Below are 1,052,654 nucleotides of genomic sequence, written 5' to 3'. Positions count from 1 at the left end.
AGACAGGAAATTTTCTGTGAGTTAGAGGCCAGGCTGGTCTACAAAGTGAGTTTCAGGACAGTCAAGGCTGTTATACAGAGAAACTGTCTCAAAAAACATAACAAAACAAATGAATAAATGAATGAAGGAGAATTAGGGAAGACTCCATCATGTCCAACACAGTAAACCATCTAACCCCTAATGCCAATAGGGACATGCATTCTTTAGATGTTGGATGGAAATTGTTTAATTGGTACAGTTTAACTCTGAAGTTCTTTTGTTGAGTTTTAGCCAATGCCTATCTATCGATGATGAAACCGCTCACTGCTCTATTATTATGTCAGGAACAATACGCTCTCTTATGTCCATTGGTGTTAATTTTATCAAGCTGAAAGCTTCATTGTTTGGTCCACATGTATTTACAATGTTATCTTTTTAATTTTATTCTCTCCATCTCTTCTTCCCATACTCTCTCTCTTTTGACAAGATCTTACTTTGCAGTCCAGGTTGGCTGGGAACTTGGTTCATGTCCTAGGATGGCCTTGAACCCATGGTAATCTTCCTGTTCTCAGTCTTCCAAGTGCCGGGATTATGGTTTGAGCTATTATTAAAACTTTCTAGTATCAGCAGCCCATGCAACTTCCTCTAAAATAGATCGCATTTTATGTCTAACAAATACAAAATTAAAATAACTTTTTATCTTCTTCAGATCACAGTGGAATAAAACTAGAAACCAATAACAAGAAAAACCACAAATACTGTGCAAATACTTGGATAGTGAACAGTAGTTCTTGTATGAACAATGTATCATTGAAAAAAACCAAGTAGGAAGTTTTAGGAATTCCCAGAATCAGTGCAGGAGTCAGATGGCTTAGCAGATAAGACACTGTTCTTGCAGAATACTCAAGTTCAGTTCCCAGACTCTGCATTTGGCCACTTACAGCTGCCTGTCAACCCAGCCCCTGGGAGATCTGTTGCCTCTGGTCTCTGTTAAATACATACAGAGGCACAATTAAAATAATTTCTTTTTTTTGGTTTTTCGAGACAGGGTTTCTCTATGTAACATTCCTGTTTGTCCTGGAACTCACTTTGTAGACCAAGCTGACCTTGAACTCACAGAGATCAGCCTGCCTCTGCCTCCCAAGTGCTGGGGTTAAAAGCATGCGCCACCACCATCCGGTATAAAATAAATATTTTTTTAAAAATATTCCTATAATCAAATGAAAATGAGGCCTTTCAGGCACACACAACAAAGGCAGTTTAATCTATGCATTATATTAAAATGTTAAAAGCATGGTGGTGCATGTCTGTAAATCTCAGCACTTTGGAGTAGAGTTCAAGGCCAACTTTGACTACAATAAGGAGTTTGAGACCAGGCAACCTAGGCTGCGTGAGAGCCTGTAAAGAAAAGAAAAAAAAAGGAAAAAGTTAAGAGCTCAAATAAATAACTTGGTGATATAGCTTAAGATCTTAGAAAAGTGAAAACAAGCCAAACTCAAAAGCAGTAAACAAAAATAATAAGTTCAAGGCAAGACCTGAGTACAATGGTTCATGTCTGTTTTTTATCTCAGCACTCAAGAGGCTGAGATAGGCAGGTTAGCGTGAGTTTGAGGCCAGCATAATCTACATAGTTGTAAGTCAACCAGAATTACAGTATAAACCCTGTCTCAATCAAACAAAAAAAATTAACAAAACCTATACTCTAAGACAAGACTATAAAATATAGACACTCAATTTGTGTAGGAAGTCCTTCTGTATATGTGTTGCTTTTATTTGTTAATAAAGGATTGCCTTTCAGGGCTGGAGAGATGGCTCAGTGGTTAAGAGCACTGCCTGCTCTTCCAAAGGTCCTGAGTTCAATTCCCAGCAACCACATGGTGGCTCACAACCATCTGTAATGAGATCTGGTGCCCTCTTCTGGCCTGGAGGCATGCATGCAGGCAGACCACTGTATACTTACTAAGTAAATAAATCTTTAAAAAAATAAGATGAGAGAGAGAGAGAGAGAGACAGAGAGACAGAGAGAGAGACAGAGAGACAGAGAGACAGAGAGAGAGACAGAGAGACAGAGAGACAGAGAGAGAGACAGAGAGACAGAGAGAGAGACAGAGAGACAGAGAGACAGAGAGAGAGACAGAGAGACAGAGAGACAGAGAGACAGAGAGACAGAGAGACAGAGAGACAGAGACAGAGAGAGTAGGGCAGAGTCAGGGAGAACACTCAATAGTGTCACAATCTGCCAGATATTTAAAAAAAATAAAAAATTAAAAAACTATATACGGCAAGAAGTAAGATACCAACAAAACCTAAAAGGAAGCGGGGCGGTGGTGGTGCACGCCTTTAATCCCAGCACTCAGGAGGCAGAGGCAGGCGGATCTCTGTGAGTTCGAGACCAGCCTGGTCTACAAGAGCTAGTTCCAGGACAGGCTCTAAAGCTGCAGAGAAACCCTGTCTCGAAAAAACAAACAAACAAACAAACAAAAAATCCTAAAAGGAGAGAAGTCATTCAAATTCACAGAATTGATGGACAATAAAATAAAACTATTATAATTATATTCAAGTTTTTAAAGTAAGAAAAGGAAGGCATAAAAAAGAAAAATTACTTTTAGAGTCGAAAAATACAACATAGGACCAAGACCAGTGGGTAAAGGTGCTTGCTACCTAAGCCTGACAACCTGAGTTCAGTCCCCAGGTTCCACATGGTGGAAGGAGTGAGCTTATCCCTGTAAATTGTCTTCTGACCTCCATATGTGTACACATGTACACACACACACACACACACACACACACACACACAAAGTAAGCAAACACAATATTCTTTTAGAAAGAATACTCCCCCTTTCTGCCTCCTCTGCTGCCATGGTGCCCATGAAAAGGTTTGTGGCGAAGGGGGTAAAAAAAAAAAAGGCAAGTTTTGCAGTTCGCCATCGGTTGCACCGCCCTGTAGAAGATGAAATCATATAGATGCTGCCAGCTTTGAGCAGGTCCCCCAGGAAAGAATCAAGGGGCAGGGAATCTTGGTGGAGGGGTTGTGACCACCAAAAAGAGCAAAAGACAGGTGCCTTCCGAGTGCCTGTATCCAAAAGGTATTTGAAACATCTCACCAAAAAATATTTGAAGAGCAATCTCTGAGACTGGTTGCGTGTTGTTGCCAACAGTAAAGAGAGCTATGAGCTACGTTACTTCCAGATTAACCAAGATGAAGAGGAGGAGGATTACAATTCATTGCTCTGGAATGTTTTGTATTAATTCATAAATAAAATTTAGGGACAAAAAAGCTTTTAGAACTAAAAACACAACATATGAAATGAAAAGTTTAGTATTGCAGTTCCCCTCAACCAAAGCAAGTGCTCACAAAGAAAAAAAGATATTAAAATGCCTTTTATGGCATTAGTTTGTTACATTTTATTGTTTGTTTTAGTGCTGGGGATGAAACCCAGAGCCTTGGGCATGCTATCCAAACACTATCACTGAGCTACATCCGCATTCAATTCATTAGTTGTCCATTGTATGATAAATAACCACAAACTCAGTGGCTTACATCCAACAAATTTATTATCTCCTGGAGAAGTCTGGCGTGACTGTACCACTGAAGGAGACAATGAATTCTACGGACAGATCAAGGTGGTGCAGAGCTAAAGCCTCCATCCAACAACCGGTACTAAATTTGCCAGGCATGTGGATGTATCATGTTGAAAGACCCTCTCCATCCTTCGGATGACTCCTCCCCTGCCCTGACTATCATCTTGATTGCAATGCCTGAAAAACATTGGGTTCAGTCACAAAGCAAAGTCACTGCTGGATTCTTGGCTACGGAAACTGTGAGAAAATGTTACTGTTTTAAGCTATAGAATTTTAAGTGATTTGTCTCCTAATAGTAGATACTAATACAAGATTATCTTCAACTAATGGCTCTGGGACAGCTGGATAGTCATATATATGGATATGACGTATAAGAGTGTATGTGTTTATAAATGAATCCGGGCATGGTAACTCACACGAGCCCTCAGGAGGCTGAGGCCAGACTGAGTTGTACAAAGTGAGCTCCAGACCAAGATGAAACACCAAGCAAGGCTTGTTTCAAAATAATGATAATGTTAATAGTGAAAGACGGGGGCTTGGATCCAGCTCAGTTTTAGAAGAATGCTTGCCTAGTATGCCTGAGACCTCGGGTTTCATCCCCAGCACTGCGGAAGCTGGATATTGCGGCACATTGCTATACGCACAGCACTGGGAAGGGGGAGACAAGAATCAGGAGTTTAAGGTCATCCTTGACTTGAAACAAAAGCAAGCGCAGCTTAAGTGAACACGCAATAACATGGATGAAACTCAAAAACACTCTGCTTAAGCCAGGCTCAGTGGGTTCTGCTTGTGATCCTCAGTGGGTTTTGCTTGAGGAGACCAAAGGATTAGGAATTCTAAGTCAGTCTCGGCTATATGGTAACTCTGTCTGAGCTACGTGTGACCCTGTCTCAAAAGAAAAAATCAAAACAAATCAAACAAAACAAAAAAAAAAAAAACTAAGCAAAATGAGTCAGAGAGGGACAAGTACATTGTGTATGGTTTATCCGGCTGACATTTTACCAAAGATTAACCCAGAGTAATGAAAAGCTAAGCAAAGATGACTCAGGACTGTGAACAGAAAGGCAGAAAGATTCAAAAACAACAAAAGAAAACTTTGGGGAATGATGAAACTATTCTATACTTTGATTGTGGCTTTTCAAATTATAAGTATGTATTTGTTGAGACTTACTAAGCTCTATACTTAAAATACCGAGCCAGGTGTGTCTGTAGGCATTAGTAATCTCAGTTGCTCTAGAAACAGCCTACACAACAGAAAGAAACCTTATTTCAAAAATAGAATAAATAGTATCTATGGATGTAGCTTACACAATAGAATACTTGGGACTGTAGAGATGGCGCAGGAGTTAAGAACACTGATTGCTCCTCCAGAGGACCTGGATTTGGTTCCTCAGCACCCACATGACAGCTGACAAGAGTCTGTATTTCCACTTCAACAGGACCCATCACCTTCTGCCTTCCGGGGCTCTACAAACATGCAATACACAGAACATGAAGGCAAAACACCCATACACATAAAAAAAAAAAGTGAATCTTAAAAAAAAATCAAAACCAACAACAACACTTGGTCCAGCGTGCATGAAGCCCTGAGTTTGAGTCACTGACCCTGGTAAACTAGCTATGTCTGACGCCTGTAATTCCAACACTGACAGGTGAGGGAGGAGGAGCAGAATTTCAAGGACATTCTCACTTACGTGGGTACATGAGTTCAAGACCAGCCTGTGAAATATGATTTGTGTGTATGTGTCCCCCACTGATTTCTACACTTAAAATATTTTTAAATTTTTATTTATTCTGGACATAGAATATTGCTGTTGTTTGTTGTTCAGTCTAGTCTTGAGCTCCTGAATGGACTTAAGTTATCAACATTCCTCAACCTACTCAAAAGATTTTATAAAAATTGGAAAGAAAAAAATTTCAGCTAAACTTACATCCTAACTCTTGACAGGCTGAGGCAGGAAGATTATATAGCTACACAGTGAGACCCTGTTTCCAAAAAACAAAAAATAAATATTGAAATATATCCCATGAAACAAATGTACCTTTCTAGTAGTTGGCTTTGATTTTATTTTATTTTTTTAATTTTTATGGTTTTTTTGAGACAGGATTTCTCTGTGTAACAAACAGTCCTCACTGGCCAAGAACTAGCTCTTGTAGACCAGGCTGGCCTCGAACTCACAGAGATCCACCTGCCTCTGCCTCTTGAGTCCTGGGATTAAAGGTGTGCACCACCACTGCTCACTTTATTTTTTTAGACATGGCCTTGAATTTCTATGTAGCCAAGGATATAAGAATGCTCTTTTTAAAAAATATTTACTTATTTATTATGTATACACTATTCTGTCTGTGTGTATTTCTGCAGGCCAGAAGAGGGCACCAGACCCCATTACAGATGGTTGTGAGCCACCATGTGGTTGATTGGGAGTTGAACTGAGGACCTCTGGAAGAGCAGGCAATGCTCTTAACCTCTGAGCCATCTCTCCAGCCCCCGATAAGGATGCTCTTAAGCCTCTGATCCTCCTGCCCATAACGCCTGAGTCTTTTTGTCGTTAGGGAGCTGGGCTTATAGTAGTAGTACCCATATCCCCTAGTTTAGGTAGTATTGGGGATCACGCTACCAATTGAGCTACATTCCTCTCATCTCTTATTTCAAATTTTGGAGCTACTTAGTCATGTCTCTCCTCCCCGTCCCCCCCACCCCCAGTTTGACAGACAGCTCCTGGAGGACAAAGACTGGGTTTGTGTGCGTGTGACTGCTGCTGAGATGTGAACAAGCGTCTATTCATTCTGGCTAAGGCACCCGTGTCAAATCAAAGAAGTGATGCTATCCAAGCCTAACTTAGTGAACCGATGAGTTTATTGGGTTATTTGTAGGAGCATGGCCAACTCAGAGGTAGATCCATTACCAGAAAGCCCACCACAACATGTATGGTGATTCACAAGAACTGCCGCCCTGGTCCTCTCTGCCCATCCTGAAGACAACTTCTCCCAGAGACTTTCCTTCCCACAACAGTCACTACCTCTTATGTAACAGGGTCTCTCTGTGTAGCCCTGGATGTCCTGGAACTCACTCTGTAGACCAGGCTGGCCTCGAACTCAGAGATCTGCTTGCCTCTGCCTCCTGAGTGCTAAGATTAAAAGTGTGCACCACCACACCTGGCCCACTTGTGAGTCCTGAAAGCTTCTTGAGCCCATTAAGCTTCCTTATTTTCCTGAGTCTTTTGAGCCCCCTCCTTCCTACAAGAGGGAGAGTTGCTCTCTCTTTTCTCTTTCTTCTCTTCTCTTTCTTCTCCTATTCTCTCTCTGTCTCTGTCTCTGTCTCTGTCTCTCTCTCTCTTTCTTTCTCTCTTTCTCTCCCCCTCTCCTCTTTCTCCCTGTGATAAGATCTCATCTAACACTGATTGGTTTTAGCCTCACTGTGCAGTTGGGGATGACCTTGAATTCCTGACCACTGTGCTTCTTCCTTCCCAGTGCTAGGATTGTAGTGATATGCCCTCCACCTAGTTTAGAAGGGAACGTTTCAATCTGTAGGAAATAGCTCTCCAAAAGTCTGCCCCTTCCTCCAGCGCTGTCATCCTTTCTACCACCGCTGTTATGATGTTCCCTGAGCCTGGAGTGGGCGATGCAGATGTCTGAGGATTTTCCTTCATGTATGGCTTTGCACTGGGCCCTTGTGTCATAGCAACAATCTCTTATTCACAGTAGCTTGCCTGGTTATAAGGCTCTGTAGTAACCAACTACTGTGAGAATGTTTTTCTCTATGAACAACCTGATGGCAGCAGTATTCTATGGGCACAAATGTATTTAGGCATACCGTGTCTGTTGAGAAAAACAACAGTAACTTCCCAACCAGGACCAATGACCTTCCTTCCCAGTTACAAGTTTTATCCTGGCTCACAGTACCTGGCTAGTTTTATGTCAACTTGACACAAGTCAGAATCATTAGGGACAAGGGAACTTCAATTGAGAAAATTACGCCCACCAGATTGGCCTGTTGAACAAACCTGTAGTGCATTTTCTTGACTGATGATTGATGTGGGAGGGACCAGCTCACTGTGAGCAGTGCCACCCCTGGGCTGGTGGTCCTGGGAGCTACAAGAAAGCAGGCTGAACAAACCATGGAGAACAAGCCGGTAAATAGCACCCCTCCATGGTCTCTGTATCAGCTCCTGCCTCCAGTTCCTGCCATGAGTTCCTTCCCTGACTTCCCTTCATGATGGATTGTGTTTGAGACCTAGGTTGACATAAACTCTTTCTTTCCCAAGTAGTTTTTGGCCATGGTGTTTTATCATCTCAATAGAAATACTAATACAGTACCAAGTATGATTGTCCTCCTGCGGCATGAATGAATCTTAGGTCCAGTTGGAAAAGCAGTCGGTTACACCCACAGTAGCTGTGCCACTATTCAGCCAGTAAACACATCTTGCCTAGAAGTTTGGGAGGCTGACAATGAGGGTCCAGAGCTGAGGAGGTCTATTGATGACAATTATTCCCCAGCAGCCTGCAAAGCGCCTTCCAGCCTGGGAAAGCCAGCCAACAAGGAAGAGAGCTTCCAGCTCAGTCCCAGCTTCTTTTCTGTTTTCTATAAGCAAAGGTATCTTCAGCAACTGGGTCTAACCATCTAGGTCTGGTATGCAGCGGCAGTGGCAAAAGGTTGTACTATTTTGGGGACCTCAGGAAACTCCTTGGCAAACAACTCACAGGAAGTTCCTCCTTTCTGGATTTTACACAATAATCTATGGCTCCCTGAAGTCTTTTTCCACCCAAATATGATATCTTCTTTTAAAATCTTTGACATTTTCAGGTTTTTTAGATGTTTTTCCAAATCTGTAAGACATTCAAGGGTTAGCATTGAAACCTTTTTACAGAGAGAGTGTGGCCTCCCTTCAAGCTCCCAGTAAAGGGGATGTAAAATGACTCAGCAGATAGAGGTCTTGCCTCCAAGCCCCAAGCCTGATGACCTAAATTCAATTCCCAGAACGCACATGGTGGAGGGAGAGAAGCAACTAGCACAAATTGTCCTCTGGCCACAGGCTGGCACTCTGTGACACTTGGGTGCCCATAATGCACACACAATTCACAAACAAATCTTTTAAAGCTCCGAGGAACCACCATTGCTATCGGGATTCTTCAGGTAGGGGAATTTGTTTGACGTGCACAAGGCCCTCCACAAGTCACAGGCATTTCCATTAGTCACCAGCTTCCTCACCCCGGAGCACTGCCCTGAAGCTCTTACACAGGCCCCAGACCTAATGACGTCATTAGGGCCTGCTCACAAGGCTTGGACTGGCCCAAGGCCAAAAGGGAGCAGGTCTATATAGTTGATGACTGTGATTGCTAGAGCCTGCTCTGGGGTCTAATAGACTGCTTGGCAGGCTGCCGTCTGCCCTGGCTGCTGAAAGGGTGCTCAGTTGGGTGAACAGTATCCGGCCCCGGTATACTTTCTTGCAGGAGAGTCCATAGCATACACTGGATGGATAACTACAACATAGAATAAACTGAAATCCTTTTCTGTACACCTCGATCATTTCCTCCTTCCAGTCCTTCGGTGAACTGTTCCAACCTTAAAGCTTTCCAAGGACCCATAAAAGCACAGCATTTGGCTGGCTGTCAGTTTTTTTTCTCTAGAAGCTCTGGCTCAACAGAAGAACTCTTACCACATTTGCCTTTGAAGACCCAGACATCTGTCTCTTCGGTCTTTTCCAGCGCTCCTTATAACCTCTTGAATGCTTTAGATGAACCCTTTTGATTCGCCCAATAAAATCACTGAGATCCACTAGAGCCTCTCATAGCTCATAAAGATCAAGTCCCACCGTGGGACTCGGCAAAGCCACTGAAGCCCTACAGCAGTCCCGGGGCTCACACTGGATTAAATCTCCTTAATTATCCTGTGAACACAGTCCTGCCAAGTCTGGTGAAGATTTCAAAGATTCCCACTCCTGCGTCCAGTTCTCTCATCACTGCCTGTCCCATTGTCTTCCAGTCACATTACTGATAACCTTAATGACTCACTTGAGGTGGCTCATCAGGTACTGGTTATCCTCATACTACCTCAGATTACGTAACCTTTGTCTCTGGAAGACACTCACTCCCTGTCCTGTGTCCTACAGTCTTCCCAGATCAGACGGTGATGGCCCTTTGATCTCTTGTTCCCCATTTCCTCAGAGGTAGAGCATCCCGTGATTGCTATGGTTTCTGGCACTAGGTCATTATTACAGGCTCCATCTGTATGCTGAGTCACGCTCTTTCCTTCCTCTGTTCTGCCTAGATCTCTTCCTCCTCACTGTCTGGTCCTTCCCATGGGTTCTAAGTCTTGGATCTCAGGAAGGACTTTGCAGCAAAGATCTAATTTGTATTTTTTTTTCCCTTGCTTCTGCCAGCTATGAGAAATTTCAAGCAAACATCTCCTTCCCACCCTCTCCTTTCCCCACATTTCCTGCCAAATCAGAGGCTAATGCAGATGTTAGTGTCTGTCATTTTTCCTTGTGATTCCTCCCTTATAGAGAAAAGTGCCTTGTGGGCAGCTGGGCCTCAGTTTCATGCCTTATCACCCACAGCAAAGGCCACACAACTGCTGCCTGCTTATGTCACTACAACAAGGACATACAAGAACATATACCATCCCACGCCACATGAGGAAAGGTAGCTATGCTAAAATGGCCGCACCAATCCCCTCCCCCAGACGGATAATGTCATAAGCCTCAGTTGCATGCCTTATCACCATCATAGGGACCACGCACATGCTCCTCCACAACACATCTTCTGTCACTCTCTGTTCAGGTGCCAGGTGTGCTGTGTGACACTTCCTGGGGAGACCTGAAAATCTTTTCCCTCTAGGAAGGACAACAATGTCAGACCAAAGAAACAGTTCCATTGAAGTCTTCCTTGATGAGCCAACACATTTACTAAGGTTTCTTACATAAACATAAACAGGGGCAGTGGGTTATTTTATCATGTGTGACTCAAGGGCAGCTCTGTCACCAAAAAATGTCACCCAGAATAGATAGTAATCTGCACACCTACCATCCTGGAGCTCCCTGCTCAACTTGACCAGAGTCTCCTTTCCTCCAGCAACTGCTAAGCGGTCTATGTGGCTTTTGAGATGAGCCTGGTTGCTCTTACAGCTACCCCAGTCCTGGAAGGTTCATGAGCTCTCTGAGCCTGGCAGGTTTCCTTAGCTCAATGAGTTTTAGGAGCCTCCCGTCTTTCCTACAGGAGGGAGTGTTTCAAATAACAGGCTGTCACTCACTTCAACATCCCTGGGCTGAAGTATTCACAGTCAATATATATTTGATGAATGAATTCTCCAGGGTATCAAAGGTCCATAGACTAAGCCCATAAACAAAGTCTGGTTCCCTTTCACATGTGGCAAAATAGCTTTCCTTGAATTAAATGAGTACAGAAATTCTTTGTCCCTGAATACCTCACTGTGCCATGCCCTTTGTGTGTCCCTTCTCTCTTCCCTTAGCCTTCCCACCTCTCTTCCATAACCCGTGTGAGTCAATTCTCTACCTAAAGGTGAAACTACAGCTTAGCTTGGAGACCTCCTTCCTTGCCATTCTCATTGTTTTCTGATCTAGTTTCTCACCTTTAGCCACAATGCAGAGATTCTATTTCCACACGGTTCTTCCTTACCTCACTGTAGTTCCTCGACTCCTTTCACCAGAGACATGCTCACGTTCTCCCCATTCCTGAACATTCCATCCCATCAAACTTGGCTGATCTGTGTTTTATTTCAGAAAAGCATCCATGGCTCATGCCTCTCAGTCTTTGTGCTGTGCTTCTCCCAGACCTTTGTATCCATCCAACCTGAGGCACAAGGTTTTCACATTTCTGGCTATGCTACTCACCTGTATCATAACAGATTTATATGTAATTACGGTACTTTCCACTAGCTCTAAACTCCCCCGAATGGAGCCTATTTGCCTCTGTCTGTTGAATACATTATTTCCTTTTTATACAGATACTCTGAACAGAGCTATATACAGACTTGCAAGCTATCTCGACGTGATTGGTACACAAATAACACATCTGTAAGATCTCCAAGAGCCAGGTTTAACCCCTTAAATAAAAGCATCTTCCTTGGCACAGAGACCAGACACCTCCCTGCTATCTCCTTATCTGTCCCTCCCCTTGCCTCACCCTGTGTCTCTCTTCCACTCAAGATCAAGCCCAGGATCTTTAGAAGGGTGGGCAAGAACTCTACCACCAGCCCTTACCCTAAATTCCATTATATTTTGGAGTCTAAAAATCTAAGAGGAAAGGGTATTGTTTCCTTGCCAATAAAGATTTCTTCAAATGCTTGGCAGTGGTGGTGCACACCTTTAATCCCAGCACTTGGGAGGTAGAAGCAGACGAATCTCTGTGAGTTCAAGGCCAATCTTCACATACAATTTCCAAGTCCATCCATTTTTCTATACATGATTTTGGCTGGGATATACTCTAGTGTGTATATTTACCTTGTCATTATCAATTCATTTATTGAGAGGTATCTAGGCTGATTTCATCATGCAGCCGTTGTGAATAGTGCTGCCATTCACAGGAGTGTGCAAGCATCTCTATAACAAGCTGGCGTTGATTCCTTCGGATGTTTCCCAGGACTGGTACAGCTAGATTATGTGACATAGCTAGTTTTTATTTCCAATTTCTTAAATTTCAAAATAATTCTAGAGCTACAAAAAGATTCATAGAGAGTTCCTATAGTATACCTTAGTCATTTAGTCCACTGTTAATATATTATAGTGATACAATTATAAAGTTGGAAATCCACACGGGCATATTATTAAGTAACTCGGGACCTTCTCTGGATTTCACAACGTTTTCTATTGCTGCTCACGTTCTGTTCCACTTGAGAGCTGCCTTAAGCTTCAGCACACGTTTCCCTGTCTTTTCTCAGTAACAGTTCCTTCTTTTTTCCTATTTTTACAGCCGTTATCATTTCGAGCAGTGTGGTGGCCAGACTGTCTCCTATCTGGTTTATCTGCTGTTTCTCTCATAATTGCACCGGAAGGTTTCTTTAGTTTCCACTTAGTTTTTAGGGGTCTGGCGAGGGGTTCCTCCCGACAATTAGGATAGACGTGTCCTCCTCTCTTTTTGAACGTTATGTGAGTACAGAGTATTCAAAAGATATGCTTGGTACTGCTGTCCGTCCTCCGTCACTCATGCTGTCTGTCCGTCCTCCGTCACTCATGCTGTCTGTCCGTCCTCCATCACTCATGCTGTCTGTCCGTCCTCCGTCACTCATGCTGTCTGTCCGTCCTCCGTCACTCATGCTGTCTGTCCGTCCTCCATCACTCATGCTGTCTGTCTGTCCTCCGTCACTCATGCTGTCTGTCCTCCATCACTCATGCTGTCTGTCCGTCCTCCATTACTTAGGCTGTCTGTCTCCATCCCTTATGCTGTGTATCCTCCATCACTTGGTTAATGTAGGGTTTTCCATTCCTCCATTGAAGTTTGCTTTCTTTCCCTTTTCCTGCTCTGTTCTTTGGATAGTTTTGTTGATGTTGTTGTCTGTTGCTTTTCTCTTGGTGCTGGAGAACACACTCAGGTCTTGTGTATGCTGGACAAGTGCTCTGTCACTGAGCTGTACCCATGGGTGTCACAGCGCAGACCTTGCTTGTTGTTGTTTGTTTTGCTTTGTTTTCTTTTTTGAGACAGGGTCTCACTATGTAGCTCTAGCTGTCCTGGAACTCACTCTGTAGACCAGGCTGAACTTGGACTCACAACCACCTTCTTGCCTCTGGTTCTGAGTGCTGGGGTTAAATGTATGTGCCATTATGCCCAGCCATAGCTCAGATTTTGGTGAGTATCAAAGATCATTTCAAAGAAGAGAATAGTGGTTTGACACTATGACCTTAGATTCTATGGATGTACTTAGGATACTCCTAATTCATATGGGGAGTTCAGAAAGACAAAGAATTCTCTCACAGCCTGAAATTGAACTTAACAGAATGAGTGAAGGTGTATTAATTAACACACACTGGTCAAGTATTGGACCGTTGCATAGCCCTGAAAATTTCAAGATAATTGAATGTACCTTTAATTGAACGAATCCTGAGATTTCTCCAGTGCTTAAACTCTAGAGAAGCTGAGTTGGGTCTCCAATCCATAGACCATGGAAGTTTAAAATGATTCTCAAGGCTTCCTAAATTCGTAGAAATCTCTCTCATTATAGTGGCCTCTTCCAGTCGCCTCCTGCCCTCCCTTAGCTTTTTCTGTGGCTGCTGTTTTGCTTTACTCTGGAGCACCATGTTGTTGTTGTTGTTGTTGTTTTCTAGACAGGGTTTCTCTGTGTAGCCCTGGCTGTCCTGGAACTCACTCCTTAGATCAGGCTGGCCTTGAACTCACAGAGATCCTCCTGCTCTGCCTCCCGAGTGCTGGGATTAAAGGTGTGTGCCACCACTGCCTGGCATTCGTATTTCTTATATTACAACTGTATTTATAGCATTCCCACCCCTCCCTCACTCCCTGTAACTTCTTTTGTATCTACCCTTGCTCCCTCTCAAATTTACAACCTCCTCTTCTGTACAGACGGATGGACGGATGGACAGACGGACGGACGGACGGACGGATGGATATGGAGAAGTAGATCGGTATGGTCCTGCTGAGTTCATTTAGGGTTGCCCATATGGACATGTCAGGGCTGGCCACTTTGGATTCATCTCTCGAGAAGACAGATTCCTCCTCTCAGCAGCCACTGACCCCACACAGCTCTTCATCTAGACATGGGGGCATATGAAGTTTCCGCGTTAGCATTGGCATGTCGCCGTGCAGGTCTTGTTCAGACAACCATATGCTGAGATTTCATGGATGCAGGTTCCCTGTCATATGTAGGAGACTGTCTAGCAGCAGGAGCCCTGGTCCTCTAGCTCCTACGATCACAGCTTTTGCAACCATCCCTAGTGTTGTTTATTGCTCCTTTCTCCCTTTCTCCATATTACCCTCATTTTCTAGCTAATCCCCCAGTTTTCCCATTTACCCCTTGTAGCATCTGTACCCTGCTGTGCCCCCTGATAACTCCCCTCACCTACCCACTGTCACCACCGTTACCCTTTATCTCTTGGCTGAAAGTCAATTCATCCCATTCCAAACCAAACATATATTCAAGGTTCTCCAGTAGACTGGGTTTAACTGACAATTTGTGCATTGTGGTGGATGATTGTATCATGTACCACACGGCAAATACACACAACCCAAATCAGTAATGTGTTCTGTCACTTTGTCCCCAGGAATGCTTTATCCAAGCTGTAGTCTCTATTCTAGACTTGTTCCCAGCATTCCCACCGTTTCTCATCCTGTCCAATTCGAAAGCTTCTGTCTCTACAGAGTATATCTAACTTCAACTTTCCAAATCAAAATAAAAAACTAAGTCCAAGCCGGGCGGTGGTGGCGCACGCCTTTAATCCCAGCACTCGGGAGGCAGAGGCAGGCGGATCTCTGAGTTCGAGGCCAGCCTGGTCTACAAGAGCTAGTTCCAGGACAGGTTCTAGAAACTACAGGGAAACCCTGTCTCGAAAAACAAAACAAAACAAAACAAAAAAAAAAACCTAAGTCCAGTTTCCCATTTCCCACTTGAGATTAGCCCAGTTGCCTCTCGTTGGTGATAAGCTCAGATATCTTCTGCCTCAGCAGCTTTCGACCTTCTGTCCTTTCCTACAACGCGTTCTTGTGCCGGTGGTAACGATGTTTTTCTTCGATACTACCAGGAACACCTACCCATCCATTCAATCATTTATTCAATTCAACAAATATTCATTGAGCCCCGGACTAGAAACTGGGATTATGAATTGCTGATTTAAACAAGGCTCAACCCTCAATGGTCTCTGGTGAAGAGGAGCAAATGCTAGTCAAACACTTACCATGTATCAAACACATTGACGGCCCTTTTGTCTGCCTGAGCTTTATTTAATCCTCAGAGACACTGTGAGACAGGTTTTATTGTTTCATTTTAATTGAGGAAACTGTGGTTCAGCGTCCCTGTCATCCTGGAAGATGCTTAAATTTGATGGAGAGGGGAGGTCCCTGCTACAAAGCAGTGTTTGGGGATTCTGTTGTGTAAACATTATTACCATATTTATCTAGTTGGGCTATAGTTTAATTGATAGAGTCCTTGCTTAGCTTGCACACAGCCCTGGGTTCAGTTCCCAGCAATGCATAAAGCAGAGTATGGTCATGTATGCCTGTAATCCTAGCACTCAGAAGGTAGGGGTAGAAAAATCAGAGGTTTGAGATTAAGGGCCAGCCTGGGATACCTGAGGCTGTTTTGTTTGTTTGTTGAGACAGGGTCTCACTATGTAGCTAGGCTTGGCTGGCTTGGAACTTGCTGTGTAGACCAGGCTGACCTTGAACTTATAAAGATCCAAAAGTCTCTGCTTCCAGAGTGCTAGAATTAATTGCCCCTCTTTTTTTTTTTTAAGGTGGCTGGCAAGATAACTCATTGGGTAAAGGTGCCCTAACTTGTCACACACACACATACACACAATATGGTGTGGGATTTCCCTTTGTATGCTGTGATTACCATTAATGAATAAAGGGACTGCTTTGGGCCTATAGCAGAGCTATAGGGGAACAGAGCTGGGGGGCAGAAACTAAACGGAATGCTGGGAGAAAGGAGGAGGGGTCAGAGAGAAGCCATGTAGTCCCACTGGAGACAAGCACCAGAACTTTACCCAGTAAGCCACAGCCACATGGTGATACACAGATTAATAGAAATGGGTTAAATTGACGAGCGGTGGTGGGGCACGCCTTTAATCCCAGCACTCGGGAGGCAGAGGCAGGTGGATCTCTGTGAGTTCAAGACCAGCCTGGTCTACAAGAGCTAGCTCCAGGACAGGCTCTAAAAGCTGCAGAGAAACCCTGTCTTGAAAAACCAAAAAAAAAAAAAAAAAAAAAAAAAAAAAAAAAAAAGAAATGGGTTAAATTAATATGTAAGAGTTAGCCAATAAGAAGCTAGAGCTAATGGGCCAAGGAGTGATTTAATTAATACAGTTTCTGTGTGATTATTTTGGTTCTTGGCGGCTGGGAAGAACAAGCGGCTCCTTACTACTGTAATAGAAAAAAAGTTAAATCAATATCCAGCTATCAAAGGTGGCCTGAATGAAGGTAGAGCTGGGAGGATGCCTGGCAGGAGTCATTAAATATTTTACTATCGAGACACAATAGACACAATCTGAAATGCTAATGATCAGGTTTAGTGATCCTACTCTAGAAAAATACTAGAGTCTGTAAGTTACTCAACTGAATCCATACAAGGGATAACTGAGGCTACCCAGTAGCCTGTGCTGGTTATTCCACTGCTGGGGAGGTGGATCAGGCAATATTGTTGGAATTTTTTGTTTTGTTTTGTTATGCTTTTCGAGACAGGGTTTCTCTGTAGCTTTGGAACCTGTCCTGGAAGCTTTTGTAGATCTTCCTGCCTCCTCTGTCTCCCAAGTGTGTGCACCACCACTGCCTGGCAGGATTCTGATTCTAAAGGTCTAGAAGACTTATAAAAGCACTGCTCCCAGAACCACCAGTCTGGGCTTGCCAGGAGGTAGACAAAATCCAGTACCCGGGAAGAGAGGAGGCAGAAGTGAGTTCTGGGGAGAAACTGTTACAAAACTTGTAGATGATTTTTTTTTTCTTTTTTGCCCTCTAACGTTATTCTCGGCTCACGTGTTTGCTCGCTGCACTAATTCAGACTCATCTCTCAAATTTCCTCTCAAGAAAAAAAACCTCCTGCAAGGGCAGAGTAGAAATCCCTGGCCCAGCAACTTGACAGCATCACGGACACTCGCATATTATTAGACTGTTTGCTCGGAGGTTCTGAGGTTGTCATTCTGCTGGGTTATTTTGATACCTTGAGGAGATATTTTTAGAGCGAGAAGCCCAAATTAAAACATTGTGACAAGAAAAGCGAGATTAAGTAAAAACTTTGTTAACTGGAAAACTTGCAGCAAATATCCAGTCAAGAGCAGGAGGGGAAGTAGCAGCTACAAAATATATCTGAGAGCTGTTTGGAGAGGAACAGGAGATAAAGAGATAGTCACAGCCTGCGCTCTTGGAGGGATCAGCATCCTGTTAGCCAGGGAGGTAAGGTCTTACTTAGCCTGTTTTGACAGGCCCAGGTGCCTTGGACTGGCCCAGGCAGAACTAATCCCCTGTCCACACCTCAGGGGAAGCCTATGGCACTTGACCTTCACTGTGTGTGATCTTGAAAGCTCTGGATTTACTTTAATCCCCTGGTGCTTAATTGGGGCCTGGAATATGGTTAGCTAGACCGCCTATCTTTCTGTCCTTTCCTGTACCTGTCCTCTCAAGATCAGTCCTGTCTGTGACGTTTCTCGGCGCCTCTATTTGAGAGCTTCCATGACTTAGATTTAAAGACCTATGTAATCCTCCAAACCACCGCTGAAGAGGTGCTCATACCTCCATCATACCTGCTAGAGCCTGGTTCCTAAAGTCTTTAATGAGTTCTTACGGACAGTTTGCTTCACCTTCAGAGCCTGGTTGGTTCCCTCAAGCCCTATCTTAAGTAGTGATTCAGACCCTGATGACCTTGGCGCAGGAGTGCCTTGGCCCTCACCTGGGAGCTGTAGGCCCTGTGTGCTGACACAGTATTGTAGCTGTGATAAGAATTTAAATGTCCTTCCTTTTCTAGGGGTCTTGATATAGTTTTAGTTGCATAACTGAATAATTTGCCCTAAGATCAAAACACCTTCTTTAGTAATTCTAAGGATGCCCTAAAGTTTCTCATCAAGGAAAGGGATAGAGGAGAGTTCTTTGGGGGAACAGAAAGTTCCTGTGCAGCTCAGAGAGGGGTGGGGGAGATAAACAGATCTTTAGATCTGTGAGGCAAAGTTCGAGGAGATGCTGAGAACCGTTTTCCATGCTTACTTAAGTCAGAGTACATAACAAGAAAGTTGGGAACTCGGTCTTGTGGACCTATGGTAGGGAGTTGGCGCATGATCACTAGGAGACTAGTCTGTGCAGTAATGGAGAATGCCAAGCTGCCTAAAATGGAGTGTGGGCAAAGCAACAGGCCTCGCTCCCATACCCCCTCATAGAAAACTAATTAATATGGTGAGGAGCTTTTTTTAAAAAAAATATTTATTTATTTATTTGTTTATTTGTTTATGTGTGTGTGTGTAGGTCAGAGGACAGGTTTTGTTTTTGTTTTGAGACAGGATTTTTCTATGTATAGCCTTTGGAGCCTGTCCTGGAACTAGCTCTTGTAGACCAGGTTGGCCTCGAACTCACAGAGAGCCGCCTGCCTCTGCCTCCCGAGTGCTGGGATTAAAGACATGTGCCACCCCTGCTTTTTTTTTTTTTAAGATGTCTAGTTTGGGTGTTGTTCCCCCACTTTTTGGTGGCCCCATTCAGATTCCTTTCATGCATGTGTGCTGGTTTTACAGAGGCAGGTTTCCATAGGCCTTGAACTAACAACAGTCCTACGGCTTCGGTCTTCCTGGACACTAGTATTACAAGGTCACTGCCCTGCCCAGCTCACGAGAAACTAAGCAGGCTGGGAAGAAATCCCCTTTGGTATTTTGAACTATGCATTCCACACTCTTTTCAGCGTATATCCAAAGACGGGGTTGTGTCACACATGCTGATTCCCTTCCCATCTCACGTCTCAGCAGGGATAGCTGAGCGTAGAAGAACACTTGGACATGTGTGACAGATATGTGGCAGAACATTTTATTTGTCCTGTTGATGGTGTTTCCAGAATCGTTTCCAGAAGGTCCCTGTTGTCAAATCCTTCCTTAGGACTATCCCTAGAATGGACAGAGATAATGCATGTTTTACACCTTCAGACACATTAACAATTAACAATTAACTCCCTATAGAGTGTCTAGGAGGCCTTCTTTTGTCTTCCTCTAACTAGCATAATTGTCCTTAGCTGCAAAATAATCCTCAGGAAACAGAATTCCAAAGTGAAGGCAGAGAAATGGGAACTTTGTCCCCCGTCCCCTCCCCTATTTGCTAAACATAATGGTACAGGGAATAGTAATAGGGAATAGTTAAGGGTCTCTGGACGGAAAAGGAACTTCCCCAAACCTCAGGGCCTCCCAGCCTCCAGCTTGAAGCTGTCAAGATGCCCTGTCCTGTACGGCTCCATGGACCGAGGGAAGACTCTATTGGCCGACAGCAGCCAACAAGTTGACCCAGTGGCGAACAACGAAGAGGGAGAACGTGATCAGACTGGGTGGGGAGAAAGTGCTCTCCAGTCGCTGAAGACCAAGAGGTCCTGGCGATGGAATGAATCCAGCGTTCCAGGGAAGATGTGGGTTGAGTGGGGAAACTGCAGCAGCAACGGTCTTTGCACCAGGCAGCAAGCTACACTAGCTGCCGGGGGACGCGAGGGGGCGCTAGTGCCCAGGAAAGGACGAAGCGGTCCCGGCGGAGCCTGGAGCGGATGAGCGCCTACCAACCAGGCCCATCCTTGCAGCTCCAGACGGGCCCCGGACGCCCGCGGGCATGCGGGAGGGGAAAGCCAGAGCGCTCGGGAATCCGATCAAAAGCTTTGCACCTTTTTCAGTGGTCACTGTCTGAAGGCAAGTGATAGGACCTCGGCTACCCAGGCTCATTAGGAAACACGGTTGGTACTGCCCCTCGCCCCAGGAAGGTTTTGGTGAGGATTAATGAAATACACGTTGGCTGTAATTTTGTAAATACCCTTAAAGCAATCCAATCATCCCTCGGCACCACCAGCTTATTAACTTGGTGGCTACAGGGGCTAGCAGTGTATTTCAGTAGACATTTATTCTATTCCGTTCTCTCTTTGTTCTGAAAAAGACTGTTACAACCTCCACCCCACCCTACCTCGGCCAACACACACACTCTCTGAAGAAGCTCCCTGTGTAACTACGGAGGCAAGAGTGGTTTCCATCCAGGAAAATTACTTCAAAAACCTTACCAGGGTTAAAATCAATAAATAGTGTCTGGCTGGAGATGTGCCATCCGGTCCTGGTCAGCTGCGAGCGCTGACAAACCAAAGTGTTTGGTGTGGAGCGGGGCTGGGTACCCAGCACACCCAGCTTGCTTACTCGCTTACTGAGTTCAGTTCCCAGTTGAAGGAGATTGTTGGTGGCCACCCCGAGGCATGAGTGGACAGGCTAGAGAGAGGCCTGAGCTCTGTGTTGGCAGTTGCCATGGTTTTGCTCCGAGTTCTGGAGCCAACCTGCCCGCTACCTGGGCAGTCAGGTCCCCGCAGCAGTAAGTTAGAAGCCTGTGGGGGACCTAGGAGTGCGGTCCTGGAGCCTGCCAGCCCAGCTGTTGAGATGGAAGCCGTAGATGGGCAAGCGAGTGAAGGAGATAAGCTACAAAAGGAGGTGAAGCGAGACTCTGATGCGAGGGAGCCAGGGAAGGGGCTGGTTTTAAAAAGCCATGAACATAAAATTCAAAGAAGACAAGATTTAAAAAAAAAAAAAATGGTGCTTTATGTGAGTTAGCAAGAGCCCCCAAAACAAGAGAACATAATTCCTCCAAACAGTTGGGCTAGAGTGTAGCTCAGTAGTAGAGAGCTTGCCCTAGTCCTGGCTTAGATTTCCCAGAACCAAGGAATGAGGGATAAGCGGTTATCAAAGATGTGTTTTCTGGCAAGATGATGGGACATGCCATTTTACTGTTCCTTAGAAAGGCTCACCCATGCCTATGTGAGCACACATATGTGTGATGTGTACAGTTATGTGGCTGTGTTTATGGAGTTAGCCAGAGTTCCCACTCTACAGTTGGGAGGAACCTGTCCTGTCCCTTCTTTACCTTTCCCTTAGCTTCCCGTCGAAGTGCTCTGAGTGTGGCTCTTCCCACAGACAGCAGGTCTGTCCTGAGAGGCTGTGAAAATATGAAGCGCAAGCTGACACGGGTGGCGCACGCCTTTAATCCCAGCACTTGGGAGGCAGAGGCAGGTGGATCTCTGTGAGTTCGAGGCCAGCCTGGTTCTGCAAAGCAAGTTCCAGGACAGCCAGGGCTACCCAGAGAAACTCTGTCTCAAACAAACAAACAAGAAAGAGAGAGAAAGAAAGAAAGAGAGAGGGAGGGAGGGAGGGAGGGAGGGAGGGAGGGAGGGAGGGAGGGAGGGAGAAAATGTGTGGTGTGGACCCAGTGGCACCAGCCTAATTCTGGCAAAGTTCTAGTACTAATTCACAGCCACTTTGTCACCACTAATTTTATATTTTGTTCCCTTTGCTCCACTTGGGTCACAAGACCCCTGTTATCGCCACCTTATCTACGGGGTGCCCTTCAGATGCATGCCATAATGCTAAAATTCAGAGATGAACAGATATGGGCCTGGGACCTCAATAAAGTTGCCAAATGAAATGAAGAACCAAGGCTGCCCATCCCCTCCAGGAGGCCCAGGATTCTTTAAATGCCTCCTATTCTCAGTTACAAGCAGCTAGATGATCGCTAACCTCAAAGAGTTTGTGGAAAAGAAAATGAGTTCATGTTTATCAGGAGTTTGTAAAGTTTCCTAGGATAGCCAGAAACTATTGGAAAAGAAATAGGTGAAATAGTCTAGGTTTTCTAAGCAGAGGTTTTCAGAGATGTTTTTTTTTTTTTTTTTCCCCAGGCTCACTAATCTAATGATGCTTAAGAAAGAGATCATAGGGAGAATGGAGAAGGGTTTGGCTGACAAAGATATTTGCCAATATCTGCTCCGCACTGGGCCTGAGGCCCAAGCCCCTTACTGACTGTGCTACCTTCTTCCAGGTGGGGAGCGTTCCCTGCCTAGAGAGAAGATCCAGCACCGTCCCTGCCAGAGATGCTCTGGTCCGTCATGCCAAGGGCCTGAAACAGGATACCTTCAAAATTGTAAGAGGCTATCCTGGGACCCTGTCCCCACTAGCCTGGGAGGAATCAGGAGGCTTCCGTTCTGAGTCCATCATCTGATCTGTCACACTCAGGATGGAGCTGGGGTGGGAGAGTCCGTGGAGCCTTGCCACCACCCAGAGCCACGACAGACTGCAGACTGGCCCATCTGCCAGACCTTTCTCCCCACCTCTCAGCCCCTCCCCTTACCTGTGACCTCCTCAGTGTAAAGAATACCTGAGACCGCTGAAGAAGTTCCTGCGAAAGTTGAACCTGCCCAAGGACCTTCCCCAGAAGAAGCGGATAAAATACATGAAGCAGAGCCTTGAGGCCCTCGGGGACCACATCAACACCTTCCTGCAGCATTACTGCCGAGCCTGGGAGACCAAGCACTGGAAAAAGTAGGCAGCCTCCTTGCCTTATCCCACTTCCAGTCACCATGACGCTATGGTCAAGATCCTCCAGTCATGGAGAGGGTTAAGTTCTGGGGACAGCGATGGTAAAGAACGGGTCCCTCTAGCCTTCAGGGCAGCACTGATTGTTCCTTAGTACACATAGTAGACACAAGCCTTGGCCAAGAGCCTCCAGATACCTCAGTAAGTAAGGCATTTGTTACTAAGCCCGATGATCTGCGTTCTATCCCTCAGACCCGTGAGGTGGAAGGAGAGATCCACTCCCATTGCTTGTCCCCAGACCTCCACACATGCACTATAGCAAACACACACACACACACACACACACACACACACGCATGCACGCACACACACACACACACACGTTTTAAAGCCTCTCCTGAGAAGAATCCTCTAACTGCTGTGTGCTGGTGCTTGTTACCAGCCCGTGGCCTTTCTGTCCTGGTCTCCACCTCCATCCCCTAACCTGAACAGGAGGAAGCAAGTTGCAGCCCATTTCTTCTGGGTTCTCCTGGTCACAAGACAGTGCGAGGGAGACTGGGCTCCAGCAGCTGCCCTCAGCGAGAGGGAGAGTGGGCTCCAGCAGCCGCTCTCAGTCTGGTTTCTCTCTGCAGGATGCTCTGGCGGTTTGTCTCCCTCTTCTCAGAACTGGAGTCCAAGCAGCTTCGCCGGCTTTATAAGTACACCAAAACCAACCAGACAGCCAAGTTCCTGGTGAGGCTTTCCAGAAAGCTCCTCTGAGGTCCAGCAGGAGTTTGGTCTATGTGCTCTTAGATCGGACTGAGTGGCCCTCTGATAGCTTGTCCCTCCCAGCGCTCACTGCTGAGGAAGCACCACCAGGCATACCTTCCTCGACACTGGGCCCTGGGGGAGCTGACCAGGCCCACCAAGTCAAGACATTTATTCCTTCTCCATACTTAGCCCATGGCTTTAGAGAACAGTTCAGGCCAGCCTGGGGACATCTCCAGGGCCTGAAAACAGAACTTAGCCTAGCTCTATCCTCACACAGTGGCTCTCAGCTACCCTGATCTCAGGACATTTATTTCTTGAGATCAGTGATAGCTCCAAAGATGTGTTTATGTGGTTATAGCTGTTCATGCTTACCCTGTTAGAGCTCATGGACAAGAAAATTTTAAGTGTATATTTACTATGTGAAATTTTTTTTTTTTTTTTTTTTTTTTTTTTTTTTTTTTTTGGTTTTTCGAGACAGGGTTTCCCTGTAGTTTCTAGAGCCTGTCCTGGAACTAGCTCTTGTAGACCAGGCTGGCCTCGAACTCAGAGATCCGCCTGCCTCTGCCTCCCGAGTGCTTGGATTAAAGGCGTGCGCCACCACCGCCCGGCTACTATGTGAAAATTAAAACAGGAGATATGCGTAAATATTCTATGAAAATACGGGAAAGTAACTTTGCTTTCAGAACAATTCAGAAGAGCGGTGGGGTTCGATCTTTTCAGCTGTCTTTAGCGTCTGGCTGGAGGGAAGCAGCTGCAGTTTCAGGTCTCATTCAGCAGTCTCATGATACATTGTCAGCTGAGTGCACGGAAGTGCGGCCTCACACAAACAGAGATTTAGGAAAGAGCAGATAGTTTTCTTGTTGTCAAACAAAAAATGAAACAAGTAGTAGTTTCTCAATTGTGTGGAGTCTGAACATATCGGCAGACTTTTAACATTTAATAGGCAGCCATGGGCGGTGGTAGCGCACACCTTTAGTCCCAGCACTCTGGAGGCCAGGGACAGACAGATCTCTGTGAGTTCGAGGCCAGCCTGGTCTACAGAGCAAGTTCCAGGGCAGGCCAGGGCTACACAGAGAAACCTTTGTCTTGAAAAACAAACAAACAAACAAAAAAACAAAGCAAAAATCCACAGACTTTGTTTTGAAACAAGTTCTCAGTTGAACTCACTATGTAGCCTAGGCTGCTCCCAGATTACAGTCTGCTACCTTAGCCTCCTAAGTGCTGGGATTCAGAGAGTGTGCCACTATGATCAGCTACAAAATGAAAAGACTTGTAGCCAGGGTCCACGCCTTTAGTTTTAGCACAGGGAAGCAGGAGCCGGCAGATCTCTGTGATCTGTGAGTCAAGGACACCCTGGTCTACACAGTGCGGTCCAGGCTAGCCAAGACTACATAGACCTTGTCTCAAAAAGTAATAATAATAATAATAATAATAGGCTTAAAACCACTTTAAAGGAGTATCAGTGGAAAATTGGGGTCTAGCTGCTGCCACCCACACTTCATCCATGCTTCCACAGCCATAGAAAGCGCCCTTAGGCGCATTCGTCAAGACTAGTAGACAGCATCGGTGAGCCTTACTAGAGAAGACCGTGGGTCACATCAGGAGTTAGGTTTGAGTTGTATATATTCTATTGTTTCTAATTTTATTTCTAAAACTTTTAAATTTACATATTAATATACAAATGAGTTTTTAAATTTTCATACATGTATAAAATGTGTTTTAATATCATATTCATTTTCCATACACTTCTCTTTACCCCCCCCATACTCTTACTGATTGTTTTGGTGTATGACCCAGTAAATTTAATTAGAGTTGTTTATAGCAACATGGGGATTATTTGCAGAGCATGAGCAACTTAACTGTGGACACACAGGTGGAAAAAGTGTCCCTCCTTCTCTGGGCATCCATTGGCACTCTATAGAGCTAGAGCCTTGTGAACTCCTCCCCCTGATTTTTCTTTTAAACTGGATCTTGCTGCTGAGTCTCGGTTGGCCTCAAATTTCCAATCCCCTTGCCTCAACCTCCCAAGTGGTGGGATTACAGGCATACACCACTACATCCTCTACAGGTTTTGGTAAGTGTATGGTGAACGTCCCTAGCCTTACACTGTCTCTGAGGAGAGGTCACTCCCCGTCTTCTGTGATCCATCACCCATCCTCTCCCTCCTTCCTGAGAGTACAGGGCACACTGCTCTTCTCACTACACCGACAGTTTTGGTTTGTACGTCCGAGACAGCGTCTCTCTGTGTAGCCCTGTCTGTCCTGGAAACTCGCTCCATAGACCAGGCTGACCTTGAACCCAGAGATCCACCTGCCTCTGCCTCTGGAGTGCTGGGATTAATGGTGTATGCCACCACTGATGACCGGCTGCACTCAGAGCTTCACCATCCCAGAACGACTGCTGGCGTACTATTACTCCTTACTATTTTCCATTAGAAGCCATTGGTCTGTCTTTCGCATATTAAACAGATCTCACCTTCTGAGGATTCTCTCAAGGCTTCTAAACACATTTGAGAGCCTGGTTCAACAGAATAATCCTAAGGAACAGCAGTGAACGTTGCCTTTGTGCCAAGCGCTTTCTGTTCCGGCCTGTGATCTTCACAAGTGACTCTGAGTAGCAATTAGACCGATTACCCACGATTTGTAAAGGAGGCAGCCAAACACAGGGAGGTGAGGTAATTGTGCCAGGACGCACAAGGGCAAAGACAGCCAGAATGCAGTCTCCGTCTGCCTTTATGGATTCTGCCTTAACCTGCTCTGCTGGTCCCTCCCTTCTCCGCACTTCAGCTGCTGCCCTCCAACACGAATGCTTGGATCATTTTGTTAGTTCTTTTTCTTTTCCTTCTATTTATTTTGGTTTTGCAATGCTGGGGTTGAATTCAGGGCCTCACACAATAGGTAAATGCTCTACTGCAGATTTGTGTGTTTTTTAGAGACAGGGTTTGTCTGTGTTATAGCTCTGACTGTCCTAGAATTTGCTTTGTAGACCAGGACCTGGCCTCAAACTCACAGAGATCCTTCTGCCTCTGCCTCCCCGAGTGTTTGGACTAAAGGTCGTGCCACCACCAGGATTCTACTACAGATTATCTACACAGCCCACTCTTGTCTTTTCTTGAAGAGAAGAGACGGGGGTCCCAGGTTGACTCTGACCTCCTGGGTTGAGCGATCCTCCTCTGCCTCAGGATCCAACCAGCTGGTGCTATCAGCTTTTGACTAGGTCGTCCCGTTCTAGTACCTTCCTCCCTAACTATAAGACGTTGCCGTTATAGTGACTCCTGGACTTCTGGATTTCACTGGCCAGAAAAACTACAAAAATATCTTCAGGCTTTCAATTTAAATTTTTTTTAAAGTTAGGATTTTGAAAAGAAAACAAGCACCATTCCTCTGCTTCATTACAAAACAAGCAAACAAGACACCCTCACTCTCAAAACTTGGAAGGTTAACATTAAAATAAAAGGCCACCTGGCTGGGGTCTGAGGGCACTTGCTTGGCCATGCATGAGGGCCCTGGTTTCCATCCCCGGCACTGCTGTAAATGAATGAATGAAATTACCTGGATTGCAATAGTGCAGGCCATAATCATAGCCTCCGTAGCTGAGACAGGAGGATTGCACTTGGACGTCTTAGGATGGATAAACTACTAGGGGACACAGTTGTCTGCCTAGCCCACCCTGGGTTTCCAGTTTTTCTGTGACTCTCACCTCATCCTATTTGACTAGGCAAATGTGAGATCCCATGGTTTCTCAGCAGCTGGGGGTGGGGCTGGGTAAGGCTGGTACTGTAGAATTTAGGCCACTCTCTTCTCCAGCCTCTCAACAATGGACCCAATTTCAGGTCGCGTTCTGTCCCTTGGATGCACCAGAGAGATCCTTGCTGGCCAGCCAGGAGGATAGTCTTCCCAGGCTCTGCAGCGCCTGGGGGTTGCATGGAAATATCAGTGGCATGAAGGAGAGGCTGTCTAAGATGCAGGCCCCCGGTCGAGAGTCTGTCCTGCTGGAGGAGCCAAGATCCTCAGACCTCTGGAGAGGAGGTGAGGCCACGGGGTCTCGGGGGAGGTACCTGGGTGGGGGGCTGATTTCTCGGCAACAGGCTGAAGCCTCCTCTCTGGGCCTGACACGCCCTCTTGCATTCTTTCTACCATCTCTTCCTTCTGTGTTGTTCCTTCTGTCCTTTCTTCCCAATTCTTCGGTCTCTTTTCTATTTTTAGCTCCTTCCCAGAAACACTCATTATAGAATCTTTAAAGTACGCAGATAAATGCAGGGAATAGAAAACAAAGAAAATTGCCCCGATACCCAGAGGCCAGTACTGTTAGCATTTAGTGTGGTTCCTTCGGTGTTGTGTGTAACACCCATTGCCGAGATCATAGTGCGTGTGTTTTGAATCCCGCATGTTTTAGTTAACACTGTGTAATGGCCCTTTCTTGTCTGACTAGAAGCAGGTGGAAACAGTTCTAAGTGCTGAGAACCCTCAGGAGGTGTGGAGTAGCACTGGCAGGATGCCCACTCTGATGGCGTGGAATAAACAGACAATGGGGGGGGCTCATCCTACAGTGAACTAGATGGTATGGGAATGGCCTTCCCAGCCGCTTGGCCTCGGTGGTGACCAAAATGTCTGTTCTTTAACTGGGGTTATGGGTGTAGGAGATGACACCTTTAAAAAAAAAAAGCCTTCAAAGAGTAAAGGCCACAGCATTGCCATGGTGCTCAGAGACGGGCACTGGATGAGGAGAGTGGGCTCCATTGTTCTTGCCACCCTGGGCTGTGCCAGGTGCTTTGTGCTTTCCTGTTGTCTCTGCAGCATTCCTGATGAGGTAGGTGGAGGGAATGGTCCCCTTTAGAGATGAACTCTTCAAAGACATTAAGTTAAGGGAATGTTAATCAGGATAAGTTGCATGCAGGAGGTAGGTCTGCGGACAGGCTGTTAAAGAAAGAAACACGACCAGGGACTGGAGAGATGGCTCGGAGGTTAAGAGCACTGGTTGCTCTTCCAGAGGTCATGAGTTCAATTCCCAGCAACCCCATGGTGATCACAACCATCTGTAATGAGACCTGGCGCCCTCTTCTGGCCTGCAGGCATACATGCTGACAGAACACTGTATACATAATAAATAAATAAATCTTTTAAAAAAATAGTGTCTGGAGAATGAGCAGACAGGCCAGGCCCAGCAGTGAGTGAAACAGACAGAGTGGAGTAGAGAGGTATAAGGCAGGCTATACTCCAGGAAGAGCCTTGGATGGTGGCCGAGAGGTTGGAGAGCAAACCAAGGGTGTCGTGGGTGCTGAATAAGTACTACATCCCTGAGCTGCATCCACAGCACCTTCAAGAAAGTAATCAGAATAAGTATGTCACACATGGTGGCTTCTACCTGTAATCCCAGCTCATGGGAGGCTGAGCCAGGAGAACTGCCGTGAGTTTAAGATCAGCCTGCACTACACAGTTTGCAGACCAGCCTGGGCTCTAGTGTGTGACACCTTGTTAGGAATCAAACATGGGCTGACAAAATGACTCAGTGGATAAAGCCACTTGCCACTAAGCCTGGTTGCCTGAGTTTTATTCCTGGGATCCACAGAATAGAAGGAGAGAACCGATTCCCACAAATTGTCCCATAGGACCTCACACACATGTACTTTGGGCCATGCACCTCCCCCCATAAATAAACGTAATTTTAAGAATTTAAAACAAAGCCAGGTGGTGGTGGCACACGCCTTTAATCCCAGCACTCACAGAGATCTGCCTGCCTCTGCCTCCCGAGTGCTGGGACTAAGGCGTGTGCCACAGCTGCCTGGCCTATTACTCGGTTCTTTACACACCTGCATATATTACTGGGATTTCTTCCTAGTTGTTGTATCATTGGAACCCTCTATGACCTCTGTTCTTTCAGATTCTTTAAGGAGACTTTCTCAAAAATCAAAACTGAAGAAAAAGCAGATTAAAGAGAGCCCAGAAACTCCCAAGAGCTACCCATGAGAAGACCCGCAAGGATGAAGGCCAGCTCTCCCTGGCTCTCTGAGCACTTAAATGTACACTCTGGGGGGTGAGGAGGGTGAATGGGGTAAAGAAAAATTTACTTTTTCAAAGGGATGCTCAATTTTTCATAATGAATAAATGGATTGGAGAAAATTCTACTTTATTTGACTGACATTTATTCATCTTTTATTTGCTTAAAAATATTTGGAGCCAGGCTTGGTGATCACACCTTGAATCCCAGTACTTGCAGGACAGAAGTAATTGGGTCTCTATGTGTATAAGGCCAGCCAGCTCTACATAGGGAGTTCCAGGACAGCCAAAGCTACACAATAAGACCCCCTGAGGAAAAAAAAATGTTTGGAGACACTTCCTAAGTGGCAGGTAACCCACCTGTGCACAGATAGTGTGGCCACCTGTGTGGAGGGGCATCCAGGTCTGGTGGGGAGAGAGAACAAAGAGGCTTGTGCATGGTGGCCACAGGCAAGCACAGGATAGGATGACTGGTTGAATTGGGCCAGTCAGTGAGAACTCTGGCAGCCTTGGAATCATCTAGACTTCAAATATGGCAGCCTGGGGCAGGTGGTGGCAAGGGAGGAGAGACGTAGCAGAACTGACTGATGCCACTAGGGGTACTGGGGAGATTTCCAGGGATGGGAGCCAAGTATAAGGAGGTGAGAGAGGCTAGAAACAGAATTCCAGAGAAGCATCATTCACAGCCACTCTGTTAGCATGGCGATCTAGTCCCCAGTGATGTGTTCCACTTGCCACCATCATTTAAAAAACACCGCCTGCCGCTATTACAGCTGTACTGTTTTCCATCAAATGCAAAATCAAAATCTTGGCTCCTCATACAGTTCCCTCCATTTGGATATGCTTTCCTGGGTAACTACAGTTCCTTCCGTTTGGATATGCTTTCCTGGGTAACGGCTGAGGAGCAGCTGCATCAAAGCCTCACTGATAGGCTTCCCTAGTTCACAGTCTCCTCCCACCCCTAGTTGGTCTTAATGATAAAATCCCTGAGTCAGATATAGGGCTTAATGCTGCAAGATCAGAGACAACAGAGAGGCCAGACACTAGAGAGTCTCTTTTGCCTCTACCAATGCTGAGACCGAAGGGTCGATCTGGTCTCAGATTTCCCTTTGGCTCCACTAAACCTCGACTGCCATGCTCCCTGTCTCCTTCCACCTTACATTCCTCTCTCCACCCAGCGACATAGGTCTCCTGTCTCCATTTCCCTCAGTCTCTGTGAGTTGGAGGCCAGCCCTGGTCTGCAGAGCGAGCTCTAAGACAGGCACAAAAAGTTAGAGAAACCCCGTCTTGAAAACAAACAAACAAAAGCAAACAACAAAAAAAGCTAAAAAACAAAAACTTAAAACCAGACAAACCCAAAAACCCAGCAACTTTGTTATTGACTGACTGTTGTATATGGCGTAGATCCATGCTGTGTGTGGTGCGTGGTGTGTGTGTGTGGTTGTATGTGTGATGTGTGTGTGTGTGATGTGTGTGTGTGTGTGTGTGCGTGCTCATGCCACAGCTTGTTTGTGGAGGTTAGGGGTTGTTGGGAGTCTCTCCTTCCGCCATATAGACCCAGGACAGAGCCCAGGTTGAAGATCAGAAAGGATCTTACCCATTTGAGCTAACAACATCCCACTGAACCGCACCCTCAGGCTTGGGTGATACCTGTGAGAGGCAGGAAAGGAAAGGAGGAAGCTAGAGGGCGGATGTCTCCAGCTCCAGAAACCAGCTAGATGGTGATTCCACAAAGGGAAGTAGGCTCAGTGACGTTCTTTTCAAATGCATTTGTGTCTGTGTGTCTGTGTGTCTGTGTGGAGCCCGTGGGATCCTCTGGAGCTGGAGCTATGTAAATGGTTCTGAGCCAACTCGTGTGCATGCTGGGAACATCCACATTTTCTTCTGGAAGGGCAAGAAGCGCACTTAACACTGACAGCCTTCTCTCCAGCCCCCAAGTTCAGTGAGTTTGTTTTATGAGACAGCATCTCTCTGTGTAGCCCTGGCTGTCCTGGAACTTGCTCTGTAGACCAGGCTGTCCTCGAACTCGGACACACCTGCCTCTGCTGGGATTAAAGGCATGTGCCACCACCGCCCGGCTCTTTTTTTTTTTTTTTTAAACATAAGTGACAAGTTAACGAGGACCCTGCCAAAGGCAGCAGCATAAGGAAACCAGGTAGCTTAGGGCCACGGTAAATGTCTGAACCTTTTGTCTCTCTTCTCTCTCAATTTGTATCCAGAAGAAAATTTTAGCCCAGAACTAAATGTGAAAATGAGCATCTGTCTAGATGAAGTCCAGAGAGGGAAGCAGGAGGAGGGACACGTGATACGAGCGCAGCTCCCTCTCTTCCCTTTACCCAGTGCTTCCGGGGTGCTCAAGAAGGGACTGCGGGCAGGGGGGAGGGGGACTGGCTGGCTGGTCCATGACAATTGTGACAGAACAGGAAGATTTCCGGGAGAGGGGCCTGCAAGTGCGAAGGAGCATGATGCTGAGGGGCTCTTGGCAAAATAGAGCGCTGGTCACTGTCTGTGGGGCAGCACCGCCACCTACAGGCACTGTGGACAGAACCTCTGCCTTCCAACCAGGAAGCAGTGCGCCCGAAGAGGCCCAGGAGGAGCAGGTGGGGAGCTCTCCCTAAGGGCAACAAGGGCGGGCTGGGTTTGGTGTCCTCTAACTTTTTCCTCAAACCCAGTAAGCCCTTAGAATTCTAAAACAGCAGATCACAGGTTTCTCTGCTCAAAACTCCAACGTTCCTCATTTCATCCGAAGTCAGCATCGGCCGGACCTGCAGGTGCATACCTATAATCTCAGCGATGGGGAGATGAGGCGGGAGGTGAGGCAGGAGGATCCAGAGTTCCAGGACAGCTTGGGTAGCATGATTCAATCTGTCTCAAAATAAACAAAATAAATAATAAAAACAAAGTCCAAGTCGTTGTCAGGTTCTGCTAGATCTACAATCCCACACCTACAATTGTTTAGCTCTCTGCCCTAACCCTTGCTTTCCTCAAACTTGCCGAGCACGTCGCTATTTCAGTGTTCTGTCGCTGACAAAATGCACGCGATAATGAATTTACAAAGAGGATTTTTAAAATTATTTATATTTTTAGCACGCACATAAGTGTGTGGGCACACTTGTGCCATGGCCCATCACAGAAGACAATTCTTGTTTATTGGTATATCTTAAGCAATTACAATAGTAGTCGCTTAGAATTCTATTGAATTAACAAGTTAAAGAACATACCCAAACAGCATCTTTTCAACCACTGTCTAGAGGAGAAAAGAAAACCCCAAAAAGAAAGGTGATTGATGTTTCTTGTACCCGAAGTCTGTGTAGGAACTAGGACTTGGTGCTGATGAGCCACTGGCCGCTCGCTGCAGCACACAGCGACCCTGTGCCTCCTGCTCTTGGGCAACCTTCATTTTTTCATAGCATGTGAATAACTGGCAGACTGATGTATGTTTTTAAAATATTTACTTGTTTGCCTGTGTGAAAGTACACCCACTGCGTGTGTACCTGGTGACCTGTGAGGCCAGAAGATGGCGCCAAATGCCCTGGAACTAGAATTCGGTGGAGGTGTGGGCTGCTCCACAGGTGCTGGGAATTGAACGCAGGACCTCTGCAAGAGCAACACGTGCTCTTGACTGCCGAGCGCCTTCTTCAGCCCTCTAATGCGTTTATTATCTCAAAGGTTAGCTGTTTGTGGTCAGCTAAGGTGTCTCCACCCAAAGTCTGATGTGCCAGTGATGGCGTGGAGGCATCAGAGAGCAGCCGGGGCGGCTGTGCTGAGGGGGAACTCACTGTTACATCATACACGGATCTGTGCTCTTACGGTAAAGCTAATCCGGGGGCGGGGGGTGGGAGGGAGAAACAAAACCAAACAAAACCAGGGGTCCTCCACAGTCCCTCCATAGCAACACCTCTGTGCGTGTGTGTGTGTGGTTCAGGAGACGAGTGAGCGCTTTATCCTTCTCATTAGATTTGCGTGTCAAACTTGTGAGACAGACTTCCCTATCGTAGACAGGGAAGCAGGGGTTGGCACAGCTGAGCGGGGACCCCACTGTCAAGGCCTCTTCTTGTGGATGTAGATATTTTTTATTTTTATATAACTAAATTGTAAGGCTTTTTTCATGGGTTTTAATGACTTTGAAAGGACTGCTGCACTGAGAGTACTTAAAATTCTACCACGTTTTCTCCCAGCATTCCTCTTCCAGTGTCTGCTTTAAACCACTGGTCTACCTAAGCTTATTTTGTTTGATGTCGTGTGGTAGGAATGCAGTGTGTGTGTTTTCCAATTGGCTGAACACTTGTTTGTGGGCATGAGAGTATATTTATAGCCTGTAGCATTTAGGGGAAAGCCATATTTAATATGACCATTCTAGATATAGGGTTTCTTTCTTTTCTTTCTTTTTTTTTTTTTTTTTTCTTTGAGACAGTTTCTTTAACAGCCCTAGCTGTCCTGGAACTTGCTCTGTAGACCAGGCTGGCCTCACACTCACAGAGATCCTCCTGCTTCTGCCTCCTGAGTGCTCTGGGATTAAAGGTGTGCGCCACCACCACCCGGTCTAGATATAGCTTTTCTATATCAAATTTCTGGTTTACTTGGGTCTATTTCCTAAACTTTATGTTGTTTTGTGGGTTAGCTCTGTTATTGCAGGCTGAGATCTAATTAAAAAGAGCAGAAACCATAACAATAAGATTGGACGTAACAGGCACAGATTGGGGAAGGAACTGTTTCTTGTTATTGTGGTTGCTGTACATTTATTTCATGTGTATGTGGCTCTGGCCTGAACTGATGCTCACTATGTAGACTGAAGTGCCATAGACGCCTCTCCCTGCCTCTGCTTCTCACGTACTTGGAGTAGAGTGTGTCCCTGTCCCTGGCCCTCATGGTTTTTCTTTCAAATGGCTCATGGCTGACTTAACTGCCAGGCATTTCTGGGTTTTTTTTGTTTGTTTGTTTGTTTGTTTTTGTTTTTCGAGACAGGGTTTCCCCTGTAGTTTCTAGAGCCTGTCCTGGAACTAGCTCTTGTAGACCAGGCTGGTCTCGAACTCACAGAGATCCGCCTGCCTCTGCCTCCCGAGTGCTGGGATTAAAGGCGTGCGCCACCGCCGCCCGGCTTTTTTTTTTTAAATATTTATTTATTTATTATGTATACAATATTCTGTCTGTGTGTATGCCTGCAGGCCAGAAGATGGCACCAGACACCATTATAAATGGTTGTGAGCCACCATGTGGTTGCTGGGAATTGAACTCAGGACAATTCTCTTAACCTCTGAGCCATCTCTCCAGCCCATCTTAACCATTTTTATTGTAGTTATATTCGCTCTTTCTGTGTGACCAATCTCCAGCACTTCCTTATTGTGTAAAACAGAAACCATACCCACTAAGGAACCATTTCCCATTTCCCCTTCCCCCAAATTTCTGACAAATTCTTTCATTGTGAATATTACACTAAAATCATTTAGGAATTGTCTCATGTAGCCTAGGATGGCTGCACACTTGATATGCAGCCCGGATGATCATGAACTGATCCTCCTGCCTCTGAATCTCAAGTGCTGGGAATACAGGTATGTGCAACCGCACGCTGCTGTGGGGCTTCTTACATATCAGGTCCACCCTTGTTATAGAATTGTCATAGCTCCCATTATATGTCTACTTCCTGAGGAGTGGGAAAGGGAGGTGGGCCAACGTGCACGCTAGGAGACAACTTGACAGTCAGTTCTTTTTCACCAGAGGGGCTCCAGAGCTGAGACTTGAGCTGCCAGGTGTGGTCACAAACACCCTTACCTGCTGAGCCATTCCGCCAGTCCATACTTTCCTCTTTAAAGCCTGGCATCTTTAAAGGTGGCATCATTAAAGGTGGCATCATTTTAGGATGCCACATTTTATCTGTTCAACCATCAATAGATATACAGATGGTTTGAGATCCTTGCAGCAGAATTGCTGGATCACATGATAAATTTATTTAAACTTTTTTTTTTGAGCATCCTCCATATTGTTTCCCACAGCATTCAGCATTTCATGTTTCCTGAACAGTGCACAAGGACCTGTCCTCCACACCCTCATCAACGTCTCAGAACACCTATCCTAACGGGTGTTTATATTCTCTTGGCCGGGATGTGGAGAGCAGTGCTGGGGATTGAATTCAGAACTTTAGGCATTCCAAGTTCACGGTCTACCATTGAGCTAAGTCCCAGACCATCTTGAATTGATCTATAGTAGTGTTTGAGGTATCTGAGGTTTGCTAACATACTCAGACGTATCTGTCATAGGGTAGGCTATATATTACATTAAACAATGTAGAAACCAGTAAAGTTTACAAGTCGGAAGCAGCCCGAATATCACCAGCTAGGAGAATATAGGAAGTGCTTTAACCAAGTTTGGAATAAAATGTCCCACTCAGAATTATAAGTGATTATTTCAAACTTTATGCAGAAAGACAAACATAGGTGTAATACTGCGGAGGAAGCAAGCAGAGAAAGCAGGCTTTTGTCCAAGGTACTTGACTTTGTTATTCAAAATGAGGCCTGTGGCTGGCGAGATGGCTCAGTAGTCGAGCAGCTGCTCTTCCAGAGGACCTGGGTTTGACTCCCAGCATCCTATCATCTGCATGGCCCAGCACCAGGGTACCTGACACACACTCTGGCCCCCCGCAGGCCCTGCACACAGGCCCTGCACACAGGCGGCACACACTCTCACACACACTTCAAAACATTTAAAATGAGCCTCATTTCCTGAAGTCCTTTTTTTTTTTTTAAGGATTTTGCTTTATTGATATAAATTTAATCTCCTGAAGTCCTTTTGACTGTCTCATGGTAGAGTCCTTTTTAGAGGAGCAATCTCCTTCACGTGGGGAAAAGGAGTTAGAATGATACACTCAAATTCTTAGAGGGGCAGTTGGAACTGAATCGCACACAACGGGGGACTAGAGAACTCTCTTTCACCGAACTCCACTAGGTCTCAAGCACCCACAGCCTTTACAGCCAAGCCGACAGCGATAGCTGCTCTCCTTTGCACCGTCATTCCTAGGGGCTCCAGGACCTCTGCAGCAACATCTTCTCAACAACAGCACTTTCGTCCTAATGCCGAGCTCCTCCACTCAGCTCTCCAGTGAGAACAGTCTACAAAATTAGAAAGCCCCGAATTCCAACCCAAGGCAATCACAACTCAATTGGAAACATACACCATGAATGCAGGAACACTATTTATTAGGTCAATAATTCATTTAGCAATACAAGTACAGAATATATCACAATGCTGGTTACAAACATACTTAGTGTGGTTTTATAGTTACAAATAACAGTGGGTGCTACAAGTAGGTGAGAATGATATGAAATGTTGTTCTGACTCAATGAACTGTCTTCTCCATCTATTAATGACCTTAGATATCTATAGAAATCCCTGTGGCACTAGTAATGGAGATTTTCCTGTAAAGAATATTAGTGATTCATTTGTAACTATTCTGTTAAAGTTTTTCTTTGCGCCTATTAAACTAAAACCCATGTTGCTTAATAAGGTATAAAAATAGTACTGACCTGGTAATATTTAATAAAATGTAGCATTCATTCACATAATAAAAGTAAAACTAAATTGAAAGGATTTTAGTCACCATGGCAACATATTTTCCCATAAAAGGAATATACAGAAATGAGTGCTGTTATTCAAATGGTACCTGCGATTCAGCGATCCAACACTGTGCACCACGACCGAGTTTTCCAGATACCTACACACAGCATGTATATCTAATCTCAAACTGTACTTTGTGCACTCCAGCAAACGTTAAGGCCACTCATGCTATGGATACCTAGCACCGCAGTTAACAACAGTGCTACTGAAGAGATCCTGAAACACACGCCTTCAGTCACCACCAGGGAGAAGCCTACTCTGCCTAAAACATTCCTGAGATCTGTCTGGGGACAAAGGAACGATTAACGTTAAAATCTGTAGACTAATTCAAATTTCTACTCAAAATAAATCTGTCCAGGTAATCTGAAGTCCTCTAAAGCCAAGAGGTGAAAGAAGTGTTAATCTTTAAAACAAAAATAAAACTCTTAAAAAAACATTAATTATAAATAAGAATTTTTCCAGTAGTAACTCTGCCATCCAGAAAAAGATTGGAAGCAGCAAGGCTAAAAACCTTAGGGGAAAACATATTTTAAAAAGTGGCAGTTAACACCTGTTACTTAGCAAAGCATCCTTAGGATTTGCAGTTCTGGCCAAAGCTTGCACCATCCTTAGGTCAGCTGTCTGCACCATAAAGCTACGTTCAACGGTAGGGTCAAGACAGCAAGCTTGCAGCTGCTGCACTTGCACGTGCTTTCTTGATAGGGCCTCACTAGGTTGTCTTGCTCACCTCAGCCTCCCGAGCAGCTGGGATGAAAGCTTGTGCCACCACGTACAGCCTCCTGTACTTAATGTTCACAAGACTATCAAGTCTTTTCACGGTATAGTACAAAGGTCTTTATTTGAATCGTTTATTCTGACAATGCAGGAATACCCAGGCAGGGTATTGGTGAGTTGCTTTTTGAAAAAGAATGCAGACTTGATGGAGAAAGGGTCCAAATCCTCAGGGCAATGTCTAGTTTGAGGACCCATAAATATTATGAACTAAAAACCCAGTTGGCGCTAATAAACTGAATGCAAGTGACCCACCTGTGTCATATGCATGAGCCCCCAATGCCCCCAATAGAGTAGCACCAAGCTTTAGGAGTAAAAAGATTCAGGGGCGGGTGAGATTATAGGCCCTTACTGAAAATTACATGCAAGTCATTGATTATTGTGAGGTAAAAAGTTTTTCTTTTGAGATTTTTGAGGCAGAATCTCTATGCCTCACTCAGTGTACCGAGTACTGAGATTATAGACGTGCTATCACATCCTACTTTAATATATTTTTAAAAGTCAAATCATGGTGGCTTTCCTCTCCCTCATTCTAAACATTCTTGATAGAAGGCTAAGTCCTCCGTTTGACATTATTAGGGCATTACATTACTTTTTCAGCAGAATAAGAACATATCAAATCACATCACTTAAGATGGCAGATTGTGCCAGGTGGCGGCAGCCATGCCTTTAATCCCAGCACTTGGGGAGGCAGGCAGATCTATAAGTCTGAGGCCAGTCTGGTCTACAGAGTGAGTTCCAAGACAGCCAGGGCTACACACACACACACACACACACACACACACACACACACACACACACACACACACAAAAAAAAAAAAAAAAAAAAAAAAAAAAAAAAAAAAAAAAACCACCCTGTCTTGGAAAAAAACAAAAAACCCCAAACCAAATAAAAAAAAAAAAAAAAACTCTTAAAAAACAAAACAGATTGCTAGAATGTAGCATTAGATTTTTATGAACTTACAGATAACTATATTAAAGGAATGGTAAGATGGAGAAATTTGACAAGAACAATGCTGGGGGTGGCGGCTGGTTGTCATCTGACATTATCACCCTGTGACCACAGGCTTCTAACTAGCATGTTACTTTATAACCAAGTATGAGCTAAGTTTAAACTTGTTAAGGGGTATGAGTCTTTAAGTTATCTGATTATACAAAATGCTGTATATGCATAACACCAAAAATTCAGATTAAATAAAAATAATTCATGTGAAAACTTAAGTTTCAAAATATTTATTGAAAACAATTTAGCATGACATTCCTATACCACACACATACCACAGGGCTCTAAATAGCCAATAAAAGCACACAAAGCCTATCTTGAAAATGTCTTTGGAGGTATTGAACATACAGGCCCGTGCGGTTGGAGTTGAGAAACTTAGAAATGCTGCAGTTACCAGGGAGGGACGAGCTGCATGAACTACAGGGTGCTGGTTTACTTTTTGAAGAATTTATAAAGAAATTTAGTTAGAGGAATAAATAAATTCAAATCTCTGAACCCAAAGCTGTTATCTTAGGGTGTGAGCTTGCCTTACCTACTCAGGTACATCTTCAGTAGGTTCCTTCCTAAGGACTAAATACACTGGCTTATCATTAAGACTGCAAAGAGCAGTTTCAAACAAAGTTAAAACTGGAAAGTTAAAAAAAAAAAAAAAAAAAAAAAAAGAGGTTTAAGAAAATCCTGATGTCTCTAATGTTTCTGTACTCTACATGATAACGTTGTTTCCCCCTTACCCAACAAGCATGCTGAAAGAACAGAATCTGACACATATCCACTCAACCTACATACTACTCCAAGCATTGCCAGGAGTAGTGTATCTAATGGCCAAGTCAAGACCCCCTGAAAATAGGGGAGAAACCCAGACTCTTAACTACAGAGGCACCAGAGGGGCCACTGTGCTAAGAATTGAGGTAACAGCAAGAGACCTTTTTCTTTTTATTATATGCCACAACTTAAAAATTGATTATTAGCTCCACGTTAAACAACCTGGCTAGCTTTAACAAATTAGAAAATCAGACATTGTAGTTGGGGGATCTTTCCACTTGACTCTGGGTTTCAGTTAAAATGACTAGCTGTACTATTATTTCCCATAAAAATGAAGGATTTTCTAAGACTTATGCATTTCTTGTGCATTCAATCTTCTTAATCCCCACAAACAGAGTAAACCTAAAATTCTCATCTGAGCATGAGTTATTTCATGACTCTTAGCCAGTATGCAACATGGAGTTAGTTAGCGACATGGATTATTGGACAAAGATAAAAATGGGGGTGGCCACAGCACAGTTATAGACTTGCTTATGACACTGCCATCTATGTACCTTGACTAAAAATTTGCCGCTGACATTGCCTAAATCCCAGTTTGGTATTTGTGATACAAACAAAACTCTTGCATTAATACTTTGCATTCTATCTAAATGAAATTATTCTATTGGAAGAGGCAAGTGCAGTGACTAAAATAAATCTAAAGCCCCTGGTCCACATAACCACCTTCCACAGGTGCCTGGTCCTCTCAGAGCCTCCTGGTCCTGTTAGCAAACACTGTTAGAGCATCCCACCGCTGTACCAGAAACAAGAGTAAGAGCTGAGCTGCTGGTCCACCTGGTGTTGTGACTGACAGAGCAGCACTGGTCCAGTCAGGTGAATCTGACATCTTCCCTCAAACAGTTCTGGAATGGCTGTACGCACTGATCTGGGGAAGCTGGCTAAACCTCCATCAGGATGCTCCCCTTTATGAGTACCTGTGTTACTTTTCTATACTTCATATAAAGAGTCTTCCATAAAATTTCTTTACAATACAGTATTGAATACCTCCACATGGAAGAATTATGTTAAAAAGTTGTTAAAACCATCCTTACATAATAAGAATGCAACTCTTTTAAACTCTTAAATAGTTTTATTTAGGGGTTCTTTTTTTCTTTCAGGCTTTCTGAAAAACGAATTATTTTTTTAAAAAGGGGAAAAAGGTTTCCTGTTGTTCTAATGGGGTGAGAATGTGGGACTACTTATACACGCGGCACATGCTGATATAACTCAATATATGCTTATTCTACAGGAACTGCAATACAGGACTACCCTAAATAGGGTCTTCAATGGACTGGACCAGTGTTTCAATGCAAATACCAGCCCCAAAACAACATGGTTTTGATTTCACAGTATGAATTCCCTGGAATCTGGGAAAAGGTAATTGTTAGCTGAGGCTGTCCCTCAGCAGCTTGGTCCCTCAACATTCTGAGACATTAGGAAGGACTGCACCACTTCTTCGGTGGACTGGGGGCTGCTGTTGACGTCTTCAAGGGCATCGGTCACCGAATACTGTCGATCTCGTAACCGATTCCAGTTAGACAGAACATTGTGATACTCAAATACTTTCTCGTAATTTCCAATGGAGTTGTAAAGTTTAATGAGGCCTCGGTAATCATATTCTAGTCCACTGTAGCCTTCACCAAATAGTTTCTTCCCTAAAGTAATATAAGAAAGAAACAGATCAAAGAATGTACAATATTTTTTGTTTGTGTTTCAATACAAGTCTAGTTCTTTAAATGCGCTGGCCTGGTTTTAGTCCCACAGAAGGAAACACAGTCCTCCCATCACTGCCTCCTCAATCACTCTTCTCTGGGCAGTGTCTCGAAGGCACTAAAAGAAATTTCACAGGTTAAAAAAAAAAAGCTCATAATTAATTCAAATGTATGGCTAATTCTGTTTTTAAATAAAATGTGCTAGCTTTTTGCTTTTGTTTTGTCAAGTTGATACAACCTAGAGTCACCTGGGAAGAAGCAGCTTCAACTGAGGAATTGCTCAGATTGGATTAGCCTGTGGTCACTGTGGGAAAGATGTCACGACTGATGACGTGTGGAAGACCCTGGCTACTGTGGGCGGCACCATCCTTAGGCAGATAGTCTCCTGGCCTATGGAAGCATGAGTCAGTGAGACAGTCAGCAAGCAGCTTTCTGCATGGTCCCTGCTTTGCTCCAGTGATGAGTTATGACCTGGAAGTGTAAGATGAAATGAACCATTTCCTCTCCAAGCTCCTTTTGGTCATGGTGCTGGTGTCATAGCAACAGAAAAAGCAAACTAGAGCACGAAGTATACAGAATATCTATGATATGCTTACTTTGTATAAGAAAGGGAATATAATATTTATTCATTTGCCTTTGTGTAAAACAATACATAGAAAAGTAAGTCAGAAACAAATGAGATTGGTCACCCAAAGCAGGTGTGTGGTAATCATGTAGAAAAAAATGAAGGAAACTACACACCCATGGGAGAGACTTGCCTAGGAACCTGTGGCTTTTCAGAACATTAGTATTTCACACACTCAGGGAAGATCAAGGAAGTCAATACACAAGGGCTAACACACACACACACATATATATGGACCAACATTTGTAACAGACAGAGACAGTAATGGGGAAAGGACAATCTGCTGAAGAAATGGGACCGGGTCAATTATATGCGCACATGGAAAGAGTGAAATCTGATTCCTTTCTTGTACCATCAACAAATTAATTTTAGGACTCCAGATCTAAAAGTGAATGGTTAAGTAAAGTATCCAGAGGCGATCTTCTTAGAAGAGTATTTTCATAACTGGTAGGAAAAACTCCTTCAAACTAAATACAAAAACTACTAACAATAAAAGAAAACACCAAGGAGTTCTTCGGCTGGATGTGCTAGCACATGCCTGTGATCCCAGCAGTAGGAAGAAACAAAACTGTCAGTTCAATACCAGCCTGAGCTCCATGAGTCCCTGTATCAACAAACAGACAGAAATAAAATGAAGTGAAATAAACTGTCCTTTTCAAGGTGCTCTCAGGACCAAGGTGCACAGGACGAGAGGAGAGCCTTGCATCACAGCTGATCAACATGGTTCGTGGTTATAGTACATGAAGAATTTCCTAAGTCAACAATGCCAGACAATTCAGTAAGAAAACGGGCAAGAACCATAAAAGCAATTTCATACAATGAGGTAATATATTCAAATGGAAACAATTCAAATGCTAGGTGTGTCCATTAAATGTAGACTAGACATATAATGACACATGAATCCAATAAAATACAAGTTATAGAAATTACCAAGGGATTACTATGCAGCAACACATTACAATTAACCCACTATGAAGAATACTTTCCTCTTAATGTCGAGGTCAAAAACAGGTAAGCCTAATTATGTTAAAGATGTGAGACCTCCAGATGGCAGAGGAGCAGAAGCAGCAGCTGGACAAATACCTCAAAGTCATAACTTTTATCTAGTCACATGTCTCATTAATGACTTCAATACTGAGGAAGAGCCTCGACAAGGGTATTCTAAATGGCTCTGCGGTCAGTTCTCTCTTCTGTAGCGCGACTTTCTGTCATTATTAACACTTCACTCATGCAGCATAGAAGAATATGGAACTGTTCTCTAGACACTAAGAAAAATTTAAAGGTAACATACCAATTGCTATAGACCGCAAATATAATTTCTCAGCATTTTCATATTGATTCATGTCGTAATTATATAAAGATGCCAGATGTCCCACTGAAAGGGCTACTTCATAATCTTCTTGACCAAGAAGCTGCTCTTTAATCTGAATTGCTTTTATGTGCATTTCTTCAGCTTCCTGGAAAATAGAACAAAAGGAACATTAGATTGCACTTTTTCTTAGGACAACAGTTCACTGAGCAGGTTTGTTTTAAATGTCAACCACAGCTCATGAATGCTATTAGGCAGTAAGATCAAAGAAATCCTATTCCTTTTCCAAAGGCTGCACTACACACAAGCTGATGACAGTAACAGTCCTGAAGTGATGAAGGGAAACACTAAACAAATATCCTAAGCTGGATGTGGCAACAACGGCAACACAAGCCTGTATTTCCAACAACAGGCAGACAGGCAGGAGGAGCGATAGCTCCAAGTCAACCTGCACTAGAAAAACCAAACCCATTAAAAAAAAAAAAAAAAAAAAAAAAAAAAAAAAAAAAAAAAAAAGAGCAGCAAAGGGCCTTTTAAAACAAACATGAAGACAGGTGTGATACCATACACCTTTAAATCCAGCAGAGACAGATGGATCTCTGAGTTGGAGGCCAGTCTAATCTACATACATAGTGAGACCCTGTCTCAAAAAAAGAAAAGAATTTGAATATCCCCCAAATTAATTTAAACTTGTTAAGACAATATTAACTTATGCAGACATGTGCCTGAGAATACGAGCATGTGTGTGCCTAGTCTTCCAAGTGTTACACTTGGAAGGAATGTACTGTTAGGACTGACTAGAACCAAAAATTCTAAGAGAAAATTAGTGTGTGCTGCTAGATTTTGTAGCTCCTAATTCTTAGTAACCATATAATTAACTCTAATGTTATTATACTCACTAAGAACTATGACTGAAGCCCAACTACAACAATAATACCTACCAGCTTTCTAGATCTGAAATCTTGCTTTTCTTTCATGGTTTTGAATATGTAATTTCATTTTTAATTTGACTACAGGGTTTTTACACTAGCTATCTTCTCAGTTCCTTTGTGGAGTTAGGTAAAATTAATACAAATGTATACTTTACTATTTAAGATTACTGAAGATTTATTTTATGTGTGTGTGTGTGTGTGTGTGTGTTTCTTTTTTTCCATAACAGGGTTTCTCTGTGTAGCCCTGGCGGTTCTGGAACTCGCTTTGTAGACCAGGCTGGCCTCCAACTCAGAGATCCACCTACTTCTGCCTCCTAAATTCTGAGATTAAGGTGTGTGCCACCACCACCCTGTTATATTTATTATTTTATATTTACTAATTACTTAGAGATGAAAGAACATAAAACCCCCTTTACCTTAAATTTTCTCATTGACTGGTAAAGTCTTCCGAGGTTACCATAGTGTTTTGCAGTCTGCACATTAAATTCTCCGAAAGCTTTCTTAGCTAGCTGGAGTGAAGACAAGTGCAAGTCGTGTGCTTCCTGAAGCAGCCTCTGTTCCGTCTCCTTGTTATGACAGTCAATTGCAATCTCCTCTAAGATAAGTGCTGAACAGAGAAAGCGATACATTAGGAAACCCAAAATCCGTTTTCTAAAGGCCCACATTGAATTGAAAACTAAAGACTGTAGTATTTACTGAGTATTGAATACGTAACTGAGTGGGGTTCAGAACTTGCCAAGATCAGAGTGGTCTACATTTAAGTTTTTTCCCCCCCCCTTCTGAGCTGGGCTCTCGATATATAGCCCAAGCTGGATTTGAATTTATGGCAATCCTCCTGCTTCAACTTCTTTCTATGCTGGGATTCCAAGTGTGTGCCACTGTGCTAAGCCAAATTATTTCAACAGTACACTTGGGAAAGTCATTCTATTTACACAGTATATTTGTTCAAATGAGGGGGGAAATGGTGCTCCTTAAATTATTTTTTAGAATCAGCTTCTATTGCAATCGCCTGCTACATTTTATAAATTCCCCCATGGGAATGGTTGTGGGTGCCTATGTGAGCAACTGGGAGGCTGCAGCAGTAGGACTGGGAGTTTAAGGCTAGCCTTGGCTGCAAGACAAGTTTAAGGGCAGCCTGGAAAACATGAGACCTTGCCTCAAAAAACCACCCCCTCTAAAAAAAAAAAAAAAAAAAAAAAGAAGAAGAAGAAGAAGAAGAAGGAAGAAGAAGAAGAAGAAGAAGAAGAAGAAGAAGAAGAAGAAGAAGAAGAAGAAGAAGAAGAAGAAGAAAAAGAAGAAGAAGAAGAAAAGAAAAAATGAATGCTAGGAGAAGTGAAAGTTAAGCTGCACAACTACCAGGAGTGCTAATTTAAGCACTTCTGACAATTCTGAAAGCACCCTTTAGGAAATATAACCTTTAACCAAACACAACCAAAACAGCGCTTGCTCCTCTTACTCCATTAACTCAACTGGGTCAAAAGACATTTCAACTTCAAAGTTCCACCCAAGGTTTCCAAATCCATATAAAACCAAGAACACAGACACTGCCCGCTCATTTTACATGCCAGCATTGTCGGGTACAGAGGCAGTGAAAAGATAGCCACCGTAAGGAAAAGAAGAAAGTACACGCCTATGTGTACTGAGATGGAAACATGCTCAGGACACAGCAGGTGAAAACATAAAGATAGAAGCTACTTTCTCCAATATTTATCTACTGTGTGGGTGGGGTGGACACCAGGGACCGAGTCTAGGCTATGGAGCTTGGCAGCGAGCCCTCTCCTCCCTCAGCCATCTCACTTGTCCTTTGCTGTCTCACGTGAAGAAAGGAATTAAGTAACCAACACAACGGTGACTCAGTATTAGTGAGGCTTTGTGTAACTGATTTTTCTTCTTCTTACTATCTAACTCATTGCTGGTATTGCTGGTGTTAAGGTGAGTGAAGATAACTAGGACTAGGGTAAGTCTCACCCAGGGACATATTTACCGCAGGGTGACCCACTGTGACCACTACAGAGTCAAAGCACTAAGTGACAGAGCACTGGTGAGGGGAGCAGAAAAGGAAAAACAAGCAAAGAATTTGGCAAGAACACTTAAAAGTTGGGGTAAAGGAATACCGCACACTGCAAGCTAGCCTGAACTATGTTACTGTGGACTCGTCTGCATGACTCCTGCATCTTACTCAAAGGAAAGGGGTGGTGGGAGAAGTAAAATAAACAATCAACAATGTTATTATATCAAAGAGATGAACCACAGGAGTCGAGGAATTATTTTAGTCATATATCCACACAATTTAACAGTCTAACTTAATGCCATATATTAATTTACAACCATCTGAGAATGGTGTAGGAGGGTCTTCTTTCTATGTGTTGCTTTCATTGGTTGAATAAAAAAAAAAAAAAAAACTGCCTAAGCCTTTTGATAGGGCAAAACTTAAATAGGTGGGAAAAAGAGAACTGGATGCTGGAGGAAGGAGGCAGGCAGAGAGCCACCTGCCGTAAAGCTGCCAGGTCAGACATGTTGAATCCCGATAAGCCATGAGCTTGTGATGATACACAGATTTAATAGAAATGGGTTGAATCAAGATGTGAGAGTTATCCAATAAGAGGCTAGAACTAATGGGCCAGGCAGTGTTTAAATGAATACAGTTTCTGTGTAATTATTTTGGATGTAAGTTAGTTGGGCTGCCAACGCAGCCTGCTGCACTCCTACTACAAATTGGCGCCCAATGTGGGGCCCGAACCCATGACCCTGAGATTAAGAGTCTCATGCTAGATTACAAAGGGTACCTTTCACCCTCTTTGAAGAGGCCAAAAGAAGATGATCTTCAGGTAGGATGTGGGTAATGATACCAATGGCTCTTTCTGCATGAAATCTGCAATAGACATAGATAGAGTCTAGTGTTTCTTTTTAGTTAAAAGTGATTTAAAAACCGTAACAACATGTATTACAATACTGACAGAAAGTACTAGGAAAACTACAAAGAATAGAGTTCTGGGGCTGGGGAGATGGCTCAGCAGTTAAGAGCACTGACTGTTCTCCCACAGGTTCAAGTACTCACATCAGGTGTCTCACAAACGCTTAACTCCAGCTTCAGAGGATCTGAATGGGCATCTGCATTCATATGTTGTGTGTGTGCATGTACATGTGCGCGCGTGCGCACACACACACACACACACACAAACACACTTTCTTTCTGATACATACACATAACTCTTTAAAAAAATGAGGTTTTAAGGATCAGAGTTTCCTGTTTTGATGAACTGGGAGTCAAATCCAGGATCTCTTTACATGCTAGGCAAGCACTCTGAGCTTCATTCCCAGCCCTAAATTTTCAGCCCATTGTATTTTCATCTCTCTCAAAATAAAAGTCCCAATTATCATTACAAGACTGATCTCTGCCACTTCTCTCTCAACGTCATTTCCTGCCATTCCCACATCAACCCTCTTAGCCTCCAGTCACACACACCTAGCAATTTCCGGAGAAAACCATGCTCTCACCCCAGCAGTGCTTTCCTTCTGTGCACGCATGGCTCACTTCCACCAAACAGAGTATATAAAGTCCCTTAAAAAAATTACTCACTTCCCTGATTTTTTTCCCTGTTACCTGTCCATGGTAACATCTGGTTGTCTGTTCACAGCCCAGCCCACTAAACACAAGACAAACTACTTGCCTATTATACCTGCTACTCCCTTAAAAATCAAACTTTTTTTTTTTTTTTTAAAAAAAAAAGGTTTGTCATTTTAAATTATGTATCTGAGTGTGGGTATGTGCATGTGAGAAGCCCACAGAGGTGAGGTGTTACATTTCCCTTGTGCTGGAATTACAGGTTGTTCTAAGATACCAGACATGAGTACTGCAAACCAAACTCAGGTCCTCTGAAAGAACAGTATTCATTCTTCACCACTGAGCCATCTCTTTAGTTCCCCACTCAAAATTCTTATCTCTGTCTATCTTCAAATTTACCAGTTCTCTTTAGTTTTTAACATGCTGTTTGATTTCTCCACAGAGTTTTGATATCAGTGACTATACAAGTGCCTTTTCCTCAGCTCTGTTGATTTCTTTCTTTGAGGTATGGTTTCATTTGGTGGCCCACACTGGCCTCAAACTCCTGGCAATTCTTCTGTCTCACCTGAGTGTTAGTGTGCCACCATGTTTTTTAGTATATTCAGAGTACATCCACCACTGCAACCAATTTTAGGATTTTTTTTTATCACCTTAAAACAATTCCTAGATACATCTAGCAATCCCCACATTCCTCCAACACCCCAAGTCTAAGAACCATTCACTTTCTATCTCTAGTTGCCTTTCTAGCCATATATAAATAAAGCCACACAAACTGTGATCCTTTGTGACTAGCTTCTGTAAGTTAGTACGTTTACAAGGCTCAACCATGCTGGAGGATGAATTTTGTTTAAAATTCCCAGCCTTCAAGATGAAGCAGGTGGTGCCAGGCAGTGGTAGTGCACACCTTTAATCCTAGCACTTGGGAGGCAGAGGCAGGCAGATCGCTGTATGATTTTGAGGCCAGCATGGTCTATAGAGTGAGTTCCACGACAGCCAGGGTTGCACAGAGAAACTATGCCTTGAAAAGCCAAAAAGGAAAAGTCTCTGGGGCTTTTTTGTTTGTTTGTTTTCTGAAGAAAGGGGGTTTTGCTGTGTAATGTTGGTTGGCCTGGAACTCATTGGATAACCCAGAGTTGCCCTAAAAAAATTTTGGAGAAAAGTGATCAAGAGTTAATTTTCTCCTTCCACCACATGGGTCTCAGGGATGAACTCAGCTTGTCACACTTGCCAGCAAGTGCCTTGAATTCTTCATCTTCTAGACCCAGCATTAGTGATGGCATTACAGGTATGTCCTACCTGGCCTTCTTTTTGCCTTCATTGTTCCTCCAAAATATTACTGGTTTCCTCTTCTATATCAGATCTAGAGAACTTTCTTTGTAAGGAGTATACACAGTAAATACTTCGTTACGGTGTTTTTTTTCTTTCTTTCTTTCTTTCTTTCTTTCTTTCTTTCTTTCTTTCTTTCTTTCTTTTTTTTTTTTTTGTTTTTCGAGACAGGGTTTCTCTGTAGCTTTTGTAGCCTGTTCTGAAACTTGCTCTGTAGACCAGACTGGCCTTGAACTCACAGAGATCTGCCTGCCTCTGCCTCCTGAGTGCTGGGATTAAAGGTATGCGACACAACTGTCCAGCTGGTAACAAGTTCTTTCACAACTACTTAAGTCTAGTAGTATCATGAAATAGTCATAGGAAATAGATGAACAAATGGGCATGCCTATGACCCATGAAAATAGTTTTGCATGTAGGTCATATAGTTCATGGCTGAGGATTTTAGAGACCATTCTTTGTTGATGGGAATTTTCCTCACTCTTGCAGGCTTAGATATACATTTAAAAGAAGAGCTATAGTTTACCTAGTTTTTCTCTTTTCAGAAACAAGTTTGGAGGTTGTTAAATTTGTCACCAAGCCAGAGACTATTAATTACTCAAAGAAAAAAAATCACTGAAGGAAATACTGAAAAGAGCTCATTCCGTACAGAAATACACAAATTTTAATTTGAAACCAAAGGAAGCCCAAATGGATGCCTTAAAAATTGAAATGATTTTTAAATGACTTCAAACATTTTACCACCAGGAAGACAAATTTATCCACACAATACTTAAGGACTAGTACACTACAGGGGAACAGTATTATCCTTGTCGGAAAAGGGGGAACTTACAGGGCATTGTCAAACTTCCCAGAGCTGTACTGGTGAACGTAGGAAGAGTAAGCCAAATCTTCATGAGCTGTTGCTACATGTATATTTTTGCCTCCAAACACTGACTGTCGAATGTCAAGGGCTGCCTGAAAGAACCATAGACATTTAGTAATACTGTATACTACTTAAGTTAAATTAACTATCCTCACATTCTCTGTACCTAATCCCTTAAATTTCAAATGGGAAGTCCTGCTGGATTTAAACAAGAGCAGAACCTGCAAGTCACCCCACAACAGCCTGGTTCTGTGAAGATACACCTGCTTTGGGAATTCCATCAGTTGGTTTTCTGTAGTAAGGAAACAAAGGGGATGAACAAGGCAACGCTTCACCACAGAGCCACAGCCTCGGCCCTAATAGCTTCTTTAAAAGAGAACTGTAAAATAAGAATTATCTTTAATTCCAGCCCTAAAGAGGCAGAGGCAGGTGGATCTCTGTGTGTGAGACCAGTCTAATCTACAGACTGAGTTCCAGGACAGAAATATAGAGAAACCCTGTCTCAAGGGAAAAAAAAAATCTGTGCTACCTTGTCCAGAGCTATTGCACAGGATTCCATTATCTGAATAATGACTCCAAGGCCTAAAATTATAGTTACCAACCCTTGCTGGCAAAAAAGGCAGGTAGATTGACCCTTGATAAATATGCTACAAAGTAAAGCCATCACCTAGGCAACAGAAAGTACTGTGGAATATGGACCCACAGTCTAATAATAATAGTCCTGGATGAGTCTCTTCAATTCTTAAAACATTTGACTTTTATGTCTTTTACATAACACTTAGTAAAGCAATGGTGAGACCTACAAGAGTAAGGAAGGGCTACACAAAGCTTTTTATTTCTTAAATTATTTTTACTTTATTGGTGTTTTGCCTGCATATATGGATGTATGTCTGTGTGAAGGTGTCAGATCTCCCGGAATTGCAGTTAGAGACAGTTGTGGCTGGGAATACAACCCAGGTCCTTGAAAACAGAAAAAAAAAAAAAACCCTCTTAACCACTGTGGGGCCATCTCTCCAGCCGACTCAGGAGTTATTTTACAATGACAAATGGCAAACAATATAGGCCAGCAAATCAATTAAAATTAGAAGTAAAGGGAAATAACAATTAGACATACCTGATAAATTGCAACAGACTGACAGATATTGTCTACATTGAGTAATAGAACCCATAATCTAGCAGCGTATCAGAGTATTTTTGGGGTGTTTGGATCCAAATGATCTCTATAAAAAGATAAAGAACTATTAGATATAAAGTTGAGAAACATTAAAAACAGTATCTTTATACAATCACCTACCGTGCCAAATACAACCGCATGTTTAATTAATTGTTCTGCCTTCTTAAATTCACGTTTTACTACACAAGCCTAAAGACAAACAAAGGGAAATTATTAAACAACTTTCAACCAGTGATTAGTGCACTACCATAGTATAGTTTCAGACCACACTATAATAGTCAATTAAAAAAAATAAATCGATGATTCTGCTGGGCAAGAGTGGTGCGTATCAGGCTGGAGAGATGGCTCAGTGGTTAAGAGCACTGGCTTGCTTTTCCAGAGGTCCTGAGTTCAATTCCCAGCAACCATATCGTGGCTCACAACCACCTATAGGAGATCTGGTGCCCTCTTCTGGTGTGGAGGGCACACATAGAGGCAGAATGTTGTATACATAATAAAGAAATATATATTTAAAAAAGTGGTGCATGTCTTGTAATTCCAGCACTCAGGAGGCATGGGCAGGCAGATCTCTTGAGTTTCGGGGCCAACCTGTTCTACAGAGTGAAATTCCAGGACAGTCAAAGATACACAAAGAAATCCTGTAGCAGTAGGTGGGGTGGGGGTGTCTTTCAATTGTAATTTCTTTCCAAGTCTCTAATACATTTTTAAAGAAATAGATCTGTAAACAACTTGGGAAAATTCTGGTAATTTATTCCAGTATAAATGTTGCAAACAAAGGTATCCACAAACTGGTACGAGCCTACCCCTTTATAACACTATACTAAAATGTTGGGGGGAAGATTCAGCATAATATTTTTAAGTACAAATTCCATTTCTGGAATGGGTTACAATGACTTCTCACTTTCTGTTATATAACAAATACATGTATATATTTTTTAAATATGGTTTTCATGTGTGGGGTATTTGTATGCATGCTAGAAGAAGGTGTTAGATCTAAAATTGGAGAGGTGTTTGTGAGTTGGCCATATGGTGCTGGGAATCAAACCTGGGTCTTCTGGAAAAGTAGGCAATGTTTTAACTGCTTGACCATCCCTCCCAGTCCCATACTTAAAATTATTTGCTAATAACTTGTTGTATATACACACACATGCACATATATGCAAATGAATAGAACATGTGGCAGTCAGAGGTCGCTTACAACATTTGGTTCTTTCTTAAAGTCTCAAAGGGGCTGAACTCAGGTGTCATACTTAGTGGCAAGTGCCTTTACCATCTGAAGCCATCTGACTGGACCTTTTTGTTAAACTGCAAACCTGATGCTATCCTGGAACTAGCTCTATAGAACAGGTTGGCCTCAAACTCAGAGATCCACCTGTCTCTGCAACCTGAGTTCTGGAATTAAAGGCCACCACTACCCACTGCCAGCCTAAAAATATTTTGAACCACGGGGACTTCTAGTTTTTGAACTCTAAATACCATGTGCATATACAAATTTTGCATGTTCTATTTACTTCCTACAAGCATATATTTAATGTTTAAATTAAGCATGCTAATATCTTTTTCTCATACGGATGCCATCTAAGTATTTATGGTTGCTATTCACATTCCTCTAAAGTGAATAATGGAGACTCAGGCACAATAGGACATGCCTATAGCCCAAGTAAAATCACAATTTGAGGGTAGTCTTGACTAAGTTTTTTTTTTTGGTTTTCGAGACAGGGTTTCTCTGTGGCTTTGGAGCCTATCCTGGAACTAGCTCTTGTAGACCAGGCTGGTCTCGAACTCACAGAGATCCGCCTGCCTCTGCCTCCCGAGTGGCTGGGATTAAAGGCGTGCGCCACCACCGCCCGGCTTGACTAAGTTTAAAGCTAGCTGAAGTTACATACCAAGATCACATCTCAATATATAACTTTTTACTATTTCACAGAACAAGCGATGTCTTCTAAACCAAAAATCTGCAATCTTTTTTCAGATTGAAATGACTCAGATCAAAGCAACCAAATGGAATACTCAGTTTTGAGTAACTTTGGTACAAAAGAACATATATTAAAGTTCATCAGTAGGCCGGGCGGTGGTGGCGCACACCTTTTAATCCCAGCACTCGGGAGGCAGAGGCAGGCGGATCTCTGAGTTCGAGGCCAGCCTGGTCTACAAGAGCTAGTTCCAGGACAAGCTCTAGAAACTACAGGGAAACCCTGTCTCGAAAAAACAAAAATAAATAAATAAATAAATAAATAAATAAATAAATAATAAATGAAAAATAAAAATTTCATCAGTGCTTTATTTCAAGGCTTTTGTATACTAAAAGCTAACTTTGAGGTACTAATAATAGCCTCCAAGAATTCTTATATACTTATTTACAAAAAAAGAAACTAGAGAAAAAATCAAAGGCAGTCTATCAGGTCCAGTATAACAAGCTTTCTTCCACTGAGAAATGCAATGCAGAAGGAAGGTAAATACTACAGAAGACAGCCTAGCTCTAGGTCTACGGTCCACAACAATTTCTCCAATGAGAAACTGAGGGTTACTACATAGCTTTAAGGAAGACAAAATTCAAAGCATCAAATATTACTGTGGATTGTTACTTCAGTGAGCTCGAGCAATTATTTTTACAGTTTCTTTGATTATGGAAAACTTATGAGGCAGTTTTTTATTTGTTTGTTTGTTTGAGATAGGGTCTCTCCTATGCAGCCCTGGCTGTCCTGGAGCTTCGCCATGTAGCTCCAGGTTAACCTCAGACACTCACCTGCCTCTGCTTCCAGTGCTAGGATTAAGCTCTGGGAACTACACAGAGAAACGCAGAACACAGATCTAGTCAGTTGTCAAAGACTGAAAAACATTTTATTTTTAGACATCAGTATTCACCTTAGAAGCTTGTCTTAAAACATCCACCACACACTTTGACTGGCAAGCCTGCTGTAATTTCCCTTCATTGCCTCAACGCACCACTTATACGCCTTTGAAAAAATTGAGAAGAGAAAGAACTGAAACAGTGACAAACTAAATGACATTGTTTAATGAATTATCATAAATTTTTCCTACAAGATTTAAAATACTTAAACACACACAAAAATATTTATATTGGAAATTTTTCTGAGGTGATCTTTTTGAAAGTGTGCTGATCACACTATTTCTACTCTTCTATCTATATCTTCCTCCAGCAAAGTGTGGTGGCGTACACCTGTCATTGCCAGAGTCAGCAAGCCCACGCAACCAGGAGTTTCCTGAGCTCAGTGAGCTGGGAAGTGAACCTATATATGAATCCTACATCAAAACATTCTATAGGGATGGAGAGATAGCTCAGAGGTTAAGAGCACTGGCTGCTCTTCCGGAGGTCCTGAGTTTCAATTCCAGCAACCACATGGTGGCTAAGAACCATCTGTACTGAGATCTGGCGCCCTCCTCTGGCGTGTGGGCATACATAGAGACAGAATGTGTATACATAATAAATAAATAAATCTTAAAAATAATATTCCTATAGTTTTTTTTATAAATTAAAGTATTACAGATGGGATATATATTCAGGAAATGAGGCCCGTTCTATATTCTATGTTCCAGAAGCCATTACTGCATACAGCAGCTTCCTGAACCTGCCTTAGCAAACATTCCCCTTCTTCTAGCCCCTCAGTGAACTAAGCATATCTTTAAGGCTTCAGTCTTCCTAGACCAGCTTTCACATAGTTTCCTTTCCTTCTGTAACATTTCAGCTCCTCCCTCCTACCCCCATTTTCTATCTGAGACAGGGTTCACTATATAACCTTGGTTAGCCTAGAGCTCACTATGTAGACCAGGCTGGCCTCAAACTCAGAGAGAAGCCAACTGCCTCTGGTCTCAGTTGTTAGGATTAAAGGTGGCACACCATTAAACCCAGCTATAATTTTCCCTATTATTTATTTAGTTGAGTGCCTACTTTATACTGGATATTATAAGCACTTCATGGTTCATGATACATTTATACTGATAACACAGCACATGGTATGTCTGTTACTATGGAAAAGAAAGTTACAGAGGTCAAGTGGCAGGCAATGAGCTAGCATCTATGTAATATGAGGCAAAACAAACAAAAATGACCTTTTCCTAGTGATTAGCAGAAGGCAAAAAAAGCAAAGTAAGTTACCCTGGATAGTGGACAATTGCTATTATACAAAGAAAGAAGACAGCAAGATAACCCATTTTGGTTAATTCTGAGCTTAAACTGAGAGGTCCTGCCTCAAGCTGGAACAGTATTGTGATTCCTAGTATCATTCTTGAACTTCTGCACACATGCATACAAATGTATACATCAGCCCCCTGCCGACATACATGTTCTCACAAGCATGTGAATAGATATGTGCATACTTTATGCATACTACACATGCATACATATGAAAAAGGGCTGGAATGATGGCTCAGTGGTTAAGAGTAGCTGCTGGCCTTACAAAGGACCCACATTCTGTTTCCAGCGTCCACATTAGATTGCTTAGAACCACCCATAGTAACTGGAGTCCAACACCCTCTTCTAGCCTCCTCTGTACTCATGTACACACAGCAACACACAGACATACATGAAACACATTCAAAAATAAATCTATGTTTACATTTAACAAATTTATTTAATAAATCTATTTTTAGATTAAAGGCACATGTCTTTAATCCCAGCACTCAGGAGGCAGACATGGATGGATCTCTGTGAGTTTGAGGCCAGCCCTGGTCTACAGAGAGAGTTTCCAGGACAGCCAGGGCTACAGAGAGAAACCCTGTCTCAAACAAACAAACCCAAAAAGCAAATGAAGTATTTTTCCATTCTGCAATGAAACCTAAGACAGGAACCGAGTATGAGAAAGCTGTGAGTGGTGGTGCACGCCTGCAATCTGAGCTGCACTGATCTCAGCACTCAGGAGCCCGAGCCTCAGGCTACCAAGTCTTGTCTTATTCAAAAACACAAAACAACACACCCTAAGGACCACCCAATACCTAAAATGCAACTCAGAAGACAGGTAAGAGAAATGGCTTATCCTGTTCCAAAGGGAGCTACCTTGACACGCTTACCCCACCACGGTGTGGCTGGCACAGGTCGGCAATCCCAGAACTTGATAGGGTGATAGAGGAAGACCACAAATTTAAGGGCAGCTTGGGCTACAAAGAACCTTGTCTCAAAACAACACGCCAACTTACCCCTCATCATAGTGGCTTTTTGCAAATAGAAGTGCACATAGTTCTCCATAGAGAGCAGCTCTGTTTGCTTGCTGGCCATGCTTTGATAATTTATCCATGTAAGTCTGAGCTAACCTTAAATGTTTCTTCACCTAAATGATATTTGCAATTCCCATTCGCACATGAAGCAACCTGAAAAAGACAAAAAAAGCTTTACTTTGATACTTCCAGCATAGTGACCCTGATAACTTTTTGTTGTTGTTGTTTTTCAGGACAGGGTTTTCTGTGTAGCTTTGGAGCCTGTCCTAGAACTTGCTCTGTAGACCAGGCTGGCCCTGACCTCACAGCCTCCCAGCATGAGCCACCACCAACCTGGTCCCTGATAACCTCTTAAAATAATGGTGCAGCACTTAAATGAACAAGACAGTGGACACAAGAAATGAGGCTGCACTAGAAAGAACTGTTCTATCTACAGCACTGCTGATAATGCTGAGAATTTCTTGTGATGAATCTCAGAGATTCATTCTGTTCCTCTAAATATTCATGTATTTTGTGTATTTAGCGTGTGCTAAACAACAACAAAAGAATCCTTGTTCCAAATTCAAATACTATGCAGAAAAATAGTGAAGAAAATAAAGAACAATCTGACATATCACCACCCACCATTACCGTTCTTTTCAGTTTCCTGGACGTCTGTGCATCACTTCATCAGCTGCCACTGCTCTCATTCATGCTGCTTCCTAAGTGTTCATTTTAGCTTACTGTACCGCTGAGGTAAGTTCAATGATACAATAGTGATACCTATTTGTCCTATACCCTCTGTGGCTGAAAAATCCTGAGCACACCACACAAAATAATGTTTAACCTGCTAACAACCTAATGAGTACACAAGTGTATCAACATGCTTTAGAGCAGACTAAACTCTAGACGGCAGTAGACTATCCATCACAGACTACAGGACAAGAATAGTTCTCAGGACAAATACTTATCTATTATAGTGGCTGGCTGAATGTAATGTCTATTTACAAGGCACTACATTCTGACAACGCTTAGAACCCAGAGGCAATAAAGACATAAAAGACATTTAAAAAGAAAACCAAGCAGAGCATTAATACCAGTACTCTAGAGGCAGAGCTAGGCCTAAATAATGGAACTGTCAAAACCATGTGAGAAGCAGGCACAGCTAGGCGGTAGAGGCCCTCCCTACCTAATTATGTATGAGGCCCTAATTCAGTCCCTAGCACTGGAGAAGAGAAAGGGATGGAGGGAAGGAGAAATTAATCTCGATATTCTAGATGGTGGTGGAATGACTCTATTTCTGAGCAGGGCAGTCAAGGTTGAGCAGAATATGAACTTAAGAGTAAAGCATCTACAGCTAAAAATATTTTTTAAAAAAGAAAAAACAAAAACAAATCAACAGATACTTGAGTAGGCTTGTGGCACAAGTCTTGCAATTTACAACCTGCTTGAGCTACAGAATGAGTCTGAGGCCATATTGGGTACTGTAGAAAGACCTTGTATACAAATACAAATAACAGCAGGACTGAGGATTGTAGTGATATTTTGTTTGTAATCTAACAAATAAAGCCTGCCTAAAGATCAGAGTACAGAGCTAAACTACTAGGAAATAGAGGCCAGGCAGTGGTGGCACACACCTTTAATCCCAGCACTCCCAGAGGCAGAAAAGATCTCTGAGTTCAAGGCCACCCACCTTATACTACTACTCAAGATTGATCCAGTCTCAGAGAGAAAGAGAGCCAGGGTAGTGGTGGCTCACACTTTTAATCCCAGTATGTGGGAGTCACACACCTTTAATCCCAGCACTAAGGAGGTGGAGACAAGGAGGAATAGGACTGGGCGGAGAGAGGAGTATAATGGAGGAGGAGCTTGGAGGAATTCAGGTTGAGGGGTTCAGCCAGAGAGGCAGTCTGAGGTTCAATAGAGAGCTTCAGTTTGGGGATTCATGGAGACAGGATCACCCCTTCAGTATGAGCATTGGTAGAGGTAAGAACTCTCTAGTGGCTGACTGCTCTGCTTCTCTGATCCTTCAGCTTTCACCCCCTGATAGCTGACTCCTGGATTTTATTATCAAGAACAATTAGAATTCAATGCTACAGAGGATGTGGCTCAGTTGGTAGTATGCCTATTTAGCATGCATGATACTGATGTGGGATGTCTCTCTGTATGCTGTGGATATGTATTATTACCATTGGTTAATAAAGAAGTTGTTTTGGCCACAGCCAGGCAGAAATAGAGTCTGGTGGGAAATTCAAAGAGATACAGGGAGAAAAAGGGAAGTCAAGGAGACAACCATCAGTTGCTGGAGAAGCAAGATGTGATGTAACAAGCCACAAGCATCATGGTAAAAATACAGAATAGTATAAATGGATTGATTTAAGTTGTAAGAGATAGTTAATAGATAGAGCTAATAGGTGAAACAGTTTGTAATTAATATTAAGCCTCAGAGTGACTATTCAGGACACTAGTAGGCTGGAGAGAAACCTCCAATTACACAAAACCTAGATTCAAACCTCAGCAACTACATAAACTAGACATGGTGGTGTGATTTGCCATCCCAGCATTTGGACAGTGGAGTCATGAGGATCAGATGTTAAAGGTAATTCTCAGCTGCACAGGCAGTTCAAAGATCGCCTGGTATACATGAGACTCTCTCGAGTGAAAGGGAATCACGAGTTGCCAATGCCCTTTATTTACCGTGAGTACTCCAGGAGGAAGATCATTTCTGGCCATTACTTAGTACTGGACATGAAGAGATGATAGACATTATTAATGCCAGAAAGGCACTGCCTGGTGCTTCCTCCAGTCCCATTGGTGGTCTTTTCAAACATACACTAAACATAGAGACCCATTAGGCTCTGTGTATCCATCTGGGCTGAAAGTAAGCAGGATGGAAGAGCCAAGGAACTTCTGGTGCATTTCACAGATCTGAGCAAAGGGTGTGTTGCCAAGGCTCCCACTTGCACTTTCACAATTAACAATGTGAAATCAAACCTCCCTTATCAACCACTATCGCAAAAGTAACTGGTTTATTTTTGTTGTTATTGGTTGGTTCTTTTTTTTTTTTTTGAGACAGGGTCTCTACATAGTCCCAGCAGTTCTAGAATTCACAGAGATCCCCCTGCCTCTGCATCTCAGGTGCTGAGATTAAAGGCATATGCCATCATGCTGGGCTAAAAAGCAACTATTGTTTACCATGTCAAACTATGTAAAGTTTCAAATGAGAAAAAAGCAAACATAGAGTATTCAGTCATTCAGTTTATAAATATATTTATTGCAAGACAGAAGAGCTGGACTGGCGAGGTGGCTCAAAGGGCAAAGGCAGTGATGCATGTAAAACCCGATGACCTGAGATTGGTCCCCAGGTTTTAGTGGAACAAGAAAACAGAATCCTAAAGTTGTCACTCTGACTCCCACACAAGAGGCAGGGCATATGTGAGCCTATGTGTACACTCACGTGCACCTGCACACCACAGAGTCAAAACAAAATGAAAACTGGCTAGAGATGTCTCAATGGAGAAGGTGTTGCCATGAAACCTAAGGGCCAGAGTTTGGATTCCCCAGAACCTACCTATATAATAAGGGGTAGGCCTGGTGGCGTCTGTAATTTCCAGTTCTTGGGAGGTGAGAGACAGGGGATTCCTGGAGCAAACTAAATAGCTAGATGGGACCTTACCTCAGCAAATAAAATATTTTGTTTATTTATTATGTATACAATATTCTGTCTGTTATGTCTGCAGGACAAGAAGAGGGGCGTCAGACCTCATTACAGATGGTTGTGAGCCACCATGTGGTTGCTGGGGGATTGAACTCAGGGACTTTTGGAAGAGCAGGCAATGCTCTTAAACGCTGAGCCATCTCTCCAGCCCTATCTATCATTTTTTCCCCCACAGGGTAAAATTCTCAAGGTTCATCCACACTGCAGCACACAGAATTGACTATCTTTTATCTGCAGACAGATACTTGAATTCGTTTCAGCTTCTGGCTCTGTATAGCATTCAAGTCTCGAGTCTCTGCTTTCTTTCATTTTTTTATTACATATTACTTGTACATGTGTATGTCTATGTATGAGGTCAGACGGGTATCAGATGTCTTGAAGCTGAAGTTACAGGCAGTTGTGAGCTACCTGATGTGTGGGTACTGGGAATGAAATTCATGCCCTATACAAGAACAGTATGTGTTGCAGGGAGGTGGTGGAGTATGCCTTTACTCCCATCACTTGGGAAGAAGACAGATCTCTGAGCTCAAGGCCAACATGGTCTACAGAGCGAGTTTCAGCTCAGCCAGGGGTACACAGACCCTGTCTCAGGAAGAAAAAAAAAAGAAAATTTGTGCTCTTAAACACTGAGCAATCTCTCTGGCCTGAGTCTATGGCTTCAGTGCTCTTGGACACGTACCTTGGAATGCAGCTGCTGGGCCCTATGTAATTCTATGTTAGATTCTGAGAAACTGCTAAACTGTATACTGCACAGCTGTATCATTTTACACTCAGCAACAGTGTGCAAGGTTTGCAATTTCTCTTCAATCGTCGGTACCACTAACTTTCTGCCTGTTTTAGTATTGCTGGAAATCCATCCTAGGACATGAGGCATGATGGGCAAGAGCTCTCTCTACTTCATTAGAACAAATTTTACATGCCCTTGGTACATGTGAAGAGGTACCTTATCTGATTTGATATAGAGTTCCCTGATGACTCATAATTTTAGTAATATTTTTCATATGCTCATTGGCAATTTACACCGCTTCTTTGCAAAGTGTCCACCTCAAATCTCTTTCCTATTTAAAAACGTGTCATTTGGGCAGGGGGTGAAGTGGGGTGATGCACACCTTTAATCCCAGCACTCGGAGGTAGAGGCAGGCAGATGGATCTCTGTGAATTTGAGGCCAGCCTGGTCTTCAAAGAGAGCTCCAGGACAGCCAGGGTTACACTTAGAAACCCTATCTCAAACAAACAAACAAACAAATAAAAACAAAACAAAAAACCTTGGGTCATTGTTATTGAGTTGTACTCCTTGATATACTCTAAATACTAGACCCTTGCCCAATACATGATCTGTAGTACTTCCCATTCTGCAGGTTGTCTTTCTAAGATGGGTCAGTGGGAATGGTGGTGTATCCCTTTAGTCCCAACACTCAGGACGCTCAGGTAGGAGAACTCAGTTTCTGGTTAGTCTTGGGTATATAGTGAGACCCTGACTGAAAGGAAATAAATAAGGATAATATGGGTGCAGGGACAGAAAAGAAAAGAGGGAGAGACTGACAGGATCCTGCTATGTTCCCTGAGTGCTGAGAAGTAAACCACAGACCCAGCTTGACTGTGCTGATACTGTCTTCTGACTGACTAAAGTTTCTAGGGGTTCTGGTTACTGCTTTTTTTTTTTTTTTTTTTTTCTTTCGTTTTTCGAGACAGGGTTTCTCTGCAGCTTTTTTTTTTTTTTTTTTTAGAGCCTGTCCTGCAACTAGCTCTTGTAGACCAGGCTGGCCTCGAACTCACAGAGATCCGCCTGCCTCTGCCTCCCGAGTGCTGGGATTAAAGGCGTGCGCCACCACCGCCCGGCTTACTGCTTCTTTTTTAAAACTTGTGTGTGTGTACATGTGTATATTAGTACTAAAGTACATGTGGTCAGAGGTCAGCATTGGATGTTTTCCTCAATTGCTATCCACCTTGCATTTTGAGAATCTCTCACTAAATCTAGAGCTTGTCAATTCAGACATGTGCCACCATGCCGATACACACCTACCTGTAACCTAAGTGCTTGCAGGGCTAGCACTCCCTTAACTCACTGGGTTATCTCCCCAGATGTTCCTTTTTTTTTTTTGAGACAAATCTCAATTCTGATTTCTAACTGTATTATCTGCAGCTTCCCTCCCCTCCTTTTTCTTTTTAATTAGTTTGCTTTAAAGCTAAGAAATCACTGTGAGGGTAGTCAACACAGCTCTTTCTGTGAGCCATTCTTCCTCCTCAGAGCCTAAGCTTGTCAATAAGTTTGATCTCCAGCACAGAAAGAGGAAAGAATAATTTGAAGAAATATTTACCTGAAACATACTTCTAATTCTGAAGCACTGACAACTTTTGCACAGGAGAAGTCAGCTGTGGCTAATTTGAGGAAGCAGTATTAGAGTGGGGATGCCATTTGCCCTTGTCAGTGACCGACTCGGGTAATCCAAAGTCCTAGCTCTGACCTACAGACTCATAGGAAGATCTGCTAGTACATTAGGACCCTGTGTCTTGGTGGACTTGAAAATGTTTTCCTGCCAGGCGATGGTGGCGCACGCCTTTAATCCCAGCACTCGGGATGCAGAGGCAGGCGGATCTCTGTGAGTTCGAGACCAGCTTGGTCTACAGAGCTAGTTCCAGGACAGGCTCCAAAGCCACAGAAAAACCCTGTCTCGAAAAACCAAAAAAAAAAAAAAAAAGGAAAATGTTTTCCTTTGTCCTGGAAATCAGAGAGGTACACTATATTTTCCCCAAACACTGAGATACCACAATTTTCTTTCTTTGTTTTTCTTATTTTATTTTTTAAATTTCCTACTATCTTCCTTTAGTGTCTTTTTACTTATCTTTGGACTTCAAGGAATTAAACTACATGGGATTCATGTTCTCTTTAATCTGGGTTCAAGTTATTTCCTACCCAACAAACAGTTCAAGAAGGTTTTTACTGTATTAAAAAAACAAAATAGGCTGGGCATGGTGTCGTACACTTTAATTCTAGCACTTGGGAGGCAGAGGCAGGAAGATCTCTGTGAGTTTGAAGGCAGCCTGGTCTACACAGAAAGACCCTATCTCCACACATGCACAGTCTATAGCAAGTTAATAACATTTTGGAGATGGAGACTGGACTACTGAAAACATGGCATAATTACCATCTAAGAGATTTAGTCAATTGTTGGGAGTATGCCCAGAATTCTGAGCCCAAACCACTAACACCAAGTACCCCTATAGCTAAGCACCACCTAATCATAGGAATCTGCTCCAAGCTTACCTCACACAACACTCCACTGCTCGAAACCAGTGAAGCATCTCGTCATGTAGAGTACATAACTGAAGGCAAGACAGAAAAACCTTCTCAGCATCACTGTACCAGCCTGCATCGGAAAGAAATCCACCTGAAGAGCAAGGAAATCAGTAACATTAAGTGACTCGATAAACTGTAAGCTACAATGACATGTTTATAACAAAACACCTAAATCAAACACTCAATATTAATATTAAATAATTAATAATATTAACATCTTACCTTTAACTTTGGAAAAGTTTGATCTCCTGCACAGAAAGTGGGAATAATAACTTGAAGAAATATTTGCCTGAAATGTACTTTTAATACTGTATAATTGTGAAAACTATATGAATTATAAAATTATCACAGTATTTATATATGTAAATAAGAATATATATATAAATAAATAAATATAAAAGGATGTATGTTTATATCCCTTCCCAGAATATTTTAAAGTGGTTTCTGCTTATAAAGTATTTCCACAAAAAAATAAAAATACCAAATTTTGGAAAACAAAAACAAGGCCCTAAAAAGATTTAAGTCTCATAGCATACGGTAAACAGTTAAAGAATCTGGTGACAGCATGACACAGCAGAAAGGCGTGCTTTGGGATCACAGAGACAGGGGATTCTAAACATAGCTCACTAAAAGTATGAGTTGATCCACTTACTCAACTTCATTAAGTCTACTTCGGCATATGCAAATACTATTACTGTCACTGTGCTGGAATGCCACGAGAATTCAGGAAGACACCACTTACATGCTGAAGTTGAATAGGCCACACCTAGGTATGACAGTTGCTCACAATCTGCCTGTGCAGACTGTGGGAACTCTTGCAGGAACCCTTATTGTTAGAAGGTTTAACTCAAGGCCACTACAGAATAAACACTCCTCTACTTTCCCATTACTCACCTAACACAAAGCCAACCTGGATGGCCTTCTCTTTTACTGCAGCATCTGATTCTGCGATGTAAGAGCATCGTCTACTGAATGAGTAGGCCAGGACAGAAGCAACTTTAACACCATGATCCATCAAAGCCTGAAAACAATGATGAAGCAAATGTCTGAAAGAGAAGAGAAAGGTGATTCTAGAGAGGCAATTGATTTTGCCCCTTTAGAGAAAGCTGCTCCTCTATTAAATATGATACCATTGTTTTCTAAAAACAAAACAAGGTTAAGTAAAGCTAAGTCTGTAACCTGATGGTAACTAAGGATGAGGCTAGCTTTAAAAATCACATGTACGGGAGCTGGAGAGATGGTTCAGTGGTTAAGAGCACTGGCTGTTCTTCCTGAGGTCCAGGGATCAATTCCCAGCAACCACATGGCAGCTCACAACTGTCTGTGACTCCAGTTCCAGAGGATCAACACCCTCACACAGAGATACATGCAAAAAAAATAAATTTTAAAAATCGCATATACTCCAAAAACAAGACAATGGGGCTGGGGAGATGGCTCAGCACTTGCCACACAAGCCTGACAATGAGTCTGCATACACATAAAAGCTGGACACAGTAGTACAAGCACTAGAAATCCAGTGTAGCCCTACAGGAAGATGGGAGGCACAAATAAGAAACTTGCTAGAATGGCATATGTGGCAGTGAACATTAAGAAAGACACTGGCATCCAGGTGTAGTGGCACATGCCTTTAATCCTAGCACTTGGGAGGCAGAGGCAGCCAGCCTGGTCTACAGAATGAGTGCCAGGACAGGCTCCAAAGCTACAAAGAGAAACCCTGTCTCAAAAAAACAAAAACAAACAAAAAAAAAACAACAACAAAGAGCGAGAGCAAAAGAGAAAGAGAGAGAGAGAAAGAGAGAGAGAATATATCTCAGAAGGTGTAAGGTAAAGAAAGACCAACATCTAAAGCCAGACTGGGCTACATGACACTCTGCCTTAAAACTATCAAACCCCTCACTAAGAGCTTTATGTGTATTTATAAAGTAAAAATATGTTCTTTGACCTTTTCCCGTCAAAAAGAGTATAACTCTTATTTTTGTTATTCAAAGCTTTTCACTGAGTTATCGTCCCACTCCATGGAACTTGCTACCACAGTATTCAGTGGTTTTTTTGTCTGCTTATAAATTTTAATGGTGAAAACATTCTGCAAATGTCTATTACTGATGGCTGAACAAGGCAAGTATACTTAATATCACTGAATTATATACTATTTTATCATTTTATATGTATGATGAGTGTTTTGCCCGCATGTATGCCTATTGTCCTTGAAGGCCAGAAGAGGATACTGTACCCCTGAAACTAGAGTTTCATATAGCCACTATTCTATAGGTGCTAGGAATTGTATCTGAGTCCTCTGGGAGAGCAACCAGTCTTCTTAACCACTGAACCATCTCTCCAGCCCCTGAATCATACATTTTGAAATGGTTTAAGTAGCAAATTTTATGGTATATATGTTTTAGTATCTTTTTATTGGGGAGAGGGCTGTTTCCTCCTATCTGTAATTCAAGCCTCATGAAGGAGATGAAGGAAGATCAGAAGTTTAGCAAATTCAAGCCCATCTTGGGCCACGTGAGACTCAGAAGGAAGGACAGACGAATGTGTGAAAGCCAAAACACATACACACAAATTTACCTTTTATCCAAAGCTCTCAAAACTTTAGCAAAAACTTCCAATTCACAGAATTCACTGCCCAGTTGACATAAGCGTCCCTGTTGGTAAAGCTGTAATAAGAAGAAAAATAATTATTTTTAACTTTTTAATTTAACTTTCTGCTCTGTGATTTAGCACAACACCTCGCCGCCACGCCCCCTCCCCCCTCGGTCTCTCTGCTAGGTGACTGTATCTCAAGATGTAAACTCGCAGCTACTGTTACAGGACCACGCTGCCTGCCATGATGGCCATGGACTTTAACCCTCTAAAACTGTAAGCCCAAACAAACTATTCTCTAATTTAAAAAAACAAAAACAAAAGAAACCCCAGGATTTTAATGACTGATTTTAAGTATAAATACACAGCAATATCAGAAAAGAGGCTTGCATGAAGAAAATGCAACGAATAAATTTCTATAACTCATAAAACTTCATAAAACTTTAACATTGCACATAATTGCTCAGAATTAGTATTGTGAAATAGAATAGCACCTGGAACATTACAAATTACAAAGATGTGGTATTTAACTATATGTATCATACAGAAGCCCATTACTTAAGAAACTTAAATGTTTGTTTTTTTCTTTAAACAAAACTGGATAATTTTAAGTTATCAAAATAACAGCAAAGCCAGTATCTAGAAAGCAGCAGTCAATATGCTCCATTGGGCACTTCAGCCAATCTCAAATACTCAGCTTAGTTCTGCATATATTTCACAAACACTAACAGTATATAGTACATCTATCTAAAGATCCAAGATGACAGGATTCATATATTTCTGACTTGTCAGAACTGTTTTGTTGTTGTTGTTTGATTTCAGTTTTTCCAGACAAGATGTCTTCTCCGTGTGTGTGTGTGTGTGTGTGTGTGTGTGTGTGTGTGTATACCTGGTTATCCTAGAACTTGCTCTGTAGACTATGCTGGCCTCAAACTCAGAGATCTGCCTACCTCTGCATCCTGAATGCTGGAATTAAAGGTGTGTGCCCCTACTACCCAGCAGGAACCGGTACCTTTTAAAAGAACAATTTAGGAGCTGGGTGGTGGTGGCAAACACCTTTAACCCTAGCACTCAAGAGGCAGAGGCAGTTGGATCTGAGTTTGAGGCCAGCCTGGTCCACAGGGCAAGTTTCAGGATAGCCAGCGCTACACAGAGAAACCTTGTCATAAATACATAAATAAAACAAGCAATCAAAAAAGAACAATTTAGGGATTGCCAAAATGGCTTTGTGGATAAAGGAGCTTGGCAGCTTAGCCTGCAGACTGGAGCCCAATCACAGGGATCCAAAGGGTATAAGGACAGAACTGATTCCTCCAACTGTCTTCTGATCTCCACATACGTGCACAAATATAAAGTTTAATTAATAACATGTTTTTAAAAAACAAATATGGCCAGGCAGCGGTGGCACACGCCTTTAATCTCAGCACTCAGGAGGCAAAATCAGGAGGATTTTCTACAGAACTAGTTCCAGGACAGCTAGGGCTGTTACAAAGAGAAACCCTGACTCGAAACACCAAAAACAAATACAGAGAGGGGCTAGAGAGATGGCTCATCAGTTAGGAGATTGACTGCTCTTTAGGGGACCCAGGCTTAATTCCCAGCAATCACAGGGTGGCTCACAACTCCCTGTAACTCCAACTCCAGAGGATACAACACATTCTTCTGGCTTCCTTGGGCACCAGACAAACACATGGTACTCAGATACACAAGCAGTCAAGGTACTCATACATAAAATAAATGAATGAAAATTTAAAAAAGAAACAAATTCAGTTTTATCATTTTTCCTGACCTCAATTTCACCAAATGCTTTTGAATGCATGTAAGTTATAACAGAAATTTTGCTCTTAGTTCACTTTGTATCACAGCTACTTAACATGAACTCAATTGACAACACTGGCTGCAAAAAAAGAGGAAGGCAGGTCACTCTGTGCAGGAAAACAAACTACAAACTCAGCATACTGTTGGGCATAAGATCATTAGTCACACAAAGGTCAGATTAAATTAGGTACACACACAGCTCAGTGATAGAAAGCTTAAAGCATACACCAAGCCCTGGGTTCCATCTCTAACACAGGAGAGGAAAAAGTATAGATACCAATGGTTTCTGTAAAGTCAACAACTGTTGCTGAGAAGAGGTACTATAAGTTCAGGGAGGCCAACAGAACTGTGATTTTCATGGAATGAAAATATTCAAATTAACATTAAAACCTAGTTCATAAGGAAAGAGCCGCTAATTTTGGAAATGGCTTTCTTTTTTAATTAATTAATTTATAAACTTTTATGTATATGGGTATTTTGCCTATATATGCATTCGCACAGCAGAAGAGGACATTGGATCCCATGAGGACTACAGATATAGATGGTTGTGAGCCACCATGTGAGTGCTGGGAATTGAACTCAGGACCTCTGGAAGAACTCTTAACCACTGAGCTATTCCTACAGCCCCCAGAAATGCCCTTTCTGCTACAGAAAAATAAGAGTTTTTGAGAATGTATGCAGTAAAATACACTAGCATCAATCAGTTATACTTACTTGACAATTGGCCATTACAGAATAATACAGGAGAAATATAGCTGAGAATTCATAACCAAATTCCGGTTTGTGGGCAAAATAATCCAAAGCAGAACCAAAAATGTAATAACCAAGATATTTAGATATTTCTCCAGAACACTAAGAAAAAAATCTTAACTTCCAAAGGCTCAGTGGGTAAAACCATGCCCATGCAAGCATGAGGACTTGAGTTTGAATCCCCAGTCTGCAATCGCAACGCTCCTATGGGGAAGAGGGAGGTGGAGACCAAACAGCATACACAGTAGAAAAACAAAAGGGGAAGGACTGACATCCAAGGTTATCCTTACACCTTCACACACATACTGTGATAAGTGTACAATGGCACATGTGCATGCATGTACTCACACACACACACACACTTTGTATACACACACATTATACATAAGCATGCTCTTCCAAACCCTTGCCAAAATGATTATCATTATCAACCTTAAGGATTAGAATTTCTTTTATAAAATAGATAAAAATGAAACAAGTTATATAACCATTTTGCCTGTTTTTGCCAGTCAAATAAAGACAAATTCAGTTGCATGTGTTGTGCAGTTAATAATATCCCTTAACTAAAAATTGATATAACCTACTAAATGTAATTTGAAATAGAATTTAGAGGAGCTGCTTTTTTTAAGTGTAGTTAGGAGACTCCTCGTTAGTTTCCCGACCGCCCAGACCTGAATAATCACACAGAAACTGTATTAATTACAACACTCCTTGGCCAATAGCTTATGCATATTCCTGGCTAACTATTATGTCTTAAATTAACCCATTTTTATTCATCTGCATATCGGAATGAGGCTGTGGGTTCCAGCGTCTATCTCCTTCGGCAGCTACATGGTGTCTCCCTGACTCTGCCTCCCCCCCCATATATATATATATATATATATATATATATATATATATATATATATATATATATATATATATATATATATAAAATCTGTTTGGATTTCCAGCCTAAGCCATTGGCCAAAACAGCTTTATGCATTATCCAATAAAACCAACACATATACAGAAGGACATCCCACATCACTTAAGACACAGTTTGAGCTGTGCAATGGTGGTGCATGCCTTCAATCCCAGTATTCAGGAGGCAGAGGCAAGCAGATCTCTGAGTTCCAAGTCAACCTGGTTTACAGTGAGACCAGGACAGCCCAGTCTACACAGAGAAACCCTGTCTCAAAAACAAAACAGTTTGACAATATGCCCCATCACAAACTACAGCTGTTTTCTATACGAAAGCATTTAACTTATCTAGATAAAATGGATTCCTATTTAAATTACCAGACAAGGGTAATGACCTAACAGCCCTACTCATGTTTGTTTTAGCCTTAAGTATATCCCAAAATAAAGATTAATATTGATGACAGGACAAAGAGGGGTTAGAGATACCAACTAGAAATAAAGATAGTATCTAATTCCTAAATATTTAAAACCTTAGTATTTTAATTCAAATTATTTTGAGTATGTGAATGCAAGCGCATGTGTGGATGAGCTAAACTTTGGGGAACCAGCCTCTCCTGCAGGTTTTTACCCACCAAGCTACCTCAACAACCCCCAATTTTTAAATGTTAAAAATTAAATCAGGGGCGGATCTCTGTGAGTTCAAGACCAGCCTGGTCTACAAGAGCTAGTTCCAGGACAGGCTCCAAAGCCACAGAGAAACCCTGTCTCGAAAAACCAAAAAAAAAAAAAAAAAAATTAAATCAGGGCTGGGGAGTCCCTCAGCAGTAAAGTGCTAGCCAATGTGTGTGAGGCCTGAGTTCTAACTCCAGACCCTGTGGAAAAGAAAGGCATATAAATGAAAGGTTTGTAACCCAGTGCTGAAGGTCAGGACAGGCAGACCCTTCAGCCTCGCAGGCTAGCCCAGTCCATCTGGCCTGCTTAGGGAACTCCAGCCTAGTGGAGAAACTCTGTATTCACAAACAACAAAAATCCAAAGTTAAGAGTTTCTTAGCAAATGACACTCAAGACAGACCTTTGGCCTCTACACTCTGTGCACAGACATGCGACCTGCACACAAGAACACACACAAATTGGAATACTAAAAGTGACCTGGTAACAATGACTTTGTAACCATTATATCACAGGCAAAAGCAACAAAGAGATAAATGGTCACATAAAACTCTACAATGGAAAAGGCTTGGTGCCTTTTTAAGTGTAATCTCAGCACTCAAAAGGCTGAGGTAGGAGAATTGCTGAGTTCAAGGCTAGTTAAAACTATTTAGCAGTTCTGGGTCAAGCTGGGCTACAGTGTAAAACCCTACCTCAAGAAACAAAACCAAAACAAAAATCTAAATGTACATGAATATAAAATACTACAAAAATAAGTAAAGGAAACAACCTGTATCACTAATTAATAACTTTTTCCCATTTTTCTTTTGTTTTGAGAGACAAAGTTACCTGTGTGTAGCCCTGGCCATCCTCAAACGAACTCTGTAGACCAGGCTGGCCTCAAACTCATAGAAATCTGCCTGCCTCTGCCTCCTGAATGCTGGGATTAAAGGCGTGCACCACCACCACTCAGCTATACAGATATAATAGTATAGACATGAGAGTTAGCTTCAAGATTAGCTAATAAGCCTGACAGGTGCAGCTGGAAGAAGCAGAAGTCCAGCAGCTGAGCCCTACAGCCATGGTGATGGTGAGCCATAGGTGTTGGGGTGGGGGTTTCAGCCACTAGCAGAGCTAGGTGGCAGAGGCAGGCATTAGTTAAGGGACATGGGTGGAGGCATGGGAGCCATGAACATACTAGTTTCCTGACACTCAGAGTGAGACTGGGCTGACAGTGGGAAGGTAACTACAGCAACAGCTGCCCTAAGCAGTGCTCCCACTCAGCTCAAAAATCAAAGTGACGGGGCTGGAGAGATGGCTCAGTGGTTAAGAGCACTGGCTGCTCTTCCAGAGGTCGTGAGTTCAATTCCCAGCAACCACATGGTGGCTCACAACCATCTGTAATGAGATCTGGTGCCCTCTTCTGGCATGTGGGCCTACATGGAGGCCGACTGTTGTATACATAATAAATAAATAAATCTTAAAAAAAAAATCAAAGCGAGTGACAATGGCTCATTTGGAACCATGTACGAGGCACAACTGGCAGGCACAACGGAACTCATCAACAAGGGTCTTTGGAACAAAAGGTTCAAGAACAAGTGGCTAATAATTATGTTCAAGATGCACCACTGCCATAGTATGAGGCCATGGCACTTTCTACCTCAGTGGGGAGAAGGTAGGACCTCAGGGTATCCAGGGGTGCGTGCACTGCTCCACTCTGATTCCATCTGTTTTCCTGCCCGCCTTTCACACAAGGTCTAGTACTTCTCTCGCTGTTCTCTGCAAGCCTCTGGCTCCTTTCCCTCCCACCCCCGACATCTCTCCTGTGGTCTCAAGAAAGATGAGCTGTACTTAAATTTGGTGCTGAACACATGGCTCAGACAGTGTAGTAGCCCACCATTTCACCAAAGCTGAGCAGACCATATCTAGCACTGAGGTTAAGGTGCACACACCAGTTCCAAAGCTTGGCTACATCAACTTCACTGGGTGCATCACTGTATCAGCCCCAGAAACTACCAACGGATTCCGACACTATTATCTCCCTAGGAAACCCAGTGTTTTCTGCATTTGTCTTTGGTACTGCTATTCTCTAGAGCTCATTTCTGGAGTCACTGATGAAACTTTACATGTGGTCAATAGGTTGAATGCTGGGTGAACACTGCCTTCCCTCTCCTTGGACAGCTCATCTTCCCCAGGGACAGTGGGTGAATTAGTTCTTGAGAAGATGGTATTAGAAATACCCAGCAATAAATCTGTAAGATGAACCCCAATGACACAGATTCAAGTTCTCCCACATCAAGCTCCTGTCTGCACAAAGGTGTCCAAATCTCAGATGCCACTTCTGGAGCTGGAACACCTGGAGCCCACACCTGACTCAAGGCTCTCCTTGTTAGAGGCCTAGGTCCACAACTTCTTAGATGAACTGGAGTGTCTCAGAACCCAGTCCCTCAGCAAATGCTTGCTTCTCCAACCCCTTTCCAATTCCGGTTCTGGTGACTTACCATCCAACACTCAAGAAATGCAATGCTCATCCTTCCTCACTTGAGGTGTTAGGGGAATATGGACAGAACGACACACAACATAACTGCTAGCCTCATTATCCTCATTTTGCAAACCCAGACCAGCACAAACTGGCAGATGCCTGATGTCACTCCTACCCACACTTTTTCTCTGGACCCCACTGGACTACCTTCCATACACATCTAGGAGTCCCAAATGGGGCTGGAAATGGGGAGTATCCCATCAAGCTCCTGTCCCAGCTAGGCCCCAAGAACAAAGGGCAGAGGTAAATGAATTCTTAAAAAAAAAGATTTATTTACTACGTGTACAGTGTTCTGTCTGCAGGCATCCCTGCCTGCCAGAAGAGGGCATTAGATCTCATTACAGATGGTTGTGAAGCACCATGTGGTTGCTAGGAACTGAACTCAGGACCTCTAGAAGAACAGTCAGTGCTCTTAACCTCTGAGCCATCTCTCCAGTCCCGAGGTAAATGAATTTTTACCAGCCTCTAGGTCCTCCCTTAACAGTTTCAACTCTGCAGTGGACTTTTAAAGAGAATCTAACTAGATGTGGAGAGGAAAGAAATTAAGGGCAGAGGGATGGAAACACACCTTCTATCTACTTGGTTCCTCCTTTTCTCCCAAGGCTTCAATCTCTCCAGCCACCTTGTAGCCCTTGCAAATAGATTTTTTTTTAAAATAGAAGTTTGCACTATCTAATCTGCCCCTTCATCAGATGTACCCTGTTTCTGGCCTTTTCTTTCAAGGCTTCTTGACTTTCTTCTCACTCTGGAGGATCCAGGAGTAGGCAGCATCCCTGATGTTTTAGTTTCCAAAGTAAGGTTTGCCTATGTACAGTTACCTACTGGATAAATTATTAGTCTAAAAAAATGAACTGCTCAATTAAGAGGGGATTTTGAGACAAGGGGTGGACCACACCTTTGATCCCATTACTCAGGAGGTAGAGGCCAGACTGGGATACAGAGTGAATTCCAGGACAGTCAGGGCTACACAGAGAAACCCTATCTCAACCCCCACTCCCACAAAAAGAGGGAATTTTTGTTTTCTGTTGGTTTTTGAGACAAGGTTTCATGTAGCCCAGGTTGGCCTTGAATTTACTGTCTAGCTATCTGTGATCCTCTAGCCTCTTATCCTGTATCCTGAGGCTAAGATTCAGAGTCCTAGGGATTACAAGTGTGTACCACTATAGCCAGTCTAATGATCAAGGTTTTTTGTTATTTGTCCCTCCACCCTCACCCCAAGACAGGGTTTCTCTGTGTAGCCCTGGCTATCCTGGAACTTGCTCTGCTGACCAGCTGGTCTCAAACATGGAGATTCACCTGCCTGACTCCCAAGTGCTGGAATTAAAGGCGTGTGCCCCTATTTTCCAGTCCTCTTTGAGAATGTCACACAATATATTTTGGTCATAGTCAATCTTGCCTTCCCCATTCCTTCCAGATCCAGCTCCCTTCACTGCAACACAACTTTGTGCCTTTTTAAAAGTGTGTGCGTGTGTGTGTATAAAGTTCAGCTTGTGTTACACATATTCTTTTGGTTGTAGGGCCATCCACTGGTGCTTGGATTGGTTCCCAAGCGCCACATCCTTAAAGAAAATCAACACTTCCTCCCCCAGTGGAGACAGGGTGGGTCTTCATGTCCACCTCCTCCCCCCATGCTGCTATTTCGTTTAGCTTGAAGCAGGACTTGTGCTGTCACAACTGCTCAGTTTCATTATGATCACATACAATCTCGGACTCTTACAGCCTTTTCAGTCCCTTACTCTACAAGGAGCCATGAACCTTGTGGGGAGTCGAGTGGTACGAGCTGTGCAGTGCAGTCTTATTCTCTGCACCCTGTCCTTGTCTAGTTGCAGGGTCTCTTTGTTAACCACCATATATATGTGATTTAAGTAACTTTTTTTTAGGCAAAGTGCTAGTAGCTGGTAGAACAGCAACTTCACTTTTCTACTTAGGAGACTATGACAAAAATGGAAAAACTGAGAACAAATTCTGAATATGGTTGCTTTAATTTATAGATAAAAATAGGTGTTTCCTATTTTAACATCAGATCAAGGAAGATTCATTTCATAAAACAGGTACAGAGCTCTCTGTACCTGTTGTATCTTCATGGTTTTGATAGCAGATACCAAAATGCTACAACAAGGAGCATTCTAGTTATTTTTCTTTATTTTTGGTGCTGGGGATCAAACCCTTGGTTTTACACATATACTTTACATGTACTTTACCGCAGCCCCACTTTTATCAACTCAATACGTCTCTGAATATTTTAATAAGGCACCATGCTAGTTTGAAGAAAACAGTGGTGACCCCCTACACATCCCAGAGCAATACAAAACAAAAAACAAAAAAACAAATCTATTCTCTGATCTACAAAATTAATCATCATCTATCAGAGAAGGAAAACAATCCTAACTGATTTAGGAAGGTAGCTAAGGAAGTTTAAGAAGATAAATTAAATACTCTCCCCAAGAAATAATTTCAGTTGACTTCTCCAAAAGAACGGGAGTAAATAAACTTGTAGAATTATGACAAATAGCGGCGACAGAGATGCGGACATCCAACCCTTTAACAGAGAGACCCTGGGTAAAATATTACAGCTCTCGTGTAAACATCTGGGTTTGAAGCTACACAAAAGTGGAAAATCTACACGGCTAAGAGAGACTTTTCTCCAAAAACAAGGTGAAGCAGGACATGGTGGCATATTCCTTTACTCAGGAGGCAGAAACAGGCACATCTCTCTTGAGTCCCTGTCTGAAACAAACAACAAAAGGACCAAGGTACACAGCTCCTGAGAAATACCCAAGGTTAACCTCTGGCTTCCACATACACACCTGCACTGCACACAGTACAACCACACTCACAAAACCAAATAAATCGGGCATGAACCAAGAAATTCACAAAGTTCCCACAGAGACAAATGTAAGAGCATCCAGGTGGTGGTGGTGGGGGGGAAATAGTAACATTTCATATAGCAACCACTGAAATTCCAGACTAGGAAATTCTGTTCACAGGACAACACAACCATTTCTTTAAAAAACAAAAAAAGTAAGAAATGCAAAGAAGGAGAACAAGAAGGAAAAGGAGGAGAAGGAGAAGGAAGAAGAGGAAGAGGAGGAAAAAGAGGATGAGGAGGAGGAGGAAGAGGAAGAGGAAGAAGAGGAGGAAGAGGAGGAAGAGGAGGAGGAGGAGGAAAAGAAGGATGAAAAGGAGAAGGTGAATTTACAGCTAAAATAACACTTAACAGAGATATCTAGCCTGAGGAGATTGCTCAGTGGATAAAAGTACTTGTTGCCCAAGCAAGAGGACCTAAATTGGGCTGGAGAAGGCCTAGCAGTTAAGAACACTGACTGTTCTTCCAGAGGACCTGAGCTCAATTACCAGCAACCACATGGTGGCTCACAACCATCTGTAATGAGATCAGGCGCCCTCCTCTGGCGTGCGGGCATACATGGAGGCAGAATGTTATATACATGATAAATAAATAAAATAAAAAAAGGTCCTAAATTCAAATACCCATCACCAATGTGATGCGAAAATTTAATTCCAGCATTAAGGGAGTATAGACAAGAGTACCACTAGAACTTGCTGGCTAACAGAAACTCTCTCAAGATAAGGCAGAGAGATAAAGTAGGGCCTACAATGTCTTCTCTGATTGTGGTAGACAAAGATGCAAGTGCACATACATTACACATCATTATACACTGTATACTTTCAACACTGGCACATGAAAGGTATTTTCCAGGACCACTGAAAAGAGCTGGGGCTGTAGCTCAGTTAATAGAGCACTGGTAGCCCTGTGTGTGGTGGTACAGAAGGATCAGAACACGGTTATTCTTAACTACCCTGGGCTATATGAAATTCTGTCCCCAAAAAAGAGAACCGTTAAGTAGTGAGACGCAGGGTCTTGACTAAAACAAACTGAAATTAGACACGCATTATATTAGACTATTAGTTACTAAAACATCACAGGTGAAGCCTAATCCCAGCACTCAGGACAGAGAGGCAGGTGGATCTCTGAGTTTGAGGCCAGCCTGGTCTACATAATGAGTTCCAGGACAGCCAGGGCTACACAGAGAAACCCTGTCTAGAAAACCAAAACCAAAGCCAGGCAGTGGTGGCAGGCGCCTTTAATCCCAGCACTTGGAGGGCAGAGGCAGGTGGATCTCTGTGAGTTCAAGGCCAGCCTGGTCGACAAGAGCTAGTTCCAGCACAGGCTCCAAAGCTACAGAGAAACTCTGTCTTGAAAAAAACCAGAAAATAAAAAAAACCAAAACAAACAAAAAAGGATATGTTGATTTGTACTCCCACAAACATTGCAGTAGTTTCTATCGTTTAAAATTCTTTTTTTTAACTTATAGGGTTTTATTTTTACTGGGTGTGTGCAGGTGCACAAGCTTCGGCTATAGATACACAGAACACAGAGAGGACAGTCTTGAATGCTGTTCTTCAGGAACACTGACCACCTCAGCTATTTTTTGAGGCAGGGTCTTACACTGGCCTGAAGCTCACCCTAGGTTTAGCTGGCTGGCCAGCGAGTCTCAGGGAGCCTGCCTGCCTGTTCTGACAACTAAATTTAGGTCTTCATGCTTTTTATTCCAAGCTTTTGGTTTTGAACTTAGAAAAGTCTTCTCTGTGCCAAGATGGCAGGCATTGCAGTGTTGGCAAGAAGAGCAACCTTCACCTTTTGTATATATTTTTTCAAAATAATATAAATGTTTTATTTAATAGTTGTGGGTCACCATGGGCCAAGTGGTGGACACTCAGGACCCAGCAGGAAGGTCAGCACAACCTCCAAGCCTCCCTTTCTGACTCCATTAGGGAGAGTACATCTCCCTCTCGAACGGGACCTTTGACATTTAGGATGATAAAATGGCTGGTGTCATCCATAAATTCCACACGTACCTGCGTGCACTGTCCCTGTGAACAGGTCCTGCCCAGCATTTTGGTTACCCTAGTGAGTTTGATGGGCTGTACGTGACTTGTGTCCATGATGACGGCGATCAGGCAGAGAGAGTCCTTTGTATATTTTTATGTGATGCTTTTCTAATTTTTTAAATTATCTTTAAATTTTCTTTTTTTTTTTTTTTTTTTTTTTTTTTGGTTTTTCGAGACAGGGTTTCTCTGCAGCTTTTTTAGAGCCTGTCCTGGAACTAGCTCTTGTAGACCAAGCTGGCCTCGAACTCACAGAGATCCGCCTGCCTCTGCCTCCCGAATGCTGGGATTAAAGGCGTGCGCCACCACCGCCCGGCTAAATTTTCTTTAAACTATACATTTCAGTCATTTCTCCATGTAAGATGCAGACCCAATAATTTATTCTGTTAACTTAATAGGTATACTTAAAAATTTATTCCACGGAGTTAATTTTGGTACATAATACAAGATAGTGGTCTAACTTACATACCAAACAGCCACTTATCTAAACAAAGCATCCCAAAAATCTTTTCCCATTTGATTTGAAATACAGTATTCTCTTAACATCATTATGTAATAAAACTTCAAATTATTTTAGTTTCCTTCTGGACTTCTATTATTCTCAATAACCAATCTCTCACTCTACTGTCATTGTGCTAATGTCTTGGTATATTAAAATATGTAGCGTTTTAATATACCCAGCTATCTTAAAATGCACCTCTCCCAACCACTGTGCTTCAGATTTTTCTTGATTCAGTTTCCCAAGAGAGAGAGAAAAAGAAAGAAAGAAAGAAAGAAAGAAAGAAAGAAAGAAAGAAAGAAAGAAAGGAAGGAAGGAAGGAAGGAAGGAAGGAAGGAAGGCAGGCAGGCAGGCAGGCAGGCAGGCAATTTGAGCTGGGCAGTGGTGGCACACGCCTGTAATCCCAGTACTCAAGAAGCAGATGCAGGTGTAGACCTGGTCTACAAAGTGAGTTCTAGGACAGCCAGGACAGGGTTTTTACAGAGAACCCTACCTCAAAAAACCAAAAATGAAAGAAAGGCCATTTTATTGAAAAGAAAAGCAACAGAGCCCAGTCAGTGGTGGCATATGCCTTTAATCTCAGCACTGGGAGGCAGAAACAGGCGGATCTTTGTGAGTTCAAGGCCAGCCTGGTCTACAGAATCCAAAGCTAGAGAAACCCTCTCTCTCAAAAAAACAAAAAAAAACAAAAAAAAAAACAAAAAAAAAATCTAAAAACCAAACAAACAAAAGGAAAGTGGGACCAGGCACAAGGTTAGTCCTTCTGGACATTAAGTATCTTGGTGGAGATCTTGTCATTTTCAATGAACACAATGATACCCATGCTTGATGTGGCATCCTGGAGGTCCACGACATTCAGCATGGCTTAGGAAATGGCTTCAAACAGATGTACTGGATCCATGTTGGGCTCCCAGAGAGAATCAAACATCCCATCCATTTGTTCAGAGCAGGTACCACTGACCACAAAGTCATCAATCACCATGGGCAGCCAATGAGGTCTAAAGAGCAAATGACAGGCTTAATGGTCTTTGGATCCAACCCAATGACAGGTTCTGTGGAGTAGGGACCAAACTGTTTGTCACAAATAGGTTGGCCACCATGCTCATGAGGATATAAGACTCGATATGACCTTCCTTCAAGTCATACAGGTTCAGTTGGAACTTGAGGCTCCAACTGCTACTCCCTCAGATAATTTAGTCCTATACTATGTAAAAAATTAAGGAGAGTTGGCGAGAGATGGCTCAGCAGTTAAGAGTACTGTCTGCTCTTCCAAAGGTTTAAATTCAATTCCCAGCAACCACATGGTGGCTCACAACCATCTGTAATGAGATCTTCTCTTCTGACCTGCAGAGATAGGTGTTGGCAGAACACTGTGTAATAAATCTTTTTTTAAAAAGATTTATTTATTTATTATGTATACAACATTCTGCCTCGATGTATGCCTGCAAGCCAGAGGAGGGCGCCAGATCTCAGTACAGATGGTTGTAAACCACCATGTGGTTGCTGGGAATTGAACTCAGGACCTCTGGAAGAGCAGTCAGTGCTCTTAACCTCTGAGCCATCTCTCCAGCCCCCAATAAATCTTTAAGAATCTTAATAAATTAGTTAATTAATTTTGAGAAAGAGCCTACCATTGTTGTCCATTAAACTCTGCAATGATCCTCCTGTCTCTTCCACCTCCCTAGTCCTGGAATCACAGAATAAGTCACCAAATTCAGCTCCAATTTACTTTCTAAGTTTTTGCTTTTTAGCTGTTGAGACACAGTCTCCATATGCAGGCTAGGGAGGCCCTGGACTTGTGATCTTCCTATCTCAGACCCTCAAATGCTAGGGTTCTGACACCTAGCCTTATTAATAAATCTGTACACTGTTTTACAATTTTTCAGTAAGCTCTATCCATTTCTATGCCAAAATGATTCCACCCTTGGAGAAAAACATTAGGAATAAAAGCCACTTATTATGTAGGGTATCAACTTTTATATAGCCACCTACTTACTACTGGCTGTAAATTCATTCATGTATTTTAGCCAGTTTTTCCTACCACAGAATTCAGTAGCTATCTCCACCTTCTGTTTAGCTTTCCTACAAAAATCTCAGACTACTACTCCTTACCCTGAGCAAGTTTCTTAGCTCCTAATCCATGACAGTCATTCCTTGCAAACTTACCCATACAGGTATCTCAGATCACCACATCCTGTCTCATTTGGAGTTCCAGCTGCTCTGAAACTCACATAGATCCACCTGCTTCTGATTCCCCAGTGCTGGGATTAAAATGGCTTGTGCTACTACACCTGGCTAAAAAATTTATTTATTTTATCTTATGTGTATGAGTGCTTTGCTTGTATATCATATTGTTATGGATGGTTGTAAACTACCATGTGGGCACTGGGAAGTGAACCCCAGTCCTCTGCAAGAACAAGTGTTCTTAACCACTGAGCATTTCTTTTCTTTTTTTTTTTTTTGTTTTTGTTTTTGTTTTTGTTTTCTGAGACAGGGTTTCTTTGTGGCTTTGGAGCCTGTCCTGGAACTAGCTCTGTAGACTAGGCTGGTCTCGAACTCACAGAGATCCACCTGCCTCTGCCTCCTGAGTGCTGGGATTAAAGGCATGTGCCACCATCGCCCGGCCACACTGAGCATTTCTATAGCCAAATATATGCTATTTTAAAAAGCAACTTAAGCAGCATGGTGATGGCACATGTCTTTAATCCCAGCAATCAGGAGGTAGAGGCAAGTGGATGTCTGAGTCAAGGCCAGCCTGAGAACAGGGCTACACAGAGAAAAACCCTGTCTCTAAACAATAAAGGGGGGAGGGGGAGTTAATTCAAAGCCATACCAGGCAACTTAGTGAAACATTGTATCAAAATGAAAATTTTGTAGCCAGGGTGGTGGTTTAGGCCTTTATTTTTATTTTCTTTATTTTTTGAGACAAGATCCCTCAATGTAGCTCTGGCTAATTTGGAACTCCATATATATCTGACCTGTGCCTCAGGCTTCAATCCCAGCACCAGCAAGGCAGAGCAGGTTTATCTCTGTGAGTCAAGAGGCTAAATCTGAGCTGGGCGGTGGTGTCACACACCTTTAATCCCAGCACTCAGGAGGCAGAGGTAGGAGGATCTATGTGAGTTCGAGACCAGCCTGGGTTACAAGAGCTAGTTCCAAGACGATACAGAGAAACCCTGTCTCGAAAAACAAAAAGAGGCTAATCTGGTCTACAGATTCCAGGACAGACAGGGCTACAACAGTTGAAACCTTTTCTCAATCCTCTATCTCCCATTTGGATGGCGAGGCTTAAACACAATAATGTAGAGAGGGGAAAGTATTAACACTGCTCCCAGCTCAGCACCAGGGTTCACATCAAGTATCTAACCATAAAATAGTACAGTGTACCCAAAAGAAGAAAACTGAACCCCATGAAGACCAGACACATGCCAAGAACACTAACTGCTCACACTAATAACCTTCAAAGGAAAAGCTTTACTTTTAGCCAAAATAAAAGATCCTAAAGTATTTCGACAGAATTCAAGTAGTAAAAGTATTCTTTCCTGGTTAGATTCCCAGTGATTGGCTCCAAAAGGTATACACGTCTGCATACGATTTAATAAAACTGACAGAAATAGCACGCACTGCAGCAGTTTTCCAGGTTTGAGAATAGCAGACTAATTTGTCCTTGGGATAAATGTAGCTTAAATGCATAAAATTAACATTAGTTACACATGAAAGTAAATCAGTGTATCAAAACCACTTGGAATGGAGGGAGGTTTTCTTCTAAATCCAAAAATTATAATACACGTTGTCAAAATGAATCTTCTCCAAGTACTTAGGAGGGAAATGATTTTAAATGTTAGGAGCTGGTGCAAAGCAGCAGGATTTTATAGACTGCAGTATGTCAGTTGCTAATTCTGAAAAAATGTTCTCAAGCTGGAAAAAGCAATCTCTCTAATAAAGCAAACGCCCTAAAACACTACGCATACATAAATGAACGTACACATCTGCTAAATATCAAATTACACCACTGGAGACAACTTACTAATCAAGTAGTATTTAAAAATCTAAAAATAAAATAAAACCTCTGCCGGTCATATTTTGCAAAGGTGGCTACTGCAAACTGGAATTCTCGCTGACTCAAAGCAGGAGTCAGTGAATGAATCCAGTGTTCACACTCAAATGTGGGGAGAGGAAAAGGGAGGCTCCGAGTTCCCAAAGTTCTCCCTCTCAGAACACTGCAAAAATTGTCCACGTCTAAGGACACCTACCCTTGAAACTCCTTGAAGAGCAACTTGGAAGACTTTCTGCTCAGATTTTTGAGGGGGAGCAATTTAGAAATGCTGCAAAATTGCAATTTTCATATACGTGGGCATAATTTCTACTTCTTTCCTTGGGTGATTTCACTGTGTCCTTTCTAAAGAGCCGGTCCTCACTCCCCTATTAATAAAATCCCTAACTCAACACCGAGTCTAAGCCGAAAAACCAAAGCAAAATCTGAAACCACACAAAAAGCTTTCAAGAACATGCAAATGAAGCCCACAGACCGTTTCCAATAATCCCTAAGTAAATCACTTCGTTCTGAGGGAAGAAAGGAAAAAAAATGGACAGAACTCCGACCAGCGGAGGGAGGAAAAAAATGAAAAGCAGTACGGGGGGGGGGGGGACACACACACGAGTGCCGGGGAGAACTGGGGGAGGATCACAGCAAAAAAAAAAAAAAAAAAAAAAAAAAAAGTCCAGCTCAGGCTGACACTAAAGAGGACAGGGCGGAGGATACCCCAGCGACAGGAGGACCGAGTGGGACCGGGCTGAGCCGGGCATTTCCCGTGGGCCTACCCAGGGCCTCTGAGAGGATGGCGGGCAGCAAGACCCCCCCGGATCGCACAGCTCGGGGGGCAGACGCGGGGATAGCGGGGTATCGGAAAGCCGCCACCGCAGTCGGTCTCCGAGGGGACCCTGCCTCGAGGGCTACGGGCCCGGCCGCGGACGTGGAAGGGGGTGCGGCCCGGGGGCGGCGGCGGGGTCCGAGCGAGCAGGTCGGTCGTACCTTGTAGTAAACGTCGAACTGGATATTCTCCGGCAAGGAGCGGATGTCGCGACGCGAGCGGATGTAGTTGTCCACGACAGCGGAGATGGCGGTGTTGTAGAGCGTCTCGGGGATCCACTCGAGCTCCACGGCCGCCATCTTCCCTCGCTCCTCCTCCGCCTCCTCCCGCAGGCCCCCGCCTCCCTCCGTAGCGAACCCGTGTGCGGCCCCGGAGGCTTCCGAGGGGCGGCGACCACGCGAGCGCGCGCCTCACGGTCCCGGCCGCCCGGCTTCCGCGTGCGCGCGCTAACCGAGCACCGGCGACGACGGCGGCCGCAGGATACCGGGAAGACCGGGACGAACGCAGTGCACTGCCGAACCCAGAGCCTCACATTCCGGGAAGGAGAGCAAACCCGGTTCCGTCCCGGCCCCGAGCTCTGCAGGGGCGGGGCTGCGTGTGCGGCGTCATGACGTCAGCGCGCGCCGACGCGCCCGGGAAGGAATGCGGCAGGCGGAAAACTTGGGAGAAAGAGCGGGGACCGCCTGAGAGGCGGCGGGTGCGAGTTCCCAAAGGGCGGATCCCCGGGGTGGCGGGGCCGGAGTTGTGACAGTCTTTTCCCCCCCGGCGTGCTCAGCACAGCCTTGTCTCTGAGCTTTAGACGAGAGCCCTCCTGAACTTCAGGGAAAAGTGTGGAATTGATTTTTTTTTTCTTCACAGAAGTGCACACACAGTTGGGCCAGGCGTGGTGCACGCCTTTTCTCTCAGCACTTGGGAGACAGAGGCAGGCGGATCTCTTGAGTTCGAGGCCAGCCTGGTCTACAAAGCGAATTTCAGGACAGCCAGGACTGGTACACAGAGAAACCCTATATCAAAAAAATCAAAAGAAAAAAGAAAATGACATATTCAAGGAAATCACTTCACTCTAGCAATCCTTCATTAGATTCCGGCTTTAAATTTTCTTAAACACCCTCTGTCCAGTGACTAGAAGTCACGAAGAAAGCTCGTATTTCATGGTAAAAACCGTTTATATTGTAACTTTTTAGTATGTTTATCCATTTTTTTTTTTAGAAGTAAAAATTCTTTTACAGTAAATCAACGTTTGTCTGTCATACATTCTCAGACTACTGGAAGAATTTGGCAAAAAAGTGAACCTAACAGTAAGCTAAAACCTACAGTGAGTGGATTTGTTTTTTTAATGCTAAACAGCTGGAGAGCGCTCACTGGGTAAGAGTGCTTGCAGCTCACAAAGTGGACCCTGCTTAGTTCCCTCCTCCCACACCACAAGGCTCCAATTCTAGGGGACTTCATGACCTTTTTGGGTTTCTTCAGGTACCTGCTTCCACGTGGTGCACATACTATAAGCTCAGGCACACTGTGCTGGTGGGTTTTTTGTTCTTGTATTGTCAACTTAACGTAAACTGTGGCCTTCTGGAGAGGGGGGACCACAACCGAGAAAATGCCTCCGTCGGATTGGTAGGCAGGCAAGTCTGGGGGACAATTTCTTGATTAATAATTGGTGTGTGAGGACCCAGTGCGTTGTGGCCGTGCTGTTCTAAGCAGATCCTGGAGATATAAGAAAGAAGGTTGAGCAAGCCAAGGGTCCCCAGCAATCAGCAACACTTCTCTATGGCCTCCAGTTCAGTTCCAGCCTCCAAGTTCCTACCTTGAGTTCTGCCCTGACTTCCTGTCCTGATGGCTATAAGTTGCAAGCTGAAATAAAAACTTTATTTCCTCCCCAAGTTGTTTTTGGTCATGGTGTTTTTATCACAGCAATAGAAAGCAGCCTAGAGCACATAAGTACACATAAATCTTTTTCAAGCTAAATAGGTGGTGGCTGTGATAGGACTCAATAGAAACAGAAATTAAGTTTTCCCCTAGTTAGTCAAGGAGATGTTAGTAAATAATTCAGCTCTCTCTCTCTCTCTCTCTCTCTCTCTCTCTCTCTCTCTCTCTCTCGTTTTTTCAAGACAGGTTTCTCTTTGTATCTTTGGCTATCCTGGAACTCGCTTTATAGACCAGGCTGGCCTGGAACTCACAGAGATTCTTCTACCTCTGCCTCCCAAGTGCTGGGATTAAAGGTGTGCGCCACCATGCCTGGCCTTTTTGTTTGTTTGTTTGTTTGAGACAGGGTTTCTCTGTGTAACAGCCCTAGCTGTCCTGGAACTAGCTCCATAGACCAGGCTGGCCTCGAACTCACAGAGATCTGCCTGCCTCTGCCGAGTACTGGGATTGAAGGTGCGTGCCACCACTGTCCAGCTCTTTTTTTATTCTTATAAACACCTGCTATTTATGTAATTTAATTTCCTCAGTCTGATTTCAAGAATTCGATGTAGCATCTTTCTGCTCTAGGAATTTAATAATAGAGGAAGTTACCTCTATAATTGTTGATAACAGTCTCAGTTTCTTTTTGTGTTTTTGACACAAGGTCCTACTATTTTTAAACAAGGCTGGCTTCAAACTGGAAGAGATCCACCTGCCTCAACCTTTGCCTCTGCCTTCTGAGTGCTGGGATTAAAGTCATGCATCACTAGGCCAGTTTCTTCTCAATTTCTTAGTCATTCTGTAGCAACATAAATCACGACAATGATGTCCACTCCTGATATTCGGCACGACAGGAATTGAAACAAGCCCTTTCAATGTGTTTCACTTTGGTATTTTCACTATGAAATGGTCAAATAATTCAGCGAGAGAAAGAAGGAAGGAAGGAAAGGAAGAAAGAAAGACAGACTGTATTTGTTAATTTTCTTATTGCTGTGACGAAATCGTTGACAGAAACAGATGGAGGACTTATTTGGGCTCCAGTCTGAGGGTCCACTCCAGTGTTCCCACTCACACCCCATCTCATTGCCCTTTCTTACCCCCTCCTGTTCTCTCAGCTCCCTTTTCTCCTCCCAGCTGGTTCCTATTTACTATCATATCCTGTCTTCTTTCTTTTTCTTTTGTGTGTTTGTGTGTGTGTCCAGATGATTTACACTGGGGTTCACAGGAGCCCAGGTAAGAGATTCTTGACTATATATAGCTGTGTGGGCACCTGACCCGTGGCTATCCTGCTGACGAAAATGTTTCTCTCTTCCCCCACTACACATTAACTATCTATCAATCCCCAGGGAAGGGTGGGGTCAGTTAAGTCCTGCCCTTTCCATAACAGGATGTTATTGGACCCAGTCTTGTGTAGGTAATTACAGTGTTGGGATTTCAGGAATGCAATGGCTGAAATGTCTTCATGCCTGGAAGACAGCAGTCTATCACGACCCACGCCACTCTCTGGTTCCTACATCCCTTCTCTCTTCTGTCATGGTCCCTAAACCTTGGAAGAGGTGATCTAAATCTCCCATTTGTCCCTGAGCATTCAACAGTCACTTATCCTTAGCGCTGTGAGCAGTTACCACAGCATAGGACAAAAAGAATTTTCTCTGACCGAAGCTGACAGCACCAGTAATCTGTGGGGATAAACGTAATTATTTAGAAGGCAATTTTACAGGCACATCCTGTACATTTAGCGAAACAGCAGGAGTAGGATCCTCACTAAGGTTGTCCCAGTTACAGGTGTTTGAACGGGTTTACAGAACCAGCCATGAATTCCTTCCTGTGGAGCAGGCCTCAGTTCCACTCAGGAAGTGGCTGGTCATTACGTCAACAGATGTACTCCTGTTGCACCAATGGGACACACCTTTCCTGGGTGGTCAGCAACGTTACACACAGGGTCCTCGACTGCGTATGACTGTTGAGAACAATTCTTCCCTAGCAGCCTGCGTAGCACATGCCTACACTAGAACTCTTCAGGAGGGAGGAAGTTGCCATCCCAGTTCCAGCTTGATCTCTCTAAGTCCTGTGATCAAACATGGTGTCTTCAGTATTAGTTCTCAAAACACCAAACCAAACTACTGGACGTTGGTGGCACATGCCCTTTACCCCAACATTTGGGAGGTGAAGGAGCAGAACAAACTCAATTTTGAGAAAGAATTCCATTTTAACGAGGGGGGGGGGGTGAATGCAACCCAGCAAAAGTCTTAAAGTTCTCAAGAAACTGTGCCAGCCCTGGTCAAAGTGACCCCCAAAGGTGTCCAAACAACATCTACTTGCTTCAGACATCCTCATAAGTGTCTATTGACTACTGCTTAGAAACTCTAGTCTGGTGATAGTCACTGTTTTAAACTCCCCTAGACCCCAACCAATGAATTCAAACAATCTATACTTTTACCAATCCTGAAATGCCAAGGCTTGTGCCACCCAGCTTGCAGTTTTCCCCTTTAAAATCCCTCACCCTGAAGCCCGGGGCCATTCTCCCCCACCCTCTGTGTTGGAGTGTCAGATTATGGTCTGAGTTAGCTAACCTGTAATCACTAAACCCCAGTGTGTTTGCATCGGACACTGGTCTTTGGGGGTTCTGTAACACAGCCATAACAGGAGGCAGAGGCAGGTAGATCTCGGTGAATTCATGACCAGCCTGGTCTACAAATTGAGTTCCAGGATAGCCAGGGATGTTACACACAGAAACCACGACCCTGTCTCAAAAAAAAAAAAAAAAAAAAAAAAAAAAGAAAAAAAGAGGAAAAAAGAAAAGAAAGGAAGGAAGAAAGGAAAGAAAACCAACCACATAGACACCTCTGCTACATAGTGAATTTGAGGCTGCCCTGGGATACTTGAGATCCTTCTTCAATATAGCACAACAACAGAAATAGCTGACTGATGGACTAGCGTGACTCTGGGACCACTGACCAGAAGGTTCATATATAGCGTCCATGTGGCTTGAGGGTTCTCTTAGTGTATGCTGGCCTAACTACATACACTTTTTTGATCTTTTTCACTTGGTGTCAGGGAGTTGAGCAAGTCTTCCAAAGGACAAGGTAAAGTCTATATGGCTTTTTCTGATAAAAAATCAGGTGAATCAAGGAGCCTCGCTTCTTCTCTATTCTCCTGAAGGCACAGAAACAGCCCACCTATTTTTTCTTTTTATTATTTTTTGTGTCTAGGTGTTTTGCCTGCATTTATGTCTGTGCCCCATTATGCATGGTTGGTGCCTGCAGAGTCCAGAAGAGGGCACTGCATTAGTTGTGAGCCAACATGTGGGTGCTGGGACTCAAACTTTGGTCCTCTGGAAGAACAACCAGTGCCCTTAGGGTCATCTATCTAGCCCCCAACCCACCCAGTTTGTTTTTTGTTTGTTTGTTGCCAGGACCTGGCTGTCATGAAACTAGCTTTGTAGACCAGGCTGGCTATGAAATCACATCCTAGTGCTGGGATTAAAAGCGTGTGCCACCACCGTCCAGCCTAACCCACCAAGTTTTAAGGCAAAGTCCTTAGATGATCTCTCTCTCTCTCTCTCTCTCTCTCTCTCTCTCTCTCTCTCTCTCTCTCTCTCTCTCTCTCCAAATGAACCGTAATTTAAACACTCACAGGCCAGGTGTGATAGTGCACCTTTATTCCTTTAATCCCATTGCTCAACAAAGGGCAGTCGGATCTCTATGAGTTCCGTGCCAGCCTGGTCTACTGCAGGGAAAGTTAGAGAGATGCAGTTCATTCATAACCTGGTAGCCTGAGCTGGACAACTTTCTGTTGTTGACTCTTTTTTGAGGGAGACAGGATGTTGTTTTGCAGCCTATTCTGGCCTTGAAAGCATATCCTGCTGCCCTAGCCTCACAGTTACTGAGATTCCAGGTCTGCATCTACATCCTTGGCTTTGTTACACTGTTTGGAAGACTGAACTGTCTAGATACAAGAGAATGGAGCACTGCCTGCTGTGTAGCAGAGGATGACTTTGAACTCCTGACTTTAACCCTCCTTTACCTCCCCAGTGTTGAGACTAAAGTCATGAACTACCATAGCATGCTACGTTAGGGATTTAGAATAGGCAGTCAGAGACAGAAAAGCAGAACAAGGGATCACTACTTAGTTTAGAATTTTTTTAATAGGGTGATGATAAAATTCTGGTTCAAGACCAGTCTGAGCAACATGAGACTCAAACAAACAGAGCAAAGCAAACTAGATATTTAACATAGTGGAATTAATTAACATTAGTGCTTCTGTGTCTGGCTTACTAAGGTGTTTTCTAATGGGGCTGGAGAGATGGCTCAGCAGTAAGAGCACTGCCTGATCTTCCAGAGGTCCTGAGTTCAAGTCCCAGCAACCACATGGTGGCTCAAAACTACCAATAATGGGATCTGATGCCTTTTTCTGTTTGATGCCCTCTTCTGTTGTGCAGTCACACATGCAAATAAAGTACTCATATACATACATAAATAAATCTCTTTTTAATGGAAGATTTTTTCAAGTTTCATCCAAGTTATAGCATCCATCAGACTTGCATTTTGTATGCTCCTGTGCGTATGCATATGTGTACCTGTATTGTGGGATATTATTTTACATTTGTTTATACTGTGGAACATTTGTTTAATGATGCAAAGATATGTTGTATTCTTTTATGTTGCATTTGTTTAACTCTGTGAAGCTGTGTTACTTTGCCTGTCTAAAACACCTGACTGACTAATAAAAAGCTGACCGGCCAACAGCAAGGCAAGGAGAAAGGATCGGTGGGGCTGGCAGACCAAGAGAATAAATAGGAGAAAAAGAGGGAAGCAAGAGATATCAAGGAGTGAGGAAAGAAGGGGCCAGCCACCCGTCCACACAGTCAGACACAGAACAAGAAGGAAAGAAAAGATATACAGAACTAAAGAAAGATAAAAGCCCAGAGACAAAAGATAAACAGGATAATTTAAGTTAAGAAAAGCTAGCTGGAAATAAGCCAAGCTAAGGCCGGGCATTCATAAGTAATAATAATGCTCCACGTGGATTTGTTTGGGAACTGGGTGATAGCCCCCTCCCCCCCCCAAAGAGCAAAAAGCCAGAAGAGTGAAAAAAAGTAAAACAATCAACTACACTCCCATATGTGTGAAGGCCGGAAAACAACTTCCAGCGTCATTCTCAGGAACACATAGACCTTATTTTCTGAGCCAGAGTATCTCACTGGCCTGCAGCTTGCCAAGTAATTGAGACCTGCCGGCTAGTGAGCCTCAGAGGTCGACCTCCCCAGCGCTGGGACTGAAAGCATGCGCTACCACACCTAGTCATTTTTTTTTTGCTATTTGTTTTGTTTTTTGTTTTTCGAGACAGGGTTTCTCTGTAACTTTGGAACCTGTCCTGGAACTTGCTCTGTAGCCCAAGCTGGCCTCCAACTCACAGAGATCCGCCTGCCTCTGCCTCCCAAGTGCTGGGATTAAAGGCGTGCGCCGCCACTGCCTGGCGTTAGTTTTGTTTTTAACGTGTGTTCTGGGGAATAAACTCAGGTACTTATGTTTTCAAAGTAAACATGTCTCAAGCGTAGATCTGCATTCTTTTTTAAGGCTTACTAATACTCCACTGTGTATACATTCCACACTTTGTTTAGCCGTTCATTTGTTGGTAAACATTTGGGTTATTCTTACCTTTTGGCAAAAGTGAGTACCACTGCTATAAGCATTAAAGTACAAAGATCTGTTTGTACCCATCCTTTCCGTTGTTTGGGGAATATACTCAGAAGTAGAACTGCTGGACCATATGGTAATTCTATGTTTAACTTTTTGAGGAACTGCCAACCTATTTCCCACAGCATCCTTACAGGCAGTGCAGAAAGGCTCCAGTCTCTCTACGTTCTGACCAGTGCTTGCTATTTTTCACATTTTAAAAAAAGGAATATTATAGCCATCCTAATGTGTGTGAAGGGCTATGGAAATATTTTTGTACAACACAAAAATTTACCATAGAGAAGCTGGGCATGGTGATTTATGCCTTAAATCCCAGCACACAAGAGGCAGAGGCAGGCAGATCTCTGAGTTACAGGCCAGCCAAGGTTATACACTGAGACCCTGTCTCAAAATTAATTAAATAAAGAAAAATAAATAAATTTACCACAGAGTAATAAGCTAGCTCATAAGCATAATATACTAAATATAGAGAGAGTGAAAAGCAGCAAGGCAAACATTTTAGGGTAAACTGCAAATTCCAGTTTGATTGATATGTTTTTCTTTCTGTGTTCAGCTAAGTGTTCAGACAAGGACATTTATACAGCTTTATACCAGTTTGGGTTACAGCCTGGCACAGTGCTTGTTCAGCAGACCCGCCATACCTACAGAGGCAGCGGCTCGTGGGTTCATCTTGTTTTGTTTTGTTTATTCAAAGATTTATTCTATTATTGTTTGAATGTTTTCCTTTGTTTTTAATGTGTATGGATGTTTTGCTTGTATGTTTGTGTGTGTATCGTGGGCGTGCATTGCCCAAGGAGATCAGAAGGTGTCAGATCCATGGGACAAGCGGTTGCGAGCCACTTGACCTAAGTGCTAGGGGAGCTTAAGTGTTATTAACCACCAAGTCATCTCTCTAGCCCCTAACTAATGTGGCTCTATGTTTCTATGTTTTAAGTGAGAGAAACAAGTAGACTTTGTTTTTGGTGGTGGTTTGAATAGGTATGGCCTATTTGAATGCCTAGCCCATAGGGAATGGCACTATTAGGAGGTGTGGCCTTGTTGGAGGAAGGGGGGGGGGGCTTTGAAGTCTCATATACGCTCAAGCCACACCCAGTGTGACAGTTCACTTCTGGTGCCTGCGGATTCAGATGTAGAACTCTCAGCTTCTCCTCTAGCACCATGTCTGCCTGCACTCCACCATGTCCCACCATGATGACAATGGACTAAACCTCCAACTCTGTGAGCCAGACCCAATGAAATGTTTTCCATTATAAGACTTGCTGTGGGCATGGTATCTCTTCACAGCAATAGAAAACCTAACGAAGACACTTTTACGTTTCAAAGTGAATGGGAACAGACAACACAGTAGACCTGGGACAGACGGAATGGAGTTTCCCAACTCTTTTTTTTCAAAGCAGCCAGTTTTCCTGCAGAGGAGAAGGGAAAAGGAGGCAAAGCCCAGCTTAGAAAGTATAGACGCTCGACTATAGAGGAAGAACACGCATTCATCTTGTTCCCTTCCCACCACTGCTGTCTTTGTCCCCAGATGTGTGGGGGGAGGGGGAGAGTAAAAACGGGGAAAATAGAGACCTGAGAGAAGCCTGTGCACACAGCGTTCACTTTCACAGTCCAGATAGTATGGTATGAAATCAGACCACAGAGCAGACAGAGGTAGTGAGCCAGAAGGGCTTTTAGCCTTAGACAATATCCCAGAACACACTGCCTGATGCTACAAGACGGGCAGGTAACCAGCCTCTGTGAGGTTTCCGTGACAACCTAAGAACAACAGAATGATTGTTATGATTTCTATGTCTAGTTATCTTTAGATTAGCATTCTGCTGGGCGGTGGTAGCACACACATTTAATCCCAGCACTCGGGAGGCAAAGGCAGGCAGATTTCTGAGTTCAAGGCTAGTCTGGTCTACAGAGTGGGTTCCAGGACAGCCAGAACTACACAGAAAAATCCTGTCTCAAAAAAAAAGGAAGAAAAAAAAACCCAAACAAACAGACTGACACTCGGTCAATTTTAGAGTGTCAAAGAGGCCATGAAGGCCATGAGAGAGGAGGAGGAAACCTCTTTCAGACGTTCAGTGAGGTCTGGGGATGTGGGTCAGCTGGTACAGTGCTTGTCTAGCATGCAAGAAACACTGGTGTGGTGTTTCACACCTGTAACCAACAGGAGATTGGAGTAGCAGAAGATCACCATCATTTCTAGTTACATAATTGCTGTGGGACAATGTTCTGTACCCTGTCCATTATATTTTAAACAAATGCTGATTGGCCAGTAGCCAGGAAGGAAGTATAGGCAGGGTGACCAGGCAGGAAGCAGAGAAAGGAGAATTCTGGGAAGAGGATGCTGTCCACAGTCGTGACCCAGCTGCAGAAGAAGCAAGATGTGACTGCCTCCCCCAAAAAGGTACCAAGCCACATGGCTAACATAGACAAGAATAATGGGCTAATATAATTTATAAGAATCAGTTAATAAAAAGAGATACTGGGCCAATCAGTTTATAATTGATGTAGACTTCTGTGTGATTCTTTGGGACTGAATGACAGCAGGACCCTGCAGGACAAAACCTCAGTCAACAGAATGGCACCTAACGTGGGGCCCTTTGCATGTCCCAGTTTGTATCCAAAAACTTGAAAGAGATAGCAGTTTATCACTTCCAATTGCAAAAAGGTTTCATTATTCAAATTGTCCTGTGTTCCTCTATCCTCTAGCCTATATAAACATGAAAACATGCTTGCAATCTGGAATCTTTTTACTGACTTAATCTTTTTACTGACTTGATGTTTCAACTTACCAGGGTGATGGCCCAGTGGGAAATCTGTATGATGTGTTGTTTTATTGGTCTCCACATATCTGTCAAGCCTAGAACCTCATAATCATATCACACACACACACACACACACACACACACACACACACATACAACAGAAGCTTTTTTCAAATATATATTCATGTTATATTATCAGGTATCCATAGATAATTCCTTTAGAAAGAAATACTTCACCATGAAGTGACAAATGGATAACTAATGTGGTCAGGAAGATGCATAGAACTTCAAATAATATATACATATCATTAGGACATCAAGCTATAATACTGTGAAATATGCAATTGAAGACTGATTATGCTACATTATTACATTTCTATCAGTATGATTAAAAGGTTGCTTTAGATACACATATGAGATATTTACTCTTACTTTTTTTTTTTTCGAGACAGGGTTTCCCTGTAGTTTCTAGAGCCTGTCCTGGAACTAGCTCTTATAGACCAGGCTGGCCTCGAACTCACAGAGATCCGCCTGCCTCTGCCTCCCAAGTGCTGGGATTAAAGGCGTGCGCCACCGCCGCCCGGCTACTCTTTCTTATATTCTCTTCTATTAAGCATTTTAACACGAACTTTGCTAAAAGGTGTTGACAAAACAGCGAATGTCGGGGTACATCATCTACCCTTGGACTTACACTCAAGGGAACGCAACATGAGGATTATTAGTTCAAATATATTCATAAATAATCATTAACATACAATCTAGGCTAGATAGCAAACATCTCAAGGGAATTTGTAAAGATATGAAAAACGAAACCAGGAACAATAATCCTCTACCCTTCCACAGACACTCTTACTGGAAAAGCATGATCACACACTCCCTGATATTTAAAGAAACAATGCAAGACTTAGTCGATGGGCATCTCATTCTATATATGTCAGCAGAAAAGTACATGTCACTAAGTGAAAGTACAGTAGGCTGCAGAAGCTCCTTTGGCCAACAGCCTCCAAGATACCAGCCCACCCAGGCCTGGCCTCTCATACTATAAATGCAGCTGTAAAGCGTGGACTCACGCTCCTGCTTCTGACTGCCAGACTCAGTTTCTGCTCCCGGCTCACGCAGAGGACTGCGATCCAGGACAGCAATCTGCGAGTTTCCTCCAAACAAATAACCATTTTATTATATATAACTCTGAATGAATGTGGGATTATTTTGTGACTTCCATCATCACATAATGAGTTTGAGGCTAGCCTGGTCTACGCAGCATTTCCAGGCCAGCCAGGGATCCATAGTGAGACCCTGTCTGTGCTGGATAATTTTCTGTCAACTTGACACAAGCTAATGTCCTTTAAGAGGAGGGGCATTTAAGAAAATGCCTCTAGCTCTCTCCTCCAGCTGACCAAGAAGCCCAGGGGAAAGAAGGCCAAGGGGAAAAGGTGGCCATGCTGAGAAGGAAGCTGCAGGCACAGGGGATGTCCCAGTTAGGAGGCCACCTGTCCTTTGAGCGGGGGTGGGGGCTTAGGGGGTGTCAGTACAGTCAGCACCTGGATGGAGAAGAAGGCTCAGCTGGTGGTGATTGCCCACAATGTAGACCCCCCCCCCTGTGCTGGTGGTCTTCCCGCCTGCCCTGTTTCAGAAGATGGGGGTCCCCTACTACATCATCAAGGGAAAGGCCTGGTTGGGGCGTCTGATCCACAGGAAGACGTGCTCCACTGCTGTCTTCACTGAGGTTAACTCGGAAGACAAGGATGCTCTGGCTACGCTGGTGGAAGCTATTAGGACCAATTACATTGACAGATACGATGAGATCTACCTTGGGGAGTCAGCGTCCTAGGTCCTAACTCTGTGGCTCTAATTGCCAAGTTGGAAAAGGCAAAGGCCAAAGAACTCGCCACTAAACGGGGTTAAATGTACTACAAAGTTTTCTGTACATAAATATAATTACAAATGTATCTTCAAAAATGCCTTCATAAAGCCGGGCGGTGGTGGTGCATGCCTTTAATCCCAGCACTCGGGAGGCAGAGGCAGGCAGAGTTCGAGGCTAGCCTGGTCTACAAGAGCTAGTTCCAGGACAGGCTCTAGAAACTACAGGGAAACCCTGTCTCGAAAAACCAAAAACAAAAAAATGCCTTCATAATATCAGGCTCAAGGCAAGCCTGTCGGCTATTAATTAGTGATTGATGTGGGAGGGCCCTGTCATTGCGGGTGATGCCATTCCTGGCCTGGTGGTCCTGGGTTCCATAAGAAAGCAGGCTGAGGGCTGTAGAGATGGCTCAGTGGTTAAGAGCACTGGCTGCTCTTCCAGAGGTCCTGAGTTCAATTCCCAGCAACCACATGGTGGCTCACAACCACCTGTAATGAGATCTGGTGCCCTCTTCTGGCCATCAGGCATACATGCAGGCAAAACACTATACATAATTAAAAAAATAAAATCTTGGGCTGGAGAGATGGCTCAGTGGTTAAGAGCATTGCCTGCTCTTCCAAAGGTCCTGAGTTCAATTCTCGACAACCACATGGTGGCTCACAACCATCTGTAATGAGGTCTGGTGCCCTCTTCTGGCCTGCAGACATACACACAGAGTATTGTATATATAATAAATAAATATTTAAAAAAATCTTTTTAAAAAATTAAAAATAAGCAGGCTGAGCTAGCAGTGAGAATCCAGTCAGTAAGACAGCACTCCGTGACCTCTGCAGCAGCTCCTGCTGCCAGATCCCTGCCCTGCTTTAGTTCCTACCTTGTTTTCCTTTGAGGGATTGTGATGTGGAAGCATAAACCAAATAAGCCCTTTACTCCCCTAGTTTCTTTGGTTATATTGTACTTCATCACAGCAATGGTGACTGTAAGTAAGACAAGTGGGTACCAGGATCGTGGGGTATTGCTGTAACAGACCTCACCATGCTGTTTTGGGGAGGATTAGGGGAGGACTTTGGAACTTTGGGCTAGAAAAGGCCTTGAGTATTACAAGCTTGGTAAGCTGTTTTGTAAGCGTGTGGGAGATAAGAATGTTGTGAGCGGGGCAGACAGTGGCGGCCTGGCTTCTGGGGCTTGGGGGGGGGAGGGGAAAGATTAAAGGCTACAAGGACCACCTGGTACTCTGACTTAGGAGTTTCTGGTTCTGATTAGCCAGGGCTGGCTAACCAGCTGTGGTAAACAAGATAGCAGAACTGCTAACGGGACACCTTCGCATTGCTGGGAGACTGGATGCTGGTCCGCTGGAGCTGAGCAATTAGTAGTGATGAAGAAGCAGGAGCTGGCTGGTGGTGGCACACCGTTTTAATCCCAGCTCCCGGGAGGCAGAGGCAGGGGCAGGGGCAGGGGCAGAGAGGCAGAGGGGCAGAGGGGCAGAGAGGCAGAGAGGCAGAGAGGCAGAGAGAGAGGCAGAGAGGCAGAGAGGCAGAGAGGCAGAGGCAGAGGCAGAGGCAGAGGCAGAAGCAGAGGCAGCGGCAGCGGCAGCGGCAGCGGCAGCGGCAGGGGCAGGGGCAGGGGCAGAGAGGCAGAGGAGCAGAGGGGCAGAGGGGCAGAGGGGCAGAGAGGCAGAGAGGCAGAGAGGCAGAGAGAGAGGCAGAGAGGCAGAGGCAGAGGCAGAGGCAGAGGTAGAGGCAGAAGGGCAGAGAGGCAGAGAGGCAGAGAGGCAGAGAGAGAGAGGCAGAGAGGCAGAGGCAGAGGCAGAGGCAGGTTGATCTCAGTGAGTTCACCTGAGATTCAGAATAGCCAGAGAGCCAGGGCTACACAGAAAACGCTTGTCTTGAAAAACCAGAGAAAAAGTTACATTGCAGAAGTGAGAAATGAAGGAAAAATGAGAGAAATTCCTTAGAGTTGGGAAGGGGTTTCTGAGAGAGGGGAGGACACTATGGTGTCGAGGAGCTTTTAGAACAATGGCAGACACTGGGCAAAGGCTGAAGTGATTTCTATGGAGACCGGTTAATTCTCTGGGCTGCCATGGGTGGACCCAGTGGAAGACCCACATGCTCTATGCCTGTCCCCTATTCCTACAGAGAGATGACCAGGTGCTGCGTCTCTGTCCATCCCCGACACTAGCTTTGACCTTGACCATCTGTGAGCTGTTTCTCACTGCCCAGAGTCCCCTCCAGCCTTGCAGATGTCCCATGTGCTGGTGACTACACTAACTTCTCTGTCCTCACATCTATATGACCAGTTTGTAGGTGACAGTCAACTCTATCCTGGGCCCCAAGAAGTGGTGGCAGTGGTTTTCAGTTCCTTCCCTTCTGGCTCCATGTCTACAGGGTGGTCTCTTAAGTCCAAGTGTCCTATTGCAAGCCACATTTACTTATAATTTAGTCTGTCACAGTTACCTGAATTAGAGTCACCACTACATCAAAGATCAGCAGTGCCTTAGGTATATTCCTCAAGGGCTTCAGGAGGCCAGCCAGGCAGCCATCACTGTCCCAGAGCTCTGTCTCTCTTCCTGTCTAGCTCGATGATCTCATACCCAGCTGCAAGCCCTCTTACTCAGTTTCCTCAGTGTTTCAAACTCTGCAGTTTTAACCCTTAGTCCTCTGTTCTCTTGACAACATATGTGGGCAGCTTCCAGTTTTTACTCTGGGCCCACTCCCTTACCAAGCAGAGAACTAACTCCCATCTCTCTACCTCATTCTGTGCCCACCACGGTGGTCACCTGCTTGTCTGTTCTTTCTTTTTGGTGTGCTCACTCCCAGTTACCTTAAGTGTCAGCCTTCTCTACTTTATATCTTGCTTAAGGGGTGGATTCCACCCAGGCTTCCTGTGCTCATCCTAAATAGCACTGCAAATGGCCACTCTGAATCTTCTTTCTCTGCCTTATTTTTCCCCATTGTACCCACCACGTTCTAACACTTCCCATAAACTAATCTTTGTTGTTATTATTGCAGTACCGGGAATTGAACCCAGAACTTCATCCCTGGTAGGCAAGCACTCTCTCCCATTGAGCTACAACCCCAGCTCTTAGGTTTATTTTTGATCGCCTTTCCGCTACTCTTATGAAGGTCCCCCCACAGTAGGGAGTTTTGTCTGTTTTGATTTACATCTCAGGATCCAGTGAGGAGAACAGTCCTCAGTGTGGAGAGGCACCCAGTAAGTGTGTTCTGAATGGAGCGAAAGGCTGTCCGGGTACTGACACTACTATCAATGTAAGTTCCCGGCTTCTCTGTTTGGGTACCCAAAAATGTAGGCAAGATCAGGCTTTTGTTTTTCCCAAGTAGAGGCCAACTGTGGAAAAAGTCTCAGTGCACAGCCTCCCATTTTCTCATCCCCAAATACAATGATCTCAAGCGAAGAAATTGCTTCTCTAATAAATAAAGAGAAATAAATAAAAATAAAACTGGACATGGCGGTGCTCACCCCTAATACCTTCGATACTTGGGAGGCAGAAGCAGGCAGAGCTCTGTAATCAAGGTGAGCATAGTCTACACAGTAAGTTCCAGGACGGCTAGGGCTAGGTAGAGAGACCTGTTCTCAAAAAAAAAAAAAACAAAAAAACAAAACAGCAGCAACAAAAAAACAAAAAGAAAAAAAAAGAAGAAGAAGAAGGAAGAGAGAGAGAGAGGTTCTTCGCGGCAGGTCCTTCTGCTCGGCAAGCCTTTCGTCTGGCCCAGCAGCGGGGAACTGCTTAGCCGCAAAGCTGTGCGACTGTGAGACAGAACCCTCTTTGGGTTTTGCTGCAAGAGGAATATTTTTCACTTACAAGTCTGAGCCATCTCATGGAAAATTTGGAGAGAGAGGAAGCGGAGCTGTGTGATTCTTTCACCACCTTGGCCAACTGTTGTCTATTGTTCTCTATTTTGTAAAAAAATATTTACAATATTCCTGGCTTCTAGTAAAAAAACAAAAAAATCTGATTTCAACAACTGTATTTTTCCTTTGCCAAGCTATACTATAGCAACAGTTGAGATTTTGTGGTTTATTTTGTTTGTTTGTGTAAATATAAATGAACAAGATTAGGGGGAGAAAAGAATGGAGCTAGGAGGTGGTGACGCACGCCTTTAATCCCAGCACTTGGGAGGCAGAGGCAGGCGGATCTCTCTAAGTTCAATGAGGCCAGCTTGGTTTACAGAGTGAGTTCCAGAACAGTTGGGGCTACACAGAGAAACCCTGTCTCATAAAACCAAAAATCTTAATTTTTTAAATGTATTTGAGTGTTTTACCTGCTTGTATTCATGTGTGTGGTGCCGTACAGGTGCTGGGAAACACACCTAGATTCTCTTTAAGAGCCACAAGTGCACTTGACCACTGATTCAGCTCTCCAGCCCCATTAATTCTTCCTTTATAATGAGTTATTTATTTGTATTCTATGTGTATTTGTATGCCTGCTGTCTATAGGTCAGGATGTCAGATCCCCTGGAACTGGAGCTGCCAGAGGTGACTGAGCTGCCCCGTGGAGGGGCAAGGGAAGAGCAGCAGTGTTCCTGACTGCTGAGCCATCTCTCTGGCCCTACTACTAACTGTCTTTTTTTGTTGTTGTTTTTTTGAGACGGGGTTTCTCTGTGTAAGAGCCTTGGCTGTCCTGGAACTCGCTCTGCCTCCCGAGTGCTGGGATTAAAGGCGTGCGCCACCACCGCCCAGCACACCAGAACTCTTTGGTTAATTGTCTTAATTGTCTTAATAGAAAAGCACAGGCTTGGCCCTGGGGAGATGGCTCAGTTGGTAAAGTTCTTGAAGACCTTGAACTCAATGCCCCCACCCACTTAAAAAGCTGGGCACAGAAACAGGCACCTGTGATCCCAACCCTGATGGAGGCAGAGGGTCCCTGAGCCTAGCTTGCCAGCTGTTCTACAAATCAGTGACCTCCAATGTCCAGCGAGAGAACCTGTCTTCATCAGTTGAAGAAGATACCCAGTGTTGATGTCTGACTTCTGCATGTGTGTGTGTGCGCATGCACACACACATACACACACTCTTCAGCAATGGAAAAATAATGTTGACATGATGTGTATCACTAACCACCCAAAGACCTCACTAAGCTCATTAAAAAACCTCAGGGTCTGGTGACAATATGTATCTTGGGATTGGGGAAAGGAGAAGCTGAAAACAGAAGGGTGGGCAGGAAAAAATAGTAGGCAGTCTGATACCCACCCACTCACATCCTGCCAGGCAGTTATTGTTCAGATATGTAAAACACAGTGTCTCAGAGAACCAGGCTAAGTGATGAAGATTCTAGAGCAATGAGAATACTCAGCGATGCAAATTTAGATAGTCTTCTCCTGAAACCTTCTTCCTGTCTCAGCTCCTAATATGCTAACAAACAGACCTACATACGTGAGATGAAGGCCTCCAGGACGTAAGGAGAAAAAGAAACAGAGAAAGCAATGTTAAGAAACCTGTATACTAAGAGAGAAAATTGTAAGCAAAAAGTTACATCTACTTTCTGTGCTGGTTCATTGTGGTAGCTTGTATGTAATTGACTCCCATAATCTCATAGAAAGTGGCACTATTAGAAGCTGTGGCTTTTGTTGGAGTGGGTATGGCCTTGTTGGAGGAAGTATGTCACTGTGGGGATGGGCTTAAGGGTTTTCTATGCTCAGGATACTGCCCAGCGTCTCGATTGACTTCCTGTTGCTCGCCAGATGTAGGATTCTCAGCTCCTTCTCCAGCACACCTGCACACCACCATGCTACCCACCACGATGTAATGGACTGAACCTCTGAAACTGTAAGTAAACCATTCTGAATTAAAAGTTTTCATTTATCAGAGTTACTTCACAACAATAGAAACCCTAAGACACTAGTTCTATGTCAACTTGAAACATAAGCTAAAGTCACTGTAGATAAGAGAGCCTTGTTGAGAAAATGCCTCCGTAAGATGGGGCTGTAGGCAAGACTGTAGGCCCTGGCTATTCTGGAACTCACAGAGATCCACCTGCCTTCATGCACCACTACATCCAGCTTTTCCTACAGAAGTGGTTGATGGGGGAAGACCAGCCCATTGTGGGTGGTGCCACCTGTAGGTTGGTTGTCCTGGGTTCTATAAAAATGCAGATTGGAGCCAGGCAGTTGTGGTGCATGCCCTTGATCCCAGCACCCAGGAGGCAGAGCCAGGCAGATCTCCGTGGGTTTGAGGCCAGCCTGGTCTACAGGAGCTAGTTCCAAGACAGGCTCCAAAGCTACAGAGAAACCCAGTCTCGGGGCGGGGAAAGAAAAGAATGCAGGTTGGGCAAGCCATGACCTCTGCATCAGCTTCTGCCTCCAGGTTCTGACCCTGTTTTAGTTCCTGTCCTGACTTCCTTCAATGATGGACTGTCATGCGGAAGTGTAAGCTAAATAAACCTCCCCAACTTGTTTTTGGTCATGGTATTTCATCATAGCAATAACAACCCTAACTAAGACTCTTTTGGAGCTATTTCTTCAACTAAATAAGAACAAGATGCAACTTCATAAGGAAACAAACTTTAGAGAGCAAAGGGGCTCTTGGGATTTAAAATATGATGGTGGCCAACTGGACTGCCACTCAGTCAGTGGAACTAGGGCTCTGTACTTGTTAGACAAGTGTTCTGCCACCTGAGCTTCATCCCCAACCCACAAAAGCTGGAAATGTTTCTTTCAAAATTATTTATAGAGTCTATACATTAGCAGTTCCACCAAGAGATGCCTTCCCAGACATCAGATGTCTTTGTAGAATATTCTTTGTGATTTCTTGGGTGTTTTGTTTTGAACAGGGCCTCCCTATATAGACTTGACTGGTCTGGAGCTTGCTGTGTAGACCAGGCTGGCTTTGAACTCAGAGATCTTCCAGCTTCTGTCTCATGTGTGCTGGGATTAAAGACATGCTCTACCATGCTGGGCCTCTTTGGAATCATAATTGAAAATGTCATTCCTCCCAGCCTGGTCCTTTAATTTTTCCCCCCATATTTGAGACTTTGGTTCTTTTCACCTTTCTGGGAAATGTCTTAAACTTTGAAGTCTGCAAACACTACTGAAGGACTGGGACTATAGTTCAGTGAGTAGAGGGCTTGCCTCTCATGTGTGAAACCTTAGGTTCAGTTCCCAGGACCCTGCCAACCAAGTGTGATGGCACAGGTCTGAAAGACTGGAGAAGAGGAAGCAGGAAGATCAGAACTTCACGGACATCTTCCTTCCCTTCTGTAGGGGTCAAGGCCATGATGGCTGGGAAGCTGTACTTCTAAACCAAAATGTGTCCATTTTACTTCCCTGCTTCAAGACTCCTGCTGATTCATTGCTGCCCCAATGGCAGCGTTTGCACCTCCCAGCAGTGGCTTTTTACAGTCTTTCACAGCCAAATCGTAACCTTCTTCTCTACTTCTCCTTGTTCCCAGCCCCCTACCTAATTCCCTTGTTTTTTTTTTTTAATATCCTGGTCCAATTATATTAAACACACACGTGCAGTCACCGTGCACCTCGTCACAGCCTAGTCTCACAGCACACGATGAATCACCTCCTATGCTCCGCACACTTCCTGTTAATACTACAGTCCTTTGTACCCCGAGTTACTACTCAGGGTGTGCCCTGCCTGGGTTACTAGGTAACTCAAGGTCAGATTTGCTGTCTACTCATTCATTCATTCTTTTTTTTTTATTTTTGAGACAGGGTTTTTCTGTAGCTTTGGAGCCTGTCCTGAAACTCATTCTGTAGACCAGGCTGGCCTCAAACTCAGAGATCCACCTGCCTCTGCCTCCCGAGTGCTGTGATTAAAGTCATGAGCCACCCCTGCCTGACTCCATTTGCTGTTTTTTATGACCTTCTTATTTATGTTTTCTCCCCCATTCCCTAGTTTTCTTCAAAAACATGTACACACTCATCTTTATCTAGGCATGGGGGTGCACACCAGAAGCAGAGGCAGACAGATCTTTGTGAGTTCACCCCGTTCCACGTAGTGAGTTCCAGGAGAGCCAGGGCTACATAGAGGCACCTTGTCTCAAAACAAAACTAGAGCCGCGCACGCCTTTAATCCCAGCACTCGGGAGGCAGAGGCAGGCGGATCTCTGTGAGTTCGAGGCCAGCCTGGTCTACAAGAGCTAGTTCCAGGACAGGCTCTAAAAAAGCTGCAGAGAAACCCTGTCTCGAAAAACCAAAAAAAAAAAAAAAAAAACAAAACTAGATTCTTATCTTTTATCAAGTGGTCCCATGTATTTCCTCTGGGTTGTCCTTTGGAACGTGTCTCCATTTTGTGGCTATTTGGGGCCTTAAAGATATGCTTTCACGTTATATATGCAGTCTTCAGTGTTTTCTGGTATCCTTTTATATTTGAAATCAGTGGACAATTTTTTCAGAATTTGTTATATCCTGACCACTGTGTTCTTCCAATAACCCTGTGTACCCAGTGATGATCCAGGGGAGGAGACCATGGTCATACCAGACAAGCCCTTCCCACACTCCTGACTCTGGTCCAGGACAAGAAGACAAGTATGATAGCTTGTCAAGGCCGTTGTGCCTCTTTGATACCAGCCTGCAAAAAGTCAAGGAGAGCCCTCACTCTTTATTCATCGGCCACATTCTCTGTAAAATGGGAACTTACAGCTTCTTTGCTCAGCCACATTCTCACATTTAACTTACTAGACGCCACGGGACAATGCCACATCGGTTTTGTGAAAACTTAATATCTAAAATTCAATATTACGTTTTTCCTGTTATGCTTAAAGAGCAATCCATAGTTTCCAAATGAGTCCCCACTCCTTTTTCTTCTCAAAGAAACATTATAATCCCTCAACCTCTGCATTCCTGATTCTTCTTTCATGGAAGTGTAGCTAGAGATATTTCACTGCTCCTTTCTAGACAGTAATGACCTTGTCTTTCTCCATCTGCATTGGTTCTTCCAACTTTCCTCAGGATGTTTCACTCAGTTCTGCAGTTTTCCAAATTCTGACAGGAGTTAGGGTACTGTGTCAGCAAAAATATCTTTGCCCGAAAAGCTTCATTTCCCAAGCCATCGTGATTTTCTGTAACGAAGTGGGACAATGGAGTCCACAGGCAAGGTGCCAGTCATTGTCCGACAGCAGAAGCCCTGCTGTTGGGGGAGAAGAGGGAGACAAAGAGGCAAGTCTTTGTTCTGGATTTGCTGGGGGTGGTACTGTTTATTCCAGCTACTGAGAGCATGTCACACAAGAAGTAAAAATTCAACTGAGACCAATGCCTGCCTGTTATCCCAGCACTTCAGAGGTGGAGGTTGGAGAATCGGGAGTTGAAAGTCAGCCTAGGCTATGCAGCAAGTTTCGGGCCTGCAGGAGCTACCACAGACTGTTCCAAAACAACTCAACTGAGGGGGAATAAGAACATCTATAGCTTAGTTGTAGAGCTCTGGCCTGGCATGGGCAAAGTCATAGGTTCGATCGCAGCACCACAAACCTAACGGACAAATCAGTCAACCATGAGAAAGTCCACAATAACAAGAGCAGGATGATGCTCCTTGTGATGAGAAGACCAGACTGATAGCAAACCCCTGCTTCTTCCCAAAGGCAGTGCTAGGAGATTTCTCTTTCAGTGATGCAATTTGAACACACGACCTTGTGTGTGCTAGGCAACTTGACTACCATTAAGCTACATTCCCAGCCAGATTCAACTTTTGTGTCTTTGAAAAAGTAAATTAAGAAAACTGAAAGCCGGGCAGTGGTGGCTCACAACTTAATCCCAGTACTCGGGGGGAGGCAGAGGCAGGTGGATCTCTGAGTTTGAGGACAGTCTGGTCTACAGAGGACAGCCAGAGCTACACAGAGAACCCTGTCTTGAAAGGAAGAAAGGAAAGAAGCAAGCAAGCAAGCAAGGAAGGAAGGAAGGAAGGAAGAAAGAAAAAAGAAAGACAGACAGACAGAAAGAAGAAAGAAGGAAAGAAAGAAAGAAAGAAAGAAAGAAAGAAAGAAAGAACTGAAAATAGTTATTCCTAAAAGTCGCACACATGGGCGGTTGTTTGTTTAATGGATAAAGGTAAAAGAGAAAAGTCTTTGTTCTAGATTTGCTGGGGGTGCTATCTGTTCATCCCAACTCCTGAGAGCATGCCACACAAGAAGTTAAAATTCAACTGAGACCAATTATCCTAGCACTTCAGAGCTGGAGGCTGGAGAATCAGGAGTCGACAGTCAGCCTAGGCTAGGCAGTCTGACTGACAACCAGGTTCAAGCCCTGGAACCCACATGGTAGCATGAGAGAATCGACTCCTGAAGGTTCTCTGATCTCCATGTGCCACTTGTGCACACACACACATAAGTAATATAATTTAACTTTTTCTTTAATTGCTTATCACCCAACCTTTTTCATGGTGAACATTCAGAACTAGCCACAGAAACCAAAACCAACCAAGCTTTCTGTCCCCCCACCATGCTTTCCCGGCAGTCAGAACACAAACCCATGGCCCTGCCCTGGAACCTCGATGCTGCAAAGTGTTGAAGAATGAACTACAGGTCAGAATCCATGCTCAAGAGGGGCTGCTGGGGTAAACACTTCTTAATAAAAGACAACTGTGGAATGTGCAAGAGTGGTTGCTGGTCCTCAGAACCACCAGACCTACAGGACCAGTCCCAGGCAACTACCAAAGAGGACTACAATCTCTCCTTCCTCAGATCCAGAACCCCAAGAACACTGAGGCTACAGAGGTCACTGGCTCCCCTCCTCCCTTTCCTCACACAGCCCCATGTGGAATCTCCTGGAGTCAGGGGCATCAGAATTTAATCTTTTAACTCAGTGCAACAGGTCAATCCCTAAGTATCTGTTTATCTCTCATTTTGGATTATTTAAATTTCAACCTGCATACACCTGTTTCTGATTGGGTTTTTGTTTGTACACTGCTCAGTTAGATTTTAGGATTGTTTTTTTTCCCCATCTGGTTCACCAACGACATTCTTTACTCTCCGGCCACATCTCCTACGCTCCTCTGATTATTCTTAGTCTCTTTTCCTTTCCCTCATTCTTCTCCCTCCTTATTTTATTTCTTAATTAAACCTTCCATAGAGTTAACGATCTTGAAAATCTGCGGACCCTAACAATGTCCAGACTCCCCTTACAGACTCCTTTAACCACTTGGATTTTTTTCTTTTCAAAGTTGACTAATATTTAATCCTTCGCCTAACTCGCCCCACTTCCTTCTCACTCCAATCTCATTAGCTAAAATCCACCTAAGTCTCCTTGGTTATTTATCCTCCAACAGTTACTGAAGTCAAAGGAGCCATTGTTATTAGTTGGTTAGTATATTTGCATATACTATGTGATATACTATGATATATTTGCATAGAACTGATACCAAGCAGCTGTGGTTGTTCTTCCAGTTAATAGCTCACTCGGGGAATAATATAAAATTAACCCAGGTACTCTAACTTCCTGGGCTAAGGGATTCAACACTGCAAATACTCCAACAACTGAAAGACTATGACTGATAAAAAAAAGAAAATAAGCCGGGCGGTAGTGGCACACACCTTTAATCCCAAAATGGCACTTGGGAGGCAGAGACAAGTAGATCTTTGTGAGTTCAAGCCCAGCCTGGTCTACAAAGTGAGTTCCAGGACAGGCTCCAAAGCTACAGAGAAAGCCTGTCTCGAAAAACCAAAAATACAGAAAAATAAGCAACTAAATAACATGTTTAAATCCCAATGCAGTGACATAAAAACATGAAAAAAATCAAGATACTATAATTCCTCAAAAAAAAAATGAATGAGCCTACAGTAAGGGGATCTAGGGAAGGTGAGCTAGATAAAATCTCACAGAGAGAGCTCACGATTGGAAGTGTGCCAAAGCCACAGCTGGCTGAAATAAGGGAAGTGACGCATGAGATGGGAGAGGAATTCAACAAAGACTTGAAATAATTCCCTCTCTTCCTGCTAGTCACAGTGGAATAAGCCTGCACATCAATGGCAAGAGAAACTCTAGAGTCTGCACTCACAGACTCATTGAAACAACTTTTCTCAAGACCCAGCAATACCACTTCTGGGTATATATCCAAAGGATGCTCAACTGTGCTATAAGATGAATGCAAAGTGGGGGGAGCTATTATATGTCCATATCTGAAAGGCATTGCATCCAGAGTGTAGAAAGGCATCTAACTACTCACTAGGAAGAATATAAGCAACCTAATGTAAAATATTTTATTTTAATCCTTTATTTTTATTACATTTTATTTATTTTGTATATGTGCCATTTTCTCTCTCTTTCTCTTCTCTCTCTCTCTCTCTCTCTCTCTCTCTGTAGGGGGGCAGTCAGAAGACAATTTGTAAAATTTGTCTTCTACCATATGGGTTCTAGGAATTGAACTCAGTTTGTCAGGCTTGGTAGCAAGCCACCCCTCCAACTCAACAACCAGATTTTTGTTGTTGCTGAGATTGCATTGTTTGTTTTGTGTGTAGGGGTGCTTTCCTTGCATGTATTTGTGTGCACCAAGTATGTGCAGTACCTATGGGGGCCAGAAGAGAATGTCAGATCCCCTGGGACTAGAGTGACAGAGGGTTGTTAGCTAGCTGTCATGTGGGTGTTGGGAATTGCACCCGGGTCCTCTGGAAGAACAAGCTGAGCCATCTCTCCAGCCCTGTAGTTTGCGTTTTTGAGATAGGGTTTCCCCTTATATCTCAAGTTGACCTGAAACTTGCTGTGTAGACTAGAGTGGCCTTAAATTCATGGTGATTCTTTTGTCTCAAGCTCACAAGGTGCTCAGAGCAGAAGCTCAAGCCCCCAGAGCTCACATATGAGCTCTTATTTTATAAAGCTCGAAGTTTACGGTGCCCAGAAGGAAACCAGAATTCAAGAAGACCTCTGTGTTTGTGTCTGACTAGTTCTTGTCCTTAGAAATGTCAAGGGCTCCGAGGTAGCTCTGGGAGGCAACAAGCTTGCCCAGGTCTTCCCTAGGGTCTCTTGGGGAGCAAAGGGTTTATTTAGCTTACAGTTGTCACACTCCATCACTGAGTGAAGTCAGGGCAGGAGCCTGGAGGCAGTAACTGAAGCAGAGACTGTGGAAGAGGGCTGCTTACTGGCTTGCTCAGCCTGCTTTCTTGTACAACTCAGGACCACCCAGAACTGGCATGACTCACAGGGTGCTGGGCCCTCCCACATCAGTTATTAATCAAGAAAATGTTCCACAGGCCAAATGGTGGGGCATTCTGAGTTGAGGTTCCCTTTTCTCAAGTGATTCTATCTTGTGTCAAGTTGACCAAAAAACTAGCCAACATCAAGGATGACAACCTGAGGTGGATCCCTACAACCTACAGTGGAGGGACAGAACTAACTCTGTTCTCCACGTGTGTGTAGTGGCATTTGTGTGTCTTGTCCCTAGTATAAATAACATTTAAAAATCAGAAAGTCTGAAGGTCTTGGAAGTCACTGTGAGACCTTGCAAAGGATGCCTCTGTTTTGCTGAAAGGAAACAGTCATGCAACTCAGTGCACAGAATACCAAAGGGCAACGGGCCAGAAAATCATGCTCCTCTGGCTGGAAGTCTTCCCTCCACAGCCCCGCACTTAGGTTGCAATCCTCTCCACCAATGTTTCAGAATGTGACCTAACTTAGGAACAGAAGCAACCAAGCCGAGATAAGGTCCCACAAGATTAGCGTAGGAGGCCCTCCTCTAGTGATCGACCATTTGTGGCTGAAAGGGAGTTATGGAGACAGCCTGACGAGGAGAACACTGTGTGCTGACCGAGGCCAAGGCTGGGGTTTTACATCTAAACAAGGCGAGCCAAGACCTTCGGTTGTCAGCTCCGGCCATTGGGGCTGCACAGCCAGAACAGTGCCCTCAGCAGACACTGGCCTTCGTGTGCTTGGGGGCGGGGTGGGAATTCAGTTTTGGACAGGAATGTATATTTGCTCTTCTTTGCAGTACGTGCTAGGTGCTAGTCCGTCTCTTGCAGAGTTTTCTCACAACCTAGAATTAGTTCTGAATTTTCCATTGTTTGGGGGAACTGGGTGAAGACCGGGGCAAGCACTGTGGAATGTCTGGAATGAAAGTGTGTAAATTCTGGTTCTCACCTTCAAATGTTGAAAACTTCAAAAACTTCAAAAGTTGAAAACCTTCAAAAGTTGAAAAAAGTATCTCAATGCCAAACACCAGCTAGCAGAAGACCAGAAAGAAAGGTCAAGACTGAGAATTTGATTTCTCTCTCTATCCCCATCCCCCACACCAGTGAGAAAACACCAGACACAAACACGATACATTTTTTTTTCTTTTTCTTTTTTATCTTTGTTTTTTTTATTTTTCAAGGCAGGGTTTCTTTCTGGAACTCACTCTGTAGACCAGGCTGGCCTCAAACTCACAGAGATCCATCTGCCTCTGCCTCCTGAGTGCTGGGATTAAAGGTATGTCACCACCGCCCGGCTATATTTGCATTTTCAACCTGAGTTGAAATTGAATTGAATTTGTCAAAAATGAGTGATACTGTTTTCCGTATCAGCATAGAAACTCAAGGCCAGACATTCAAGATTAAATTATAGAAGAGCTATATTGTGTATATACTCTCACAGGACCCTGAGAGTGAGCCCCATCACCTTTTAAAAATACATTAAAAGCCGGGCAGTGGTGGCGCACGCCTTTAATCCCAGCACTCGGGAGGCAGAGGCAGGCGGATCTCTGAGTTCGAGGCCAGCCTGGTCTACAAGAGCTAGATCTAGGACAGGCTCTAGAAACTACAGGGAAACCCTGTCTCGAAAAACAAAAAAAAAAAAAATACATTAAACTTCCATTTATTTATTTAAGACAGTTAGCTTGTGTGCACACGCTTGTGCATACCATGGCACACGTGTGGAGGACAGAGGCTCATTTGTCAGAGTTGGTTCTCTCCTTCCCCCACATGATCCTGGGGATTGAACACAGGTCCTCAGGCTTGGCAGCAGAGGCTCCATTGCCTGCTGTGCTTTCTGGCTTTCTCCCATTGAAAACATTTTTGTTACCTTTTATATGCTTTCTTATTGGGTGTGGGAACACTCAGTGTGCAGCTATGGCCATGTCAGGTCAGAGGACAGTTTCCAGGAGTCAGTTCTTTCATTCCACCGTGAGGGGCCTGGCGACTGAACTCGGGTCTCTGGACTTGGAGGTCAGTGCTTCTACCCTCTGAGCCACCCTATTGGCCCCTCTGTCCGTACACTGCTCCCACCAGGTCTCCCACCTTGCTCTTTATTTGCTGGTTACATTGCACCTTTCAGCATTTCCTTGGGTTTTCCCTTAGGGGCATCCGGCTACATCAGAAACCCTTCCAGCTACTTGACCTACTTTGTGAATTCCTGCCTAGGTCCCAGGCAGCCTCTCTGTTTTCTAAGACTATTTTTATGGCTGTTAGATCCGTGGTTTCTTCTTATGTCCATTTCATTTCTAGGATCACACCCTTTCTTCCTGATAAGCCCTTTTCTCCTGAGAACTCCTAGTCTGTCCTCTGTCAGTTCTGTAAAAAAGTCCCCCATGAGCCCAGGCAACCTTTTAATCTCTAGCACTTTGAGGGCTGACAATAAAAACCTCTTTTATCCAAATAACATGTGTATGTGTGTGTACATGCAGGTTATATGTGTGTGTACATGCAGGTTGTATTGTGTATACATGCAGGTTATATGTGTGTGTACATGCAGGTTGTGTGTGTACATGCAGGTTGTATATGTGTATACATGCAGGTTGCATGTGTGTATACATGCAGGTTGTGTGTGTGTGTACATGCAGGTTGTATATGTGTATACATGTAGGTTGTATGTGTATACATGCAGGTTGTATTGTGCGTACATGCAGGTTGTATATGTGCATACGTGCAGGTTTATGTGTGTATACATGCCGGTTGTATGTGTGTGCATGCAGGTTGCATATGTGCATACATTCAGGTTGTATGTGTGTATACATGCAGGTTGTATGTGTGCATACATGCAGGTTGTATGTGTACACACAACCTTGGCTGTGATCTTCAGAAACACTATATACTTCCTTTGAAACAAGGTCTCTCATTGGCCTGGAGTTCACTAATCAGGTTAGCACTGCCTGGCTAGTGAGTTCCAGGAATCTCTTGTCTCCATTTCCCCAGCATGAGGATCACAAGCTTGTTGTGCCACCATGCTGCTCGATTCGATTCATTACTTGTCTCATTGCTGTGACACTACTTGGCAAACACAGCTTAACCAAGGCTTACACTGGCTCGCAGTTCCCGGGACCACAGTCCACCACAGCAGGAAAAGTACGGCGGCTGGAGTGTGAGCTGGCTGCTCACATTGCGCAGCGTGATGGGTGCTGATTTCATCTGGCCTTCTCCTTGTGTATGTATTCCAGGACCCCGGCCCAAGGAATGGTGCCACCCACATTTAGGATGGGCTTCCCACCTCAGTTAACCTACTCTCAAAATACCATCCCTGACATGTCCATGGGCCTGTCTCCACGGCAATTTTAAGTCCCACCTAGTTAACAGTCAAGATGAACTGTCACACCCAGGGATTGTATGTGGGTTTTGGGACCTGAAGTAAGCACATTGCTGACTGAGTTATCTCTCCCCACTCCCTAACAAGTGTTAAAGGGGATGGTTTATTCAAGGGTATACCTTGCCAAAAAAACTGCACATCAACCTTGTAACTTTGGATCATTCTCCATAGAATCTATCTTGTTCCATAATTTTATGCGTTGCACTTTGGAGACACCCCCTGGTGGCCACATACAGTATTGCTTTTAATGATAACCACCAGTCACAAGGGGTTAACAGACCCTCCAGCAGGGTCCATTTTGTTAAGCAAACAAGCCATAATGTTTGCCTTAATGCCACCATGTCTTTTCTGCTTCCCTACCTACAAGTATAAAGTGTTTATCTATTTATTCTTTATCAATAAAGACTCAGGAGTCAGATATCAGGGTAAGAACCTGAATAATCAGAGAAGCTGCGGAGAAGCCACCAGTGACCTTCTCTCTTTCTCGTTCCTGCATCCAAAAGGGCTGAGACCCTCTCTTTGCCCTACGCTACTACTTCTTGTCTCTCGATCTGATCTCAGTCCTCCAAAACCTCTCTGGTTAATTTTGGTCCACTAGTAGCGAGCTTCGCTTTCTGATTCAAAGCAAATTTTATTGTCAGTTTTGGGAGTGTCAAACTGCGATCAAAATGTCACACATTTCCCTCTTTTTGTCTAACTAAAGAGATGGTTTTAACTCTGACACAGAAATACTATATACAGTAAGAACAATTATCAGGTGGGAACTACATTACAATGTCCAGTCCATTAGTATTTGGCATATTTGGAGAAAATACTCCATTATTTATTCTCTCTTGATGAGTCCAAGACTCTGTACCTAATCTACCTTCTTTCATAACTAAGAAAAACTATAACTGTGACTATTTGGTCTTCAACTCCATCCAAAACCTCAGAAGGATATAATATTACCTTAGTAAACAGGAAGTACAGAGCAAACAACTTCCAAAACTAAATCACAGAAACAGCTGACTGTCTGTCAGTCACCCAAGGTTCCTCTGCAACGTTGGGGAATCCATCTTTAGCCTACATGTCTAGAATATCTGACAGGCTTTTGTGGTGATATTGTTATGCCTAAATAGGTGAAGTCCTCCAAAAGCCAACAAGGAAACCGAGTCCCGTATGTAAAAGCAAAGAGCCTTTATTTTATGCAAGTTTGCGAACTTGGTCTCTCCGCATGTCCAACGTATTGGAATAAACGGAGAGCCCCCAGCTCAGTTAGAATAGGGCTTTTATAGTGGTAAAGGTGGGGGTGAGGGGTTTCTGAGGTTCAGGATCCCTGATTGGCTGACATTTGTCTAAGGGTGTCCTGGTGAGTGTGTGCTGGCAGGTGATTCTACAGCGGTTGGAATGTTAGGCATTTCCTCTGGATGGTCTGTTTTTGGGTGGTGCTCAGGTAATCTCAGTTTGTGATTCTTCCTGCAACCAGGTATTGCTTTAGGGTAAACTACGGAGACTCAGGCCTCTATTAAATTTATCGATGACTGAGTCCTACTCTGGCAGATCATAATGGTTGGAAGTAAAGAACTTCCTTTGGGTGATCTGTTCATATTTAGCTTATCATGGCCAGCTCCTATTTTGTTTGTAATCTAACAAAGCTTCCCTGAAAATTATAGTACAGAGATAAGTACTAGTTAACAATGGAAGCCAGGCAGTTGTGATGCACACCTTTAATCTCAGCACCCGGGAGACAGAGGCAGGTAGATCTGGGCTATGTGAAATTGAATCTGTCTAAAAAAGAAATAGAGCTCACACAAAGGTGATCCCAGCACATGGCATCCCATGCCTTTAATCCCAGCTCTAGGGAGGTGGAGACGGGAGTGATATGGCTGGTCAGAGCAAGGTGAGAGGAGACAGGAGCCCAGATACAGTCTCGGGAGGTAGAGGCAGGCGGATCTCTGTGAGTTTGAGGCCAACCTGGTCTACGAGCTAGTTCCAGGACAGGCTCCAAAATCTACAGAGAAACGCCGTCTCAAAAAAATAAAAAAAAAAAAAAAAAGAAAAGAAAAAAGAAAAATCACACACACACAAAAAATTAGTTTAGATTGAATGGCCACACTGATGAGCTATTGCCTCTTCTAATCAAGAGGTGTCTCCTGATCAAATCTAATCTTTATCAATTTTGATGGTATCCATAACTTTTCTTCTTTTGTGGAAGCAAATAAAACTTCTTCTCCAACATAACACATATCCTGGTTTCCATTCCGAGGTCAATACTTCCTTAAACTATATAGGCTAGTTTAATTCAGCAGTTTTTTTCTACTAGCTGATGTCTCCCACAGCGGTCATCCTTTTATTAACATTTAAAAATTTAAAGTTAGTGAAACATTGTGTCCCAGGTGGTGGTGGTGGCGCACGCCTTTAATTCCAGCACTCGGGAGGCAGAGGCAGGCGGATCTCTGTGAGTTCAAGACCAGCCTGGTCTATAAGAGCTAGTTCCAGGACAGGCTCCAAAGCCCACAGAGAAACCCTGTCTCAAAACAACAACAACAACAATAATAATAATAATAGTAGTAGTAGCATTATGCTATCTCTGGGGGCATCTATTACCCCTTTCTGTTTATTAAGCATATCTATTAAAGTGCAATTAGATCTTTCTATAACTGTCATATAGGATTGTGTGGTATACCTGTAATACGCTTTATGTTGTAGTATGCAAAAAAACCTGTTTAATTTCACTAGAGACATATGCTGGAACATTGCCAGTCTTAATTTGTACAGGTAATCCTATGATGGCCATAGCTTCTAATAAATATGTAATTACAGAATCAGCCTTTTCAGAATCACACTTATCTACCCTCAGTCCTCCGGAACCTCTATGCTTAACGTTGGTTAGCTAGTAGCCAGATCAACCCTCTTATTCAAAGCAGAGTGCAATCAAAACATCACACAACAAATATGGAATCATTGAAAAAAGTTCATTCCTCCAGTTCTTATTTTGCTATTTGTGTTGTTTGCTGCTTTACTTGCAGGCTTTTTCAGGGATTAGCTGGTGGTGGTGGCACAAACCTGTAATCCCAACACTTGCAGGTGGGAGTAGGAGAAGAGGAGATGAACGTTATCTTCAGCTAAATAGTGAGTAGCCAGCCTGGGCATTATGAGACTCCATCTCTGATGTGGGATGTCCTTCTGTATATATGTTGCTTTGTTGATTGAAGAATAAAGCTGTTTCAGCCAATGGTTTAGCAGAGTAATGTCAGGTGGAAAATCTGAACAGAGATATATAAAGAGAGAGTAGGCAGAGTCAGGGAGATGCCATGTAACTGCCAAAGGAGTCACATGCTGGCTCCGGTAAGCCACAACCTAGGGGAAATACACAGATTAATAGAAACGTGTTAATTTAAGATGTAAGAGTTAGCTAGAAATATGCTTAAGCTATTGGCCAAACAGTAGTGTAATTAATATAGTTTCTGTGTGATTATTTGGGTGACCGGGAACAAATGAGCAGCCTCCGACCACACACCTCAAACAAATCAAAACAAGTTTTGGAAAGTATACAGAGCAAAGCAAAGTACATAGGTGCTAAACCAAGAGGGAAGGCAGCGATCAATATGGCCGTTCTCTATTAACACAGAATAGTTCGTCCCAACAGGAAACTTTCTAAACCAAAACCCTACAGATCACACATGACTTCAACAGATGTTTCTATACTTGAATATGTGTGTGTGTGTGTGTGTGTGTGTGTGTGTACATAAAACACAGCCTTTTTTCTCAAGAAAAAGATAAGTATTGCTGACAGGGTTCCTCTTGTAGCAGCTACTCAGGCACAGACACGGCCTGTTTCTTGCAGGAGTTGCCCTTAGGGACCTTGGAGACCGTCTTTTCCTGCAGCCACTCGCCTCTGATTTAGTGCTTTTCCTAGTCCGGGCTCCAGGCGGGTATGCAAGGTGCCTCTGGGAAGTCCCAGGTCACCGTGGCTATGGTTCACGCTGGCCATGTCATCAGAGCCATCTGCATCGAGCTGTAGAAGGAGAAGCATGTGACACGCCCTGCAGAGGGCTGAATGCATCCTCCTTGGCCGCACACACATCTCACAGAAGTGAGGCTTGGTGGAAGTTCATTCAGACAAATCAGAAGACATGGTGGCTGATTAATTTGTCTCTTTTTTGGTGGTAGTGGGGTTAAATCCTTCTGAAGTTATGGTCCCCTAATAAAGCGGTAAGCCCCACACTCCAAAGGGCTTCATAAAGATGCTTCTTCCTCCCAGCACTCGGGAGGCAGAGGCAGGCGGATCTCTGTGAGTTCGAGACCAGCCTGGTCTACAAGAGCTAGTTCCAGGACAGGCTCTAAAGCTGCAGAGAAACCCTGTCTCGAAAAACCAAAAAAAAAAAAAAAAAAAAAAAAAAAAAAAAAAAGATGCTTCTTCCTTAATCATATTCACCAGGGAACTTTATCTGCAAAGGAAAAAATAGCAGTTCAGCCGTGGGACCTGAGAATGACTCAGCAGTTAGAGCACTTGCTGTTCTTGCATAAGACTGAACTTTAACCTGACGGCGGTGGTGGCGCACGCCTTTATTCCCAGCACTTGGGAGGGAGAGCAGGCAGATCTCTGTGAGTTCGAGGCCAGCCTGGTCTACAAGAGCTAGTTCCAGGACAGGCTCCAAAAAGCCACAGAGAAACCCTGTGTCGAAAAAAAAAAAAAAGCCTGAACTTTGGTTCCCAGTACCCACATGGTGGTTCACAACTGTCCATAACTCCAATCCTAGGAGAGCTGACACCCTCTTCTGGAATTTTGAATGTGATACACAGATAGAAATAAATCTTTATGAGGTATCTGGAAATCTTGTTGTTGCATTTTTTTTGAGAGAGAGAGGATTTCTGTGTCTCACCACCTCCCTGCAGATTTACTTTTTTATTTTAGTTTATATGCATGTTTTTGTACTTGAGGGTATGTGTGCTACTGACATGCAGTTACCAGCACAGGCCAGAAGAGGGGATCAGGTCCCCTGGCACTGGAATTGCAAGCATTGTGAGCAACCTTGTGGGTTCAGGGAAGTCAACTTGGGGCTGGAAGAGCAGTTCCCAGTCACTGAACTATCCTTCCATCCCCACAGATGAAATCCTCTCATGGGAAATGTAAGAGCCAAACTGAAATCCCCATTTCCGAGCATAGACAGAAAAGAATGATCAAATACTTCAGCTTTCGAATTATCTGTGTGATCGTGCCTGTGGGACCACAAGTACAGCCTTCCCCATTTCTTCCCTTGTTCTGTCTCTAGGAACTGCACATTTGAATTTCGGCTTGCAGGAGGAACACAAATAGACTGCTCTCTGACTTTATGTGGTGGGGCTGTGGTAGCTCAATGATAGAGCCCATGCCAACTATTCCTGAAGTCCTAGGTTCGAATCCCAGCAAGAAGATGAAAATGGTGAAAAATAAAAGGCTAATGCGTAGATGACGATGCCCAATGAGAAAGCTGTTTCCATTTTGCTTGCTGGGGAGCAAACCCAGAACCCCGTGCCTCTTAGGCAAGTATACTGCCACTGGGCTACTCGTGAGGTGTGTCTTCCTTAGTCAGGGTTCTTTTGCTGCAATGAAACACCATACACCATGGCCAAAAGCAAGCTGGGGAGGAAAGGGTTGATTTGGCTGACACTTCCGCATTGTGGTCCATCACTGAAGGAAGTCAGGGCAGGAGCTCAAACAGGGCAGGAATCTGGAGGCAGGAGATAATGGTTTGTGTGTGTGTGTGTGTGTGTGTGTGTGTGTGTCAGGGTCAGAGTGTTACTTACTGGCTTGTTTCCCATGGCTTGCTCAGTCTGCTTTCTTATAGAATCCAGGACCACCAGCCCAGGGATGGCACCACCCATGATGGTCTGACACTCCCACACAATCAATCCCAAATTAGGAAGCCACCCTACAGCAAGTGGTTCTCAGCCTTCCTAATGCTGCGGCTCTTTAATACAGTTCCTCATGTTGTGGTGACCCCCCCCCAACCATAAAATTATTTTTGTTGCTACTTCATAACTCTAATGTTGCTACTGTCATTAATCCTAATGTAAATATCTGATCTGCAGGAGATCTGGTCTGTAACCCCCAAAGGGGTTGAGACCCACAGGTTGAGAACTGCTTCCTTACAGGTTTGCCTAATAGCCAGATCTCATGGAGACATTTTTCCAACTGAGGTTCCTTCCATCGTCTCAGATGACTCTAGCTTGTGTCAAGTTGACATGATACTACCCAGCACAGGGGGGATTTGGGCAGCGTTAGAGATTGGATACAGGGTCTCAAACATGCTGGGGAAGCAGCCTCGCCACTGCACCCTTTCTGTATCTTTAAAGTTTGTTTATCTACTTAAAATTCATTGGGGTGATGTCTCCGTGAGGGTCAGAGATCAGCTTTTGGAAGTTGGTTGTCTCCTTCTACTGTGTGTCCTTCTGCTCTGTGAGGGATGATACCCAGGTAGCTGGGTAGCAGGCATCTTTAGCTGATGAGTCATCCTGCCCGGGCACCGTTGTTTATTTCTCGGCTTGCTTGTTTGGCTTTCTGTTTGCGTGGCAGGGTCTTTTGTAGCCCAGACCAGCCTATGACTTCTTGTGTCACCAATGATGACATTAAACTCCGAATTATCCTGCTTCCACTTCCCATGTGCTAGAGTTACAAGTGTATGCACCTCGATGAATTTCATTTTGAGACAGGGTCTCACCAAGTTGCTCGGACAGGCCCTGAATTTATGATCCTCCTGCCTCAGACTCCTAAGTAACTGGGATCATAGATTTGCAACACCAGACCCAGGAAAATATTTCAGCTGTGATGAGATAATTTTAAAAGTCATGAGAAATGAACGACGTGCGATGCCACGGTCGTACCTGGGAGACAGAGATAGGAAGGGCTGGGGTTCAAGGTCATCCTCATCTACCTGGCGAATCCGAGGCCAGCCTGGACTCAATGAAACACCATCAGCAACAAAAGAAGTCAAGTCGGGCAGCTCATGCACATAAAAGCAGCCTGAGGAGCCTGAGACTGGAGGATTGCCACAAATTTAAGGCCAAATGGGACTGTGCAGAGACAGCTGGTACCCATAGCGGCCACAAGTGCACCCTGTATCTAGTACATTCTGTCCAAGGACAATCTTCATGGGAGCCTTTGAGATCATAGGCAGAGGCAGGTGCAGGTCAGGGCCACCCTCATTCAAGGAGATGGGAGCAAGTGAGAATGCAGCTTCCTGTCCTTCAGAGGGACCATTCTGATGTCCCTCTTTCAATGGTTTCTCAGGAGGCCTCTGCTGCTAACAGCACCAAGGTAATAATGAAACTTAAATGATCCTTCATGCTGCGATCACCTTCCCAGTAAATCCCCTTCCCCTGCTTCCACTGTGCCAGGCTCTCTTTCAGCGAACCCGATGTGTGTCTGAGAGACAAGGAAGCAGGTGCTGACCGAGGCTGACTTAGTCATCAAAGAAGAATATATTTACTTCTGTGTTCCCTATTGTTTGATTAGCTAGAATGACATCTGTTCCCATTCTCTTCTCTTCGGTGTTCAGGAAACCATGGACACGCTGACATCTCTGTTTGTCTAACACACCAGCCAATCTGAGTAACTTCCCCCTGCCCAGAGCATATCCCTCCTCCGGCGGCTCTGTGTGGCTGGCCGTGGTGATGACTCCCTTCGTGCCTTTAAAATTACATGTGTTTGCCGGGCGGTGGTGGCGCACGCCTTTAATCCCAGCACTCAGGAGGCAGAGGCAGGTGGATCTCTGTGTGAGGCCAGCCAGGTCTACAGATATATAGGACTACTCAGAGAAACCCCCACCCCACCCCCAGAAAATTTTCTGTTTGTTTATTATGTGTGTGTGATGGCATACATGCTGTGTGAGGTCTGGCTCACTGGTGGAACAGTTTTTGTTCCCTTGTGGAACAGCTCTGGTTGGGGATAGAAACAGAAAAGCAACCTTTGGGGAAGAGTTACAAGTTGTGCCCTTTAGCCAGGCAGTGGCGGCGCATGATCTCTGCTAGTTTGAGGCCAGCCTGGTCTACACAGCAAGTTCCAGGTCAGCCATGGCTACACAGAGAAACCTTGTCTCAGAAAAACAAAAAGAATTGTGCCCTTAGGTGCTCATTGCTTAAGAATGCATGCTGCTCTCCCAAGGGACCTGAGCTCAGTTTCCAAGACTCATGTGGGACCACTCACAGCCACGCTAACTCTAGCTCCAGGGCATCTACCTCCAAGGGCACCAGCACCTGTGTGCACAGTCCCCACACATAATTTAAAATGAAGCAAGTCTTTAAAAGAGAAGAGAAAAGAGCTTTGGCTTTTCTAAGATGGGCATGGTGGCACAAGCCCATCTAAAATAGGTACTAAAACCCCAGTACTAAAGCAGGTGATCCGAGGTTGGAAGCCAATCTAGGCTATGTAGAGAGACCCCGTGTGAAACACACACACACACACACACACACACACACACACACACACACACACACGGAGAGAAAGAGAGAGAGAGAAGGGGGGAAGGGCACGGTACTGATGGGGAGATTCAGCTGCCCCTCACACAGAAGGGTGCAGTCCCTGCATCAGATTGTCAGAGAGCTCATTTTGGGAATCGTGACAATGGTATTTTTAAAACATTTCTTCCTTGTGGCTAGAGGAGCTTTCCCAGTGCAATCAGTGGACAGGGTGTCCTTGGAGGCTTCATGGCACCGTCCTGCACCTGGTGGATAATTTTCCTCCGGCGATAAGGGACAGGTGCATTCCATACATTGTTGAGGGTGGAGTTCCCAGGCTATTGGGGATCTGGTTTGTGGATTCAGGGCTTGAGAACTTGCCAGGTTTGGTTTGGATTTTTTTTGCTGATTGGGGTTTTTGAGTTTGTCCCTATTTCTATTTCAATCTGAGCCGAGTTGGTCATTCACATTTTCACACTTTCGTGTGCCTGTGATCCCAGTAACTATGCCTTCTTAGGGTCATTTTTGTTTAATTTTTTCCTTTTTTTTTTTTGAGACAGAGTTTCTCTGTGTAGTCTATGCTATTCTGGAATTCTCTACGTAGACCAGGCTGGCCTTGAACTCACAGAGATCCACCAGCCTCTGCCTTCCAAATGTTGGGATTAAAGGTGTGTGCCACTATCACTCAGTGGGGTAATTCTCATAACTAAAATCATGGCCTCTGGAGCCATGGCTGAGATGTGGCTTTATGACCAAACTTTTCCTCAGTAAGAGCCAACAGTGGTGCCAGGAGCAGGGTTAGATGGACCAGAGTTGCAGTCTCTGCGACACAACCTCCTTAAAAACCCACAACTGATGTTGTGTGTGTGTGTTTGTGTGGTGTGTGCCTGTGTGTGTGTATGAGATGTGTGTGTGGTGTGTGAGCATGTGTGTGGTGTGTGTGTGTGGTGTGTGAGCATGTGTGTGTGTGGTGTGTGAGCATGTGTGTGTGTGGTGTGTATGTGTGTGGTGTGTGTGGTGTGTGGTATATGAGCATGTGTCTGGTGTGTGTGTGGTGTGTGAGCATGTGGTATGTGTGCACCACTTGCATGCAGGAGCCCACAGAGACCAGAAGATAGAGCTACAGAAGGTTGTGAGCCACCATACACGAATCTCTCTAGAGAGAGTCTGTCATGTGCTCCTTCAGGTGGGTCACCATGGCTTCTTTGTATTCTCTACATGTCTTTGGAACAGCCGATTTTAAGTTTGTAGCGTCCAAATCTGGGATCCTCTTGGACATTTTCTGTCCACTGATCTTGGCTCTGTGCATGTGACAATATTTTCCAAGATATGTTTTTGTTTCTTGGCACTTATTTGTTTGATGATTTCCTTCAACTAATTCTGTAGCAACTGGGTTCTCTGTTTGTTATTAGTTTGTATTTGAAAGCGTGGGTTCATAGGGTCATCCTGATCAATATAACCTAGCCGCCAGCCAATAGCCCCATAAGGAGTTCTTTAATGGCATGTTCTTTTCTCATCTCTTATTTTGTAAGAGAGCAGGCTTTCACACCTGAGACAGTTTATGAGAGCCTTAGCTCACAGCAGGAAGGAAGTGGCTGGGACCTTCTCTGTTACCTAATGTTTTCTGGGCATGTGCGTAGCTTTGGACATTCACAAAACCATTTAGAGTCTCTGGAATGTGCCAAGATTTTTACTTTTTCTCTTAAGTTTTAATTTGTGTGTATACTAGCCTGCATGTATGTCTGTTCATCACAAGCATGCAGTGCCTTAAAAGACCAGAAGAGGGCATGCTGCTCCATGGGATTGGAGTTATGGATAGTTGTGAACCTGTGTGCTAGAGATGGAACCCTGGTCCTCTGGAAGAGCAGCAAGTGCTCTGGAGCCATCATTCCAGCCTCCGTGCTGAGACCCTTGAAAGGTTCCTGGTTGTCAGGTTCCACAGTGTGTATTCATCTTCTCAGTCTGAGTGGCTAACCCCAACTGAAAGCAAGTTCAAGCAACACTTAGATTTGTATTTACTTATTTATTTTAGATAGGGTCTCACTAGATAGCCCTGGCTGGCCTGAAACTCACTATGCAGACCAGGCTGGTCTCCAACTCTGCGATCTCCCTGCTTCTGCTGGCATTAGAGGTATACACCATCACACCCCTCCCCCTCCCCCCCACTAGATGTGAAGCCAGAGTAGGGCACTTTTCTTCAGTTCATCTGAGTTCTCAGTCAAATCAAACAGTCACAACTCCTGAGGAATAGAAAATTTCCAGGGAGCTGCAGGTTGAACAAAACATTGACTGTGTTCAGGCCATGCCCCTCTGGCAGCACCGCACACACTGGCCACGCCCCTCTGGCAGCACCGCGCACACTGGCCACGCCCCTCTGGCAGCACCGCACACACTTCACATACATCACCGTTTTACCAAAGAGTGTAATTTGATCTTGGTCAGTTTTCATTTTGTTCTTTGGCTTTGGTGAACTTCCGAAGTTCTGAAGAGGATTTTAGAGGATTTGTTGATATTTTCATTGTTTTTGTGGGAGAGTGAGTTTTGGCCAAGCGCCCCCACTCCCCCATCACCCACACTCTCACCCCCTCCTCACCCTCCCACCCCCGCTTGGTCCACTGAGAACCCGCTTGGCTCTTCTGGAAGGTAATACCTTGTTTTTCTCGGGTCTCCTAGAGCGTCAGAAGAAAGGTCTTATCTGAAGCTTGTCCTGCTTCTACTACTTCCACCAAGGAAGAGTCAGACAATGAACCTTTTACTAATTTTTTGATTTTTGTTTTGTTTTTGTTTGTTTGTTTGAGACAAGGTTTCTCTGTGTAGCCTTGGCTGTCCTGGCGCTCTGTAGACCAGGCTGACCTCAAAGTTAGAGATCTGCCTGCCTCTGCCTCCCTAGTGCCCGGATTAAAGATGCATGCCTCCACCACCAGGCAAAAAGGTAGTTTTAGAAGAACAAGCAAGCAGCATTTTTGGAAGTTCGCCAAAGCAAGGAAGTGATTCCAAAAGGAGTCACCAAAGACTCTGATGAATTTTTTTTTTAAAATAACATTGCTACGTTATATATTTGTGCACGCACATGTATGTGTGTGTGTGTATATGTGTGTGCGTGCATGTGTGTGTGTCTGTGTCTGTGTGTGTGTGTCTGTGTGTGTGTGTGATGACCTGGCTGGGAAAAGAGATTGCTGCATAAACCAAATTATCACACCTAGAACAGAATCCATGGTGGAAGGACAAAGCTGAATTGTGAAAGTTATCTGACCTCCAAAGGCTGGATGTGGAATTCTCTCTCTCTCACTAATAATAAATAAAAGCAAATTTTAAATAACTTAAGTTCTATGTACTGCAGGTCAGCCAGAAAAACCATAGTAGATACTATTGGTAGGGGGATTTTGTTTGTTTTTGAAACAGAGCTTATGTAGACTTAGTTCCTCTGAGTCTGAGGATGACCTTGAACTCCCCATTGTCCCAACTCTACCTTCTGAGTGTTTACGTCACAGATATGTATTACTATGCCAGGGTACTGAGAATCAAGCCCAGGGCTCAATACAAACTAGGCAACCATTCTACCAACTGATTGATATTCTTAGTCCTTAATTAAAATATATATACTGTTGGTAATTGAACCCAGGGCTTCACCAGGCAAGCACTCTACCTCTGACCTATATCATCAGCCAATACCCCGGCCCTTTTTAAACTTAGAGGCAGAATCTGGCTAAAACTGAGTACAAACTCCAGGCTTGCATTGGACTCGTGTTCCTCCAACCTTAGCATCCCAAGTAGTTGAGATTCTTGCCCCATCAGGTCTGGGTTTCCTTGGTTTTTGCTTGCTTAATTGTTTTTAGTGCTAGGGACTGAGTTTAGGGCTTTGCACATGTCAAGCAAATACCCTACCTTCGAGCCACATCCCAGCCTCAGGATATAGTATTTCTTAATTCATCATTGAAATCAGGGGGGGAAAAAAGCATTGTGGGTTACCTGGGTGAAGTGCTAATATATCCTGCTTAGCTTTTGCCTTTCTTTCTTACCTGCCATTAGCAAAGTCAATCAAGGCATGCACCACCATAGCCACTCAGCTCGAAATACATGTTCTATAATACCTTTTGATCTATTTTTATCTTAGGTGTATGGGTATTTTGTTTGCGTGTATGTCTGTACATTGTGTGTATTCCCGGTGCCCATAGAGGCCGGAAAAGGTCATCAGATCTTCTGGAACTGGAGTTACAGATGGTTGGGAGCCAAATCTAGGCCCATTGGCAGAGCAACAAGCGTTCTTAGCCACTAAACATTCCCCAACCCCATTCTGTAATGTCTTTAGTAAGTTTTGTTGTCCTCTAAGGATTGAGTAGAGATGAGGAAAAAGACTCTCCCTCTATGAAATGGATTGAAATGATCAAAGGGAAATTGATATATCAACACAAGTAAAGTCAGAGATGGAGAAGAGGGGACATAGATGTATCCCAGTCAGAATTTTTGCTTGATAATTGTCACCTAGTAGCAAATGTTAAAGCAAAACACATATATAGACCTGTGCTATCTACTATTCTATACAAGGACAGATCCACGCCCAGCAGTGGCTCGATTGTGATCGAGCTGAAAAATTCTCAAGTGACTGAATGCCGTACCCGTCCTAATGTCAGACTACTCCTGTATAGTATGCATTGCTCATTCAAGCATGGCGATGCTGACGTGCACAAACCTGCTGGGCAGCCAGTCATATGAAAGTATAGCATGCGCAGGTTTGTGCCCTCATAATCCTTGGTGATGACAATAAGCGACTGTTCCTAGCTTATGTAGTTTGTCTACTTTAAAATCTGTTTCCCAGGTTGGAAGTTGAACCCAGAGCCCCACACAGACTAGGCAAGGTCACGTTGGTGATTTCCATCATCATTATGTTATTGTGTACTCCTACTTGTTGAAAAATGTTTACTACAGACCAGCACGCCGCATGAAAGCCACAGCCGCTTCATCCTTCAGTGTGCCTCATCCGTGGATTGCATCAGAAGGCTGAATCACACAGGGACGGACACGTACCTTCTAAGTGTGTACAAACATGCTCCACGACGGTCACATGACAGAGTCACCTAACAACGCAGTTCTCACAGCCTGTCATTATGCATCATGTGACTCTATACCCGTTTCTACGAGTGGAGTGTGGTATCTTGAAAACTAAGTGCAGGAAACCCTGGCAGGTGCCCCCCCCCAACTCCTCTCCACCCTCACCCTCCTCACTCAGCAATTAGCATCAATCACAGAAGCAAGCTTTTCCAGAGAAAGTTGTTATTTGGAGGGATGCGGGGCCTTTTAATCTGGAATCTCTCTTAAATTAAAACTTTTAGATTTATTTATTTTATGTGCATGAGTGTTTTGCCTGCATGTATGTGCATGTACCTTGTGCATGCTTGGTGCCCTCAAAAGGCAGGAAACGGCATCAGGTCCACTGGAACTGGAGTTAGCATGTTTGTGAGCTACCATGTGGGGCTGAGAATCAAACCTGGGTCTTCTAGAAGAGCAACCGGTGCTCTTAATCTCTGAGACATTTCTCCCATGATCTCTCTTGATGCTGCAACAAGTCAATAGCTCCTGAAGGTTAGTAACCATAGAGACCCAGACATGGAGGCCACAAAAGCAGGAATATGCATGGCATAGTCCTTCCCTGACTCAGCATCTCATTAGAGCAGATAGCTTGCTGCAACCCTTACAGAAGCCTCCTTATCTTAGGAATGGTTTCCATCAACTCAGTTCCAAAACACCGGGAATGACGCATACATGTTCACAATGTCTTGTACCGACGTGAAGCAGAGACCACAGCAGACAGAGAATCGGAGCGAGAGGATGCATAGACCACATCGCTTTAACAGCAGCAATTTAGTCTTTTTTTTTCTTCCATTTTTTGAGGCAGGGTTTCTCTGTGTAGCCCTAGCTGTCCTGGAACTCACTCTGTAGACCAAGTTGGCCTCGAACTCACAGAGATCCACCTGTCTCTGCCTCCCTAGTGCTGGGGTTAAAGATGTGCGCCACCATTGCCCGGTTTAGTCTTATTTTTTAACTCTGCATATGTTCGTGTGTGTGTGTGTTCGTGTGTAAATACAAAGTGACATGTGGATGTCCGAGGACCTTAGGTGTTGGTCCTTGCCTCAAAGGCTAGCTGGCCCATACGCCTCTAGGGATTCCCCAGTCTCGGTCTACTATCTTGTCATAAAAATATGAATCCACAGACTGGTTTGGCTGTTTGTGGGCACTAGAGATCCGAATACACATCCTTACGCTTACACGACTAGAACTTTACCCAGTGAGCCATCTCCCCGGCTCAATTTTTGTTGTTTATTGATTTCATTCTTTTATTGAGACTAAGTCTCCCTCTGTAGCCTAGGCAGTCCTAGAAATACATAGCCAGGCTGGCCTTGAACTCAGGGCACTTGTCCTGTCTCCACCTTCTAAGTGCTGGAACTACAGGCCTGTGAGTGTTGTTCCACCCCCACTCCCATCCGAACAAACACTGGGAAGAAGTCCACAGAGGAAGCCTTCTGGAGGAGATGCCCTATGCCTCTGGTTTCCTGGGAACTCTGCAGGATGTCGAATGGCTGAGCTGGTTATTACAGTCCACATAATGAAATACTCCAGCCGCACTCAGGTACTAGGGAGAGGCCTGCGGGAAACAAGTTCAGGGTATTTTTAGCTATCACACCAATCTAATCAGGAAATGGAAAAGTTTTTTTTTTTTTTTCAAGGAAAAATGGGCGGTGAGATAAGGTTTTGTGGGTCAACAGGCACAATCAGGGTTATTACCTAGCTATCCACATGACTTCAGATGTGTTAAATTAGAAATAAATAAAAACTATTCTTAACTTGTAGGCACAAAAACCAAAGTTAAAGAAACAAAAAAGCAACAGATGCTTGGCCGGATTTGGCTTATGGGATATTGTTTGCTGACCCGTGATTTTGGCTTCATCCAATTAGGCATAAATAATGAGAATAAACTTGGGTCTGTGATTCTAAGACATAAAGGGAAAATATAGGGCCAGAGATCTAGCTGAATGGTTGAGTGCCTGCCCAACATGCATAAAGCCCTTGAGTTCAGTTCCTACACCCAGAGAAGAAGAGGCAGGAGGAGGAAGAGAGCAATAATATAAACACAGCGCCGGCATTGCTGGCATGGGGGCTCATTCCAATAATCCCAGCACTTTCAAATCTGTAGTGAGTTTAAAGACAGTTTGAAACCAGCCTGGGTTACATGAAACCCTTCCTGGAAAACAAAATTTAAAAGACCGTGAGCCAGACCTTGAGGTGCATACCTGCAGTCTCAGCTCTCAGGCCATGGAGCAAAATCCTGTATCAAATAACATACAAAGACATAAACGTTATTGTGGAAGTGGATGTGGTGGCGCATTCTCGAGGGCCCAGACTGGGAGGTAAGTTGAGGCAAGATGATGCGTGGAACCCCTGAGTTTAAGACCAGGCTGAGCAATACCACAAGATTCCATTTCCAATAGAAAAACACAGTAGCTCCTGGGCTCTCTTTCTCCAGACCCAGTGAGTCAGGATCAATGCTCAGTGGGAATCCTGGATGCGTTAAAGACCCCCACGATTCATGGCACATAAAGTCTCTTCTCAGGGCCCGTCTTCTCTTACCGGTCTCTGTTTTTCCTCTTCTCCCTCTTTTGGATCTCAACAACTTTCAAAGATGAGTTCTGGGCTGGAGAGATGGCTCAGGGTGAAGGGGGCTTGCAGGCCTAAGATGGTCTCCCTCTAATCACACCTGGGAGCTCACAATCGGCTGTAATTGCAACTTCAGGATGGCCTGAGGCTTTATAGGCTTCGAGAGCACTCACGCTCCCCCCACCCCACATACCCACACACAAATACACACATCTACACATTATTAAAGCCAATCTTCATTCTGTTCACCCTTCAGCTGCCTTCCTCCTTTTCCCAGACAAGGGTCCCGAAGGGCCTGCCTGTGCTGGAGTCAGAGCCTCTGTGGTCACTTCCTGCAGTCTTCACTGCCTCGTGCATGATTCATCTACACTACTCTTCCTGGAACTTCTTGGGCAAAGGCAAGGTGCAGCCCTTTGGATACATCCAATGGATGGTGTTTCTCCCTCGGCAGTGCTGGGAGCTGAAGCCAGGGGCCTGGACACGTCAGGCAAGCCCTCTGTCACTGACACACAGTCCCGGCCTGGGTGATTTTGTGTGATAAGTTTACTAACTTCTCAGTATCGCTTGTCACTTTTCATGATGTGTGCTTCTGAAAAAATCTTCCTCTGGCTTTTTGTTTGGTTTTGCTTTGCTTTTTGAGATGAGTTTTCTCTGTGTAACCCTGGCTGTCCTGGAACTCACTCTGTAGATCAGGCTGGCCTCGAACTCACAGAGATCCGCCTGCCTCTGCCTCCCGAGTGCTGGGCTTAAAGTCGTGCGCCACCACAACCCAACTTCCCCTGGCTTTTGAGAAGGACATTTTCCCATATTCTTTTCTGCCCCTCTAGCCACTCATAAGCAGCTTCTTCTGGCCTTACCCCTTCCATTAGGGGAGAAGGTCTGCATAAAAAAGCCATTCTCTAGCCTCAGTATTGTCTCCCTTCTGTGGGAGATTGCACCCACGTTCATCCACGTTCAGCCGTTATTCCAGCATCTACCCACTAGATGCCAGTAACACTTTCTCGCAACTGGGACTGCTAACACTGTTTCTAGATGTTGCTAATTGTCCCTCTGGGGAAAACACTGCCTGTACTTGGGAACTATGAGCTTTAAGACGTGGATTGAGGAGGTAGCTTAGTGGTAGAGCCCTTGCCTAGCATGTGTGAGGTCCCGGATTCTATTCCTAGCACTGCAGAAAAAAAGAAAGAGAAAAATCCAGTGTGACTAGCTTAGTAAACACACAGGTTTGGTAGAGGTTTCTAAGAAGGTCCTTGTCTTTAGACCGAGCAGGGGGCGTCTGTTTCGGTTGCGTCACGGACAAGCATGCAGGGTTGGCGCTGCAGGCGACATGGGATGAAGAGATGGATTCTGATAATGTCACTGGATTAGTGGATCCACCAGCCCCGCCATCTGTGCTTTCTCTGGACTTCATCTTTACTAATACACCTTCCTGACTTGCTTCCTTGGCACGGCTTCCGGCTTCCTTTCCCCTGCTTTGGCTGTGTCTCTCATTCTGTTCTCTTCAGATGGACTTTGCTCTCACACTGCTTTGTTTTCTGCTTCAGTTTCCCCAGAGGAGACTGACTTTAACTCTTGCCTTCTGTCACCACTGTGATGTGGGATTCCCCTTTGCATGTTGAGAATATCATTGGTTAATAAAGGAACTGCTTTGGGCCTATAGGGGAACAGAGCTGGTGGGGGGGGGGGAACTAAACTGATTGCTGGGAGAAAGGAGGTGGAGTCAGGGAGAAGCCATGTAGTCCCGCCGGAGACAGATGGAATATTACTCAGTAAGCCACAGCCATGTGGAGATACACAGATTAACAGAGATGGGTTAGTTTTAGATACGAGTTAGCCAGAAGTACGTTTAAGCTATTGGCCAAATACTATTACAAATAATATGGCTTCTGTGTGATCATTTCAGGGCTGAGCAGCCGGAACTAAGTAGTGGCCTTATTACAACACCACTGTCAGGATGACTGAGCTCTCTGGATCCACCTGGAATCTCACAAATATCTCTGCACAGCTGAGGGCTGCCTGGAGCACAGATGTAGAGACACTATCCTACTGGAATGTGGCAACTTTTCCCTCACCTGCACCTGGGGCTGATTTTTTTCTTGAAACTTGCAGCTGGTTGTAGCATTGGGCCCTTTCTCATTGAGAAACCAGAATTGAGAAACAGAAACAGGACATTCAGACAGGACAAGTATTGGGATTGAAAGGACTGGTAGAGGCAAGAGAACCAGGTGTGTAATTTTTGTCCCATTCCCCCCATCTCTACTCCAAGTGTCTGGGAAAGTCCTAGCCCATGGGGAGTGCTCAGTAAATTCTTGCCAAGTGACTCAACAGGCAAGCAAAAACCTGGTCTGCTGAGAACGGCATAGTTGAGATTCTTCAGGCTCCTAGAAAAATAAAGAGAGTGACTTCCTTGGTCCCTGTACAGGAAGGGGAAAGCTAGCTGAACACAAGCACTCCTCACTCTCTGCTTCTTGCCATCAGATGCAATGTGACCAGCGGCCTCACGCTCCTGCCACTGTCCCTTTACCACAGTGATAGACTATAGCCTCCAACTGTGAGCCAGCGTAAACCCTCCATTCCTAGACTGCTTCTGTCGGGGAGTCTTAGCGGAGCAACAGAAAAGTAACTAAGGTCCTAGGAATCCCTGTTCCCCGAAGAAGAAAGAAATTGGGAGCCAAACATCCTTCTACAGTTCTGTGTAGCCCCGGCTAACTCACTCTGTAGACCAGGCTGGCTTCGAATTCACAGAGATCCAGCTATCTTTCTCTCCTGACTGCTGGGACTAAAGGCATGCACCACCACTGCCTGGCTCCTTTCTGTGGTTCTAACAGTGTCTTTGTGGTGTACATTTTTTTTTTTTTTTTGGTTTTTCGAGACAGGGTTTCTCTGTGGCTTTGGAGCCTGTCCTGGAACTAGCTCTTGTAGACCAGGCTGGTCTCGAACTCACAGAGATCCGCCTGCCTCTGCCTCCCGAGTGCTGGGATTAAAGGCGTGCGCCACCACCGCCCGGCTGTGGTGTACATTTTAATTCCTGAGCTGGTGTGTACCTCACTATCTCTACCCAACCACTTTTAGTAGTATCGGTTGCCGTGTATGGCTCATTGTTTTCTGATCGTTGTGTCCATTTAAATTCCACATTTAGAGATGAGGCGAGGACAGCATGCGGGAGGCAGAGGCAGGCAGATTTCTGTGAGTTTGAGGCCAGCCTGATCTTCAGAGTGACAGAGTGAGTTCCAGGACAGGCTCCAAAGCTACAGAGAAACCCTGTCTTGAAAAAGAAAGAAAGAAAGAAAGAAAGAAAGAAAGAAAGAAAGAAAGAAAGAAAGGGGGAAAGAAAGGAGGAAAGAAAGGGGGAAAGAAAGAGGGAAAGAAAGGGGGAAAGAGGAGGCCAGGTAAAGTGGCAGGGTGACTCATGCCTGTAATCCCAGCACCTGGGAAGCTGAAGCAGGATGGTCTGGGATCTGAGACTAGCCTGGGAAGGAAGGAAGGAAGGCAGACAGGCAGGGAGAGAAACCTGGTGTGGTGCAATGCTTGGAAAGTTGAAGCAGGAGGATTGCTGTGAGTCCAAAGTCAGATTGAGCTCTTTATCAAGGCCCTCAAAAAGAGAAAACAGTAGCCAGGCATGGGGGTGCATGCCTTTAATACCAGCGCTTGGCAGGCAGAGGCAGGGAGATCTCTGAGTTCTAGGCCAGCAAATCAAGTTAAAGGCTGGACATGGAGACTAGCCTGGGCTACCTTGTGCGACGCTATCTCAGTTAAACAAATAAGTAAGCAAATTAAAAAGAAGAAAGGAGAAGAGGGGAAGGGACTGGGGTTGGTGTATCTATCTCAGTGGCAAAATGAAAGACTTGACCCTCAAGTACCAAAGAAAAATAAAGGCATGGGGCAGGGCAGACAGACCCTTTACATGCTAAGTTGCTAAGGCAGTTTTCTCTGTCTCTGAGTAACTTAGCAAAGAGCTAGCTCAGCGAGAAGGAGTGATGATGTCACTAGCTGATAATACCCTAGTATTTAAATCCCGTTGTCCCCACACATCTCTCTTACATCCATGGCAATCCTTAGATCAGAACCCTGCTGATGAGCGTTCCACACTCCTTCTTGTGTCCCTATACCTATGCACAGGGAAGCCTGGAGACAGAGTCTTTTCCTGCGGCACTCTCCATCAAAATCCATGATGCCTGGCCCAGGCTTGCCTCTTCCCTGCCCCAGGCTTGCCTCTTCCCTGCCCCAGGCTTGCCTCTTCCCTGCCCCAGGCTTGCCTCTTCCTAGGGTTAGGAGCTTGGAGGGCCACATGCATTCCTTCTCTAATGCTGCGCGAGGCTTCTCAGCTAAACTTTCTCAGTAGGCTCTGCCTTGGGTTTCATGTCTTTAGCAGCTCTTCCAGCCTGTATGTGTTATAGACTATATGTACTCTTGGAAGCTCTCTAAGGCCACTCTCTTCAATCACAGAATTGCAGAGGTACACCCACCGTGGGACATGAACACCCAGAGATGCCCAAGCCTGAATGCCTCCTGCTGACACTATGGCAGACTCACCTGTGAGGTCCACAGAGAATTCATGGTTAGTAAATTACTACACTTCTTGAAGACTAATATCTGTTCAGGGATCTTAGTTTTCAGTCTTGCTACTTTTCTGTACTCTCAGGATCGTTTAAATTCTCTCTAGAAACCTTACTTAGGATCCAGATAAACTACAGACACCCATGACAACCAAGATTCTTCAGCCCGATAAAGTACAAGGAAAGGACATTGTAAATGCAGAACTGGAGAGGCTGAGACAGGAGGATTGCTGTGAGTTTGAGGCTAGCCTGGGCTGAAGCTGTCCATGAACGTTTGAATCTGCTTCCTAAGTGTTGAGATTACAGGCATGAATCAATAGACAGAGCTGCCTCTGGTTTTCAGTTAGTAATCCAGAAAAAAAAGTTTATAAGGTCTTCTTCAAATGCATAAAAAGTCTAAAGAAAAATACTTTTTTTTATTGCAGAAGGTTGGGGAAGTGGGTAGGTACGGCTTTAGAGAATGAGTGAGGAGATCCTGGTCATCAGGGAACGCAGGCCCAGACTCTGGTCATATCTGAAGGAAAAAGAGACTCAGAAGGGACCAGAGAGCCTGAAGGGATGCCTGATGGGAGCTCTGCAAGTGGAAAGGCACCTTTAAAAATCAAATCAAGCCGGGTCCTGGTGGTGCACGCTTTTAATCCCAGCACTTTGGAGGCAGAGGCAGGCAGATCTTCATGAGTTCGAGGCCTGCCTGGACTACAGAGTGAGTTCCAGGATAGCCAGGACTGTTTTTACAGAGAAACCCCACCTCAAAAACAAAACAAAACCCAAACTAACCAAACCAAAAGAAAAAAAATCATGGGACATGGGGCACGTACCCCAAATCCCAGTACTTGGGAGGAGAAGCAAGGAAGATCAGAAGTTCAAGGACCAGACCAGCCTCTGCTAAATAGCAAGGACAGCCGGGGCTATATGAGCTCCTCTAGGGTAAAGGGAGAGGGCGGGGTGTGTGTGTGTGTGTGTGTAGTGCGGTGGGGGGTGGGGGAGGAGAGACGGAGAGACACAGAGGCACAGAGATTCACTCACCACCATGCCCAGCATCAACTCACCCAATCTATTTGAGGAAAATGCCTGAGAGAGAATCAAAGGCCCCCTAGAGTGCTGAGTATACAAAATCAGACCTGTAGGAATTTTTAATTTAAAGTTCGTATGTAATACCTCTGCTTTACCAAACAATGAAAAAATAATCTCAAGAAGTGGGCTATTCTTTCAAATTGTTGAGATTAAGTTAATTCCTCACATGAGCTGTGCGGTGACCGGGCCAGCTGTTGAGTCACCAGCCTGCTCTGGCATCCGCTGCGGTCGCCTTCTCTATCACTTCCCAGGACACGCTGTTCCCTGCAGAACTGGGAGGCTGTTCAGGTTCATCCTTCAAAACCCAGAAGCACCATGTCTGTTCTGAGGCTTATGACCCTGGGGAAATTAGACGGGAGGCCTAAGGACAGCTTTGCAGAACAAAGTGACGGTTGCCCTCGCTGCACGGGAGCCCCACACCAACCGGGTGAGTCCAGCCGACTCCCAGGGCCTGTTTTGTAGTCAAAGCCAAGCAGAGGAGAAAACCCGTGGAAACACCATGTCTGCTGTTTGTTCTCCAGCTCATCTGCCACACAGCCTGCATATCGTTAGGTTGTTGTTTTAAATATCATTCAGAAGCTATCTTTCTGGGTTTTTAAATTTTTATTTACTTTTTAAATTTTATGTGCATCAGTGTTTTGTCATGGGTGTCGGGTTCCCCAAAATTGGAGTTACAGACAGCTGTGAGCTGCCACGTAGGTGTTGGGAATTGAACCCGGGTCCTCTGGAAGAGCACTCATTGCTTTTAACCGCTGAGCCATTTCTCTAGCTCCCAGAAGCTCTCTTTAAAATATAAATAATAATATAAAAGATCATAATTCATGCATAGTGGGATATGCCTATAATCCCTTCACTGAGAGTGCTAATCTCTTGGCCTTCGCAGGAGGCTCAACAGTAACTCAGCAGTAGCCAGACTCTTCCTCACTTTTCCTGGCGTTTTTGTCTCAGTTGTGGGCAGGGAAATTGGCTATGCCAATGCATGTGTAATGGGAGAGGTGATGCGAGAGTTACAAATTGTCTTTATTACGGGGACTCAAAGGGAAATACAAACTCACAGAATACAAAACAAGGTGGAAGTCGCCCTGTCCCCTTGCTCTGCCCCAGGGAGATGTGAACAATCACACAAACTTGCTTCTGCTCTGACCTCCCAAGGGAGCGAGAGGGACCTTTCCTCTCCCTTATAAGAGATCACATCCTTCCATACACAGAAGTCACACCCTATGGCTTGTATCCCAAAAGCTACTGGTGGAATGAATTCCTACAACACATGCACCTTTAAGAACCTTCTGTAAACTTTTCACAGATACCACAGATCATTAATTTCCAGTGGAGTTTAGGGAAGGGGGTAGGTAGGTGGTCCCACTCCAGCAGAGAAGGTTGTGAGACAGGAGTGAAGGATGCTTGATGGGTCAGCTGATGTATGCCTGCTAAACTTCCTAAAAGAATACTTCCTCTTACTCCTCTTAAGAGATGTGATGGTTAGCCAGTTTTGGTGGCGCAGACCAGTAGGATTTGCTGAAGGAGGCAGAGGCAGGAGGACTCGGAATTCAAATCCAGCCTGGACTACACAATTTTTTCCTTTTTTTTTCCTTTTTGTCGGGGTGGTGGTGTTGCACGCCTTTAATCCCAGCACCTGGGAGGCAGAGACAGGCAGATCTCTGTGAGTTCGAGGCCAGCCTGGTTTATAAGACCTAGTTCCAGGACAGGTTCCAAAGCTACAGAGAAACCCTGTCTCAAAAAAAAAAAAAAAAAAAAAAAAAAAAAAAAAAAAAAGAGTTGTGAATGAGCTGGTTAGTGGTGGCACACGCTTTTAATCTGAGAATTTGGAAGGCAGAGGCAGAACTCTGAGTTTGAGGCCAGCCTGGTCTACAAAGAGAGTTTCAGGACAGCCAGAGCTGAGCTGCTGAGCTGCTGTTATACAGAGAAATTCTGTTTCAAGAAACAAAGAGTTGTGTATGTGCCACACTTCCTTATTGATTTATTATTATTATTATTATTAATTATTTATTATTATTATTTATTGTCTGGAACTCATCCTGTAGACCAGGCTGGCTTCAAACTCACAGTGATCTGCCTGCCTCTGCCTTTCGAGTGCTGAAATTAAAGACATGTGCCACCACTGCCTGGCTCAATTTGACTGTTTTTAAAGGTTTTACTTTTCTTATTTATATGGGGTCCTATGGAGTACAGAAGGTGTTACTGGGTCTCATGGAGCTTAAATTATGTAGGTAGTTATGATCTACCTGACGCTAGAGCTGGGACCTGAACTTGGATCCTCTGAAAGAGAAGTCTGTGCTCTTAACCACTGAGCCATTTTTCTACACCCCTTTTAATTTTTGAAGTTCAATGTGTGTGTGTGTGTGTGTGTGTGTGTGTCTGTCTGTCTGTCTGTCTGTCTGTGTGTGAATGTATAAATGGAAGACAGAAGTTGACATCAAGAGCTCACAATAATGTTCCATTTTTTTTCTCCAGACAGGGTTTCTCTATGTACTCTTGACTGTTCTGGAATGCACTCTAAAGACCAGGCTGGCCTTGAACTCACAGAGTTCCACCTGCCTCTGCCTCCGGAGTGCTGGAATCAAAGGCATGCGCCACCACTGGCTGACTTCCACCTTATTTTCTTAGACAAGATTCTCACTGAACCTGGAGCTTGCAGATTCAGCTAGACTGTCTGGCCAGAGAATCCAGAGATCCTCCTGTCTCTGCCTCCCCAGTGCTGGGATTATAGGTGTGTGCCATGGTGCCTGGGTTTTGTCTGTCTGTTCTGGGGATTGGACTCAAGTCCTCAGGTTTGCGTGTCAGGCATGTTACCATCTGAGCCATCTCATGAGTTTATTTTTTTAAGGTTTTACTTTAAATCTTTATCATGTCTGTGTGTGCATGCACGTCATACGTGTGTGTATGTGTGTGTGTTTGTGTGTGTTTGTGATTATGTGAGTTTATATGCCCCACATGCTTTCTGGATCCTGTGGAGCCAAAGCTGTAGGTCATTGGATTTCCTGGAACTGGTGTAGAAGGAAAGCGGCGGGCTGTGTCCCTCCTCCATCAAACTGGAGTTACAGACAGCTGTGAGTCACCATGTGGGTGCTAGAATTGAACCTGGGTCCTCTGGAAGAGCAGCCGGTGCTTTTGACCCCTGAGCCACCTCTCCAGTCACATTAATTACTATTTTTCAAAATTTTATTCTTTAAATTAACCCATATCAGTTGTGCAGAGTAATGGTTTCCTTGGTACTCATTCTGCACATCATGCTTTCTTTCTCTTCTCTCCCCCGACTTCCAGCCCCTTCCCTTCCGTCAGCTCATCTGCCTTCATATTGATGTCCTTTCCCCCAGATCACGTGTGAGAGAGAAAACATGGTAATTGTTTGCTTTTTGATTAGCACGCTCATTTTACATAGTAATGAGTTTCATGAAGACATTTCCATACATGTATATAATGTGTTTACACCATATTCAACCCCCTCCCCTCGTTCCCTCGTCTTGTCTCCTCCCACTGTTAATCCCTTTCCTTTTCCCAGCTACTAGCTCCCTTCTACTTTTATGTTCCCCCACTTTTTGTGACTGAACATTTTCATTAGAGTTGGTTTTTTTTTTTAATTTATTTAATTTTATTTTGTGTGCTTTGATGTTTTGCCATGGGTGTCCAGTCCCCTGGAACTGGAGTTACAGACAGTTGTGAGCTGCCATGCGGGTGCTGGGACTTGAACCTGGTTCCTCTGGTAGAGCAGTCAGTGCCTTAAACCACTGAGCCATTTCTCCAGTTCTCATTAGAGCTGTTTCCATATGCTCCTTACTGGTGTCTACACCATGGAAGAAAATGTCCTTCCTTTGACCAACCATTATTTTTATATAAATCTTCAGGAAAGCATGGGGTCCCACAAGCCCATCCCCCCTCCATGACATGATATTGACAGGCAAGATTTTATACAGACAGTCACAGCTTCTATGAGTTCAAGACTTCAGTGGCAGGGCTGGGGAGATGGGCCAACAGTTAAGAGCACTGACTGCTTGTTCAGAGGCCCTGGGTTCAGTTCCTGGCAACCACATGGTGGCTTACAACCATCTAGAATGAGATCTGGTGCCTCTTCTGGCCTGCAGGCAGAAAACTGTATACATTATAAATAAGTAAATCTTTAAAAAAAATAGAGTTTAATGGCCATGCCATGCTGAAAGTCAATATAACCACTTTTAAAGGTTCACATCTTGCTTTCCTGGTTGTCATTGCTGCAGGCAGAGTCCAGAGCAGGAGTAAGCCTTGAGGAAAGTCTCTCCTCTGCAGCCTTCATGGGCCCTTGCATCACTGTTAGGGGAAGCAGCAGAGAGAAAGCTTTCAGCTAGTCACAGCCTGGTTTCCTATGTCTTCCCCTTAGACACTGTTCTATTTCTGTGAAGAGACACCATGACCAAGGCAACTCTTTTATTTTTTTTTATTTTCTTATTTTGACATCCTAATCAAAGCTTCCCCTTCCTCCCCTCTTCTCAGAACCCCCCCTCCCCACCCCATCCACTCCTCTTCCACTGTTTCTGCTCAGATACAGGCAGGTATCCCATGGATATCAACCAGCCATGGTATATGAAGCTGCAGTGGGACCAGGAACCCTCTTTTTCCCCAAGGTTGGAAGGCAATCCAGCAGGAGGAATGGGTCCTTAAATCAGGCAACAGTCAGAGACATCCCCTGCTCTTACTGCTAGGAGTCCCACGCTATGAATCACACAACTGTAACACATAAGCAGAGGTCCTAGGTCAGTCCCATGCAGGCTCCCTGGTTGTCAATTCAGTCTCTGTGAGCCCCTATGAACCCAGGTTGGGTGGTTCTGTGTGTTTTCTTGTGGTGACTGTTAATACCCCTGGGTCCTACAATCCTTCCTGCCCCTCTTCTTCAGGATTTCCTGAGCTCAGCCTAATGTTGGGTTGTGGGTCCCTGCGTCTGTATCCATCAGTTGCTGGGTGAAGTCTCTCTGATGACAGTTGGGCTAGATACCCATAGAATAGCCTTAGAAGCCATTTCATTGACTTTACTTTTTGCCATTCATGTTTAGTTCTATCCTAAGACTCCGAGGTATCCTGCTTCTGGGTCCTGGCCCTCAGTGAGCTCCCTCTCAGGGGCATGGATCTCCAGCTCTGCCAGTCATCAGTTGGTCACTTCCACAATTTCTGTACCATATTTGCCTCAGGACATGGTGTAGGCAGGACAAGTTGTAGGTTGAAGAGTTTGTGGTTGGGTTTGTGTCCCAGACCTCTATTGGAAGCAACTTTTTTTTTTTTTTTTTTTTTTTTTGTTTTTCGAGACAGGGTTTCTCTGTGTAACAGCCCTAGCTGTCCTGTACTGGAACTCACTCTGTAGACCAGACTGGCCTCAAACTCACAGAGATCTACCTGCCAGAACTCAAGAAATTAGACATCAAAACTTTAAATAACCCAATTGAAAAATGGGGTACAGAACTAAACAGAATTCTCAACAGAAGAATGTCAAATGACCAAAAGATACTTAAGGAAATGTTCAACATCTTTAGCCATCATGGAGACACAAATCAAAACAACTCTGAGATACCATCTTAGATCAGTCAGAATGGCTAAGATCAAAAACAACAATGATAGCCTATGCTGGAGAGGATGTGGAGGATGTGGAGTAAGGGGAACACTCATCCATTGCCGATGGGAATGCAAACTTGTACAATCACTTTGGAAATCAGTATGAAAGTTTCTCAGAAAACTGCGAATCAACCTACCTCAGGATTCAGCAATATCACTCTCGGGCATATACCCAAAAGAAGCTCAATCATACTACAAAGATATTTGTTCACCTATGTTCATAGCAGCATTATTTGTAATAGCCAGAACCTGGAAACAACCTAGATGCCCCTCAACCAAAGAATAGATAAATAAAATGTGGCACATTTATACATTAAAGTACTACTCAGTGGTAAAAAAAAAATGACATTTTGAATTTTGCATGTAAATGGATGGAATTAATAATCACTAGTCCTGAGTGAGATAACCCAGGGTCAAAAAGATGAATATGGTATGTACTCAATCATAAGTGGATACTAGTAATAAACAAATGATATTGAGCCTATAGTTCATGATCCTAGAGAAGCTAAGTAATAAGGTGAACCCTAAGAAAAACATATATAGATCCACCTGGAAAGTAGAAACAGACAAGAGATCACCTGACAAAATTGGGAGCATGGGGGTGGGGGGAGAAGGGAGGGTGGAAGGGGAAGAGGAGGGGAAAAGGGGAGTGTTGAGAAGAACTTGAGGGAATGGGATAGTCGAGAATGAGGAAAGACAGAGATGAACACAAGGAAAGCCATTATAGGGTTAGCAAGAAACCTGGCTCTAGAGAAATTCCCAGGAACCCACAAGGATGACCCCAGCTAAGACCCTAAGCAATAGAGGAGAGGAGGTCTGATTTTGACTTGCCCCGTAGTTCAGACTGATAATTAACATCATCACAGAACCTTCATCCAGCAACTGATGGAATCAGAGGCAGAGACCTGCATCAGGTCACTGAACTGAGCTCCCAAAGTCCAGATGAAGAGTGGGAAGAATGAGAATATGAGCAAAGAGGTCAAGACCATGATGGGTACACCCACTGAAACCTGAGCTAATGGGAACTCATCAACTCCAGCCTGACTGGGAAGAAAGAAGCATAGGTCCAAACTAGTCCCTCTGAAAGTGGTTGACAGTTGCATGGCTGGTGCAGACTCAGAGGGCACTGGCAGTGGCACCAGGATTTATCCCTGCTGCATGTAATGACTTTTTGGTAACCTATTCTCTTTGGAGGTTACCTTGCTCAGCCTGTATCCAGTAGGGAGAGCCTTGGACCTTCCCCAAAGGAATATGCCTTACCCTCTCTGAGGATTGGATGGGGGGTTGGGTGGGAGGGTGCGTGGAAGGAATGGAAAGAGGGAAGGGAGTGGGAACTTGGACTGGTATGTATAATGAAAAAAAAAACCTTGATGTAGTTTAGGTGGAAAAAATACTTCCAAATTAAATCTAATGAAATAAATAACTTTTAAAAAAGAGAGAGATCTACCTGCCTCTGCCTCTTTAGTGCTGAAATTAAAGGTGTGTATCACCACCACCACCACCCGGTATGAGCAACTCTTATAAAAGGAAGTAATTGTGGGCTTGATTACAGTTCCATTATCATTATGGCAGGGAGCATGGCAGCTGGCAAGCCCAGTGCTGAAGAAATAGCTGAGAACTACATCCTGATCCATTACCAGAAAGGGAGGGAGGGAGGGAGGGAGGGAGGGAGGGAGGGAGGGAGAGAGAGGGAGAGAGAGAAGAAGGAAGGGAGACAAGGAGACACAAACTGGACCTGGCATGGGCTTTTGAAACCACAAAGTCACCCCCAGTGACATTCTTTCTCTAACAAGGCCACACCTCCTAATCCTTCTAATCATTTTAAAGAGTTCCACTCCCTGACTCCATATTCAAATCTATGAGCCACCCTCATTCACACCACCACATCCTGCAAACAAGGCATAAGATCATACTAACTGATTCTGGTGGGCAGCCCAAAGCAGCCCAAATACCAATTGCCTGTATTGTTTTGGAGGCTTTGGGGTCTCCTTGGCCAATCTCTGGCACTAGGAATTTTGTTTAATAATCTACAGTTTAGCTGGACGGTAGGGGTGCATGCCTTTAATCCTAGCACTCAGGAGGCAGAGGCAGGTGAATCTCTGTGAGTTTGAGGCCAGCCTGGTCTACAGAGTGAGTTCTAGGACAGGCTCCAACACCACACAGAGCTTTGTCTCAAAAAATAAACAAACAACCAAAAAAAAAAAAAAAAAAAAAAACAACCTTAACTGAAAGCCGGGCGGTGGTGGCGCACGCCTTTAATCCCAGCACTCGGGAGGCAGAGGCAGGCGGATCTCTGTGAGTTCGAGACCAGCCTGGTCTACAAGAGCTAGAGCCAGGACAGGCTCCAAAGCCGCAGAGAAACCCTGTCTCGAAAAAATAAATAAATAAATAAATAAAAAATAAAAAAAAATAAACAAACAAACAAAGGTCAGCTTATTGATTACTTTTTAAAAAAAGGACCTAGGGATTGAACCCAGAGGCTTGCATATTTTGAGGTAAACTCTCTTACCCCTGCACTATATTTCTAGCCCATCTTTCTGTGTTTGGCTTGTTTCACTTAATGGGAGGAACAGTCCATTATTTTCTTGCAAACAACATTCTTCGTTATGGCTAAACTCCATTGTGTAAGCACACCATGTTTTCCGAATCCGTTCATCTGAGGATGGGCTCCTATTCTGATTCCATTGCTTGGCTATAATGGATATCGTTGCAATGAGCATTTGCATACGTCAATGTATTCTGATTTCCTTTCTTTTGGATATTCGTGTAGGACTGGTACAGCCGGATCATATGGTCATTGTTCATTAAAATGAAGCTTCTATCCTGCTTTGCATAACATATGCACTGTCTTAGGTTCACGTCAACGGCGTATAAGGGTTCCCTTCCCCCACATCCTCTGCAGCATGAGTCATTTGTTTATAAAAACTCTTCTGACAGGTGTGAGATGGGATCACACGGTAGTTTTGATTTGCATTTCTCTGATGGGCTAAAGGTGAGATCAAGAGTTTAAAAACAAAAAGCTGGACATTTAACACACTTTTCTCCTCACAACATTTTCCTGAGGCCTAAACACAACCAAGGAAGGGAAGGGTCATGGGTGATAGATGTGTCTGAGTGCATAAAACTGGTAAACACAAGAAAGAAAGAAATCAGTAAATAACATTTAAGAACTTTAAGCTGCGGGGTATGGTTCCTTATGCCTGTAATCCTAACACTGGGAAGGTTGAGGCAGGAGGATCGTCATCAGTTTGAGGTCAGCCTGACTTACCTGAGTTCCAGACCAGTGTGTGAGAGAGAATGAGACCTTGTTTCAGAAAAAGACAGAAGCAACAGTAAGCAGACAAATATAACTTTACGCTGATGTCCATAAATCAGTCTAGAACAGATCCAAACTGCTGCCTGGACTGAAAGCAGCACTAGAGCAGCAAACTTCTGTAATCCCAGCACTAGGGAGACAGACAGTGGTGTCTGCTGCAAGTCTGAGCTAGCCTGGGCTATAGGGGTGGCTACATGGCTTCCTCTTGATACTGTTTCACCTCTACTAGCTGAATGGCAGCAGGGGTGACAGGGTCCTGAGAAGACTTTGCTTTGCTGTCAGTAGCTCTGCTGCTAGGATAAGTTCCCCTTCCCCATGAGCCCAGAGCACGCTCGTATGTCTCTTTGGCTTTGGGTTAGGAATTCACTAATGGACCCATCTTGTTTTGTTTTTTGGAAACAGAGTTTCTCTGTAGCTTTGGAGCCTGTCCTGGAACTTGCTTTGTAGACCAGGCTGGCCTTGAACTCACAGAGATCTGCCTGCCTCTGGGATTAAGGATGTGCGCCACTCTTGTCTGGATTGGCCTAGTGCTATCTGAGCTGTTTTCCAAAGCTGATTGTGGGCCATTACTACTCAACCACTTGACTTCAGAATGGGACAAGGGGTGCTCGCCTAGAAGAAAATTATTGTGTTGTTTTACTAAAGGAAAGATGAATGGGTGTGGGACAGGAAAATAGAAGCATCCTTCAGAGTAGCAGAACATATACTGTATGTAATTTTTAGTTAATTTCTGTAAGTAGGCGGAGTGAAGCATATTATTTACATTACAAATGCACTGTTGGTCATTGTCTGGGAACCTTCTGATTTGTCTTGGTGTTTGTTGTTTGAGAGCCTGTTTATAGGTCTGAGGGGAAGCCCAGATATCGGTATGGTCTCCACTGAAGACTGGCCCTACTCCATCAGGGAAGGTGGTCATCTTGGACCCAGCAGAGCTTTCGGAAGGATGAGATAGCAGTAAGGGAGGAAGGGGCCTCTGGCCTTGGCAGCCAGATCAGTTGGCTCAGCCCTAGCAATTAGTGGGGTGGCAGCTGGAGCACTTTCACACTCTTAAAAAAAATTCTTATGTATCACAGGCTGGTTTTGAACCAGCTGTGTAGCTAACTAAGGATCTACTTGATCTAGCTTCTGAATGCTGGGATTCCATGTTTAGGCCTACTTCTGGCTCTTTTTTGTTATAAAAACACAAGTTGTTTTTAATCAGAATATTTATTTGGGGTGTATGTGTTGGAGAGAGAGAGAGAGAGAGAGAGAGAGAGAGAGAGAGAGAGAGAGAGGTGCCAGGAGGTATGGTTCTGCCCTTCCTCTGTGGGTTCGGGGATTGACGAGGGTTGTCAGACTTGGCAGAAAGTGCTGTCTCACTGGCCCTCTTATTTATTTATTTATTTATTTATTTATTTATTTATTTATTTATTTATTTATTTCTGGTTTTTCGAGACAGGGTTTCTATGTAGCTTTGGAGCCTGTCCTGGAACTAGCTCTTGTAGACCAGGCTGGTCTTGAACTCACAGAGATCCGCCTGCCTCTGCTCCCAAGTGCTGGGATCAAAGGCGTGCGCCACCACAGCCTGGCTTCACTGGCCCTCTTTTGCTCTCCTCCATGGAAGGGCATTTGATCAAGGCTCCAGGGTCATGGGATTGCAGGCATCTCTCCGCTTTGACCTTATTCTTGGTTCTGAGATTGTGTGTGCCCATGTTTCTCGTGACTTTTAACAGTTTGGGAATGCAGCAGGCAGGTTTGCAGCTGGTCAGTTTTGTCCTAGTTATCCCGCAGGAGCTGGGAGAGGTGGCCCAGCGATGCCACTATGCAGGCATAGCACCAGCTGCAGTGTGGACTCTCTGGGTGTTGTAGTAGGACAGAGTGCAGGCGCCCTGCAGCTGCTCGCCTTGACAGTCAGCTGCTGCTGACTGGATGGGATGTTTTCCTTGTCTTGGATCTCAACCTTGACCTGGGTTAACTGGGTTCTGCCTTGCTTGAGGGAGAAGGTCTTGCTCAGCAGGGCAAAGATAGATAGGCTTCTTGGTGTCCCCTGGGATGCCGCATTGGACACATTATCTTCTATTGTCTGGAATTCTTTGTGTTTTTTTTGGGGGGGGATAAAGTGGGGCTCTTGGGGTTGTTAAGACAGGGTCTTTCTCTGTAGCCCTGGCCGTCCTGGAATTTCTTGCTGTGTAGATGGCTTAGAACTCTGATGTCTGCCTCTGCCTCCTGAGTACTGGGGTTAAGTGTCTCCAGGTTGGAGAGATGGCTCAGTGGTTAAGAGAATCTAGGTTTGGTCCCCAGCATTCATGGTGGCTCTCAAAGTCCTTGTAACTCTGGTTCCAGGTGATCTGATGCCCTCTTCTGACCTCCCTGGCACCAAGCATGCAGGCAAAACACTCATGCACATTAAAAATAAATGAACAAAAGGCATATGCAATCTCACCATGCTGGCCTGGAGTTCTTGATACAGCTCAGGCTGTCCCCTAACTCCTGCTGCAGTCTGCTGAGTGTTGGGATTTCAGGTACGAACCACCACACCCAGCCTGAATCTTTTGACTTCTTTACCTCCTTAGTGTGTGAAGCCTGTCTGGAAGCAGTCCAATAACCCTTTCAACCAGTCACCGCTGGGGTGACTTACCTGTTTCAACAATACTCTCCACTGCCTCAGAAGCAGTGAAACGCAGAAAATACTGAACCTCTGGGAACTAGCTTCAGCTGAGCTATAGCCACATACTAAAGTTCCCACGTACTTGGTCAGTGTTTGTGCACAAACCAGTTTATTCTAGTTCTTCTTGTTTTAAGTGCATATTTAATTAAATGTTACATAACATGTACAATATGAGTGCAGGAAAATAAGCTGAATACTTTGAGAGACTCCAAAAAGGCATAACAATATTTTGTCTGTTTTTTGTTTTTCGAAACAGGGTTTCTCTGTGTAGCCCTGGCTCTCCTGGAATTCACTCTGTAGACCAGGCTGGCCTTGCACTCACAGAGATCTGCCTGCCTCCGCCTCCTGGGTGCTGGGATTAGAGGCATGTGCCACAATGCCTGACGGCAAAGCAGTCTATTTATTCAAAAACTTTTTTAGACTTTCTATCTTTCTATCTGCATTTTTGCCTGCATATGACCCCTTGGAAATGGAGTTATGGATGGTTGTGAGCCACCATGTAGGTGCTTGAACTGGGGTGCTCTATAAGTCTTTTTAACTGATAGGCCACCTCTATGGCCCCAAGGCAAATCAATTTTTAAAAAGTGCAATTGAGAGCCAGGGTTGGTGGTCCAAGCCTACAATCCCACCTATTCAGGAGGCTGGGGCAGGAGAATTGCAAGTTCAAGGCTTGTTTGGGGTACAGAGTGAATCCAAGGCCAATACAGAAATCTTAGCAAGACTCCATCTTATTTTTCTTTTAAATCAAGTCTAGGTTGACCTTGAATGTATTATGGAACTGAGAAAAACTGAATTCCTGACCCTCATGCCATCTTTTCAAAAAAGGTACCAAGCAGATAGCTCAGAAGGGAAGATTGTTTGCTTTGAAAGCATGAAGACCTGAATCCAAATTCTCAGACTTGAAAAATTGCCATGCATGGTCACCAGCATCTGTAACCTCGGCATGATAGAAAAGGCAGAGATGAAGCAGGGTGGTGGTGGCACATGCTTTTAATCCCAGCTCTCGGGAGGCAGAGGCAGAGGCAGAGGCAGGCGGATCTCTGTGAGTTCGAGGCCAGCCTGGTCTACAGAGCTAGTCCAGGAGGGACTGGTGGAGATTGTTGGCCACCAGTCTAGTTCCAGGCCCAGCGAGAGACACCGCCCCAAGGGAGTGAGGTGGAGAGTGACAGAGTAGGACAGTCATTCAGCAAGACATGCAGCACCCTCCTCTGCACCCCCTATACCTGTGAGTATACCACACACATATAACACTCGCACAGAGACATACACCACAGTGCAGTTGATTTGGCATGGGTGAGGCTACCTATAAACAATATTGGTAGAATAGGGAAATCATAAAATCCAAAGGCTTCTGTGTTGGAAGGACTGTGTATATGTTTTAAAGCTCTTGTTCCAAATAAAGAAATCAAAGCTGAAAGATGTAGGTACCTGTCTACTGATGTTTTTTACTGCAGGAAGGGAGTCGCTGAACACTGTTTTGGTTTTTTTGTTTTGTTTTGTTTTTAGATTTATTTATTTTTTATGTATACAATGTTCTGCCTGCATGTGTCCCTGCAGGCCAGAAGTTGGCACCAGATCTTATTAGAGATGGTTGTGAGCCACCATGTGGTTGCTGGGAATTGAACTCAGGACCTCTGGTAGAACAATCAGTGATCTTAACCGCTGCACCATCTCTCCAGCCCAACACTGTTGGTTTTAATGAAGTCTCCATCCTTCTATTTTATCAGTAAGGACTCGGAGCCAGAAGCTGGGGTGAAAACCTGCTAGCTCAGACAGGCAGAGAAAGCACCCATCTGCTTCCTTCTTTGCTGTCATCCCAGAAAGAGAGTTTTCTCCTACTTGGTCTCAAACAAAAACTCCTCCAACCTGATTTCACTCCCTTCTACTTCCTGTGCTCCTTTCTCTGTCTTCCTGGCGTCCTCTGACTCTGTTTTTTTTTTTCCCTATCAACTGGTACCTTGCTCCTCCTCTTGACCTATAGTTGATTTCATTTAATCCTGTTTGGAATATTTAAGAAGGAAAATCTTGTATTAAAGGTGCGTGCTAGGGCTGAGCCATACCACAACTAGAAAGTTTTTTTTACAGGAAATAACAAAATATTGGGGTTCATAGTGTGATCAAATATCCTGCAACAAAACACCAAACAGAAGATGTATCTCAAGTAAAGATTGGCACAAGTAAATGTGTTGGTACTACAAATTAAAATACAATGAGACACCTAAAAATATGTTCTGGGAAAGTTGTCAATTGTAAAAAAGAAGGCAAAGAGCAAGAAAAAGAAAACCAAGTTTGGTAAATTAGGATATAAGATCTGGCTATTTTAGAACATAGGGAATAGGAGATCTTATAGGGGAATAAAAAAACTCTTGAGAAAAATTGATTAAAAAACGTTAGTAGGGCTGGAGAGATGGCTCAGAGGTTAAGAGTATTGCCTGCTGTTCCAAAGGTCCTGAGTTCAATTCCCAGCAACCACATGGTGGCTCACAACCATCTGTAATGGGGTCTGGTGCCCTCTTCTGGCCTGAAGGCATACACACAGACAGAATATTGTATACATAATAAAAAAAACATTAGTAGAAAAAATGATTACTAATGACAAAGACTGGGGCTGGAGAGACAGTTCAGTGGTTAAGAGCACTGGCTGCTCTTCTGGAGAACCTGTGTTTAGCTCCCATCACCCACATGGTGGCTTACAAGTGCCTGCAACTCTAGACTCAAGGGATCTGACACGATTTTCTGATCTCTGTAGGCACCAGGCACACACACACACACAGTACACAGACATACGGGTAGGCAAAACACTCGTGCACATTAAAACAAAACAACAACAAAAAAACCGAGAAGAGCTGACACAGCTTAATGTATACAGGCACTATGGTAGGCTTGTTTGTTTTTAGCCAAGGTCTCACTATGTAGCCCTGACTGGTCTATATGGACCACACTAGCCTCCGACTCACAGACTTTGGCCTGCCTCTGCTTCCTGAGCACCTCACATGTCTTTACTGTAGGTATTTCTCCCTGCATTACCTTCTCCCCTTATTGTTGCAGGATATTTGATTGCACTGCGAGTCTCTGAGACTGTATTAATACAATTAACCTGGGATGGGGGGGGGAGAGTCATTGACTAGTTGACAGGAATTAGCCAGAGCAAGGATGGAGGATGGAGGACTCAGGTGTTGTTTCCACCTGGGTAGCTGAAGATGCGTTTCATATGTTTATGCTGTGGGATATTTGCTTAATGATGCAAAGATGTATGTATTATTTTATGTTGCATTTATTTAACTTTGTGAAGCTGTGTTACTTTGCCTTTCTAAAAACACCTGATTGGTCTACTAAAGAGCTGAACAGCCAATAGCTAGGCATGAGGGAGAAATAAGCGGGACAGGCATGCAGAGTGAATAAATAGGAGAAAAGAGGATTGAAGAACGAGAAGAGGAGAAGAGAGAACAGGAGGCTAGTCACCCAGTCACACAGCCAGACATGGAGTAAGAAGTAAAGAAAAGGTATACAGAAATTGAAAAACGTAAAAGCCTAGAGGCAAAAGGTAGATGGGTTAATTTAAGAAAAGTTGGCTGAAAAGAAGCCAAGCTAAGGGCAGGCATTTATAAGAAAGAATAAGACTCTGTGTGTTTATTTGGGAGATGGGTGTCCCCCACAAGAACAAAGAGTAAAACAATATACAAGAGCACCCAGGGGAAAGTAGAGAGATTCATAGGGAGGAGTAGGGTGGGCCTTTTTTGGTTTGGGATGATTGGAGAGGTGTTCTCTTGCTGGGTCTCTCTGGCCAAAAAGGAAGGTCAGCTGGTTGGCTTCTCTGATCTAGCAGAGAATCTAGGTTTTTACCCCAATATCTGACTACCGAGTCTTTGTTGCTAAACAGAATGATACTTAGTTAAAATCTACATTTTGTGGCGTGGTTGACTATAAATCCCATCAGACTATGGTCTGAGCGGCAGGACTGCTGATTGCAGGGCCATGGGATGCAAACTGTAGTTAAAACATCAGTAGTTTCAGGTGTGGTTGCTAAGCCGGCAAAAAAACACCACCTTGTAGTCTAGGAAGTAGATACTTGGACTAGGCCAAGGAGTTAGAAAGTGAAGTACAGACGGGCATAGTGGCATATGTCCGCAATCTTAGCATTTGGGAGGTTGAGGAAGGAAGATCAGGCGTTTAAGGCCAGCCTGGACTAAATAATAAGGCCTTGGAGAACAGAAGGAAGAGGAGAGGAGAGGAGAGGAGAGGAGAGAGAGAGAGAGAGAGAGAGAGAGAGAGAGAGAGAGAGAGAGAGAGAGAGAGAGAGAGAGAGAGAGATTGATTGATTCTGGAGTTCCTTTTCTGCTTTTTGTTTTGTTTTTCGAAACCGGGTTTCTCTGTGGAACAGCCATGGCTGTCCTGAAACTAGCTCTATAGACCAGGTTGCCCTCAAACTCACAGTGATTCACCTGTCTTTGCCTCATGAGTGCTGGGATTAAGGGCATACTCCACCACTGTCTGGCTTCTGTTTTGTTTTTTTTTTTTTTTTTTTGTCGTTTGCTTGTTTGTTTTGTTTAGTTTTGTTTTTTCGAGACAGGGTTTCTCTGTAGCTTTGGTGGCTGTCCTGGAACTAGCTCAGAGAGCGCACCTGTGCCATGGTGTGTATGTAGAGATCAGAGGACAGTGTTTTGGAATTGGTTCTCTCCTTCAGCCTTTAGGTGAGCTCTTAAGTATTAACCTCAAGACTCAGGTGTATCACGCCTTTATCTGCTGAGCCATCTCACCAGTGGGTAATTCCTTTCTTATGTTCACTCAAGTCCCACAAATTGGATGGAAGCAGAAGGAGGAAAAAATGTGTTTCAACACAGAAGAGGCAGTGGGTATTGTAAAATGACCTGTTTCTATAGTAGTTCAGAAACCAAAACTACCATGTCTACACACCTTAAAGCATACTCGGTGTTTAACCTTTTACTAAAGCTGGGTGTGGCAGCATATACCTGCAGTCACCTGGAAGGTCATTCAAGCACAAAAGCTGAATCCAGCCACATAGGGAATGGGGGCATCAGTATGCTAGTTTCTATACTGAAGGTGTTTTGCTAATTTTGTGTCAAGTTTGAAGGGCACATTACTCAGGGCTTAAAGCTTTCTATAACAAAGGTAGAGGCTGGAGAGATGACACAACAGTCAAGAGCATTTGCTGCTCTGGTAGGAGACCCTGGTTTGGTTCCCAGCACCCATAACAGTAGGTTTACAAAGTTTTGGAAATTAGCTCCAGGGATCTGCCTCACTTTTCTGAACTTGTCAGGTGCCTACATTCACATGTAAAGTACACACACACTCACACACACACACACACACACACACACACACATTTTCTTTTGGTTGTTTATTTATTTTTGAGACAGGGTTTCTGTGTCTAACAGTCCTGTCCTGGCTGTCCTGAAACTCACTTTGTAAACCAGGCTGGCCTTGAATTTAGAAATCTGTCTGCCTTTGCCTCCTGAGTGCTGGGATTAAAGATGTGTACAGCCATGTCCAACAACAGCAACAACAACAACTATATATATATATATATATATACATATATACATATATATTATGTATACAGTGTTCTGTCTGCATGTTTGCCTGAACATCAGACAAGGGCATCAGATCTCGTTACAGATGGCTGTGAGCAGCCATGTGAGTGCTGGGAATTGAACTCAGGACCTCTGGAAGAGCAGCTAATGCTCTTAACCTCTGAGCTCTCTCTTCAGCCCCTCCAAAATTTTTCAAAAGTAAAAATAATCATGTTTTAAGAAAAAGTAATATAGGGCTGGAGAGATGGCTCAGTGGTTAAGAGCACTGGCTGCTCTTCCAGAGGTCCTGAGTTCAATTCCCAGCAACCACATGGTGGCTCACAACCATCAGTAATGAGATCTGGCTCCCTCTCTGGCATTAGGGTGTACATGCAAGCAGAATGTTGTATTCATAATAAATAAATAAATAAATCATAAAAAAAGAAAAAGGAATATATTAATTACTTTAAGAAAAAAGTACATCTTTATATCTTTTTGGGTTTTTTGTTTAAGAAATCTTTTTATTTTTATTTCATGTTCATTCGTGTTTTTGCCTGCATGTATGTCTGTATGAGGTTGTCAAATTCCCTGGAACTGGAGTTACAGACAGTTGTAAGCTGCCATGTGGGTGCTGGGAATTGAACCCAGGTCCTCTGGAAGAGCAACCAGTGCTCTTAACCATTAAGCCATCTCCCAAGCCTGTTTTTTTCTTTTTCAGATGGTCTCTGATGACCTAAGCAAGCTCAGGATGACCTTGAACTCCACGGGCTCCTCTTCCCGTTGTTTGAATTATAGGCACGTCCCACCAAGCTTCTAACAAATTACTCAAACAAAGCTTTATTTCAGTGCTGGGGCCTGAATTTAGAACCCAGCGCGTGCTAGTTGAGTGTGCTACCCCTGAGGGTCACATGTGGCCAATGCTGCCTGAGAAACCCCAATCCTCAGGGTTTCACTGGCCAAGTGCTGGGATTAAAGGCCTGCACCCCTACACCTGGCTCTGAGATGGGGGTCTTCACTGTGTTGCTTGGGCCATTTTCAGACCTTGGGCTCCTCTGATCCTCTTATCTCAGCGGCCCAGTTGGAACATAGTTTTGTTTAACTTCTTAGAAAAGAAAAAAAGGAGAAACTTTTCACCAAGGAAAATCAATAAATTTAGCCAGGTCTGTAATTCTAGCCCTTTGAAGGATGATGCAGGAGGACAGCTGTGAGTTGAAGGCCAGCCTGAGTGCTATATAGTGAGTTCCACAGTAGCCTATACTACAGTGAGGTGGTGACTCAGGCCCTGGGGGCAGAAGAGCAGAGGTAAAAGATCTCTGTGAGTTTGAGGCCAGACTGGTCCACACAGGAAGTTCCAGTACAGCCAGGGCTGCACAGAGAAACCCTGTCTTAAAGAAATCATTAAAGAAAAGGAAAAAAAAAGGAAAGAAAGAAAAAGCCCAAAACAAATAAGGCATAATGGACAAGCCTTTAATCCCAGCCTTTGGGCAACAGAGGCAGGTAAATCTTTCAGAGTTTAAAGCCAGCCTGGTCCGGTTTACATAGCACCATCCAGGCCAGCCAGTACTGCATAGTGTACCCTGTCTCAGTAAAGAAAAACCAAGCCAAACCACAACGAATTCAAGAGTAGGCCACCGAGACAGAGAGGGAGGGGGGGCAGGCCATGTGTGTAAGTCAAGGTATCTGAAGAGAGAAGGCATGACTGTTCTTTCCAGATTCACTAACCCAGCTATCTGTGAGAACATGACAGATTGATCTTCCCTGGCTAATTAGGAATACATACCAGGGTGACACCTTTGGGAGCGTGGCAGCTGCAGTTTGGACCTTGTGTCCCCACTGTACTGACACAGTGAGCTAGCAGTCTTCAGGTTAGGCTGATGATTTTGTTAAACACTCAATTGCAAACCCAGCAGGGTAAAGGCAGATAGATTGACAGATTAGCCTCCTGAGATACGTTTATCTCATTTATTTTGCCGTTGTTAATATGGAGGTGGCTCTAATAGATGACTTATAGACTTATGGGAAGAAACAATGGCAAACTGGTTAGTGTGGGGTCTTTTTTTTTCAGGGTTTCTCTCTTATGTTGGCCTGGCTGTATTCAATATGTAGAATACATATGTCTTGAACTCATAGAGAGCCACTTCTACTTCCCAAGTGCGGGGAACTTGTTCAACACCACACTCAGCTCTGATTAGATTTTTTTTAAAAGATTATTTATTATGTGGAGCTGTGGTGGCACATGCCTTTAATCCCAACACTCAGGAGGCAGAGGCAGGCGGATCTCTGTGAGTTCGAGGCCAGGTTGTTCTACAAATTGAGTTCCAGGACAACCAGAGCTGTTGTACAGAAAAACCCTCAAAAAAAAAAAAAAAAAGTTAAGGCAAAGTTATTTCAGATTGCTGCTTCAGGGAATAAGTTAAAAACATCTCTACTGCTTTTAGCAAAGGACTGTGGTTTGGTTTGGAACACCCACACAGGTGGCTCACAACCACCTTTAACTGGCCTTAGCATTCACATGCACATAGCAATACACATATCATGAAAATGAAACAAATCTTTAAAAAGAATTGTTTTGGAGCCGGGCAATGGTGTCACATGCCTTTAATCCCAGCTCTCGAGAGGCAGAGGCAGGTGGATCTCTGTGAGTTTGAGGCCAGACTGGTCAAGAAGAGCTAGTTCCTGGACAGCCAGGGCTACACAGAGAAACCCTGTCTTAAAAACAAAACAAAACAACAACAACAAAAAACCCAAAAAGAAAAAGATTGTTTTGGTAGGTATAGGGATTGTTGCAAGGAAGGACATTGTAAAGATTTTTTCTTCGTATTTGCATTTCTTATTCAGCTCTGTATAAATTTCCACTACTCCTTTTTTACTGCTCAACGTGAAATCTCAAAGGCACTGTACAGAAAAGTGCATATAGGAACTAGTGAACTTTAAATAGATCCTTCAAAAACAAAACAAGACGATACTGAGAAAAGACAAAAATGCTCATTCGGGGGCTTAATTCCGTGGAAATAAAGTGCAAGCATTTTGTTGCTAGGACTGCGTGCTACTTACTGGTAAACAGGGGGTATAACCGTGTCCTTAGGGCATGGAGACTGTCGTAGTTTTTATTCCAAATGTAAGTTACATACTACAGTAGTAGCTGCATACAGGACTAGTCCGAAAAAGTATTAACAAGACTGAAAAAAAGGAAAAATACGCAAAAAGAATTTTTAAAAAGTGCTGGAAAGAATCGTTAGGAATTAAATTCGCCGCTAGGTCTCTGACACAACCGTACTGCGCAACTGGAGGTGGAAAATTCCAAGTTTTCTTTATTAACTTGGGCAGCCCTCCTTAACTCCCAGTAGGACACGTCCCACCCAAGCCAGTACACGCGTGCTACCCTCGTCCAGCGCGCCGAAAAACGGTCTTTGAAGGGCATTTTCGCGCCATTTCGCTCGAAGGACTGGAAGGGTAAGTCCACCCTCGTTCTCAGCAGATTTTCCACAATCGCGGGAGGCAAGAGCCTGCAAAGCTTGATCTGGGAGGATCAAAAGGGGTAAAAGCCACAAGTCTCACCCAAAGGATCGAAGTGAGGGAAAAAAGATGACAGGTTAAGGCGTCTGCGGCTTAGAAACTGCGGAAACGCCCCCAAGGCTCAGAAGCTCCAGGCAGGGGAAAACAGACCCGGCTCAGCGCGGGCTAGCAAGGGCGGGCGGAGCGACAGCAGCAGTTGCAAAGAGACGCGGGGGTGGGCGGGAGGGCGGGGGCGAGCTCGCTCCCCTCGACTCCTGATTGGTCCGCCCCAGCGAACTGTGTGACGTCACAGGGGTTTGGAGAACGCCTGATTTGTGCGGTGGGCGCGGGCGGGCAGGGAGGGAGCACAGTGCGCAGGCGCAGCCACTCGGCTCCTCTCGCCGGCGACTCGACCGGCCCAGCTCTCGCGGACAAGTCCCGACATCGCGCGCCCCCCCCCACCTCGGGGACCGCCCCCTCCTCGCTCTCCGCGTCGTCGAAGATAAACAATAGTTGGCCGGCGAGCGGCGAGTGTGTCTCCCGCCTCAGAATTCGGCGGACTGCGTGGGAACGGCGGGATCCCGGGCAGCCGGCCATGGCGGGGCTGTACTCGCTGGGAGTGAGCGTCTTCTCTGACCAGGGCGGGAGGAAGTACATGGAGGACGTAACTCAGATTGTGGTGGAGCCCGAGCCACCCGTGGAGGACAAGCCGGCGCCGGTATCGCGGCGGGCGCTCGGGCAGCCGGCGAGCCCCGCTCTTGCCAGCATCGGGCCATCGGGAAAAGGCCCGGCGGCGGCCCGCGACCCTGCCTTGGACGCCTCGGCCTCGCCACCCGCTGGCCGCTGCTGTCGCCGCCGCTCCTCGGTGGCCTTCTTCGCCGTGTGTGACGGACACGGCGGGCGGGAGGCGGCACAGTTTGCCCGGGAGCACTTGTGGGGTTTTATCAAGAAGCAGAAGGGCTTCACCTCGTCCGAGCCCGCTAAGGTGTGCGCTGCCATTCGCAAAGGCTTCCTCGCCTGTCACCTCGCCATGTGGAAGAAACTAGGTAAGTTCCCGGGTTTGTGTGGCGCCCGCCTCATTTTTCTTTTCTTCTCTTTTGCTGGGGCTTTTTATAGCGTCAGTCCCGCGGGGGCCCCCCCCCCCCCCCACCCCCGGTACCAAGAACGCTATCGGTCAAGTGACGCCGTCCACTAAGGGATGCGAGGGAAAACTGTCAGGGTTGGAGTTCTGGGAACACCGAGTGGCCTCGGAAAAGCCAGGATGGCTTGTTTCCCAGCAACCGCTCGTTGCTTTATCGCCTCCCTCCCACGATCGGGGCAACAGTCCCCTTCGCCCTTCGCTAATTCACTTTGGTAGCAGCAAGCTCAGAAGTATTTGAAAGCCAGCGCCAGATTCTAACCAAAATATAAATTTAAGAAACGTTTCTACATGAGCCAGGTGAAGGAAGCCGGAGGTGGCAAGAACTGGAGCGTTCTCTTAGCATCTGTCATAATTTTGTTCTTGATGGGCTTGTCCCTCTTGGTTGCCTCCTACCGGCGGTGTCACTTCGTATTGACCGGGATGGCTCTGTGTAAGCCAATTTAGAAGGGCTGAAGTGTAACATAAGTAACTTACTTTTGGAAGCAGTTTTGTTGTGATCGTGTCCCTTGAATTGCTTATGAATAAGGCGTGCAGCGTGTTAAACATTACATTGGCCTCGATATGTGTTAACGTGTGTGTGTGTGTGTGTGTGTGTGTGTGTGTGTGTGAGAGAGAGAGAGAGAGAGAGAGAGAGAGAGAGAGAGAGAGAGAGAGAGATGATAGGTAATTGCATTCAAACAGTTTCCAAAAGTTCATAGTAAAAAGCACTCATAAATTCCCATCGAAGTAACTTTTGGTAACAGATACCTTAAGTCCTAAAAGTTCAGTGTAATTGTATTTTCAACCAAATTTTGAATGTTTGTAAGTCAGATGATACGTACGTGTACACCGTAAATGACCCAGGATCGTGGTTATTTATTGCTGTGGGTATATGGCGCATATCTTTGTTACAGAAAAGAATTAATGTTCCTGCCATTACAAACCCTTTGTTTATAGTGACGTAAGCAAATCTGCTCTATTTTCATTAAGGAAACAGAGACATAGAGAAAGCTGTTACAGATTTGTAAAATACACAGTATTTTTAGAAAGGCATTGTCACAGAGTGTAGACTAGCTGGTTTCAAAGTCTGTTTTCCATCTGTTGGGCTTTTTGCCAAGTATTTGATTGACTCAAAGATCAGCCACTAAGCTTTTTTGGAGGCGGTTCCCAGCCAATCCCTGGGGGCTGATAGATTTATTTTGTTTTCTGTGGGGACAGAGTAGAGCTGAAAGCAGTGTAGTTTATCCTTGAAATACATTATATTATTGGCTGGAGAGGATACAAAAGTGGATAGCGAGACAGACACCATGAAGAGTAGACACAAAGAATTATTATAGAGTCCATTTATTTCGCAGTACACTTGGGGCATATGAATTTGCCATACACTTTAACTTTAAAAATCAAAAGCTTTTAATATTTGAACTTTAGCCAGGTTTGGTGGTGCATGCCTTTAGTCTTAGATCTTGAGAGGCAGAGGTAGACTGTTTTCACTTAGTTCAAGGCCAGCCTGGTCTACTCTACATAGTTTCAGGACAGCCGTGTAGAGAGACCCTCTCTTAAAAAAAAAAAAAAAAAAAAAAAAAAAAAAAAAAAAAAAAAAAAAAAAAAAAAGATTCCTATTGGAGTGTGGTGGCTGACGATGGTTGTCCCAGCACCTGGGAGGCAGATCAGGGTGGATCAGCGTAAGCTCAGGACCGGGACAACAAAGTAGATTAGCTCAAAGAAAAGAAATGAAAAAGTTTGAGCTCTAAATTTGGCTTTATTTTAATCGTTTTGTGTGCTGGTATTGAATTGAACGCAAAACCTCGCAATAAGCGCAAGCTCTGTCCTTTGTGACCCGTGTGTCGCTTTACTAAAGCAGAGGCCGTGCTGGTAATTGTGAATGCATGTTTTTGTATGCACATACTTCAGAACATTTTATGTCTTAAAATTATGTGTATGTGTGTTGATGTATGTAAGGATGCCTGAGAAAAAAATTCAAGATGTCAGCTCTCGTTGGAGCTAAGGTTACAGGTGGTTATGAGATGCCTGTAGTGGGTTCTGGGAACTGAACTCAAGAATGTGGGTCCTGAAAGAACCGTAACTGTTCTTACCCTGTTTGTCAGCTCTCCAGCTCTGTATCCACACACTTTTTTTAAAATCATATTTTTATTGAATGAAACCTAGAAAGAACTCTTTTAAACCTAAATTTAAAAAAGGATATAAAAAAGTATTTTGAGTAAATTAGAATCTTGACATTAGAAATACAAATTAATCCTGTGGTGTGGCACACCCCTTTAATCCCTGCTCTCTGGAGGCAGAGCGGGTAAATCTCTGAGTTCGAGGCCAGCCTCATTTGCGAAGTGAGTCCTATGGCAGCCAAAGCTTTTACATAGAGAAACCCTGTCTCAGAAAAAAAAAAAAAAGAAAGAAAGAAAGAAAAGAAAAAAGAGGCATTGTTTTATATTTTTGCAAATCTCTTTTAATGTCTGGCTTAATACCTTAGTTTTCATGTGTTCGGCACTCAGTTTCCTGTGCTATTGGTTGATGTAGTAGTGGATTATTGAATAGTCTGTGTCAAGTGGTTGTGTTTTAAGGTTGGTTGAATTGTGATCTGAAATCTCACTAATGATAATTTTATAGTCTCACATTGAGATCCTTACTCCATGAATTTGAATGAGGGTGTGTGTGCACGTGGGAGGGTTTGGAGGAAGGAATGGGAAGGCTGAAGAGGATGTAACTATACTGTGATCTATAAAAATAAAAATGTTACTGAAAGAATGACTTCCCCTCTCAGCATCTGTCTCTTTTCTATAGCTGCTCAGTATGGAATGACCCCTGGAGATCTTTTGCTCTATTTTAATTTTTTTTCTATTCCCTTCATCAAACTTGGTGGCTTGCATTTGTTAGACAAGTCTGCTACCTGGTTCTCAGCTTCAGCTTCCTCTCTCTGGGCTTTGAATCAGCCTTGTGCACAGGTATGAGTTTTGACATGGTTTATCCATTCATTTGGAAAATATGGCACAGTGAGTTAATATCTTCTGAATATTGATGAATTTCATCTTATAATAAAAAATAAGTTGGCTATTCTCATTAATGCTACCAGAAAAGATTTTATTGTGAAGATGTTGGCCACTCTGTGGACATGCATATTCCCAAACTGAGTCTTCCAAAGAACAATTAGAAGTTTATCATTCACTAGCCTGCTCTTGAAAGGAAACTCACTTTGTTTGAAGACAATATATACCAAGTGATTGAGCTTTCTGTTTTCTGATAGGATCTTACCTGTCACACAGCCCAGGGGCCTTGGTTGTCCTTTCTTAGTCTTTGGAGTGCTGGGGCTTGAGACTCGAACCTGCTGGGAAGTAAGCCCAGGAGGTGTTAGAAACAGTCTTGTAGGCTGTTCAGGACCTGTCCTGGCCTCCACATGCCTATATATGTCTATTTATATGCCTGTGCACTGCACATGTGTGTGTGTATACACTTAGACATATAAAACTGTGTATTGGGACAGCGAGATGACTAAATAGAGTCACTTGCTGCAAAACTCGATTACCTGAGTTTGATCCCTAGAAACACATTCTTGAGTTGTCTGTCTTTTGACCTCCTTTATGCTATGGTTTGCATTTCCTTTTCCCACAAAGTAAATAAATATAAAAACTAAAACTGATCAGTGAAAATTTATGGAAGAGAGACTTATGTTAACCTCCTAGGAATGCTGTATCAAATAACCGATAACCGGGTGGCTTGAAACAATAGAAACTTATGCCTTCATGGCTTTGGATACCATAAGTTGGAAACGAAGGGGTCACGAGAGTGGGTTCCTTATGGAGAGTCTGTTCTATGCCCACTTCTGGTGGCTGCCGGCTGTCCTTTGCCTTTCTTGACTTGAAAGTGGACGCATCTCTGTATCTCCGCCTCTAATTTTTGTATTTCCTTCTCTACACTGTCACCCCTTCTCTCTCCTAAGGGCACTGGTCTTTGAATTAGTGCTCAATCTAATCCAGGATGATCTCTTCTTAAGATTCTTAACCTGCTTACATCTGCAAAGACCCCTTTCCAAAGAGTGCCAAATTTACAGGTTTCAGGGGGATAACAACCACTAAAAAACATATTTTCATCATCTCATATACCTTCCCTCCAAAATACTTGTCTAAAGGAGAAAGATTACAATGGAAAACATCTCTTAAATTATCAAATACAGCAGTAGTTTAATTTTTTTTTGGATTTTTCAAAAAACACAGGGTTTCTCTGTGTAACAGGTCAAGCTAGTTCTTGTAGACCAGGCTGGCCTCGAACTCACAGAGGTCCACTTGCTTCGGCCTCCTGAGTGCTGGGATTAATGGCATGCACCACCACCTCCTGTCTTAAATTTTTTTAATGAATTATTTTTTTTTAGATAGGATCTTGGTGTAGAAGGTCCTTTTGTCTATGTGTTGCTTTCATTGGTTAATAATAAAACTGCCTTGGCCTGTTGATAGGGCAGAACGTAGGTAGGCAGGGAAGATGGAACTAAATTCTGGGAGAAAGGAGGCAGATCAGAGAGATGCCATGGATCCACTGCCAGAGTCAGATGCAGAATCTTGCCGGTAAGCCACTGCCCATGATTAATAAAATCACACAGATTAATAAAAATGGGCTAAATTAATATGTTAAAATTAGTCACATGTAAAAAACTAGAGCTAAGCAATGATTTAATTAACATAGTTTCTGTGTGGTTATTTCAGGGCTAAGCTAGCTGGGCGGCTGGGACAAACAAGTGGGCCCTCCTCCAATAGGGTCTCAGTATGTGGGTGGGTGTAGTGGTGCATGCCTGTAATCTCAGCACTAGGATCACTGTAGGTTTGAGCCAGCTTGGAGTACAGTGTGATAGCCTGTCTCAAAATGAAATGAAATAATCAATTACTCAGTCTTAAGTATTTTGTTATGGCAACAGAAACCAGTTTACCATTGATGAGTTGTGGTGGCACAAGTCTTTAATCCCAGCATTTGGGAGGCAGAGGCAGGCAGATCTCAGAGTTTGAGGCCAGTCTAGTCTCTGGGTGAGTTTGAGGACAGCCAGGGCTGTAACACAGAGAAACCCTGTCTCAAAAAAAAAAGAAAAAGAAAAAAAGAAAAAAAATTGATGATTAAGAATAAGAATCCTGTTTGTAGGAATTAGGTACTATAAGTATTTACTTGCTCTTAGTTCAAGAAAATAAGTGGACCTTTTTCCAGAACAGAAAGGAATATACAAAACTGAAGAAACAGATCTCAGAAAGGTCAAAAGCCTGGGGAGTTGCCCAGAATCTAGGGCAGTTTTGTTAAAGTCCTTTTGATGTAATATGTAATAGGCTGTGCTTAATTCAATAAGTAACATGAATCAGAAGTTGCAGCCTCATTTCATTTTCTAATCATCATTTGATTTATAATTTTGTCATTTTCTAAGGGTTCTCAAACTTTTTTTTTTATTTGTTTGGGCCACCCCCCGAAAAAAGACAAGCATTTGGGCTGTTCTGGAACTCACTGTGTATCCCAGGCTACTCTCAAGCTCACACAGCAATCTTTCTGCTTCAGATTCCCAAGTGCTGGGGTCACAGACTTGGGCTGCCATGCTTGACTGTCTCAGGTTATTGTATGAATAAACTTTATATACAAATATATATGATCGTCAGCTCTACTCCTTTTGTGTTTTACTATCTGTACTGGTTTCTGATTTTTAGAGACTTGTGATAATTGCTTTCAGTGTATTATTGTCATCATGTCCCAAAGGCCTATATATGGTCTGTTCTCCCCATAATAGGCTTCCTAATGTGGCAAGAGCTAGGAGGATATTCTAGACTTGTTTTGAATCTGAGCTTCTCTTACTTGTGCTGTGACTTTGCGTAAGACTATTATTGTGTCAGTGTTTCCTTATCTGTAAGGTGGAGCTGATGACAGTCCTGTTCACCTCCTAAAAATTAAAATGAGTATATTATTAGTTGGTATATAATACATATCCTATGTTTCAAATTTGGGACAAAGTACACATACGGTTTTTGCTTATTTGTAATTTTTTTCTTTATTAAAATCTTCCCATTTCCTCCCTCCATTTCATCCATCTCATGTTACACAGACTCTCTTTGAACCTCTGATTCTCCTGCCTCCACCTGCTAAGAGCTGGGATGACAGGCGTATGCCACCGATCCAAGCTTAAAAACTTAATATTAATTTTTTTTTTTTGGAAGACTGAGTCTTACTGAGCAAGGTGACTTGGGAATATAATCCCACCTTTCCAGACACCGAGACAGTAGAATTGTTAGGAGTTCATGGCCAGTCTGAGCTGTATAGTCAACCAGTGCTATATAATGAAATCTTATCTCAAAACCCTCAAAACACGGGACTAGAAAGATGGCTCAGTAGTTAAGAGCACTGGCGTCTCTTGCAGAGGACCTAGGTGTGGCTCACAACAGCTTGTAACTCCAGTTCCAGGGGATCCAGTGCTTTCTTCTGGTCGGCTCAGGCACCAACACACACATGGTTCACAAACATGCATGCAGGTATTCTCACATACACATAACATTTAAAAAAATTAGAAAACAAAAAAAGGAGACTAGAGGCTGCTCACTTGCCTAGGATGCACAAGACCTTGGTTTCACTCTTTGCACCACCAAAACAAAATTAAAAAAATAAGTAAAAAGAAAGCCACGGAGTCTTATCTGATATAGGGTAAGATTGATATTCCAGTTCCTAGGGAGGTTGAGGCAAGATTGATGGTTACTCCCTGTCTGGATAATAAACCAAAACAACAGCAACAACAACCCCCAAATGGCCTGTTGTGATGTGCAAACTGAAGGGCAGGGTTCTTTGGAGGAGCACACACTTGATCAGCACAACATAACACAGCCTTGAGCTCGTGACTTTAGTGATTCTCCTGCCTTAGCCACTCAGTAGGTGTGAAGCTAGAAATGTTATATGTTTATTCTGGGTCTGGTGCAGTAGTGCATAACCCATAATTCTCTTGTGTATGGGAGGATGAGGCAGAAGGATTGTGGGTTCCCTCTATCCTGGAAAACACAGTGAGATACCCCACTTTAAAAACAACAAAACTGCTACAAAACTCCACTAAAAAAACAAGTTTTAGGCTTATTTGGGAAACATGTAAGAGAATATAAAAGAAAGTGTAGGAATGCTTAAATTTGAATTATTAAATGCTATAAATAGATTACTAGTTTAAAGTCAGAACTACAACTGAGACAAATTGTAACATGATAAAGGTGGCATTTCAAGTGAATTTCATTACTTTTAGCACACTGTAGAATACCTATTTGTACAATTTGCTTTTGACTAAAATCGTGGGGTACTTTTTCATTCATCTGTGTTTTTATTTTGTGTATGTGTGTGAATCCATGTGCAGTTCAGAGGGCAATTTGTGGGAGTTGGTTTTCTCTTCCACATGGATTCCAGGGATTTGGGGCAAGGTGCCTTTGCTCACTGAGCCTTTGTAAATTTTTTCTTTTCTCCCTCTCTCCCTCCCTCCCTCCCTCCCTCCTCCCTCCTTCCATCCCTCCCTCTCTTCCTTCCTCCTTCTCTCCCTCTCTCTTTGGAGACATGATCTCTCTACTCAGCCCTGCTGTCCTGGTAGTCTCTATGTAGACCAGAAATACACCTGTCTGTGTCTTCTAGATCAGAGGCACACCTGATTGTAAATTTTATTTTTTAAATTAGCCTGGGATGCCTTGGAATTCTTTGTGTTGCTGAGGATGACTTTGAACTCTTGATTCTCTTTCCTCTACCTCCTCAGTGCTGATATTACATGTCAGCTTCAGAAATGTGATTTAAATAATATTGTGGTTTTGAATATTCTCTTATTTGCCTTCCACACCAATACCATTTAATTTTAGGTGAGTTTTGTACATGACTCAGTTACTTAAATGTCTTTGTTAAATTTTTGTTTTTCTGATTTTGCCTTTTGTTTGCTTGTTCGTTCCATCTATCTATCTATCTATCTATCTATCTATCTATCTATCTATCTATCATCTATCTATCTATCTATCCCTTTTTGATTTCCTTTTTTCTGGGCAGGGTTTTTCTGTGTAACAGTCATATCTGTCCTGGAACTCACTTGGTCAACCAGACCTGCCTTGAACTCACAGAGATTTACCTGCCTTTGCTTTCCAAGTGCTGGGTTAAGTGTGCGCCACCACCGCCCTGTAGCTTGGTATTTTTTGAGACATAGGGTCTTACTGTGTATCCCTGGCTGATCTGTAGACTATGCTGATCTTGAACTCAACTGCTCTGCCTCTACCTCCCCAGTGTTGGGGCTACATGTGTGCCGCTAAGTGTTGACTGGATGTTAGTAGTGAATGAATATATTGTCCAATTAGGGAAGAGAACATTGCCTGCATTGTAGATGTGCCTGTATGTCTTCCGTGTTTGTGTGTGCTGCTGGGCATTGAATATAGAAGTTAGTGCATGTTAGTTGGGCAGTGGTGGCACACACCTTTAATCCCAGCACTCAGGAGGCAGAGGCAGGTGGATCTCTGTGAGTTTGAGGCCAGCCTGGTCTACAGGAGCTAGTTCCAGGACAGGCTCCAAAGCTACAGAGAAACCCTGTCTAGAAAAATCAACCAACCAACCAAACAAACAAAAACAAGTTAGTGCATGTTAAGTAAGCTCTCCTTTTCACTTTCTTGAGATGGTCTCAAGAAGTTGCCCAAGCTTGCCTTGAACTGCATCTGTTGCACAAGCAAGCCTTGAACTGTTGATCTTTCTGCTCCAGCCTCCCCAGTAGATGGGATTAGTTTTCTGCCATTGAGGTTTCATTTCTATCTACTTCCAAAGAGTAACCATCACTTCAATCTTAGTTCTGTGCTGCTTGTTTATTTTTCTTAGTAGTTTCACCAAGTCTGTTGAATGCAATATATTTGTGGAAATTCACACATACACCTTCTTTTACCTCCTGCTTTTATGAGATTCTTATGCATTGTGTTTAATCAGGAGGACTAGGGTTGGTGTTTATTTTTAGCCTTCATAAACAGTGTTGCTTTGGCCATTTGTTTCTATTTGTATTTCTGCAGTAACATGTGGTGTATTCCTAGGGGGTGGTTGGAGAGTATGCCTTTCTTCACCTCTCACATGATACCCAAATGTTCCTGCAGTGTGCGGGTTTACATTCACACTCATCAGTAGTTGACCAGAGTCTGTGCTGCTCAGCTTGTCCAGCCACATTTGCTAATCTCATATTTTAAGCAGTTTGGTACTTATGCAATGGTATCTTGTGGTTTTTAATTATTGTTTACTAGATGACTGAAAAAATTAAATACCCTTGCATGTGTTTTGTCTGAGTTTTCTCTTTGGTTCAAGGCCTATTTAGGCAAAGTGTACTTTTTTTCCTTTAGGTGGCCTGTCTGACTGGCTTGAGTTTAGGAACATTTTATATTACCTTTTCCATTCTGTGAAGTATCTTTTCATTCTGTTCCTGGTAATTTACTAAGTAAACTAACTACCTAGTAGTTTACCTTCCTTGTGGGTACATAGGGAAGCCAGAAGGGTATTGGAGTCCTTAGGGCTGGAGTTACAATGTGGGTGCTGGGATCCAATTCCAGTCCTCATGATTGAGCAGCAAGTGGTCTTCGCTGCTGAGCTATCGCTTCAGTCTTGGTTAATCACTTGTTGACTCTTGAATTTTTCAGGAGGCAATAAAGAAGGAAGCCAATTTATTCCTTTACTTTCTAGCTGTTCTTTCTTAAATGAGTGCCTTCTACAACTATTCTTTGTGTAGTTATGTTTGCCCAGACTTACAGGCATTCCTCATATTTGCTTGTGACCTTTTTCTGTGCTTTATGTCGGCTATGGAGTTATTTTTATATTCTGTCCTTTTGAGTTTTGGTAGGCAGAATATGTAAGTGAGTGATTTAGTCATGAATTTGCAGTTATGACTTAGTATTATAGAATTGTTGGCTGTCCCTGAACTTAGACACTATATAGTTTGGAATTGATCTGAGAGTTGTTACTTAATATTTTAGTTATCTTAAACATGCTTCTTGGGGCTGGAGAGATGGCTCAGAGGTTAAGAGCCCTGGCTGCTCATCCAGAGGTCTTGAGTTCAATTACCAGCAACCAGATGATGGCTCACAACCATCTGTAATGAGATCTGGTGCCCTCTTTTGGCTTGCAGGCATACATGAAGGCTGAATACTATGTACATAATAAATAAATAAATCTTAAAAGTTTAAAAAATGCTTCTTAACCATTCATTCAAAGTATCGACTTTTTTCATGTATAAGATGAAATAATGGGAGTAATTTTATGTCTCAGAAGTTTATTGTAAGTATTACCTAAAGTAATTCATGCAAGCTTCTTAGTATAGAACCTTGTTCATGTGTTCAGTAAATGCTGATAGGTGAGACATTGGTTCAGCAGTTGAGAGCATGTGCTGCTCTTGCAGAGGACCTGACTTCAGTTCCCAGCACCCACCTCAAGAGATGAACAACTGCCTATAACTCTAGCTCCAGGGAATCTGATGGCTTCTTCTGGCTTGTTTTGTGCTCATAAAGGAACATGGTATATAATAGTCAATTACATACACACATGCTTGCATACACACAAGTGAGAGAATATGGAAGGCAGCGGTAGGCAGGTCTCTGAGTTCATGATTAGATTAGTTTGGTCTAAACCGGGCGGTGGTGGCGCACGCCTTTAATCCCAGCACTTGGGAGGCAGAGGCAGGCGGATCTCTGTGAGTTCGAGACCAGCCTGGTCTACAAGAGCTAGCTCCAGGACAGGCTCTAAAGCTGCAGAGAAACCCTGTCTCAAAAAAAAAAAAAAAAGAGACCTTTTTCAAATATCTAACTAAAAAAAAATATTTTTTTCAAATATCTATCTAACTAAAAAAATTAAAATTGTTAAAATTTGAGTATTTAAAAGTTGTTAAAAATCAAGTAGCAATTTCTGGAAAGATTTAATATGTGCTAGCTTCTGATGAAATGGTATCATAACTGTAACATAGAGCTGGGCTAGAGTACTTGGATGGCATGTAGGAGGCCTTGGGTTTATTTCCTAGCAAAGAAAAACAAGACCAGTGTACCTTGCTTCTCTATGTAACCATGACTGAGAGTTATCTGGAAGTAGAAAATCTGTCCTCTGATTTGTTTCAGTATTGGTTTATGGGTTATTATAGTTATTTGTAGATTTTTTTTTTGATTAGAGATTAATTTAAATTCTCAAGTAGTTTGCTGGTTGGTTTTATGTCAACTTGACACAAGCTAGAATCATTTTGGAAGAGGGAACCTCAGCTGAGAAAATGCTCTCACCAGATTGACCTGTGGAAAAGCCTGTGGTGCACTTTCTTGATTGATGTGGGAGGACCCAGTTCACTGTATGCAATGCCACCCCTTGGCTGATGGTCCTGTTCTGTAAGAAAGCAGGCTGAGAAAGCCGTGAGGAGCAAGTCAGTAAGCATTCCTTTGTGCTCTCTGCCATCCAGGTTCCTGCCCTGATTTTGATAATGGAGTATGATTTGGAAGTGTTAAGATGAAATAAACTCTTTGTAGCCAAAATTGGTCTTGGTCATGGTGTTTTAGCACAGCAGTAGAAACCCTTACCTCAGACAAGTAGATTCTGAATGTACCCTCTCTCCTTCCTTCCTGTTCATTCATTCATTCTGGACTAGGAGTTGAATCTAGGACCTTGAGAATACTAGGCAGGTGCTTTGCTTCTGACTACATCTCCAGCTCAAGATGTTTCCCTTAAACTTTTTTGTTGTACAAATTCAAGTGTTAAGATGCTAATTCAAGAGCTGTTGCTTGTTATATTCTAATAACTGTGCTTATGTATGTACCTGGAGAAGTAAAATATAAAATATTTTCTTTATTACAGCAGAATGGCCAAAGACTATGACAGGTCTTCCCAGCACATCCGGAACAACTGCCAGTGTGGTTATCATACGGGGCATGAAGATGTATGTAGCTCATGTAGGTGACTCTGGGGTTGTCCTTGGAATTCAGGATGACCCAAAGGATGATTTTGTCAGAGCTGTGGAGGTGACACAAGACCATAAGCCAGAACTTCCCAAGGAAAGAGAAAGAATCGAAGGACTTGGTGGGAGGTAATTATTTGTTTTGTCTGTCTTATTTTGGTTTTGTTTAGCCAACTGTCCCTGTCTTTTGTCTTTCTACGTTTCCTCCACCACTCCCTTTTAATTGAGACAGATTTTGTTATGTGGGCCAGCCTGCAGGTAACCCATTGTGTAACCCAGGCTGGTCTACAACTAGTGACCCTCTGCTTAAGTCTCCTCACTGCTGGGATTATACACATACTTTCCTCCCTTTCCCTCTCATTTTAAGACAGACTCTTCTACAGCTGAACCTGACCTGGAACTCCTAATCTTCCTGACTCAATACTGACATCGTTTGGAATCTGGACAGAGCAGAACAGCTAGTCTGTGCCATGTACCTTGCTGATACTGTTTTTTACAGTTTATCCTTTCATAATCCTGGATTTTTGAAAAAGTGCTCTCCTGTTTTAGTCTTCTGGGACTTGTGCCATAAGTACAGTGACATAAAGCACTGAGTGACAGGAATGACAATGTTTTCCATTTTTGCAGGTCTCTGTAGTATTTACAAGGTGACAGTCTCATATCTTCTGTCTTTACTCTGCCATGGAATCTTAGCTTGGTTGCAGTAGCTGGTCTCTCTCTCTCTCTCTCTCTCTCTCTCTCTCTCTCTCTCTCCCTCCCTCCCTCCCTCCACACTTGTGTGGACCAGGTTGGTCTTAGAGTGACAGAGGTTCTCTGACTTTGTGTCACCAAGGCCAGGAGAGAGTTTTTGTTTGTTTTTTTAACCTGGTAAGTAGTTTTATTATCTATCACCAGTCACAAGGGTGTGTGACTGTGAGTTTGAGGCTGTCTTGAGCCACATAGCAAGTTACAGGCTAGCTGTGCTACATAGTAGAGATACTTTTCCAGAAAAACAAAAGAAATATTATTGTCTGTGCTCTCTCTGCCTATTCAGTCTCCATTCCCTTACCCTTGGCAACCACTGACCTGTTCACTATTATAGTTTTGCTTTTTCCAGACTATTACATGGTTAGAACTTATAGAAACCCCCACACAAGGTTTTGTAGTAAATGAATTCATCATTTAACTACTTATTTATTCCTGGGGTTCTATAGCATAGCCAATCATTCCTCTGCTGAAAAACTACCTGTAGATGCATGGCCTTCTCATCATGGTGAAAACACCTGCTTTGAAAACTTTGGCATTAGCCGGGCGGTGGTGGCGCACGCCTTTAATCCCAGCACTCGGGAGGCAGAGGCAAGTGGATCTCTTGAGTTCGAGGCCAGCCTGGTCTACAAAAGCTAGTTCCAGGACAGGCTCTAGAAACTACAGGGAAACCCTGTCTCGAAAAATCAAAAAAAAAAAAAAAGAAAACTTTGGCATTTCCTGAGGAGTCGCCAGACCATATTTTGAGAGATATTTTGCTAATGTGTACATGGCTTCACCTTTTAGATTTTAATCTTAAACTGGAATTTAAAAAAGCTAAGCAGTTTCCAGGACAGGCTCCAAAGCCACAGAGAAACCCTGTCTCGAAAAAACCAAAAAAACAAAAAACAAAAAACAAAAAAAAAAAAAGCTAAGCAGTGTAGTTGAGACACAGGTTGAGACAATTACACACCTCTTACTGAATTCTTACACTTTTATTTCATGGAAAGATTGTGTTGAGTTTATCATTTCCTCCTACTTTTTCTGGTTAAGATAAACAACTGTCAGCTCTGTGGTAGGGCGGCGTTCCTTATTGTGAAATGAAGCTCCATCTGACTAGAGACTACATAGACCAGGTAGTTACAGTCCTTATTCATTTTATGTGTATGCATGTGTCTTAATGTTTGCCACATGTATGCAGGTGACCATGGAGTCCAGAAGAGGGCATTGGATCCCCTAGATCTGGAGTTAGAGGTGATGTGAGCCACCAGTGAGGCTGCTGGACTGAGCTTGGGTCCTCTGTAAGAGCAGTAAGTGCTCTTCAATGCTGAACCAGGACTCTAGAGCGCTGTAGTTAAAGTCTTGTTAGAGGCTGCTGATTGTTGGGGCATCTGAAACTCTCCTGTGGTGAGTACTGGGGCTTATGCCTGTTATTCCAGCATTCTAGAGGATAAAGCAGAATTACCAGGAGTTGGTGGTCAGCCCAAGTTACATACTAAATTTTAGGCGTGCCTGAATTACAAAGTGAGACCCTGTCTCAAACAAATAAGCAAAACTCCATCCATCTGTAAAGTAAACTGTGTGACCTTGTTTATTTAAAACTTAGCTGTTAAGCTAGGCATGGTGGTACATGCCTATAACTCCAACATTTGGAGCAGAGGGAGGGAGACTACTGTATGTTAGAGGCCAACCTTGTCTACAAAGCAAGTTCCTGACCATCCAAGGCCACCTAGCAATACCCCGTGTCAAAAAAGCTCTTGAGCTGTAATTTTTGTGACTAGATTCCTGGGAATTCTAAGGATTGCTTTCAAGGTCCTTTGTTCTTGAAATTGCTATCTTGAATACTTTTATTATTATTTTTTCTGTTACCTGTAGTCTTAAATGAATCTGCTTTCAGGCTATAGGCTATTTAATCTTATCAGAGATAGTTGTACATATACTTGGATCTTTTTCCATGTTTTTTTGTTTTGTCTTTTATGTACTATAATCTCTTCTCTCCTCTTCTCTGTGTGTGAGAGAGGGAGACACACAGACGCAGGGAGGATCTCATTTACTCTGCTGCTGGGTTTTTCTCTAGTCCCCCACAGTATTCATTCTTTCATTTATTCATTTATTTTTGAGGTAAGGTCTCACCCCAGTCTCCCACAATGTCTGTCTGTCTATCTAGCTATCTGTTTTTGAGATAGGGTCTCACTATGTAGCTCTGGCTGTCCTGGAACTTATTTTGTAGACCAGGTTGGCTTGGATTTCTCAGAACTCTGCCTACCTCTGCTTACTGATTGCTGGGATCAAGCGCATGTGCCACCATACCTGGCCCCTATAATTTTTTAAATTGAGTCATTATTTGATTTTTTTTTTTTTTGTCATTTCTGGAGATCAGACCCAGGTCCTTCCGCCTGTTATGCAAATGCTCTGCTGCTGAGTTGTCACTAGTTTCTCTCGCTTGTTGTTTTGTTTTTTGAGACAGGGTTTCTCTGTGTAGCCCTGGCTGTCCTGGAGCTCAGAGATCCGCCTGCCTTTGCCTCCTGAGTGCTGGGACTAAAGGCTTGTGCCACCATACCCAGCATGTCACCAGTCAGTTTCTCTCTCCCTCTCTCTCTACCTCTCTCTCTACCTCTCTCTCTCTTATTTATTTATTATGTATACAGTATTCTGGGTGCATATATGCCTGCATGTCAGATGAGGCACCAGATCTCATTACAGATGGTTGTGAGCTACTATTGCTGGGAACTGAACTCAGGACCTCTGGAAGAGCAGCCAGTGCTCTTAACCTCTGAGCCGTCTCTCCAGCCCCATTAGTTTCTTACTACACACTTTTAATATTGGTGGGCCTGATACCTTTGTAGTTTTTTTAGGAAGATATTTTTCTAGATTATGTTTATTTTTAATAATTTATTTACCTTTTATGTGCATTGGTGTAAAGGTGTCAGATCCCCTGGAACTGGAATTACAGACAGTTGTGAGCTGTCATGTGGGTGCTGGGAATTGAACCTGGGTCCTCTGGAAGAGCAGCCAGTGCTCTTACCTGTTGAGCCATCTCTCCAGCCCCTATTTTATTTTTTTAACTTGAAATTTTAAAGTTATATTTTCTTTCATTTTTTAATAGCCTCTAAAAAGAGTTTATGGTTTTTGCCTTTTCCCTTAAAAATACCATCTGGACAGTTGGACACATGCTTTTTGCCATTTGGGAACAGGTGTCTTTTTGCAAAAATTGAGCCATTTTATGATCAGTTATTTCCTGTCTTCCCTCTGTCTCGACCTAGGCAGTTGGCCAGCGTTCTTGTTTTCCAGCCTTCTGTTGATGCACAGTCAGCTCTCTGCATGTCAGGCTGTTCTCTCCATTTGCTTCTTCATACATAACAGCAGCAGGGTATGCAGTAAAAGCAGTAGCTTGCAACATTGCTTTGGTTTTAGACTTTTTTTTCTTAAACAGCACATTATTTGTTGTGTTTCTCAGATACCCAAAGACCATAATATCCTTGCTAATATAATTTCTAGAGAGTTCCTAATTTGTATTGGAGACAGCTGCTGGAACTGCGTTCAACCGGAGGCTTACCTTGTCAGTTGTAGTCTTTGAGAAAGAACACTGACTTTTAGATGGCTTGAAGACAGAATGTTGGTGTCCATTCTCATTGTATTTCTCCTGTTTCATGTGCTCGTGAATGTCCAATGTACTTTATTCTACCCCCAATTGAGCCTCAGCATTGAATAAGCATAAGAAATGACTGCCCCCTGAGTAAATTGGGAGCGTGGGGACCATGGAAGAGGGTAGGAGAGGGGAGAGAAAGAGAGGAGAGTAGAGAAAAATATATAGCTCAATAAGAACAATAAAAATTTTTTTTAAAAAATGACTGCCCTTGGTCTTCTAACCCTCCCTGTCTATAGAAATGGAAGTTGAACTTATTCTCCAAAACGATGGTGAATGAAGGACTTTCTGGAGTTCTGCTCTGTATTGACATTTACAGCTCTGTGTTGATATTTCTGCTTATTCTGTATTTTTTCAGTCTTTAACTGTACTGTTGTCATATCACTGGTGACCACTGGCCACTGCTTAAGTTTAATAAAAACTATAGACTCAGTTCCTCATTTCCTACTTAGTGTTTACTATCATTGTGGTTAGTGTAGGACAGAATGAACATTTCTCACTGTTGCTCAGATCTCTTGGCTTGGTCCTGTTTTTGTTGCTTGTCTTCTTTAGGTGAACCTGTCTTCTGCTTTATTTCATTTAGTCTTGTGTGCTTATATGGGATGGTGTGTGTCATGGAAAGTGTGTGGAGTCAGGATAATTAGGGAGTTTGTCTGCCTTCCACTTTATTTGAGACAGGGTTTCTTAGCTCTTTTTTTTTTTTTCCTGTCAAATACACCATGCCGGTGACCAGAAAGCTTCCTAGAATTCTCCTGTTTCCCTGTAGGAATGCTGGGATTGCAGACATCCCTGCCTCTGTGCTTGGCTTTTACATGAGTCCTGGAGATCTGGGTTCAGGTTTGAGACAGGGTTTTTCTGGAATAGTCCTGGTTGTCCTGGAATGTTGCAGGGAGTGGGGGCCCTTTGTTTGTCCCGGCAGCCTGGCTAGCTTACATCCGAAATAACCACACAGAAACTGTATTAATTAAAACACTGCTTGGCCATTAGCTCTAACTTCTTATTGGCTAACTCATATTAGTTTAACCCATCTCCATTAATCTGTATATCTCCACATGCCTGTGGCTTACCCGCAAGATTCTAACTAGTGTCTGCCTGAGGTGGAGGATCCATGACTTCTCTCACTCTGACCTTCTTCCCAGCATTCAGTTCTGTCTTCTCTGCCTACCTTAAATTCTGCCCTATCAGGCCCAAAGCAGTTTCTTTTTTCATTAACCAATGAAAGCAACACATGAACAGAAAAACCTCCTACACCACTGGAACTCCCTTTGTAGACTAGGCTAGACTCAAACTCACAGAGGTCCTCCTACTTCTGCCTCTTGAGTGCTGGAATTAAAGATGTGCGTTTTGTGGATAGAACTGAGGTTGTCAGGCTTGGTGGCAGGCACTTTTACACCCAGAGCCATTTTGCTGGCCCTTCCCCTCAGATGGATTCTCTGTTGTCCATGTACCTGTACATTTGATGATCCTCCTGCTCAGTCTCTTTAGAAGGTGAGATTAAAGGCATCCACACCACCACACTTCAGAAACTGCTTTGTCTACCTGGTTTTTGAGACAGTCTCTCACTTTCCTGACCTTGCTGATTTGTGTAGGCTGAATGGCCAGCGAGCTCCAGGTATTCTCATTTCTGCCTCCCCAGTGCTGCCTTCATCCTAAGTGTGTGCTACCAGCACCACCCTGTCTTGAATTTTTTGGTTCCTGAAACTAGAACTCAAGTTTTTCTGGTTTTGCAGACTCTTTATTGACTCAGCTATCTTTGTAGTTCCTCTATTGGCATTTTTTAAAATATCAGAGGGGGCTGGAGAGATGGCTTAGCAGTTAAGAACACTGGCTGCTCTTCCAGGAGTCATAAGTTAATTCCCAGCAACCACATGGTGGCTCAAACCATCTTTAGCAGTAGTTCCATGGGATCAGATGCCCTCTTCTGGCATGCAGGTGTACGTGTAGCTAATAAATTTAAAGATTTAGAGAATTTTTGTGTATGTGTATGTCAGAGGGTATGACACAGAGAAACCATGATTAATTTGAAATAAGTGTCAATTTTCTTTTAAGTAAATCCCATTCAGTCAAACCAAGAACAGAATGAGCAACCATCTCAATAATACTTTTAATTTTTCCCCAAATAATTAACTATACTTCTGAAAGTTTTAGGTACCCTGTGGTAACTAACTTTTTATTTATTTATTTTTTTTTGTTTTTTTTGTTTTGTTTTGTTTTGTTTTTTCGAGACAAGGTTTCTCTGCAGCTTTAGAGCCTGTCCTGGAACTAGCTCTTGTAGACCAGGCTGGTCTCGAACTCACAGAGATCCGCCTGCCTCTGCCTCCCGAGTGCTGGGATTAAAGGCGTGTGCCACCACCGCCCGGCCGGTAACTAACTTTTTTGTATACTAATTAACGGTTTTATTGTTTTAATGGCAAAGTTGCAGGAGGATTTTCCTATTCTGTAACCCCCACATGTGTATCTATAAAGCTCTTCTGTTCTCCAGGGCTAGTTTCATACTTTGAAATGTATAGGGATCTTTAGTCCAAGCAGACATTGAACCTTTTGCCACTACCTTTCAAGGGATTAGTCTGAGTCACCATGCCCAGCTCCTATTAATCTGCAAGTCAGAAACATTGCAACTGACATTCTTTTGTTTCTCTCATCCCTAAGAAACTGGAAAACCCCTTTAAATTTATCTTATGTAAATGTTTTCCATCTATTGACTCTTTTTTCACCTTCCCTGTTAAATTTGAGTCCTGTCGTCCTGGGCTTTTCTTTGTCCTAGCTCTTCATTTTCATATTATTTGCAGTTGGTTCTGTTTGGCCTACTCTAGTCAAATTTTTTTCATGTAAATCCTACACTGTTTTGTTTGTCTTTTTATAGCTGGAACCTTGGCTTATTATATCTTTGTACTTGAAACATGTCATTTTATGATAATGTAATCTCTTTTTATTAATTCCTTACATATCAGGCTTGGTTATATTGTAATAATTTAGATTACTTACGAGCTTTATTCACTTTTTAGTGTGATGAACAAGTCTGGAGTGAATCGTGTGGTTTGGAAAAGACCCCGGCTCTCTCACAGTGGACCTGTTCGGAGGAGTACAGTCATTGATCAGATTCCTTTCCTGGCTGTAGCAAGAGCACTTGGTAAGATGGATTTATAATTGGTAAAATAATTTTCTATTTTTTGCATTATACAGGAGTAAAAGATAATAGGGAGAGCTGAGGTCGTCTGTGGTCAGGTTAGAGATGATGAAACTGAAAATACTTTAGATGTGCAGTAAGAGTTAAGGTATATACTTCAGCACCAGTTGTTCTTTGCTTATAATTTGTTTGTGTTCTTAATTTTCATCTATACTTAGGGATATTTAGAGATCTGTGTGTCTGTCACTTAGATACATATGTACCTGCATGCCTGTCCAGGCTTAATGGTGTAATTAAAACTGTTTTTCAATATTCTTGCTTACTTCAGCCCTTAATATCCTTAAGCTGCAGCAATTTTTGTTTTTTAGCTAAATAAATTGTCCATGCCAAAATAAAAATAATTTTTTGTAGATATTCTGGTTTTAGAATAAACACTAGAATTTTTTGTTTTGCTTGTTTTTATATTATTTAGTTTTGAATATAATGAACAGATTTATTAAGGAAAATTTAGAGAACTCCCAATAGTAGGAGGGGCTCAATGGGAAGAATATCCTTGTCTTATTTTTGAGACGGTCTTGCCAGGAGGTGATGGCGCACACCTTTAATCCCAGCACTCAGGAGGCAGAGACAAGTGGATCTCTGTGAGTTCAATGTCAGCCTGGTCTTCAGAGCTAAGGTTGATCTGATATCACTGTATGGCCCTGTGTGACCTTGTCCTCACAATGATTCTCCTACTTCAGCCTCTCAAGTGGCTGGGCTTATAGGCGTGAGTCAACACACATTGCTGAGACTAGAGAATTACAGCTAATGAAATACCTGCATTGGCTATCCTAAGATAGTTTTTCTAAAGAAAATTCTTGGGGCTGGAGAGATGGCTCAGCAATTAAGAGCAATGACTACTCTTCCAAAGTACCTGGGCTCAAGGTACTTTGATTTAATTTAATTTAATTTGATTTAATTTAATTCCCAGCACTGACATAGGAGCTCACAATGGTCTGTAACTCCAGTTCCAGAGGATCCGACACCCTCACACAGGCATATATGCAGGCAAACACCAATGCATGTAAAGTTAAAGATGAGAAAATAGCAATCTATTTCTGAAGTAGATACCCGATACCCCGGTGTCTGGTGTTTTGGTAGGCTTTGGAGGTGTGATGCAGATAGACAGGCTGTTGTCACAGAACAACGCCATGTAGTTAGGGAGTTACAGTAGGCAATGAAGTAGTAGATGGAGTGACTTTAGTGGAGGAAGGTACCTTGAATGAAAGAAACGGTGCTGCAATAAAGAAAAATTTAGAAAGGGAAAAGTTCTTTACACAGTGTGACTGAAATGCCACTTTTAGGGAGTATTATTTTAGCTGTATCTTGAAAGTAGGGAAAGGGCTGGTTATGTGAAAAATATTTCAGGCATGGATCCTGACCTGGGGAACATTGTATAGTCTATCAGGAGTTGTCAAAGTGCTGGGCTGAAATGTGGTTCAATTGCTAGAGTGTTTGCCTAGCATATTCAAAACCCAGAGTTTGATCCCAGTACTGAGTAAACTAGGTGTTATGGTGCAAGTATTTGGGAGGTGGAAACAAAAGGATCAGAAGTTCAAAGTCATCTTTAATTACATAATGAGCTTGATTAAAGTCTGTTGGCATGCAAGACAGACTGTCTGAAAAGTGAACAAAAAGGCTTCAGTTGGTGAGGTAGACAGAAGTTGCAGTCAAAACACAGGCACACTGAAAGTATCGTGATCTTCAGACTAGATAACAAACTCTGAGATAGTTGACTGTTCCATGTCTCCCATGATGAGAAGGACATGGTGTACTTTATGTGCTATTCTGCCCAAGAATGGGTAAGCTCAGTCTAGATTAAAAGAGTCTAGAGAAATGATAGTCTGGTTGAAGTGGCTTGTGCCTTTAATTCCAGGAGGCGAAGTTAGGTAGAGCTTGGTGAGTTCAGGCCAGTCTGGTCTACTTGGAGTTCCATGTTGGCTGGGACCTTGCCTCACTAATAAACAGTTATGTTTCAGGTAAATACTATCATGAGCATAATGTGGTGGCTCATGCCTGTAATCCCAGTGGTCAGAAAGCAGAGGGAGGAGGATTTTTCAAGTTTGAGACTAGCCTGGTCTGTGAGCTCCTGGTCAGCTAGAACTACATAGTGAGATTCTGTCTCCAAAACCCAAAAATACTAACTAAAGGTTAAAGATGCTTTTCATTATTTATGTCTGACAACCTGACTTTGATTTCTGGGTCCCATGTGGTTGGAGAGAGCGCCCCCCTCCCTGTGAGAACAACAACAACCACATGGAGAGAGCGCCCCCCTCCCTCAAGTTGTTCTCAGATCTCCATGTGCATCTCATGGCACATGTATGTCTCCACACACATGTGTACACATACCCAACTAAATAAAATGGAGAACATGTTTATAAACAACTGACATAGTGGATATACATATGGAAAAACGTTCAATTTCACTAGTATAAGAAATGTGAATCAAAACTGCATTGAGATCTCATCTTACTCTAGTCAGGATGATCATCGTGTAGAAAATACCACATACAGGTGAGGATGTGGACTAAACAAGCAGGGAAAAGTGTCAAAATATAACTGAATCTAGGCGATAGGTCTTCTTTGTCTTTTTTTTTTTTTTTTTTTTTTTTTTTTTTGAGACAGGATTTCTCTGTGTAACAGCTCTGATTGTCCTGGACTTGCGTTATAGACCAGGCCGGTCTTGAACTCACAGAGATCCTCCTGTCTCTGCCCCCTGAGTGCTGGGATTAAGGGCATGCGCCACCACCACCACCTGTCTTTGTCTTATTTTTTAACCTTATTTTTGACAATTTTATCACTGTGTATAGTGTATTTTGTTTGTACTCATCCTCATTGCCTCCTTTTGTTCTCATCCCCCTGCTGAAGTTCTTCCTTCACATCTGTGTGTATGAGCACCTGTGCAGGTGTGTGGTACCCTGAGTTTAATTGGCATTGCTTACATGAGCTGGGTAATTGCTACTTATTGGAGCACACACAACTTCCCAGTAGCTGTGTCACTGAAGAAAACATTCCCTCTTTCTGACAGCCTTTATCTGCCAGTAGAGCCTGGAGGGGAGGGGTGTTGTATCCTAGTTTGATTTGTGTAATTGTGTGTGTTTTGAGGTAGAGTCTCACTGTGTAGCCTAGTTTAGACTCCACTTCTTGATCATTTAGCTTCTGATTTCTGAGAATTGAGATTAGAGGTGTGTGCTTCCAAACCTAGACACATTTGCAACTTTTGTTTGTATGTTGAGACAGTGCCTTGCTGTGAAGCCCTAGAAAGCTGTAGAGCAGTGGTTTTCAACTTCCTTAATCGTGCAACCCGTTACTATAGTTCCTCATGTTGTGGTGACCCCAACTGTAAAATTAATTTTCATATTCATAACTAATTTTGCTACTGTTCTGAGTCCTAATCAGACATCTGATAATCAGGATGTCTGATAAGCAGCTGCTGTGAAGGGCCCTGCGGGTCTAATGGGGTCAGGATCACAGGGTGAAAACCTCTGCCTTGAATTTACAATCTCGCCTGAATTTACATTGACTTGACTTTATTTATATTCTAGTCTTGACTTGACTCTTCCTGCCTCTTTCTTTGGGTTAAACCCAACTAATTTTTGCCATTTTAGTTGATAAGTCTTGAGTTATCATATAATAAAACTGTATGTGTGCCTTGATCATAATAATTTCAAAATCAGGAGGTAGGTGCAATGCTTCTAGTTTCAGCATTTATGGAGGCTGAGACCAGGAGATATGTTTAAGGCCAGCCCAGAGAGACCTGTTTCAACCCCTCCCCACGCCGAAAATAAGTAATGCATTGGAAACTGGAACTATATACTAGTTGTAGATTGCTCTCCTAACATGTCCAAGGCCCAAAGTTTGATCCCCCACACATCATCCCACCACATAGGAGGTACATCAGTTATTCCTGAGTAGTTTGTTGTTCTTTTCAGTACTAGATTGAACTTGGGGCCTTACATATACCAGACGAGTGTTCTTAACCACTGAACTATACAAATGGCTCTAAACAGTTAACTATTTCATGCTGTGTGTATGAGGTATAATAAGGACAAGATCTTTATCCTCATGAGCTAAGTAAGGAGAAGGACATTCATCAAGTGATTGTTTGCATGAAGAACTGGGCTGTTCTGTAGTGATGAGCTGCAGGCAGGCCTGCTTTTTATCCCGCCCGGCTCCTGGCTGCCTGGCTAGCTTATGCACCGAAATAACAACACACAAATTGTATTCATTTAAACACTGCCTGGCCCATTAGTTCCAGCCTGTTACTCACATCTTGATTAACCCATATCTAATAATCTGTGTAGCACCACGAAGTGGTGCCTTACTGGGAAGATTCTAGCATACATCCATCTTGGGCTGGAGCTTCATCGCGTCTGACCCAGAGAGCAGAGGCATGGTGATTTATTAACTTCCCTTCCCAGCATTCTGTTCTACTCCGCCCACCTAAGGGCTGGCCAATCAAATGGGCCAGGCAGTTTCTTTATTAACCAATGAAATCAACTCAAACAGAAGACCCTCCTGCATCACTGTTCTTACATCTCAGCTGTCCTTTTCACTAGGAAACTGTAGGCAGGAGGCTGTGAGTTCAAGACCCAGACTGGTCTTATCTCAATCTTATCTCAGATATTATGTCAAAAACAATAAGAAACAAGCAAACAACAACAACAAAACTGAGGGAAAAGATTCACAGAGGTTAAACACTTCCCTGACCTGACCTAGGTCTTGGGTTCAGCACCTAGCACAACAAGAGACAGAAGGATATGTTGTGTACATTTATAGAGTTGTGTATCTACCACCATCCCTCCACTGTGTGCTCATGATATGTAGGGGCTGAGGGGCTGAGAGGCTGAGGGGTGAAGAGTAGGTGCACATGCCATAATGCTCTCAAACAGGTTAGAGACCATCTCCCAAAAATTTCCTCCATCATGTGGATGCTGGGGATTTAAGTTCAGGAAGTCAGGCTTGGTGGCAAGTGCTTTTACCCACCAAATCATCTCATTGACTCATTTTTCTGTTTTTGATTTTTCCCTCCTTCCTTTTTTATTATTTTTAAGATTGAGTTTCATATAGTACAGGTTAAGTTGGAGAATTGGCCATGTGGCTGAGCTAAACTCTTGATTCTCCTGCCTCCACTTTGCAAGTGCTGGTAGTATAATCATTGATTCTTCACCATTATGGGCTTCAAGATTTATACGTTGATTGTAGTTTTGAGAATAGATCACTGAAGCAGGTATTGGGAACCTCGTGATAGGTCAGCCACAGGGTGGAGAACAGTTTGTGGGAAGTTGGTTGAAGATCTAACATTTGCTGTTTCCTGTAAACGTACTAGCTTAGCTGTCAGGTGCCACACACAGGATCAAGCAAAGAAGAGCTCTCTGGAACCAGAGAGGCTGCTCCTGGTGCCCTTTCAGCACCCTCTGCTGAGGGAAAAGGGGAAATGACCACCCAGCTGGCAACCAGCACCAATGCGGGAGGCTCCTACAGATATTCTGTGAGTCAATTAGGGAACTGGCTAGAAGTATGACTTGTGATGAGTTTAAATTCAGACTCCAGGGATTTTTACTAATGAATTTCAAGTAATCTGAAACCTTGTCTCAAATACTTTTTAGATCAATCATAAGAAGCCTGTCTTCTGTGTGTTGCGTGCATACTGCACGTTTTCGGGTTGTTTTTTTTTTTTTTTTTCCCTGTAACAACCCTAGCTGTTCTGGAACTAGCTCTTGTAGACCAGGCTGGCCTCGAACTCAGAATCCACCTGCTTTGCCTCCCGATTGCTGGGATTAAAGGCATGAGCCACCACAGCCTGGCAATTTTTTTTTCTCAAAATAGTTTCTCAGTGTAGCCCTGGCTGTCCTGGGCCTCACTCTGTAGACTAGGCTGGCCTTGAACTCACTGAGATCTGCCTGATTCTGCCTCCTGAGTGCCTGGCATGATATGGCCCAGAACAAGACTGTTCTGTAGTCTGCTTTAAATTTTTCTTATTTTAAAATTTTTGTGTGTAGGTGTTTTCCTTGCAGGTATGTCTGTGTACCATGTATACATGCAGTGCTCTCAGAGGCCAGCTGAGGGCTCCAGATCCCATAAGACGGAAGTTACTGATGGGTGTGACCTGCCATGTGGATATGGGAATTGAACTGTAATCCTCTGTAAGAGCAGCCAATGTGCTCTTAACTACTGAGACATCTCTGCAACCTTGCTTTCTGTCTTCTTAATGCTCATTCTTAAAAAAAAATTTAGCCAGGTGGTGGTAGCGCATGCCTTTAATCCCAGCACTCTGGAGACAGAGGCAGTCGGATCTTGGTGAGTTTGAGGCTAGTGTGGTCTACAGAGTGAGTTCCAGGATAGGCTCCATAGCTACTGAGAAACCCTGTCTTGAAAAACTTAGAAAAAAAATTATATATGTATTTGTATATGTGCAATGCATGCCACAGCACACATGTGGAGGTCAAAGGACAACTTTTGAGAGTCAGTTCTATCCTTCCACTGTGTGGGTCCCAGGGATAAAACTCAGTTTGCCAGGTGTGGCAGCAATCACCCTTAGTGACTGAACCATCTTACTGGCCTAGTGCCTATTGGAAGTGGGCTGAGAAAAGATAGCCATTCATAAACAAATAATTTATTTGGTGTTCTCAGTATAAGTGAAATTACCCATGAATAATTTTTTCCTATTCAGTTTATCTGTATTTTTTATTATCCTGCTGGGCTGAGAAGGAATTCCAGGATAATATTAGAAGTGGCAGTTAAGGCATAGTATCCTTTGTTGTTGTGCTTAAAAGAGTTAATAAGTATATACTATTTACCTCTAGTTCTGGGGATCACACCCAGGTCTTTGCACATGTGCAACAAGCTCTCTGGTTTCTGATGTATATCTTTACCCCATGGCATAGTTTTTATTTTAAAATTTTTTCACTGGTATAGAAATTGTACCTAGTGCTGGGTTACAGAAAGTCATATTTATTTGTTTGTTTGTCTGTCTGTCTGTCTGTCTGGGTTTTTTTTTTTTTTTTTTTTTTTTTTGGCAGAGTTTCTCAGCATAGCTCAGTTTGGTTTGGAATTCATTCAAGACCAGGGTGGCTTTGAACTCACAGAGATCAACCTACCCCTGCCTCCCAAATGCTGTGATAAGGCGTGCACCAACGACCACCACCAGGCTAAGGTCGTTTTTATTTAAGTATGTCTGTACTTTGAGCTAATTGTCTCCCATGCCCTCTTATCGGCATTCTTCATGCTCCCTTTCTCATTAGTCCCCATTGTTTTCTTCCCTAGACAGTTTCATTTCTAAGATTTCTGTAAATACATGATCTTATGTACCTGCTTAAAACCTAGGAACCACAAAAGAGAGAAAACATGTGATATTCTCATACTGCTTAGTTCATCTTGCATTTTTCCTTAGCACTACTTTAAGGTTAAGGAAGATGTTTGCTGCAAATCCACATGCTAGTTCTTCAGCATGGTGAGGGAATTCTCTTGTCCCTAGTATGTTTACATGGGTTTTGAATATTATCAGTTCTGTTCTGCACCTATTGGAATAGACCTGGGGATTCTGCCGATGTGACACTCTTATCTTGAAAGTAATAATAACTGTACCTTCTGCTCCTTCATCCAGGTGACTTGTGGAGCTATGATTTCTTCAGTGGTAAGTTTGTGGTGTCACCTGAACCAGACACAAGTGTTCACACTCTTGACCCCCAGAAGCACAAGTATATTATCCTGGGAAGTGATGGACTTTGGAATATGATTCCACCTCAAGATGCCATTTCCATGTGCCAAGACCAAGAGGAGAAAAAATACTTAATGGTGAGAAGTGACTCGGTGGTTTGATGCTGTCTGAAGTGTTTGGGTTATGTTGTCCATGGTGGAGAGTCTAACCTAGGATGTTTGTCTTGTGTCTTATCATTTTTTCTGAACAAACCTCATAACCATTTACAGTGACTGTCCTCCTTTCCCATATACCTTTCAACCACCAGGCTTTTTTGTTTCTGTGTACTTGTCTACTTTGGATATTTTCTACGAGTACGATCATATACCACAGCGCCTTTTTAATCTAGCATTTGTTTAGTATGATGTTTAGAGTGGTGTTTTGTTATGCTCACGTCATGAGCTCCCCCAGAGACCACCAGGAGTTCAAATTTGTATGCAAAATCAAAGAGCCTTTATTGCAAGCTTGAGCCTGGGCTCTCTGTCCTCTCTGACACAGCTGGATCAGGGAGAGCATTGAGCACAGCTATAGCAGGGTTTTTTAGTAAAAGATGGGGAAGGGGAAGGGAATTCTGGTTTCAGATGGGGGTTGAACTCCTGAGTGAGGTGACAAAAACAAACAGGGATTGGTACTGGCGTTGCTGTAAGGAAATTAGCAACCTATGTACCAGTTAGGTAAGCTGTTCCTAATGTTCTGGAGCATCTAGTACTTGTTTGTCTCAATTTTGATTGGTCACCCGTAGGGTGCAGTTTGTGGCTCTTCCTGGTTATTGTAATAGTCTCTAGTCCCAGTATTGTTAGTTTGCAGCCTGTCATGGCTGCACTGATGTTATGTTAGGCCTCTTCAGTTTGTCCTCTGGCACTAAGGTTTGGACTCAGAATGTAACAGATGCTAGGCAAGTGCATTAGCCCTCCCCTCCAGCGTTTTTTTGTTTTATTGTTTTTTTTTAACTTTACTGAGATAGGGTCTTTCCTAAATTGATTAGGTTGGCTCTAATTTTGGAATCAATCCTTCTGCCTTATCTTCCTGATAGTTAGGATTACATGCATGCACTACCATGCTTCGTGTTCAGTCCTCAGCACCTAAAAAGGAAATCAAAGAGACTGTATAAATCTTAATCTCATCAAATTGTGAGTTAGCTAAAGCTAAGTGTTGTTGAAATCCATTTTTATTACCCAGAGATGAGATAGCTTGTGGGGCGGTGCTGGTGCATGACTTTATCCCAGCACTTGGGAGCCAGGCAGCCTGGTAGACATAGTGAGTTCCAGAGCTATAGAGAGAGACCCTGTCTCAGAAAAGAAAAAAGCTGTATGGATTGTTTTTCTCCATGGAGCTTTGCCGGGAAGTAGAGCAGATCTTGTGAAAAAAGGCAAAGGAATGCATCTCAGTGAGTCCTTCTGATCGCTGGGGGTGCAGTGGTGAACCCTGTGTCCTGCAGTTTGGTAACTCAGGAGTTATCGGTGAACACTGGTGCAGCCCTTATTCAGTTTAGATGCGTACTTTCTACCTTTTGTAGACCAGGCTAGCCTTGAACTCGAACTGATTCACCTGCCTCTGCCTCTTGAGTTGCTGGGATTAAAGATGTGTGCCACCACGCCAGACCTGGTTTGGGTTTTTTGAGAGAGCCTCCATTGTAGCTCAGTCTGGTTTCAGACTCAGAGCTGAGGCTGGCCTTGCCCTCCTGACCCTCCTGCCTTCGTTCACAAGTGGTAGGATTACAGGTGTGCCCCATCATGCATGTTTCTCCTTTTTATCACTGAAATTAGAATCCTTTTCCCAAATGGTGTACAGATTTAATAGGAGTGGTTTTTCTTTTATGGTTCATAAAATGTTTCTGTAACTCAAAACTCACCACTTCTGAGTGTAGTATTGAACATCTAAAATCATAATACCTGGAACATGATGCAGGAAGACTGCCAGTTCTAGGCCAGCCTTGGCTACACCGTGAGCTCCAGGATGTTCTAGGCTGTGAGTTATCAGTGTGGGTGCCTGTTCTTGGGCACCAGTGATCTCCCTCCTGTTTTCTGAGGCTGGCACTGCTGGAACATGTCACCATGGTGGGCTCAGAAGCTCCTTTTTTAGAAAATTGGCTCCTGCAGCATTTTTTCTACCATGCCTAATTGCCCTTTTTTTTTTTTTTTTTTTTTTTTTTTTCTGAGATAGGGTTTCTCTGTAGCTTTGGAGCCTGTCCTGGAACTAGCTCTTGTAGTCCAGGCTGTTCTCGAACTCACAGAGATCCACCTGCCTCTGCCTCCTGATGCTGCAATTAAAGGCATGTACCACCACTGGCCAGTGCCTAATTGTCTTATTTGTTAATTATATTTATAATAATTTACTTGCTTTTAAAGATGACTTCCCTGTTGGAACACTCAATCCTTTAAAAAAAAAAAAAGACTTCTCTGTAACTTTCCTAAAGTTAGACAAGACCAAATTTATTTCTTTCTTTCTTTCTTTTTTTTTTTTTTTTTTTTTTGGTTTTTTTTTTTTTTTTTTTTTTTTGTTTTTTTTTTTTTTTTTTGTTTTTCGAGACAGGGTTTCCCTGTAGTTTCTAGAGCCTGTCCTGGAACTAGCTCTTGTAGACCAGGCTGGCCTCAAACTCAGAGATCTGCCTGCCTCTGTCTCCCAAGTGCTGGGATTAAAGGCGTGCGCCACCACTGCCCAGCAAGACCAAATTTCTTGATTAAAGAGATAAAACTACAAGAATCAACACTTGTTGCTGTTTATTTTCAGGTTGGTCTCTCTTTATATTCCAGCCTGGTAGAAATCTTCTTCTTTAGCCTTTCCAGGGCTGAGATTAGAGGCTTGTACCATCACTCTGGCACACGTGTGTCAAATTTAACCACAAGATAAGATCTTACTTTATTATTATTATTATTATTATTATTATTATTATTATTTTAAATTTTTTAGGCTGGGTCTCTATAGCCCTGGCTGTCCTGGAACTCATCAGGCTGGCTTCAAATTCAGAGATCTGCCTGTCTCTTTCTTGGAGTGCTAGGATTAAAAGTGTGCTCTGTTAACCTTATTTTATTTTTTAAATTTACAGATGCATTATTTTAACATGATTATAGAGCTTTTGGATAGTGTTTGAGAATTGAATTTTATTTGCTTATTTGGTCATACTTAGCATTGTTTTTAATAAAGTATTTTTTACATTTTGTTTTGTTGTGTTTATGCATGTTGTTGTGCATATGTGTTTGTCAGAGAGCAGCTTGAAGGGGAGCTGGTCCCTCCTACCTTTGGGTCTAGGGGACTGAACTGGAGAAGTTGAGTTATTAGACTTGGTGACAGACACCTTTACCCTTTGAGGCATCTCACCAGATCCACCTAGGTTTTTCATTTGATATGTATGTATTGGTAAGTTAATGAGAGTTAATGTTCTTCCTTCTCCTTGTTCTTTTAAATATAGGGTGAGCAAGGCCAGTCCTGTGCCAAAATGCTTGTGAATCGAGCGCTTGGCCGCTGGAGGCAGCGTATGCTCCGTGCAGATAACACGAGTGCCATCGTAATCTGCATCTCTCCAGGAGTAGACAATCAGGGGAACTTTACCAGTGAAGATGAGCTCTTTCTGAACCTGACTGAGAGCCCTACTTATAACAGCCCAGAGACCTGTGTGATGACTCCCTCCCCAAGTTCTACACCACCAGTCAAGGTATTGAGTGCTACCGGGGTTTGTGTGTGTGTTTAAACGTGTGGGCCAGAGGGCAACCTTTTGTCTTTCCTTAGATGCCATCTAGTTTCCTGAGTTGAGGTCTTCTTGGGACCTGGAGCTCAACCAAAAAGTTCAGACTGGCTGGTCAGCAAGTTCCAGGGTGTCTGTACCTTCTCAGCCTAGGATTACAACCATGTGCCACCATGTCTAGCTTTTTACATGGATTCTGGGGATCAAACTCATGTCCTAATAACTAATACAAGGAACACTTTACTACCTGAGATTTCCCCGATTAATTTCTACAGTTTGAAAGTTACATTAGTATTACATAAAATTCATGCTTAGGGTGTTTGTGTGTGTGTTACTTACTTTTTTATTGCTGATAAAACACCATGACTAAGACAACTTATAAGAGAAGCTTATAAAGAACTTATAAAGTATTTAATTTGGCTAAGAGTTTCAGAGGGTTAGAGTCTATGTGTATGAGTGTTTTGCTTGAATGTATGTCTTTTCACCCTGTGCATGCCTGGTGCCCTCAAAGGTTAGAGGAGAGCATTGGATTCCCTGGAGTGGAAGTATGGATAGTTGTGAGCTGCTGTGTGGGTATTAGGAATTGAACCTGGGTCCTCTGGAAACACAAGTACTCTTTTTTTTGTAAACTTTATTTAACTTTATTTCATGCGCATTGGTATAATGTCAGATTCTCTTGAATTGGAGCTACAGACAGCTGCAAGCTGCCTTGTGGGTGCTGGGAATTGAACCCGGGTCCTCTGGAGGAGCAGTCAGTGCTCTTAACCACTGAGCCATCTCACCAGCCCAACACAAGTACTCTTTAAGATTTATTTATTTATTATGTATACAACGTTCTGTCTACATGTATGCCTACATGCCAGAAGATGGCACCAGATCTCATAGATGGTTGCGAGTGGTTACTGGGAATTGAACTCAAGACCTCTGGAAAGAAAGACAGTGCTCTTAACTGCTGAGCCATTTGTCGGCCCTGAGAGATCACATCTTGATTCATAACCAAGAAAGTACTCGGAGTCTCTCAGGTCTTTTTAAACTTTTGAAAATCTGTCTTTGGTCACACACATTCCCCAACAAGATCATACTTCCTAATTCTTTCCAAACAGTTCTTCCAGTTGGGGACCAAGTATTCATTTTATATATTTATTTATTTGAGACAGTTTTTGTGTGTAACCCTAGCTGTCCTGGAACTCACTCTGTAGATCAGGCTGACCTTGAACTCATAGAGATCTGCCTGTCTCTGCTTCCTGAATGCTGGGATTAAAGGCATGCACCACCATTACCCCTCTGTTTATTTTTGGGACAAGGTCTCCTGTAGTCCTTGGTGACGTCAGACTGGTTGTGTAGCTGAGGATGATCTTGAATTCCTGGTCCTCTTTCCTTTGTCTCCCAAGTGCTGGGATTATAGTTATCTACAATCATATCTGGTTAATTAAAATAGAATTTTGGATTTGAATTAAGTTCAAGAAAATGATGGATGTTTGCTATATAATTTATTTCTTGAAAGAACTCCTTCCCCTCTGCCCAGATAGACGGCCAGGTCTTTGTGAATGCCGGGCACACTGCCACTAAACATGTCTTCAGTTTTCAGGGCGCTGTCTTTTCACAGCCTGTTATATGTATGTACCCTAAGAGAAAAATGACTGGGGCCACTAATAAATGTTAACATGTAGAATTTATTGATCCTTTTCATGAATCTATGAATATTTGTAAAACATTTATAAATTTGTGAACACTTGTATACCTAATAGTTCATTTAATCTATAATCCAGAAATATCATAGTATGATCCATATTATCAATAATAACACTGAGAGATTATTTTGAGCAAAGTTGTAGAAAATTAAGATTGAACTGGTCCTTAGGATATTGGACCTTAAACCTGGCTTTTTTAATTACTATGGGTGAAAAACAGTATTATCTTCTCATTTTAGTTGTTTGACACATGATTTCAGGCCTCCATCGTGATCTTCCTACCTGTGTGCTGGGGTTACAGAAATATGCCACCATGCCTGTTTATTCCTATTTCCTAGTGCAGATTAAAATGGAATGAGTTTAAGATGTGCTGAGGTGGGGCTAGAGAGATGGCTCAGTGGTTAAGAGCGCTTAACTACTGCTCGCTCGGGGACTTGATTTTGGTTTCCAACAGGCAGCTCAGAACCATACGTGATCTAGCTCCAGTGGATCTGACACCCTCTTCTGGACTCCTAGGGTACCCACACACATAAATAAAACTAATCGAATATTTTAATAAAAACATATGCTGAGAAGCAAAGTTAAGTGAACACAACGTTTCTGTTTCCTGGCTTATTTAGAAGTCAGTTAACCTGGCTCTGTGAGAGTTTGGTTTGTAGGAGAATCCACCATTATCGTGAGAAATAGAGCAGCATGCTGCTTCATCTATCAAGCATATTGAAAAAGTGTCATTGAATTGGGTGTTTTTAGTAGACTCTCTGTAGCCTCGGCTGGTCTTGAACTCCTGCTTCTCCTGACCCCCCCCTCCACATGTTATTACAGGCCCGCTCTAGCACACCGGCTTTGGAAATACTTTTAATTTGCATATTGTGGTCCTGCAAGTCAGTGTCTGTAGTTTATTATTACTATTTTGCTACATTTTCACATATACGGCAAAAATATACATACAGTAAGGTGAAGTGTAGTATATCATTTGTAATTGACAATGAGATTTTTTGGGGGGGGCAGGTCTTGTTTGCTTGTTTTTTGCACTAGGGTAGATTTGAAGGCTAGTGGATGCTACGTAAGCACTCCACTGCTAAGTTATATAGCAATTCATTACTTTTGGGCTGGCCTTGACTTAATGAGACTTATGGCTCTAATGTCTTAGTTTCTTGAATTGCAATGATCACAGGCTTGCTTTATAGTTTGAGCTGACTTATAACTTAGATCCAAGTTATCCCCCCCCGCCCCCCCCGGCTGCGTATCAAACCCAGGTAAGCATTTTACCACAGAGTTGCATCCTTAACCCTTGCTCTAATTTTCTTTTCATTTGTTTTTTTTTGTTTTTTGTGTTTTTTTTGAGACAAGATAGCTTTGGCTATCCTGGAACTTGTAGACCAGTCTGGTTTTGAACTCACAGAAATCCACCTGTCTCTGCCTCCCAAGTGCTGGGATTAAACCCATGCACCACTATGTCTAGCTTCTTTTTAAATTTATTGCTGTGGGTGTGTATGTCACAGTGTGCATGAGGAGTCAGAGGACAACTTTATGTAGTTGTTTTTCTCCTCTTGCTTTTATGTGGGGTCTGGAGATTGAACTAAGTTTGCCAGGCTTATGTTGCAAGCATCTTTGCCTTACATACTGAACCATCTCACCAGCTTATAATACTTAAAAATCAAAATTTTTGGGCTTTTTTGATGTTAGTTTTTTGAAATAGGGTCTTTTGTATCACAGGCTGCCTTCAAACTCTTTATATACCTGAAGCTGGCTGTGAACTGATTGTCTTGCCTTCATCTCCTAAGTGCTGGCATTACAGGTGTGCACTTGCACACTTGGCTTGCTTAAAAGAAATTTCATGTTAGAGGTTTCTTTCCAAGGCAGGCACAGTTATGTGTGCCTCTCAGAGAGTTGGGGTAGAGGGACCATGGGTTCATGGGTTACTTTCTTGTTCCCTAACAGCTCATGTTGTGATGCCTCCTGTAATTCTAGAACCTAGAGGGCTTAGACAAGGAAGATCACTGCTAGTCTGAGACCACTGGGCTACAGAGTGAGATGCTGTCACAACAAACATTTCTTAGCATATTTCTTGGGTAATATTAGCAAGACCCTATCCTGGAAAGGAAAAGGAGAGGGGCCAGAGAGATGTCTCAGTGGGGAAAATGCTTGATGTGCAGGAAGGATACCTTGTGTCTTAATCCCCAGAATCCATGTGAAAGTTGGACATTTAGTGGGAACATTTGTAATCCTAGCACCCCTGTGGGGAGATGGAGTGCAGAGCACTGGGATCCCTGGAAACTCATGGGCCAGCTAGCCTGGCACACACAACAGGAAACAAAAACAAAGTGACCTGTCTCAAATGAGGTGGAAGTCAAGACCAACTCGCAAGGTTATCTCTGATCTTCGCACAAGCATCCACGCTCATACACAGAGATGTACTCACACGTATACTGCATATACATATGCATATACACTCATACCTGGCATGGTGACACACATGTGAAATTCTAGTGTTTGGGAAGCTGAGATGGGGGATTCTCAATTTCAAGGGCCATATGGAGAGTTTGAGATGACTCTAGGCTACATAGTGAGACTGTCTCCACAAAAGGAAAAAAAGTCTATTGCCATTGTTAAGGTCCTTTCGTGACCTGTTTTCTCAGTCGATGGACAAATTATTATCTATCTGAGTTTCCATTATAACATAATTGCTTTAATTTAATTTTGTACTTCACATTTCCTACACGGATTATAGTCACAAATTAGAATTTAGGAAGTTGGTGGTTTTTCTTTTTGTTTGTTTGTTTGTTTTTTTGGAGACAGGGTTTCTCTGTAGCTTTGGGAGCCTGTCTTGGATCTGGCTCTGTAAATCAGGCTGGTCTCAAACTCACAGAGATCTGCCTGCCTCTGCCTCCTGAGTGCTGAGTTCAATACTAACCTGATCTACAAGAGCTAGTTCCAGGACAGACTCCAAAGCTACAGAAAAACCCTGTCTTGAAAAACAAAACAAAACAAAAAGAATAGATTTTGGGTTGGCAAAGGTGGCACACACTTAATCTCAGCACCAGGGAGATAAAAGCAGGCATTTCTTTGAGTTTGTTCGAGGCCAACCTGGTCTACATAGTGAGATCTAGGACAGCCAGAGAGTTACAAAGAAAAACCTTGCCTCATTAAATAGATAAAGTAAGCAAGTTAAAAAAAGAAAATATGGAGTTTGGGTAAAGAGATTAAAGTATAAATAGCAGTAATTTTGCTCTTTTCTGCATCTGGCACAGTGTGAATGGCTTGGCAAAGTGTGCGGTTTTGGCTATTTTAAGGAGTCTTGTTTTGAAGCCTTGAAGTATCTTACTTGGTCCAAGCTGTAGTTGAGATATACCTGTGAGCATGTGAGTCTTCTCCATCTGAAGGTGGGGATCCTCTTTGCTACCTTTGTATTGATTACTTTCGTTGCCTCTCCCTCAACTTGGTGCAATAAATACATTGTGAAGGAAGTGAGTGCATTCTATGGTTTTGTTTTCTTAACATCATCATGGGGACTTAGTGTGTCATTTTATTGAACTTAAGGATAATTATTTTTCCTTTTCTTTTTCTAGTCATTGGAAGAAGATCCATGGCCACGGCTGAACTCTAAGGACCACATACCTGCCCTTGTTCGTAGTAATGCCTTCTCAGAGAAATTTTTAGAGGTCCCAGGTGAGACAGCTCGAGGGAGTATCCAGACTGTAGTGATGACCTCAAAAGATTCAGAGGCACTTGAAGAAAACTGTCCAAAAGCCCTGACTTTAAGGATTCATGATTCTTTGACTAATGCCCTGTCAGTTGGCCTGGTGCCGACCAGTTCGACAAATACCGTCATGGACCAAAAAAATTTAAAGATGTCAACTCCAGGTCAGATGAAGGCTCAAGAAGTTGAAAGAACCCCTCCAGCCAATTTTAAAAGGACATTAGAAGAGTCCAACTCTGGCCCCCTTATGAAGAAGCATCGACGAAATGGCTTAAGTCGAAGTACTGGGGCTCAGGCTTCGAGTCTCCCTGCAGCATCTCAGCGCAGGCACTCGGTCAAACTGACCATGCGGCGCAGACTCAGGGGTCAGAAGAAGATGGGAAATCCTCTCCTACAGCAGCACCGGAAAACTGTGTGTGTGTGCTGAGATGGACCTGGAAAGTGGGTACTTCTCCCTAGGATGCGAGCGAGGGCTTTTTAAACTTGGTGCCGAAGTTGAACTTTTTTTTAAGGGGATAAAATAAAGAGTATACTGTTAACTTTTTGGAATTTAACAGTTTTATCCTGGCCTTGTACTTGCCTGTATTATAAATGTGAATTTTGTAGATGTAGGGAATAAGTTGCTGTAAAATGTGTGTAAATTTGTATCCTTTACACAAGTTCAGTCTCTTACTCTGACACAGAAATGTGACAACAGGGCTAATGTTGAAGAAAAATCAGAAGAATCTATAAGATTTTAAACATGGTTAAACTTTTTAAAATGCTTATTACATACTTGTATACACCACTTGTGAAGAACACATGACTTTTTAAAGAAAATTAGTAAGCAAACTGGAAAAGTGATGTATTTTCATAGTGATCTGTGCTCCACTTAATGTTTCCTAGGGACCATTAGTGTCTTTAAAAAATATATTATTTCTCATTTCATAATCCATAACTAAACATTTCATAGGAAAAGCATTGAGCCATGCCAGTGTAGCTGATTTTAGTCTTCTTGTCTACTTATACTATGCAGTATGTCTTAACTTCAGTAGCATTTTTCTAGAACAGTACATCTGATGTGCTTACTGAAATCTCTGGCATAGAAGGAGGTGTGTGTGCCTAAAACACCATCATTTCCCAGATCAGTGGCATTAGGACATATAGTTACCCTCTTCTAGTGTTTGCTTAAAATACGTGACGTTTTTCTTGATATTTCAGTAACAGATGGTGCTGCTAATTCCCAACATTTCCTAAATTATTTTATATCATACAGTTTTCATTGATTATGTCCATCTAATAAATCAGTGAACTGTTGCTCTTTATGTTGCTGGCGTTTTGTTGGTGATTCTTCATGGTAGGTACTAACAGTCACTTATGTAAGATATCTGTGTTTTCTTGACTTAAAATACATATAATACTCATTTTTTTGCACTGAGTTCTTATTTTAATATAGAACACATAGGAACAAACTAAATATCTAACAATATGATTCAGTTATAGCTTGTGAGTGTTCAGTAAAACTCTGGCCCTTTCTTTGGTAATACAATAAAACCTAAAGGGAAATACTGAAGTACCAAGAGTGTACAAATGTGTGTGTAATTGTACTCTTCAACTTTGAATTTGGAATAAGAAGCCTCATTGAGGGCTGGGGATGTGATGTGGCTGAGTAGGTAGAGTGCCTGCCTCACACATATGAAGTCTGCTCCAGCAATGCATAAACCAGGTATGTTGGTATAGGTCTGTAATCCTTGTACTCAGGAGGTAGAGGCAGGAGGATCAGGGATTCAAAGTCATCCTCAGCTTCAAAGTTTTAGGCCATTCTGAGATATATGAGACTGTCTCAAAACAATAATGGATAAAACAAACCAGAGAGATAATGTGGGTCAGGTATTGTGACCAGGAAAGGTAAAAGGATTAGGGGTTTAGTGTAATTGTTTGCCCTGTATTTTAAAAAAACATTATGTATACGATTATTTTGCCTGCATGTAAGTATATATACCATGTATATGTTTAGTGTTTAGATAGAGGCCAGAAGAGGGTGTCAGATCTGGAACTGTATTTAGAGATAAGTTGTGAGCCACCAAGTGGGTGCTGGGAACCAAATCAAAGTTCTCAGGAAGGCCAGCCAGTACTCTTAACTGCTGAGCCATCTCTTCAGTCACAAGGCCTTGCATTTGATACCTAACTCTAGCAAAACGAAGATTGACTTGGATATGCTACGCAGTTTACTACATGAGGTAGAATACTGCCTCGTGGGGCGGCGCTGCCGAAATAATGAAAAAGCTGAGGAGGCGGGGCCAGCGGGATGTCTGGGAATGCTGTTAAGGACTCTCCTGATGACGGACATGCTAGCTGCATAAATTAGCAGGCTTCACTGACATGTCTACTCACTCATGGACCCAGCACTGTTTAGGTCTACTTTTCACCTCTCCTCATTTCTGCCACTAACCACTCTTGAAGAGTCCCTGAGTGATTTCTTTTGGTTGTCTGAAGTTGAATCTCTAGATTGGTATCCTTTACCAAATTTAGGAATCTTTTAGCTATTACCAACTTTTTCTAGCAACACATTCTTGTTTTAATTTCACCTTAGTTTTCTTTGATATAACACTATAGTCGTTCAGTTCTAAAATTTACTTTTTTAAATTCATTTGCTCATTTTTTTTCTTTGAGGCAGTTTTGGTGTGTAGGTCAGACTTCAACTGGCCTCGGCCTCTGGAATCCTGGATTATAGTCATGCACTATCACAGTGTGGTCTTGAGTTTTATCTGTAGTCATCTGAAAGGTAGTCTAATCTTACCCATGCCCAGCCAGTAATTTGTTAAAATAACACTTGGTAGTAATCAGAATAAAGAGGCAGTTCTCTTGCACTGAAAATGAACTTCATAGTCCTGGTTAAAAAATAACTGAATGTGGTGTAATGCTTGCCTAGTCTTAGCATCTGGAGGAGAGAAAAGAGGATTGGGAGTTCAAGTTCATCCTCAGCTATTTGGTGAAGTCCTCTCACTGGGGCTAACCAAAGTCAGGTGCTATATCAGAGTATACTGCCTATCGACATTATCTCAAGGTGGTGATAAAGCAAATACCAAAAGTGGGTTGGGAGTGTCTAGTCTGGGGTTTTCCTCTCTTTCCGCTTATATTTTGAGGCAGTATCTCACCAGATAGCACAGCTGGCTTTAAATTCATTATGTAGCCTAATGTGGCCTCAAATCCAGTCATGCCTCTGCCTCCTGAGCACGGTCATTACAGTTGTGAGCCATCAAGGCTAATCTCTGATGTTTGTTTAATGAGGTTGAGTCTCATGTGGTCCAGTCTGGCCTCCAACCTGCACGACCAAAGGTTCAACCCATAGCGTCTCCACAAGGAGCGCTAACCCTGTAATTTTGCTCCCAGCTGCTGCTATTCACCTCTCCCCAGCCCCCAGGGTTTAACCCTAGCTTCTCTACTACTATCCGCCCACCCCGTAACTCTAACTGCTCCCAGCTCTGGCTATTCATCCTCCTCCCCAACACCCAGGGTTCAAACCCTAGCATCTACGCCACTAGCTGTCTACCCTGTAACTCTGCTCCCAGCTCTGGCTATTCCCCTCCTCCAACCCTCCACTTGTAGAACTTTGCATACACTCCCCCCTGCCTGTTTATACATACACATTTTCACATTAAGAATTAACAGGGCAGACCTGGGAACAACTAAATGTGATATAGCCTTCATTTGGAAAACATCCTTTTCAAAGTGGCCATTGGGGACCTTGGCACCATCTAGGTTCATGTCCCTTCATGTCTGCTGGGAGCACATGCTTACCTATCTCATATATACACACACATATGTATCTATTAAGGTCTTGTGTAGAAGATGCTGCCTCGAATTCCCTATGTAGCAAAGGATGGCCGTCTGATTCCCTTGCCTTTTCCCTGTAAGTATGACAAAGAGGAGATCTTTAAAATTCATCTTAAACCACCATTGTGTTTGTGGGTGTGGGGGGTCAGAGGACAGCTTGTTCTCATCTTCCATGTTGAGTCCTGGGGATTGAACTCAGGGGGTCAGGCTTGGCAGCAGCGGCCTTTAGCTTTCCAATCATCTTGCAGGCCCTGAGAGGAGGTCTTTGATGATGAAGGGTAAGATGAACTGAACCAGTTCATCACATGGCTACAGCAACCGCCTATTCCTTGCCTATCTCAGGACACCCTAGAGTCCCATCCAGAGACTACTTGCTTAGTCTGAGAATCCCAACAGGAAAAAAAAAAAAAAACATTTCCTGCTACCACTGTGGTCAACTAAGGCATTTAAGTTACGAACTGTATGCTTCCCCTGGGTCCACGTCAAAGCTGCAAGTTGGAGGCAGACAAACAGCATTTCCATTCATTCTCGTTCATTCCCCACTTCTTTTGTTTCTATGTTATGAAGAGCCCACCGAGAAAAGAAGTCCCATATTTGGGGGGAGGGGGGGAATGACAGTCATTTGACAGGAGGTCTCTGGTGATGGCACTGGACTGGCTTGGAACTTGCTATGTAGACCAAGTTGGTCTTTGCTTCCCAAGTACTGGGATTCCAGGCATGTATTACCCCAATCCCTTAAAAAGAGGCTTTAAGCATGGTTTAGGCAATGGGTTAATACGTGGTCAGGGGAAAGATAAAGCACAGATACGAGTGTGAGTGGGGGTTTCTCAAGTGAGTTCTCGGCCCATGACTTGTTGAGACTCCAGGAACCCTTAAGATCTTCTTCCCAATGCCCACCCTGCAAAGCCCCAGACATCCTCCTTAGAGTCTCCATAGATCCTCTGTATTGCTCAACAGGATCCCTCCAAAGTCTGGGATCTCTCCATTTCCAGATGTTCACTAACTCCATTTCTATGACAGTAACCCTTAAGGACCCCAACAAAATTTCTTACAGGCCCCTTATTCCAACCTTATTCAGACTCGTGCTCGGCAGCGGGGCTGACCAGAGAACCACCAGCCTAGACTCCCGGAAGGTAAACACATTGTCGCAGGCGGGGCGGAGGGCGGGCTAGGGCAGTCTGAGTGGCCAGATGAAAAGGATTGGCAGCTGCCACGTCCACGTGCTTTTTGCTTCGAATCAGCTGTCGCGAGAATTCCATGTAAACACACCAGTATCCCTAGCCTCGGGCTTCGCGCCGGAGGCTCCTGGCTGAGGTGGGCAGGTATCTGCAGCACGTTGCGTTTTCTTAAAACAGAAAAGCCATCTAGGCACCTTTTCCAGGCCCGCAGACACGCCTGCCTTTTCTCCCTTACCGCCTGCATTCACAACCGAACCTGACCCGCCCGCTTCACCCGAACTTCCATACTGTTGTGTTTTCCCTCCAGCCCCAGCCGATTGGATGGATTCCGGAGGCGGGTCCGCCTCTTTCCTACTTGCTGGTTGGCGAGGTTGACCTCCAAGGGCGGTGCCGCGCCGGGGCCAGTTTGCTCCTGGGATTGGCTGGAGCTGTGGTTCCGCCGAGGCGTGGTAGGAAGTGGTAGCCGTCAATCACGAGGGAGACTCCAAACAGTGAGCCTGGAGCTGTGGAACAGCGTTTACCGGCGGAGCGGCCGGTGAGAAGGCTGGCTGGTCCTTGGTGTGGGGGAGGCTTGGAGAGGAAAAGGGACAGGCAGCATGAGGGGACAGGGCTGGGCCAGTCCCAGTTGACGGGATGTGGGGAAAAGCTATTGAAACTGGAGAAGAGCCGGGCAAGAGGCCAGAGGGCGGCCGGGGGCAGTGGTGGCTGGGCTGGAGGTGAAGTGGGGAGTGTTGTTCCCTTGGCTTTGGGGGAGAGTGGAGCCTGAGGGGCTTGCAAGAAGCTGTCCTCAGGTGACAAGGCCCTTAAAGGAAAAGGGTGGGAAGACTGGTTTGGATGGAAAAGGGTGGAATGGCAATCAGAGTGCTGAGGGGATCTGGTGAGGGGTACTGCCTGAGAAAGGGATACCTGGACTATTTGGGACAAAGGTGTTTGGGTTGTATAGGAGTATGGGGATCAGCAGTTTGTGAGTTTTCTTCGGAAGTGGTAGAGTACAGCCTACTTCAAAGTGATGTTTTTAGGTATTTCCAGCTTACCTCCAGGCTGTGAGCTTCCGTGAACCTTTAAGAGACCATTAGACCTTAATCAGGTAGACTCTTTGCTCTTAAAGCCACCTCAGTGATTGGGAAGCTCATTAGATAGTCAAGGACCAGGGCTTGCTTAGACTGTGGGAAAGAGACTCCCTACATCATATGGGTCTATATGACGGGTTTGTTTACATGCTGGTGATTCTGTTAAAATACTTGGAGGTTAAAAAATACTAATTAAATGTGGCTCCACAGTTTTACACATTAGTCCTCACCAGACTTATTTGAAGGTAGAGTGATACCATGTCACTTCCATTTGGTCTTTGTCTTTCATGGGCCATCTATCCTTTATGTCAGTGGCTGTGTATTGTATACCTGACTTTGAACTACTGATCTTCCTGCCTGCCTTCACCTCTGGGATGATGGGTATGGATCACTACCCCCAGTCAGTTTTTTTTTCTTTAAGACAGACTCATACTAGGTACCTTGGGCTTGCATTGCCTGAAAACTCATGGCAATTAACTTGCTTGGGCCTCCTGGGTGTTGGCCATATTGGTTTGTTCTGCCACACTAGGTTCTGTATTTGATTTTGTAAGCGATTCTGTGTTAGAATTCCCATTTATTTATTTATTTTCCTTTTTTTTTTTTTTTTGAGAGACAGGTTTCTCTGTAGCTTGGAGCCTGTCCTGGAACTTGCTCTGTAGACCAGGCTGGTCTGCTTGTCTCTGCCTCCCTTGTGCTGGGATTAAAGGCGTGCACCACCACTGCCCAGCCCCATTTAGTTCTTATTCTCTTATCTTTCTAGTTTGGTGCTTGTAGAAGAAATTTCCAGCAAGAGTAAACTGTTTTGACTTTCCGGGCAGTTCAAGGCCAACTTCCTTTACAGACTTTACCCTAGTTTAGAAAAAGAAAAGAATCTTCTTGGGTGTGGTGGCACACCTTTAATCCCAGTACTCTGGCGTGCAGATTTCTGGGAGTTCTTGGCCAGCTAGAGTTAAAATAGTGAGTTTCTGGGAGAATTCATAGTTTGTCACAGTTTGGAAAAGGGATCTTCAGTGGATAACCATACAACTCCCCCTCAATACTGAGGAAGTATTTTCTCTTTTCTTTCGGAAACAGGTCGTGTGAGCGGCGTGATGGCGACGGACTCTCCTCGAAGGCCCAGCCGTTGCACTGCTGGAGTTGTGGTTCGCCCTCAGGCCGTCACGTAAGCACCTCTCAGGAAAGAACGTCCGGGTTTCCCTGCTTGGCTCTGGCTGTCATGGATGGCCTTGAACTCGCAGAGATCTGCTGCTCACCTTTGCCTTCCAGAGTGCAAAGGCGTGTGCCACCACACCCAAGAAAACATTCTAAAAAACAGCTTCCACTCAGAATATCTGTTTGGGTAGTGCTTGCTTTTATAAACAGTTTTTAGTTTTTGGTTGTGCCGGTGAAGTGAATGTCATTTTCAAGGCCAATTAAAAGAACGGTTGGAGGGTATAGCTGACTTGACATATTCAACACATTTATATAGTGTAGTACATAACTGTGACCGTGCTAAACCTGGGGAGCAGTGTGAGTGCTTGGGGTGACCTTAGGGACAGAGCACTTGCCCAGCTTGGGGGAGGCACCGAGTGTGATTCCCAGTATCACCAAAAAGGTAAAATCTAAAAAAAATAAAATAAAAATCAATGTTCTTAAACTCCACGTTCCACAAGTTATTAAATTAGTTGAGAGGGTCATGATCAGTATTTGAAAAAGAACAAAATAGGAATTGGGGATAGAAGACATTGTTGAGTGTTCCAGCATTCTTAAATTCTGGGCTCCATCTCCATCACCACAGACATACACAAGCACATGCAAATGTTTATGTGTACATATAAAACAAAAGAAAGTTGGTTTTTGATATTTGCAGAGGTATATTTATTCAAAGCTATATATATATATATATGATAATTAAATTGTGATATAAAATGTATCTCTCGTAGGTCTCAGTATAAATGTTAGAAAAAGGGTATTTCTGTATTTTAGTTATTCTTTGATAGGGCAGCTATGGTTTAAAGAGATAATAGAGTTAAAGTCAGGCAGTGGTGGTGCACCCTTTAATCCCAGTACTAGGGAGGCAGTGGCAGGTGGATCTCTGTGAGTTCGAGACTGGCCTGGTCTACAGAGTGAGTTCCAGGACAAGCTCCAAAGCTACAGAGAAACCCTATCTTGAACCCTGCTCCCTACAAAAGAAATATATAGTTGAAATTATTGTAATTACTACAAAGGAAAAGAATCCAGCAAAACATCATTTGAGTATTTAGAGGGGATATTTTAGTAGTGGCAGGTTCATGAGAAGGAAACATTTTGGGGGTTGTCTGGATGGCTCAGTGGGTAAGAGGGCTTGCCACCACCAATCCTGAGGATCCGAGTTTGATCCCTGTGACCCGTGTGATAGAAGGACTCCTCTAAGTTATTCTCTGACTTCCATGTGCACATGCCCTTCCCCAGACACACAGACACAGGTGTGCATCTCTATATACATGGTATACATGAATTAGAATGGAATTAAAACAATTTTGGAAGGAGGTAACATTTTGGAAGAGTTTATTTTTAAAGGCTAGAATTTGGACTCTTAGACTCAAGAGTACCTTTTTGGCAAAGAGACTAGAGTAAGCAGAAGGAATAGGAAAACTGCTTTTTCTCTTTTGGGCTTTTGAGACAGGTTCATGTTTGTCTTACACTTGCTATATAGTGGAACTGTCTTTGAACTCCCAATTCTCTCAGAGCTGAGATTCTAAGCCTGTGCTGTCAGTCCCCAATTTTTTTTGACTGTTTCTTTTATTTATTTTTTATTTTTATTTTTTGGTTTTTTCGAGACAGAGTTTCTCTGTGGCTTTGGAGCCTGTCCTGGAACTAGCTCTTGTAGACCAGGCTGGTCTCGAACTCACAGAGATCCGCCTGCCTCTGCCTCCCGAGTGCTGGGATTAAAGGCATGCGCCACCACCGCCCGGCTTGACTGTTTCTTTCTATGAAACGCTGACTGGCCTGGATCATGCTGTATAAATCATGCTGGCCTCTTACCTCTCCTTCTGGATTGCTGGAGTTAATGGTGTGCACCGCCGTGTCCTGCCCTTGTTTTATTTATTTATTTATTTATTTATTTTTTCGAGACAGGGTTTCCCTGTAGTTTCTAGAGCCTGTCCTGGAACTAGCTCTTGTAGACCAGGCTGGCCTCGAACTCAAAGATCCGCCTGCCTCTGCCTCCCGAGTGCTGGGATTAAAGGCATGCGCCACCACCGCCCGGCTCCTTGTTTTAGTTTTTAAAGAAAGTATTCTTCTATGTAGTCCTGGCTGGCTGGGCACTAACTCTGAGGCTAGTTGTCCTTGGACGAGGAGCAATCCATCCTCAGTTGTCTAGGATTACAGGCAGGTGTGATGACACCTGAATTTTGTTTGTTTTGTTGTGTGTTTTTCAAGACAGGGTCTCACTGTGTTGCTCTGACAGTCCTGGACCTCACTCTGCAGACCAGGCTGGCAGAGATCTGCCCGCCTCTGCCTCCCAGATGCTGGGATTAAGAGGATGTGCCATTGTGCTCCTCTGGCTTTTGTTTTTTAACCGTTTCACTGCGTAGTGCACACTCACAGTAGCCACCTTTCCTCTGCATTCCTAGTGCTGGGACTGCAGATGCGGGCCATGTCTTATGTGTTTTAAAATTCTCTTAGCAAGCGTGGGACAGTGATTCAGGCTTGCAATCCTAGGACCTGCGAGGCTGAGGCAGGGGTACAGTGAATTTGAGAGCAGCTTGGACTAGATGGTGTTCCAGACAAGTCTGGGCTATGTAGCAAGATGATGGCTAAGAAGATGCTTACAGGGAATAATGGATTAGATCGTTTCCTTTGGGTGGTTTAGTGTATTACAAAAGACAGTCTTCTTAGACTAAAGAAGGTGTGTGTATGCAGTGATATCATAATACTGCCTTTCCCCTTCTTTCTTCTCTAGAGCTGAATTTGTGATATTTGTTGCGCCACGAACTTAAACATGTTATTAGCTCTGAGTTAGGTTGCTATTTTAATCTTCCTTTATAGGTGAGGAAAACAAAGCCAAGGCAAAGCTCGTCATAGGGAATAGCCAGAGCGGGGAGCCGGCTGGAGCCCAGTTACTGGGTCTTCAGCTTCTGTGTTCTCATTTGTTCTCACTTAGTATTCCCTGCTACCCCACCGTATGGCCTTCAAACCACAGTAATGATTTTTGTTACCTAGATGATTTTAGGGTTAGGAAAAATGATCTTGGGCACAGCATTCTGTGTTCTTTTGACAGATGATACTTGGGTACCAACTTTGTCCTTGTACTGGTAACAGGCTCTGGATGTAGAAAGTGACCATGAGAGTTGTGGTTTTTCCTTTAAGGGCGCTTATAATCTATTGGGGAAACAGACACAGATGTCCTCTAAGCCTGGTCAGAGGACAGAAGCGAGTCTATGTGTAAAGGTGACCTGAGGAAGGTGCCCACATTGATGCTGGAAATGTAGGAAGGCAGGGATAATGGGAGAAATCGAGCAGACCAGAGGATCCGAGTCCGTGCAGTGTGCTGTGTCCTAGGAATCGAAGCTGCCTGTGGCCAAAGAAGAGTCAGACGGTGATGAAAATGAGCCTGGCATAGTTGGCGCAGTGATTGTTTTCTTTTTTCTTGGCCTGCTTTCGTAGGTCTCTAAGGTATTTTGTTTGGTTTTGAAGGGTTAGGAAAACTTACTCTTTTCTTTTGAGGTGGCATCATATCCCTTCCTAGCCTTCCTGAACTTCTGACCCCTGCTTCCACCTCCGAGTGCTGACATGCGTGTAACAGGTGTGCACCGTCATGCCTACTTTGCACAGTGTTGGGGATGGGACCTAGAACCTGGTGCATGCCAGCCAGACACTCTGCCCGCTAAGCTACATGCCCAGCATTAGTGGTTTTTTCAGATGAGTTCTTTGAAACCTGATCTCACTGTGTAGCTGAGACTGGCCTCAAACTCACGTTGCTCCTTCCTTAGTGCTGGGATTGTAGGTGTGAGCCACTGCAGTTAGTAGCCTCATTTTCTTTCCTGCAATTGCTCACATCTTTCAGACATTTTTAGTATTTTGGAGAAATTATTTTTATCCACTTACTGACCTTCATACCGCGACTATTTCAACTGTCTTCCGGACTGGGGCTATCATTCAGTGGTAGGCCATTTTCCTAGCCGGGTAGTGCCTTGTTTCCATCCCTAGAGCTGATAAAATGAAAACAAAATGTCATTGGCTAATGTCCTTAATATTTGTGGTGTTCGAAATTGAACCTGAGACTTCATACATGCTAAGGAAGAGCTCCACCGCTGAGCTCTTTCCCTAACCCCTTTCCTCACTTTTATAACGTATTTTATGCTTGCTATTTTTTTTGTTGTTGTTGTTGTTATTGATTTTGTTTTTTGAGACAGGGTTTCTCTGTGTAGTCCTGGCTGTCCTGGAACTCACTCTGTAGACCAGGCTGGCCTCGAACTCACAGAGATCCGCCTGCCTGTCTCCCGAGTGTTGGGATTAAAGGCATGCGCCACTGCTGCTGGCTTGTAGTTATTTGATGCAAGGTCCCGTTACATAGGCCAGGCTAGCTCGGAACTCGTGACTGTCTTGCTTCAGTGTTCCAAGTGCTAGGGTTACAGTGTGTGTCATCACACCCATCCTTTCATACTGCCCTCCTTTTTTTGTGACAGGGTTGCACTCTGCCAGAGCTCGCCAAGTAGGCTAGGTGACTGATAAAGTGAGCTCCAGGGAGCCTTCTGTGTCTTCCTCCCTAGTCTGGGATCATATACATGCACCACCTGCCCAGCTTTTTTTTTTCTTTAAATATGTGTTTTGGGGATTGAAGAGGCCCAAGTACAACCTACCGAGCCATCTCCTCAGCACTGAGCACTTGTTCTAATGCCTGCCTTTGTAGGAAAATGCATTCACTTTGGCTCACAAAGGTAAGTGACAAGGTTCATAACCTATTTAAAGAGATGGTCAGGAAATTGAGTCGCCAGCAACAGTTCCCTCTCGGTAGCATTATCATCCCACCCTACCTTTGGACTGCTGCCGTCAGCCCTTAGAGTTCCCTTTATTTAGGAATAGAAACTTCAGCAGAGAGTGGCGCATGCAGACTCACGAACAGAGTATAGGAAGAAGAATCCTCAGAGGCTGAGCGCTGGCCTGCAGTTCTTCCTTCTGTTCTCCTCTGTCGTAAGCTGGCTGACAGTTGTCTCCCTCTATCCCTGCCAGGGAGCAGTCCTACATGGAAAGCGTCGTGACTTTTCTGCAGGATGTTGTGCCGCAGGTGAGTACGTGTTGAGTACAGAAATGCTCGCTTTGCTTTGGGTAGGAAGCTCCAGAATCTCGTTTCCTAAACTTAGCATAAAATCTTGTTTTGGCATGCTGCGGGCCAGTAGGGAAGAGCTGCGTTTGTGGCTGGGAGACGTGGCTCACATTTGTGATGGCGGGGGCCTGTTATTCCCTTGGGTCTTGCTTTCCTGAGTGGAATCCAGGGGGGTTTGGACAGGGGTCAGGACTCTTTGGGGTCTTCCCAGTACTAGGCATCAAACCCAGGCCTGGTCCAATGTGTTACCAGTGGCTTACCTCCTTAACCCTTTCCTAAGGGCTCCAATTCCTAACTACTTGTTTAAGGTAAGAGGTCTTGTCTTGGGATGTTGCTCAGCAATAGACTGTTTTCCTTTTTTTTTTAAGTTTTATTTATTTATTTATTATGTATACAGTGTTCTGTCTGTATGCCTGCAGGCCAGAAGAGGGCACCAGATCTCATTACATGTGGTTGTGAATTACTGTGTGGTTGCTGGGAATTGAACTCAGGACCTCTGGAAGAGCAGTCAGTGCTCTTAACCACTGAACCATATCTCCAGCCCCAATAGACTGTTTTCCAAGCATATATGAAGCCCTGAGTTTGATCCCCAACCCCACATACTTAAATACCCACATCCTGTTCCTGCAGAGGGGCCTGAGTGAAGTGGGCAGGGCACTATATATTATGTATTAACTAGATAGTAATTTTACTTATTTATGTGTATATGTTTATATTTAGTACACATTGTCATCTCTTTCTATTTGGAAAATGTTTTGCTTTTTGCAACGCAGATACGCCCTTTTGCCCTGATTTGTCGAGATGAAGGCCCTTACTGCTTCTTTAAATGTCATATTCTTTTTTATGAGAGCAAGTAGCTTTGCAAGAATTAGATAGTATATTACTGCTCGCATTTATTTAGTTCAATATTATTTGGCTTCTTGTTAAACATAATAGTAATTTCCAGGCCTGTCTCTCAGAGAGTGGATCTGTGTTAGAGTCCTGCACCCGTGTCTGTAGCGGGGCTGTCATGTTAGAGTCCTGCACCCGTGTCTGTAGCGGGGCTGTCATGTTAGAGTCCTGCACCCGTGTCTGTAGCGGGGCTGTCATGTTAGAGTCCTATACCCGTGTCTGCAGCGGGGCTGTCATGTTAGAGTCCTGCACCCGTGTCTGCAGCAGGGCTGTCATGTTAGAGTCCTGCACCTGTGTCTGCAGCGGGGCTGTCATGTTAGAGTCCTGCACCCGTGTCTGTAGCGGGGCTGTCATGTTAGAGTCCTGCACCCGTGTCTGCAGCGGGGCTGTCATGTTAGAGTCCTGCACCCGTGTCTGGTGCTTGCTGTGGGGCACGGATGGGACACTGCTGTCCCTGTGGACCCACTGAAGGACAGGCTTACTATTTTCTCATGTGGATGTCAGTCATCCCTGACTGCTGTGGTCCTTCACCTGAGCGGCTTGGAGAGGACTGCTCTTGGCTCCATATGCCAGTTTTATGACCATATCCCAGAAAGGTCAAGGTCTAGATTTTTAGTTGTGTTTAGCAAAATGTATTCAAGTAAGGAATGGTGATACTGCTTTATTACATTTAGTCAGTTTGAATGAAAACAGACCCCAACATTGGGGTCTGTTGTGCACATGAGGAAAAATGCTTCCCTTTCCTGAGGCATTTGCTTAATAGTCCAATTGGTTGAAACAAGCAAAGATTATTAATAGCAACAAATCAGCACTGTTGCCATGTAGCACACTGAATAACTGATCTGTGAGGGGTGCAGAGAGGAGGGAGAGACTTTGGAAGCATTGCTAGTTGAAACGAAGGGAACAGGGCGGCTGGCAACAAGACTCTGGTGATAATGGAGGGTTTGATATCTATATTGGCCAGGCTGAGGGAGCAATGGACACCTGAAAGCCAACTTGTTCTTCCTGTAAGCCCCGAGCCTTGGCATGAAGCTGCAGTTCCACGGAAAAGTGATTTTTAAAGATTCTACTTTAATATTTTGTTTGCTGCTTCCATGGGGCATCTTTATCAAATGTTATATAGGCATCTCTTATGTAGCTAGAGACCCTGTGTAACAATGTGGTAGGATTATTGTTATTATTATTATTATTATTATTAATATATTTTGGCTGGAGGAGAAAGGCTGTGGTCAGAAACTTTGAGGACTCTTCTCTCATGTGAGGTGTTGGAACGAGACAGGAACAGGGAAAATAGTGAACTAAAACTGAAAATAGGGGGAAATGCCAGAAATTTTAGTTTTTCTGAACATGTTTTTCAGGGAGGGGATAACAGGTCTTGACCCACGAAACCAGCTGTGAAAATGGTTCAGAACAAGTTCTATGGAAGTAAACTTGGAGGCATTGATCTAAGAGTTAGAATACCCAGCCAGAAATTCCTGTGTTGTTTGTTCTCTGTCCAAGCTGAAGCTGAAACTTGAATAAATAGCATTTACCTGGGGTCCCTGCATGTGCCAGGCCCTGAGCTGAGCTGAAGGAACTCTCAGTCTGTGCCTCAGGCCTCTGGTCTGCTGTGCAGCTTGGCAGACTTCTGGAGAGAGAGCTCTGGTTTTCTTTCCAGCCACACAGCACTCTCTCTATATAAAGGAATGGTCATCGTTGTTGCTTCAGTAAAACTTGATTCATCAACACAGGTCTCCGTATAATTAAAACCCAGCAAAAATACATGGCCAAATGTAAACATCATAGTAAAAGTATAAAGTATCCTGCTGTACCATTGGGACATAGAAGGAAGAGACTCAGTTTACCTGAGACTGGAGCTGGGTGTGATCCATCACCTGCCTTTCGTCTTGTCCTTGGGGAGGCTGAGGCTTGACGCCTGAGGGTTCCAGACTAGCCTGGACTGCATTGTGAGAGAAACAGCGAGCAGACAGACAGAGATCTAATGAGTCAGATGCCATTTGAACTGAGGAATAAAAGAGAATGTAATGCAGCCTTAGGAAACAGGGATAGTGAGGTTGCATCAGGCAGAGATTGTCTTAGTGATTTAAGAGTTCAGTCCTGAAGCAGTGATAGTAGCACATGCCTTTAGTCCCAGCCCTTAGTAGGAAGAGACAGGAGGAGCTCTGTGAGTTCGAGGACAGCCTGATCTACAAAGTGAGTTCCAGGAAAACCAGAGAAATCCTGCCTCGAAAAACCAGAAAAATAAACAAACAAACTCGATGGCAGATCTGGCTTTCCACGTCAGCTGGACGTGTCATGAGCTGAGGCGAGCCCCTGCACGACCCTGCTCATCAGTGTCCTTATTTGTGACAGCTCATTGTACTCACTGTGGGTTTTGTGTCAAGGTTTAAAGGAAGCTATGTACATAGAGCATAAAATAAAACAAAACAAATATTAAGTCGCTTCTCAGGAGACTAAAGATCCAAAGTCAGAGACAGACTTATGGCTTTTTAAGTGGCTGCAACAATGGCATGAGCCGATTATAGTTTCTCTTCCCTCTCCTGTCTCTTCCAGCTCTTTCCTTTTCTCCTCCCTCTCCCTTTCTGCTTCATTTCCCCCTCCCTTTTCAGTTTCTGGCATAGTCTTTGTATTCCAGGATGGCTGCAGACTTTTAGCATCCCTCCACCCCCTGTGAGACTCCCAAAGGCTTGATTACAGGATCTGAGCACCGAACATCACGTTTTTACATTTATTCATTGCATGTGTATGTTTGGCTATGCAGGGAGGTCAGAGGGCAACTTTTGGGAGGTGCTTTTCTTCCACCATTGTGTCCCAAGGATCCTGGTGAACTATCTTACTGTCCTTTGAATATTTAATTCCTTTTCCTTTTTTGGGGGGGAGGGGTGGGTGGGTTTCAAGACGGGGTTTCTCTGTAACTGTGGAACCTGTTCTGGAGCTCTCTCGGTAGACCAGGCTGACCTTGAACTCACAGAGATCCACCTGCCTCTGTCTCCTGAGTGCACACAGTTCTGTGCCGCCATTACCCAGCTCCTTTTTCTTTTTTTAAGAGTAAAGCTTACTTTTTTTTTTTTTTTGAGACAGGGTCTCATTATGTAAACTAGGTTGGCCTTAAACTGACAGAGACTCACCTGTCTTTGCCTCCTGAATGTTGGGATTAAAGACATGAGCTGAGATTGATCTTTTAAGATTTGTTACTTGTTTATGTGTGTATGTGGGGTGATGTAGGTCCCTGCAGAGACCTTACGATCCCTTAGTTTTGGCATTACTGGAAATCGTGAGCTGACCTGTGTGGATGCTGTGATCCAAACTTGGGTCCTCTGGAAGTGTTCTTAACTGATAGACCATGTCTCCAGTGCCAGAAGTAATTAAAAAGGACATTTCATCGGGCGCTGGTGGAGCATGCCTTTAATCCCAGCACCTGGGAGGCAGAGGCAGGCAGATCTCTGTGAGTTTGAGGCTAGCTTGGTCTACAAAGCGAGTTCCAGGACAACCAGGACTGTTACACTGAGAAACTGTCTCGCAAAACCAAACCAAACCAAACCATTTTCTTTACTGTTTGCCTGATGCATAGGTCAGTCCTCCATCCCTTCTGCCTCTCCTTTCATCTGTAGTAGTGCTGTAGTCAGCAATATGAAAGTGGCATTAAAAATCATTTATTTTAGCCAAGTGTGGTGGCAAATGCCTTTATTACACCACTTGAGTGGTAGAGGAAGGAGGATCTCTTTTAAATTCGAGACTGTCTTGAACTACATAATAGTGAGTTTCAGGACAGCCAGGACTAAGTAGAGAGACTTTGTCTGTTTTGAAAAAAATTATTTATTTTAAGTCTATGAGTTTTTCATTATGTGTACCAGGTCCTCAGAGGGATTTCCTGGGATTGGAGTTGTCTTTGTGAGCCATTATGTGGGTGCTGGTTATTGAACTCTGCTTCTCTGATAGAGCAGCCAGGACCTTAACCACTACTGAGCCATCTCTCCAGCCCTGAAAGTTGTATGTTTTATATTTCTCTCCTATTCTGGGAATCAAATTCATAGAGTCTAGAAAGTTTTCTGTGCTCTGCAGATAAATGGTCCTGTATAGAGGGAGATATGCTCTAGATAGCAGCTCAGAGTTGTGTTGGGCTGATACCACTGCTCACTAGGAACCCGCAGCTGTGCCCTTTGATCTGCTAATTTCAGTTAGGAAAACTTATTTTAAATGTAGTGCAGAGAAGCGCTAACATTATTGCTGTGTGTATAAAAATGTTCAGATTCTTAGTGTAAAAATTGTAGCCAGGAAAATGTCAGGGAGTTAACAAAGGTTAACAATGGTTGTACATGGGTTCTTGGCATTAAATTTAGGCTGTCAAGCTTTTGCGGTAGGTTCATTTATCTGCTGACCCATGTCCCTGACCCTCTTTTTTACTTTTTTTGGAGATAGTTGTCCATGTTGAAAGTGAATTCACTCTTTAGCCCAGGGAGGCCTTAAACTTGGGATCTGTTTGCCTCAGCCTTGTAAGAGCTGAGTTTACAGGCCTGCACCACCAGGCCCAGCTCTCCCTGTGTCCTAGAGTGGTTCTGAACTCTCGATTCTCCTTTCTTTGCCTCTGGAGTTCTTGAATTACAGACATGATGCACTACACCTTAGCTCTAGGTTGTTTTAATGTTTTGGCACTAAGGGTTAAACTGGGCCTTGCACACAGTGCTCATTCTCTGAGCCAGACCCCTCCCTTTAGGTGAAAACTGGTGTCATAGTTTGTTTTCTTTAGCTCTGGAACAACCCTGACCAAAAGCAACTTGGGAGCTGGGCTTTGGTGGCGCATGTCTTTGATCCCGGCACTTAGGAGGCAGAGGCAGGGCGATCTCTGTGAGTTCGAGGCCAGCCTGGTCTACAGAGTGAGTGCCAGGACAGCCAGGGAAATATTTTCTCAAAAAATTAAAAAAATTCTCAAAAAATTAAAAAAGAAAAAGAAAAAGAAAAAAAGCATCTTGTGGAGGGAAGGGTTTCTTTGACTTACTGGTTGGAGTCTTTCACTGAGGGAAGCCAGGGCAGGAGACTGGAGGCAGAAACGGAAGCAGGAGCCGTGGAGGAAGGCTGCTTATTGGGTTGTTTCCAGGCCTACATTCAGCTACCTTTCTTATATAGTGCAGGGCCACCTGCTCACAGTAGGCCGTACCCTCTTACGTCAATTAGCAATCAAGAAAATGCTTCACAGACATGCTCCCAGGGCAGTCTAATGGGGCACTTGCTCAATTGAAATTCCCCCTTCCCTGGTGTGTTAAGTGGACAACTGCAGCTGGGTAGCTTGTGCCAGAATCCCATTATTGGTAAACTGAGGCAGGAGGGTCTGAAGTTTGAACCAGCCTGGGCTATATAGGGAGCTCTTGCTGCCAAACCTAATTAAACTCACCATTTGAAGTTAGGGGTGTATAAGGTAATATACAGTAACTTAAAATTAAAAACCAAGTCCTGGTGAAATGGCACATTTGGTAAAGTGCTTCTCATGCAAGCGTGAGAACCTGGGTTTGACCCCCAGACCCATGATGGACAGGTATAATGGATGGTAGGCGCTTATAATTCCCGCACTGGGGAAGTGGAGACCTGAGGATCCAAGGGTTTGCTGGCCCAGCCTTTCCTAATTGGTGAGCTCCATGTTAATGAGAGACTGTCTCAAAAAAAAGCAAAAAAAACCTAAAAAACAAAAACCAATTAAAAAAATGTTTCCTCCACTGAACACACACATACATGCACACAAAACTTTTCTTTCTTGTACTGGGGATTGAACCTAGGGTCTTGTTCTCTGGCAAGTGTTCTACCATGTCACATACCTAGCCATTCTCCACCCCCAATATTGGAGACTGATTTTCTAGTTGCTTGGGTTGGCATTGCATTCCTGGCCCCAAGCCATCTTCCTTCTCAGCCTCATTTTTAGCTTTGGATTTAGTGACTTGGACCACTTTTTAAGATCTTACAAATTGTGTGTGAGAGCCAGAGTTTCTGTGCAGCCCGAATGTCTTGGTTTCTGCAGCACTGAGAATCAAGCCCAGGGCTTCCTGCTTGCTTGACAAGCACTCTACCAACTGAGCTTCGTCTCCAGCCCTCCTAAAAATTTTAAATGAAGATGTGTTTTACATGGAGAGATGACCTGCTTTGATGGGTCCTGCCAACAGTTTTTAGCCATGCATGTGTATCTTCCTGATTGTTGCAGGCTTGTAAGCATTAACTGATGCTTTGTGTCTGTAAGCCAGATAACCGTGGAATTTTGTTATTCTGTAATCTTTATTGAGGAATAAAGATGTTTGCGGAGGGTTTATTATGATCACTGTATTTAGGCTTCTGCAATTCTGTGATGAATTAAAATCTCATCTTGGACTGATAGTATCAGTCCCTGACAAACATTCTTTGGGAGTATTGACATTCCAGAATGTACTGTTTGCTGCAGTGAGGGACGGAGAAGCTGGAGGGGGTGGAATGGTGAGAATCCTGTATTGCTTTGAACTTGTGTGGTATTGGAACCCTACAGTGTCTTAATGAAAACACTTCTGTTTGCTGTGCAGGCGTACAGCGGGACTCCCCTAACAGAAGAAAAGGAGAAAATAGTCTGGGTCAGATTCGAGAACGCAGATCTGAACGGTATGACTAACTTCTGGGACATGTGTATTGAGTGCTTTTTTGGAGGTGACCTGATTTTAGAAAAAGAGCTATAAGTTCACTCAGGCCATTTTGCTTCTAGTAACTTTGCAGTTTTGAAAATAAACTCATTTTTAGCTGGGAGTGGTAGTGCATGCTGATAATCCCAGTGCCTATGAGGCTGAGACAGGAGGATCCTGAGTTGGAGGTGAGACTGGGGTACCTGTGCATAAACTAAACACTCTACAGTGTGTAACCATTATGATCTTTGATTATTGATCTATGTAGCATTTTCTTTTTTTTTTTTTTTTTTTTTTTTTTTTTTTTTTTTTTTTTTCGAGACAGGGTTTCTCTGTGGCTTTGGAGCCTGTCCTGGAACTAGCTCTGTAGACCAGGTTGGTCTCGAACTCACAGAGATCCGCCTGCCTCTGCCTCCCGAGTGCTGGGATTAAAGGCGTGCGCCACCACCGCCCGGCTTCTATATAGCATTTTCATATTGGAAAATAAACTATATTCGTTAAAAGTTGTTCCGTGTCTTCATCCCCAGTCTTTCTAACTACCATCTATCTATCCTATTTTCTTTTGAGACAGGATTTCTCTGTGTGGTCCTGACTGTCTTGGAACTCGCTCTGTAGACCAGGCTGGTCTCGAACTCAGAGCCTCTCTTTTCTCTACCTCCTGAGTTCTGGGATTAAAGGTGTGCACTACCCCACCAAACTTTTTCTTACTAAAAAAATGATTTATTTTTGTGTCTCCGTGTTTTGCCTACATGTATGTCTATGCAGCTTGGAAGCTAGAAGAGGGAGTCCGATTCCCTGGGAGCAGAGTGACAGATCTTGTCAGCCACCAGTGAATGCTGGGAATAAAATCACCCTTCCCTGGAAGAGTAGTCAGTACTATTAAACCCTGAGCCATCGCTCCGCTCCAGCCCCTTTACTCTCTTCATGGCTCTGCCTGATACAGACACCTTATAGAAATGGATTCATATTCAGGATTCATCTGTGTTGGGGCATGTCAGCATTTTCTCTTTTCTTTCTAAGGTTGACTTGTATCTCACTATGTGTATGCCACCACCCGTTTAGTTTATTTTATTTTAAAGCAGGTTGAACTCTGGGCCTCAAATAAACCATTCTCTTCCCAGTTCCTCAGCCACCTGAGTGACATGAGTCATACCATTTTCTTTAACGGTGGGCGTTATACCAAGAGCAGTGTTTATGCTGTGTGGTGCACCACCACTGAACTATACCCTCTGCTCTCTTCAGTTAGTTATTTATTTGTTATCAGTCAGTTTGTTTGTTTACTTATTTTTTTATTTAGTGGCAGGTTCTCCAATGGTTCAGGGTGGCTTTGAATTTCTGAACCTCAACCTCTACTTCCCAAGTACTGGACTTTCTGAATGGCCTGGAACTCAGTCTGTAGACCATGCTGGCGAGTAAATCACAGAGCTTCTCTCTACTGTGCCTCTCTAGTACTGGAATTAAATGTGTGTTCCAACTGGATAAGCTGCCTATTTTTGAGGCAGGTGTGGCCGGTGCTAGCCTTAAATTAGATCATAGTAGTTGAAGATGACCTTGAACTTTTGATTCTTCTGTTGCCATGGCAACTTTCTGGGGCGCCATGGATTGATCCTTAGGCCTCTTGCCCACTGAGCTACATCCTTAGTCCTGGACTTTTTATTACTATTGCTCTTTGGCTCCGAATTTACACTGTAGTCCAAGCTGGCTTATCTTGTGACAGTCATCCTTCCTCAGCTTCCTGAGTAGGTGGTAGTAGAGGTCTGTCCCTCCAGGTCTCATACGGCTCTTAATTCTGTGAACAGCCATCGCTGTCACCATTCGTTATCTGGCTCAAGACTCTGCTTCTGTTCTTTCTGGCCCATACTCAGAAGGGAAATAGCTGGGTCCCATATGGTAACCCCAGTCTAGTTTTCCGAGGAACTAAGTCTTTGCTATGTAGAGTGCTTGCACTATTCCAGGTTCCCAACGACAGTGCACAAGGACTTTTTCCTGGTCCTGGGGATTGAACCCCCACATCTAAGGCTGGTGAGGCCCAGTCTGTCACTTAACTACCCCACCTCGTATCCCCACATACAGCATTTTATAATGTGAGAGCCCCCGTATGCTGCAGTCTGTAGTAATCCATTCTTCTTCCATGCTGATGATACTCCATCCTCTTTGTACGATAATAAGGCTATCGTCCAATTGGTGAACATTTGTATTGTTTTCATCTTTGGGCTGTTTACAAAGGTTACTATGAATCTATGCCCATCCCCAAAGCTAGCCTGGGCAATTTAGCCCTTGCCTTTCTCACGCCCACAAAGGAAAAGCAGGCTGGGGACATAGCTCAGCATTAACACACTTGCCTAGCATGTGTGAGGGTTCAATCACCAGTATAACAAAGAAAAAAACAAACCTTTTTTTCCCTTTGAGATAAGGTGTCACTGTGTAGCTAGGTTGGCTTAGAAGTTACTGTGTAGGCCAGGTTGGCTTTGGTGATCTTCTTGCTTTAGCCTCCTACCTGCTGGGGTTACTGGCCAGAGATACTATGTTGGCCTCCGAGCTTTTTTTTTTTTTTAATTAAGAAAGATTTGTTTTTATTGATTATGTGTATATGCCTGTGTATGGGCATGTGCAAATGCCCTCATTTCAGAGGCCTTGAGCGCTCTGGAGGTGGAGTTACAGATGGTTGTCAGCCACCTGATGTGGGTGCTCTTCCGAACTCTGGAAGAGCAGCAAGTGCTCCTAATTACTTAGCCGTCCTTCCGGATCCCTGCTTTTATTGTTGTAACTGAATCTTTGCATTGATGGGGTAAATGAGTAGTTTTCTTGGCTCATGCTGTCTTTTTATTTGCTTCTTTGTTAATCCTAATACAGATACATCACGGAATTTAGAATTTCATGAACTGCATAGCACTGGAAATGAGCCCCCTCTGCTGGTTATGATCGGCTACAGTGACGGCATGCAAGTCTGGGGCATCCCTGTGAGTATGCACAAGGCCTTCCTTGCTGCTCAGCATAAGATCTGCAGATGTGTTTATACATTACTAAGGCCTTGTGGAGAGCCAGTGGGAATGAATGAGAGGCTAGTAGCAAGCAGGTCCACTAAAGGATGAGTGAGTTGAGCAGTTGTGGGACTCATGGTTTATGCAAGGTGTCAGTTTTATTTAGGGTAATACTATTAAATTGGGGGGGATGTTTCTGTGTTTTCTAATTTACAGAAGAATAAGCTGAGACTTGGGGAAGAGATTTGTAATTAGAAAACGTTAACAATATTGTAGGTGGACTTTTCTTTCCTGCCTGCCAGTTCCTAAGCAACCGACACGGAGACCATTAGTTATAAGTGCTCAGCCGATAGCTCAGGCTTGTTACTAGTTCACTCTTAAATTTTAAATTAACCTGTACTTCTTATCTGCCTTCTGCTATGTGGCTGTATCTTCTTTCATCTTGCTTCCCCCTGTGTCTCTCGAGACTCCTCAGACTCTTCCCTTCTTCCCAGTGTCCTTAGTTTGGCTTCCCTACCTAACCTTATCCTGTCCAGCTCTTGGCCAGTCAACTTCTTTATTAAACCAGTCAGTGTAATTTACAGTGTACAGAAGGATTATTCTATAGCATAATATATCAGTTGTTTTGTGTGTTAAAACATTGACATGAACCAAAAAATTGGCTCAGTAGGTAAAGCTGTTTATTGCAAAGCCTTACAACTTGAGAGGCTTAGAGTTCAGAGCTCCCACCCCACCCATGTCCCAGTAGCAGCTGAGAACTAACTCCTGCAAATTGTCCCCTTCTGACAGTTACTCCATGTCACATGCACAGGCTAGCACACGTGTAGTCTTGCCTACATACATACACAAATAAAAATAGTAAATACAATTTAACAAAGAGCCTAACATAGTGGTCTGTGCCTTTAATCACAGATAAAGGCAGGAGAATCTCCAGGATAAGGCCAGCAGTGGCTGCATAGAAAGACACTGTCTCAAAAAAAAAAATTAAAAAATGTATAAAAATACATCAGAAAGTAGAAATCTGATTTCCTGAAGATAAGAGAACTAGAAGACAGTTTTTACCCTTAGTATCCTTCTTTGAATTTTGTACCAGCTGAATTAATATAAAACTTTTAGGGTCTAGAGAAATGGCTCAGTGGTTAAGAGAACCGACTGCTCTTCCAGAGCTCCTGGATTCAATCCCCAGCACCCACATGGAGCTCACAACTGTCTGGAACTCTGAGAGCACCAGGCATGTATGTGGTACACAGGCATGCATGCATAAAAATAATCATTAATACATGTAAAATAAAAGTCATTAAAATATTAAGTCAAGCCAGGTGGTGGTGGCACATGCCTTTAATCCCAATCCTCTGGAGGCATTTTTGTGAGATTGAGGCCAGCCTGGTCTAGAGAATGATTTCTAGGACAGCCAGGGCTAAAACAAGGAAATTCTGTCTAGAAAAACAAAAACAAACAAACAAACAAAACAAACCACTTTCATTTATTTTGTGAGTTATTCTTGGAGCTATATTTGTTGCTATGAAGTTTGCTCTTTATTTATAGGAGAAATATACATATAATTCAGATACATACATTTGCATACATATTTCTTACATATGTAATATATACACACATAATTTTCTGCTGATTAAATTTCTTACCATATGCTTTTAATTGGCTGTTCAATAAATCACCTTTTTAAAAAATTGTTTTTATTGAGCTATATATTTTCCTCTACTCCCCTCCCTTCCTCCCTGCTCCTTTTCTACCCTCCCCTATGATCCCCAGGCTCCCAATTTACTCAGGGGATCTTGTCTTTTTCTACTTCCCATGTAGATTAGTCTCTTTTAGGGTCCTCTTTGTTGTCTATGTTCTCTGGGATTGTCATTTGTAGGCTGGTTTTACTTTGCTTTATGTCTAAAAGCCACTTATGAGTGAGTACATACGATATTTGTCTTTTTCGATCTGGGTTACCTCACTCAATATGATGTTTTCTAGATCTATCCATTTGCCTGCAAATTTCAAGATGTCATTTTTTTCCCGTTGTTTCTTTTGTAATGGCACTGCTCAGGGGGTCTTTTATGGACTTGAATAGCTACCTCATCTATTCTGATTTTAAAATGACTACTGTTCCCTAATACAAATACTTTAAATGTCCATAATTTTGTCATTACATTGTTTACATTACATTACTGGGTCACATGTTACAGGGTTGTAATCCAGTCACTTACCCAGGCTGAGGCAGGAGGATGGCAAGTTCATGGCCTGTCTAGGCAACCTAATGAGATGCTATTTCAAAAACAGTATAATGATGTAATGAACTTGAACATAGGTATACATATGTATGTATGTATATAGGTATGTATGTATATATGTGGCTTTGGCATTTTGAGACAGCTTTGCCATCTGTGGCAGTCTTGGCAGTCTCTTTGGGGCTTACCTGGCCTCAGGTTTGTGGGTAGTCCTTTTGTCCTTGTTTCAAGTTCTGGGATCACAAATGTGGGCCACTGAACCTGCCTCCAAAGGTGTATTGTATGCCTGAGTATTTGTGTAGAGACACTCCCTCCCATCTTTGAAATAGGATTTTACTGTATACTTTAGGTTGGCTTTGAACTCCCTGCAATCCTGTTCATCTGCCTGAGTGCTCTGATCATAGATATGGGACACACTGACTTGCTTTGGTGGGGTAAATTCCTTATAGTAGAGTTGAACACTCAAGGATGCTGAGTACAGGCCGGGAGGTGGTGGCGCACGCCTTTAATCCCAGCACCCAGGAGGCAGAGGCAGGCAGATCTCTGTGAGTTCGAGGCCAGCCTGGTCTACACGAGCTCGTTCCAGGACAGGCTCCAAAGCTACAAGAAACCCCGTCTCAAAAGAAAAAAGAAAAAGAAAAAAAAAAAGATGCTGAGTGCATTTATAGTTTTAGATTTTTGTTTTTGTTTTTTACTTATGTGTGTGGGTGTCTGCCTTGTGTGGATGGGTGTTTTAGGAGGCCAGAAGAGGCTTTTGGATCCACTGCAGCTGGAGTTACAGGGCTGTGAACTGCCCAGGTGGGTGCTGGTACTCAAACTCAGTTCTTAGCAGAGGAGCAAGTAGCAAGTGCTGTTAACCTCCAAGCCACATCTCCAGCCCCGTCAGTAATGAATATATCTGTGTGTGCGTGCGTGCGTGCGTGTGTGTGTGTGTGTGTGTGTGTGTGTGTGTGTGTGTCTGTGTGTCTGTGTGTGTCTGTGTATCTTTTTCCTGTTGTTAGGTGATGCTGAGGGTTGTATCTAGATGTGTGGTAGGCAACAACGCTACCTCTGAGCTCTACGTTCCCAGCCCTCTAGCCCCTTTCGTATGTATGGAGATCTTATGGGTAGTGATGGTTGCCTCTGTGGTGTCGGTGGGGATGGGAAGTAGCTCGGTACTACAAAGGAAGACTCGATCCTCAGCCTCCAAGTGGCTTTGTGTCACCTACACAAGGAGTTTGGAAGAGTTCTGGGACTAGAGAGCCAGGCATTTTAATTTTATTTTTGTTATTGTTCCCTTGGGTAACATGATTTTTCATGAAAGCATTTGTTAGCAGTATCTTACTTCAGATTTAATGGAAGCTGTGATGTTGTAGAGTGTGATTCTCAACTGTGGGTTATGAGCCTTTGGGGGATTGCATAGCAGACGGCTGGATATCATATATTTACAGTAATATTCATGAAAGTCGCAAAATTAGTTATGAGGTAGCAAGAAAGATAATTTTATGGTTGCGGTGTTACCATGGTGTGAGGAATGGTATCAGAGGATTGCAGCATTGGGAAGGTTGAGAACCACTCCTCTACAGAATGGAATTTGGCCTAAATGACATAACGAAAGCTTTACACTTGTATTACTTTAACATTTTGACTTGAAAAATTTGTTTATGGGCCAGCAAGATGGCTCATCAGGTCAAAGCGCTTGCTGCCAAGCCTGCCAACCTGAGTTCATGGTGGAAGGCGAGAACCAACTCCCACAAGTTGGCCTTTGATCTCCACACACATGCCCAACAAATAAATCAAGAAATGTAATTAAAGTTTCACAGTTTTTTTTTTTCACAAATTGTTTATGTACTGTGGTGCTGTTTTGGTCCTGTGACTGTCATAGCACACGTGTAGGGTTGAAGCTTTATTTTGCGGTTGGAGAACGCTGCTGGCTGCCAGGAACAAGTAGCTTTCTTTCACTCACCCCACCCCCTAGGTAATGAGAATAAATCCCCGAGCCTTAGTCACGTGGGTTGGGTGTTGTTTTCAAGGCTGCTGACTTGTAACCTGTCAAGAGGAAGCACACAGGTTGACCTGAGGGAGTGGTTTCATTAGTGTAACTTTGCTATACTAATAGGGCTCTGTAATATTTTCTAAACTAATGTACTAATGTACCAATAATACATTCTGCTGCACATGCTGTTTGTTTTCAGGCAGGTAGTAAGGGGTGGCTTTCCCGAGATGGTTGGAAGGCTTAGGGGCGTTGGCTGGATGGAGCACATTCTTTTGATGAGACTCAGGTGGCTCTGACTGCCCACTTGTTTTGGTTATAATTAGAGGTATTACTTTGAATAGTTTCAAAGGTAGCTTGTATCTTCTTGGAATTTCTTAAAAGTATCTAATCCTCCTTTCTCTCCAGCTGTATTTGGGCAGGCTGGGGTATTCATCTCTTGCTGGACTGGCTCATGACGAGTTGCATGCTGGTGAGCTCGGTCCCTGTAGGCAGAGGGAGGAACAAACTCACTGTGTTCTTTGGTCTACTTTTGGAATTGTTGGGGTCCTAGAATGTTATCCTAGGTAGCACTTTCTGTGAGGTCACAGTTATACTCATTTAGGTGAGAAGGCTGCTCCGCTGTGAGTGTGAACTGCTTTGTCGATCTAGCTTGTCCTGATGGCAGATCCACAGCCCAGTCCAACAGCTGTGCTTCCCAAGAAGGACGGCAGCAAACGACCATGACAAGAATTTAGTTCTTATTTTCTTTTTTCCTTTTCTTTCTTTGTTTCTTTCTTTGTTTCCTTCCTTTTTTCTTTCTCTCTTTGCTAGCTCGCTCCTTCCTTCCTTCCTTCCTTCCTTCCTTCCTTCCTTCCTTCCTTCTTTCTTTTGCCCCAAGACAGGGTTTCTCCGTAGCTTTGGAGCTTATCCTGGAACTAGCTCTCATAGACCAGGCTAGCCTTGAGCTCATAGAGATTGGCCTGCCTCTGCCTTCCGATAGCTGGGATTAAAGGCGTGCACCACCATCACTGGGCCCTAGTACTTATTTTCATTTGTGAACTTTTTTTTTTGACAGTCTGGAGATTGATGAGGGCCTTGTCTCTGCGGCCGACACGCTCCTGCTGAGCTATTTCCCCTTGTGAAAGGCTGGGGTGGACTTGCACACAGTCTCATTGGTTACTATACTATCTCAGCATGTACCCAGAAGGCATTTGTTCAGCAGTCCTAGCGTAGACAGGGGGAATATGCTGCTCCAGAAACTGACTTTCACAAATCTTAGCTGATAACAGGGCACAGTGCTTTTCAGTCCATATCCAGACAGTGGGGCACTGCACTGCTCATGCTTCTTACCATTTATTTATTTATTTATTTATTTATTTATTTATTTATTTATTTATTTATTATTTATTTATTTATTTATTGAAACAGGGTTTTTCTGTGTTGTTCTGGAACTTGCTTTGTAGAGCAGACTGGTTTCAAACTCACAGAGAACCACCTGCCTCTGCCTCCCATGTGCCAGAATTAAAGGCTTGGGCCACCACGCCTGGCTTCCATGTGTTGAGTTTATGTTACTATCCCAAATGTGAGTCTCCGAATAAGAGTATAAATAGGCCTGAGGATTGCATGGTGGTAGCGTACCTACATAGCAAGCACGGGGCCAGAGTTAACCCCTGACCCCCACCGAAAACCAGGTAAACCAGGTTAAACTTCAGTTTTAAAGTGAATTTTATGTGTAGAGGGGTTTTGTCTGCATGTATGACTGTGCACTACACATAGGCTTGGTACCGGCGGAGCTGGAGTTAAAGATGGCTGTGCGCTGTTGTGTTGGTGCTGGGAAGTAAGTCCTCAGAGAGCAGCATCTCCCTAGCCCCCTAAACTGTGCTGGTGAGGGGATGTCTAGGGTCTAGCTAGTGAGAATCACACCATGGCAGAACTAAGCAGTTTTGTCTCTGTGGCTGGTTTCCGTCATTTTTGCGAGTTTTGTGGATCACAGTCTTACCATTTAACTCTGGCTGGCCTGGACTCCCACTTGCCTTTGCTTTTCCATGCCACCAACCATCTGTTTCTGCCATTTTGTATGTCTCTCCAGTCAGCGTGTCTGCTGTGTTATACAAAGAAATGACTTGGTATGTTGGCTCCCACTTGTAATCTAGCACTTGGGAGGTAGAGGCAGGCCTCAGGAAGGAGTTCAAGACCAACCTTGGCTACGTTGCTAGTTTGAGTACTATCTGAGCCTTTGTTTGAAAACAAAAGAAGCACAGAAGAAAGAACATTTGTTTGTTGTGTTTATGATGTTGGTGTATGTGTCCTCCCTTTTTGTCTCCTCCCTGCCTTGGTTTTGAGACCGAGTCTTACTATTTAGCCCGGGCTGGCCTAGAACTATGGCAATACTCCTGCTTCCATGATATGTCACTATTCCTTGCTCCATATCTGCTTTTTTGATATTTTTCTCCTAGTCTTAGACATTGATTGAATTAGTGCTGTGAGCTATGAGGGTTCAAATGGTTTAACTTATGGAGTGCATGTTTGGGATACACAGCACCAGGCAGAATAGCTACGGTCCGAGTGGTTGTAGAGGTAGTGGGAGAGAGCCTTCAGTAAACACAAATCAACGTGTAGAGTGTGAATCAAAGAAAAGCAGGAGATATGAGCAGGAAGTGGCATGCATTCAGGAACAGGATTTTGTTGGGTAAGCTGGGTTATGATGGTTCGGTTGGGCAACAGAAAGAGGCCCTGTATCTAAACTAAATGTTACATAAAAACCGAGGGCTCAGATCCATTGTATAGCACTTGCATAACCTCCCTCCCCAAACTTAGAGTCAATTGAGATCAAATGATAAACGGGATCAGGTGACTCCTGCCTTGCAATCTTGTGCTTGGGAGGTAGAGTCTGTTTCAGGACTTTCAAGTCATCCTTAGTGATTTTTTGAGTTCTGTGCGTCAGCTCATGTAAGAAACCACATGTCCCAAAATCCAGGCTTGATGGGGCGTGCCTGTGATCCCAATGCTCAGAAGGAGGCAGGGGGAAACAGGAGTTCAAGGTCATCCTCAGGTACTTGGCAAGTCTGAGGCCAGCCTCCAGAAAGTCTTTTCTTTATAATTAAACAAGCGTTTAGATTTCTAATTTTGTTGTTTTAATTTCAGGAATATTGAGATAAATATCTCTATGGTTATGTAATTTTGGGAGATCAATACAAGTAAGGCCCTTGTTAGTTCTACCAAATTGCATTCTTGTAAAGCTGTGCCATTTATATTTCCCTGCTCATTCATTAATCAGTCACTTAGCAATGATTTATTGATTGTCCATTACACCCCAGACTGCCTTGAAAGTTCTGGGAAAACAAGTTGGAGCAAAACAAAACCATTCTGACTTTGGAATTTCTATTCTTGGTAATTGGAAGATGGGGAATGGGGTTAGTGAATGTGTGTTCTGTGTTAGATGGTGATCAGTGGCCGGGCGGTTGGTGGCGCATGCCTACTTGGGAGACAGAGGGCAGGCAGATTGCTGTGTTCCAGGCCAGCCTGGTCTACACAGAGCGATCTTGCCTAGATGGTGGGTAGTGTGATGGTGGGTGGGGTGTTATAGGTGCTGTCTGGCAGGCTCTCAGAGACTCATACAAGCAGACGTGTAGGACAGTCAGACAGGTAGGTATTGAAGGATGTGCATTCAAGGGCAGTGCAAACATGGTTGGGAATATGCTTCAGATCATGAGGAGCAGTGAGGGGTGGGGTCTTAGCTGAAGTTTTGTGGCAACATGAAGGCTGAGAGGAGGCTGTGAGCAGGGAGTGGTAGCGCACACTTTGGATCCCACCACTCCAGAGACAGGCAGGTTGGTGAGCTCCAGGCTAGCCTGTACTGTTGATGGCAACGTCCTGTCTCAGAAGGGAGAGTGTGTTGCACTCGCATGGTTCTAGTGGGTTCAAGCTTTGGTGCCATCACAAGGACTTCTAAAAAATTGCATATAGAGCAAAGTTGAAATGTTTTTATAGAGAAAACATGTACACCTAGATTGGGCAATTAAAAGTTTATTATGCTAGGGCTCCAGAGATTGGTTCTTTGGAAAAGTGCTCACTATTCTTGAAGGACCGTGGTTTGGTCCTCAGCACCCACATATTTTCACAACTGCTTATAACTCCAGTTCCTGGGGTTCAGAATCCGGCTTCTGGCTTCACCTGACATATGACATTATTCACGGAATTCCCCGTCCCAAAATAACTCAGGCTTTGGCCCCATTCTGTCTGCCGTGCAGTAGTGCCCTCATGGCACCCGCGGTAGCTTAAGTCTGCCTGCTGTAGTTTCCTGTGCCCTGATGAGTTAGTTACCTCCTGTGCGGTATTTGCTTCCTACAGTGTTTCTGAGAAACAGTCATGTTGTCCATTTCTTTTAATTCCATCAAAGTTTCTCGCTCGCTTACTAAAAAGAAAATAAACTAGGTGTTGGGGCTTGAACCTAGAACCGCATGCATATCAAGCAGGTGTTCCCCACTGAGCAGAACTCCCAGCTCCCTCCCTACTGGGTGTCAACTTCTGGTTGTTAACTTCTGGTTGTTATGAATATGTGAAGATTCTTGCCTAAATCTTTTTTTGTTTTGTTTTGTTTTGTTTTTCGAAGACAGGGTTTCTCTGTAGCTTTGAAGCCTGGCCTGGAACTAGCTTTTGTAGACCAGGCTGGCCTCGAACTCACAGAGATCTGCCTGTGCTGGGATTATAGGTGTGTGCCACCTCCGCCCGGCTCTAAATCTTTTTGTAAACCTATGCATCCACCTCTCTTAGATAGCTACCTGTGTGTGGGTTTGCTGATTCATTCACTTGGAACGTGGTCTGTGTAACAAACTTGTAAGGTGACTACCATTTTATATTGCTTGTAACCTTGTATGAATTGTTCTGCATCCCTGTCAATATTTTATGTCATCCATCTTCAAAATTTTCGTATTCGGGTGGATGATAACTTGAGAATTTAATTAGCTTTAGTGTTTCCCTGATGACTTAAAATATTGAGCACTTGTTTTGTTTGTTTTTCCTTATATGTCTTTTAGTAATGTTCTGTGCAAAAGTTTTCCCTATCAAGAAATGTGTTTTTCACCTGGCAGGTTGTGGTGCACGCCTTTAATCCCAGCATTCTGGAGGCAGAGACAGGTGGATCTCTGAGTTAAGTTTGAGGCCAACCTACCTGGTCTGCAGAGCGAGTGTGAGGACAGCCAGGGCTACCAGAGGATTCCTGTTTAAAAACAAAGTTTGAAAAACAAAAAAGAAATATGTTTTTTTTCTACCACTGAGTTACATGCTCAGAGGTGTCCACCTACACTGAGTCTCAGAGGATATTGCAGGACTTTGAACAGAGATAGACAATGATAATTCTAGAAGTGAAAGCTGTGTGCAGAGCAGATTTCAGTGGCAGGATAATGGTTTGCTTTAAATGCGTGGACCACGGTCCTTACTCACAACAAAGTTAAATGCAGACTACAGTCCTTGTACTACTTGCGAGCCTATGTCTATTTGTCACTGTACAGCATCTAGTTATGTTTGGTTTATAGATGTTTCTTTGTGAGATAGAAGAGAAAGCATTCACATATTTGTGCTATCATTAAATGTGTGAAAAAAGCATTGTAAAGAGTTTTCCAGTTGGATGGGGGATATTTAGGACAGTAAACGTGCTTAGGCATTTTGTAATGTTTACAATGATATTTATTGTTACTGTTTGCGTACTTGATCCTTTTAAGATCTTCTTTTTCTTTTTTAAAAGATACATTTATTTGATTATTTATTTATTATGCATACAATGTTCTTCTGGCATGTATACCTACATGGCAAAAGAGGACACCAGCTCTCATCATAGATGCTTGTGAGCCACCATGTGGTTGCTGGGAATTGAACTCAGGACCTCTGGAAGAGCAGCCAGTGCTCTTAACCTCTGAGCCATCTCTCCAGCCCTGATTTTCTTTTCTTATTGGGAACTGTTTTATACAGGACCTCATGTAGCTCAGGCTGCTTTTGTTTCTGCCAATTACCCTGGACTTCTGCCTCTCCTGTTGAGATTGTAGGCCTGTACTACTATACAGAGTCAGCGTTTTGTGCATGCCAGGCCAGTATTCTGCTAACCTGGTGGATGCCTTCCATATCCTAGAATACTGAGCACATTCCTAGACACTGTCTTATTTTGTATAACACAAAGATCCCTTATGATTATTGAAACATATTTGCAGTTAAAAGGTAATTGTGGGTATGGGAGTAGGATAGTGAATTTTGAGGGTGGAAATGTGAATGTTGGTAGTATGGACTTCATTCTTAGGAACAGATTCTCATGGCTGTTGTGGTGGATAGATAGAGAATGGTCTCCATATGCTCATATTTAAATACTTGGTCCCTAGTTGGTGGAGCTGTTTGGGAAGGATTAGAGGTGTGGGCCTTTTGGAGGATGTGTGTCGCTGAGGGTAGACTTTGAGGTTCAGAAGCCCACATCATTCCCAGTTAGTTCTCTTTGCCTTGTGCGTATGGATCACATGTAAGTTCTCAGCTACTGCCTGCATATGCATCCTGCATGTGTAGCATCATGACTGCCTGCCGGCCTGCTCCCTGCCATGGTTGTCAAGATCTCAGCATTTGAACTAGAAGCCCTGAATTAAGCTTTCTAAGTTGTCCTGGTCATGGTGTGTTGCCATGATTTTCCTATTGCCATAGCAATAGAAAAGTAACTAAGACCTTGCTGTTAATAGAGTCTGATCTTGTAGCGTCAAGGATGAAAAGTAAGGAAAAAATCAAATTATTATAAGAGCCGAGTTTTATGTCTCAGGCATATAATCCCCACATTTAGGAGGCTGAGGAAGGAGGATTGCTGCAAGTTCATGGCCAGTGTAGGTTACAGATGACACTGTGTCTCAACAAACCAGAACAAACTGAACACGCCCCCACACCCCAACGCATTCTTAGCCTGTCAGTAGTCTTCATTGTCCCAGCATTAGACGGGAGTTTTGTTGTCAGAGGATCGTGAAAAACCTGAGTGACAAGAGATTTAGAAGAGAAGTCAGTTATCCCCAGCGTCTTGGCTAGGGTTGGTGCTGTGTAATAGGAGATGGCATAATGAAGATGAGGATGATTATATTATTAATAAATTTGTGTGTGTGCGCATGTGTGTTGTTTGTACGTGTGTGTGTGTGAGTGCGTGTGTGCATGTGTGTTTGTACGTGTGTGAGTGCGTGTGTGCATGTGTGTTGTTTGTACGTGTGTGTGAGTGCGTGTGTGCATGTGTGTCGTTTGTACGTGTGTGTGTGTCTGTGCATGTGTGTTGTTTGTACGTGTGTGTGTGTGTGTGTGTGTGAGTGTATGTGAATGTGTGTCTGTATGTGTGAGTGTGCAGGTACTCATGCCCGTGTCTGCATTCAGAGGCCAGAGCAGGACTTTGGGTGTCTACCAGGACATCTCACGAACTGAAGCTGCCTTTTTGGGGTAGGCTGGCCAGTGAGCACTCAGATCCCCCTGTACCTGCCTGCTCTGCAGTCACACGCAGAATGCCTTCCTTTTTATGTGACTGCTGGGGATTGGAGCTCAGGTTCTCGCGCTTGCAGAGCGAGCGCTCCTGTCCACAGGTCCAGCTCTCTAGCCCCGGGAGTGGCATTCATTTTTGAGGAAATAAAATTTAGTCCATTCACATTTATATGTAAAAAATTGAGGGAAAATTCTGTATGGCGTATTTTAACATGGTTATGAGGGGTTCTTTAAAAGTTTGCTCACATAAAGTGGGTGTGAGAGTTTATTCCTGTGATCCCACCAGCCCAGGAATCTGGGACTGGGGGGGGGTCCAGGGTTTTTTTTCCCACTCCCAATGTCTTAAGACACAACAAGTAGGGTTGGTTGTGGTGTATACCCTTTAATCCAACATTTGGGTAACTTGGCAGAGGATTGCTGAGTTTGAGATCAGCGTCCAGTAGTTGGTAAGAAGAGCCTGTCTCAACACAAACAAACAAAAACAAAAACAAAAAAACAAAAAATAAAATCCCCTGAGCTTGCTGGTCTGTCTGTTATCACAGATGCTCTGGCAGATCAGGACCAGCCCGGGTAATTTTACCAAGTCCTGTCTGAAAACAAAAACTGCTCAAGTGTCAGGGGACCCTGGCTTTGTACTCCCGTGACCTACCCTGGTCTCAATGTCCAGAGCCACACAAAAACCAAAAATCCCCAAAATACCTTTGGAAAACTCTGGATTTTTTTTCTGTACCTTTTTCTCTCTGTTTAAATGGCTCCTAAGGTTTCTTAATGTGTTTACAAATATCTATTTTAATAGAATCATGAAATAATATTCTTTATAGTACTTGGAAGGTGCTGGTTGTGGGAAAATTAGTTGCCATGTGCTCATGAGCTTTGCATGTGCTTCTGATATTGGCCACTAGGTGTCACTGGTACATCGAACTACGAGACAGAAAATGTCAGCCCTAAAGCAGTTGTAGCTTTACATACCAAAATCCTGAGAGCAAACACGTGAGGGCATATTTGAGGTAAAGACCAATTAGTTCATTATTTATTAGAAGCTATATGCCAATAGACATTGCCACGTTGAGACTGTTAGCCAGGAAACATTTTTATAGGTTTCATTTGGGAATAATATTAAGTTGGTGATTTGAGTACGCTGGTAAGCAGAGGTTTGGAGCCCATTCAGGATCCAGTGCCTTTGTTGAGAACGGGGCTGATTTTGTTTGTTCTGTTCTTTTCCTTCCGGAAGGAGGAGTGTTGGATGGGTCTTCATTGGGTGACACATTGATACAAAGCAGAAACGAGGGACCCTGTTGAAATAATTTGTTTAGTCCACCCATACGACTGAACTGAAATTTCTCCTATATTCTCAAGTCACAATTTCTCTCTAATCAAGACTGTTCCCAAACTCTTAGCAGTTGTCCTGTCCGTGCCTCCTGAAAGCTGGCCTTATAGGCGTTTGTCACTGTGCCTGGCTCTATAATATAGTTAAAATTTTTATTAGTTTCTTTATTTTATTGAAATTTAGGTCAGCATACAAAGTAATGGGTTTCATTTGTGATACCTTCATACATCGTCCTCTTCCTCCTTCTCACTCCTTCCTTCCCTTGTAGAATGCTTCTTAGAGCAGTCTTTTAGAGAGATCCATGAGAAACCTCACTTTTCTGTGCGTTTTAGTAACATCATGCAAATTTGGCTGATTTGATGTAGGCTGGTCAGCATTCCACAAGTGAAATATTCCCTAAATTGGAATATTTCTTGCATGAGAGTTTTTTGCTCTCCAGGAATATGTATGTATCATTAATTTTTACATATTTATTTATTTACTGGTGTGCACCTTTATTTATTTTACATTTTAAAATTGATTTTATTGAGCTATATATTTTTCTCTGCTCCTCTCTCTTCCTCTCCCCTCCCCTTCAGTACTCTCCCATGGTCCCCATGCTCCCGATTTACTTAGGAGATCTTGTCTTTTTCTACTTCCCATGTAGATTAGATCCATGCATGTCTATTTTAGGGTTGTCATTGTTGTCTAGGTTCTCTGGAATTGTGAATTGTCAGCTTTTTTTTCTTTGCTTTATGTTTATATAAAAGCCACTTATGAGTGAGTCCATGTGATAATTGTCTTTCTGGGTCTGGGTTACCCCGCTCAATATGATGTTTTCTAGATCTGTCCATTTGCCTGCAAATGTCAAGATGTCATTATGTTTTTCTGCTGTGTAGTACTCCATTGTGTAAATGTACCACATTTTCCTTATCCATTCTTTGGTCGAGGGGCATTTAGGTTGATTCCAGGTTCTGGCTATGACAAACAAAGCTGCCGTGAACATCGCTGAGCACATGTCCTTGTGGTACGATTGAGCATATATGTTTATTTGTATGTGGATGTTTGGTGCATGCTCTTGAGTGTGTCTCCCTGCGAGTACACGCAGAGGCCTGAGGAGAACATGGGATGTCTTTCTCAGTTGCTTCTCCACTTTATTACCTTGAGGCAGAGTCTCACTTTAAACTAGAAGCTTGATGTTTCAGCTCCACTGTCTGTCTAGGGAGGTCTACAAGTCTGCATGGCTCTGCCTTAAAGTTTTGGGAGTTAACATATGTGCCCAGCCATGTCTAGCTGTATTTATTAACTTTCTGAGAAAGTGGAACTGATTTGAAGTGTAGAGTCGCTGTATGCTCCATGCATACACAGTGACCACCCTGTACCAACATTCTACACCGGAGTGATGCAGGTGTGGTCTCAGAACCTGAGTTCACACATTGTTACCCAAAGCCAGGGTTCACTTGCCATGTCTACCCTGGGCATCGGTAAATATGCAGTGTCATGTGTCACCTCTGTAGCATCAGACAGCAACGTATCACTGCTCCAGGACCTGGGCATTGCTCACTCATCCTCTCTCACCTTGGAAAGGGGCAGCACAGCATCTTGTGTTGGTAGTATATGACTGCATGTGGCAAATGTCGAACTTGAAGAAGCCATTTCAGACTGGTTTCTGTTGTGTTGTAATATTCATTTAAAAGTTTCCTCTATTTTTTTTAAGGACTGATAGTTTATAGATTTTGCTATGTGGAGTATCAGTTTGTTTTTGACATATCAATATAAATATAGTTTATATAGCTTACATACTACAAGATATACAAATCTCAAGTTTATAGGATTTTTTTTTTTTTTTTGAGACAGGGTTTCTCTTTGTAGCCCTGACTTCCTGGAACTCACAACTCACTCTGTAGACCAGGCTGGCCTTGAACTCACAGAGATGCATCTGCCTCTGCCACCCCAGTGCTGGGATCAAAGGCGTGCCTCCCACCGCCTGGCTCAAGTTTATAGTTTGATTACTTTTTCCTTGTGCTTGTATGCACACAGGCAAATGAAGCTTAACTGGAAGAAATTTTAAGGACTTTTTTTTTCTTTTTATGAAGTTTCCTAGTGAGTGTTCTGCCTCCCCAGCAGACAAGACAATCACTGTCCTAACCGCAGATTAGCTTTGCAGTTTTTAAACATATCTTAAATTGATGCAGTATGGAATCTCTCTTGTCTGTTGTCTTCTGCTCAGTGTGTATTTTAGATTCATCCCAGTCAAGATGTAGTAAAAGAATGAATTAAAGGCCATCGCGTTTATGTGCCTGAGTGATGTTGAAGTGTTTATGACAGCTGCTAGGCCGACACTCTCTGTAATGGTGCTACATTGACTTCTGAGCACCTTCCAGTCCGCCTCCAGGCGTGAGTGGCGGCTTGTCTGAGTGGTTTTGCATTAACGTCTACCCCAAGGAAGATCTTTTGGCTACAGAAGTGTTAGCTGCAAATGGAAGATACCATTAGAGCAGCTTCAAAGGCCCAAGCGGTGCTTAGATTGGGTGCTGCAGTCCTAGCTGGGGCTGAAGTGCCCTGTCTGGGTCAGCTGTGCGTAGCCAAGGGCGGCATCACGCTGCTCTCCTCTCATCTGCTCTGGAAAATCAGGCCGAAGGGAAAAGGTTGGCGTTGCCACAGTGCTGCTTCGATGTGTGTGAAAATTTGGAAGTATGAAAATATAATTACGAGTTCCTTTCATTATTTATGTTCTGTGGTTTTCATACTGTTCCTGAGACTCGCTTCCTTCTTGCTTCAAGTTTTGTGTTTTGTATTTAGTATCAAGACCAAAATACAGACTGGCTTGCTGTCTCCTTCATGTGGTCAGCAAATATCTGTTCTTTAAGTTGTAAGTTCTCACAAATCCACATTTTAGGTGGTTTCTGCGGTTTGTGTTTTCTTCCTTGCTGGCAAACAGAGTCTGTTTTGGAGACACTGACACTTGGCATCAGCTGAATCATTTGTGGTTGGCGGCAAAAATACAACAGAAGACTTCTTCCCCTCTTGCCCCTAATTGTAGGAGCTTGCAGAAGGACTGCCCATGGCTGTTAGGAATGCATTCTTCAAACTCTTCTGTCTCAGGCTCTGAAACCATCGAGCCAGTGCTCTTGTAACATGAAACACTGGCAGTGGCATGAAACACTGGTTAAAGCAAAATGCCTCCCAAGTTAAAGATACTAGCTTGGTACTCAAGGTGGCTTCTCACTGTGATGCTTTTTTGTTTGCTTTTATTTTTCGAGACAGGGTTTCTCTGTAGCTTTGGAGCCTGTCCTGGAACTAATTCTGTAGACCAGGCTGGCCTCAAACTCACAACGAACCGCCTTCCCCTGCCTCCTGAGTGCTGGCATTAAAAGCGTGTGCCACTACTGCCTGGCTTATGCCCAGGTATCTTAAATTGCTGAGCTATGTGATCCTCTTGCCTCAGCCTCCCTAGCTGAGTACTACAGTTATGTGCTACTATGCCTGGCTGAGAACTGTAAGAAAGGCCTGTGTCTTTTGAGGTGGGACACTTTCTCCCTTTTTCCTTAATCTTTAAAGTGAAATTATAATCCCATGATTCATGGAAAGATTAGTTCCAAAATCCCATACCCTTCCCCAATGTACATAAAACTTGTAGATACTTTTGTCTGTCTGTCTCTCTCTGTATTTTTTTTTCGAGACAGGGTTTCACTGTAGTTTTGGAGCCTGCCCTGCTCTGTGGATCAGCCTGGCCTCGAACTCACAGAGACCCTCCTGCCTCTGCCTCCTGAGTGCTGGGATTAGAAGTGTGCGCCACCACGGCCAGCCCAGTTTTGTCTCTCTTTTAAAAACTGCATAGTATTTGCATATAACCATTGATATTAGCCTGAGCACTGTTAAGTTATTTTAGGTTATGATGCATAGCACAATATCAGTCCAATATTAATGGCTGTTAGGCACAGTGTTACAGCAACAACAAAGAAGTAAAAAGCCTCTGTGATCAGTACAGATGTCCCCACAGCTGCTTTGAGATGGTGTTGGAATGCAGATAACCCTGTGGACACAAAGGACTGACTGTACAGCATCAAGGTGGCTGGATTAGCCCAGGCAGAAGCTGGGGGCGCCTACTGTTTCCTTTGTGGTTGCTCTGGCGACTTAATAGCTAATTAAAATCTCCCTTCTTCTGTCACCTCGAAAGCCTGGTCTTTCTGCCTCACACTCCTTAGAATTGGCGTTATAGGTAAATGCCCGCCCATGGCTGGCCATGTTGGCTTTTTAACTGAGTTATTAAGCTAATGTGATGCCTGCCATCACATGTATAGGTGCAGTCTGTTGTCATTTATTCCCTCAAGAAACACATCCTTGGTTAAAGTCTCAGTATTAGTTATGGGCTCCCTGCTATTATTATTATTATTATTATTTATTATGTATACAATATTCTGTCTGTATGCCTGCAGGCCTGAAGAGGGCACCAGACCCCATTACAGATGGCTGTGAGCCACCATGTGGTTGCTGGGAATTGAACTCAGGACCTTTGGAAGAGCAGGCAATGCTCTTAACCTCTGAGCCATTTCTCCAGCCCCCCTGCTTTTAAACATACACTCTTACAATAGTCACTTTGCTGTTTAAGTTTTTTGCTTATTTCTAGGCGATTCTAAGGTAGCAGATTTATATATCATATAAACATACCATAATCCAGTTTATTTTCTAAAGTAAACTGTTAGGGTGTTGATCTTTTGGGTGTGTGTTGTAGATACTCTGCTTCGTTAGTCCCCACAGTGTGTGATTTGGTCAGTAGGAATAGAACGTGAAGGACCACAGATGTCGGCTGGCTTGCTGTCCAAGCTTCCCCAGGGAGTTGGAACTCTTTGCTGAGCTAGGTGACTCTGAGAGGAATAGAGTTTTTGATTTAAGGCAAAATGTGCTTGAGAGAAACCCTAGAAATTCTTCTTGTTTTTCAAGTCTCATGGCTCACTTAAAAATTCAGGTTTTTTTTTTTTTTTTTTGGATCCAGGGAAATAGCTCCCTGCTTTTTGGTTTTTCGAGACAGGGTTTCTCTGTGGCTTTGGAGCCTGTCCTGGAACTAGCTCTTGTAGGCCAGGCTGGTCTCGAACTCACAGAGATCCGCCTGCCTCTGCCTCCCGAGTGCTGGGATTAAAGGCGTGCGCCACCACCGCCCGGCAGCTCCCTGCTTTTGATGCAAGCCTGAGGCCCCAAGTTAAATCCCAGACATCCATGGAAAAACTGGGTATACACTTGTAGTTCCTGTGCTGCAGAGGCAGAGACAGGCTCGATGGCCAGCCTAGTACCCTTCCACCCTACCTCGGCCTCACTCTTGAGAATGGCGGGCTGGGAGCTAGCTCAATTGAGGATTTTCTAAACCCTGTGTTGTTGGAACAGAAACTGCATCCCATTCACGTTCACCTGAGCTCACTGTGCATTTCAGCCTGGTTTGAGGCCAGTCCTCCTACCTCAGCTTCCGGAGTACTGGGATTAGAATTTATTCCACCACACCAGGAAGCCGTCAGAGTTTAGAGGCTGGGTCTCATTCTGTAGCCTGGGATGGCCCTGAGCCCTACAACCTCCTCCATCTGCCTCTCAAGTGCTAGGTTGTAGGTAGTGACGCGTCCTCCTCTCTTTCTTGAACTGGTTAGAATTTTTACAATTTTTATTGATCTTTTCCCAGAACCAGCTTTTGGTTTCATTGATTCTTTCCCCTATTGATTTCCTTTTTTTTTCAATTTTATTGAGTTCCCCTCTAATTGATGTTTATTTGTGCCTGCTTGCTTTGATTTTGTTCTTTTTTTATTTCATAGGTAGTTTGAGATTTTTCAATGAAAGACTCGTTTGTCAACTCTATGCATTTAGTTAGTGGCGTGACTTCACTCTGTGACTGCATACTGCAAGTTACAATGGGTTTTTATTTTCATTTAGTTAAAAACGACTTAAAGTTCGGCATAGTGATACACGCTTGTAATCCCAACATTTTCGAGGGTCAGGAGTTCAAGGACAGTGTGGGCTACATGAGATCCTGGCTCAAATAAAAACAGAAAACAAACCATAAACAAAATAGTTTTTAAAAATTTTGAAACTTTCTTCTTTGAACTGTGTGTTGTTTACAATTTGGTTGCTTAATCTCGCTAGTGTTTTGTTATTTTCCAGATGTCTTGCTGTTACTAATTTCTGCTGTAGTTCCATTGTGGTGAGAGGGTAGTGTGTGGTTTCTGTTCCTTTCAGTGTGCTAAGGTGTGTTTATCATCTACGAGATGGATGCCTCGAGTTTTCCAGTGTATCAGCACAGTGTTACTGTAATTGCTGTGTATCAGTGTGGAATTAAGTTAAGGATTTATGTTCTTCAGAGGTGTTGAGAGTCCGAGAGTCTCATTCGTATTCTGTACTGTCATATCTGCATCTGCACAAGAGGCGTCCTTTGGGATGGAAGTTTGCAATCCTCTGGCTTCACGGGTGCTCGGCATATGACCTGCATATCCAGAGGTTGACTTATGCTATCAGAATGGCCAACATTAATGGCTGCCTAGAGTGTTAAACAGGAAGAACCCTCATACATTCTGGTGGAAGTGTGAATTGATATGAAGTCTTTAGAAAACAGTCTTGTTAATCAGTGAAAGCTGCATCTACACCTACCTCTAATATCTTTAAAAACACTTTTGTGTGTGTGTGTGTGTGTGTGTTCTGTCTGCATGGGTATCTGAACCACTTGTACAACTGGTGCCACAGAGGGCATTACAGACCCTGGAAATGTGATTACATGCAGTTGGGAGCCACTATGAAGGTGCTGGGAATCAAACCTGGTTCCTCCCTAACAGCAGTCAGTGGTCTTAACTGGAGCCTTGTCTCCTGCTGTTTTTAACCCTGGCTAGCATGGAACTCAGTGATCCATCTACCCCTGCCTCTTAAGTGCTGGGATTAAAGACATACGTCTCCACACTCAACCTTATTTTTATATTTATTCTTTCTTTTTTTAATTTAAGCATCTCTCTGTTTTTATGTGCATGCTGAATGCCCACAACAGCCAGAAGAAGGTACCAGATACCCTGTTACAGGAGCTATGACTTGAGTGCTGCTAATGGAACTCTGGTCCTAGAAGAGCAGCAAGTGTTCTTAATACCTGAGGGGTCTCTAGACCCTTAATTACCCTGAAGATAGAGCAAGTGTGCTAATCAGTCTCTGCAAAAAAAAAAAAAAAAAAAAAAAAAAAAAAAAAAAAACCCAAAAACCAAAAACAAAAAATCCAACAAACCAAAATGTTATATACGTATTCACTGAAGCTATCTACAGTAGATGCAACTGTGAGTGGACAGGTGACCTAGATCATATTTAATTAAGAAAAGGACAATATGAAGAACAGCTGAAGGCAGGCAAGGACGCTGGTGTGCACTCTAATAAATGCAAGCCACATCAACATCCTCTTTCCATAACAAGCGTTTGAGCTGGAAGGTAGCTCTGCTCTCCAGCACCTGACCAGAAGGGTAGTGGGTTTGCTTTCCTACCCAGGATCCGTCTCCATTGCCCTCCCTCCCCCTTCAAAGGTTAAGAGCATATTATAAAGTACTAAGGAGAGTTTGCTTTGGTACCTGTGTCTTCCTGTCTGCACAAGATGGTTTAGCTTGTGTGTAAGTGATTCTACTCCAGCTTCCCAATTTCTGGGATTACAGGTGTGGGCCTGTAGTCCTGTGGTCCTGTACTACTGCCTCTGGCTGGAATTAGCTTTTTAAAAAGTAGATTCAGTTGTCTCTCTACTAAACTTCATTTGCTGCTCAGCAAAAAAGTTGCAGGACTAGAGATGTGGTCCGTGGTAGAGTCCTTCCTGGTGTGTACAGGGCCCTGGGTTAAATTTCTACAAACTCAGAAAAAATGATTACTGTCAGGTTTGGTACTTTAGAGTATTGTAAAATAGCTCAAAGAAAATAGTGTAGACTTCTGAGAAATTCGGTGACCATATGGTGGCATCTAGAGAATACCTACTAGGTAGTCAGTCTATTGGAAGAATTAGTGAATTCTTCTTTTAATTTATATTTGTGTAGTGTGTATTTTTGGTGGAATTGGATATTGAACCTAGTGTGGAGCCTGCACCGTGTGGAACTGTGTCGGGCATGGGTCTGTGGAGTAAAGAACACTCAGAGACACGGGTCACTCTTAAAGCAAGAATGCCAGTTTTGTTGTGTTCCAGGGCAGTCTGTACAGTGCTCTCCTTGACTAGTGGCCCCACCCTAGCTCTCGGGATTTACTACTGTAAGCCCACCAGAAACCACTTCCTTGTTATCAGGAACTCATGAGGGTTTCATGCACAGTACAGCTGTAAGCACAGAAAAAGAAATTGTTTACTCCAGCAGAGGTCATAGAATGTTCATAGTCTGAGGGTCTGCAGCTCCCAGCAACCTAGGGCTTCAGTCGTGTACAAACACTGCTGCACTGAGCTACATCCTAGCACTGCTTATTCTTAATTTTTTTTTTTTTTTTTGAGGTAGGGGCTCCCTCAGTTGGTCTTGAACTCACTCTCTACTGCCCCAGCAGGCAGAACTTTGATCTGTGATCAAAGAACTTTAGACCTGGGACTTAGTCTCTTGATTTTGTTTGTTTGTATGTTTGTTTGTTTGTTTGTTTGAGGCGAGACTTCGCTCCACTGCCCAGGTAGGCATTGAAATTATAATTTTAAAGCTTTGGGCATTGGAGTGTTGGGTTATAGCTATGTGCTGCCATGTCCTGCTTTCTTGAGGACCAGGAAGCTGAGTTCTGCTAGGTCCATACTGGAAACGTGGTATAGGCCTGTCGGTAGTGTGCTATGTAAAATCAGTGTTTTCATCCCGTGGCAGTCTTTATAGCAATAGAAAAAGAAAAACCTTGCAGTCACGTGCATCAACGTGAATTAATTCTTAGCCAGTAATGTGGAAGAAGTTATACAAGAGTATACTGTATATGACCCCAATTATTCTGTATTCAGTAATTAAAACCTTTGTATAGACCTAGGAGGTTGTGATTATGACTGGGGAGGGATGTGGCAAGCCTTCTAAATTTCCATAATTATTTGTCATTTATTTATTTACTAATTTATGTCGAGACAGAGTGTCACTTTGTAGCCCTAGCCAGTGTTGAATTCTTCGTATAGGCCAGGTTGGCCTCAAAATTTAGCGCAGATCCTCCTGCCTCTGCCTTCTGAGCACTTGCTACCAGCTTAACTGTCATTCTCTTGAGGTGTATGTCAGTAACATAGATGCTTTATGGAACATTCATTAATCTCTACATGTAGCTAATGATCTGCGCATTTTAAATAGATTGTTGCCTGTCAGTAAAGTTTGTCAAAAAAAAAAAATAGGCCATTCATAAGCCATAGTGTTCTGTTCCTGCAGGGCAGGGTAGAGCAGTGCGGGGAGGGGTCCACCATTTGTTTTTCCTCTTTGTCGTTCTGTCGTCAGTGGGACGCGGGCTTTCAGAGCAGGCTGGTTCCTGAGGGCTGGGCTACCTTCATTTGATTTTACAGTTCTCTGAAAGTTTTCTCCAAGCTCCTCCAGATCTCTGTGTGTGTTGTTGTCTCTTGAGTTGTAATTTCTCTTTCCTTAGATTGAGCTGTGAGAGTCTAAACTTGGATTCCCCCACCCCCTTCCAGTTTGGTATGTAATTTGCATATTTTCACCATGCGAAAGCTATTTTCTATGGTTGGAAAGATTTTTTTTTCCTACAGTGTGAACAAATCAGTCTTTGTTCTCCTTATTGTGCCTTCAAACTGGTACGTCCGGTTTATGCCCCAAACAACAAAAGTCTGTCATCAGAAATTAAAATGCCAGCAAGAACAAAGGCAGGGAGACCAGGCGGAGCTGGGATGAGGCCCCTTCTAGTGCCCTCTCCTGTTGCTGCGTGGCAGCTGGGATTCTTGGTCCACTCTCCCTGCTGCTGTCCTGGCTGCTCTTCTTGGGTTGTCAGTTTAGAAGTGAGCTTGCCGCTTCTCTTCAGGCTACCGGGTCCTCATGGCTGGGGTTCCTTGTCATTTCCAGAGATCTTTTCTCTAGGAAACCCAAAAGTTTTTAACACTGTTTTGGTATTTATTTGACAGCAAAGTTACCCACGAACACACTGACAGCATTAGGGGCAGCTGGGAAGCATTCCTGTATGTCTATGTCCTTTCTGACCCGTGAAGGCTCACTATCTGGATCTGCCTTGCTAATACTCTCTGCGCAGTGTTGCTCTGGTTTAGGATTTTCATGTATACCTGCAGGATTCTTTCCCTGGAGGCTGATATTTCTGACTTACATTCTGCAGTTAGAGTTACGCTCCTGGTTTCAGCAAGATGTAATCCAGAGTCATGTAGATTCATAGCTCTCTGTACATGTGACATGACACGTCCTCCTTCTCTTTTCCTCTGATGAACTCAAGGATTCTAGAACTCTAACTCAGGCCGTGAGGCGTGAACTGTGCATGGGGTAGTTCATATTTAACCTTTCCTTGGGGTTTGTCATTCTCACCTGTCGCTGTACATGTGAAAACATGTTCAGTTGGGAACAGGGCGTTTGGTTTATTTTGAAAGTTGTTTTATTGTAAAACTTCATGTGTTTGGATTTTGAATTGTTTTTCTGTTTTTTGCTTTTGTGTATTAAATTCAGTGATACCAAACATATTTTAATTATGACAAGACAGATTTTTTTTCACTTTTGATAAAGGTGTTTGCTATTTGATAGATTCAAATATTAGGTATAATTGGGACTTTCTCCTTTGTTTGCTGTCTACTGGGTTTATGGTAGACAATGTATCGGATGACTGGAGGTGATTTGCCTCTTTCTGGAAACTGAGTATTAATATTAATCTTACACTTACCATGCAACACTGGGAATCCAGGACTTGACCGCACAGCCATTCTTCCTTCTTAGCATGTGTAAGCTCCTGAGCACCTGCCTAGAGGGCACTTTTCCTGGTATAGAAAGAAGGTTGGCTACAGAAGTTCTTGGCTGGGAATAGTCACCTCTTTTGTTCAGAGGTAGTTGACTGCCCTTCTGAATTGCTGTGGTCCTCTCTACAAGGAAGTGAGGGGAAGTGAAAGTCTAGTCTTTGTTGATAGCACCTTGTATGGAGAAATAATTTTGAATTTTAGAGACTACTAGATGGGTATATATATTTGAAGTATTTTTTACTATGCAGTCAGTTACTCCTGTATTAACCATAATTGATTTTGTTCTTGTTATTCATGCAACAATGTGCTAGACTAAATATTTATTGCTCAGCTGTACTCACTAGTGTATTTTTTTCCTTTTACAAAGGTAAGTTTTGTTGAGGTAGGGTTTTTTTAAAAAAATATAATAAGAGGTTATTTATTTAGGGATAGGCTCACAGATGACAGTCCTTTGTTCGAACAGGGAATCCAGCAGCTTGTGCTTTACATTGGCATTTATATTATAAAAGGCTACACCCAGTGGACAGGTAACCTAAAGGCTTACCTACTGGCTGAAGGATTTCCTATAACACCTCCCCCTTTTGTTTAAAAAAGAGAGTTCTAAGCATAATACAAAATTATATACAATAAGAACAAATATCAAGTATAAAAATTAGAATTACAGACAAGACAGATTTTTAAAACAGTACTTAGTATATCTGAGTACAGAGACTTAGGAAACGAGGTTATATCTTTTAAGATTCAAGTTTGTTTGGTCGAACCAAAATTGAATGCCGGTTATGGTACGTGGAAACAATAGTACAAACAGGAGCGTTTGCGTTCACTCTGTAATTTGTTATGGGTGTACATTTCACAAGTGGAATTTTTCATTACTTTTTAGTATACAGCTTTAAGTTTTATACTATTTTTATTAAATTCTTTTCTTGATTGCATGAAAGAGTAGACATACTTATCTCCTGTCCAGCAAATACTATAATGTAATGACTTACATTAGCATTCTCTGCTTGTCTTTTTCTGTTCCAGTTTTCAAGTGGCAGGGACTTGGAACTTGTCAATAACAGTCTTTAATAGAAGTAAACCATACCAATACTCACCTGTTAGCATATGTGTGTTCAGAAACCAAATATGTAGTACATTTTATATTTCAGAAAAGTGTATGATTGCCTCATTAGATGGAAAGTATCAAAAAATAATCATCCAAATTTATTCCTATAAACTTAATTCTGTCCTATTACTGTAAAATGGAGACTCGAGGGTTGCAGTGTGTTTTGTTCATGGGCTTTGTTATTGAAATGAAAGCCATGAAGGCGTGTGGCGCATAGAAGCCTTTGCTCTGTGGGCTTCTCTGAGCCTTTGGTCAGGTGGTGCTGTTGTTGCATGTCCTTGCTGGGATGCTCTTGGGACTCTGCACACCGAGTGGGGAGACATGCCGCTGCAGCCAGCTGCTAGTCTGAATCACCACAAGCACAGTGGATTGTATAGGGTAGAAAGCTTACGGCTCACAGCTTTAAGAGGTACACAGGAGAGAGGCTGAAGATAGGAATTCTTGCCCTGGAAGGCACCTCTGCGTGCACAGAGTTTACTGGAAGATTTGCCAGTTTTCATGATGGAGATATTTAAACCATTTGTTGGGCCTATTAGAACATATGAGTCTCATGCCTTCTATGAGTCTTTATCTTTGTTACGCTATTAGAAGTTCTTGAATCTTTCAGGCCAATTTTATATGGCGTACCATTTTCTTTGCTATTAGCGCAGTGCGCTGAGGACTATATTAGTGTCACCTCCCACAGTCAGTCTAGAATGTTGTTATTCTGTTTTAATTTGCTCATCAGATCAATCAGGATTTGAAAAAGCATACCTCCTTTTGCCTTTTGGAGAAATAGAATACTGTAGTCTTTATATCTAAGCACAGATTTTGACTGTGGAGTGGGCATTGTTACAATGCTTGATCTTTGTTTTTAGTAAAAGTGATGACTTCCAAAGTTGCTTGCTTACAACTGTATCAACACGGAAAACTGCAGTTAGGGGTGTCTTGGAGGTCTTCCCTAGCAGCCTGTTCTATAATTGCAAAATAATGTAGTCGATAGATTTGAATGACTCTAAAAAGACAGGTGACTAGTAACTGAGCTTGGATATTGCAAAGCAGTCTCATAGCTGCTTTGCTCCAGCATGGAGCGTGAGCACAGGGGCTGCACAGACTTCTCATGGGTTAATAGAAATTACAGACTTCCAGAACTGATGTGTTTTTCAAGTTCATACCAATAATGAATTGTAATGTTTTTCTGAAAATGCTTACAGAATTTAATATAGGGCTGTACTTGATGTGCATAAGCTCCCTAAAATCCTAATGTATTGTGTGGAGGTGTGTGTGTATGTATGTATGTATGTATGATAGAATTTAGATGTTTTCATCTGATAGCATTGTGCTACACACGTTACTATACTGAGCCGCTGTTTGCCTTCTCCCATGCAGATCAGCGGAGAAGCCCAGGAGCTCTTCTCTGTTCGACACGGCCCGGTCCGAGCAGCTAGAATCTTGCCTGCTCCACAGTTGGGTGAGTGTCGCCCTTAAGGGAAAACAAATGGCACAGTTTCTCTTTGGTTGGTTTTGGACTACAGACAGCAAGAGTGATAACCCAGGTCTGCTTTGCTGCAAAGGTCCATTCTGCCTCCCTCCTCCCCCAAGACAAACCCTTAGTGCTCTCAGTTGCGATAGAAATAGGTAATCTTAACCATTTCAATATGGCTATTCACTTTCTGCTGTGGTTTTGATTTATCTCCCTCCTCTTTGATCTCGATTTGGCCTCTGCCTTTGCTTGCTCTTTCTCCAAGTTGTCTTCTCTCTTGGTTTTCTGGGCATCCTTCTGGGCTGCCTTTGTTCGGCTGCTGGCCTGCTTTCTTCTGTGGGTATTCCCCAGGTCTCCCCTTGCCTGTCTCTCCCTTCTCAGTTAGACGTGCTGGCTCAGAGAGCTTGGTTTTCAGTATTGTCTCTGCTGTAGGTGACTCTGCAGTCAGACTTCACTATGGCAGAAGTGTGTTGTGGGCTTTTCACGCTGAAACTGTGCTTTTTTTCAGTTTTTATATTAGTGTGTGTTCCTTGTGGAAAACAATGAATCATGTTGATATTTTCACGTGTACAGCGTTCTTTAAACCTTTTTGCCCTCTATTGCCTTCTTATTCATCCGTGCTTCTTCCAAGTGCGTCTTAATATTACAATGGAGTATTGTATGTTCTATATTTATGTATAAATGTCCAAATGTGTGTTCATATTAAGTTTTCTGATTCCTTCGTATTATGAAATCAGAAAAATTATTTTTCCCTTATTCGCTTTGTTTACCAAAATGCATTTTTATATATGCAGAAAACAATCATATTAATCACTTTGGATACTTTAAAGTTTCCTTAAATAGAATAAGGATACAAAACACTTTAATTCCATTATCATCTGAGATTATCCTGAAATGAAAATTCTCATTAAGACTTCATGTAGCTGTTAATGATCCAAATTGGTGAGAGCGGTGCTTACTAAAACTTAGGGCTTGGTTGTGCATAAGTAATTTTAGGGATTAATGTAACAATTAATTTTCTTTAATGAAATGGAAAGGATAGCTGGGCAACAATGCCGTGAGATCACATGATTTCCCCTTGCAGTTCAGCTATGTGGCCTTCATAGCCTTCATCTGTCCTCCTCTCCTATCTCACTCTCCCGTCTTCTTCCTCCCCCACCCCCACCTCCCACCTCTCCATTCTGCCCTGGGTTGTATTTGCTTGCTTTCCCTCAAGTTTCTCTCTCTCTCTCTCTCTCTCTCTCTCTCTCTCTCTCTCTCTCTCTCTCTCTCCCTCCCTCCCTCCCTCCCTCCCTCCCTCCCTCCCTCCCTCCCTTGTCCTGCTACATTTTTTTTTTTTTTTTTTTTGGTTTTTCGAGACAGGGTTTCTCTGCAGCTTTTTTTTTTTTTTTTTTTTTTTAATAGCCTGTCCTGGAACTAGCTCTTGTAGACCAGGCTGGCCTCGAACTCACAGAGATCCGCCTGCCTCTGCCTCCCGAGTGCTGGGATTAAAGGCGTGCGCCACCACCGCCCGGCGTCCTGCTACATTTTTATTCTTGTGGATAGTTTTATTCTTGTGGAAGAAGGCTCTAGACAGTCCTTCTCTGCTTTGGAATCGTCAGGGCAGTCCACAAGGACTTTAACAGTAACAGACTGTGTTTTCTTTCCCGTGTGATTAACAGAAGCAGAATTTTGACTTTTTCATTTTATTTATAAAACTCTTGTTTAGTCAGTTACTAACCAACATTTCTCAACTTTTACTTGTCTCAAAGTAACTTTTAAGTCGCTTTGTTAGTCAGTAAATTATTTCTACCACTAGTAGACTTCTTTAGATTTAAAGTATAGTTTTACAGGATAAATGTTCTAACTGAAAAATTCATTATATGTCATCTTAATGTATTTGGTTAAATTTTAATATTTGTTTTTATTAAGTGTAATTCATGGGACAGAACTCATAAAATTTGTATTAGGAAATCCAGTCCTCCCTGGGGTTGTCCCCTTGTGCTTTATGCCTTCATTTTGGTGTCAGGCCTTCTGAAGCTTCCTGAGAACACACACGTGGGAGCTCAGCCCCATCCTGTGAAATGTCTTTATTTGCCTTGAATGCTTGGCTGGCCATTGACTGCTCACTTAGAACCACATTGTTTCAGAGTTTTGTAGGCATTTGATTTGAGTTATGTAGAAGAGTCTGAGTCCGTTTTGACATCTTTTTCCTTTTATGTATCCTGTAGCTCTCTTGGGAATGTTGGCTTGTTTTTTGTGTTCTTTCTGGTTTTTTGAGACAGGGTTTCTTTGTGTAGCTCTGACTGTTCTGGAACTCACTCTGTAGATCAGGCTGGTTTCGAACTCAGAGATCTGCTTGTCTTTGCCTCCCGTGCTGGGATTAAAGGCCTGAGCCTTTGTTTTGTTACAAGTTATAACTATATAACTCTGGCTGGTCTACAACTTGCTGTGTAGACCAGAATGTCCTCTACGTTAGAGATTTGCCTGCTTCTGCCTCTTAAGTGATGGGATGAAAGGCGTGTTCAACCATGCCCGGCAAGTTTTAGTTTTTAAAAACTGATGTTATTATTGTGAGGATGTGTACTGTGTGTGGGTGTGCATGCCCTAGCATGTGTGTGGAGGTTAGAGGACAACTTTGTAGAGTCAGATTGAACTCATGTTGCCGGTCTTGAACTGCCCCTTTGCCAGCTGAACCATCTTGCTTGCCCCTCACTTGATCAGGAGAATTGGGCCTGGGGGCAGTATTCCTAGTAGTGGCCTTTCTCATCACTGTGATAAAATATCAGACAAAAGCAGCTTAAGGAAGAGAAGGTTCCTCTTGGACCATGGCTCAAGGGTTTAATCCACAGAGTAAAGTGATGGAGGGAGGAGCTTGAAGCATCTCCAGGAAGCCGAGAACACAGTGTTAGTGCTCAGCTTGCCTTTTCCTTTCTGGGCTGTCTGAGATCCAAGAGTAGGCCTTCTTACCTCAGTTAATCTACTCTATATATTCCTTAGCAGATGTGCCCCAAGGCAAGCCTAGACAGTCCTTCATGGGCATGCCCACAGATGTGACCCAAGGCTAGCCTAGACAGTCCTGATGTGACCCAAGGCTAGCCTGGACAGTCCTTCACGGGCATACACATAGGACTGTTTCTTAGGTGATTTTAGACCTTGTCAGGTGACAATTGATATTAACCATTTGGAGGCTGTAGAGTGGCTATATGGTGAATATGAGACCACCTTGGGTCACTTGGAACCCTGTCTCAGAAGACAAACATGGTGGGCAGGAGAGATGACTCAGTGATTGACGGCATCTGCTGCTCTTGCATAGGGACTACGAGAGTTCCCAGTACCCTTTTTGGGTAGCTTATAATTCCTGTCTTTAGAAAGGAAGGGAGAGAAAGAAAGCGATGGGGCTGGAGAAATGATTCAGTGGTTAAGAGCTTGTGCTGTTTGTTGTAGATGTTCTAACACTCTGAGGTGAGTCACAAATGCCTGGGGTTCCAGCTCTAGGGATCCAGTGTCCTTCTGGACTCTGCAGGTAATTTTAAGTAAGTACATGTGTATGTGTTTATATACACATATACATATGTGTACACATACACATGTACATATCTATGTATATACATGCGTGTCAAATGCTCACACACACATCTTAAAAACAACAAAACAACCATTACCAAAACCAAACAGCCAGCTGCATGAATTTCATCAAGTGCAGCACAGTTATTTCTGGGGACCAGAACACGAGGAGACAGGTGTTCAGAGCATGAGCAGATCGTGTGCAGATTCCTCAATGTCACATTGGGCTCTCAGCTAAAGGTCATGAAAACTCCCGAAATAGAGAAATTGATGGTTCATGTAATTCTGTGTTTGAGGGAAACTTTTATGCCCTTCTTCCCTCTCTCATTCCTCAGATACTGAGTACATGTACTAAGAGCTTAGGTTCTTTGTATATATTGGCTGGTGTGCGCTTATGTGTTTTTCAAATTACTTTATTTTGTGAACACTGTTCTCTCTCAAAACTCAGGATTTTTTCATTGTTTCTAAAGACACTTATGTTTTATCTTTTGCACAACTTATTGTTTTTAACTTTTTTCTTACTACAGTTTTCTGATCTCACAAACTTCCAAATACAGCTGTGTTAGCTCTGAGTTAAATCTGGTTTTTGTCATGTTCAAAGGAGAATCATTTGATTTGTCCAGCTGTATGAAGTCAGAATTTATGACTAAGTTCTTGAGAAATGTTGGTGTGATATTTTTGATGTAACATTTTGATGGCTGTGGTTAGAGAAATGAACTCTTACACAGGAGTGCATGCGGACACACACACACACACACACACACACACACACACCCAAAAGTAGGCCAGCTAACATTTGTTTACAGTTAGCATCAGTATGTTGCAAAGAAGAGGGAACAGGCGTACTGAACTTTTAAATGGTTGAACTCTGAAATTTGGGGCTTTATGTTTTCTGCTCTTATTACGTTTCAACATCCATTGGTATTGTGTGTTTGTTCCTCACACCTCGTCCCTAGCGTGGTAGCCATGCTGCTTGGGTCATTTAGGAATGATTTGTTTTCCAAGCCTATGTTCGAGGTGGCTTTGTTTTCCTGATCCTGTCCTGAGGACAGAGTTCCTGAGGAGAATATCTGCCTTTTCTGGTTTTGGTGTGGTGTGGTATGAACTTTGACATAAGGTGTGACTTGTCTGAACCCTATGTTAATGCTCCTTCTAGAGAGAGGATTCTAAAGTAGTAGTCTGTGAACTCTGCTGCCTGCTGGTGCTGTTCTAGTGACATTCAAGGCTGCATATGCACATCCCCATTGGGACTTTAGATCCCACTTCACCTTGCTTAGTATCCGCATGGATTATTTTTCTGTAGTGTCAAGAAATACTTTTACCAAATCCAGGTGTTTCCAGGTTCTATATACTGCATACTTCCTTGATAGTGCGATTTCACTTTGAGGCCTGGTGTGGTATGTTTAATCTCAGCACTAGTGAGGCAGTGAAATTGAGTCCAGCCTGGTCTACATAGCAAGTTACAGTCCAGCTGGGGTTACATGTGAAAACACTGTCTTTAAAACAAAACATAGAAGCCAGCAGGCTTGGTCTGTGTTTGTCTTTCATTGTGAAGCTTTAGAATACCTTAGTGTCTGTGAAGTTTGGAGAGGACGTAAGTAACACGGGCACAAATACATAGAAAACCAGTGTCCTTCAATACTGCTCTTAAACTTTAAGCTTTAGTCACAAATGTCCAGGCCGCTTGGCGAACACCATTTTCCCAGCACCTGAGAGGCAGAGACAGGCAGATCCCTTGAGTTCAAGGCCAGCATGGTCAGTGCTACACTGAGAAACTGTGCCAGTAACAGACCCTCCACCCTCAAAGGAGATAAATGTCACAAATGCAGTAGTGAATTTTTTAAATTAACAAATCTTTAAAAGAAATGCTGGCAGGTTTTTTTTTGCGACCGAAATAAACTCCCAGTGGTACATGGGCCACGTAGATCAGGGTTAGGAAGCCAGGTGTGATAGCGACTGCTAAATCCCTGTGGGCTTAATGACAGTGACCCAGATAGGCAGATGACTGTCGCAGCGCGTTAAATGCTTTCCCTGGAGATTGGGTCTTGGCGAATGGATGAATCTTTGGTCGTAAAATCTGTATTTGTTTATTGCGACACAGGCATGAAAGCTAGAACTCAGCATTTGCTAAGCCATGGCAAATGTAAAATGAAATTTACCCTTTTTGAAGAATTTTCGGGATATTGTTTGACTAGGTGGCAAGCAAGTAGGTACGGTTGTGTTACCGCGGCTGCCGTCAGCACACAGGCCGCTCCGTGTCTGCAGAAAGCCCCTCTGTCAACTCTGAACGCCCCGGGACACTTACAACACACAGTAGAATGGGACAAATGTGGGAAGGATGTGGAAAAATTGGAACCTTCAATCATGGTGCCCGGGAATGTATCATTAGTGTAGTTATGTTGAAAACTAGTTTGGAGTTCCTTCAATGTTATATATAGAGTTACCACAAGAACCCATCAATTCTGTCCGTAGGTATACAACCTAGGAATGAAATATAACGTCCATCTAAAAATAAAAATATATGGCCATATAACAGTATATACATGATCTTCATAGGAGTATTATAAAAATATTGAAATAGCCCAAACATTTACCAGGTGGTAGATTGTGGTATATCCATACATTTGACTATTATTTGGTCATTAACAGGAGCAGATTTATACTTTTTTAAAAAAATTATTTCTTTTTAATAGTGTTGTGTATTGGATAGTCCTTAAGCAGGGTCTAGATAAGCTCTCTACCAGATTCTCATTGCAGGAATAGAGTTCTGATGTGTGTTACATCCCAGTGAGTCATTTCTCCTACTCCACCTTTCTCTTCCTTCCCTCTCTCTCCCCCATCTCCCTTTCCTCTCTCTTCCTTCTTTTCTCTTTCCTTGTCCTCTCTGATTCTCTAGCCTCAGTTTTTCAAGTTCTAGGATTGCAGGCATAAATGTGTGTGTGTGTGTGTGTGTGTGCTTGCACATTGGTGTGTTGGTGTGCACTTCTGTGTGATGCACAGTGGCTGGAGAAGGTCCTCGGGTGTCCAGCTTACTCGTTTAAAAGAGGATTCTTTATTGAACCACAAGCTTGATGTGTTTTCTAGGCTAACTGGTTAGTGAATTCCCAGGATTCACTTGTCCTGGCTGCTCTGCACCTTGCAAATGTTGGTATTACCTCCAGACATAGTCATGACTCATGGAGATTTGAACTCTGGTCCTTCTGCTTTTACAAGCAAACACTCTTACTGGCTGAGCCATCTCCTCCTCCCTGTGTTTAATTCCCTTTTCATTTTTGGGTAGTATTCCACTGTTTGTATATGCTTTGCTTTCAGTAAGGGTATTTTATTTCCAGCTTTGCTGGTATGTTTAAACTGCTCTTTCTGCTGTTAAAGGCATGTATTGATTTCTCATGGATCTTTATTTAGAAGTGGGGTTTCTGTGACATATATGTTTAATTTTATTATCTATTGCCAAATATATAAATTATATATATTGCTAATTTCTACCAGCTATGTTCGTTTCCCGGATGATATTGAGTGGTTTTTGACTTTGTGATTCCAGGTAAAATGCTCTGCCTGCGAGCTTTATGCCCAGGCCTTCCCTGGCCCTTTACCTTGTTGCTTTGAGGAAGAGTCCCCAAAAGTTGTTCACTGAGGAGTTGAGCTGGCTCTGTAGCCCAGTAAGCTTGGGAACAGTTGGATCATGGGAGGGACGCGGCATCCCCATACATGTGGGCTACATTTGCACCAGTAAACACATACACTCAAATGAAAATCAATGCTCAAAAAGTTCTAAGTCCTTGACTAATCTTTTTTTTTTTTTAACTGTTTTCACAGTTTTGCCTTTTTCTGAGTCACATGATAGGACTCATTCAGTACACAACATTTGCACATTGGCTTCTTTTATTGAATGATCAGTGGTTAGCTTTGCTTAAATTCTGCATTCCTTGATAGCGTGCTAATTTCCTTCCATTCGTGAATAGTATTTCACCACAGTCAGGGGTGGTTTATCTGTTCACCTGCAGGAGGACATGCTGATTGTTTCTATGTTTAGCGCAGCCTGACTGTTAGAGGTAAATAAAACCACTGGAGGCAGTCACATGGTGTGGATGTATGTTTGCATCGTTTAGGTAAATATATCCGGGGATCTGAGGCCGTTGTCTGGTGAGAGCATGTTTAGTTTTTATGGAACTGTCAGCTGTCCTCCATAGAGATGACACAATCTTTTTCGTTGGACCTGTGAGGAATGACGGTTCTGGTGCTGCCTGTCCTGCCTATCTTCTGGTGTCTGTGTTTCATAGTTGGCCTGTTATGGAGCTGTTCTGTGGCATGTTACTGTTGTAATTGTCTATTCCACAGTGATCCATGGCACCAAACAGGGTCTTGTGAGGTAGCCTTGACTGGCCTAGAGTTCCTCTTGCCCCTGTTTCCTATGTGCTAGGGTCAAAGGCGTGGCCTTTCTAGGCCTTGTGCCAATTTTAAAATAGCTCTTTTTTTTGTTGTTGTTGGTTTAAAATATTGATTCTAGGGGCCTAGCCTTGCCATAGAAAGTGTGGTCAGTATATGCAAAGTTCCAAAACCCCGAAAACTCAAAAACAAACAAAACACTTAAGCCTGCCGACTAAACAGACCCCAGTTCCTGTCTGTTCTAAGCCACAGTTCTGTGGAAGCTATGTTTTCTGCATGTATTTCCTCACAGCATGGCGCTTTTACTAGTGTCCTGTACAGAACATCTTAAATCATGGTTTCCTCACCCACATGTGACTCTGCTCATTTTTCGTGACTCACTAATGCTCTGCCCACTACACACACTGCCTGAGCTTCTTCTTTCTTGCTAGGGCTCTAGGCATTTAGCCTTTGTTCTTCCACGTCTGTTGTTAGCAGTCTGCTCCCCGCTGTGTAGCACCCAGTCAGTTGCTGTCAGTGTCCCCGTTTCTACACTGACTGCGGTGCGATGTTTTACATTTTTTTAATGCAGCTATAAACTTTAGCTTGCATAGCTCACCTTGTGTGTGGTGGTTTGGAGCTAGAGTGTAGGTGCTTAAGCTATTTCTACTTCACTGTAGGTGTGAGCCACCGTGTCTGCCTTTAGTCTGAATCTTGACAGATGCACGCTTTATATTCCATATTTCTGTGAAGGGAGAATTCCCAGCAACCTGGAACGTTCTCATTTGTATGCTGTTTCCCACTCACTCATCTCCAGTGCTTGCTTGCTTTTTTCCTTCCTTCCTTCCTTCCTTCCTTCCTTCCTTCCTTCCTTCCTTCCTTCCTTCCTTCCTTCCTTCCTCCTTCCATGATTTCTTTCACAGCAGAGAAAGCAGTTTTCCCTACTTTGGGGGTGGTTTTAAACTCTAGGTATTTTTCCTTTCAATTGCCATGTAGTATTTTATTGAGTGAATACCTTCAATATTACCTTTATCCTTTGGTATTTTTACTTGCTAATATATTTTAATGCAACTAACTTGTAGCATGCAAATGCAGAGCTTTGTGTGTGGTAGTTTGAAGCTTAAATTCAAGGATGGTCTTGATAATGTTTTTATTTTAAAATTTATTTAAATTTATTTTAGGTGCGTTGGTGTTTTGTCTGTGTTAGGTTGTCAGATCCCCTGGAACTGTAGTTGCAGACGTTGTGAGCTGCCACGTGGGTGCTGGTACTTGAATCTGGTCCACCTTAAGAGCAGCCACTGAGTCATCTCTCCAGCCCCTGAACATGGTTTTGAGCTGTGAATATAGTGATTGTGATCGTTGACTTACAGATTTTAGTGTATAGGAATTAAGGTCAACAATGTAACGTGTATGGTATGTACAGGTAGGTACTGTGAAGAAATAAATCTGGGTATGGAATAGAACGTGATGAAGGATGATGGGGAGAGGAACCTTTCTGAGTACGAGATGTTTTGGCCAAGTTGTAAAAGACACACGAGCGAATTCAGCAGAGTAGAAAGTGCTCTACTGTGAGCTGGAAACCTGGGAAAGCCCAGTGTGGTCCAGACTGGGTCGCGTGGCTAGGCGACAACCGGACTGTGGCTCTGTGGTCAGAGCAGGAGCCAGGGCTGGCATCACACAGGAGTAGATGTTAATCTTGTGCCTTTGCATGTGTCCCCCTTTCACCAGTCATGGCTGCCCTCTTTGATATGTTGGTGCTTGCCCCTTTCCAGCAGAGGAGTTGGACAGACACTTTTCTCTTCATCCCTTCCCATTTGTCCCACAGCAGCCTTTCCGGTGAGTCAGGTGAGACATGTACTTTTGCAGCAGTGTGCAAAAGCTGTCCGACCTATCCATGGACAGTTAAATCCTCTACTTGTGCAGCCGTGTGCAGAAGCTGTCAGTTAAGCCCTCTGCACAGCAGTGGAAGATTTTGGTGGCTGTGACCATCTGACAAGTCAGATCTGTGGAAGAAGGCCTGGGTGTCAGAGTGAATTCTCAAAAGATGTCTAGGGCTTGCATAAGGCCCGTGATCCTGGCTTCAGCTCCTGGACATAGAAGGAAAGAAATCTCTGCTGTTCTGTACTGTACTGGGACAGTTTCTGAGTTCACTGGGAGCTACAATGTATGCGTGTATTTTGAATACTGAGGGCAAATGCCAAGATATGCTTTGTGACCACATTTAGATTAGATAGTTGAAAGCAGTGAGATTTTGTCCTGACTCTTGTGCTTGGTCCAGGTTCATGAAACTTCTGTCTGGCTTCTTCCATGTTTCAATCCCTGTCTTCTCTGTTTTTAAAAAAAAAGGCACTCGGTCACATTTTCCTGATTAGATAAGAAAAAGACTTAAGATGTTCATCCAATTTATGACGGGTATTATTTATGAAAAATCTGATAAAATAGAAATTGTTCCTTGTAAAAAAAATTCTGACAGCCTAAAAACTGACACAAAGATTTATTGATAATACAATCATCTGAAATTTCACATTTTGCCTGTATCTTGAGTGCTCACAATGAGGGAATCTGTAAGTAAAACACCTCAAGGTCAACTTAATGATGTCTGTTTTAAAGGAAATGATTTCAGTTAAAAAAAAAAATAAAAGGTGACACAGCCTGTGGGAGGTAATGCAAGAGGATCCGTATTCCGGTGGCATCATCAGCTCGCTGTGCCGAGATGCTCAGGACGGCCTGGGCAACACGAGACCTCATCTCCATGAGAGGAGGCAGGGAGGTTTTGGGATAGATTAGCTGAGTGGTTTAAATGAGTTTAGTTGTTCAAAGAAATCCTTCTGGAAAAGATTTTCTCAGTAAAAATTTATTAGTGAGTACATACTGTGGTGTAAAGTCTTTATATGCAGGACACTGTCTTCAGCATCAAAAAGGGGAGGCGTAATATTTCATCACCAGTTGGCATTTTATTTGCCTCTGGATCTGCTTTTGGACTCAGGTAGAAGCTGTTTTTAAGTTGATGTCTTGGAATCTCAAGGCTGATTTATGAGCTTAAGCTCTTTGGTTCAAATGCGTGTGTGAGGGGGATATTAGTTAGCGGTTTCTGACAGGCAAACTGTTTTGAATTTTGTTGAGTGGTGGAGGAGCTGGTGACTTGGTGAGCAGGCCCGCTTTCATTACTTTAATTGTGTGATTTATTAGGATTTTAAGCTTTTTGTAAATGTTTTAGTGTTATAGGACAGAATTAAAAGGATTTGGAATAAAAGGAGTTTAACAAAAGGACTTTGCAACAGGATTGCGGTAGTTTTTGTATCTGATGGATTTGGTTAGCTGCATTTCATTTTAATCATGGTGCATCCTGTCAAGTGCTGTGGAGCAGGTGTGTGTGACGTCATTTTCTATTGCATATGCAAACACACACACAATTTATATATAAAAAGTTAATCCGCTCCAATTTGGAGGATTACATTACCGGAGGGCGATGACTCCATTAGGCCCCAGGAAGAGTACAGGCTGCTGTTACATGCATAAAAAACCCAAATGAATACTGCACTGTTTATTAGTGTGTAGAATTTATACTTTAAGAGTTTCATTTATTCAGACCATCCAGAATAAAGATATTTCAATGAGAATTAAAATTTACTGACATTGTTTTCAAACTATGAAATTGTAGTTCTTTTTTGTCCAGCTTGTAGAGGGGTCTGCTTCAAATGTATTTAGGGATTTTGGGGATCCTTGTTTCTTGTGGTTCAGTCATTACAATTGTCTTTTGTAGTGGGTACCTGATGGGTGGCCCTGTGCTCGAGTTAGGGCTTCTCTTTTGCATCTTACAAACTTGGCTTTGAATATCCATAAAGAGCCTAAATCTTAGTACCTGTGTTGTGGCTGTCTGCTCAGTGGGAACCAGTGGAGTTCTTCAGTTGCAGTTCGAGAAGCGTGAAATAATCAAACCAGTCTTGCCAGAATTGCACTTCCAAAACCCGATGTTCCTTCCATCGAATTAATGGATTGGTGTGCACAGAGCAGGTGCAAACTGCAAAGACCAGGAGCAGACTGTGAAGGATTGGCTCTGTGCAGATGAAGTCCAATTGTAATTAATTTTGTACAGAAATAGTATAGGCTTTGGATCAGTTAAATTTTAACTCATGCTTGGATTTAAAAGTCAGGTTATTAATTGTTAAATCGGATTTGTAGCAGAAGCAGAAATAATCCTTTGTAAATTATGTCTGAACAGACATGTTATTTTTATTTCATTAAAATTTTATATATTATAAAACAATTTATGTATTTTTGGAGTACTGTTAATGTTTTGATCTTGAACAAATATTCTTTTTTGTTGTTTATTCATTTTCTTTTTAATATGGAGATGGAGTCAGGCCTTAAACTTGCTGTCATCCTCCTGCCTCAACCTCCCTAGTGCTGAAATGAAGAGGGTACTCCTTCATTTTGTTTTCCTTCTTGGTTCTTCCATACTGAATCTTTAAATGCAGACTTTGAAGATTTCTTGTGACTATTTAAAGTGTTCTGGAATTTTTCTTCAGTTTATCTCTGGTACTTTTCAAGTTTTAAAATAATATTTACCATTTGAAAAATTTCGGGATTTTTTTTCTCCTCACTCCTCCCCATTCACTTCTTCCCTTCCCTTCTCGGTTTCTCCGTGATTTTGTAAAGTAGCTGAGGATGACCTTGAACTTCTGACCCTATCGTCCTGCCTCCACTTCCTAAGTTCTAAGACAGCAGCAATGAGCTACCAAGCCTGGTTTATGCAGCATGAGGAGTAGACCCAGGGCCTTGAGCACTCTGGGCCAGCACTCTGCTTTCTGAGCTGCAAGCAGCCTCCAGAGCTTTTCTTGACTTCATCGTCCATTTCACATTGTGTTTTGCTTTATTCCACGTATCAGAATTTTCACATTTCCCGGAAGTTAGTGACGGTGACGTCATAATTCCTGATGTTTCCTCCTATAGAGACACTTTTCTAAGCTACTGTAGACCCTTTCCTGTCCCACTACAATTTGCAGCTTCCCCTTCTCTGAGGGAGGTGTTTCCCTTGTGGAGTTGGTTTTCTGGAGGCTTTCCCGCACTTTCCAGGCCTTCCCCAGAGGAGCCGCAGGTGATAAGGGATCTGACACTGGTGTTTGGGAGGAGTCCTGGGCCTGGGAAAGGCCGCTTTGGTATCAAACATTAATGCTGTTATTTAATCCTCACGTCACCTGGAGCTGCTTACTGTCTGACGCTCTCTAGAGAGCGGCCTTTCAGGCTGTTAGGAATGGGGAGGGAGAGCTAAGTTGTCTAGAAGTAAGTTTTTTGCATCTGAGAGTTTCTCAAGTAGCCAGTGACAAGCCGGTCCCCTTTATTTTAGACCGGTTCTTTCACATCCAGTCCCAAGTGTACCTGGTGTAATCTCTTACTGTGCCTTTTATAACCCTTTATATAAACTCCCTTTAATCTCAGGGTGCTTTTCTACCACTAAAGCCTTTAGCTTTTACTTTGAACTGCTAAAATGGTCGATACTTATCTCTTTGTAAATTTGATTGGGGGTTATTACATATTTTAAAACTTGAAGAATTGCTCTCATAGAATTTTTAGAGAGAATAAAATTAAACGCATGTTTTCATCCTCTCAGTTTGTATTCAAATTTAAAATAAGCCCCCGCTCATCTCTTTGCATTTGGCTTCCTGTTTAAAGTGAACACAGACATTTTACAGTAAATTTATGTATCACATGGACTGAAAACCAGAAACGATTTCAACATTGAAAAGTTTCTTTCCACTTCTCCAGTCTTCTGATTTCCTTTGCCTCTCCTGTCAACAATGATTACGACTCTTATGTGTTCTTGGGGAAGGTGTACAGCAGAAGGGATGCTGTATGGGTCTGTGTCTTCCCACTCTTGTGTGTATTCCCCTTTCCCCATTATATTTGCCGTCTCCTCCGTGTTTACATTCAGTGCCTTTTGTTTGCAGCTGTGGGGACTGATCTTCCATTGCCCTTTCTTTCTTCACTCTTTTAAACAGTGCTGGAGTGAGTAATCGGACATGTAAATTGTTTCTGATCCTTGAGTGTTTGTGTAGGATGAAAATCTCAGCCATCTTATCTGTAGATTCAGGGGTTGTAAATTTATAATTTTGATTAATTTGGTGAAAGTTTTATCGAAATTTGGATCTTGTTTTTGATAAATGTCAATTTATATGAGCACAATTTAGATTTTAAATGGAATGTCTCAAGAAATTAATTTTTTTTTTTTACTGACAAGCTTCTGAAAAGCAAAGGATACAGTCAACAAGACAAAACGGCAGCCTACAGAATGGGAAAAGATCTTCACCAACCCCACATCAGACAGAGGACTGATTTCCAAAACATACAAGGAACTAAATAAATGGGTCTTCAAAGGAACAAATAATCCAGTAAAAAATTGTGGTACAGATCTAAACAGAGAAATCTCAATAGGTAAATATAAAATGACTGAAAGACACTTAAGGAAATGCTCAACATCCTTAGTCATCAGAGAAATGCATATCAAAACAACTCTGAGATTCCATCTTACACCTGTAAGAATGGCCAAGATCAAAAACACTGATGACAACTTATGCTGGAGAGGTTGTGGGGAAAAGGGAACACTTCTGCATTGCTGGTGGGAATGCAAGCTGGTACAACCCCTTTGGATATCAGTGTGGCGATTTCTCAGAAAATTAGGAAACAACCTACCTTAAGACTCAGCAATACCATTTTTAGGTATATACCCAAAGGATGCTCAATCATACCACAAGGACATGGGCTCAACTGTGTTCATAGGAGCATTATTTGTCATAGCCATAACCTAGAAACAATATAAATGCCCCTAACTGAAGACTGGATAAAGATGTGGTACATTTACACAATAGAGTGTTACACAAAGGAAAAAAAAGTAATGACATCTTGAAATTTGTGGGCAAATGAATGGATCTAGAAAACATAATATTGAGTGAGGTAACCCAGATCCAGAAAGACAAATATAATATGTACTCATTCATAAGTGGCTTTTAGACATAAAGCAAAGAAAAACTAGCCTACAATTCACAATCCCAGAGAACGTAGACAACAAAGAGGACCCTAAGTGAGATATACCTGGATCTAATCTACATGGGAAGTAGAAAAAGACAAGATCTCCTGAGTAAAGGGGATGAGGGAGGAAGGGAGGGGAGCAGAGAAACATATATAGCATAATACAAACAATAAAAAACATCCATACAGTTTTAATAAAGATTAATAGATTTTAAATTTTTATTTTATTTGTTTGTATTATTGTGTTTGTGCGACAGAGTCTGTGTGTTTCCCTTTCTGTGCTTGTGTGTGTGTGTGTATGTGTATGTGAGGAGAGAGAGAGAGAGAGAGAGAGAGAGAGAGAGAGAGAGAGAGAGAGAGAGAGAGAATATGCTTGTCCAGTGGAGTTATACAGGGTTAAGAGAACAACTTTTGGGCATTTGTTTTCTCCTTTTGTAGGTCCTGGGGATCTCACTCAGGTTACCAGGCTTGCCTAGCAAGCATGTTTATCTGATGAGCCATCTCACCCACCCCAGCTGAAAAATTTCTGATTTATCTAAAGTATTTGGAATAATATATGAGATACTGCTCATCATTTGATGATCCATCTGATTTCACTACATTTTATGTTTCTCCTACTAGACCATCCTAGATAAGACATTAGTTTTTTTTATTATTTATTTATTTTTGATCTAAAGAATCTTGACTAGGTGTGTTGCAGCTCAGGAAACAAAGGCAGGCGTGTCTCTTGAGTTCGAGTTTAGCCTGACTGGTCTACAAAGCAAATTCGTGGCCAGGCCACCACCACCACCAAACAATCAAGCAAAAGCAAATCTTCAAAAGCAAAAGTATAGCAAGCAACTGCATTGTGGAAGAGTAATAGTTTCTCCTCTAACCTCCCAACCTCCCATAGTTGGTGGCCTATCCTAAGCATTAGTATGGCAGCAGAGGAGGAATAGGTAGTCATTAATTTGATTACAGGGAAGGATAGTTTAGGCACCCTCTCTACTATTGCTTAGGGTCATCCTTGTCGATTCCTGGGAATTTCCCTATTGTGAGGTTTCTCACTAGCCCCATTAATGGCTCCCTCGATTAAGATATCTCTTTCCTTGCTCTCTCTTTCTCTGTCCTTCCCCATCTCGACCATCTCATTCCCTCCCCCTTCCGCTCGTTTCAGCCTTCCTTTTCCCCTCACCCCCATGCTCCCATTTTTTTCAGGAGATCTTGTCTATCTCCCCGTCCCAGGGGGATCCATATATGTTTCTCATAGTGTTTTCCTTATTACCTAGCTTCTCTTGGGTTGTGGGCTGTAGGCTGGTTATCCTTTGTTTTACATCTAATATCCACTTATTAGTGAGTACATACCGTGTTTGTCTTTTTGGGTCTGGGTTTGCTCACTCAGGATGGTTACAATAGTCAGCTTGGCTAAGATGAAAAACATCCATGATTGCATAGGCTGGAGAGGATGCGGAGTAAGGGGAACACTCCGCCATTGCTGGTGGGAGTGCAAACTTGTACAACGACATTGAAAATCAGTATGGCATTTTCTCAAAAAATTGGGAATCATCCTACCTCAAGACTCATCAGTACCACTCTTGGGCATATACTCAAAGGGTACTGGATCATACTACAAGGACATTTGTTCAACTAGCTTCATAGAAGCATTGTTTGTAATAACAGCCAGAACCTGGAAACAACCTAAGATTTGGGATTCCTTCCTGTATGATGTGAATATGTTTTATTACCCTTGGTTAATAAAGAAGCTTCTTTGGCCTATGGCAGGACAGAGTAAAGCCAGGCTGGAAGAGAGTCAGGGAGATGCTATGTAGCTGAGACAGACACTGGGCCCTTACCAGTAAGATACAGCCTCATGCTGATACACAGATTAATATAAATGGGCTAATTTAAGATGTGAGAGTTAGTTAGTAAGCCTGAGCTATTAGGTCAAACAGCGTTGTAATTAATATAGTGTCTGTTTGATTATTTGGGTTGGGCAGCTGGGAACGAATGAGCGGTCTCCACCTACAAACCTAGATGCCCCTCACCGGAAGAATGGATAAAGAAAATGTGGGACATTTACGTAATGGAGTACTACCCAGTGAAAAACAATGACTTTTTTTTTTTTTTTTTTTTTTTTATTCTTTGGTCCTGGCGTGGAGGAAGTGTGTCATGTGGGAGTTTGACAAGGATCGGGTCGGACTGCTTCACCTCCACCTGTGCTTTAGGTGCTCTAAAAAGTGGACCAGGAGCAGCGCCAGCTCTCCTCGTACCATTAGCACGCTTTTCAGGACTTTCTCTTAATTGTGTGGTCGGACATCTTTCTATGTCGTTTGTACCCAAAGTGTATTTATTTTAATTTTATTTATTTTTTATTTTTTTATTTTTATTTTTTAAGTTTATTTATTATGTATGCAGGGTTCTGCCTGCATGTATGGCTGCATACCAGAAGAGGGCACCAGATCTCATTATAGATGGTTGTAAACCACCATGTGGTTGCTGGGAATTGAACTCAGGACTTCTGGAAGAGCAGCCAGTGAGCCATCTCTCCAGCCCCTTAATTTTATTTTTTAAAAGGTTTGTTTTTAGTTATGTGTATGTGAATTACATGTATGTGTGTTTCCTGAGGAGGCCAGAGGGGGAAGGTACATCCCTTGGAACTGGAGTTGCAGAAGATTGTGAATTGCTCTCGGGTACTGGGAACCAAAGCCAGGTCTTCTACAAGATCAACACTCCTAAGTACTACTATTTTTAATATGGTTTCTGTGTATTCAAGGGACACACTTGACTTACTGAAGTGTCTCTTCAACCCTGTACTTGGTTTATCTTAGGGAATATTACAGAGTTCATTTATTATTATGTTGACTAGTATTCTGGCATAGCCTTGAATGAGAACATCGATGTAGAGCACACTTGTGTCCTTACTGACTTGAGTGGGAATACTCTGAACAATTAACTATTATTTTAGTCTCTGTTTCTGTAAATAGTCATTACTGTGTTAAAGCAACTATTTTTGAGCACTCTAGGGAGGTAGAAGCAGAAGAGAAAAAGTTTAAAGGCAATTTTGGCTGCATGGTAAGATAAAGGCTAACCCTGGATTCATGAGACCTTCTCAAAGGGAGAGGGAGAAATAAAAAAATTGGGGCTGGAAAGATGGGTCAGTGGTTAAGATTACTGGCCGCTTTTCCACAGAACTCATGTCCCGGAATTCACATGGTAGCTTACAATAAACCATCTGTAACTCCGTTCCAGGGCAGCTGACACCCTGTTTTGGTCTTGGAGCATTGCAGGCAGATTGGGCACAGACATAGATGGGCAGAAGATCCATATACATAAAAATAAAACAATGAATGAAGAAACCCTAGGTGTTCTGGTAGTGCTTGCTGAAGCTGTAGGATCTGGAGCTCAGGGCCCGCCCAGGCTGCAGAGGTAAATCAGAATAAAACAGGTTAACTTTGTTGTTTTCTTTTGTTGCTAGCCTGAGTAAGTTTGAGTCAAATCTGTATGTGCTACGTTGGCAGTTATTACTGGTTAATCTAGTTTCCAGCTTTGTATATACCAACAACTAGCAAGGATTTGCCTCATTTTTTAGGTGACTTTAATGAAACTATTTCATTAAAAAGTTTGCATTCATGCACAAATTACTATGATATATTTTTATAATTTTAAAATCATGATAGTTTGAGTGTTATGCACATGCTAGTCTTTTTGGGGGAGGGGGTTTCAAGATAGGATTTTTCTGTGTAGCCATGGCCATGCTGGAATTCAAGATCAGGCTGGCCTGAACTCAGAGATCCACCTGCTTCTGCTAAGATAAAAAGTTGTGCACCATTCCAGGCTGGCAAACATGCCAGTCATAATGAGCTAGTCAGCACTATAGGATGTGGGTTTTTGATCCCACAGAGAATGTTGGTTAGATTGAAACAGGTGCCAGTCAAATAAATCTTTAATAAAATGTCAGTATCTTTTTCCTTCTGTTTTCTTTATTTTGTGCATTTAAATGGACTGAATGAGTTATACTGAACAAATTTCTGTTGTGTATATATGAATGTAAACACAAACATTCACAAACTTGTTTAGTACATGGTAGACTAGGGATTTCACACTGCTCTATTCCATCCTCTGTTGTAAATATTTTTAAATAATGGCAAATATACAATATCCATGAATTTCTCAAAACGTACTTTTTTTGTCTTATGCTCTCTTACAGGTGCTCAAAAATGTGATAACTTTGCTGAGAAAAGACCTCTTCTTGGTGTTTGTAAGAGCATTGGATCTTCGGGGTAAGGACGTTTAAATTGAAACTTTGACACCTGTAGCATTTGTTGTGACATTTTTACCTACTCTTTTTTCCTGTGCTGTGGTGCTGAATCAGATGAAGGCAGTGATAAAAGGCCATGGCTGTCAGCATCATGGAAAGTGTTATTGAATTTACGCATTTGTAGTGTTGTATTAATACCAATGCCCCCACTGCAGAAGTTGCTATCGTGTGGTCATAATTGATGCTGTGGCTTGTGTCTGATGTAACTCTAAAGGTATTGCTTGGTTTTCTCACTAATTCCTTATAATACCATGAAAAGATACCATTTTCCTTCTTAATTGACACATTCAAAGAACAGATTTGCTGACCTCACATGGGTTGATTGAGTGTCAGGGACACTCAACTGCTGTGTGTTCACACTAGTTTCTATGAATGAGGGGTGCTATTTTCTGGTTTTATCTGTTTCTTCCATGTATTAAATGTTAATCGTAGTCTTCCTGGTGAATTATAATTTCCCAGTTATCCATTGTGTGCCCTGCATTTTAACTGTTTGCATAATTCCAGTTAGGAATATGTTTAGTGAGCTGCAGTGTTGTGCACAGTCACTCTGTCTAGATAGGCAGCCCGGGTAGTGTAATGTTTCCATGATGCTCTAGTGACCTACATTCTTTGTAGTTTTGACATTCTTTCAAAGTATCTTTTAAAATAATGATTGCAGGTAGCCACGTTGTCCACTTGAACTCTTCGTTGAAACAAAGTTGAGAAGTGATTGTTCTTGTGTTCCTTTGTTGATAGGGAAGGTGACCTGATGGGTATTAGGCAGGCAGCTGGTAGCTGCCGCCACGTGCTTTCAACCATGGTGTACACTTTAGTTATGGAACTTTGGAAAAGGAAGATCTTTTTAATGACATATATTTAGGTCATGGAGCTATATCCACCCAGAATAAAACAATTCTATGTGTAGGTTTTGCTTGCGTGCATGTCTATCTGTGGACCACTTGTGTACCCAGGTCCCAGAGCTTCTGGATTTGAGCTACAGTTATATATGGTTGTGAGCTTCCATATGGGTCCTGGGGAATTGAATCTGGGTCTTCTGTTAGGGCAGCCAGTGCTTTTAGAGAACCATAGAGCCATCTCTCTAGCCCCTAATCCCTTTTGAGACACGTTTTTACTTTGTAGTTTAGTCTGGCCCATAAAGGCTTCATGCCATAAACCACTGGGTGTTGGGCTTATAGACTTGAGCCATCATACTTAGCCAAATCATGTTGTCTTGATTATTACTACTTATGAATATAGTTTGGCTTCATGAAATGTGTGTTAGGGTTTGCTGTAAGAACAGTACTGATAATAAATACAAACTGGACAGTGTGGCTCTCTCATACTGGGAAGGCTGAGAAGTCAGTATGTGGGTCTACCAGCAGTCTCAGTTTGGTGCTGAGGGCTTCAAGGATTTCTGGAGAGCCAGGGTCTTCAAGTCCAGGTGGAAGGCCCAAGAAGCTGCCATCCTGTGTCAGTTAATGATAGCTGCCACAATAGCAGAAACAGGACAGATGAGTTCACCTGGGAGGGCAAAGGCAATCACAAAACAAAACTGCTTTGTTTCTTTGCCTCCATCTTTGCTGGGCTGCCCCTAAAAGGTACTGCACACAGTTAAAGTGGGTCTTCTAGTGTCAAATAACCTGACTGAGAAAATTCTTCACAGGCCTACTTTGTGGCCTGACTTTAGTTGATTCCAGTTCCCGTCAAGTTGCTAGTGACGATCAACCTTTACAAGTCAGCCACCCTTGTCAGTTTGACACACAATCACCTTTCCTTGTGTCATGCTTAATTTCCAACTGACAGCAATAAAAATATCATAACTTTCTAATGTGATATATCTATCTCAGGTACAACTGCTAATGTGTAATTTTCCTATACAGTAGACATGGTATCATGAAGAATTCTTAGTCTTTTAGTATTGAAAGCCCAATATGGAAACATAAATTTAGAATGCTTTACTGTCACCATCAATGTTACATTACATGATAAAGAGATGGAGGAAATAAAACACATCTGTTTAACATTCTTAATAAACCAGGACAAAAATCGTTCCTTGAAATTACAGTCCTCATTTCCGTAACTGGTCACATGGCTGGTCCTTCCATCTGACATCCTCTATTACCCATTCTGTATTTCCTCCACATCCAGCAAGAACCTCACAGGGCTTGGTTCTTTGCCTGTAGGGTGACTGTACTTTTACTCCTGAAGTGCCGGGGCCACTTTTCTTGCCTGGTGTGTGTAGTTCTAGTTTACCACTGACATAAACCACAGGCCGTGGTAACACCAAGAGATGTTCTAAAGGATCCCCGAGTCTCTAGACATAGTCTTCCCTATCTCCAATGTGTAGAAGCAGTCCATTTTCCCGCTGAGGTTTTGAATCCATCACCCTCTAAACATCAGGAACCCAAAGTGAACTGGGAAAATTCTTAGCTTTCTTTGGAGTAGAGTGTTTTCTGTGTCTCCTGGCAGGAGTACTCCCCCATAACCAAAACTTATATTCCAGCAGAGCATACAGTAGTGGGAACTTGAAATAAACATTCTCTTTGTGTGTCTTTGGGGTGATGGTGAGTGGTACCATTTCCATTTTCTCCCCTGTCCTAGATCTGTTAATACTGGCTGTCAGAGAAACAATGATATCTACTGCTTATTGATTCAAAGTATGTAGAGACTTCTGGAGAACCCTACCTTGGTTCTTTAGGCTACTGCTACCTAATTTTTTATTTTATTTTTAAAGATACTGTCTTTGCATGTACTTCTGACTGGCCTGGAACTTGATAGGTAGACCAGGCTGGCTTCGCAGAGATCTGCCTGCCTCTGCCTCCTGAGTGCCATCATATTCAGCCCCTAATTAGTTTTGTAAGTATGTCTTCACAATTCTGTGGTTCAGTCTAGCTACTTCAGCGTGTTGGGGAACGTGGTAAGATCAATGAATTCTGTGACCATAAGCACACGGTCACACTTCTTTGGGTTGGCTGTGAAATAGTGTTGTGTAGGTGGAGAAGCCATCCTGCAAGTCCATGGAAGACAGTATTGGAGGAAGTATTATGTGTAGGTATTGCTAAAATTCCTTCTCTGGGGAATACATAAAGCACTGTTTCCTTCCAGGGTCTCAGTGATAAACTGAGGGACAATTCTACCAAAATTTATGCCTGGCAACCTTCTTTCAGAACCTCACAGCCAGGGGCTGCTTACAGGGGTGTAGGCACTATTTGCCCAACTGGCCACACCTTGAAAGCCTTACTCAACAGGGATGAGGCATTCCCCACAGTCCCTTAGGTCGAGCACCAGTTCTAGTCTTTTCTGTCCTCTATTATGGCTCATTCTCCTGGCCAAGATAACTGTTGCCAGATGGTGGGAGCAACTGGTTACTAAGGTGTGACCTTATATGCTACCCTGTGCCTGCTGTTCAGAGAATGTTGTAAGGAGTCTTTCTCTGTCCCTCCAACCACTCCCACTTAACGACACAAGAGATTTAATTATGAAAGCTTGTCTTTACCTCAAGCCTGTTTTAACTAACTATTATAACTTAAATTAGCCCATTTCTATTAATCTACGCCGTTGCGTACCACACATCCTTCTTCCTCGTGTCTCTCTCAAGTCCTCTTCCTTTCTCTCTTATTATGTCCCAGAAGCTCTTATTATGTCTCCCGCCTAGCTGTTGGCAGCTCAGTTTTTATTACACCCATTGCAGCAATAATACCTTCACACAGAACACAGATGTCCCACAACCGGGTGTAAAGTATTAACTAGTCCAGCTGGCATGATTTTTTTGCACAGGGAAACAGATGAACTCCCCAACATGGAGGCTGCTTCTCTTGAAGGACAGTCACTCATGACAGCTCTTAAGGCAGACCTATAACGATAAAAGTGTCTGTTTCATTGTGGATATGGTCCTGTGTAGTCACCTACCCCCAGGTTGCTGGCTGGCCATTCCGGGAATGGTGCTCTATCAAGCTCACTGCCTGTCTCTGTTGCTGAAAGATTTTACCCTGAGCAGCAGCTACAGTTGGGTCAGCCTAGGTGAGTGGTTATCCATATTGTTGAGCCCATGCATAGCCTTCTTCCCAGCACCTAGGATTCACTTTGTTCATGGGCCTTTGGGCTGTGGCAAAGATGGCTGGGAAAAGAGTCTAACTGTGCACTGAAAGGGTTGTCCTGTCTCCTTGATTGTTGATCTCCTTCTCTGCTAACATCTTATGATGTGAATTTACATGGGACACAAATCCCTTTTCCCTTTTTGCCCATTGTGTAGAGATCTGTCTGCACACCTCTACCCCAAACACTGTTCTCACCAGCTTCCATGCCTGAGTCTTCTATGTCCCTGAATCCAGCGAAACCAAGCTAAATGTACCACCATGTGCACTGCCCAGTGTTCTCCCCTGTAAAGTAAGCCTTTCAGGGCTGTCCCAGAAAGTGGATGTCAGTGCTTCCCTTGTCCACTTTTGGGTGATGCCTGCATACCATTTAGGGTGGTTCATAACCCAGGCTTTGGTCTTCTTCATGCTCATGAGACAACCATAGGGCACCCCATGCTTGGAGACAATATGACAGGAACCAGAACCGCAGGCAGTAACTACAGCCACCACGGCGTAGATAGCCAGGCGTGGCAGAGCAGTGGCAGGCCAGCAGCAGCAGCAAAGCTGCTCTCTTTCTTTGACCTCCTTTATTGGTGTTGCCATTGGAAGGGGCGTCCACATTTTGGGTGGGTCTTCTCACTTCAAATAACCTGATTAATTAAATTCCTCACAGGTGCGCCCTGCAGCTTGCCTTTTAGTTGATTCCAGATCCAGTTAAGTTGAGGATCATTGCATTTCTTGAAGTATTAACTTCTTTTTGTTGTTGCTATTAAAAAAATGGGCTTTGGGGAGTTTACTTAGTATGAAGCATTATGTCAGGTCCAGAAGGATTCAAAAGCTAAAAAAACCAATCCCTTTCCCAAAGACATAAGAATGTTATGTCAAATCCAAAGCAGAACATGTGCGTAGACCTGGGATTTTGACATGTGGAGGAGCCGAGAGAAGGGAGAGGTGGGTGAAGGTGCTGTAATGATGGAGGCCCCCAGAAAGGAGCAGCCGCGGCTGGGCCTTCGGAGAAAGTCTGCGGTAGATGCAGAACACTTCTGTAGAGGGTCACAGCATTGCAGGTAGAGAACAGCAGAGTAAACGGATTAAATGACTGGAGAACAGCCATCTGCAGAGCGGGTGGAAACAGCCGTGGTCGGGAAGTCAACAGAGGCACCAGAGTCTGAGCTGGGTTTAGGCTTGAGCAGCTGCCAGACTTTGTACAACAGTGGGATTGGGGGGGATTCATGCCTGCAGCTTCTCCCATCCCTCTGGTGAGTGAACAGGTTCTTCCAGGCCCCTTCTCCTCAGCTTGAAGTGTCTGGTGTTTCCCAACCCTGGAAACATTGTTGACGAAAGTTCCTGACTTCTGGGCCTGGGGTACCCAGAGCCCAAGGCTTGTGCAGTTTGTGGCTGTCACTCATGGAGGCTTCATGAATGTGTAGAAGAGGCATGCATACAGGGGTTGAGGGCTAAGAACAACATAGGAGAACAGAAAAAGCATGAGTGTGTAGATGCTTTGGCAAGGTGCGGTGTTGACTTATGAGTTCTTGAGCAAACCCTCCTTTGGCTCTTTAGTTAGTTACACGCGAGGCAATTTCCTGAAAGCCAGGCCTTAATATAAAGCAAGAATAACATCCCTGAGTGTTTCAAGTTGTTAAATCTTGCAAAGACTTCAAAGTAAGTTAATCTAAAAATTAAATGAACTGCATCAAACATTTAAAGTAGCAGTCACTCAACATATCTCAAAAAGAAGTTATAAATTATAGAATAAACTCATGAGAGTAACCCAGCACCATATTCAAAGTAGCTCAGAAAAGCAAAGAGGCTTGATAACTTACAAGGGAGCTGAAAGGGACTTTGGACTCCAGGGAACATGGGGAACGTACTGTAATTAATTCAAAATTGTAAAGCTTTTGCTTTACAGATGTTTATAGGCACATAAGTGTGAGTGTGTGTGTGTGTGTGTGTGCATGATTCAGCGCCAATGAAGCTTTGTCTTCCTTTCTAATTTTAATAATTTATTTTTATTGTATATACATTGGTGTTTTTCCAGCACGTATGCCTGTGTGAGGGTTTTGAATCTCCTGGAACTGGAGTTACAGCCAGGCAGGAGTTTCCATATGGGTGCCGGGATTTCAACCTGGTTCTTCCGGAAGAGCAGCCACTGATCCTAACCACAAAGCCACCTCTCCATCTCCTTCCTTTCCAATTCGAAAAGTATTTTCCTTTTCTTATGAACCCTGCCAACTCTGAATGAAGGATTTGTTTTTAGAAAATTTATTTATGAAAGAATCACTTTGTCATAAGATAATATCATAGAGGAAGAGTCATGGATTATTTGTCATGGTAATTTACTGAGGAGTGAACTGAGGATAGACAAGCCTCTCAGAGACCTTCAGAGAAATAGAATCAGCAATGTAACCTTTTGATTTGAGGAGTATTGCACATTAAACATGAGTGCTGTTATCTGTTAAGATGGCAGGGCACACTTGCAGGGGTGTATCCCTGTGTGGGTCCCTGTAGGGTGTGATGGCTGTCTCCCTTTGGAGGTGTTTGGTTCTCTGTAATTAGTACTTGGGAGCTGCCTCATGTCCATGGTGGGAACTGAACTCAGGTCCTCTGGAAGAACACCAAGTACTTTAATGAATGGCTTAAGATCTGTAGCTCATGTTGGCCTTGAATTCAGGTTGACCCTACTGTTTCAGCCTCCTGAGCTCCTTAATAAAGGTCATGTTAATTAGAAGTTGGAGGAAATTACTTGGGATAAAGGAATGTGGCTTTTCTTTTTTGCCATGAAATGCCAATTACAAACAATTCCTGCCACTTTGAATGCTTGAGTTGTGTTTGTGAGGTCTGATGGAATCACAGATTAGATTGTGTTACTTCTGCGGGCAACAAAACAAGACATTCCCACTGGTTTTCGCAGCTTATAGATAAGAGGCCTTGCGCAGGGCTGCAGACCTTCCACTGCCCTTTCTGGGGTCCTCCAGGCCTCTTGCGGGCACTCTTAACTTTTCTCTCAGCTCTTCCTCTTGGTTCACATAGTTTTTGGTGTAGCATAGATGTCAACCACTAGCGTGGAGGTCCTGAGTGGGACTGGTCAGCAGATTCCCGTGGGTGGTTTGAGACCCCTGGACTCTAGTACAAGGCTGCAGAGCGAGGGGTTTAGCTCGGTTCAAGACTCCGCATTCTGCCCTTAGTATTGGTGAGGAGATGTCTGTCTGGAAAGAGGAGGAGATGAGGTCACAATGTGACAGAACAAGAGACCTTCAAAAACAAACCTCGAGGAAACTTGGCTTTGTTGTAACCGAACCAGTATTTAATGTTTGGAATTTTCTTTGGGGCTTGTAGCTATGCTGTGGAAAGTTTGTCAATTGGGTGCAAAGCCCTAGATTTGATCCCTGGCATCTCAAACAGCAACAAACAAGACTTCTATAGTAGTAAATTACTAAATAATCAAATAATTCTTTCTTATTTTAGATTAAAGATGATTAAATGGTAAAGTCTTTGCCAGTGTTAAAGAGTGTCTTGCATAGTAAATGTGAAACACTTCTAGGGTTGTGTGACCTTTGACCCTCAAGTCATCTTAGAAGAGATGTGACCCTGTTAATGTGACAGTGGATATCAGGAAATCTTGAGAAAATAAAGTGACACTATTTCTTTTTCTCATGTGGATACAGATTGTTTTTCTATATCTTGTATTAAACAAGAGCCACTAGCATAAATGTATATGTACAGGATTAATCATGACCAAAGTTCCCTTCGTCGTGCAGGGTAAGACAGAGAGCCAGGACCCCATACACTTGACTTATTGTTAATGTAGTTCTACAACACCCAGTGGGCAGTCAGATGTATGAGTGGTGTGTAAACTTATAGTGCATTGTTATGCCACATTGTAGCTAAATTAATGCATTTGTTTATTTAAAATTTACATTATATAGGGGCTGGAGAGATGGCTCAGCGGTTAAGAGCACTGACTGCTCTTCCAGAGGACCCGGGTTCAATTCCCAGCACCCACATGGCAGCTCACAACTGTCTGAAAATGCAGTTCCACGAGATCTGACACCTTCACACCAATGTACATAAAGTTAAATAAATCATTTTTTTAAAAAAAAAAATTACATTATATGCACACCTAAGTAGTTTGCTCAAATATCCTACCAAAATACTTGCTAGTGATCAAACAATAAGAATTTTGTTGCTATTTTTAAAATTTTTAAGATTTATATATCTTATTTTAGTGTATATATGTGTATCATAAATTATCTCTGGTAACTGTGGAGGTCAGAAGAGGATCTCCTGGAACTGGATTTTGAGCTCTTAACTGCTGAGCCATCTCTTCAGCATTGGCTTTATTTTTTAAAGGTCTGTTTCACTTGCTTTAATATGATAATATAGCCGGGCAGTGGTGGTGGATGCTTTTAATCTCAGCACCTGGGAGGCAGAGGCAGGTGGATCTCTGTGAGTTCGAGGCCAGCCTGCTCTACAAGAGCTAGTGCCAGGACAGGCTCAAAGCTACAGCAAAATATTGTCTCGAAAAACCAGAAAAAAAAAATCCTGAGAATCTGTGCTTTTTTTAGACTCAGCTAGATCAGATAGTATACTCACATTGGATATTTTCAGGGTGGTTTAATTGAAATCAAATCTATAGAGTGAGTCTGTCAGTGAAGGAGAACTACTGTTGGCAGAGGTTTCTGTTCTGCCCAGTCCCGCAGCCATTCAGTTCCAAAGAAACACACAGAGGCTTGCATTAATTATAAACTGGTTGGCCTATTAGCTCAGGCTTCCTTTTAATTAACTCTTATTTCTTACATCTTGTCTGTGTTCGCCACGTGGCTTGGCAGCTTTTATCAGTGAGGCATTCTCATCACCTTTTCGTCCCTTTAGAACACGGTCTTTCTTGCCCTTTCTGCCTGGTGTGTCCTGTGTGGTTGCAGGTCAGCCGTCTTCCGACACCTGTGTCTACCTTCTTACTCTCCTGGCATTACAGAGTTGAGCCACTGCTTACCTGTTTATTTATTTTGTGAAGTAGGTTCTAGGGATTGAACTCAGATTTGAGTAAAGACGCCTTTGTAATGGCACAGCAGATGCTGACCTTCAGTAGGAGTCTTGTTTTCAGTTCCTCTTTATTCCTGTTCTACAGTTTTCTTCACGTACAGGTTTAATCTAAAGTTGGTCCTTTATAACCTTCATTCTCTTGAACTGTGAGGCTGGATCTCTAGGATTAATAGAAACAATGATGTCTTTATAGGAAAGATGTAGACATGAATTTGTAGATGAAGAACCAGTGTATTTGATAGCTCTTGGTCTCAGGACCCTCCATGGAAAAGAGGTACTGATCCAGGAATACCGTGATGATTAAGTGAGGCAATGTTTTCACTACAGTCTGGTACGTATTAGGTGCGTCTTATACTAATTTATTTGAATTGGGGAGATAGGAAGAGCAGACAGTGAACACTAGCAAGAATTCTCTTCCCGTGTCTCGATGTAGTTATCTGATTTGGGGGTTGGGATAAAAGCTTGTACTTTTATTTTATTTTATTATTTTATTTTTTATTTTATTTTATTTTTTAGCTTGTACTTTTTTTGGGAGCGTGGCTGTGCTCTAGCTTTGCCAGTCCTCAGGGACTAAGCTAGACTGCACTTAGGGGTCTTTCCTTCCTCTGAAAAAGTGTAATTTGTTTATATTCCCTACAGAAGCTGTTGTATAATGCCATATATACATATATATGTATATATATATATACATATATATCTTCATTGAGGCATAATTGAAACATGATTATCTGTACATACATAATGTGTGCAGTTTGATACATTTTGACATCTGTATATACCCGTGAAACCATCAGTCCAATCAAGATAATGAGCATAGCCATCCCCCAATATCATTCTCATGCCCAGCTGTAATGGATCCTTGCACGTCCCTTGGTAGAAGAGGCTCACTTCGAGGTAGTAAGGCTCAGAATAGCACTGGAGTCTTGACTTAGTAATAAATTTTAGGATACTTTGCTGTTGTCTAGTTTAAGGTAACTTCAATGAGTGGTTAAAAATATAAAAGTAAGCATCCTGAGTTCCGTGTTCCCTTCCGCTCCATGACCTAAAGGCCTTTTAAAAGCAAAGCTTTCCTTTTAGATGCAGTTCATAAAACTACTAAAGGGCTTGCAGTTCCACTGTGTAATCATTTCAAAACAACAGCTTTTTCAGCCACCAAAAAGGATGCAGTCTTGACATTTAAATAGAAAACAGATTGAGTTTTTGGCTGATATTGCAATGCTGGTTTAAATGTTGGTTCAGTCAACTTCAGGCTTAGATTACAAGATTTGCAAATTAAAGGAAACCAAAAGGGAAGGAACATCTGCATAGATTCTGACTTTGTGGAATTCTACCCAGGCACGCTTACTCTCAGAACAGAGAGAGCATGTGTGCAGAAAATCACCACGCAGAGATCACTGTTGTGCTGTGATTATCTTAAAGATGAAGTAGGCAAGACCTGCAGTTAGCGTGACGATCACGAGATTTTCACAGGGCTGTTTTAAAGCCATATTCTAGGAAGATTAGGGGTGTGTGTGTGTGTGTGTGTGTGTGTGTGTGTGTCTTGAGGTAAAGTCGCTCTGTGGTGTCCTGCTTGTCTTGAACTCCCAGATTCTAGTTTTCCCTTGCTTCAACCTCTTGAATAGCTGGAGCAACGGGAGCACCCGCAGCGTCACTCCCCGCAAGATCTTGTGTTGATATAGTGAATGGTATTTAACCAGAATAAAAGCTTTCCAAATGTCACTAATTGTGTTACTTGATGATTTTATTGTATTAGAGAACTGGGGTTTTGAGGAAGGTAATTTGCTTTAACTAAGGTTGAAATCTGTTATAATCAAAGACTATATGGATGTAATTTACTGAGTAAATTATAACATAGACACAGTAAAATTTAAGGAATCTTTGTCTGCTACTGGGTTAATCATACATTATGTATATGATTTTAAGATGTTTGTTATAGGTCACCTAGCATGCCATTTAGATAGCAGTCTCAGAGAGCTGCCTGAATCAAACGTCGTTCCGCACGTTTATTCTAAGGGGTTTTTGATGTTGCTTCATGGCACAGTGGGTACTCTATCATCTGTTCCTCCACTAGTAAGGCAAGGCATTTTTTCCAAATGGGAAGAAGCAAAGGCTGTCCCCACAGTCACTTGGCAGTTTCTTTTGATAGTTCTGCGGTTGGGTAGGTGAAGGGATGTGGCTTCTATGATGGATAGCATCAGGGTGTTGATAGACATTCTATAAAGTGCAGATTAGCCTTTGACAACAACTATAAGTTTCATTAGAGTTAAGTAAAGACACCCTGTTTTTGCAGGCAACAAGCTTTGTAGGAATAAAAGCTAATAGTGGCATGAGCCACTCTTCCTAGCTCTCAGGTACCATCTTTATTTTGTTTCCTCTGGTGACTCTGAGTACCACATGCCAAGCAAGTGTAAGTGTAAGTCAACTGCATCCCCAGCGTGCGCGCGAATGCATGCGCGCGTGTTCATTTCTGTTTGTTTGGCACTGGTAGCTAGGATCGGAATTGCTGTGCTATGCCTCTTTAGATATGTGCACGTAGTTTTATGTACTCCAGGAGCCTCTGCTGGTGAGAGTGGGCTTCTCATAGACGGGGCAGTGTGGTGCATGTGTGTACTCACCTCTCTTCCAGGAGGTTGCCATGCAACTCCGGGTTGCCATGGAACACCATTTCCCCGTTTGTAGTCACTTAGAGTCGTCAGACTTTTGCTCGCTCTCCGTTTTCCAGCTGCTGAACAATGTCAATTAGTGTCTCTTTCAGTTTGAGAAATGTCAGCTAAACTGTAATAGCGCAAAACAAGATTTTGTGGCAGAGGTCTGGTTGGAACAGATCCTAGAGGGCGGCAGAAGTCCTTGATGTCATCGAGCTCATGCGTGGGGAAAAAGGTCAGAGAGGAAGGCCCTGAATAGTCATTTTGTTGGAAGGGTAGGATCGTCTGGTGTGAAGTGGAGGAGGAATGTTTGACAGTGGTCAGAGCTGAGCTCTGCCTAGAGTGCCCTCGGGAACCCACTGTGTGCCCCCTGTGTGCAGGCTACTTTACATCAAGTACTTGGGCTTTTAAAAAAGGTTTCGTTTGTATTTTGTGTTTATTTTCCTGGAAAACAGTAATAACAGCTGTAATTCCATTCGAGGTATTGTTTTGTGTTCATAACAAGGTTATTATTTTACACACACACACACACACACACACACACACACACACAAATTGGATTCAAAGGTTACCACTGTTTCTATATCATTAAGGCAAATTTTAGATTTCTTTAAATTCATTGTTTCAGAAGGTATGAGATTAAGTTTTTGTCACTGATTTTTTTCCAATTTTTTTTTTGGGAGGGGGGGGGTTTCGAGACAGGGTTTCTCTGTGGCTTTGGAGCCTGTCCTGGAACTAGCTCTGTAGACCAGGCTGGTCTCGAACTCACAGAGATCCGCCTGCCTCTGCCTCCCGAGTGCTGGGATTAAAGGCGTGCGCCACCATCGCCCGGCTTGTCACTGATTTTTATACTGTCACCGAGGACTTAGATTGTATTAACACTTGTTTTTCAAACACCAAGTACAATGGGGCTTGAAGCAGTGAGCTGTACTGTTAGGGCTGGGAGGAGGCCCTCGTGGGGAGCAGTACACTGAATATGAACAGGGGCTGGGATTGTCCCGCAGGTTCTTCAGACTGAAAGTGTCTAGTATATTTACCACTCCCTTGACTGTAACAGCTCATATTTCTCTCTGTGAAAAATATGAAACACTGTAACAAACTGATGGTTTGAAATATCCTTTCTTCTTTGACTGTACAATCAAATTACTTCTGAATCTTTTTCATGAGAATTTGGAAGGACACTTTCTGAACAGATTGTCTACTTTGTTTCTTTCTTTGATAAGCAAATAGTAAAACTGGTTAGTCAGGACCAGAGAGCAGGATGAACAGCTGCAACACAGGTCTGTGAGTCACTCGTCAAACAGCAATTTCGGCAAAATGATAACACACCCATCTACCATGAAAGATAAAACTGCCGCGATTGCAGCCATTTTAAATTATTAAATGCTGTAAACGCCATAAAGTTAATTAGAAGAGGAACAAACTCTACAAAGATAAATGTGTTTTCAATATGATCTGTAGGGAGGGGTACAGTGACTGGAGAGGAAATTTATTTCTGGCAGGACTCTAGCCATGGAACTGTGGCTGAACTTTTTACCCTAATTACCTCCTGCTAATGCCTGCAGCGGTCTGGAATCAAAGTGGTGCTTCAGGCCCTGGAAATTCTCTGATGTGGCAAACGTTTGTTGTGTGAGGAGGGTTTCTTAAGAAAAAGCAGAATATTGTGACAGAATTAAAAAAAAAAATTTCTCAGTTACCACCCACCTCACTTGTTGCCTACAAAAATAGAGTAATTGTTTGCATCTGTGTCTTCCTTCCCCCTAAGAAATAACTGTTATAAATCAATGTGACAGAGAGCCAGGGAGCTGAGGCTTACCCGAGGTAGGTTTTTTTATTTTTTAATTTTTTTTCCTTTTTAAAGTTTCTTTTTTAATTTTAAGTTTAGGTATAAAAGTATGAAAAAGCTGTGTGTGTGTGTGTGTGTGTGTGTGTGTGTGCATGTGTGTGTCAAAAAGAAAGGGTCTGTCACCTTTAGAAGGAGAGTTTGGTCTTCAACCGTGCTTTACCTAGTGATTTCTGAGGACACTGTTAGTGTCAGACTGATAACAGTTCAGTTGCTGAATCCTCCATTTTCGTCCTCTGGTGACAGAGATGGAGCCGAGGAGTTGCTTCTGAGGGTCTTTCTCTAGTTTGAGGGCGCTCGTTAGTCTTGCGGAGGATTTCTGGCCTCCAGTCTACTGTGTGGAAGAACCATCTCCTCACTGAGAGCCTCTCTGTGCTGTGAGCCACACGCATGGTGCTCTCCTCTGTGTTTTGTGAGGCGTCTTCCCTGCTGTCTGGGCGTCTCTGTGGAGTGGGATCTCCAGCTGAGCCCTCAGCAATCTTCCTGAAGGAAGACCAAAGGCACTGTGGCTTGTTCGTGCCCAGCCATCCGCTCACGGTGTTAGAAACTTGCTTTGGCAGCCTTTTTTCTTATCCTGAAAGGATAGCTTTCATTTTTATAGCTGAGATGCTGTGAATTTTGTTCAGTCCTGGTCAATAAAGTGCATTTTTATTCCTCATAACAGAATACCAAATTTCTCTAAGGCTGTGCTGAGATCACATCCTTCTGTGATTAGGTTATGGTCACTAATTGCTCCAGTGTTACAGCGCTATTTTGCCCTGTGTATCCTTACACATTTGTGTCGCACCTGTGGCCACACATCTGCATTGTTTTATTTGTCAATGAGGGGTATTTTTTTGAACTGCCAAGTTTCTAATCACGTTACAAATAATTACTGTTTTTTTCCATATCTACACTAATAAAAACATGTCTTTGGTCCCAAGACAATGATATGTGTTCGCTTCTAATGAATTCCTTCAGAAACAACTGCTCATATTAAAGGCAGTACGCAGTTCACGTCTCCTTGCTGTTTGTCTTCCTGCCTTGTTCACTTGTACCTATCCCTGCCTGGAAGATCACATTCTTCATGTCTGTCTGTCCTGTGAAAACATCACAACTGCTCTTTAATTTCCATAAAAATTTTTAAATAATTATAAAATTACTTCTTTTAGACAATAATACTACATAAGCCTTGGTTGTTTTGGAACTAACTGTGTAGACCATGCTTGCTCATAGAGATCTGTCAGCTTCTGCCTGGGCTGCTGGGATTAAATTAGAAAACTGGAAGATATAACGAGTTCCTGTTTATCCTTCATCAGAGTTCCCCAATTATGTGAGTGGGGTATTCCTCAACAACAAATAGTGCTGTTCGGTAATACTGGTTCAAGTTCCAGAAACATTTAAAACAGTGTTATCATGGCATTGTGGAATAGACATTAAGAACGACCTCAGTATTCAGAAGGCTGAGGTTGGAAAATTAGGGGATTCAAGCCCAAATGGGAGACTCCGAGAAGAAGAAGTCAGTCAGTCCACCCGGCCCGTGTGCTGCTGCTTTACTGATAGTAAGAGGTCTTGAATCACGTCTAAAACAGAAGAAAGACATCAGTGGGCGAGACACAGTCTGGTCCTGGCCCATATATTTGTTTAAACAGTTAAGAATTTTTTTTATTTTTATGAATGTTTTGCCTGTATGTATGTCTGTGCACCACTTGTGTTCCTGGTGCTTGAAGGGACCCGTAGAAGGTGTTGGATCCCCTGCATGGAGTACAGATGCCTGTGAGCCACCATGTGGGTGAAGGGAATAGAAACTGGGTCTGCCCCAAGTTGTGTGTTAATTTCATTTATATTCAAATGTCACATACATCGATAGGTTCTGGATTTTGCAGTGACATGGAGTAACAAGTGTGTGCTGATTGCTCTGTAGTGGGTTATATTTGTGGTCCCTGAGCTTGCTTTGCAGAACTTGGTATAATTAATGGCTTTTGTTAGTTGAGCCAGACATGAATATTCTCATTTAAGCTTTATCATGTTTTTCATTTAACTGTGGAAATACAAGTCTGTCGATGAATGAAATGACGTCTCATTTTTATTTAAAATAATAGTGAAGCTCTTACAAATCTTCTTGCTTTTAGGGAAATAATTCTGAGCAAGATTCTGTGTCTATGTGTACGAGATTTCTTTCACTATAACCAATTTATATATTTTTATATGAATATATAGATGTGTATATATGATATACATATATCCATTAGTTTTCAGTGTTTCTTTATAATACCATAACTCCAGGTTTGTCTACTGGTATCCTCCTACCTGGTTGTGGTACACACCTGTGATTTCAGCACTCAGAAAGGAGCTTCATAGTGAGATCCTCACCTCTTAAACCTTAAGCTGAGAGGCAGTCATGTCTTAGTGCAGTGGTTCTCAACCTGTGGGTTGCAATTCTTTTGGGGGGTCACATATCACACATCATCAATATTAGATATTTATATTATGATTCATACAGTTATGAATAAGCAACGGAATAATTTTATGAGTTGGGTCACCATGACACGAGGAATTGTATTAGGGATGTTGAGAAGCATGTTAGACAAGTGTTGCCTGCTGGGCTTACATTCCTGGCTCTGTAATGTATTTCTTAGTTGTGAAGATGTAGAGGTGTGTAGAAGAGGGCCACTTGTTCTTCCCTGCCGCCCAGTGAGCTTAGGCCCGAAATAATCACACAGAAACTATATTAATTAAGTCACTGCTTGATCCATTAGCTCTAGCTTCTCATCAGCTAACTCTTACATCTTAATTTAAGCCATTTCTATTAATTTGTATATCGCCACATGGCAGTGGCTTACCGGCCAAGTTTCAGCATGTCTGACTCTGGCCGGCGCTCCATAGTGTCTCTCCGACTCCATGCCCTCCCCATCCCCCAGCATTTGTTCTACCTAAGTTCTACCTTGCTTTAGGTCCAAAGCAGTTTCTTTATTCATGCACACAGAGGGGACTCCCACATCAGAGGTGGGTTCTCACAGTCCATCTGTAGATTCTGGGGATCGAACCTAGGCAGTCAGTCTTTATGGCAAATACTTCCACAGATTGAGAAATTTTAGTAGCTCTTATCACATCTCTCTAGGTAGCCTAGGCTACTTCAAACTTGTCATGATTCTTATGTTTTAGCTTTCTAAGTGTTGAGATTTCATATACAGATTATTTTATTTTATTATATGTATTACTATTTTGCTCACGTGTATGTCTGTGGACCACATGTATGCCTCACACCCAAGAGGCCAGAAGAGAGTACTGGCTCTCTGGAACAGGATTTACAGGTGGTGTGTACCTCCAGGTGGGTGCTGGGAATTGAAATCTCACCCCGTATGTGCTCTTAGTGGCTAAGCCATATCCAGCCTTTTCTCTATCCTATGTATCCCTGCTATTCGTTTTCCACATTCTGTTGTCCACCAGAATTAACTAATAAAATAGGAAAATGGAATAGAATTTTCTGTGTTTTTCTAACTTTTTAAAAAGTATATGTGGAAAAAAATCAAAAATCAGCAAGTCTGTGTGCTGCTGAAGTGAGCATTACTTTCTAATTGATACATTGTTTTGGTTCATTTTCTTTAGGAAGAAGAAGCCTCAATTGAGTTTTCTTGATCAGTTTTGCCTGTGGGCATGTCTGTAGGACAGTTTGCTAATTAATAATCTGATTACTAGTGTAAACTTACTTTGTTTAATGAAGGAATTTAGCATGTAAGATTTTAGTATCCCACATTTAAATTACAATACACTATCAAGTGTTGATCCGTGTAATATTTTGCTACCTGACTCTGGCACATGTCTGTATTTCCTCTAGTTATTTGGAAACGTGATGAAGTCAAGGTTTCAGTTTCCTTCTGTATATCATCTGTAGTAGTGCTTGTTATGTAGCCCAGGGTAGCCCCAGACTAGATAGTAAGCCTCCTGACTCAGCCTGTCAAGTTCTAGGATAACTGGTATTGCACCATCATGCATGGTCTGCAACTTCAACAGCTGCAAACTTGGGTTTTTTTGTTTTTGTTTCATTTGTTTGTTTTTTTTTTTTTTCAAGATAGAATTTCTCTGTACAGCCTTGACTCTCCTGGAAGTTGCTTTGTAGACCAGACTGGCCTCAAACTCAGAGATCCCCCTGCCTCTGCCTCCTGAATGCTGGAATCAAAGCAGTATGACACCACTATACTGCAGCTTTTATGAATGAGTTAGTTCTTTGCTGTATCTGTCACCAGGAAATTAATGTCCATGTTGAGGAACTGAGATCTTTGCTTGTGTCAGGAGCGGTTTCCTGGAGAGTTGATGTGGAGTATTATAGATCACAGTCCCTGATGTTAAAGAATGAATTGAATATTGAAAGAGAACTTTTCTTCTATACAGTTTTACTATATTTTAAATTATAATAAGGATTAAATGAGATGATACCTGTAAGTGCTTTGTAGTGGTATCCGGGGCCTGCAAATGCTCTGTTTTTTATGAGTAACTCAAAAAGCATCAGAAGATTTACTAGAGGAGCCAGAACCATCAAGGGGAAGTTGAAACATCAGGGTGTTTGTTTCAGAAATGGAAATTTACAGAGTAGCTGTCTTGGTTTCATGGTTCATCAGCTCTTTCTCAGGTAAACTGTAAATCTTTAAAGGATGTGTCGTTTTTACTGTTACTATTTAGTTCAGGATGGCCTTTTCTTGGGTTTACCCAGCCTCTGCTTCATTGCAACTATTTCAGACAGTTACCACCATGCCCAGCAAAAAGAGATTTATTTAAAAGACAGTTTCAGAATATCGGAAAAGGTTGTGCTGGTTAGCTTTTTGCCAGCTTAACATAAGCTAGCGTATTCTGAAAAGAGGAACCTCATTTGAGAAAACACCTCCACCAGACAAGCATGTAGGCAAGCCCATGTGGCCTTTTCTTGATTAATGATTGATGTGGTAGGCTCTTGTCCTTTGTAGAACATCTCTGCAGCCTTCATTGACATATCTTCATTACCCAAGGTCTGTAATTCACAGCGGGGACCCTCTTGCTGGTGCACATTCTGCGAGTTAGGATGAAGATGTAGTGGCTTGTCACTGCCAGAAATGTGTCAGATGGAGCAGCTTGTCTTCTAAGAAATACTTAACAACAATCCTTTCAGCTTACGTAAAACATTCTTCATTCTTTCAGTGAGCAAGACTATGTCCAACGAAGAACATTGAACATTTGCCTACTTTGTAATTTAGTGTATAAGGACCTATAAATCTGAGAAATGGTCAAATGGTACTAACTGGATTTGTTTAATCTGGCTGATTACATTCTATCACTAAGAATGTTTTAATAACTACTGCATGAGAATAACACACGCCCATTTTAGTGGCAGTTATTTGGTGGAGCATCCCAGTTTCTGCTCAGGGCTCTTGAGAATGCTGGGACTTGTCAGCATAGGCATCCTGTTCACAAGTTCTCCCTTGAAACTGAGTTGTGGTTTCTTATGTGATGCTTTTAGATGCACTCATGGGTTTGGAAAAACTTGAAACTGAATAGAAAAACTAAAATGTCTTCATTCTGTGCTCCTTCCTCTATATGAGAGAAGTACTTTACTTGCACCTTGTAATTGGAATGCAGTTTTTACACTCCTAAATTTTTTATTATTTATTTGTGTGTACGTATGTGTGTATGTGCATGTGAGTGCAGTGTTCGAGAAGGCCAGAAGAGAGTGTTGAAATCCCATAGAGCTGGAGTTACAGGTGCTTGTGAGCCACAGTGTGGTTGCTGGCAACTGAATTCGGGTTCTCTGGAAGAGGAGCGAGCTCTTTTAGCCACTGAGCCATCTTTAGCCCCCAATTTTAACTTTTAAAATAATTATGTGTGTTTGATGGTAACCTGTCGTGTATGGAATTTTCTATCTTTGACTCCATTTGGTTCTAGGAAACTTTCAGAATTCAGGTGTGGAGGCCCAGGACTTTAATCCCAGCACTTGGTGAACTTCTAAAAACAAAATAAAACAAAGAATATCTTGACTCTAACTTCATTTATAAGGGCCCGCCCCTCCCGTTTGTGTGTGAAGATTATGCTGTTTGTGGAGATTGTCACTCTGAAGCTTGACCCCTCTTTGTGACAGTATCCTCATTAACACGTTTTCAAGATGAGGAGATGGTAGAAAGTTTAGTCATGGGCTTTATTCAGAGAGAATAAAGAGTTGCTAAGTAGACTGATCACAGCTTTGGCTTTTAATATGGCTAAGTTTCCATTTTCTTTTTTCTTAAATACTAGTTAATAAAGAACAAAACCAGCCGGCGTTTGTTCTTCAAGCTCTGAATAAGAATGCAATACCAAAAAAAAAAAAAAAAAAAAAAAAGAATGCAATACCATAATGCTATCAAAATTTCCCTCTTACGTTTAAGGGATTAGATTTTGTAACACATGTTGAAGATTGTGCAGCTTTTTCCTATTTAAAAATAAGTGTTTCCATGCTTCTTACAATTCTTGGATAGATTGTAAATGTCTTTGCTATTTTGTGTTTTCCTTAAACACTGCACATTCTTGGAAAATGTCACTTTCTCAGATACGTTGTTGCACTTTTCCTAATTTTGTTTCAATCTGTTAAATATCATAAATGGAAATAATAATGGTCTTTGTAAAGGAAATTATATTAATGTTTAGTATTTTGAAATCATAAAAGCCATATTTCACTTGCCATTAACATGACAGTCACTGTTCTTTTTTGTTTTTAGATAAAGCTCTATTGAAAACCTGTCCAGGTTACCATATGTTTGTGACTTTCTGGATTCCTGCATATAAGCATCTTGGTGTTTATTAAATTAAATAATTTAAAAAATGGTTAATAATTAAATAGGATACCTGAGATAAAATTTAAGTATTTTACTGAGTTTAGTTATTAAGTTTAGTATCCAATGAGTTGTCGTTCCAATTTCCCATCAAGTTTTAAATTATTTTCTTTCATCTCTTTGTCTGTTAATCATATGTGCACACATGTGGATGCACATGCGCCTAAGGACATCAGTAGGGGAAGAAGACAGCTTTTGGGCGTTGGTTTTCAGCTTCCCTCATCTGAGTCACAGGCATTGCTATGAATTGTCTGGCTTGGTGACAGGTGCCTTTGCTTGCTGAGCTGTTTTTGCCTGTACTCTGTCAGGCTTTAAATATTGTTTACATGTAGCTACTGCTCCCGCTTTGGGTGGTATTTATATTCAGAATATACAGTATTAGTTACCATGGCTAACCTCTTTACAATTAAAAATGCTGAGGCCCTCAGCACCATACGTAACATTCACAGAGCCCTAGGGAATCCTTGTTCCAGAGATTCTCAAAGCCTAGCTCATGACCTGGGGAATAGTCTTTCAAGCCTTCCAGAGAAGATTATGGTAAAAGAATAATGAGGTATGTAGTGTGCATAACTTAAACTCCTATTTAATTCCTTGCTTTGGGTATTTTCCCATTTTGGCTTCTTTGACATAAGACTCACTACAATCCTGATTTAAAAAAAAAATCTGAAAACAGTCAGTATATAATAGTGTATAAAAACTTACCTCAATGTTATCTGCATATATGTTTGATAAAAATCTTGATGAGATTTTCAAAAAGTAAAATAGCTGTGGCATGAGTCTGGCTTAGCTGTAGAGCTTCTGTCCAGTGTTCTCGAGGCTCCAGGCTCAGCTCCTGGCACTGCAGCATAAATGACAAATAAGGAGAAGTTGCTTCATGCCCCCTTTATTTGGAAACTGTTCTTTAGTGTCATAGTAAATGTGAATAATGCAAGTCTGCTTAGGTACATTTGTCTCAGAATAAATTTTATTTCTAAAATAAAGTTTATTAGTTTTCAATGCGTTATTAAGTAGTTGTATGAGGTAAAACTATATTACAACCTTAGTTGATGCTCAGATTTCATCTTCTGGTCAAACATGATCAACTGAACAAGCATCCTATGTGAAGGAGCTTAATAACAAGGATTTAGTGTTGTTAAATATCACTGGAAGGCCTCTGGCTCCTCACTAGAGATTGTAATGAAGCTAACAATTATTTTGTTCTGAAGAGGGAACACTGCTTGGTTCCCTAGTTCTGGGCAATGTGTTAGTTCATGTTTGACATGTGTCATATCTTCTGTGTGAGAATCCGTGCTGGATTATGGTTTCTTCAGGGTCTCATAGTCCAAGACTCATTTGGTGAAGAATCTGTAGCTTAGATTTATTTTCCTGTCCTGTATCTAGAGGCTACTTGTTTCTTTGGTGCCTTCATGTGGGACTTTCCCATTCACCCTTAGCCCCCGATGAGTACAATGAGTCTGGTGGTAGCCATTTGGGGCTTTTGGACTTGTGCTTAGAAGGTAATGCACGAAGGCTTCCAAGATACTGCAGACACATTTTCTCCCTGCACAGTTTATGTTCACTGCATGAAAACACACCCAGGTGTATGCCTCATTCTTAATGTATTTTAAATATGTCTGTCAACAGCTGCCGGTGCCCCTTAAGTTTTTCTGTGCGTACATTTCTAATGAGCAAGTCTTCAGTGAGTCTGATTTAGCAGCTGTAGTGTATCATAGACAAGTTATTACCAACGGTTAAACACAGTTCTTTGATTAGAACCTTTTAAAGTTGGAGACTCTGGGTTCGGTGCTGGAGTCCTTGCTTCATGTGTGTGAGGCCTGGCTTAGTTGTCCAGCACTGCAGAGAACAGAATAATGCAGGTCATTGCTTTGTGTGTGTGTGTACACAACAATCCTGGAGTTAGTAAATTAAACAGAAAGCTCATTATCATTGGTTAGAGCAAGGGTACTGCTTTACAGCCTACCCTGTGTAGCAGTGTGGGCCGCAGTACTCCAGAGTAGTTCTGGAATAGTTTTAGTTCAGATTTGTTTTTGCAGCCTGACTTCCATTCTTACTCTTTAGCTTTGCCATGGTGTTCTGTGAACTCTGTTGTACTTGATCTAGTGACTCCACAGACTCTGTTTGGTCATCTAAGTAATGCTCCAGCTTTCTTGAGCGTTTGGCTCCTCCCATCTGTTTTCTTATGTTTGGTTTCTAAGTTGTTTTTTTTTTAAATTGAGCTCTACATTTCTCTCTGCTCCACTCCCCTTTAACCCTCTTCCAAGGTCCCCGGCTCCCAATTTACTCAGGAGTTTTTGTCTTTTTCTACTTCCCATGTAGGTTAGGTCCATGTATGTCTCTTTTAGGGTCCTCATTGTTGCCTAGGTTCTCTGGGATTGTGATTTCCTAAGGCTTTTTTTTACAAAATGTATTTGAATACTACTTTGTGAATGTTCTCTCTGTCTTTGTGCTCCTCCCTCCCTCCCTTTTTTTCTCTCTACCTTTCTCTTTTTCTCTCACACATGCACACACACACATACACACACACAGTCACTCATACAAACATTTGAATGGGTTTGTACCAGCGATTGATAGGTATTGGATGGCTTCTTCTGTAGCTCTTCTACCTCATTTTAAGACAAGGTCTTACTAGTTCAACCAGACCTTGAGATACTTTTGTCTCCACCTTTCCTCCAGTGCTGGAATTACAGCTTTGTCCCACCACACCAGACCTTTTATGTGGATGCCAGGTTTTGAACTCAGGTCTTTCTTCCCAGCCTGATACAACTCTTTCATTAAGAAACTCTTCCATAGTTTTTTTTCCTTGCTTTATTTAATCCATAGTTTGGTGTTTGTTAAATTTTCCTCTTCTACATTGCACTTTATATTGTTGTCCTGTTTTACACAGTATTGGCAGTTTCTTTCCCCTTGTGATGGGGCTTGAACTTGTGACTTTGTGCAGGGTAAGTACTTGCTCTATGAGCCAATTCCAGCCTAGTTTATTTAAAGCAATATACACATGCCACTTCCTTTTTCTGTCACCATTACTGATGTGCACTGCCCATTTCTCTACTTTTGGCTCCTCTTCACCATCAGTGACACTGTCTATACATACCTATGATCATCTTGACAGTCTGTGGTAGTTTTGTCTTGGAAAGACACCAGTCTTGTTAGGTCATTTCTAATCCCATTGCCCCCTCCGCCACCCTCTTCTGCTTTCCTTCTTTCTCCTCTGCTGCTCGAGATACAATCAGATCGTGTGCTGTCACCGAGCACCAGCCTTAGTCGTAGGAACATCATTTATCAACCTTGATGTTCAACTTACAATTTTATTTTTGTATTTACATTTGTCTTAGAGGAAAAGATTATGCTCAGGGAGAGAAAGTATTTGGCCTGCTTTGCTCATTGTGCAGGGCACTAATGCACAACTTGAGTGACCAGTGCTAAGAAGGATATGGGAAAATGGAAGCCATATATATCCTTGGCTATACAATGTTAGCTTAGACATAATGACAATCCCCTAAAAATCCACAAAACCTATGTACAAACCACTTGTGGGTATTTACCTAAAGCATTCTAAGGTAACATACTACAGAGATGCGGGCACATCCATGTTTGTCTGTGTAGCACTATTCACAATAGCTCAGTTATACAGATCCAGCCTAGGTGGCCATCAACATGTGAGCCTTGAAGTGAAGAAAAATGTATTGTCATCTGTCAGGAATTAGGTGCAACTGGAGAGCATCATATAAAGTAGAACAAGCCATTATCAAAGAAAAGTAATATTTACTCTCACATGTGGGCACATGTCATCATATATGTCCACGTGAATACATGTGGTGTGAGAGGTGATTGGAGGCTAAGGATGAAGAGTAGAGGTGAAGGAGAGAGCATGAGGGATGAATATGATAGAGAGTCAAGGTTGTGTCGTCCCCATCTTTAATTCCAGCATGCAGCATGCAGAAGCTGGAGGATATTTGTGAATTCTAAACTGGCCAATTCTACAATAGGAGTCCCTGCAGATGGAAGTTTCTGTCCCACCTGGTCCCACAGCCATTCAGTCCCAGATAAGCACACGGAAGGTTTTATATATATAATTAATTATAAACTGTTTCGGCTATTGTTCAGGTTTTTTACTTAGAGTTAACGCATGAGTCTTACCTATGTTTAACCAGCATCTTGCTTCTTCTGCTTCTGGTCGATGACTACATCTCTGTGTTTCCTCTTTCCAGAATTCTCCTATCTGGTTGTTCTGCCTATATTTCCTGTTTCGCTACTGGACAATCAGCATTTTATTAAACCAATATGAGTGGCAAATCTTTACAGTGTGTGTACATGAGCGTTATCCCACATCAAGACCCTGTTTCATAGAGAAAGAAACTGTATTTTCCCTGCTTCTGTTCTGGAACTCTTTAGACTAGGCTGGCCTGATTTCGACTCCTGAGTGCTGGGGTTAAAGGCATGAACCATCACACCCTGCTTCCACCACACTTTTTTTTAAAAGGCTGATAATATAGAATGGAGGTATAGCATTCTGGAATACTAATGTAGAAGGGGAGAATTTTAACAATTGGTAAAAACAACAAAGTGTACTTCATATAATAAACTAGAGACCTTCATTTGCTTAATAAGTTTGGATTTTATTATAGGTCAGTGTAAGGTATCATGGAGTAAAACACATGAGTACAGGTCCCATGGAGGCCAGTGGTGTCAACTACCTGTAGTTACAGTGAGTTAGAGATTAACATCCACAACAGCTTCAAGGCTGCTGGCTGAGATGGTCTAGCCTCATGGACTACTCCAGCTGGTTTCCCCTAAGCTAAGTGTCCACAAACAGCAGGATGTAGGCTAGAGAGCAACATCCACATTTCCAAAAGATTGCCAATGAATGTTTGTCATCATTTAAGGAGGGTTGGTTACAAATTGTTATTGGTCATAGTCAAGTAAAAAAAAAAACTAAAGAAAGGAGTTATTTTCAAAGATCTCTTTCTATAGAAAAAAGCATATTTTGAATGTACTTTAATCCAAAAAACAGCTGTTAATCTCAAATAGTTTACATTGGTATGTATTTTAGTTTATTGATACAAATTTAAACTTATTTCTGTTATACTTTATACATGTATCTACATGTATACATGTTTGGGGCATTGTGTTTATATAGCTCATTTAAAAGTGTAATGTATAATTAAAACTATAGATTAATAGTTATCTATAATAGTTATATTTTCAGGGTCATAAACAGATATATTTAGATAGATAGATCGATAGATGGATAGATGGTCTTCAGATACCTCGGAGATCTACAGAACATGCCAGTTAAACTGCTTTGATAACATAAGGCTTTTTATGACAAGACATGTCTGCTCCTGGCAGCACCCATATACTTCAGAGAAGATGATGGGCATTGAGGAAACACCATGTGGAGATTACTTTCTTTGTGGCAAAAGTTAGCCACAGGGCAAGAAACTGCTGTTGCCTCAGCTGCTGATAGTATGCTGTACTTCTTGGACAAGCAGGACACAAAAGAAACTGACTGCCAAGACAAGGTGGGGAAGTCCTTCAAATATCCTGCTTCACAGAAAAGTCTGTCAAATATTGTAGAACTGAAGGCCAAAGGTGGATGCCCCAAATATACAGAGGAACATTTGGGGACTGTCCAGGCAGCTAGCTGTCTCTGTGATTTCTTAGTTTTGAAAGTTGTTCTTCTCACTTCCTGTTTACTCAGGTAATATTATATCCTTCTTAGGTCTGTGATGGAGTTCAAAACTAATCATATGTAAAGTTTTTCTTAGTTATGATTAAAGGTAAATTAGGTATAAAACTTTAGACTTACAAACATAAGATAGATAACAAAATATTTTGTCAAATATAAATGAACAGGATATTGTAAATGTAATTCTTCCTTAATAACTCTTTTGTGGTATATAACCATAGTTTGTTAAAGTTAAATCTTTCCTTTTTAATCATACAAAAAGGAGGAAATGCTTTGGAATAATCCTCTTTCACACTGTGAACATTTGTCAGTTGGATTTGTTGTTTGGCCAGTAGCCAGGCAGGAAATATAGGCAGGACAGCCATACTAGTAGAAATCTGGAAAGTGGGAGGGTAGGGTCAGAGAGGCACCAGCATATGCAGAGGGAGCAGGATGTTTAGAAAATGATGTAACAAGCCATGCATCATTGGGTAAAACTTAGATAAGAAATAGAGGTTAATTTAAGTACTCAGAGCTAGTTAATAGTTAGCGAAAGCTATCAGCTGAGCATTTATAATTAATATTAAGTCTCAGAGTGGTTATTCAAGAGTAGCTGTGGCACAGGAAAACTCTGCCTACAGGTGTCATGGTATTAAGGTCACTTAACATCGATTTATGGTGGGTTACCAAGAGCAATGGCAGCAGCCCATTGTTCTCCTGCTTGGGGAGGTTTCCATTTGTGATATCCATTTTATAACCCTTGTTTTATGGGAGCAATATTGTTCACTCACGCAGGCAGGGTTCCACTTCTGGATCACTCTTAGCTCTCTGGTCCCATCCCTGCTTCCTTTTATATCACATATATTCTAACCTCTCTCTCTCTCTCTCTCTCATTCATTCATTCATTCTTCATTCATATATACTGCTCTTGGTCTCACTCAAACTCTTACAGATCTGTCTGCCTGACTCCTAAGTGCTGGGATTAAAGGTATGCACTACCTACCACGTTCCGCCCTTTAAATTTTAAGGTTTCCATATGGCCTTTTATGAATACTCCTGCTGCCTCCCATTTCCCCCATACTCCTGCGCCTTCCTTTTCTATCTTCTTTTGATTGGTATATTAACGCTTTTCTCACGTTGCAGCTTTTACCTTACATGACCTACAGCTCTGTGTTTGGTCTGGCTGCATTTAGGTTGTCTGCGTCTTCATAGTATCGAACCCTTTGCCATTATGTCCCCACCCCCAGTCTCTGCTGCTTTTATTAGTTCCGTGGCTTACTTACTTTTTATTAATCTGTCGGGCATGCATATTGCCTGCTTTTCTTTGCTAAAATTGAAGTGAATTCATAAAACATAACATAACCTGCTAAATTGTAGTTTGTTGGGAATGTTGCAGAACAGTTACCTGTTATCTGGTTCCAGCCCATTTTCCTCACACTGAAGGAAAACACACCAATTAGACTGTCACTCCCTGTTTCCTCCTCTCTCTAGCCACGGCAGAGAAATATGTGTTTTGTCTCTGTGGATTTACCAATTCAGGAAATCTTAGACAAATGGATTTCTATATGATGAGACTTTTTGTGTCTTTTACTTAGCATATGTTTTTGAGGCTCCTCCACATGGCAGAACATGTCAGTTCTTTACAGCAGAACAGTCTTTTCCTATGCATAGCCCACTGTTTATCTGTGTTGTGAGTGGTATATGTGTGCTTCCACTTCCGGTTATCACATAATTGTGTTGTGAGCTCTGATGTCTCAGCTTTTGCACAGACATATGCTTTCACTTTTCTGGGCGTATGCCTGTGGTGGGTCACAGGTAATGCTGCTTTACTTTGTGAGGAGCTGCCAGCCTCTTCCCCAAAGGTGGTACACCATTTCCAGTTCCCACCCGTTGGCAGCTGCTTAAAGGCTCATGTCATCTGAGGGATTTCAGTCCCTCTGGCAGGGAATGCATGGTATAATGGTGCATCTGGGGTGGCAGGGGTGTCTGTGATGGGTCTGTGGGTCTTCACATGGCAGCTGACCACCAGGAAGCCGCGACCTTCAAAGGCATACCCGCTCGTGACTTGATTCCAAAGCAGACCCCACAGCTTCCACACCACAGGGTTGTGGAGATGGCTTAGTACGTACACTGCTTGAGTTTGAGCCCACAGCACCCATGTAACAGGTGGGTGAAGTGTTGGGGTGAGATGCAGAGGCAGGCATACCCATGGTCCTCACTGACCATGTAGGCTGGTCAAATTGATGAGCTGTAGGTTTGCTGAAAGGTCTTTTCCAAAAAAATAATGGGGAAGATGATTGAGGTAGACGGCCAACATTGACCTTTGTTTTCCGCGGGCAAGTGTATACACATGCACACACGTATATGGTATATGTACATAGGTGGTATATTGCCACAAGTTAGAACCAGACATTCTTTACAGAATCATGTGGATGCCATTTGACACCACTCATAGACCGTTTCTCTTATTGAGAGTCTTATTTTTACTTTAATATTTTTGCCCAGGCCAGTGAGAGTAACTTTGTATCATTTTATTGTTTTGAATCAGGTTTTTTGGCTAGTTAATTGATATTAAATTATTTTCTGTATTTATTCAGATATAGTTGTTTTGAGGCAGGCTCTCACTTAAGATGATTTGGAGCTCACTGTCTTGCCCAGGCTGACACAGAGTCCTAGGTCATCCTCCCAGCTTAACCTCCCGATTTCTGGAACACAGACGATCCGAACCTGCTGGGCTTCTGGGCTGCTTGCCATGCCTTTGCGGAGATCGCCGTGCATAACAAATGCTGCTAGGCAATGGTTGGCAACAGTGTCTCAGGGTTCTCTTTTATTGCTTTAATTATTTTCTTTTATTGTGTTAAAATATACTTAAGATGATCATTTAATTGATAAATGTACAACACAGTGATATTAAATTGTTGTTCACAGTAGCATGTAGCCATCACTGCTGTGTATATCCCAATTTTTAAACCTCGTTTTTTATTTTTCTTTGTCTTTTACATCATGCATCTCTATCTATTCATTTTCCATACCTTTGCATCTGCCCTCTGCCCTTGTATTCTCCCCCTCAAAGAAAGAAAGAAAGAAAGAAAATTTAAGAGAAAAAAACCAAAATCAGTCTTGTCATGGAAGCTGCAGTGTGACACAGTGAGTTGTGACGTAAACCCTTTTATCGAGGTATCTTTACTTGCAAGTGTTTATTACTAAGAGTCATTGGTCTGGTCTGAGGCCTTGGTTTTTGCCATACTATCCTGTTGTTGCCCTGTGCTGTGGAAATCCTGCTGCAGCTGCAGGTCTGGTCCAGTCACATGCTTCTGCAGATCATAGATGGGGTGGATGTTGGGGTGGGCCAACTTATAACCCTGGTTCTGGTTATAGTTGCAGGGTTGGTCAACCCACCAGCTCTCCCTTGCCCTCACCCCCAGGGTCAGCACTCATCCCATGCTGTGATGAGAAAGGGGCAGGGCCGGTTCTCCTGCTTTCATGTTCGCAGGGTCCCTTCTCCCAGTTCTCCCATACATCCAGCTTTAGGGCCAGCTCCATTGTGCTTCCCAGGCCTGGTGTGGGTGTCACTCTCTGAGTGCTGCCTTTGATGAGCGGCAGGAACAGCTCTCCCTGCTGCCTCAGGCAATGATGGGTAGTTGGGGTGAGGGAAGGGGAGTTCCCCCCACCATGCCGCCACATGACAGATGAGTAATGGGACACCTCTCTCATTCTCACCCACACCTCTGCCAACAGGATTGGCTGCCATGCGAGGTGCAGGGCCTGCTGTCCTTAGAGCTGCCGCTTTCAGGGAACAGGCACAGGGACAGCTCTCTAATCATCTCAGGGTTTCTGTTCCTGTGATGGAAACGTCACAGTTGAAGGTGCAGTGGTGGCGCCTTTCATTGCCACGGGACAGAGGCGGGCGGATCTCTTGGGTCTCAGTCCAGTCTCATCTACAGGTCAACTTCCTGGACAGCCAGGGCAACACAGAGAAATCTTGTTTTGTTAAATGTGGAGGAAAAAAAAAAAAGACAAGACAGTTGATACCTTGCCAGTTCGAAACAACACTTTTTAAGACATAACCTTTTTTTTTTTAGTTCACTCTCAAGATGTCAGATTAATATCACAAATATAAAACATTACAAGCTCCCATGGTCTCTACCAGTTCAGATAGTTCAAATGCTCAGCCTCTCAACTGTGGGCTCCTATGAAATAACAATAAAAAATAATCCCGACACTTTCTTCCTTCAAGAGGGAGGTACCTGGGTACAGTCACAATCTGAACAAAGCAAAAACCAAAATGGAACAGCATAAATCACTCAGTGTCTCATTTCATGGACGTTACTATGATCTAGACTCCTGCAAAAGGGCTGGGCCACGTCTCTGGATCTGCCCTCTGCAGCACACAGCCTGCCTTCTTGTCTCAGGCCTGACGCCCACTGGACTGGCTTCTCGAAAGCCCTGGGAGCTCTTGTTGAAACCCTGCTTTCCTTTCACAGTTGCCTTTCCTGGGTCTTGTTCAGGGACCCGAGTCCTCCCACACAGTGCCAAGCCTCGGCCGACTCCCACTGCAGCGATGCTGGCCTCTTTTCAGTCCCCACTGATCTGCGCTCCACCCACCTGCACCCATTATCCCAGGAAAGCACAGGTTGGCTTTAGTGACTCTGGTCTCTTATTAACCACAGCTGCTTGTTCAGCCTGAGCTGACCAGAACCACAGATTCTGCGCACTCATGATCCACTGGAGTCTTTGCTTGCCTCTGAAACGTCCCATGCCAGGCCTCGATCGTCCACTCTCAGCACACTCATTTTCTAAGCTCCTATAGAACAGCCCACTGAGCTGTCAACATTCAATGACTTTTCTTGGCCAGGTCTGTTATACCAGTGCCCCACTATCCTGGCATCAATTTCTGTCTTAGGTCACCACCATGATCAGAAGCAACCTGGAGAGGAAAGGATTCATTTGGCTTACACTTCTCCATGGTAGTCGATGAAGTAAGTAAGGAACTCAAGCAGGGCAGGGACCCGGAGACAGGAACTGTTGTAGAAGCCATGGAGGATTGCTGCTTGCTGGCCCACTCCTCATGGCTTGCTCTACCTGTTTTCTTCTAGAATGCAGGGCTACCAACCCAGAGGTCACGCTACCCACAGTGGGCTGGGCCCTCCTTTTCAATCAGTCTTGAAATGCCCAGTCTTGAAGAGACATTTTCTCTATTGGGGGTCCTGCCTCTCATATGACTCTAGACTGTCAGGTTGACATAAAATTAGCCAGCACACGGAGGTTATAGTGGAAATGCCTAGTTAGTGAGTATATGAAGGAAAGTCTAAGGGGAATGAGCTGATAGGGTTTTGTAATTAGTTCTGGATTTCAGAATTAGGCCTGAGTTTATGATATTTGCTTATTCAGAGTTCTTTTTGCTTGACTAGTGTAATTTTAACTATGGATTCATTTAAATGATAATGGTGGTGCTTATCTTCTGTATTCATTAAATTTCCACGTTTTCTCATCCTGGAATCCATGTTGTTTTGTGGTTTACAATTGCTTTTAAAGAAAGTTTTTTCATTAAAAGGAAAAAAAAGCCTTGATCTTTAAATAGTTGTAATCAACGTTTCTCACTGAAGTGAGTTGACTGTATAAATTCCATTCCTGTGGCTATTGTAATACATGAAAATTAGGAATTTCCCCATAAAATATTAATAACTTCCTTTGTGGATATGAGTCAGGTGTACAGCGAACAGATTTTTTAGATAAAAGTTTTCAACACACTTGCTTTGTAACTCATTATAAAATACCTCAATTGAGCTGAATTACACCCATTTATGTATTGAAGTCAGAAATTACAGACTTCATTTATTGTTTATTTTGATGAAGGTGTGTAAAAAGGACGTTGTTGCTTTGGCCGTATTCCGAGGTTTCTTACCCTCGTTTACTCAGTTTTTCTTTTTCTTTTTCCCACCTCAGTCTTTTACTCGCAGTGAACTCGGTTAAACCCTTTGGGTTCAAAATTTCTAGTAGGAATTTTCTGTTTTAAAGAATCCAGTTCAGCCGGGCGGTGGTGACGCACGCCTTAAATCCCAGCACTCGGGAGGCAGAGGCAGACGGAACTCTGGAGTTCGAGGCCAGCCTGGTCTACAAGAGCTAGTTCCAGGACAGGCTCTAGAAACTACAGGGAAACCCTGTCTCGAAAAAAACCAAAAAAAAAAAAAAAAAATCCAGTTCATCTGGGTGTGAGGTCACAGCTCTGTTTCAGTGGCAAACACATAAGTAGGTATGCCAGTCTGTCTGAGCTTTGGAGAACCCAAAAACAAGTGTAGGGCTTTCTTATGGCATTTTGGGACATGCAGACCCCGTGGGGTATGGGAAGCTTTCTCTTTGCTGCTGGAGCAAAATCAAGACTGTGTTCGTGTGTTCTGCACAGACAGACAAGGCTTTTCAAAAGAGAGACTGCTGAGCGTGCCTGGCAGCACATAGTCACATCATGAATGTGTGCATCAGTGAAAACTCTTATTTTAAAGGATTACTGCCTTGGACTAATGGTTAGGTGTTTTCCTCAATCTGTATATTGTTTATATATCTCACTGTAGTGAGGCTTCATGGCATTTTCCTCCTCCGTGAGGATTTTGGAAGTGCTGCCGCTGCCAGGAGCACATCACTGGAAATGACACTGTTTCCGCTTGCGTTAAGTTTCATTGGCTGCTAAATTGTCCTCTCATCAGCAGTATATCAGATTTATTTCCGGTGTAATGTTTGCATTTTGTTAACTTTAGAAATTAAATTTCAAGACTTTAGAAAGTTTTATCCCAGCTTCTGTTGCCCTGAGTGCATGCAGAGCAGTGTCTCCCCGTGTCATAGCACAGCCTTTCGCCAGGACTCGTGTGCCCCGTCCACTCTGTACTCGTGTCCCTGTGGTGCGGTTCCCCGGCCTTCACTCAGCAGTTTATTTTTACACCGAGAGGGGCCATTACATTGTGAGGTTTTTACTTTTTTTTTTTAACTTTAAAAACTAGTGTGTTTGTTTTTAAATTTTAATTGTATTTGTGTATTTGTGTGTGCATAATTAGTGTTTGGGTTTCTTGGGGCATAGGGTATATGTAGGTGGAAGTCAGAGACAACTTGAGAGGTGGTTTTCTTCTTCCACTTTCTGAATCCCAGGGACGGAGCTCAGGTGCCCTTTGCTTGCCCGGCTTGTGTTTCCCTCGCTGAACGTTTGTGTTCGGGGTGGTGGATGCTGTAGAATGTGGGTGAAGGTCAGAGGACAGCTTGAGATGCAGGTATTTCCCAGTTTTTCCTGCTTCAGAACAGGCTGCAGACAGTCTAGACAGAATAGCTGGCTGGTACCTTTTTAGACATAATGGGACTTTCCCAGTTAATTTTAAAATACAGCAAAGACTATCAAAATTTAATTGCATTATACTTTTGATAACAATAAACTTGCCAGAAAACTATATGTTCGTGTGCATTAAGTGTCTTTTCATTTCTGAAACACTGGCCTGGAATTCCTTATATATGTTAGAGTGAGCTTGGGCTACAGATATGCACTGCCACACCTGACTTCTGTTGTGCAGGTTTTATTTATTATTATTATTATTATTATTATTATTATTATTATTATTATTATTTTTGCATTGTGAAATGAATCTTTGAAGACTTCTGTGTGTGTGTTTAATCTCATTTTTTCATTTTACTTAATATATAAAGCTTTGATGATAAATATATGTATCCCTGTGTCTAGTGACCTTGATAATCCTTGTATCAACCACAGCAGTCTCTAGTGCCCAGTTACATTATGTGTTTCCTCTTCACATTGTTGAGCTTGATATACACACAACCAGGTTTTAAATAAAGGAAGCTTCCTTTCCCATAACTGTTTTCATTTATGCATAGACCCAACCTGCCTTGAAAACTGATGTTTTCACTTTCTGCTCAATGTTACCATCACATTTCCAGTAGCTGACATATATATGCATTATCTAATTTTATTTGTTCATTTGGAGGTCGCTTTAATCTTGAACTCAGGCCCCCTGAAAGGGCAGTTGATGGTCTTAACTGCTGAGCCCTCCCTTCAGGCCCTCATTTCAATCCTTTAGTAAGATTAAAGAAATATTTCTTACAATGAACATGTTACTAATCTGTTTACAAAAACACAATCTTCTCCATACTATTGATTCTACCCCATTCTCTGGCCTCGAACTCACAGAGATCTGCCTCCTGAGTGCCAGGATTAAAGGAGTATGCCATCTGCCCGGGCCTGATCCTACATTTTTAAAAAAATGATTAGCCTGGGATGGTAAATTTTTAATTTCTTTTTGTTTTGTTATTGTTGTTTGTTTGTTTGTTTTTTCCTTTTCCAAGACAGAGTTTTTCTGTGTAACTTTGAAGCTTGTCCTGGAACTCATTCTGTAGACCAGGCTGCCCTCCATCCAACTCACTGAGATCCCCGTCTCTGCCTCCCGAGTGCTGGGATTAAAGGCAGGTGCCACCACTGCCCGGCTTGAATGAATTTCTTAATGCCATGTGCTTAGAAAATGTTTGGTGTGCTGTCTTTTCTCCTTTCTTAAAGTAATGTTTGTCTTTTAGTACAACACCACCGTACTGCTGTGTGGACCTGTATTCACTTCGTACTGGAGAAATGGTGAAGTCCATTCAGTTCAAAACACCCATTTACGATCTTCATTGCAATAAGCGGTAAGTAGTTTTCATATATTTATTTTCTACCAATTTTGTGATTTCAAGTCATTGAAGAAAGCTTGAATTTCTTTCCAGTGTAACAGTTAAGATTTCACATTGAATATTTTCCAACCTCCTGACCTAACCATGAGTTTTCAGTGTGGCGGGATATGAATGGAATTTGCATAACAAAATGGAGGAGCACAGGCAGTGTCTATGAGAATACAGGAAAGTCAAGTATTGGAACGGTGTTTGTCTCTTCAGTGCTGAGCGTCAAACCTGGCTGGTTGCATATGTTGCTTGGCAAGCATCTGACCATTAAACTTAAAGCAGAGCCCTTGAGTGTTATTCTGGAATAATACTTTGTTGCAGGTCCTTACTTGGCTGCTCCCACCCTCTAATTTTACTTTGTTTTGATGCAGAGTCTTGACTTTTCACAACAGAGTTAAAAACAGGAATTAATTAGATCCATTTTCCTTCTTTAAAATTGCAGGAAGAAATTTAAAGGTAGATTAAGCTACCTGAATTCTAATAATAATGACATATTAACCACAGGCTCTTAGAGAAGAAAGAATCTTGGGAATTCAGTCTGGAAATCTGAATTTTTAGGATGAGAAAATATCCTGATGGAGTCTTAGGTATAAGGTTTAAATCTGCCCCAAGAGCAAACGCATGAGGCATGAGGCAGGCTAGTGGCTCTGTGAGCAGAAGAAGCTTCTGCTGTTGGAGCATCAGGACGTAATTCAAACCCCAGACCCACGGGAAGTGTTGGGGGTGTCTGTGACCCCAGAACTCCTAACGCAAGGGGGGGAGGCAGAGCCAGAAGATCCCAGAAACTCGGGGCAGCTAGCCTGGCAAACATGGTGCCTCTAATGAGGTGGGATATGAGGAAGGACATCTGAGATTGTCCTCTGATCTCCAAACACAACCTCACACATGTTGTGACGTGTGCCTGCCAACCCACAGCCACACACACACACACACACACACACACACACACACACACACACACACACTTAATTTAAAAGGGCAGTTCATGAGACATGTGAAATTATTCTTTTGTATGTGAGAGGCCATAAATTCAATTCTCAGCACTGAAAACAAAAGGACTCTGTACTAGTGGGTATGTCCAAATTCAAGAACCAAACCCTGCAAGTTGTAAGAAGCAGAGGAAATTACTTGGTGAACCAGTGCCTGCCCATATACTCCGTCCACACACTTCATAGAAGACTGTGTGTGCAATGGTTTGCATCCAGTTGATAATATAGTTTACCCAGAGCGCTGCCCATCCTGTCCCAAATACTTAGTAAAGAGCAACATCAGCACATTCCAAATAGAGATGGCCAGATTACACTTCCTTTATATTATAAACTCATAGAAATTCACATAAAGCAGCCTTTTTTTGGTTGAGTATTCTGAGCTTAAGTTAGAGAGGAAATCAAAATATTGTATATCGTTTAAAAATTAATACCAAAATGTGTGTGTAGTCAAGAAAAGTCATAGAAAATCTCCTGGTCACATCAAGATGCACACAATCGGCTGTATCTGAGCCTGCCTTTCTTCAGAAAGCACACAGGTCTCTAATAGCAGTGCCCAAATGGCCACAGCTGTAGCACATAAGGATTCAGTAGCGAGTCCTCTAACTGCACGTGGCAAATTTGAGGTCGGCAGCAAGTTTTCAGGAGCTCTTCTAAGAAGTGATTGGCAGTTATATGGCGGGGAATGGAAGTGGTGCTGAGACTTGATTGGTATAGGGTAGATTGCAGTAACCTGGGTTCAGAGTTTACCCGGAGAGGACGCACAAGTGATTATGGAATGAAAGAATCAGCAGAGGCTGGGGGTCCGTGTAGGAACAGATGTTAGTGCAGCAAAGGGTGGGTGGGAGAAAAGCCACACGGAAACGTGTGGCAGCAGTGACTCAGAGGATCTCCTGCACCTCTCAGGTCGCCCTGGGCTGGTTCCTCTGAGGGCTCTTGACCTGTTGAGGGTGGGCTAGATACCTCAGCCGTCAGACTTGCTGTAGAGCGTTGCTGTACACAGGGGGTTCATTCAGGGGTTCTCTGAGTGTCCTGTCATCTCCACCTGATTTTACTGATGCAACCCCAGTCTGGTGCTCTTAAGGCATGGGAGAGGAAGTGTAGACACTGTTTTTCTGTGAAGTTATTTCAGTAATTGGATAATTTAAACAAAGCCACTATCAGTGAGGAAGGGAGCAGAGACCCCACGTGCCTATCCTGTTAGTTAATATAGGTGAAGCTCAACCACCTATAGTACAGTTTTCAAATGCACTGAAGGGTTAACCTTGTTGATACTGGTAGATAGATAATTGGAAGCACCAAGCACGCCTTCATGGCTGCACTAAAGAAAGTCTCTGTGGACAAGAAAAGTCTCTGATACTGGTCAGTAAAAATATGCAGTTTGCCGGACATGGTGGCACATCCATGTAATCCAGAACTTGAGAGATGGAGGCAGGAGGATTAGGAGTCCAAGGACTTCCTCAGCTAAGTAGCCTGCTTAAGACTAGACTGTCATACATGACCCAATCACATAAAACAAAAAGGGGGCAAGAAATTATGCTGTTTGAAAAAGAAATATCCAAAAGGTTACTGAAGCCCCAGTATAAGGGGAAGAATATCAGAAATTTAGATTTATCTTACCAGTTTCATGAACGGCATGTTTTCAGGCATGGCCCTAACAGGGTAAAAGCTGAAGCCACCAAGGAGCTCTTGGTTGAAGGGATCTACAGGAACAGCGTGTTGTAGGTGCTGGGAAGTGGTGGGCTGTGTACTGGAGCGGTGCGTCTCTGCATCCCCACCGTCGCTGTCGAATTTCATTTCACTTTTGATTCTTTTTTTTTTTTTTTTCTTTTTTGAGACAAGGTTTCACTCTGTAGCCCAAGCTAGCCTTGAACTTTTGCCAGACTGCAGGCTTTTGCTCCCTCGCCTGGCTTCCCCTCTGGAGAGTGAGCTGGTTTCCTCTTTCATTGTACCTGCACTTATACGTGTTTGGGGGATTCCTTGGGTTCCATAAACTCCCGTCGTCTTCACCATTACCCTTAGTACTCATGTTCTGTTCTTGGGATCAAACACATGGCCACCAGATGCCAGGCCCTTAGGGTTCAGCCCAAACCTCAGGTTACCCCTGAGCTCAATGTGTAGACCTGGCAAGGCTTGAATACCCTATGTCTGCCTCCTGATTACCTGGGATTAGAAGTCTGGCTCGTGTTCCTAGCTGCCGCCCACATCTTTGCATCCTGATTGTATACCTACTTCTTCACCTGAGATTCTGATCGCAGGAGCTCCTCTTTGTCCTGCACTGAACACTCTGCTGCCTGTTCTAGTTAACGTCAGTTCCCATGGTGTGATGACTCAGGTCTGTTTTCACACCCGTCTCACCGAGTCAGTCTTCAGAAATCGATTGTTTGTCATGTGTTTGTTTTGCACACCTCTTCTTTCTATTTATTGCATATAGACTTGATTATTTTCACCGTACCCGCTTGCCCTCGGTTCTAACCCTTTGTCTTTATCTCTACTGTTTGAATGTCTGCATCCCACCAGGTAGACCTACTTTTGTTATAGTGCCTCCTTTCTTTTCTAAATTCTCCAGTAACTTCCTGCCTATGACCAAAGGCAAAATGTGTCGCATCCTTATGTGCTCCCTCCTCACCTGACCTTATCTCCTAAGAGTTTTCTTGCTTGCCACGTGTAAGGTTTCTTGGAGATCTGAAACTTCTCTTACCCTGAGCTGTTTTTTGTTTTGTTTTGTTTTGTTTTTCGAGACAGGGTTTCTCTGTAGTTTTGGAGCCTATCCTGGAACTAGCTCTTGTAGACCAGGCTGGTCTCAAACTCACTGAGATCCGCCTGCCTCTGCCTCCCGAGTGCTGGGAATGAAGGTATGCCCCACCCTGCCTGGTGGTGCTGGTGTGAGTGTAGCTAGCCTTTGGTTGACTCTTGTTCACTAGGTTGTTTTACCGGTTGCAGTCGTCTGTAGCATTAGTATTTGCTCTGTGTGATGACTGGGTGTCAGGTGACTGATGAGGTGAGAAAGGTGTGAATCCCTTCCTGTTCTGTCATCATTCTTGCCATTTTTATTTTCACCTGTAGATTTTCTTTTATTGTTTTTGTTGGTAGAATGTATGACTCAAGTTGGTGTTTCATTTGTGTTTTTACACAGGGTCTTACTATGGAGTACAGGCCCTGTTCAGACTCCCCTGACACCCTTCAAACTGTTGGGATTTCAGGCTTCCCTTCCCCTACTTCTGTTTTTCATATGTGTATCGTGTGTGCTTGTGTGTATGTGTATGTGCGTGCGTGCGTGCGTGCGTGCGTGCGTGCGTGTGTGTGTGTGTGTGTGTGTGTGTGTATGTGTTCAGGTGCCCATGAACATAAGCACCCCAGGATGCCTACAGTTGATATTAGGAATCATCCACCAGCATTTTTGCACACTGTTAGTTGAGGCAGGGTCAAGCCTAGAGCTCCGACCTGGCTAGTCTCAGTAGCAAGCTCCCTCTAGTGATCTTGTCTTCCCCTCTGAAGCTGGAGCTACTGAAAGGCCTTGATGTTCATGTGAGTTTTGGGGATCCAAACTCAGGCCCTTGTGCTTCTGCAGCGAGTTCTCTAAATGCCAAGCTCAAAGCCTCCCATCCCCGCCTACTTTTTATTTATTTTTTAAATGTCAGTGCCCATTTGCTTATTTTGAGTTTCTGTTATTGCTTATGTTTATGTTTTTTTACTCTGTGGCTATTTTATGTTATTTTTTTGTGACTAGTATTCTGTTAGTGTTTTTTTTTTCGTTACTGTCTGTGTTCTGTATTTTATTAAGGTACTCTTAAAAGAATTCTTATAATTATTTCTGTTATATATGTTGGCTTATGTATAATTTAACTTGATCATATTGTAGTTTCACTCTTGATTTTATAGTTTTTATTTAAAATATTACAAATGACCATTGTGCAGCTCAGCAGCGGTGTGGCTGATAGATTGGGCAGGCTCTGCCTTGTACCCAGCACAGAAATGATTTTCAAAAGTGAATTTCAGAGAGGGAAGTGAATACTCAATTCCTCAAAACCCCTTTGTAGACAGAATTCAGAACTCTTTATTTGGTTCTGGTAATCATGTATGTGTGTCTGTCTGTTTGTCTTTGTGTTTATTTTGTTGCTGATTTTCTTCATATAGAATGTTACTATATTTATAGTTTGTTATTGTCTCAAGCTGTCGATCCTCCTGTCTCAGTCTTCTGAGTGGCTGGGATCACATGCATGCTTCTCCATGCCTGGGGAGGCGTCTACAGACTCAACAAAGGCCGTATTTCCTTTTTGTGTGCTCCGCTATTTGATTTTTTAAATGGTGGATATTATGTGTAAGGGAGCAATAGAGATGTTTGTACTTCCTTTGCTGGGAGTGTGAGGAATAGAAGGATGGGAGACGGTTTGGGGCATCCTTATTGCTAGGATACAAATTAAATTTGCTGTTGAGTGTGATGTGTTTATGTCCTTGTGGGGAGACTGTCTCTGCCTCTAATGTGCAGAGTGCACACAGAGCAATCAACACATCATTTACTTAGTAACAGAAGAAAGTGTATCCAAGGATGGGCATTCTCAACAGACTGAATAATAATAGCAATAGCATAACAGAAGTAGTAATAGTATTTAGGGTCCTCTGCTTCAGCAGATGAAAGTTTTCTGCATTTTAAGACTTGTTTGCTGTAGCATGTGTTTTACATAATAAATCTTACTATTTTCCACACCATTTTTTAGCATGTGTTAGTTAGATTTACCTGTTAAAATTTCAAAAAAATTAAGTGAATTATCTAGTAATAAGAATGGTGTTTTATTGAAATAGTCATTAACTGTAGGATTTTTTATTGTAGAAGAAATAGTCAATTGTAATTCAGTATTTGGAATGTATTATAGTAATTTCACTTTAGAACATTAAAATCGTAGCTTAATTATACAATCTGTAAATTCTTAATTATTCCCCAGGTTATTTGTAAATTTTTTTTCTAAATTGTTTATCGAGATTGTTATTAATATTAATATATCAACTCTTTAGAAATGGCACATGCTGCGTGGCAATCTTCAGATTTTGTTGGGTGTGCTGAGAAATGCTGCAATCTTTTTAAGATAGATTACATAAAACCATTTATATTTAATTGTGACTTTAAATAGCATTGAACACCACATTTAGTAAGTGGCCCACTGACTAATATTGTCCATTCTTAGTGCTGTTTGTTTAATCAGAATATGAAAGTGAAGCTGTTCAGGGTCCAGTAACAGCTCTAAAATTTATCACTTGGTTTGTATGAAAGATTTCATTGTTTTTATTCTCAGATTTTTGGAGTCAGATATTTTTACTCTATGTATTAGAAATGTCTTATTTTAAAGAATGGTTTTAATTATTTATGATTCAACTCGTAGAATTTCTCATTCACTCACGTTTCCATTCTGGTTTTTCCCTCTGATTTTAGGATCCTCGTCGTAGTCCTGCAGGAGAAAATCGCTGCCTTTGATAGCTGTACTTTCACAAAAAAATTTTTTGTCACAAGTATGTACCAAATCATTTTACTTCCTGTCTGTGCGTTTGTGTTTCTGCTGCTGACTGGGTGCTGTCAGCAGTCCGTTTCAGCCATGGTCTCTGCCCGTGATTCTCATGGGTGCCATTACTTCGTAGCTTCTAATCTTAGAAGGAATTTTACCATGCCAAAGCACCTTTCTCATATTTTTGTATATAGCATAAGATTTCTTTACATCCTCATATTGAGCGCCTCTCCCTGTTTCCCGTAGCTGTTTCTGAGGCGGATCATTTAGCATGTCATCTGTACATACAGAGGTGATTTCCTTGTGCTCTATGAAAGAATTTAAACATGGAAGGCTGTTTACCCCTTCCTTTGCCTCCCCTCCCCCCCATGATTTTTACTGCTGTCAGGAGCTCAGCAATTTGCCCGGAATCTAGCTACAACCAGTGGTCAAACACAAATTCAGTGCTAGGTTTTGTTTGAACACCAGAGAAGTGAGCAGGGAGTTAATTAAGGAACTGGAATGTGCAGGCCTGGCCTGCCGAGTTGTGAAGGACAGAGACGGCCTGGAAATGCCAGCAGGGATCAGTGAGCTGTTCAAAATGCCCGTCATTCTGGGACACAGAATGAGTTTTAAATTTTATTTTTCCTGCAGCCCTATAAAATAATAGTCCCCCCCCCATTTGTTCTCTCTTTTTTTAGTTCACCAAAGAGTCTGATATATATACAGAAATAGCTTAGTGGGTTTCCATTTTGAAATGAAGAAATGAAATACGATATGGAGTACACAGATTTTTACTGAGTAGCTACTCCATATTGAGCCTCAGGTAGTAATTCATGTAGGTATTATTCCTTTCCTATAAGGGCAAGTTCTTTGTTATATCTGCATTAGGTGTTAGAGATAATTATCTGCACCCTACACTACACGTCATACAGTATGGTTCATGTTTCACCTGTTGTGGAGCGTGAAGAATTGTAAGTCTAGCCCATCCCTCCAAGCCCTTAACCCCTTTCTCTGAGTTGTTCCCCGTATGCTCAGTCCATCCTCTTGTTCATGCATCTGCAGTGGGAACAGGCAGGCAGCAGACACACCTGGAGTCCTGCGGGGCGCAGAGGAGTTAGACAGCGCAGTGGGACACCTCAGCCACAGCCGGGCCTTTCCTGTGGATTCGTCATTCCATTCAGCAGTTGTTTTTAGTTTTGTTGTTTTTAATTTTTTTTGTTATTTGATATTGATTACAAATAAGGTGTGAAGGCCTCTTCAGTACTAAGAATCTCTGTAGTGACCCCATTTTTTTTTGTTTTGATTTTTGAGACAGGGTTTCTCTGTGTAACCTTTTTTGGAACTAGCTCTGTAGACTAGGCTGGCCTCGAACTTAGAGAGATTCTCTTGCCTCTGGCTCCAGAGTGCTGGGATTAAAGGCGTGCGCCACCACAACCAGGCAATTTTTTTTGGTCTTTATTATGTACACAGTGTTCTGTCTGCATGTATGCTTGCACACCAGAAGAGAGCATCAGATCTCATTACATATGGTTGTGAGCCACAATATGGTTGCTGGGAATTGAACCCAGGACCTCTGGGACAGCAGCCGATGCTCTTAGCCTCTGAGCCTTCACTCCAGCCTTGTTGTAACCCCATTTAACTTTATTCTGGAGCATGTATTCCTTGGTAGTTACTTCTGTATCAATTTAATTGCACAGAACATTGAAATGGGGTGGTGGAGACAAACATCATTGGCTTTCTTTTAAAGTCTTAGTTATTTTAAAAATTTGTATGTATGTGTGAGGGTGCACTCAGATGCAGGAAGAGGTCTTCATGCCCTGGAACTGGAATTACAGGCACTTAACCTGGCATGAGTGGTGGGAACCAAAGCTGCTACCCCATAAGGAACATTAAATGGTGAACCATCTCTTCTGCCCCCCGCCCCATTGATTTTGTTTTTGTTTTTTCTGTTTTTTTTTTTTTTTTTTTTTTTTTTTTGAGACAAGGTTTCTCTCTGTCACCCTGGTTGTCTCTATGTAGCTCAGGCTGGCCTCAAACTCACAGCTGGCTCTGTCTCCTGAGGGCTGGAATTAAAGGTGTATGCTACCATTGCCCTGCTCCCCCCATTGTCTTTAAAAATTATTTTTTACTACTGTTTGTATCTTTTCGATACATAGGGTGTGGCACATGCATGCTGGTCGGAGCACAGCTTTCATCAGATGCTTCTCTTCCTCCACCTTTCCGTGTGCTTTAGGGCTTATACTAGGGTCTGCAGGCTTGTATCGCAAGCACTTTATTATGAGCCATCTTTGTGATCCATTATCTGATGGGTGGAGTGTATGTAAATGGAAATTATGTTTGGAAATTTGCATATTAAAGGATTCTTATCAGTAGTTAATATTTTTCTCATAAGTAGTAAATGGCATTAAAGTACATAGAGGCTTCCAATTATTTTATAACATTGGTATTACAATTGAAAATTCACAATTTTCATTATTTATGAAAAATACAAATTATTATCCTTTGCTAGTTAGTAACATTTTTGATGTACTGATGAAGCTAGAGTTGGTGGCTTGCACATGAGACTTCAGAGAAATTTCTTTTTCCTTGCTCTATCCCCTTCCCTCTTGGCCCTTCCCTTCCCTTTTCCTTCTGTCTTGCCCTGGCTCTTCGTTTTCAACAGTCTTTCTCATTTTAACCCCATGAAGGTGTTAAAGTTGCCATCCTTCTGCCTCAGCCTCTGAGTGCTAGGGTAATATTACGGGGGGCGGGGATGGTGTCTCTCTATCATTCCCCATTCTCTCCCCCCACCGGCCCATGATCATGTCTCTCTATGGAGCATAGTTACTGTGTATTCCTAAATACTTAACCTTGAGTTTCTAGACCCACCGAATAGTTGAAGCCACTGTCCTCCATTGTTAGTGTCTCTTTTCCTTTGTGAATTGTTCACGAGAGGAGGAACAGTAGTTCAAGTGTCACCAGTGTTTCTACCTTTTTTAGTGTTATCCAAACTTCTCACTAAGCCTTCATTGTCTTGTAGCCTGTCACAAGGGGGTTCTCACATGCTCTCATAGACTGGGGATGCCTCAAAGCCTCTAGTGGTAGAGATTTGCATAATACACAAAATATAATTGTGTGTTTCAATTCATGATTGACAGCTATGTAGAGGGATAAGACCGGAGGATTACAAGTTCAAGTCATATGTGGGCAACTGAGTGAGAAACTTTTACAATAAAAAGTAAAAAGAGGCTGTGTATACACACACACACACACACACACACACACACACACACACACACGTTCAGTCTGTGTGAGGCTCTGACTCAATACCCACCATTGAAAAACAAGTAAAAAAAATCCAAACCCCCAATTAACCAATCAACCAACCAAAAAGCCAGTCAAGTGTTTAGAAAGCAACAACAAAAACCTGTGATTTCTTGCTTTTACTGTGATTAATGACTTTTATGATTTTTGCTCATGTGTTGTCGATGGTCATTAATAAATGCTTTCTTGTCCTACTGACAGGTCTCATTTCATACTCCACTCGGAAGTATTGTTCTCAGGAGTAGGTACTTGATTTGTTAACTCTAGGGATTGAGTTTGTGCAGGTGATTTGAAGTTGGGAAAATTGCTATTCATCAAGAATCGGAATCCTTGAATTACGGCCTTACTCAAGGGATTGAAGTAATGATCCAGGCCTAGTGGCTTCCACCTGAAATCCTAGCACTTTGAATGCCTAAACAAGATGGTTGCTGTGAATTTGAAGCCTGGTTTGCATAGTGTGTTCCAGAACAGCCTTAGCTCTACAGTGATACTCTATCTCAAACAAAGCGGGCATAACAAAACTTAAAACAGCACCAAGAAGAAACATTTCAAACCAAATTCGGTGTCAGCTGTCAAATTCTGCCACAGTATTTGACGTACTGTATCAATGTGTTAGTGACAGATTTTTTTCTTCAGTTTGCAACACCCAAATCCTTCAGCTAATTTCTTTAGCTGAACTCAACGTTGATAGAGATCTCACGTACTTTTCTGTCTTTGCATTTTTTGCAGAGGTTGACTGAGGAGTTGGAAGACTGACACTGTGATGTCTTTTGTGGCAGTTCACTTATCCATGTGGCATGTGCCTTGTCTTTGTTTAGTCACACCCAGTGGGGTTGTTAGAAAGTTTCATGTAGCCCAGGCTAGCCTCGTCCTGTAGCTCAGGATGTCATTGAACTCCTTATCTACATGCCTCCATCTCTGGAGGCCTCTAATGCCTGGTTTCTGTAGCACTGACTGAGTCTATAGTTGGCACGGGCTAAGCAAGCTCTTTACCAACTCAGCTGCATCCAGCCTGGTACCCAGTTCTGAAAGAAATAGGATCATGCCCTGTGTAGATCGCCACTTAATGAGGATGTCGTTTTGATCATGCAGACATTTAACTTCTGAGGTAGAATGGGAAGCTCTTGCATAATGCATTCCTAGCTGAAGGCCCCCTTATGTATGAATACAATGAAAGTATTGTAAAATGAGTAGAGTCTGCTTTGCCCATCAGAGCAGGCATCGTGGGGATTCGTGCCAAAGAGTGGATGGAGCAGGTAAAGGGAGCTGATAGAGGACTGTTAACAGAATGCACCCAATAGGACCAGAAAGGGGACACCTTTGTATTTGGATGTACAGAAAGTTGGTCTTGAGCAGCTGTCCGATGTGGAAATTCAAAACTCAGGTATGAGTAGGAAAACAAAAGACAAAGACTGATAGATGTCATTAGCAGTCATTTTAGGGATCCTTTGAAGTTGAAAGGCAGATACAGAATCTCCAGAGAGACCCGGGATTGATAAACAGGCTCTGTGCATCTGCCTGTGTTTCAGTTTGAGAAGGAAAGTTATTTGGTGCAATCCTAATGTTATTAGTGCTAGAATGTCTGTTCTTTGTTTATGTTAATGATGAACAACACATGGAACACATGGAAATGAGTTTAAAGTAGCTTTAAAATGCAAAGTTAAAATTTTGGGTAAGAACTGCCTTGCTTGCTTCATATTTTGGGAAAGCAATGCCTTGGTGTCTGTCCAGGCTGGCTTGGAATGACCACTCCCACATGTTTGTAATATGCAGCAGAAAGGATTGGAGTCGTATCATCTAAGTCAGTTTGGATGTTAAATTTACTGCCGTGACTTTGGGTTTTTCGCAAGGTAAAGAGGGCTGCTCTGGTGTCTCCTGGCGCTAGGCAGAAAAGTCTGCATGTGTGTTCATGTGCAGTGAACTAAACTGTGACTCTTTCCTGCATATGATTCCCACCTTTTGAAATTTTAGATACGTTGTGCTGAAATTCGTATGTTTCATATACATGCAAAGTGAACAAAATATAATGTGCAGATTTCCTCACCGCTCTTAGAACTTTCAAATTCATATTTAAAATAAGTGTGCGTTTTCTGGGTTGTGTTCAGATTTTCTTACTCTCGTCTAACCTGTGATCTTTGTGACTGGTGTCTAACAGAACATAGGGTAGCATCCTGCCCGGTTTGTAGCCTTCATTATTCCTCCACCTCTTGACCTCTGTATGCCGTCCGGCCTAATTCTCTCTGTCCCTCCTTTTGTCTGTCTATCCTTCCCTCCATCCCTCTTCCTCCTCCTCCTCCTCTTCTTCTTCCTCCTCCTCCTCCTTTCTTTTTTCTTCTTTCTTTTTTTGATTCTGGATTTTATATAGCCCAGGCTGACTTTGAAGTACTTACCGTCCTGCCTTGGTGTCCCAAGAATGGATTATAGACATGCATCACCATACATAGTGCTCAGGTCTTCTTTCTTTCTTAAGTAATGACCCTAAATTTTATGGCCATTAGACATGTGTATGTTAATTGGTTAACAGATAATACTTTATGTATCTTTCTGGAATGTGTGGTTGATGCTTTTATGAAACTGAATACACATTTTAGTTTTTATGTGGACGTATTTTCAGTTCTCATGGTTATAAACATTTGGTTGCAAGTTTTTGTAATTATATGTTTTTTCTTGATGCCTAGTAATACTGATTACTTTTCATGTATTTACCAGTGTATATCTTAGCTCATTTTTAAATTGAAAATATCTTAATATTAAGTGGTTAAAATTTTCTAAAATAGGTCACTTGTCACTTATGGGTTACAAAGATATTCCTCCATTCTGCTGGTTGCCTTTTTACTTTTCTTAAATTTTGTGTTATGAATGTTTTGTCTTCATGTGTGTATTGTTTCCCATATCTACCTCCTGTACCCAGGTGCCAGAGCGGAGCATTGAATCTCTGTAACTGGAGTCTATAGGTGGATGTAAGCTGCCACGTGGGTCCTGAGTGTTGAGCCCAGGTCCTCTGTAAGACCAGCAGATGCTCTTAACCACCAAATCATCTCTCCAGCTTTTCTTTTCATTTTGATGATGTCCTTCTGAAAACTTCTTTTCAGCTAAAACTATGCATTATCAGTGTAAGAAACTGTTTTACCAGCTCCGAGGCCCTGAAGAGCCCCTAATCTACTTTACGGGTTTTTGTTGTTGTTTGTTTTGTTTTTTTTTTCAAGACCAGGTTTCTATGTGTAGCTCTGACCACCCTAGAACTCACTCTGTAGACTAGGCTGCCCTTGAACTCACAGATCCATCCGCCTCTGTCTTTTAGTGTTGGGATTAAAGGTGTGTGCTACCTTGCCTGGCTTCATGATTCTTTTAAGTATTGTCCATTCTGAACTAACTAAAATGGTTTTTAGATTCATTTATTTTACTATTTTTATGTTTATGTGTGTTTTTCCTCAATGCTCTTGAAGTTCAGAAGAGGGCTTTAGATCCTCTGTAACTGGAGTTGCAGAGTGTTGAGGTCCGCCATGTGGATACAGGGAATTGAGCCTTCATCTTCTACCCTGCCAACTCTCTAGTACTTTTTGTATGTGGTGTGACGCCAGAGTCCAGCATCATTTAGTCACAGGTAGCATCTTTCACTATGGGCTCGCCTGGGTCCCTTTGTTTAAGGTCAGCTGACTGAGGCCATTAGTGGTGTGGCTAACCTCTAGCCTCTGGCACAGTACATGGGAGGAAGAGGCTGGTCTGATCTTCATAGCCACAGGACTGAGAGTCGTGAAGTCTTAGTTTCCTAATGTGCTCAGGTTTGTCTGTGGTAGGAACAACCTACTGGCCTGCTGTCAGGCAGAGGTGCAGAACCTTCCTGTTCCTTTAAAATTCTTTACCCATACAAGGAGCTAGGCCAGGCTGACCTCACCCTCACTGCAGCCCTGCCCTCAGCCTCCTGAGTCCTCAGATTAACTGTTAGCCTCCGAACCAAATGCAATGGTATAGGAGTTGCTGGGAGCGCTTAGATTCTATCTTCATGGAAATTTGAAAGCCTGAGTTCTGTTAAGGCCCAGTTACCTCTGCTCACATTGTCTAGTGGCTGGTAACCATCCCCTACACCCTTCACTTGTTTTTAGAGTTTACCTGGAGATCAGTTAATAATACTAATACAGTTGGGATGCTACTGGGTGGCTGACACAATCTTTTAATTCCTGAGGTCAATCTTTTAATTCCTGAGGTCTACTTGAGTTCCTAAGAACCTCGAACCAGTAAGTAATTTGTCTTTCTGAGGTTGCATTCCCACATGGGAAGAAGATAGAGACTATTATCTAGTATCATTCAGACTAGTTATAGGAGCTGATTTGAAGTTAGGGTGTTTAGACTTTTGATTTATTTATTTATTTTGAGATAGTAGTTCTGACTGGTCTCGAGACCACTTTTGGCATGTCCTGTAAGTCCTGCCTCCACCTCCCTTTTTGACCTTTAATGACAGTTCTGGAGATTAGCTACCTCAAATGTCTCATTTTAATAGGAGCAATTTCAAATATATAAGTGCTGCACAGTGCATGGGGAGAATTGATGTGCTGTCCTTGTTCATGTATGCCAGCATACATGTTCTTGTGTTGTCCTTGTTCATGTACGCCAGCATACATGTGTCTTGAGCAATGACAGCCAGACCACCGTTCCCTAGAGATTCAACAGTAAAGTGAAGGGAACCATATTTAACCCTGTGTACCCCTAATTAAGAGTATATAAAGTGATAAACAATAAATACATCGTAGAACCATTTACTGCTAGTCATAGCTGGCACTGGGACCAATAAGAATGAAATGGAGTGCTAATCCAAGCATCTCGCGCTATCTAGTCTTCCAGAATCTCTCTGTTCTCTATGTTTATTGGCCACATTACTTTGTGTTTCTTCTCATTGCTGTCGTTGCATCATTGTCTTACTCATGTGTTTCTGTGTGTTTTTAATTGATCTCTTAACCTTAACGTCTTGCACTTAGTATATGCTTTCTATCCTCTCCAAAAATTCTTTTTCAATTCATGAACGTCAACCTTTAAGTCATTTCCTTCTACCTTCACATGGTTTTCAGGGATAACAGTATAAATGCTTTTTAGTAAAAAGTGGTTTCCAGATCTTTCTGTGGAGCAGAGCTCATACATCAGGAAGGTAAACAGAAAAAAAAAGGTCATTTAAGTATTGAAATAATGAATACTGGACCGGGCATGGTGGCGCACACCTTGATCCCAGCACTCGGGGCAGAGGCAGGCGGGTCTCTGTGAGTGTGAGGTCAGCCCGGTTTGCATAGTGAGTTCCAATACAGCCAGGAGTATATAAAAAGATCTTGTCTCAACCTAATCCTAACACTGAACACTATTAGTTGAATTTTATGAGGTTTTGAAAAAAATTAAATGTTTGATTTTTTTGTTTTTCTTTTATTAAGAGATAATGCATTAATGAAAAAGTTACTAAATTTCTTAATAATGCTCTTTGGAACTTGCAGGCTGTTATCCTTGTCCTGGGCCAAACATGAATCCCATTGCTCTTGGGAGCCGCTGGCTTGCTTATGCAGAAAACAAGGTAAGGCACGGTCCAGACTTAGGTTAGTTATAACGGAGCAGGTGTGGAAGGACTGTCCCTGCTCTGTATTGATGCTCTGTTGTGAATACCACTAGTGAGTGTTTTGCAAGATTTTACCTGTACATCCACTAATCTGACTCTTTAGGATTCGTGGCTGAGTCTGGCGAGTCATACCTCTGATTCTAGCACTTGGGAGGCAATGATTGAGGATAATCTCAAGGTCTAGGCTAACTTGTGGTGCCCAGTCCAGCCATACATAGTGAGCCCTTACCTCAGAGGAAAAAGCTCACATTTTTCCTTTGTGTTATTGTAACAGAATGTCTTAAGCTCAGGCTGGATTTATGTCCCTGTCCTCTTGCATCCACCCAAGTGCTGTCACTATCCGATATCTGTCCTTAAACAACGGCTTTGTAGATTCTTGGTGTTCTAGCCTGGCTTCTGCATAGAGCTGCTCACCTAGAGATTGTTTAATTTTGATATAAAGCACTGCAGTTCACTGTCACATGGTACTCTCTAAAAGACAACAATTTGCAGGAATGATCTTGAAACCCATCTCTTGCATAGATTGGAGTCACGGGGCATGGGACAATTTTACTGGCCTTATATAGTCAGCAACTGAGCCCTATTGTGCAGCTCTTTGCTGTAATGATTATAGCACACTTGGCCTCATTGGATATGGATCTATATCAGTTATTAACTTGGTTTACCAAAATTGCCATAGTATGTAAAAGTTGCTATATATGTCTTTATATCTAAGCATTTTATTTATATACAGTTCAGTGTAAAACATAAATTTTGATTTTATGCAAGAAGTTAGAAATTCTTTTCATGTCATTTAGAACTCTGCCTGTAAATATAGAATAAAACATAAAAAGTATTGTTGGCTTTGAGGATTAGCATTTTTGTTTCATTTTTCTTGGTTACATGGTTATTGTATCTTGAGAATATTATGAAATTGTTCAAAATAGTTCTTGACAAAATCAGGATGTGGTATTTTAAGTACTTGGTGAAGCCACAGAACTCGTAAATCAACTGGCCTCTGGAATGTGCAGAATCAAGACTGGGCTTACGAAAATAATTTTTCTAGATGAAGTCCTTAATTCCTTTTCCAAAAGCCTGTCTACAAAAATTAAGATATTATGCATGTTTCTGAGTGCTCTATTTACACTTCTTCTTGTCTGCTCTCTTCATTTTCCCATAAAAATTGCTCTTTTCAAACAATGCGAGAGCCACACAGTTAAATGGAGTGACATACTGGTGTCTCCTAATGTTTATGTCTGTAATGCATTTCTCGTGAGTGCTGGAGACATCCACGGAGAAAGTGTATAAACCATCCCTTGGCGCTGGCCATTATATTCCCACATGTGGAAAGCTGCACGTTTGGAGCTGGAGGTTTAATTAGCTACCTGTTTTTGAGAGGAAGCAACTCCTTTGAGAGTTGCATTTTGATATCTGTCTTCGCAGATACACATGTAAATTGTATTTCCTGTCATATGCAGGGCCAAGGAGCCTCATGTGCACAGGACCAAGTGCCATCGCGTGCAGAAAGATCTGTAAATAATAGTACTTAGATACGTTGGATTAAATTTGAAGAACACTTTCAGACAGTGTGCTTGACTTGTGTCTGTGTGTTTAGTGTTACGTGTGTGAGTATGAGGGGGCTTATGTCAATCTTCTGTTGGCTTTGAACTCATTTTGTGAGAAAGGGTTTCTCACTGAATCTGGAGGTAAGCTGGTGGCCAGCACTTTTCAGTGGTACTCCTGTCTTGACTCCTCAAAGTTCTCTTTCTCAGGAGCATATGTGGTCTTGCTGGGCCCTAATAATTCAAATTCAGATTTTTATGGCAGATTCTTGGTTGTTAGGCAAGTGCTCTTACCCTCAGAACCATCCTTCCTGCTCCTCTTATCTCTTATTTATTAAAGATTTTGCTTCAGTCTGCGTGCGTGTACATGAGTGCTGGTGCCTGAGGAAGCCAGAGCAGTTGGAACCTCCTGGAGCTGTGAGTTCCAGGAGCTTGTGAGTCACTTAATGTGGCTGCTGAGAACAGAATTCGGGTATCTGTCCTTAAACCATCTCTCTAGTCTCCTTCCTGTCCTTTGTTAGGGACAGAATCATTAGAAAGGCAGCTTTGGCTGTCATGTGCTCTTCATACTCAGGTGTGTTTCTTTATAGAACTTGTCAGTGGGAACATGTCACTTAGAGAAATGCATGCATATTTGCACACCTGTGTATGCATATTTGTATGGTGTAGAAAATGAGGCGTTCACATTGGTACTTGCACCAAATTCTCTCCTGTTTCCGTTCATAGTCATATGCCCCTCTCTTCGCGTGGTAGCCTGGAATGTCAGCATCTGTTTGTGTGTTCACTTCCTGTAACTCACAAGTAGTCACAGAATTGCTCGCCTGTACTGCCTAACAGGCAAACGAGACACGTGCCTGCTACCACTACTGCCTAAAACTGCAGGTGTACAGTTTGCCTCTCTTCTGGGGGGTGTTTCTTAAGTTCTTTTAAAATAATTTTTATTAGTGTCTGTGTGTGTGTGTGTGTGTGTGTGTGTGTTTGTGTGTATAAAGGTACACAGCATGTATGGAGGTTAGAGTCGACTTTGAAGAGTTATTTCTCCCTTCCCATGTGGGTTCTGTACAGTGAACTGAAGCTTAGCAGCAAATCCCTTCATCTGCTGAGCCGTTTTGTATTTATTTTTATTTGCTGATCATCTTTCCCTATTGTTCCTCCATTTTGATTAGACTTTCATTTAATGTGTAATTGTGTACATTTTTGTGTACATTTGTGTACATTTTGTATTCATATTTTATGTGCCAATGTACCTAGTACATGCTTGCAGTTATTATATTACCTTTTCATGAAAGGTAACATAATATATTTGTTCCTTAATGATAATAATTTCCCGAATATTTCCTGGAATTTAGTTTGTTCGTATGCTGATTTTGTTTAAAAATGATAATTTTATGATAAAAAATGGAATTTTTTTTTCTGTGCTGTGTTTTGACCATATTTTCATGTACAAACCCTGACTCAATTGTAGTTAAATCGAAATGGTTAAGAGTAATGTTTGCTTTTCCATTTGTGTTTGAATATTTAGTCTTAATTTAATATGAAAAGCTTATTTTCTCTTTCTATAACTTTAACAATGATCGTGAGATGGCGCGGTGTGGAAGGTGTCTGCTGTCCACAGTACTGCCTTTCTCCGCTTCAGCAGCAGGGGGCAGCAGAGGAATGATTTTCATAATTCTTTGGCTTTGTGGTTGAATGAACAAGCCATTCTTTCCATTAGCTAAAATAGTTACTTTCCACATTTTATTCTGAGACAAACAAGTTTGCTGATCAGAAAACTTGAACTCTATTCGTCGTGGCTTTATAGACATGGCCTAAAACATAGTTTGGCTTCATGGACCAGACTTAAGGTATTCTAGCCTGCTACATTCATGTTACTTTGAGGGATTTAAACATGTGAGTTAGGAATAAAAGGACTTCGTGGTAATCTGTGCTGCAGAGCACAATTTTACCTCATCTAAGGTGTGTTTCAAAATTTGTTTATTCATTTCACAGGCTTTGAAAACACCTGTTACAATATCATGCTGTTCACAGGCCCTGCTGCTGTCTTTTAACTTTAAAAATGTTTCATGAGAATCTTAATTATGATTTTTTTTTTTTGTAAATACAAGTGTGTTTTTGCCAGTGAAGGGTTTGGTCCTGAGTTTCTGCTGAGCGAATGAGAATCAAAATCGTGATTCACAGTGACAGTTGCAAGTTGCAAGGGCAGTGTCCTTCTGAAGTGGACAGTTAGTGTATGTGCATACGTGGTGTGTGCACACTCTGTCCACTTTCCCACAGACACAGTGGACATGCAAATAGGCTAAAATGTTTTGCCTGTTCTTTTAGGTTTCCTTTTATAATCCTTGTAGACAAATTAAGAGAAGCAAACATCCAATTTGCTAGTATGTCAAATATTTAATGTTAGGAAGTTATGTGTAAGTCCTTTGATTATGTTTTTTAAATTTATTTGTGGAAAGGTTGCCAGACCCGGAATCCTACCATTTCAGAGTTTATGAATTCTTAAAGCCCGTTCATCGTGTAATTAAAACCATGGTCGAGCATGAAACTGCCTGAGTGGCACCAGAAGATTATAAAAAGGGGTAAACGTGTCTCAGCAGGGTTTTAGCTGTTTGGTCTGCAGTGCACTCATGCAAACATTCCCACCCACCGTCATTATCATGCACGGTAAATAGCCGCCGTCTAATAGCGTGTAGAGTTAAACAGCTTAATAGAAAATGACTCTGCCGTTCTCTTCTCCCCTTCCCCAGTTGATTCGATGCCATCAGTCGCGCGGCGGAGCCTGTGGAGACAACATTCAGTCTTACACTGCCACAGTCATTAGTGCCGCTAAAGTGAGTACCCAGACGTTGCGGTTATACGAGTAATGACCAGGTGGAACTGCTGGATCGTGATGCGAGGGTCCATTCCACTTCCATTCATAAGTGTAGAGTAAATGGAAGAAGTCAGGATGCTTTGCCATTCTGTGATTTGGAAGTTAATCTTTCAAGGTTAATAGTTCTTTTATTGTGAAGATTGTATGGTTTGCACTTTCTCCATTAAAAACCTGGATGTATTTCAACTTGCTTCAGGTCTGGTAACTAATTAATACCATATTGCAATGAACTGTACATGTTTTAAGTGGTGACTTGGGTTCTTTTTTCTGGATTCGCATCATCCTACCTACACGAACAGGCTTGTGGGCATCCCTGTGCAGCTTTGAACATTTGAGAGTCTTCTTGACTTCAAAAATTCCCCTGGCACATTCCAGGATTCTTTCATAGTTAGAGGCCGGCCCCTTGCTGTTGTCAAGTGACTTCTTCTGTGTGTGCGGGTTAGTTTTGATGATGTCTGGTAAACTTTGTTGATTATAAGGTATTCTTACCTCCACCATCCTTTTGAATTGTGAAGTCTACAAGAGAGCAATTCTAATAATAGGGATGACAGAGGGAATCTGAATGACAGCCTGTAATAGAAAGCTCAGCTGCTCAGAGGACAGCAGTCTAAAGTCAGCCACAGAGAGGGAATCAAAGGTCACACTGTTTTATGTTAAATGCGAAAATACTTCAAGATTGTCCCAAATGCTCGCATGTTGTGTATTAGGCTATGTCCCTAGGCCACTGAGAGAAGTGTAATACATGGTTCACCCTTGCAGAGCAAGGAAAAGTCTCTACAGCTCCAAGTACTATGTGTTCCTGTTTCTCTGTTCCTTGCATATAAACTCCTCAGTGTTCTCTTGTGAGTTCATCTTTTTAATTTAACAAAGAGATGCAGCTTTGGCTGTTAGATGCCTGAACTTAACTGTCTCATTCATACATGTGAGTCTGGATAGCACGCCGCTTTCTGCTTTTGTGTATTGTTAGGTTTCTTCCCCAGGGGCCCGAATTCATTTTCAAAGTGTTTTGTTGTGGGTATATGGAAACAAGGCTTTCAGGACTTCAGAATTACAAGTCTCAAACCCCAACCTTCCCCCACTTCTTATGGGGATATGGGTGTATATTCAGGTTTTCCATGTTTAAGCTCTAAAAAATTATGTTTAGCAAGCTATCTTTCCTTACAACTGTAATCCCAACACTTGAGAGGCTGAGTCAGGAGGGTCACTGTAAATTCAGGTTAATCTTGGGTCCATAATGAGACTCAGGCCAGCCTGAAACACGGAGTATGACACCGAGTACGCCTGTTTGTCTTCCCAGAGAAACTAACTTTATTTTGACTGATTAATTTTCAACAAGACATTTATCACTAGTTGGGTGATTAGGCATATAGTGTATTCCTGTTCTGTAGCCACAGCTCTTGAAGTTAAAATTTCAGGTACATCTTTAATTTGAGGATGTATTAAATCATGAGTTGATAAATTTATATTTATAATCGACTCAAGTGTTTGTCATTAAATAATTTTGAAAACAAACAATAAAAAGAAAAATTTATATGGTATTCATCTGTTTATTTGGACTTGTGACTGAAGGCATGAATATTTTAAAGTTTCCTTAAAATATTTCAAATTATTTAAACATTCCATTTATGTTAATTTTGTTGTTTTGAGACAGGCTTTCGTGTAGTCCCTGCTTGTCGCAAACTCACTATGGCTGAAGGTGATCGTGGAATTCTAATTCTCCTGCCTCCATTTCCCTGGCACAAAGTGATCCTTAATTTATAACCGCTATGTGGATTTTTCTTAACTATGAAGTATTTGAAAGTTGCAGTAATTTCTACTTCATACAATAATTTTCCCTAATAAGTTACTAGGTAGTATTTGTTGTTAAGTTGACCTCCCAAGGAATGCAGTATTTCTAAAGTGCATGGTAACCATGTGGATTACTGTAACTCAGGCCTCTTCCTTTGTCCTGCTACTATAGTCACTGGACTTTCTCCAGCCAGAGTGTATTTTTTTTTTTGAGACAAGGTTTCTCTGTATAGCTTTAGCTGTTCTAGAACTCACTCTGTAGACTGGACTGGCCTCAGACTCACAGAGATCCTCCTGCCTCTGCTTCCCCCATGCTGGCATAAAGGTGTGCTCCACCGCTGCCCAGCCAGTGAATTAAATTTACTTGAAAAAAATTCTCATAAAAGGGGCTGAGGAGATGGCTTAGTGAAGGTGCTTCCTGTGCGAGTCCAAGGCTTCTCCTCACACCCCATGCTTCCACTTAACAACTCTTGTATCCTTGAGGGCCCTGGGTGTAACTCCAGTGCTGGGGAACATGGAGACAAGAGGGCCCTGGGGCCTTGCTGCTCAGGCATTCTAGCCTAAACAGCTAGCTTTACATTCAAGCGAGAGAGCCTGTTTCAATCAAAAAATAAGGTGGAGCGCATTAGAACAAGTCGCCAGTATCTGTCTCTGGCCTCCACATGGGTATCCTTAGCCCTGCACTCGGCATGCCTGTTACCTCCCTCAAAGGAACCCAATGCCCAAAGATAGTTTTAGTGTTCTATCTATAATTTAAGGAAGAGTTATGATGAGCCAGTGGTGGTGGTATATGCTTGTTGTCTCAGCTATTTGGTAGGCTGAAACAGGAGGTTCACTTGAACTGAGAAGTTGGAGACTTGCCCGTGCAACATGGTCGTACTACAGCCGATCTGTTTCTATCTCCATGTCTCTGAATTGCACAGGCACAAATACAAACGTAAATAAAAGAGAATAGAGAATAAGCAATGCAGTATTAAATAGAATAAGAACAGTCAGGTTATGTCTAATTTTGTTTAAATGATGAGGCGTTACTTTGATAAAAATTGATATGACCATGAAAAAATCAAGCCATGCTAGATCTGGCAACTGGTAGGCAAAAATAGTAGGAAACACAAACACTGTATAGAATAGGATACATCACATTCCCTGTGTAATATTTCTACGGTGAGACCATGATTGGCACTCAAAAACAGTGAGGTTTGCCACACTTGAACTCCTATAATAAACATGAACCCTGCCGGGCGGCGGTGGCGCACGCCTTTAATCCCAGCACTCGGGAGGCAGAGGCAGGCGGATCTCTGTGAGTTCGAGACCAGCCTGGTCTACAAGAGCTAGTTCCAGGACAGGCTCCAAGGCTACAAAGAAACCCTGTCTCGAAAAAAAAAAAAACAAAAAAAAACAAAAAAAAAAATAAACATGAACCCTATAACAAGGGTGGCTAGTTCTAGTTTGGGTTCTATTCCTGTCAATGCTGGTTCTCATTTCTCATGTTAGTTCCTTATTTATCAGAATTTACCCTGGGATTTTTTTCAAGGCTCTATTTGACCCAAGAAGAGGTCGACTCTTCTATTGTAACCCCCCCCCCCCACACACACACACCAAGAGGCAGGACCACAGACAATAATAAGAATCACAACCATACAAGGTACCCTGAAATCCACCAGGCTAACCTGGTGCCTTCCTGCCTCAGCCTCCCAGGTTGTTAGAATCACGGGCATGTGTCATCATGCCCAGCTGTATTGTACATTCCTTTTATATTCAACCCAAAGAATGGAAGGGGTATAGGTAGTCCCTGGCAAGGCAAATTCCAATACACAACTTCCTAGATCCAGAGATGTTGCAGGTGCATCTGGTATCTCCAGGCCTGGGTATACCCCACCTGTATTACCTTGGATTTGGGTTTTGATCTCACAGCATTTAGTAAATATTTCACAAAAACATGAGAGTTAATTGGTAGATTTGTCTAACTATCCCATTATGATGGGAAAGAATATAGTCTCCTATATGCTCTTTAACTAATTTCTTTGTTAATCTGTGGTGGGTAGTTTCACCTCAGAGCAGGTGCTTTGGGTCCCCAGAAGCAGACAGAGGATTCACTGGAGCTGCAGCTACAGGCTGTTGTGAGCTGCTGGACATAGGGGCTGGGATCTGAGCTCCTGCATTGCAGTGCCCTCAACTGCTCTGTCATCTCCTCAGCTGGATAGGTCAAATACACATTTTATATAAATGTACACACAGCCTTTCAAGTTTTTTAATTTATTGCTTTTAGTCTATATGTGAGTGTGTGCATGCCCATGTTTCGTGGCCTGTGTGAGGAAGCCAGAGGAATAATTTCAGGAATCTAGTCTCTGCTTCCACTGGTGTTCTAGGGATCAGCTCTACCACGTCATCTCACCACCCTGAAATTTTAATGAATAAACAGTAAACAATTTTGCTTATCATCTAGTTAGCAATTTACACGAGAATTGAAAGAAAAGGGGGGAAATCTGAAGGAAAAATTTCAATTAGAAACCAGTAATAGGGCTAAGGAGATGGAAAAGAGCTGAAAGAGCACTTGCTGCACAGGGGATCAGACCCTGAGTCTAGATCCTCAGAAGTTCGTGGAGGCCAAGCCAGAGTAGCATCTTCCTGTGATGCCAGTGCCCTAGGGGCCACAGGGGCAGCTTCTGTGGTCAGTGCGGCAAGTTGAGCCCAGTGTTAAAGCTGCCTGGTAAATTAAGAGCAAATAAAGAAGCCACCGGGAACATGCATTCATCCTCCACTTACTGGGGTAAGGCACCTAGTAACAGCGCTGTGGATCTATCTCAGGAGGTAGATTTCTGGCCTAGTAAGCATGAACCCTAGGTTTGATCCCCAGCGTGGTGTTGCACACCTATAATCCCAGCACTGGGAAGAACAACTTGAAACCCTGTATCAAGCGACAAAAAGAACCTAATGATACATAGACTAACTCTGACAGTGTTTCAGGAAACCTGACTACCACTACGCATTAGGACTTCACTTCTCAAAGCTGGTAACATTAGCTATGTCTAGACTTTCTCAATTTTTCAGAAGAGAAAGTTGAAGCTAAAATTAAAATAAAACATAGCTTAAACAGTTAACCAATAATGATAAAGCTACAATTCAAATCTAGAATGCTCTCTGTCCAGATCTGATCTTTAACCACTGTCCTAGCCTATTCTGGTTTTAATTGGTTCCTATTGTAGCTTGTGATCTCATAGGTCAGGAACACAAAACAGGTACCTGATAGGGTGAAGATGTAGCAAAAATTAAGAATCAGGACTGTCTCAAGGTTGAGGCTAGTATGGCCTCAGTTCTGGCCCATTCATGGCTAAAGAGTAGTGGTCTCAAAAGTAAAACACTTTTAAGAATGTTAAACTGTAAAGTATACTTAGATAACCAGCAAAGTTCTGCCTTCTGAATTCAAGCAGAAAGATAAAACTTAGAGATGACTGAAACCAAGGGGCGGGGGGCAAAAACCCACCAATCAATTGTAACTGTTTTGTTTTGTGCTAAAATCTCAGACTGTGGTGATTATAAAACACATTAGTGTTCCTCAATTAGCAGCCAAACATTTGTTTTCAATAATTCACAAGAAACGACTGACACCGAATCTGTTAGTGTTGTCGAGTAAGCCTCTGAAGGACCAAGAGAACCAGGCGCCACAGTGTATTGATGCGAGCAAACAGGAAGCCTGATTAACCTCCCAGATGCCTCAGCTGCGGCACTCCCGCCATCGGTGCTAATGGAGCTGTTCCCAGGCAGAGGTAGCTGGACCTTTATCAGCAAGACCTTTCAGTGTGAAAGTGTCTGGTTGTGTATCCTCTGTGTTTGCCCCTGAGTATATCAGCTCATGCTTTTATGCCAATGAGTATGAATAAAACTGGGGCACATAAATAGTGTAAAAAAATGCAGAAGAGCAAGCCATGAGGCAATGGGAAGAGTCACCAGGGAAACAAGAAAAACGCAGTCTATTTCAGTCATGTTGGCATGAAGACTTGATGTGATTTGGAAAAAAGCAATGACTATTGGTAAAACCGTTTCTTCTTCTTTTTTAAATATAACCCCTAAACTTTATAATCACCTAATCTGCAATTTGTGTGGTAAGTTATGACAATGTAAGATTCATTGCAGCCATCTAATTAGGGCTGTGTGTGAGTGCTTTCTGCATCAGTGAAGACTTTGATTTAGAATGGATGTGAGTAAACTGGGTGTGTTGGCACACTCTGTTAATCCCCGCTTTTGGGAGGCAGAGGTAGGATCTCTGTGAGTTCAAGGTCAGCCAGGTCTGGTTACTCAGAGAAGCCACATCTCAAAAGAATGTACATAAGTAAAATTTTAACAGTCTTTCCTCACCCCACTCCCACCCCTCCACCCTGAGACAGGGCAGAGTTTCTCTGCGTAACAGTCTTGGCTGTCCTGGAACTCTCTTTGTAGACCAGGCTGGCCTCGAATTCAGAGATCCACCTGCCTCTGCCTCCAGAGTGCTGGGATTAAAGGCGTGCGCCACCACCACATGGCTTACCAGTTATTCTTAAGGATTGTGTGGTGTTGGCATGAAGCACACTTACAAGCACTTCCCGTGAGTGGCGAATGTGACGCTGTGGCACTCACACGCCTTCCCACATTATCTGAGCAGCTAATGCGAACACAGACTTGATACAAACCTATGGTGCGGGCGAGTCGCCAACTGGGAGTAGAGAAACTTTCTGTGGACGAGTCTTTGCACAGTCTGAAATGTTTAGATTGTGTCAGTAAGGCAGCCGACCATGTGACTATAACAAAATGTGAGAGAAATCCATTACAGGAATCCTTTAATCCTATAGACGTGGTACGTGTTCTCTTCCCATGCAGGAGGTCGGCCGCAGGGTCCTTCGTCATTTTGAACCTTTCTCTGCCCTATCAGTTGCCCTAGCCATTAGCGCTAATGGTGTTGCTCTCTCAGAACCGTTGTCGTTAAGTTATCAGGTAACAAGAAAACACATGGGCATTTTTATTAAATCAATTGACCACCGTGGGGCGAAAACACATTAATATATGACTGTTAGGAGAGAGCTAGTAAACATAAGTCAAGATTTTATAATTGGAATCAAATAATCTCACTTAAACAATTTCTTAGCACCAGAATAGAAAATTAACCGCCTTTACGGTCTATGTAAGGAAATTCAGATTGACTGTTACAGAAAGCAGTGAGAAAAAGTTGTTTTGAAGTGCTACTCCGGGATGAAGAAAATATATATATAAAGATTATTTGCTTTCAAGGGTTTCAAGTATCTATGGAATAATAGGCTTCTTTTTAGTGGTGTAGTAAGACAAAAGACAGATATAACTAGACCCAAGTAAGAGACTACTAAAACACACACATGCACGCATGCACACACATGTTAGATCATAGGTCCTATTACAGATAATGTTATTTATTACATAATTATTTCCCCACAAATATTTTTTAATATGCTGTTGAAATCTAAGATGCTTGTTCTAGCTCTAATGAGAAAAATCTTCTTCAAAAATTTATTTGTTACAGTTTTCTCTTTTAGCTCCTTTTCCCAGAAGAAAAGCAGCTGTCTCCTTAAGAGCTTTTTGCTACGATTTCACTTGTGCTTTTCCTTTGCAGTACAGTCTGAACCTTGCGCCTCCGGCATGTGAGACAAACTCTCCCTGCACTGCAGCCCCCGCCCTAATTTCTGTTATATATCAGGACAGTCAGTTGAGATTTATGAATGAGGCAAAATACACGCAGTAGCTTTACTCTCTTGCTTTGAGTGGAATAGCATATGCTGGATTACTTCTTCTTCTTCTTCTTCTTCTTCTTCTTCTTCTTTTTTTTTTTTTTTTTTTTTTTTGAGACAGGGTTTCCCTGTAGTTTCTAGAGCCTGTCCTGGAACTAGCTCTTGTAGACCAGGCTGGCCTCAAACTCAGAGATCCGCCTGCCTCTGCCTCCCGAGTGTTGGGATTAAAAGCGTGCGCCACCACCGCCCGGCTTGGATTACTTCTGATTACAGATGAGAAAGAAACCTGTCAGCTGCATTTCCTATTGGATGTCATTTGTCTGGTACTTACTATGGAGTTAGAAACTAATTCCCATCATTATTCTTAGTGTATAGTCTTTTATAATAGCATAGGTATATTTTAGAATTATACTCTTTTCCCACTAGGTATTCTGTTAATGTCTCATTCTATATCTTGATGAAATAAATATAGAATTTGAAATATAATATTTTAAAACATTGTCACATGGACAGCTCCTTTCATATTATGTCATATGCTAAAATATGTAAATTAAGGCGATGCACTAAAGGAAATGTTATAATAAATATATAAATTTAGCAGATCTGTGCTTGTAATTAGTATCGCTGACGTGGTGCATCATCCATGACATTTCCTGGAACTCATGCTTATTTTTCTATGAGTTTCAAGATCATGTTGAACAGCAGATTGAAAATCTGTGGAGTTTATTGCTATACATATATCTATACATATATCTATACATATATATATACATACATATATATATATATGATATTGTAAGAGAATAAATGGATTCGAGTGCATGCTCCTGTTCAGACTTCCCGTGTTGCCTCTTGTCATGTAGACACTGAAGAGTGGCCTGACGATGGTTGGGAAGGTGGTGACGCAGCTGACAGGCACACTGCCCTCGGGGGTGACAGAAGATGACGTTGCCGTCCACAGCAACTCCAGGCGGAGCCCCCTGGTGCCGGGCATCATCACAGTCATAGACACCGAGACAGTTGGCGAGGGCCAGGTAAGAGCTCCGTGTGAACGACATGTGTAAACCGCAGAGTGTGGACCCAGGTTAGAGTCACCCAAAGAATTGTTTCAGGTCAGATTTTGTCACCCATTCTAGGAAAGCAAAGGACATTTTAACCTTGTTAATTCAATCATCATTAAGACTTAAACCCTAAAGAAACTCTCTCTCAGAGTATGTCTTTTGTACACACCTATTTATGCTCTTGTGTTCACACTGTTTCTTGGTATAATGCCATGTTATAATCTACACCCCGAGATTAATTCATTTCTCCTAAGGACAGGAAAAGGCAGGAAAGCAGTTGAGGAGCTGGCATATGTGGGAGAAATAAAAATTAGCACTGCTTATGTATGAGATAATTTAGTGTATTATATGAAATTATATAACATTTTTCTTATTTTAGCTTCTGGAAGACAGGGTTTCACTGTTGCCCAGTTATCAGTGGTAATCCTCCTTCCTTAGTGTTCTGAGTGCAAGAGCACCATGCCCAGAATATGTTCATTTTTTTTAATTCCGAAAAAAGGCTTAGAAAATTTAAGTCTCTGAAGAACTGTCTCATTCTGTTGAGGAATTGGCGTCCACTATATATGGATTAGCATCTTGATTAAAAAGTCCATTTGACAGCTCCTGTGTGGTATTTCCTGTAGAAGGATCTGAAGGCGCTTTGAGAGAGGGTATACTCTGGTGCAGTTCAAGCTAACATTCCTTGAAATTCTGTGCTGTTAAATTTGGTTGTGTTTTACATAAAATTTAAATAATAACAATTTTCTGTGTTTTCCTTTTTAAGTTTCAGTTTAACCCAATACATTAAATGCTTGTATTGATTTTGCTTTTAAAGTATGTGCTAGCATGGTTTTCTCTTGACTGTTAGGATGGTGGTGGAGAACATACATTACCTGATGTGGGTCGCCACGTACATGTATCCTGGATGTGTTACCTCTAGTTGCATCTACCCAGGATTTAAACCCTGGGTTTCAGAGGCCAGCCTGGAAAACAGTTAAGGGATGTGGGAATTATGGAAGGAGGGAGGGGATTTTTTGGCTTTGTAATGTGGAAATTAATGCAGTATTGTTTGTGGATTTACAAAAGTTTATCTTTCCTTGGTGAGCAAATCAAAGAAGCCTATCAAGACTTACCCTATGAAAAATTGGTTTTTCCCACTGTTTGGGAAGCATCATGATTTTCCATTTATTTATTTTTAAATTCTAAGATAGGAAAGAGATAGGTGTTCAGAAAATAAGTACTAAGCCAGTATAAAAGTTTATTTTTCAAAGGAACCAGAATTCTGTAGTACAGTATTGCCTCTTTCATTTTCACGGGTCTGTTTTCTGTAAGACACCTCTGCCTCAGACAGTTTGGAGAACCAGGCTGTGTTGCACTGCACCGCAGAACATTAAAGGGAGTGTCTGTCGCCTCAGAAACTCACCAGCCCTAGCTCGTCCCATGTCCCTGCCATGCTCCTCCTTCCCATGTAGGTCTAAGGGTTATACGTTGTCTTCTGTGATTTAAATCCACTGAGACTCTAATACAGTTTCACATTCACTCTGGCAGCATATAAAATCTGATTCACCATCTTTCTGTTGCTGTATTGATTAATTTGATTTTATGGTGATGGGATCATTGCATGGTAACTGCATTAAGGAGGAATGGATTTAATTGACTTTGTGTCCATTTTCATCTTTGTTACTTTCATGTTTTATTTAAAAGCATTTCTTGACTGGAGAAGTTAAGTGGTATGATTTGGCTTTTACACATTTATGTAATCGAAGTTAGCAATGTGGCAAAACCAATAAGTGAAATAAAATACTTCAGAATGGTGGCCTAAATGTTAGCCAAGTTTTGCTGTGGTATTCTTATACACCTTGTCTTAATTAAAGTTTGTTGTATTGTTTAGTATAGTTATTGGTGCAAATTATGGCTTCACTCTGCTTAGATAAGTGTCCATCTCCAGCCTTAGGAGAATTATCATGGATCATGATGGTTTTAGGGGTCTGAAGCTTTAGGCACACGGTGGAACAGCACAGAGAACCCTTCCTTGCATGTGTAGCTGTTTGACTTTGTTCATTCTGAAGAACAGTCATGGTACTTCATGTCATCCCTTGAGTTTCCTGCATATCAAAACTAATGTGGTTTTGCTGGAAGCAGTCCAGGTTTTAGTATTTCTATCGAATCGTGTAAAGAGTACTAATTGCTCCAGTGAACAGAAATTACACAAATGAGAGAAGTATTTCACACAAAAAAATACATGCCAAACTCACTATAAATTATGTAAGTTAAAACTGCATATTAGACTCTGAGAAATTCAAGTCTGTGAATATATTCTATATTTGCATCTATTAATTTTGCAATAATCCATTCCCATCCCTTAACCCTAGCTACATCTCATTCTTTTCATTTGTATTTGGAGGGTGTGTGATATTTTTTTATATAATTTTTTTGAAACAGTTTACTTTTTAACTCTTTGGCTTTTAACTTTCTTTATAGACCAGATTGGCCTCATACACAGAGACTGCCTGTCTCTGCCTCCAGAGTGCTGGAAGGAACGGGTGCCACTGTGGCCGACTGTTGATTCCTACTTCTCCACACTTGTGTGATTTTTAAAATGTCGTGTAAATGGAGTCAAATGTTGATGGTTTTTAATGTTTATCTCTAGAGCCATCATTTCGTCAAGATTATTTTCTCTTATTTCTACCTGAGTATAGAGTCAGGAGATTCTCTGTGAGAGATTCTGCCTTGTGCTCTCCCACTGGCATAATGTGGAACAAAATGTAGCGATTTCAGTGCTTATTTGGAAAGGAGGTGTTCTAAACTTGGAAAGTAACACAAAGCAGTGGTGGTGCACACCTTTATTCCCAGCATTCGGGAGGCAGAGACAGGGGGATCTCTGTGAGTTCGAGGCCAGCCTGGCCTACAGAATGAGTTCCAGGGCAGGCTTTAAAAATATAGAGAAAACCTGTCCTGAAAAGCCAAAATAGATAGATAGATAGATAGATAGATAGATAGATAGATAGATAGATAGATAGATGGATAGATGAATGTAAAACAAAGAAGAGTACTGTTTAAAAAATGAAGGGATGCTGGGTGGTGTGGTCACATGCCTTAAATCCCAGTACTTATGAGACAGACACATCTCTGTGAGTTCAAGGCCCACTTGATCTGCAAAGTCACTTCTGAACAACTAGAATTGTTACACCGAGAAACCCTGTCTCAAAAATCCAAAAGCAAGCAACAAGCAAAAAACTAAGCAAACAAAAAAATACCCCCACCCAGAAATGTATGAAGAAATAATTATCTGAACATAAATGAGAAAAAATAATTTTACAAAATCACAGAAAATAAATAAATAAGATAAAACAATTATTCATGGGCTTATTTAGAGGTCTGCCCAGAGAAGGATGACAAGAAACTTAGAGACAACAATTGAAGACATTTCATAAAACAGTTTGTTATTATTTATTATGTAAACTCATTGAACTGTGAAGATGAAAGCAGTGGCTTTTGTGACATGTGAATTGAGTCGAAGTGGACCTGTCATGTCCTTAAGCAATAGTGCATTCTTTTTTGTGCCTTGTAGGCTTAGAAGTGACTCTGTATCTCTCAGGGCACGAGTTACTTTGGCGACTACTTTGAGCATCTGTAGTTCATGACCAGCATTCTTACAGACGAGACTCTTGCTTTGCCCCCATGCTGGCCAGGAATGTTGTCTCATCTTCCGATGTTCCTTAACATGCTAGAACAGTATTTTCAAAGTGTCCCCCTTTCTCTCTATAAAATTTTATCACAACTCATAATCCAAGATCGCTAAACTGTACAGGTGTGTCTGCTGCCAAGCCTGATGACCCGAGTCTGATCGCTGAAGATCAGCTGACAGTAAAGAGCTGGCGTCAGTAAGCTGTCCTCTGGCCCACGCTTGTGTGATCACAGAATAATATAATAAAATATGGAAAATGTCAAACAGAAAACAAATTGCTGTGTGTTATTCTCCATTATTCTTTGGTTTATTTGTTGTATTTTTCAATCATAGACTTTTTTTTTTTTTTTGGTTTTTCGAGACAGGGTTTCTCTACAGCTTTTAGAGCCTGTCCTGGAGCTAGCTCTTGTAGACCAGGCTGGTCTCAAACTCACAGAGATCCGCCTGCCTCTGCCTCCCGAGTGCTGGGATTAAAGGCGTGTGCCACCACCGCCCGGCTCATAGACCTCTTTTTAATAATTGGGGAAACATTGATTTTTTTTTTCCCAGCAAAGTCTCTCTATAATTATGTTAAGTGGCTATTTTAGAGATTATGCATCCATTGTGAAGTGTGTATCCAGATTGCTGAAGTTTTGTTCACTTGGATAAGAATAACTTCCGTGCAGTGCAAGCATCTCCTTGAGGAAGATTGAGGAGTGTGTGGTGTGGCCTCTATGCCATTAGTGACTAAAGTTAACCTTCTTCCTTTCTTTTTCAAAGGTGCTTGTGAGTGAGGATTCAGACAGCGATGGCATTGTGGCCCACTTCCCTGCCCACGAGAAGCCAGTGTGCTGTATGGCTTTTAATACTAGTGGTAAGTTTTTTTTTTAATCCATTTGTTTTATGAATTTTCTAGCTAATATAATTAGAAATGGAACATCTGTGATTGGACTGATGTTGGAGAGATAGCCCACCAGTTAAAATCCCTTGCTACACTCGTAGAGGCCTGATCAAAATCTGCTGCCAGCACCCATAAGTGGCTCACCAGGCCTCTGTATGAATATATACAAACCACACAGAGAGACACATGGAGCTTGTATATCATAAGTAATAATAGGACCAGTGATCTTTGAATGACTAAGTTTACACCCACCTTGTCCCACTCAGAACTATATTTTAATTGTCTGTAAGCTGGTGTTTGAAGCCCTGCAGGGAGGTCAGCATTGCCCCTGAAGTCATGTTCATTTTTGCCTTATAGTCATGCCCCGGTATCAGTATTGCAGGCTGGAAGCACCAGAGACAGACACATGTTCTTTGTAACACGTTTAATTTTTCCACATGAAACTGTGCAAACTTTCAGTTTTTCTTTCTCTCCTTCTCTTCTGTTTTTCCTTTCTGGTCACTGTGCTAAGTCGTGGGATTATGACTAAAAGTGAGGAACGCCCTGTTACCCACTTTTCCTCTGAACTTTTTATTAAGAAAATATTGACCTCCGAGCTAGAACAGCAGCTTTATAGTCACCCGGTGTAGGAACAGTTCTCCTCAGGCAAGAACCAGCCAGTTCTTACTATAACGATAAACAGAACGAGTGTCAGTTTCTTGGCTTGCATCTTGTGCTGGGCATTTTTGATACCAGTGGAAATAGTGAAATCTAAAATACGTGTGCTGGGTATTATTGATACCGGTGGAAATAGTGAAATCTAAAATACGTGATCTCTAAATAAAAGATGAAACTGGTGCTTGCTTCAGCGCTGATTTGTTCTTTGTAAATTTATAGGTTCGGATCCTGCTCATTTGGGTGATGTATCTGAGAGTCTTAGCATTTTTATCTTATTTTTCAGAAATGACTGTATCAGTTGCATTGATGAGAAAATCTGGGTTTTTTCCCCCATTTTAAAATAAAGAATGGTAACTAGGCAGTCATATTGAGCACTTGATTAATCTCTTTTCTGATATTCTAATTAGTCATTTTTGATGAAGAGAGATTTTTATTATAGTGGTTAATCAGTAAGTTAGATTGATTTAATTAAGGCAGACAAATATCTATTGAAATTCGCTGTGTGTCGGGGGAATTAAGTTAAAATTGGAGACGTGCTTTGAAAGTTTGTTTGCTTGTGTCCCTCTGCTTTGGGTAACCAGCATGACTATTGTAATTCTGTCTGTTGTGCCCACTTTCCTTTGGATTATTGTGTATTCACATCACCCCTGAGCAGTTCAGATGGGGGAAGCCACCTGTTCTGTATGTGAAGTCACTTTGTACGAAGAACATCCGACATGGTGTAAAAAGAACTAGTCTCCCCATTACTGTCTGCGGTGAGCTCTCCGTGGTTTCCTTTTGAAGCCTGCATCTTTCCCTTTTCTATTTGACTTGCATATATGATGATCTTAAAACAGAAGTATTATGTTTACTTCTTTGTGTTCCTAGAGCATTGTGTTTATAAGAATGATATAATTTATTTGGAGACGATCACTTGTTTAGGTATTTCTTTCCTTTGTGTGCTTGTAGTTTCCTTCCAACTCTGGATGTGCCGGCATCCAGTCCATCTTTATGTCTGGTGCCGAGCAAGTATCTCAGTGTATTGGCATGCTCACGGAAGAAATTATTTTAACTTGTCTCAGTTTTAGATTCATGGCACTGTAGTTTATTCTCTGCTCTGGAAATAAATGAGACTGGTCAATATAAAATTTAGGGCTTTTTTTTTTTTCCTGACGTCTTAGACTAGACCAGTGACAGGCATTGCTAGGCAATGCTGTCACTGAGCTGTGTACTCAGCCGGTTTTTTTTTTTCTTTTTTCTTTCCTCATTTTCCTTTTGATATTTGACCAAAGCTCCCTTGAGCTGCTTTGTAATTTATTCACTTTGATACGGTTCATGTGTCTAGAGCTTCCTTACACTGGTTACCTATAATTTCATAATAGCCGTCTGTGAGGCTTGTTAGTATCAGTGAAAATACTTCACAAAGTAGCTGCTGGCCCAGATGTGCTGATTGTTCTGAGTCAGTGCTCCACTGAAGTATTTTTTCAGATGTGTATTTTCTTCTGTTTGCTTTTATTACATAATTATCTGAATATTGAATATTGTTGGAAATTACTACATAGTACGCACACACATACAACCCCACGATCAGTGATTTTCTTGTGTTTGGGGTGCTGAGGATTGTAACGATGGCCTCCCAAGTGCTAAGCAAGTGACCTGCCATTAAGATCAACTCTAGCTGTTTACTTTTTAAAAATATTTTTTTTTGAGACAGGATCTTTTAAAAATATTTTTAAAAATTTTTTTTGCCCTTTTAAGAAGCATTATTCTAATTAATTGATCCCTAAGCTTTTCTATTTTTTGAGAAGGGTTTTTGGTACTAAGCTATTTAAAGCTGTCTGTCAAAATACTGAATTCTTTTTTTTTTTTTTTTTTTTTCGGTTTTTTGAGACAGGGTTTCCCTGTAGTTTCTAGAGCCTGTCCTGGATCTAGCTCTTGTAGACCAGGCTGGTCTTGAACTCAGAGATCCGCCTGCCTCTGCCTCCCGAGTGCTGGGATTAAAGGCGTGCGCCACCACCACCCGGCCAAAATACTGAATTCTTATTATAAGCTTTCATCTCAATACTCTCCGGCTAATGCCTCCTTACACTGACCTGTCAGGCCTTGGTGAAGCAACAGTTTCTATAAACACAATCTCCAGTTATTGTGGGTTCTTCACAAGAAAGGTAAAGTAAACTATATGTCGGAAGGATGGGATGCTGGTTGAAATATAAAAATTAGTCTAGCTGGGTGTTGGTGGCACATGCCTTTCATCCCAGCATTCCGGAGAAAGGGGCAGGCGGATCTCTGTGTGTTCAATGCTAGCCTGCTGTACAGAGCTAGTTCTAGGACAGGCTCCAGAGCTACACAGAGAAACCCAATCACAGGGTCGTCATAATTTTGGGGAAGTCACATCTTAAAAAGGAAATCAGTTCTTATTGTTGATTATCAAGTTGATTAGCTAGGAAATAACAACTCTGTTGCTTATATAGAAATAAGCGCTAGCTGAGGAGTGAGCGGAGGCATGCAGGGCACATTTAGTGAACACCTCAGGACACTGGACAACAAAGTTATTGGCCAATGTGTGGGAACTTTGTTTTTGTCTGTGTGCCATTTTGGTAGGGTTTTAGAAACGTTTTCTGTGTGTAGAATGTTGGTTTAGGTAGTGGTTTTGTAATGAAGCCTTGTTCCCTTTAAACAGTGTTATGTTGTATTTGGTAGGCAGAGATAATAAAATGTATGTGTGTGATTGTCTTTCCTGCTTGTATGTCATGTGCATACAATGCCCGTGGTGGCCAGACGAAGGCATCAGGTCCTCTAAAACTGGAGCTGCAGACAAATATGAGATGCATTTGGGTCCTGGAACATGACCCTGAGTCCTCTACAAGACCTGCAGGTGCTGCATCTCCCTAGCCCTCACTGAGGTGGATGCGGTTGTTGACATTTGATCTGAGACCATTACTGTTGGTTCCGGATCCTTACCCTGTTGTGAATGCTACTGTTGCTTAATGAGGAGCGAGAGGATGGGAAACACTCAGTGGTCTGTGATGTGGAAAACATCCAAATGTTGATGATTTGGAAATCTTGCCTGTTTTTTTTTTTTTTTTTTTTTTTCAATTTTAAAGCAAGTCTTAATTAGGAGCTGATCAGTTTCTTTGAAAAGAGTCATCGGGCCAGCCATAGCTTCCTCTAGTCGGCGCCTGTCATCAGATGGCCTCCTTCCTTCTCTGTCATATGTAGCCCAGGCTGGCTTCTTTCCTTACCCTGGGGTGGTGGGACATAGGCTTGCTTTACCATTCCTAGATTTCATTAGTGTTTTCTCTGACTTCTCTGTGCTGCCTGTTACCTCTTGGATTTAGGTGTGCATGTTCACACATTATGTGTCCTTGTCAGTTAAGTACACAGATATATAAATAGGTAGCTATTGGCTCCTTCTCCTCCATATAGTTAGTGTATGATAAAATAGAATGAGATTTTTTTTTCTCTACTGGCAGAATTATATTGTTAGGTACTGAGTTGTATAATTTGAGTGAATCTTAACGCAGTGTGTATTTTTTTGTTTTTAAATTGACTTATTTGGTATATTTAATTATTTTTTGTTTCAATTTATTGTTTTTTATTTGAACTGTAGATTATGGAGCCTTTACTAAATAGACTGGTTTTCTATTACCCAAACACGTTCCCACATTCATTCATTCATTCATTCATTCATTCATTTATTTGTTTGTTTGTTTGTTTTTTGAGACAGGGTTTCTCTGTAGCTTTGGAGCCTTTCCTGGAACTAGCTCTTGTAGACCAGGCTGGTCTCTGCCTGCCTTTGCCTCCCAAGTGCTGGGATTAAAGGTGTGTGCCACCACCACCCGGCTTCTACATTTATTTATATGAAGGAATTTTACGTATATCAGCCCTCTAATGCCCTGACATTTTCAGGGGCTATGTAATAGACGACAAATAGCCATAATGCATGCAATATTGTTTTGAAGGTTATGGAGGTTCTTACAAGAAACAATTAGGACATATAAAGAAGTTGGTGTTGTTTTGTTTCTAAAGCTGGCCCTTCGCTTGCCAGCTTGCTTGTCTGAACTGATATCATACTCAAGGATATTGTATTAAGAATTTGTTCTAGTCTTCTTCTTCTTTGAAAAGAGACATAGTCTTAGATGGCAGCTATGTGAAAATGTCTGGATGAGAGTAAGAACAAGCCCTACCTTGGGCCACCTCCTGGGCAATTCTAATTGTAAACTGTGTGTGATGTAATGCCACCACTGCATGGATTAGCGACTACAGTAGGCCGGCTGGCGGGGGTGACTGGTGACTCTGTGTTCTGCGGGACCTTTCGGATTCGAAATTAAGGGATGCCAGTAAACAGACTTGTGAAACTTGTTGAGCAGCTGTGTTCAGTTTGTTTTTTAATTTCACATTCCCACACTTGTTTATTAGCTGTGACTCTGAGTCCTGAATCAAAACAAATATTTTAATGCTAGTATTTATGATTTGTTTGGAAATGCCTTGCTGAGACCTTTGTAGATTCAGTATGGGTGGTATATGTCTGTTGCTTTCAATTATTTAGGTACAAAATGAGTAACATTTTTTGGAGAAGTTTCGTGTGAAAGCAATACTTTTCAGACCAGTTTTTGGTTTGAAGCACAGTTGAGCAAGAAATTGAGTCCCCACATTGCCATTCTCTCCATAAGAGCGCAGTCTCCTGCTGTCCATCTGTGTCACAGGCAGCATTTCTAGGACAGAGCTTGGCCCTTCTTCCCGTCATCTCTCCCCCTCCAGTCTAGGTCGTGCTTCACTCATTTGTAGCACAAATTCTAATTGGGCTTAATAATAAAAACCCAGACTCAGATATCCGGGGAAACGCTGAAAGATCATAGAGTAAAAGAGTCAGCCACTAGAGAGACTTCTTATCTCTACCAAATCCTCAGTCCTAAGGGAGCTGAGCTCCTGCTTTTGTTTTCTCCCGTATTACACTCTTCTCTCTGCCCTCCATATCACTTCCTGTTTCCTCCTCCCTCATCTCTATTAAAGGTGTGTGTTTCCCAAGTGCTGGGATTAAGGTGTGTGCCACCACTGCCTGGCTTCTATGGTTAAGTAGTGGCTAGCTCTGCACTCTGATCTCCAGGCAAGGTTTATTTGTTACAGCAAAACAAGATATTACCATACTCATTTTCACTAAGTTTAGAACTTTTAAGAGATTGCTTTTTTTAAAATGTGTTTATTTTATTTTATATATATGGCTGTTTTGTCTCTCTGTGTGTATATACACACACATCATATATTACTGGTACTCACCAAGGGCAGATTAGGACATCGGGCTTCCTAGAACTGCAATTAGATCCTGGTATAGGCCATACTGTGACTTCTGGAACCCTAACTCTGTTCCTCTTAAAGAACAGCAAGTACCCGTAACCATTGAGCCTCTACATGAGCAGTTACTTCTTGTTGGCCCCACATAAGTCTTCCCTCCTCTTTCAATCAGTAAACAAAGGGATAAAATTGCAATCAAAGATAGTATCTTTACCCATAGCGTCTTTACACAGTGTCTATACTCATACATAGTGTCTTTACACAAAGTATCTATTCTCATAGTGTCTTTACACATAGTATCTGTTCTCATAGTGTCTTTACACATAGTATCTGTTCTCATAGTGTCTTTACACATAGTGTCTGTTCTCATAGTGTCTTTACACAAATTATCTATTCTCATAGTGTCTTTACATATAGTATCTATTCTCATAGCGTCTTTACACAAAGTATCTATTCTCATAGTGTCTTTACACATAGTGTCTGTACTCATAGTGTCTTTACATATAGTATCTATTCTCATAGCGTCTTTACACAAAGTATCTATTCTCATAGTGTCTTTACACATAGTGTCTGTACTCATAGTGTCTTTACACATAGTATCTATTCTCATAGGGTCTTTACGCATAATAACATCTTTTTTTTTTTTTTAAGAGCCTGTCCTGGAACTAGCTCTTGTAGACCAGGCTGCCTCTGCCTCCCGAGTGCTGGGAGTGCTGGGATTAAAGGCGTGCGCCACCACCGCCAGGGGCATAGTAACATCTTTACACATAGTATCTTTGCACACAAATATCTGTTGCTTCTCTCCTTACTATTACTTGCTCACCTCTTTCATCCTAGTATTTTAGTTTTTATCACCAGTCAGAATTCTTCCTTATGTACTCTCACTAGAAGTCACCTTTTATGTTGTCTCTAGGCATTAGTTCAGTCCTAAATGAGTTTATATCAAACCATTGCATTTATTAATTCCATTCAGTTCTTTTTCATGATTATGAAAACTCTAGCAGTGCCAAGGTAGAATATTTTCCAATGTCATTATTCATATGTTGAATAAAATTATTCATTTCTAAATTATTCCTTGAACAATAAATATTTCTCTCTCTAAATTGTTTGGATGGTGCATGCTGGCATGTACATATTATAAAGATAATTAAAATTGAAGTTTATAATAAATATGAATTATAAGTATCTTATGGAAACTACATTTCATTTGATAAATAAAAACAGTACGTGAGTATGTTCCATGTCATACTGCCTTAGATATGAAAAGAGAGGTATTCTTTATTACATTGGGAATTAGAAATGAAAGAAAGAATTCCTCAGCTCAGTGCAGTCACCCAGACACTTGTGGAACAGACGCCCTGTTTTGTAGCCAGTAAATCATTGATTGGCTTTGTAGAGGCGTCACTTCTGCCAGCTGAGCTGCTGGGCGCTGTGGAGTGCAGCACATCTACATTTTAAATAATTACCCCTCCTTGGCAAGGAAATTGCTTTTCCACCCATTAATAAGAGGAAAATGAATGTCGAGGCTCCAGTAAAGCAGATTAAACGTGCAGTCTTTGGATGGTCGGCTGCATCTGTAACAGCAGAGAAAGTCTCCAGGTTGCTCAAGTGCTGTATATTGAGAGGAGATGGCCGTTTGGGGTTAATCGTTAAAGAGGGTTAAATTGAATTTTTTTTCCACGGTAGCTATTCCCATTGATCATTGCAAAGTGCCAGAAACACCCTGCCTTCATTTTTCCTGATATCTATAAAGACTCACGGGTTGTTTTTGTTTTTTAAGATATTGTTTCAGGGGCTGGAGAGATGGCTCAGTGATTAAGAGCATTGCCTGTTCTTCCAAAGGTCCTGAGTTCAATTCCCAGCAACCACATGGTGGCTCACAACCATCTGCAATGAGGTCTGGTGCCCTCTTCTGGCCTTCAGGCATATACACAGAAAGAATATTGTATAGTACTTAATTAATTAATTAAATAAAAGATATTGTGTCACTCTATAGCCCGTACTGCCATGGAGCTTAATCTGTAGCCTAAGCCGACCTCAAAGTCATGATTGAAAAGATGATTCTTTTACATTAGTCATTCCTTGGTGATTTCATATATGCATATATTATGTCTTCTTGCTCCAGTGTCCCAGCTGCTCGGATTATAGGCACAAGTCTCCAGGCTGGCTGCATCATAGTTTCTAGAGAATGATAACGGTGAGGATTTTCACCTGACACTCGGGACTCAGCACTGCTGCCATCAGTGCTTTGCCGTTGCAGAGGCGGCCTGGGGAGTATTCATGCGCACTAGCTCTGCAGCCCTGTGTTTATCTTTATCGTCCACTTTCATCATCGCGCAGAGTGATGCGCGGCTCATGGTTAGGTTGCTCTCTCACTTCTCTTGTCCTTTTCCTGCTGTCCCACTGTCATCATGTGGGAGTCTGGGGAAGCTTAGTAGGAATTAGACTTAGTGAGTACTTGGAGAAGAAAAAAGTAGTAGTTTTGTGCTAATGATATTAAGTAATAAGATTAAACACACATATATACCGTAATTCCAAATATATTTTCATAAGTTCTGAAAAAGCATAAAAGAATGTTGGCCCTATGCAAGGTATATTGCAACCCCAGATTCTAATAATCAGCAATACTCCTGTGCATCCATACTGATTGAGCTGATATGGGATAACATTAAATTAGTAGGCAGTGTCAATGCATGCAGTGAGATAGTGTATAGAATTTGAAGGTGCAGGGTGATGGCTCAGTCAATTTGCCACACAAGTATGAAGAACTGAGGTTGGAGGTTGGATCTCCAGAACCCACCTAGTTAAAGCAGAGTGTGGCAATGTATATCTGTTATCCCGTCACTGGGAAGGCAGAAACAAGAGAATCCCTGGGGATTGTTGGGTAGCTAGTCTGGTTGAACTGGTTAACTCTAGATTCAGTGAGAGACCTTGTCTCAAAGAATAAAAAGAGGATCTCTCTCTCTCTCTCTCTCTCTCTCTCTCTCTCTCTCTCTCTCTCTCTCTCTCTCTCTCTCTCTCTCTCTCTCTCTCTCTCTCCATTACCCCATCCACACAGAGTGATCAATATCTAAACTTGTAGTAATGAGGTGCGAAGAGGAGGTATGGTGAGCACCCAAATAAATACATTCAGAAAAAGCCAAGTTTATCTGAAGGTTCGCTCATGAGTACAGCCTGCTGGTGTTAGCACTGCAGGGCCGTAAGTATTTAGTCCTTTGCCTTGTTTCTGCTCTTCACTGAGGGCTTCATCCTGGGACTTGTCTCATTCAGATTGCTCTCTTCTCTTGCCATACATTAACTATTAGCTGGGCATTAATATAGCTCTAGTTGAGTGTTTGTGTATAATTTTCCTTTGGATCAATGTTGTTACTTATTCATCAGCGTGTTCCAGGATCACGTGAGTGTACCACCCAAGATGGCCGCTTCTAGATATTGTTCCACTTGTTTTCCAACAAGTTTCTTCCTTTTCTCCATCTTCCCATCCCATACTTCGCCCCGTCTCACCCTCTCTCATCACACTTCTGGGTTGTTGTGGTAGTTTATGAACATTTTATTCCTTGATATGCTACTGGTATTTTTTCTGTCAGTACTTTTTTCTTTTGCTATGGTTAAATGTTTTGAAAGTGGATGTTTATGCTCAACTCAAGCTGATTCTAATTTTAATGGTCTCTGTCTCAAGGGTCTTAGTGTCTCTCTTTCCTCCTCTGTCTGTCTCTCCCCCTTCCTCTTTTCTCCTCCCCTTTCCACACCTCCCCTTCTTCTCTCTATCTCATTTAGGCAGCTCTGACCAGCCTGGTAGTTGCTTTGTAGACCATGTTCCAGCACCCTGTCTGCTGATAATAATTTTATATGGAGTTTCAAAGAATATGAGATTAGTCAATCATGTAAAAGACAAATAAAGACCTGAACTACATAAATTTATAGTACATAAGAAAGGACTGTATGGTTAAACAGAGACATATTGGATTGGAATAGAAACTGTTGAATTTTAGGAAAAATATAAATTAATTCATTAGGGCAAGTATAATGTCCTTATTGAATGTGGATGGTAAAACAGAATATTCCTTCAACTAAAAACATATACAATTAACTTAAAAAGGATCATAGACTTTAAAATCTAAAACTGTGAAACTTCATACACCTTGACTTTGAGATAGGGTAAAAATGCCTCTCACTATTGGAAAGTTGACTCCATCAAAATTAAATGTTTTTTGGAAAATATTTGCGGCAAAGGAATCCTGTCACACCTGATGTCAGCAGCAGCTCACTGTTGCCTCTGTCCGACTCCAGTCCCGGGGGTCCAGTCCCTCACGTGGACGCCAGGGCTGCTGCACTCGTGTGCCCGCCCCCTAGACATGTAGTTGAAACAATAAAATGTTTTAAACAAATAAAGACAGAGATTTAAAAGAAAATTCTATTAAAAATTTATGATGTAAATGTCTGCGGAATGGGTCAATATGCAAATTAAAGCCGGGAGCCATCACAAAACACCCACCTAATGATTACAGTTTAAAGATACACAATGGTTAAGATTGGTAAGCATGTGGGCAATGTAAGATGATTATCATTTTTAAAATGAATTTCAAAACTCCACTTGTTTTACATTATCACCTCAGAGAAATAAAACAGCCACACAGAAAGTAGTGTTGAATACTGAATAAATAGCAGTTTAAATGGGAACCCCTGAAGAATGTCTATAGAAATGGTAGCATCTTGTATCCTGTAATATAAACAATTGAACAAATTCTGTTCTTCCTGGTAAATAGGACCAGAAAACCCGTGTGAGCCCCTGGACAGTCCTTTTGTCTCAGTTCTAAAGCAGGCGGTATGAACCCCATTACAGGAAGGCAGTCTGTGAGTAGCACTGGATGAGGGGCAGGGACAGGTGACAGCTGTACACATAAGGATATGTCTCTGAGGTCTCTATCTTTTTTTAAATAATAACTGTGTTGATATTAGATTCATCAAAATGAGCACATAAAACAAAATCATTGCATATAAATTGTATATTAATAAAACTTAAGAAATTCAATTTTTTTCTGACATATAATAAAAATATACTTGAACATTTGGAAAAATTAGAACATTTATAAACATATACCTAAATATGATAAAAGCATATTAAATTTCCTAAATGGTAACATAAGCCTATTGGAGATAATAATATTATAGTAATTATTTTTGGAGCTGAGATAGGCTCTTGTTTTGTAGCTGAGGCTGGCCTTGATCTCTCTATTATTATTATTATTATTATTATTATTATTATTATTATTATTTGGTTTTTCTAGACAGGGCCTGATCTTGGTTGCCTGACCTGGAGCTAGCTCTCATAGACCAGGCTGGCCTTAAACTCACAGAGATCCTCTGCCTCCCAAGTGCTGGGATTAAAGGCTGGAGCCACCACCACCGCCTGGCATGGCTTTGATCTCTTGATATTGCACCCTCAGCTGGAGTGTTGAGATTAGATTAGTGTTGCTTATTGGTAAAATCTTTTGGTAAATACCAGCACTTGGGAGCCAAAGACTGGAGGATCTCTGTGAGTTCAAGGCCAGTCTTGTCTACAGAGTGAGTTCCAGGACAGCTAGGCCCACACAGAGAAACCCTGTATTAGAAAACAAAACAAACAAACAGAAATCATGGGAGAGAGCCAGAGGAACTAATATAATCCTAAAAATCGCAGAATTTTACAAGGGAATGAAATCAAAACTATTTCATTTTATTCTCTAACTGCTAAAGAGGCAGGATCCTGGATCTAATTTAATGCATGTGTGTAATATTATCTATTTAATTTGAACTATGTTGGTTACAGATATAGACAACTCTAGGAAGGCGTCAAATCAATCATCTCTGTTTTACTTAGCTCTCTTCACTTCATTGTTTCTTACAGGATGTTTTGTAGTGTGTTTTATAAAGATTTATATTCTGGACTCCTAAATCGGAAGAATACATTGAGTTTGATTATCTGTTTCTTTAAAAAGCCTACGAAACATGCTTCTATACTTACGGAAGAAACTGATGCTTCTGGCCCATTGCAGAGAGCTTGCACAGTGTGTGGGACCCCCCCCCCCCACGAATGAATGAATGAGTAAATAAATGAATGAATGAATGAATGAATAAATAAATAAATAAATAAATAAATAGATGGAGCGAGCCTCCAAACTAACCAGGAAAACAATATGACTCAGGGAGAGAAATCGCGAGTATGGGTTAGTATAGAAATGGATGCTGCCTGCTGGTAGTGACTGGTAGTGGCGCACGCCTTTAATCCTATCACTGGGGAGGCAGAGGCAGTTGGATTTCTGTGAGTGTGAGGTCAGCCTGGTCTACAGAGCAAGGTTCACAACAGCCAAGGCTACATAGGAAGAGCACGTTGAGAAATGGCTGCTGTGTACATGGGCCCTTGAGCTTTGAGAGCGTAGTTGTTATGTGCCTGTGTTCAATTAGTCGATTTTAATACCCACAATGTTAGTAAAAGTTTTATGGAGTCTGAGCTGGTTAAAGATTTCTATCAATACTGAGATTGTATTTCTTTGCTTTTGTTTTTTCCAAATTTGGCTGTATACCATTGTAAGTTTGCAATTATGCAAGTATTGATCAGAAATAATATCTTGTCAGAATTAATGGTAAAATATAGACTTTTTAAATGAGCGCTACAGTATGACTTCTGCAAAGACTTCTTTCTGACCCTGCTGGGTGTACTGTGCCTCTTTTTGGAAGAGAGTGTGAGTATCTCGTAATTTGTCTTTCGATTTCCATGCATGTACATGATAAAGAACCACGCAATTAGATAGGTGTTATAAATAGGATATGTGAAAAAAAGAAAAATCGTGTTTCCAAGATTTTATAGTTTCTGCTCAGTGCTGTTTTGCTAGTCTTTAATTTCACTCTTTGGTCTAACCAGCTGACGCCCAGTTGAAAAGACTTATGTTCTGATGAAGCCACAGCAGCCTTAATGTTCATTCTGCAGCTACCTCAGATTCTGGAGAACACCGTGTACCATCAGCAGCTCCATCCCCACCTCCAACACTAAAGCTCATCTATCAAACTTGAGGCTGAGAGTGAGGGAGAGGAAGCTTCCAGATAAACACACAGCAGCGCCTAAACAGCTAATCACTCTGGGCTTCCGCTTCCAGGCCCTATAATTAGAAGCCCGTCTTTTCCTTGTATTCCCAGATGACGCAAATGCTTTTTGTGGCTTGGCACCTCGTTTGGGGCGTGGGTTTAGTTTATGGCCAGGCCAGCGTCTGGTTTAGTCTTCTGATGCCGCATAAATAGTTCCGAAGCCACAGTCTATTCTGCATGACTTTTCCTTTTATGTATATGTGCTTTTAAACTTGTTTTCTAGAAGAGAAGCGCTTGCTGTTTCCTTTGCAGAATGTATGTGAAAGCGGAAATGGTGAATTAAAGAAAGCACCTGACTCTGCAGACTTACACTAGCTCTTCCTTTCCTCGCTGCCTTTTATGCTTTTATAGTTGAAAAGTTTTGTGATTCATGTAAACTCATTTATGGGTTATGAAGCCAAATTATCTTGGAGAAATGGAAGAGGGTAGCATCTGAGATAGGCACATATATGTATGTACAGGTCTTGACACACATGTTAAAGGCTGTTGCCCTACAGGTTGGAGTGGTTGACATAGGAACAACTAGACAGATCAGTGTTGAAAAATGCTCATGTGTGATTGCCATTCACGTGTAGAACAGTAGTGGCCTTGATTTAATCAGCTTTTCATTTAAATGCTCCTTTTGAGTAGAATGCTGTTTGGAAGAAAGTGTATTGATGATCATCTGTGTAAGTGTATATTTAGTATAAATAATAAGGTCCTCTTTTTTTTTCTTCCAACACTGTGATGTTTCTCTGTTTTTCAAGTGCCCTAAACTTTTGTGGGTTTTTTTTTGTGGAAAGATAGGATCGGATGATAGCCGTTGAGTTATGCTTACTAAAACTTACTGTAACTGAGCCAAAAGCAGGAGTAGGAAAAGCACGCCTTCAATAGAACACGTGGTTGTGACTAAGCATAGACACACATAGCTTGAGTCACAATAAGGAAGGAATGGGGAGTGTGTCAGTGACCTCCTGCCATCACTGGGTGCCTGGTGGGAGAGAAGCTACTATGTGTATTAACAAGTTATTACCCCTTATTAAATTACTTACAATAATTGGTTCTTTTCATCATCTAAAATGTATGTAGCCCAGAAAATTGGCATCTGAGACTCAGGGCATCACCGAGAGCTACATTTAACCAAGGAAGCTGCACACTCAGATGGACAGTATCCTCTGGTGTAGGTGAGGCCCTGACCTCCTGTGCTGCCCACTCAGCCCTTTCTTAGTATAAGACAGTAAAACACTTGACACAAAAATGCAAAGTGACAGACGCTGGAAGCCTGGTGCATGCAGGACATGCTCCAGAACAGTCAGTTTATATCCCAAGGGCCCTCAGAACCATAACTTAAAGTCAGAGGCTAAGTAATTAAAAAGAAAGCTTTCTAACTTCCCTGGTAGGGAGAAACCATGATCACGAGGGTGGTTTTCTTCTATTGTATCATACGTCTGCCGACCTCTCAGTTTCCTCCGTTATGGGAAGCTCAACTGCACAGTTTGTGGGAGCTGGGAACTGTGCTCACCATCGTTTCTAGCAATTACAAAATCATTCTAAAGAGCTGGGCTGTGGTGGTGTGAGCCTTTAATCCCAGCACTCCGTGTCCTTATTCTGAAATAATATGTGCTGTGGATAGGCAGAGGCAGATTAATCTCTGGTTTTTTGGACTGCCTGGTCTACAGAGTGAGTTCTAGGATAGCCAAGACAACAGAGAAACCCTGTCTCAAAAAACTAATAGTAGTAGTAGTAATAATAAGGAATCCAAAATAGAAAAAAAGAAGTATGTATGAGTACATACATAAAGCCAAACATAGGAAAAAAGTAAAGAGACAAGCAGATTCATTCATTAACCCCACTGATAAATGTCCTAAGTTAGAAAGGAGTACATGAAATAATTAAAGTCATTGGGTCATAATCTGAAAAAGCAGCGTGCGATAGGTTTTGTTTTTACTCCCAGGCAGGAAGATCATATTTCAGGTTCAAGTATCAATTAATATAGGACCTCTATACATGAAGGAATATTATTCAGAAAGAAGAACAACATCTTGATATTTGAAGTAGCCAGACACGGAAGCACACAGATCACACATGTGGAATCTACAGACCCCTGTGCATTGATTGTCAGCACAGGGAGGTCTGGTGTACTGAGACCGCAGTATAACTGCAGATGGCAGTACCGTGCCGCATGTTCAGGACGTACATGTGAATCTTCACCATGAGGAAAGGCCGAAAGATCAAGAGTGGAACGTGGTTTAATCATACAATATATTCCTGTGTCTAACCACTCAGCCTTTCTCTGCTAGATGTTCTGTGTTCACTTAAAGTAAGTTTAATTTTAGAAAGACAGTAGCCTTGATTACTAATCTATTTTTTTCATGTTGGAGATTTAACCCAAAGCCTTATATGTGCGAAGCAGTAACTCTGTAGATATAGTTTAATTCCCCAAGCTATTACACACAAGAAACATGTTTACAATGTTTACAATAACCTTTTTTACATTGTTCCTTTGGCTGTGGAAACTGGATAAATGTGTTATTTCAACAAATATCATGCCTGGGTAGAGATCATTTTTACTTTATTAATTTTTAGAATTACACTTGTGTGTGTGTGTGTGTGTGTGTGTGAATGCAGGTGAGTGTGTGCATGTGTTTATAGATGATCAGAGAACAATTTGTGGGAGTTGGGTCTCTCCTTCTACCTTGTGGGTCCCTGATTCAAATTGGAGTTACCAGGTTTGGCAGCAAGAACCTTGACCTGATAATCCTTTCTGCCTACCCTAATGTTTAGTTAGTTGGTTTGTTTAGTTTGGGTTTGTTTAGTTTGGGTACAGGATCTCAGTTGTTTTCCGGGCTGGTCTTGATCTCTTGGGCGCCAATGATCCCCTGTCCCCGTCTCTCACCTAGCTGGGAGGAGAAATGTGTAGCAATCTAACTGAGCAAAGACTAATTTTAAATGAGTACATTCCATGAGGGTCTTAGTAATTTGATCAGTGTATGTTGGAACTTAATGGGGTGGGTCAGTAAGCTCCGTGGTGGCACCTCGTTTCACATCAATTGTTCCTTTTTTAAATTGCACGTTCCATGCTTATGGAAGGCAGGAAGACGACATCGGCTACTATCCTTGGGGATATTGTTCACCTCCTTTGAGACGGGGTATCTTGTTGGCCTGAAGCTCATCACTTAGAATAGACCGACAGTTCCAGGGATTCTCCTGTTTCTATGTCTTCAGTGCTGTACCGCCAGACCAGGCATTTTTACTTGAATTCCAGGGACTGAACTCAGATTCTCATTCAGGCAAAACAGCTTTCTTCCCAACGCTCATACATGTTCTGACAATTGCTGTGAACGCTGTACGTTCTGTATGTAAAATTTTTTCCTCTGCTCACATAAAGACATCCTACTCCTTCTGCCTAGTGGTTGCGCTCTGTTGGTGTTGGTGTGACGTTCATAGAGAGAGTGTGCTTTATTTTAAGTCTTTTATTCCATAACCTTATTTCCTTTTCTTTTTTCATAATACTTAATATTACGTGTTGTTCTGTAAGTATCTTAACCACACACATAATCATTTTTATTTTTATCCTTTGCTTTTTATCTTCCAGGAATGCTTTTAGTCACAACAGACACTCTTGGCCATGACTTTCATGTCTTCCAAATTCTGACTCATCCTTGGTCGTCATCTCAGAGTGCTGTCCATCATCTGTATACTCTTCACAGGGGAGAAACCGAAGCCAAAGTAAGTTGTGTATTCTTCCCGGAGTGATTTCTCTGCGTAATATGGCATTCAAGATAATTGTAGATTCATATCAATTTGGAGATTTGTATTTATGAGAAAACAATATTCTCTGTGCTAGAATGAGTTCTAATAAATTAAGATACCTCATTTTGTCCTAATGCATACCTAAGAAAGTACCCACCTTGTTAAGAATGTTGTTGAGTACTGGAGAAATGGATTAGTAGTTGAGGTCACTTGCTGTTCTTCCAGAGGACCCAAGATCAGATCCTAGAACCTGCATCAGGCAGCTCCTCACACCTCCTGCATCATCAGGCAGCTCACACCTCCTGCATCATCAGGCAGCACTCAACCTGCTACATCAAGCCTCCTTCAGCCACAAGTCTAGAAAATCCAGGAGAACTATTGTTCTCTTCAATTTCCTATGGGCATGTGCACACATGTGATATTCACACACATACATACTAATAAATAACAAAATTATCTTTTAAAAAATATTGACTGGGCTGGAGTGATGACTCAGTGGTTAAGAGCACTGACTGTTCTTCCAGAGGTCCTGAGTTCAATTCCCAGCAACCACATGGTGGCTCACAATCGTCTATAATGGGATCTAATGGCATACATGCAGACAGAGCACTCATAATTAAAAAGTATACACAAAGAAATTTTTTTTAAAAAAGAAAAGCCTAGATTAAAAAAAGAAAGCATTAACAGTTGAGAAGACATTTTGTCCTTCTTGCATTTTAACACTCTTTGTTGCTACAAATGAAACCCTGCTTTCAGTTGATCTCTGTTTCTGAGGACCTTCTGCTAGACTTTGTTTTGTTTTATGTCAGTTGACCATACTGTAAATAGGAACTTTGCTTGGTTTTCCTTCTCCCTCCCTCCCTCCCTCCCTCCCTCCCTCCCTCCCTCCCTCCCTCCCTCCCTCCCTCCCTCCCTTCCTCCCTCCCTTCCTCCCTGCTTCCCTCCCTCCCTCTCTCTTTTCTTCCCTGCTTCCCTCCCTCCCTCCTTTCCTCTCTTTTTCCACTTTCCTCCGAGCCCCCCTCCTTTCCTTCTGTTGCCCTTCTTTTCTTTTCTAGACAGGTTTTATTTATTTACTTGTTTGTTTGTTTATTTTAAGCTTTGGAACCTGTCCTGGAATTTGCTCTGTACATCAGGCTGGCCTCAAACTCACAGAGATCCGCCTACCTCTGCCTCCCAAGTGCTTGAGATTAAAGGTGTGTGCCACCACACCTGGCCATTTTGTTTGTTTTAAATATGTTTTGAGACAGGGTCTCTCGTTGCCCAGGTTGGTTTTGAGTTCACTGTGTAGCCAATGATAGCCTTGAGCTCCTGGCCCTCTTACTCCCTCTCCTCGGTGTTTGGATTGCAGTTGTCTGACAGCACAGTAGGCAGAGCCTAAATGTAGACATTTATGCATACAGCTATGCAAGCGTGAATTTTCACTACACTTTCCTTTACAGGATTTATTGGTTATTTTATCATGTGCTAGATGCGGAGCCTTACATGTATTTAGTTTTCATCATTATTGGCATCATCATGGTCTTCATTTGTTCCTTTTCTCCTCCTTCTTCCTCCTCCTCCCTTTTTGTCCCTTTTTCTCCCGTGCAGCATTCTATTCTAACATCACAGTGCACAGTGTCTATTTTACTTTTATTACTAGCCTGAAATCAGCATTGGGGATTTGTTTTCACAGAGCTGGTGGCTCTGCTCCTCCCAGCACACCACCACACATTGCTACGTGGTGGAATTTGTAATCGGATTTGTTGCTAGATATGGCAACAGTATCTGTGTTCTCAGGCTGGAGAGGTGAAGGCAAAAGGAACCAACTGGGGTTACATAATGATGTTTGAGACCAGTCAGTGAAACTCGGTATGGGGAATTTGGGAGACACAACTAAGCTTATTTTTTTATTATGGCAAACTATTTTAACTTTATAGTACTTGTCTGTCTCAATAAATAGTACGATTTTATTTTTAAAATATGTTGTACCTTATTGATTCCTGTATATTTTAGGCCCTTCACAAAGCCAGACACATTTTTCTTAGGTTTTTAATTATTTTTTTTTATTTTTAACTGGCCCAGTGGTCAAACTCAGTACCTCTTTGCCTGGCCAGCACTCTGCCTCAGAACTGCAGCCCAGCCCAGCTGTGGAAGACAGCACGGCCCAGAACCCATAGTGAACACATATTCACTCACACGAGCACATTTTCTTGTATAGCCATAAGAAGCCCTTAAAATACCAAGTAAAAATAATTCTGCCCTTTTAACTGTCAGTCCCCAGCTTAGTGCCATTAGCTGTCTCAGCAACTGGAACAAGGCTTTACCCCAGGAAAAGGAATGGCCTTATTTTTAGTCTAGTTCCTTCTGGAACAGTCCATTATTTTTTGGCTGTTTATGATTTAAGCACATTAAATGCTGCATCCCATTTCTTCTCTAGACTCTTCCTCAGTTTTCGTAGAGGTGTTGACGTTCTCATTTTCTTCTGTGAGGTAGAGTGTAGCTTTCACTGGTAACTTGGGTTGTGCTTTTGAGGTAAGCTCACCACATTCTTTGGAAGCCTCCTTCCTCCTGCCTCTGGGAATACAAACATGGAGCCTTGCTAATAATTTGATCAGGACACCAGTATATCTTTATGGTTTTCTTTATTCTTCAAAAGGCATGTATTTGTTCAGTAATTATTTTAGCATTCACAGTGGTCCAGATTTGGCAAGCTGGCACCCATTAACATGGCCTCAGATATAGCTCAGAAATGTCTTGAACTATCTCGGTCATGTTTGGAGCATTCTTTGATGCAGAACTGACTGCTTTTTGCCCGGCTTAGTTGCCTTTGCGTTGTGTTTTATGCAGCAGTATTATGTTAGATAGTTTTCTTATGTGTAGATTTCATATCTGTAGACACCGTTCATTTCCTTGTTCTCTTTTAAAAATGTATTTGCCTTGTAGGCATCCGCAAGTCTCAGCAAAACCATTAAGAGTTTGAATGTTTAAAGCGCTTGGCCCCTGTTTGCCTGGTTTTTATCAGTGCTATTTGTTTTTTAGCTTACCTGGAGGTTCAATGAGGAATAGCAGTCTTGTGTAAGGTTCCTTGTGACACTGAATCGCAGGGACCATGCCAGCATTGTTTTGTTGTAAAGGTTCGGTGTTGCCAACTGTATACCCATTTGTCAGGCAGGCAAATGGAATAGAACTATCTGCAACAATGTTGCTCCAGTACCTACCCTGTAAATTGGAATTTCTAAAAGTAAGCATAAATATAGAAGGACTTAAGTTGGTAACCATAAAATTAATCATTATAAGGTCCTGCCGAAAATTATTTTGAACTGATAAAATTTAATACCGATCATGAAATCTGTCTGGCACATGATTTATCTGGACATCTTTGAATACTTGAAAAATCATATTATTCTGAATTCTTCCAAGAACTCCAAGGGCACTTTAATCAGGCAAGGGAAGAAATAAAGAATATGGATCTAATTACGTTGAATTAAGTTGTTTTGTGGTCTTTGACTGGGGATATCCTCTGCATCTGACAGTAATTTTCCTCCTGAAGCACACATGCCGTGAGAAGAATGTCCTTGCTCCAGCAGCAGTACGAACCTCGCTGCTAGATCCCTCGCTGCTAGACTCCAGTGTGGCTGCTCAAGCCGTCTGCGCAGATCCCTTGCTAGCAGACTCTGCCGTGCCTCACGGTGCTCACTGCAGTCCTTTTCTAGTCCATTGGATACATAGCAATTTCATGTTTGAAACATGTAAATATTAATGTTTCCACAGACTTGCAAAGTAGTATGATTAATACCTTTTCTAGTTCTGAAGTGGAAATGAATCCAATTATTTATATTATTAGTTAAGACTATTTGTCCTTTGTGATAAAAATTATTTTTTAGTATCTGTATATTCCAAATACTGTGTACTTATGCTTATACTGATACAGACATGCCACTTTTTTTCCGTGATTTTTGGAACACATGGTAAGCTTATGCAGGGTTGGTTACGCCATTTTCTTCAACCTATCCCTCAAAACTCACTTTTATTAAGATATAGCTTACAAACTATCAAAGTGTGGAGTTCCCAGGGTCTCCTATATTCTCAGTGGTCTCGACCATCGCCTGTGCTTGGCTTTTGTGCCTTGCTTATCTCTGAACTCACACACTTTGTCGTAGCCATCTTTTTGCGTTCGCGCTTCTCCACCTTCCAGTGCACTTGAATGAGATAAACAGATTACTTTCCTTAAACTTCAGGTTAATTATCTAGAAAAGTAGGGGTCTTTTCTTATTTCCTTAGGTGTTACTGAGGACAGGGAGGAGGGACTCCCATTGTGCTTGATGTCTCCCTGAGTTAATGAGATAGTTTCAGCTCTGGAAGACTGAGGTCATAGATTCTGAGGACGGAGAACCAGAAGGAAGGAAACAGTAGAGGTCAGCGAGGACGGAGAATGTGGACGGAGTGTCCATCAGTGGGGAAGGATTGTATTGAAGGAAGACAGGATTGGTCTTTGCAAAAAATACAAATTACTCTTTTAAAAAAATGCACATAGTAAATTGTTTTAACAACATTGAAAGGTAAAAATTAGTTCATAAAAAGCAAGTCTAGTGACATAAGTCTTGAATTCCATTGACTCAGGAGGGCAAAACAGGAAGGTCCTAAGATCAAGGCCATCCTGGGCAAATTATTCAGACTCTGCCTTAAAAACTACAAAATGGCCGGGGAGTGGTGGCGCACACCTTTAATTCCAGCACTCTCAAGGCCAGCCTGGTCTACAGAGCAAGTTCAAGGACAGTCAGGACTGTTTCACAGAGAAATCCTGTTTCGAAAAACCAAATAATCATAATAATAATAATAATGTCAATTTCTCCCACTATCAAAATGTTAGTGAGATTCTTTTCCTGTAGCATTTGTCAGCTAGTTTTAAGACTTTATATACTTTACAATGTAGAAATGTTGCCGTCTACCCGATAGCAAGATTTACTGAATTTATGTGCATCAAGTGCCGTATAATGCTGGACTAAAATATCAGCACTCACGACGGAGAGGCAGGAGGATTACTGAAAGTTCAAGGCCTGCCTGGTCTTTATAGTGAATTCTGGGTCCACCAGTGATACACAGTGAGACCCTGTCTCATTACGCAACAAAATCATCTAGCCAAATAATTAGTGATTTTTCAGAGTTATAAGCTTTATACTCAGGTGCTTGTTGACTAAGAAAACTCACTCAGGAATGATGGGCAAGCATGAACCCATAACCATAAAGCTTTTTAAATGATACTAAAGAAACTAATGTTCCTTAGGTTTGGCACGGTTTTTTAAAAATAAGACACTAATAGCAAAATCCATTAAAGTATGCAATTTATAAATTTTGGCTCATCAGAGTGAAACATTTCACCCTTTGAAAGAAACCATTAAGAGAAAAAATGAAGAGACAGAAGCTGTCTTGCATCCACAACTCTATTTAAGAACAATCGGCTAGTCTAGTTGACCAGTGTTGTGGTTACTTTGCGTGTAGCCCTGACAAAACTCTGACAAAAGCAGCCTGAGGAAGGGAGGCTTTGTTTTGGCTTCCAGCTCTGGGGTATGCAGTCCATCGTGCTGGGAAAGGTGTGGGCTCGGGAGATGGAGGCAGCCTGTCCTTGTCCACAGACAGAAAGCAGTGAGCAATGAATGTTTGTGCTCAACTTAACATTCTTCACTAAATCATTGTGTCTGTGTGTGTGCACGCGCATATGTGTGTGTATGTGTGTGTGTAATGATGGGAACAGCGGGCTGCGTTCCCTCCTGGCTCCCATCCGCCTGGCTAGCTTTACACCCAAAATAACAACACACAAATTGTATTCTTTTAAACACTGCCTGGCCCATTAGCGCTAGCCTCTTACTGGCTAACTCTCACATCTTGCTTAACCCATTTCTAATAATCCGTGTAGCACAACGAGGTGGTGGTTTACCAGAAAGATTCTAACCTACGTCCATCTTGGGCCAGAGCTTTTTGGCGACTGCCTGAGGCAGGCCTGCCCGCAGCTCCTTCTACATGTGTGTGTGTTTTGTGGCAATCAGATGAGTTTTCTCCTTCGATTTGTGTTTCTCCATCAGGGTTGTGCCTTAATCTGCCAACCCTCAGTCCTTGAAACCATATTGATGTTTGTGAGGTGACCACAAGCTCTAGATCCCCTGGCCCTCACCTCTGGTGTTTTGTGATTACAAGATGTTTGCTACCCTGTTCATACCTTGCAAATTGCCTTCCCCCAAAATTCAAATTTGAGATATGATCGAGGTGGCACAATGCACATTTGGGTGGAGCTCCCGGTGCCTGCCAGCATCCCTGATGTGCAGGTGCCTCTAACCAACTCTGTCTCTGTTGTCACTGTGAGTCTTCCTCCCTCATCTGTTTTGTCTCCCCTCTCAGTTTTGTATATGGATTCAATTTATTGAACATAACGGACATTTCTGCTTATATCCTTGCTCTTAGACTCGCTCATCCATTGTGTTAAGCAAGAGTATTCGTAGACAATACATAAATGAATGGGCATGCTTAGCCCACAGGACACTGTTAGTCTCTCAGAGTAAAATAGGCGAGATGCGTTTCCTTTATTCCTCTGTGCTGGTTGCTGTTTACATCAGTCTTCCTGACTTCCTGGGGTTAACTCTCCTGACTGAGGGGACTTAACAAAGCCATCCATGAGCACCGGAGAGTTGTTCAGTGCGTCAAGGGGCTGCTGAACCCAAGGCAGGGTTTTATGTAGCAGAAGGATAATGTAGGCTGCCAGGACCTTGCGATCACCCATTCCCCTCTGGACCTTCCATCCCATTTGGTTTTCTTCTTCAAGTTCACCCATCCAGAAGTAGAACTGGATGGTCTCTGGCCTCCTTGGGGCCTTTAAAAGCGGATGTACTTGGCTGCTCTGTCAGGCAGGTGGCGATGTTGCGCTGGGATAGCACACCATGTTTCAGCCGCCTTAACCTCAACCACACTCTTTGGAGTCGCTGTTGGTCCTGATGGACAGCACAGGAAAGACCTGGAAGCCTGGTAGGTGGTTGGTTGTGAAACTGTCCTCAGTGACGGTGGTGGAGATGTCTGAAACCAGCATTTAATCCAGTTCAATCTTCCTGGGTGTTGTGTGGCTGGCCAGCCATCCCGCTCGTTCACACACCCGTCTGGGTCCCCTAGAGAAACATGGAATAGCACATTCAGTGTGAGCCTTAGCCCTTTTCCCAGTCACAGTTGAAGTGAGGTGACAGCAGCCACTCTCGTGGTGGCAACCGAGTCAAACTTGTGGACTGGTGAGTCTTTGGCCTCAGATCCACAGCTCCAGGATGCTGTGGTGGGGTCCAGGGAACGTACATGCGCAGCTGGATTCTCCTTCTCTTCATAGAGTCCGCTCCCCCAACACAGTCAAGTCTCACCCTCAGTCTTCCGCGTTTCTGTCTGCACCTCTGTCACCTCTGCACTCTGCCTTGGCAACAGGAACCTGGTATATTGCGGACGCGTTCAGTTTCCACCAGTCTCTTTTAGATAAATCAGATTTAGGTGCATTCATTTTTGTGAATGTGTGTGCGCTAAATTTTGTGGGTTTTTTTGTATGTGTAGTTAGCGTGTATCACCAATTTCAAAATACTGATCTCGTTCCTTCGTATCACTTTTATTTGCAGTCTTCCCTCCCATAGTTTGTGGGAACACTCACTTTTAAAGGACATTTGGGATCTTTTCTAGAACTTGTTGTGTTTAAGACAGGGTCTCCTGTAGCCCAGGCTAGCCTTGAACTCTTAATTGTCTGGCCTCTGCCTTGTGCCACCACACCTGTCTTACTTCAACTTTCTCTCTCTCCCCCATACGTAGAGCTGGGTAGCCCTAGTTGTCTTAGAACTCACCATGTAGGCCTGGCTTGCCTCTGCCTCTGCCTCTGCTGGAATTAAAGTCAACTTTTTAATTCTAGTTATATATTTGTTGAATGAGCACATACGTTTGTGCATGTATGCGTGTGTGTGTATTTCTGTTTGTGTTCACATGCGTGCACGACTGTCTCACAGCCCTTGTTTCTGCTTCTGATGAAAACAGATGCATTATCTTTTTCTTCAGCAATGTAGGCATTCTTAAAAGATGATCTGTAAGGCAAGTTTTCTGGAATTTTTTCTCATTATCCTGTCTGTCTCTTACTCTTTTCACACTTAGGTCACAGGAGAGAACTTAGTGACACAGCGCAGATTACTGACAGCCTGTTCTCATGTTATTGGCCTGACCGAGACCGTGCCCTGTCACGGTGTCACAGCTTCAGAACAATCACTGTGGGGTCTCTTGACTTTCTCTTTCTTAAACAAAAGGTCATAAGCTCTCAGATGGCTGCTCTCCTTGGCCGTATCTGGTTGTTTGTGAATTTTGAAGAATTGCTGGATTTTTCTCAGTTTATAAATTTACTTAAATACAAATGCTCACGTTATTGCCATTTTTCCTGCATGACGTTTGCTGCGCCTGTGCTGCTCACTCCCCGTGTTGTTCCTTCCTCAGTTTGTTGTGGTGACTGTCACGAAATGAAAGGCAACCTCCCCATCTGTCCCTCCCTCCCTCCCTCCCTCCCTCCCTCCCTCCCTCCCTCCCTCCCTCCCTCCCTCCCATTTTGTTTGTTTGTCCTCCCCCCTTCTCCCCAGACAGGGTTTCTCTGTGGTGCCCTGGCTGTCCTGGAACTCACTCTGTAGACCAGGCTGGCCTTGAACTCAGATATCTCTCCATCTCTGCCTTCTGAATGCAGGGATTAAATGTGTGCGCCACCACTGCCTGGTTTAAAATAACTTTTTAAAGCTGAAGTTTGAGATGGGATAATAGCATAAGTTTTGAAGAGTCTGAAATGCTCTCTTCTACATTTTAGATGCCAGAATGTATCAGCAGGACTTCAGTTCATTTGTTTCACGTACTTTGAATTTGATGCTTTTGTGTGTATGAGTTAAATGGAATTTTTAGGCTTATATAAAATGTTGAATAGTCATTTATAAACACTTTATGTTCCACAAATACAGGTATTTTTGGCTGCATTGAATATTGGTTGGCTAAAATTGGATTCTTAAGTCAGTGTAATGTATACCGTAAATTACTCATTTCCAGAAGAATTTGTGTAAATTCAAATTAACTGTAGTACCACGGCTGCATGTATTAAGGAACAAATCCATTTGCTTTCTAGAACCTCTTTGCTCACTGAGAGTCCGTGTTCTTTCTGTTACTGTCGGTCAAATGTGAGATGTAAATATTCAAACATACAATTTATCGGGAAAAATGAGACTGAGTCAGTGCTGGTACTTTTTCCCTTTTTCTCTGATTCTGAGACGGGGTCCCACACTGTACCTTTGGCTGGCCTGGAACTCTCTCAGTGTAGACCAGGCCGGTCTAAAACTAACAGAGATCCACCTGCTCCAGCCACACAACCGCTGGGTTTCTATGAACGGAGGGGCTTGCTAGCCAGACCTACCTTATGTTTTATTCAAGTCTTGTTTAATTTAATGCCAGTCGCGAGCTGAGTCGAAAAGGAGCCTAGGCCTCCCTTCCAGCCCTTGCCTTTCTTTGATACAAGCTATGTCTAAAAGTTGGGGGAAAGAGGCCATACTTTTTTTTTTTTTTTGTCAATTGGTTATTTTGTTTTATTATCTTTTTAGTCTTGTATGTTCTTATGTGATGTATTTTATTATGCATTAAGAAATGCTTAGACGTATTCCTAGGTGATAAATGGTCGTCTCTGGGTGTGATTTCTGAAACAGCCATGTGTTATTACCAAGTCTTATTTACTTTCCTCACGGTGATGAAATGCCTGACAAGAAGCAGCCTCAGACAGGGTTTGTCTTGGCTGGCATTTGAGGCTGGGTGCCGTCCGTCGTGTAGAAGACAAGGTAGTGGGAGTGGGATGTGGCTGTGTGTGACCTCACAGGAAGCAGCTTTGAATGGGGTGCTTCATTCCCTCTCCTTCTGTCTGGTCTGTTGCCTCTCACATCCCCGATAGGGCTCCTGCCTCAGTTTACCTCCCCGACGCAGCCTGAGCACCATTCTGCACCTTCAGCACAAGCATCTCTTTGCCGTTGAGTTTCAGATGAACTTTCATGTTGCCGGTCTCATGAGCTCACAGGCAGGTCTTCCTTAAAGCTTTCTGGGAATTGTGGAGAATCGTCTAAACCGTAGCAGTGCTAGCTCCTGACCTGAGTGACCTTACTCCTGTTTCGTAGAGTTCTGAGGCCTCTTCTGCTTTCATTTACTCCGTAATTCTTTTGAAGATGGTGTAACAGTCCAAAGAATCAGTTATCAGCCAGACCTTACTATTTTCCAGTATAAGCAGTTCCATAATGCCCTCCCTTTGTCCCTTTCTGTGGAGCCGAAATGTTCCTGTTTGGCCTTTGTACCAAGTGTGCTGAGTTCCTGCGAGTGACCTTAGGTCAAGGACCTGTGTCATGGGTACATCCATTCCCTGTTGTGTTTTCATAGCATTTTATTTTTTCTCTCTGGGGGCGGGACTCGTTTTGTTGTTCTGAGAAGGGGTCTCACTATGTCTGTGAGACTTTGAACTTGTGACCCTCCCGCTGCAGCCTCTTCCCAGTATTGGACTCTCAGGGATGTGTCCCCATGCCTGCTTCGAATAGCCTTTAGAAATGTGGCATCTAGAGCACATTTCGGAGTATGCTTAGAACAGAGTTCCTGAGTTCAGAACAGAGCCCAGAGACTCAGAAAGTTCCGTTAATCTTGCCACTGTGACATTGGGGGTCTCTAAGGAACTCTTTACTCTTTGAATTCATTTTAACATTTTGTTTTTAAGGAGTCTTACTGTTTAGCCCCATATAGTCTTAGAACCACACAGTCCTGCCTCAGTTCCTGAGCGCTACCCACACCAAACTGTGTTGAAATATCTCGTCTTGATGCCTAAGACCCCCAGCCCTGCCCTTTTGTGTTATTTGTGGAGACAAAGTCTCATGTCTCCTGAAAACCATTCTACAAACACTGCTCTCCCCATTCCTGGGGTGTAGTGAGATAGGTCATGAGTATTGGAGCAAGTGAATGAATTAGTAACCCTCTACATTTTTAAAGGTACTCTGAAGTATTTACTGTTTTATAATTAATAGAATCCACTCAAAATGAACCATATAGTCCCCTCCCTCCTTCTCTCCCTCCCTTCCCTCCCCCCCTCCCACCCCCCGTGTGTGTGTAGGCAAGAAATAAATACCAGGTGTCTTCATTTCTCCCCCTTAACATTTAAGACGTGGAGGTCACTGATTGTGTAGACCAGCTGACTAGCACACTCCCCGGATTCACCCAGCTTGCACTTGGGTTAGACCCTTGCTCCCCCTTGTTGAACTAAGGCCCTAAAATTTTGTGGCAGGCCCTGTACTCACGGAGCCACCCCCAGCCTGTGGAACACAGTATCTGTTTCACAGAGTTCTGTAAGTCAATTGCAGGAGGACCACAAAAGTCCTGATTCTTGCCTTTTCACTTGAAACATCAGAGATTGGGACCCTCTACTCCAATTTTAAAAGTCAGATCCCCATATGGAGTCCTGGTGACCTGTAAAATATTGTTTTAGATTTGTCATCCATTCTTACACAAATTTGTTGACTAGGCAAACATTTCTATTCGTTTTGACATTCTGACCTGTCCTTAGGTAAACCTGAGTCACCTCAGATGTTTTTGTCTCTTTCCTCCTTCCTAGGTTCAGGACATCTGTTTCAGCCACGATTGTCGCTGGGTGGTGGTCAGTACCCTCCGGGGTACTTCCCACGTCTTCCCCATCAACCCTTACGGTGGCCAGCCTTGTGTCCGCACACACATGTCACCACGAGTAGTGAATCGCATGAGCCGTTTCCAGAAAAGTGCTGGGCTGGAAGAGATTGAGCAAGAACTGACATCTAAGCAAGGCGGCCGCTGTAGTCCCGTTCCAGGCTTATCCAGCAGCCCTTCCGGCTCCCCGCTGCATGGTAAACCCACTCTCCTCTCTCTGCTGCTGCTGGCTCTATGACATCACTTGTATTGACTTGGGATCACATGCAGATTTTTATAGTCTGCTTGTGCTCTGGTTAAGTCCTAAGCACATTTCAGAAATTCATATTTATTAAATCAAAAGTGTGAATCAAAATGATAATGATGATCTTTTCATGGTATTTTAACTGCTTTGCATTTCAGTATATAAAGAGTATTCAATTTGAGATTAAGTCTGCTTTCATCATATTTGAGTATGCATTCCTTTGTGTACTGGGCTAGTACTGCAGTTCAGTAGGAAATACTGTTATTACAATGGTATTGTCTTGAGCTGTGTTCTTGTAATGCTCTCTGGGATTTACCCCAGGCTTTATAGCAGAACAAAAAGTCACACTCCAGTACCATCATCCTGATCAATAAATGGAGCATCACCACAATCCTTTCTTGTCCACCTCTTTATAATATTAAACCACACTTCTGAACTTCATGGTGTCCACCTGCATTTAAAAATACGTTTACTCTAGCAATCCCTTAAAGGTGTTCCGTTGGAAGTTCATGGACTTAGATACAGTGGATGTGTTTTTATAAGATCTATTAATGTTGTGGGATGGTTTATTTGGTTTTGTTTTTGCCAGAGTCAACTTCAAACTGTACCCGAGGCATACTTTGACTCCTCAGTGCTGGGCTTACAGCCCACACCCTTCTTCCCTTCTTGTTTTGAGAGTTGTTTTATGTGGATGATGCTCATTCATTCAGTTTTGAGGTGTTTGAGGCTAGTTGTTTTGAAACATTGTGTTTCATCTGCTCCCCAATCCTTTGTACAGGCAGACATGCCGATATTTGGTTATTGTGCCTGACCATTCTGAAGTACACTTGTGTGGTTTCTGGTTGGGAGGTTACTAATTCTAATGATGCAATGTTTCTTCTTAAATGTGTATATTCATTTTTGAGTGGAAATTCTGAGTCATTCCATTAGGTGCATCTTATATGATTTTTTCATTTTTCTAAAGTTGTATATTTGTTTCTGATGTAGTCTCACAAATACAACCCACAGTAGTGTTTGAACTCATAATCCTCCTGCCTCAACCTCTGGAGAGCTGTATTATAGATGTGTTATTTTCACTTGGTCCCTGACCCCGGAGTGGTTGTGCCATTCCATTCCCTCCAGGAAGACTTAGCATGCTGGTGCTTGTTTTCTGGAGCGCTGCACGGCCTACTAATAATAGACCACTTTATGATTTCAAGTTTCAGGTATTTTATATGGAGATATTATGGCTCCTACAATCAAGAGTCCGTGATTTTGATCCATCTGCCATTCACGTAAAATAAACTACCATTTAAACAGGAACACAGGCACGCTACTGTCTGTCACTGCCCATCTTGAAAACTTTTCCCTCTCTGAAGCTGGAGTCACTTATGCTTCAAGCTGTTTCTTACCATTTAGTCTTCACCCCAGAACCCTCCTGTTTCTGTGCTTTAGCTGCCTTGTTTCCTGCTTACACCTCGTGCGGCCCTTCGCTCTTGGGCTCGTTCATGTTGGAGGCATGGCCCCCACAGCAGAGGTTGTTTCTCTTCATTCTCGCTTTGCGTCTTCTCTGTCAAAACAAAATGGGCATTGTTGTTGGTTAGTTCTAAAAATGATGTATTTACAGTTTGTGCGGGTAAACAGTCTGATGCTGGTTAAAAACAATGTAAACCTTGCAGCAGGGAGGGATTCATCTCGAAAATGAATCATGTCTTGGCTGCATTGCGTTGTTTGTCTGCGCTCTTTTTAGCGAAGCAAAGGAAACTGTTAAGTAACAACTGATATAGGGTGTTTCCTTTTAGTGTTTTGGAGCCAATCCAGTTTAGGTTAGGATTCTTGTCATTTTTTTTTTTTTGTAAGTTTTCCAGAGGATGGTTTATTTATTTGAAATATATTCTTTGTAAATATCCTTTCTTTTCCTATCTCGTTGTCTTGGGCTTTAGAAAAAAAATGAGTCTTTCTTATGTTGAGATTCTTGTGTATGCTTTAATAGAAATGCACACTAACCCTCATTATAAATATGAAAAACACACAACAGTGTCATGAGCAGCTGCCGGTGGCAAGTGTAGATGGCTCCTTATCACATTATATGGAAAATAACATCTGGTTATATCTGAAATAATAACATATTTTATTTGAAATAATATCTTGAATTATCTTCAATTATTGTTTCTCCAGAGATTGTCTGTGCTTACCACGGTTTTGAAATTACATTTGACTGAAGTATTACTTTAATGTGACTGCATGTATCACTATGCCACCACTTTAAAAAATATATGGCTGCACCACAGCATCATTTTTCCTTAGCATATGTATTTATTTATAACTAACATCTTATTTTCAGAGTACTCAGCCTTTTCTCGATTTGCAAATAGTCAGATCTCTTGTAATTATTTCTTCCCTCATCCCTTCTGTTACCTATACCCCTTATTTGAAAACAGCTAATGAAACAATTTCTTTCGTTAACTATATATGATCTCCTAACTTGCTGGTGAGCTGTCAGCGGGTTAAGGTGGAGAGTGTCCCACCCCAGCTCCATCCTACCGAGATGCTCTGCCCCTTCCGTGCTTTCCTTCTTGGGAAACGACATCTTGTTTAGCGTTTCTTGAACGGGAGTTGTCACTGCAGCTTCTCTGCTTCTTAATTAAACTAGCTTCTCGAAACTTCTTGAACATGGCCTAATGTTGTTTGAGTTTAAGCATCAGTATTGTTCTTATTTGAGTATGATAATTACATATCGACACGTCAGTGTCTCTTATTGACCGCAAAGATGGGAAAATCTTTTTTTGTTGTTTTCACTTGTTATCTTGGTTCTTCGTGTATCAGTTGGTAAAATATCAAAGACATTAAACATGTTTAGAAGTTATTCCAAGAAAAATAGTACACTTTGTTATTTTTCTAAATTAGCTTTTATGTTAGCATAAACAATTGCATTATGGCATTTCCAAACACACATAAAAAGCAATTTAGATTTAAATCATAACTTGTCAGAATGGGAGATTTTTATTCATGGTAACATTGCTTTTCAATTTGACTCATGTAAGATGATCACTTACTCCGCCACTGTGAATTAATTTTTTAAAAAAAAAATATGTGTGGTGGGGCACTTCTGAGAGCCAGTGGCGAGCAAAGCAGAATACGCCTGCTTCCCTGCAGCCGTGGACAGATTGAGAAGACGGAGGGAACACAGGGAGTGTGTTGCACACCTTTAATCCTAATTCTTTGGAGGCAGAGTCAGGGTTGAACAGTGAGACGCTGTCTTAAGAAGAGTAGAAGTATTTCAACTGGAAATGACCATTCTGTTTGTGGAGATCTCTCTAGTGCTGTGTGGACACATACCTGATGGTATGAGGAGAAACTCAGGCAGAGAAGAAAGAGCACACAGCTCTAACGTGAGCTCAGGGGACAGCCGTGCGGCTGGCCTGCTCCAGCACAGTGTCCCCAGTGATAGTGATGTGCTCAGTTAAGGTAGACTTTGACCTGGACTCAGTGACGTGGGACACTACCGTAGACTTTGAAGAGAGGAGTGATGTAAGACTGTGTTTCGGTTGCTCTGAGTGGCAAAGGTAGAAACCTACAGAGAGCAGTGAAGGAGTCTGGACAGGCTCCAGCAAGAGGGCTGGAGTTGGAACTAGGTTGGTTTACTTAGAGCTATGTCGCCTTTTCCTGAGTGTATGTGTTTATGTTTGCTCATACTTGTGTGTACACGTGTTATGTGTCACAGCGTCTCTCCTCTAGCCCAGGCCAACCTAGAGCTCACTTCTATTCACCCAGTGTTCTCCCATTTTCATGACATTCTTCCTACGTCAACCTTCCCGGTGCTGGACTATACATGTAAGCCACCACAGCTAGCTTCATCATTGTCCGGGTAGAACCATCAGAATTTTTTTGGTTACATTTTATGTCCAGTAGGAAAGAATGGTTGAGTCACAGTGACTAATATGGTTTTGGTTCAAAAAGCTGGAAAAGTTGGAGTTATCAGTTGAAGTAGTAACACTGCTTCATCAGGTTTGGGCCTAAAAATAGGACTGAAAGTTTGGGATGTGTTAAGATCTCTCATTTTCCCACTCATCCCGCCCCCCATTTCCCCTTTTTCTTCTTTCTCTTTCTTGTCACTTATCCTGTTGTTCTTCACCTCTTCATAGACCGGGTATCACTATATAGCCACAGCTAGCATGCTGGGGATTACATGTGTGTGTCTGGGCCTTGATATGATGTCCCATGCTCTTAGCATGATTCAATATGTGGTTCTGGAATTGATGCGTTTGTATGGGGATAATGATGGTAAGGCATCGATGCAGGTGAAAACACGTGCTCCTGGTGAGAGTGATTATGGGTAAGAGATGTCATCCAGAAAGTCACTAACAAGTGATATGAAATAGAAAACCACATACAGGAAGTGGCCAGGAGGAGGTAGTGATTGTGTTAAGTTCTAGCAACTGGGTAGTGAAGGTAGGAACTGAAGCTCAGAGAAGACGGGTAATAACGGGCTGGGAGGGCGTTTAGTAAGAAGAGAAAACTGGCACCAACAAATATTGATGGGTGGTGTTTGTCTGTTTTCTGCTGTGTAAGTTAGTGGGAGGGAGTTAGGAGACAGAGGAGATTGAATTTATTGTGGGGGTACTGAGAATGCGTGAAGGGCAGTGGGGCTGAATAAGAAAGACTAAGGAGAGATGCAGTCTTCTAGATTTGTATGGCTGTGCCTTCAGGCCTCACCGTCTGTCTGTCCTGTCTGTCCTTCTGCAGCTGCGGTTGCACTCCTCCTCCCTCCTGGAGTCACACAGTCCTGTCCTTCATTCTCACCTCACATTGTTTTCTGTTCTTACCTGCATTGACTGTTCACTGCTTCCCCCGGAAGCTGAGATCAAACCCAGGGTCTTTCTGATGGTTTTCGTGGTTTCCATCACTAAGCTGTGTGCTGGGGAGCTAATAGAAGACCTGGGGGGTCAGGCTCTGCAGGATGGCCTCTCCCCGTGACTCCCCGCTGTAATCTTAGACAAGCTGCTTGTTCTGGCTACTGAGACCAAATTTTTCATCTATAAAACAGGGATAATATTTCCAACCTTGCAGGGTCATGAAAGTCACAGCACTGTGAATGGTGCTTGGTGTGTTTATCACTCATTGTGTAGAATTGATTCATTTCTGTTTTTTTTTAAAGTATAAGTAAATTCAATGAATATTATTAATTGAAAATTAACTGAAATAAAAATATGAACTTTTGTATAAGCTTTTAATTGCTTTCAATATGGACATTAACTTGTGACTATTTTTGAAATGGGAAATGACACCAATCCACAATTGAAAGTTGTACTCAGTTCCACACCTGAGTTACACAGTTTGGTGTGTGTGTGTTCCTGACAGCCTTCGGGTTGACTCTCCCTTCACCACGTGGGTCCTAGAGATTGAGCTCAGGTGGAGTCAGACTTGGCTGCATCTATCCCACCTGCCCCATTTACTTCTGCCATTTCTTTAATTTGAAATAGGTTTTCCTTTTATGTTTAAGAATATAGTGTCCACCCTGTCATGAGACTTTCAACAACTGACTCTTTGCCTGCCCCCCTGAGGGGTGGTCCTCATCTCGAATAACCCAGGCAGGCTTCACTATGTAGCTATGTGTAGCTATGTGGCTCACTATGCAGCTAAGGCTAGCCTTGAACCACTGATTCCCCCTTCCTGCCTCCACCTCCCATGTTCTGAAAATGCCCTGTGCCCCTTAGCCCAGCGTCTTTCTATCTATCTCACTTGGTCTTGGCAAGGACTGTGGTTGAGCTACAACTTTAGGCAACTGAGATCCAGATTCTCCCTCCCAACCCCAGATTTGAGGGCTTTCAAGGCGGCCTCTCATATCTTGGACCCAGAGCCGCTACGTTTCAGCAAAAGGCTTCCAAATCCAGCAGCTTCTCTTTCCTTTCAGCATCTGTGTATGGCGTTCCTGTCTTACCGCTCCAAGACTGTTTATAGCCTTCATTTGATGGCTTGTTGTAATTATTTACTTTGGTTGATAGGGAGTTTTTTTGATACAGACCGCATCACATTGTAAATACAAAGCAGCCACACAGCTTCGCCTTGCGCAGCTTTGCCTCCTTGGGAGAGTCCGCACCAGAGTGCTGTGTCTTGCTGCTCTTTCCACATCTCTGTTTACTTGTGGACTGAAGTTTCCATGAGTGTTTTAATTTTTGCCAAGAAAAATCAATCATGTGCACTGTAGTTCTGCTTTAAATTTCATGCCTCATCTGACACAGAGTATATAAATGATACAGACGCGTTACATGGGAGAGTCCTCCATGGGGTCGCCTAGCACCTGGGCCTCTGCTCATTCCATGGAGTCTGTTGCCTGAGGTCGGTGCAGCCTGGTTTCTAATCTGTTGTTTTAAAGACTGAACGTTTTCCTGGCTCCCGACTCATCCTCTGGAAATGTTGGCATAACATTATGCGCATCTTGACATCCACTATACACCAACATCATCCACACTTTAAATATTGTCATGTCATTTTCTGTCATGGTGCAGAGAGAGCAGAGGAGCTCTATGCAAATGTTTAGAGAAGGACAGTCTCACAGCCCTTCCCGACAACAAGATGTCGAAATTAGAAACCACTTAGGAAGCAAGGCATGTTGACTCAAGCCTATGAACTCCAGAGGCTGAGGCAGGAGGATTGTCATGCATTTGAGACCAGCTTAAGCTACAGCATGAGGCCCCGTCTTAAAAAAAAAAAAAATATGTGTGTGTGTGTGTTTGTGTGTATGTGAATAAATAAAAATCATTAATTGAAAAGAACTATCAGAGAGCAGCTGTGTTTTATACCACATATTCTTTACAGCAGTTGGAGGTTCGCCAAAGCACCAAGAGGGGCTTTTAGTGCCTGCAAAGATGGCTCAATGTAAAGTGTTTTCTGCATAAACCCAGGGGTCTGAGTTAGCCCCCAGTTCTTGGGAGGCGGAGTCCAAAGGATCAGTGTAATATGCTGGCAAGCCAGTCCTGACTCTGCAAGGCTCCAGCTTCAGTGAGAGACCAGGCCTCAGAAATGAGGTGGAGAGCAATAGAGGAAGAAAAATGGGGTGGAACTCTGTACAGGATCGTGTGGATAGCTTGGCATGTGCACATGCGCTCTCTCTCTCTCTCTCTCTCTCTCTCTCTCTCTCTCTCTCTCTCTCTCTCTCTCTCTCTCTCTCTTTCATACACACATACACAAGCTCATAGACATGCACACAGGCACACTAGCAAAAAAGGCGGTATTTATTGGAGATGCCATGTGTGATGAGAATTAGGTACGCTGTGAGAACCCCCGAGGTTCTAGATAGTGCTCTACTGTTAGCAGTGCTGTCAAAGTACTGTGCTGTGCACACTGAAATGCTTTCAAAAGTAAAATTAAACTCAGTTTAAATACTGTAATCTTTTATATTTTTAAATAAATTCTTAAATGCCATAAGGAAACATAAAGTAAGTGCAAAAATTAATAATAATAAGCACTTAAGGCTAATACAGGTTTTTGTTTTGCCTTTTTCTACTTATGAGTTCAATATTCTTTTCCTTTGGCTAATCATAAACAGTTTATAGTTTTATCATTAAATGATTAACGAGAAATGCCTCTAGAGGGCAATATTTTCTCAGCTTTTCCGTTTTGCAATCAAGGCTTGAAGTTGGGTACTCTGGGAGCAGATGCCCCGTCCGGTTTTACGTAACCCGCTCTTGGTTTATTGTGTTTTCTGTGGCTCTTCCCCCACAGCATTCACAGGCAGTCGGATGAGGGAATGTGTTACTCTCAGCTTGCGTTCCTGTGAGTACTGGGGTAGAGCTTCAGTTCCTGTGCATGAATCCCTACAGTTCTATAGAGAACAATTTCTGTTGTTATAGCAGAAGTGGCAACAGCGTGTTCCTGGCTCTCCTGTTCTGGAACAATCTTAGCTTGCTCTTTGATGACATTTTACCAGTGACTGACTGGATCTCATGGTTCAGGCTCCCTTACAGCTGTTAATTCGTCACTTTTCTCTCACATTGATTGGTCCTGTCCTTCCCTCACCGCACCACGTCGTTCCCCAGTGGCCTCTTCTTTTCAACGCCTCATAATTTTTTCTCTGCTGCTTTGTTTTACATCCTTTTCTTGAAATTCTAAGTGATGAATCTTGGCTCTCCTACCTTCAGGCCAAAACTCTTGTCTGTGTTTTGTCTTTCTCTTTTGTTATTGTGAGGGATTCCCCAGGGACACCTTCCGGTGTCTGTCCTATTGCATTCTCGTTTCCACAGTGTGTCCTTTAGAGAATTTTTCTTTGGACATTTCTTTTATTATCAATTCTTTTTTCTTATTTTATATATAGTCTATTTTATCTTTTCATCTTTGTATTGGTGTTATCTCCATTATTTTATTCTTTTTTTTTTAATCTTTCCCAGTCCTGACTGTACATTATCCTTAAACTGGGTAGATTTGAAGTGTTGGTACCTGGACCTCATCATTAAACCAAAATACTGACATCAGTGTCCTGGAACCTTGACTGACCATGGCTTGATAATTACTGTTTCAGTCTTTAGTTATTTATATACTAATTTGCTTTTACTTTATTGTTTAATTTTTTGACCACTGAGCCATCTTTGCAACCCCCCCCCCCAACTTAATGTCTAATCTTCCAAAGGATCAGTCCCTACATGTGAACTCACAATTATCTATACCTCCAATTCTAAGAAATTTGATGCTCTCGTACATGCAGGTGGTGTGCATACATACATGCAGTCAAACACCCATACATATGAAGGGAAAGTCAATACAACAAGGTTAATAATTTTCCCACTAAAGGGATCATTCTGTATTCAGTTCTGGGTCCATTGAAGAGGTGAAGACCTACAAACTCTGAAGTTGGGTTTGATCATTGCAGGAGGTAAAATATTTCAATCAATTCGTCAGAATAATAAAAAAGATTTGGAGAAACTATTTGAGCCTTATTGTTTCTTTTTCTGTAGAGGACGGGTAAGCAAGCATCCTGTTCTAGTTGCTGTAAGGATATTTCCTGGAATCACAGAGATGGAAGTTTTAGTTCTTTATGTGAAAAAAAAATGTTACATCAATAACTCATGTTTTAGGAGCCTTGAGTGTTTGTTTCTTTTTGTACTTCTGAGAAGGAACTTTTGGAAAACATTCTCCAGTATTTGGTCTTGAGGGAAGTAGAAAGGCAGGCTTCTCAGCATAGACACTGCTTAGGGCTGTTCTTACCAGGAACCTGAGTGAACATAGTAAGAATCGATCAGACCCGAGTGCAGGAGGCAGAGTAGTTTTGAGGTTTAATTATCTGATCAGAAATTGGTAATCTGTTGTTGATAATTTTTGTTTACAAAACAGTTAAATAGCTGGGCGGTGGTGGTGCACGCCTTTAATCCCAGCACTCGGGAGGCAGAGGCAGAAGGATCTCTGTGAGTTCGAGGCCAGCCTGGTCTACAAGAGCTAGTTCCAGGACAGGCTCTAAAAAAGCTGCAGAGAAACCCTGTCTCGAAAAACCGAAAAAAAAAAAAAAAAAAACAGTTAAACAATGAAAGACAAGGGAAAAAAAGAGTGAGGTCACCCGTGCCAGGGTTATGTGTACTGAGAAGTGGAAACTAGGGTGGTTCTCTGAATTCCCCCGGGTGGGGGCTTGTGAACTGGAAGGGGACAGGGAGGAAAGGGATTTCGGGTTCATTGGAGAAGATACTCACTTTGGTTCGAGTGTTTGTGCAGGTGAGAATTTTCAAGCCATAATGAGACTCCAGAGAGAAGTATTTCAAGTGGGCAGAGGGATTCTGTGGCATGACCATTCCTGGTGCCTGCAGAAGAGGCAGGCTTTCATCATGCTCAGTGTCTAGATCTATCGTGGCTTGCAGATGATTCACAAATATTCACTCTCGTGCAGCTGTGGCACGGATGGAAACAGTCACCTTTTGTAAAACACAATAAATTTGGGAAAAGATCAGGTAATGGAGCAGGTAAATGAATATGGTGCTTCTGCAGCAACCCAGGGCTTCCCTGTGGAGATCCCAAGGAGAGGAGGGGCCGCTCTCTTGCCCTGAGGTTTTTTTTTTTTTTTTTTTTTTTTGGTTCTTTCTTTCTTTCTTTCTTTCTTTCTTTCTTTCTTTCTTTCTTTCTTTTTCTTTTTTTTTTTTTTTTTTAAGACAGGGTTTCTCTGTGTAACAGCCCTGGCTGTCCTGGAACTAGCTCTTGTAGACCAGGCTGGCCTCAAACTCACTGAGATCCGCCTGCCTCTGCCTCCCGAGTGCTGGGCTTAAAGGCGTGTGCCACTACCGCCCGGCACCTCTTGTGCTTTTAATGCTCAAATGTTTTCTATATAAAGGGTTTTTATATACAGAGGTAAATTTATGAATATGCTTTTGCAAAACTTGATCCAGGTACCTAGATCTTTCTAATAATATGCTAGATTTAATTTTTTTTGTTAGTTTGAATTTAGGAATTGTTAGTTATTTAGGGAGCAAAATTGAGCATTAGCTTCCTGTTTTTTTCTTGACCTGTGTAAGTAAGCACCTGTTGTCATGCTGGAAATGAAAGTGTATGTGAGCATAAGCGGGCTTATCTTCCTTTTGTCAAGAACTGCTGATGTGGCCCTCTGCGCCACACCCCAGTCTTCATGTGCTGCCGAGATCTGGTGCTCTTTCCCATCTGAAGGAAATGCATCTTTGACACTTCTCATGACCTGAGTCATGATGCTGAAATAGAGCCAGAAAATATTCTTAACAGTCATGGGTAGTAAGAAGGAAGGCTTCCGTTAGCATTGGAGGAGGGTGAGAACCGGGGGCTGTGAGAAGAGAGCGTCACTATTTTAGTTTTTAATCCTTTTTATTATTAGGAATGTTACTTACATTTTGTAGCTGTATTTGTTATTCAGCATAACATGCTTTTATTTTAATAGTTTTTTTTGGGTTTTTTTTCTTTTTAAAGAGTCTTGAGGCTCATGTTGTTTTTGAACTTTCTACATATCCAAAGAGGACCTTGATTTATCAATCCTCCTGCCTCTGCCTTCTGAGGACAGGATTGGGCAAAGGTTTAGACTTAATTGTTCTTCAAAATAAATGGATTAAAAAGTTGTGCACATATTTTTATTTATTTAGTTAGTTTTTCCATGTGTTAATAGTGTCCTTTTTTAAAAGTTATGTATATAGTGGCACATCCCTGTGGTCTCTGAAGTTAGGTAATTGAGAAAGGAGGATTTCCATACCTTAAAGGAAAATGCTCAAACAAACTAGCTAACTTCGTAAAGAAAAAGAAGGTATACCTTATTGATTGCAGTTAATTTAGTATTTCTTCCTATTTCAGAGTATGGTTTTGTTTCTGAATGAACTCTTGTTACTTTTACATTATTTGTGTACCGGTGTAAGAATGCAATGTTGGATAAATCTGCTTGATTTGTCTTTATGGTGCAGACTGCTTGTCAGATAAAGATGAGGAGGAGGAGTGCGGTATCGTTGGGACCGTTAGCTGAGGTCTTGTGTTTGGGTTGCAGGGATGTGAGGATCACTATGGTCAAATATGCTCATCTCTGCGTCCTTTGTTCAGGGGCTGATCTGAGCTTCCTTCAGAGGAGTGCTGAGTTATCTGTTGCTCTGAGTAAACGCGTAAGGAGCTTGTTTCCTTGTTTTGAGATGGCTCATTGCTGTGTAGGCCTGGCTGGTCTGGGACCGGCTCTGTAGCCCTTGTTTTGTGTATAGAGGATGTATCAATGTGTCTGTCTGTCTCTGTCTCTCTCTCTCTCTCTCTCTCTCTCTCTCTCTGTCTGTCTCTGTCTCTCTCTCTCTCTCTCTCTATCTATCTATATGTCATTTTTAAGGTTTTCAGCTTCTGTTGAATGAGTGCCATAGTCTAATCTTAATATTAAAAATGAGTTAGAATTAGTAAAACTTACCCAGTATTAAGAACACTAGCTACTAATAAATTTCTTTGCCTCTAAAATCTTGGAGTGCTCTGTGATAATAAACTGAGGTAATGAACTTCCCACAGTTTTTATTCTTTGGGTTATAAACTGGTTTGATTGTGTGATCATGAATAAATCACTCACTCTTTAGGCAGTTAAAGTCTGAATAGAATTTCTCACATTTCTCTTGTGCTCTTCCACCCCCCCCCCCCTTGTGTTCTTGCACCCTGTCCCCATCCTAGCTCTTGCGCACAGCTCCTTTGCAGCCGTATTTCTGCCCATGGGTCTGGGTTTTGTTGTTGTTTGTTTTTTGTTTGTTTTTGGCCACTCATTCTAGCCCGCATCCTGCCCCTTGGGAGTAAATTATACTTCCTGTGCTTGCAGTCGTTGTAATAATAACTATTTCTCTTTCAGTTTTACATCTGTAAATATCATGCTTCTGAATCCACCTAGTTCGTTTTCGCTTTAAAGAAGTGCTTGCATTTACACATTACAGTAGCATGCAGTACTTTAAGAATAAGAAACACACGCGAATATAAGGAGAATCAGGAAGGACCATCCAGAGAATTACTTGTTGAGTCGTTTACACAAGTGTAAACATACTATGTCTAAATATATGTCAAAACAGTCACATGATGACATAATACCAGTTTCTAGTAGTATACTTTTTATCTTCCTTGACACTGGAGATAACCAGCGGGTGGGTTCTGGGGCCGTTGCGTAGCGACAGAATATCCCCAGTTACCTCCACTTTGAGAAGCATGGGCTGTTTTCCCCGTTTGTACCTGTGGCCGTGACTGTGGAGCTATAAAGAGTTTTCTTTGAAAAAGCAGCAAATGTTTCTGCTAGATTTCATAAGATTTTGCAATGTTTTGTCATCTCTCGCCTCCACAAGAACTAGAAGGCAGTAACACATGCTGTCGGATCGGTCCTTTGATGTTTTTCTGTTTAAGTTGGCTCAACTGTTTGATAATCTGTGTTCATGTCTCCATGTCCAGAGCTCTGTCTCTCCACCTCGGCTAGGCTCCTCGGCCCTGCCCCGCCTGGTATGTGGGTCAGAAGGCGCTGTTTCTCACCAGGGCGCTGCTGTTTCCTTTTCCTACTGAGTAGATTGCAGATTATCCTGGAACATGCCTGAGAAGGGGTCACAAAGGAGGCTGAGAGTCCACCACTGCAGCTGGGAAGCTTGTCATTCTCACTAGCACAGGGGGAGGGGAGGAGGAGTGATGGGGCTGGGTGAGGGAACGAGGGAGCGACGGACACTCCCATCTGACCAGAAACAACCCACATGCTAGAAATTCCCGTTTGCACCGGATACTTTAAAAAACTATAAGTCTTTAACGGATTTTATTTGGTTTTGATTAAATAATGGTTGCGAGTTAGTTGAGGAAGCTTTCATGTTAAATTAGACCGCAAGAAAGAGCCGAGCAGGGCTTTCAGTTTTGCAGAGCCCGCATGTCCAGTGATTGTTTGAGAACAAACTACCATTGTACTCTTTTTGACAGAGTCAAGAAGTCAACTTTTCAACTCCAAAATTAACTTAAAACTCCTTGGTAAAATTTGCTGTTTTATACCCATCAAATCCATGGCGGGATGCTAAAAGCAGCCTGAAAGTTTTGATTTTCTATGGAATGAAAAATGCCAATGCACAAAGGCCCCCCCAAACTCCTTACCCAGCTTTCCTTTTGAAATGGCAGACCGGAGGAAGGCTGAATGAAGTCTCAGAGTAGGGAAGTGTTGGGAGGAGGGTGGAGATTGTGGAAATATTTGGGGAAAGGGCATTTTCTATAGATTTGTCTTTTGTGGAATGCTAGGAACCCACATTGAGTTTGGATTTGATGGTTACCTTGTTATTTTAATTTCCAAATACATACAATTGCTCATCTATGACAGACCTAGGAGCTAAGGGGGTGAGAGGCAGAGCCCCTGAACTCTGGGAGATTCCTGTAGTGTGTGGAGACCGTTGAAAACAGACTGATGTGGCTGAGAGGAGTCCGCTGGTGTGCTGAGTCGTACCCTGTGTCTGTCGTGAGCCCTGTGAAACAGCCTTCCTAACTCCTGAAGTGAGCACGCACACAGGGTAACCCAGAGGACTGCAGGCTCCTAACTGTGCCGTCCCAGGGGCTCCACTACTTCGTTCTTGTGAATGAATCTCAACATTTATGTGCCAGTTGTCCCCAATCCCTAGTGACAACCCCAGCATCTCCTCCAGGTACCCCGTTGTTCTGTTGTCTGGCTTCTCTCTCCTTGTTTTCCTTCTTAAGGAACCCTGCCCTGGCTCCCACTCCTAACCCCTGTAATTCGTGCTTCCCAGTGGTCGTACATCCTTCATATCAGGTATTTACTGTAGGGTTCCTCACAGTGGCCGAATTACAGTTATGAATCAGCAGTGCAATAATCTTGTGGTGGGGTGCACTTCATTAAAGGGTCCCAGCATAGGAAGGGTGAGAACTCGGTGTGAAACAGTAGCAACACATTTTCTGTCCCCCACTCTGAAGCTCCGTTGCAGGTGACTTCTGAGTTGTCACTACTGAATGTTATTCTTGTGGTTTTCTTTTCCTTGCTTCACAGTATGATAGAGCAGTAAAGAGAATTGTGGGAGGGGGGATGTTCATTCATTCATTCGTTCCTTCATTCATTTCTTCTCACTTGCCCTGAAGAAGCCCATGTACAGTGTGTTGGTAGTAGCTCTAGCCTCGGCAGAATGTGACGTGCTCAGCAGTTTCAGGGTCTTGCCTCCCTTAGAAATGTCTTGCTCTTGGCAGTTGGCCAGGTTCACATGTTCTCACATCCCTGCATCCAGAAGCCGGGAATCCAGTCCTGGCAGCTTCTGCACAGAGGGTAAAGATAAACCAGAAAGGAGCCGGGCTTCCTCCGCATTACCTGGGAGTTGCTGCTGATGGCTTTTCCACAAATGTCCTGCTTTGTCAAAGCCCAGTAAATCTTGGAAAGTTTATTTTCCTTGTAGCATCTGTGTTTTATAATGGGTCTTTTAATTTGTTTTTACTTTGTCTGCAGGGATTTCTTTTGTCCGGAGTTTTCAGACTCTTGACTTTTTTTTTTCTTTCCTGTGGAAGTGAGGCCGTTAATGATGACTGGTTTGGGAATATGCCTCTCTGCAAAACTGACCTGGAAGCCACTCCTCCAGAGCGGTCACAAAGCCCACGTTTTTTTCTCTGTCCGTTTTCATCTTCTACTTAATCTGTTTGCCTCCGAGTTTTTGTAGTATAAAATGTTTGGGGAAATGATATTTGGGACAGTGATAAGTAAGGTTGTATTTTGAAGAATGGCTGGTGCCTAGCTCGCCCGGAGCACCGTGTCCTGCTCATTGGGTGCAGGTGGCAGGAGGCATGAAGGACCATGTGAGGTTGTTTGTTCTCTTGTCAGAGGTGGAAATTTGTTTCTGATAAGCACAGAACGTCAGAGGTCTGGCCCTGAAGCCAGCTCCTCTGTTTCAGTTCACACAGTAACAGTAAAATTAGTGACAGTAAGCATAGCTGAAAAGAGATCAAATAAGAACCAGAACTTTCTTCATGAATAGTTTTTTTTTTTTTTAGAATTCATATTTTTAAATGACATTCTGCTCTGAAATAGATTTCTGCTTTAATTTATTGAGAAACCATCTTACTGCAATTTGGAACTTCCTCCCACTCCCACCCCATGAGAAGCTCATCTAGTTGGAGACGGGTTACCCTGTAAGGGATCAAAGCTCTGGTGGATTTGGACAAAGACCCAAAAGCCTGCAGGCTTATGCCTGTTTATCTATATAGACTAAGCCCGAAAAACTGGGGTGAGAGTCTTAGAAGAGCTCATTTTCTCATGAGATCTTTGGGACTTCCTCGTTCTGATGGGGCTGGGAATACTGTGAGAACATTTATTCTCATGGCATTTGTCGCTTGCGGGTCTTCTGGAATTCAAAAGCACAGTCGTGTGTGAGATGTCCTATAGATCTCAAGGCTCCAGGAATGGCCCACTCAAGCTGCAGTTAGGCAGGTCTGTTCTGTCCACTCTACCCCAGTGATGAGGAAAGGCAGAAAGGAGCTGCATTGCTTGATCCCTTGATGCAGGGGCCATCTTCTGTTTCTGTTTTCTAGGCTGTTCCCTAGAGTTGAAAGGTGAGGGTAGACTGATCCAAGTCCACAGGCAGTACACATAGAACACCTTCATGTTCAACCTCACTGTGCCACAGTGAGACCCTGCTGTGCAGGAAACTAGCCTTGGGTAACTGCAGAGAAGCATCCAGATCAATGTTCCTAAAGATACCAAGTTGAGGCTCCTTGTCCAGACGAGCATGAGTCTGAGCAGGGTAGAAATCCATGGGCCACATCACTTGCTCTTCATCCTTTGCCCTTTGAGACAAGGTCTCTTCACATAGCCCCTGTTGCCTTTGAGCTCCTTCCTGCCTCATCCTTCAGCTCCTGAAATTTTGCCTTGCGCTACTACCATATTGGAAGTACTTTTCTGAAGTGTTTGGAGATCCCTCCAAAATATTTTCCCCTACTGTTGTGGGGATCCACCCCCTGCTTCTCGAAAACAGATTCAGTTATTTTTGGCACATGCTTTTTGAACTGTAGATCACTGTGTCTGCTCCTGAAATTTCCTGTCTGTGCTGTCCCTTGCTTTGCTAACCCGGTATCATCATTCGTGCGTCTTTCTTTTCATCTTTTGCTTTCTGTTAGCAGCAAACTCCTGTAAGTGTAAACTTCGCGTGATTCTTCCTTCCTTCCTACCGGTCACAGCGGCTCCTTCTCTCTCTGAGCTGTTTCTCAGATGGCACCTGTAACATGTTTTCCCCATCATCTGTTCATCTTCCTCCTCTCTCCATGCAGTGGTATGAATGCCCTGAAAGACGTTTGGGCTTGCTGCTCAGGACTGAGCACAGGGTGCGACCCCAGTCAGCTCCCATGATCGTGTTGTCCCTGCGGTCTCAGCCGTTTAATCTCATTTCCATACCTGTTAGCAGTGCCACTTCCTGTCTGCGCTTCCCTGTGGACTTCTCCACTGGTGCCGTGGGCTTTCCTGACGAAGACCACCCGAGTCCCTGGCTCACCCCATCCTCGGCATTCATTTGTTCCCTTTCCCTTAAAGATTACTCATTTGAATCTATACACTTACTAGAGAGCAGAGGTTATCTGAAGGAACACAGTAGACCTCCTTTGAGACCGTGTCTCTCATTGGCCTGAACTCACAGTGATTATTGTGCTCTGGGAATCTTACTGTCTCTGCTTCCCCCACGTTGAGATGGACTATAAGCCCCCGCCATTACACGCACCATTTTTTTTTTCCCGTGGTTTCTGGGATTGAACTGCAGTCTTCATACTTTGAAGGCAAGCACTTTCTGCACAGAACTACCTCCCAAGTCCACGAAAATACAAAATTTATCCATGGGAGGGGCAGGCAAAGTTTTCCTTATTTTTATTATTTTACGCGTATAAGTGTTTTTCCTGCATACATGTCTGTATGTACCATGTGTGTATCTGGTGCCCATGGATGCCAGGAGAAGGCGTCAGGTCATTTGACTCTGGAGTTACAGATTGTTGTGAGCTGCCTTGTGGCCATGGTAATATTCAGGGCAGTGCAAGACTTCCTCTTCTTCACACCCTTGCTTGTGCATTGCTTTCTACTTGGTTGTTTTTGCTTAAGAAACTGTTGGGTATTCATTAAGTTTTGGGATCTAATTCTTGGATTTTGAATTCTCATTCCCAGCTCTGAGAAGGCAGTGGGTATTTGATAGGTGTTGCATCCACCTTGATTTGGGAAGCAGGGCATTCTTAGGATACTGACTTTTTAAAACCAATTTTTTTGTTTCCATTCCAAATTTATTTTTTTACTCTTCTGTTCTTTGTTTGCTGTGTTAAGTATAAACCCAGCATATTGTCCACCCTAGGCAAATGATCTCCTGCTGAGCTGCTTCTCAACCAGTAGCTTTCATTTTAAAGATCTTTCTTTTCTCCAGACAAATTTATTTCTTGATGGTTTTTTCTTTCACTCCATTTTCCTTTCTCCCTCCCTCTCCCTTTCGCTCCCAAGCAACCCTCTTCCTCTTTTTTTTCTCCTCCCTGTCTCCTGTCTTTCTGTCTTCCAATTTTTTTTTCTGGTAATGGTATGTAGTTCTGGCCTTTTTGAACTCAGTATGTAGCGAAGAATGGCTTTAAACTTTCTGATCCTCCAAGTGCTAGGATCATAGGCATGTGCACCTTATCTGGTTTATGTGGTGGTGGGATCAAACTTAGGGATATGTGTAATGCCAGGCAACTACTCTACCAATTCATCTCCCTCCCCGACCCTGAGTTATTTTTTAACAGCTATTATAAATAGGATTTCTAGTTAATGTGCTGATTTGTAATTTCGGCAGTGTAGTTATATAAAACAGAATTACTGAGCCATTGTCGAACATATTTACCCTTTCTTTTAAGCTATGCTTGGCTCGGGTATAGCTCTGTGCTAGAGTGTTTACTTGCCTAGTGGACATGTATGTGATCTCCAGGATTGCCTTCTACCAAGAGAGGGAGGGAGGGAGGGAGGGAGGGAGGGAGGGGGGGGAGAGAGAGGGGGGGAGGGAGGGAGAGAGGGAGGACGGGAGTGGGAGAGAGGGAGAGGGGGGGGGAGAGAGAGGGAGGGAGGGAGGGAGGGAGGACGGGAGTGGGGGGGGGGGAGAGAGAGAGAGAGAGAGAGAGAGAGAGAGAGAGAGAGAGAGGACTAAAAGGGGGCTATGTCAGATCTAGTACTGTGTGACACAGACACAGCCACTCTGCCTGCCCTGTTAACACAAACACAAACTACCTTACACACTCCTGTCCACTGGGCCATAGACAGAGGATACAGCTTCAACACAGAAGAGAGGAGAGGACACCAGGACAATTGGTTAGTGCTTGAGAATGCAGGAGCAGTTCCTTGCATGTTGTGCTGTGGCCGTCCTGTATCCTAGGGAAAGGTCACGGCCAGCTGAAGCGCTGCAGTGGGAACATCTCAGCGGATCACTGCTTGTTTCTGTTTTATTGGCTGTGCTAGGTAAGTGCTCTACCACTAAGGCACAGTCACAGGTCAGATACCTGTTATCAGTCGTGTTCCATGAGCGGCATCTGTATTTGGTGTGCACTGTTCCGCCTAGGCCCGGTAGCGTAGCACACACTTGTGACTGCAGCGCTAGAGAGGCTGAAGCAGATCCTTGAGTTAAAGGCCAGCTTCGGGTTCAGTGATGTAAGGTGTTGTAAGGAGGCGGCTTGTTTGTTCCTGGCTGCTCAGCCCTGAAATAACCACACAGAAACTGTATTAATTAAATCACTGCTTGGCGCATTAGCTCTAGCTTCTTATTAGCTAACTCTTGCATCTTAATTTAACCCATTTCTATTAATCTGTGTGTCGCCACAAGGCTGTGGCTTACCAGGTAAAATTCCAGAGTCTGTCTCTGTAGGGGCTACATGGCTCCTCTCTGACTCCACCTTTTTTTCTCCCAGGATTCAGTTAAGTTTTCTCCGCCTAGCTCTGCTCTACCCTATCATAGTCCCCAAACAGCGTCTTTTTTAACCAGTGGTATTCACAGCATGCGGAGAGGAATCCCACACCAGTAAGGGAGGGAGGTGAAAGGAAGGGAGTCGGAGGGAGGGAGGGAGGTTATTAGGAGATCTTAAAGGGGAAATAAGTTTGCCCACTCTGTTACACCCCATGAGTAGTGTTTGGAGACTTCTGTTCCTGCAATGGCATCCCTGTCCACACCTTTCCTTCGTGCTATCCTTCAGGCCTTGAGTGTCTCTGCTCTCCCACTTTATCTAACTAGGTTACCTCCCCTGTGGTCTATTTCCAAATAATTGTTCCCACATGTACTTATCTTCAGTTCTAGGCCGTTAGCACTGAATCATTCTGTGTCCCGTCAGCTTTGTGGTACAGAGGATTCCTGCCCCCACAGCATGACATCTTAGGCTGAGACACTCATCAGATCTTTGCTCTTGAGCTGACAAATGAATGACATACACAGCACAGATCCCGGATTGTGACATATTAATGTTGGAGTCTCATTTCAATACAAGCATAGTCATCTCTATATTGACCTTGAGACTATATGTCACTATGAGCAACTCAGGAATTAAAAATTTTTTTCATTCTATTCCATTCATTTTTTTCCTATAAGGTTCTCTTTTTTGTATGTATAATATTGTCCAATTAATTTTGTGTGTATTCTAACTGCTGCCTGTTGTATCCCAGCAACAGGGGTGAATAGCTTTTACTGGCTTTAAAGAAATTAAAGAGAGAATTTGTTAGTATGGGGAGTTAGAAGTGCCTGAGTTTCTTTTCCTCCCTACCATAGCTTAATTTGCTCATTCCAAACAGTGACGTAAACAGATAGACCTGTGTCCTTGACGAGCAGCATTTCTTAGCCACGTCCTGCTTTGGACGTCACCATTTTCCTGTTAGGATTAGAAGATGTCATTCTTGTCTTCCACAGCTACATAGCAAGTTTGAAGATTGATAGAGGCATTGTAGGCCTCTTGGCCTAACTGCACAACACACAAGGCCATGTCTAACGGTTCCTGAGAGAAACCCTAGAACTGTAGGAGCCTGTCACAGTGTGTGTACCCGCTACACTGATGTGTCTTTGCAGTCGTCAGAATTGGGGTTCAGAGCTTTCTGCAGTTCTCCAACACAATTGTTTTATTTTACAGTTCATCAAATCTGTAGATGTGGATGCCCTAGGTAGGGAAAACTATCTACACTTTTTAGGTTGATTAAAAGAGTTGACTCAATAGCAATCAAAAGGCCAAGCAACTCTTTGAGAAGTTCTTGAGTACAGGTGAAATAGTGATTTTTGTAGAAAGCCACACTTTAGAAACATACGATTTCTTATGTAGACAACCACATTATTTTAGAGTAGCTTTCTGGGGGCTTTGAGATCCTGTAAATTGCTGATACGCAAGTGTGAAAACCTGAGTTGGGATCTCTAGCACTTATGTGAAAAGCTGCATCCAGCACTGCCGTGTTGGGACTGAGAAGATCCCTCGAACTCACTGGCCTGTCTTAGTTGATTCAACAGGGTGGATTCAGTCCCAGACCCTATCTTAGACTTAAACAAAGAGCAATGAGGAAGATGCCTGGCATTGAAATTTATGCATATACGTCTGTGCACATACCCGTGTGCACATGCAGACACACAAAGCGAAAACCAAAATGTCCATGTGCAGTTGTCATTTCTATGACCTGATAATGTTGGTTTCTTCCAGTGCTATGAACTTTAATTATACTTGCATCGATTTCCTTTCAAATTTAGCTCACTTATTTGCATGTGTGTGGAAATCAGATGACATGTTATAGGAAATTGGTTTATTTCACCTTGTGGGTTTGGGGGACTACTCAGGCAATTGAGCTCTGGAGCAAGTAAGTCCCTTTCCGCACTGAGTTGTTCTCCCAGCCCATGATTTCTTAAATGAAAACCTTCTCAGAGAGAGGGATGTTTCCATCAGTGATCTTTTGCTTTTCTTTTCTCACGTAGGGAAGCTGAACAGCCAAGACTCTTACAATAACTTCACCAACAACAATCCTGGCAACCCCCGACTTTCTCCCTTCCCGAACCTGATGGTAGTGACCCCTCTAGCACAAATCAAGCAGCCAATGACGTTGGGGACCATCACCAAACGCACTGGGTAAGGCGTCAAGCTTGATGCTTTTTCCACAGCCCTCTTAGAGTGTGGAGTGGATGAAAACGGAACGTGCTTTCTTCATTGTGTGTTTTTGATTACGTCCTTCATTTCCAGCCCGCATGAGACTCAGTGGCAGCTGAGTTTGCACACGAGCATGCTCACACCCAGGCATGTACACACATCCATAGTAAGAAGCAAAGCAGTGACAAGTTGTGAAAACTAGTACTGGCTAATGAAAACCAGACTTCGCCCCTCGCTCACACTTCCTGCCTCGTGGCATTGTCTGATTGTACACTTTGATTTTCTTGGCTCTTTTCAACACGATTGCCATTTTAACACAATTTTAACACAATGCCCACATTTTGACAAATGCAAATATTAGCAAAAGTTTTCTAAATGAGATTGCATTTAAGTAAGTTTATGAAATTTACCCACTTAATTGTGTGGATGTATTACACCAACATGTTTACATATTAATCTACTGTTGCTGTCTGAATAATGAACTATGACATGGACTTTTTACAAGATTGATTCCTAACATTTTTAGAGATTTCATAACGTTCTTTAATTCTTTTCAGTGCTCATCTTAGATGTTAAAAAAGTTCTCTACTTGTTCGGAATATGAACTAATGGATTTTGCGCCTGTAAATTAACTACTTACTACGTGTCTTATATCATTAGATACTCAATTATATGATGATAATGACCATACATTTTGGACTATTAAATTTGTACTTCTGTAGTCATTTCTATAGCCAAGTTACTTGTTTTCTTCAATGTATATTCCCAGTATTTAATTGAATTAGAAATGGAACAAGCTGTATATTAAAATTCCACATTAAAATAGTCTGGAGAAAGCCTTACCTTTGCCTCAAATAGTCCTGAGGCTCCTCCCGTGGGAAAACATAGATTAAATTATCTGGCCATGGTGTTGCCACTGCACTAAAAGTACTTAGAGAAGTGACTTCCCTTAGAGAAATACTCAGGGCTCAACGAGGTTCTGATGATTTTAGTTGTCACATACCAGGGTGACTTGGTGACGTGTGTAAGGTGAGCTACTGACCTCACCAGGTGACATGGTGACGTGTGTAAGGTTGGCCTACTGACAGAATATATTAAGGAGACTAAAAACAAAGACAAATAAAAATAAAGAAATTCTGAAAACCTACTTCCCAAATCACAGTTTATTGTACCCTCTGTGACCTGTCTATCATTTAATGTAGTATTCAGTAGAGGCGCAATTTTAATTGGTATCCTTACTTTCTTTCTTTCTTTTTTTTTTTGCTTAAAACATGTTGATCAAAAGGCCATGAATTTTTAATGCTGTGTGTCCTTGTTTTATTGCTAGTTGAGTTTTTCCCCTTTGTAAGTGCACTTTGTATTTTCTGAATTCAAAATGGTTCTTAATCTTGAAGCAAAATTTTAAAGTTTGTTTGTTTTTTGGACTCTCTTAAATTTGCCTGAATGTAATTGCATGTCATTCACTCCAGTACTGTATAATTCTATAAAATACTGAAAATTTGTATCTTTCCTGAATCTAAGTGAAAGCAAGTTTAGTATGTCGCTCTGATTCAGATGTCCGTTCAGAGGGAGGGGGTTTGTGAGAAGATGGCACAGAGGTTTCTCGGGGCATGAGGACAAATGCGGGAAGTGCTTGTTTCTGAGGAACCTGCTTCTTGATTTGAGCACAGGGCACATTGTGTCCAGGACAAAGACTTAGCACTCGTCATAGACTTCTTTTGTTTTGTTTTGTTTTGTTTTGTTTTTTGACAAAGGGTTTTCTCTGTGTATCCCTGGCTGTCCTGGAACTCACTCTACAGACCAGGCTGGCACAGAGATCCACCAGCCTCTGCCCACCTGAGTGCTGGGATTAAAGGTGTGCACCACCCCCACCCAGCTCTCATAAACTTCTTAAAACAACTTTGAGATTTGTGTAGACATGTTAAATACACAAAGATAGGATGTTAGGGTTTCTTATACTCATGTATGCATCTAGTTGGAATGTATATTTCCTTTTCTCTGTATTTGAAAGTATCCTAATGAAACTTTTGTGCTTTCCCATTGTCTGTCAATACAGTGGCAAGTGTATAAGCTGTTCACATCTGGAGATCTCTGTGGACTTTTGACAAATTTCTTGTTTCCTTGTCTTTTTAAAAATTTGAGGGGCTGGTTAAGAACCGGCTGCTTTTCCAGAGGACATGTGATCAGTTTCTAGCACCCACATTCCCAGTTTTCTAAGCCATTTGTAACTCCAATCCTGAGTGCCCAGCAACCTCTTCTGACCTCCATGGGCACTTCCCTCACGTGTAACACACATGTGGGCAAAACACCCACACATATAAAATGAAATAAAAACTTAAAGAGCAGTGTGTTCCAGGCCAGCCTGATCTCCATAGTGAGTTCAAGGACAGCCAGGACTGAGAGACCCTGTCTCAAAACAAACAAACACAAACAAAGGAAAGTAAACAAAAAGTTACTTAAAATTCTTTGATTTATAGAGTATAAATGCTACGTCCCGCATCGCGATTGTTTTGTTACCACTGCTAGAGCAGACACACAGCTCCATGCAAGCAAGCAGACACACTACAAGCTGCAGATCTGTCCCTGAGCGCCCTCTTAGATTGATTTAATATTTATTGATGAATGCATTGGGAATTTTATGTGCCTTGAAACTCACATTAGTAAATGTGACAGTCTCTCATCTGTTGCTGTGAAGTGAAAACCATTACTAAGGCAACTCTTAGAATAGATAGCATTTAATTAGGGTTTATTTACCGTTTGATTTGTTCTTGATCAGCATGGTCAGGAGGGTGGCCACAAACAGGCCTGTAGCTAAAGGTTTCTCTCCCACCTGCTAGTCTCTCAATAACCACTCAGAGGCTAATACTAATTTCAAACTGTTTGTAATAAGTTCGGGCTTATTATTAACTAGCTCTTACAACTCAAATTAATCCATTTCTATTATTCTGTATTTTACTATACGAGGCTTGTGACCTCATTCTTGCTTCTCCGTCAGCTGCTGGCATCTCCCTGCCTCTGCCTTCTTTCACCCTGTGTCTGTTTGGATTTCCTGCCTAGCTGTATTCTGCCCTGACATAGGCCAAAGCAGCTTCTTCATTAACCAAAGGTAATTAAACATATTCACAGCATATCGAAGGGCGTCCCACATTACATGCCAACATGGTGCTGGAGAAGCAGCTAAGAGCTCCACATCCTGATATACAAGGAGAGAGCCTCCAAGTCCACCTCCAGGGACTCACCTGTTCCGACAACGACACACCTTATAATCTTCCAAAACAGCTCCTGCAAACACAGGAGGGAGGGGATTGTAATCCAGACCATCAGTACTTTGGATTTTCAGGTCCCTTCATAAGTTTTATGTTTTATTAAAGATTTATTTATTTATTATGTATATAGTATGTGTGACTGCACACCATAAGAAGGAACCAGATCTCATTATAGATTGCTGTGAGCCACCATATCCTTGCTGGGAATTGAACTCAGGTCCTCTGAAGAACACCCTGTACTCTTAACCTCTGAGCCATCTCTCCAGCCCCTATATATTTTGTTTTTTTTTTTAACTATTAACCCATATTTTTAGTAATTTAAATAGTTTATAATAGTAATAGAAACTCTGTTTACATGAGAAAACAAACAAACATACGAATCATTATATTGGATGCATGTGCATGTGCCTGGGTTGTGGGTGCTAGGGGAAGATGCTCTAGACTGGTACCGGGGACGGACCTAGTCATGGCATGCCCCCTTACCTGCGGAGCCATCTCTCCAGCCTCCTCCGCTGCCTTACCTGTTTGTTTTTTAGACAGGGCTTCTCTGTGTAACAGACCTGGCTGTGCTGGAACTTACTCTGTAGAACAAGTTGGCCTGGTACTCAGAGAGATCCACCTGCCTCTGCCTTCGGAGTCCGGGATTAAAGACACGTGCCACCATTGCCTGGCCATCACAACTGCTCTTTGTCCCACTTCCTGACGTGTTTATCAACTGCACTCAGCCACTGCAATTGTCATTTCCTTTTCTTTCATTGCAATCCAGCTAAGGATTTGTTTTAGTTTTCTGAATGTGATTTTTAAATTTTTGTCTCAAAATTTAAAAAAATTCATTAAAATGTATATTTTGTCTTGTCAGGAATAATATTTGGTTTGTAATAATATTATATTTTTCTTGCTTGGCTTAGTGGTGCACATTTGTAATCTTAGTCCTGTACGGAGGATCTCAGGTTCAAAGCTAGTCTAGGCAGGTTGGTTAGGGATGACCAGTTAAAAGGAGAGGTTGGATGTCTTCTTCATCATGTTGGAGGCCCTCAGTCCCAGCTCCACCAATGAACAGAAAAGCATGAAAGTACGTTCTCTCTGTTTGTTACAGGTTCTTCTAGAGTAAGTGCCAGATCCAGTTTCAGCCTTAGATTTTATGCCATTAGCATTCACAGACCACATTTATTTATTCTATTGAAGCATTTTTAAAACTGCAGCTAGCTATTTAATCTTTCTATTCCATTTTGCTTTATATACTGGGAAATTGGTTTTCTCATGAAGATAACTAACCAGTGTAAAAAACAAGCAGAATTTTCTTTTTCCATGTACGCTCATTTCTTAAATGCTGTGTTGCCCACACCTTTCCTAGTGCTTTTAGAATGTAGTTATTTAACAAGGAGTGGTTTCCACGGATGATTTAGAAACTGGACACAGAACTCAGCCGTTTCTTTTCTTTTTCTTTTTTTTTTTTTGGTTTTTCGAGACAGGGTTTCTCTGTGGCTTTAGAGCCTGTCCTGGAACTAGCTCTTGTAGACCAGGCTGGTCTCGAACTCACAGAGATCCGCCTGCCTCTGCCTCCCGAGTGCTGAGATTAAAGGCGTGTGCCACCACCGCCCGGCAACTCAGCCGTTTCAAACATGTAAATGCCGTGGCTGCTCAGATACACCTGGTAATATATCTAGTTGTTAAGTAGAGCATCTTCCATTTGTCTCATGTTGTTGGTATTCTGTGTAAAGGCGTAGCACACCCACAAAGTGTTAGAATACTGTCGCAGAAGTATGAAAATTGCCTAAGACTCAGGAGTTCAGACATCCTGTTTGAGATACAAACCTCAGCTTGACTCTGTGGGACACAAATGTGCCGTTACCATGCCTAACATCTGCCCTCTTATTTTTACAAATACATGTCCGTGAAAGCCTGTGCGGTGTTGGGACCATCTGTCCCTCTGCTCTGCACACACTAGGCCAGCCCATCTACAAATGGCAGAAGACAGCTGTGTTTACACCTTTCTGTTGAATACCTTGAAGCACCCCTTAGAGGAAGGAAGGCCTCTGATGGCAGCAGCTGCGTCTTAGCTCACATGCTGGGTTTGGGTGAGGCAAAGGAAGTTCTAGGAATTGTTTGACTTCAGCCACCACTCATGTAAACAGAGTCCACTTTCTGCTGGTCTAGTACAGGAGGACTGGAAAGCCCCTCACCACAGCATCATGTCTTTAACTAGAGAAGGAAAGAAGGGGACCTTTAGGCTAGTGGAAGAGCACTTGCTTTGCGTGTGTGAGGCCATGGGTTCAGTTCTCAGTACCACAGGCAGGAAGGTTGAGAGGAAAGAGGGAGCCAGGGAGGGAGGGAGGGAGGGAGGGAGGAAGGGGGGAGGGAGGGAGGGAGGGAGGGAGGGAGGGAGGGAGGGAGGGAGGGAAAGAGGGAAGGCTCCCATTACAAGGGAGAGAGAAGCAGGGATTGTTCTGTCGTTTGGAGATGAGGTTTCTGTAGTACGGATCATTAACAGCATTTCATAGTCATTTGGTTCAATTAAATCAAAAGCGAATAATTTCAGATGCTAGTAATAACTAATTTGCTGTTGTATTTTATGTGTTTTAAATCTAAGATGATGGATGTCAGTTTTGTGGACACAGAAGGGAACAGTTTATGCTAGAATGAGGTTGAACCAGTTTCATGGGAACAAAGACTATAAAAATTGAGAATGAAGTTACTTTCTTGCTCTTAGCTTGTGGGAGCCCCCTGGAAGTGAACTCACATTCTTCCACTGTGTTTATAATCTTCCCCACCTTCTCATGCCCCCATTTCTCCGTGAATATCTTGAAACCGTGGGCCCTAGCCCTTTAAGCCAGAGTGAGGGCTGTGTAGTCCTGGCTTCTCCTGCGGGCACTTGTACTTACTGTCAGTGCCCTATGGGAGTTCCTCGGAAGAGAAGAATTCACATGTGATGTGTGCATTCCCAGCACTTCTTTGATCTCATTGTCCCATTTAAGCCCTTCCGAGCCACACTTAGTAAACAGGTGTGTCTCTCACTTAATAGCATTTATTTGAATGTCTGCAGCTGGTATTTTAAAAACAAGTTTGTCATCAAGTTTTGTTTGAGAGTAAATAACATTTTCATATAGTAAACGTAACGTCCATTCCTTACTTTAATTCAGTTCAATCCCGTTCACCTTGGTTTATTTAGACTTTCATCCGAGCCTCAAGCCTTATAGAGTAAGTTCAGAGAAGATGGAAAGATTTGGTAACAGACCCCCGTATACCATAGCCCATGGTGATTTGCCACTTTCTGTCTCTGTCTTTTGTAACCATAAATTTGTATAGTTTTGCTCTGAGGGTTTGGTTCCAGATACAACCTGATCACAAGAGCGTTTTCATTTGAGTGTGTGCGCTTTTGTCTACATGTGCAATGTATTTACCGTAGTTGGAGTTTCTAGCTTTTGCGCCAAATAAGTAGAGGACTTAAACCATAGCATAGTTTATTGCATTTTGCTGTAAAGCTGCGGATTTTTTTATTTGAAAGAAGTCTACTGTATACCATATTGAAAGTCAGCGGGCATAGCAGTCGACAGAAGTTTGGCATTATTTATGCTATGCTAGTCGCTCCTCTGTTGCATATGGAAGAACTTCAGCATTATCTATGTTTTTCTAATGAAAATTTTTTTACGTCTTGAGTTTGTAATTTAAAATGGCATGCCAAATATGTCTCAAATTAGTCAGCTGTCTGCTTCAGCTTCAGTTTGTCCTACAGATCAGCAGATCGAAAACTGCCAGTGCCGTTAACCTGTCTGCTGGGGAACAGTTAAAATTCGGCTAATGAACCAATTAAAAGTTGGAAATGACATGAGGGCTCATTTGCAGCAATGGGGAAGGAAATGGGAATTCCCATCATTTGCTTTAGAGAAGGTGCACACAGTGGCAGAAGGGCCTTTAGAGTGAATTTTAAATTGAACTTAAAACGTCTCACCTCCCTTGAGCATTGTTTATATGACGTGCTGTAGCCTTCTCTTCTCGTAGTTCCTGGCATCTTGGAGTCCCTCTGGCCCCATGTTTTAGTTGGTCACAGAACTTGATCAGCTGAAGGATAGGGTTGATGTAGTATGTTCATGAAATTTATCTTTTAAATTCCAGATGCTACTTTAACTCTGGAGGGAGACGAGGGTTGGGCTGGCTGATAGATTGTGTACTCTCAGCGTGCACAGGAGGCTGAAGCAGAAGGTTCACAAGCTTGAAGTCCGCCTAGGCAGCACAGAAAGCCACTCAGGAACTCCCAGAGCCTATGGATTGGACAAATCAATTGTGTGTGTGTGTGTGTGTGTGTGTGTGCGTTGAGACAGGGTTTCTCTGTAGTTTTGGAGCCTGTCCTAGAACTCACTCTGTAGACCAGGCTGGCCTTGAACTCACAGAGATCCTCTTGCTTCCGCCTCCCAAGTGCTGGGATTAAAGGTGTGCACCACCACCACTAGGCTCATTGGACAAATCTTAAGAGTAACCTTTTACCACTAGAATCAGGTTACAGAGGTTTACATGTGTTCACAACAGATGCCTTGAAACTGCAGTGACAGAGCCACTGAGTGCTGGGAACTGAACTCTGGTCCCCAGGAAGTACAGTAAATGCTCTAACCACTGAACCACCTGTTTAAAGTACTGTTTGTTACTGTTTTTGAGAATTCCTTTGAGACTTAATGGCCATGTAATTTCATATTAGCTTATAAATAAATAATTCTCTAACAATCTAGAATTTGATTTCTATTACTTATATTACTTAGCTATTGTCCTGCAGATTTAACCAACCATATTACTGCAACTCAAAGTGTTTTATTATTATTATTTTTGTTTTTATTTTTGTGTAGGGGTGTGTGTGTGTGTGTGCATGCATGTGTGTCAGACACTATTTTGGTTTTCTGAGACAGGGTTTTTCAGTGTAGCCCTGACTGTCCTGGAACCAGACTGGTCTCGTACTCATAGAGATCGACCTGCCTCTGCCTCTCCAGTGCTGGGATTAATGGTGCATGCCACCTCCGCCCGTCTACATTGCTGGATGTGTGAATTCTTCAGACCCACCTCTAGTAATCGGAATTCACTACTTAATACAGCCAGCATTCAGATTCATCCACTCCCTACCATGTGAGTACTAAACTGCAGCTGTGTGCCTGCAGTGTCGGGTGTGTGAGGACAGTCATAGGTGCAGACAGCTGGATCCCGGGCCTGGACTTCGTGACTTCATATTTTCATTCTTTTACTACTGAAGAAAGATTAAGCAGGAGCCTTTCAAAGGAGCAGCTGACACTACCCCCAGCCAGCATTGGCGTGAGTCAGTGTGCTCCTTTGGAGTCGGTAGATCTTTCACATGTTCGTGGCAGAGGTCCAATCTGCCAGACCAGGCAAGAAGTGGGCAAATGCGAGCTGGATGCTTGCCAAGTCTGCATACCAAACTGGGCTCTCACCCCGCGCCTTCGGCCGTCCTCGCTCTATGGAGCCACACCAAACTGGGCTCTCACCCCATGCCCTGCCGCCCTCTCTCAATGGAGCCATACCAAACTGGGCTCTCACCCCGTGCCTTCGGCCGCCCTCTCTCTCTTGGAGCTGTTGGCCACTGGATCCCTTCTGGCTGGAGGTAGAGCAGCTTTTAACCAAAGCAGCCGGGCTACACTGTGAGTTGTGACACTTGTCGGCAGAGGTGACTGTGGCGCTGCTAAGGGCCTCCTCTAAGGGTCATCATGGTACCGTGGGGCAAGCATCTGACTGGTGACATTTGCAACCTGCTGTGATTTCTGGAAAGAAATCGGGGGTTGTTTGTCTGTTTCGGTTTACTTTTCATTTGATGGGGTGAAGCGTGTTTCTGCTTTATAAACCAGGACGTTTTCTCTGAAGGTAGGGAGTGTCAGGGTCTTTAGGTAGTGGGATTTTGTTGTTAGTTTGTTAATGTAGAGACGGATAAATTTTGTCCCATTTTTGTTTGTTGTTTTTTGAAGCCAGTGGAGAAGTCTTTCAAGTTATAGAGGACTGAGTAGACAATTTCAGTACAAACTTCCAAGTTCTTTACCCTGCGAGTGTCTGTGTCTCTGTGACTATTCATGTGTTTGGTGTTCCTGTCAATAATCTGAATTCTGTTGTATGTTGCAACTTGAGCATAGTTAGAGGGCTGTCCACGGGCCCTGCACATTACACACGGACACCATGGAGCTATTTTAGATGACGGTGTTTCTAACAGAAGTATTCTGAGTATTGGAATATTTGGGGTGTTCTGCTTATAATAATTGAAACGAAAGGTGAGTATTGTCTTCCAACACAATTCCCTTCAATTTGAAGTATTTCTGGCATTTAGAAATGGCTTTACCCTCCTTTTATTTATTTATTTTTTTTTATTAATGTACAGGATCCCTATGTCGTGGAGACATTGGTCAGTTCAGGAGTTTTTCAAAGTACTGAGCGAGCACTTGTGACATAAGAGTTCTGATAGAATTAAATAAATCTTGACGTCAAGTCCATGTGACCAGAGCTTTTTCTTCAGTGTCACATAATGGAGTAAACAGTCGGGCTACATTGGCCTAACTCAGTAACATTTTGGAAGTTAAGCAACTTAGACTCCGTAGCAAGGTTTATGCCTTTAAAAATACATTTTTTTTTGTGCTGTAGCAATACCCAAGCATTACGGTTATGAAATGTCGAGAAAATAGTAAAATGTTTTACAAACAAAAACTGCATTCATCCACTTGGTCTTTCGATCTTGTTTTTATGCATTGTTTTCTGCAGCTTGATGTTAATATTCTGTGGGTCACAGAGGAAAACGATGGAAGGCCACTGTTGATTTTACTGGTTCTGTCCTTCCCAGTAACTAAACCTTTAAAGCTCGCAAGAGTGCTTGTCAGCCACACCCCCTCTCTGATGTCTGTCTTCTCTTAATGCCCGTGTCTCTCAGTCTGCCTTTGTATTTATTGCATTCTAAACCCCAGAAACATGCTAACTATTGTGAGGACATTTTTCTCGACCTTTAATTTGTTCTGGAATGTACTCTGTTTGTTTGGAAATTAATACTAATTAACAGGATTATCTTTCTCCTTAATATCCCAGTCTCCAGTTTTGAAAAAGGAAATAGTCACAGCTTAGTAATGTGTGTCCCCTTCAATTTATTATGTCTTCCAAATGTCAGATGCCACATTAAATTTTTTTGAATATAACTATATTTCTAAGTCTTACTTGTGCATAGCATGCCTTAAAAACTGGGAACTGAATTTAAAGCAGAAATAACGTGTAGCACTGAATTCTCAGTTTGTACCCCTGTGGTACTTCACACATGCAGTTGAGGCTGCAGTTGAGCGTGGTCCCCCTTTGCCAACTGCAGCGGGTGAGGAGGCTGTGTTCTTATGCTAACTTTCTGGGCTATAACCAGAACTAGAACTCATTCCATCATTTTGCCAGTGACCCACAGAACAACGTGCAGTCCAGCTTACTGCAGATAAGCACTTGAGAACTGTGTGGGGAGAAGCAGCAGCTGGGGAGCACAAACGCTCTGATGTCAGAGTCCCGACATCTCTCCTTAGCACTGAATACTTTGTGTCACACATAGTAATTGTTCTTCTCTGTCTGACTTTCCCATTTGATTTGCTCTCTGTGTTTAAGGGCTTCAGCCGTGAATTTTGTGTTAAAGCAGGTGTGCTGCTGGGGTGCTCCAGAAAAGGGGGAGAAATAGAGAAAATTCAAATCTACGTTTCTATGAAAACCCGAGGCCCTTGTTTCTGTACCTCACGTACTTACTGGTTCTACCACAGCATACATGGCAGAATTGCTATTGATTATTAATTTTGAGTTATTTTTATCATACTCTATAACAGTACAGTTTACATGTATTTACTAATGTTGAATGAGTTTTCCTCTAATTTTTTGTACATTTTCCCCCCTTTTCCACCAAGGCCGTATCTCTTTGGAGCGGGGTGTTTTTCCATAAAAGCTCCATGGTGAGTCCCCATTTGGTCCCGCATGCCTAATTCATTGCTGTACTCTCGGAAAGTAACTGCTTTATAGTTTGTTTTCAATTGCATGGCCTGATCACAGATAGATGCACCAAGTTACTGGCTGAGTAGTTCTGACTGTTGGCATCTAAACCTTTAAAAAGCAGTTCCTTTGGTTTTACTTGAGTCTTTCAAAACACTTTTTTCTACAAAAACCGGATTTGTTTCGTTTTTATTTGTTTTTTTTGTTTTTCTCTTAAAGAAGGCAGAAGAGTTCTGTCACCATGCTGATGAATAATACAAGAAAGGTCTAGCCACAAGTCGAGTCTGAATATGAGGTTCCTCACTTACCATACTTCATACTAGAGAATGGAGTTTGTTTTTCAGTACAAATATATGGAGGGCCGAGTTGCAGTTTTATTTGGTCCCAAAAGGACTGTGTTGAACTCTGTTTTGAATAGATTGGGTATTTAATGAGCCGAATAAAAGGTAAAGGAATGCGTATTTCTGATGAAAACGCCCATGACATTCTGTTGAGCTATGTTAGACAGTTGAGGCATGATAACCACAGAGAGGGAAGAGTGTGGTCCATATTTACATTTGAAGACAGCAGTTAGAACGTGTTGAGGATCTGATATAAAATGTTTAAGTAATTATGAATTGGGATTCTAGAATAAAGCTGCCTTGCTCTTACATACCAACTCCTATGTTTACTGGCACTGTGATCTCAGATACCCTAGAGCCTTGCGTTTCCTCTTTTCCTTATATATGTAATGAAGCAGCGTTAGCATCTGTTCTGTGGCTTCGTTGTGAGGATGAAATGAGCTCATAATGGATAAATGCACTGCACTACTTCGACACGACACGACACTACTGCATAGTAGCAGCTCATTAAATAGTAACCTCTGAGGACCGCAGTGCTGGGGTGGACACCCTGTCTGAAAAGATTCTTCTTACAACTAGATCATGTGCTTTGCCTCAAGAGGGTCTCCCCTGGCTAGGGTAGAACTCTGTGTGGACCAGACTTGTCTCCTCCTTGCGGAGTCCTCAGGCCTTGGCTCCCTGAGTGCTGTGATTTCAGGTGTGTGCCACCACGCCATGCTATCTCTAGTTCTTAAGAACTAGAAAAGGAAGTTTTGAGCCATGGGAGGTATTTAAGTTCTTCACATCTTTCTGGTCCTCACAACTGCTGCTAAGAATTGTTAATTGTGCTCTGTTAGATCCTGAACAGTGTTTTATCTGGGCACGAGTTGCATGCATGGAATATTCCACCCGGGAGGCCGAGGCAGTAGACAGCAAGTTTAAGTCCAGCTTGGGACCTGCAATAAGATTGTCTCTCCAAAACTGACCAGTCTTTTTATAGTTGTATTGTTTCCTGGAACATTTGCAGGGTTCTTGTGCTCTGGGAATGGAAGTTTTCATTCTCCTGTAGGGCTAGGTGATAAGAGTCTCCACCAAATAGCCACCTCTCTAGTATAGTATAGGACAGAGATGGCAAAACTGTCTTGACAGTATACAGAGACAAATCCTCTCAAAGTTGATCTTTCTTTTTTTTTTTAAATCAGATTTCTTCTCAAAACCAGTAAGATACATGGAATTTTGCTGGCTTAGGGTGACTAGGGAATTTTAAATGCCACATCCAAAATATGATTAAATGTCTTTGTGCACTAAATGTGGAATTAAATTCCATTTGAGGATAAATTCCTCATTCTGAGTACAAAGCAAAGAGTTTCAGCATGTTAATGCGGACTGAAGTTTTGACATGCAGCTGAAGATGGACTAACAAGTGTTGTGTGTTAAATAAGGAAAGGCTGCTCCCCCAGCAGCTCATGTGCTCCTCACAGTTAAGCAAAGGCACTTGTCAACTAGAAATGATTTGAGGTTGAAACAAGATTAAAAGAGCCAGATTAAAGAAAGGGATCTATGAAATATAGTCGACTTCTAAATCACTGCCTGTCTTCCAGAGACTGCTTTGTGGTCTGTTTGATGCCATCGTTAGGTCCCAGGAAACTCGTTTTTAGTCACTTGCACTAGACTCAAAGGTCCTCCTTTTCAGTGCGCCACATTACCAGGGTGCATGTTTTTTCCATTAAAATCTTAATGAAACCTCAAATTAAGGCAGCAAAATGAATATAGATTTGACAACTTCTTCCATGTTGTTTATGAGAGCCGCTTTGTTTCCACAGCATTTGCTGTTTTTCCATGATACTTAGCGTTCAACTTGAGAATGTTCTTATTTACCGCCCTAAAATGAAACATCATGCTAACTAAGGATGTTTATAGTCTTTTTAGTCAGGGCAGTACATGTATGTTAGATGAACACGAAATTTTTATAGCTTCTTTTATAATGTAAATTTCTTATAATTCTCAGAAATTAGTTTTGGGTTACAACATTTGTACTTAGTTAAGGTTTTTTCTTTTGGTATGTCACAGTTTGCACTAATTCTTTATTCTTCAGTAAAGGACTTTAAGTCTTTAATTCAGTTTCAGATGAGACCATTTAAAAGCAGCATTTTCCCTTTGATATCACAGCAGGCTGGGGGAATGAAGTGGTGCAGGCTATATTTGACAGTAGCAGTCAACCTAGGAATTTCCAGCACTCTCCACGTTATATGTTTATGTAGGATATTTATTGTTTTGAGAGACCATGCCAATTTTTGTTGTTGATTTGTCGAGACAAAATCCATCCGTACTGTAGCCTATGCTGGCCTGGAAATTACTGTGTAGCCCAGGCTGGACTTAAAGTTTGTAAAGTTCTCCTGCCTCAGCCTAATGGACACTTACTAAGAGATTTTGATTTCTGCATTAACAGTGTTATGCTGGTGTGCATGTGAAGTCTTTCCCAGAGTTGTCTGTGTGTAGAGCACACAGTAATGCTTATGTTCGCTAGGAAAATAGCCCTTATTCATGATTGCCTCTGTATTACTTACAGTCGCCTTTAAGAAAGGGGTCAAGTTTACGTGTGGAACTGTAGTACGTAGTTTTTCCTGAGCGTTCCCCTGAGCATATTTGAAAGCTTCATAGCTTCACCCTTGGCAAGGCGATGTGTGCAGATGAGATCTTTTTCATCTCTTATGTTTTCTTCGCTTTTAAACTTGTAAACATACTTTATAATACCATAGTATAAGTAAATTTATTATAAATATTATATAAATAAATATTCATGTTTTCGATTGTTTAAAATAAAGTAATTCTAGTTGCCTTTCTAGTCTAGTTTTAGGGGAAAAATTAGAGAAAGAGAAGATTTCTAAATTCTTTTGAAAGCTTTGTCACACAGGAACTAATATAGCTCGTAAAGAAAACGAATTTTCAGTTTCTCTCTGTTGGAATTCTTAGTGCTCGTTCCCACTCAAACTCTAACGTTTGACAGTTCGCGTCTGTCTCAGCTCCTTCCATGCTGTGCCCCTCTCTCAGCACCCTGGGCGAGTGTGCCCCCCATAGCTGTAGCTTCAGTTCCTCTCTGTGGTACATAGCACAGTTATTTTGCGGTGGTTTGAACACATTTTTATTTCTAAAATCAGGTGACTCAAGAGGGAAGGGTTTTGTTTCTGTTTCTTTTTCTTTCTCTTGTTTGCATTCGAATGCAAAGTAGGCAAGAGAAAGCCAGTGTTAATCTAGATTGTGATGGAGGGTTTTTAAGACTTTCCAAATGTTTGAGAAGCAATGGGATACCAGTGAGCTGTAGATTGAGCTTGATTTTCTTTCTTCAAGGACTTTCTTAAGCACAGTGAGAGAATTAAACTCCTGCTTTTATTTACCACTGTGTTTATTTTGCTCTGTGTTTGTGTGTTCTGTTTCTCTCCTGGGTTCCTTAGGAAGGGTTTAGTGCATATGGTATTTTACGATTATTTTGCCACGATTGGCAGCTGTTGTATTTATTTCATTTTTCTCTCATGTTTTGCTAAAAAGTTAATCCAGGCGCTCGATGTAGTAAAGAGGCATCTGCGGGACTGCTGTGTTCTGCTCTGTGTCTCTTAAACTGTCTGTATGCATGCCGTGTTCTCCTGTATGTTTCTTTAAACTCACAGCTGAGTCCATATAATCAGTGCAGTTAAACTTCTGTGCAGCAATTAAAATGGAAGTACTGTTTTATTCATTGTATTATCAATAGCATAGGTGTATAAGGTTAAGTCAGTAAAGAGCAGTTCGTTGCCCATGCACAGGAAACCTTCTTAAATTGGCCTGTGTTGGGGCTTGTTGAGACCCCTTCTGAGGAGAATGGTGTTGAGCGCAAGCAAGAAACGAGGTTAACATTACAGTCTTCCCCGTGCAGGTCAAGTGAGCAGTCTGAACGTCCGCATGATTTACAGGGCTGCCCCTTTCTTCTCTTACTTACGTATCCTCTTTCTCTGCCTCTTTTTTTCCTTTTTTCTGTCAACAGCAGGGTGTTTTGCGGTAGAAATACTCTGTTCATTGTGGAAAGGTTTGTGTGTAGCCTGTTGCCTACACGCATGAGAAGAAAGACTGTTTTGGTCCTACGAGGCTTCTTCCACAATATTTTTTAAAATTAAGATTAGGAGCAAATGGAGCCAGAGTTAAAATGTCTAGCTTTAAGGAGAACACATAAAAAATGTTTTCTAAGTAGCGTTCTTTTTTTTATTACATTATCTCTTTTTATTTCTCTGTAAGATTTATACATGCGTGCACATATTTTTATGTTTCTATTTTGCTTATATGACAAAATCATGCCAGATGGAGACTGATGATGGAAATAATTTGATATGAACTAGCTCCCCCAAATATGCTCTCTCCCCTCTTAAGCACTGTGGTATGTGAGGGGCATTAAAAACTATCTTTTTTCAAACTGACTTCTTAACTCATGAGGTTCACTGGTATCCTGTCACTGGGTAAAGGATAGCTGATGTAATAGAAGACTAAAGTAATAGTTTTTTCATAAATGCAACACAGTTTTACCATGGGGTGTCGTTTCTCATAACACATTTGAGTTTGTATAAAATGGTACTGTGTTGGTGCTGGCCGATGTGAAGCCTATAGAAATCTAATGAAGTTTAGCTGTTGCTAATTCCAGGCTTGCTGAAATGTAAGATGATAAACGTATAGAATGTTCTCAAAGGATACACTGATTCCCTATAAATTTTTTGGCGTTTCTTGATTCTGTTAGAAAGCTAGTCTTTTGTCCTGGTGTTATATTTGAGTCTGTCCAAATCCTTCTGGGGAACCATATATTCCTTCTTGAAATGGCAAAACCGCTTGCTATTACATGATTAAGTAACGCCAACCATAACAAAGTCTCATCCAGTAATTTGCCAATTTGAGCTTGTTTCTGTGAAGCTTACTTGTACATTATAGTGTGACTGGCTCCTGATAGCGTAGACCCACAGTTGCAAACACTTTTCAAAGAAACTCTTTAGTGGAATCTACGTAGATCGTGCAAGCAAGGGGACCAGAATTCAGATCCCCAGCACCCATATAAAAAGCATGGTATCAAATGTCTGTAACTCCAGCCTGGGGAGGGGAGTGTGAGGTGAAGAGAATAGATGGATCCCCAGATCTTGCTGACTAGCTTATTAGTTGATAGGGTCTAGGTCAGTGAGAAAACGGTCACCAAAGTAACAATAACGATGGTGACGTGACATCATCAACAGCAACAATGTAGTGAGCCATAGTGGAGGTCACCTGTCTTTGCTGGTGTCCACACACACGATCATACCAACACACACACAAATAAAAACAAACCTTCTGTAGTGGTTTCTCTTGCTCCTCTTCCCCCAGCACTCAAAACTCCTAAGGGCCATAGTGGCCAGGGGCACATCACAGATGGCAGCCACAGGAGCTTGTCAGTCAGTGATGGACTGAGAAGCGTTGAAGAGCAGCACACACTCTGAGGAAACACACAAGGAGATTCACGTCCAGACGATTAGCTGTGAGCTTAAGTGACCTAGATATCGGGAGGGCGCACACGCTGAAGCGGAGAGGGAGGGTGTTGCTGTTGCCTTTCTGGTGGGTCACTGGCAGAGCAGCTGCACAGCAAGGGAAGTGGGGGACCACATCCATGACATCACATAAACCATTCTTCAAAGACCGATGCAATATTGTACTTTTCTCTGAGAGGCTGACCACACTTGATTTTGTATATTTTCTATGTGGATGTGATTTAGTGGAAACAATGTGTTTAGTGATTATTAATGAGTGATTGAAAGAAATGGCCCTTTTGTGCACTATTGTGTGTACTACCATAGATTTTTGTTCAAAGTGGAAGTTCAGCTGGACCAATCAGGGCAGCATCTGTTCCAGCCTTCCTCGCTCGCTCCCTCCCTCCCTCCCTCCCTCCCTCCCTCCCTCCCTCCCTCCCTCCTTCCGTCCCCCTCCCCCTCCCCCTCCCCCTCCCCCTCTCCCTCTCCCTCTCCCTCCCTCTGGAAAGTGTCCACACAGAAATCTCAGGAAATTAAATGTTGAAGATTATTTCAAGTGTCGCAGGGACAGGGAAAGCGAGGTCGCCAAAGGGCTATCTGAAAAACAGGCAAGGTCTGTGAGCGTAGATGGAATGTGTGTCGTGTTAGGAAATGTGAAGGCCCTGCCCCAAGAGCCTGGCTTGCTTTCTCTAATGCAGTAGGAGAACACACTGCGTAATCTGCTGGGTCAGGGAGGGGCTTCCAAAAATTATATCTGCACAGATTATGGCAAACTTTTGCTTTATGACATCTGGGCTAGGGCCTCCTTAGCAGTTGCTCAGTTGTCTGAGTAATACTCTGCGGTCCTACTGTCTGGAGACCATGCTGTGAGAGCAGACACAGTCCCCAGCCCCACACAGTAGCATTGCCATCCATGCCATGCATTCTGGTAGTCAGAGCTCTGAGTGGGAAAAGTGTTGGGTCATTCCAGTTCAGGGTTCTTCTGGACCCCAGAAACCAATCTTCCCTTGGCAACACATCTGGTTGGAGATAATGAGATACAATGAGGCAAGAGCAGAAGGTGGCGGTCACGTTGGTAACCAGTAGGACTCAGTGCAAAGCCGAGCCTCAGGGCCCCAGCTTCACGGCGTTGACGTTTTTTTTGCCAGTGCGTCATATTCTGGGCTGGGAATTAGAGAGGTAATCTATGGACCATAGTTGTATAATTGATAGTTAGCTTTGAGAAATTTGCTAATTCAGAAGAGAACAGAAATCCAGGAATTGAAAGACAGTGAAAGCTTGAAAGTAGAAGGCAAGGACGTGAAACTGGGTTGTGCACAGCAGAGGAAAGCGGGTTCTTAGTGGAAGTCTCTGGAGTGACGGCGGTTAGCACATACATCCTCGGTCACAGCGAAGAGAGAACGGATTTGTGTTTGGTAAGCTTTCAGTATTTAGCTCGTCCTGGTTTTTCCACCAAGCAAAATAGATAAGTCATTTTCACAAATCCAGCCGCCAGGAAGACGACTGACTCTACTTGTAATAGGGCAGGGCATTAGATTCTCCATAGCGCATGGTTCTGCAGAGAGCAGGGCTTCCAGCAGCACCAAGGCTTCATTTCGAGTCATCCTCATTTCCACGCATGCTGTCTCTACGTACTGTATGGTAGTCTTCTTGTCCTGACGTTGGAATGGACTGTTAATGTTGGAAATGTGTCTGTTCCTCCATTGAAAAGTTTCCACTGGAATGTTAGCCATCTGAAAGGAGTGGCTGTAATTCCGAAGCCAGCATCCAGTTCAAAAGCAATTTGTTTTATTTTGTTGAGGCAGTGTCTTACTAGTTACCTAGGCTAGCCATGGAACCCAGACACACACAAAAAAAAGGATCCCTCTGGCCTTGGGTGGGATCGCAGGTGTGTGCCACCACACCCAGCTCTCTCATCAAGACCCTTTATCTTTGGAATCATTCAGGTCTCACCTCCTGCACCGTCTCGTTCCATTGGTCAGTAGTTCTCTGAGGGAATGCATGACTGTACTGTAGCACCTCGGTATTTAGGGGTAGGCCTTTCTGTGGTTCATCATGGTGATTTTTAAATGTTCTTTTACTTTTTAAGCAAAGTTAAACCACCTCCACAAATTTCTCCGAGCAAATCGATGGGTGGCGAGTTTTGCGTCGCTGCAGTGTTCGGGACCTCCAGGTCGTGGTTTGCCAACAACGCAGGTCTGAAACGGGAGAAAGGTACGTGGTTTGCTAATGCTCAGCTGCCCTGTTGCATCGCCTCTGAGGATACGGGGTGAGAACTCTTCTAGATGACTTTATGACTAATAGCCTATAGTTTTTACTGAAATAAAATGAAGTCCACTTCTTTCTTTTTATCTATCAAGTCTGGCTCTAACTAATTAAAACTATTTTCTCACACAGTGGAAAATGAATTTACCACTGACCGATTTTTTTATTTATCTTCAAGAGCAAGTCCCTATATATAAACCTGGCTGTATTTAACTTGTAGACCAGGCTGGCCTCCAACTCACAGAGCGCCTCCCTGCCTCGATCTGTTATTATATATGTGCATACCTAACCTGGGCCAGTTGACTGTATTTTGTCTTTTTTAATGACATTTCACATTTGATCTCAGGGCTATCAATTTTATAACTGTTCTATTACACAAGCTAATTTCACAGTATTGTCTCTGAAGTAAGGAGAAAATTTTGTAACCTTGCAATCAACCAAGCTCACTAATGTCGGTTTACGTTAGCTAAGGGGGCCTGTGTGCACGTGAATACATTGTTTTCTAAAGAGGATGGTCAGTCTCCGGAGCTGAAGTTACAGGTGATTGTCAGTCTCCGGAGCTGAAGTTACAGGTGATTGTCAGTCCCCAGGAGCTGAAGTTACAGGTGATTGTCAGTCCCCCGGAGCTGAAGTTACAGGTGATTGTCAGTCCTCCAGAGCTGAAGTTACAGGTGATTGTGAGCTGCAGGGTTTGTGGTGGACCCTGAGTTCAGTCCTCTGCAAGTGCTCTCAACTGCTGAGTCATCTCTCTGGGTCCTGCTACATAAAAAAAGATAAAACCAACAAAATCCTCAAGCCCTCAAATAAAACAAAAATGCCAAACTGTTTCTGAGAAATAAGTGTCACGTTTTGTGGTTATTAGTTGCTCCTATGAGTTGGTGGGAATTACTGTTTTTGTTTTTAATTTTTTAAAGTTTTGTTAAGTGTATAAATATTTTTGCCTGCATGTGTGTATGTACACCAAGTGTATGGTGGTATCCATGGGGGATCCAAAGGGCACTTTGATCCTCTGGAACTGGAGTTACATGTCGGAACCCTCATGTGGGTGCTCAATAGCTCTTAATCACTGAGCCATCTCTTCAGCCCAGCTGCTATGTTTTTAACCTCTGTTTTGATCACCGGGATCAATACCTGGAATGTTTGCATAAATATTGTTTTAGTATGTGATTTGTTATCATGTATATAGTTTTTTTTTCTTTTTCCAGTTATAGGGCTTGAACCTAGGATCTTTCCTGTGGTCTTTACATAGAAGAGAATGTTTATATATGTTTCACACACCAAGTAAACAGTTTTGAGTATTATGATTTTTCCGATTACTTTATTGTGATTCAATTGGGTCACACGCTGGCGTGCCCCTGGCTTGTTCCACAGTCACTTTTGTTCTTGACAAAAATGGCTCTTCTCCGTGCTCACTGTTGGCAGTCAGACACCAGCCATTTCTCTTGCGATCACCTTTCAGTGAACACTGCCTTGTAATCGGATCTTCGCGCAGCAGGTGCCTTCCCAGTTAGGAAAGCTACTGCAGAGGAGGCGAGGGAGGCACTCCCATTTTCTTATCCCATCTGTATGTTTTTGTTACTGCCTTTGGTTTAATGATGCTATCGAAAGGACTTTTTGTTACTCATTAAAACCTTCTGCAAAGCTCGATTTCAAATGCTTCTCCTTCTGTCCTAATTACCCCTTTTGCTTGCTACTCCTTTATGTCCCCCTGGCTGGTCGTTGGCCATTTTCTCAAATCAGCTGTAATTGATTCGTCTGACACAGAGATAAGATGACCCACACAGCGCTCATAAGCAATCCTCAGTCCTCCTCTGCTTACTGTAAAACACGAGCTTCAGCACTGAGCCTACACAGACAGTGTGTCCATGTGTCTGCCCTATAAAGTCATACCCAGCACTGATTTCTCTATGGCTCCACTGGCAATTCCTTTACTACAGGAGCCAGGAATCTCACTGAAAAGTAGACTAGACTAGTTTGAGGAGGCTCTTTACTTTTATTTTTTTTGTTTTGTTATGTTTTTGAGACAAGATTTCTCTGTAGTTTTGGTGCCTGTCCTGGAACTAGCTCTTGTAGACCAGGCTGGCCTCGAACTCACAGAGATCTGCTTGCCTCTGCCTCCTGAGTGCTGGGATTAAAGGTGTTCACCACCACCGCCCACTGGGTCTTTACTTTTTTTATGTATTGTTTCTGGTTCGCAGACATATTGAGAGAAAGCTATAGAGAATGTCTGTCTGTTCGTTACCCCACTTGTGCTTAGCCTGTGTCATGAGAGTGCTGTATTTATTTCAGCTGGTTTTCTTGTAGAGACAAATGATGCTGGGTTTTTTGTTGTTGTTGTTTTGATCCAGATGTTAATATTTAAGTTTTCTGCATGCCTGCACGTGTGTGTGTGTGTCTGTGTGTGTGTGTGTGTGTCTGTGTGTGTGTGTGTGTAGCAGCCAGATGTGGATGTTGGTGTCCTGCTCTATTATTTTTGCCTTGTTTGGTTGAGTCAGGGCCTTCCTGAACCTGGAGCTCATTTGGTGGCCAGTGAGCCCAGTAATCCTCCTTCTCTATCCCTTTTCCTCACAGTCGTTACAGCCTGGTATTTGACTATGCCTATTCATGATTTCTGTTTTCTTTTCGTTGGTGTTGGCTTTCTTTGTTTGTTCAGAGAGTTCTGGGGTTTGAACTCATGTTCTTGTGTTTGCCCAGCAAGCACTCATCTCTGTTGAGCCCTCTACCCAGCTGATGAATTTAAGTCTGCCAAGAAAACATTGAATTGTTAGGCTGACTTAGTTCCACATGTAGGTCCGTTGTTCAAGCCAGTGTTATTAAATTTTATTGCATAGATTATTCATTTTCAGATAATTCTTCCGTGTCCTCCTCATGTCGTTTATTTTCCATAATATGTGGAATAATAGATAATATAGAAATTCAAATTTTTATAGCAAAGTGTTTGGCTATGCTACAGTTTTGAACATAATGGTGTCATTCTTGAAACAAAAGAAATGTTGTGACCTGTTCACTGGCGTCTGCTTATGCAAGGCACCTGCAGAGGGTGTGCAGATGCCATGGCACAGAGCTCTTCTTACTTACTTTCTTTTGGTAGCCCACGGTGCAGACAGCAGGGTCGATAATGTAAATCTCCTGTTGTGATCTTTCTCTGCCATCATCACGTCTCGTTCTGATTCTCTGTTTGCAGATCAGTCCAAACAAGTTGTAGTTGAATCTCTGTACATCATCAGTTGCTACGGAACCTTAGTAGAGCACACGATTGAGCCCCGACCGCTCAGTACTGCTCCCAAGATCAGTGACGACACACCACTGGAGATGATGACGTCACCCCGTGCCAGCTGGACACTCGTTAGGTAGTTCTTCCTTCCTCCTACGCCACCCCGTGGAAGATTAAAAATGTAACCTTTGTGAAATCTTGACACATATGCCTGTGAGATGTATTCATTCACAGCAGTGTGTTTCCTTGGACATATAATTTCCCTTCTTGCCCTTGTCACTAGAATCTTTTACAAATGAGATCATACACTATTGTCTGGCTTCTTTAATCTGGGAAGACTTTAGTCTATTTTTTTTTTCTTTTTTTTTGGCCATGGTCTACATGCAGTGAAATTTAAGCACTTTCAGTCTTTCAGTCATGCGTGCACCCTTCTGCAATCGCTTTTCTTTACCAGGTGAAGAAACCCTGCATCATTTCCCCTCTATCTCTATACCACCACCAGAAGCTTACTTTGTATTGCCTGCCTTTCCCTGCTCTGGTCACCAAAGGATGGAGTCATGAGATATGTTACCTTTTGTGTCTGGTTTCTTTCAGTTAGCGTATTTTGAAGGTCTTTATTAATGCAATGTATAAGACTTTTAATATCTATTTTATATTCTATTATATAGGAATATCACATTTTGTTTATCCATTCATTAGCTGGAGGCACTTTTTACCCTATAGCTGTCACTAATTGATGCTGTAAATATTTAAATGCAGGATTGTGCATGGTGTCTCAGGAGATATAATCCGAGAGTATCTCTGTTTGAACTTTTTGTATTTTTTATTTTTAGCCTAGCCTTTAATAGATGAGGCATCTTTCCAGTTGATTTGAACTTTTTGTTTCTTTCTGTTTCTTTGTGTATCCATTTCTTGGTCTTGTTTCCCTTATTCCAATCTCACATGCATTAAGGGAAATAGAAACGAATACAAAGAGATTCTAAGTCTCCTTTAAAGTGATCATCTAGGATGCAATGGTTAGGCACTCTAGAAATGTTTGAGAATCATCTCAACTCATGTAATGAGTAGAATTTTTATAAGATAGCACAAAGAAGAGGAAATGAAACCTGGAATAAATCCTACTTAATATGGTGAATTGTGCGTGGGAGAGAAACAGTCACTCAACATGTAAGAAAGGAAGCAGATAAAAATGGATATGAAGATGACCCTTCTCCTTTGACATTTTAAAATATTCTATTGATTTTTTTTTTCTTGTGGCTCCAGCATTCTTTACTAGTACTCACTGTGCTGGATTAGCCCGATCAATATCTGATTTATCAAGCTTATTTAAAATTCGGCAGATCTAATTAAACTTACTGCAGTTTCACTGTTGAAATAGCTAATTCAGCCTAAAGTAAGTTGTTCTTTTACACAGCTGCTTTTTGAAAACAACTTTTACTTACTTTGTTTCGTGTCGAAGATGTCTAACACTGGTCAAAAATGGGATAAATGGCGTCTCTACAGTTGACATGTAAATACTGCTCCTCTCTTTTCTGTCTCTCTTATCTAGCTGATTACAGTCTAGCTCTGATAAGTTAACGTTGGCTCCATGTTATCTGGGTGGCACATTGCCACCTTTTTAGCTTAAGTTCCTGGTCTTGTATGTCAAGTTAAAGAGCATCGATCTTAATGATTACACATTCATTTAGTGTTCAGAAGCCGTGAGAGACTCTATCAGGGTCTGTGGGTGATTTACATCCCATCTCTGAAGCTTAAATATTAATATTCTTCTGCTGTCTTCTTAGGACGCCTCAGTGGAACGAGCTGCAGCCACCGTTTAACGCGAACCACCCTCTGCTCCTCGCGGCAGAAGCTGTGCACTACTACCAGCTCCTGCTTGCTGGCTGTAAGTACTTCTCCTTGCCTTGCTTTCTGTTTTGTTGTGTTTTTTCTTCCACTTGATCTTTTCTGAGTTTGCTGACTTCAGAGCCTATTTGCATATTATCAGTCCTTGGTCCATAGCTCTTAAACAAAGGGGTGTGGGTCTTCAGCCCCCTTGTTCCTGCCCATCAACTATAGCTTTGAAAAGGTTTGGAAAAAGAACTCCAAAAAAAAAAAAAACAAACAAACAACAACAACAACAAAAAAAAAACAACAACAACAAAAAAAACCCCACAAAACAAAGCAAACTACCTATAACATGTGACCTGGCAGGATATGGAGGGCAGCTTATCAGAGCCTGGGGCCTGTTCCTAAGGGAATAAAAACAAGCACTGGATCACAAAATGCCAGGAGAGCAGCTTCTGCCTGTAGTTTAGTTATTTGGACTCCTTGACGGTCTCAACTGCCTTAGGTTTTCGTTTGTGTTTGATGCTGGGGTTCAGACCGTGGCCTTGCATGTGGCAGCCGAATGCTCTTCAACTAAGCTGGCTTTTTTCTTGAGTTCCTTTGGCCATTTGTAGATATTGGTGTTCATCCAACCAGATACTTTCATTTTTAATATGGGAGGCATGAAGAGACATTTTAATATTTATTATCCAGTTTGTCTTCATTGAATTAAAAATGCTTTACAATTATAATTGGGTTTTGTAGAATAGACTGAGTCCTAATTGAATCTGATGGCTCTGAGTGTTGTATGCTTTTAGGAACTTCCTGAGAATCAACAGTGACATGTTTTCTAATGGTACTTGTCCTCCATGTAGTGTCTTGCTTAGCAATTATGGAGCTTGAGCTAAAATAATTGCAGACCTCTTTATTTCATTTATAATGTGTTACATATTATGCTAGAAGCAGGAAAACTGTAGGCTTCGCTCTACAGTTATGAAACGCCAGAAGTAATAAAGATGGTTTTTTTGGCAGTCTTATTCTTACACGTTTAAACTCGGCTTTTTCTGCCTCGTTTCTGAAGTGCCTACTATGTGTCAGCACGGACTGAGTGCATCTGGCCCCAAGCTGGTCACTGTCCACCTGCAGAGACAGTGAAAGTCAAAAACAATGCAATGAGTATCTCAGGGGAGACTCCTGCCTTCAGGACTGTGCTCTGCACTGAAAGCAATGTCAGAACTGGTGATGGGCAGCAGGTGGGGTGGGAAGACGTGGACAGGGATTCATGGAGCTGTCACTTTCTGGTCTTTTCAGTCATTGTTAGATGATCTAGTACAAACATGGCACATACGATTTCAAAGAAAAACTGCAAGCATTTTTTTTTACTACCTTGTTTTTGTTGTTATTGTTGTTTTATTTTTGAGACAGGGTTTCTCAGCGTAGCCCTGGCTGTTCTAGAACTCGCTCTGTAGACCAGGCTGGCTTTGAACTGACAGAGATCCAAGCACTGCCTCCCAAGTGCTGGGATTAAAGGTGTGTACCACCTGCACTCTGTATTACTTCTCAAGAAAAGGCAAAAGTCCTAATTATTGCAGTAAGTGTTGTTAACGCAGTTAATGAGGGCTTCGTTTTGTTGTTTTGATACCTGTTCGTTCAGATGAGCTGACAGTGGTAAGTCTGAAGTGTCTAAGAAGATAAAGGAGAGTTAAAAACCACACTATAGCTCTTGGTGGTTCCTACCAGTCATGAGCTGGTTGATGGCATTCGACTTAGGTGCCCGAACATTTTTGTCCACTAGTGCTCATTCCTCACTACTGCTTCAGAATCTCGCCGTCCGCCAAGGGCTTTCATGCCCGGTGATGACACCGTCAATATTGCTGTGCATGTTTGGGTTTGAACCCAGGGCCTGCACACAGTAGGTAAGCGCCGTATTTAGTAAGATGTAGACCGCATATCTTCTGCCAAGCCTCCCTGCAGCACCACTGGATGGCAGCTCTAGAAAGCTTACTCCTCTGGCAGCTTTGCAGCAGGATACTTCGAAGAGTCTTGAAGCAAAGCGAGATCTTCATCCACACAGGCCTATGAGATGCTGCGGGCAGGTTTGGCCCAGGCAGTCTTACCAGCTGGACTTTCTCTTTTGCTTCTATTGCCTTTGTATATGGATTAGAATGATACAGCCTGGCTTTTAAAGTTCCACACACAAACTCACTGACCTGCGGGTATCTGGGAATACATTGCCGTGGGGCAGTACTGCTGTCAGTTTGAACAGTGCCTTTACTTCCCCTCTGTAACAGTCTTCCTAAGTCCCCTCACAGAAGCCGTTCAGACAGCCGCTCTGCCTCCTACAAAAGACAGTCACTATTTCTGGTGCTGTGGGTGCGTTTGTTTCACTTACTGAAGTTTAAAGTCATCTTTGAGCCTATGGGCTTTAGAGATGTGTGGTGGAACCCTTGTCTTCAGTGTGCTGGGCTCGGTGATAGGTCCTTAGCAAGGACAGGGGGAAGAAGGGTGGATGGAGGATATTTTTAATTGAACTCCGGACTTGAAATGTAAACTTCAGAAGTGTGGCAAAGTTTTTGTTTTGTTCTTGTTGTTTTTTATTTGGCGCTGTTGAAAAAGTGTAGCAAACTTGCACAAACTCGGGAAACACGGAGTAGTAAGCAAAGATGTAAATAGAAATAGGAAAGAGACTGTCTCTGGGAGGAGAGAGCAGCCCTGCAGGATGTTAGCAAGGACCCCCACGTCATCATAACAGATACACTGTTCTCCGTAAACAGTTTGTTCCACCTTGTAGCAGGATGCAGCTGAGGAAAGAAAACAGGCCTGCCCTACAAGCTGCTGACTTCTTACCCACCAAAGTAACCAAGCCTCCTAGTCTGTGCTCCTCACCGTCGGGTCTCTTCTGTATTCAGGAGAGTGCCAAACCGGGGAGTCCTACAGTGGAGGCCTGTTCACGGTAGACAGGATCATATTCCAGTAGTTCATTCAGAAGTCACTGTGCAGGTTGAGATGAACCATCGAAGACTGCCATTTTTAACAATTTTTAAACACTATAATATATGAAGAATTTATATGCTGAAATTAAATGTGCAGATGGTATTCTTAGGTCATAGACATAAATATCAAGAATATATATCCTTTTGGACATAAAATTATTGGTAGAAATGTAGAGATGACTCAGTGGTTAAAAGCACTTCTTGAGGACCTGAGTTCAGTTCCCAATACCCACATCAGGCAGTTCATAAATGCCTGTAATTCAAGCTCCAGGGAATTTGACTCCCTCTTCTGGCATCCAAAAGCGCGCACGCACACACACACACACACACACACACACACACACACACACACACCCTTCTCCTTAAATAAAATATAAAATAAAATTTTTGTTGATTAGTGGTTTATTGTTGCTATTATGTTGTTCTTCAAAGTCACACTCGTTTCATTGTAGAATATTCTTTTCCAAAGCGAAAGCTAACCTTACAGTAGACAGGTCAGTCAGCTTTGAGTACCATCCCAAAGGACACAGCAACTTTTCCTTTAGTCTGCCCTGGACCTTCCAAACTGTAAACTTAAATGAGGGCCTAACCGTGCGACTGGGAAGGCGTCTTTAGAGGATAAGTAGTCTGTAGAACCCTCGCTCAGCTGCAGCAGTGCTTCAGTGGGCGTCAGACTTCCGACTGCTTTCTCAATCATCCACAGTCCCGTGATCCCGTGTGAACCCATACACCAGTGAAAAAACCATAAAGATTATAAGGTATTTGAGCCGAGTGAAATTGAAAGCAGAGCTTGGCCATAGGTTAGAATTCTCTCTCTTTCAAGCAAAAGACTTAGTTGTTGGTAGATGGCTCAGTTTGATAACTCTCAGGGAAACTGTGCCAAAGGAGAAGAAATGCAACCTCGAAATTTTGCATAGTTGATGGTTCCATTAGTGTGTCATTTCTAAATCTAAATTAATGTGTCATATAAATGGCAGATCGGTGCTGGGCTTTGCTTGGGCTTTTGTTGTTTCATTTTTATTTTGGGGGGAATTTTTGTTTTGTTTTTGTGATAGGGTTTTGTGATAGGGTATCTCTGCCTGTCCTGGAACTCAGTTCATGAAACAGACTGGCCTTGAACTCACAGAGATCTGCTGCCTCCGTACCTGCTGAGATTAAAGCCTCTACTTTTGGGCTCTAGCTGTATCTTTCCATGGGGAAGAAGGAAGATGACCGCATCTCTGAAAGCTTGGTGCAAGATAAGTGTTCATTTTGATGGAACAGTTTTATATCTTTTTTAAAGAGTGTGTGTTCGGCCAGGTGGTGGTGACTCATGCCATTAATCCCAGCACTCGGGAGGCAGAGGCAGGCAGATCTCTGTGAGTTCGAGGCCAGCCTGGTCTACAAGAGCTTGCGCCAGGACAGGCTCCAAAAATACTACAGAGAAAACCTGTCTCAAAAAACAAAACAAACAAAAAAAGTGTGTGTTCATGTACATGTGTTCATGTGTGCTCCTGGATATACCAGAAGAAGGTGTTGAATGTCCTGGCATTGATGTTGCATGTGTGTGAGACACCATATGTGGTTTCTAGGCACCAAACTCAGGGCTTCTGAAAAGAACTACAAACATTCTTAACCATTGAACCATTTCTCTAGTCCTCAAATGGGCAGCATTTGAGGGTCTTGCACAAAAGACCCTTTGTGCAAGTTGACAGTGTGTTGCTGTTATAAATATCTTGATCATAATCGACTTAGAGAGGGTGGTTTTGTATCCTCTCAAAGGTTCCTGTCCACTGTTGAGAGAAACCGGGCCAGGAAACACTGCTTACTGGCTTGCTCAGATATCCTTTTTGTATACAGCCCGAGCCCCCACATCAAATAGCAGTTGAGAAAATGTCATGTCTACAGGCCAGTCTGAAGGTGGCAATTCCTCAGCTGTGGCTCCCACTGATAACTGTGTCACTATGATGGCCGAGTTTAGACATAACGAGTAACCTTTGTCAGTTAGATGAATCTGACACACAGATGCAGCCCTATCAAGCTGGAACCTGTCCTTTCTTGTTGATCCCTAAGGTCTCACAGTCGTATCATATTATAAAGTGCAGTGCAGTTTTAAAAGTACTCCCATAGTCTTTAAGAATTTCAATGCTTTAAAAGTTGAGTTCTTCTTATAATATCCAAAGTCTCTTATGAACTCCTGTAAAATAAAAAAAAAGTTACATAGTTTCTTATTTACAAAGCAAAAGATAGGGACACAGTCATAATCAGATCAAAGCAAAACCAGAATCCGGTATTGTAAATGGCACCATGTCCAGTATCTGTATTCCCTCACAATCTTCCAGGCTTCACAGGCCTTGGGTAGCTCCTATTTTCTTTCTCTGCCTCATGCAAAACACCCCCCCCCACACACACACGCATACCCCACTTGTCCAATATATTCCATGCCTGCCAATTATCCCTAGTGTGGATATCCCAGGGTCTTGACAGTGCCAATACCTTACAATATCCATTGCAACTTTGGCTACAACTTCACTAATGATCTTACACAGCTTTTTGAATACATATTAATGCATAGGAGTAGATTATGGCTAATCTTGACTGCTAATGTACCATATCTAGGACCGGGGTATCTCTATTGAGTAATTGCCTCCAAAAGATTAGTCCTACTGTGCCTGCTTCATTTTCTTCCCACCCCGCAGTGGTACTAGAGGTAGAACTCAGGTCTTCATGCTTACAGCACAAGCACAGGATCCACCGAGGCCTCCTGTCCTCTATGCTTGCAAAAGTATGTTTTCCTTTAGATCTAGTACTGAGCTTCATTTCATTTTACATGTAGTTCATTTTCTGTTTCACTATCATTTTTAAATTTTCAAAGGAAAAGGGATAGTTACCAGATAAGTGGTAGCTTGGACTTAGGATGGGGTAGAAGGTACAGGATGAAGAATATACAAAATCAAAAGTCAAAATTAGAGACCTCAAACCAGACCCGTGGCAGTGAAGATTTGCCAGGAAAGACGAGTGGACTAACGAGTAAACTGATCAATGGGGCACACGAAAGCTCTCTCTGTCATTTTTGTTTCGGTTTTGTTTTCTTTGGTTTTTTTTTTTTTCTTTTCTTTTAAATTTTTAATTTTATTTTGCTTTGGGGTGGTTTTCAAGGGCTGAAGGCAGAGTCAGGGGGCATGGAGATATATGGGATAGGAATGCATAATATGAAATCCACGAAGAATCAATACAAGATTTTTTTTAAAAAGTCAGGAATAACTAGAATCTAAACATCTTTATTCTCCCAATAAATTGTGACTTCTGGCCCAGCACATGAAATCCTTAGCATATAAAGCATCACAGTTTCCTATTCCAGGTCTAACTCATGTGTTTGTGTGAATTATAATTCCACTGTTTTTACAGCTCAGTAGAGATATCCCTTGTGAACATGTGTACTCCAGACACAGAATGGTTAGTCCTGCCTCACACACACACACACACACACACACACACACACTCACACAGAGAGAGAGAGAGAGACAGAGACAGAGACAGAGAGACACACACAGAGAGAGACAGAGAGAGAGGCAGGCGCCATTCACGTCGATCTTGTCTGTGATTGACATTGTCAGTGCTGGGGGAAAGCAGCTAAATATGCAGCAGTTTTCCTCTGCGCCGCTCTCTCTCTCTGTGCTATGTTCTATCAGTCTGGCATCCTGGGTTGCATTTCTGTTGCTCTATGTCCCAAGCATGGTGCAGGCACTCAGCACTGTTTCCTTGCATTGTCCAGTATAAATATTTGCCCGGTGCTGGGGAGAGGTGGAAAAGGAAGAGTGAATGTTTTTCTCTTGTAGAGGAAACTTGTAATGTAGGACTTATTTAAAGAGTATTTATAGTCCATTGTTGGCCACAGGGCGTGTCGTACTGCCCTGTCCAGATAGATTTTTATAGGGTATTACAGTTGGATATTTCCCTTATTTTAACTTTTTCAGTTGGCATGTGCCTTGCCATAGAGAGGTAATGTTCAGAAAATGGTGCTTTTCTGTAAGAAACTAAAGTTGAGATCTTTCGGGTCTTATTTGGACCACATGAGTGTTCTGTAGCTTGGATAAACCTTATGACATAGTTGATTCTCATTCTAAAAATGGTATGAAATAGTTGACTGTAAACTATATAAATTTGAAAGTTTGCATTATATCAACCTCTGCATTTAGCAAAATTGCATATATTTATTTCCAGGTCTTTACCTAGATTGTCAAAACAAGTTTTGTGCATGCAGTCACATTGTCAGTATGAAACAAAGGGCAAGTGTCTACAGAAGGCCTCTGCTAACCTATTAGCATCTGTTAATGTTATGGAATTCCACCTTGGGTTCTTACAGAAGCTCCCTGCTCTGTCAGAGTATTTTATGGCCTGCTATTTTTCCAAATATAGTTCAGAGTCAACTTTTTTCCATTGATGATATTAATATTTATTACAGTGAATTGGCAGATTTAACTGGTACAGGACATTGATTGTGATACAGAAAAATATTGGTCAGAAGTCTGTAGTCCATTAAGATCTGTGCATCTGATGGCATTTACTCTGTGCCAGTTACATTTATGGTTTAAAATAGATCCTGCTGCCATGGATTGTGCTTTATCATAGTTGGGTAGGAGATAGAAATAGAGGGTACCGGCAGTATCTGTTCACCATTTTCTCCAAAATTTGGGGCTGGACTCTAATGGCAGGGCTTAGCTTACCTGCCGTACCGTAATGGGTTGATATTGGCAGGAGCTCCTGGTTTGATATGTCATTGCTTCCATCAGTGAGGCTAATTGCTAATAAAACACTAAGTGGGAATTTAGGGGGAAAGCTGCAGCTGTCTGCTCTGTCCGTGGTAGCAGGAGCTCTGGCGCCATTTCGGGATCACTATTTGTACGCGTCTGTCAGAGTTAGAATACATCCATTTCTCTCAGATTCAGCTTCACTATAGAATTCCTGTCAATTGTTTGACTCCATTAAGTGTGCAGAGGAAATAAAAGCCTGAACAACCAATCCACCAGGGGCTATGGATAGACCGCTTCTTTGTCCATCCTCTGAGCACTGCATTAGGTCTCATTATCCATTTATAATAAGTGATCTCTGCCCTCTGGGTCATAGAAAGATATTCAGTGTGCCTTTCTGTCATAGGGCACCTTTCTCAGCGGTCATAACAATGTGATGTCTGATGGTTCAGAGGACTAGTTTACACTGCAGGTTTTTAAATGAATACACATCCTTGTGGCGGTTTAATCTGGCCGGTTTCCCCCTTGCTCTTCCCTGTTTCTGGAATGGGACAGTGAGTGCCTGATGTACAGGAGGTGAACTTAGGATTCTCTGTGTATTCCTTCTCATCCTAATTCCAAATTCTGTTTCTAGAAGTGGTTTGTTTCCAACTCTGGTTTTACGTCTACTGGTAGAGAATTACACACTGTTTTAGATACAGTGAGTGGGCTGAGCCCTCATCCCTCACACACTCAGGATTGCTCCTCAGATTCTTGGTGACTCCAGCCCTTTCGCCCAGCCGCCAGTGGCCCGCTCTCCCATTGAGGAGTGTAGAAAACTTCAGGTTCCTTTTCCGCTCTGAATTTGGAGCAGCTTCCAGGATGCACTGCATAGCTAATGGTTTTGTTTCCAGTTCACAGACAGACATGGGTCAAGAAGGAGATAGAGTGATTATGGCTTAAGCGTGAGCAGGAGTTCAGGCATAGGTTTTTCTCTCCAAACCAGTCACAGAAAACCTAACAGTAGTTAGCATTCGGTCCATGACAAGAATTAATATATTAACTGGATTATAGCACTGTTTGACAAACTGCTTACTAATACATCAAAATTGATTGGGCATTCTCTTTTTGAATGACAAATGGCTGCATTAAGAGGGGGAGGGAAATCCATTAATTATAGCTGCTCTCAGCTATGGGAAATGTAATCATATAAATATGGATCTTGCTACAGCAGAGATCTCTCCTCCCAGTATTGTGTCTTCTGTGTGCATCTACACCTCTTTGCTATTAACGGAGCAGCTTCTCCCAGCTGCTCTCCTGTGAATGACTTAACATTTTCCCGCTGTGTAAAAACTATCCTGACTCATGGCCCAGGAATTCTTTTCTGATACTCCAGAAAATACCAAGAGAACCTCATAGCTCAGCCCTTGGGCTGCATTCACAATTGTGCTTGCTCTAAATATGTGTCTGTTCTTGCTTTACTTCGCACAGAAGGTAGGACTTTTAGTTTGGGGATGGGAAATTTGGAAAGAGGTGGTTTGTTTTCCTATACGGGTCCTTGAGTTACTAGTTTCTGTACCTCAGGTTCCTCATCTTTATAATTAAGCAATGAAAACCCCTTTGCACCTGGAAGAACTGGGGTGCTATAACTTCCTGAACCCAAATTTCAGAGCCTAGGAGGCTGCAGCACTGGCTCGGTATTAAGGGCATTTAGCGTTCCTGGAGAGGACCTGTGTTTGGTTCTCAGCACCCATGTGGCAGCTTACAACCTCCTGTAGGCACTCACATGGGCACATACATGCGTATAGGCAGACAGCCATACACATGAAATTAAACAACCCTTTAAGTAATTCAGGGGCTTACCCAGTGAAAAGGACATAGTGCCCCAGGCACTGGAGGGGATGCCAGTGAGCCTCCACAGCTGAGCCCAGTCATCTCGCTGTTCTCCACCTTTTATGTTCTGACAGGAAATGTTAATATTTAACTAATGATGGACTCAAAGGTATCTGCTATTCTTTACAAAAAAAAACTATGTTTCTCTACCTACATTTGAGACAGTATATCCATACTTTGCTCCACCCCAATAATGCCAAAATAATAGTAACAGTTGCAGTAATTTGCTGTATTCTTGCCCTCTTTTAAAAATGGAAGTCGGTGAGCCCTCTGTTGTAGGACTGTCAAGTGAGATTGCTCCTTGGATACCTCTCGTAATAACGGAGGCTTCCTTAGAAGTTCTTGGCTCTGATGTTCCCAGGACTTCATAACAGGCACAGCCGAGTGTTGCAGCCAGCAGTGCTTCGTGGTAAAGCAGCAGCAGCAGAAGCAGCAGCACCACAGAGAACGTATCTCTGTTGGTCTCAGCTCCTCAGATCTGAACAGGCCACTTAGCAAGTGTGCCTCTCTAGGAGTGTGTGAATTTCCCCAAATATTCAACAAAAACCATTTTATTTATCAATTCTTATCGAAAATGCAAATTCATTGTCACTCTTCTGTCTTTGGACTTTGATCATCTTCATTCTCCTAGTAACTTGTAAGGAGTTTTGCTATCCATTTGTGCAGAACGACTAATTTCTAGAATGGTCTGTGGATATTTGCCTTAAGGCTCAGAAGCTTTATCTTAAGATGAGTCGACTCTTAACCTTAAACTTCTGAAGTGTCAGAAGAATATTTGATCCTGAGATTATTTTTTCAGTCTCTGTCTCATTGAAGGAGAGAGTGGCATGGCTCTCATCTTTTACTTTTTGAATTACAATTTTAAGAAATTCCTATTATGCTGATATATTAATATTCAGAGAAAATTAAAGTGCCAGGAACGAAAAAAGAAAAGTCGGAGAGAAAGAAAACCAGGAAAGAACAGGAAAGGAGGGATAGAGGACGAAGGAAAAGAAGGTTGTTAGAGGTCAGAAACCGAATGTGAGCCGCGGGCATGGGAATCAGAGCTCATGGGGTCTTCACACAGAGGCACAGAAAGCACATGAAGAAGTGTTTTAAAAAGATGTCATTCTGATCTATTTAATCTGTGGCTCCCCGAATAATCGAGGCTAGTCTATATAGTTTATTCTGTAGCCAAGAACAGCATCCAGGTTATAGTCGACCCGTCTCCACGTGAGCAGTGATTGATCAGGTTCTTTTCAGATGTCTGAAACACTTTTGAAAAATTTTAGGAATGTGGCTACATTTCAGTTTCTGCCATGTAAAAATTCCTGGTTTTGATCCCCCGCATCCCATAAAAATAAAGATAGGAAAAGTAGTTATAGAAATGGTCAAACATACACAGAATACAGCAGATTGTTTTGTGGCTCTACCTGTAACCTGCCCTGCTTCTGTTTCCTGGGGAACGCTTTGCATGTGCGTGTGCACACAGAGGCAGAGGGAGGTCTTTCTCCACATTTCCCCATGACTGTTTCCCTCTGCGTCTGCTGATGACTTTAGAACTGCAGGTGAGGTGGATGCAGGGGTCTGGAGAGCTCCAAGTGGCTCGCGCTGTTTGCCAGAAGAGGATCAAGCCTTGAGAAAGGTTCTCTTGCTTTCAGAGGGAGCCCATAGGTGATTGTTAGTCGGCCCAACCCTCTTGCTTCTGTGTTTAATGGATCTATTTGGACTTAAAGGAATACATAGTGTAGCCATAATGATGATTTAGGATTCTGAAATACATTCCTATGGATGAGCTGAAAATATTGGTGTCTTCAAGGTCTAAAAGCGCTTCTTTCTTCTTGCCAAGACAACTTTGCCTCTTTTGCTTAGGCAAGAGCAAATGTCTGTTTAGTTCTTTCTGCTGTATAATGATCTAGACTTTCCTAGAATAGTATTAGGCAATAAACAAGTAAAGCATGGGAGAAGCTGCATTAATTCTGTGCAAAATGATTGCTTTTCTAAATGCTTCCCACCCCTTTTCAACTTGTCGCCCTGCTCTGTTTGTGTTCGTTTGTTTTCGTGGGTGTGTTTTGTGGTGCTGGTGATCAGTCCAAGAAATGGCTCTCTCGCCACCGTAAGTTCCCTGGTGGAGCTCTGATCATCAGCCTTGGCCGCGAATGCCGTTGCCCGCTGGGCCATCTGACCCGCCCCCCCTGTTTTCACTTTTTATAAAGCTGAATTTCATCGTGTTGCTCGGGCAACTCACGCTGTAGACCCTGATGACTTTGAGCTTGCAATCCTCCTGCTTCAGCCTCCCATATAGCTGAGATTACAGGTCAGTGACTCCAGGTCCTAGTGCGGCTCATGATTCTTCACAAAATTTAGACTCCAGTACTTCTGCCTCCATCAGGCAACCATTCCTCTCAGCTGAAACACTTCACTGTTACAGGTTTGAAAATGGAGTAAAGTTGGTCTTATATTTGATATTTTTGTAAATATAGAAATGTTAATATGCAGACATGTTGTGCATAAACAAAAGGAGAAGCATCACCTTGTCTTAGAAAAACTTGTTGCACCTGGTAAGCTGCTGAGACACGTGACTGAACACACCGTGAGTCACTTGGTTTTCCACACCGTGGCAGTCATCCCTCACGGTGCATTTGATTGCTTTCCAGTTCCTTTCCTCGGCTGGACTCGCTCTGCTGACCCTATTGTAGTTCTCTTTTTGCACAGCTTTCTACTAAATACCTACTTTTATATAGGTACACTGTCTACACCACTTCCAATGTACTAGCATACAGGTAATGGAAAGTCCTCCCTGTCCCCTAACCATCCTCACTACCTCCCAGAAGGTAAGTCGTGTTTGCTTGCAGATGGGCAGGAGGATGCAGTCTCGTGTTGCTGTTTAGACTCCAGAGCTATGGCGTCACTCCACAAGCTCTAAGCAAGACCGTCTCGTTACTGCAGGCAGGGTGGACTTATTCCCTACTTATCTTGCTATTGTTGTTAATGTGCCTGTGATGAGGTTCGCTGCTGACTGAGTTGCAGACGCACATGTTAAGTTGGCATTGTGGGTATCTTTCCAGTTGGGACTTTAGTTGCTGATGTCCTAAAGACGTTGCCACACTCTTGTTTACTCCGTTCCAAGTTGCACATTGGGATGCTTTGGAAATTTTGCTCAGCAGAGTTGCTGATCTGGCCAAGAATACCAGTCCATTAGGCTCTATTGTTTTCTTCATTTTATGAGATCTTTACGGTCATGCTGAGTAGTAAAACGAAATTGTGAGCCCTGCCAGGCCGCCTCCAGATATCATTTGTCCAGACACACAATGTAAAATGACCTCTAGGGCAACAGGAATAACAAATGAGAGGTCCTTTAGTCATGCAATGGAAGGAGACTTTGGGAATCTGGAAAAGGAAACTGGAGAGAGAGGGATAAGATGTACCCGGAGTTGAAGGCTATTCGGGGAAATGGATTCTCTTATAGACAATAAGAATATGTCATTTTTCTAATTATATATTGCTGGTGACTGTTCTTCTGGGAATGCGGAAGAAAAGGAAAGTGAAACCAGAGATGTGCAATGACTGAATGCAAAAAACTTTAATAATTAATTAGCGAACATCTATGGTACCCCTGGGCCAGGGTGCAGGGAAGATCATTGATCCATTTAATATAAACGTGGGAGATGCTTGTTCCTGTATGTACTGTTACACTGCTGTTGGCTCTTGTGAAGTGTGCCTACTAATAAGCAGGGCCGCAGTGAGGGAGCGCCTCTGTAAAATTCAGTGTGCTCCCTGGCGCCCACTTACAGCGCCTATAACAGAGTGAGTGGGTTCTAATAGGAACCATTTCTTTGGATATTTTTGGTGTATGATTTTGTAGCTGGTGCCTTTTTCCTTTTTTGCCTTAGTCATTGAAAAGTAACGAATGTCTGTCACCCAGATAAGTATGTGATGGAAGGAGACTTTAGGAATCTGTACAGGGGAAGTGTGGAGAGAGGGATAAGACGTAAAACGACAGTCTCTTGAAGGTTATAGATGTGTGGTTACTGCTGCTTTCACAGATTGCTTGGCTCTTGCGTTTTCCCTTTGGGCATGGTTGGATCACTGGGAACTTCTCTGTTCATTTTGCTGTTTGGTTGTTTGTGTTGGAGACTTAGCTTTTAAGCAGATTTCCATTTCCACAGTAAGAAACTGCATTTGCCCTCTCGTTCTCCCCTGGAGGCCCAAATACTTTCTCATGAGAAGCAGGGTTCGGTTTGGAGCACTGTCATATTGTATAGTCGCTACAGAAGTGCTGCTTTTCATAAGAAACAGTATATGTGCAAGTTTGTTCTTGAGCAGGAGTTTATCACTGTTGGCCTTTGGGTGAACCTGGAGCAGGAGCTATTTCATTCAGGGCAGCATGATGTCATTGAAGTCAAAAAGTTCTCTGTAGCTCGAAAAAGACACATTGTTCCCTGAAATAACTTAAAGGACTGAAACCTGTTGGCACATTATTGGCTTCTCAGGGCCTCACTAAAGACTTCAGCTAGGCTGCTTTTCATCATTTTCTGTGGGGTGGGGACTTTGCAGAGTACAGAAAGCACCCTGCTCCTGAATCTCAAGAGTGTTAGGTGGCACTCACAAAGTTCGGCCACCAGCCTTCCTGATGATCCTCCGAAGAGAGCACCATGCCTGTATAGTCCAGGTTTCAAACCTTTCATTGTGTTCTTAAGTGGGTTTAAATTCCACTTCGCTTTTCACATAGCTCTACAGTAGATAGGACTCTCCTCTCGTTTGGAATGTGAGGCCGTGTGTGGGTGAGCACAGCTGTGTTTGGTGGGCACCCTCATATTGGCCCTCATTGCAGTTACTCGTAGGACCCTCAACGGCCTCATATTGCCTGGGAAAGTCGGGAGGCCAGACTTGGTCATCTGCCATCACTGCTGTTGAGCTGCTGTGTTTTCTGAGCTTCTGGAGCCACACTTGAGATGTTTTCTTAGTGTTACCAAAACCAAAAAACCAGAAAAACCCAGAAAAACCCAGAAACCCAGACGAACTGAAGGAAGCAGTTCCTTCCACTGGTGTGCATACTAGAGCCGCGCATTGCGTTCATACCACTGTTTGATTACTTATTGCTTTATGTGCAGTCTATGCGAGGGGCTCGTGACCCATGTGTTCTTGACCTTTTCATGTTTTTATGCATTGCAAATCTTTAATTTATCTAATTTAGTAGTACTAGATAGAACCACACATTTTTTTCAATCTTGAGGCAATTCTTATGTCCCTTTAATCACATTAAGATGTCTGACTTTGTGCTGAATGCTTGCAAATCACACCCAACCCACTGGGAGGACTATTTCTCCCTCTGTTCTCTTGCAGAGACATTCATGACAGTGCTGAATCCTGCATCGTCCTTGGCGCAGAGTAGGTTTACTAATGAAGGACCAAGGTTACTGAGCTTTAACTGTTTCTTTGGGTGGAATTTTAGGAACCACTTACTTCTCCGAAAGTGCAGCAGTTTGTGCAGTAAATGTGCATCCCCTGAAGTAGCACTGACTTGTTTCTAGAACCCGGAACCACATCACACATGTATGTATGATGTATGCTAAAATGGAAAGGAGGTTTTAGCAGAGCCCAGAGGTGGAGGTTTAAATGTCACGTGGATTGGTTCATAATTATGGCTAGCGGAGCATGGGAGGTGGTGTTTTCAATTTTCTTTAGATAATAATAATAATAATAATAATAATAATAACTTCTGTGCACACTGATCTTTGTAATCAGCTACAGAAAACACCTCAGAAGTCAAAACCAAGATTCTTCCAAGTTTTCATAGAATTCAGGACATATTCTTTGATTACTGAGAAATTTTTATGTGCGTGTCGGACCTAGGGATATAGTCATCAAAACATTCATCTTTCTCTTCATGATTTCACTTACTTTGTTTTTATCAATTTGGAAGCAGTTTGGGCTGAGACTGAAAGGGGTATTTTGCAGAGATCAGCACTTGACAAACTTGTTCTGTTTTATTGGCCCCTGTGACACGTGAACTATGAATGTATACATACAAGCATGCACCCACATATCCCTCTCTGACAGCAAAGTACACTAGCTGGGGTTTTGTTGTTGTTTTTGAGCTGTTGTTTACTCATTCTCGGCATGCCTGCTTCCCTGAGAACACAGGCTGTAAACATTCGGGGTCACAGTTAGCATATAACTGCCCGGTGTTCTCTGTTTATCCAATGTCTGTGTGGAGACAGTGTTTTTAAAGTGCTGTTCCTAAAGTAAATTGGCAGTGCTTCCTTTGCATGCATGTAAGGTGCACTATAAATTCCTGTAACCAAAGTAGGGGACAAGGTGATAACTTTACATCTTGATGCTCCTGCACCTTTGCTCTGGCAAGTCTGTCAATCACCTAAAAAGAGCTGGTATACATAACCAGCTAGCAAAGGTCGGGGAGATGCCTTAGTGTGAGCGTCACTTGCTGCTCTTCTAGAGGCCCCAGCAGCACATGGTCGATCACAACCATAACTCTGATTCCAAGGAATCTGACTCATCTGACCCCCATTGTTACCAGGCGCACGCATGGTTCTCATCCTCCATCATACACACACACATACACACACACATACATACATACATACAAAAATGCATATACACATGTACACTCAGATACACAACTACATATAAAATTAGTTTATAAAACTCCCCTTTTAAATTTTAAAATTAAGATAGTTCTTCGCAGGGCAGTGGTAGAACACATCTTTAATCCCAGATCTCAGGAGACAGAGGCAGATGGATCTCTGTGTTAGAGGTCAACCTTTTATACAGAGTGAGTTTCAGGGCAGTGAGGGATGCACCGAGAAACCCTGGCTTGAGAAACCAAAACCGATAGATAGATAGATAGATAGATAGATAGATAGATAGATAGATAGATAGATAGATAGATAGATAGTTGAATTATAGTTGAGCCTATGTTATTAGAAGTATGAAAAATGCATCATTGATATCCTTTCTAGTATTGCATCTAAATGTTGTGTAAAATATTTTGACATAACATTTGAGAACATTTTATTCTTGTTGGTACCAAGTGCATGACCTAGATCCTGATGAGATTGTTGGTTATTGATGGACACAGCCGCCCTAGCATTCATTCTTATTTCTACTTCCTGCCTTGTGGTCCTTTGGACCTGTCCTGTTCCTGTTGCACCTGTACCAGATGCTCTACCCTTTCTGCACTCTATCCGAGAGTGGCACAGTTTTAACAGAGTGGAGATTCTCTGCTCTCACAGCCAGTCAGTACCTGTCACTGGGCAGGATTGCTTTCCTTTCCAGTTCTAAGGAGCGTTTGGAAAGTGCGCAGACTCTGCTCCAGTCAGGTGTCCATTCTGATTTGTTTTTCATCCCACTAGGTTCAAAGTTTCCATTTACTCTTCCCATTGACCCAGTAGTTGTTTCCCTCCTTAGGCAGTGAATGCTGACTACTCTCTACCTACTAGGATTGGAGGAAGTTTAAAACACCCATAAGTATAGGGGAGAAAAAAAGGGATATTCAGTTAACACGGAAGATATTTCTCCTGCACTTTAATTTTTCCATCTTCTGGTACTGCTAGAGCATCTTAATTGGAAACCAGTGAACAGAAGGCCTTTCTAAAATCCCCATGTAGAAGTTCGAGGTTCAAATTCCTGATTTCCTTTCCTTGCCTTTCCCCCTTCTGGCAGTTTAAAGGAGACTTATCTATTGCCACTGTTTCACATATACAAAGAATTCATTTCTGTTGTATATTTGGAATATTTACTACTTCCTTTGTAAAGCAGATGAGGACGGAGGGGCTCCTCCTCCTCCCTACTTCCTCATCCTCCTCCCACCCCATGGGAAATTCCAAGCATACCCACCACCAGATAACAATAGTGCAGCAAACCAATAAACCACCAGCTCAAGACCAGGGTTATTCCGGCAATAGTCCACTCCATCCTCGCCCTACGCCCATCCCTGCCACCCTGATGTCCACAATTTCATGAAGTCCTAGTGTCAAACCATTCTGCCGCTGTCACTCTAGAATACAAAGCTTCAGCCTTACGCTTATTATTTTTTGAGTGTTTATTCTGAGAAAGCTATGACTTTAGGTCCAGGGCATGTGGTACGCACACAGTCTCTTTGAAGATTTCACATTAGGTTTTATTTTCTTGTGGAAAGGTGATTTCCTGCCTGCTCACAGCTGTGTGGTCATTCGGTCACGTGGCTCCAGCTTTACCACCCAGATTGCTGCTCTTGCTGTACTCCATGTCCCCTGGTCTCTACGCGACTTCAGTAAACGTCACTAACATCTTTTCTCATCTGTCCCACACAACACGTGCTACCTACCGTCTTGTCAAGCTTTTTTTATTATTTTATGGTATGTTCTGATTTTTGTGGGGGCATTGAACATGAAATCCTCTGCCTTCTGCGTGCTGAGATTGGACTCATAGCCCTAGGCATAACTACCCCACTGTTTTTTTGAAATAAGGGAAGAGAGAGAACTGATAGTTCCTCTTGGTTTTGTCAGTGGCGATAATTTCACATCAAACAAAGGTGATGAATGATTTGGGGGCAGCTGCCTCTTGAAAAATTAGTTGACTTACCATCTTTACTAATTCTATACCAGAATTAGTCCCCAAAGATTGTTGGAATAATAATAGGTAATTGTTAGGATATTCTTTTATTCATGATGCCATTTGCCATCATAAAAAATATAATTGTGTGGCTTTGTCATCATTTGGGTTTCATGTTAAATATCAACATGTTATAGCTAGAGAACCATGATTTTGAAGAAACGACAGTTAACAACAGTGTAAGATACTGCACACCTTACATTTCGGCACTATGTCTGTCCATAATGACTGAATTAGGTCTCATTTCTTTTTTTGAAACAAGTTCAAATAACTAGTTTTGTGAACTTGTGTCTTTTAAAATTTTGCCTTGGGTCATACTTCATCTTCTTTGTTGGATCTGTTTCCACAAAATTTTGTTCTCTCCATATGTTTCCTTGACATCATCAAAGAAGATTGACATCTCCTTTACTGTTCATGGAGGAATGTATTAAGCATTTCATTGAATCTGTATTAAGAATATTTAAAATGCTTGTTTTCTTTTTAATAGCCTATACTAAGGAAATTTGGCATCTAGATGAATTTACAAATCTCCCTGGTCGTGGAAATGATGAGATTCTTTCCTGTTACAGCCATGGCCCTTTACGACTCATCCTGCTTCTGTCCCTTCACCCCATGCCTTCTCTTTGGTCCTGTTTCCCAGTTAGCTTCAATGCTTGATTTCTCTGAAGGGAGGTGGGGGGAGCTGGGGAGTTGTGCATTCAGTAGAGATGGAGAAAATTCACAGCCATAAGGAATGATGTGCCTTCAAAGAAACACTGGGGTGTGGAGACACAAAATTTGAGTAACTGTTGGAACTCAGTGAATGTTAGAAATATTTTGTTGTTTGGACAGGAGCTCCTGAGCCTTCGCTGTACATAAAAGTGACGAATGGGTTCTCGGGATCCGTCACAGGTCACCTAGCGAGTAGGTCTGCCAGCGCCTCAGTGAACCTGGCTGTTCAGATGGATTCAGTTATTCCAAGGATCTCACCACTAAATGTCCACAGTTGTTTTCTGCGGGTTTTGATTTTTTTTTTAAAATGAAGCCTCTTACTGTTGCCCATACTGACCTTGACAAGATCCCTTCCTGTAGCTTCTGAGTAACTGGGTACAACACTTGCCAACAGCTTGGCCCGCGTTTACCGTTAATCGGAGATCTTTCTAAGACTTGTTTGCTCATCAGTTCATGAATTGCACCTGTGTTGTATGTGTTATATCACCTATTTGAGCTGATTATGTTCTCATCTGATTTTCCAATGCACGATTTGGAGAGGTTTAAATTCTTTTTTTTCTCCTGTAGCGCTTCCCCCTGGAAGTCCCGGCCCCATTACTCGACATGGGTCCTATGACAGCTTGGCCTCTGACCATAGTGGACAGGAAGATGAAGAATGGCTTTCCCAGGTAAAACTCTGATATATTGGGTTTATTGCAATGAAAATGAAATGAAATTTATGCTCTGGCAAAGCATGCATGGGTAGCCCATATATGGTGGTTCTGTTGAACTTGTCCATACTGTGTTTCATGGTCTAAGTTGATGAGGACGACTGACCAGGTCTCTCTCTCTTTTTAAAAATTTACTATGTATACAGTATTCTTCCTGCATTTCTGCCTGCACACCAGAAGAGGGCACCAGATCTCATTACAGATGGTTGTGAGCCACCATGTGGTTGCTGGGAATTGAACTCAGGACCTTTGGAAGAGCAGGCTGTGCTCGTAACCGCTGAGCCATAAGGAAGAATGGAAATCTGTGTTTATTCTATTATTTTCCTTACAGGAAAGTGGAGATAATTGGTACACTTTGTGAGTCACCAGAACTATGAGTATTTCCTTATTAAGAATGTCTTTGAAATACTGTTGCAGGAGTGCACACATATATTTTACTTGTACATATTACGTCTATACTTCACTGACATTTATCTGTGCTCATACAAACGTTTGCTTTCAGAGCATACAAAGTGTCCAAATGCTTTTGTTGGGGGAGGTCAGCAGTGTTTTCTGCTAGTTCTGGCTGGAATTCCTTTCCTGGCTATTACCGATGGCCTCCGCACCATGCTAAAACAGCGTCCCTCAGCCACTCTCACCCCACTGGTGGCTCCGTCTTCAAGTGAAGCGCTTTGATTTCAAAGCGACTTGGGCAGATTTCACAGTGGAGCGATTACAGTGACTTCATTACAGATGCTGTTGTGTCTGCCTCCAGCCTGACATCGTTTGGGGAGGTTAACGACCTGTCTCGCATTACCCATTTGGCAGCTTTTATCAGACAGGTGCCTCAGAGAAGTCGGACCCTTTGTGGTGTTTTCAGGGAGTAGCCCGAAAAGCAGAAGTGGCTCTCGAAACTGGAGGAACAATGTTTATTCCAAGACCCAGCAATGCTTGCGGGGTGCCTGTGAATGGCGGCCCATCTTCTGGCATGCGGAGGTCCTTCCTCTCCTGGTGCTATCAGGATAAAATAACCCATTGTGCACAGGATTTGTCCAAGAGTGCTGGCACAGAAACCATTGTCCTTCATTCAGCTTTTCTTTGAGAAGAAGGGGTACTGTGTGCTGTCAGTGTGGAAGTGCATACAGTATGTTTGTCCTGCACACAGCAGGCGTGTGAATACTGCAACATCTGGCTATCGCCTCAGTGAAATTGCACGGGCATATGTTTACCTCTAGGCTCTGTGACACTCACGGTTTTGAGCTTAAAATATACACAATTCTTTATCTGTGGCCTAATTTACATTGCCGAGTGCAACTCTGAGAATCAGAAATCGCTGTCCTTGCTCTGAGTGTTCTCTCCCTTTCATAGTGGGTATGCGAATATCCTTCCAAGACCAGGATGCCTGTGCCCTCTCAAAGTTGCACGCCTTTGCACTCCGTGGACCTTGTCAGTTGTGTTTTATTAAAACTTAATCACTGCAATCTGAGAAACGTAATTAAATATAAAAGAATCGGGGCGAGGACTCCAGGCACGTGGGAGCCAGTTTGATTAGGCCTTAGCGCAGGTGTGGATACGGCAGTGGCAAGGCTGGGACAAGAGTAGTTGGATTTTGCTGAAGATTTCCAGAAACTGCTCTTCCCAGGGTCGTCTGCGGAGCCATTTTCAGGCTCCCCCGTCTTCTGTTCCTTTTTCTTACAATATTGAGTACAATCCTGGCAATGCCCCACCCCTTCCGTAGATTTGATACTTATAAAACTTTTGAATTTCTGTTTTGCTGTGTGTGAATCCTTTGTCGGTGTTTATGACAGTAGAAAAAAACATTTTGATCAAGCGTCAGTTCCATGAGGGAAACAGGATAGCTCCTTTATTTAAAATAGATGTGAGCGCTGGAGAGACAGCTCAGGAGTTCAGTGCGCTGAGTCCCCAGCTCCCACCTGGGGCGGCTCACAGCTGCCTATAATCCGGCACCTAGGGAACCCGGCTATCATCTGGACTTTCCAGGCACCTGTACACATTTGATGTATCCTCACACAGATACCTACACATAAGTAGAATTTAATCTTAAAAATGTATTTTAAAAAGTAGACGTGAGAAAACTTGGAAGAAATGTAAATATGCTACTGTATTGTACAAGGGAGCCAGCTTCATCTGTGAGATGATTTGGGCCTTATCTTAGTTTTCTAGAGCCAAGAACAACTGCATGGTTTTCAAGAGCTTGAGAGAATTACTTTTAGTCGCTTTCAGTGCATGCCCTCACTGTGGTAAATGCTGGCTCCATTGAGTTTACAAGGGCGGTCAGTCCCTAGGAAGCTGATCTCGTTACATGGGGTCCACAACTCAGGTTTCCTTTCCTCCCTCCAAGCCCTCCTATGTACAAACCTTCCTCCCCCCATTTTCTTTAAAATTCTTGCTCTTTTTCTCTTTAATTTTTGTTGTTGTTGGTGGTGGTATGTGTGTATGGTGTGTGTGTTTATTCCTAAATATGATTACAACCTGCTTATTCTGTATAATATATGTAAGTTTTCAAGACTGACCATTTGGTATTGGATAAGCAATGTGTGTGCCCTTTCCTGGGAGAGACTGTCTCTCCCCCTTGGCATTCCTTAGTTGCCTGCAGTTCTTGGTCTTGGTTGAGGCTTGTGAGAACGCCCCTTCCATATTAGCATGTCTCTTGGTGTTATTGTTAGTCATGTTTAGGCAGCCACATTGGTGAGATTTATTGGTGTACCTTCTTGGGCATTTCCTGGAGACAAGATCTCACAGCTATCTTCCTGTCTCAATAATCCCTGAGACTTAGATGTGGGACTAGGCTCCACAACTCTACATTTTGATAAGTATAGTTTTCTGTAATGGTCTCCATATACCTGAAAGAGTTGTCTCCTTGATGAGGGGTGAGAACTAATCTGTGGGCATAAGAATTTGAGAATGTAGGTTAGTAAAGTGGAGGCCCCAGAATCTCCTCCAAGATCCACAACCCCAATGGCCTCAGGGAGTTGGCTAGGCTTCTAGTCCATGGTTTAAATGCGTCTAGTCTTAAGAGAGTTGTTGCTAACCATCCAGGCATATGTCCCACGATTGTGACCTTAATGTTTTTGTGCCTTGCTGGTCATTGTTGTGGTTCATAGATATCATAGCTGGTTTGCTTTCCTCCTTTAGAAGCTTGGCAAATTGTGGTATCATGAAAGCTAGTTCCCAGGTAGGAGACCTTCAGGTCAGATCCATTCACACCCTCTGGGTCCTCTGTCTAAAGTATATGGTCAGCAATAGGGATTTTCATTCTGCATCTGGGCCATAACCAAGGGCATCAGCAGCAATCTATAATGTTTTGAGTCTTTTGCAGTCCTGACCCTCAGTTCAAAAGAGGGCTTTGAAAGGGTTTCTGCACCCTGATACTGAGTCTCTCTGCTGATGCAATAAATCAGATCAGGCTGAATTAATAAAACCAGATTTAATCTGGGGGGAGATTGGTCAGGAGAAATCACATGGCCTGTTTATGGGCTGGGTCTTAAATACCTTGTCTGCATAGTCGATCATCTGGGGAGGGGGAGCTGCCACTTGGAGGGCTTCCTCAGGGGCAGGGTCTGCAGAGAGAAAGTGAGTGAGTGGAGCTTCAACCTAAACAGACTTCTCATTCCTGGTATTGGGCTTTTTGTTACACTATGGCTCTTGCAGGAAGCAATTTGGTTTTTTTTAAGATTTTATATTAAATTATGGACATATGTATGTGTGTATGTACTTGAGTATAGCTTCTCTGAGAGATCAGAAAGGAGCGCTGCACCCCTAGAACTGGATGTCTAAGGCATTAAAAGTCACCGGTTGTGTGTAGTGGGAACTAAATTGCCGTTCCTGGAAGAACAGGAATATCCATGTAAGTTAGGATTGTGGTTGTATTTTGGCTCAGGTACTCCGACTGTCTTTACTTCACTAAACTGGAAAGTGAGTATTAAAGGAACAAGAAGTTACCACTGCAGACCATAATATATTGAACCACAACCCTGTCTCTTTTTCAGGTTGAAATTGTAACACACACTGGACCCCACAGACGCCTGTGGATGGGTCCCCAGTTCCAGTTTAAAACCATCCACCCCTCAGGGCAGACCACGGTCATATCATCTAGTTCCTCCGTGTTGCAGTCTCACGGGCCAAGCGACACACCACAGCCGCTCCTGGATTTCGATACAGATGATCTAGATCTCAACAGTCTCAGGTAAGAGAGGGGAACCAGGAGGTTAGTTGTAAGACAGGATGACTTTGTAACGAGTGTCCTGTGCAGTGTTCATGGCTCCTTTTGACACAATATCCTATTGTTGACTCCATCTGTAACTGTGATTTATTGTTCTCTCTCGGGCTGACCACATGCTGCAAATACTTTCGTCCTGAAGTATCTTTTTGCTAATGCCAGAGCACTTTAAAAAGCTGTCCAGTTTGTGCTTCTTGTTCAGACTGGCGAATGTACCTTCCGCCATCGTTCTGAAGCCGGAACTGCTGTCTTTAGTTCTGCACCTGCGCCTGTCTCCTTCCCTTACTTATTACATCACGCGAGATGAAGGGTCAGTGTACTTCGTTTGTGATTGGTGGCCTAGGTTTTCCTGACCCATACTCTACTTCCTACTTGTCAGGATCATATACATGTCTCAAGAGAATGCTTTTCATTTCTACTTTTTATGATTCAATTTGGTTACTTTTAAACTTTGTAGTCTCGCATTAGCATAGCATTTAATTTACAATCCTCATTTTACTTGTCCTCTCTTTCAAAAGAATTCGAGGACTGGGATATGGCTGAGGGCTAAAGGGTGTCTCATATGCCTGAGGCTGGGTCCAGTCAGCCCCATCAGGAGAAAAATCAGTCTGTTAATAAACTCTGATGGGTATAGTTGCACACATCTTTAATTCCAGCATCCAGGAGGCTTAGATGGGTGGTTAGTGAGTCCAAGGCCATAAGAATACCTTTGCAAAATTTTAAATATCTATTATGCATTGTTTTTAAATAAAATTATAGGAAATTATATTCTAATCTCTGGATGAAATATGCCTTTATTCTTTGTCAATAGCAATATTTTTTAAAAAAAATAACAAAACCAAAGCTGGAGAGATGTCTTAGTGAACACTGCTGCTCATCCCGAGGACCTGAGTTCAATTCCCAGCACCACATGGCAGCTCTCAACTGTCTATAACTCCCGTTCCAAGGGGTCTAATAACTTCATACAGATATACATGCAGGCAAATCATCAATGTACAAAAAATAAAAATAAAGTATAAAAATTTCTAAAAAATTAAAATAACAAAACCAAACTGGGTATGATGGCCCATGCCTAGCCATACCCAGAGATGGCTGGATCTCTGTGAGTGAGTTCAAGACCAGCCAGGACCACATAAGAGAGCCCCTGTTTCAAAACAAAACAAAGACAAAATTGTTGCCAGGCTAGATGAGGCTTTCAGAATTTGTTTACATTTTTTAAATGCAGGACATAGTTATTATGTGCATGCCAGGCACCAGTTTTGGAATTGTGCACAGAGGGGCTGGGATACAAATGATGCCACTCACCCGCCTAACTTTTATTGTGATGGTCTCCAAAGCACTGGCCATTTAACTGTGTGGACAGGGACTCTTCCTCTCATTCCCAGTCCTGCGCGACTCCTTAGATCTCCTGCTAAAGCCATAATCCAGGGTTTATTTTGTTTTTAATTTTTATTTTTAGTGACTGGTTCTGATTCTGTAGCCCAGGTTGTTCTGCAGTTCACTGTGTAGTCAGAATGGTTCTGAACTCATGACTGTCCTCCTGCCTCAGCCTCCTGCTGAGTGCCGGGATGATAGGTGTGATGTAGCACAGCTGAGCTATGTTCACTCTTCACGTCTCTTTTTTTCCTGTCATGTGTGTTCATTGAGTTATGCTAGTTCTATCCCACAATGTGTCTGGAAATTCGACTCTGTTCCCTTATGGACACCATAGAAATTTCTTTGCTTTCTGAAAGGTCCTTAGTCCTTTTCCTTTTCTTTTATTTTTTTTTTTAGTGATTTTGCTTTTACTCCACCAATGCTTCATTTTTCCTTTCTTTTTTAATTAATTTATTTATTATGTATACGATGTTCTGCATGCATGTTTACCTGCAGGCCAGAAGAGGGCACCAGATCTCATAACAGATGGTTGTGAGTCATCCATCTTATGGTTGCTGGGAATTGAACTCAGGACCCCTGGAAGAGCAGCCCGTGCTCTTAACTGCTGAGCCAGATTTGTTCTAGCTGTATAGCTGAGGCTGGCTTTGAGCTTGCGATCCCTCCTCTCTTTCCTTACTAATGCTTGGATCATAAGCATGTACCACTAAGCCTAACTTGTTTTTTTCATTTCTTTCCCTGTTTTTATTTCATTCCTTTCCTCTGCCTCCCTCCGTTCCTCCCTTCCATAGCGCTCAGGGGCCTTGTTCATGATGGGCAGGTGGCTCTGCCGCGCTGCTCCAACCCCAAGCCTTGATGCACTTTAAGCTTGCTTCCTAAGGGTGAGGTTATCTCCTGACGCTAGTTTAAACCTCTGTCTAGTGCTCATCTTTCAGTGACTTCCATCTTGAACTTCATTTTGTTCCAACTTTTAAACATGATTCCAAGATGTCAGACAGTGCACATAGACTGTTGGTCCACATTCTGTGCTGCTGGTTATTAAACATGGGCTAACTTAGGTAGTCAAGGCCGTCATTCAGCGGTTTGTGTTGACAGCATCACACGATTATGTAAGTATCAGCAGTAAAACTTTTAAAGCAGGAGACCTTTATTTCTAAACTACGTTTTCTCTTCTGTGAAACACACAAGATCCTACCACTGATTCCCTAGTCACCGTCACCAGGCCCCATCCCCTTTTGTCACATGAAAGCATCCTTAGTGCCCATGTGCATAGTCTACCCTCTTGTTTCCTGCAGCGTCCGCTGGGCATCTTTTCTTAGATATAGTCCTCCTAATATTTTATAACTTATTTTTAAATAACAGTACATTTTCAAAATCTTTCAGTTTTTTTTCGAGACCCTCTTTCCTTTCTAAATATGAAAGAGCTCCTAGTATTTTTTAAATCTAACTTTAAACTGTGTTAACATTGTTGATTATTAAATATGTTTAAATATACTAAATAACAATTGTAGTTATTATCATTATTGTATTTTTTCTAAAGCAACTGGAGATTCAGCATTTATACCTTATCCTTCTTGAGCTTCATATCATATATAATAAACCAGTTTTGCTGAGGCCCAAATTGATTGTTACATGTTAATTGATAATCTTATGGAAGTTACTTAGTTGCGGCCCTGGCTGACCTTGGCAGCACAAACTTGTTATTGTGTCTTATTCTTCTTAATAAAATAACAGTGAGTAATGATGACATAGGAATATTAAATATAGTCGTGCACACCTTTAATCCCAACACTGGGGGGCAGAGGCAGGAGGATCTCTGAGTCTAAGGCAGAGACTGACTGTCTGTCTGTCTGTCTGTCTATATTTATATGTGTCTACACAGAGAGATAGACAGATAGATTGGCTGTATCATTGCTGTCTTCTATGGCACTGTGCTAAAAGCACTTCATGAAATGTTCGTATGTATACTTTTAAAAGACAAAACTTTTCACTGTTTTTTTTTTCTTTCCAATTCTATTCATTTTTTCACTTCAGTTTTTCAACTCATTTCTTAATCTACTGAACAACACAAACTAACGAGAGGTTAGAGTGTGCCTGGCAAGGTGGGAACGTCATGTTTTTAGAGCTGTGGCTTTGTGTAGGAGTTCGGGGCTGTAGCTCCTTTTTGGTCTGGTTGTAGAATGTATGGTTCTTTAATGGATTAAGCCATTCTAGCACTCCTGATTTAAGGTCTGTTGTAGGAAGTGACAGTTTCCATGCCAGTAACATATGTGAACTAAATGAAATTGCATTGCAGGATCCAGCCAGTCCGGTCTGACCCAGTCAGCATGCCAGGGTCATCCCGTCCAGTCTCTGATCGCAGGGGAGTTTCCACAGTGATTGATGCTGCCTCCGGTAGGATGCTTGCAGGGCATTTCTCTGCTTTTAAGTTTTATTTTCTTACACGTTATAGAGGATGACGCTCATTTGCTTTCGCCTTTCATTTTGCTGGTTGGGGTTTTCTGTGTCTCTGTACAGAGGTGTGCCTCTCTTTGCTACTGAAAACTGCCGTGTATTCAGACATTCTTAGTGTTGGTGAGTGGGGAGGTGGAGCCAGTCCTTGATTAAATGTAACAAACATGGCATTGAAGACTACAGGGTTGATGACTGCTCGCCTTTGATCACTTGAAATGTCAAGCAGCAGCCTTGACAGAGAGCGTAAATACAATATATGGATTCAATTTACTCAACCTGTGGAGTATCAAAGTGCCTGGTCTGTGGCAGCAGAGGCAATCCGAACGCTGTATGTATCTCAGATAGTTTCACTGCAGAAAGCATGACGCTTAGAAATTCATCAGCTTAACCCTGGTATGTCTAGTATAGTTATTAATTTCCTAACCTTGCCATCAGCCTGTGAATGTGTAGCGTTAATATCTGGAACGGGGCTGGACTTGCTTCGTTTGTATTGTAGAGCTGTTCTCAGCCAAGCCTGGCGAATCTTTGAGCTGAGTGTGATAATGCGCTCTCGCGTCTGAGATGAGTGAAGGAGGGGAGGGTGGTGCTGCGCACGGTATTGCTGCACGTGGGGAACGTCTGGCGATCTCGCCGGCGGGCTGTGTCCCCAACATTGTCATCGAGGATTTATCCACAATTCCACAGTGGTTGAACAGTTGAATTAGAACAGATTGTAATCTTTGCTAGTTTCAAAATCCTCACAAACAGTTGATTTGATTGAGGCTTAAACTGTGGAAAAGAGCGGAACCCATTACAAAACTGCCGTCTGATTCTGCCTCAAAGTGCATGGGCTTCATCTGTTTTCCGAGTGTTGTGAGTTATGTGCTTGTTTGGTCAGTTTATTAAACTTCAGACCTTTTCCAGCCGTTCCTACACCTCCACTCTAATGAGGGGTCTTTGATGAGCATACATATCCTTGTTTTTCTGCTCTAGGTTGATAAATATGGTTGCTGCCTGCAACAGGCAGGCTCTTGGGGAAGCTATGTCCTGCCTTCCCTGCATCAAATGGGGCTACTGAGACCTGTAAGGAACCAACCAACACTTCGGCAGTCTCAATAGGCCAGCGCTAACAGGGAGCTGGTCTGAAATTACTGCTTACTGTGTTGACGTATTTATTCAGTATCAATTGAGGCCTTCTTAGGCTTTTAATACATTCTTAAACTCTACAATATTATTAATTTTGCTGTCAAACAATTAGACACTAGTAATGCATGCTGCCAAGTGTCAGATGTATTTCATATAGTATTCTGAGGCAATAATGCATATTATATTGATCATAGAACAATTTTAGCTCTAGGTTAAGTTGTTTCAAGATTAGGAGAAAGTTTAGTGAACCATTAATCTATTTTTTTTTGGAAAATCCGAACTTAAGTTGATTTTTGACTAATAGAGTAGATGATCACACTTGATCTGCTTGCATCACTACCAAAGGTGCAGCCTAAGGTTTTGTGGGTTGTTGCTTTGTGGCCTTCAACCTTTGAAATTGCCAACAGTTTGGATAGAGAAGGGACTTTTTTTTTCTGGTGGCCAAGCTCTACTATTATCTCTTTATTTTAGGCCCATTTTTCCTTCCTGAAATCCATGTTTCCTCTATGAACCAATGAGGGCAGTGAGCGTGAGTGCTGCTCTCTCACTCTGAGCAGAGACGCTTCAGCCCCGAGGAGTTGGACTCTAGTGGATAATTCTCCTCAGCCCCCTCTCACATGGTTTGAATCTCTTGATGAAGAGTCTGTGTTTTTGGTTGAATGGATAATGTTCTCTTATCCAGCTAACATCTACTGTAATCGGGTCACTGCTGTTACAGAACCACTGTTCTCCCAGTGTTTAACAAAATGAGCCTAAGTGATTGTGGTTCTTTGTGGAAAGAAATTAATGGGGCAGTTTTAACAGATTCTATTTTTAAAAGTAAGACATTCATTAAAATTGTCCCTGAACCAGGAAGTGCTGCTTTCATTGCGATCCTTACGTCTGAGTAGTCTTTATTGGGAAGATGTTTGATGACCTGTTGCTTAGAGAAATTCCCAGTGTGGGATCTCCTCTTTTAGGTTTCATTGTTGTGCACTTCCTGTTCCATTTTGTACTGCTTCATGTATTGTCTCCCATTTTCCCTTTGACATATTTTATAGCTGTCCTTCAGTTTTGGTGACAGAACCTCCTCTGTCTAACTGTGGTGGTAGTCTTTTTTTTTTTTTTCTGAGACAGGGTTTTTCTGTAGCTTTGGAGCCTTTCCTGGAACTAGCTGTTGTAGACCAGGCTGGCCTCGAACTAACAGAGATCCACCTGCCTCTGCCTCCTGAGTGCTGGGATTAAAGGTGTATGCCACCACCGCCCTCTAATCTTTTTAGACATGAAAACTTTGTAAAGATAGTGAAAAAAAAATTCTGTGTGTCTGTGTACAAATATAACTTATCTGTTGCAGAATTTATGTTTATGACACACACACTTACTCTCTGACACATAATAAATTTCAAAGTGAAAATATTTTGTTTAAACCTTGTTTCTGGGTGCTGGATTGATGACTCAGCTTTTAGGAGTACTTGGTCTTCCTGAGGACCTGGGCTCAGTTCCCAGCACACAGATGGCATCTCACAGCTGTCTGTAAATCCCGATCCAGGGGATCTAGTGTTCTCTGCTGGCCTCTTCAGACCCTGCACACTCATGGTGCATAGACATACATGCATTATTTTTGTGCGACCTTATTCTGTTGAACCAAAAGAGATAAGCAGGGTTTTACTTCATCTTCTAGTTTTCTTTCATAATTTATCATGTAGTAAATTGCCTTTTCACTGCTTCATGTAGAGATGCATGTGGAACACAAACACAGTCAACTTTACTGGTTGAAGCACAGAACATTTTAGTTTCTCCTCTGATCATAGGTGTTTGATAAGTGGACATTATTTTCATCTTAACTCTGGTGCAGAATAAAAACTCAGGGTAGCCTAAATTTGGGGATTCAGTGATTGCGAGATATTCTAGACTCGAGATAAAGGGGACACTATTCTTGGAATTTTTCTTTGAGGCACAGCTTACCCAAAACAAAAAAGGCCCTGCGCTGGTTGCTCACTTTTCTATACATCCGAAGAATTACAAACTGTGCCTTTGAATCATAAATAATACTTTAATAGGTTTATTTCTATATATTTACTCTATGAATTCTCTTCACTTTAAATACCTAAGATTTCTCTTTGTTTATAGCTAATGTGATATGCCTGTATTTTAACTAAAGTAGAGGACTTCTAAGGAGGAAGCAGCTGCTGCTTCCCAGAGTTAGCCTCCCCATGTTGCTCCAGCCTCCCCACCACAGCCTTCCTAATGCTGGGACACAGACTCCCACCCACCACATCACCCACTTTCTTCCTGACTGTTTGTTTGTTCCTAGGTTTGTCCACCCTACCTTTAAGATTGCCTAGTGTCATCTTTCCTTGTTTTTGCATGATAAATTGAGGAACTTCTGGAGATCCAGGTCTTATCAACAGAGATTAGAGGACTGACATTCTGGGTCTGCACTTGTAACTGTTGTTGTCATTCAAATGGGAGACGGACTTTCTCAGCCGTCATAACCTCAGGCTATCAAAGGTGCTGATGGGAAGGGCATTTAGTTGGTCGCGGTCCAGCTTTGTGGGGCAGTGGTCATAAAACTGAATATGACTGGGAGAAGCTGTGATGTTCTGTTCATGGTCTGTAAGTTCTGCTGAAGCCTTCAATAAGTCATTCTTCCTACCCCACCATTGTTTTCTGCAGCCTTAAGTGGAAAATGAGAATTCCTATGCAGCGTTTGGGTTCTGCTTCCTTGGAAAGGATGTATTTAAGTTATTTCCTAAGATAATTCCCAGATATAAAATGTGTAATGTTCTTTAGAAATATGAAGGTAATCCTTTGAATAAACGCTAAGTCTTTCCAGTCACGCAGTTCCAGATACTGTTTGTGATTATAAAGTGACGAAAGCCCTAGGCTTGTTGCTTGTGTTGGAACAATAAGAGGATTAGGGAGAGCGGCAAAATTAAAAGAAGGCTCAGCACTGATCTGTGAACAGCCCCTCTGAAGAAGAAATATCCAAACTCAGTTATTAAGATTAGCATTTTTAATTTGAGATGATAAGGTATGGGTATTAAATCGGCATTCATCCTTTGGACACCTACCTTTCATATAAAATTTAAAAGTAAGTTTTAGAGAATACATCAAAACAGAACAAAACAAAGCATGAACTCCCCTTTGGCCATGAGGAAAGCACACGCCTGGAGTTTTCATGTAGTTGGATGCCTAAGCCAACGGTGGCACAGGGCGATGCGTGGTGCAGTCTTAGAAACGGTCTAAGTCTGAAGCAGCAATTCCATTTGTCTTAGTGACGTGAGTGTTAAATTGTTAGTGTTGCACTGTTGTAAATTGTGTCCTGAGCCTGAGAGGCTCCTGCTTGCAGGTGTCCTCTGTGCACTAGAAACAAACGGAAGCCACTCTGAAGCACAGCGAGCCCCCCAGGCAAGTAAAGAGCAGGCTGAGACCTCACCCAGACAGCGGGCTGGAGCTGGGGCCCTTTACACTCTGCTGCGTATGCTCGAGAACTGCCACAGAGAAAGCTAAAACAAATAATCCAAATGAAAATGTTTGTTCCTGAGAAAGGTCAAGTTCTGGAAGCTTGTGCTAGCAAGAGCAAGGGAGGCTAACCCGAGTCTGTGGCTGCTGTCATAGCTCTGCCTGTAATTAGTGATTGCAGAATGACAATTTCCTAAGTGCCCTGTCCTCCCAGAAGCAGGAGGATTGCTTGAACCCATGAGCATGAGAACAGCCTGAACAATAGAGCTAGACCGGGTATCTAACAAAACAAAAAACTTTATTCTTTTACTAAAAGAAGGATTTTGCTGTTATTACTAGTTTGCTTCAGCTGTGAAATTTGTGCTGTGATCCACCTTTGAAGACATTTTTAAAATTATTCTATGTGTCGCTACAGTGCAAATATGCCAGTAATACAACCAGTGAAATGAATTCTTATGATCATCTAATGACCACTAAAACCAACATATAGAATATTTCCATTAATGCCAGTCATTGGTGACGGATGCCTTTAATCCCAACACTCGGGAGGCAGAGGGAGGCGGATCTCTTTGAGTTCGAGTCCAGCCTGGTCTACAGAGCAAGTTCCAGGACACGCTCCACAACTACTGAGAATACTGAGAAACCCTGTCTCGAAAAACAAACCAACAAACAACAACAACAACAAAGAATATTTCCATTAACAAAAGAAGTTGCCGTGGTCTACCTTAGTCTGTGTGAACTCTGTCCGGGTAACCTCAGTCAGAACTGACTCTCATGTAGTGTTACCATAATTAGCTGTGTATGTAACACTTCTTGGTTTGTGATTGGAGATTCTTGGAGGTGTTCACTAATTAATGCAGGATTGAATGCACTTAGCAACTGTACTGGCAGAAAGCAGCTCCAGCAGTGATGTGGTTGTCAGAGTTATTCTAACCTGGCCAGTGTGTTTGAGGAATGCCATTCTAGCTGAAAGACCAGGTGGCAGTGTGTGTATATTATGTGATAATATATAAATATATGTGTGTGTGTGTGTGTGTGTGTGTGTGTGTGTGTGTGTGTATATATATATATATATATATTCAATGTTTCGGTCACTTTGAGGAAAACAAAAGATACTTTTCCCAATAATAAAATTAGATTGTTCCACTGGTAATTTGAAATTTAAGAACCTTGTATCTGACTGTTCTTTCGACCCCAATAATTAAGGAGATTTCTGGTTAGATGTATGATAATATTAACTAATGTAATTTTTTTCATATCTTGCAGTAAAGAATGTCATTGTTCAGGAAAGATGCACTGCTTTCCAAATGGCCAGATTGGTACTAGTCTAAATTATGCTTTTATTGACTTGTTCCTGGTGCAAAATGGGACAAAAGAAGTTAGTGTCATCAGGAAGAAACGGTGATTGGTAGGATGTTAGCTTCCATGTGGGAGCTAAGTTTGTCAGCATCAATTCAGCAGAGAATCTTCCAACTTTGAGGGTGGTATCAGTGCTCTGTCTGTCCCACCATAGCCAGGAGTGTGGCCAACCAAAGGCCATTCACTTTAATCCATAAAGATTTTGGCCAGGTGTGATGGCATGTGTCTGTGGTCCTAGCTACCAGGAGGCAGAGGACTGTGAGTTCAAGGTCAGCCAAGGCTACTTAAAAATAACTGTTATAAAAGATTCCATTAAGCCCAAGACTAATAATTATGTAAATAGTTTAAATGCTGACCCTGATGAGGTGAATAAATGAGGCTTGTCTGGGGTGTGTGTGTGGATTAGCAGAAAGGGATTATGACAGAAACAGGATGAAAATTACCACTGTGTGCATGCTTGCACACATACATTCAGTAATAACTTGTCATTCCTGCTGAAACTCAGCTGTCATTTCATTGAGGTTTCATTATATCTGTACCTGAAGTTTTGGAGAACTGACACCCTGAAAGTAGCAGATGTCACCAGGCATGCTGTAGTCGCAGCTACTCAGGAGGCCAAGAGAGCAGGGGTCATTTCTCAAAGCAACCAGACTTTTAAATGCATAGACTCTCTTAGATGCCTCTTATTTGGACCTTCTTCCATCTCTCAGAACTTTATTGACTTATCATTCATAAAATTTATATATGTTATTTGATGTTAACTAAGCACATTTTATTTTTCAATTTTCATTGTGTATAAGATAAAATTCTTTTTTATATTTAAATTGTATCCCACGAGAATTTTGTAGTGTTCCTGTGTGTAGTCAGCAAAGTTGATTTTGATCTCTCCCATTCTTTCTGTTTGCCCTTCTCACACTTAGATTTCCGAACAACAGAAATATGATGGTGAGCATGGTTGTCTCAGGCCTATGCTGTGAAGGGTTAGCATTTCATTACAGAATCTAGTCTTGTTAGAGGGTATTTGTATCATTTTTATAGTACAACTTTCTCTTTGAATAAAATGGACAAAATCTGAAAAAGAGCCAAAGTGGTATTTTGCGACTCCTATGTACATAACCAGAGAGACTGAATTGAGCCAGGCATGTTGGCACATGCCTCTGACTTGGGACGTCTAGTCCGGGTATCAGAAGTTCAAGGTCAGCCTTGTCTACATAAGACCAAAGTTGTTCCCATAGCCTCATATATTTGAATATATAGCCACTAGTTGGTAGAACTTTGGGGGGAAGATTAGGAGGTGTGGCCTTGTTAGAGGGGTGGTCTTTGTGGTTTGCAAAGCCCAGGGCAGCAAATGTCTCACTGTTCTCTAGCTCCAGTTATGAATGAGATGTAAGCTTTCAGCCAGGCAGTGGTGGCACACGCCTTTCATCCCAGCATTCGGGAGACAGAGGCAGGCAGATCTCTGTGAGTTCGAGGCCAGTCTCATCTACAAGAGCTAGTTCTAGGGTAGGCACCAAAGCTACACCAGAGAACCCTGGTCTGCAGAACAAAACAAAAAGATGTAAGCTCTCAGCTACTACTCCAGCTTCATGTCTTCCTGTCTGCTGCCACGCTTCCCACTATGGTGGTCATGGGCTCACCTCGGAGACTGTAAGCAGACCCCAGTTAAATGCTTTATTTTCTCAGTTGCCTTGGTCATGGTGTCTCCTCATAGAAATAGAACAGCAACTAAGAAACTCTGTCTCAGAAATCAAAATAAATAGTCGTTGAAGGGAACAGAGCAAGGGAGTTGAAAGAATGAGGCCTTTGAAAACAAGTAAAGAACTTAGAAAATTGACAGAGGGAAAGAGAAGCAGGCCGCGTCTGAGAGGTTGGTGGCTGTCAGTGGCTGTGTACTCCGCACAAATAATGGAGCAAAGGAATTTTACTAAGGAAACGGGAATATGTGAAGGGCTGTGAATTCCCTGACCTCTTGGAAATCATCGATGCACGGTTCCAGGCACTGTTGTCAGGAAGAAGCAGTCTGAAGACACCAACTCTCTCTCCTCCCTGTGTTTGGGTGATGGCTTTCAGTTTTGATAAAACTAGACTTTGGAAAGGGGAGGGGATTTTCCAGGTTCCCTGTCAGCATGAGACCCTCGTCTCCCAGTAGCTCAGGCTCTGTGAGGCGTGTGTAGGACCCTTGCCAATAGACAGAAGGAAATGCTATCAGGAAGCCGCATTTCTTTATAAGTGGCAGGACGCTCAGCACTGTGCTAAGTGTCTCTGAGTGTCTTATCCCATTTCATCTTCCTTAATTAGGATCACAGGTCCGTCTCTCAATATCCCAAGAATAAATCCTCAGACACCTCGTTCCTGATGCTAGGAATTATTAAAAGTGCATTATGGTGACACCTCAGATGAGTCCAAATCTCTTTCTGCCCTACCTGATCAAATATTCATCCTGAAACCATGTGTGCTGAAACGAGCCAAGTGGGAGTCGAGAGAATCAGCTATTCAGGTGGTGCAAATGTGTGAATGCAGCTGGCAGATGACATTCCAGGACGACGAGTTCCCCTCTTGTCCTTGTTGCTTTGGGCAACAACTGACAGGCCTGACTGGTCATTGGCTTTCTAGTCCTGGCACTGCTAGGAAAGAAATTCTCAGTGTCACACATACTTAAAAGCCGTCGCCGTCAGGGTGGGTACAAACAATGCTGGAGGGTTCTTCCTCAATGGAGGTGTAATCAATATGGGCTGGAATTCTTGACCTGCACCTATAGTTATTTGGGCATTCTAAAAATGACTTCCTGTTACGCAAAAGGTTATGAGTACTGGGGCTGAGACCCCCCAATTAATAAATAAAAATAAAGTAGACAATCAATAAATATAAAGTAAGCAAATAAATCAATCAGTAAATCCGTAAATGTTGTCTGTGTTGCTCTTCCCTGTATGAAGGCTTTCAGGGTGATGGTGTCTTTGGAACTTTGGGCGGGAAGTTTCCATATCAACTCTGAAACCTTCCTGATGTCTAGCAGAAGTCGTGACTTTAACGAACAGCTTGTTGCTGTGACTTCTTCCAGTTTCTTTGACCCAAATACCTAGATTTGAGTCGGGGCTTTAAATAACACTTCTTGATTGCATAACAGTATGCAATCAAGAGCCATACTGAAGAACTCAGTCTAGTTAGTGGATTGTGCTGTGTGATCCAAGGACAGCCACAAGGACAAGGACGGGGTTCGTTGTTCTGTGGACCAAATCACATCAGATTAGTGATCAGGACCACTGTGCCTCATTTAAATAGTAAAGTGGTCGGGCTGTGGTGATGCACGTCTTTAATTCTAGCACTGGGGGGCAGAGGCAGGTGGATCTCTGTGAGTTCAAGGCCAGCCTGGTCTACAAGAGCTAGTTCCAGGACAGGCTCCAAAGCTACAGAGAAACCCTGTCTTAGGGGGGAAAATGACAGAAAGAAAGAAAATAGTGAAGTGTAGGCAAGGAGAAGGGGAGGAGCTGGAGGTGTGTCTCTGACCGGTCTCCCATTGCTTTTTACTTACCTTAGGATTCAGCCTCTGCTTGCTCCTTGTGGGCGGAGCAAGTGACCCCTTGTAACCTCTTTGGGCTAGCAAGATGGCTCATTGGGTAAAGGCCTGAGTTTGATCACCAGGCTCCACATGATGGAAGGAGGGAATCATCTCCCACCTCCATATACCCCCACAGTTCATGCAAAAATAAATGTAATTTTTTAAACAAAAGGGTCTTTGAGACTCCGAGTCATCCCTTCACACTGTGGTTTACATACCATAGAGCGCAGGTGGTCTGAACTGGATCTCTTAACTCCCCGTCACACACGAGGCTTTTGTCATCGAGGGACTGGAAGTTTGACCGAGTCCTAGCTCCATTCCTCCACTCAGGCCCGGGGTGCCCTTGGCCTGGGGTGCCCTTGGCCTGTCTTCCTTTATTAGATTGGTCTTTATACTGTGGTCATTGTTCCTGTGTGAGTGACAGCTATTTTGTGGAAAGTTCTCTTTTCTATCATTCTATGAAAACTGCGTGAGTTGGCCTGGGGAGACGGACTGGCTGTCAAAGGCTCTCGCTGTCTCTAGAAAGGGCCTGCCTCAGTTTCCAGCTCCACTTCGTGACTCACAGCTCTCCATACGCCAGTTCCGGGGACACCAGGCACACACTTGGTACACATGCAGGCAGGCAAAACACCCATAAACATAAAATAAATCTTTAAAAATTAGGAAAAAACCTGCATGTGTTTTCACAGAATGTTTCCTGTTGAAAGACAAGGTGCTATAGCCCCCTGCTCAGTGGTACTTTGGAGTAGTTCTAGAGCATTGGTGCTACCACACTTCTGCTCTCTAGCCATGGTCAGGACTGGTGAACATACCTTTCAGCTTTCCTTGAGGGACTCTGAGAATTTATCATTTCAGCTAACCCATTATGGCATAGGATGTTGACATATGGGAATCTGAGCCAAGTTCTATTTAGCCCAGCTGTTTCTTTTTTAAAGGAATTGTCAGAATTAGTAAGTCATTAAAAATTACCTTGTTTTGGCTTATACTTTTTTGTCGTAGGCAACACCAAGAGAGGGTGCAGTCAGGTTTTGTTGTGTTGAATGGAATCTTGAGTGTTCCACTTGGTTTAACTTGGAAAGTGCCTCTTACTCTGCCCAGAAAAGCATGGTGGAGTCTCCATGGCTCCAGCTACTCTGGTGACCCAAGAGAAGACTTTTCCTGAAAAGGGGCACTCTGCTTCAGAAGGAAATTTGCATACATGTGAATAGATATGAACACATAACACCCAAAGTTAAGCTTGATGGAGCAGCCGAGCCTCTGGTTAGTACTATCTCCTCTATATGGTTCATATTATTTCAGATGCCTTTAGTTAGAGCTTTTATAACCACCAGAAGGGCATAATGACCTGAGCCACAGAGAATCCTGCACTGTCTGAGCCGTCTGCTTGCCTCAGCCCTGGTCTCAATCTCTCTTTTTACTCCTTTTACTTTCTGTGTTCTTAAACATTTACTCTTGCATTTATTACCCAATATTAAAGTGTCTGGGGTATCGCTTTCCATTCTAGATCAAGCTCAGATTCTTTAGATCCTATGGATTTCTAAACATAACAGGGACTCAGTAGGGTTAATGAATTTGACATTTCAGCCTGGAACATGGGAATCAAAATTTTACATTTGACTTATGTAGTAGTTACTTCTGGAATGAGAACCAAGGGACCACAGAGCAGTGAGAAACGGAAATCATCCCCTGAAATCTTTAGACTGCATACACATATTATATGTGTAAAACAAAACTGATTTTTAAGTGCTTATAGGTAAAAAAAAATATATAGCTTAGGTCAAGGGACATGAAATGACTGTTGCCTGTTGTTGCATAGTGAGTGAGTGGTCATTCACTAGTGTGTGTCTGGGGCTTCTTTACCAGGATCTTAACTAGCACCTCAATCAACAGAACCTAGTTGTGTTCATGAAGTCATCAGGGTGAGAGTGTGTGTGTGTGTGTGTGTGTGTGTGTGTGTGTGTGTGTGAGAGAGAGAGAGAGAGAGAGAGAGAGAGAGAGAGACCTAGAAATTATCTTTTAATATGCACACAGATTCTTTTATTTTTATCTTAATTTCATGTGTGTGAATGCATTTCTTGAGTCTATGTCCTGAAGATGCCAGAAGAGGATATCAGGTGCTATGGAACTGGAGTTAACCCATATGGGTGCTGGAAGTGAAACCTGGGTCCTCTGGAAAAGGAGCCAGAGCTCTTAACTACCTTGCCACCTCTCCAGGCATACAACCTTTTAGTTACCCAAGTCCTATGGTGTATGGAGTATGTGTATATGTACATATAAGTATATGGAGTACACACACACACACACACACACCATTTCCAGTCTCGAACACTGCTGGCAAAGCTCTCTGATGAAGCTTTGATGATGTAAGACTCTTGTCTCAGTGGCTCACTTGGGTTCACAAGCAGGTCACAAGGAGACCTTTAAGTTGTGATCAGTTGTTTCCAAGTAGGAAATGCACCGTTGCAGCTAAGCGCTCTTCTCTTCCTACAAAAATAGTGATTACCCAAGGTCATACATCTTTTCTGCCACCCAGTGGGAGAATGCAAACTGGGGAAATCGTGTTTGCAGCTCACAGTTCCTCCTTTTTAGCAAGAGCTCAGAGCAAGGGGGGCAAAGTGACCCTGCTTCCCTGAGAAATATTAATTGCTTTTTCAAAATATGTGTTAACGCTTTTAAAAGGCCCAACACGCACTGATTCTAAATGGAGCTGACACCTTGCTCCTCAGTTGTGGCGTAGCATACGAGTGGGGCGTCCCGGGGGACTGCGTGTCCTACAATATTTATCACCGTAAAGATCGCAAGGCTCTCAGCCACTTGGAAACACAGAAAGGCCCTCCAGATCCCATCCTGGCTGCCTGTGTCTTCACATGTTAAAACTGTGGTTGCCTTTTGTCTCACCATAGTGCCCACTAAAAACTATTATTCTCCGTCATCCTCAGACTATGTCATAGTGCTTGGCTTTTCAATAAATTTAAGAAGGAATCCAGATATGAAAGTATACCTGAGTTGTATGTGGGGCATGAGTCTAATCTTAGCTTTTGGGAGCAGAGGTAGACTTAGCTCTCTGAATTCAAGGCCAGTCTGGTCTGTCTAGCAGTGGCAGGTACACAGAAATACCTGTCAAAGCAAACAACAAACCAAAAATAGACCTTAGACATAAATACATTCGTTTTATTTCATCCCCTGGCCATTGATCTTTGCCAACTCCTAGCCAGTTTTTATTTTTCCATTTTTTTCCATTCTCAAAATGATAACTGTGGCTGGTGTACTCAAAACACCAAGAGCTGACGGGCTCTGCAGTGCGCCACCGTCTGTCGTTACTGCTGGTAGGATCGACTGTAGTTCGCTTTAACCTACATATTTTCAAGAATAATTGTGTTCAAGAACCTCTTGAGGCCTCAGATGTGGCTGAGTTGCTAGAGTGGTTCCCTAGCATGCAAAAAGCCATGGGCTTGATTCCCAGAACCAAAGAAACCATGCATGGTGGAAGTGGAGGGTTCAGAAGTTCAAGGTCACTTTTGTCTACATAGTGAATTCCAGGCCAGCCCAGGATATAGAAGGCACTATTGCAAAACAAAAGACAAAAACCTATTGATATATGTAAATTAGTAGATGCCCCTTTAAAAATTAAAATTCTGGTTGTTATCATGAAAAGTACTTTATAGTTTTTATTAACGTTTTTACTACATCTTCCCTTATTCATGAAAAACAATTTGGGCTGGCTTATTCAATAAGATGTTAGTAACTTGCATATAAGTCTTGAGTTCTGTGTTCCATATTAAATTATGCATGATAATTATGCAAATGGCACGTAATAGCAGACACTATTTTGTTTGACTGCCTGAAAGTAGGCGTTGCTGAACATCTCCCATCCTTTGTAAAATCTCATGAGATAATAGCGGTATTATCATTTCTGTTCTTCAGGTGAAGCAGTGATTCAGAAATACTAAGTACATAATACCACTTCCTTTGAAAGGAGAATTTAAAAGAAATTATACTGTTTGCTATGAGCATATTTTATATGGCTTTTCATTGAAAATGTAATTAGTAAATGCACTATTAGAATGAACAGATCTGCTCTGTGAATAAATGGGTTTTGTAGTAGGTGTCGTTTTGATTCCCATCCTCCAGTTGCTAAGAAGAAAGCGGAAGCACAGGAGTTCACGGGCTGCGTAGCTCTGGCTTCAGAGGACCCCACCTCTCTCTTAGCCTCAGAGCCACCAGGCATGCACATGGAAAATAAATTCATGTGTTTTCACATACATGTAAAATAAAATAAATAATTAAAAAATACTAAATGCCTGTCTCCTGTGTTTTGAGGATTATTAGGATATGACAATGAATAGCTAAGGATTGCAGTTTAGGCACCACAGGGGCTCATTAAGTCTCTTTCTTGCATTCCCATAATGATGATAAAATACTAAAATCTTTAATTTCTTATGCATTGTGTACATATACTACAGGCTATACTGTTGTCCCAGCTAATCCTTGAGAAAACACAGAGGTGGCAGCTGTTAGGATGGTCCCGGGGGAATTCTGTCCCCAGAGCCTATGTTAATTCCTATGCGATCTGAAGATGTGTTCCAGCAGGAAGATACTGGATTCAAGACATATATGTTTTTAAACATCAACACAGTTTTTCTCATCCTAAAACAAGGGAGTCCATGAAGCCATTAAGATGACCAGAACAGCAACCACTCTCCTGATTCAGCCGCTCACACTCCTGTGTCTCTTTGACCCCGCCTTGTGTATCCCTTTCTCTGCTTCTGCCTCTCCATCCCTTCTCGGCGCCTGCCTTCTGATTCTGATACTCTTGGTCCATGTCTGTATGTGGGAGTCTCCTGAGGCTGCTGGGTTTTCATTGTGGTCCCTAAATGGACAGATTTTTTCCTGGACTGGAAAACTCGGTTCCTGGCATGTATTTGGCATTTGGTTTTTCTCCTGGGTGGGACTGTTTGGGCATCCCAGTGGTGCTGAGGCGTCGGTGCCCTTGGTCCTGCTTTGTGAGGGGATGGCATTAGCGGTTTCAGCTCTTGTTGACCCTGCCCTAAGCCAAAGCTTTACAGCATTTAAAGTACAGCGTGGAGTTTTCTTATGATACATTGGAATGAAGGAAAAAACTTCTCCAAAGTTACAAATGGTTTCATTTACCAAAATGACTGTTTCACTTGGAAAGTTTTGTCTTTTCTGTAGAAATTCCAGGAGTTGGGTGGGCTTGGTGTCCTGTCTCACACTCCACCCCTACCCACACATTTATGTTAGCAGATGCTAAGAGCTTTATTCCAGTTTAGGGGGAGGCAAAACCTTGAGCAGGGAATAATCAAGTCATACATTTCTGCATTTATTTAAAGAAACATTTTGAAAATACAAGTCTCTCGAACTTTTCCCACTTTATATAACTGAATAAAGGAAAAAAATCCAATTGAAGTGAAAGTGAAAATTGACCATAGGATTGCTATGGGATGACGGTGCCAGCGTGGGTGTTTGAGGAAACCTTGTTGCTCCTGAGATCTGTGCCTTTCGCATCTGCTTTCATCTCATGCTTGGTTCCTTAGAACTCAGTGAGCACCATGACCTTCAACTGAGATAATACTTGTTGAAGAGTTCCCAACGTGCTCCAGCCTGCTCCTTCAAGGCATTGGAGACTAAAGAGATGAAATGGCTCTTCTCTTCCAAAAGAAGAGCACTACTTTAACCTTTTCTCCTAGGTCTGGGGAGAAGGTACAGCAGTTCAGAGCACTTGCTCTCTCCTTGATTCCCAGAGCCCCTGTCCCATGGCTCCAGAGACTCAGTCTCCCTCTTGTGGCCTCCACGGCACCTGCGTTCACACATGCACATAACTGTACAGACGTATACAAGCTTCTGAGGAGTCCACTGTTCCATTTTTAGGTAGCATAAGTCCTGTTTGGGTTGTGTCATAAAGCCAGAAGTAGCCAAGAAATGGAAGCTTTTTGGAGATTTTGTTAGCCTGTGTTCCGTAACATGTAATTCCAGAACCCGCTATGGTTTGCTCCCACTGTTGGCTCAGCTATATCTTTCTTCGTGAAGCCACCCCCCCATCTTTTTCTTGCTTCCCTTCTCATGGAAATAAAACAATGAATTGTGTGCTGTTTAAATGTTCTCTACTAATATTTATTAAAAGCTGCCCTGCCACAGGGCACAGCTTCTTGGAACACTGCCTTGTACCAGCCCAGTTTTCCAACCAGGTGGTTTAACCCAAACCTGAACTTGGCTTTCTTTAGGCCTGTAATTCTTTTAAACCAAATGATCACAGCAGAACTTGGGAGGAGCCTAGTTTCATGTGTGAGGTTTTCAATAAAACCTAAGTGGAGTGTGGGTAGAAAACCAAAGCCATGAGAAGCTGTAGCTGTGCTGACACCAAAGGAAAAATCTACAGAACTCTTACACCTCCTGGGTTCAGTGCTGGGGCAAAGTGGAGCTGAAGAGCTGAGGAAATGCTGGTGCTCTCAGAGCGGAGGCAAGCTAGGCCCACCTGGTTGAATTAATCTGTGATATACCTGTGAGAGTTTAGATTTATTTATTAGTGGAAGGTGCGTGCCTTTTTGTGCTCATTTAAAAGTTTTGGAAAATACAGAGGAAGATACATTATAAAATTTGGGGCAAGGGATGCAGCTCAGTCGGTAGAGTGCTTTCCTAGAATGCAGAAAGCCCGAGCTTGTATAAGGAGCTGGGGGCCAATTCCCGCCGCCCGTCTCCTGGCCGCCTGGCTAGCTTATGCCCTGAAATAACAACACACAAATTGTATTAATTTAAACACTGCTTGGCCCATTAGCTCTAGCCTCTTGCTGGCTAACTCTCACATCTTGATTAACCCATTTCTATTAATGTGTGTAGCACCACGAGGTGGTGGCTTACCGGGAAAGATCTTAACCTGCATCTGTCTCAGAGAGGAGAGGCATGGCGACTGCCTCACTGCCTTCTTCCTCCCAGCATTCTGTTCTGTTTACTCCGCCTACCTAATTTTCTGTCCTATCAAAGTGCCAAGGCAGTTTCTTTATTAACCAATGAAAGTAACACATAGACAGATAATTCTCCTCCATCACGGGCTCAGTCCCCAGCACTGCCTGTTTGATGGTGCAGAATGTGGAGGCCCGAGGGTCAGGAGTTCAAAGCCACCCTAGAACCATAGATAGTGCCAACCCAGGCTGGGCTCCATGATACTCTTTCTTTAAAAACGAGTTTAGCATTAGATGTTTGTTTTCTATTACGTTTACCCCAAACAAAGAAAATGGATATACTAGTTTTCCTTTGGAGAAAAAGTCATTTTAGTTTAGATATGTATTTGATTTCCATTGAAGTTGAACGTTGAAATATATGCCAATTATTTAGGCATGGTGGTCCACACCCTTTAATCCCAACACTGAAGCTGGCCTGGCCTACAAAGTGAGTTCCAATACAGCCAGAGTTTCATAGAGAAACCCTATTTTGGAAACCCAAATAAATAAATAATAGTAATAGAAAGATAAGAAAAAAACATATGCCAGTTCACCATTGGCCATCACATTGTGCTGTTTTCTTCCCTTGCTGATTTAAGATATATATGTGATGTATTCTATAGCAACGTAGATATGATGTCATGATGTGTGCTGCCTAGAAAGAAAAATGAAGAGGGTGTTGGAATCAAACGTGTGAAAAAAACAGGAAATTCAGTCCCTAAAGGTGACCCTTCCAGATGTTACTACTCCAGATACATCACCAGCCTCCTACCACCCCAGCTCTTTGATGGCTCTGCTGCTTTCTGGATGTATGCTCTACACACCGTGTACCCTGCCCTCAATTTTAATTACCCCACCCGTATGAAGTTTGAGACAGTAGTCACTGGTGCTGTGGAAGTCATTGAGCACTTGCTAAGGGTATAATGCCCAGCCCATACTGTAAGACGTGTAGGAGGTGAGGCTTCCTTTCCTCCCCTGACACAGATGCTCTTAAATACAGGGAACCGACATTCGGAGATGACCCTGCCTTGCCACCTCTACAAGGTGTCACATTTAGGAACAGAACTGGGATCCAGAGGTTTCTGCTTTTCAGCACCAGCTACAGAGCTCTTTGTAGGACACCACTTCTTACACTGAGAAACTAATGTCTGTAGGCGAAAAAAAAAATGATCTTTCGTGGAACCATAGTGTCTAACTTACATAGGCAGGAAGCATGCAGGAGACAGGTGTTCTGTGGATCCCAATAGAAATAAAGCCCACCCTCCCACCAATGTCACAGCTGCGCTAGAAAAGTGAGGTGTCACACAGGTGACATTGACACTGTTTACAGAGCACACAGCAGCATCAGATAATTAAAATGGATATCATGTCACTACAAATATCTATCTGTCTGTCTGTCTATCTATCTATCTATCTATCTATCTATCTATCTATCTTCTTATAACAATACTGTTCCCTCCCCACCATCACTTCTAATTCCTAGCAACCACTTCCCTATTCTCTGTCTTTATGATTTTATCATTTTGAGAGTGTTAACTAAATTAAGTCATACCATATGTGACCTTCGATACTTCCATTTCCCCCTTTTCTCCAGCGGAACATAATGCCCTTGAGGTAAATCTGAGTTGTTCCATATATTAATAGCTTCCTTTTGGTTGGGTGGAGGACAGCATGTGTGAAGCATGTGTGGGGCCATAGGCTCAATCTTGGGACCCGCGCCCCCCATTTTCCTCTTCACGGTTGGCTAGTATTCTGTAACATTGGTGTACCACAGTTGGGTCTCCTATTTCAGGGCATTCTTGTTGCCTAGTTTATGGTAATTTGAAGTAACAGTGGCCTAAATAGCCTGACATCGCATTGTAAGTGAAATTAAACATTTCGCAAAGCTGCCAAGCTTTCATAGTGGCGATATTGTTTTCTGTCCCCAGAAGAGCGCTTCTGCTGTTAAGTGAGGCTTACTGAAATCTAGCCGCAACTGTGGGCACACCTTTCTCCTTCTAGCCCTGTGTACTTTTTATCCATGATTTTGCAGCTGTTATTTAGTGCATCCTGATACAGTGTTTAATTCACCTACAGTACACGTATCCACAGTGTTTTTATTGAATTTCTTTTTACAGCTCTTTTGTAGTTAAGTTTGTCATATTATAGATATCCATTTTCTCCACGGGCTTCCCATTTATTGCCCGCCAGTTTGAGGGATACTTCCCCTTTACGGCTCTTTCCTCCACTGTTTCTAATGTAGTTATCTTTAAAATTACCCTGTAGCAACTTGCAGTGGCATCAAGGAGTGACGTCACCTATGATTTGGAAATTGAAACATAGGAGGAAAGCCCACTTTTATTAACCCTGATCTCTCTGCCTTCTTCAGGGAGTAACTCACCTGAGTTTTCTTCATCTGAGAAGCCCCTAATGTGCTCGTTCTGAAGGATGGGTGTGAGTTCACAGCCCACAGCTCTTGCCTTGCATCACGCCAAAGATTGTGTACTGTATCAAAACACCACACATACAAATACGTGCAAGTGTGTGTGGGTGGAGAAACAAAGCACTGAAATATATATCCTGTCGCTTCCTTTTCTCCTGCCCTTTCTGGTGAGAAATCTGATTGCATTCGAAGTATGCCTGTGCTCACCAGTAAACCCAGTTTCCCCTCTGCCTCCCGGGTTCTGTTCTTGTCCTTGCCCTTCAGATGTTCAGAACTGGGCTGAGGATTTGACTCAGTGGTAAGCACTTGCCTAACTTACACAGCGCCCTGGGTTCGATACCCAGCACAGCCACAAGCAAAAGCTCCAGTTCCTCCGTATCTCCTGATGGGCTTCTCGTGGGGGGTCTGTTCAGCTTCTTTCGTATGTAGAGTTGGAAAACTGTCTGTTGTTTTTCTAGAATCTTTCACTTTTTTACACTCCACCCTTCCTAATTCCTGCCATGTCTAAGGTGACGGATGGATAAGGACTGTTTTCTCTCTGTTGTTTTGATTATTTTCTTTCCTGCTGCTTTGTGTGTGTTTCTGTTTACCAAATTTTTCCAGTCTCCCTCTATTCTACTGGCCTGTGATTCCTGTGATTCTCCTGCCTTAGCCTTTCAAGTTGTTGCCAGTATGGTTGAATGCGCTATGCTCAACTCACATGGTTTTTTTTTTGTTTGTTTGTTTTATGGGGGTTTTGATACTGATGTTGTTACATCTTTTCACCCCAAGATGTCTGATGTTTAATGTATGTTTCTGCTCTACCTCTTGTCTCTGTGGAGAAACAGTCTTGACTGATATACAGTCAGAGTTGGCTTGGAATTTGCCATCCTCCTGCCTCAGCTTTCTGAGTGAAGAGTTTACAGTATGTGCCATCACACATGCCTGGGTGAACTTTCAACAAAACCGTAGGCGAGCTTGGGGCTAGAATGTTCGTCCATCCTAGGGATTAGTGTCTCAGGCCTCTGGTGCTGCATTTTGAGATAGATATTGTTTGCTGATCTTTCTTACCTGTCTTTTCTTCTTATTGTATTTTAACCCTACAAAAGTTCATCATTGCTGTGGAATTATCTCCTCAGCCGGTGACAGTCTGTCAGTGACTTCAGTACTGTCTACGCTTAAATGAGGCTTGGCCGGGGTCTCCAGACGCAGTGCTTCACGCTAACTGAGGCGGGCAGTGAAGTGGGGCGGAAGCCATCTCTCACCTTTGTGCACACAGCCTGCGGCCTTTTCCTGTTTCACGATAAACAGCATCAGCACTGAGGAGCTTCTCAACACCTATTGCCAACAGCGTCTCCCCAGCTCATCCTAGGCAAGGCTTTTACAAACTGATGACTTTCTGTGGGCGTTCATAACATACAGAAAAGAGAACTATGCCCCGGTCACATATAAATCTCTGTTCTGAATCCCCAACCACAGTACTGACCAAATTCAACATTGCAATAAAAGTCTTATCTACCATGATCAAATATGATTTTCTTCAAATTTCCTTTGACTATATCACTGTTAGTTGATACAATAAGAAAAATGTACTCAATACTAAAAAGTCATTTGATGAGATTAGCACTTCTTCCTGTAAGTCACTCTGAGATAACTAGGAATAGAATCATGTATTCCTAATGACAACCTGCTATATTAAATCTCAAACTGACATTAGCCTTAATGGGAGATTTGTTTGGAATTCTTCTTAAAAAAAATCATGAGAAAGCCAATCATACACTGACTGTTATTATATAATTACTGTGGGTTTTCCAGATGATGTATTAATATATAAAACAAAGGGTTCTGGAGAGATGACTCAGTGGTTAAAAGGCATTCACTGCTCTTATGAAGGACCTGGGTGATGGTTCTCGTACCCACATGGCATCCCATAACCATTTATAATCCCAGTTCTGGGGATCTCTGCCCTCTGTTCTCTGTGGGCATCTACACACATAGTGCACATAAACTCATAGATTCACACACACAAACACAAGTAATAAGTTTTTAAAAAACAAAAACTACAACTACAAAACCCATCGTTTATAGACAATACTTTTTACCTTAAACATTCAAGACCACCAACTTTCAAAAACTTATTGACTAGTCTTATCCATATTATCACATTTTCCACTTAAGACTAGATATTCTAATCTTTATTATTTCACTTATGATAATATTGGAAGACCGTTATTCTTAGGAATGATCCTAAGAAAGACAATGGGACTATATAATGAACATTTATATAGATTATAATTATATGCTCGCCTTAGCACTTGAGAGCTTGAAATAGGATGGTCATGAGTTTAAGGTCAGCCTGGACTCTACAGTGAGTTAGAATCCAACAAGCCGAACACCATGAATGTCTCAGGGTTACTATTGCTGTGATGAAACACCATGACCAAAAGAAAGTTGGGGAAGGAAAGGTCTGTTTAGTGTACATTAACCAAGTTCTTGTCCGCTGAGGGACTCCTAGTGGACATATAGGAGGAGGATGCTGACATACCGGCCATGGCTGCTTACTGGCTTGCTCAGCTGCTTTCTTACAGAACCCAGGACCACCAGCCCAGGGATGGCACTTAAGGATCTGTCTGGGTCCTTCTGCATCAGTCACTAATTAAGGAAATGCCACCGGGCAGTGGTGGTGCAGAGACAGGCAAATCTCTGTGAGTTTGAGGCCAGCCTGGTCCACAAGATGAGTTCCAGGACAACCTTTTGTACAGAGAAACCCTGTCTTAACCACCCATATACACACCCAAAAAAAGAAAAAAGCAAGTGCCTTACAGGCTTGCCTATAGCCTCTTATGGAGGCATTTTCTCAGTTGAGGTTCCCTCCCCTCAGATGACTATTGCTTGTGCCAAGTTGATGTAAAACTCGTGAGCACAATATAGGACACCGTGTCTCAAGTAAATATAAGTAAGTACCAACATCCCCCAGTATCTCTCTGAATATGCAGATTGTGTATTTTTATGCAGGTTTTTCTAAATTTAGAACTTTAATGTAGTCCCTATGAAAATACCAAATTTAGAATTCTGTCAGTGCGTCTAAAGATATAAATAGCCAACAATTACTAGCATGACAATGGCCAGGACATTGACTCCCCAGCCTTTAAGGTCAAATAACTTCATTTACTGAAGAAAAAAAAAAAAAAAGCCTTGTGTGTTACAGTCCAGAAGCTCACAAGATTCAAGTCTGTAGCTTTCTGTGAACTCTCCTCAGGATGGAAACTGGAACCTAAGTATGAATGAGTTTTCAGGTCTGTTTCCAACGTGCTGTTGTTCATGGACTGTTTCTCCCTTTTCCTTGAATTGAGATCAATCTCTGGTGTCCTCAATTTTGGAGTACACACACGTGCACACACTCACACACACGTGCATACACATGCCCGCACCCCCCCCCATACACACAGCTCATTCTGTGCTAGTGTGAGCTGGGTGGGACTGTTCACCTGAACACCCAGTACTGCCCACACCTGGAAGGTTGAAACAGAAGGTTCACAGGTTCCAGGCTGCCCTGAGCTAGGTATAACAAGGCGCCAATTAGATTTTAACAGTGAAGTAAAACTTCTGGTAAGTTTTTGTTTGTTCCTTATATATCTCTAGCAGTTTTTTCCTATATGGTATACAAAATATTATTTTATGTGAATTTTCATAGCTATTAATTAAAACAGTTTATCTTTATTTGTATGGGGGTGGCCTTTGCACATGAGTGCTGTGTCTGCAGAGTCCAGAAGAGGGCACCAGATCCCCTGGAGCTGGACTTCACAGGCTGCTGTGAGCTGCCTTATTGATATGGGTGCTGGAACCACACTCCGAACCACTAAGTTCTAGGTGTCTCCTCCCCCCCCCCCCCCCCCCCACACACACATTTAATGTGGTCATGATTTTAAATAGCCAAAAATAATGTATCTGATTCTGCCAGTGACTCAGTAAGAATGAACAAATTCTGGTTCTTGAAATGGCTCGGTGAGTAAGGAAAGAGTTAGCAGAGTCTGATGTGGCTTAAGAATTGCAAGTTGAGCCAGGAGGCTCCTCTTGGCTTTGAGCCAGGTAACAAAACCTGCTCTTGATTCCTGTGTCCAGACACTAGCTTAAAAGAAAGTGCAGTGGACTTGGAACCCTCCTTTGCTGTTGGCTGGAGGAGCCATGTGCGGAGCTTGCGAAGATGCGAGGTCCGGAGGGAGTTCTCTGAGTACATGTATTTTCACACATCTGCACCCGGCCGGGCCCCAGTGTGCGCATTACTCCTCAGGAATGCAGTGCAGACCGGGATGAGCGCCACAGGATCTTGGCAGGTCAGGACAAACATTATCTTGCTCCCATATGTTTTTTTAGGGTCTTAAAAGGGAAACCATACCCATTTCCTTAAACTGACATGCTGAATTTTCCCACATACTCCCCAAACCACTCTCAGTGAAAATAGATTTCAGAACACACATATGACACTCACACACAGCATCTTTCATCAGTACCACGGTGCGGGCCCGTGGCAGTTGGAGATCACAAGCCATTTTCATTTATCTTTAAATGACTTATCTTTGAAAACCTGACCCGACAGGTGAAGACTATGAAAGATGGCGTGTTCTGATCCAGTCTTTTCTGCTTTTTCTCCTCAACATCTTCTGAAGTGCCGTACGTACATGCAGCTTCCCAGACGATGGTGTCCCCAGGTGAACACACCTCTCCGCATGTTTGTCGTATCTGGTATCGATCCCACATGTGTGGCATGAAAAGCGCTAGGATACCCAGTGAGGCTGGAAAGCTCCCACTTCCATAAGTAATGATGACGTAGGGTATATGGAGAGGGAATCTGGTTTTTATCACTCTTGAGCAAACCCAGTACTTTTCACAGGGGGCTTGACATACAGTAGGCAGCATTAAATGTCGACTACCCTCCTGCTCAGTCGTCTCATTCCTTAGTTCCTAGTCTCTCCAGATAGCGATGCATAACCTAGCCAGTAGTTTGGCTTCTTCCTCTCCGCGTTTATTATTAGAAGCTAAATAAACAGCACCTGTGTCAGCAACTTAAGGGGCCCTGTGTCAAGGGCAGCATTTTGGTTGCTTGTCACCGACATCCAGGTTTACGGAGCTGCTCTTATTTCAGTCGGCTTCACACCCGGACGTCCTGAAGAAGTGAGTTTCCGGGAATCATCGCCTGTCACTGTTCTCAGGCTTATGACTGGACGTGGCCGTGTCACGTGTGTGCGTACCTCTGTACAAGTAGTTTCCGTAGTTTTGCTGGAAACTTGTATCTGGGAACGGATCCCCCCTCGCACACCCGCACACTCAGTCTGGAGCAAAGCCACATATCTCTGCCCTCATTTCGTTCACATTGTTTCATGTTTATTTAACACCAGTGGTTTCCTATTGGATTATTTAGATAACAAAATCATTTCTCAGACCTGGGATTTTGTTCCATAAGTTGAAACAGTTATTATTTATTATTAATATTAATTCATTGTTAATTTAATTATTAATATTAATTGTTACTAATTTAATAATTCAACATAGGTTGGTCTTGGGTTCTTTGTCCTACCATGTTTATTTATTTATTTATTTTGGTTTGTCGAGACAGGGTTTCTCTGCAGCTTTAGAACCTGTCCTGGAACTAGCTCTTGTAGACCAGGCTGGTCTCGAACTCACAGAGATCCGCCTGCCTCTGCCTCCCCAGTGCTGGGATTAAAGGCATGAGCCACCACCGCCCGGCTTTGTCCTACTGTATTTAACCACCAAGGTCAAGTAACTTTCCTTGGTCTGAATTTATCAGTCTAGAAAAGGCGTGATTATACCTTTCTTAGTTTCTTGATGTCATACTGTTTAGAATGTTCCTCTCAAGTTCTTGGCCATCCACGGAGGTCTTCAACTTTGTATCTCAGTTCTTTCTGCTGCACAGTGTGTTAATGTTGGGTCATTGGCCCTGGTTTACTTTGGGTTGGGAATAAGATGGAGTGGTAAACTACCTTGATTCTACTTGTTTTTTTTTTTTCTTTTGGTCTCGTTTTCCTTAGTGAAAACTTACATGAAAATGTTCTTCATTTTTAAAACATGGGTGAGTTTTTAATCCTTTGAAGAACATGGTTATAGTCCATTTTCTATATGTTGCTCAGCTTCACCGATCTGCCTGCCAACTTATCCCAGGTGTGGGGTTGCAGCAGGTAATTTCCTCAACAGTCGGGTACAGATGCTTTTCTGTGTTAGAAGATGCTATCAGCTCACCTGGCCTCTGAGTGACAGAGAATCCTTTGTTTATTCATTTAGTAGGCAGATTAACCCTAATGAATATTGGCTTCCTGGAAATAGATACAGGTGACAATAGCAGATCCTGGAGTACAGAAAAGGAAGACAAATTCCCTTTTCTTTCTTCACTTACAAATAATGGTGCCTTTCATGGGAGTGCCTTAAATGAGAAAGGAATGCAAAATATTTGAACTGAAAACGTAGATTTAAAGACTCATCCTTGAATGTCTTCCTATGTTGAGGTATGTTCTTTTCAGAGTTGAAGACCTTCTGATTTTGGAAAACAACTTGAAAGTTTTATATTTTCAGTACTTTTTTCTCTCTAAGATACTTCAACCTGTTTTCCCAGGTTGGCCTCAGATGTTTTACATTTAAATGAAAATACTCGAATATACCCTTTCTGCCCATTTGCACCGAACTTGAACTAGTCAGTTGATGGGGAAAACTCATCCCTAAGGCGTTCCTGTATTCAGGTCTTTCTGTGAGTTAGAGATGAGTAGCCCCCAGCAGCCGCTCTGCATGGGAAGGAAACTCTCCCGTCTACTGTGCGTTCTTTTCCAGCATGCATACTGCCTCAGTTACGTTTCTGTTTGCTCATAAGCAAGGATGAAGCTAATATAGACATCAGAAGATTTTAGGGACAACCTGTGTCCCCAAAAGTTTATTCACCCAGCTGTTTGACCACTCTGCTTTGTTACAGCCCTTTGTGGTTTTGGCAAAGTCATTTTTACCCTAGTTCCATGGATGTTTGATGTAGCTCTCGGTAACGTCTGATGAAATGCCGTGTTCACAAATGCAGCTCTGAAGTTTTGCTGGTGAAGGATGGCGCTTTGCAGCATTTTTCTCTGACTGGTCTGGGAGATCCATTATTCCCAAGGCAGGGATGGACAGGCACAGATGTGAAAATCTCTTTACGCTCAACCAAACCTTTCCAGGTCTTACAGCTATGATTTATTCTATGCTCTCCAAAGACTTCCAAAATGTCTTCTTTTTACATAACTTTATCCATTGGAGGAAAAGTTAAAATTCTTGTCTGCCTCATGCTTCATGCTGGAGATGTACTTTTTTCAGGATGCCTGCTCTAGCTGGCTGTAAAATCACTAGAATATCAAGAAAGAAGTGGAAAAACAGAGTTCACCTTTGTGTGAAGGTTTAAAATGTATGATTTCTCCTAGTTATAAAGGTTGGGATTCTGCTTGACTGGTGTTAGGGAGAATCCTGTATATTGTGAGAAATGTGTGCAGTGGGGGCAGGAATAAATTCTGAATGAATCTTTTGGTTTTTACTTAAGATTACTTTATCCTTAAAACTAATGTTTCCATAACCTCTGACCAAATACAGAAGATCCAGCATACTTCCAAGGGTGAAATTTTTCTTGCCTGTTGTGAGCAGCTTAACTCATTCCAGTTGTGTAGGTGACTGCCTTGCATGCGGGTACCTCAAAACTGCACTCATAGACTGCAGATTACCATGGGGCTAAAAACACAGTTCTTTAGTGTTATTTCCCTTCTGAGGTACCGACGGGGAGAGAAAAAAAAGAAGAGTGATCGTGCCCCATCATCTTTGTATAAACCACCGCCTTATATTAAATGGCTTCCCCCTTTCTTTTTAGTGAAAAACTCAAGGACAGCAGTCATTATACGATTTTGTATTTTAAGTATTTTCATAATCCAACATAAATTGGCCCACCCAAGGATTATGTCTGTCTTGTAAGATGTGTTTATATAGTCATTGGGTGAAAGATTGCAGAAGTTGAACCACTGGTTTTGAAAGTTGAGCCAGACCAGGGAAAATCAGGATACAATTTGGCACTTACGGAGACGAAATGATTTCCTTTTTAGCTGTTGATTTCTACTGGGAAATGTATCCTTGGACTGAAAATTGCATCCGGAAAAATGTTTATGTAGTGTTTTTCAAGTGACTGATTATTCTTCTAACCTTTAACATGAACTGTGTCTAATTTTGGTCTCTTAACTCTTTCAGGACTAGGGGCTTTTCCTGTGTGGGAAGCATTGCAAATTCATTTTACCAGTTTTGGACATAGAAGCGTGTTACTACATGGTATCGAGATCATCAAATGTGTTAAGATTTCTGGGCTGTTTTCCCAAACAGACGAAGAAACACCCTGTGTTGTCCCCCTCTATCACAGGCTCGCAAGTTTTCTATCATGGCAGACCTTAAAAGAATGGGGCCGTTGGCTTGAACAGCCATGTCTTCTACATGACCCTACCTAACCATCACACAGAAAGCAGAAGTTCCTTGACATTTTCATGGGTGATATTTGATCCACTTTGTTTTGACAGATTCAGTACTTGCTACATTTAGTGACCTTTCTGGCTAAGCTTTTGTTAAATATTGTCAGCTTCTGGTTGTATCTCTATGCAAGGACCTGGGTTGACGGAAGATTTAGCATTGAATTGTCTCAGACAACTGTGGTCGGGTGGCCTCCGTGATCATCTCTGTCCATGGCTCCTGCTTCGGGTGTGGTATACAATGAATGGCTACCAGCTGCATTTTCTACTTGTAATTATTTCCTCAATCTTACTAACCCTAGTTTCTTGATATCATGATATCATATCATACCATTACCATGAGTAGCATATAGAAATTTCTGTGGAAGACGGGACTGCAACTTCACGTGGACCCAATTGTGTGACGTTCTAGAGATGGAAGTGGACAGGTGTTACCACAGTTAGAGTAGGCTGCTCCCTACTCTGAAATCTACCATTGTACTGCTCAAAAAAGTGTGGGCTATTGGAGCATTTGGGTGTTTTGATTAGGAATATTTAATCTGTTAAGCCTATATATACATTTCAGAAAGTAAGGTACTTCTGAGCTCGAGTATTTCAAATAAGGACTCTTTAAGCTGGCGTGTGCACCATGATCCAAAACTAATGCTTAGTACTTATTTAGGTGTCCCTTCTTCCCTCCCTCCCTCCCTCCCTCGCTCCCTCCCTCCCTTCCTCCCTCCCTTTCTCCTTCCTTTCGTCTCCATTCCTTTCTCTTGTTGCTCTATTGTTAAAGAGACTAAAAGTGAGAAGAATTGTATGGAAAATTCCGCATGCTGTCTGCAAAGGATGAGCTAGGAAGCACACTCCTGAAAATCTGCCCGTGCCCAGAGGAAGTCCTTCTGGTAGATGGCCCTTTGAAGGGAAGATCTGCAGTGCATTTGTGTGGCTTTGGAGAAGACATCCCACAGAGAAACACCACAATTCCCACTGAGCTCAGAAAATATGATTAAGGAATTTGAATGTAATTACCCCAAGTTTGGCTTTTCTTTTAAAGAACTCATTCATTTTAGAGATTCCTTGATAGTGTAAATCTGACAACTAAATGGGTTTTTCTTTTGGAAGACTTCCACCAGTAGAAGCATGAGTCAAGGGTGAGTTCATGGAAGCCGCCCTAGGAAGGTGGCCTAAGCAGGGACTGCTTTACCCATGGCTCAGAATGAGGAGATGGGGGTAGTGGTGCTCAGAGCCTCGTTCAGGTCCCTGACTTGACTTGGTTGCTGCACAGATAATGAAGGGCAGAGGGTGTGAGGGCACCAGTCTTTATTCGGCCAAATCACGCCACAGCCCTTGCCGAATACAGCCGTACAATTGGAAAGGTATCTTTATTTCAGAGACAGAATTTGGTGAGCGATCGACAAACCCTTCACTTTTCGCTTGTCCTGAGTCACTTGACAGCCATAGAAAGTCCTCAGCACCAGAGGAAACGATGTGGAAGAGGAGCAAGTCCCCGAGCCTGCTGCATCTGCCGCAGACCCTCGGCTCCTTTGTGCTCCCTCTGCACCACCCTGTCACACATCTGGAAAGCAGTGGTCTGCAGGCTCCTCCCCGCAGGACTGTGCATTTATATCATTGTGCTAGCTGCTACATTTCTTTTCTTCTTTTTTTTCCCCCGAGGGGGGAAAGGGCAACTTTTGGTCTGTCACAAGGTCAAGTGATGATTAGTGATCCCATCTCCCCTAAACACATGGCTTGCCCAGGAAAGCTAAGTCAGTTTCCAAAAATTTGGTAACCATTAGAGTGCTTCCTAAGTCACTTCCGGATGTCAGGCCCAGGGTGGAGAGGGGACGAGGCTGTATTGAGTGCTTGCCAGTTCTTCACCGAATGGATTCGAGTTGGCAGCTGATTGAGCCAAGGAAACACTCACGCAAGTGCACAGCTAGACAGGAAGCGCTTTTGAAAATGCTGTTCGGTAGAGGATCATGAGATCAGGCAGTTAGCTGTGAACGTTCTGTGTTGCCTGGGCACTGTGCTGGGGACCTGAGGGTGGAGAAGAAGGAAGGAGTTGCAATGAGCTAGAAGGCCCAGGACATTTTCTGGGGAGTGTTAAAAATTGTGAATTTCTTTGAAGTAGAGGACCTTAACAAATGGTTCATTTGTTGTTTACTGTCACACATTCTGAGGCCACCATTCACTCACCTTTACATTCTTAACCTTTCTTAAGTTAGGTTACTAACTTAGAAACCTCGCCCGTTCTAACCACCTTTTTCTAGCTCTCAGAAGAGTGCTCTTCCAAGGAAAACATCGAATTGAGCAAAGGTTGTAGTTTTAGAAGATGGACGTTTTATAATGATCAATTTTGACAGCTTGGCCTGGCTGCCATGTGTCTCCCAGTCCTGCCGGTGGGTGGGTACTTGTCAAGAATGAGAGTGTGTCTGAGTCAGGCCACTTTATAGCAGCCAGATTGGATTTTCAACTTCTAGGGCTTTCGACATCTCTGAAGCCCTCTAGAAGCATAGAAGGGCTGTGCTTTTCATGGGGGTCCTGCTGAAGAAAAGGTTCCTGCCCACCTCTCATTCACCCGTGGACTTTTTTTTTTTATGTCTTTCCTTGTCTATATAAGAAATAACTGTTTATCTCATCCTCTCAGGGGTCTGCAGGAGCCAGACTTAAGCACTGCACACAGCCGATGGATGACTCAGTTGTGTGAGGCCGAATTAATTGCAGACTTGACATGAGAAAGAAACTCCCCATAAGCTTGCAGGAGGCTGTGTTACTTTGCTCTTGACCGGCACTGCTTCTTGTCTTGTTGGTTTTGATCATAGAGGTAATGCCAATGTTCCACAGCCTCGTCACCCATGCAGAGTGCTGCCATGCCAACAGCTGGCATTTCAAAGGTGCATCACCATGAAACAGACATCAAGGGGCAGGATGCAGTGTAGTCAGAACAGCAGTGTCTCGGCTCCTGGGCAGGGGCTCATAAGCAGTAGGGATTTGGCTGAGGGCTACTTGTAATGTCTTTCAATAGCCCAACCCACAGTTAGATAATTAAAAATATTTTAATTTCACATTTGGACTGTTGACATCTATTTTGGAAGTCACGGACTCAACTTTTAGCTTGCTTATTTGCATAATCCCCATAATCATCTGTTATGATTCCGTAGCAGAACTTTTCCCCTAGTGTCGCAGAAGGACTTGCTACCTTACTAGTCTATATTCCTTTTAAAAAAAATAAAGGAACTTAGTTTTCTGTATTTACATTTTAGTGCTCTAGCTTTTGAGCCCTGCATGAGGTCCAAGGTTATGTGTGGTGCATAGACTCTGAGGGTCTAGAGCAATAGTTCTCTTACGTTGGACATCCTGCCTCAGATACACAAGGGACTGCATTAAAGGGTCGAACCATTAGGAAGGTTAAGAACCACTGATATAGAGGAATCTCTGCCACTAGGCAGTTCAGTTGACATAATCAATAAACTTTAACCAATTATATTTAACTCAGGTTATTTCTGAGATATTTTCAAATGAAAAAAATACCATCTCTTTCTAACTTTTTGATGCTGATTTCACTGATGTACATACTAGAAGCTTCTTAACCCTAATGGTTTCTTTCTTTTTTAAAATATTTATTTATTTATATTTTATGAGCATTGGTGTTCTGCCTCCATGTATGTCAGCGTGAGGATGCCAGATCCCCTGGAGCTGGACTACAGACCATTGTGAGCTGCCGTGTGGGTGCTGGGAATTGAACCCAGGTCCTCTAGAAGAGCAGCCAGTGCTCCTAACCGCTGAGTCCAAGTACTAGAATGGTTTATTTCTTAATGACATCACTGAATACAGGTGAAGAGTAGGCTTTGTCACTATTAATTTATCTGAGGTTTCTCTTTCTTAGTGCTACCAAGTTTTAAGTGTGAAATTATTGAGGCTACAAATTACAATTCATTAAACAAATTTGTGGTCGTTTTGTAGTTGAAATGAAATGATATTCCAAACTTTTGTAATTAAGTCTGACCAATTTGTTTTCACCATTTCGGAATAAATCTTTTGCCCTGGCATCCCATTGGGCCCACACTGACTTCTTTCTGCACAGAGGTCCTTCTTTCTTGAGGCCTGTGGGCCTTGGGGCCTTTTCCACCCTGGTGGTGGTGGTGGGTACTTGTCTGTTTTTCTTTCCCTCAGAGCGCTGACTAGCGACTTGCGGTATGGATTCTGATTTATCGCAGACCAGAGCTGCCCCTCAGGGGCTGAGCAGAAACACTCAAGAAGGAACCCTGATTAAAAAGAGTGGTAATGAAGACAAATGTTTCAGAGGGAGCTGAGAGAAAACCAGTCCTTGGCATTCCCTGCCGCTCCTCCTCGGAGCTCTAGGAAGGGAGGTGGTGGGAGCCAAAGGAAACACTTCTCCTTTGTTGTTTATTTCTCATGGTGTGGAGAGACTTCCCTCCCCTCCCGGGTGTTCCAGTTCTCACTTGTTAACTGTTTGCCACGCAGCGCTGCAATTAACCCCAGGCAGAGGCCTTGCCGTGCTCCCCGAGAACCACTCCATCTCCAAAGAAGTTTTTAATGCTTTGACCTATAACCATTTTTAAATTCTTTAGCCTTGACACTTTCACCTACTTTCTCAGATCATTAAATCACACTTCTGGTTTTTTTTTTTTTTCCTAGTGATTTTTACTAAATCTGATGGTAGATAGATGCCTATGGTCACCTTCCCGTCTTAGTATTTTTACAGGAGGGAATGCCGCCAGAGAACAACAAAACAAAGTAAAAAACGAAAAAAAAGAATCAATTCGGCCCAGCACTCGGGAGGCAGAGGCAGGCGGATCTCTGTGAGTTCGAGACCAGCCTGGTCTACAAGAGCTAGTTCCAGGACAGGCTCCAAAGCCGCAGAGAAACCCTGTCTCGAAAAACCAAAAAAAAAAAAAAAAAAAAAAAGAATCAATTCGGGCCCACTTGGCAGTTTCCGTCATGGCCAGGCCAGAGTTTCCAGGGCTAGTACGCCCATGGCTAATGACGCCGCTCCACAGTTACTTGAGAACGCAAGTGGGAACTTTGCAGAGAAGTGTCATTTCTTGAACTTGGCCTTTGCGCCTCTCATAAATCAGTAATGTCATATCTGTGGGTGAATGACCCCTACCTACTGATCTCACCGAGTATACCCCAAATTCTGTTTTCTTTTAGAGCGTTCCCTAACACTAGGATAGATGACCAGGTTAATGCTGATACAGATTGATGTGCTAAATTTACGCAGTGAATCTGAAAGTGTCATTGAGTGGTCAAAATATTACCTCCCCTCCCCTTGGGGAAGGGAGGGTGTGCCCCGACAGCCTGGCAGCATCGAGAGGAAGATGAAAGCCCAGGTATGCTCCTGTGCGTCCTCTGTTACAGATGTGGTGGAGACAGCAAAGGGCCCGTTAATAGAATCCAGCGGCCACCCTTCCCTTCCCCTGTGAGGAGAAGCTGTCTGCCTTATACAGGAGAATGCCCACCCCTGGCCTCGGACCCGGCACTCGAGGATCTGAGTTCCAGTGCAGGCTATGGTTCTGACTGTCTAGGGCGTTCTTCTTCATAGAGAAAGTATCCTTGTACTCGGAGAACTCTGTCAGATAGCCAAGGCTCAGATAAACTAAATCTAATCCAACCTGATGAGCACACGAAGGCTCATCAGTGTGAAAGAAAGATGGAAGTAGGCCTGAGGTCCTCTGTCTAAAATGAAACCAACAAAGAAATGCCCAGAACATAAGAAAGGGTTTGACTTTTCCCCATTTTCACAACCAGCGGAGATTAACAGTTGAAGAGGACACACTGTGAGGGGTCAGGACAGACCTTTCAGGTTCATGTGGATTCCTGCTGAGATCGGGCCTGTCTTCAGGATTAAAGTCTCCCTAAGTATAAAGGCGAGGTTAGCTAGGGTCTGAGTGTAGGTACGAAGTCTGGAGGAAAAGGCAGAACTGTGACTATCTGTTCGCCAGCGGATGAAGATTCAGACTGCCGGATTTACGGCCAGGTTTCCAGAATGACTTCAGGAGAAGGCTCCAGGGTAGCAGAGTTTCATGCAAATCTGAGCCTTTTCACTTAGTTCTCTGCTATAGGGAGGAACGACTCAGTCGTTTTGGACTAAGCCGAATTTCCCCTCAAGTACTTCCAGTCTGAAATCCTAGCATACTGTTGTTTGTTTTTCCTGGCTTCAGACAGGTGTATTGAGATTTCATGGACATCCGAATCTGTCTTTGAGGGTCTGGGAACTCGTATGAAATCCAAGTAGTAAAGAAGGAAAAGGAAATAGTTTGCTTCCCAGCCTCTTGAGCAGACGGACTGGAAGGTGCCTTCTGTAATCTCCTTTGCCCTGAAAATGGCTCGGAACGTCCAGGATTATTCTCTCTATTCCTTGCCATGCCCCTTTCAGCACAGTGTGCTGTAGACTCAGCATAGGATTTTCGCTTTTGATGGAGTCGTGTTGGAGAGAGGAACGCATTTAGAGAGAGATACACCAAAAAGGAGGATCATCCTCAGAAAGGAGGAGACAAAGCTTGCCTGAATGGGGAAATAAGTGTCTTGAGTAGTACGCTTCAGTCACGGAGTATAGTCAAGTTAGACTCATGTTCAGAATGAACATAGATGCTCTATACACATACGCCTTCCAGTGAGTTAGATCAGTGGTAACAGGGAACTTGTTTATTTAGAAACATGTGTTAGGCTGTGTTCTGTGGGCATTACCTATTAACTCTCCATTTTACCAGTGAAGAATTTGAAGCTCTGAGACACTAAGCAATGTGCTTCCATGACTACCATTAAGTCTGGTAGAGACAGGACCCAGGAAAGCAAAGGTCTGCGCCTGGTGCCCTTGTTTAAAAGAAACTTTTTACCTTAGTTGTCACACCGTAATAAACATGTTGGGGAGATAGCAGGCTTTCCACACATGCTGTGATGGTCAGGTTGAGTTAACTGTCACGCCTGTCAGTGTATGACAGTTGATCATCTCTTTGAATAGCCACCATTCACAATCCTGTTTACTAGTTTGAAATATTCCATCAGTCACTGTGAGCCACAGTTACCCCACTCTACTGTAGAGCAGCGCAAGTTAGCTCTGCTATCAGCCAAGCCATGTTCCTGTTCACTGCTCTCTTCATCTACCTCCCCCGTACTTTCCCAGCCTAGCCCTTGTCCTTTCTACCAACCTGTGTTACCTCCTCTGTGAATCTGTCAATTATTTAGATGGCTCAGTACTTACGAGCATGTGCTGCTATTGCCAAGGACCTGAGTTTAGTTGCCAGCACCCATGGTAAGTAGCTCAGCCACCTGCAAATCCAGCTCCAAGTGATCTGGCACTCTCTTCTAGCTTCCAAGAGTAACTGCTCTCAGATGCAATTAAAAAGAAAACGAATCTTTTAAATGAGAATATCAGACTATACAATTTCTGAATTTTTTGGTTCTAGAATTATAGAGAAATATTGCAAAGTTGGGAAAACTGTCATAGGTGGCATATTTTAAAGAAACTGAAATAGTGTAATGACATTATAAGTAAATGATAGCTAACATTTTACTAATTATATATAATTAATATTTATGATTAAATTTTTAAGCATCTCAGCTAATCCTGTTTTTTTTTTTTTTTAAACATCATTGTGCCCCTAAGAAAGGTTGTCTCACAAAGATTACAGGACTCATGACAAACCCAGTCAAGGATTCCAAAGACTGTTGTTGTTGTAGATTTCAAATGACTTTGTGGTAATGACGTACAAGCTCTTTTTGAGTGATAAAAGAAATTAGAATCATGAAAAAGCAGGTTTTGAAAGGTCTGTTTCATTGGTAAGCCCTCTACTTTTCTCTGAAACAGCTTCTTTGATACAACTTTTAGGAAGTTAGTGAAATCAGACCAGGCCTGGTATCTCACATCTGGAGTCTTGAGTACTGAGGCTGAAAAAGGAGTATTGTGAGTTCAGGGCTAGCCTGGGCTGCATAACAAGAGCCTGTCTCAAAAACAAAAAGTAAAAGTGTATACATTTTCCTCATATTTGAATTCATATCATCAGACTTTTACCTTGGAGTAGTTTGACATCTCTTGAACCTGACTGGAGATGAAGCCTGGACTGTGTGGTCCACTGAGAGCCTGGGGTTGCTAAACGACATCCCAGGTGCTCTGTGCTTCGATTCTCTTGACACTGGATGGCAGCTGGCATCATTGATTATAGCCGATGATTCTGAATGGTTTCTTACTAGCTGGTGCCTTTTGTCACTTCCCCTAATTCTCTTAATTCAAGGACATACTTTGTTAGTGCTGGGCAGCTAGTTTAAGGCTCACTCTGCTCCACCAATCAGATCACATCAATGTCAAGTGCCCACTAATTAACACAAAATGGATATCTGCATTAGGTAAATGTCATTTCACCACAGTGGCCTGAAATAAGTTATTTTATTCCCTGAGTAGCATTTCATCTCTTTGTAAGTTTCCAGTGACGATGAGGACAAGCTCTACACCCCTGTTCATTTGGTCTTCAGCACGGAACAGCCAGGAGCTAGCCAGTGCTTCCAGAGTCCTGGGGCAGATTCGCTGCTGTGTTTATTATCTGACCGTTGAAGTTGTCACCTTGAAATCCTGTGTGTACACTATAGCGGGGCTGGCGAGCTACTGCCACCACCAGTCAGTTCATAGACAGCCTACGGGCTAAGAACAGTTTCAGGTTTTTACAGGGTGGAAAAAAATCAAATGAAGAAGAGTTTCATAGAACCTGACAATTCCATAAGATCAGATTTTAGTGCTGGTGGCTGAGGACAGTCACACAGTTGGCATCAGTGTCCTGTCCATAGCTTCTCTTGCCCTTCACTTGCAGAGTCGAGCAGCTGTAACAGATACCATACGGCCCAGCCAGCTGACTCTCTGACTCACGCCAGCCCTGAGGTCAACTGCAAGCTCACACACAAAGCCTTACTTCCCCCCTCCCATCCTCCCTCTGTTGCCATTTTCAAATACCTTGTATATCCTTGTATAGACTCCGACAGGCTGTCTGTATGTCTGTCCGTGCCGTCCCTTCCTATATGTCTGTATGTCTGTCCGTCTGTCCATGCCGTCCCTTCCTATATGTCTGTATGTCTGTCCGTGCCGTCCCTTCCTATATGTCTGTCTGTCTGTCCGTGCCGTCCCTTCCTATATGTCTGTCTGTCTGTCCGTGCCGTCCCTTCCTATATGACTTTCAATGTTTTGGGCATAAACATCACTTACCTTTCTCTGCCTCCTCACTAAAGCTTGGTTTAGTTGTGTGCTTCCTCACTAGACAGTAAGAATTGCAAGATCGAGAGTGTGTTTTGTTCATCTCTTTCTCTTTAGAACAGGGTTTCTCAGCCTGAGCATGATTGTAGGGTGTTCATTATCCCTTAGCTTCTGATGCTTGCAAGGGTCAGAGTACCAGATCTTATGTCCCTGGACATCAGCCGGCAATACATAGAGGACGGTTTCTGCAACAGAGGAGATTGTAAAGATAAAGGGGTCTTTTACTTTCCCATCCCCTGAGTCCTCCCTTCTTTGATGCAGTATTGGGAGGTGAATAATGTCTGCAGTTTGGCTGAGAAGTTCCCAGTTACCACCTCCATATTTGTGGGGTTTGCACGCACACATGTATGTGCCTTTCTGTGTCTGTTTCTCAAGTAAGGGTGTGGATGAAGGTGAAGGGCGTGAGCTGGGAGGAGCAGGGGGAGGGGAAATGTAATTAGAATATATTATATGAAAAAACTATTTTTAATAAAAAAGTAATTAACTATAAAGAGAGGGGGGGTTGGCTGCCCCTTTCTATTCTGGACCCATGTCACCTGTGTAGCAGGAACCATACCGACCACTTCCTTTGGAGGAGTCCCCGTGTGGACTCAGCATAAAGAGGTAGGAACGCCCTTTCTCATGAGCTTTCCCGGTGTCATAGGAGGAGCAGAGCGTAGTTCAGTGAGCACAGAGCCACGCTCCTGGCTCTGGGAGGCAAGAAAATGTAAGATGGCAGAGCGGATGGCAACAAAATCCTAGCTACCATAGAATAGGCTGGCGGTGTTCTCTCGACGAGGCAGGGAAAGGCTGGTGTCAGCCCATGATCAGAGAGTTTCCTCAGTGGGAAATGGAAGGCCCCAAGAGCTAGAGGGTGAGGCAGAGGGGCTGATGACAGGTCAGATGAAGATCGAGACCACTCCTGCTGGCCAGGGCTGTGCATACTGGACTGATTTGGGGGCGGGGCAAGGGCCTGCTTTGGACACACAGCAGAGAATCTGTTGGGGGGGGGGGGAGCCGACTGTCAAGGGAGGTCAGGACCAGACTGGAAGGAAAGTGCCAGAAGAGTGGGAACCAGGGGCAAGTGAGGTTTTGAGGTGGGGAGGCGTATTCTACCAGCAGGATGGTATAAATGTGGGAGCTCAGCGCACTCCAAACTTTATCAGATAACTAGAGCAACTGAGTTACAACCTGTAAAGCCAATGGGAGGTTCTCTTTCCAATTCCTTAGTTTTCTGGCCTTTGGCCATCTCGGTAAATTAGAAATGTTAAAAAAAAAAAAAAAATCAGCGTTCAGTCAGCGATGAGCTTCTACTTTGTGATTTTACAATTAATAGCCAGGTGGCTAATTCTTGGGCAAAAAAAATGTGTATCCATTTCTCTCCTGTGGAACATCTGTGTAACACTGGGCCCACCGCAGGCTTCACAGCGGGGACTTGATGGTGTGTGATTGTTATAGCCCTCAGCAGTCCTGGCAGGTGTTAAAGAAGCCCCAAAGCATGCCTCCCCATCCTTCTATCTTTTGAGGGGGAATGGTGTGCCCACACAAAGCTGGTAGAGCTGCTTTTCCTAATCAGGGTTATCCGGTTCACCTGTGCTAATTGACCGTGCCGTTCTGTTTAGAATTCAAGCATGCCCACTTGCCCGTGCACCCATGCTTTCCAGGAGAGGTATGGGTATGGCCCATGCACTTATAGATGACTGTACTGGTAATTTTATGTCAGCTTGACACAAGCTAGAGTCATCAGGGAGGTGGTAGCCTCACTTGAGAAAATCTTTCCATAAGATGAGGCTGTGGTCAGTCCTATAGAGCAGTGGTTCTAAACCTTCCTAAGGCTGCGATCCCTTAATACAGTTCCTCATGTTGTGGTGACCCCCCCAACCATAAAATTATTTTTGTTGCTACTTCATAACTGTAATTTTGCTTTCTGTTATGAATTGTAATGTCAATATCTTATATGCAGAGTATTTGATATGTGACCCCCCCCCCAATGGTTTGTGACCTACATGTTGAGCATGCTCTAGAGCATTTTCTTCGTGATTGATGGGGGGGAGCAGCCATTGTGGGTGGTGCCACCCCTGTGCTAGTGTTCCTACCAGAAAGCAGACTGAGAAAGCCATGTGGAGCAAGGCAGACAGCAGCACCCTTCTGTGGCCTCTGCATCAGTTCCTGCCTCCAGCTTCCTGCCCTTTTTGAGATCCTGTTCTGACTTTCTTTAATAATTAACAGTAAGTATAAGCCAAGTAAACTCCTTCTTTCCCAACTTGGTTTTTGGTCATATGGTTTTTATCACAGCAGTTAGAGACCCTACAACAGTGACAACGTTTTAACGTCAGAAGTTTGGGCATCCTTGAGCACTCCTATTGTCCCTTGGGGGCAGTTGGATACCTTAATGCTTTAAACAGGTAAGAAATAGTTGAATCCATGTTCCTGACCTTATTGAACACTCCCTTAAACAGTAATATGGGTATTTCTTGAACACGGTTAGTCAGGAGTGAGTCTTACTAAAATGGAGTATTTTTACCTTATTTTCTCTCTCATTTATTCCTTTCCCTGTCTGTATACTTTACTGCGTATTAAATGCAAGACTCACTTGTGCAAATGAAAAAAAAATGCATGCATTTCTGTGATTCTTGGCTTTGTGTACATTTTCTCATTTAATCCTTTTGACCGTTTTTTGAGGTAGAGGATTAGGTTCATTATAGAAAAAAGGCTCTGGAGGGCTATGTAGTTTGATTAAGAACACCGAGTTAGTCATTGGCAGGACCAAATGTAACCTCTGACATGCAGGATTGAAGGTGATGTCTTGCCATCATTGGCACTAGACGGCAAAGCCCTAGTTTTGGTAAGGGAGGAGCGAGCACCTTTCAGAAGTGGATGTTGGTACAAGAATGGAAGAGCATGCCCTTGTAAACTAAAAGCCCAGCACATCCGTCAAGTGGACTCTATTTTAGTAGGGTTGTGTTCCCGGGAATACAAGTTGGTACCAGTCAAAGAGTCTTGAGTTGAAGGGTAGGGGCTTGTCATCAGGGGGAAGAAAGGCATTTTGGAATGCAGGTGAAGGAAGGAAGGGTGGTCAGTACGGATTAATGTGCTTGATCTATGGTCTCCCACGTACTGTATCTGGCAAAAAAAAAAAAAAAAAAAAAAAAAGGATCTGATGGCATGTGGGATTTGGAGGCTGGGAAGTGGGGGGTATAGGGATGGAGCAGGCTTGACCCAGTGTGACAGCTATTGGGGTCATCACTGTCAAGAGAACTCTGCTTTGAAAGTCAGGTAACTGTGTCTGGCCAGGGTGGCTACAGTACTGTGATACTTGATCCAATTTGTCATATTATAGGTTCTCTCTGACTTTATTTTTGACTCAAGGTCTTTCTTGTATTGTTCTCCCCATAGAAAGCATGGCTAAGATGTGCTTAGTAATTGGAGGCAGCTGCACTTAAGACTGTTATTTCAGCCTTCCCGAGCAGGGTGCTGCACACCAGTTTGACCTTACTTTGAAACATTCTCAAAATACCATACTTTAATATCAATTTATATACTTTCATATTAAGGCAGATCAGGCTCCTGGAGGGGGAAAATTGAAGTTCTGACTTCCCACGAATACAGAGCAGAGACGGACCCCTGATTTTTGTTCTTTAAAGGTATTTAGGGGAAAGGATTTGGATAAAGTTTTCCTCTGGTCAAGGCATGGTGTTTGCAAATGCATGCTAAAGTGTATGCCACAAAAAGATACAAAATGTCCCCGGATTGCTGAGCAGAGACAGGATCCCAATGTGAAACACGGGGTCAGACTTCCGTGGAGTTTTCTGTGCATTAAATAATGAATTCCCTTAATTATGCCAATTCCATTTTAGACAATTAATAATCAAATCTTGTTTAAAAAATAAAAATTAATTCTGGTGTTTTTTTAGTGTTTCGTGGAGAGTCTCTACTCTTCCTCCTCCCACCCCATCTTGTGTCTTGGCCCCTGGCCATCTCGTCTAGTGGAATGTAAGAGGCAGAGAAAACTTAGGAGTGGCGATATTCTTGTTTCAGTAGATTGAGGGGCCTGGGGGTGTTCTCGGGACTCCACTTCTCTCTCTGAAGACCTGAGAGCCAGCAAGGCCATATAAGGCAAGGGTCTCCCCGTGTCCTGTGAGCTTCCTGGGGTGTCTAGATCTGTGACTGACCCTGTGCTGTGAAGACTGGGTTGAGGCAGTGAAGGCAGACTTGTTTTCTTGTGCTATATATAGGATCAGAGCAAGGGTTAAAACCAAGTCAACCCTCCAGGGATCCTACATCTTGGGATTGTGGAATTGTCAGTCACCCAGTAAACAGTTGGGTTTTTTTTTTGTTTTGGTTTGGCTTGGTTTTTTGGTTTTAAAATGTTGGCTCTTCGATCTGTTATTTTTCTGAGGTGTTTGGCTTAATTCTTTTATTAAAAAAAAGTAAAATGAAATCTCTGAGTTTGAAATCTGATTGTCAGTCCTCTGCAGCTTACAAAGTTCATTTAACACAGGGTTTTCTCCTTCTTTATTAAACTATCACCTGTGACTGTTTTAAATAGCTTTCTTGACATTTTCATGTCAGCGTGGCAGTATTTTTGCCAGTTGTTGAGGCAGCAAACTTATTTTCCTAGTAAGTTGATTTACACCAAAGAATTGCTTTGTATGAACTAATTGAAATCCTGATAGTGGTCAAATTGCAGCCCAGAGTCTTTACAACCCTGACAGTAGTGGCGCTCCCCCCTCCCCCACCCCCACCCCCCTTGACAAGGAGTGCCAAACCTGTTTGGCTCGGCACTGTACTTTTTAAAAACATAAAAATATGAAACTGTTTAAATTTTTTCTTCTTTTCCCTTATCAGAAATATTTATTTAGACCATAACAACTGTTAGAACAAGATAACAGCTCAGGCCAGCTGTCAAGTGTTTACCATTATCAGAACCCTCCCTGGAGGAAGATGCAACTTTGGCTCGCCTCACCGGCAGTAATTTAATTTTTCCTTCATTCTGACTCGGAAATGGCAGCATTTTTCAAAGCTTCCTCCCACTGATGGCCGAAACTTTCCTTGTGAAATGATTTCCACCAGCCTTGCATCTTTCTTGTTTCTGCCGTCCTCACCTTTGCTGATGGCTCTGCAAGTCATCACCAGCTATGCAAACTGACAGTTCACATCCTGGGGCAGCGGCAGGGTCTGGCCTGCAGAAGGGAGCAGCCTGACCAAATTTACGCTCACGAGATCTCTTAATTCACAAAAGCATTTGCTCTAGTTCCTGCTCTCTGCTGCAGGGGCTCTAGAGGGAGGTGGGGGCTGGGGAGAACCGTGGGGAGACTGTTGGGAGGGGCAGAGACTCTCTCTTCACACTCTACTGAGTACACAGACTTTGGAGATGAAAAACAGACGGGGAGAGGCATCTCCAGCCGTCTCGCTGATCTGTGCAGGGGTTCACTGAACTGTGCAGCGGAGCGCCAGGCCCTTGTGTCATGATGGTACTTTTAAAAACACTGTTTAAATGCTCAACACAGATATCCCTTCCCCGTGACTGAAGGTTGACGAAGAATATGAAAATTCAAAAGAAACCATAGGGCCACGTGCTGCAGTGGGAGTGACCAGAATGGTACTCTCTACAGAGTCATGTTGGTTTTTAACGAGAGTGGACAGGGGAAGTTTTAAGTCTGGCTGGACTTCGTGTATATGATTCATAGCTTTTTCTCCCTCTTGTCTCACTTACTTGATCCTGGGCCACTTGTTCACACAAACTACCCACTTTCCTGTCTTCTTCCAGGAGACAGAGGTCTCTGTAGCTAGTTCTTCCTGCCTCTGCCTCCTGAGTGCCCGGAACCTTACGATGGAACTGGCGACTTTTCCTCCAGGATAGGCTGACCCCTGTGTGAGCCACACATAGCTGACACAGTTTGGCTCGAGGCTCTGGCTTACTTACTGATACCAGTTTGGACTTCACAGAATGTTTCTTTTGAATGCTGTTGTTTAACGCTTCAGCTCACTGACCTGCACAGCATAGCACCAGGCACTCCCAGCATCTCCGGATGCCGTCTCGGGGGCATTGCCCTCTGCTTCAGGGTGCCTAAGATGAGCTCCTGGGTGGGTAGGCTGTCCCTGGGCTTTGATGGAACTAAAGTTAAGGAAAGAATGGAAGAATCCCAAGACTGGGGACAGACTGGATTCTAGACGACCCTACACTGCAATTCTGCTATCTCCATCCTCAACTGCAATAAAAAGATGCACTGTCAGTAACAGACAGCCAGGTCCCCAGTTTGGACCCTTGATGGAGGAGTGTCTATGTGTTACTTTTATTATTAATAAAGAAACTGTCTTGGCCCTTTAAGAGACAGAAAATTAGGTAGGCAGAGTAGACAGAACAGAATTGTGGGAGAAAGGAAGCAGAGTTGGGGAGACACCTCAGGCAGTTGGCCATATGGAGTCGCCATGCCTCTCCTCTCCGAGATGGACACAGGTTAAGATCTCTTCTGGTAAGCGATCCACCTCGTGGTGCTACACGGATTACTAAACATGAGTTAAAGCAAGATATGAAAATCAACCAATAAGAAGCTACAGATAACGGGCCAGGGGCCAGACAGTATTTAAAAAAATACAGTTTCCGTGTAATTATTTTGGGTAAAGCTAGCCGGGTGGCGGGACGCAGCCCGCCGTTCCTTCTACAGACCCTATATAATTGAGAGTGTGTGAGCTGTGACCGAGAAAGACTGTTTCTGAAGGAAATCAATTGAAGGAACAAAGCTGCTTGGTTGGGCTCCTATGACTGGATTCTTTTTTCCCCCCCAAAGATGTAGGGCAGAAAACTATGGAGTGGTTTCCCAGGAGGGCATTGGAACTCCCAGAGCTGGAGTTAGAGGCTTGGACCCTGGGAAGTGAACGTGGGTCCTCCAGAAGAGCAGCGAGCACTCTTAACTCCCGAGCCACCACGTTTCCGGCTGCACGTTTATCTCTGCAGTGCTAGTGAGCGTCTGCTCTTCAGCGTTTGGCCCCTCCGTGTCACTCACCTGCCTTGTTTCACACTGGCCCTTTGCCATCTTTACATTCCCAACACAGTCGAGGCCTTGCTCTTGGCCAGGAATGCCGATACCAATACAAACACAGTTATTTACTAAATTCCACAAGAAAAGCCTTAGTGCTGCAAGCAACTCTTGAGTACAGAGCTGGGCATGGTGGTTCATGTGTTTACCCCCCAGGACTCAGGAAGCTGGAGCAGGAGGATTGTTCAGGACCTTGTCCTAGTTTGGGTTACTGCTGGTCCAATAAAATACCATGACCCAAAGCGAGTTGGAAGGAGAGTTTGACTCACACGTCTCTGGTGTAGTCCGCCATGAAGGAAGTCAGGGCAGGAACCTGGAGGCAGGGCTTGATGAAGGAGCCTTAGACGCATGCTACTGGCCTGGTCCTCATGGCTTGTTCAGCCTGCCTTCTAGAATCCAGAACTACCAGCCCAGGGATGGCACCACCCATAAGAGACTGACCCCATCCCCATCAATCACGAATTAAGAAAATAGCTACAGGCTTGCCAACAGTCTGATCATATGGAGGCATTGTCTCAAGCGAGGCTCCCTCTTCTCTGATGACTCTTAACTTGTGTCAAGTTGACCTGAAACTAGCCAGCCCAGACCCTGTCTCCAAAAATAGTATCCAGTAAAAGGAAAACTCACATGTGCCTCACACATTCTGCTGTTTCCAGAATGTGATACATCCTCTGCCTGATCAAAATTCTAAACATCTCTATGCTGTCCTCAAGCATGGATTTGACACTGCAGTTCTTGAACCCCCTTTTATTGAGCACTTACTGTGTACTGCATGTTATGTGCTAGATGCTGCCTCCAACATGTGTTGACGAGTTTGAGCAGGTTAGGTCCGGCTTAAGTGGCAGGGTCTTCAGCATGCTGTCTGTCCATCCCACAGTGCTGTTGTGGATTTGCAGGCCCATTTTTGCCAGATTCTCCATTAATCAAGGGAGACAGGAAATTTATATTTTTATAATCGCCTGATTTTTTTTAAAGTTTTTTAAAAATATTTATTTATATATTATGTATACAGTATTCTGTCTACTTGTATGCCTGCAGGCCAGAAGAGGGCACCAGACCTCATTACAGATGGTTGTGAGCCACCATGTGGTTGCTGGGAATTGAACTCGGGACCTTTGGAAGAGCAGGCAATGCTCTTAACCACTGAGCCATCTCTCCAGCCCAATTGCCTGATTTTTAAAACAGTGCAGTGTTTGTTTGTTTGGTTGGTTTTTTTTTGGGGGGGGGGTTGGTTGGTTTTGTTTTTCGAGACAGGGTTTCTCTATAGCTTTTGGAGCCTGTCCTGGAACTAGCTCTTGTAGACCAGGCTTGGCCTTGAACTCAGAGATCCACCTGTCTCTGCCTCTCTGGCAGATTAAAGGCGTGTACCACCACCACCCGGCTAAGTTCAGTGGGTTTTGTGTTATATACACAACTCCAATCTATTCTTCCGGCCTCCCTGCAGGATCAGTAGTACTATGCTTGCCGGGCGGTGGTGGCGCACACCTTTAATCCCAGCACTCGGGAGGCAGAGGCAGGCGGATCTCTGTGAGTTCGAGACCAGCCTGGTCTACAAGAGCTAGTTCCAGGACAGGCTCCAAAGCCACAGAGAAACCCTGTCTCGAAAAACCAAAAAAAAAAAAAAAAAAAAAAAAGTAGTACTATGCTTGACTACTCACAGAATAGTAAGGAACGTCGGGAGGAACCCACACTGTTCTGACTCCCTCCAGACTACTGTGCCTCCATCTCTGCTCATGAAGGCTCGCTGAGCTGATGCTCATGCTGTAGCTGTTGTTTTGCCCAGAAGAAGCCTGTAACCAAATTGCCAGATCATATGGTATTGGACCATAGAGTGCCCTCTTTCCAGAAAGCAGTTAGGCATAGCTTTGGTGGAACTGATTATAAACAGAAAGGTATTGGCGACTGTAAATATCAAACGAAAGCTCTGTCACTTGCTTCAGATTTATTCCTTCAACCCCATGGTCCTCATAGACACGCGACACAAATACTTTAAATCATTTGCAGGGTTCTTCAGATTTCATAAGGAGTGGCAATTTGCCAGAAGTTCACCTCGCCAGGGAGAGAGGAGGCTTCTGTAGTTCTCAGGCTCCACTAAATATTTAATCACTTTTATTAAAATTCTAAATGCACAGGGTGGCCTGAAGGAGTTAGCACACTTCCATAAGCCTGCCTTCAGCTGGTCAGATCAGGCCCGTGGCTGCTGTTGTCCACAGCTGCACAGGACTGGTTACACGGCATAACCTGCGTAGACAAACTCGGGCCGCAGAATTACTGGAGAGCCGTGTTGCTTGCCCAGTCGTATATTTTGATCTTTATTGCAAGTAGGTTTTTTTCTCCTGAGAGTTGGGAGCTTAGCCCTGCTTTCAAGGTAGAAAGTGTATCTGTGAGGGTAAAAAATATAAAATGAAAATAGATTTTTAATGGCAACTTTGGTTCTTAGCATTCATTTCATCCTGAACTTTTGAACAGTTTTGGGAAACACATGAGAGATTTGTGAACAAGGGCAGGAGAGGGTCAAATGTATCAAATCCTTGGATTCCAGCAAGTGTAGGATTTGTGCAAGAGCAAAGAGAGGCGCACACATGCTTTGGGAATGTAAATTAAAGTAAGCCCCATTCTGTGGTGGCGAGGAAAAGTGGGTGAACCCTGCGATGGCTCAACGTTTGCGGCGTTTGTCTTCTTAATAAATTAAGCAAATATTAAAATAAACATTCATTTTATCAGTCTGCATTTTTCCTCTGTGGATGAAAGTGTCTCAGGAAAAATCATAAAAGAATCTCTGGTAGCTCAGAGAGGTTAAACTCAACAGTTGTTTTCTTTGAAGTCTCTGGCCAGGAGGTTAATTGCCAAAACTGCTTGTGGAAAAGGTGGTAACAATTTAACAAGACTGTACAACTGCAAGGACTTAGATGAATATCAGGTGTTTGCAGATGTTTTTTCTAACAGGAAAGGGGGTGGGGAGGAGAGGCGGAACAGAATGAGAAACAGGGGAAGAGAGGGACCTGAATAAAGTCCCAACTAAACAGCCAATAATTCTTTGTTTGCTTAGGCAATCATCCTGTAATTGGCCAGGAGGTTAATAGGAGTCTATTGATTGGCCAGGAGGATTGCTTACCGTGGCTATTTTTACAGTATGCTCCCAGACAGGAGGCTGCAATTACGGGCGCGCTCATTGCCACTCTTTAGGGCCATTGCTGCTCTGATTTATGAAACCCGATCAGGTTACTGTTGGCAGTTTATGTTTTAACTGTTGCCTTCTGGGTCTATGCTGCTTATGGGCCAGTGTGCTACTTCGCATCATTTATTGTGGCCATTTGAATAGGTAAGCTTATTTATGACTTACTGCAGTAGGAATACATTAAAAATAATAACCACCACCCAAGTGACTGGAAGTGGGAGCGGTCGGAGATGTGAAGGAGTCCTACTTGCTCTAGGTCACCAGTGCCATCTCCAAAGATGAAGAAAGTCCTCAGTGTGTCTTGTACCTGCCCCCAGAAGACATGCCCAGCTCTTTAATGGATTATTAGACTTCGATTTCCCTTTGCGTAATTAATAATCATTAGGGTTAGTTATGTTTAGAGTTAAGGAAACTGAGGCCAAGTTCAGAATGGCTCCAACTCACGAGCCTGCCTGGGATCCCATGACAGGCCTCCTCTGTCATGACCCACCCTGACCTGCTCTTGACCTTAGCATTACTAATAAGGTTCTTACCTCATGATTTCATTTCTCACTCAGTGACCGTGACTATAAATCCTCGTGAGCTCACGGTCTTGGTTCTTGCGCAAACCTCCTTTTGTAGTTGAGTTCCCGGGGAGCCTGGTGGAAGGGAAGGGTATCTCAGATGAGGCCTTTGAGGGAGAGCGCTCTGTGGGGTCACTTCCAGACCATCAGCTTTCACCTGCACTTCTAATGTGTCACTAAAAATGACAGTGGCAACAAAGGCTGCTGTCCTGCTGTTGCTGCTAGTTTCTCCTGCTGTTTAAATCTTGCGCTGGTGGTGACGCGCCCCTTTAATCCCAGTGCTCGGGAGGCTGAGGCAGGCGGATCTCTGAGTCCATCCTGTTTTACAGGGCGAGTTCTAACTTGTGCACACCTTCTTATGGCCTCTGCAGACCCACTGTTCAGCACCTGTGCATGTAGCGCTCATGGTCTGGACCACAGGATTCATGCTCTTTTTTTTTCCCTTCAAGACAAGAAATTCTTTCTGTACAAAATGTGGCGAGTAGCTGCCTCACAAGAGCCATAACTACAGCAAGGTCAGAGGTTCTCTGTGCTGTAAAGGTGGAATTATGATAGAAGGCAGACTGTAGAGTGTTCTAAAACCGGGAAGAAGATGTAGCAGACATCTGCATGTCAACAAGAATGCGCACGACATCATACAGGCTTTAGATGACAGTGAGGGGCTGGCAGACCATCCCGCTAAGCTCCGCTAGCCTTGTCCTGGCCTCGGCAGGATCACAGCCTGAGAGGGAAGGAGCACTCTTCTGGTGCACCGCATCCTCAGCCTCCGCTGTGCTCCCTGAGAGAGGGAGGGAGCACTTTCCCGTGCACTGCATCCTCGGCCTCCCCTCAGCTCTCTTTTTAAATTCATGAAGACAATAAAGACTGAAGTTGCCTTTCAGAAAGAAGGCAGGAAGCTGGGGACCTCCTCAGCACTGCGGGTCCTTCCACATTATCCTGAATCCCTCCAAACAGAGCTCAAACAGAAGCCATCTGAGGCAAAGACCTGTAGCCTCACAAAATGGAGACCTCCTCCTCCTCCTCCTCCTCCTCCTCCTCCTCCTCCTCCTCCTCCTCCTCCTCCTCCTCCTCCTCCTCCTCCTCCTCCAATTTCCTGGTGGAGGTAGACTCCAGACATTGCCTGTACTTCACATTAGAGCCCTAGGCATGATCAGCAGTGTCTTGGTTAGAGTCACTATCACACAGCAGCACATGCTTACCACTCTGGGCTCCTTCACCCTCAAAGAAACATTAGCAGTTAATTCTCCATGGAGAAGAGCTCAAAAAGAAGCACCCTACATTACAAAGGGACCAACAACAGTTTTATTGCTTTACAAGCCAGTAGCAAACACAACTGATTATCAGCAGCACACTTCTAAACTCTCCAAGGGAATCCCGACACCAGAGGTACACCTTCGCTCTGAGTGCGATTTCACTGCACTGTTAGAACTCAAGTTCAAGAGTTAGGGAGCTGCAGCGGCACTGGCGAGAGTCCCAGCTGCTTGGCAGGCTGAGGCAGGAGGAGGGCTTGAGCCCAGGAGGTAGAGGCCAGTCTAGACAACACTACAGGCGGGACATCACACCCTCTGTCTCTAAATTGGGAAATCTAGACCGTTTGGCAAGAGCTTTAATGTGTCCAGCAGAACCCACACCTGAGCAACGACACCTGGGGAACCTCCTGTCTCTAACTGAACGTGCAGCTAAAAAACCTACTCAGTCCAGCCTGTGCCAACACTGAGCATTTTAAAAGCCTTCCTGGACATGTTCAAGAGCCTAAACCTGTACTCAGGAGGTGGAAACAGAGGCATGAGTCCCAGGCCAGCCTGGACTATTGGCAAATCCTTTCTTCTTAAGGGAAACAGTTGCTGCTGAACTGGCTTTGTTGTTGTTGCTTGCTTGTTCATACCACCTGGGCTTCATAGCAGATAATATCTTTCCTGATTCATTTTTTAAAAGTTTTTTTTTTTTGGTAGGGCATGGTGGGTACTCCAAATTCCCAACACTTGGGAAGTTGAAGCAAGAAAATTACAAGTTCCAGGCTAGCTTGGGATGCATAGAATAAATAAAATACCTCTGTATTTCTGTACTGGGGCACAATTTCCTTGAGCTTGTGGCTTCCCAGCCCTGAAAGAACTGCCAGCGTTTGCTCTGTGGCATGGTGTATCTTTTCCTTACCTTGTGTCTCTGTGAAACAGGGGGCCTTTCCTTCCTGCCACCATGGCCTCCCAGTAGAAGCCCCTCTCTGATCAAGGGAAGAAGGCTTCTCTGCTAAGTAAACCCAGCTCCAGCCCCACCAGTCTTGGGGGGGCATCACTACTACCTTTCTTTGTTCCTGGAGCATAACATAGGCAAGACTACTTTTCTCTGGTTTCTTCATTTAAGCTTGTTTTTCTTTTCTTTTCTAAAACAAACAAACAAACAAACAAAAAACCTAAGGGTGGTAGTACATACCTTTAATTAATTAATCCCAGTACTTGGAGGCAGAGGCAGATGCATCTCTGTGAGTTTGAGGCCAACTTGATCTACAGAGAGAGTTCCAGGGCACTCAAGGATACACAGAGAAATCCTGTCTAGAAAAACAAAAAAGAAGAAAAGTTTCTTTTTCCTTTTAACATTTATTTATTTATTTGTCTCCGAACGGGGGAATACTTGGGTTGTGGTGCTCTTGCGTTGAGGCACATGTGTGATCAGAGAACAGCTTGCAAAAATTGGTTCTCTCCTTCCATCCTGTGGGTTCTGGGGATTGAACTCGGGTCATCAGGTTATAAGACTTGGCCACAAGCCCTTTTACCTGCTAAGCCATCTTGCCTGTCCTTCATGCTATTTTAATCATTGCTTTTATTCTGGCCTCAGAGATGGGGAGGTGACTCAATGTACTTGAACGATGCTATACCCCCACCCCCAATCTTGCCTGCTTCACCCAATCTCAGTGTTAGTAACAACTCTTGTTTACTACATTTAGAGATGGCAGCTTGCTCCTTCTAAACAGAGTAACCTCTGGTTACCATAATCAAAACTGCAGCCCCAGAAGATCCCTGATGCGTTCTCTCCACCATGTACCTTCTGTGTACACTTCCTCCCCCCACCCACCCATTCGCAATGACATTGTTGCCCCTGGCTAGCCCTCCCACCCCAGCTCAGCCTCCCCAGTGCTGGGCTCCCTGGCATCTTGGGCCCTAGCAGTCTTTGTTCTGCTGTCTTTCCTTTCTTTTTTCCTTGCTTGATTCATTCTCCTGAACATCATGTTCAGCTTTCTATCAGCTCCTCAGCTTGCATAATAAACTGTGGCTGATGTGGGGTGTCAGCTGTTCTTTTCCTCGTTGGAGCAGAATCCGCTACTATTTTCCAGGGAAATGAGCAACCAGCAACAAAACTGGGCAACCTCTGCTCTCGAAGTCACCACTTTCCAGGCCCCCCTAGTCTCCTTTGCGTTGTTGATAAGGGCAACCCTTTCATCTGCAGAGGAGCTGAGCCCCCTCCCGCCACCCTGGTCTCCCCACACACTTGTCACATGCAGTCTTTCTGTCTTTTGTTTGGTTCTGAGACAACTTGACCTTAGCTGGAAAGCGGAAGGAAGCTCAGAAGGAAGGGAGGAGAAGAGAAGAGAAAATGCAGAGGTTGTGAGCTGAGATTGGAAGGAACTTAGCATTTGGAATGCTAACTGATTTTAAAGCTTTGCGTGCTGGCTGAAGCACAACACATTCATCTTTGGGAAAGCCCAGGGAGGTTTTTTTTAAAATCCATGTCTACAATTTGATTTACTTAGTTCTAGAATAAGCTGCCACCATGGGCTTTAATTCACTTCTGTTGTCTTTTTTTCCCACCTTTGAGGAGTCACTGTGTAGCCCAGGTTGGCCTTGAACCCCTGGCAAGTGCTAAGATTATAGACCGCAGACAGGATGCCTACCTGGCTTTCTATTCCCTGTCCCCCAGAGTGGGTGTCTCGGTACTTGCTTTGCAGTTCAGGCTGGCCTCAAACTCAAAAAGATCCGACTGCCGCTTTGTCCCAAGTGCTGGGATTAAAAGAATATGCCGGCCGCCTCTACCCATCTTCTTATTCTTAAATTACTGAAGCAAGCTACTGAAATATTCATTATTTAACGTGTTCAGGATTTTTAAAAAGAGAATTGTTTCATAAATGCAGGCACTGGCACTAAATACATTTTCATCCTGAGAGTGTTGATGTTGAGCCATCATTTTGACGTGGTGCACTGGGTTTCTTGCTTATTAATGTTTCTTTTGCTTTGGGTTTTAACTTGGGAAGACAAAATAATCCATTTCAGAAGAACGCCCTTTGCGTTGTCTTTCCAGCCTCAGAAAGTGAACTATAAACAATGCAGAGGATTTTTTTTTTAATGCAGTTTTTTTTTTCCTCCGAGGCAGATTTTCTCTGTGGCTTTGGAGCCTGTCCTGGAACTCACTCTGTAGACCAGCTGGCCTCGAACTCACAGAGATCTGCCTGTCAAGTGCTGGAATTAAAGGAGTGTGCCACTACCTCTTGATTGATACAGAAGATTTTTAATAGGGCATTAAAGAACAGACAAGTCTTTACTTGTCTATATTACTATATATGCACTACATTACTATATGATGACTGCACGGGAGGTTTACCTGGACAGAGAGAGAGAGAGAGAGAGAGAGAGAGAGAGGGAGAGAGGGAGAGAGGGAACACGTGTGTCCATGCCAAAGCATGCATTCAACTTTAGCAAAGAATGAAAAATTAATAACTGTCTCGACTTAAAGTTTAGCAAAGGTGCCCAGAGCCCACTTTGACACTGCTCAGCTCAGTACTGTCTCCTGAAGAACTTGACCTGGCGCAATAAATATCCCCTGGGCTTTGGGGCCACTGGGAAGTGTTCTTGCTTCCTTTTGATTTATTGTTTGATCAAGATAGCATTCCTATTCAGAAATGGATAGTTCACACCTAAATCTGTGTTTCCTCATTAAACCAAGCTTCAGCCACAGGTTAAAGAAGTGGGGGAGGGGAGGACTACTGAGAAAGGGCGGTGTTTACTTTGAATCTCAACGGAGATTTGCCACCCAAGGCTGGCTTTTCACATACACCCCAAAGCAAACCTCCCTGGTATTCGTCAACAAGCAGGAGGTAGATACCGGCTCTCGGATAACAGGCGTTTGGTGAACTGGAGACAGCCGTGCAAGCGAGAACGTTCAAATGGCTTCAGCTCTTTTCCAGCTTCATTATGTCAGGCTGGCAGATCACATACGGCATTATGGAAATCAGCAAATGAAAACCATATTGATCTGCATTGAGAACAAATGTAAAAAAGGTGGTCGCGGGGAGTCGCGGGGAGGGGGATGCTTTCCTGGTCAACCTGATAGGCCCTTGGTAAGGCCTTTTAATCATTTATTAACTTAACCCTCCTCCTTGCCCTCCACTCGGATTACCTCAGCCACAGAGCATCCTGCGCCATTTTTCTTTTAATGCTGCCTTTATTTAATTTATCTTTAAGCTCTAACTTAGACTCTTAGTTCAGAATCGAGTTTTACTTTTCATGGGGTTGTTTTAAGTGACTTAAATGACTTTTCCCAACAAGCTCACCAGGCATTCAGAGGAGGAAAGGCGTTTGCTGAGCCTCACCTTTCAGCAAATCATTGACATGGTGTGCGCCACAGCCAACAACAGGGCTGGAGACAGTCGGGCAGACGCGTTCAAAGTAGAAAAAGAGAAGAAGAAAGAAAACTGGAGTTGTTACTAAGGCCAATTCTCTGATTAAAGTTCGGGTCAGTGTTATTAATTTTAAAGACTTTTATCCGGGGATCGGAAATTAACCTGGTAAAATTACTTCCTGCCAAGACCTGGAATGACAGTCACCTGTCTTTTGTTTGTTTGTTTTCTTTTTCATTCTGTGGCCCAGGAAAAAGGAGACATCTCTTCTATCATGTTTCTTTGGGGTTAAACTTAGAGAGCAGCGTTTGGTCTGCAGACACCGAGTAGAGAAATGGAAGCCATGACTCATAGAGGCTCCCTTCCTGGACCTCCCACCTGTGGTGGCGTCTCTGTTGCTGCCCCTTTCCAAGCCCCTCCCACAGCCTCCTTCTAGCTCCCACCTCCCATTTATTTTATGTCCTGGTTCAGCATTTGGGAAGAAATTGCAGGGGCTGGCTATGTTTTTCTGAAACTGTGTCTTTTGTAATTGATGAAGGATCTGAGGGTGTGAAGCCTTGGGGTACTAGTAGGCATATATAATTTTTATAGGCTCATGTGTATTGAAAAAGCTGGACTGTAGATATAGGTTAGTCTCAGCACCTCGTGCCATACAAACAGATCCGTGATAGGTCACTTCACAGACTATTTAAGTGATTATTTGTGGGATCCCCCATTTGAAAACAGTTTCTTTAAGAAATAGTTTCTGCAGCGTCCATCCAGCATGTACAAATTTAGCATTGAGTTCTGAAGTAGATATTCATAATGGAACAGCAAACATGTCCTTGTGTGGCTGCTGCGGCCATCGGGTCACTGACCGTTGTCCTTGCTCTGGACTCATCTGAGGCCATTTGGGATTGATTATTTCTAGCTCTGCTTTCCTCTTTCTTTGCTTTTCTGGTGCATCTTGTAGGGAGGGGACATCTATGATTGGTTTGGGTATGAAAAGATGCCCAATGTGGAGGTCTGATTGAATTCTAAATAGAATTCAAGATTTTATTTTAAATTCATTTTGGCTCTCCCTGGAGACTCCAAAGATCTGTTCAATAATATATTTGAAAAAATCCATATATGAAACCTGCTCTCCCTTGTTCTCGCATCCTCCTCGGCTTCTAAGTGGTTTCCTCTAGACTGGCGTTACTATCCCATGTTCCTTCTGGGCGCCACATCAAACGGTGTATGAATCACAGCAAGAGTGCTGTGGGGGAGGACCTGCTGTCCTCGTGTGTTGCTGAAGAGCGGGACATGAAACAGTGAGTGGACCGTGCCGGAAAAAAACAAATCTTTCTCTCCCTCCTCCCCTTTTTCACTGGTCTCTCTCCTTCTCTTTCTCCTCTGCCCCTCCCCTCTCTGTCCCTCCCTCCATCCATCCCCCATTCCCAATGGGAGTGTTGTTTATAGAGCATTATAATTTATAACTGAAGAGAGTGGATTTAATTTCAGTGGAGAGGCTCGCCAGCAGGGCGCCAGCCTGCAATCATATGAATCAGCAAGCTGCAAACTCTATTGAATGGAAAGTATTATCGCTGGCCACAAACGGACACTGTTTCTCCTAAACAACTCCCTTGGTGCAGGAAGACCTTGTCTTCATTCATCTATTTTACATATCTACTTCTGTTTTAATTTTGCCATTTCCTAAAAGTGTTTTCTCTTTAGATTGCAACTTTTCTCTAACTACCTTATTTCCTGACCCAGCAGTAGAAACTGCTCTTGTCTGTTTCTGACTGATTTGATATCTCTCCTGTACTGACTCCTTACTGTGTGTGACTTGACTTTTCCATTTACTTCTTCCTGCGTGCAGCTCCTTTTTTCTTTTTTAATGGGAGCTGTTAAACATGCAGATGAGACTATGATATTCCATTAGCATTAATATTGTAAAATGCTAGTCAGTTTCAATCACCTAAAACTGTATTTAATCATGGATATTTTGCTTATACACTTGACTTATTTCTTTTTTTTTTTTTTAACATCTATGAGATTTGTTTCCTTGTCTCACAGACATCTGGGAGGTGATTGCCCATCCTTTGCAGCACCTCCCCCCAATGTCTCATTGTGCCACGTTCTGCCCACGGGTTTCAGTCAGGTCTCAGAGAGTGATAGGGTACTGCACGCCTTTCTGTGGTCGATGTTTGTTTTTGGATTTAGCCCACCATCGACCGCTATAATGTAGTTAAACCAAACCTCTGAGTCATTTTTAAATCAAATTAGACTTAGGAGGGCTGCTACCCTTTCCAAAGTGTTTTTCTGAATTTGTGGAACTGATAAAGTTGTTGGGAATTTAGGAAGTGCATCTTGAGATTAGGCAGATCACATTAATATTATATCAAATATCAGGTTATCTGCAACCAGACTTCCAAATAAATTTCAACACTCGTGTCTTCACAAGGAAATTCAAGTCACACAAAGAGGCAGTGACCTGACGCTGGCGTTTGTTTGACGAGGGAAAACAGTAGATGGAACAGGAAAGGCTTTTTAAGAAGGGATCCTGTGTAGAGGGCAGAGCCAGCCTCAGCCTGCTTACAGCGAGGGTCTTATGCTTTTAGAAAACACAAACTAAAATAGAAACACCAGGAAATGACCAAATTCTAAACTCAGCTATTTTATAGTTTATTGTCAGAACTGTATTTATCTCGTGAGCATAGGAGACATTCATACATCAGCCTGTGTATTTTCTTAAAACAATTAAACAAAAATATGTTGTCATAATCTTTCCATTTCAAGTACAAATCAATGAATTAATATATATTCATAATTTTTGCCCTTTAAAGCCTAAGTAAGAATTGTGTTGAAGTCTTCTGTAGCGTTACAACTAGGAATAGTTTTTTTTTTTCCTTTACCCTTTGATTACTCAGTAAGAATTACACATAGGAACAGAAAATCAATATGTTTGCCTCTACTCATTTTCAAAATTAAATGTTGCTCTGGCTTCATATCAGAGAGGCTATACCTGCTGTCAGCTCTGCGAGGTTGTGTTTGGTTTATTTTTAAATTCCTTATATGGGTGGGAGTTACTCTGAGCAAAATTAGTCATCAACATAAGTAAAATTCACACACACACACACACACACACACACACACACACACACACACGTAAGAAATAATGCATGAAATGAGAAGTCAGTCTCTGGGGTGACTTCAGGGACATCTGCCTAAGTGCTTTCTCTGACTCAAGGCAGTGGTGAGTAAACCCACACATTATGAATACCTGTCCAGTGAATTGTTAACATTATAGACACTGCGGTCCAGTCTGATGGGAAGATAATAATCTGGAGAAAGCGAATTCCTGTGCTCTCTTACGTCCATGGAGTGCTGGGTTGGAGTGCGGATCCCAGCACTCTCTGATGCTCATGGAAAGCCTTCCGTTTACCCCGTCGCTTTCCAAAGGTTTCCGAGGGAGGCCCTCCGTGTTTTCACTCGAGTCATGTGTTCCTGTTTTGCTTATTTTATTTTGCCCTAAAACGTGTCCCTTTTTACCTGAAAAGCATCGTACTGTTCCAGACCAATGTGGTTCATTTGTGCCTCGTTCTGAATAATTCCTATTTTCAAAATAAAAGCTTCCTTAGAAGTCTCCAAACCCAATCCTAGAACAGATGAGTTATGTTGACTTGTATGTCAGTTTCTGTAAAGAGTGCCCTTGATTTAAATTAGCCCAATTGAGAAGTTTTATGCAATAGAAGTGAAAGGAAGTATGTGGTTGTTATCTTTAATTAAAAATTAAAAAAAAACTAAAACTAAAACACCTATAGCTTCATTTATGCAAACTCTTTCTCAGTAGAATCAGATTTTAATTAAGTGTAGGAAAATGACTATTCCCTGAGAAATTGCTTTTTATTATCTAATTTTTTTGTTTTGTTTTTGCATCTTAGCATATTTTCTTCTTCCGCGATCAGAAAACTATTATAAGAAATATTCTGAGTAGATTTCTCTAAAAGAAATTTTAGGTAACCTTGTAAAAGCGCCTACCTCCTCACAACATGACTGTCCCGTTTAGGCTCCTGCCTTGTGCTCCTTGTGTATAACGTGGTGTCTGTGAGCACTGCTTGTGTATAACGTGGTGTCTGTGAGCACTGCTTGTGTATATCGTGGTGTCTATGAGCACTGCTTGTGTATATCGTGGTGTCTGTGAGCACTGCTTGTGTATATCGTGGTGTCTGTGAGCACTGCTTTGGGAAAAGCAGCTGCAGCAGCATGGCAGCCACTCATGTGTCCCTCCCTGCTGCTGTACCCACACAGCCCGCCGGGCACCTCGAAACCCTTAGATGTCAGCTTCCCTGTGTGATGGATGGCTCGGTGTTGGCGGAGAGCAGCCCAGTGCAGCATTTGCTTTCATTTCTAAATATCACGAAAGTTTTAGTGCTCATTCACTAGAGCCTTTTTTTTTTTAATTTGCCTTAGCCTGAGGGTTTACCAGTGTTTCAGACATCTAAGCATCCAAAATACAGACATTAAAAAGGGCCTTACTACTGACTCTCTAAGAACACTGTGATCACGCTGGTTAAAAGTGTGACCCTGAAGGGGGCTTCTGGTTGGGAAGGACCCTTCCCACCGTCAGCTTCTCTCACTCTTTGAGCTTTGCTGCTTCCCCGCAGCTGATCTAAATGGAGGGTGGGGTGTCGGAGAAGTGGCTGACTGGCAGCCACAGATTAAAATACTTCTGACCCGCAAAAGTAACCAAGTGCCCATATTTCTTCATTTAGCATAATTAATACCTTGTATTTCCACTGACTTTGATAAAGTGACCTTCCTCTCCCTGCCCTCCCCCTCCCCTCCGTCTGCTTGGGGGAAGAGTTAGGAGAGCTACAGTTGGTCGCTGCCGCTCAGGGGAGCAGCAAGAAGCTTTCGGAAGAGTTAACAGCAGAAGTCTCCATCAGGCGGCTGCCCGGCAGGAAACTGAGGACCACATTCAGATGGGTGTTGTCTCACATTTGGAATCTGTACGTCTGCAGCCAGGCTGCAGCCTCAGCCACGGGAAACACTGGGGCTTGGCTGCCATGTCAATCCTCAGATTGTTATAAATGTATAATTACAGGAAATACATGAAAAGTGTTAAACATTTCTTATCAAATATTGTTTCAAGAGAGGTTATGGCTGCATTTGGAGTTTAGAAAAGGTCCCGGGGTGTCTTTGGATCGCGTTACAAGGTCCACTTGTTGCATTTAATTTAAACCAGTTGTCCTTCCTCCGTTGCCACAGCCTATAGTCGTTTCCAGTTTACTCTTTAAAAGGCGGGGGCGGCAGCACAGAGCGAGCCTATGGGTTTAAACAGCAGTTGCTTGATCATTTGATACAATTTTTTTTAAGTTTTCATTTTGCTCCAGAATGTGCAGTTCTGGAGTAGTGATGGTTTAGAGGGCCACCTGGGAGGTGGTGTCAGCAAAGGGCAAGGGTGTGGCAGGTCGGTGGCCAGCCACCTCCACCACTCCTGCAAATCCAGTTTCACGGTGCTTGAGTTGCTCTCTGGCTGGTTGAACTCATCCTCCCCAGCTGATATTTAACCAGTCAACTTGTGCTGGGAACCATCAGTTCTGCCTTCCCGGGCTAGACAAGGATGAGCAGCCTGGTGCCGTGACAGGCAGAATTCAATTACATTCCTCTCCCAGAAGGGCAAAGGCACACATTTGATGCCATAACTGAATTTATCCTCACTACGAAGAAACTCTAAATCTGAGTTCAGTAGCCAGCTTGATGCTATTTGCATTTATAGACTAGCGGTAAGTTGATAGAGTGTGAGGTAGATCTATCTGTAGACAGATTAACCGTCCTAAATGAAACTTACATCTTGCTTCTATACCATTTTCACCCTGCTTAGGTAAAACTGGAAGCTCCTGTTAGAAACCGTCCTGGTCATGGTACTGAAAGGCATACGGAACCATGCCTGGTGCAGGGGCATGTGTACTTCTTTTGGGATGGGAAGTCCTTCCAAGAGGGTAGAAACCCTGTCAGGAGAGGCAGCTCAGAAATGGCACTGCCAGGAAGATTTCCTCTTAACCCCAACAAATGAAGGTCTGAGATGCTTTCACCTTCTCAGAAGACAGAAAAGACAGACAGGCAATCTATCTTCTTTCGAGACGTCGTGACAGTCTGTTTATGATTTTTCCCATGCTGCAGGTGACCAGGGTCATCCCAGGAATAGACCTTATTGTTGCGGTTCAGTGGGTTTTTTGGACTCTGCATTTATTTTAGCAGACTTCTGATAGCATTTTGCAGCTTTCAGCTTTTTGTGTTGGAAAGACAAATAATAAGTAAACCAGTCCAGGGCTCTGTTTCCTTGTGCAACTGACTTTGTGTCCTAGGGCCCTCCCTGGGAGGAAGCAGAGAAGCTGTTCCTGGTGGGATGCCAAAGAGGGTGCTCTTCACATTCGTAATGTCTCTCCTTCCTTGTTATTTAGGACATCGGTACAATTAAGGAGCATTAGGATTGTTCTTTAAAACATTGTGTAGACAGGAGCCTGGCTTCAGGTGTTGTGCATCCTGAGTTTAGTCTCATCTACGACATCTTCCTTCCTTCCTCCCTCCCTCCGGCTTCCTCCGGCTCCCTCCCTCCCTCCCTCTCTCCCTCCCTCTCTCTCTCCCTCCCTCCCTCTCTCCCTCCCTCTCTCTCTCCCTTCCTCTCTCCCTCTCTCTCTCCTTCCTTTCTGTCTTTATTTATTTATTTATTTATTTTTGTTTTGGGGGATAGGGGTTCTCTGTACCATTGGAGCCTATTTTGGAACTTGCTCTGTAGACCAGACTAGCCTCCGTCTCAGAGAGATCCCTGCCTGTCTCTGCCTCCCGAGTGCTGGTAGTTTCATGGTGTGTCAACCACCGCCTGGCCCAAGACACCATTCTACCTACATTGGTTAAGCAAGTTTTGTTGAACACCTAGAGACATGGCAGTGCCTAGAATGGTTTTGCCACACTCAGTGTTTCCATTGTGTGAGTGAATCACTGTAGCACACAAACATGGCAAACAGTATTCAATAAGAAATTTTCTTCAATAAAAAATTTCCCAGTAGTCTGAGACATCAAGATGCTGAAGTGTCACCTACATCCCTGAAGAGGTGTTAGATGATACTCAGTATGGTTTTTGTGTTAGTGATGGCCCATAATTTTCTTGGTCCTTGTGAATTAGTATCCACATGTAATAGGTGAGATATGCCTTTATTAATGAGAAAGTCTGTTAGGCTCCTTTAATCCCAGGAGGATCTTTGTGAGTTCAAGGCCAGCCTGGTCTGCATAGGGAGTTCCAGGCCAGCCAGAGCTACACGGTAAGACCCTATTGGAAGGAAGGAAGGAAGGAAGGAAGGAAGGAAGGAAGGAAGGAAGGAAGGAAGGAAGGAAGGAGTCATGGTTAGAGTAGTTTCATGGTCCATTGTGAGGAACTGAACCTAAAGCCCTCACCCTGGGTGTTTGGATCCAAAGGTCATAGAGACCCTTGTTGGTTCTCTAAGGTGGTGTAGAACTGGGCTACCTTGGCAATTGTTTCCATCCTTAAGGTCTTATTACTCCATAGGCTGGTTTCTACATGCACCTTGTGTTTCAAAGTATGTCCTGTTAGAAGCAAATGTGCTTAAGTTAGAATCTTCTCTCCCGGAGAAAAGTTAGCCTTTGGGATCCAAAGGAATTAGACAAATTTACCCAACAAGCCAAGATTTAGTGCCCACCACTGTTGGGCACAGCCACTCAGAACATTTGCATGAAGAAACTCAAAAAGGCAGACAGTGCAGTTGACAGATGAGTAATACCTCTAGGCCAGGCACTGAGTGCCAACGGCTGGGAGTCCAGCCTGAGGTCTGTGGAAGCCTCCACCTCATCATTCTTAGGATGGCTTCCTGATGAAGCCTAGTGATCTGTGCTCTCCAGTATGGCTGCTTCTTTGCAAAAATAAAATGCCTATTCTCCCGCTCCCTCTGGCAGAATAGCAACAGCAAAGGCCTTGCTTTCCCCATGCCATATTTTTTTTTTTTTTTTTTTTTTTTTGGTTTTTCGAGACAGGGTTTCTCTGTGGCTTTTGGTGCCTGTCCTGGAACTAGCTCTTGTAGACCAGGCTGGCCTCGAACTCACAGAGATCCGCCTGACTCTGCCTCCCGAGTGCTGGGATTAAAGGCGTGCGCCACCACCGCCCGGCCCCCATGCCATATTTTACACCATAAAGGAGCCCATGGAACTAATCACTTCGCAGAGTTTACCCTCCCAAAGTAAGAGGGTGCTTGCGTCAGGGTGCTAGCTTCCCGTCCTCTGAACAAATGTTCATCTTGTGAAACAGGAGGTGTTTGTTGAGTGCTTACTGTGTTCTTCCGCTCGTGGGAAGTGAGGACAGTGTACCTTTATTAATTTAAGGAGTTGTAGTGGGCAAAGGTGGGGCACGAGGGTGTTTGCATTACTTACATGATGAAGAAATAGCCCAGCATACTGCACAATTAATGTAGTAACTAATTTACATTCAAGGTAGAGGGGCTTATGCCTTATACTACATGCTACTCCCCCCCCCTTTTCTTATTCCCCCTTTAAGAAAAGGTTAAAGTTAGCATTCCCCTCCACAGACAAGCTGCAGGTTACATAGCGGCGTGTTCAAAGATCTGGAAGTAGAATTTAGGTGTTTCTCCTTCTCAGCCCCTCACCTGAGCTAGCTGTAGCCCCTTTCATTTTTGAGACTTGAAGACCACTATGACTAGTTGTATCTTCTAATGTGACACACTGGCTCACTGGGGGTCTCCTCCAGCGCCCTAGCACCAAAGGCGCTCCCCATTGTAAATATTCTATATTCCAATGGGCTGCTGGGGAAGGGAAAACTAAATGGCAAACATAAGAAAACTCCAAAGAGGAGCGAGACTTGAGGTGAAGTCAGAGCCTGGGGCTGGGGGAAAAGCCCTGTTTCTAGGACTTCTCCCGGGGGAACACCCCTGAGCACAGGCACCCAGGCAAGAGGAAGTGCTGGGTGCTGGAGCTCATCTGTCAGTGGCTTTGTTCCTCTCCTCCTTAGTACTCCTGGCAGCACTCCCGCTCCTTCCCACCCCCCAAACCATCTTAGACACACACATGCTTACCTTGCTGCCAAAGCCTACTTTTGAATCCTGCATTAACTCTTGGTTAGTTGGTGCTCCTTCTTTGTTGGTTTGCTGTGGCACTGCCTGCCTTTTATAGAAGGAAGAATTTCCCTTCTTTGTTGACTTTTCCCATTTCTTGGGGATGAAATGAGTGCTCACACGCCCTTAGCTTATTTCATTTGCTGGGGTTGACCTTTCATGCTCCCCACGTTGCCCCCCACCCTGGGTTGTCTGTTTTTCATTTCTCTGACTTAAGTCTTTATTCTGCCCTCCCAGTTTCTCATCTGTAGCTCCCCCCTCTCCAAGGTCCTTTGGGTGACTCTGACGCCGCCAGCTTTCAATCTGTTGGCCTCTTCCCTGCGCACCAGTCCTCTCTTGCAAACTTGTCTGTCTCTCCCTTCCCACACATTCTTGCATTTGGCGTCAAACCACCATGCTTCTAGATGAGTTTGTATCATTTTCTATTAGAAAGCGATCAAGTGGAAGTTAATTTCTTTTTAACAGCAGCTTTGAACGTACAGAGATTAGATCTTAATATTCTCACTCTTTCAAATATTTATGTTCAGTTTTTTCCTCCTGCCAAAGTCTAGAATTCCAGAGTGTTTTTTTCCTCAGTAATTTAATTAGGCCACAAGTTTGAGGCCTAATGGTAGATCAAAAAATGCCTGCTATGCTTGAGAGATCAAGACAGCAAATTGATTTCTGTTGTAGCAAAGGTTGGCAAATGTGGGCGAAGGAGTGGGTACCGCCCTGTGCTGTAGGATCTGAGTCAGTGATCAAGGTCGGTCTCAGTTCATTAACTTCCAGAGGCTTATGGTCGTTGTGAATATAACCACCCATACCTTAGATTGCAATTATAATATGATATGGTTATGGAAGGACTTAGGCTCGCTCCACTCACGTCTGGAAGTGTTGTCAGATGCTGTACAACCTAGAATAACCTTAGCTGACTTCTGGCCATTTTGCCTATTTCTTATTGTTCACAAATGAATATAAAAATCATGCTTCTGAAGGTGTATGTGTGGGAAAACACATTCCTTCACACTAAAATTAGATAGGGTCCAGTTCTGACCCAGTATTTCAAATTCATTTAACTTAAGAAGATATAGAGAGGTCCCCATTGCTCTTCCTGGTAACTCAGCACTTAAAGTAGAATGCATTTCATAGTGAATGTTATCATTGGACCACCAAAAATAAATGTTTTCAATAATTCTAGTACTTTTGTTCAAATAGTATTGTAAACTATGTTGACATTATTTTTTTGCTAGTGAGTTTACTTTAAAAGACTTTGAAGCCTTTCGCTTGAAGCATCATGACACATAATTTTAATCTTAGTTTTTAAAATTTTTTTGTTTATATTTTATTTTATTTTGGATTTGCAAGACAGGGTTTCTCTGTATAACAACCCTAGCTGTCCTCAAACTCACAGAGATCCACCTGCCTCTGCCTCCTGAGTGCTGGGATTAAAGGTGTGCACCACTGCTTAATCATAGTTTTTTAAATCTAGAATGAGAATAGTTAATATATATGTGCTCAGGCCTCTACACAGAGGCATGGCTTTCATTGGGTTTTTGTGTGTGAGTAAGCTCATGTGCTATATGACGGGACTTTGCTTAAGCGTTCTTCACTGTAGAAGACTTTCCATGGCAGCCTTCATAAGTAAATCCAAATCAGAAAAATCAGTTTAGTTTATTGTTCCTTTTGTTAAACAATCATTAAAGGTCATGTGAGTAGCAGGTATCGTGTTGGTGCTAAGGTGATGTATTTATTTCTGTGCTGGACCATTTTCCTTGGCTCACTTGTAGTGGCATTTGCTCCTAATTTGCATGTTTTTCTAAAAGTGACATTATTAGTACTCATTTTCTAACCATTTATTGCCCCATACACATAAATGTATAGACCTCCAATAAGTGCAGGTGTTGGGCTTGCATTTTTGCCTGGTTAAAAGAAAACTGGATCATTGTATGATATAATGATTTGCAAAGTATTGGATGTCAAGCAATTAATGACCCCTGAAAGATGGGAATCAGACTAAGTGAACCCTGAAACTGTCCCTGCTGTGGCCAGAGCATAGAGAAGAAAAGTTCCAGGGGCTGTTCGGGTTTCCTTGGACAGGCACAGGGAGCTGGTGGTCTGGGGAGAACACAGGGGAGAGAGAGAGAGGGGTGGGGGGAGACTGACTTGGTACATGCTCTAGAGCAGCAGTTCTCAGCCTGTGGCTTGCGATTTCTGTCACTTTTGAACACACCTTTCACAGAGGACCCTAAGACCATCAGCAAACACACTTACTTACATTATGATTCATAACAGTAGCAAAATTACCGTTATGAAGTAGCAGCGGAAATAATCTTACGATGAGGAGGTCGCCACAACACGAGGAACTGTGTTAAAGGCCACTGCACTAGGAAGGTTGAGAAGCGCTGCTCTAGAGTCGCAAACATAATAAAAAGAGAATAAGATAGAGAATGGCGGGAGTGGTGTATGCTAACACCAATTTTCAGAAAGCAAGCCTAGTATTAAAGACCTAATGAGTCTCCAGAACCAAGACCGTTATCCAGGACTAGCAGGCACTTTATAACGACAAAGAGGTCAACCATGAGCGAGCGTGTCGTTACTATATGTATGCCTTGCTTACAGAGCTACAAGATGCACGAGGAAAACTGATAGCACCGTACGTCAGATGAGGTAAAAGCTCAGTTATCATCAGATTTCAATGTCCTTTTCGCAGTACTCAGACAAAATATTAATAAGGAGAAAAGATGTCTTAGTAGCTCCAATAATAATCCCAGTGGATAAGTGTTTATTAAAAACAAAACAACCCACTACCATTAGCAGGGCCCCCTCCTCCTCAGGGACATAGTCTCTTACACAGTGATTCCCGTTCTGAACCAAGTAGCCATGATACTCTTAAAGGATTGAAATCAAAAAATTCTAAGACCACAGTGAAATGAAAATAAAATTCAGGAGCAAAGAAGGTTTGTCCCCCTGAATGCAAGTGGAAACAAACTGTAAAATTTTCCAGGTAGAGTCAAACTGAACTTGAAGAAAATGTACGCACTAAACACTGCTGCGACACAAGACGACAGGTCTCACGGGCGGTCTCTGCTCGACAGGTCTCGCGGGCGGTCTCTGCTCGTGTCTTCGGCCGCGGACAGGCCTCGGTGATGAGCTCACTGGTATAGCATGCACTTGGTGTGTGTAGGCCCTGGGTCCAATCTCTAGGACCATGTTACAAATGTGGAATGAGGATCAAGATCTACATTTTTGTGTGTACACACACACACATCTTTCATTGCACACAAACCTGTGTGTGTACTTGAATTTCATCAATTTTAAAAACAACTTCTGTTGATTCAACACTACTAATGGATTGTCACTTACATTCAGCATGACCACCATGTTCCTTGTTTCTGTGACGTTGACAGCTTGGATTCCATGTGTAAGGTCAGGTGACATTTGTCTTTCTGTACTTAGTTTTATTTCAGTGAGTGTAATGTCTTCTCAGTTCATCCATGCTGTTGTAAATGACAGAACTTTTTTTTTTTTATCCATTTGTGCATTGATGGAATTTAGCTCAGTTCCCTGCTTGGCTGCAGGACTGGTACTGCCCTAAATAAGGGAGTACACATATCTCTTCAACACACGAGCTTCATTTTCTGTGTGTGTGTATTTGTGTGTGTGTGTGTACACACACACAAATACACACACACACAGAAATACACACACATATATGTAGTTGCGGCACTGCTTTTCTATGTTTAAAATAAAGAGATGATCAAAGTAAGACATTATGATCATTTAGCTTATTGCCATAAAAATAGATTCTTTTTTTTCTTTCTGTGTTCAAAAGGAGGGAAAATGATGAGAACAAATCTTATGAGGGACACAGTTGACAGATGAGGCATATTAAGCTCATACAGTGAATCCTAATTTCATTTACCTCCAATTTTTAAAGTTCAGTTGCTCAATTAGGATGGTAGCAGGCCTCAATGAACATAAGTCTGCAAGAAGTCTTTGCATAGATGGTTTGATAAGCACAATGTGGATCCCCAGCATGCCAGATCTCTTGTTGGTTTGGAAGATGGCTCTGAGACCCATGGGGTTGCCCTCTGTGGCTTAAGCTGTTCGCGTGTGTTATGTCAGAATCTTAGGTTTATAGTTGCCTTGGAAGCTAGCAGTTAGGTGAGTAACTCGCTTGAGTGGTCTGATTAGACATCACGCAGAATTCTGGTGGAGCGGAGCATAGCTCCCCAATTTCCTATCACAGAAAAGCCCATGTCATTCAGGTGACAGAGTTTGTGTTTGGAATCATTTCGCAGCAGGGGATGTAGTGATTTTCCTCTGCGCGGAGCTTCTATGCTGGTTTTCCTGCGAGGGTGTGCGTGCATCTCTGTTTGTGGGCCCCCTTGGGGGAGCCACGAGTGCAGAGCAAACATTCGGAGAAAATACTTTCAAAGCACATATCTGTTAGCATTTATGTTCACAGTGTGTTGGTTTTCTCATCCCTGTGGCTGAATACCTAGAAGAAGCTTAGGAAGAATTATTTATTTTAGCTCGCAGCTTTGGGTGTTTAGTCCATCGTATGGCAGAATGGGCAGGTCACCTCATGGTACACATAAAACAGGGGTTATGAGACGGGGGACGTGGAGGGAGCTGAGGAGACTGGATGTAAACTTCAAGGGGATGCCCCAGGTGACCTGTGTCTTTCAGCGAGGACCCCAGCTCCTAAAGTTTCAACAGTCTCCCAAAATAGTTCCAAGCTTTCAAAACATGGGCTAGTGTGGAGCATTTCGTAGCCAAAATGCAGAGTAGATGCGCATATACATAAAGGCTCCACCATAGGCAAACGGCGGCCGCCGCATTTATAACATCAGAACCCAGCAGGCGGCTATGTACTGAAAGCCGAGTGTGCCACAGCTTAAGGGAAATATGGTAGTGTGCAACGCTGCACACACTACCTCTTCCCTGTTTTACTCAGTGGAGGCTTTCACTTTTATTTCCTGATAGCAAAACTTTACAAGCAAAAACCTAAAAGAGAAAAAAATCGTAACCCTTGAGTAGCTAAGTCTCCTTTTTTCTTTGTGGGAATTTTATTTTTTATGATAGATTGATGGCAGTGTGTGAGGAACTTGGTAGCAGTTTTTAACTTGGTATTCATTCATTCATTTGTTTATTCATTGGTGCTGAGGATCTCCTGAGGGAACACGTCCTCTCCCCATGTGCTATTCAGCCATCCGTGTAAGTGTCTTAAAACATTAGACATGTACCTGGCACGGGGCCGGGCTATTATACTCCTAAGTCTGTACCCGAAGAATGATAGGGGTCTGTGAAGAGTCAGTATCGGCTCAATCTGTAGCAGCCACGACCTGGAGCAACTCAGTTCTCCATGAGCTGGCAAATGACAGAGAAATTAGCATTTGTCCATAAACTAGAACACTACTCAGCAATGAAGATGACCATTGAATTTTTTTTCTTTTTTCTTTTCTTTTGAGACGGGTCTTCTCTGAGTAGCCCTGGCTCTCCTGAACTCTCTTTGTAGACCAGGCTGGCCTCGAACTCACAGAGATAGACGAAAAATAATAAAAGTCATCCTTTTTTTTTTTTTTTAAGTTTGACAGCATGCACGCAAATCCCTTAAGAGGCCCAGGCAGGAAAAACTTTGAAGCCATCTTGGGATGTATAGCATGTAACAAAGACCAAACAAGAACAACAACAAGAAAAGAAAGAAAAGACAGTCAAACACAGAAAATTCTCTGCGTTTTACAGTTAGTAAATTGGTGACCTTTTGCCCTCTACCGATACATCCTATGGAGATAGGCATTGGAGACTGTATCTCTGAATGTTTGGGTTGGTTTTGCTTTGTATTCTTCAAATGCAAATGTAAATCCCAGTAATATTTTTCAATTACTCCCCCAGTAGTACAGGCTCTGCTCTGAGCCGCTCCTACCCAATCTGCTAGTGCATTCTGTGTATTCTCAGACATTGTGTTTTGAAATCTGTAATTGCAAGGTCTTTTATCCTTTTATTGGTTTAGTACTTTAAGCCCGAGACATAAAAAAGAAGACTATCAGTGAAAATCAATTGAAATGTAGTTAGATGAATATCTGAGGTCCAAGGCAGAAGGCTGAGTTGCCACACAATGTAATCAATTAGGACCCTCCAGCTGCATGCTGACTTGTACCCATCCAATCACTTTTCACACATTTCCTCCATTAGCTTGACTTGAGTTCTTCTTCTTTTTTTAATGTGAATTATGATGAATGAGATTGTTGTTATGAATGTAGAGATGGGTCATTATCCTACAGAAGCCAGACTGTGCCAGCGTTCAGCTATTAGAGCACTGTGTGCCTGCTATCAGTACAGCACAGATTTATCTGTCTCAAACTATGATTGGGAAGCTGTAGCCATTGTTAGCTAACTCGCTTAACAATGTTACAAGACAAATTTGTTGCAATACAAATTTACCATACAGAATTGTTTTGTCCATCTGGGTAATTTACATGAATCTTAAGTTAGTTGTAAAATGAAAAAATATAATTTATTAAAGAGATGCGAACTATTTTTTTTTCATGGCTTGCAGACAACTATCCCTCAGGACTTAACTATACCCAAACTTACTGACCCCAGTCTGGCTTTTTAAGATGTCAAAAAAGTAAAAATAATAGATGAAGTTTACATTCCCTACGGGAAGAGGCTGGGGCTTCAAATAGGAATAAGCACAGCTCCTTTTGGACCCCACAGTGGGTGCTTGTTTTGAAAACTACTGTCTGTCTGGGCTTGGGGAATTCAAGAGCTGGGAAGAAATTATTCAGTTTGGTTTAATATGCTAGTCACATGGCTAAGATGACACCACTGGAATTATTGGGCCAATCAATCAAACATTAGCATCTTTTATTTTTAAAGCATGTATGTATATTTTATGTATGTGTAAATCAACCCTTCCAAATCCTCCTCCCTGTAAACTAAGAGAGTTCTTGCCATGGGCAGCTGTTGAGTGTTAATCAGACTTGATTTCCTTTGCTCTTTAGTTTCATTTTGTTGTTCATGTTCTGCCTTCTATTAGCACAGGAAAAAAATACCATGTCATTTAGTTCCTTAATCTGGAAGATGTTGTCTGTGCTACCCCACCCTCACATGCGTCGGCACGTGGGGAGAGTACTTGTGTTGTCTGCACACGTATGTAATGTGAAGTCGCAGAGCAGGAACTTCTCCTGGACTGTGCTGGCCAGACCGTAGGCTGACGGTGGCGGAGATGAAGGTTGTAGTGGGCTGGGCTGTGAGACCCATTGAGTTTGGGGGAGGAGGGCCCAGGGACAGAAGAGTTAATAAACGCGAGAGCCTTGTTCATCTTGTAGCTTTGCAGAGGCTTAGTCTGTAAGCTTGATTGTCCCCAGCCCTCTCCTGCCTCTCCCTCCCAGCTCTGTGGGGACTTTGTGGCAGTATTAGTGGCATCTTGCCCATCACTGGCTTTAGGGAAATCATCCTACATGAGAGAAAAGCAGAAAGGCTGCTGTGTGTGTTCGTTACCATGAGAATATCCTTAGCGGCCTCCATAGGGCAGGGCTAGGTCTGTTCTTACTAGAAAACTAAGAAAACTTCTTATCAAATGTCATTGCTTATTTTTCTCTTAGCCTACCTTTTTCCTCCCCTGTTGGTGTCGTCATGAGGAACAACTCTCTTTAGACACTTCCAAGAAACTATTTGCTCACGTAACTTGGAGAGTACCTTGTGTATTCTATATCATATTGTATAAAAATGCATCTATAAGTTATGGCTAGATGGAATTCCATGCACACAGATTTTCTGTGTAATTAATTCTCGGTACTGAGATAAGAGTCGGAGACCAGATTGAGTGTTCTCCATTTTGCCAAGCGTCGTTAAGTCATTAGTGTAAAGGACTTGTGAAAGACCGATTAAGAGCTCAGAAAAGCCCTTGAACATTTTTATATTAATCCCACAAGCTTTCCAATATTCTCGATTCTCTTTTTAATGAGGAGTCTGAGAGGATGATGTGCTATTTTATTTTTTCAAAAATCCTGGAAGACAAGACAGAAAATGTGTATGGCAACAGACGAGATTAAACTGTTCAGCCAACGAGCTGTAATAAATAAACAAACACAAGAGCCAATTTCTGTTCAGCGGGAGCCAGTAGGTAGAGGCAACACAGCTTACACTTGGATGCTGTAGTCAGGGGGAACAGAAACAGCCAGGCTGTCTGCTGGAGAACAGTGCAGATGAGGAACACTGGTGGCGGTGGCAGCTAATGTTCGTGGCCTTCGTAGGATACACCACTTCCAGGGTACACCACTGTCGGGCCACGTGCCGCCATGGCACGGTCACCGTCTGCAGTAGACGTCGTGCGTTAGGCACAGAGGGGAGTGGGTCTAGCCAGGCAGCACTGGAGACAATGGAAATTTAATTTAAGATGACTGGATGGAGCCCACAGACAGGTTAGAAGGTCCATGAGGCCAAGACCTCACCTTATGTCTTGATGTTGACAACAGTGGGGATTGTACCCAGTCAATTATGATGATTTGGTTTAAATTTTCTTAATTTTATTATTATGTTGAAAGTGGGAGTGAGGCTTTTTGGGGGGAGGGGGAGGGACCATTTCTTGTTTGTTTTTGAGACAGGCTCTCACTGTGTAGCTCTGACTGACCTGGAACTCACAGAGATCCACCTGCATCTGTGCTGGGATTAAAGCTTTGTGTCACCATGTGTCACCAAAGCATTTGTGTGGATGTCGGAGGTGACTCTCAGGAGTCTGTTCTCTCCGTCCATTGTGTGGGTTCTGAATTTGAGAGCATTCCAAAATTTCTGAGAAACAGCTAAGTTTTTTTATTACAATTTTTACCTAGTTTTTCTATTAGGGGAGAAAGTTTGGACTACAAATTTGGGATACTGTTTTTTTTGTTTTTTTTTTTTTCCTTTTGCCTGACTTTTATTTTGAAACAGATTTTATATCCAGAAAAAGTGGAGTTAAAGCCTGTAATCCCACTACTTTGGAGGCTTTATCATGAGTTCTCAGCAAGCCAGAGGTTACCCAGAAAGTTCTAGGAAAGCCTAGAATACAGAGTGAGACACTGGTTTAAAAAAGAAAAAAAAATTACACAGTAAACTTCATAATCCCTTGTCAACAGTTCTCAGATATTGTGGAGTTTATTTTATTCTTGTCTTCCTGACCCTTCCCCTCATTGATTATTTTCCTCAATTTATAATTCTCCTTTATTTTTACCATTTCATTTTAATAACCTTGTATAGGTACATATTGTAAGCACTCACAGTGTACAGTTTATTTATATGTGAACTTAACAGACTCATGTAACCACACAACAAAGTTTGAGAACATTCCCTTTCACACCATATTCCCCTGTGCCCTTCACAGGGAAACCCTGCTCCTGCCCCTGCCTGGCCAGACACTGAGTGCATTTCCGGCTCTGTTTGTCACTCTGGTCATTTCCCAGACACTTTCTGTCTGTGTAACCACACCATTTTAGGCTTCTGCTTCTGCCTTGTTTCCATGCTGTAGAGCGGGAAGTGCTGTATAGCATTTTGATACTTTGTGCTTTGAGCTGTGGACCCATCAGATTGGCTTCCTTGACCTTCAGTTTGGGCTTGATTTTGCAGGCTGTGTCCTGAATAACTTTCAGTATCAGTTCAGTGGGAACGGAGGTTATTATTCTCATGACCTGCTATTTCCTGTGGGTTCCCACTGAAAGTTAAATTATTAAAGGCAATATCTCCCTTCTAGAGGAAGTGCTGGCTACTTTGGTCATTGTTGTGCACAAATATATGAAAGAAGCATCTCCAGGGAAAACATGTTTTGTCTGGGCTTTCATTTGAGGGGAGCAGAAGGCATGGCACGGCTTCTCTTCCTTGGACACTGATGTGTAGAGGATGGTGCTGCCTACATTGAGAGCAGGATGTCCTCAAACCTATGAGGAAGTGCCTTCACAGACACCCCATGGTTGTCTTCTAGGGGGTTCTGAATCCAGCCAAGTTGACAGTGAAGTGAAAATCATCTCAGAGGAAGTTTTTCTCCCACGGACGTTTTCGTTGTGATCCTGGACTTGAGCACTCTCCTGTAATTGTGCTAGGGACTTTACTTCTTAAATTGTCATTGAACTTTTACAAGAAGAGATTTTCTCTTCCATGTGTCATTCATCATGCCATCTAACTTCATGATCAAGATCATAATGGCCAGGCATAATGGCGTACCTTTGCAACGCTCCACTTAGGAGCTGGAGAATTGAGGCTAGCCTGGTTTGCGTAGAGACATGCCCTATCTCAGAACAACAAGCAAAAGTTGAACCATGGACTTAACATATTTAGATAACTGTGTTTTCAAGTGTACATTGTTTCAAATTGGTAAGGATTTCCTGCCATTTCTGTAATTCAAAAATAAATGTATCTTGTTCATTTTAACTTTTATCATTTTAAGTCAATTACAAGGACTAAGGGTGTCACTTCGTTTCTGGAGTGCTTAGCCAGCATGCGTGATGCCCTGAACTCAGTCACAGTACCACATAAACCAAGTGTGTTGGTTCTCAACCTGTCGTCCCATCACTTAGCATTTGGAGGCAAAAGGAGTAGAAGTTCAAGGTCAGCCTGGGCTACCTTAGACCCTTTCTAAAAAGAAGTCAAATACATTAGTTTAATTAATATGATGCTTCAAAGTAAACTATTTCCAAGGTAAAGTGTTTATTCTGTTTCTCCCAATGAAGTTTGCTAGAATATCAGTTACGGCCTTGTGTGTGGCAATGGGTACCGTCTCGTGTTCCCACATGAAAGAAGTGTGTGTTGCTAAAGCTGCGAGGGCACCACATGTTAATATCTGCCATGTGTAGACAAGAATCCTAGTCCTGTTGACTGTGAGTTAAATATTAGCGATCCGGCAGTATCCAGTGTGTACCGTAGACTGCTTGGGGAAAATGTTAGGGCATCATGTATAGAATTTGATGAAGCTGGACAAAAGCAACTAAATATATGGATTCGTGAGATAGTAGCTGATTTCAGAAAAGTATAATGGACAGCCTTGTTAGGAGGCTGGAGGCCAAGTCATTGCCGGTCACATTGCTCAGGTCAGGAAGACACTACGTCTTTCTCAGCCAGGGCTGGCTGCTTCCCAGGTGTCGTTGGGAGTCTGGTGAGAAATCCCAAGGTTATAGGCAAGGCACATTCTGCAAAGCTTCTCAGAATCTCGGCCAGAGTTACCCAAGAGGAGTCTATATGGAAGAGACACCCCTTATTTAGTGCTCCTGGGACTGGTTGCATTCATGCTCTTCAGACGTTGGCAAATGAACCAATGTGATGTAAATACTTAACAGAGTGTCTGGCCAGAGTCTTGAAGGAAGCAAGCCCAGGCTTTCCTAGGGAAAACATAAGAATTCATGTCTCCTTTCACTGATTTTATATGACACAACTGCCTTAGATAACAAGAATTGGCTATATTTCATAAACCAATTGTTTGCAGACTATAAAAGGAGGTATTATAACTGGATAATGAGATGATAATCACCACAGGAGATTGTAAGATCACAAAAAAGTGATGGTTTGACATTAGTTGTTAGTAAAAATGACACCAAATGCCCCCTGGAATGATTAAAATCAAAGAGACTATCAATACCACAAGTTGGTAAGGTGAGGGGAATCTTTGGAGTTTCAAATGGTATTTTGTCTTTTCAAACTAGTTTGATGTTTCCTTGGGCCATAAGGACCTCCATGAGTGTCCCTGTTAGCCCCGAACTGAAGATCAGCACTTGCCTCAGTTGTTCAGAGGGATGAGCAAACACTGAGACGCGTGCATAGCAGGGAAAAGGAAGAAATGCTAACGTGCACATAAATGTGGATAACTTTCAGACATTGTGGCAAAGTGAAAAATGCACCTATAAGATTGTAAGATGTGTGACTTCATTCCTGTGAAATTCTAGAAAAAGCAGTGCTATAGAAGCAAAGATACTGCTAGAGGTTCACTGGGGAAGAATGAGTTGACTTTAAAGGAGCGTTGGGGACTTTCTGGAGTGATAGAAATGTCCTGTGTCTTGGTGGCAGTCACTGACCCGAGGCATTAAACACTCATCCTTCTCATCACCTAAAATGGGAGAGAGTTCCCTGGCGGTCAGCTAGGACCTCCATGAGGACAGTAATGAAGCATGTAGTCCAGCATCAAGTTGCCCAGAAGGACAGGGAAAGAGCATTCGGCTGAGCAGAAGGTGTCGTCAGGATTGAGCAATCGCTAAAGTTTTCTCTCCTCAAATGGGAAATGGGCTGATGGTTGGACCCATATTCTACCATGTTCTCCTCTTCCGTGACCACGCTGTGACCTTGCAAAACAAAAGGAAGAGAAGGGAAGTAACTAACTGACAATTACAGTGGTTGATACTCTCCAGTTTAAATAGACGTGTCCTCGCTTAAAATATGGTTCATTCATCGGTCAAACTGTCCTTATTCCCTTTAATTGAATTATAAGATGGACAAATGAGGGATGTGTGCAAGGCAAGGAAAGAAGTCCTTTCACAAGTCACTGTTAGCCTCCCTCGAGTGTAAGGCGAATCAATTAAAAGCATGGCACAGCATCTTTAACTCTTGAAGTTTTAGCACAGAAATGTTTTTTTTTTTTTTTTAAAAAAAAAAAATAAACCCGGGGTGAAAAGTTGGCTACCTTTTACAGCTAAACACAATTTCGTATTATCTGTTTGAATCATAGTTGCATTTTATTCTGTGTTTCCGTTTAACTACAAATATTAGTCTCCTACCAAACAGATTCCCTTTTTCCACTTCTTTAAGTTGAAAATCTCAGATGAGAACAATAGTCAAGTTCACAGTCTTCTGTGCATGGTTTGACTTGATGTTGTCATTTCCTAAATAGATTCCTTCAGGAGACACTTGCTAGGAGGACAGTGTGTGTGTGTGTGTGTGTGTGTGTGTGTGTGTGTGTGTGTGTGTCTGAATAGCCAGCTACCCTGAGGGATAGTCTTTTTTTCTTTATTTCTAATATGTAATGTAGTATAGATTTTTTATGAAGTCATACACAGTCTATAAGTGGGTTTTGTTTTAATTTTAAGGCTTATGTTATTCACAATAGTTGCCTCTCCCTGTGTCTTCCCTTTGTTTTCGTACAGACACATGGATGTACCCTGCTTTGCCCAGAGCTAGCTCGCTTTCTGTTTATAATTCATACCTTCTCCTACTCGACTGTGGTTTTTCCTGCTTTCTAAATTTGGTCATAGATATGCTCATAATTCGTTCTATTTGTTCTTCTGAATTTTTTCCAGAAGTGTTTTATACGGTGTACATTTTTGGTTGGGTTCAGGGTCAGGGTCAGTGAAACAAGCCTCACTTGTTCAAACTTTGAAAATTTCTAAGTGCTTTTGCTTTCTCCATGTGGAGTTTTTCTAGACAACTTGCCAACCAACTCTTCAGATTTTAAGTGTCATCAGGGACATCGGGATAGACCCTTCACTAAGATATCTTCAGAATACCCTGAATAGCAAGCAGCCTTTCAGAGCCTCCCGTCTTGGGGCTCTGTGCCTGTGATGTGTTCGTTCTCAGATGTGTTTCTGCACAGTCTGTGGAAGTCTCTTATCATTGTTCTTTAGAAAGGACCAGACCTATAAAAAGGGAGCATGAATGTGAATTATTAAGAAGCACTGGTTGCCAGCACAGTCACCCTGAATATTTCCCCTTTTATGTCTGTAAATTTTTCTTCTTTCATTTCCTACAGCTGAGGGGAATGCTTTTCCCTCTTTCATAATAATAAGTAAATAGAGTTTTAAACCCCACTACAGGAAGCCATAGCACTGGCTGACATGTTCAGGGTTATTTATTGATGATTTTGCTGTTGGCAGTATGAAGTATGTGTCACTTGTCATTAGCAGTAACAATTTCAGCACATTATGTTCTTTTTTTATTTACTCTGGTGGCAACGTGTTTCTGAACAGGGCCACTGGCTGTGGGTCACGAGGTCAGACTTTGAGGTTAAGAGTAGATGGGTCAATCGCTATTAACCTGAGGTTAGCAGTTTGTGGGGGTTTCTTGCTGGTTCTGTTGTTTTTCTTTTTAATAATTTCTTCCTACTTTTGTAAAGTGCCATATTAATCTTGCCCAGCTTTAGACTGTTGCTCTTTTCTGACTTGAGTTTTTATTCATTTTATCATCAAGGTATTTTTCTTTCCCATCAGGTCTTTTTCTGGCCTTTGTCCTAGGCCATGAAGCAATGCTAACCCTAAGATTTAAAGCTTTCTTCTCTTTGGCTTCCTGATGCCACTGTTCAAATGCAGGTATTGTTCTGCACTGGTGAGTGTCGAAGGATTTTCTTTCTGCACTTCCCATAAAATTGCCAGTGGGTAGTAGAATGTTCATGTGTCTTCCCTTAAGACAGGCCATTTCTCTATTCCTGCTGTTTAGTCTCCGACTCTTAGACTGGCAGGTTCAGTTGCTGTTTAACTTTGATGATTTATTTATCTGGAGTCCTGACATCAGGAAACTCCTCCAGTTCTTCATTCTGCAGCAAAAGGCATCATCTCTTAGAAGGTACATTTGTCTTGAAAGCTGTCTGACGGGAAGAGACGTCTTGTAGTGTGTGTATTCTCTGTCATTTCCGTACAGGAAAATTTGCATACAATGCCCACTTTATGTAGCGGCCACCCTGCTAAGAAATAAGTAGGTTTTATGTCTTCTCTACCAACATTTTTCCTCTTATATCTTGGCTTATTTGATACTTGCATTTTTATATTTCTTTAAAAATTGTTATTGATGATTTCCTTTTTTTTCTTTCTCAGCAGAAAGTACATCTTAACTTGTGAATAAGCTCCTCATGAGTGCATCATGGGTACAAGCAAGAAAACACATTTAATGCACCCTTGTCAGAGGGTAACCCCAAGTTTAATGTGCTCAAAAAAGGACAGTGTTTGTGCACGTGTGTACATGCGTGAGTGTGTGTGTTTGTATGTATGCATGCGTGTATGTGTATGTGTGTGTGTGTTGTGAATACTAAGAACCCAAGTCCTTATTAAGATAGGATATTAATTTGCCAGTAGTGGAGCATGCCTTTAATTCCAGCATTTCAAGGCCAGCCTGGTCTACAAAGCTAGTTCCAGGACAGCCAGGACTGTTACACAGAGAGACCTTGTCTATGTGTAATATTAGACTTATTAATGAACTGTAAGTTTAAAATCACTTGATTTCATATCATAGTATACTATGAAAAATGACATCTGAGGCCAGCAAGATAGCTCAGCGCGAAAAATTGCTCCGTGTCTAACCTGATGATCTGAGTTTAATTCCTGGGAACCACAAGATGGAAGGAGAGCACGCTCTCCTATGTCTTCTGACCTCTCAGCTTTCCTACACACGCATGCATACACACATAAACAAACAAGCAAGCAAGCTTTTTTATTTATAAAGCAGATGACACTGTCACAGCATGCAGTCATGCTGTTGACTCACTTATATGCATGCATGTGTATCACAGGTTTGTACTCTGTCCTGTAAGCAGCAGAGAGGAGGACTAGGCGTGAAGGCAGTGGTGCTGTTAAGCCTGTGCTGTAAATGCAGCTGGAAGCTGCGCAGAGCACGGGTCTGAGGGAAGAAGGTTAAGAGACAAGCTAAGCAGACCACTTAGCGTGCTGACCTCACCTAGGAGGGTTAATGGCATCGCAAAGAATGGTAAGGTGAGGAGTGAGAAGCTGCAAAGTCCCCTAAGTGAACGCAGTCAGGTGTGGGGGGCAGTGGTAGGCATGGGGAACGGGTCAAGTTTGATGTGAGCCCACATCCCTGTGTTTGCTAATCTAATAGCAGAGAGACTGGAAGAACAGCCATTTCCTTTGGACCCTAGCTCTAATTGCGTTGACTCTGATGCACCTAAGATCGACTATGGGACAACTGTCTTGTCCTGAGTAAAATGTTTGAAACTTGACGTGGAAGGTAAAAGAGAAAGATGCAGAATACGAAAAACAGCGAGGCAAGGGCCACACGCCAGGACCACTCTCCAAAAGGCACTGCCACCCACAGTCATTAAATGTAGTGCAGCGTGCTGGGTGTGGGGTGTGTACCTCCAGCCTGGCTGATCGGGAAACTGAGGCAGGAGGATCAGCTCCACTGAGGATCTTAAGGCCATCCTGGACACGGGAGCCCTCTTCTCATGTAAAAAATGCTACTGTAGAGCAACTTGTAACCTGTAATAATTTTTTAATTTTATGAGATGGATTCTTATTATGTATTTATGGACCTGTAAGATGTGTATAAATGTAGCCACTGGATTTAATAAGTAGCAAATTATTAGAGGAATATATAAGAAGAGGTATCGTGTTATCCCAAATAAGGAGTTGAATAGAAACATGGCAGATGACCCCAGACACAGAGTATCTTTGTCATTTTATTTTATGTTCATTTATTTTGTGCTCATGTGTGTGCATATGTACAAGCCGTGATGTGTGTGTGTGTAGAAGCCAGAGAACAACTTGCAAGAGGGTCTCTCCTCTCCTTCCACCATGTAGGTCCTGGGGATCAGCCCTAGGTCCTCAGGTTTGGCGGAGAGTTCCTTTCCCCACTGAGCCATTTTCCACCCCCTCTGTCAGTTTTAAAAGATTCTTTTAAATTTTCATTTAACACACTGGCTGTATTTACCAAAAGGAGAGGTGAATTTGAAATGGAATTGAAGAGCTGGGGAGACGGCTCACTGAATAAGAGGGCTTGATGCACAGGCAAGAGGTCCTAGGTTCCCACTGTCTCCATAAAAAGTGGGGCATGTCTGCAATGTACATGGAACCCTAGTGCTGGGTTCATTGAGAATCCCTGTCTCAAGGAATAAGGCAGAGAATGATCGAGCAGATCAGCTGGCATCATGCCTGTTATAACACGTGTGCTCACAGGCATGCCTACCCGCCCACTCCTCACACACAGAGAAAGAAGGGAGGTAGCAGATGGGAGAGAGAGTTTGGGAGGATGGCTTGGGGTACATGCCATAGGCCAGCCTGGGCTATTCAGTGATAGGCCAGTAAGGATACCCTGTCCCTACTGCCTCATCTGAACATTGAGACAGTGGGTGCCTGAGGAGGCAGTGGCTGAGCCTGCAAGCAGTAGGAAGAAGAAGCTAACAGCACGCCAGCACGTGTTCTGCATTTGCCGACAGCCTTGTATGCTCCTGAGATGCTTGTCCTCTAGCTCATTCCGTGTCTCTGTCCCTTCTCATCCTGCCCACACTCCCCTACCTTTGCATAGTTTTACTGTTTACAAAAGCACATCTTTTGGCCTATAGGAAAAAAATTTTAACACTATGAATCTGTACATTTTGCTTATCAACATACTTACAGTGATGGGGTTTGGTCTAATGTTTTACCCACTGTGTGTATATGTCTGGTTACAAAGTGGCTAGTGTGTAATGCATTTAACCATTATTAATAAATACTGTATTTGTTGCATTGCTCTTATTTGTTTTGGTTTACTGTTTTGTCTTTTATAACCAATTAACTTCTTATGCATTTTTGCACATTTCGTCAGAATAAATTTCTAGGAAAATTGCTGAAACGGCGGGTCTGTATTTGGGGGCTTGTGGGGAACTGTATCTCTTGCCAATATACTTTCCATGAAGGTTCACACACACACACACACACATGTCCTGAGGGACTGGCTCCCTATACCCTGACGTGAGCGTCTTCCCTTTCCATGTTTGTATACTACCCAAAGAGGAAATGTGACACCCTTTGCTGTAAGTTGATGTTTTTATGTCTCATATTTTTATTTCTATTAGCATTTGGCAAAGTGTATTTTTGATGTCTTTTCCTCATTTTGTAAGTAACAAATAGTATAAAAAAATTACTGCTTCTACATACAAGCATTTTTGTCTATAATAAGGCCCCTTTGGCTTAGCAGAAAACCATAAGGTGAGTGACTTACAGTATGACAAAAGTCTGCAGCAGGGGCCGGGGAGAAGATGGCTCAGTTAGTGAAAGCCTGTGGGTCTGATTTAGAACCCCTGGGCATGTCTCTGGAACCTTAGGGCTCGGGGAACAGGGACTAGCATATCCCTAGGGCTCCCCAGACATCCTGACTGGAAGGGTGAGTTCCGAGCTCACTGAAAGAGTTTTTATGGAAAAAGTAAGCTGTTGAACAGTAGATCTACACAGCCAGCACCAGCCTCTTGGCTCTACAAGGTCTTACACCAACAGGCAATCTCTATATACATGTGCACATATGTTGTGCATACAACACGTGTGCTTTCCTGCAGGAAATTCTTTCACCACAGATGATGCTGTAACTTCATCCTTTGTGGGGGTGTTCCCCAGGCCCCGCCCCCAATGAAGGAACTGTTGCCACGTGATAGCTGCTGGAGGAGGGAGATTTGTTCTTTTGAGACTCAGTTTTCCTTGCTCCAGGGGATGACCCCACACCTGTATGCATATGGACAATAGTAACGGGACTTAGTGGGTTTCAATAAAAAAAAAAAAAGGGACATGAAGTTGTGAGGGGAACGCGTTGGGAAGGAGGAGGAGATGAGGAAAACAAGGGTTGGCTGTAGTCATATTTCATTGCATGCATGTAGTTCACAATAATAGAAAAATTTATTTAAAAGATAAATCAATCCTTAGGCAACCTCAAATGCATAATTATTGGAAAAAATAAAGAAACAAATAAAGTTTAGACAAGATAGAAAAACTTGAAGATAGAAATAAATATCTCCATTAACAAAAATTGATCCAGAATTGCCAGGAGCCAAGAGGTGGGGACCATAGGTCTTAGTACCTGCAGAAGGAGGAGGACAAGGCTCTTCCACCTGAAGTCAGTAATGTCTTATAGGTTGAGCCAGATGGCTCAGTGCACCATGGCAGCCCACCAGCTCCCACAAAATAAATAAGTGTTAAAAAGCAGTTGCTGACCATTACCAAGAGGCGTGGTCTGCGGGAAGCTGCATACATGCAGGAGTGAAGAGAGAAAGGAAGGTGCCCCAAGAAGACGAGGTAAGGCGGCCTCTGGTGTGTCTTCTCAGTGCACTTTTCCAGTATTATACAGGAATCTGTGCTCTGGACTGGAGGTCAGGGCTTCCACGCTAGCCTCGGTTAGCTGCAAGATGGAGTGGTACCCTCACACAGGAAGCAGAGCACCTTACCATGAGCTGCCAATCTCACGTCGCAATCCATAAGATAAAGTGACAAAGTGATACCAGGAAAGCGACTTCGAAGGGAGCCCAAAGGAAGATAGACTCACTTTGATAGAAGGAAGATGATAAAGCAATCTGAGGTCCCTTTATGGTTAATACCTTCTAAAGCTCTGAGGAATAGTGGTGTTAAAACAAGAAGTTACAGAACAAAAGTTGTCCGAAATGAGACAAGATGAAGAGAAGGAGATGTAAGGAGAGCCAGGTACTAGCAGTGAGAAGAAACGGACATTACATAGCTAAGTATTTTAGAGCTGTACTATACTTCAACAAGATAAGACTATAGTCTATAAGATATAAATAGTTCAGAAACATGGGCTTTAGAAGTGTAAATAATGTATCTTAAAAGAATTATATAATTAAATATAAATGAATTATAAATGTGGCTACATAATTAAAAGAAGTAATGTTAAGAATCTTCTAAAATTGAAGAGATTTAGTCCCCTAAAATGAAAAAAACTTGAGTGGGTAAGTGGAAGAAATACATTTTTATCTTTATTTGTCATAATGGATCAAAACTGTTTTGTTTTGTTTTTGTTTTTTTTTTTTGTGAAGGTGGCAATGAGTATAAAGACATTTAACCTATGTTGTTATGAAAGTTTGGTTTATGATAGACTTTTTGTTTTTGAGACTGAGCCCGGATCCCAAGGCTATTCTTGAGCTTGTGAACTCAGACAAACTTCCCCTCACTCAGCTTCCGGAGAACTAGGATTGCAGCTTGGTGCATCAGACCGTTCCGCTCCTCACTGGTGCGAGTAGATGGACACAGTGGATTAATGGAGCACAATTGTTGCAGCTCTGTACCCAGCTAAAGTAATCTTTCAGTTCTTTCACACAATGGCAAGATCTGGCCACTGTTCTGTTCTTTCTCAAAAAACCATCTATGTGTATGTTGTCTGTTTCTGAGACTGCATATCTGCTGCCCAGACTAGTCTGCAAGTCTGGGGCCAAGTGGTCCTCTTATGTCAGCCTTCCAAGTGGCTAGGACTCCAGTACCCACTGAAGATCTTCTAAAGGTGTATTTCACTATGAAAACATAAAAGTATAAAAAGAAAGAATTATAAACTGGGTGGCGTGGTGCACACCATAATCACAGCACTCAGGAGATAGAGGCAGGTGGATCTCTGAGTTCAAGGACAGCCTGGTCTACAGAGCAAGTTCCAGGACAGCCAGAATTACACCAGAAACACTTTGCAAGACTGGAGAAATGGCTCAGCAGTCAAGAGCACTGCCTGCTCTTCCAGTGCATCTGGGTTCAATTCCCAGCACATACACGGCAGCTCACAACTGTCTGTAATTCAAGTTCCCATGGATCTGACACCTTTATACAAATATACGTACAGGCAAAACACCATTGCTCATAAATAACAAATTTAAAAGAACCCTCATTGTGTGTGTGCAATTAAAAGAACAATAAACAAATTACAGAATTATATTGATGATTAACTTTAAATGTTATGATGATAGTAGTATCCTCGATGTTATAATTTATTCAGTCAAGACATTAATGATGATTAAGATGTGGGATGCTTGGAACAAACAGATACTGAGTAGCCTGGGGTGCTTGGGGAGGGTGGTAGTTAAAGCATATTGTGATAATTATTAAGGGAAACACTTACTAGATCTTTAAAGCACACAGAGAAACAATTTTTCAGAGACAACTGATAGAATGAAAAATAGGAAATGACATAAAATCAAACAGTAGACATAGGCCCCAAATTATAAGAACCAAACCAAGGCGCCATTGCCATTTTTGCTTCTGCCTGTAGGAAAAGTTATCTGGAGACGACGCATGCGCTCATGCCTGTGGTGGGAAATTTCGAGTCACGTTCTGCTGCAAATAGATTCATTTTCTTTTCCTCACTGTTACAAACGCATTGAATTAGATTAAGAAAACACAGCCTTGGAGTTTCACCAACTTCATCGTTAGCTAATCAGAGTTCATAGAGGCTTCAAAGATCCCATCCGCTAACTCCCTCAGCAGATGAAATTCCCGTCTCATGTGAAAAGGGCCTGAACTTCTGAGCTGCCTTTCAAGCCCTTCCAGACCTCAAACTTCCGAGGGGTTTTAACGCTATACTAAGTATGCGCCTCTTAACTCATAGGCTGAATTTCCTTTTGGATTGCTTTCAAAGCCTGGAAATGCCTGTGTCAGGAAATACCTTCACTTTCCCTCCACAAGCCCCACCCCCACCCCCACCCCCACCCCGTTTCTCCCTTCTTCTGACCTCCAAGATGGCGTTTACGTTTTTTAAGTACAGTTGGGGATGACAGTTTCCCTCAGCCATGACCAGTCCGCCTGCAGGCTAGGAGAGGAGGAGGAAAGAGCTGAAGGCTGGGCTTCTGTCCCCAAGCTGAGTTACTGCTATGTTCCAGTTAGCCGCTCATAATCCTCGACAGAATGGTCCCGAGAATAACCAAATGCTATGTGCCTTCGGTGTAGGTGGATCTCACTGTAAGCACTAACAAATTTACTTTTAATTACATTTCTTCCTTCTTCGTAAGTACCGTTTGCACTTTGGGTCAAAAGGACAATATATGAAAGTTGTGAAGATTTGCTGTTTTATATATTCTCATTCCCACTTAACTGCAGTTAAAATATAAGCCGTCCAGGGTAAGTCATCACTAATGGAATATTTATTATACCCTCCCCTCCCAGTCCTGGGGCCCTCTTTTTCCCAACTGTGTTCGGGAGCTGTTTCCGAGGGCTCTGATTCACAGTGACTCCAGCTCTCTGCGGCTTGAAGGTGGCCTTGCCCTTGCTGCTTTGAGCAGAAGGAGTGATCTACCTGACTTTCTGTAGCAGTGAGCGTTTACAGCCTGCAGTTATGATCAAAAGCCTAGGCTGATTTTATCTGTGTGTCCTGTTAAGGAACGAGGATGTAATTTTTTCTTCCTGCACAGTGGTATCAAAAGCCTAGTTTCAACTCCTTCCCCCTTCTCCTCACTACAGAAACAAAGTGCAACCACACGTCCATGTAAAGAGCATCTCAGGTTCACGCGTGGACAAGACTCATTCGTCGCTTCTAACACGTTCCGGCTCCAACCCTCCTTGAAATCAGTGGAGTCTGAAGAAAAGCTAGTCCAAAACAGTGAATCTTAGAATTTATTTTTTCAACTGATACTTCCAGTTCTGGATTCAGTGACATTTGCCCAAAGGGAAACACCGGTCCCGTGGATCGCACTGTGCAGCCTTTGTCTGACTGTCACAGGGATAGCGCGGAAAGCTGTTTGCATAGCGTGCTAACTCTATCAGGGTCAGTTCCAGTCTGTGGCCGCTAAAAATGAAAACCATGCCCCAACCGGGACAAGAGCAGGGTCAACAGCTGGCAAAGGATATGGCAATCATTTATATAAATATGCTTTCTCAAGCCCACAAAAACAAAAAACCCCAACCCAACAGCTGGGAAGGGTTGGAAGTAGCCCCGAGGCTGCTTAGTCCCCTTCCAGATGGGGAGGTTAGACTGGGGCTAGCCAGGCTGCTCCACATAGACTTCCGATTCGCATTAGAAATGAAAAGAGGAGAGGAAAGGGGAGAGGAAGGAAGGCTACAAGCATGACTGCTCTGTTTTTCACCTAACTTAATCAAATAAGCGGAGACTTTCCGAGACGGAAGGCTTGCATTTATCGGTATTCACGCTCTGTTTTTTCTGTTTATCATAGCGTCTGATACACTCCTTAACTGCTTAAACAGAAAGCATATATGCTGTAAAGTATAGTTTATATATAATGTCATGGTTATTTGTAGACAGATTGAAGGACCAATCTCAGATTTATGTCCTGTTTACATCTTCCAAACACTTATGTAGAACATTCAATGCTAGAGAAGATAATAATTGTGGTGCTGGCTCACTCCCAGAATTTTATCCAAGGGATAGGGTTCGTTTTTGTAATTTGATTTGCTTTTTAATGCATCGTTATAGTACATCTAATATATCCAGCAGAATAACGAGGGCCACTTTCCTGGGTTCACCTTAAGGTTGCACTCCACACGGCCAAGTATTATCTTTGTGACCTGTTGACGCTGAGTGGCAAAGGTAGAGCACCCCGGCTCCCTGACTCTTCCAAAGTGGCACCGTGAAGTAAAAGGCACTGCGGTGGTGCCGAAAAGTTATCATTCTAGAAAAGCAGCCTCTTCCTCGCGGTGGAGAGAGAGCTGTGCGGAAGCCAAGTGGAGCAGCAGGGAGCACGTTCCTCCCCGACCTACGTTTGCTTAAGGGAAAGCTTCCCTAATGAGAGCATTTGTAGGTGTAGGATGAGCTCACCGTGTCAGAATCCATAAGGAGACGTTACACGGGGTCTTATGATGAAATTGAAGCATGGTCTTAGAGACTGCTAGTCTGATGCAGGAGTTAATAAGGAATTGTCCTTCTGCCTGAAGCTTTACCCACAGCTGTCAAAACCAAAAGGAGCTATGATGATCCAGTCAGAGAGCACACCCCCACCCCACCCTCACCCCCACCCCCACTTGCATCCAGAGTAGTGAAGATGGGATAGGTAATTAATAAGTGGGACTGGAGGAGAAATGGACTCCTAAATCGGATATGCATCGGCCCATTGATAGGCTGAGAAAATGGTGTCAAGCCAGACCATACAAACCCTGTGGTCCTGGATTGACAGTCTACGCTCTGCTTCCTGGCTGACTCGGGTTTACTGCACAGTTGTATCTAGTTTTCATCTTTGATCTTTTTCCCTTTTTGTATCAAATCAAGTATTGCTCAAGCGCCAGTGTTTTAGTAGAAATCCTGATGGCTTCTAGATAGCAGTTTGCTCAGGCACCTTCACGGGTGAGTTCTAGATTAGTGTGCTAGGCGTTGGTCGGGGAATCCATCTTACAACTGATCTGATCTTGGGCTTTAACCTTCTGTAGACAAGATAGGTAGCCATTACTGATGTTTGCAGCTGCTAACTCTGGTCTGTCAGAATGCCTGGCCATGGTTGGTGTGACTCGAGTACAAGGCTTTTAAATCCTCTGGTGTTACACTCATCATGTGCCGGTCCCCTCTGCAGACTCCTGTCACCTGGTTTGCACAGGATGTCTGTTCTCCAGGAGAGTGAGGGTGGACCAAGGTAATCCCCGGTAGCATTTTCTCCGCACTCCTGCCAGCAGGCCGTCTCTCTGAGTTTCTATGCCTTTACTTCTGTTGACCTGTTTGGCTTTAAAATTGTTGAGTTTGCCGCAAGCTCTTCGTCACGGGTCTACATGCTTTGAGTTTGAAAACAGGGCTGGTTCGGGGAGATGCTTAGAACTTGAGAATGGTTCTAAAATACACATGGCCCCGTGTCTGTGTATTTTCAGAGCTTCTGGTCAGAGTTTACATCATTAGGAATTTGAAAGGCACATGCTTTTAAGATGGTGAAGCCTAGCGCTCACTGATGCTTCCCTAAGGACTGATAACCTTTATACAAACCTATGTACTCCACAACCTTTAATGAAGCTCACTCTGACTACCAGAAACAGTCTAACTGAAGCAAGCATGTACTCTGTTTTGTAATTCATAGTGAGGAATATCTTCAAAACAGCCTGCCCTGCCGGGCAGTGACGTCACTCGCCTTTAATCCCAGCACTCGGGAGGCAGAGGCAGGCCTCTGTGAGCTCAAGGCCAATCTGGTCTACAAGATCTAGTTCCAGGACAGGCTCCAAAGCTACAGAGAAACCCTGTCCTGAAAACCTGCCCTTAAGTGGATCTCTGTGAGTTCTAGGCCAGCCTGGTCTACGGGAGCTAGTTCCAGGACAGCCAGGACTTTTATACAGAGAAACCCTGTCTCGACGAGCAACAACAAAACAAACAAACAAAAAACGCCTGTTCTTCCTCCACTTAAAGTAGACCTCACCTTCCTTGCTTTCCTTTCTTCTTCCTAAGGTCCACATATGCTCGGATAGGCTGAGCACACACTCCCTTCCCTGCTTCTACTTCTCCCTCTCTTTATAGATTTCCATGCACCATATACAGACACGAGATGCAGATACGGGATCTGTTCTGTGTTTAGGTTGAGCGTGCCGCCCGTCTGCCGTGTGCTTTCCTTCCCACACCGCCCAGCTCTAGCTGCGTCCCTGGCAGACACTGGGCACACAGCATGTGGCGTGACATTAATGACAGCGTGCCCCGATTCTAACTGCAGCTCCCCTCTGGTTTAACAGCCCCTCTTAGCTATCATGGCCAAACCAGGGCTGCGATTGACGCGAGTCTTTAAGTGTATGTGATTCATTGCAATTATCCACTCGGATTTTTTTGCCTTCTAATTTATGGCCTGACTGCACCTCGTCGAAGGTTTAGGTCTGGGATAATTATCACTATGATGAACAAGTCAAAGGGAATAGTTTTGGTGTAGACAGATCTTAATTTTCCACAGTGAACTCCGAGGCAATGGCTTCCTCCCGCTATAGTTCTCTCCAGCAGCAGTGGTAGCTCGGTTTCCCCAGGACCCTGCAATCCTTGTGTGTGTGTGTTCGTGCCGGTTATGTGCTCAGCGTTAGATCCTATCTCCTGCTCCTTTCAGAAGCCCTGGAAAGTCGGTTTGCTAAAACCTACCTGAGAATGCCCTTTCAGACATCCACAGTTCTAGAGGGCACTGGGGGTGTGGCCTCCTGACCTTCCAGGTTAGAGGTCTCTTGCCTTTTGATCTTTCTTGGTTCCTTAGTTTTTACCTACTTCCTCCTCAACATTCAAGCCTTGTTATATAAGGAAATTGGAAACACCATTTTGGATGAGATAAGTTAGCTTGTCTCCCAGAATAATGTGAGAAGATGAGTTTAAATAGAAACACACTCGACCAAAAAAAAAAAAAAAAAAAAGAACAAAAAGAACAAAACTAACTTCAGCTTCCTCTTGAGCCAGTTTGAAACCGAGCTCCCTCCTGTCTCATCTTCACTTTAGAAAAGCAAACAAACAAGAAGAAACCAGAGAACCCCGAGACCCCGAGATCAGGCTGTTGACTTGGGGATAATAGTTTTCTGTCGCTTTCAGCGTGACAGGAATTCACGCTGATTCCAGGATATCAGAGGAAGTCAGTGCCCAAGGAAATAAAAGATAGCCTCATAAACGGAACAGCTTGTTCTGTCTTTATTTCCTCGGCAGCCCAAATAATACACTGTTCATGGCAGTAATGACTAAGGTCATGTGGCGCTCAGTGTGGGTGAAACCTCATCACATTCGCGATCTCGTAGACACGGTAACGCAGTGAGAGATTTTTGTGTTCATTTCACAGTGCCGAGCCTGAGTTTCACACAAGTTCTGGGCTTGGCAAGACCGGGTGGTGAATTGGGAGCAAAGCTGGCGAGCAGTGCCGGTCCTTGTGGGGGCGGGGTGGGGGGGCTGCGGTTAGACTAGAGCAGATTCCTTTCCATTCACGGAACTGTCGTGCCTGGCCCTGTCCACCTAGCCGGGTGAGACTGTCTCCTCAGCGCTGGGATTGCAAGTGGGTACCACTATGCCCACCTGTTTTTACCTGGATCCTGGGGCCAGAACTTGGGTCTTTGTGCTTGCCGAGCCGGTGCTTTACCAGATGACGTATTTCCCATGCCTTCTTCTGATTCTTAACCTAGTGAAGTTATCTTCAGTTCAGTTGGCTGGCCTTGCATTGCCACCATCTCCTGCGCTGCTGTTCTGTGTCATGGGTCATGAGGACCACACCCAGCACCTCAGGCATTTAGGCAGGTGCTCTGCCTTTGAGCTGCAGCGCCCTGGTTGTTGGTGGCTCTGCTGCTGTCTCACTATTACATTGCTTTTATTTCAGAAGTTACTTGCTGTTGGTTTCTTCGCCATACACACACAGAAAGGTACAGCTCATTACTCCAGCTGAATAATGACGTATAGATACTTCAAATAGAAGTGGAAAAGGCATCGTTGTGAAGATTTATTTTTCTTTAGTTTATGTGCATTGGTGTTTTGCTAGCACATATGTCTGTGTGTGAGAGAGTATCAGATCTTGGAGTTACAGACAGTTGTTAGCTGCCGTGAGGGTGCTGGGAATTGAGCCCAAGTCCTCGGGTAGAGCAGTCAATGCTCTTAACCACAGAGCCAGCCAACTTAGCATTTTCTTCAGAGGCAGAAGAAAAATACTTTTGAACCCATGCCAATCTGGGTTATAGGATGAAACCTCTTTAAGAAGAAAAGGAAAAACAAAACAAGCCAACAAAATGCTGGGAGCTGGGGATCTAGGTTAATTGGTTTAGAGCTTTCCTACACCTTTATTCCTAGCAGTGGGGAGGCAGAAGCAGGTGGATCTCTGAGTTCAAGGGCAACCTGGGCTACACGAGAGACTGTTTCTAAAAAAGAAAAAAAAGCAAATAACAACAAAACAAAATTAGGCATCTTGACACACTGTAATCCCATCAGTGAGGAAGTAGAGGCAAGAGGATTATAAATTCTAGGTCATCCTTCACTGCATAGCAAATTGATTCCAACCTGGGTTATATGGGGCCCTGTTTCAAGAACATAGAGCCCTCATATAGGATTGTGAGACACTTTGCGAACTCTGAGTCATTTTTAGCAGAATATATACTTAAAATTCTTACTCATAACTTTTTATCCATCTAGCAGACTGAGCAAAAGAGTACAAATAACTTTTTAAATACATATCATTACTTAATTGTCTTTATTTCTGGCAAAATTATAGGCTCTTCTTTAAAAAACTTTTTACTGTATAAATACGTACATTTTAATCTATGACAGAAATCAGTGGCAGCAGTAAATTGTTCATTGCAAGTGTCTAGCACTGACAGCCTCGGGAGTAAGTCAGGGCCCACTCAGTGTTAGTCACTTGTTTCTGACTTATAAGCCCACTGAAATGTGTGTGTTCTGAACTTCTTTTGGCTGCCAGCGGAATAAGGGGGTGGGTGACCAGTGTAGTGTGCAAACCATCGTTTGCTCCTGCAGAGGATCCAAGAGGAATTCCTCAAGCTGAGAACATTAGCTGTGAGTAACATGTTTAAACTGCTAAATATCCAAACTTTGAGTCTCATCCACCTATTCCGTGTCAGCCTACGCCCTCCTCCGGCTTGGGATGCAGTTCATAGAGGGGGCGGGTAGGTACTTCTTCTGTTCAACAGAAATCCATAGAAATGAGCCATTTCATGCTCCTCCGCAGGGGAGGAAGGGGCTAGGCCACGGAAATGAAGGTCTCTGTGTGTTTCGTGTACAGGCGCTCTGCTGTGCAAAGCCAGGCTGTCTCGGGGTGAGCACTGTGTGTTCCTGAGCCGATGATTTTACCCGATTCTACAGAAGCTTAGAATATAGGGAATGTTGACCTGGCGTAATGTGAGTAATAAGGTTGGGCCAGGATTTGATCCTAGATCTGTCTCCATACCCAGTACCCTTCCTTGCCTGCCCTGAAGCATTTACTCAAAGCATTTACTAGAATTCTCAATAATACTTGTCTTTGCTCACCTTTTCCTTCCTATTTAAAAAGTTGACTTCCCTTCTTGATTTCTTTGTTTGTCTCAGACAGAAACTGCCCAGATGAGCATACGATCCTATTGGGCCCCAAATCTTGTTTGCCCTCTGTTTGGGCCAAGTTAGCTTTTACTGATGCTGCCTGAGAATGCCGCTGTGACAAGAGGAGCTGAGAGCCAGGCTGGCTCTGGGCTAACCAGACACCAAAGCACATCCTACTGCCCTTGTCTGTAGCTTTTGGAGAGAAATAATGCAGCCCACCAGCAGTAGCAGGGGTAGACCAGTAGCTCCTCCGTGGTGAAGGGTGCCTTGTTGTGTCTATAACGTTACAGTTTGGGAAAATCGAGGGATTGAATGTTCCCTGGACAGGATCAGCATGGGTGGCCTCGTGGTGCTGGGAATTTGGTAGTACACTCTGTGATTGTGGAGCTCCCTAATGCCTGTGCCTGCTGTCAGCGTGCTCTCCAAAAACAAAACTCATTTTTGGGCAGCTCTTAGAAAGAATATTTTTCTTCACAATTTCGAGATGACTCCCCTACTCCCTTCCTTTTTCCCCTCCCTCCATCCCTTCCCTCCCCGTCTCTTCATTCCCTGCTTACCTTTCTTACTTTCTCCTCCCCTCTACTTCATTTTTTTTTTTTTTTTTTTTTTGGTAAAGGCCTACATGCTTCTGTCTGTCCCACATTCCTTTAATCTGAAGATTTAAATACATATTTCACCCATGGGATCCTTCTTTAAAAGCTGCTAATTATCCTGCATTCATTGCCTGGCTTTGGTACATAGAAGCAGTCAGTACATGGGTAGGCTGAATCCATCACCGAGAACGAATATGCAGTTTGGGGCAGGTATTTTGGAGTGTAAACACTAAGGACGAATGAATGTCAGTCCCATCAGAACGTCTGCAGCTGGACTTCACTGCACATGCATTCCTTCAGCTGGGCATGGGGGCAAGAAGGCCCAACAAGCTTGTAAAGAGCTTAGCATTTCCACGCTCCTAGGAAATCTGGGAAAGAAGCAAGGGAAACTTCAGACTTGGTAGGGAAGTGATGATTGTAAACACTTAGAAAGGTGTTTTGCAGTTCCCAGGCACTGTGGCTTCGTCTGTACCCACTGCTTCTCTTTTTGTGATTGTTGGTTTGGTTTGGTTTTCGTCTTTCAAGCAGGGTTTCTTTGTGTAGCCTTTGTTCTCCTGGAACTCTGTAGACCAGGCTAGCCTGGAACTCAGAGCTCTGCTTGCCTCTGCCTCCTGGTTGCTAGGATTAAATTTCTGTACGACCACCATCTCTTACGAATGGGTCTTGCTTCGCAGCCAGAACACTTAACCTTGTCCCTAGTCCCAAAGGTAAAGTCAGTATCCTGGAAAAGCCCCCCATCTTTGCTTTCCAAAGGGTGTATCGGTGACGAGCCACGGCCGCAAGAGCTCTATTGAGGCAGAGGCCAAAGCGCAGGGAATGGAACCAGGAGACCATTCAGAGTTGGGGTTCAGTCCATGCAGCCACGTCTGGCCCCTTCTTCCACAGCTGGGATTTTGGCAGCCTGTCCGATGCTGTTCAGCATGGTGACCCAAGCAGCCTGTGATTTACTAACTGTTTTACAAACACTTCCTCACCCTGGGAGGTTTGATGTATTCCTAGCTCGCCTCAGCTCAGCTGAGCCACTGAGCCAAACCTGCCTTTGTTTACAACTGTAACGGAAATTTTCACAGAGGGGGAAGAGCCCTCCCCGCTCTCCCAGTGTTTTATTTTTAAGTCAACACTTTGCTCAAGTTTATTTGCACTAACCCATGTTCTCCTACAAGGTATCTCTCCATATTCAAATGGGAATTGCTGTCGCCCTATAAATAGAAGGAAGGTCATGTGAACGGCGCAGAGGACTCTAGCTCGCCCATCTTACGGGGCCTTTACATTTAGTGCACTGTTTTTCGAAAAATATTCCTTGTTTGGATTTGTCCTTTTTTTTCCCACACATATTAGACATTATGTGAAAAACTTGAATTTGAGAAACATGGAGTGGAATCTTTCAAAACTAAAATACCCATGTTAAAAATAACAAGATTCGCCGCTGTGACTTTCTTAAAAGCAGGATTTATGGCCTGTTCATTAAGTATTTCTAGAATATAATCGCCTTTGAAAACGCAGTGCCGTGTCTCCTCTCTTCAGGTCTGATTCCCGTCACATCGCTTAGTCTTTTCATCAGCTGAGGGTGAAAACCGCCCTGGAAACTCGTAAATCTTTAGTCAGATTTGAAAAATAAGTCGGGATGATGGAGAGCACTGGGAATGCTGGCTCCATCTGAAATCAAGGCCCACACCAAGAAGGACATGACAGGTCCCGTGCCGTGGGCCGCCGTCCGTCAGTCACCTCTGCTCAGCACCTGAGGCCAGACCAAAAAGCCACACACACGCCCGCCCGGCTTTCCCTTCCACTTGCACGTCTAGGAAGTGCAGAGGAAGTGTGACTTTTCTCCTTTCACTAGGTGGGGGGGGGGGCGAGCACAGAACAAACACAAAGCAATAGGTGTGGCAGGTGTCTTTCCTGCCGTCCAAGGCCTGAGCAGAGAGAGCCTTGCCTCAGCGCCGCAGCCAGGACCAGCTTCCTGATAAATAAAAAGAATAATGTGTTTTAGGAAGGAAAATTTGTTTTATTTCAACAAATCCAGCTGGTCTTCCTGGTGGGCCCCCCACATAGTCATCCGCCATCGCCATCGAACTGTCTGTTGGGGAGAGAGAGCGCACCAGCATGAGGGACATGTCAGGAAACGCCATAGGTGATCCTGTGTGACACCCAGGAACTGCTGTGGACTCGCAGTGGCCACAACAGTCTCCCCAGCCAGAACGTCACTGACCTTGACATAAGAGGAACAAATTGCTCGTAGTGATCACTCCCTCGTGCCGTCGGGCCTGCCCTGCCTTTCGGAGGAGGTCTCTTTCATGTCCGTAAGCGAGTGTGTCCCACTCACTGCCTGGCATTAAATGGGAAATGGACAGTTGCAATGGCTCTGAGCACTGCTCTCCCAGGTCAGGGGCTGAAAGGTACCACGGTCCCTGTGCCTTCAGGGTACGCTCTGTCTGATTGGGTCTGCTTTCTCCTTTCCCCAAAGCTCTTAGCAGTCCCTACTCACCAGCAGATCAAAATCAAAATTCTTACCCCCTTGAAGAGTCAGTGGAGATGAGCAACTAGTACAGTCCTCACTTTAGCTCTCGTCTAGTTGGTAGGATTTTTACCTTTTCCTGGAGGAGCATCTGTGTGCTCCCCTCTTTCTAGCTCTCCTAATTGTGGGCCGTTCCTCAGTGTGCATGGACTAAGTGACTAAACAGGTGAATGTCGCGCCATCCTGGCCAAACCCTAGTAGTTATGAGAAAAGTCACTGCTTCTAAAACAGGACCCCAGATTGATTTTTAACCAAAAATCAGACTATTAAAGCTCGGTCTGTTCCCTCAGTTGAACTGTGACACATAAGCGGTGGGTGGATTCACACAGAGAAACCCTGTCTCGAAAAACCAAAAAACAAAAAAAACAAAAAAAACTGCAGTGAGTGTCCTCGGACCGATTCCCTTGTGTGCTGGCTTCTTCTTTTCCACTGGTTAGTGTCTTAGCAGGCAGCTAAGTGGTTAGAAACAATGATCGCTCGTCCAGAGGATCCGGGTTCAATTGCCAGCACCCACATGACAGCTAACTGTCTGTAACTCAAGTTCAGGGGATCCAGTGCCCTCTTCTGGCCTCCACCGGCAGCTGGCATGCGTGTGGCGCACAGACACACATGCGGGCAAAACACCCGTACACATAAACTTAATAAATAAAATGACTTAACAACTAGTTAAAAGAAATTATTGACTTGAACTTTCTTCTTTTGGAAGGGGTGTTTCTGAGACAGGGTTTCTCTGTAGACCAGGCTCACCTCAAACTCAGAGATTCACCTGCCTCTGCCTCCCAAGTGCTGGAACTAAAGACATACGTCACCACTGCCTGAAGGCTTGAATGTACTTTTATAATACTAATTTAGTATGGGAGGTTTCGTGGCTGATGGCTTCCGGTCTACATCCCCATGCCTGGTATTCCATGTATTAGACCAGTGGTTCTCAACCCATGGCTACTTTTCTTTCTACTCCATGTTTTCTAAAGCTGGGCCCATTCAGGGATAAGACTTTTCCTTCTGTGTTCTGCTGTGGCCTCGCTGATTCTCTTGACTCACCCTGATGTTGTATCCAGAGTTTCATCTTCTGACATTAGGAGTGAATGATAGTGACTCACCCAGTGAATGATGGTGAATGTCATCGGAGAGCCCGGGGTTTCCTTCTGATCTGGACTCTTCATTGCTTTGCTTGAATCTGCTCAGCTTCAACTGAGGAAGAAGGGAACAGTACACAGCAGCATAGATGCAAGAGTCAGATGGTTTTGTTTTATGTTCTGTTGTGTGTGTGTGTGTGTGTGTGTGTGTGCAGGCTTAGGCACACTCATGGAGCTCGGAAGAGTCAGGTTCTCTTCCTCCACAGTAAAATTCAGGAATCGAACTTAGATTATCAGGGACCATGCCCTTCAACCCCTGAGCCATCTCGAGATAGCCCTTCCCAGGCTCGTGGGCCCATGTTCCTGTGGAGAAAGCATGTATCATGTTGTTGGTGTTCCCCCAGAGCGAGCACATTTTGTTCCCAAAGAGATTACACAGAAAAAGTGCACGTAGTTCTCTTTTCCTATTTAAAATGTAGCCGTGGCTGAAGCAGCAACCTCGTGAGCTCCTCGGCGCTCTGTGCAGACCTGTGGCACATGTCTGACGGACGGATGGGGCTGGAGGAGTGGTGTCATTGCCAAGGACAGAGTGCTAAAGGAAAAAAGACACGGGCGAGGAAGCCCGCGCAGCAGCTCTTGTATACCCTAGGTCTTCTGGGTGTTTAATGTACAGTTTCAACAAGGGACACCCCAAGTAATACCTCACCTTCAGGGCCGCTGCAGTGCTAAACATGCAGCTCGCCTTCCGTCCCGTGGAAGCCAGCAGCTGTTCTCAGCTTGCCGACCCCGTGTAAACATCCCCTGTGCAGCACCATGACCAGAGTGCTTGAGTGAGGGCCTCAAAGCTGTTTGGGGAAGAAGGAGGAGGAGGAAAAAAACAGTTCTTTAAAACAGCAGCAACAAAAGGCCACCCTGAAAGAGCAGCTAGTGCAGAAAAAGAAAGTTCCATCTTGATGAGCATGTTTTCCTGCCTCCTCAGAGCGTGCCATGGGGTCCAGATGGCCCTGGGCTCCAATTCTAAAAGGTTTGGAGATGACCTTGTCTCCTTGGTGAAAACCATGTGATTGTCTCGGCTACAGTGATTATTTAATAAAATGTAATTATCTGAATAATTATTTTATTTGACTACTTGTCTGTGTTCTCTAGTCACAGAGGCCAGAATGTCAAAGATCAAGTAGGTTGGGGAAATAGGAAAATTCTCATTATAAAGGCGAAGGGTGGAAAGAAAGGATGGAATATTTGGAATTTCAATGCAGTGGTTTCTATTTATCTGAAATGTCAAGGGCAGTGTAAAATGTATTTTTAAAATGTGTTGCTGTATGGTTTGTGCCCATTCTTGGCGTGGCCGTGGCTCTACAGAGGCCATTGTTCTTTGAGGAGTATGAGGGGGTGTCTTTGTCCAGAGTGACAAAAAGAGGACTTGGATACTGGGCTCCTTTGTTCCCGCGCGGCGCTGTAAAATTTGGTTTGAAATTAGGACCTCAGGGAAGGGCCTTCAATAGAAAGCTTTCATTTCCTGCCAGCCTTTTAATCACTGTGGGGTTTAAAGTAGATGGCCAGCCAGCATAATGGCCCTATGTTTAATAGAACAGCTTGTATTTTGAAGGCCACTGAAGGGGTCTGTCATCCGCCCAATATTCATCTTCTGCTTCCTGTCCATTTACGAAGATCGCCCACCCTTTTAGGTGGCTTCCTTGCACCGTTTTGCAGAACGACTGCTGTTCCTCCCTAAGGAGGCTGAAAGGGGCGCGGCCTTCTGCCAGTGCGGGACGGGTCCTAAAGAGACCCAGGCTTGGGAGCCGGCCCCACCAGTTTCAAGAAGAAAGTGTCAGGTTTTGCTTAAGTATTCATTAATAGAAAGGCTAAAATGTATCCATATCTTATGAGAATTATCATTGGCTCAGTAGGTGTTAAATCACTGTTATGGTGGAAGAGCAATGTCCTTCTGTCAAGCAGAGGATGCGCTGCCCCGGGAGGTAAGGGTACCTGTTGTTCAATGGCCTGTGCAGCGTTTCTCTTGTGGTGTCTTGACTCTGAAGGCTCCCTCAGGGAGCCATATAGAAAGCTACCTTTACAGTTTATTAAATTATACTCAAAACTTCTAGCAGAGTGAATGCCGGGGACAAGTTTTGAAAGAAAAAGCTAGCATTAAAAGTGCTCATTATAAATGTATGTAGTATCTTGGACCTATAGCCCCTGCTACTGGAGAGGGGAAGGTAGAAGCATCACAAGTTCAAAGCCAGCCTAAGCCAACAAAAGTAAAAAAGAGAGCAAAATGGTGCAGTGGGTAAGGGCACATGCCACCAAGCCTGGTGACCTCAGTTTGATCCCTAGAACTCGTGCAGATCGTCCTCTGACCTCCACAGGCCCTCTGCCACGGTGCGCATACATTGGTACATGCATACATACATATATACACACAGTGTAATAGGAAAGGGGGGAAGAAATGAATTTCTTCATGCCTAGTAGCCAAGAGTCAGATAGTGTCAGCATAAGCCTCAGCGCCACTAAATCAACCTTCTCCATGACTGGGGGTCGCTGTTAAGGAGGTTCCCAAGGTGTTTCTCTAGCTGAGTAATTGCATACTGAATGCCTTCTCCACTCCCAACACTGTCTCTCAGCCGATGGTGCTGAGGGAAATGGAGAAGCCCCTTTTGCAGGTTTTCCCTCTTTGCTGGTAAGGATAGGTTCATCTTGGGGAGATGAAGGGGTGTGTAGCCCTTATTCCTCAGAACGAAAAGGGTTTTCTCACTGTCTCTCCATCTTCTACCTGCCTTCAGACCTCCTTGCTCTCAAGGAGGATGGGGAAGTCTGCCGAGGAGACTTCATGTCTCTGAGACAAGGCAGTGACTCTAACATCCCCTCAGCTCCCTAGCTTTTTCTCTTTTTTTGTAATCAGAAAGCCATTGCCTGCATTCGCCAGGAGGTGATCCAGCTGGTCACAAAGGGTCATCTTCCCCACTCACCGTATCTGTGGTTGAAGGCTCTTAAAATAGAGTTTTAGTGAATGACGGGGTGGCTGCACAAACATAGGACCTGATTCCAGTTCCCCAGCACCCACGGGCAAAGCTTGTCATGGTCACGAGGCCCTCGAACCCCAGCCACCAGCCTCGCCATATCTGGCCAGCTCCCACTGCAGTGACAGACTGTAGGGAATAAGGCAGAGAGATATCAGTGTCTCCCTCTGCCCGTGTGTGTGCTGTGTGCATGTGTGCAACCACATACACGACTCATGGTAAGTATACTTGCTAGATGTACATGTATGTATACATTCTTAAGGTGTCACAGAGCTTGCCCGGTCATAAGGTACTTTCCTTATTGTAAACATGAGGACCTGCGTTTAATCCCCAGAACCCATATTTAGAAAGCCGAGTGTTGTATTAATCCCGGCACAAGGAAACAGAAACAGACAGGTCTCTGGGGCTCGCTAGCCAGCCAACTTAGCCTACTCAGTGAGTTCCCGACCAGTGAAAGATCTTGCTTCAAACACAGAAACAAAACAGCTGGACTGCTGAACCCCTGAGGAGCAATATACAGGGTTGTCATATGCCCTGTTCACACACAGATGGGCACACGCGCGTGCGCACACACACAAAGCAGTCTATTTTATGAAGAAGCTAAAATGTGATTTTCAGTATTGGGAGCCTAGTCTGCTGCTGGGACGGTAACTCTCCTCTGTTCCCTTTGACTTCGTTCCTTTATCTCCAGCTTCGGTGTCCTGCTGTCCAATTTGACCTCCCTCGGATGAGTAGCTTCTGGAAAGCTGATGTGAAGTGAGTGTTGCTCCCAGTAAGAGCAGCGGGCCGAGTAGAGTGCTCCACGGAGCAGAGGTGCCTGCGGAGGGCAGGCTGGCTCTCCTGAGGTCAGCCTGCAGAAGTGCCTTGATCTGCCAGGAATCTGCAGCATTAGACCATGGATGCTCTCTCGGCGCCCAGGCCATTTCTCCCCCAGGGAACTGTAATTGTGTTCACAGCAGTCTGTTCCCACACACAGAACACTCTGACACAACTCCTCAACAGTTCCTGTCAGGTTCAGAGTGTGTTGCTGGGTTAAATGTCCGGGCATAGGTTTAGAGAGAAAGCTGCCCACCAGAGCAGGGCCTTAGCATGAGGAGTGTTGCCAAAGGCTGGACTATAATCCGTTTCATTCACTGTTACAGTTCTCTGTGTGGGTGTTTCCACAATGTGGGAAACTCGCTTCATTGAGGAGTCTGAATATTTGGTAAGGACGGGAAGACTGCAAGCACTCTCTGAGGCCACAGGAGGAACAAAGCAGCTAATGTTAGAAAGAACTGGAATGCTCTTGTTTTCCGCCATTTGTAGAACTCAATAGGAATGGAATATTCTAGACGTGACAGATTTCTATCCTCAATCTTGCTCCTTAAAGATTACACATGGTCACCTGCGAAGATATCTGCTGGATTGGAAAGACACTCTGTCTGGCACTCAGCGAGTTCTAAAGTAAGACGGCATATCAGTGAAACCAACACTGTCTGTAGAAAAGGAAGTTCTTGGTCTTGAAAAACTACCTGGAGCTGACTATGTTAGTGAGAGCAAGGCCGTGGAGTCGGCAGATGAGCTCGTGGGAGGCTGCAGATACTTACCGTCCTACTGGGAAGCAGTGAGGCGGTGCCAGCCTTGCCTGCAGCTCTTAGTGCATTTCCTCCGTCCACCTCTGCGCCTCTTGTAAACCACGGTGGGAAATGCATCAGCTTTGTGGATGCCCCTTCCCTAGCCAGTAACATCTGGCTCAGTTGGTTTCTGTGGGTGTCCTCCATGAAGTGTGCCTGTCTGCGTTCTTCACATCCTTTACCAGCCTTCCCTCATGGAAGCTGCCAGCTTTGTTATGTTCATACAGTGCTCTCAGAGCTCAGAGCCCAATTCCTACTCAATAGAAACTTCTTTGAGGGGCCCAGGTCACAGCCCTTCTGTTTTCCTCGGACACCAGCTCACTAGTTATCACGTGAGTGTTAACTTCCTTCCTTGGCAGACTTTTCCACGTGGTAAAGTGGGGCATGAAGGGAAGTTCATCATCCGTTTAATCAGTAGGAAATTTAATGCAGACTCATGCCGTAACCGTCCTCCCTCGTGTTCCTGATGGGATTGACTCTCCTTGTTGTTATTTTTATCTTTGTTCATTTGGGATAGGGTTTCACTCTGTTATCCCCAAAGTGGCCTCAAACTCACGTGGCCCAAGGTGGACTGAAACTCATGACTCAGTCTCCAGAATGTTTCAGTTATTTTTGTTTATCTGGTTTTTTTAATTGATGAATATTGCGAAATCAGTATTATAAACAGAGGGCTAGATAGGCATTTGTGGAAGAGTTGAGACTAAACTTCACACTTCTACAGTTGTCAGGATATGGTTCAGTGCACCACGAGGAGCAAATCTCAACTCCCAGCAGGCAAGAAAGAGGCAGCCAGGAAAGAACTGAATGAGATGCTCAGCTCAGCCTCTGCCCCTCTGTAACCGTCCCAGAGTCGCAGAGAAAGGTCTGTAGTTACGTGGTGTACAGTGAAGACCAGTGAGGTGTGTGGGCAGCTACACTCTCCCGGTTTGGAAGGCAAGGAAAGCCGGGGTTGCCAGCGCTTACCGGAGTTGGAGGGCGCAGGGGGAGGTAAGAAACTGGCTAACCTCTCATGGCTCCTTCTATGACTGGTTCCAAAGCTCATTCCAACTATAGGAACATTCTGCTAGATTCCGTCTCCATAATTAACACACCTCGAATTAGTGTCCTTTCTGAATGTTAACTGTGAAGAATGTGCCCTGCTATTACTCTGCATAGTGGCCCAAAGTGTTTAGCAGTTGCCAACTTGTTGCTTCATCTCCGCATACATTCCACGTGTGTGTACTTGAGACACAGACTACCTTCAAGAAACACGGCCTGCGCGGAGCATCTTCACCCAGCAGACAGATGGAAATTAAGGGACTAATCGGGATCTCTTGAGAACTGGAGCAGATGAGCAGGAAATATAACTAACCAGGATTAATTTCACATATTGTCAATTATTGTTCTTCCCTTAATCAGTCCTTGTTGATCTAATTCTTTTCAGATTAGGGAGCTGGCTGAGCTCCCTGATAATCGGGGACGGGGATACAGTTCACCTGTGCCCATTGTTTTAACCCTCGGGGGAGAGAGGTGGGCCTCATTTGGAACCTGTTGGTGGCAGAGGCTATGTCAGGCCTCACCAGCATCACAGAGCCAAATACAGTAAATGGCTTGTTGGCTTGTGTTCTGGATGAGGAATCTAGTTATCTGACTTTCTTATCGTGTCCATTTGACCCTTCACATCTCTGTTCTTTTTATTTTTAATTGTATTTGCTTTTCTGCTTACTTTGTTTTTGAGATGGAGCCTTGCTACGTTGTCCAAGTTAGCCTTGAACCGCTAGGCTCAGGTGGCCCTCCCTCTCAGCCTCCGGAGCACATTAGAATACGGTGCCCGATATAATTGTTTTCAGGCTCATGTGTTATGAAACATCGAAACTAGACAACACCGAGTTCCCTTCCAGGTGTGTTTTTTTTTTTTTTTTTTTTTTTTTTGGTTTTTCGAGACAGGGTTTCTCTGTGGCTTTGGAGCCTGTCCTGGAACTAGCTCTTGTAGACCAGGCTGGTCTCGAACTCACAGAGATCCGCCTGCCTCTGCCTCCCGAGTGCTGGGATTAAAGGCGTGCGCCACCACCGCCCGGCTATTTTTTTTTTTTTTTTGATGTATCTCTTGGGAAGTTTAGGCAATGTCTAACTGTGTCAAATACCTGTATGAGTGGGAGTCAGCATTCATTGTGCTGGTGGCGCCACGGCGCAGAGGGGCCCCCCTCATGTGAAAGTGAACACGGGAGTTTAACTTCCATATCTCCATCTCTTCACATTGTTGCGTCTTTATTTTACTAGCCCCTTGCTTTTGTTTGTTTGTTCATATCCAGGCTCCCCTCATTGTGACCCCACCTCTAAGAACAGTAGTTTTCCAGCTGGACCCACCCTGGAATTCCATAAAGATCCCAGGAATCCCCCATTCCTAGTCTCCACTCAGGACGTTGACATTAAACCAGATATCAGCATCTTACAAACTCCTCCAGAGTATAGCCAGATTTGGTTTTATTCTTTTAGATTTGTTTATTTTGTGTGTTTTGCCTGCGTATGTGAATATGCACCACACATGTGTATAGTTTTATAAAGTTACCATTAGCTTTTAGCAATGTCCTCCTCTTTGATGATAGGGAAAAATCTAGATTCCTAAAAAGAATAGATTTTTTTCCCCCAACCTGGCCAGCTTCCAGTCTCTGTGATGGTTTGGAAGCATTGGTAGGAATATTGTGGCCCAGAAGTCACCGTGGCTCAGTCAGTTTGGCTCACCCCTAAAATGTAGATTACAGGAAACCTTTCTTGAAAAAGATAAACAGGAAGTAAGAGCGGAAATACACGTCACCACATCATGGTTATTCGAGCCACAACGATATGAGCTATAAATGCACAGCATATTCCCAGAACCTGGGCACCCTCCAGAATTCCCCATTGTTATTCCATTAGGGCTTGTGTTGCCGTTGTTTGCAGACTTAGTGTCATTAACCAGATTCCTTGGACTTATTATCGATTTGCTGAGAAAGGTTTTCCTTCACAGTGGGCCATCCCAGGCTGCTTTGCCTCTGCTCACCTAAGCCTTTCTTTCCTTCTCTTCCTCAATGCGGCTATGGAAATCCTAGTCCCAAGTGCCAGGCCTCTCTGAACAGTGGTGGCAAACCTCGTGACATCCCTGAGAGCCTTCCGTGGTTGTGAGTGGTGCTGTAAGAAGTCTCTGATGATTTAAGTAGACTGGCTATCTCCAGAATTTGTGGGCGATCTGAGCTTGTCCAAGCAGCTCGCCTTTTAACATTGTGGTTTTGGCTCATTTTGGTCGAAATTATGATATTTTGAGCCACCCAGGACAAGGAGACCCAGGCAATTAAAGGAGAAAATGCTCAGTGTTGACTTGTGAGAGGTTAAAACTGGGCCCTCGGTAGTTCGTGAAGCCATTCTCCATTTCAGTTCTTCCCTGTTCACTATGGCTGGAGAGTCCATCACTACACTGTGAGTCCATCACTACACTACACTGTGAGTCCATCACTACACTACACTGTGAGTCCATCACTACACTGTGAGTCCATCACTACACTGTGAGGCCATCACTACACTGTGAGTCCATCACTACACTGTGAGTCCATTACTACACTACACTGTGAGTCCATCACTACACTGTGAGTCCATCACTACACTGTGAGTCCATCACTACACTACACTGTGAGTCCATCACTACACTACACTGTGAGTCCATCACTACACTGTGAGTCCATCACTACACTGTGAGGCCATCACTACACTGTGAGGCCATCACTACACTGTGAGGCCATCACTACACTGTGAGGCCATCACTACACTGTGAGGCCATCACTACACTGTGAGTCCATCACTACACTACACTGTGAGTCCATCACTACACTGTGAGTCCATCACTACACTGTGAGGCCATCACTACACTGTGAGTCCATCACTACACTACACTGTGAGTCCATCACTACACTGTGAGTCCATCACTACACTGTGAGGCCATCACTACACTGTGAGGCCATCACTACACTGTGAGTCCATTACTACACTACACTGTGAGTCCATCACTACACTGTGAGTCCATCACTACACTGTGAGTCCATCACTACACTACACTGTGAGTCCATCACTACACTACACTGTGAGTCCATCACTACACTGTGAGTCCATCACTACACTGTGAGGCCATCACTACACTGTGAGGCCATCACTACACTGTGAGGCCATCACTACACTGTGAGGCCATCACTACACTGTGAGGCCATCACTACACTGTGAGTCCATCACTACACTACACTGTGAGTCCATCACTACACTGTGAGTCCATCACTACACTGTGAGGCCATCACTACACTGTGAGTCCATCACTACACTACACTGTGAGTCCATCACTACACTGTGAGTCCATCACTACACTGTGAGGCCATCACTACACTGTGAGGCCATCACTACACTGTGAGTCCATTACTACACTGTGAGTCCATTACTACACTACACTGTGAGTCCATCACTACACTACACTGTGAGTCCATCACTACACTACACTGTGAGGCCATCACTACACTGTGAGTCCATCACTACACTACACTGTGAGTCCATCACTACACTGTGAGTCCATCACTACACTGTGAGTCCATCACTACACTGTGAGTCCATCACTACACTGTGAGTCCATCACTACACTACACTGTGAGTCCATGACTACACTACACTGTGAGTCCATGACTACACTACACTGTGAGTCCATCACTACACTACACTGTGAGTCCATTACTACACTGTGAGTCCATCACTACACTGTGAGTCCATCACTACACTGTGAGTCCATCACTACACTGTGAGGCCATCACTACACTGTGAGGCCATCACTACACTGTGAGGCCATCACTACACTGTGAGGCCATCACTACACTGTGAGGCCATCACTACACTGTGAGGCCATCACTACACTGTGAGGCCATCACTACACTGTGAGGCCATCACTACACTGTGAGGCCATTACTACAGTGGCCACAGTAGCATGCAGAAGACCACTGTGCTAGTTGAATCCTAAAACTAAGGATTCTCCTCCGATCGTTTATTTAGTTTAAATTCTTGTAACAAAGTAGAACACAGACCTTTTGCAATGCTGGTCATTAAACTCAGGTTCCCTCGCATGCTGTGGACGTGTTCTACCATCATATTTTTTGGGGGGTTGTTTGTTTGTTTGGTTGGTTGGTTTGATTTTTTGAGACAGAGTTTCTCTGTTGTAGCCTTGGCTGTCCTGTAACTCACTCCGCCTTTCAAGCACTGAAATTAAACGCGTGTACCACCACCACCCGGCTGAGACCTTCATATTCTTGATGTCTGGTACAATTTACGTAAGACCCTGTACTAAAGCTGCTCTGAGAAATTGTATTGCCCTGTCATTATTTTGGTCTGCTTTGCTTCTCACAAAGAGTGGTTTGGATCCTCACAGTGTTTCAGGTAGCCTAGTAGTTGTGAGCAAGCAAGATGGCGAGCTGATGACTTGAATGTTCATTCCTTTTTCCGGATTCATCTGTAATAAAAGAGCTCATTCCTGGGGACTGGTGAGATGGCTCCACAGTTAAGAGCACACATGACTCTCGCAGAGGACCCAGCTTCAGGTGGTTCACAACTGCCTGTACAACCACCACCCCAATATACAAAAGTACACGTAATTTTTATAATTTTTAAGTCACTGCTTATATTGTCTGATAACATCTCAGGGCTGTTTCCGTCCTCCTACTTACACTTCATGGTAGGCACAGGGGGCACAGGGAAGGCACTGTGCGTTGGTAGCTAGTCTGTGGCTGTGATAAACCACTCTGGACAAAGCAGCTTGAGGAAGAGGGTTTATTTGCCTCACCGAGGGATAGTGGCCTGCATGTAAATGGCAGGGAAGGCACAGAAGTCGGAGCAGGAAACTGGTCACATTCCATCAGCACAGGATGCAGAGAACAGGTCGTGACATTGACATCAAAGCTTGCCCTCAGTGATGTACTTCCTCCAGCAAGGCTCCGCCTCCTAAAAAAATCCCAAACTTTCCCCCACAGTAACACCCACTGGCGAGCAGGAGTTTAAAAACGTGTATCTGTGGAGATCGTTGTAAATGTCAGAGTCCTTGGTCCTACCAGGTATATCCTGTCGTTTTCAGTCTAGTGTATCACTTGACTACAATATAAGACTTCTCCCTCATTCTGTTACCCACAGCAGGTCTCTAAAATTACATTTCTGAGCTCTGTAACTGAAAATCAGAAACCTTGAAAGTACAAAATCAGGCAGAGGCGGGCGGATGTATGTGAGTTCAAGTCCAACCTGGTCTACAAAGTGAATTCCAGGACAGCCAGGGCTGGGGGGGTGGGGGGGTTATAGCAACAAAACCAATACAAAGACTCTACTCAAAAATATCGCACTTCAGTATCCTGAAGTAGAACATTCCTGTAATTCTTCACCAAGCGTGTTTCACCAGGAGTTTTGGGAGTCGCCCAAAGAATAAGTTCAACTCTCGACCCAGATCTTTCTCTCCCAGAGGGGACCCTTGACTTGGTCTCTGTATATCCACATGATCTGGGCTGCCAGCTCAGGGAGTCTATGAAAATTTGATGTAGAAATTAGCTTGTTGCTTATCTTGTACCTTCCTGCTCATAGTATTGACAGTACCACTGAATCGCTGGAGGCAGATAGCATCTCAGCGATGGCTGGGCTATTTCAGCTTTCTGCTGCTGACAACATCAGAAGTGTTTTAACAGGGTTTTAATGGGCAGCCTCTGTAGATCCTTGGAGGGTTGCAAAGAGCTGCCGTGAGAAACCCTTTCTGCTGCTCTGGGCTGGCATGCCCTCTTTTCTCATCCAGCCAGATGCTGCTGCTTTAGATGGCCGCCTTCCTGGTGACAAGCGCTTCTTATTTGGGCCTGAAGGACGAGGACTTGAATTCCAGAGATGAGATTGTGAAATATAAAAAAGGAAAGGTCCTCTAAGGACGATTTCTTCCCATCCTGACAGAGGCAGGAAAAGGAGGGGGGAGGAGTCACGTGGGGCACACATAGGGCAAGGAAGAGGGTCTAGTTAGAAATGCATCTGCCATTCCCAGGACTTTCAGAGAACATTCTTGATGTGCCATTACAGCTGAAGTTTCCATATTTGATGGAGTCACAGGAACCCATAGACTGTCAATCAAAGCCTATTTTCTAGCTCACCCACAGTTCTGACATTTGTTTAATGTCTGGTAGGCATGCAAAAGAGGAAAGCTACCATTCCACACATGAAGAGTTTTATTTTATTTTATTTTTTACTATTTTATAGGCCTTTGGAATTTTTCTGGTCTTAGGTAAAGCAGCAAGAGTTGAAGGACAATAAATCAATACAGCCATGGCTGCTTGGATTTTGTTATCAGGTCAACGACCTGAGTTCCCAGTCACACAGATCATGGGATGGAAAGAATGGGGAGCCCCTCTCTCTAGAATTCTCTTCTAAAACAATGGCACATTGAAATGAGGTGACAGAAGAATGCTTTGCCCTCGCCAGCTCACCCATGATTCTCTCCCTGCACCCCGGAACAGGAGAGTGGCCACAATGGAACCAGGGCGGGAATATCAGAATCACTGGTATAATAAATCTAGTCTAATCAGGAGGCTTATTTGCTGCGTCTAGGAGGTACACTCGCTGTGGAATCCAGAGTCTGTAGAGGGAGGAATTGGGCCTGTCAAGCAGACCCCCACTGCTACCTTTGTTCTGCCTTGCCTTCCTTCCCAGATGCTCATCTGGCTGTTTTTCAAGAGAGCTAAGAATATTCCCTTCAGTGTCAGAGACTGTCCCTTCACTCCAAGCTCTGCCTGCTTAGAATTGGTGTTATCGTTATCACTCTCCGAGGCGTTTCAAGCTGTCTGAGAAAAGTCTCCTATCAGACACTTAGGGCTATTTCACAGCCTCCCCTTTCCAAAGCACGGTGATAGTCTTGGGTTATCGTCTGTCCTTCAGAGATTTAAGATTCTTAACTTGTTGTCACCAGCAGAGGCACGACTTTAGCTTTTAAGAGATAAATCTGATTATCAAGAATGGAAGGAAAAGGAAGCCATTACCCCTCTGGGACGTGTTCTCAGGTTCTTGAGAAGCCTGAGCCTGTCTGCACTTCACTTCCTTAGACTGAGCACCCCTCCCAAAGCAGCTGATGCTGGGGTACTTCTAGTTGTTACCCTAACCACGGTCATGGAAAAGGCCCTCTGAGATGTGCCCAGGTTTGGAGTCCTTCGAGACTAATACAAAGAAAACAAGCCAGGAGTTGTGGTGCACACTTTTAATCTCAGTAGTCAGAAGGCAGAGGCAGGTCAGTCTCTGGAAATTCAAGGCCAGACTGGTCTATGTAGTGAGTGAGTTCAGACCAGCTAGGACTACGTAGTGAGAACCTAATTTGGGGGATGAGGCTACCATGTGCATGCAACTGGTATTCACTAAATGGGTGCATTTTGGTCCTCCATTTTCAGGGGGACATTGCTAGCAGTCAGACACTTTTTGGCTCTCTTATCTAGCTTCTTCTACTGAAGCGACCAGTGTAATTAAAGGAACTGAAATCCATCTCAGTGCCCCTTTCTGCTGAACTTGGTTAAAAAAATTATTAAAAGAACCACATTATTAAAATTAAAATATGTACCTACTCACCCACCCCGAAACAAGATCTTGTCAGGTCGTTTATACCCCCTAACATTTCCCCTAGCTCATCCTGAATCTCAGAGAGCTCACCAGGGAAGCATGGCTGTGTTGATGCTCGCAGTGGCCATGTGTGTTCCGAAGGTAGTGTCGCATTGCTATCCTCCCCATCCGCCAGCTCTTGCAGCCTTTCCGCCCTCTCTAGTGCGTGGCTGGGGTTTCAAATGTTGTGATGCTGCTAGTGGAATGGCTATTGAATTAACACATGATGGGGTCGGGGAGAGCGGATTAGGAAGTAATGACTCCAGTAGACCAAGACATGGAACCCAAGAGTGGGGAACCAGAGTGAAGTGATTAAAACTGAGATCTTGGTGTGAGCCTTTGAATAAGCGCATACCGAGGCGTGCCAATTTCAATGTTGAAAAACTGTATCCTCATTTTCTAACATCAAGAAGCCCAGGCTTGACCCGGTAGCTTGGTCTGAGCTGGCCCCTCTTTCTCTGGGTCTCAGATTTCTCTGTAAAAATGAGAGAGTAGTCTTCCTTATTAAAGGAAATCAGCTGTATTTGCCCGAGGTAGAGATGACTTCCTGTGACTTTGCAGCCTCGTGTAAGTCCACAAGGGTAACTTTGCATTTTTATCCAGTGATCCAGTGTTCCTGTTTAAGGGGAAGCGGGGCATTCTGAGACTCTGGGCGACTGACTTCCTCTGCCTGGTGAACATTTGGTTTTGTTTGACATTGTTTATTTGGGTTTGGGTCTTAGTGCTGGCCTTGGATTTGCATCCACCCTCTCGTTTTGCCTTCCAGTTGCTGGGATTACAGGTGTAACTGACTGGGTTTCGTTAGTCACAGTGCCCCAGTCCCCACCCCTCGGTAGATTTTCATTGCTTTCCTGTTTGCTCCCTTTCCAAGGCACTGTGGGGCCACATGGTCCTCTAGATTTCCCTCAGTGATAGTATCCCACCACACGGCTATTCACTGCTGCCAGTTAGGTGGTTCCCACATTTGATCATTACATTTCCAAATCATAAGAATACCAAATCCGTGTACACCATCCTTCCTCTGACAGCTGCGTCGGGAACTGTGGGCCACTCTCCTGCTAAGGTTAATTTTCCTTCCAATATGAAACAGGGTGCAAAACTTTTTTAAGTTTACATACTTAAAACATTACAAAGTTAGAGCCATTTTCAATCATGTTCTGGACAGTTTGCTGTCCAACCTTGTCACTCTGCCGGGCTGTATCTCCTCATGCCAGGTATTTTCCCGTTTTAGCTACCACTTGCCGGTGTCCAGGTGAAGGCTGTCTTTAACCATGATCATTATAAAGGGCTGTGGCAGAACTTGAACACTGGGGTAGTCAAGAAAAGTGCATGGTTGGTTTTGCCTGTTCTGCAGGGTGACACAGACTGGAGAAAGAGATTTGAACGTCAGACTGGAGAATATATATAGCTCTGAGACCTTCGGTAGCTTCTTTCTTTTTGGGGTGGGGGGAGGGCAGGGGTTGAGACAGGGTTTCTCTGTAGCTTTGGAGCCTGTCCTGGAACTAGCATTTGTAGACTAGGTTGACCTCAAGCTCACAGAAATCCTCCTGCCTCTGCCTCCCTAGTGCTGGAATTAATGGCGTGCGCCACCACTGCCCAGCAAGTTTCTTATATCTGGACTGCCCAGCAAGTTTCTTATATCTGGATTTAGATAAGATTCAGTCAGTAGGAATTTGTTTTGTTTGTTTGTTTATGAGACAGGCTCTCGGGGTGTGTCTCTGGATGTCCTGAAATCCTGAGCCTGGCCTCAAACTCAGAAACCCACCTGGCCAGGCTGAAGAATTTTCATCTTTACTACTGCTCCTTTGGCCTTGCGTTTGTTGTTAGTCATCTCTGTACTTTAGTTTCTCTGTGTAACCTTTTTCTTTTGAGACAGGGTTTCTCTGTGTAGCCCTGGCTGTTCTGGAACTCACTCTGTAGACCAGGCTGGCCTTGAACTCACAGAAATCCACCTGTCTAAGTCTCCCTAGTGCTAGGATTAAAGGTGTGTGCCACCACCACCTGGCTCTGTTTCTCTGTATAAACTTAACCTGTGAAATTAACTTTCAGGTTTTGGATTGGGCGGTATTCGGGTGGCAGTGGAGTGTTTTGTTCTTTCCTTTTTGTTGTCTTGAGTGGGTGGAAGTGAGACGGGGTCTCTCTATGCTGCTCCTGCATCGTGAGCGCTGGGCTCACAGACATGTACCCAGCTTAATTGATGTGAATTTTAAGAATTTAACACAGCAAGTCTAAAAGATTGCCATGTCAAGACTTAATCAATATAAAAGCTATTCACGAATATGTTGCATTTTTTAAATGCTCAGATTTCCAGCCCCACTATATATTTATACTTAGAGTACATGTCACTCATGCCACTCAGACTGACCGGTTCAAAAGCTGTGTGGCCACCGTGATGATTAGCACCGAGCTAGAGCACAGGTCTTGCCAGTGGCCACAGCATTTATTGATTAGCATGGAGCTAGAGCACAGACCTCACACTCCAGCCTCCTACCTTTACTTTATCAACACAAAGGGAAGCATTGACTTGAACTCGGTCCTGGCTTTGCTGGTAGCTGTGTATTGAGCAGCCTTTCCCCATTTGGTAGATAGTAAGATGCTCTCGCCTTTCTCCTTTGCTGGCCACGCCTGCTGTGGGACTTGGGTCTAAAGACCTTGGAAGAACACTTGCTAACTTTGTTACCTCTTTTCACTTAGCAAGCGACCTTCTCAATTGCCAGCACTGATTTAATTTCAGTTGCTTCTAAAGTTTACCTTTTACACTTGTGTTGGTTTTAGCTAGTGGCTGTTGTGTCAAAGGTCATGAACTTGTACACTTCCTTGCAGAGATTCTCAGTATGGTGTCCAGGTTCCCAAGGTCTTTCTTTTTGGATTCTGCTGCCACTGATTTTTTTCCAAAACTCAGAAGGTCCCATATTATTTCAAATAACAGCAAATGAGGACAAAGGGACAACGAGGGGGACAGAATGCTGTGCCGGCTGCCAGCGGTCGGAGGGGTTACGAAATAACCACAATAGTCCTTTTATAATTACTCAATTTTAATACAAGGGGAGATAAGGGAACTTACAGAACCAAGGGTCCAGCGGAGCAGAAGGTGCGCGGGGGAGAGCAAAGAACGGGGGTCCTTCCGGCGCCCCGATCCTATTTAAGGGGAATGCTACCCCACTGGAGCAGCCACGCCCCTGAACGCAGGGATTGGGCCAGCTGCCCCAACAGAATGCGTCGGCTTCTTTGGCATCTTAATTACCCTCAATCTTTTAGTAACTGTGTCTTCATGGAAGCTGTCTTTCCAGTTTAGCATCTAACCGCAAACAGATCTGTTTGGATCAAGAGACAGCAGTAAGTCCGCCCTCCGCCCAGTAATTCAGAAGCCTCAGCTGTCCTTGTGCGTGATGCTGTGAGGGGCCATCAGTATACTCTGCCAGTGTTGGTTGTCAACCTAAGAGTTTCCTTTGGTCTGGTGCTGTGGTGCTAAAGAGGATATTTCTTATTATTTTTAAAAAGTGTAACCAAGGTAGAGAGGGTGAGATTAGTTATTAACAATAGCTCAAAGGATTTATTACCTCTATTTTTTAGGTTTTTTGTTTGTTTCTTGAGAAAGGGTTTCTATCTGTAACAACAGCCCTACCCGTCCAGGAACTAGCTCTTGTAGGCCAGACTGGCCTCGAACACCAAGAGAACCACCTGCCTCTGACTCCCGAGTGCTGGGATTAAAGGCATGTGCCACCACAGTCCAGTTTATTATTATTTTTTAAAGACTTCCTCACTATGTAGCTCTGACTAGCCTGGGACTTGCTTTGTAGCTAGCACAGAGTTCAAGGTGAGCCTGCCTCCACCTCCCGAGTTCTGGGTTTAAAGGCACATGTACCACACTCAACTATTTTCCTTAAATGTGGAATTATGCAAAGAAAGCATCTTGTTTTTAGCTACCAGATGTGTTAGGTTACCTACTGAACACTGAGGTTCACTTTTTTTTTTCTTTTTTTCTTTCTTTTTTTTTTTCTTTTGGTTTTTCAAGACAGGGTTTCTCTGTAGCTTTGGAGCCTGTCCTGGAGCTAGCTCTTGTAGACCAGGCTGGCCTCGAACTCACAGAGATCCACCTGCCTCTGCCTCCCGAGTGCTGGGATTAAAGGCGTGCGCCACCATCTGGCCTGGTTCACTTTTTTTAATATCACTGCTTTGACTCAGATACGATGGACACTGACCACAGCCGCTCTGTGCACAGATTCTCAGTTTCTTTGGTTCTCTTTCTTCCTTTCTTTCTTCCTTTCTTTCTTCCTTTCTTTCTTCCTTCCTTCCTTCCTTCCTTCCTTTCTTCCTTCCTTTCTTCCTTCCTTCCTTTCTTCCTTCCTTTTTTCCTTCCTTCCTTCCTTCCTTCCTTCCTTCCTTCCTTCCTTCCTTCCTTCCTTCCTTCCTTTGTTGTTGTTTGTTTGGGGTTTTTGTTGTCTTGGAGCTAGGGTTTCTCTGTATATCCTTGACTACACCTTGACTAGAACTCGCTCTGTAGACCGTGCTGGCCACAGACTCACAGAGATCCGCCTGCCTCTGCCTCCCGAGGGCTGACATTAAAGGCGTGCGCTTTAATCTCAACCACTGATTTCACTCTCTTGTCCTGTCAAAATATCCCATAGAGAATTCAGGAAACAGTGGTCCTCTGTTACCTGCTTTTCAAGAAACTACAGCTTTTTCTCCTACCAAAGGGAGCAATATTAGAAGGATTTGAGCTCTGCCAGTACTTTGAGGTTTTATTTTCATAGTTGAATGAGAAATGCTCATGTAATTTCACAAAATATTTTAACCCGGAGCAGGAGAGATAGGCCATCAGTTAAGAGCACTTGTTGCTTTTAAAGAGGACTGGGAGTTAGTTCTCTGACCTGTAAGGTGGTTCACAACCATCTGTAACTCCAGCTCCAGGGGATCTGACTCCTTCAGACCTAGGAACCAGACATGTCTGTGGTGCACATACATGCATCTGTTAGAACACCAATAAACATAACATGAAATACTAACAATAATTTATGATCCTAATAGCTAAAAAATGTCTTTTATTCCTTTGTACAGAGATCTTTCTCCATTCCATGCTTGGTTTCTCCCCTTCTTTTTATTAATCGTGCACCCCCATCTCCCTCCCTCTACCAGATCTTGACTCCTGTTTGGAGGCCTGGCCTTGAATTGAACTGTTTTAGTGATAGGTAACGCCTTTATTCTTTTGCCTTGAGATTCTTTTAAGCCCAGTTATACTGAAAATCTATGAGACTGTAGTCATGCTGAAATCTTTAACCAGAAAAACTGCCTGCACAGGAAACCATAATTTATCATGTTTTTCAGGCAGCCCCCCTCCATATTGGTGAATCATTTTCTTATGCTTCTAGAATCTTCATTTAAGAAGTTCTCACAATAGAGGAAAGCTGCTGTGTCCTCTCTAACCAGCCCCTGGCTCTGCAACCATAACCTGCTATCGGGTTTTTCTTCTAAAAATTAATGCTGGTACTATATTATCCTCTTGTACACGCGTATGTTAGAATCATATTTCTGTTGCTTTTTTTGCCCCGTTTTACATATCAGAACCAGGTTTATAAAGAATTTGAGAACTTCGTCAGTGCCACACAAGTGGCAAAGTTGTTTCAACCTGGTTCCTCCTTAAGGTTCAAATCTGAAATACAGAACCATGCTAGATATTTGGGGATCTCACCTTCAGAAGAGGAGAGAAGGCTGTAATGGCTGCAGGGTGTCTGAGCAGCTAGGTGTTTTCCATACAGGTCAGAGGCTATTCATCCTGGGTAGCATGTACTCTCTGTAACTGTGGGGACTGGAGGTAGTGTTTTAGAATTAGACACACTTTAACAAAAGGGTAATTTTCTTGAAGATCTGACAGAGTGGGAGATTATTTTTCTTTTAGTTCTGGCACTTCTTGGAATATTATATTTTTCCACAGTCCTTGATACACACCCCAAACTTCTGACACCCCAGGACCAGTGATCTCTTAAGAGGAGAAGGCCAGTTGGTAGAGCACATGCCTAGCATTCGGGAAGCCCTGGCTTCTGTCCCTAACACTGCATAAGCCAGGCCTGGTTCACATACCTGTAACTTCAACACATTGGAAAACGGAAGCAGAATAGGCAGTTTGGCTACAAAGCAAATTTGAGGCCAACCTAGGGTACATGACACTTTGTCTTAAGAGGGGCAGGGCATAAGAATGAAGGACAGTTCCTTCAAGATCTCTTTCAGTCTGGGTTGAGTGCCTCTCTTCCTGCTTTATGCACATTTTAAACCCCTGTGGTGCCTTCCTTCAGAAATGACCGTTATTATCTTCATTACAGAATCCTCCTTATCATTATTTGAGAACCAGGTATCTGCTTAACATATTACTACTGCAAGATTCGAGCTAGTATCATGAGATACAAAATTACTTTGCCTGCCTCAGTTGGGAATTTCATGGAATTTCCTTCAGACTGACTGTGTTTCCAGATGGAGCCATGGGCCTCTGTGTCTGTGTCAGGCCTCAGAGAAGTCACAGCTTTCAATGATCTGCAGCTAGTGACCCTCCCTGGGGACAAAAGGGGTGACTAATTGGAGTAGCGGTGTGATAAACTTCGTTACTGCTTAAGGCTCTAAAAACACCTCTTCCACTACCCCTCAGTTTTGTCTGGAAGCACTCTTAAGTGGAAGAGCTGGTGGCAGATTCCCAATGCCCTAGTCTCCTTTCGGAAGCTTCACACCTTCGAGCCCCAGGGAAGAGTTTTGACCCCAAGCTTTACAGGTTTCCTGGTAAAAATCTGCCTCTCCCAGATACTTGTGTGGCTAATGACTTTTGCAGAAGAGACTTTACACAAGGCGGCCATCAGGCCACCTCCTCTTAGCGCATCATCCAGGTCTCAAATTGTATGTTAATGGAGCCTTTTGTGCTACATAACAGCATCTACCCAGTTCAAAGAGGGTAAAGAGGAAGTCAGAAGGAGGAACAAACCCACCTGGTACAGATCTGAAGTCTGAATGGGACCAGAGGATTGGAGACTGGTTCTAGTAACCCTCCCCCAGTTCACAGGGGACCCTGGGCAAGCCACAGCCTCCGTCCCTCAGGTTTTTGTCATGTTGTTGTTGTGTAACTTGAAAATGAGAAGACCTGCCTTCTCGTGCTCCCTCCCCCGATAGCAGAGCCTGTTTGCTAATGGTATTTTACAGCGGACCCCTAAGACAGACTGGGAGGAGATACCTCGGCTAATAGAGGGGCTGTGAGTATCCCTCTCCGGCAGCTCTGCTGCTGGCTCTGTTGCTGGCTCCGGGGCTTCCTTGCTCCGGTTTGGGTGAGCTTTCTTCCAGCTGTGGTATTCCATAGTTCCAGCTAATGTGGAAGGAGTCTTATTAGCAGCAGGCGAAGATTTTAAATTTTGCTCTTCATCCTCTACCCACAGTAGAGAGAGAGAAAAGATCTTGAATTGTCGTGTGACTTAGGTAATAATAGCTGTGATTCGTCTGCGCAAAGGACTGGCACAGATCTAGCATTGAAAGTCCTTGGAATTTACAGTCCAAACGTCTTCTCCATGAAGGAAGAGAAGAGATGGGTTCCCTGGAGCTTCCTCGACTGTGCCCCTTGGTCCTTAGTGCTCAGCTCCCTCCTTTGTCCTCTTGCATCCCTGTGACCGAAGCTTTGTGGAGACTTTGGAATTTTGACCAAGAGTGGGTTTCCTTGCTTCCCCGTGTCCCTCTGTGAGCAAGGCCCGGCGTTCTGATTCCTCTGCGGTCTCTCAGCAGAGACTTGCTGCAAAGACTAAACTCTGAGCCTCCCAGGGAGGACTCAGAATGTGACCCATTGCTGTTGTCAGCCCAACACCGCAGCTTCCCTCTTTCCTTCTGTGGGGTGCCCTGTGGCTGCCAGGCAGGAGCTGCTGAGATCTGCTCATCACTGCCAGGTCCAGACCAGCCTTGCGCTCTCACTGCGGTTTCCTGGTTGTGACATTTTTTATCCACCATCTTCCCATGGCTGGGACTCCTGCACTGATTGTGAGAGCCGAATTTCTTCCCCACCAAAAAGTAATACTAAATACTGTATTTTCTGTCAGCCACACTCTGGCCTAGGCACTTCCCGCGTGTTGACTTGTCCAGGCTCTGGGAATGACCAGGTGGAGGCTGAAGACAGGGTAGGTGCAGGGTTTCCGCAGTCTTTCTCTGGTATTTACAGCCAATGGCTTGCTTACAGGCAGGCTGGGCTGAGCCCAAATGAGTGTCTTTTGTCTGAAACGTACAATTTTGAGAATTTGGCATTTTTGACAAATGAGTTAGCCACTTCAGTTGCTCATGCACGGATGTGATGGTTTGGCAGGTGGAGTTATTCTATTATGTTAAAATTTATTAACAAGGGCTTAATTTCATTCCAAACAGATTGTGTCAAGGCGCCCATGCTCTGAGGAATACAGTGAAATATGAGAGGCTTGAGCTCTCGGTGGGTGTTGAGTCGAGACCCTGGCTCGGCCTACCTCCCTCTAAGCAGCCACAGCCACGAAACTTTCTTGACCTTTTCACCCTTCAACTTTGTTTGAACTTGGAGGACTTTTGAAGAAGGAGAGAGAGAGAGAGAGGAGAGAGAGAGGAGAGAGAGAGAGAGGAGAGAGAGAGAGAGAGAGAGAGAGAAGAGAACAGGGAGGGGAGGTTGGTTGGTGGGTTGGGGAGGCTGTAGAAGAGATACGCAGACTGTGGGGGGGGGGGCTTGCTGATTATATGTTAGCTAACAGTAATACCAGGAAAATAATCCTCCTCTGTGTATGAGTTTCTGCTACTGGGAGCCTGGGGTAATCAGCTCACATGACATCCTCAGAGGCTAATGCTAGCCTGTGCTGTTTGTGAGCATATTCAAACAAAGGCTGATTATCCAAACAAGAATTTGGACTGCAGCAGTTGGACCCGTTAAATTATAGTTAGTAAAACTTGGCGCCTTGTGAGCCTGGAATGTCCCAATTGCAGCTGGAGCTTCGTTTGTCAGGCAACCTCACGAAACAATAAAACCAGAGATTTTTATCTTGCATGACTCCGTTTAACTCCTTGGGTTCAAAGAACAATGTGCCTACTGCCGTAGTTTGGACTTGTGGCCACTTCTGCATCCTGCAGTGCCTGAGGTAATGAGCCCTCAGTATTTGCTGATGCTCACTGAGAAGGCGGGGGATGTGTGAGAGCGAGTGGTTCTTTTTCATAGGTCTTATATAAGAGCGAGAATAGTTGTCGCCCATGTATCCCCTGGCTACTCTTATTAAGAGCTAACACAGGAAGGATGCTGTTGTATGGAAATCATCACCATAGGTGGCATATCACAGCCAACTGTAAAAAGCTTATAAAAACTGGACAATAGTGGAGGACATCTTAGCCCTTGGGAGGAAGAGGCATGCAGATATCTGAGTTCGAAGCCAGTGAGGGTGACATAGTGAGACCTTGCCTTATTAAAAAAAAAAAAAATGATTAAAACGGAGTAAGAGTCATTTAGTGATAGGCGATGGAAAGAATAAACACTTGTAGGGGGGGAGCTGGGGGCGGTGGACCCGCCAAGGTGGACCAGAGGTGATTTTACGCAGAGAGAGCTTTTAAGGGCAGGGAAACTGAGGCCGAATGTACAGACAAATGGTGTGAACAGTGAGCGAAGACTGGAAAGTAGAGTGGAGATTAGCTGGCGCGAGGGGGCTGCCCCTTGCTACAGGAAGAAGCTGCCGCTAAAAGTTGCCTTTCTCTTCCGACATTAATAAATTAGCATATATTGAAAGTATACCTTGTGCAGGATGTTAAATTCTCAGTTCTCCAAGAGACTCAAAAGAAGCTTAGTCTGTTTCCCAATCCACACAGCCCACGGGTGGGTCTTTTCAGCCTGGATTAACTTCAGGGTCCCAACTTTTTTGCTTTAATCCTCTGGCTTTCTGATTCAGAGTGCAGAAGGGACTCGGTGTGCTTTTGGGGAAAGGTAGGAGCCTCCCCTGGAGAATGACTTGCTGCTCTCTCTGAGTTGGACGGGGATGGGGAGGCAGTTCCAGTATGTGGATTATTTCCATACTGGAGAAGATGTGGGCACGATCGCCACCACCTGCCTGAGTTTAAATAAACATGTGGGTGTGGTGAGACTCTAAAAGGGTCTTCTTTTTGACTGTCCCAGGAAGACAGTCTATTCTTACAGTAACTTTGCACAGAGACTGCAGCAGTAGGAACTCTCGGCCTTGATGGCATCACCCTTCCTGAAAATGTGGCTGATGCAGTTAGTGTACGGGCTCTCCGCTTCCCAGTTTCCATGGGACAACGGCACCATATTCCTGTCCTCTGCTGACCCTTGCCACTGTCTTGTTTTCTTTCCTGTCTTCTTTGATATACTCTGTTATTGTAAGCCAGGCTGTGGCTTCTGGGAGGGGTGACTGGCGGGGTCAGTGAGACCTAAGCCCTGAAACACGGATCCCAGAGGTGGAAGCCAGATTTCCTCTCCGGGCCCTGAGGCCAGCCTCCCATGATGGCTTTATGAGCTAGAAATGGCAAAAATCAAAGTGGATATTGCAGAGTGTCCAGACAATCAAATAAATCCAAATGCTTGGAAACCAAAGGTTTTTAATTTTTATCCGTAGATACTGTTCACAATTGCAGCACTATAATAGACCTCTGAGCCAGTTTCTCCTCTGAGCGGCAGACAGGTTAGGGGTAGAGTTCTCCAGGCTGATGTAGTCCGCTCAGTTTTGAAGCGATAGACGTGGTTAATCAGCAGCACTATCTTTGTTTAGCTTAGCTTAGGACAGCTCAGTATGCGTGGAGTTTGGAGCACAGATCTTAGATGCAACGGCAGTCCCATCAAAGGTGCCTATTTACCCTAGAGGAACAACTTGCCCAGGGACTGACCATAGTGTCACAGATTTCTGGGTTTGTGATTTTGGTTTTACGCAGTCCGAAAAGCTCTTTAAATGGCCGGAAGCAGCTTTCCGTGTCCTCCTTGCTGATGGAACACGGTGGTCTCAGGATGAGTCTCTCCCCTTGTCTGACGTTAATCATCCCTGTGTTATCAGTGGCTCGAAGATTAACACAGGAAGGACTGGGCGATCCCGTTCCAGCGCGTCACTCAGGAATGGCAGAGGATAGCATGCAACCATTAAGATCTAGATCATGCTAAAAGTATTAAATGTGGCTTTCGGAGATTAGCTTTTTCCTACTTAAAATTAAGAACTCAAAGATTTTAATCAAGATAATCCTAAAATGTCTTAAGGTGCAACTTACTCTGGGGGTGATACACTTGGAATAATAAAGACCAAAGGAGAAATTGTGGGTTAATGTTTACTCTTTTATTACTATTTTAATCAAATGCCTTTACAACTCGACCTTTTAAGTGTCAGTATGTTTCTTTAAAAGAACACTCAAGTGTGGGACTGTTGTGTTGAAAGTTCACAGCCTAAAAGCCTTTTTCCTTGCATCTTAAATATGTGTGGAAAATATGTTTCACCTGAGGTTCAGTATGAAGATCACATTCTCCTAGTATTCCAGGGTAGGTAATGCCTCTGGCTGTCTGGGACCTCTTACCATGCCACCAAAGCCATGCACACAGCGGGAGCCACACATACACCCACACCCCAGGAGGCACTTTTGTGTGTAGTTTCTTACTTTTGCAATAATCCCTCAAGGTAAAATAATGCTTTTGCGTCACAGATAAGAAGGATGTGCCTATGGAGGATACGTGGTGGGGACAAGCTTAGGCTGGGCTCTAGAAACTCAGGTCCGTAGACGCGTCACTACACCATGGCATTGACCGTTTGTGCTGCTGTTCATTTAAGTTTCAGGTGGTGCCACACATCTCTCTTCTCAGAACTCTGGAGACTAGGGCTGGAGAGTCAGGAGTTTGAGGCCAGCCTGAGACTCATGAAGACCCTGCCTATAAGAAAAAAAGAAAAACGAGGAGAAAAAGATGTATGCACTTTAGCTGCACAGAGTTGTTTGAGCTGCTTAGGAGGTCGAGGCACAGGTCAGGAGCCCGGAACCGGCCTCAGTATGAAAGATGTATTTATCGGCTCTTATTATCTACCCCCTAAGAGGCTGAGGAAAGTTTCATCTCATTCGCTACAATGTATTTGTTTACCTCTGTCACGGAACCTTTTGCATAAAGGGCCCATTTCGTTTCAACTGGATTTATTTATTTGGGTATTTTCCAGACAGGGTTTCTCTGTGTTAACAGCCCTGGCTGTCTGGAACTTACTGAGTAGACCAGGCTGGTCTCAAACTCACAGAGATCCACTCACCTCTGCCTCCAGAATGCTGGGATTAAAGGCGGGCATAGCCCAGCTCAAATTTGTTCTAATTACATTAAAGTATATTTTAACTAAAACCTTCACCCCAAGAAGAGAAGCATCCTTCAAAAGTATTCAAAAGGTCTGTTTCTCTTAAAGTGATTTTGATGAAGTCAAAGGCACACAGTTTAGGCATATTTGGTTAGATTTCAGTGTGCCATCCTATTGAGAAGTTTCCATGGTTGCATCATGGAAAGATTCTCACTATGAGATGGCATCTCCTTCCACTTTGGTGTATACTCCTCCATCTCTTATGCTTCAAAAGAGCAAACTCACAATTACAGTTCAGTCAGTACAGATACCACAGTGAATGGGAGGGTTTAGTAGTGGATGTTTGACTGGCTGTGAGTCTGTAAGTCAGTGAGGGGTTTGTTGTTACCACTGGCGTGGGTTTCTGTGTATTGTACCTCAGCAGGTGAAAGGACCAGTGTAGGACCCTGTTGACCACCGGGCACCTACATCTGTCTTTGGCTCTGTGGTTCTCTACTTCTTGTTTCCTATTACAACTCCTTGTTAATGCTGGAGGAAAAGTAGCAGTCAATAAAGCAAATAAGATAATAGCTGTGGGCAAAGCCAGTTTCAGATCTGAACTAACGCCTTTCTCCTGCAGAGTCTCGCTTTCTCCACTGTCTTCTTCGGTTGGCCTGGGTTTCTTCTGTGGTGGTTTGGATGAGAATGTCCCCCATAGGCTCAGACATTTGATTACTTAGCTCCCAATTGGTTTGGAGAGGTGCAGCCTAGCTGGAGGACCTATGTCACTGTGGGTGGGCTTTGAGAGTTTAAAGCCCCACTCGGCTTCCAGTGTGCTCTCTGTGCTGTGGTTAAGCATGTTATCGCTCAGCTTCCTTCTGCCATCATGCCTCCCTGCCATGATAAACTCGTCCCTCTGGAATCATAAACTAAAATAATAAACTCTTTTTCTTTAAGTTGCTTGTGGATGTGGTGTTTCACCACAGAAACAAGAAAGTAACTAACATATCTTCTAAAGAGAGTCTTAAGACCAATTATTTCTTTTTAGAAAAAAAAACTATATTTAACCTTATTTCATGTACATTGGTATAATGATGTCAGATTCTGTGGAACTGGAGTTAAAGACAGCTGTGAGCTGCCATGTGGGTGCTGGGAATTGAACCCTGATCCTCTGGAAGAGTAGTCAGTGCTCTTAACCACTGAGCCATCTCTCCAGCCCCCCAATTATTTCTTTAAACTCTGCACTGCTATATTGAGACATGATTTTTTTTGGCGGATTGTGTGTGTGTGTGTCTGTGTGTGTGTGTGTGTGTGTGTGTGTGTGTGTGTGTGTGTTGTTTAGACAGGATCTCAATATGAAGCTCTGACTGGCTTACAACTTGTTATGTAAAACAGGCTGGCCTGAAACTCACAGAGATTTGCATTCCTGTTCCTCCTGAGTACTGGATTAAAGACATGTTTGACCATATCTGGCGAGTTGTACATTTTTAATGTATATAACGTGATGAATTTAGCAGCGTATGTGCTCCCAATGGTTCTTCAGTATGTATGAGTTTTATAATTTGTTAAAGATGAAAGCAGCCTAGAGTAGTCCAGTTGGTGTTTGCCTTGTGTGCACAGCAGAACCATGTTAAAACCTGGTGCACACCCTATGAATCCAACTCTGGGGATGTGTAAATAGGAGACTAAGTTCAAGGTCATTTTGGGCTACATAGTTTGAGGCCAGCCTGGAATACAGGAGACTCCATCTCAGATACTTTAATCATATTTTCATGTGAATTAGATCAATGTGCTTTTTGTAAAAGAATTGATTCATGACTGAGTATATGATACTGAAGAACATAGAGTATATTCAACACTTTTGAGAGTTGATTAGTATTTTGATTTTTGACTAATCAATGTTGAGAATGCTGTTCCACACACAAACATGGTATGGAATGACAGGACTGTATTTAGGGCCTGAGATGGCTATTCCTGATGATCCACTTGATTACCTCTAGAAAATTAACTAAAACCCATATGGCTGGGCACACCTGTGAAGCATTTTTTTTCTTAATTAAACCATTTGAAGTAAGAAGAACCACTTTTGAATGGATCTATGAGGTGGGAAGAGTCACCTTTAATCTTGGCCGTACAAAGGACATGGAAGAAGGAAGCCAGCTGTCTCTTTACCTACTTGCTCCCACTCTCACTGGCGAGTCCATTCCTTCACTGCATTAGAGCCTGCTTCTTCAGGCTTCCAGAATATACTGAAGACAAGCTGAGACATCAGGCTTGTGGCCTGAGAAATTACTGGAGTCTTGGACCTTCTTTTGGTATGCGGCCATCACTGGGTAGCTTGACCACAGCCTGTAAGCCATTCTAGTAAATCATATGTATATTCCATTCTATACGTTCTGTTTCCATAGAACCCTGATTATAACAGAGGGCCATTTTTGAAATTGGTGGAAAAATATGTTCTAATGCTAAAACAAAAATTCATCTCAAACTTTTTTAATTCAGCTCTTCAGCAACTTAATTTTTAAAATGAAACATTCTAACATAATACAAGCCAAAGACAGACTAATTCATACTTGTATGTGAAAGAATGATTGTAGAAAATAGTACCATTTTTTCCTCTTACTAAACCGTTGTGTTTCTGTAAGCGCAGAACACTTCAGGTGTACATTAAAGTTGATGAGTGCTTGTGCTAGCATAGCAGTTTGAAGTCTGCGCTGAGGTTTTCAGGCAGTGTTCCTTGTGCTCTGCTGTATGTTCAGAAGCAAATTCACAGTGCATTCTCAACATGCACTACAGGTGGGTGCTGACAGAAAACACTTCAGACCCATTACATGTTTGATGTTAAATTAAATTTTAGTTTCTACACATTCAGAAGCCTTTTATTGCAAAGATTTTTTGAAACCCCAATGTTCATTTACATCATTCCCATATGGAGTTGTGAACCACAGGAATAAAGGCTCTATATCATAAATCTGCCCATCACATTCAATCATTCAAGTTTCTTTCTACTTTCTTGTGTGTGTGTGTGTGTGTGAGAGAGAGAGAGAGAGAGAGAGAGAGAGAGAGAGAAAGAGAGAGAGAGAGAGAGAGAACATTATATAAAGGTATTTTCTCAACTGAAGTTCCCTCAAGACCATGCTTGGTTACTTAGCAAATTCAAAACTAGACTAGAATACATAAGACCTTGCCTCAAAATAAACAAACAATAAATAAATAGAACAAAAAGTGACTTAAAACATTTTTCAGCCACATTCCCCTTGAAGTAATATTTATCATAGGAAAGATATAGTGGCAAACAGAAAGAAACTGACATTCCTTATGATTCCGTTGCCAGGGTTGTGCAGTGTCATTGTTAACAAGTGCATACCCCATCTTTAGATTCACTTTGCCACTCTGTTAAAAGGTACTGACTGAAAGACAAAGGAACTGGTTTTCAATAGGTTAAGATGAAAATTAATGCCAAAATCCATTTGGTCTAAAGAAATCCCATGAGAAAATGGATGAGTTTGGAAGCAGAATGACTAGAAGTTGTTTAAAAGAAAAAATGTCGTTTGGGGCTTTAGAGATGGCTCAGCCGTTAAGAGCACTGGCAGCTCTTTCAGAGGTCCTGAGTTCAATTCCCAACACTCACATAGTAGCTCACAACCACTTGTAATAAGATCTAATGCTCTCTTTAGGTGTGCAGGCAAACATGCAGACATAATACCTTATACATGATAAATTAATAAATATTTTTAAAATGTCATCGAAGAACAACACTACATAAATTCAGAGGATTGTTCTGTTTTGTGTTAAAACTGCCTCATTCTCATATCCTTCATTTATCCTACCACTTTAGAAAAATGATTTTATTTTATGTGCATGGGTGCCTGACTGCATGGATGTACAGCATCACATGGATGCAGTGCCTGTGGAGGTCAGAAAAGGGTGTCAGATAGCCAGGAGCTGGATTTGTGAGCCACCATGTGGGTGCTGGGAACTGAACTCTGGTTCTCTGCAAGAGCAACAAGTGCTCTTAGCCACTGAGCAATCCATCCAGCCTCTATTCCACACTTAAGAGAAAAGGCTAAGTTAGTTTTGGTGGTACATGTTTGTAATTCCAATGCTTCAATGTAAGAGTTTTAGGGTAGCCTGGTTTTATGAGACTCCATCTTGAAGAGCAGGCAGTAGGGTGTAACAGAGAAGCAAGGAGTGTTAGATCTCCTTTCCTCTGGTGTTATTTCTGGTTTGTTATTCATCTTTCTCGTTGGAGCATAACAGACTGTAATTTTAGGAAGTATTTACAAATATTATTGATCTATATAACATTGCTTATTTTAAAAAGTTGTCCCCAAACCTATCTGGTGTCGATCAGTTTTTCTCTCTAGTAGAAAATTTTGTGTGCCCAAACCAGTCACAGGGTCTTCTGTGCTTGCAGTCGGTGGTTTCAAGTGAAGTTGTAAGATGCTGAGCTTGTAAAACCCCAGCTCCTAAGGGAATCCTAAAGTTCCTTCTTCTGTTCCATGGTCTCAGGGTATTGATGGAAACTAAGCAGGGGCACACTCTGCCTGCCTTTCCTGCCTGCTGCAAGGTCATGGGGGCTGGTGGCAGCTCTTTTGGGTCTGGGGCGTGTTTGGGGGCTCAAGTCCGAGGCTAGATGTTGACATGATAGAGAAAAGGAAGCATAGGTGGGTGGGTGTCACGTAACCTGTCCCAGGTGCCACTGTTCCATGGTCTGAGTGAGCCCTGTGGCCAGTGTGGCCCCGAACTGATCTGTATCGGTGCGGGTGTCCTCAAGGTGTAGTCAGAGCCAGTTGCAGATGTTCTCAGGACCTCTTCTTCTGTTTCCAAGACTACTCAAATATGTTCTAGGAACTTCAGTGCTCCAGGGTGAGCCAGGAGAAAATCCTAGAACATTCTGGACATGGCTCACCTGCCACGGCGTCATTGGAGTCCATGTAGCTGAATTAGACCAGTTATTATGCCCATCTGTTAAAGAGAATTTCTGAACCCAGTGCAGTGGAACAGACCGGTGCTGTGCAGGAGGCTGAGGCAGGAGGCTGAGGCAGGAGACTTGTTTGAACCTAAGAAATTGGCCAACCCAGCTTGGGAAACACAGCAGGATCCTTTGACCAGGGGGAAAAAAAAACCCTGAAAATCCTTTTTTTTTAATTGAAAGTCATGTCTCATTTTGATATACCATCAACCGTTCAGCTTTGACATGATTTAAAATGAAGGAAATGTGTGTCTGTAATAACCTAATTGACAAGCAATCATGCCTGCTCCCTCACCCAATGTTATCCTAGCATTTGGAGACCCATTTTGTTTAATTTGTTTTTTCATATAGTTTCTGGTGGGAAAATGCATTGCTGTGATACCCAAATTAACTTGATTGAAATGTCTTAGACGTCGTCATTTTCCAGTGGCTCGAAAGGTTCCTTCTGAAGTGTTTAATTTTTTAAGTATGGTATATATTAATTTAACTGCTCCGGCCTGACAGTCGTCATTCCGTGAGAAATGACTCTTAGGCAGGTGTTTGTTTCTACTTCACCTTCCCCCACCCCAGCGCAAAATTATTTCACTTTGAAAATATACAAACTTTAAATTAAGGTTTTCAAAAACTTAAACAACCTCTTGATTTACTATGATTTTCACATTTTCTCTACAGTTTTCTATAATGTACATCAGAAAGGAAACACTTAAAAACTGACATAGTCTACAGGAGCTGTTCAGTCAGAAATGTCGAGAGGACGCGTCATCCGTCAAGCATGCACCTTTTAAATACTTGCATGTAACGGGTTTTAATCGTTTACCATGAGAAGTTCAGCCATGGAGAAGGTAGACCGCATTGAGCTTCTGATTCCTGTATAACATATCACCATTTTCTTGTATGGGGGCGAAAGACAGGGGGTAAAATAAAAATATTCTTTGTCCATTTAGTTATCCTTGACTCCATGAAATCCTCCAAAGTAATTACTGGTGACCACAATACCACCTAGCAAGGGTGGTGGCGGCGGCCTTGGCCCCGGACCAGCCGCCTTATTGCTGACCACAGCTGCTCCTGAGCAGAGCAGATGTTTCTCCTTTTGCTTTGGCAGTAAAATTTTATTGGGCAGTTTTGCAAATACAAGGCAGCATATTCTACCTGAGGATGGCTGAAAATCACAGCCACTTTGTGCAGCGAGGCTGGATCTGCCTAGCCTGCCCGCAGGCCGCACCCCCTCGGTCACGTGCATCCCACTCGGCAGGCAGGCCGAGTTATACAGGACGTGTGGACTGTAGTCCTCTCCGGTTTGTTCCCATACCCACCCATGTGTTGAAAGAGGAGCCACACTTGCGGTTGTGACTGGCTGCTTTAGAAAGCTGTCACGTTGGCACTGTGCTCTCCTGTTCAGGGCTGACAGAAGGGAGCAAGGGCATTTTCTTGGGCTTTTTTTTTTTTTTTTTTTAGGATGCCCTCCTGCGTTCCACATCTCTTCTGGTTTGGATGTGGACTTGGAAATTTCTTTTGAATTAACTTCTTTTGGAGAACTCTCTGCCTCTCTGGGCCCTGAAGGAAAATGACAACGTCTAAGACACTGTCTGTGGGTGGGACCTTTTGGGGCCCTTTGAATAAAGGCAATTCAAAGGCCCGCTTATTCTCTGGGTTCCTTGTCCCTGGAAAAAGGGATGGATGTGTGAGTTGTAGCTGATACTTAGTAGAAGAAAGACAGAAAAGTCTGGCAGATCCCAGCTCCTAGGAGAACCTCAAGTTTGATGTTCAAAGCCAACCTAGGCTATGTAGCAAGCTCCAGGCCGGTGGGAGGGATTTAGTAAGACCCCATCTAGGAGGAGTTGGTTCTGGTGTAGGAGGAGGACGAGGAGGAGGAGGAAGAGGAGAAGGAGGAGGAAAACCTGTGATGATTATATGCTGTTTCCCAGGAACTTTCAAAGAAAACAACATACAGAGATACTAGCAGTTGAGGGTATAAGCATGGCATGAATTCCCACAGAGCCTCAAGCCTTAGGAGGAGGGGTTAGCTAGAAGGTCAGAGGGCAGAGGTCATGTGGTGAGAATGTGCCTGGCCTGTGCTTCCTCAGCAGAGAGGAAGTGGCAGTGACCTCAGTCCTGAATGGTGGTCCCAGGAGTGTGTCACTGTGGGAATTGATCTAGCCAGCTTTGTGGCAGGCAGATGACCAACCTCGATAGCCCGATTAGAAGACCTCTAGACCCCCTGACACCAGAACGTCATTGAGTATTCTATGTGGTCCATATGTGGTCCCTGGGATAGGGTGAGTGACCGCTTTAGATGCATGGGCCCGCAAGTTCAAAGTAGTGCGTTCACTTTTACAAGTGTGTTTATGAGGGCTGGGAGCCTGGGCCCCTGCCTCAGTTCTATCTCCAGCACGAACCCTTCCCAAAACATGCATGCTTATGAACACTAGAGCCATAACACTTTATTCCTCATAGACCTTCTTTTGATTACTCTTTTCCTCTTTTCCGCTACGTCTCTAAAGCTTTGGTGTCGGCGTTCACCACGGCAGTCTTGCTTCTTGACTGGGGCTTGCCCTCCCCCACCGCATTTTGTTCCCAGAACAGAGTACTCCTTACACTGGGATGAGAAAAGTTAATTTTAATCCTCCAAGGGCTTATTTGCTAGCACAAAAGGTCACGAAACACCCAAAACTGAGCTGTTAGCCGTGCCCTAACCGTACTGTGTGCTGGAGTCAGCCTTCGAAGTCCCCGCTATTCCAGAGGTCGTGCATGGGTGGGATGGAAGCGTTCGCTCCTTCCTGGTATGAGGAGAAGCCCCCTCCCCAACACCTGTGTAGCCCAGGCTGGCCTTGAATTCACAGTAGTCCTTGCCTCAGCTCCCCCGCCCCAGTACTGAGATGCGTCTTACCCAGCTCCCAGTGCTTCTGTAACTGACTTGTTATCTGTACAGTAGGAAACGCCTTTCTGCATCTAGCTGACAGATACACCCCAAAGCTGTAGGTCAAACACACTGGAAGCCCTTAAAGCCTCTTTTTAGGATGTCCCAAGGTATTAAGATACCACCCACCACAAGATCATGTCAACTGAAATCAAATGAGGAAGTTTGAAAAGGCTCTCTCTCTCTCTCTCTCTCTCTCTCTCTCTCACACACACACACACACACACACACACACACACACACGCACATCAAGGTTGTTAATACGAACATAGCAGCAGCCACTGTAGAAGGGAAGAAGGTTGTGAAAGGGGCTGGTATTTTCCCTGGGGTGGTTGGGAGGGCTTTCTGGAGCATTCAGAGCCTGGGCCCTGTAAAGAGATGTCTTCATGGATGGATGTGTTTCTGGTCCATTTGTCTTCCTCAGCACACACATAAAGGAAAGGGTTATTAAAAGAAGGGCAAGGAAAAAAATGGAACTTACAACTCAAGTGCTGTAGGCCTGTGATCCTGGAATTTGGGGGTAGAGGGAAGATCAGTCCCCTTGGACTTAGGGGAAGTTTGATGCAAGCCTAGGCTGTGTGAGACCCCGCCTCAAAACAACAGTAAAACTAATATAAATAAAATCAAGTCATTTCAGACCTGAGATTTATAAACGAGAGCTCCTTCACACACTGTGTAGGTGTAGGCGTCAGGTCTGCTGAGCCACTGGGCAATGCTAGCGCATAGTGTGACATGAGATGGGAGATTTGTTTGTTTGTTTTGCTTTTTTTCCCCCTAAAATTCTGCTTTGGACATGTGGGCCATAGCAGAGCACTTCCCTTTTGTGGCAAGGCCTAGTCCACGTCAGGAAGGCAGTCAGGAAGTGCTAGAGACCTCAGAAGAAAAAGATGACTAAACACATCAAGAAAGAGAAGGAGAGCAGCCTCCCACTTTAAGACACTGAGGGCACTCCTGGCAGAGAGTTCATAGATTTGGTAAAGAGCTGGTGGGGAGGACCTGGAAGCCAGACTCCTGAGCTGAGCTCGGGATAGTAAGAAGCACTTAGGCTCTGGGCGAGTTCCTGTCCATCTCAGATTCTGCTCCCCCACCCAGGGATGAGATCATGAGACATGTCTTTCTGGTTCAATCTGGCTTTTGAACATCAGTCCTATATTGGATGATCTCAGAAAGCTTTTTACAACCAATGGCCTCCTCGAGATGTTTCAGAGCAGTGGGTACTAATCATACTAGGGACAACTCAGGAATCCAACACACAATCCCATTACTGCTTCCAAGCCCTGGCCCTGTCCCAGTCAACCCTTAACCCAGAACAGCCATGTCATTTTCTATAAGCCAGTCTCAGATCAGTGGTACAAGATCTAGGTACTGAAAGCCCAAGTGGAAGGCAAAACAACAGAACTCTCAGCTCCCGCAGACGCTGGCATGTGACCTGGCTTTCCAAGGATCTGTCAGCCTAGAGGCAGCCTGGCAGAGATGCTGCGAATGCCAGGCCCCGGGTTCTAAGGAATGTGCGATTCCCTGCTGAAAAGAGGCTGGATCCGGCTCCATCCAAGACCCTGCCTGCCTGGGAGACCTCCCTGCTGACTGACTGATGTGTTAGTCTGGGACAGAGCTGCACAGTCGAGAAAAGTAGCAGGAGCGTCTGATCTGGGCCCCCATAAAAAAGCCATCGCAACTGGGATGGTCAGACTGCTGGGTTCCCGGCAGGCCTGGATTATTGGACAAAGCCACCCAGTCCATCTCTGTTTATGTTTTCAGGCACACGTGTTTTATAGCGGGGGGGGGGAGCTGTAAAGAAGCTATTTATAATGAAGAGCCCACGCACCTGAGGTTCACAGCAACCTGATCTAAAGGAACTTCCCATGGGTGGCAGTTCAGGAGAAAAGAGGAGAAAGGGATGAGGAAGGAGGGGGGGCTAATAAAAATAGCTGAGATCACTCAACAGTTATCAAGAAACAGATACTACAGTTTTATAACATGCAGTACTAAAAGTATATGCACTCTTAAAAGGCAATTAAAACGTATGCTCCAAAACTATAAAACATTTTCTTTTCATCTGCAGCATAGAGGGCAGATTAGAACACATTAATAACGTTTTGTTTAGAGTTCGGTTTCTGATGGTTTCCAAATGTAGTCTGTGCAGATTAACCAGAAGGAGCCCAGCTCCCTCTTTTAACAGCGCTCGTAAAGGAAAGCAATGTGGTAAGATTGTTATGAAAAGAGAGTGTATTTAGGAAATAGCACTTAGCAGGGTCTCTCTGAATGGCTGCCAGGTCAGGAAGCTGAAGTGCAAGGCTTGGCCCTTGTTCAGCCCCCCCAGTTCCAACTCCTTGACCACACAGTACGTCAGGAACATGTCACAAGCCAGCCAGGAAGGCTCAGCCCCGCCCCTGGGCCAGCTTGGCACAGCTGCTTTCACATAACCCAGGGCTCCAGAGGGGCCGGAGGCAGGCATTCCAGGGCCACGGGAACATGCAGTTTTTTAAATAGAAATGAAGAACTTTAAAAAAAAAAAAAAAAAAAAAAAGCCTGGGAATTAAACAGTTCCTGGATCCTTATGGAACAGGGCCCCTCGCATAGAGTGTCAGAGGTAAAAAGGGCCCTAAAGGTTATCTCGTCTCTGTCCCTGGCAGTCCTGGAGTCCCTATCTCTGAGCTCTCTGGCTGTTAGGTCCACCGCTTCCTCATCACTGGGTTCAGCCGGGCATCCTGAGAGCTCCTGTCCTGTCCTGGGAGCCAGCTTCATTGCTCCTGGGTCCTCCCTTGGTTTTGGCTCTAGGGGACCACCCCATGTTTTATCTATAACCGTCCCTAACTGCTCTGTGTCTGCTTCATCTGCAAAACACATCATGTCAGCATTTGCTTCACTGAGTTCTCAGGCCTGGTTAAGTCATGTACGGGCTGTAATGCCTGGCCAAAATGGGACGCAGTACTTGCGTGTCATTGGTAGTAACAGTATCCGCGTTTAGACATGGTTTGCGTAATTTTCACTACCTTTACTTGTGCCGTTGCTGTATTCAGAGCCCCCTTCAGGAAGGTGGCCTTGGATACGGACTCTGGGCCAAGGCTGCTAGGACTCGTGGGATCAGACGCCCTCTGAGGAGCCCAGATTCCGGAGGACTCCCCTTGTTGCTGTTCTGTCTGTTTCCTTTGTTAACTTCATTTTATACTTTTAACTTAAGGAGACCTTGGAGGGATCTTTCGTAGCCATTCTCTGTGGCTTCCTTGGGCAAACTGAGGCTCAGACAGATTGAGACTGGCCTTCCTTTGCCAGCCTAGCTAAGTCATTGACTGGAGTCTTGTGTAATTTACATATAAAAGAAACTCTGTTGGAGAAAGAGCCTTCGGCTAATACCCTTAAGACCTAAATCCTTTCGGCTTTCTTTTCTGTTTAGCCCCAGGAACCCTAGTTAAAATCGCAGTTTGTACCCTTATTCCTCAGTCAACACAGAGACGACCCTGCTGCTGCAGAACTCAGGAGAGCCAGCCGCCTTCCTTGTGTGTTATTAGGGAACAATCCCCTATAAAAGTTAAGTGGATGTTTTTTATTTAAAACCTTGAAGAGGCTTAGCCCTGCTGGGCCGCTGCCGGCCTCCCTCAGCAGGACCCTCTAGGCCTGCGGTAATACCTCCACTCTGGAGATGACTTACTTCCTAGCAGCCGACACAACTATGACCAGCAGATTTCTTTTCTAATACAAGACTCCTGGGTTTAGAAAGTGGAACTGTTGCCTCCGTTGCTGCCTCAGTGATCTTCCCTTTAGGCTCTCCCGCTCCCCTGCCTCCAGTGAGGTAACAAAGCCATCACCGACCTAAAACAAAAACAGCTACACATTCGTGGATGAGAGCATTTTTGTGATTTCATCTTAAATTGTTCAGTTCCTATAGTGCCTGGTCACAGTGCAGTGACCCTATTTTCTCACCTCACTTTTTTTCTCCCTTGATCCCTTCCTCCGTGGGGGCCTCGTGTTTCTTCGATCTCCGTGTGTTCTGAAGGCACTGGTGAGCGTTTTTTTCAAAGAGCTGTAACTGTCTCGGGAAGAGCGCGTTGACTTACTGAAGGTCCGTGTGCTGCTCGCTCTCTTCCGAGCTACCAGAGATCAGCACAGGCCTTCATCGTCCTCTCCACCCCAGAAGTGGATGGAGATGTCAGCGTTTCCCTTTACAGCACTTGTCAAAGCACTTTCCCAAGCCAGTCTCACTTAGGATTTGCCCGGGAAGAGAACCAAAGCGCAGGGGGTTCCCGTTGGGCATGATAAGAGAGCTCCAGGTTAGGCAAGCTGCAAAGAGCCTAAGACAGGGTGCTGTGTTGACCCGGAGACAGAGCAGGTGAATTGCAGGTTGCAGGCCTGCCCCGGGTGTGTTCCAGGATATTGTCTCATGGCGGGGGGGGGCGGGGGGGGGGACGGTGACAATTGGGTGATCATGCCTAAACTTCTTTCCCCAGTTAAGCTCTGTGAGATCTCCAGAATATACCGTGTTTGGTGTCTACATCTGCTTTCCTGAGTTTCTTCTCCATGTCGCCATCTCCAGAGCATCACGTGCAGCTGCCAAGGGGACAGAGACTGCTGTCCCCATCCTTCTGGGCTGCAGTGGGCATCTCCCCATGTGAGAGGAGTCGGTGTGAACCCTGAAGTCAAACGAGACTTGGCTGTGGTGCCTCTGCCTGTGTGGTTGACTTTAGTGCTGTGTCTATAGAGGGTGAAGCTTCTCCAACAGACTGTTCGTTCTTTAGAGTTCTTTTTAGGCTGTTTCAGCCATACTGTGCATAGGGTTTGGAGACTCCAGGGTTTCTGCTGTAGCTGTTTATGTGGGAAGCTCACCACAGTGTTTTTTTCCCTGAGCTTGTGGTAATGTCCTAGCAATTTGTTTAGATGTTCAGTGAATGATACCTTATTATTTTATTAAGTGATGGGGTTTGACTTGAAGGAAGCTTGAGTTCTTGATGGTTTTCTTGGCAAGCTACTGTATGCATATTTTCTCTTAGACTAAGGCCCAGGAAGGCATACCACCCCCTTTCCCTTAAAAAAATGGATCCTGGCTAAACAGGTTTCTGAACCTCCAAATTGCAACTGTATCCTATATATTTTATTTTTCTGACCCCCTTTTTTAAACCTTTCATAGTGAGTATATGTTACCCACCATACCCTCAACCTCTGCTGGTAGGCATAAGTGTAGTGGCCCAATGACTTTATGTAGCTGAGGCTTTTTCTAAAAGAAAAGTTAGATTTACCTTCCAAGTGGCCTTGACCTGGACCATCCTACAGAGATCATTAAGACTCCTGTCTTAAAGCCAAAAGCTGTTTCTTCTCTGGTTCGCTCTGTTGGACGTCTTTGTCTATGGAGTTCAGGGTGTTGGCGGTCCGTGTTTATAGCTTGCGTTTGAAGACACTTAGTCTTGAGCACACAGTGGATTGAGACCGTGATGCCAACTGGAGACAGGGTCACACAAAACAGGCATTTCCAAAGGAACCTGAGGGGTTTAGGGCTGTTTTCATTCCAAGGCCCAAGAACCACAAGTAACCCCGGGCCTCAAGCCCCCGAGGAAAGCGAAGAACTTAGTGCTTCATTTAAGCACTTTAAGTTCCGTGAAGTCCTGGGTTGTCTCCAAAGTTCTGAGGGTGACTTAAGGCTTGGGAAGCAGGACTAAAAATGATAAAGAGGAGAATTCCGGCTTTTAACCCATGTCCTTAGTCATTTCTTCACAAATGAGTGTATTCTCCTTCCTAGGCTGCTTGAGCAGTCACAGGAGAACCTTACCCAAAGTAACAGAAGTTTTCCTCATGTCAAAGTGTTTTTCTCCTCAGAGCCATTAAGGAAGCCAGACTCAGCTGCGCACACATATATAAGCGTAGCACTCTAGAGGCAGAGGCGGGATGATCTTGAGCTCGAGGCCATCCATGGCTTTGTAGCAAGTTCAAGTCTAACTTGAGCTAGGTACTCTGTCTTTTAAAGACAAAGGTCTGGGATATAATTCAGTGGGGGAAGGATTTGCCTAATACGTGCAAGATGCTGCCTTCGACCCTAGAACTGAAAACAGAAGAGAAATACGCTTTTCTTGTACGTCACTACCTTGAAATAATGACTTGGTTAAGGTCTGATGGAAGAAATGGGTCTGGGTTCAATCAAATAATCCAAGATATGGCAGCCTTGCAACAAATGTGGCCTTCACTTAGCCTCTGACTTAATCTGCGCAAGTGTGAGCAATGAACTGCTCAGAGGGGTCTCATGATTATTAAATGAAACTTAGTGAACTGTGTACTCTTAATAGGGATCCAGGAGTCAGAAGTCTCCCAAAGCCCTGCTTTTACCTTGGTTCTAACCAAAGTTTTTTGTGTCTTGTCTCCCACTTGTAGCTTAGATGAACTCTGCCTGGGACGGAGTTAGTTACTTAGTCTCTCTCGCCTGTCTTTTACCTTCCAGCTTCCCCTCTACTCTCTTGGTCATGTTCCAGTATGGATTGAGTATTATGGTAGAATGATGCTCGTTCCTTATGCCGTGGTTTTCTAACAAGGAGAATTTGTTGAAAATGTTATCAACTCACCCAATATGACAGAGCTGAGATATGCCCTCTGTCATATGTTTAGGAAGCCATGTCTTACTGGGGAAGAAGCAGAGAACTCGCCAAGTGTTGACCACTGGCCATCTCGTCCTTGTGTAGCATATGGATTCGTATTTGTAATTCCTCCTAGATAAGATTTTAACCATCCCTTGTAATTTTATTAATCCAGTCTAAACTGGCAGATGTTGCAGCGAGCCCTGAGCTCTTGGGGATTCTTGTTTCATTTCTGATTAAAAGATGAATTTTCTTCTTAAACTCAAGGGTCTCTGTATGCACAGCTTCTTCTCTCTTAAACATCTTGAATGCCAGTAGCAATCTTGTTTATTCTCTGGTGGATACCGGGTGGCACTTTTCTATATCTGAGCCCTTTCTAAATGTTTCCTTCTTGCACACAGGTAGTGTGGGTGACGGTAGCACCCGCTAAGCTGTCAGCACTTAGATAATAGCAGTTGGTATATGAGTTCTGCTCTAGAGGAGAATAAGCAACACTCAGAGGACTAATCTGTGTGGATCTCTGCTCTTCTCTAGGGCCACAGAACTTGAGAACACTGAAACTCAGCCAGATAATGACCCAGAGGTCTGCTGAATGTTCCAGGGTGATTGACGCTTTGTTCTCCCTTATTAGAGGCCAGCTCCGCCTTTCATAGCACAGTAATTGCTGCAGGGGTTGAGCCCAGGTGACCGGTCTCACACTCAAAGCTGAGGTTGTCTGTTACATCCTTTTATGGGTCTCTGGCAACAATGTGAAGTGCTACCCCAGAAAGCAGGTTTCTTAGTATCCGGATCTTAATGAACCCATTGAACTTTTCCAGCCATTTTTTTTCCTTTCCATCAACCTACTTCTAAGAAGAGGCTCATGTTCTATTCCAAGGGCACCAGCCTTCGAACGGGCGCTTGTCCATTCCTGGCCTAGGACAATCTTGTTGGAGATCTCCCGTAGACACCAGACACTCGCTATCACTCCTGCTCCTGTTGGCTGATCCCCTTAGTGCTTTCAGGAGCACCTGAGGTCATCTTCTGTCCCGAGAAGTGCCACTGTGTGGCATCTCACTCACTCACCAACAGGATTGTGGATGCTCTTCCCATCGCTTTTGGACAGACCTGATCATAGCTGTCTCTCTGTGTGTTAAGCAGGTCCCTCAGAGTAGACTGTCATTAATCCTCACAGCAGCCGCTGATGGGGGTGCTGCTGCACCCATTTTACAGATGACTGTAACTCGCTGAAGGATTAAACAGTTTCTGTCTGCCCAGACTGAAAGAACTGGAAAATCTCATCCTCTCCATGTTTACAGAAAGCCCGAGAAATCCCTGTGGTTCTTCATTTTCCCCAGTGTTATCAGAGACTCCCAGGTCATTACTTCAGTGAGCTGAGCTGAATGAGTACAAGAATTGGTCAATGTGAAAACAGATTGCCACGGTTTTACAAGAAAGCCAGAAAAACCCAAAGACATTTGACAAATTGGGAGTGAAAAGCTGAAGTAAAAATATTCAGCTTAAGATCATGTGCTGGTACCGACGTGAGGTCTATGGAAAACGAGGGAGCTGGCATCAAGTTTCTGGAATATGCAATTTTACAATGGGAACGTGTTATAAAACGCTCGGCCGCTGTTGTTTGCCTTGGAATTTAGGGTGAGAGACATGAAGGCTGACAACTCGCTTCCTGTTGTAGGTCAGGGCTTCAAGGAACTCTGTAATCTTCCCACCAGCTCCATTCTCTCCTGGAACTCACGGGTAAAATTAGATGCTGGCTGGACTTCAGTGGTTGAGTTTGAAGGCTTTCAGAGGCCAAGGCAGACAACTGCAGCGGTGGCTTTCTCACAGTTCCACATCAGGAGATGCTCTGTAGAGACTAACATGGTTTTCCGGAGATACTCTGTATAGACTAACACAGTTTTCCAAAGATACCCTGTATAGACTAACACAGTTTTCCAAAGATACTCTGTATAGACTAACACGGTTTCTGGAGATACTTTGTATAGACTAACACTGTTTGGTGATCTAACTGGTGAGTGTCTTGTCAGTTGCTCCGTAAAGAACCTTGTTCCTAACAATACCCATCCGAGCAGAAGGAAGTTGTGTTCCTGTGGGTAACCTCAGAAATAGGATTGACTTCACGTTGTCTACCAACAGGCTGCACTCACATCTCTGTTGCTCCCCAAAATGTGACCTATATGGTGAGTGTGAAGAAAATAGCCACCCCACATGAGGATTTAGTTGGAATTGTTTTTATGTACAGTTGAATAGACTCCGAGAGGCAGACACGGTTAAAGGGGTGTGGGAAGAAACCGTTTAAAGAGTGAGTGTGCTCCCAACCCAGCATCGAACACATTTATCTAATTTGACACATTTTGCCTGGAAGTCACAGAAATAGACTGAGGTCCCCACCCCCACCCCCCGTCGGAATATAAAGAGTCAGAGACTAAAACCAGACTAAAAAGAGCCAACCCATTAGGGAAGTACCTCCCTGGGGAGCGGGTGGGCAGGGGAAGGGAGGTTAGATGGCAATTATTAAACACTGAATCAAGAATCTGCTCTGAGAAGCTGCTGCCCGGGAAGCCCTTTCTTCCCAGAGTGCGGGCTGGGGCCGGAGCAGGCGCAGGGCTCTGCTTTTTCTCCGCTGCAGGATGCTACCCCCTGACCCTTTGTAAGGCGGCCTTGCTTGATTACTTCTTCTAATTCCAGCCTCAAAACAGCTTGTAAAGCTGTGTTGTTTTTCTTTTTATCATTCCTCCCCAGATTGTGTGGGCCACACTGTAGCAAGATTTCCCCTCCGTCCACATCTGTTTTCCAACCTCATTATTCTTCTGTTATTACATTCATTAAAAAGGAGCTGTTTATCTCTTCTCTGCATGTTTTCCCCTAGTTTCAAAACCTAAAATGGTGACTCATGTGCTGTTTGATGAGACCTGCACGATCCCTCCACATTGATCATCGCACACACACGCAGGAATTAATTGAACCTTATTGTTTAAATTAGTTATACCCAGGTCAGAGCCTACAGCTCTCTGATGCTGGAGATTGCCAAGGCTTCTTGTTCTAACAGCTGGGCACAGAGGCTCTTGCTTATAATCCTAGCACTTGGGAGGCTGAGGAGGAGGATCGGATCAGAAGTCAAGACCGTCTTGGGCTACATAGAGAGTTCTAAGGCTAGCCTGGACTACAAGAGAGTTTGTCTCAACTAAACCATCAACTTCTCATTATGTATTCAAATGTGGTCATCTCTCTGGGGCATCTGAAGGTCACATGGCTACTAGTGTGTAGTTAGCTTAGCTCCTCAGCACTCTGATTTGGCTACAGTGACTTAAAGACAGAAAGAAACAGGGAGGCAGAGCACTAGTATTTAGCGTAGGCTTTTTTTGTTTTGTTTTGTTTTTTATGAAATGCGGGGGGGCTTTATGAAGAACAATGGGATGAGGGAGCCCATTCACATCATTTCTATACGGACAGTACAGTATGTTGAGAATAAGAGATAAGAGAAGCCAGGCGGTAGTGGCGCATGGCCTTTAATCCCAACGCTCAGGAGGCAAAGGTCAAGAACTGGCTCCGTAGCTACTAGGAAACCCTGTCTGAGGGTTGGGGGTGGGCAAAAAAAAAACGCAGGCTGATAGATCTCTGTGAATTCAAGGCCACATAGTGATGGGAGTGGGGATGGAACCTAGGGCCTTGGGCTTGCTAGACAAAGGCCATGACAAGGCTTTGAGTCAGTTAGTCCTGGTGAGAAACCAGTAGCAAACACAAAAGAATAGAAAGGAGAAAAAAGCAGAAGGTGGGCCTGGCCTGGAGAGCACCAAAAGTAGCTCCATCCATGCTCTCCTTGAATATTTTCCAAAGCTGTGTGACGGTGTGGTTGTAAAGAAACGGTACCAGCATGTACACAGAAGTTTGACAAGGAGAGGTTCATGGGTCAGTGCTGAAAGTTACCCTGGGGTTGGCAAGAATGTGGGAAGCAGACCCCATTGGTGCAAAGATGAACAGATGCAGAGGGTGACTTACAGTGTCCACTAAAACTGCATGGATCTGAACCATAGTATTCCCTATCCATAACATAGAGATAAGGACAGAATCTATGTAAGGTTATTAGAAATGTTAAATGAGTTAAGATGTGTAAAGTTCTCAGAACAGCAGCTACCACATATAAAAATCCAAAGGAAACAGCAACATGTGTATAAAGAAGATCCATCCAAAACTGCTCATTACAGATAGACAAAGGGGTGTACTAGAAATCATGGTGTATGTTTTGTATAGCAGAAAAATAAGTGACTGAACTAAGGACTGGGGATGTATCTCAGTTGGTATAGTATTTGTCTAGCATACACATGGCCGGAGTTTGATCCTCAGCATGACATAAAACTTGGCATGGTGGTGCATGCATTACGGTAATCCCAATACTCAGAAGTAAAAGTAATAGGCTCAGAAGCTCAAGGTCATTCTCAGTGACGTGGTGAGTTCTAGGCCATGACTCCAAGAAAGAAATGAATGAACTAGACTTGTTTGTAATAGAATAAGCAAACCTTTAAAATATATTAAGAATATCAAAACATTGCAGAAGAATAAGAATAGTCCAATAGGAAGGCAGGAGAAGGGACACACAGTTTTCTACCCTGTCTGTAATACTTCATAATGTTTTTTTAAAATCTGAGCCACAAATAGAGAAAACTTAGCAGTTATTTATAGTCAGACTTTTAAATTATAAAATGTTAATATTTTTTGTTTTTTTTTATTATATGTGTTTTGCCTGTATGAATGTCTGTATTCTACTAGTGTGCAGTACTCACGGAGGCCAAAAGGGGGTTCAGCTCCTCTAGGACTGGATTTACAATGGGCTGTGAGCTGTCATGTGGGTGCTGGGAATTGAATCTGAGTCCTTTGGAAAAACAAACAGTGCTCCTAACCGCTGAGCCATCTCGCGTCCCCTAAGAGAGAGATTAAGAGTAAAAGAAACTGCTAACTAGAAAAAAGAGTGTGGGCTGGGTGGTGGTGGTGGCGCAGGCCTTTAACCCCAGCCCTTGGAAAGCAGAGGCAGAAAGATCTCTGAGTTTGAGGCCAACTTGGTCTACAGAGCGAGTCTACACGAATAAAACCCTGCCTCAAAAAAAATGAAAAAGAAGATGACCTTTGAAGGTGTAGATAGCCCTAGATTAAATTCCGTTGTTTATTGATATTATTTTTAATTTGCTCTGTAGACTTTTATGGTTTTGAATTATAAGTTTTCTTTATTTTGTGTCTGTACATGTGGGTCTGCATTTGTGCATACCGTGGCAGGTGTGGAGGTCAGAGACTTGTGTTGTGGATTCTCCCCGTCCACTGAATGTGCTCTGTCAACTCAGATGTCAGGCTTTGCAGTAAGCGTCATTACCCACTGAACTACTTCACTGAGCCACTTCTAAGTTTTGCTTGTTTGTTTGTCGAGACAGGGCTTCTCTGTGTAACAGCCCTGGCTGTCCTGGAACTTGCTTTATATACCAAGCTAGCCTCAAACAGAGAGATCCACCTGCCTCTGCCTCCTGAGAGCTGGGACTAAAGACGTACGCCATCATGGCCAACTTAATTTTGAAGATTAGCTGAGGTAGTGCATGTTCCTAAATGAAACCGAAACTGGACTTCTTTCTTGAGCATGGGAGTAAACTGATGAAGCAACATTTCCTCTCAGCCTGGTTTCTCCAGTCTTATATGACTGGGGTTGCTGAGCCATGCCTACATTTAATTCAAGTTCACTTGTTAAATAATTGTGCTTCAGGGGCCTGAGAAGATGGTCCCATGGATAAAAGTGCTTGCTGTGCAAACGTGAGAACCTGAGTTCAATTCCCCAGCACCCATGTAGGCAGGCAGATGTGGCCGTTTGTGGGTGACACTAAAGAGACCGAGCGATGTAGGGCTTGCTGACACCATCTTAGTTCCAGGTTCAGTGAGAGACCCTGTCTCAAGGAAGTAAAGTGGTGAGAACATCCAGTCTGTCCTCTGTACAGACACGCACACCACAAACACACATACTCTCTCTCTCTCTCTCTCTCTCTCTCTCTCTCTCTCTCTCTCTCTCTCTCTCTCACACACACACACACACACACACATCACAAACAAAAAAATGAACTTGAGAATCAGACTGTATAAAACCTTTATTTTGTTTTGTTTTGGTTTATTCCCTACCAAGTTGTAGATCTCCGAGTGTTTGGTGTACGGTGTTGCTAGGGCCTCTATATAAAAAAAGATTCAGTCTCCATGGTCTGTACCTGCACCCTCACCAACCTCACAATAAGCACTGTGAACATAGCCCTTCACTGGCCAAATGAGCACACACTCTTTTCCTCTGGGAAAGACGAGTGACTGCATCAAAAGTTCACTAAGGACTTGGTGTTTGAGTATTATTTGTTCATTAATGAACAAAGACATGGCTCGTGAGTGGGTATTAGAAGAAAGCGCAGTCTTCTGTGCTGGCTTCACACAGGGAAGTTCACCGGAGCAACTTCATTTGTTAAAGAAAGGGTTAGAGAATTAGTTTCCAGAGGAAAGTGTGAGAAGCACCCGGGCCTGAATGATTTAACATCCAGCTAAGAAGGGTATCCGAGAAGCTACCGTATCTTAGAGGATGGATGAAACCGGAGGCCTAGGAAAATGTTCCCGTCCCGACTCACACGTGGCTATGGCTGCTGTCTCGGCTGCTGTCTCGGGACTCTCAGCAGCTAGAGCTGCTGCGGGGAGCCGGGGAGCTGACGCGGTGCCCTTTGCACCTTCTGTTGGGCCGTCCATCCGTGCCGTGTTAGAAATTTTCGGTAATCTAAGCCTATTTAGTCTGTTTTCTCCCGCTCTGTAAACAGCCTTTTTCCATAGTTGCAAATGTCTCCACTATTATTTGTTTCAATTTGTAAATTACAAGAAGGGCCAGAATAAACAGTGCTCTCACACACGCACACTTCTGCACCACCAAAGATGACCTGCCAGAGAGGTTCAGAAGGGGCCCCAGCCCTCCATTCCTTCTCTGTGAAGCCAGACATACAAAAGCAGGGTCCTCGTCTGCTTGTCCCCTTTCTACTAAGGCAGGAAACGGATTTTTCCATTGCCACAGTGGTTGGTGATGCCAAGGCTTTCATTTCTTTGGAAATAAACAATGATTGTGTGGCCACAGACATGTCCAGGCCCCACCACCAGCTGCAGTGACCGTGTCTCATTTATCTCCGAATTCCCAACTATTGGCTGCAGTTGATGGGGGTTGAGTGAGTGATGCTGAAAGGTGTGATCGTTGGCAGGAAGCACGCGATGACCGTAGACTTACAGTTGGATTCAGAACTCAGGGGACGGTGACAAGGAAGCGACCCGTGGAATTTTCCAGAACAAAGTCAAGAAGGATTATGCAAGAAAGAGCCATTTGACCTGAAACCTGAGCGCAGGGTGAAAGACTCGGCTCTCTCCTGGGTATCCTCCTCTGTGTGGGAGACCCTGTCCTACATAGGTGTGCCCGTGCTTAAAGCAAGCTGGAAGTCCACACCCTACCCCCACCAAAACCAAAATCTAGGCCGTGTAGCTCTTGAATACTTAATGTCATGGCCTACATTTTGTGCCTGTGGATGTCACTCGGGCCTCGGATATGTTGTCATTGGCTACAGACGGTGTCTTTAGTCATAGTTAGCCTTGTTCTTTTTATACCTCTGCGGCATCCATCCCTGACTGTTTTGTGTTTGTCATTAATTCATTATTAATCAGTTACTGCATCGTTCTCTGTAAACTGAGGATTCTGTTAACTATTCAGACTTGGAAAAGACTAAGATTCTTGTCTGAGTGGTGACAGTTTTTACCTGTCTCTTCCTCTCTGCGTCACACACACACCCTGCATCCACCATTACCACAGATTTTTAGTTTTCTTTTGGCTTCCCTTGAGCAGAGCCAACGGAACTTTACTGTAGTATTGAAAACACAATATGCAGTCTTCTGTCTTAGCTAGTTTAAATGCGAGCACCAGTGCGCCATGTGCATATTGTTAAGCAACAGAACTCTAGAACTTTCTCGTCCAGATGGAGCTGGAGCTCACCCCCAGCTCTGAAGCTGCATGTGGCAGTGGTACCCAGAGTCCCGGGGCTGCAGTACAGACAGTCTAGCCCATCAGCGAGCCCCACTAACAGACCCTATCTCAAAAGATAAGGTAAAGAGTGGCCAAAGAAGACACTCACCATATCCGCCACCTACAGAGGAACTCTGGATCTACTTCACAACCGTTCCCCACCCACCCTGCAGCAGTCACGTTCATCTTCAGAGTTCTGTGGAAGGAACTATGGGTCCCGTGTGGAGTCACAATCCTTGCTTCTGCGGCTGGCTTATTTCACTGAGCGTAGAAACGTGCTCAGGCTTCACCCGTGCTGTCGTTCACGGCAGGATTTCCCTCGTGCGGGGTTGGGTAATATTCCACAGTGTGTACGCACGTGGGCATAGGTGGTGCCGTGAGTCATGCTGCGGTGTGTGCTGTGCAGTTACTTCTTTGAAATTCAGGGGTTTTGGCTATCTGCTGGGTAGCCTTGCTGGATTATATGATTGATGTTCTATATTTTTTGATGCTGTTCTCCATAGGATCCGTGCTAGATGTGTTTTACATTTTTACCAATACATAAGGGTTTCACTTTCTCTAGTCTGCACAAGTACTTTCTGTTTCCTGGGTTCGCTTGTTTGTTTTTTCGGTATTTGTGGGAAATGATATATCTTTGTGGTTTTGATTTGTATTTCCCTAACAATTAGTGTTGAGTTTCTTTTCATATTCCTGTTGGCCATTTATTTATTCTTTGTGTAAATATCTAGTTGAGTCTTTTTTTTTTTTTTTTTTTTTTGAGTCAGAGTCTCGTGTAGTCCAGGTTGGCCTCAAACTTGCCGTGTCGTTGAGGCTTCTAGCCTTAGGTTCTGGACCCTCCTGCCACCGCTTCCCTCATGCTGGGACTGTAGGAGTACACCTCACACTCAGTTCCATTGGCATCTTTTGTTTGTGTTTTAATCGTCATTTGGGAGTGGGTTGTGTTGGTAGATGCTAGACCTTTATAAATCTATATCCTTCACTCCCCGCCAGCTACAGGGAGCCCGCCGCACTGTTTTCTTGCTCTTTGCTGCACGGCTTTCGAATGTCATGTGACCCCATTTGTCTGTTTTGCTTTTGTCACCCATGCCTCTGATGTCATAGCTCATGCCTCTGATGTCATAGCTCATGCCTCTGATGTCATAGCTCAGAAAACATCGCAATCCTAGAAATAGAAAGCTTCTCTTCTCAGGGTTCTAGTTGCTCTGTTGTTTTAGATTTACTGTAGACATTTCACCCATTTTAAGATGGTTTTTGTTGGGCTGGAGAGATGGCTCAGAGGTTAAGAGCACTGACTGCTCTTCTGGGGTCCTGAGTTCAATTCCCATGGATTCAACCATGAATTCAACCGCATGGATGGCTCGCACCCATCTATAATGAGATCTGGTGCCCAGAACACAGTATACATAATAAATACAGAAATCTTTTGTCTTTGATGGGGTTAAGCACCAAATGTAAGATTTATGTGTTGGTAGCCAGTTTTACCCTCATTGGTGGGAGAGATCTTCTTCAGGTTAATTTCTAAAGAAAACTAAGATATCTCTGTTTTCTTTAGAAAATTACTATAATTTTATAATCCTGGTGTATAAAGAGACAATTGATAATGTGTGACCAAACTCATAGGGAAACAAAATAGAGTCCTTTTTGGACAATTGGGAGCAAAACACTAGGCCATTGTTCAACGTTGTAAGTTGTTCATTGCATCGTTACCATTTACACCCCAAGTGCTGCACTTCCAGCATTCGGGAAGCTCCTGGTCGTGAAAACCTTTGTTCTTACAGAATTAACCTGCCCCCAATGGACCTGACAGAATCTTGAGCTGTGTCTTATCACCCTTCGCTATCTGTGGCTTCTCTTAAGGCTTGTTTATCTGTCGTGTAGCATGCTGGCCACATGCCCTGGCGTTGTTTTGTTTGTATGTATCCCCACCCTTTGTGAGCATCTTCAGTGTTTGAGTTTATAATTTTCATTAAGTTTTACATTCTTATAGCCATTTTCCAGATATTTTTATATCTAACACTTTTCCAAAGAGTCCGCTTTCATGCTTTAGTCTACTGGTACCATCTCCAGGTCTTTTGTTCCTCTTGTTTGTATTTATTTCTGAGCTGGTTATATGTCTCTGTTCTTGCCTTTACATGAGTCTATTCTGGTATCTTTATGTCTGTATTCTCTGCAATGCTTGCTTAACTGGTTCTTGACTCTACAGTGAACTTTTCACTTTTGTAAGATTATATACTTTCTATTTCCTATCTTCATTGTGTTCTATAATATATGAAAACCATGTAGCAGACATTATAATGAAAATAACAGACATTATATGGTGAAAATTTTAATGTTTTCTCTATAATCAGAAATGATACAAGCATGTCCATTATCACCACTATCTTTTTAAAGTTTTTTTAAAAGGCATTTTATTTAGTTTTATGGATTTGGGAGTTTTGCCATTGTGTACATCTATACCCCATATAAGTGCCTGGTACCCACAGAGGCCATAAGAGGGTATCCGATCCCCTGGAATTAGAGTTACAGACCATTGTGAGCTGCCACATGGGTGCCAGGGGACCAATCCCTGGTTGCCTGGAAGAGCAGCCAGTGCTCTTAACCACTGAGCCGTCTCTGCTCCCATGTCCACCACTGCTCATCAGTCATGTTCCGGAGGTCCCAGCCAGTTCAGTAAGGGGAGGAGAAGACATCACAGTTCCCAGAGAGGAGGTGAACCTTTCTGTACATAGGTAATAGCTTACCTGTATAAAAGATCTTATGAAATATGTAAAGTTTATTTAATTATGAAATATTTAAAGTTATTATAACTAATAAAACTTAGCAAAGATGTCTATATGATATCAGCTATCTAAAATAGAAATTTAAGGGCTGGAGAGATGGCTCAGCTGTTAGGAGTACTGCCTCTTCTTTCAAAGGTCCTGAGTTCAATTCCCAGCAACCACACGGTGGCTCACAACCATCTGAACCATCTGTAATGAGGTCTGGTGCCCTTTTCTGGCCCGCAGGCATACCCGCAGACAGAATATTGTAAACATAATGAATAAATAATTTTTTTTTTTTTTTGGTTTTTCGAGACAGGGTTTCCCTGTAGTTTCTAGAGCCTGTCCTGGATCTAGCTCTTGTAGACCAGGCTGGCCTCGAACTCAGAGATCCGCCTGCCTCTGCCTCCCGAGTGCTGGGATTAAAGGCGTGTGCCACCACTGCCCGGCTAATAAATATTTTTTTAAAAAAAGGAATTTAAAATCATTTCTGTATAGCATATATAACATTGTAATAGCATATACAACATTGGTCCTGAAGTATATAGAATAAGTAATTCATTACAGATATTAGACCTAAGCATAATATATTACATGCTGGAAAAATATTCATACACATAAAATAAAAATATTAATCTGTGACGTTCTCAAAAAATAAATTACAAAAGAAAAGATAACACCATCATTAGCCAGTGGTACTGTTCAACTCAAGACTCCCTTGAGTGATAGCTGGGCGCCCCAGGTGTCTGTGATCAAAAGATAGGCAGATGGTGACAGATGTTGATAAGGACTCAGAGAAGTTGTGGCCCTCATGCTTTACTGGTGGAGCTGTGAGATGGTGCTGCCCCTTAGGCAAACTCTCTGGCAATTCTTAAAATGGGTAAGGAGAGTTACCAAATTATACAACAAACCTGTAGCAACTGATACATCCACGAACAGCTTGATGTTTCTGCAGCGTCTTCCCTGAGCCTCAGCAGAGGTTATTCTTAGAAGACTGTGGTTCTGATTTCCACGTGACCAGTGTCTGTTTATTAGTTTCCGTCATTGCCATTAGGGTAAGCATATGTTACATTCAGGCCTGAGCCTGAAGCACGCAGAGTTGTTCAGTCCATCCTGGTGTAGACCACAAACCATGCTTTAAAGTAGTGGCCCAGGCATGAGGCCTCCATGGTGAGGTGGCATTGGTCCCTTCTGCTTGGGTTCTGAAGAAGAAAAAAGAACCAGGCCGATCTCCACAAGCCAAATTGGGCTTGGCTGTTCCAGCTTCCTGGATAAGCTATGGCAGGGCAAGTACCACTAAGCCTCCTTTGGCTCTCAATCTCTCTCTCTCTCTCTCTCTCTCTCTCTCTCTCTCTCTCTCTCTCTCTCTCTCTCTCTCTCTCTCTCTCTTTCTCTCTCTCTCTCTCTCTCTCTGTCTCCACATTAACTCTTTTATTTAGCTTGGCTCCAGAGCTGAGTACTTTCCCTTAGTGAAATGTTCATCTCTCCGTTAACTCACTCTCTGCTGTCAGCAGAACTCAGGAACACTGTGGTTTAACAAGGGGTACATTGTGAGAGACCTCAGAACCACCTTAGCACATCGGACTTACCCGTCAAGTTAAGGTAAAGCCGAGGCTGATGCCGTTCCTTCTGGCTCTGTCCTCTGCTGCTTTGCCTCTCCACTGCAAAGTAAGTCTTGCCCGTGCATTTTATTTTAATAGACTGCTGAGAATCAGACTCCGGGCCTTGTGCATGCTAACATGCCTGCTACGCCACTAAACAAACAAACAAACAAAAAACGCTACACACTGTATTAAGAAGCAGAATTTGGGAAGTGGTGGCGCTTGCTTAGTTCACATGAAGCACTAAATTGAATGCCCAGCACCACATAAAAGCAAGTGTGGTGGCGGCACAACCTGTAATTCTAGCACTTGGGAGGTGGAGACGAGAGGGTCAGAAAGTCAAGGTTGTCTTCAGCTGCGTGTAGAGAATTCAAGGCCCGTCTTAGTCGGGGCGGGGGATGTGGTTAACTTGGTATTGTCTGCGCTGGAGCCACAGCTCTGCCACTTAGGGGTTTGTATCTTTGGTGAGTAACTCCCCAGATCTTTGTGACAGGCAAGACTGCCGCTACTTTGGAAAGTCGTCGTATGGATTTGATGAAACGGTGGATGGAAAAGCTTTTTGTTACTTAAAATGAAAGACTCATTCACATGGACAAATGGAGACTTGTGTATATGTGTGCCCAGAGAGAGGGGACAACAGACGTGGGCAGCGTCAGAGTGAAGGGTCTGCCATGCTCATTCATGTGGGCATCAAAGATGGAGCTGGAACTGAAGTTTTTCTCAGGATCACTAATTTATAACCACAAGTGTGTGGTTATAAAACAAAATATCCAAACTTGGATAACAATGTACCTGATAAAATATGGGTCTAATGACAGCCATTTAACACTTTTTATGAGAACAAAAAATTGAGCACTGTCTGTGTATCCAACAAGAGGTGCTCCTTAGAAAACCACCACATCTCTGAAAATAAGAACACCGTAGATACCAAGACCGGGAAACTTCCAGGATATACACACGTGAAGGGGGCTCCCAGGTGCGGCACTTCATGCCCATACCAGCAACACACTTGTACACATCTAGGCAGCTCTACAATTACTTCCTAGAAGCAGAATTCACAACTCAGAAGATATGTGACCACCGAATAATTTTTTAAATTTCCCATGACATCAGTTTCCCATTCGGTAGTATATATTAGCTACACTAATTTATACTCTGCCGGACAGGAAACTGTGATGTTTTAACCACTGAGCCATCCTCCAGCCCCTGCCCATTTTCCTAAGGGTTTTATTGATCTTTTGTTGATTTGAAGGAGTTTTCTTTAATTGAGCAAATTGGCTCTTACTTTGCTCTACGTAATTACATTTATTCAAGTTGTCAGTATCCTAGAGCTTTCTAAGATTTTTTTGCCACACAACATTTTAAAACTTTGTCTTTAAAATTTCAGTAACTTTACTGATTTCTGGAGATCGCATCGTCTTTAGAATGGCTTTCTCTATTTCCCTCTGGTTGATTGTATTCATGGCACACCTTCGCTCTTCCTTTGGACAAGAACGGTACACACGTAATGGCTACTCAAGGACTTCTTTCCACAACAGCCATTTCAACTCAGGCTGTTCATGTAATAAAAGAGACATTGGGTTTGAATTCTGTAAAGTTCATTCATGTCTGTGTACACACACACACACACACACACCCTGTTCTCCGCCTCTTCAGTTTCTGTACATTGCTTATAAGGTCTCGCATGTCAGTATATGAGAAACTACTTTTCACATGTAAAACATTACGTGGGGCCATTTTTAGTGAACACATTCACACTTGATTTTCATATCATTATTGATCTTTTGAAGTAAAATTTGTCTCTAGATGAAAGCAAATCTACAAATGAGAAATCTCTTATGATTTTCCTAGGACCGCCTTACCAATAACAGGGTTTTCCTGAGCCTTGGGTGGGATCTGGAATATGAGGAGCAACTGAGCCTCTAGAGGCTTTCCCTGAGAATTGAACTTTCTTCAGAGTTGGATGGGGTCACGAAAAGTAGGTGGGGCATTTGGAAACTATTCAGGATCAGAGAGCCCAGTTTGTTTTTATTTTGCTGACAGAGTTCAAAGGCAGAATCTTGGGAAGCTGCTTGATGGGACTTCCTGTGTCAACGAGGGAACATTCCCCAGCACAACCTGTGGAGATTCCAAAGATGGCTTACCACCCACACTAAAGAAGTTGCCTTTGGCCTAAGCAGTGGTAGCTCACGCCTTTAATCCCAGCACTTGGGAGGCAGAGGCTGGTGGATCTCTGAGTTGGAGGCCAGCCTGGGCTACAGAGTGAGTTCCAGGACAGCCAGGGCCACACAGAGACACCCTGACTGGCAAAACAAAACAAGAAAGTTGTCTTTTGAGTGGTCCTGTGAGCAACTAATGTAAAGGAAGGATGAACACGGTGGGGTGTTCCCATCATCCCAGCACTTACAAGGCTGTAGCAGAAAGAGTCCAAGTCAACCTGAGCTACATAAGAAGATGCTGTCTCAGGAAACAAAACCACAAAACAACTAACTAGAGAAGGATATTGTGGACCAGGCCCGTTTTACAAGTCCCTCGGGTCACTGTTTGGGAGTATCATTCATATCTATCACAGATGAAGGAATTATTCAAATTATATTATATCTTTATCTACCAAAAATGTGCATTCTAAGCATTTTAGCAGAATTAAAAATTTTGCATAACTACCTTTATAATTGAATGCATCCTAACAAGTGGAAATGTAAGTGAATTTTGCCTCCTGCACTCCCTGAGGATGACCTTGAATTTCTGACCCGCCTGCCTCCGGCTTGAAAGTACTGGAATTACAGATCAGTGTCACCCTGTTGTACGTGGTGGGGATGATTGGACCAGGTGCCTAGTGCATACTCGGTGAATACTCTACCGCTGAGCTACACCTGCCCATCTTGTCCTTATAAAAAAGTGTCAAGGGCTGGAGAGATGGCTCAGCGATTAAGAGCACTGGTTGTTCTTCCAGAGGTCCTGAGTTCAATTCCCAACAACCATATGGTGTGAGTCACAATCATCTCTGATAAGATCTGGTGCCCTCTTCTGGCTGCAGGCAGAACATTGTAAACATAATAAAAAAATAAATAAATCTTTTTAAAAAAGTGTCAAGAGAAAGTCTGTTGTATCGTGTATCTCAATGATAGCATAGTACTATAGAGCCAGGGTTATCCTGCTGTGCTCTGCTCTTTGTTTGTGGATTAGAACCTGCTGGGCAGCCAGGACATTTGATAGCACTACCTAGTTCCTCCAGAATCTTAGTATTTCACTTACGTTTTCATATGGCTATGATCATTGGTGCTGGAAACGTCCCATGGAATCCACAGTCTCGGTTTCCAATAATTGATCCGCCAAACGTTCCACGCACCCTATGCTAGACGCTTTGTGATGCTGTATTTTCCCACTCCCACTGCTCCTCTTGGGAAGAGACAGGTGACAAAGGGATGGCCAGGTGAACTTAGAGGACACTTGTGTTCAGATGTGGTCACCGAAGTAAGAAGTCAGTGCAAGTCCCTGGCAACTTTAATTGCACTTATGTTCGAAAGATCTGGAGACCTAGTGGCTGTTGCAGCCACTCGTATTTAGGCTCCACAGTTAGCAGCACAGGCCATGACTGCATTCCTTCCTCGTTCAGGCTTCATGCACGCAGGCTTTTCAGCCAGTTTGCATGTTCCCTTATTCCCAAGGTCCTGTTGAGTGTTGCAAGTTGCAGAACCATCAGAAGAGTAGGCCATCTGTCTGGAACTCTGAGGAAATGGCCAGGCCTCACCGGGACCTAGAGCCTCCTCTGAGGGTCTGTTTGGTAAATGGACATGTGAGAGGGGTTTGAAGTAGTTGTCACCCAGGCCCCCTCCAGGCTATGGGGCTATGCTCTCCCAAAGTGCTGTTGTTCTAGATTCCTGTCCCTTCTATTGATGATGTGACCTGAGGCCTGCTGACTGGCACTGGCCTCAGAGCACCTCCTGCCACCTAGTGATCCAAACTGGCTACCCTTGAAGTGTTGACCAGGGGCCTCTTGACCCAGGGAAATGGCCTGTTAGCGCCGAAAGTTGAGATCTTTTATCTACTTAACTCCCTGGGTTGAGTTTTCTTCCTAAAATGCAGGAAAAAAAAAAAAGAAACAGAAGCAGAAGTTACTGTTTAGTGGGTGCCAGAGGTGTACATGACTGCACAAGCGGCTCCTTCCCAGCCTGGTAAAGCGGCGAGACTGTAGCTTTGTTTTCTGCAGGTGTTTTCAACAGGTATCAATTAAACTTTCTTGGCCCTGCAAACTTGGTTGCTTTTACCCACGGACTCTAGATCAGACTGAAGGACTGGCTCAGTGAAAATGTTTACTTCTCTAATTAAGCAGAATTAAGGTCTGAACTCAGTACTGTCTTGGTCTGTGCTAGGCATAATTGAGATGCATGGGCTTTGTGTAAATAATGTACCTCTAATTGGCTTTGATTAAGTGCAAATTAGGATCACACTTCACTCCCGTGTGATTTACATTCCTAAGCCTTTTTACAAACTGAAGTACCCTGGGTGGCCGCTAAGGTTTGTTTATCCGGGAGTTGAGTTGAGGCTGGAGCTGGGATCTGCATTTTCCCAAAGGTAGAGTCTGCTGTTGACACACTTGACACCTCCCTTCCCGCTCTGGTCTCACCTCTGGGTGAGCTCACTTGGGGCAATGCTTGCCTAGCAATGCACAAAGCCCTGGGTTCCATCCTCAGCACCGCGTAAATTAAAACCCAATGTGGTGAGCCTTGCCTTCAAGGCAGGAGGATCAGGAAGTTCACGGTCATCCTCAGCTGTGCAGCGAGTCCAAGGCCAGCATGTACTACTCAAGACCCTGTCCGTAAAAAGTTAAAATGAGTAAGTAAGTAAATAATTGGAGCTTTGGTGCATTGGAGTCTGCCTGTGAGACCTTGGAGACTAAGCCAGCTCCAGGCACTGGCTGTCAGATTATCATGACACCCTTGTTAGGAAACAGCGGATGGGAAGAGCTCCCCAGGAAAGTTCCCAGTGGGTGGTGTGAATCAACAGATTGCTCAGAACAGCTTCCTCCTGGATTGCTCTGCTCAGATTCAAGGGTGGGTCTTTGCCTTGGTGAGCCTGGAATAAAGTGCATTTCCTCTCTCCTCCGAAGTTTCTGAACTGCCTTTGTGGACGGAGGAAGCCACGGTGGGTACGGTATTGCTGCCGGCTCCTTCTATGCTGGGGAAGACTGGTCTTGCAGAAGGCCTGGGACATGGGCAACAGGGGTGGGAAGTGACTTGGTGTTTATGACCCTGGAGGCCATCCACAATCAACTCTTTGTGGGGTTTCTCCAGGTTTTCACACTGCTCAAAAAAACCAGCACGACACAGGGATCTTCACACCAAGCGAGAGTGCTAACAGTTGCCAGCGTGGGTGGGAATGCAGTTAGCAGGGTGAGTTAACTACTCACTTCACACCCCGTGAAAGTGGCTCCCAGAGCAGCCAGAGGGTTTCTTGAGCGTGTCACCTTCAGAGAAGGTTGAACCGTAAATATGTTTGGTCACTAAACTCTGCCCTGGGCTTTGAGTGAGAAGGCAGAGCCTATTTAGAGAAGTTACACAGCAGAGATCCTGGCCAGAGCTGGCGAAGACTGGGAATGTTTCCTAGGCTCTCCAGACACCATTGACTTCTCTCTCATTCAGTGGCTTCTTCTGGGCCGCCTACTGAGTCAGACCCTAGAGATACAGCTCAGAATATGCACTGCTCTGAAGCCCTCAAGACCATCTCAGAGAAGCAGACGGGACCAGCAGAGAGAAATAACAGCCCAGTGTGGTGTGTGCTGCCCAGAAGTCAGGAGCAGCTGGTGAGCCGCTGTCTGCCACGCTGCACTGGCTCATAGCTGTTTGGAGTCACAAGGGCCCCGTGCTATGCCAAAGAGTGCGCTGGCTAGTCCTGGGGGCCATCTTTGTCTCTGGAAACAGTCACCAAACACCGTGTTAACATCTGGCCGGGGTGCAGATGTGTCTGCTGACGTCCCTAGCATTGTCATGACCTCAGGCATTCGATAATGCAATTATTATTCCTTTTTTAGGGAGAGTCAGATAATGTCAGAACGAATGAGTAACTCACCAGTGAACCCACAGATGTGGAGGAGCCAGGGCCCAAACTCAGCTCTTACAGCTGCCCAGCCTCACCTGGTAATGAGGCTGTCCTTCATTGAGGAGTGGTGGGCTGCAGGTCACAAGTCCCAGGCACTGGGGATGACTTGCTCACAATTTGGCCATGGCCTCTCGAGCAAGTCACTTCCAGTCTCTGCAGCAGTCCGCTCTTCGGATGAGGCATGGGCTGGACTCTGAGGGCCTTTCACTGCTTGCTGTTGCTGCTGCAGTTTTGGGACGTGGCCTAAAGTGTGCAACACTGATCTTTGCTGGTCTTCTTGACCCATGTACTTGGTTTCAGAAGGCCTCTATAAAGGGCCTCAGTGTCTTTTCTTGTCAGAAATAGATTAAGCAACAAGGCCTTAAATTATCAAGTTCAAGAGCTTTGCCCTAGGGCCGTCTCTGCCACAGACTGCCCTAGCCTCGGGCCAGCGTGCCCCTCCTCCTCCATACCCCAGACCTATTGGCAGAAGTAGCACTCTCATCTTTTAAGAGATGTAGTTCCACTCAAGACCTGTCTTCCCTGGTGGATTAGGAGCAGCGGTCCTTTATCTGACTGATGAGTCAACCCACACACATCTGCAGTCCCTGTACCCGGAGGCTGAGGACGGAGGATTATAAATTCAAGGCTAGCTCCTATCAGACAGCAAGACCTGAGTGGGGCGGGGGAGACTGGGTGCCAAGTTCACAGCAACCATATCTTATGACCAACGCAAGCATCTAGATGCTTCCCTGATAGGGCTACGAATGCCAGTCCTTACAGCAGGCTTTGTGCTGTGCTGGGAACTGCCTGATCCTGGTGAGGCGCTTGTGGGTTGGGCGGTACCTTAGTATTAAAGACCTTGGCCCAAAAGATTAGGGTTCTGAAGGAGATGGGGCGGGGTGGAGAGAGAAGCATGCTCACAGTGTATCTATTTAAAATCACAGCATCCTCTTCCTAGCATCTCATGATAGAAGGACCGCACAGGCCCATCTGCCTCGACTTTGCATGTTCCCTTTTGGTCAAGGCCCAGCACAGGCTTGCCTTCCTTCCCACCCCTTAGTCCACTTGGTAGAGCAACTTGTTTCTGACTGTCCATGTTGTCTGGCCCTTTTAATAACATTCTGGAACTTTAACTTTGGCCTGTAGCTTTATTTCTACTTGTTATGGAGGAGAGACCGTGTCACCAGGCCTCCGCTGGCTCCCAAAGAGATGGTGGCTGTGAGGTGGGCATGCAGAGCCAGTACGTCTCATTCTGGCCAGGGCCTCCTGACCATCTCCAGCCCCATTTGATCCCCACCGTCCCTTCTGCTCTTTATTTGTACCTTCTCAACCTCCAGCGTGGATGTTTACATCCGTGTGCATTACTGCAACACGAAACCGCTCTGTCTTCTGAAAGCAAATAAACCGACTTTAATGGTGTTCGGCTGCAGTGGCAGCTCCAGGGTTAAAAGTTTTAGCAGGCAGACTGGCCAGCAGGAGTTAGTGGTGTGGCGTACAAGGGACGCCAGGCTGTCTCTAAACTTTTTGGCCCTCCCCAAGTACAGAGATGAAGGAAGAGCTTCTATAAATCACTGGAGATTAGAGGCCCTGTTCTTGCCGGCTCCGCAGGGTTGCACTGCTTAATGTCAAAGCCTCACGTATTACTTTAACAGCACTCCTTTCTTTATTAAATCCACTTTGAAATATATATATATATAAAAGATGATCTTTCCAGTAAGGGGGAGAAGGCTAAAAGGATTTAGAAAGTATCTGTTATGTTACATTACGGAGACTAATAACTGTTTAGGGAGTAAGTAACATTTTTGCACCATCTTAAGCTATAAAAGAGAGAGAGAGGTATAAAGGTCCGTTCCTAAGAATCACTTGTTTGAGAGTTTATGTCACCCCGTGTCCTTCTAGCTCCTTCAAAGAGTGAGCCGAGGTGCTGGGAAAATGGCGTGAACATTAATGAGAGCAAAAGAGCGTGTCTGGGTCTGAGAACACAGTCGTGGCTAAATGTTTTAGAAAGTAGGAAGGACCCAGAGGGAAGGAGAGGGAGGGAGAGAGGAGAAAAGAGGAGGGGACTCAGGAGGGAGTACAGGCATGGAAAGAGTTCTACTTTTGTGCTTAAAAGAAAAAACACACACTTTGTGTTGGTTTGGAGGCTTATCTCCTTCATCTGACTTTAATGAAGACATATTTCAAGCAGCTGCAACCATGTCAAATGTCATATTTTGGCTCAAAACGTCCACCTTCCAAGTGGGAGGTTTCTCAAGACCTAGAAGTCCATAGTAATTATAAACTAATTGGCCAGAGCTGGCAGTAGTCTGGCTGTCACGAAGCTGAAGTCAGAACTAGTTGCTGTGGGTGGCATCAGAGTGGCGAGAGCTACTGATTTGTACAGCTAACGACGAGTGCATGTGGCCTTCAGTGCGTTGTTCTCTTGGCTTCCAGGTTTGTAAAAAATGTCATAACAGAAAAATAAATCAGTTTGAATAAAATGCTTAGCACTAAATATAAAAATAAACTTACCATGAGCTAACCTCTTAAATCACCAATTATAGCATTTTAAATTATACTTTCAGAGAGGTCTCAGGATGAAGGAAAGCCACACAAAGGATTTGGTTGCCTCTAATTTTCTACTACTCATTAGAGTCTGAAGGTTCTTTGTGTTTTTTCCTTTTTAGTCAAATGGCAATTACTTAAGCAGAATTATTTCAAGAGGGTAGGATTCCTCATTAAAAGCCTTCAGAATCCAAGCAACAGAAACGGGTTCAAGGGACTCTGTTAGCTGGCCTGTTTAGCCAGGGCCCCACAGGCCAAGTCCACTTTGTTTTCAGAGTTTCATTTGTTTAGTCAACAAGCTTTTGACTGACAGCTACTATGCCACCAAACACTTGCTAGCTGCCCATCAATAAGACGGCTGGCGGCCACGCACCCACTCCAGAGAGGCTTGCAAGCTTCTGCACACAGGTAAAAATGTACCAAACTGGCTGTAGCTGAGGTAGGAGGATTGCCCCAAGTTCAAGACCAGCCTGGGCTACATAGCAAGATTCTATTTTAGAGGAGAAAACAATCAGATATAGATGAGATGTGCAGTCATGGTGAAGCTTTAGAAGGTGTAGCTTCCAAGTGTTGCTGCCCTTGATTCGGGGAGGACAAGTGACTGAGTGTGTAGCTCCCACAGTGGGGGGTGGGAAGAATGTGAGGTTTGAGAGGGGCTAGGAATCTTTGCTATTCTGTTTTTATTTAGGCTTTTTTTGGGGTAATTTTATACATGAATGCAGCGTATTTAGAGCTAGCGGCCCTTTTTGAACTGATTCTTGCATTGTTCTGGTATGATATGATTTCCATCTGCATTTTCAAGTGTGGAAAGAGTTCACACCTTACAAATATGGTTCACATTTGCCAAAAAAAAACAAAACAAAACAAAAAAAAACTTGTTTTGCAGCATTTCCCATCCAAATGCTGATGGGTTGAAGCTCTGTCCTCTGACAGACAGCTTGGAGGTGTCATTTCTGCAGCCTCTGCCATGGTGAATGGCAGCTCTTCGTTCATGGCCGCTTGTGCTTCGTGCTTGCTTCCACGGGTCTAGGATGGCTGCCCAGCTCGAAAGTAACAGCTTTCGAGAAAGAAAATAGCTGGAAATGGATGTGGGGTTCAGGTTCTGTTCAAGGGATTTAGAAGCGCTTGCATGAACATTTGTGTGCTCACTTACATGCTTGTGTGAGTGCCCACGTGTCTGTGTGTGTGTGTGTGTGTGTGTGTGTGTGTGTGAGATAGGGCTGCTTACACAGGAGGTCCATTGTGAGGGCAGATACTGGGTGTGGAGGGTTTAGAGGCAGAGGGGAAGGCTTATGGCTTACCGTCCTGGACCAGTTGCTCTCAGAGCAGCATTCAGTGTTTTATTAGGAGAGAACAAGTCTATAAAAGGAACAAGAGGCTCAATCATTGCAGAGTTGGGCGACAGGAGGCAGCTGCCAGGATGGCTTTGAAACCCTTTGAGAGCCTAGAAGAGTTGCCACAAGTACGCCCTGCAGCTGCTGGGATCCTTCAGTGGAGATGCAGAACTTGGCACCCCCTTGCCCTGCAGGGATGGGAATCTGGGGTCACCCAGTATTTTCTTTAGATAAATTTCTCCCCACTCTCACTGCAGTTCCTGTATTCTCTTTTGTTTTTAGGTAGGTTTGAGGGAATCAAGAGCGGACAGGCCTCTAGTTTGATTTAAAGAGAAAAGAATGATCATGTATTCTTAGGGGCTAGACAGGTAAGATCAAATTGAGCGGACAGAAGGGGCCCTGCTCTTGCCCACGGTGCTTATGCTTAATGAGCAAGTTGCTGTAGTTTGCAAACCATCACTTGCATGATGTCATGAAAGTAACAAAGTATGTGAGTTTCATTTTTGTGAAATCTACCTGGGATGTCTGTTTTTCATCAGCACATGGAGAGAACTTGCAAAGTTGAACCCCTCAACTTTAAAATTTCCCAGTTAAATCCTAGAAAGTCAAGCAATGGCCATTGTTCACATAAGCCAGGAGAAAGGTTATTTATGAAGATTATTTTTGACGAGCACATTATTTGATATGTGTGTAAAATTTTTTGATAATGCTTTCTCAAAGAACAAATGCCAAAGAATGCTGAAGGTTGTTGGAGAACCCGTGAACTGAGTCTGTGATCGAGGTCAGCGACCAGCAGCGTGTCAGGATGACGGCCGGAAGAGATGTGTTCCCCCCATGGACAGAGAACAAATGATGGGTGTGTGTGCGCGCGCGCGCGCGCGCGTGTGAGTGGGTGTCAGCAGTCACAATGTATATTTAAGATACAGCCTAAGAAACCCTTTCTGTCCTTCCAGCCCAGGATTGTCTGGCCACCTTTCCCCTCCTTTCCTTGTCTCCTCCAGTTTAAAACCTATCTCCACTGCTGCTCCTCGGAGGGCTATCTGTGCCTCAGTGCTAGATTGGAGAGACAAAGAAATCAGCAGCTGTCATTCCCATTCTCCCCCTGCGCCCATGGCAGCTTCAGGCTTACGTAATGAATTTTAGTCATGTGTACCCCATTACCCTCTCTCGTCACTCCCCATTTTCTCACTGAAACCCTTCTTCCCAGCAGGCCCTTCCCCACCATTTTCAAGTCTTTTAGCATGTGTGACTCACTGAGGTTAACGACTACTGCTTACTTGAACAGGAGCGGAAGATTATTTACTGGAGCATAGGCAACTTATCAGTGGCCACTTTGTCGGATTTTGTTTGTTGTTTGTTTGTTGGTGGCAGGGTCTCATATACATCAGTCTGCCTTCCAACTTCCTACATAATCAAAGGTGATCTTGACCTGCTTTTGTTTGTGTGGGGAGGGTTTGATATAGTGTGCGTCCACATGGATATTCAGGTGTGCCTAGCCGTGCTGGTGCAGGCAGAGCTCACAGAAGGACGCCTGGCATCTTTTATTACTGCTTTCCACCCTGTTTATTTTGAGTCAGGGTTTTCGCCATTATGGATAGGTTGCCTGACCACTGAACTTCCAGGGTCTGCCTGTTTTTGTCACCTAGCGCTAGGGTTACAAATGTACACTGGCCTCGTTACATGGGTGCTAGAAATTGAGCCATGGTCCCCTTGCCTTCCCAGCAAGTGCTTTCATCACGAGTCCTACTCCAAACTTGACCTTGAACCTCTGCTGCCCTTCCTCTAACTGGAAAGCCGTGTAGAGGACAACAGAGCAAGGTCTCCGTGTTCTGTCACTTGGAACCAGGCATTCTCGATAGTAACTCCCATACCCTCACATCGTCACGTGTGATCAGGGGTCAACAGCGGTCAAGTCCACCAGAGAGAAGGATGGCACTGGGAGAGAGCGTGCAGAACTGCACGTGGCCGTGTGCTTCCTCCCCGTCGTGTGCAGTGGGATTCTGAGGAGCAATAGAAATTGCACTTTGGAAGGTCACAGTGCCCGTGATGAAGTTGCAGTGGTGCACTGCAGACTTCCGACCACAGTTCAGGCCTGTTTGAACACAAGGATAAAAGAAGCATGGAAGTGCCTGCTTTTAACCAAGCTACTTAAGAGGCAATGTTGGGAGGATTGCAAGTCTGCACAGACTACATAAAATTAAATAAACAAGGGCTGGAGAGCTGGCTTGGGGGTTAAGAGCACTTGCTATTCTTGCAGAGGACCTAGGTTTGACTCCCAGCACCCACCTGGCGGCTCACAAATGCCAGTAACTGCAGTTCCAGGGGATCCAACACCCTCTTCTGGCCTCCACAGGCACATATAAGAAAAGCAGGCAGACATCCATATAAGTCTGTTTTAATTAAATGACAATAAATGTATAGAAGAAACACCAACTCCTAAGGTAGAAAGCGTTGTGTGTGTACTCTTGGCCCCAGACTGCATTGGTACCTACAACAGGTGTCTTACCTGAGTGAAGGACAAAGAACTTCCTCCTAGACTGGGAAGGAAGAGCATCCCAAAGCTCTTTAAACATCAACTTAAGCCCCACGAGGAACAAGCAGAGTTATGCTAGCCACACCATGGTATTCAGAATTCCTTTTGTTATTAAAAAATTCCACACTGGTCGTTTGGGTTCAGGAAGCCTGAGCAGGGATAAGAAGCCGAGCTTTTGTCTGGTGCGGTTTTAATGAGCTGCTTCAGGTGTTGGTGGGCGGCCTCGAGAAGCACGAGAAGCACAGACGGCTCGGAGAGCCAGGTTGGGTGGCAGCTTGGCTGGTCCCATCGGGCACTCCTGTGGTTCACCTCTCCTGCCTCTCAAGGTGCCAGGATTCTTGAGTGAGAGTAGCAGGATAGTGGGGACAGCCCAGCCCCACTCATTCGGGTTCAGCCTGCATTTGGTGGCTGAAATGGGATGAGACTTTTCCAAATAGAAAGATGTTTCTTTTGAGTTGGGGTTCCTCACTTTTGAGGCCTTTGCCCCGGGGCTAGTCCTCTGTGTCTCTCTGGAGTCTACAGAACGCATAACAAACAGTTAAGCATTCAGCCACCCTGGTAATGTAGAAAGTAAAGAACACTTGAACCCATGTGGCCAAAGTCATGGATAACATCACTGCTGCCAGCTATAGCTGATGCTTTGGGAAGGAGATAAGCTGAAAGCCCTGCCTTTGAAGTAGTCCCTACTGCCTGACCAAGCCTTGTTTGGGGAACACAGTTCCGCTGAGATGTGTGTCTAACCTGCAGGGGTATGTGTCATGGTGAACTGCTGGAAGTGGGCAGTCTGGGCAGGGAACACCCTTGACATGGTCACCACATCTGGGGTGGGTGTGGCAGTCAGGTTAGCATCCATCCTTCCTGAACCCTAATTCTCAAGGGAAGGGCTGTCTGCAGAGGTGGTGATCAGAGCTGGAGGTTTTCATGAGAGGAACTTCTGTCTTCCCAAGACTGCCATTGCCTCCCACTAGCCCCAAGGCGAAGGCCAGGGAGAGCGCCGTTGGAGGGGTAACTGTGTCTCTCTGGAAGAAGCTACTCTCTGCCGCTCTAAGTCTAAGTGGCACCTTCCAAATAGAAGTTCTTCAGTCTGTTCTTTCCGTTTGTGTGGTAGGGTAGGGTGGTAGGGGTGTGTGTGTGCGCACATGTGGAGGCCAGAGGTCAATATTGTCTCTCTCGGCCACTCCCCACCTTAGCTTTTGAGACAGAATCTCTCACTAGACCAGGAGCTCACAGATTCTGGTAAACTATCTATCCAGTGAGCCCCAGGGATACATGCCTATCTCCACCCCAGCCCTGGGGTTCCAGGCATCTTCCACCCCACCCAGCTTTTATGTATATGCTGGGGATCTAACTCAAGTCCCCACGTTTATGCAAGAGGCATGCCTTCCCGTCCTCCACTCTCCATCCTTTGTTGTAGAGCCTCTTTCTGCTGCCACCCAAATCAAAAGATTGGTCTTGTTGAGATTCTATCATTGTTTGAAATTTCTATTCCAAACTTCAGGTCTTCTGTGGGTTTTCCTACTTTACAGTTCTTTCTCCCTTTTAAGGGAAAAGAAAAGAAAGATTGTGGCATAGGTGTATGCTCCCATGCCACCTGGGCATCATCTCCAGCTCTTCCCTAGCTCGGCTGCTTTCTCCTCCCTCTGCAGCTACCCTATCTCTGTAGGCACGAATCACATTTACTACAGTGTGTATTCCAGTTCATTTGGGTCATTCATACACTCAGCAATTTGTTGAATACCAGTCGTGTACCTAGAGGGACTTCCTTTTGAAACTGTGCCTTGAAGAAGAACAAGTCTTGAAGAACCAGTTAGGGTGATCCAGACAGCTGTTAAATGGACCCAGCCTGGCATGCACACTGTCCATAGGAGAGGGAGGGCAGAGTCCACACGGCTCCAGTTAACCGTGTAAAGCCAAGTGGCAGGATGTGTGTCCTTGCAGTTGGGGGAGCAGTAAGACAGCAACAAGCTGATCACGAGGAGCTTAGGTGTCGTGGCAGTGAGGCTTTGGGCAGCCCACATGGGATTTTAAACAAGACAATGCCATATACGTGTTCTAGAAAACCTACCTTGACTAGAGTTTGGAAAATGCACTGAAGAGGATAGATCCAGAAAATCTACCCGGTACAAGTCACGTTGATCTTGGTGAAGAGTAACCAGTGCCTGAAGTTAAGAGGTTGTCATAGGAATGGAGAGGGAATATCCCCAAATGTGTATAAATTCCAATGGAGTCTGTGGCATGTCGGGGCCTGTAGATACGAGATGAGAGTCCAGGAGAGTGAAGTTCTGTCTTGAAGTAGAGAGTAAAGGTGTGCATAAAGAAGGAGGGAAGGGGAGATGTTTGCTCTGAAACCCTGGACCTAAAGAGCTTGAAGAAGAGCTAAGAGAGCTGGGGTTGCAGCCTAGTGGCAGAGCACTTACTTAGTATGTATGAGATTTGCGGGGCTGTAAGTTCCTCACTTAGCACTGGAAAAAAAAAAAAAAAGAAAGAAAGTGGGGGAGGCATCCACCACCAGCACTACTAAGAGAAGTAGGGGCCAAAGTCACACACCTTTTTTGACTTTTCTTTATTGATGTAGACTGTATAATGCTTTGTTGGGGGTGGGGACACAGAGAAGGGCATGTGGGAACTCTCAGCATCTAAGAGAAGCCAGCATAAACCCTCTTGTTGAGATTACTTTCCAAAATTTGACCAGATGTTTAAGCAAATTAGCAAATGATTAAAGCTACAGTCGGCAAAGACCTAGGCCCCTGTGGGATCAGCAAAGAAGCAAGGCGAAGAGAAAGCCTTGCCCAGGTGTTCTCACTGGCGAGAGGTTAGTCTGCTGTGGGGCCCTAAGGATGGATGGGCAGAACCAAATGCAAGCAAGCTGAATCAGAAGGAGAGGGCAGAATAGGGAGTATAGAAAAAAGTACAGACATGGTGTTCGCTCTGAAAATCTCTTCTGTCCAGAGGCTAGTCATTCATCCATAGTTAGTAACAATTTTAAGGAATTTCCACACTAAAAAAGAAGGTATTAGGGCTAGGGAGACAATGGTTCAGGGGACAAAGTGTTTGCCACAGATGTGTGAGGACCTAAGCGCAGGACCCCAGAACCCACATATACCCGGTGCGGGGGATGTTGTCTTTAATCCCAGCATGCATTCCTACCTGGAGATAGGATGTGGAGGCGGGAAACTTTCTGAAGACTTGCCTGGCATACGAGGTGACAAGCCACGAGAGAAACAAGACAAAAGACAATAAGCAACAGCTGATGTCCTATGATCTCTACACACATGAACACACAAATATACACACCACACACGTGCCACATGCACAACGATTAAAAAGTGTTCAGACGAAGCGTGGTGGTGCCCTTCTGTGACCCTAACATTTTGGAGACCAGTCACAAGGACCAAATGTTTAAGACAGCCTGGGCTATGATGCAAGACCCTACCAGCCCCCGCAAAAAAGATGATCTCCAAGTGCTGCAGAGAAACCACTGATTGGAAAAAATGGACTCATAACTCCAGACAGGGTCTTAGGCAAGTCAGTTATCCCCTGAAGATTGAGCTTTGTTCCTTAAAGTTAAGCGCCCACCCCACCGGATGTCTAGGGTCACATTTAGTGCTTTCATTCATATCTCTGTCCACTTCTGGTTTGAAAAGCTCATGAATCTTGCTTAGAATGGCAGATTCTCCTTTCTCCGCAAAGACGCAGGCTGGGACATGAGCAGAGCCCGTTGGTTACATGCACACGGTGTGCTGTGGTAAGTAGGCTGTGCAGTCTCCAGAGACAGGGCAGCTCTGGGCCCTCTGGGTCAAAATCAAATGTACACCCCCCCCCAAGACAACAAACATCTAGTCATATTTCCAACCTGTACACCCCCCCCCCAAAAGACAACAAACATCTAGTCATATTTCCAACCTGTCTCGTCTAGGGACTGTGTTCCTTTGTAATCTTAAAATTTAAATAAAAAGAAATGAACAGGATTTGGGGACCAGCATAGGGGAACGACCTCGCCTCTGTGAACTTGAGTTTTCTGTCTCTCCCCGTGCGTGGCGATGGTGAAGATCCTGGCTGACTAGTTACAGCTTTTTCATGTTCTTCCAGTGTTTGGGAGATTTGGAACCCAGGCCTCCCCGGAGAGAGACCCGAGAGATCGCTCCCCTGTCAGTTTCTGCCTCTCAGGCCGCCTCCTCCACAGCCATTCTTGTTGCTCTCTGCTTCTGTGGCAGCAGGCAGTTTGGTGCCAAGTGCAGGCCATCTACCACTTCAAAGTCACGTGAAACAGGGCATCATGGTACAAACCTGTAATCCCAGTCCTCAGGGGACAGGAGGATCAGGAGTCATCGTTAGATACGTTGTAAATTGAGGCCAGTCTAGGGTCTGTGAGACCCTGTCTAAAAAAAGAAAGTGGGGGCGGGGGAATATTAAAAAAAAATCTTACATTGCAAAAGATGGGATTCTGGGACAGTGTTTGAATTCACTTATGTAACAAGGCATTTCCATAACATTCTTTGGAAGGCTTGGGATTCTTTTCCAAAGAAGCCGTTAGTGGTCACTTTTCTAGTGGAACTGACTGGTGTCAAAATATTTGTTTCTCTCCCATGTATGGAAGATTCAGAGAGATTGAGTTACACGCCTGTGGTCACATGGCCAGTGGTCTGAAGGCTCAGGTGTGGCCCAGGTGGTAGCAAAATGAAAGGTGTGGGCTCTGACGGCTAGCTCAGTAGAGGATGTGGGTCCTAAACTGGGGAGTGCCGTATAGCCTTCCCGTCCCCTTCCTCTCCCAGGGGAACTGTAGTTCCTACTCTCCTGAATTCTATTATGGCAGGCTTTTTTTTTAATGGTGTAAAATTTATGTGTATGTACGTGCATGGAAATATGTGGCCGCTCACAGATACATATATAGAAGATGAAAGAGAAAAATGGACAACTTATAATTACAGATATTTTCCTTCATCTGGTATCCAGATGATCTCCCCTGATTCTGACAGTTTTGACAAATCAGTTTATTAAAATTGTAAATGCAACCCAGAGCTATTTAGTTCAGCTTCAAGCAGAAGGTTCTTTTCTCCTACCATTATATTTTGCCGTCGTGTTATTAGAAGTAAATACAACTGTGCCCAAAGAGAAAAGAGCCAGGCTTCAGGGAGGAAGATGGGACTTGCTGGCTGTAGACCCACATGTTTTTTCTGTCCAAAACCCTAAGGATATTTTCGTATGGCTTAAAGCTTGCTCAGGCAGAGACAGGGTCTGGTCCCCATGCCTGCCCTCCTCCTCTACAATTCCTTCCTGACCCCTTCAAAGAGTAGGTTTGCTCCATCGGCTCCCACAGGGCTACAGGAGACATTATTCAGGTGACTCTCGAGGCAAGAAATCATCAGCATGGAGGATTTTGATTTGAGGTCTATAGGACACAGCAAGGGCAAACCCACTGGGAGACTGCATGGCCGCAGTGTGGCACAGGGAGGCAGAGTGGGAGAGGAAAGGTGCAGGAGGGGGCAGGGGACTCTTCCTCTCCTTTTCTCATTTTTTATTTCATTCTGTCAACGGCGGTAGAGAGTCTGGACTTTTTATGTCCAGTCTCATTAGCTTCAGCTGTCCTTTCTTGTGCCACTCTGATTTTGCTGTGCCATCTTTACTCGTAACTTCTCTGCCCAGCAGTCATTTGTAAATATGTGCTTGCTTCTGTGACAAGCAAGGCATCTTCATCATCATGCCGTGGGCGACTGGCAACCTGGTAAAACCTATGGAACGTGTCTTGGAATATTATGCATTTTGAGATAGGGTTTTGCTGTATAGACCAGGCTGCCCTCAAACTCACAGAGCTCCACCTGCTTCTGCTTCCAGTGCTGGGATTAAAGGCATGTGCCACCATGCATAGCAATAAATTTTTTAAATTTGTTTTTTAAGTAGCGTGTACGGTGGGGAGGGGTATGAAAGCATGTGTGCAGGCACCCATGGGGGCAGAGGTGTCAGGTTTCTTTGAGCTGGAGCTGCAGGTGGCTAGGACCTGGTGTGGGCAGTAGGATCACTTTGGTCCCCTTCAAGAGCAGTTTGAGCTTTTAACTGCTGAGCCATCTCTCTAGCCACTAATTTTTTTTATTAATTTTTGAGGCAGTAGCTCATTTCTCCCAGGCTATCCTCAAACTAGCTTTTTAGCCAAGGATAACCATGAACTTACGCTCCTCTTTTCTCTGCCTCTCAAGTCCTGGGATAAAGGGCATGTACCTGGTTTTATGTTACGCTAGAGATCATACCCAGGGCTTTGTTCATGCTGGGCAAGCAAGCAGTCTTCCAACTGACCTGTGTCCCTAGCTTCTCAGATTATTTTTAACTGAATAGAATAAAATCTGTAGGAACATAATTACTAAAATATTTTTAAATAACCATATATTTATAGCATTATAATATATACAATTGTTTTAAACTTAGTAAATGATCAGGATTAATTGCAACCATACTTTCAAAGTTGTAATATGTGAACACCAAAAATGAGAAATCAATAATCCAGAGACTGCTTTTATAAATAAAGTTTTATTGGAACACAACCACATTCATGTCTATGTATATATTAAATCTGCTTTCATTCTACAAGAGCAGAGTCCAGTTTGGTCCTCAAACCCTAAAATATTTGCCATCTGGACCCTTATAGAAAAAACTTCACAATCCTTGTTTTAAATTGCAACAATAATAGTGTGCAATAAACATACCAATTTTTATTGCTGACAGTCACAGGGCCTGCTAGCTACTGGGTTTTCCCCACATTAACCAGTGATATAAATGCTCAGCTTCAGTGAGAAGCTGGTGCAAACGAAGGTGTGGTTTGTTTTCCGTCTGAAACCACCTGAATTCCATTCCTGGCGCCCTTAGAGGCCTGTACTCCCGGGATAGGGGCTTCTGAATGGAATTACAGTTGAGTGGATGTTTTAGCAGAAGGAAGTCGGTCATTCTTTTGCCATGTAAAACATCTGCACCTTTTCACTCCACTCCCAGATTTCAGCAGAGATTTTCCTATCAAGGAACTGTAGGTAGGAGTTAAAAGGAAGTCAGGACTTTTCTAGAATCAGGTTAGTGGAGCCACTTTGGATGTGTGCTCAATGCCACAGACTCTGTATCTGGCTTGAAGAAGTCGAGTTCTCTCAGTCAGCACAGAGAATTGGGGTTTTAGGACCGGGGAGCTGGCTCAGTCAGTAAGGTATTTGCCACACAGTCCTGAGAATCTGAGCTTGCTCCTAGAATCCCAGCACTATGGAAGCAAAGCCAGGCATCCCCAGCCAGTGAATCAATCAGTGAGAGACTCAGTCTTAAAAATTAAGATTGAGGAAGATATCCAACATGGCCCCTGGCTTCCACACCCAAATACACATACAGCAGTACACATGTACACACAAACAAAAGCCTTGAGATTCACTTCACACATAGTTGTCAGTGATGCCCATCCCATTTTCCCAGGCTGTTCCTGTCCTCTCTGATACAAAACTTGATTTTCCTCATCTTGTCTCTTACTGTCATACCTAGACGTACAATGGAACATGGCTTTGTTGTTTATGTGGCTTTGTTGTTTACGTGGCTTTGCTGTTTATGTGACTTTGCTGTTTACGTGGCTGTGATGTCTTTTCCCTCCAGGGACAGTTTCCAGTATTCAACAGTAACTCATGTCCACTTAATGTGAAAACTGGTACCACCTGATAATTATGGGTGTGTGTGTGTGTGTGTGTGTGTGTGTGTGTGTGTCTGTGTGTGTGTGTGTCTGTGTGTGCCTATGTGTGTGTGTCTGTGCACTTGAGCACAGGTACTCATGGAGGCCAGAAGAGGATGTCAGATCTCCTGGAACTATGTACTGAACTCAGGTCCTCTGAAAAAGCCGTACATGCTCTTAACTTCTGAGCCATTTCTCCAGCCTCTTGTTTTATATAAGATACTATGTAGACTAGCCTGGCCTGACCCAACGTCTTTCCTCCTACCCTAGCCTCTCAAGTTCAGGTATGTGCCATGCTAGCTGTCAACTAACTTTTTTTTGTGGTAATCAGCTTTACAACAGTATACCAGTGTCTGAGATAATGAACTTATAAAGCAAAGGGGTATGGTGTGATCCAGTTTGGGGGTTCCAGTGTTGATCAGCGAGCCCCACTCCTGGGGGGTATAGTCAAATATAACCATTCACCACAGGAGTTGCAAAAAATAGATGAGGTCAGGGTCTTGACTACAATGACCTAAGGACCTCCTGGTATGGCCACCCTCCTCTGTTGAAACCATTAGGGGACATCCCACATCCAAACTATAACAGATACCCCCTTCCCTAGAGCCCAGTTCGTGGTCTAATCTACAAGGTCCCTGCCATCATCGCTACCGTTGCATTGCTCAGGACAGTGAGGCGCAAGGAGCTCAGATGACGGTGGTAACCGGGGTTCTAGAATTCATTTTCCCCAGCCTTACCTTTATCAAACTACCCCTTATTTCCAGGATCAGCTGTCACCCCCAGGTTTACTCTCCTGGAGGATCCTGTCGTTTAGGCTCTGCGGAGAAGGGCGGTGAGATGGACGGACTCTGACCTTTGACCCTAAGTGATCTAGGGTCTTCATCACTTCCTTCCTCTCTTTTCTACCAATTAAGGACTTGTAGAGTGGAAACCATGCACAAGGGCCTTCCCGTGTGATAACCTGTGGTCCTCGGATACTTGATATAGCCCAACAACACCTTTCATATTGTCCAGCAAAGGCAAATGCTTGCCAGAGAGCGGGCCTCTGAGACGGGTCAGTCATGGCCATCCTTCCGGGCACTGAGTGGCTGTGCTGATGCAGCGAGGCTCAGAGAGCATTGATTTTCCTGCATAGTATTTGAATGTCCTCTTACTGAGATAAAATAAAAGAGGACTGATGGGAAGCTAGAACAGCAGGCCTGAGGCCTGAGCTGAGGGGAAAGAGTGTAAGCCTGGCCCTGTGCTTGCGATGCAGAAATAGCCTGGGACTGCTGAACATTTGCACTGGGAAGCAGAAGGCCACAGCCCTCCAAGCAGTGAGTGGCATGGATCCATTTGTATCTGAGACCCATCTAGCCGCAGCTCCAGCCTGCCCAGCTTTAGGATGCTGATTTCAGCTGACAGCCTGACCACCTGTTGTTCATTGGAGGCCGGTGTTTTCCCCTCCTGCTGTCATTTCTCATTACCGCCCCTGACTTCGGCTTAGGAGAGTGGGATAGTGGGACCTGCCAGCCCCGAGAAAGAGGGCACAGGTACAAGTGAGTGTTTTCTCTTGAGTTGTCAGCTTCTGGCTGGACACAGCCTGAAGCAGCAGTAGTATCTCCCATTCATTCTGGTTCTCACTGTGTGTTGGGCCCATAGTCCCCTGTGCTGTGGTTTTCTGTGGCTGTCTCTGACCTCCTGGATCCTAAGTTCCTATAAAGCTGAGGCTAAGCAGCGCCGTATTCAATAGATGGATGACGGGGCAAGTGTAATGCCCCTGCCTTCCTCGTTGTGATCACTACCCCACCCTCATCAGTGCCCTCTGTCTTTGGTCTGAATCCCAGTCTCAGTGAAGGACACTGAAGTTCATCTAGCAGAACCAGAGACTTGGGCATCATCTATATCACTGCCTCCTCCTTCACTTCCCCTACGACAAGCCCCCACTGCCTCTACATCCCCCTCCCACTCCAGCGTGCCCAACCTTCAGCCTCTGGGCTGTGTGGGCCCAGGGTAGCGATGGACACAGCCCAACACAATTATACACTTAATTAAAACATGAGGTTTGTTTCATTTTTGTAGTTTCGTGTGTGTGTGTGTGTGTGTGTGTGTGTGTGTGTGCTTTTGCACTTCTTCATGGCTAACAACAGCAGTGACATTTCAGATACTTCTTACATTACCCTTTTCTCCCATCCTTTGCTCCCTTCCCCACTCCCAGCTCTCCTTTTACATTTTTTAACTTAATTTCTTATTATTTTGTGTGTAGGGGTGTATGCCAACCTGCGTGTGGTCATCATGTGCATGCAGTGCCCTCAGAGGCCAGCAGATGGTGTCAGGTCCCCTGGGACTAGAGTTAGGGACCTTCTTGTGGTTGCTGGGAACTGAACCCAGGCCCTCTGAAAGAGCAGCCAGTGCTCTTATCCGCCGAGCCGTGCCGTCCCTCCAGCCCTCTCCCAGATCCCCGACCTTCACTTTGGCTTCTACTTAGCTGTCCTGTGACACCAACTCTGAACGACAGACCTGGGTCCCTGGGTGCAAAGCCGTAATTTCTCACCTTGCTGTATGAACCTGAGTTAATGCCTCCTTAAGCATTAACTGGTGTTAATTCCCCTGGGTGTTAATGTGCATGCCATCCAACGCACTGAACTGCTACTGGGTTGGGGAGGCTGCAGTTCTCCCTGTCTTGAAATCCTTGATACAGGAGGTACGGTGAATGAAATAAGAATGTTCCTTCTTTAATCCTAGCACTGGGGAGGCAGAGACTGCAGATCTCTGTGAGTTCAAGGCCAGCCTGGCCTACAGAACTGGTTCCAGGACCAGCAGGGCTACACAAAGAAAGCTTGTTTTAAAAACAAAACAAAAAACATAAACAATAATGTTCCTTGGGTCTGTGGGCTCCTCTGAATTTGGCCCTGGATCTTACCCCCCAGGTATCCCTGTGGACACTTTACTTAAAAATGGAGTGGTTTGGCTACAGCTCTTTGTTGGTCAGAATACAGTCCAATATCTGGCTATTGGAGAATAGCAGACTTTTTGGCTTTTATTCATTTATTTTTTTTCTTTTATGTGTAGAGGTGTTTTGTCTGTCTGAATGTCAGTGTACAGTGTGCGTGCATGGTGTCTACAGAGGCCAGAAGAGGGACAGTCATCTAATGTTTTTAACAAGATCTCAGTTGTTCAGTTCTACCAATAAAGATTCAGGAGCCAAATGCTGGGGTAAAGGAAGGCCTTGCTCAGAGACGCAGAGAAAGCACCCAGCTGCCCTTCCTCCCTCACGACATCGCAGAAAGAAAGCTTTCTCCTGTGCTGTCTCAAACAAAACTCTTCAAATTCAACGTTCCTCCCTTCTACTTCCTGTGTGTCTCTCTATCCATCCTCCTGACTCCCTCTTAACTCTCTATGGTTTTTTCTTAACAATCCCATGTCCACTTCCTATCAGCTGGTTGCTTGCTTCATTTCTTGACCTGTGGTTGATTTTATTTAATCCTGTTTACAATATTCAAGCAAAAATCTCTTGGACTAAAGGTGTGTGCCAGGGCTGAGCTAGAAACAGGTTTTTCCAGTATATAGCACAATCTCCAGGGTTCACAGTGTGATCAAATAGTCCGCAACAATCTAGAGTTCCAGACAGCTTTGAGCCCCCATGTGGGTGCTGGGAACCAAACCCAGGTCCTCTGGAAGAGCAGCAGACAATTAACCGTTGAACCATCTCACCCACTTATAAGCTTCAGTATTAACCACATGCAGCTTTAAAATGCAACCTGAGAAGCCTGCTTTCTAAAATACTGCCTCGCAGGTAAGTACTTACTGCTAATCGCTCTTTAATGGAATTCTGGGCTTTTCTTCAGGCTTAAATTAGATGATTATTTCCAACTCTGTCATTTTTCTAGCCTCAGATCTTCCTAGGAACAGCTCTGGGCCTGAGAGCCTGGGGCCAGTTTCACCAGCTTCTGTGATCTCCCAAAGACCTGCAGGGGAGAGCCTGCCCCCCAAAGCTCTCTCAGAACCCTCTTACTTTCTCAGTGTGCTGTCCTGTTGAAAAGGAGAGACGAAGTCCAGGCCTATCTCCAGCTCACACCCACTCCCTGTTCCTCCCGGCTTCTACTGCCCTTTGCCTCAATCCTGGGGTTCCCTTAGAGCTGCCCCCCCAAAGGGAATTTTTCTCACTGTTGTTGGGTTTTCTTTTGAGGAACAAAGAAGCCTTTCCACTTCTTTGCTTCTTGTGTGAAAGATAGTAGGGTTCGCTTGAGTGCTTGGGGGCTTAGGGTAGAGAGGAGTCTAGCCTTTGCATCCCACAGGGCTCCTGGGGGCTTAGGGTAGAGAGGAGTCTAGCCTTTGCTTCCCACAGGGCTCCCAGCAGCTGAGGGTGTAATCCAAGAGCCTCTGCCTAGCCTCCAGCTAAGATACAGCCGGTCCCTTTGAACTGCATTTTCTTGTGTTTGATGTCTGTCTACTTGTCTAAGACAGAGATAATCCTGCTCTTCCTTAGTGGGAGTGTGCCAGACTACATTAGTGCAGTATTCCGAAAGAAGAGGCACTCATTCCGAGAAATTGTGGAGGGGGCACTGGTTAATTTCATGTCTAAGTGTTCTACGTTTCCCCCAAACATTCCGGGGTAAGGACTAATAGCTAATTCAGGAAGTAACTAGATAAATTATTTAATTCAAGCTTTTGATTAATTTTATATTAACTTCTTTTACAGATTTTTAAGACTTTTTTTTAAAATTGTGTGTATATGTGTACAGCTATGTATGGATTTGTGCACAGGAGTGCAGTGCCTCTGGAAGCCAGAAGAGGGCATTGGAGCCCCTGGGGCTGGAGTTTCAGGCAGTTGGGGGGGGGTTACCCAACATGGAAACTGAACTTGGGTCCTTGGCAAAGCAGTATGCACTCTTAACTGCTGTACCGTCTGTCTTTCCAACACTCCTCTTCCTTTTTAAGATGAGGTCTCATGTAACCCAGTCTGGGCTCTAATTTACTGTGTAGTTGGCCTTGAACTCCTGATCCTCTTGCTTTTACCTCCCAAAGGCTGGGATTAGGGGTTTGAGCCACCACACCAGTTGTTAATACCTTCTGTTAGAGACTTCCCTATTGTCTAAATAAGGTGCCTTGTAAAACATCAGCTATTTACATGCAAATGTTAAATAATGTATGTTAAAATGCTGCCACTTACGGCTTCCAAACAGGGATGAAATCGAGCAAATAAAAGTAAGCTGTTTGGCCTAGCTGCTTTTTGTTTTACCTCTTTAACAAACACTTGGAAGAATGTGGCATGGGCCTCCTAAATATGGACCGGGGAATTTGGGTCAAAAACTAGCCTGGCCAGACAACAGTTTATGTATCCCAGTGCTACAAACAGCAGTGGGCACAGTTGGCCGAACCCTGCAAGTGTGGCTGAGTGTGTGGGGACTCCTGGTGTGGTTGCTTATGCCATTTGGCAAATATTTCTACTCAGGCCTTCGGTTGGTTTATCCCATTTCACTTTACAGTCTATCATAAAGATAGTAACCAACCCCAGCAAACATCAACACGCCGTTAGAAACCATGGTGTCGGAAGACGACCGTGACCCCAGAGTCCCCCATCCCATCCCCTCATCCCCTCACACCCCCTCAGGCATTCAGTGCATTTTTCTAGCCAAAGTGGTTGCCATGGGTCTTGGGTCAAAGGAGGCTATTTGGAGGGACTTCTCTAAACACATACTATTAAGTGTTGAGAAATCGCACTCTGAAAACCAGGAGGCATGCACAGACCCCCAGCCCCTCTCGGTGAGTAAGACAAAAGGCAGCAGGATCTATAAATACAGTAGAGTGCTTTAGAAGGATGTGGCTGCAGATGGCGGGGTGGGGTGGGGGGAGGGGGAGGTGGGAGGGAGTGCACTGTGACACCGAGCATGCTTTCTCCCTTCAAGCACAGCCTCCCAAGACATTTTCCATTTCTGAACAAGGAAACAACAATTACATTTTAAGTTGCATTGGTTAAGAACAGAAAAGTATAACTTGGCATGAGTTCCCCGCGCTAGCCTTCTAGAACAGATTGGTCTGTAACACCACACTAAGTCTGTTTTCTATCAGAGATTCCAAGCCAGCTTATTAAATAGATTTATACAATGAAAGAATCTAATAACAGAAACATTCACCTCCTTTATTACTTGGCATTATTTATGGTTTGAGTTTTTTTTGCTACTTTTTTATGCACTAGAATCTGCCAACATCGTACTTATAAAGTTTATGCACCAAAGGGTAAGTAGGGTGGGGAAGTACTATGCCTGACTTCCTTCTCCATGTGGCTTCAGGCAGATTCGGGGGACTTTGTCCAGCCCATCTTCTGAGTGATTTCTGCATGGAATCCCATTTCCTTTGCGGGGTTAATGTTCCCACCCTCATCCTCCCCCCACCTTGAGGACTTGCCTTGGGTGTAAGTGGGGGAAGAGCCTTAGTCTGTGTGGAGGTGCACAGAATGGGCGTGACTGAATCACCACTGACTTGTAAGCATCTCTCAGGATTTTCAAGATACAAAGATATCCAGCCTCCTGGTTCCTCCCGGTTGAGTGTAGGGTAATGAGAGGTGCTAGACACAGTGGAGATGTTTAGTGGATGTACGGGTGGATAGGACATGTGAATGCTAATCCCAGTATCACTGCCCCAAGTTGACCTTTTCACAGAGAGGTATCAGGGACCATTCAGAGTCAGACTATGGGTCCAACATGGGTGTCAGGAAGGATACGGCCTTCCCCTCCTCTCCTTACTCCTGCTTGCCAGCTTCATCACAGCATAAAAGAATTTTGCAATTCCTTTGGTTCCCCTGAGGAACAGCCAGGTGCTACCTCCTTCCCTGACGTATACCCACCTTCCCCGGGTGCTCTTTGAGAAGAGGCTGTGATCCCAAGTGCTTAGGAAGTATGGTGAAAACATTGTCCAAAAGTGGTGACCTGTTTATTGAATTCTGGCTTGAGGTAGACGGTCAGGGCAAGAGGGAGACCAGGACCCTCCTGTCTAACAACTCCATGAGAAGAACTCTGTGACCAAATGGCCACTTCCTTGGAGAAACTATGAATGTCAGCAAAGGACCTCTGAATGGTTAAAGGCCAGGGTATAAGATCAAGGGCAAGAGTTTGATTAAGGCATTTGGGTACCACCTTGTGTTTCCTTGAAACTATGCTCCACTACTGTGTAGGATTTCATTGTTGCCTTCATAAGCGATGGACCCAATATGACATGTCTGTTTTGGGAAGGTAGTATTAGGTGTTAGTTATCCTATCATATTATAGAATGCTGAAACTAGTTCCTCCTATCTAACTGTATTTTGATATCCATTGTAATCCCCTTCATAGCCTCCCTCATGCTCTCCTTCTTAGACTCTGGTTACCTTTATTCTACTCTTATGAAATCAGTTTTTTTTTTTTTTTCTGCAGCACAGAGTGTTTGTCTTTCTGTACCTGGCTTGTTTCACTTAGCATGTTCTTCAGTTTCATCCATGTTGCCACAATGACATGACTTTATTCTTTTTATGGCTGAATAATATTTCCTTGTTTATATTTACTATATCTTCATCCATCCATCCATCAGTGGATACTCTGGTTGATTCTCTGTCTTGGCTTCAGTAAAGATGAGAGTCTAGGTAGCTCTTTGAAGTGACAATTTCATTTCCTTGGACTACAAATTCAGTAGTAGAATCATCAAATCATACAGTTTTTCTGGTTTGGTTTTTGTGTTTTGTTTTGTTTGAACCTTCATATTATATTCCATAGTGGCTGAACTAAATTTTCTTCCCACCGTGCATAGGGGCATTCTGTTTTTGTTGCCTTCACCAATATGTTTCTGTTGTCTTTTTAATAGTAGCCATTTACACTAGGGTGAGATACTGATACCGTTGTGAGGTTTTTTTTTTATTATTGATTTTATTGAGCTCTACTTTTTTCTCTGCTTCCCTCCCTGCTTCTCCCCTCCCCTTCAACCCTCTCCCGTGGCCCTCATGCTCCCAATTTATTCAGGAGATCTTGTCTTTTTCTACTTCTCATGTAGATTAGATCCATTTATATCTATCTTAGGGTCTTCGTTGTTGTCTAGGTTATCTGGGATTGTGAATTGTAGGCTGGTTTTCTTTGCTTTATGTTTAAAAACCACTTATAAGTGAGTACATGTGATTATTGTCTTTCTTGGTCTGGGCTACCTCACTCATTGATGTTTTCTAGAACCATCCATTTGCTGCAAATTTCAAGATGTCATTTTTTATGCTGTGTAGTACTCCATTGTGTAAATGTGCCACATTTTCCTTATCCATTCTTCAGCCAAGAGGCATTTAGGTTGTTTCCAGGTTCTGGCTATATGACAAACGAAGCTGCTATGAACATAGTTGAGCACATGTCCTTGTGGCACGATTGAGCATCCTTTGGGTATATACCCAAAAGTTGTATTGCTGGGTCTTGAGGAAGCTTGTTTCCTAATTTTCTGAGAAATTGCCACACTGACATCCAAAGGGGCTGTACCAGCTTGCACTCCCACCAGCAATGCAGGAGTGTTCCCTTCATCCCACAACCTCTTCAGCATATGTTGTCATCAGTGTTTTTGATCTTGGCCATTCTTACAGGTGTAAGATGGAATCTCAGAGTTGTTTTGATTTGCATTTCTCTGATGACTAAGGATGTTGAACATTTCCTTATGTGTCTTTCAGCCATTTTAGATTCCTCTGTTGAGAGTTTTCTGTTTAGGTCTGTACTCTATTTTTGTTGTTGTTGTTCTTGGATTATTTGTTCTTTTGATGACTAATTTTTTGAGTTCTTTGTATATTTTGGAGATCAGACCTCTGTCTGATGTAGGGTTGGTGAAGATCTTTTCCCATTCTGTAGGCTGCCATTTTGTCTTGTTGACCGTGTCGTTTACTTTACAGAAGCTTTTCAGTTTCAGGAGGTCCCATTTATTAATTGTTTCTCTCAGTGTCTGTGCTACTGGGGTTATATTTAGGAAGTGGTCTCCTGTGCCAATGCGTTCAAATGTACTTCCCACTTTCTCTTCTGTGAGGTTCAGTGTGGCTGGCTTTATGTTGAGGTCTTTGATCCATTTGGATTTGAGTTTTGTGCATGGTGACAGATAAGGATTTATTTTCATTCTTCTACATGTTGATATCCAGTTATGCCAGCACCATTTTTTAAATATGCTTTCTTTTTTCCATTTTATATTTTTTGTTTCTTTGTCAAAAATCAGGTGTTTGTAGGTGTGTGGATTAATAGCCGGGTCTTCGATTCAGTTCCATTGGTCCTCCTATTTGTTTTTATGCCAATACTAGGCTGTTTTCAGTACCATGGCTCTGTAGTAGAGTTTTGAAGTTAGGGATTATGATGCCTCTAGAAGTTCTTTTATTGTACAGGAGTGTTCTGGCTATCCTGGTTTTTTTACTTTTCCATATGAAGTTGAGTACTGTTCTTTCAAGGTCTATGAAGAATTTGCTGAGATTTTGATGGGCATTGTATTGAGTTGGTATTGCTTTTGCCATTTTTACTATGTTAATTCTACCTACCCAAGAGCATGGGAGATCTTTCCACTTTCTAGTGTCTTTTTCAATTTCTTTCTTCAACGATTTAAAGTTCTTGTCATACATGTCTTTCACTTGTTTGGTTAGAGTTACTCTGAGATATTTTATGATATTTTTGGCTACTGTGAAGGGTGTTGTTTCTCTGATTTCTTTCTTGGCCCATTTATCATCTGTGTAAAGGAGGGCTACTGATTTTTTTGAGTTAATCTTATATCCTGCTACATTACTGATTTATGGGTTGTAGAAGTTCCTTGGTAGAATTTTTGGGATCGCTTATGTAAACTATCATATCAACAGCAAACAGTGAGAGTTTGACTTCTTCTTGTCTTATTGCTCTAGCTAGGACCTCAAGAACTATATTGAATGGATATGGGGAGAGTGGACAACCTTGTCTTGTTCCTAATCTCAGTGGGATCGCTGGGAGTTCCTTTCCATTTAGTTTGATGTTGGCTGTTGGCTTGCTATATATTGCCTTAATTATGTTTAGGTATGTTCCTCGTATCCCTGCTCTTTTAATAAAATAAAACCTTTATTATGAAGGGATGTTGTATTTTGTTGAAAGCCTTTTCAGCATCTAATAAGATGATCACGTGGTTTTTATTTTTCAATTTGTTTATATGGTAGATTATGTTGAACCATCCCTGCATCTCTGGGATGAAGCCAACTTGATCGTGGTGGATGATGGTTCTGATGTGTTCTTAGATTTGATTTCCTAGCATTTTATTTAGTATTTTTTGCATCAATGTTCATGAGTGAGATTGGTCTGTAATTCTCTTTCTTAGTAATGTCTTTCTGTGGTTTGGGTATCAGGGTAATTGTAGCCTCATAAAGAGTTTGACAATGTTCCTTCTGTTTCTATTGTGTGAAACAATTTGAGGAGTATTGGTATTAGTTCTTTGAAAATCTTGTAGAATTCTGAGCCGAAACCATCTGGTCCACCATTGTGGTATTGATTGGATTTTCTTGATGACTAGAGAGATTGAGCATTGTTTTTGTTTTTTGTGTGCCATTGTTCATTTGCATATTTTTATAAGAAATAGCTATTTGAATTTGAGTCATTTGCCCATCTTAGTTTGTCTGTTCTTTCCCTTTGAATTGTTTGGTCTCCTTGTGTATTCTGGACATTACCAGCTAGCCCTGCATCTGCTGGTTGTGTCTTCGACAAGTTACTTCCATCTCTTTGCTTCCGTGTCTGCATCTATGATATAGCATGTTCTAACATGGTGATGAGGATTTAGTGAGTTCCTGTGTGCAGAACACTTCAAATACTGCCAGCACCCAACCCTAAAAGCTCAATTGGCAGGGAACATTTGTTTTCTTGCAGAAGCCCCAGTTCAGTTCCCAGTGCTCACATGGTGACTCCTCACCATATGTAACTGGAGGTTTCTCCAGTTCCTGAATAAATACTTGGAGGTTTAATATTTATTAGAAACTGTTTGTCCTATTGGCTCAGGCTTATCATTATCTAGCTCTTACAACTTAAATTTACTATTTCTATTATTTTGTATTTTACCACAAGTCTCATGGCTTGTTACCTTACATCTTGCTTTTCTGGTAGCTGCTGGCTTCTCCCTGACTCCACCTTCTTTCCCCCTGTCGTCAGTTTGGCTTTTCCTGCCTAGGTATCTTCTGCCCTGCCATAAGCCAAAGCAGTTTTATTCATCAACCAATAAAAGCACACATATTTGCTGCATACCAAAGGGCATCCCACATTAGCCATATATAACTCCAGTCTCAGATCTGACTCCCTCTTCTGGCCTCTGAGACAGGGTGCACATATATACATGAAGGCAAAATACTCATACACATAAAAATAAACCTTTAAAATTTTAACTTAACTCACAGTAAATAGTGTTAAATATTTTATTCCTATTTTATGAATATATAAATTGTCATGTATCATTTTTCTCATATTTGATATATTATACAAAGAGGCTAAAATTTATTTCTGTATTAGCTCATAGAAATTTAGGTGCTGATTAAAATATTAACTTTGTCTCGAAGAATTTAACAACTAATTCCAGCAGAGAAGAGAGCTTCTATATGGTAGTACATCTCAAAGATTCAACCTTGCTGTGGTAGATGGTGTGCTTTAGACCCTTCCCTGTCTAAATTTAGGATCTCTGTTGAAGCTGACTGGTTTGAGAAAAATATTGCATATTCATTTTGAAGTTCATATTAGCACACACTTTTCACTGTTTGGAAGAATTTGATATACAATAATTTCTGGGTTGCTTAAAGAAATGCTTAAACCTAATCCTAACCTTTGGGGTTAAGACTGCTCCTAAAACACCCTAAAATGAGGCTGGAGACATGGCTCAGTCATCAGAGCACTTGCCTTGCAAACACAGATACCTGACTCTAATCTCTAGGTCCCACATTAGAAAAGCCAGGCATGGTGGCACACATCTGTCATCCCAGCTCCCAGGAGGCAGAGACATGCAGATCTCTAGGGCTGCCTGGTGCCAGTTTCCAGTCAAGTCTAAAGTAAATTGGTCATTTCATACCTCATCGCTAACGGCTATGACCTGGGTGTGCCACTCAGAATACAACAGGGAGAGAATCTTTGCTCTCTTGCTCCAGAAGCTCCCAGCCTCTCTCTTCATCGTTAAGGCCCTTTTGAAGGTCAGCTGTTCTCTGACATCCACTCCACACCCAGCAACCGTGGATCCAGTGCAATAAGATGAGTCCCAGACCTGCATGTTGTAGATACTCTTTGGACAGATCTATCCAGGACAAGGAGAATGGTGGTAGCCACACAGACGGGGTAGCAAGGCCACCAGCTCTCCCCATCTATGCTGAAGTGACTGAAGTGGTTGGCACTCTGCGATTGACACTGACCTTGGTCATGCTTTGGGGGTAATTGAACTTTCAGGATGAACTCTGAACAATCTGTCACTGTAACTGGCACAAACAGGCTTTTCTTGAGCAGCAGACATTCATGCCTTCTTGCTCCAACTTTTTTTTCTTGAACAAACATATGTATTGTAGCCAATGCAAGGAAAATCCCACTCACCGTTTTGATCTGAGTTGCTTCTGTCCAGGAACAATGGCCTAGTATATCAGCAGCCTTCGAGAATCTGGCTTTCGTGCCCGAGTCTAGTTGTGTGAGTCTCTTTGGAAGACCTTGAGGCCAGGAAGCTACTGGCCTTAATAAAGGCCCCCTGCCCTCCTGGGTATGGGTAACATCAGGTACCTGATATCTTTTCCACTGCCAGCCTGGGCTCCAGCAGTAGCTTCAGTGTCAACACTGACATTGGCAGATAATACTGCTGGACCAAAGGGCTTTCTGGAGCTGGACATACAGTGTAGGCCCGTAACCCCAGATACTCAGGAGAATGAGGCAGGATTGTTGCAAGTTCAAAGCCAGCCCAGGCTACATAGCAAGTTCAAGGCCAACTGAGCAACGTTGTAAGACCCTGTCTCCAAATAAAATGGTAAAAACAGGGAGCTAAGGATGTGCTTAGTGGTAGAGAACTTGTCTGATAGGTGGGGCCCTGAGCTCTGTCCTTAACACCATGGAAGAAGGAGGAAAGAAAGGGAGGGAGGAAGATGTTAACTATCTTTTTTCCCATCGGGTGACCCTTCCATAGGACCCTGGTCACAAGGAAGGACTCTTCTTCACTGACCACGCACCAGTCAGATGACAGAGATGGAGTCCTGAGTGTACCTCCAGTGCCTGTGTGATGTTAGGCCCTCAGCATCTCTGGTTTTTTGATTTCGCTGGCTCAGTAGCTGAGACATCTATTCTATGTTCAACTGCACAGTGTTGATACTAAACAGTCCCTGGGCTCGCAGTGGTCACTGCGAGAACAAGGAATGCTGTTATTCTGCTAGAAGAAGAAATGGGGGTTGGAAGAACCCGCAGCACCTTCTGAAGGCGAAGCAGCTGTCAAAGGGTGGAGCAGCTCAAAGACCCAGCCGCGAGCGCTGTCCCCGCCGCCTGTGCCAGACCGTCTTCCTATAGGAAGCTTAATCTGTGGTTCCACTTAAAATCTGAGGAAACATCTGGAATATTAGTTTTCAACCACATTTCAGACACAGAAAGTGGAGCCTAAGGAATAGCCCAGTTGGCTCCTCTCTGGGAGTGGGTAAGAGTAAAAAGAATTGCTGATCTCAAGAATTTTGTTAGCAGAATAACCCCACAGGAGAGGCCTGGCTGAACTGGGATTTGTGTGGGCCAGACAGTGTGGGGGATTTATTTCCGAGGCTGGAGGACAGCTCTTGGATTCCAGTGCCTCTCACTCCGCATCCTCCCTGGAGGCCCGCTTGCTGGAGAGGCCCCTCATCCTGCAGAGCACCCCAGTGCTGAGGCGGTTAACGAGAAAACAAGCGGCAGCCGCTGGCTACAAGCCTCATGGTTCAGGTTCCGGGGCCCAGGATAAAAATACATAACTGGGAAGGCAAGCTCCCAATTAAGTGGAAGAGCTCAGGCAGGAGAGGTTCCAAGACAGGGGAGCCTGTGACCACACTCGGCCCTCTGGCTCCTCGTACAGCCCCACTCTCCCTGTCCCAAGCCAGCTCCAGAATCCTGTGGGAGAGGCAGCTGGCAGCACAAAGCCTGTTCCCCCCTTTTCCATTCAAAGAAAAGCCTGCTCGCCTTCAGCCCACTGATTTATCTCTCTTGGCATCTCAGGATAGGAGAATGTCAGAACCCGAAGTTTCATTAAGAATCGTTTGCTGGTCAGGCTCCTCGCTTTGATGTTGTGGAAACTGAGACCCACGCAGGGCAAGTGGCTAGAACAGCATAGCCTTGCCCAGTAGTGGCAGAGAGGGCATCAGAGTTCTATCACACTCTACCTTCTCCCCTTGCAGGCTAAACCTGCAACAGTTGGCACCCTGCCAGTCACCCCTGGTTTCCTCTGATAGCCCCACCCTAGGTAGAAGAGTTCTCTTCAGCCCCATTCCGAAAGAAAAGGGAGGGAGAGGAATCAGGGCCCCCCAAATTGCCGAGAGCACATGCCAGGCAGGCAGCCACAGAATCCCTGTGAGTAGGCTCTACCTCACATCTCACCACACTCCCTCTCTAAGAACATGTGGGAGGACCAAGTTTGGCCTCCTCTGAGCCCTGGGCTTGCAGCAGCCACCCTAATAGCTCTATGGCTCCTGGCTTCCTCCAGCTCTTCTGCCACTGCCTAGGACACTCACACAGCTACAGTGGCTTTGAGTCTTGCCAAGAGAAGCCCAATAGTTACTTTCAGACTCCAGTTCTTGCCAAGCCTGAAATAGTAATTGCCTGCAGGGTTCCAAAAAAGCTGGGCTTTATCTGTAGCAGAGACTTAGCAAATCAAAACACAGGTCTTATCTCTCTAGTCTCTCTTCTCTGTTGTGTGGTCTTCCAAATGAAAAATGTTACCTAATTGCCTGAAACAGCTGGCCTGGTGTTTAATTGCTTCAGCTTGCTAACCTGATATTCAGGACCAATAAATTGTAGGCAGGGAGGAGATAATCCTCCTCGCACACCATCCTCATCCAGGTTTCTTTTCGAAGACGTTGCTGATTTGAGCTACCATGGGGGATTCCAGATGTGAAGGCTGTTAGAAGCCACAGTGTCTGTGCGCTGTCAGAGTCTGCCTCTCCCAGGCATTCCAGTGGAGCCCTTCTGCACTCCTGCCCGACTCAGCACACACTCCCTGTTCACAGGCGCAGCTGCCCCAGCCTTGCAGCCTCCGCTCTCACCTCACTCAGTGGGCTCCCCAGAAAGCAAAGAAGCCCATGGGAATGGTGGCCCGTTGCCACCCACTAATGGCGAAGCAGGATTCCAGGCCCCCAACTTCTGGAATACTGTGCAACCTCCGCCTTAACCTTAACTCCTCAGCTTCCATCCTTAGCCCTCCTAGACATGGAGCCTATTGTCTCTCCCTGACCCTGCTTTGTGCTCCATGCCTTTGCTCGTCCCAGTTCCTAGACTATCCCCTGCCATGTCTTGGACCTTATCTTCTCTTTCATTGCCACATGCCACCTGCTCTTCATGTGTCACCCAAAAGAAGTTTCACGTTGGCACCATCTTCTTGATATTATCAGAGGGTCCCGCAGAACCTCTCATCTACCACCGTGGTCGTCTCTCCTTCTCTGGACTACTTCATAAGGCTGCTTTTAGAGCTGTGTGTCATTTGTTTCTGAAAAGAAAGCAGAGGGGAGGAGGAAAAATGGAAGAAGCGTATTTCTCCAGCAACAGCTGGATGCCATGAGCCCCTTCTCTCCTTAGGCATCCATCTGCTCAGACCGACATGCAGGGCTGCATGTTGGGCTAGGCTCCTTTGGTAATGTGTAGTAGGAGCGGCGGGCTGCGTCCCACCACCCAGCTCCCAGCCGCTGGTTAGCTTTACCCAAAATATTTACACGGAAACTGTATTCATTTAAACACTACCTGGCCTGTTATCTGTAGCCTCCTATTGGCTAACTCTTACGTCTTGATTAACCCATTTCTATTAATTGGTGTATAGCACCACAAGGTGGTGGCTTATCGGGAAGGATCTTAGCCTACATCCGTCTCAGGTCGGAGAATCATGGCGACTGACTCACTTCCCTTCTTCCCAGCATTCTGTTCTGTCTGCTCCGCCTACCTAATTTTCTGTCCTATTAAAGGGCCAAGGCAGTTTCTTTATTAACCAATGAAAGTAACACATAGACAGATGACCCTCCTCCATCATTTCCCCTTTTTCTATCTGTAGATGGAGCTGTGGGCCGCTTCCCGTTGCCCGGCTCCTGCACGCCGGCTAGCTTTATCCAAAATAATTACACGGAAACTGTATTCATTTAAACACTGCTTGGCCAATTAGCTCTAGCCTCTTATTGGCTAACTCTCACATCTTGATTAGCCCATTTCTATTAATGTGTGTAGCACCATGAGGTGGTGGTTTACCGGGAAGATTCTAACCTGCTTCCATCTCGGAGAGGAGAGCTATGACTTCTGCCACACTGCCTTCTTCCTCCCAGCATTCTGTTCTGTTTACTCTGCCTACCTAATTTTCTGTCCTATTAAAGGGCCAAGGCAGTTTCTTTATTAACCAATGAGAGTAACACATAGACAGATGACCCTCCTTCATCAGTAATGTACCACAGTTCTGCCATTTAAGATTATTACATTAACCGTTTCAACTTAAATTATGTTTCACTATTTCCCCCATAAGGAATTTCTCATGTGTTCAATCGATTTGTGCACAAAGCCAACTCCAGCTACTGCTGGTCCTTTTGTGAAACCATCATGACACGATCGGAATTCCTTTTCCTGCACAAGGCTCTGGTAATACTGGTCTAGTTTGGGAACCCTTTCTTCAGTTCTGAGGGTATAACATGTATCAAACTTGTTTTCATTGCTCTGTGTTCTTAAAAATTCTGAGTTCCTTTTTCTTGGCTTGAGATGAAGTCTTGCCATGTAGTTGAAGCAGTACTTCTGCCCAAGCCTTCCAGAGCCTTAGACTTATGGGAATGCCTGGCCACACTCCACTTGTTTGGTTTTGACACAGAGCTACATAGATCAGTCTGGCTTTGAGTTTTTGGCAATTTTCCTGCCTCAATCTCCTGAATGCTAGAATTATAGACATACATACTGCCATACCTTGGAGAATTCTAAGTATCTAAATCTAATTTATTAAAAACTGGGCATGCTGGTGCATGCCTGCAATCCAGCTCTTGGGAGACCAAAGCAAGAGGACTGTCCTGAGTTCAAGGCCAGCCTGGGAGCCAGTCTAAGATCCTGTCTCAAAAGTAAATTACCTGGTCTGCATAGGGAGTTCTAGGATAGCCAGGGTACATAAAGAGATCCTGTCTGGATGGATGGATGGATGGATGGATGGATGGATGGATGGATGGATGGATGTAAGTGTTCAGGAACAAATCCCTAAGCTATACAATTTAACAACTATTCATATGCCGTTCACATTGTATTAGATGTTAGAGGCCGTAGAGATGTGAGCATACAAGAAGGTATGCATAGATTACTTGCATATCCTATACCATGTTATATACATATCTGCATGTCATTGATTTTGATATCTACAGTGGGGCCTGAAAACAATACCCTGCAGACATAGGGCAACTGTATATCCTATTATTATATTCAATTTCCCTGTCCCATGTCCCCACTCCTACTTATTGGTGCATTTCATTGCCAGGCTTTTAAGAGAAAGGCCTCTGATCCATGTCTTCCTGTCATCCTTGGCCTTTCCAGAAGCCCACCCAGGCAGCACAATCTCCCTCTCACATTGACCTCTGCAAGCAACTCTCCCGAGATGTGTGATTGACACTCATTTTAGACATCCAGCAATGTCCTAAGAGAACCCTGAACCGCAGACTTTGGGCCGGTTCCCATCCTCTGCCCCTGTGGTAAGGGCCACTTTGGGCTTCGGAGTCCTCCTGCTCTGAGGACATATGCTATTTCCGGCCAGCGTTGTCCACCTGCAGCTTTCTGCTAGCCTCAGCATCGTCATCCCCGTTATTAGAGTCCAGCTGGGGCGTCTTTGATGCTGTTTCCATGGTGTTAAATGTTAGCCATCATTCCTCTTGGCCCAGGCTGGAGGGTGTATTCTTTGCTCTTTGTACGACAGCAGCCACGACTATCTTGGCTGTGTTCTAACTGACCACCTCAGCGCAGTAAGAGCTCTTGGCCATGTATCCTGAAACCTTCATCTTGACCTGCTTGCACCAGGAAGCCATGTGACCTTGTGCATGTCCTCTCTCTCCTCTGAGCCCCATTGTCCTGCACTGTGAAGGGCTGTGCATGGGCTTGAAGAGCTCAGAAGCTTTTCCATATACAAGTCTGTCATAACAAACTCCATGTCTCCCTAAGCCCCAGTAGCTTGACAGGATCTGGACATGAAAGTAAAGCATTGGGATTTGGGTCCTGGGGCTGAGAATGTAACTCAATTGGTAGAGTGCACTCCTAGCATGTACAGAGCCTGGGGCATGGTCTTTAGCATGTATAAACTGCATTGGCACTTGACCATAATCCCAGCCCTTGGGTGGCAGGAGGGGAAGAATCAGAACTTGAAAGTTATCCTGGTCACATAGCTAGGTCAAGGTCGTCCTGAGCTATGGAGACTTTGGAGAGACAGTGACAGAAATAAGGACCTTCTGAACATTTGAACTTGAAGTCCTCAATTTCTTGTTCCTCTCATTGGGCGTGGCGCTGGTGCTGTGACATTTACATCAAACTCTTAGTATATTAATGTAACCTTGGGACTCATAGCTGAGGTCTGACTTGATAACTTACAACTCTCCTGGATTTGTAAGGAGAATAATTATATCTATTTATTCTACTGTCAGAATGTTGATGCTAGGTTTTCATACTGTCTCTGTCACTGAAGATTCTAATTAAATAATATGTCAAATATATTGATCATATCCTTATAAATTTGCTTGCTATGCTACAGTAGCCTTTTGTTGTTACAGTGTATCACAAAATTAAAATCAGAAGTTTGCCAAGCCGTCTAAGTTTGTTTAAGAGATTTTTCTTTTCTGAATAAAGCACACTTTTTTTTGATGGTTTGTCATTTTGACATTGACTAAAGTAATTTTTTTTTCCTCCCTAGTACAATACTGTATTTAGGCTTTGGTCAGACTAAGTAGCTGTAATGCCATTAGAAGGAGACGCTGGACGACTCTCTACAGGCAAATTTTAAAGTTCCTTTTCTATGTAAAAACCTCACAATTTTTCAGAGAGCACTCAGGGCTTCTTTTTCTGTGCATTTATTATACAAGCTTTCTAGAGGGTTTTGAACATGGCTCTTGGACTGCTGAGCCCATCTTTCTTCTTCATCAGATAGACTATTCCTAGAAAGCTGAACCAGAAAGACGTGGCTTCCCCCATTCAGCCCCCAGGCTTCTAGCAGGGAGTTTTGGTGAAAGAATATATCTAATGATAAATTTTTCCAGTCCGTTTCTCTTCAGTTTTCTTAAGTCACAAAACATTTACTGACTTTAAGGACAAGACCCAGAGGGTACAATTAGACCTTTTTGAGTATTTGTTTTGGATGTTTCTTATGTTTTCTTAATTGGCAAAGAGGGTTTCCTCAATCTGCTTAAAACATGTGTAATCAGCTCTTCAGCCATAATAACCATACATCACATGTTTAAATGGTTCAGCCTTCACACGGGCTCCCACATAGATTATTTCAGATGATCTTAACACACGCTGTGATTTAGGCAGAGGTTGTGGCTATTTGTCAGAGCTCCAGAGGATTTAAGATATTTTTCTTAGTATTGTACAATTAGTAAATAGTAAATCTGAGACTAGAACTCATGCCTTCTGATTATTTAACTGGATTCCTTTCAGTCTCCTACCTTTTCCCTGATGATTCTTACAAAAAATTATAGGCACTTTTGCATCTTTCAGACTTCCCTTTTCTCTTCTGTCTTTTAAAATTGCATTTGTGTGTGTGTGTGTGTGTGTGTGTGTGTGTGTGTGTGTGTGTAGGCTCCGTCGGGGTCCCTGAACTCAGGCTTGGTGGCAGGTGCCTTCACCCACTGAGTCATCCTGCCAAACTCTCTTCATTTTAAAAAGAAAAAGGATGTCTTTTGATTATTTTAAATTGTGCGTATATGTCATGGTGCTGTGTGTGCCCCACCTGATCTCTTACTCCTCCTCCCGTCCTCTGGCTTCTTGTGGGAAAGCTCCTGACCTCTGTCTTTGGAGCTCCGTTAAGGATCTGGAGCAGGAGGAAATGCATGAGCAAAGCCAGGCCTGGTGAGTGGCTGAGGGCCCCTGAGAAGAGGCCACTGGTTAAGGTAGGTCAGGAGCTGTGACCAGGAAATGCTCTCCTTCTCAGGGCTGTCTGCATAGCCCCGCAAGCCACAGGGCTCTTGGTGTCCTTATTCCTTTGCCTTCAGGGAGCCTGGCTCTGTTGACTGTCACTTAGGTTGATATTTGGTCCCTGTCATCAGGAATTCTTCACACTGGAGCAACCCCCTAGGAGGCTGAGTGGCAAATGCGTGGCTGCCTTGGACTCTGAGATTAGAGTCTCTCCACACGTAGGCCGTGCTTTAGCTGTGAGACAAGAGAGAAAAGCTTTTGGAAAGACCCTGGAGGCCCGGAGTCTAGTGCTTCAGACTCTGTGACCTTGGGCAAGAGCTGCGGTGTGGGGAGCAGCACCAATCACACTGCTAGTTCCTTCGGACTGTCATTTTGAAGCAAGAATGAGTTCTTGTGTGCAGGCACTGTGCTGATTGCAGACCGGCACCTCTGTGCTGTGGCTAGGCTCTAGGCTTTTATTTCAGACTCCTCCCTCCGGTTCCCTGTGTGGGGTTCTTACCCAAGGCTTCACCCGCTCTAGGCCAGGGCTCCACCATTGGGCTACTCCCTCAGCCTGAAGCTGTTTCAGACAAAGCTGCCAAACTGAGCAGTACTTAAGATCAGAAAGAATTCCTTTGTCTCCAGCCCCTGTGAGGAGCTGTGTTGCTGATTGTGGTCCCCACCCATCCAGCCAAGTCTTCCACTGTCTTAGAGTGAGATTGTTACTTGGCCACTGTGACAGTTCTTCAGAACTGAGGCTTGGCCGAGAACACAGGCTCACTCTCCCTCCCACCCTTCATTTTCATTCCCCTTTCCTTCCCTCCTCCTGCCTCCACTTTATTTCAAACAAATGAGTTGTGTTTGTGGGTTTTTTAATGAGGTTTTTCCAGCCTTTTGGTTTTTTTTTTTTTTTTTTTTTTCCTTGACCATAAAGAACACCCAGTTACTTGAAGCTGTAAATAAATTTGGCCAGAAGTGAGCATTGGTACTGATATTTTTAAATCTCTTTTTTAAAAGGGGAAGGGGGACCATGGAAGTAATGGGGGGTTGTCACAGAATGAATGTCTGTTTACTGATCCTGGGGTGACAACTTCGTGTCTTTTCTTGAAAACAAGATGCCTGCCTTCTTTTTTGGTAAAATTGTGGCTATTTTGGTGCTTTTGAAAGTGTCACAGTTAATTTGATTGAGCTGCTAAGCATTTGGCTTGGAAGAGAGAGACAGGGAGAAGGAGAAGGGGGGGGGGGATAATGGTCACATGGACTTAGCATCACAGGAGAGATTCTCTATGACCCAGCAGCCTTTCAGACAGCTGATGACCGCAGGCCAGATTGTTCATTTCACAAAGGGGAGTCTTTTAAAGATGAGAAGACTTTTGTCTAGAGCCCAAACTTCCCAGGATGGGGGAGTGGGGACTCATTTATAACCCATTCTGATGATTCTTTCCCTCTCAAATCTCACTAGTTTGCTGTGCAGCCTTGGGCTACCCCATGAAAAGGTATGAAGCCATGAGAGACCTAGCCCTGGGCTCTGGTCAGGGTCTGACACTACCCAGACAGCTGTCGTGTTGCAGGAGTAAGCCTGGTCTTTCTTTTCTCCCCTGAGAACTGAGGCAGGGGAAGATTAGTTTGGAAGAAAAATCCACTTGATGTCCAAGTGCCTTGAGAATTGTCTTAAATATTCTCGGTTACCATCTTACAGATGTTACAGGGTTGATGAGCGTGAAGTTGATGAGAGGGAATTGGTGACCAAGTCTTCCCCCCAACCCCAACTCATTCCTCTGTGTGACATCTCAGCCTAGAAGTGGGTCTCTGTTTCCTTAACAGCCCTTTTCCTTCGGCCCTGGTGCTAAGGCAGCAAACAGCCTGGCCAGCCACCTAACTGTAATGCTGCCCCATTCAAGAGCCATCCAGCTGATAAGGCTGCCCCTCCCTCATCCTTGCAGCTCCAAGGTGGGTTTCTTGGCTGTCCAGGGCACCCTTCCCTTCTGGTTTGTTTCTTCTTTCTGGAGGAATGCAGTGGTTCGTTGTGAAAGGCTGAGGGAGGAGAGATGAGACCCTTAGTGTCTGCAAGCTAAGAGGCACTCCTCCACCCTGGCTTCCAGCACTCAGCCCATGGGCCACTGTGCATACCTCCACCAGGCTGAGAACTCCATCAGTGAGGCCAGGCTCTGCTTGCCTTTCCCTGTCGCAGTGCTGGACACAGATTAAGTACTCAGAGTGCTCAGAACAGTAGGCACAGGCTAAGTACCCGGGAATGATTAGAGCAGTGGGCACAGGCTAAGTACCCGGGAATGATCAGAGCAGTGGGCACAGGTTCAGTACCTGGAATGATCAGAGCAGTGGGCACGGGTTAAGTACCCGGGAATGATCAGAGCAGTGGGCACGGGTTAAGTACCCGGGAATGATCAGAGCAGTGGGCACGGGTTAAGTACTCCATAATGCTCAGGACAGTGGATAAGTGGAGGTAAGGGCCCAACCTCCTCCGCTGTCCAAGTCAACAAAACTGAAGCCCACAGCTGACATGTGAACTGATCACAAAGAAAATCAGAACAGAGAATTAACACTCAATTCCAGATTTTTCTCCCTCTAATATATCTCCTGCTGTAAAAAAAAAAAAAATCAAAGTGAGGGGCTGAAGACAATAGTTAATACAGTTTTAAATCCCTGTGTTTCCTGGCAGTTCACAAGAATTCCTGACCCCAGCTCCAGGGGATCTGATGCCCCCTTCTGGCCTCCACAGGCACCTATACCCACATAGTGCACATACGTAGGGTCAGGCAAAACACTCATACACATAAAGTAAAATAAACAAATGGTTTGTAAAACTAAAAGTGAGTGCCTGGTGGTGGCAGTGGTGGTAGTGCATACCTTTAATCCCAGCACTCAGGAGGCAGAGGCAGAAGCAGAAACAGAAGCAAGTGGATCTCTGTGAGTTGGAGGCCAGTCTGGTCTACAGAGCAAGTTTCAGGACAGACCAGGCTACATAGAGAAACTCTGTCTCAGAAAACTAAACAAACAAATACAAGTGAAAAAGGCAGAGTGGTGCCGGGCGGTGGTGGCGCACGCCTTTAATCCCAGCACTTGGGAGGCAGAGGCAGGCGGATCTCTGTGAGTTCGAGACCAGCCTGGTCTACAAGAGCTAGCTCCAGGACAGGCTCTAGAAACTACAGGGAAACCCTGTCTTTAAAAAAACCAAAAAAAAAAAAAAAAAAAAAAAGCAGAGTGGTTCATCCTTGTAATGACAGTACTTGGGAACCTGAGACAGGAGGATTGCTATGAGTTCAGAGCGAGCCTGGGCTACAGAATGAAATTGTTTCAATTACAACCTGAGTAGACTATCTCCCAAAGAAGGTAGCCTTTATTTTCTTTAATTTATTTGTAATTTATTTACAGTGGTGCTGTGCTTGCATATATGTCTGTGTGAGGGTGCCGCATCCCATGAACCGGACTTACAGACAGTAGTGAGCTGCCATGTGGGTGCTGGGAACTGAACCTGGGTCCTCTGGGAGAGCAGCCAGTGCTCTTAACCACTGAGCTGTCTCTCCAGCCGCAAGAAAGGCAACCTTTAAACAGTAAAGCGAGAACTAGGCTTAAAGACCAGCCCTACTGCTGACAGGCGTTGTGACCTTCATTAAACTATGGTCTCTTCTCATTTGCCTCATTTGCGAAATTAGGGTGATGACAGTTTGTTCTCTAAAGTTTTCCCCTGTGTTCAAAAGTCTGATGATCTAAGAATTTCAAAGCTGAGGTTCTTGAGGAGAAATAGAACAGCATTTAAAACAATAATAATAAAGGGTAGAGCCATGAAGCCCTGGATTTGACCTCGAGTGCTGAGTGAACAAGATCTGGAGGCACGTGCCTGTAATCTGAGCACTCAGGAGGTGGAAACAGGAGACTATGAAGTTCAAGGTCTTTCTCACTAACTTTAGTGAGTTCTAAGCCAGCTCATTGTACATAATACTTCCCCACACCCCCTCAAAGAGTTATTGCAAAGAACAGTTTTGGAGATGTGAAAATTTCGTATCTTCAACCCCTTAGTCAGTCTAGGTGGTACACACCTGTAATCTCAGTTCTTAGGAGACTGAGGCAGGAGAATCACCACAAGTTTGAGGCCAGCTAGAGCTACATATCAAGTTCAGGAGCAGCCTGAGATACAGAGTAAAGCCTTGTGATGTGGGATCCCCTCTGTATGCTGTGAATACCATTGGGTAATAAAGAAGCTGCTTTGGGCCTATTTCAACACAGAACAAGGCAAGAATTCTAAGCAGATAGAGAAAGAGAGAGTAGGCGGAGTCAGGAAGAAGCCATGTAGCTAGTGCAGGAGACAGATGCTGGATGGAACCTTTCTGGTAGACCACAACCACGTGGTGATACACAGATTAATAGAAATGGGTTAATTTAAGATAAAAGAGCTAGCCAATAAGAAGTGTGAGCTAATAGGCCAACCAGCGTATTATTATAATATACTTTCTGTGTGTGATTATTTCGGGTCTGGGCAGCCGGGAAACAAATGAGCCACCTCCGCCAATAGCCTTGTCTAACAGTCCACGTTGGGAGTACCTATGCAGTGTGCCTGTGTTATAGAAGAGGTGAGATTCTGTTGGTCGCTTCTGACCTCATGACTGTCTGATTCATAGCACTAGCCACAGGCCATATCCCTGTCACATTTAGAGAGGGCTTCTGTGGTCCATAAAGACCATTGCCAACTTCTGTGTCCCGTACATGTAGCACGTGATCCTTCCACGCCTGTGGGAGCTGATGCTCATGTTCCACCCCATCGCACATATGCTTGGGGCAGCCCGTCTGTGTCCTGTGCTGAAGTCATCAAGCCTAAGGACACACCGCCCCAAGCTGTTCCCAGCAGCCCTGCACTGGCTCTCCCTGAGGGCTCCCACACCAATTCATTCTTGGTCAGTGGCAGGCACATTCCTCACTGAATCCTACCCCACGGGGCTGTGTCTAATTGGACAAATTTGAACAGCAGGCGGCACAGCCTTGACAGCAGGGAACATTGATAGATGGCCCAAGCAAGGGACTTGTATCTTAAAGTGACAAGGGTTTCTTTTTCAGAGAATGGCTGGATAAATTCCAGAAGTACCAGCTTGACTGTGATCATGGGCTGGCTCCATGGAGGAGAATCTTCTAAGGAGGGGTCTTTAGAGGGTGTCTTTGTTTCTTCTTTCACAGAACAAACAAAATAGGGTGGGCCCTAGAGATTGTCACCTGGACCCGTTACCATGAATGCCTCGCTCTCCAAAAGCTCCCAGTGTCTGGAAATATCATAGTGGCTTGCTTTGTGAACATGCTCCCTCCAGAAGGTCAGCGTCCATCAGGTGTCTGTTAGGCACTGCTGTGTGGTGCGACTGCCCTCACTCAGCCACAGTGGAGAATGTCCAGTGTGTGGTTGAGAGAGGGGAAAATATGCTACTCATGTGAGCTTAGAAATAAGCATAACTACAGATTGTGTGAAGTATTGTAAAGAAAAAAGTCTCCATGCAGTCTGAAAGGCATGGAGGAGCTAACGTGCAAGCTTGAAGGGGCAAGGGTGAGGAAGTAGCAGGCATAAAATGGTCCCGAAGTGTCTGTGTGTTTGGAACTGGACATCTAAGGGACAGTGACAAGGGCTGGACAGTGGGGGCTCCCCGCTTCCCTGGATCTTACTGTTTTGCTTGGCTTTGTTGAGGTAGAGTCTCACATGGTTACCCAGGCTAGCCTTGAACTCTCTATATATCCCAGGCTGGCCTCAGACTTGCAACAGTCCTACTGCCTTTACCTCCCAAATGTGTAAGCCCCTGGATCTAAGTCTAAGCTAGAAACGCGAAGAAGCTCGCTCCCATCTGAAGATGATGTGGATGGTCCTACTGAGTTTCGGAAAGATCCCTTTAGTGACAGCACGGCAGAGGACTCCTGTAGATGTCCATAGGAAAGATGGTGGGGAGGATTAGACAGATGTCCCCAGCCGACAGAAACGGACGGACGTGAAGATGGCTAGGCAGGAGGGGAGGGGGTGAAGGGTGTTCCTCGTCATTCCGCGACAGTTGTCAGTGCGGATGAAATAGTGAGGCCACAGCTGGGTCTCCGGCCCTGCAGCACAGCAGAAGTGTTTGGGCTGATGTTTCCTGGGGTTGGGGGTGTGGTGGGGAAAGAGGATTAAAAAAATGGTTAGTTCTAGCACTCAGGAGGATTGGGGAACAGGGGAGACCCTGTCTCAAAAAAAAAAAAAACCATAAAAAACAAACAAGCAAAAGCCTATTGGAAAAGGTAGTGAGACATTTACCAGTTAATGTATTACAAGTCCGTCGTGTTTTGCAAGCGTGATGAGGGGAGGTCTCATGGAAGAGGCCCATGGGATCTGCAGCAAATTGGCTATGCTGATAATGAAGCCACGATCAGCATTCCTTCCCCCACAGGCCTCCATGGCCTCATCCTGAAGAGCCCCCCCCCAGCTTTTCCAGTTACCCCAATAACACATGCCAAGGAGCACGTAGGGGAGAAAGCCAGTGCTGATACCAGTATTACCACTCTGCTCATAGCCTGACCTGGAAAAACTATACTCATACAGTCTCCCCCTCCCCCAGTTTTGGCACCTGCATCTGGAAGGTGATGTTTGTTCTCTACCAGCTCTGACACCCTATAATCATGGAGAGATGATTCTGCCAATTCCATAGGCCTCCTTGGTTCAAAGTGCACACTGAGTCCTGGGAGTGGGCAGAGTGTCCACAGAGTGGGCACTGTGCTGGGCACATAAGAAATGGTCAGCTCCTGTCGTAAACTTACTGCATGTGCTGAGGGTCAAGGCAGGACAAGTCTTGGGAAGATGGGAGGAACACTCATAAATAGTAGCTGTCTGAGGTTTGGGGGTGGAGAATGGGGATGAGGAGTGAGACATGGTCTCCTGAGATTCCTAAGGGGCTGCTGACCTGGGAGATGCACTTTCGTGAGGTGTGTGGCCGGCCCCGGTGCCTGTCTTATCCAGGACATCCCATTCTCAGTTACAGTGTCTGCAAGGTGTGAATATTGCTGCTTCTGAAGGGTGGGGAAGTTTGGAAAGTAGCCAGAAGCCCCCTAGCTGCCCAACTGGGCAGAGAAGATTACCTGGCGTAAGCCTATATTGTCTGAAGACAATTGCCATCTCAAGGGAAGAGCCGAATGTTGCAGCCCTTCTTACATCCTGCTTTAGAGATGAGGGCAAGAGAAAGAAATTCCTGTGAAGAACGCCAATGATCAAAGAGCATATTTCAGCATCATTTCAGCCTGCTGCGGCCTTTCCCTCTGTGGATACATGGCCATGTGGCAGGTATGCAACTTGTACTTGTAGGCTCAAGTTAATATATATGTGGGCCCTTCCACACCCTCAGCCCCTCACTAGGGCTGACAGAGGCATTGTCTGCCTATAATTGAGCACATGGTTTTGGGTTGTGTGCTTTTTTGGTCTGTCCCAAACCAACCTTTTCCATGTATCATCCTGTGCTTGTCTGCCTATTCGCATGTTTGGGCTAATCTTTTCCATATGTTTGTCTGGCTTGGCGTGTGGGTCCTGACCTCCCATGAGCAAGGCAAGGCTGCCCCAGATAAGTGTGGAGTCGGAGTAGCCACCCATCCCACTGATGCATGAGCCAAGCCTCTAGCCACTCCCCGAAGGGGAAATCTGCCTCTTTCCCCTTCTGTTGCCAAAGGCTCTGTGGAGAAATACCCAGGTGGCCTCTCTTTGAGATTTTGTGGGCTTGAGAAAGTGCTGTTTGAACAGATGGTACCTGGGAAGCGACCTCCAGGACAGTGGGACTGAGGTCGCCCCAGCTCTCCGATCGGGTGACCCTTAGACCAAGGACTTCCTGCTCAGACCGCAGGTCTCTCACTATCCCCCTTTCCTATGCTGCATTGACCTTCCCTCCTGGGAGTCCCTGCGCACCGCCATGTATGAGGAGCAGCGAGGCCATGGCAGCCCCTATACAACATATTGAAGCAGAGTTGTGACAGAAATCTCTGTGTTTGTAGCTGATTTCCACCTACAGTCTTTTTGTTTGTTTGTTTTTGAGCTAGGGTCTCTAACACCATATCCCAGGCTGCCCTGGAATTCACTGTGTAGTCCAAGTTAGCCTCAAGCTTGGGGAAATCCTCCTGCCTCAGCCTTCCAGGTACTAGGATTATATCCCACTATAATCGTAATAGGGCACCATCTGTCACTGGGATGGAGCTGTCTATGACCTCAAGCCAGACCAAGGACAAAGCGGAGATATTTTTAAGGCAGGTGGGTCTTGTCCCGTCATCACCAAGAGATATACCCTTCTCACCTCACACTCTGCCACACCTAACCTTTGCCACCATGTGCATCTCTCGGTGTCCTCGGCGCTCATTGCCTCCCTGAGCCCGAGAGTCCAGGTTTTGACTTCTCTGCTAGCTATACAGTTTAACAAGTTCTTGCCCCTTTCTGGTCCTTTGTTTCCTGGTAGAGAGATGAGCCAACACGCAGGCATTCATCAAATCATTCATTCATTTCCATTCTTTTGACATATAAGGTGGCAAACCCCCAAATAGTAGCCTCAGAGATTCAGAAAGGTAATTAGACATAATCCCCGGGTGTCCATGGTCTTGCAAGGAAGACAGATACATCAGTAGTGCTCGGGTGCAGTGGGAGCATCAACAGAGGGGTCACCCCATGTGTCAACACCCTCTCCTGGAAAGCCGTTGATAGGAAGAGGATGCGGGGATCAATATTTCATTCTTCATGCTTCAAATAAAATCATGTAGGAGATAGTGTTGAGCTGGACAACATGGGTCAAATTGCAAAACTTCTGTGAGCCTCAGTTTCTGTACCTATAAAATGGGATGATATAAGCCTTGCGTAGTGAAGATGCAAGGGGAGATGTAAGGGGAAGACCAAATTCAGTGAACCTTGCACATAAACATGAGCCTAATACATTAAAAAAAAAAGACAAAAGAGCCACAAAAATACTGTTTTACACACACACACACACACACACACACACACACGTTCTGAAAAAAAAACCGAAATGCCACCAAGACAGCTAATTACAACAGCAATTAGTATTAATTAGTGCCCAGCAGATGCCTGACTTAGTCACAGCCTGTGGCTCAGGGCTCTGAGCCTGGGGCTTTTTCTGCACACCAAGCTTTCTAAAAAGAGTCAGCCTCTAGGCAGAGAGAGTGAGGCTGTTTCTGGTCCAGAAGCTCAGGCACAATTATTACCCTGGGGCACCTAGAGCAAGCCAAAGGGTTCCTCTCCCGTCAACCCTGCATCATTTATACCATCCTGTTTCTCACCTACTTGACACAGGCGTACTGCCCTTGCGGGAGCCCCACTCCATGGCCCTGATGCCGTAGCACTAAAGCCTTATGTTTGTGATGCAAAATGATGACACGTATGTCTCTTCCAGTTGGCTCACACCTGCTTTTTACCAGGGCGCCTGTGTTCTCAGAACAACCTTTTCTCCCTGTCTCACCCCCAAACGCTGTGGTTTGACAGCTGGTTCTGACTCCTGACAGTGAGCTTGCCATGCCCCTTAGCCATTGCTCCTTCTGGGAAGCCCCAGACTCAGAAGCAGCCAGGGTGTCCATCCCAGGGCATTTGGATTTACTGAAGAAAGCAGCCATTCTTCGACCTGCACCTTCTCTTCTGGACTCTGACTGGCTTTTCAGAAAAATGCCTTTCTGGCCAGAAGATTTAATTACTTTATAAAACCTGGCAGCAAGCAAGGAAATGCAGCCTTGGGTTGTGCTCTCTTCTCGGAAGTCCACAAACCACCAAGCCCTTAAGTCTGGACTGGGTTGAAGGTGCCTACCTCACCTGGCAGCTTTGGATACCTGCTGGACTGATAGCTATCCAGACCCACCCGAGGCTCCCTACCTCAGGGAGCTCGGCTGCAGGGCTTCTTGGCCTTCTTTTGTGCCTGGAGCCCCAGGGGCCGGCCCCAGTGGTGCAGCTGTGGATCAGGGCCCTGCTCAACTCCCAGCTCCCCGGTTTGCAAAGCAAACTTCAGCCTTTTACTATTTACCTTGGCAAGTCCGGGACCGGATTGATGATCTGTAAAGTGGATTTGTTATTTGGCTGTTTGCTTTGGCAGCTCTTGAAAGCGCTTCGCTGATTACAGCCCCAGATGTCATTGCATACATTACCAGGCTCTATAACGGGGCTTTGAACACTTTAATTTAAACTAGAAATACTCTTAAGCTTTTCGCACCTCTTCCTCCTTTAGTACCCGAATGCTGAATATCGGAATAGACAGCCTGCGTGCTCTCAAGCTTCCTCCCCATCGCGTTTGTTAGATTTTCCCCCACAGAGCACTTCAGGCTTTCTTCCTATTCTCCGGGCATCTTCCCAGAAGTTTTTTTCCTCGTGGTCCATCCCCAGCCCAGCTCTCCTGGTATCAGCTAACAGGTGGTCTTTGCCTCGTTTGGAAAGTGCACATCATCCCAGCCCTGTGCACATTGTATTTTGTGCTGTTCTGTCCATCTGCGGGACTTTTCCGCAGCCATTGTTCCTTTGAACATCCCTGACCATTCTTTGCAAGCAGGAGTATACTACGCCATGTTGGCTAGCCGAAAGGGCCTCGACAGATGAAGACAGCGTCATGCCTGCCATTCTCAACACTGGCTCTGATACCATTCTTTTTCTTTATTTAAACGTCTCACCTGAGTGGGAGGAAGAGGGAGCCATGGCCAGGTCTGTAAGTGAGGCCATTACTGGCTCATATATCTTGGGGGTTATTGGTAGAGAGTGCCAGTGTCCTGGCTAATGGTGAGGCATATGACTCAGTGTTCTCCAAGGTAATTGCTTCTTCCTGTTGTAAATAAACCATTAGCCAGGGTCCTTGCCTCAGGAAGCAATTTAAGGCCCAAGGGAGGTGGCCAGAGAAGTCAGCCTGCAGCCTCCAGGCTGGGAAGCTTACCTCTGCCCACAGCACACCACTACCCCAGGATTTCCCCCTGGAGCAGCAGAATGCTCCTAGCCATCTCTCTGCCAGTTCTTGACAAGCTTCCCTGGGCCTTTGATTTGCCAGGCTCAATGTGAACCGCTTCCTTTATGTTCCTCTCCAAAGAAGACCGCCATTACTTCTAGGGAGGTGTGGTCTTTTTTTCTCTTACTCTTTAAAAGTTCTCTGTTATATTCTCTCTCTCTCTCTCTCTCTCTCTCTCTTTCTCTCTCTCTCTCTCTGTCTCAAACTGTCCATAGTGTTCTCAGATGAAGCTCATTGCATATGCCATACAACTTTTAAAGACAAAAAAGAAAAAGTAATTAAAAATTAAAACCCAAACTCATCCTGGTATCAACAGCTGACAGAATGCCTGTGAATTATATCCTTGCTTCATAGTTGAAGAAACTGGGATGAGGTGGAGGGCCTTCTTCAGTACAGAGCCTCTTCATAACTAAGACGTGCTTAGCCTGGCGGTGTGGGCAGCTGTCCCCCTGCCCTCCACTCTAGCCCTCCCTTGTATGTTCTGAGTTTTGACCTAGGAACCACAGTGTCTTCCTCACGTCTAAGCCTCTCAGAGCGAGGCTGAGAGTCCCCCTTGGTGTGGTACTACTACGGCTAGCCCTGGATCCTGCTTAGTACAGGAGCCCGGCCAGTGGATGGTGGATGAATACCCAGCAGTTCCCTCAAGTGCTTCCCAGTTTTAAAGGACTCTCCTAGGGCAGTGTCTGTCAGGGGCAGGCTCGGGAGGGGGGATATGAGCACGCTCAACTTTGAACTATTCCAGCCAAACACGTTAATTCACTTTGTAAGTTTACTTTAGGAATAGGGGTTATTGCAGCATTTTTGGCCACTGCTCTCATTCTTCTAAGCCTTGACTGTAATAAGCAAATTGGGCAGATTAAGGACATACTTAACTGCCAAATGGTGTTCTGAACTATGTAAAGTTACCCAGGGCTTTTCTTCTTCTTCTTACATGAAAGATTGTGTGGGTTCTATGAACTTCTCTGCTTTTTTTAGCTCTTCCTGTTTTATTGTGTTTGAAGTATCTTGTGGTGACCTGTTGGGATTGGAGTCTTCCATATGGAAGTGTTTCTTTAACTTTTTAATCATTTCTTTGGGGAAGGAGAAGGTTAGGAGGGGTAGCAGATGTTTCTCTAGCATTGTTGGCTGAGTGGAGGTAGGGCTTGTGGAGTTAACTCCACACAGGCTGAAGAAGGCTTTTCCCAGAGTGGGAGGCCACCATCACCATAGACCTGGCAAACGGAGCCCCATGCTGGAGCTTAGCACCCCACCCTGACCCTCGCTTCCCCCCTCCGAAAGGGTACATTTTTTTTTTTCTGGGACACTGACAAGTTGTGTCCTAGGTCAGTATTCACAGTGGGGAACATGCCTGGGGAATTTTAAGAAAAAGATTCCCATCTCTCCCCTCCAGGACGCTCACATTCCTCTTCACACCCCATTTCTCAACCAAAGTCTAACATCTCCAAACAGAAGATCACCAAACCTGGAAAACTGGTCTGATTCTCCCATTTCCTCTTGTTCTTTTGGGCTGTCTCCTGGTGCAGTTGCTCTGAGGAGCTCACAAAGGCAGTCGTCATCCGTAGTGCGTGGCCTGAGCCCAGCTCCCAGCGGTGGCAGTTCCCCCTCTGCCCTTGGTCTGGCTTCCCGCTGTACTCCTGGTGTACATCTGCCCTCCATTTCTAGAGCACCCTAGAGTGCTAGAGGGGGAAGGGCTCGGGCTCAGTAAGAAGCCAGCCGTGGCTCACCTCACATGGAGCAGTAAAGATGTGAGGCGGGGAGGCGAACCTAAAGGATCTCAGAGTCCCTGGCATCCTAATCCTTTCTCCTTTGTAGTATTTTCAGTTATTAGAAAATACTTGGTTTTTCTATATATTCATGTGTACCTGTATATCATTGTGCTCTGCTCCTGTAGCTCCATTGCCCTTGGCTTTTTAATATTTTCTTGACCAGTCTAAAGCGTGGCATGGAAACTTATAAATCTCAATGCTTAGAGGCTGGTTTCTCTGACCATACCTCTGACATACCCAGTTTTGGCTGATCTTAGAAGTGAAGCAGGTCGGTCCTCTTCAGCAGTTGAATGAAGTGTCACCTGAGAATAAGAGATGCTACTGAGAGGAGGAGATGACAGGTGATAGAGGGGACCATACTGAAGGGACAGGCAGAGGATGATAAACCCACCCGCAAGAGGGGAGGAGCGGCAGGTAACTGCGGAATCCTGGAAGCCTAGTGAGAAGAGGAGCCTCCTTCTACGTGTGCTCTTGACCTGCTGATAGACCAATCAGGTGCAGCTGCAGGGGGATTTAATAGCATAACAATCACTAACCTTGGAGGAGCGGATTCAAGAGAGGAGGAGGCAAAAACCTGCTTGAAATGGATTCAAAGAGAGAAAGGGGGAAGGGGGAGAATCCGCAGACAGCAAGGCCAGATTTCTCTTTCAGAGTTCTCATTAAAGGCAGAAGAGACATGTAGCTAGAGGAGGAGAAATAGGGCTCAGGAGAGTCTCTTTCATTTTATGAATGGAAAAATATGCTGGTATGTTGATGGCCCAGTGCATAGTGGGTGGGGTGCAGTGCATCAAGACAGTAGAAGCTAGTGCTTGGGAAAGATCCAGTGAGCCAGCGGCCCAAAGGTCACGGTAAGTTGGTGATCATTCATCTAAGACCAGCCAGTCTGGTGGCTTTCTCAGAGCTGTGAGTGGCTGTCCAGGGACAAGGGAGTAGGTGGCAAGTTGAATTGAACAAGCTGTGCTTTTGCTGGGCACACATAGGGGTTCAGAGCTGAGGGGACTATGAGGGACTAGTTGGCACAACTGAATATGGCAGCATGGCGCAGGGACAAGGAAGAACAGGCAGGATCCACGGATTGTAGACCACAGTGGGGCTCGAGACTGGTTAGGATCAGCGCGGAAGGGCCGAGAACCAGAAGGGCAGGAGGTGGTGGGAGTGGGGGCTGTGGGCTGTGAGGCTGAGAACTGGCAGCGCTCCAGGTTGCTGGTGTGACAGAGTGGAGAGGTAAAGGAGGACACGGAGTGAGGAGGTTTGGGGACTGGGAGGGCAGGATTGGCTGTGTGACTGACAGGATGAGTTGGCATTGTGGCACGATTAAGAGGGACAGGGAACCAAGGGCTCAAGTCCTTAAGTGATGTTGAAAGTGAAGTGGGCAAGCCAGGAACTGGACTCTACCAAGGAGTGGTAGGGGACGGTAGAATCTTACACTCAAGGGTCAAAGTTGGCAGCTTATGAAGTAAAGAAGAAAAGTCATCACCGGTGAGCAATCAGAGCTTTGAGCCACACTGCAGGGCTTGAGGGATGGGGCAAAATCAGCCACCTCATGAAGGGACCAGCCTGCAGGTGGTATCCTCTGAGGAGTTGCATAGACCGGGCCCGTCTTACCTGACACTTAGCTCTTGGAGTGGGAGGCAAAGGTTACTTCTCCACTGGACACGGAGGCCTGGGCAGGTCAGTTATTCACACAGTAACACTTAGCTACTTGGTGGATGGATCCGGGTCTTCTGTCTTCAGCTCCAGTGTTTCCAACAGCCTCTCAGCTGCCTTCCCTTAGGCGGCAAGACTTTTCACCCCAGTTAGGAAGCACACTGACCCAAAGTTACAGTTAAAAATCCTTGTTGGTCCCAGGACTGTAGCATGGTGATAAAGCACTTGCCTGGTGTGTATGAGGCCCTACATTGAAGCCCCAGCACTGGGGCAGGAATACAGAGACCAGTTCTTAAGACTGGGGATATAGTTCCCTCAGTAGAGTGCTTGCTTGCTTGGCATGTGCGAAACCCTGGGATCATCCCCAGCACTGCATAAACCAGATGTGGGACGTGACGGTGCATCTGTACTTGGGAGATAGAGACAAGAGGATCAGAAGTCCAAGGTTACCCTTAGCACGTGGGGAGGCTAGCCTGGGGTATCTTCTTTTGTTTTATCTTGACCCTCTGAGACACTCAGAGAAGTAGTGGTCATCTGGCCTATTCTGTGTCATCTCGAACCACCGGGACTTTCATGGCCATTCCTGAAGTTCCTAAAATATCCTAAACTTGGGACTCAGCAAGGTTCATAAACAGATACTTTCAAAGATGATTTTTTTTTTCACTTTCAAAGAGGATTGTGTAACGTCCTTGCTACTATGTGTTTTATGGTCCTGTAGTGCCTGTAATACATGTACTACGGTACTTCGCCTGTAGGTACCGCCTGCATTATGGGACAGTTCACGAGCTGGGTTAGGGCCTGGAGAATCACACACATACACACATACACACACACACACACACACACTCAGGCAGAGACATGGGCCATCCTTGAATCAAAAACGCCCACTTTATTGTGTTCCAGGAAAGCTTATATAGGCTCTCCCTGACCAATGGCCAGGCCCCAACTCTCAGCTACAAGCCCACCAGAAACCATTCCCCTGTCTTGTGCTCAGAGCAGCTGCAAGCATAGAAAAACAAGCTGTTTACAGGAAATTCAGGGTCTGGGGGTCCACAGTCTCCAACTATTTTTTTAAAAAGTTCTTATTTATTGTTTGTTTGTTTGATTGATTTGAGACAGAGTCTCTCTGTGAAGCCCTGGCTGTCCTGGCATTCACTATGTAAAGCCCGATGGCCTCTAATCCTTCTTGAGCACACTGGCGAGGGCCAGCGCTCTACAGTGAGGGTTGGTAATGTTTCTAGAAAATGCAGCATGTGCCCTTCTGTTGATCCCCCAATTGTATATAGTGCCATGACGGCCTCAGACAGACTTTCACAGGATTGCCCCGAATCTCTGTGTACTAGCAAACCAAAGCAGACGCCTAACTTGACAGGAATGGGATCTAGGCATGGTTTCAGGTGACAGAAAGAGCCTTTACTGACTCGGGTCCAGAGCTCCAGTCTGAAACCTAAGAAATTCTGATTTTGGTCCAGACCATATATATGAAAAGTTCCCTGGATGTGGACACTCACACCTGTAATCCCAACTCTTAAAAGGCTGAGGCAGAGGGATTACAAGTTCAAGGCAAGCCTGAGCTACATAGCAACACTCTGTCTCAAAACACAAAACAAAACAAAAAATTAGAAAAGCTCATCGTTGATAAGTAGCCTCATTTGAGAAGATGGGTTGAGGGGCCTTGAGGTGTGTCTCAGTGGTAGAACGCTGGGCAAGGCCCTGTCTCAAGCCGTAGTACTGCTAGTATAGCAATAGTTAATAATAGTAGTCATTGCCAGCACTTTAGAGCTGAGGCAGGGGGATCGCTGCAAATTTAAGGCTAGCCTGGACTATAAAATAAAAACAAAATAGAGAGTACTGTCATCACAAAAGTGCCTATGGAGGTTGTCAACCAGCATTCCACTCCTGGTCCCCTGGGCTCGGAGTGTGATCAGATGTCTCTCCTGACAGCTCCCTTCTCGACATTATCCTCCAGAACTTGTGATTATCCCCTGCCTAAGTTAGAAGCCACTCACTTCCTCTAAAGGCAGTGCCAGTTGGGCGTTCTGCTGAGGACGAGAAGTGAATCTGTGTCGTGTTCTGTGCTCCGTGCGTGCAGCCTCTGTGCACACCTCTCCAGGCCGCCCCACCCGCACCCTTCTCCTTCTGCGGGGTCTGGGGCTCTGTGGGGTACCTGGGTGCTGAGGTCAGACTGGATGCATTTGTCCAGTTGAAATGTGTGTGTCAAGAATATCCGGGTGTCCTGAGCTAGCAGCCTGGGGGGAAGGTAGAGGGAACTGGGGATTGGCCCAAATTCCAATCCAAATGAATTCTTCAGTGAAGCTTAGGGGGCCCTTGCAAGAAGGAGCTCCTCTTGTAAGGCAGCCTAGTGGTGCTCATATGGAGACAGACCTGCCCTGAGCATCCTCTGATGGTCCCAAAGCCAACCTCTTCTTACCTGTTGCTTCTTCCTTCAGGTCCCTGCAGCTGTGCATGTGACCCCTGTAGAGGGTGACTCTGGGACTCTTTCAGGCTCAGCTGTGTCGTCACTGAGAATTTCTTCCCTCTGTGCCTGGATGTGACTCTTACGTTATGTTGACATATGGAAACTGTAATTCTCTAAGACCAATAACCAGATATTAAAGGCAGTAGGTGCTGAGTTTTGGGGATACTTTGCTCCCATGGGGTAGATATTCTAGAAGAAGAGATGGTAAGCCAGTGGAACCAATAGAATGTGTTGTGTGCTGACACACACACCTAACCTAAGGCAGGGGAGGTCAGAGATGCTCTTCCAGAAGAAACCATTTACCTGTGATCAAAAGACGAGCTGGGAGGAGCTGTAGTTCCCAAGGTGGAAGGAAGCACAGTGTCCTGGGGGCTTACCAGAAGGCAAGGAGTGAGACAGAGGAACCTACCAGTTTCAGGCCCGTGTCACCAGCGAAGCTAATAGCTGTGGCAAAGATGAGCTGTCACTCTGGTCCCTTGTTTGCTACCCAGGTGTATTTTCTGATTATCAACTGAACGCACACATCCTTACCCCCCTTCCAGAAGCCGTGGCTACTCTATCCCTATTCCACCCTAAAGAGACACAGAGTAAACTGGATTATAAACCTTCTGCCTGGGGTGGGGACTTGCCTGCTGTCGTTATTGTCACCATCCTAGGATGACACCACTTGGCCTCACACAGCACCAGCTATTTGATGTAGAACAGAAGTGACGAGGGCAAAACCCAAACCTCTGCAGAATGTGTTCAGTGGGAAGAAGGGGCAGGCAGAGAAGCCCTCCCTCTGGTGCCCAGCCTCCCTCCACCACCTCCTTTTCCTCATCAGAGGTGACTCTACTGTGCCCAGTTGGTTGCTGGGAGATTCTTCGGGGGCTGTATTCTGGGTTTGTCACTCCTACACGGAGTCGCTTTTAAGATGCACAGACTTCTGAATCTTTAAAAGAAAGAACTAGAAAAGAAATCCCACAGGCAGTTAGTTGGTAGGTCATCTGCCAAGAATGAGGAGAGAGTAGTGACAGGTTTGGGGGGCTTGGAGAAGAGGGGGACAATACAGGAGGGAGCTGACTAGAAACAAATGGAGACTTAAATAAAGGTCGGGAGCAAGCAGGGTCCAGCTGATAAATTTCTCATGGCGCTAGTTGACCTGAGGGTGAGCTTTTCTCTCCATCACAGCCGCACACCCTGGAGCGGAGCAGTGGAATTCTGTGGTTGGATGGCATATGCCAGGCATGGCAGACACACCAGGGGGATGCAAATGGCTTGGTTCTGGTTTTATCAGACTGTCTATGAGGCCTGAACGCTGGGACAGACAGTGTCTTAGTTAGAGTTATACTATTGCTATGTTGAAAACACCATGACCAAAGCAGCTTGGGAAGGAAAGGGCCTTACTATACTTCTGTATCACTGTTCATCATTGAAGTCAGGACAGGAACTCAAACAGGGCAGGATCCTGGCAGTAGGAGCTGAAACAGAGGCCATGGAGGGGTCCTACTTACTGACTTCTTCCCATGACTTGCTCAGCGTCCTTTCTTGCACCACCTGTCCAGAGGTGGCTCCGGTGACAGTGAGTCAGGCCCGCCCCCACCAATCACAGCCCAGTCTTAGGGAGAAATTTTTCTCAGTCAAGTCTCCCTCTTCTCCAGTGACTATCACTTGTGTCAAGCTGACATAAAACTAGCCCGCAGAGACAGTGAAAATCTGGAGACGCCAATGGATTGAGTGGGGCGGGCTCTAGGGGCGGCAGGTTCAGTGAGATCAGACTGTTATTAGTAAGAATAAGGAAGTGACAGCAAATGTGCAGATAGGAAGCTCCATGATGAAAATGTGAGGCCTCCAAGCTTAAAACAGCCAGGTGTGCCGATGGCACCGTGTCATCCAGGCAGATGGCTTGCTGGGGCGAAGGTGAAAGCCATTGGTGTGTAGAGGGCAGCGAGCTTCAAGGCCAAGTTTATTTTCATTTTTATTACATTTTATTTGTTGTATGTATTTGTGTGGGTAGGTGTGCCTGCTCATAAGGGTATGTGCCACAGTATATTGTGTGGAGAGGCCAGAGGACAGCTTTTAGGAGTCGCTTCTTTCTTTCCACCAGGCAACTGCCAGGGATCGAACTCAGGTCATTCGACTTGGCGGCGAATGCCTTTACCCACTGAGCCTCTCACCCGTTGAGGCCAAGTTTTATCCTGCATCTGAACATCACTGTCTTTGCGATTGTCAGGGATGGTTGAAGAGGTAACAGTGGTGTAGGTTCCACAATCCTCACTGAAGTCTGAGGCTGACTTAGAAGCTCTACAAAGGCCGGTGGCGAGGACAAGAAGTGCTGGTCCCTTGCAGATGTTGTGAGCTCTGAGCTGCTCTCCCAACTTCTCTCCGTATCGTCCCTCAGGAAGAGGTGATGTAATTCAGAGTGTGTTGTATTTCCTTGGAGAAGCGAGTAATTTGACTGGCGGGTCATTATATGGTGTAATTGAAAAACCAGGGAGAAAAGTTCTTTTTAATGCCTGTGGAGAATACTGTCTGAAATGCCCAAAACCTTGGCCTCTGAGTTCAGCTCTGACTCCTAATCCAGTCTCTACAGACCTGAAAGACAGGAGTGTCACACACAGGTCATTGTGGAAACCCATGGTTCGCGTGGGGGGAGCTCAATGAAACATTTCCTGGATTCCAGATACTTTTCTGAGCCCATGCATTTAAGGTCTGGTACATTCTGTTCTTTCCATTTTATAGATGGCAAAAGTGAGTCCAGAAAGGTAAGGAACTTGTCCAGGTTGTGGGGTTTGAAGTGAGAAAGCAAGGCCCACAAAGCCCGCAGTCTCCATTTCCTGAGATGCACCTGCACCGCTCTGCAGAGCTCAGGTCAAGTGGATCACTTCCCTGAACCCCACATGTGTTGTGTAGAGGGCAGGGGGTAGGAGCAGGCTGCAGGCTTGTGTGGCACCGCCTCTCACACTGACCTGAGATACCAGCTCAGAGTCTCCTCATTCTGTGTGCTGTTTCTTTCTCCATAAGACTGTTCTTCAGATGCTGAATATCTGGGTCCCGGCATCGTGGCTTTCTTACTGTTCTTCCTCAGGCTAACAGCCTTGATTCCTTCCTTGCCTTCTTTCTACCATTGATATACATTGGTACGCCAGGAACTGAGCTGGACATGTGCTACAGAGTCCTAAAAAGAGAGAAAGAGCAGATGTTGCCCTCCAAGACTCCTCATCTCCTGGGAAGGATGGAGCAGAAACTATTTTATGGCTCTCACTCTTATTCTTAATCTGTGACTTTTATCAAAATCCTCCTGAGTGTCCCAGTAGGCGCCTGTGGTGTTTAAATTGATTCAGTCATAGAACACAGAGGAAAGTGAGGTCATGGCCTAGGAGGCTGTTGGAGGCCTTTGTCAGGCCCAGAAGTGGGAGGCTTCCTGGGTTCATCCCCATTATCAAGAATGAACAGGACTTGGTAAGGGGAGAACATTCTAGATGTGGGGTGCGGGGAGTGGGGGGCAGTAGAGTCAGGAGAGCTGGTAGGGGCCAGGTGGTGGTTGTTCTGGGAAATGTTCAGATTTGCATCATAGAGAAGATCAAGGGGCAGGGACTGAAGGACAAGACTGAAGGGAAGTCATACAACTGCAGCAGAAAGGCGATTTGGCATGTCCCAGCGTCTGCAGGACTCCTGAGAGCTAGAGACAGACTCAAGAGGGTCTGAACGGTAAGAGCCAAAGCCTCACTGACCACACAGGTGGCAGAAAGGGACAAGGCTAGTGGGGACCATGAGGAGAACACTGTAGCCACTCAAGGGAGGAATATAATCATTGCTTTGGGGCTGCTGGGTTGGTACTGCCCATGGCCTTTCATGGGAAGACATTTGCTCCTACAGGGATACATTTGGAGTCCAGAGAGAAGCTCATGAGAGACAGTTTGGGATGTTTCTTACATGTAGGTGGTTGCTATCGTGATATTGGGGTTGGGGAGCTCACCCAGGGAAAATATTCATAGAAGAGAAAGAGGTCTTTACTAATTGCTTCTCTTACTGCTGTGGCAAATTGCCTGGCAGAGTTGCCTGAAGAAAGAAAGGGTATTTGACTCACAGTTCCAGGGTCCATCATAGTAGGCAGGTCCACGGAGGCAGAAGCAGGAAGCAGCTGGTCACGTCGCGTCCACAGTCGGGAAGCAGAGAGGTGAAGACTGGCCTTCCACTCTCTTCTAATTCTAGGGTTCCAGCCCATGAAAGGACGCCACCCACAGTTAAGGCAGGTCTTCCCTCCAGCAATCAAGCCTAGCGACTCCTTCACAGATGTGCCCAGAAGGGTCTCTTCTAGGATGCCAGGTGTTTCCTAGCTGACGATATTAATCACCCAAGCACGTTAGAAGCACAAGCCTTCTGTTGCAGATGGAGTAAATCAAAGCCTTGAGAAAGGCTGAGGGTGGTGAGACTGGAGAGGAGAACCCAAGGGCTCAGAAGAAAAGTGGGTGTCCATGGTTCCCCAAAGAAGCCTGCTTTTCTTTATAGTATGCAGCTGCCCTAGGGACCCCATTATCATTGTATCACCAAAGCTGCCATGACGGCAGAAGGATACTGACACTTGCAGACTTTTCTAACCTCAGAGAATTTTTCTCTCTTTTTTTTTTTCCTGTTGTACAAACTCTCGTGTGGCCCAGGATGGCCTCAAGGTCACTGCGTAGCTGAGAATCACCTTGTAGTCCTGATCCTCCTGCCTCAGCCTCCCAAGTGCTGTGATAACGGACACACACCACCATGTCTGGCTCAGCTTTTTTTCTTGAGGGAGGTCTAGGAAAGATGCCCTGAACCAGAGGCCACTTTACAGCAACCTGGGGGTCCCTGCCAACCAATGAGGTCGTCCCTGCATTCCACCCTGCCCAGGCATTGCCTGACCTTTGCAGTGTTGGATCCCTTCCGTGTTTTGGAGAATCCTCATGGCTTGAGCCCCTGTACCTGATGGGCCTAGTGTCTCAAGTCCCTCAGACACCTGAAGGCGGACATGCTAAGCTGCTGACCTGCAGGAGAATTTCGGATGAGATACTCAGGGGTGCAGCAGAAGTCCCGCACTTTATGCCCGGCCCAGCTCTACCTCTGAGGAAGTGTTCAGGCCGGTGCCCCTCACTGCCCTCTGCTGTAGACGGTCTGCTTGCCCACTCTGAACATAATCCAGCCTTTTGAAAGCAAGGCCTCACATATTTAAAAGCAGCTATTAAAGAAGTGCGGGAGAAGTGCCGTATGTAGACAGAGGCCATTTGCGGGTTGTTGCCATTGAAAGCCCAGGCTCAGTCTGTTCACATGATTGAGGCCTGATGTGCTCACTGTCCCCAGTGGTGAAGTTCACAAAGTATGCCTATGCATACACTCTCACGACTCATGCGCAAATGAAGCCTTTGTCTTTACTAGGTGTAGAGATGTTCCCGAGAGCCGACTCACATCTGTAATCTTAGTGCCCCAGAGGCAAAGATGGGAGGCTCTTTGTAGACAGTCTGGACTACACAATGGGTTCTGGAGCAGCCTGGACTGCAGCGCGAGCTGCTACCTTAAAAATAGATAAAACCAGTATAGTTAGGAAGGCCCATGCCCTGTGTGCGAAACTGCAGTCTGTGAAATTCATATAGTGTTATGTTTTTAATAGTTGGGGTAAATAATTCTTTCCAAATAACTGGCATTGGAATCCTGCCCTTCCAAGATGAATAGAGGCATAAATTTTACTTAATCTCATATATCAGGGAAACTGGGCCTACTAAATAGAAAAGTCAAGAAGCTGGGCATATTTGTTGTGTATCAGAGTGTCTAGAGTAGAGGGACAGAAGTACCAACTGAAGGCCGCCAGCTTCGGGGAGCAAAACCAGTCTGTTCCATTGCAATGATACATGGTAGTCTCAAAGGTTCTGCAGCATACACTTACATTTGAATCTTAGCATGATTTAGATTTAGGAATAACTAGCAGTGTCGCAGTATCGGCCTCCTTACGCAGCGGAGAAAATAAAGGTCCCGAGAGGCTTGTCTGCACGAGCTAGGGCCCGGCAGAGCAGGACTTGGCACTCTGCTTTTCACTCCTGGCCTGACTGAGAACTGCCCAGCAGCAAGTCTGTGGCCTCATCACCAGCTCATCTCCCTAAGGTCCTCCTCCATACACAGCAGCTTCAAAAGCAGGTCCACGAAGATGCCTAGTGAGGAGAAGCGGTCCAAGCAGTTGCTATAAGCCCCAAGAGCAGGCTCCACAGGCAGGGCTGGGTGGAAAGGAATGCCCCCCCCATTCTGCACCCTGACACCAAGGACACCCCCTGTGTCAGAGGATCCTGGAGCCAGTGCCAGCCAGGCCTCCTGAAGTGCTGCTTAGAAAGACTTAATGGCTGGCCGAGGAAGGTTGGGTGAGGTTGCAAGTTCATTGAGCCATTGGGTGGTATTTCTACAACACACTACTTTACCTACTTTTCCCCAGCAGGCTGAGGGATAGCAGGAAGCTGTTTTAGTAGCTTTTCAACCCTAAAGGCCTTTCTAAAACAAACGGAGTTCATGGAGAAGTTATTCCTTTGCCCAGCTGTTCCCCCTAATTCACGGGTAGATGGCAGCTCTGTGTCTGATACAGTATCATGAGGCTCCAAGCCCCTCCTGGGACGCCTTGGTGCCCCTCTCCTTGCTGATGAGCCTGTTTTTCCTCTAAACCATGGCATACCTTGGATCCAGAGATAAAACGATAGCTAGGTAGCTACGCGCACTAACAGTCCTTCTGGGCTAGCTATAAATCTGATCTTTGCCTAGATGTAGCAGAAACAAAATATCTTGCTTCCTCCTCATGGGAGGAACTGGCTTTTTTTTTTTTTTTTAACAAGGAAGGGGGAAGAGGGGAGCTCTTCTGGCCTTTTTGAACTGGCCTCTTAGAGAGGGAAATGAATGACATCCTGATTGGCCTCCATGGAGTAGAGGTGAGGGGAAGCGGCAGGGCTGGGGGGTGGGGGTGGGGACCAGGCCTTGGCCTAGGAATGTATTCACCCACAGATGTCAAACTTGGCACACAGTGAGGCCAAAAGGAAGTCATAACCAGGTTCACACAGTGGATTGGGCATTTTTCATACTTACTAATGAAGTGAGCTTTTTTATAAGACCCCCTCAACAGGCTTGTGCAGTCTTAAAGCTGGGGTTACCAAGCTCTTCCCTTTAAGCAAAACAGCCTGGGAGGGAAGAATAGAGATGGCAGGAACCTTGGCTTGCCCTGTATCGGAGCACAGACAGCCCAGGTGCCCGACCCTCCTATCCAAGGCCTATACAGGAGCCCAAGGCTGGAAGTTCCCTAGGTTACCTAGAGAGTGTTAATTCAGATCCCGGAACTTGGGTTAAGACTCTCCACATTGAGGCTCTGTGGAGCCAAGGGGACAGCTGCTGGGGAGCCTGAAGCCTGAGCTCCGAACATACAGAGTGGGGAGGAAGGAAACAGAGACCGGCTGAGTGTCAACTGGGTAAAAAAGCCAGTGTGATAAACCCAGGCCTGCTTTCAAGACAAAAGTGCCTGTTCTGCTTCTGTCACAGGCCATGTCCCATCCCCACCTGAGCCCCACCTGCCTTGCTTTAAGGGCACTGAGAACCAGCTAGACTCCAAGAAACCAACAGTTGATAAACTGCTTTAGGAGAAAGACAGGCTATGGTGGAAAAAGTCGGGACTTTTCAACTTTAGTATGTGCTGGGTGCCCTGGAGGCGGTGTGTGTTTTTTGTTTTCTTTTGTTTTTTGTTTGTTTTGTTTGTTTTTGAATACAAGGTCTCACGTAGCCCAGGCTGGCCTCAAAGTCATCACTTAGTCAGCGATGACCTTGGACTTCTGATCCTCCTGCCTCTACCTCCCAAACGCTAGAATTACAAGTTTCTGCCACCACACCCAGTTTATGTGGTAGCAGGGCTCAAACCAGGACTCTGTGCTTGCTAGGCAAGCTCCCACTAAGTTACATACCCAGGCTCTTATGAGATGCAGTAAACCTGGGTAGGATCCAGTGTGGTTCTCCCCTCCCCACCCCCCAGATGTTTTTGACATAGGATCTCACTTTGTAGCCCAGGCTGGCCTCAAACACATGATCCTCCCCCATGTCTGCTTCTTACTGCTAGAATTGCCCATAACCACTTCTATGTCTGCCTTGAAACTTGTCTAACCAACCTCCAAGTACCACAGTTCCCTCCGCAGAGGTGGACCACATTCTGAGGAGGAAAGATGTGCCGCACATGACTGGGCTTCTCCATGCTAACCCCTGCCCCGCCCTGAGCTTCCCCAGGCACAAGGTGGGAGCTGGTGGCGGTCTCCTCGTCGCTCTCCGGGCGCTGTGAGAACTAAGGGCGTGCAGACCTGGGAAAGTACAACGTGAAAGGCACCGCATTGAGGGCACTGCGGAGTAGGAGTATTGTTGCCATTGTTACAGTTTCTATGCCTCGCTGCTCACCATGTGTGTTCCTGAGCCTCATGACTTTTCCCTACCCCCCTCCCTGGCTTCCATGCTTGGGTAGCTGAGTCAGCGTGACCAGCCAAAAAGCTTTGACATGTCAAGACAGGAAATGACAGTTCCCAGGTACTGGTTGTTTCGAGTATGGAAGAGCCTGGGACACAGCTTACATGAACAATTCAAGAAAGCCCAGGCTGAGCCCCCATCCCATGCCTATATGTAACAAGATCAAGAGGCGTGGCTGTCAGAGAAGTCCCTGGAAGACAAGGGTCCCAAGCAACTACCTGTCAGTCATCAGTCTACCTAGTGAGCCAATTTCTGCCTACCTCAAGTGGCCACTGGGAGCCTCCCAGGTGTTTGCAGAGCCTTGGTAGGCTCGTCTGTGAAATGGAGTCCTCAGCAGGGTCTGTCTGGGGAGGAAGTTGCTATGATACCACAGTCGGGTGAAGTCATTATGTGAAAGTGTATGAGGCATTCCGAGGAGCTTTGGCTCTAGGGGCCTCTCACTCACTCTGTCCCTGCTTTCTGCCCTAGTCACCCTAGCCCCAGGAAACTCCCCTCTGTGCAAACAGCGCTGCTGTGGCTGGCTACACACCGGCCCTGGCATACACCCGCCCTCCGCAGTCTGGGAACTGAGGAGCTGCCCTTCTCTCTGTATTGCACTTGATGTGTGAATAGCAGACTGGCCAGACCTTCCTCCAAAGCCCTCTGCTGCTCAGAATCGGCTTCCCTTGTTCGCTTGCTTGTTTGTTTTGAAATAGGATCTTGGGCCAAGATTAGCCCAAATTCCAGAGGTCGCCAAGGATGGCCTTGAGTGCTTGCTTCTCCTGCTCTGCACCCTAGGTGCCAGGATGACAGGCATGTGCCACTCAGCCCTGTCTATGCAGGACTGGGAGCAATCTCAAGACTTCATGCCTGCTAGGGAAGCACTTGACCAGCTAAACGGCATTGTACGGGAGGCTGAGGCAGAATCACTTGAGCCCAGGAGTTCCAAGGCCAGCCTGGGCTACAGACCAGTTTTATTTGTGAGACATGGTCCTTCGACATAGTCCTGGATGTCCCGGAACTCACTCTGTAGACCAGGCTGGCATCGGACTCATAGAGATCTGTCTGCTGGGATCAGAGGCATGTGCCACCACAGCAAACTGAGAACACCATTTCTCTAAAGTCTGTTTTCTAGTTGGTTAACTATTCCAATTGGTGTAATTACCAGTTCACTATAGCACCTTCAGCAGCATCGAGCACCTTCCCCTTCCTGCAGGACCAGTTCCTTTCTTCCTTGTACAAGCATTGCCACAAGTTTACTGGGGCAAATGACCTTCACTTTGCCCCTCCCAGGCCTATGAAAGCCATTCAGGTCAGGCAGCACCCAGGCCCTACAAAGCCAGGCCGCAGACAACCTCAGCCTGCTGAGGAAACAGAAGCCTCTCCTGAGGAATTGAGAGTTCTCGGAGAGGAGAGTCAGGCATCAAATATACAAGCCACTTGCGTCTATGAATATTGATTTCACACCTGAAGAAGTTATAAACACTGGTTGGTTGGTTGGTTTACATTTGATTTGGGGGCAGTGGATGCCACAGTATGCTTATGTAGAGAACTAACGGATGTCAATTCTCTCCTCCTTTGGGACCCAGGCATTAAGCTCAGGATGCCAGGCTCAGCAGCAAGCACCTTAACCTGCTGCACCATCTTGCTGGCTCAATACGGATGAGTTTTGAGGAAACATCTTTCTTGAGTAACTGATACAAAGCTTCCTGGCCCCGAGTTCAACCTCGGAGTTCTCAGCTGAGCACTTTGCATGGGCTTTGCTGTGGAGGACAGAAGTCACACTTCCGCCTTCTAACTCAGGAATAGAGGGCTCGGGGTTTGGTTCAGTGGGGACACTTGCTGCCAAAAGAGGAAACAAACTCCCTCACGGACACTGAGGCTGTGTATCAAAACTTTTGTGTTTTTAGTGGGAATGCTCCAGTCTGACTCACGCTGAATCTAATCACAGGTGTCACTGGGGCAAAGTACAGGCCTTGGGTCTGGAAGACCCCAGTGTCAGAACCCTGGCCGTCCCTCACACTATCATCGTCTACCTCTCTCTGCCTTCGTTCTGTGGTCTATAAAGCATCAGCCTGAGTCATAGGTGTCCTTTGAATGCGGTAGTGTCTATGTAAAGCAGCTGCCTATGTCTGTCCCACACAGGCTCAGCAAATGTCCACTCTTTTCCTTTCGTGGTATCCCTCTGATCTCAGGCCTCATTCTTTGCTATACGGGTTGCCCTAGAAAAACCAGCTTGGGCGCTTGCTACCCTGAGAGTTTTTCCATCCATGGTGTTGCTAGATTCCTGAGTCTGTGCCGCAGAGCCCTGTGAGCCTCGCTGTAGGACCTGTGACCCAGGGCCTGATGGACACTGGCCCTCCGTCTCAGCAGCACACCAGAACGTACCCCAGGAAACGGTACCTTTGCAGTCTAGCTACAGCGATAGATCCTTGTTTCCAACTCAGGTGGGAGCGGGGCGGGGGGGGGGGGGGGGAGGCGGAGGGAATCTCTCCTGTTCGCCACAGCCCAGGATTGTTTGAGTGTATATGTATAGCCAGTGGGAGCCTCTCTGTTGGGGCTATCGTGATGACTGCTGGCAGACCACAGGGGCTCTGCCTGGTGACCTAGCAATGTGTCAAGGATCCAGACATCTCTGGCTGGTCATGGAAGAATGTTTCCTTGGTAGCTCTGCCCTGTTTATCCAGAGGATTGGGGCAGGGGGAACACAAGTAAAGGCCTTCTCAAATAGACTCCTTCCAGAGTTGTTCTTCTGGCCTTCTCTGACCCGTCATATGAGTTTGTACAGAGGTAGAACAGCTTCTGCCATTTCTCAGTGCAAGTTGGTTCACATTCCTGACACACTTTAAAGAGCAATAATGTGTGTGCACAGGGTGAGTCAACATTGCGTGCAGCCAGCCGTGGCCACTGGGAGAAGAGTCAGTGAGGAGCTTCGAGCTCACCTGCCTCCCACTGAGTCAAGCCCTGTGCAGGAACTGCTGGGGAGGCAGCTCAGTAGGTCCAGGCCCTCCCTCAAATGCTTCCACGGCCTTCTGACCCGGCCTATACACTGTCTTCAAGCCATTTTCTCTTCCACCATTTTCTCCCTGGTTACAAAAACTACAGGAAACACATGTAAGATGGTAGGAAATAAATCTCCAGCTTACCTAGAGGCAGTCACGGTTAACATTTTGTCCTAAGTTTTTATTTGTTAATTTAATCTGTTTCTAATCGTGTGTGTGTGTATGTGTGTGTGTATGTATGTATGTATGTGTGTATGTGTATGTGTGCGTGCACACATGCTTTGAGGTGCTCTCAGAAGGCAGAAGAGAGTGTTGGATCCCTATAACTGGAGTTACAGACAGCTATGAACCACCATGTAGGTACTGGGAGTTGAACCTGTGTTCTCTATAAGAACAGCCAATGCTCATAATCCCCGAGCCATCTCTGCAGCCCTGGTCCCATATTCTGTGCAATGTTTTTCCACAACTATGTACTTTTGTCTTAACATAATATAAAAGAATTCCCAGGGCACAGGGAATAGCATAACTCAGTGGTAGGATGCCCGGACAAGGCCCTGTGTGCAAATCCCAGCACCTCAAAAATAAAATCTTCACTTTTAATATCATTTCTTTGTGATGGTCGGATAACCATAGCAACTTGACAGGCCGTGTTGGAATGGCAGTGAGACTCTTGATCCGTGAAGGGTTTTTGGCTTCTTGATCAGTTCCTTGGTACGTTCCCAGAAGGGGCATCCTTAGCTCCAAGGTTGGGCATAGCTTTGGTCTTAATACACGTCGTCAATTTGCCCTTTAGGTAGCAATGTCAGTGATAGTCTTGTCAGCTGTATTCTGCCTCAGCTGGTCCTTATGATCCTGTTTACTTACTTACTTGTTTATTTATTTACAAATGTAGGGAGCTGTTGGGTGTGGTGGTGCAGACTCAATCCCAGCACTCAGGAGGCAGAGACAGGTGGGTCTCTGTGAGTTTGAGGCCAGTGTGGCCCGTGTGGTGAGTTCCAGGCCATCTAGGGCTGCATAGTGAGATCCTGTCTCAAAAAGAGGGGGGAATGGAAATTCCTGTCCCCACCCTCAGGTATGGGAGACCATTAGATGTAAGAGAAGTAACATTCACTAGAACCACTTTACCTACCCTCTTGAGCCCCAGAAGATATCCCCAGTGAAGTGAGGTACACATACCCACCCATGTGCTCTGACTCCCCTCATCAGCAAACCATCCTCAGTGATGGAGTTCCCAGGCCAGCGGCTGACGTGGCCACTCCCTGCCTCAGGTTCCTCCGACTATTCTCATTTGAGAGTTCCCACACTCCCTCTGCTTCCTAAGCTTTCCACAGAATGTCCCCCAACCCAGCTGCTCACTGGGCCATGACGTCATTTTCTGTGTGGGCCCTGTACCGTTTTACAAGGTGCTTACCCAAACACAGCATCGTAACAAGCTTAGTCACAAGTATAATTGATGTCCCAGGACAGCCAGGGCTCTACAGAGAAACCCTGTCCCAAAAAGCAACAACAAAACCAAGTTTAATTGATTTTTGCTTGGCTTTATGAATGGGGGCATCTCCTTCTTACAGATGGGAACAATAGCTCACAAACAGAGGATCTGTAAGAAGGAGCAGGGAAACAGCAGTGGGGAAGCTGGTTGGTGACCAGCGGGTTACTAAAGCTTCCTTACTTTCTTTTAAGGATTAAAAGATTGTTTTCTCAAGGTCATATGGATTATTACACTGACTCGAATAGACTGGGGTGTCCTGTTTTCAGGAAAAACTCGTCTGTTTTGAGGTCTGTCCACGCCCTTACAGTCAGTTTAATCATGTGTCGTTTATCATGAGCGACTCCATTTGACGTGCTCCGGTCTTTACAGGGCCTCGTGTGACAGCTCCGTCCACAACAATGGCCTCCCAACATCTTTGCTTCCTTCAGTCTTTTGCTATCTGATCTGTCATTCACATCAGCCCTTTAGTTCCAGAAGCGGGTAGGCATCTTGAGTTCGAGACCAGCCTGGTTTACATAGTGAGTTCCAAACCGAGCGGGGCTGCATAATGAGACCCTGTCTCAGAACAGAGAACAAACTACGAGAGAAATGTATCCTCTGCTGTTTCTAGAAGCTGTTTTTAAAATCAGTGCAGCTGCAGGGTCATGTTCCTTCCCAAGTCCCAGAGGAGAACTCTCCCTTGCCTCTTCCAGATCCTGGTGTGTCAGAGGGTGGGTCTGTCTGTCTGTGTGTCAGAATGAGCAGTTACAAGCTAGAACACACTGTAGCAGTCAGAGGACCTCAAATATCAGCCGTCACATGCGGCTGTGCTTCACACTGGACCTTCTTCCAGTTGGCTGCATAGGCCAGACTACTGGGACCTTGTGTTTGTGTGGCAGGTGTTTTGCCCACCGAGCTGTCTCCCCAGCACAAAGACTATTTCTAAATAAGGTCACATTTGGAGTCGCAACTGGACGTGTGTTTGGGAAGGTGAATGTGGGACATCGTAGTAGACAAGGTGACCAAGGTCACCGCTGGGGAAATGACTTCCCCAGGTCACAAAATGAAAGAATAACAAGAACTGTCTTTTGAACCCAGGTCTTCTGCTTATCATGTGCCTTTAAAAAAAACAAACAAGACTGCTGTCCTGCTGTTCTGTCATCTGCTTTGTAGGAAACAAGGTTTCATAGCTGTTCCCCTAAGTTAGCGCAGACAGCACCTCACCATTGCTCCGGTAGTATGTTATTGACGGTGGCACTGAAGCCATTAGTGCCCATGGGAATGCCTTAGATGGGAGTAACTCCCTTGTACTTGATATGGTGACAGCCACAGGTGGGTGAATTTGCCTAGAGTAACAAGAAAAGCTGTAGGAAGAGTTCTGGTTATAATGTCTTGGTTCGTAGTCTGCTCTAACTTCTGACATGTGCATTGTCCCCAGTGTCCTGTGTCCTGGTGACTGCTTTGCGTTAGACCACCGTGAAATGCTTAGTACCCCCCCTCCCCGTCACTGTTGAACAATTCCGCCCTTAATTTCCAATTGTTTAAGTCAGCCCCACCCCTACCCTGTATACTAACCAACTAGCCATCCATGGCAGGCTGCTCTGTGAGTCTCTGACCAGCAACTTGTCCTTTCTCGCCATGGCTCTAAGGGCCTTTGGTAAACAGGGAGATGTGTCACCATCGCTGAACCTGGCATCAGTGTCTCCTGACATTCAGTGTTAGCTCAGGGGTTTCTTTACCATGCTGTTTTTTTTTTCTTTCTTTTTTCTTAATTCACTTCCAAAGCTGGAAGAGTAGATCTTTTCAAAATAGCCTCATGGCCATAACCCAAACTCCACAGCCAAGTGTCTGCATATGGGACTAACACGGATTACTCATTGTCATAAATCATGAAATAATCTGAGTGAAAATATATGTATGTTATGCATACATGCATGTGAGTCATAACAGATAGCTGGAGTCGGGACCCCCTTGCTATGGAGCACATCTGTCTGGGTATAGACCGTACTGCCATCTGTCATGTGCTGAATGGGTGGGTTCCGAGAAATGTGTCTGTCATCTGGCCATTTGTTGTATGAGCCTACTGTACAATCAAAATAGCACTTACAAGTCACTCATTGATGTTATCTTTCCCTGCCCCTTTTTTGTTTTTTGATTTTTGGTGTTTTTTTGTCTGGCACGATTTTGCTATATAATCCAGGCAGGGAACTCATTGTGATCCTCTAGTTCCAACTTCTCAAGTAGGGGGATTACAGGCATGCAGCTCTGGTGTCTCTTGGAATTAAGAGATACAATACACATAGGCTATGGGAGTCTGCTGCATGCAGAACCCATCATAGTTTTATAGTCAACTTTTTTAATAAGTAAAAGAAATATGCTCTCTAACGTAGCAATGATGTATAAAGTAGGAACAGCTGTTTATTATCACTACCAAGTATTATACTGCACATAATTATGAGTACTGTTTTTAACCATCCCCACCCCCTTGGCGTACATGGTACTGGGTTACATAAGGACATTTTCATACATGTATATAACAGTCCCACTCACCCCCTTTTCCTTTGAGACAGGGTCTATTCTGTAGCACTGATTGGCCAAGAAGTCATAGCAATCTTCCCGCTTCAGCCTCCTGAGTGCTGGTACTACAGGCATGAGCTTCCAGGCCTTGCTTGCACCATGCGTCTTTGTAACTGAAGGCATAGTGAATGTGTTTTTACTGACATCCCCATAGACTTGTATGTGGTGCGTTACCCTGTGAGGATGGTTGTGATGTTACTTAGTGGTGAGCTATGCAGTTCCACTAACTCATGGACCACCATCTTCTTTGTAGACCAAAACATTGTTGTGCAGTATACAAACAGAGTTATTTTGGGAATCAGCCTAAAGCATCAAGAGGAAAAGATGAAATCATCACATCCTCTCACCCTGCCTACCCTTCTAACATGAGTCAATCTGTTATAAGTTATATCGTAGGTGGAGTTTTTCATCAGGACCACTGGTCGGCTCTGTCCTGCCAGCTGCTCCCAAATAACCACACAGAGACTTACTATTAATTATAAATGCTCAGCCAATGGCTTAGGCTTATTACTAACTGGCTCTTACAACTTAAATTAACCCATGTGGTGGAACCTTTTCTCAGCATGGCATGTTCACCTTGCTTCTCTCCGCATCTCCTGGCAACTCCACCTTCTACCCTGTGTTCTCTTTTTGTCAGCAAGCCCCCATAACCTCTGCCTGTCCAGCTATAGGCCAGTCAGCTCTCTTATTAAACAATGAGAGTAGGTACATATTTACAGTGTTCAGACTGTTCCACACCATAACATACTACTGACATGTTAAAGATATGCTTGGGGACGCAACACAGCTAGTAGTCAAGGTTCTCTGGAGAAATGTTAGATAGGCAGGCAAGCAGAGACTTATTATAGGGATTTATTTATGATTATGGAATCTGGGGTGTCACATTGTTACCTAGGAAGTCTGCAAGTCCGAAGGCCTGAGGACCAGCCAGAGCCCAGAGGCTTGAAGACCAGGAACACCGAGTTCTAGGGGCAAGAGTAGACACTATCCCAACTCAGAAAGAGCACATGTTCCCTTCTTCCACTTTGTATTAGATTCGGGCCCTTGGTGGGATTGTGCCCACACACATTGGTGAGGGAGGGACATTGTGCTCCTGTCTCACAGCATCCTGGTCAGGCTAACACACAAAGCTGACCAGTGTGCCTGGTTAAGCTAACGTCCTCAGCCGTGCTCACAATAACCAGCCTGCAGCATGGAGAAAGACGTACTCCCCACAGCACAGCTCAATTCAGAGATATTTGTCTGGTGAGTGAGGCAAGGAGGCTCCCAGGGCTCCCTGCCTAGGCCCTTGGTCATCATGGCATCTTTGTTAGTGTGAACTCACCTGGAGGGGTTTATTCCAGATTCTGCATTTGGTGTGCGGCCTTTGTTTCTGGTGGCTAGAATCTTTCCCTAGGAGGTTTTCAACAAACTTCAACCCTGGATGAATCTATCTGATGCAAATAACAAGAGCATGGTTAGATACAGTTGGCAAAAAGGAGCATCTCACCCACCCACCCACTTCTATCCAGGACCTCCTGGCCCCTTTGGCACGTGCTCCGCCCATTCCCCAAGCTGCCAGCATTCCGGATGCCACAGCATACCTTTATCGGGTTTGTGAAACCCAGGAACCTGGGAAGAGTCACCTGCAGAGGTGCCAAGTTAGGAATCAGGATTCTGGACACTCCCAGGGCCACCCCGGGGCCCCACAGGCTTGGCTCTGTCCAGACCCCAGAGTCTTCACCTCATAACTGCACTGAAGCAGTAGAGGGACACCGCGGCCGCTTTCTGCCGCACCTGCCATCTTAATCCTTCCTCCTCCCTTTTAATCTCAGTTCTATTTTCTGCCTGTCCTGACCCTAGATGCTCAGGCTCTGGCACTCAGTCCAGAGGCTGCTGACTGAAGTAACTGTCACCTTTCTCAGGTGACCGTGATCAGTCGGTTTACAAGTCTGTTGGCGTGAGCATGACTGTTAGAATCCTGGACTCCTTCAACCCCAGGCGTATCCAAGTCCTCAGGATCTTCCAAATCACCTGGAAGGGCAGCGCCTGTGAACAGCATGGGGTGTGGATGGGGTGATCTGCAGGGCCCCCAGATTAACCTGAGTCCATGTGCTTCGGTCCATCCCTAAACACACTGAAGTTGCTTGTATAATTTTCTATACGTAAACATACTGTTTTTTTTCCCCAGTGCTGGAGATCAAACCCTTATGTAGGGTCTTATAGTTTATATCTGTTAGACAGACCTTCTACCACTGAGCCACAGCCACATCCCAGCCCTAGAGGTACATATCTTTCAACCTCTCTCTCTCTCTCTCCCTCCCTCCCCCCCTCCCTCTCTCTCTCTCTCTCTCTCCCTCTCTCTCTCTCCCTCCCTCCCTCCTTCCCTCCCGCCCCCCCCCCTCTCTCTCTGTGTGTGTGTGTGTGTGTGTGTGTGTGTTGAGAATTGAATGGGAAGACACCCTGCCTCTGAGCTGGACGCTCAGACCCAATCACACATTTTTCTTGGTAAACTCATAGCTTTCCCCTCCTGCGCTGCAAAGGATAAAATCACCGGCTACACTGTCAGAGCCTGGGGGTTTGTGTTTATTGCCCCTGGGGAAGTTTCCTCAGCAGATCAGACTTGGAGACTAACAGGGTAGGGGAGAACCCTAGAGGGAAGAGTTCCCAAAGCTAGACCAGTTAAAACCAGTCACCTCTTAGCCCTCTAGCTTAGGGGACGTCAGTAGCTGCTGCTCGCAGAGGTTTGTGGACTCAGCACGTTTCCCCTCATGCGCCTTCGTCAACCCTTAGAAGAGGCTTGACTCATATCAGAGTGGACGCTAATCAATATTTGATGAATGTGTGAGTCAGATGGAACAGCTGGCATGAGACGACCTCGTAAACGTCCTCAGCAGCAGGCCCTGGTTGCCAAGCACGTGTACCCTGAGCTCTGCAAATAGCCTGCTCTAGGTGAGCATTTTCTGCTCCCCTGAAACAGTCCTGGCTCCATAATGGGACACAAACATCCCCTGTCCAAGGGAGTGTCTCTGGGCCAGTCAAACGAAGCATAGCTATTCCGTCAACACTGACAAGATAGGCAGTTTCCTAAGTGCCAGAAGTGACCTCATCCTCTTCACCCAGCACCTGCTGATCCCCGCGTTCCTGCTGCCCTGCTCTCACTCCGGCATGGGAGGCTCCTCAGACAAGGGCTGCCCAGGAAAGGGTATCAGAGTCTCTTCAGGGCCTCTGCTTAGCAGGGTGAGGGAGGCGGTTATCTCTCTGCATCTCAGGACAACCGAGAGGAACGGGGCCCCTTCTGGGCACTCGGGTTCTCCCATGGACTGCTTCTTAGCTGTGCCCATGCCAAGCGATTAATGCTGCTGGTCTGTGCTCTCCTGAGTTCATCAGGCAGGCAGGGTGAGGAGTCATGAGTATGATACTACAAGGATCGTGGGCTGGTCCAGGGTGGGCAGCCTTTTGAAAAGCACTGGTTGAAGTTGACAGGCATTCTCAACACACATTAGGGACGGTAGAGGTGATCTGTACCTCTACCTGCTCTCCACAGCAGGTGCCACTAAAGGAAGCATCATGGGCACTAACAGGGTGATGGGGAAGCTAACACTAATAATTAAGAGACACATTCCGCATCTGTCATTCACAGATTCCAGGTGTATCATTTGAGCATTCGGTGCTCCGGCTCCCCTCCGTGAAGGCCGTACCCGCACTAGGATCATTGTGATGGCTGAAATGTGTGGTGCCACCTCCAGGGGCGTTACGGTCGTCATCTAGATAGTTACTGTCATTATTATTGCTTGCAGTGCTGGGACTCAAACCCAGGGCCTCCCACATGCTGTGCAAAGACTCTCCCACTGAGCCATACCGCATGGTATTGCCATGTCCACAAACACACCTGTCATGTGCAGAGCACTAATGTGTCTCATGCGTTCTTTCATCTAGCTCAGTCCCCACAGTTGCTCTGGGCTTGCATGAGTTCTGGTGGGTGCAGGATCTAAGGCGCCTGCCTAGAACTAGCAGCTTGTAGCGGTCAAAGACTGTGTGTTTAGGCCGAGGTCGGTTTCCATTCCCAACTCCTAACGCCCACGCATGACTCTTTTCTCCTGCCTCTTTGCCCCTTCATATATTATGTACTAGCGGGTATGGTAACACATATCTAGAATTCCAACTTGTAGGAAGCTGAGTCAGGAAGGTTGCCATCGCAAGACCAGCCTGGGTTATATAGTAAGAGCCTATCCCAAAAACAAGACCGGAAATGTGCATATTCCTCTGGCTTTTACCCTCTGTGGACTGGGCCCTCCGCCTCACCCCCTTCTTGTTGTCTGTTCCACTTCTTCCCCAAACCCCTCTTGCTACAACTTTGTTCTGATTTTTTTTTCTGTCTCCCTGACTTGGCTTTAATTCTCATGTTCCTGCTTCCAATTCCCTGCCCTGACCTCTGAACACTTTATACCAACACCCTTTTAGTGACAGGTACCCTGCTCTTGTGACGTGAGAATGGCCACTCCATTCCCAGGCTTCTAGACTCTAAGATGAAGCTAAGTAAAGAGAGAAAAGGTGGCCACCTTCTCTTCTGCTGTCACTGAGCACAGGTGCTCCAGGCTGGCTCATTGGAGCAGTGGGGATGTGGCTCTGGATCCTTGTTGTGAGCTTAGGAGAGCAGAGACTGCTTGCCTGTCAGTCCCAGCATGACTAAGGAGGAAGAGATCTGCACGCTTAGCTCCTGTCCTTAGTGGATGTCTTGGGGACACACTCCTGGGAGCTGTCAACTGTGGCCCTGGCTTCTGCTAGTGCGTCGCTTTAGTTCAGCTTAGGTCCTTTAAGGATCAGGGACACTCATTACCCCACCCCTGAGTTCCAGCACCTGGCTCCCCAAAGCCCCATCCGAATCCCGCCCAATGGAAAGCCGCTCCCCACGCTGAGGTCCCACCTGATAAACTGATGGCAAGGACCACACTCTCAAGGCAGGCCCCTTCCTAGGGAGGTGCCTCTGTAGATGCTGCCCGCTCTCCCTGTGCAGGAATCTACCTCACAATTAGGTGAGAAATAAATCAAAGCCAAAGCTGCCTGATGAAATTCAGGAGCCAGCAGTGACCCTTGCCACACATATAAATCCCAGCCGGCCAGCCCGAGGCCTTTGTCTGGTCAGAGAGTTCAGGATTATCGGGCCCACTTTGCTGATGTATGAAGGCACCGGCTGTCGGAGTGTTTACTAAAGGTTATCACCTCCATGCTGGGGCCGTTATCACAGGCAGGGCCGCCCGCCGGGGCTGGGGCTCGCACCCTCTCTATTACCACCTGTCAGTGGCTGCGAGTGTGCACTGACACTGCCCAGTCCTGCCCACCGAGGAAAGATAGTTTCTGACGGCTGATCAAAGAGGAGAAACAAGACCTGATAAAGAGTGTGTGTTTCATGTACTTTTAACTTTGGGGAAACGTCGGCATTTGCATTTTTTTTTCCTGGTCTTCCTGGAGCTGGCAGGAACCAAGCCCCAATAAATGTAGTGGATTCAGTTACCTAATCGAGGGGGAAATGGTATGTGCTTAAAGCAACAGACCGTGACCATAATCTCTTTCTGAGAGGCTGGATGAAATAAGCTTTCTCCATGAACTTGCCGTAGAGTAAAATCAAGTCGCCTGAACTCAGACTTTGAAGTGGTCTTGCACATAACCATCTAATCTTAGCGTTCAGCGGAACGCAGTGTACTTTCTGGAACTCAGGAGCAGGTTTGCATTAAGAAAGGATCCTTGCTGAAGATGCTATCGCCCAGCTGTATCGCTCACATCCCTGAAACGGTACCCCGCACTTGCCCATGTCCCTGACGGCTGGGAGCCGCCAATCTGCAGTGAGGTAGAACGAGTTCCAGACCAAGGCATCAGCACATCTGAGTCCTGGCACCAAGTCTGTCACAGCCTGCTTTTAGTCTAAGCTCTTGACCTCGCTAAGCCGCAACTGTAAATGAGGCTGGGAATAAGTTCTAGGATACAGTGGCTTAGGAAGCTTTTTTGTTTTTAAGCTTAGACAACGTAACCCCTTCTTTCTAATCTTTGTGGTGGTGGTGTGTGCGTGCACGCTTACATATGTGCCATAGTGTGTAAAAGAAAGTCAGAACACAATCTTGAGTGTCCGTTCTTCACCTTCCACCTTTCTTGAGATAAGATCTCTTTATTGTTCACCACTGTTTGGACCAGGCTAGCCCCACCCACGAGCTTCTAGGGACTCTCCTGTCTCTGTCTCTCATCTCACCATAGGAACACTGGGATTAAAGGTGTTTCTGCTGCTGCCCCCAGCTGTCCCTGGGTTCTGGAGATCCAAACTTAGGTCATCATGCACACGTTCAAGGACTTTTGTCACTGAGCCATCTCCCCAGGCTGCCTTTTATTTTAGACAGTGCCTCGTGTAGCCCAGGCTAGCCTCAAAGTCACCGCTGTAACTGAGGATGACCTTGGACTTATGATCCTCCTGTCTCTACCTCCCAAGTGTTAGGCTCACAGGCATGTACAATCGGGTTTCTTAATTTGTACCCACTCTATGTGTACCAGGAAAGCGTCCATCAGCTGAGCTACATCCCTCACCTGTAGCCACCCCTGAGGTCATAAGTGGAGAGTGATTATGTCAGAGGACACAGCAGGGTTGTTTGGGATGGACCTGAAAATGGGTTCCTTCCCTCTGCACGAGCTCTCAGAAGTCTCTGGAGACCCCTAAGAGACCTTTTAACTCCAGGTGCCTCAGCCACATAGCCGTCATTCCTGGAAGTATGCTCTCTGACCCAGGGGCATGAGCTATGTTCTCGGCCTCACGCACTCCTGTTCCTGAGCCACCCATCCTTCATCCTTCTGGTTAAAAGACTAAGCTGGCTCTGGGCATGCCAGGCCGTAGGTGGCAGGTAGACAGAGAATAGTCTGCCCTCTGAAGGCCTGGTTTCAACATCTTATGTGTAGCACCACTAATTAAAAACCCAGAGACAGACATGGGGGTCCAACCTGAAGATCAGAAAAGCAAAACAGCCAGCCATTGGCTCTTACCTCTACCTCATACTGAAATGGCAATCCTGCCTCCAGGAATCCTCAGTAGGAGACTGAGCTGAGATTTGTCTCCTCACGTTTTATATTTCTTTCTAGTGCTGGGATCAAAGGCGTGCACCACCACTACCCAGCCTATATAGCTAACTAGGGTGACTGAGGCTTTAAAGGTATGTGCCACCACTGCCTGGCCTGTATGGCTGACTAGTACGGCTGCTTTGCACTGACCTTCAGGCAAGGTTTATTTATTAAAACACAAGTAATATACCACTGTACTGACATCCCACATGTGTTGCAGGTACCTTCGACCGGAGCGTGACCCTGCTAGAGGTGTGTGGGAGCTGGCCTGAGGGCTTTGGGCTGCGACACATGTCCTCCATGGAGCACACAGAGGAGGGCCTCCGGGAACGGCTCGCAGATGCCATGGCCGAATCACCAAGCCGCGATGCTGTAGGATCTGGAACAGGTAAAGCTGTCGGCAGACTTCTAGCCTGACTTGGTTGTGATGGGCACTTCTGGGGTTGAGCTGGAGGAGAGAGGGCATGTTTTTAACCATTTGTTTCTGTGGTTTAGCACTCTGGGTGCTACTCATTCCAGAAGGCTCTGATACTAGAAAATCCTGTGGGAAGGAGGGTTCCCAGCAGAGCCGCCACTCCCCCTGGAGCAACACCCAAAAATACCCTGAAAAATACAGCTGTAGGCCTGGGGCTGTAGCTCAGCATTGGGGTCCTTGCCTGGCCTGCATGATCCCTAACTCTGCGAGAGAGAGACAGAGACAGAAAGACAGAGAAAGATAGACAGACAGACAGACAGACAGACAGTTATACTCAACAAAACACCTCAGGAGAAGGAAGACATAAGTAGTAGCATACCTTCCCTTCGGGTTCCAGGCTCTGGGGACTGGGACCTGCCAGCAAGCAGGCAGAGTAGTTCAGACAAACACCATACACCTTTTCTTTCATGTGCCTTTCACCCCAGACTAGTACCCTAGTACCTTTGAGAGTCCGGGAAGTCCAACGTGGCTTCCTGCATCCATATAGTAATCTTAAGACATCCTTTAGCTAGAAGTGAACCCTACCTCCATATAAGTGCATGTGTGCATGCGCGTGCGCACACACACACACACACACACACACACACACACACGTCATCCTATCTCCATTCTGCTATTACACAGGTTTCCTGTGCCTCTCCTATTTCTAAAACACTTCTCTCTCTCTCTCTCTCTCTCTCTCTCTCTCTCTCTCTCTCTCTCTCTCTCTCTCTCTCTCTCTCTCTCTCTCTCTCTCTCTCTCTCTGCTGTTACTGATGTTCCAGCCCTGTGTTAACACCCACCCAACAGGCCCTGTCCCTAGTTCGCTGAGGTCAATGAAATCAACAGATCCTGATCCCCAGGTTTCAGGCCTGCCTTCTCTATCTCTCCTGAGTCCTCGAGGAGCGTCACCTCCCATGTGACCTGTCCCATCCCTGCTCCACTCTACTGTAGAAGAGGAACCCAGTAGGGAGAAGCTTAGAATCCCTGGGGTGGTTGGGTCTGACATTGGCAACCCATCCCGCTGTTCTGTGGGTCCTGGGGCCTTCAGGTATTAGATTCAGCAGTGAGGTTCCCCATCCCTGCATTTCTGGGCTAGTTCTTCTGCTCCTCCACTAAGAGGGCAGAGATGTAGCACCTCTACAGCTTAGTGCCTCCTGCCTAGATAGTCATTGGCACCTGCAGAGGGCAGTGGATGGGTGGGAGGAGTTAAATTAGGTATAGGGAGACCCTGTCAGGCCCTAGATGGCAGCCGTCTCAGAGGCCTGGCCTAGTCTGACCCCCATTTCCCCTGCAAGGAAAGATGTGACCTTCAAAGCTGTAGCAGACTGTACCCCTTATCAGACATACACGTGTATAGACCGTCTGCATCCTCACATCCCAGATGTATAGAGAATTCATCCCAAAGCCTCTGCATCCAGATAGCAGCTCTTCCCCTTGCCAGATGCCAGTACAGTTTCCGTGGGAGCTAACCCAAGTGACAGATGCTTTCTGAACCATGGCTGTAGCACAGCCTTGCCCTGTACGTCAGGACCCCTGGGCAGCCGTGGTTCCTATGAACCAGAGTGTGTGTCCCTGAGCTCATCTCCTCCAGGGGCCTCCCTTTTCCGACGGCTGAGAGTCCCTGGAATGGCTTCATCTGCCACCACTGTCTTCAAAGCCTCAGGGCTACCTCAGCCTTGTCTGGTGGGCAGTTGGGCAGGGAGATTTAGCCACTGGCTTCAGCTTCTCCGGGAGTAACCTGAGCGTAGCTGGCAGTGATTCATCAGCCAAACAGCTGAGGGACTCGGGAGAGTTTGCCATCTTAATAAGCAGGCTTGTGAAATTAAAAAGAATTTAAAGAAAAAGAAAGAGGAAATTAAAATGGCATACCCCACAGGTCAAAAGCATAGATCCGCCCATACCCTTTTTTATTTCTCTCCAGCAGTAGGATTCCACTTTCTTCCTCAAATGGTCACCAAAAGAGATTCCATTGGTTTTCTTTCGTCTCTATTAGATGAATGGTTGTTTTTGTTTGTTTTGTTTTAATTTGCCTCCAATTTTTTAGGTCAGTAAGCAAATCAAATAAAAATGAACCAGTCCCCTTCCTTCTCTGTGGTGAATATGTCCCCCTGCTAGCACACAAAGACAGGCCTGGCTAGAGACGGCCAGGCAAGGACGGTGTCTATAGATGAGGATTTCCAGCAGGTCACGCTGCCAGTAACACCTCCCTCTTCTCTTCCCAACTCTCCTCCTCTTGGTGACACACAGATAGGGTGGGACTCTATTTGCCTCTGTTGGGCACTCTGGTGCTAGATAAGTCAGGGCCTCCCCCAGGCACCTTGATGCTGACGATCCTTATCAACTTGCTGCCCTAGCCACCACAGGACTTGCTCTCCAGACCCCTGACACAGAGGCCCTTGGATTGTGTTAACACTGTTAGTGGTGGGTTGGCTAGCGCTGGGTATATTAATTGTTTAACAACCAGCTCTCCAACAGGAAGCCCAGAACAGCCCTCCCCCCACACAAACAGTCCCCTGACTTGTGGCTATCGTGGTGTGAAAACTCCTATTATCACTATTTATTGCAAACTACCAGCTGGTCAGATAGGTCATTAGGTGCCTAAAAGCTTAGCAGGCTGGCTCCAGTGCCTCACAAGGAGGCACAGGACTGCAGGACAAATGAGCTTCACACAAGTAAGGAAAAAGCCTACCATTCAAAATGGGGAGGTGGGGAACCTTTGGATAGGCTGCCTACGTTAGATCTGTTACACCATAGATTGGCTCTGGTAAATAATAACATACCGTATTCTTGAAAACGGCTAGGCAGATAGATATTAAATGTCCTCACCACCAAAAAGACAAGGTAAGTATGTGGGGTAATGTGTGTTAATTAGCTCTGTTTAGCCATGCTTGTGTTAATTAGCCATTCTGCAATGTATATATATTTCCAGACATCATGATGTATATAATGGGAATATACATTTTTTTAAGTAAAAAAGAAAAAAAAACTTTTGGTTTTTTTGAAACAGGGTTTCTCTGTGTAGTCCTGGCTGGCCTAGAACTCACTCTGTAGACCAGGCTGGCCTCACACTCACAGAGACCCACCTGCCTCTGCCTCCTGGGTGTTGGGATTAAAGGTGTGCATCACCACCAACCAGCCAAGAAAATCATTTTTAACGGTACTCTAGTGACCTGCAACACTGCTCTCGCCAAGGAGCTGATGAGCTCTGATGAGCTATGCAAAACAGGTGGAGGAGGTAGCCTGTGCAAGTCTCTGGGTTTGGTCCTCAGAGCCAGACAAAGGAGAAAGAAACACAGAGTCCATCCCTGCTCTGTCAGCATCAGAACTTGACATTCTTCTTCCAGTGCTGGGGATTGAACCCAGAGCCTCACACACGCTAGGCAAGCTCTCTACCACTAAACTCCACCTCTTGCCCAGCACCCCAGTTTTAACATGCATATGTTAGGGCTGGAGAGATGGCTCAGCGGTAAGAGCATTGCCTGCTCTTCCAAAGGTCCTGAGTTCAATTCCCAGCAACCACATGGTGGCTCACAACCATCTGAAATGAGATCTGATGCCCTCTTCTGGCCTGCAGGCAGACACACAAGACAGAATATTGTATACATAATAAATAAATAAGTAAATAAATAAATAAATATTTTAACATGCATATGTTAAAGTTTGAGAAGATCTGTTTAGAATGTGGTGAGCTTGCAGTGCAGATGTTAGTTCAGCCCTCCGTGGTGGTGCTGGCCTGTCGGTCTGATTAGCTGGCGTGGGGTTTGCAGGTCCAGCTGTGATATAACTGGCCAAACCACTTTCTTTCTGATTGCCCAGAACCCCTTCCACCCTTTACCTCTCCATCATCCCTTGCCTCAGGCTCCATCCTGAGGTCCATTTAGCCCTGCTCTGGTGTTGCTGAAGTAAGCCACTTGCTCTTCCTTGAGCCTCTGTAGATAAGTGGTTCCCTGCCACTGGGCTGTGCTATGCAGTGGCTAGTGCCCCCTCTTTCGGTCTCACTTGGCACCTGTCTCTGCAGCAAACGCCAGTGCCTGGGACAGAGCCCAGCTTGTGGCAGATAGGCAGCACCTGTCTGCTGACTGAGGTCTGCACCCACCTGGGCACCATTTACCACGGTCTGTCTCCCTAGGTGCCTACTGTTTACTGAGGCCTGCAACTGCTAGCTGCCAGTTGTGTACTGGCTGAGGTCTGCCTGAGCTCTCCATAGCCCCTGCGTGTTGATGGGGTTTCCGGCCTTTCCCTTCTTTAAGAGACGCCCAGTTCCCTGATCCTGTCGCTGCTATTTAGTCCAGGTGTTCAGTCCCCATCTTGCTGTCAGCCACTTCCCTCCTGCAGCCTCCACCCCATTCCCCTGAAGCCTCCCACCATACCCGAGTCCCACACTGCCAGAGAATGGTTGTCATTTGAAATCCTGTCAGCTCCCCACTACCCACATCCTAGGCATCCTCTAGCCAAAGAGGAGTGCCTCCTGTCCCCATCCCCCCACTCTCCTCCCTGAAGTCATCACTAGACACCCCAGAACCTCCACCTGGGCCTGTGACCCCTCCCAGGGATGGCTTCATCCCTCTTCAGCTCCTGGTTCTGCTGCCTCTGACTGTCCTCTTCTCAAGGCTGTTCTCGTCTCCCTCAGCACAAGGCAATCTCTACTTCTGTAGCCTCAGTCAGTATGGGTAAATTGATAACCTCCAAACCAGCCTCACTCCTGATTTCCAGAACCATCTACCCAGTCACCTACTGATAAATCCACACTTCTAAGAACTCAGCCTTGGCCTCGGCAGTTCCTTCTCTAGGCACACCCCACTCGGGGTATACAAAGCCATCCTGGCTAGCTCACCCTCTCCAGACCCATCCCCACTGTTCTCGAGCTAATCAAGCTGGGTCCCTGGGATCCTTTTCTTTTTTAAAATAAACAAAATATTGACTTATCCCAATTGTTTTGTGTCTAGGTAAATATATAACTTAATACTCCCCCTAAAAGGAGGATTTAAATAAACAGTCGGGTACACATGGAGTCCATTTTAAACTTTCTAACTCTTCCAGTCACTAGTTCAGACTTCTCGTTCTTTCTTGCCTTCTCCGACACTTCACACCCAAAGCCCCAAGCCTGTGTATAGAAGTATTGTGGACTCCCAAGCAGCTCTCAAGGCCAAGAAGGACTGTCTTTGCTGGTGACATTCTAGTCTCCTCTCCACTCCATCCACCAGGGCCTCGCACTCTCTGCTGTAAATACATGCTATGCCCTGACCCTGTTTCCCAGATACTCGGGCTTTCACGGCACGGTGCCCCAGACGTGCATGCTAGCACTCTCTAGGCACACCGCTTTGATTTTATGATTCTTCAGTGATCTGTGGTTTGGAATTTGAAAACCAGGGCTGTAGTTGATCTGCTAGATCTGCTAGTGCCTGTCCATATATTAGTGACCCTGCATTCAAGGCTTTAAGATTGTTTTCAGTTAACTTTTTATCAAAAGGGCGGTGCTTCTTTTCCCCCTTCCTAACATGAGAAGCATATTTTGAACATCACATAGTTTGTAGATGGTCAGTTCATTAACAGAGGTCTATGATTTCATATGCTTTTCAAAAGACAACTTTATTAAGGTCTGTGTGCATGTGGGGAGCCCATGCATTGCTGCCAACCCTCAGTGTAGGGCTGTAGAAAGTAGAGTCTCCAGAAACGGCAGCTGAGGCTGGAGAGACGACTCAGTGCTTCGGAGTGCTGGATGCTCTTCCAAAGGACCCAGGTTCAATTCCCAGCACTCATACATGGCTCACAACCATCTGTGACTCTAGTTCCAGAGGATCCAATGCTCTCTTCTCATCTCTGCAGGTAACACACACACACACACACACACACACATACGGTATACAGACAGACACACATGCAGGGAAAACACCCATATATACAAAAAGAAATGTTTTTTTTTTTAAAGATTTATTTATTTTTATTATGTATACAACACTCTGCCTCGGTGTATGCCTGCACGCCAGAGGAGGGCGCCAGATCTCAGTACAGATGGTTGTGAGCCACCATGTGGTTGCTGGGAATTGAACTCAGGAGCTCTGGAAGAGCAGCCAGTGCTCTTAACCTCTGAGCCATCTCTCCAGCCCCCAAAAAGAAATGTTTTTAATTAATAAATAAAAACAAATGTTAGCTTTTATAAGGACTTGGTTAAATGTATTCACTAATCCTAGAAATTCAGTGTGTTGGAGCCTAATCCTGCCTTGAAGATTGGCAATTTTTAGCAAGATGTTGGTGTGCATGTCAAAACATTTCCAGAACTTAGAAGGTATAAGCAGGAAGAAGTTCAAGGTCGTCCCCTGCTAGTGAGTTCAAGGCCCACCTGGGCTACAGGAGATCTTGTCTCAAAAAAAGGTTGTGGGCTATAGAGGTGGCTCAGGTGGTTAACAGTGTGTGCTGTTCTTATATAGGATGCATGTTCAGTTCCCTGCACATACATGATGAATCATTTCCATATGTAATTCCCAGTTCCTGGGGATCCAGCACCCTCTTCCTGGCCTCTGTGTACACCAGCCATGTGTGTGGTGCACATACATGCATGCAGGCAACACTCATACACATGAGATAAAAATAAATAAAAAATCTTTTTTTAAAAAGTGGAACTGTTAGAATCCACCTCCCTCTGCCCCATACCTCAAATGAAAACAGTTACCACTCAGGAGAACGTTGTGCCCTGGAGAACTCTTTCCTTGCCAGACATGTAGGAGCCAGCAGCGTGTTGTATTGGCCCATCATGTTCCTTTGCCAGGTCTGTGATTTTCTCGTCTCTCTTTCTCTCTCTCTCCTCTTCTCTTCCTTTTCCCCCTTTTTAAAGGAAGAAGCAAATACTGGGACTCAAAGTTCAGAAGTTTCAGTGCATGGTCTCATGGCTCTGTCATTTCTAGTCCGCGGTGAAGCGGAGCAAGGAACAAGGGTGCTCTCCTTGTGGTAGGTGGGGCAGGGAGAGCCAGTGCTGGGTTTGGAGATCAGGCTCAGTGGACCAAGTGTTTGTCTTGATCTGCATGATGCAGATCCCCAGAACCCATGTAAATGCTAGGTGGTCATGGCGGGCTACCCATAATTCCAGCACCGGAAAGGAGCATAGACAAGGGAACGCAGAAGCAAGCTTGCTAGCAAGACTAGTCATATTGAGAGCCCCTGCCTCACAGAATAAATAGTGACTTAGACTCCTGACATCTGTCTTGGGCCTCCATGAGCATGTGCACACACATGTGCCTACACACATACAGCCATGCATGCATGCATGCATACCACACACACACACACATAAACATGTAAGAAAAACAAGAGAGATGACACTGAGATGTGTCTAAGTGAAGGTTGTGCCCTTTCCAAGGCTAGGACGGCTCATCACCCCACAGGCCACATGCACTACCATGCCCGGCCCAGCTGCTCTGAGGACTAACGCGATCTTCCTGTCTCCTCTGCCGTCTGTCCCTCTGAATTTTAGTGATGTTGACTCCAGGTACCTTGGGAAAGGTTCCCATCTTCATCTTCTTCATTAAAAACTTCTTACATTTCTTTATTTTTTATTTAATGTGTGGGGCGCACGTAGAGGGCAGTGGACAACTTGCAGAAGTCGGCTCTCTCCTTCCACCATCCGGGTTCCCGGGATTGAACCCAGATCTCAGGTTGTTCAATCCTTGTCGGCAGGTGCCTTCAGCCGCTGAGTCTCTCCAGCCTTCTTTTTGGTCTCCTGAGAATGATAATATCCCTCCTCCCGATGATACCCAGTGTAGCAGCTACCCAACGTCTCCACAGTCTTTCCTCACCTTCCTTGTCCATCTCTTCATCCTCCTGGCTTCCCTTCTCCAGATGGACGAGTATGATCCACCCAAACCAGTTCTCTAGGCTGGGTCTCGCTCTCTCACCAAGGACTCTGAGCATCTCTGGCTCAGAGATGCCTGTTGTTTCCCCTCACTAACAGGTTCCCTGGAAAATGCCACCATCATCGAGTTAATTTAGCCAGGTGTCAGGACCTTCTCTGCTTTGTCTGTGTGGACCCTGGGTTTTTCCTTCTATCGCATTTACAAAACAAGAATTCTTTCAGTGTCTTCTCTCAATGACCTCTTTGGTGGCCCACACACCCTCTCTATGGTCTCAATGGCAGGCTGGCTTTCTGGAGACTATCACATCCCTCACCAGACTAGGGGAGAAGAGGAAAACGAAAATTCCTATCTTGGAATTGAGAGAAGCCCCGGGGAGGTGATAGCCCTGAGCTGTGGTCTGTTCTCTCTGGCTCCTGTCCCCAGCTCCCGCCAGGACCTATTAGTGATTAAAGCAAGCAGAACTCAGGCTTCTCTCCCCGGCCCCAGGGTGTGGTCTTCTAGAATGTCGCATACATTTGTCACTCTTCTCATTGCTGATAGAAGAGCTGACGGAAGCAGCTCAAGGCAAGGAGGGTTTCTCTGGGCTCATGGTTAAGGCACGAATGCCATCTGTCATGGTGGGAAGGCGTGGTGACGTAAGCATTGGGCAGCTGGTCATACTACATCTATAATCAGGAAGCGGGGGGGGGGGGGGGAGGCTGATGCTCAGCTAGCTTCCCCTTTTTATTCAGTCTGGAACCCCAGACCATGAGAAACTTCCCTCCTCCATTAAGCCTACCTTGAAACGCCCTGATAGACATGCCCAGAGGTAATCTAGGCAGCTTTAAAACTGTCAGTTTATAAAATTAACCATCACACTGTGTTAGTTTTCTGATTGCTCTGAGAGATACAGGAGAACTTTTAAAAAAGAGGGATTTATTTTGGCTCATGATTTCGGAGGGCTCAGTCCATGGTTGCTTGGGCAGAACATCTTGGTGGCCAGAGTGTATGGTTGAAAAGCTCCTTGACCTCATAGAGGGCAGAAGAGCAGAATGAACCACTTCCTGTAGCCAGGACCCACCTCCCAAAATGGCACCACCAGCTGGAGACGAGCTATTCAAATGTGAGCCTCCATGGGACACTCAGCAGAACGTGCTTTCCAGCCCCAGGTGTCCAGACTGCTAAAGCTGAGAGATAAGCACAGCTCCCAGAGACCAGAGCCGCCATAGAGACCTAAGCTGCCCTGCACGGTGGGGAAGGACAGCTGTGGGGTTGTGGGTGGCCGCTATTTGTATCTTAGCCCAGCATCCTAGCGCCTGTTTCTAGCTATTTTCCACCAGGAGCAAGGGCCAAGTCTTGAGAGTCCCTTCAGTGCCTAAGGCAGCTGCTGCTACTAGGAAAAACACTATTTCTCTTCTGGTGAGATTTAGATTCAAGACATGGAAGAAAGCATTTGGCCCTGGGCCCTTTTCTCCCTCTGGGTTTAATTTTCTCATCTCTTAGGAGTGAAACAGGAAATGCTGGGGCACTTGCTTCCCATCTTCACGGTGCACAGACCCTGGACACTGCTCTCTGGGGTCTGCATCATTCCCATCACTGAGAGCCGGGTGGGCGGGCTTAAGTATCTGCTATGCAAATGTCCTGTCGTCACAATTATGCCAGGTTATTAGATATTCCTCTCTTCAGCTTCCAAAGCCAGCGATAAACCAGGTGGTAGTGGCGCACGCCTTTAATCCCAGCACTCAGGAGGCAGAGGCAGGTGGATGTCTGTGAGTTCAAGGCCAGAATGGTCTATAAATCAAGTTCCAGGACAGCCTGGACAAAGAAACCCTGGAGAGGGGAGAGGGGAGAAGAGAGAGGGAGAGAGAGAGGGAAAGGGAGAGGAGAGGAAGAGGGAGAGGAGAGGGGGAGGGGGAGAAGGAGAGGAGAGGAGAGGAGAGAGAGGAGAAGGGGGAAGGAGAGAGAGAGAGGGGGAGAGAGAGGGAGAGGAGAGGGAGAGGAGAGGGAGAAAGAGAAAGTATTTGAAATAACTAGGTACATAGCTCGCTGGTAGAATGCTGATCTGCCGTGCACAGGGCTCTGAGTTCAATCTCCAGCATCACCAAGGAAAATGTTATGTCTAAAATAAGAGTATCCAGTTCTGACAATCTTACCAGTCTCACTTGTTTGGAATGTGACCCATTTTTTATTCAAAAAGAGTACCCCAATAAAGGATGGGAACCCCATTCTCAGGGAGGCTGAGGTCACTTCCCTACTAAGAACATACCAACTGTCTCCATAGCCCAACCCAGGCTCTAGCCATGGATCTTAAATGTCTTACAGGCCTTCCCTGCCTCCTCCTCCTGCCCTGACCCACCTTCCCATCCCACTTCAGTCTCCCCCAGCATCCTGTAAGCGTATGACTGCAGCTCCCCAGCACATTGGTCCACGCTGAAGTAGACCACACCCTCTGTATAGTCATTTCTTTGGACCAAATCTATAGTTTCCTCCTCCAGCTCACCCCCTTGCCCACGTGTGTGCTCCCTGAAAGCCTCTCCGTACAAGTTGCATTCGGGGTGCTTGGCCCTGGGAAAGGGTGTTTATTGACTTTTCCATTAACGAGCTCTGGCTGATGTCCTTCTCCGTGCCACCTGGGGAAAGACCAGCTCTGTGTGGCCTTTACTCCTCCCTTATCCATAGTGCCACGAGTGCATCTTGACCCAGTTCTTGTTCCTTGGACCCAGTCGGATTCATCTTTGTTACCTTTAACCGCCAGTTCTCCTTGCCCAGCATGCAGCCCTGGGATGACCGCCAGGCTGAGCTTCAGTTAATGTTTGTTGAATGACTGATTGGGTTTTTGTGGCCTCTGAGAGGTAAATGAAAGGCAGCCAAAGCCATGGGAATAATTATCTTGCTTAAAAGACACACTTGTTAGTTCCAGGCCAAGTCTTAGAACTGATTCCAGCGAGGTTGCTCTTTCTGCCCCTCTCTTCTGTCCCCTCTGGAACTGTAGCCAGAGGAACCACAGTGAGAGTACAGGCTAATAAGTTTCCTCTGCACATGTCCTGTTTGCCCATGGCATGGCATGCTGATTCTTGTCAACAAAGAGGAAGTGCCAGTGTGGCCTCTTTGGTGACTCTTCGGCGTACCCTTTCCACATGTCGCCCCAAGGAAAGGGACTGCGGAACATGTGCTTGGGCACAGGGTGGAGGGCTGCAGGACCGCAGCGGGTAAATGGTTAGCCCAAGGGAGGATTCTTCTTGGTCCCTCCTCCTCTGCAGGGCCTTCACTTTTAATCACTGTGAGGTCCCAGTAAGGTAGAGCACCACCGTAGGGGATAAATGCCCCCCTTCCCTTCTGCCGCATCTTCTCAGATGGCAAGGGACCATAGGCTAGTAAACAGGTACATAGGCAGGAAAGGAAGGGCAGAGATGACCCTTGATGCATTAAGCGTGAGACATTTTGGATTGCCCATAGCAAATACAGCAGAAAGGGCTCCAGCTTCTTGCTGCCTGCTCTTCCTGCACTACCTCTGGCCCCAGGAACCTGCAGGCCCCACTGTCTGAGACAATTTTAAGTCTGTTGACTGAATCCTCTAATTTTCATGGCTGTCCCTGTCCCCGTCCCCCACACGTGTCTTGTTCCTGTAGCTCAGTAGCTTGCAGTTCACCCCTCTGCATTTAATCAAGTTTGGGGAGAACTTCTAGTCACTTCATTTATTCAGATGCCTTTCTCCATTCCTTATCCTCACCTCCTCCATGCCCGTCATACTGGCACATTCCCTGTGTCTCCGGGTGCCAGCTGGCCACAAGCAGCATGGCACCTCCATTCATATGTGTGAGTGTGAGGTGCTAGCCTTACGGTGCTTGGGGGAATGTCTATCAAGGCTGTGCGACCACGCCTCCATGGAGCTTGGACCAGTCCCGGGAAGACTCAGAGCTTCTTTGGTTTCATACCTCGTTCATCCCCAAGCCCCCAAGAGCTGACTGTGGGGATCGAGGGTTACCTCTGAGCATGAGACCACAAGCCCTCCCAAAGAAGCACAGCACAGTGTCAAGCAGCTTTGAACATGGACGAATATACAAGGAGCTACCCAAAAGCCTGGGCCTACATCCTCAGCCTTCCTTCCCCACCCCCTGAAGCAAGCAGGAATAGAGGAACTCAGTCCGTGGGAGACCGAGGAGGAAGAAGGAAGGGATGGCGATCGCTAGCTTTGGCTGTTGAGAAATCGAGATGTGCTGGACCTTGGAACAGACCACAGATTCTGCCCTGCAAAGCCATCGGTGGTCAGAGCAGATCTTGCTCTCTCCTCAGTTTGATCTCAGCTCTTGTTGACTCTTACGAGGTCCATTCATTGTGTGATCGACTTTAAAGAACTATTTTATTTCCAATGCAGACACAGCCCCTGACGTAGCAGTCAAAAACAGCACCCCCGGGAGACACATGGCTATGAAGTGTTTGGGTATGTAACCTCCTGTCTGCCTGTATGGAAGGCTTGGTCCTGCCGCTCTTTATGCCCCTCACATGGGTGTCTCCCCTCCCCGGGAGCTCCGGCTTCAGGATGCACTGGAGGTCTCTTCTGCAGGGGACTGCTCTGGAGGTCTCTTCTGCAGGGGACTGCTCTGGGGTAGGGAGCGGTGGCTATGTTTGACCCAACAAGAGTTTCTTTGAGAACGCCACTCCCTGCCCCCCACTCTGAAGATGGAAGTCAAATTTTGGGACTCTGCTGTGCAGAGCAGAGAGGTCACTGGGCTCTAATGCATTTACCATTGACTGCCCCTCTTGTAGTGCGTCTATTAGTGAGTAATTTGATTTGTACCTATTCATTTGCAGTCCCTGCAGGAGCCTGGAGCTGGCCCCTAGTATAATTGGTGCTGTCTCTATTTTTACATCATTAGATTAGCCCCGACTCCTGGCCACTTGTTGTCTGCGCTTGTCTGTCCATTTATACAACCTAATGTAACACAAAATTCATTACTGATCACATTACTTTCAACTCTGAAGCCAGCCTTGTGATAAACATTTGGTTAACCCCTTCCTACCCACGGGAAGGCTGGCAGAACAAATGCACTTCTGCTCGCCGGGCAAATCAATATCTTAATACACCCAAGTGGACTGGCATTTCTAGATTTGTCATCCTCCTGGAGGAGCAAATGGCGAGGCTCATCCGAGCCAGCGGAATTGAATAATGAATAGGGCCCGGCACCAGCAGCCTGTCTGAGACCAGCACAAAGGCGGCGCACATCAGCCCAGCCTGGGCCACAGTCAGGGAAGGGTGGCACCACCGTAGTTAAGTAAGACAACCTCCCTCCCCACCCCACCCCCACACACACATATGCCCGCCATGGCGCAGGCGCACAGGCTTTGCAATGCAGGCTGAGACCATGACGGGGGCCACAGAGGCCTCATCCTGATGAATCTCTTTTGTCAGACTTACTGTGGGACCACTGGACAGGGAGTTGGGTCAGTTTCCTTAAAACTTTACTCATCAGTGGAGAGGCTACCAAGCATGAGGTCCTAACCTCAATGCCACCAAAGAATTACATTTGGCAACACATACAAAAAGACTAGGACTGGTAGGTTCCTACCCATCCTCCGGGTGAGCTCTGACCAGCCCACAGATGTCACAAGTGCCTGTGCATGGTTGAAGTTCCTGTGAGCAGTTAGTGAGCCTTTAGTATGGGCGCGAACCAAGAGTCTTAAAGGGACCTCAGCACAGCTTTGTTTAAATCTAAAAGATTCCGTACAGCCCCAACCCTTGTCAGCCCCTCCCCAGCTTCCACTTGTCTCTGGGTCGCACCCACACCCACAACAAGTCATTAACTCACAGGGCAGTTTGTTTCAAAGGGAAAAAAAATACTTCCACTTATTAAGAAATGCTCATAAAGCCACACCATAATGATTAGAAATATCGGCACGGAGGAAATAGAATGGAGCCCATTACCATGAAAGTCATAAATCCCTGAGTAAAAAGATGCCATAAACTGAAGATGCTCGGGTGGGAAGGGAAGCTGGGGGAGCAGCATCCCGGGAGCCCTCTGCTTGGCTGTGGGGAGGTCCCAAGTGTGAGCCTGGGAAGGAAGATGCCCTGGGGGTGTAGTATTCCTCAGATCCTGCTGTCCCTGCTGTTCCGAGCTCTTAGATGAAGGCCCGAGGCATCCCTTTCATGGTCCAGACCTCACTCGCTCCCATCTGGTAGACTGATGCCCCTTTGTGTACGAGCCGGGAAGAGCTGGGTAGGGGCACCCCTGTGCAACCGTGCTGACTGAGGTCACCGAGTGAGGAGTAGGAAGTGCCTGCAAGGACCTGCCTCACCCTGCCCTGGGCCTTAGGGCCACTGTACAGGGTGGCAGGACCTCTTGTCGCAGCACCTCCAGAATCAGCGCTCTCAAGCACTGCCTGTCATATGGGGTACAAAGAAGGGATTCCCTTCTTTGTATCTCCCAGTATCTCCCAGTGGGAGGGATAGGCGTCACTGAAGTAAGCCAGTCTTCCTCCTCAGGGCTGGGGAAGAGCCGCACAGGAGGAATGGTGACTACAGTCACCTCCCCCGCCCACCAGCTCCCAGTGTGGACTTGTGTAGTCACAGGCCTTCAGTGTAGTCCTCTCTAGTGGGTAGTCAGCATGGGGCGGTGGGGGGTACCCTGTGTATCACATACCCAGTGCTGGCCCCAGCCCGTGCGTTCTAGAAAGTAGATGAGAGGAGCACATACCGGTAGTTCAACCTGTGGTTCATAAGGGCACACACCTGTAGTTCAAGCTACTTAAGAGGCTGAGGTGGAAAGAGCTCTCAAACTGAGGTGTTCAGGACTAGCTTATAGAATAAATGAGAACCTGTGGCAACAGAAGGATAGGAGGGAGGGAGCTAAGGAAGGAAACAGAGACGGAAAGACAGAAGAATAAAGACAAACAGATGGGGGATGGGCGGGTCTTTGCCCTCTCAGACTAGGGCAGGCCAGCCACAGGAAAGAGGGCTGGTTCGCTGGTGGAACAAGAAACTGATTTCTTAGCCCTGATGGAAAGGGGTAAACACCTCTTACCGAACCCTTCCGCCGCGTTGTAGAGGGCTTAATTACACTTGGACATTTCAATGAGAACCAGATGTGGCTCCAGTCCCCACCGGTCAGCAGTGTTCAAAGCGTAGCATCTCTCCCGTGGTCTGTGGCTCTGTGCTATCTCATAAGGCTGGAGGCTAGCTCATCTGCCAGAGGCCTCCAGGCCAGGTAGCTGGACTTGAAGAGGAGGGCGGGTCGGCACCAGCTGCTGAGCGTCTGGTTCCCACAGAGTGTCTCCTCTTCAGGACTGTGTGGGTCGGGACACACATGTCCAGTTTATGAGGCTCCTCTAGCGCCCCCCCACCACTTAGGACCCACACAACAAAGTCGTGCACAGGGCCCGGGCTTCTCCATCCCCAAAGATATGTCTCTCTGCTGCCCAACTCTTGAGTCAGCCTTAAATGACATCTGCCAAGGCTCAGAACCTGGTGCTAGAAATCACTTGTGCTTCTCTCTGGGTGAGACGTCTGCTCAGGTCCCTAGCCCACCGAAGGTGCCAGGTGTCTAAGGTGCTCTCCTGAGAGCCTTACACACCCCATGACACCACTAGAGCACACTTGTCCCCTCACGGTCTGCAAATGCAAGTGACTTTCCCAGGTTATTCCGCACTAGGGTCAGAGCAATGTCCCTCCCGCAACCCTCTTTCTCCTCGTGGCTCTGTAGGAAATTCAGTCCGGGATAATTGAAGCTTGGCTTTAGCCAGTCACCAACGCCTCAGCAGGGAAGTGTGAGCCGGTTCAACTCTGCCTTTTCTGTTCCTGTGACAAAAGAGTTCCTTTAATATGCTGGGTGCTGGGAGGGCCACTGAGTACTGAGGGGTGTGGCATGGGTTACTGGTCCTTCTATTTTATCCTTGGAGGCTAAGACTTAGGGGGATTCAGATGGTGTGAGTTTTCTGGCAGTAGGGTACTGCAACCCTTAGGGTGCAAGACCCCCTGCATGGGTGGGTAGGCTCCAGTCCCCACACAGATCAGTGCTTCTCTTGGCCAGACCCCACCCACCAACCTGATGTTGCTCTTCAGGAGATGTGGGGCCACCCCGTAATCAGCTCTGCCCAGAATTCCAGTGCCCCCCCCCCCCATACATGCCTACACAGACACATTTGGTCAGCTCTAGCAGAGAGGCTAGAGACCATGTGGCCACAAGACAAGACAGGCCTCCTTCTGAGAGCTCCTCCCCTCCCCAGCTTCTCTCCCTCCCCATCACACCCCTGCTTTCATTCTCCTTCCTCTGCATTTCCAGTGTACCCCTCTCCTGTCACCACCCCCTCCCCGGGCCCACCAGGGCTTCAACTGTCTGGCCTGCCTCCAGGCCCCTATGCAATGGGGTTGGTACCACACTGGCCTGCTGTTGAGAACCGAATTCCCAGTCTTTGCCAGGTTTCTGAGTGGACGCTTAAAGCAGAACTCTGCTGGTCCATCTGTCTCCCTAAATATTGCCCCCTCCTAGTACTGGCCCCCACTATCACTGTCTAAAGGCTGTGGGTACCCAGAAGCATCCGAGTTCTCTTGGGCCTCAGGTCTCTCCGCAGTAGTGGCTGAGACTCTTAGTCACCAGGCATGGCCCTGTGGCCAAGGCTCCCTGAGCTGAAAACACCTGAGATTCGCCTTCACCACTGGTGGCTGATGGCTGGGGGACAGGATAGACCATAGAGTCTTAGCCTCATTCTCTCCTGATGGTCGTTGTCTCAGTGTGCATCTGAGTCAGGGCAAAGCTAAGCAAAGAGAAAGGTAGGTATGTTCATTGGGAGGCCTGAGGGTTGACCTGGCCAGGAAAGAAACTAATGTTGCCCCAGGCGGCTGCACTCTGAAAGCACTCAGGGCGCCAGGCTGTGTGTGTAGTAAAAGACACCAGAAGACTGGCGTCAGCCAGCCAGGGATCTGAGTTCAGACATAGGTGTTAAGCCCCAGAGATAAGAGCAGGCCAGAGCTAGCCCTGCTTTTCATCTCCAAACCAGGATTCTTGTGAGCTGAACAGGCGGAGCCTTTTCAGCTTTAGCCCTGCAGCTTCACCAAGGCGAGCCCGGACAAGGTCCCAAAGACCCTGCTGGAGGAGAAAGGTGACCCCTGCCTCAGTCTCCACTAGCCTCAGCTCCCAGCCTTTCCAAACCTCACCAGCATGGGAAGCCCTTTGACTGTTGGCGTCTTTGCAAGCATAGAAGCGTGACGGGAAGGAAGGCTGGAGAGGGCACAGAGGGAGGGTCTGGAGGAGCCAGGCAGCCTCGAGCTAGGTGTAAAGGAAAGAAAGCTGTGTCCTCCATCTTGGCTGCTTCCTTCAGCTGCTCTACTTTACCCTAAAACACGGGCCCTGGGTGCTGAAGCTGGCTCCATACGAGGGCATGACCTCTGATGGTGCCGTCGTCGCAGTTAGCAACAGTCTCAGCCTGTAACACTGGCTGTGTCCCCCCCTGAACAAGCCTCTACCTCCTCAGCCATCCTCCAAGACAACAGCAATAGCTGAGCTCCGTAAGACAACCCCTCACCATGTCTGCCAGGTCACTTCCCAGATGACATCAAGGTCCTCTGTCCAGGTCTCAGCCCCAGGAAGCATTCAGGCCTCCCATCTTCCCTTGTGTCTGTCACTATCACTCTCTCTCTCTCTCTCTCTCTCTCTCTCTCTCTCTCTCTCTCTCTCTCTCTCTCTCTCTCTCTCTCTCTCTCTCTCTCTCCTCTCTCTGTGCTGTCTTGCCTAGCTAGTTCTAGCCCCTGTGAGCAAGCTTCTTGCTAACAAAATGGCTTGCTTGAGACAGACCCCATCGGAACTTGTATCTATCCTGTGGTCGTGTGGTCCCCTCACTTTTATCCCTTCAAGGGGAAATGCTGGTCAGACTGACTTTTTAATGAGGGGACACCCCTTCCCCCCACCCAACACACACCTGCCTCTCTACCCAAGAACCCTCAAGCAAAAGGAACTGAGAACTGTTTGTTTTTTTACAATTCTTTTCTTGCACTGGGCAAGACAGGGGCACTTGGCTGGCTTCTCTCTATCCCATTGCTGCCCTGAGCTCCCACCAAGCCCACCCCAGACAGGGGGTCTTAACCACAGCCCCCACTAATGTGGAGAGCTGGGAGGTAGATGTAGGAGGGAAGGAAAATCAATGCATGTCAACAGGGCTGGGAATTTACTCTCCATCTTGGGAGAGGGTGTTTGGAAGGGGGCAAGGAAGGAAATGAAAAGCTGTAAACACGAATCCACCGTCTTCCTCCCTGCACCATTTCTTGATGAAAAAGAATCTCTGCCCAGACTCCAGTGGAGGCAGAACTGGTGGGGGCTTGGGTGGCAGGGCCACCTGCAGGGGGAGGAGGCTGGAGAGTCCTGGGGATAATCGCAGTGACTGATTCGATTGCAGCAATAATAGTAACTCACATTTGCTGACTGGAGGCTCTAAGCACTTTGTGATGGGCTCTACATACATTATTTAATTTCATTCCTATGGCCAGGCTCTGAAGCAGACATTGCTGTCCTTATGCTCAGGAACCCAGGGTACCTGCCCAAAGTCGCCAGGAAGCAGGTGACCAGAACCTCTGCTCTTAACAGCCTCCCTGGACTGCTTCCTCCATCCCAGGTAGAAGGGCGGCCCACCTGCCTTTCTTCTCAGGCTGAAGTTCTGAGTCCGCCTGTTTAGGGAAGGCTTACCCCTCTTCACCACAGGAAGTGGCTATAGTCTCAGCAGGGGCAGACTCCTCCCACCAGCTCTAATCCCACTCCTACTGGGCAGCCTGGGTGGTTAGTTTAGGACCTAGGGTACGTGGCTACAGCCAGGACCTAATAAAAGTGCTCTGCTAATCCCTTTAATGAGCAGCATCTTGGCACTCATGCGCGCACAGAGCACAGACGCTGACTCCCAGGGCAGGCAGTAGCTGGGGCCGCCGATCCTTTTGTGGTGGCGGAAGTCTCAGGACTGCCCCAAGGCTGAGCCTGGGCCCCGGGGTACCCTCTTCCAAACACACACAGCACTGACTTTGCAGCTCCAAGGGGGTTCTTCTGGGTCCTGGAGACTTGGGCTCCCTACAACACTGCGCCAGCCAGGAGCCCTCTGAGGCTCAGACCCAGAGAATGCCCAGCCCAAAGCAGAATTTACTTTGGGCCTTCTGCCCGAGTCCTCCTCCCACTAAGGCTGCCACAGCTGTGCCAAGTCTTACTAAGGCCTAGTGTCCTCTGTGTCCTCCTCCCTCTCCAGAGAATGGAGAGCCAGACCTCACGTTGCTCAGTACAAGTAGCTGATGCGCGAAAAGTCATGCCATCACCCCTAAAACTCGTCGGCTCCCACACAGAGCCGTGGCTTGGCCAAGGGGCCATACCCACTGTGTAGGATGAGGAACAGGGGCAGCTGTGCCTGTCTCCTCACGGAGATTGAGTACGGCCCCTCTTTGTGTGTACCCCTGCAGGTGCTCCCAGGTAACCGGAGTCCTTCTAAGATGCTAGCCACCTCTCTTTGCCCTGAGATGCCTTAGGAGTTTGACAAGCACCACGTGGAATGGGGGGTAGGGGAGGGTAACATGCAGACAAGGCCTCCTCCTCCTTAGGCGTATTTATTTCGTGAGAACAGAGGCCTCTCCCTTCTCCTTGTTGCCTCTGCTGTCCTCTCCTGTCCCCTGCGGCCTGCCCATCCCAGCCTGTGCCATCAGGAATCAGCTACAATAACAAGCTTGTTTTCTGGCAAGACCAGTAGAGAATGGGGAATGTAGGCAGTAGTGGGCATTGGAGTCTGGCATCCTGTGGCCTGCCCAGTGCCGGTTCTCCCTCTAGGGTAAGCCCAGGGCCCATGGCTTCCCGTTTGTCCTTGGTGTTGCTGTATGCAAGGCAAGGCTATCACTCCTACCTTCCAGAGTCACCAAAGTCCCTGGAGACTATGAGGGCACAATCTGAGTCCAAGCACGGTCAGGGTGGGGGTGGCAACCTTCCCATGGGCCAGACTCCATGCTGCTGGGGGAGCCTCTCTAGTTGCCTGGCCCTGGCTGGTTTCTGCTGGGCTTCACTGGGAGTCTGTGTATACTGCAGGAAAGCTGCTGAGAGCTGGGGAGGATGGGGTGGGAGTAGGGGCTGAGCCAAAACCGGGCCACTAAGTCAAAATGTCCAGGGTTCCCCCAGAAAACTCTTCAGCCTGCCTCCTTCCTTTTCCTCTCCCAGCAACCCACCTGCATGGGGCCCCATCTGGCACTGCATGGGCCATAGGTCCCTGTGTGTCCCCCTTCTAGAAGCTATTATGTTATGCTTACTGTGTGACTCCTCTTCCCTCACCCGGTACTGAAAGATTCACAACACCTCTACCTCTGGGCCCGTCCCCCCATGACTGGTCAGTCTCCCGCCGCTTCACGTGCATGTCAGTGTCCTGGACAGCAGAACCCCTCTGCGAGACCGCCCTCCTCCCACGTGCCACCCCCGCACCTCCCTCTACCCTCTCCTTCTGCTTGTGGAGATCAGTGTTCTTCTGGATCATTGTCCATATCTCTCAAAGGAAAAAAAGAAAAAGATTCCTCAATGCTTTTCTTTTCAAAAGGGAAAAAAAAAGGAAAAAAAAAACAATGTCAACAGCCCAGCGCCCGCGAACAACCCAACAGTAGCAAAGCATGCGTTCGGGACGGAGGAAGGTAAGGCCACACGTTTCCACTCGCCGCTTGCTCCTAGGGCTGGGTGGGGTGACTCGTAGAGCGGGGGTCCGGCGTGCATCCACCCCTCCTCCACGTTCAGTTCCCACACACTGTCACTCTTGCGTCTTTGGAGGGACAAAGAGAGATCTGGGTTGACGGCAGGTATGGCAGGTACGTAGGAGAGCACCCCAGAGACTGTCCCAGAACCAGCCAAGCCCCCGGTTCTGCCACTGATGAGTCCATGTCGGAGAAAGGCCCCATCTCTCCCTAGCACATCATTTATTCCAGAAGTTATTTTTCTGCAGAAGCTGGGAATTTCAGTCCTGGGGGTTATGACTGGGGAAGCAGAGATGAGGCCCACACTCCCTGCCAGGGCCTGTCCTCCGCAGGCGCGGGTAATGCACTTGGATGCATTCAGGGGACCTAGCTGGAGTTCAGTAGGCCTAGGGGCTCTCCGGTGCACATCTCGGTTCACAAATGAGCGGACCCCCATAGACAGCTTAGAGAGATGAGCAGGCACTGGGTCCCAGTGGCCTCAGGCTGCCCACACACGCTCCTCATTCAAACAGAAAACACCAGTGAGACCATACCGGAGCGTCAGGCTGCGCACAGCCATTCGCTAGTGTCAGGGACCCTGAAGAGTCAGTGACAATCTTTAAGTGGAAGAATAACAAGATGTTGTTGTAGAGTGTCCTGGCTTTCGGTGGATACGAATGGAGATCTGGAGACCCAGTGACCAGTTCAAACTAGCCTGGGCAATACTGAAAGGAGACAAAGTCAGCAAAATCTTAGGTGCCCCGGATGTGGAGGCAAGGAGGAAGCTGGCCAGGCCCTCTCTCTCCCAGGCCTAAATAACAAAGAGAAAACTTGAGCCAGGCAGTTCAGCCATGCCTGGCCTCCAAGTGAGCAAATCCATCTTGTGACCCTCTGGCAATTGTCCCTACACTGTCATTTGACGGATGCCTCCATGCAGACTTCTGTGGTGGGGTCACCAAGATGGCTTCGGGGTGTTGCCAGGGCCTACACCGAGGGTCAGTGGGTTGCTGGGCTTGCGCCTGAGCTGTGGACTCCTCAGCTTCTTTTTGGCAGTGTGGATACGTTGCACTTTGTATCAAGCCTGTTGGGACTCTCCCTCTGCTCGGCAAAAGAGCCACCCTTCCCTTCCTGATGGTCTCTCCTGCTCCTTTATCTGGGACCCACTTCCTTGGGCCTGCATCTATCCCATCTGTATCCTGAGGAGGCTCCTGCCTTTCTCGCTACTGCCTGCTTCTCTCTGCCCTTCTGGCCCTGCTGTCAGCGCCCCCTAGTGCCAGGATGGCTGCGCAGGAGGGCATGGGCCTCTGAAAGCTACCTGGGTCCTTGGGTTTCTCTGGGAAACTTCTGGGCTTGCTTGTGGGGAAAACAGAGGAGAAGGAGCTCTCCTGGAGTCTGCTGCTTGCTCACTAATGCTCAGGGCCTTCCCTTCGCTCTCAAGCGCTGCCCCTCTAGTAGCACAATGGCTGTATCCCGTATGAAGGCGAACCTGAAAGCCAATCAGGAGAAAAAGATCTGAGGAGCCCCCTGCCTCATCTTTCTGCGCATACAGAGCTATTTCATGGCTTTCCCAGGACCAAGGCCTCATAGGAAGCCAGCATCCAGCTGTGTCCCTGCCACCCCCTCCCTTACTTACAGTGCTCACAACCTGATGGGAATCTCTAATATCCTGGTGTGCTCATCTAGCCTGGGCTCAGGTCCAGACATGACTGGCATAGTTACAATTTCCCTGTCCCTTTTGGTGGCTGCTGCTGCTGCTGCTGGGCAGCCCAGCTTGGACTGTAGTGTGTCTTCAGAGTGTGCGAGTAGCGGGCTGGTGATGGCCAACCCAGTGGAGGCCATGACCCCTCACTCCCTAACCAAAGCCAGCTGCGCTGCATGTGAATGGCGGCCGGGGCCTGGGGCAGCTGCAGCCTGGATCCCGGACTCTGAAACCATATCAGAGGATATGTTTTGCTGGGTGTACCTCGATGTTTCGAGTAACTGCTTTGAGATCCTACACTCGTGAGGCAGACAACGCAGGCTTCGGAGGCAGAAGTTGAGCTGTAGGGTCCATCTGAGCTTGGAAAAGACTCCAGAAACTGACTGTGCATGTGCTCGCCACCAGTGAAGAGGAACTGACCACCCTGAGAAAACCAAGGAATAAATCCAGCGAGCAGGGAGTCCTATTCCCAGCCCTCTGCCTGCCCCAGTTACTGTCTTGGATGAAGAGATGGTGGGGCAGTTAAAGTTACCATAGCTAAACAAGATAAGTCTGTGTGCTGTTTCCAGAAGAACAGTGTGCAGGTACAGGGACTAGGGCAGCAGGACCTTGCTTCTCTACAGATCAACTCAGCACATCCATTCTGTGAGTCGCCAGAAGACTTTGGGGGTGCTAAGAGGAAATTTTCATGCAAGGAGAGGACCCTCTCTCCAGTGGAATAGGCTCCCCCCAAGGGAAGGCATATACTTCATCGAAGCTCAAGCCTGGCTAGCAGGGAGCTTTTGTAGGTGAGAATAAGGGAACATGGATGGCCGAGCTGGGACAGAGCTCTGGAGACAGGTCAGCAAGAAGATCAGGTGGGGACAGATCAGATAGGCAGGCTTCTCTTCTTCTGTTCTAGTTTCCACCTACCTGCTGATCCTGCATCGCATGCACTGAGGAACTGGAGGAGAACACTGGCCAAGCAAGAGTGCAGGTGCTAGCTAACCACAAGTAACAGAGCCATCCACACAGGATGGCGGGGGATTATACTCCTGCCCTCAAGGCTTCCTCACAGTGATAGAGACACCCAAGTCAAAAGCTGGAGTCTCCTAGCCAGGGGGCTTCTTCTCCCCTGACTGAGCCTCCCTGTGAGCTGAGCTGCCACTTGGTCCATATGGCAGGCAGGCAGGTGGGCATAAGCCTCCCTGCAAAAGAGTATGAATGGACCCACAGTGGGGCTTCATGGTGAGCAGTCAGGCCCACTCTGATCAAGTCTGCACCTCTCCTCTGTTTTGCAGAACTTCAGCGAGAGGGAAGCATCGAGACTCTGAGTAACAGCTCAGGCTCCACCAGTGGCAGCATCCCAAGGAACTTTGATGGCTACCGATCTCCGCTCCCTACCAACGAGAGCCAGCCGCTCAGCCTCTTCCCCACTGGCTTCCCATAGGCACCAGCCACCTGCTTCTGACTGGCTGAGGGACAGGGAGAAGCACCCCACCCCACCCTACCTCCCACCCCACTCCATCCCCGCACGCCTCTGGTCCTACCCTTCCAAGTTTCTGCTCCTCTTTCATAAACCCCACCTTCCCTAAGCTTAGTGACAACGGCTGCTCATCCTCTCTGGACGAAGAGAGACTTCCAGAACTGCTCAGCACACCCTGACCTCAGCCACTCCTGTCATTGGGGGCTGTGGCCAAAAGAGACTGCAGAAACTCGGTCCCTTCTCTCTTTGCACATAATGTCCCGCATCGGATCCGCTTTTGTATTTTTTAACTGTACCCACAGGGGGACTGGAACAATGGCCAGATCGTAGGGCCCAGGTGAGGAGAAGTTGAATGATCCAGCCAGGCATTTTGGTGGGTAATGTCAGCCCTAACCCACTTCAGGCTGCTGTGATGCACACTGCCCCCAGGTATCCCTGCTCGGTTCCCTCCCAAGACAGGAGCGCAATGAAGCCCAGAGTGATAGGGAAGGAAGAAGGAAAGAGGCTCCCTTTGCCCCTTGCTTCCCTGTTGGCTCATGGGGAGAATTTGTCTGTCTTATCTTTGAGCCCTTGTACCCTGGTCCTGTACTGTTGAGTGAAGGAAACCGTGGTTACTGAGGCCATATCAAAAGTGCACGTCTTGTCCAATAAATCACGCTGCAATTGGTGTCCATTCCTGAGTTGCTGGGGTCAGAGTCCTCTCCAAACACTGAGGAGAGTCCTATGGGTCAGACTATGGGCAACTGCTCCCAACACCCACACCCACACTGTATGTACAAGGGAGCCCATGTTAGGAAGGAAAGGGGAGGAAAACCTTCCCGCTGGATGTTAGGTGGGTCTTGACTGAAGTTCAGTCTCACTACTCTTGTCTGTTACCAGAGCCTATGATTTGTGGAGGCGCCAAGCTTGGGCCTTCCCACAAGTGCATGTAGAGGGCAGGCTAGCCCCTGGTGTGTCCTGGGTTGCTCTGGAATAAGAGCTTGCCCTTCCCTGTGACCTTGTCTTAGGGCACTTGGGAATCACCTCTCCCTCTCAAGCTCAGAAGATGAGAGCTTGTGAACTAGAGTTGGGTGTGTTGTAAAAGTTGGCTAAGATCTCAGATAGAAAGCTTTTGGGTTTTGTTGTTGTTTTGTTTTTGAGACCAGGTTTCAGGTAGCTCACTATGTATTCAAGTATAACCCTGATCTTCCTGCCTCCGCTTCTCAAGAGCTGGGATCGCAGACCTTTGCCACCATACCTGGCCTGAATTCTTGTTTCTATTCCCTCCTCCTGTTCTGGACCAGCGCAGTGCCTGGGAGCAACAGAGAAGTGCAGTGAATGGGAAAGAGGCTAATACAGTTCTAGCCCCTCTGCCTTCTCCCATACCTCTGAGGCCCAGAGAAGGCCTTGAAGGAAACCCGCTGAGCCAGGTGTGCTTTAGGATGAAGGTTTTTAATGGAAGAATTGGATTCACAGACGAGCAGCCATCCCGTCCAACCATCTGGTCAGAGCTGGGGCAGCTCCTGGGCCCCTGGCCTCTCCATATTTCCCATCCCACCCCTGGTGCCTGAAGAGAAATTTAGTATTCAGTCACTCCCATCAGATCAATGGGGAGAAGACACAAATCACACTGTCTTCTGTCTGGGCTCCTGAGGGCTAAAAAGCCCCATATCAGATGGGTGTTTGCTGGGAACACAAGGCCTAGGCCCAGCAAGCTGGGACTCCACAGAAGAGCAGCTTTTCCCCATTTGGACAGCGTTCGACATGGATGTGTCTGGCACAGCCCCCGTCCCCAGCTGAAGCACCCTTTTAGTCGGCAGAGGACCGAAGGAGGGTGCCATAGGCTGCTCATGCATACAGCTGGTGGTTTGGCTGCCCGGGGTTGGGCACTGACTCTAGAAAGCATGACCCCACTGCACCCACCCTTGGGCACATGGATAGGACATTGCTGCCAGGAACTCTCAGCCATGCAGGGGACCTGCCCACCCTGGTCCGGCCCTTCCCTTTACAGTGGGGGGTGGGGAAAACAAATGTAGCCTCCTCCAGTCAGGGAAAGCAGTGGGTGTAGTGCGGGACTGGGACTTGTGGCTGAGCTTGCAGGACAATCTGGTTATTCATCTGCTTGCAGTCAGGGCAACTAGAAGCAAGTGGGGGAGGGGGAGGATCAGAGAGCCCAGATAAGCTGGCCCCACAGCGGCTGCCTTTGGAGTTCAGGTTATCTGAAAGGCCCTGGGCCTGGCCTCCAGCTAATTGGGAAGGTTAGGGACCCAGCCACAGCCTGTAATCAGCTGAAGGTGAGAGCGGGACAGGCAGGAGACCTGACTGCCACTAACCCCAGAGCAGCCAGCTTCTTATCCTCGACAGATAACATCCAAAACAACCTCCACCTCCCCACTGCAACCCCCCCCCCACCTCAAGATAGCATCACTCAGAAGGTCATCAGAACAGGAATCTAATTGTGGCTGGGCCAGGTGACCTTGAGGAAGGCAAGTGACCTCCCCATTCTCATGGCAATGCCTACCCATTGGGCTCCCTCTCTCCATCTGACTGAAGAAAAGTATCTTCGTGGTCTGCAAAGAGGCTGCTGGGAACTGGAATGGGAACTCAAAAGGCAGGAGGGCACTGTCTGCGAGGGATTCAGTAAAAGGCCCAGTGGTCCAAGGGCAAAATCACACACAAGCACAGACGTCAGGGCCAGCTCTGCCAGGGGCGTGCAGAAGCCAGGCCAGACAGCCACAAGACTGCAACTGAGGATAATTTCTCAGTGCTCGCTTCTGATTTTTACAAATCACAAACTGTAAACCGGGAGATGTCACCCACCCTCCTTTTGCGATGACAGGCCTGAGCCCCAAGAAGGGCAGGTCCTCTTGCAAGGTCATGGATTCACACAGCTAGTCAGCTGACCCCTGTCTGCACCTTGCTGCTCCTTTGCCCTGGCCAGTTCCCATACAGCCACCAGATCCTAGCTGACCTCTCTGCCCAGTGCCCCTCAGACAATCCCAGACCCATCTCACTGACTCCTGGGTCCTAGCTCCTCAAGTTTTCAGCTGCTTCCGGGCTTACCCATCTTTCCCCCACCCCTCCCCACCTCCTCCAGATCTGCTCCTAAAATCCAGAGCCCAGTGGAAGTCTTGGAATGCCAGTGTGGCTTTCCTCGGTGCGCGACAGCAATGCCTTTCCAAGGAGTGGATTTAGGGTCTGAGCGCATGCGTTTTGAGGTTTCAGGGTTCCATCCTAGCTTTTCCACCGGGAGCTGTGACCTTAGGAAGGTTACCTGCAGCTCTAGGCTTCAGGGTTCTCATCTGTCGGAGAGGGACTAGGAAGAACTCAGCAGGGACAGCATGGCTCACGTAAAGGGGACGCTGCCGGTCAGAAAGGCAAAAGGGTGTTCAGAGGCTGCAATCCAGGGAGCTTACTGGTGGGAATAGGACTGCAGGGGCAGAGCAGATTGTAACCGCGCTGTGCCTCAGGTGCCCCAAGGAACCCTCCTCCCTCCTGGTGCAGGCCTAAGCGAAGCGGCCTGTTGAGAGCCCATCGACCAACCACGCCCCGCTGTTGCAGGTGGGCCGGTCCTAGGAGCCCTTCTCAAGCCGGTTCACTCTCCCGAGGTCCCAAACACCCCACAGCTAGGCTCAAGTTCAAGACTCACACCTCAATCTTGCAGCCCTATGTATGCCAAGAGCCACAGTTGCACTCCGTCGAATCAAGGCTCAGGACAGCGAGTATTTAGCAGCTCAGGATTCCTAAAACTCTGGGGAAAGTCGTCCAAAATCGACGAGGACACAACCTAGGTTTCCAACCACGTGATCTCTCAAAAGGCAGGGAGATGTCGTCCCCCGCACCCTAACTCACGGTGCAAAGTGTACCCCGGGCAGAGGCAGCCTAGCCGGGCCTCGTCTTCGCATCAACCTGACAGACAGGGACTGGGCCACACAGTCGGTAACTGTTACAATGCTAGAGCCTGGTGAGGAAGTGGCCCCGCGGCTAGTCCTGGCACCAGACTAGGGCCATACCATGACCAGGAAGAGGGTCAGGCAGCCCACTCTTCCCGTGTCGCCTGCCGCACCCCAGCCTGTTGGCCAGACCCTGCGCTGGGTAATTGGGACGAGAGAGGCGACCGACGAGCTGCGGCTCCAGGGAGACTGCGCGCCTGTCAGCCGCAATTTGTTTAAGTGGACGGGACAGGCTGGGCCGCCGCGGGCTGGGGTCACCGAGGCCGCGGCCCCCAGCCTGGCCAGACCCGGGACCGCGGGGGAGCCCAGCCCCACTGCTTAACCGGGCTAGCTGGCGCCAAGGCTCCGGGAGGCGCGGGTCCGGTGGAGAAGCTGTGGAAGGGAGCACGGATGCGCCTACTGTCTTCCCCGACCACTTTTCCTAAGCATAGGGCCACACTTGTCACCCCAGCTTTGCCCAGACACATTCATTTGCCAAGACGCGCTTAGCGCCCAATTACTGGCACTCACGTTCCCCTCGCCCAACTCTGCTACTGGACCACACATCCTCCATCAGTCCCGCATTCACTCCGTGCGGGCTCAGACAAATCCACTCCGGCTCGTGCATGCAGATACCCACAGGTGTTGTGGACTAATCTTTTTCCGCCTACACACAGGGACCTATGCGATTTTTAGGATCAACTCAGGAGAGAGGTCTTTTCCTTGTCTCTTGATCATGCTCAATTATTACCGGGCCAACGGAACCAACAAAAAAGGGGGGCGGCAGCTATGCCAGATTTGGAACTGCAGCCCCATCCGGGCCAGGCTACCGGTGCTCGATTTGGTTGTTGCGGGAAGCCAAGAGTACGCAAAAGAGGCCTGGGACCCCAAGCCAGCGTCCGCCCGACGCCCCCGCCTAGGACCGCCTGAGAGAGGGAGGGGCGACTGAGCGCGCGTCCCCCACCCGTCTGCGGGTCCCGGCCGCTGCGAAGTGACAGGGGCGGGAGCTTTGTTGTGGAGCCTCGGCCGCCTGGCGCCAGCCGCCCTCGCCTGTGCCCTCCCCCTCCAGCCCCGGGCGGCCCGCGAGGCGCCCCCCGGGGCCTCTTAAAGAGACACGCACACTCTGCCCGGGGGACTCCCCCGGGGGCGCCTGTTCCTGGGAAGGGGGAGGTGGACCCTGGCGGGGGTAGGGCGGAGCTGGAGCTGCGAGCCGCAAGGCGCCGCTCGAGAGGCTGCTTGGGCCGCCCCAGCGCCAGTTTTCGATGATCCAAGGGTATTCTAAGCAGAAGTTTGATTGGGAAGGGTCGATAAAGAATCTTAGAGTGGCTAAAGCAGGTCCTCCGGTTAACTGCCGGATGGTGGGATGGAATCCCAGCCTGCCAGGAAAGCCTGTGACCAGTCGCAGGGCAGATTCAGGTCTCCTGTGATCGCAACCACCGCGTCTTAGCTGCCGGGTTTCTTGGAGTTCGTGGACAAATAATTTAAACCTTCGTGTTTCAAATCTCGAGTTCAAACGGGTAGAACAGCTGCCCTATGCTACCCAGGAAAATATCCAAAATACATACTTCGATGCGTACACAATTCTTTACAAGTACTGAAGTGCCTGTCCGCATATGCACAATTTAACAATTTTATTGCTGAATCGAAAAACTGACCTGGCTATTTTTTGTTCACCTCAGTAACTAACTACCTAAGTATGTTCATACATCTCTCCCGGAAGGGATACATCCTGTTTAAGTTGGAATTTATGCAGTGGATCTCTCCCCGGCTGAGAAGCAATGCGAAGCTAGAATTTAAGGTCCACTATGGGCAGAGAAGAGAATGAGAAGAGCTACCTAGACAAGAGTAAGGAAGGTCTTGAAGGAAAGAAAAACCCTGTGGGGCAGGCGCACACACGGCTATGAAGAATTACAAGCGCCTGGTGTTGGCGCAGAAACATAGGAAAAAGGGTCGTGGAGGCCAAACGACTCCTGCTGGTCTCAGCCCCGCACTGCCGGGGGCTGTTGGCCTTTAAACGCCTTTCTGGGAGGTCAGCTACCGAGGGCCTTGAGTCCTGCTGTACGCAGCGGAGGGCCAAGCTGCCTGGGCTTTTCCATTGATGGATTTAGGTGCCCACCATGCGGACACAGGGCCGGTGCGGCGGAATTCACTTGTAGTGGTTATTTGGGTGGGAGTGTCGACTGTGGCTACTTCATACCCTGCCTTGCCCGCCCCCCACAACAAGCATAAAGGGCCGCGCCCCAACCCTAATTGAGGCAAGTGTATGATCTTTTTACTCTGGGCACACCTGTTTATGGCTCTGTGTACCGAGGGCATCACACTGGGCGCGAAGTACAACACACATACACACACACCACACCCACACCACACCACACCACGCACACGGATACACTGGGCTGTCTCCAGAGAGAAAACGAAGACTGATAGCCGAAGGGGGTGTTCACAAATGCTGGCAGACACCTCGATTCCCACCCGCACTTCTCAGCATTCCTGAACTGGGACTCTTTGAGCTTCCAAAAGACGGAAACAAACTCTAGAGAAGAAAGGTTGCCGGTGCCTAGGAAGAAATGGGCTTGCATCTCCAGTACCGGATGCGACGAAAATTCGTTCTGGAGCATGTGGAGAATCTGAGGTCTAGGATCAACCAGCGCGGTACCTCTTTGGGCTCAGCCGAAGGTGCGCTCACCTACCTGGCCCCAAGGATCCATTTTCCCACTCGCCAGAAAGCTTTAGATTGGGAACCTGACACAGACCTACTTTGGGCTAAGTGCAGGGCCCCCCTGGAACTCCAGGTTCCTCAGTCTGGGGGGTAGACGCAGGTGGGGGGGTCCCCGCATCTCCCCAGAGCAAGGCCGCGTCCCGCTCCCGCCCTTGCAGGCCCCATCAGGGTTCTACCATGGCTCCCCACTCACCGGCTCCGGCTACCTGAGTTCGGCTCCGGGCCCTCGGCCGCCCGAGCCTCCTGACTTGCCCGCCCACCGGCCTCGCTTTCCAGTGCCCGCAGCCTCCCTCCGAAGTGCATGGACCCGGGGCGGTGACCGCGAGTGGGGTGGGAGGCCAGGCTGGGGCGCAGGCCAGAGCCGCCGGGCCTCCCGGCGCGGGAGAGAAAGGGCGCCCCCTCTCCTCTCCGGAACGTGTCAATGCTTTGCACTTGGGGCCGGCACGCGGCTAGGGGTCCTTCCCCCAAGGCCCTGGGACCCGGGCGCCCCCTGCCTCAGGCCGTTTCGGCGGGTCAGGTCGGCCCTCGGCGCTTCCCAGTCCTCGCCCAGGCAGCGGCCCGCGCGGGCGGCGGGGTGGGGGACAGGCCAGGGGGAGGGGTCTCGGGGCCCGCTGGCCCGTCATTGGTTAATATTTTATTCTGTTGACATGTTTTCTTACTGCTGAGGCTTCCGACACCTTCTCCCTGGCCCCCCCTCCCGTCCAGAGCTTGGCCTGAGCTGTCAAAACCCCGCCCCCGGAGACCCACAATTGGTCCAAAAAGCGTAAAATCAGCAATCAAGGGGGGCCTGGCTCGTTAGCGCAGGGGATCCGAGCAGGGCAGGACATGTGAGATAGTCACAGTTTTCCAGAGATCAGGACAAGATCTAACCAGTCGCGCGTGGTCTCCGGCGCCGGAGCCGGCCAGCCCAGCCCAGCCCAGCCCCGCGCAGAGCCCCCTCCGCCCCCGCGCCCAGAGCCCCGAGCCCCTTGAGGTGCGCGGGACGGGGAGCCGGGAGAAGCAGCTGCCGCGCTTGTCGCCGGTGCCGTCAGTCCTCCGCTCGCGCCGCCGCCCGGGCCGGGGGTCCGAGCCGCACGCCCCCGGCCCCGGCCCCGGCTCCCGGGTGCCTGGGCCGGATGTCCCGATGAGAGAGCCGGCGCTGGCAGCCAGCGCCATGGCTTACCACCCATTCCACGCGCCACGGCCCGCCGACTTCCCCATGTCCGCCTTCCTGGCGGCAGCGCAGCCCTCCTTCTTCCCGGCGCTAGCGCTGCCGCCCGGCGCACTGGCCAAGCCTCTGCCCGACCCGGGCCTGGCGGGGGCGGCGGCAGCGGCTGCAGCGGCGGCAGCGGCCGCCGAGGCGGGGCTGCACGTCTCGGCACTCGGCCCGCACCCGCCCGCCGCGCATCTACGCTCGCTCAAGAGCCTGGAACCGGAGGACGAGGTGGAGGACGACCCCAAGGTGACGCTGGAGGCCAAGGAGCTGTGGGACCAGTTCCACAAGCTGGGCACCGAGATGGTCATCACCAAGTCTGGGAGGTAGGGTGGCCGGCAGGCCGGCGGGCGGGCGGGCTGGGGGACCGGACAGCACCCACTAGCACCCGGAGCCGGTGCTCTCGGCTCCCCCGCTCTTGCTCTGGCGCCACGCTCCTCTCCACAGACAAACAAGCTGACGTTTTCTCGTTTGGCACCGGAGCGAATTAAAAAGAAAAAGAAAACCAAGCATCCCTCGATTGAAATAAAACGAAAACACGCTCCTAAAGAATAGTTCCAATCCTTCTTAATCTCAAAGCCCCAGTGGCTCGGCCCTAGCGGGTCTCCTTCGCCCCTTCAGGTCTCGCTTTTCTGCCTCCGGGCCGGTCTAGGAGTTCCTAGGAGAAGGAGCCTTCCCCGGATTCTCCGCTACGTTCCTTGGAGTCCATAGTGGGACTAGCATCCCGCCTCATGCTTGCTCCAGACCGACTGCTGGCTTCCCGCAGCCGGTCTTGAGTTGTTGAGCCCGCAGCTAGGCCCTGGAGAGACTCTTGCTTATCCATGGACTCAAGACCAGCTACCTCCTGAGGCCTTAAAGCCAGAAGAAAAAACACAATCCCCAATCCTCCCAACACTTCAGGCTCTGAGAGTCCAGGCCTCAGGTTCACCCTGTTCCCCCGAACTCCAGACGCAGGCAGGATCCCTGATAAGGTTATGTATATCGTTTTCCCAGACAAAGGCCTTGCTAATTTATTTCAATGCGCCCTGTGCGAAGAGAGTGTTTCCCCTGAACGAATTTCAGGGCAATTCAGAAAAACCCAGAGTATTTCTAAAGGGCCTAGTTTCCTTTCCTGGGCTCCGGCCTTAATCCCAGATCAGAGTGGAAGAAAGGTCCGCGGACCTGAGCGCATAGCTCATTCAAGACTTTACAAAACAGGGTCTGGCCAGCAGAAATGAGATGTCTCGGGAGTAACAACCGCAGGTTGGGTCTTCCCAGCAGCAGTAAGAGCGCAGCACAAGCAGAGGTGGTATTGCGAACATAGATGGGGCAATCAGGCAGGGGTATTCTGTCATCAGGACGGTAAAGGGGTAAAGAAGAGCCGGGTCCCAATAGCATGTTCCCCTTCCCTCCCTCCGAGGCGGATGTTCCCCCCCTTCAAGGTGCGAGTCAGCGGCCTGGACAAGAAGGCCAAGTACATCCTGCTGATGGACATTGTGGCTGCTGATGACTGCCGCTATAAATTTCACAACTCACGGTGGATGGTGGCTGGCAAGGCCGACCCGGAGATGCCCAAGCGCATGTACATTCATCCGGACAGTCCCGCCACGGGGGAGCAGTGGATGGCCAAGCCTGTGGCTTTCCACAAGCTGAAGCTCACCAATAACATTTCCGACAAGCATGGCTTTGTGAGTTCGAGGAGAGTGGGAAGGTGTTGAGAACCTGGGTTTGCTCACTGCACTTGAGTGGGTAGAGGGAGGCTACAGAATTTCTAGGACCCCTAGAGTGACCTTGTCTGGGGCACTGGGCCACTGGGGAAGAGCATGTGGACAGTTGATGGGAAGTTCCAGGCTGTTCTCAATCTCAGTTCCTTCTGTCCGGGTTTTGAGAGCCCCTCAAGACCAAGGCAGGTGCTACCGTCAATAGGTCAAGCAGTGCCTGCCCTGTGGAGGTCACTCTGCTGTGGGACGGGAGATGCTGAGCTTGGAAAAGGACAAGACTTACTCCTGTAGCTAACCCTCACCTAAGGCTAGAGAATCCAGAAATTAAGCCCGCTCTCTTCAGGCCTTTTTGGAGACCGTTCCCTCCAGCAAGGCAGATGATGTCCATTCAAGAGACAGTCTGAGGAACTCTCTATTTCTGCTTGATCCCAGTCAATGGTGGGGGTTCACTGGGCAAGGGGGGTTCTATTGCACTGTAGGCAGTCCATGAGCCTCCCCCCCCCCCACTTCTCTTTCCTTAGTATTTCAGGAGTTTACCAAGATCAGGGAAAGTGAAGTCAAATCACAGAGTTGGGTTTTGTTTGTTTGTGTTTTGTTTCATTTCTATTTTCAACTGGGGAGTGTAATAGAGAGAGAATAACTGAAAAGGAAAGCATAAGGAAAGTAGAAAAAGAAGTGCAGGTGAAAAAATGAGAGAGAGAGAGAGAGAAAGAGAGAGAGAGAGAGAGAGAGAGAGAGAGAGAGAGAGAGAGAGAGCAAGCTGTCAATCTCTAGTAATAGAAAGGTTTAGGACAGGGGGTAGGGAGCCACTGGCTGAACCTCACGCTCTTCACAGACCATCCTGAACTCCATGCACAAGTACCAGCCGCGCTTCCACATCGTCCGAGCCAATGATATCTTGAAGCTCCCCTACAGCACCTTCCGCACCTACGTCTTCCCAGAGACTGACTTCATCGCTGTCACTGCCTACCAGAATGACAAGGTGTGCTGGGCGGGAAGTGAACTTGGCCCCTACATCCATCTACATCCCCAAACATGTACAGGCTCCAAACCTCCATTCAAACACACCCAATAGCAGGGGCCTCGCAAAGAGCCTGAAGAACCCGCCACCCACTCAGATTTGCAAGAGCAGCACCCACATAAATCCCCTGGGCTCCCTCTCATACCCACACAGACACACATACTCCCCTGAGGCACTCAAACAGCTGGGCCAGAGCTGGAGTGGAGATGTTTACTTAGCAATTAGTAGAGACTCGGGCTCCCGCTGACATTTTTACATTTTATTCGTTCATTTCTTGGCTCACGACTGGGAACCTAAATGAAAAGAGGGCGCCTGGGGCAATCTGCCCAAATTCTACAGATGCTAGGAATGCAGGGTCCAATTTTGACTCTCCAAGAGAGCCAAAGAGTGGGACAGGTGGCACAGCTCTGGTGAGCTCCTCTAAGCCACTTGTCTGGGTCTATCCAGACCCCAGGTCCTGGGAGAAAACCTAAGACAATTCTCCTTCAGGTGAAAAGGCTTTCTCCACTTGTCCGCGCCTTCGTTGATCATAGTGGATTAAATGAGAGGATCCCAGTGTCTTTGCTTGTGTCTTTGTAAACCAGGGGTCTGCCTAGTCTCCAATGGAGTGCCTTAGCTATATATGGAAGCCAGTGAATTCGTTGGATTCTATAGGCACTTGTTTATTTATTTTTATCTTTTGTAAAATTGCCCTTCTGGGCCTGTGAGTGCAGTGATTTGCCTTTGCCTGGACCTGCGGGCTTGGGTGTGCGGGCACTGTGTTCAGGTGCGGAATAGTTTAACCTGAGTGACTACTGGAGCCTGTTTGTTTGCTTGGGCCTGTGTGTGCGTGTTGAGGGATTATTTTTTGAATAAGAAAGAAACCCTGTCACTTTCCTAGAAGCTTGCCTGCCGGCCTTATCTCCCGGCTTCCTATCCCTGGTGGGTGGCACGACCCCACCCCCTACCTCCGGCTCTCTATTCCGTGGTCCGTAGTCGCTGACCTCAGGGTGCTCCCGGCCAGGCTAGAAGAGCCAGGTCTTGACTTTGTGCCGCTTCCTCGGTCCCACAGATTACACAGCTGAAGATCGACAACAACCCGTTTGCCAAGGGCTTCCGGGACACCGGGAACGGCCGTCGAGAGAAAAGGTAAGGGATCAGCGGGTGGCCTGTGACGTGTACCGCCGGCCACAGGAAGCCATGAGGGGTGCATTGGTGGCTGACATCTCCCTCTGCTCTCACCCAGGAAGCAGCTAACGCTGCCGACTCTCCGCTTGTATGAGGAACACTGCAAGCCAGAGCGTGACGGCGCGGAGTCCGATGCCTCGTCCTGCGACCCTCCGCCTGCGCGTGAACCACCGCCCTCCCCCAGCGCAGCGCCCAGTCCCCTGCGTCTGCACCGGACTCGAAGTAAGCGACTCGGTTGGTCCGAGTCTGGAAAGTAGGAGTTGGAAGTGTCCCCTTAGGGTGCCCCTTAAAATCGACCTTTTTGTTCAGCGCTCGGCTAATCTTAAAGACCTGGATAAAAGTGATCGGGATGTGGCTAGAATTTCCAGTATGGTCCTCCCATTTAAGGATTGTCCCTGGCAGCCAGGACATTTGGTAGGCTTTGGAGTTGGATCTCCCGTGGGATGTGTGGTTAGAAATGAGGTTTTCTTCTCAGGGCTGGTTTTCTTCCAGTGTAAGAATGGGGTCTTGGATTTATGTGACCTGCAGCTGCCCCTAGAAGCTCTCCCAATTTGACCTTCCCAACAGCTGGTCTGTCTAAAGTGTCAACGACCCGGCCCATGTTCCCCGGGACAGGGCGCCGTGTCCGTCTCCGACTGTGCCCTGTAACCCGTGCTCCCTCTCTCCCCGCAGTCGAGGAAAAGCCATGCTCAGCCGACAGCGACGCTGAGCTGGAGCGACCAGGCGAGGAGCGCGCCGCAGCGCCCCTGGGCCGCAGCCCTACGCGGGACGCCAGCCCCGCTGCTCGCTTGACCGAACCCGAACGCCCCCGGGAGCGGCGCAGCCCGGAGAGAGGCAGCAAGGAAACAACGGAGGGCAGTGGGGACGGCCCATTTGGTCTGCGGAGCCTGGAGAAGGAACGCGCCGAGGCCCGGAGAAAAGACGAGGGGCGAAAGGACGCGGGCGAGGGCAAGGAGCCTAGCCTGGCGCCGTTGGTGGTGCAGACAGACAGTGCGTCCCCACTGGGTGCGGGCCACCTGCCCGGCCTGGCTTTCTCCAGCCACCTGCACGGGCAGCAGTTCTTTGGGCCACTGGGAGCTGGCCAGCCTCTTTTCCTGCACCCAGGACAATTCGCTATGGGCCCCGGAGCCTTCTCCGCCATGGGCATGGGTCATCTGCTAGCCTCGGTGGCAGGAGGCGGCGGCAATAGCGGAGGCGGGGGACCTGGAACCGCGGCGGGGCTGGACGCAGGCGGGCTGGGTCCCGCAGCCAGCGCAGCAAGCACCGCGGCGCCCTTCCCGTTCCACCTCTCCCAGCACATGCTGGCATCTCAGGTAAGGCTTGTGATCTGCCGGCAGCAGAAGGAGGGAGGCGCAGCTTGGTGGTGACAGACCGGCAGAGAGCTTGAGAGATACTGTAGGCACTCATTCTCCTAGAGACCTAATCCGGTCTACAGGAAAGCCATCTAGGTTCTGAGAGGTTAAAATGGACCGCTTGCCTATGATCTAACCCGGACATTACTTCTGAACCCTGTGTGACCTTAGGAAAGTCCCTGGTCCTCTCTGGTCCTATTTCCTTCTCTAACCCCAGCAAAGGGTGAGAGAACACCCCACAACACTTTTCTGACTGACCAGTTTGGATTGCTCTTGGGTTTTATGGGGTTCGTTTTTCTGGCCCTAGGAAACTTTTGAGAAGGAAATCCTTCACCTCATGACTGGCTCTAAAAGGCTCTGTAGGCTGGGCGAACGAAGAAGGGAATTTTGCATTATTTTCTGGACAGTTGACTTCCAAAGTGACTCACATCACAGCTATCCCTGGCCCCTTTGGGGTCCTCTAGGAAGTGTCTGCCCTGACAAGTAACTGGCTTGGTCTTTGCCCTATTCTGAGGCCCCCAACTCTCCAGCCACTTCCAGAGAAGGGGGCTTAGTTCCCCCACCGCCTCCTACTGAAATTCTGAGTTCCCAGGGGAGAGTTGACGAAAATGTGGTCAGCGGCACAATAAGGAGATCGGATGCAGAGCGGCCTCTTTCCTTACTCGGTTGGAATATTCCCTGTGGAAAGATTTGGAATCTCTTCATTCAGTTTCTCTCCTCTGAGGTTTCTGGCAAATTGAACCCTTGAGATCTTATCTCCGGGGAAGGAAAATAGGAGTTTAGATTTTTGAGAATGTGGCTTTTGGTTCAGAAGCGAGTATGTGTAAAGCCGGGGCTGGGGCTCTGAAATGAGTTTTGAACAGAGCTTATCATCACCAGGGTGTATGCAGTGTCTGGGGCACCCGAACCACTGTGACTCAGTTGATCTGTACCCCCTGGCTTTCTGTGGATCTGAACGTCCCCTCCCCAGACAAACTCTGGTGATTATGGGAATTACAGTCAACACAGGAAAGTCAGGGTTTCTGGACACAGCCTGGTCAGTAGGTGCAAATCCAGGGAGGGCATACTCCTGAGCTATGAGAAATCAATTGATACATTAGGGGATAAGGCTGTAGCTGTGTGTCAGGTGAAACCAAATCTTGGGAAATTCGAAGCTTCCTCGTCTCCTTCCAACCCTGCAGTGCCAGATCTGAAGTGTACAGTGGGGGCTTGCTCTTGCATTCCTCCAGGCTAAACTGCGGCTTGGTTTCTTCCTGTTTGAACCAGGACTGGCGCTTTCTCCAGTACTGTCAGCCTCCAATCCAGTACTGCTTTCTCTAGTACTGTCAGCCTCCAATCACCTGCTCCATAGGCACACACTCTGGGGCAGAAGCCATTATCTCAAAGGTCAGATAATCTCAAATCGGGGGGCCTCATGAGCTGAGTGCCCTGGTTGTCCAGGACTTCCTGGCTGCTGGGCTCTCCACCAGCAAAGACTTTGGATTCTGTCCTCAGCTGCCACAGAAGTGCCACCAGTTCTTTGTCAAACATTCAAGCCAGTTTATAAACTGATTAGCGCTTGCATACAGTTCCTGGCTGAGGCAGGAGACCCTTGGGCAGGCGAGCAGGCAAGAGATGTGAGCATCCTGCTTCTCAAGCCTGTGTTCCTGCAACTTGGAAGGTGCAGACAGAAGCCATGGAGGAACCACTGTTCTAGATGGTCAGGACCTTATATGACAGCACCAGCTGCCTGCTAGCCACCTGACCTTATGCCTTTCCTATGTCTTCCCTCCAGCTAGGCCTTTGCCCATATCAGTTCAGCCAGCCGATGCTTATTCTCTTACCCCTATTATACCAGCCAGTTCAGACAGAGCAGGGTAACTCCAAGCCTTTGCATCTCATCCTAGGCGATGGACTCGCTGGGTTTGACCCTGGCACAGGGCTCATCTCTACCTGTGAGCCCGTGGTTTTATAGTTATGTGACTTCTGGTTCGAGTAGGGCAAAGTGTATCAAATTGTAGATTTAGGGCTACCACCCTTCCGACAGATGTCTAACCCTTGTTTCCTTCTGTTTCTTCCAGGGAATCCCAATGCCCACTTTCGGAGGCCTCTTCCCCTACCCCTACACTTACATGGCAGCAGCGGCCGCCGCCGCCTCGGCTTTACCCGCCACCAGCGCTGCAGCTGCTGCCGCGGCCGCCGCAGGTTCCCTATCACGCAGCCCATTCCTGAGCAGTGCCCGGCCTCGCCTGCGCTTCAGCCCTTACCAGATCCCGGTCACCATCCCACCTAGCACTAGTCTCCTTACCACCGGGCTGGCTGCGGAGGGCTCCAAGGCTGCGGGCGGAAGTAGCCGTGAGCCTAGCCCACTGCCTGAGCTGGCTCTCCGAAAAGTGGGGGGCCCATCCCGTGGGGCCCTATCGCCCAGCGGCTCAGCCAAAGAGGCGGCCAGTGAACTGCAGAGCATCCAGAGACTGGTGAGTGGGTTGGAGAGCCAGCGAGCCCTCTCCCCAGGCCGGGAGTCGCCCAAGTGAGGGGGCTCCTTGGCTGCTGCGCTGCCACACGGGCCTCTCAGGCTGGGCTGCCTGCCTCGGCTGCCTGGGACGTGTACGGCACAGAATGGGTATTTATTTAAATAAAGAAGCAAAATCGGGCTTCAGCAGTCAGAATAGAGCCTCGTGTGGCAGGTCGGGGATCTGGGCCGCTTCCCTGGGACCTCAAGGAGGAACCAGTCTACCTGCAACACAGTCGCACTTGGAGCCACTGGATTTGATTCAGATCTGCTTGAGAGTCAACTATGGGAGTACCTCCTTCTTTCAACATATGGGGGTGGAGATGGTCTCCTTTAGAGTCCAACGTCCCTTCAGAAGCAGAATGTGCATAGGGCAAAGGTGTTCGCTTTAGACAGTATCCCACTGTCCCTGGCCTTGGGCCCGGACGCCGTGAGAAACTGGGGTGGAGGATGCTGGAGCCAGAGCAGCCTGAAGTCAGTGTAGACTTGAGCTAGGAGTCCTGTCCATTTGGTCATCCCTCCTCCACCTAACCGGAGACAGGCGCCACTCCTACTCCTCCTGCTCCTGGTCAGCGGAGGAAGTTGCACTTCGGCTTTGAGTCCCCAGGGGGCAAAAGATATTTATGAAATAAATGGTAATTTGTGTAAATAAGCTTTAAGGTTCACAGAAGATGCAAATTCGTATTAATTTATTCAAAGGTGTACATTACTGTGTACATATATTTAGAGATTAACTCATAGCATTTAATTTTTTTTTCATTTTACATGAGCATCTATATTGTACAGGGCCCCAGGATCCTTGGCTGATGGGGAAGGGGGAGGCACCGAACCCCAGGGAAGGCCCACCCCATGGGCCTCTCAGCCTCTGCGCCCCGGCTTTGCCCGCCCGGCCCACGGGCCCCACCTCAGGTTTTCACTTTTTGCTCCAGAGAAAGAATGAAGCGAGTAAATAATAAAACGCTACCATGCGAAGTGAACTGCGCTGTGCGCTCTGTGGGCCGAGCGGGGCTGGGGCTCTGTGGGCGCAGAAGAAGGGACTAAGGCGGGTAAAAAAGCCTGGGCGTCCCTATCTGCCGGGCAGCTGCACCTCGGCCACGGTGGCGGCACGACTGGGGAGGCATGCAGGCCTGCGAGGCTTCGAGGCGCCGGCGCCCGGCACAGGCTGGGCCTGGAGGCGCCGCTCAGCCTCGCAGTCCCCCGCGACCCAGGCCCGCAGCCCGTGCTCCCTCTGCTGGCCACTAGCTGTGTGTCCGCAGCTCCGCTACTCCCAAAACCTGATCGCTAGAGCCAAGCCAAGCGCAGAAGAGCCGCCTGGTCTCTGACTTCTAGGACAAATTCATCATCACCTCTTTTCAACGTTTTCTGGGTGCATGGTCTGGGAAGTGGGTGCTTCCCTTTTCACTTTCTCCTTTCGAGTGTGTGTTGGGGTGACTGTGTTCCTTTAATACCACGGCCCCCAGAATTCCGTCCCATCACTCTGCCTTCTGGAATTTTTCTGTGTTTGGGCTGCTGAATAGAGTGCAAAATCTGGCCTAAAAATTCCTCGACTAACTCCCGGGATGTGAGTATGGTGGTCAGTAAGCTGTTCCCTTCCCTGCCTCAGGCTGGTTGGTGACTTTCAGGGGGTCGCATTGTGTCTCACCAGTTTCACTGGGCTAGTACTTCCCGAGACCCGCTCCATCAAGGACAGCTAGCTACTCCCATCCATTTCCCTCCAGAGGGCCGAAGCCTTCCCTTCTCAATATCACCAAACTGGCAGGTGCCTTCAGTCCTTAACCTACGTGGTCGGGGTGACTGGCAAGCAGTTAGTTACTCCTTCAACATGCCCCTGGGGTTGTGGTCGTTGAACACCCCACTTCTTTTAAATCCAGGGGCACTGACCAAGGAGGTTGGCTCTTTAGGCTCTGAGCACCCCTGGGGCTTGTATGGTCTCCAACTAGCCCAGGGATATTAGGGTAAAAATGCAGGTGGCACTGAAAATTCCAGGGCATCAGATTTTCAGGACTCCTTCCTGGGATGACACACTTATCTAACCCTTCCTGGGAGAAGGCTGCCCCCAAACTATGCTGAATTCCATGGGCTGAGGGAAGGAGAGCTGGGCAGTGTTTGGGTTGAGAGGTAGAAGATCATACCAACCCTAGGTGGGTTATGGCTTCCCTGTCTCTAATCTACTTGGACTGACCCCGCAGTGTGGTCCACGAACCAAGCAGGAACAGGAAAGCCCCCTCCCCTAGTTCAAGTAGCATCTCTCCTTAGCTCTGCCTTTATTCGAGGTCGCTCTGGGTTGAAACGTCCGGAAAATTCACAGAGCAAGGCATGCACTGGCTTCTTGCGGCCTCTCACTTTTAACCCGGAAAGAAGCCTGGGTGGGAGTTAGCTGTGGGGCCCCCGCGGCCTGCGGACACCAGGGGGCACCACCTGCGGTGGTGGACGTGGTCACAGCAGAACAGCCACGGGAGAGGGTCTGTCTTGGAAGGCGGGCTGCAGCAGCCTGGTTGCTGTTGTAGTCTAGCGGCTGCTGCAGCAGTTCGGGTCGGGCACTACTTCAGATCCTGGAGCGCAGTTTGGAGAGTCCTCCCGCCCCCTTGCTTTCGCCCTTACACGCCCCCCTCCCGGAGTTGCCCACCCGGTGCTCCGCTGGGGCCCAGCTGCTTCAAGGCCAAGTGCAGCATGGGGATCCTGCAGCCGACGAGCTGGGCCTTGTCCTAGACAAAGGCCAGGCCCCTCCCAGGCCCAATTAAGCTACCAGCCTTCCCAGCCTTCCAGCCTTCATTGTCTCTGGGGTCGCCAATTAGCTCAGGCGCCCGTGTACCCGCTGCTCCGGTGCCCCACGGCCTTCTTAACCCTTCAGGACCGGCTACCAGAGGCCTTGGATGGCAAACCCGTCTGCAGAGGGGCGTGTGTGAATGAAGCGGTTCGAGGGGCCGTTGAGGCCTATTCGTGGGTGACCTACCGTGTCGCCTAGACTCTCTATGGGGAGTGTGTGGTCTGGCAGAATTGTGCGCTGGTTTAGGACTGACTGTGATTCACGGGAGAACTGGGAGATTCAGAATTCGGGGGCTCGATGAGACCCCTAGCGGCTCAACTGCATGAATCCCGAGACCTAGGACACGGCATTTCCCTCGCGGTTAATCCGAGGCTTCCGGACCGTCGAGCTTTTCCTTCCCTCCCAACTTCCCGGCTGCGACCGACTGCTTCAGAGCCTCGGTAGAAGGCCCTGCCCTCCGGGGGGCGTGGAACTGGGCTCCACCTTCCCAAGAGGCCACCGGACTCTCGGGCTGGGGGAGGAGCGCGCTTCTGGGTTCTCCGGGACACCCGCCCTCGACTGCCCGGGCTCAGACCCTGCCCTGCCCCCTGCTTCTCTAGGAGGAGATGACTGCGGAGGGACAGACAGGTCTGGGAGAGATCGGAGTTGCAACTCTGAGCTCTCCTTCTTTCTGGTTAGGGAACGACCCTAAATCCATCTCCCTTCCTCTTCCCGTATCCCCTCCGCCTCTCCGCCCTTGACCCCGAAGTTTGGAGCACTATTCCGGTAGACAGGGTCCAGCCAGCGGTCCAGAGTCCCGGGCTCTAAGGACTAGGCAGCTGCGGGGAGGGCGACCCCGAGCATTGGAGGGAGCCGGACGCTCCAGGTGGTCTCTGGGCATTGTGTCACATCTGCCAGAGTGCAGGCAGGTGGCCCCCGCGGGGAAAGCGTTCGTGTCCGGAGGACTGTTTGCCTCCCGGTTTCTTTTGGGCCCTCGAGGAGCGCGTATCTGTCCATCGGGTTTGCTGGTGCATAGAACCCCCAACTCATTTCCTTTTGAGGCTGCTCGGGACGCGGATGCCTGTCCAGTTTCCAGGAGGCAGGAACTCCCAACGTACCCACGAGATGGCGCTCCAGGCCAGCCGCCGATCCGCAGCCATCGGCACCCTGCCTGCCAGAGCCTGAGATGATCCTGGGTCTGGGAAATGGGCTGTGAGACAGAACCTCGCTGTAGGTCCAAGCCCAAAAACTTGCGAGAGACTACTGAAGACGGCTGTGGCTATCAACTAGAGAGCTTAAAGCGTGGTGTGGGGGATTTCTCTTTGGAACTGTCCTGCAGCGCCAGCTCCCAGTTCTGAGAGGCCGGACTGGGAAACAACCTGTGTCCTTCGATGTGCCTGCCTGGGCTGGGGGCCTCCCGATCCCTCTTAGGACAGGGAAGGAGCTTGCCTCTGGCCTTCCTGGTCTCTCGGAAGCACAGTCAGGGCTGGCATCGGTGAGCACTGGAAGACACGCCTCTGGTGTATTAGCGTGTGGGGCTCCACTGGACCATTCAAGGTTGGGTTCAAGGTCACACGAGGAGACTTTGGGGCATACACCTGGGAACAGTGTACTTGAGAACCAAGGGTCGTATTTTACAAGACTACTAAAGGCCCAGGAGAGACTTTGGATCTTCAGTTTTTCCAGCTGGAAGAAGTGCCGAATAAGAAAGGCACAGGGAAGCTGGGTGGTGGTGACCCAGACCTTTAACCTCAGCACTCCCGGAGGCAGGGGCGGGTGAATCTCTGTGAGTTCAAGGCCAGCCTGGTCTACAGAATGAGTTCCAGGACAGCCACCACTACAAAACAAAAACAAACCAAAACCCTGTCTCCAAAAATTAACAACAGTGTTTCAAGAAGGGTGCTGGGGTGAGCAACCAGGGGTTCAGGGTCAGGTTTGGGTTGGAGACTCAACATGGTGGGAGGCAGGTAGCTAAGAAATGGCATTGTTTAGAGAGGGGGTGATTCTTGGATGCTGAGCACCAAAGATCCCAGCAGCTCTTGCCTTTTAAGAGCACACAGCTGGAAACCTGTCCAGCTACCACCAGTCTTTCACAACGTCCACTGCCAGCCACTTGTTGCGCCGCCCTGGGCAGGCTCAGAATCTTCCCCATCAGGGTACACCAGAAAGAGAGGCTCAAACCTTCGGGAGTGTAATAGCCGCCATGTACCCCTATTGCAGAGCAGGGGCTCCACAGGAAAACGGAACAGGCGATAATAAATTCAAGGTCAAGCTTCGCCTCTAGCTGTGAGTTTTTGGACACCAGGACTCTCTTTTCTGGGCTCCAGAATCCTTGCTGGCAAAGTAAATGGTGTGGACTAAAACCAAAGTGATATGTGAACAGCAAGTTGGGGTGTTCCCCTCCCCAACCTCAAGTGCTCCTGACAAACACCTAATCCTTGAGGAAGGTAGGGAGGAGAGAGAGAGAGAGAGAGAGAGAGAGAGAGAGAGAGAGAGAGAGAGAGAGAGAGAGAGAGAGAGAGAGAGAGAGAGAGAGAGAGAGAGAGAGAGAGAGAGAGAGAGAGAGCGCATTCACAGACCTTGGGGACTTTGGCTGTTGCTAAGATTCTTGGGGTGGGGGCAGGATTGGTGGCCTGGATGAATTCCCAATTAGGAAATTGCATTCCAGGTTCTGAAACCCTCAGGGAACCAGCTGGCTCCAGCTGCCTCTGGTCCCTGTGGGATGTGGCTGTCACCGGTCAGCCTTCCCACCAAGCTGAGTTTGGAAGAGGGCAGATCTTATGGCTTACAAGGAGGTGACTATGGCCTCCAGCTCCACAGTTTGCTGACAGACTGCATGTAGCTTCTCCCTAAAGAGAGAAAGTGATACCAGTGGAAGGCTTTCTGGGGTCCCCAATTAAATTTAAATACCAATTAAAGGGTATTCCCCAAGATCTGGTCTACTTAAATGAATTCATTCCTTCCCTGAATGAAAAGGCTTGGTATTCAAAATGAATTCATTCCTTCCTTGAATGAAAAGGCTTGGTATTCAGAGCACTTGCCCATGAGGGCTCTCGCTGAAGGTCAGTTCAGGGGCAGTAGAATGATCATGACCCATACAGGATGACACCGGGGTGCAGGGAAATGAAGGGCTTCAGGATGGCCAGGCCCGTAAATAAAGGACAGAGCTCTTTCACAATCCCTTGGGCAGGGCCCTTGGCAACAGCAGCTAATGAGGTGATGACGGGTACGAGTCAGCCTCGCTGCTGGGAAAGGACAAAAGGGCCTGGTGCACGACCTCTGCTGCCGGATGCTGAGCCCTGATGTCCTGGCCAGAAGCTGTGTCTGTGGGAGAAGCAGCCTGAGTTGGAGCCCAGACTCAGTAGACCAAGATGGCTGTTGGCGTCACATTGGGCTAGCAGGGCAGCTTAGGCCTACCTTCACTCTTTATTTCTTGAAGAGAACAGGATGTCCTCTGGCTCCATGGCAACTGCTTCTCAGCTTGACAGGAGGAGCTGGGGACCACCCACTGCATGCCAAACATGTTTCTTCTTATTCTCGGAATGGGAACTTCTGTTTCAGACAGAAAAACCAAGGCTTATACCTGTCCAAGGTCAAGGGAGTTAATCAAATCATGGAGTCTTCCTCATCCAGTGTGCTCTCCCAGAGCCCCAAGGGTTCCTGCTCTGTGCTCTCTGGGCATGAGATGTCATAGGAGTGATTTTTATTAGTTCTGGAGTAGGTGCTTAATTCCTTAGTTCTCTTTGCCACACCTAGCCTGGGCTAGTACTCCCTTCTCAGATCAGTTATCTCTGCGTCTAGTCTTTCCCGTTTCTGGTTTCTGGTCTCGGCACTAATATCCTGCGTAATAGAAACCTGCGCAAGTCATCCCCTCCCCCCCATATTCACAGTCACCTATGCTTACGGGAACATGGAGACTACATGTACTACATACCCACACATAGATAATTGTAGGTGACCCCACACTTGACTGACCACATGCAAACAGTCCTGTAATCACAGAGGTTCGTCTATATACAGATACACTCAGGCATAAGGGAAGCTGAGGCAGGAAGATCAAGAATTTGAGGTTAGAGGCCAGGTGGCACATGGGAGGCAGAGGCAGGTGGATCTCTGTGAGTTTGAGGCCAGCTTGGTCTAGAGTGAGTTCCAGGACAGCCAGGGCTACACAGAGAAACCCTGTCCTGAAAAAAAAAAAAAAGAGTTTGAGGTTAGTTGGGTGTGATGGCTCATGCCTGTAATCCCGGCATTTAGGAGGCTGAGACAGGAGTATTGATGAAGGCAAGCCTAGACTACACAGAGGGAGTCCTGTCTCAAACAAGTTCTCTCTCCAAAACAAGAAAGAAAGAAAGAAAGAAAGAAAGAAAGAAAGAAAGAAAGAAAGAAAGAAAGAAAGGAAGGAAGAAAGAGAAAGGAAAAGAAAAAGAAAAAAGGGGGGGGGGGAGATAAGACTATGAGCCAGCCTGTACTATATAGTGAGATCCTGTCTTAAAGACCATCAGGTGGCTCTCCCCAGCCCCTACTTTCTGGCATCAGATCGAATGCACTGCCATGTCTCTTCTGGGGAAAGAAAGGATTTCATCAAGCCTCTGTGTCCTAAAGTCTCATTGGCTTCCCTAAGGGGCAGCTGGTGTCTCATTTGCTCATTGCTGGGACCCCAGACCTAAAACTGCTCAAACAAACAAGAGGAGTCCCAAAAGCATCTGAAGAAGAAATGAATGAATAAATGAAGCAGTGGATGAATTTCACCCTCTGGAAGCAGGGCCCGTAGGAGACTCACTCCTGGACAGTCCCGCTTCAGCCCTACCTAGACCAAAGACCTTCCTCCAAGACCGCTGGGAGTCTGTGGTCGAAAGCTCCCAAGGGCACCCAGCTTCAGTCCTAGTCAGGCAAGGCTTCCTCAGAACCAAGGCCCAGGTTGGGTGGCAAAAGTGTGTGTGTGTGTGTGTGTGTGTGTGTGTGTGTAGGTGTGTGTCTTCCCTCTGCTGTAGAAGGTTCCAGGCTAGCTACATACAGGTACGGCTAGCCTTTCAACTCTGCTCTACAGTGTAATTGTCTGCTCTACAGACAATCCTCTGTGCCCTGGAGGCTAGGTCCTCTCTGGGTTCTGGAGGAAAAAGCTTGCTCCGCCCACTCCAGGGCATACGTGCAACCACTGTGGAGCCTCCTAGCATGACTGCTGGTGAGTGTTCCCTGCCTATCCTGATGATTAGGGGCAATCCTTATGCAAACCTCCCAAAGTTTGCAGAACTCCTAGGGTGACCCAGGCTCTTTAGCCTTGCCATAGGGCTTGTGGGTCCTGCCTACTCCTGTATCCTATTCTAGGCCCTGCTCTAGGCCACTCTTGGGGACCTTCTGCAATATGCTATGCTGCCTTCCTTCAAAACTGGGCCCACCGGTTCCTCCAGGATTCTTCTGGCCTTTGTTCTCAGTTGGGTACCTAGCGTAGTGTTTTGTAGTTAGCAGTCGGTGACTGTGACATTTTGCCCTCCCGGTTGCTTCAACAGAGATCACAGTACCTAACTTTTGGAGGGTTGGGTCACACTGTGTATAACTGCCTGGCAGAAGCTGTCAGGGGCTCACGCCTCTCCTGAAGGGCAAGCCTGAAATGGAAGCCTGGGGCACATAATCTAGAAGCGTATAAATTCCAGTCCCCTCTCCAAAGGAGGGCTATGAATGTTAGTGCGTGTGCACCGGCTGGTTGGACCCTTCCCCCCCCCCCCACACACACCCCGCTGCCCCTCCGGAACTCAGGCTCACAGGGAGGCGTTCCTAGCTGGAAGGTGAGACCTGATTGGATCAGTATCGCCAGATGTTAAAAAAGGCAATGGCTCTTTCTGACCACTAGGTGGGGATCTAGCGTCGTCCAGACAGCTTGTGGCTACCTCTCCAGATACAGGCTTTCTTAAAAACACGTTCCTTGCCGATCTGGCTGCCATCTCCCTGGAGGGGTTCTGGCCCTCTCTTGGTGCCTCCGCTCCAACTCTGTTCAGCACCGCTGCCAGGCTCAAACACTGCAGGATGTGACTAAGAGCACGGACCTTGCGTAGCCAGCGAGGCTCCGATTCAAATCCCAGCTACATGTCTAGATCTGTGGTTTAACCACCTCCTCCTCCTCCTCTTAAGACAGGTTCTCACTATGTAGCTCTGGCTGTTCTGGAACTCACTATGTCGACCAGACTGACCTCAAACTCAAAGAGCTCCTCCTGCCTCTGTCTCCCAAGTGCCGGGATTAAGTCCATGCTCGGTTTGCGGTTTGTGGTTTAACTGTCTTGAGCCTCAAGCTTCCATCTGGGAATAGACTGGTTCGTCTTAGTTTGAAGAGGACAAAGGGAGATGCGTCTGCTAGGGTGCAGAGACTGCGAAGTCATCAGGAGCAGCCTTGTCGTTCCCCCACCATGGACCAGATAGACGGTGTGTGAGATATCTCTGCACTCACTGTGCCCTGCAGTTTCCCGTGGTGTGTCCCAGTCCTCCACCGTCACCTTCACAGTGCAGCTAGGGTCAACCTCTGTCTGGCCTGTGTCCTTACCTTTCCTCTGCCCTGAGCTCCCCAGAGAGTCTTTTTGTAACCTCCCCTACCCTTTCCTTCACTGGGGGACACCGACCTGTTCAGCACTCCCGTTCTTCAGATCTTGCTGGGAAAGCGGTTGGTCAGCTTCATTGAATCATCATCCTCTTTCCAGGCTTCTGGCTTCCATCAGTGCTGTGGAGGTCACACTCTGGTCTGGGTTCCTGACAACATTCCAAAAGCTCAGAAGATTCTCTCCCACCGCCAGGGTAAGGATTCTCAGCCTCTCTCCCACCTCCGTCCAGTGCTGGGGTTTCTCCTTCATGTCAGGTGTCCTTGATTCCTACTCACGCCCATTCACATCTAAGCAGAAGGATTCCTGTACCTGCCTCACCCAGAGGGAGCCCTTCCTCATGGTTCTCTATCCCCTTGGTGAGCAGAGGTTGCCATGTATGACCTCGTCATGTGTTGGCTACAACAAGGGTGCCAGATACACTTCCTCTCGCCGAGGCTCTGTTTTCCCAGGGGTTCTTCTTGCTTGTAAAAAGATTGTTGTTTTATTTCTGATGTGTATGTGCATGAGTCTTCCTGAGTTAGTTTGTGTGTGCCACAGACATGCAGGAGCCTGAGGAGACCAGAAGAGGGCATGGGGTCTCCTGGGCCTGGAGTTATAGGTGGTTGTGGGTCACGTGTCTGAGGGTACTGGGAACAGAACCCTGGGTCCTGAGAGAGAGAGAGAGAGAGAGAGAGAGAGAGAGAGAGAGAGAGAGAGAGAGAGAGAGAGAGAGGCAAAGCTAAGGAAATGGCTCAGTGAGTAAAGTACTTGCTTCCCATGTGGGAGGGACTGCGTTCCAATCCCCTGAACCCATTCAAAAATAATTTTTTTGAGACAGGGTTTCTCTGTGTAAAGGAGAACTCCCTTTGTAGACCAGGCTGAGCTCGAACTCACAGAGATCCACCTGCCTCTGCCTCCCAATCCTGGGACATCCACTTATTTTCTTTACATTTATTTATGTATACCTGTGCATGTGTGTGTGTGTGCCACAACACACATGTGCAGGTCACAGGTCAACTTTTGGAATTTAGCTATGTGGGTCTCTGGAATAGAATTTAGGTCTTCGGTGCTTTAGCATCTTGCTAGCTCCAAAAGTCACCCTTCTGAAGTGCACACTTCGATGAGGTTGATTTGGGGGTGTTGTTTTGATTTTGGAAGGGGTAACAGTGTCTCGCTATGTTGCTCAGGGTGGCCTCAAACTCCTGTGCTCAGGCGCTTCTCCTGCCTCAGGCTCTTGAGCAGCTGGGTTAAAGGTGTACGGCCTGAGCAGCTGGGCTACAGGTGTATGACCTGAGCAGCTGGACTTTTCAGTGATTTTGACAAGTACTTTACTACTGAGCTATACCCCGTCCTTAAAGATTTTATTTAATCTTATTTCATGTGGTGTTCTACCTGCAAGTGTGGCTGCACCCTATGTGTGTAGTACCAGTGAAGGCCAGAAGAGGGCACCGAGTTTCTGAAGCTGGAGTTCTAGATAGCTGTGAGTCATGTAGGTTTCGGGAACTGAACCCAGGTCCTCTGCAAGAGCAGCCAATGCTCTTAACCACTGAACCATCTCCCTAGCCCCTGTAATTAGCTGCTTGAGAAATCACTGAACTATTTCCAAAATGGCTACACCACTTTGCCATCCACCCTGCACTTTCTGATCATGCCTGAGTGCTCCTCCTTGCTCCCCAACTCCTCTCTTGGAGAGGTTGTCTTTGGTCATCACTTCGCCTTCTTCAAGGCCACCCTTCCTTCCAGTATACTTGTTGATATCCGTCATGCTATGCTCTCTCTACTTGCTTGTTTGTTCCCCTCCCCTCCCCAGTGCTAGCTTTATTTTGTTCATTGTTCTATTGTGGCTTATGAGACAGAGCTTGGTATACAGTATGTGCTCAATAAATACTCAATGACACAATTAAGGAAACTTAGGCCGCTATGTGGGGCACATAAAGTAGGACATAGATTGGAGCACAGACAGGTGATCTGAGTTGTCATTTAGGCCAGCATCATTTTTTAAAATTTTTTATGGTTTATTTAACTTTACTTTATGTGCATTGGTGTGAATGTGTCAGATCCCCTATTTTTCTACCTCTTAAATAGGCTAGAAGGGGCTAGAGATGTGGTTCATTGCTTGCCTACCGTGTGTGATGCTATGGATTTGGGCAAAGGATTTTAAGGTGGCAGAGAAGGGTACAAGTGCATATCGGCTTTACCTGTTTCCGTCTAAGACTGGATGCTTCAGACAGTTGGCAGGAGCCTGGCAGCAAGAGTCACGTAACCAGAAGGGTTGCCGGCCTTTCCTATGCCACAAACAAGGACAGAATGTCCCAGCTATCCAGCTGTGCCAGTTTATAACCCTGGACACCAATCAGGAGCATGGCAGCCGCAAGGACAAAAGAAAATGGACAGTTGGTCTTACAGGCTACTTGGGGAGAGCAGCTGGGAAGGCCGACCTGCAGAGCCTAAGGCCCCAGCCACACGTGTGCTGGGCTCCGGCACTCATGCCTTCTCCTTCATTCTTTTCTCTGTGTTGGTATCACTCTCTCTGACCACAGATGAGCTTCTCAAGACAGGGAGTCTGGCTGTAGGCAGCTGGGGTTATGGGACTCAGCAGAGTGGCTGAGAGGGAAGGAGACAGCTCTCCCCCACCCCTAATTCAAGGGCAATGCTGCAATGGCTCTTGTTGTAGAATATTAGTTTAAAATGTGTTACATTTGTTTGTCCTGTGGAACATTTGTTTAATGATGCAAAGATGTGTTGCATTCTTTTCTGTTGCATTTGTTTAACTCTGTGAAGCTGTGTTACTTTGCTTGTCTAAAACACCTGATTGGTCTAATAAAGAGCTGAATGGCCAGTAACTAGACAGGAGAAAGGATAGGTGGGGCTGGCAGGCAGAGAGAATAAATAGAAGGAGAAGACAAGAGGGAGGGGTAAGAAAAGGAGAAAGAGAGGAGGACACTGGGGGCAGCCACACAGCCAGCCACAGAGTAAGAAGTAAAAAAAAAAAAAGACATACAGAATAGAGAAAGGTAAAAACCCAGAGGCAAAAGGTAGATGGGATAATTTAAGTTACAAAAAGCTGGCTAGAAACAAGCCAAGTTAAGGTTGGGCACTCAATGTAAGAATAAGTCTCTGTGTGTAGTAAGGAGTCCGCTTGTTGATTTCCCAGCCACCCAGCAGCTCAGACCCGAAATAATCACACAGAAACCATATTATTTAAATCACTGCTTGGCCCATTAGCTCTAGCTACTTATTTGCTAACCCTTAAATCTTAACCCATTTCCATTAATCTGTGCATTACCACGAGGTCATGGCCTACCAGCAAAGTTTCAGCACATCTATCTCTGGCAGAGGCTCCATGGCTTCTCCTTGACCTTTCTTCTCCCAGCATTCCATTTAGTTTTCCCCGCCTACCTCTATTCTTTTGCCCTATCACAGGCCAAGCCAGTTTCTTTATTAACCAATGGTATTCACAGCATACGGGGGAATCCCACATCATCTGTGTATTTATTTGGGAGCTGCGTGGCAAACCCCTGAAGAGTTTAAAAAACAAAACAGAACCTCTGTAGTCACATGACTGTATCCCTCCTACACCCCTACACCCTCACAAGCCTCCCCCTGCCATCACTGCTGTCTGGGATGGTTACAGTACAAAGTCAGACTTACCACGCTTTCCAAAGGCCTCCTAAGAGCCAGGTGCTCCACAGTATTACTGCCTTTAACGCAGAAAGATGTACTGGTCAGAGGTGCATGGATTCCTACCCACTGAAGCCCAACTCAGATTTAACCTAAGTCAAAAATGGAATGTATCTTTCTACATGAGTGAGAAAAACAAGAGTAGACTTCAGGCTTAGCGGGCTTAAGTCTAGACGGCCTGTCATTCATTCTAGCACATAACCAGACATATATTTCTATTGGCTCAGCTCTCAGGCACAGTCTCTCCATGCTAAAAGAAAGAGAAAATCAAGTCAGCTTAGGTCCAGACAGCCTCTAGAGCCCGCAGTTTCATGGGAAGAGGATGTCCCCTGCTTTTTGCATATAGAAGAAACCATGTGAGGACTGCCTGGCCCCTATGGGTTAGGCCAGGTCATCTATCCACCCTTTGGGGCGAGAGGCTGGAAAACAGAGTGTGGTGGGACAGCCACCAGAGCAGGGAAGGGACAGACAGATGGCATGTGGCCATCTTTAGCCGGCATGACTGTTCTTCTATAGGCCTGGAGAGTTGCGGAGTGGAGACTAGGTCACTTGCTAGGGTCATGGAGTTGGAGACACAATTGGGCCTTACGTGCAGCTCCCTCCAGATCTTGGCCTGGTCTACTTTGACTTCTAGTCCTTTATTATGTTTTATTTTAAGGTGATATTTAAGTTTATGTAAATTTAAACTATCATCCTTTAAGGAGAGAAGGGCTTGTTTTGACTTTGAGAAGGAACAGCCACCCGAGGTGCGAGAGGCACAGGTGGCAGGGAGGCATGGTGGCAGGGAGGTACCGCTACAAGCGCCAGACTGCTCACACTGCACCTGCACTCAGGGATCTGCAGAAGCAGAGTGTGGGCAGGCCGGGAGGTTGGGCCACTTCTTCCAACAAGGCCCTGCCTCCTAAAGGTTTCGCAACGCTTAAAACAGCCATCACCAAAAAAAGTGAGCCTCTGGGAGGCTCTTCATAGTCAGGACACACGCTTCTGCCCCTGCCTTTTTCTTAAAAGACAAGCCTCATCATTCTTAGCCCCTTTTGTCAGAGACAGATGGCAGGAAGGAGGGCAAGGCCTTGCCCTCAATCCTCTGTCAGCTCCTCTCTGTGCCCGGAAGGGTCCTTAGAGCTTCTGACTCCACTGCCCATCTTGAAGTGACAGTCTGTACAATGTTTGGTGTGTGTGTGTCTGTGTGTGTCTGTCTGTCAGTAAAGGGAGGGTTACTGGCCTAAGTTTCCCTTGGGATGATCTAGGCAAAGAGGCTGCTTCAGAACTGCTTCTCTGAAAGGACAGTTGGGTAGACAGTGGTTGAGTCTGGAGAGGTGACAGAATCTGTCAGGTGAGGGTGAGGACAGGACCCTCTGCCACTGCCCAGTTGTCCTCCTGGGCATATGCTGTGTGGTGTGGTGGTTTCCACAGCCCGTCCTGGCAGCTAGGCAGGGCAGACATTTGGCCCAGATGCATGAAGGGATGGGGGACACCGAAGCACTCTCTCTTTCAGGCTGGCTGGTCCCTAGGTACCCTCACTCCTTAGCTCCTCAGAGGCCAGGCTCTCAGTCCTGCTTTGAGGTTCCAATTTCATCGAAAGTTGAAATTTTCATTTTCACTGAAATGCTGCCTCAGCTTCTTTTTTTTTTTTAAATATTTATTTATTTATTTATTATGTATACATTATTCCGTCTGTGTGTATGACTGCAGGCCAGAAGAGGGCACCAGACCTCATTACAGATGGTTGTGAGCCACCATGTGGTTGCTGGGAATTGAACTCAGGACCTTTGGAAGAGCAGGCAATGCTCTTAACCTCTGAGCCATCTCTCCAGCCCTCAGCTTCTTGTCTCAAGGTTGGGGACCCTGCCTGGCATCTCAGAACTTCTGCCTCAGTGGTCGTCTTCAGAGCTAAGCTCCCCCAGATCCTGAAGGAGGACGAGGTCCAAAGCTTCCCAGAACTTCAGAGGTAGTGCCTGCACCAGGATACGCCCCTCTCTTTGCCCTCCACAATGAGGATGGGTGGTTCTAGGAGGACCAGCCTAGCTGATGGCTGTCGGCTTTAGTACAGTTTTCATTACTATAATGAAATAGCCAGGTAGGCCAACTTTGTAAAGAGAAGAGGTTTTTTGAGTTCACAGGTATGGAGGTTCAGGCATTGGTATTGGCTCACCTCTGACCAGAGCTTCATGTCTAACAGCAGCGTGACATCAGAAACACATACAAGAGGGGGAATCCTCAGTAGGAAGTCAGAGAGGATCTGGACAGAGCCAGATTCCAGGTTTTGAAACAACCCACTGGTGAGCTGTGGTCAGTATCCCAGGAGAAATGCCCTAGTCCCTTCTGGGGCCTGTTCCCAATGACCCAAGGCTCACCCTTCATGCCCCATCTGGTAAAGATCCACATCATGACCTCTGTGAGGACCAAGTTTCCAACACATAAAACCTGGAGGGACAGCCAGACACAACTTCCAAGCCAGAACAGCAACACAGGTCACTGAACAGAGCTAAGGACTTCCTTGTCAGATGGACTCAGGCCTGCCTTTGAACTGCTGAAACTCTGTGTGTGTGTGTTTGTGTGTGTGTGTATATGTATGTGTGTACACTCACAGGTCACTGAACAGAGCTAAGGACTTCCTTGTCAGATGGACTCAGGCCTGCCTTTGAACTGCTGAAACTCTGTTTGTGTGTGTGTGTGTGTGTGTGTGTGTGTGTGTGTGTGTGTTGGACTCTGGAGTCCAATCACCGAGGAGTTTCCCCAAGAGACCACTTCTCACACCACAGTTGATATGAAAGCATGAGGATTTTTATTAATTCTGTCGAAACAGTCTTTCAGCATTCAAGAAGCCAGAAAGACCCTGAATGGCTGGTATAGGCTACTTTTAAAGCAAAAGCCACAGAAACAAGGGGGTGTGGGGGGTTGTTCTTCAACTATTATGATTGGATTATTCAAAGGGCTATTACCAATAATTGACTGGAGAGCGGTTGCCAGATCAGATGAGGTAAGGGGAAACATCTGAGGGTCACTTTGCCCCTTTCCCAGGGTCTGAGTCAAAACACCAGGAACTGAGTCAACGCCTAAGGGTTATCTTGCCTCTATTCAATAACTGAGTTCTATTTGGAGAACATCCTCAAGGACTCAGGGAGATGGAAAGTTCCCAACATTTCGGTATGTGCATGTATTAGGTCCTTGGTTCCCAGGGGAGGGGGGGAGCACTTCTGCTGAGAAGCCTCAGCTTAAAGTTCTACATGTGTGCGTACACACACTCACAAGACACTGAGAATTGGACACGGCCTCATATATACTCTCCCACCAATCTGCACCTGCAGCCTCGATATCAGTTTTTTATTGACATCTGGCCCAGAATCTTCTCCACATTCTTAGTAATTGTCCTGATGGAGTTGGTTGAATTGTGTCCTTTCAAAAAAATATATCCAGCTGGGCAGTGGTGGCACATGCCTTTTGTAATGGTAAAAATAAAATGCTGCAGATTCCTGAGTGGCTGCAGTGGGCAGCAGGCCATGGCACCACACGGCAGGTCTCTGAAGGCGCTGGTCCCAGGCAGTGAGCCATGGGTTGGGAGAAAGACAGACACATGGATAGGCACGCCATGCAGAGTGAGGTTGGATATTTATTTAGTAGGTTATGGAAGGGAAGGGGAGAAGAGCAGAGAGACAGAGAGAGAGAGGGAGAGACAAAGAGAGAGAGAGACAGAGAGAGAGAGAGACAGAGACAGAGACAGAGAGAAGTGGGGAGAATGGAGAGAGGCAGAAGCTGCCTCTTTGGGGGAGAGACTGAAAAAGAAGAGACTCAGGTTGTAAACAGGTAGATCTGCCTGCCTCAGTGGATGGGGGAGGGAGTAGGCGGGGCTTGTCTCTTAAAGGGACAGGACAGATCATTACACCTTTAATCCCAGCTCTCAGGAGGCAGAGGCAGGCGGATCTCTGTGAGTTGGAGGCCAGCATGGTCTACAAGAGCTAGTTCAGGGACAGGCTCCAAAGCAACACAGAGAAACCCTTGTCTCAAAAGAGAAATCTCTCCCTCCCTCCCTCTCTCTCTCTCTCTCTCTCTCTCTCTCTCTCTCTCTGTCTCTCTCCCACACACACACACACAGGGGAATGAACAAATTATCCGGTCTACAGGCATAGTGGAACACTACGCATCAGAAGGACTGGTAGGCCTGGCAGTAGGAATGAAGGATGAAGCCTTGCAGAATTGAACAGGAGCCAGACACAAAGGAATGTGCATCACATGGGACTGTTTCCAGAGTTCTCCGGCATGCAAATTAGGCTCCAATGACAGGAAGATCAGAGGCAGTCTCGGGATTTGGAGAGCAGGGCTGACCACAAAGGCACATGAGGGGACTCTTGAGGGTGATGGGAATACTCTGTTGTCAGTGTAGTCATACGTACAAGGCAAGACTTTTTTGTTTTTGTTTTCTGAGACAGGGTTTTCCTGTGATCTTTGGTTGTCTTGGAACTCACTCTGTAAACCAGGCTGGCCTTGACCTCACAGAGAGTCTCCTGCCTCTGCCTGCTGGGATTAAAGGTGTTTGACAACACGCCTGGCCGAGGCAATACTTTTGTCAAAGTCAAAACTCATCCAATCAATATTTCAATGAATGTGGTTCGTTGAATGTGAAGTTTGTTTCTAAAAGGAAGAAGGGGCTAGGGAGATAGATCAGTCAGTCAGGACCCAAGTTATGATCCCCAGCACCCAAGAAAAAGTGGGCACGGCAACACACACCGACAGCCCTACCCCGAAGGATGGAGGGAAGAGACAGGCAGATTTCTGGAGCTCATTAGCTAATATAGCTAATCCGTGAACTCCAAGTTCACTGAGAGACCCTATCTCAAAAAATAAACAGTGATTGAGGAAGCCACATATGCACACATGTATGCACATATGTGTGTACACATGAACATATGTACATATATCACATACACATAATCTTTTATTAAAAGGGGAGAACTTCTGCTAACCCACAGACTACATATTCAATACAAATAGGATATGGTGGTGGAGATTGACACTGATAATGGGGAGCAGAGACATGTGGGTGGGGCCGTATGACTGAATTCTTCCTTCATTCTGTTGTCAGCTTAAAGCTGGAGATGGGGCTCAGTTGGTAGAGTGCTCATACACAAACCCCCGTCTACATCTCCAACACCTCCCTCCAGAAAACATAAGCTGGGCTCAGCTTAGGCTTCTTTCTGGATTGCTTTTAACTTAACCTAACCTGTTTCTCTTCATCTACCTTTGCCTTGGGCTTTTTACTTTTCTTTCCTTCTGAATATCTTACTTTCACTGCTTCTTGTGTCTGGCTGGAGGCTGCCTGGCTTCTGGCCCTGGATGTGTCCCCTGTCTCCTCATTCTTTTGTTCCTCTTCCCCCCTTCCAGCCTAGATTTCTTCTCCCATTCATTATCTCTGCCCACCAGCCCCGCCTATCCTTTCTCCTGCCTAGCTATTGGCTGCTCAGCTTTTTATTAGATCCATCAGGTACCTTAGGCAGGCAAGGTAAAACAGCAACACATCTTTACATAATTAAACAAATGCAGTATAAACAAAAGTAACACACCTTTACACAGTTAGAGAACTATTCTGCAGCATAAACAAATGTAACACATCCTTGCCTAGTTAAAATAATATTCCACAACACACACACACACACACACACACACACACACACACACATTAGTTTTCAAAAGGATAGATATTTTGAAAATTAGTTGACAACTTATTTTGCCAACAAATATGTATTAAGCTCTATTTCAAGGCAAGCTTTGGCCGGCACAGGGGTTGGTGATGATGCAGGTGGCCTCAGAAGGACCAATGTTGCATGAGAACATGCCAAGTTCTCAAAGAGTCAGGGAGCTGAGGAGGAAGGGACCTGCCAAAGCTAAAGAATATGAACTTGGCTCCACCATGTTTCCAACCTTGTGCAAGGTATTTTTTTAAAGTATTAAAAACAGCAAGGTGGTGGTGGTGCACACCTTTAATCCCAGCACCCAGGAGGCAGAGGGAGGCAGAGCTCTGTGAGTTTGAGGTCAGCCTGGTCTACAGAGTGAGTTCCAGGATATCTAGGACTAAGGCTCTTACACAGAGAAGCCCTGTCTCTAAACACAGACAAAAAAAAATTAATTAAAATCATATGGTGGGGGGCTGGAGAGATAGCTCAGAGGTTAAGAGCATTGCCTGCTCTTCCAAAGGTCCAGAGTTCAATTCCCAGCAACCACATGGTGGCTCACAACCATCTGTAATGAGGTCTGGTGTCCTCTTCTGGCCAGCAGGCATACACACAGACAGAATATTGTATATATAATAAATAAATATTTATAAAAAAATCATATGGTGGTGGTACATGCTTTTAACCCCAGCATTCTGTAAATCTGAGGTCAGTCTGGCCTACAAAGTGAGTTCTAGGACAGCCAAAGCTGTTACACAGAGAAATCCTGTCTCAAAAAAATAAAATAAGATTTAAAAAAATTAAAGTATTAAAACCACCTGGACGACTCCTGGGATTACTGAGTCAGGAAGTGCCTCACTGGGTCTCCAACTCAGGCCTAGGTCAGAGTCACTGTCCAAAGCCAAAGACCTTTGAACCAGGAAGGAGTATGAAAGGTCACACATCCGTCCTCTGCCTCTCCTCCCTCCAACTGGAACATCTCCTCTCCACTATCACAGACTCAAACCCTTGCTGCCAGGAGTTGCCCAAGCTCACACCCTTGAGCCCATGCTCAGCCAGAATCGAGCCCTCCCTCTTCATCACACCATCCCTTCAGAGGGCAAAGGTTGAGGAAATGGCTCTGTAGAATTGGCTGCTGTGTGGATCCTTGGAGTGGACCAAGCTTCTGCTCCTTTGGCCTGAGGACTCCAGGCTCATCTAGAAAGCCCCCAGGCTGGGAATGGTAAGTATAAAGGTAGGTGGAGAAACTGGCTTTGTTTACTGGGGACAGAGAGAGCTATGGCATCCCTTAGACTGCAGCAGCCATTTTGTGCTCATGAGTAACGCCCATCCACAAAGACGTGTGTTGACAGTAGAGTAGAGAGAAGGGAGGGAAAGAGTGAGTCATAGCCAGGATCCACGAGACACTGCCGAGTCAGCCGCAAAATCCTCTGTGAAGACCGGGTGAGAGCACCCCAGATGACAGGTTTTGGCCGGGGGACAAGTATTCAGATTTTTCCACTAACTACCCCCCACCATGAGTCCTGGGGATTGACATTGGGACCTTGTGTATGTTAGCCAAGCATTCTAGCAGGGAGCTGCCCTTAGCCCAGGGTTTCATGTCTTTGATGTCCTCCTGTCCCACAGAAGAAGATAACCATCCTTTATGTATATGTCAGAGACCAGATTTTAAAATCACAAGTTAGAACATCACCCAGTGAAGAATTCCTGAGTGGATGTGACATCTTTTGAAGCCTTCCGTCTATGTGCTTCCCTCAGTTACGACTTCAACCAAACGGGAAACATGTGTCTACCCTGAACATATTCCCACTTTCCTCGTTACTCCCTACACGGTCCAGGATACTAAAGCGAGACATGGCGCTGCATGGTTGCAACACCAGTGATGGGAAGCCTTGTTAGCCAATTAGCTTTAGGAGGTGGGACCAAGAAGTTATGGCCACCATGGGTATTCCTGCACAAATAAAGACAGACTATGGTCCATCATATATATCTAAGAAAATGAAACAGGTTTTTGCTTATTATAATATAAAGCATATTACAAAGTATACCAAATAATCCTACAGGTCAGGCAGTTATAGAAAGGTCAAATTGAACTATAAAGGATATGCTAAACAAACAGAAAGGGATAGAAAATAACCCCAGAAATAGATTGCATAATGCTTTATTAACCTTGAATTTTCTTAACACTAATGAGAAAGGAACAGCGGCAGCAGAGAGACATTGGATAATAGAAAAAATTTCAGAATTGAATCAATCAGTATATTTTAAAGATGTGTTGACCTCACAATGGAAACCAGGAGATGTGTTACATTGGGGAAGGGGATTCACTCTTGTTTCCACAGGAAAAGAAAAACTATGGATATCATCAAAATTAATAAAGATTCACTTTGAAAAAGAGAAACCTCTTGAGAAAGAGAAATGACAGCTCATCCACAATGGTGACAACCATACAGGTGGTAAGGAAACCATATAGGGTTGGGGCAGGGTTCTGCTCTTGTGTTTACAGGAAAATTCACATCTTCAAAAATTCAAGAGACCCTGGAAGTTTGGATGCCGACAGAAGGAAAAATAACTATCCAATAAGGATCATCGAGCAAAAGGAATATGACTTATGAGGACAAGTGCTCAAAACATATACATTTAAATATATATATTTATAAATATATAAAGCTGGATTTGGAGTTGGACAATGCCTCTGTACTTCTCTAAATCCAACTGTGTTGTTAAAAGGAACATTCAGAGTTTCTGTCTCATGTCAGGAGCCATCTAGTATGGGACAGAAGGAAGACTTTAGGAAAAATTTTACTTTCTCTGTGTCTGTTTTGTCTATATCATATTCTTCCCTGAATGTACGTCTATATGAATAATGTTTAAGTTTTTCACGGTGAACAATAGAATTTCCTATAGATCCTTTTCCTGCAGTAACCTCCAGGAGGAAGATGGGGCCCCACAACCACAGCTCCACCTGGTTGAGATGACATCATGATGCTGACAGTGCTCCTAGAAGACCAGTTTTTGGGTACCAGCTGCTGACATGGTGCACCTTCCCATGACGTTCTGGCCAGAACTCCAAATAAGAACTTTGAAAAAAAAAAAACCATCAACTGCTCGGAAATCGTTTGTGACTATACTAGAGAGTAACCTTGAAACTTAACCATCACTTTACTTTTGCAGGATCCAATAAAGAGAACATTGCCCCCATGACAGTGGGAAGCAATTCTAGAGGATGACATGCCCTCTCCCAAAAAAAAGTTTGTCCTCAGGGTTGGGAACAATGTTTAGGAGTTGTTGATTATTATTTGTATAAGGTAGAGGGTTGGGGTGGAAACTATGTAGGTTCAGGGAAGAAAGGGGGATCATAATAGTGGGTAATAAAGTGACTACTTGTGAGCTATTATTTATGGATAATTTACATTGGTATAGTTTTTGTATATTAATACAAGTTCAAATTATATTTGTTATTTCTGTTTGCAATATTTGTACACCTATCCAAAGTTATTCTGTCAGATTGTATACATGCATGTTTCTACCTCTGTTTAGGATATTTTGTATATTGATACAACTTTTAGGATATATTTTCATATTGCATTATATATTATTCTTACCTCTGATTAAGATACTTATACATTGTTTACATTTTCAGATCATTGTCCTCATTTGCTGCACATTTGTTTACAGATTATTTAATATTCTGACATGAAGTCTTAGTCTTTAAGTTATACAGGTATTAAATATTATAGGTCAATAGTTGTTCATGTTTGTTATACATATAGTCAGATTGATTAGGTTCTTTAGAGACATAGAGACTGTATTCTGCATAGATATGTAATCTTCAACCACTTCAAAGATCTGTAGAACATGGTATTTAAATAACTTAAGGTTCTGTTGACTTGAGACACAATTGCTCCTGACAGCACCAATCTATTCCTGTGAGAATATTGAGCACCAAAGACACTCCACTCAGAGTTTGTTTTCTTCTTGGCACAACTGGCCTTTGGAATTGCCCGTGCCTCAACCACTGGCAAAGTACATGGTATCCAGACTATATAAGCAGGACACAAGGAAAAGGACTGCCGAACCTTGCCAAGACAGGGTAAGACGGTTCTGAAAAATTCCCTACCTCTGAAAATGGTCTGTCAGTTACGCTAGGCCTTAGCCAAAGTTGGTTGCTTCAACATTGCAAATGAGACTTTGGGTGATTGCTCAGGTAGCCAATTGTCTCTGTCATATACTGCTCCCTTTGGAAGCTGTTTGATTGTACTTCCTGCCTACTCAAGCAGGCATTATCTCCCTTCCCAGGCCTTTGAAGGGGTTGAAGATTAGATAGTCATAGTTACCTTCCTCTTATGATTTAGCCAAGCTTACTTCCGATGCAAGACTTAGACTCTTTGGAATAGAATGTTTATTAAAACATTTGTTATGTGTTCCTTGCTTAATATTGTTCATGTTGTTTTTAATTTTATACTTGATATCTGTTTGTATTGTATATAGTTTTGTATTGGGTTTGGATCACTCTTGTTTAGACAATAGGGGGAGGTGATGGGGAAGTCTTGTGAACCAATTATCTTTAAAAGGTGGGACCAAGTTAGGGTGTGGCTTTCTGGGACCAGAGAAAAACAGGCGCTCTCTCTGTGACTCCCTCGTGACACAGCTGAGCTTGGACTTCTTGTTCCTGTTTTGTGAGTTTTTCCCCTTATAATAAATAAAAATATATAATTGTTTATCTTTTAGCTAGCCTGGTTATTTCCCAAATCGAGCTAACTTCTACACACCAGGACTTGGGAGAATGAGGCAGGAGGATGATAAGTTGAAGATCAGTCTTGGCTACATGGTAAGACTGTATCTCAAAAAGCAAAATAAAAATAAACCAAGGGGCTGGAGAGATGTGGGTAAGAGTGCTTCCTGTTCTGCTGGAGGACTGGAGACCCCAGCACCCATACTGCATTCTACAACAGGGACTTACTCCAGGGTCTCAAAGGTAGTTCACAAATGCCTGTAGCTCCAGATCCAAAGGACCTGATGGCCGCCTCTGGACTTTGTGGCCACTCACCTATCTATGTGCACATGCATACACACATACTTATAAAATAAAGAAAATCTGAAAAAAATTTCAAGCTCTCACAATAATTTACACAGTACCCACATTGTCATAGGCAACATAAGCAGTGAAGACATGATCAGAGGTGCACAAGAGAGTTATGTGAAGGTTCTGTGCAGATGTGGCCCATTCTAGACAAGACACCAGACGCTTGTTGACCTGGGTGTCTTTGAGACCCTAGAGTAAGTCCCTGTTGTAGAAGGCAGCTTTCCCAGGAAAGCAGCTGTGGTCGCCATTTGTTCTGTGGTCCCTGCTTGCAGCTGTCTATCACGAAGCTTCTTGACAGTTGACATTTTCTAGAGCAGTGGAGTGTGAGTCATTGGATCCACACCTGAGAGTCCAGCCACTCCTCCCAGCCATTTGTGTACAACTCTGCCACGATTGCACTGGCCCACATGATCCATGTGGTAGGGAGGCATAGCAGGAGGTGTTAGAGTGCAAAGGCTGGGGAAGGTTACTAGAAGGAGGCTCCATCTATGCAGCCATGAGGAAGCCATTATCCAAGGGGGTGGACTTTCCAGTATGACAGCTTTGGGATCACCTATCCTCCTCTCTCCCGTGCTCTGTAAGGAATCGCAATAAACTCATTAGTTCCCCAAAATTAACTCTGCTGGAATTAGACTTTGGTTGGTCCCTGGAGCCTTGCGAGGAGGGGGTAGACATTGTTTACACCTTCCCAGGTAAGGAGTGTCCTCATCAGCTTCCCTACAGAAACCAACGGACAGTTTGTATATAAGTCAACTCATAGTCTACATTAATGAAACCACATTCCTGGAAAGGAATACAAGTAAGGCTTGGCGGCGGTGGCGCACACCTTAATCCCAGCACTCGGGAGGCAGAGGCAGGCGGATCTCTGTGAGTTCGAGGCCAGCCTGGTCTACAAGAGCTAGTTCCAGGATGGGCTCCAAAGCTACAGAGGAACCCCGTCTCGAACAACAACAACAAAACAAAACAAAAATACAAGTAAGAGAGATACCACAACAGACACAATCTAGAACAATGGTTCTAACCGGGGGATGATTTGGTTCCCCAAGGGACATGTGACTGTGTTTGCAGACATGTTTGGTCTTCACAGCCTGGGGCAGAGGCTGTTCTAGTACCTAGAGGAAGAGGTCAGGGATCATGAATATCCTGCAATACCCATGATGCCCCACCACATAGAATCAGCACCCCAAACTCCTAATGGTGTCAACATTGACAGTGTCACACCTGGCTTTTGGGTGCTGCACGGGCCCCTGGGTGAAGGTCCTGGCTTTGGTTTCCCTCACCTACAGTGGTCTTGGCCTTGAAGTTGCTGTTAGTGAAGAGGAAATCCGGTCTCCTCAGCTATTTGTTTCTTCCTTGCCTCCCTTTCCCCTCTTCCCCTCCTCCTCTCCTTGTTCTTGTGTTGGGGCTCAAATCCCAATCCTTGTACATACTATACAAACTCACAAGCTGCGTTTCCTAGGCCTGATACTTCCTTCTTTATAGGCAGATGCAAAGAGACAACCTCCTCAAAAGAGCTTCCAGGTCTTTCCTCTGCCTGGAAAGAGACCTTGAGAGAGCATCTTCCACTGAAGAGATGGAGTCAGCCTGGTGTAGGGGAAGATGCCTGTCCAGAGGAAAGACTGCTTGTTTCTAACTGGTCCCTTCATCTCTGCCTCAGTTGCTTCCCTTGTATTTAGCTCACAGGTTCCCCACCTGCCTCAGAGGCCCATTGGGAGCCTCAGGGGAAACGAGGGTTGTCATGGTGAGGGAGATAGAAAGCCCAAAGATTGGAAGACCACAGCTCCCAAGCACAGTTGTGAGTGCAGGCTGAAGTTTCCCAGGTGGGGTGGGAGGTTGGAAGGTCGTTTCGAACCAAGAGAACAGACATTATAACCCATTCTGTGCTCCTCATTTCCGTAGTTAGAGATCTATCAACAGCCCAGTATGACCAGTCCAAAGAGGAGCGGCCGGCTGGTCATTGCTGAGCAGCAGGTGGAGCCTTATGCCTGAGGATGCTGCTTTACTTTCCTGTCCTGGGCACAGGGAGCTGAGGTATGTGGTCAGGATACCTCCTGTGGAGGTGAGAGCTGCTGAGAAGGGCTGGGTAGACAGAGCCTGCATCCATGGCCTAGGGCTGACTGGCCTACAGTGGAGGTCTAGGAAGCCATGAGGACAAGTTCAGCTGTGATTTTGGAAGTATTAGTATTTTTAGTTTCCTGTGAAATGGTTCTGGAACCTTCATGTGCCTTGAAACATTTCTTTTTACCTTTTTCAAGGCGTTTTAAGCATTTTTTATTTTTGTATGTCCATGTCTGTGTGAATGAATGCCATGTGTGTGCAAGTTCTAGTAGAGGCCAGAAGAGGGCATCAGACACCCTTGGACAGGAGCCACAGGCTGCTTGGAGCTGCTTAACATGGGTCCTGGGAACCAAACTTGGGTTTCCTAGAAGAGCAGGGAATGCTCTTAAACATTGAGACCCTCTAAAACACCCCCGACCCCAGATTGTTATTGTTGTTGATGGTTGTTTTTGAGTCAGGGTCTCACTATGTACCCTTGGCTGGCCTGGAACTCTCTGTGTACCCTTAACTTCTACAATTTATAAACACCTTTAGTAATGTAGCAGGATACAAAACTAACTCGAAGAAAAATCAGTAGCCCTCCTTTATATAGATGATAAATGGGATGAGAATAAATCAGAGAAACATCACCCTTCACAATAGCCACAAATAGCATAAAATATCTCAGAGTAACTCTAACCAAACAAGTGGAAGACTTGTATAATAAAAACTTTAAATCTTTGAAGAAAGAAATTGAAGAAGACATCAGAAAATGGGAAAAAATCTCCCATGTTCTTGGGTAGGTAGAATTAACATAGTAAAAATGGCAATCTTACCAAAAGCAATCTACAAATTCAATGCAATGCCCATAAAAATCCTAGCAAAATTCTTCACAGACTTTGAAAAAACAATACTCAACTTCATATAGAAAAGCAAAAGACCCAGGATAGCCACAACAATCCCATACAACAGAGGAACTTCTGGAGGCATCAAAATCCTTGGCTTCAAACTCTACTACAAAGCTACAGTACTGAAAACAGCCTGGTATTGGCATAAGAACAGACAGGAGGACCAATGGAACCAAATAGAAGACCCGGATATCAATCCACATATCTTCAAACACCTGATTTTTGACAAAGAAGCAAAAAAATATAAAATGGATTTAACAAATGATGCCGGCATGATTGGATATCAACATGTACAAGAATAAAAATAGATCTATATCTATCACCATGCACAAAAATCAAGTACAAATGGATCAAAGACCTCAACATAAAACCAACCACACTAAAGAGAAAGTGGGAAGTACACTTGAATGCATTGGCACAGGGAACCACTTCCTAAATATAACACCAGTAGCACAGACACTGAGAGAAACAATTAATAAATGGGACCTCCTGAAACTGAAAAGCTTCTGTAAAGCAAAGGACATGGTCAACAAGACAAAACGACAGCCTAAAGAATGGGAAAAGATCTTCACTAACCCCACATCAGACAGAGGTCTGATTTCCAAAATATACAAAGAACTCAAGAAATTGGTCATCAAAAGAACAAATAATCCAATAAAAAAATGGAGCACAGACCTAAACAGAGAACTCTCAACAGAGGAATCTAAAATGGCTGAAATTCACTTAAGGAAATGCTCAGCATTAGTCATCAGAGAAATGCAAATCAAAACAACTCTGAGATTCCATCTTACACCTGTAAGAATGGCCAAGTTCAAAACCACTGATGACAACTTATGCTGAAGAGGTTGTGGGGAAAAGAGAACACATCTGCATTGCTGGTGGGAATGCAAGCTGGTACAACCCCTTTGGATATCATTATGGCGATTTCTCAGAAAATTAGGAAACAAACTACCTCAAAATCCAGCAACACCATTTTTGGGTATATACCCAAAGGATGCTCAATCGTACCACAAGGACATGTGCTCAACTATGTTCATAGCAGCTTTGTTTGTCATAGCCAAAACCTGAAAACAACCTAAATGCCCCTTGACTGAAGAATGAATAAGGAAAATGTGGTACATTTACACAATGGAGTACTACACAGCAGAAAAAATAATGACATCTTGAATTTTGCATGCAAATGGATGGATCTAGAAAACATCATACTGAGTGAGGTAACCCAGACACAGAAAGACAAATATCATATGGACTCACTCATAAGTGGTTTTTAAACATAAAGCAAAGAAAATCAGCCTACAATTCACAATCCCAAAAAACCTAGACCACAAAGAGGACCCTAAGAGAGACATACATGGATCTAATCTACATGGGAAGTAGAAAAAGACAAGATCTCTTGAGTAAACTGGGAGCATGGGGACTATGGGAGATGTTAGAAGGAGAGAGGAAAGAGACAGGAGCGGAGAAAAATATAGCTCAATAAAAACAATAAAAAATAGTGAAAAAATGTGCCCCTTATTTTTTATCTTATAATGTTTTGTGTAAATTAGCAAAAAATTGGACTGACCAATAATAAAGCATGTGTTGTAGCAAATAAAATACCCAACAGAGAAGATTTACGGGAACACAACACACACACACACACACTCCACAGTTTTAATACCTCAAGCATTTGAAACTTTTTAATTATTTATTTATTCAGTGATTTGCTTCGTGATTCTATGGAGAGACAGAATCTAGGACCTAGTGCATGTTAGGCAAGTGTTCTGTCTCTGGCTATATACCCCTTGGCCTTGTTTCCTGTCTGTCTGTCTGTCTGTCTGTCTGTCTGTCTGTCTGTCTGTCTGTCTGTACCAAGCAGCCTTATGCATACTAAGCAAGCAATCTACCAACTGAGCTCCTTCAGGTCATTGTAGTTTATTTTAAACCTTGATCTGACTATGACTTCCTTTTCATGCCCATGTGTGGTAGGAGTAGCGGCACAGCGTCACATCAGCTCCCAGACGTCAGCAGTGTGGTCGGGGGGCTCTTTCCAAACAACTTTAGTTTGTCATCTGTTAAAGGAGAATAATAGTGACATTTTATACAAGGGACACAGACGCCAACCAGAAGAGCACTTAATGGCCAAAGGGGGAAAACAAAAAACTTGGGTAATAAAATAAATCCCAGTGTGTCGAACTCTAAGCCAAGGGATAAACTATTATCCAAGACTACACTGATGTAAGAAAGAGACAGCAAAGACATTCACGACAGGGCGAGAACTGCAGATGTCCACACAGACTTCTTTCACACAAGGCAGAGAATAGCACTCTCTGCTCATCTGTGGGCTGTACACAGTGACGTCTCTTGATGACAGCAGCGTTGAAGCAGGTGCAAGCCTGACAGATGGTGGCACAGTTGGGCTATCAGACTTTTGCTAGGAGGAGGAAATGATACATCGCTTCCGGGGTCATCCTTCCTCAAACCACAACCCCAATCTAATCATAAAAACAACAGAAATCAGCACATGCCTTTAATCCCAGCACTTGGGAGGCAGAGGCAGGCAGATCTCTGTGAGTTCGAGGCCAGCCTGGTCTACAAGAGTTAGTTCCAGGACAGGCTCCAAAGCTACAGAGAAACCCTGTCTCAAAAACAAAACAAAAACAAAGCAAAACAAACAAGCAAACAAAAAACAGAAATCAAACAAAACCTCCAACCAAGGGACGTTCTCCAAACTTTGTGGCCAGCACTCTTTAAAATTGTCAAAGTCATCAAAATCTGCCCTTGGGAGGTGGAGGCAGGAGGTGCAGAAGTTCAAGGTCATCTTCAGCTATGTAGGGAGTTGGAGGCCAGCCTGGGCCACACGAGATCCTGCCTCAAAAGAATCAAAAAGACAAAACCGATCGAAGAAAAACAAGACAATATGAGAGACCATTACAAGCCAGAGGAGCCTAAAGAGACTGGGTGACTGACTATGTGGTATCTTGGGTAGGATATTTTGAAATATTTGTTTACACTGTGTGCAAATGTGTCACTGATTGGTTTACTAAAGAGTTGGATGACCAATAGCTAGGCAGGAGAGAGCAGACATGTGTGCACACGTGCCCTGTCACCCATAGAGGTCAGAGGACAACTTTGTAAATTTGTTCTCTTTTTCCATCTGTGTGAGTTCTAGGAGTCACACTCAGGTGGCCAAGCTTGTGTAGCAAGCCCCTTTACCTACCCTATGATCTTGCTAGCTCCTGCTAGCTGGGTTGCCCCTCTCTAGACCTTCCAGCCCTTGAGTGGGTATAGGGTTTGGCATGGATGTGCCAAATGCCAGGGCCTTGTTGAAAGGAAGGGTCAGTTCTTAGTTCCTTCAAGACCCAGAGAGCAGAACGGTGCCACAGGCCTTGGGCGATTCCAGGAGCAGTTGGTGGACGGGGAATTGTCCAGGCCTTGAAGATGTTGGATGCCGGTCCTCTCCGCCACCCGGGCTCCTCCTGAACTGTACACTGTCCCTGACCCATAGTCCTTTTAATTTGGGGACACAGAGTCTCTCATTTGGGGTTGTCTGGGACAGAACTGCAGGTGGTAGATTGAGGTTGGTGTGACACACAGACAATCTCTTCTGAAGAGCCTGGTTGAAGGTGGGGCTCGTTTCATTTGGCGGGAAACCTGTGCAGATCGACCCGTCTGTCAGGGAGGGATTTGTGCTTAGTCCTCCACCCCTGTCCTCGCCAATGAGACCCTCAGAATGGCACCAGGTTCAGAAACAGGAAACGTTTATTCTTTAGATGGCACTGAGAAAGCAGAGGCAGGAGGGTCACAAGTTGAAGGCCAACCTGAACTACCCAGTGAGACCCTCGCTCAGAAAACCAGACAGTGGTTTTCCCAGAAAAGTTCCAGATTCAATTCCAAGTTCTGAAAAAATAATGCTTGTATTGCTGCATTGGGAAAGGAGAACTGGACCTAGCATGCCATTCCCTAGAGGTGATTAATGTGAGTTACTGTTTGTCATTGTGCTTCCTGCTTCTGTTTTTCCTATCCAAATAGTATCTACTCACTACAGAAAATTTACATACCAGTCAAAGAAAAACAAAAGAACAAAAGAGAAATCTTCAAGCCTCCCGTGGAGAGATACCTACCAGTCACACCTCAGTATGGATCTCCGTAGTGGTAATTTCTCATAAAACTCAGATCATCCCTTCCTACGTCATTTGGCTTTCGGATTGTTTCTTCCTTTTGCGCTTACAAAGAGCCCACCAGTGTGTCCAGCCTTTTGACATTGTGTCATGATCTTGTCATCTACAGAATTTAAGCTTGAGAACCCAGCCACCAAGTTATCAAAACAAACCTCCCCACGTATATATACATGTACATGTATGTAGACATCCATACACACGTATGCATATGCGTGGCTTTTCTTCCCATGCACATGTAAATTTATCATGTTGTGTTACCTGGCACACTAACAAGGAAGAAATAGGAAACAACCCTGAAGAAGCTGGGCACAGTGCTTACCATACACATGAAACAGAGCCTGTGCTCAGTCAGTTCCACTCTGAAAATTTGGCGGTCGGATGTAGGGAATGGAAAAGCCCTGAGTGAGTTGGGACCCGAGTAAATGTGTGTTGTTGACATGAGCCAGCCATGTCAAGGACCCCTTTGGTCCAAGCATTGACAGTGTGTGCAGAAAATGTCCGCCATGGCTTTCTCTCCCCAGATACTTATGGCCTGAAAACAGCTCCCCTGTAGAGACAGCTTCTTCCTATTAGCTCCTCCCCAAACCTGTCTTCTTAATCCCACTGAACATGATAAACCCTGTGTAACAGTCCCCGCTTCCTTATTCAGCTGTATGTGATAGCCCCTCTTCCTTGTTCTGCTGTATGTGATAGCCCCACCTCCTTGTTCAGCTGTATGCGATAGCCCTCCTCCTTGTTCAGCTGTATGTGATAGCCCCACCTCCTTGTTCAGCTGTATGCGATAGCCCCACCTCCTTGTTCAGCTGTATGCGATAGCCCCGCCTCTCCATTTGACTCTATATAATAAACATACCGAACTTCTGGGATGCTGTGTTTTCTCCATCAGAAAATGCAGTCTATCTGACTCCCAGCTTTCTGTCTGTGTGTCCATCCGCTGTCTTTTCTTCATTCCCTCACCATCCAAGACAGGGAAGGTCTGTCCCTGGACAACATGCAAGGACGTGACAGTTGGATTTTCACTAATTCTGTTTTGTTTTATAATTTAAAAAAATTTAAAAGTAGAGAATGAGAATTAGGACCTGTAAATTTCCATTAAAAGTATACTTACTTTGAAAAAAATAAATAGAAAAAGAAAAAATGTTTATTTTCCCACATGTGCATGTGCACATATACATACGTGTGCACAGCACTAGCAGTCAGAGGACAACTTGTAGGAGTTGGGTTCTTTCCTTCACCATGTGGGTCCTGGGGAACAAATTCAGGTCATCAGGCTTGGTGGCAAGCGCCTTTACCTGCTGAGTCTTTCCCCAGCCCTGTAAATGTCAGAGTATAAGCGTTCCATTTATCTCTGATGATGAGGGGGCAGAAGAGACATAAGACTAAGCAGTGGAGCTGGTGTGGGCTTTTCTTCCTACTGTGCATTCTTTTTTTTAAACTAATTATTTTCTTTTCTGCATTTCAAGCAAGTGCACTAACGCTGGTCACATCCATAGCTATAATTTATTTATTTCTAAAGTGTCATTTTATTTTATATTTCTAGGCATTTCATCATTTTGTTTATCTGTCTTTAAAGAGAGATAAGGTCTGTAGCCTAGGCTGGCCTCAATCTCTCTGTACAGTCCAGGCTGGCCTTGATCTCACTATGTAGCCCAGGCTATCCTTGACACTGTAATTCAGGCTGAACTTGTAAGGATTTTCTTTCTAGAGTCTCCTGAGTCCAGAGGTTGTATAGGTGTGTGACGTCATGGCCAGCAAAGTTTTCTTTCTAGTGTTCTTTAAAGGTTTACTTATTTATTTAATGTACATGAGTGTTTGGTCTGCATGTATGTATGTGACACGTTTATGCCTTGTGCCTGAAGAGACCAGAAGATGCTATCAGATCTCCTGGAATTGGAGTTACATCAACACCATCTTCTTCCTTCTCCTCTTCTTCTTCCTCTTTTCTTTCAGTTTTTCAAGATAGTATTTCTCTGGGTAGCCCTGACTGCCCAGGAATTCCTCTATAGACCAGGTTGACCTTGAACTCACAGAGGTCCCTGTCAAGTGCTGGGATTAAAGGTGTGCACCACGCCTGGCTTTCATTCCACCTCCTTGAATGGTGTGTATGAAAGGCATACAATATATATACTGAAATAATCACTACAGTGAAGCTAATTAGCATATCCATCACCTTACATTGCCATTACTTGTGTGTGTATGAGAACACGTAAGACCTACTCCTTCCTTTTGGGGCTGGAGAGATGCACCCCCATGGCAGCTCTGTCTGTAACACCAGTTGCAGGGGATCTGATTCCTTCTTCTGTGTTCAGCACACACTACACACATGCCGCACAGACTCTCATACAGGCAAAACACTCATACACATTTTTTAAAAATCTATCTTCTTTGCAAACATCATGATGTAGGTGTGTCTTCTATCTATCTGATGATTTCATTGGTTAATTAATAAAGAAACTGCCTGGCCCATTTGATTGGCCGGCCCTTAGGTGGGTGGAATAGACAGAACAGGAAGAAGGAAGTGAGGTAGATGGCTCAGTCAGAGGCCACGCCTCTCCTAAGTGAGACAGATGCTATGCCTCTCCTCTCTGAGCCAGATGCCATGAAGCCAGCCACCAGGTCAGACATGCTGAATCTTTCCCGGTAAGACACCACTCGTGGTGTTACAAAGATTATTAGATATGGGTTAGTCAAGATGTGAGTAAGAGGCTGAAACTAATGGGCCAAGCAGTGTTTAAAAGAATACAGTTTCCGTGTAATTATTTTGGGGCATAAGCTAGCAGGGAGGCCGAAAGCCGGGCGGCGGGAACACAGCCCGATGCACATCACTACAACATCAAGCATACAATACAGTATTGTTTGCAAATCATGACACACCAGAGCTCCAAAATATGTTTATCTGTCATAGCTAAATTTTGAGCCACTTGATCAAAATCTCCCATTTCCCCTCCTCTAGAGCCTGTTAGCCACCATTCTCTGCTTCTGTAAGTCTGACTAGTTTAGACGGCACCTGTTAGGTGAGATGACACCGCTCACGTCTCTCTGTGCCTGGCTTGTTTCGCTTAGCATAGTGCCCTCCAGGTCTGTCCATCCTGCTGCAGCTGACACGGTTTCAGTCCTTTTAAGGCTAAGAACTATTTCGTTGTGTTTATACATTCACTTGTACATAATCACATACGATTTGTCCATCAGTCTCGGTAAACACACGCTGCTTGTGAGCACAGGGGTGCAGGTATTTTAGTCTATCTGTGCTTCTGCAGCAAAATACTTTTTCCCCACAGTTCTGGAGGTTGGAAGCCTGAGTTCAAGGTGACAGCAGATTTGCTGTCAGGACTGTGAACAGTACAAGGTGAAAGTGGACATAAACACAACTCACACAATAGAAGAGCTGGAGAGTGCCAGCCCTTTGATAGGAGCCGTCTGCTGAAACCTTGTGATTTAATCACTTCCCCTAAGTTTCCGCTTCTTTTTCTCCTGCCTCGGTCACCAGATTTCACATGGGGACCGCCGTGTGGAGACCCACTTCTTGGAACTACCACAGCGGCCTCACAGGGAGACCATTGCCTCAGGACTCGCTCTAAGATCTGATTTCAGTTCCTTTGGAAGAGTACTCAGAAGTGGGATTACTCAATCGCATGGTAGTCCTAGTTTTAATTGCTGAAGAGCCTCCTTATTCTTTTGCATAATAGCAGCACTAATTCACATTCCCACACAGTATGAAATTCCCCTTTCTCTGTATCCTCACCAATACTTGATATATATATATATATATTTTTTAAATTATTATTTATTCATTATATATATTCTATCCGTGTGTATGTCTGCAGGCCAGAAGAGGGCACCAGATCTCATTACAGATGGTTGTGAGCCACCATGTGGTTGCTGGGAATTGAACTCAGGACCTTTGGAAGAGCAGGCAATGCTCTTAACCACTGAGCCATCTCTCCAGCCCTTGATATATATATATTTTTATAATGTCACAAACTGGGTGTGGTGGGTGGTGCACGCCTGTAATCCCAGCACTTGGGAGGTAGAAGAGGGAGGGTAGCAGTTCCAGGTTGCCAGGTTAAGTGCCTTTAATCTCAACACTCGGGGAGGCGAGGCAGGTGGAATTTTGAGTTTGAGGCCAGCCTGGGCTACAGATCGAGATCCAGGACAGCCAGGGCTACACAGAGAGCCCCTGACTCAAAACTAAACAAAACAAAACTCAGCAAACAAACAAAGAAGTTCAAGGTCATTCTAAATTTTAATAGTGAGTTCAAGGCCGGCTTGGGCTACTGGGAGTCACCTCAAAACAAACAAGAAACCCTAAGTAAATAAGTAAAACCATTCTCACGGGTGGGAGGGATACCTTATTGTGACTTTGATTTGCATTTCTGATTATTAGTCTTGCTAAGCAATATAGTTGATATCCATTCGTTTATCTTTTTTTTTTTTAAGTCACAGCACCCTTGAAGTTCCTGTGGGGGCCAGGGGACGACTTTCCTGGAGACTTCTCCTTTTGCCTTGTTTCTGAGGAAGGATCTCTGTTCTCATTTCTGCCTCTGCCAACTTGAGCTTCTGGATGATTTGTCTCTCATCTGGCTGGGATTTCAGATGTGAGCCACTTCATTTGGACTTTTATATGGGTTCTAGTGATCAAAGAGAGGCTCAGGGCAAGAGCTGTCACCTGCTGGGCCATCTTACTGGGCCCCTTGTATATCTTCTTTGTAAAAATGTCCGTTCAGCTCTTTTGGCTAAGTTTAAAACCACATTTTCAAAAGTTTGCAATTGAGAGTGTGTATATATATATATATATATATATATATATATATATATATATCATGGTTCACAGATATTTCCCCCATTCTTCAGGCTGCCTTTTTAATTCTTATTGTTTCCTTTGTTGTGCAGAAGACTTCTAACTTCTAACAAGCGGTCCACTTGTCTCTTTTAGTGTTGGTTGCCTCTGTATTTGGTGGTGCCTCCAAAGAAATTTTTGCCAATATTAACAATTTCCCTTGGGTTAAGTTAACATCTAGGCTATCTTTGGTTTCATATCTTACACTTATGAATTTAATCCACTAAAGTTTTTTATTATATTTATTGTGGGGGTACACACACTATGGTGTGCATGTGGAGGTCAAAGGGTCACTTCTGGGAGTCAGTAAGCTCTCTCCGTCTACCCTATGGGTCCCAGGATTGAATTCAGATCACCAGTCTTGGTAGCAAGCACTTTTTCCTGCTAAAGTCATCTCACCAGCACCTTGAATTAGGTTTTGTTGTTGTTGTGTTGTTGTTGTTTGTTTTGTTTTGTGTTTTGTGTTTTTCTAGGCAGGGTTTCTCTGTAGTTTTGGAGCCTGTCCTAGAACTCACTCTGTAGACCAGGCTGGCCTCAAACTCACAGAGATCTGCCTGCCTCTGCCACCCCAGTGCTGGGATTAAAGGCATGCGCCACCACCACCCAGCTCCCTGTAGCACTTTTTAAACTGCCATGTAGCACTTAATAGCGGCCTTTCCACGTCATCATGTGCTGATCTCAGTTGTCTTTGTTTCTCTCTTCTTTCCTGTGCTGGGAGTTGAACCCGGGGTTTGCACATTCAGGCAGGTGCCCCACTGAACTGAACCCCTCTCCTAGGTCTCAGGTATCTGCTATCTTTGGTTTCATATCTTACACTTATGAATTTAATCCACTAAAGTTTTTTATTATATTTATTGTGGGGGTACACACACTATGGTGTGCATGTGGAGGTCAAAGGGTCATAATTAAACCACATATAAATAGTCATAATTTATTTAATGACTAGTTTTATTGGTAGGCATTTAGGCTTCTCTCTCTCTCTCTCTCTCTCTCTCTCTCTCTCTCTCTCTCCCCCCCCTCCCCAACTTTGAGATCTTTAAAATCTTGCATTTGGCCAGGTGCGTTGGCTCACACTCCTAATCCAAGCACTCAAGAGGCAGAGGCAGGCAGATCTCTGAGAGTTCAAGGCCAACCTGGTCTACAGAGTAAGTTCAGGTCAGTCAAGACTACACCTATGAGTGAATACATGTGATAATTGTCTTTCTGTGTCTGGGTTACCTCACTCAAAATAATGTTTTCTAGCTCCATCCATTTTCCTGCAAAATTCAAGATGTTGTTATTTTTTTTCTGCCGTGTAGTACTCCATTGTATAAAGGTACCACATTTTCCTTATCCATTCTTCAGTCAAGGAGCATTTAGGTTGTTTCCAGGTTCTGGCTATGACAAACAATGCTGCTATGAACATAGTTGAGCACATGTCCTTGTGGCCTGATTGAGCATCCTTTGGCTATATACCCAAAAATGGTATTGCTGGGTCTTGAGAAAGGTTGTTTCCTACTTTTCTGAGAAATTGCCACACTGACATCCAAAGGGGTTGTACCAGCTTGCATTCCCACCAGCAATGCAGAAGTGTTCTCTTTCCCCCACAACCTCTCCAGTATAAGTTGTCATCAGTGTTTTTGATCTTGGCTATTCTTACAGGTATAAGATGGAATCTCAGAGTTGTTTTGATTTGCATTTCTCTAATGACTAATGATATTGAACATTTCCTTAAGTGTCTTTCAGCCATTTTAGATTCCCCTGTTGAGAGTTCTCTGTTTAGGTCTGTACTCCATTTTTTTTAATATTTATTTATTTAGGATACAATATATGCCTTCAGGCCAGAAGATGGCACCTGACCTCATTACAGATGGTTGTGAGCCACCATGTAGTTGCTGGGAATTGAACTCAGGACCTTTGGAATAGCAGGCAATGCTCTTAACCGCTGAGCCATCTCTCCAGCTCATGTACTCCTTTTTTTTTTTTATTGGATTATGTGTTCTTTTGGCATCCAATTTCTTGAGTTCTTTGTATATTTTGGAGATCAGACCTTGTCTGATGTGGGATTAGTGAAGATCTTTTCCCATTCTGTAGGCTGTCGTTTTGTCTTGTTGACTGTGTCCTTTGTTTTACAGAAACTTTTCAGTTTCAGGAGGTCCCATTTAGTAATTGTTTCTCTCAATGTCTGTGCTGTTGGGGTTTTGTGGTTCCCTGTGCCAATGCGTTCAAGTGTACTTCCCGCTTTCTCTTCTATGAGGTTCAGTGTGGCTGGCTTTATGTTGAGGTCTTTGATCCATTTGGACTTGAGTTTTGTGCATGGTGATAGCTATGGGTCTATTTTCATTCTTCTACATGTTGATATCCAGTTATGCCAGCACCACTAGTTAAATATGCTTTCTTTTTTTCCATGTGGTATTTTTTGCTTCTTTGTCAAAAATCAGGTGTTGGAAGCTGTGTGGATTGATATCCGGGTCTTCGATTCGGCTCCACCAGCTGAGTTAGTTTTTAGGCAGACAGAGTCCAGCATCAGGTTTCCTTTGTGTGGATGTCCAGTTTCCCAGTAGTTTTACCTTAGCTTCTCTATTGGGTCCAAGTTCATGACGAAACCCCTCTGGGGCAGGTGAGAACTCCAGTGACCTTCAGGAGCCTGCTGCTTAGTCTCTGGTACTGCCCATGAGGGGAGGGGAACAGTATTATGACCGAGCTATAGCACTTTCCAGAAGTCCAAGAAAACCAAGAGTGCAAACCTCTGTAATGGTGGCTGATCCTAAGAGAGGATCATGTGCATTTGACACAGCAGTAAGGGAAGGAGATTAACTACCCATGCCCCTCCCCACAGTCTGCTGGTCCCTATGCTGCTAGCCTCCTCTAATGGTTCCCTTGTCCCCTCTCCTGGTCGGACACACTGCACTCCCTGATACACTATCCAGTACTTTACAACCGATTTCTTCCTCTGCCGAACTGCATTCTCTCTCGGCCCATTTTAGCGGATTCTTCTGGTTTCCTTTTCTCCTCCACAACTCCAAAGATCTATTCTTGGCGTCTTTTTCCTCCTTCTCCGAATTCTCCCTTAGCGGCCCCTCCATGACCAGTATAAACTCATACCATGTACTTAAGTGTCTTAAACCAGGATCCACAGCCCCGAGAGTCCTAACTTTAGTCTCATCGTGACCAAGACGAAACATATCTCTGCCCACTCTCACTGTTCCTCACTTAATGTTATCATGACCAGGTAGGGTTCCGTTGTCAAAGCTCTGCAAATGTCCCTGGTTGACCTTAACAGGGAGGGATTATGGGAAGCGTGAGGATTCAGGTCTGGAAATGGAGCAGCAGGCGCAGGTGCAGGTTTCTTTAGGACACACACACAGAGGAATACAGCAGAAGAATGCTTCTGACCACATAGTATTTGCCAAGTCTAAAATAAACGGATGGGTTTAGCCAAAGGAGGGAGGATGGCACAGTTGCCGTCCTTCACTCTCTCTGTCATGGTGAATGAGATCCTAACTCTCAGAAGGGCATGAGTCACGTGTCTTGGCTGGGGGCCTGGGCAGACCTCCTGCATTGATGGTCTCACCAAATTATACTCAGTGGGAACAATTTTCTCCCTTAAAGTTATACAAGGTGTGTCAGCGGCGTTTCTATTGCTGTGACAAAATGTCGTGACCAAGGTCCCATCGGGGACCTAGTATTCAAACATATGAGCCCAAGGGGTATTCTAGTTAGGGTTACTATTGCTGTGATGAAACCCCATGACCAAAAGCAAGTTGGGGAGGAAAGGGTTTACTTGGCTTCTACATTACTGTTCCTCATGGAAGAAAGTCAGAATAGGAACTCAAGCAGGGCGGGAACCTGGAGGCAGAAACTGATGCAGAGGCCATGGAGGGGTGCTGCTTACTGGCTTGCTCCACATGGCTTGCTTAGCCTGGTTTCTTTCTTCTTTCCTTCCTTTACATGTATTTATTTATTTATTTATTTATTTGCCCAATCCCTGTTCCCCCTCCCTCCTCTCCTCCCACTCCCCACTTTCCTCCCACCCCCACTGCTCCTTACAGAGAGTAAGGCCTTCCCTGGGAAGTCAACTAAATCTGGCTCTCATCACCTTCAGACTGCTTTCTTATAAAATCCAGGACCGGGCTGGAGAGATGACTCAGCCATTAAAGGCTGAGCTCACAACCAAAAATATAAAACCCAGGACCGCCAGCTCAGGGTGGCACCATCCACAATGGGGTGGACCCTTCTCGTGTATCGCTAATTGAGAAAAGGCCCTACAGGCTTGCCTGTAGTCTCCATAAGGGGCATTTTCTCAGTTGAGGTTCCCTCCTCTCAGATGATTCTAACTTGTGTCAAGTTGATGTGAAACTAGCCAGCACAGGGGCCCGGCTTCATTCAAACCGCACCAGGATTTTGAATGTGGAAAAAAGGAAATAGATCCTGAATGTGCACAATCCATTACACCCTACTTGAAAAATCTTTCAGGCTGGGTAGTGGTGGCACATGCCTTTAATCCCAGCGATTAGGAGACAGAGGCAAACTGATTTCTGTGAGTTTGAGGCCAACTTGATCTACAAGAGCAAGTTCCAGGATAGCCAGGGCTATAAAGAGAAACTCTGTCTCGAAAAACCAAAAGCAACAACAACAAACCCAACAACAACAAAACAGAAAACAGAGAAAACTTAGCTGGGCAGTGGTGGGGACTGCCTTTAATCCCAGCACTGGGGTGTGTGTGTGAGGGGGAGCAGAGAGAGGCGGATCTCTGTGAGTTCGAGACCAGTCTGGTCTACAGAGCTAGAGCTAGTTCCAGGACAGGCTCCAAAGCTACAGAGAAACCCTATCTCGAAAAACCAAAAAAAAAAAAGAAAGAAAAAGAAAAAAAAGAAAAATCAAAACAAACAAACAGAAAACAAAAACAACTCTTTATGATAATTCCCTTTCTCTCACAACTTCTTGAGGTCAGTCCCCACGATGCACCCTACCTTACCAACAGAGGTCTTCTAAAATACAAATCTAATTTTCTCAAAGTTTTGCCTCTTCTTCCTGGATAAAAATTCTTCATGGCTCCCTCCAGCTCCTTAAGCACGGCCCTCCCTGCCTTTGGGCACTCTTCCTGTCTCCTGCCGCCCTGCATTTTCTCTGCCTTGCAGGCTCCCAGACACGATCCTCTCTCAAGAAACCTTCCTCACCCAGCCAGGATGAGATGAGCAGGTCCCTCCTTCTCCTAGACTCTCATCACAATGGACTCGACTTTTGCCTGGAGCTGCACAAGCTTGTGAGTCTGTCTCCTCCTTGAGATTGGAACACCCAAAGCTGTAGAGCCTGCTTGTCTCTCCTCACTTAGCACTGTGAGAAGCACGTAGCATTTGGTGACTCTCCAGTGAGCTGTTGGGACCAGGAAACTGGAGCCCTCAGGGGTCAAGTCACACACTTAGGGACCAGCAACTTCTCACGTGGAAATGGACCCTGAGTTAGGTAGTGTCAAACCAGATCGTGGATGTGAGAACCTGGGCAGCTGGTAGAGACTGGAGGGGAAGGGTGCTCACCAGTCACCCTTAGAGGGAGAATAAGGTTAAGCGCACTCTTGCTCCGATGGGAGGAGGAATTTCGGTTGAATAATGGGGGTGGGGGAGCTTCTCACTCCTGGTCGACAAAAGTGGGCTGACTTGGCCTCTGGAGGCTTTTCTACACAAGATGGTGTCTATCAGCGAAACTTCCAAGTTCTAGTAGAACCGCTGGCCTTTTGAGGTAGCCCACCAGAAGCAGAGGAACTGGCTGAAGACTCCAGGTCTCTAGCCATGTTCCCATGGAGCTCCAGGCTGCTTGGGGGAGGAGGCCCAAGCGAGGGAACCCTGCTAATTAAGCCTATACCTGCCAGCGAATGCGAGGCTAATAAGGCGGCCCCATTGCAGGGTCCCTCCTCACCAACCAGCCGGGCTGCCTGTTTATTGCCCTTATGGAGATCATTAATGCCTCCTGACACTGGGGTCACTCTCAGGGTCAATCCCAGAGCCTGTGCTGCAAGACAAGGGGAAATGAACTTCCCAGCACATGTGGCCCAGGCGTGACAGGGAGGGGGGAGTTTCCAGTTACCCCCACTCTAGGACAGACCGGCACCCCCAGTCAGTGAGACCCTCCCCACCCCACCAAAAGCAACCCCTTTGCCCCACACTGGTCTGAGAGTGGAGAGTCTAAGGAAGGGAGAAATGGCGACCCTTGTCTGGCCAGGACAACCCCCACTGAGGCTGTCCCCACCAACAGACGGACACTAATCCCCTGGCGACGGGCTGGGGTGGCGTCTGGGAGCTGCAGCTGCAGCTCGACAGGGGCCAGACTTCCAGCCGCAGGTGGCGGGAAGGCACAGGTCTGAAGCCACGTGGTGGCGCACTCCGGGGCCCCGGCCCCGCCCTCTCTGCGTTTTTTTTCTCAGTGATTGGGTCTCTCATCCTTCCCGAAGGATCAGTGCTGTGATTGGTGAATCTCGCTCCCTTTGAACTGAAGGACAGACCCAGCAGCCACTGAGCGGAGTCCCGCTGGTGGTGGTGGAGGGCGTTGGCTGCAAGCTCCCTCGTCTTCTCTTAGATTTAAGCAACTGAGAAGGCCTCCTTAGTCCGCCTTTCGAGAGCTGGGAAGGGGAAAGAGAAAAAAGAAACTTCCAGATAGTTCTCTGGGCAGACACCTTCCTTAACCTAGGATGTCTTCCGCGGTAGTGATCAGGACTGGATTTCAGTCTCTAACCAGGCCAGGGAGAAAAATGGGAAAACCTCCAACTATCTTGGAGGAAATCAATAGGATTATGAGGTTAATGCCCGAGCAGACTGAGTGACAGTTACCAGATAAATGATCCCAGAAGGACATGGTTGAGGTTAAATGAAGCCCAATAAATAAAGGACGTGTTCAAAGAACGGACTTCAGAAAACTCAAAAGAGGCAGTGTCCAGTCCGGGCCTATTGACTCTCTTGAAGAAGTCACAGTTCCCAGCCTGCAACCCAGGATCTGTGTCCTTGGCAGTGCCAGCTTCGAGGCATGGCATTCCTCGGATAGCTCCATCCCCCAGCTTCGGGATGTAGGGAATGGAAACTCTTACTGTGAAAGTCTAACTAGCTAACAGGACTCCAGCCTGCCTCCGATTCCTGAGAGCAAAGACCAATGGCAGCGAGTGGAGTTGGGGCTGGATGTAGAAGGCAGGCGTTTCCCGAACATTAGATGAGCGAAGCTCACGGGTTCTGGAGGCAAGAACCAGTTCTCCTCGGCCTCCAGTACAGCGTCTCCCCATCCTGAGGTATGCTAGAGAAAGGTGTCCTTTACTGAATAGCGAGCAAGAGCTCCTTTTGATTTCTCCCAAATGTTCCCAACAATGTTCTTAGCAGGCCAGCATCCTTTTCTAGAATGAGGCTCACGCAGGTCCTGCAGGTGAGTAAGTTTGGCTTCTTTGTCAAATCAGTCAAATCAGGTTGGAGGAGAGGGAGGAAGGTCAGAGTTTGAGCCCTCAGCAAACCTGAGTCCCTCCAGGTCTAGAGGTGGCTTTCTACTGGGGCAGTGTGCCTGGGCCCAGGGATATAGGGTGTGGCCTTCAGCGGCCTGTGATGAAGGATTCAATCTTATCTTGCTTGTGTTTAGTACAGTAAAAATTTAAATTTCTGGGTCAAGGCTGACGTCCCTCCACATCCTCTCTCTGCCTAAAAGCTTGCTGTAGAGCATGCCTGTGGTAAACTCTCCTCTGTCAACAACAGGGCCAGGGGAAGGAACAGCAGGTGCTCGTCAACAGCTGACTTGGTGGCTTCAGCAGGATAGAGAACATGACACTCCCCGGGCTGTGGGGGCACACACCTTTAATCCCAGCACTTGGGAGGCAGAGCAGGTGAAGACCAGCCTGGTCTACAGAGTGAGTTCCAGGATGGCCAGGGCTACACAGAGAAACTCTGTCTCAAAAAACCAAAGCCAAAAACAGAACATGACACTCTTGGAATCATGAAGGATGATAGAGGCGGTTCTCTCTCCTTTATCTTATTATTATTTGATTGCTCATGTGGAGGTCAGAGGGCAACTTTGTGAACTTGGTTCTCTCCTTCCACATTTACATGGGTTCTGGGGATCGTTTGTGTTGCAAGCATCTTTACCTGCTGAACCACCTTGAAATCCAAGAGGTGGCTCTCTTTTGTCTGAAAGGAGAGGGAATTAAGTTTTTGGTCTCTGAGTAATTATATTTTTTTTATTAGAGAATTTATCATATCCAGGTATGAGGCTTATACCTGTAATAATAATGACAGTGTGAGACTAAGGTAGATCATTGCTAAGTGCTTGACAGTAGCCTGGACTACGTAGTGAGTTCTAGGCCAGCCTGGTTTATAAAGTGAGGCCTTGCCTCAAACTTCAAGAGGAAAAGGAAGAAAAGAAAGAAAGCTTAGTATCTAAAAGGCCTGGGTTTGCTCTCCAATACTTTTTAACAAAACAAGACATGAAGTAGTTAGGTTAGCAGGTCAAGCTGCTATCACTCCAGAGGCCTCTTCCTGTGAGACCTTGGGCAATAATGTAGTTCTTGTAATAATGGCACCGGCGGCGGAGTGCTCCTGTGTATCAGGCACCCTTACCTTCTTTTCGTTTTAAGAGGGTCCGGATGACTCTCCTGCCTTGGCCTCCTGTTACCCTGACAGCAGCGGTGTGAGGGAGGCACTGTTGCTCCTGTCAGTCAGGAAAACAACTGCGTTAAGTGACTGCGTTCGTGTTCTGCTGCTATGACAAATTCCCGGGGGGGGGGGGAATGGTTTGAAAAGAGGACAGTTGTTTTGGCTCATAGTCTCAGGGATTTTAGACCATGGTCACCGGGTCCATTGTTTTTAGAGCTTGTTGAGAAAGGACATTATGGACAAGAGAGTTTAGTGGAGCAGAGCTGGTCACCTGATGGGAGACAGAGAGGTGCTGAGACCCAGGGATAGGCCCTAGTGGTAGTCTTCCTCCACTTAGACTCACTGCTGAAAGTTTCCCTCACTTCCCAGTGGTTCCACCAAATTATGGACTCGTCAGTGATCCATCCATTGATTAGGTCAGAGCCATCCTGATCCAGTCACCTTGTGATGATTGGCTTACCTGCTGGGGACAAGCCTTCAACATGTGGGCCATTCAGGGAGACACTTCCCGTGCACATTCTCATGGTGGGCACAGGGCAGTGCATCTGAAAGTGTGGTCCTAAAGATTCAGACCACCAGATTCATTTGCTGCCTGGCTGACATTGGCAAGTGGTCTGACCTCACTTTATCTGTAAAGTGGGATTAACGATAGCACCCACCTGATAGGATGGTGGGGGTCCCGAGACAAGGCATCCTCAATTCTGTCTGCCATGCTGTAGGTGCCCAGGACATGTGAGCTGTTCGATGAGCCAGCCCTCAAGGCACCTTTGCCTGTGGGATTAGCATCACCAGAGTCATCCGATGGATGAGGAGTGGCCTTAAAGCTCTTCTGGCTCCAAATAGCTTATTAAGGGGCTGGAGAGATGGCTCAGAGGTTAAGAGCATTGCCTGCTCTTCCAAAGGTCCTGAGTTCAATTCCCAGCAACCACATGGTGGCTCACAACCATCTGTAATGAGGTCTGGTGCCCTCTTCTGGAATGTGGGCATACAGACAGAATATTGTATACATAATAAATATTTAAATATTAAAAAAAACAAATAGCATCAAATCGGGGGGGGGGGTTTCTTTGGTTCGAGACTGCATCTTACCCTGTGGCCCTGAACCTCTCAGGTCAAGTGATCTGTCTGCCTCTGTTTTTCCTAGGCTAGGGTTAAAGGCATGCCACCATGCCCAGCTCTAAATTCTGGTTTTTATTTACTTTTTATTTTTATTTTTTTATTTTTATTGCATTGTTAGGAATTGAGCTCAGGGCCTTTTACTTATTGGGCAAACTTTCTATTTTTGAGCTATACCCTCAGCTCTACATTCAGGTTTTATAGTTTTGAGCCCAAGGGCTTTTTTATTTTTTAATTTAATTTTTTTGTTATTCATATTTAGAAAAATGGAAGGAAGAAAAGGAAAAAAAATAAAAAGGAGTTATGTAGTCAGCTGGCTTTGGTGGCTCATGCCTTTAATCACAGCACTTGGAGGGCATAAGCAGGCGGATCTCTATAAGCTGGAGGCCAGCCTGGTCTACATAGTGAGTTCTAGGACCTCCAGAGCCACATAGTGAGACCCTCTCTTGAAAAAAACAAACAAAAATTATGTAATTAATTTCTCTCAGAACTTTTTAAAACTCACCAAGCCTAGCACTAAGACTCATGTGTTTCAGAGAAGTCTCTCTGGTGTAGACAGAAGGAAGTGGCATTGTAGGAGAGTGTGGTAATATATGGACAGGAAGGCTGGGGTCCACATAGCTCAGGCTACCCACACCCATACTGAGCTTTGTCTCAGCGGTGTGTCTGGGGAAGATACCAGTGGCCCTGGGGAACCACCTCCCTCTAGAGAGGCCTGCCTAGCCCGCCATCCCCAGCTCAGGGATCCAGCAGTCCAGACCTCCATTTCTTCTAACTGGAAGTTTCCTAATTCTCTCTAGTAGAAGGCCCTGGGGAGACTGGGGTGAGAGGTCAGGTGAACAGCCCTCATCTAGGGAGCAAGGGGAAGCACCTGCAGCGCCAGCTGCTGCCACCTTCCCCACCCCCACCCCCTAGAGTGGGCTTAAATCCCTGCCCCCACACAGCTGTGGGAGTTTGCTAATCCCAATGGGATGTGGGCTGGGGAACCTGGTAACAGAGACCCAAGGCTACTGGGTGATAAAGCCACAGCGGGACAGGGAAAGTCCCGTGGCCTCACCCATCCTTTCCCTTCGGGAGGCGAAATAAGGATCTCAGGCCTTAGCTCATAGCACACACAACATGAAATAGCTGGAAGGGGGTGGGAGGGCTTTGTTTTCCTGGACTTGCGTGGGAAGGCATACTGCGCATGCAAGAGCCACTCAGACCCTTAGCTGGGTCTTGCCCTGTGCAGCACCGCCTCACAGACTCACCAGGGGACTGGTACCCAGGCAGTGGTCTTACATGTCTCTCTGGCCAGAAGAAACAGATCCAGGTGATGGGAAGAATTATGTTTGTTCTCTCTCATCCTGAGTGGCAAGGGGGCCTGGCTGGCTTGTGATGCCCCAAGTGCCCCAGCGCAGTGATCTTCGCCCTTCTTCATTCAGGCTCTGAAGTGTGGGATCGGGTGAATCTCACCCACGAGGAACAGGGAAGGAGGTGTGGAGGCTTGAAGGGCGGCTGTTTTCACTGGGTTCCCTTCTGGAAAGAAAACAAGATTATATATATATATATATATATATATATATATATATATATATATATATATATATATTCATTCCTCCAGTCTCCGCTTAGGTGTCGGTGCAGACCCTTCTGCCGGTGCGGGGTCCTGTGTTTCCAGCTGCAGAGTGAAGGTCAGGGCTTCCGTGCCTGGCTGTGAGTGACAGTTCTCAAGGGCTTGGCTCACAGATTATGACTCAGAGGGTCTGAGTTGAGGTTGGTGTTACTAAATGTTCCCCCAAATTTTCTTTCTTTTTAAGAGGGAGTAGCCCAGGTTGCCTTTAAATTCTCTGTGTGGCCAGCCACATTTCTTTGTAGCAGAGAATGACCTTGAACTCCTGATCTTCCCATCTTTACTGACTTCTGAGAGTGTGGAACCCAGGACTTCCTGCATGCTACACAAGCACTTTACTAACTGAGCTGCAACCCCAGAACAGATTTTTTTTTTTTAAAAAAAATATAATGGCTGGCTGGGTGTAGTGGCACCTATAATCTGAGCACTTGGGAGGTGGGGCAGGAGGATTAGTTTCTTTTCTTTCTTTCTTTCTTTCTTTCTTTCTTTCTTTCTTTCTTTCTTTCTTTTTTCTTTGTTTTAAAAAAGGCAAAATAGGAGCTGGAGAGATGGCTCAGTACATACACATGGTTGTTCACAATCTTCTGTAACTCCAGTTCTAGGGGATCCAATGCCCTCTTTTGGGTTCCCCGGGCACTTGCATGGTTCACAGACATACATGCAGGCAAAACACCCAGACATGGAAAATAAATAAAACGGAAAATTGTAATTGCTGCTTATACACTACAGTGCTAGCTCAAGCATTCTGCCTTGACCACATCTGCCCTAGGTTTGGGCAGGCAATGATTGTGTGCTGGCTGGCGCTCCCCTGCCTATCCAGGAACCCTGCGTTCTCCACAAGTCATAGGAATTAGTGAGCTTATAGGGTATTTGTTAATGGTTTGCAGATAATTAGTTGGTTAACTAATAAGATCGTTGATTGGCCTTTCCTCTTATTTATGAATCTGGCACACAGTAAGCACTGGGCAAATATTTCCTTGGATGAATAAATGCATAGACTAAAGATTAAAATGGAGTTCTAAAACAGTATCAAACAAGAGTGAAGCCACTAACCACTTTTTACCAAACTCTGTGCAAACAGAAGAATAAACATTTACATGGGAAACAACTACTTTCAAAATTTAGAGCTGGGAAAATTTGTTCCTACATCCTTCACCAAACACTGCTGCTTGTGGGCTGGGGAGAGAGCTGTGCTGGTAATGGGCTTGCCTTGCAAGCCTGGGGAACTGAATTTCAACTTCAGGAGCCACGTGAAAAAGCCAGGCAGACTGGCACAGACTTGTAATTCCAGTGTTGGAGACAGGTGGATGTCTAGAGTTAGGGGCCAAGGCCAATGAGAGATCCTGTCTCAAAGCAAAAATCAGCAGAGGACATTTGAGAAAAGACACCCAAGGTCGCTCTGTGCCCTCTGTGCATTCTTCCCCAATCTTCCCTGATGCTGGCAAACTAGGTTTGGTGTCGATTACAGTCCTTTTGTCAGTAAGCGAACACACACACTTTCTCCTTTGCCTTGGCCCTAATTTGTCTTCCTATTTGTGTTTTCACCAGCTTATGTTTGTTACAAAACACCTTGGGCTTTGGAGGAAGAGGGGAATAGAGTAATATTTAGAACAGTCAGGAGCTTTATTAAGCACCTATCACCTGTCAGGCGTGTACATGCCCTAGCTCAGCCGGTCCTTATTACCGTTTGGTGTGGGTGGTAACAGACTTGCCTAAGGTCGCACAGCTGCTAATTGGTGATTCAAGACTCAGAACCTGGCTGCAAAACCAAGGCCAGCCTAACACCAAACCTGAGGACTTGCCCCTAAGCCAGTCCAAACCAGCATGCTAATGCTCGTTGGATAGGTGATACTGTTTAGCTAGCTGAGGTGTGTGTGTGTGTGTGTGTGTTCATGCGTGCTCATGTCCATGTATTTGGAACTTCTAAAGGCTGCTTTAGAGGAAAAGGAAAGGTAAAGATATTTCTTGTACATTCTTCACAGAATGCTATACTTCATCTACTACAAGCTACTATATCTATGTACCCACACTGTTCACTAAACTACAGGCACATCCCAGTTTCAGAGCAATATAAAAATATGTGTGTTAGAATTATAGTCCATTCCTGTAATAGTGTGTGTGTGTGTGTGTCCTCTTTTTTCTCTCTCACTCACTTGCTGGCTGGTTTACTGCTTTAATTTCACTGCCAAAACCTTGCCTGTCTCTTCCATATCTCATGTCTCCACATCCTCATGAACCAGTTGATACTGATTTAGACCATCTCCCGTGAGCCTCCAGAAAGACGCGCACTTACCAGAAGACTGCAGTCTAATTTTTTAAGAGCTGCACTACGCGGTGTCATTACGAACTTCCTCCAGTGACTGTCAACAACTTCTTTCCAGGGTCTGGCCTAACTCTAGCCTTCAGATGTGCCTGCGAACTCACACTACCAGTTCTGTCTGCCCATTCCACACAGCCACTTGGTTAGCCTGCCCACTGTAGGGAACTATTTCCCATTTCCCTCCAGGCTGTTGAAGAAGACAAGGGAGGGGACTGGGGGCAGGAGCTGAGGCCTGTCATCCAGTTTTCTCTAGCACAGGAAACATGGCTCCCCAGACATTCTCTGAAGCACCAGGGCCTTCCCGTTCTTCATTCCAGAAGGAGGCAGGGTGGGGAGAACTAAGCCTTCCTACCCCTTTTAGATCATGCTTCCTCTCCTGAGTTGGGGACGCTGTGGGAGGAATCTTTAAGGGTTGGAGGGTCCATCCACACTAGGCATGATAGGAACTCTGGGTGGCAGGATGCGGCTGAGCTGGATGGCTAGTTCCTAACAGCAGCTTTTTCTTCTTCTAAGACACTTATTTTGCTTCCTTCTTGAGTATGTGGGGTCAGGAGGTACGGATGCTGGCTCTCAGCTTTGAAAGGGAGGCATATCCCATCAATAAAGGATTTGGTGGTATGTCTTCAGTATGAGGATAAAATCTGTAGAGGACCCAGGGCTGGCTGGGGAAACTGATGAGGCCAGAGGAGGGGTCACAGCCCAGGCTGAGAACTGAGGACTATTGCTGGGATCCCTGTTAACAAGGGATTTGGGGCCATTGGAGATGGATGGACAGGTTTATTCTTGACCAAGTTTCCTGGGCATATGGCTGGCTGTGAAGCCCAGGCATGCATGGTGTGGAGTCTCTGTACCTTTGGAGCCTCAGAAGCTGTGAGAGGAAGTAGATATAAGAGAAAGAAAGGTAAGGGAACCCAGAGGGAGGCCTGGCTTGAGGTCTAGGCTACTAAGCGGGCCTCACTTTCTCAGGTTCAGAGCGGAGGGTACAGCCATCTCAGCTTTGCAGGCTGGAGTTGGGTTGGATCTTGGGAACCTGCTGGCCTAAGCTTGTCCCTTGGCTGCAGTTTCAAAGGGTTCAGCCACTCCTGATAACCCCTCCCCAAGTCCAGCTAAGGCTAGGTTAAGGCCCAAGCTCCAATTCAGCATCTCCCTGCAGCCACCAGGCCTGGCCCAGCTCAGTCTGGCCACCCAGCCTCCTCCCTGGCCTCCTTGGTGACTTTTAGGCGCCCTAGGGCGGCCGCGAGGAGTCTGGGGTCCTCAGGACCAGATTTAGGGCCCACTGCTGTAGGTGTGAGTATGGGGTGGTCAGGATCCATACAGGACGTGCGTGCCCTCAGCGCCCAGGACAACGGCTCCCAAGTCCATGCAGGCGGGGCTGTGGGAGAGCTGGTGCGGGGAGGTTACCCGGCCACCGGCCAGGCCCAGCCACGGGCGCCGGGGAGCGGGCCTAGCTGTCCAGTCTCAATGGGAACAGGGCACCGCGACCCGGCCGCCCATCCCCTCTTCCCGCCTCACTAATCTAAACCATGCGGGGCTCCAGGCCCCTGCCCAGCTCAAGGACTGCGGGAAAGCCACCCAGCTATACTGCGGAGGAGCCTGCGGCCCGACCGAGGCTTGGGGTCGGAAAGGACGGAGGAGTCCCAGGACCCTAGAATCCACCTCTCCGGGGGGCGGCGGGCGAGAACTGATTGACAGCTGCGACGTCAGCACTGGGGGGGTGGCGGCCCCGGAGGGAGGGAGGACCAGGAGGAGGGAGCAGAGGCCCCAAAGTGCAGCCTCTGAGATCAAGGGCCCTCTCCACACCCGGGATGTGCCGGGCCCCGAGGACGCAGCGGGCATCGGGACTGTAACCCAAGGCCCAGGCAGAGCCTTCACGGTCCCACGCCTCTCCGACCTGAACTGGTTGTGGACCTGGGGCCGCAGGCGCCTCCGCATGCTGCTGTGCAGTTAGGGTGAGTGTGGGCTCCAACCCGTCGCGGGTGAGCGGGGCGCGGGGCGCGGGGCTGGGGTCACCCAGCTCAAGGTTAAGCAGCAGGATGGGGCGGGAGGTGGGGTGGAGATGAGCTGAACAGGAGCAATTGGTGTAAGGACCACGGGTGGTCAAAGCCCCAGTAGGACCGCGACTGTGCCTCAGTAGTCAGGTCACTGCTTTGGCTGGATACCCAGTGACAGGGATACAAGCCCTTAGTCAGGAGTGCGGGACTAAATGGGTCTAGGGACTAAAGAGTATTGTTGCTTTAGAGGCAGCTTCGCCAGGACAAGAGCGGTGGCCTTGAAATTTAAATTAGCAGAATAAGAAAGGCCAAAGGAGAGGGCTCGGGACTGACGGGTGAAAACTGAAAATTCATGATGAAATGTAGGTGATCAGAACCTGGATGCCACGGACTCATCAGATTTAAATCAGTGACCGTTACATAAGTAACAACAGCTCAAAACTACCAGAATGTGAGAAATTACCAAAGAAACAGAGCGAATCGGTTAACTGATAGAATACTTAGGATTTTTTGTTAGCACAACAGTCCTTTTCAAGATCGAATGAAAATAGTAATAACCATTTGAAAAGGCCTGAAGACAAAGTAGCTTCAAATACAGAGACAAAAGAGCCACCATTGTATTAAAGTCCCTATCCATTGTATATAAGGAGTAATACTGATTTAGCAAATTGCTGGACTGAGGTACTGTAGGAAACACGCGAGGAAAAAGATGAACAACGCAAATATTAAGGAAAATTCCTTCAGTGTCAATGCGAGACTATCATACGATGCTTTGTTAATAGCATATCAATATTAAATATTAACCAGACTATTAACAAGTAATTGTAATACATGTAGGGACACAGTGATGAGGATTACTGGAGTAATGAGAATTTATGATATTATAATTTATTAATAGTCATAACAGTATAGATAATGTCTGAGTAGTATTGTACCAACGCGCTGAAAAATAATCAGAGTAATACGGGCTACAGCAATATTACAAATGATGATAAAGTAGCAAGAAGCGGTGAAGCGCTGAAAAATAACAGGCAAATTAAGATCCACGCCGCTGGAAATAACGGCAAAGTCACGAGCGAGATATTATAGGGAGGTGATGAATAATAATGCCTAGAGTAACATGCACAATCCTAACAAAACAAATCATGGCAAGGTAACAAGAAATATAACGGTGTAAAGAAAATTAACCTGAATGTCGGGGACAATAATATTACAATTATGCTAAGTCTTAACCTATGAAAATTTAAATAGAATGAAGAGCTGGAAGTGGGAACATGAATGGGGTACCCAGTACAAGTAAAATAATGATAGCTTAAAAGGATCAATTGAACACGTATCTAATGACCTAGTTATTGGTAACAGCATTACTAACGTGCCCGGGGAGCGCTGAAGGGCCAAACAGTAACAGCAAAGCAACAACGTCTTTGATTAGGATACCAAACTCCCACTTCATCCTTACAGCGTTAAAATCACGAATAATTCCAGAGCTAGGGATAAATATTCCTAATGTTGTCGAACTGATCAGAATTTCACTTCGATAATAACAAAACATTGAAAATTGTAAATCTTAAAAAAAATTCCCCCTAGTATAAGGAAAAAAATTAGTAAAAAACATGAAAAGAAAATGTTACCTCTGCCCCCCCGCCCCCGAAAAATAAGGTAGCCCAAAGTACCCATTCCAGGCCCAGAGGCAGTGCAGCCCGCGCGACGTGAAGGGCCTTGGCGCCGAGTCTGGGGCGAGCGCGGGACCCAGGATGCCAGCGCTGGGACCGAAAGGAGCGCCCAAAGGGGAGGGAAAAAGGGAATGGGGGGGGGGTCTCGAGCGGGGACTTAGTGGCGAAGGAAAGCGATCTGCGACCCGCTGGAGGGGAAGGAGAGCGCCGCGTAACTCTGGCGGCGGTGTAGAAGGGCAGCCGGCAGCAGCGCAGACAGGGTGAGGAGCCGCCGTGAGGCCGCTGCTTGGTTCTAGGTGCCGAGGGACCTCCGTAGCGCCGCAGGCAGCCCCTGCTCTTGGCCCTATGAGCCTCCGCACCTGGGGCGGGCGGGGCGGTCCATAGGTACCCATTCTGGTAGGAGCCCAAATAGAGTGGAAGGCAGCGCACTAGCCAAGACCCTCCCGGGATCCTGGATTTTCGAAGTCCAACGGGGAAACCAGCACGTGGCTCAAGGCAGGGTGCAGGGGCAGGCCACGTCCAGGGAGCCTTGCTAGTTCTAGGCGGGCTGTGGCTGGGCTGTCAACCTTATCTTTATGGGCTTTTCCCAGCCCTGGCTGGCCCTGGCCCCCTTTTATCTCCTCGGTTGCACTTGGCTTGTTTACTTTGGAGGCCCTGGGAGCCGAAGTCTCAGTCCTGGCGCAGAGGCTGGTGAGCTGGGTAGGTGAGGGCCTGTGCCCGGGGATGCATCGCCAGAGAGTTGGGCTAGAACCGAAAGGGCCTGAGAGGACAAAAGGGAGAGATTTCGCCAAGACACACAGAAAGCCCACTAAAGCTTGGCCAGATTCTTAAGGAAGAGTAGGGTGGTGGGAAGGGAAGCGTAGAGCAGTGTATGGCGGCACCCGGAAGGATGTAGGACAGGCAGGACCTTGCAAGCAAGCTAGATTTTTCCTTTGGGCGTCTCCGAGACCACGACGAGCACTTGAGCAGGCAGGTGAATAGGCCCAGATACTTCTGGGAAATTTAGCTGTGCCCCAAGGCAAGGTCAGACTGTGATTGTGAAATGGACCCGCCCTACTGGCCTAGTATTTAGCTAAGAGGTCTTTGAATCCTTTGGCCCAACACAGATTACTTTTTGGAACCGAAGAGCGAGTGTGTGAGCCAGCCTGTGCGAATGTGAGGACAGTTTGAAGAGGCCGCTGGCAGAGTTCAGGGTCTGGATCAGAGGGACCCCAAGACAGAGCGTGCTCCTTGGGTGAGGAGGATGCGGTGTGGGGTTTGGAAGCGTTTGGTTCAGGATGTCTTCACTTGGCGTGCCTGGACTGAGGTGCTGGATGAGGGCAGAAAGCTGAGCGCTGGCCTCAAGCGCCCCAGCTCTGGGCCCTTCTCAGGTGTGGGGCTGCAGGAACCGGGGCCCTGACTTCAGGCCTAGCTCTCCTCTCTCACAAGCCCAGGTAGTGAACTGAGTGTCCTGGGCCAAAAGTGAGACCCTAGTTATTTCCGAGAAGTCAAGAAGACCCAGGCCTTGGGCTCCAGTTGAGCAGAAGGGAGGGACACCGGGTGCAGCTGAGACTGTGTGGGAAGGTGGTCCTTCCTCAAGACCTACTCAACACACACAACCTCAAATCTTAGGGGCAGGCAGACCTTCAACTGCACGTAGACCCTCCCAGGTCCAGAGCCTGAAGGGAGGAGGCTAGGGTCCTGCCCTCCCGCGTGCTCCCTCCCCCAGCTCAGAAGGGGGCGGGGTCCACGTGTGCCGGGGCACCCACCAGAAGCCCCGGGGGCTCAGCTCCATAGGGCCGCCGGGGCCTCTGGCCAGTGTGGATCTGGCTGAGTAACTCGGCTGTGTGCTGTGCCCGCAGGAGATGCTGCAGGATAAGGGCCTGTCGGAGAGCGAGGAGGCCTTCCGGGCCCCGGGCACAGCGCTCGGGGAGGCCAGCACCACCAACGCCACCAACGTCCCCGAGCCCGCGCTGGCAGCGCCGGGTCTTAGCGGAGCAGCTCTTGGCAGTCCCCCGGTCCAGGGCGCCGACGCCGCCGCTGCCGCCTCGGAGCAGGTAGGGGCGTCGAGCTGTTTGTGTGGGTCCTTCGTGGGTCGTAGTTAGGATTGCTAGGGTCCGAGACTGTCAGCCCTTTGGTTCTCCGCTGGGCAAGCCTCGTGTTCTCTGCTTTCGAGGGAGGGTTCTTATCCACCCCGAACCCTCCGGGGCTGACTCTGAGGCAGCCCTAGAAGGGAGATCCCTGATTCACAGAACGAACCCAAACCAATGTCCAGTTTCTAAGACCCCAAAAGGGTGAAAGCCAGGGAGCAGGACCGACAGGAAGGCCACAGAACTGTTGCTGCGAAGGCTTTAGAGCCGCTACCGTGCATATCACCACAACCCGCATCCACCGAGCCTTTCTCGTCCCTCGGTTCGCCCACAAGCGGTGGCTAGAGCCAGCTGTGGAGTGTGTCTGCATGGCATAGTCACCTTGTGTTCTCTGTAGGAGCGATCATCATAGGTGAAGCCCCAAGGGAGAGAGTTTGAAACTCTGATTCAAAGCTTCAAATTCTCCAGTGGTTCAAAATAATTTTGTGAGAAACGAAATCTCGAGGAGTAGGCTCGAGGGCTGGCTGTTCTGCACGCTTCGTCGGACTGCGCTCTACTCTATGCAGGCTCCGCGTGGAGCCCAGCTGTGGGCCAGCCAGGCAGACCAGTTCTCCTCCCTCCCATCTCCAGACCATCGAGAACATCAAGGTGGGGCTGCACGAGAAGGAGCTGTGGAAGAAGTTCCACGAAGCGGGCACCGAGATGATCATCACCAAGGCCGGCAGGTCAGTCCGGGAGAGCGGCAGGTGGGAGCCAGGAAAAATGTGTTTGCCAGGAAGGCCCGAAGGGAGAGGACTCTGCTGTCCTCTGGGTTCCTGGTCTTGGGCCAGTGGGAAATTTATCAGCCACTGAGGTCCCAGCTCCACGTTCTACAGCAGCTGGCGGGACCTACAGCTTTTGCACCTTCCTTGGACCTGAGGGGGTCGGATGGGATAGCGTTACGCTGACGACGTGCTAACAAGCGCAGCCACACCCGAAGGCCACCTGCAGGGATGCTTGGCCCTCGGGGGAATTGCTCTGCCCGCTAACCTCCCGGTGAGGGACGGGCTGAGGTTTCTCAATCGCCCAAACTTTTTGGGAGCAGCATGAACCCCAAGTTACTTATCCTAGGGCAACACCCTCCTCAGTCTAGGAGAAGGCACCACCGGGTCTGTGCGCTGTCGGGGCGCCTCCCTAGCTCTCGGTGGCTGCCAGCGAAGGGTGATTTATAAAGTGGAAACATCTTTAAAATGCACTGGTGTCTGTGGGAGAGGAGGGAGGGGAGGGTGAGAAGAGAAAGACACGGAGCAGCGTATGTGTTCTTGAGAGATCACAAGCCTGTGAATGTGTGTAAAGGAGACAACGGCTGTGGTGGGCTGACTGGCCCAGGACAGGAGTGGCCCAATGGAGCAGTTAGCAATTGAAGGGGACCGCGATAGACACTGGGAACTTACAGTTTAGGAAGCTCTTATGGAGACTGCCCTTCTGCATCCATACCCTTGGTTTTGGTCTCTGGGAGCAAATTAGGTGAGACAATATCCATTTCCCTGGTGATGAGCCTGGAACTTGTTGTTTGGAGAAATCAGATGGTAAGCCATCAAGGGCCAGGGATGTGGAGTCAGACCATAGTGGGAGGAGTGTTCTCTTGCCAGCTCAACTGTTTCCATCTGTGCAACCCTCAGACAAGGGCCATACTCTATGGGTCTCTACCTGCTTCCCCTTCACCCACAAGAGAAAAGGTCCTGCTTCATTCGGCTGTCCATAAAGCCCATGACAGAGTTTCGGTTCAAAAGAAATAAAAATCAGTGGGGTACTGTGTGCAGTGTATGGATACTGGGGTCCTTCCAGTCGGCTCCCAAATGCAGGCATTGTGAAGCTTTTTGTTTGTTTGTTTTTTAATTTTGTGACGATAGAAACATGAACACTTGGTCACCCTCTTGTCTCAGAAAGATGGCATGGTCACTCAGGGCTTAAGGGCTTTACCTCTTCCCAGCTGGGTGAACTTGGGTGAGAAACTTGTCCTGTGGCCCCTTGGTGCCAGGTGTTTGAAAGTGATAACTGTAAGTATAGCTGCTGTCCTTCCTAACTGTGGGACCCAAACCAGGGGCTTCTGTGAAAGGCGCTGGTAAAGCAAGCGTCAGGTGCATTGCAGGTGTGGAGAAAGGGGGATTGTTCTCTTGTGCCTGCTAACATGGAGGAAGGAAAACAGAAAGAACTCTCCAGACTTTACATGTGTAGATTTTAGCCTCTTGGAAATAGATAATGGGCATGTTCTCTGGATAAAGGAGTTTCTGGTTTTCAGTGAGCTTTTCTACCTGTGTGGGTCCTCATTCCCCCCCCCCCAACAGAAATCCTTAAATCCGCACTGCAGAGTCTGCCCTCTGAGTCAGAAGCCTGCACCCTATCCTAGTGATCCTACCTAGGGGTGGGCCTCGGGGGATGGCGCTGACAGTTTAAAAATGATCGTGAGGATTCTGGTCACTTACGTGGTCCTCACGTTCTTTTCTCTGGTGGAAAGTTATACTAAATTTAATTGGAAAAACTTATTAGCCTCATCCACTTCCGCTTCTGATCTCAGAGCCCCATTTCTTCCTGCAAACCTTCCTATCTTTTTGGAGGTGTGTGCGCTAGGATCCGCCCCATCTTGCACATGCTAAGTGTGCCTCTCAGGCACTAGCTACACCTCCAGAACTCCACTGTCTTCAGAGACCTCCTTCATTGGCTTGCTCGCTGTGTCCGGACAGCCTCTGGGTGCAGTCTGCTGTGTTTGGGCTTGTGGCTCTTCCACACTCCACCCAGTGTTGTCCCAGACTACCAGTACCCTTCCTGGGGCATGCTCATTTCTCAGCAGATGGCCGGTTCGTAGATTCTAAGATGGAAAAACCTCCTCCATGGCTCTTTTCCTTTTCTTTACTGATGCCCTATAAAGTGTGGGATTGTTTGCTCCTGGAGACAGACTCTGGCTGCTAAGGGGCATGATATCTGCTGTCTGGCCTGGGAAGAATGGGGCCCTGGAGAAGGGAGCCAGAATCTTCTCAAGACCCTTTGCGTTCACGGTTTCACAGGTCTTCCACCCATTGGGTTCTTGGAAATCTGAAGGCTAAAGGAAAAAAAGAGAACCAGCCCCTTTGGATAGTGCCTTTGACTGCAAAGCTCAAGACCCCCGGGGTGCCAGGTGTCACGTGAGAGTCAAACCCTTCCTAGTCAGTCTCAGTTCCTCTCAGAGCAGAGCGCTCATGTTGGTAATGGCAGAGATTTCTCTCTTGGCTTCAGATCCCTTCCAAGCTTGATACATGTGAGAAACTGCATTTTTCCCCCTCCCAAACACAGATAAAAGTGAACTCCACAAAAAATTAAACATAAACCTTCCAAAAATGAACATTTCCTACCCATCTGACTGCCCTTCTCCTAGGTCATGGTTTTGCCACCAGATAAATCTCCACTATCAGTCTTCATAGCCTGTTGAGTTCAATGTTGCTTGTGTTAGTGACAGTGAATTTGCGTTTGAAAAATGAACTACCGATGAGAACTCCTGTTGAACCTGTATTGTTTGTTATTCTGAGGCAAGGATTTGGCCTGGCTTAATCCCGGGCTTCAAAGCCAATTGCCCTTGCTCTGTATACAGAGCGTCAGAGCCCAGTGGCGTGGGTGATAAGAGAAGTAAGGGTTGAAGACACTGGGAAAGTGGGTTGGGGAGAGAGCGCTTTGATCTCGTCTTAAAGTATTTTCTGAAAGCAAAAGTCTATCAGAAGGAAGTGCCTTCCAAAAAAAAAAAAATTCCAAGCAAAGCAACTGACCTTCCCAAACAGCACCCATTCCACACACCCTCCCTAGACCCTCCCCTCAGGGAAAATATGTCTTTAAAAATGCTTTGGGTGTATTAGAGAGGCAGGCTCTCTCTCTCTCTCTCTCTCTCTCTCTCTCTCTCTCTCTCTCTCTCTCTCTCTCTCTCTCTCTCTCTCTCTCTCTCTCTCTCTCTCTCTCTCTCTCTCTCTCTCTCTCTCTCTCTCGTTTCAGAAATCATTTGGCTCCAAAAGATCTGGCCAGAATATAGACAGCCCTCACCCATCCCCCCACACCTTTGGTTGCTGCCCTGCCCACCCCTTCTCAACAAGACTCCACGATTTTAAGGATAAAATAATGGGCGGGCTTTCCAGTGATCCCTGCCTTTCCCATGCAGCTCGTTTTGCATTTTTGCTTCTCTTCAAGGTTCTAAGAGGGAACCCTGTGTGTGTGTGTGTGTGTGTGTGTGTGTGTGCGTGCGTGCGTGCGCGCGCGCGCGCGCGGGCAAGCACTGTCATTTAAATGTAGGTTTCTTTGAGTGGAATATTTCTGCAAGAGAATGCCGGCCCATCTAAAGTTTATAGCCCTATAGAATTAAAAACAAAACAACAATGAACCCAGGGTGTAACCACCATCCAGATAAGGAGAACCTCCCCAGTCCCCTAGCCTTCTTCTTGAGTGCCCTCCGGGTCACCACCGCTGCCACCCTGAAAACCACTTTCCACACTTCTCTCCCGCTCTGGCGGTTTTAATGCCTGCATTTAAGGGAAGGCACGTGCAACTGCTTCAGGCCTCCACCCTCAAGGAAGTCGGGGGGGGGGGCGTTTAGCTAGGTAGGGAGAGTCTGGTGAGGTTCCAAGATCTTGATTTCCACTCTGTCCCCGGGATGTGGGAGTGTGCACTAATTCGGCGCCTTGCGTTTGACAACCAGAAGACCCAGGAGCCAGCCATCCCCGCTGCATCCTCTCCCGGCGGGGAGTTTGCATTTATAGATCTGTGGCCAAAAGCACAACGCCCCCCAGCCTCGGGCCTGCGTACAGAGGAAGCTTATCCTAGCAGCTCATTCTAAAGCCATTTCCGAGTAAGAAGCAGATAAAGGCTCGGGTCCGGTACCCTTTCAGAGCCGGCTGCTGATCAGAGGGGAGGTCCCGGCTTTCATCTGCTCCCGGCGGGCGGCCAGGCGGCCAGCGTGTTTATTCCCCTGGCGGAGCCGCTTCCGCGCGTGCTGGCCGCCGCAGCTGTCTGGGGACAGCGCGGGAGCGGGGACTCCGGGTGGCGGGGAGAGAGAAGGCGCAGGGGCACGCGCGAAGGGTACAGAAGGGTGCCGGCCGTGTAGGGCTCAGCAACAGCTAAACCTAGTGACACCCTCCTTCCTGCACCTCTCTTCCCAGCCCTGAGCAATTCCCCCCCCCCCCCCACACACACTGTAGGGTTATTTTCAGGTACATTTAATGTCGTCAATCAGAAATAACTTATCATTTCATTACAGGATCATTTCGTGTGTTTCATTAGCGAGGAGGAACTTTGTCAGTAGAGCACGAAGGAAGTCACAGCTTCCAAATTCAGTCTAACCTCTTCCATGGAGGCCTGCTCACCTGATGAACAGGCCTGCAATTTGGGCTTTTGGGTTCCAGCAATAACCTTTTTCCAAATCAGGGGCGGAAGTGAGGTTGAGGGTGATATTCCTCGTCTTTCCATGCAGCCGCCCTTCCACCCTGGACAGACAACTGGATATTGGGCATGGTGTGGCTGGCAGCATTTGGGGCCCCCACAGTGTGGTCTGAAGGCCCTTGAAGCATGCCCTCAGCAGGCTTAGCTTAGACCTGGCCATCTGTTTCTAAGAGGACAGCCCATCCTGCTGCAGGGGACCCACACCAGATATCCTGGCTGCCCTCTCAGCTTGTGAGGGCTGATGCCCTTGGAAGAAGGGACTTGGTGGGTAGAAGAGGCAGGGGCCAGGAGGTACTCACCTTCTCCACACCAGTGCCCCAAGACCTCCCCAAAGTGGCCTCTGAGAGGACGCAGACCCTGTAAGCCTTGGGAGCAGAGTACAGAAGTCTGAGTGTCTGCCTGGCCCTCTGAGCTGCTGAGGCAACATGGGAAGGTCAGGCTCCCGCAGACCCCTTTCCTTCCAGTCTACATACATTGTTGTAGTGGCGGCCAGGCACTTCTTCCTGGCCCTTGTATGTGGGTCCTGGCCCTGGAAGGGGGCTATGGTTGTCCTCTGCTGGTGCCACCTGCAGCGATTGACTACCTGGGCCCAACAGCCAGGGCTGCCCCATTTTGTTGCTCTTTCTGTAGCAGTTATGAAATGATAGCCTGCAGGGGACAGGGTTCTTGGCCTTCCCCCAGGGAAGGCGAGGCAAGGCAGCCGCTGCCCTCCTCTTTCAGCTTCAGACCCACCAGGAGTGAGGCAGGGCCAGGAAACAGAGTGGCACCCGCTCCAGCTGTGCCCCTATGCCGGGCTGAGAGCTGGTTTGAAGGAGGAGGCAGGATTGGGTTCCTGAGTTCTCTGGCTCGCCCCCCCCCCCCATCCTTGGAGAGGGGTTGGATTTGAAAATGCTTTCAATCGACATCTGAGACAAATTCTTCCACACGGTTTATAAGTCCCTAGACTTGCAGTAAGAACTGCCGTCCCCCCCACTTCCAGGCACGCATACAGGCACACATGCGCACTTGACCCACAAGCTCATGCACATGCGCCTGGACCGCCATAGCCGCCCTTTTTCTCTGCAGTGCGTGTCCTGGTCTTTCCAGTAGCAGGAGAGGTGCATGGGCTGGGCTAGGCAGGTCCTGGAGGGGAACCAACTCTTCCAGAACCTTTCTGCTCAGGGTCCCAGTTTGTTGTGGGGTCTGCCAGCTGTGGAGACCTTTATTCTTTCCGGAAGTTCTACCCTATCCAGGCTAGCTAGTACTGATGACAAAACGGAGGTGGGTGTGTCCAGTCTGTTTGAGGTTTCCAGGGCAGCGTCTTGTGAGGTTCTCTGGCTTAGTGAATGGCTTGCTGGTTCTCAGCACCACAGTGGAGGGTGGGTTTGAGGCTCCCACATCTGTGGCTTCGGTCAGGTTTGGATCCTGCTTCTCTCCTGGGGAACCCCTTCGTGATTTGGGTTTTTTTGTTTGTTTGTTTGTTTGTTTTTGTTTTTCGACACAGGGTTTCTCTGTGTAGCCCTGGCTGTCCTGGTACTGTAGACCAGGCTGGCCTCGGAGATTCACCTGCCTCTGCCTTGGGAGTGCTGGGGTTAAAGGTGTGCACCACCACCGCCCTGCCCTGCTGATTTTTCTTTTCTTTTCTCTTTCTTTCTCTCTCTATTTTATTTTATTTTATTTTAAGAAGGTTTTTTGGTATATAGTTCAGATTGGGCTCTAACCAGAAGTCCTCCTGCCTCAGCCTCAGAGTGCTGGAGTTATAGGTCAGAATGAACGGCCATGCTGGTTTGAAATGGAGTATGTGACCCGTACATAGTGACGGTCATCTGACCCAGTGTGTGCTAGGCAAATGGTCTACACATGAGTTCCATCTCCAGCCCTCTTTGTAAGGAGTCAGCTGGGGAGGGGAGGGAGAGGGGTTCTGTCTGCCCTGCTCTGGTTCAGCAGGAACAGAGGGCTCTGTGTTCCTGCAGGTTTGCGGATACTGAGTGCCCTAGGGGAGCTCTTCTCAATTAGCGTCCTGGACAGTTTCATTATGGGCTACAGGAACTGGACCACTCATTTTGTTGGGTCCATTTTTCAGAGACCTAGGCCATACCCCTGGCTTGTGGGCGGTGGAACAGAGCAGGGGCTCGAGGAGATGGTAGTAATGTTATCCTCATTTGAGAGGTAGGGAAACTGAGGCAGGTGGCCTGAGGCTTAGCTGGTTAGAGGTGGGCCCGACTGTGGTCCATGGCAGTTTTTGTGAAGCAGGTTGATTTCTGCTTCCATGTTTTGGCCCATGAGGCTTCTCCACTGACTTCCTGGATTCCTGGTCAAGGTGCTATGTATGGCCTCAGTGAAGCATGCGCCGTGAGAAGTACCCCTGCAGCTCATACAGGAAGAACCAGGCTTAGCAGGGTTTTCCCCGAGTTCTCTTTCCTGTGAGAAAGGCATCTCATTGCCTATGGAAGCCGCTGACAGTGGCTTCCAGGTCAGCTGCACTAGCGCCCTATGATGTCACCTCAGAACTTTGCTGTCTGTAAGCTGGCAAAGGACTGGGGACAATTCGAGGCAGCCAGAATGCTACTGAAGTGCCCCCTCACTGTCCCAAACAGGGTCTCTATGCTGCCTGCTGCGGTTCACAGCTACCGGGTCCCAATCATGGGGGATTCCCGGGGAGGGAGATTTGGACAAGGTGTACACTGTCTTTCTGGGTGTAGATTGACAGCTGGTGGGGGGGTCTGGTGTAGTTTGGACAGCTCTGTCCTCTGGGACAGTGAGGACAAGAGAGAAGTGGGTCATGACCTTTGGCTAACTCTGCTGTTTCTCCCACTGTGCCGCCTCAACCCTTGACCCCCTCAGGAGGATGTTCCCCAGCTACAAGGTGAAAGTCACGGGCATGAACCCCAAGACCAAGTACATCCTGCTCATCGACATCGTCCCCGCAGATGACCATCGCTACAAGTTCTGCGACAACAAGTGGTAAGAGGCTCAGGGCCTGTCTCTCCTCGGCGCCCGCGCTCCTTCCAGTCAGTCTTCACTGCCCAGAGTCTTGCTGGGGTGCTTCCTGCACCCGGGCAGGGGCTGAGGCAGGTGTGTAGGCTTCGCTGGCCCTTGACGGGCCCTGGAACATCTGACTGGGACTCTCTGGGGTCCATGGTGGTGGAGGTCATAGAAGCAAAAGCTAGACTAGAACTCAGAACAGGTTCTGGATTTGAAAGTTGTTTAGGTCCTTTGAGACATCCCAGCTGACACATTTACAACATTGGAAAAGTAAAAAAAAATATATAAGGGTGTGCGGGGACTGGAGTGGGGGGGGGGTTGGTAGCTCAGGAGTTAAAGCACTGCCGGTAAATAAATAAAACTTATTTATTTATAATAAGACTCTCCCTGAAGTGTCTTTATAAACAGCCCTAGTCTTTGAAGTCAATGCTGCCACCTTCCTTCATCTCCCCCTTCCTACTGAAGTGAAGGGAGGAGCTGGGAAGCACTGACTCCTCCATTCTGCTCTCCTCCCCTTCCCCCTGCATCAGCACTGGGCCTTGGTTTGCTCTCAGGGGGAATGGGGAGTTTGGCTTCACCAGACCCCAGGGAACTCAGCTGCCACTGTCTGCTTTGTCTGCAGGATGGTCGCAGGGAAGGCTGAGCCAGCCATGCCGGGGAGGCTTTATGTCCACCCAGACTCTCCTGCCACAGGGGCCCACTGGATGCGACAGCTGGTCTCTTTCCAGAAGCTGAAGCTGACCAACAACCACCTGGACCCCTTTGGCCATGTAAGGACTGGGGTGGTCTGGTCTTGGGAGAGAGAGCAGCTGTGGCGGCGGTGGTGGTGGTGGTGGTGGTGGTGTCTTAAGGTTTGAGAGCAGGAGAGACTCCACTTTTTATCAGGCCTCTGACCCTGCAGATCAGCTGTGCATCCCCTTCCTCCTCACCAGCTGGTGACTCTGGGCAAGGCTCTCAGCCTTTTTGAGTCTCTGTTTCCGTGTAGAGTCTGGGGTTGACTGCATGTGCCTTCCGTGGTAGTAAGGCCTAGATGGGGGATATGCAGGAAGTTCCTTAACAGAGAAAAGCCAAGTGAACGGTGAGTATGGCAGTGGAGATGACGAGGAAGGTGGCAGTGATGGAAGACGTTGCTGATGCTGGCAGCTGTGATGATGTGATGTGATGCTGGCCATGGTGGGGGTGGTGATGCCATGACGGAGCCCAAAACCTATTCCTGCTAGACTCTACAGATGTGAATTCTGAAGTCCCTCTGACCTCTGGAAAGGGAGCGTTATCTCTGGCTACTGGCTCAGCCGCTGCCTGGGGTCTGGTTCATAGGTCAAGACCAGGGTGATGGCAGTAGGAGCGGCAGTGGTGGCTGCCTGCAAACATCCTAATCCCAGTTTCTCAGGCTCGTTCTTTCCCACATCTGGCCCTGGCAGGCCCACAGAAAGGAAGTTTTTATGTGAAAATCTTTAGCTCAAATGTGTTGCAAACAGAAGCCTGGCAGCCAGTATCGTCTTGCGGGGCATCAGACCCTGATTCCGTGGATGCCTGCTATTCTCTGGTATGTGGTGCAGGGGTGTGGGGGAACCTCAGGCGGTGGAGGCTGCTAGGTGCTGCACACCTGAACACAAAGGTCACGTGGGACAAGGACACAGGTCTCTTGCACAGCTCAGTCTCTGGGGAGACTGAGTAAGGGTCAGTACAAGTCAGGGTCCCGAGAAGAAAAGTTCTTTCTGGAGAATGCCGGAAGTGCTTCATCCTGATTGACAGGAAGCTCCTGGTTTCAGTTTCAGAATCTGATCCAGCTTTCTTCTTGGTCATTGGTGGTGTAAATACACATTTAGAGTACAGGATGGAGCAAATTAACCTTTTCTGTTTTATAAGTCTCTATCCTGGGCTTCCCATGCAGATCCCAGTGGGGAGGGTCAGCCAAGCCCCAACTCCCAGAGCAAATCCTAGCCAGGTCTCTGCTCATGTGACTCCTACTGAACTTTGTCTGCTTGGCTGGACTGTGGTATGGGGCTTACAAGATGAGGGAGGGCCAGTGGGGACCGTAGAGACAGGGCCCTCTAACCCTGCAGGCTCATGCAGCACTGGCGGGTTGAGTGAGTCAGGAGCTTGACAGGTGAAAGCATCCTGAGATTAAGGGTTTGGATGGGATCTTGGTTACACCTGCTTGTTACCATGGCTCCCAGCTCCCAGCTCCGAGCTTCAGGGTGCTTCCTAAGACACCCCTACTTCCCTGGCCCTGCAGAAGGTGAGAGAGGTGAGAGGAGAAGGTACTCAGGCTTGGAAAGCAGGCTCTTTAAAAGGAGAAAATACTATGTTTTCTTAACTCATCCCCCATCCTTGGTGGCTCCTTATAGTTTTTTGTTTCTTTTTTTTTTTCAGGATTTCTCTGTGTTGCCCTGGCTGTCCTGGTACTTGCTCTGTAGACCAGTTTGGCCTTGAACTCACAGAGATCTGCCTGCCTCAACCTCCCGAGTATTGGGATTAAAGGAGTGTACCACCAGAGATAGGCAGATCTCTGTGAGTTAGAGGCCAGCCTGGTCTACAGAGCAAGTTCCAAAGCTACAGAGAAACCCTGTCTCGAACCCCCCCCCCCCAAAAAAAGCACGACACCTACAAGGTCATTTGCTGCTATTTGGGGCTAGAGACATTGCTCAGCGGTTAAGTGCACTGGCTGTTTGTTCTTCCAGAGGACCTGGATTCAATTCCCAGCACATGGCCATTTACAACTGCCTGTAACTCTACCTCCAGGGGATTTGACACCCTCGCACAGACATACATGCAGACAAAATGCCAATGCACAAAAGTAAAAATAAATCAATCATTTACTTTTTTAAAATTAATTATTTATTTATTTATTTATTATGCATACAATATTCTGTCTGTGTGTATGTCTGCAGGCCAGAAGAGGGCACCAGACCTCATTACAGATGGTTGTGAGCCACCATGTGGTTGCTGGGAATTGAACTCAGGACCTTTGGAAGAGCAAGCAATGTTCTTAACCACTGAGCCATCTCTTCAGCCCCAATCATTTACTTTTAAAAGTGTGTGCTACCACTGCTCCGCCTGATCCTTTTCTTAATTTTCTGAGGACCAGGGGTTTGGGCTCAGCAGCTGGTCTTTCATGGCAGATGGAATCTAGAACAGGAACTTCTCTCACACCACTTGGATAGATGCTCCCAAAATCAGGGTTGATTTCTAAATGGGAAACCTGTGGGGTTTAAAAGCTTCTTTAAAAATATATATATATAATGTTTGTGGATGTTTTGTGTGCATGCCTGGTTCCAGAGGAGGTCAGAAAAAAGCGTTTGATCACCTGGATTTTAGATTCTTGTAAGCTGCTATGTGGGTGCTGGGATTGAACCCAGGTTTTCTGGAAGAGCACCAACTGCTGCTCTTGAGCCACCTCCAGCCTCACCATGTGGGGCTTTGCAGCAAACACCCACAAGGAAATTTCTAGTGAAAACGGTGGAGAAGGAGGCTCGGGAGGGCAGGCAAGGTGCAGCGTATGACCTGGATTTTGTTAAGAGAGGGGCCGGCAGCAGGAGCAGAAAGGATCATGGGAGTAAAGTAGGCCAGCCACTGCTGCAGCATGGCGTACCTTCACCTCCACTTCTGTCTTTGTGCTGCTGCAGACCTGACTGTCCATCTCTTGCTGTTTCCCTCCTACTCCTACCCCCACCCTTCCAGGAGGCCCTGGCTAGGTGGCCCCGTAATGGAAATAAGGTGCGTCCCCTCTTTCCCTCCTAGTCTTTTGCTGCGCACTAGCCCCCCCCCCCCCCCCCCCCTGTGTCTGCACTCTATGCTCTGGCACCCTGTTCGCGATTCAGGCAAGGGGGCTGGAGGTTAAAATACACAGACACACACAGACAGAGAGACAATGACACGGGTCATCCTTGAATTCCCCCCTTTATTGTGTTCAGGGGCAGATTATATAGAGATAGCCACGCCCCAGCCAAACCCACCAGAAACCACTCTCCTGCAATCAGGAACTCCTGAAGGTCTCGTGCTCAGAGCAGCTGTAGGCACTCAGATAAAAGGATTACAAGAAATTCAGGATCTGGGGTCCCACTGCTCCCAACAGTCTTTCAAGAGTCTAGCAATACTTCTTGGACTTCAGGAAGCCAAGTAGGATTGAAGTAGATCCGTAGGGACTGGCACACAGTCTTGCTTTCCTGCAGATCTGGAGGAGGAAAGGCGATGTGTGCAGTGGCTTGTGCGTAGTTCTGGGTGCGGGGAGATAGATGGCTGCCATCATCTGTGCCAGGCCTTTCTGCTTTCAGCTGGCTGAGAAGAAAGGGCCATCTCACAGGGTGACTCTGACTGGGAAGGACTGAGATAGCCCTCATCAAAGTTTCTTTCTTTCTGTTTGTCTGTCTGTCTTCTTTCCATTCCTCCCTCCCTCCAGAGAGACAGGGCTTTTCTGTGTAGACTAGGCTGACCCTGAACTCAGAGATTCATCTGAATTTCTTAACAAGACATAGACACACTGGAGGTGGAGGGGGGGGCATCCATAATGTCTTTTCCTCCTTCCCAACATCCCAGTGACATACCGAGGTATGATTCTATCAAAGTTCACTCTGAGGAAGAGTGAGCTTATTGGTTTACTCACAGAGCATAGACATGGGTTACTCACAAGAGTGTGGGTGCTTCCCCCGCAAGAGGCTACACTGGAAAAATCTTTACCCAATATGAATAATAGCTTCCCCATTCACTGCATAGTGATTTTCCCATCCCGTTTACCTTCCTCCATTTCTTAGCCTTGGTTCTGAGTTCAAATACAGCTCCTCTGGGGAGGAGGCACAGGCTCTCTGTGTGTTCAGAGCGTGCGCACCTTCTCACCCCTGTACTTACAAAGCTATAGCTGAGTGCTTGTTTGTATCTCTACAGTTGATTTTTGAATCAGAAACACAGTCACATGGATTTAAAAATAAGTCACCAAGGAGACTGGAGAGATGGCTTAGTTGGTTCCCATATGCCTGAGATAGATCCACAAGGTTGATGTCAAAAAGCCCTGCCCAGTGGCATGTGTCTGTCAACCCCAGTGCTGTGGGTGTGGACAGGTGGGCCCCACTGCCTAGCTATCAGAATTAATGAACTCTGGATTCTGTCAGAGAGCCTAAGAAAGTAGGATGGAGAGCCACCCAGGACGACGCTGGATGCTGACCTCTGGCCTCCACGTGCACACGTGTGCATAAACACAGCACAACACATACACAATTCGTCACGGAGTAAATGCAAGTGTTTTTGCTGTGACGTGGTTAGCCGCTGTTACTACTTTCGGCGTTGTTGGCACATACAGGCAGAATAGGCTAAAATATCAACGCCTTGTGCACCTTGCTCTGTGAACAATGTATCCTGGTGATGCTTCCATTCAGAGAGAGCTTCCTCTGCCTCCAGTGCAGCTGCGTTCTACCTTCCTGTGGTTCCACGAACCATTTTGCTTTGCCAGGTGCTTTGGTCTTCGTTTCTTGTTTTGTTTTGTTTTGTTGTTTGTTTGTTTGTTTCTGAGGCCTAGTAACCCAGGCTAGCCTTGAACTTGTGACCCTTCTGCCTTCATTTCCAGAGCACTAGGATTATAGGTGTTGACGCTATCCTAGCTAATTTTTCACTTCTTTGTTTTCTGAGAAAGGTAGTCTCACAGTGTAGTCTCGACTAGTCTAGAACTTGCTACGTAGACCAGACTGGCCTCACACTCCAAGAGATCCGCCTGCCTCTGCCTCCCAAGGGTGAGATTCAAGGCGTGCGCCACCACACCTGGCTACTTCTCACTCTTTTGATTATGCTTGAGTGGGTATCAGATACGTGTGTGCAGTAAATGGCCTGTTCACAGTTGGGAGGGAGAGTTTTGAAGATAGTCACCTCCCTCCTGTCAGGGGAATCCACAAACGTGTGTGCCCATTGTGGCCTTCCTGCAGGGTGGGAGGGCGGACTTTCTTGATTATTCTTTTCGTTTTTTGTGTACATGTATGTGGTGTATGCACGTATGTGGCCTACATGTTCACAGGACTGTGGTGTGTTTGCACCTGTGTGCACACGCATGTGGAGATCAGAGATCAGCCTTGGATGCTGTTCCCCAGAACTCCACCTGCCGTCTCTTCTGAGAAAGGCTCTCACTGGACCTGGTGCTCACTGATCTAGATACGCTGGGCATCCAACCTCAGGGACCGTCCTGTTGCTCACTGCCTCGGCTTGCAGGTTACAAGCATGTGCCACAGTGCCTGGTTTTTGACATGTGTACTGGGGATCGAACTTGGGTCCTCATGGTTGTACTGACAAAGCCATTCCCAGCGCCAGCTCTTTAGATCCCTGACAGTTTGATAGGCAAACGATAGGAACCAATTATAGTTTTAATTCACGTCTCCTTCCCTTCTCCCCGGGCATCTCCTTTTCTGTGAACCATGTGCTTCTTGCTCCACTTTCCCCTCAGATTTTCGAGCTCATCAATTTTTAGCTTTTATAAATGTGGAAGCTTTAGGTCCCGTCTAATGCGTTGGCCAGTTTGTCACTTGATCTGGCCCACGGTGGTCGTGGTTTTCCCTGGCAGTTTTTGATTGAATTTATCCATTCTTTATAGGTTCTGGGAAGACCTCAGTCATTTCTTTTTGAGGGAACTTTCCTTCAGTACTTTTTAGAATCTTTCTGTGCAGCCCAGGCTGGCCTCAAACTTATGATCCTTCTGCCTTAGCTTCCTGAGTGCTTTGGGGAGTCTGTTCTAGCCACTATGTGAGCTCTAATGATCAAACTCAAGTGGTCAGGCTTGGCAACAGATGTCTTTAACCACTGAGCCATCTTGCCAGCCCTGGATTTATTTTTAAGTACAAAATAGGAACCCTTTAGAACTATGCTAGCATCTGATGGAGGTGTCAATCCTTATTTCTCTGACTTTTGAGAGAGCTACCTGGCTGTTACATCATCAGTAAGGGAGGGTCCTCTTTCCCTTCTTCTGCACTCTGGGTCCCCATGTGAATTTGTTTATTCATGTGCCAGTTGCTTTAACTGCTGAGACTTCTTGATACATTTAGAGTTTGGCAGGACTTGTCCCCTTGGCTCTGCTTTTTTTTTCCTTCTTGGCGAGTTGTGTGTGTGTTTTTCATATGAACTGTAGGATCAGCATGCGGAGCTGAAAAGGAAACTTCGTTTCTACAGTAATTCCTTTAGATTGTAAACTGGCTTTGGGAGGATTGCGAGGAATGCCCTCTTCTTGACTGGAGTCATCCCCTTGTCCTTCGGAGTGCATTCAGGTGCCCTCCCTAAGGCTCTGCACATTCCTGCGGGGTCTCGTCTCGGGTGTCACTGCCATAAATGCACCATATTTTCTCCCCACTGGATTCTCGGTGATGGTATGTCTCACATTATGTCTGGATGCCCGGAAAGCCAGTGGGCGCTGGCAGACAGCATACGAGTCATGAGCCCACACAATGGGGTGCTGTTCAGACAGGTGGCCTTTCCTGGGTCAGGGGCTGCTGTCCCCCCCATAGATCTATGTCTCCTTTTCCTCTTTGTTACCCCCATTTCCTGATTGATAGTGTGCCAAGACCCCACCAGTGCCTTAGGAGCTACAGAGACCTGAGGACTTGTCAGGCCATCCCTACACAGTAGGTAAACGGAAGTGCAGCTCAGGAGTTAGTCCTGCTTCTGCCTCCACCTCAGATCGCTGACTGATGTCCAGATGTCTTCTGACGCTCTCGCCATGGTCTATTAAAATGAGGGTGGCAATGTTGACTTTGTAATAAGGCTTTGTTAAGATTAATTATGATGTATGTAAGATACCTCGCCAGGGCCTGGCATGAAGGCTGCGTTCTCCTGGCCCCTTATGATGGCTGTGACTTTGAGAAGAGGTACAAACGTTCCTGGCTGTGTGTGAGAACCCAGGTTGCTGTCCTGGGATCGAGACTCAAGGCTTCTCACATGAGCTGAAGGTCTTTGCGTGAGTCCTTGTTTTCTCACTTCCACTTTAATATTTCTCTTCCCTTTCTTTTTTTTTTTTTTTTTTTTTGGGACAAATACCTCGTTCCACAGCTTAGGTTGGCATGGATCTCTTGGGGCCCTTCTTACATCTCAACCTCCCAAGTCCTGGTGTCGCAGGTACAAGCCGCTACATCCACTCTCCTGTAGATCCTATCCACGTCCCAACCTGGGCAGGGTGGAGGAAGTGATCTTAGCAAGTGCACGATGCTGGGTAAATCCGGTTTTAAATGAGACGGAGTATATGTCAGCCTGCCATTGTGTGGCTGGTATCTGAGCAGATGCTTTGGGGTCCGTGGCCCTTACAGTGTCTAGCAGACACCTTCTTATTAGTCATGAGGTTTATCGAGAGCAGGGTGTACTTTTTCCAAGGCCATCTGGAATCTGCTGGGTCGCCTGTCTTCATCCAGCTGTGTGTCCTTGGGCGAGTCATGTTCCCACTCCAGGCCTTCTGTTCCTCGTTGTAAGTCCAGGGGGTTGGGTCAGAGCCCCCTCTGCACTCTGTCTTTCTAGGGCTCTCAAGTTCTTAGATTCCAGTGGGGCTAAATCTAGACCTCAGTGGCAAGGCACGCATAGAAAGCCCTTGAGATGGATGTCTGGCGCTATTGTAATTGTTAAAATAGAGCAGGCTTCTGAATTGAGGCCAGAACATAATGAATCCCATTTCTGTAGAACAGTGACGATGAGGGGGACCAGTCGTGCAGGCGGGTGGTTGATGTGGCTAGCCCGTTTGGCCCAGCACCACTCTACAAGAGATAGGCAAGGGAACTCGGCACCTGAGGAGCTCCTGACTGGAGCCAGGTGTGCCAGTCGCTCAGTTGCCTTCAGAGTCTCTCAGGCTCACAGTACTGGGGTTCAAACCTCCACTGAACTGCACTGGTTTGATGAATGGGGTCCTTCCAGACAGATTCCAGACTATTAAGAGCTTGAAGGGTGTTTGAGACCACCTGGTTGAGAGCTGTACTTCAACAGATGGGGACTCTAGTGTCTGGGGAAGAGCTTGCTTAGGATTCGGAAATGGTGGAGCGATATCAGGGAGGCTTCTCTGCGACCAAGACTGTACCCTCTACATGCAGTGGTTCTCAATCTTCTTAACGCTGTGGCCCTTTCATACAGCTCCTCGTGTTGTGGTGACCCTCCCCTGCAACCATAACATTATTATTGTTCCTACTTCATGACTAACTTGGCTGCTGTTAGGAGTCATAACGTAAATCTGTGTTTTCTAGTGCTCTTAGGTGACCCCCGTGAAAGGGTCGTTTGAGAATGGATGCTCTAGGGGCTCCTACCTGCCTCTGCAGGCCCCACATTTTCTGTTCCCTGGAAGGTGTCTTTGGCAGTCTCTCAACCCAAGTCATCAGGAACACTGTCATGGGCTAAAGTGGTGGCCTTCTGAACACAGGACCTTTATGGAACTGGTGGGAGTGGCCGTGGGAGCAGGGAAAAGGAAGAGCCTGTGCTCCTGGATACATTGTGGCGGCTGCAGAGTTGGGCGCAATGGCTGTGGTTTGGCGTTCTGTCTGGTCTGCCTTGGTGATGCCAGCCTAGGAGAACCAGAGAGATTGGGGCCCATCCAGCATTTGGGGGAGCTGCAGCATGTGAATGGCCGTAGAAAGTTTGTATTGGATACATGCTCATTTTCAGATTCTGACTGGAAAAAAAAAATGCCAAGATTAACTTGTCTCTGGTGAGCAAAGTAAAATCTAGAGGTTTGGAGGCCTGGCCCGGCTCTGCGCTCACTCAGCCAAGAATCCTGACATGCCAAAGAACAACAGATAGGACCCTTTCTTCGGGGAAGTTTGTTTATTTTTAGTGGTAGTGGGAACTGAGCCCCCATTTCTAGCCCCGGATGAGTTTGTAGTTTTGAAGAGTTAAGAGGAATTAGAAAGCCACATGGTACAGGCAAGGCAGAGTGAGAAGCTTCATATATGGGAGGTCCGGCACAGGGCCTGAGTTCTTGCAGAAGGGAGAGAAGACAGGCCTAGATGTGCGAGAGAACGCCAGTGCTACAGGAAGGACCATGCTGAGGTGGGGACACGCCCAGGCTGCCTCCCAGGAACAGAGGTCCTCCCTGAGTACCCGTGCCTTGGTGACTTGTACAGAGTGACAAATCTTGAGGTGTTTCATAAGGCCTAGCTCTGCCATATCACGACATTCCTGGCTGCAGGAAAGGTGTCTTCTTCTGCCTCATTTTGAGTTGGGCAGTGTCCTGCGCTACCAGAGAGCTCTGCCCTTACCCCCAAGAGCGTAATGGCTGCTGTACAAGACAAAAAGGCTGGCCAGAGCACCTAGGTGAACTTCAGAGCCTAGGGCAGGCAGAAGCACACAACTAGCCTGCACCAGCCTTCCAGATACAGGACGAACATGGAACCTTCTGGTCCTCAGAACTCAGCAAGGCTTTCCAGAAAAAAAAAAATACTGGGCCCTTTCTCTTGGCACTGTGGCTACCCAAGGGTTAAACATTTCATTCCACAGAGGCTGCCGGCAAGCCTAGCCTGGAAGGGGCACCCCATGCCGAGGAAAGCATTTTGAGGGGAAGAGGAGCCGAGGGCCAGCAGCTGAGATAGAAAGCAAAGGGTTAACAGATGCAGCAGGGCTGATAAAATGCCCCAAATTCCTGGTCCTGCCTCCAGTGGGAAGGCGTCTGGCAAATGTCAACGATAAAAAATGCATTTTAATGGCACCTGATGTAGCCGCTACCGTGAGGGCACAGCCATATGAAGCACGTTGGGGCAGTTAACTACTGTGTGTTTCTGTCTGGGCTCTGGTGACCAAGCATCTTGGGCTCTTCCCTAAGCTTCAGTCAGCTAGGCTGACCTCTGTCCCCAAGCCCACTGCTCTGGGGTGCTCACGGTCTCCTGCAGGCCCAGGCATCGGTTTAGGAGCTTGGCTTGTCGCTGGATGAGTGCTAGGAACTGTCATGAGCAGCTCCGAGGGCAGCAAGCCCTAGTCTTGCATTGGGCCCCAAGCTAGAGCAGGACATTCCCCCCCCCCCCTTTCTCCCCTCTCTCCTGTCCTGCAAACCCTTACCACAGTTGTTGACAGATGTGAGAGGTGGTGGCTGAGCCCTTACAGTGGGCAGTCCCAGGAAAGGCAGGACACCTGTAGGTTGAGGGGAGGGGGCAGGCTGTGTACTAGGATCTCACAGTTGAGCTCCAGAGAAGGCGAGGGACTCAGGATCAGTGAGTCGTCAGAGCCCTGATCTTTTGCCTATAGCCCAGCTAACTCAGCCGCATGGATTTCCCCTTTCTCTAGGCTCTTGATGGTCACGGTGAGACAGTCCCACACCACAAAAGCTGGGATAAGGTGCCCTAGAACAGAGAGGCTAAGTGAGGCTGTGGGGATGGAGTTGGGACCCCAGTTCCTTTATTTGGGAGCTTTGAGACATTTCTGGGTTCAGGCTTGGGTCCTAGGCTCTCAGGAAGAGGCCAGCCAGGGCCCAGGGTGGTGGGGCCTGGGGCTCAAATCAAGACTTTCTCTCACAGATCATCCTCAACTCCATGCATAAGTACCAGCCACGGCTGCACATCGTTAAGGCCGATGAGAACAATGCTTTTGGCTCCAAAAACACAGCCTTTTGCACCCACGTGTTCCCAGAGACATCCTTCATCTCCGTGACCTCCTACCAGAACCACAAGGTTGGTAACCCCAACCCACACTGAAACCCCACCCAACCTGCCTTCTTCCCTGAGGTGAAGTGAGGCTGCTGCCGACCCCAGGGCACATCAAGTAACGAACAGAAAAGCAGAATAGTACAGACAGTGAGATCACCATGCTGGGAAACAGCGGTGGAGGTTAAGGAGCCCTGGAGAAGGCAGAGCGAGGCCAGCAGCTGAAAACTAAAGGCATGGAGTCGGCCTTGGGGTGTGAGGGTCGGGTTCTTTCCTTTTAGAATCTTCTTTAGGTTTAGTTCTGGGCTGGCAGGGAGAGGAACCTGGGTCCTGTCAGCTAGATGGCTGGCATGTGCCAATCACCACTTCCTCCCTTACCCTTGGTCATAGGCTGCAGTGGGTTTTAGAAGTGTGGCCAAGTCAGATTTTCAGTCACACAGAATCGTTTAGGAGGTTGACACATGCAGGGGTCAGAAGAAAGCACCAGAAGGGCAAGCTCCTATGAGCAGCCAGGTCAAGGAAGACCCAGTTGGTCCTGGACGGCACGCTGGCTCAGGGCTGGGGTTCAGCTTCTCCAGGCCATACCTAGGTTCTCGTTAGGCCTGAGTTGGGGGAGGAGGGCTACTAAGCAGGCCTGTCCTTTCCCCTCCTAGCCACTCTGTGTGCCCTTTCCCGACAGATCACACAGCTGAAAATTGAGAACAACCCTTTTGCCAAGGGATTCCGGGGCAGTGACGACAGCGACCTGCGTGTGGCCCGGTTGCAGAGGTGGGGCTGCCCTGGCCAGGGGTGGGATGGGAAGACCCAGGAACCCTAAAGCATCTTCACTCTCTCCCTGCTCCTCCAGCAAGGAGTATCCAGTGATCTCCAAAAGCATCATGAGGCAGAGGCTCGTCTCCAGCCAGCTCTCCGCTAAGCCTGATGTCAGCCCCCTGCACAGCGCACACCAGGCCCTGCAGCACTACCAGTTTGAGAATGGGGCCCACATGCAGTTCGCTGCCGCAGAGCCCCAGGACCTGCCCCTCAACACCTTCCCAACACAGAGGGACTCCAGCCTCTTCTACCACTGCCTGAAGCGCAGAGGTAGGGATCTGGGAACTGCCCGAGGCCCTGTTGGTTCTCGCTTTTATGTGACCTTGGGAATCCTCAGACAGTTCTTTTTTGTTTGTTTGTTTGGTTGGTTTTTGTGTTTTTTTTTTTCAAGACTAGGGTTTCCCTGTGGCTTTGGAGCCTGTCCTGGAGCTAGCTCTTGTAGACCAGGCTGGCCTCGAACTCACAGAGATCCGCCTGCCTCTGCCTCCTGAGTGCTGGGATGGGGTTCCTCATGCTCGGCTCTGCCTAGAAGGAAGTGGGAAGCTAGATTGGTGGTCTCAGCCGCAAAGCAGGGAGGACCCACAGTGCTGGGTCTGGTGCTCTCCGCTGAGCCTTCCAGGATGCCCACTGGTTTCTTGGGAGGTGAAATGAGTGACTGGGCCCTTGGCTTCTTTCTAACACTGACCCGGAAACCAGCATGCCCAGGCTTTGCTGCCTACCCTGTTTCCCACAGACAGATTCAAGTGCGACTACTGTTAACCTTGCCAAGGGATCTTCTTAGGTCTCCAAAATTCTGTTGGGAGCAAGTCTGGGGACTTTTGCTTTAATCCAGAACATTCTGTCAGCCCACTCCTCTAGACGAGCCTGACAGAGTGCCAAGTGTCCTAGATGCAAGTCCCATTATAATCCAGTCCCCTGGAGGTCAGAGGAATGGTCATTAGACCTGATGATGCCTCTTTATTTTAAAAAGGTGGGCTTTTCATGTTACTCTATAGTAGTCAAATTTTAGTACCCATAAATAAAGCTTTGCTAGAGCTCATCTATCCCATATGTGGTCTATAGCTGCTTTCATAGGTCAGCAACCAAACTGATTATCTGTGGCACATACTGATGGCCTTCAAGTCTGTACTACCTGTCTGCCCCTTTGCTCCTTCCAGAGTAACTGGGCCACCTGCCAATCACGGGAAGAGGTGGGGAAAGAGGCCTAAGTATCCCTGGGCAGCCAGGAATCAGTCAGTCTACAGAGGGGCTAGGAGGTCCACCCCTCTTCCTCCCGGCTGCCCAGCTCTGTAACATGGATCCCTAGAGAAGAAAGTGCAGGAGGGAAGCCAAGATCAGCCACGGGGAAGTGTTCTTGAATTTGTTGAGAGAGGGCTGCCCCAGCCCTCAGGCCTCAGTTACCCCTGGGTCCCTGAGGGGCAGACATGTTCCTCCAGAGGGTTGATCCCACACAGTCGGGGCCAGGTTGGGGGTGAGAGGGCAGTGCTGGAAGATGCAGCGATGTGGTTTGTGGTGGCTGCTGGCGTCATTCCAGAGGGTCACAAAGTAGCCTGAACAGGCAGTCTTTCCCCTTGTCGCGTGTGCAGCTGCTCTGTAGAGGCTGTTGGGTTGGGATTGGCAGGACAACCGCAGATATGCCTTCCTTTCGAACACAGTAGGGTTAAACTGCTCGTCTCATCTCAAAACAGCAAAAGCTTGCCTACAAGCCTTTTTGGCCCACCGCCTCCTTCCCGAGGCTCTCCGCAGTAACATCATGGCCTTAATTTACTGGCTAGTTCTGACAGATGTGGTCTCCGGGCCTGCTTCGTCCTGGCAGTTGCCTTCACTCTCCTGGGCCAAGTGTGTGGAAGGGCCTCTGAGCATCCCGAGAGTCAGGCTGGCAAGGCTTTGTGTTGCCTGATGCAGTGGGTTCCTCAGCGTCTGGTGATGTGATGTCCCCCGTGGCCTTTGACGAGGGTCCATAATCTGACCACTTCTTGGCCATTGCCCCCTTATAAAAGCTGCGGCTGATTCAAACGGTTCTGGGAGCACCAGGTAGCATGGGGCCAGGGCGGGTGCTGAGAGAAAAGGGCAGGCTGTCCTGGCATGTGGGGGTGGACGGGTGCACCAGGCCCTGGGCCGCTGGGAACACCCCTTCCTGAGCACTTCTTTGTCTTCCAGCAGACAGTGCCCGCCACCTGGACTTACCCTGCAAGCGATCCTATCTGGAAACTCCCTCTTCGGTGGGGGATGATCACTACTTCCGTTCTCCCCCTCCCTACGACCAGCAGATGCTGAGCCCTTCCTATTGCAGTGAGGTGACCCCCAGAGAGGCCTGTATGTACTCGAGTTCGGGGCCCGAGATTGCGGGGGTGTCTGCTGTGGACGACTTGCCCCCGCCCCCACTGAGCTGTAACATGTGGACGTCGGTCTCGCCGTACACCAGCTACAGCGTGCAGACCATGGAGACTGTGCCTTACCAGCCCTTTCCCGCACACTTCGCCACCACCACGATGATGCCACGGCTGCCCACCATCTCGGCCCAGAGCGCCCAGCCACCAGGAAACGCCCACTTCAGTGTGTATAATCAGCTGCCCCAGTCTCAGGCCCGGGAGCGGGGGCCCTCCGCTTCCTTCCCTAGAGAGCGTGGCCTCCCCACAGTGTGCGAGAGGAAGCCACCCTCCCCACACCTGAACGCTGCCAACGAGTTCCTTTACTCCCAGAGCTTCTCCCTGACCCGAGAATCATCCTTACAGTACCATTCAGGAGTGGGGACTGTGGAGAACTGGACTGATGGATGACGTGACTGCTGTATCCTTGACAGCCCCAGGACCATGTCAATCCAGAATTAACCTCTGTGGGTGGCTGGCACTGCCAAGAAACACGGGAAGATATTCCAGAGGTGTGTGTGTGTGGGGGGGGGGGGGGTGTGCGCGTGCGCGCGTGCGCGCGTGCGTGCGTGTGTGTGTGTGTGTGTGTGTGTGTGTGTGTGTGTGTGTGTGTGCTTGTATTTTTACGTGTATGTGTGTGGCTGGAGAGCATCTGTCTTCTGACATGCAGCTAAGGCCAAGACAAGAAAAAAAATACAACTGTTTAGGAAGTAATTTAGACTTCAGGAGCCAAGTGCATTGTTACCTGGCATCTCTTGACATGCCCTGGGTGGGATGGAAGTGGAGGGCTCATGAGTTATCTAGAGGTTTTTGAAATATACTCTGATTTTACTCAGGGGCCAGCCGAGGTCTCTGGCACACAGAGGACCTTTCTTGGCTGGGGTTGGGGGTATCTGTGCTTGCTGAGGGCTCTCAGCCCTCCACCTGTAAGGGGAGCCACCCGCCACTCTTAGGAACAGGAGTACCCCACTCCTTTGTCTTCTGGAGATTGTCTGAGACTACCTGAGCCTTAGAGTACTGTGAGGGTGGAGCTGGCCATCCATCAACCTGGGCTTGGATTCTTGAAGCTCCAGGGTCTGAGGTGTGACTTGCAGAAAGAATCACGGTGCTTGCTTTTCCTTCAAGGGGGAGAGGGGATGCCACCATTTTATCTCTGTCATCATCATGAAGGTCAGAGCCCCTCCCCCAGCCCCAGCATGTGGCCTCTCAGCCCGTCAGATACCATCTGCAGCCTGTGATGGGCAGACAAGCACACCTTACCTGGCAACATCACAAACTGATGCTCTACCTCTGATGGACCCATTCGGCACCCAGGACAGTCCACATCCCCAGAGCAAGGAAGCTGGCAGAAGGCAGTGGATAACTGAGGACGAGCACTTCAGCAGTCCAGCTCAGAGGTGCAGATGATTCTTCCAGAGTGGGGAACGAGGAGAGCACGCACTCAGTCCATCAGCATCGAATGTCACCAGAGTGTCAGGGTGGCTGGAGTGAACTCGGAATCAGAACCTGGAAATCACTAAACTCTTTGCATGCTGAATAGCTATTTATATATTATATAAATAAATATATAAATAAATATATCTATATCTCACTAATGCGGGCCACATGTCAAATTCAGCTTTGCTTTTTACAAATAAACTGACTCTAAAATGAATGCTGGAGGGAGTATTTGGAAAGACATCTATTTAAATTTTTATTACATTTGATGTTATCTAAGAATGGTTTAGATATAACATATATATATATTATAAATGCACACACTACAGATAAAGCTTTATTAGAAAACACATTAGCTGACAGGTGGTATGAAACTTCCAAGTGTTTTGGTATATAGCATGGACATTTTATTTTGCATATTGAGACATAAAAGCCATCTTACAACTGTGAAGTGTGTGTGTCCTTTATTAATGTCTTGGCATTGCTTGGCGGTGGTGTATGCCTCTCCTTTTTTCTTCAAGTGTCTGGTGGGGCCCTCAGTGCCTCTAATCTAAACATTTGTATGTAGCATGAACTCTCAGAGTGAAGTAAGTTCCAAGTTCCTTCTATCTTATGTCACTCCCTAGGTTGTTCCAGGGCTCACAAAGACCCAAGGAGGGTAGAGCAGACAGGCGGCAGGGATCTCATCCCTTAGCAGTTAGCACAACCCTGCAAGCTGGGGGAAGTAGTCTCAAGAGTAGAGAATCCTCAGTGGCATTTGTGCAGTTACTTCAGAATGTAACTACAAAGCAGGTTGGAGCCAGAGTCTGGGCTTTCTGGAGCAGCTGTGTGAGTTGTCAGCCGCTTTCACCCTAGTGGGCCTGAAGTGAGACCCTGGCCTCAAGCTGGACAATTGGGGCAGATGAAATCCAACCTGGGCTTCCCCTGTTAGCTGAGGAAAAGTGGTTCCAGGAAGGCGCTGCTGGGAATGGACCAGTCCCCTGCACACGACCCTCATGCCTCGTCCGTCCCCTAAGGTGTTTCTCCATCTCCATGGTCTCCACTTAAGATGGTCTTGAAACCCAGGAGAAAGAGGCAAGAATTGGGATGCTTTTAAAGCCTCTTCATCAGGACTAAAATTCCTTGGGTCTGTACAAGTTCCCTCTGGCTGGCAGCTTCCTACTCCTATATCTGTTGGTGCCCACCAGGACTTAGTCACAGAGAAAACCTTGATTTAGCTCAGGAACAGGGAAGGCGACTCTTAACTCCTGTGTCCTGCTCATTCCTTTCCAAAGATGGTACCCAGTCCAGGACACTCCACCTGGAACTCAGAGGGCTGGGAGTATGTTCCTAGGTTCTCTCCTATTTAGCTCAGAGAAAGTTGTTCCCAAATAGGTATTCGACCTTGAGGCAGCCCACAGAGTCCTGACTTTCTGGGAAGCCTGAGTTTCCCTGGCTGCCCCACCTGGGCATAGCAAGAGCAGGGCCTGCAGTGGGATTTGTGGAACTTTTCCTGCCCCTCTGAATCAACAACTCAATAAAAAGGGGGCACATGGGATCTTGTAGAACAAAGGGCACCATTCAGTAGCGCCAGCAGGTCATACATCATCGGCCCAGAAGTCTGCCACATGACACTGCCTGCTTCTACTGCGCCCTGCTTGGGAAGGAAAAATAGCTGATTATCACTCAGCTACAGGGGCCATGATTGGGTGGCCCCCTGGGTTCCCCTCCAGCCAAGGGCTAGAGGTCTCTCAGCCTGGAAGATCAGCCACCGGCTACCCTCAGGGACAGCAGGTCCTGGAATCACAAAAGAGAAGCTGGGCCAGACTGACAAATTGTTAAAAAACCAAAGCGATTTTTAGCTTTGGCAGGGCCTCGGGGGTCAAGAGGCCTCTGCTGGCCCCTCTAATGGAGCCTGCAAGAAGAGAAACAGCCTGGCCTTGCAGTGCCTTATCTTACAACATAAAATTAAAACCCACTTAAAAGGCCGGAGGGCACGTTAACATTCTGCCTGCTGTCTAATTGAAGCAGTTCCCAGTGCAAAGGATTTTACTTGAAAGACGGCTCCCTCCAAGTCAGGCTCTCCTGCCTGCTGGGGCAGGGGCGGCAGGGAGGGAGAGACCATCCTTTCAGAGACCTGCACAGAGCTCAGGCCAGAAAAGCACAGTGTCTGCTTTGCCGTCCCCAATGGTGGAGGGAGGGGGTGGGCAGGTGGTGACAGCCAAGGTTCGAACAGGCTAAGTTTTCTAGTTTTGCAAAATTTACAAATTCATTAGCAGTTATGTCAGCAGAGGCCAGACTCATTCAGGTAATGATTCAAATATGGTGAGCCCCACAGCAAAAACCTGGCAGCCTCTGTGGCCCAGAGGTTTCGATCCCCCCCCACCCCCAGCAACCCCTATGCAAATCTCTCCCAGGTCTCCAAGGCATACGGAATCAATCAGAGGCATCCTGTAAAGGGTGGTGAACTTGCAGCACTGGCCATCCTGAGTAATGGGAACCAGTCAGCCCCAAGCCGGCTGGGACTGAAAGCCAAGGTGACAGCTATTAAGCAATCGTGCGCAGAACAAAATGGCAGAGGGGCCGGGTAATCAATTCAATTTCAATGGGCAGCCCACGCAACTGCAGCGTCTGTCGCAGCCGATTAGAGAGGGCCAGCCTGGAACTTTCAATGCGAGGCCATCGCAGATCAGAAACAGGCCCCAGGATGAAAAGGGAATGCGCGTCTCCTGAGGAGCGGGCGATGAAGGACTCTGTTTTATGTGACCGTGTTCTTCTTCCTCTCCTTGAAGAAAGAGAAGGGGAGAAAAGCCAGCAGCTTGGAGATTAGATAGTTTTCTTTTCAGCCATTCATCATTATGAAAGAAAGAAGACAGGGCAAGAGCAGAGAACGCTCCAGCGGGATTTCTGCGAAGTCTCATGACGAAGGACTGGCTCTAGGCCGTAGCCCACTAGCCCTGCCTATTACCACAGTCAGACGGGGCCTGCAGAGCGTCCAGGGTCCCTCTTCTCCAACCATGGCAAACAGGCCCCAGGGCTCGCAGGATCACAGGCATTCTCCTGCAGAAATTCCAAGCACCCAAATTGTATCATTTGTGAAAATTAAAGCCTGGGCTAGAATAATGAGGAGAGGAGGAAAATGGAAGAGGAAAAGATGAGAGAGGTTGTGGGAAGACCAGCAGGTAGGGCACAGGAGGCCCGGCTCCTCTGCCTGGACCGAGGTTAGAGCAACGAGGCCCCTTTGGCATCTGCTGTCCGTCAACACTAATCCCAGCCCAATGGCAGCTCTCAACAAAATTCTAGGCTCAGACTTGCTTGCTCTATTCTCTGGTATGGAACAAGGGAAGCCCCCTGGGCACAGAAGCCAGGAGAGCTCAGCTAGTGCAGGGCTGTAGAGATATGGGGGATGCTAGTAAGTTAACCCAAGGGATGCAGAAATGGGGGGAGGCATTCTGGAGCCAATGCTGGAGTAGGAGGGCTCAGGGCTGGGCTGGGAATGAGGGAGAAAGGGTTGATGAGAGACCAGGAGTGAGGGGTGCATGTGCTTGGTTGGCTCTGATGACAAGAATTACAAAGATGATTAAACCGACCTCATAATAACATTAAAATGCAAGCTGAGTGGCAGTGTGCCACTCCTGTCTAAGCGTTAGCAGGAAAAGAAAAGGGAGCCTTTAATGGTTATGGCTGGTGGGGACAGACTGCTGGCTTTTCTGGAAAAAGCAATTTGGTAGCCTGGACAATGGCTCTAAAAGTATTCACATCCTTAAGAGAAAGAATAGCCAGCGATGAAGACACAGCTGGATGCTGTGCAATGCTCATTGTACTATGATTTTTAAAGCCCCCACTGGCAGAAAGCAAATTGGTAAATGATGATTTCCCTCATATTCTGGGATATGATGCAGCCAATGGAATTATGATTACAAAGAGCCTTTAATGGCATGGGAACCGATTGAAAATTAAGCAAAAAGGAAAGACATAATAGAACATGATCTTGAGAACATTTAGATAAAAAAAGGAGTAACCAAACTAAGTATCATTAAGTGGCAATTAATAAGTGAATACAATACATACTCATGACTTCTTATGTGGAAAAAATGAGTAATAGGGTAGTCTCCCGGTTTTGTACAATACAAAACCAAACTCAAACCTGTGTGTGTGTGCAAGCCCTTATATACATGCATGGTGTGTACATGGTAGGGGTAGGTGATTCAGAAGGACTGGTCTGAGGGTTCTTACTCACATCTCTGTATTGTTTGGCTTGTTACAATAAGTATGCGATCACTTCTGCAATTAAAAGATATAGTTAAAAAAACAAAGAAAATAAAGTATAATTATAGAATTCCTTGAGCCAGAAGAAACTACCCAAGTGCTAAGAGCAGTAACTGCAAAAAGAGGCTGAAGCCACCGCTAGGGACTCAACAGGACAGCCTTGGGGGCTGCCGCACCTTGTCTGGTTCCTTTGGACTCTCCCAGGTCTTCAGTGCTCCTGCTGGGTGGTCGCGGGTTATGGTCTTCCAGCTCATAGAGTATTCTGAAGTCCAGTTTCATGCCCCTCTCCTGACACCGCCTCCTGGGTTATTTCTACTAAGGTTCGCAGGGTACCCCACCACGCCCTGTTCTGACCCATGCCAACACTGCCTCCCGGCCTCCCTCTCACCACTGTGGGCTTGGTGCCGACTCCTTGTGCCCCCTACCAGCTCACTTCAAACCCATGCCAAATGGTGCAGATTCTGCCACCCAAAGCTCTCAGCCGTGTCTACATCCATCCTGCTAAATCCCTAGGTGGGTCTGGGCTCCTGTCCCCCTTCAGTCAGAGCTTTGGGATATTGTGAGTGGCACTTCTGTCTGCAACTGGAGTATGATGTTCACAATGACAGGAAGTCTAGGTCAGGGATATTTCCAGCATCCAGCCTTGACACCTGTCATCCCTCTGACAGTTCAAATTGTCTGCTCTCTTAAGGAGGCAATTCCATGGGAATCACGCACAATCCATGCCAACAGTCAATTGATTTTGTCTCAAGAAAACAAAACCAAAGACAAGACACGTTCAAATCTGGCTCCCTACATAAGGAAGCCTAGTGCAAGATCCTGATGGAGGGAGCATGCTCAGGAAACGCCCTCCTTCACCCCTACACAGCCTGGTACCCGTGTGGGTAGAGGATGTAGCTGTCCAACCATCACTTACCATCCTCCCTGCAGACAAGTTGGCTAGATGCATGCCCTTAACTCCAGTCTAGACCTTTGGGATTTAAGGAATTAGAAGACTTTTTCCAACAACATCTCATGACACTGGGTGTTGCTGCCATTTGCCAAGGCAGCAAGTGTGGTTCTGACTTTTGACAAAGAACTGCTGCAGAAACACAGCAGCTAGAGACAGTCTTGGCCCTGGGGCTGAGATCTCCTGGGGCTGAGGTTCCATGGGGCTGCATCTAGGTGGAGCTTGTTGGAAATGAGCTGGTCCGAAATTAGGAGGCCAATAGCCAAAGGCTCTGGTTTTGCTTTTGCTAAAATGGGGGTCTCAGTAGCCTTGGGGAAGGTTTTACTAAATCGTCCAGGCTGATCTCAAACTCAAAGTAGTCCTTTTGCTTCGGCCTCCCGAGTATCGTGATTACAGGCCAGAGCCACCAAAGCTCAGTGTTCGTTGGCTCCGCTGGTGAATCTGGATGTCCTCTCCAGCATCCCGCTTATAGACCACTGAGCCAGGTGGTCTTCAAGCCTTTCTGCCTTACCAGGAGAGGGAGGATTCTGTTCTCTTGTGTTTCTTCTTCTTCTTCTTTTTTTTTTTTTTTCCAAGACAGGGTTTCCCTGTAGTTTCTAGAGCCTGTCCAGGAACTAGCTCTTGTAGACCAGGCTGGCCTCGAACTCAGAGATCCGCCTGCCTCTGCCTCCCGAGTGCTGGGATTAAAGGTGTGCGCCACCACCGCCCGGCTCTCTCATGTTTCTATTCTAAAGATACCACAACCTTCCAAACAGTGTGTGTGTGTGTGTGTGTGTGTATCAGACCTGGTCTTGTCACCTTCTGGCTTGTGTTTTTTTGTTTTTTTGTGTCTACCCCTCCACCCCAAGACAGGGTTTCTCTGTGTAGCTTTGGTGCCTGTCCTGGAACTAGCTCTTGTAGACCAGGCTGGCCTTGAACTCACAGAGCCCAGCCTGCCTCTGCCTCCTGAGTGCTGGGATTAAAGGCGTGTGCCACCATTGCCTGGCTCTTTTTAAACAATGAGGTCATTTCTTTGTTTCTTTTGGAGACCTGGAGACAAAGTCTAAGCACGCGTGGCTCTTAGGGTTGTGGAGGGTTTCTTCCCTTCCTCTTCCCTTCCCTCTTCCTTTTTCTCTTGGAAAGCAGTTCACCAAGTAGCTCAGATAAGCCTTGACGTCATGATCCTCCTGCTGGGCATCCTGTGTGCTGCAGGCACAGGTGTGCCATAGCTTCTGGCTTGACTGTGTGTGTGTGTGTGTGTGTGTGTGTGTGTGTGTGTGTAGGCACCTTGCACAATCACTGATGTTCATGGTGTAAGGAGGTCAAACACCCGTGTCACACTTTACCGCTTCCCTTAAGGGTCGGACATTGCTTTTGCCTTGCAGAGCCGGACAATGAAGAGCGAGTCTGAACTCTGGAGCTTTTACGGTTCTCATCTGTATTCTGAGAAAAGGAAACTCAAATTTCCACTTAGTTTGTTAATCACCAGCCCCCAGGCACTAGGCTTGCTGCCCCACACAGCCACCTCCCAGGAGATCAACCCCAGGTCAGGGAGTTGAAGAAATGTCTCCAGGCCATGCTCTAAGCCCACGACTGGCTTCAAACTCAGGTCTCTCTTGAAGGGAGCTTTTGCTGTTTTCTCTAAGCTGTTACTTCTGCCATCTTTACCAGCAGGACTGCCACTGTCTCACTCGGTCCTCTTTCCTCTGAGGCTTCTGGAGACAAAGATTAATACTTCCATGGGTTTGGGGTTAGCTATCAGGGAGATAGGCGTGCTTAACTAATTTTATAATTTGAAGTGTCCAAAATGGCAGACTTACCCTTTCAAAGACCGAGCCTACCCCAGTTATCCGCTATACCCAGGCTGTGGGGTTACCTTATCCCCCCAGCCCCCCCCCCCCGTCTTCACATTCAGGTAGCTGATGCGTCACTCCCCTTTCCACAGAGATGTCACTGGCAGACTTGACAAATTATTAAGACACCTCCAGAACAACTGGGTATTCTTTGTGGGAAGGCTTGAAAGCCTTGGGGCAGCCCTTACTCAGCTACCTTCTCCTGCCTTTCTAATGCCTGGGCACAGCCTGCTTTGCTTCCCTGGAATGACATGGAAGAGACTTGTTTGGAAATTACTTCTCTTAAATACCCATGATTCCTAGCCGGATGCCGGAGGCAAGGGCTGGGTCTGTAAAATGATGAGGCTCCATTAGGGATGGTGGAAACTATGCGCGCTGCTTTTAATAGCCTTAAATGCAGCCTGGCAGAGCCTCCCTTCTCCCTAGGCTCCACGCGCTCAGCTGCCTGGACTGAGAGCGTTGGTGTCTCCTCGGGGCAGCGGATGGATCTCAATCTACTCCAGACTCAGGATGTCTGTCCCAGGCAGTAAGCTCTGGCCCGTTACACTGGAGACCCGGACATAATTTTCTGGCCCAAGAAAATGAACTTTTGGCATCCTTCTTATGTCACCAGCGTAAGGCAGTAAAAAGAGTTTAGGACTGGGCGTGAGTCAACATGGGTCTGGTCCCAGGACTGTGGTGTGTTAGCTGTGGGACTGTCCTTTCCCCAGCCGTCCTCCCTTCTTCTATGCCACTGCTAACCTCCCTTGCAGCAACTCAGGCTTCGATCCTGTGAAGAATATCGGCAGTGATATATTTCTTTGTCATAACGGGGATCTGTCTGCATCTACAGCAGGGCTTTCTAAAGTAAAGGGAATGGGATACCGAACTTACTTTTTAAATAGCTAATGTTTGTTAGTATGGCTGCCTATCTTATAAATTTATTATGTTTTCTTTTTTTTTTTTTGAAACTTATGTTACCCAGGCTGCTCTGAAACTCCTGTTCCTTTTGCTTTGCTTCCGGAGTGCTGGGGCTTACAGGTGTTCACCACCATATCTGTATTGTAAATTAATTTGTAAATAATATATTGATAGGAGGCACTTTTCTCTCTGAAGGGGAGCTGAGATCAAAAGTAGAGACTCTGTAGGGACAGGCATGTAAAGTTGAGGCTCTATGCAAAGGCAGGGCTCTCTGCCCCTCCTGTGATGTTCTGGGCACTGTGCCATCTTTCCTGGGATAGTTTACCAGAGCTCTGGGTGGAGAGGCCTAGACAAACAGCGGACAGAGAATGGTCTGGAATCTACCACTTGTTCGACACATGCCTAATCTCTGTGAGCTTCTTGCCAGGCATGTTAATTAGGGGTAACAAAGGGTAGCCCATCTCTTAAGTATATAATGAAATAATACAGATAAAACCCATGCATCGCCAGGCGGTGGTGGTGCACGCCTTTAATCCCAGCACTCGGGAGGCAGGAGGATCTTTGTGAGTTCGAGGCCAGCCTGCTCTACAAGAGCTAGTTCCAGGACAGACAGGCTCCAAAGCTACAGAGAAACCCTGTCTCGAAAAACCACAGAGAGAGAGAGAGAGAGAGAGAGAGAGAGAGAGAGAGAGAGAGAGAGAGAGAGAGAGAGAGAGAGAGAGAGAGAGAGAGAGAGAGAGAGAGATTGAAGGAAAAAACCCCATGCATCATCCAAGTTGCTATCCTTCCTGCCAGTCTGGGATGTCAGCCTGCATAGGTTTCATTTTAGATGCTTAAAAGATGTGAGATTGTTTTTTCTCCAGGGAAATTTTATTTATTGCTTTTGGGGGACTTTATTGCTCTTCCTGTCTCATGGTTAAGCCTCCTCTACCAGATGCCAAAGCCTGGACCCATGTGTAGTTAGGTGTACTGTGCCAACCACAGGCAACAGGAGAGCCAGTCTGGGAAGCATCACACCTGGTCCTTTCCGAACCCTGATACTTGGCACTGCCAGAGTCACGGAGTTCAGTGCCACAGGGTCTTGAGGGGCAGGTCTACTTCTTTTTTCTGTTTGTGTATATGTCATCCCATCCTGAGTCCCACCCCCATCCATTCATTCTCCTCTGTTCTTCTTCAGAAAGGGCAGGCCTCCCATGGATATTGAGGGTCAGCTGTGGTATATCAAGTTGCAATGAGACTTCGTTTATTAAGGCTGGATGGGGCAAATCCGTAGGAGGAAAGAAAGGGTCCCCAGGCAACAGAGTCAGAGACAGCCCCTGTTCCCACTGTCAGGAGTCCCACAAGAAGACCTAGTTACACAACACATATGCATAACTTATATGCAGAGGGCCTAGGTCAGTCCCATGCAGGCTCCCTGGTTGTTGGTGCAGTCTCTGTGAGCTCCTATGTGCCCAGGTTAGTTGGTTTTGTGGATTTTCTTGTGGTGGCCCTTGACACCACTGGATCCTACTAACCTTCCTCCCCCTCTTCCGCAGGTTTCCCTGAGCACTGCCTAATGTTTGTCTCTGATGACAGTTGGGCTGGGCTCCAATCTGTTCTGGCTTGGGGGCGGGGTATACTTCTAGCTGATCATTGTTACCACCGGCACCACAGCTGTGAGGAAGGGACAGCTTGGGAATTTTGCCTCTTATTCAAAGTCCACCACAAACTCAGTGACATTGGGAATAAATCAGATGTCGGAAGAAGGCTGGCCGTGGTGGCACACAACTGTAATCCCAGAATTCTGGTGGCAGAGGGAAGAGGATCAGGAAGTTCAGGGCTAGTCTTGACCACATATCAAGTTGGAGATCAGCCTACTACTGAGACCCTTTATCAAAATACACCCCCCCCCCTTCAAACAGTGCCTCCCACTTTGCCACAATGTGATCTGCGACCTTGGGCAAGTCTTTCTTGTATTCAGTTTCTACCATTTTAAAAAAAAAAAAAAATCAATGTTCTAGATTTAAGGACCAAATGAGATGCTTCCAAATAAAACAACAATAAACAAAAGAATTGTAACACGGAGCTTCCTGGTCCGTTAGCCCGTGCTTATTCCTGCATTTCCAAGCACGGAAAAAAAAAGCTAGCCAAAACCGAAATGTTTTTTTTATACACTTTGGGCAGGGGGGAATGATTACCAAAGTGTGGGCCAATGTCATTGGCTCTGAGAGGTGGATGATTTAGCAGCATCACCTGCCTTATCATTCTCCTTGTGCCGCCTGCATCCTTGGCTTCTGAGGAGGCCAATTTCCGGCACCCACAGGAAAGCCCATGGCTGTGGCTGGGAACAATCGGCCACAGTGCTCCCTGCCTGCTGTTGATCCTTTCATTTCCTCCAGCGGGCTCCTGCCGGGGCCCTTGGTTCTGAGTTCTCCGCTGCTCTTTTCCACCAATCACTCACCGCAACCCTGAGCACCCGGCCGCTCTGGCAAGTTTGCTGTCCAGCTACTGCTCCGCATGGCAAGATGGCTAATTGGGACGTGAGCCCAGCCAAATGGCAAGAAAGATTTCAAGGAGCCTGTTCAGTGGACCTTAAATATCCTGACCACAACTTTACAGCCCAGGCCGCCACGGAGGAAGCGTGAGTCAGTCTGAGGCGGAGGCGAGGCTGCTGCTGAGGGAAGGCCTCTGCAATGACATTTTTCACGCTTTTAATAAACCACTGTATTATTAGAACTCACTAAAGCTGAATTTAATGAAAGTCTTGGGCCCTAAGGCCTGAATTTTTCTTTTGTTTTGCAAAATGAAACCAACTGGTCCAATTCAAATTAACCCCAGGAAAAAAAAAACATAGATTTTTAATTATGTTTCTTTCTTTTCTTTCTTTCTCTCTCCCCTTCTCCTTGTTCTCATTTTCAAATTTCACTGGAGTACACTCTCTCTCAGAAGAAAAGGAGCGGTACAAGATGAAGTGAAGTACAGACAGATCCTCTGGTCGTCAGAAATTTCTCCGTGGGAACCTTAAGGAAAGTGACTGACGGGGACTTTTAAGAGAGAATGAGACGCACCACCACCACCAACCGCGCGGCTCTCTCCCTGCACCTGAGACCCAATGTGATTTAAAAGTCAAATTTATGGCGGCGCTTTTCAATCAGGCCTGTGGACCAGCCACGCCCACACAACACTGGTGATCCTAAACAGAAACAATGAGGACAAACTCTTAATTTTTCAAACTGCTGGGGTTGAGTCCCTTGGAAACTACCCTGGGGGGTGGTTAGGGGAGGGAATGGAATCGGGCTGCCATGCACCTGGCCTCCAAGGGCTCAGCAGCCCGGCAGGAAATCGCTCCTCCGCAGCTTCTGGACCTGTAGGAGCTCGTGAAAAGACACCTTTCCCGGCTTACAGATATGTTCATAAACAAAACAAATGCGCACGGTCCAACCCGTGACCCGTTTGGGCATCTATTTGCCCAACCTAGAGTCGGCTTTCAAACGCTTCCTTGTCCTTGTGGAGCCGGCAGGAGCAACGCCGCCCCGCCCGCCAGCCCTTGAGTCCTGTTCCCTCCCTCCTTGTCTCTATGTAGGGCCATCCATCTCTGGGCGCTGGAGCTTCCACCTGAGCCCCCAGGCTGCCCAGCAACCAAAAGGTGGGCAAGAGGGGCTGTTTCAAACACAGCCTGCAGCACCCAGGGGCGGGCAGAGAGGGGGTTGGGAAGGGCCTGCCTGGGCTGCCTTTGTCTTGGCCCATTTCTCCTTTTGGGATCAGGCTGGGCTCTGATTCCTGCAGGGAAGTCCCTGCTTGGCATCGAGGCTGGCCTCAGGCATAAGATCCTAATTATTTGAATGGTATTTGTTTTCATAGCTCTCTCTCTCTCTTTTAATGTGTCCAGGTCGATGGCATTTTAATGCCTTATTAAACAGGGGTTTACTGCAGTCTGTCTGTGGAGTCTCTGGGACCATGCCTGTACTTTGTGTGCAGGGATTTTATCTTTCCTGCTGGCCAAAAATATTTTCCGAATTCCCTATAAAAGTTTTTGAGATTTCCTAAGACAAATAGAGCCCCACCAGCTCCGAAATGACCCCTATGCTGTCGAAATGACAGACACAGGCCCTCGCTCTTGTTTACACTAAGAACTGAACTGAACTTGTATTCATTCACGGCCCTTCTCAGCGCAACGAATTTGCTCCACCAATGTGCCAGCACATAAAAGCGTACCCTACCTGGGATGTCTCCCCAGACCCCATCTTATACTGGTTTCTTCCAGCCTCTCTGGTGGTCACCTGGGCTTTGAAGACAACATCCAGGAGCTACATCCTGGCTGTGAGGTTTACAGAAAAGCCCCGTGGACGCAGCAACTGGACCTGCTGTAGGAAGGTGGCGGTCAGAAGAGCGTGGAAACTTCGAGAAGGAAATCAGCTGGGTTCTTATGTTTATGCGACGGTGTTTAAGAGTTGGTGGGAAAGGATGGTTGTTTCGCACACGGAAGCTCAATTTAGACAGCACATTAATTTAGATGGTATAGGAAGTCACAGGTCAGGCTGCTCAGTGTAGAAGAGAATACATGCATGCATACAGGTGCACGAGGGTGTGTGCCTGTGGTTACGCACACATACGTGCACACACATACACACGTGTGCACACACACGCATCTGCATATACACAAACCTCAAGACAGACAACAGCAGCAAAACCCAATCTCAGTTTCTTAACTCAATGGGAATAAAATTGCAATGTCAGGGACGTAGCAGCTCGGTTGATGGAGTGTTGGCCTACGGTGTACAAAGCTCTGGGCCTCATCCCCAGCCTCACATCAACTGTATGCGACAGCACATGCCTGCGATCCTAGTACTCAGGTGGTGTGGCAGGAGCATCAGAAGTTTAAGGTCATTCTCTCTGCTGCACAGGGAAGTCAAGGCCAGCCTCGGCTATGTGGGACCCTGTCTCCATAAACAAATACATAAGGAGAAAACTGCAGTGGGGGCAAAAATGAAGAGAGTAAAATGCTTACATATAGAGGAAAAGGTTGAAATGGAATCCTTTGTCTTGTATAGTTAACAAAAAACACTAAAAAATAAAGTAAGATGAAACACAAAGGAAAACTACACATGTATATATTGCAGTGTTGTTGTTGTTGAGATCTTCCGGACATGTTTGATGTATATAAACATCTGGCCCAGAGGCCCAATGGTAGAGCATTTGCCTAGCAAGGCCAGTGCCCTGGGTTTGATCTATTGATTGAAAAACAAGAAGCAAACCTTAGTAACTGGCATGAGTGTTTAGCCATCACAGCGACGTCACTGTTTCAGGAGGTCCTTCGAGACTCTGATGGGCAGAAGCATAGCCATCGTGTGACATGGGTTCTGGATAGGGGCTGGGAAATGGGAGACCCGAGCACTGAGTCAGGATGGGGGGGGGGGTCCTGTACAACTGTAAGCTTTAGAACAAGCATGTGGATTTAGGTAGGCTCTGCTATCCATAGCGAGAACACGCTGCATTGACCTCAGCTTCTGCGATGCACCACACGGGCTCTATTGAGGTGCATTGTGAAGCCTTCCCACGCCAGCTCCTTAAACACCAGAAAGCGCCTTTTGCTTTTGACTTCACCGGATCATTTTTGAGATTATCATCTTGTCGACGCTTCATTAAAAATACCACTTTTAACATTCAAGACAAATGTCTTGGGAAAAGATGAGTAGAGGCACACAGCCCAGGGGGAATCCTCCCTTCTTTCTCAGTGTCTGCCGGGACTAAGCAGGTCACAACCAAAGATGGGAGCTGCTTGAAGGCTGCAGTAGGCAAGGATCATTAATGAGGGCTTGTGTTCATGCTTCTATGGTTGAAGCCAGCATTCATTTAACCAGGGCTTTCCATTTTCACAGAAAAAATGGTTACTTTCACCTGCCTGGCTAGCTCAGTTGGTAGAGCATGGGACGCTTAATCCCAGGGTCGTGGGTTTGAGCCCACGTTGGGCAGTGTTCGTTTTAGCCGGGCAGTGGTGGTGCATTTCTTTAATCCCAGCACTCAGAGGCAGAGGCAGGCGGATCTCTGTGAGTTCTAGGCCAGCCTGGTCTACAAGAGCTAATTCCAGGACAGGCTTTAAAGCAACAGAGAAACCCTGTCTCGTAAAACCAAAAAAAAAAAAAAAAAAAATTGTTTCGACCCCTGAAACTCAGTTTGATTCCTTTTAAAGTCAGCTCGGTCTTTTAAAAAATAATGCTTTCTCTGATGTTCACAAACTCTTCTTTTTATGTATTTAATTATTCTTAAATACACTTTAAAATAATCTGTGGATGATAATCTTTTTATGTGAGGTTCAGGGTGGGGTGGGGCTAAGTTTGCCATTTCCTGGGTCAGCTGACACCACACCACAGAATATTTCCTTCTCTCACGTCATGATTCTGTGGGGACTCATCATCCCGAGCTGGACTTTACTTACAGCTAGATTCCTTCAGAACAATTTCATTTGCAGAGAAAGCTAACAGTTTAGTCACGTGGAGTGGCACCTACCTGTAACCCCAGCCCTTGGGAGGCAGAGAAAAGATGATTAAAGTTGGTGGCCAGCCGGGACTACATTAGGGAGACAGCTTAAACAGTAATAATAACACAGGCAAGACAGAAACCTCTCCTGTTGGTTTTTCAGCTTGGAGATTATTAGGCTGTTCAGGCTGTAGAAAGCATAAATACAATGGAGGACGACTCTTCTTCATCCTGAGGAGACGATACGGCTCAGGAGATGCTCGTGTCCAAGCCTGATGACCCGAGCACACTCCTCAGACCCACAGGGTGCTCGTTGTCCTCTGGCTTGTCACCTGCCCGCTGACATGACCCAAATATATGAATCTAATAAAATTTCAAAAAAAATTTTTTTCCTTGCTTTGGGTCGGAGTTGTTTGTTTCTGCTTTAGCCGTTTATGATGAAGCTCAATATCAACTCCTCTGCTAGGCTTACTTTTCAGTTACAAGTCAAGCTTCCGGGAGCCTTGGAGAATAGCAGTGGAGGGATTTCCACAAAAAATAAGAGAACCTATCATAAGTCTGCAGGGACAGACGGCACAGCTGGGACAACCTGATGCGTGGAGCAGACTCCACACACAGATCCACACGCGTGATGCCTGGGTTATGGGCAGACAGAGGCACGGTGGGAAAGATGCTGCTGGGCCCACTGATAATCACACGAAACAAAATGAAGTGTGATGTCTGACTCATACCACATGTCTTCATTTCAGATTGATGTGGTCCAAATATGAAATATGGAACAACCATATGTTTTAAGACTTGGAAGACAGCGCCGTGACCTTGAGCTTAGACACACAAAATCCACCAACCACAATAAAAGGCTGACATGTAGTCAACCAAAATCCTATGTGGTTTGAAATATGCCATTAGCACAACAAGGCACTCAGTGCAGAACAGGAGACAATTAAGATTTTATGCTTATGCACATACACATATGTGTTTATTCTTATATATACATATTTAGGGTCCAATCTAGACTAAACAGAGATTGAAAGCCCTATAGAAGAATGTAAAAAGACTTGTACGGGCTGTTTGCAACAGAATATAGACTCAGGGATGTCTTCTTCGATTGCTTTTCTACTTTATTATGCATTTATTGGTATGTATGTGTGTGTGAGGATGCATGGACACACATGCATGTGGAAGTGAGGAAAATCTCCGGTGGCAGTCCTTCTCTCTGCTGTGTTTGAGGCAGAGTCTCTTGCTGTTTGCCACTGTGTACCCCAGGCTGACCTGTGAGCATCAGTTTGTTGCAGGACTGGGTTACTATGGTTACAAAGATGTATCATCAGGCCAGCTTTTATGTGGGTTTCAGGGATGGGGACTTGTACAGCCAGGGCTTTTATCCACTGAGCCATCTCCCTATCGAATTTGTTTTGAGACAGGGCCGTTCTTCTCTGAACCTGGAACCCACTGTTTGGGATTCCAGCTCAGACCCTTACTTACATTTACACAGCAAGTGCTTACCCACTGAGCCATCTCCCCAGTCCCTTTGGTCAGATCCATTTAACCCTTGCCTTCCTTGATTTTGTGTACAGCGCCTCAGTGTTTCCAGAGCTCCAGGCAACTGTAAATTGCTCTCTGCCAATCTCACATATCCAGTTCCCATGCACCAAGGGTCGGCACCGTGCTTGTGGCCGTGGCGCGCAATCTGGATCTATCTTTCTCGATGGTAGCTTCGGACTACCCGCGCACCTTCAAACCTTTGGATGTGTTTTAAAGAGCTAGCTCTCCGTTCTGGGATTGGACAAATGTGCTGTCTTTTGTTATTAACAGAAATCCACACACATCTTTTGAGTCTGTAACTGCATTCTCCACCAGGCCGTCTCTTGGGACACCGCCTAGTTGTCCCCATCTTTCCGTTCTCTCTATTCTGCAGTGCTCCAGTTGGCAGGCTTCCTCCTTTCTCTGTCTTTTCAGGATCCCTGCCACACCTATTCCTGCAACCTCATGACACACATCCCCCGTTCAGATGGGGGGCTGACACATCTTAATAAAGCGTTGAGGACCTTTTGTATTGGCTTACAATTGCCGCACTCAACAAACCCAACCAATCACGATGTCTACTCCTTAAACCACGAATGGTGAGACCCTACCCTTTCCGTCACCTCTTGGGATAAGGAAGATGAGGTTCAGGTACCACGGGGGTCCTTTAGGGATGTGGCCACTGGCCATATTTTCTTGGAAATTCCCTTGACATCCTGGGTAGTAGTGATTGATGTTTTTTGTCGATCTTAGATGATTTTCACATTCAGGTTTTCCCATGATAAATATTTTCTCTATTTGAGAAGTACCTTCTCTGATTTGAGAAGTCCCCACAGTGATTCATACATTACTTAATACTTCAGTGGAAAGAACACCATTTAAAAATGGTAAAATTTCCCAGGTGTAGGTTGAATTCTGATTGGTTACCTTTTTCGTTGCTGTGGCAAAATACTTGAGTTTTGCAACTGAAGGAAATGAGAATTTATTTGGGTTCACAGTTTGAGGGTGCAGTCCACCACAGAGGGGAAGACTTGGCAGTAGAGTTTGGGGAAACTGGTCCCATAGTCTGTCGATAAGGGAGAGAGGTTGAGTACTGGTAACTTAGCTTAATTTCTCCTTTTTATAGGGTCCAGGGTCCCCACTGTCTGGAAGGGTGTGGCTCACATTCACAGTAGCTCTTTCTTACCTCAATTAACTCAATCTAGAAAAGTCCTCGCAGACATCCCTGGAGGCTTGTTTCCATGGTGATTCTAGGTCCTATCAAATAGACAGCCGAGATCCACCATCACAAAGTGCCACTTTGTATGCACGGTACACGAATCATTTCTGCATTTTTGTGAGAACAACATATGCAAACATTCAGATATGACTAGATCAACTTGTTCTGATGCCCACATCAAAGCCTCAGTGGTTGCTGGGGTAGAGTTTAGACCACAAGGAGGGGCACGATGCCTCCAAGGGCAGATACATTTGGAAGCAGAACACAGGTACTGACTGCAAAGACCTTGCTAGGGAGGAGGGCTTTGGTCCTGCCTCAAGTGAGGTGACAGAGTTTGTTGACTCCCATGGGAGGCCTCACTTTCTCTGAGGACTGAACGGGGAGTGGGATGGAGGGAAGGTGAAGGGAGCAGGAGGAGGGGAAGGAGAGAGAACTGGGATTGGTATAAAAAATAAAAATAAAAAAAGAAGAACCTGTTGTGAAAGCTTAAACTCCACATTCGTTTCTGAAGAGCTAAGCTGAAGCAGAGGAATTTCACAGGAAATCAGACCCCAAGCCTCCCCTTGAGGAAGCGTTAGGTCTCCACCTGGGTGGGGAGTCACATTAGCACTGCTGATAGTATCTTCTCATCATTCTACACATGGCTGCTCTCTACCTGTCCTCTCTAAGCTTCAGCGACCCCGAGAGAGAAGTGCACAAACCGGGACAGACCTCTAGCGGTTGCAGCATCTTCCTCAGGGCTTCGAGAAGCAGGGAAGACACAGATCTGTAGTCTGGGAGTTTTGTCACAGGTACCACTGAAGCCAAAACCTTGCGGTAATCACTGCCCACAGCGTGGGCCACAAGAAAGCGGTCTCCTTAAGCTCTTTCCCATGTGTCTCCAAACTTACTGCTTTCCTTATTTGTGCTGACACTGTGTGTGGCATTTGTTTGACTACTTTCCCGTTATGTTTTTCTCTTTAAGTGGGCATTTCTGAGATGGAATAGGACCACACTTTCTATTTTAACGCGGCTACTTTTTTGTTTGTTCTTTGAGACAGGGTTTCTCTGTGTAGCTTTGGAGCCTGTCCTGGAACTCACTCTGTAGACCGGACTGGCCTCAAACTCACAGAGATCTGCCTGCCCCTGCCTCCAGAGTGCTGGGATTAAGGGCGTGCGCCACCACTGCCTGGCTTGATTTTTTATTTGAAGTCCTTCTAGTGCTTTATTCTTTGGACATGTGTGTGGTACATACGGATGTGTTCTTATTGGTGTGTGGAGGCAAAAGGTCAACATCATGTGTCATCCTTGATCCCTCTCCATCTTATTTTTGGGGACGGGGTCTCTCACTGAACTTGGAGTTCACTGATTAGTTAGGTTGACTGGCCATACAATCTCAAAGGACATCCCTATCTCTCTGCACCCAGCACTGGGGACTACAGATGAATGCCACCATTCCTGACTTTTCTATATGCTAGAGATCTGAACTCAGGTCCTTGTTTCCCCAGCCCCCTGCTCCCCCCCGCCCCGGGCTTTATTCTTAGCTTTCATTTATTATGTATTTGATTGTTACATCCGTTTCCATTTGTCTATCATCTATCTCTCATCATTATTTTTTCTTTTCCTTGCCATCTGAATGGTCTCTTTTATAGTTAACCCAATGCTCTGTATTTGCATGATGCCCGTATCCAATAAAGAGATGGCGTTTCTCTCAAGTGCAGACATCTGCATTCCTGTTACCCTCTGCATGTTGCTTGCTATCTGAGATCCTGTAGATACCACACATTGGATGGCTTCACAGTTGAACTCATTCCCTGACAAAGAAAGCCCCTCACCCGTGGGCTCTAGGCAGACTCTGCTGATGTGCCCAGCACCTGGGTAGCCTGAGTTAGAAACCTTGTCTCTTTCTGTTTCTTCCCTCTCTTCACATAGACATTAAAGTGCTTTTCTGAAGCCATACACGTAAAAGGCTGGGGGGGGGGGGGGGGGCGCGATCGTGAGTCAAATAATCCCAAGCTAACTCCAAAGGATTTCAATTATTATTCTTTAACGGAACAGAAACGGGAGGTCCAACCTCAAGTTGTGGAGCTTGGGAATGAGAGAGAGAGAGAGAGAGAGAGAGAGAGAGAGAGAGAGAGAGAGAGAGAGAGAGAGAGAGAGAGAGAGAGAGAGAGAGAGACAGAGAGAGAGACAGAGAGACAGAGAGAGAGGCAGGCCAGTGGTTTTCTCTGGGTACCCAAAGGTCACGCCCTAACCTGGTCCAGCCTCTTGAAGGTCATTGGCTGAAGGAGGTTCCCCATCACTTTTCCACAAGACCAAAGCCGGAAAAGTGCAGAACCAGAATCTCTCACGCACAAGTTCACACTGAATGGTGTGAACGTGATGTGGTTCCAACATGTGTAGTAGCAAAAATGAAAAAGAACAAAAACAAAAAAAGACCAAACAGTTCAAAACTGAAACTCGGGCTGGAATGTAGGTCATTTGGTAGAGTGCATCCCGAGCATGTGTGAGATCCTGGGTTCGGTCCCCAGCTCCCCATAAACTGATACAGTGAAGCAAGCTTGCTGTCCCGGCACTAAGATGCAGGGATGGGGAACTAGAAATTTGGGGTCATCTGTTGCTACAGAGTGAAATCAGCCTGGCTATGTGAGACTGTCTCAAAAACAAAACAAACAACCTCACACAAAAACAAATACCCCAAACTAAACCAAAGCAAACAACCCCCAAACTAAAACAAAAACAACAAAACTAGCAACAGACATTGTACTACAAGAAAGTTTCGATGCAGACTTTCAGAGAAGACGCTAGCATGGCTTGTGAAAACCCTGTGGCAGGGGTGTTTTCCTCACTGTGAAAGGTTTGGCGGAGCTGAATTTCCCTGTGCTTAAGTTGGAGGGCCTGAGGTTCCGCAGAGAATCAGCAGGAATGAAGGACAGGGTGACCTGGAACATGGAGCTGTCGTGGGAAAAGAAATGAGAGAGAGAGAGAGACAGAGACAGAGAGAGAGAGAGAGAGAGAGAGAGAGAGAGACAGAGACAGAGACAGAGACAGAGAGAGACACACAGAGAGAGACAGAGAGACAGAGACATAGAAGAGACAGAGAAGGTAGAGGAAGCCAGACCAAAACAGAGGAAGCCCCTTTCCCCCTGGGAAACATCCTGTGCAATGGGGACATTAGGACAGAGACACCCCACGCTTGCTTCCCCCTCTGCTGCTGCTGTACAGCGCAGGTCACTCCCCTGGGACGCTCATAAAAGCAGACTATGCAGAACCGCCTGGTGAGAGTGGTGTTGAAGGAAACCGAGTGTGACAGGAATAAAAGGAAGAATGGCCCCTCACATCACCTCCCTCACCTCCCCTGAGGCTGCGGGGCTGGCAGCCACCCAGATCCCAAGGACAGCTCAGGACTGTGCCCTTTCCTCAAGGAAGTAGGGGGTGGGGGGTGGTGTGGGAGGGGAGGGCTTTGTGAGGAGAGGACAGAGGCTTGGCGAGGGCGCAGGGGGCTAACACAAGAAAACTATAACCGTGTCACATGGATGGGGGTGGCTTGTGCGAAGAACAAGGTTCACCAAGTCGCTGCGCCAGGACGGAGGATTGACAATGGTGAAAATCAAACAAGATGGAAGGACCTGAGAACCCCGACACATGATGACGTCATGTGTGCACCGCCTACAGCGCCAATGCAGCTTGATGTGAACTACCCAGAACTGGAACGGTGCCTCTGGCCATAGTCAAGATATTTCATGTTAGGTAAGCAGCCTATTTTTCTTTTGCATATGTCTATTGGTGTGGTGTGCATGTGTATACATGTTAGTATGTCCATGTATGAGTGTGTGTGTGGGGGGAGGTGCATATGCCTGGGTGTGTGTGTATAGTGGCATTCCAATTGTATTTTAATAAATAAAGACTGCCTGAAGATCTGAGAGTAAAACAGTACCACTGGTCAGCCTTACAGACCAGATTATGGTAACACACACCTTGAATCCCAGTAGCCACAATGACACACACCTTTACTCTCAGTAGCTATGACGACACACATCTTTAATCCCAGTAGCCACACTAGTTGCCACAGAAACTGGGCAGTGCATGCCTTTAATGACGGTGGTGCCCGCCTTTAACCCCAGCCCTGGGGAGGATTATAAAATGGGAGGAGACAGCTCTCTACAGTCTCAATGCTGCGATTCCGGGAGGCAGATCGCCATTTCAGACTGAGGTCAAGGTAAGCGCCAGGGCCTAGTTGCTTTGTTTTTTGGATGGTCAGGATGACCCCCAATTTCTGACCCTGAGTTTTTATTAATTGTGCTTCATGTGTGTGTGTGCATATACAGATATGCGTGTGCACGCTTGTAGAGGCCAGAAGCTAACAGGAATCTTCATTGCTCTTTCACCTTGTTCACTGAGGTAGAGTCTCAGCTGAATAGAACTTGTGTCAGGTAGTTAAGGAAGTGCACTTGCTCTGGGGAATTCCTCTCCATCCTCTTGACTGTAGAATCCTATGAGGGCCTACCTGCTATTTTGTGTGTGCTGAGGATCCGAACTCACATCTTCATGTTTTCACGGCAAGCACTTTACCCACCGAGCCATCTTCCTGGTCCCATAAATCCTGCACATTTAAAGGAAGAGTTAGCCAGTTGTGCCCACCTGTAATCTTGGCATTTGGAGGCAGAAGGACCAAGAGTATGAGAGACTGAGCAGCAGCAAGACTTTGTCTCAAAAAAAAAAAAAAAAAGAGTAAAACTTAAGCTCTCTATTTGCTGACCAATGAAGGAAGACGTATTTGCTGACCAATGAATGAAGACGTATTTGCTGACCAATGAATGAAGAATTTGTTAAAGTGACTTGGAATGGGAAACTGGGGAAACTGATAAATGAACAGATGTCACAGGCTAAGCAGGAGAGAGTGAAATAATAAAGGGACGAATGACGTGAAGAGGGTATTGGAGACCTCCAATTGGTGTTTATTATTGAAAAAGAAAATTTTTCTGAATAAAGAACATGAAAGAACCCAAGGGATCTAAATGCTGTGTTAAGAGCAGAAATCTGGAGGATGTGGTAGTACAAGCCGTCATCCCAGCACCTGGGAAGCTAAGGCAGGGGGATCATGAATCTGAACCCTACACACAAAGAACACAATTAGGTCCCAGCTCAGCTGAGGTGAGCTGAGGAAAGACGTGGTAAGGAGGGCACTTGTTTGTTTCCTGGCCGCCCAGACTCCAGAAATAACCACACAGATACTGTATTAATTAAATCACTGCTTGGTCCATTAGCTCTAGCTTCTTATTGGCTAACTCTTACATATTAATTTAACCCATTTCTATCAATCTGTGTATTGCCATGAGGCTGTGGCTTACTGGGTAAAGTTCCTGCGTCTGTCTCTATGGCTTCTCCTGACTCTGCCCTACTTTCTCCCAGAATTTACCTTAGCTTTCCCTGCCTAACTAAGTTCTACAGGCCCAAAGCAGTTTCTTTATTCATTAATGGTATTCACAGCATACAGAGGGGAATCCCACATCAGAAAGACAAATGGGGAAGGATCTTCAGGGTTTGCAATAAAGTGCAGGGAAGATAGAGCTGAGGCTTTGAACTAAAAGCTCTGAACAGACTCTAGTTCATTCTCAACTGCCATTTAGTATATTGTGGTACCCAACATCCATGCAAGGAACTTAGTGTGTGTGTCTATTTGGTAGTATGTTACACACGATGGGGAGAAAGTATCTACAAGGTCTTTGTGAGCGAAAATTGTGACTGGCAGAATCAGAACAACCAACTGCACTTTGTTCTAAGAGATCTTCATTAAGGCTTGACTGAAAGAAAAAAAAAAGGATTTTTCGTAGGCCAAGCATCTGGAATGTGGCATGTTGAGTTAGAATGTCTGTGAACAGTGTTAACATGCTCAAAGAAAATAACCGTGAGCTGTGGCCACAACTCTCTCCTGCTACGTAACAACCTTCACAGAGGCAGAGTGTGTGGGTTTAAGTCTGGGACCACGGTGGAGGAAAGGCTGTGGCTGAGCACACAGGTGAGCTGAGGACTGACTGCAGCTCAGGGCAGACTTGTGGAGAGCTGGGACCGTGCTGGGACTAGCCCCCTTTCCGCATCATCTGCACGGATTTCACAAGAGAGGAAGACAGGCCCAGCCATGAGCCTAACAGCTTCTACATCACAGCTAGGGCATGGGTTACATACTAGCTACATGGGACTGGGAAGATGGCTCAGCTGGTAAGAGTTTGTTTTTTTTTTTTCTTTTTTTTTTTTTTTCTGGGCAACCTTGATGGGCATGACTGCTCGTGCCTGTGACCCCAGCACTGCGGAGGAGGGGCAAAGACAGGAAGATGGCTGGGGTTTACTGGTCAGTCGGCCTACCCCAAACCAGGAAGCTTCAGTACAGTGAGAGATTGTCTTAAAGGGATTAAGGCAAAAGTGATGCAGGAGGACTCCCATGTCCTCCTCTGGCGTCTGTGTGCACATGCATGGAGCATACACTCACAAGTGCACAAAGAAGACAGACACCAGCTTCACACAGCTCCGGTATTACACACCCCTCGCCCTGAGCAAGGCAAGGCATTCCTTTTTACAATTTCCTACTGGCTCTTAGGAACGAAAGAATTTGGGGGCTCCGATGGTTACCTGACACTAAACAGAATTTCCTTTAGAACAGGTGAAAGTTATCAACCAAAGTCTGTATTTTTTTGGGGGGGGCCTCTAGAGACAGACTCCAGCTTTGGAGGAAAAATGCATAAAATAAACAGAATCAGCTCCAGATTCCTCCCAGTTGACTCTATCTAAGAGGAAACAGGGGAGTCACTTATACAGGCTGACCTAAATCCCAGCCTTTTTTTCCTCCTTGAGAAGCAGGTTTGTAAGAATGCAGGCTGGCTAACAACCGTACTCAAACTTCTACTTCGCAGAAGTCAGCACAAATAAGGAAGACGCAAGTCAGCACCGTAAGTGGGAAGCACTAAGATGCAGCCTATGCTACAAAGTCTACAAATCAATCAATAAAATCACATTGGAAGAAAAGCCCGGAAGACTTGAAAACACACTCTGAAGAAGAGCAATTAGGACTGACTGGGAAATGTGACAGGAAGGGCCAGCTCACTGAAAATCATGGACACTCAGCTCAGAACCACGGCTACCATTCTACATCCGTTAGAGCGCTAGAACCTGAAATGCCAGGTAAAGGCCAGAATCAAAGCAGCTGTGGCTCAAACTAGTGACTGCGGATGACTGGCTGCAAACCAGTGTGGGGCTATCTGGGAAGCTTATGAGCCGACTCTATGACCCAATGTGGTCCTATCTGGGAAACTCAGGAGCGGACTCTATGATCCAATGTGGTGCTATTTGGGAAGCTCATGAGCCGACTCTGTGACCCAATGTGGGGCTATCTGGGAAGCTCATGAGCCGACTCTATGACCCAATGTGGGGCTATCTGGGAAACTCAGGAGTGGACTCTATGATCCATCAGGATGAATTTTCTAGAGATGTTCTTACCATGCTTGCCAGGGGCAGGTAAGTAGCTGTTCAAAGCAGTATTATTTGCAATGGCAAAAAACTGGAATTAATCCAAAAATAGATGTGGGGTTGGGCAGACTGTGATTAAATAAATGTCAACAAATAATAGAACATTATACAGCGGCAAAAGTGAATGGACTCTAACTATTCATGCCATCGTAGACAACTACTGCAAGTATCCAGAACGATAGAAGTTTCAGGACAATATATTCAGCGTGATGTCATTTTATGAAGCGCAAGACAAAACTCAGAGCAGTACAGGTTTAGGAATATGTATCTCTATAGATGGGATACATGAATAAACAGCATTCAGGTTGGTGACCTCTGCCTCCAATAAGGAGGGGAGGGAGTTTGAAACAGAGGAGGGAGCTCAGGACTCTTCTGTGTTATGGGTAGAAATATTTTTAGCCTATGTTTTGGGTACATATGTGTTCTCTTCTTAGCCTTTAACCTAATAGGGACTTTATATGTGTATATTGGTTATTTATTTATTTAGAGATAGGATCTCATTGTGACTTTATATGTGTATATTGGTTATTTATTTATTTAGAGATAGGATCTCATTGTGTAACCCCAGCTTTGTTGGAACTCGAGATCCTCCTGCCTCAGCCACCCAACTGTTAGGATTACAGGCCTATGCACCTATGTGCACCCCTTTGAATATATAATTTAAAAGCTCAATTAAAAAAAACATACCCAGGGTTTCATAATGACTGGCTTTAATAGAAGCTTCACTCATTTTCTCCCTAATTAGTTTGTGTTCATTCAATACTGTGTCTTCACTCTTTTTGGATGGAATTTGGCCATGGGTCGGGCACTTGGTTAGCAGCAGGCTGGTAGGTTTGCATTTTTCCTGGTGAAGTATTCAGAGTGGAATCTGAGGTTGGACTGTCCCCTGTATGGTCCGCAGTCCAAGAATTGATGGCATTCTTCCTGAGGCTCTCGCTGGCTGGAATATTCTCCCCAGAGACAGATCATGCTGGTGGCCCTGGAGTGGGCTTAGTGCCGATGACATGGGGCCAGCTGTTGCTGCTTCCCAAATCCAGCCTGGATATTCCCACTTTCTTTGGGCTGGGACAAGTACCTACTGAACCTGCTTCTCTTTCTTAAAATGCCAACTTCACCCTCGAGGAGACCATATTCTTCCAACTGCCCTGAGCTAAGGTGGCTGACTGCAGGCCTGGGTCATCTGAGTGTGGCTTAACTGAACAGAGTCCTCCCTGCCACACACAAAAATACCAGCTCTCAAGCCGGGAGGTGGTGGCGCATGCTTTTAATCCCAGCACTCGGGAGGCAGAGGCAGGCGGATCTCTGTGAGTTCGAGGCCAGCCTGGTCTACAAGAGCTAGTTCCAGGACAGGCTCCAAAGCCACAGAGAAATCCTGTCTGGGAGGGACAGGGGGATACCAGCTCTCATGCCCTTAGGCTCCTCTGCGGTAGCTACACACTGACTAACTCCTTGTTATTGATTTACAAAGTCACCTGGAGGAAGGGGTTCAGCTGTATGCTAGTGCATTTGCCTACCATGCTGAGGGCCTTGCGTTCCACCCTCAGCACAAAGGAAGGAGGAAGGAAAGGCTTCTTTTAAACTAGGAATGTTGGCACAGCAGGCCTGTAGTCCCAGAACTCAAGAAGTCAAGGCAGGAGGGTCATGAGTTCAAGGTCGACCCCAACTACTTACTTGAGTTCCAGGACAGTTTGAGAAACCTTGAGATAAACTAAACTGAAACAAATAAACAGTTTGTTTTCAAGTAAGCTAATACTTTGAAAGTCTTTACTGGCCCCAGTGGTAGGAGTTGCTGGAGGAAATATGGAAGAAGTGGTTTTGTTGTTGTTTTGATTTTTTTTTAAAATTTGGACAGGGTCTCTCTCTATATATTCCCAGCTTGCTTAACTTGCTATGTACACCAGGCTGGCCTCAGACTCACAGAGATCTGCAGTGGAAATCTTTACTGAAGAGTTACATGATCCTTCCCCAAATGTCCACTGCAGAAATGTCTTCATTTTCCCCATGCCTACACATTGGCTCCGAAAATGCTGGCTGTGTAGGTTGATAGGAGCCTTCTGTTTATATTGAACTTTCAAGGAAGGCTAACTGTAGTAAGAAGGCCACTAGTTTATTCCTGGCTGCTTAGCCCTGAAATAATCACACAGAAACTTTATTAATAAATCACTGCTTGGTCCATTAGCTCCAGCTTCTTATTGTCTAACTCTTACATATTAATTTAACCCATTTCTAATAATCTGTGTATATCCACGTGGCTGTGGCTTACCAGATAAAGTTCTGGTGTCTGTCTCCTGTGGGGCTACATGGCTTCTCTCTGACTCCACCTCCTTTTAAAAAGGAAGGTTTTAACTTTAATATAGTAAAATTACATAAAACAGTTATCAAGTAAGAGTTACAGTTACAATATTTATATCTACTTTATCTTTTATCATATCTAAGGAAAACTATAATTATAAATTCTTCAACTTCATCAAAGATTCCAGAAGGATATAATGTTACCTAAGTAAGCAGTAAGTTCATTGTAAGCAGCTTCCAAAACTCTAGAATTGACAGAGACATCTCATTGCCTGGACAGTTACCCAAAGTTCTTCTGTACTGTTGGGACATCCATCTTCAACCTACAGACCCATAGTATCCATGAAGCAGGAAATTTGAAGATCTGTTCTGCATTGTAATGACAAAGTCCATCACTTGCTTTCTTCTGTGTCTGGCAGGCTCTTTCATTAAGCAGGAACCCCAAATGACTCTCTCACCTTCTTTAGGCAACTTCAGCAGTTATTTCTCTGTGGGTCTGCAAGTCTAGTTCATCAAGCAGGCCAGGCAAGAGCAGTTTCTTGTCCAAATGACTAGCAAACTCCATAAGGAGCCTCTTCGATGTCCATCTTCCTCTTGAAGTAGATTGGTGCTGCCAGGAGCAGATGTCATGAAAAGTCTTAAGTTCTTAAACATTTTGAATATCATATTCTGTAGTCTTTGAAAGATTTGAAGAATACCTATCTAACTGAAATATATCTCCATATATCTAGAAAACCTAACTAACATGACTACAAGCTTGACTATTATAGACGATTATCTATTAACCTATATTTCTTAATTATACATTACATTTTTAAATGAGCTGCACAAACATAATACCTCAGTCAAGAGCAGAAATATACACATAACAAAACTGACCTTAAATTTATATCAATAAATCAAGATCCATACTAATGCAAATCTCTATAGCAGATACTATCCCTACTTTATAAGAAAAGGAAATGGAGGTTCAGATCTGTGTTGGTCCAGGCTACATAACCTGTGACCCCTGATTTAGGGGTTCCAACTTGATGTCCCATGCCTGTCATCCGAGTACTCTGGAGGCTGAAGCAGGAGGATCATGAAGACAGCCCAGCCCAGGCTACATAGTGAGACTTTGTCTCACAAATAAACAGATGAAAACTAAGTAACAATAAAAGCCCTGGAGTCCATTGTCCATTCCAGTCCTTTGTCAGGGTGCGCCAAGTCACACAGTGCCCTGCTCTGCAATTACACCCATCCTATCCTGCTGGCCTGTGCTGCCCTGGCTCTGCCTGGAGGATACCCGCCTGTCCTTCTGGTGAACCAAAGCTGCTCATTCAAAGCACATTGACTGAGATGTCTCTTTGTTACATGCTCCACCAACGATTTAAAAACCTATTTTGACCCAACAAAGTTTTGGGATGTTTATAGAGAAGTCCCCAAAATGTCTGAAACTAAAAATGTATCTATTTTTGAGTGCCGGGCTTAGAAACAACTAAGAGATTGGGTGCCAAGCTTCAGCCCAGAGTGAGTTTTTACGACTTGAGCTGTAAACCTATGAAATTAGGGGTTTAAAATGGAAATGCTGACACACTCTGCCCTTCGTAGAATGTCAAGGGTTGGTAGGGGCAGGGCTTTTCTGCTCGTTGCTGCAGGGAAGTGGGGGTAGGGAGATGGGACAGGAGAGGAGGTCCCTTGCAGCTTGAGGAAACTTCCTGTCCAGCTTTGGACCCTCTGGTTCTCTTCTCAGACTGTTCCAGCCCCACTGTAGCCTGGCTGGAAAAGGCAACTCAGATCCAGGCCCATCTGGAGATATTCAGTGTGAGGCCCAGCCAGGCTACAGAGCCCAGCCTGCAGGGGCCTCTCTGGTTTCCAGGCTCCCTGGTGCGGCTCTGGCTGGCTGTGCCCCAGACCCTTTGAACCTAGCGCCTTCCAAGGCACAGTGTGGATCTATGCTCCTTCTAGGCCCAGTTGCCACTTTCCTCTGCGTCCCTTCTGTGATCGAGGAAGGAGCCATTTCTAAAGTGTCCAGGGCTATCTAATGGCTCCTGGCTAAGACGGAGTTAGCGTCGTCCTTCGAGAAGGCAAGTTTCTATTAAAAGCTTTCCCTCGCATGGCAACGCGGATCGGTCTGAATGTTACTCAGAATTACCAGGATTTAAACATGAAGACTGAGTCAGATTGCCCAGATTCAAAAGCTCGCTACCTAACCTCATGAGACTACTGTTGGATTTAAGCGCACTGCTTGGCATCACCTAGGAAGAACTGGATAAGGAAGGCCATTTTCTCTTTGGAACTAGAGGCCGGATTGGCAAGAGCTGAAGGGATGGGAGGTGAGGAGGCCAGGGGGAAGGGCTGCCCATGAGGGAGGTCGTGAGAGAGAGGGAAGGAATGCGCACCCACGGAATGACCGCAGATGGCACTTTTTTTTTTTTTTTTTTGCACGGTGCTTTTACAGTTGTAGCCATTGGGTCACAGCATCTCTGGGAGGTGGACTTGATCTCTGCTTTAAAGACTGTGGCTCTGAGGAGTTCAGTGGCTTGGCTAAGGACAAGGGAGGAAATGAAAAGCCCGGGCTTGCACTGAGCATCTTGGTGCTGAGTCTGGTGCTCCCTTCGCCGTGTCAAGGATCCCACAGAGCACCAAGCAGTGCCTGTTGGGGACGCTGAGTTCTTATTACCCGATGGCCCTTAATTTAAAGACTCATTTTTAAAATGTAGTCATTAATTATAGGCAAGGTCTTTTGCAGCCCTGGTTGGTCTGGAGCTTGCTGTATAACCGGGAATGAAGTAGAAGTGCTGCCCTTCCCACCTTCACCTCCCAAGTGCTGGGTTTATGGATGTGCACCGCCGTCTACCACCGTGCCCATGTTAATGCAGTACTGAGAATCACATGATGGCGTTTATGCACGTTAGGCAAGCACTCTACCAAAGGAGCCGCAGCCCTAGCACCCACAGGCTGACTTGTATGCCTTTAAAAACGGGCACGCAATCTAAAGAAAGTGTCACATTTGCTTTATCACTGAGAATTCAGAAAACTGCTTGGCATTGGTTTGACCAGACTAAAATGAGCACCCGCCCTCTCGTAGGATCAAATGCAGGACCTTCCATAGGTTCCGCAAGCAGTCTACCACAGAGCTACACACCAGGACAGCCCACTAGTTTGAAAATGGAATTATGTTCAATTTTTCTAACTTCTCTTTCTTTTATTTTTTTTTTGGGGGGAGCACTTCCTCCAATTTTTTTAAACATGATTTTCTTTCCCTCTTAGAATATAATTAGAGAAAAACAGTGTTAGCTTATAGAATCTCAAAGGAAGGCATGTAGTCACTAGGGACCACATGTGTTCTTTACCACAGAGACATCTGTACATCTCCCCATTCTGGAAATTGTCTTTTGTTTTCTCTGTAGACCAGGCTGACCTCAAACTCACAGACATCCACCTGCCTCTGCCTCCTGAGTCCTGGGATTAAAGATGTGCGCCACCACCGCCCCATCTTTGTTTTCCCCTGCATATTCATTCTGGTTCCCTTTCTTTCTCCCTCCACCTCCTTCCTCCCTTGACATGAGACAAGAGTCTCACTATGCGGCCCACACTGGCATCAATGAAATCCTCCTTCTTGTCCCCAGTGCTGGGATTACAGGCACGCACCACCATTGGACCCAAAGGAATATTCTTTTCTTAAAAAAAGATAACATCTAGAAATAAGAGCATTAAAAGCAGATGATCAAGGTCATGCAAGGTTGAAAGGCAGGGGCACACCACGCATTTTGTAGGGTACAAGGTGGAGAGCTTCATTCATCTATCCTCCCGCTAGGAGATCTGCTCATGAGCAGAGCGGGTGGTGGTGGCATCGCCAGTGTTGCGGAAATACAGCTCAAGAGGACTGTGATGAAATATTAACTCTGAGCAACAGTAAAATGAGAAGCTAACGTACTGCATACACGGAAACCCATTTGGACCAGTGAGGAGTGGCACAGGACTCAGACAGTCAGCAGAGTCCAACCACACAGGGCAAGAAGGGGACCTGAGGCACCAGAAGAGACGCAAGCACAGAGCCTTGCAGTGAGGGCACCAGTAGGAGCTTCAGAAGTGTGCTTTTTCTGATTGTTATAGCTGTGCTTATAGACTTGCTTAAATTAGCCATTTGGTAAAGTATAGTTTATTTTGTGATCTACGTTCAGTTGTCACACATCTGGTCCATCCATTAAGAGGATTAATCAGATTCTCTAAGAGTCTTTATGGGGGCTGGAGAGATGGCTCAGTGGTTAAGGGCACCGGCTGCTCTTTGAGAGGACCGGGGTTTAATTCCTAGCACCCACGTGGCAGCTCACAACTGTCTGTAACTCCAGTTCTAGGGAATCTGACACCCTCAAACAGATATATACAGGCAAAACACTAGTGCATATTAAATAAATAAATAAATAAATAAATAAATAAATAAATAAATCTTTTAAAAATGTCAGCAGATGAGATAAACTGTTCAGTTGAATGTGGTGGCATATCCACCACCTGGAAGCTGAGGCAGGAGGATTACTGCAAGTTCAAGGCCGGGATGGTCTACACAGCGAGTTCTAGGCCAGCCAAGGCTACATAAGGAGACCCTGTCATTAAAAAAAAAAAAAGTAAGATTAACCATAATAACCATGAGCAGGATTGCAGCCCACTCCTTCCCTTTGGTACACCGAGGTCAGTCTGTGAGGGTCTCACTACTCCTTTCTGAATACAGTCCATAATTTGTCCCATTTGGTCATGCATCTCACCAGAGCTGGCTAGCATCTTACTCCGTCCAGAAACAGACTCAAAATCAGGAGGAAAGGAGAACATAAAGCCTGACTGGAAAGCATGGAGGGCCCTGTCACCCGCTGCGACTCTACGCTTTATTACTTCATCACGCTGATCCGTTCATTTAACCATTGTGACTCTGAGACATAGATTTAATTTTTTTCTAATTTTTTGTTGCTTTTTTTTGTTTGTTTGTTTTGTTTTTCTGAGACTGGGTTTCTCTGTAGCTTTGGTAGACCAGGTTGGCCTTGAACTCACAGAGATCCACCTGCCTCTGCCTCCCGAGTGCTGGAGTTAAAGGCGTATGCCACCACTGCCCAGCTTTATTTTTCTTCCGCTTTACAGATAATCAATTTGTGGCTCAGGGTAGTCCAGCCCCATGTCTCACAGTGAACATGTGTAAAAGTGAAGACTCAGACTTGTCCCTGACTGCAAAACTCAGAGTCATCCCATCATGCCACACCATCTTCTAAATAAGGTCTCTGAACAGCCAAGATTCACATGATACACATGATTCAAAATGGCAGGATTAGTAGAGACACATTCCTTGATTCATTATGGGACTATGTCCCAATAAACCCATTGTGGGTTGAAATATCTAAGTCAAAACTGCGTTTACTAAGCTAAGCTACCAACACCCCAGCTCAGCCCAGCTAGCTGCAACGGTGCTAAGAACACTTGAGCAAACACATTTAATGAAGCCAGCGAACAATAAAGCATTAGCTATCCCAAGTAATTTTAGTGAATATCTGTTCAATAAATACCGGCTACATGGTCCACTCAACAATATTGTTTCCCCTGGCAACCAGGTGTGACAGCATCACAAGATCATACTGAACTGCATTTTTTTCACCCTGGGAAAAGATCGAAATCCAAAACTTTGAAGTTTTAGTGGGTGCCGGGGCTTTCATATTATTGTGAAGTGGAAGACAATTCAACTGGGCACTGTGGGAACGCCAGTCACATGCCGAGTGGAACTCAGAACATGGCTGCCCTTGCATTACAGTTAATTCTGAGCTGTGGTTATCTGTTTCTAAGAAGTGGTAAATTAAAAGATGGGCTTGGCTGGGGATGTGGTTTAGTGGAAGAGCACTTGCCTAGCGCAATCAAGGCCCTGGTTCAATCCTAAGAACTTCCAGGGTGGGGGTGGGGGGGTACAAACTCCAAACCAGAGCAAAACCGGGAAAATAAAAAGCAGTAGCAAAAACCCAAAGTAGGGAGAAGTGTCTTGTGAGTAAGGATACTGATCATAGAGAAAAGACAGAGGCCAGCTTGGGAGTGTGGCTGAGAACCACATTAAAAACCAGATGCCAGACCAAAGTCACGGAAAGAATAACCGCGTCTCACAGAGTTAAGCTAAGTCGGCAGCTGCTATCACCGAGATACCAATCTATTGGGTTCTGCTCTATAGCTGGATAGGACAGAAAAACCCAGGACTCCCACTGGTTCACAAGGAGGCTTTGCAGCAGGCTTCATCGATCAGGAAGTTTGGGAGGAAAAGCCCTTTAAAAAAAACAACAGGATTATAAATGACATCATCCTGGAGCCAGCACGGTGAGTGTGAGCTGCCATCCCCATTTTATAGATGAGAAACGGGAGCGTTAAGCTGTTTGCCTAAGATCACACAGCTCTTAACAGTGGGAACCAGGACTGAAGGGCAGGCTTGCTGACTCCAGAGCCAGCGTGTTCCCACGAGGGTAGTGGAGTCCCCACATCTACAGAGATGGCTCTGGTCATTAGAGGAAGATAACTGAGGACTGGGGGGGGGGGGGGGACCAGGGCGATGGAAGGGAAGTGGGCTTCAGTCGCAAGCTCCTAGAGACACCGTGGCTGCCCACAACAACCAGATGTCCAGCAAGAGAGGGGCTGGCCAATAAACCCGAGTCCCGACAGCTTTTCCTCCTCATTGATATAATTATATAAATTCACGTGTCTTTCTTAAAAGCACTCTTCCCATGTCCGGGAGAAAGCTGGCAGAAAATCCAGTTTGGGAGAGGTTCCCTCACAGTCGTGGAACAGCGCGGGTGCGCGCTGCCTACTTTCTTTAGCAGGATCTGCACAAAGGCCCCCACCATGCTCCCAAGACCATCCTTGCCACGAAGAAGACGCTGTGGGCTGCGGAAGCGGTTCACTTTCCAGAGACCTCTCTAATGATGCTGCAGGAGGGGGAAGGCTAGTTATAAATTGTCCCTCAAATCCCTGAAAGGTTGAAAGGTAAGCAATGACTTGTCATCTTCAGGACTCATCGGATTTACAAGTTTATCCCTGGATAGGTTCAGGGCGGAGAGTGGACCTCATTAAACTTAATCATATCAATCTGAGGCCCCAGTAAAGTTGGGTCAGCCGTGGCTGCTATCAGAGAGTCGGGACATGTCTCAGACAAGAATGTAGCCTCCTGGTAGACACGAATTCCCCGGGTCAGATAACAGCCGGGGATTTAGGAGACATCCACTGGAGACACTAGTCATCTTAATAACGACAATAGAATATCCCAGAACCAAACACACAGCTAATAAAACTACTGAGGTTCAGGGGGCAGGCCAGAGCTAACCGCAGAATCATCAGGGCACTACAAGCCCTGTTAACAAGAGGGGAAAAAAAAAGTCAACAACAGGAACCTTGAGTGTAACAAGTCAACAAAACCTTGAATGTAAAGAGTTGCCGGTTTGAGGTTCCCAGGGGTTGCCCAGAGCCCTGACAGGCCTTCATTGCGTCTACAGCTCAGAGCCCGAGGGCATTTAGATGTGCAAGATGGAGAAAAGGATTAGGGCTGGGGAGAATCCACACAGTGAAGCTTTGCTTTTGCTTTGCTTTTTTTCTTCTTTTAAGACTAAACTGAAAGTTTAGATTGTCCTAACTGTGAAGACTCCCTACAGTGACTTCTCCCTCCTAAACCTTGGGGAACAGAAACATTTCCCAGGAAAAAATCATAGTCAATATTTTTCTCTCCAGCCAAATGCCACTTCACTTTCTTAAGTGGATCCTCGAGTCTACACGTTCCTAACGAGCAAAAGCGTTAGGTTACTCAGCTGCGAGTCACTACAGAATCAAGCACAAACCCTGGTGTACAGGAGCCCCTCTGCAGGCTTAGCAGAGGTCCCCACAACAGAGGTCTCCCTCTTCTCTCATGGGCATCATCATTGAACTTCAGCCACTGTCCCCCACAAGTGCTACTCCCAGGGCTAGCCCCAAACCAGCCCCCCTCCTTCCTCAGCCTCCTGGGGGCTAGGGATTACACCACACCTGTCTTCAACTCAAGACTCTGGAGCACAAGAAAACACAGGACCTCACAGAACAGACAGGTTTGCTGGAAGAAGTGTCCCATTTCCTCCCTCCCTTACCCTCCCCTGGCTCCCTCTTGTTCTTTCCTTCAAAGAGCTTCTAGCTGACAGTTCCCTATTTGGTTCTGGAATAATTGAGATTGATTATAACACCGGCTGTCACATGCACCGTGCACATGTGTGCGTATACGCGTGGAAGCCAGAGGTGGATGCTGGCTGTCTTCTTTCCTCACTGCCTGAGTTTTGGAGACAGCGTCTCATTGAATCTGGAGCTCACTGATGATTCGGCCAACAAGTCCTGGGGATCTCCATGTGTGTTCCCGCCCTACCCCCTGCACTGGGGTTAGAGATACAGAAGCTGAGCTCAGAGATGTACATGGGTGCTAGGGATCCAAACTTGGGTCTTCATGTTCGTGTGTCAGGCACTTACTCCACTGAGCCACCTGCCTATCCCTGTCCCATACATTTTCACCATCCCTAGGTAAACCCTATGTTTTTAGCAGTCTCCATAACCAGCTCTAGGCAAGCACTAATACACTCTCTTATTGCTGTAAATCTGTCTCTACTGCTGTAAATCTGTCTCTATTGGCCATTATATAATTACAATACAGGCTCTCTTGTGTTTCTCCTTTTTTTTTAAACCGAGAATGTTATGTATGTTTTTCCATAATATGCCATGTAGCGGTCCTGTCACCCTTTTTACAACTAAATAATCTTCCACTACATTCACGTATTACATTTGTCCAAACACCGCCCGTTAATAGGTCTTCTATTGCATTCACCTTTGATGTCTCATGAATGAAGCAGTTTTACATATTCAAGTACAGGTTTTTAAACTCAGTTGTGTGTTTGCCCAAGTGCATGTACATGTATATGTACGCTAGGAACCAAACTCAGGTCAGTTGTGTGTTTGCCCAAGTGCACGTACATGTACGCTAGGAACCAAACTCAGGGGCCTTGCTGTGCCAGCCATGAGCTCTCCTCCTGAGCTGCTTCTGCCAAGCACAGCATTTTGTGTGGACATGTTTTTGTTGCTGTTGGGTCTATATCTAAGAGTGGAATTGCCCAGCTGTATGTTAGCTATGGCAACGGCCTGCGGAACTTCCAGAATATCTGCCAAAACCAGCTACACGTTTTCCATTCCCCCAGCAGCACGTGGCAGACCTGATTTGCCACAACCTCTGTAACCCCAGACTTACTAGTATCTGGCTGTTTTGATTCTAGTCTCCTGGTGTGTGTGTGTGTGTGCATATGCGACAAGGAGTAGAATCATGTTATGGCTTTAATTGATGTTTCCCTGATGATTAAGGATGCTGAGCATCTCTCTGTCATTGTCAGTCACTTGTCTTTGTAGAAATCTCTGGATCATTTACCCACTTAAAAACTGGGCTAGTTTCTCATTTTATTACTGAGATATTAGAATTCTTTTCTTATTTAAAGTACAAATTCTACATCAGAAATACAATTACAAGTAGGTTGTCTTTGACAATGTCCTTTGAGGCACATGGGGTTTTATAATTTTACTGAGACAGGGTCTCAGCCACCATGTACCCAGGCTGACTTCTTCAGTCACCCTGCTTTGGTTCTGAGTGCTGAGATTACAGGCATACGCCACTCCCCTTCTCCCTGGGCTGGAGGTCAAAGCCATGGTGACGAACACACAGGGGTGCTCAGCCCTTTATCTCCTTAGAGTTAGCTCTAAACCAAATGGCTGTGGTTGGTGGCAGCACACGCCTTTAATCCCAGCACTCGGGAGGCAGAAGCAGGCGGATCTCTGTGAGTTCGAGGCCAGCCTGGTCTACAGAGTGAGTTCCAGGACCTCCAGGACTACACAGCGAGACCCTGTCTTGAAAAACAAAACAAAACCAAACAAACAAAAATAATAAATGGATTTGGGACTCCTGTTGAAAAGTAGTCAAGGCGGGTTCCTGTCTGGACTTCATTAAACATTGGGTTGATTACTTTAAGGTCTGTCAAGATTCTCTGTGGATTTCAGGATCAGTTTGTGGATTTCCATCAGGAACCCAAGAAAAGAGTCTGGTCGGGGCAGCAGTGCACTACAGGTCGATTCAGGGCACACTGCCATGGCAGTGGTCAGTACGGCTTCTGAGATACTTTACATTGCTTTTGAATTGCTGCTTTTTTAAGTGTCTTTATTTTTATAAATAATGTCTTTATTTCCTTTGGTAGTGGTGGTACATGGAGCTCAAGCCTTAGTCTTGCAATCCAAACGTACTGATACGTGCTAGAAATGCCAGCAACTTGGGAAGCCGATATGGTTTAAGGACAGCAAGGACAACATAGCAAGATCCTGTAGACAAGTACTGAACCAGGAAGCTAGCCCTCTAGTCCCTTGGCTTTGCTTTGTTTTGGTTTGGTTTTTTAAGACAGGGTTTCTCTGTAGCTTTGGAGCCTGTCCTGGAACTAGCTCTTGTAGACCAGGCTGGCCTCGAACTCACAGAGATCCGCCTGCTTCTGCCTCCCGAGTGCTGGGATTAAAGGCGTGCGCCACCACTGCCCAGCTTGTTTTTTTTGTTTGTTTGTTTGTTTGTTTGTTTGTTTTAAAGATGGGGTCTCACATGGTCCATACTGACCTTGAACTCACTAGTTAGGTTGGTTTTAAATGCCCGCTCCTCCTTCGTCTTCCCAATTGCTGGGATTGTATGTGAACACTACCATGCCCAGTGTGGAATTGCTACTTTAGACAGATACTTGAAAAGTTCTCATTTTCAAATTCTTCACCAACTGTCATAGAAGTTAATTCACGTTTCTTTTATGCTCTAATTTTTAAGATTATAATATAATTATATCACGTCTTTATTTTCTTTTCCCCTCCAACCCCACCCACCAACTTCCCCATTCCCTCTCTCAAATTCAGGAAATCTTTTTCATATGTATTTTCACATACACATATATATTTTCATATACACACACATATATATTCACACACACATCACCTGCGTAGTCCATAATATAACTTGGATGAACATGTTTCCAAGAGTGATATCGGTGTTGTGGCCCCTGAGGAAGACAATTTCTCCTATTCTCTGCATTCATCAGCTGCTGGTAGCTCTTTGTGGAGGAGTGAGGTCCAGCAAGCTCTCTGATCACGTTAGCGTCTCTGTTAGAGTTATCCTTGTTCATGTCTTGCTTGGGCAGCCATACTGGTGAGACTTCCGTGAGTGTAGCTTCTGATATTCCTAAATGGCACACTATTGCAGTGAACTTCCTGACCCTCTGGCTCTTACGTCTCCCCCATCCGTAGGTGCAGGGGCTGTACTATAGATGCATCCGCTGGGGCTGGGCTCCATAACTCTGCAATTTAACCAGTTCTATAATATCCTATAATGGTCTCCATCTGCTGCAAAAATAAATTTCCTTGATGAAGGGATCAGAAGCATACTTATCTGTGGCTATAATGATAAATGTTTAGAATGTAGTTAGGGATTGTGCTGGTTTAGCAAAGTGACGGTTTTAAGTCCTCCAAGATCCATGACTTCGTTAGCCTTGGGGAACTGGCTAGGTTTCCGGTTCTAGGCTTTATTTCCTCCTTATTGGGCAGGCCTCACCTCCAGTTGGAGAGCTGCTGGCTGCCACTGGGGGATGCTGCCACTGCTGCGGTCTCAGGATGAGAGTGCCATGTCTGTCATCGTGTGGTCATAGGTGTCACAGCTAGGTAGAACTGTTGGCTGCTTCCCGCCCTTGGAAGCTTGCATGGTGCCTTCTGATTGAGTTAAAACTTGGAGCTCACCTCCCAGGCTAATGCTATCTTAAGGAATTCCTTAGAATGTTCTACACAGACCAGCAGCAAATACTGATTTTCTTCTCTTCGGTTTGTTTGTTTGTTTTTTGGAGAGCTGGCAAGGAATTGGTGTTAGCTCTTTATATGTTTGGCAGGATTCTCCAATAAAGACAACAGGTTCTGGGTAATTTGTGAGTGGTTAAAAAAAAATTCATTCTGTATTCATCATACTTTTTTTTTAGGTTGTTGATTTCATCTTGACAGTGTTAATGATCTTAGTGTCTTCTGGGAGTCTTCTTTTATTTAGGTTATCTAATTTCATGGAATACAATTATTAATAGTATTCCTTCATAACCCCCTTTTGTCATTTGTGATGCTCCTAATTTGTGTCTTTTTTTTCCCTTAGCCAATCAAGCTGAAGATTTTCTCACTTTTAATTTTATAAATCTTAAAAAACTTCATCCAGTTGTGCATACGTGTGTGTGTGTGTGTGTGTGTGTGTATGTGTGTATGCCAAGGCACACATGTGACAGTCACACAGGCCAACTTACAGGACTTTGCTTCTTTCATCTCATAGCTTTAGATAGTGTTTATAAGATAGTATCTTTAGATAGAGTGTTTACGATACATTGTATCTTTAAATAGAGTGTTGATGGCTTTGTGATCTTTTAAAAATGTGGGCTAAAAACTTCCTCAAGAGCATTTCTTGATTTGTGTCTCCCAGGTTCAGTAGGCTGCGCCTTTGTTCTCACTCATTCTAAGGTATCTTCTGATCTCTCTTGGTCCCATTGATTTTTAAAAGCTCATCAATTTCTTTCCTGCTTTCCAATTTCATTTCATTACGGTAGAAAAGCCTGGGTGTTATCTTTGTCCTTTAACATGTAGTGCTTCACAGTCTGCTGGATGGTCTACCCCAGCAGGCTACAGATCACGGATGAATCACCATCGAGGACCGCCACATGACCTGGGGAAGTCCACGTCCCTTCTCTGACACTCACTGTCTCTGTCTGCAGAAAATGGACTAGTTTAGATTAGCAGACTTCGAGGGGTACAGGGATGGCTTTATTCTCCAATTTTTTTCCCACTAGCTAGAATAACTCACTTGATCTCTCTGAAGCAAAGTTTATATTTTTTAAAAAATATTTATTATGTATACAATATTCTGTCTGTGTGTATGCCTGCAGTCCAGAAGAGGGCACCAGACCTCATTACAGATTGGCAACCATGTGGTTGCTGGGAATTGAACTCAGGACCTTTAGAAGAGCAGGCAATGCTCTTAACCACTGAGCCATCTCTCTAGCTCCCACAAAGTTTATCTTTAAGACAGGAACAGACACTGTGGTTTGCAGGAGACAGAATAGCCTCGGAGTCTGGAGAGACAGCTCAGCCGTTAAGAGCATTGACTGCTCTTTCAGAGAACCCAAGTCTGACTCCCAGCACCTATGTGGCAGCTAACAAACCATCTATAACTCCAGTTCTAAGGGATCCAATGCTTTTTTCTGGCCTTCTCAGGCACCAGGCACACTGCACAAGCTACATATACATACATGCAGGGAAAACACTCATGCGTCTAAAAACATTTAAATCTCAAAAAAATGGCATATGCTAATTAATGTCATTAGAGTCTCTTCAGAAATAGGCTCTTTTTCATTTGTTCTCAGACGATGATGGCTACCAGTTTTAACTGGTAGATGGAAACACTGGTGTATTTGCCCTGACAACAAAGGTAAGCTTTCTCAAGCTGTTTAATTAAACTCATGGTGTCTAAGTAATTGAGGACCAACATTAAGCCAGGAGGCCAAGTTCACCAAACACAGACTTGTCTGATTTCACCTCCAAGGCCCCGGCTGCTCTTAGAATCCAAAGGTATAAGACACTAGAAGTGGGACACCTTGAGGTAGCCTCAATCTGAGACTTTATAAGAACTCAAGTAATCTACCTTGAACTCCCTGTACAGTTGGAGATGGTTTTGAACTCCTGACCGGTCAGTCTCTGCCTCTGAGTAAGGGGATCATTGGCATTACCCCACTACCTATCACATCGGGATTGTTTGTTTTGTTTGGAGACAGGATTTCTCTTTGTAGCCTTGGCTGTTCTGGAATATGCTCGGTAGACCAGGCTGGCCTTGAACTCAAAGATCCACTTGCCTCTACCTCCTGAGTGCTAGGATTAAAGCTTGCACCACCATGCCAGGCTCACGCTGGGGTTTTTAACCACGGGTTAGTCTCTATTTTGTATTAATTAACTTTTCCCCCTTAGGGCCCTATGTTCCATAATTGCTTTACAGTTCCTTGGTAGCTAGAACCCCCCCTTTTTTTTTATGGTGTATGACCTGCTCTCCAAAACCCTGGAGAAGCAGTCAAAGAAACGCAAAGAAGTATGGGCACATGTTAGATCCCCAAAGCCAGTTTCCCCAAACCCTCAATCTTCAGTTGACACCAACAGCATCTGGCTGTGTCGCCAGTGAATACAGTTGAAGAAGAGCAAAATAAGAGCAAAATAAGGTGGATTGTGTCATCCTCTTGCCTCATGAATGCTAAGTTGATGAGTATCTCTCCCCTACAAGGGATTGAAATCTAGGAAAAAGAAGAAAGTACCAATCAGATCATGCGATATATACATGAATGTTCTTATAAAGTTTACCATATAGCTTACATAGGGATGAGGGGCTAAGCTCCTCAGTAGAGGAGGGTGGTGGGTGAGTTCAGGCCTAGAGCGCTGGCCCGGCAGGCACGAGGCCCTGGGTTCAACCCTCTGTACCCCATAACACAGAACTGATGCAGAGCATAAGTAGCACAGAGCCTATGAGGATGGAAGGGTGGGTCACGGGGTGTTTGTGTAGGAGAGGGCATACTCTTAAGAGAAAGAAGTTCACCCGGTGGTTGCTGAGCTTATCCAGACACCAGAAGGACCATTTTAGGATTGAATAGGGGTTACAAGTTTTACCTCTTAGTAAAGCACCCCAAACTATGGAATATTATGGTAGAGAACGAATATCTGGAGGGCAGGCCTGACTCCAAGCATTTAAACCATGTTTCTTGAAAGAAACTTGCTTGTCAGACATACCACAGGTCTGACCCCAACCTTAGTTGGGGTGCTGAGGAATGAGGGGGAGAAAGCTGGGTAGAGCCCGAACCCACTTGCTCTTGCCAAAGATGGGGAGCGTAGACTTTCTATCTCTATAGCCTAAACTTCAGCAGCTAGGGAAGGGATCGAGGGTCTTTTGCTCCTGGTTGAGAATCACCTAGGGTATCCTCGCCCACGTCCCGGGGAGAGCAAACTCACTAGAGGAGCTGGCAGCGACTCCAAACCTCTGCCCTGGACCAGGGCTCTAAAAATGCAGCAGCCACCACGCTTTCCTTGGAACGGGCTTTAAGCTTTTATTAGCTTTTTGCTGTTTTTCTAGGTTAAACCCATTGGAAATTGGATTCTCTTTAAAAAGAGGTCTATTTTGCTTGAGAATACAGCATTTGTAGAGTAATCTGTAGGGTTTTGGACCAAAGGTTTTCTGTCCGTGGTGTATCACACGGGGAGGGTTTAACCCAAGTGAAAGGCTTGAGAAACTGTATGAAAAAAAAAAAAAAAACAGACAATTACACCATTTGGAAGGACAGAAATGATGTGTGACTTAGCTCTTCAGTGAACCTTGAGGAGTCTGGCTTTGTCTTCCTTAAACTCGGCGAGCTGACAGGTGTTTCCAGAACGAGCAGTCGTGTTTATTTAAGGCCAGCATTGGAAGCCAGCGAACAGGCTGAGGCTCCCTGGCTCTGAGTTTGCAGTGTGATTTTGGAGTTTTCTCTCTACAACATTAACCACACATTCCTGAAAGAGTACTGAATGTGCTGGGAAGGATGTAAAATGTCAACACTGAACTAAGATCACAAAATTCCTGCAACCCAAGCAAACATGTTGTTAGGGATCAAACTGAAGACGTGCAAATCAAAACCAATCCTTTATCCAGCCCCTCAGCCTGTAGGCTCGTCTCAGAGCATCGAGTATTCCTGAAAGATCTAGACAGCGGCACCTCCCTCGGCTTCTAGGTCCTTCTCTGAAGAGCTCAGTCCTGTTTTCCAGACGTGACTTCACTCGATCTCCAATAACAGAGCCAGAGAGAGGAGCGGGGCCTGAGCTCTGCGGAGGAAGCGTGCCCAGAGGAGAAATTCTGTTCATGTCACACAGGATGTTAGGTCAAAGAGTCTTTTTTGTGTCTCTTGTATCCTCTGATTCGCAAAGGTCATGGCATATAGAAACTGGGAGACAACTTAGACACCACCTAGTGCCCCACTCCTGTCTCTGACTTCATTTGCAAGCCAAATTTCTGTGAGCAATTTTTAAGAAGTATAAATGCCGCCCAAAAAGGGACATTAGAAAAAGCCACTGCCATCTCACAAAAGAAGAAGTATTTTAGAGCCAGAGGTAGGAAAAGTGACATCAAGGTTGATGCTTGCCCAGCACGAACCAGCTGCAGCTTGACGTTAAGGTATACGCATGAGCATACCATGCTTTCCTAGTTTTTCTTCTTGGCATCACAGGCCAGCACCGGAACAAGGGTAAACATATAGGAATTTGCCCACGCCTTTATTTACGAGGATTAAGACCTGCAAGAGGAAGTGGGGCTGCCAGACAAAATAAAGGACACCAGTTAAAGCCGAGTCCCATGCAGTGTCTGAGACAGGCTAACTAGTGCTTCCTTGTTTATCTGGAATGCAAATTTAACGGGTCCCCCTCCACTTTTATTTGCTGAACCTGGCAGCTCTGAAAGGCAGTGCCTTCTGGTTACTTGAAGCAGCCACAGCTGAACCAAAGAACGGGGAGCTGTCAGCTCTGAGTCCGGAAACACCTTTACAACAAACGTGACCACTGTCCTGACCTAATGGCCACAGTCATCGGCCATACTCCACACTGCTCCAATGCTCAGCAACATCCACCCGCCTCTAAGTCTAATCCCATTATCCTTAATTTTATCACTGCCTTCTTTAGATCTCAGTCTTTTCTCCTCTGTCATGGCGATATCAACTTTTTCCATCTCAGGAAATGTAGTCTTAAATATGAAGAGGTGGAGCCTAGGGGTGGTGGCCCACGCCTTGAATCCCAGCACTAGGGAGGCAGAGGCAGGTGGATCTCTGTGAGTTTGTGGCTAGCCTGGTCTACAGAGCGAGTTCCAGGACAGCCAGGACTACACAGAGAAATCCTGCCTTGAAAAAACAAAATAAATAAATAAATGATAAATAAAATGAAAAGGTGGAGTTTTTGTTTGTTTTTTAAACTTCATTTTTTGTGTTTCTAGGTGTCAAGTTGGGAGCGTAGGCCCCAGCCCCTTGCATCTATCCCAGCCCCCAGGCCTGGTCTGGACTCCAAATCCCAGCAGGCCAGGTCCTGACCCCCTCCCTGGTATTTAAGTGATCTCCCGAAAGAGGAACACGTGGTCTCCCTTTCTTCCTCCTGGGAGTCACTTTTCTGAGGCTTCCCGGTTTCCCCCTTGGGGCCACCCGAGAGTACAGAACTCCCATTAAACCTGGATATTTCTTAACTTGGCTTGTTTTTTTGTTTTTTTTTTTTTTTTTAAAGATTTATTTATTTATTACATATACAGTGTTTTGGTTGCATGTATACTTGCAGGCCAGAAGAGGGCACCAGATCCCATTACAGATGGTTGTGAGCCACCATGTGGTTGCTGGGAATTGAACTCAGGACCTCTGGAAGAGTGGTCAGTGCTCTTAACCTCTGAGCCATCTCTCCAGCCCAACTTGGCTTGTTTTGATTTGGCTTGATTGGGAATTTTGCGTCGGCAGGGAGCTCACATTAGGAAATATTCCTAACATTAGGGACTGGGTCTAGGGCAGTGGTTCCCAACCTTCTCAATGCTGTGACCCTTAATTCAGTTTCTCATGTTGTGGTGACCCCCAACCAATTATTATCATTACTCCTCATAACTGTAATTTTGCTATTATTATGAATCATAATGTGAATATCTGTGTTTTCTGATGGTCTTAGGTGACTCTCGTGAAAAGACCTACAGGTTGAGGGCTACTGGTCTAGAACTTTTTATGTATCAGACGGGAATTCTATCAGAGAGGAATGACATCTTTAGCCATCCCCCTCCAAAGAATTCTTTTATATGGACTTATTGTACTGTAATTTTAAAACTAGAAGAAACAGCAACTAAAAAATAAATAAATAAAAAGATTCTGCTATCCACTTCTGCAATTCCCCTCTTTTGAAATGTGGTTTGAGCTGAAGTGTGCAGAGGGAAAACAGCCTCCCACAGAGGTGTGGCTCAAAGGCAGAGTGTTTTCAAAGCAGCCGTGGATGACTTTCCCTACTGAGAACCTAGCAAGTACTGTCTAAAAGGTTAATTACAGTGTAGACTCTAAAATCTCATTAAAGGATGTCTTATACTGTATGCCTTAAAATGATTGTTCTCTCAAGCATCTGAGTGGATTGTTTGCTCGGGAATGATTTCACAATATCACTGTTAGTAATCTGGAAAATATTGGTATGCTAAGGATGCAGCTGGAGGGATTGTTAGCCTAGCATGCATGAGGTCTCAAGTTCGATGCTCAGCACTAGAAAAGATATGGCAGAAAACTTCTGTTTTAACAAAAAACATGCAGTAGAATGGGACACGGTTTAAAGTTTGTTTTACTAATTATCATTAGTGTGTGTGCATGCACATAGTGTGGACAACCTGTATGGTGTCCTTTTCACGTGTATGTCCTGAGGACTAAACTCTGGGTGTCAGGTTTGTGTGGTACATGCTTCTACCTGCTGAACTATCTCATTGGCTCAGGAAGGGGAATGTTGGGGACAGGGAAGTTCAAGCAGGAGTAGAGGCAGGGATATGGAGGTGGGAGCAGCTGAGGAGGCTCAACCCAAGCCAAAATAAAATAAAAGAAATAAAATAAAAAGAAAAAAAAGGCAACCCGTTGCTGGGAATGCTGATTACAAACCCCAAACTGAATCATTTTATAAACCCAAACCCTGGCTCATGGAGTAAAGCAGCCTGTCACACTTCATTTCACATTAAAAATTCAAATTTGGAAATACGACCACTGATGCAATTTAAAAAAAAGCTTTATAAAGTTTTTCAAAATCCCATTGTTCTTGGAAGCAGGACTTTTGCCATCAGCACCAAATATTACATCAGCTGAAGAGACAAGCTTCCATCCCTGAGGAACCGTGGGACAAACCTGAGCAAGTACAGCCTGTGTGTCAATCATTTCTCAGGTTAAAATGTTTTTTTTTTTTTAAATGTGTACACGTGGTCTGCCTGCGTGTATGTATGTACACCATGTATGTGCTTAGCGTCTGTGGAGGCCAGAAGAAGGGGTCCAATTCCCTGGAATAGAATTATAGATAGTTGTAGGCTGCTAGGAACTGAGCCTGCATCCCCTTCAAGAGCAGCAAGGGCTCCTAACCTCTGAGCTGTCTCTCCAGGCCCTTCCCCAACCCCTTTTTGTGAAGAAAGCCTTGATGAGCTGATAATTCAAAGAGTTACACAAATGTTTTCCTCGAGATGGCTGTGCACATCGGTGTGTGGCTGAAGTAGCAGGCGTTACTTCCCATTCTGTCATATCAACAATTATGATGCCCGGTTCCTGCTGGGGTGTGGCTCCAATATGGTGCTTGCTGAACACACATGAAGCCCTGGCTAGGCCTTAGCACCAAAAAAGAATATCTTGTAGCAAGAGTTGAGATTTAATAAAGTAATTATTCCTTCTTTGTCACAGATGCTTTGCAGCAAAATGGGCTACATTTCGTTTGCTCCTTTGTTGCTGTTTCCTCTGCGTCCCAGTGGGAAAGAGCGCAGTATTTGGTGGTGACAGTGGCCGTAGCAGCTTTTGTTTTTCCACCATGAATGCCAAGGTCAAGGGGCTGAAAAGGCCAATGATGCCTTAGTATCACTAAGAAGATAGTTTTGCTCTTGGGGATCCCCAAGAGGGTCTTGGGGCACCCTGGGGTGGGAGGAATACAGTTTGCGATCCACTGCCTTAGGCCACTTCACGAGAAATTCAAGCCCAAAGCTTGTTAAGAAGGACGGCCCCAGCTGGGCTTGGTGGCCCACACCTGTATTCTCGGCTCTGAGGAGGCTGAGACAGGAGGATCCAAAGTCTCAGGCTAGTCTGGGACTCCTCGCAAGACTCTGCTGTAGAACAAAACAAATACCAAGGCAGACTCAACACCCTGCTATAGCAGGAGATCTTTTCTAACCTAAGGGAGATCTTTTCCTAATTATCAAGCCACTCCCAACTCTTCCTCCTTAGTCTCCCCCTCTTTCCCCCGCCCCCCTTAACTGTATGGAATCTTAAAGTCTCAGCCAAGGCCTGAAGCTTTTCCCATTCCTCTAACATCATGCTTATTGCTCTACTCCAGATCTTTACCATATAATCCTTATAAAAACCTTGCGATCTTTATCATATAATCCTTATAGAAACCTCGGGGGGCGATGCTACAGGTGGGGAGACAGCGAGCCGCACAGCTGGTGAGAGCTGCCTGCCTTTGAGGACACTCTCTCTGTCTTTGACCGGGCTAGTTTTCTACTGAGTCAGCAATGTTTTGGTCACATTAAAAGTTTAGGAGTTTAGGGCGCGGTGCAGCTGGGTTGGTAGAGTATGCATGCATGTAACGTTCAAGGCTCTAGGTTCGATGCCTAACGCGGAAAATCAACAAAAGTTTAAGATTTTTGGCCTTTTTTTTCCCCCACTGACCATTGATTCAGCAACTTATGTAGAAGTACACACGATTTAACATTTTGAAAGTCAGAAAGTGGCAAAAGAGAGGCTGTACTAGACCCACGGGGAGGAGGGCAGAATCAGGGGAGAGGCATCTGCTGCAACCCGAACCGCAGAGAGATCTTCAGTCTTCTGCAGAAGTCATCACATGCCCAGAAACTGATATTGAAAGCAAAGGCATCCGACTAGCAAAACCAGGGACAGGGATAAGAAAATACCTCATAAAACTGAAGGGCACCATTTAGAAAGAAACAAGGGAAGACGTCTATCCCTTCCAAAGTGAAGATGATGTATTATAAAGCTATAGTAATTAGGACACAAACGCATACATATAAAAGGAAAGGATCACTTGACTATTTCAAAAGGCTTTAGTTTATCAACGACACACCACAGACAAGAAAGACACCTAGAGAAAGATATGAGAAACACAGAGATCCAAGCAAGGGCAAGGGCTCGGGTTTTACGAAGAATCACTGCAGACGTAGCTGAAAAGGCCGTGCCGCCAAGACACAAGACATTCAAACGTAAACGTCACAGGAGATGAAACAACAGTGGCCAATAAAGAAATAGACACCGAGCCTCACTAAGTAAACAGGGAAATGAGGTACTCGCCATGCATCAGATTAGCTAACGTAAAAAGGCCTCGTAACCCTGAGCGTTGGTAAGACAGTGAAACGGGACCTGAGCATGGACGGCAACTTTGTTCCCCCATGCTGGAGCCTCGGTCGATAAGAGAAACAGCGAGCGTTCAGTCTCTGCTCAGGACACAGACTAGAGAAACGCTTACACGTGTGCACGAGTGACGGACACAGGAATTTTCACAGTAGCAAGGAGCATCAAGGAGGCTAAAGGCTCACTAGCAGGAAGTTCTCACACTGGTTGTGGAGGGGTGGTGTGACATCAGAATACTATCCTACAGTGGAAGCGAGTGAGTGGAGTCTGCGTGTGCTAGGATGCAGAGAGAAACGTAGCAGGTTTCATGAGACTATGCAGAGCCTTGTGCAATTCATATAGCAATGCATATTTAAGCTTCATATTGCCGTACACACACACACACACACACACACACACACACACACACACACACACACACACACACGCAATACACAGAAGGAAGTGCCTGGGTTCCCCGGGCAGTAGGATGAGGCTCTGGGTCCATTACCTTTCACACAATTTTCTGCATGTCACGATATGTTTTATTTTTAACTTCAAGGGCAAATGTCTAAAAAAGAAAGCCCTTATTCTTTAGGTATATCAAAGTTGTATTTTTTTTTGTGTGTGGGGGGGTAACACTAGGCGTATCCCCCATCCCTGTATTTGGAATATTGGATTTAACAGATGGACCACTCCGAGGCATAGTTTCGAGACAAAAGCTCGCTCTTGCCAGCAAAGCTTTCCATGACGGGCCTTCTGGATTAAAACAATGCAGCCCAGAATCCAGTTTCTGTCACATGTGAGGTTAGGGAAAGAAAAACCAGCAGTGCCTGGGAAGCAGGCTGGGGACACAGACCCCGTACACACACGGTTTGTTTGTTCAGGGACCGTAGCAGGAGGAAGGGAAACACACAAGTACCCTGGCTGTAAATTGCCATGTAAAAGACAAAGAGAAAGTCTGGAATATTAAGGAGCTATAAATTACATCTGCCGAGAGGGCAGCGTTTGCAGTCTCCCCATCCCTAAGCTTTCACCTCCCCACTTTCGACAGAGTACCTCCTGTTCTGGGGAGAAGAACTCATGAAATAAACGCAAAACCTGACTGGGAAGTCGTCTGCTGTCTACGCCACCTGCCTAATAAAATGAGGATAAATCTGCGTTTTGGGCTGTGTAGATGGGCTTGTGTTTTAACTCAGAGGCACACCCTGTCTCAAGGCCACGTACATAGTTGTTTTTTTTTTTCTTTTCATAAGTACAATATGGAGGGGATGATACATAATTTTGTGCCGTCTGAGGGGTTTTTGCTTTCGAAGTTGACATGGTACAATAGCATTCCTTTTTGTAAATTAAGATGTGACGACTCTTGGGTTAGTGGGACCAAGGGCATTTATGAACAGCTAATGGGGTTCTGTGGCAGCAGCCAGGCACTGGGCAGCCAGGCCGTGGTGCCGGGTTTACAGGACTGCCCAGACAGACGCTTATTCCAGACATTGCCAGCAGTTTAGATACCGGGCTAATGGCCGCAGGTACCAAACAACGACTCCCCCAGAATAAACATACCAACTCGTTTAAAACTCTCTCTCCCAATCCCAGAAGGCAGCGGGCCACATGAACTACCTGCAAAACCTTTTCTTTGAAGAAATACACAAATGAGTCACTCCCCCGTTAAGGGATTTGCTAAAAACAAAGACGCAGGAAGCCACGTAAAAATGATTTGTGAGGCCGCTTGATGCCTGACAGCTTTTTCCCCCCCTTTAAACCCTTTCTATGCCCATTTCAAGGAAAAAGCATCTGTAGGCAGCTTCACTGCTAGTTGGGGCTAAAGGCTGGTCTCAGATGTGTCAGAGGCATCGCCTTAATCTGGAGGTTACTAAAACCAGGAGGGAACCCTACAAAAACAAAAGAGCAGGTTGGGGAAAACCACAGAGAACGCTAGCTGTTAGCCGGGGGGCCTGGACCAGCTGCTCCTGCTCAGGTCTCCTCCACAGCCCCAGCTCCAGGAAGCCAGCCACCGCTGACTCCCTTTGTACTGAGCTTCTCTCACAGGGGATGGGACGCTGCTGCATCTTAAAGACGTCAAGTGATGTAGTGGGACACTGGCATATGAGGGTGGGAGCAAGGATCCTATGTGGGGGATGTGCTAGCCACCAGTTCTGTTTGTTCTCATCAATGGGAGCAGAAGATTTTAGCTCCCAACACTGTCTCATACCAGAAAATGAACCAAGAGACAGTGTTCCAAAGGAGGGAACTAAGGTCTCCAGAGATTTAGCGACCTGCTTCAGGTCCACACATGCATAAATAAAGCAGACTTGGGATTAGAGGCGACATCTGGTCAGACATTAAAACCCTTTTTACTACACTGTAATACTTCATCAGGGTAGCTCACCATGTGAACATCTAAAGATCCTGGGAGGGCATGGTGCTCGGATGTGGTAAAGCAAGCTGTGTTTCCCCCATGCCATCACTATAGTTACAGGAATCAGAAATCCCACTCTGCAGGGAGAAGAGGGGAAAAGGGTTTGTTCAGCATAATACCCACTGTAAGGAAGAGCTGCGGCCTTGCCTTGACCCCGTGACCCCACCGCTGTAACAAGGTTAAAAAATATTCTCTATATGCCTCCCCTTATTCTGCCCCGTGTGTTTGATCTGACAGCCAGCGTTTACAAAACCCCTTTTGTTCCCAAACCGTGTTAAAATAATAGGGGGGGGGGAGGAATGACATTCCCCCCACACACACACAATCACACACAAATTAGTTGGTTCAAGATGTATATGTGTATGTATGTATGTACATACGTATGTGTGTACACATATATGAGGAATGAGCTCTTTTTGGAATTAATTTGTCGAAAAGAGCCATCACAGTATCCATACCCCTTCTCATCAACTCCCCCATCTGGAATTTATTTTTTAAGATGCTCATTGCTTCTCACAGGTTCAATGTTACCCATTTCACACCAGTTAACTATTGAAAGCACTTCAAATTCCCGGCCAGAGAAGCCAGGCCATGTCTTTCCCCTGGATGCAGCTAATGTGTCAGGCTTGTAAAATAGCTCTTAGTGGCGGTCTCCGTTTAGAGAGGGACGGAAACTCGCTTTAAATACTTAGAGCTTTAATATCTAGTCCATTATGCTAAAGCGGGGTCTTGTAAAGAGTCAATTATGGGATACTTCTGATTCGATCCACATGCAAGGGAAATCCGTTTCCCTGCCTTTAAATCCCTGTTGTAAGTGTCTTGTTTAAGTGATTACTGACACTTTTTCTTTGATCAGATTGATTCATATTGTTATTCTTCTATGTTAATTTAAAACTTAATCCACAGAAAATGTTGAGGCAGGTTTTAATTTCTCACAAAGAAAACTCTCAAAAAAATGGAGTTTTCAAAAAAATTTCCATTTTTAAGGTATCAATAATTGATTGAAAAGAAGTCAATTTTCTTGTAAGAAAATGTGAATGGGTCATAAGTCATGAGGAACGTCTCTCTCTCTCTTTCTCTTTGGTATGCACAGTGATGTGTTTCATGTAAACACACAGCACAGAATTCATACTTAGTAGCTCACTTAAGCAACTAGTACCACAAAGACCCTCAAAAACAATCAAATATAACCTTAGTTTACTATTTGGGATTAGAAATTTTACTTGTATTCGCAAAGTGCTGTCAAAGGGTTAATATCTCTCATTTAAACTTCCTTCATGATCCAAGAATTAATAACTTAAATGATTAAAAAAAAAAGGTCAGAATTTGTTTTTCAAATTCAAGTTTTAAGGTCAGAGTGACTCTAAGCCAGCGATGATGAATACTAAGTAGTTAATCCTTTATTTTGTCTTGAGACAGGTCCACACCATGTACCTGGCTGACATGGAACTCATTTTGCAGACCAGGCTTGCTCAAACTCACAGATCTGTCTCTGTCTTCCGACTGCTGGGATTAAAAGCATGTGCCACCACGCCTAGCGCAATACCTGTATTTTATTTTTGTGTGTGAGTATTTTGCCTGCATGCATATTCACCACATGTATGCCTGGTGCTCTTAGGAGCCAAAAGAGGGCATTGGATCCCCTGGGACTGGAGTTACAGATGGACGTAAGCTACCTGTAGGGGCTGGGAACTGAACCTAGGTCCTCCGCAAGAGCAGCAAGTGCTCTTAACTGTTGTGCGCTCTCTCTCTCTCTCTCTCTCTCTCTCTCTCTCTCTCTCTCTCTCTCTCTCTCTCTCTCTCTCTCTCTCTCTCTCTCTCTCTCTCGCCCTAATAGTAATTTTTAAAGGACTTTTGGAAACAGATATCACACGCTCAGAAAATGCACACCATCTTGTACCCAGTAGAGCAATGCCAGCAGCATAGGGATCGCATCTCAGGAAATGACCATGACTAGCATTTAGTCACACGGACACTTCCACACTCAATCTAATAGCGAAATATCGGGAAAAATTAAAATGCAACAGGCGAATAACTAAACACATTACGTTTTCATTGACAACAGACTCCCCAACACCGATTGAACAAATAAATGAATGAATGCTTCCTTTGTGGATTTGTTAAGGGTGGAATTTAGGGCCCTGAGCGTGCACACTCTACTGCGAAGTTAAAGCCCCAGACTCTCTCTCTACGAGTCTTGCTTTTTAAAATGTGTTTGTGTTTGCAGGTGCATGTTTGGGGTGAGACACGTATGTTCGTGCCGGTGGAGGTCACAGGACAACCTTGGGTAGTGCCATCTACCCCCTTTGAGAAAGGATCTCTTATTAGCCTGGAACTGATTGTGAGTCTGGCTCAGTCAGTTGCAGGGATCCTGCTGTTCTGCCTTCCCAGTGTTAGGATTAAGAATGGAATTGCATGCCCACACACCCAGCATTTTCCATGGCTTCTGAGAGGAAACCAAAGCAAAGACTGTCCCAGTCGAGCCAGGTCTTTCTCTATGTGCTTGTTGCTTGTTTGTTTGTTTATTTATTTTGAGACAAGGTTTTGCTGTATAGCCCAGATCTACCTAGAACACAAAATCTTGCCTCAGCCTCTAGGGTGCTGGCATTAAGCGGAGAGCCACCATATTGTCTTATAGGCTGCTCGCTTCCATATTTTCTTCTTTGAATTTTCTAAGAAGAGTGCGTCTTGCTTTCAGAAGAAGGAGATTTCAAACATGTACATTGTAGATTATTTATGCAGAAATATATCCAAGTAGACAATATAATATTCAAAGTTCTTTCTTCCCATCCTCATCCTAATTTTGCTCTCATTCCCATACGGAACTAAGAATATTTTGGTACCTCCTATCATTTTCCTACTGTCTTGTTTTTTTTTCTCTCCCTAAGACAGGGTTTCTCAGTGTAGCATTGGTTGTCCTGGAACTCACTCTGTAGACCAGGCTGGTCTCGAACTCACAGAGATCTGCCCACCTCTGCCTTCCAAGTGCTGGGATTAAAGGCGTGTCCCACCACCGCCCATCCCTACTGTCTTCTATACATATGTGTACATGTATATATTTTGCTCATAAATGCGTTTTGATTGTATGAAGCCACAGGCTCATACTCTGCTTGTTTTTGTGGCTTTTGTCACTAACAGCCTGCACCCAACACCCTCATCCACATGCTAACACATGGAGGTGTTATCTGTTCCGTAGGATACCTCAGGGAAGAGAGGACTAGAGCCATGGAATAGGAACTTAAAGAAGTCATTTACAGTTGAAATCCCCAAAATCTAACTGGGAAGAGGAGTCACTTACCATCCCTTGCCAACACAGTGCCATTGCCACATTCGGAGCACCCACGGTGGCACACCACTAGGAGTCTGGACAAGTTTACGGTCGTGTCTTGCCCCCACGATAGCACCACAGGATAGTTTTACCACCCAGGAATTCCAGGCTCCCCATATTTCTCCTCCTTCCACTTAAAACCTCGGGCAAACCCTGTTTTCCTAGCATCTCCTACTTCTTCCAGTTTCCAGGTTACGTAGCTGGACTCACACAGCGCGTAGCCTTTCAGGCCAGCTCCTTTCTCTTAGCGATATGCAGTTATTTTCTCAATCTTGGTTTTTCTTTTTCTTTGATTGGTGTTTTGTGTATTGGATCTCAATTATATGAGTCCAAGCAAGGCTCAAACTTACAGAAGCCGTCTTGCCTCAGCCTCCCAAGCAGTGATTACATGTGTGTTCCACTATGTTGGGCTTTCCATGTCTTTCCATGGCTCAGTAGTCCACTTTTTCCTTATCACTAAATGATTTCATTTTATGAATGGCTGTACCCCCATTTATTTAGTCATTGCTTCCAAGACTGGGCAATCTGAAAAAGGCTGCTATAAATACCTGGGTATAGATAAGCATTTATCTTAACATCAGTTTTAAATGCATTTGGATGGGTATCAAGAACTGATTGCTGATATCATGGTAGGAATTTGTCCAGTCTTGTAATAATAAACTGCTAAAGTGTCTTCCAAAGTGGCTGGAAAACATTCTGCATTCCCCCCAGCCTGTTGTTGTTCTACAGCCTGGCTAATATTTGACACTAAGGGTTCTAGATTTTAGCTTCCTATCAAAATATGATTTCTCTCTTTATTTTGATTTGCATTTCCTTGAAGACAGGCATGTACTGGTTTTTAGAGCTAGGGTGTATGCACCCCTGGCTGTCTTGGAACTTTCAATGTGGCCCAAGCTGGCCTCAAGCTTGCAGCAATTCCCCTGCCTCAGCCTCCAAAGCACTGAGATTATGGATCTGCACCAAACACCTGGTCCTTCCTCATGTATCCTGAACATTGTTTGTTTTTCAAGACAGGGTTTCTCTGGTAGCCCTGGCTGTCCTGGAACTCACTCTGTAGATCACGCTGACCTCGAACTCACTGAGATCCTCCTGCCTCTGCCTCCTGAGTGCTGGGACTAAAGGCGTGCGCCACCACTGGTCAACTTTGGAACATTTTTCATTCATGTATCGAGCACCTGTCCATCCTCTTTGCTGAAGTGTCTCATGGTCTCCTTTCTAAAAATCTGGTTGCTGTCTGATTGCTGAGTTTCATGAGTTCTCTATGTACTTTGAACAGCAGTCCTTTATTATATGGTTTTGGTAAACATTTCCTCTGTAATTTGCCTTCTTTTTTCTTGACAGTGTCTTTCACAGAGCAAAAAAGTTTAATTTTAATGCCCCCCCCCCAGTGGACCAATTTTTTCAGTGATCATACATATGTCACATTTAAGAAGTTAGTGCCAGGCCTGGCAGTGGTGGCGCACGTCTTTAATCCCAGCACTCCGGAGGCAGAGACAGGCGGATCTCTGTGAGTTCGAGGCCAGCCTAGACTCTGCAAAGTGAGTTCCAGGACAGGCAGGACAGTTACACAGAGAAGCCCTGTCTTGAAAAACAAACAAACAAACAAACAACAAAAACAAAATAAACAAAACAAAAACAAAAAAAGAAGTTAGGGCCAATTCCAGGCTGCGGATTTTCTCCTATCATCTAGGAATTATAGTCTGGCATTTTAGAGTTAATTTGCTTGAGTGGGGTGGGGCTTGAATATAGATCTCACCTGCATGTGCAGTCCCTTTGCTGGAAGACTTTTCCATTGCTTGTGTTCCTTCATTAGAGGTCAGTTGGCCATATTTCTGTGGCTCTATGCTTGGACTTTCTAGTCTATTTTATTGGTCAATTTCCTGTCTTTGGCTGGCATAACTATTTTGCTGTTGCTGTCTAGCTTTATAATGTACTTTGAGCTTAAGGACCATCAGACCTCCAGCTTTGCTCTTCTTCGCCATTTTGTTGACTGTCTGGGTCTTTGCTTCTCCATTTAAACTTTATAATCAGTCTGCATTATCACGAGATTAGTTGTTATTCTCTTGCTGCGATAAACCACCACGGCGAAAGCACCTTAGAGAAGGGGGAGTTTATTTGGGCTTATGGCTCCAGAGGGGTAAGAGTCCATCATGGCTAGGAGCTGCTGCCGCAGGCAGGCGTGGCAGCAAGAGCATGGAGCGGAGGACTCACTTCTTGAGCCACGAGAACAGAGCAGAGAGAGCAACTGGGAAAGGCATGTGACTGGGAAGCCTCAAAACCCACTCCCAGTGATGTAATTCCCCCAACAGGGCCTCCTAAGCTTCCCCAAACAGCACCGCCAACCTGGGATCAAGCATTCAAATGTCCTAGACTATGGGGAAACATCTCATTCAAACCACCACATCACATAACAACTTGCTGGAATTAGTGTGTGCATTTACGGGGAGAGGTCAAAGGTTGATACTGGCTGTACTTTCTCAAGTGCTCTCTCACTAAACCTGGAGCTCACCTATGAACTAGATGGATTAGCTGGGGAATTCGAGGGATCCATCAGTCTTTGGACTCTCCGTTGCTGGGGTTACGAACACACACTGGCATGCCTGGCTTTTCTGTGGGTGCTGGGGACTCAGGTCCTTATGCCTGCACAGCAAGCACTTCTATGACTTAGCCATCTCCCAAGTCCCAGATTGCTGGGATTGTAATTGGGATGGCACTGAATCTGTAAATGATGTGAGAAGGATTGCTGCCATCAAATATTGATCTTCCTGTCCATGAATATGGAAGCCCTTCACCATTAATTTAGGCTTTTTTATTTCTTTCATTGCAATTACAAAGAGCTGATACCCCCTTTGTTAGATTTATACCTAAGCACCCATTTTGAAGGTATGAATGTCAGTGACATTGTATTTTAAATTATAACTTCCAATTGCTTATTGCTGGTATATAAGAAATAAGTTTGCTTTTGCACTTAACCTTTGCATCCTGCAGTGATGCTAGAATCACTTACTGGCAGTAGAAATTGTTTTGGCCAATCATTCCTTACCTTACTCCCAGTCTAAATGGGAAAGCTCTGACTTTCCTACCATTAAATAAAATGTTGGCATTGAGGTTTTGAAGCATGCATTGTTAGGAAGTGGTAGAGGTGTAGTGAGGCTGCTTGTTCATTTTATGGCCGCCCAGATTCCTGAAATAATCACACAGAAACTACACTATTTTTTTTAGATTATTTATTATGTATGCAGTGTTCGGCCTTTAGGCCAGAAGAGAGCACCAGGTCTCATTACAGATGGTTGTGAGCCACCATGTGGTTGCTGGGAATTGAACTCAGGACCTCTAGGAAGAGCAGTCAGTGCTCTTAACCTCTGAGCCACCTCTCCAGCCCAAGAAACCACACTATTTAAATCACTGCTAGGCCCATTAGCTCTAGCTTCTTATTTGCTAGCTCTTATATCTTAATTTAACCCATCTCCATTAATCTATGCATCACCATGAGGTTATGGCCTACCAGCAAAATTTCAGTGCGTCTGTCTCCTGCAGCAGCTCCATGGCTTCTTCTAAACTCTGCCTTCCTTCTCCCAGCATTCAGTTTAGTTTTCCCTGTCTAGCTAAGTTCTGCCTTGCTATAGGCTTCTTTATTGGTCAGTGGTAATCACGGCATACAGAGGGGAATCCCACATCAGTGGAGGTCTTTACGAAATAGGGCCGAGTGGTCATTAGAGGTGTGCTCTAAAAGGAGGCAATGGAACCCCAGCCCTTCCTTCCTCCTTTCCTCTGGATGCCCTCCCAGCAGCATGTACTGCTGCTCCCTAGAGAATATGCATGGAGACCAGCCAATCAGCCATGGAATGGAGCCTCCAAAGTGTGAGCCAAAATAAACCTTCAGTGGGTTTACTGCAGGCATTTGTTAAAATAATGGAACACTCACACGGTAACGTCTAGAATTCACCCGTAAACCTGTTTGGAAATGCCGATCTCTGTTTGGAATGCTATTCATTATTGATTCTATTTCTCCCTTCCTTCCTCCCTCCCTCTGTCCTTCTCTTTCTTGTCAGGGTCTCACCGTGTAGCTCTGGTTGGCCTAGAACTTGGTATAGATAATGCTGGCTTTGCCTCTGCATCTTGAGTGCCGGGATTAAAAGCCTGTGCCACCACATCCAGCTTCAATTTCTTCAATAGACTTCAATAGACTATTTCTTCTTCTTGGATAAGTTTTTCACATTGTGCTTTTCAAGGAATTTATTTCATCAAGATTATCAAATGTGTTAGCTTAGAAAGTTTCCTAATATTGCTTTGTTACCATGATGTCAACAGTGACTCTAGTGTTTCTCTTTTTTCATTTCTGATTTAGCAATTTATGTGCTTCTCCTGTTCCTAGCTAGTCTGGTCAGGGACATGTTAATGTTATTGATCTTTCCCAGACCTAGTTGTTTATTTGATTTTTCTTCAATGATTTCTGTTTTTTAATTTCATTGAATTCTGCTTTGTTTTTTATGCTTTTATTTGTATTATTTATTTTCTTCTGCTTACAAATCTTTAATTTACCTCCTCTTTTACTTTCCTGAGACACACATACTGGTGGAACATTCTTTAGGTCTCCTCTTGCCCACATTTAGGTTGTCCCCCAGTCCAAACTGGCCCAAATCTTACAGTCTTGTACCTCATTCCTGTCCTGGCTGGTAAGGCCATTTCCTCTGCACTTCCTTTACCATCTAGTTCTTAGGAGTTTCATTGAGAGCTTGCTTGTTTCTTTTGTTCTTCTGTTTTTGTTTTGTTTTGTTTCAACCAGCGACTGGCTTATCAATTTTCTGAAAGGTACTGGCCTTTTGGAATTGCATTAAACATTTAAGAGTTGACAATGGGGGATCTGGTAACACACTTGTCCCCATTGAGTCTTCCTTTATGACTTCCACAAGTGTTTATGGTTGGCTTCGTGCAGGTAACACACACTAACGCTAGTTTACTCCTAAGAACTTCCATGGAACTGCCTTCCTTGGGTTAATTCTGGATTTGACTTCCTGTCCTCTCCTAGTTCCCAGTCAAATGTCTTATCAACTCATTTTTAACCTTTTTAAACTCTCGCTTTCCAACAACGCTCTGAAGTTTCCTCCAAACGTCACTTTGTCTGCATCTACTGTATTTTGATATGTTGTTATTGGTTTCCGCTTCCAGGTAGTTTGTAATTTTGCTTAATAAAAATCAAGCATGCAGCCGGGCAGTGGTGGCGCATGCCTTTAATCCCAGCACTCGGGAGGCAGAGGCAGGCGGATCTCTGTGAGTTCGAGGCCAGCCTGGTCTACAAGAGCTAGTTCCAGGACAGGCTCTAAAAAAGCTGCAGAGAAACCCTGTCTCGAAAAACCAAAAAAAAAAAAAAAAAAAAAAAAATCAAGCATGCGATAATTTTCCATATAGATTTGAGTGATGTTTTAACTATTACTTATTACTAATATCATATAGTCAGAGATTCACGGTCTTCTAATATTAGGTAAACTTGTCTTTCTCTTTCCTCCTTACCTCCCTCCCTTCTTGTTGTTTTTTTCAAGACAGGGTTTTCTGTGTAGCTTTGGCTGTTCTGGAACTTGCCTTGTAGACCAGGCTGGCTTTGAAGTTTGTATTCTAATACATGCTTAAGTTTCGAGACTCTTCCACGGCTATTTGGAGTGCATTCTCTGTTGCATATCGCTTAGAAAATCTATTCATTTATTTATTGGCAGGGGTTGCACATGTTACAGAAGTTAGAGGTCAGAGGTCAGTTTGCGGAAGATGGTTCTCTCTTTTCAGAATGTGAGCCCCAGAGACTGAGGCAGGTGTTCAGCCTTGGCGGCAGAGCCTTAACCTCCAGCGCCACCTTGTCAGCTCTTTGTTGTGTATCTTCAACACCAGGCTTGCTTGATTCATTCATTTAAGCCCTCTGAGTCTCTGCATGAGTGTATGACTTAAAAGACAAAATAAGAAAATCTTCTACTCTAACTATGGATTCACCAACTACTTGTATCAACTTAGTAAAGGCTGTACATTCTAAAGCCATAGTCTAACTTCCCAAAGCCTTATTCCTTTTTGGTGATCCATGTCTTTTACCAAAATGAAAAAAATGTTGTTTTTGTTGCTTTTAAAAAAACATATTAGAATGAAACTAATATTTTGTTAGACTTTTGTCTACTTTATATTTTTAATATTTTCATGGGATCTATTTTCAACTTAAAAGTTTTCCTTATCTTCTTATGTTAGAAATACCTGTTTTAAAACAGCACATGACAACAGTTTTGAAAAACTCACCTAGGTTTTTCTACACTTCAATTGAAGAACTTAACCTATGTATTTTATTGCAATTATTAGTATATTTAAACTTAAAAAGTTACCATTTTTTAATATGATTTTTTGTTTTGGTTGCTGTTTTTCTTTGTGTTGTTCTTCGCCGAATTCTGTTCTCCTTTCCACCTTTATTTACCGTCATGAAAATGTCCTATTCTAGTCAGGAGAATCTCTGTGAGTTCAAGGCCAGCCTGGACTACAAGGCGAGCTACAGGACAGACAGGGCTACATGGAGAGGCCCTGTCTCAAACAAACAAAGAAGAAAATGGTGTGCTCTGATTTTCTCATAGTCACTTTTAATTTTTCCCCAACCCAGTGCTGGGGATTAAACCCAGGGCTTCGTACAAGTTGAACAAATACTTTAAACCTCTGCCCCACTGTTCTTTTTCAAGTTAATTTCTTGTCTTTATTCTGTACTATTTCCTGTAATCCATATGAATATCCATCACTTTCTGTCTCAGCAGCATACCAGGCACTCACTCCCTTTCTCCTCTTTCCTTGGGCCTCTGCTCAGTCTGCTGCATTCATTGCAGGTGGGGTTATTATCCATGACACATAGCCACTGTTAGCTTATTCCTGTTTCTTTGCTCCTCGTTTGCTTCTTAGTCCTCATATTCCTCTGACTTTTTGGGATGAGAGGTTTTGGTGGTTCTCTACATACAAGGTTTGTGTGTGACAAGTTTCAAAGTCTGGTTGTGTCTGAAAATGTCTTAATCTTGTCTCACTACTACTACAAAATGCTAACTTGTCCATGAGTAAGGTTATAGCCTTAAAATATTTCATTGTATTGAGATATTACTTCATCTCAATATAATTTTGGTATCTAATCTTAGTAAGGAGACATTTTCTACCAATTTAATGTACATTATTTTATACTTCATTTTCCTCTCTTCAGTATTCCGAATGATGTCACGCGTTGGTCCTTGCACTCTGAAGTTTTCTGTCTTCCTTTAGCTCCTGGGAATGTTCTTTTATTGTTTCTTTATTTCCTCTGTGCTCTCTTTCAGGAGTGATTCAACGTACACAATAATCTCATTAACATTTTACTGGTTTTAATGTCATATTTTTTATGACATTCTATGGGTTTTGGGGATGAGGATTAGGCATATAATTGAGTGATAAATTTGATTTAATCTTTCCATCCAATATTAAGGAAATCAAAAATAAATTTCAAATTACACCTCTGAATGTGATTAAATTTGGCTTCCTTCCCCCCCCCCCAAAAAAAAACCTCTTATTTTTCTAACCTTGGATGGCTTCCATTCAGGGACTCTTAGGGAAATGTGCTCACTCATACAGTATTCATCTAGCATCAAATGACTTTTTGACATTATGGTCTATCCAGCTCCTGAGGGTCCAAAGTTGACGATCAAGAGCCATTTAAAGTGTGGCCCAGAGTCTCCCAGCTTGAGCGCGGCTGGCACTTTTCCTTGTGGTGGGCGCTGTGATGGGTGTTTGGTACACTTAGCACCTCTCTGCACGTCAGGCAGCTCAGTGGGTAGATATGCTTGCTGCTAAGCCTGAAGACCTAAGTTCGAGCCCCAGAACCCACGTGGTAGGAGAGAACCAACTCCGCCAAACCATCTTCCAATCTCCACATGCACAGCGTGGTACGTGCATGCCCCTCATTCTAATAAATAAAATAAATCCTAGAAATGCCAGTAATATGCACCAAATGTGACAATAAAAACGTGCCCTCCCCTCTGCAAAGGCACAGTCACGCTCCCTCATCATTCTACTCCGTCACTGCGAGCCACTGGTCCATCAAGAAGTATAACATAATGTGGGCTGAATGGCAGCGTGAGGGTTCGCACAGTATGACACCGACTCAGAGAAAACAATGATTGACCTTGGCCTGAGGCCTGCTTTTTATAAATAAATGTACTGGGTCAGTCTGTTAGAAAGCAGTTATGGTATTTGTCAGATAAACAAGGAAAGGGACGAGAAAGAGCAATATATCTGAGAGAAAAATAGCACGAAGCAGAAACGGGTGACTTTGGAGGCACTTGGTGGTATGGTTGGAGCACAGAGTCGAAGACCGAGGGAAAGGGAGAAGGAAGCCATGACGGCAGTTAGAGATGAGGCCCGTAGGGAAGATGAAGGCTACGGGCAGACCTTTGCGCTTCATTCAGTCCTAAGGGCAGCCCACGGAGGCATTGGGGGCCGTGAGCGATGCTTTCGGCAAGGCCAATTGCTAACACCCCGTGGATGGCATAGAGACTGAGCCCAGAAACAGAAGATACGTTACATGTATAAAAAGATACATTTCATACGTTATACGAAACAGTCAACGTAGGGGCCCGAAGCCAGCTGTGAGGCCCGAGAGATGGGGACAGCGCACACAGCACGCAGGAGGTCCCGCTGAAGAAAGTCAGCGGAGTAAGGGACGTGGGCACATTAAGGACAATCTCATATTTTGGTGAAGAGAAGAAGGGCGGGGGAGTGTAAGTGGTCTTAGCAAATTGTGTTTTGGGGCAGAAACTTCAAATAAAAATACCAGGAACAAAAGCAAGAAATAACAAAGCCAAAGGGGGGAAGGCCATACGGATATTGTTGTAGCTTTGTAGTTCAAATACAATAGGCAGTAACGAAACTGTCTCCTTGCAGAGACGCAGAGCTGACCAGCCCTGCTCACTATTGTTTCTCTCCATCCCTAGAAACCTTTAAACCTTCTCTACACGTTCTCTCAAGGGCTTCTCACTCTAAATTTTATGAGAATGGCTTACATCTATTCTTCCCTCAAGTATTTCTCTGTAGAATCAACTCGTTTTTGACACATTATTTCAGATGCCATGGAAGATTGAGAAATTTTAAGCCAAGATCAGACAATGAGGACTAACAGCTTTTTCATTTTTTAATGACAGAAAACAGACAACTGTACCCATAAAATGACTTAAGTTCCTTAAAGCAGCAGCCTTACTAAGTGCCCAATAATTCAACTCCAGGGCAGTTTTCCAGTGTCTCCCTGAAGAACCGTGGCACTGAGGCCCCCTACTGTGGAGAAGGAGAACGGCGGTGGCACTGCATGGAGGAATCCTGCAGAGACACCATCTGCTCACCACCAGAAATAGCTGTCAGAGGCACATGGCAGGCATCTTACCAGAGCCTGCTTAGAAACACTGAGGATGCAGGGCTTAGCCTCCACTGCCCCTGGTTTATTCCTTGCAGGTGTCCAGTGTCTGCAGGTCTTTTCTCCCCGAGTCTGTATTTGGTCTGAGGTCTAAAGGGTTTCTGAAGCCCTTTCGTGGCACAATTATAAGACAATTGAACATTAACAGACTTTAAATTGATTGATGGTTAGACTTGGGGGGTAATATTAGCTGCTGTCCTCTCATTTATGCTGAGGGACCTTTTGCCAGGTAGTGTTTGGGGTGGGGGTGTGCTCTGTTGGCAGTCCTTACCTAACACACTCATGACCAAATCCCGAGGACCACATAAACTGGGTGCAGGGACACATGTCTGCAGCTCCAGCATTGGGGATGTGGAGACAGGAGGACTAGGTCATCCTTGGCTTTGCAAACAGCTTGAGGCCAGCCTGGGCTATTGGAGACTGTCTCAAAATGGAAGAATGAAAAAGCCAGGCCTGATGGCACACACCTTTAGTCCCAGCACTCAGGAGGCAGAGAAGGTGGATCTCCGAATTCAAGGCCAGCCTGGTCTACAGAATGAGTTCCAAGACAGTCAGAGATGCATGGAGAGACCCTGTCTCAAAAAATGGAAGAGCAACAATAACAAAAGAAAGGATGAAAGCAAGCAAGCAAAGGGACAGCGGACGGTCAGTAAGTGAAGGCGTTCACCACCAGGCCTGATACTCAGAGTCTGATCCCTGGGACCCATTTGGTGGGAGGAGAGAACCAACTCTCACGAACTGTCTGGTGACCTCCAAACAAGCACTGTGGCACCTGCATGCCTCCTGCCACGCAGCGTATGTCATGAATAGATAGATAGATAGATAGATAGATAGATAGATAGATAGATAGATAGATAGATAGATAGATAGCGTGTTTTATCTGCCTATTCAGCAATTCTACAGAGAACAGCTGTTTGTGATGATTAGCACCTAGAACTAGCCAATTGAAACACTCCCATTTTCGGGTGTTTTTTAAAAACTATCTGTAGATTCTACGTTGATAACAAGGCACCTGAGATTCTCCTTCAGCTTCGTCTCCCAGAGTCTGAATCCAAAGGATGTCTGAGTCCACCAAGCCTTTAAGCCGAGGACAGACATTCTGCTTTGCATACCTCCTTTTAATTAGCTCAGATGTTAAAGTCCAGTTTCCTTAAAGGGGCGGAGGGGGGTTCTCTGGGGCAACCAGTCTCAAATGCCACAGGCCACAGGGTTGGGGACATTTATCTTGTGCTTGTGTTTAGTATGTTCCGCGGGCATGGCTCTCTACACAGTGAGCGTGTGCCTGAAAGGAAACAGGAGGCTCATGTTTCCTATGGCGCTCATTAATAGCAATCAGGCTGGCCCGTGGGCCTCTCTAGCTAGAGGCCGGCTCATGAGACACTAGGCTCAGATTTGGGCACTGCCATTTATCAGCTGATTACGAAGGACTGCGGTAAGTTACTTACTTAGTTTCTCTGACTCTCAATTATTATCTTCTCGATTCCAATCAAGGAAAATAATGTTTAGCGTCATGGGTTTATGGGGTCTGAATAAAGTAGATTTGTGAAAACATTAAGATGGGGTGGCATTAAGTTAATGCTCAATGTGCTTCCCTTCTCTTATTTTCTCTTTACTTAATAATGAGCATAGGAAATTCAAAGTGAAAAGAGATCTATGCTTAAAAACATGCTTAGCTCAGGTATGGTAGTGCACGCCTGTAATCCCAGCACTTCGGAGGTAGAGGCAGGAGGATCAGGAGTTCAAGACCAGCCCGAGTTATATGAGACCCTGTCAAAATAAAATATATGGGGTTACTTAGTAAAAACATACATTCAAGCCAAATGTGAGGCAAACTAAATTCTTGTCCTCCTCCTCCTCCTCCTCCTCCTCCTCCTCCTTCTCCTCCTCCTCTTTCTTCTTCTTCTCTTCCTCCTCCATCCTCTTCTTTTTTAAATGCTCGAATCAGGGCACACGGTGACAAAAGGAATCAGGCGTTAGCTGCTTGGACGCCGAGGGCACAGCTGGTGCTGCACAGGGAGTGCTGTGAATTGCCAAGGGCTGACAACAGACAAACGTATGTGAGTGTGGTACTGGGCATGAGAAAGGAAAAGGGCCCATGAGAGTTGAAAACCAGAGAGATGGAAGCTCCAAACACTAAGGAGGCTGCCTCTTGACGTATAATTAGTCAGCCACATTCAGGGCGTGGAGCTCACGGCAACTCTAAGCAAGAAAGGCCCAGCTCTGAAGTCCCACTTTGAAGACTCGGATTATCCTGTTACTACTTCCTTATTAAAAAAAAAAAAAAGCCAAACCATATGCAGGGACCCATTATGAGTTCAGGTTAGCACATGCACGTTTATTCCCACCATGCAGTGGTATGGATGCAGTGGTTTTGTGTGTGGGAAACCAAACCCCGTGAGCAGCAACGGGGGAGCAGTGTGAACTGAAGGGGTCACAGGTGAAGGAATAGCAGCAATCAGATCAGGGACTGAAACTTCACTTCCGAGGAGTCTGAGGGACCTAGGACAGGATTTGTGAACGCAGTACCTCAGTTTCCCTACCCAGATGCTCAAAATGACAAGTCAGGCTTGTACGCCAAAGGGAGGAGACGCTAGGTACAAAGCATTGCACTCTTCCTTAAGACAGTGTGATGCCAAGCCTAGTCACTACGTGCACAAGGACGCCAGGATGGTAGTAGCCATAGGGAGCAGACATTCCCTGAAGGATAGCTGTTAAAAACGCAAATCCCAGCTGGGCGGTAGTGGTGCACACCTTTAATCTCAGCACTTGGGAGGCAGAGGCAGGCAGATATCTGTGAGTTCGAGGCCAGCCTGCTCTACAAGAGCTAGTTCCAGGACAGGCATCAAAAGCTACAGAGAAACCCTGTCTCGGAAAACCAGCCAACCAACCAAACAACAAAACCCTCATACCCTTTCAGTGAGTCGCGTAAATGTCATGTGGGAGTGTATGAAATGACGGTAGCGTGGGGTGACTGTGCGTGGCTCAAGTGTTCTTTATGTGCATTTTCTTTTCAAGAATAAGTGACTCTGGATTCTAGGTTACCTCGCTGCTGTGGGCAGATGAGCCGTGGCCCACTTTGATCTCTAATAGGATTGTGATGTCAACCCAGCTAGGAGGAAAGACGTTCTGATGGGCCTAGGAAACTGTGTGCAGCCTGGGAAGATACAAAACTGTCACAATTAAGACTGAAGCCATCCTCAGAGATGTCTCTACCCCAGGTAGAACCTGCAGTTCAAAGGTCAAGGCTGCTAAAATACGGCTCACTATCGAAGGAGCTCGCTCACCAACGGCGCTCAAGGTGACTAGTTGCCTAAGGAGGGAGGAAGAGCACCAGAGAGCCGGGTCCTGCCATCATTGTGGGTACCCTAATCACAGACCTCAAAACACAGGCGCTTCTGTGTGGCAAGAAATCAAACCTTGGCAGACACCACCCGTGGGTGTGGGTGTGCGTCTTCCTCCTGTGACCTTACTATTGAAGATTGATGTAGATACTCCAGACTCATAGGCGTAAGAGTGCTGCATTTTATGTAATGTGCAGAAATGTTATGATCCAGGCAAAAAGCAGACCAGCTTCTGACAAGCAGAGCGGCCACTGATTCATAAGTAATGTATTTGCTATTTCAGAAGGAAGTTGATTTGGAGATCTCCTCTAACTAGGACGACTCTGGGTGACAGACAGACACTGTATCTCATCAGGACCACCTCCTCAGACTGCACACCGCTCAAATCCACACCCGCAGTCCCCAAAGTGCTTACAGGTCTAGAGATGGTCTCATCCAAGGGAAGACGCTGATCTCAAGACTGCCAAACTTTTATTTTTTTTGAACATACACTGCTGTGATTGGTTTAACCAATGGCCAAGCTAGGCAGGAGGTATAAGCAGGACTTTCATGGACAGAGAGGATGCTGGGCAGAAGAGTCAAGAGACGTGGAGAGGAAACAGGAGGTAGAGGATGGAAGAGAGGTAAATGCCACGTAGTAGAATATAGGTTGATGGAAATGGGCTAAGTTAAAAGAGTTAGTTAGGATCCAGCTTAAGCTATAGGCCAAGCTTTTATAATTAATAAGTCTCCATGTTATTTGTGAACTGGTGGCCTAAAGAAAAATCCATCTATACCAGTCTTTGCAGCATTATGTGACAACCATTTTCCCTTCCTTTTCTTTTCTTTTTTAAAGCTTGAACCACAAAAACAAAACAAGTGCCAACTAGTTAAACATTTGAGAAAATACTAGCCAAAGAGTAGAAAATACTGGCTTATGGGGGGGAGGGGAATCTAACATTTACAGGTAGCATTATATTAAACTGGAAAAAAGATTGTTCATTTAAAAATGGGAAACTTGGAATCAGTTAATTTTAGATATCCTTCAGCGTCTCTTCCTTGTGGCCGACAAACAGAGATCTCCAGGGATGTTCAGATGTGTCAGGCACAGGAGGGCCACAGTCAGACAGAAGACACTGGAGGGGGTGGTGGCTACTGGAGGGAGGGGGTTTGGGGTACCACAAGTGTTTCTCAGAACAGAGTGTGCACAAAGCAAGCACCCTGACGCGGGCTGCGCCTGTCTTTTTACCTAATGAAAAGCCCACATTTACAGAACCCCCGAGCATCGCTGGTTCAGTGAGGCCTTGCCAAAATAATCAAGCAGAAACGAAGCAAAACAAACAGCCCGGCAACAAACGCAGGATCTGATTTACTGCCCGTTACAGACAGACGGGTGGTTGGCCTGCTCCTGCGACGCTGGAGGAGTCTTCCAAGTGCCTGACAATGACATCTAATTTTACACTCCTCCCGCTGGTATCTGTCCCACCTGAGCATTATCAGCCCCTTGGTTCTAATCCTTTAGGGAAAACCTAAGGAGATGCATGGAGAGGCCATTCCCAGTCAGGAAGGTGACCAAAAAAAGATTTAGGCCTTTAGTCTGTCTCTAAATCTTCCCAGTGAAAGATGATTTACAATTAGGCTCTGAAATTGTGAGCACTCCCAAGCCTGGAAAGTTTCATTCCGAGGGTAGGTATCTTAAATCAAGGCAAAAGACTGCCCCACAGAAGTCGGTTTTAGAAAGCTCGGGCTGTGGGTGGGGGTTTTGTTAATAAATTACAAAAAGTTCACAAGGTTTGTGTGAGTGCAGCTGGTGTCGGTTGGGGCACCGCGGGCTTCCCCACAGCGAACCAGGAAGAGAGAAAAACAGCCATTTGAACACAAATGGCAGAGAAAGAGGTAGAAAATTGCCGCAAAGAGATCATTTTCCTTAAGGGAAAAAAAAATACATTTCTGTGTAATCTGATAAGTTGGTGCGGGAGTGAGGGCTCTCAGGACCTTTGAGAGACTTCTCCAGGGCTTGTTGAAAATTAAGATCAATTTTTGCAGGCAGAATTTTCAAATTATTTAAATATTTGACCATTTTGGATGGTGAAGTTTGGGGCCCTCATAGCCATTAAAGTCTTTGGTTTCCTTCTTTGTATTTAGACACCTGCTGTACAGAGGGGCTTTTATTTTGATTTTGTTTTTAATTGGATGCAACTTTAAACATGTCATCTTTAAATTTTTTTCCTTTTTTATTTTCAGGCAGCATTTCTCTGTAGCTTTAGAGCCTTTCCTAGAACTAGCTCTTGTAGACCAGGCTAGCCTCGAACTCACAGATACCTGCCGGCCTCTGCCTCCCAAGTGCTGGGATTAAAGGTGTGCACCACCACCGCCTGGCCATCTTTAAATTAAAAAAATTGTTATTTAATATATGGGCATTCTTTTCTGCATGCATGTATACCAGGCATGTGCTTTATGGACCTGGAGGCCAGAAGAGGCCCTGGAACTGAAGTTATAGTACAGATGGTTGTGAGCCACCATGTGATGCTGGGAATCAAACCGGGGTCCTTGGGAAGAGCATCCAGGGCTCTAAACCGCTGAGCCATCTCTCCAGCACCACACCCAAAGGCCTTATTTTCACACACTAGGCAAGCGCAGCGAAGGAGGAAAACCACGGTGCAGACCCTGGGTTTGAGCTTGTGCTGTCTAAGGTCAGGCAAGGCTCTTTCGCTGGAGTTGAATTTTCTCATCCGGAAAACAATGACAACCACCAAGCGTCTCTAGAAATTCATTCCAGCTGAAAATCCTGAGTTCTTGGCAAAGGAGGAGCCCGGGGCAGAGGAGCCCACGTGCATCGCCCGGGGCCCTCATCAAATGCTCGAGACTCTCCAGCTGACTCTGATATCCAAGCAAAAGCCTGAAGGCTAAGACACCAGGAAACTTAAATAAAACCACTTCATTAATAAACGAACTAGACAAATCAAAATCTTACAGAGAAATCACATGGAAAATGCTGTCATGCACCACGAAGTGTGCACAAACCCATTATCAGATAACAAAGACAAGGGGCACGTGCCTGCAAGGCCAACACTCAAGAGGCTGAGGAAGAGAATCTCAAGTTCAAGGCCTCAAACAACAGACGTGAGAGACACACACACACACACACAGAGAGAGAGAGAGAGAGAGAGAGAGAGAGAGAGAGAGAGACAGAGACACACACAGAGAGAGACAGAGACCGAGAAAGACGAAAGAGAGAATCTAAATACACAAATCCCAGGAAGACGGACAAAGTCACTGCCCGGCTAACCTGTCAGAATTCCTCTAATGTGTGGATAAACAGGGTTTCTAAAGAAATGACAACTATCATGTTCAGAATGTATCCAGGGGTGAGCCAGGTGGCAGCTGGGACACAAAACCAGGACTTGGAGACAAAGGCTGCTTCGGTTTCTACTCTGCTGTCCGTGTAGAACACCTGGCACAGAAGCCACGTCTGTCCAGCCTCACTCACGCTGGTGACTTGATCTGTAACAGGAAGGGGTGGGGCTAGGTCATCTCTCACATTCCTTAGAAATGGTATAGTCTAAGATTCAACACGGTGAAGCAAAAACATTATTCAGGGGAATCAGTTGGGACTCAAAGGCCCTCCGAAAGGGGAGCTCACAGTAATTCCAAGTCATACAAAGGACCCGAATACCCTTGTGAAGGGCTCAGGAGGCAGCGGTGGAGGACGTGTTCTGTAGCGGCTTGCTCCCGTGATCTGCTCAGCCTGCCTTTCTGTATACCGCGTAGGACCATCTTCCCACGGGTGGAACCACCCACAGTGGCCTGGGCCTTCCATACCAATCAGCAATCAAGAAAATGACCCCATAGACTTGCCTACAGGCCAATCTGATGGAGGAATTTTCTCAACCGAGGTGCCGGAGGACACAGCTAATGTGGGGTTGACCAAAAAATTAACCAGTATAGCAATCAGGGACACTGACAAGACTAGATAGGAGCTAATCAGAGCTCAAAGGAAGTGGTGTTGGGGCCTATGTATAAGGGAGCATATTCTGACTGGGCACAGAGAGAGTGGGGGGCAGAGACTGTCCATAGGAGACAATATTTCATCTACCCTTGAATAGAATAGGAGGAATTCGTTAAACTAATAAATTTAAGCTAAGGAGTGCAGGTAGATGGCTGGGGAGAAAGGGTTCTATAATGGAAATATGAATGAGAGCTAAGTCCAAGAAGTAAAAGTTGAGGAGGGTAGTGATCAAGCAATGGTTAAACTCTTAACTGAGCCAGATAAGGGGAGGGGCCATCTTCACTAACATAGCACTTAGGAGGTGGTAGTGGGTAACTGTCCGTCTGATTCCACTGTCACCTCCCACATGTCGCACGGATGTGTACCATGCTGGACACTTTACAAAGTCAACTAGAAGTACAGAAAATTGACCCTTTCATAACTTAAGTTTGGGGACATCAGATAGCTTACAAAGACACAGCAGTATATATAAGTAATTGCTCCATAGATGCTGCAGCTAAAAATCTATTTCGGATCATGTATGCAAGTACACGCCTGCAATCCCAGCACCCAGGAAGGGGGCTAAGACAGGAGGATCACAAGATCAGGACTAGCAGACCAATTCATTCTCAGTGATAGCCTTCCTCACTTTGTCTTTCTGGTTTTTGTGGTGCATACGTGTGTGTGAATGTGAGTGAATGGGAATGCAGGTGTGTTTGCATGTGGATGTATGTGAATGGGAATGTAGGTGTGTGTGCATGTGTGTGGATATGAATGAATGGGAACGTAGGTGTGTGCGTACGCATGTGGAAGACAAAGTTTGATACTGGGAATCACATTTGAATTTTTTTTTCTCCTTATTCTTTGAATCAAGGTCTCTCAATCAAACTCAGAGCTAGCTGACAAGGCTAGTCTCACTGACCAGTTTGCTCTGGGGATCCCCAGCCTCTACCTCCAGAGGAATGCCACAAGTTTGAGGCTAACCTGGACTACAAAGAGAGCTTTAGACCCCTCTGGTTGTAGTGTGAGACTCTCTCAAAACAAAAATAAGGAAGGCAGAGAGATGGTTTGTAGGTAAAAGGGAGTGCTAAGTAAACCTAAGGACCTGGGTTTGATTCCTGGAACCCACAGAACAAGACAGATGAGGTGGGTGTGTCTGTAGCCCCAGCACTTCCGCAGAGAAATGGGCGTGAGCATGCGCCAGCGAGCCTGGAGGATGCCAACAGTGAGAGAGATCCCGTTTCAAACCAGGTGGAGGAAAAGAAGCTACTCCGGGAAAGTTGGCTTCTGACCTCCACAGGCACACTGTGGCATCCACTCACACACACACACACACGTGTACATTTTAAAAATTAAAACAAGTAAATAGCAGGACGTACACTGAAGCTAGCTCTTCTTCCTCATTTCCACCTTTCCCCTGCAGTCTTTGGGCTCACCTCCAGAGGTGGCATATATTTTACTCCCTTTTCTGTCATGTCTGACTGCTTCTAATTAGATTGCCTGAAATGCCTGTCCACGCCAATCCCCACCACTAGTTCGTCGACCCGAGCAGCCACTTCTCAACGCGGTGGTGTTACAGGAGGCTGCTTGTCATCCTGGCTAGCTTACACCCGAAATACACCCAAAATAATCACACAGAAATTGTATTAATTAAATCACTGCCTGGCCCATTATCCCTAGCCTCTCACTGGCTAACTCTCACATCTTGATTTAACCCATTTCTAATAATCTGTATGTCACCACGAGGTCGTGGCTTACGGGGAAAGATTCAGCATGTCTGTTTCTGGCCGCTCCATGGCACACTATCCTTGCCACAGTCCTGGGTTTTAAAGCTGGCGCAGGTCCAGATTCTGAGGCTGGGAATTCAATCAGAAACATGCTTTCTTATGGAATTTGACCTTATATTATTATTTTCTAACACATACTGTCCAACAGAAACAAGCAGCCATGGAAAGGAGTTTCACGTGCTAAGCACACAGTGAGTGGGTGTCAGGCAGACAGCTGCTAAGCACCATGTTATCCTGCGAGGCCCGAGATCCAGTTAGCATGCTTGCATAGAGGCCACGAGTCCAAACACCCACGGGCAGTGGGATACTACCAAAGCGGGTGATCGGCTGGGAGGAATTTTGGATGAGATAGTTCTAGAAGAATGGGAGGGAAATCTTGGATTCCTAACCTCTCGAGTCTTAACACATCTCTTGTGTTCCACAAAGGTCAAACTACTTCTTATAAAAGGAAATTAAGTGTTAAAACCAGCATTGAAGCACGGTTGTCCCGGATGTTGCACCTGACCGGTGCACAGACAAGGCTTTTGGAGCTCATGCCACCTGGATTTACTGAGCTATGTGGATTCTGATTTAAGATTAAAAAGTGTCTATCTGGCTCACATGCTCTAATTCAGAAGAGCAGGCAGTTTTGTTATTATATTATTATTGTTATTACTATTATTATTTAGTGCTGGCTATCCTGGAATTCACTCTGTAGACCAGGCTAGACTTGAACTTGCTTCTGCCTCCCTAGAGTGCTGGGACTGAAGGTGTGTGCCACCCAGCCCTTGTTATGTCTTATTTAAGAAGTTGTGACCTAGCCTTGGCTTTTACACCATAGTTTTTAATTGGCTTCTTCCCTGATCACACGTGAGTGAGTGTGTGTAGGTACTTGTGCAACTCTCTTTAAATTTCTGTGTACCAAGGAAGTCAGTGGATTAGTTATAGATTCCAAGCCCAACCGTCCTTCCTGGCAAGTCAGGTGTGTTTCTTTTGTTTCCCAATGAGTTTGATCCAGTTCAGTCTAAGTGTGTATAGTTTTAGGTGCACAGTCTGAGTGACAAGGTTTTGGGGACCAAAAGCATCTCAAGGGGGAGTTTAAGGGGAGCCTCACAGCTATGTGCTGGTGGCAGCCCCTTCGGCTGTGTTTGAGCTTGGCTCTGTCACCTCCTGCTGGTCAGACCCTGACTTGGCTGTCCGATTGCTGGTGGGAAGAAGTACATGAAAGAGCACGGGAACTACTGTGCATGCTGGGCCCTGCAGACCAGCATTCCATGATGGTGGCTCCCAGACTCATTTGTGTGACACTCTGTGCTTCCCAGTGTCCTGGGTGGCAGCTCCCTTCTGAGATTCAGCAGAACACAGCAATAGACCGCAGATGGGAATAGTACCCACCTACCTCAGACAGTGACCAGGGAAAGTACCCAGAACGGTATTTACTAACAAAGACTGTGTCCAAAAAATGTCAGCTCTCATTACTTTCCTCCCACACCAGCATTACCATCCCTTTAAGGATGAAAAGAGAAAAGAAAAAATGCGACTGGGGAGATGCTCAGTGGAGACAGGTGTGCACACATGAGGCTGGGGAGATGCTCAGTGGAGACGGGTGTGCACACATGAGGCTGGGGAGATGCTCAGTGGAGACAGGTGTGCACACATGAGGCTGGGGAGATGCTCAGTGGAGACGGGTGTGCACTCACGAGGCTGGGGAGATGCTCAGTGGAGATGGGTGTGCACACATGAGGCTGGGGAGATGCTCAGTGGAGATGGGTGTGCACTCACGAGGCTGGGGAGATGCTCAGTGGAGATGGGTGTGCACTCATGAGGCTGGGGAGATGCTCAGCGGAGATGGGTGTGCACTCATGAGGACCTGAGTTTAAATGTCAACAATCAGTGAAGGTTAGACAGGCAATGCATACATGTGAGCCCACACTAGGAGGTGGCAAAGGCTATCCCAAGAGCTTGCTGGTTCGCCAGCCTTGCTAGTTGCCAAGCTACAGGTTAGTGAAACTGTCTCATGCAGGGTAATAGAGGCAGCCATCCAAAATTGACCTCTGACCTCCTCACAACCACAGCATGAACACTCACCTCCACAATGTACACTGAAAGATCAATGAATGTTTTAAAGAGGCAAGTGATTGGCTCAAGAGCCCATAGCTAAAAAACAAACAAAAAAAGCTCTTAAAAGGGGGAAAAACATATTTAGCATGTTTCACACCAAACTTACAAATGTTCGCTTGATAATGGTACAAAATGAAGACATATTCTCTAAACATACATCAGTGTCTTCAATATAATATGTTAGATACAGCTTTGCAAAGACTGGTATAGGATCACAGAGAAAGGGACTTCAAAGTTCACCCATTTACCTTAGAAAGCAGTGATATCTAAGTTGAATCCTAAAATGATGGGTAATAAGCCAAGTGGAGATCCATGGGAAGGGTGGTCCTGGGAGAGAAAACACAAGCAAAAAGTTGCTAACTGGTCCAGGCCAACACCAAGCCAGACACCTCGAGTTTGATCTCTGGAACCCACACAGGGGAAGGAGGGAACTGACTCTTGCAAGTTGTCTTCTAATCTCTGCACATGTGCCAGGGCACACACGTGTGTGCACACATACAATAAAGAAATTGGGCAGTAAGGACCAGAGCTTTGACATGAAAGAGCTTGGCAGTTTAGTCAGTCAGCAATGTGGAGTTGTTCTGTTTTTGTTTCTTGGTGTGTGTGTGTGTGTGTGTGTGTGTGTGTGTGTGTGTGTGTGTGTTTGGCTATATATGTGTCTGTGTACCACGTGAATGCCTGATGCCCTCAGAGGTCAGAAGAGGGCACTAGATCTCCTGGAACTAGAGATTATAAGCTGCCATGTGGATGCTAGGGATGGAAGCCTGGTCCTCTGGAAGAGCAGCCAGTGCTCCTAACTGCCGAGCCATCTCTTCAGGCTCCTCTGAGGAGTTTTAAGATGTTTTAGGTGGGATATTCTAAACACAGGGCAGCAGGCTGAAAGGGAAGCAAGAGACCGGTTATCTATATGAAAGGCTAGGATACAGGGTCATAATAGAGATGGAGAAGCTTGCTCTTAGGCCATGTCCACAGGATGCTCACACTGTCAGAAGTATTTAGTAAGGCAGGCAGATGTGATGAAGCATGCTGTAGTCAACGACACTCTGGAGGCTGAGGCCAGAACATTCTAAGTTTGAGGCTAGACCAGGCTGCATGACAAGTCTCTCTTTTAAAACTCAGTGGTGAAGTGCCTTCCTTGCCATGTGTAAGGCCCTGGATTTCTTCTTTAGCACCAAACCAGAGGAGGTTTCTGCAGTGGCAACACCTCCGAAGAACAGTGATATGCTGGCAGCTGGCCAAGTCAGTTCTGAAAAGGTTTTCTAGCTGTTGGCGATTTTCCTGCCTCGAACAGTAGAGATCTATCTATCATCTATCTATCTATCTATCTATCTATCTATCTATCTATCTATCTATCTACCTACATACCTATCTATCTATCTATCTATCTATCTACCTACTTACCTACCTATCTATTATCTATCTATCTATAATCTATCTACCTATCTATCTATCTATCTATCATCTAGCTAGCTAGCTAGCTGCCTATCTATCTATCTATCTATCTATCTATCTATCTATCTATCTATCATCTATCTATCTATCATCTAGCTAGCTAGCTGCCTATCTATCTATCTATCATCTATCTATCTATCTATCTATCTATCTATCTATCTATCTATCTATTTTATCCTGTGGCTGTAAGACACTTGGAGGCAGTACCTTTTCTTTTATTTACGTAACAATATATAGCCTAGTCTTGAATATTAGGTATACTATAGTTGTTGATTTGTGAAGCTATATTAATATTAATATATATATATATTAATATGCTGTAATCTTGTGATTCTGGTCATAGCATTGCTTTACTATTGGTTTATGACAAGGCTCACAACAAAACGAGTAAATAGAAGAAATCTGAAAAGCAAATATTGTCTCACTGTGGCTCAGCGATTACTTCCCAAATCACTTTGATGAAGGTTTTTCTCATGAAGACAAAAAAGAATAAAGATATTCCAGGAAACTTCCAGAAAAGGATACTGTACCTTTAAGGAAAGTCATCACAATGTATCTGGGAGGGAAAGCCTTTTCATAGACACATCAAAGGATGGCCCGGATGAATGTACAAAGTAGCACACACCTGCCCAGTTGTGTTCTCCATGGCTGCTAGCAGGCTTGCAGGGCGCTAGCCTCTTTTGTGCTCTTCGATGCTCTTCTATAGACTGGGGAGTCAATAAAAGGTTACTCCTTTGAAAACAGCCTATTTGTCCCTTCTTTTGTCCTCGCTCTTGCACACACTGCCGCATTCGTTAGTGACTCACACCTGCGTGGAGGTGGCATTAAATGGAGGTGCTTCAGAAAAGATCACAACTTTTGTGTTAGTGGGTGTAACCTCGAAGAGGAGCCTCAGGGATCTTCTCTCTCGTTCTCTGACTCCACCACATTAAAACCAGGTAAGCAAACACCACAGGCGTTTTAAAGCACAAGCCGCTGTCTGTCGGGAAAGTCATTGATCTTGTACCTAACAAGTTAACAATGGCCATACCATCCAGGATGAGTAAGGGAGCACCCGGCCAAGGGCAATGCACTCTGTAATAATTGTGTATTGTTTGATTGCTTGAGTCTCTTTAAACACACATTCAAAACAGTCTCTTCACTGGGAACAATTATCTCTAGGGACAATTATCTGTGAGAAAATGCGCCGTGAGGCTGAAATAAAAGCTCGGCTCTTCCTCAACAGTTACGTTCTGTGGAGCCAAGAAGCTGGGAACTTGAAAGTTGTTCAAAGCTGAAAGTGTCTCAGACACCGAGATTAACATTGGAAACAGTTTCTCCAGGCAGTTTTGACAGCCTGTTGCTCTCCAAGGAAACGTATGATAATTAACACAGATTTCACTCACTTACAAGTTCAGAAAGACAGGCCACACTTGAAGCATTATAGAGCTACGCTGGCTAACTCTACCTGAGACCTACTACTAGGTAGCTGGTTTGGGTTTTGTTTTAGGTGCGGTCTCATGTGGTCCAGGCTGGCATTGAACTATGTAACCATGGACAGATAACCTTTAATTTTTGATCCTCTCCTATCTCCTCTTTGCTGGGTTATAGATACACAGTGCTGGGGGTCAAACCCAGGGCCTGCTGCCTGCTGTCCAAGCGCCCTCCCAATCGAGCCACACCCCTAGCCTTCTGTTTTAAGGGTTTTGTACACACTTTTGTTACTCAGTGGCAAAGCTCCATTTCTGCTGCCTTGAATTGTTGGTGGGAAGCTCTCTCAACTACCACCAGCCTATCTCCAAAACTATAAAAAACATCTATAGTTAGTACATGGGTAGGAACCAGAAGAAAACTTTAAAATGTGCAACCATCAGTTACAGAGGAGGGAGGGCTGCGATCCTTCAGGAACTACTCATAGATTCGGGGGGCCGGGAGACAGTTGGTGTCTTCACTTCTGTACCCTCTGGAGAGCCCACCAAGCCGCTACAGATAGCTCCAAACTCAGGTCACACAGGCAGCCCTGGTTACACTCACTGAGTAACAAACAAACCCAAAACATATTAAAGTAGGGAAGGGATTTGTAGGGAGGAAGGGAGGTTGACAGGGGTGTGGGGGGGAGACAAGGAAAGGCGGGAGGTGAGAGACTCCAAATGTATTACGTACACCCATGGAGTTGTCAAAGGCCATACTTAATTAACAAAAGAAATGTGCAAGTCATTACTCTAAGCATCGAGACTACAATGTCCCAACAGGTCTAGGTGGACTTCATTTCTCTCCTCTGTTCAATGAACCGACCACACCTATGTTGACACAGTGAGTCAAAGAAAAATAAGAACACACATTTAAGCATAAAGATCAACAGCAAAAAGTACCACCCAGGAAAACCGTGCTACTGAGTGAGACCGTGATGAACACAGGGCCAGAAAGATGGGTAAGAGAATCACTAACCTAATAGTTTGGGTGCCAGAGACAGGGATTTCTGCCAAACCTCTAGTCTACCTCCGAGTTCCTCATGCTGACAGTGATAGCACACCACCGGGAAAGGGAACGGAGACGGGATGGGAAGGCCGGGAGACACATCTGTCCTATGCCAGACCAGTGTCTACCCTGTGTCAAAGGTCAGGCTGTCTTTGTTAAGTACACAGGTTATGAAAAGTAGCTGCACATTAAGGAAAGGATAAAACTATTAAACACTGTTGCTCACTCCCTGATTAGTTTCTCAAGCAAGAATAGTCACTCTGAGGATAAAATTGTTGCAAATTTAAACTCAACCTAAACATAGACATGCGCAGCCACGTGTGGATACAAGATGGGAGTCCGACCTTTAGACCCTGCGACATGACATCATGTACAGATGTGTCAGGCCGTGTTCTTAGCTCTTCTGGGACACATGCAGTTGTGGGTCTCAGGTCGGACATTCTTGATGCTGGTCCATGCTTTTTCTTTCTCCCCTACATTGTAACGTTCAATTCCAGGGCCTGTGTAGACAAGCTACACCATCAGCCATCAGCCCATGCTTCTGACCTAAGCCATTATCTACATGGTTCCATGCCCAACATATTTAAACATTTTCAAGGCATTCACAACAATTTTCCTTAGTGTTGATTTCAGTAAGCTACTTGGTTTGCATTTATAACTAATGTTTCCCAGAAACTGAACTAGAATAAATGAAGGTTCTTAAGTACTCTCCGCATCTTTCGACCATCGTCTTCCCTGAGTGCTTTGTGTCTTGTCTTAAATCCTGCAATCCTTGTAACAGAAGACTCACAGGCGATAGTAAGACTGTATTTTTGAGCTATATGGTTATCTGCCATGCCACATACCACCTTAATTATAATTTTTGACCATTGACATAGTTAAATAGGGCTGCATAGTAGCTATCAGGCCACTACAGGCAGGAGCTTAAGTTAGGAAGTATTTGCATTTGTGTGTGTGTGTGCACATGTGTGTGTGCGTGTGTGCATGCGTCTATGTGTGTGGCCAGAGGCCAACATCAGGTGCCATCTTCAGTTGTTTCTGAGACAGTGTCTCTCATGACATCTAGAAATCATCAACTCAGCTAGGCCGGCTGATCTCAAAGTTCCAGGGATCTTCCTGCCTCTGCCTCTGCCTCTGCCAATGCCTCCCAAGTGCTGGAACTGTGGGCACCCACTGCTAATCTCCCCAGTCCTTTTGTGTCTTTTATTATTTTAAAACTGCATAGTGGAATTTATAATATACTTAAAATATTAATGGAAAAAAGTGAAGTGTAGTGGGATAGCTATGATACCTTCCATTAAAAAACTTTAAAATTGCACTAAGGTATTCTATATATTATTATGGATTTAAAGATATAAATTAAGAAAAACAAATGGGACAGACTCACATAGACCAAAATGAGGACACTGGCTGCCCCTGGGGTCAGGGAAGTGGAACGAGGCAGGAGAGATACAAAGAGACTTTATTTTTATCTCTGATGTTTTATTTTTGAGAAGGAAAAGCAAAGTTCACATAGCAAAGTGTTAGCATTGCTAAGTTCACTCGTTCAGGTTTTTTTTCCATTCTGGGAATAGTTGGAATAACGTTGCTATAAGTGAGAATCTTGAATCCCTCAAGTTCTAGTCATCCTAGTGGATATGAAATGGTAGGTACCAGTTACCAGGATGGAGATAAAATGGTACCCAGTTACCAGGATGGATATGAAATGGTGCCCAGTTATCAGGATGGAGATGAAATGGTACTCACTGACCAGAGATGTTGAGCATCTTTCCATGTGCTCATTATCATCAGTCTGAATTTAAATTGTTTTTCATTGAGTTGATAATTGCTTTCTAAAAAAGATCTATTTATTATGTATACAGTGTTCTATCTGCATGTATGTCTGTACTCCAGAAGAAGACATCAGACCTCATTACAGATGGTTGTGAGCCACCATGTGGTTGCTGAGAATTGAACTCAGGACCTCTGGAAGAGCAGGCAGTGCTCTTATCCACTGAGCCGTCTCTCCAGCCCGACAATTTCTTTACACATTTTTTGCACTAGACCCCTATCAGAAGCAAGACTTTTAGATGTTCCCACCCATTCTCCGGTTCTATTTTCACTTTCTTCGTTGGGTCCTTCCATGTACAAACTTCAGTTTTCACTCGGGTCTCGTACATCTATTTCCCTTCTAGAGCCTCTGTCTTATCAGAGACCATTGCCAAATCCAAGTTCATAAATATTGGTGTCAGAGTTTTATGCAGTTAACTCACATGTAGGTTTTTGACCCTTTAAATATTTTCTGAAGTTGGCATGGTTTTCTTCTTTTGCGTTAGATTCCCAGCTCTTTGTTCTGCGTTTCGCATAGGATGGTCTTGGCATGTATCATCCGGACTGTCAAGTCTCTGCATTGGTCTATACATTTACTGTAGCACTGTTCATAAAGCTCCAGGGGCTACAGAGAACAAGTTGTAAGTTGTTTCATCGTGACACAGGGTTGATGTTCTTAGTAGTTGCTGGATGTGCAGTACAGGGCCACCTTACAGCCCAGGAAGCAAACAGGAGGCTTGGCTTCTTGTAAATAACTCTAGACCGGAATTTAAAATTGTTCGTTTTACATGGTTTTTCTAGCTTCTTCTTACTCAGAGCTATCATTTTTTCTCTATTCAGTACGTTTATCATACCGTATAATCAAATTTTACCCTCTCCTTTTTGAGACAGGGTCTTACTACATAACCCAGATTGGACTTGAACTCAGGATCCTCCTGTCTCAGCTTCTGGAGTGCTAGGATTGCAGGCATGCATCACCACACCTTGCTCTATCTGATTCATTGTCTGATGCCTCTGTGAATCAGAGAGCTGAACTACATTCACCCAACAGGCATTCTGTGGCCGCTGTGGTTGTGAGGAACCCCTAGTGGCTTCCCTACCCTCAAACTGTGAACTGAAAGGGGACGTATGTACACTGCTAAATACAAAAGAAAATGACAGTCTCCCCGGTGTCATGACCCAGATGGACACTGTCCTGGGACCTGCTGAACTTCACCCTGGCCACCTGTGTGCCACAGGACGGTCATGAGCAGATCTAGCCCTTAGACAAGTACTCCAACAAGCATCTACTGAACCATCCAAAGTAGTCTTCAACTGCCGGGATGTCTGTATCTATAGATGGATGGGAGGGATGGGCGTCATCTTACAGAGTCCAGGCGGGCTCGCTGCTTGCTCCACAAGCCACCAGCACAAACCCTTCTCTTTAGATGCCTCCTCTAAAGGACCCTACCCAAACAAGCACACTAGCTGCCAACTGAGTCTTTCAGTTTCGTTGCGAATGTGCGCTCTACAATAGCACTTGGTAAACCCCCGACTGGAACACGCGCAAACGTGTTCCTGTGCGCTCCCTAACAGTTCATGAGTGTGACCCTCCACACAGAGCTCAGTCAACACAGCCACACATGCATTCCTGAACACATAACATGAATGTCTTCTAGCCGGTTATTCCTCTCATGTAAGTTCCTGTCTGACTGTATCTGTTTATTTAAATCAAGCTTTTATGTCGCTTTAAAAATGACAAGCACACACACAAAAAGATAGGGATACTTTTGTGGGAATATAAAGAAGGAAGTACGCATTCAACAAAAGGAGTTAGGGACGCTTTGGCCCAGGAGTTGCTAACTGAATGAGACCTTGGAAGATGAACTGGGATTTTAGCAGACCTTGTCAGATAGCGGAGGCAGGAGGTATGGGCCAGCAAACCTTTTTATTTTTAATTAAGAATATGTGTCTGCTGTTGGGTGTGTGTGCATAATGCCTACAGAGGCCAGAGGTATTGGGTTCCCTAGAACTGGAATTATAGGTAGTTGTAACTCAGCAGACATGGGTGTGGGGAACTGAACTCGGGTCTTCTACAGGAGCAGTATGCACTCTTGACTACTGAACTGTCTCTCCAGTCCCTGAGACAGATTTTTTTAAAGCATCCGCTACCCATTCTGAGTCTTTGCGATTTTGGCCTTTGAGCTCACCTCTCCCACTTCCTGTCTTTTTCCTCGCAGAAGCGGTTGTAAATGCCTTTGAAGAAACTGATCTCGTGATTGAAGAAACATGCATTTCAGGGCTGCAGTGCAGCTCAGCCGGGAGAGTGCTTGCCTAGTGTGCATGAAACCCTGGGTTATATTTCCCCAGCACCGCACCACAGAGCCTGGTGATGCACACCTATATCCCACCACAGGGGAGGTGGAGCCAGGAAGATCTAAAGTCAAGGTCATTTTCAACTACGTAGTGAATTGACGCCAGATTGGTCCACACTGGATCCTGTCTCAACAAACATATGAAGAAACCAAACTATGCCTCGTACAACTCCCTGACTCTTCCACTGTGAGCCATAAGATCTTGGGCAAGTCTTTGGAGTGTGTGTGTGTCTATGTGTGTGTCTACGTACACATGCACTTGCCCATGTTTATGTGTGTGAGAATTATAAGTCAATATTGGGTATATTTTTTCCTGTTGCACTTCACATATATTACTATTAATTATTATCTTGTGTGTAAGCCTTTGAATCTCTTTGCTCTTGCTTCTTCAGGTGCAAAATAAGAACAAAATAAGAACAATAAGAACAGTGGATCTTTAGTAAGGGTTAAACGACGCAATACAAAAACTAGTCTCCTCTATTCTGCCTCGTGTTGAGTTTTCTTCTGTTAATTACTTCTTCTCTTTGATATAAAGTTCCGTTAGGCTGTCACTGGAATTAAGGGCTTCCCGTGAACACCTGAGCTCTGCCCCGCAGTTAATTCAGATTATTCTCATCATTGGAGAGCTTCCACTTTTATTTTAGGCTCCACTCACTGTCAGCAGCAGCCAGGAATGAATCTGGTAACAAAGAGCTAGTAGAGCGGCCTGCTCCCGTCTGGAAGTCAGTGCCCGTTAGAAAGAACCCGAGAGCTCCCTAAAAGAAGACGGACTGCCAACATAACGGGGTGCCGTCCATAAAGCAGGAAGAAAAACAAACAAATAAAAGGCCCATTAATGGAGGCGCTGACAAAGCTGTGCTTCCAAAGCCCTACAGTGGGCACTTTCAGGAGCCCTAATAAAATGAGTGGTCAATGAGAGGAGGCTGGGGGTGTCCGAGCCCCAAAGTTTGGAGGTGCTGGCCCACGGGAGCAAGAAGTCTCACTCTCAACAGAGACAATCCGGCTGTTTCCTATGAATGAGCAACGTTCCCAGGCACCATGGGGCTTTTAGCTTTGTCCTCACAAAAGCACCAGGAAAGGAGAGAGAAGAGGAGGAGAGGGGAAGGGAGGGAAAGGAAGGGAAGGAAGAGGAAGAGAGGAAAAGGGAGGGGAGAGGAGGCACTTTATGAAGGATGCCTTAGTGTGAGGCTGCCATCTACAGCCTTGATAAAATAACAGGGGGGAAAAGCAGCAGCAATTCCCATCAGCATCAGGTTTAACCTTTTCAGTTAATTATTTGGGAAGGGAGATGCTCATTAGCCCTCATAAAGGTTTGTTTTTTGTTTTGTTTTGTTTTTTTTCTGAATTCCCTAGTACTATCTGAATGTCCCTGAAAGGGAAGCCCTGTGAAAATGCTGCTCCCTCAGGTGGTTTTCCCAGCATGACCACAAAAACCGTTGCTAAGACTCTGTGATGGGATGATGGGGTGAACTCACACTGGGGTGCAGAGCCATAGAGTCACACACAGTCAGGCGGCCAGAGTTCATCCCTGACTCCCCAGACATGAGTTTCACTGTTCCTTAAACTGATGGCAAATAGAGGGAAAGAAGATGGCAGCAGAGGGCCCTGCTTCAGAAGGCAGATGCTGCTTCAGTGATGAGCATCTGGCTGACCTGTCAATCACGTGCGTGAGATAGAACACTCCCAGAAATAACATACCCACCATTTATAGCATCTGATTTATTCCCTCTACTTCCTATCCATCCCTTCCCTCAGCCCCCTCTCTGCTTGATCTTATTATTACTAATTATTTTCTCTTGTTATAAATTTAATTGTTATACTTAAATTTGCTAGTCCATACTCCGCAACCCTAGTCTCTCCCACATCTCATTGTGGGGCATCTTATTTTCCTTGTGCTAAGTCTGCTTCTCAGACGCTCTCTGCTCACTGAAGAGCAACCATAATTAGTGCTCATGATCTCTTCAAAGCACCACATTGGGTCGGTTCATTTGGACCTGTGATTATTAGTGAGAGCTTAGCTCCTGAGCCTGGGGAATAGCTCAGTCAGCGGCTAAAGCCCCAGGCAAACATGAGGACCAGAGTTACCCCAAATCCACACAAAGTTGGATGTGGTAGCTCATATCTGTAACCCCAGAGCTCCCATAAGATGGGAGGCAGAGAGAGCAGAAACCCCAGGAGCTTCTGGGCCAGCTAGCCTGGTATACACAGCAGGGAATAACAGAGAGACCCTGTCACAAACAAGACATAAGGCAAACATTAACACCAAAAGTTGTCCTCTGACCTCCACACCTGAGCACACACAGGCGCGCACACGCATGTGTGCACACATGCAGAGCTTTCTTTTTAAGTTACTATTTTTCTAAACACAGATAAAGATCTCAGGAAATTTACAGGTCAGAGTAAATCTCTGTGCTCACTCAAGTTTGCAGCTACGGGACAAACTGGCTAACTAGGTGTCACACGGCCACCTTTGCTACCTGGAGCAACCACCTTACCAAACCAGGTCTACTCTCCTTTGAGAGTCTAAGAATCACACAGGGATGACTGCATTGCCACCTCCTGGCCACCTCAGGCCATCTTAGTGCTCTGCGGGAGTCCTGTCACTCAGGCCTGTGGAGTTCCTATCCGGAATATATAAATATATAAAGGCCTGTCCCCTTTACCTGTCTAATGAGAGATTCGTTATAAAGTGGCGAATGATTTCTCAGATTGAGTAATGAGAACAAGTCATGGCCACCTGGTCCTGCTCGGAAGAAAATGGATATATTGAACAGTTTGCCTGGTGTTAAGAAAAAAGGGTCTTGACTAATTTTAAAATTATCGGGTTTTAAATACAAAGTATATATTACTAGACAGACATTCAGTATATAAGCTATCGATCTTTTTATGAAAGTAAAATGCCAAGAAAATGCTTGCCAGCAACTTCATTGCAAAGTAGAAAAATCCAGCTAATTCTTCCATTAGTATTTTACAGGATAAAAATATAAATATTTTAGCAATTATTACTTACCATTTTTGATCATATCTATACTTTTCAAGACAGGAACAGGATTTTTTTGTTTTGTTTTAGTTTTTGCTTTTCAAGCCTTCAAGAGAAAATGTAACTATCTTTCCTTCTACCCCGGATACTTTCTGTGGGTATGATTTTATTTGGGTATGATTTTATTTGGGTATGATTATTATCCCCCCGTGCTGTAAGGCCCAGGGCCTCAAGGATCCTGTCGCATGCTCTACTGCTGTGTTACATGCCCATCCTGGACTTGGTATTTTTAAACTGTCCATTAAAATGATAAAAAAAAACCTTCAAATAAGTCCATTTGAATTGTATTTAAAATACGTTCAGAAGTAAGTGCACAAGCTCTCCTTGGTGTCTTACTCATGTTTATCATATTATAAAACCATCAAAGACACATTAAAAATATTTTTTATTATGCAAATGCAAAAATTTCCAGGTAAGATTTGGTAGGTGGTAGATTTCAATTAAAACTGAACACATGCCTGTATGAAGATCCAATTATTTTATTAACCCTAAATTGTTTACAACCAAAACAAGGTCTTAAATAAAAATATAATCCATGCTTAAGGTTAAGTCCAACAAACAAATCAGGAGCTTGGGGGCATGGTCTAGATTTTTCATCTTGTGCTTTAAAAAATACATCTATGGTGGCGCAAGGAGGCCAAAGGCCACAGAATTATAGCCTTTCCGGGGGGGAAGTTTATGATAGGTGAACTGTGTCGCAACATGGCTATTTTTAAAGACATATCTATCTAACTAGAATCCTGTAAGAAAATAGTATATAATCTTTTCCTTGCTAACACCATATTTAAGGTATATTGAAAAGGGAAATAAACAAGTGTTAATTGCAGCCCAGAGGAGATGACACTACTTGTTGACAGTGGCCAGGCCTCTGACCTGTCATTACAAAACTCCAAGCTTGATCCCAAGTATCTGTGTGAAAATTCCCGCTGAAACCAGGGCGCACTCACTACAAAGCTCAGGGCATCATTTGGCCCAATCTGCCTTATACTTACATTGTTGAAGGATTTCTTGTTATAACATTCACCTGTTTTTGTTTAACTGACAAAAGAAGAAGGAGAAGGTTATGCTCTCGTCATGATTTAAAAAAAGAAAAGAAGTAATTGCAAATAGAAACGGGAGTCACCCTGTACCACAGGACAGATTTAGACTCAATGACAGCTCCTGGGTAAGCATCACAGGCCGAGTCTAACGGCTCTGATAGGATCAGGGAATTAGAGTCAGGGATGATCTAGCCAAGCCCAAAGTCCTTCTTTGTAAAGAGACGGAGTCTGAGCAGGTTAACTTGTGTGCCCAAGGTCACAGAACTAGATGGGAAACCTCGTGGTTCCCAAGCGGGCCTTGCTTTCTCTCACTCTCTAGACGGTCACGGGTTGAAATAGCAACGTTAGGTGTCTGCACATATGGTCACTTCATGCCCAGCAGGGGCTTGTAATTTAAAATATTGTAAATTATCTCCCAGCTTCAAAACCCTTTTTCTCCTACAGCAGTTTCGTGAGCTATCTCGTAATTAACTTCGCCACAAAGCACAACTGGGCGGAGGGGGGACTAGTGGGGCTAGAGAAAAGGGTCAGACAGCTTCCAGAGTTTACTGCGCCCCATGAAATCTGGGGTCTCAAAACTCAGACACGTGAACGAGATGTGAAATCCACATCACTATAGCATGCCACCGAGGGTGAATTGGAAGGAAGGAAACATTCTAGAAAAGAAATACCACACTTGCTATCTGAAGCCATTGAAAAAGTGTTTATAGTTTAACCCAAAAATTCTATCTGGGAGTCAGTTATTAGATCAATAAAAGCTAAGGTCCAGAAACAGAATTCTGCAGAGAAATGTTCATTGCAGCATTCACTATAACAAAGTGTGGTAAACATCAATAAAGGAACAGTTATGAACACCAGAGACTAGTCATTCCAAGATCATCATTGTAAGTAATAAGACTTTAATACAAAATATACGTCATACAGTTTGATGTCCAAATTACATACACGGTGTCTATTTTTTCAACTGTAAAAACTAGACTTAGGAAAATGTAATATTTGGTTTTGTATACCAAAACATGAGCAGGTTTTGCTATAGCCCAGTTATTGACAGAACGTATATATTGCTATTATGGTAGAAACATGTATAATACATATTACTACTGAAGCAAACATAGTATGAGCAAGTCTATAAAATAACAACCCTGAAAGTATAACCCACACGGGCTTCGGGCTCTGTACATCACACTGAGTGCCACCGTTTCTCATGGTGCTGCCAACGTCAGATACAGAGTCGGGTACGACTGATACCTACTATGATACATAGCTCTTAGAGAACCTGTAGAATATCGGTCACTCTAGAACTTAGCCACGCTTCGTTCCTTTGATTTGCTTCGTCAGCCAGAACCAATTCAAATTAAACTGCGCCCGTCTCCCAAACTTAGCTCAGGTAGAGAGGCTGCCCTGGCTACCTGCTGAGGCTTTCCTAATTTAAGTCAGCCGTGTTTTCTTTGTGTACTGTGGCAGCATTTAAACCAGTGGTTCCCAACCTGTGGGCTGTGACCCCCTTTGGGGTGGAACAATCCTTTCACAGGGGTCACCTAAAACCACCAGAAAACACAGAAAATTATGATTCATAACAGGAGCAAGGTACAGTTACGCAGGAGCCACAAAAAAAAGTTGTGTTTGGGAGTCACCACAACACAAGGGTCGCAGTATAGGAAGGTTGACAACCACCGATCTAAACTCACACAACCCCAGAAGGGCCACAGCCTCTCCCTTCCACAAAGTCCCTTACTATTGAGGTTGTGACCCCGATGTGTAAGGAGAACAAACCCTTTGAATCGTTCAAAAGGCTAACAGAACACAGCACCAAGTAAGAAAACAAGGCCCGTGAACTTTTAAACCAATATAGTCTTCGTGTACTTAAAGAACGTTCAAGGGGAATTTGAAATCGCTGCCTCTCACCTTGGGAGAAAGTCCCTCTAGCGCTTATATTTTGGAACAATAAGACCTAAGAAGACCGTGCTGTTCCTGTCATCGCGGTTCTTGCTCCGGCCTTTGAACCACCGACGATGCTCTCCTAACCAGGTCTGGATGAGACAGCCATGAAGGCAAACTGACAGGCCCGCGTTGCTGCTGTCAGAGATTTGCGCGTCAATCAGCGAGACTCCAGAAGGCATCTGTTCTCGGTGATCATGTCACTAAGCATCAACATCACATTAATTCCGTGCAGTAAAAATGGGATCTTTCCCCCATCTTTACAAGCAGCGGATCTCTGACTTTTGTCCTGGGGCCTCTCTTGCTGGGGCCCAAACACAGTGCAACAGTGTCTCCTGCTGCCTAATTGCATGGTTGACACAGGCAGGTGGGAGGGACATGCCCGGATGAGAAGCACCAGGCCTTCTTCCTCCGCAGGCACTTGGCACCGGTCCGGTGTGTACTTTTCCCTCTATTCAGTTCCAACATGCTTTACGTTTTGTCCTTGCTCATCCCAAAGTGTAAGAACATCATTCTCTCTGGCATCCGAACCTTTCTATTACAAAGCAATTTCTCAATTCTTTTCATTTTTTCCCACATGTTCACATCCACATTTCCCTCCTTCCCTGCCCCCCCTCTGCCTCCCCCCCCCCCCCCCAAATCCGGAACAAGCAACGCAAGGCGGCCAGCTGTCTCAGCAACAGAACCACTCGGAAGCAGAGGTGCCAGGCAGAAAGGGCCTGGTGTCTGGATGCCTTCTTACCATTTCACAGGCTGGGCACAACAGTCGGTAGGAACTCTTTCTGGAAGAGAGCCACTGTAACCACAAGAACAAAAGTTTCCGTCTTTGTATGACTTCAGATCCTCGATGGAGGAAGAGAGGCGCGCCTGGGAGCAATCACGCGCAAGCCTCTATCTTCCTCGGATGGAATTTTGCGAATCCAGAGTGATAAAAAGAAGTTGTGACTTCTGACGTCGCCGAATAATTTCCGAGGGACTGTTGGGATCAATCAGCTTCCTTTCCCCAGAAATAAATCCAGCATGTTTATGCTCCACACCATATGTCAAAAATTGCGTTAGCTTTCCCAAAAATATCTGGTCATTTTTCTGATCTTTTAAGATCTGCTGCTGGAGGATGGCCTAGATTTTACTGGTCTTGCCTTTCAGGAAAGACAAGCAGGGGACACCCACCTCAGCTGCCAAAGTCACTGCTCCCTGAGTACAAAGGATAGTTTGCTACAGTTAAATATCTACTCGGGCAGCTGAGGGAAGCCACTGCCTTCCTGTGATCTCCCAAGAACTAGGGGGTGGTTAGGGATAGGAAGAAATGCAGTCCACTGACACCTTCTAGTCCCTGAGAAGCAAACAGTCCAGGGTGGAGCTCAGTGTACATAGGGCTTGCTTAGCCCTTACCAGGCCTGGCTTCAATCCCTGGCACGGTAGAAACCAGCCATGGTGGCATGTACCAGTAACCCCAGCAATAGGGAGGTAAGGATAGGAAGGTCATCCTTGGCTACATAGCAAATTCAAGTTCAAGGCCAGCCTGGGCTATGGGACCCCCTGTCTCACTCTCCACAACCCACAGAAAGAAACAAACAAAATAGTTCTTTGTGGTAGGATGGGGCTGGGATCTGGATTGCGGACACTTCCTGCTGATCTCCGAAGGCCTGTTTGCTGAAACGCTCTGAGATTTCTGTCCTGGAAACGCAGCAGGCCACACACGTTGAGGGTGTTGTAAGAGTCACTTTGTTTGCTGTCTTTGCACCATAGCACTAAGCAGTAGATCACAACCCAGTAGGATAATTAGTCGGCCGCTTTGAACTTGAAACTGTGGACATGTGGACAAGCTTTCTTCTGCATCCTGCGTTCTTCCTTCCTCTTATTGGCTTAAGCCTCGTACTGAACGTTCTGATGAGTCAGTCTGAGTGAAAGACAGATATTTTCAGGGTGAGCAGGATTTACCCTTCCATTTGCCACTTCTTCTCAGTACCAAGAATGGCTGCTTCATCCTACTGTGGCGTCTTTCATGGCTTGGGTAGAAAGGCCCTGGGCTAATCTCCAGGTTAGGAGAGCATTTGATCACTGATTTCAACAGGAATACTGTCATCAGCCCCTCTCAGAGCAGAAGACAACAGCTCATGCCTGCTGTAGACACAGCTAAACCCTCCATTACCAGGCCTATTAGTCAGTGTGTTTGCTCTTGCAGTCTGAGCTCTGAGCTCATGCCGTATATAATCCTCTAAACAAAGAACATTCAAGTTCCATTCCCCAAAGGCCCACGCCTGAGACCGTCCGCACCCCTCCATTTTTCTAATACTGAGTCTACCCTGAGAAGATAACGTGGTTTTAAAGTAGAAACGAGAATGAAGTAACAATGAAACTCATAAAGTATTTTAAATGTATTTCCTGAGGCCCCCCCACCCCTCAGAAAGATGTGGTGTTTAAGCCATAAAGAACTTAGACTGTAGGGGACACAGGAAATGAAAAAGGGACAAACTGACAAGGCCAACTCGGTAACGAAAACAAGAACCTTATGTGAGACGGAGGATTACTCTCTGGATAAAGTCGTTCCCTTCCAGTATCAGACTTCATCATTGATAGTCAACCCCTTTGTGTTGTCAGCCCTTGACACAAGGACGGCCTCAGAGTATTTGACAAATGAGAGAATGGGAGGCCAACTGCCTACTTACGAAGGGGGAAGGGCAGGTCCTTGGGTATCAGAAAGAAGGCCTGGGCTGGGGAGATAGCTTACTGTGAAAGGCCTTGCTGTGAAGTGTGAGGACCTGGCTGTGAACGCCCAGCACCTTCCTGAAGTTGGATGGGCTCAACAGAGCTCAGCTGTTATCCCACTGCTCCACCAGAGACAGCAGGGAGACACTGGAGACTCGCCCAAAGCCCACAGGCCAGCTAGCCTGGCATAAGCAGTAATGAACAAGAAGAGACTCTGTTTCAGCAAAGTGGAAGGTGGGGGCCAACTCCTGAGGATGCCCTCTGACCTCTCACACATCTGCATGTGTGCATACACACACACACACACACACACACACACACACACAAAGATAAATTTAAAAATAAAAAATGCAGCCGGGAGGTGGTGGCTCACGCCTTTAATCCCAGCATTCGGGAGGCAGAGGCAGGTGGATCTCTGTGAGTTCGAGGCCAGCCTGGTCTACAAAAGCTAGTTCCAGGACAGCCTCCAAAAAAAAACTACAGAGAAACCCTGTCTCAAAAAACATAATAATAATAATAATAATAATAATAATAATAATAATAATAATAATAAAATTAAAAATGCCCTAGGTAGATTACTTTTTAGATCCCTCCTTCCCTCCCTCCCTCCTTCCCTCCCTTTCTCCCTTCCTCCATCTTTTCCTCCCTCCTTTCTTCCCTCCCTCCCTTCCTTTTTTCCTTTCTCTGTGTGTGTTCAAGCGTGCATGGGGTGCACACAGAGGTCAGAAGAGGATGTTACAGGTGGTCGTGAGCCACCCGATACGCGTCCCGGGAACCAAACTCTGGTCCTCTGGAAGAGCATCAATTCCCAGTGGATCTTAAACTTTTGTTTCAAATAATTTGCAATGTTTTTTACAGAAGCCTTTCAGGCAAATGTGTAAAAGAGCATATTATTTCTCTATGTGTGTTAGGGTTTGTTTTTTTAAACCTTAACCACAAAGGAAGCTGATCTTGCTCGGAGGGAACACCTTTGGAGTCCTCACTAGGATCGGGGTCAACAACATGCCCAGTGTGTGTTTATTGAGGATATTACAGAATATCTTGGCATATGCTATCCATTTGCGAGCAAGTACATGGAGCTGCATTGGTATCAGACAGTTTGTTGGACCCTGAGGCAGGATTATAAGTGATGTACAAACAAGGCAAAAATAAGGGAACCATTTAAAAAGCACACCATTAGTCAGAGGAAAACCACCACGCCAGCTAGCGTCTACATGAAACACACCACCTTGTGGAATGAAAGCTAACCACTTTCCTGTGTTCTGCCGCTTATGAATGATGTCATCACCGTGATTACATGGAGAAGAAATGTCTTAGCTCCAGATGGCAACCATCCCACCCCCTCTGGAAGTGCTAAAAATCATAAGTAAGCATCATTTTTGTTCGATTCAATTGTGTAAAAACACATCGCCATTGTCTACGAAGAGGGGACGAGAACACTGGTTTATCCCATCACTCGTTCCGTCTCTGCTAATGTGTTTTCTGTGTGGCTTATTCCTTCAGAACAGCTTAGACGGAACCAGAACAGACTGTCAGGGACCTCGTTCCTGTTTCTAAAGCAGCTTAGAGATTTGAAAACAGTGTTTCAAACTTTCTTATATTCACACACAGATGCTGGTCTGTCCCTCTAACCCTTAACCCTGGGCACTCGAATAATTACAGAAAGTGGAGAATTCTTGTTTGGTGACATCCATATGTTAAATCTCTATCTTAAAGCTGACTGATCCCAAGGTAGCTTGAATTGGAAAACCGTACAGCTCAGTGTCTTCATTCTTATAATTAGGAACCCAAGACCTAAAAAGGTTAATCAAGTCACCCGAGGTTAGACCATCAGTGAACCGCTGAGCTGAGATCAAGCCCCAGGCCTTCTCTACCTCCCTGTGCAGCGCAATGCTGCTGTTTAAAACTGGAGCGAATCTGAAATGGGCTTTCCAGACAGGCCAGGTTATGGCCTGCTCTCTCGGAAGCTGCCTGTCCCTCGTAATTTTTACATTTCATGTTTTAAAACTGACGCTAAATTTCACTCAGATGAAAACAAAGACATCTTATCCACTCCCTAAATGTTATTTTTTTTTTAAAAAAAAGAAAACAACATGCATTTGACTTTGATATTTGGACTGTGGCATGCATATTTTTAAGACCAAGATAATGGAAACACTTCTGACTTTTCCATTAGCTGTAAAAGCCATGTATTTGCTTCAAGATGAGAAAACAATCTATGTATTTAATCTGTTGCACATATGAATTCTGCCAGACACTTGGCAGGTCTACAATATATAAGTCTGATGACAGCTATCTTGCAATTTCTAATTGAGGGGGCTTTAAATAATTGTGCAAAAGCCATGTTCAGTGTGTACTGCCATGAAGAAGCCAGATAGTGGGCAGGGATCTTTCCCTGCAGCCGTTAATAAAATCCAAATTCTAGTTAGTAATGCAGTCAGCTGCAACCCACGTGCGCTATCCCATGCAAGAATTTGATACAAGTGATTTATTTGAGAAAGCAGACTCTGCTGTTAAATCCATATGGGTTGCTATTTAAACAACAACAACAACAACAACAACAACAACCACATCTTTGCTTTGCTGCAATTCTCCCGTAGAGCAATCAGTCCACACAAGAACTCCCAATGTTGAATGCATGCAGCTCCCTTCTTCAGAGAAAGCTTAAAAAAAAAAATTAGAATGCCATTTGCACCATTTCCTTTGTTTAAAAATGGGCATAAAACTAAGAAAAGATGTTTCTTGTCTGATTCATAAAGGGTAAACAAAATGTTCTTGATTCTCAGACGTGTCTAATAATAAATTATTAAGCAAAGAACACCACTTTTCTTTTAAAGAAAATGTACACATTTGGATCATGTTAAATAGCTCCCTTACTAAGGTTACGCTGGTCCAGCCTGTGTTAGCACTAACATATATTCCCGTGGCTCCTTTGGTAGAGTGCATGCCTAGAGGCCTGGGGTTGAGCCCCAGTGTGTTATAAACTGGTGTGGTGGTGGACACCTGCAGTTCTAGCACTCTGAGGAGGGGGAGAGGCAAAAGCCAAGGGCACTGTTTGAGATCCTGTCTCAAAAACGAAACAAACAAAAAGCTATTAACAATTTAAATCAGATTTGTTTTTCAAAAAACAAAACAAACAAACAAACAAAAAACCTATACTTTTTACCCATTTTTCAGATCCTAACCAGAATTTTAGGAAACAGCACATCACACACTGTCTTGGATAACTACTATGTAAGGCAAACTCTACTTCAGTCAACCAAAAAGAAAAAAGAAAAAAAAGAAAAGAAAAGAAAAGAAAAAAAACAGAGTCTCGTGTTTCTTAGCCTGGTTTGAACTTGGCCTGTAGTCAAAGATGACCTTGCACTTCCGAGCCTCCTGCCTCTACCTCCCCCAGTGCTGCAATCACAGGGGGTCAGCACATCTGTTGAAGCTTATTCTTATTCTCAGTCACGACTGTAAGTCTGAAGATAATGATTTAAGATTAGAGCAACTGCAAAGATTAGTTCTAGGCTCCTCAGCATTTGTTTGGATTTCTCCTTTTGGCTCATTTCTTGGCAGTTCTTAGCTCTTGAGCGCTCTCCTACCGGGGAGCTTATTTTCCTCACTTAGAGCTTCCCAGAAGGAAGCAAGGCTCACACTGGCGGCTAACAAAGGAACATGTAAGCTAAGCCTCTCTAAATATTAACATCAAGACGCCCAAATATCACTGTGCGAATCCTATTGGGATTTACATCCCTTGATTACTTGATGAGGACAGGAATTCTTGCTTCTAAGATGCTGTCTAGAGCGCTTGGGAAATTAGCATTAGCCGATTGATGGTACTGTTTAGTCTGCTCTGCGTGAGATGTTGGTTCAGCATGTAGATGGATGGAGACCCCCCAGCACAGGAGACTAAGACTTCACTTAGTCCTCCTCCTTGGGTGTTTTCTTTCTGACGGTTCTCACATCCTGACAACATTTCTCTTGGATATACTTTGTTTTGAATGCACTTTGTCTTCTCAGTGCAGTGTAAGGTGCTCCTCTAGATTCCAGAACACAGCTTAGAGGCCCTGCGAGAAGTCCTGTGAACAAAGGCAACTTGGGAGATGCTTAACACCGAGGGAGGTGTGGTGAGGGACAGAGCAAGGGTTAAAACTTCTGATGAGCGGGAGACAGACTCCACCGACCTTAAAGCAAATGCCATGAACTTCATCAGGAATAAACACAAGAAAAGCCCCACAAAAGAGACAGGGTGGATGCTCACTAGCTTGTAATTTGGCAGACAGAGACAGATTCATAGATAGATAGATAGATAGATAGATAGATAGATAGATAGATAGATAGATAGATAATAGATAGATAATAGATAGATTAATAGATAATAGATAGATAGATAGATAGATAGATAGATAGATAGATAGATAGATAGATAGATAAATGTATTGCTTGAGGTGGGGTGCAGATCAGCTGGTAGGGTCTCTCACCTGAATGCCTGAAGCCCTGGGTTCAATACCCTGCACTTCAGAACTCAGTAGAGAGGTGCAGTATCCCTAAACTCCCGGCACTTTGGAGGTAGAGGCAGGAGGATGAGGTCGTCCTCAGCTTTACCACAAGTTCAGGCCATCTGGGGATATATGAGACCCTGCCTCAGAAAAAATACATATTGCTGATTTGTATGAAACATAGGCCTGACTCCTTTCTCATTTCCTTTACAGGAAAATTCCTGACGTTGGATACAAAGGGGTCTTGCATTCTAGTCTTTTCTTTGCTAATCAAATCAAGGCAAAAGAAAGATCCCATGTCAGTCTGTCTATCTATACAGATCCTCAGCAAGGGCACCAAGGGTTTTTTGTTTGTTTGTTTGTTTGGTTTGGTTTTTCGAGACAGAGTTTCTCTGTAGCTTTGGTGCCTGTTCTGGAACTAGCTCTTGTAGACCAGGTTGGCCTTGAACTTGCAGAGATTCGCCTGCCTCTGCCTCCCACGTGCTGGAATTAAAGGCGTGCGCCACTATCTCCCAGCTGCACCAAGTTTTAAAAACAGTAGCATAGCTGGATGGCAGAGGCACACTCTTGTAGTCCTAGCACTTGGGAGGAAGAGGCAGGCAGATCTCTGATGTTCAAGGCCAGCCTGGTCTGCAGAGGGAGTTCCAGAACAGCCAGGGCTACACAGAGAAACCTTGTCTTGAAAAACCAAACAACAAACAAAACAAACCAATGAACAAAACAGTAGTACAATTTGGTTCCATACCCATAATGACATAATCAAGTAGGGGTATGGCAAAAATGTGATCATTGACCTAATCCCTGGAAATTAACAGCAGCTCCCAGCAAAGTCCAACCCCTAAATGGGATCTGGACTCGAACAAGGTACAGGTACTAGAAGTTAGTAACTGGACATATTCTACCGGCCTCTCCTTGTCCTTTCCCATGTCAGACTCAATTACCAGGCAGTAAAAAAAAATCCCAATAGTGCTGCCATAGTACAGAGGCAAAGGTCATGGAAGTCTATAGCGTAGGTCACATGACGAAGACAGAGCAATTTTTGGACAATGAAGTAAGAACTGGAAAATACTCAACTCTGTAACAAGGAGTCGAAGATACAGAAAACTGTTGAAGGGGGCATCTCAGAAGGCCAAGATGCCACGGAGAGCAGTCATGCTGTAGGCTAACCTGCTCCTGCCATCTTTGCGTCTGCTGATGAAGCATGGTTCTGCTTCATCAAGGGCTCTGAAGGAGTAGAAAGAACCAGAGCTTTGGAATCATGTTCGTGATGTGCGCTCAGCCTGGCTCTCCCAACTGCCAGCTGTGTGACAACAGCCACGTCCATTAGCCTCTCTAAGCTCTGTCGTCAAGCTACAGACGCAGCATGGATACTGAGTGCTTAGCACAGTTTCTGACTTTTAGCAGGGGATCTAAACGGCATCTATTATTGTTGCTCTTAATGGGGAAGTTAGATGTCTTTCTGTGGGTCTTTTCTTAATATCATTTTCCTTTGCCCCACGATGCATATTTTGACGTAGCAGACCAGTCAGAAGGCATCACCTGTGCAGGGAGTCATGGGCTCTTCTTGACTTCAGTGAGTCAGCCAATTCCATCTCACAGAGGTTGGCACCTTAGGGAGTGCGGACTGGGCAGAGGATCAGTTTCTGCTTCATGCTTCTGTCCAGAAAGGCATTTACACTGAGCCAGGCTATAGTAACTTCGCTTTGTAGTGCTATTTGCCCAAATTACAGCTATGATCAATTTGCATTTCATGTATTAAGTTTTTGCTGACTTCTGGGCTGTGTCTACTATGTTATATTATTCTGAAGCTCTTTGAGAAGCGCTCACATGTACACAGAGAATGCAGGTAAGGGAAATGAATTTTTAACTGATCCCCAACTGTATACACCTAAATGAGCTGTGCCTCCAATCAGAAATTCCCCTGGGAAGCTAAACAAACATCCCAGCCATCTTGCCATAGCTCAGAACATTCTGGAATTTCTCCTCTGGGAATTCCAGTTTATGAGCTCTATGAAGAGCCAGGCTTATTTACAGTCAGATCCAATTTTTCACTGCTGATGGTGTTTCCCAGCTTGATTCTCCACCTTGGCTCTGAATGGTTTTGCTATTTCCAGAAAATCCAACCTGAAAATGAGACCGCTATACAGAGGATGTGGAAGAGGATATCACATATCCTAAAGACAATCCCACCTAGCATTCCAGAATCTTGGATAAAAGATGAAAATCCACCATGGCAATAAGCTCACCAAGTGCCATTCTGCTAACTATTGGCAATTTGGTCTTTCAAACAACTTTGCCAACAAGTATTTGCCCAGTGTCTTTCTACTTGAAAGCCAGTGGCTGGGGATCCCAAGGTGTGCAGGGCAGACTGCCTCATGAGACGTCGTCATCCAGTGAGGAAGCCAAATGATAAAGGAGCTGTGAAAGGGAGAGAGCTGAGCTGGTGTCAGGACGTCAGGACAAGGGGAGCGTCCCCGAGGAGATTCTTCATGTTGAGGTCAGAGCAGGAGAGTCACAGGTACTGCGGGGACAGACGGAGTGACACACACGTGCCTAGAGTTCTTAGGGAGACGGCGGAAGATTAGGACAGATCATACGCGGCCTAAGAAGCCACATTAAAGGATTCAGCTGCGTTCACGAACACACACGCTGCAAAACAGATACGCGAGCTGAGCATGGTCGCTCACACCTCTGATTCCAGTTTGGAATGTGAGGCAGGAGGATTGTAGAGAGTTGGAGGCCGGGGTGGGCTCCATAATGAGCTCCAGGCCAGCCTGGGCTGCAGTGTGAGACCACCTCAAAGAGAATGCAGCTTTAGTTGCAGAGAAACGGAAACGAGAATAGAGGTTACATAAAACCTAGAAGGGAGCTGGCATGGTGGTGTTCCTCTCTACTTCCAGCACTTTCTGGAGACTGAACGGGGAGGATGGTAACTTTGAGGACAGTCTCGGTCATGGAACAAGACTTGTCACAAATACACACACCCCCAGAAGAGGGTGATGGTAAGAACTACTCCCTGGGGGACTCAGGGGGCGCCTGAGACACAGAGACGCAGAAGTGACAAGCAGGACGCTGAGTGTGACTGCCACAGTGCTGCTGGACTAGGTGCCACGGTGGCTGTTACTGAGCTGACGACACCTGAGAGGGAACACTAGTTATTTCGTGGGGCAGAGATGATTAATCTCTCTCTCTCTCTCTCTCTCTCTCTCTCTCTCTCTCTCTCTCTCTCTCTCTCTCTCTCTCTCTCTCTCTGTCTCTCTGTGTCTCTGTCTGTCTGTCTGTCTGTCTGTCTCTCTCTCTCTCTCTGTGTGTGTGTGTGTGTGTGTGTGTGTGTGTGTGTGTGTGTGTCTTTCTATGGCTGTGTGCATGTGCTGGCCAAAAGGCAGCTTTAAATCCTTCTCTCAGCTACCTACACTACTAGAGGGTGAGAAAAGGGCTGGGAAGTTATAGGATCAACTCCACCCGTAGGTGTCAGGAGAGAGCTCATGGGACAGGAAATGGCTAAGGATAGCAGGCTGAGGAGAGGGCTCAGTGGGTCAAGCACAAGCATCCCAGTTCCATCCCAGAGACCATAGCGAAAGAAAGAAAGAAAGAAAGAAAGAAAGAAAGAAAGAAAGAAAGAAAGAAAGAAAGAAAGTCAGATACTGTGCATGTGTTGAATTATCTCAGATAGAGAAAAAACCAGGCTAGCTCAAAGATAGACCAGTTATAGATTATTATTATTATTATTATTATTATTATTATTGGCAAACTCACAAAACAGGAATGAGAAGTCCAAGCTCCGCAGTGTAGAGCGGCAACCTCAGAAAGCGAGCGAACTTTGACCCACTGGTTTTTCTCCCAGTACCCAGAAAGCCCGAACTTGGTCCCACCTCTTAAAGATAATTGGTTGACAAAGATTCCCCATCATGCTTGCACTTGGCGGATCCCTGGGGCTCACTGGCCTGCCCAGCCTACTTAGTGAGCTCTAGGTCAAGGAAATCCTGTATTTAAAAAAAAGTGCAGACTGTGCCTGTGGTTGTCTTCTGACCTCACATACACATGCACCTGCATATACATAGTCATAAAATTATAAAATACTAATTAGCTACCATTCATTGCTATGGCATTGATATTATAATCTGCTTTTAATTAAATTTTTGCAACTCAGTGAGCTACACATTTCATTTCCTGTCTGCTACAGGGAGAATCTGAGGCCCAGAGAAGTGACTTGACTTCCCCGGTGTAAACACACCAGAAACTAGAACTTGTCTCTTTCAGTTTATTATTATTATTATTATTATTATTATTATTATTATTATTATTATTACAGGGTCTCTCTATTACATAGATCTGGCTGTCCTAGAATTTGCTCTGTAGACCAGGCTGGCCTCGAACTCACAGAGATCCACCTGCCTCTGCCTCCCGAGTGCTGGGATTTAAGGTGTGTGCCACATGCCTGGCCTCCTTGCGTCTGTTTTATTCCAGCGTCTTGTAGCTGCTGCTCTCTATGGCCACCTGTCCGAGTCATGGCAGGTAAGGAGACTATGCCTGGCAGGCAGAGAAAAGGGCACAGCAGAGCCAAGGCATGGTGAGAATTGGCTGGCTTGCAACATGGTGAGAATTGGCTGGCTTGCAGCACTCGGTCATTGTGGCTGATGCATGGGGAAGAACATAGAACAAGCCATAAACTTTGTTTAAGGTTCCTTTTTTAGGGCCACGAGACAACAGGCTTGTGGCCACCAGGGAGTCACTGAGCACTGACAAATAGGGAAATCACACTGCTGGATATGTATGTTACATTTGGGTAGCGAATAATGATTCTCTGCATCTTGAGCATGGGGGCGACCCTTTTCCCCTGGACTGATTCTGTATTCCAGATGGACTGTCGTCCACGTGATGGACGTTCGTGTGATGGACTTTCGATCACGCTTCTTGTTCTGGTGTTCACAATCAACTATGAAGAAGTCAGGGCAGGTTTTATTATCCATTTTATCTGAGCTTGAAAATAGTCTTGCGTGCTGTGGAGGTAGGACTATGGCAGAACATGTGCTTGCAAGTGCCAGTCCTAGGTCCAGCTGCCACCATTAAAAAGAAAACATGGGCTGGAGAGTTGACTCCGCTGCTAAGGTGTTTGCTGGGCAAACATGAGGGCTTGAATTTGATCTCCAGCACTCCAGTAAAAAGGCAGTTGTGGTAGGAGTGGGTTATGTGTGGGTGGGGAAAGGATGTGAGTGGGTATGGGTGGGGGTTTGGATGGGTGGGAATGGGTGTGAGTGGGTGTAGGTGAGTGTGGGTGGGTGTGGATGGGTGTGGGTGAGTGTGTGTGGGTGGATGTGGGTGGGTGTGGGTGGATGTTGGTTGGCGTGGGTGGATGTGGGTGGGTGTGGGTGGGTGTGGATGGGTGTGGGTGAGTGTGTGTAGGTGAATGTGGGTGGGTGTAGGTGAGTGTGGGTGGGTGTGGATGGGTGTGGGTGGATGTTGGTTGGCATGGGTGGGTGTGGGTGGGTGTGGGTGGATGTTGTTGGCGTGGGTGGGTGTGGGTGGGTGTAGGTGAATGTGGGTGGGTGTAGGTGAGTGTGGGTGGGTGTGGATGGGTGTGGGTGGATGTTGGTTGGCATGGGTGGGTGTGGGTGGGTGTGGGTGGATGTTGTTGGCGTGGGTGGGTGTGGGTGGATGTTGTTGGCGTGGGTGGGTGTGGGTGGGTGTAGGTGAATGTGGGTGGGTGGATGCAACCCCAGCACAGGAGAGGTGGAGCTTGGAGGATCCTTGGAGCTACCTGGCCAGTGGGGCTGCCAAATTAGCAATTCTCGGTTTAGTAAGAGACAATCTGAAAAACTAAGGTGGGGAGCAACAGAGGAAGACACCTCTGTCTTCCACACACATATGCGTGCACACCTACAGGTTAGCGTGCACACCTCTGTCTTCCACACATGTGTGCGTGCACACCTACAGGTTAGCGTGTACACCTCTGTCTTCCACACATATGTGCGTGCACACCTACAGGTTAGCGTATACACCTCTGTCTTCCACACATATGTACGTGCACACCTACAGGTTAGCGTGTACACCTCTGTCTTCCACACATGTGTGCGTGCACACCTACAGGTTAGCGTGTACACAAAACAACCACGGCTTGGAAAGGGTACATAATTTGTTACTCGGTTAGTGACAAACTCTGGGTGAGGTGTGTGTCTCGGGGGCCTTGTTCTCTCTCCTGCTTGCCAGTTAGGTTTGATGCCATCCGGCCCACAGTGACTGTAAGTTGAAATGCTTAGGTGTTTTGTAGTGATCAGAATGCAAACTAGAGTTTCCTGTTTCTCAGATCCAGGAGCAAAGCTCACTGGCATCATCACCTATGGAGAACTTCAGCTTGAGCCATACAATCAATAGTCAAACTAATGGTTACATGATTGGTGGATACATTTTGATTTACATGTAATGACAGCAAATTGGCTCGTAGTTGGGAAAATAGTAATTCTGGGTAAACATAAATCTTGGGCTTTCTGGTGAAACAAAGGTTTCTAATTGCAATGAACATGATTCTGTAAATAGTCCCTGTCAGGATTCAGGAGTTATACTGGCCCCTGCCACCTGGCAGGATGTACCCAGGCAGTGGCCCTGGCCAGCCCAGGGTCCTATGGCTGATACATCACTAATGAGCTCTGTTCACTGCACCTCCTTCTAGACTAAGAAAACAAGTCTCAAGTGCTTTAAATTGGCATGTACTCTTAAATGATGATAAAATATAGGGTTAGATCATCTACAACACACTGTATATGTCATTCCATTCTGCTTTAAAATATATTCTATATATGATAAAAATTTGAGCTTATAGAGATCTATTCCAGAGTAACAAAAGCTAAGTACTTGTCTTTGCCAAGGGTTAAGCTCCAAGCTTCTAGAGAATTTAAGTAATAACGTATGTTTGATATCCATGGAATGGCTATCTTGATTTCTTTCCTGAGCTTATTAAAAGGTTTTCATTTGACATTAAAGGAGCTTCAATTCAAAAGTCATTACTTGTAAGGCTAAACCTGACAGAAATGTAATATAAAGTCCTAAACTAAGCAGCCAACCTTTTGTAGACTGTTGAGGAAGGCAAGTGAAGAGTCATCTTATAAACAATCACGCCCTTTAATTGTGGCCATGCTGGGGACGGATGCAATTAATTACAGGCATAAAGCCTCAATTAGCCACCTGTGTGCTTAAGACAAGCAACTAAAGACAAAGTTTGTTGACTCATATATACCCAATAGACAGCCCTCAAATGCTCAGCGATCTGGAGAATACGACATTTAAATGTTTAATTATTAAGGACTTTTTGTAACAGAGAGACAAGTTATCTCTTGGCATCACCCCCATTTCCTCTAAAGAATCTGGATAGAAACAGAAGACCCTCCACCCAGAACTTGCTCCGTAAGTGGCAGCGCTAGCCACTGAGCAAATCTGACTTTCACCTCAACTGCTGCAAACCGTGCAACTCTGCAGACCATGGACACCAGGACACTGGGGAATCGACTGCCTCAAGCTGCCTCGGGCAAGGTAGGCTGGTCTTCCTATAAATCCTAACCCTCAGGATCTTCTAGGGCCTACATTTGCAGCTTTGCCAGCTGAAAGCTGGATGTTGCCCTAAGATCTGCCCTCAACAATCACAGAGGACCCTGGGGTGGCTGTCTAGGTAGCCAATCAGGTAAGTCTCTTCTGTAAGTTTTTAATCAGCAGCTCAGGTAAAAGCTATCCTTTTCCAGAACTGTGATGCAGTTTGACAGCTGGGAGGTTTGTCAGTTTAAAAGGGACAGACTCACACACCAGATTTCAGCAGAACTTACTATTCCTGTGTTTAAATAAAAGGTGTTTTAAGATACAAAGCTGAAGCTGTGTGGATCTAAGAATGTTTCAGGGGGTGAGAAAGTGTTTTAAGGTGTACAAATGCACTTTATCAGACTTCTCTCTCATTCTGCTACTGTTCATAGTCTTAACATTAATCAATAAAGTGCTAATAAGCTATTAATCCAACTGACAGAGTACTGAACACCGTACTATACCACTATCATCATAGCCACAAGCTTAAGATTTTAAATTCCCTTGGTAGTTTCTTAACTATAGACCTCAAAGATATTTTTTATTGTGCAAAAAGCACTTGTCACAGTCATTACTGGCATAAATAGACTGCTGTTTATACAGTGTAAATTTCAGCACAAATTATAAACATTGGAAATGCTAATGTGTTTAAAAATTATGTTTTCACAAACTCCAAGAATTCTTATAAGTTCCAGGGAACTGACATGGAGGCTTCACCTCAAACAGGTGAGATGCACCTCCTTCAATTACCAGGCCCCAAGAGCTTAAGCCTTCCCACCTTTTCCTGGTTCTCACACCCTCCCTCTCAAACACCAGGACCTAAAAAAAATTGTTTCCCTAAACGTAACCTTGTCCTCTGCTCTGCCAGCACCTGGACAGGTCCAAAAGACACTGGACAGTACTACAGAGCCTGGACAGCAGCGAAACAACCAGCTACCCCAGGATGTGGCCAGCATCCCAGCTTTCTCAGGTCCCCAAAGATGGTCAATTACCCAGATCAGCAGGAAGCAGTCTTGACAACCAGGTGCCCCATCCCTGTGCCACCTGCTACCCCCTTTAATTTTCCCACTCTTTTATGATAAGAAAAAGATGGGAATGTTAGGATTCAGGTATTATGCTCATCTCTGTCATCTGGCAGGATGCACCCAGGCAGCACCCTGGCCAGCCCAGGGTCCTATGGCCGCTATGTCACTACAAATGTACGCGGGTACAAAAGGTCCCTTTAAGAGAAAACTCCGCCCACTTCCGATCTCTCTTTCCTGCTGCTCTTCTAAAGAGGCAGGCAGGTCCTTGTCTCTTCCTCTTTCTTTCTGTATTTCTCTTTCCTCTTCCTTACCCCATTCCCTTTATCTCAATAAAACTCCCGCATAAGCTCTGCCTGCCTGGCGTGCTTGTCTCTCACCCGCTGTGGGCTCTCTTCTGCCGCGTGGCCCTTGGACCGCCAAGGTCTCTTGTGCACCATTTTACCACAGTCCCAAATGCCAAATCCAAAATTGTGCCAGGAATTTCAGGAAAGAGGGTGGAGTAGGCCATTGGGGACAGAGAACTTTGGGATGCTCTGAGTGTCCCCAGGAAGGGCTGTGTTCCTGGGAAGGGCTGCGTCCTCATGAAGGACCCCTCCGGTTCTAACTTCTAATTCGGATCTTTTTGTGAGTTGGAAAATTACTTCAACCTAAAAATTCCTCCTCTGTTTTGCTTTTTGAAAACTTGTCCCTGTTCCAAAATCACTGCCTTGTCAGAACTGATGGAGGCCCGGAGTTTACGTAGAGCGTCACAGTTTCCTTTTGCTGTAACCAATGAGAAAAATGTAAGAAGCATGGGGGAGCGGGGTGGGGATGGACAGACAGAGCTGGAATCGAAGAACACAAATTCTTCTCCTTTGCTTGTGCCTTGATCTCTGGCTAAGAACGACGACGTTTCTGTCCTGATCTCATATCGGGTCTCTACCGTGTCTGCAGGCGAGGATGCACCCTAGCAACAGTGCGGTTATCCTGAAATTCAGGGTGTTTCCAGGAAGACCAGCTCTTCAATCCACCCTTCTGTGGGCATCGGGTTTTCAGAATAAGCAACAGAAAAGCAAATGGAAAGACAGCAGGCTTGCATCCCTCCTAATTCCTGCCACTGTTTTTTTTTTTTTTTCATGAACCAGCTTTTCAGCTGTTTCAAGAATAAATGACTTCTACTGTCTTCGTTTGAGAAACTGCCTAGGGCAGGAGGCTTAAGAAGAGAAACAAAAGTCATCTAAGAAAAGGATCCATAAAATAAAAACTGGGGGTTGGGTGTCCAAGAGTCGGAAGATTGTAGCATCTTATTGGGACTGCTGAAGTTTTTTGCCTCCACAAAGCTTCCTTTATTGTTCCCACTTGGCTTGAGAGACATTACTTGATGCCCAGCCAGCAAAGTGCAAGATTCAAACACTAAGCATTCAAGTATTGAGTATATTACAGTATGTGGTGCTGGCTTTGCCAGCCCATTGGCTCCAACACAAGAATCCAAAATGGAAACTGTACCTAATGAAGGCTTATACATAGTTCTGGGAAACGTCTTTGGATTTAATTTTTAAAAATTTAACCCCATTAGTCATTTCATGTAAGTGGTCCCACAGAGCTATCCGTCCTTGCCCGGTTTTAGTTTATGTAGCTCAGGGACGAACCGCACTGCAGACGGAAAGGCTGTGACTGACTCTCAGAGGACAGTTGGCTTAGTTAAAGGTCCTTTCAAATTAACCATAATTAACAGAGCTGTGCATTCTCCCTCTTGCTTGCTTAGCTACCTGCAAAGTTATTCTAAATACATCTGACCGATGTGTTTGTTAAATCACATCAAACCCATTGAGCAACACCAGTTCCTTAGGGATACTAGGTAGATATGACCGAGGGCCATGCCTTTCCCACAGGTCTCTGTGGAGAAATCACACTGTTCCTGATTCTGTGGCAAAGCACTCAGTTCCTGCTTTGTCCCCACTCCAGGGCTTAGGACTCTCCCGTTTTCATGAATGGGAAAATTGCCTTTCCCTTCTTCCCGTGTACTTGTCCTGTGTCTGTAGATGCAGCCACACACCTCGAAGCATTTGTTTTTGAGTGGGAACAGGCATTTATTATTTGTTAACATTGGTAAAAACAGAAGTCCAGGTTGACAATTAATTATAGGTGGTAAATTCACTCCAGTGAAGTCTAGTCTTGGTCCTTTTCCGGCCAATTTGAGAATGAAACAGTATTCGTTCAACCCTTCCTTTTACTGATAAAAATTTGTGTGAGGCTATTTTTTTTATAAGTGTGGCTTACAAATGCCCCTGTGTAATAGATTACGATTTTATTAATCCTTCCCCCTCTTTGGGCTTGTTATTTTTTAGGGGGGGCCAGCATTGAAGCAAAGTCTCAATATATATGCCAAGCCGGCTTTGAACTTGTGGACCTTCTGTCTTGGTCTCACAAGTGCTAGGATTACAGGCATGTATTGCCACCCCGATCCAAGGCCTATTAGCATCTTTAGGTAGGAGCCAATCTAAGCAATCATCTGGTGTCGGGAAATACTATTTTAAGGTGTGTGACTTTTGTTTCTGCTGCATTTGTTTAACTCTGTGAAGCTTTGCCTGTCTAAAACACCTGATGGTCTAATGAAGAGCTGAATGGTCAAGGAGCAAGGATAGGCCGGGCTGGCAGGCAGAGAGGATAAACAGGAGAAACTAGGAAGAGGAAGATCAATGAGAGAACAAGGGAAAGAGGACTTCAGGAGCCAGCCAGCCATGGAGAAAGAGGTAAGATATACAGAAAAAAAGGGGAAAGCCCAGAGGGAAAAAGTAGACAGGTTAAATTAAGAAAAGCTGGCAAGAAACAAGTTAAGCTAAGGCCAGGCATTCATTACTAAGGATAAGCCTCCGTGTGTGATTTATTTGGGAGCTAGGTGATGGGCCTCCCAAAAGGCAGAAGAGTAAAACCGTATAGGAACCCAAGACAGCACCTCATGCCCCGCAAGATGAACATGCTGCTGTCACTCATGTTCCAGTCTAACTCCTTGAGATGCTTGCCCTATGTCCACAGTGTCTTTAGGCGTTGCGTCCCTTAACAATCTTGTTTAATTGGTTTAGGGCCTGGAGAGAAAGCTCAGGGGTTAAGATCAATGGATGCTTTCCCAGAGGACCTAGATTCGGTTCCCCACACTCACGTGGTGGCTCACAACCATCCCTAACTCTAGTTCCAGGAGATCCAGTGTCATCTTCTGGCCTCCAAGGGCACCAGGCATGCATGTAATACACAGGTAAGATGCTCATACACCTAAAAATGGTTTTGTTTGTCTGTTTTAAGATCTTGGTTTCTGTCAGGTGTCCCCCCTTTACAAAGATCCATGCCCTGGAGCTGTGTCCAGAGAATTCTGCTGTTTCTTCAAAGCGAATCAAAGCCAGAATCCTCACTTAGTGGTGGGTTCAGATTCCCTAAAGACTGTAGGATTTTCCACAGAGAATTCATTCTCTGGAACTCCACAAAGCTGACTTTTTGGCCTGTCTACCAATGCCACCCTCTCCTCATGCAACATGGAGTATCAGAAGCACAATCTCTTAGCTTGCCCGAGTCCCCAAGTTCCGTCTTTCAATGGGCTATTTCCAAGAAGTACTCAATGGCTCAGGCCTCAAATCCCACACTGATGCTTATTTGGAATCCAAATGGGAAGGAGAGAAATGGGAGAAAGGGATACTGTGTGGGAAGGAAATAAATTTAATGTTGATTTGATGGGACAAACACTAGAAAGATCCTGAGGCGTCACCACGAAGCCAAAGTTAATTGTCTCGGTAACGGGGAATAAAGAAAATGTTTTCCAGCCCTTAAAACGTTTAGAGAAGACTATATATAAGCTGGTTAAAGGTGCTTGTCTTCTCCCACCCCAGGGACTGGGCTCTAGCAAATAGCTAAATTGAGTGAGATCCTGGGATCTAATGAAGAATCACGGTTTTAAAAAAGGAGGCCCACTAGTCTGTCTCAATTGCAGCTTTCTTCTTCCCTCCCACCCCACCGTTTGTACAAGTGTGCCTGTGCCCCTAGCAATCTAACTTCTAAGTCAGGGAGTCCACACAGAACTCAAACCTTTGGATGAGAAGGATTTTCAAGTTCTGTCACTTGGACTGCTCCATTTCCCCCTGAGTACGTGCAGGTAAGCTCACGGGGAGGCTGGGGCTTAGGTTAGACCATGTCTTCCTCAGTTGAGAGACAACTCTCTCAAATCTGGTGCTCATGGTTTGCTGGCTGCCTGGCTGGCCCTAGACATCTGCACTGGGGTTGCTGGCATTCTCTTCTATACCCTAGTTTCCAAGGGTTCTGGGGATCTGAATTTAGTTCCCCATGCTTGCCTGGCAAAAACTTCACTTGACAGCCATCTCTCCTGCAGCCCAGAGTTTTTAACTCTGGAAGGAGGTTGACCAAATGGCTGTGTTTCAAGTCCAACATTTCAAGTGTTTGAAAAGTAAGTCTTCCTGACTTCCTACTCTCTGGCTGGTGGGTGTCTGAAAAAAATGTTTGTTTGTATGTATGTATGTAATAATATATATTCCAAATGTCCACACACTGATTTTACTTTATGTGTGGGGTGTGAAGTTCTTCACTAAATCTTGTCCAGTCTTGAGAAATGAGGTGAGATGCTTTAGTCTCCTCTTATAAAAGCCAGTGTCCCTTTCATGAATGCTGCCATTATTGCCCAACTATGTGGCTCAGGGTTGGGCAGCTGGAAGGCTTTATCTACAACTCAAATTCTTCTACCAAAAATGTTATATTTGTCAACAATTTAGCTATTTTTGTTAATGAAATGCAATTCTTTCATATACTATTCCATGGTTTCCCAACTTTTACCAGTTCGATTCCCCTGCCCTTTTCTTGGTAGACCCTTTTTTGGGCTTGAGAATTTCATTCACAAGTATGTGTTTTGATCAGCTTCCCTTCCCACCCCCTTCCCCTGCTGTTCCCTCCTAACATCATGTGATTTGTTTGGTTTGTTCGTTAGTTGTTTTAAATCTATTGAGTCCACTTAGTGCTGCTGCTGTCTGCTCTTGGGTGCCACATCCCTGCTGAAAACTGACTCTCCCTTCCCCAGCCACCACCAATAGCCAAGAGCTCCTCATGGAGGGGTGGGAGCTCATGAGCCCCTCCCCCATCCATGCTGGGATATTCGCTGGCTCGGTTGGTGCATGTCTTGTACATGAGCCACTGTAGCTAAGTTCATGTGTGCAGTGGCAGCATCGTGTGTAGCAAATACTGATTCACTGTGGACGTCCACCACCTCTGGCTCTTGGAATCTTTTTTCCTCTTCTACGATGATCTCTCAACATGAGGGAATCTGAGAGACATCATCAAAACTTGAACTTTAGCCAATCCTGGTGGTGCATGCTTTTAATCTCAGCACAGGAGGATCTCTGAGTATGAGGTTAGCCTGGCCTACCTAGCAAGATCCAGACCAGCCAGAGCTACATAGTGAGACCCTGTTTGAAAAACAAAACTTCCAACGTCTTCGTGACTTTTAAATCCACAGAGTAGTTTTTCTGTGCCCCCCCCCCAAGCTATGGCTTAGCTTTTTTCCTTCCTACACTCTGACCTCCCACCTCCCCTCCCATCTGAACTCTAGGTGGACCAAGACAGGGAAAGCCATCAGACTTCTGTTCCCATGGTGATGGCCTGCAGCATCTTTCAGTGAGCTTCTGCTGCCCTGCTTCCCATCAGTTCCAGGCCTAAACTCTAACATCTTCATCTAATGTCTGAGTTTTCTAATTTCCTTACATAAAAGATTCATCTGTTCATGGGAATTGTGTTGCAAGAAGGCCGCTTGTTGGTTTCCAGTCACCCGGCTAGCTTAGACCTGAAATAATCACACAGAAACTATATTATTTAAATCACTGCTTGGCCCATTAGTTCTAGCTTCTTACTGGCTAACTCTTATGCTAATTTAACCCATTTCCATTAATCTGTGTATCACCATGAGGCCAAAATTATATAATTTTGTATATGTGAAACTCTGTAGTTGTATTTGTGTGCGGGGTGTATGTATGCATACGAGTGTGTGGGTGTGGGTGTCTATATGATGTTAGAGGAAGATACTGGCAGACTTTATTACCGTCTGCCTTATTATTTGGAGGCAGGGTCTCTCACCATCCCGGAAGCTCACTGTTTGGCCACGCTGGCTTGCTAGCGAGCTCTTGGCAGCTGCTTGTCTCTAGCTGGAAGCACAGGGATCACTGGCACAGACAGCCGTGCCAGGATTTTCACTGTGAGCACTGTATTCACTGAACCATCTCTCCCAACCTCTTTTGTTTTATGACTAAGTCTCACTCTGTAGTCCTGTCTGGCCTTGTACTCATGGTAATCCTCCTGCCTCAGTCACAGGAGTGTTGAAATTTCAGGTGTGTCACCATGCCCAGTCTTAAGTTTTTAAATAGACACCACACCAAATATTTAAAACACATAAATATGTATTTATTAGGGCTTATGTATAGTTTATTTCTTGTTCTAAGTGTACAGCAAAAATTTATTTTTTAAAAAGCATTGCTATAGCATCTAGAACATAAATACGCTGCAAAAGTAGTGTAGTGAGGGGGCTGTGGGCTGGCTTCCCGCTGCCAGGCTCCCAGCCACCAGCTAGCTTATGCCCCGAAATAACAGCACACAAATTGTATTCTTTTAAACACTGCCTGGCCCATTATTTCAGCCTCTTACTCACATCTTGATTAACCCATATCTAATAATCTGTGTAGCACCACGAAATGGTGCCTTACCGGGAAGTTTCTAGCGTATGTCCATCTTGGGCTGGAGCTTCATCGCGTCTGGCTTCTCTCTGAGGAGAGGCACAGTGGTCTGCCTAACTTAGGAGAGGTGTGGCATCTTACTGATCCTTCTACCTCACTTCCTCTTCCTGTTCTGTCTACTCCACCCACCTAAGGGGCGGTCTATCAAATGGGCCAGGCAGTTTCTTTATTAGCCAATGAAATCAACTCAAACAGAAGACTCTCCCACATCATTTCCCCTTTTTCTGTTTAAACAAAAAAAGAAGGCTTTAACTTTAACATAGTAAAACTACATATATATATATATATATATCTACATATAAAAAAGTTATAAAGCAAGAATTACAGTTACAATATTTATATCTACTTTATCTTTTATCATAACTAAAGCTATAACTATTGAACCATTCTTCAACTCCATCAAAGACTCCAGAAGGACACAATATTACCTAGGTGAACAAGAAGTAAGCTACTTCCAAAACTCTAGAAATGACAGAGACATCTCGCTGCCTGGACAGTCACCCAAAGTTCTTTTGTACTGTTGGAGTATCCATCTTCAGCCTACAGGCCCATAGTTTCCAGCAGACATTTCCATGATCAGGAAATTTCAAAGGTAGTTCAGTCACTATCTGCTGTGTCCTTCAGAATGTCTCGCAGACTCTTTCTTGAATTAGGAACCCCAAAGAATCATCTCACATTTAGGCAAGTTCAGCAGTCCTCTCTCGTTGGGTTCTTTTTGTCCAGTTTCTGCAACAGTCCAGGCAAGAGCAGTTTCTTGCCCAAATGGCTATCAAACTCCATAAGGAGCCTCTTTGATGCCCATCTTCCTCTTGAAGTAGATTGGTGCTGCCAGGAGCAGACATGTCTCATTGTCATGAACAGTCCTAACTTATTAAAACATTTAAAATGCAATATTCTGTAGTCTTTGAAAGATATGAAGAATGCCTTTTTAACTTAAATATATCTCTATATATCTAGAAAATCTAACTAACATGACTATAAGCTTTACTATTATCAGTGATTATCCATTAGCAACCTATATTTCCTAATTATACATTATATTCTTAAAATGAACTACACAATCACAATACCTTAATCAAGATTAGAAATACATATACATATAACAAAATTGACCTTAAAATCCTTACCAATGCAAATTATTCATATCTATATCATATCCCCCTTTAAATGTAAAAGAACATTTATAAACAATATTTGGGAATATGGACGTAGTTATTTCTCTCCAAACTGCTTCCTGATGAATGGGGACGCTGTTAATCAGATCTTTCATGGTGTAACCTGTGTGCCAGGTTCATCTCAGTCATCAGTTGGGTGAAGTAATTTTCTGAAGGTGTTCACAGCAACCTTTCAGGAGGGCGTGGTCTATCATACCATATTGGGATAGAAGCAATCCAATGGGTCTCATTTTCTGTAAAAATAAAAGAAGAATCTCTTTTCCAAAGTATCATATCCTTAGATCCAAATTCTAAAGTCAAGGTATTTTCAAGATATCTTTCTTGGATTAGTTCAGCAGCATTTGTAAACAAATATCTTTTAGCAGCTGTTGCTCCTTCCTCAGCATTCAAGCAATTCAAAAAGAGCATAATAGCATACAGTATCAAGATTCTCTGTGTATTTTCCATCTTTGTGCGGCTTTATTTTAACCTCTATTTCGTTTATTTTTACTTTTATTTTTTTGAGACAGGTTCTCTGTATATCTTTGTCCTGGAATAACTCTGTAGACCAGGCTGTCCTTGAACTCTCAGAAATCCGTCTGTCTCTGCCTCCCCAGTGCTGGGATTAAAGGTGTGTGCTACAACACCTTGAACTCACAGAGATCTTTCCGTCTCTGCCTCCCAGGCATTCGGATTAAAGGTGTCTTCTGCCACACCTTGAAGTCACAGAGGTCAATCTACCTCTGCCTCCCAAGTGTTGGGATTAAAGGTGTATACCACCACAACAAACTACTTCCTTTTTCTTTCTTTCTTTCTCTTTTTTTTAACTGTAAGAACTTTAACTTTTAGCCTGCATGTATTTTTAACTCACTGCAAACCATCTAGAGGTTTTCTTTGTCTTTGAATCTCTCTTTACTGTATATTTCTTTTTCTGACCACACGAGTCTTTAATTTACCAAGCAATATAGGTAGGATTAAAGCCGTGGCTTTGACAGCTAGATCCAGCCCATTCCTTAGCTTTCCAGCCTCATGGCAGAGGTACTGGCTGTACCCATGTTTATCACCACAACTCTGTGGCGGTTCAAGGTCCCTGCCAGCAAGCAAGCTGCAACAGTGTTAAACAATCAAAAGCTCCATAGTCAGGACTGCCTGCTTGAAAGAGTCAGAGTTTGCCCTGGCAGGATGGCCCAGAAAGCCAGCATTTTAAAACAGCACAACTCTTTTCCTGCTACAGCTGAAAACTGAAAAGCATGCGTTCAGCTTTTCATCAACACCGTTTAAGTGTTTTGTGGCAGGACCTCTTAATGAGCTGCAGGGTTTTGCAGCTGAAGCTGAGTCAGGAAGCCTCTCTTAGATGAGAGCGCTTGCTCAGACCTGAGAAGTTGCTGTTATCAAGAAAACATGATTTACTCTAGTCTTTCCCAAGCTTTCTCAGGCTTTCTGTGGATTCAGTTTTCCACGTTGGGCACCATTCTGTAGTGAGGGGGCTGTGGGCTGGCTTCCCACTGCCAGGCTCCCAGCCACCAGCTAGCTTATGCCCCGAAATAACAGCACACAAATTGTATTCTTTTAAACACTGCCTGGCCCATTATTTCAGCCTCTTACTCACATCTTGATTAACCCATATCTAATAATCTGTGTAGCACCACGAAATGGTGCCTTACCGGGAAGTTTCTAGCGTATGTCCATCTTGGGCTGGAGCTTCATCGCGTCTGGCTTCTCTCTGAGGAGAGGCACGGTGGTCTGCCTAACTTAGGAGAGGTGTGGCATCTTACTGATCCTTCTACCTCACTTCCTCTTCCTGTTCTGTCTACTCCACCCACCTAAGGGGCGGTCTATCAAATGGGCCAGGCAGTTTCTTTATTAGCCAATGAAATCAACTCAAACAGAAGACTCTCCCACATTTCCCCTTTTTCTGTTTAAACAAAAAAAGAAGGCTTTAACTTTAACATAGTAAAACTACATATATATATAAAGTAGGACTAGAGAGATAGTTCAGTGGTTCTTGCTGATGCGTAAGATTATTTATCTGCACTGATGACAACTTATGCTGGAGAGGTTGTGGGGAAAAGTGAACACTTCTGCATTGCTGGTGGGAATGCAAGCTGGTACAACCCCTTTGAATGTCAGTGTGGTGATTTCTCAAAAAATTAAGAAACAACCTTCCTCAAGACCCAGTAATACCATTTTTGGGTATATACCCAAAGGGTGCTAAATCATGCCACAAGGACATGTGCTCAACTATGTTCATAGCAACATTGTTTGTTATAACCAAAACCTGGAAACAACCTAAATGCCTCTCGACTGAAGAATGGATAAGGAAAATGTGGTACATTTACACAATGGAGTACTACACAGCAGAAAAAAATAACGACAGCTTGAATTTTGCAGCAAAATGGATGGAGCTAGACAACATGATTTTGAGTGAGGTAACCCAGACACAGAAAGACAATTATCACATGTACTCACTCATAGGTGGTTTTTAAACATAAAGCAAAGAAAACCAGCCTACAAACCACAATCCCAAAGAATTTAGACAACAATGCAGATGCTAAGAGAGATTTACATAGATCTAATCTACATGAGAAGTAGAAAAAGACAAGATCTCCTGAGTAAATTAGGATCATGGGGACCTTGGGGGAGGGTTGAAGGGGAGAGGGGAGAGGCATTGAGGGGAGCCGAGAAAAATGTAGAGCTCAATAAAAATCAATTAAAAAAGGGGGGAAAAGATTATTTATCTGGAGACAGGGTCTCAAGTAGCAACAGACGATCTTGAACTTCAATCCTCCAGCTACACCTCCCAAGTGCTGGGACTGTATTCCTGCACCACCACACCTGTCTGTACAATGCTGGGTGGAGAAGCAGGGCTTTGTGTGTGCTAAGTAAGCACTACTGTATCAGCTCAGCCACATCTCCAGCCTTATAAAAACTTTAGGAATTTCAACATGTAAATCAAGTAATATGAATGTTCAGAAATACTCCTTAAGAGAAATCATCAAATAAATGAAAGTGTTTTATTTGTTTTGCTTTGCTTTGTTTTCAGACAGAACATCATTGTGTAGTCTTGACTGACCTGAAACTCACTTAGTAGATGAATTAATTTCATTTTAGAAAAAAAAATCTGGCTTAATATATCCAGTGAGAATTTTCCAGCAAAAAAAAAAAAAAAAAAAAAAAAAAAGGTTGGCCTTGAACTCTCAGAGATCTGCCTGCCTCTGCCTCTTGAGTGCTTGGATTAGGAGTGTGAGCCAAGGCACCTGGCCAAATGCAAGATTTTAAAGATCTCAAAGCTGGGAGAAAGGGGAGCGGAAGCCTAAATGTCTACCAATAATAGTCATTAATTAAATTATGGCTATTTATATGTGGTTTAATTATGACTGCAATACCATGTCATTACTGAGACCTAGGAGAGGGGTTCAGCTCAGTGGTGGGGCACCTGCCTGAATGTGCAAACCCTGGGTTCAACCCCCAGCACAGGAAAGAGAGAAACAAAGACAACTGAGATCAGCACATGATAACGTGGAAAGGCCGCTATTAAGTGCTACATGGCAGTTTAAAAAGTGCTACAGGGAGCTGGGCAGTGGTGGCGCATGCCTTTAATCCCAGCACTGGAGAGGCAGGTGGATCTCTGTGTGTTTGAGGCCAGCCTGGTCTATAGAGTAAGTTTCAGGACAGCTAGGGCTACACAGAGAAACCCTGTCTCAAAAAAACAAACCCAACTAAACAACATCAAAAACCAATGAAACAAACTAAGAGCTCTGGGGGCGCTGAAGAGACCGCTCGGTGGTTAAGAGTTCTGGTCTTCCAGAGGACACAGTTCAATTTCCAGCACCAGACGGTTCAAGGCAGTCCTGGGGGCTCCGATGCCCTCTTCTGACCCTTGTAGGCACCAGACACACACATGGTGCACAGGCATATAGGTAGGCAAAATACGCATCCATATAAAATAAAGTTTAAAAATACATAAAATGTACTATTGGCCAGGCATCATGGCCCATGCCATTTGGGAAGCAGAAGGATCTCTGTGAGTTCAAGGACTCTATATTGAGTTCCAGGACAGCCAGGGCTACAGAGAGAGACCCTAGCAAAAAAAGGGGGGGGATTATGCATGAGGATAATTAAAATTGAAAACATTAAAAATTCTATCCAGGATGTACAGCAAAGGGTTAACCATGGTGAGGTTACATATGGAATTTCTACTCTTGGGCTTTCTGTAATATATGAGCTTTATGAAAAAGAAACTGTATCATTTTTAAGTGTGAAAACTTAGTAGATGAATTAATTTCATTTTAGAAAAAAAAATCTAGCTTAATATATCCAGTGAGAATTTTCCAGCAGAATTCAGTCATGCCGAGGCTGTTAAATGGTCTATTTTGTTCACTGAAAGCTCTTAGACAATTCCTTCTACCGAAAGATCAAGAATGCCAGCGTTCTTGAATGGTGATTTTTTTTTCGGCTTCCTAGGCAATACTTCTTAAGCAAACAACACTGAGCATAAGAAGTACAAGATGTTGGACTAATATAAATGCCCTGAGTCAAACACATCTATCATCGCATTGCGAGATGACGTCCCACTAAACAAACACCTGGGCTAGGAAAATTAATGGATAAACCAATATTGCAAGCCCGGGCTGTGTTCATATATATCGCATTAGTTTACATCCTCATCACCGTTCTTGTTGAAAGCATTCCCCTTGGTTTGAAAATTCACTTTTCACAATATACTGTCGCATTTAAGCACAGCATGAAAACGCTTTGCACAGAGTAACACAAAACTTCAAGACCCTGTAATCATGTTTGAAGAGATCTAACATAAAAACCAAATGCGTGGTGTATTCAGACATGCAAACAAGTATCTGAGGAAGACCGCTTAGTCATCTGTCTTAGAGAGAGCCGCTTTCCAGTCCGAAAAATTCACACTGGGCAAGGCTGGCATGTGCGAGGAGTAATTAAAGACAGTAAGTTACCTATCAAACATGAATTGCCTCATTTCTCTGCACCAAATTTGATCACTGCTGCCTATGACAATTTCAACACAAACCTTCCAGACACATCATAAATCACCTGCTCCGTCCACACTCTCTTAAGTCAAACACCTACTGAGCGCACAATCAAATTAAAGCTGGGGGAGAGATTTATTAGCAGGGAGATGTTCCTAATTATTTGAAACGTGTCTCAGGTCCGCTCCCAGCAGCCTCCAAGAGCACACTTCAATCTTAGGGAGAAGAAAATCCAGGCAGCCCCAGAGTGGTCACAGGGAAGGTTAAGTCAACATTCCAGGACAACGGAAACCTTTGGCAGGTGCTGCAGTCCTGCCCAGCCTTGATCGCTATCTAGGAGGCTCCTGGGTTTAGAAGATAGAAAGATCCAGAAAGGATGCTGGAGGAGGGGCAAACACTGGGGAAGGGGTGGGGAAGATTTATTGCCTTCAATTATTTTTGTTAAAAACTTTCCTCGAGGCGCAGGCACATAATATATTGTACTTTCCATTACTTAGCGCAAATGTAAAACATATCTAAAACCCACATTTCATCCTCCTAGCGTATTAAAACAGCAAGTGGGATGTCATGACGTTAATGTGACAGATGGACTGTCATTTAGCAGCATTGTACAACATTAGTTAACAGCAAATTAATAGCATCATACCTAATTTTTTTAACATATAAAACCACTCAACTGGGGTAAAATCCCTAGGAAGGAATCTTATGTTTGTTTGCTAAACAAATGGAACAAGAGTTAGCTAAAAGTGTACAAATGTAATTTTTATATAATCTTAACATACTTTAAAAAAATGGTAGACTAATCCAAAAACTCTGACCTCAGAACTTCCCCCCAGCCAACTTACCCTCACTAAAATATTGATTTTTTTTGACAAGTTCACATGTACGTTATGAAATGGCTCATAAACATTTTCAGCATATTGTACTGGGTTTATATAACCATATACATATATATAACTATATATTAGACCAGTGTCTTTCCATCAACACCAGCTGTTAAGCAACATACTAGCTTCATGGTTAGTTCATAGGGAAGAGAGGAGCATGGCATAAATTTCACTTCATTACACTTTGGCATCCAAACCCACATTTCATACACCACCGACCACAAATGACTTCCCCATTGTAAAACAGTCTTGGTCTATTCTGTCCACGAAGCAATGCCATTCATCACGATGTTAATTCTAGTCTTCATATAAGGGTTTGATGCTAATAGTATTACAGTAACTTGAGCAAAATTTCCCTGCAAATTTATCTTCATTGATCAATTAAGCAACTCGATACGTCCCCCCCTTAATATTTTTTCTTTGTCCAACGTACAGTGGACAGATGGGAAAAAGAACGAGGGTGTCTAGCCTGCTGCCAGGGCTTGAATCGAAGCACCAGGCTGATTTTCTTTTTCTGCTCCTTGGAGCATACTCAGGAAGAGATGCACAAACAGATCTGTAGGTGTCCACTTTAGAAAATGTAACCGAGTGACGTCGCCACATTGGGACAGACACAAGGAGTTGGGATGTATCACACTTGTTGAGCAAAAGAGCTAAGATTTCCTCACGGAAGCAGAAAGAAGCAGATTATAGGAGTGGCTGTGTGCAAATTATATCTCCTTTGGAAAGGAAATAACTACACACCAACGCTACAGAAATGCCGACCTCTTGATACTTTGTTGCTAATTTGGTCTCATCTGCTCATCCTACAGTCTTCAAACTGAGCTTCAGGCCTTAAACTCCCTCAGCTTCCTTATCAGCATCACGTTAAGCAGTGTTCACTCTATAAACACCTGCCCATGATGCTGGCGCCGGCCATCTGCTTGAAAACCCAGATGTATGCTCACCCTCGCCTTCATACTCCAATTGTATAACTGCATCTGTCTTTTCTTATATCCGTGTCCTTTTCCTCATTCTTTCCTTTTTCTCTCTTCCCACTCCCTAGCTCTTTTTCTCTTTTTCTTTCTCTCTCACTCACACACAGACCCCCAAAGTACACACACCTGTAAACACACAGTATCAAGCATAACATACAAAATTAGATAAAATATAACATATACACACATATTTTACATATATATATACATATATAAACACTGAGCATTATTTTGGTTTTGCTAATTTATAAGAAATTTAGAGCACTAAACAAATTATCTTCAGGCTATCTTAGTTTTCACCCTAAACTAAAAGGTCCTTTCTTCTGACAGTTGTCCTACACACCCCAGACTGGGGATTGATAATTAAGGTGAGGACAGTTAAGGACTTTGCCCCGAATCTGTTCCTTCTGATGGAGTAGCCATAGCTCCGCTGGACGGTCCTGAAGCAGGGATGTAAGAACCAACACCCAGGGTTGAGTCAGGACTCCTGTGGTGTGTTGATCCTAGACTCTTACTCCACCGAGAGAATTGTAGATTTAAACACATCATCCACCTTTGACTACTTGACAGCTGAAAGGTATGTTACCAAGAAGAAGAAGAAAAGCCTCCTTCCAGGGCCCGTGAGACGGCTCAGCTGGCTAAGACACCATTTTACCCAGCCTGAGCAGCTGAGCTGATGATCTCTGGAACCCACATGACACACAGAGAACTGACTCCTCAGGTGGCCTCTGGCCTCCATGCACGCAAACTCACATAGGATAAACACAAGTAATACCTCTTTAAAAAAAAAGACTACTTTTCAAAAACCCATTACTTACTTGGAATTCCTTAGATGAAGGGATGAAGAGACATCCTGTGTAATAGACCGAACACATTCACCATTCAGCAGCCCCTCCGAAAGCAGCTAAGGCAGCTCCCAGGTAGGACAGGATTACGCAGCACACAGATCTCCATTCACACTTAATGGCAGAAGCCCCTTATGAACACCGGCAGGAAAAAGACAGCGAGCCTGGAGTGCATCAGTGCATCAGCGAGTGTGGGCAGCTTTTTTTTACAAACTCAATCATCAGGACCTGCAGGGGCCTGCATCGGGGCTGAGGACCTGAGTTCCCTGACTACCTAACCCACCTGGTCTTAGAGACAAGCCATTGCCCAAAAATGCTTGAGTCTGGATGGCAGCATAATTCTCAGAGTAACTAGGCCAGACATCCACGTCTGGTCTCGGAGCCTGTAGCAGCTGCTGTTCCCAAGCACCCACTAAAGGAGCTCCGTGAAGTGATATGTGCCTAACTCCTCCTAGCTGAAGCCTCTTCAAGTTCAAAACATGCTATAAAGTTGAAACTTTATGGCTTGATGTCAATTCTCAGAACTTAACACTGACACCCAAAAGTATCAGCTCTGTTGTATGGTCCTCCCCTAACCATGCACTGTTTGGAGGAGGTCCTACGGGCCAATCTCCAAAAGCTAGAATTAAATGCTTTCATTAAGTTGGATAATCCGGAGATGACTTTAAAAACCCATGCAATGCTAAACCTAGCCCCTCACTACACTACACTGTTTAGCTCTACAATGTGGGCTAAGAGTACTGGAAGTTACTGGAGAAATCTATTTTGTAAACCTCATGTTTTAAACCACCCACTGATTCACACAGGGAGTACAAAGAGCCCACCGGATCCCAGATGGAGTAGCTATGTTGGGGAAGAACAAAGACGGTTGGCTGTGTGGTGTGGCACTGGAGGGAACGGCTGAAGACAGGGCATCCCCAAGGAGACCTCAGCACTATAGATTTAATGGATTGTTCTCTGGTGTGCATGCTAAAGAGGAGAAATGGGAAACAGAGGCACCAGAGGGGAGACTGATGGGAAATAACAGCAGACCAAACAAAAAAGGGACTTCTGGTGGTGTCTGAGCTTCCCACGCGCCAGAATCCTTCCACCTATGTACCAGCAAGTGCATGCTCAGGAAGAAAGTCCAGGGACTTAGAAAGAACAGCAGATGCTCAGGATGGTTTGAAGACCAGCTTGAATGAAGGTTTAACGCAACATCCACCATGGTTACCAAGGCAGTACAGAACACTTGGTATAGAAAAGAGGCACCGAACACCCGAGTCACACATCCGTGACAACCTGTAATCCACCCCAAACAGTACAACGGCCTTCAGAGAGCTGCTGTTTATGTCAAACCGATTGCCACCCCTGACTCTTCCAAAGCATCAACTCCATCCAGATAAGTAGATTACCCAGGCCTTTGTGCTGCTGTGCCCTGTGTCCCCAGAGACTCAAGGGACCTCCTGGGACTTTTGGAAGCTTTTTCCAGATGGACAGAGGGCTCCTGGCCTGCACTAAAAGTGTAACCCAAGCAGCCTGGCAGCCATGAAGAGAGTTCCTCTCTGGCTTCCCGCGTTGCACCCTGGGAGCATTCGTAGGTCGGTCGAGGGGACAGCTGGTGCACCACCTGTGACTTCAGGCACTCTACCTGGGGCTTGAGAAAAGGCCCCTCACCTGTGCGCTTACCTCAAGCCTCGGTGTTCGACAGAAACCCTGGCACTTGGACCGCGGCCAAGGAATCTGTGTTCACCTCCACACTCACCCCTTTCTCAGTCGTTGGCCAGATCTCACGCACTCTTAGGAAGTAAACTTCTGCTCTCTCACTGATGTTCCGCCTCCTTCAGGCATGTGTGCCACCCGGTACCTCCAGCCTTAACTGCCTTTTTATATTTCTCTTAGGACTTACGGTACAGCTCAGCTGTAGAACTCTTACCTGTTTGGCCTGTTAGGCTTTAAGCTAATGATCTGAGCGATAGTCCAGGCAATTGGCCATCTCTTGGCTACTAAACGAACAGCTGGAGCTACAGCCAGGTGACACACACACACGTACAATTAGCCAGGGAGACGTTTTGGTCATTTGATTGGGAAAGGATGGCACCTTCAACCAGCAGAAGATGGACCATCACTTCCCAACGTCCCCCCATGAATGAGGAGCAAAGAGAGGAGGTGTTTGTTACCGAGATTACTAATCATTAGTTGTTCTGTGGACTGTTTGCTTGCTTGTAGGAAGTTATGGGCGGGTAGTGGAACCATAACACCCCAACGGCCTACCAGCAACTATCATATATTCCCAAATGCCAAGGAGCTGGGGCTCCAGACTGGCTCAATCTTGTCTGGACCTCATGTTTATACCCTAAAGGTCCCTGGGCTCATTATAATGCCGAAGCCCACAGCCACTAGTGCCATGACAGATCTAAACATGCTCACACTGGGAAAAAGAAGAGGTGGCATCCTGATTCCTCCCTTCCCTCTAAGAAGCTCTGAAGACAATGTCCACATGCTCGCACAATCAAAACCTAGCAAAAATTCAAACTCAGGCCCTGCTAAGAGAGAAGGCGCTTTTACAGTGAGTTTTCCGCTCCATTCATTGGGACGCTAACAAAGTTTCTGCCTATTGCTAGAGCTGATGGGTTAGTTGTCAACACTACTGAGCAGGAAAGGAACCTGCAAATTTACTAAGGACGTCTGAACTGAGAGGAACTGGAGAGAGCCCTACAGTATCACACCACTGAGGGATGTAATGCAGCAGCCACGCCTAGACCTGAAGAACTGGCAATGTTCAGATTGTTTTCCAGTCTGCCTCCTCAACGTGTAATTAAACACTTCAGGATGGTTTTGTTGTTGTTGTTTTTCAAGATAGGTTTTTTTTCTGTGTAACAGCGCTAGCTGTCCTGCAACTCACTTTGTGGACCAGGCTGGCCTCAAACTCACAGAGATCTGTCTGCTTCTACCTCCCAAGTGCTGGGATTAAAGGCATGCGCCACCACTACCTGGCCATTTTAGTGGTTTTTTTCTTTTTTCTTTTTAAATAAATCAGTGATTGTCATAGTCCTTATTGCATTTTTTGCTAAATGTTATTCTCATCTTTAATATCAAAATATCAACAACAAAGTCCAATTAGTTACCGACATATGAAGAATGCACTGAACACACACAAAGCCATCGGATAACACTCAGTGGTCTTTACTGTGGTAACTTTTATGCTGGTCGGAGGTTGAGCCCAACAGCCTATGATTTAGTGAGAAGGCAAGAGCCGTAATGACCCCAAAGGGAGACATTTAAACTATGAACTTCTTGTTTCATTAATGTCATTATAAAAGTCTTGGTGCCAGATGCAATGTTAATTCTATTTAAAATAGAATTTACATGAAAACACAGACAAAAGTATTCTCCTAATGTATGTTTTTCCTACATAAAATGCACAGCCATGATAAAGGCTGACTCATAAGTGAAGAGGGACTGAAGATAGACTATAGTGAGCATTGGAAATCATCATAATCACCGTGAATTCCATGTGTCTTAAAGAATTAGTGATTTTAGAGACGGATAAGAAACAGATGAGGTACACAGTAAAGCTGCCACGAGGGCTGAATAAAAGTCCCGGCCACTATTTCTACTAACATTTACTAGTCAACAACCTTAAAGCGTTTGGCTCAGAAATGGAGCGATGTGAGTGTCCCTTCCAATGAAGAAACGCTAAAGACTCTTTTTGCTACCATGCGTTTTCACAATGGAAAGACTTCATCTGGCGGTAAGATTCGAAAACTACATTTCCCAGCACACCTCGTCCACTTATTGTAGTCTAGCAAAGTAAGTGGATTTCAATTTGGTGATTTAACCTGTAGTCTTTAAAATCTTTAATAAACAAACGCGAAGCCCCGAGGTCTACTAATGAAAAGGCCACAACTGGAATGATGTCAGCCCTGGATATGAATCTCTTAGCAACGCGATGAAAACGCCACTTGTAGTGTTGCACCTCCGGTCAGCAGCTGCATTTCTGTTTAATAAAAGAGGAGAGGGTGCCAGCGTTCCAGCCCGATCCGAGGCATGGCTGCCGCAGGAGCGGTAGGACTAATTGCTTTTCCAGAAAGCCGGAGTAAGCTCTCCTTCCACTGTCCCTTCAGGATCAGCTTCCATGAAATGAGTGTAATAAGATAATGTATTGCATACGCCAGGAGCTCCTACCAGCCGTATGCGGCTGGACAAAGCCAAACGTACTCACACCGATCAATAAAAGCTTCATTGCAGCATAGAGCTTAGCATCACAGTTGACGTCTGCAGTGTAGAGATGAGGAGGCTACGAAGAGGCAGAAGTCTATTGCCTTGTTCTCTGGAGGGTCCGTCCGCTTTCCACTCTTATTTTCTTGTTTACGACATGATGAAAAATAAACATATATTAGGGATTTTGAAAAAAGTATCCCAGCTCTTTATAAAAGACCAAGTACACACATATATACATATATAGACATACATACACATATATGCATGTGTAGGCACACACATATGCATGCATACACGCACATACATATACATGCATACATACACACACACCTGTAAACATTTTAATTAACACTCAAATAGTCAATGGATGATTTCACGGGTGAAGGAATTTTGGAGGGATTATTTGAATATCCACTATATGGCTCCAGAAGGTATATGCGGGGTGAAATACGATCTCATGGGCTCACACTATCCTTTTGAAGTGAGCATGGAGGGGAGAGTTGTTCCTTAAATGTAAGAGTAACACAAAAGAGTGACAAAGGCCACCCTCCAAACAGTAAAACGGACTCTTTCCTTTTGGTTTCTAGGTCTGGAGCTTATCCACTAAATCACTTGGATGTCAAGCTAAAATGTCCCTCTTCATAGTGATATACGGGGTAATCAAACGATCTCTCCAAAACCCATCAATCATTGTGGAAACTATTGAGAGTCTAAAGCTGGTGGACGTGGTTCCTTTCTCAAGTGCAAGAGCCCGAGGCTCATATTGAAAGTCTGGCCTTCTGAGTGGGGCCCAGCTATTACTAGAAATGAGAGATTTTGCTTGGAGAGTTGTTGTTTTTTTTTTTTTTTAAATTAAAGAATGGTTCTTCATCTTTAAGAGGCTGGGTAGATTATCACTGGCTGGAAATCTAAGCCAACCTCTTTATGCAAATGATGCAAACTGAAGTTTAAAGAGAAAGCAAAATAAAATGATATTAATCCAATGCCTCCTGAATCTGTGTGTGTGCTACTGAAAACAGTTTTTAAAAGACATTTTCATTTTTGCTCTGAAATGTTTTCATGATGGCTTTAGAAACAAAATACTATAGAATATTATCATTTTCAAGTAAAGTCACGATGGGCTTAACTTCTAAATGCTAAGAGTCTAGCATTCCTAAATTCTTAATGAGATGATTTTTTTTTTCTGTTTTGTGGCAGCCTTTGCCTACCCAAAGAACAGCACACAATAGTAGCCATCCATCCTTCACTATGATGTCTCTGATGGTTTCCAAATGTTCCTCTGCCGTGCGGCAGCGTATGATTCCTGGACCAGATGCTTTTAAAGAGCAATTCTAACAAAGAAACTTAATCCAAGCTGAATTTGGCACAGATTCCAAAAACCTATAGGATGATGTTTTGGAAGGCGCTCAAACAGAAATCTGCATTCACAACCGTAGCTGCCTGGCTGTTGGCAATAAATGGAGGATGCAGACTTCTTCCGTCAGTGTGGGTGAGCAGAGGCTAATCCTTGTAAAGACTGTCTAAGTATGAAAACAGCCTTCGAGGTGGATGCTTCGCTTCTTTTTAAAGCAGAAACATCCATTTAATTCACAAGGAGGTAAATTACAAATAAAGACATTGTACACAGATTCTTTGGAAGCTGTTCAGAAACTCTGGGGTCCTTCCTTAGGCGAGGGGTGCTTTCTTTATGATATGTAATATATCTATGGCACAATGGTCTAAAACATTGATATGGAGAGACAGGGGGCCTTGGAGATTGTTCTAGTGAACGTGGAGTGTGTGCAAAGCCCCAAGACCCACACAGAAATTCCAGGAGGAGAGGAGAACGCGGATGGGCCAGAAGAAGTGTGCTAAGAGGGAAAAGCTGAGAGTTCTCTGCAAGTGACCCAAGATAACAAGATAGTCATCAGGAGGAGCTGTGGTCCCCAGGAGCAAGAAATACACATAAATGACAATAGTGACAATCATAGCAGGAGGCCTGAAAACCAAAAGCAAAGACAAAAACTTAAAGGAGCGAGGAGAAAGGACATTCCATTGAAAGCAATGGGAGTTGGCTAATGACAGAGTGTCTCCGAAGTCAAGAGAATCACTCCAAGATCTGGGGTGTGGCTCCGTGGTAGGGTGTTTGTTATCATGTTCAAGGCTTGCTCCCTTTCCAGCGCTGAAGAATAAATGATGATGGTAACTTAAATCTAGATTTACTAGCTTTTTAATTTTTAAAGGTTTGTTTTATTTTATGAGTACAAGTGTTTTGCTGATGTATATCTGTGTACACACGAGTGCCTGTTGCTTGTGGAAGTCAGGAGAAGGTATTGGATCCCCTGCAACTGGAGTTACAGACAGTTGTGAACTGCCATGTGGGTCTGGGAATTGAACCCAGGTCCTCTGCAAGAACAAGAGTTCTTTAAACCCGAGCCGTTTCTTCAGCCCTCTCCCCATGCTACCCTAGACTTTTATACTAAGTGAAAATATTCTTTAGAAAATAATAAACCATGATGATCCAGGCGGTGGAGGCGCACGCCGTTAATCCCAGCACATGGGAGGCAGAGGCAGACAGATCTCTGTGAGTTCGAGGCCAGCCTGGTCTTCAGAGTGAGTTCCAGGACAGCCAGGGTCAAACCCCAAATCCCCCAGGAACTCTTAATAGGCGGGAACTGGGGAGCACCTCATCAGCTGGGGAAAAGAGGCAGTGGGCCTCACAAAACCCTTAAAGGATGAAAAGGAACAAGGAAGAAGTGAAGTCCACAGAGGCATAAGTAGTGGAGGGATGTCCCGGAGCAGGGCTGGGGGCTGGGGCATTGACACCAGGTAGTAGAAGCACGGTTGCTTTCATAGTGGCAGATGTCCTTTAGTGCACAATGCCAGCAGATGGGGGCATTGGACTTGGTGACCCATTTAAACTATTGTTAAAAGAGATTTGTAGGCCTGTGAGATGCCTCATTGGGCGGGGGGGCTAACACGAAATTTGATAACCTGAGTTTGCTTCCTGGACCCCACAAGGTGGCAGGCAGGAAGAGAACGGACTCCTGAGAGCTGTCCTCTGACCTCCATAGAGATACTGAGGCATGCATGTGCCTACACACACACACACACACACACACACAGACAGACACACACACACATGCACACGAGTGATTTGCTTTTCCAATGTAGTATTAATTAATATTCCTGGGACAAATCTATTTTCAACTTTAAAGAGTCTGAAACTGTATGTAATCCCTTTGGATTTTAAAAATAAGATCAAATAAGACAGTTGCGTATCAACTGAAAACAAAAGAGCAGAGACTATAGAGACAGCTCCGAGTTAAAGTGTTTGATACACAAGCGTGAGGGTTTGAATAGGAACGGCCCCCACAGACTCCAGTGTGTGAATGCTTAGCCTAAAGGGAGTGGCACTATAAGGAGCTGTAGCCTTGTAGGAGTAGGTATGACCTTGTTAAAAGAAGGGTGTCACTGTGGGGTCTCATATACACCAAGCTATGCCCAGTGTGGGACGGTTCACTTCCTGTTGCCTGCGGATCAAGATGTAGAACTCTCAGCTCCTTCTCCAGCACCATGTCTGCCTGCATGCTGCTGTGTTTCCTACCATGACAATACTCAACGAGACTTCTGAAACTGTAAGCCAGTGCCAACTAAAGGATTTCCTTTATAAGAGATGCCATGGTCGTGGTATCTCTTCATAGCCATAGAAACCCGAATTAAGACAAGCATTGAGGACCTGAGGTCAGGTTCCCTGAACCAACGTAAAAGCTGGGTATAGTGGCACGTGCCCATAATCCCAGCACTGGGAAGCAGAGCCAGGTAGCTCCTGGGAGTTTGCTGGCCAGCAGTCTAGCCCATGGCAAGCTCCAGGTTCCGTGAGAGACCCTACCTCAAAAAAAAAAAAAAAAAAAGATGAAGAGTGCTAGTGGACGATGCCCACAGTCAAACTTGCTCCCACCCGTGCACAAAGGCAAGTGCACACAACACAGACTCCCAGCACAAACACAGACGCTCCACCCCCACCAGGAAGGAGAGAGAAGAGAGGAGGGAGCGGAGGCGGGGGAGGAGGAGGGCGAGGAAGCGGGGGAAGAGGCGGAGGGGGGGGAGGAGGGGGAAGGAGGAGGGAGAGGAGGAGGGGGAGGAGGAGAGAGAGGAGGAGGGGGAGGAGGACGGGGAGGAGGGGGAGGAGGAGGGAGAGCAGGTGACCATTCCTGCAGGACCCACAGATCTCTTACTTCAGCACTCAGTTGAATAGACTTCCAACTGCCTTCGGATCTCTTCTCCATCCAGGCTCACCTAATCCCTCTCTGGCTCCCATCAGCATCCCCCTGTTCTGTGTGCCTGGCTCCTCACTGCCCACAGCCAGGAGAATTACCCCACTGAAGGAACGCCACTGAAAACTGCCCGAACCGGTCCATATTAACAACTGTTTGGTAGAACATGCAACAGCTCAGGCTTAATTGAAATTTGTCAACTTGACTTAATTTCTCCTCCTCCTAATAAGGTCTCACTATGTAGACCAGGCTGGCCTCAATTATGTTGTTGCTGTTTGCTTTACTATAGTTCTTTGTGAATTTATATATGTATATGATGAAATATGATCCCTCGGATTCCTTAGGGCTGGGACTATAAACACGAAACACTATGCACACCAGGCTGTTTGATTTCTAATTTCACCAACTTCTTTATAGTCTTTAAATATATCCTTACTTTTAATTTCTCTTTTCTTTTTTGGTTAGGACTACACAACCCTACATCTCAGTTCAGGAAGGCAGAGGCAGGTTAATACTCCAATGACGATATGCCAAAAAAATTTCAGCACTCCGTTGCAAGCTGTATGTGACCTTTTCAATTCTGGATGATGAAATTTAAAAAGGAAATGAGCTTTGTTTTTGATTCCAATGAAATTGGATCATATCATAACTTAAGATATTATTAGGCAAAATTCACCAGCTTCGTTTTCAAACAGTTGATAAAATTTATTTATAAATGAGTTTATAATGGCGGAAGCCAAATGGTGGCCCCAAGGACAACTATGTATACAGAAGCTAAAAAAGGAACATAAAAGCCTCAGTCAGAATACGGTGATCAAAGAAAAATGACATGCATATTCATGTTACAAACGTTCCGTATTCATGTTCTTGTCTAGCAACCCCAAACAAATTGATCTATAGTGATAACTGACCTAAGTTTAAAGGGCCTTGCTAGAATTTTGAATGTTGGTCAACTGTTGATGCCTGGGTTGTATAGTATGTTCTTTTAGACAGTGATGATTGTTTAGGACATCAGTAAAGTATTTTAATTCTCGTAGTTTCAGCTGTCAACACCTGTATAGTGAGAGATCTCTGTTACTAAATTTGCTTAAAGTTTCTTAAAAGACAAAAATGAAAAGCACATCGAAATCTTTGAATCGGCATAGCCTTTCAAAACTAGAGTTCTTAAAGTGGACAAATGTAATTATTTAGAACGCCCCAAAATTTGTGCTTTATAAACATCTAAAATATAGTGTTTTCTATTTCCATCCATTTGCATGCAAAATTCAAGATGTCATTGTCTTTTACCGCTGAGTAGAACTCTAAAGTGTATATGTGCCACACTTTCTTTATTGGTATTATTTATAAAGCAAAAAAAAAAAGCTTAAGATAATGAATTGAAAAAAAATTTTAAAAAAAAAGAGCAGACAAAATATCTGCGGACACTCCAAAAAAATAAAAATAAATGAAAAAAAAACACGTCTAAAATATTATACTTTGCTGATTTAGTATTCTGACAATGCTTATCATCTCAATATTTCTCAATAATCTGATGTTGTTAATATAGATGATCTGGAATAACAAGATAGCTTGCTGGTTCCAGAGCACAGACCAGAACTAACTTTCCTGACAGTTCTACGTAGGATTTTGATTTATTTATTTCCCATAAAAAGAAGTGTATAGAGGAGTTGGAGAGCTAGATTAGGCATTAAGAACACTTACCGCTCTTGCAGAGAACGCGGATTTGGTTCCCAGTGCCCACATGGCAGCTCACATATGTAACTCTCCAGTTCCAGGAATTCAACACCCTCTCCTGACCGCCATGGGCACTAGGCACACATGTGGTGCACAGGCATACACACAGGCAAATAAATGCTCACATAGAAAATTTCAAGATATATTAAAAGACCTAAGTGTATAGAACGTATATCTAAAATCTATTGCCATTCTGCACACCCATGGTGCACAGACTCACAGGCAAGCAAAATACACACAATAATAAAACCAATAAAAAATCAGATGATATTCACTAGTTATCTACCCACTAAGTGCTATACACAAAATTACACCAATGAATATTAGGACCAATTAGAATTGAACTAATGCATTGTGTATATAGTAATATAGGTTTCCATCTACTGCTGAATAACATCTACACTTGCAAATATTATTTTAAACAATAAAATACTGGTTCAGTGCCATGGACCCATAGTCCTAGCTGGTCAGGAGGCTGAAGCAGGAGGAGGGTTCCTTTATTCTAAAGTTTGAGGTCAAATTGGGCAATTCGATTAAAAACAAGACCAAGAAGCTCCAAGCAAATAAGAACAGGAAGTAGTCTGAAGTGTAGCTAATTTAGAGATAAAGAAGAAATGTTGTGGATATGAAATTTACCTTAATACATGCTGAGTATCATCTATCTATCTATCTCTCTGTCATCTATCTATCTATCTATCTATCTATCTATCTATCTATCTATCTATCTGTCATCTATCTATCTATCATCTATCTATCTATCTATCTCTCTGTCATCTATCTATCTATCTATCTATCTATCTATCTATCTATCTATCTATCATCTATCTATCTATCATCTATCTATCTATCATCTATCTATCTACCCACCCCCACATCTATTCATCAATCCATTTACTCATACACCCATCAACCCAGCCACCCAGCTACTTACCCCTCCATCTTAAAGTAGTTCTTTCTGAACCCCATGTCTCAAGGGGAGTAGAAAGTGAATCTAAGGCTACACGTGATTAAGATGCTAAATGTGTAGAAATCACAAAGGAGATGTGTCCACATAAGAAAGACAAGAGAGCCAACATGAAAGCCAAGGTATATCCTAGAGACGAACTCATGCAACAAAACAAAACAACAAAACCCAGGAGAATCAAAAGAAGCTAACGTTATCAAGTGGACTTTGTTTAGACTATATTGACTATCATTCACTTTACTTTAATCCTCTTAGCAGTTCATCGATTCCATGTACCATTTGCTAACCTACAGTGAGTTCTTCCAGCATTTTAGCAATGAACACACTTAGAATCCACAGTATCCACACATCGGCTCTGTTAAACACAACTGTGGAAATGTTTGGTTCAGATACAAACAAACAAAACAAACAAACAAAACAAAATAAAACAAAACCCTCAGCCAGAGCGTGAATAATCTTGCCTAAGTAGATACTGTAGCAGTAATTTTACAGTCTACAGTCAGACTTTATAAGCTGCTTGGCAAAACCTTATCTGTGGCCCCACTTGAGAGGATTTGGCTCCTTGATAAAGTATAAAATCATAAATACCTTTCCTGGAGACTTACCGGTCAGGAACTAAGGATAAACATCCGAATCTGTCTACTCAGAACTTTAAGCCAGATTATAAAGCTAAGCCTACCTGAACCCTTACTGGGTGAGGATTTCATTGCTAAGGCTGCAATAACTTCATCTGTGGCCAAGTCTCAGCTCAGGGACAGACAGATTGCAGAGACGTTCTGGAGGTCACCACAAAGCACATCCGCTCAAACCAATTATGCCGGAGCTGTTAGATTGCAGGTGACAGTCCGTTTCATGTATCACATTCCCGCCAAACTCACACAATGGCAGCAGAAGAGACAAAGCGAGAAAGATGCCAGTACAAGTCGACTTTGTGTGGAAACGCAAACCTTAAACGAGCGTTTAGCAACGAGTCTTTAGCTGTGAAGTTCCTCTCTGAAGAAGCGCAGCAAACGTGACCTTCATCAACGCGCTTAGGGGAACAGGACTTAACAAGTGCATCGCTTCAAGTTGTCCTTCCATGATTATTTCCTGTTTATCTATCTCACTGATCCATTTTATGAGAAAACCAACAAGTAATATATTTAGACTTTCCCCCTAAACTCCCCTGCCAATAAAAGCCGATGATACCAGAGTAAGACAGAAAAGCGATGATGTTTCTCACACTTGTCTTCTTAACTTCCAACCTCCAATGGTGTTCTATACTACACAGAATAATTGGGGGTGGTTCAATAATAAACAGTTAGTTATAATTCCATATAGCCTTCAGAATAAAAGCTTTTCTACAGACAATTCTCCAGAGTGCGTTTGTATAATAATGAGACCTAATCTGTTGAAAACCAAGCAAAAGACAAACTAATGTGGTCATCATTTTGGTCAAATGATGCTTAAAGCAGTTTTAGCAATCTGCTCAGGACAAAGGATGGTCCCTCAGACAGAGCCAATTATGCGTTTGTGTAGCAGCTGAAACCTTTAATGATGAATCTGATTAACACTCCACAATAAACATGCAGGCAGAGAAAATGACCAAGTTAACCTCCCGCAAACAGCATCAACTAAGGCTTTGTCCATATCGAGGTCAGACTGGAGTTCCAGAGAGACACATTCAAGCTCATCAACCGTGTTAGCGTGGATCCCCGGGAACCCTGCACACTGGGTATTCCATAAGGGCTCCCTTCAGTAGCAAACACGCCCGATCAGATGTGAAGTCAACAGACCAAATGTTTTCTACAGGCTGCATGCATCTCCAGACACGGAGAGCATGGTAATACTGCGTCAGAGACTCAGTGGTTGGATTGCTCCGGACTTTCCATCAATGACATCCTGTGATCGCCTTGAAGGGACTATTTTACTCATATTCCTAGAGTGTTTTGAATTGAATGGGATCTGATTTGAGAATGGTTTCTTATATAAATAAACACAACTTAATAAGATACAGAGCCAGTTAGGCAAGACTATGCCATGTACTTTAATCACATTTTACAGACAACAACTGCTCTGGCAGAGGCCAAGGCCTCCGTTCCCAACACTCACACTGCGGCTCATGATCTACTAGATCTTATGCCCTCTTCTGGCCTACGCAGGCACATGGCGCACCAACACACACGCAGGTCAAACATTTATACAGATAAAATAAAAACATATTTTTAAAGAGCACAAATAATTTTACGAGTTCAACAGATTTTTTTCAGTGAGCATACCCTATAATTCATAATCAGATAAAATAAAATAGCCCCAACTATGCCCTGTAAGACATTTCCAACCCCTAGATCCCAACCTGGCAGCCCACTAACCCAACCTTAAATACTATACACTAATTTTTGTCTATTTTTGAATTTCTATCACTCTTTTCTCAACATTATGTTTGTGAGATTCATACATTTTTTGAACGTGAGTTCATTTATTCTTTGTGTCAATATACCACAAGTGATGCATACTGGAGAGGGGAGATTTTTGGCTATTTAAGTTTTCTTATTATTGTTTCTTCTTTCTTGCTATTATGAATTGTGCTGCTACAATTGTACATCTCCTGGGGTTGTGTGTGCATGTGCGTGCACAAGCACGCGTGCCTGTGTGTTTCTATTAGGTATATTTAAGAGCATTGGTGGAACATAGATTATACATATGTCTAATTACAGTAAGTAGTTTGAAACAGTTTTACAAAATGGTCATACAAATTCACATTGCTACTAGCAGGGTGTTGAGTATTCTGTTTTCCCACATGCTTGTGAGTTTCTTAGCACAGTCTGTTTCCAGCTCAGCCATTTTCGTGGGTGGAGAGTGGTGTTGGATCATGACTTTAATTTGCATTTTCCGCATGACTGAGGTTGAGCATCTGCTCAAACACTTATCAGTCATTTGAATAATCCCCTTTTAAAAAAGATGGCGTGCTATTCATGTTTTTGATTCCCATTTTGTGCTCAAAGACAAACCATAGTAACTCTTGAATGTGGTTATATTAACCAGAAAATAAATAAAATTTGAGTTTTTGTTTTATTTTAATTTTTTTGCATTTATTTACTTTATTTTATAGATGCGGGGTGTCCATATACTATGTGAATGCCCGGTGCCCACAGAAGTCAGAAGAGGGAATTGAATGTATTGCAAGGATGACTGTGAGCCACCATTTGGGTGCCGGGGATTGTGAGATGCTGCCTCTCCAGGGTGCAGGCAGCTCTTGCAGAATTACTAGCCACTGTGGTCTAAGTCAATACAAGAAAGCCGTTTTGTAGTACACAGAAGCATTCTGTTGGTTCTGTTTTTCTAGAGAACCCAACTTAATGCACTAAGCATGGGGTTTTTTATTAGAGCCTAACTTATCTGTGGGGAGGGAAAAACTGGACTATAACTGGTTCTAGCCTTCCTGGCTAACCCAATGGGGAAAACCAAACAAGGCCAAACAGAGAAGCACTTGTGAAGACTGCATCTCAGGGTCCAGGCTTATGAAAGGATGAGTCACAAAACTGCAGAGTTATCTTCCTCCCACAAATCTTATCTTACTACCTTAGCAGGGCTCCTCTTTGACAAGCGGGAAATACGAATGACAGCCTACATGTATGAGAGACCTCAGAGAAGTCTCAAACCAAGCATGGTGACACACAGCATAGCAGCAACTCAGAAGGCTGAGGCAGGAAGATCCCAAGCTTGAGGACCATCTAGGCTATATGTCAATGTCAAGGCTAGCCTACAACTTAGTGAGACCCCATGTCAAAAATTTAAAAAGCTAAGAAGTAGATAAGGATGAAGTTTAGTGGGACGGTACTTGCCTAGGATGTACGAGGCTCTGAGTTCAGCCCTTAGGCCCCAGAGTCCACGGAGAAACCCAAAAACAGCAATAGAGACAAACAAGGGCACTGAAGGCAAGCCGGCCCTCTTGATACCTACAGCACAGCTATCAAAAATCACAGCCTGGCCGCTAGCAAGGTAAGCATGAAGCCATCACAATAAAGCTATCTATTCAATCTTTTTTACCCACTATATCGGTGCAACTTGCAACCAAGGCACCACAAAGAATATTAAATAATAATAATAAAATGTTCTAAAACCACAGAGAAAGCACCAAGAGAGGACTCTGGTGAAGTAGAGATGTGAGAATCATCAGATTAGGAATTTAAAATATATATTCATTTTTTACATGTTACTTTATATATATACAATTTATATATATACAATTTATATATATATATGTGTGTATATATATATATATATATATATATATATATATATATATATATATATATTTAGGAGCCGGAGCCAGAAAGTGGCTCAGTGGTTAAGAGCACTGGCTGTTCTTCCAGAGAACCCAGTTTCTGATGGAGGAGTGTCTATGTGTTACTTTCATTGCTTAATAAAAAACTGCCTTGGCCCTTTAATAGAACAGAAAATTAGGTAGGCGGAGTAGACAGAACAAAATTCTGGGAAAGAGTTGGGGAGATGCTTCAGGCATTCGCCATGCTTCTCCTCTCCGAGATGGAGGCAGGTTAAGATCTCTCCTGGTAAGCCACACCTCGTGGTGCTACACATATTACTAAATATGGGTTAAAGCAAGATACGAGAATCAACCAATAAGAAGCTACAGATAACGGGCCAGGGGCCAGGCAGTGTTTAAAAGAATACAGTTTCCGTGTAATCATTTCGGGTGTAAAGCTAGCCGGCAGCCGGGTGGCGGGACGCAGCCCCGCCGCTCCTTTCTACAAGTTTCTAGTCTCAGCATTCACACAGCGGCTCACAACTATCTGTGATACCACTTCCAGAAGGTCCAGTGCCCTCTTCTGGTCTCCCTGGGCACCAGGCACTCACTCACAGGGTGCATTTACACACAGGTAGGCGAAATACCCATATTCATAAAATAATAAAATAAGGTAATGAAAATGTAACTAACATATGCTGTGGCTGTAGTGGGGAGACTAAACAGGCAAGGATAGGTCATATGCAGAGGGACGAACACCAAGAGCACTGCAATTGAAAATGCTTTTGACAGACTCACACAGGGACACAAGGCTGAGGAAATAACCGGTGAGTTCCAGGAAGTGTTAATCCTAAGCCTCTCAACCTGAAATCCAAAGATGAAGAACGCACCGGGGACTCAAAGTGTGCTCACCTAATGTGTGCAGCAGCCTGGGTCCAATCCCAAGTGCCAGAAATGAGGGAAGTTAAACAACAAATGAATGACACAGGAGAGAAAACTCTGGGTCAACTACAGAAGCCATAAGCTAGGTGCATGGCAATAGAGGGAAAGAGAAATGGAAGGGACATTAGAGGCAGTGACGGCTGAGACCGTCCAAGCTGAGTGACAGATGCAGGGAGTGAGGAGGGCGTGGGCCAGAGCAACAGCAAAAGCTCAACAGCTAAGACATAATGCATGCAGACTGCAGACAACGAACGCAGTGGGGAAATCCTGAGAGCAACTGGCGAGGGGAGGTACACTGTCTAAAGGGATGGGAATATGTCTCCTCAGAAATCAAACGATTAAGAGGACCCATCTAAAACGCTTGACGAAAAACTCACAACTTAGAATTCTATATCCAGCTAAATTATTATGAAAGTAAAGGAAAAATAAAAAACTTCCTCAGATAAATAAAAATTGATGGGATTTGTCACCATGACACTGACCTGGCAAGGAATTCTTTAGGAAGAATAAAAATGATATCAATTAAAATTGAATTGAATCATCCTCACAAAATCCCTGTGTGGGGCCCTAATGTGCAATGCTTCAGAATGTGGTGCTAATCAGACACAGGTCTTTAGAATTAATGACTTAAAATGGGGTCATTGATCTAATCTGATGTCTTTATAAGAGGAAACTGAGGTAGGACGGAGATGCCAGACACTTGTATAATCGTATCAGAGCATGACCTCGTTAGAACACAGGGAAGGCGTGTGCACGGTCATATCAGAGCATGCATGGTCTCATTAGAACATAGGAAAGACATGTGCATGGTTGTATCAGAGCATGGCTATGTTAGAGCACAGGGAAGACACATGCATGGTCATATCAGAGCATGGCCACGCTAGAACACAGGGAAAACATGTGCACGGTCATTTCAGAACATGCATGACCTTGTAGAACACAGGGGAGACACATGCATGGTCATTTCAGAACATGCATGACCTCGTTAGAACACAGGGAAGACACGTGCATGGTTGTATCAGAGCATGATCTCGTTAGAACACAGGGAAGACATGTGCATGTCATATCAAAGCATGCATGACCTCGTTAGAACACAGGGAAGACACGTGCATGTCATATCAGAGCATGATCTCGTTAGAACACAGGGAGTATGGCAGCATCCAAAAGCAGGAAAGAGACCTCCGAAGAATCAAACCCACCAAGGTGTTATTACAGCCTCACAGTGAGCTTCAGGAACCGTGAGAATAAGGCCTATCACAAAGGAGATCCAGATGCTCACTGGTCATGAAAACCGTAGCGGAGCAGGAAATAGTGAGCTGAAAGTCGAATAAGAGAAAGCCGCACTGAAAAGCAGTCCTCACTAGTTTTCACTTAGGAAAGGTTACGTTTACTCTCTTACCCAAACTTTATACCACGCAAGACAATGGAATGAGACCCGATTAGGACATCTTTATTGCGTTTCCAATGGGGAAGGGTAAATTTCAGAGCATAAAACCCACAGCCCTGTGAGAACATTTAAGCATCCCACACTGCCAATTTCCCCTTCCCGGGAAGAAAGACAAACTCTACTTTTTCCCACAGAGAAGTATTAATTGCGGTGTCTAACTCATCGACCCACAAAGGACGGGTACTTAGCTGTGCTCTTCCTGCGAGCACTCAGCTGCGCACTTATAAACAGCATTTCCTCCACATGTGTACTGAAACTCACCTCATAACAAGTCCCAGAGGTAGAGCTTTCTCGCTGCTCAGGGACTATGGCGGCCACTCCCGATGTTAAAATAGGAGTATTATACTAAGTCGTTCATAGTCAAATTACCAGGAGACAATTTAAACGTCAAAACAGTAAAATGCGCTAAACTTTAATTAGAGTAGCGCTGGGCAGAGCCCTGCACATTCTTAGAGCTACCAGGCAGAACCAGTGGTGATAACGACATATCGCTACAATCACGGTTGCTGGTAACTACAGAGCGGCTGCACCTCTCCAGTGCTGCTCTCAGTGGTTTTTATGAATGAACTGCTGGAATTCTCATAACCCTTCTGCTTGGGCATGATTTCCATAGTTTGCACAAAAGTAAAGCAAAAAGTTAGCAACCTCCCCCAAAGTCTTGAGTCCACTAAAGGATAAAGGCAGGAGTTTATCCAAGCAGTGTTACTGGGTTGTTTACATTTTTAGTCGTCACACAACGTTTTTTAAAGTTTATTTATTTATACTGTATAGTGTTCTGCCTGCAGGCCAGAAGAGGGCGCCAGATCTCATTACAAATGGTTGTGAGCCACCATGTGGTTGCTGGGAATTGAACTTGGGTCCTCTGGTAGAACAGTCAGTGCTCTTAACCACTGAGCCATCTCTCCAGCCCCTCTTCACACATTATTACACACTAAAAAGTATTTAAATTTTAAGAGGGGTGATGATGGCTAGAAAGTTGGCTCAGAGGTTAAGAGTATTGGCTGCTCTTGCAGAGGGTGCAGATTTGAATACCAACACTTACGTAGCAGCTCACAACCAGCTGTAATTATAGTTCCAGGGTATCTGACACCCTCTGCTGGTTCCTGAGGGAACCAGGCACACTGATGACGCATAAAATGCGTGTAGGCAAAATAACCATACACATAGTTTTTAAAAATGAAAAAATATTAACTGAATTTAGTGACGTTATTTACAACACTCTAAGAATATACCCATACTTATCCATAGAAAATATTACATGACTGATGTGTACTCATCACCAAATAGTTTACTATTATCACTTTGAGTCTGAATATATATTGAGTCAGAAATCTGATTCTTATTTTACCAGGTTAATCTTGGGGGTCACGTCTTTGTCTTTCATTTATAGTCAATCCTGATTAGGCTTTAATGAGCAGATTAAAACGCATCCATGGAGAGATGTCTAAATTGCCAATGCAAGCTTTTCAAGTGTGACTGCGCTACAGTGGGGAGGCATGCATCCAGATGTTTATGTTGCCTCATGACATGGCGTTCTAGCTTTGGCTTTGAAAGTTCTGCTTTAGTGACAAATTTACTAAAAATCTAGCTCTTTATTGGTATGTTATCCTCTATACTCCTTTGTGCCAATAAGAGAAATGGGCCATGACAACCTGCAGCATAGACATATTTTCAGATCTTGCCACATTATATAAAATAGCTATATACAAACAATTCCATATGAGATTTTTGAGAACATGTATAAACTCACCCTTTGGGTCAGCAGTGTCTAGGATCAGATATTTCAGCCTCAGTGAAAAGATACAGGATACAGGACTATAAGCTGGTTGATGAAATTTCTACACTGTGAGTGGCTGGCTATTTCAGACATCACTGAAAGATAAACCTGTCTCTATACCTACAAAATATTTTTTTAAAACTTTTCATCCTAGATTCAACAACTCGATTTCTCTCGTAACTGTCCAATAGAAAGTGGACAGGACGGTAAAACTGTAAAATGGTTTTTGTTTTTGAAAATCAGTAGCTTAATGTATTTTGGTGAAAAGCTGTAAGAATCTTTAGTTTAACAGGGCATAAAAGAATATAGACAGGCTCTTAAAAATGCCTATTGTATGGACTTTATCCTCACAGTCACTCTATGAAGTATGTGCTCTCACTTTACGGATGAGGAAACTGTTTCAGGACACCAAAGTCACAAACTGTTGGTCAGGGTTTAAAATGTACAAAGCTGGAACTCATGCCCGGGCCCCTTTGATGTAGGATTAGGGTTATTTGTTGTTGTTATTGTTTTCAAGAAAAAAGAAATCTTCATTTTCAAATAAAAGTCCCTTAAAAGGATCAATTTGAGGGGGCTGGAGAGATGGCTCAGGAGTTAAGAGCATTGCCTGCTCTTCCAAAGGTCCTGAGTTCAATTCCCAGCAACCACATGGTGGCTCACTACCATCTGTAATAAGGTTTGGTGCCCTCTTCTGGCCTGCAGGCATACACAGAGATAGAATATTGTATACATAATAAATAAATATTTTTAAAAAATGATCATAAGAAAATGTGTGCATGTTGATGAAATATGAAATGGAACCTTCCGATCCTTTATTTTAGGGGCTGGAAAGATGGCTCAGTGGGCAAAGTGCTTGCTGTGTCAGTGTGAGGACGGGAGTTTGAATCCCTGGGTCCTACGGGCAGCTGGGTGCGGCGGTGCACATCTGTAATCCCAGGGCTTCCGTACTGAGACAGAAGGCAGAGGCATGCGATTTCCCCAAAGCTCATGGGCCCCTCGCTAGCCTGGCTTGTGCATCAGCAAACAACAAAAAGACCCTGTCTCAAGCAAAGTGGGTGATGTGGACTGACAACCAGGTTGTCCTGACCTCCACACCTGCCAGGACATGAACATAGCCAGTATTCATACACATGAACAATCGCGCGCACAGAGACAAATACATCCGTTTTTAATCAGAACTTTAGCATATTAAAATAAGAAGGCAATCTTTCCCCCCAATAGAGGCTGTAATAGAAATAACAGATTCTGAAAATACGAAATCTAGGAGGTTATTTTAAAAGAAACTTTATAAATACAGCTATTTCCTCAGAATGTAGAAAGAGCTAAGCAATTCTGCTGAAGCATCCTCCTAGGCGCACATCTGTGGGAGTATCAGTTCCTCTGCAGGACTCACCCAACAGTAACAAGGATCACTGTTGGGATTCCGGCTTCAGGACAAGCAGCTTCTGCATATTCTTCAGTTGAACAGTCAATCAGATGACTCAGGTTTCAAGTGCGCAATGAGCACCTTCTCTATGTGTACTTGCACTGCGTGCAGGGGTACATTTATACCTGGATGGGTATGGGTGTGGAAGCCAGAGGTCAGCCTTGGGTGTTCCTCAGGTGCTATCTACTTTGTTCTTTGTATTTTGGAGATAGGCGCGCTCGTACTCCTAAACTTGCCAAGTCGGGTAGACTAGCTTGCCAATACACCTCAGAGCTCTGCCTGCCTCTGCCTCACAGACCTGGGATTACAGCAAGCACACCACCGTACCTGACATTGTCTACCTGGGCTCTGGAAAACAAACTCAAGTCCTCGTGCTTGCAAACAAAGCGTTTTGTCCACTGCGCCATCTCAGCCCCCTCCTCACCCCCTCAGAGCCACCTCTTTGTTTTTGACAGAGACTTGCCTTGTAACCCAAACTAGTCTTCGATCTGTGACCCTCCTACCTTAGTCTCAAGAGCACTAGGGTTAAAGGCATGCCCTACTAAATTGTTAACTTTAAAAAGAACGGTATAATTTGTGTGTAGATGTGTTTGTGAATGATAATATTTGTGTGTAGATGTCCGTGTCTGTGCAGAGTTATGTGCATGAGTGCAGGTGCCCGACGAGACCAGGCTTTGAACCCCTGGAGGTAGGTGCTTCCCCATCCCTAACAGTGTGCCACTATTTAGCTCTGGCTGTCCTGGAATTCACTATGCAGACCAGGCTGGCCTTGAACTCAGAGAGATCCTCCTGCCTCTGCTTGTGCCACTAAGCCCGGCTTCCCTAGAGGTAGATTTATAAGGCATTTGTGAAACACTGGGAACCAAATTTAGGTTTTCGGGAAGAGCTAGAAGTGCTTTCGACCCGAGGCACCTCTCTAGCCCTAGTTACGAGTTTTTATGGGGGATGTAAGAACTGCAGATGCCTAGTGATCCCTGGGTGCACATCAATGTGTAGCGGTTGATGGAATGCAGAACAACAGTGCTCATGGCAGGGAAGAGACAACAGACCCAGAGGAAGCCTCCCTTACTTACGCTCGCCTCCCAGCCCCTCTGTTTCTTTAAGACGGAACTATCTTTACATTTGGAAGTCACCCATGTATTGAGTAAAAAGAGGAGTGGAAGTTCAGAATTGAAGGAGACATTGGAGACTCAGAGAAAAGTAGTAACATGGCCTTCCCTTTAAGCTCAAGGGTATTCAGAACATGGGTTAGATTTGTGTAATAATATAACTATGAAACTGTGTAAAGTTGGAGTTCTCAGAAAAACTTCTTACAATCTTCCATATTGCAATAAACCAGAAATTCCTCACAACCACATATTCATTTTTTGATAAATGAGTACATTACCACAAGAAAGAATTTCCAATTCCAGAAAAAATATTGAAATTGGGCAAAGCTGCAAAGCACTAAGGGAAAATTATTAGAACCATATGATCTGACCATATGTTTCTACAGGCATTTGTAACCAAAGTAAACAGTGAAATTTGTCGTGAATGGGTCACTTTTGGGAGGAAGGCAGCAGGGAAAACTTAATGTTTTAGCTGAGTCTTTCATATAATGTGTCGAATGGTAGATATTATCATAGAACTTGTTATGTTTGTTTTAAACAGGCAGAAATTTAAATGGATTCACTTGAGTTTTGAAAGATGGGGCATAATAGCTACTAGAAATGCATGGAATGTAGCATTCTACTTTAGGGCACTCACAGGGCCTGGGGTGAATCACAATGCATCTCTTAGTCACTTCTAGCCAACCCCAGCAACAGGTATTAGCAGGGTAGAAAGGAACATGGTGAGCATTCTAGAAATCAGCTGGGAAACTGCAGAAGGGCAGCAGGCAGAGCCGTCTACACAAAGAGGATGAGGTCATTTGTATATAAGCATGGGCCACTGTTTCTCCAGAACAGCTGCTAAAATTCCCTCCCTCTTCTGTGAGCTGCCTCGGTGAGTTACTGCTCATCCTCCACCCAGGTTGAGCCTGCTAACTCGGGAGTGGATTTGCGTGCCTTTGGAACGTGGTTCTTTGCAGCCATTATCAGAAACAGATGGATGGATGCTCATCTATCCCAACATGATTTAGGCGCTTGTACATTTCTTTGTTTTGTATAAACTGAGTTTGAGGTTCTGTCTTGGTTTTTAATTTGAAAAAAAAATTTTTTTTTTTTAAAAAAAACAAGGTTTCTCTGTAGCTTTGGTGCCTGTCCTGGAACTAGCTCTTGTAGACCAGGCTGGCCTCGAACTCACAGAGATCTGCCTGCCTCTGCCTCCTGAGTGCTGGGATTAAAGGTGTGCGCCACCACTGCCCGGCAATTTGAAATTCTAAAGACAGTGAAACTTTTTTTCTTTTTTAAGGTTTAGTTTTACATTTATAGGTGGTTTTCCGGCACTGTGTCTATGTATCATGTGTATGCCTGGTACCCACAGAGGCCAGAAAATGATGGATCCCTTGCACCTGGAGTAACACATGGTCGTCAGCTGCCATGTGGGTGCTGGGAATTGAACCCAGGTCTTCTGGAAGAGCAACCAGTGCTCAAAACCCAGCTCTCCAGTCCAGTGGAAATTATTCTTAAAAATCATGTCAATCTTGCTTTTCTGTGTAGAATTCCCACTAAAGTAATTTGGTGACTTACAGACTTTTGAAAACCATAAGCAATTTAACCCCCAATTTACCTTCACTCATCAGGAAAGGCTGAGAAGCCACCAACACCACTTTTAGGGGTTTGAGTAACACCATAGCAGGTAACACACATTTTCTTCTGCTCTATATTCACTGTGACAAACGGATTTTGTAAAATATAGTTTAGCATTCAGGAACACTTGGAATTTTTATCAGCCCCAACTCTCAGACAAAGATTTTAAAATATTTCTGAAATTAATGTTAAATAAGATTTAGAAAAGGTGTATCACAGAAACAACCACGCTTCCTTTAAAAGCAGTGTTAACTGCATGTAGGTTTCTCGCTTGTTGTAAGACAAGCTGACCTGGATTGCCAGGGTTCAAGTGCTTTTGTTCTGTTTTGTTTGGTTTTGGCCACAGGCTCCTGAGTAGTTAGTAGTATAAGCAGGTACCTTCATTCCTCATGGTAACCTGATAGGGTGTTTGTACATGTATGTTAATTAATCAGAAGAAAACTTTATAGTGGTAACAGTAAAACAAGCAAATTATAATTAGAATTTATTATTAACAATATGCAATGCAGCTGGGCGGTGGTGGCGCATGCCTTTAATCCCAACACTCGGGAGGCAGAGGCAGGTGGATCTCGTGAGTTCGAGGCTGGCCTGGTCTACAAGAGCTAGTTCCAGGACAGGCTGCAAAGCTACAGAGAAACCCTGTCTTGAAAAAACCAAAAAAAAAAAAAAAAAAAAAAAAAAAAAAAAAAAGGACAATGCTTGTCATAATAAATTATGGCTATATGCCACCATAAAGAATGTGACTGAATATCTCCACTACTGGTAGTATGGCAACCCATCCACGTTTTGGTGATCTGCAGTTGTACTTTAGCCTAACAGTGTCTTGAGAAAGTCACTCTGAGGTAAACGACATTAAAAACGATGTGGTGTATCGCCACGGATACGGCTGTGGTCTGAGCATTAAGTCTCTCTGGACCCTGGTTACCTCAAATTCAATACAATAAATATCACCTGTGTTGCTGACTCTGCAACGCCAATGCTGTGAAAGCCGTCTCTCAGCGTTTCTGCAGGGAGGCGATTTCGATCGCTCTTCTCCGTGCAGAGGGGCTACAAGACCTGAAGACAGGATCAGAGAAAGCGGTGTATCTTGTAGTGGACTCAAGAACATATTGCAAGACTGTAAGCACGATATCCGATTTAAAAATGACAGGAAATATGCTAAGGGCTGGTGAGATCGTTCAGTAGGTAGAGGCATCTGCCAAGCCTGACACCCTTAGTTTGATCCCCAGGACGCACACCGTGAGGGCTAGAGCCTACTCCTGCGAGCTCTCCTCGAACTGCTGCACTCCCGATGTGACACGCACACACATAAAATAAATATGTAACTAATAAAAAGAGAGAACCTGTTAAGATGTTTCCTATGTTAAAGAAATTGTTTACAGACCGAGTATAATCTTAATACATATATCCTGATATGTGCCCACACTCAGCAAAACAGTTTAGGGCCTTGTTCTCAGTACAGCTTTGACCATGTCTACTCTGTGTGAACCGCGATGTGAATTCCTGGCGGAGATGACCCTTTCTTACGTCTCTTTGGTATTCTGGGTCTAGCACAGTTCTAGAAGCAAAGCAGACTCTCAGAGTATGTGCGATGGAGGAGTGGATGGGTAAAGAAACGGCAGGCGAATGGAAAGACTCTTCAGGGAAAGAGTCACAATGCGCAGGACAATTAATTGTGTATCATAAAATGAAATAATTCATATCAAAATATTTTCAATATATAAAAATAATATATAATAAATTTTCCTTGGAGATAAACAGAAAAATTAATTTTGTTGCAGGGCAGTAATAGGAATGCAAGGTTTTTACAAAAAGGCCAATATCAAGGCCAATCAATTAGCTGAAACCCAAGGCCTAGTTTAGAATCCAACTGCATCAGCCCACTGCTGCTTGTCGCAAACACAGGTGCAGAAACACAACATCCTTTTAAAGACAAAGTTGATAAAGGTACATTCCATATCGTGCAGAAAATTCCGGCCCACATTAAAGTGATAAAGGTTGAAGAATATGACTGGAGGAAGAGTGGGAGAATTAAATTTGGGATAAACATTTGGAAAAAAGAAAAGTTAAGAGTCCAGAAGTCGGTCAACTAAGCAAGCAAAAGTGAGAGGCAAGAAACACATGCGACCGCTCCACTCAGGCTGCGGGTGGCAGCATTGGCCCTTACCGCTGCCCTCCACTACCCTCCCCCCTCACTGCATACAAAGAGGAAGCTCAGGAGTTCAAGGCCAGTCTCAGCTAGACATCAAACTAAAGCCAGCCTGCTGCGTGTATCCAAAACTACAAAACTGTAGAAGTCAGCAAATACAACACGGGGGAAAACAGAACCACTGAGAACAATAATCAATAAAATATTGGGCTGGAGAGATGGCTCAGTGTCTAAAAGCACTGGCTACTCTTCCACAGGATCCAACTTCTAGTTCCAGTACCCATGTATGTATGCATGCCTGTATACATATGCGTTCACTTTGTGTGTGTGTGTGTATGCGCGTGCATAACTCTTACTATGTTTTGGGGTGCTGGGGATAGAACCTAGGGCTTCACACATACTCAGCATGAAATCTACCACTGAAATACACACCAGCTCCAAAAATGGTGCATATCTATGATCTTAGTTCTTGGGAGGCTTAGGCAGGAAGATCTTGTGTTCAAGACAAACCCAAAAATTTCGTGATATTTTGTCTCAATAAATGATTAAATGTGCTAAAAATTATTGTTAAAAGATTCCTTTAGTCAGGATTTACTATTAGGTTTTCAAGGATTCATTTCTTTCCCTTTCTAATGCAATGAAACTTGCTTATTAGAATGGGATTTGGTATAAGATGGGTTATTTTGAATCAGTCCCAGAACACTGAGTTCCTAAAGGTAAAAAGTGGCCTTTCCAATAAGGTGGTCCAGTGGCTTAGATCCCAGGGACATTATAATCTCCTAAGTGAGACACAGGACGCCTAGCCTCTAATGGTCCCATCAAATGAAACCTTACTAAACACCTGTTATAAAAAAAGCCATGAAAATCATTTAAGTCCAGTGGATCATAGCGTTGATCATTTTTGTTCCAGATAACCCTCTCCTGTGATGTTCTTTATTGTCTTATAGGATAGATATTTCATAAGAAGGATTTAGTTTCCTTATGCATGCATTGTCTGATATAGCCTTATATTTTTAAAATTCTAAAATTTCTCATTAAAAATACTTCTTTACAAAAGAATTAGTGCCTTTACCCTTGCAGACAGACAAGACTACCAAAAATTCACAAAAAAACAAATTTCTGTGTAACTCACTGAGAAAGATTAGAGAGAGGTGGGAATTGTGTGGCAATCCAATATAAAAATAATATACCATTAGTTCCTGACGGCTGTGACAGCCGGTCCTTCGGGTGATGTCACGACGGGCACTTGGCATAGATGTTTATAAGCACTTTTAAAGGATTAAATACTCTGAATGTATTTTATTTTAAGCAGAAAACAAGGCAAAGTCCTATTTTAGAAAAATGTAGAAATGGCTCCTTTTAAATAATTAGTGTATTGAATAGAAAGATCACAAGAATAAAAGTATAGCTTTATGGAAACAGAAACAGTGCCCGGTTTCAAAACTCAATAATAATAAAATGCACAGTAGGGATATAGTTAAGGGTGCTCATTAGTTCCGTACACAATTTGAGGAAGCTTTACGTGGTCCAGCTACCATTCATCTATCTACTCTCTACATATACCTTCCTTTCATGAATGGCCAGTCTCCAACTGGCAGAGCTGGCATACGGCCTCGGTGCTGTACATACTTTCGACCATAAATGTAATGCTGAATAATTACTTCTTGTGTATTAAACATTTAAGACAAATTACTTGATAATTTCTGCTATGTATTTCAAAGAGTTGGAAAAATAAACCAGCCAAAGCATTTTTATTTGAGTCTATAACAGTTACTATTGCCAGTTATTTGTCCATAGTGAGGGAAGGCATCGCAGAAGCGGGGGGGGGGGGGGGGGGGGGGAGGGATGACGCAGCGACCTCACTATCTGCTCTACGTCAGGTACTCCTTTGCACGTCCTTCTACATTCCAATTTTAACTCTAAAAGCATCTCTTGTTATCACTAGCAAAACGGTCTATCTATCTCCTACTCTCAAAAGGCCAGTAGCTTACTTTTGGGACGATCATCTTGCTCTGAATGATGACCCGAGGAGACCCTCTGATCTATCACAATGCTATCCTTATATAAAAAACTGTAAATATTTTTGAAATACTGAGAGCTTGTGTGGAACATCTCTGAAAACTACTTAGTAATATGCAGACTATTAGATTTTGGAAAAAAAATTCATGTATTTGTGGTTAAGTTGGTACCTAACTGCAAAGTGGTTTGTTTAATGGTTTTCGTGAAGTTTAATGATTCCTCTGAAGGTGATTTCAAGCTAGGTGTGATACAGTACACTGCAACCCAGAGCTTGGAACGACGGAGACAGGAGAACTGGGGGTTCAAGGCTGGAATGGAATATAAGAAATCTTGTGTGAAAAACAAAAACAAAACACCCAACCAAACAACAAAAACAGAAAAAGAAGGGCAGCTCTCCACAGGTATCAAAAATGCTCAAGCTGCACCATTTAAAATAAATACTCAGCGTTCAAAGTCACCACACACATACGTATGTTCCCAGAATGCAGATAAGAAAGCTGAACTTTTCTATACAACTGTATGCTTTATTTTAAGCATTTTGGAACAAAAACGGACTCAGAATAAAATACCAAGATATTCCTTTAAATTGCTTAAAGGATTTGCAAGCCTTTACAGTCCTAATGTCCGTATTTTATAAATAAAACAAATTCCATGAACGGCAGGGTAATGCCATGCGAGTATCAAGTCTGAGACCCAGCTAGGAGCAGAGGCCATGTTTCCGTTCTCCACCACGCATTCTCTCCAGGACCTAACTACTCCCCCATCTATGATTTAAGATCTAACATAGGAGAAACGGTTTCTTCCAAAACAATGCAGAAATCACTTTCTAAATTCACAGATAAATTCCTGCCTTGGTAAGTTGTCAATTTAAGTTTCATGTACCAGATCTATCAAAATGAGAGCAAATGCATGCATGTGTGATAATGTACTTACTCAAAAGAACAAAAATATAACTACTGGGAATTTTTGACTTGATAATAAACCATGCAGAGTAGTTAACGCCTTATAAAGTTTCAGTTCAGGCTGGATTCAGCTCCATGCTAGAATGCCCCCTTAGCATGCAAGGCCCTGGGCTTTATCTCCAGCTACACATACACGCACCAGACTCTCAATTCAAAGCATCCTAAAAAGTCTAAATGTCCATTCTTTGGGGAAAAAGTCAGTGGATGTAATTTTGGACTGTAAGAGGTGACCGCCTTTTATAAATACTAATCATATACAGTTCCACTCCCTGAAACTTGCACACCCCCAAAATTCACAGTAGATTCCTGTTCTTTAAGGGAGCATTTCAGAGACTGTCTTATATATGAGTACATGTGTATATATACACACATATATATGTAACATTTGCCTATTTATTAAATTTACATGCCACGTTTTCCAATTTAATAGTCACAGAACTAAAACTTTATACCAGAATGTACCACATTGCTGGCACTGCTAGGATCTGTGTATTATTTTCATATGTGTACATGTGTATGTATACATGAGTGTGTGTACATGCGTACACGTTGTGGTCTGTGCATGTGTGTGTGGAGGTCAGAAATTGAGGCATATCACTCTATGATGTCAGGGAAGCTAAAAATTTAGAATTGATACCTGGAATATTTCAAATGACATCCTATAACTGCATATAATTTTGTTCCTGATATTTTAGTTTTAGCAAACAAAAATACCCCAATTTCAAGGAAATATGTATACTCTTTCCTTTTTCATTCTAATAAACTAGTTGTAAAAAATTTTTTTTCTTTAGACTCTGAAACAGGCCCAGAGCCTCAGTCTCCCACGCGCTGGGAAAGCAGCTGCATACGCTATGCCCAACCTAGGGAGGCCAATGAAACAGCTTTTGGAGATAAACTATGCCTTCTAAAAATATCTTCTACGAATTTGAATTAAAATATACAGCAACATATGGATGAAGTGTGTCTAGATTCAACTGAGCTTAACCTTTGTATATTAGTATGAAGCCACATTAAGTGAGCTATAAAATATGAGTCACTGTGTGAAACTGGAAGTGCCTCAGGAAACTAAATTAGAGGAAAGTACTTTGTATGGATTACCTAGTTAAAACTCTAGAATAAAACTTGTATTTCTGAGCATAAAATAGACAAATCTGCTAATGAATTAAAACGGAAATATATAAAAAAATTAAAATCATAACAATTACCCAAAGTACAAATTATTATTTACACAGTGAGGCTCAACAAAACCCTGACAGCATTACCTAACGTCAGGGAGCCCCTCCCACCACTGCTTATAGGTCCTCACGTCTCGCGTGAGCTTTCCCAGCTCTAACTCGCGTACACGAGTTGTCAGCTCTGTTCCTTCCACTAAATGACTCCACTCAACTTTGTGTCTCTGCAACCTTTGACTTTCATTTCTGGCTGAATCCGGTTACAGTTTCAAAAAGGTCTTCTGCTGAATTATTACTGGATCTATCGGTTTCATCTACTTCCGTCTTTTCTTCATCAGTATCAACAGGATCAAAAAGTTCAGGTGTGTAACACAGAGAGTCGTCTTCTGCTTCTGTTTCAGTAGCTTTACTTAAGCCGGAAGGCCTGGCCTCGTCACTCACTGGAGGCAATTCACTACCCGGATGCCGGTCTTTCTCCGAGCAGAACGGCTGTTTGGAATGGTTCTTAGCGGGAGTAGCGCCAACCTTCATTGACGAAATCAAGACTTCTGACTGAGAGCAAGGTGCTAATGATGTGTTTGCTGTTTCGTTTGAGGACACATATTTATCCGTGGGTGGCAAAGCAGTTTTATCTTCTGTTCCCTCTGTTTTGAAGGTGGAAGAACCAGAGGCATGGCTCTCTGATGACACACGTGCAGGCCCGCAGTTCTTTACTTTACTAGTGAAGTGCTGTCTCAGAGAATTAAAGATAGGCCAGCTGATTGGCTCTGCTTGCTTCCCGAAAGTTGGGCTTGAGGATCTGGAAATGACATTTTTCTCTGTTTTCACTGTCTGAACAGACTCTTCTCTTAGTATTGGATCACCTAGGAACACAAAACTTAAATCAGTCTTAACTCTGTGCTCCTAGGTAATACTAACTGTTGTGTTAAGATGCTATTTTTTACTTAGAAATACTTTAACAGCAGTTAAAGTCAGTATTTAGTAACAGCTACCCACAGCAACATGAACTTTCATCTTGGAATTCAGAGGGGAGAATGTCAACTCTAAAGGAACAGTAGTACTCCAGTAGTTCCTGGCCTGAGTTAGAATCCTATTTGCAAATGACCAAAATATAAACGCTATGAAGACTACAGTGCTGCTCAAGAAGAGGAAGGGTAAAAAGGAAGAGGAAACAAAGTGGAGGGGGGGACAGGCCGCTGCCCGGGGAGCCCTGCAGTGTAGAGCGCTGGCCCAGCGTGTGCAAGGCTCCAGCCCTGTGGGGGAAAGAGAAAAGAGAAGTTTGCCTCAAAAATCCACTCATTAGTGACCAAGAAAAAGACTAACCCTCTCAAGGACACGGAGGGTTGCAAGGCTACCATCATGCTACGCCTCAAATTATACAACTGGTCAGCATGTAGGACCGGAACTGGATCCTGGGTTTCCTGATTGCCGCTGTAACAGCCTTAAAGTCACTCTGATACTTAAAAGCACATAGCACAACATATTTGAGAACAGGGATGTTAAGCTACACTAATTATTAAAATTATACCCAATCTCCAGAATCTGACTTTTTTTTTCTGTTATAGGCCAGATGGCAAATATTTTAGGTTTTATGGTCCATATTATGTCTGCTTCAACTATTCAAGTAGGCTAGTTACTCTAGGATAAAAATACAATCACTCAACTTTGTTGCTTTTGGATTATGTAAACAAATGAATATGACCTAGTTGCATTGAACTTTAAACATAAAACAAGCCAACAGGATGGGCCAGGGTTCAATCCCTGATACGTCCATTTCTAACACTTGAAGACAGGGTTTTTTTGTTTTTTAAAAGATTTATTTATTTATTATGTATACAGTGTTCTGCCTGCACGTCAGAAGAGGGCACCAGATCTCATTGTGAGCCACCATGTGGTTGCTGGGAATTAAACTCAGGACCTTTGGAAGAGCAGCCAGTGTTCTTAACCTCTAAGCCATCTCTCCAGCCCAAGACAGGATTTTTATCATTTAGAACAAATGATTCACATCCTAGGGACCTTAACTGATGCAGTTAAGGCCTGCTGGCCTTGAGTTCTTTCCTTTTTTTAAAATTTAATATGTTTGTATTACTATTACTACTATTTCTGTCTAAAATCTGACATTTATTTATTGTGTGTATGGTGATGGGGGTGTACACATCAGGCATGCATGAGGAGCTCATAGAGACACCTTGCAGGAGTAAGTTTATTCTTTCCAGATTCTAGGGATCAAACGCAGGTTGTCACACGTGACAGCAAGTACCTTTACCTGCTGAGCCATCTCACCAGTCCTGGCCTGGAATTCCGGATTCTCTCACCTCTGCCTTCAGCGTGTTAGATTATGGGGTTACAGGTATGTACCATGATACCCAGTTTAGCTCAACTTTTATAAAGCCTTTACAACAACGTCTACCACTTCTATAGCATCTTACAATGCTATATTTATTATCTTATTTGAGCTTTACAATTCAACTTAGAGGGATAGGGATTCACATTTTCTGTTATAATTTAAAAAGGCCAAGTGGCTTGTCACAATTACAATGCTAGTTAAGTTGCAAAGTTAATGAAAAAGCAGAAGATACACTTTGGTATTTTAACAAAAGTCTGGTCCTCATTCAAACATGCTGTATTATCTTATGAATACTTCATGCTATATACTAACATATTTCAGGAAATTAATCTGTACCCAAATCATTATCATTGTCGTATTACATAATGAACAGGTAAATGGGAAGAATTCAACATACTTTTCTTCCTTCTGGAGACGCCGTGACTCGGCACCGGAGGAGTCTGAGCAGCCATCTGGGGATGCTGCAGCTCCTGGACACTCACTTTCGCTTCTTCTTCCCTAGAATTTTCTGGCGATAGATGACTTGCTTTTGACACACTTGTCAGAGAGCTATCCTCCAAACAGGTCACTTTCAGAGTAGACTCCCTGTCTTTTATACATTCTTTGTCTTTTTTGGATCGATTAGTAACTTTCTGGTGCCTTTTAGCAAACTCAGTCAGGGACTCCAGGGCACTTGCAAAGGTTGAGTGGTGCTGGATCTGCTGTCTCACCCATTTAGAGAGTCCTAAAAACAGCAGGGGGGGGGGGGGGGAGGGGGGACCAAGGGAGAAACTGGTTACTTAGTTACCAGAATATTTATGCATTAAGATTAACTTTACTGTTTCTAGTGAAGCAACCTAATTTGCATTTGAACATAAGGAATGGTTTTCAATCTTTTATTGTATTTGAATATATATATATATATATATATATATATATATATATATATATATATATTTGAATGTATATGAGCTATGAAGGGATTACGGCCTGAAAAAGGCATCATTAGTTTCAAAATACTTAGCAAGCGAAAATGCAGGCAGTGTGTCTAACCCACCCCAGCGGAGCTTAGCCACACAGGGAGCTGAGAGCACCATATGCTTGCTGCTGTGATCACGGGACGCACTGAGAGCACCATATGCTTGCTGCTGTGATCACGGGACGCACTGGGGGTGCGGTTCACTGCTGCCAGCACCTCAGACACCCTGATCACCAGCTAGGCAAAGAGCAAACCACTCTGAAGGGCGGTTTCTGCCGAATGTGTGCCTCCTTCACAGCACTGGGACGGTGAACTGCCGCAAGTCAGGAGCATCTATAAATTTAGTTTTATCAAAATTCCTCAAAATTGGGCCAGTAATATAAGTGCGAGGGTGTACATGCTGTGCAAGCTGAGTTCAGCTCCTGAAACCCATGCAGAGGTGGAAGGAGAGAAGGAACTGCCAAGTTGTCCTCTGACCTCTACACTTGCGCAAGGGCACTCCCACTACATCATACATGTGCCTATACAATAATAATGAATAAAACAAAAAAATTCAAAATTCCTCAAAATATGCATATCAATACCATGCAGAGTAAAAAATATAAAGAATAGAGTATTCCATGTTATAAATCTAAATTTGCCTTCTTCTCCAAAAATAAACTCAAGATTCAGTCTCAAAGGGTTTTTTTTTGTTGTTGTTGTTTTGTTTTGTTTTTAATTTTGTCCCTTCCTTTACTCATTCCTTAAACTACTCTGGGAGTGGAAGAAGCAACACTTTCCTGGAGAAAATCATGTCTATCCAAACAGTTATTTACACATTAATGAACACAAGAGATATGATTTTATCAGGGACATGCTGAAAAAGTGCATGAAACTATATGAAATGAGCCTTAGTAAGAGCTTACGGTGTTTCATAGTATAGTTGGTTTAAACTAAAATAAAAAATATTTAGATTTAAAAAATATCCGGATTATCATAGCACAAATATCCCTGGATAATGCTGTAAAAAACTGGCTTTGTTTTTTGGAACAATTGTGCTTTTTAAAATTATTCCCTTATTTGTGTGTGCGTGCATGCATGTGTGGTAAGCACGTGTGAGCGTGGCTTGCGAGCTCATGAAGGCGGAGGCCGATGCTGGGTGTCTTCCCCTATTATTCTCCACCACGCTTTTTTGAGACAAAGTCTCTCCTCACTGAACCTAGAACTCACAGTTTTGGTTACAATGGTTGGCCAAGCAAGTCCCAAGATCTGCTTTTCTCCTTCTCTGTACTTCTGATATCACAAATGTATGCGCTCTCAGCTGACTTTCACGTGTGTGCTGAGAATCTGCACTCAGGCCCTCAAGTCTGGGCAGAAGCATTTTACCCACTGAGCTGCCTCCCAGCCCTGCAACTAGCAGCTCAAAAAGTCACCAAGGCACTGTATGTTTAAAGACGATAAAACGGGGTTTCACATAACCTAAATTACTATACTGTAATTTCAAGTATATTTCTTTAGTTTTCTTAAAATGGAATTTTTTTGAGTTATTTATGTATGAAAATAGAATTTAAACAAAAATTTGTCATTAAAATAAATTTAATGTATCGTGTTAGTATTACCAAAAGAAACACTTCATAATTTATGAATATCCAAAAATTAAAATAATACAGAAATTGGAAAATATTTGATTCTAAAACATTAATAAATATGAGTTATAAAAATTGAGTTTTTATTTAAGAAAAACACTAGCATTAATTAACTTTATTTTGAAAAAATAGTGTATCAAATGGAAATGTGAAATTCTCTAAAACTGAAATTTTTCAGTGCTATCATTTCTTCATTTTGACCTTTTCATAAACAAAGAAAGCCTTTTTAGCACGCCATTGGTGGTCTTTGAACACTCGGCAGAGTCTGAGCTCCACCTACTGACTAAACACTAGTATTTAGTATTTTTGCTTTTAGTTACTGCTTGATCTGAGGTGCTGCTTTGTTTAGACACAAAAAAGGTAGAGAAAAAAAAACTCCTTTCAGCAATACACTCTGCTTTAAATGCCAGGAGCTCCGTGACAGCGAGCACATTTCCGGCACTGACTGAACGGACTGTCACACTGGATGCAAACCACGGGCATGGACTACCTGTTAGACAGCCGGCTACGTACATTTCTGGCCACCTGCACTCTATTTCCTTTTAGGAAACACTGCTTTGACTAACATGAACTTTATTTTGTGTGTATGCATATTGTCTATGTGTGTGCACACCTGTGTGTATGCCTCTGTGTGGATGCTGGAGATTGAAGTTAGGCACCTTCTTCAATTATTCTCCACTTTATTTTGAGACAGGATTTCTCCTTGAACTAGAAGCTTGCCAGTTTGGCTATTCCACCTGGCCCACAAGCTCCAGCAAGCTCCAGCAAGCTGCCTGCCTCCCTTCCCTGTGGCACAGGAGTTACAGAAGTGCTCCCCGTACCTGGCTTCTATGTGGGTGCTGGAGATATGAACTCTGGCCCTAATGTTTGCATGATAAGCACTGACCAACTGAGCCATCTCCCTAGTTCTTTAAATAAAGCTCAGAAGAACGGAAACATATTTAAAGAAACAAGCAAATAAATACAATAGCAAACTTGAAAATAAATCAGTCAAGTCGACAAAAGAGATGCACTTATATGAGTAAAAAACCTTAGTATTTTTTGAAAAATTAATTTTTGAGAAAGACCTTTTTCTTTGACAATGGTAAACAAAACATTGCCACATTATTAAATTATGTACCACATCCTATAAAACTGAAAAGCATTAATTTAATAGTCGATGACTAAAAAAATGTCTCATTTATAAAGACTTTTTACAAACACATGAGAATTCAAAGACCAACTTTTTAGTTAGTGGGAACTGTCCATGTTTGATGTCATGATTCAAATTCTCAGTCAAATTCTTCATTATTAACAATTAAGCCATAGAGGTCTAGAGAGATGGTTTAGTCAATACAGTGCTTCTTGACAAATACGGAGACTTGAATCTGCTCCTTAGAACTCACGTTAAAAAGCTGGGAGTAGTGGTGCACACATGTAATCCCACTGCTAAGGAAGTGGAACAGGCAGATCCCTGGGACCTGTGGCCGGCCAGCCTGGCTAACCAGTGAGATCCTGTTTCAGCAAACAAGCTCATGGCTCCTGAGGAATCACACCTGAGGTTGATATCCAAGTACATGCACACACATACATTTGTATCCCCATGTACACATACACACTCACTCACACACACACACACGTTATAAAAATAGAAGCCATAAAGATATATAAAAAAATTATGATGGCAGAACAGGAAACCCCAGATCCCATGTTCCTCCTATAGAAACATGGATCCAATAATTCATGGCCCAAACCCCTTTATGAGAAATCCAGAGACAAGTTAAAAAGTTCTGGAACCCAAGCTAGAGCAAAACCAATTGCATCAGAGCAGGCAGGAGAATGTGTGGCACCTTCTCACCACAGTCCCTGTCTTGGAACAGTGCCACAGGCTAGGAGAGAAGTCCCTGGGAAGGTGACTGGAGAGCAGGCCCGAGGTCCCGAAGCATTTGCTTCTGCCCGCAGGCTGCTGCTCCAGAACCACAGGGCAGGACAGAGGCTGCTCCAGCTCACCAGCGCTTCAAGAATAGTGAGGAAAGGGTGCCAGTTTTCCAGTGAACTGCTGCTTAGGACTGGACTGTCTCAGCCACTAGGGAGCACTGACATTGTATGGCCCATCCTCCAATGCCTGGAGGCTGCTGAGAACGAGACAGCTGCCGCGTAAGAGGCCTCACAACAAGAGACAGACAAACATGCACAACAGGTTCTGATCTCTAGGGAGAAAAAGGGGCAAAGAGAGAAACTGGCAAGGCCGTCGTCTAATTAGGTATCCACACTGAGCATGCAAAGACATTAGATCCATACAGAAGATCAGAGGGGCTGCCAGCCGCCTAGCAGGGCTGGCAAGTGAAGGTTTTTCTATGCGAAGGTGCTGTAGTCAAGACTTCCGAGAGAGAGGTGACTTTCATCAAATGTGTGTAGAGACCAATACAACGTTACAAAGACACATGGGACACAGCCCCATCATAGGAACGAGATAACTGCAAAAAGGATGAGCAGAAGAGGAGAGGAGGGAGATACAAGAGAAAGAGTGTGAGAATTAATCATCAAAGAGATAAAAAATGAAAAAACAAGAAAACCAAATTCTGGAGCAGAAACGGTCACTCACTAGAGGGGCTCAGGAGCAGATTTGATCAAGCAGAGGAAAACCTTAGTAAAGTCTAAGATGATCTGGAACACAGAGGAATAATAATAATAATAATAATAATAATAATAATAATAATAATAATAATAATAATAGTGAAGCAAGCCTAACGGAACTATGGGACAACCATTAGGCAGAACGGTCTATTCTGGGACTCCTAGAAAAGATGAAACAGTTAGGAAGCTTATTTATAGAGAGGTGAAAGGAGGATCAGGAATTTGAGACTAATCTTGGCTACAGAACAAGTTTAAAGCCAGTCTAAACTTCACGATGCCCTCAAATACACAGAAGACAGGTGCATGCCCTTCATGACAGCACTCTGGATGCTGAGGTGGGCAAGTGGACCTCTGCGCATTTGAGGCCAGCCTGGTCTCCACAGGGAGTTCTGGGCCAGCCAGGGCTGCAGAGTAAGACCCTATCTCAAAACAGAAAGTTTAGTGATGCTAAATGGTTTCATGCTTGTGATCCCGGTATTTGGAGAGCCAAGGTAGACAAGCCTCCCTCTTTAAAAAGCAATAAATTAAAAGATAGATTATAATCAAACTAAGAACGAAGCAAAAGAAAATTTAAAAGCAGCAAGCAATCTATCAATTGCAAGGAAACTTGCAAAGACTATCAATGGATTTCTCAGGAGAAATCTCACAGGCTTCAAGGGAATGAGATGATATATTCAAAGCCCTGAAGAGAAAAGCCCGAAACTACTAACTAGAAATGCTGTATCTGGTAAAAACTGTCCATCAAAAATGCAGGTGATATAGACTTTCTCAGATTAACAAAGGCTGAGGGAGTTCATGACCGCTAGAAAAGGGAACACAGTAGCACATGAAAGCGCAGCTGGCCAATAAAGGTAACTGTATAGACAGTTATCAAATATGTAAATGCAGTAACGACCCCTCCCCATTTTCCAGGGCTGAGGACTGAACCAGGACCCATGTAAGCAGAGAAGCATTTAACCATTGAGCTACATCCGAGTATCACAAATCACTTTTAATTTTGGCACAGAATCTAAAAGATAAAAGTATACAAAATAATAATCAATATAAAATATATAGGTAGATTTATAACTTTAAAAGGGTGATTTGTGATTTTAACACATGCGTTGGTGACAGAAAAGTAAATGCTGGGCTGGGGAGATGGCTTAGCGGGTAAAGCACCTGCCATTCAACTGTGAGAAATGGAGTTTGACTTTCCAGAACCCACATAAAAGCTGGATGAGTAACCCCAGCGCTCCTACAGGATAATGAGAGGCAGAGATGGGAGAATTCCCTGGAGCCCTTGGTTCCTGACCTGGAACCCACAATGAGAAAACGACAGATACCTTGTTTCAATGAGGACAGCCATCTGAGGGTGTACTCTAACCTCTACGTGTGCACCACATCATGTGTTTGTCCACATTCACACGACTGCATCACACACGCATACACACGCATACACACATGCACACACACATAAAAGCAAATGTAATGTTGAGTGACAAGCGCTGTGTAGCAATTTCCTTGGAGATAAAACTGTCCATCTTGGAGGGAAGCCCATTAAGATACAGTGTGTTCTAAATTAACAGTTCTCAACCTGTGGTTGCGACTCCTGGGGGGTGGGGATGAGTGGCCTTTTCATAGAGCATTGGAAAATATAATTTACATTATGACTTATAAGAGTAGCAAAAATACAGTTTTGAAGTAGCAGCAAAATAATAGTTGGAGGTCACCAGGAGAAACTATTAAAGGGCTGAAACATTGGGAAGGTTGAGTGTGGCAGAATATTTGATCATACTGTGTGAAGATGTGTCTGTCCCTCCTTGCCTGCCTAAAGTACCTTCTGAATGGTTTAATAAAGAGCTGAATGGCCAATAACTAGGCAGAAGAGGATAGGTGGGGTTTCTGGGGAGAGAGGCACTCAGGGAAAGACTCTGTGAGGAAGGATGCGAGGAAGTCGGATGTGCTTTAGCGATGTATTGTAGGGAAGAGAGGCAGCGCGCCACGTGGCGGGACGTAGATTGATGTAAATGGGTTAAGTTTTAAGAGCTAGTGTGGAACAAGCATAAGCCAAGGCCAAGCTTTCATATTTAAGAAGAAGTCTCTATCATTGTTTAGGAGCTGGTGGTCCAAAAAAAGTCCAACTACACTGGAGAAGCACTGTTCTAAAGGGAGGTGAAACATTCTCTCTACTCTAGAAGCGCAAAGGTTTCTGGACCAGATACACCAGCCTCCTTCTTCCTTAAGTGTATGTAAGCAGTAAGAACTGCTGGAAAGTACTCAGGCCAGCCAAGTACCAAGAGGCAGATTCCAGCCAATGAGCACAGAAGAGATTCAGACCAATTGAGCCAGCTGGAAAAGACATTCTCCAGTCTGCTGAGCCGCCTGCAGGCTGTGCAGTGTGCTCCAGGTTTCCAGGTTTGTGTACAAACCATAGAAGAAAAAAAATATAAAGGGATATCTTCAAAAGATTGATCTTCATAAATATCTGCTGGCCTAGAACTTACATATGATCCAGTGGCTTCATTCTTAAATATGATAAACTGTCCAGCCACCATGTTCACTGTAGTCCCCAGGATCGAACAAGCAGAAACAACCAAAATGCCCACTTGGAGATGAAGAGAGAAATACACCCTGCACAACTACATTATTCAGCCACAGACAATAAGGAAGTCCTGTTGGGTATTTCAAGATGGATGAACCTTAAAGGATAGCATACTAAGTGAAACACGTCACAGAAAGCCAGACACGGCATGACTCAACTTCGCAGGCATCGTCGAAGTTGCTGACCTCAAGGGGGAACGGCGGTTGCCACTGTTTGGGGGAGGAGAAAATGGGGAACTGATGGTCCATCAGTGTAAAGTTTCAGGTACTAAGACTACAAGGTCTACAGATCTAATGTACAATAATGTTGACGGCAGCATTATATTAGACACAATTATATTGCACAATAGGTTGATCTCATGTGGCTTTTATCACTAAGGAAAAACAAAGTCTATTAGCAATTTTTACTCTAAACTGAGAATCTTACCTGATGTATAGCGATCTCGGTTGCTATTAAAGCGATCATCCACTAGAATAAGAGCTCCCCAATCGTTTTTGTGTCGAATACACCTACAAAAAAGGGGAAAATGAGGTTTGTATAAAGCACTGAAAATAAAGCAAGATTTCCAGAAGGATAGTTTAAAAAAATGGTGTATCAGCTATGAATAACTGGTCAATTCGCCTGTTAAGTCATTTAAAAAATGGTGTAAGAAACCCTGTCTCGAAAAACCAAAAAAAAAAAAAAAAAGTGTAATCAGCTGTGATTACTGTGCTCAATTCACCTGTTAAGTCATTTAGTCACTCAACTGGTTTCCAGTATTAAAAACGTGACAACATCTCTGTCTGCCGTTCCTTCTCTTCTCACTCTGGAGTATGGCGTTTTTATTCCTTCATTGAGAAGGGATTTTAAGGGAGAGGCAACGATATATGTTCAACTTTTACAGTTTAAACCTTTTAATTTCATTTGACATTTTTCTTGGACATTTATTTTACAGTAAGCTACAATTTCCAGGACAACAGATCACATAACGTAAGGCAGAGCAGGACGAAGTTATATACTGTCATTATTACAGAAGGCTGTTGAAAATCAATAGGAAGTCAGGGAAATCTATTTTGGGTTCACTTTGCGTTTAAAGTAGGTTTTGGTAGAGAGGCATTTAAATTAATAAAACATTAAAGAGAAAAAAGGGTTCACCTTTTCCTTTTCCATTGTTTTTACTGCCTTGCTCAAATGAATCATGCTTACTTGAGAAATGATACCATACTACAAGTGAAGCAGACGGTGAAAAAACTCTAGTGTCTTGGCTGTAAAACCATCTGGTGTGTTTCTGAAGGCTGTTATTATATTCCACAGACCTTACTACTCCAGATAATTATAATGCCCATGTAGTCTTTAAAAAAGACGACAACGAGGGGCTGGGGAGGTAAACTTATGGGGCAAGCATGAGATCCTAAGTTCAGATCCCCAAACCTACAGAAAAGCCAGGGTGGTAGCACACTCCTGCATCCCCAGTGCTGAGGGGCAGAACCAGGAAGATCTGGGGTTCTCTGGCTCATCCGTCTGGCTAACTTTAAGTGACACATTCAATGAGATAACCTGTAGGCAGAGACTGCTTGTTTGTTCCTGGCCGTCCAGACCAGAAATAATCACACAGAAATTGTGTTAATTACAACATTGTTTGGCCAATAGCTTAGGCTTCTTATTAACTAACTCTTACACCTTAAATTAACCCATTCCTATTATTTAATATTTTACCACGAGGCTCGTGGTTTACTGCTAGGGTTCCCGGGCATCTGTCTCCTTCGATGGCTACATAGCATCTCCTTGACTCTGCCTACTTTCTCCCAGTATTCAGTTTAGTTTTCCTGCCTAGCTCTATTCTGTCCTGTCATGGGCCCAAGAGCTTCTTTATTAACCAATAAAAGCAACACATATTATAAAGAAGGACTTCCCATCCCAATAACCCATACATACTCCACACCACTCCCCCACATGCATACAAGATATTAAAACAATTGATTGGCTTCTGTTTACTTCAGTTTTCTGCATGTGTCTTTCATAACAGTGCTTCAAATTATAATCACTTTTTTTGCTTTTTTTTTGTTTTTGTTTTTGTTTTGTTGAGACAGGGTTTCTCTCTGTGTGTACCTTTGTAGCCTGTCCTGGTACTCATTCTGGCTGGCCTTGAACTCACAGAGATCTGTCTGCCTCTGCCTCCCAACTGCTGGGATTAAAGGCATGTGCCACCACTGCCTGACTATAAACACCTTTATATCAATTAGCACTCATAATAAAAAACAATCATTTCATTGTTATTTTTCATTAAAAACTTTATTATAAAAAGTTCTTTGTGACAAATTTCCCTTTTCTGACAGTGTCCCTGAAAATCAATAAGTGACAATACAATCAATAAAATACCAAAGGTACAGCACTGTGTGTTGATACTTCAAACGCATGACTTCTGTGGAACTTTGAAAAAAAAACACGTTTTGAAGCTATAGAAGTTAGTTGGCAATGTAGAACGTGGCAAAGCAGCAAAGCTTACATTTTCCACCATTTGCCAAGCAATTCTGAAGCATGAATGTCAAGCTGAGACACAGGAAGTTGCTGACGATGCAAGTGTATGCATATATGGGAAGGGACACAAATATATAAACAAGCTATTACCCGATGATAAAACACATGCTACAATAGAGATAATGTGCACAATCTCCTGGGAATACTAGGGTCCTAATAGCTCTAGGGGAAGAGATAGAAGGCATCCACATAGGACATGACTTCACAGGTTGTAACTGCTACTATGCCATATGAATGGCATGGAAGCTCATGTTCCAAGGCAGAAAGGCACGACAGAATATGGAAGGCTTCATGGTGAAAATGTTAGTGGACAGAGGCAGGAAATGTAGATGAAAAGCAAGTCTGGGGTTTTAAAAGTGTAGGTGGGGCCAAGGGTCGTTTAATAACTATCTGATCTTAGCCAGGTAATTTACTTTCAGATTAACAAGTTTGAAAACAAAACAAAAAAATTAAATTATTAGGTTCCAACTTGCATTGCCATTAGGTATTATCAACTGAAGAATCAAATGTGCTAATATGTGGAGTTTATAAATCATAACAAATGCAAGTGGACTCTGTACGTCACAAGTTTTCTTGAAGCTCAATGTGTTACTTATATTAATATAACAATCAATGAAGGTAAGAATACTTAGTTTTCTAAAAAATAAGTATAACAAATAAAAGTCAAGAATTTAAAAATATATATTCAAGATTTCCTAAAAACTATTAGCTGAATATTACACTTCAAACAGAAACAGGCAGCGAGAACGAAATGCTCAAGAAAAACATGCAGTGTATTTGGGGGGCAAGGAAAATGGGATGTCAGACAGAAAAGACAGCAAGATAACAGCGGCTTAACAATGTAAATGGTTGGAAGAGAACAACAAAAAGTTAAGATTAAACTAAAAAATTATTTCTGAAATGACAACTTAAAAAGTTATCCCGCAGCTTGGCATAACGATGGTAGTGTTCGAGTAACAGTTGGTGAGGTGCACGCCACAGTTCTCACGTCTATGAAAAATACACTTTCCTAGAGTTCAAACTAAAGAAAAGTTTACCACATCGATTTTTTTTTCCTTTCTGAGACAGGACTTCTCGGTGTAGCCCTGGCTGTCCTGGAACTCACTCTGTACACCTGCAGCTCACAGAGATCCACCTGCTTCTGCCTCCTAAGTGCTAGGATTGAAGGCATGTGCCACTACTGCCCAACTTTCCACACTGATTGTTAAAAGCAGCAAACATTACTGTTTCTTCTCGGGCACAGGCAAAACTGTAACACTGTAATCGTTTGACTTTACTCACCTGCCTAGAGCCTGATTTAAGGCTCTGTATGCTTGGATTTCATACCACTGGCGGCCAGGCAAAAGGCCTCTCAGTTTTGAGTGGTGGTCATTATATTGTCGCTTTAGTTCAACCTAATAATTTAAACACCAAAAAAGTAGTGGATAAGTAAAGCTTATTTTAAACATCACATCTAACATTTAAAATTTTATTTAGAGTAAGTATTTTGTTTCTCAGTGCTGAGTTTTTTCAGTCATTCAAGTCTCAATCATTCTTATTCATTTCCTCAAAGCTCTCAAGAATCTAATTATTTGTGTGAGAACATTTCCACACAATAAAATCCACACGTTCTCAGTGCATAAAGTACGTTCTAGCAAATGCACAGCCTGTAACCATCAGGAAATTATAACACAGATCATTTCCAACACTGGCATCTTCTCAGTCGACTGTCTTCTTAAACTCCCGGCTGTGGCAGCCACAGACTTGCTTGTGTGCCTTTTCTGAAAATTTAAGGAAATGTTCTTAGACATTCTGTACTCATTTTTGTCTATACTGACTACACAGCATATTACTTTGGAAATTCATATTAAAGTAAATGTAACACATACGTATTCCATTTATTTATATGTGAAATGTGTGTGTATGTGTGGTTTGAATGAGAATAGCTCCTGTAAGGTTCATATTTGAATGCTTTCTCACCAGGGAGAGGAACTGTTTGAAAGGTTTAGAAGGATCAGGAGGTATGGCCTTGTTGGAGGAAATATATCACTATGGGTGGGCTCTGAGGTTTCAAAAGCCCATACCACGCTTGAGGATCAGGATGTAACTCTCAGCTACTTCTCCAGTACCATAATGTATAAGCCTCTGAAGCTATAAGTTAAGCCCCCAGTTAAATGTTTCTTTTTAAAAGGCCATGGTCTCTTCACATCAAAAGAACAGTCACACACACACACACACACACACACTATCTCACTTTGTTTTTTCCAGTTTCATGATCCTTGCTTTATGAATGGAATGGTTATCCCATTTATATTCAATAAAGTTATTGTTACAATCAGGTTTAAGATTACCATATTGCTATTTTTCCTATTGTCTCATCTATAATTCCATTTTTTTATATAAAAAATAATTTTCTAGAGAGGCCACAGGCCCTGACATGATAATGACCAAGTGTGTAAAGGAGAGATGGGAGACAAAGAGAGGTCTAGGCCCAACCACCATGTCTGGGGCCGTAGCCCTACCATAGTAGGAGTCTGTGTCCATGTCCAAGTGTCATGGTGAGTTGGTCCCACCCCTCACAGGGCTGCTAGAGAGCTGGCCTGGATGCTGTGAGCATGGGAGAGCTGGCCCTGCCCCTCCTCCTGGGCATTTCGAGAGAGCTGGCCTAGGTGGCATGGGCATAGGAGGGCTGGTTGGCAACCACCCAAGCCCACATCCAGGGTTTGGAGCTGGTCTACTCCTAAATCTACCCCCAACCTGTATTAAGAGCTGCCCTCTACCCCATGGCTAGCGAGAGCACAAAGCAGTCCCAGCATTTTATAAGGTTGAGGAATTGCCTGCCCACTCCTTCCCTGACTTCAGGAGGGTCCACTCATGCCTGTGCCAATCACTATTCATTTAATGGTTCAAGGTGGTTCCTTTGCAGATATGTGCCACTTTCTCCCTGCACGGTTCCATCCTCTCTGGTACTGTGCCTTGCAAATTCTCCTTGCAATGAAATCTTCCACAGCAGTGAGATTACTAGGCTCTGGCTCTGTTCTTCCTGCACTGTGTGCTGCGGCCTGGTAGTGCGGGGCTCATCTAGACAGGGTTTTTCTGGGTAGCCTTGGCTGCCCTGGAACTCACGGAGATCAGCCTGCCTCTGTCTCCAGGGTGCTGTGGCTGAAGGCGTAGTGTTGGGTATCTAAAAACATTGTTTCATCGTGACATTTGCTTTTCTAGTTCTTGTAAGAGGTGGGCATATCTGGTGTGTTATTCCCTGGAGACTGAATTTTCTATTAAAATTTAAGGAAAACTTTGCCTGTACACTAAGAGAACTGTTTAATATACTTCCATTACGAAACACTGCCAGTGTCTTGCCCACCTTGCGCACTATGTAACCTTTGCATGTTTTACAGTCACCTGCACAAGGTGATTGGTAACATTGCCACTTTAATTCTTTTCACCTGCAAATGCAGATACCTTGGTTAGAAGAGTTATTAAACATTTAAGTAATTCTTTCTAGAATAGCAATTCAGAGTTGGTTCGTGTATCATTAGGGGCTTGAAAGAAGACAGATTTCTGCAGTGTAAAAAGTTTCACATCACCAGAGTTCAGAGCCTTTACCCCACTGCACATCATCAACAACACACTCATTTCTTTCTTTTTGTTTTTCCCCCAAGACAGGGTTTCTCTGTGTATCTCTAGCTGTCCTGGAACTCACTCTGTAGACCAGGCTGGCCTCAAATTCACAGAGATCCACCTGCCTTTGGCTCCCACAAGTCCTGGGATTAAAGGTGTGTGCCACCACCGCCTGGCTACATTAATTTCTAAGTTAAAATGCTAGGAAAGTTTTATTATGTGGGATAAAATAACCCCAAAGTTAATTGTAAAAAATGTATGCAATAATGACTGATGTTCAGTTAGATCTTTAAACAAACACTCATTTAAACATGTGGTGCTGCTCTACCAACACAGGACCTAATAAATCAAACACTGGAATACAGAACAGAGTCTGGGTACAGATCACTGTTTATTTGGCAGAAGGGGGAATTTTAAATCAGTGAGAAAAGTATAAACTATTAAATACTGTTAGGGACAACTTTTGGAAAAGCAAGGAAACATGTAATAGAGTTATATCTCCTTATATCATTTAAAACACGGATATATTTAAGGCACTTTGAAAAACTTATATTCTTAAGAAAATTATAATTCCAATGTGGGAAAGGCCATCCCAACTTGAGCAAGCCTACAAAACAAAGGTCATGGGGAAAGTCTTAACCAGCTGAACAATCTTGCCAGCTCCTAGTTAAAGGTCTAGTAATGAGTGTTCAGGGTGACTCACCCATGGCTTGCCAGACAGCACCTAACTCAGGCTAAGAATAGGAAAGACACCTAACTGGTCAAAGAACACTTGGGGGTGCTGTAATTGCCAGACTGGTGATAGCTGTAATTATAGGTTTAACCCCTGACAGCCATCTGAGACATCAAAAATGCCATTTGTCATGTTAGTAATAAAGGTAATTTAAAGTAATGCCCATTCTAAATCAACCCCAACAAAGACTTAAATCAAACTGACAAGACAGCTTAAAGATCAAGTATTTTTCTGAGAATTCAGTAACAAATCATCGAATCACATGCACACAAGTTCAAGATGACCAGATGCTAACTGAATTGTCTATAAAAACAAAAATCAATATCCCACAGAAGAGAATAGGACTTAAAATCTCTATAATATGCCATCTATAATGTCTAGTATACAATTAAAAATTACTAACAAATTGGGCGGTGGTGGCACATGCCTTTAATCCCAGCACTTGGGAGGCAGAAGCAGGTGGATCTCTGTGAGTTCGAGGCCAGCCTGGTCTATAGAGCAAGTTCCAGGATAGGCTCCAAAACTACAGAGAAACTCTGTCTCAGAAAACAAAACAAAAACTAACTAACAGAGCATGACACACATTAGGGAAGGGGAAATATAGCAAATAAGTAAATCTTTTTTAAAAAATGATAGTTTAATAAATAAACTCTAGATAATCTTGGCAGAGAAGTGAAAATTATTTTATTTTAAAATGTATGTGTGTGTATGTGCGTATATGGTGTATACGTTGCAAACATGTAAATATATAGGTTTGCACACCCATACGCACACATGCACAGACCACAACAAGTGTTCAAGAGTCTTCCTCTATTACTTTATGCATCATTGTGACAGGGTCTCCTCTGAAGTGAAGCTTGCCATTTAGGCTAGACTAGCTCTTGGGATCTGCCTGTTTCAACCCCCCAGTGCTGAGATTATAGGCATATGTGTCCATGCCCAGCTTTTTTGGATGGATCCTGGAGATTCAAACGCAGGTCCCCATGCTTGCAGAAAAAGCATCTTACCCAATGTACCATCTCCTTACCCTGGAGGTGGACATTTTACAAACTCAAATGGGAAAAATAAAGTAACAGAAAGGGTTTCACCGAATGGGTTTAGCGGCTGAGAGTGGAGGGCAGAAGCACGAGTGAGTGACCAGAAGAGGCAATCAGCAGCACGCACACCTAAGAGCAAATTACACATGTGCACACGAAAAAGACACTTGTGTAAGAGAATCTATGCATACAAAAGAATTCAGTGACAGTCTAAGCAAACCAGAGTTAAAATAGTACTGATGCTTTACTGTGATGCACCAAGGGCTGGCAGAGGGCAGCTCAGTGTGCAGGGCTTAGCTGGCATGTGTGAGGCTCTTGGTTCAATTCCCAGTACTATTAACACACTCTGCCATGTGCCTCATAAGTCTCTACTGCTTAATACTGATTATCAGCCCAAGAATGAACTGCTTTTTTACACAACAAAGAAGTTCTTCTTTTAAAACTATTCAAGTTCAAAATATTCTAGTGGACAGTTGTCTCTCCATGCTGATAGGTCCTAAGTGAAGTCAACCAACCACTGATGGAAAATATCTAGAGCAAAACAAAAGCACCCTGGGCTATCCTGAAGACATATAACCTTTTGTCATTCTTCCCAAGTCCTGCAGTAAAACAACTATACAGCACTGACATTGTACTAGGTATTGTGAATAATTTAGAGATGATTTAAAGTACACAGGAGAATGGGCATGGGTCAGATCCAACACTACACTATTAAGGAACTTAGCATCTGAGCATGTTCTTTTCCCCCTGTTTTCTGGAATCAATCTACCACAGATGCTGACAGGTGACTGACTGTATTACAATTTCAGAATGTTTATACTAATTGAGTGGGGGGAAAAGGAGCTAGTCTGAAGTAGCTCTTAAGGATGCTGCAGAAATGCAATAAAAAAGACCATCTAAAGTATGAGTACTGAAACAGTGCAGGAGGATTGTGGAGGCTGAAACACTGAATTCAGCGTAGCACATGCACTTTGGGCCACTTTGCTAGGTAATAGGGATGCAAAGGTAATAAACAGAAAAGACTACACGTACAAACGGCTACCAAACAAAGATGTGAAGATGTTAATGTCAGCTGGGCAGCGGTGGCGCACGCCTTTAATCCCAGCGCTCGGGAGGCAGAGATAGGCGGATCTCTGAGAGTTCGAGGTCAGCATGGTCTACAAGAAGTAGTTTCAGGACAGAGAAATCCCATCTTGGGGTAAAAAGATGCTGTGTTGACTAGAGTATATGGAAGTGAGGAAAGTTGAGAAATGAAGATAATCCATGAATGTGGTATAAAATAGTGAGGGCCTGCCCTGGAGAAGTAAAGGAAGAGAAAAGAGGTCCAGTCTGAAACACAGTGTCAACCTACAAGACTGGAGTCACCAACTACAGGTGAAGGAAAATGTCAAACGTCTTCTAACACTCCAGCTAGAGAGAAGTACGGTAGGTATGTTGGAGGAAAAAGGTGAACTTGACTTAGTTTAGGTTAAACTTCTAAACAATAAGTAAAAGACAATGGTAGCCAGGTGCAGCCTGCACACCTGAAATCCAAGCCAGGGGGGAGGGGGTCGGGGGGAAGGGTTGCAACAGTAGGACGACTAGGAGTAGGGTGGACCAGGAGTTAAAGGACAACCTGGCAGCATAACAATATCCTGTCTCAAACAAACAAAAATGTAAGGAGAAAAAAAAATTGAAATAAAATTGACATTAAGAAATAGATACTCAAAATTGGGAAATCTGGGAGTCAAAGTTCTTAGTATAAACCAACAGCATTCAGTGAGTTTCTATAACAAGCCATGCACGGTGCAATGACTGAGCAATAACAACAGACAATAGCACACAAGTCACCTAACAGCTGTACAAGGAAGACAGCACTTCATGTTAAAGATAAGAAAATTAGGAACGAAAAGACTGAAGTACTGCTAGGATTTGGATCAAATTCAGAGCGAGCTCTCTCACAGAGTGAAAGCCACCGAGCTGAACACTTGTACAGCTTTTCTGAATGACCCTAACTAACGTAATTGGGTCAGCCAAGTCTGTCGTGCTATACTTTTCCTATACAAAAACAGGAGTACAGAAAACTAAATGAAAAATGGTCTAGAATTTCATCAAATGTCTAATGATCATCAAGCATGAAAACCAATGCCCAATTTAAAATGACACACAGCATATGTGAAAAAGCCAGTTTCTCCTGCCAGCAAACAGTCGAAATGCTAAGTAAAGCAAAGGCTGGAAGGGATTAGCCGAAATGTCAAAAGACAACCTTTCACCTTTACCTGCTCATCCTTATAAACATCCTCCTTCCCCAGGCATGCTTTCCAAACAGACAGTTTCCATCGAAGCAGCAGAGGGCCCAAGGCAAGCTCTGCCATCCAGTAACTGTCAAAGAGATTACTCTTTCATCTGTTTGGGAGGTCATGCCCACATTCCCATCAGCTACACAGCCAAATATATTATACCTGTCGACCGATGCTTCTTTAATGCCTAATGAGACAGACATTTTGCATTATGGATGTTAGCTGTGAATGTTTTTCCTAAGTTTTGACAGCAAGTAAACGCTATAAACTGAGCTCAAGTTGTGGTTAGGTCATCTACCATAACTTTTCAAATACATTTTACAAGCCTTCCCCAAATAGAAAACTATAACCAGCTACGCTACCTGGAAGAAGTGTAAATCATTCACTCCCCGTCCATAATAAATGGTGTATGTATAATTTTGGAAGAGTGTGCAAACAGAAGTGAGAGGCTAGCTACTTTACCAAAGGATGCAGATTGAAAGCCCACTTAGCGTGTCTTCTAGTCATGTCTTAGAATAGTAAGAACTGTTTGCCAACATCTAAATATTTGGCTTTTTCATTGTTTTCCTCAACTCGATTAGTCATAAATAACCTGATTACTATAGTTGAGAAAGTGTGCAACACACCAGGGTCAGATGCTGCATGGATTTATTAAAACATTATTATTATTATTTTACTGTTAACTAATTATTCATAGCCAAAGGATTATATCTCATATCAAAAAAGTTTCGTCACAATTTTCAACTTTACATTATTTTTCAGTTTTCCATCTTCTCCCAATGTTATTATTAATAAGTAGCCCCTGGGTAAGAGTAATCATTTATGAGATTTTAGACATTTCTAAATTTTCATTTGTGTGTGCGCGTCCCTGCAGAGGCCAGAGGGGGCACCAGAGATGTAGGTGGTTGTGTGCTACCAAAAGTGGGGGTGCTAGAGACTGAACTCTGATGTTCTGGAAGAACAGGATGTGCTCTTAAATGCTGAGTCATCTCTCCAGTTCCATTTTGTTAGTTTTGTAAGTAGTTTCTGAAGAAATAAATGGTTTGACAAAAATGCACTAGAACTATAAATCCACCACCCCCACATGGAAGACAGTAGATTTTATTCAAATTCATAAATATGTGTATTATGATTTCAGCAGTATATGTCCTCCTGAAAGCAACCAATTTAGGCAGTGTTTTTTCCTTGTATGAAAGCATGAAGACCAAAGTTCAAGCCTTCAGAGTAGGTGTGGTGGTGCACACCGGGAATCTTAGGATTCCAGAGGCTGAGACAGACCTTAAGGCCAGTCTGGGCTACATAGTGAGCCCGAACTACAGAAGACTATCTCAAAACAAAACAAAAAGAAAGTTCAACAATCAACAATTAAGACCTTATCAAATTAAAATCCTTCTGTATAGCAAAGGAAACAATCAAATAAAAAAAGCCTACATAACAGGACTAAAGTCTTTACTAGCTATATATCCAACAAAGGGTTAATTTATATAGAATACACAAAGAACTAAAAAAAGTTTAAATAACAACAAATTAAAAAACCCAGGCAATAGGTGAGCTAAGGAAAATGAACAGGCAGTTCTCAAAAGATGAAATGGCCAATGAATATATAAAAAGTTCCTTCTTTCTAGACATTTGAGAAATGCAAATCAAAACTACACTGACGTTCTGTTTTACCTCAGTCAGAATACCAGTCACCAGGAATACAAATCACAACAGATGCTGGCAAGGCGATGGATAAAAGGGAATCCTTATATATGGCTGGTGATCGTGCTAACTATGGAAATAGTGCAGAGGTTTCTCATATGACCCAGCTATACAATTCCTGGGTGTTTACCCAAAGGACTCTGAGTCACTGTCACAGAGATACTGGTCTATTAGTGCTAACTGCGACGTAACTCACAAGACAAGGTTATGAAATCATCTTAAGTTGTCTGTCGACAGGAACGAAGAAAGAAAAGGTGGCACACATACACAAAACAACTTTTCCAGCTTTAAAACAGAAAGAAGCTATGCTATTTGCAGGACAAATGGATGCAAATGGATAATCATACTAACTGAATTAAATCAGTATCAGAAAACAAATATTGTATGTTTTATCTCACTTGTAATTTCTATTTTTTAATACTTATATTTATTATGTATACAATATTCTGTCTGCGTGTATTTCTGCAGGCCAGAAGAGGGCACCAAACCCCTTTACAGATGGTTGTGAGCCACCATATGGTTGCTGGGAATTGAACTCAGGATCTTTGGAAGAGCAGGCAATGCTCTTAACCTCTGAGCCATCTCTCCAGCCCCATCTCACTTGTAATTTCTAGATTTTTATATACAGTTGAATAAAATCACAAATGCATATGTAAAATGAAAGAAGAAGTGAAACTGCCTTGGGCTTGGTTCTCAACCTTCCTAACGCTGCAGCCCTTTAATACAGTTCTTCATGTTGTGGTGACCTCAGCCATAAAATTATTTTCATTGCTACCTCGTAACTGTAATGTAACTGTTATGAATCATAGTGTAAATATCTGTGTTTTCCATTGGTCTTCGGCAGCCACTGTGAAAGGGTCATTTGACCCCCTAAGAAGTCATGACCCACAGGTTGAGAATAGCTGGTCTAGGAGTTCAAAGGAGACAACTAGGAAGAGGGAGGGATTATAAAAGTCAGGGTAGGAGGCATGGGAGAATATGTTCAACATATAATATTTACCTGCATGAAAAAGTTCAAATTAAATTAAAAGAATTAAAGTTCAAACTTCCAAATAAAAAAGAACAATCATCTAAAGCCATTAATTAATAATATTAAGAAAGCACCCTTCCGGAAAATAAACATATTTTCTGGTTAAGCACTCAAGAAGAATGGTTTTAATTCTGGTGAAGGTAGAGCTTAAAACCCTGGCATTTACAGCAAAACCAAGCTGGAGACAAAGACTACATGAGAGACATTTACTGTTCAGAATTATGCTACAGTGTAAACACTTTTATCATTGTATCACAATATAAATTCCAACAGCTCAAGCTCTCAACTGAGTCTAAGCCCTTATAATGTGGAATAATTTGGCCAGATAAAAGGAGTGTAACTGGTTTTATTCCATTTGGCATATTTTCAACATTTCTGAAACGCCAAGTTAGCCAAATATAGAACTTTTTTTTTAAATGAGGGAAAAAAGTTTCTGCCAAGAGTTAAGAAGCCAAGCTCCCTTTTAAATAATAATAACATTTAAAAAAACACATTAGAAACAGTTTTCAAATGTTACTTTCTGTTACATTAGTACTTACCCACAATAATCTACCAAGAAACAAGAACTAAGACACAGTAACAGCAATATAACTTACTTCACATGTGCTTCAAGACTGCTTTTGGACAAGACACTTTTTTAGAGAAATCTGTTAAACTTTGTGTTATAAATTGTAGCTGTTGAAAAACACACCAGAACATTTGACATTTGAGAAACAGCTGGGCTGAGGCTCAGGGAAAGATGTTGTCCAGCACAAACAAGGCTCTAGGTTTAATCCCAAAAGAGATCCGGGGAAAAGTCAGGTATCTTCTGTTCTCTACACAGGCACCACCACTACTTAAAGCAACTTAGCTATGGTTACTACTCGGAATATTTAATTGGGTACTCCCAAGTAAATCCTTTAACAATCATGCCACAAAAACATCTCAGTTGGAATGGACGTGAGATCTTAGTTTTTCATTATCCAAACAATTTGTCAAGTAAGAGCACAGGGCAAAAGAGGAAATTAATATTTTCCTATTAAAAGGAAACAGTTAATTCTTTAGGTCATGATGGAAACTGTAATATGCCTATTTTGGAAAGGACTTAGTTTAAAACTTTATGAGTCCTAGGCATCATGGCGATTTAGTAAGGTTACCTGTGTTAAGATACAGCTTGGATAGACACGCGAATGCTCCAGTTATCATCTCTGAAAAGTGCCACCTCTCAAGCTATTGTCTGTTCCGAGGGAAGCAGAGCTGCAAGGCACACGGCCTGCAGACTGTGAGTAACCAGTGCTTCCACAAGCTTCTTTTCTGAGGTGCCTCTCTTATAAAAAAGAGGAAATGGCTTCTGCTAACCTTACCTCAGACACTGACTGACTAAAAGGACAATGAGCATGAAGCAGAAAGCAGCATATACTGAGAGTGAGCAGGAGAAGGGACTGGTGGTGCAGGCCAGCAGTAATCCTGGCTATTCAGGAGGCTAGTGCAGGAAGATTCCAAGTTCAAGGCCAGTCTAGATAGGTTAGCATGATCTGCAGCATCAAAAGAAAAAGGAAAGGATGGAGGAAGGAGGCTGGGGCTCTATTTGGGGATTAGCGTGCTTGCCTAAGGGTGTGGGGAGGGGCCTAGGCTCCATATCCAGCAATGAAGGGGGAGAAGGGAGTAAGTAGGCTCAAGCTTTTACTTTTCTCCTATTTTCTAAAACCCAAAACAGATATTTTGTGGACTTTACAGTCAATTGTAATTCACTGCTGCATGACCATGAAAAAAGACATAGGATTATGTAGGTTATATAGTTATTGCCTTAGGTTCTTCAACCCAAATTAGGGTTTTGACATCTGGTTATTTAACTATACTAATGAATGTATATAAAATTTCAGGTGACTTATAAATTTCTTTAGTTTATGGCACTTTCATAAAACAAAACAAAGCGAAGCGAAGCGAAGCAATGAAGTGACGAGTTTGTCCAGGTCTTTGGTTCTTCTGTCAAGGTGTTTCTAGGCACTTGGCAGTTTCATCACATCTGTAAACAGGTCAAAATGCATGAAGACCCTGACTCACAAGACCAGCCCCCTAGAGGTGGAGCCCAGTGTTACGGAGAATGTGAAGGTTAAGATCCAGCATAAAGAGGGCATCCTTCACTCCCCCTAGCAGAGACTCATCTAAGCAGCTGGAAGATGGTCACACTTTCTGATTACAACATTCAGAAAGAGTCAACCCTGCACCTGGTCCTCCGTCTGAGGAGTGGCTATTAATGATGCAGTCTGCATTCCCAGGGGGCAATGATGGCATTACTCTGCACGATAGCCATTTGCCCCCAATTTAAGTTTAGAAATTACAAGATTCAGTAATAGCTGAACCTGTTAAAAATGTTAACGAAGGTTGTGTTGCATGGTTAAAAAACAATGAAAAAGGTACATCGGCAGACCACACAGAGAACACTGTTCAGGTTTGAACATCTTTTTCTCAACTTCTGCAATTGAGAACAAATGTTCTGAGACATTATGGCTTACATAAACACTCTTTAATATGCTTTCTAATACTTTCTGGTCACCTTGAAATCTATGATTTGTTTTTGAAAGTAGTTACATAAAATATGGAAATGGAGAGGCATGAGAATGAGCGCACGATTACGCCTGTATTAATTTAAACATTGTTTCATTCAAGTATTTTATGTTCTAGTGTTTCTCTTGTAAAAGTCACACAACTGGTGGAGAAAAGTCTAGCAATCACAGCTATGCAAGATGAAATATTATCTTATGTGAGAAAAGTAGCTCCATGGTGGAGGACATGCTTAGCTGGGGAGCGTTTACTCTCCAGCCCCTGCATCCTGCACATATACAAAATAATCCTGTAATTATAGCTTATGTAAGAAAGCAGTGCGCAGTTGTAAAGAACCATAGGCTCTTAAAGAATGAGGCACTGCTAAGAGACTTCGCTAAGGGGAATGAGCAATATTTCATTCAGCGTGCTTACAGAGACCTATGTTTGCTTATGTTCACAACTAGTAACTCTCTGGAGGAAGACAGGCTCTCTTAGGGAAAAGGCTTTGTGAATGCCACATGATACGGCAAAGGACATAATGACCCTGGGGGGTTCCAGTGACAACACACCAAACGCAGAATCACATTTGACAAGATCAAATGGTTAAGAACACAAGCAAGAAGAGATAATAAATGTAAGAAAAACTGTATCAAATGAATACTGGAAATCACTGGAGCTAGCAGCATCGGGTTCGTGCCTATAATCCCATCAGTCTAGAGACTAGGCAGAAGGATTCTGAGTTCAAGATATGTAGTAGAACATGGTGCACTCCTGCTTCCCCCCCCCCTCTCATACACACACACACACAAACACACACACACCCCTAAAATGTTAAAACTCAATTTATGAGCTCTTCAGTCCAGGTGCTAATGAAGTAGAACATTGTTGTTGTCTAGATCCCTATTATACCCTAGATCCCTATTATACCCAAATTATCTTCTAAAATAAGAAGCTGGAGATAACACTCAGTGGGTAGAATATTTAGCCATTTAAGCCTGACAACCCAGCTTTGCACCCAGGGACTCATAAAAGGCTGGATGCAGCGGCTTGCATCTGTAATCCCAGCATTCTCACAGTGAGATGGGAGGTAGGGACACCAGAGGCCAGCAACACGGAGTACACGGCATAGCATCACAGCAGAAACAAGAGACCCTGCTTCAACAAAACAGAAGGTAAGAGTCAACTTTCAAAAGTTGCCCTGACCTCCACACATGTGCCATGGCGTGCACATACATACACAATTATACACACAATAAAAACATGAAACTTTTAGAGACCAAAACCCCAAAAAGAAGGCCTTTAAAAAGTGAACATATTACTTTTAAAAGCTATTATTTTCTATTATTGTCAGTAATGCACTACTCAAAGCTTCTAACATGTGAATATGGAAAAGGACATACAAGATCATAGCAGTTTGAAAACTAGTGCATTAGAGTAAAAGTAATGGAGACTTTGAACTTTACAAAATTAAAAAACAAAACCAAAAAACACTCTCTTCCCCTGTTCTTCAAAAACTTCAACTTCAGTTATGTTAAAGTAGATCTCACTCCAAATCCCACATAGAAAATGCAGATGGGCAACTGATAAATGATTACTCAGAGGAGTAATCTCAGATGCACCCTCAGAGCCTCTTCTAAAAAATAAGCCAGTAAAAGCACAGATGTGCCGATGGAACTGGAGGTGGAGGGACTAGTAGAGAAAGCTGTAAGCAAATGCACAGTACAAAGATGAGGGAAAAGGTTGGGTATGGGGTCACGAAGTTACGGTTCTGTCTACTTGGAAGGCTGAGGCAGGATGGTTACGACGTCGAGGGTAGCGTTGGCAACACAGCAAAAACCCTGTTGCTTATGGGAAAAATATGGACGTTGTGAGTAACGCTCAGTGGACAAGCACTTGCATGTGGGTTAGGTTACATCCCTAGAAATGCAAAACAAAGGGTACCACGTTTAAGGTTAACCCTACATAGTGAGACCAGTCAGAAATGGGGGGGGGGGGTAGAGCAAGGGACCTGAATTTGGATTCCCAGTACCTTCATCTAAAACAAAATAAAACCAAATACCAAAACCAACCACACAAAAAAGGACAGGCGGCAAGTGCCTGTAATTCCAGTTCTGGGAGACAGAAATGGAAGAATCTGGATATGTCTAGCCAATCAGTGAGCTCCAGGTTCAGTGAGAGACACATGCATGCACACATGCTACTACTGTGGATTGTTCTTTTTAATTCATGATATACATGTTATATGTAAAGGAGTGTGTGCAACTAAATTTTGCCTACAAGAAGCTATTTGCAACATGGATGCACTTTTGCCCTGTCACATTTGGCAGGTGAGGGCAGGAGATGGGAGATGCATTACACCTTCCATTTCCAAGGATTCAAGCTATTATGTATTTATTTACTGAAGGTCTCATATAGGTTAGCCTGGCCTTGAACTTGATCCTCCTGCTTCAGTCCCCAAGTTCTGGAATTGTAGGAGTGTATCACATCTGTTTTTATCAAAATATTAAATTCAGTCAAAAGTAGGAAGACTGATATTGTAAATATCACATATTACAACCTATACTATCTGATTCATTACAATGTGTCTACTAGGAAAGCTTGAATGATGCCATCCACATGCCTGTAACTACAGCTCTAGAGGAAGTCTGACAGAGTGAACCAAGTGATTGACCCACTGCCTCTTGGTCTTTTGGCCAACATTGTATAGTTAAAATTCATAACTCAAATTCACCTCTGAGGAACAAAATTACATTTACTTTTCGAGAAGTCAAAACCTAGTTCCAGAGTTCCCCTTGAGGAGGTGTTGTTAGTTATGTTGGTTCAACAGATGAGTATGAACATGGGTCAACAGATCAGTACAAACGTGTGTCAACAGATGAGTGTGAACATGTGTCAACAGATGAGTGTGAATACATGTCAACAGATCAGTACGAACGTGTGTCAACAGATGAGTGTGAACATGTGTCAACAGATGAGTGTGAACATGTGTCAACAGATCAGTATGAACATGTGTCAACAGATGAGTGTGAACACATGGCAACAGATCAGTGTGAACATGTATCAACAGATGAGTGTGAACACGTGTCAACAGATCAGTATGAACATGTGTCAACAGATCAGTATGAACATGTGTCAACAGATGAGTGTGAACACAAGAACCAATCAACCTCCCATGCCCCCATGGTGACATGTAAGTCCAAGACTCTGGCCTAGTTTGAGAGCAAAATCAATTTACAAAGCTCCTGTGTTTGCAAAAACACCAGAAAGAAAACAAATTTAGAATTCTTCAAACATTATTCGTCTTCATCCCTTTAAGGAAAACACAGACAATTAATCCTGGGCATGTGGCTTTGTGGTTGCCTAACTCATGCAAATCCCTGGGGTTGATTTCTAGCACAGAGGGGAGGGGAAAGAAGTAACCAAAGCAACTCATTAGTTATTGTATGGATTCTCCTTTGATTCATTTGTCTTCCAAAGGGTAGTATTTTTCTCAATTTTACTGTCCATTGCAAATATACAAGTGGTCAACTTTGATTGCTTACTTAAACTATGTTTTTTAATTTAGGATATATTTATAAACTGCTTTTCAATATTTCTGGCCAAGGTATCCCCACTCCCCTTTTAAGCTAGAAAGGGTTTTTCTGAAGAGTAAGGTGTAAGTCACTGAAACTGAACTCATTTGGCCTAAGCATTTCTAACCATGCTATCCTAAATGTTATGAGTTTAGACTACAGTCCTTTAAATTTCTCGACAGGCCATCCCCATGGGGAGCACGTGCTGTTACTGGGTTTAGGTCCAGGTGGGTTTCTCTATCAGATGCTACTAACTACAACCAGAACTCCACCCCACTCTGACTTTAGGCTGTTCCAGGATCTGGTTTCCCAAAATACAGAATCGAATCCCAAAACATAAAATTGCCGTACAGAGCCTTAGGTAAGTTGACTTCCCAGGTGAGTTCACAGGCTGCTTGTCCCAGCTCCCCAAAACAGTTCTCGTGACTGTATCCCCTAAGGATCCTGTTGTCCATTCTGCTCACCTACACCGTCCTTCCCTTCTTTCCTGTGTCAGATTAAATACCACTTCCTCAGGAAGCCTTTCCCGACCCATAAAGATCTGCTATACCAGTAATTCACAGTTCCTATGGCTTCCTTTGGCACAACCGTGACTGCTTTTACTGTCACGTCAGTATTCCTTCCTAGACTGAGATCTGCAGGAGAACAGGGTAGTGCTGTGCTCTCAGAACCTATGACAGCAGTTTGTGCTTCTAGCTAGGTAAAAAAGGAAGGCTGCGACATTATTCTGGCTAGTTTTATAATCTGAATAGTTTTGTTGTAATCTCATATCTGTATGTACCTCACCAATCTGTGATGCGGGTGACTGAATTTTAATGCTACTGCTTCTGTAGTTGTAATTATGTAGTGAATTTGTTTCAGATACCCATTTAAAAGGTAGCTTTGTTATATGTGACTTAATTGCATTAAAAGAAAATAATGTTTTTCTTAGTTGTTTCCTACCAACCTCTACTCATAGGTTCCCTCTCATGCCCCTCAAGTACTTCTGTCTAGTGTGCAGAAAGTTTTCTTTTAAGCTATTATACGATTAAGTATGTTCTTACAGATAGATCAGAAGCATCTGGGAAAGGTGGATATGAAAAAAAAATCCTCACTGGGAAAGTTAGCTTAATGCTCACCCTTCGGAGTGGCCCATTATCAACGTTTCATAGTGGGTTTCTTTATTTCCAAGTCCCTAAAGAATGAGTAATAAATTATGACTTGAACTAAACAAGTCACACTTGGCTCCAAAATGAAATTTCTCTACCTCTACTTTCTAGTCCCCAGGGTGGGAAGAGGAAATCCTGGTCACAGCCAAAGAAGTCATAGTTTTGGCTCTGACATACATTTTCCTGTCTCTCTAAAAGCCAAGCTCTGCTAGCAAGACTGTAAAGTCTTAGGTCAGTATTTTAAGCTGTATTTAAATTTTTACTCCCATAATCTTCCTTAAACTTAAAAATTAGTACCATAAAATTAATGTCATTGCTTTCTTTTTCTCACTCCAATCACTTTTCTAACTCAGACATGAATCTCAACTTTGAAAAATGTGAATTCAAATGAAAGACAGAAAATAATGCAGCGGTTAATCTGTTTCATTTCTATTAGAATATAGAAACTGTTTTTACCTATAGATGGCTTCCATTCAATTCTGCGTGGCAAACAGTATTACAAAACTGTGAAGTTCTAGGTTAAAGTCCAGCAATTTGAAGCAGTTTTGGGGGATGCATTTATGGGAATCATTGATCTTGTTGTTTCCTTTTATAGAAGAAAGTATGGGAGCACACTCTGGGGGACAAGTGACGAGTCACACCTATACACCCTCTTGAGAGAGCGGAGGAGCGTACAGCAGAGAGTATGGGTTCCCGGACAACCACTCACTTGATGCTGTATGGCAAAGGAAGGGAAGTTCATCTCAAGATTAAAAGATCCTGTCTGAGCTGACAGCACAAGGAAGCGTCCTACTGACCTTGAGAAAAGGTCAATGTGCTGGGAAAGGACCTCCAAGACAGCCCTATAGCAGCAGCTCGGAGCAGTTTCCAAGAAACTAAAGCAGCTCCTGAGTTCTGAAAATTCTTAGTCCTCTCACCACAAGACACTGAATGAGCTTGGAAGTGGACCCCAAACTACAGCTGAAAATTCAGCCTATGGAGTCCCGAGAAGACCCAGGTAAGCCATGATCTTCAGTGTAAGCCACCTGGCAGAGTATAAGACATGAGCAGTCAAAAACAACACAATGAATGAATCTGTGTGTATGTGCATAGAGGAAATAATAAAGGCCTGTGTGGTGGCACATGGTTTCAATCCTGGCAAAGGTAGGCAGACCTCTGAGTTTTAGGGCAGTCTGGTCCTCATAAAGAGTTCTTGGCCTGCCAAGCCTACATAGTTAGACTGCGTAGTTAGTTGGGTTTTTTTTTTTCTTCAAAACAAAACAAAACAAAAAACCCAAAATTATCCAATCCTAAGTGGCCAGTCCTGTTAAAACAGGTTCAAGTAATATTAAACAGACTCAGGTTACACTTGCATACTCATATGCACATGCATAACAATAATAATTAAAGAATATGAGGCCATGTTTGAAAGGGAGTGGAGGGGGCATTTGAGGAGTTGGAAGAAGGAGATGATGTAATTAAATTTTAATTAGAAGAAAAAACAAATTAAAAAGTAATAGCCAGGTGTGGTGACATGCACTTTTAATCCTAGCAGTCTGGAAGGCAGGGGCAGGTGGATCTCTGTATAGTTATAACTCTAAACAGAAACACTAACAAAATGACTAAAGCCTACAAAAGGAAGGAGGAAGGGATTAAAATACAGGCTGGGATCCCTGAAGTCTGAAACATGATGATTAATATGGAGCCCAAGAAGTTTCAGTGTTCAGACCACTTCAGACTTTCAGATGAGAGATGCTCACAGTAAAGTCTGCAAATAGGAAATACCTTTGGTCCCAAGCACTTTGGATATAGGACATTCAGCCTCTAGTGTACTATAAAGCAACTAAATACAAAAAGGGCAAGAGTGAAGGATCTACAGAACAAAAGCACAAAACACGGAAAACAAATTGCCAATGGTAAGTTCTTCCTCACTGTGAACTGTGTTAAATACAAATGGGTTAAACTCTGTAATTGACAGAAAGAGATTGGCAGGATGAATCAAAAAAAAAAAAAATTCTATCACAATTTGCTGCCTACAAATGACTCAATTTGATATAAGAAGTTGGAAATTTACTTTGATTTTAATATAAAAATCTATTCACCAAGAATTATAAACCTAAATTTAAATTTATATAAAAAACAAAGTATCTGTGGCAAACTTTTCATGACTTTGGATTTGCTAGCAACTTCTTAAAGTAGGAAGTAGTTTAACTGGATTTCACCAAAATGTGAAAATTTTGTATTTCTTTTACACTCCATTGTGGTATACAAATAATTATTTTTCAGTAACTGGTGCTGGCCAGTCACACTCTGTAATGTGTGACCTATAATAAATAATTATTGCTTTAAGTCTCTAAGGTTTAGATTTGTCACACAGGACTGATCCAGACATATGACAATGTGAAATATATGTTCCTTTACATCTGATATTCCTGAAAAAGAAAATACTATTGGAGCTGGGAGAGGGTAAAAACGTTTGCTATAAGGGCAAGAAGACCCGAGTTGGAATGCCTAGCGACCACACAAAAAGCCAGGCGTGGCCACACATAGCTGAAATCCAAATGCCGGGGAGACAGATGGATGCCTAGAGCTCTGGGGCCAGCCAGCTAAAACAGTGAGCTTCAGGCTCGATGAGAGACCTGTCTCAAGCAAGTAAGTCAGAGAGTGATAGAAAAGACCCCTGACGTCTTCTGTGGCTTCTGCATATGCAGACACGGGCACATACACACATGTGCATATCCACCTTATGGCACCCAAAAGGGAGGGAGGGGAAACTGATTAACAGAGAAAGAAAGCATTAACAACCCAAGTTCTGTATAACAAACAGGCCCGGAATTACATTAGTTGAAGGTAGAACAAAATAAAAAGAAATTAAGGATTTTTCCTCTAAACATTTTTTAACTTTAAGAATTTCTGAAAAACAAGCAAAGAATATAACAAATACTTAAATGTGAAACATTTCTGAAACCTTTTTGGGAGAGGGTAAAGTATCTTTTGGTACTATTTTTCTCTTCTTAAATGTGATGAGTATTGTAAGTCTGACATGAGAACTGTTGGGCTTCACTACTTTGTAGCAATAATACTTAGTGTAGCCTAGTAGTAGCCATGAAGTTTGTATGTTTTCCATTTCTGAAGAATGTGTCGACTTGGAGTAGGAGTACAAACGGAAAGAATCTGTTTAGGGGGAAATACATTTAAGATGCTAGAAGAATATGCAGTGTATCCACATGTAACAAAAGTGCATCCACACAACCCTGCAGGGCCAGTGTAAAACGGCAAGACATCAGTAGGCAACCACAACAGTGGGCCAACAGCAGGTGTACTAAAGCACACGTCACCCCACAACAGTTGTCTGGGCAACACTAGCCATTTCAGAATAGCAGACACAGCCTAGCATGCTGGCAAAAGTAACACTGGTAGTTGCAGACAACAGAAGTTGTCAAGGCTAGCAAACTCTAGAAGAATTAGATCAGGAGGCACTGGATGACATACTCTCCTGAGGATGTAGAAATTCTGAAGAAGTTTAGATTTTTGGAAAACTCAATGCTGATGAAATAACTATTATTTATTTATTGTTAATGTTACCCCCAAACTGTTCTACACTAGAGAATTAAAAGTAGCACATATAGTTTATAGTGCTTACTAACATAGTAACTATGCTACTGAAAGAACTTGTATTTTGGCATGATACCCTAGCTGGCTGTACGCTATGAGTACGGATATAGATCATACTCAGTGGGCCAGCTCAGTGGCTAGGAAGTGCCAAGTCTTGTTCTCTCATTGCTAGCACCTTCAAAAGTCAGTGGGAAACAAAAGAAAACTCTCCCTGAGAGATGCTACTGCCAGCTGTGGGTGCTGACTTGACTACTTGACAAAGGGATGCCTAGAAAATCATTACTTCTGGGTGTCTGACCGTATGTCCAAGTATTGGTTTGTGGGTCAGCAAACTCAGTGAGGAAGACGTTCAGCTGTGGGCCACAAAGAAGTAAATGAAGGCAAAGAGAGAAAGCTCTCTAGCTGTCCCTCTGAAGTTGACACATTTTTCTGTTACAGTTAACTTTGGATGTTAGATTGTAAGTTCCTTGGCCTTTGGACCCTGAAACTTGCAAGGGCTGTCCCTGGGTGTGTGTGGGGGGGAGATGACCTTTGACCTTGGATGGGGTGACATCATCAATGCCTGTGATACTAAGTCTTTCAGCTTCTTGAACTGAGCCATGCAATCAGCTTGCATTTGGCTTTTGCTGAACTTTTCAGCTAGCTCCTGTAACTGAATGAATATAGACACATGCAAGTACATACATGTATACACACACAAACACACACATGCACATTCTTTTTTGTTGTGTTTTGTTTTTCGAGACAGGGTTTCTCTTTAGCTTTGGAGCCTATCCTGGAAATAGCTCTTGTAGACCATGCTAGCCTCGAACTCACAGAGATCTGCCTGCCTCTGCCTCCTGAGTGCTGGGATTAAAGGCGTGCGCCACCACCGCCCAGTTACATTCTTTTTTTAGTTGGTTCTGTTTCTCTGGAGAAGCCTAATACACCACCTTAGCATTTACTACTATGAATAAACGCAATCCACATTGAGAACTCCTGGTCTAGATGCTGCTTTAGGCATGACTCTCCTAGTTAGAGCAACAGCAAAACAGAGCAAACATTCTCTAGGCGTAGATGCCAAATGAAGGGCTCTAGCAGGCTCAAGCATGGCAAACACGACAACAACAGGGTTTGTCTTTCACCCTTCTCCCCTTGCTAGAAACTTTTAGATTATATTCCTAAAGCCAGCCACCAATGTCTGTTCCCTTATTTGGCACTTTCGCCTCCTGATGTTGACAACCAACATCCATCTTTTGAAGTCCAGCAATCAAAAGTCCTCTTTTGGCTACTCTTAATTAACATGCCCAATCAAAACAAACCAACTCATCATAAAGAGGGGTTCCCCTTTTCTTTTATAAACTGCCATAGGTCTATGGGCTACAGCTGTCTCCTCTTTAACGAGAGGCAATTCTTTGTCCCTCTGGGGCAAATATCCCTTCTCCCTATCCTTGTTGCCTTTCCCCTTTCCCTCAACCTCTGTCTCTTGTCTTTGCCTCTTTTTCCTTGCCCTTTGTCCCTCTGGGGCAAATACATCTCCTTTGTGCTGAGAACTTGCCCCATCCTTTCACCAAACAACACAAGTCTCACTTCCAGTCTGAGCGGCTTTCTTCCTACAGTACATACCACTGAAGTACAAGCTCAATGCGGCGGTCCTACTGAACTCTAGGAGGAACTTGGAATGGCTAAAGCCATGCGATCTATACAACAGGGCACTAGAGAGAAAGGACTCTGGAACCCCCAGGGGGACCTGTGAGTATCTTGCTAAGAGCTTTGATGACGCACAAATTGTGGGCCTCAATAGCACGGTTCCTGACTCAGAAGATCCTGATAGAGGCCAGAAGAAACAGCTGTGTGTTCATCAAGTTCACAGGTGATACTGATGCTCCTGATCAGAGGCTTCATTTTCAAATTCACTTTTATTGAACAAAACAATACGCTAAAAATAGAATTTCCTCCTAAAACACTCTCATTCATTCAGATTCCCCAGAGATTTAAATGCCTGATGAATGATTCAGGGAAACCATACAGTCAACTCTACATTAAGCACACAGACGGAGCGCCTCAAGGCTTTTGTGACTTACCTGAAGATCTTTCACATTTGGGAAAGGAATTCCTACTGTTATGACAGCACGGGCATTATCATCTGAGAAATCCAGACCCTCGCTCACTTTGCCGCGACAAACCGCTATGAGAAGGGCTCCATCTTAAGCAATAGGAATTAAACATTTCAAAAAACACACTCAAAATTCTCAGAAATTGCTTATTCTTGTCATAAGTATTTTCAGTAAATTTAAAGCCACCTGGGATTGCTTTATGAGACACAGTTTTTAAATCTCATTATCTTTAACTACATAAGGAAACAAAATTAAATAGAAATGGTAGCAAATCAATTTACAAACCATGTGTTTTTTTGTTTGTTTGTTTGTTTGTTTTTCGAGACAGGGTTTCTCTGTGGCTTTGGAGCCTGTCCTGGAACTAGCTCTTGTAGACCAGGCTGGTCTCGAACTCACAGAGATCCGCCTGCCTCTGCCTCCCGAGAGCTGGAATTAAAGGCGTGCGCCACCACTGCCAGGCCAAACCATGTGTTTTTAAAGATACTTATAGCCAGTTGTGGTGGCGCCCGCCTTTAATCCCAGCACTCGGGACACAGAGGCAGGCGGATCTCTGTGAACTCGTGGCCAGCCAGATCTACAAAACACAAAGAAAGTTCCAGGACAGTCAGGGTTGTTACACTGAGAAACCACAAATAGAAAAACCAAAATAAAATAGAATAAAATAAAGTAAAAAGTTACTTATGCTCAGAAGCAACAGCGAATTAACTGAAGCATTAAATCAAGAAACTAAAATCCAATCATTACCTTTACCAGCATGAATGCAGCCCGCTCTTTGTAGCAATCCTCTGGAATGCTGTTTTTGAAGTTTTTGTTTGTTTCTGGTTTGTTCTGAGACAGTACTCAGTATGTAAGCCATACTGGTCTTGAACTCTCATTCCCCTATCCCTTTGCTCCCCAAGAACTGAGATTCTCCCTCTCTCATACTTGGCTGTAATCTTGTCTTTAAGAATGTATTTACATACTTTGGAGAGATGGCTCAGTGGTTAAGAGCATTGCCTGCTCTTCCAAAGGTCCTGAGTTCAATTCCCAGCAACCACATGGTGGCTTACAACCATTTGTAATGAGGTCTGGTGCCCTCTTCTGGCCTACAGACATACACACAGACAGAATATTGTAAACTAACTAAATAAATAAATATTTTTTAAAAAGAATGTATTTACATTTGTTGTTCTTGCAGAGAACAAATGCTGTTTCTAACCCTCACACGGTACCTCAAGCTGCCTGTAACCACTGTTCCAGAGGATTTGGTGCCCTCTTCTGACCTCCTTGGGCACTATACACACATATAGCCCATATACATCAGATTGTAAAATATATCTTTAAAAATGTATTAACGACTATGTTACAGTACCTTCATTGTTGCACTGCTCCTAAATTACTGTTATGAGCACTCATCAAACTCTCAAATATGGAAACTGAGTCCTCAGTTACTTTCTGTTGTTTGAGGCAGGATCTGAATGCAGGCTGGCCTGCACGTACCACCCTCCTTCCTCAACTTCCTTTGAGTGCTGAGATGTCAGTCAAACACCACACTACTCCTGGTGTCTTAAGAACCTAAGTTTAATTCTGGAGGCAGAGCTAGGTGGATCTCTGAGAGCTTGAGGCCAGCCTGGTCTACAGAGTGAGACCCTGTTTCAAACAACACGAACAAAACAAAGCTAAAACAAACAACAACAAAACCCTTTAAGTTTATGTTATTTGGTAAGCTATAAGCACCAACGACATTACCTGTGTAAAACCTACAGACCTTACTTGGTCAGTGAGGATGATATTTATACCTACCCTGCCTCCCTTCTTGCACAAAATATTTCAGGTAGTAGAAGGTAAAAAGTGGCTTAATATCTGAATATATATGTTCTTTTTATTTAACCTACTTTCTATTTACCTAAGATTATAAAATATAATTTTCCCAAGTATAATTCACTTAAAAAGACAATATAAAATGACATTTTAACAGCACCAAATTCTACATGCTTTACAGTTTAAAAAGCCTTTTCACTGACCATAAAATTATTTCCTATTACCTTTTTCTCCTTTGAACTTGATGGCATCATAGTACACCTGCAGCAATTCATCAAAATCAGTTTTTTCTCCTCTTTGGGGTTCTGCAATGACCGTCTTCACTGACTCCAAACTATGCCATAAGCCAGTGGAAACCCAACGTTCTCTTAACTTCTCTAATAGCTAAAAGGAGATGGAGAAAATTTATTCTGCAGTCTAGCTGAACAAAGACTTTTATTTGTAAATTACAAATACTAGAATAAAAAATCAAATTTTAACCTGTATCGTAATGAACACGCATTCTAATAATGTACTGTTAGATTAAAAATAAGAGACAGTAAAAAGCCCTACCTTAAAACAATCTTAAAAACATGGATGAGAGCAGAATACAATAAAATGTATGCATCAAAGCAAGATGAACACTTGGAAATACATCAACAGCTTGAATATATGTCATTTTAAAAATCTAAACATAGAGTTGGGCATTATTTTCAATATGGTAGAAAATTAAATACAGCAAATGAAAACAAGCAAAAATGAATAAAGAACTAAGTAATTGAAAAGGACAAGGGTCAGTTGTAGAGGCAATACTTCAACATGAATTGTTTTAACCATGTCTGAAGATCGTGAGCTCTTCTGCACTGTGGACTAGTTATTACAATGTACCAACTTCAGTTGGTACCAAGAAACCAACTGAAATTCTCTAACAAACAAAACATCATTTATTTTCTTAAGACAATTTATTGTTCTTAGAAACAAAATTTAAAAGAACATAAACCAAATTTTCTATTACTGCTATTTACTCAATGATTAGGGTTGATTAATAACTTAATTTCCCCATTAACATTATATTATGTTAAGAATCATAGGACTGTCATTAATGTCAGAAAATACTGAAAGTATTTTCTATTTGAAATGCCTCATGAATTGGTTGCTAGAATTTGAATTTTTAATATGCACTGTTTTGAAGTAAAAGTCTTGTGTTAGAAGTTAGACAGTACAAAAACCCTTGACAAATTCACAACAACAGTGTGTAGGGAGGGGTCAAAATGGGTCTTTAATTGGTGGGAAAAGATTGATATTTTTTTTTAAAAAATCAATGAAGCATAGAACAACATTAAATTACTTAAATTTCTCTATGGAATAGCTATGTAGAATTGGATAAAAGGACCATCTCTAGAGTAAAGGAAACCAGATGAAATGTCTTACAAGTTTCCATAATTTCTAATACTTAATGGAATTTAATACAATAATATACCATTTTTCTTGAATTTGAAAACAAATATAATATTTAATCATTGATTTCTTGACTCAGAGATAACAACAATTACCAAACTTCAGGTCATAAATGCTATAAGGTCTTGACCAAACTCACTCTACTCAAGCAATTCGTGTATACATGATGTGCAGTTAGATTAGAAGAGTTCTACTGGGGAAAAAAGCTTAAGAAATAACAAAGCAACTTAGTGAGACTGTGTCTCAAAATAAAAAGTAAGAAAAGAGCTGGGGATAAGGCTCAGAGGTAGCGTTTGCCTGCCGTGTTCCAAGGTTCAATGTCCAACCTCTCATACCACAAAGCGAAACAAGAGATGGTGTTAAAACTTGTCTGAAAAATAAGGCACTGAGCTTACTGATATACCTGAATTTATTGAATCCATGTGATTTTTAAACAAAAATGTCAGCGTATCATAATTATATGACCTAAGATTGTAATTCAGACAGTAGGCGAGAGAAAATAGGAGAACCAGAGCACTCCAAACAGAGATCTCATCTTCCCAGTTTGCGCTAAAACCTTATTGTTAGTGAAAAGTTTATCAGGAGGCAGAGGCTGGCGGATCTCTGTGAGCTGAAGGCCAGCCTGGTCTACAGAGCTAGTTCCAGGACAGGCTCCAAAGCTACAGAGAAACCCAGTCTTGAAAAAACAAAACAAAAACGAAAATGGGAACGTTTATAACTTGAACACGCTCTTTACCTTCTACAGAGATTAATCTTGAGCTGGTGAGATGGCAGAGAGGGTAGAAGTGCTTCCTGTGCAAGCCTGAACTCACTCCCCACAAGCCGAGATGGAAGGAGAGAACTGACTCAGAAGTTGTCCTCTGATCTCCTACATGTACTGTGGAATGTGCGTGCACGTATCACAAACACATATCACATTAAACATACATACAATAACACACACGCATGCATGCACATCACATCACAAACACAGCATGTGCTACATACCATACTCACGCATTACATTACAGTGCAGAGCATAACACACTTATATCACACAGAGAATAATACACCACAACAAAAGATATGCATGTACAACACACAACACACAACACACACAAACACTACATAAAATAAAAAAGAAATCAATGTTGCCTAAGTACTGTGGCACTAACATGTAGACAGAGGTATTAGGGTTCAAAGTGTAAGATCAGCCTGGGCTACAGTAAGAGTTTATCTTAAGAACAAAACAGTACTCAAATTTGCTTTAATTAAACATGAAGAACCCCTTTAAACTCTCAAAACACAACTAAGGAGTTATTACACTATCTTTTGTTTTCCAGGAAAAAAAATGAGGCAAGAAAAAAGAAAAAGACTGTAGAGAGCCAGAAAATGAGGAAATAGTTGTAGACAGAACTTTCTGTCCTATCTGGTCCCGCAGCTGTTCAGTCCCAAAGAAACACACAGAGGCTTATATTAATTATGAATTATTTGGCCTATTAGCTGAGGTTTATTATTAACTAGCTCTTACAACTTAAGTTAACCCATAATTCTTGTCTATGTTTAGCCATGTAGCTCAGTACCATTCCTCAGTGAGGCATGCTCATCTTGCTTCCTGTGTGTCTGGATAGTGACTGATTTCCTATCTTTCCTCTTCCCAGAATTCTCCTAGTCTGGTTGCAAAGCCTATACTTCCTGCCTGGCTACTGGCCAATCAGCGTTTTATTAAACCAATATTAGTGACAAATCTTTACAGTGCACAAGAGCATTATCCTACAGCAAAGAGTATTACCATCTTCCTTATCAGTTCTTTGGACTTAAGGTTATAAACAGGATTAAACTGAAAGACTGGAAAAAGATATTCCTAATAAGTGGTAAGCATTCACACAATCCACACTGAACTAAACGGGCAACTCAAAAACTATCACAGAGACAAAAGAAAGGCATTCTGTAAAGATAATAGGCCAATTTGCCAACAACATGCAACTAGCACACATTTATACAAGCCTACTTAAGAACACCCAAGTATTTCAAGTGAAAATTGGTAGAACACACGACATTGTAATAGTAGGAGATTGAAATACCCAAGCTTCAACAAATCAGTAAGATATTCAGACAGAAGATCAATAAGGAAATAGAAAATCCTAACAATCCCACAATCTCGAAGTCTTAAGAGGCATACATAGAACATCCTACAGAACAGTAGCAGAATGCTAATTCTTCTAAAATGTATTTATCCATTCTGTGTTAGGTCACGAAACAAATCTTCATAAATTTAACAAGAATCAGAAAGATGGCTCAGCAGATAAAGGCTCTGATGACTTGGATTCCATCCCTAGGATCCACATGGCAGAGGGAAAGAACTGGTTCCTCAAAGTTATCCTTGGACCTTCACTCAGCCACACACGAGCACACACACACACACACGAACACACACACACACACACACACACACGAGCATACACACACACGCACACACACACACGCACGCACGCACATACACACACGAGCACACACACACACGCACACACACACACACACAAAATTAACAAGACTGAAAAAGAATCACATCTTTTCCAACCACAACAGAATGACAGAATGAGACTAGAATTCAATAGAAAACTAAGGACTTTAGAAAGATGTAGAAATTAAACAATATACTTCTGACCAGTGACCATGAGTTAAAAGAAGAAATTAAAAAGGAAGTTATGAATTATATTGAAGTCAACAGAAATGAAATACAACATACCAAAAGTAAGGAACACAACAAAAGGGTATTAAGGAAGAAGTGTATATAGGTGAAGCAAATGCTTACATTAAAGAGAAATACAGTTCTGAAATCCCAGGACTGCGTAGTTGAGGTAGGAGGATAGCAAGTTTGATGTCTGCCTAGGCTACAAGTGAGACTGTCCCAACACATTTGAAAAGTGCTCTACTCAGTAGAAGGACACTTACCTAACACGCCCAAAGCTCTATGTTTGATATACTACAGAGCAAAGTTAGTAAAAGAAAACAAAGGTTAGAACAGAAATAAAAGAGAGAAAGATGCTGAGTAACTGAACAAAATGAGAGTTGGTTTATAAAAAGATCACCAATACTGATGAAACTGCTAGGGAAAAAGATACATAAGAAATATTTAAAAGCCACATATGCAAATAAGAATCCAAAAGGATGAATTACAAAACTAAACATGTTGAGTAAAAGAGTAAATAATCGTTCACTTAAAGCTGAAAACAAAGTCCTATTTAAGAAAAAACTATTGGGGCAGCCAGAAGCCACCCAAGTACCCACCCTGAGCAGCAGGTGCCACTAAGATGAGGTGGGAAAGACAGAGAACATGGTGGGGAGACCGGAGAGAACAAGAAGCCGAGTGGCTCAAGCACTGTGGAGAGAGTTGGCGCTGGAGATGCTACAGCAGGGAGGAACAGGCAGATATGAGAAGCGTGAATTGCCACCTGAGGCCATGGTAATATCCAGGCCTGGCTGCTGCCTAGGGCCATGTCTGGGTCTGTGGCCCTACTGCAGCTGGGGTCTGTGTTGATGTCTGAGGCCCTTGTTATCACCAAAGGTCACTCAGATGTCCATAGTCGGGCTGCCAACTGAAGCCATGTTGATATCCAAGCTGGCTCTGCCCTTGCTGGCCACAAAAAAGCTAGTCACTATGATAGCAGTAGCATGGGGCAGGGGGTTCTGAGACCTGGTTTACCTACTCAGGTACTACCCAGGCCCAGATTCAGGGCTTTGAGTTGTCCCACCCCAACATCTACCCCATCTGTGAGCTGCTGGAGGGCCGAAGGGGCCCGACCTGCCGAAACACAGCCGCAGGATCCCCATGACACAAGACAGCAGCAAGATATCTGAGATGCAGGAAGTGTTCAGTACCAGCGGTGTAGCAGAGGCAGAAAGAATGAACATTTGCAAATAAAGCTATTTGGGCAAAAGGATATACTGCACGACACACCTGAGCTTCCAATGTCACCACAATGAATGAATGTGGTGGAGGGCGGGGAAGACCGAGTGGAGGGGAACAAGTATGGCAGCTGGAGGAGCGACAGCTATGACTGGAAGGAGAGAAGGCAGAAAAGGTCACTGCCCAGAGGGTGGGCAAGATGGTTTGCTTTAGTTTGGTTTTTTTTTTGTTGTTGTTGTTTTGGTTTGTTTGTTTTTTAATTTAAATTTTTATTTTCTTTTGGAGGAGAGGTTACAAAGGTGGAGGGCAGATATGGAAAGACTGGGAAATGAGAGAGGTTGGGGTACATGGTGTGAAATTCCCAAAGAATTAATTTAAAAAATTATGTTTAAAAAATAAATAAAAAAACTATCGAATTTTACATGATTGCACTCAGGTGCCATGGCATCCATGCAGAAGTCACATGAGTTGGTCCTCTCCTTACACCATGTGTGTTCCAAGGATTCAGGTGGCCAGGCTTGGCGGCAAGCACCTTTATTTGCTGAGCCATTTCGCTGGCCCCTATAGCCCCATTTTAAATACTGGGGCTGGAGAGATCGCACAGTGGTTAAGACCACTGGCTGCTCTTCTTAGAAAACCCAGGTTCAATTCCCAGGACCCACAAGGTAACTCATAGCCATCTGCAACTCAGTTCCAAGGGATCTGATTCTCTTTTCTGGTCTAATGACACTAGGCATGCATTTCTGTGCGCACGCACATGGGCAAAATATCCATATACATAAAACCAAAAAAAAAAAAAAAAAACTCTCAAAAAAAAAAAAAAGAAACATTTCCAATAAGGAAACTTACCTTCCTTTTCTTTCTTCTTTTATTTTTAAATTTATTTTATGTGCATTGGTGTGAAGGTGTGAGATTCCCTGGAACTGGAGTTACAAACAGTGGCAAGCTGCCACGTGGGTGGTGGGAATTGAACCTGGGTCTTCTAAAAAGAGCGGCCAGTGCTCCTAACTGCCGAGCCATCTCTCTAGCCCCAAAACCTACCTTCTTATTATCACTGAGCATTTAAGCCATTAGCAAATCCAGCCAGAATTAGCTTCCAATGATACCTAGACTTTAAACATTTCTCATCAGCTCTGCTGCTTCCATGTTCCTAAGTCACCAATCACCTGCCACCCTGCTTCACTCGACTTTGTTAAAGTGTTGCCTTGTTCTTCCTAAATGTTCTGAAGTCTCCCTTTTTGCCCAGAGATCCAGGCCATTAAAAACTAAGGCTAGGGATGGGCATGTGGCTCAGTTGGTAGGATGCTTGTCTCACATGCACAAAGCCATGGGTTCTCTCTCCAGCAAAACATAAAACAAACCAGTGGTGTACACGTGTAATACTCAGGAGGGAGAGACACAGAAAGATCTGAAGCTCATCCTTAGCTACACAACAGTTCATAGCCAGCCTGGGATATACGAGACTGCTCCAAACAACACCGAAGCTTAAGTCAACGCCTCCAAAGGCTTCCTATTGCACTTAGACTAACCCAAAGCCTTACTGCACTGTGGTCTTCCCTGGCCCCTTCTCTGACCTCCAGTCCTCTATTCATCCCACACACTGCTTCCCCCAGCTATCAAAACTGTTCTCTTCCTTCCCTCCCTCCTTGACTTTTACTCAACATCACTTTCTCAAACAAAATTTCCTAAATCATCTGTTGGAATTATCTCCAGAATTCTTTTTCCCTTCTCAAACTGTATCAGACCCCTTGAGCCACAGACTAAGTGACTGAACAACAGAAATGGATTTTTCACAGTCCTAAAGAGGGAAAAGGAAGGGTTCTCTTCCTGTCGTGTAGATGGCCTCCTTTACTCCATGTCCTCACATGGCCCTTTGCCTGTACCTATGCAGAGGAGAGCAACGGGCTCTCTAGTGCCTTTTGGTGCAAAGACACTAATGTTATGAGACCAGGTCCCATGCTCAATGTCTTCATATAACCTTAAGTACATCCTTAGAGGTCTGTCCCATCTTCAAATGTAACCAGACTGGGGGTTAGAGCTGCCACATAGGCTTGATAGCACACACACATCAAGTCATAACATTAGCTAACATATCCGTATCTTTTCATACCCAGTTTAACTTCAACTTCTCATCCCTGGAAATGTAAGGAAGGCAATTAACTTGTTTTTTTTTTTTTTTGTTTAGTTCTCTGGTGATTGTCTAATACTAAAATACATCACATGTAGAAAATGCTCAATAAATACAATAAATATGTTAGATGAACTTAATAATCAACAAAGTTCAAAACAATGGGCAGTCAAGGAAGATAAAGAATGGCAAAAACAAAAACTAAAACAAACAAAAATCCCACAACTACAAAACCTGGGGCCAAAGTCTTCTACGAAAGATTATTCAGTGATTAGTAAGATGACAGAGGCGGAGGGGAGAAGTGATGCATTAGAGGACACGAACGCAGGCTGGGGGTTTGCTGGTGAGGTCCATTAGCCTTCCCCTCCCTTCTCTTTACTCCATCCCCCTTTTCCCAGCTTCTTCTCCCCCAGCCCTTGGCTCTCCTTCTCCTTTTTGTTTTTGCTAAACAAACACTTAGGTCTACAGCTTTTCTGCTCTCACTGCAGGTGACCCTCAAAGGGCATGTGTGCACAGCTCAATTGCTTCCCTCTTGTCCGGAGTGACTGGATGCACAACTCAGTTGCTACGGTCTCTTCAATATCACAGCTAGGTACCTAGCAAGCAAACAACTTAAAGGAAAGTACTTGGACACAGACCTGCCTCTGCTTTTCAGGCTTACTACATGAGAAAAAACACAAGTATTTCTAAGCTATTTTTATAGCTCATAAAAAGTAAATACTAGTCATATTCAGAGACTAGCTGACACAGTGATAGAGATGATTTAGTTTACCAATTGCTGTTCACATTACTTGGATTCATTAGCCTGAGAGGCGGGATTTTGAAAAAGTCACATCTCACAAATTAAAAGAATACTTCGGAATGCCTGTGTCTCATCTGGATATTGTCATTTCACTTTTCCAAGCTTCTTAAAACCAGTATGTCACCAGGGAGGCAATAAGTCAGAATCCTGCATCTGTCCGATGTCCGTAGCTTTTACAGACCAGATGTTCAGTACATTAATAACGCACTAACCCAGAGTCTCTTTTTGAAACTTTAGAAAGTGCAAATTGCATTAAGACCTCTCTGCCCTCATTACTGGTATTGTTACAATCCTAGCCCTTTGGAAAATGGTTTTTGGCATGTGTTTCTCTTCATAATTTTGCCATTTACTCACTTTAATAGCCAGTACTCGAGTCCTAATGTATTTAATAGTCCTGCCTAAATAGACTATCTCCTATAATCCTATTCACATAATTTGCTTCGTAGGTTAAAATATAATCATATTTTTCCATCTGAGGATGATTCTTTGCTATTCATTTCATGAGGTATTAATATTTGAGAAATATATTCTTTCATCCAGGTGATATATATATATATATATATATATATATATATATATATATATAAGCGGTAGGTTAGAAATAAGAGTATTTTTAAATACTTATAAAAATGAAAAATTAGTAGTTTTTCTAAATAACATGTTCAGTTAACGTAAGATGAGCATAGCCCTAATGTTCAGTATTCAAATATAAACTATAAAAAGATCTAAAACAACAATTTCTACTTAAGTGGTTACATTTGACTTAGTACTCTGACTTCAACACCTCAGGGTTAAATCTCGATGAAGACTTGCACATTCAAGAAGTACACTTGGAGAAAAGATCTGGGTAGATACCACCCTGAAGTGAATACAAGGTTCACTGCAGTTTTTGGCAACCTGAACAGAAACAAGAGATCCTGACATTCTCTGAAAAGAGTATTCTTCTTACTAATGGGTTAAAAGCCCGAGGAGTCTGAAGGAGTCGGAGCTGCACTGCTGAGAACAGCCGATTCTATTCACAGATACACAGGAAAGCACAACAGTTACAACGTGAACCTAAAAACCAAACAGTACTTAGACGTAATTCACATAGTTCAAGGGACAATCTAGTTAATTAAAATCTCTTCAGCAGAAACTAGGAACTTATAGTTATTTATGCATGGAAGAAATTTCTTTGAAAAATGGATTCTGAACTTTTGTTGACTTACCAACACTGATGAACAGGAGATTCATTAATGCATGGATTGAGCATATAATTTAAAATGTATATATTTGACCATTCTTGTTATTTTAAGAAGTTGGATGAAATCTGGATGTATAAATTTATTCACACAAAAATCAACTGTGTGTTTGATTCTGTGAGATTAAGTACAATCCCCTCCCAAATCAACTGTATTTCTAAACTCCTGTAAGAAGACAAGAACTAACGTTAACTAGAATATGATGGCAGAGCTACATTGTGAGAACCAACACAGACTATGGGCTGAGAAAAACAATCGAGCAAGAAGCAAATACTGCAATGTTTCCTACGTTACCACTGTCAGATACCGTTAGGCTGAATCTGCTGCAAACCTAAACTACGCAAGCTGTAGGGACAATACGTGGGAAAAGCTTCATTTACAATGTAGAAGATTGTAACAAAAACACTGAAAACATGTGACAGAAAACAGTTGAGGAAGCATCAAAGCATCACACCAACAAAGAGACTCACAGACCACAAAACGCATCAGCAAGAGAAAAAAACAAAGTCTCTACAAAATAACCAGAACAAATCAGAAAATGACAGCAGCTGGTCCTATTCTACTGTGAGGGTAGAACGTACATGTCACCCAAAGGCTCAGAGGCTGAAGGCCTGGTAGGCAGCATGTAAGGTGGCATGGCTTTTCTAGAAGAAGTAGGTCACTCCTTTATAACCTTGAAGAGCATGCTGGGTCCCTGAGACCTTATTTTCCTTGTGCCTGGTTTCTAGATGCTATAAGCTGAGTTTTCTACCAAGTGCTTCTACCATGAGGCCTTGCCGCAGGCCTAAGAGCAATCTGGCAGAGTGACCACAGACTAAAACCTCTGAAAGCATGAGCTTTTCCCTCTGTAAAATACTTCCTCTCGGGGATGGAGGGGTGGCTCAGAGGTTAAGAGCATTGCCTGCTCTTCCAAAGGTCCTGAGTTCAATTCCCAGCAACCACATGGTGGCTCACAACCATCTGTAATGGGGTCTGGTGCCCTCTTCTGGCCTGCAGGCATACACACAGACAGAATATTGTATACATAATAAATAAACAAAGAAATAAACAAACAAATAAATAAATAAAATTTAAAAAATACTTCCTCTCAGGTATTTCATCACAATGATAGAAAGCTAACACAAGTACCAATAATTACCATGAATACAGTGAATCCAACTATACAGTAAAAAGTCATAGAGAATGAATACATAAAATACATAACCTAGGGCTCAGTATGATGGTGCATGCCTTTAATCCAACATTCAGAAGGAAGAGACAGGCAGCTCTCTGTGGGTTCAAAGTCCTGGGTTTGTTTGTTTGTTTGTTTTTTTTTAAAGAAGCTAAAAAAAAAAACCCTAACTATATGCTCCATAAAAGAGAATTACCTCCCCTTAAAGGACATATAAAAATAAGGAAGACATGCAAAAAGATCCCCTCCTTCCAAGGCTCAGGGATCATTGCAGAAGAGGGGGCAGAAAGAATGCAAGCACCAGATACAGTGGATGAATACAGGGAAACAGTATCCTCTAGACACACAGGGCAGCTTTACATATGAACTGAAGTTGTTTGTCTTTGGTAAGAACATAAACCTATATATAGAAAACTCTAACACCACTAACAAAACAAAAACCCTAAAAAGTAAGTTAAAAAAATTAAAGTTGAGCCGGGCGGTGGTGGCGCACGCCTTTAATCCCAGCACTCGGGAGGCAGAGGCAGGCGGATCTCTGTGAGTTCGAGACCAGCCTGGTCTACAAGAGCTAGTTCCAGGACAGGCTCCAAAGCTACAGAGAAACCCTGTCTCGAAAAACCAAAAAAAAAAAAAAAAAAAAAAAAAAAAAAAAAAAAAAAAATTAAAGTTGTAGGATATAAAATCAACATGCAGAAATCTGTAGTATGGGCTGAAAGGGATGTAGAGGCAGAGTTTGCCTGCCTAACATGTGCAAAGTACTGGGTTCTATTCTAACACAATGAAAAGAAAAACATCCGCGGTGTTTCCATATGCTAACAATGATCTATAAAAATGGAAGGAAGGAAACAATAAAGAAACTTTTTACTGACCGGAGAGACAATTTATAGATTTGGAAAGAAAAAACTACACCCACTAAGGGCTTAATAATCAAAATATATTCTCAATACAACAAAATAAAAGTAGAAAGAGGGAAGAAGGGGGAAGGAAAGGAAACGAGAGGGGAACATTTAAAATGAGGGGAATAAAAAAGAATTTGAGAAAGAAAGGGAAAAAGAGGAGAAAAGAAATCAAGCAAACAATTGGAGGCCACCAAAAGAGACCCAGATGGAATATACAACCTTCAGAGAAGGAAACTGGGGAGATGGGAGATGAGGGTCATGGGATCAAGGTGAGGGACCTAGGTCCCAGTTCCTGCTTCAGAGTCCTGGCCGACAGTCTGGGTCTCTAGCAGGCTCAGAACTCAGACTGGGGACTGGGCGGGCATACAACTAGGACTTCCGGTCAGTAGTCAGTAGGTGGGATGTATCAGTGAGGTTCCCAGCAGCCTGGGTGAGAAGTGCCAGGAACAAAGGATCAATCTTCAAAGCCCCGAGGCCACCCCTTAACCAAACTATTTTAATTATTTATCAAAATGTGGTTTGTGTTCACCAGCTATTTTCCAGAGACCACAGGAAAGAACACAAGTATGCCAATGTCTGTGGTTAGGTAGCAGATTAAGTTGAACAACTACTACGCCTAACCTCTAATTGCACAACCACCTCACCACAACCCTAAAGAGTTCTTCTACTTAACATAGAAGCGGTGTTCTACCTACAGAAATGTCAAACACCTAAATAATAATAATAAAACTTGGGTGTAGAAATTTAGTTTGTCTTTCAGATTAGCTTAAAAATGGCAAACATCAAACTAGTAGCATTGTAAATGTCTCAACATAAAAACTTAATGCTAATAGTTGGGTGGTGGTGGCCTTAATTCCAGTCACTCGGAAGGCGGAGGGAGAGGCAGGCGGATCTCTGTGTGATCTCTGAGTACGAAGCCAGCCTGGTCTACAGAACTAGTTCCAGGACAGCCTCCAAAGTTACAGAGAAACCCTGTCTCAAAAACAAAAACAAAACCAAAAAAAACCCAAAAATCTTTAATACTAAATAGTAACACATATAAAAACTCTTAATAGAGACTGAACAGAAAAACTTCATTTTATTCTTTAGTTAACATTCAATGGTGAACGAGATGTTCCTCAAGGAAAATGGGTCACACAACTTAGTTATAAAATATAAAGGAAGTCTGCAACAGAGAGAAAAGATCCAAGCTTCTTCTGGCATGAGACGACGCCTTTTCAAAGTTATTCGATGGAATCTTGCCATCTATTCAGCCCATATGCACGATCGCTCAAGTGACTTCTAAGGCAGGGCGCTAACAAGTTAAACAACAGAGTCAAAATCGAATTGATCTTAGGGGAAGCATGGCATTCTTCACAAAACTTGTAATTTTTTAGTAATTTCAGCAGGCTCTAAAAGCAACATGGGAGAGGCTCAGAATAAATCCTTGAACCTTAACCCTTACACAAGTAATCAAGTTTAAATTACAGGAACAAGGATTTGCCATTGAAAGGCCTACTTCCAAAGCTTTAGAGGTCTTTCTGTGTTTCTTTTATGAGAATCTGCAATCTCCTTTCCAGTAGTCTCCTTTTCACACAGGCTAAGCTAAACTGTAACTGTAAGAAACTTTCTCTGGGCTAGAGACACGGCTGTGCAGGTAAAGACACTTGTCACATGGGCCTGGTGAGCTGAGTCTTATCTCCAGGACTCATGGAGGGGTGGAAGGGGAGAAAAGATTCCACAGAGTTATCCCTTGACCTCCACATGCATACTGTGGCACATGTACTCATGCATACATTACATTTCATGCATATGTGTATGCACATAAACAAGCAAATAATAAGTAATTCATAAAATTTAAAGCATTTCCATGACTTTGCTGATAATGTCTCCTTAGTCTAGAAAGGTATCCAATCTACTCCCCAAGATGCCTGCAAGATGCTTAGGTTCATAAAGCATAACTTTGAGTAAGTCTGTGAGGGTATTTACAGAGTCATAACTGAAGTAGAAGACTCACCCTAAATATGGGTCATACCATCTGGGTGCCCAGATGGATAGCAAGAAGGAGGAAGCCAGCTATGACAATGCTAACATTTCCTCTTTGCTCCCTGAAAATAGCTTTCCTCTGTTGTGACCTCTTCTGTTTCTATACTCCAAAACAATGCAGATGGCAACTATAGACTGAATCCTCTGAAACCACGAGCACAAATAAATCTTCCCTCCTCTTAAATAGTTTCCCTTAGGTATAGGTCATGATGATGAAAAACTGACTAACATGTCCCCAATTCCACAAGTAGAAACCCTCTGATTCTTCCTGACTATGCCAGGTGCCGCATAGACATAGGGATCTATTATATAACACAACAAAACTCTTTCATACAAACGTGTAACCAATAATTATTTCCTCAAACAATTAAAAAGAAAGACCTAAAATCAGATTTTCAGAAAGTATTATAAATGTAGTATAAACACAGTTCTCAATATAGTTTGGTATCTTAAAGAAATCTAATTAAAATATTAAAAGTTCTTTCTTAGAAAAGAATAAACATTAGTATATAGAATTAAGACATACTGCGCAGAGAATTTTATGGCTTGTAGTTATAAAAATGTTTATGATTTCAAATGCTGTAAGAAAGACTTGGGGCTAATGCTGTGGGACAATAGTCTTGTACCCTGTCACCTGTATTGTTTTAAATAAAACACTTTTTGGCCAGTAGTCAGGCAGGAAGTATAGGCAGGGTGACCAGGCAGGAAGTAGAGAACAGGAGAATTCTGGGAAGAGGGAAGGTTCAGTCTGCAGAGGAAGTCAGGCACAGAGGAAGCAAGATGTGACTGCCTCACTGAAAAAAGGTACTATGCCATGTGGCTAACACAGACAAGAATTATGGGCTCATATAAGTTATAAGAGTTAATAAGAAGCCTGAGCCAATAAGTTTATGATTAATGTAGACCTCTGTGTGTTTTGTTTGGGCTGAATGGCTGCAGGACAGGGCGTGACAGAAACCTCTGTCAACAGGCTGACCTGACAGCAGAGGCCTGAAATCTCAGCACTGTGGTTAGAGCAGGTGGATTAAGAGACAAGCCTGTAGGAGCTACATGGGGAGTCTGAAGTACCCTGGACCACAAATCAAGATTCCGCCAAACAAACCAAATCCAAGAGAGACTTGGAATAAAGATGAGTTAGTATCTGCCCATTCACATTTTACTTTCGGTAAGCATTTCTGGAGTTATCCACTCCACTCACCTTTGTCTTCTAACCATACCCTTAAGTACCATTTCATTCTTATCACTCTCATGAGCATAGTAACAAATCTTTACCCCAACTCTTTTCTAAACTGAAAGATGAAGCCTTGTGATAGGAAGAAGTGCCATACAACAGCCCCTAAGATCCTACCACCCCTGCAGCAGGCTACAGATAAATTTTGTCAAAGTCCTGAGGCCTCCTGGAAGCAACTCCCCAGTCAACCCTCTTCCAAGACCACAGCCCCAGTGGACTCCTGATACGTGGTCTTTTAATACGCAAAGCAGAAAACAGCCATCCATCATGCTGGGGTTAAAGGTGTGCCCACCATGCCCGGCTACTTTTTGATTCTTAATGTAGATTTGAGTTGCTCTGTAAAGCCACCAGATCCAGGGTCTCACATGTGCTATAGACACCCAGTGAACCACTGACTCCCCTGTCCTAAGATAGATTCTTAGAGCCAGTCTTATGGCTGTTACACTGGAGCCCTGCTGCAGTGGTAGGTGGAGGGAAGAAAGGGTAGGAAGGGAGCATCACCTGGCCTTTCCTTGTGTCATCTTTTAGTGGGACCATGTTCCTGCGCTGTGACCTTTCAAGTGTTTCACAGTTCTTCACAGGTCTCATTAGGTGAGACAAGAGTCTGGAGGGAGCTGAATTTGAGGTAATTTTCCCTCCCGTATGCTGGATAAAGCTATTAGAAAGGCTTTCTTAGTAGTGGACTGCCCTTAGTTATGGAAGATGCTTCCAGACTATTTCAGAATGGTTACTTTCCCCTTTGATTGCCAGAAACAGAAGATTTTTCTTGGCTCGTCATTGTCAGAGCTGTGGGCTTCCTGGAAGTAATAGCCTCAAAACTGTGAGAGCCTCCACAGACTACAGGCCCTCAAGTTTCTTGCTTTCAGACGTCTACATTCGGCCCCAGCAATTTCTCAGCATCACCGTTCAGCTGCTCCTGTCAGCTTATGTTTAGTTTACTGTTCCTACTAAACACAGCTCCATTGCAGTTCTCTGTATGTGCCTTTTGCTCAGTTTAAGAATGACAATTTGCTCTGGTCTTAGTTCTCAGTTGAACGCCACAAAAATTATTCGTTTTTAACGTGGTTTGTTTTTATCTTAAGGAGGGCGGTGATGAGTTCCAAGCTCTTTATATTACTGGAGCTGGATTTCTAAATCCTAATTTTTATCTGTGGGAAAAATGCATTTTTTTCAGCTGAGTTTCATAGTACTCATATAGTTTACTTAGACCTGACTAGTACACTTCCTCAGGCACACAGCACAGAGACTAAACTTAGCAAGCGTCCTGTCCTTCCACTGGAGTTCGGCACTGAACATGCAACAAAGTCTGTATTAGAATTTCCTTCAGGGAAACATTAGGAACCAGGACTGAAATATAAAAGGGCGATTGTATCACTTTTTTGTTGTTTCATAGCAAACCACCACTAACTTTAAAACAATGTATCTTATCTGGGTCAGGAGTCCGGATTAAAAACAAGCGGACCGTATGTTGTCCACAAAAGGTACACTTAACATTCAAAATACACTGAACTAGGCAAGTGCTCCTCTGTGCTAAAGCCACAATCCCTAACAAACTGAAAGTAGAAAGCATCGTCCAGCCATTAAAACCACACGACCTTCTACCACAAAGAGCTCCCTAAGCGTGCTAAGTCAAGAATCCTTACTATATAATTCCATTTATATGGAAACACCAAAGAAGACAGCTTTGTAAAAGCAGAAAATAGGAGAGTGTCTACCGGGGACAGAAGGGAATGGAGAGAGTGACTGCTAAGGGCCGTGAGGAATTTCTGTGATTAGACAGTGGTGACGGCTCACGATTTGTGAATGTACGAGTGACTGCTGAGTTCTACATTTTATTTTTCAGATTTGTTTTATGTGTATGTTTTCCCTGAGTGTAGTCTATAAACCAGGTCACAGAGGTGAGAAGGCATCGGATCCTCTGGAACTGGAGCTGCAGATGCTGTGAGCTACCATGTGGGTGCTGGGCGCTGAGCCCAAGTCCTCTGCAAGAGCAATAGGTGCCCTGAACCACCAAGACACATCTCCAGCCTCAAAGTTTGTTTATTTATTTTCATGGTTATGTGTTTGTGCCTGCATGAGTTTATGTGCAGAGGCCAGAGAGCATCATATTCTCCTGCTAAAGGTGCTAGGAACGGTCTTTTGAAAGAGCAGTAAGCACTCCTAGCCACTAAGCTATCTCTCCAGCCCAGAGTGTTAAACGTCAAGATTGAATTATATGATTGGGACTTACACTGAAAAAGAAACTTTATTTATTTGTTTATTTATTTATTTATTTATTGACAGGGTTTCTCTGTGTATCCCAGGCTGTCCTGGAACTCATTCTATAGACCAGGCTGGCCTTGAACTCACAGAGATCTCCCTGCCTCTGCCTCCTGAGTGCTGGGATTAAAAGCGTGCACCGCCACCACCCAGCTGTGAAAGAACTTTTTAAAAAGAAGATTCGATTAAGTTACTTTGTTGAGCTGTGATCAAAATAGCTGGGAGGATACCTAAACTGTTAAAAAGAATTATTCTGGCTTCTAATTTAGAGTCTTCGAGGGTTTGATCCGAGCCTGCTTGGCCTCCTGCACTTGGGCAGAACATCACGGCAATAGAAGTGTATGGAATGAGGGCTGAGAGGAAACAAGAGACAGGGAGAGAGGAGCCTACCAGGCCCTGCCTCCTAATGTTTCCAAAACCTACAACTGCATCTCTAACTGGAGACCAAGTGTTCAAGACATGTGCCTTTAGGGGAATTTCACTTTAGGATCATGATATTCCACCCTTAGTCCTCAAAGATGCATGGCCATGGCATAACACAAAATGCAATTAGTTCATCCCCCAAGGGACTGCAGAGGCTTAACAGTTTCAACATTGTTCAAAAATCTAAATTCAAAATTTTCCCTGAGAGTCAGCGCAAACTCTTAGCTACAAGTGCCTACACGAACGGTAAAAAACCAAGTTACATACTATCAACATACATAACACTGAGTTAAAATTCATACTGCAAGTGGAAGGAATTTGGGCATAGAAAGAAAGACGTGACTCAAACAGGACTGAAACCTAGCAAGGCAAAGGTTAAATTCTGCAGTTCCATGTCCTACGCCTGGGGACACAAAGTGTCATGGTGTCAGCTCCAAAGGCTTTAGGCACTCCAGCCCAGTGGCCTAGTGGTTTGCAGTCTATATGGGATCTCACTTGAGCTGGTTAAAACCACGTAGCTGGCTATCTTTGGAAAGTATTTTTGTTCTTTGACTCCCCTAACATCCTGGGGCTTCCACTGCAGCTTAGATTCCACACTCCGACCTCCACATGCCCCTCCTCAGAGACTGCCCAAGGGGTCCAAATCTATACACATCAGCCTCACTTTCCAGGACTTATTTCAAAGACAAGCAGGTGGAAGAGGTCAGATGTGGTGGCTCATGCCTGTAACCCTAGGATCTGGGAGACAAAGGCAAGAGGATCACAAGTTCAAGACCAACTTGGGCAAGAACCTGTCTCAAAGGATGTAGTGGGGCTTAAGTGAAACAACTATTTGTCTAGCGCACACAAGTGCCTGGGCTCAATTACCAGCACCACAGAAAACAAAAGCAAAATCAGAAACAAAAACAAACAAAGCCAAGCATGGAGGCATTCATGACACTGAACCCTTGCATTCTGTATGCCTACAAATTGAGTGTCCAATCAGCAAATGAAGCCATGGTCTGCTGAAAGCTCAGCAGTAGTGTTCCCTTGCATGGTGAGAGCAGTGGCCTCTGAGAAGCTGTGTGGTGAGCAGAGAGGACACTTTCTTAGGTAGTTCTTTCTCGAGCAGTGTGCTGTCTTCTCAAGACAAGGTTTTTCAGATGAGTTGAAATTTCTACTTCTGGAACCTAGCTAATTCTCGGCTGGTTTACAGTGGGAAGCAATAGTCCTTCTTTCTGGCTGGGTGATGGTAGCACACGTCTTTAATCCCAGCACTAGGGAGGCAGAGGCAAGTGGATCTCTGTGAGTTCGATGCCAGCCTGATCTACAAAGTGAGAGCCAGGGCTACACAGAGAAAGCCTGTCTTGAAATCAACCTCCCCCCCCAAAAAAAGGAAAAAAGCAGGGGGAGGCTTTAGGGGCTGGAAAAATGACTCAGTGGTTAAGAGCACTGGCTGCTCTTCCAGAGGACCCAGGTTCAATTCCCAGCACCCACAAGGCAGCTCACAACTGTCTGTAACTCCAGTTCCAGGGGATCTGACTCCCTCACACCAATGCACATAAAGTAAAGTTAAATAAAGGATTTAAACATATTTTTTTAAAAAAGGTCCTTCTATCCATGAATTTAAATGTGCCCATTTTCAGGCCAAACAATATTTTCAAATCTTTCTACCATACTTTTTGCTCGTAATTCTCAATTTATACCTCTCACTGTAAAGCCTTCAAGAATAAAAATGCCATAGCCTGAGAGCAATTCTGCCTTGAAATTTCTTCTAACAAATTAATTTCTCCATTACTGTCACAGTCAGACACAAGTCTCAGAACCATTTGAAAGGCCTCTAGTCTAATTCCCAGCCCAGCTCCTACAGCCTTTCTGTTTCTATTAGACATACGCATCTTCTAAGCCCCCGCGGGAACTGTTCACTGAGCTACTTCCAAACGTCTCCCACAAAAACAACTTCAGAGGATCAAGACTCATATGATCAGATTCAGTCGAAGCAATTACCTGGTTCTCTGATACTACTTTTCTATGTTAGCTATTTTTATGAAGCTAGTGCTAAAATATTTGAATATTTAAAATAATTTAAAGGAGAGAATTTAGCTCATGATTTCACAGGCTGCCTGCTTGAATGTGCTTGGGCAGAGCCTAAGGCAGCAGGAGGTGGGTCTTCCAAGGCAGAATGGGAAAAGCAAGAGAAGGAAGCCCAAGGTAAGATAGTACCCGATGATATGGCCCTGTGTATCCACCTTTCGCCAGCTACGCCCCACCTCCCAAAGTTCCCAGAAGCTCTGAAAATAGTCCACAGACTGGAAATGAGTGCACAACACAGGAGCCTGCATGGGACCCTTCTATTCAAACTGCAGCAGGAGAGTGGAGATATTAAAGAAAATTTAAAGGGAAAACTAGTCAGGCTTCTATATCTCCAAATATTCAAGGTTTTGACAAAAAAAAACTAATAATGATCCAAAAGAGTAGTTAAGAGCACAGGAACTAGCTTAGGTTTATGAATTGAGGCATATTTTTTTCTCCAGACAGAATATTATATGTTTAAAACACATGCAATTGTTATGATGGTGACACCATAATCTCAAAGTTTATTGAATTTCGCTTTATATGCCTATGGTGACTTGATTCTTAGCATAGCATTTAGCCCCCTACACAGAAAAAAATAACATATTTTGAGCTTTTATAGACCAACTGTACAACTACATGACATAAAGACATTTAAAAGTAGAGTTTGCAAGTGCAGTGAAATTTTAATCAATATTTATAAGCTTAGTTTTGATTTTTATTTATTTGGGAAATGTACTTATGTTCGTGACTTTGCCTAGGCCACAGGAAGCCCTGGCATCTCTGCATGCTTCTGAGATGCTGTATCCCAGAAATCAGCATTTCAGTGTTAACCGTGGTAATGCAAAAGGCCTTCCTAAAAAGGTGGACACACGGCTTTCAACTACAGCACAAGCCATTCCCCTCTCTGTTCCATGTCTAATACTTTTACTGTAACCTTACAACGTGCGACATTTTTAGAATTTTTTTCAGTGATTAGGAAATAAGGGGACAGTACATTAAAAAGTATATTTATGGTAAAAGTAGCAGTGTTAATATTAGTCAAACAACCTTGTTAAAAATTAATAAAACTTGCTTAGAAATGTATGGTTCTTGCTGGGCGGTGATGGTGCCTTTAGTTCCAGCACTTGGGAGGTGGAGACAGGTGGGTCTCTCAGTTCAAGGCCAGGCTGGTCTAGAGAGAACGCTCCAGGACGCCCAAGGCTGCATAGAGAACCTGTCTCAAAAAACAACACCCCCCCCCCCGCCAAAAAAAACCCCAGAATTTTCTAAAAATACAGAATGCTTTTAACTATGGCTAAAATAAAAACTATTAGTGATCATATCATCAGCTGTCTGCAGTAGGATCAGCTAAGCATTGGTACAGCCAATGGAATAATGCAGCCACTGCCTCCCATGGAAAGCTAATGGTATCGTTCTCACATTTACTGACCGCTCCACTGCTTACGATGCTATCAGACACGATTTAAAAGTGAACCATGAGACAGAAGACCAGAGTAATACCTTATCAAGGGTGCCAATTACGTTACAGCTATGGAATGATGTTTAGTGTCAGTATGTTAATAACATTCTGAAAAGTGGACATCAATAGATATTATAATCTCTAATTAAAAACAGAATTTTATTTTCTCTGGCCATTTAAAAATCTTTAATTCCATGCCTTCAAATCTTTTTCATATTTTGCTTTATTAAGCCCCTGCTTGTCTCCTGTGTCAGTCATACCAGGGTTCATGATGTAGGAGACTGTTGGGAGTATAAACTACAAATCTGACCTACTTGAAAATGAGGCATGTCAACTTGTACAAACAAGTCTCAGTATTCAGTATAGACTATAACATCTAAAAGCTATTTTTTCTTGTTACTTATTAATACTGAAACACCACCTGTTTTAATGAATAGGATGTATTAGTTTGCACACGTTTTTAAAAACAATTTTAGGATTTACTTATTTCTGGTTATGTGCACGTGTGGCTGTGTGCACAGGGCTGGAAGTGGACAGGGCTGTAAGGTGCAGAGCATGAGTGCTGGGAGCCAGCCCCCGCCCTCTGCAAAGCAGTGCATGCTCTTACAGGAAAGGGAAAGCAATAAAGGTATTGCGGTATTGTTGGGTTAGCCAATTTTAGTACGGCACATGACAGTGCCATGCAATAAAAAGATACGTCAGGTTTCTAGGCAAGAAGATCTTAAATCCCTTCCAGAAAAACACTGTAATGAAGCTTACAATGCAAATTTTTGTCACATTTGGGCTGACATTTTACTATTTGAAAAAATTTTCTTAAAATATAATTTACAACTAGAAGATGCATTCATGTTAAGCTTAATGTGTTTTGACAAAACACACCCAAGAAATTCCCACCGTAAGTATAATATACAACATTTAGGACCCGCAACCTCAGTTGTTTTCCCAGCTCTGGGTTAGACTGTTACTGTAAGTTTCTACAGTGAAGCCTGAATCCCACTACCTCAGAATGTGATTGTGTCTTTAGACACTCAGTAACTTACACTGAGCTCAACAGGGAGGTTCCTACTCAATTTAGCTAATATTCTGATAAAAAGAAGAAATTTGAAAATTTAGAAATACTAGGTATACTAAAGCACAAAATAAGCTCTTTGTAAGAACTCAGCAAAAAGGGGGCCACCACAGATCTAGGACAGACATTTCTGAAGAAAACTGTAACACCCAATATCTAATCTCGGTTTCAAGGGCCCCAAGAAGAAGAAAATAAACTTCTCTCTTCTGCTTAAGTCAGCCCCACCTGTGATATCTTGTATTCAAGCTGGAAAGGAATACATTACTCTGTGTAGTCAGTTCTAATATTAGAAAAGGGGTCTACAAATTATGGATTACATCTCTGTGCCAACTGTAGAGAGGTCTGAAAACTGGTGCCCTCTCCTGGCCTCCTTGGGCACCAGGGACACAAGTGCAACAATCGTCACAAATAAAATAACATGATACTGGAAGAATCGTAATTACCTTGTTTCTCACTCTAGAAATTTATTGTGGTAATCCCACATCTCTTTTAGAATCAAATAAACAAATAAATAAATAAATAAATGCCAACAAATAGTAAACAATTCCTTACCTTGTAAGATGGCAAAAAGCACAAAATTCCTTGGCTCACAGTCTGGCACACAGATAACAAAAGCATTCCCACTTCATCCTGGAACTCAAATGTTTCGGTATGCTGGAAAGTAGCACAGAGATTCCGGCCCTTAGGGCCTGAGCCAACAGTACCAACCCAAACCTAGAAAGGAATGTTTTAGTATTAGCGTTATGCCTAAATAAAGCAGGAAAATAATATTTAGTTCACAGTGATTTACAGGAAAAGATGACAAACAAACTTAACAGAAATTTATTTTGAACCTGGAAGCCTTTAATACCTTTGATTAATTGAATACAATTAGGTTGGTACCTATCTAAAATCATAACTCTTGAATACCATTGTAATCCTCACAGTAACTGCAAAGATACGACTATCAGCAACTCCAGTTCCAGGGGGTCCCACACACTCTTCCGTCCTCTGCAGGCACATGGTATACTTACACATCCAGGCAAACACTCACACACATAAACTTAAAAAAAAAAAAGTATATGTATGGTTAATCTTGGTTATCTCTTGGCTGGATCGGGAACTAACTAAACACAAGCTGCTGGGCACTCCTGTGAAGGACTTGCTTGGTCAGATTATTTGAAGCAGGAAGACCCATCCTTATTGTGAATGACAACGTCTGGTGGCAGCCCAGATTAAAAAGACATGGTTTGTCTGTCGCCTTCAGTCTTGCTGGCAAGTTCATCTATCCTGTTGCTGCGGCATTCCTTCACTGATATTAGTCACATTCTCCAGGGTTCTAGTGTAGACCTAAACAGCAGCTCTCCAGGAACCGCGAGGCCTTCGGCTCCAGACTGGGACTACTGAGACGTCCAGTCGTGGATGTGTGAACTGCCAGATTCGCAGCCTCTCGGTGTGAGACAACTATTGACAGACTACCTGGACCACACCTGTGAGCCAATCTGCACTCCCCCTTTAAAAATAGTCATTTGTAGCAATTAATACAGATTGTAGGACCAGGAGTAGTTTTAGAGAAACAGGATTTTAGGATGAATTTCTCTAGTGGGTTGGTAGTATCTGAAGCTGGCTAACCAACTCACTGAAGCCTACAGTTACCACAGGCTCAGCTGGTTGCATGGAAAGCACCAACATCCATCTATAGTAAGATAGTAAGGACTATCTAAAGACCTTAATGAGGTACACATGGCTGATACTCCTGACTTACCTCCTATGAGGAACAAGGAATTTATTGACTCTACACATAAGACTTTTGACAATTTGTAGAAAAATAAAGAAAGCAATGCTGGCTGGTTGCTTCAAACATCTCTGGATAAAGTGACAAAGGAGAAAAATGAGCTTGGTGATAAAATTAAATTAACTGGTTTCAGATGTGCATAAACAATTGGAAAGTTTCTAAGAGTGACTGGAGGAGAATCTTTTCCCTCTCAACCACAGAGCTTGTTGTCAAAATCAAACCCAAGTCCTCATTAGATTGGCACATGAAACAAAACAAATGCATGGCCGGTCTGGAAGGCTGTCGGCAGTTAATGTGAGAGAGCTGGCTGGAAAAGAGTAAGCTCCTCTAACTTGGGTTAGCGGTACGTGAGAGGACCCTACCAATGCTGAAGACACTGCACCCTCACATTCGGGTGGGTTTATTTTGCCTGAGGAAATAGTCTCTCCACTCCAACAGAGACAGCATCCATATTCCTACTCTCTCATAAAGAAAGAAAGGAAGGACAAGCTAATATATAACTAAATGTTAGCAATTAATGAATATAGTGAAAAGATATAAAATAATACTATTATTTCAACTTTTCTTAAATTTTAAGAAACATTTACTATTTTTCATTTCATGTGTGTTTGTGTGCAGTGCCAAGGAGGCCAGGGAATCAGATCCCCCTGGAGATGGAGTTACAAGTACCTGTGAACCACCCAGAGCAGTGCTGGGAACTAAACCTGGGTCCTCTGCAAGAGCAAGAAGTACTTTTAAGTGTTGATATATCTCTCTAGCCTTGGAATTTATATTTTTTTCTAAAGAAAAAGTGAAGAAAATCAATAGACAGATAGCTATACAATGATGCTTCCTGCAGCACAGGAAGAAATTTGATACATTTGATACATGCTGCCCCAGTATGAGGACTTCAGCTACAGTACTGACAACTCTTCAAGCTATTATGCTAAGTACAGAAAAAAAAAAAAAAAACCAATCACAGAAAGACAGGAAGCTTGGAATTGCACTTACAAGAGTATCCACATAGAGCAGTAAAAACCACAGAAACAGAAAGGAGAATGTTAGGGGCTGGTGAAGAAGGAGAAATGAAAAAGTTCTTGAGATTGACTGTGCCAACAAACGGATATATGTAATATTAAGCTGTGCACTTAAAAACGGTAAATTGGTAATTTTTATTCCACATGGATATTTTAAATCATAATTGAGATTGAAAGGTAATTTTCAAGCTGACAGACAATATGGAAACACTGTTTAGCTATGCCATATGCATTATTATGATTCAGTGAAACTCCAGGTTAAATGGACTTTGTACATTAGAGTGTAAACATAATTAATTATAGAATAGCAATCTTACGAAAAAAATTACACTGAATTTGCTGACCTGCATTCACTTCTGCTTCTAAACGGGCAGCAGGAAATGTGAAGCCTGTACTCCCACTGCACTACTGCTAAAAGCGATGCTTCTCAACAGGCTCACGCTGGCATTTTGGGAAGCAAATTCTTAATTACACAGACATGTAGAATTATCATCCCCAACCACAGTCAGTAGTTTTCAAACGCTAAAAGTGCCCCCACAAGTAAACCTATAGTAGATAGAGTTTTACAAAGAATTAGAACCATGTTAGGTACATAGATGATGTTAAGATAGTAGCTAACTACTTCAAATTACTTCATAAAAAGAAACAGAACCAGAAGTGCTGACTCATACCTACAGGTTCAGCACTTGAGAGGTAGTAGCAATAAGATCAGGAGTTCAAAGTCACCCTTGACTATATAGCAAGCCCATACAGCACAGAACAAAAGGAAAAGGTGATGGAGAGATGGCTCACTGAGTAAGAACGTGGACTGCTCTTACAGAAGGCCTTAGTTCTCATAACCCACGTCACCTGCTTCACAAATGCTTGCACCTCAAGTTCTAGGGATGCTTCTTCTGGCCCATGAAGGTATCTGCATGAGCCCAGCACAAATAAACTAATGAAGGTATACCGAGAAATTTTTAGTAGTCATTGAGTCCAAAGAGTCACAGCTGCCAGGACAGCATCGGTACTCGGTACGCTGGTACGCTGGTACTCGGTACGCTGGTACTCGGTACGCTGGTACTCGGTACGCTGGTACACTGGTACTCGGTACGCTGGTACGCTGGTACTCGGTACGCTGGTACTCGGTACGCTGGTACTCGGTACGCTGGTACTCGGTACGCTGGTACTTGGTACGCTGGTACTCGGTACGCTGGTACTCGGTACGCTGGTACTTGGTACGCTGGTAAGCAGTTGACAAGATTACCTTTTATCCCAAAACTAAAATGTTATTTCCTATCAGAGTTTGCTTACTAGAATTTATGGCATCCTTTAAGTTACTTATATGGAATTACACTCAGGTAAAAAGACTGAGAGCTTCAACAAAATAAAGCAAAGCAGCTCACCTGTGAGTTACTGATGACATGGTTAGCCTCCAGCTGGATGTTAAATGTAACACCAAGCTCAGATGAAAATGATTTTAGAGGTGACAGTGTTCCTGATGTTAGAACAATGGTTCGTACTTTGTTATTAATATCTGAAAAGGCCTACAAGGAAACACAGAACAAATGAGGTCATCTTTTGAAAAAGCCCAACAGTCATTTAATTGTTGGTTCTGGTCAAGATGAGTTTGCACTTAGGGCAGAGTGAGCTTACCACAGCTGGATTTAAGCACCAAAAGTTTAGCACATTAACTCCAATTTTCTGTCGTGAATGTTTCTTATTTTTTGGTAGAGCCAAGACCCCATTTTTATCAAAAACAGCAATCTGATTTGTCCAGGAGTAAGTTTGCTGAATAGCAATTTTATAATCATCTGCAAATCTAAATGAAAGACAATGCTAACTGGATGACACAACATTATAAAACAATGATCATGTTATGTAACATCAAACCTGATACTGGCAAAACTCAACATCCTGACACGCCATCCCACACAGAGACCGCAGTCACCCTCACTAGTTAAACTCGGGAATTCTGATGTAAATTAAGTCATGAACTCACAGGATTCAACAAATTCTTACAAGAAATATTAAAATTATCTAATTAGCTCACCTCATTAGCCACTTTCCCATTTCATTTTAAACATGAGATAAACCGTGGCAGAATCAGAACTCAACTTCACGCCTTCTAACTTGACTTACTACTTAACTGTTACAGTTTCTACGTAGAAAACAGAAATTATGATGAAAGAAAGTCAAGGACAAGTTGTTTTTTATTGTGTGAGAAAATGGGTAATTTTAGGGACAGTTTAAAAAGTGTTAGCAAGTAAAATGATAAAACCTAAGCTCCTTTTCCATTTGTGTATGTGTGGGAACATGCCTGCTCCAGGGTATGTGAATGCCAGGACACATCATACAGACAGACGTCAGACGGCACCTTGCAAGAGCCAGTCAGTTCTACCGTGGGCTTCAGAGATCAAGCTTGGGGCATCAGTCCTGACAGCAAGCACCTTAACCTGCTGAGACACCTGACTAACCTGAATTATAAAATTTTCAAGTTAAAATCTGGATCTCCATCTTGAGCTTCTTTTCATGAGGTTACTGGTTCAGAGCACATATGGTCCCATCCCAACATCACTAAGAATGCATGAAGGGCCTCTGGGGTTAAACTGTCATTCTCAGTGATGCTCACATTTCACCCCTAATCTCACCTCTGGAGAGGTCAGATCTCTAAGTCCAAGGCAGGACTCAGTAATTGTAAAGAGAATTTTATAAAAATGCTCAAATCCCCAAACTATAAAACTCTAAGGTACATTTAATAAGAGAGAGGTGAGTAAACCAGACTTCATAACTAAAAGACTTCTACTCAACTGAGTGGTTCACATATACAACTCCAGGGTTCAGGACTAAGGCAGGACAATGGCAAGAGTTAGGAAAGCCTCAGATAGACAGAGAGACCAAAAACAAACCCTGAAAACCAAATCAGAACAAAATAAAACTTCCCTTATATTAAAAGAAGACACAACCAAGATATAAAAAGACAACTCACAACACAGTAAAAACGAACTGCAAAGCATTATTGTATCTTACAGATAATTAATATCCCAATCGCATGAATAACATACAAATCAACAATTAAAAGAAACAAGTCAACAAAAAAATGGACAATAGACTTTAAGTAGATTTTTCTACAAAGAAGACATACAACTGCCCAACAGGTACACAAAGTCATAAGATCATTAGTCACTAGGAAATGCCCATCAAAACTGTGAGGAAGAATTACTTGATATTCATTAGGATGACTATTACTTTTTTAAAAAATGCCCAGAGTACAAAGAATGCATGAGCAAGGATATGGAGAAGTCAGAACCTCAGACAGTGCTAAATGGACGGCCAAATGGTACCGCTGCTGTGCAAAACACCAAGACATTCCTCACGTCACGAAGTTAAACCGGACTATCGCAGGATCTTTAGGTCCACAGCCAGGTAAAATACATCCCCCCAGAGGAATGAAATGAAAGCAGACTCAGTTATCTGTACATCAATGTTCACAGCAGCATAATAAATAGTAGGCGGGGCAGAAACACACAAATGCCAAACAATAAAAAACAAGATTAACAAAAAAGTGGCATATTTGTGCAGTGGAATATTATTCAGCCATAAAAAGGAATGAAATTTGATTATATATTCTACACAGACAAGCTCTGAAAAAATGATACTAAAAGAAATGAGTCAGACCTAAAGAGGCAAATATTATATGCCTGCTTGTGTCTGAAGTAACTAGAAAGAACAAACTGAAAGGAGAAATTACTAGGAACAGTAAGGAGGAGAGCAACCAAGCGTAAAATCCTTGTTTGGAATGACAAAAGTTCCTGGAAATGAATGGTGGTGCTGACTGCACCCTGCAGGGTGCCTATGCACTGGTTAAGACGGTAGCAGTTTCACGGGTGTGACCCCAGCACTAGGGAGGAAATCTCTGTGAGTTTGAAGCCAGTCTGGTCTACAAAGCAAGTTCCAGGACAGAGGTACACAGAGAAACCTGTCTCGACAAACAAAAACAAAAACAAATGAAGAACAAAAAAGGGAGTTCAAGGTCATCCTCTGCTGCACAGACAGTTTGAGGGAAGCCTGGAATATATGAACCGCTGCCTCAAATAAAAACAAAACATACAAGAACTTTCAAATACTGACAGACAAGACCCAAATTACACTTAAAATGAAGATTGTTAAACTTAGGGCTGGAGGACCAAAAGTCAAATAAAAGTTCATTAAATCCACTTATTTACTGATTTTAATATTTATTTTCATTAGTGAAAAAGAGACTCATTTCAATTACTCTGAGTCTGTGTCAATTAAGAACAATCTATACATTTAGACAACTGTAACACTGAAGATTCTCCTACTAAGTTAAAAATGGCATTCATCAGGTTGATCTTTCGAAATTTTATTTATTACTATGTGTGCACGTGCACGCATACATAATGAGTGTGTTCGCCTACTACAACGTGGAGGTCAGAGGAGAGACGGCCTCGGAGAGCCGGTTCTCACCTGCCCCCTCTCCGTGGCTCTTCACAGGCTGTGCCATCCTGCTGACCCATAGGCTAAAATGAAAACAGAACGACGACAACAAAGCCAGCACAACAAGTACCCCCCCCCCCCCGTACCTGCTATTTTCTCTCAAGAGGTAGTCCAGCACCATGAAGAGCCCTTTGAGCATTATCTGAGTTGAAGCACTAATAATAGGTATTTGTACGGCTTCTTCTTTACCATGGACCGATGTCACTTTTTCTTCTTTTTGAAGAACAGTTGAAAAATGTCTCTGGAAGAAATTACCATGTTATTCGTGAAGGGGTAGAAAGGGCAGCAGAAGGAAAATCCTTTGCAAAGTATAAATACAAGCCAAAATGAAGCAGGTATACATGACTGCAAAAATGCAGGTCATTTTGCATTTCTACTTTGCCTCTTTACCTAACACGGTGGCTAGGAAGAAACTCTCGGGCTTCGTGCCTACCAGACATTCATTCAGTAACTGACCTACAACCTACAACCAGCAATGGAGTTTGGATTTCCATGTTAGCAAACACTCCTCTGAGTCAAAGGCACTTTAATGATAGGATGCTTCAGGAAAGACATTTAGGAAGATAACTGCTTCAGCTGGTGTGCTATTTAGTACCTTTCAAAAGCAATAAGCTAAATTTAAAAAAAATCCAATTAACTTTTAATAGAGTTTATGTTTCCCTGAATGCCTGAATTATATACGCAAAAATTATATATGAGACTATCACATGATAAACAAATTTTATTAATATCTATTTTTGTTCTTGTTGTTTTGGTGAATGAATCCAGGTATTCAAGAATACCAGGAAGGGCCAGGCGTGGTGCTGCACCCCTTTAGCCCCAGCATTTGGGAGGTAGAAGTGTAATGTCCAAATTACCAATCATGTAATTTCCAATGCAAATTACATGAGGGTCTTTGTTTTACAAACCCAAGTCTGGAACACCACTTACCAGCACCCCAGTGAGGTGGGTGAGGAAAGGGTGGCAGGGAGCCTGGGGAGGAGAGAACTTTTAAAGGGGAAACGCTGTAATCAGGGGAATTCATGTCCTGTCATCTTGTGATTGGGTAAGGAGGGCATAGGGTAAGGTAGTTTCTGAAACCATAGGTCAGTTTTTGGGCGCTAAAAACCTAACAAAGAGCCATTAATAACTGACAAGGTATCTTCAAGGATAGGATGCCTCTTAGGAATATCTGGACTTTGTTAAATTTTATGGCCCTGCTCTCTAGCTCCTTAATTGGCTATTTTCAGGTTATCCATTCAAATTCTGCTATCACAGCACATTTCTGGAGCCGAGATCAGGCCCCTGATCATTATATGGCTTAAGATGAAGCCCCTTCTCTAAAACAGAGTTTGCAAAGTCAGGTCTTCACAAAAGCAGGCAGATCTCTGTGAGTTCGAGGCCAGCCTGGTCTTGTTCCAGGACAGCCAGAGCTGTTCTACAGGGAAACCCTGTCTTGAAAAACAAAAGCAAACAAACAAAAAAACTAGGCAGGGACTCTACTGAGACACACCTCAGGCCTGATAAGCAAAATTTAAATAATTTAAGGAAACAGTAAAATAAGAAAATAAAAGTCCAAGAACAGATGCCTTGAAGAGTAAGCACAGGTGGCTATCAGCTATTTCACTCTTGCCCCAAGAAAGAATCCCTCAGTCTACAAATCTTCCCAGCAGAAAAAGTAAGAATATGGATATGAATAATGGAATGAAGGAAATATAAAATAAAACACACACAAACTGGATGTGGCAGCGCATGCTAGTACTCATACCACTGGGAGGTAAGGGCAGGAAGCGAGAGCTCAGTCGTCACTGGGCATCGAGCAAGCTCAAGGCCAGATCATGTTGCTTAAGTAAGACCTTGTCTCCACAAGAGAAAAACAAAATATACAATATTATTTAGTCTTATTTAAAAATAAAAGAGCCACGGCTGGAAGGATGGATCAGTAGTTAACACTGGCTGCTCCTCTAGAGGACCCAGGTTCAGTTCCCAGCACTCATATGGCAGCTCACAGTTGTCTGTAACTTCGGGTCCAGAGGGGTACGATGCCTTCTTCTCACCCCCAAGGCACCAGGCATGCACATGATGCACACACACACACACACACACACACACACACAGGCAAACTCTTATTCCAAAAACAACAAAAAGAAACCTTTCCACATCCCTCTCCTGGGTTTAGTCCATTAAACACAGACCTTACCTACACCAAGAAAATAGAATACTGTTAAGATATCAGTTTCTGCTCAAACTGATTTATAGACTCAATGCAATCAGAAACAAAACCCCAGTGAGCTTGTGGATAGTGGTAAACTAATTCTAAAGTTATATGGACAGGCAAGAATTCTAGAACAGCCCACACAATATTGGAGAAGGACAGAGAGCTGACACTACCCACCTTAATACAAAGTTACAACAGTACAGACAATGTCATATTTGCAAAGGAAGAAGCAGACACTGGGGCACAACAGATATCCTAGAAATAACCCTTATGGATACAGCCAACTATCTCCAGCAAAGAAAGAGAGATAACCAAGGAGAAGCAAATGTGCTGGTTGTTTTTTGTCGACTTGACACAAGCTAGACATATCTGGAAGGAGGAATCTTAACTGAGAAGATGCCTGCATCGGGCTGCTGGTCAGCAAGTCTGAGGTACATTTCAGACTAGGGACTGACGCAGATGGGCCCAGATCCCTACCAGGACCACCTCGGGGGAGGTGGTCCCACAAGGTGTAAGAAAGCGGACTGAATAAGCCACGAGAAGCAGCATTTCTCCATAGTCTCTGCTTCAGCTCTGCCTTCAGGTTCCTGCCTCCGCTTCCTTCAATGAACTGTGTAATCAGGATATGTAAGCCAAATAAATCCTTTCTACTCAAGCTTTGGTCATGGTGTTTTATCACAGCAAAGGAAACCCTGAGACCAAAGAACTTAGACAGATGCCAAGTGAATAGATAAAAAGAAACTAAATATCCTATCGTCAGGAATTGTAAATTAAAAGACCAAAGAGAAGCCAAGCTTAGTGGCTTGTCCTGAAACTTCAAATGCAGATGAAAAGATGAAGCAACAGGAATCCATGGAAACACAAACGGATATTTTTGAAGTTAAAAGTACTCTTACCATAGAACTCAAACATTATTCTTCCAAGCATTTCTTGAGAGAAAAAGCCATATCCACAGAAAAACACAAGGATCTACGTTTATAACAATTCGTGATTGCCCCAAATTGGGAACCACCAATGTTCCTCGCCTGTGAACAGATAAACAAATTGTGGTATACACAGGCAGTGGAATGTTTTCGTGATGAAAAGAAGGAAGGCATCAGGCGTGAAAAGTTAGAGAGGAAGCCCAGGCCTGGGTCTGTGCATCACACACACTCTACGTGGGAGGAACTTAACCACATGTTGCTACAAGAAAGACCACATACAGTATGATTCCAATTGCATGGCCTTTTAGAAAAGACAAGACTACGGAATCAGAGATTAGTGCTTGCCTAGGTTTTGTCAAATGGTGAGTGTTAAATGTACAGCAGAGGTATGAAGAGGTGGGATACAGAGGATGGTTTTAGGACGGAGAATATGTTCTATATGATGCCATAATGGGGGATGACTAGGCAAAACCTAGTTTGGGGCACAATTAATAAAAACCCAGAGACAGATACTGGGGTTCAACCTGAAGGTCAGAAAAACAAAACAGCCAACTGCTGGCTCTTACCTCTGCCTCCTGAATTTTTAGAATGAGACTGTGTCTGAGAGCTGTCTCCTCCCATCTTATATTCCTCTCTAGGGCTGGGATTAAAGGTGTGTACCACTAACTCCTGGTTTCTATGGCAAACCAGTGTGGCTTCTCGAATTAATAGTATGTCACACTTCCTGGTTTGTAAGGCTAACCTGTGGGGCTGTTTTACTCTCTCATCTTCAGGCAAGCTTATTTATTAAAATACAAATGAAATATCGCTATACTAGTTGAACTATAAAACATGGAGAGTGACTTGCCAGGACATTTGTGGACTTTGGGTAGTAACAACACATTAATGTTGATTCATCAATTGTAGCAAGTATATTCCACGACTCTATTCTCAATGGGCAAGACTGGTGTGTCTTTGTTGGGGGAGGTGGTGAGGATGAGAATAAAATGAGAATTCTGAACTTTCCATTCAAATTTTCTTTATATTTAAAACTGCTCTTAAAAAATAAAGTCTGTTAATTTAGATAATTAAATAGGAACAAGAAGAAAAAGAACAAAATATTGTTATCCCTCCTGCTAAAGGGAGACAAGAGTCGTGAGGTGATGATAAAAGTATAGAACCTTTATCCTGAAGAATGTGCAAAAGCGATACTCCTAATGAGGTCCCGAAAGGTTTAACCACCTCTCCACGAACTTCCAATCTGTTGCTGTACAAAAATATGAGCATTTTAGTTTCTGAAATTTTAAGTATTATAATTGATACAAAACATTCACAACCAGCCGGGCGGTGGTGGTGCACACCTTTAATCCCAGCACTCGGGAGGCAGAGGCAGGTGGATCTCTGTGAGTTCGAGGCCACCCTGGTCTACAAGAGCTAGTTCCAGGACAGGCTCCAAAGCCACAGGGAAACCCTGTCTCGAAAAATAAAAAAAAAAAAAAAACCCATTTACAACCTAAAAATACTGGTTTCTTTTAGCTGTGACTAAGAATAACTCCTTTAAAGTCTTATTTTTTCAAACTAAATAATAATTTATTTATGTTATCACCAAATGATTATCAGATTTAGATAAGAAAATTTTTAGACAACTTTTAAGCTGCTAGTTTGAAATCCTGACCGTTTTCCTGGATATGTTACAGTTTTGTTTTGTTTTCAATCACTCCTAAATGACATACCGTTGACTACATGACATACCGTTGACTACATGACATACCGTTGACTACATGACATACTGTTGACTAAATGAATGCCACGGGGAGGACCTTACCTGCAAAACGGGAAAGGTGGCACTGGTGATGCCCATTTTGTACAAATTTAAGAGCATTTCATTTCCATTCCATATTTTACAAGACGACTCATAGTCCCTTTCCACAAGATGCTCAGAATTTGTTTCTAACCAACTGGAATAAAACACACAAACAGTTTGTCAGCCAGTGTCATCTCTAGATGGCAGGACTGCAAAATTATTTTTGTCATCTATGGGTTTGTATACATTCTTTGAAGCTGTTAGGAAATATGCAAGGAATGCACATCTCACACTGTAAAATAAGCACTTACATAAGCATAGGCAATTTTATTAGGAAGAAGTAAGGGTGCAACTTTGCAGAGTCACACTGCTATACTTACATCCAACACCCAGGCATGAGGTGTTCATATCAAACCACATAAAAATAAATGCAAGACAAATATTTATGCTGTATAGGAACAACAAAAGAAATACCTGAAATGTATAAATATATTTATTGATATGTACACTCACTTAATATCTGCTTGAATGCCATTTTTATACCAAAGATACAAGTAGAAGTTAAGGCAGTATACAAAGTAAAGAAAATCTTTATTCTCATGGAAATTAAAGTCTACTAAAGGAAGTCAGAAACAGACACAGAAACAAATATATAAAAAAGGAAATACCAGGACAGAAGATAGAACTCAAAGGTAGAGTGCTTGCTTAGCACCCAAGAGGCCTTAGGATCAATTCCCAATACCACAGGAGGGAGTAGTGATATACACAAAAATAAAGCTAATTACCAGTTGGTAGCTACTTTAATCTGAATGTCTCTGATACACTCCCAGAAAGGATTTTCTAACAATTGAAAGCAGAAACATGGCCAGTCCCCAGGGGGATAATAAAAAGAAGAAACATGCTTCAAAGCAGAAGGGATAGTTGGTGCAAAGCTAACAAATTTTGCTCCTCTGAGGGCCTCAAAGAAAATCGGTTTGGTCATCACAATGGGCAATAAGAGGTAATGGTACAAACAACGTTACAGGGATAAACTAGAATCAGATCATTTAGAGCAAGGACAAGAAATTTGAGTTTTGGGCTGGAGAGATGGCTCAGTGGTTAAGAGCATTGGCTGTTCTTCCAGAGGACCTGAGTTCAATTCCCAGCAACCACATGGTGGCTCACAACCATCTGTAATGAGATCTGGCGCCCTGCAGACACACATGGAGGCAGAATGTTGTGTACATAATAAATAAATAAAAATCTTTTTTTAAAAAAAATTGGGTTTTGGAGGAGCGGCTGAGTCTTGGGCCCGTAGGCACCTGGAGGGATGATCACCAAAGGTTCTGCCTTGCTTATATCTTAAGGAGCTTCAACGGAGCCACAGTCCCCAACTACACCAACAGGAGAAAAAGGGACCACCCTGAAATACAGGCTCCACTTGTTCCGATTGGAGGAAGAAATGGGTGACAACAGGGTAAGAATACACTAAACAACATAAAGAGCAATACAGTACCACCAGAACCAATGGTTCTACAACAGCAAGACCTAAATATACAGAAGAAAACAACCTTTAACTTTATGAAAATGATTGAGGCCCTTAAAGAGGAAATGAAAATTTCCCTTAAAGAAGTGGAGGAAGCCGGTTGTGGTGGCTCATGCCAGTAGGATTTGCTGAAGGAGGCAGAGGCAGGAAGATCATGAGTTCAAGGCCAGCCTCGGGTACACATTTTTCTCTTGAAAAAAAAAGGAGGAAGAAGAAGAAAGAAGGAGGAGAAGGAGAAGAAGGAGGAGGAGGAGGAGGAGGAGAAGGAAAAGAAGAAGAAGAAGAAGAAGAAGAAGAAGAAGAAGAAGAAGAAGAAGAAGAAGAAGAAGTAGTAGTAGTAGTAGTAGTAGTAGTAGTGGAGGAAAAGACAAACAAAAATTTGGAAGAAATCAATAAATCCCTTAAAGAAAAACCAAGAAAAAGCAAGCAAACGGGTTAAAGAAATGGTTCAGGACTTAGAAACTGAAATAAAGGCAATAAAGAAAACACAAATTGAGGGAAATCTGGAAAAGGAAAATCTGGGAAAAGGATTAGGAGCTACAAAAGCAAGTGTAAACAACAGAATATAAGAGGTGTAAGATAGAATTTCAGGCATTAAAGCTATGATAGAGGAAATAGATTCATCAGTCAAAAAATGTTAATACAACAAATTCTTAACGCAAAATATCCAGGAAATTTGGGGCACCATGAAAAGACCAAACCTAAGAATAACAGAAATTGAAGGAGAAGTCCAGTCAAAGGCATAGAAAATATATCCAAGAAAATCATATAATTAAACTTTCCCAACTTAAAGAAGAACATGCCTATGAAAATATGAGAAGCTCACAAAACACCAAATAGATGGGACCAAAAAAAAAAAAAGTCTCACCACATAACACTCAAAACACTAAACATACAGAATAAAGAAAGAATATTAAGAGCTGCAAAGGAAAAAGACCAAGTAACATGAAAAGGCAAACCTATCAGTATTACTGTGAAACATCTCAGAGTCAAGAGCACTATATGTTAAAGATTGTAGTGATTTTACTGCACTTTTTTTTTAAAAGAAAGATTTATTTATTTAATGTGCACTGGTGTTTTGCCAGTATATACTCTGTGTGAGGGTGTCAGATTCCCTGGAACCGGAAGCTGCCATGTAGGTGCTGGGAATTGAACCTGGGTCCTCTAGAAGAGCAGTCAGTGCTCTTAACCACTGAACCATCTCTCCGGCCCCTGTACTTTTAAAAGATTTCAGAAACATAATAGTTTAATTAAGGAAAACAAACATTTTTAGTATTTTTCTACTTTTATTTTTTAACATGTAAGTATTTGGATCATATTGTGTTAAATGCTTGATTTTGAAAAGTCCCGTTTGAGTTAGTACCTTGAGTTTCATGACAAATTCTGCAATGAATTTTGGCTTGGGAGTAGGACACAATTTCCAGCTTCTGAAATGCTGTTAAATACATTTCTGCCATTTGAGGAACTAGAAGGAACTGAGGAACTGGATATCCAGTGCTACATATACATGTGAAACTGTGTTCCTCATAGATGATTATAAAATCAACTATAAATCAACTCTGAAAAATGTTGAAGATAGATGGCTTAGTTGCGACCAAACCCAATGACCTCAGTTCAAGTCCCAGAACCTACATGGTAGAAGGAGAGAACAGACTCCTAAAAATTGTTCTCTGATCTACACACACACACATAAAATGTAGTAATTTTTAAAAACTGAAGATGTTCTGTTTCTTACGGTATCAAATATTTAGCTAACATTTAATTTTTAATGTAAAAACATTCACCTTATTAGTACACAAATTTGCTTTTGTCTTTACAAAGTAATAAAATTATATGAATATCAAAGAACAGTTTTTAAATATTTCTTCGTGATTTATTGGACAGAAAGGGGTTCTGAGTTCAAAGTCTTTAAGAAGCCCTGTTCTAGGCTGTATCACTAGGTTACATTACTGAGCAGAATACAGAGCTAGGAAAGAAATCAGGCCCCAGGACCAGGTCCTCAGGCATTCCAACAAGTAGACATCAAACAACACCGAGGAAGAATGGACTATAAGAAGAAAACCAGAGACCTCACAGAAGCTAAGGCAAAAATGCTTTTCAGGGATGACAAGATGCTCAATGGGTAAAGGTGTTTGCTACCGAAGCTGGTGATCTGAGTCCAATCCCTGAAGCTCAAGCTCACATGGTGGAGAGAACTGACTCCTACAGATTACCCTGTGAGCCTAGTTGTGTGTCCTGCCTTAAGTACACACACACAAATGCACACACAACTTACATTTTTAATTAAAAATGAGAAACAAATGAATGAAAGCATGAACAAATGAATGAATGAATGAATGAATGAAGCATTGGCTATGAAAGCCTAATGACTTGAGTTTGACCTGCAAAACCCACAATAAAATGAGAAAACTAACTCCCAAAAATTGTCCTCTGACTTCCCCATATACACTACCATGACATGCATACATATACATCAAATATACACACAATAATAATAATAATAATAATAATAATAATAATAATAATAATAATAATAATATAAAGATTTTAAAAATGCTTTTCAAAAGGCTGGTCATCAAAAACATCCAACCTTGTTGAGATGTCAAGATAACAGAAAAACAGCCATTGAACTTGGTGGCAGATCACTGGTGCCTTGACAAGAACAGCGGCACCAGGGTGAAGAACGCAAAATAAAAAAGACAATCAACTGTGGACTACAAATTATGCTGTGAAATAAAAACGACAAAATTCTACCTGAGAAGCTACTACGAAGAAGACAAGCAAGACTGATAAAGTGGCTTGTCACCTGATGATGAAATAAGGATGGTCCGAGTTCTATCCCTGGAACCCATGGAGAGGTGGAAAGACAGAACCAACTCTACAGAGTTATCCTCTGACCTCCCCATGTACCCCCAATACACATACCACACACAGAGAGACAAACAAGTAATATATTTAATACATATCCGTACACATACACACATCACAAAGGAAGACATAAGCGGGTAGCACAAAGAGAAAGGAAGGGGATTTGCAACTCTTACTATACACAGAAGGCTGATTCCCTATTAAACAACGAGCTTCTATACACCAGTAAGAGAATCACAGCAAAGATCAAGAAAAATTTCAATAAGTAGTTAATACAAAAGGAACCTATAGGTTGACTTAAAGATGTTTGACTTCTTTCATATTGAGAGAGATGGTAAGTGAAAACTACTCTGGGCTATCACTTTTTCACATCCCAAGGTAGAACAAAATAGACCATCAAATGAAAAGTCAAATACAATAAATACCAGGTATAGTATGCCATCATCTGGGAAAAAATGAGAAGCAAGAGAATTTATTTATATTGACTCATTCATAGACACACACACACACACACACACACACACACACATACACAAATACCCTGAAGAACCTTGTTTAGGAGAACTAGGACTAAATAAACAAGGGATGGGATGAAAGGTAGTTTTTACTAAATATGTATAGATTATGTCCAAACCACGTGACTATACATTTAAACTTTTCAATGTACAAAATGAAGAAAACAGAAAATGCCGGAATGCATGCGATGAGATGTAGTCAGAAAACTTTTAAGATAACATGATTCTAGAATAAAGTATGAAGGAGAAATTATCTAAAATAAATTTTAGTAAAATTTGTACTAAATCTATTTTTTTAAGTACTAAAACCTCTCCATTAATTAAAGCCCACCAAACTAGAATCACACTTGAATAATGTAATAAATAAAGCTCTAAGACACTGGAGAGTTGACACACCAGCTAAGAGCACTTGCTGTTTATGTCAGCCAGTTTTATGTCAACTTGACACAAGCTAGAGTCACTTGAGAGCAGGGAACCCCAATGAAAAAACGCCTCCAAAAAATCAGGATGTAGGCAAGCCTGTAGAGCACTTTCTAAGTGATTGTGGGTGATGCCATCCTTGGGCTGGTGGCCCTGGGTTCTATAAGGATGCAGTCTGAGTAAGCCATGGGGAGGGAGCCAGTAAGCAAGCCCCTCCCCCGAGAGCTCTGCATCAGAGCCTGCCTCCTAGTTCCTGCTGTCTGAGTTCCTGTCCTGGCTTCCTTCAGTAATGACTATAATATGGAAGTGTAAGCTGCACAAACCTTTTTCTCTCCAACTTGCTTTTTGGTCATGCTTCATCACAGAAACGTAAACCCTAATTAGGACCCTATTCTTGCCCAGGTTTCATTCCCAGAACCCACATGATGGTTCACAACTGTCTGTTAACTCTAATCCCTAGGATCCAATGCCCTCTTCTGACCTACGTAGGTACTCATGCGGTACACTTAAATAATACATGCAACCAAAACACTCATACACATAAATAAAATAAATCTAAAATGAAAGATTATGACCCAGAATTTAAAAATCTTAATTTCTGTTATTTAATTATTTTAGTGAATTAAAAATGGGTTCTTGAAATTATTAGCTTTTAGAAGTCAATTACTTTCATTAGTCTTTTGAATAAGACAGAAAATATGACCAGCTTTTAAAAAGAGCTAAACTGATAAAAAACAACCCATTTCCCAGATATCCTGGTTAGTCAGTTTACTAACTTAATTTTATACTTTGTATGTGTATGTATCTGTGTGAATGTATGCCACATGTGTGCAGGTCCCCAAGGAAATCAGAAGAGGGCATTAGATCCCCTGGAGTTGGATTACAGGTGGAGTTGGAATGATAACTGTGAGCTGTGGGTGCTGGGAACTGAAATCAAGTATCTGCAAGAACAGCAAGCACTCTCTTCAGTCCCTAAGTTTACTAACTTTAAGATAACCCGACATCAAGTATATCTTTAATACAAAAAGACAATGCAAATACACAGAGAGACAAAAATTCTTACTTAATGAGGTTATAACACACATCTCGTAGGGGCTCGTGGTTTCTCTTCCTTATATTATTGTTGACCAAACTATCCAGTTCATCCCGAGCAAACCTAAGCTGAACCTCTGTTACACTGTAGCTTGCTGACTCCCGAGCACATTCTTCAATGTTATGAGCTTCATCTAAAATGACAACTTGCTCTTTCAGCTTTATATCCATCTGTAAGATAAAATAATTTTCTATTAAAACATTTGACAAAATGAACTGAACAGCAGTAGGCAAAAGATTTTGTTTAAAAATTCACAATATAGGCCAATACTGCTTGTGCAATTTACATTAAAAAACTAATATTCAAGCCTTAAAACAACTTCAGAAACACTAACATCTACCAGATACCAGTTCTATACCATAGAGCTCACATTTTCATTCTAAGAACACTTGGTAACCAGCCTCTCAATGAACATGTGCCTATCAGCTGAGCATAGACGAAGGTACCACTGGCTACACAGATGGTATACAATTATACAATAAAGAAGCATTCAGTACAATTTTAACACTGATGACCAAACACTGATGTGTTTTGTGTGTAATGCTGTGACTAAGCACAGGGCTTCATGCTTGCCATGCAAGCTCTTTAACAGATGAGCTGCATCCCTATCCCTGAAGAGAAAACCTTGTAAAGGGAAACAAGAAGGCAGATTCAATGATTCCCAAAGCTAACATGAAGTGGCACAGTACATGTCTGACCCAAGACCCTTTATTTTGAAGACTGCTCTTCTCCGGCTGATGCTGGTAAGTCTACTAATCTGCAGATCAAGTGACATCATGTTTCTCAGGGTAAAGCACAGCTCAGAACCAGGCTCATCAGGTAAAGTATTCCAATCCTCTATGGTCAGAAATTGGCTCAGATTCAGGAATGGACATGCCATCCAAGCTGAGCTGAACAGAGAGACTGGGGGGATGCATGCAAGCTCACACCCTTTCCTCCAGGTTAGCTAACTGCCTGTGGTTGTCCTTGGTCCCACAAGAAAAGGACTTCCTAAGAACGAAGCCATCATAATGAAGAAAAAGCCAACACTTTCTTCTTAAGCTCTTTTCAAGTTAGGTTTGTATAACTTGGAATAGAAAATCCTAAGCAATAAAACAAGGAAATTTTATTAAAGTAACCTCCAATAAATGATTTTGAGAAAGTAATAACATACACAGGTCTGGGAGTGACTGAAGAGAATTATGAGGCCAGACACAGACTGAGGTTACAGAGAGGGATTTCGAGGAGGACAGGAGAGAGGCAGAGCATTTCAGTGGGTGTAATCAAAACAAACACAGGAATCCCTGAGCGGTTCTAAGGCGTGCTCAAGGGATCCACTTGGGAGTTTTAGGAAAGGCTGAAACGGCAGTTCTATGCCAGACTACTGAGCATCTTGAAAATGGGACATGAACTCTATCCCACAGCAAAGGAAGAAATATATTTTCAAGTCAGGGACTGACAGAATGAAAGTAACATTAAGAAGGCTGTCCTCACTAACACTGTTATATCTGATGCCTAACTAAGAGCTACCCAATGAAAGGTACAGCAGTAGAGAATAATGGTATGGCAGTAAATAAAACGCCTTACTGAGGCCGGAGAGGAGGCTCTGTGGTTAAAGGCACTTGACGCTCTTCCAGAGGACTTGGGTTCAATTCCAACACCCACAAGAGGGCTCAGAACTCTCTGTAACTTCAGTTTATGGGGGATCCAACACCTTCTTTTAGCTTCTGTGGTCACCTCACACATATGTTACATAGGTATACATTATGGCCAACACGCATACACATATTAAAAAAATTAAATAAAATATATAAAATTTAAATGCCTATTAATTCTTAACTTAAAAAGCTAGAGCTGGAGCTATGTATGGCTCAATTGGCAGAGCACTTGCCTAGCATGCATGACGCAGTGGGTTTGATTCCTAGCACCACAGAAGCTGGCTACAGTGGCATGAACCTGCAATTGGGCAATTGAGGCTGTAGGACCAGAAACTCAAGGTCATCCTCAGCTAAGTAACAAGTTCAAGGCTAATCTGAGCTACATGAAACCCTGCCTCAACAACAACAACAAACCTAGAAAGAAACAGAAAGCTAATATGAACTGCATAGTCACAGCTAAAGAAAGCAGTAACTGGCTATACCAAATCGTTTACTCTTTGACTTAGGCAATAGTGATTATAACCTCTATAAGAACCAGGCAAATAAATAAAATTTAAAGTCCACTACCAAAAAATTCACAAAGCACAACTTTTACAATACATATTCTCTTCACACAGCTTCTTCAACACAATAATATCACCCACTCCCCACAGAGAAATATTTTTAGGTAAGTCTTAACTTCGTGAATGGAGAGAACAAGGGTTATATAATGGTTTTCAATGGGGACAATTTGGCTCCACAGGGGAAATGAGGACATTTTGGCAATGTCAGAGTCATCTCTGACAGTGACAACTTTAGGGATTGTATTGGCATTCTCAGAGACAGAACCGGGGTTACCACTAAACATCACAAAGCACAGACAGCCTGTCACAGCCAGGTGACTCACTCAAGCTTGAGGAACACATTACAGTTCGAGCCTTAACTGCTTATTACTTTGGAAATTAAAATAACTGGGTTAAAAAGTCACCTTTTAATTCACCATAGAACACGTGTTCAGTACTCTGTTTACATAAACTCGACACAGAGGGAAAAAGACATAAAACATCTAAAAGCTTCCACATTCATCACCTTTATCTCTAAGTAGCGGAAACTTCTAATTTTCATAGGTACTCACGCTTTCCCTTATTTGTGCGTCCAAGAGGTAGTTGTAGGGACAAAATACTATGTCAGCATCATCTACCAACTCCCGAGCTGTGTAGTAGGGACATGCCTTCAGTTTCCTCCCGAGGCCGACAAGCTCTTCTATGTCCCAGGCTTTGTACATCCCCTGAAGAGACTGCAATGTCTGTTGGTTACTAATTTTATGGACACCATGGTAAAAATAGCAGGACTTTCCCTGAAAACAGACAGACATAACTGAAATGTGAGCCAGCTTTGGAATAGAAGGAATAAAGTAAGATTATCACAGAACCAAAAGCTAATAACCTATAGAGAAAACAAATACTTCTATACTTCTAATCACAACTGTATCTTCCTGCCAAGACACAGGAATCTCACTACGCTGCCCATATTGACTTTGAACTCTTGGGCTCAAGTGATCTTCCTGCTTCACCCTAGTAGCTGGAATTAGAGGCTATATCCAAAACCATTTAAAGAGATTACAGTACTTCACTCAGAATCAGAGAGAACACCCAATACAAAATCAACAAGAAAAACATGCTTATATTGTTTGATGTAGCCATGCTATTAGCATAAAGTATTCCTGGAAGATGAACAAAGAAGTGATATTTCCTGATGGTTTTAGAATGGAATTAGATGATAGGCATAGGGAGAAAATTTCTATTGATTCTCTTGTCTCTTTTCAAATGTAGGCCATGTAACAATATTAGAAGTAAGGAAACAAAAAAGAGAGAAGGAAAAGGAAATAAAATACAAGAGTACTCCCAAAATTCCAAATTATATTATTCAACACATATACTATTAACATTTTCGTGTCTCTCATTTTTTTGTTTTGTTTTTGTTTTTGTTTTTCAGGACAGGTTTCTCTGTAGCTTTGGAACCTGTCCTGGAACTGATCTTGTAGATCAGGCTGGTCTCGAACTTACAGAGATCCACCTGCCTCTGCCTCCCGATTGCTGGAATTAAAGACGTGCGCCACCACCGCCCGGCACTCAACATTTCTTCTATACACATGTATAGAAAGTTACATCTCTACAAAATGACCCAATATTAAGATTAAAAACAAACTGCTATCAGGAAGATCTCATTTCACTGTTGCGCATGTGCACACTGAGTTAGTATGCCGGAACTGAACTGGTTCCCTTCATACTGGGCGTTTAGACTGTCTTCATGCTTGCAAGGGAAGCATTGCACAGCTGAGCCATCTCCCCAGATCTTTACCTATTTTAAAGGTGAGAAACAAAATCTTGTTTTGATGTGTACTTTTTATATTTCTACCAAGGTGTAATGTTTCTTTGAAAGAACGTCCTTGTGTGTGTGGTGCTGGACACTGAGTCCAGGGCCTCACACACTCAGGGTAACCACTTTACCACTGAGTTACAATCTCCAGTCCCTGTATGAACATTCAACATAGTGTCCACGGTAATTCCTATTTCTTTGATGTTATCTATTAATGCCTTTGCTATTATGTTTCTGGAAGTAAAAAATACATAGTATTAATTAAAAATTAAAATTTTGATAACTCACTCCAAGTATGAATATGTCATATACCAATTTTAACTGACTAAAAGCAGGGACAAGAGATATAGCTCAGTGTTAAGAGCACTTACTGCTCGTGCAAAAGACCTGGATTTGGTTCACAGCACCCATATGGCAGCTCACAACCACCTTAACTGCAGTTCTGGGGCACAGGAGGCCTCTTCTGGCCTCCACACATGCAGTGTTCAGGCAGGCTCATCACATACACATACATTACAACAATGTATTACAAAATCTAAGATGCATAAACGTAGCCCAGCGTGGTGGCGGGTGACTATAATCCAAGCATGTGGGAGCCTGAGGCAGGAGGATAGAAAATTTAAGGCCTACTGACCTTCATAGCAACATTCCCAATTAAAATAATAAGTTAAATAAGTGAACGAATAAATAAAATGTATGAAACTAATAGTCAAGTTACAAAAAAAAAATCAACAAAAATTTAAGCCTTGAGTACTAGAAGCTTTGAATAATGGGAAATTTGCCAAAATTAAAAAATTCTGACTTTTATCATCAATGTACACTATGATAAAAATTAGATACATGGCACAGTTTAAAAGCAAAACAAAACAAAAAACCTGCATCTAAATCCAATTTCTATGACCAACAGCAGTCAAGCAGACATGTTAAGTCATTTTAAAGAAGATACACCCTTTTAAGGCAAGGTACAGTGGTACACGCCTTTAATATCAGCACTCAGGAGGCAGAGGCAGGTGAATCTCTGAGTATGAGGATAGCCTGGTCTATAGATGGAGTTCCAGGCTAGTCAAAGCTACATAATGAGACCTTGTTTCAAAACAAACCAAATGATACACCCTTTGAAGTGACTGTGCTATTTGTTAGATTCTCTGGTGATGTTATAGTGAGAAAACCAATCACCAAATGTGTACACGTATGACTAAGTCTGTGCCAAGTGTCCCTGCTTGAAGAATAAATATGCATATATACTCTAGCAAATAATGTTTTTTAAACATTCTGGAAAAATACACACAGAACTTTGCAGAGGTTTCCTCGAGAGGTTAGAGGACAGGGGAGGATGTATCATGCTGGGCTAGCTTGGCCTCATCTATCCACCTATGTGTGTTACCGTATGGGTGACTGTATTTCTTTTCTTTTCAGGGTGAGGGGAAAGCAGGCTCGTCTTATGTAGCCAGCTACCCTTAAATCTGCAATCCTGCATGAGCCCCCAGAAGACTGGGATCACCAGTGTGCACCACAATACCCAGATACTTTTCTTTAAAAAAAAATTTTGCCTGCATGTCTGTATGTGCATACCTGGTGTCCACAGAGGGTATCAGATCTCCTGGAACTGGAGTTACAGACAGTTGTGAGCTGCCATGTGGTGTTGGAAACTGAACCCTGACACTCTGGAAGAGTAGCCATCTCAGCTGCTTTGTTTGAATTTTTTAAAGAACAAGGCAATCTACATCAAAATTTTTAAAAGAATTGGCATTCCAGGCTCAACTTTAATTTTCATAATTGAAGCAAAAAGAAAAATTTTAACAGACTATCATTCCAGTATGGTGGCACTTTGAAAGAGACTGTGAACAAAAACACATGTACCTTCAGATCAAGCCAAATAATCAGAAAGTTTACACTTGAAGGGCTCTTAGGACAACAGCTCTGTGCAGGCTGACAGTGAAGCCCAAAGCTCATCCCTTTTAGCCGTGTAACAGGACCCAGAGGGGAGTCTGTCATGGGAGTGTCATCACGCTGTAAACCCTTTCCACTCAATGGCAGTTATCTATCTATCGTTTCTCTTGGGGAAATCAGCCACAGTAAACACAGACACCTACGATGACTTTGTAATTGGCCCTCATTACAATACCAAATTACTCTGAGGGCTTGGGAACAAGAAATGAACGCTTGTGCATACCCGGAAGGTAAGCAGTCTGACACGGAGCTGGGAGACAGCACGCCACAAGCAGCTCTCTCTGCTGACTTCATCACTAACGTGCAAAAACAAACTAGCTGTTCATTTCAAGCCAGTGGGAAGTTCTGAGCATCCAAGCCTACCAAACTGTCTTACACCTGAAACTTCTGAGCATAAAGACCAAATGCAAACAGTACTGCAGGATTCTAGACTATCAGACAAAATAAGGCTATCTGCCTTAAAACTTTTCATTGCTTTCACCAATATATTTTAACTTATATATTTCCTACAAATGCACAATAATTTTTGTCAAGAACGAGTGAAAAAGATTTTAAAACTATGTAACGGCAGACAGCACTTGGGTTTAGCAGAGCGGTCAGTAACTCATGGAGGCATTTGTAGTTTACCACAAAACCCTTTCCTTGAGCACCTTTAAACACATACAGTAAGAGATTCCACGTCGTTCTTCAGCTAGTCAGAAAGAACTGAAACGGCAACAAATACGACTATAGAATTTCAGCAGTGATTTTGACCGAATGATTCTGTTTCCTTCTTTGCTCTGAACAGTCACTCAAGCCTGTCCACTACGCTCCTTGCTGTCACTGAACGGCCAGTCTCTCCGACTACATAAAGCTAAATAGCTACTAAAATATGATGTGAAGAGGCATTAAAAAACCCAAGTAAACTCTCATCTGGTTAAAAAAAAACTGAGAAAGAAAACCAATGAAACATAATTTATTCATATTATACGGGAGGAGGTGATCCATCAATGAAACAAAACTTTTAGGACTATTACTCATAGTCTTTTGTGTAGAATCAACTCTGATAAAATAATAGAAAGACAAAAAAAAATTTCAAAGTCTACATCATTGCTCACTTTATATACTGATTCACTGGCTATTTCGGAGAACAATCTCATACTTACAACTTCAATTTTCAAGCAAATTAGCTACAACAAATGCAGACTCCCAAAATGATACTGCCCAGGATTAAACGGTATTTACAACAGCATGTCCTTCCTCATTCTACCCAACCTAAGGATTCATACCACTCCAATTCCCCTGGAAACATTTAAAACCACGTAAACCATGTAAGGCATGTAAGGCATGTTATACATGGTTTTAAACTAAACAATCCCGCAATTTTTTTAAAAAAGTCTGTACTAATTAGAAGTATAAATTAAAATAATCATGTATTTCGACATTACAAATTTCAAAATTTACTCAGTTTAAACTATCTTATTTTGGAGTTTTTAAATACATAAATTATGCTGATTAGATCTAATCAGATAATATTCTTATAACATTTTATGCCTTCATCTGACATCACTCATGTTCAACTATTTTGGGTAGAAGGATTTAAAAGAAAAAGATCACATCTCAATACAACAGAAATTAATATCATGGAATTCTATTTATTTATTTATAAGTTTTAAAACCAAAATCTATCAATTTAAATATGAATTAAAATTTTCTTATGGTGATATTTTTTAAATAGTAATTAATTCGATTTCATATTATTTAATGATCAGTATATAAATATACAGAACATGTATCAAGAAATTCAGTCTTATTTCTTTTCTCTACATCAAAGTAATCCTACTCACGTGTTTTCCATCCAGCAGTTCCATGCATTTCTCATTTCTGTTGAAGTTACCCACCACTTCAGGGTGAACACAAGTATGGTCCCTGCTGGAAAGAATAGTCATTGGGACTCCCGAGTAAGCTGTCTTTCGGAGCTCTCTAGTAATCTGAGCAATCTGCTTGTGTGTGCGTGTCCCAAAATAAATTTTGGGTCTCTTGGATTGTCCCCCGTGATCTTTTTTAATAGTATCTGCAGAGTCTTCACTGTTTCCTTGTTTAGTAGAACAGCAGCACTTACAACGGTGGCCATCAAGCTGAAACAAGGGAAGAAAACAATGTCTGGGCCATCACAACAAACACTGTACCACCTCTCAGAATCGAAGCCCTTAAGTAATGAATCCTAATGGTCCAAGAAGCTTTCAGAGAGTAGTCTCTAATGTACCACTGAAGAAGAAACCACACACTACACGCAAATTAGTTCTCTATCTTCTCCAAGTTATAAACAATGCTTCTCCATCTTTGCATTCTTTCCGACATATTCAATTCCAAATATTTAAAGTACATCTTAACACTTCTCTTTTATAAAATTATAGTATTAAAGCAATATGACAGATTGGGTCATTGTGACATTATAGAACTGATAGTTTTTCTCATAGCATGGCTCAAATATTCTGTTTTTAAAAGGTATTTGAAATGTGGTTAACAAAAGAATAGACATAAAAAGTTGATTCTTAAGCACCACTACAAAATAAGTACAGAAAATTCTTTTCTAACAAAGGAATGAAAATGAATACAAAAATATCAACATTTAACAGTGAGTGAAAACAGGCTGCTTGCATGGAACAAGTATGCCTGAAATCCAATTACATGTGTGAAATCAAAACCCACCAGAAAAACTGTTTCTAAAATAGCTCATCCTGGACAAGCTCGCAAGTCATCCAGTATGGTAAGTGAAATCACATAACTATCTCTTTAAATTCGGCAATGGAACCTCAAGAGTAGTCTAAACTTCACCTGATTTGAATTCCCACCTCCGAATTCTGCCCCACCCCCTTTCTTGCAGGTTTAATCTATGAGATCTCACAGATTCTTAAGAAATATCCCCTTCAGAGCTTCAATTCCTCCACCAAATGAGACAGAATAAAGTCTCATCTCAGAGAAATGCTGAGAAACCATCACTGAGAGGGAAAGGGGGAACGGCACACTCATGGAAAAGACTTTCACTGCAAAGACTCGGTTTGGTAGGACAAATACTCTACTTACTGCATTAAAAAATTGTAATCAGTAAGATTAGCCTTCATAAACAAATGATAAGTCATAGTATGTTACACCACAACACTGGAGATCAAGCTGTCTTTTAGCCTCTGCTCAGTGGAAAAGTAAGTTCAAATTACTCCTAGTCTCGCTCAGCCTTGTCCACCATTAAATATTACAATACATGATAGAATGGATGTAAATGTGACCCTTCTGGAGCTGTCACTCACTGGGATAAAAGGTTCACTGATGTGCCAAATAAACATTCAGTCAAAGCAGATAAAGTTACAGTCATGCTGGAATTGTTACATTCCCCTCTCAGGTTGCCAGTAACAGCAGATTTCATTACAGAGTGCTGCCACATTAAATAGCCAGTTCCAAATATCCTGCCTTCTATATTGAATAATTACTTATTCACTGAAAGGATAAAAGAAGAGTTATGAATGGGGCCCTTGTCAACAGTGAAGCAGGAAACAGCTGACTTGTGGTTTATGTTACATATCTAACAGCTTATATTCAGAGAAAATGCAATGCAAATTATATCATGATATTTGCGCTGAATTGTTTTTTTTGGTTTCTGTAGTGATCATATTAATTAATGTACTGAGAAACTAAGGTAACTACAGGTACAGAATTATTTTACTTTTTCATATCTACAGACTTTTTACTCAATTACACTATTTCTATTCCTATAATGCTGTTGAATTTACTGGACAATTAGACTGCTAGGACCCCTTAAATCATTTTGTCCTATATGGATACATTATATAAAACCCTAAAAGTAATTCACTAAAATGGCTCTCAAGGCTTAGCAAACTCCTTTTTGAGGGAATACTTTTCAATATTAATTTCACTTAATATTTACCACTGGCTTCCTTTAAGTCCTCCTTTTTTTTCTGACTCCCTTTCAAAAAAAGACAAGTACAGAAATATATATATATATATTAAATAAACTTTTACAAATCCTTTAGTATTTAACTTATAGACCTTCACAGATATACAAACATACCTCTCATATAATTATTTTCAAATAAAAAGGAAACACTACCATATAATTTTACAACTTGCTATTTTGATTTTAAAATTTTACATTTCAAGATGGGTGAATTTAGCATCAATAAATCAGTTCTCATCTTAAAATGTTATGTAGTAGCTCTACTAACAAAAATTCATGATTAAAAATTTTTATCCCCATTAGATTTAGATACCACCTATTTCTACACCATTAATTCAGAAAAGAATAGGCCATAGATATTTTCATATGAAATATACTTTGTTTGTTAACTTTTAAAGTGAACTGAAAAAAATTATGTATTTATGAAGTCAAGGTAGATGCCTTAAGAGGACAGTAGTTACACAAGGAAAAAATAAGAATGGAATTAAGACAGTCGTGTTTTGCTCCTATGCACTCCTGAGAAAATCATATTTGAAGATAGAAAAGTGATATGACACCAGAATAAAAGCTTTTAAATAAGCATTTACCTAATAACAAAAAGGAACTGCTTATATCAAAATGATTAACTTTCAACGCTGAAAGAAAACACAAGATAGGATCTGGATCACAGCAAGGAGAGGAGATAAGAATGTATCCTGACCCGTGAATAAGCTGTGACTTTATGGCCTTTCTCTGAAACCTTTGGACTTAGAAGTACTGAAGCAGTCAGATGAATAAAATCCGGCAACTTTGCCCCTCTTGATAGCTATTTCTCCTGTTGACAGGTTTGTTTTTCATAGGGTGGTTGCTTTTTGCCTATGTTCCTTAAATGCATAGAATTTTCATCAGGACACTACAAAATAAAATTTAAAACTATTAACTTTTATCCAATATACTAAAGGCCAATAGGTAAAACACATGATCCCCAAAACTTGTCAACATTATAACCTGTAAATGGTAATGAGTTCTGACCAAGCTCTGTAAAAATGGCTGCTTCCTCTTCATGTCTAAAAACTAGCTTCACTTCAACAGAAGGCAAGAACATCCAACATGCATAGCAGCAAAAGCAAAGTATCATCTTAAAGAACAATACAGGGGACACTTGTAGACAGGACAGGAGTCACCTGTTCCAAAAGTCCTCTCAATTCTATAATGGCCAACACTGTTCTTGGGAAGCTAGCAACCAGAATATTTAGAAAAATTTCCATGTGTTTAATAATGACTTCTAGTTCTTCTCTTATCCTGTTGTATAAAGATGTACCTAAACTCTTTGAAAGAGGAGAAAAGTAGAAGTTTTGGTTTTGAGAGAAAGGCCAGCTGCTGAGTCCTCCACTACCCCTTGCACACAGCTGTGAGGAGCAACCCCAAGTGTAGCGCACTAGAACACCAACTGCTGAAGTGTCAAAGCCCTCTCCACACACTCCCTGCACACTCCCTGCGAAACAGTGTGCCTACCTATTGAAAAATAAAATGAGAAGGGTCATGAAATATTTTTAGAAAAGGAAATTAGGAAATAGAAATTAATTTCACTATCAACAGCAAGGCAGGAAACAAACAGCATTGGTTAATGTTGCACATACTAAACTATCTAACAGGATAACGGAGAAAATGGGAAGCACATTCTATCACGACATCCTGACTGAATTCCTCAGGTTACTCTGCTACTTACTGTGGGTTATCACGTCACTTCTAAAAGGAGACTATGGATTGGATCCTCAAAGTAGACCAAAAAGAACAAATTCATTCTGAACAAAATAAATATTTAGGCCAGGTGTGAAGGCATACACCTGTAACCCAGCACTTGGGGAGTGGAGGCAGGAGGATCAGGAGTTCAAGGGTATCCTTAGCTGCACAGCAAGTCTGAAGAGTCTGGACTGAGGCTCAGTCTGGAAATGCGTGTGTGCTTGCACATTCTTTTTCTCCTCTCTTTCTCTTTTTTATTTTTCCCAACCCACTAAAAACTCCTAAAGTACAGCAACTCACATTTCTTTGCAAAACTCATTCACTGAATGTGTAAGTATAATTTAAACTGTTTCCATTGGAGGACCATGACGCAGTGCCCCCAAACTACTTAACCCAATCTCACAGTTTTGAAGCCCGATGGACACTCCAGTCCTAATTTAAAGTGATCTAAGCACAATAAAGACACTTCAATAATCAAATGACTAGCCTTTAAAAGCAAAAGCACAGGATAATTTACTACTTTCTGAAGTTATGCTAATATGTGAGCCCCTTGAGCTGTGAACAACAAATTCATATCTAAGATTCAATATTAATAATTACCACCTAATAAAGCTGCCCTGGCAGGAGGCACTTCACACTCGGTGTCCCATTTCATCCATCCATTCAGCCAAGAGACATAAGAATCCTTGCTTCCACCAAGCCAAGTAGAAGATAATGACAAGGGTCACCTAACCTCATCCACAAAGAGGGCTTCTCTCTTTAATTGTCCTAAAAGGAGCAGTCTGGGGAGATTATCAATACCAGTTTCATGAATTAAGGAATTGTTTCTAGTTACTTCTGTGTGCATTTTTTTCTGATGCAATTACAAAATATACCTAGAATAAACTATATAACTAAATTCATAAAAATTACTTAAACTTGTTATTTGAATTAAATACTTTCTATCAAGAGCCATGTATAACAAAGAGTATAACAAAGAGCCAAGTATAACAAAGGAGTGGGAGATGAGATCTTTCCATTAAGAGACTATTTACAGCAAGAGTCAGCAAACCTTTTTCCCTAGCAAAATTTGTTTATCAAGGGTCAGAGAATAAATATTTCAGGCTTTTCAGGCTACAGGGTCTTATATAAGAAAAAAACAAAACAAAACATTGGGCACCTTTAATCCCAGCACTCAGGAGGCAGAGACAGGTGGATCTATGTGAATTGGAATTTGAGTGAGTTCCATCCAGGAACCAGGGATACATACAGAAACCCTATATTAAAAAAAAAAAAAAAGAAAGAAAGAAAGAAAGAAAAGAAAAGAAAAGCTCATGTGATTCAAATGTGAGAAAAGAAGTTTTTTTTTGAGACAGGGTCACTGAACTTTCCCTATGTAACCCAAAATGGTCCCAAAGTTGATCCTTTTGCCTCAGCCTCCAGAATGCTGGTATTATAGGAGCACATCTCTATATCCACCCACCCCCTTTGGAAAGGGATTTACTTATTATTTTATATGTATAAATGAAAATATATACATATATAAAATGAACTAGAATTTTATGTACGAACATATATACAACATAGCAATGTTGAACAAGTTGAGTATGACCTAAATGTAATTCTCTCTATAAAATTCCAAATAAATTGAAGGTAGAGATAAAAATATGAAACTTTAAGTAGAGAATTAGAAAAGACTACTCTAGTAAATAGTCACAGTGGTCAGCAATATCTGGGAGAGAAACAGGAGGGTCGGAAATTCAAGATAATCCTACTGAGAGCGTTTTTGGGGTTTTGTGTGTGTGTGTGTGTGTGTGTGTGTGTGTGTGTGTGTGTGCGCGCGCGCGCGCGCGTTCCTAGACAAGGTCTTGCTGTGAGCCCCTGACTGGCCTGAAAGTCACTAAGTGTAGATCAGGTTGGCCTCAAACTCAGAGATCTGCCTGCCTCTGCCCCAAGAAGCAGGGTTAAAGGTATGTACCACCCATACTGTGGCAGGAAATCAGTTTGTTTTTAATTTTTAGCGATTCCTTTATTCTTATTTTATGTGAAATAGTGATTTACCTGCATTTATGTCTGTGTGAAGGTGTCAGGTCGCCTGGAACTGACAGTTATGAGCAGCCACGTACTAGGTCCTGCCTCCCGGGTCCTCCAGGAGAGCAGCCAAGTGTTCTTAACTGCTGAGTCATTTCTCCAGCCTTGGAAATCAGTCTTAAAGTAGAGACTCCATAACAGGAGCTCAAAAAGAACTATGAATAATTTGGGTGAGGGCTTTATTCCAAAACTTGTCTGATTTTACAGTGGAAATAAAATGGCAACGCACTTCCTTGACAAGCAACTTGGCCATCCGCACTTACTGTACATAGGAAGCAACAAGGTGCTAGTCAAAGAAGATAATTTCATAGAGGCTCGACCACGCTTTTAAACTCATCTCAGTTTTAATATTCATTAATTGTCTAATAAAACATAAGGCTAAAAACCTTGAAACGCTTCTACTTTACAGATCAAAAAGACAAAGGAAGTCTTCAAGTCACTGCAAAATCCACTAAATATATAGAAGTTAAATTCAAAACCTTAAATCTTACCATCTAGCCGAGTAAAAACACAAAAACCTTTTCCTTTTTTCTTTTTAAGAATTATTTTTATCTCTGTGCTTGTGTACTTATTAACACCTGCCCCGTGGGTGTGACACCTGAGGAGGGCAGAAAAAGGTGTCCTTGGAACTGGTGTTTCGGCTGCTGTGCCCTGCCTGATCCTGGTACTGGGAACTGAGCTCTCAAAAGCCAAGAAGCCCTCTTAAGGCCTCTCTACGGCCCCTTGTCCTTCTTTATTACCATGTGTATTAAATGGATTCTTTGACAGTTTCACTCATGTGCATGATACACCTTCTTACGCTTGTCCCATCTCCCTTTCGCACTGGCAGCCTCTTTCTCACACTCAGGGCTGCGTTCTGTGATCTATTAAGTCTAACCAGGGCCATCTGTGTGACCGTGGGTTTACTTTAAAAAAGCATACATATAAAGAGCCAGTAGAAAAAGGCCAATTAACATAGAATTATAATACAAGCTGTGAGGCATAAGAAGCAGGCTTGCTGTTAACTCTATCAACCATTTGCTGCTTTCTAAGCCATCTAAACAGACACTGGGTGCCTGTTGTGCAAAAGCGCACATAAGCACACACTTCAGTAAGACAGTGCGACGGAACCCTACCTTGTCAATCACTCTTTTAAAGAAATTAAGTAGCAGTACCCTACGGCCAGTTCCATGATTAAACTGCACAAAGCAGCTGTTTATCCGCTCGCAGCAACCAGCAGGTGAACCTGATTCAATATTTATCACAGGCTTTCACAGATCGCTGCTAACCAAGCAAACGTTTTAATTAAGTTGGAACTTGCTTCAAAGAGCTCATTCAAGATGTCAATCAGCAGGTATGGGATCAGATACAGTGTCAGGTGAGGGTGTGTAATACAAATCCACAACTTTCTTCATCCCATCTCTGTAAATTAGCCTGCTCTAAAGTTCAGACTCTGATTGTAACAGACTGCCAGTCTCCTGGAATGTGTAACTGAAGTCACTCAAGTTCTATTGTGAAGGTTGTAAGCAATATGTTAAACCGCAGTGGGCTAGCACATTAAGACAGATCCTTTTCACGGCTGGTTTTTGATACCGTAAGTGTTTGTTACCCTACTCTCCACTTACTGTTTGCTTTCTTGCCTAGTGTAAATGGAAATTCCTCAACACAGTAGCCCCCGTTTCTGAAAAGTCTTGTTTCAGTAGAATTGATCGAAAGAGATCCAGAGTAGGATAATTTTTATCTGAGCTTACATAAGAAAAATTCGTGCGAGGAAAGGTCTCAGTTTAACAAACATACCAAAAAGATCAACCTGTTATAGCGTAGAACTTCTCCTGATAGCACTATATGCAGATACAATCATAGCAGTAAGTCCTGAAATAGTGATGGGCCCCACTGACCGACTTCAGGGAAATACCTGAGGTATTAAAAAAAAAAGCCGGCATGAATGGTGACACAAGCCTACAATCCCAGCATTCGGGAGATTAAGGCAGAAAGAATCCAAATTCAAGGACATCCTGGAATACATAGCCAGACTCAATCTCAAAAAGCCAGGCATGGCAGTTCACACCTGTAATCCCAGAACTAGGGAATTAAAAGCAAGATGATCAGGAATTTGAGGCTAGGCTGAATACATTAGATCTTATCTAAAAAGAAAATGAATTTTTTTTCTTTACAGAGGACTGCTACATATTTTAAGTGGAGTAAGTTTCTAAACTCACCATTTTGCAACTCTCACAACTGATGAAGGGACTGAGGCAAGCGACCTAAACTAATGTTAAAATATTGGGTGAGCTGGCATAGTGGCCCATGCCTGTAATCCCAGCACTTGGGAGGCAGAGGCAGGAATATCCCTGTGAGTTAGAGGCCAGCCTGGACTATAAAGTGAGATCCAGGACAGTCAGGGCTATAGAGTAAGACTCTGTGTCAAAACAAAACAACCTCCCCCATCACCACCAAAAACAAAATCATTGAGTGAAAGCTGTTGAGGAAATAAAATAATCACATAGTCTCAAAAATCACTACAGGACTGGAAAGATGGATCAGCAGCAAAGGAAGAACAGGATATACTTGCTGATCTTGCAGAGGACCCAAGTTTGGTTCCTAGAACCACACTAAGTGGCTTACAACCATTTATGATTCCAGTTCCAAGGTATCTGACACCCTCTTCTGGCCTCCTTGGACACCAGCACGCACCTAGTGCACATACATACTTGCAATCACACACACACACACACACAGACACACACACACACACACACACACACACACATTAAATAGTCATGTGTGATGGCACATGACTTTAATCCCAGCACCTGGGAGGCAGAGGTAGACAGAAGACTGTCTAGGTCAGCCAGGCATACATAGTGAGATCCTGTTTTGAAATAAACATTTTTAAAAAGTTACCTAGGGGCTGGGCGGTGGTGGCACACACCTTTAATCCCAGCACTCAGGAGGCAGAGACAGGCGGATCTCTGTGAGTTTGAGGCCAGCCTGGTCTCTAAGAGCTAGTTCCAAGACAGCTAGGGCTGTTAAAAAGAGAAACCCTATCTCAAAAAAACAAAAAGTCACCCATGGATTAACCATCAATTATGAAAGCTTTGACCAAGTGGTTACCCAGCATCAATAGTGCTGAAACAAGCCGGGTGCTCATGTTCACACTTCTAACACAGGAAGAGTAAGTCTGAAGCCAGCCTGTTCTAGACAAGCCTAGACTACAGAGACCCTACCTCAAGACAATACAAAAACAGTAAGATAAACTGATTTCATATGCCTCCTGATATAAGAAATGTCATTCTGAGTCACCTTGATTCTAAAGTCAACAATCAACATTAGAGTGTAGATCAGATCTTACTTAGCACAGACTAGACATGCTCAATACCTACCAAAGTACAGGAAGATTCAAATAAGGCATAAGAAAGAACACAGGAGCAGAGAAATAATGATAAAAAGACCTGTGTGCGTTTAGTTTGTAGAAACTGATCCAACTGTACATTTGACATGCACACCTGTATACATCTCAAAAATATTTAAAAATACCAAGCATCTTTGTCATAAGCTCATTATTCTTGTGAGTGGTGTATGACCATAAAGTCTCAACACAAAATGACAGAGTCTTTCTGAATGTTGTAGTCAAAGTACATTCATTCTCCAGCCAAGAGCAGCCTTTGTGATCAAGAGAAAGGCCTTCCTTATCCTGGATACTGGCCTTTGGTCTTTCCCTAGGGGTTTTGCAAAAATTTACATTTGGGACTAGAGAGATGACTCAACCGTTGTCATTGCTTTCTGCACTTCCAGAGGACACAGGCTTGGTTCCTAGCACCCTCAGACACATGGCATACAAACATACAGATAAATGAAGATGAAACCTTGCCACATTTGGTAGCACACACCTTTTTATCCCTGTACTCACGAGGCAGAATCAGGCAGATCTCTGTGAAGCCAGTAACTTTTGGCTTCAATTACTAAGACTGAAACAGACTGGAAGAGTTGGCGAGTTGGCAATATTTTCTCTAAAGGGCAAAGAACAAATACTTTGAGTTTTATGGGCTGTAGACGCTACTCAGCTCCTTTTGTTCTGTTTTTCTTTGATTGAGATAGAGTCTCACTATGTGCCAGGGTGCCCTAGAATCCCCAAGTACTAGTATGAGGTGTGGCAGCAAGTCTGGCCCTCAACTCTGCCGCTAAAGAACAAAGTGTAACAGATGTTGAAATGAATGTAAACTATTCCAACATATACACACACAAACAAAAAGAAAAAATTCTTTATAACAACGGGCAACAGTATAGCCCAATAAGCCATCACATCACAGCCATAAACCCATACAAAAAAAAAAATCAAAATGCATGTGTCAAAATAAGCAAGCAAAAATTTGAATTTTAAGTCTTTATTATGACTACACTATATCAAATAATAAAAAGCTATAAACTATAAATTTTATGATAAAAGTAAAAAATATGATAAAAGTATACATATAATACACACTAAAATGCAAATATAGCTACAAATTCCTGGTGCTTTCTCAGTATTACTCAACTCTTCTCACAAAGACAAAAAACTCCATGCCTTATATATGTTCTTGTGACTTGTATTTGGGGACTGCAACATTAGCAAACCCGACAGAGACTCAGAAATCACTTGCACCCTGTGGTTTGCTCTCTTGCTCCCCTTGAAGGCTGTGGCCATTAAGTAGGTAAGCCACCTAGAGAATGACAGCTACCCACACTAGCATCCTAGACAACCACCAGTGAACTCCTTAAACCAGGGCTGATCTCCTGACCTACCACTGATCATAGACAGAAGCCAGGCAACATTAGCAGAAAACACGCACAACTGAGGTCAGCCAAACTGCAGACCCCAAAAGTAAGCTAAATAAATGTTTAGTATGTTACACGGCAATGGGCAATTATGCATATGTTCATACACATGCATACAAGTACACATTTGTAAGAGTAGGCAAAACATCAGGGTTGACAGAAGGGATAGCTGAATAGGACTAAGGCTAATAACTTACTCAAATGGTTTGATGGTTTCCAAGTTTTCTTTAATAAATAGATAGTGCTTTGATATTCAGGGGGGAAAATGTTGTCTTCTGGTCCCAGGCATTTCAGAACGTAGATTACTGTGCAGACAAGGATAAGTCCAAGAACCACACCACACACAACCGATCCCCCAAATGGCAAAGAACTGGCATCAGGAAACCCCAGTGACAAAGACTCCAATCTCTTCAGGGGTTGACCCCTAGTTCCTGAGGAACACGCATTCTGACAGGAAGCAGAAGACGCAGGCAAAGAGGGGAAGGCAGTGAGTGAGTGCAGGGGCCATCAAAGCCCTTGTGACGCCCAAGGTGCCCAAGGGCCCCAGCACTCAATCTCAGTCACCTTGCTTTCATTGCTCCCCACAAGCTTAGGAAGTAGATCCAAAGTTACACAGCCAAGGGCTGTAGGCTCTGCCAACAAAATCCCAAGGTTCAAACCAAAGCCAAGGCCACAGCTCTAGCTTAGAGTCCCAAAGGTGCCCAGGTCCCTGTGAAGGCCACATAGAAAAGGGTCCTGTCTGCCAATGTAAAGGCAAATGGACGGGTGCGACACACCTATACCCCATTTACAGGTAATCAGTGCCCTATGCTGTTTATACAAATAAAGTGAGCCAAGATCTGCTAAGAGAGAGGGAGGGAGGGAGGGAGGGAGAGAGGGAGGGAGGGAGGGAGGGAGGAAAAGAATGTCATTAAAAATACAAAATTCTGGGCCAGAAAGATGACTTACTGGGTAAAAAATGTCTAAGATAAGCACAACACACACAAACATAAATAATTAGATGTAAGAAAAAATTAAAAATACACAAAATGAAGCATTAATATAATTAATCTTAATCAATAAAAGCCAAGAGCTAGACATCGATATAAAGCCTGGAAGATCAGAGAACCAAGAGCAGCTGCCAGTTTTTGGATGGAGGAAGGAGACGGATAAGCAGCAACTGGCAGCTGCTCCCGGTTCTCTGATCTCCAGGTTTTACCCGATATCTGGCTCCTCGTTTTTATTGTTAAGATTGATTAGACTAACGCTTCAACAAAATTCAGGGACCAGAGAAATAACTCAACAGTTAAGAACACACACGGCTCTCCAGAGGACCCAAGTTTGTTTCCCAGCACCCACATCAGGAGGCTGACAACTGCCTGGAACTTCAGCTCCAGGGGGTACAACACTCTCTTCTTCCCTGGGCACCTGCACTTATGTACATATTACCAAACAGGCATGTAGGCACATACAAAATTAAAAAATAAAAAAATTAGTTCAGGTGGGGTTTGGTGGCATACACCTCTAGGCCCAGCACTTGGGAGGCAGAAGTGGAAAGATCTCTGATTCAAGGTCACACTGTTCTACGTACTAAATTACAGGTCAGCCAATGCCCAGTGAGACCCTTTATTAAAAAAAAAAAAAAATAAAAGAAGTCAGGCATGATGGTATACGCCCTTAATCCTAGCACTTGGAAGGCAGAAGCAGACAGATCTCTGAGAGTTTGAGGCCAGCATGGGTTACAGAGAGAGTCCCAAGACAGCCAGGGCCACACAGAGAAAACCTGTTTTAAAAATAGACAGACAGACAAAAAAATAAGAGTTTAAATATAAAAACAAAACTATGAAAACCAAGAAAAAATGTGCTCTAAATTTATAGGAAAGGACCTAGAAAGATTCTCAAGAATCTATGGCGTTTATCTGCACGAAGGCAAAGCAGAACAGAAGTACTAAGGAGAACATCTTGTTTTTACTCTGCTAACTTACACTGATAAGACTTTTTTAAAAGAACAGTTATTATTTATCATTTCTTTTAAAAACTGAGTTTATGGGCTGGAGAGATGGCTCAGCGGTTAAGAGCATTGCTTGCTATTCCAAAGGTCCTGAGTTCAATTCCCAGCAACCACATGGTGGCTCACAACCATCTGTAATGAGGTCTGGTGCCCTCTTCTGGCTTGCAGGCATATATTGTATACATAATAAATAAATACATAAATAAATAAATGAAATAAAAACTGAGTTTACACCAACCATGGGAGTGTATACCTATAATTCAATCACTCAGAAGGCTGGAGCAGGAAAGTCAAAATCTCAAAGGCAGCTCAGGATGCACAGAAGGTGTTGTCTAGAAAAAAAGGCAGCCACAATTTTTTTTTAATAAATATCAAATCTAGGTCCAGAGATGGCTCAGCAGACAACGGCATTTGTTGTGCAAGCCTGGCAAACTCAGTTTAATTCCCAGAACCCAGATAAAAGTGGAAGGGAACAACTGACTTCACAAAATTGTCCTCTAAGGGCTGGAGAGATGGATCTTCCAGAGGACCCTGGTTCAATCTCTAGTGCCCACATGGTAGCTCACACACATACCTGTAACTCCAGTCCTGGGGATCTGACACTTTTTTCTGTCTTCTGTGGACATCGTGCACATGTAGTGCACAGTCACATGCAGACGAAGCACCCATACACATAAAACATGTGCACTGTGATCATGTCTCTCTGATTCACAGACTGACTACTAAAGATCAGCTGATTCAATCTTGTTCTCTTCTATTTTATACTATATAGGGTATCTATCACCAGACTGGCAGTGTCAAACTACCTATGGAGTCCCCAGAATGGCCTTGAATTCACAATCCTACTGCCTGGGCCTCCTGAATGGTTAAATTATAGACCTAAGCCACTCTAGCTAAAGGTATTTTAATATCAGGCATATTAAATAATAAAATCTATTTTCTCTTACATATTTTTAAGCATCAGTTAATAACAAAAATTTCCCCTTATTTTTCTTTCCCTTATCCTTATTTGTAATCCATGAATCTATATTTTAAAACTAAATTTTGTAATCACGATTTCACCATTTACCTAACCATGGCCAAATTGAGTATCTTTTAAAATTATCTTTTAAAATTATGTGTATGTGTATACACACCCACAGGTGTGTGGGTACCCTGAAAGACCAGAAGGGAGCTTTGAATCCCTGGAACTGGAGTGACTGTCAATTGTGAGCCACCAACATAGGATCTAGAAACTGAACCCGGGTCCTCTGCAAAAGCAGCAAGTGCTCTAACCTCTAAGCCATCTCTCAAGCCCCTTATCCAGTATCTTTGGGCTTCACTTTTCTCAACTATCAAATTAACATCTGCTCTATTTTCTTCACAGTGCTGAGATTAACATCAAATGAAAGAAGACATAAATTATTTGGTACAAGTAGATATTCCAAAAAGCTATTAGCATATTATTATAATTCCTTGAGAAATAGGCTACCGTATGAAAGCGACTGGCAAAGGTTTTAAAATTCTGTTCCCATATTAGGTTTCAACTAGTTATAATATTATCTGTCCCTCTGGTGGCTACAGAAGTCAAAAGTTGTTCCTAATTTTTTATTTATATTACTTATCAACTTACTTCCTAACTCCTGAAACTTGTTGCTTGGTATCTTCCTTGAGTATGCTAATACACAAAAGTTAAAACAAAATGTATTTAGTTCTAGTACTACAATACTATTATACCTCTTACGTATAAGGATTTGACCAAAAGTCATAAGCTAAAAATAATCATACATTTCTTTAACTTAGGCCTTTTTAAAAATTCATTTATTCCATAAATATGTGAGCACCAAGTACAGGCTCTGTGCTAGATGCTGGCGGGTATAAAAATGTGAAAAACAGACATTGTACTTGCTCTCGCAAACAACCTGCCAATGAGACAAACACAGCAGGATAAACATGCACAAGATGGTAAGCTTTGGAAGCCACTGTAAAGAGAGAGACAGGATGCTGAGTGAGAAGCTGTCTTGAGGCTATACTTACAAAGTACTGCACAGAAATGAACTGCCTGTCACCCCAACTCTGGAGGAATGGAACCATTCAACCCAGCCTCTCTACTCAACAGCCTTGTGAGATGAACAAGTTGCTTAAGCCTGTACCTCAGTTTTCTCTTGTAGGATTAGGGGAACAATCTTCCCCGTAAGAATGATATAACTAAGTCAAATGCTTTTGCTTTATTTTGAAATTAAGCACAAAGAAAAATTAATATAATTTGACAATAAAAATTCATTCACAGGAATATATATTTTCCAAGTGAATTAGTATTCCTAAACTACTTTTTAAAAAGTGTCCTATCACACAATAAACATCATCATATAAAGAAGTATCACCATAGATATGTAGTTATAATATAGCTAACTAGTCATTTTAAATAAAAGTAAGTTAAAATTGAGAAAATGACCCAAAAACACTTTGAAAGAAAACTGATCATTTTCTCATGAGATCCTTTTAAGCAGAAACAGAAAGACAGAGACATAGGGAAGAAGGGAAGAAAGAGAGGGGCCAAAGGTAAAGGAAAAAGAAAGGGGTGGGGGTGGGGGAAGAAGCCCCAAGGCTTCTGGGCAGCAGCTTTTGACAAAGGTCAACAGCGCACTCTGCTGGAACTAAGTCTTTCCTACACGCTGGACAAAAAGCTGCTCCTGCTTGCTACATTGAATCAAATAGAATTACTATTATTAATGTATTTAATACTATCATTTCTTTCATAAACACTGGAATAAGAATAAAACATATCTGTAGTGATACCTCACTCATTATAAAGGTTTACTTAAAAACATAAACCAATTACTAAGAAAATGATTAAGAATTCTGGAACAAAGCAGTATTAGACTATTATTATATTACCCCAAACCCAATGCTTCTCTTGACAAAATTCTAATCATGTGAAGACCGAGGATTCACTAGAGTGCTAATATACGATTTATTATAAGAAAAGGACTCTAAAAGCAGTAATACCAGTACTCAGAAGTTAGAGGCAGGCAGAAGTTCAAGGTCATTGTTAGGTTACAGAAGAAGCTGAAGGCCAGCCTGAGACACAGAGACCTGTCTCAAACAAGCAAAACAAAAGGACAATTAAAAAGAAAAGAATAGGGGCTGTAGAGATGGACCCGCAGTCAAAAGTACAGGATCTTCCAGAGGATCCAATTTAGATTCCCAGCACCCACATTGCAGCTCACAGGTGACTGTAATTTCAGTTTCAGGGGACCAGGTGACACCCTTTTCTCACCCCTATGGGCACTGCACACATGTGGTGAACATACAAAAACGCAGACAAAACACTCGTATGCATAAAAATTAAAAACAACAACAAAAGCAACTTGGGACAATTCCCACTCTTAGGAGTGCTTTCTCACTGTTCTTTAAAACCTACATCCAGGGCTGGAGATGGCTCAGAGGTTAAGAGCACTGGCTGATCTTCCAGAGGACCTGGGTTCAGTTCCCAGCACCCATTGGGCAGTTTACAACCACCTGTAATTCCAACTCTAGGGGATCTTACACCCTCTTCTGCATTTCACAGGTACCAGTACAAATGTCTACACACAGAGAGACACCACACACACACACACACGTCTTTAAAAATAAATCTATGTTTAGTCTGCTTTAATAAAAGGTCAATCTACAACATTTAGAAAGTGAAGCAGGGGGCTGGAGAGAGATGGTTCAGTGGTTAAGAGCACCGCCTGCTCTTCCAAAGGTCCTGAGTTCAATTCCCAGCACCCACATGGTGGCTCACAACATCTGTAACTATAGTTCCAGAGGATCTAATGCCCTTGTCTGCCTCCCTGTGCACCAGACATACATGTGGTACATAGACATACATGCAGATAAGGCATTCATATACCTAAAATTAAGTAATTTATAAAAAGTTTTTTGTGGCATTTTTTGCCTAGACAGTCAGAAAATACATAAAAAACAACATACATAAAAAACATGCTTTCATTGCAAACTCAAAAATGAGCAAATATCAGAACACAAGCATATTATCTTTGCATTTTTATTAGCACTGACACAGCACTAAATGTGGTAAACCCCACACCAGAGCTCATGTTGTATGTCACTGCCAAAATAATCCCACACTAGAAATATAGACATTTACACTTAAGCTATGCATATTATACAATGTACACGAAACTGTTTTCAAGCTTAGACTTGCGTCTCATTACCAAGACCACTCATCACAAAAAATCTATGTAAAATTCCAAAATCTGAAAAACTAAAAGATGTAAGCACCTTTAGTACCAAGCATTTCAGACAGAAAAAATATTCAACCTATATAAAGAAATAGTTTACAATCTGAAGAAAATGTCAAAATCCCTTACAATTTTAACCCTAAGCATTTCAGATAATGGTTATTCAACATGCACACTGTTGCTACCATTTCTTCAACTATGTACCACTTAAGCTCTAAAATATACTAAAATCTCTGTGACGATTTAATCCTCATGCCTGCCTTGTGAATCAGACACTTGTATCTATATTTAGCAAATAGGGAAGTTAGGTACTTGTACCAAGAGTTTAAAAAGAAATCAAGGATGTGTATGTGCGTGAGAGTGTGTGTATGTGTGTGTGTGTGTGTGTGTGTGTGGCGCACGCACATGTAAATAAAAGTTGTGTTTAGGTGGCTGGAGAGATGGCTCAGCGGTTAAGAGCATTGCCTGATCTTCCTAAGGTCCTGAGTTCAATTCCCGGCAACCACATGGTGTCTCATAACCATCTGTAATGAGGTCTTCAGACAGAATATTGTATACATATACATAATAAGTAAATAAATAAATTTTTTTTTAAAAAAAGTTGTGTTTAACTCCGGCTCTTCAAGGCAGGGCAGAGAGCAGAGGCTGTGTTCAGGTCAGTGGTGGAACACCTAGCATTTAAGACGTTCTCGAGCATTCTGAACTCAAATATAAAGAAAGAAATTTGTTGATCAATACATTAGTAGACAAAGAAACTCAGGATGTACGCACACAAAGAGGGACATTATTTAGCCTTTAAAACCAGAGATACTGCTAGTTGCAATATGGATGAACCTGGAGGATGTTACACAAAGTGGAATACACCAAAAACAGGAAGAAAAACACAATATATTCTCACCTATATGAAAAACAAAAAAAGTCAAATCTAAAGGCAAAGAAGAGAATCCCTAGGAGACAACTAGGGACAAAGAAGTGCAGTTTATATGATGACATGGGACATGGTCAGAGGACAAAAGGACCCGATCATACAGATGAATCAAGTCCACAAACACAGTGAACGCCATGACGACCACAGCTTATGCTCTACTGAATATCAGTTCATTACGACTATATGACAAGTGTTCTTAAATATACTCAAAGATCTATAAACCATGTGAGATGGATATGTAATTAGATCAGCGTCATTAATAATCAGAGCATATATAAGGATACCAAAACACCACGCTGTATGTGTGTGTATATATATACATATTATGTGTATATATGTATATATATATATATCACATTCAATATTATATAAAAATTGATCATGTAAACAGTCTGATTCCAGTATCTATTCCTTTTGAGTGTACATGTATATTATACTTACGGTGGGAATTTCTTGGGTGTGTTTTGTCAAAACACATTAAGCTTAACATGAATGCATCTTCTAGTTGTAAATTATATTTTAAGAAAATTTTTTCAAATAGTAAAATGTCAGCCCAAATGTGACAAAAATTTGCATTGTAAGCTTCATTACAGTGTTTATCTGGAAGGGATTTAAGATCTTCTTGCCTAGAAACCTGACGTATCTTTTTATTGCATGGCACCGTCGTGTGCCGTACTAAAATTGGCTAACCCAACAATACCGCAATACCTTTATTGCTTTCCGTTTCCTGTAAGAGCATGCACTGCTTTGCAGAGGGCGGGGGCTGGCTCCCAGCACTCATGCCCTGCACCTTCCAGCCCTGTGCACACAGCCACACATGCACATAACCAGAAATAAGTAAATCCTAAAATTGTTTTTAAAAACGTGTGCAAACTAATACATCCTATTCATTAAAACAGGTGGTGTTTCAGTATTAATAAGTAACAAGAAAAATAGCTTTTAGATGTTATAGTCTATACTGAATACTGAGACTTGTTTGTACAAGTTGACATGCCTCATTTTCAAGTAGGTCAGATTTGTAGTTTATACTCCCAACAGTCTCCTACATCATGAACCCTGGTATGACTGACACAGGAGACAAGCAGGGGCTTAATAAAGCAAAATATGAAAAAGAATTGAAGGCATGGAATTAAAGACTTTTAAATGGCCAGAGAAAATAAAATTCTGTTTTTAATTAGAGATTATAATATCTATTGATGTCCACTTTTCAGAATGTTATTAACATACTGACACTAAACATCATTCCATAGCTGTAACATAATTGGCACCCTTGATAAGGTATTACTCTGGTCTTCTGTCTCATGGTTCAGTTTTAAATCGTGTCTGATAGCATCGTAAGCAGTGGAGCGGTCAGTAAATGTGAGAATGATACCATTAGCTTTCCATGGGAGGCAGTGGCTGCATTATTCCATTGGCTGTACCAATGCTTAGCTGATCCTACTGCAGACAGCTGATGATATGGTCACTAATAGTTTTTATTTTAGCCATAGTTAAAAGCATTCTGTATTTTTAGAAAATTCTGGGGTTTTTTTTGGGGGGGGGGTTGTTTTTTGAGACAGGTTCTCTATGCAGCCTTGGGCGTCCTGGAGCGTTCTCTCTAGACCAGCCTGGCCTTGAACTGAGAGACCTACCTGTCTCCGCCTCCCAAGTGCTGGAACTAAAGGCACCATCACCGCCCAGCAAGAACCATACATTTCTAAGCAAGTTTTATTAATTTTTAACAAGGTTGTTTGACTAATATTAACACTGCTACTTTTACCATAAATATACTTTTTAATGTACTGTCCCCTTATTTCCTAATCACTGAAAAAAATTCTAAAAATGTCGCACGTTGTAAGGTTACAGTAAAAGTATTAGACATGGAACAGAGAGGGGAATGGCTTGTGCTGTAGTTGAAAGCCGTGTGTCCACCTTTTTAGGAAGGCCTTTTGCATTACCACGGTTAACACTGAAATGCTGATTTCTGGGATACAGCATCTCAGAAGCATGCAGAGATGCCAGGGCTTCCTGTGGCCTAGGCAAAGTCACAAACATAAGTACATTTCCCAAATAAATAAAAATCAAAACTAAGCTTATAAATATTGATTAAAATTTCACTGCACTTGCAAACTCTACTTTTAAATGTCTTTATGTCATGTAGTTGTACGGTTGGTCTAAAAGAGCTCAAAATATGTTATTTTTTTCTGTGTAGGGGGCTAAATGCTATGCTAAGAATTAAGTCACCATAGGCATATAAAGCGAAATTCAATAAACTTTGAGATTATGGTGTCACCTTCATAACAATTGCATGTGTTTTAAACATATAATATTCTGTCAGGAGAAAAAAAATATGCCTCAATTCATAAACCTAAGCTAGTTCCTGTGCTCTTAACTACTCTTTTAGATCATTATTAGTTTTTTGTCAAAACCTTGAATATTTGGAGATACAGAAGCCTGACTAGTTTTCCCTTTAAATTTTCTTTAATATCTCCACTCTCCTGCTGCAGTTTGAATAGAAGGGTCCCATGCAGGCTCCTGTGTTGTGCACTCATTTCCAGTCTGTGGACTATTTTCAGAGCTTCTGGGAACTTTGGGGGGTGGGGCGTAGCTGGCGAAAGGTGGATACACAGGGCCATATCATCAGGTACTATCTTACCCTGGGCTTCCTTCTCTTGCTTTTCCCATTCTGCCTTGGAGACCCACCTCCTGCTGCCTTAGGCTCTGCCCAAGCACATTCAAGCAGGCAGCTTGTATATTTTGTGTGTGATGTGTATACATGAATGTGCAGGTGTGTATGCCCCTAAGTGTGCATGTGGATTCCAGAAAAGAATGTAGATATTTTCCTCCATGGCTTATTGCCTTGAGACAGTGTCTCTCACTTATTTGGAAACTTGCCTCTTTGGTTTGGCTGGCTGGCCAGTTAGCTATCAGGATCCTCCTTCTCTAACCCTCAGTGCTGGGATTAGAGACACAGCAGTCATAGCCAGCTTTTTATGCGGGTCGTCATGTTTACAGAGCAAATGCTCTAACCCATTACACATAGTCCATTCTTTTAACAAAAAGAAAAACAAACCTCCAGCCAGGCAAGTGGCATATTTCTGTACCAAGTGCCTTGATAAGCTGAGAGAAGGACCTCTTAAACCCAGGAGTCCTGGGTCAATTTGAGCAACACCTTAAGATCCACCCTCCCAAACACTTTAAGACAGGATTAGGGTCTCACAGTGAAGCCCAAGCCAACCTCTTAATTTCATGATCTTCCTGCCTCAGCCTCCCAAGAGCTTGCATAATAGCTAAGAAATCATGTTTTTATTTTAATATAAGGTTAAAGGGCTAGAGCATGTTATGAGAATGAATGGCGGCAAATACCCAAAGACAGCACTGCTTGAAGGAGTGCACAGAATAAGGCAAAGAGGAAGGCCCAAAAAAACGCTGGACAGACAGCATGAAGGAAGACTGTGGAACCTTGGGTATGACAATAACACAAGCATCTAGGACTGTCCAGGATAGGAACTGGAGAACAGCCAAATAATAATGATGATGATGATGATAAAAGCAAATAATAATGAGGAAGAGGAGGGAGGAGGAAGAGGAGAAGGAAGACGAGGAGGAAAAGGAGGAAGAAGAGAATAAATAAAACAGCTGAAGAGACAGCTCAGTGGTTAAGAGCCCTGGCTACTCTTCCCAGGACCCACGACTCTCTGCAACTCCAACTCAAGGAGCTCTGACACCTTCTCCCTGTGTCCAATCTTGGGACTCCACATAATAAGAGAACCTCCACATTCTCCGAGCAGTATATGTGTACTCCCACCCAATGAATGGTTAGAAAATGTATTTCTTTTTTAATTGGGAGCAATAGAAAAAGATACCTGACACTGACCTCTAGCCACCACATATGTACACATGTTGTGTACACACACACACACACCCAAAGAGAGAAATACTTTTTTAAAAGTTTTAGAAAACAACAGCAACAAAAAGAACTTTCGGAAATCCTTTTAGTGCTGCTCTTTAATTCACTTTATAAAGGAGAAAATGAGACAGGGCTGAAAGGGTTTATCATCTCACACATTAGTGAGCACAAATACAGTAGGATTGTTTAGGAATCTGAGATCTCCTATCATTCAAATCATGCTACTCTTTCTCTACTTTCAAGTGAATTTAGATTTAGAAAACTCCCTATTTTCCTTCTTTAAACTAAGCAAAGGCATAACACGTACATTTTGGAAGGAGGAGCTTGTCTTTCCTACAGGAGATTCAGGTTTTACTCTCTTTTCCGGAGCTACTCGTGCATCCAAATGGTTGACATCCTTTTCCAAACAATGACGTTTTCTCATCTACAAACACAGAATCAGATAAAGAATAGCTTGACTGTGGATTTTTCTATCTTCTCTCTTCTTCCTTCAAAAGGCTATTTCTAATTAATAATAATAAAATATTAAAAAACCAACACAAAGCTGGGCAGTGGTGGCACACGCCTTTAATCCCAGCACTCAGGGAGGCAGAGGCAGGTGGATCTCTGTGAGTTCGAGGCCAGCCTGGTCTACAGATGAGTTCCAGGACACCTAGAAATACACAGAGAACCCTGTCTTGAAAAACCAAAAATAATAAAAAAAAAACAAACAACAACAAAAACCTAACACAAATAGAAACCTCATAACACCATTTAAGTCAAAGAGAACACACAGTAACAACTCTTGTATCCTAATCAAGTATTAACGCAACTTAAAAATTACTTAAAAACAAATTACTGTATTATAATGATCTTCCAATAAAATTGGCACACCATATAGACAATAAATTACAACAAAGCCAAACCACATACCTAGCTGGAAAATACATTAATAATTAAGCCACATTCTAGAATCCAGCTTCATTTATAATTGGTACTTTTACAAAAATAAGTTAGCTTATTCTACTTCTAAAAACAAAGGTTAATTCTAGAAGTTGTTGATAGATATTTAAACTATATAAAACTAGAATACAAGCAATTTAAGTATATCAATCTGAAAGTACTCAATTATTTACATAAAAGTGAAATGTTAATTAATAATCCCTCTTCTATATTTATAACTAAATGTATTAAATTCCCAATCCCCCTATCTTCGTGACATACATTTCAAGAAGACTGTGTTCCTCTACAAAAAGTATATTTCATATGAATCTGGTAATTCAAATCTTTAAATAAGTTTTAGAACTATACATGTCTTACCATGTCCTGATCTTAAAAACTCAGTAAGTAGCCAGGCATATGGGTGCTGCATGCTTGCAATCTCAGCTATGCAGAAAGCCAAGGAAAGACCACAGATCTAAAACCAGCCTGGGCAACTCAGCAAAATCCTGTCTCAGAATAAGTGAGTGGACTGTAAACTCAGCCGGACAGAGTATTTGCTTAGCATGCTGGAGGACAGGGGTTCAAAACTCGCCATGCACATACACCAACACCAAAAACACCTCTAAAACAACATTAACCCCCAATAAATAAGAGTAAACTTTGTCACTATACTTACATTATCAAACTAATATTATCTACTGAAGCACAATTAATAAAAACTCAAGAGAGAAAAATTGGGGTCCAACCTGAAGACCCGAAAAGCAAAGTAGCCAGTCACTGGCTCCTACTTCGACCTCAGTCTGAAATTGGTGATCCAGCCTCCAGGAATCTCAGAATGAGACTGTTTGAGAACTGTTTCCTCCCGTTTTTTAAACCTCTCTAGGGCTAGGATTAAAGGCATGCACCGCCCAGTTTCTATGGAAACTAGTGTGGCTATTGGGATTAAAGGTGTGTGTTACCATGGCCTGGTCTGTAAAGCTGACCAGAGGGGTTGTTTTACTCTCTGATCTTCAGGCAAGCTTTATTTATTAAATTACAATTGAAATGCCACTATAATCTATAGTGTGAAAGGTATTTGAAGCAAAAGAAAATGCTATTATTGGGTAAAAAGTATTGAAGAGTTTTAAAAGTACAGTAATGGGGCTGGAGAGACGGCTTAGCAGTTAGGAGCACTTGTTGCTCTTGCAGAGGACGTAGGTTCAGTTCCCAGCACCCACATGGTGGTTCAGAAGCATCCATAAGTCCCGTTCCTGGAGAGCTAATAACCTCAGCTGACCTCTGCTGGCACCAGGCATGCACGCAGTGCACATATACACATGCAGGCAAAACATTCACATACATAAAATTAAAAAAAAACAAAAATAAAACTTTAAGTACAATATTCTTCAATAGCATAGATATTAAAACTGTAACAATATAAAATAACATGACCCCTGTACAAGAATGGCACAAAAAGTCACAGGCACCTGCATTTTTAACTCTCTCATATGCAAGATCAAGTTTAATTTAAAAAAAATCAGATGAGAAAGAAGATAAACTATTTGGGGAAAAAAAGACCAGTGGGGGAGGGGGCAGACGATGGGAGAGTGTCACTATGTTCAAAACATATAATATCCATGCATAAAAATGTCATCATGAAACCCATTATTTTAAGCAATGAATTATATTAACACTCTTTAAATTATTAATTCTGGAAGATTATAAAGTGGCTATATGTTTAGGATATGCCTTAAGCAAATACTTTCCTCCCAAATTCTTCATGCATGAGCAAGCACCATGCAGCTGCTTTACAGCAGTGTGGACAGACTGCTACACTAACAACTTCCTTTGCAGGAAGTAGCAGTAAGATGAAAATGACCATTTACTTTGTAGCTATGACACAATGAACTATTCTCTACAGTGCCACCAACTTCCTGTGCAACTGGCCCTGTTTAGGTAGCTAGGTCACAGCCAATAAACTGCTTACCTGCTGTGCGGTCTCTAAGGGGCGGATTCTTTTCTTCTCTATTTGAAAATCATCATCTTCACCTCTGTGTGTGGATGCCTGTTTCTTGGCAGATAACTTTGCAGCCAGAGTATTTTTTTCAGGAGAGTCTTATATAAAAAGTATTTTTATAATAAGTATAATATATTTATGATAAAAATGTTATAAATTATAAATTCTATGCAATTTTAGAAGACAAATCAAGATTTATTACTATAAATTTCATAACACAATTTAAAACCTATGATTTTTTTTTCCATTGACTGATTGATTGAGATGTCTCACTACATAGCCATGGCTGGCCTGGAACTCACTGTGTAGACCAGCCTAGCCTCAAACTCAAAGAAATCCGCCTGCCTCTGCCTCTGAAATTAAAAATATGTACCAAGACATCCAGCAAGATTTTTTTTTTTTTTTGGAAAACTTTTTGTCACCCCATTTATTTTTACCATAAATACAAAAACATTTCAAGAAACATACATTTAACATGAAATACCCGATTTGTTTTTCTCATAGACTCGTGTTTTGTGGCCATACTCTATTATACACTTTAAGGAATACAACTGTCAGAGCTAGGAGTATGGCTCACTTGGTAGAGCAAAAGTTGCCTGGCCTGTGAGCTGCTTTAAGTTCAATCTCTAATACAAAGTATCTTGACAAAATATGCAAATTGAGTCCTTCAAGACTCAATAGGTGTTATTTCATTACTATGAAAACCTTAATGTTTCTTCCTACTGAGCTTCACTGTGTTCACAGAATAAGATTTATGTCTTAATCTCACAACCCTGAAAGCTCATTCTTACAACCACCAAAAACCTTTCAACTCCTAAATTATAAAAATTATTCCTAAAAAGTGAACTTTAAAGAAATGCCCAGTATTACAAAGTTAATAATTTGTAGGTCTTAAGCGCAACAGATTTGCCATTTTACTTCAAAATCCTTAAGGATAATTCCAATACTGACAAACACAGCATCCTGATTTCTGGAAACATGGCAAACACTTCCTTTTCCTCAATGTCTACACCAGTATTTCCTCACTATCCTATATACTGGTTTCATCATTTCCTATGTACCTTTTCTTTTTTAATTATTACTTATTAAAGGGCTTTATTAATTGTAATCACAGACAATTCCAGGGATTATGTGAAGCAAGAATAAATGACAAAGAGGCATTATTGCCACTAAAATATTCTTCCACCTTGGATCATGCACAACACATTTATTTTTAAATATAACCTCATGAAATAATCTCTGTATTTATTTAACTACATTTACTTTATTTTGCATCAACTACACGAATGACTTTACTTTGATTGGCATTTTCTTATTTCCAATATCTGTTTTTAACTTTCTTTTTATTTAATCTTTGTGTCATTCACATCATACATCTTGATTCCATTCATTTCCCATCCCTGCATATCTGCCCTTGGCCCTTGCAGTGCCCCCAAGAAAATTTAAGAGAAAAAAAGAAAATAAAAAAATGGGGAGGGGAGGATCTCATCATGGAAGCTGTCGTGTGACACACTGAGTCACACAGTAAACCTTTTTGTCCATGTATCTTTACCTGCAAGTGTTCACTGCAGAGAGTCATTGGTCTGGTTTGAGGCCCTTGGTTTCTGCTACGCTTATGATAGCAGACCCTCACTGGAACTCCTCTTGGTTATCTCGCTGTTGCCCTGTGGTGTGGAGATCCTGCAGCTTTGGGTCGTGCAGGACCAGTCCCTTCACCTGCTCCAGCAGACCACAGATGCGGTGGATATTGGGGTGGGCCAATGCATAACCCTGGTTCTGGGCCCAGGTAGTTACAGGGTTGGTCAGCCTAGCAGCTTTCCCTTGTCCTCACCACCAGGGTGAGCTCTCCTGCACTGCCTTGGCAGTGATGGGGGCAGGGGTGAGGAAGTTCTTGTGCTTTCGTGGCCCTAGGGTCAGATCTCCCACCTGCCTCAGGCATTGATGGGGGCAGGGATGACGAGAACAAGAACACATCTGTCTTCTACCCATGTCACCACATGGCAGGTGAGTAATGGGAACAGCTCTTCCACCATCACAACTTCAGGACTGGCTCACCCACACCTCCGCCAATAGGACTGACCCTCTTAGACTGCCAGGCAAGGTGCAAGGCTTACTCTCCAAGTATTGCAGCTGGTGGTGGGCACGGCTCCCGCCCTCCTGACCTCAAAGCCAGTTCTCCCATGTGGCTCAGGTGTTGATGGGGGAGGGCCATCTCTCCCCTGCCCATGCTGCCACATGATACTATGTACCTTCCTCTATTCCTCTACACAGTTCTCTCCACTTCTGTGGCCTGAATCCCTTTAACCTTTAATCTCACACCAAGACCACACAATGACCACACAGCATGAAAACCAATGAAAGTGAAACAATGTCCTAACTGGAAAGAATCACAAACTACTCACTCACAGGGCAGAAAGATCTATGAAGCAGGCACAACAAATGTGAGTCTATAAACACAAAATGGAATCTATGCCATATGTTTGGTGTGTGTTTCATGGAAGAATGTGGATACCCATGCGTGCATACACACGTGTACAGGTGCACATATGTGCATATTCACGGAAGCCAGAAGTCAATCGAGTCTCCACTTTTTTTTTCTTGATACAATGTCCCTCACTGAACCCGGAGCTCACTGATTGGCTAAGCTGATTAACAGCAAAGCGCCAGGGATCCTGTCTTCAACTCCTCAGTGCCGGAGTTAAATGTACACCATTGAGCTCAGATTTTTTTAAAAGTATTTTACCATTTTCAATTGTGTACATGCACATGAATGTAGGTGCCCACAGAGGATATGAGGGCTGAAAACTAAACTCTGGTCTCCTGGAAGAGCAGTACTTGCTCTTAACCTCTGAACCACCACCTCTCCAGCCCACACTCAAGATTTTTTTTTTTTTTTTTTTTTTTTTGGTTTTTCGAGACAGGGTTTCTCTGCAGCTTTTTTAGAGCCTGTCCTGGAACTAGCTCTTTTAGACCAGGCTGGCCTCGAGCTCAGAGATCCGCCTGCCTCTGCCTCCCGAGTGCTGGGATTAAAGGCGTGCGCCACCACCGCCCGGCCTGATGTTTTATTTTATCTTGTTTACAGTGCTATGGATTGAATTTAGGGCCACTTCCACTCCCAGCCTGGAGTTTTAATTGATTGTATGTCATGACTAATGAACAGTTTACATGTTTATTGGTTCTTAGGAATATCACCTGCAGTGGTCGCCTGTTTAAATAGGTTTGTCTTTTGTACTGATTTCTGCGTTGTCCCTCTTCTTTTCCCCACCCTTCTTTATTTTTTCATATATTTTGGAGATATCTAACTTCTTTTTAAATTATGTGCCATAACAATTCAACCTCTTTGGTGAACTTGCAAGCTCCTATACTGTGGAGAATAGAAGATAAGGAGCCAAAGAGATGGCTCCTGCAGACTTGGGTTTGAATCCTAGCACCCAACCTTGTGTAACCTCCAGTTCAGGGAAATCCCATATCCTTTTCTGGCTTCTACAGGCATTGCTTGCATGTGGTATGCATATATGTAAACAAAATGCTCATACACATAATCCTTAAATAAATGAAACTTTAAAAAAAAAGACTAGGTACTATACCAAAAAACAATAATGTAGTTTAGAAAATTAGCCTAACATGTACTAAGTAGGAATAACTGTTGTGAGGAGGGCCGCTTGTTGGTTCTCCGCTGCTCAGCCCCGAAATAATCACACAGAAACTATATTATTTACATCTCTGCTTGGCCCATTAGCTCTAGCTTCTTATTTGCTAACTCTTACATCTTAATTTAACCCATCTCCATTAATCTGTGTATTGCCACATGATTGTGGCTTACCAGCAAAGTTTCAGCACGTCTGTCTCCTGCAGTGGCTCCATGGCTTCTCTCTGACCACCTCCTTTCTCCCAGCATTCAGTTTAGTTTTCCTCACCTAGCTCTGTTCACCTATAGCTCTGCTATAGGCCCAAAGCAGTTTCTTTATTAACCAATGATATTCACAGCATACAGAGGAGAATCCCACAAATAGCCTCAATACAGGACAATAAACATCATATTATAGCATATAAAGAAAACTTCTGTCTTTAAAATTTTTGTTTTTTAAGTTCCAGGACAGACTCTAGAAACTACAGGGAAACCCTGTCTCGGAAAACCAAAAAAAAAAAAAAAAAAAAAAAAAAAAAAAAAAAAAAAAAAAAAACCATCAGTGAGAATACCAAACATGCAAGAATGGTTCAAATTTAAAACAACTGGAAACATCAGGAGATAAAAGTGTTGAGAACCTCTGCTCACAAGCACACCCCTAATGCTGTGAGTTTCGTTCCCCACCATCTCGATAAAGCTAATAGGGCATGAGTCACATGAATTTTTTGCTTCCTATAGCATAACAAGTTATGTTTATACTGTGTCTACTGAAGCTATTAACTACGCAATATTACTATCTGAAAAAAAGAGAAACTTAATTTTCAATGCCTTATTTTAAAAAATAGCTAATTGCTAAAAAAAAAAAAAATCTAATAGTCACGCTTTTAAGGAAAAAAAAATGGCATCAACAAATTTGTTCAGTAAAGAGTTACCATGGACTTCTGAGCTGAAAAGAATGCAGCATCCACACAAGGTGTGCTGAAGTAAGGCGTGCCTGCAGCAGTGAGGGAGGCGAGCTAGAGTGAGGGGCACAGAACGGAAACCTGTCGGCATGGTCTACCACAGCTGATGCACGTGCTATACCCATCCCATTCCAAAGTATGTATACAACAGAAAATACCTATTTCTATTCATACAAACAAGAAAGTTTCTGTCTTCTTAAAGTGGAAACAACTCAATTATCTGACAACAATAGAATGGATGACTATATTCTGATATATATTTATTTGCTTTTATATTTGTATTATATATTTATATATTATATATTTTAATACAGGGAAATAATATACAGAAGAAAAAAATAAAAGCAATAGATTCTCAACAATACAATTCCAAGTAAAAGATATAAGACCACATATATAATTCCACTTCCATAAAGAAGCAAAGTTCATCAATAGTGACAGAAGACAACACAGAGAAAAGAAAAAAGGGGGCGGGGGTTAACCCAGCAAAATACCTCAGTAATTAAAGTGAGAACACAAATGAAAAAGCTCAAAAGGTTTTGAGTAGTCAATGTTATGGTAAAATTATTCCATTAGGGGCACAGTGTTCAGTTCAAAGCACATTCCTTGACATACGTGAAGCTTGAAGTTCTATCATCACCAAAACTAAATAAATACAATGGAAAGGATTTCAGAGAGGTGCAGTGCGTAAATGCACGTGTGCCCAAGACACGTGACCTGAGCTAGGACCCACATGGTGGAAGGGAGAGAACTGACACCAGCGAGCTGTGCTCTGGCAACCACCCGAGTACTGTGGTGCACGCACACACCCGCTCCTGCGCGCGCTCTCTGTCTCTTTCTCTCTCCCTCCCCTGCACCCCACACAAGATAAATGTAATTAAATAAAAAAATTCCAGGTGACTAAAACTCCAGTCCCAGGGCCTTTGAGGCCATCAGACACACACACAGGGAACAGACATACATTTCAGACGATGTAGTAATAACTAAGGAAGGAGCCAATTCAGATTGCGACCGACACAAGCGGAATACAGTTTACCTTGGCAGGGTGATGAGGCGCCATTTCTCTCCGGTTTGCTTGGGCTATGGAAATGAGGTGAAGTGCCCATGTCCGTGTCACTGGAAGGAAAACTCTTCGAGTGGCACGCACAACCACATGACGACGGCACCTCAGACTTTTTATTCAAGCCCCCATCCACTGGCTTTCCTAGGGGGGGAAAACCTCTATTTACAATATAACTAATAAAGAGCACTTTTCCTTTCAGCAAGAGTAAGCAACCACCTCAGTTCAACAAGGACTGGAAGTTTCCCAGGTCACAAGATTAAATTAAGAGACACAATCTACCTGAACCTTATCTACAGTGTTGAGTCAGGACAGAAGAGAAAAGCAATTCCTGTAATGTTTTCAGAAATGTTGTCAATGTATAAACTATAAAAACATAATAATGAAGATTAATAATGTAATTAAAAGTACCAGTCTTGTATGTATTTACATTCAGATTTATTTTAAAATCAAGCAAAAGTACTGAAATAAAGATGAAAAGTATATGCTTCATTACTGCTATTTCCCTAAATGAAGAATTTGAAATTTCTGTATCCTAAATAATAAAGATTCAGATTGTCACTGTCCACGCTATCCTTATTTTTTATTTCTTTTTCAGTTTTTCTGAGACAGGGTATTTCTACAAAGCCCTGGCTGTTGTGAAACTCACTAAGTAGAACAGGCTGCTGTCCCAAGTGCTGGGATTAAAGATGTAAGCTTCAACATCCAGTTTCACATCATACTTCTACTTCAAATAGAAATATTCAGGCATGGCGAGGTGGCCCACACCTTTAGTCCCAGCACTCAGGAGGCAGAGGCAGGTGGATCTTTGGGTTTGAGGCAAGCCTGGTCTACAAGAGTTCCAGGAGAGCCAGGGTTACACAGGGAAACTCTTGTCTCAAAAAACAAACAAACAAAAAATTAAATCAAATCAAATAGAAACATTCTATCACCTACACATTCTGATAAAAGTATCAAAGTACATTTTAAGACAATATTCAAATTCAATAAAAAGGTAATTAAGATACCTAAATATAATCTTTTTAAATTACAGTATAGGGGCTGGAGAGCTTAGCAGTTAAGGGCATTTGCTACTCTCCCAGAAGATCCCAGGTCAGTTCCCAGGACCCTCAGAGCTGCTCACAAACATCTGCCACTCCAGTTCCACATGGTCCAATGTTTTCTTCTGGGCTGCTCAGGCACCAGGCATGCATGTGGTGCAAGAAAATCTACTTACCCACATAAATAAAAATAAACACTTCTTAAGAAAATTACAGTGTCTATATTGTGTGCCCACATGATATACATAACTCATATACTTTAAAGAAGCTAACATTAACAAGCATGGTTATGCATACCTGTAATCCCAGCATTCAGAAGGCTGAGATGGGAGGACCTTAAGCTGAAAGTCAGCCCAGACTACATAGCAAAACCCTGCCTCAGGGGAAAAAAGGCAAACATAAAGACACACTATATACATGTATAAAAACCTTAGAATGAAACTCATTATGTATAACTAACATATGCTAATAAAAAAAGAAAAAGAGGGGCTGGAGAGATGGCTCAGAGGTTAAGAGCACATTGCCTGCTCTTCCAAAGGTCCTGAGTTCAATTCCCAGCAACTATGTGGTGGCTCACAACCATCTGTAATGAGGTCTTGTGCCCTCTTCTGGCCCGCAGGCATACACACAGACAGAATATTGTATACAGGATAAATAAATATTAAAAAAAAAGAAAGAAAAAGAAAACTGAAGTGGTGGTGTACACCTTTGATCCCAGCATTCAGGAGGCAGAGGCAGGTGGATCTCCATGAGTTCAAACAAGTTCCCAGATAGCCAGGGCTACACAGAGAAACCCTGTCTCAAGGAAACAAAAAAACAAACAAAAAAAAAGAAAAGAAACTGAATGTTTTAACTATACTAATGACACTGTTTACACACTTGTAACACATTAACATTTCCTAGGTAACTGTCATTAAATTTCAATTATTAACAAGAAATGTCACTTCCCCCAAAGAATGTCATAATCAAAATGGACAGTCAAAAGATCACAGAATGTACTTTTTGTTAGCAGTCTTTACTGACGCTTATTTCACCGTTTGTCTGTGGTGATGTGGGGAAGCAGGCACACACACCCCGGCATGTGTGGAGAACAGAGGCCAAGCTGCAGGAGTCAGCTTTCTCCCTCCACCCTGTGGTGCCAACGATGGGACTCGGGTCATCAGGGCTGGTAGTGAGCACTGAGCACGGTGCGATCCTGCACACTCCTTGTTCCTGAATTCTATCAGTGACACCAACATTTCTTTTTTATTAACTTATGCGTGTGTATGTGTATACATGCTACAGTGTGAATGTGGAGGTCAGAAGATGACCTGCAGGAGCTGGTTCTCTCTTTCCACCAGATGGCTTCTAGGAATTGAAACCAGGTCCCAAGCTTAGAGGTCAGCCCAGACACTTCCTTAATAATGCATCCATACCTATACACACACCTGTGATTAACTTCACATTTTTCTAATACTTTAGGTCAGACTTATCTATTTCTATGCCTGAAAATATTCAATATACTATATTTCAGATTTGTGATTTAGATTACAAAGTCCTAGTCAGGCAGTGGTGGCACACGCCTTTAATCCCAGCACTTGGGAAGCAGAGGCAGGTGATCTTTGTGGGTTCGAGGCCAGCCTGGTCTACAAGAGCTAGTTCCAGGGCAGCCAGGGTTGTTACACAGAGAAGCCCTGCCTCAAAAAAATAAATAAATAAATAAAAAATCACCAAGTCTTGAGACCGGGAAGATGGCTCAAAGTCAAGAGCGCTTCCTGCCCTCTCAGAGAACCTAAGTTTAGTTTCCAGAATAAACATGGGGCAGTCTACAACCCCGTCACTCTAGCTATGCGTCCTCTAACATTGTGAGCAGCTTACATAAACCCATACATAAATAATTGAAAATGAAAATAAATTTTTTAAAAAAATTAAAGTTTTTCATCAAATATTAATAGTAATTTTGTGCTTACCCAGATGATGTCATACTTTAATAAAAAACAATCATACAGAAGCTCTTATGAGCAAAACCATGGAACACTTATAAACAGACTTTACATCAAAACCTAGTTTTTACAAACTGAAACATTAATTCAGGATTACCTGTAGGATTTTACAAAAACATGTAAGTCTGGGACTCACCATTGGAAAAGGGTGCAGCGGGAATCAGAACCCCAACATCTTTTGTTATATGGGTGTATACACTTTTATTTATTTTCTGGAAGTTCTGGGTACTGAACCCTGGACCTTGCACATGCTAGGGAAGAGTTATATCACTGAGCTACACCCTAGCCTAGGACTCGAGTTTGGATTTGTAAGGTGGATTCTTGCCGTATTCCAGGCTTCCTCAATGCTTCTGACTCTCTCACCTCAGTTTCCTGAGTGAATCCCTAGGGATGCAGGAGCACATGCTGAATCAGAGCCAAATTTATTTTTTGAGGCAAGGTCTCACTGTGTAGTTCTGATAACAATTAAGGTAATGGAACATGACAGAAATTCATATAATCATTACAAGAAGCTTCTATTTATCTGGTATTCAAACAAGGGAGCAAGAGCTATCTTTTATTTACTTATTTATTTAGAGCTAGGGTCTTGCTACATAGCCCAGGCTGGCCTTTAACTCACTGTACTCCTATTCAACCACCCAAGGACTAGGCTTACTGGCATGAACCACCACTATACCAGTTTTATGTGTTTTTTTTTCTTCACACAGTCTACATTTTAATGTTTTAAGTCAGATAAACAAATATATTCAAGGATATATTCAAGCAATTAGTATATGTATCAACACCATCAGAGCTCCATCTCCTATTTCTTAGATACAAATTATCATCTTGTTATTTTCATAGTAACTCTAAATATCTAAAATGTTCACATATCCCCTGTATGATCAAGTAAAAGGACTAAATGTGTTAATATTACTTAAGAATTAAATTTTGATGTATTTGACTTCTTTTGGAAGACTTAAAATGTTTTATTTTGGAAGGAGGTTGCTATGTAGCCTTGGCTGGCCTTGAATCTGCAGCAACCTTCTTGCCTTTGGCACCTGAATGCTGGAATTATATATGTGCACTACCATGCCTGGCACAGGAGACGCATCTTGAAAAAATGTCTTAACAGAGATTATTTAAATCACTTAGAACAATGTTTGGACCAGTCTAATTACAGTGTACCATGTTACCTGGGGCTGGCCTGACTGTTGGCAGGTGAAGGCACACTCGCCACTCAGCCTGATGACCTGAGTTCAATACACCAGACCTGTATGGAGGAAGGAGGAAAGTGGTTCCTGCAACTTGTCCTCTGACGTCCACACTGTAGCACATGTGCCCACACAATAAGCAAACACAAAATAAACATACTAGTTTTTATAAGAACTACTTGCCAGGGCCTGGCGGTGGTGGCGCACGCCTTTAATCCCAGCACTCGGGAGGCAGAGGCAGGCGGATCTCTGTGAGTTCGAGACCAGCCTGGTCTACAAGAGCTAGTTCCAGGACAGGCTCTAAAAAAGCTGCAGAGAAACCCTGTCTCGAAAAACCAAAAAAAAAAAAAAAAAAAAAAAAAAAAGAACTACTTGCCAGTAAGAGATTGTTGCCATGCTAACGCAGAACAAAGTAAGGCTAAGCTTTTTCCACTTCCTGTGGGACTCTCCAACAAACAGTGCTGCCCACTGTTTAGTCCTCTGATGATCTGTGGACAAAGAAATCAGTTTTAAAAAAGAAAACAATAAAGGATGACTATATCAGCTCTCTCTCCATTGAATAGGAACACGATAGAATAGCACAGAAGGCTAAGGAGGCACTCCAGGAGACAGAGAAAGCATGAGGAAGAACTAGATTTTGCTAAATCTAGACTCACTCCTTTACTTCTCTCTAACAACCTGCTGGTTTTACCAGGACATTAAATAAGCAGCTCATATTTAATCATACAAGCACAAATTGTTTCTATAAAGCTGTAATATGTGCTGGAGAGGTGGCTCAGCATTTAAGGGCAGTTGTTGCTAGTTCCAAGAGACTGTGAGCAACCTAAATATCACCAGCAGAAAAATGGACAAATTATGATAGTCATACAATAAAATTCCAGGCTGCAATTAAAATGATTTAACAACCAATAAGGATGTATCTTAAATATAATATTACAACAAAAACAAAACCAGACAATAGTTGTTAGGGATCCAGCTCAGCAGAAAGGCAGCATCAAGAATCGCTATCATGGGCAGGAGAGATAGCTCAGAGGTTAAGAGCACTGACTGCTCTTCCGGAGGTCCTGAGTTCAATTCCGAGCAACCACATGGTGGCTCACAACCATCTGTAATGAGATCTGGTGCCTTCTTCTGGCCTGCAGGCATTGGGGCTGAACACTGTGTACATAATAAATAAATCTTAAAGAAAGAAAAAAAAAGAATCTCTGTCATTTCTGTGCTGTGACATAATACTTTCACCGAAACCAACATAAGGGAAAGGAAATTTATATTCTATGGAAAATTCCAGGTTATAACCCATCAGAGCAAATACATCAGAGTGGCAGGGGCTTGAAGCAACTAGCTGTATCCATAGTCAAGAGCAGAAAATGAACACACATATTCATTTCTTTGTGCTGAGGTCTGTTTTTCTACCCTTCACAGTTAAGAACCCTCTGCCTCGGGAATGGTGCTGCACACAGTGGGCTGGGTCTTCTCACATCAGTTAAGACAATCCCCCACAGGGCCTGGAGAGATGGCTCATCAACTAAGAACTCTAGAAGTGCCTGGCGGTGGTGGCACACGCCTTTAATCCCAGCACTCGGGAGGCAGAGGCAGGCGGATCTCTGTGAGTTCGAGACCAGCCTGGTCTACAAGAGCTAGTTCCAGGACAGGCTCCAAAACCACAGAGAAACCCTGTCTCGAAAAATCAAAAAAAAAAAAAAAAAAGAACTCTAGAAGTTCTTACAGAACACTTGGGTTCAATTCCCAGCACAGAGCATGGAAGAATATAACCATATGTAATTCCATTTCCAGGGTATCCAATACCTTTTTCTGGCCACCTCAAACACGAGGCATGCACATGGTACATGTATATACATGCAGGCAAATGACTTACACACACACACACACGCACAAAAGACAGTATCTCACAGAAATGCCCACTTGATTGAGATTCTTTCCCTGGGTAATTCTAGGTTGTCAAATTGATGATTAAAGCTAACTATCACAATATATAGCACAAATTCTAACCGGTATTAATAATAAAAGCCCAGAGTCAGATATAGGAGTTAATGCCGGAGATCAGAGAAGCAGAGCAGCAACAACTAGAGAGGTCTTTTACCTCTACCAATGCTGACCGAAGGGGCAATCCTTGCCCACTGATTGCATCTCCTGATGCACCTGTCTCCACCAAACCTCAGACTGCACTGAGCTCCTGTCTCCTTCCACCTTATACTCCTCTCTCCACCCAGTCATATCACTCCTGTCTCCACCTCCCTAGTGCTGGGATTAAAGGCAGTGCTGGGATCACCTTTGTGTAAGCTCTGTTCCTCTTTTAGACAGATTCAATCTTGTGTAGCTCAGCGTGGCCTTGAACTAGCAGAGATCCCTCAGCCTCAGTCTCCTGAGTCCTGGGATTAAAGGTGTGTGACACCACTCCCTGGCCTCTAGTGGTTTAGCTCTGCACTTTGCTCTTCAGGCAAGTTTTATTTGTTAAAACACAAACAAAATATCACTACAATAGCCAAAAAGAGTTCTAACAAAACAAAACAAGAAGATGTACGATATTTCGTTCACAAGGTCTAAACATATGTAAAATAATCTATATTGTTAGCCAGAAAATGAAAATTACATCCACACTAAACGTGCAGGCTTTATAATTCCTTAAGCATCTAATGCATAGTTTAAAAGATTACAATTATTTACATAGCACTTATATCAAGCATAGAAAGCAATCTAGAGGGGCTGGAGAGATGGCTCAGAGGTTAAGAGCATTGCCTGCTCTTCCAAAGGTCCTGAGTTCAATTGCCAGTAACCATATGGTGGCTCACAACCATCTGTAATGGGGTCTGGTGCCCTCTTCTGGCCTGCAGCCATACATGGAAGGAATGATGTATACATAATAAATAAATAAATATTAAAAAAAGAAAGCAATCTTAGAGATTATTTAAGAGTATACTGGAATTTACTTATAAAATATATGTGAATAGTGCACCATTTTACATAAAGGAATTGCACATATACAGATTTTGTTATCCAAGGTGGGTCTTAGAACCATTCACCAAAATAGACTGAGTTCAAAGAATATTAGTTTACAAGCCATATAACAGGTACATACACCTGTAAGCCCAGGACTAAAGTGGGCAGAGATAAGAGGATATATAGGGCTTGCAGGCTGCCAGCCTAGCCAAAAACAACACCAAAAACACAAGTTCCAGGTTTATCATGAGACTATGCCTCAAAAGAAAAAGGTAGAGAATGCTGTGAACACTTAACATATATACATTCTCTCTTCTCTCTGCTACACACATACAGAATGAAATCAAAGCTGCAAAGGAGCTGAGAATGTGTTTCAGATGTTCTCCCTTATATCCTAACCAAACATAAAGAGCTTTGGAGCTACTGGTAGTATGTTCCCAAAAGGAAGTGCTCCTCCAAACGAATCCAACAGACATTAACCACCATTTTGTACCCGGGAAGAGCAACTTCAATGGATAGCTGGAATCCTAAGCTATGGCATCTTACTAAAGACTTAACTGCTGTAGAATACTTACAGAATTCATCATAGCAAGCTGTGCCGGATAAGCTTTACAAGGAAAGCGAATCTTCACCCCACCAATGGTGTATTCAGATGACACTGAGGACATTCTGCTTTCTCCACGTGATACTTCACTGCAACAGAAACAATACAATTGATACTGAGGGGCTGGAGAGACGGCCCAATAAGTTAAGAGCGCTTGCTGCTCTTCAGGAGGAAATAAGGTGGATTCCCAGCACCCACACCAGGGAGTTTACAAACGCCTGTAACTGCAGCACCAAGATATCTCATACCCTTAACTGGCTTCTGTAAGAAGCTGTATTTACCTGGCACACCTGTATTTACACACACATGCACGCACACGCACACATTTATAATTTAAGTATTAAAATAATGTCATTCAACAAAAGCCAGGCAATTAGCAATAGAACAGAAGTCTGATTAAAAACTGGGATTAATCAGCACGTATACAAAAATAATAAAAGCAAAAAAAATTTTTAAGACAGGGTTTCTTTGTGCTACAGTCTTGGCTGGCCTGGAACTCACTGTAGACCAGGGTGGTCTTGAACTCAAGAGATCCATCTGCCTCTACTTCCTGAGTGCTGGGATTAAAGGAATGCACCACCACTTCCCGGCTGCAAAAAACTTCTTAGTCTTATAAATAAATCACAGGGTCAAGATCATGTACTGGAGTCCGACCAACCTGGCTGGATTGTCACTCCGACTCCATGATGTATTAGTTATGTGACTTTAGGCAAATCACTTAACTTTTCTAGACTCCCATCTCCTCAGGTACAAAATAAGAACTGTAACAATCACCCCTGCAGGACTGCTGTACAGGTTAAATAAAAAATGTAAAATAATGTAAAAATATACAGTACGTGGCAGATGAAGCACACGCTCCTGGAACAACTTAGATTCCACAGAATCAACTTAAACTGATTTCTGAAGCAGCTCGGCTATTCCACAGCCCACTCCTTTTTCTCTTTTCTGCTCATTCCTATCTCCCGCTTCTACACTTCCTAACATAGAAGAGAGGAGGTACAGACAAGCAGGCAAGAGGCAGGGGTGGTAGCTCTGACCTACCACTTTACTTCTACGGTCTAAAATTCTTCTCTGAAGTAATATCTAATTCTTAAATCGTTGTGGGAAAATATCTTTCCACAGTAATTCTTTCAATTTTGTAATCAGGAACCACATGGCATGTGGGAAGTTAGAGGACAGCGGGTGGGAGCCAGAGGAGGTTCCCTCCTTCCACCCCGTGCCTCTCAGAAGTTAAACAGAGGTCTTTAGGCTTGGTTGTATCTTCATCTGCTGAGCCAGCTCCCTGCCTGGGCCGGCACAGCAATTCTGAAGTCAGATAACTATAACTGAGAAAAAATGGATGTGAACGCCACTGTTCGCATCACCTAACCTCTCAGACACTTTTAACGACGTTAGAATTTTCGCAATTGTGGAAAAAAAAATATATGGTAAATCCAGCCCGGGAATGGAGATGGATAAAACAGATGGTTTAACAGATCAGGAAGTCAATAATAACTATAACCATTGCCTTGGTGCTCCAAAAGAACCATCACTCTAAGATACTTTCCAGTGCTAATATTGTTCTATCAGACAAGACTTGCAAAAATCAAGCAACCAACCATCAGCCAGCATTCCAGCGGGCAGTACTAATTGGACTCGGCGGGCGGGTGGGGCAACAGGAAGGTAGGAGAGGGCGTGTGAAGAGGTCCAGGTGAGTGTGAAGAACGTACTGGGGATGGATCTGGCCAAGATACACTGTCTACATGTAGGAAAGTGTCCAAGAATAAAAAATAAAAATAAAAGATTCCTAGGAAAAGTATCCAATCACTGATTCTATCTGTAAACCTCTGAGGCTTCGTAGGACTCTGTTTTACTAAAATGAACCTGGATGCTAAGCCATGCCTGCATCTGTGGTAACATTCAAACCATGGGAGCCTCCCTTGAAACAAACTTCCGGATGTGGTGGTGCAGATTTTTGACTCACAACAATCACGAGGCAGAGTCAGGAGGATCTCTGCGAGATCAAGGCCAGCCTGGTCTACATAGCGAGTTCCAGGCGAGCCGGAGCTGCAAGGTGAGATTCTGAGATCCTATCTCTTTAAAAAAAAAAAAAAAAAAAAAATCTGTCTCCCGCCAAGAAGAACTGCGGGGGCCGGGCTGGGGCTACTTCCACGCCTGCCTGCGTTCACAGAAGGTAAGGACTGGGTCCCTGCTCCTCAGCTTTCCGTCCCCACTTCCCCAGGCTCCCAGCTCTCAGGCAGCCAAGGATGCCCCGGGCCTAGGGATTTGGTCACCCCGAAGGTCCCGAGAGCCGGCTAGCGCCGGACTGCAGGCGCCTGCCCCGCGCCGCCGACTTGCCCACTCGCCTGCGGCTGGCTCCAGTTCCGAGACGAAAGGAAATG

General features: G+C 44.1%; 8 protein-coding genes and 2 pseudogenes across 16 annotated transcripts; 6 read left to right on the top strand and 4 right to left on the bottom strand.

The window, feature by feature from the left end:
* The first annotated feature begins 20,822 nt into the window (after positions 1-20,822).
* Positions 20,823-29,481, top strand: C4H17orf64 (chromosome 4 C17orf64 homolog). Its single transcript, XM_038324680.1, has 6 exons — positions 20,823-20,873; positions 22,252-22,353; positions 22,576-22,751; positions 23,378-23,477; positions 27,328-27,523; positions 29,376-29,481. The coding sequence occupies exons 1-6, from the start codon at positions 20,823-20,825 to the stop codon at positions 29,459-29,461; spliced, it is 711 nt and encodes a 236-aa protein (XP_038180608.1). The 3' UTR covers positions 29,462-29,481.
* Positions 29,482-39,087: 9,606 nt separating this feature from the next.
* Appbp2 (amyloid beta precursor protein binding protein 2) lies at positions 39,088-83,450 on the bottom strand. The gene is given in 19 exon segments (XM_038328087.1): positions 39,088-41,329; positions 43,303-43,468; positions 44,669-44,859; positions 47,039-47,124; positions 49,973-50,097; positions 51,120-51,163; positions 51,166-51,199; positions 51,202-51,225; positions 51,300-51,368; positions 54,045-54,074; positions 54,076-54,105; positions 54,107-54,136; positions 56,330-56,446; positions 56,448-56,491; positions 56,494-56,504; positions 63,314-63,437; positions 64,241-64,392; positions 65,918-66,006; positions 83,033-83,450. Coding segments are annotated over 19 exon segments (1,758 nt in total). The 5' UTR covers positions 83,171-83,450; the 3' UTR covers positions 39,088-41,075.
* Positions 75,281-77,558, bottom strand: LOC119813514 (40S ribosomal protein S28-like). Its single transcript, XM_038328867.2, has 2 exons — positions 77,359-77,558; positions 75,281-75,320 (listed from the first exon to the last, which is right to left on the bottom strand). The coding sequence occupies exons 1-2, from the start codon at positions 77,556-77,558 to the stop codon at positions 75,281-75,283; spliced, it is 240 nt and encodes a 79-aa protein (XP_038184795.2).
* LOC121677177 lies at positions 78,755-80,170 on the bottom strand (annotated as a pseudogene).
* A 70,745-nt stretch (positions 83,451-154,195) lies between the features above and the next one.
* On the top strand, positions 154,196-192,706 carry Ppm1d (protein phosphatase, Mg2+/Mn2+ dependent 1D). 2 transcript variants are annotated; one of them, XM_038328856.2, is made up of 6 exons: positions 154,196-154,856; positions 166,751-166,976; positions 174,222-174,346; positions 181,989-182,179; positions 185,491-185,733; positions 191,024-192,706. In XM_038328856.2, the coding sequence occupies exons 1-6, from the start codon at positions 154,406-154,408 to the stop codon at positions 191,579-191,581; spliced, it is 1,794 nt and encodes a 597-aa protein (XP_038184784.1). In that variant the 5' UTR covers positions 154,196-154,405; the 3' UTR covers positions 191,582-192,706. The 2 variants fall into 2 exon arrangements, with proteins under 2 accessions (XP_038184784.1, XP_038184783.1); XM_038328855.2 differs by having other exon boundaries at positions 166,748-166,976.
* Positions 192,707-196,319: 3,613 nt separating this feature from the next.
* On the top strand, positions 196,320-681,437 carry Bcas3 (BCAS3 microtubule associated cell migration factor). Of its 7 annotated transcripts, XM_042055034.1 has the most exons (27): positions 196,325-196,683; positions 198,293-198,380; positions 203,411-203,465; positions 210,932-211,007; positions 213,878-213,984; positions 240,337-240,418; positions 259,554-259,626; positions 294,296-294,403; positions 300,851-300,927; positions 309,680-309,756; positions 314,084-314,167; positions 322,592-322,762; positions 327,216-327,309; positions 343,961-344,094; positions 355,757-356,021; positions 377,413-377,563; positions 388,743-388,787; positions 396,744-396,868; positions 400,104-400,269; positions 401,918-402,018; positions 421,408-421,508; positions 425,540-425,736; positions 429,440-429,537; positions 656,877-657,044; positions 669,315-669,380; positions 677,474-677,564; positions 680,580-681,437. In XM_042055034.1, the coding sequence occupies exons 2-27, from the start codon at positions 198,310-198,312 to the stop codon at positions 680,614-680,616; spliced, it is 2,820 nt and encodes a 939-aa protein (XP_041910968.1). In that variant the 5' UTR covers positions 196,325-196,683; positions 198,293-198,309; the 3' UTR covers positions 680,617-681,437. The 7 variants fall into 7 exon arrangements, with proteins under 7 accessions (XP_041910966.1, XP_041910968.1, XP_041910970.1 ...); XM_042055032.1 differs by lacking the exons at positions 677,474-677,564; positions 680,580-681,437 and adding an exon at positions 675,414-677,431 and having other exon boundaries at positions 196,320-196,683; XM_042055036.1 differs by lacking the exon at positions 669,315-669,380 and having other exon boundaries at positions 196,328-196,683.
* LOC119813894 lies at positions 341,751-341,899 on the top strand (annotated as a pseudogene).
* Positions 681,438-688,517: 7,080 nt separating the features above from the next.
* Positions 688,518-697,294, top strand: Tbx2 (T-box transcription factor 2). The gene is made up of 7 exons (XM_038326858.1): positions 688,518-688,912; positions 689,986-690,253; positions 691,122-691,268; positions 692,359-692,435; positions 692,533-692,696; positions 693,147-693,787; positions 695,887-697,294. Exons 1-7 carry the CDS (start codon positions 688,518-688,520, stop codon positions 696,337-696,339), a joined length of 2,145 nt encoding a protein of 714 aa, XP_038182786.1. The 3' UTR covers positions 696,340-697,294.
* A 53,863-nt stretch (positions 697,295-751,157) lies between these two features.
* Positions 751,158-774,942, top strand: Tbx4 (T-box transcription factor 4). Of its 2 annotated transcripts, none has more exons than XM_038328051.1 (8): positions 751,158-751,349; positions 752,013-752,107; positions 759,639-759,758; positions 760,402-760,549; positions 771,224-771,376; positions 772,029-772,117; positions 772,197-772,432; positions 774,326-774,942. In XM_038328051.1, the coding sequence occupies exons 1-8, from the start codon at positions 751,158-751,160 to the stop codon at positions 774,940-774,942; spliced, it is 1,650 nt and encodes a 549-aa protein (XP_038183979.1). The 2 variants fall into 2 exon arrangements, with proteins under 2 accessions (XP_038183979.1, XP_038183978.1); XM_038328050.1 differs by having other exon boundaries at positions 774,323-774,942.
* A 149,195-nt stretch (positions 774,943-924,137) lies between these two features.
* Positions 924,138-1,045,922, bottom strand: Brip1 (BRCA1 interacting helicase 1). Its single transcript, XM_042054873.1, has 19 exons — positions 1,045,882-1,045,922; positions 1,044,571-1,044,755; positions 1,042,473-1,042,640; positions 1,036,817-1,036,944; positions 1,034,237-1,034,353; positions 1,012,188-1,012,478; positions 1,007,168-1,007,389; positions 1,004,387-1,004,586; positions 998,017-998,149; positions 993,179-993,333; positions 990,231-990,396; positions 989,981-990,121; positions 986,358-986,519; positions 963,942-964,101; positions 961,885-962,006; positions 939,883-939,995; positions 936,511-936,593; positions 928,702-929,028; positions 924,138-926,820 (listed from the first exon to the last, which is right to left on the bottom strand). The coding sequence occupies exons 1-19, from the start codon at positions 1,045,920-1,045,922 to the stop codon at positions 926,198-926,200; spliced, it is 3,537 nt and encodes a 1,178-aa protein (XP_041910807.1). The 3' UTR covers positions 924,138-926,197.
* Positions 1,045,923-1,052,654: the final 6,732 nt, after the last annotated feature.

Source organism: Arvicola amphibius, chromosome 4, assembly GCF_903992535.2.
Source record: "Arvicola amphibius chromosome 4, mArvAmp1.2, whole genome shotgun sequence".
Classification (NCBI taxonomy): domain Eukaryota; kingdom Metazoa; phylum Chordata; class Mammalia; order Rodentia; family Cricetidae; genus Arvicola; species Arvicola amphibius.
The sequence above is the reverse complement of the archived record's forward strand: the minus strand, read 5'-3'. Positions and strand labels throughout refer to the sequence as shown.

What these genes read in the sequence shown, in the direction of transcription:
- Bcas3 (XM_042055032.1), top strand. Translation starts at nt 198,310, where the DNA reads ATGGCGACGGACTCTCCTCGAAGGCCCAGCCGTTGCACTGCTGGAGTT. An exon ending in AGACAGTTGGCGAGGGCCAG is followed by an intron (nt 322,763 to 327,215) that starts GTAAGAGCTCCG and finishes TCTTTTTCAAAG; the next exon opens with GTGCTTGTGAGTGAGGATTC. An exon ending in AGGTCTGAAACGGGAGAAAG is followed by an intron (nt 396,869 to 400,103) that starts GTACGTGGTTTG and finishes CTCTGTTTGCAG; the next exon opens with ATCAGTCCAAACAAGTTGTA.
- C4H17orf64 (XM_038324680.1), top strand. Translation starts at nt 20,823, where the DNA reads ATGGAAGCCGTAGATGGGCAAGCGAGTGAAGGAGATAAGCTACAAAAG. An exon ending in GAGATAAGCTACAAAAGGAG is followed by an intron (nt 20,874 to 22,251) that starts GTGAAGCGAGAC and finishes ACCTTCTTCCAG; the next exon opens with GTGGGGAGCGTTCCCTGCCT. An exon ending in AACAGGATACCTTCAAAATT is followed by an intron (nt 22,354 to 22,575) that starts GTAAGAGGCTAT and finishes TGACCTCCTCAG; the next exon opens with TGTAAAGAATACCTGAGACC.
- Ppm1d (XM_038328855.2), top strand. Translation starts at nt 154,406, where the DNA reads ATGGCGGGGCTGTACTCGCTGGGAGTGAGCGTCTTCTCTGACCAGGGC. An exon ending in AGGAGAAAAAATACTTAATG is followed by an intron (nt 182,180 to 185,490) that starts GTGAGAAGTGAC and finishes TTTTAAATATAG; the next exon opens with GGTGAGCAAGGCCAGTCCTG. An exon ending in GTTCTACACCACCAGTCAAG is followed by an intron (nt 185,734 to 191,023) that starts GTATTGAGTGCT and finishes TTCTTTTTCTAG; the next exon opens with TCATTGGAAGAAGATCCATG.
- Brip1 (XM_042054873.1), bottom strand. Translation starts at nt 1,045,922, where the DNA reads ATGTGCTCCTGCATCCCTAGGGATTCACTCAGGAAACTGAG. An exon ending in ATGTCATCAGTAACTCACAG is followed by an intron (nt 986,520 to 989,980) that starts GTGAGCTGCTTT and finishes ATTCCTTTCTAG; the next exon opens with GTTTGGGTTGGTACTGTTGG. An exon ending in CAAATGTGAAAGATCTTCAG is followed by an intron (nt 939,996 to 961,884) that starts GTAAGTCACAAA and finishes TTAAATTATTAG; the next exon opens with GTTGAACTAAAGCGACAATA.
- Tbx4 (XM_038328050.1), top strand. Translation starts at nt 751,158, where the DNA reads ATGCTGCAGGATAAGGGCCTGTCGGAGAGCGAGGAGGCCTTCCGGGCC. An exon ending in ATCATCACCAAGGCCGGCAG is followed by an intron (nt 752,108 to 759,638) that starts GTCAGTCCGGGA and finishes TGACCCCCTCAG; the next exon opens with GAGGATGTTCCCCAGCTACA. An exon ending in ACCTGGACCCCTTTGGCCAT is followed by an intron (nt 760,550 to 771,223) that starts GTAAGGACTGGG and finishes TTTCTCTCACAG; the next exon opens with ATCATCCTCAACTCCATGCA.
- LOC119813514 (XM_038328867.2), bottom strand. Translation starts at nt 77,558, where the DNA reads ATGGACACAAGTCACGTACAGCCCATCAAACTCACTAGGGTAACCAAA. An exon ending in TCAGAAAGGGAGGCTTGGAG is followed by an intron (nt 75,321 to 77,358) that starts GTTGTGCTGACC and finishes TGTTTGTTTCAG; the next exon opens with ACAGGGACTCAAGAGAGATG.
- Tbx2 (XM_038326858.1), top strand. Translation starts at nt 688,518, where the DNA reads ATGAGAGAGCCGGCGCTGGCAGCCAGCGCCATGGCTTACCACCCATTC. An exon ending in TTTCCGACAAGCATGGCTTT is followed by an intron (nt 690,254 to 691,121) that starts GTGAGTTCGAGG and finishes CGCTCTTCACAG; the next exon opens with ACCATCCTGAACTCCATGCA. An exon ending in CTGCCTACCAGAATGACAAG is followed by an intron (nt 691,269 to 692,358) that starts GTGTGCTGGGCG and finishes TCGGTCCCACAG; the next exon opens with ATTACACAGCTGAAGATCGA.